At 46.9% G+C, this 1,153,433-nt stretch overlaps 1 protein-coding gene across 6 annotated transcripts; it reads right to left on the reverse strand.

Annotated features, from left to right (window-relative positions):
- Window positions 1-96,296: 96,296 nt before the first annotated feature.
- STAM (signal transducing adaptor molecule) lies at window positions 96,297-972,791 on the reverse strand. 6 transcript variants are annotated; one of them, XM_069648340.1, is made up of 14 exons: window positions 972,481-972,791; window positions 847,007-847,091; window positions 817,604-817,679; window positions 817,421-817,516; window positions 748,070-748,216; window positions 695,622-695,712; window positions 609,218-609,392; window positions 549,179-549,273; window positions 462,727-462,815; window positions 366,785-366,872; window positions 280,029-280,083; window positions 162,754-162,904; window positions 131,326-131,501; window positions 96,297-97,916 (listed from the first exon to the last, which is right to left on the reverse strand). In XM_069648340.1, exons 1-14 carry the CDS (start codon window positions 972,518-972,520, stop codon window positions 97,706-97,708), a joined length of 1,575 nt encoding a protein of 524 aa, XP_069504441.1. In that variant the 5' UTR covers window positions 972,521-972,791; the 3' UTR covers window positions 96,297-97,705. The 6 variants fall into 6 exon arrangements, with proteins under 6 accessions (XP_069504441.1, XP_069504443.1, XP_069504445.1 ...); XM_069648342.1 differs by lacking the exon at window positions 131,326-131,501 and having other exon boundaries at window positions 972,481-972,737; XM_069648343.1 differs by lacking the exon at window positions 817,604-817,679 and having other exon boundaries at window positions 96,505-97,916; window positions 972,481-972,757.
- Window positions 972,792-1,153,433: the final 180,642 nt, after the last annotated feature.

Below are 1,153,433 nucleotides of genomic sequence, written 5' to 3' on the forward strand. Positions count from 1 at the left end.
TACAGCACGGAACAGAGGCCTCAGAAATACGTGGTTGCGTCACTTGACGCCACCAAGGCCTTCGACTCAGTGCGTTGGGAATGGCTATTTGCCACTATGGCTAGAATGGGAATCGGACCCGCCTTCCTGAAATGGACCCAGCTAGTCTACACCAACCCCACCGCTAGGGTGCGCACAAATAGGACCTTCTCAGACAAATGGGCCCTACACAGGGGCACCCGTCAGGGCTGCCCACTCTCCCTGATGCTATACATCATTGCCACCGAACCCATAGCCGCATACCTTAGACAGGAATACGGAGATGGGGGCATCGTAATAGACGGAGTGACCCACCTCATCTCTATGTACGCGGACGACACGCTATTGTACCTACATAACCCCGAACACCTCCTGCCCTACATTCTAGAAACACTGGACGGATTTAGCAGATACACGGGTATCCGAATTAACAAAGACAAGTCCTGCCTCTACCCTCTTTCCGCACTGTATAAAGAAGACCTAAGATCCCTTCCCTCCCTGGATCTAGAATGGCAAGTGACCTCCTTTAGATACCTGGGAATCACTATACACCGAGACCCACACACGGAACATCTACTCAACACGGTGAGAGCTAAAGACACTCTAGAAAAATCTATGGAATTCTGGGGCAAGCTCCCGCTCTCGATGACCGGAAGGGCCGGTCTCCTCAAAATGGTTGCTCTTCCCCGCTTACTATACAACTTTACAAACGTTCCCTACAACATCCCCCCTTCCTTCTTCAGAAACATAAATAAACTATGTAGACGGTTCCTTTGGCAGGGAGGCAGACACAGGGTGGCGCTGGACACACTCCAAAGACCCTACGAGAGGGGAGGAATCAAAGTCCCCAATTTCGAATTGTACTACCTGGCAAGCCAACTAAGGCATGTGATGCGATGGATGGCTGACGAGACCTCCACGGACACTAGGCTCCTCCAACCTGCATTGCCCAATCTCCTCCTGAGGGACCTACAATGGGTCCGGAACAGACTCACACAGCCCTTCCCATACCTAATCAAACTTGGAAGAAAGCTCTGGAACAGAGCGTGCAGAACTGTGGGGTCAGCTGATCCCTTCTCACCACAAATCCCCATCGCAGCAATTATGGCTTACCAGCCATGGGGCTCTCTCGAATCACGCACCCAGTGGGAACCCTACGGAGTGGCCACCTTAGGAGACCTAACACGAGACCAGGAGATCATACCCTTCCCTGACCTTGCTGAGACTACGGATTACCCGCTGGCCAATTTTTGCTCCATAGGGCAGTGACACAAGCCATAATGGTTAGATGGCCAGAGGCTACCACCCCAAAGACGGAAAACGTGGTCATAGAAACACTATTAAACACAGCCGAAGGCGGCCATGAAACCTCGCGATTGTACGAAACCCTGCTCCAGGGCACGACAAACAGCGATCTCAAAAGCAAAGCAAAATGGGAAATCGAACTTGGCCAAGACTTTGCAGAGGTCGAATGGGAGAAAATAACTCACTAACACAAAAATGTTTCTAGGAATGCCCGTTTGCAGCTCATTCAATTATACATCACCAACAGAGCCTACCTAACACCAGAGGCCATATCCAATTTCAATGGAGCTGAGGCCCAGGTATGCCCCAAATGTAAGGAGCCGAGAGCGGGTATGACGCATATGTTCTGGGGCTGCCCGGAGATACGCCACTTCTGGACACAGGTTCAGGAGAGCGTGGTGGACGCAGATATTGAGCTAGAAGTGAACAACCCCGCAGCCTGCATCCTGGGCAGATGCAAACGCAACCACAAAAATAAGCCTCTAAACAAACTCAAAGATCTGATTTACATAACTGCGAAGAGACGCATAGCCATGGGATGGAAGAGCCCAAGGGCCCCGTATGAGGCACTGTAGTGGGGGGACCTGACGAAATGGATAACGGCGGAGACCGGCGCGTGGGAAACGGCAATCCTTGAACAGAGGCTGGACTCCAGTGGAGAACTGCATCGCTGGGTGGCTTTAACAGAGCCACTACTGTATCCTAATAACTCTGACGATACCTCGGACGGTTCGGACTGTCCTAGCCATCAATCCGGCCCATCATAATTGGAAGATAATGTTGACTGTGGTCTTGAGTTGGGGGGGGGATACGTAATTCTTTGATTAACGTCTGATATTACAAGTGATGCATACTTTGTTTGTTAAACTGTTAAAACCAATAAATAAAGTTAAAAAAAAAGTACCTCAGGTATTGTTGTTCAAATGTTCAACACTTTTAAGTATATTGCAATATTGGAAAAGGAAAATAATTTGGATGCCTTTTTTTTTTTTAATAGCCACAGTTACGACAGCAGCCAACAAAATGTCATGGGTATCACTAAGCTAATAGGACGTCGTGTATTTTTAGCAGTTACATCCACGGCTATAAGTATCGCTCTAGCCGCGGTTATAGCGATACCAATTCTTGTGCATTGATCATGATATTTAATTGATTTAACACTACACAATTTTACATGCGTTTCTGAATCTATGCCCTCATGTGTACCTTTGTGTTGTTGGAATTTGTACACCTTGTTAACATGTCTTTTTCAATCTGTAAAAATGTTACAGGTAGCTGTGGCTACCAGCGGTTGTCCACACCCGCAGCTATCAGCGCAAATGTATGTGTACCTGCAGCTATGCGAGGGGCATTGTAACCTGGTTATAGCCACGGTTATGTAATTTGTGTAATTTAAACAAATATATATTTTATTTGTGTTTCTACATGTTCTACAAAGTAGTCTTTAGAAGGATTATTTTTGGGGTTTATTGACTGTTATAAGTTGTTATAGGAGATAGGAGGGTCATAAAAACATGAGAATTAAATTGGGTTTCTTAAAGTGTGTGTTCTCTAATTATGTTTTTTTTTTTACAGATAGGATATTATTGCATGTTCCCTTTTCTATATGTAGTGAATCGTTTTAGAGCTTCTGCACCTTAGAGATTAACTAGACTCCAACCTCTTTATTCCGATTGACTTTACACATATATGCATTTTTTTTTTAGACATAGATCCATAACCCTAGCTACTGTATCGTCCAATGTGAAGCGTGGAATTTGGAGGCACAGGTAAGCGCAGCAACGACTGGGGGTGTGGCCGGGGGTGCATAGCCGCCGATCCAATGGAACTTACCTGCAGCTATTAGGGCCTACTATGCTGAAAATGCACTCTTTGTACCTGAAAGAGGCCTTTTTAAGAGCTATTCCATAAATTTGTATAACACCCAATGTGACACCCCCCCTTTAACAATTTGTAATCGCAGCTATAAAAAAGGTCAATGAACTCTAGCTGTGGTTAGAGTAAAAACATTTTTTGGGGGATTATTTTATTGTATTTGTGCATTTATATGTGATAAGTAGTCCTTCAAAGGACTGTTTTGGGGTACACCGCATTTCCTTCATCAGTTAGGTGTACTCCTTCAGGTCTATAGAAATTGGTACCGTAGAACTGCATGTTGTTTGAAATCCATAATTGGTTGTGGTCTCTCATGAATGCTGAAACTACTAAAAGCCAGTAACCAAAATAGCCAACTGTCTCCGATCAGCCAACAGTTTTCAAAACCAGCCATTTGTGATATGTTTTGGGATGTTTTTTCATTGAATTTGTCGATTTATATGTGCTATGTAGTCCTGGGTACACTGTTTTGCGGTAAACTGAGTGTAGTGTATGAGCACATTTGGAGTACTGCTTTGACGTTATAAAGTAACTTTGCATTACCGTCCATTGGTTAGGTGTCCTCCGTCATGTGTATAGAAATTGGTTATGTAGAACTGTATGCTGTTGTTTGAAAGCCATAATTGGCTGGTAGTCTGTCATGAATACTGGAACTACTCAACATTTCTCTGTGATTTTTAAATTTTACTCCTTTTTGTGGTTTTGATTCTGGAAAGTGTAAAAGGCACCATTTGGTGCAGTTTTGTGCTTTAGATTGTAGAAGTCATTATGTACCATACTTTCATTCTTTGTGTCCACCACATCCTTTACCTGTATTTGAACCTCATCCACACTTCCTAACTTCAATCTTCTGTACCCTAACTATGCATACTTTCTTTATCGTCATTTTTCACTTTAAATAACTCCATGACCAGTCATTTATTGTATTGACACCTTTTAAGTACTATTGTATTACTATTGTCTTATCATTTATATTCCATACTCAGACAAAAGGATGTGATTGGTGTATTGAGAATCGTGCCTAGCAATTGCAATGACTGTGGTGTTTACCCACGGCTATCCATCACCCACCCAGCATGCAGCGTTGCTACTCGCTGGTAAAGGTGGCGCCCTGTGCAGCCACAGAAATATACCAGCAAATGGCATTTCGAGCGTTTGTGGGCTTGTGGTAGCCCTGGCTACGAGAGATGCTGGGCAGGGATAAAAGAAGGATTTCGGTGAGTTTGACTGTTTGTGATTGGTTATTTGTGTAGCTTTCTGTGATAGGTTGTGGTGAAAATTTGACATCCATTTTAGTAGTTTTATTAGTATATAGTCCTCTTTTTGTGGTATTCATTTTTGAAAGTATAAAAGCCACTCTTTTCTGCAATTCTCTCCTTTTGATTCAGGAATTCACAGTGTGCACACGTCAAGAGTGTGACTGATGTGACAATGTGTTAGTAAATATTTATATATTTGAAGGTTTATTTGGAGTATTGTATGTGTTAGCTATATTAACTACTGCTATCAGATGGTGTTCATTATTATTTTTTTCATCTGCTCTGATTCTGTGGCAAGTATTGTACAATTTATTTTGTAACTTTCACTAATATTGACCTACAAAATTAGATTTGTCAATCAATGGCATTTATATGCATGCATTTCGTTTTTGTATTTATGTTACGGAGGCAGAACGTTTCTTCGATTGTATTTGTTGTAATTCTAATGCACTTTCACTATGCAGTACTTTTAGCTAGGTAGTACAATTGATGGATTCGTTAGTACCCGATGGACTTGCACCAGATGATGTACAGTTAACTCCTGTGAAAGGCCAACCCATATTCAAAACATAACAGTGGATGGAGGTGGTTGTGGAGGAGGTATTGCTTTTCTATATTCATTGTCCTAGTGCACTTGTAACAAGTGGTTGATCAGTACTGATGTTCCTAAGCTTTGGGATGGAACATTGTTCACTAAATAGGATTGGGTTTTTTTGGGTCTGGTAGATATCTCGTCTATGGCATCTCGGGTGACCAGATTGGTCATGTGTACTGTGTGACTGTTTTGTTCTCCATGTTTACTTAACCTACCCCATTATCTCTTGTTTTCCATGTTTACCTAACATACCCCATTCACTCTCTTGTAATTCCTTAGCATAATGTCCCTTGTTTGTTGTGACTCAGTTTATATATTTATGTCTATTGATTATAGTAACAGTTTTTATACTTGTATTGTACCCCTATTGTGTTAGTGATGGCAATGTACATTATGTTTGGAGAGAGTCATTTCTCAATGGGCTAGTGTGGCATCTTCTGGTAGAAACCATTTGTGTCATACGCAGCACATTATTCTCATAACTGAAACATTGGGATTTTTTTTAAGTACTAGTGTTTCTTCCTGTCTGATTGTTTTCTATCCCTTGTTCTTCAAGCTTACTTATTCTACCCTATTCTCTCTTGTTCCAATTCAAAACAAAACTTTGGTACACAACATTGGGATGAAGTGGATGAAGCCTTCTGGCAGATGCATTGGTATTAGAACAAGAAGATCCTGGGAAGGCCTCTTGCTCATTCAACTGGTACTGCGAGAGATGGGAGCAGCACAACTGTAGACGCCTCATGGAAAGCCTCCTTTCTGAACCTCTGTAGCATTTAATATGACACTTCAAATGGAGTGCTCAACTGGTTCAGGTGTTTTCAAGACTTTCGCTGTTGGTTGCAGCAACTTTAATGCATGGAGGTCAAATAGGTTAATAACTGCTTACCTGCACATGAGGTGTGGGGGTGTCCCCCGCTCCTCATGTTCATGTAAGTAGGTCAAAGGAGGATTGCAGGGGTGTCCCCTGCATCCTTAACAATGGAGGTCAATTTGGTCAAAAGGTCAAATGTTTTTAGGTCAAATTGCAGAGGGCAATTTGCACAAGGTCAAACGTACCCAAACCTTTTTTAAAGATATACTCAAAGAATATAGAAATGGTATTAGTTATGCAAACTCCTATTATGTAAAAAAATACGTTTTTTCCAGTGAAAATTTCCCCAATAAATACAGGCGCACTATGGGTTTCAGCAATGCAATTTCAGTCCACAATTAATATTTGAAATGTGGGATTGTTGTGCCTACTCTTTTCAGGAGTATTTTTCTGTTTATTCTGGTAAAATAAGGGGATTAACAAACATTGCCACTGAACGAAATGTACATGTATCTGTAGTGGCAGCAATTGCTTTGGTGTTCTAAAATAACTCTTCAGTAACCATGTAGGGTGCGATCTCACACCAAGATGCAGTTATCATATTTCAAACACATTACTTTGCAGTCGTGCAGATTGGGTACAGGTAAGATCGCAAGAGGTTGGGTGGAGGTGGCTCGAACAGAGGAAGCAACAGAAGTGGAAGAGAGTGACGCAGACATGCTTTTCTACAGTAGACACCTGTGCGCAGATTATAGGCTTTGGGTTTGTACATTTTGATGGGAATTAGCCTTCCTATAGGGTTCCTCTATATTGTCATAATGGAACTAGATGACGTGCATAATCACATTAGAGGCTGCTAAAGTTTAAGCTGGTTTATTGGAAGCTTCCATCTGCAATAGTTTACAATAGGAAAAACACTGAACTTTTTTAATGTCCTTCTTACTCCAATGCTACTTGACACAGAAATACTGCCAGCTGTCAGCGAGTGTTCTGGGCACACTGATTCTTCCATGGAGTTACAGTGAATATTTAGGATACCCATGCACATCATACATTTCTTTCATTGCTTTTTCCTCTGTGCTGAGCAGGTTTCCTGTAAAGTTTGAGCAAGTGATTAGCAAATTTCCCAAGAAAGTGACAATGTCCAATGCGACTTAGACATAGCATTGATGTTTATTTTTTTCATATTTTGAAATATGTCAGCAGGATATGTAGTCGAAGATTTTTAAGCTAGTGATTTATATAAAAATCAAACAAAACAGAACAAGTAACAAATGTTTATTTTTCACCAAACGTTTCTTAAAAATGGGACGGACAAAGTGTAAAATAATGTATACGAATGAAATGTATTTTTGGGGGGGTGGGGTAGTCTTCCTTGATGAACGATTTGCCAAATAATTTGTCTTTGGCTGCTGCTGTCTTTGATGTTGCTAGCTCGCTAAGTTTAGGATCAATGTATACTATGATGGTCCTTTTCTTTTCCGTTGTGATTGTACTGTTGGCATTATGCAGTAGGCATATGGCTTTCGAGGCCCCTCTCGTCAGAACCATAGGCTCTATGCTCCCCCTTTTCTCTTTCACTTTATCAGCCAGGTGGAATATGTTGCAATTGGTCCCAACACAGTAATTTATCTTGGCGTGATTTCCAAGATGCATGAAGCCGTTTCTTGATGTGTTTAGTATACTTGTGCATGCAAGTGAGCATTCTTTTGTCTAATTTCAGGTGTTTTAGCAATTCCTTTTGGCAGATGTGGTCTCAGACACTCAGTCAGTAGTTTCTCTGGCTTTTTTGGCCAGGGGTGTTATGAACCTCCTCATCTGATAGGCTGTTATTTTAATTGGTGGCTCCCATTCTTTTGTTTTTTTTAAACTTTATTTTTCATAGGGAGTTACAGTGGAGCAGACACGCATCATAGACATTGCATCGAACATCAAATACAGTTGTGACATATTGTGCATATTTAACAATAAACATAGTGTGTTATGGAGTAATCAGGGGGTGTAGAGTCTTCCTCTGGTAACACGTTACATAGATATAGCCGGAATAGGGACTAAATATCCTTGGGTTGACAAGTCGATGGGACAGTAAGTACAAATTGTTCCTCGTTTTCATTTACCATTGACAGGTCCTTAAGGAAGTCAGCTCGACTTGGTTTCCCCGTGGACTTCCAGCATTTAAAGATACATCATTTTGCAATAACACATGCAATGTTGAACAGCCGCCTAGTGGTCTGCCACCTTACCGATATCCCCAAACAGGTATTTTAGTGGAGATAGTGATGCAGGGGTTGCTGTGATTTCCTCAAGATGTTCCACAGCCTCTCCCCAGAACTCCATAACCAGAGGACATGTCCACTACATGTGGTATGCGTCTTCATTTGGTGTATCACATTTTAGGCATCTACCCGTACAGCTACCCAAGAATTTGGCCAATTTGCCCGGGGTATAGTGAAGTTGATTCAGTATCTTGAATTGAATAAGTCTTAGCCCCGAATTCATGGACACAGTTCTGGCGAGTTGACAGCATCGGAGCCACTGAGTTTCATTTATGTCAATGCCCAAGTCTCATTCCCAAACCTCTTTAATGGTGTTGCATGAGGTGGAGTATGACTGTACCAAGGTGTATATCATCGAGACCTCTTTCCTTTGCCCCCTGGTAGTCTTCATGGCTCTTATGCATTCGTGAGTTGGGGGCTCCAAGGGGAATGATGGCCATTTAGCAGCAAATGCGGCCTTCATTCGGTGGAATTGAAAGCGCTTGAGCTGCCCATCTCCCACCGTCTCAATAAAGTCCCTAAATTCACAGTATGTATCCCCTGGGAACATGTCGCACATTTTGAAGTGTTTGTTCGGGTCCCATGCCTCCTGTAGCGCCCTGTCAAATGTAGGTGCAATATTTGTGAAGTTCCACATGGGAATGTACAGGTCGTATGGGGTCTCGAGACCAATTATCTTGTATATTTTGGACCATGCATGTGCGTTGGTGCTTACCAGATCAAATTCACATGAGTCTTTTTGTTTAGATCCAAAAATAACTGAACATACATCAATGGGTGAAGCAGCATGTTTCTCTAAAGGAATATGCGTGGCTGTATCCTCTGGGTCAAACCAGTGTTTTGTGAATTGCGCCTGAGACGCCAAATAGTACAGTTCGAAGTCGGAAGCAGAGATACTGCCACTCAAGAATGGTTCCACCATTTCGGCACACCCCAGCCTGGTCGTCTTTGCGGCCCACACGAAGGAGGTGGCAAGTGACTGTAGTTTTGCAAAAAAAAGGCTTTCCCAGGCCAGACCGGGATGTTACCAAAATGGTATAGTAATTTGGGGAGCACCACCATCTTAAGGAAGGCCACCCGACCATAGAAGGAAAGGGAAGGTTGGCCCATAGTTGTAATTTAACAGTTAGACTCTGCAGTAGTTCCCCATGGTTTTGCATGTAGAGTGTATGTTTGTCATTGGATACCATTATTCCCAGATAGCAAACATGTGTGGGGGCCCATTTAAACCCGCTTATCCCGGATAGCTCCCCGGTGCTAGATGTCAGTGGGAACAATTCATATGTCGACACATTAATTCTGTACCCGGAGTAGTCAGAAAATGTATGTATGTATGTCCGTCATGATGGGTTATTTTTGCGTGGGTCCCCTCATCCTGAGCCCTCTATGGGAATGGTTCTTACGTACATATTCCGTCATAGGTTCAATGGTGAGTGCAAATAGAATGGGAGAGAAGGGACAACCCTGTCGGGTACCTCTATTTAACGTGAATTTGGATGACAGTGTTGTTTGTAAGGACTGTGGCGATCGTGTTCGTGTACAGTAGGCGATAGCTCTTGACAAAGTATTGGCCCAGCCCAAATCGTTCCAGAACCAGAAATAGATAGGACCAGGAAACTGAGTCGAAAGCCTTCTCAAAGTCTAGTGCTGCGATGACCGCATTCGCTTTCAGGTCGATTTGTGCCATCACACCAAAGAGGCGCCTTAAATTTAAAGCTGTAGATCGAGCGGGGATGAAGCCGGCCTGGTCGGGATGGACCAGGATGGGCATGTACGGTAAGAGCCTATTTGCAAGTACAGGTGCCAATTTGTCACACAATTCTTTATATAGTTTGGCCAGGGGCCCTGCCGGAAGTCAGTGCTTTGATCACACTGATGATTTCCTCAAGTGTGCTGGGTGTATCTAGTATATTGCGCGTGTCTGGTGTAAGGGTTGGGAGATATAAATCATCCAAGTACCTAGTCATCTCTTCCTTGGATTTCCCATCGTGGTCAGCGTATAGGGTTTCATAGAAGTCAGCAAATGTAGCATTGATATCCTGTTCCCTGTTCACTATCGTCCCTTGGGTTGTTTAGCTACTGGAGATGGGGTTGCGGTGGCTCTCATCCTTTAGCATATTAGCCAAAAACTTACCTGCTTTATTGCTTTCCACATACCTGCGGGCTCGGGTTGGGGTGGCCTTATATAGGACTTTCCTGTCTGCAAGTTTGTTGAATTTGTTCATTGTTGTATGTATATCGGAAAGGGTCTCTTTGTTATGTGTGGTGCTATATTCAGCTTCCAGTATGTCTAGTTTTGCTTCAGCTGCGTCTAATTCCCTTCTGCTGTTTAATAGCACGGTGGACTTTGCCAGTATAACACCCCAAACCCACACCTTGAATGCTTCCCATAGAGTGGCGTAGCCGTTCAACGATACCACATTTAACTTAAAAACTCTTCAATTTCAATGTGAAGTGCCTCGCAGACGTGGGGATCTCTGAGCAGTGTAGGGGGCATCCTCCATCGTTTAGCAGGTGGTGTGGTGTCACAGAAAGCAAGGGTGAGTGTTATTGGGGAGTGGTCTGAGAGGGTACGGGGTGAATCTCACAACCGGTCGTTGCATCTGAAAGAGATGAGCCAATAGTCTATGCGTGAGTGTGAGTCGTGTATGGACGAATAGTAAGTAAACTTCCTCTCTTGTAGGTGTAATTCTCGCCATGTATGTATTGTGTTCGTTTGTTGCATTATCTGTTTTAGGACAAGTGCGGTCCTCGTGGGTGCCCAGGGGCCGGCGAAGACCTATCGAAGGACCCATCTAGAATTGCATTAAAGTCTCCTCCCCATATCACCTGCACGTCTCTGGAAGAGCCCAACATTTCTAGTATTTTACAATAGAAATCTGGGTCATCAACATTGGGTCCGTAGGTGTTAACTTTCACCACTTGTCGTCCAACCATTTCTCCCCATACCAGAACGTACCTGCCCTGGGCGTCTATCTTACTTGAAAGGTATCAGAAACCTAGTTTTGGGTGGATGAGAGCGAGTACTCCTCTAGAATGGGCAGAGTACTCTGTGTAGTATCTAAGGGGACCCCAGCGTGGGAGAAAGTTTGTGTTAACGTTATTGAGTGAGTGTGTTTCTTGTATAAGGAGGATCTGGGGACTGTGTCTAGTCACATTGGCTGTGATTTTTGTGGCTTTCACTGGATTGTTGAGTCCCCAGATATTCCAGGAGAGCAGCTTAATCACAAGTTCTTTCTTAGCCTGTGTCATAGCCGTCACTTACCTTGGTTTTATTTCCCATGTATTGATGTGGCTTCGTCTAGTGTGCGGTGTACGCTGCCATAGATCTGCCCATTTTTGAACTTTTAACATTCCTGACAAAGCCTGGCAAAGTGCCCGGTGTAGTCATACTTCGTGCCCCACCTCCACCCGCACCATCAACTCCAACATGATGATGTATCCCGTTACCCATAACTTGTGGAATTCTCCTGAGGGTCGCTTGGTGCGGCTACATGGCTACCATCGACAGAGGCTCGCCATTCCAATTTCAATTACTATTAATCGGAGTCACCCTTTATGATTAAAGACCTCAAACAACACAAAGGATATGAGTTAAAATCACTATCAGTCGGCAGGGTCGAGTCTCTCCTCTCCTGGTCGTGGGCGGATATTTTGATCCATTGCCCTGTCTCTGGGGGGCACAGAGATAGAGGGCTCACTGTATGCCATTGCTTCGGTAGGATTTTCAAAAAAGTGTGCTCTGCCTCCATGTTGGATTTTCATCTTCGCCGGTAAGATGAGGGCATAGGGGATGCAACGTAGCCGGAGTTGTCTCTTGACCGGTTCATAGGACGGCCTCTGTGTTTGAACATTGGCCGAGAAGTCTGGATAAATATGTACCCTGTTTTCCTCGTAGTGTAGGGTGCATTTTTCTATGGATAGTCTCAGAATCGTGTCTCTATCCCTATAGTTGAGGAGATGGGCGATTATCATAGAGGGTGGTGCCCCAGGTCTGGGAGGTGGAGCCAGGGTACGGTGGGCCCTTTCGACAAGGAAGTGCCTCAAGAAAGACTCTGCACTTAAAAAGGTTTTCAGAAGGTTTTCCACGTGTCGCTCCATTTGGCCTTTACAGAAGGACGTTGAGATGCCCACAATCCGGATGTTATTTCTTCTGGATATTGATTTGAGATCCTCACATTTGTTTTGGGTCTTATGTAGTTCACCTTTTATTTGTGCGATGTCTCGGCTGTGCTGAGTTATAGTATCCTTGTTTGTACAGATCCTGTTTTCCGCATCAGTGATACGTCCACTCTAGCTTTCAGGGAGCTAATTGTTGCCACAATGTCATCCAGCTTGACATTTACCGCTAAAAAGTCATTTTGCACAAGTGTCCTTAGACGGTCTTCTCTCGCATCGGCGGGGGACTTGGTCTGGCCGTCCGGCGTCGATAGCGGTGTCATGGCAGATCCATGAGGCTGAGAGCTAGCAAAGGAGTCAATTGGGCCATATTTTTTTGGTTCCTGTACCTTTCTTCTCCTGGCGGCCCATATGGCGCTACTGCCCACGCAGAGTGGACTGTGTTCTCCCACGCCTCGTGCCTTGTTTGGGATAGTTTTGTTTTGGTGATCTGAGAGTTGGCTGGCCGGTTCAGGCCTGGGTGGCCGTAATGTTTTCCTGCCTTACTTGTACTGTCTGTCTCGGAGAGACCAGTTGGTGTTGAATCGGGAGGAGCATCCTGAAGTTATGTGTAATTGGGGCTTCACCACATTGTTTTGTAGGCTCTGTTGTATCATAGACTGCCGTTTGGGCCAAACTTCAGCGTGTTTTCATGTTCAGCGTGTTTTCATGTTCAGTTTGGCTTGCTCTGTGTCTTAAAAGGGCTGCTTCAACACTAGTATCAGTGCATAGGCCTGGGCCCGCCTCGAGCCGACTAATGTGGTTAGTTTCACAGCACGCCCCTTTCTCGTGTGGATGACTGCAGAGAGGAGGCTGCGGTCGTGCACTTGTATGCAAAGAGATCAGATGGCTGTCCGCAATGTTGAAAAAGTGCAGTGTATGTGGAACCAGATGTGCAACAGTGAACATGTTCTAGTCACCCTTTTTTCTGCTCTTAGTGCCCAGTCTGGGGTGTCGCAGTTCCGCCAAGATGAGTGGGGATCTGTTAACTGTGGGTGTACAGAGTTTACATGTGTTCAGCGCCCTTACGCTGTCTTGTAGATCGGGTACAAGGCCAGTTCCGGATATCAGTTGAGGATCCGTCCTGCACAATGTGGGCACTTTGCGCCCTGGATTTGATTAGGTTCCTGTCTAAGGGCGTGGCGTTAATTACAGAGGCCTCAAACTCACTGCAGCACTGCCGGCCAGCCCCACCAATATCTTCACTTGATATTAGTGTATATTCCGTTAGGAAAGTTCTGGCCGCCAGGTCACATCATGGATGGAATGTTTCCTCCCACGTAATCCGGGACCGTGGCAGCGCTCCACTATAGCCGTTCCCCTCTGCCGAACCCGGGGAGGGCGAGAGGGATGCAGTGCGTCTTTCAGTGCATACCTTTGTGTCGCTTGTGGTCCCTGCTTATGTCCCTCCGTTCAGTCGTTGCTTGACAGTCGTCCTCGCTGCGTTATGGATGCTGCAATCGCGGCTGGAGATGAGGACAGGACCTGGGCTGTCAGGGCTCTGAGCATCTCCTCCGCAGGGCCACGTGTTGTATCCAGATGGCTCGTGGCTTAGACTGGCCTGTGGTTGCTCCCAGTGCTCGGTCGGCAGTGCGCTCAGTGGCGCCTCGCGTTCGGACCAGATATTTGAGGTTGGTGGGCATAGATCTCCCTTGTTGTTGTGGCCTTCAAAGTGTAGTGTAGCAAGGCGTTCGTATCTCAGGATCCGGGTGCTCCTCACCCTTTTCAGGCCCTGCGTGAATCTTCCGGCTGCGGTATGGCGTATGTCAATCATGGTTCTGGGCGCCAGATTGCGATAATCGAGTTCTTCCACTGCCTCTGAAAGTGCTCGAGGCTTTGTGCTGCTGTTGAGGTATTTTCCTCCAACTCAGTCCCAGTGCGCTGTAGGCTTTGTGACACCCTGCCGGCAGAGTGTTTTCCCTATCAGTGGCTCCAAAAAGGATTCATTTGTTATAAGGAAGTGAAGGGGATCGGAGCTCTCTGATCAGGTGGCCATCATCGTTGAGCGCAACAGCGCTCCCTTTGACAGCTCCCATTCTGATGACCAGGGATGAATGCGAGTGTTTGGGTCAAAGTCGTCTCCATTCTCCTTGTGATTTTACTCAGTCATTCTTTTCTTGAGAGCTCTTTTGTGTTTATCTTCACTGGAAGATAATTGCTGTGATGCTGGCAATGCATCGGAGGGACAGGGCCGGTACGAATGCAGTGTGGAGTGTTGAATGGCTGTGTATTTGTCCCAATACACATAACTTGTTGCGAGTGCCTGGAGAGAAGTGAAGGGCCTGAATGCACTATGCACCTGATTGGCTGCCTACCTGCATGAATGCCCCTCTGACCGATTGATTGCCTGAGTGTGAACCAGCAGAATGAATGGGAGACCAATTAGTATATCTGGGGTCCTCTCACTGCTAGAATTCGTGTTCAGAAGCTGAAGTCCAAACTACGAAGAGTAACTGGAGTGAAACTGAAGGTTGACCTTGAAGCCCTGCTGGAAGAGAAGAATTGCTGTTGCCCTTCTTCATCACTCTGAGAGCTGCTGTGCCTGCAAGGACTGACCCAGAGAGGACCTGGTAAGACGCCCTCTTCCCGAGCTACGAGGGACCATCGTGCACCAGCTGATCTTTGCCAAAACTCCCTGGTAGACAGACCTACGACAGGCTGCCGACCGGAGACGGGGACTGCCGCGGAATCCCAAAGAGAAGCGCCTGGACTGTTGACCGCCGTCGCCGACTGGAGCCGCCGTGCTCCTGTTTGCCTAAGAACTTCATTTGATCCACAGACGCTCTCGTCTGCATCGCCACCCGCTTTATCCCGCTGGAGAAGGCCCGACCGTTGAAGCGCAGAGGAGCATCCGCCGGTGGGTTTCCCGCCACCTAACGACCAGAGAGACGCAGATGACTCAACACCCTTGCTGGGCCACAGTTCTTCATCACCTCTTTGCGATCCAGAACTATCTTCACCGAGGTGCCCCACACGCCTCTTCCTTGCAGGACGCCAACGCTCTGTCGACGAGCACCACTAGGATCGAAGCGGCCACTTCACCGCCGTAGTTCATCCGGTTCTCTGTCGGATGTTCGACGACCCGTGACTCCTGCCTTAAAGGGAGGGCACTCAAGAAGGGCCGCCGATTTCCCGTCAACGAACGCTACAAATCCAGATACATTGGGGCTGTAGAACTATTGTAGAGGGAAATAAGACTCATAGAACAATATGTGGACTGGGCTTGTGCTATATCTTTATCTTACAGGTTGCCCAGGTGGGAGGATCTCCACACAGAACTGTGTCTAGTGGTACAGGGCCAGTATTCTGCCAATTGTTCAACCATCTTGCTTTCCCTCCCCTCTCTACTGTTGGTTTCCTCTTTATTTGATCTGTGTGACATTTTGACCGTATAGTTGATGCACTTCAATGAGATCTGACAATATTGGTGGTACCACTTTAGAACTGTATATGTTCACCCCTGTTGAATTTCTGAGCACAAAGTGAGTTATTGTGATAGTGTACATAACCTTGAATATTAATTATATAAAGACTGTGTTTTAACCAATACAGTGTGTGGACATTCCTTTGTGGGGGCTTGGGGACTACACTGTACTTAAGAACCAGCCTGCATCACCTCCTGAGAAGCTAGGCCTTGATTGCTCGACCATAGCTACCACATAGAGAATCTTGGCTGGGGTCCTCTGTGCCTTTCCTCTACCATATAGAGAGCAGAAGTACAGACTCCCCCCTCCAGTCTTTACAATCGCGTTTCTGCCTCCTCTTCACTGGACTGCTCCTGCCAGCTGGTTTCCTCGACCAAGCTGAGTGAGGTTATTTTCTGCCATCTGCTTTCGTACAACCTTGACCCCAGTGCTTTTCTCTTGCCACCTTGCTCCTTCTGCAGCATACCCAGAGGTGTGGGGCCATCATGTGCCCTATGGGCTTTCTTTCTTCACACTTTTTCTCTCTTCCAGGCTCGACTGTACTTCTGATCTCGTCCGTGCCTTTGGAGAACTTAAAAAAATTCTACATGAGGGATAGGGGCTGTGAACTGTGTCTCAAAGTAGCATCTAACACTTTGTGTGGTCTGCTCCATAGCGAGCTGCAGCCTTTTTTGGCTTACATATGGTCTTAACTGTTCATGGGAGCTGTGAGCGGTGGTTGTGCAGAATCAACCTCCACCCATTAAAGGTGCTGCCAGCAACAGCCACTGGGCCTCATGATATCTGGGTATTCTAATGGAAACATTTCTAGAGGAGCCTGGTCATGCTCTACTGAGTATACTGTTGATGTTTTCAAAATGCTTTTGGGAAACACGATAAGGCCCTGTATAGTTAATTTGGCAGTTTCCGTCGTAATGGTGGTCAACGGCTGCTTGGGTTTTTCTGTGGACGATTTATGTTTTTGGTCATCGAATAGGTGGCCGTCGACGAGGGATGGGCCGTTGACAAGCAGTCATCGATGCCGTTGTCGCCGAATGTGCTGTTGTCATAGTGGATTTCTATGACGATTTGGTCACCGACAGATGTCTCGTTGACAATTCATGCCCCGAGGAGGATCTGCGGCATTCCGATGACGTATAGTGCTTCTTTTTCATCAAAGACGAAGAGGAGGTCCTCATAGCTGATTTGGAAGTGTTTGTCCGTCAACGGAGCAGATCTCCTGGACAGGTCAGACGTGGGCCTTGTCGACGGGCGTGCACCTTTATCCCTCAGTCTTTCCGATGGAGTCTGTCGACAGGGCCTTGGTTGAGTGCTTAGACCCAGTACGGTACCCCTCACCACTAACTGGTGGTTTAACAGGGAAAGAATTCTTGGCCTTATTGTGAGCCATGGTCTGACCTGTTTTTTTTTTTTTCGCTACCGGATCTTCAAATCTTGATCTCTTTCGTGATGGTGACCTCTTGTCAGAGGGAGTGGTAGCTCTCCCACTCCATGCCGACCCCTCCTCTGATGCCGGGTACGCTCCTTCATTGAGCCAACAGATTAGGCAACTGTTTCTGTCCCTCAGGGTTTTTGTGAGAAACCCTGGCAGATATCACATTCGTCTGCGGAATGGTTGGGCTAGGGACAGTAAAGACATTCCGTATGTCTATCAGCCTCATGCACAATTTTAAGGCTGCATGTGTCACAAGGGCCAAAGAAGGTCTTCTTTGGTCCCAAGGTCACCATGGTTATAAATGGGACTGTGTATACGTAGATGTTGGTGGACCGTGTATGTAGACGTTGGTTGCTCCGGATGGAAGAAGTTGAAGCAATATTAATTTTCTGAATAAGGTTATTTTCTCTCAGGAGAGACAAATGCGAGGAATCCCAACAGCTCGGAAGACGGTTGAAATCTGAGGGGACCCTGCTGGGGCAGAGCTATACACTCAACTTCCTATTGTTGGAAATGAAAAGAACCCATAACAACATCGATGAGACACTCAAGGTGTCAGGTTTTTCACAGGAAAATTACTAAGTAAAGGTAACCGGGAATTCCCAGCCTGGCGACGGGGAATATTCACAGCATGTGAATCCATGAAGGATCCAATCCTGGAAAAATATGGGATACATTACTCACCGTAATCGTATTTGTGATGCTTGTATCTGCTTAGATTCACATTCTGTGCATAGGCCGACATCTAGTGGAAGCTGCGGAGTATTACAGTTGTTTTCGAAACTCGAAAAGGGACGTCAACAGGGCATGCCAGTATTACTATCCCTAGTGTGACGTCCACTGTACCCATGCTCCCTCATGTATCGAGGTCCCTCAGATTTTTATTTTTCTGACATGAGGTAGCATGAGGTGTAGTGCGAGTACAGTTGTATCCAAGCAGATATGTATTAGACAAGCTCATAAGCATCCATGCGCCTTCTCTCCGAGGGGAGGAAGGGTGGGTCGCATGTGAATCTAAGCAGATACAAGCATCAGAAATACGATTACAGTGAGTAATGTATCCCTTCTGAGGCTTGTGGAATCTGCTTAGATCGCATGCTGTGCATAGATTACTGAGCAGTGGAAGGAGGTGGGATGTGAGAAGGTTCATGAGCTAATATATGTCTTAGAACCGCTTGTCCCATTGTGTATCTGTCTTGGAAATATTGTCAATGCAGTAGTGCTGAATGAAAGTATGTATTGAGATCCATGTAGCTGCTATGCAAATACTGTCTAAGGGGACATTTGCAATGAAAGCCAGAGTGGCTCCAGTATCTCTTGTGCAGTAGGCTCTTGGCATAAAAGGCAGTGTCTTATCTGATAGGGAATAGCACAGTTCGATACATCCGACTATTCACCTATAGATGGCATTCTTAGAGATGCGATCACCTTCTCTGCCTAGCGCTATGGAGACAAACAGTTTATCTGTCTTTATTAGTGGTCTGGTCTTGTCTACGTAGTAGAGGACCGCTCTCCTCACATCTAGTGTGTGGAGTTTTACCTCAGCAGAGCTTTTGGGTTCCTGGAAGAAAGCTGGTAGCTCAATAGACTGGTTTACATGAAATTTGGAGATGGATTTAGGTGAGAACCTAGGGTGAGTACGTAAAACCAGTTTGTCCTTAAGTATAGTAAAGAAAGGATCCTGCACTGACAGAGCTTGGATTTCACTGACCCTTCTTATGGAAGTGATGGCTACTAAGAAGGCAGTTTTATAAGTCAGGTGTTTGAGACTAGACTGGGTCCCATGCGCTTAGCGAGTACCACACTAACCCACCACCAGATCCTAACCTGGTGGTGGGTTATATATTGGAGGGTGTAGTCTCTTTACCCCTTCCTTAAATGCTTTGATGACCGGTACCTTCCACCATGAGACCTAATTATGGGAAGTGGTGTAGGCTGGCAAGGCCTCAGGTGGACTTTTAGGGAGTTGAACACTAACCCTGCATCTAGTAAGTGGAGCATATAGGTTATAATGTTAGATGGGGTTGATTTGCTTAGTCTGGCACCAAATTACGAATAATTTCCATTTATCATAGTAACAGTGCCTAGTGTTTGGTTTTCTTGATTCTTTCAAGATATCCATGCATCTCTGTGGTAGATTGAGATGTCCGAACTCTATGACTTCAGGAGCCATGCTGCCAAGTTCGTGGAGTGTGGCTGTGGGTGCACTGTTAGTCCCTCGTGCTGTGTGAGTAAGTTGTACTGGGACGGGAGTTGTATGGGATTGCACATCGCCAGTTTGCGCAGATGTGGATACCAAGGTTGTCTTACCCACATAGGAGCAACTAGGACAAGCGTCATCGGTTCCTTGTGTAACTTGTTCATGAGAGGAGTTGGGGGAAAAGCGTAAGCAAACTTCCCTGACCAGTTCATTCATGTGGCGTTCCCCTTGGAGCCTGGCTGGGGGAACCTGGACGCGAAGTCTGGGCATTGACGATTTTCGCTTGTGGCGAATAAATCTATAGTTGGGAAACCCCATTGAGGGAAAAGGCGTTCTACAACTTCTTCGTGTAGACGCCACTCGTGTTCCTCTGATAAGGGATCACTGCTCAATGAGTCTGCTAGAGCGTTGAGTTCCCCTGGAACATGGTGTGATGAAAGGAACATTTTCCGTCGGACTGCCATTTCCAGATTTTCTGTGTATGTCAGGATAGATTTGGAGAACGTGTACCCCCCCTGTTTGTTGATATAAAACATCGCTGTGGTGCTTTCTGTTAGGATCTGTACCTATAGGTTTGTTAAATGGGGTTTGAATGCCTGAAGGGCTTTCAATACTGCCAGAAGTTCCAGCACATTGATGTGGTTCTGAGCTGCAGTGTGAGACCACAGACCCTGAGCTGTGTGGTGAAGGTAGTGAGCCCCCCACCTTGCCAGTGAGCCATCCGTTGTGACCACTGCTTGTATCTGTGGGTCATAGAATGGTTTCCCTCTCGTCCGGTTTTCTCTCGTCCACCAGCAAAGATTTTGTACAAGTGTTGGCGAAACTACCACTAGATCGTCCCACTGACCGCTTGCCTGAGACCATTGTTTTCGCCAACCACTCCTATATTGGACGCATGCGCGGGCGCGCCTGAGGAACCAGGTATATGCAAGATGCAATCATGGCAATTAAACGCATTGCTTTGCGCACCCTTAAATGGCGGCCAGCCTGATAATGTGGTATTTGCAGTAACAAATTCTTTCCTCTTTCCTCTGAGGGAAAGACCAATCCTTCCTATGCATTTAGGATAGCTCCTAGGAACTGTTTGGAAGTGCTTGGCACTAGGCTTGATTTTTTCTCATTGATTGAGAAGCCCAGTTGAAAGAGGAGGTTGATTGTTTGGATGTTTTGTCTGCAAATCAGAGGTGATTCCCATGTTATGAGCCAGTCGTCCAGGTAAGGGTACACTGGGATTGCTCCCCTGTGCAGGTGCGCTGCCACTACCACCAGTACTTTTGTGAATACCTTTGGATCCAAGGCTATGCCAAAGGGCAGCACCTTGAATTGGTAGTGCTCATTTGCTATCTTGAAACGCAAGAATCTTCTGTCTTGGGGCCCAGAGGAGTGTTTAACAGACTTCTTGGGGCCTTGTGTTTTATCAGACGATGAACGTCGCACTTCGGGTGTGGGAGCCGAGGCTTCAACCGCCTTCGGAAGGAGTTTTTCGTGTGACACCCTTGCCGTCTTTCGACGTCTGAACCCTGTCGTGTGGTGATCTTGAACGAGATTGCCCAGAGGACCAGGACTCGGTGGACCATTCACGGGGTGTCGAACGTTGTCGAGTGTTGGACTCTTCTGTCGAATGGCGACTGGGGCTTATTTGTTTGGTGGTGTGTGCTTTTGTAGCGCTGCCGCCGCTCGGTGTGGTCCTCACAACATGGCCGCCGGCCTGTCCTACGGGGTCGGGGGTCTGCGCTTGAGTAGCCGAAGTTACTCCAATGCCCTCGCATCCGAAAGTACAGCGCCGCTGCCATCACTGAAGGATCCCTCTACTTCCATGACCTTGAGTTGCCTGGCGTAATGGGCCCAGCGTTTTGTGGAACAGTCCTTTAATGTCTTAGGCTTGAAGAGCATGCATGTGGTCTCTCAGGAGACATAAATTGCAAACTAATTGTTTGTCCACCCAGGGGAATTTACGATTACACTTAGGGCAAAATGTAAATGGTGTGTTCTACATAATTATGGGTTATGGAAATGGCAGATGGGCAAACCAAGTATAGGAAGGGGAGAATATGCATTCTAAAATGGCCTCCCCCCTCTCTCCCTACTGTCTGGGCCGTGGCCCAGAGAGGACTGCCAAGGCCGTGCTGTCCTTCGCGATGGTCTCCGACGGGCAATTTTCTTTCCTCACTGGTGTGGTGTTTCAGCAGTCGATGAAAGGATAGTGTTTCAGCAGTAGATGAAAGGATAGAAAGAGAAACACTATCGTAATTGGTCAATGGCTTATACGTGTCCGTCTAGCATGGCGGAAAAAACAATCTGAGGGACCTTGACGTGTGAGAGATCATGGGTACAGTGGACATAACACTAGGGATAGTATTACTGAAATGCCCTGTCAACGTCCCTTTTCAAGTTTCGAAAACTCAACTGTAATAGTCTGCAGCTTCCACTAGATGTCCGCCTATGCACAGCATGTGATCTAAGCAGATTACACAAGCCTCAGAAACATATATATATATATATATATATATATATATATATATATATATATATCATGGCCTGCGGTAGCGGCCATGTGGTTATGGTTAAGTTGGTCATCTCATAGGAAGAGCACTTTTTGGACAGCTTATAACTTCGCTCCCCCAGGACGAATCCTCACCAAATGTTGCAGAAAAACTATATGGCCCACTCTGAAATTGTTTGCAAAGTTTGGTGAGATTTGGTCCGGGGGGGGCAAAGTTATGGGGGGGTCCCAAAAATTATTTTTTTCCCATAGATATAATGGGAAAAAACTTGGCTCACGCCTACCCCTGGAGAAATAATAACTTTTGAGAAAGTGGTCACTAAAACTATAATGGCTGGTTTCAGAAAGGACAACTACTACAAAGACAATCTCAATAAAGAAGAAAGAATAGCCATGAGGAATTTGGAAACCGATAAGTCCATTACAATAAAACCAGCAGATAAGGGAGGAGGGATAGTCGTCTGGGATACCGCTGACTATAACATCGAATGCCTACGCCTCCTTGACGATCGAGCTGCTTATCAACCTCTGGATCATAATCCCACAAAAGATCTTCAGGAAGAAATTGCCAGCCTGACACAGCATGCTCTAATGCAGGGTTGGATATGCGAAGAAGAAAAAAGGTTCTTAAATAAAACAAACCCACGCGTTCCGGCATTTTACATTCTGCCCAAAATGCATAAGAATGTTAAAATAACCCCTGGCAGACCAATAGTGTCTGCCTGTGAATCACTTCTGGAACCACTATCTGTTTACACAGACCATTTTCTAAAACCCTTCGTTCTGAAGATGCCCTCCTATTTAAAGGATACAACGAGCACTATCAACCTGCTAAACGATCTCACATTGAGCACCGACAGTCTACTCGCCACAATGGACGTAGAGGCTTTATACACATCGATCCCCCAACTTGATGGTCTAGAAGCCATACGAGAATGCCTGAACACTAGAAATGATACTGAGTCCGCCCCGACGAATTTCATTTTGGAGTGTGCCAGACTTGCGATGTCGGAGAATTTCTTCCTTTTCCAAAACCAGATCTACAAACAGATTAAGGGTGTCAGTATGGGAGCCACTTTTGCCCCTGACATTGCTAATTTATATATGTCACACTACGAAAGCAAAAATGTATTCTGTGAAGAGAACCCTTTCCTAGGAAACATCTCCTTATGGAAACGATTCATCGATGATATTATCATCATATGGAAAGGGACCCCTCTGGAATTACAGAACTTTCATCTCTGGATAAACTCAAGAAATCCCAACATAAAGTTCACAATACAATGGGATCACCACCAAATCGACTTTTTAGACCTACATATCTACAAAACAGGCGACCGGCTCAAGACAGAACTTTTTCGGAAACCCACTGATCATAACAGTCTTCTCCATTTTCAAAGCTACCATCCTATGGGCTTAAAATATAACCTACCCTACGGGCAGTTTTTAAGAATACGGAGGAACTGCACAGACATGGAAAAATTTCAACTGCATGCAGAGGATTTAGGAAAAAGACTAATCGACAGGGGTTACCCACGAAAGGCCATCCAGTCAGGCCCGAAAAAGAGCCAAAAACACACCAAGAGATATCTGTCTGGAAAATAAACCCAAGATAGAGTTGAACAGGATGGTATGTGTCACAACCTTTGGACCACTAAGTCCATTGATTCAGAAAACCATAAAAAAGAATTGGCATTTGATCAAACATCCGGGGACACTGGACAAGGTCCCATGTTTTGCATTCAAAAAGAACAGAAACTTAAGAGACGCATTGGTTCACACGTTCATAGAACCACCACGAGCAATACAAGCCACATTATGGGATATGCCTCCCTTAGTGGGCCACCACAAGTGTGGCCACTGTGTAGCATGCCCTTTAACTCTACAGAAAAAAACTTTTGAACATCACGGAGTAAAATGGACCATGAATGATTTCACTAACTGCAACACGAAGGGAGTGATCTACGTGATACAATGCCCTTGCAACCTGATATACGTAGGCAAAACCATACGGGCCATCAAGATGCGAATATCGGAACATCGGTCCTGTATCAGGAACAAAGTTGCCGACAAGCCACTAGTAGAACATTTTACCAACAAAAACCACAAAGATACAGATCTACGATGGTTAATTCTACAAAAAGTAACACCTGCAAAGCGGGGGGGGGAGACTTAAATAAAACACTGACGCAATTAGAACAGCGTTGGGTCCACAAACTAAACACTGTGCACGCAGGTTTGAATATTGCGGTAGAATGGAAATCTTTTCTGTAGATCCCAAACATTGGCAGCGTCATCATGTATATGCACCTGTAAAATGCCTATGACCTGCGGTCAAGAAATGTAATATGAAATCTCTACCAAAGGGCTATGAATGAATTAAGATGCCTATCAGTGTCTATCAGCTGTAAAGATTTCCAACAATGTCGAATGGCATAACACTGGATTGACTGGGCCACTCGAACCATGTGTACAAATTGTCCCTTGTCGAACATGTGTACAAATTGTGCTATGTTACTATGTGGATTTGTTTTCCATTACTAAAAGCATGTCAACATCACGTCATGTCACTACCCTGCCAGTCATTTCAAGCACAAGGAGCGCTTTCAGTGTTCTAATTTATTTTAATTTCCCTTTAGTTTCACTAATACGCCCTGTTCTTCAACAAGGCTTCTGAGGTTACCATGGAAACCATTTTTCAAGTTTACACTTCTAAATTACTTTTTTAGACAGGCCACACCATGGCTAAGACTGATAAATGTTTATTTTTTCAATCCGAGCATTAATGGTGGAGTTATTTGTCTTTTTCGGACGCACTCGATCCAACATGGCCGACGTAGATATCATTTTTCAAATTTACATTCTAAATTACGTTTTTAGATTGGCCATACCATGGCCAAGACTGATAATAGTGTATTTTTCCAGTCCGAGCCCTAATGGTTGAGTTATCTGTCATTTTCGGACGCACTCGATCCAAAATGGCCGCCGTATAAATAGAAAAGGCTCCTAGCAACAGCGTTACTAACGCTATGCCGCCAGGCCCCTTTCGAGCCCCGGAGTGAGTCAGCACATCCCTACAGCGCTCTCCACTGGCCCGCTATTTGTGATTCATGCACAAAGGTAAGATCTTTGTAGACACACCACCATTAGGTCAGGCATTTTGTTCCCTGAGTGGAACCCCCACTAATATGCCCCTTATTCATTTATGTGTTCATGTTCCCGCGTGAGGACCGCATATTTAAATCAGAGTCCATCCCACTCCAAGATCCTCACAAGTGAGGTAAGATTGGTTGACCTATAACTCATTTGTTATTTAAGTATCTGTAAGACACCAGATCACTATTGAGTGCCCTTCTTTGCTTTTTAATAGGATTACACTAAGATCCTTCCCACGCCTGGCGTAATACTAGAAATTCGTGCCAGTGGAAATAATTATCCACAGGTAAGCTGTGGCCTCACAGTATTGGATTTATTCCTTTGTTTAAATGATACACGCTCGAACACACTCCCCTGACGAGTTTTTCCCTTTCCCCTGCAGCACCTATTCCACCCTGTGCAGCACTTCGTCCTGATGAAGGCCGTACATATGCTGGGACATAATTGGTCCACCTAAACGGCCGAAACACCTTGGTGTAGACGCACCCCGAACAACAGTGCATTGTCACTGTCCACTACCAATTGTCAATTCACGAACCCCTTTTTTTGTCTGTTGTTGCTTACTTTGTCTAATTGTGTTGTTTTATACTGAAGTATATGAATCACCATAACAAACTATGTATTTTGATTGAGTTTGTATTACTTACACAACTGTTGTGTCAAACTATGTGACCCCATGTGTTTGTAAATATATCCTATAAGCCTGTACGGTTGGTTTCATTAAACCGTGTGATGTTATGTTGTTTGGAGAACTGTTCACTCTATGTTGATTTTTACAACTGCATAGATAAACAAACTATTATTTTCTCACAACAACAAAAAAAGTGAGTTTCTTTCTTTTTCTCCTTTAATGCAGAGGGTAATAAGGGGTGAAACAGTGTGTTTTCATTAGAGCACTCTTCTTTGTACCTATTCAATTGTAATTTTTGTCTTAAAGTAACCGTCCTGGGTAGAATAGGTCCATAACCAGGAGCCCATTTTTTGAATCACGCCTACAGCTCAAACCGCTTTTGTTAATTTGGTGTACCTCCGTCCAGTAGTTGTACAAACGTGAGGCAAAAAAATTAGTGAGATCTATGTCCGCTCCACAGACTCACGTCCCTGTTCGGTCCGCGGCCGCATACTGGCCTCCGATTGGCCAAAAAATGTGCAGACTTTTGCGTGGTCCGCGGACATCGGAACGCGGCCACTGATTGGCTGGTGGGAAAACGTGAAATGCGTCGATTTCCCGAAGCACCCGCCATCTTGGATTCGCAGACTTTTTTGGGGGTCCGCGGACAGCACAGTGAAATCATTTTTTAGAAAGCAGCATTTCACTTGTTAAACTCAACAAACAACCTCAGGGGAGGTAGGGGGGGATGAGGATTGGATTGGATAGGGCCATAAGAAGCCAAAAAACAGGTTGTTTCACCCCCCGAAAGTCAGCGAAAACTCCCGATGTCCTGGGACAGTCCTGTGGTGTTCGCGGACACTTCAGATGTCCTAGGACATCTGTACCTATTTCTGCATTACAGGGTTGGGGAAAAGCAGTTTTTGGATGGCTTATAACTTTTGCGCCATCCAATGAAACTGCATGTAATTTTGCAATTTTATTCTGGAACTAATCCTGAATGGTTTTGAAAGGTTTTGTGGGATTCTGTCAAGTGGGGGCAAAATTAGAGGAGGGTCCCAGAATATTGTAAAGGCATAAACATGTGGTGTCATTTGACGAATCTGCACAACATTTGGCAAAAAGATTTTGGATCTAGATATACATGGTTTTCTAAAGTTTGGTGGGATTTTCTCAAGAGGGGGCGAAATTAGAGGGGGGGTCTTAACATTTTTAGATGGCTTATAACTTTGTTGTTATTTAACGAATGTGGACAAAGGTTTTGAGAAAGATTATAGACCCAACCTTCAATTTTTGTGTAAAGACTGAATGGATTTTGTCAAGTGGGTGCTAAGTTATGACTATTGTATGTACATACATTTTGACACTTTAATAAAAAAAAACATGGGCAGATTTCGAGCATACTCGTGAGAAGCATTGGCAAGGACATTAAAGCAAATGTGCCAGTGTTTTTTTTTTACAAGTGTAATAATGTAGGTACAAAAAATAGTCATATACCTTTGGTGACTGAGGTATAGCCTGTGGCCGTGGGCAGCCAGATAGTCTGGGTCATGGCATAAGGTCATGACGCAGACAATCTGGCTACTGGCCGTGACCGTAAGGGACGAAAAATGGTGTTAAAGTGGCTATGTCTACCTGGGACCGGCTATGTGGTAAAGTAATTCGAAGGTAGGATAGGTTTGAAAGGGAAAAAAAGTGCTTGTGGTAATATGTTCATAGGGTTTTGCAGGCTGCCATGGCATAGGGAAGAGGGGCTGTGTACAGAGCCCTGCCTTCTCGTTCCATGTTGGCTCCAGGACACCGCAGGCATCCCGCTATTGTCATATATCGCCCTTGGAAAGTATGGAGCAGATGGGCGATATGGAAGAAGGACTAGACTCCGAGTAACTGCAAGGTGCGGTCTAGTCTTTCTCTTGTACTGCCTACAAGTACTGGAAAATGGAGAACACCTGTGCGTTGCAACTTTCTTGCTGCCTACGTGAGTACACCTCGCTTGTGCTCTGCCTCCAGTGGTTACTCTGTGTTTCCTCTGCCTTCCTTCCCTGTTAGTCTGCCCATGTGTTTCCGTTACCGCTGTTCGCGGTTTCCTACTCCCGTTTTTTTTCCGCTTTCCTGTCTGTTATCTGCTTCCGCTGCTTTACGCGCTCTGCGCTGCCTTCTAATACTCACACCTGCTTCAGCGTCTTATCTGCCATCGGACGCCTTTTTGCTGGGAACTCTTCGTTGTCCAAGTTCTTTGGAGTACTGTACTGTTTGTGCTGTTCCGCACTGGACCGTAATACCTATTCACAAAGAACACTTACCAGTGCATGCTGGTTATTGAAGTACGGACACACGCCAACAACTTCCTGCCAGCTACAGCTACACAATCTTCCAGGGTTTTTCGGCAAGGCTTTTCCCTGGTTTGGGGTGGGCTCCCCGGAGTTCCCCGCTGCCGGGCTAATTGCTTATAGGCAGGGTGGCCTCCGGGGGAGCTCGCTCCTATTTCGTCAAACAGAAGAATAAGATCGTCAAGACAACGACAAAGACAGCCTGGAGGGAAAAGCCGGAAAGCTCATCAGACGAATCCGTAAAGACCCACACAGAATCATCAGGTGAGGAGTGGGCTAGTGGGAAGGAAAGTGTGAGTGACAAACCTACAGATTCTGAGAGATTGCAACGCCAAGAGAAGATGGCTAGTCTTGAACAGTATCAGGAGATGGTTAACGCCATACAAGCTCTGAGGGCTGAAGTACAAACCCTAAAAACTGATAATGCCGCATTGAGGCAACAGAGAGATGATTACAGAGGAGAACTACCTCCTTTATCCCTACCTTGCGGTAAATATGAGGGAAACCCCAGGAAATTGAAGGAGTTTCTGGATGCCTGCACAATACACTATACTTTTCGGCCCAAGACATACGAGTTGGATCGAACAAAAGTGGGTTTTCTAATTTCGAACTTAGCTGGTAATGCCCTAGCCTGGGCCACCCCACTAGTGACAAACTCAGACCCAGCGTTAAATAACTATGGTGCCTTTGTAACACGTTTCAAAGAAAGATTTGAGAGGCCTGAAGTCTTATTCTCCACCTTTGAAAACCTATTAGACATACGTCAAGGAAACTCAGACATACAGACATATGTTACCTGTTTTCAGAAGGTGGCAAGTGAAGCAGGTTGGCCAGAAACGGCACAGCAGGCAATTTTCCGTCGGGGTCTGCATGAAGACATAAAGGACGAACTGGCCAGAGTAGCCAGACCTGCTTCATTTCAGGAACTCGTGTCATTGGTATTACAGATAGAATTCCGCATGTCGGAAAGGAAAGCTGAGAAGAGGAAGCCCCGGTCTTTAGTACCTTTCACTAGCCTACCCTCAGTACCTGAAAGGGTTCAACACGAAGAACCAATGCAGATAGGAACTGCGAGAGGACCACTTACAGCCAACGAACGGAAGAGACGCAAGGATCTTGGACTTTGCATGTATTGTGGGTCCAACAAACATTTGTTGCTAAATTGCCCAGAAGTCCCTCCCAGAAAGCAGGGAAATGAAAGACCCCAACCTTGAACAGGGATAAGGAAGGGGAGACATCTATGCATCCCTGTGCTAATGCTCAGCCAGCTTTGATCAGCAATAACACACTGATGGTGGTTAAGATTACGTTAGACTGGCACTCTACTAAACCTATTGAATGTTTAGCTATGCTGGACTGTGGAGCTGCTGGTAACTTTGTAGATGATAAGTGGGCTAATGAACACCACCTGCCTCGACGTCCTAAGATCAAACCGATTCCAGTAGAAGGCGTGGATGGCACACCTTTGACTTCCGGACCCATTTGTCAGGAAACACAGGAATTACGGGTCAGAGTGTCAAATCATTCTGAGTACCTATCTTTCGATCTCATTCGAGCGGCTCATTTTCCAGTCATATTAGGCATACCATGGCTCAGAAAACACAACCCGGCAATTGACTGGCAACTTAACACAGTAGAGTTCAGATCCATGTATTGTGCTCAACAGTGTTTGACTAATGAACCCGCTTTGTCCTGTGTGCTTCCAACAATACAAAATACCGTCCTCAGTGTCAATGCAATTCCCATCCAGTACCTGGAATATGAGGACGTGTTCTTAGACACCCAACCGAGGAATCTTCCTCCTCATCGAAAAGAAGACTGCAAGATCGAACTAATTCCGGAGGCTGAAGTACCCTTTGGAAGGATGTTCCCTTTATCTTTACCTGAAAAGGAGGCATTGAGGGAATACCTGTCAATCAACCTACAAAATGGCCTCATACGGTAATCCTCATCGTCAGCAGGGGCATCTCTTTTTTTTTATCTCGAAAAAAGGAACCACAGAACTAAGACCCTGCATAGATTACCGGGGTTTGAACAGTCTGACTATACGAGACAGGTATCCTATGCCCTTAATGAAAGACATTATTGAGGCAGTCCAAGGAGCACATCTCTTTACCAAATTAGATCTTCGAGGAGCTTATCACCTACTTCGTATTCGTGAAGGGGACGAATGGAAGACAGCTTTCAGGACTCCCCTGGGACACTACGAGTACAGGGTTATGCCCTTTGGTTTGGTAAATGCACCGTCCCAGTTTCAACGCTTCATGGACAAGATATTTGCAGACATGTTGTATTCCTCTGTTGTGGTTTATTTGGACGACATTCTCATATTCTCAAACACTCTGACTGAACATCGTCAACACGTCAAAGAAGTTCTCCACAGGTTAAGACACAATAGTCTATTGGCCAAACCTGAAAAATGTGTTTTTGAAGTTACTACAGTACCCTACTTAGGATTCATCCTCTCCGAAGATCGGGTACAGATGGATCCAGCCAAAACTCAAGCTATAACACAGTGGTCCACACCCAATTCAGTTAAGGATATACAAAGGTTTTTGGGACTTGCAAACTTTTATCGCAAGTTTATACCAAACTTTTCAGACATCATCCTTCCTATTACTAATCTCCTTAAAAAGGGAGTCAAGTTTCTCTGGGACCAGAAGACGGATCTGGCATTTCAAAGGCTTAAGGAAGCATTTGTGACAGCACCTATCCTGAGACAACCGGACCAATCCTTACCATTTATTGTGGAGACCGATGCTTCAGGAGGAGCGATTGGAGCTGCTTTGTTACAAAAGAAAGAAGACGGGTTGGAACACCCTATAGCTTATTATTCCAGAACCCTTAGTGTCTGCAGAAGCTGCTGAGACCCCGACAATACACCCAAAATGTGGCACTCTGAGCTGATACTATAAACTGCTCAGTTTACCTCACTTCCAGAGGAAAGGGGGAAGGGACAAATTAACAAACACCAGGCTGGAAGCTAAGACTAGCTGGTTCTTCACCTGTGGTAAAACATAAACATATAATACACCTTGTTATTCATGAGGCACTATACTAACCTTAAGTATCAATATCCTTTACCAAATAAAGTGAAAACCATACCTGGAACTTCTCTACAATATGCCCAGAGAAGTGATAAGCTGACTAGACTTCCTTACTAGTTGACTTGAATCTCAACGATCATTCAGCCTTCTTAGTAGGTCCATGAATGTGAAATTAACTTTGCAGGTAATCTTCTTTAAACTCAAGAAGCTTGAACAAAGTCTTAAGTTCATTGAAAGTAAATGGAAGTTCTAGTGTTTCTGGAAAGTATTTATATTTCTTCTTATAAATTTCTTTTTAGAGTGTTTTTACTTAAATTAACAGTTCTTGAAACTTGCGTCAAAAATCTCACGTAGAAATCTCTTGAATTCGCATAGGGATCCAAACTGAGTGAAGATCGTTGAAGCGCTGTAGATTAAACCACAGAAAAAATCCACACGCGATTAAACGAAAGCACGCACACGCGCTGAAGTTCAACCGCGGGAAAAAATCCACACGCGCTTAGTCCAGGATGCGAACACACGCGCTGACGACAAACCGCGGGTAAAAATCCACACGCGCTTAGTCCAATATGCGAGCACACGCGCTGACGACAAACCGCGGGTAAAAAACACACGCACTAGAGTATCACGCGACACCAAAGAGCTTGCGCTAGATACTCAAGCGAAGTCTCTCACGCGCAGGCTTCTGTTAACGAAAAAACCACGCGCTTGATAGAAAACGTAGCGTAACAAAGCCAAACATGCGACAGCAATAAAGTTCTTAGTAAATATTTTTCATATGAACTTGAAAATCAGATTAAATCTTCTACAATGACATTATAGAAAGAGTCTTGAGTTTTAAAAGGACTTAACTTGTGGAGAGTCTATGAAACCTTTCTTTTTTCTTGGATAACACGAAATCTTCTTACTCCTGTTCAGTGCCAAAATGAATCTCCGCAAGATTCCTGTTTGCTTTTCCAAATAAGCCGCTCGACCGCTTGAAACTTGAAACCCCTGAACAAGTTAAGCAGGAGCAGCTTAATACGCGACCTCTCAGCTGGGCAAAGACGATGAAAGGCAGTTTAGAATGTTCATTGTCTTCCCTATAAACAATCACCAGCCAATCAGAACTTAGACTGAGGACCTCCATCTTGGCTTGGGGCATTCTCCATAGACTGCAATGAATGTTAAGGGCAAAATTGGCTGTTTTAAAATTAAACTCATAATAACTTCCAAAAACCTTTCTATACTAATTTTCCCCAGACCTAATGTCTCAGATTATGTCACTGTATCCTAACAGTACCTGACAGTGCCCCCCTTCTAACGCCCAGTCCCTGGGCCTTTTTTTAATGGAAATTTCTTATGGAATTTTTTAACCAAATGAGGAGCATGTACATCACTTGCTTTCTCCCAAGTGCGTTCTTCAGGACCAAAACCCTCCCAATCAAGGAGATACTGTAGCTTTCCTCTCACTATTCTAGAGTCCAGAATTTTCTTAACTACAAATTCTTCTGAATCATCTTCCTCAAATACAACTGGTGAAGGAGTAGGTGTCAATCTAGTTCCTTTAACCACTGGTTTCAACAAGCTAACATGAAAAGTTGGATGAGTTTTCATATGTCTTGGTAATCTAAGGCGAACAGCCACTGGATTTATCACCCTTTCAACCACAAACGGCCCTACAAAACGAGGGCAAAACTTATTTCTTCCCTTAATTCTCAAAAATTTGGTTGATAACCATACCAAATCTCCCTCCCTATACTGGGGACTAGTCTTTCTTTTAAGGTCCGCAAATCTTTTATATTTCTGTTTACTCTCCACCAACACCCCTTTTGCCTTCTCCAAATTTCTTTTCATGATCTCTAGTCTCTTTTCCACTTCTGGGTTTTCAGCATCATAATCGATCTCTATACTAAGAAAACGAGGATGAAAACCTCGTCCCAAATAAAATGGAGACATTGAGGTGGCATCCTTACTACAGTTGTTATATGCAAATTCTGCCACCCACAACATATCTACCCACTCTTCCCCTGTCTGTAGATAACATCTCAAATATTTCTCCAACTCCTGATTTATCCTTTCCACTTGCCCATTGGTTTCGGGATGGTAACCGGATGATAGGCATACCTCAACTCCCAATCTCTTACAGAAAGCCCTCCAAAATTTAGAAATAAATTGAGACCCTCTGTCTGAGATGACCTGACTGGGAATTCCATGCAGTTTAACTACTTCTTGTAAGAAACTGTGAGCTAAACTATCAGCGGTAACCTCTCCCTTCATTGGAATGAAATGTGCTTCTTTAGTGAGTAAATCCACTACAACCAATACTGATGTACACCCCTTATCTAGTGGTAGATCCGTGATGAAATCTAAAGACACTGAATACCAAGGCCGCGGTGGAACGGGCAACGGTTCCAATAACCCAGAAGGCTTTCCGATGAGGTTCTTAGATCTAGCACAAACTTCACAGGTCTTAACAAAATTAAGAGTATCTTGTCGAATTTTCTCCCACCAAAAATGTCTTCTGACCAACTCAAGTGTTTTTCGATATCCTGGATGTCCTGCCAGAACTGAATCGTGACATTCCTTCAAAATCTTTTCTCTAAGTTCAATAGATGGTAAATAGAGTCTGTCGTCCAGATAAGGTAAACCATCTTTAATCTTGCGAGCTGGATCCAAACGAACCCAATGTTCAAGTTGTCTCTCAGATATGGATTCTCGTACTTGTTTAAAGATTTCGTTTTCTTTCTCAATTCCAGCAAGAACAAAACGTTCTGGAGCGATCAGAGGAAGTGATTCACAACCCGACTTAACTTCACTTTCTGGAAATTTTCGTGACAGAGCATCTGCTTTTTTATTTTGCTTTCCTGGCTTAAAAGTAACTATAAAATCATAATCTGCAAAAAATAAAGACCACCTTAGTTGTCGAGGTGTCAGAGTTCTTGCTGTCTTCAAAAAGAGTAAGTTTCGGTGATCGGTTAACACTGTCACAGTGTGACGTGCTCCTTTTAAAAAATGTCGCCATTCTTCAAATGCTGCTTTGATAGCAAGAAGCTCGCGATCTGAAATGGTATAATTTTCTTCCGCTGGTGAGAACCTCTGAGAAAAGTAGGCCACAGGATGCAATTGTCCAGTAACATTATGCCTCTGCGACAACACTGCTCCCATTGCCACATTGGAAGCATCAGCCTCTACAAAAAATGGCTTGGAAGTATCAGGATGAATTAAGATAGGAGTAGTTATGAATTTCTCCTTCAATACTTTAAAAGCCTCATTAGCCTTAACGTCCCAAACAAAAGGAACTCCTTTCTTCAAAAGTCAAGTAATTGGAGTCACCAAACTGGAGAAGCCTTCAATGAATCTTCGGTAAAAGTTGGCAAATCCCAAAAAACTCTGGATCTCCTTCACCTTCGTTGGAATAGGCCAATCACGAACCTCTTCCACCTTTTTCGGATTCATTTCCAGACCACTAGGAGTGATCACAAAACCTAAAAATTCCACCGAATTCGTATGGAACTGACTCTTCTCCAATTTAGCGTAAAGATTATTCTCTCTCAATTTTCTCAAGACCTGTCGAACGTGAATTTTGTGTTTCTCCAAACTTTGGGAAAAAATCAAAATATCGTCAATATAAACAATAACAAAAATATCAAGAAATTCCCGAAGAACCTCATCGATAAAAAATTGAAAAGCCGCTGGGGCATTGCAAAGACCGAATGGCATCACTTGGTACTCGTACAGGCCAAATCTGGTCTTAAATGCCGTCTTCCACTCATCCCCCTCTTGAACTCGTACCAGATGATAAGCCCCCCTTAAATCCAATTTAGAAAAAATGGTGGCACCTTGAATTTGATTTAACATCTCAGATATGAGAGGGAGCGGATACCTATTTTTTACTGTCATTCTATTTACCGCCCTATAATCTATACAAGTTCTGAGGGAACCGTCAGATTTTGGCACAAAAAACAATGGTGAGGCAGCCGGCGATTGAGAGTGCCGAATAAAACCCTTAGCCAAATTTTCCTTTAAGTATTCTTTCAAATAGTCATTCTCTTTTTCTGTCAGGGCATAAACCCTACTGCTAGGTAAAATAGCTCCAGGCTCCAAATCTATCCTGCAGTCAAACAGTCTATGAGGAGGCAACTCTCCAGCTTCCTTTTCATCAAAAACATCCCAAAAATCTTGATAACAAGTAGGAAGTTCACCCACTACTGCTCCAACATCAAAACCTATTGCCCCTCTTTCTGCAAGTGAAAACGAAACAGAATTCACAAATCTTTCTTCCTCTCCATGACTTTTCCCTAAGAAACAATGTTCCTTACAAAAATTTGATTCTAGGGATACAATTCTTGCACTCCAATCAATTCTAGGATTATGCAGAGTAAGCCAGGGCATACCTAAGATTATTTTCAAGATTGGAGCATCTATTAATTCAAAAGAGATAGTTTCCTTATGACCTCCAGTTAACTCCATCTCAAGTACCTCTGTATTATGAGTGATTGGACCTGAAAAAAGAGATGTACCATCAACTGCCCTTACCTGCTCAACTTCTTTCTTAGCCACTAAAGGAACACCTAAACTCTTTGCCAATCCTCTGTCCATAAAATTTCCTGTAGCCCCTGAATCAATAATAATTGGCCCAGAACCTAAGATTTTCTTTTCAAACATTAAGGATACGTTAACAGTTATATGAGGAACAGCTGTCTGTATCGTGTTAGCAACTTGTTGTACTCTGCCTGAAGAGTTGAAGATCTTCTTGGAGGTAAAAGGACAGTTTTCAAGGAAATGACCACTCCTACCGCAGTATAGGCACAAATTATTCTCCCTTCTTCTTGTCTTCTCTTCCTTTGACAACGGACCTCTCACCCGACTCTGCAGCTCATTTCCCTTTGACTTAACTTCCCTGTTCACCACCTCAACCTTAGATCTCTCTACTCTTCCTGGAAACCTAACTTCCCCCTGAGAACGTCTACGCTCTAAACGTCTTTCGGTTAAACGAAAATCTAACCGAACCACCAAATCAATTAGAGCATCTAAAGTAGTTGGTCGTTCCAAAACACCAGCCAAAGCATCTTTCAATTCATCTTTTAAGCCCCGATAAAATAAGGAAGCCCTCTTCTCCTCTGGCCATCTACTCTCTAAAATTAAAGTTCTAAATTGAGTGATATAAGAAATCAACTCCTTTCCTCCCTGACGCAACTCCAGTAGTTCTCCATCTACCTCTAGAGATACCTGTCTCTTATCAAACATCTTTTTAAAATCGGCCTGGAACAAGGAATAATTATTCAAAGCCAAACTCTTTTGACTCACCAAGAGACTTCCCCACGCAGATGCTTCTCCTGATAAATAAGATAATGTAAATGTGACCTTGGAAGCATCCGTTGAAAATAACTCGGGACGACTTAAGAAATGTAATTCACACTGAGTCTGAAAAATTTGAAACTTTCTCGGATCTCCCAAAAAACGCTCAGGAGCAGCCAAAGGAACAGGCATAACTAAAGTTCCTAAACCACCCACCACTTCCCTTGAAAGTCTAGGTTCTTGTTCTTCCCCTACTCTCACTAGCTCAGGTGGGTTTCCTGCACCTTCCGAAACTTCCTTTTCTTGTATTTGTGTTACCTTTAAATTTAACTCATCTATTCTTTTATTAAGATTTGAGTATTCTCGATGAGCCACCCGTAACTCTTCTCTAATTTCCCTAACCATTTCTCCCAACGCCTCCATGGCTGTCTCGTCGGGGTTCATACAGCTTGGGCAGACTTTTTCTTTTTTATAGGCCTTTCATTCTGTCAGGCTGAGATCCTGGTGTCTGCAGAAGCTGCTGAACCCCCGACAATCCACCCAAAATGTGGCACTCTGAGCTGATACTATAAACTGCTCAGTTTACCTCACTTCCAGGGGAAAGGGGGAAGGGACAAATTAACAAACACCAGGCTGGAAGCTAAGACTAGCTGGTTCTTCACCTGTGGTAAAACATAAACATATAATACACCTTGTTATTCATGAGGCACTATACTAACCTTAAGTATCAATATCCTTTACCAAATAAAGTAAAAAACATACCTGGAACTTCTCTACAATATGCCCAGAGAAGTGATAAGCTGACTAGACTTCCTTACTAGTTGACTTGATCATTCAGCCTTCTTAGTAGGTCCATGAATGCGAAATTAACTTTGCAGGTAATCTTCTTTAAACTCAAGAAGCTTGAACAAAGTCTTAAGTTCATTGAAAGTAAATGGAAGTTCTAGTGTTTCTGGAAAGTATTTATATTTCTTCTTATAAATTTCTTTTTAGAGTGTTTTTACTTAAATTAACAGTTCTTGAAACTTGCGTCAAAAATCTCACGTAGAAATCTCTTGAATTCGCATAGGGATCCAAACTGAGTGAAGATCGTTGAAGCGCTGTAGATTAAACCACAGAAAAAATCCACACGCGATTAAACGAAAGCACGCACACGCGCTGAAGTTCAACCGCGGGAAAAAATCCACACGCGCTTAGTCCAGGATGCGAACACACGCGCTGACGACAAACCGCGGGTAAAAATCCACACGCGCTTAGTCCAAGATGCGAGCACACGTGCTGACGACAAACCGCGGGTAAAAATCCACACGCGCTTAGTCCAATATGCGAGTACACGCGCTGACGACAAACCACGGGTAAAAATCCTCACGCGCTTAGTCCAATATGCGAGTACACGCGCTGACGACAAACCGCGGGTAAAAATCCACACGCGCTTAATCCAATATGCGAGCACACGCGCTGACGACAAACCGCGGGTAAAAATCCACACGCGCTTAGTCCAATATGCGAGCACACGCGCTGACGACAAACCGCGGGTAAAAATCCACACGCGCTTAATCCAATATGCGAGCACACGCGCTGAAGTTCAACCGCGGGTAAAAAACACACGCACTAGAGTATCACGCGACACCAAAGAGCTCACGCTAGATACTCAAGCGAAGTCTCTCACGCGCAGGCTTCTGTTAACGAAAAAACCACGCGCTTGATAGAAAACGTAGCGTAACAAAGCCAAACATGCGACAGCAATAAAGTTCTTAGTAAATATTTTTCATATGAACTTGAAAATCAGATTAAATCTTCTACAATGACATTATAGAAAGAGTCTTGAGTTTTAAAAGGACTTATCTTGTGGAGAGTCTATGAAACCTTTCTTTTTTCTTGGATAACACGAAATCTTCTTACTCCTGTTCAGTGCCAAAATGAATCTCCGCAAGATTCCTGTTTGCTTTTCCAAATAAGCCGCTCGACCGCTTGAAACTTGAAACCCCTGAACAAGTTAAGCAGGAGCAGCTTAATACGCGACCTCTCAGCTGGGCAAAGACGATGAAAGGCAGTTTAGAATGTTCATTGTCTTCCCTATAAACAATCACCAGCCAATCAGAACTTAGACTGAGGACCTCCATCTTGGCTTGGGGCATTCTCCATAGACTGCAATGAATGTTAAGGGCAAAATTGGCTGTTTTAAAATTAAACTCATAATAACTTCCAAAAACCTTTCTATACTAATTTTCCCCAGACCTAATGTCTCAGATTATGTCACTGTATCCTAACAGTACCTGAAATTATTCCAGAACCCTTAGTCTTAGTGAAAGAAATTACTCAGTGCTGGAAAGAGAACTTCTGGCCATCAGACAGGCCTGCGAGGAGTGGAGACACTTATTACAAGGAGCAGTTTGTCCTTTCCAAGTTCGTACAGATCATCAGAATTTAAAGGCGTTACAGAAAATGGAATGCCGAAATTCCAGACATGCCAGATGGGCCTATTTTTTTTCTCAATTTGATTTTGTAATCACCTATTTACCAGGAAAGGATAACTCATTAGCAGATGCCCTTTCCAGCAGTCAAGGGAGTGACTGTGGAGGATATCAAGGTCCAGAAATTCTTCTAGCAGGGAAAAAGTTCATCAATATGGTTAACACGTTCCTTCAACAAAAACAGAAAGCCCAAGAGAATAACAGAAAGATAGACGACTATGGAATGACCCAAAAAGGAAATCTGGCGTTTATGAAAAATGCTTTATTCTTACCCACTCAGGATCTACAAGAACAGGCCATGGCTTGGTGTCACGACATCCCATCAGCAGGACACAAGGGTCAACTTGCCACCATGGAATTGGTGTCTAGACAGTTTTGGTGGCCTACCATGAAAAAAGACATCAAAGAATATGTGGCTACGTGTCCCATATGTGCTCAGAATAAATATGCTTTTTGTAAGCCATTAGGCTTACTTCAACAGGACGTTCTACCAGATGGGCCGTGGCAACACATTTCCACAGACTTTATTGTAGACCTTCCAGTTTCCAATGGACATACGGCCATAATGGTCACTGTGGATTAATTCAGTAAACTAGCGCATTTTTCACCATTGAAAGGTCTACCGACAGCAAGTATCACTGCGGAGGTGTTTCTGAAAGACGTGGTTAGGTTACATGGTCTTCCGCAATCCATAGTCTCGGATAGAGGCTCACAATTCACTTCGAAGTTTTGGACTGCCTTGTGCAAGACCTTGGGTATAAAAAGATCACTGTCATCAGGATTCCACCCTGAGAGCAATGGGCAGACTGAACGTCTTAATGCAACATTGGAACAATACATTAGGTGCTTTTGTAATCAGGAGCAAAATGATTGGTTTCACCTACTTCCTATGGCAGAATTCTCTTATAATAATACAAGACATTCCTCGACAGGCATGAGTCCTTTTTTCTGTACCTACGGTGTTCATCCCAGACACATTCTTCTGTTTGGTCCGGTGTCTACTAACATTCCCTCTGTGGACCATCTTTTGGACACCCTTCAGTCTCTTCACAAAAGAACTAAGTCTAATCTTGAAACCTCCCGTATAGAGAACAAGAAGTGGGCTGATCTTAAGCGAAGACCCAATCCACAATGGGACATTGGTACCAAGGTATGGTTATCTACCAAGTTTTTGCCCAGATGGGTACATCAAGGAAAGTTTTCACCCCGTGTTATCGGACCTTTCAAGATTACTGCCAAGATCAATCCAGTTGCCTTTCGATTGGCTCTTCCTGCAAAACTCCAAAGGATACATCCAGTGTTTCACACCTCTTTACTAAAGGAATATGTGGAAGATCCTCGAAAAAGAAGGAAGAGAGGAACCGGTAACCTACCCATTGAAACATCGAAGGAGTATGAAGTATCCAGATTATTGGATTCAAGATACAAGAAAGGCACCTTACAGTATCTAGTATTATGGAAAGGATACCCAAGATCAGAAAGTTCATGGGAACCGGTCAGTCACATCTCTGCAACCCAACTCATCCGAAGGTTTCATCGACTACACCGGGGTAAACCGGGAGGAGGACCGCTGAGAAGGGGTCATACTGTCATATATCGCCCTTGGAAAGTATGGAGCAGATGGGCGATATGGAAGAAGGACTAGACTCCGAGTAACTGCAAGGTGCGGTCTAGTCTTTCTGTTGTACTGCCTACAAGTACCGGAAAATGGAGAACACCTGTGCGTTGCAACTTTCTTGCTGCCTACGTGAGTACACCTCGCTTGTGCTCAGCCTCCAGTGGTTACTCTGTGTTTCCTGTGCCTTCCTTCCCTGTTAGTCTGCCCGTGTCTTTCCGTTATCGCTGTTCGCGGTTTCCTACTCCCGTTTTTTTTCCGCTTTCCTGTCTGTTATCTGCTTCCGCTGCTTTACGCGCTCTGCGCTGCCTTCTAATACTCACACCTGCTTCAGCGTCTTATCTGCCATCGGACGCCTTTTTGCTGGGAACTCTTCGTTGTCCAAGTTCTTTGGAGTACTGTACTGTTTGTGCTGTTCCGCACTGGACCGTAATACCTATTCACAAAGAACACTTACCAGTGCATGCTGGTTATTGAAGTACGGACACACGCCAACAACTTCCTGCCAGCTAGAGCTACACAATCTTCCAGGGTTTTTCGGCAAGGCTTTTCCCTGGTTTGGGGTGGGCTCCCCGGAGTTCCCCGCTGCCGGGCTAATTGCTTATAGGCAGGGTGGCCTCCGGGGGAGCTTGCTCCTATTTCGTCAAACAGAAGAATAAGATCGTCAAGACAACGACAAAGACAGCCTGGAGGGAAAAGCCGGAAAGCTCATCAGACGAATCCGTAAAGACCCACACAGAATCATCAGGTGAGGAGTGGGCTAGTGGGAAGGAAAGTGTGAGTGACAAACCTACAGATTCTGAGAGCTATAGGAAGAAAAATCTATGTTTTAGCACCCTGGGTTCCCGCTTTGGGAACCAGGGGTGCTAATGACCTTTATACCCTATTTCAGGGGCTGCAATGGACGATAATGGTCCGTAGCCCTCATTATTTATTTATAAATAACGCACCAATCCCCCCAGACATTAGTCTGTGTGGTTACAGTATTTGTTGAGGAAGATGAGGTGGAGCAAGACAGCTTACTACTTGCTGAGAAAGGAACAACCTTTCTGAGAGCATTGCGGTCATTGGATTTGGTGTGGCGGCGCATGGAGGTGGTCCCATAGAAGTACGGTCCAGGTAGTCTGCGACTGAGTGCACTCCGTGCATTTCACTTTGGTAGCTTTAGCCTTTGGTACACTCCAGACAGTAGCAAAGAACTGGCATACCCATGATTCGATCTTGGTGCTAGGAGTAGGCCCTTACTCTACCTCATCTCCTTGGTCCTCTTCATTGTCTTTGAAAGTACTGCACTTTTTTTGTTGTGAAGGTCCTCCAGCTGGTGGTGGTGGTGGCTCTTGGGAAGGAGGGATGGCAATAACTGATGCCATTTTTAAGATAAATAGCAGTTTTGATAAAATTCTTCCAAGTATGTACTGTGTACTAGATTGGTAATGGATAATGAGTATGAACAAGTGTAGGAGGTGTGCAAGGGAAATTTTGAAGTTGAAAGTAGAAAATGCATTTCCGAACTGTCAGCGAAGGATGGATCTTATTGTGAAGTGTGGACAGGTTCTCGGACACATCATGCCGCGCGCATGGTCATGTGGCGCTGTCCTGAAGGTCCGCAATGAAGTCAGATGTTCGTAGACGTCTATGAATGCAAAACTAGTTGAAATAGTTGCAAAAAGTGTATAGAAGTGTTAAAAATGATTCTAGAAGGTGGGAAGAGTTTTAAGGTGACACTTTGTAAATTGGACACAAATATTGTTATATTTGGTAAGTATGATATTAGTAAGTTGTAGGAAAATTGCATACTCTGGTACAAACACATGAAATTCACTGAAAAAACTTTGTTAAAGAGATGTTATGGTTAAATTGCACTAATACAAACCTATGAAATTCAGTAAAAAAAAACATTGTTAAAAGGACGTTATGGTTACAAGTAAAATCGAAAAAACCTTGAAATTCGCCAGTAATGGTAAGCTAAGCCACCACCATGCACTGCTAAGACGAACACCCAGGACATCAAAGATGACATCACAAATATCATTGATGACTTTACTGATGACATCACATGTGCATTTACTTTTCATACAAGGGGTTTGAATGTAATTTTGGCAAAGAAGTATCTGGGATTATCGGGAAATGTGTAATAAACTACATACTTCATTACACAATGTATGGTTGCTTAGCTTACCATAACTGGCAAATTTCAGGGTTTTTTCGATTTTACTTGTAACGATAACGTCCTTTTAACAATGTTTTTTACTGAATTTCATAGGTTTTTATTAGTGCAACTTAACCATAACATCCCCTTAACAAAGCTTTCTTATTGAATTTCATAGGTTTTTATTGGTGCAACTTAACCATGACGTCTCTTTAACAAAGTTTTTTTCATTGAATATATATGATACATTACTCACCGTATTTCTGATGATTGTATCTGCTTAGATTCACATACTATGCATAAGCCGACATACAGTGAAAGCTGCAGAGAATTACAGTTGTTTTTTTCTAAACTCGAAAAAAGTGACGTCGACAGGGTTTGCCACTAATACTATCTCTAGTGTGACGTCCACTGTACCCATGGTCCTTCATACGTTGAAGTACCTCAGTCTGTTTTGTTACTGACATGAGGTTGCATGAAGTGTTGCTTGAGTACAGGTGTATTAAAGCAGATATCTATCAGATAAAGCTCAGATAAAACATCTATGCACCTTCTATTCCAAGGGGAAGAAGGGTGGGTGCATGAGAATCTTAGCAGATACAAGCATCAGTAATACGATTAAGGTGAGCAAGTTATCCCTTCCGAGGCTTGTGGAATCTGCTTAGATCACATGCTATGCATAGATTAGCGAGCAGTGTTAGGAGAAGGTGGTGGGTAGTGAGAAGGTCCAGCGGCAAATAGATGTTTTAGAACCGCTTGTCCGACCTGGGTATCTGCTTTAGAATGTGTGTCAAAGCAGTAGTGCTGAGTGAAAGTGTGTACTGAGCTCCATGTATTTATTTATTTATTTATTTATTTTATTTATTTATTTGTATTGCGCACCTTGCCCGGAGGCTTGCGGGCGCATGTTTAGTAGGCAGTTACAAGTTGCAGAGGAGAAGTTACAGGTTCCAGGAGAAGAGGTTAACAGTTACATAGGTAGTGATACAGTATAACATGAACGGTGAAAATGACAATGATACAGTATAACATAACGGGTGAAAATGACATAGATAATAACAACAAAGTAGCAGTACCCAAGGTTACAGTAGAAGGGTACGCGCTGTGAGCAGTTACAAATTTACAGGATGTCTTGTTCCCGTAACCAAAGTTTAGCTTTGGTTTTGAATACGTGGCAAAGCGGAATGTTCCTTAGTGCATTGGGGAGTGAGTTCCAGAGCTTGGCAGCAAGGACCGGAAAACTTGACCCTCCTGCCGAGCGTAATTTGAAGCTGGGGATGTCCAAAGTGTGCGCCTGGGCAGCTCTCAAGGGTCTGGTGGCTGTGTGATGCGAGAAACGTGATATTAAGTAGGCTGGAGCTGCATTGTTCTGTGCCTTGTGTGTGAGCACAAGTGATTTGAGTGATATGCGGTGCAAGATAGGTGACCACTGGATGTTGCGTCTGATAGTGGCTATATGATTCCGTCTAGGTATGTTGAATGCTGCCCTAATGGCGTTGTTTTGTGTGACCTGTAGTTTGTCCAGATTTCTTTGGCTCGTCCCAAGGTATAGGGCATTGCAATAGTCTATTTTGGATAAGATGAGGGTTCTCGCGAGGGTCAGACAATTGTCTGGAGTCAGGAATGGCCTGCAGGCTGTAATCAATTTGCAGGTGTAGGACGATGCAGAGACAACTGCATTGGTTTGTCGTGTGAGGGACAGGGTAGAATCAAGGTAGATTCCTAGAGTTTTGGTGACATTGGCCACTTTGATGTCAATCCCGTCAATAGTGAAGGAATTGTAGTTGGCGTCAAGTTTCGCGAGTTTAGTTTGGGAGCCCAGGATGATTAACTCTGTTTTTCCGTCGTTAAGGCAGAGCCCATGATTGGCCATCCAGGCCTGGATGACGGAGTAGACCGTATTAAGAGATTATGAATCGGTTACAAAATCACCAGTGATAGGGATGAGTATCTGGGTGTCATCCGCATAATTAGTGTAGGAGACACCCAGATAATCAAGGATATCAAAGAGTGGTTTAGTAAACACATTGTAAAGGGTGGGAGATACACAGGATCCTTGTGGGACTCCACAGGGGACGTGGGAGGGGTCAGCCGCTGCTAGTGGAGAGAAGACCCTCATGGTTCTGTTGGCAAGGAATGAACTGATCCAAGAAGTGGCTGCTTCCGAGAAGTGGGCGGCGATTTTGAGATGATGACAGAGAATTTGGTGGTCAACCAGGTCGAAGGCAGCTGAGAGATCAAGGAGGAGCAGGAGTGCCAATTTGCCCTTGTCTTTCAGGTCCTCGATTTGGGTTTTCAGGTCCAGTAAAGCTGTCTCAGTGCCATGCCTGGGACGGAAACCAGATTGTCTCAGCCCTAGTAGATTGTTGCGTTCGAGATACTCCTGGATTTGGAGATAGGCTGCGCGGTCAAGGATTTTAAGCAGGAAAGGCACAGTGGTGATGGGCCTGTAGTTTGAAGGGTTGCTGGGGTCAAGATTGGCTTTTTTAATTAATGGTATGACCCAGGCATCCTTAAGGTTGTCAGGTACGGTGCTTGAATCAAAGGAGGCATTTATGAAGGAGGTAATAAATGGGGCGAGCTTGGGTGCGGCTTCCTTAATGATGACAGCGGGGCATGCATCACCTTGGCAATTGGAAGGTTTTAGTTTAGATATGATGATTTCTACTTCCTTGATGGAGAGGGGAGAGAAGCTGAATGGTTTGAAGTTGTGATTGAGTGCTTGTATTTTATAATTCAGGGTGGTGCTCGTTGAACTTGAGAGGTAGTTTTTTTTTGCTTTGATTTTAGTTTGGAGAGTGGTGATTTTGTCTAGTAAAGCATTTTGGATGTTTGTACACCAATCAGTGTCAGGGGTACACTTATTGAGAGGAGCGATAGGGGACTCCAGTTCCTTAAGTATCTTAAACAGTTCCTTAGTGTTAGAGCGGGCTTGGGTGATTCTTTTATTATAAGCTTCCTTTTTGGCAGCAAGGATGGCTTCTTTATAGGCCAGGGTGGCTAGCGTAAGATTATTTTTGTTGGCCAGGGAGGGGATACTTTTCCATGAGGCCTCTGCTTTTCTTTTTTCTTTGCGTAGGTCACGTAGTTGCGGAGTGAACCAAGAGTTCAAGTGGGTCCGTGGTTTTTGTTTACGCAGTTTGATAGGGGCGATAGTATTAAGGGCTTTTAGCATAACACGATTATAAGTGTCTACTAATGCTGTGGGGTCAGTGCAGGACTCTGAAGCTGCGTGCAATAATGGGAGGATGAGTGGTAAGAGTTTCTCAACAGTGATGTCTTTTTTTTTTGTAGCTGCTTTGTAAATGGTGTCCAGCAGGACGTTTGCGATAAAGGCCAAAGTTGCTCCTGTACCCCTTGTGGAGTGAGCTCTTGGTGTGAAAGACCGTGTTTTGCTTGTAATGAGTAACAGAGTTGTATGCATCTGTCTATCCATCTGGAGATGGCATTATTGGAAATGTGGTCTCCTTCTTTGCCTGGTGCTACAGAAACAAACAGTTGGTCTGTTTTTCTGAGCAGACTGGTCTTGTTTACACGGTAAAGGACCGCCCTCCTTACATCTGTGTATGGAGTTTCTTCTCAGCTGAGAAGGTTGAGTTTTGAAAGAAGGCCGGTAGCTCACTGGATTGGTTTACATGAAAATTGGAAATAAATTTAGATGAAAACCTAGGATGTGTTCTCAATACCAATTTGTCCTTGTGGATACCAGGGTTGTCTCACCCACATGGGAGCAACTATGATAAGCATCATCTGTTCTCTGTGAATCTTGTTCACCACCTTGTTCATTAGTGGAGTTGAGAGAAAAGCGTACCCAAATTTCCCTGACCAACTCATCCATAGGGCGTTCCCTCTGGAGTCTGGCTGGGGAAACTTGGACGCGAAGTCTGGGCATTGCATGTTTTCTCTTGCAGTGAACAAGTCTAACGTGGGGTAACCCCACTGAGAGAAAATGGTATCTACGATGCTTGTGTTGAGTCGCCACTCGTGACCTTCTGGTAGTGGATCTCTGCTTAGCGAGTCCGCTAGGGGGTTGAGTTCCCCGGGAACATGTTGGCAAGTGAGGAATATCCCCCGTTTGAGTGCCCATTTCCATATTTTCTGTGCTAGCTTGGACAGATTTGGAGAATGTGTGCCCCCCTGCTTGTTGATGTAGAACATTGCAGTGGTGCTGTCTGTGAGGATCTGGACCGACTGATTTATCAGCTGCGCTACGAAGGCCTGGAATGCTTTGAATACTGCTAGAAGTTCCAGCAGGTTGATATGGATCTGTGCTGTGACGTGGGTCTACAGACCATGTGCTATGAGATGAAGGTGATATGCCCCCAACCCGGAGAGTGATGCGTCTGTTGTAACTATCGTTTACTATTGTACTATTCTCCTTTGTCAACCAGCGAAGGGCTTGTACTAGTGTTGGTGAAACAACCACTAAATCGTCCCACTGACCGCCTGCCTGAGACCACTTTTTCACCAACCACTCCTGCATCTGGCGCATGCGCAATCATGCGTGTGGGACCAGGTAAATGCAAGATGCCATCATGCCGAGCAAACGCATAACTTTGCGTACGCTTATCTGGTGACCGGCTTGATACTGAGGTATTTCCAGCAGTATGTTTTGGATTCTTTCCTCTGATGGAAAGACTAGCCCTTCTTCAGTCTTTATGACAGCTCCTAGGAACTGTTTGGTCTGGTTTGGTACAAGGCTTGATTTTTTCTCGTTTATAGAGAAACCCAATTGGAAAAGAAGGTTTATTGATCTTAGTGTATTTTGCTGCAAATTTGGGTTGACTCCCCTGCGATCAGACAGTCGTCCAGGTAGGGGTGTACAGGAATTTCCTACCGGCGCAGGTGTGCTGCCACCATCACCAGTACCTTGGTGAATACCCTTGGAGCAGATGCTATACCGAAGGGTAGCACTTTTAATTTGTAGTGCTGGTTTGCCATCTTGAAACGCAAGAATGTTCTGTGCGCTGAGAATATTGAAATATGAAAATAGGCATTTTACATATCCAAGGTTGCCATGTAGTCCCCCTGCTTTAGCAGTGGAATTACTTCCTGTAGCGTTGTTATGCAGAATTGTTGTGGCTTGACATAGGTGTTTGCAGGGTGCAGATCTAATACTGGGTGCATTGTTCGATCTTTCTTTGGCACAAGGAAGTATGTTGAATAGATACTCTTAATTACCTGGTTCGCCGGGACCATTTTGACGGCAACCTTTAACAGCAGCGCTGCGACCTCTTACAGAAGGATGCACTGCTCCTCCTTTGTGGTGGTTCTTTGACGCAGGGGATGGTTGGAGGGTCGCTGCAGTAACCATGCAATAACGGCCCACAACAGTTGAAAGCACCCACTGGTCCGAGGTGATTCCCTCCCATGCGTGGGTGAAGTGTGTTATACGTGCTTCTACTGGAGTGGCATTAGAGGGGACCTGAAGCGGGTGGTCATTGCTTTGGAGGTGTTGCTCCACTTCTGGAAGCAGAGAATCTCCCCCGGCCACAAGATCTTAGCTGCCCCCTTTGGAAGCCTTGAGAGGTTTGTCCTTGATTGGAACCCCAGGAGGACCCCTGATTTTGGCTGTTTCCGGAAGCCCTCTGCAAATTTTGACCCCCTGAAGTGATGAAAATTGTTTCTGCCTCTTTGGCGTGATGGTTTGTTAGTGAGCTGGCCTAGAGACTGAGGGTATCATACTTTTCCTTAGCATTCTTTAACGCAACCTCAACTGCCTTGCCGAACAGGACATTAGGTTTGATCAGCATATTGAGGAGTGCTGCCCGAGTCTCTAATTTCAAATCTGACTGGCGTAGCCATGCATGCCGCTTTATAAATGTACCTTCTGCGATGATTCTACCAGCATTATCTGGTGCATCCAAGTTATTTTTTAAGATGCAGTTAGAGACCTAGAATCAGAAATACGATTATGTGCTATGCATAGATTAGCAAGCAGTATTAGGAGAAGGTGGTGAGTTTTGAGAAAGAGCAGCGGCAAATAGATGTTTTAGAACCGCTTGTCCGACCTGTGTATCTACTTTGGAATGTGTGTTAATGCAGTAGCGCTGAGTGAAGGTGTGTACTGAGCTCCATGTAGCTGCTTTGCAAATGCTGTCTAAGGGGAGATTTGCGATAAAAGCCAGAGTAGCTCCTGTGCTCCGTGTGGAGTGAGCTCTTGGTGTGAAAGGCAGGGTCTTATTTGATAATGAACAGCATAATTGTATACATCTTACTATCCATCTGGAGATGGCATTCTTGGAAATGCGATCTCCTTCTCTGCCTGTTGCAATGGAGACAAAAAGTTCTAAGCAGTTTGGTCTTGTCTACGTAGTAGAGGACCACTCTCCTCACATCTAGTGTGTGGAGTTTAACCTCAGCTGAGCTAGTTGGCTTCTGAAAGAAAGCCGGAAGCTCAATGGATTGGTTCACGTGGAATTTTGAAATTAATTTAGGAGAAAACCTAGGATGAGTACGTAAAACCAATTTATCTTTATGAATAATAAAGAAAGGGTCCTGCACTGACAATGCTTGCAATTCACTAACACTTCTTATGGAACTAATATCCACTAAGAAGGCAGTCTGGTAAGTCAGGTGTTTAAGACTTGACTGATGCATAGGCTCGAAAGAGGGTCCCAAGAGCTTTGCTAGTACTACCTTGAGATCCCATCCTGCCAGGGTGTTTGAAATTGGAGGGTGGAGTCTCTCAACTCCCTTCATGAATGTCTTAATGACTGGTACCACCACAATACTTTATTCTGAGAGCTGATATAGGCTGATAAAGCTGCCGGGTGGACCTTCATAGAGTTGAATACTAACCCTGAATCTAACAAGTGGAGCATATCATTTAGAATGTGTAAGGGAGTAGATCCTATTGTGCTGTGACATGAGTCCACAGACCATGTGCTGTGTGGTGAAGGTAATGAGCCCCCCACCAGAGAGCGACACGTCTGTTGTCACAATCGCTTGTGCTTCGGGATTGTGGAAGGGTTTTCCCTTTAACAGGTTTTCTCTTGACCACCAGTGTAGGCTTTGTACTAGTGATGGGGAAACGACCACTAGATCGCCCCACTGACCACTTGCCTGAGACCATTGTTTCACCAAACACTCCTGCATTGGTCGCATGCGCCGACGTGCGTGTGGGACTAGGTATATGCACAATGCCATCAAGCCTAGCAAACGCATTGCTTTGCGTACACTTATCTGGAGACCAGCTTGATACTGGGGTATTTGCCAAAGCATGTTCTGGACTCTTTCCATGGATGGAAAGACTAAGCCTGTTCTTGTATCTAATACAGCTACTAGGAAATGTTTTGATGTGTTTGGTACAAGATTCGACTTGTTCTCGTTTATCGAGAAGCCCTATTGGAAGAGAAGATCTATGGGTCTATGTGTGTTTGTTTGCAAAGATGGGGAGTTTCTCCTGTGATCAGCAAGTCGTCCAGGTAGGGGTACACTGGGATTGCTTCAGTGCACCGCCACCACCGCCAGTACCTTGGTGAATACCCTTGGAACTGATGCTATTCCAAAGGGTAGCACTTTGAATTGGTAGTGCTGGTTTGCTTCTTTGAACCGCAAGACTTTTCTGTGCGCTGGGAGCATAGAAATATGAAAATATGCATCTTTCATATCCAATGTTGCCATGTAATCCCCCCATTTTAGCAGGGGAATTACTTCTTGTAGCGTTGTGGCTTTACATAAGTGCTTGCAGGGCCCAAGTATAATAATGGGCGCATGGTTAGATCTTTTTTTGGCACAAGGAAGTATGTTGAATAAATGCCCTGGTTTACCTCGTTGGATGGTACAATCTCGATGGCGTCCTTGTGGAGCAGCGCGTTGACCTCTTCTATCAAGATGAGTTGTTCTTCTCTTGATGTTTTCCTTCGGCGCGGGAAGAGGTTTGATGGTGTTTCTAGGAGCTCTACGCAATAACCTCCCGCTACCATCGATAACACCTACTTGTCCGTGGTTATTTCGTCCCATGCGTGGGTAAAGTTTGAAGTCCGTCCCCCTACTGGGGAGGCATGGGAGGGGACCAGTAGCGGGTTGTCATTGTTTGGGAGGCGTCCCTCCACCTCTGGAAGTGGAGGATCACCCCTGGTCACGGGACCTGTGCTGGCCTCTTGGATAGCCCTGAGACGTTTGACCCTGGTTGTTATCCATATCTGGAGCCAGTTTGGCTGCGAAAGCAGCGAAAATTGTTTCCGCCCCTCTGCCCAGTTTGTTTATTGGTAAATTGGCCAAGGGATTTGAGTGCATCAGTCTCCTCTTTGGCTGACTTCAGAGCATCCTCCACCGCTTTGCCGAACAGTACACTTGGTTCCACCGGCATGTTGAGCAACGTTACCTGGGTCTCCATCTCCAGCTTAAAACCGGACTGGCGAAGCCAAGCATGGCGCTTGAGAATGGTTCCTTCTGCAATTATACATCCGGCATTGTCTGCAGCGTCAAGGTTGTTCTTTAGCAGGCTGCTGGCAATGGCCTTGCCTTCAGCTGCTACAAGAGCAAGTTTAGATCTTAGAGTCACTGGAGCAGAGACAACAAGGGCCGTAATCTCGTTCCATTTATTACAGTCATAGCTCGCCAACAGTGTGGAATTGTTGGCGATCCTAGCTTGGAATGCTGCGGTGGTTGCAATTTTTCTACCCATGGTATATAGCTTCTTTCTCTCCATGTCTGGGGGAGCTTCAGAAGAGGCCAAAGGTGTACCTGCCCTCTTCCGGGTAGTTGTGACAACTAATGAATCTGGTATAAGTTGTCCACTGATATATAAGGGATCAGATGGTGCCGGGCAGAATAGTTTCTCTATCTGTGGATTGACTGCCCTTGTTTGGTTGGGCGTTTCAAGTGAGGGTTGGCTCTTCCTCTGAAATGACTTATGGGTATGAACTGGGTGGCAGCTTTTTTGTCTCCCAGAATATCCTCAACAAAATCCTTGTCCTGCCCACTTTCTTGAGTCTCAATCCCGAAGTGCTCAGCTGCTTTGATTAAGAGGTCATTAAACAAGGGCTGATTATCCACTGGGGAATCAGATAAAGGGGAGTCCTGTGGAACTGGAGAGTCGATAGTATAAACTTCCGACTCATCGTCATTATCCCCATCATCATCCTCATCATCATAGTATTGAATCACCTCCTGATCCCCTTCTGTGTCTGCATGCATATCAGAGTTGAGCAGAAGTGCGAGACCTCTTTGCTGGGGGCTGGGACAAAGCTAAGGGCTGAGGACTGGAAGACCGGGGCCTAGAGCTCGAGGCCTGATCAGTGGGAGGTGTATTTTGTAAACTTTCTAAGGCATGAGGGTTCTCGTCAAAGAAATTAGCAAAGAAAGTCATTCTAGACATCACTCTATGTCCTCTGCTGACCATTTGGCTGAGCTAGGGACGACCCCAGGGTAAGGTACAGCAGGTGTGTGGGGTGTAGGTAGGTCCTTCTTATGTAAGGCCTCACTTAATTGACTCTCCCCCTCCTCTCCTCCTCTTGTGGGACAGTTTGAGTTTCCTTGGAAGGGGTAGACTCTACCCTATGGGACTTGTCTTTCTGGCCCTTGTCCTTATGATTGGGGCTCTTAAGAGGAAAGCCCTTTTGAAATTAGAAGCTTTAATAAGGCTTTCTGGGACATGTTATTTGATCAGGTGTGATAACCCTGAATCTTTAGGCTTCCCTGCAGATTTCGACCAAATGCATCGAGTTTCGGCGCTGGGAAGGACCTCTGCCGCGTCTGGCAACATTCGGTTGAAGAAGTTTTATGGGCGGTGCCTTTTGTTTTATGGGGCCTGTCATGAGGCGACCGAGACTTGGAGTGCCCAGAGGACAGAGAAGGATAAGGTCTACAAACATAGTACCTTTTTAATGTTTAGTTCCTGACCGTCAGTGAAGAAAACCACCTGCCCTACATATGTCAGTGAACAAAAAAAGAGGGAGCCAGACATATGATGGCATCAGCGATGTCATCAGTGACATGTGTGATGTCATGGGTGTTAGTCTTAGCAGTGCACAGTGGTGACACGAGTTTTGGTTGCTTAGCTTACCATAACTGGCACATTTCTGGGGGGTTTCGGTTTTACTTGTAACCATAGCATGGATAGGTTGTTCTTAGTGCAAACTAACATCCCTGTAACAAAAGTTTCTGCACTGAATTGGTTAGGTTGTTCTTAGGGCAACTGATGCATAACGTCCCTTTACCAATGTTTTTTCAGTGAATTTGATAGGTTTTTAGTAGGGCACTGTAACCAGGACGTTCCTTTAGCATAGTTTTTCCAGTAAGGGGGATAGCTTTTTAGTAGCGCAACTTAACCACAACGTCCCTTTAGCAATGTTTTTGTTAGTGAATTTCATAGGTTTTTAGTAGGGCACTGTAACCAGACCGTTGCTTTAGCATAGTGTTTTCTGTGAAGGTGATAGGTTTTTGGTACCGCAACTGAACCATAGCGTCCAGTTAACGTTTTGTCACGATTCCTTGGCTGCCCTCATGACGAACTTGTTGAAAGCCCAAATTCCCTTGTATGTATCCATTTGAGCTACCCCTTCCGTTTCCTTATAGTGTCAGTTTATCTTAGAAATTAAAAGTGTACATGTTGAGTGTGTGAGTGTTTTTTCTTTTTGTGCTAACATTGCATAGTGAGTCTGGGCCGTACATTACTGTCCGAGATGACTGCAGGTAAAGCAATATGGAGGTTTCCTAGGGAGACTGCACCTGGCCGACGTATGTGCAATCACAATGCAGGTATCCGTAGAACTCCAGTACTGGGCGCATCTTCCAATGCACTGTTAATTAGTTGTGGGAGGGCACGTCTGTTGCACAGCTATGCGCATGCGTAGGGCATCCTGTGTGTGCTGGAACACCGCCCCTGTTCCCAGCCCTACGGATTCATACGGTAGGCTACCGCATTTCAAGTAGTCCTGGCGACTACGTGGGTTGCTGTGAAAACCTACCAATTTATGGCTGCAGCACGCCTGGCTGTATGAGGCCTACAGGAAAACAAGGACCAGCAACCTCCAGTGTACGGTGGGCGTGTTAAATGTCGCATTAATTTCATTGATGTGCTGCTTGCCTTTCCATGACCCGTGAAACAGACATACCGTCTCTGCACTGAGCACTGTGACGGAAAGTGTCAAGGATTCGCCTTCGGGTTGTAGAGTTGGAGAAAACATTTAACTTTAGGTGTGGCAGTTTGTAGTGAGTCTGAAAAATGGCAAAACTGGTGCGGCTTGGTCACTCGCATTCTAGTGCATGTAAAGAGAAGTAAGCAAGCAGCAGATTCTTCGGAGAGCAAAGAATATCAGTGGTGGTTAGAAAGGTACTGTAGTCATATGGGTCTCCCTGAATAATTATCTTCCTGCTCCACGTAATGTAGCTACGTTTCTCGTTGTTGTAAGCATCTTGGATTTCAGAATGTATTCATCTCTGTGAATTCTGCTCCTACGGCCAATGGCATACCATGAAGTGTCCGTACTGCATGTGACGAGAACTGAAATCGAAGCACAAGGGACTAGTGGGCAGGGTACTGCCCTTCCAACAATGCAGTAGGGTAGTTTCAAGTACAGCATTCTCAACTTCGGCTGCAGCCAACAACAGGGACACTCTGGTAGGGCAGCAGATCTTTAAAACATCCTTGCAGACCATATGCTGCGCTGCAGACCCTTACCTGGCAAAGGGCATTGTATTGTGCATGCACTGCAACGCGCTACTCTACAGAGGGAAGCTTCTTGGAAGTGCTTGGGAATGGTCAGTTCGGGAGCATGACAATGACTGCTGCCTATTTAAGTAAGGGCCACCCAACATTTCCCTCTCTCTGCACATCCCCTATGTTATCCCTGCAGGTGCTGCCCCTTCCGTACTGGCCCTTGCTTTCCAAAATAAATGGAAATCAACTGGAAAAGGAAAAAGGTAAATAAAGAAAGCTCCTTTCAGAGTTGAACAATGGAACTGCCAGTGAACGGATGCAGGGCGCACCGTATACGCGCCACATAATGTGTGCTAAATAAAGGGAGGCATGGCACTGTGGAGAACACTATAGTGGAATCGGGTAGAAAGGGCTTGCTGTAAAAAGAGGTTTTTTACGTGTTGCAGTATGTTTTGAAGAGTTCAGGTGCGCAACACCTGCTACAAAAATTCTACCTGTACGTCCAAGAAGGGCAGCAAGGCATTTTGGATAGGGCGTGCAGAAATCGTAATGGCAGGAATAGTAAGATGAACGCTATTTGTGTGGGAAACTGTTTGTGTTGTGATATTCCCTCATATTCCCATTTTTGAAGTATGACATTGGCACATGTTGTAAAAAGGCACAAATAGACTTCTTCACAAGGTACCACGCTTTCTCCATTTCCGGACCAAATGAAAAATAATGCAGCCACATCTGTATCTGCGTAACGAGAAAAAATTATGCAGGAGATCGGAAACAGACGCATGACCTGGGCAAGTGCCTCCTTCATTGCAAACGGCACTGAAACGCATGTAACATGTTGTGAAATGTTCGCTCCACAATGAAGAACAATAATGTTGGCATGATTGCGCATCACCAAAGTCTCACAAAGACAAACGAAAATCAGTCACTTCATTGTAGGTACGCTATAGCAGTACAAATCCACATGATAGAATCCTATGAGCAGCCACTGCACAGTGTTTTTCATTCACTTTCAATCAATGTATTCAGAACTCCCCCAAAAACCGTATGCTGCGGCTCGTGAAACACACAGCCATAACGGCACCGTCTGCATTTCTGTCGACAAATACACTGTGTACCACAGTCTGTGTGTACAAACCACACCCAGAAACCTTATTGACCAATCCTGTAGCCTCCACAGGCCCATTTCTATGGCTGCCATCTGCAAAAGGGCCGTATGTGACCCGTGCAACCCTGCAACTATCGCAATGTCCGCGGACATTTCGTGTTGTGCGGGCGGAGGAGTGGGGGGGAATACATTTCAACCAGAGTAGGGAACTTCATTAGTAGTGGTGGCTCTGAAAAGAGCATTTAAATTTTTTTTTATTTTTTAAAAAAAGGTGCTTTCATAGGAACACCTTTGTTTTCCGGTTTTTAGAAGTATTTTTGTGTTTTGTAGTTCTGTTCACATTCTTACAATAGGGTCTCCAGTGCAGCCTGTAGATTGTAAAACAAAATAGCATTGCCACTGGTCGACAAAGAAATGCCATTTGCATTGAAAAGGTGTATATCTCGAGAACCAATGATGTCATTCTCATAAGAGAACATCCCAGCAGCACTCAAGAAGTCACAAATACCTCTGTTGATAAGACCCCTTCCGACCTCTGGCTGGCGACAACAATCATTGGAATAGTTCCATACTATTCCTGGTGGTATACATGAGAAAAGCACCTTGGCAGTGGGGAAAAATGCGCTTCACTGCTTTCATCAACTTCTTCAATTGACGGTACTCATGGGAACAAGCCAGGGAACCCAAATGCAATGCTCCAATGTGCACGACCACACCATGTACAGTAGCGAAAGTGGCCACTCTTCGACATTCTGCAAGCACAACGCCGAAACTGCACACATCGCCACACCACCACAAAGCTTCCACTCCCTCCAAATCGAAATTGCCATAAAAGCCTTTTTCGACGGCATACTGGAACAGATCTTCCACAAACGCATCACTGACTATCAAAACAGTGCGTCTCTCCATCTCTGCCTGCCACCCTCACTACACAGAGTATAGTCCATCACTACCTCATTGGGTACTGTTAAATAGTCACACACATATCCACCAATGGCATACACAACGTTAGCATCTAACACTGTCACTTCTGTACAACACTTCATTTGTACCATTCCACATTAAGCCTCCAAGTGTCGTGTCATTGAAAAGCACGTCCAGTAGAACGTTCAGTAAGAGAATTGTGCATCAACATTCATCCACATAAGCACCCATAACCACAAAGTGAAGGTATGAAAACTTTTTCGCAGTATGTTTACAACTCCGTTATAAGTGTCTGTGCGCACGGTATCTGCCAGTGAGCGTGCATTACGTTCTTAAAAAAGGTTACTGTTTTTTTCTCCCATCCTTAACCGTCAAGTGGCACATCAATTGTATATGCTTGCAACACTTCCATTTACCCATATCACCCATTCAAATATCGAAACAGGAAGCCTCTTTGTTCCTTCCGACAATACTACGAATTTGTTTCCCCACTAACGCATAAATTGTAAAAATATGGCACTAAAACCAGCACTGAATGTATGTTACCAACCTAAAGCAATGTCCGAAAAGCTCACTGTCTCCACAGCTGTGGATCTCTCTAGGCTAGACTATTGCAACAGCCTCATTGTAAATCTGCCTGCTTGCACTCTCTGCAACTCATCCAGAAGAAGACTGCGTGCCTTGTGCTTGGCCTCAAGCCCAGGGATCGTATCTCTCTGGGACTGAAATGTCTGCATTTGCTCCCAGTAGTTGCGAAGAATAAGGTCAACACCCTCTGCATTATGCACAAGGCCTTCTGGGCCCTCAATACCTGCAACTCTCACTTCCTAAATATTGCTGTGCTCGAGCTCTTCCCTCATCCGCCTCCAACTCCCTTGGGGTCACTCCCGTCAGCAAGCAACCAGTTTGTGGTAGATCTCTTTCTTCGGCTGGGGGCTCCCTCTGCAACAGCCTCACTGAAACTTGAGGAGAACCATCGCCAGTTCCGGAAGCACCTCAAAACCTTTCTCATTGCGTCTGCTTTTTCTCCTCCTATACCCTGATGAATTCCTGACTGAAACTGATTCTGCACTGGTTACCTGGCCACCCTCTGATCTCGGGCCCAGGCAACCTCCCCCTGCCAGTCGCACACCTGCACTGCCTCTCTGGAAAACCCCACACTTGGGGACTGTTTTCTGTATCCCTAACAGTTCCACCACCACCTGATGTCTGCACTTAACCTTGCACTTGCCAGCATCGGGCCTTTTTTTAGTTATTGTAATTGTTTCTTCTTCCCATTCTCCTTCCCGTGCACTTGGGCGACCTGAGTGACACCTGGCCTAGTAGGTTTGTTGTCTCTGTCTCCCCTCTGTTCCCCCTCCCTTGCCTCAGCGCGCCTTCTTTTTATTTATTTTTATTTTATTAAAATTGTGTTTGATGCAAGCATCTTTACAATTTGTAAAAAAACACAAATACTTTTATAAATCATTAAAACTTAAGTTGTATAGAAATTATAAAAACGCACAATACAGTTTTTAAGGACAAGAAGGTATAACAGTTCTAAACAAAAATACAATTTGAGAGAACAAGAGTACACATATCCATGTTTCAGATTTCAAATCTCTAATAAAAGAAAAAATATATATAAATATCCATCATTGATAATACAGCAGAGTTGTAAACAAAAATACAATTTGAGAGAATAAGAGTACAAATATCCATGAATCAAATTTCGAATCACAAATATTTTTAAATATCTTTTTAGGTTTATCATTAAAAAATGACAGTGATGCAATATCAAAAGTACCCAAATTCGATATTCAGACACCAAAAGGAATACTTTCTATTATTGGCAAACCTATCATCACATTATACCCCAAATTCATCTAATTTTGTTTGAATGCAGGAAAAGAAGCGTGTTAGCGCTATGAGTAGGGTGTTATCCCCCCCACATACAAAAACACCAGAATAATTCTAGTGAGAATGTTGAATTGATTAGCAAATATTGGCTCAATATTGACAAACGCTGTGCTTCGAAACAATGACAATAGAGTATTAAGTGTTTCAACGTTTCTGTCTGAGTTGGCAAGAGACAAAGCAACATCCTTGATCTGAAAGATTGATTTGACTATCATGCCAATACTTTTTTCATTCCTTGGTGTTAAACAAGTTAAATCTAAATCTCAAACATTTGTCTAGTTCGTTCACATGGGCAGATCTTTAGATAATGCATCCTTGGTGTTTGCTTGTGTCTAAATTTAGCATATTCAGACAGCTGTACATAAAGTGCCAATTGATCACCAGTAGAGACCCAATCAGTTTACAGCAATTTTCTTTGACCTGTTCAGGTCGATAAACCAGATCAAACTCAACCATTCCTAATTCTGTTAATATGTCAAGTATTTGCTTTTTAAATCTAGCCATGGAACTCGGACATTCTTTGTGCATCATTTCTACAAGATCCTCATATAGGGAATTAGTCGGCGGTAGTAGGATTTTACTAAAGTTGTTGAGTCTACACCATTTTAACAGACTAGCTAACGACGATAAACCTAGTTCATGCCTGATACAAGCATTTGCAAGACTTTTGGGTAATGCTAGGACCTGAACCCTATTAAGCTGATTGTCCAAATTTAGTAAACAAATGTCGAGCCCATATAACAAAATTGACTCTACTTTGAGTAAGTAGAAATCAATTAACGGTATTAATGAAAATGTACACAATTTGTTAAGAATGATTCTCTGATCGTAAGAGCTTTGTACTAAGTAATTAATGAATTAGAAGTGGTTAAATTATAACCCAAGTATGTGAGACTTAATTTGGATTGAATTGAATTTCCTCCTAGTAGCCAATTATACTGATGGCCTTTTTTTCCTTTTTTTTTGCTGAAAATATAAGAATGTTAGATTTCTGTGCATTGATAGAGAGATTATGTTGGCTAAGGAATTCAGCAAAGATGTCAATTTTTGTCTGCAGACCGAAAGGCGTTCTGTCAAATAAAATCACGTCATCTGCAAAGGCCATCCAACTTAGACGTAAATAACCCAGTTTAGCAGGAAAAGATTTCTGACCAAGCCATAGATCGTCAACATCTGCCAGATAGAGATTGAATAACACGGATGCCAGGTTGCACCCTTGTTTGACGCCTATTTCCGTGGAGATTTTTTCAGTTAGGGAGCCAGCTTGGTCAATTCTGATTTGGTAATTCGTTTCCTGGTGCAATAAGGCAATAATTGCTATAAGATGAGACAGGATTCGAAATTTAGCCATCTTTGCCCATAAGATGTTTCTGATAACGGTATCAAAAGCTGCAGCTAAATCTAGAAATGCCATATATATGTAGGACCATTGATAGACTGAGTAGAGACTGCCAAGAGATGTGCTAGGATAGTCGCATTTAGTGGAGTGCCTAGCTGTTTCCTGAATCCAGTTTGACAATGTGAGAGAATGTTATGCGTATTAATGTAGGAGTTCAGGTCATGTAGAATGAATGCAGCAAAAACCTTTGCAGCAACATCAATGATCGCAATGGGACGATAATTAGGTGGACGATCCATTTGTCCCTTTTTGTATAGCGGAATGAGTAACGTGAGCCAGGAACTAGGAATAGTCCTGGTTTGAAATACAATATCGAATCGCCTTTTAAGAGCTGGAGCCCAAAAGCGAGGATCGTCCTTTAGAACACATGGAGGGAGCCCATCCGGACCAGGCGCCTTCGAACTTCTATGTCTAGTTAAGGCATCATAAATATTGTTTATTTCCCATAGACATTATGGAAGGATGTCCTTGGAAAAATCTTTAGTGCTAAACTCACGAAATCTTTGCGGACAAGAGTACTTAGGTCTATAATCTTCCACCCAGGTATCACCCGGGATTGAGGATTGAAACTCAATTTGCTGTTTGCCCATTGGATTTCTAATCATCTTCCATATCTGCCTTGTGTTCTTTTTACAAATAAAATTAATAATTCTCTGATTGTCAAATAAGCTTCAAATTATTTTTTTTTATCTTATTTTTGTATGATAGAAGGATAGTTCTTTTTCTTGGAATATATTCAATAGCCCTAAGGTTCAGGTTTGTTAGCTGTCACAATGCATAGTTCTTAGTTTTTGTTTAGTGCATTAATCAGATGATTATATTGATATTGTTTAACAGCTACGTTCTTCTTAGAATTTGTGTCAGCTATGTTGCAAAGATGCTGGCGAATCATGTTTCGATTCCATCTCTCAATTTGTAAGGCAAATTCTTCACCACTGTAATCGATGGAAGGAACCCACAAATTGCGATTTACTAAACTTTAAAGTTTTCTACAGGTGGTAGGATGCCATTGCACCGAAAGTAACGGCCTATCAATTATAGGCAGAGTAAGATTCACATCAACTTTATGAGCATCAAAGCTTATAGCCAGCGAGCATTCCAACAACAGATGATCACTATTCCCTACACTAGCTAGTTTAAGAGGACCTGCCGTCCTACTCCATTAGAAAGAATAATGTAGTCTATATAAGATTTAATCTGGCCTCTCTGCCGGGTGAAAGGATTGACTTGGATGTTAACAATTATCTGAAGGTCCAGATCCTCAAAGAATTGGATCCAAGATAGACCCTTAATCCGCGAGGGAGTTTGTGGAAAACACACTATGCTCCACATGGAGCGACGTGTTGAAGTCGCCTCCAAGAATGATTTCAAGTTTAAGATCAAGTAATAAAGCATTGGTTAAAATTGCATTGAGTTTGAAGATTAGTTTTTTCAATAGGAATCGAGTTTTGATTCCAATAAAGTGAAATAATTAGAAAAAAATTGACGCAGAGTCATAAGTAACGTTAAGTGAATGACTAAGAATTGAGGGGAAGCTGCAAGAACATACGAGGAGCAATCAATGACATTTTCTATCAAAACCGCTAGACCACCATAGGGTCTGCCCACTGGTCCTTTTTCAGCCTTATAAGAAAATGCTGTATACCGATCTGATATTATATCCTTCATGGACATTGTTTCTTGTATCATAATGATGGAAGGCAATTCAAAGGATTTAAGAGAATGGAACCATGTGTGATAGTTTTTAAAACCACAACAATTCCATGAGCTGATGGAAAGACTAGTATTTTACGATGTGTTAAACGACATGTTGGCGTTCGTAATCATTTTTATCAGCGGTTCCAGCCATGCCAACCCTTTTACTATATTGGCAACTGAGCCACGTTGCTCTTTTAGAACAATACTAGCCGCCAGTGTATGGCGATACAGGTTTGTTAGGTGTGCAGGTAAAGGCGCCAACTGCGGCTGATGTTCAATAAAAGCGATAGATTCATCAGTTGTTGTGAACATAAACAATTGGTACCCAAGAGCGAACAAATCGGATTCATGCTCCCAAATAAGCTTTGCAATAATATATGATTGCAATTTGCAAAGCATGCGATTATTCTTTACACAAGGAAGTTTGATCCACTCCACGTCCTCTGGAATCAAACTACGGAGGGCAGGAATACAATGGAACAGTTTCATTAGTGCTGACCTATTAAGACAAGGAGGACCATTATTATTGGTAGTTGCAAACCATCCCATCAACAATTTTATTTCTGAAGGTAAGTGATCAAGCATAGAGATTGAAGAAACAATTTCATTCGGATGTTGGGTACCAATTTGCCCATCAGCAACAATTTTCGACAGTTGGAATAGAGGAAGCAATCACAGCATGGGAGTGTTCATTCTCTTGAGGTGCAGAGATGGTCTCATCACTATCCAAACCACATTCCCCATACTGATCTAAATTAACATTTGCCATATTTAAGGATGCGATTTGAACCTTACCATGCTGAGTAGAAGAATTCTCCTCAATGACAGCTCTATTAGCAGTCGCACTCATAGAAGGAACCAGAGTGGACAGCAAGGTTTTTGTTGTTGTCAGTCAATGGAAAGTAATTGAGCATTTGTGTTTGTGTTGCAGCAGTAATAGCGCTGAAAGTTTGCAAAGGGTCTTTAACTCGGATGCCTGCAGGTTCCGTGACTGTTGGAAGAGTAGCAGACTTTTGTTAAGTGAACCGGATCTGCAATTCTTAGATCAAGATGCAACTTGCTTTCGATATCTAATTGATTCAAATCTATAATTACATCCTCTTCAGGAAGATTAGCAATTTTTTTAATTGTCGAGTTATGCCCTTTGATTTTTTTTTGTTGGTAAATTTTTTGATTTGGACTCGACAGGACATACAGTTTGTGTGTCCATTTTGGCCCGGGCTTGCGCAGACCTTCTCCTTTTGATTGCTCTCAAATATGATTTTTTCACTTTACGTGACATAAATTGAGTGTTTTTTTCGATTCTCATTCTGATTGGCAGAATCATCATTTGATTCAGCAGATTCCATACATTTCAGCTGTTCGGCATCAATGATGTCAATTAAAGGTGAAGGACTATTGGAGGTAATCAAGTTGTCAGCTGAATCTGTGTGGCTATTAGTCGTAATGAAAACAGGGTGGGAAGGATCGTTAGGAACAAGGTTAGCCTGCATGAGAATATTTTCAATCACAAGAATTCTATCATGTTGTAGTTTTGCGACCGACATATAATCAATGGAGGGGTCACTTTCAACTTTAGTCACAGTAGGCATTGGTATATGTTGGAGTTTCTTGTGAGTTAAGATTAATAACTGGAAGAGCCTGAGAGTATAGTTTGCAGAGAGTAGATGAACAAGACTGGTGTATAGAGGTTGTTTGAAAATGTTCCCGTGCTAGCATAAAACCTTCAATTCTACTCAATTTGATAAGAACATCAGAGGTAGAAGCATTCAGTGCAAGAATGGCTGCATGAGTATGTTGAATCTTGTCGCGAAGATTCAATATACGGGTAAGAACAGGAAAATGTTTCAGTTCCAGTTCATTAAGATCAATTAAGGATTCTTCCAAGGGAAAAGATGGAAGGTTAGCATGACTTGGCTGAAAGGACACCGCTGCTGTATGGTGAGCAGAATAAGAGGATAAATCCGCCAAAGAGTGTGATGGTAATGGTTCCAGTAACAAAGCCGCCGCATCACGTGTTGGCGAGCTAGCAGTAATTTGTTCCGGCCTAATTTCATAACATGACTACCTTCCTTTATTGAACTTTGAGCTTGCTAATACTCCTGCGGGTGTTTGGTGAAAGTGCACCTGTTCTCTCACACCTTTTGATTTTGAAACAGAGATCGAGGGACCACTGGACAAGCGTACACGCTTATGCAGCTCCGCCATAACGACGGGAGCCACCAGCGAGGTGTCAAGATTTGTCATAACATATGCATCAGTTGCGATGCCCAGGAAAGAATTGTCCATTATGGGAATATTGTTCACTATGATCACCGGTGGACTGACCAACATTTGCAGCGTAGAACATTTCATGTCGTCATTGGGCAGACCCGGCTTAATACAGAGTATGTCATGAGCCTTATCAGACTCCAAATCGCTATTAATAGCATCAGCAATATTTGCATCGTAATCTATCAGTGGCTTTGCAGTCGCCATTGACAAGTGAAGTGGCGCTGAATCAACCAAGCCTGATCTGTCAGCCATGCTCATTCGAGATTTCTTTGGTGTGGTAGATAGACATTTACCATTTCTCAAAGTGCTTGTCGCCATGATCTGAGAGAAATCCGGGAGAGCATGTATGCAGTTACTATGACAAATTAAATATGCGCAAAAGAGTAACAGAACTCGTAACTTTAGAGCGTGTTAAAAATATTGCGCAAGTCGATGGAGAATATTAACAAAAACAATTAACCATTCCAAAGTATAACATAAACAGGCAATAAACGTACTCTTACCCGCCCACGCGCCCGCGCCGCACACCCGAACAGCCAAACAGCCAGACACTTACGGGGCACTTCCGGGTGCGCGTGAGTGGGGAAGAAATTGGTTGAACCTGCAACCGTGGGTGGAGCCAAGGGAAGCAACTGCAAAAAAAGTAGAAACAAAGAAGGGAATGAGAAATTCAAATGGGAAACAAGAGTCTTATCGGGCAGTGCATGAACACAAGCAGGACACAAGCATCTTCCACATGAAGAACCCTGACTGACAAAAAATTACTTGGGCAATCAGCAGTCCATATGTAACAATGACAATGTTACGGCACCGAACAGCAGAATAAACCTTCTTCTTGCCGACGGCCGCTTTTCAGGTCAGAAATCACGAAGCAGAGAAGCAGAGTGTATCAGCCAGACACTTACGGGGCACTTCCAGGTGCACGCGGTGCACATGAGTGGGGAAGAAATAGGCTGAACCTGCAACCGTGGGTCGAGCCAAGGGAAGCAAGGGTCACTTCAGGCTGCGTGCGCGCGGTGTGCATGAGTGGGGAAGAAATAGGCTGAACCTGCAACCGTGGGTGGAGCCAAGGGAAGCAACTGGTCAGGTCTTGTGGTAATTCACAGGTGACGAAATATCTACATCCCAACAGTAGTTAGTGAAGATAGTGGCGGCCTTCAAAAACTTGTGTATATGCGCAGTATAAATGGCATATCATACAATATCACATCACATCATATGATATTATACACACATTGCATTCATAACAGGATGCCTGCCACTTACCTTGTACACTCCCCCCCAAAAGAAATGAAATGAAATGATAGGTTATTTATAACGCGCTTAATACCCAGAGGTTTCTAAGCGCGGACCCGGGGATCGAACCCATGTTGCTCTGTGTCATCTTCTTTCCAAAGCAAGCACGTTGCCGTTGAGCTATCCTCCCTGCAGCACCCCACTTACTGCAAACTTATGAAAAATTATCGCAGAAAAGCAACACTAAGTGTACGTTAGCAACTTCAAACAAGTACATACAGTACATGCAACAAACAGGATGCCTGCCCCTTAGCACACTTCCACCATAGTCATCTGCATTTCTCTGTACAAAGAGACCTTCTGCCACAGTTTTTCCATACACACCACAACCACAAATCGTATTGAGCAATCCCTTTGCCTCCACAATTCCATTTCCATGGCTACCATCCTGAAAAGGGCTGGATGTGGCACTTTTAATCCTGAAACTACAGCAGAATCCGCCGAGTTATCGTGCTAGGAAGGGGATGTGGGGGAAGAAGTGTGAAACAGGTTATGTGATTGGGTCTTTATTGGTACCTCGGAAAAGTTTTTTTTTACGTGCTTGCAAAGAACCTTTTTTGTTCTTGCTCTTTATCTGAGTTTCTCTTTTGTTTGCCTCCTTACATTGTTACAGGATTGTCTTCAACACTTTTTGCATAGTGTAAAACAAAACAGCATTGCCAATGTTGGTAAAAAAAATGCTAATTGCATGAAACCAGTGCAAATTTTGCTCATTAATGATGTCATAGTTGGTGGAGAACATCCGAGCAGTGGACATAAATTGACACATGCTTCTGTTAATGAAACACCTTTCCGACCTGTGTCTGGGGACAAATTACACTGGCATGGTCCCATGCTCCTCTTGGTGGTATGCATGAGAAAACCACCTTGGTATTGGGAAAAATCTGCATCACTACTTCCATCACCTTCTTTAGGTTACAGAGCAAACGTCCACATGACATGTACACCCAATGTACATCTCCATAATGCAGTACGACAACATCAACAGTGCCGACAAAGGCCACACATTTGCAAAGGTCAACCATACCGCTGAAACTGCCCTCAGACCGTGCCCCAGAAAGCCTCCACTGAAACGCAAAATTAGCAGCCATGCCTCTCTGCGAGGCATACCTGTACAGATCCTGCACAAAGGTATCACCCACTATTATGACTCTGCATCTCTCCATCACTGCCTGCCACCCTCACTGCACAGACTGATGGGGAAAAATAGTACCAGCCCTTCCTGTGAGGCACACCCTCAACACCTGATTGGCTAATTCCCACAGTTCAATTTCCATGCCCACCATGCTTAAAAGGGCAGGATGTGGCACGTGCACTTTCCCAGCTACGGTGAGGGCCGCGCCCCGGTAAAGCACAGACAGTCCTTCTTCCCTTGCCACTCCAGCCATGCATCCAAGGCGCTAGGTCCGCACCGCAGAGAACACACCATAGTACGCCCTATATGTTTAAATGCTCATGTAATGTGCAATGCACTCCCCATCTGCAATTGAGCCTGCCAGCTTTCACCCTAGCCACATATTTGCATGCATGGCTGCATAACGTTGCATTGGGTGTGCTGAACGGTATGTAGGTGCCTGTGTACATGGGCCATATTTTACATGTGTGCTGATGAGCACTTCCTTTCATGCCACAATATCTTAAATCACTTCCTAAAGCAAGGGTCTTATAAGGGCCTAACCATAGCAAACGCAAATGGTCACATATGGCTCCCTATTGTGCAACAGGTGCTATGATCTACATCATATGCTAATCTACGCATAGCAGCTCACCTCTGTAGTTCTACCAAGGCTACAATGTCCTCCACAACCATTGTGCAATAAAAGTCACCAACTTCAAATACATGCAGAGTTACATCTGCATGCCTGCATTGTGTTGTAGTGGCTGTTAAGAAGGGCTAGGCTGTTGGGTGCATGGCCTACGTCCTATGGCCTTTGGCCATTCACCCAACAGTCTTGGCCCTGCCCGCACCCACCACAACATAACACAGCCATGCAGGCGAACATGTAGCCAGGTTCCAGAATTCACAAATGCAACATAGTCACTGGCACTTCTACTCAACCGCCGCCCCATAATACAGCGATGCATGCAAACATGTTCCAGTTACCATAATTCACAAACATACCACACTGGTTGGCACCCCTACGCACTTCCATTCACAAAGCATTCTATTACTGCTAACCAAACAAAATCTTGACAACATTGGTCCTGCTCCCAACACTCTAGTAAGTGCATAGAACCAATACTGCATAGTGCACGACAACACTTACTAATCTGCGCAATGCAGACTACCCAAGCACATATAAGAACCAGTTCAACCGTACCCCCTGTTACATGGACACTAGTCCAACACTGCAGCCAGTGGACAGCACTGCTCACTGCAGCATCCCCACCCATGCAGCGAAAACTGTAAGAAGTAACTGCATACAGGCATTAGTGCAGAGTGCAGTACATCACTTACTAATCTTCTCAATGCAAACTACCCAAGCACATATTGCATCCACTTCAACCGTACCGTCTTCTACACGGACCGTATTCCAACACTGCACCCACTGGACACGCTGCAGCACTGCTCACCGCAGCATCTCCAGCCATGCACGGACAACTGTAAGATGTTCTAACAATCACCACGCCCATGGAACCAACAATGTATGCAATGCAGCCAAACCACATACACAGCAACAATGTCAAACCTTCTTGCAACCAGTGGACATGCTTGTCGGTGCAAGGGCTCCAGCCATGCATCCAACGCAACATTTGAAGGTTCTTAAAAAGGGCAATCTCTAGCAAACGCAAATGGTCACATGTGACTCCCTAATGTGCAGCACATGCAATGACTTACGCCATATGCTAATGTACGCATAGCAGCTCACTTCTGCTGTTCTACCAAGTCTACAATGTCCTCCATAACCATTGTGTAAAAGTCCCACCTTTGAAGACATGCAGAGTTATTGCTGCATTGTGTTGTGTTGGCTGTGGTGAAGACCTAGGCCTAGACTGTTGGGTTGGGTGGATGGCCTTCGAACATGCATCCAACAGTCTAGGCCTTGCCCAGACCCACCAAAACATAAGAGGGCCAAGCAGGCGAACATGTAGCCATGTGCCAGAATTCACAAAGCCAACATAGGGACCCGCACTTCTACCCAACCGCTGCACCATAAAGCAGGGATGCAAGTACATATGTTCCACTTACCATAATGCAAAAACATACCACAGTGGTTGGCACCGCTACCCACTTCCATTCACAAAGCATTGTATTAATGCCAACCAAACACCACATTCTTCACATTTGTGCTGCTCCCAACACTGTAGTACATGCATAGAACCAATACTGCATAGTGCACTACAACACTTACTAATCTGCGCAATGCAGACTACCCAAGCAAATATAAGAACCAGTTTAACCGTACTCTCTTCTATAAGGACACTATTCCAACACTGCACCTAGTGGACACACTGCAGGACTGCTCACTGCAGTATCTCCACCCATACCCCGACAACTGTAGGATGTTCTAACAATCACCACACCCATGCAACCAAGAATGTGTGCAATGCTGCCAAACCACACACATACAACCAGTGCACATACCTTTTCAACCAGTGAATATACTTTCCCGTGCAAGGGCTCCAGCCATGCATCGAAGTGGCTACGGACTTAACACACACAACACACCATAGTAAACGCTATGTTTAAATGTTCAGGTCATGTGCAATGCACTCCCCTTCTGCAATTCAGCCTGCCACCACTCCCCACAGAAAGATTGCCGCTGGAGCTGTCATGCAATAACGAAGGCTGCCTGCAATAACCACACAAAGTTGTTGCCTGTTGAGGTGTGAGAGTGGAGAGAGTGGGGATACGCCGGTCATGGCGAGGGCAGGGCAGGGTGCCCTTTCCCCTCATATGATGCAGACGGCTGCAGCGTGTCTGAACTTGCCTTTGTGTCCCGCGGCCGTGGCGAGACAAGACTCGCTCTTGCCGAGATCGCCGCAGGAGGCGAGGCGGTACTTGCTTTGGCCACGGCCGCGGGGTAGAGCGAGACTCACTCTTGCCACGGCCGCCGCACACGGCCAACAGGGAAATATCTCCCTGCTCGGGCGGAGTCTGGCCACATGCAGGGAGACACGCACTGAAGAGCAGTGCCCCCTGCGTGGCCCGCCAAACACGCGCCAGGAGGAGAACAATAAACCCCTCACCCCTGCACTTACCAGATAGACCCGCGGCCATGGCCTCCATGGCCGTCGCGGCTCCACGTGGATGGTCCAATGGTGGGGGGCGGGGCCAGAGAGACACCGGTTGGAAGTGGGGAGGGGCTGGGCACCAGAGTCAACCCTTTCTTACAAGGAACAGTGATGTGGGGTGACAGGAGGGGCCACAGCACCAAGATGGATACAGGATTAGAGGGAGAGGTTCGGGCCTACTATCCAGTGCAGCTGTAGCGGAAGGGAGGACGGCAAACCCACTTATAGAGGTGGGACCCTCTAATCATCAGCCTATAAGGATGTGGAAGCCAGGGAACACTTATGATTGGTTGGGGCCAGAGCCTATCAAGGGGTATATAAGGAGTAACGAGAATTCACCTTTGTGTGTTATTTTCAGACCCCAGGAGAGGAGAGAGAAGGTGAATGGTGGGCCTATCCGGGCACATGGGAATAGAAGGAGACTACAGAGGGACAAACTAACCCCAAGGCTTTGAGAGTAGTGAAGGAACTACCTCCTTAGACAATTATTGACACCAGGAACAAGGATTCGTTTGAACATTAAAACAAAGTATTGTTTGAAGCATCAATACCGTCTCCTGTCGTGTATCCTGCATGAGGTAACCGCAAATTGGCGTAGTATGAACGGATACCGCTGGCACACCACGGTCTTCTTCTGAAGAGATGTCAGAGAAAGCACTTCTCACTCCCCCATCCTTTCTTCCCACCACCAGATGCTGTAAAGTATGTTTTCCAGGCCCTTTCGCTGCTGCATTGTCCTCAGATACAACATGCCAGCGTTATCGAAAATCTATGACGCACATCACATCACCACACACTGCAGTGCAATCAAATTTTGACCGCCCAGCGAACAGGGAAATGGAATGCCGGAGCAGAGCCAGATATGACTAATTTTACATACAAGAGCCCCAGTCATGCTCACAATGCCTTATAGGCTTGGTACACACACCACAACAATATCCTCCGATACACCATGACAGTGTTTCCCAAAAACTTTGATGCACAGCACGCTTCCCTCCAGCCAACCACCGGCCATGTCCAAAGTTCGCCGACAGCACAGCATACTGCAATCCAATGAGATTTCTATCCGCAGAACGAACAGGGAAATGGGTCCGTGCAGCGGAGCCAGACAACACTAATTTTTTGAGACGTACATTTCAGTCCTTTGCAACAAAAGCACACTTTCTGAACCAAGCCCCCGCTCCTGCCGCAAATTTGGTGCGAATCCGTCCAGCCGTTCAGGATGTAGCCGTGCGCAAAGTTTTCGCCCATTCAATTTTTGCAGAAAAAAAAATGTGCCCCCCCCTATAACTTTCCCCCCCTGCACGAAACCTCACCAAACTTACCGAAAATATTCAAAGCGGGCCATATACTTTTTTGATATACTTTTTTTGCAAAGTTTGGTGAGGATTCCTCCACGAGGAGCAAAGTTATAAGCTGACGAAAAAGTTGTCTTCCTTTGGGTTTAGCAGTTTAACCATAACTACACGCTCGCTACCGCGGCCCGTGTAATATATGACATGCATTACTCACGATAATAGCATTTCTGATGATTGTATCTGCTTAGAGTCACATGCTGTGCATAAGGTCTGACATCCAGTGGTAACGGCAGAGTATTGGATCTTGTCTTTCGAGGATCAAAAGGGGACGTCGGCATAGGCGTGTCTGTAACACTATTCCTAACGTGACATGTAGTGTACCCAAAATCCCTCATGCACCGAGGTCCCTCCGATTGTATTTTTTCTGCAATGAAGGAGCCCAATCACTATCATGAGTGAGCACATAAAGGAGAGAAAGTAGTAAGATGCCTATGTTCCTTCCACCCGAGCAGGGAGGAAGGGTGGGCGCATGTCAATCTAAGCAGATGCAATCATCTGCATGTCTTCTGATGCTTGTTAATCTGCGTAGAATAACATGCTGTGCCTAGACTAGCAAGCAGTACCTGGAGTTGGAGATGGGTTGTGAGAAGGAACAGTAGTACTTAGTACTACTTGTCCCACCTGAGAATCAGACCTAGAATGTGTGTCTAGGCAATAGTGTTATGTAAACGTGTGTACAGAACTCCAGGTTGCCGCTTTGAAAATGGACTCTAGAGGAACATTTGCAATTAATTGTTATGGAAGCCCCAGTCCAGGAGTAGAATGTGCTCTACGCTTGAAGGGCAGTTCTCTCTTAGCAACAGTGTAACAAAGTGTGATGCATTTGACTATCCACCTTGAGATTGCTGACTTGGAGACAGAATCCCCTTCTCTGCCAGCCGCCACTGAAACGAAAAATTGGTTTGTCTTTCTCAGTGGTCTAGTTCTTTCCAGGTAAAACATGACTGCCCTGTGCACATCTAATGTGTGTAGGCTTCTTTTGGCCATGTTAGAGGGGTTCTGGAAGAAAGTGGGCAGTTCCATTGATTGGTTCACGTGGAAATAAATTTAGACGCAAATCGAGGGCGAGTGCGCAGAACCACCTTATCTCTGTGAACAGTAACAAAGGGGTCTAGTACTGAAAGGGCCTGTAGTTCACTAACCCTTCTTATAGAAGTGATGGCCACTAGGAAGGCTGTCTTATAGGTAAGGTCGTTAAGACTTGCCTTGTGCATAGGCTCAAGGGGGGACCCCAAGAGACAAAACCACATTTAAGTCCCATCCGGGATCTGGGTTTGAAATAGGGGAGATGAATCATCTTAACCCCTTCCATGAAAGCCTTGATAACTGGTATTTTCCACCACAACACCTTTTGTTGTGACATAGTGTAGGTTGAGAGAGCAGCCAAGTGCACCTTCAGGTAATTAAAAACCAGGCCTGAATCTAATAAGTGAGTCAGGTACAATACAATGCGAGTAGGAGAGCAGTCATTGAGATTGACGCCCTTGGCATTACACCAGATAACGAGCATTTCCATTTACTGGAATAGCAATATCGGATGTTGGGTTTCCTCGTTCTTCCTGAGTATGTCCATACATCTCTGAGGGGGTTGAAGGCGTACGAACTCTATGACCTCAGGAGCCAGGCCGCTAAGTTCAGAGTTTGCGGGCATGGGTGTAGTGTTTCTCGCCTGTCCCGAGATAACATGTTGTACGGGCAGGGCAGCTTCATAGGAGGGGATAGGGTCATCTCCATCAGATGAGAACCAGGGTTGGTAGGCCCACATGGGGGCCACCAATAATATGGTGACTGGTTCCTGGTGCATCTTGTGCATGATCTTGTTGAGTAAGGGAGTCGGGGGTCGGGGGTCGTAAACAAATCTCCCCGACCATGCTATCCACAGCCTGTTCCCCCTGGAGCGGTTCTGTGGGTACCTGGCGGCGTAATCTTGGCATTGATTGTTCTCCAGAGTTGCGAACAAGTCGATCTCTGGGAAGCCCCATTCTGCAAAAACATTGGAGACAATGTCTTTGTGTAGTCTCCATTCGTACTCTATGGGCAATGGGAAATCTCTGCTGAGCACGTCTGCCAGAAGAATGAGTTCCCCTTGCATGTGTTGGGACAACAGGAACATCCTATGTGTGAGAGCCCATATCCAAATGTTTTGGAATAGCCTTGGAGAGTGTGCCTCCTTGTTTTTTCAAGTAGTACATGGCTGTGGTGCTGTCTGTCAAGATCAGGACGGTCTTCCCCTGTAACTGTGTTTGAAAGGCTTTCAGTGCTTTGAATAACGCTATTAGCTCCAACAGATTTATGTGGTTGGACGCTACTTGTGGGGACCACATGCCATGCGCCATCTGCTGAAACAGGTGAGTCCCCCACCCCGTGAGAGACGCGTCAGTCGTGAGAGTGGCTTCTACTGCGGGGGTGGTGAAGGTCTTCCCTCCAAGAGGTTTTCCCTCAACCACCACTGCAGAGAGAGAATGAGGGCTGTCGAGACAACTACCAGATCTTCCCATTGTCCGCTGGCCTGACACCACTGGCTGTTGAGCCACTCTTGCATGGGACGCAGGCAACGACATGGGTGAGGAACTAAATAAATGCAGGACGCCATCATTCCTAACAGTCGCACGGCTTTGCGTACCATCACCTCCCTACTGGCTATATATTGAGGGTTCTGAAACAGAATGTTTGGAACCCTCTCTTTGGAGGGGAAGAAGAGGCTGTCTTTCATCTGAATTAGAGCCCCTAGAAACTGTTTGACTTGACTGGGGTCTAGGCTGAATTTCTTCTCATTGATGGAGAACCCGAGACTGAATAAGAGGTCTATTGTCTTCTGCGTGTTCAATAGGCATGTTTCGTAGGACTCCCCTGTTATGAACAGTCGTCAGGGTAAGGGTAAGGGTAAACCGGGACGGATAGTTTGTTTCAAGTGTGCTGCAGCTACCTCCAGTACCTTTGTAAACACCCTCGGTGCCGAGGCAATGCCGAAGGGGAGTACTTTGAACTGATAGTGCTTGTCCTCCATCATGAATCTTAGGTATTTTCTGTGCGCTGGCAACATTGAAATATGAAAGTATGCATCTTTCATGTCCAGTGTTGCCCTTTAATCCCCCTGTTTCAACAACGGGATTACTTCCTGTAAAGTGACCATACGAAACTTTTGAGTTTGACAAACTTGTTCGCTGGGCGCAAGTCTAGCACAGGGCGCATGGTGAGATCCTTTTTGGGTACAAGGAAGTACACTGAATAAATACCTTAGTTTAGCTGTAGAATAGGGACGACATCTATGGCGTCCTTTCCTAGAAGGGTCTCCCCCTCTTGCAGCAGGATCCGCAGGTGCTCCGGTGTCAGGCGTCTTGATTTTGGCGGTCTGAATTGGGGTGGTCAGGAAAATTCTATGCAGTACCCATGGGCGACCGTCTTGAGTACCCACTGGTCTGTTATCCTTCCCATGCAGTAAGGAAAGATGTTATACGCCCCCCGACTGGGGTGGCATGGAAGGGGACCTGGATCCGAAGGTCATTTCTGACCAGAGGCCAGGGCGCCTCTGGGGTTGGAACCTCGTCCTCTATCTTTCCTACACTGCTGTCCTCTGGGGGGGATAAGTGATGGAGGTATTAGACCCTTGTCTCGAATTCCAGTCGTTTCCTGCATTATACTGGTCCCGGGGAAAACGAGATTGCCCACGAAAGGACCAGCGGGAGCCACTTCCTCTCTGAGGCGAGGTCTTCTGGGTAATCTGTTGAAGGGACTTGAGTGTTTCATGTTCTTTCTTGGCTGTTTCCAGTGCATCGTCCACTGCCTTGCCAAACAGGTTGGTCTTCTCAACAGGTTTGTTTATCAAGGCTGCTCGGGTCTCCGACTTGAAACCGGAGTTACTCAGCCATACATGTCGCTTGAGCAAGCTACCTTGTGCCAGGGTTCTTCCCGCTATCTCTGCAGCGTCCATAGTGTTCTTGAGCACATTCTGGTTGACTTGCTTGCCTTCCGAAACAATGGCAAGCAACTTGGTCCATGTAGGTTCCGGCCTTCTTGCAGAAGGTTCCACTGGACATCTGCATAGCTGGCCAATAGCGTGGTGTTATTAGCTATTCGTGTGGAAAACGCAGCAGCAGTAGTAACCCTCTTTCCCAGTGCATGTAGTCTCTTGGACTCCTTATCGGGTGGTGCCTCTCCTAGACAGGGGAACACCAGCCCGTTTTCTAGTAGTGGTAACCACTAAAGAATCTGGAGTGGCATGTCCCTTGATGTAGGCAGTGTCGGTCGGAGATGGACGAAACACAACTTTTCCACCCTAGGGTTCACCGCCCTGGTTTGGGCTGGCGTCCACAAGGAAGGTGCCAATCTCCTCCTAATAGAGTTCTAACAGAGATGGCCTGGCTGGCCAGAGGTTTTTCTTTGTATATCCTCCACAAAATCTGAATCTGGTAAAGCTCGAGTGGCCATCTGAAAATGGTCAGCCACCTTTTTCAAGATGATGTTAAACGCCATTTGATCGTCCACTGGGGAGGCTTGGTGGGCTGGAGTGGAGGGGGGGAATCTATGCGCAGGGCATCGGGGTCCTGGGTGGGAGAATGGGACATCCAAGGTTGAGCATCAACCTGACTGCTGTCTTCCCAATTGTCTATAAGATCTGCCTGGTCATCCACATTGTAGTTTTCCAGAAAGGTGGCATCCTCATCCTGATCATATGTGTCCATAACATCATCTTCTGTGAGGACACAGGTATACTCTTCATGTTGATCTTCCAAGGTCCTTTGAAACTTGGATACAAGTATAAAAAGTAAAGTCTTCTTGAGGTCTCTTGGGAGCAAGCTTCTCAGAATAAGAGACATTTTTCTAATCTGTCCAGACATCCCTCAAATTTCTCCCTGGTCCACGAGGATGAACTACAGGGGTGCAGGGGACGAAAGTGTTCATCTTCTTCCCTGCAACGTCGAGATTTGTCCCCTTTATACTTGACAAAGGCACAGGACTCTCAGCGTAGTCCTTGCAGGGTTCGGGGAGCTGTGGCGTTTCTTTTGGTACGTCTCTAGGCCGTTCATTGTGCTTCGCCACCTCCTTTGACCGTTCCTTCAGTCTAACTGCCGAGGTAATCCTTGCGATGCTCTCAACAACGCTCAGGGAATCTTTATTGCCCAGCCGAAGGCCGCGGCTGCGGTGTAGGCTGCCGATCAGAGGATTCCCATCGAAGTTTGTGACGGTTCTGTTGGCGCTTTGGTACGCTTTAACAGTGCCGCCGAAGGAGAAATTTGGGTTGTGCGTTTGGTGTTATGATCGTGTGCGCCCCTGTCGCCGGGTGTTTTCCCCATAGCGTGACTCGCGTCAAGCCTGGTGGGGTCGGGGACGGGCGCTGCGGGCCGAGAGTAGTCCGCCATTAGAATGGCTTCCGACACGGAGGCCTGGTCATCGCTAGTCCCATCACTTTCGGCGGTTGCAGCGGGGGAAGAACATTCGGCCTGCGACATGCCATAGGCCGCCAACGGCTTCAAGCGCCGCTCCTTAAGCGTTTTAGGGCGCTGGAGTCTAAAAGCCGCACAATCGCTTCTTTGTGGTCGAGGGGAAGACAATTGTTGCACCGAGAGTGCTAGTCTTTCCAATGATATTTGACCCTACACGAGGGACAAAATCTAAATGGCGTCTTTCCCATAGCGAAAGACAGGTACAATGATGACAAAACCCAGGGAGCAGAGAGGGTGAAAGAGGAAAGGCATACTTGTAAAGAATATGGCCACCCCAACCCCACTCTCCCTACTGTATAGGCCGCCAGAAGGCACAGCCACATGGACGGCAGCGCCGTTAGGATCAACAGGCATCGAAAGTCTGCAGCAGTCTTCGGAGTTGTTTCACAGGATTCAACTGTCATAGTGACTTAACGGGAATAATGACAAAGTCAATAAATATGACAATAACGCTATCTCTGTGAAAGAGCTCTGCATTAGGGCAACCAGTAATCTGGGCTGAAAAAAACAATCTGAGGGACTTCGGCGCGTGAGGGATTTTGGGTACACTACACGTCATGTTAGGGATAGTGTTACAGACACGCCTATGCCGATGTCCCCTTTTGATCCCGAAAGACAAGATGCAATACTCGTCAGTTACCACTGGATGTCGGACCATCTGCACAGCATGTGATTCTAAGCAGATTAACAAGCATCAGAAATGTGGGATACATTACTCACCGTAATCGTATTTCTGATGCTTGTATCTGCTTAGATTCACAAGCTGTGTATAGGCCGACATCTAGTGGAAGCTGCAGAATATTACAGTTGTTTTCGAAACTCAAAAAGGGACGTCGACAGGGCTTGCCAGTAATACTATCCCTAGTGTGACGTCCACTGCACCCATGATCCCTCACGCGTCAAGGTTCCTCAGATTGTTGTTTTTCTGACATGAGGTAGCATGAGGTGTAATGTGAGTGCAGTTGTATACAAGCGGATAAGTATCAGACAAGCTCATAAGAATCCATGCACCTTCTCTCCGAGGGGAGGAAGGGTGGGCGCATGTGAATCTAAGCAGATACAAGCATCAGCAATACGATTACAGTGAGTAATGTATCCCTTCTGAGGCTTGTGGAATCTGCTGGGATCACATGCTGTGCATAGATCAGCAAGCAGTGTTAGAAGAAGGAGGAGAGATGTGAGAAGGTTCATGAGAGAACAGATGTCTTAGAACTGCTTGTCCCACCTGTGTATGTGTCTTGGAATGAGTGTCAATGCAGTAGTGCTGAGTCAAAGTATGTATTGAGCTCCATGTAGCTGCTTTGCAAATGCTGTCTAGAGGGACATTTGCGATGAAAGCCAGGGTATTCCTGTACCTCTTGTGGAGTGAGCCCTGGGTGTAAAAGGCAGTGTTTTATATTATAGGGAATAGAAAGGTTGTATACATCTGACTATCAACCTAGAGATTGCATTCTTTGAAATGCAATCACCTTCTCTCTGCCTGGTGCTGCGGAGACAAACAGTTGATCTGTCTTTCTAAGTGGTCTGGTCTTGTCTACATAGTAGAGGACCGCTCTTCTCACATCTAGTGTGTGGAGTTTTACCTCAGCTGAGCTGGTGGGTTCCTGGAAGAAAGCTGGTAGCTCAATAGACTGGTTTACATGAAATTTGGAGATGAACTGAGGGGAGAATCTAGTGTGAGTATGTGAAACCAGCTTGTCCTTGTGTACACCAAAGAACGGGTCCTGCACTGACAATGCTTGCATTTCACTAACTCTTCTTATGGAAGTGATAGCCACTTAGAAGGCGGTTTTGTAAGTCAGGTGTTTGAGACTAGACTTATGCATAGGCTCGAAAGGGGGTCCCATGAGCTTAGTGAGTACAACATTGAGATACCATCCTGGCGGCGAGGTTTGAAATTGGAGGGTGGAGTCTCTTTACTCCCTCCATGAATGCCTTGATGACTGGTACCTTCCACCATGAGACCTTATTGGGGGAAGTGGTATATGTTGACAAAGCTGCCAGGTGGACCTTTAAGGAGTTGAATACTAACCCAGCGTCTAACAATTGGAGCATATAAGTAGGAATGTGTGAAGGAGTACATTTTATGGGGTTAATCTGTTTTGTCTGGCACCAAACTACAAATCTCCTCCACTTGACAAAATAACAGTGCCTGGTGTTAGGCTTTCTTGATTCTTTCAAGATATCCATACATCTCTGTGGCAGATTAAGATATCCAAACTCTATAACTTCAGGAGCCATGCTGCCAAGTACATCGATTGAGGGTGCACTGTTAGTCCCCGTGCTGACTGAGCAGATTGTACGGGCACAGGAGTTTAATGGGATCGCACACTGCCAGTTTACGCAGATGTGGATACCAGGCTTGTCTTGTCTTGTCCACATAGGAGCAACTAGGATGAGTGTAATCTGTTCCTATTGGATCTTGTTCACCACTTTCCTCATGAGAGGTGTTGGGGGGGGGGGAAAAGCATAAGCACATTTCCCTGACCAGTTCATCCATAGGGCATTCCCCTTGGAGCCTGGCTGAGGGAATCCGGACGTGAAATCTGGGGATTGCTTGTTATCACTTGTAGCAAACAAGTCTATTGTGGGGAAACCCCATAGAGAGAAGAAGTGTTCTACGACCTCTGCGCGAAGTTGTCACTTGTGTTCTTCTGGTAGGGGATCTCTGCTCAATGAGTTTGCGAGAGAGTCGAGTTCCCCGGGAACGTGCTGTGACGATAGGAATATCTTCTGTCTGAGTGCCCATTTCCAAATTTGCTGTGCAAGTCTGAACAGATTTGGAGAATGTGTGCCCACCTGTTTATGTAAAACATTGCTGTAGTGCTGTCTGTCAGGACTTGCACAGATTGGTTCATTAAGTGGAATTTGAACGCCTGAAGTTCTAGCAGATTGATGTGGTTTTGAGCTGCCACGCGAGACCACATACCCTGAGCTGTGTGGTGAAGGTAGTGTGCCCCCCACCCAGCATGAGAGGCGTCTGTCGTGATAGCTGCCTGTATCTCTGGATCGTTTAAGGACAACTCCTAGGAACTGTTTGGGGACCTGATGCTGCCTGACCCCCTTGGTGCCCCCACCGACCCCAAGACGACACCCAGGCAATCCGGAGGCTTTGCAGGCCCCCAGCCCCCACAGATGCCTGCAGCGTGATCTGCTGCTTGCCAAGGCCTCTCGACACCAGCCCAGCTGATCTCCTTTGTTTGTGCACCCGAGCCGGACTATAAAATGGCTGGCGCGATGCGGCCTGGAAACGAGGCTGTTCCCAGTTGCTGAGCAACCGGGTGCCTCAATAGCCTATCCTGGCCACCGACAGGCGGAAGCCGACCTGCAGAGCAAGGCCGAGGATAAAAGCTTCCTGTTTGCCTGAGCCTTAACCTCACTACAGCAGCAACATTGGAGTGGGCAGGAGCCCTTACTCCCCAGCTGCAGCCACCTGATGCTGCCTGACCCCCTCGGTGCCCCCACGACACCAAGACGACACCCAGGCAATCCGGAGCCTGTGCAGGTCCCCCGGCCCCCACAGATGCCTGCAGCGTGATCGGCTGCTTGCCAAGGCCCCTCGACACAGCCCAGCTGATCTCCTTTGTTTGTGCACCTGAGCCTGACTATAAAATGGCCGGCGCGATGTGGCCTGGAAACGAGGCTGCTCCCAGTTGCTGAGCAATCGGGTGCCTCATTAGCCTATCCTGGCCACCGACAGGCGGAAGCCGACCAAGCGGAGCAAGGCCGAGGATTAAGGCTTCCTGTTTGCCTCTGTTCGCCGATGTGAGTCGGCACAAGTCGCCCCGTCCTCTTATTTAGCGGATCGCTCATCACCCACCACTAACTAAGTACATTGGCCCTTTTGAAGCATGTGCGACTTTGCCCTTACAGTATGCCTGTATTCATTGCTGTCTTGAGCCTATGTGCTCCCTAACCGTCAGACCCGAAAACACTGACTATATTACCTTTTATATTGCGGGCCAACCCATTCTCGGGTGGTAGGTCTATTCTTCATGCATGTAATGTCACCCAGATTCTACCTACATCTTGATACCCAGAAGCAACCTACCCCAGCTTCCAGGTACTGTGTTACTGTATCAAGCGATTTATGCTATGCTAAACTGTAATCACTCACCCTATTGTTGCTCAGTATAGTTTCCAACGAGTGAATTTACACCATGCACTACATGAGCATGCCAAATTGCCTTTGCCTGAATATGAATATTTGATATGTTTGTCTTTATCCTCTATGCCAACTAGCCGACATAGATCATGTAGCTCTCATGCCCTCAAATGGACTGAAAAATCCCATTAGCCTATACTGTGCACGTGATATTGCTCTCCTATTATGTCACCACTTCCTATTATATTGCAGCCACTAGTCATCAATGCTAGAAGTACTGAATCTATTGTTAATTACTCTACTGCATACAACATATGTCTCATTGCTATCTCGCCCTGCAGCCTCTCATGCATTACCGTATTGGTGTTGTTTATACTGCTAACTGCAATTTCGTCCAGTTGCCTCACTACCATTGCCCTATCCCTGCCGCTTGGTGGTTTCCCCAGGGACCTAGCACCCCGTATTACCTTACTATGTTTACTACTGCCTAGGCACCCAGTTGCCATACATGCACTATTGTACTTGTGCAGCTTAATTGCTATTTGTATTATCGCCCAGTTGCCTCTTTGCCATAGCCCTACTCCAGCTGTTTAACTGATCTGGCCCAGAGGCCTAGCTGCCTCACAGATACTGCCTCATTTGTGTTGTTTAATTGTTAGTTGTTTAATTGCATAGATCCTCTACGCGCATCGCTATACTCCTGCTGCTCAAGGGGGAAAGATGTTAATTATAACAATTCTGCTCTGCACAATGGCTGCCACATTGCATGCTGGTACCAGAAGCCAAGTATGCCGCGCCAAGCGTCCGCTAGCACCCATCTTAGATCCCAGCCCACCTGAATGGACAAATACAGACACATACTTTGCCACTCCCCTCCAACTTACACACAATAGTGCCTCAGGGACAACAACCCTTGTCTCTCTACCCTGCACCACTTCTAATAGAAAACTCAGATTCCGTGCCAGGTTAATAAAATTACATGAATCACTGAGAAGATCCCTACCTCCTACCAACCTGAAAACTAATTATCAGCATAATCTGAAACTTAGTCACACCTATTTGTCACCTCTACAATCTATCTCCGATATAAAGATCCACCAAACTAATAATATTAAGTGTAAGCTAACTGCTAACATTACAGCCAAACCTACCCAAGTCAAAGCTGTAATTGAGACCTCTTAAAGGAGCACTTCTCAATGCGAGATCGCTCGCTGCCCATGCCATTGACATTGCTGACCTAATCACAGAAGGTCATCTAGATTTCCTTGCGATCACCGAGACTTGCCTACATAATGCAGCAGGACCATCGCTCATGTTAGCCATCCCAGATGGCTACACAATAGCCAGACAAGACCGAGAGGGTACCCGAGGAGGCGGTATCGCCATTATCTCTAAAATTTGCCTCAGCCTCAGACTAGCCCCCATCCAACTGTCACAATCGTGCAAAATTCTATCCGCTAAATTTCAGATAAATAACTCACAATCACTCACCATTCATCTAATATACAGACCGCCTGGTCCTCTTGGTACCTTTGAGGAGGATCTGCACAACATATTTACAAACAACCTTAAACCATCCTCTCAATTACTCCTTTAAGGGGATTTTAACATAGCCTTTAACGACCTAATGGATAAAAATGCCAAAGATATAGCTAACACAAGCAATGCAACAGGTCTGTGTCAAAAAGTGAATAAACCCACCCACTCAAAGGGGAGAACATTGGATTGGATAGCGGATTATAACTGCACAGTTACCATCTCATTCATCAAGCCCCTATCCTGGACAGACCACTCACTGGTGTCCTTTCACTTATCCACCACCAGACCTACTCCTACGGCCCCTACACTAGCACCACCATGCCTAACCAGAAACTTAAAAAGCATCACAGTAGATAAATTAATCCCTGCGATCCTTCCCACTCTAAATGCATTACCAGAAAATCTTGATCCTAGCACCCTAGTGCATGAATTCAACAATATCATGCTCACTACACTGGATAAAACTGCCCCTCTTAAACTAAGATCTAGCAAACCAAAAGCCCATTTAAAAAAATGGTTTATGCCTCAACTCAGAGATTTACGCCTCTTGAAAAGAAAAAGTGAAACCAACTGGAGACTTTGCCCTACTAATGATAATAAAGACAAATTAACCTTGCTCTCCTCGCATTACGAGAATGAAATCTGTCGGGCAAAACGCAACTCTTATGATGAGCGCATTGCCAAATCCAAATCCAGTATGAAGGAACTCTTCTGCATACTAAAAGAATTAGAGTCACCAATAGCTATACCTGATATCTGCATGAAGGATAAGTCTTGGTGTGAAGACATCCAACATGCACTAGCAAATAAAATTCAGGAAAAAAAAGAAATGCTGAATCTACAGTACTCGCCTAAAAACCCTCTGACCAGTGATCCACCAGCGGCACACAATACAATATTCCACTTCACCAAAATGTCTACCCTGGAAGTAGAAAAAAATCATCCTTTCACTGAAGCCCTCCAATTGCAAAGGTGACATTTGCCCAGCACAATTAATAAAAGAAGCGGCCAGAGAACTATCTCTGTTCATCACCAAATTGATTAATGCCTCCTTTGCTTCAGGTACCATCCCTGCAAACTTATTGCTCCCAATCCTCAAGAAACAGACATTAGATCCTCTCATCCCCACTAACTACCGTCCCATCACCACAGTAACCATTTCTAATTAAAATATTGGACAAAGCGGCCTACAACCAAATTCAAAAACACCTAGAACTGCACAAACTCTTAGGAGACAGACAATCCGGTTTCCGCCCACTACACGGAACGGAAACAGCCTTAATTGATTTACAAGCCCAAATTAACGAGCTGAGAGACAAAGGGAAGACAGTACTTCTGCTCCTACTTGATCGCTGAGCCGCATTCGATCTAGTGGACCATAGGGTCCTTTGTGGACACCTTGACTCTGCCGCTCATTTCTCCTCTGAGGCCATCAGATGGATTGAATCCTTCCTGAGTGAGAGAACCATGAGAGTTCTCTCCATCAGCAGCCGCAGACCCTACTCCCATCCTGTGCGGTGTTCCACAAGGCTCTTGTGTCTCTCCAACGCTATACAACATCTTCACCAAACCCTTGTTTGATGATTTGGACCATCTGGGTATCATCTACACCAACTATGCAGACGATACACAGATCCTCCTCCCGCTTTCTGGGGATCACAGTAAGGACACGGATGATAAGATATACCCTGGTTAACAGGGTATATCTTATCATCCAGGCTTGGATGGCCACTCATGGCCTCTGCTTGAACGATAAGACTGAGTTGATAATCATGGGCACACAAGCAAACATCAAAAAACTAGGCCAGGAATTCTCCTCATTCAACATCGACGGGAGTACCATCAAAGTCTCTAAGGATGTAAAAACCCTTGGCTTCCATCTTGATTCCACACTGTCCTTTGTTAAACAGATAAAATCCCTTGCCTCCACCACGGCCTACACTTGCAAGCTGATAAGAGCTGGCAAGCCATTCCTTTCTAACGACAGCTGCCTGATCCTGGCTAGAGCCTTAATACTCTCTAGAATTGATTACTGTAATGCCCTATATAGTGGTGCTAACGAAACCACCATCCAAAGGCTTCAAAGACTACAAAATAACGCCTTGAGAGCAGCACTTGGCATCAATAAAAGAACTCATATTTACTCCGTCAGACGCCAAAATAAATGGCTATCTACTGGCAATAAAATAAAACTAAAAATGCTATCACTGACCCACAAAGCGTTAAATAACGCTGCCCCTAGCTACCTTACAGATAAACTTCATAGAAGAATCTCTCTCAGAACAACTAGATCCGGCAAATGCAAATTGCCTGGCTATACCCAGATATAGGCTCACCACTATTGGTGGTAACAGCTTCCCAGTGAAGGCTGCTAAACTATGGAACCTACTGCCACAAGACTTGAGAGCTGACCAACCTTACCTACACTTCAAAAAAAATGCCATCAAACATATTATCTTGACTGACCCCTAAGTCTCACACCCTTTAGGATGTTTCCACAGCTGGATCTACCTACTCCTACTCACCCGTTCTTCTCCCCTAATTCTGCGTCACTGCTTTTAAGTTTATGTGTAATCTCGTCTATTATTGAGATGCAGTGCTATACCTAGTGTAACATTTTGCAACTTGTATATTTGTACATTGTATATTGTTGTAACCTCAGAAGCCTTTAAATTGTATATACTGTATATTGTGTAACCATGTAAGCCTTGCATTTTCTTACTGTTGCGCCCTTTTACCTACGGGCCTGGTGCGCATAAAAAGTGAATAAACAAACAAACCAACAATAATGGAATGTCACCAGATTAAATCAAACCATCCCCAGGAACCCTCTTAATATTTCAGATAACCCCATACGTCAGCAACAGGATCCAGTAGAAACGATTTGAAAAAGGTTTCTACTGAATTCAGCTGCTGACAGGTTATTTGGCAATAATGTAACCTATACACATACAAGATGATAGGCAGCCTTTAGTGTGCAACATCACACATTATTGTTGTGCAATATGTAACATTCATGTATTGTTGATAAAACACATGCAGTACACCCATATAGTCATATCCTTAAACACGTTTCTGTCCTACACTTAATATAAATAAGTGCTCTTTCCGGGCTCCTCCAAAATACATTATTAAAGACAAAGTTTTACCTGCATTTACAGGGTTTATTAAAGATAATTATGACAAGAGATAGATACGAGAAGGTTAACCCTCACCATATATCTTCATATGATAAATGCAAAATGCCGAAATCTGTAGATCTGCATTCAAATTCCAATGGCAGACACTGACCATTGCCACAGTACATAGGTAGTCATCCGCAAATTCCATCTTCTCCTCTTCACAACGATGCCGTGACATAGCCAGTCCTTGAGTCACACCTACGCCCCATGGAGGTTGTTCATAGATTTCCATATCCAAACTTTTGCTGTGTGTCAAGTATTTGATTAGAATGCGCAATTTTGGATCCTCTCACGCACAAGTTTGATACTAACATTTTACAGGAGGCACTTTTTTTTGGGAAGGATGGGCGTTAGCACTTTTTGTCAACTTTACACATTACATAAATGATTCACATAGATGCACTTTTCTGTGGCCAATTAACCATTTTGCAGCTTTTTTTTGTAAAATCAAAATTAATGTATGCCTTAATTTGAAGAATTTAAAAAGTGGAAAATAAAAGAGCCAAAACAAAGAGGCGATATTTTATACTTTAACAGGCACAGCTTTTCTTTTTATATAGTTTGAATTGATAACGTCCTATGCTTATTCTGCAATCTAGCGATTGATCCGGAGCATTGAAAGATGTTTATTTCCAGACAGCAGCATTCGTATCACACTGTCCCAGGTACCCACAACGCCCCATAGCCTACACCCATAAATTGTTTGTATGTATTTGTACTAGGATTTACCCACCGCACCAAGTAGTGCTTTTTTATGCTGTGTCCCATACGAGTGAGGCTGGGCGGGTACAAGTGACCTAACGGATACAATGACCAAAAAAACAATTGCTCGGTAACTAACACTCTTCTTCTGGGGGCTGTGAATCTGCCTAGATTACCATGCTCTGCATAGTCATTGTGTCATCAGTGTTGGGTGTGCTTTTGGCATTGCAGAAACAAAATGGCCTACTATTGCTCGACCCACTAGTGAATCCTTTTATTTGACTATACAGTAATGTTTAGCGAACTTGAGCAGCAGTGATATTGAAACTGGTTTACATTGATCTGCGCCCCACCTCCTCCCACAACTAAAAATGTTTCTGCTCCCACATGCTACAAAAGCTTACATTTTCTATTAAAAGCAGTCACTGTAGTCCCTTTTTAAAAAGCCTAATGCCCCTCTGGGAATCCTTTTGGCCCCCTTAGGGTGACCAGACCCACAGTTTGAAGAGCACTTGTGTGGACTGAACTCCACAATGCCGTCTTGTTTATTGTATCTAGGAGAGCATTGGATATGAATGCAAGCGTAGCTGCTCCCTCGTGTTGTGTGCGCCTCAATCGCTTCTGCGCACGAATTTAACACTCCAATATACAGGGAACAAGCCATCTAGCAATGCTGGATTTACTTACAGGACAGCCTTCGTATCCCTGGGTAAAGGACATTAAAAAGTGGCTTGATTTAAGTTGTTTTGGGGGTTCAGCCACATTGAATGTAACTGCTCTACTCACATCCAGTGTATGTAATAACCATAATGACTGAGTGGGGCTTTTGGAAAAAGGCTGGCAATTCAATTGAGGAGTTCACATGAAAATTTGAAATTAATTTTCATAAAAACTTTGGGTGTATCCCAAAGACTACCCTGTCATTATGTATCGACTACAAATGATTAGTCCACAGATGCAGTGTGAATTGTGGATTGCAGAAGCCGGAGGCTAGTCCTTGGAGGCAGCTGGAGTTTGGACAGAGTTTGAGAAAGAGGCAGGAGATCTGGCGGTCAGAGAGGTAGCAGTAGTGGAGAGGCGGTAAGCTAACAGTTAAGAAGGAGGTAACATCAAGGTGAAGAGACAAGGTGGCAAGACTAAAAGTGGAGGAAGTAACATCGCCAGGTAAGGCGGTAGTCTGGAAGGGTTAACATCAAAAGTGGAAGAGGTGGTAGGAACGGCAGAAGGGTAATGTAGTAAGCAGGGGGAAGTGGTAATACCAAGGGTGGAAAACAAATTGGCGACAGGATGTGTAAGTGGGGGAGCAGAGGAGACAATGACAATCCGGCCAAGGTGGATGGTAGTTCCATAGTTAGAAAAGGAAGGGGAAATTAGGAATCTTTGGCGAACGACTAACGGATCAGAAAGAACATTAGAGATTTAAGTTATTCGTTCTTTCTAATGAATTTCAGTACTCATCTTCCTCATCTCAAAAAGACTCCAACAGTACAGAACGTCGAGGGATGGGAGTGAGAAACCATCACCTACACCAAGAAATTCTAGAGCACAGCCCAATTAAAGTGGGTGTCCTAACCTGATAAGGAATTCAGACAAAGCTGTGCAAATGTGTGCAGGGAAGTCTGTGTAACCGCCTGGAAGATGCCCAATACAAGGACACCCATCTGCAAGACAAAGGTCGCCACCAGGCCTTTTGTAGAATGGGCCTTGAGGCCTTCAGGCGCTTCAATCTGGGCTACATCATAACACAGCGAAATGCAGAGGACAATCCATCTAGATAGGGTCTACTTGGTAACAGCCATATCTGCTCGGGCCGCAGAGAAAACAAATATCTGGCCTTCCTTCCTGATGTACCTAGTCTGTGAAATAGCAGCAGAGAGAGCCCTTTTGGGATTCAGACTGTGTAAACTCTCCTCTATCTAATATGGGTGATGCTAGAAGACAGGAGGATGGATCTTCTGAAACAAGTGGAAGCGTGACACAACTTTGGGAAGGGCAGCCTCCCCCAAGGTCACCTTTGCTTGGAGACGGTAAGGAGGTTTAACAAACAGCCTAGAACTCAATCAACCAGCTACTGGAAGATTTGGCAACCTGGAAAGTCATGTTAAAGGTGAGCAACCTTAAATAACATGAATTCAAAGGCTCAAATGGTGCAGTCCTGAGAAAGGTTAACACAAAATGCAAGGGCAATACATAACCATGGTGGAAACTGGCTAGACAGTCTCTGCAAAAACTGCATTACATTGGGAATAGAAAAACCGAGACCTGCTCTGGGGTCCCCTTAAAGAGTGAAAAAGCACCTGCGTACTCTTTCACACTGCTGATAGAGAAGGCCTTGCTGGACCATGAAAGCATAAAGTTAACAACTACAGATGTCAGACAGATAAAAAGAGCCCAGACTGAAACCCTCTGCCACATGCAGGCATAGAATGACTTGCTGGCAGGCCTCCTGGCAGAAAAGAGTAAATTGAGAACACCACCAATAGATCACACTCTTTGTATCACAGTCTTTAAGCAGCCAAACATGAAGGTTGAGGCGGCTGAGGCTTGGATAGAGGACCTAGCTCTCAGATTGGAAGAAGAGATCCACCCTTGCCGGGAGGAGTCATGGAGGAAAGATGGACATGTCCAATAGTTGCAGGAATTACATCCACCAGACCCAGTCCAAGGCAGTAAAGGTCATTGTCGATCTGAGCTATCATAGTCTCATAAGAACCAACAGAATAACAAATTGGCAGAAATGCATAGATAAGTTCAAAGCTCATTCAACAATTATTCTCTAGCTCTCATGCAGAGGAAATTCCCTGGAGAAGAACAGGCTTGCATTCCCTGTTGACACTGGGGCCTAACGTTCTACCTCAGTGGTCACTGAAAAGGTGAAGATCTGGCCCAAAACATCCTGGCAGAGCTACCTTACATTGCAGGAGACTGAAGTCTGCCTACGTTCTTCAATCCTGGAACAATTGACTGCCGACAGATGTTTTTTCTCCGGGGACCCAGAACCATAGTTGTCACTTCCCTGCATAGACAAATTAACAAGGGGGTCCTGGGAGTCCCTCTGCCAGACATTAGTCCTGGTTAAGAGAGACTTACCCAGAGTCTTTAGCCCAGGACCCCACTTGTTAATTTGCATATTTAAGTAACTTTGGGTCTCACCCTAAGTTACTAGGGGAATCCAGACGTGGACCCCTTGCTCACTATTCTTAAGCGAGGCACAGATCCACCCTACTGATGAGGTCCAACCAGACCGAAACACGTGTCTGGGGTTTCTGTTGGTACTCTTGTTCAGAGGAGAATTGCCTAGCGTTTCGGTGCTGGACTGCCCCAGGGCAGGACAAAGACTGATATGTTTGGGATATTTCTTCTCTGTGAAAGATAGTGAGCTAAAGACTCTGGGTAAGTCTCTCGTAACCAGGACTAATGTCTGACAGAGGGACTCCCTGGACCCCCCTTGTTAATTTGCACTTCCCTGCATAGAGCCAGTGATCCTACCCTGCGTCTCCTATTGAGGTAACACACTGTTTTGACATCACAATATGGACACTTACCCAGCACAAAAGAAAATCAATCAGGTCAGCCTGATAGCCTGTGGTCCAGCGGATCGATTTATTCCATCTCCTAGGTGGGCACCACAGTCTGCTCATTGTCATTGTTCTGGCGAGGCCCCAGCCTTTGGAAGATCGGCCTGTGACATCCATCAATTGAGGCAAGAGTGCCAGAAAACTATCCCCTTTGCAAAATGTATTGATGGGCCCACCTCAGGAGGTCCTGCTCTGGTTGAGAGCTGCAAGAGGTCCATGTTACAGTGGAAATGAGCATATTGACAGTGAAGTTGCCACTGAAGCAACCAGTTCTACACGAAGATGCTGGGTGCCATGAGACCCAAACGACATAGAATGGCTGAGGTTGGGAATTGTTTTATGGGGTTGGAAGGCTTGCATTGTCTGCAAGATGTTCGCCAACTGGTCCTTGAGAGGAATGGCTCTGACAGAGCATGCCCTGGACCACCCAAGCGAACTGCAGCCACTGAGAGGATGTGACATGGGACTTAGTGAAGTTTAGGGAGAAGCCCAAGCTGTGCAGGTGGTGGGTGTGGGGTAGGTTGGCCGTCACCAGGTCTGGGCTGCAAGCTTGAATGAGCCCATCATCCAGTTAAGGAAAGACATGAATCCTCTCAATCCTGGGACGTGCAGCCACCACATGGAAAGGCTGTAAGGCTAGACTACAAACTAGTAATCTGTGTTCCCTTTAGCACCCAAGGTACTTCCTTTGTTTCACATTGTTTGCACATTGAATTAAGCGTTGAGGGTCCATAGACACCAGACAGTCCAGCAGCCTGAGGACCCAAGAATCTGTATGGATGCGATTTCTGAAGCGTGAACAAAGCTCTGAAGCTATGAAGTGCTGTAAAAAGGGTTCACACCAAGGACATTACAAGCAGGTTAAAGGGATAGCAGAGGATCTGTGATGGATAGGAGCAGCAGCGGATACGAGGCATCAAAGGGGGAGAAATAGGTCTGAGTGGAGCAATCAGCAATTGGTGAACGCCCAACATCTAGGCCAAGGTAACAATCTTGAATTTCTTCAATGCAAGTCCAACAGCAGCAAGACCCCATCCTCATTATGCACAAAAAAAAAATCAAGTCAGTCCCTATTGTTTCCTCTGCGTGTCAGGCCCCACATCTATGGCTGCATTGCCAGGAGTTGCTGAATCACCTCCCACAGGTGGAAGTCCGAGAGAGTTGAAGGATGAGAAGGAGGATGGTCAGGAGGACATTGAACAAAGGGAGGCAGTACCCCTGAGACATAACCAAACAAGGCTAAAGCTTCTGAAGCAGTGGTGTACCACTACTCCCTAACGAGCAGGAATAACTAGCTATCAAACTGGCACAGTGAGCATATTTCAAATGAAAGGCTTTTACTCTGGGAAGTGGCATCGCAGTCAAATTTTAAACGTGGCCAGTTTGCCAGTGGGTGCTTGTCGCTTACCATTTTGGGCAAATGAGGTATAGATCGGAAAGCAACCTTTTAAGGAGGATGCTGAAAACTATTGGACAAATAACCCAAAGGTTTTGGCCATAGCCTTGAAGGCTTTCAACTTCTCCAGAGACTCGTCAGCCTTAGAGGGCGTTTAGTCATAATGCCTGAGGTGTACCTCTAAGTCTGCAGCCAGGAATGTATGCAGAGAGCACAGTATGTCCAGGCCTGACTGCAGGATTTGCCATCCCCTCACCCCCACCTCCTTACCATCGTCCAAGAGAAGAAAAGAAGCCTCCATCTAGGGCACATGTATATTCTCTGCAGCCTCAGATACATCACAAAGTGGGAGTGTATCTGGTGAGGACACAGATGGCATTCACAGCCCATAAGCCAGGCTGACAATGGTAAAAAGAAAATGTGCAACCCATGGCGTCAAGCTTCCTTAGCCCTCTATCCGACAGGAAGCCAGATGCGTTAGAAGCTGCAGTGGAAGCCTTTACCACCATGCTCTGGAGTGGAATGCATGGACAAAAAACCTAGGTCTGTTAGATCCGTGCTGTGAGAAATTGCCATCTGGCAAGGTAGAAATAGACCTGGCTTTTTTGATTTTTGTTAATAAAATGATGCGTGTAATTCAATCTCGGAGAGGGTGACCTGCTAACCAGATTCCCCTTTTGTAAGCTCCATGCCAACAGCATAGAGACTTGTGCCTTGGTGTCTCAGTCTACTGATCTGCAGCGCCTGGCTCAATAGTCACAAAGAGCAGGCTCAGAGGTCATGGGCACCCTTTTGACAGTTGCTGCGACAGGCAAGTGTGCACCTCTGTTCTAAAACCAAATAGTCATGAGGAAATACTATTCTGGTGGCAATTTAATCTTTAAACATAAAGCCATACTTAGTTTAGGGAATTGCGGAGAGTAATTCGCAAACATCAGAAGCCGCATCCGATAGTATCATACAGACGTCAACACTGAGCCCCTGTCAGCTGTGTAAGGATTGTGTGTATTCTGGTGGGGCAAGAAACTGAATGGCTGGGCCGCGCCTTTGAACCTTTGTGAGGTTGAGTAACACCTATCAACAGGGAGACATCCCATCAGCAGTTGTTGACCTGGGAAAACAACATCAAAGGGCACATCCTACACAAAGGGTCCAGCCTCACACTAAGGTGTTGAAAATCAAAAGGGCCCTTGATGCTATGTGTATGAGAAGGGGGTAGGGTTAGTGTAGACAGAGGGAGCTCAGCAAAGTTGGAGGAGGGTTCCACTATCTTGTTTCTCTCTATACCTCTCTCCTTCCGGTCTCCTCCACTTCCTGCTTTTTACGGCATCCTATCACATTACACCGCGCTTGCGCGTAATGACGTCACAGTGTTTAGACTGTGACGTTGTACGTCTGATAAATACTTGTTATTTATTCTTAGGACCTTCTACTCAATCGAGGTCCTTTACTTCATAGTTACACTATGAAAGCTACATTTGTGCCTATATCAGTCATCTTTTACACGGCATTCTTTTGCGAAATAACACGCATGCACCTAATGAAGTGACACTGACGTGGTACGCGCATGCGCCTAATGATGTCACACATTAACGTGGTACGCTTTGTTACGTGATTACATCACTTTCTGAGTATAAAAGGCAGTCATTTATCACTGCATCATCAACTGGGACGGTGTTCCTGTTGATGGCGCAGCTCTACCATGACTTTACATTCAATAAACCATGGTGATGACTACGGATACCAATTCCTAGAACATCCCCCTTCCAACTTAATCTACTCGTTTAGCATTGACAAAATGCTGCCTTAACAACCAACTGTTGGTAAATTGCCATTTACTTTTTACATTTCACTTTTTTGCTCCAAAAAAACGATTTGGAACCTTAAAAATATATATCATATCTACAATTTCTATGGGATTGACTGCTGCTTTTGTCTAGAAACTACCCACTGAGGGATTTTCTCTCCTTTCTATATGAATCAGATGATAATTTGGAGTCTGAGATTTTTCGTTAGGTAAGCCAATATAGCCCTTAATCTATCTTTGTTGTTTTGCAAATAAACCCCCTTTCTAAACACTTGTTGTCTCTAAACACTAATTTGATTTGAAATTTTATGAGTTTTGAGATATATGGTTAACTCTGGTTCAATTATCTCACAATGAGAATGACCTATGAAATATTAATTTGGTTTGTTGTTGTGACTGAGCAAAATTGTAAAACAGTGTCTTTAGAACATGAACTAATGTATAATTATTACATTTTTTCTAGATGTTTTTGAAATATGTACATTTGCCCCTGAAGAAGTGAATTCTCACGAAACCCGTTGGGCTACAAATAAATCTTCAAAATATGATAAAGAGTGTCTAACATATCAATTCTTTGGATATGCACTGAACTTGATAGATTCATTGGACGTTGCTTTATTGAATGTGATGTTATATATACAAAAAAAAGATTAACATAATACATTGCTTGAAATTATTAGGACTCATTTTTTTAGCCATTTATAATGTGCGGATGACGGGAGCTCCCATACTTGGGAACTTTATTTTGTGTTCCTCCACTTCCTGTAGCACAAAGGACTTGAATTATGATATCAGAAGGCAAAGACAACTTCTCTCAAGGACAGGCACTGAACCCCTTAGAGCAGGCTTACTTTTGTCCAATCAGTTGTGGACGTTTGCCTTTAAAAAAAAGGGTCTCCGACTCCTCCTTTGATTCATCTCTGAACTGCAAGAAGAATTTGTTAGACCCTGCTGGGAGAGTAGTTCTTGCCAAAGTCCTCCAGTTATGAGGTGAAGGCAGGTGATCCAAAGCAGAGGCAAGCTCCGCTCCCCAACAATCCTCGGGGCACAATGGGGGGCGACCAGCCTCTTTGCCAACTACTCTGGTACCCAGAATCTGACTGGAGGTGAAGGAGCACCTGCCTGCATTTGCCAGACTCCTGTATTTTTTTGGGAGAAGAGAACAAGGGCCTATCTTGTCCCCCCTGGATTGGGACTTGCAGCAACGGAAGATGACAAGTAGCTGGTTTCCTGCATTAAGACCAGGTTCAAACGCATTCAAACTAATGAACCTGTGTTGCTGCATTTGGTACTTCTTCAGAATCTTCAGACCACTGTTTCTGAATCCTCATACCAATTTGTCACTGCAATGCACCAGCTGAGCATGTTGTTGCCTCGGCTCGAACCAGAAGCTCACCACTGTGGAAGTATGCAAACTGCAAAGTGCCTCACTTTGACGCCTGCTTCCCCATCTGTATATCAACAATTTGCTGAATCCGAACAAAATTTGCACCAAGATGCCTGAATCACCAAGAACAGCGAGAAGATATTTACTGGTAACTGCATAATGTATATTTGGCCCCTAGAGACTGGCTAGTTCTTCTCTCAATCACTTTTCTCACACAGGGACATTGTGGTTACTGATTGCCTTTCACCTCGGTTTCATTCCCTAGGGTTCTGCATCTTTCTAGATCTTGCATATTTGGTGTTTATTCTACAGGGGTGGGTTTTTGTAGTGTATTCTACTTAGTTATTTTTGCATATGGTGTGTTTAATTAAAGTATAGGTGTGTTTAATTAAAGTATATTGTTTTATAGCATTTGACCTGGTGGACCATTCCATCCTGTCCACCAGGTTAAGAGTAAACGCTTCATTTTCTGAGGCAGCTATCCAATGGATTTCATCTTTCTTGGAAGGGTAGACAGATCAGAGTGGCTAGTTAAGCAGCAGAAGCTGACCCCCATGCTCCTACTGTATGGAGTTCCCCAAGGAGCCTGTGTGTCACCATGTTTTTATAACATCTTTATGATCCTCTTTTTCCATATGCTGGAGGAAGAGGGGATCATATTTGCGAATTACGCAGATGACACACAATGCGCCATACCTATCTCAGGATCATATCAAGAAGATGAAGCCCTTAACAATATATATCGGAAAATTCAGGATTAGATGGTATCCAATGGGCTTGCGCTGAACAGCGCTAAAACAGAGCTCATGCTGGTAGGCTCCCCTGGTAAATGAGAAAAATTGGATGCCAATTTTAAGTGCTTCACAGTGGATAATTGTGTTATCCAGGTTCTACCCAAGGTTAAGACCTTGGGTGTTTATCTGGATAAACACATGAATATGAAGGCCCAAGTGAACAATCTTTTGTTTATCTGGATAAACACATGAATATGAAGGCCCAAGTGAACAATCTTTTTTCATCTTCATCTTATTTTATTAAACTCTTTCGCCACCTTAGACCGTTGATCTCAGAGACAAATGCAGAAACTTTGGCTAGAGCCATTATAGGCTCAAAATTGGATTATGGCTGCAGTCTCCTAGCAGGTATTCCGAAAGCCGAGATTCAACATCTCCAAGTGATCCAGAATGGGGCGGTAAGAGTGGTAAAGAGCCTAGGTAAAAGGGACCATGTCTCTGAGGCCCGTAGGAGCCTTCATTGGCTGCCAATTGCAGCAGAAGTCCCGTTTAGGCTCCTTCTTATTACACACAAATGCATCATGGGCGAAATGCCTTTGTATCTGAAGGAGGTAATCGTCTCAAAAGACAATGTGAGGTCTTTAAGATCTGATCACACGAATATTCTTAGAGTCCCGCGGAGTAACTAACAAAGCAAGAATGGGCTTGTTTCAAGAGCGGCTCCCATTGCTTGGAATGCCTCGTCACCCACCCTTAGAACAACGCCATCAACAGTACGCTTTAAGAAACTGTTGGAGACACTGCTTTTCGCTTAAATATTTTGGGTCCCACTCCTTCCTGCATCTTATTTGTGACTGTTTTTTGTTTTGTCTTATCTGCGAGTCTGCGCCCATCAGCCTACGGGTACCAGGTGCACGTTACAAATGGGTTAACATAACATTATAGAAACTTGATTGCCCATTCCTTTATTTTCAATTGTTTGTGTTGCTACTGTTTCACATTCACACCCCTCTTGAGATTATAGCCTGCCCTCGGCCCACGTTCCCACAAAAGGCGACTTAGCTACATCTCTTTGCTGTGCCTGTTTCACCTTTATGATAGTGATCGCTCTTGCTTCTAGAAGTGTGAGGCAGTAGGTGGTATAACCACTACTCATCCCTGCAGGGCAGAAGTCATTTAGTCACACATTCAATGCTTCTTGGTAAGATCACAGTCTGCAGACTGACCAGTGGCAGGCTTCAGCCATACTACCCCAATAAGGGCGGCATCAGTAGGGCTGAAAGAAAGAGGCATCTCCTTGGAGTGCTTTGTTCTAGGATGTCAATAAGGTAGAACTGGACGACAGGGTACAATGGCGCAAACAAACCAAGAGTCTCTAATCCCTTGGCAATTGTCCTCTTAAAAGGACTCATTGTGCTTCCCATAGACAGAGGATTGGGTAAATCAAGCTCCTGGGGATATCAAACCAACTGGAGTCGGGTAAATTGGAGGCCATCTCAGTCAGATTCTCATCCTAACCATAAGAATCTTGAGAGAAGACATCCCCCTCCTTAGGGTCCTATGATTGTGTCCCACCTGTGTGGAGGAAGGAATTGAGGTGCATGGATTTGCCAGAGCCACAGTACTGCACGTTATGCTACTCATCAAAACAGTAAAGGTAAACTTTTGAGTGATAAGGCATGACCCAATCAGAAAAATGTAAGTAGCTAGTCACAATTCTGAAGCATTGTGCTGAAAAAAATGAACTGGTGTTATGAATTGCTGCTGTCTCCATGCATACTGCCCATGGTCAAGTAGTGGATGCCAGCGGCACAGAGTATGGCCGATAGAGCCACACTGCATATGCTGGTGAATTAAAAGATTTCTTAAGCAAGCTGAAAAAGATCTTGTTAAGATGAGGAACCTGCGGGAGGTAGAAATACATTCTTAAAACAAGTATATACCTATGGTTAATATGGCAGTATATTGGGGAGGGGGGGGCTTTGTAAGCCTAACATCCCAATATAACTCAAGAAAATAGACTACAACATGCTTCAAATGACATGCCTCTTTCTACTGAAAATTAACTTTGCGCAGAGACGGAAAAAAGCTACTGTACTACCTGTAAATTAAGTTTAATATATCTTCAGTTGTACATAATATCATGCAAAACCGAAGAGTATGAAATGTAATTTGTATGCCTGTATTGTTGTGAATCATACATGACTTGTAAACGTGTTCGCCATTAAATAAAATTAAAAAGAAAACTACTATTCTCATAATTTAAAACAATGAAGTGCACACTAGAAATCGACAGTGACAACAAATGGCTTGCTCGGCTTTAACTTTGTCATGCTGCATTTCAACAAACGTTTGCATCGCCTGCCCGCACAAGAAATAACTTAATTCCTAAACAACGCTTGTCTATACAACATGTAGTATATTTAAATATGTACATATGCTGATAATATACAGAACAAATCCAAATAATTAGTGTGTTACATACATTGTACTAAGGTGTACTCTGCCTTAAGTAAAGAAAATGCTACAAAAGCACATACTTGTGTCTCTGGGTGCATTATCCTTTGTTTTATGACCAAGATAACTACAGCAGACTTGCAAAATTTAGTGTTATTGATGATTTCTTTCCAGTTACATTAAAAAGTATTCTCGGCCAAAATACTTGTTCCCTTTCTTTGGTATTTTCACCCCACGTATACACAGTAATCCTAACATGTAGAATACCAGCTGCACAAAGACATGGAAAGGTCCAAGTAGTAAGAATGATGGGTACACAAGGCTCAGTTTTGTGGTCCCATGATATGTTTTTAGGCATTCTGAAAACGCTACAGCAAGACATATGCTTTTTTCTAAATACGCCCAGAGTGCCATTCAATGGCCTCATTTGGACATTTTAACTGTACCGGAGCTAGCAATGCTTTTGCTTAACTGTTACTAACACCAACAGTGATGCACTGATGAGAAGTTCCTAAAATTTGAATTGCATCTTATCTTTGAGACGATTTTGTGCACATTTGTAGATTTTAAAAGAATGACTGTATTATGCAGTTACTATTCCATCAACAAAGAATTTAAAAAAGCATACCAATTCTTTAATAAACTGATATAAATACTATTGGAAGGTAACCACTGAATGATTAAAACAAATGGGAACTAAAAAAGTCAATTTAAAACACTAATTGTCCACATGATGCGACTCATTGGCTACCTAAATGGTAACTAGCATTGCTTTTTCAATGCTAGTCAATTTCACCATCCATATATCGTGTACCAAGTGTAGGCATGTAGGAAAAGAGGAAATCAACATTCTCAGATAATTGCATTAATCTGCAAAGCAATGTATTTGCCGTTTTAGGTGACCGGAAAGTCAGTGCAAAAGGAACACAGACCTGCCATTTTGATCGATGAACGCCAATGTCTGGCTTGATGGCTACCAAGCGAGAGATAACCAAAGATTACATGAGGAAAGACGTGGCATTGGCAGGTGTGAGATCAAAGTCCAAAGTCCTATAATAATGCCTTCTGGGAGTATGCATGTTGCTGGCTGCCCGAAGGCTGTGGCAGGCTTGAAGAGGCTACTGAATAGTTTGGCAACTCCGCCATGTTAGGGATAGCGTTCTGGTATGTATTAATCTCATCAGACGTAACTGGAGGGGGGCTGTAGACTGAAGGCTGGTTGGCATATGTATTTCCAGGCACGGAACTGACCACTGTACCACTGAAATGGAAGGGGGGGGAACAAGAATTAGTATCATCAAACCATATAGATTAATACTGCCTTCTGGCAAACTGGAAGCCTTTTAAAATAAAATTATACATATGCACATTCAAATGTTACCAAAGCAGAGAAGCGAGACCTTAACACAATATGGCTTACTTTATTTTTTTAAAGTTTGATGAGATTTTTATTGAGGTTTACGTTGGAAAGAAAAACAGAATTCAAAATAATAACATCTACTGCGGTGAACTGTAAGGCCTACATACAGGAATAATATAATATGTTAAATTGTAATCAACATATGATGCAACGTAGATGCAAAAGCATATGAATGCAGGGTTACGTATGAACGAACAAGTTACTTTCTTACCTGGTAACGTTCTTTCGATGGGATGGTCCGACGAAGTATTCCATATCTATGACATGTAATCACCACAGCTGTGCTGCTTCGAAAACTTTTTTCGGCGTCTGCGTCGATGTCGAGGACCTCCTCCGACGTCATCCGATGTGATAAGTAGGACGCACGACGCCCGTAGCCTCAGTTGTAGTTTTTTCCCCCAGAACGTGTGACATTAGTCAACTGCCAGTCAGACACAAAGCCTTGCGGAACGTAAGCTGCAATCGCAAAAGAAATTCTGCAGAGGGGAAGGCAGGGAGGGAGCGATATGGAATACGTCGTCGGACCATCCCATCGAAAGAACGTTACCAGGTAAAAAAGTAACTTGTTCTTCGAGGGGATTGGGTCCTCCGACGTATTCCATATCTATGACAGACTCCCAAAGCAAGGAGGAGGGAAAGAATTTAGAATCAAAATTTAGAATTGCCAATCAAATAGCAGAGCAAAGGACCGCCTTGCCAAAGGCCAGATCCTGTCCTCGGATGGAATCGAGGGAATAGTGCCATACAAATGTATGTACTGAAGCCCAGGTGGCTGCATCACAGATGTTGCGAATAGGAACACCCCTCTGCAGGGCAGTAGATGCAGCCATACCCCTAGTAGAATGGGCCCGCAAGCCAGCCGGTGGGTCCTTACCCGCCAAGCGGTAACACTCCGAGATGGCCAAAATAATCCAGCGAGACAAAGTCTGTTTCGTCACAGCCTGCCCCAAATGCTTTCCAGCGTAACCAATAACGAGTTGATCGTCCCCTCTGACCAGGGACATGCGTGAAACATAAAAGTTTAAAGCTCTCCTAGGATCAAGCCTATGGAGCCTCTCCTCTTCCTTACCAGGATGCGGAGGAGGATAGAATGCCGGAAGAACAACCTTCTGGGCCAAATTAAATTCTGTCACTACCTTCGGGAGAAAAGAAGGACGAACTCTAAGGACAACCCTGTCCTTGTGAAATACAGTGAAGGGTGGCTTAACTGAAAGTGCCTTTAACTCACTCATTCTGCGAGCGGAAGTAACCGCAACTAAAACACAGTTTTCAGAGTTAACAGCCTCAATGGGCAAGAATGTAAAGGCTCAAACGGAGCACCCATAAGAAACTTAAGAACAAGGTTTAAATCCCAACCGGGCACCAGGAAAGGTGACGGAGGGAACACATTAGTGAGCCCTTTCAGAAACTGTGAAATTAAAGGGATTTTAAAGTAAGAACACTCTTCAGACGAGCGCTTAAAGATGGACAGCGCCGCCAGGTAACCTTTAATGGTACCCACTTGCAAGCCCCTGTGGGCCAAAGAAAGTAAAAAGGACAGAACCATGGGGATGTCACATGCAAAAGGATCCACATTCTGAACTCTGCATCAGTCGCAGAACATACGCCAACGGCACAGAGACTTTGTTGCTGGCCTTCGGGCCGAAAGCAACACCTCCATCACGTCTTCAGGGAGGTCCCAATCCTTATACCTCAACCTTTCAGAAGCCAAGCGTGAAGGTTGAGGGATCTGACCTCTGGATGGAGAACCTGACCCCCTCCCGTGAGAGCAGATCGTCTCGGTAGGGAAGACGACGTGGAGGGCAGATGGACAAGTCGAGAAGGTCCGGGTACCACGTCCTCCGAGCCCACGCCGGAGGAATGAGGATCATCCGGGAACCGAACTTCCGTAACCTCCGCAGCACTTGCGGGATGACGGGGACTGGAGGAAACGGGTACAGCAGCGGGAAAGACTACTCCACCACGAACGCGTCTCCTAAGGCTCCTTTTGGAGGAAATTCCCGCGAGCAAAACCTTTCGCACTTCTGGTTGACACTGGAGGCGAAGAGATCCACTTGAGGGGTCCCCCAAAGGGCGAAGATCTCCAGGAGAATCTCCTGAGCCAACTCCCACTCGTGAGAGATCATGCTCTGCCTGCTCAGAGCGTTCGCCGTCACGTTTTCGTCTCCGGCCAGATGAACTGCCGAGATCGAAACTTCCTGCTGGATGGCCCAGAACTCGAGCTGCATTGCCTCCCTGCACAGAGGAAGTGACCCTGCCCCCCCCCCTTTTTGTTGAGGGAGTGCATGGCCACTGTGTTGTCCGTCAGGATCAGGACACTCTTTCCTCGCACAGTCGGCAGAAAAGCCTTCAGGGCTAGCCTGACGGCCCTCAGCTCCAACAGATTGATATGGAGGCTGGACTCCGACAGAGACCAACGACCGCTGTCAGCCCGCTGGCATGAGCTCCCCATCCCATGAGGGATGCATCCGTCACGATCGTCACCTCCGGCCAGGAAAGCCAAAATGGAGCCCCCTTCATCAAGTTGCCTTCGACGGCCCACCACAGAAGGTCCCGGGCGACCGAGGGTGGCACCTGAACCGGGTCCGACATCCTGCCGGAGGACTGCGACCATTGCATCTTGAGTGCCCACTGCAAAGATCTCATCCGCAGGTGAGCCTCTGGCACCAGAAGAATGCAGGATGCCATGAGGCCGAGCAACCTCAAGAACTCGAACTCTGGGAGCGTCTGGGCATGCTGAAACTAGTGCACCATCTGCTGAATGTGAAGAGCCCTCACCTGGGGTGGAAAACACTGCCCCAGGGAAGTGTCGAGCACTGCTCCGATGTACTGGAGCCGCTGTGTTGGCGTCAAATGGGACTTCTTTAAATTGAGGGAGAAGCCCAGCCTGTGAAGGGAGTGGCAGGTGACGGACAGATGATCCAGGACCTGCTCGGGAGAGCTCCCCCTGATCAACCAATCGTCCAGGTAGGGGTAGACGTGAATCCCCCCTTGCCTGAGATGCGCTGCCACCACCACCATGAGCTTGGTGAAAACCCTCGGGGCGGAGGTCAATCCGAACGGCAGGACCCGAAACTGAAAGTGCGAGTCGCCAACCGCGAACCTCAGGTACTTCTTGTGCTTGGGATGGATCGGCACATGGAAGTAAGCATCCTTGAGGTCGAGAGACACCAACCAGTCCTGAAGCTGAAGGGCCTGGAGGACTTGAGAGAGAGTAACCATCTTGAACTTGTCCTTCCTTAGGAGTTTGATCAAACCGCGCAAGTCCATGATGGGTCTCAATCCGTCTTTCTTCGAAATCAAAAAATAAGGGGAATACCATCCCTTGTTCCTCTCCGCTACAGGCACCAGTTCTATGGCGCCTTTCTCCAGCAGGGCTTGAATTTCCTGCGCAAGGAGCGGATCCGGACTCTGCAAAGAGAGGTTCCCCGGTGAATTGTCGCGAGGCCTGTGCCGAAAGGGAAGACAGTAGCCGTGGGCTATGATCTCCAGAACCCACACATCTGAAGTAATGGCACGCCACTCTACAAGATGCTGCGCCAGCCTTCCCCCAACCGGCGAACCATGGGGCATGGCCTCATGACTGAATGGTAGCGGCTGCGGCGTTACTTGAGGGCAAAGAGGCAACTGCCCGAGCGGCCTTGGCACCACGGGTACCCTGTCGTCCACCTCTGGTACCCCTGCGTTGGCCTCTGACTGCCAGCTCCTCTCGCTTTACTGAAGGACGAGTAATAGCGAAAGGAACCACCCCTCCATTGCTGGCCCCTAGGACGAAAAGGCAGAGGTTGGCGAACTGCAACGCCCAACGACTTCGCTGCAGCTTTTGAGGTCTGCAACCTCTCAAGGCTCTAGTCAGCCTTGCTGCCAAAAAGGTGCTCACCGTCAAAGGGCATGTTGAGGAGCCGGGACGGCACATCAGGAGCAAACCCCGACTTCCGCAACCACGCAAACCTGCGTATCACGGTGCTCGCCGCCATGGACCTGCTGACGCATTCAGCCAAGTCCAAACCCGACTGAACGGACTCACACATGGCATCCTTACCATCCTGGACCATAGCAAGGAAACCATCCCGTTCGTCCCCTTCGGGAATATGTTCAGCCACTAACGCAACACAGTTCCACAGAGTGTGTGTGAAACGAGACAAGGCACAAATGGAGTTGGCCGCCTGAAGCGCCATACCACCGGAAGAAAACACTTTCTTCGCCCAGCCATCAAAACGTTTGTCGTCCCTATCAGAAGGGATGGTAGGGTACGACGCCTGCTTTGCCAGGGCCGTGGCCGCCTGCACCACCAAACTCTCCGGAGTGGGGTGCCTGGTCAAGTAGCAGGGGTCGCTACTGGCTGGACGGTATTTTCGCGACAAGGACCTGCCCACCGCCGGGAGACTCTCCGGAGCAGTCCAAGCCGCCGCCACCCTTCTCTGTAAAGCCATATGGAACGGCAGTACCGGGTCAGTTGGGGGACCAACATCAAGAATGTCCATGAGATCATCCTGCACAAACTCCCCTGGGGGAGCAGACCATCCCAAGTACTCAGAAACCCTAGCCATAAGGCGCCGGTACGAGGAATCGGCATGAGAGCCAGGCTCAGGCCTACAAAACTCCACCTCCGGAGAGGTGTCCAGTCCACTGGCATCATGCAGTCACTGCCTCAAATCGTCAAACTGACTATGGCCCGATACAATTTCATCTGGAACCCGACTAGGAACCAGGCCATCAGAATCCTCATCCGCCTCTGAAATATATTCCAGGTGGCGAAAAGAAGGCACCCGAGAGTGCTTGCTCTTAACCAGATGCAGCGCCGCCAGCATCGGCGGCATCGACACAGTCCTCGAAGCCGGGGCTCCGAGCGTGTCCTTCGATGACTTCCTCGGAGCCGGAGCCTCGAGAAAGCCTGTCGACGCCCTCGACGCCTCAGACGTCAATGTCTTCTTCGAAGACATCACAGGTGCACACGGTCTCGAACGCGTCGAGGACCAGGACCTGGAACGGGTACGTCGAGAACGAGTTCCCTTGTCCGAACGGCACCTCTCCCGTGACTCGTGCCGACCACTCTTGCGAGCGGTGTCTCTCGACCGACCCCACTCGGGGGCGCGGACAGCTTAGTAACCTGCGACTCAAGAATCGCCAGCATTTTCTTCCCGAAGGAAGCCCATTCCTCCGGCATCGCACGGCTGGTGGGGTAAGCGATGTGCCGGGCAGATTCCTCCGAAGAGGACCTGGAAGACGACCGGTGTCGGCGCTTTCGAGAATGCCTCGAAGAGGCTGAGGAGTGGCGAGACCGACTCCTAGAAGGAGACCCACGAGACTTCCGACGATGACGCGGAGAGTCACCTCTCGAATCATCCGTCGAAAGCCCCGCAGACTTCGACTTCCGGGGCTTGGACCTACCGACAACTTCTTCTTACGTTCACGTAAGGCCTTGGACGTGAGCGACTGGCAGTCGATACAGTCATCCGTGTCGTGGGCCTCCCCGAGGCACCAGAGGCAGGCGTCGTGCAAGTCCGTCACCGACATCTTGGACCCACACTCCCCGCACTTCTTGAAGCCCGGACGCGGGGTCGAAGACGAGGTAGAAGACATCTTCACACAAAACGAACAGGTTCGAAGAACCGAGAAGAACAGAACTCCAAAGAGTCGAGGCGTTAACCGAGATTCACGAAGCAGCACGTTCACGGAAAAAATGGAACTGAGGCTACGGGCGTCGTGCGTCCTACTTATCACATCGGATGATGTCGGACGAGGTCCTCGACGACGGCGGAGAAAAAAGTTTCCGAAGCAGCACAGCTGTGGTGGTTAAATGTCATAGATTTGGAATACGTCGGAGGACCCAATCCCCTCGAAATAGCAATTAAGTAAGCTGATGGAAAAGATAACGTTACTTACTGCATGGGAGCAACAGGGGAAAATGAAAGAAACATACAAAGAGAATCACGATACAAATAGGAGGTGCAGGGGCGTCAGAAGGAGCACAATCACTAACAATCCATAAGCATAAACCAGTTCATAAGCATATGCAAATTTAGAAAGGTGTTAAATAAAGCAGATAACATAATAAAAAATAAAAAATAATACATTCACAAACCATGGGTAGTCATATTATGACAAGATAGAGAATAAAATAAGTCCATTTGACATAGTGTTTGGCAAGCAAATTAGATATTGCCATATTCTGTCAAAGTCTTTTGAACTTAAATGTTGTGCGACCAACCGCCAATTGTAACATTTCAAAGTTGCTTCCAGTTAGCAGTAATCAATTTAATGGCAAGGAAGAGATCTAATAAAATGAACGACAGGATAATTTTGTCCCTCTCTAATGCAACAGAGCCCAATTAAGATATTTGTAAACAATAATGGAAAATTGATTTTGAAGAGGTCTTTCAAATGTTTCCATACGTCTTGCCACAACCCAAAGTATAAGGACAAGCATAAAATATGTGCTTAAAAGAGCCTGGGTTGGTCCTGCATGACCAACAATTCCCATTGACACTGTGGTTAGATTTATATCATTTAAGAGGAGCTCGATGTAAGAAGAAAAAATGGCACAGTGTAATGTTGGCAGATAAGGATGTCATTTTTGTTTTTCACCAAACTAGTGACCAAGTCTGATCAACAAAAACTTCATTACAATCTCATTCCCATTTTGACTGTGAGGCCCATTTCACATTTGGTGATCTAATATGCACCAGTAAGTAAGACATGCATTAATTAGTTTGTTATAAAAAGTGAATCTGGCAAAGAAAAAGAAATGTTTTCTATAACGTCATGAAAGGATTTGATACTTGGTCCATGAAAAATGTGATGTATATATTTAATCCTCGCACATAACGAAATTTGATCTTACCTGCTACTGACGGGATACCAAATAAAATAAAAAAACACACTGCAGCGAAGGGTCACTTGTTGACCTGCCCCCAACCCAATCCTCTAAGTCGGTCCTCCCGTAAAGGGGGGAGACTACAGTAACCGGCACACAGCCCAAAGCCGTATATTGAAGTAAAGTCTGCAAATCCTCGAACGAGGAGCCAAGCACGCCTGATGGCTGACATAATACATGAACCTCTTCCAGTTAAAACCATACTACCTTTCCTCCCTTTACAGGATAGAGAATCAACAGTAAAGGATGCAGCCAGTTGGCGGGGAGACCCGGCAAAAGGCACAGAATGCGAACATCTACATGCAATTCTCAAAGCAAAGAAAATGGATCTTACAAACACATCAGTGGTTATCCCCCATCCACAGACTCCCAATTTATATTTATGACATTTTAGAGCAACAAAAGGGCTCGGACAGGCTACCGAGCATGGCCCAAACATTAGGCTGCAATCCTCTAGAAGAGGCAACAACTCACGAGGCTTATGATCTTAACATGGCTTGCCTGGATGAAATGGGTAATGTTCAAACACACTTGGATAGCATGTCCAACTAAGCTGAAGCTAGAGCCGCCTTATGGACAACGGCCATGGAACATAGGAACCTCGAAATGCTAAATGAACAAATAAAAGGGGACATTGCAGGGAGAGCTACATGGCCAAAGGAACCGAATTTCAAGACCTTGGACTACATCTTTGCATGCCAAGATACTAGAAATCTGATTAGACATCTGGAAGTAAGGAACAAGTTACTTATCTGTAACTATTGTTCTCCAGCATGAGTCTGGAATGGATTCACATGCTCATGAATTCCCAGTCAGGCTGGGAATCCTTGGTAAAGGGGGAAAAAAAAGTTTCACTTTCACTTACAAACTGTCTTTCTCCTATAAAACACTCAATGAGCTTTAGGACATACTGCCCCCAGCCAATCACTGCCGTCTCCCTAGGCCTCTACTCTGGCAGCCATTTTCAGATTTGGTAGCATGTACGGTAGCAGTATGACCAAGAAGAGCCGCAGAGGGGCAGGAGGGAGGGTTTGCATGTGAATTCACTCTAGACCCATGCTGGAGAACAATGGTTACTGGTACGTAACTTGTTCCTTCTCCAGCATGGGGTCTGGCATGGATTCACATGCTCATGAATAAAGAATACATAGCAGTACAATACAACACAATCACGGGAGGTGGCAAGGCTCAACAGGAGCAAATACTCTTACATCCGGAACAGACTCACCTTCAAACAAACAGGTCGCGTAGCACTGCTTGGCCAACCCTGGACTCCTCTCTGGAATCCCTGTCGACGCAGTAGAATCTTGTGAAGGTGTGCGTGGACTTTCACATAGCAGCCCTGCGGATGTCCAGCAGTGCCACACCAGACAGGAACACCGTCGTTGCAGCGATCACTCTGGTGGAATGGGCTCTCGGACGGCCGGGCAGCAGTCGGTTTGCCAACCAGTGACAGTGTGTGATGTACCCGGAGAGCCACCTGGAGTTGGAAGCCTTGGACAAAACTTTCCCATGGTTCAAAGGACCAAAGTTCACAAATAGTTGAGATGTCTTCTGGAAACTGAATTCCAACAGAACCTTTGGCATGAAGGAGGGGTGCGTCTGCAGCACCACCCTTGCGTCAGGAAGTCTGATAAGGCTGTCTGCAGGAGAGGGCCTGGATCTCACCTACCCTCCTGGCAGAGGTGATGGCCAAAAGAAATGCCATATTCCACGAAAGGAACTTGAGGGGGGCCTGATGCATAGGCTCAAAGGGAGCCCCCATGACCCTCGTCAGCACCACGTTGAGTTCCCAGGCCGGGGCACGGGTCTTCACCAGCAGGAACGATCAAAACAGTCCTTTGAGGAACTCCTGGACTAAGCGGTGGCACAATAGAGAAGCCCGTCCTGGAGACCTGGTGTAGTGGGAGATAGCTGCCAGATGCACCATGATAGAGGCGTGCGCCAGTCCCGCCTTAAGAAACTACAGAGCCGAGACCCCTCAGAGGGTTGATCCATGTCCGGCACCACGTTGTGAAACATTCCCTCTTGTGCCCGTTGCACTGAAGAGTTGACAACGCTCTGGCCCTGATAAGGACCTCCCTGCAGTCAGAGGGCAGCTCGTACCCTCCGAACTCTAATGCTGCCAAGCCTTCAGGTTCAGTGATCCTGGCTCATGATGTAGGATTGCGCCTCCTTCTCGGACGGGCAGATCCTCGGCCACCAGCAGCTTGACCGGGGGATGCTGAGAAGATCCAGGTACCAAATCTGCCTCGGTCACGTAGAGGCGGCGAGGATCATCCTGCATTGGCACCATTTGAGTTGATTGATGAGCAGCAGGAGAAGCAACGGGGGAGGAGGGGTTATGGAATGCGTACAGGAACAGGCCTTCCCACGGGAAGGAAAATGTGTCCCCCATGCTCCGCGGCTGGTGGAAGAGGCTGTCCACTTGATCCTGTCAAAGTTCCCACTCGTGGCAAGAACACAGCTGTGGTGTTCTTGACTCCCGACTGGTGAAAAGGAATGAGGAACATCTCTTGGGTGATGGCCCAGTGCCACAAGTACTGCGTCTCTCTGGAGAGCACCAGGGATCTGGTACTCCCTTGTTTCCTAATGAAGAAGATCGTGGTGGTATTGTCCATGAAGACCCTCACCACCTTGCCCTTGAAGGGCAGAAGGAATGACATGAGGGCCCTGAACACTGCCCACAGCTCCAGGACATTGATGTGGAGATCCCTCTCTTCTGGTAGCCACAGGCGTCTGGCGTGGAGACGTCCGGTGTGGGCTCTCCAACCCCCCAGGGAAGCATCCGTGGTGACCGTCTCCTGATATGGGGGCTCTGGAAATCTGTGCTCCCACTGATGTTGGAGCGCACGCCCTACCACCTTATCTCTCGACAGAACGCCTCTTTGAGATCAATCTTGTCTGCAAAGCTTCCGGACACCTGGATCCACTGAGAATCTGGGAATTCCTGAAGGGGTCGCAGCCGCAACCTTCAGAGTCGGATCAGGTAAATGCACGACAACGACATGCCGAGAAGTGACTTGAGGGTCGGCACGACAGTGGTCTTCAGTGCCAACAGCCGTTGCACCTTGCCCAGCATGGCCGCTCTCCTCTCTTCCGAGGGGGCTGCTAGGCAGGAGACCGTGTTGAGCCTGGCCCCCAGGAATAGCACGTTCTGCGATGGTATAAAGCAGCATTTTGGATAGCTGACGGAGAACCCCAGATCCGTCAGCAGACGGAAAGTCCTTCCGTGTGTGTTTGACGGCTACTTCCCTGGACTTGGCGCAGATGAGCCAGTCGAGGTATGGGTACACAGATGGGCCGCCACTGGCACCAGGCATTTCGTGAACACCCTGGGCGCAGACTTCAGTCCGAAGGGAAGGGCCTTTAACTGGTAGTGTCTTCCCTGTACCACGAAGCGCAGGAACTTCTGATGCTTCTCGCGAATGGGTACGTGGATGTATGCTTCCTCCAGATCCAGCGACAAGAAGTCTCCTTCCTCCAGTTGGCCGAGCATGTGCTGCTACGTGACCATCCTGAATTTTGGGACTTGAGGTATTTGTTGAGGCGTCGCAGGTCTAGAATGGGCCTCCAGCCCCCGGTCTTCCTTTTTACCAAGAAGTATCTGGAGTAGACGCCAGAGCCCCGGAGTCGCTTTGGAACCAGCTCCATCGCCCCCTTTTTTAGCATGGCCCGTACTTCCTGCAAGAGTTGAATGATGTGCTGCTCCTGCTGGGCCACAGGTGGTATCCGAGGACACTTCTGCAGGAACGCTAGTGTGTGTCTGTGGGCAAGAGCGTCCAGCACCCATCAGTCGCTGGAGATCTTTTCCCACTCGCTGACGAAGCCCACCAGTGGCCTCCCACCAGGGTGCATGGGTGGGGACACGACATCCTGGCTGGTTCAATCATGCTTCAGGGCCTGCGTGCCATCTTGGGGCGAAGTTGGCCACCTCCACCGAAAGACTTGGAGCGGCCCCTGCTGGCCTCTTGGGTCGTGAACCGGGAGGGTTGATGGTACGAGCAGGACCCTCTGCTGAACCCTTTCGACGATCTGGCTGATTTTCCGCCAGAGGCACGAAAGGATGGACGACGTCTCCGTGTCCTTCATAATGGCCTGCAACCATTCGTCGATGGCTTTCCCAAAGAGTTTGTCCCCGTCTAAGGGCATATCCAGCACCCTCGTCTGGACCTCTTGACGGAAGTTGGTAGCATTCAACCAGCCACGACGACGGAGGCAGACACTGTACCCATCTTCGTAACCCTATGTCCGCGATGTCCAGGGCCACAGTGATGGCATGGTCCGATGCCACCTCACCCTCCTGGAGGATCTCAAGCGCCTCGACCCGATTGTCGTCGGGCAGAAATTCCAGCAGCGGAGCCATCTTATAACACAGCTCCCTGTCGTATCTGGCGAGGATGAAAGTGCATTAGCTGCCTTGACTGTTGTTGCCGCCGAGTAGATCACTGTCCTACCCATGTCGTCCAACTTCTTCCCCTCACTGTCCGGGGGAACGGAGGCTGAAGATGAGCGATTAATTACCTCCATAAAAGACCTAAGAGATCTGATTTCCTGCAAAAGTGTCTCCATTCTAGGGACCAAAGACATATGCAGTGGAGGAGATGGGTCTTTTATGGGTTGGAGAAGGGGGCGCCACCAAAGCATCTTTAGGAGACGTAGCATTGGACCCACCGTGCCCCAAGGCCATAATTAAACAAGCAGGCTTCAGGTTACCACAGAATGTCACAAGAAGGTGATACAGTTTGTTTGTTGTTTGTTTATTAATTTGATAATGCGCAACCAAGCCCTTGGGCAGCTGGGCGCAGCAGTACAAGAATTCTCGAAGCTTAGTTACAGTGCCTATCACAGGCCGGTACATACAAGTCAATACAATAAAACATACAGTATGTAGTACAGTGCAAACAGATGCCAATCGTATAGTTGATTAGATACATGAACAAGGATCAGGCTTAACATTGTCTGTATTTGGGAATATTTGCATCTAAAGGCAACTAAGTCTGGTGTACAAGCTGCAGTAGTGATGTTAAGTGCAATAGGGTAGTGTCAGGAGGGTATGGGGAGGGGGCGGTTATAGGTCATTCGTGTCAAGCCATTTGAGGGCATTACTTCTGAATCTGGCGTAGGGTAGGGGGGCATCTGAGGTCAATTGGGAGTGTGTTCCATGATTGCGCAGCTTTGACTGGGAAGCTGGATCCTCCAGCCGTGGTCAGTTTAAATCTAGGGGTTTTGAGCATTAATGCGTTAGCAGATCTTGTGGGTCTGGTTGTGGATCTCATGTAGATTTCTTCCGATAAGTAGGTAGGTGCTAGGTTGTTTAGGAATTTGGAGGTGGTAGAGATGGTCTTGAGGAGGATTCTATTCTTTATTTTTAGCCAATGGGCCCCTTTCCGGAATTCGGAGATATGCTCTCTATAAGGGATGTTCAACGCTGCTCTTAGGGCGTTGTTTTGCAATCTTTGAAGTTTGTCAGTGACATACTTGGTGGCTCCTAAGTACATGGTGTTGCAATAGTCTAGTCTAGACATCAAGAGCGTTGGCCAGGGTGACACAGCTGGCACTAGAGAGGAATGGTCTGGCAGCAAGCCTAAGGTGACTGCATAACACTGCGTGATCCACCAAGTCAAAGGCTGCTGACAAGTCCAGTAGAAGTAGCAAAGCTGTTTTTCTGCTATGCTTCAGTGCCTCGATTTTTGTCTTAAGGTCTAGCAAGGCTGTTTCGGTGCCATGGAGGGGGCGGAAGCCCGATTGCAGAGAGCCTAGCAGATGGTTGGCTTCCAGGTAGTCTTGGATTTGTAAGTAGGCTACTCTGTCAATAATTTTCAGTAGGAAGGTCACGGTGGTGATGGGTGTATACTTGGTGGGGATGTATGGATCAAGGGTTTGTTTTTTGAGTAAAAGGAGGACCCAAGATTCTTTCAGGTTGGTGGGTACTGTGTTAGATTTAAAGGAGGAGTTTATGAGCTTCGAGATAAAGGGGGCTAAGTCCTGAGCTGCATCCTTTATTATTTGCGCTGGGCAACTGTCGTCCTTACAGTTTGAAGGTTTCAGGGGGAGAATGACCTTTTCAGTATCAATGATTGAAATGGTTTTGAAGCTGAAGGGCAGGGTAGAATTAGGCTCGGAAGGCAGTGAGTGTTTGTTGATTAGAGAGGGGCAGAGAGTCCTTTTTTTGTTATTTTAAGTTGGAGGGTAGAGATTTTATCTGATAGGGTGTTAAAGGGACGTTATAAGGGACAGTAAAGATAAATAGAGCAGAGACTGGGTCCAAAACACCTATAAGGAAGAATGATGTCAAAAAATGATTGAGATTGACCGCTTCCTTGTTGTGACAAAGAACAAAGAATACTTGTCTGCAATTTACAGTTAATGAACGATAAAGCGGGAATGATATCCCTCAGAAAGCAGCAAGGACATAATTATTTGCCTGCTGTAGATATAGATTTGGCCATTAGGTGGCGTTGCGGTCCCAAAAACGAAGGCCTGCCTCAGCAGTGGTATTGTGTCATATGAAATGCACATCTCTCCTCAGGGAAGTCACCAGCTCCTTAGCGTTATTGTTGCAGCGTTATCGTCGCACTCAACCATTACCTTGAAGTTTGAGACCGGGATAAAGAGCTGGAAAACATTTCTGCAACCTGCTATGCCATCGCCGGGAAACGAGAGAAAAAATTATTATGATACGCTGGCATTACGGGTAGGTTATGGAATGTTAAGGGTGGGAGTAGAAAGACTAGTTAGTCTTTTCCCACGACACCAAGCCACGCCCCATAGCTTACTTTTTAATGAGCCATTTCAGCTTGTGGTCAATAGGGTTTTTGTTGACTCATTTCCAAAAATTGATAGTGTAGGGAGTATTTTTCACAAAATGCTTGCAAGGACAACTTTACTTTTCTTCTTTCTCCATCATCTCTCAAAAGCAGTTGCATTTCAGCAATGTAATACAATAACAGGTCATATTCTAATAAAAGTTGCCCAGGTTTGGATATTACTCCAACTTTGTTGGTTAAAGGGATAGAAACTAAATATAGAAATTGAGAAAGCTGTAAGTTTTCAAAGAACCACACCAAATTCTGAATTCAACAAAGTGTCACTTGCCTACTTCTCATAAAAGTGTCTTTACATAATCACATTAGTTTACAATGTTCCCATCTTAACTATTTCTCTGATGCGTATATAAAGGTCTGCAAATTCAAGATCATTCTACTTTTGATCTGATCTGCTATCTACAGTTTGTCCTTGAACAAAATTAGTTACCTGATTAATGTTCTTTCTGGTGATGGGTCAGGACACCCACTGTGTACTGTTACTCCAACATTGCACCTCTCTTTGCATCCAGATCATACCATGGTCCTATTCGTCCAACAGAATTTCCTTCTGCCAACCAGGCATCGCATTGAAACAATTGGCGTTGACAAGGACCCAGGAGGGTTGAAACCCTTTTGACAAAATTGGTGAATTGAATTATTAGCGTTTTGCTACTTATTGGAAATATGACAGTGATGAATGGAACTATTCACACAGCGCAATTGTGAGAAGGGGTTCTCCCCCTTTGTGATGTAACCCAAGCAGTAGTGCTTGACTAAAGTAGGAAGAGGTGCCCATGTAACCTCCTGGCTAATATCCAGCACAGGACACATGTCTGAAGAGCTGATGTGGCCACCATCATTCTCGTGGAGTAAGCACACAGCCCTGCAGAAACGTCTTTGTAGGCTAACTTGTAGCATTCAAAAACGCACAGAATGATCCATCTCAAAATGGTTTGTTTCGTCACTGCCATGCCCAGTCTGGGACCTACATAGGCTCTACTCAAATAAATCCTCTTTTCTTATTACTCTAGAGATGTAAAAACTGAAAGCCCTCTTTGGTTGTCTCAATACAATGTAGCCTCTCCTCCGCCTTGGAGAGATAAGGGGGCGGATAAAAGACAGATATTCTTTTGAGTAAGATGAACATCTGAAACTACCTTCGGTAAGTAGGCAGGGGGAGGAGTCGTATTCTTAAGATAAGGTTCGATGCAGAGAAAGACATGAGGTTTCCCTGAAAGAGCCTATAGAGCGTTTATTCTATGGGCAGAAGTTATCGGCAAGAGCACGTTTTGCTTTTCAGAAATCGTCAGGAACAAGTTGCATTGGTTGGAAGGGTAAAGCCATTAGGTGTGTTGGCACCCAATTCAGATCCTTTGGCAGCAGGATGAACCGTCTGTGGCAGCATGTTCACTATGTCCCAGAGGAACTGCACCACTTTCATTATTTCAATGTGCAACTTGTTATAGCAAGACACAGCAAAAACGGAAGTACCTGAAACTGTAGGGCAAAACATTGTGTCAAGATCTCACTCCCTGCAGGTGCAAAAATATTTCCAACTCCATATGTAGATGGCCTTGGTAGCTGGGAGGTGTGCAGAGAAGAGAACCTACATGACCTCTTAGAGTTCAATCCCTATATCTCAACCTCTCACAAACCAGGCATGGATATCTAGAGTGCAAAGAACCTGCCCCTGACTGAGACAGGAGGTCCACTATCATCGAGAGGCAAAGAGGCGAGACAACATTTTTCCACAAGGTCCACATACCACATCCTTCACACTTTCTGGAGTGACCCGGATCATTCCAGACTGGAACCTCCTTAGCCTTATGAGAACATGAGGGATGACGGGCATCAGTGGGAATGTGTAGAAAAGATAGAATTTTCCATTCCACTAGAAATGCATGCGCCCAGTGCCCCCTATGGGGAAATTCCCTGGAGATGAACTGCCAACACTTCCTGCAGGTACAAGTGGTGAACAGAACTACCCGAAGGGTTCCCCAAAGGTTGAAGATTTCGGCAATAATATCTTGTCACAACGCCCACTCATCGGAGACCGTTCTCAGCCTGCTCCAAGCATCCGTCAACACATTTCCCCTTCCTGGCCAGATGGGTGACAGAAATATCTGGTTCGCAGGCGTGCAAAACCATTGCTGCATTGCTTCCTTGGAAAGGGGCAGAAACCCTACTGCCCCCTCTCTTGTAGAAGTAGTGCCTGGCAACTGTGTTATCAATTAGTATCAGAAAACATTTCCCCCTGATGGAAGGAAGAAAGGCTTTCAGAGCAAGTCTGATCACCTGCAGTTCCAACAGATTGATGTGCAATTTGGATTCTGTCAAGGACCAAGTCAGCCCCAAATCGAGATCTCTCAGGTGAGCGCCCCATCGATGAGGGGATGCATTAATGATCATTGCCTCCTCCTTGCCAAAAAGGCTCCCCTGTCTTCAGATAGTCCATATGGGACAGAGGTCTAAGATTAATTCTAAACCTTCCAGCCATCACCTCTTGTTTTGCACATGGGACCGCCATAACAAGTCCAGTGCCACTCAAGAAGAGACTAGCTCATTTGCTCACATCGTGACCACACAATTAGCAGTATTATTCAGCTCATTTCTATCTACAAAAAAGGTAACACATTCCATGGCCGAATCAACTACCATCTTATTGCAGAAGCCGGGAAAGGACCCCGAGCAAGAAGCCTCATAGAGGCCAATTGCCCTAATGAACACCGACGGGAAAATCTATTCCAAGGTTCTTGCAGCTAGATTAGCTAGGATTTCCCCGAACTAATTCACAAAGATCAAACAGGCTTTATTCCTGGCAGAGGGACTCATGATAATATCAGACGCACACTCAACATAATCGAGTCCGCGAACAGAATGAAAACTCTGCTCCTAGTAATTTCCCTCGACGCACATAAGGCGTTTGATCTAGTGAACTGGGACTTCATTCGGAACACTCATTCCCATATGGGCCTTGGTCACAACTTTATAACCTGGTTAATTGCATGCTACGCACATCCATAAACGCAACTCCGGGTCAATGGGAGGAAATCAACAAGCATCGCTATATCTAAAGGGGTCATGATGGGCGGGACTGAACATAAAGTGGCGCTCTACGCCGATGACGTACTTCTCACCGTTACCGATCCAACCAGCTTGCTGCAACCTCTACTCGAAGAACTAGAAGCATTTGGGGCATGTTCCGGGTTCAGGGTGAACTATGATAAGTCCTCCGTCCTCCCGGTTAACCTCCTAAGGCGCCAGGGAAATACTCTAGGTCTCAACCTGCCAATCCCGTGGGCTCACACCTCGGAGTATCTGCGCGTCCATAGCCCCAAATCCAGCTTGTTAATCTACAAACACAACTTCCCTCAGTTATTTAAAACGCAACGCTCAGACCTGAAACGGTGGGACAAACAGGAGATCTCGTGGCTGGGTCGGGCTGCCGCGGTAAAAATGAACCTGCTCCCCAGAGTGCTATATCACTGCCACGCGCTCCTAACTCATATCCCGGAAGCTGACCTTGTAATGTTGCAGCGCGATATTATGAAATTCATTTGGGGAGGGAAAAGACCCCGCATGGCCAGGAAAATCATGACCCGCAGCCGACAACTTGGAGGTCTGGGGGGTCCCGGACATCGCTAGATATCAGCGCGCAGCTCAACTCGCACACGCCTTCACTTGGACTCGCTCAGGGGATCGCCCAGCCTGGCTGCAACTGGAAGAAGCATGGTGCACGTCCCCCTTATCAGACCTGCCCCACATCCAGTCCCAGAATACTCCGCCCGCAATGTCTCCGCTTCCAGCAACCTGCAATACAGTGGACAATTGGAAAGCTGCAAATAGAAAGTGGGGAATCAAAAGCTTGCTGGGCCCGCTGACCCCAATATGGGGCAATCCGGGCTTCTCCCCCAGCCTTTGCCACCGAATCTTCGTCAAATGGTCAGAGGGCGGCCTCCACAGAATCTCAGACTTTTTAAACGAAGGCCAGCCGCTCTCCTTTGAGGACTGTAAGGCGGAGTTCAACATCACCAAGGAGGAACGATTCCGGTATACTCAGATCCGGCACTGGATCTCGCAACGCTCCGTCAGAGAACGAGGCTCCAGGGACTTGACACCCCTCTAACTATCACTAACGGCATCCCCTCCAAGAGGTAAGATCTCCACCCTCTACAAACTCTTAGAAAAAAACACCCCGAATCGAAGGAAAGGTACATGTTGAACTGGGAGCGCGATTTGGGGCGCCCCCTGGACCCTGAGGCCTGGGACAAAATTTGGTCAAGACTCCACAGGAGCACCCAGTGTGTTACTAATAGGGAAGGAGGATATAAAGTATGCTTTAGGTACTATATTACACCGTCCCAACTGTATAAAGCGGGTGTGAGGCCCCCACCGAACTGCTGGAGGGGGTGTGAGCAAGAGGGGTCGTTTTTCCATCTCCTGTGGGACTGCCCTAAAGCGGCCCACTATTGGAAGGGGGTTCTGATGCATATCTGAGCAATAACAGGCATCAACATCCCGTGGGACCCTGGAAACATTTTACTGGGAGACTCGGGGGAGGGGGACCTGCCGATGTCAGGAAACGCAGCCCGCCTATGCACTCATCTACTATTGGCACCCAAGATCGCCCTCGCCCGTCTTTGGAAGCACCACGAGGGCCCCTCCATCCCACTCTGGTGGGCTAAGTGCTGGGACATTGTTGTTGTGGAAAGAGTCACTGCATCCCGTCTGGGCAACCTCAATCCCTTCCTGAACACCTGCGCCCCAATTATGGACTATGCGAACCGTTACCCTGCCCTCACACTAAAGCTGCCCAGTGTCCGCTGCCTGAACTGAACTTTGCATGGCTATAGCCCGGCCCAACATAGAAACATCCTCCTCCACTATCGCTTCCCTATCAGAATATTGCTATGAATGAGTTGCATACTAAACTTCGCCTTCTAATATCCATTCTTCCACTGTAATGAACTGTGTCATCACAATCTTGTGCTAATTCCGTTGTCTAATGTTTGATTTGTTTCCTTCCCTTTTTTGTTTTGTTACTGTTATTGATCAATATTTGAATAAAATGTATATCTTGAAAAAAAATAAAAAATAAGAGACTCGCAACTGGTCCCTGAGCAACCACTGCTGAGTTCTCATTTAAAGGTGGGCATGAGGCACCAGGACGATGCGGATCAAGCCCAGAAGAGCACCAGAACAACACTATTTACTCAGCATAGTACTTGCAGTTGTCAAAGTATACAGTTACTGAGTCGAGGACCTTCCCTTGCAGCACACACAGCACAAGTTTTCTTTCTCCTATTTAGTAAAAGATGAGTTGTGAAGCTCTACATCTTTTCAGGTTTTATTTAGGTAAGCTGGTTTAGGCAGAATAATTCTTGGTACCCTAGGACGCAACATACTCTGCTGGTTCAAAGCGCCATTTACATGCTATATTTAAATCAACAAGACAAGTTATGGATTCCGTAACTGTCGGCACCACAGATAGCAGCTTAAGAGCTGCACTCCTGTTCCTGCTATTGATATTACATTTCCTAATAATGGCTGAGGATGATTGTTCCACTGAACCTACCCAAGCCTGCTAAGAGGCAGAAAGGAAGGGATGATAGGAGAGATGACAAACTACTTGATCTGCTAACTAAAGTAACAGTGGACACTGCAAACATCAAGGCAAAACTGATAGTGCAGAAGAAAGGTATCTGGATCTCACTACAAATATGGTGGCTGTAGAGGATCAAGGTGAGACAGTTGGAGATCCAAAATGAGAAGTTGTCCCTCAAACTTTCGGAACAGGAAAACTTCTCAAGGAGAAACATAAGGATTGCCGGATTTCCTGAAAATGTGGAGCGAGGCAGCCGTATTACTTTTTTGGAAAAGGCACTAATTTCCATGCGTAATCATTACCACAGGCCAGACACACTCTTTTACTTAAGAATGCAGAAACTTTTTTAACGGATTTGGACATTGAACCAATGGAAGCAATATCTTCAGTTCAAAAAATTGCACAACAAAAAAAAAAGATAAATTACAGACTTCATTTGTTTTGGTAAAAGCTTTTTTTCATATTTAGTAGTGGGTAAGAGTATAATTTATGTGTTTTCTTTTACTTTATTTCCATAGTTTCATGAATCCGTTATTTTAAACGGTTCTGGCATTTTTCGTTTGTATTTGTTATTGTTTGGTGATTCGGATGTTAGAGGAAGGCACCCGCTCTCCTAAAACATAATTCTACGTTTTAAGGTGCTCACGTGTTCAGGCTTACAGAGTATCTAGTCTGAATGAGCGTGAGTGATGGCGGCTTTGCGAACGGGAGATCGCGTTATGAGGAAGCGGGATGGAGATGTGGCTGCACTCTATGGAGACTACAGAGTGCTGGGAGGTGAGACTTTTGTCATTCTGCCGTTGTCCACGGAACGAAGGCCCCCACTGTGCTGCTTTATAGGTTCAGGCTAAGTACCGAAGCAGGAGACACACTGTAATGTGATTAATGTAATTTCCTGAAAACTATCGGGACAAGGAAATGTTAGCAGGCGTTTCGTATCAGCGAGGAACAGCAATGTTATTTATTTATTTGGATTTGTAGAGCGCACTACAGCCTGCTGGCATCAAGGTGCTGTATCAGAGCTTATGAAGGCTTGATTAAGGGTTACAAAAAAGCCGCCCAATGTAAGACTTGTTTACATTTCAGAGTCAATGTTTACATAGTAACACAGAATACATGTCTATACGGTCAAAGAGGTTTGTTTTGATGGCTTTGTGAAAGGCTGAGTGGGATTCAATGAGCCTGATGTGAGGTGGTAGGGAGTTCCAGAGTGTGGGGGCAACCGTGGGGAAGCTGGAGCCGCCAGCCCGGGCTTTGTGTGTTCTGGGAACAGATCAGAGGTTGGAGTAGGGAGATCTGAAAGGTCTGAGGGTTGTGGGTTTGGTGATCCTGCGTGCCAATATATATGATCTGATTTGCACTTCATTCGCCATACTTTTAATGTGACTGACTTGAGAAACGGCTTATTATAAAAGGGTAAAGGATGGGAAAGCAGTCGAGGGCTGAAGGCGAAACAATGCCTGTATGCACGTTGAATAACATCAGACCAACCATGGAAATGAAGGGGAAAGGTTGCTGTCTTAAGATTTCAAGCAAGACCAGCAATTATACATGGTTTTATGCTGCGACTTATTTGTGGTTTATGTTGAGAAATGAATCTTCATTTATCACAACTAGGGGTTACCTCCTAATTGGCTTTGTAGGGTGCACTCTAGGCCCTTGCACTGGGGGAATTCTGTGCATATTGTTCAGATGACCGGTAGTTGGGTGACTGATACACTGTTTAATAGTTTGTGAATGCTGGGAAAGGAGAAATGTATGAAACACATGCATGCACAGGCCGGTGCCTAGCTGTTTGATTATTTTGCATAAAATAATTTTTGGGAGCCTGTTAAACTTCAGATAATGAGCTGAGGTGAGATTAGCTACAAAGAGGTTTTTATCTGTTTGGAAGTTAAGATGAATAGAGCTAGGTTAAATGTTTCATGTAATTTGATGTTATAGGTGTGGCCACCCCATCGTATGGCCCTGGTTTTATCGGATACATTCATAGGAAATGGCATATGTACTGAGGTAGTTATAAATAATAACCTTGGGATCAGAGGTTGGAGGTGCCCAACGAGAATGTATGAGCTTCCTGATGTGGTTGGGCAAACGAGTGGGGTGGGATAAATATATGGAGTTGAGGATCCTGACAATTGGATGTCTACGCTTTGTTGACTATGTGCATGCTTAATCTGCTTAATTATCACTAAAACAGTTGAATAAGCTTTATGGGAAATGTGGTAGAAGTTTGAAGGATATTGTTTTAAAGTGATCAAGAGAATGGTTACTTGAAGAGAAATAATACGCCATTTTAAATACCTCTTCTCTAGAACTACTGTATAGGAATACGTACTATCAAACTGCAATGTGTCATGAAGAGAACAAGAAGGGAAGCATTGGGTAAAGAAAGGTAAAGGAAAGGATTAAGGGGGATAATAACTTACATCTAGGAATGCCAGATGTATTTAGAAATATGTGGGACTCATAGGAATTGATACATAAAAACTGCGATTAGCAGTTATGGCCATCAGTTATGGGTCTTAGTCATCAGGGTTTTATGTATTCACAAAGTGGGTGTTGTACTGGTAGGGAGGCTGTCTTTGAATATAGATGATATGGATTTAAGTAACCCAGAGTTATAATAGGATAGGTAGGGTATGTGTTTTGGGAAGAAGCTTTCTTAGCTATTTTAAACAGATCGCTAGATAGTCTATAGATATATAAGTTTAGTATATAGATATATAAGTTATGTGAGAATTGACGGGTATTCTGAAGCTATACAATGATTGAGGGTTGGATTGAATTAAATGTAAACTATTAAGGGGACAATAATAAGACAAGGATCTCTAGATGTGAAGACTGATGAGAGAGTGGTCGATGAATCGCCCAGAGGGGGGAGTGTAGAGGTGGAGCCAAGTACCCCCATCCAAAGCTCCTCTCAAATGCTGCGTGTATGATGGGAGCCAGAGTGTGAGACACGTGCATTACCAGTGACAATACCTATACCAAAGAGAATCCTGGAAGTAAGATTCCCATTGAGAAAGCCATATATGCATACACACGACAACATGATGGCCATATGAATGAAATCCCGGAAGAAGTCTGAAAACTGAGCAAAAGAGAAGACTGGTGACATCATGAAGAATAAAGCTAACGCACCCAGAAGAGCTGCAGAGACGAGAAAACGTAGACATTCCATAGGTCTAAGGAGGAGGTGTAAAAGATTAGCAACATTTTGGGCTCGAGATGAAGATGCTCAGGCTACAGTATAAGGGATACATTACTCACCGTAATCGTATTTCTGATGCTTGTATCTGCTTAGATCACATGCTGTGCATAGGCCGACATCTAGTGGAAGCTGTGGAGTATTACAGTTTGTTTTTCGAAACTCGAAAATGGGCGTCGACACAGGGCGTGCCAGTAATACTATCCCTAGTGTGACGTCCACTGTACCTATGATCCCTCACGCGTCTAGGACCCTGAGATTGTATTTTTCCTGACATGAAGTAGCATGAGGAGTAGCGTGAGTACAGATGATCCAAGCAGATAGAAGATAGATAAGGTAAGACTACAAGCATCCATGCGCCTTCTCTCAGAGGGGAGGAAGGGTGGGTCGCATGTGAATCTAAGCAGATACAATCTCATCAGAAATACGATTACGGCGAGTAATGTATCCCTTCTGAGGCTTGTGGAATCTGCTTAGATCACATGCTGTGCATAGATTAGCGAGCAGTGTTAGAAGGAGGTGGGATTTGAGAAGGGTCATGAGCAAATAAATGTCTTAGAACCGCTTGTCCCACTTGAGTATCTGTCTTTGAATGGGTGTCAATGCAGTAGTGCTGAGTAAAAGTGTGAATAGAGCTCCAAGTAGCTGCTTTGCAAATGGTGTCAAGGGAAACATTTGCAATGAAAGCCAGAGTGGCCCCAATGCCTCTTGTCGAGTGGGCTCTGGGCGTAAAAGGCAAAGTTTTGTCAGAAAGAGAGTAACAACTGGATACAGTTGACAATCCACTTGGAGATGGCACCCTTAGAGACGCGATCTCCCTCTTTGCCTGTGGCTACAGAGACAAACAGTTGATCTGTTTTCCTAAGCGGTCTGGTCTTGTTTACGTAGTAAAGGACCGCCCTACGCACATCTAGGGTGTGTAGTTTAACCTCAGCCGAGCTTTGTGGGTTTTGGAAGAAAGCCGGAAGATCGATGGACTGGTTTATATGGAATTTAGAAATAAACTTAGGTGAGAACCTAGGGTGTGTCCGTAAAACCAGCTTATCCTTATGTATAGTAAAGAAAGGATCCTGCACTGACAGAGCCTGAATTTCACTGACCCTTCTTATGGATGTAATGGCTACTAAGAAGGCAGTCTTCTAGGTCATGAGACTTGTCTTATGCATGGGCTCGAATGGGGGGGGGGGACACCATGAGTTTAGATAGCACCACGTTCAGGTCCCATCCTGGTGGTGGGTTAGATATAGGGGGATGAAGTCTCTTTACTCCCTCCATGGAGTCTTTAACCACGGGTACCTTCCACCACGACACCTTGCTATGTGAGGTGGTGTACGCTGACAGTGCTGCCAGGTGTACCTTTAGTGAGTTGAAAACCAACCCTGCATCCAGCAGGTGGAGCATGTATGTCACGATTGTGGAAGGAGTGCAATCAACTGGGTTGATTTGTTTATTCTGGCACCAGATAACGAATCTCTTCCATTTGTCAAAGTAGCAATGCCTCGTGTTCGGTTTCCTAGACTCTTTTAGGATATCTATACACCTCTGTGGTAAATTGAGATGTCCAAACTATATGACCTCAGGATCCATGCTGCTAGGTTCATGGAGTTGGGTAGAGGATGCACCTTTTGACCTTGGTGCTGGGACAAAAGATTGTACCAGCCCGGGAGTTTGATGGGATCGCACACCGAGAGTCTGCGTAGGTGTGGAAACCAAGGTTGTCTTGCCCACATGGGAGCAACTAGGACCAGCGTCATCGACTCTGTTCATCTTGTTCACCACCTTCCTGAGGAGTTGGTGGAAAAGCGTACGCAAACATCCCTGACCAGTTCATCCACAGGGCGTTCCCCAGGGAGTCTGGTTGGGGAAACCTGGATGCGAATCCTGGGCACTGTCTGTTTTCGCTTGTGGCGAATAGGTCTATAGTGGGGAAACCCCACTGAGAGAAGAGATCATCTACGATTTCTCTGTGTAGACACCATTCGTGTTCCTCCGGAAGGGGATCTCTGCTCAAAGCATCCGCTAGAGAATTGAGATCCCCTGGAACATGTTGAGATGACAGAAAGATGTTCCGTCTGAGTGACCATATCCAAATTTTCTGGGCAAGTCTCGACAGATTTGGCGAACGAGTCCCTCCTTGCTTGTTCAGGTAGAACATGGCTGTCGTGCTGTCCTTCCGGATCTGCACCGACAGGTTCAGTAGGTGGGGTTTGAACGCTTGAAGTGCTCTGAAAACTGCCAGAAGCTCTAGCAGGTTGATGTGATTCTTGGCCACTGTGTGAGACCAGAGACCCTGAGCTGTGTGGCAGAGATGGTGAGCTCCCCATCCTGTCAGGCATGCATCCGTCGTGACTACCGCCTGTATCTCGGGATCGTAAAAGGGTTTCCCCTTGGATAGATTGTCTCTTGTCCACCAGTGGAGGCTTTGTACAAGTGTTGGCGAAACGACCACTAGATCGTCCCACTGACCACTTGCCTGAGACCACAGTTTCGCCAACCATTCTTGCAGGGGACGCATGCACAGGCGCGCGTGGGGGACCAGGTAAATACATGACGCCATCATGCCCAGCAAACGCATTGCTTTGCGTACTGTTATCTGGCGACCAGCTTGATATTGCGGAATTTGCAGTAGTATATTCCAAATTCTTTCCTCTGAAGGAAAAGCCAACCCCTCTTGAGTATTTAGAACAGCTTGGAGGTGCTGGGCACCAGACTTGATTTTTTTCTCGTTCATGGAGAAGCCCAATTCGAAGAGGAGGTCGATAGTTCTTTGAATGTTTGTCCTGCAAATTACTGGGGTCTCCCCAGTGATGAGCCAGTCGTCCAGATAAGGGTACACTGGGATTGCCTCCCTGCGTAGGTGTGCCGCCGCCAGTACCTTGGTGAATACCCTTGGAGCCGAGGCTATCCCGAAGGGCAGTACCTTGAACTGGTAGTGCTGACTGTCCACCTTGAAGCGCAGATATTTTCTGTGCGCTGGGAACATGGAAATATGAAAATAGGCATCTTTCATATCCAATGTTGCCATGTAATCCCCTTTTTTATGAGGGGAATTACCTCTTGGAGAGTAGTAATGCGAAATTTTTGGGGCTTGACATACTTGTTTGCAGGCCGTAAATCCAATACTGGGCGCATTGTCAAATCTTTTTTTTGGCACAAGGAAGTAAGTTGAATAAATACCCTTGTTTACCTGGTGTCCCGGGACAAGTTCTATCACTTCCTTTGCGAGAAGAATTTCTATCTCTTCGAGTAGGATCTTCTGGTGGTCTAAGGAGTGTATTCTTTGTCGTGGAGGGTGGTTTCGGGGACGCTCTAGGAGTTCTCTGCAGTATCCTGCGGACACTGCGGACAGCACCCATCTGTCTGATGTGATCCCTTCCCAAGCTTGGGTGAAGATGGAAATGCGTCTCCCTACTGGGGAGGCGTGAGAAGGGATCCTGAACGGAGCGTCACTGTTTTGGTGGAGGCGTGCCCCCTCCTTTATTGGGACTGCCTCTACCCCTACCACGACCTCTTTTGTTACCCCTGCCATAACTCTGGGTAGACTGCTGGTTAGTGTTCCATGTAGTACCCTGGCCTTGGGAATAGTTTGAGCCTCTTTGGGAGTTTTGTCCGCGAGGCCGACGAAAATTGACATTCCCTCTCTGGTTGGGGGGTTTGTTGGTTAGTTGCCCTAGGGACTTGAGTGTCTCGTACTCGTCATTGGCATTATTTAGCACGTCCTCGACCGCCTTTCCAAACAATAGCTCCGGCTCCACCGGCTTATCTATCAATGATGCTTGGGTCTCGGCCTTGAAACCAGACTGCCGTAGCCAAGCATGCCTCTTGATGACCGTGCTTTCAGCAATTAATCTGCCGACGTTATCCGCGGCATCAAAGGTTTATTTTAAAATGCAACCTGACACGGCTCTCCCCTCTGCCGAAACTCGTGCCAATTGGCTTTTTAAGGGTTCTGGGGTGGAGTCTATGAGAGCCGCGACTTCTTCCCACTGGTGGCAGTTGTAACTAGCCAGCAGGGTGGTGGAGTTGGCAATCCTTGCCTGGTAGGCGGAAGTGGAGGCTACTTTCCTGCCCAAGCCATAAATCCTCTTGCTCTCCTTGTCGGGGGGAGCTTCGGACGATGACAAGGGTGTTCCCGCCCTCTTACGGGTGTTTGTAACAACCAGGGAGTCCGGTTTGAGATGTCCCCTTATGTACAGTGGGTCAGAATGGGCTGCCCTGAAAAGCTTTTCAATTCTGGGGTTTACTGCCCTAGTGAGATTGGGGTTAACAAGGCAAGGGTCTATCCTCCTTTGTATTGACTTAAGGATAGGGATGGCCTGAGCAACAGGTCTCTTTTCTCCCACCAATTCCTCTGCAAAGTCCCTCTCTTCCTGAGCACCTTGGGTGTCAATTTGGAAGTGCAGTGACGCTCTGGACAGGACCTCATTCAGGAGAGGCTGGTTGTCGACAGGGGAGTCGGTAAACGCGGGCTCTTTCTCTACCGGGGAATCTACCCTGTATGTATCTGGGTCGTCCTCCTCCTCCTCCTCCTCTTGGTCCTCATCATCCCCATAATAGATGTCCCAGTTTGTTCTTCGAACATGCCCACGTCTGGATCCTCACCAAAGGATGGATCTTCCTGATATTGAGAATAGGGCTGTATATAGAAGGGGTCTGAAGACTGAGTTGGTGCTTCAGCCCGGGACTTCTTACTTGGGGGTATTGGATCCTTAGAGCCTGAGGGAGTTGACCCTTCTGGGGTATAAGAGAGAAAGTGTTCCGGGTTTTTGGCGTAGAAATCTGCCAAAGATGACATCCTTGACATTACTCTGTCTATGTCTATGTCATCACTGGACCATTCCCTTGAACTGGGAATAACTCTTTCCTGGAGTGCTTTACCTGTTTTATCCTGACTAGACCTACTGGTTTGAACCGGGGTCTTAGGGACAACAGACTGAGATTTGTCCTGACTAGACCTTCTGGCCTGAACAGGGGCCTTAGGGACAAGAGACTTGTCCATCTGTTTAGGTGGAGAAGAATTTAGTTTAGAGTGGAAGTAGGCTGGGACTGCTTACTTCGTTGTTTTCCCCCCTCCCCGCAGGTGGAAGAGTGTTTCCCCGATTTTAGGGCCCTATCAGAGCTTTTCGGTGCCTGGCGCCGAAATTCGGGGGTAGAGTCCCTGTCTCTAGAGAGTGTAAGGGATTCGGTAGCAGCCTTCACGCTGCCTGCAGACACCGACTCCTTGAGTGCGGCCTGGGGGTAGAGGTCGGCGTCGTCCTCTGATGACCGAACCTCAGTCACTAAGGGGAGCTAGGCACTCTTAGCAACAGTGGAGGGTTGCCTGGTGTCATGCGGCGATCTTGAACACGAACGCCCAGAGGACACTGACTCGGTGGACCGTACTCTTCGTGCCTCTTTCCGAGAACTCGACGTGCGTGCCTTTGTTTGCTGGAAGTAGTGTGGGTAGCGCTCGTGTGGCTGGGGGTCTTCCCCATAGCTGCCCTGCCGGACAACCTTCCGAGGTCGGGGACTTGCGCTTGGCCGTCCGAAAGTACGGCGTCGCTGCCATCGCTGAAGGCACCCTCCTCGGCCATGGCCTCTTGTCGCGTGGCGTGGTGGGCCCAACGCTTTGTCGAACGGTCCTTAAGGGTCTTCGGTTTAAACCGACTGCACACTCTGCAATTCGCCTCGGGGTGGTCCCTCGGCAAGCAGAGGTTACACGTGGCGTGTCTGTCAACCCAAGGATACTTGCGGTTGCACTTGGGGCAAAATTGAAAAGGGGTACCCTCCATACGCACCCTGTGGCAGTGGGCTGGGAGTGTAGGAATATAAGTAATGCACCTATATTAATCATGTGCCACCCCCCACTCTCCCTACTTGCAGGGCCGAGTCCAGAGGACTTCCGAGGCCCGGGCCGAGGCCAGAGGCCTTCCGAGGCCCAAATCCGTTGCTGTAGTCCGTCGGTTGAATTTTCTCCGATCCGGCGTCGAGTGTCGATGTTCGGAGACTCGACGTATAGGTAGAATAAACGGGTAAATATATAACAATATTTGCAAAATCTGACTAAGTCAGGGAACTCTGCTCCGTGCTTCCGACCAGCATGGCGGAAAAAAACAATCTGAGGGTCCTAGACGTGTGAGGGATCATGGGTACAGTGGACGTCACACTAGGGATAGTATTACTGGCACGCCCTGTGTCGACGCCCATTTTCGAGTTTCAAAAAACAAACTGTAATACTCCGCAGCTTCCACTAGATGTCGGCCTATGCACAGCATGTGATCTAAGCAGATTCCACAAGCCTCAGAAATGAAGTTATCAAGTCATTTTATAATTGTACAGAAGCAGTAACGCAAGTAGACAAAGTATTCTTAAAGACTAGCTATTTAGTGAATATATTGTGGCGATGCGCCAACGTATATACATAGGAAATGTAAGGACTATGGATGATTCCACAGCGAACTTTAGCAGAGCTGGATCCCGTCAGCAGAAAGACTTTTTTCAGTGTTGCGCAGTTAGAAATCGGAAAACTTAACCATGGAGGTAAATCAAAGAAAGGCTTGGTTGGATCAACACCAAGAAGTCAAGGCCACTGTGGGCCTTTGTGTGCGTACAAACAATTACAGAATGTGTGAAAAGAACAAACCTTCTGTCTTACGTGAGGGGCGAGAACGTTGAAGATGTCAGAGGTTCATCAAATAATAGCATTTCAAATCCAGTAAGACTCGAAAATATGGTCTACAGTCACGTGGTCAGATAAAAATAGACACTAAGATGAGCTTATCGAAACCAAGAAGACTGTGTATTCTCCAGCACAGAGAACATTTACAAGGCCGGGTTCAAAGTCTTAATTGACTAGTAGACTGCAAGTGTGATGGCTGTCAGGGCTAAATTGGTGGGAAGCTATGCTTATGACCAGCCCACCAGCACCTGTGTGCCAGCCTGCATGCTGCTTGCGTAGGTGGAATATTACAGAGGGGTACAAGTGTGCCAACCATTTATAAAGGGACACATAATAGAGAGCCCTATAGTTTGTATAACCAATGGGACGTTGTGTATTTGATGGCGTTCGTAGAAACCTGTACTAGAGGACGGCTTAGTTGCCCCACCTGATGTTAGAGACCCAATCACCTTTCCTGACCAGTATGGAACATATACCTAAATGTTCCCTGTTAGCCTATCACCATTCCAAGTAAGTTTTTGTAGTTTGCAACGCAGATTGACGTCAATAATGTTTTGAGTACATAACCTGCTTTTTTTCATGTGTTGCATTGAGTGTGAAGATCGACCAAACGAACGCGTTGATGTTCATTGTAACTCCGTTTTAGATCATTGATATTAAAACAGACGCACTTGCCAACTTCCTGAGTCAGTTTTGATTATTGATGTTTGAGTAATATTCGGCATCTCCACCTGTCTCTAAGTATTGCTGCCTCGTCTTAAAGGGCTGAGTCGGACACCCCGGTTCAGTAGGTTTTCCCACTGTTGGTTCCAGTGTGAGGTGCCCAGGAGCTGCAGATGCAAGGGTTCTTCTGGTTGTTTGCAGAAGCATAGTCCAACCATTGAAGAGGAAGAAATGCAGAAGACACTGATGTAGACCTCTTCAGGACACTTCACGAGATGGGGGAGGGTGAGCACCAGCGACAGCCAGCGCACACAGGTGACAGCAGGCATCCTTCAAGTTGCAGTTGAAGAAGACCTTCTACAGGTGGATCCCTTGAAGCTGGGAGGCGACATACACCACAAGCTGGGGACCAATGAGGTTCTGGCGATTATTCTACCAAAGTAGGCCACTGGAGAGCTGGTCAGTCCACCGGGAGGTCCAGGGACACTACGAAGACTCAGGGCAGCTAGAACGTTGTGAATATGTTAAGACTGGTTGGTCCCACCAGTCCAAGGGTTGAAGCACTGCACGGGGCCTTCGCAGATCAGGTAGTCCAGCAGGGCTTCAGCAGGCCAAATGCAGGAAGGGATGCTGTGCTGCTTCAGGAGTAGTCCACAGATCTTCAGTCAGCTGCTCTTCTACACAGGATACTTGGCTCCAACGTTGATCTGAAGAAATGGCTGCAGAAGTCATCATTTTATCTCAAATCCAGCCTGAAGCAAGTACAAGCCCATCAATGGTAAGGCTCTGCACCATTCAAATAGCCAGTAGTTGTATAATCAGGGTCAACTATTGTTTTCACTCATGCCCCACAACTAGACTCACTGGCAACATACATGTAGAGTGGGACCAGACAGTCCCACCCCCTCCAGGGCCAAGGACATACAAAGGCATCAATAGCCCGCAAAAGCAACAGGTGCATGACCTTATATGGGATTTCCTGACCTGAGAAGTCAGGAAGGTGGTCAAACAACAATGTATCCAAAGAACGAGCAAAGATCTTGTGGTGTGGCGGTTTTAGGGCACTAGCCACATTTAATAGCCAGAGGCGCTAAACTTGAACTCACTAGATATAACATACAAATTGTAACAATGTTTGCTACCAACGGCTTGTCTTTAGGCACATATAAAAGTAACCAAACATCCCAAGTGTAACAAACTAGGGTGATATAAAATTATTCGCACTGCACTGTAAGATGCTCTATGCACTGTTCAAAAGTCACCAAAAAGGTAAAACGATAAAAAAAGGAAACAGTTTCCCAGTGCTGATCAGTTTCTCCATAACATGAGCAAAAGACCAAGGGAGTGAAGCAGAAGGATTCGATTCCCAGTAAAAAGTCAGGACAGGTTCAAAAACAAAACGGTTGGGAGGCCATAGAAATATGGAGGGAAAGTTGCTACAAGAGAAATCTATTAGTTATATCACAAGCATCTCACTACATCATGCATCAAAATACATAGAGTGAATCATCCAGTGTGTGATGGCTGAACTGGAATGTTTCACAATTTCTTTTTTTTTTTTTAAAGCTGAGCTGTCAATTCTTACTGCCTTGAAAACGATTTGATCACTGGACCTTCTTGTGGCCATATTTTAGTTGATATGGCACCCATCACAGCTGTTCGTAGCCTAGCCTTAGAGTCACTTGCAGGGCCACTCTACAGCATTATTCCCTTTTCGAGAGCCATGAATAAATCTTGTCTGCTACATGAGGATAGGTGGTAAGATATGCCTACCCTGTCCAGGAGCTCAGCTGAAACTGATACAGTAATCAGCACAGCACCAGAGTCATGCAGCCATACACCTCTCATACCACTGATTACGTTGGAGTCATGCTCGTTTCAAGTCTGTACCACCAAGTCCCACAGTTGTTCAATATCTTGGTCGCCGGAAGACACCATCAGGCAAATCATGGTCTACATTTGCCCCCCAGAAAATAGCTGTAGCCAGGCACTGAAGCACACATCTGCATTCCTCTCGGCCCTCATGAGTGGGGCAGGGGACTATCAGATTTAATATTGAGGAGCTAACAGGGAGGCTGCCAAAAAACAAGCGGGCATTGCTGCGCTATAGGGGAGGCTGAAGGGGTGACGATTTATGAAAGAATTAGCAGTGTAGATTGGGCCTTCGGCAGGTGTGTCATCAGGATGCTGCTTACCTTTCTGCCAGGGCAGGGTATAGAGGAGGGGGAGAAAAATGGAGGGCTACAAGAAACAACCAATAAAAAGGTAACCAGGCACCATGTGTGTTGCAGTGCTGCTTATCCCTTTGGGAGGCTTAATTGAGGGGGGAGGTGACGAAAGGCGGCTTAAAAAAAAAAAAGCAGGGTGACTTTTTCACAGGGTGTGCTGCCATGCACCAGACCTTTTACTGCTGGTTACCTGTGGAGGAGCCAGGGAGGGGGGCGACTGCCCCTGCCTCGTTTCCCCCGGGTGCCCAGTGCACCTCACGCTGCTGCCCTCTTCACCACCCTCCTCCCATTTTACCCCTCCCGTCCCCCAGGACCAAAAGCTGTATCTGCTACTGCTGGTTATATGGCCCTAGAAACCTTCAGTGGTGAAGTTGTGCACCTCTGCAGTGACGGTTAGTAAGAAAGCAAGCACGGTCACTGTGTTTGTCCAGGGACATTAACGCTCGGGCATGCATTTGTATGGGTTGGAGTTAAACACCCTTCATTTTTTTCAGATGGCAGAACATAACAAAAAATTATCAGTAACGTAGCCAATGTATACTGCAAGCGTTGCTAAATGCCATGCCAATAGGATATTCTGTTATTTAAAACTCCCTATTCCCTCTCTCCATTCTGTAGCAATAGTTGTGACACACATGGTGGCGCTGTGAAGTACAATATATACAAAAACCAGTCAGGATTTATCAATGATTTTCCCTGATTCAAGCCAATTTTCCATTATTAATCCATGTTTGAGAATGTATCTTTGACTCCACCTTTACAATTTGACAATTCCTCTGTTTGGTTTATCATTCAATTGATATGTTCCCACAAGGTCACAAAACATCTCTGACTTTCAACATACCTATGCCGTACCATATGAAGTCGTATTGCTGTAGACCAGAATTGACTGAGCCAGCAGATAAATTGCTCAACGGAAACAATAACTGAATGGAGTTAAAACAATTGTCTCTGTCTCCATGTGAAAGCTATAGCTATTGCAGTTTTAGCAGGCATCCCACGGAACGGAAACCCCCCCCACCCCACATACCCCCACCCCACATACCCCCCCCAAACACACACGCCCCCATTGTCTCAGTAACACGAAGGCAAGAGGTCCTGCTCTCATACTATCCTGTCCCCAAAAAGCAGATGCCTAATTGGCTGTGTTTAAACATTAAAAAAAAGAAAAAAAAAACGAAACGAAGAAAAATTAGTACTTATTGTAGGACGTGTGGGCAGGCTGGTTCGGCAGAGATGTGCTGGCCGATGGTTGACCTGCTCCTTGACTAAGAGATGGATGTTGCTCTGGGGGAACAGGGTAGCTTTGGATATGGCTCATCTGTGCATTTCCCGTAACCATGTATGTGCCACTCGAGAGTTGGCCTGGGTAACCCTAATGAAAGATATAGAAACATGTTAAGTTTAAATACAGACCCTCTTTAAACAAAATATTGACAACATTTGATAAAACCTAGATATGTCAAATCTTGTACTCTACACAGCTATGCTCAAAACCACAAGCTGCTCCATTCCTTGTATAACGTGATTGCAGAAGCCCTTTCAAGCAACCTCACATAACTGCAACAATCAGACAACTACATTAATTGGATTTTTTTCTTCAAATTATGGCATCTAGTAAATCCTCAAGGAGTGAAAAAGAGAAATGATATTTAATAAAATCCTCACACGTTTTCTTGTCAGATATACATAACTTTCTTTTGTTTCCCAATAGCTTCAGAAGAAAGGGTTCTGCTTACTTTTGTTTATGCTACATATGATAATCAAACCTCATACCTTATTTGCTTTTCGGTGCGTGGTAACAGAGAAAAGGCCTGTACAGTAATGAAGACATTTAGGATCAAGGCATACAAAAGATTGACAGAAACGTGTGGCATCCTGCCAGTACATGTGGCCATTCAAGGTACAATGGTGTGTAGGGAGGCAGATGAATGCGTCATTCATGACATTGGCCCCTCCCCCACCAACATACCACAGATATGAGAGAAGATATTCACCGAGACAACCATATCAACCACTACTAGGAGATGTGCAAGTAGCGACAAATCTGCTGTCGGAAATGTAACCAAGAGGAGTAAAGAAAGCCATTAATCAAGATATTCAAATATTCACACTGACATATATACATGAAGCAAATAAGCATTTCACTATGAAGTTAGATAAACATTAGGTTAAAGATGGAGTTTAGACTCAAAGCATATATGAGCTTCATACGTTAGAGAAAATATAACAGCAAAAACGTAGGGCAATTAAACGAAATGCAATGAAGACACGCATATGCCTGCTTAAACGTAAAAACACAAAGATTAGGAAGCCATCTTGGATTAGATGACTGACAAGAAGAGAAACCTGAAGCTACAGGAGGGGAGGAGTAAAATAGCTGAAAACACACAGCCGTGCTGAACGAGCAGAAGTCGAGTATCCTCCATTGCAGAGTTCCTGTGAAAATAAGGCAGGATTGAACTGTCTTGGGAAAGGACAAGATAGCCAGATTTGAGAAAACTCCTTCCCAGGACCTTAAGAGGTTTAGAACCCTCAAAAAGACTGATGGTACCGCTTGGGCTACCTGGGTGTGTGAATGTTTGACAAACTTAGATGGTTGGCTTAAGGGTTACAGAGTGAACTCCTTTGAAGGAATGAGAAATCTATTTTTGTTAGAGTCCATTTTTAATGCCTGCTCTCCTGAGCTGAGACAGCACTTGGGTGACTCAAAAGAGATTGATCCCAAGAAGTTAGCAAAGGCTGCCGACTTGTGGGCTACTCACAAATCACAAGGATTCAGGGGCCACTCACAAAGAGGATGAGGGGAAGCAGCACAAGAAAGATGGAAAAGAGAAATCAAATTCCAATCACCGAAAAGAGGGCGACAAACCTAAGAAGGTTAAGCCCCATGGGAAACCAGGTCAGTCTAGTGAAACCTCTGGTGCCAATACAGAGGGAGGACAGCAGACGCTCCATTCCAAAAAACATTTGGTAAATACCATGCTTGTAGGTCAACTGATCATGTGAAGGGGAATCCCAGATGCAAGAGTAAACCTTCAGGGGTCAACACTGCCTCCTTAGCCTTAATCCCAGAGGATGAAGTTCATATGGCTAGTGGTAACTTTCAAGTATTGGATGAAGACGCCATTGGAGTCTCAGCCAGTGTTTCTTTAGTGTCCCTGGGTCTGTGTGAACAGCAGAATGTAGATGTGTATAGCTCTATTCCAGACAACACCAAAGAAAACTACAAGGACAGTGTACTTGTGAATGGACAGGAGACCCCTGCCATTAGAGACACTGGGGCTAGCATTAATGTAGTGGATGAAACCTTTTCAAGCAAGAGGATGTTGCTAAGGCACCCAAGGCTCCCGCTAAACTTGCTGGAGGCCCACTCCAGATGATTTCTAGACTACCAGCTCTCGTCCAGTGCAACAATATGACTGAGGATTCCTGTCAGTGTACAAAGTGAGGTGCCTGGGAGAGTCCTGTTGCGGAATGACTTAAAGACTCTTGGCGTTGTATCATGCACCCCCAGTCTTCCCAGTAAAAACAAGCAGGAGCAGACTAGATTGACCAGAGAGGCAACCTTAGGCGACTCTAAAAAGGAAGTTACAGAGGAACCTATAACTTCCAGTCCACAGGAAGAACACCTTTCTACTTCTAGGACAAAGAAGGGGACAAAGGGGAAAACCAAGGTCTCAGGAAAGAAGAAAGGTGTCACACCTGTTCAAAGGACAAGGACATCCCCGAGAGGACAGTCCAAGGGCATGCCTGTGACCCCCTCCACCAGCTGAGGCCGAGTGTGAGAAACAACCAGAGAATGGTGAACTAGTTACTGGGTGAAACAGAACTTCCCTATGTTGGAGATCTGGATTCTAAAGACCATCCTGAGCTGTAGACTTTGCTTGCAGAAGGTGGACCATCTAGGGCAGACTTCAGCAGAGGTCAAAGAGAGTGTCCTACTCTTTAAGGACTTCACCAGCAGGCAGCGTCCCAGCTAAAAGGGCACGAGCCAGGGAAGCACAGGCTGTACTGGGATGATGGCCTCCTTTACAGTGAGACTATTTAGTCTACCCCAGGGGACTACAGAAGACTAGTGCCCCAGGATGGCGAGCCCCCAGTTTCTACAGTTAACCCATGAGATTCCGTTAGCTGGTCACTTAAGTTTTAAGAAGACAAAGGAAAGTATGTCTCTGTATTTCTACTGGCCCAAGATGGGGTCTGATGAGGATACAGACTGTCACACTTGTCAGACTTCTGGCAAGACTGGAGCCAAGAACGTGTCACCCTTGGTGACCCTCCCAGTGGTGGGAGTTCCTTTTGAGGAGGGTAAGGATTGACATTGTTGGTCCCCTAGACCCTCCCACACCTTCAGGCAACCGATTTATATTGATTGTGGTAGATCATTCTACCAGTTATCCTGAAGAAATACCTATGAGCACTGTTACTGCTCAGGCAGTGGCTAAGGCCCTCCTTGGTATTTCTACCAGGGTAGGGTTTTCTAAGAAGGTTCTCGGACAGGGGGACCTATTTTATGTCCCACTACATGCAAGCCATGTGGAAAAACTGTGGAGTGAACTACACGTTCTCAACAGCCTACCATCTCCAAACCAATGGGTTGGTGGAGAGGTTTAATAGAACTATGAAGAGCCTGATAGGTGTTTTAGAGGAACCCATTAGAAGAAAGTTGGACCTTCTACTGCCATGCCTTCTCTTTGCTTATAGAGAAGTCCCTCGGGAAGGGGTTGGTTTCAGCCCCTTTGAGCTCCTCTATGGTCATCCGGTTAGAGGTCCATTGGCCCTAATCAAGGAAGGGTGTGAGAGTCACTGAGGTCTCCGAAGGAGAATGACACACATGATGACAGAAGCTTCTGATAACTTGAAAGCAGGTCAGGCTCTGGTCAAACATTGGCATGACCAGAAGGCCAACATGGAGTTTACTCCAGACCAGCTATTTCTAGTTCTGGTACCTACAAGGCAGAGGGCTTTACAAGGCAAATGGAATGGACCCTCCAAGGTTGTGGGCAAACTCAAAGAGGTCAATTACTTAGTGGACTTGGGCAATGCCAAGGAGGCCCCTAGGGTCCTTCACACTAACCGCCTAAAGGCATATGAATACAGACCAGAACAGGGAGCTTTGCTCTTAGTGAACCTCTACCTGACCGTCTCAGGGGACAGCCTTTAGATGGAAAAATAGAAGGAGTTAATCTCTCTTCTGATCTGATCAGTTTGCCTCCCTGTTTTCATGTACATCAGGCTTGACCCCTTGGGGCCAGGATGATATACTCACTAGGGACGTCTCACTGTCAAAAGCAGGGACTACATGATGTCAGTCCATGCAAGAACCCACATAAAGGAAGAGGTCAAGAACAAGCTTTATCTCGGGGTAATAGAGTCATCTACAAGTCCATGGGCTAGCCCAGTTGTGCTAGTGCCAAAGGCAGGATCCAAGGAGTTGAGATTCTGTGTGAACTCTAGAGCTCTGAATGCAGTCACCACGACTGATGCCCATCCTTTACCTAGAACAGATGAGCGGGTGGACAAACTTGGTTCAGCAAAGTTCCTCAGTACATTTGACCTAACATCAGGCTATTGGCAAATAGCTCTGACAGACCATGCCGAGGAGAAAACTGCATTTTCCACCCCAGGAGGCCTCTACCAGTTTAAGATTATGCCTTTTGTAAAAGAAAAGGCACCTGCTACATTCCAAAGAATTGTAAATCATGTTCTGAATAGTGATTGGCCGGCTGACTGTCCTTGGAGGACAGCCACCCTGCTGTGTGATTGACAGCTAGTCTGCAAATGAATGGGAGAAATCTGCATAAAAGGTGAGGTCTTTTGCTTGGAAGGCAGAGTCGACCACTGAACGTAGGAATCTGAAGAGCAACGTGGAAGAGATGCCTGCTGCAACTCCTAGACCATTGGTTTAGCCAGTGAAGCCCTGCTGCAGTGCCAAAGCTCTGAATTCGCCTCAACTAGAGAAGCCCTGCAAAGGACGATTTATCCCCTTGTGTTTTACGGGCCAATCGACCCCAAGACAAACTCATCTGGAAATCCTCTCGGCGCAGTCTGTACTTCGATTGCTGCTGCAGTAACCGATTGCCAGGGAGAGGAACACCAAATTCGAGTGTGTCGTCTTTAAGTCGGATCCGAGGTCCAGGAAGATCCTCTGAACTCCCAGGAAGCAGGACTGACAGAGCCTGAGCAACTCAACAGAGTGCTGGACCCCAGATGCGAGAAATGTCCACAAGGTATCTGAGAAACGTGGTGGTTCTATTCGTGAGAAGCAGAAACCGCGAAGTGACGCTGATCTGAGGTTTGCTCATTGCGGCCGCCGACCTTCAAACTGTAGTGCAGGAGTCCCCAGACGTCCTCCCTCTTGTCCCCACGACTGAGGCCCAGGAACAACAGGATCTGCGATACTACAACTGGAACAGAAGCCAGCTGGATCCATATTCTTCAGACCGAAGGTACTGTCTTGTCTTGTAGCATTGCTAGCTCTCAGTTGAGACTTGTCCTGGTTGCTCTTGCAGAGTTGATTACAGCTTTGCCACTAACAAGCCTTCCAGCTTGTGGCCCAACAGTGATTTCATTTTCAACAAACACTTCTTAAACATTGTGCAAGACTTTCTACTTACCTGCAAGAAGTGCTTCAGCTCCCCTAGACTTTGCTCATTTGACATTGGCTGTCCTGACTCCTTGAAAGACTCTCCTAACCTCTGACTTTGTGCTTTAACAATCACTCAACAAAAGTCGCACATTCCATAACTTGTGTAGCTGAGAAAGCGTTAATTTACTTTGCATTGGGGGGGGGGGGTTCAAAAGTACTTACCAGCTGAACAATATTTGTTAACCATTGTTTCATTCCCAAAACCTTTTCCTTTTGACACAAACTCAGTACTGCTCTAAATGTACCAGTGATATATTAATGTCCACAGTGTCCTAGTTATTTAAGTCACTTCAGGGTGTAGGAAGTATCTGAGGGCCATCCCAAATGGGTATCTACACATTTATTGAAACTAATAGTGAGTATTTCTGAAGTATATTGTTTTGTTACCTATATTGCTCCCTTCTAAGGAAGGCTTATTAAACTAACTGTTGAATTAATAAATAATTGTTTAATCAAGAAACCTTGAGTGTAAGTGTTTATTTGAATACTTGTCACTGTGAAACTCTGTTACAAACCTACAGCTCACACTGAGCCCTCTTGAGATAAGCCTGCCTGCTCAGTCACTCTACCAACACGTGTAGTACATGCTTATACCAAAGGTTGGGTTAACTATTCCCAAGAGAACAAGGTTGGTGCAGTCTCCAACAGGGTACTGCATACAACCTTGCCTAACAGTAACTGTAACTCAGATTGAACAGTTACAAAAGTTACTACTTACCTTAGAAATGTTCTCCCAGTCTGAAAAGTATATATAGGATTGTTTTACTTACCTTAGAAGGAACAAGTTACTTACCTGTAACTATTGTTCTCCAGCATGGGACTGGCATGGATTCAGGCAGAAAATCCTTGGTAAAAGAAAAAACTGTTTCACTATCACTTACAAACTGTATTTCTCCTCTAAACCAATCACTGAGCTCTGGGTCATACTGCCTCCAGCCAATGACTGCCCTCTCCCTAAGCCCATCCTCTGGCAGCCATCTTCAGATTTGGTAAGCACGTAAAGTGGCAGTATGACCAAGAAGAGCCACAGGGGACAGTGGGAGGGTTCGCATGTGAATCCATGCCAGACCCAGGCTGGAGAACGATAGTTACAGGTAAGCATGGCATCTGGCATGGATTCATATGCTCATGAATAAAGAATACATAACAGTACAACATTACACAACCACAGGAGGTGGCAAGGCTCAACAGAAGCAATTACTCTTACCTCTGGAACAGGCTCACCTTCAAGCCAACAGGTTGCGTAGCACTGCTTGGATGACCCTGGACTCCTCTCTGGAATCCCTGTCGATGCAGCAGAATCTTGTGAAGGCGTGCGTGGACCTCCACATAGCAGTCCTGCAGGGGCACACCAGACAGGAACGCTGTCGTTGCAGCGGAATGGGCTCTCGGACGGCCGAGCAGCGGTCAGTTTGCCAACCGGAGCCGGAGAGGCACCGCAAAATGGAAGCCTTGGATAAGGCCTTCCCATGGTTCACAGGACCAAAATTCACAAATAATTGAGATGTCTTCCGGAAACTATTCGTGCGTGCCACATAGAACTTCAGAGCAGGAGCCACATCCAGCGAGTGCAAAGTCCTTTCAACCGGCGATGAAGGTTTCAGAAAGAACACAGGCAATACCAAAGGCTCGTTGAGGTGGAATTCCGATGGAACCTTTGTCATGAAGGAGGGGTGCTTCCGCAGCACCACGTCTGTGTCGTGAAGAGACAGATAAGGCTATTTGCGGCATAGGGCCTGAATCTCACCTACCCTCCTGGCAGAGGTGATGGCCACGAGGAAAGCAGTTTTCCATGAGAGGAGCTGGAGAGGGGCCTGATGCATAGGCTCGAAGGGGACCCTCATGAGCCTTGTCAGTACCACATTGAGTTCCCATGTCAGGGCAAGCGCCTTCACCAGCGGGAACGATCAAAACAGTTATTTGAGGAACTCCTTGACGAGACATTGGGACCAAAGAGAAGACTGTCCTGGAGACCTGGTGTAGCGGGAGATAGCCGCCAGATGCAGGGGGCTGACCTTCAGAGGATTGATTTTCGGCATCCGGCACCACACCACGAAACGCTTCCTGGCTGTAGCACTTAAGAGTTTACAACACTCTGGCCCTTGCAAGGAATTCCCTGCATTCTGCCAGCAAATCGTACCCCCCAAACTCTAAGGCTGCAGGAGCCAAGCCCTCAGGTTCAGCGATCCTGGATCATGATGCAGGATTGCGCCTCCTTCTCTGGTGAGCAGATCCGTGACCACTGGCAGCTTGACCGAGGGCGACGTTGACAGGCTGAGAAGATCTGGGTACCAAATCTGCCTGAGCCACGCCGAGGCGACGAGGATCATCTTGATCGGCACCGTTTGAGGCGATTGATACTCGCTGCAGGAGAGGCAAGGGAGGGAACGCATACAGGAACAGGCCTTCCCACAGGAAGGAAACGCATCCCCCATGCTCCTCAGCTCGTGGAACCTGCTGGAGAATGTCTGGCATTTGGAATTCGTCGTCTTCGCAAACAGATCGATCTCGGGTCTGCTCCACTTGAGGAAGAGGTGGTCCACTTGATCCTGGACACAGCTCCCTGCTGAGGTAGTCAGCAATGGTGTTCTTGACTCCCAACAGGTGAAAAGGAATGAGGAACATCTCTTGGGCGATGGCCCAGTGCCACAAGTACTGCGTCTCTCTGGAGAGCACCAGGGATCTGGTACCTCGCCTTGTTTCCTGATGAAGAGGATTGTGGTGTTATTGTCCCTGAAGACCCTCACCACTTTGCCCCTGAGGGACGGAAGGAACAACCCGAGGGCCCAGAACACTGCCTGCAGCTCCAGGACATTCATGTGGAGATCCCTTTCCTCCAGCAGGCACAGGCCTCGAGCATGGAGATGTCTGATGTGGACTCTCCAGCCCTCCGGGGAACTGTCTGTGGTGACCGTTTCTTGGTACGGGGGGCTCTGAAAACATGTAGTCCCGTCGATATTGGAGCTTATTCCACACCACCTTATCGCTCGACGGAATTCCTTGTCGAGGGTAATCATGTTTGCGATGCTTCCAGACACCTAGATCCAGCAAGCGTCCAGGAACTCCTGCAGGGGTCGTGTCCGCAACCTGCAGAGTCGGATCAAGTAGATGCACAACGACACCATGCCAAGCAGCGACTTGAAGGTCCGCACTGTGGCGGTTTTCAGTGCCAACAGCGGTTGCACCTTCCCCAACAGGGCCGCTATCCTCTCCTCAGAGGGAGCAGCCAGGCAGGAGACCATGTTGAGTCTGGCTTCCAGGAGCAGCACGTTCTGCGATGGTATCAAGTAGGACTTTGGATAGTTGACGGAGAACCCCAGATCCGTCAGCAGTCGGACGGTACTCTCCGTGTGTCTGAAAGCTACTTCCCTTGACTTGGACCGGATGAGCCAGTCATCGAGGTACGGGTACATGTGTATCCCCCGTAGATGCAGATGGGCAGCCACTGGTGCCAGGCACTTCATTAATACCCTGGGCGCTGATTTCAGTCCGAAAGGGAGGGCCTTGAATTGGTAGACCCTTCCCTGTACTACGAAGCACAGGAACCTCCAATGGTTCTTGTGAATGGTGACGTGGAAGTATGCGTCCTCTAAATCCAGCAACGTCAAGAAGTCTCCTTCCTCCAGTTGGTAGAGAACGTGACCATCCTGAATTTTTGGGACTTGAGGCATTTGTTGAGATGCCGCAGGTCTAGAATGGGCATCCAGCCCCCGGTCTTCTTCTTTACCAAGAAGTATCTGGAGTAGATTCCGGAGCCCCGGAGTCGCTTTGGAACCAGCTCTATGGCCCGTTTTCTTAACATGGCCCGTACTTCCTACAGGACCTGAGGAATGTGCTGCTCCTGCCAGGCCACCAGCAGTATCCGCGGACACTTCAGCAGGAAATCTAGCGTGTGTCCATGGGCGAGAGCCTCCAACACCCATCGGTCAGTGGAGATCATCTACCACTCTCTGACGAAGCCGCCAGCCGGCCTCCCACCGGGCTGTATGGGTGGGGGCCTGACATCCTGTTCCGGTTCAATCTTGCTTTGGGGCCTGTGTGCCGCCTTGGGAGCGACGTCGGCTACCTCCATCAAAAGCCTTGGAATGGCCTCTGTAGGCCTCCTGGGTCGTGGACCAGGAGGGTTGAAGGTACGAAGAGGACTCTCTGCCGAAACCCTTTGAAAATCTGCCAGACTTTCCATCGGAGGCACGAAAGGACGGGCGGTGTTGATGAGTTCCCAAGGCACGGGCTGTCTCAATTTCAGTCTTAATGGCCTGCAACGATTCGTCGACCACCTTCCCAAAGAGAGAATGTCCCTGTCAAAGGACATGTCCAGTACCCTTGTCTGGAACTCCTGGAGGATGGAAAGTGCCTCGACCCGCTTGTCGTCGTGTAGGAACTCCAGCAGTGGGGCCATTTTATACCACAGCTCACAGTCGTATCTGGCCAGGATTGCAAGGGCGTTGACCACCTTGACTGCCGACGCCGCCGAGTAATTACTTTTTTTCCCATGGCATCTAACTTCTTCCCCTCGCTGTCCGGAGGGTGGGAGGACGAAGGCGAGGGGCTGGACGACTTATTTCTTGTTGCAGCTGGGACCACCGAGGAAGGCTGTGAACGTAGGCACTTGGGTGCAGACTGGCAACCAATATTTTTTCTCCAGCCGATCCCTCTTGGCCGGGATTTTCATCAATGCCAGTGCTTCCTCCCAAATGTCGGCCAGGAGAGGCACCGCCTAGGTGGTCTTCCTCTGGGCCTTGCGTTGTTGATAAAGAAACCTTCCTTCCTGATCTCCTCTGGTATCAATGGGAAGAGTTTGGACGCTCTGGCGACCATGGCATGGAACAACCCCACCTCGTCTGGGGGAGAAGCCCTTGGCTGTGGCGAACCACCCGCCATGGCCATGTTGTCGTCTGTGTCCGCAGTCGCCGTGTCCGTCCCCGTGTCTCTGGGGGTGTGGGGGAGGGCACGTGTGGAGGTGGATGGTGCCGTGTAGGGTGCTGCTTCCCCTTTTTCGCTGTAGGTTGGTCCGGGGTCGGCCATGCTGCCGGCATCTGTTTCTGAATCTGCAACAGCAGGGTATGCAGGGTCGAAAGGATGTTCAGCGATACATCCCTCAGAGGGGTCGGGCAGTAGGCTTACTGGGCCCTGCACCGTTGTCAGCAGCAGGTCCGCCGTCGTCACCTCAGTTGTCCCAATCAGGGTTTTTGCTGTCGTCCCCCATGTGCTCCTAGATCGTGTGTACAGATGCCTGGTCCTCCTCATCCGAGGAAGAAATATCCGTGCCCTGGTGTACGGTCGAGGCCCCATGCACCACCTCTTTTTGGGGTCGGTTAGGGGTTAGGGATGGCATCCTTTTCTCTGGTGTCCTCTCCACTGGCTTGGCCGAGGCCTCCCGCCTTGGCGGTAGGGATGCTTTGGCCCTGCCGGGACTACCTTGACTGGGTCAGCACTCTTCGTCTTCAAGAGGACGGCTGCCACCAACTCCATCGTCGACAACTTCACCTGGGCCTTCTGGGGCAGCTCAGACGCCTTTTCCTGTGCCTTCGTCTTCCTGTGCCTTCGTCTTCCCTGGCTTTTTCCACAGCTTCGTCGGGTTAGCCCGTTTCCTCTTAGGAGAGGAGCTGTAGCGATGGCTGGAGGTGGAAGCAGGTGGTGAGTATGAGCATGCTCTCTTCATCGCAGGAGCTGCTTGCATGCGACCCCAACGGAAACGTACTCGCTGCGCTTGCCATTGTTTTAGGCCCCCACGGATGGAGCGCGCTCATAGGACTTAGAAGCCCGCTCTTTGGACCAGCCGGTCCAGGGTGAGGCATGTCCCTGCTTGCCGAACAGGGATGAGGCCTTGGCGCTGAGCCACGCCGCCAGCCTACTGTGACAAACCTTCAGGGTTCGTTTCGAGAACTTGAGGCAGATTTCACAATCCGCTTCCCTGTGTTCCCGGTGGAAACGGTGGAGGCATTTGTCCTCTGCAAACACATTTGCAGTGCGCAGCTGGAACAGAGCTTGAAACGGGAGCTGCTTCTTCTCTGACATGGTCCAGTGTGCGGACTAGGCCCGATGGCCTTCTGGAATCTTCGATGAAACTTCAACGATTCTTGCCCTTGAGGGGCATTGAAATTCAGAGATAAAATGAATTCCCGCTTGTCGGCCGACGTAGAAAATAAAAATCACATAAAACATAGATCAGCACACAGAGCAAAACACGAGGACTCCCAACACTTGAATGTGAGTTAGGAATCTCAAGATGGCTGCCAGAGGAGGGGCTTAGGGAAAGGGCAGTCACTGGTTGGGGGCAGTATGACCCAGCGCTCAGTGATCAGTTTAGAGGAGAAGGAACAAGTAACTTACCTGTAAATGTTGTTCTCCAGCATGGGTCTGGCATGGATTCACATGCTCATGAATATTCCTTGTCATCAGGCTGGGAATCCTCGGTAAAAGAAAAAAATCAGTTTAATTTCTGAACTGTCTTTCTCCTAACAACCAATTACTGAGTTCTGGGTCATACTACCCCCCCTCCCCCAATGACTTCCCTCTTCCTAAGCCCCTCCTCTGGCAGCCATCTTCAGATTTGGTAGCACGTAAAGTGGAAGTAGGAGCAAGAGAAGAGCCGCATAGGGCTAGGCGTGAGGGTTCGCATGTGAATCCATGCCAGACCCAAGCTGAAGAACAACAGCTACAGGTAAGTAACTTGTTCCTTCTCCAGCATGGGGTCTGGCATGGATTCACATGCTCAAGAATAAAGAATACATAGCAGTACACACATGCACAACCACAGGAGATGAATGCTCAACAGAAGCAGTCTCTTACCTCCTCACCAGGCTCTCCTTCAAGCAAACAGGTTGCGCAGCACTGCTTGGCCGACTCTGGACTCCTCCCTGGAATCCCTGTCGACGCAGTAGAATTTCGTGAAGGTGTGTCGACCTCCACGTAGCTGCCCTGCAGATGTCCAGCAGGGGCACACCATACAGGAACACCGTTGTAGCAGCGATCGCTCTGGTGGAATAGGCTCTCGGATGGCCAGGCAGCGGTCGTTTGGCCAATCGGTGACAGTGATACAGCCGGAGAGCAACCTGGAAATGCAAGCATTGGACAGGGCCTTCCCATGGTTCACAGGACCAAAGTTCACAAAAAGCTGAGAAGTTTTCCCGGAAACTCTTTGTGCGGGCCACGTAAAACTTCAGTGCTCAAGCCACCTCCAGCGAGTGCAAAGTCCTTTCAGCCGGCGACGAAGGCGTCGGAAAAAACACAGGTAACGGCAAGGGTCTGTTGAGGTGGAATTCCGACCAAACCTTGGCCATGAAGGAGGGGGGTGCATCCACTGCACCACCCTCATCTCGTGAAAAGTCAAGTGTTAGGCAAGATTGTATGCAGTAACCTTTGGGTGCACTACAACAACCCTGACCTCCTGGCAATAGGAACCCAACCTTTGGTATAAGTCTGTACTACACAGGTTGGTAGCGTGTTGAGCAGCCAGGCTTCTCTCAAGAGGGGTCAATGTGAGCTGTAGGGGAGTTAGAGATTTACAGTGACAAGTATTCAAATAAACTCTTACACAAAAGGTTTCTTTATTAAACAATTAATTATTAATTTAAGAGTCAGTTTGAGTAAGTCTTCTTCAGAAGGAGGCAATATAATATAAACGCACAAATACACTCCAAAATACACACTCTTAGTTTCACTCAATCAGTAAGTACCCATTTGGGATAGCACACACACTTCCTACACCCTCAGGTGACTTCAATAGCTAGGACACTGGGGACAGTAATATATCACTGTTGCACTTAGGCAAGGCGGGACGTCTGGACTGCAATGGGACAGTCGGCGACAGAAAAGGATCAACTTCTATTCAGTGGCACTTATGGGGTTTCAGCTGCTTGCATCTCAGCAAATAGCACCACCGCAGACTCTTGGCTGTTGAGATGGGCTTTCTTTGCATCTTGGGTCCAGCACTCTGTTGAGGTGGCTCAGGCTCGGTTAGTCCTGCTTCCTGGGAGTCCGGAGGATCTTCCTGGAGCTCTTGGCCAACTTAAAAGCATCGCACACAAACTGGTGTTCCTTTCCTCGGATCTCCGGTTCCAGCAGCAACTACAGTGGAAATACAACCAGCTTCGAGAGGATGTCTAGGTGGCTTACTTTGGAGTTGATTTGTCCCACCAACTCAAGGGAGAAGTCGTCCTCGCAGGGCTTCTCTAGTCGAGGCAAATTCAGAGCTTCAGCATAGCAGCAGGGCTTCACCTGGCAAACCAACGGTCCAGGAGTTGCAGCAGGGGTCTCTTCCAAGTTCTTCTCCAGATTTCTTCATCCAGTGGTCGAATCTGCCATCCAAGCCAAAAAGCCTCGCCTTTTATGCAGGTTTCTCCCATTCATTCCAGCCTAGCTGTCAGTCACCCAGTAGGGAGGCTGTCCTTGCCGGACAGCCAGCCAGCCAATCACCTAGGAGTGCATTCCTGTCTCCTAGGAGAGTAAGCACAGGGAGTTTCGGGCACCTCCCTTGCTTCCTTTCCGCGCCAGACACCCTGGAGCCAGAGGCAGGCTTCACTCGTGAATTCCAAAGACAAAATGAACAAAGGGACCAAACCTGGTTTGGCGCGCAGAGTACATCTCAAGAGGTACCTTTCCACAAAGAAATGGCGAAAAAAGAAGACTGGGGCAATTTTGACGAAAATGGCACCCTTGGGTGCTTTACTGCAGCTGTGAACGCAGCATGCGGTAAAATCACACTGCGGTAGTTAAAGGTACACCACTGCCACCAGCCATTCATCGAGGAAAGGGTAACATAAAATGTTACACGAGAAGCTAGACAAAGGGGATACTAAGTAACCCCTCCACCACCCTATTGTAATATAGTGTGTGCTGGTTCTAGAAAGTTAAAAGTCCAAGAAAAGTCAATTTCTCTTCACCGCTATTGGAAACAGTAGTTTATCCAAGAGAAGGTATTTAAACCTTTGAGAAATCTAAAAGACTTCGCTGTGCCACTGCACTGAAGGTACTGTTTGACACAAATGTAAAGATGATGCCTATGGAGTTTGACTCCAGACTTAGCAAAGAAACACACAGTTCAAATCCAAAGTTGCTGGGGTCTTTAAGGAAGAGCAGAATTATTACATTTCTGAGAATTCTCCCTAACATCAATAAAGCCACTTGCATGACAGGGCCTGGATCTCACCTACTCGTCTTGCAGAGGTGATGGCCACGAGGAAAGCGGGCTTCACCAACAGAAACTTGAGCAGAGCTGATTGAATAGGTTCGAAAGGGGCCCCCCCATGAGCCTATTCAGCACCACATTGAGTTCCACGCCGGGGCCGGGGCCTTCACCGGTAGTCCTTTGATAAACTCCTTAACTAGACGGTGCGACCACAGAGAAGACCGCCCCAGAGCTTTGGTGTAGCCGAAGATAGCCGCCAGATGTACCTTAATGGAGGCATGAGCCAGTCTCGATTTAGCCAATGACAGTAAATACGGAAGTACTTGAAGGGCTGTGACCTGCAGAGGGAAGATCTTACAAAAACAGCCCCAAATTGCAAAGTTCTTCCATTTGTGTGCGTAGTATTTTTAAGTAGATGACGCCCTGGCGAGAAGCTCTTTGCAGTCTGCTGGAAGATCGTAGCCTTCGAACTCTAATGCGGCAGGAGCCAGGCCTTCAGGTTCAGAGACACCGGGTCGTGGTGAAGAATGGTGCCTCCTTCCCTGGCAAGAAGATCTGTGACCACTGGCAATTAGACTGGTGGCGGCATGCGGAGTAGGTCCGGGTACCAGATCTGCCTCGGCCACACTGTTGCGACAAGGATCCTCCTGCACTGGTACCGTCTGAATTGATTGATGACTCCAAGAAGAAATGGCAACGGAGGGAATGCATACAGAAACAGGCCATCCCAAGGGAATGAGAATGCGTCCCCCATGCTCCCCAACTGGGGGAACCTGCTGACGAACCTCCGGCACTTGGTGTTAGTCACCGTCGCAAACAGATCGATCTGGGGATTGCCCCATTTGAGGAAAAGGCAGACCACTTGATTCTGCCGAAGCTCCCACTCGTGGTAAAATCGTAGCTCCCTGCTGAGGGAGTCTGCAACAGTGTTTTTACTCGTGCCAGGTGAAACAGGATGAGCAATATTTCCTGGGCGACAGCCTAGTGCCCCAAGTCCTGCGCCTCTTTGTAGAGCGCTGGGGATCTGGTGCCCCCGTTTCCGGATGTAAAACATTGTGCTGGTGTTGTCCGTGAAGACCCTCACCACTTTGCCCTTGAGGGACGGCAGAAACAACAAGAGGGCCCAAAATAACACCCGTAGTTCCAGGACATTGATGTGTAACGTCTTCTCCTCTGGTAACCACAGACCTCTGGCGTGAAGACGGACGGTGTGGCTCCCCAACCTTCCAGGGAAGTGACCATCTCCTGGTACGAGGGGTCTGGAAATCCTTGAGGTAAATGCATGACAACATCATGCTGAGAAGAGACTCGATAGTCCTCCCTGTGGCGATCTTCAGTGCTAACAGCCGTTGCACCTTGCTCAAGATGGCCGCTATCCTCTCCACCAACGGTGACGCCAAGCATGACACTGTCGAGCCGGGATCCCAGGAACAGAGCGTCCTGCGATGGAGTCAAGCAGGACTTTGCATAATTCACTGAGAACCCCAGATACGTCAGTAGGCGGACGGTCCTCACCGTGTGGTCAACGGCGATGTCTCTTGATCTGGCCCGTATGAGCCAGTCGTCCAAGTAGGGGTAGACGTGGATCCCTTGCAGTCGTAGATGGGCCGCCACCGGAGCCAGGCACTTGGTGAAAACTCTGGGTGCCGACTTCAGTGCGAAGGGAAGGGCCTTGAATTGGTAATGCTTCCCTTGAACGACGAAGCACAGAAACATGCAGTGTCCTTTGTGAATGGGGATGTGGAAGTACGCATCCTCCAGGTCCAACGACTTCCAGTTGTCCGAACACATGTTGAAGAGTGACCATTCTGAAATTCTGGGACTTTATGCATTTGTTCAGTCGTCGTAGGTCGAGGATGGGCCTCCAGCCCCCGGTCTTTTTCGAACGAGGAGGTACCTTGAGTAAATGCCAGACCCCCAGAGCCACTTTGGAACTAGCTCTATCGCCCATTTCCTTAACATGGCCCGCACCTCCAGCAGCAGCTGAGGGACGTGGTTTTCCTGCCGGGCCACCAGTGGTATTCGAGAACACTTTCGTTGGAATTTTAGTGTGTCCCCGTGGGTGAGAGCGTCCAGCACCCAACGGTCAGTGGAGATGGTCTTCCACACGCTGACTAAGTTCGCCAGCCGGAATCCCACCAGGGTGCACAGGTGGGGACCTGACGTTTTGGCCGGTTCAATCCTGTTTGGAGGTCAACAGGCCGCCCTGTGGTCCCCGACGCCTGCCCCCAAAGGCCTTGGAGCAACCCCTGTTGGCTTCCTGGGTCGAGGAGCATGGGGGCTGATTGTAAAAGGTGGAGCCCCCGCTGAAACCCCTCAAAGACCTCTCTCCTGAGGAATGAAAGGACTGCCGTTGTAGAGTGCCTAGGGCACGTGCCATCTCCGTGTCTGCTTTGATGGCCTGGAGTGATTCATCCATAGCTATTCCCAACAGGTTGTCCCTGTCAAAGGGAATGTCCAATACCCTTGTCTGGACCTCCCCTGAGCCAGCCACGACATCGAAGGCAGACGCTGTTACTCATCTGGCGGAACCCCGCGTCCGCAATGTCCATGGTCACCGTGATGGCATGATCCGATGCCACCTCGCCTTCTTGAAGGAGTTCCAAGGCCTCAACCCGCTTGTCATCGGGGAATAAGTCCATGAGCGGAGCTAGCTTAAACCACAGCTCCCGGTCGTATCTGGCTATGATGGCGAGGGCATTGGCAGTCTTGGTCGCAGCAGAGTAGATAACCTTACCCATTCAGTCCAATCTCTTCCCCTCACTGTCCCCTCACTGTCTGGCGGTGCGGGGGGTTGCTGGTGGATGAAACAGAAGCCACGACGATTTCTTCCTGGAGGCCGCTGTGACCACCGTGTCTGTCGACGCTTGAGACCACAGGCACTTGGGTGCAGAGTCCGTACTTTTTCTCCAGTCAGTCTCTTCGCTAGGGCTTTGGAGGGATTCTTCATCAGAGCCAGCCCCTCGTCCCAAACATCGTTCGGTAGAGGGGCTGAGAGAATGGTCTTCCTCTTCGCCTCTCAGCACCGATATAAGAAGCCTTCCTTCATCTTTTCCTCCGGCGTGAGCTGGAAAAGCACTGATGCTCAGGAGATCATTGCGTGGAACGATCCTATCTCGTCCGGAGTGGAGGCTCTGGGCAAAGGCGACGGGAGGTCCCTCATCCCGCCATCCATGCACGTCGCTGTGTCCGATTCCGTCTCTCTTGGGGGGAGAGGGACTGTGGAGAAGGGTGGCATGGAGGCATCAGGTGTCTCCTCCTCTTCTTGGTCGGTGGTTCCCCTGATGTCAACCAGGCGACTGGAACTGGCGCCGTGGGAGGGGCAGATGGCGGGTTTGCCGGTATCCTCCTTTGTAACTCTGACACCAGCGAGTTGAGGGCAAAGATGATAGCGAGTGCAAAATCTCTAGGAGGCCTCTGGGGAGAAGGGCCTGTGCTCCCGTCGTCCTGGGGTCCCTCGTCATCACCTCCATCAACGGTATCCCCGTCACCCTCGTTGTGGGGCGAGTCCCCGGCGCCTCAGTCATCATCGCCTTCTTGGACGGTATGATCTGGTCGTCCTCTTCAGCCGAAGAAAGGTCTGTTCCCTTAAGGCCTTCAATACCCCTGCCCCTCATTTCTTCGGGTCCAGAGGGGTCGTCCGGCATCCTTTTCTCCGGCGTCTTATCAGTAGGCATATTCGAAGCCTCCCTCCTGGGAGGAAGGGTCACCCTTGCCGTTTCCATCGCCGGGGCACCCTGCGGGTCAGCCTCTACGGCCTTTGAAAGCAACGCCAACACCACCTTGAGGGTGGGTGAAGATTTCACATGGTGCACCTGGGCCTTCACAGTGAGGCCGGGACCCTTGTCTTGCTTGGCCTTCTTCAAGGCCGAATCAGAGGTCTTGTCCTGTTTGGCCTTCTCCTTAAGGGCCGGATCGGACCCTTTGTCTCCTTTGGCCTGCTCTACCGCGGGTAGGCTGGACGCCGTACCCTGCTTGGCAATCTCCTGTCTGGTCTTCTCCGGGTTCTCCCGTAGCTTACCCAGGCTATCCAACTTTCTCTTGGATGAGGAACCAGAGCTTTGACTGAAGATTGACATAGAGGGAGATGATGGGCGCGCCCTGACCGTAGCGGGACCTGCAGCAGCGGCCACCCCGACGGAAGCAGACATGTGGTGCTTGGCCTTGTGTTGGGTACCCTTAAAGGACTTAGAAGCCTGCTCAGCTTGTCCGGATCCGGGAGAGGCATGCCCCTGGGTACCACCCGGTGCAGAGGCCTTGGCCTGCAGCCACGCTTTCAACCTTTGATGTCGGTCCCTCAACGTGTGCTTCAAGAAGCCACGGCAAAAAGCACAATCTTCCTCCATTTGCGTCGGGTGCAGGCAATACAGGCACTGGTAATGCTGGTCTTCCATGTATACATTCCACAAACGGAGCACAGCTTGAAGAGGGAAGGGTTGTCGTTCTTTTCGTCCAACATGATCCATGCGGTGTAGGCCTGAAGAATCTTCTGGAAGCTTCAAAGAACACTCGACGAAAACAGCCCTTGAGGGGCGTGAAAAATCAGAAAAACGGGTCCCCGTTAGTCGGAAGGATGATCGATGGAGCACACAGGCTCGATTGACAGAAAAATAGAGTTTAACTCTCAAAAAGCAAAAAACGCAGCAAAAGCTCAAAGAGAAAAGCACGAGGACTCCCAACACTTGAACGTGAGGTAAAAATCTGAAGATGGCAGCCAGAGGAGGGGCTTAGGTAGGGAGCAGTCATTGGCTGTGGGCAGTATGACCCAGAGCTCAGAGATGGGTTGTTAGGAGAAAGACAGTTCAGAAATGAATGGATTCCCAGCCTGACGACGGGGAATATTCATGAGCATGTGAATCCATGCCAGACCCCATGCTGGAGAAGAACAAGTTACTTACCAACTGTAACGTTCTTTCGACTGGATGTTCCTCCAATATTTTCCTCATCTTTGATATATGTTTTGCCAGGTTCACTGCTTTGTAAAAACAATTCTTGGCAGAGGGCACCGTGCACAATGTCATTGCGTCAATGTCCCTCGAGAGCCGCCATAGCGTGTCAACTTCATCAGTAGTATAGCTCGTGCCGCAACCGTTGGCTTCAGTTCTGTTTTTTCATTCCATTATTCGAGGAACTTATCAGCGTACCCCAGACTGCAAGCTCTCCGGAAAACGCAGTGTAATTCACGTAAATTGTACGGAGGGGTATCCTTGGAGGGGTAATGAGGAGTACGTGGGAGGAACATCCAGTCGAAAGAATGTTACAGTTGGTAAGTAACTTGTCCTTCGAATGGATTGTATCCTCCTACGTATTCCTCATCTCCGATTGTCTCGCAAAGCAGTGGCAATATGGAGGAGGGAGAACTATTTAGTCTCATCATAAATGGAATGGATGACTGCCTTGGCAAAAAAGGCCTTCTTGAGATGATGAGGAGTCTAAGCAGTAGTGCTTAACAAAAGTATGCACTGTCGCCCAAGTTGCAGCTGAGCAAATGTCAACTACCGGGACACCCCTCTGAAGAGCCGCAGAAGTTGCCATGCGCCTCGTGGAAAGAACTCTATGCCCTTCAAGTGGGTCTTTCCCAGCAAGTCTAACACTCTCCAATAGCCAGTGTAATCCACTGGGAAATAGTGGTAGTCCTAATTTAGGACCAGTATAAACCACAAAAACATGGTAATTCTGATGAAATTTTGCCATTCTCGCAATGTAAAAACTCAAAGCCCTTTTTGGGTCTAGTCTATGCAACCGCTCTTCCCCTTTGCATAAATGAGGAGGAGGGTAGAACATTGGAAGCGTTATTTTTTGTGATAAATGAAAATCAGAAACTACTTTCGGCAAGAAAGATGGTTTAACTCTCAAGACTACTTTATCTTTATAAAAAGTAGTATAGGGAGGTTTGCATGAAAGAGCCACCAACTCGCTAACCCTGCAGGCAGATGTTAGTGCTACAAGAAGAGCAGTTTTCAGTGTTAATAGCCTCAACATGCAGGAATGTAAAGGCTCGAAGGGTATACATGTTAGAAATTCCAACTCGAAATTTAAATCCCAAGCAGGGACATGCAGATACTGGAGGGTACACATTAGTGAGTCCCATCAGAAATTGGACAATTAACGGTATTTTGAAATAAGAAACCTCTTCAGAGGAGCGCTTAAAGATGGAAAGCGCCACCAGATATCCTTTTATTGTTCCAATCTGGAGCCCCAGATTGTCAGATGCAGCAAAAAAGAAAGCACCATAGGAGTGCTGCATTGAAAAGTGTCCACATCCTTATCCTTGCACCAATTACTGAATTTATTTCAAAGACACCGGTTCAAGCATTTGGTTGCTGGCCTTGGGCCGAAAGCAAAATCTCCATTACGTCCCGAAATGATATCTCAGCCTCTCAGAAACCATGCGTGAAGGCTGAGTGTTTCGACCCCTGGATGGAGACCCCGACCCTCCTCTTGCGCTAGAAGATCCTCTCTTTGTGGAAGACGTATTGGAGGGCAGATGGACATCTCCAGAAGCTCCGGTTATCACATCCTGATGGCCCAATCTGGGCCAATAAGGATCATGGTTTTCCTGAACTTTCTCAACTTCCTGATTACGTGAGGAATCACGGGGACTGGAGAAAACGCGTACAGGAGTACAAATTCCCAGTCCACTAGGAACGCGTCCCATAGAGCACCTCAGAGGAAATTCCCTTGAGCAGTACTGATCGCACTTCTGATTGACCTCGGTGACAAACAGATCCACGTGAGGGGTACCCCAAAGGGTGAAGATCTCTTGAAGGGCTTCCTGAGCTAGTTCCTGCTCATGTGAGACTGTGCTCTGCCGGCTCAGAGCATCTACAGCTGTGTTTTACTCTCCGGCTATGTGAACTGCTGATAGAGAGATCCTTCTTGTATTGCCCAGAACCAGAGCTGCATTGCCTCTCTGTACAGTGGTAGTGACCCTACGCCGCCTCTCTTGTTGCAGTAGTACATGGCCACTGTGTTGTGCATCAGTATCAGGACATTTTACCAGTACAGAGGGCGGAAAGGCCTTCAGCGCTAGTCTGATTGCCCTCAGCTCTAAAAGGTTGATGTGTAGTTTGGACTCCGATGGAGACCAACGACCGCTGATTGTCAGTTTGTTGGTGTGGGCTTCCCCACCCCGTGAGTGAGGCATCCGTCACTACAGTTATCTCCGGCCATGGGTGCCAAAAAGACTGACCTTTGAGAAGGTTGTCCTCGCAAGCCCACCAAATCAGGTCTTGAGCAACTCTGCTCGGAACTTGCAAAAGATCCGACATGTTCCCTGAAAATTGGGACCACTGAGTAATGAGGGCCCATTGAAGGGATCCATTCTCAGCAGATAAATGCAGGGTGCCATGAGGCTGAGCAACCTCAAAAAAAAAAATCGAAGGCCGGAAGACGTTGGGCACTCTGGAATTTTGCTACTATCTGCTGAATGTGTTGAGCTCTCACATTGGGGGGCGAGGCTTAACCCTGAGGAAGTGTCCAAGACCACTCTAATGAACTGGAGTCTTTGGAATGGTATCATATGGGACTTCTTGTAATTGAGGGAGAAGCCCAGCCTGTGTAGGGAGTGGCAGGTGATGCTGAGATGTTCCAGAGCCTGTTCGGGAGAACGTACCCTGAACAGCCAAACTTCCAGGTAAGGGTAGACGTGAATCCCCCCTCTCTTGAGGCTTGCTTCCACTACCGCCATCAGTTTGGTGAAAACTCTCAGGGCGGAGGTCAGCCCGAATGGTGGAAGTCGAAACTGATAATAAGAACCACCAAACGCGAACCTCAGCGCTTTCTGTGCTTTAGATGGATTGGCACATGAAAGTAAGCAACCTGACGGTCCAATGATACCAGCCAATCTTGGAGTTGGAGAGCCTGAAGGATCTCCATTAGGGAGAATTCTCAGCAATGTGCCAATTCCCTCTACCTTAGAGACCCCCAGCAACTTTGCTGGATTTTGAGGACTTGATTTTCTTAACCTGGAGAGAGTGAGACCCTTTTTCCCCCACTCTCTCATGTATTTTAATGTGATTTTTGTACTCTGTTTCTTTTGGTTGTGGAGTTTGGCAAACTCCATAGGCATCATCTTTAACATTGTGGCACACAGTACCTTTAGTACAGTGACACAGGGAAGTCTCTTAGATTTCCCCAAGATTTAAATACCTTCTCAGGGAGCATTGTGCACCTCCCACACTTCCTGCCTACCCCACACACTCTGGAGCCAGAGGCAGTCTTCACCCCTGAAGCCCGCCAAAAGGTGAATGAACAAAGAGACCAAAACTGGTTTGGCGTGCAGAGAAAAACTCTGGAAGGATCTTTCCGCAAAAATGGCGAAAAAAGAAGACGCGGACCTGTTTTAACAAAGGAGGCTTCGGGGCCATCTTGAAAAACCTGGCTGCTGCGATTTAACGTTAGCGGCGCTGCGGACAGTTTGTGGTCGGGAAAAATCATTGTAGTTGTAAAAAAACTGCAACCAGCCATTCTGAGAGAAAAGGGTAACATTTGAATGCTACATGAGTATATAGCCACAGAGGATACTAAGTAACCCCCTCCAGCACTCTATTGTAAGATAGGGTGTGCTGGGTCTCGGAATTTGAAAGCCTAGTAAAGTCAATTTCACTTTACTTACGTTGGGAAACAGTAGTTTATTCCAGCAAAGGTAGTTAAACCTTGGGGAAGTCTGAAAGGCTTCCCTGTGTCACTGCACTGAGGGTGCTGTGTGACACAAATGAAACAGATGATGCCTATAGAGTTAGACTCCATAACCAAAAGGAAACACACACAGAAAACACATTGAATTGAAATGTTCAAAGTCCCAAAGTTTAGCAAAAGAGCTGGAGGGCTCTAAGGTGGGAGGAATTGGCACATTTTTGAGAATTCTCCCTAGCACTGGTGAACCTACGGCACTTGGTGTTCATTGCTGTCACAAACAGATCGATCTGGGGACTGCCCAACCTGAGGAAAAGGTTGTCCACTTGATCCTGCCGAAGCTCCCACTCGTGGCAAGAGCGCAGCTCCCTGCTGAGGGAGTCTGTTTTTGACTCCCGCTAGGAGAAAAGGAATGAGAAACGTCCACTGGGCAATGGCCCAGTGCCACAATTCCTGTTCCTCTGTGGAGAGTGCAAGGGATCTGGTGCCCCCCTGCTTCCGGATGTAAAACATTGTGGTATTGTCCGTGAAGACCCTCACCAATTTGCGTGTGAGGGACGGAAGAAAAGACTTGAGGGCCCATAACACTGCCCATAGTTCCAGGACGTTGATGTGTAGTGTCTTCTCCGGCAGTCTCTGGCGTGGAGACGTCTGGTGTGGGCTCCCCCCAGTCCTCCAGGGAAGCGTCCGTCATGATTGTCTCCTGCTACGGCGGGCTGTGGAAGTCCGTGCCCCCAGCGATGTTGGAGCGTACACCCCACTACCTTATAGCTCGACTGAGTTTCTTGACCAAGCACAATCCTGTCCTTGAAGGTTCCGGACACCCGGATCCAATGGGAGTGCAGGAATTCATGGAGCGGTTGCATCCCCAACCTGCAGAGCCGGACCAGGTAAATACATGACATCATGCCGAGCAGCGACTCACTGTGACGATCTTCAGTGCTAACAGCCATTGCACCTTACCCAAAATGGCTGCAATCCTTTCCTCCGACGGAGCTGCCAGGCAGGATACCGTGTTGAGCCTTGACCCCAGGAACAGGGCGTACTGCGATGGAGTTAAGCAGGTCTTTGCATAGTTCACCGAGAACTCCAGACCCGTCAGCAGCCATGCAGTCCTCTCAGTGGGATCGATGGCAATGTCCTTTGACTTGGCCCAGATGAGCCAGTCGTCGAGGAACGGGTACACATGAATTCTCTGTAGTCGCAGATCGTCCACCACCGGAGCCAGGCACTTCGTAAAGAGACTGGGCGCCGTCTTCAGTTCAAAGGGGAGAGCCTTAAGCTGGTAGTGCTTCCCTTGTACGACAAGGGAGTCACAGGAACTTGCAAAGTTTTTCATCTATGGGGACGTAGAAGTACGTGTCCTCTAGATCCGACAAGGATAGAAAATCTCCCTCCTCCAGTTGGCTGAGCACTTACTGCAACGTGACAATCCTGAATTTCTGGAACTTTATGTACTTGTCGAGTCATCGTAGATCGAGAATGGGCCTCCAGCCTCCGGTCTTCTTTCTTGCTAGAAAGTATCTTTCGTAAACTCCAGAGCCCAGGAGTCGCTTCGGAACCAGCTCCATCGCCTCTTTTCTTAACATGCCCGAACCTCCAGCAGCAGCTGAGCGATGTGTTGTTCCTGGCAGGCCACCAGTGGTATTCGCTGACACTTTCACTAAAACTACAATACTGTGTCCATGGGCGAGAGCGTCCAGCACCCATCGATCGGTGGAGATGTTTTCCCACATGCTGACGAAGTTCGCCAGCCGGCCTCCCACTAGAGTGCAGGGGTGGGGGCCGGTTGAGTGCTGCTTGGAGGCTGGCACGACGCCCTGGGAGCCTTGTCGATGACAGCGGCCACCTCCAAAGGCCTTGGGACGACCCCTGTAAGCTTCCTGGGATTAGAACGGGAGGGTTGGCCGTAAGGAGACGATCCTCTGCCTAAATTTTTCAAAGATATGCCCGACTTCCCTCCTGAGGAACGAAAGGATGGACAGGACTGTTGACGTGGGCCCAGGGCACGGGCCTTCTCCTTGTCGTTCTTGATGGCCTGTAGAGATTCATCGACGGCCTTACCGAAGAGATTGTCTCTGTCGAACGTCATGTCCAGGACTCTGGTCTGAACCTCTTGTCTAAAGTTGGTGGCCTTCAGTCAGCCACGACAACGGAGGAAATCCCCATTTCCTGTCTAGCGGATCCCCAATATACAGGGCCATGGTGATGGTGTGGTCCGACGCCACCTCGCCTTTCTGCAGAATCTCCATCACCTCAACCCGTTTGTTCTCCGAGAGGAAATTCAGAATTGTGGAATTGTACCATAACTCCCGGTCGTACCTGGCCAGGACGATTAAAGCGGTTGCCGCCTTGACCGTTGTCACCGCTGAGTAGATGACCTTTCTATCCAGGGAATTCAACTTCTACCCCTGGCTGTCCGTGGAGCGGAGGCTGAGGACGACTGGTTGGACGACTTCTTCCATTCAGCCGCCTAAACCACAGAGTTCAGCGATGGCTGTGACCGCAGACATTTGGGTGCAGACTCTGGCACCCGGTATTCCTTTTCTAGCCGGTCTCTTCGCCAGGGCTGCAGCAAGGTTCTTGAGCAGCACCACACCCTCAGCCCAGACGTCTTCCAGGAGTGAGACCGACAGAATGGTCTTCCTTTTCGCCTCCCGATGTATGGGTGATCATGGAGTGGAAGGAGCCCACTTCGTTTGGGGGAGAAGTCCTTGGAAGAGGAGAGATGCTGCTGTCGTAGTCTGTGTCTTGTCGCGGTGTCTGCCCCGTATCCCTTCAGGGGGAGGGCAGTGGCGGCTGGAGCGGAGGTGTAGGGTGCCTCCTCCTTTTCTTCGGCGGTGGTGGCCTTGGTGTGAATGGGGTCGCCGCCGGTGGTGGTGGTGTTTTCGGCATCCTCTTCTGAATCTCCGACACCAGTGTGGGGAGGGTCAAGGGACTATCATGAGACAGATCTCTGGGAGGTGCCTGGGGAGTAGGGTCACTGGGCTCTGCGCCTCCTAGCACCTGTCTCGTCCCTGCCAACATCGTCATTGTCGCTGCTACCGCCTCTGGCGGGTACCTCCTCGACGTTCCCATCATTGTCCCAAAAGTCTTCCGGAATGGTGTGGATGGGACCCTCGTCCTCCACATCGCAAGAAGAAATATCCATGCCCTTGAGTACTTCCACCCCACAACCCCCTTTTTTCAGGTCCTGAGGGGTCGGTTTCAGGCTAAGGGTCGGCATCCTCTTCTCCGGAGTCTTTTCCGCAGGTTTGGCCGAAGCCTCCCCCCTGGGAGGAAGAGCCACCCTGGCCTTCGTAGGGGCACCCTGTGCCGGGTCAGCCCCTTTCGCCTTCGATAGGGAGCCCACTACCAACTCGATAGAGGACGATTTAGCCTAGGTCATCTGGGCCTTCACAGGAAGGTCAGGCACCTTGTAGTGCTTGGCCTTCTCTGGTTTCTCCCACAGCTTTCCCGGGGTAGCTGACTTTCCCTTCGACAAAGAACTGGAGCGATGGCTGGAGATTGAGGCCGATGGAGATCATGAATGCGCCCTGGCTGTTGCGGGACCCGCTTGCGCAGTGACCTTGATGGAAGTGGACTGTTAGTGCTTAGCCTGGTCTTGGGCCCCCAAGGAAAAGGACTTAGACGCCCGCTCTGGCTGGCTGGCTCTGGATGAGGCATGCGCTGTTGGACCACACGGGGTAGAGGCCCTGGCTTTGAGACACGCTGCCAGTCTGACGTGTCGATCCTTCATAGTCCGCTTGGTAAAGCCACAACAGATCTTGCAATCTTCCTCCTGGTGCGTCGGGTGAAGACAATAAAGGCACTGGGGAATGCTTATCGTCCATGAAAACATTTGGCAAACCGCAGCAGGTGCAGAGCTTTTAGAGGGAAGACCCTTCCTCCTCTTCCGAGGTGTAGGCCTGATGGATGTCTGGAAACTTCCAAGAAGAACCACTGGACGATTCCGCCTTTGAGGGTCGAAAGATGCAAAAAACGGGTCCCCATTAATCGGATGGAGAAACGATGGAGCACACAGGCTCGATTGAACAAAAATAGGGTTTTATAGCCAAAAAGCATGAAAAAAAATCACAACGCCCTAAGAGCAAAACACAATGACTCCCAGCACTTGAACGTGCGGTAAAAATATGAAGATGGCTGCCAGAGGAGGGGCTTAGGGAGAGGGCAATCATTGGCTGGGTTAGGATGACCCAGAACTCAGTGATTGGTTTCTAGGAGAAAGATAGTTTATAAACTAAACTGAAACTGTACTTTCTTTTACCAAGGATTAACAGCCTGACGACAGGGAATATCAATAAGCATGTGAATCCATGCCAGACCCCATGCTGCAGAATAAGGGAAATTACAAAGGGAAGGATCTCTTCCATCCAAACTGGCAGGGGCTGTCCTATCAAAAAGGTAATCCATAAAAAGAGTAAACAACTAGTGGAGAGGAGAAAAAGATTCCCACTCACTGTGGGATGTTTCAACCCACTAGTCCAGGCCCTGCAACATTACTGTGCATTGCTTGAATCAGGAACATCAGAATGGCCACCGGAAAGCATGCTGCTCACCAAAAATCACCCAAAAGTGCGCAGTAAAAATCTGAAAAATAGGCCACCATCCACTTTTGTCTATCTCAGTGGTAACACAGGAGACCACTGCCAAAACCCATCATTTGGCTGCCCACAGAGCAAGGCTGATTGCAAAAGAAACAGAGCGGTGTGAAAATCAGTTTTTCTTGGTTGTCAAATTTGCAAAAATCATGGCTCACAAACCACACAAAACCTCCTTGTTGGGTGTTAATCATTCTACTTCAAGAATCCACATAAATACAATGTCCACAGAAGTACATTTATCAGAAGAAAATCTACATTGAAGATGCTTGCTTGGAAAATTATGTTGAAAATGGGTGCAATACCGTTACTCACCTCTGTCAGAAGCTGGCGATTTTTAAAACCTGTCATGTGTAAAGTTGTACATTGAACTCAAACTATGCCAAAGAAAGACTTGCTATCAGAAGCCTAAGAGGTGGATACAATTCAAAACTATATTTTAAAAAGGCTTGAATTAAGAAATTGGTTGATGTATTTGTTAAAAATGTAATTTATATTTTAGGGCAAGACAATTTCAGACATTGTGTTTAAAAGTTAAAGTTAGCCACACTGAGCTTCAAAGACATTCCACACCTTCTCCCAAACAAAGGAATCTTCCCCCTGCTCTCTGCTAAGAAACTGGCAGGCTGGTGTGAAAGGAACTGGGAGGGGCACTCTGGCATGTTGCTCTGAGTATAGACAAAGGATTCCCTTGAACTGAATGAAAATGCTAATTCGACTGTGAAGAAGACCTGCGACTCTCTGACTCAGCCGAGCCTTGAAGGCGGGCCAGACTAAAAATGTGGATTTGAAACTAAATTAACTGTATGTTTTGGGAAAAGACTTATAAAATAGTGTGCCAAACTGACAAAAATATGAAATTTAGAGATTATTAAAATGAAAAATGTGCTCACAGTTTAAAACTAATCTGGAATCTGTGCGATGTTCTGAGACTGAACCACAAACATTTTAACATTGTAGCTATCGTGATTATGCTATGAAGATGAACATTTACAGAAGTATGCCCAAATGATATGTGCATGTAGGTGTAAAAAATTGTCCAGATCCGAAAATGTGTAGCCAACCAAAAGCGCGAAAAAATGTCATTTGTGAACCAAAACTCGTAGGAACATGAGACTTTGACAGAAACGTACCTTAGTCAATCTATCACGTAAATATGCATTATGAACAAGTTGTGCATATTGTAAATATGTTTTTATGAAAAATAAGATACTGTACAGACACAAAGGGGAGGTTTTCTCCCTAAGCCCTGACACATCATGACACACTGTTCCTTTCTCAAATCAGGAGAGGGGGAATTCTTTGACCTATCAGATCCTTAGAGGGTTGGGCATAGACAATCAGCCTCCCCACCCACTTTGGAAAATGGATAATTAGGGACTGCTGAGGACAGGCAAAACACACACATTCACTCATCAACTGATCCACTGGCGAAGCACCCTGCAGGAAGATCCAGACTCCAGAACCTAGATCCAGACTCCAGAACCAGACTCCAGAACCCTGAAGCAGAGACCTAACCAAAAAAGCTGAACCCTTTTCAGCAGGCCTTTAAAATCTAGCAACCTGGTATAACCCCTAAACTTCCACGGGGCCTAAACCATTCAACAGCCTGGCTGAGCTGTTTTGCTGCTCTGGCCAAGAACCCTTGCTAGAACCCAATATCCAGATCAGTCCAGCAGAGCTGTAACCCAGAACCCGTCAGATCCAGTCCAAGAGGCCGTGCAGACCAGAGTGCCTTGCTGAGAGCAGAACCCAGCGCCTGAGACCTGTCCGGTGGCGAGCGAATCCCAGCCAAGCCCTTGACCAGATCTTTGACGGGCCCATTCCAAAGCCATAGTAGTGAGTATTTAGTATAGAACTGTCCGTAGTCATCTCTTAGTTTAAAGTAATCCTATTCAATCCATTCAACCTATCCAGAACTGCATTATAGAAACCTGTGTCCATCCTGAATACTTCTCATTATACAGTCTGTGATAATTGTAGCGATAATCATCTGTGCGCTGTTGTTTTTCTGAAGAAAGTCAAGTGTCCTGGCGGATAGAAGTTAGAGCGGAAGGCACCCTGTTCTGGTGGCTGTCCGGTTGGGTATCTTGCACTTTCATAGCCCCTTAGTATAAGTCCATCTTGGTTCCTAATCTGTAAAGCGCATCTTTCATTTTGACTCTTGAGAAAAATCGACCTTCACTAAAACCTCTAACTTTTGAACGGTACGTCCTAGAAACGAAATTTAAATGTAATTTTGAAGCCAACATCCTCAGATTTCAAACAAACAAAAAACATTCCAATTCCATATAGTTCTTCCGTAATCGCGTTTCTCGCATGCAGAAAAGTTGCCGCAAATTTGCATTTGGCTCAATTCCACTCCATATAAAATAGCTATTTCTTGATTTCAACTTTTGAATTTCGTTTGCCATCTGCTAACCATTCTACCATCATTGCTAGTGTTGAGCTGAACCAATCCAAAGCCACTCTCACTAGATCCAAATCCCATTCAGCGAATTAAAATAATTTTTAGCATTTCGCATTCAATTCAAACCCCATTTAAAAGCAATTGACCTGTTTTAAAATCATTACTGTTCTCTCTAAGCTTGCTGGGGGGGAATCGGGATTGAAACTGCAATTGTTGATTGTTATTCCCGATACCTGTGTGCCCTCATTTCATCTCTTCATATTGCATATTGGGGGGAGTGAGTAATAACAGGGGGGGGGAGTGATCACATTGATCACATATCAAGTTTTATTTCTGTGTTGCATTCTTTCCTATAATTGCATTTTCTTGAACCATACAAAGTTATTCTCTGCTACATTATTCTTCCTATTCCTACTCCTAATTGATTAAAGAGGTTAATATTGTAATATTACCCATTGCTGATCATTGCATAAATTTTCATAAGTGTGCTATTCAGATTATATATATATATATATATATATATATATATATATATATATATATGATATATATATTGTTCAATTCTTCAAATAAATCTTTTAACTTTGCAAAACAACCTTCTTCTTGGTTCAGTGAGACCGGGGGGATTCAAAGAGACGGGCGTTATAGAAGGGTACATCATCCAGAATTAAAAGAACTTTTGACATAAAAATATATGAATAAAGGTTTCCATTGGGCATCCCATAATACGCATTGACTTAGTTGGAGTGCTGGATTGAAATCACTTACATCACCTAGGCATAAGGGAAAAATAATCACCAAGTCCAGCAAAAAGTCCTGGGGTTGACACAGGTCAGGAAGATTTATCACTTAAATGAAAATCTTACCTAACAAACTCCCACACTCATAATGTTAAAAGTAAAAGAACGAGTCAAGCAGGCAAGGTATGGTTGTCTAAAAGTAGGACTGGGTAAAGTTGATCGATTCAGAAGCAATAGGGACAGTTGGCACTGCTGCAAAGAAAAGCGTGAATTGGAGGTGATGCTCACTAGCTGCAGGTGAAAAACGACAGGAAAAGTGCCATTTTATTAAGGTAAATCAATGTCAATAAAAATATTAGCAGATCCTCAAGATATCAATCTTTAAGCAATAAAAAAACAAAGGCTAAATTGTTCCACAGACACTGCACTAATCTTCTTTAGCCACTATTAAACATACCTGAGCGGCAACACCAGCTGACTGCATGTAATACTGTTGGTTTGGAACTTTCGAATACATTGAATAGGCTGGGTCTTCATTCATCAGCTTTGTGTACAATGAAAGCGCATCCATCACCTTCACATTTAATTCTGACAGTTCCGAATGTTTCCTGAAACATGATAGTGTTAACAAATGTTATTAGATTAGTCTAAAGAAAAAGGACACTCACCTTGAAGACAAGGTGGAATCATAGATCCATTGTACAATATTAATGTAAGAGACCCCAATCCCCAGGGATTATAATATTCAATCCACTGCTAAAATGCATGCTAAAATACGGCATCATCACTATACTAATGGACTCATTTTATGTTTAAAAAAATTAAGAAGGATAACACACCAACCACATTCAACAGGAACATAATCAAATAGGTTACTGTGTCTAAAGGTACAGTCCACTTTTTGACCACTTTCTAAGTCCTCAAAGTTTTTCATTTATTTCCTGTGATATTTTGGTAATTTTCACCCAGTGGTTTGTGGACCTGCTCTGATGAGGGGTTCGGAGAAGCCAACCTAAACGGTGCAACCAGTTTCATACTACAGTCTTTGACCAAACTCATGATGTGATGTGAAGTACAGTTAACAAGAGTCTTAAGTAGCAAATGTTCAAAAAGGGATGTACCAAAGAACACATGACATCCATCTCAGTAATGCCATCCCATAGAATCCTCATCTTTAATATTCTACTGCTAGCACCGGCAGCCTTGAGAAATGTGCACCCCACCAGGAGGTACAGTGCCACATTGCGTCAACTCCACTCGGCCCAGTTGCGCGTACCATGCTGGATGGGACATTGGGTCCACTTACTCCAGGACCTTAGTTCACACCTTTTTCTCTAGCACTCAATCACTGAGGGACCGCAGAACAAATGAGGAGTACAAGCCAACAGCCAAAAGGGGTAGGAGGTCAATGATGGGAAGAACATCCTCACACGATTCCTCATCTGTGATACAGTCCCATAGCAGTACGGAATTCTGAAGGAGTGAGGAGGAAAGCGAGAAGACACCACCTTACCAAAACTCTGGAGGACGGCTTGAAAATATTAAACGTTGCACCGATAGGGAATCTGAAGGCACGCCCTAAACGCTAACACAAGAAGAAATACGCCAGGCAAAAAGGCCCAAGAATCTCTTGCAAGGATAACTTTTTAATTTTCACGACAATAGGTGCATCATCAAAGAACTCTGCTGCCATGTAACATTCTGATGAAAAAAGGTACAAGCAGACGTTTAAAAGGAGGCACAACGTCACATCAGGGATGCCGTTCCAAATCCGGAGAGGTTTCAGGGCTGGTACGAGGCGGGTCTCGAAAGTGTCGGTCAATTGTGGAGGGACGGTAGGTTCATCACAATCCAGGAGCTGGCAGAGGTACTCGGTATGGGCCTGCTCTCAGTCTTCTCGTACCTACCTGAAGGGAGTGTTGATGAGGGAGGTCTGGACAGGGAAAATCCAGAGGGAACTTGCACCCTTTGACAAGATCCTAGACACTGCAACCAGTTCCCTGGTGGACACGAGAAGGGGACCCGAAGATAGGTTGAGACAGCGGTGGGAGTGGGATCAGGAGATGGACCTTACACCTCCGACATGGCAAAGAAAACGGTGAGCGTCACGATGCAAGCTGCAAAGTAACACGAAGCATGTTCTGAAGTCAGGGTGTGGTTTATATAGCCCAGGCAAAGTAGAGCCAGGCCTGCCACACCCAAAACACTAGACCGCATAGCTTGGTTCTTAGGAACCAAGCTATGTGTATGCCTCCATGTTGGCTGACAATACAATAAAGTAGTTCCCAAGCACATTGTTGTTCATGGAGTATGAGCCTGGCGCCATAGGCGCCGGGACTGGCCCCATGAGGGCTTTTGAAGAGGATGGCAGGCTCTAGAGGCCCGAGTCCTGACTCCACCGGGCCAATGGGTTTGCCAGAGGGGGTTTTGGGCGAGGGTCATGACAGCACTCCCCCATAAGGCCCCTCCCATGGTGTTCCTTCTGTCTGGCCCAAGTTTGGTTGGGAAGTTCCGATGGAATTTCCTGATTAGACGTGGTGCATGGATATTTTCACTGGGCTCCCAGGATCTATCTTGTGATCCAAATCCTTTCCAATCGACAAGATAATATAGCTTGGTCCTAGAGTATTTAGAGTCCAAGATATCTTTGACTTCGAATTCTGGTTCTTCGTCAACAAGTATGGGCTTAGGTGGTGAGCCGTGTGCCGGGTTGCATTGGTTTCAGGAGGGACACATGGAATACCGGGTGGATGTGTAGATTAGGTGGCATATCCAGTTTCACGGCTGCTGGGTTGATAATTGCCTTAACGGTATAGGGTCCCAAGAATCTGGGATGAAAGGTCCGGGTTCCCATGATGGGTATGAATTTAGCGGCTAACCAAGCTTTGTCTCCTACTTGATAATCAGGGGCCTTTTTCCGGTGTTGGTCGGCGAATCTCTTTTTTTTTCTTTGGCATGAATAAGGTGTTCCTTTGCCCTTTTGAAAGCCTGAGTAGTGGTTGTGTGTAGAGTCTTTACCGCTGGCATTTCCAAGCTGGCTGGAAGGTCTAGTTCAGAGGTACGTGATGTGTGCCATGAAGGGTATAGAAGAGTGTTTGTCCCGTGCTTGAATGCAAAGAATTGTTATATGCATATTCAGCTATCCATAGTAGGTCTTTCCAATTACTTTGTTCGTGGTGCAGCATGCACTGTAAATATTGCTTGAGTGTTTGATTGGTTCTCTCGGTTTGGCCGTCCGTTTGGGGATGGTGACTGGTAGATAGCTGAATGTCGATCTGCGCCATTGCACAGCATTTTTTCCAGAAGTTTGAAACAAACTGGCTGCCTCGATCAGAGACCAGAACGGAAGGGAAGCCATGTAGCGTAACCACGCCCTCCAGGAACACACTTGCTAAAGTGGCTGCGTCTGGGAAGCCTTTGAGAGGAATAAAATGGGCCATCTTCGAGAATAAGTCCACAACTACAAGAATGGTGTTGAACCCTTGGCTTGGAGATTGATCAGTGATGAAGTGAAGGGAAACAGTGTGCCATGGAACTGGAGGAATGTCCAATGGTTGTAGGAGACCAGATGGTTTTTGTTTCTGTGATTTATTTTGTGCGCAGACACCGCAGGACTGAATATACTGAAAGATGCCCTTACGCCAGGTAGGCCCCTAAAAGCTCTCTTTCACCTTAGCTAGCGTTTCGGCGATCCCAGGATGCCCTTTGATCAGTGAATCGTGATAGTTTGAAATAATATACTGTTGTAATTCCTTCTTGGGTACATATAGGCGATCCCTAAAAAAGGGTAGGTGGTCCTTGATGGCATATTGTTCTCCTTGAGTTTGCCATGCGAGGTAGGCATCAGGATTCATTGTCCGTTGGATTTCTTTTCGTAGTTCTGCTTGTGTGAAGGCTGTCGTGATACCCAAGCGTTTGTCTTCAGGTATAATAGGTACTGGGTCTGGAGTTGTATATACTATTTCATCTATGCCCTTGCGAGATAAGGCATCCGCCTTTCCGTTTCTGACTCCTGGTCCAAATGTGATTACATAATCATATTCGGTGAAGAAAAGGGCCCAACGCAATTGGTGCGAGGACTGGGCCTTGGCTGTTTTGAGATATTGCAGGTTTCGGTGGTCTGTGATGACTGTACTGGTGTGTCTGGCCCCCAGAAGGTAGTGCCTCCAAGCTTTAAAGGCTGATTTGATAGCCAGGAGTTCCTTGTCTGTGATGGCATAATTAATCTCTGGAGGTGAGAACTTTGTCGACCAGAAGGCCACAGGATGTAGCTGGCCGGTTTCCGGGTCTCTCTGTGAAAGGACAGCCCCCATTGCAAGACTGGACGCATCAGTTTCAACGACATAAGGGAGGTCTGGACGAATATGTCGCAGGATTGGAGCAGAGGTAAACCTTTGTTTCAGTTCCTGAAAGGCTTTTTCTGCTTCTTCGGTCCAAGAGAACTTTTTATTGATTTTTCGTAATAGTACTGTGATTGGGTGCACAACCTGAGAGAAGTCTGATGAACCAGCGGTAGAATTCACAAAGCCCAGCATGCTTTGTACCCCTTTCAGAGACGTCGGTGAAGGCCATTTCAGAATGGCATCTACCTTGTGCACGTCCATGCTGATGCCTCCTGGAGCAAGGATAAAACCAAGAAATTCTACTTCGGTGACGTGAAAAAAGCATTTTTCAAGCTTTGCAAACAAGCAATGTTGAGTGAGGACTGAACAAACGTGCCTGACATGATCTTGTTTTGAGGCGGAGTATACGAAGATGTCGTCTATGTACACTAAGGCGCACACATCAATTAACTCCCTTAAGACGCCATTCATGAAATATTGGAATGCTGCAGGACCGTTGCATAACCCAAAGGGCATGACTTGATATTCAAGCAAGCCTTACTTAGTACGGAAGGCGGTTTTCCATTCATCTCCTTTTCTGACTCAGACCAGGTGGTACAATCCTCGAAGGTCCAATTTGGTATAAATCTGGGCATCTTTAACTCGGTCTAGCATCTCAGGGATAAGTGGCATGGGGTAGCGGTTCTTCACAGTGATCTGGTTCAATGCGTGGTAGTCAATACAGGTTCTCAAGTCTCCTTCCTTTTTCGGTACGAAGATCAAAGGACTGGCTGCGGGGTACTTCGGAGGACAGATACATCCGTTTGCAAGGTACTGGTCTAAATAGGATTTCAAATGAAGGTTTTCAGGTTCTGTGAGAGCGTAGATCCTGCCATAAGGGATTTGTGCACCAGCAACAAGGTCGATATGACAGTCATAGGGCCTCTGCGGCAGCAAAGTATTGGCTTGGTCCTTTCGGAAAACATCCTGGAAATTACGGCGGTATTCACTTGGCAAGGTATTAGTTGCTCCCAGGGTTGATACTGTCGCTCCGGAAATCATGGGGATACAGACGTTGGGTTTCTCCGCTTGGTAATAGCAGGCAGGGGAGCAGTCACCGGGGAAGGTTAATTTTTGTGCCCCCCAGTCTATCAAAGAGTTGTGAGCAACCAACCATAGCATCCCTAGTATTAGCCTGAACTGAGGTGCATTGATGAGATCGAATGAAATGGACTCTCGATGTCCGTCCTGGCACAGCAAGGTTACCCTGGCTGTGCACTGGGTTTCTGGTCCGGAAGCGATTTCTGTCCCATCCATGGTGGTTACCTTGTCCATAGTTGGCTTAGAACACAAAGGAAGCCCCATCTATGCTGCCAGTTCTTGATCAATGTAATTTCCAACTGCTCCGCTATCGATGTATGCTTCAACGGCATGCATTCTTTACGACTGTTGGTGTTTATTAAGATCACTGGTATTGCAAAGTGCGAGGTCAGCAACTCTTTGTTCTCACTCAACTAACTGACCTCTACGTTAGTCGAGCTTGGTAGTTTCCCAATTCCTTAGCTTCATCCTTTTCTGTGGGCCCGACTGTTCTTCTTGGGGGTTTTACTGGACAGTCCTTCAGGAAATGTCCTGGTTTCCCAAAATATAAACAAAGCTGTTGTTGTCTTCTTTTGTCCCGCTCTTGTTTTGTTAATAGAGGCCGTATCCCTCCAATCTGCATGGGTTCTACAGCCTTTTCAGGTACAGGGGTTGTTTTTTCCCTTGGTGGACACGGTCCGAGGGTTCGTCTTAGACCGGTCTGCCATTCGGTCCTGCAACCGGTGGTCTAGCTGCATGACCAGATTTATGAATTCTGCACAGTCTCTGGGTGGATCAACCACCTGGGCTAAGATGTCCTTTAATTTGCCTCGTAAGCCTCGATGGAATGACGTGGTTTTTTTATTTTCTGGCCACCTAGCTTCGGCAACCAGTCTGTTGAAGGTAGCAATGTATGTTAACAAGTCCTGATTCCCCTGTCGGAGGGACAAGAGTTCATTGTCTACTGCTTGTTCCTGGGTATGGCGAGCAAAAAGTGTTTCCATTTCTCTCTGGAACCCCCCAAAGTCATGTAATAGAGGATTGTCATGGGTTACCAACGGCACCGACCAATCTGCTGCACTACCACTCGGGTATAAGACAAAAGCTACCCGAGCTTGGTCGTTTGGAAATGCTCCAAGCCTACAAAGAAAATGAAGGCAGCACTGATTGATGAATGCCGCATACTTCCGTTGGTCGACTGAGAACCTTTCTGGTGGTGCCAGGGTCACTGTTCCAGGTAACGTGATCTGTACCGGAGTGGGTGGTATGGCAGGGTTTTGCATCGTTGGATTGCTTCAAGGTAGAGGCGTCTGTCCTGCCTGTGAATGCAAGTATTACCTGCTAATCTCTTCAGTGCGTTCTTTGGTCACTATTAGGTCTCTCCGGAGGGCATTAGTCTCTTGTCGGGCAGAATGAACTTCAGCACGAAGCTCTCCTAGTAATTGGGCCAATTGGTCCATTTCTGATGTCTCCATGGCACCCAGGTGGATTTGTTATGGTAGGCTTTGTGTTCTGTTACGCTCACCTGGTATCCACAGGGACACCACCCAGCTGGGTTACTCGCTGGTATGCTTCTCAGCTTTGCCCTGATGTGGTCTGCGGGGAAGGTTCTGCCTTGTGGTAGAATTAGGTGTGCTCTCCGTCCTGCCTTTTTTTGCAGGGGCGCGTTGTCTTTCATGGGCGAGTGCAGTCCAGTTACTTCACTGACGCCGGCCCGTTTGATATTGTTCAGGTAGGTCTTATTGCTGTTCCTTAGTTTTGTTGCTATCCTGCATGCCTTTCTTTGTTTAAAATGTCTCTTTTTTCTCCCTTAGGTATTCAGAGCTTCAGCGCGGCGAACTGGCTTGGTTGAGCCCCGCTGGTAAATTAATGGCGCATTAAGAGCACTATGATGCCGTAAGTAAGCACTATGCGCAGCGCTGCGAAGTCTTGCCTTTGCTAACCTGCGTTTTCCTTCCTTGTAGGTCGCAGTGTTCTTCAGCGCAAGTGGAAAGTCCGGAGTGGTGCCAGCCTAGAGGCGACCAGGCAGGTAAGCATTTTGAGCAGTTTGTAATTTGTAAATGTCTCTACAGCTTTCTTTAAAGTTGCCTCCATCTTCCTCTTTCAGGTCGTTCGGTCCGGGAGGCATGCAGATTCGAGGAAGCTGTTCTCAGTAGCTGCAAGTGTTTAAAGATGAAGACTGCAGGTAAGATGCTGCTGCTAATGATGTTCCTTTTGTCTCCTTGCAGGTTCTGCTTCTCCAAGGTTCGAGGGAATAGCTGGACACGGTGAGCGTCACGTTGCAAGCTGCAAATTAACACGAAGCATGTTCTGCAGTCAGGGTGTGGTTTATATAGCCCAGGTAAAGTAGTACCAGGGAAAGTAGTTCCAGGCCTGCCACACCCAAAACACTAGACCGCATAGCTTGATTCTTAGGATCCAAGCTATGTGGATGGCTCCATGTTGGCTGACAATACAATAAAGTAGTTCCCAAGCACATTGTTGTTCATGGTGTATGAGCCTGGCATCATGAGGGCTTTTGAAGAGGATGCCAGGCTCTAGAGGCCCGAGTCCTGACACCACCTGGCCAATGGGTTTGCTAGAGGGGGTTTTGGGGCGAGGGTCGCGACAGCCCCCTCTGCCCTCTAGATCTTGTAATGGGACTTGCCTGACCATAAAGTGCCTAGGTGGGTGGGATGGGTTTGCTTCCTTGCAAATGTTCCCCCCCTTTCGTTACTTCTACACTAATGAACTCCCCCTACCACGCATGCGCTCATTCTCCTTTCTCACTGCTGCCTCATTATGGTAGGGTCAGCTTTTGTGTTATCCAGGCCGTGCACATGGACCGTGAACTTTCCCCTGATCATGCATATTCCTCAGGAGTACATGTCATATAAAAGCTTCTCTCCGTCGCCTGCTAGATCTACCCATACTTCTTCATAATTTTCAGGGTAAGGGGGTGGGACAATGGTGGTGTGATACAAGCAATCCACTCTGTCTCCATAGGGGACGGGGCTCATGTGGGTGATGGCGTGGTCAATTTGTATTTCCCTATCTCTTGTATTGCTAGGTACCTTTGAAACCCCAATTGATACCATCATTGCGCTACTAGTCATTGCTTTGGCCCAAAACCCGAGGCCCATTTGACAGGTGCAAAAGATGATAAAGATGAACACAACACGATGACAGGTACAAGCGTCTTCACAATGGCCCCCAACCAGGATGGGGCCCATTCAAAATGCAACATCAACCCAGTCATTTCCTTGTATTCCTCCTTTCTGTATACAAACTACTAGACCATGTACGGCTGCGATTATGTGAGACGACTCGTTCTCCGCATCTTCAGGAGGTACGAATGTGCAGCAGGAATCCGCAATTTTCCAGCACACACCTCCTTACATCGCCGTCAGCATATCGAGGACATAACGGTTCTGCATAGTCATCAGCCTCCAGGTGCGGAGCTCGACCTTTATGACGTTGAATCCATGCTCTGTGCCATTCGCCAGCTGGACCAACTCCCAGCGTAAAATTTAGAGCCATTTTGCATTGGCTGATGCTTGCATACCGGGTAACAATAGGGAGGCAAAGCAGGTCTCTGCTGAACTGAACAGTTTATATTCTTCTGGGATTTCACTGAGCAATGCGGCTGAGTCTCTGGATAGATAGTTTGATCTCTTCTTCCTGTGCAACTTTTTGTATTGCCCTCTTCCTGGCAGAATGGGAAATTCTAGCGGCAGTAACAAATTCGGTCCTTTGAAAGTGGGAGAAAGGGTTGGGGCTGTGTTGGGTATTGGCCCCCCTTGCAAGTGTTATGTTAAGTTACCAGGTTTTATAAAGCGCTAGTAGGCCTGTAGGCATCTTGGCACTAAGCATCAAGACAGCTATAGAGCACCCCAACTTAGAACAGAAGTGTTTCCAGAGAGCGCCTACATTTCAGATGATTCGGATTGCTTCTCAGGGCAAAAAGGAGAGCATTCCATAGCTTTGCAGCTGCTAGCGAAAAGGCACGTCCTCCCACTCTGGAGAAGCAAACTCTAGGAATTTAGATTAAGCAGGCGCTGAGTGAAGAGCTCGAGTCGGAAGGTATGGGGAAATTGTATCCCATAAATAGTCCGCTTCTTGGCAATCGAATGCCTGATGGACTCGGCAAAGGGCCTTAAATTCTATATGCCTAGCAACCGGAAGGCAATGCAGAGAGCCGAGAACAGGGGTAATGTGGGCGCCGTACGGAATGGTAGTGGCCACCCTGGCAGCCAAATTCTGCAATAGCTGAAGCCAATGGATTAGCCCTACTGGCTGAGCCAAAAACAAAGAATTACAATAACCTATGTGGCTTAATACCACAGAGGCCACTACCAGAAAGGGGGAGCACCTTCTGCAAAAATCTCAAATGGAAATGGCCAGCCCTGTACACTAACCCGACCTGACCGGCCATACAGAGTGTAGACGATGAGGTGACCCCAAGGTTTTTGACCGTCGACACAGGCAGGGGAAAAAACTCAGTGCCATCGGCCAGAAAGAAGGCGACAAGAGAGCACCTCAGTCTTGGCCCCATTCAGCTTTCTGCCCATCCACTTCGCCCAGGCACTGACTCAGGCGCAACAAGACCTCTGCCTGGTTCAGGTCTAATCGAACCAGGATCTGGGTGTCGTCAGCATAAGAGTAGTACCTGAAGCCCATGGAGCAGATGAGGCAGAGAAAGGGCTGGAAATACATATTAAACAGTGAAGGAGACAAGAAGGAGCCCTGAGGAACAGCACAAGATAGTTAACACAGAACAGACATGAAAGAAGACAGAGAAAGCGATTGGCCCCTACCAGTCAAGAAAGAGGAAAACCAGGCCAGGACGGACCCGAAGAGTCTCACCGACACCAGACATGCCAGCAGGATCGTTTGGTTGACAGTGTCAAAGGCCGCTGACAGATCTAACAGTATCAGCGCACCCATGCCACTGTCATCCACCAGTCGAGCCATGTCAATGACTGAAACCAGGGCACACTATCTCGTCCAGAACGAAAACCCGACTGAAAGGGGTCAAAGTACCCAGTGTTTTCCAAGAAAGAGGACAGAAGAAGAGAGACCAAAGATTTCCAAACTTTCATGAACAGAGGCAGAAGACAAATGGGACAGAAGTTAGCAGGAACAGTGGGGTTCAAAGATGGCTTCTTGAGAAGGGGATAACTATCGCCTGTTTTAGCTTCACTGGAGTGGCCCCTGACGGACAGGACAGATTGACTGCCTTTGTGACCCAGATAATTAAGCCAGGAGTAATACTTTTAAACACTGCCAGAGGCAAAGGGCCAGAGGGGGTAGCTGATTCAAGCTGAATTGCTCTCTCAAACTGTTTCTTCTGAGAATACTGGGACCTCGGACCTCTGGTGAGCCATGTCGCTCCCTTCAGTCTCCTGCGGGCTGTCAGACGTCCACAGCAGCCATAGATTGTAGCCTTAATGGCCTAATCTTAGACAGGAAAAATTGAGATAAAGAGTCGCAGAGAGATTGCGAGGGTATCACAGCAGTTGAGAGCTTCTCCATGGATGTGAGGGTCTTCACAATGGAGAACAGCTCCTTAGGTTGCTGTAAAGCATTAGTACCTTTTTTGGTAACGAAGTTCTGCTTAGCAACAAATATAGACTTGTGGTATGCTTTAGCCAAAAGCCTATAAATAGTTCTCTCGGCTGTGCCATAGGAGAACTGCCATTTATGTTCTACCTGTCTAACCTCCAAGTGAGCCTCTCTGAGTCCATCCGTAAACAATGGCTTGCCCGGATGATTCCAAAGCTGAATAGGATTCAGAGGTGCTGTCATGATGCCTGCCCCGGGAAACCAGACCAGGCCCAGCAACCCCGGAAGCAGGCATCATGCCATTTGGAACAAGCCGAAAAACCACAGCTATGGGCTGTTTGGGTGCAGTCCTGGCGCCTATGGCGCCAGGCTCATAAGAATAGAGTCAGTCCTGGCGCCATGGGCGCCAGGCTCATAGTAGAAAACCTACCTGATGCAGACCATGCTGCGAACTTACCTGATGCAGACCATGCTGCAAGAACCCACAAGCCAAATGAGGCTTAGGAGGGACTATTTAACCTAAGGGACTACTTTTTACTCGGGTGGGGCTGTGGAAGAATACTTACCTGGGACTACTTCCAAGGCTATTTAAACCACGCCCGGACAGCAGCACACGCTTCACGTTATTCTGCATCCAGCAGCGTAACGCTCACCGTGCCTGCAGCAGCTTCCAGTCTTCAGCCACGCCCGCCTCGAGTCCAGAGCTCCTGGAAACAAGAAAAAGGAAGGAGGAAAGGTCAGAACAGGAGTTTTACCTTTAATCCTTACCTGAATCCTGATCCATCACGCCACGGAGCTGGAGAAGAAGTCTTTAAAAACGCCTTACTTCGCATCCTGCAGCGCCGCGCTGTACTCACCTGCCTTGCAGCACTTCAGGATTCCATCACGCTCTTCTCCATCTCGCGGCCGCTCTCCGACACCTAAGGAAACAAAAACAGCAAGGTGAGCCAAGGGGATACTCTAAGACTGTACAAGCTACCCCCCCCCCCCCAAGACTTACCTGATTTACCACAGGGGGTACTTACCTCATCTCGGGTCGGCGCAGCCTCCGCTGCATCTCCGCCGTGCCCCGGCCCCTATGGGGAAACAACAGAACAGCAAGGCGCAATAAGGGGAAACTGATTTTTTCCAATAGACTTACCTGGTTTTACCGCTGGAGGCATCAATCCCCAAGACCTCATACCACATCAGCGCCTGAATGGGGGAAAAGCCACATGTTATACATTGACACCATTTTATCGAACTGAGCCGGATAATATAAACCCTTACCTGCATCTTACCGGTTGCCACGTGGAACTCTTCATAAGGGCAATAAAGCAACCTAAAAGGAATTGGACAGAGTGAAGGTCAGACGTGTTTTGAACTCTTACCAACTACAGACTTAAGGCGTCTCGCCGGCATTCTTTGAGTCAATACCGTTCTGGAACTCCCCAACTCCTCCACGCAGGTGAAGAAACTGGTCATCTACGCGCCCCTGCGCTCGAAGCAGGATGGAGAGCTCATCTTTCCAAACCATCAGGTGAGAGCATAGAGTGACCTGTGGGAATAACTACGGGAGAGGGGAAGGTGGGGTTAGCGCTCGAACTCCACAGCTGGTTAATTCCCTTTCTCCATTACAGAAGGATATTCCTACGAGTCAAACAAACAAAGCTGGGTGGGCCAGTCCAGTCCATCATCTCGGCACTACGCGTCTCACTGGTGGAAACAACAGCTGGCCAGTTCAGATCGACACCCCCGTGGGAGCCAGGTGAGCGTAACAGAACGCAAAGCCTACCCACAAATACCCACCTGGGCGTTATGGAGACCTCGGAAACCGATCAGTTGGCCCAATTATTAGGGGAACTGAGGGCCAAAGTGCATTACGCCCGCCAAGAAACCAATGCCCTCAGGAGAGAACTGATTGTATCAAAAGAACAAACAGATGATCTGGCCAGACAACTATTGCGAAGCCAGGCTGGGCAAACACCCCTACCAGGACTCTGGGCTAGTCCAGCTCCTGTACCATCGAGTAACCCGGTGCACATAAACCTACCAGGAACCGTTCCATTGGCTCCGCCCGAACGTTTTACCGGAGACCCTAAAAGGTTCGCCGTATTTATGAATCAATGCCGCTTCCACTTTTTATGCAGACCTGGAGCTTTACCAAATGATCAAGCCAAGGTAGCCTTTGTACTGTCATATCTCAGCGGCAGTGCAGCGGATTGGTCCATTCCACTAGTCAATCAGGATGACCCAATTCTTCGGGATTTCCAGGGTTTTCAAACAAGCATGGAAAGACTATTCGCCCGACACTCCCAGGGACAGGCCCTGGATAACAAACTTTTGTCCTTGCGGCAGGGTAATCAGGATCTTCTATCGTACATTGCAACCTTTAACAGATTAATAGTGGAAACCGGATGGCCTGAATTAAAGCGAATCACATTATTCCATCGAGGGCTTCGGGGAGAACTCAAAGATGTCTTGGCCCAAATCGTGAACCCGCCTCAAGACTGTGCAGAATACATAGACTTAGTGGTCCAGTTAGATCACAGACTTCAAAACAGAAAGGCTGATCGAGCCAAGTTTGAGAATAGGGTGTTGGTCAAAACCCACGTTAGTCCCAAGGGAACAGATGCCTCAGAACCCATGCAAATCGGAGGGGTTAGAGGACCCTTAACTCAGAAAGAAAGAGAAAGAAGACGGCAAATGCAATTGTGTCTATATTGCGGGACTACTGGTCATTTTCTATGGAACTGCCCTGTAAAACCACCCAAGAAGATGGTAGGAGCAGCAGATAAAAACCATTTGGAACCTGACTCGGGAAACGACCACGCGCGACAAGCATAGAGGTCCGCTTGCCGAGCTTGAAGGAGGACACTCAGACCTCGCATTTCATCATACCAATGGTCCTTGTAGATCCAGAGCAGCCATCATGTATGCACGCGGTAAAAGCATATGTTGATAGCGGAGGCATAGGAAACTATGCAGACTATGAATTGGCTTCCAGGATGAATCTACCTCTCACCCGAAAGACCACCTCGATGTCATCACCACAGTAGATGGAAAGGAAATTGCCTCTGGGCCCGTACCGCATTCCACCGCAGAGATGACGTTGCTGGGTCGGGATGGGCACTGAGACGCTATGGTGTTTGATTTAATCAAGGCCCCACAGTTCCAAGTAACACTGGGGATACCTTGGCTGGAAAATCATAATCCCTGTATCGATTGGCGAGAGAAGAGAATAACCTTCCCAGAATGTGCGCACACCTGTTACCCAAAGAAAACACTAAACGCAGTCCTGGCACCAGTAACCCCAGCCACTGTGCAATTACCTGCAGAATACCAATACTTTCAGGACGTCTTCCAAAAAGAACAGGCAAACACCTTACCACCTCACAGATCGCATGATTGTCAAATAGATCTCATACCCGGCGCACAACCCCCTTGCAGCAGGATCTATGCCCTTACAGAGCCTGAAAACCTTCACCTGCGCCATTACTTAAACCAGTACCTTGGGTAATGGCTTCATTCGCCCGTCCAAGTCCGCTGCATCTTCGGCTTTGTTCTTCGTGCCCAAAAAGGAAGGTGACCTCAGAACGTGCATAGACTACCGTGCACTGAACCAGATAACCATTAAGAATCGATACCCATTGCCTTTGATCCCTGAACTACTAGACCAGGTGAAGGACGCTTGCATATACACTAAACTGGACCTTCGGGGGGCATATCATCTGGTACGTGTCAAAGAGGGCGATGAATGGAAAACTGCTTTTCGCACCAAGTACGGGTTATTTGAGTACCAAGTGATGCCTTTCGGACTATGCAATGCACCAGCAGCCTTCCAATTCTTCATGAATGATGTCCTTCGAGAACTTATCGACGTTTGTGTTGTCATTTATATCGATGATATCCTAGTATAGTCCTTATCAGAATCTGATCATGTGAAACACGTCTGAGCAGTCCTAGAGAAGTTACGCCAGCACAAACTATATGCTAAACTGGAAAAGTGCGTCTTTCACGCCACAGAAGTGGAATTCCTTGGGTTTATTCTGACCCCGAGAGGGATCAGGATGGATACGTGTAAGGTGGACGCAATTCTTAAATGGCCTTCGCCAAGTTCAGTCAAAGTAGTACAAAGCATGCTTGGCTTTGCCAATTTCTACCGCAGGTTCATCCCGGACTTGTCACACATTGTACATCCCATTACAGCACTCTTGCGAAAAAATAAACGCTTTGTGTAGACAGAAGAAGCCGAAAACGCCTTCCAAGAATTAAAAGCGAAATTCACATCTGCCCCTGTATTAAGGCACCCGCGTCCTGAGCTCCCATACATAGTGGAAACTGATGCATCCAGTCTAGCCATGGGAGCTGTCCTATCTCAAAAGGACCCCGAAACTAACCAGCTTCACCCAGTGGCGTTTTGGTCTAGAAAGTTTTCAGCTCCCGAATTAAACTATGCCATTACCGACAAGGAGCTGTTAGCCATCAAGTCCGCCTTCAAGGCTTGGCCGCACTATCTACTTGGTGCCAGGCATACCATTACGGTCATCACCGATCACCAAAAACTTGCAATATCTAAAGACAGCCAAGGCCCAATCTTTGCGCCAACTCCGTTGGGCATTGTTCTTCGCCGAGTTTGATTTCGTGATAACCTATCGACCTGGTTGTGACCTGTGGGAAGAACTACGGGAGAGGGGAAGGTGGGGTTAGCGCTCGAACTCCACAGCTGGTTAATTCCCTTTCTCCATTACAGAAGGATATTCCTACGAGTCAAACAAACGAAGCTGGGTGGGCCAGTCCAGTCCATCATCTCGGCACTACGCGTCTCACTGGTGGAAACAACAGCTGGTCAGTTCAGAACGACGCCCCCGTGGGAGCCAGGTGAGCGTAACAGGTGCAGCCAAATCCGCTGATTTCCTCAAGCTGTTCATCAGAGTAGAGCGGTCAGTAGACTGACAACTGTGGCATTCATCCAGCACATTGGCCAGAAGGGCCACTTGGTCCACAGAGCGCCAGTTGCGTTGGAAAATGTATACCAACGGAGCCTTAGGACAAGGGGCTGGAATTTGCAGAGAGAATGGCACTAAAAAGTGTTCAGACCAAACAAGGGGTTCCACCGGAAAAGTGGTAATGTAGGGATCCGAGGAGAATATCAGATGAAGGGTATTTCCTCGGGAATGCGTAGGCTCCATTTTATTTTTTATTTTTTTTGTAACAGATTTTATTGGCATTTAATTACTTACATACAGGAATAAAAGGTTAACAAAACAAAGAAACATGCTAAACGGTGTAACAGTCTTCATGTTGCGCGATAATGTTCTCAGGACTCAATTAGAGCTGGGGATACAGTGGGGCAACAGCTTGGTTATTGGAGGGGACTCGTGCCGGAGCGCTCCCATTCTTTGGGTGGCTCTTGAGTTAAGCTGCGTTAGTTAGGGTGATTTCCTCAGAAGGGCTTGTGATCTGCGGTGAAGTGGATGTCGCTTAGAAGGGCCTTCCAAGAGTCGAGTGTCATTTTTACTGTCTCCACCTGTGTTGACTCCGTCTTGCCAGGCTCTGGTTTCAGCTTCAGTCCATCTTTCAAGTTCCTTGATCCAGCGTTCATACCTCGGGTCCCCTGGTGTTTCCATGCCATGGCTATGGTTCTTTTAGCAAGTATGCATGCAATGTCCAGCAACTTGACCACGTGCTTGTATTTGCTCGCTCTGGGGTGAGTGCCTAGTAAGAATTCTTTTGGGGTCCATTCATAACTGGTTATTCCAGCGACTGTGCAAGTCTTTTATCTTGGACCATAATGTCATCGTCTTGGTGCAAGTCCAGAACATGTGGATCAGGTCTGCTTTGTCGTTTCCACACCATGGACATTTTGGCGATGTCTGATATTGAAACTGGCCACCTTGTGTGGGGTTATGTAAGTCCTATACAGGACATTCAGTTGAATCTGTGTGAATCTGGCGTTTTTCGAGACCTCCTTGGGGTAGAGTAGTACTTTTTCCCATTCCTTATCCGTCAGTGTGGTTTCCAGGTCTGTTTCCCACTTCTCCTTTAGTGTCGAACTTTTAGGGTTGGGCTTGTCCATAAGCCGGCTGTAGAGTCGAGAAACTGGTTTCCAGCCATCTGTGAGGTCGTGCATCTCTTGCAATAGGGGGTCCAGGGTAGGCTCCTCTGGCCAACTGCACCAATTCTTCTTGGCAATTTGTTTGATCCGGTGGTACCACAGGAACTGGCCACATGAGAGCCCCTCGTTATTCTGGAGTGATTCAAACTCCCCGAACACGCCATATTCGAACATGTCACCCCATGTGTAGATTCCAGCGCTTTCCCATCTTCTCGCTGTGATGAGATCCGCCTGGGTTTTGCATGCGTCTGCCAGGAGACGGGTATTAGGGGAGTAGGGGTGTTTCAGTTGCTTGACGAAGCAGGTTCTGGACCATATCTGCCTGCCAAGTTCGTTGATCATGGGAGCATCTCGCGTCCGCTTTAGTGGGTTCCAGAGTGTCTCTTTAGGGAATAACTCGGAAGGCATTTGTCATAGTAGCCCCATTTCAGCGGCCGGATCATCCGAGAGCCACCTTGTCACGTGGCTGAGTTGTGCCGCCAGATAGTACATTTGGAGGTCAGGGAGCTGCATTCCGCCTTCCCTGCATGGTAGCGTCAGAACGGACAAGGACAGTTGTGCCTAGCTGGTCCCCATAGGAAGTCCCTGATTAGTGCTTCCAACTTCTTGAAGAAGGGTGGTCTGATGTAGTGGCAGATGTTTATGAAGCAGTACAAGAATCGAGGGAGAACTATCATCTTGACAATTGCTGCTCTGCCCATCATTGCTAGTGGTAGCTTTGACCAGAAATTCATGGATTTGCAGAGGCCACTTATTACTGCTTCTGTGTTGTTGTGCTCATGTGTGAACATCGGGGTGTGCCTCATGTGAACTCCCAGGTACCGGAACGCGTTGGGTTGCCATTTTATCCCAACATCCGGTAGATCGGTCTCCTTCAAGCCCCTCAGTCTGGCCAGGGGGAATTCACAGGATTTTAGTCTGCTGAATCTAATCCCAGAGTAGTGCGCGTAGTTGTCAAGGACATCCAATGCAACATGTGCGGTAACCTGGGGGTCTTTCATATATAGGAGAACGTCATCTGCATATAGCGATATTACGGAGTGTTCATTGCCTATTTTTATGCCCACATCAAAAAACTATTTCCTGAAGTAAATAGCTATTGGCTCGAGGCCTAAGATGTATAACATAGGCGATAGTGGACACCCTTGCCTGGTGCCCCGCTGTATCTCCCAGGGTTCGGACACCCGTCCACCGGTCTTCACTCTAGCCACAGGAGAGTTATATAGTACCGTGACCCATCTCACAAAGCCTTCGCCAAAGCCAAACTCCCTCAGCACCTCTATGAGCCACTCCCAGAATATGGAATCAAAGGCATTGATAGCATCGAGTGAGAGCACTGCCAGGTCTTCATCTCTCGTGAAGGTCTCGGCCATAATGTGTTGGAGCTTTCTTAAATTGGCTGTGGTGTTGCGTTAGGGACGAAGCCGTTTTGATCCTTGGGAATTAGGGACCCCACCACCCGTGCGAGTCTCCTGGCCAGGATGGTAGTGAGGATCTTACTATCATAGTTCAGCATAGCTAGGGGGCGATAGGAGTCACAGTTATTGTGTGGTTTGTTCGGCTTGAGCATGGGAATTATTATCGTCTCCTTCATGGTGTTGGGTAGGATCCCTTTCTCGTAGGCCTCCTGGTAGACCTCGTGGAGGATAGGGGTGAGAGTGGTTTCGTATGTTTTGTAAAATTCAGGCGGGAGGCCGTCACTTCCAGGAGCCTTGCAGGTGGCTAGTGATAGAATTGCTTCTGTCACATCTTCGGTGGTGATCTCCGCCTCTAATGACTCTCTGTTCGGCAGAGATTTTGGGAGACCCATCTCCTTCAAGGTACACTTGATTTCTTCTATGGATATTTGTTCCTCATGGGAATACAAACTGGAGTAGAACTCGGCAAACGCTGTGTTAATTTCTAGTTGTGTCCTGTGCATTGCCCCATTTTCATCCAAAATCTCTGTTGGGAGGTGTTTGGGGTGTTCACACCTGCACAGCCAAGCCAGGAGTCTGTCTGGCTTATCGGCCTCCTTGTGTGTCCTGGCCGTGAATGTGGCGAAGTAGAATTTGGCTAGCCTGTCCCAGGCTGATTGGCACTTCTCTCGGATTTCTCTCAGCTTCGCCTCTGCTTCCGGTGTGGCGTTGGAGTTGGTTTCTAGGCGTGTTATCTCCTCCTCCCGTTCCTCTAGTTCAGCCTTCAGTTGCCTTTGAATACTGCTGGCTTTTGATATCACTTCACCTCGTGTCACTACTTTCATGGCTTCCCAGAGCGTGCCCCAGCTTGCAACAGAGCCTTTATTGATGTCTATCTATTCCTCTAGTTTTTCGCCAAGGTCCTCTCTGAATTCGGGGTCAGTAAGAGCTATGGAAGGCATTCTCCATGTAGGGATCGGTGGTCTAGGCCCCCTGAGTTTCCATTGCATAATCAGTGGTGAATGGTCAGAAATCGACCTGCCTAGGTATGCCGTAGTTTCAGCCATCATTGGGACTTGTTCTCTGTCTATGAACAAGTAGTCTATCCTCGTGTGGATCTTGTGTGGGGCCGAGTAGTAGGAATAGTTTCTCTCAGTGGGGTGATGCTCCCTCCAGATATCCACTAGATTGAGGTGCACGAGTGTGGTGTTCAGCGCGTGGGTTGCGGCGTTGCTTGGTTGGTGGGGTGGTTCGGACTTATCCATGGAGCCATCTATGACGCAGTTGAAGTTTCCTCCCCAGATAAAGGTTCCTTCTCTGTGGTGCACCATTTTGGTGCACAGTGTTTTGAGGTGTGAGGGTATTCCGTGTTGTGCGAGGTAGGAATTCACTAGACTGCCACTTGTTCGATAGTACCCCACATTATTATGTACCTACCTTCCTTATCAGTCTCAAGGCCCTGTAGTTGAAAGGGCACATTCGTATTCACCCATGTGAACACTCCCCTTGCGTATTTGGAGTAAGGTGCTCCCCTTCCGATTCCACCCCATTTTTCTGTCAGTTTGGACATGGTTTCTTCCGTGAGGTGGGTCTCTTGTAACATCGCAATCAAGACCTTTTTTCTGCGGAGATAGGATTGGATCCGATTTCTTCTTAGGTACGAGCCCATCCCACTCATGTTCCACGTCATTACCTTAAGTTACGACTCCATTGGGTTAGTGCTTTGGGTCCATCTATTCGGCCCTCACCGGGGTCGTGGTGTGGTCTCGGTCACGGGCTGCGGGGTCCTGGAGTTGGCTTCCAGGGTCCTCTCGTTCTCAATTCTTGATTCTGACATTTCCTAAGTCTCGTGAGTGTTAGTGGTTTGAAGACTGTGTAACTAATAAAACACTTAACATAACTAGAACTGGTGCGCCTAGCGACTACATTTTTCATGTGGTGCTCAGACGCTCTTGCGACGTCTGGACCTATCCGGGTATCGGGCACGAGGTGGGTCAGTCAGGCAACTGGCCTGTCCTGGGCTGTTCGTGGGGGTCGAGCCTGGTGCCTGGCGGGAGGCCGAGCGAGGGCCGCTTCTGTGTGGCCAACTGTTGATGGGATTACCTGCTAGGTTTCTGGTTGCCTTATGTCTGCGTTAGCAGCGTAGGTTCGTAAGTGGTTTCGATTCTCACATTCTGATTTAGGGTTCGTCTTAGTCTTCCTTCTGGGGAGCATCTTTACTTTCTGCAAGGTTGTTGTCTTCCAGCCACATGTTGGCGGCTGCTGGGTTCTCCAGGAATATTGCTTGCCCTTTGTAAATGACCTTCAATCTCGATGGGTAGAGTAACATGTATTTCAGATTTAAATGTCTGAGTCTTGCTTTCACTGGCACAAATGAGTTTCTTTCCCTTTGAACTTTCTGGGTGTAATCGGGGTAGATAGTTATTTTGGAGTTGCTGCGTTCTATGGGTCCCTCTTCCCTGGAGTGCCTCAAGATGACTTCTCTGTCTTGGAAGTTGAGTATTTTGGTGATTATGGGGCGAGGGTGTGAGCCGGGTGGGGGCCTCTTCTGGAGGGACCTGTGTGCCCTTTCGACTGCGAATCCTTGCTTTAGCTTACCAGCCCCTATCTCTTGTTGTAACAGGGACTCTATGTAAGCCGTTGGGTTTGGGCCTTCACTCCCCTCTGGTACTCCCAGTATTCTGACGTTGCCCCGTCTAGCACGACCTTCGGCCTCATCGGACCTTGCCTCCAGCGCAGCCACTTTCCTCTCGAGGTCCACAACCTTGGCCTTCAGGGCTGCTGTGTCCTCTGATGTTTCATTTATGGTTGTCTCAGCGGTTGTCACCCTTTCAGTTAGGTTTCGGGCATCCTGGCGCATGAGTTGGATGTCTGATCTGAATTCATCAATCTTGGAGTCCATATGTGCACGCAGCGACGCAATGGCTTCCAGTACCTGGGAATGGTTATCAGTGGGTTCACGCTCTCTTGCCTGTTCAGGTTCCGGGGTGGAAAGGCAGGTTTGCACATGGGTTTTCGCTTTGGTAGAGACATATGTGTCCATGGTGACTGGTTTCCCTTTATTCCTGGCGGCCATGCTGAAGCTTTAATGGTGCGTTGCTCAGCTTACTTTGGGGGCAGGGTGTATAGGTCTCCGGTGAGGATATGGGTGGATTCGGGGTCGAGCGGGTGGGCCCGACCAATATTATAGTGTCCTTTGTTGGGGATGGGGGTAGGGGTAGGGTTGTGGCTCCCAGTGCAAGTGGCACGTTTGAGTGTAAGAGGGCCCTCGCCCTGCACCCTGTTACGCTGTTTGTGGTCCCCGGATTGGTAAGTCTCTGTATTAAGTGGCCAGAGGGGATTGGTGCTGGGTACCCACTGGTCAGTTTCTGGGGGAGCCACTCACTGTGTTGGTGGTCTTTGACACTGCCCCCGAATCTATGGGAGGTGCAACAGCTAATGCGTTGGCCCCGCCATCCTCCTCACCTTTGGTTGCTCGTCTCTCTTCACTGCAGCTGGGTAGTCCGGAGGCAGGGAGGAAAGGTCGGCTCCGTGCTTCCTTTATTGATGTGCGTTTCCTCGTGTCACTCCTCACCCCGGGTTCCTGTGATAACTTCTCCCTTCGGGTGTATCCCGGCAGTGTTGGGACGGGGTCTCGGGTGGATGTTTCCAGCCTCTTCGAGCTGCACCCCCAGCCTGAGTTTGTGCACGGCATCGAGCTCCCCCAGCAGCCCGTAGCTCGGCGAGGTCGCCTCGGGTGGGCAGCACCAGTATTTGGGCGCTCCCGCACGTGAGATCAGGGCCCAGTGTGATTGCGGCTCTCTGCAGTTGCGCCGTACGGCATCGCTTCCCCGGGGAGCCTCGCAGTCACTGGCGGGCCGCCATCTTGGATGCGTGTCAATGCGGGAAGGGGGGGAGGGAATCAGCTCGAGTGCGGTCCCGCCAGTCCTGGAGATCCGATTTTTCGGCGGATCGATCGGATTGTGTTGGGGTCAGCTTCAGCTGCCCTCGTAGATGTTTGATACCGACGAGGGTGTGATTTTAGCTGGCAATAAGGATCTAGAAACGGCGCCTTACCCGGAGCTCGGCAATTCAGCCTCTACTCGCCATGAGCTCCAGGCCACGCCCCCGCGTAGGCTCCATAATGAGTTGACAGTCCCAGGTCCACTAAGGCATAAAAAAAACTGGTCAAGAATGGGAGTATGCGGACAATTAAATTTTTTTTTTTTTTTAAACTTTATTTTATTGGTGCACACAAGCCAATCACATACATTTCACCATACCGGCGTAATTACACGTCAATAATGATACACAATCAGGTATTCTCCAATTCTGATTCTTCCGCTGTAGCCTTGTCCGCAAGGTATTGCTTATACCGGTCCCATATATTTCTGGGTCTGGCTATGGGTAGTACAGAGTCTATATACATTTCTTCAGTGTCATTAGTCCACAACATGTATTTCTCCCAATCTGCCTTAGTTGGGGGGGGGTTACACTTTTCCATTTCAACAATATTGCCCTTTTGGCAATTAGTAAGCTCAAATTTAATAGTTTACGCCACAACGGGTTCATCTTCCCCACCACCCCCAGCAAACATAGCTTTGGTGTCCACTGGACAGGTAGATCCGCCATCTCATCAAGCGCAGCACAGACCTCCCTCCAGTACTCTTTCAATTTTATACATTCCCAAAGCATATGGTAGATATTTGCGCCCTCGGCATGGCATCTCGGGCACAATCCCGAGGTGGAGGGGTAGATTCGCTTAAGGTGTGTAATGCAGCCTATGTATTATTTTATAGTGTATAAGCTTATATCTGGAGTTGCACGAAATACTTTTGGTCAGCATACATATTTGCATCCATTCGTGGTCCTCTATTTGTTGCCCCAAGTCTAGTTCCCAGTTGGTCCTGGACTGGTGGACCCCTTCCGGGCGTGTTTGGGTTATGATTTTATAGAGTGCAGCGGCTGTGACTTTTTGGGTCCCACTCGTGAACATATAGCCCAGCCCCATATTTATTTCTGGTTCTTCCGGGAAGGAGGGGTAAGCCCTTTGCATGGTGTCTTTAATTTGGTGGTACTGCCATTTGTGTCTATTCGTGTTCCCCACTACTTCTTTTAGGTCATCCCATGTGGCAAATCGCCCATCCCGGAACAGTTGGCCGCACTGCGCAATCCCCCTGGAATTCCATTGCATAGCCACCTCCCCGTCGAGAGAGAATGGTGAACGGGGGTCCCCCCATATCGGCATACTCGGATGATACAGCTTGCCCTTGCCAAATATATCCGCTATCTTAGCCCATGCTGTGGTTGTCACCTTCGTGGGGTCTAAGGAATTATGGTGTTTCGGGGCTGGTTCCAGCATCTTATGTAGAGCCAGTATTGATTCTCTAGCTTGTTGGCCATGTGGGGGCGGCCCCCGGTCAATAAAGTTAGCGGCCCAGTATGCAGCATAGTAAGCCTGCGCCGAGAGGTAATATAGCTCCAAGTCCGGAGCCGCCAGCCCCCCCGTTGGTATGTGTTAATTAATGTATTCCAGTTAAGCCTGGGGTGCCCGCCCCAGACGAACAATGTGCAGGCACTCTTTAACTTGGAAAACAGTGTGCGCCCCGGCCAGACCGGGACTGTGTGGAACAGGTAGAAAAGTTTTGGCAGTATGATCATCTTAACAAGGGCTATTCTCCCCATTAGTGATATAGGAAGGGCGCTCCAGCGTTTCATTTTTGCACACAGGGAGTCAGACAATGCATTATAGTTTAGCGCTCGTGTGAGCTGAGCCGTCCTCGCTATGTATGCTCCCAGATAGAGTATATGTGTGGGGCTCCATATGAGGCCGCATAGGTCACTGGGTTTCGTTGTATTTTTCGTGAGTGGGAATACCTCCGATTTACTAGGGTTGAGTCTCAATCCGGAATACCCGCCAAACCTATTCACCTCCGCCAATACCTTGCCCAGCGTGCGGTCCGGGTTCCTAAGATATAGTAAGATATCATCGGCATATAAGGTGATGATCTGTCTCCTGCCTTCCAACCATATTCCGTATGCGCTATAGCGCGCCCTGAGAATGTCAGCCAGCGGTTCTATCACTAGGGCGAACAGTAATGGCGACAGGGGGCAAACCCTGTCGAGTGCCTCCCAACAGTTCCAGGACTTCCGTTAAAGCGCCATTGATTCTGATCCTGGCATAGGGGTGAGCGTATAAGACGTGAATCCACCTCATGATATTGGGGCCAAAGTCATAGTTGCGTATCACCCCAAATAAAAAGGGCCAATAAACCGTATCGAACGCCTTTTGCATATCTAGTGAGACCGCTACTCCTTGGGTCTCTGGGGATATTGTTGCTAGAATCTTGTGCCATCGTCTGATGTTGGTTGCTGTGGATCTGCCCATAATAAACCCTGCCTGATCGTCGTGTACCATGTATGGCATTAACGATGATAATCTGGTTGCCAGCATTTTAGCGTAAATCTTCGCATCAGTGTTTATTAGTGACAACGGCCTGTACGAGCCACATTCCTCAGGTGGTTTCCCCTGCTTAAGCAATAGTGTGGTCACTGCTTCCCTTGTTGTTTCAGGGAGTTCCCCTTTATTCAAGGCCTCCATCCACACAGTGTATAGCCTGGGCACAAGGAGATCGCTGAATTCTTTGTAGAATTCTGCTCCCAAACCGTCTGTGCCTGGGGCTTTCCCGTTGGGCAGCGCTTTTATCGCTTCGGCAATCTCTGCCTCTGTGATCGGGGTCTCGAGGGACTCCTTGGTGGCGTCAGCCAGAAGCGTTGTCGGAATTTGGGATAGGTAGGTGTCTATCTCCTCATCAGTACTGTCACATTGAGGGGAGTAGAGTTTCTTATAGAAGTCATAGAAGTCATAAAATACCTTCTTCACCTTAAGATCGTCAATGGTCACTGTGCCATCCGGCAGATGTACGCACGGTATCGTTGTCATGCCTCTCTCACCCCTTACCATTCTCGCCAGCAGCCTCCCTGGTCTTTCACCCTCCCCATACCTTCGTGCAGCCACTGGTTTGTCGAAATAGCGGATCTCCTGGTCCGCTGCTTCTTTGAATTCATCCAGTCTGGTTTTAATATCAGCGCTTGTTTTTATTTTACTAGCCATTGCATTTCTATAGACGAGATCTTGGAGAGCCAGCGGCTTGAACCTCCATGGTGGTTTACATGCCCTGATTCCGGGAGCCTTTATTGTTAGCTGTATTGGGGAGTGATCTGAGTACGTCCTGGGGTAAATGTGTATCTGTAACCCAACCCAGCAACTCATTGTCAATCAGCCATAAGTCTATTCTTGAGTGCATGTCATGTACTGAGGAGTAGAATGTGTATTCCCTTTTGGACGGATTTAGCCCTCCACGCATCTTTCAGGTTGAGGTCAGACATGTGAAGATGTATTTTCTGTGCCGCCTTGGTGAGTGTCCTAGACCTTGTTGACGTGCGATCTAGGTTTACATCAAGGATGGTGTTGAAATCCCCCCGCAAATTAAATGGGCCGTCGGGTAGTTTGCCAATTTCTCGAATATTCCAGCATAAAATTCTGGGTCATCTATGTTCGGCCCGTACACATTGAGGAGGACCATTTCGCTGTCACTAAGGGTTCCATGTAGTAATATGTATCTGCCTTCAGGGTCTATTTCGGAATGTATACAGTTGAATTGAAGTGATTTATGAATAAGGATCGCCACCCCCCTCGCCCTTCTCGAGTAGGTTGTAAAATATTGATGAGGCCCCCAACTCGGGATTAGATGTCCAGTTAGTTGGGGCCCTAGATGTGTTTCCTGAAGGAAAACCATTTTGGGGCCTAGCCTGTTTATGTATGCTATTATCTTTCTCTTCTTCATGTGTATACCCAAACCGCGTACATTCCAGCTCAATATTTTCAAGCCGTCAGTGTCTGGTCTAGCCATTATCTAACCATTGATTATGACCATTTCTTTGGATGTGTAGCCCAACTGTGTATTCAATAGTTGTAGTGTCGAAGGCTTGTGCGCTTTTCAGTTTAACCTCAACTTTTTCATAACTAGTATCCCAAACCATCTGCCCATTCCCTCCCCCCTCCCTCATAGTTCCCCGAACTTTAACTATGCTTATTGTTCCCACCCTCCCTCCTCCCAACATTTAACGTGCACCTGCTACAGGGGGGGCTGTAGCGACCACCATTGCCCGGACCTCTCATCGTCATTTCCAATATGACTGGTTCTCAGTTGTTACTCTCATACATGTCAGCACATGCGGGTGGAGCTAGCATATGTGATAGTTCAGTTTAGTCTTAATCTTCCCACATGTGGGCCACCCGGTAGGGAGCCTTAGCTGTTTGCAGTCCCTTCTGAATCAGCACCATAGTAGCATTTAGTCTCCCGTATGTTTCATGAGTCTTCCTCGTTTCCAGGCCTCCCGGCAGGGGCAGGGATGTGTGTCTCGACAAAGTTTGCCGCCTCCTCAGGGAACGTAAAGAAGTATGTCTTGTTTTGGTGCTGTATTTTAAGCCTTGCCGGATAGAGCATGGCGTATTTTACTTGTCGTTCGCGTAGTAGCTTCTTTACACCCGTGATCAGTTTCCTTTCCTGCTGTACCGCCATAGTGAAGTCTGGGAAGATGCAGATTATGTTGGCCTCCCATCTTAATTCCTGTTTCTCCCTGGCAGTTCTCAATATCAGATCTCTGTCTCTGTAGTTGAGCAGGCGTGCGACAATAGGCCTGGGATATGCCCCAGGTTTCGGTTTGGGTGCCAGTGATCTGTGTGCCCGCTCCACGATGAACATTGCCGACCAGCCAGGGTCCCCCAGTAGGTTACGGAGGAGGTCTTCCACCGCCTTCTCCATTGACCCCTTTAGAGCCTCCTCTGGAACCCCGATAATGCGGATATTGTTCCGCCGAGACCTGGCCTCCAAATCCTCACACTTAGATTTCACTGTTCCCAGTTCAATCGCCATTGTAGACACCATGGTCTTCAACGCCTCAAGTGCGTCTTCTGCTCCGGAAATTCTTGTCTCCGCCTCTGTAATGCGTGCTGTTGTCTTGTCTAGCTTGGTTTTAATGGATGTAACCTCAGCTGTTATACCATCCAATTTGACATTGAGCGCGGCAAACCCCTGCTGCATAGCTTGGAAGACCGCTTGCGGATCCATCATGGCCGCTTGCGCCGCCGGTTGTTCTCGTGGAGGCCCGTCTTCAGACATCAAGGGTTGTGCTCCTTTATCGAGTGCTTTCGTGAATCTTTCAATGGATCCCTTCCCTTTCTTTTGACCAGGACGATTGGGCATTGTCTGTACGGAGTCTACCCCTCACCCCCCTCCTCACGAGGGTCTGGGGACTGTCCTCAACCCGCTTATGTGTGAAGCTTGTGGTATTTCCTCCAGGCTGATTAATGCTAGCGCCGTGGCCTGAGAGCACGTTCCAGTTCCTGCCACCCCACCTATTAGTTGCTTTGTCCTCCGCTACTGGGCCTATGTGTCCGCTGTGATCGCTGCGACCACGCTAGCCCCCAACAGGGAGCACCCCCATCAGCTCCACAACTCCTCTGGCCCCAAGTTCTTCCGTATCCTCTCAGCGTGTTGGGGTGTGATGTCTGTGATAGTGGTAAGCCATATCGGAGTAGTCGGCCCTTATCCTGCACGTGAGGCTGCTGGCTGTTGCAGTACTCCCCCCACCGCCAGTGACTTCCAGAGCGCCGCAGGCCCGCCGCCCTCAATGACCACCGCCTCCGAGGGCCACTGCCCACCAGCCCCCTCCAAATGCGCCTTCGTGTCTGTGCCCAGTTGTCGAGCGACTACACTCGAGCCAGCCGTGGGATGTCCCTTTGGGGGACGGGGGGGCGTTTCGTCGCCGAGTGTCCACGTTTATTGAAGGGATGTGGTATGGAGGGACGCGCCAAGGCGCCCACATGCGTGGGTGGGAAGGGAGAGCTCCCCGCTGGCCTTCCAAACGGGTTCCTCGGAGTCCCCAGATGCGCGTTAGTGCGGGGAGGCCCAATCCCTCGATGCAGACCTCCCACGCGCCCCGGGAGCAGCAGTCCAGCCTGGCACCCGCACCCTCCTACCTTGCGGGCCGCGGCCCTGTCTTCGATCCTCCGGTTCATCTCGTGCCCAGGCGCCAGGCGGGGGTGGGAGGGGGAAGGCCAGCAGGCGCTCGACGGACTCCGGAGCGCCCGCGTCCCCCACCCGGCCCGCTGTGCCTCCTCCGCGTCCCCGGCAGCCCGCGCTGCCGTCGCCGGGCTCCTCCCCTCTTCCAGCAGCGCTCTGAGCCGTATGATCTTTCTCACGGCGCGGTTCTGTCAATTGAGCGAGTTTCTTCACGGGACTTCGCTTGCAGTTGGATGAGGTGTTGCTTTATAAGTTATTCGCGTTTTTCATGCGAACCAAGTCGAATTATTCATCGTATTGGCTTCCAGGCCTTGGTCGTCACAGGAGCTCACGCGAGTGCGACCATTCCGTTTTGCGCGCAACAGCGCCCCCGCGGACAATTAAATTTAATATTAATGTCACCGAGGATGATCAGTTCAGGATATTTCACCTGGAGGTCTGCTACCAATGCCAGAAAGGAATTCAAGAACCTTGTGTGGGAGCCATGAGGCCTACAAATTAGCAAAAAAATGCACAGTGAAGACCGGGGAAAGAGGAACCCCGATAAACAGGGACTCCATGTCCACATCATGCAGGCAAGCAATTTTAACCCCATTACAAGCGTTTTTTGTAAATAAAAGCAACACCACCACTGGGTTGGGATGCAGCCCTATCAAGGTGGATCATTTCATATAAAAAAGGTAACAGGCGTCCCTCTCTAGAAAGAGCATGGCATGCTAACCTGTTCAGTGGTTTTTTCCCACTTTGAGAGTCCGCAGCCATTGCTTTTAGCTCACTGTACTTTTTACAAAGGTGGCATATCCATTTGCATATCATTCTTTGTCCTGCCCACAAGGGCAGTCCAGCACTGAAATGTCAGCCAAACCTCCTACCAACTGCAACCCCAGACACATGTTTCAGCCTTGTTGGGCCTCATCAGGGAGGTGGAGCTGGGCCTTGCTGAGCACAGTGAGCAATTTTTAAATTGGGTGGAAGAGCTTGTAACAGGACGGGGGCAAAGGTAGGTCCTCCTGACCATGCCTCTGTTGCACACATAAAAATAGGTGAGCGGGCATCAAGTAGATTTGTGTACTAAATCAGCGTGCGCCACCAGAGAGCGCGCGTTAATCATCATTACCTTAACCAGTGCATATACCCCCCCCCCTCGCAGCGCTCTTCACAGATCATGGCTCGATATCCCAGTTGTCAGGGAGACACGTACGCGAGCGAGGGAGCCAGCTCTACGGTCTCCATACGGGAATAACAAACCCTATTACCCTCCTTTTGCTGCCCAGCATGCGCACGGACAAGCCAGACGGGCTGGATTTTAGAGCGACTTCGGCGCACAAGGCCCTCGCCCGCAGCGCTCGACTACTGCATGGGTGGGATTGTTGGTATTTTAAATAGGCACATTTCACACTAGCCAAGCTCCTCCCACTCAGTTCATATGGGACTACCAATAGTGCTGAGTGCAGCATAGTCAACATACAGTAGCCCCTCCATGATGGTGGGAGGTGCAAATACGCTTGTTGGCCACCGACCCAGTGTTAGGGAGAATAAAAATGTGTTAATTCCCTGCACCTTAGAGACCCCCAACAACTTTGCTGGATTTTGAGGACTCGATGTTTTTAACCTGGAGAGAGAGACCTTTTTTCCCCACTCGCTCATGTATTTTAATGTGATTTTTATACACTGTTTCTTTTGGTTGTGGAGTCTAACAAACTCCATAGGCATCATCTTTTACAACTGTATCACAAAGCACCTTCAGTGCAGTGACACAAAGTCTACCAGATTTCCCAAGGTTTTAATACCTTTTCTGGGATCAACTACTGTTTCCCAGAGCAGTAAAGTGAAATTGACTTTACTTGGCATTGTACCTTTCTAGACCCAGCATACACTATCTTCAATATAGTGCGGGAGGGGTTACTTAGTATCAGCTTTGTCTAGCTTCTTAGGTAACATATTTTATGTTACCCTTTCCTCACTGAATGACTGCTGGCAGTGGCTTTCATTATGAACTACCGTGGTTTGCATTAACCGCGACCGTTCGTGGCTCTGGTAAAGCAACCACGGCAGCCATCTTTTTCAAAATGGCACAGAGCCATCTTTGATAAAATGGCTCCCGATCTTTTTTCGACATGTTTTTGTGGAAAGGTCCTTCTAGAGAGTTTCTCTGCGCACCAAACCAGATTTGGTCTCTCTGTTAATTTCGTCTTTGGTGGGGTTTCTGAGAGGCCCCGCCTCTGGCTCCAGAGTGTGTGGGGTAGGCAGGAAGTGAAAGGTGCCCGAAACTCCCTGTGCTTAGTCTCCCAGGAGGCCCAAATGCACTCTGTGGTGATTGGCTGGCTGACTGTCCGGCAAGGACAGCCACCCTGCTGGGTGAGTGACAGCTAGGCTGGAATGAATGGGAGAGAACTGAATAAAAGGCGAGTCTTTTGGCTTGGAAGGCAGAGTCGACCACTGGATGAAGGAACCGAAGAAGAACTTGAAGAGGATGCCTGCTGCAACTCCTGGACCATTGGTTTGCCCGGTGAAGCTCTGCTGCAGTGCCAACTTGCCACGTCCATATCAACATAGGAACCCCTGCAAGGACGACTTCTCCCTTTGAGTTGGTGGGACCAATCAACTCCAAAGTAAGCCACCTGGACATCCATCTCGGAGCTGGTTGATTCTCCTCAGAGTTGCTGCGGGAAACCGAATAGCCAGGGAGAGGAACGCCAGTTTGTGTGCGTTGCTTTTAAGCTGGCCTAAAGCTTTTGGAAGATCCTCCGGACTCCCACGAAGCAGGACTTACCAAGCCTGGGACCCCAGACGCAAGGAACGTCCACCTTGACAGCCAGGAACCGCGCTTGTTGCTATTTGCGGTAGCCGCGAGAAGCTGAAACGTGAAACAGCCACTGACAGTGAAGTTGCCGGTTGGCAGTTTTGACAGTTCCAGTACAGGAGTCCCCCGACGTCCTCCCTCTTGTCCCCACAACTGAGGCCCAGGAACAGTGAGATCTGCAGAGCTGCACAGGAACAGAAGTCATCAGCTGCATCTTTTCTTCTTTACCAAGGTACTGTAAAACAGGCCTAACAGAACTTACCTCTTACTGTGGAAGTGCTTGTAACTTCTGCAACTCGCAAGTCTAATCAGCTTGTGGACCTACATTTGATTTTATCAAAGACTCCTAAGAACTTCTGCAAAAACTTTTCCATTTACTTATCTGAAATGATGCATCCTATACAAAGACTTTTGCTCATTGACTTTGGCTTAGCCTATTGAATTGAATGACTCTTCTATTGCAATCTAAAAGTATTTGCCCTGCTTAAGAATATTGATGATCTCTTGTGTTCTAATTACCTTTGCCTTTTACCAACTATTAAGAGTGTTCTGAATACCAACTGTAAGATATTAATGTCCCCAGCACCCTTGTTATTGACGTCACATGTGGGTGTAGGTTGTGTCTGTGGGCCATCCCAAAAGGGTCTCGTCTGATTTCGAAACTCAGAGTGTGCAGTATTGAAGTGTATTTGTGTGTTACTAGTATATTGCTCCCTTCTAAAGAAGGCTTTGTAACTGACTGATAAATTCATTGTTTATGCAAAAAACCTGGGGTGTAAGAGTTTATTTGAATACCTGTAACTGTGACTCCAATATTGCTCACATATCCCCTCTTGAGATAAGCCTGGCTGCTCAACACGCTACCAAAACTGTGTAATACAAGCTTATACCAAAGGTTGGGTTGCCTATACCTATAGTCATAGTTGTTTGTAGTGTTCCCAGAGGGTACTGCATTCAAACTTTGCCTTACACTGGTGGCAAGCGGTGAGGATATATTGTAGAGTTGTTACATCGAGAGTTTGCTTTACTTTTGTTCAACTAAGAACCTTCACAAGGCTAAGCTCCACTAGAAAAGCAATTGTAACATGCCAGATATGGATAACCTCAGACAGGAAGCCCTGATCATTTTGACAGTAGAGCAACTGAAAGAAATGTGTAAAGTCGGGTCTCTCCCCGTTAAAGGAAACAAAAATGAACTAATTGCAAGATTGTTGAATAATCAAAGTCTGGGTAGTAGGCCTGTCACACCTACTATCCCAGGAAATGTGGAAAATGATGAGGATGATGATGATTCAGAGTCTAACTATAATATTGATGAAGAGTCAGAAGAGTTAGAGGAGTCTCAGGAAGAGAGCCCCTCTTTATCTCAACAGGCCCTTATGCCTCAACCTTTAGCTACAGGGACCCTACCAGGTCCAATACTGAGCCCAGAATGTGTCTCTCTTGAAAAAATGAGACTTGAGTTAGAGTTTAAAAGATTACAAGTCCAAGCTGAAAACAATCAGGATCACAAACTAAGGGAAATGGAATTACAACATTCTCTTGAAATGAGGAAATTGTCTCTTGAAAATGTTTCTATCCCAGAGTCTTCTAGGTCTTCCAGTTCTAAGAGACCTTGCATACCTAAGGAAGCTGTGAGTATGTATGAGGTGAAACTTGATATTTTGGATTGGTTGGGTTCTTTCGAATATAACTATGGGATTCAGGGTTTCACGGGGAATCAGTCGATTCCTTGGCTTTTGTCTAGGCTCCCCCAGGTTGCAACTGATGCTGTAATGGAGGTGGGGGAACTTAAGATTGGAGTATGAATATGTGAAGCTAGCTTTGATAGCTAGATTTGGGAAACTCCTTCCCAGTACTTTAAGAGGTTTAGGACCCTCAAAAAGACTGATGGCACTCCTTGGGCTACCTGGGTTTGTGAATGTTTGAAACACGACGATGGTTGGGTTAAGAGTTAGAGTGAACTCTTTTGAAGGAATGAGAAATCTGTTTTTGTTGGAATCTATTTTTGATGCCTGCTCTCCTGAGCTGAGACTGCACTTGGCTAACTCTAAAGAGATTGATCCCAAGAAGCTAAGAAAAGCTGCTGACTTGTGGGTTGCCAGCAGGGCTACTCAAGGATTCTGGAGCCACTCATTAAAAGGATGAGGGGAAGTAGCACAAGAAATATGACAAAGAATTCTAAAACCTCCATTCCAAAAGAGGGCCACAAACATAAGAAGGGTAAGCCACATGGGAAACCAGATCAATCTAGTGAAACCTATGTTGCCAAACCAGAGGGAGGTCAGCAGAAGCCCGCATTTGTCAAACATTTGGAAAATGTTATATTTGTGGGTCAACTGACCATGCGAAAGGTGTTAGGGAGAATTCTCATAAATGTGCTAATTTCAATTACCTTTTGAGACCCCCAGCCACTTTGCTGGATTTCTAGGACTTTAAATTTTACCTGGAAAGAGTGTGAGCCTTTTTTCCCCACTCATGTATTTTGATGTGCGTTTTACTTTTGTGTTTGTTGGATAAGGAGTTTTAGACAACTCCATAGGCATCATCTTTTTCTTGTGTGTCACACAGCACCCTCAGTGAAGTGGCACAGGGATGTCCCAAGGTTTAAATACCTTCTCTGGGACTGACTACTGTCTCCCTAGTTATTGTAAAGTTAAATTGACTTTGCTAGTCTTTTTAAATTACTAGGCCCAGCACACACTGCCTTACAGCAGAGTGCTGGAGGGAATACCTCGAATGCCTAGAAAACTCATGTAGCCCTCAAAAGCTACCCTTTCCTCTCAGAATGGCTGGTGGCAGTGGTATTACCATGATTTTCCCGACACGACCCGTTTAAACGCTTCGGTAGCTAAAATCCACCAGAGCCATGTTTTTCAAGATGGCGTCTGAGCCCCTTCTGCAAAAACAGGTTCCGATCGACTTCTTTCGACATTTCTTTTTGGAAAGGACCTTCTAGTGTTTGTCTCTGCGTGCCAAACCAGGTTTGGTCCCTTTGTTCGATTGCGTTTGGTGGGCTTCAGTACTGAAGCCCCCCCTCTGCCACCTGAGTGTCTGGGCTGGACAGGATGTGAGGGAGGTGCCCGAAACTCCCTGTGCTTAGTCTCCTAGGAGACCTGAATGCACTCTGGCATGATTGGCTGGCTGACTGTCCGGCAAGGACAGCCACCCTGCTGGGTGAGTGACAACTTGGCTGGAATGAATGGGAGAAAACTGTTAAAAAGCAGGTCTCTGGGACTTGGAAGGCAGAGTCGACCACGAACGAAAGAACCAAAGACGAGCTGAAGGAAGATGAATGCTGCAACTCCTGGACCGTTGGTTTGCCCGGTGTAGCCCTGCTGCAGGTCCAAATAGCCTGAAACAGAGAAGCCCCTTCAAAGCCGACCTCTTCCCTTGAGCTGGTGGGAACAACCAACTCGCAAGCCACCTGTAAACCATCCCCACACTGGTCGAATTTTCTTCAGAGTGCTGTTGAAAACCAGATAGCCAGTGAGAAGGATACCAGTTTGTGGACTTTAAGGCACTCGCACCTTAATCTGATGTTTGCCAAACTTATGGATCCTTCCCCGTGCAGTGCAGGAAACTCCCGACGTCCTCCCTCTTGCCCCCACGACTGAGGCCCAGGAACATTTGCCTCAGCTACAGCATTTCTTCATACAAAAGGTACTGTGCAAACGCGGTTGAGAAATCCTCTCTGCCGCGGTGAAAGTTTGTGAAACTTTCCCAACTTTGGAGTCTTGTTCGCTCCTAATCCGACATATAACTTTTTCGTGCAAACTACTTCTAAGAACATTGGCAAAGACTTAACCGTTTACTATCAGAACTGTGCTATCCTATCCAAGACACTGATCCATTGACTTTGGCCCAGGCCTATTGAATTGAATTGCCTCTTGTAGTGACTGAAACTATTTGCCCTGCCTAAGAAAGTATGTGTTTCATTCTTATAACCTTTGTCTTTCTACCCCTTTTAGTGCCATTTTGCTCCCACTTCAGGGGAGCCTAACTTGTTCAGAAACGTATTGCTTTGGTACTGGAGTGTATTATAGTGTGATATTGAGCTGCTTATTACAAGTGGAATGTTTTCTAAATAAATGTGTAAATAAATTAATATTGTTTTACCAAGAATCCTTGAGTAAGTGTTTGTTTGAGCCACTGTGATTGCAAGTCCTTTGTGTAACACCTTGTATTGCTCACATCCCTCTTGAGATAAGCCTGGCTGCTCAGCCCTGCTACCACAAATCTGTGTAGTACAGACTTATACCAAAGGTAAGATTGTGCTTACACCTGTAGTCTTGTTATGTTATGTTTTGTTTTTATCGCGCCAAAGCCCATAGGCATCCAGGCGCAGAGAGACAGGAGTATGAGGCTCAAGCTACTAAGAATCAGTCATACTGGTTGAAAAGCACCATTTCTAACTGCTTTCTAAATTCAAGACGATTTTCAATTTTCCTTACGAATGGCGGTAGCACGTTTAACTAGGTACTGTTTCAAGAGAAAACTCTCAGCAGATCTCAAATTTCTTTGCGGGTGATATCTACTCACTCGAGCTTTCAAATACATAGGAGCATTACTAAAATTGTGTGTAGTTTCCCAAAGGGTACTGCATGTGATTCTGCCTAACAAAAGGGGATCCCAGATGCAAGGGTAAACCTTCAGGGGTCCACCCTGCCTCCTTAGCCTTCATCCCTGAAGGAGAAGTACATATGGCAAGTGGAAACCTTCAACTATTGGCTGAAGACCCCATTGGAGTCTCTTCAAGTGTTTTAGTGTCCCTGGGTCTGTGCGAACAGCAGAATTTAGATGTGTATAACTCTATATCAGTTAACACAAAAGAATATTACAAGGACAGTGTACTTGTAAATGGTCAGGAGACCCCTGCCATTAGAGACACTGGGGCCAGCATCACAGTGGTGGAATAAGACTTTCGACTTTCAAACCTGCGGATGTTGCTAAGGCACCCAAAGGTTCCGCTAAGCTTGCTGGAGGCTCTATCCTGGTGGTTCCAATACTACCAGCTCTTATCCAGTGCAGCAATATGACTGTAATAATACCGGTCAGTGTACAAAGTGAGGTGCCTGGGAGAGTCCTGTTGGGGAATGACTTACAAACTCTTGGAGTTGTATCAAGCACCCCCAGGCCTCCCAGTAAAATGAAGCAGCAGCAGACAAGGAAGGCCAGAGAGCTCACTTTAAATGACTCAGTGGGTTGTTACAGAAGGACCTATACCTCCCAGTCCACAGGAAGAGCCAACTTCTTTTTCCAAGAAGAAAGAGACAAAGGGGAAACCCAAGGTCTCAGGAAACAAGAAAGATAACACTCCTGTGCATCAAACCAGGACATCCCCGAGAGGACAGTCCCAAGTCACACCTGTGACTACTCCACCAGCTGAGGCCGAGTGTGAGAACCAAAAAGGAGAGGCTGAGTCAGCTGCTGAGGATTCAGAGCTGGAAGAAGACCTTCCCCCTGTTGGAGATCTGGATCCTAAAGACCATCCTGAGCTGCAGCCTTTACTGGCAGAAGGTGCCCCCTGTAGGGCAGACTTGAGCAGAGGTCAAAAAGAGTCTCCCACTCTTGAAGGACTTCGCCAACAGGCAGCTTCCCAGCTGGAAGGGCAAGAGCCAAGGAAGCACAGGTTATACTGGGAGGATGGACTCCTGTACAGTGAACCTACCGAGTCTACCCCAGGAGACTACAGGAGACTTGTAGTGCCCCAGGAGGTGAGACATCAGTTCCTACAGTTAGCCCATGACATTCCTTTAGCTGGTCACTTAAGTTTTAAGAAGACCAAGAAAGGATTTCTCTCTACTTCTACTGGCCTAAATTGGCGTCTGATGTAGATACATTCTGTAGGCGCTGTCACACTTGTCAGACATCTGGCAAGAGGGGAGCCAAGAATGTGGCACCTTTGGTGCCCCTACCCGTGGTGGGAGTCCCTTTTGAGAGGGTAGGAATCGACATTGTTGGTCCCTTAGACCCTCCAAAATCTTCAGGCAACCGATTTATATTGGTTGTGGTAGACCATGCTACCAGGTATCCTGATGCTCTACCTATGAGGACTGTCACAGCTCAAGTCGTGGCTAAGGCCCTACTTGGTATTTTTACCAGAGTAGGTTTTCCTAAGGAGGTTATCTCTGAAAGGGGATCTAATTTTATGTCCCACTACATGCAGGCCATGTGGAAAAATTGTGGAGTGACAACAAGTTCTCAACAGCCTACCATACCCAGACCAATGGGTTGGTAGAGCGGTTCAATAGAACTATGAAGAGCACAATAGGAGATTTAGAAGAACCCCTTAGAAGAAAGTAGGACCTTCTACCGCCATGTCTTCTCTTTGCTTATAGAGAAGTCCTTCAGGAAGGGGTTGGATTCAGTCCCTTTGAGCTTCTCTATGGTCATTAGGTTAGAGGTCCATTGGCCCTAATCAAGGAGGGGTTGGAGAGTGTTCCTGCCCAAAAGCCAGTGAGAGTCACTGACTATGTGTTAGGTCTCCGAAGGAGAATGACACACATGATGACAGAAGCTTCAGAAAACATAAAAGCAGGTCAGGCTCTGGTGAAGCATTGGCATCACCAGAAGGCCAACATGGTTGAGTTTAGTCAAGACCAGCTCGCTCTGGTTATGGTACCTACAAGGCAGATGGCCTTACAGGACGAATGGATTGGAACCTTCAAGGTTGTGGGAAAACCTGGAGAGGTCAATTATTTGGTGGACTTAGGCAATCCTAAGGAGGCCCCCAGGGTCTTTCACATCAACCGACTAAAGCCCCGTGTCTCTAGACCAGAACTGGGAGCTTTGCTTCTAGCCTCTGATCAGGAGGAGAGTGAGCCTCTACCTGACCTCTCGTCCTCTGCACAATATTAATGGCTCAGAGTGAGTCCTAAAGATTTTGAAAAATACTATTTGTTGTATGTGTATTCATAGAGAAACACATTAATTCATAAAGCATCAATTGAACAGTTCATGTACATTTAAGATTCATTTGCCTATCCGTAAAATAAACACAATCGGATTTCTTTGTCAAGATTAGTTTTTTTTAATGGTGGCCCAACGCGTTTCGTGAACAATCACTTCTTCAGGGGCAATAAAGCACAATTTTCAACACTTTATCTAGAAAAAATATTTAAATAAAATACATTAGTACATTAGTAGTGACAATTTACACAGTATCTTGTTACAGAAGAGAACAGGTCATGGCATTTTTCGGTATATCATTATATATCAGGACTTACTCCAACCAAGGAATATAACCTGTACTTTAACAGCCAAGGTCTGACCCATCTTAGTCTCCTATACTTGGATGTTCGAATCAGATAAGAGACGTTCTTGGCCCAATTTATTTTGAACTGAACCCTTTTTGGGTTAGTCCATTTCCCCCCCTTTCTCTCTGTTTAATTAAAACCAACCAAAATGGTCTACTTTCATTGAGGAGATGGAGCTAGTGGTGCTGAATGGAAGTTGTTTTGATAAAAAAAACACTATTTCGACTTGGTCTAATGGATGTCAATCGTCCATGCTTGATTTTATATGTATGAGTGATAAGCTTTTTGACAACACCACCGGTTTTCATATTATGGCAAATGAATTTAGTGATCATTCCCTTGTACAATGTACGGCTGGATGGGGGAATAGGATTGTTGCAGTTGATCAAACTAGAAGGGATTAACATCTCTAACCGTGGTAATAGGATATGTTGGTCAGACACTAATCTTGCTAAAGCAAAAAAAATGGTGCCTTGACATTAATCTTGACCATCTTCTTTATCGCACAGCTGATGACATATGTACATGGTTATCTGAACATCTACTCCATATTATGCCCACTGGTGAAAAGCTTGGTCCTTTTAAAGATAACCCTGACCGAATTAGAGCCTACGATAGGGTAATTAGAGACATGAAAAGGGAGAAGCGTAGAAAGCTCCGTCTGTGTGATATTAGTATCTATGATCCCATACTCACCTGTAATGAGAAGAGAAAGATCAAAAACAAATATCGGAATGAGTTAAGAATATACGTGTCCTCTATGAATAACATTAACTGGCAATATATTGTCCGTCTACTTCTGAATGGAAACACTAGGACCTTTTGGGCTAGTTTCAGATCCCTGGGTAAAAATGGGACTTCTGACCAGGCTATTCCCATTAACAGTTATACATGGGCTAAGTTTCTTTCCAAAAAATTCAAGGGAGATGCAATTACTTTGGCCAAAAGACCCATTGATACTCTTTCTATAGAAAGGGAAGATATCCTTGTGGTAATTAAGGGACTCAAAACATCCAGAGCACCTGGGCCTGACGGCCTCTGTAATATTATTAAGGACAACCCAGAGGTCTGGGCCGATATTTTGGGGATCATTTCTCAGAAAGTTATTGACACTGGTGTTATGCCTATCTCTTGGAAGTTGTCTCATATCATTCCTGTGTCCAAGTCCGGCTCTCGGAGTCCTCCTGAGAATTATAGACTTCTTGCTCTTACCGATGTGTCTAGTAAAATTTTTTGCACGATAGTTCTACGTGAAATAATGAAATGGATTGACAGAGACGGTGTTCTTGATAAGGCCCAAACTGGCTTCAGTAAAGGTTGTTCTACTCGGGACAATATTTTTATAGTTAATACGCTCATTGAACAGGCTAAGGGTAAAAATAGACTACCGCTATACATGCTTTTTGTTGATTTTTCTTCAGCTTTTGATTCTGTTGAGAGGGCAAGACTGTGTTCTAAACTTGAGTTGCTTGGTATGCCATCTCATTTGTTATATGTCTCTAAAATGATATATGATGATAGTAAGGCCAGGATCCGTATTGATAATGAAGGCTCTATGTCTGAACCAGTTGTGATCACAAAAGGGGTCAGACAGGGCTGCACCTTAGCACCCACACTATAATCTATTTAAGGCGGATTTTGGCAGAATATTTAAAGCCAAGATGAATGCCTTCCTCAGAATGGGCTCCTATAAAATTGGCTGGATATGTTATGCTGATGATATTGTCATCTTTGATAACACTTATAGTGGCATTTGCAATAGTGCAAGTGCTGTTTGTGATTATGCTGATGCAAATGGGCTCACTATTAATCTGGGTAAAACACAGTTCATGGCTGTAGGTCGGAATAGCTGCAATAAGCAGATGATTCCCTGCTCTTTGGGTGTGATTAGGAAAGTTAACTCTTACAAATATCTGGGCTATGAGCTCTGTATGGATAGAGGGACTCTTAATAAGCTGGTTCAACAGAATAAAAGAGCCAAAGTTATGGCCACTCTTATTGCTGTTATGTCCTTTTCTAAAAAGACAGCTGGATACAGCTTGCTGGGTATCATCAATATATATAAACAAAAACTTGTGGCTATGTTTTTATATGCATTAGAGACCTCTTTTTCGGACTGGTCAGATTGGGCTAATATCACTAAAGGAATCATATGGCACAGACTACTGGGTCTGAATAACTATACACCTATAAAGACAGTTCGTTTGGAAGTAGGGCTCATTTCTTTGGCCACTCAAATTGAACATAATAGGGCCAAATTGTATATAAAAATTAAATTCGCACGGCCTGGTACTCTTCTCTATATCGTAAAGGAAGGTTTGGAGGAGGGCAAGATGGAGGCTCTTAATAAATTCAAAGGTCTTAATCTGAAAATGTTTGAAAACATTTGTTGGAAACACGGTGAAGGTGCGGTGTTAAAATCCCTAAAAGATGTTATTGAGAAGTGGGATTGGGTATCTAGCCATGAGAAGGTTTCTGCTATGAGATCTCTGCATACCTTCGCACTGATGCCCTTCAGATTCAAAGAACCTCAAAGATACCTCCTCCTCATGCCATCACAGATAAATCGTAGAATCTTCATGGACATTAGACTTAATCGCCTTGATGTCCTGGGGGTTTGTGGATCGTGGAGAGGCCTACCGAAGGATCAAAGGATTTGTAGACTCTGTGCTATAATTGATAGGGTGGAAACTATTAGACATGTACTAACCTGCTGCTATTCGATGAGTTCTATCTATAACAAATATTTTGCCAAATTAGATAGGGAAATTATTGAGAGTGAAAACTTTTGGTTGCGCTATCTTTCTGGCAGGAGTAATTAGCTGATCATTGCCATCACTCAGATATGGAAAGTGGCCAAAGAACGTTTATGTAAATTTGAACATGATGTCAAATTGCTTATGAGCTTAGAGAATGTTGATGGCTAATCTTCTATATTTGTGTTTGCTGTGCAATTTGTCTAAACTTTTTCTATTTTTCCCTATGTATCTAATAGTCAATTTTAAGTGCTGTTAAATTAATATGCTTGTTTTATTTCTTTTATATGTATATTTGTGAAAAGTTCTTTTGAACTGTAACACAAAAAAAAAAAAACATCCAATCTCAAATCTCACTGATTCTGTAGTTTAGGAATCCTGCCATTCAGTCACCAACAACTGGGTTGACCGCAGAGATTTTGAATTGTTATAATGGATATACATCCTCCTACATTTTTTACCTCCATCATTGATGGACATTACTAGTTTTTTGGTAAGTTTTACTCTCAAACTTTGCCCATTATTGGCTGCATTATTCTTAATAAAAGGCCCAATGGCCTCTAGTCTCCTCTAAGTGAGGTTAATACTTTACAGCAAAGGACACACTCGTATTTAAAAACCTTAAACACACATTTCAGAGGTCTTATTTTTGTTTATAACAAAACAATTTTTGTGAAACAATAGGGTATGTCTTGTTGAGATATTAACTATTTTGATAGGTTAAGGAACAAGTTAATGATATACCGAAAAGTGCCATGACCGGTTATCTTTTGGAACAAGATACTGTGCAAAATGTCACTACTAATGTACTAATATATTTTATTTAAATATTTTTTCTAGATAAAGTGTTGAAAATTGTGCTTTGTTGCCCCTGAAGAAGTGATTGTTCACGATACGCGTTGGGCCACCATTAAAATACAACTAAACTTGACAAAGAAATCCGATTGGGTATATTTTTCGGATAGGCAAATGAATCTTAAATGTACATGAACTGTTCAATTGATGCTTTATGAATTAATGTGTTTCTCTATGAATACATATACAACAAATAGTATTTTTCAAAATCTTTAGGACTCACTCTGAGCCATTAATAGTGTGCAGAGGACGGGAGTTCCCACAATTGGGAACTTAATTGTTGTTTGTTATATGTCACAACCAATATGCCAGGGTTGTTTATTATCTCCTCTGCACCTGAAGTCCATTTTTCAGTGCTTCCATTTTTTTTTACAGAAATCTAAAACAAACCACATAGGAGTGCAAAACGATTACCACATTCTCTTGTTCCTCTACCTGACCTGGTCAGGGGGCAACCTTTAGATGGGAAGATAGAAGGAGTTAATCTCTCTTCTGATCTGACACTGGAACAACAGGAGGAGTGTAAAGCTCTGTTAAATCAGTTGACCCCATTGTTCACTCTCACCAGGCTTGACCACTTGAGGCCAGCATGAGATTCTCACTGGTGACTTGTTTACCCTCCTGTTAAAAGCAGAGCTTACAGACTGTCAGACCATGTAAGAACCCACATAAAGGAAGGGGTCAACAAGATGCTGGATCTCGGGGTAATAGAGCCATCTACAAGTCCTCCTTGGCCTAGTCCAGTTGTGCTAGTACCAAAGGCAGGATCCAAATAGTTGAGATTCTGTGTGGACTATAGAGCCATTAATGCAGTCACTGTGACTGATGCCCATCCTTTCCCTAGGACAGATGAGCTGGTGGACAAACTTGGTTCAGCCAAGTACCTCAGTACATTTGACCTAACCTCAATAGCTCTGACAGACCATGCCAAGGAGAAAACTGCATTTTCAACCCCTGGATGCCTCTACCAGTTTAAGGTTATGCCTTTTGGATTGAAGAATGCACCTGCTACATTCCAAAGGATGGTGAATCATGTTCTGAATGGGATGGAGGACTTCTGCATGGTGTTAGGCAAAGTTTGAATGCAGTACCCTCTGGGTACACTACAAACGTCTTTGACTACAGGTATAGGCAAACCAACCTTTGGTATAAGCTTGTACTACACAGTTCTGGTAGCGTGTTGAGCAGCCAGGCTTATCTCAAGAGGGGAAATGTGAGCTGTAGTAGAGTTGCACAAAGATTCACAGTTACAGGTATTCAAATACATGCTTACACTCAAGGTTTCTTGCATAACCATTATTAATTTATCAGTCAGTTATGAAGCCTTCTTTAGAAGGTAGCAATATACTAGTAACACACAAATACACTTCAATACTGAACACATAGTTTCTTAATCAGACAAGACCCTTTTGGGATGGCCCACAGACACAACCTACACCCACAGGTGACTTCAGTAACAAGGATGCTGTGGACATTAATATCTAACTGTTAGCATTCAAAACACTCTTAATATTTGGTAAAAGGCAAATGTTTTTAGAACACAAGAAATTACAAATATTCATAAGCAGGGCAAATACTTTCAGATAGCAATTAGAAGAGTCATTCAATTCAATAGGCTAAGCCAAAGTCAATAGGCAAAAGTCTTTGTATAGGATGCAGCACTTCAGGTAAGTAAATGGAAAAGTCTTTTCACGAGTTCTTAGGAGTCTTTGATGAAAAGAAGAATCAAATGTAGGGCCACAAGCTGATTAGACTTGTGAGTTGTGGAAGTTATAAGCACTTCTACAGTAAGAGGTAAGTTCTCTAAGACTTATTTTACAGTCCCTTTGTAAAGAAGAAAAGATGCAGCCGATGACCTCTGTTCCTGTGCAGATCTCACTGTTCCTGGGCCTCAGTCATGGGGAGAAGAGGGAGGACGTCGGGGGACTCCTGCCCTGCACTGGGACTGTCAAAACAGGCAACTGACAAACTTCACTTTCAGTGACGGTTTTGCGTTTCAGCTCCTTGCGGTACAGCAAATGGCAACAAGCATGGTTGCTGGCTATCAAGGTGGACTTTCCTGGCTTCTGGGGTCCCGCACTCGGCTGTGGGGGTGTCAGGCTTGGTCAGTCCTGCTTCTTGGGAGACCGGAGGATCTTCCAAAAGCTTCAGGCCAGCTTAAAAGTAACACACACAATCTGGCGTTCCTCTCCCAGGGTATTCGGTTTCCTGCAGCAACTCTGAGGAAAATCAATCAGCTCCGAGATGGATGTCCAGGTGGCTTGCTTTGGAGTTGATTGGTGCCACCAACTCACAGGGAGAAGTCGTCCTTGTAGGGGCTTCTCTGTCGATGCGAACTTGACAAGTAGTCACTGCAGCAGGGCTTCACCGGGCAAACCAGCGGTCCAGGAGTTGCAGCAGGCATCTACTTCAAGCTCTTCTTCGGTTCCTTCGTCCAGTGGTCGACTCTGCCTTCCAAGCCAAAAGACTCACCTTTTATTCAGTTCTCTCCCATTCATTCCAGCCTAGCTGTCACTCACCCAGCAGGTTGGCTGCCCTTGCCGGACAGTCAGCCAGCCAGCCAATCACCACAGAGTGCTTTTGGGTCTCCTAGGAGACTAAGCACAGGGAGTTGTTGTTAGGCAAGATATTATGGAGTACCCTGTGGGACTGTGCCAGCCTTGTCCTCTTGGCAATAGTTAACCCAACCTTTGGTATAAGCATGTACTACACAAGTTGGTAGAGTTTCACAATGACAGTTATTCAAATAAACACTTCTACACAAGGTTTCTTGATTAAACAATAAGTAATTCAACAGTCAGTTAAATAAAGCCTTCTTTAGAAGGGAGCAATCATATCTTTAGAAGGGAGCAATCATATAACAAAATATACTTCAATAAATACACACTCTCAGTTTCACTAAATCATTTGGTACCCATGGGGGGGGTGACCCACAGACACTTCCGACAACCTCAGGTGATTTAAATAACTAGGATACTGTGGACACTGATTTATCACTGGCACATTTAGAGCAATACTGAGTGGGAGATCAAAGGAAAGGTTTTAGAGGGAGAAAACAATGGTTAACAAATAATCTTCAGCAGGTAAGCACTTTTAAAACCCTCCAATGCTCAGTAAATTAACCCTTTCCTCAGGGAAAGGCAAAGAACAAAGTCAAAGGTAAGAAGAGTCTTTCAGTGAGCCAGGGCAGTCAATGTTAGTTGAACAAGAGTCTAGGTGAGCTGAAGCACTTCTTGCAGGTAGGTAAAAAGTCGTGCACAATGTTTTAGAAATGTTTGTAGAAAATGAAATCACTGTAGGGCCACAAGCAGGGAGGCATGTGAGAGGCAAAGCTGCAAACAACTCTGCAAGGGCAACCAAGACAAGTCTCAACTGAGAGCTAGCAAGGCTACATGACAAGAGGCAAGTCCTCATAGTTTTACAGTACTTTTGGTTAAAAGAAAAACTGCTTCCAGCTGGCTTCTGTTCTTGTTTAGGTCTGCAGATCCTGTGTTCATGGGCCTCGGTCGTGGGGACAAGACTGGGGACTCCTGCACTACGAATGGAAGGTCGGCGGCAGCAATGGGCAAACCTCAGATCAACAGCACTTTGCGGTTTCAGCTCCTTGCGTCTCTCGCAAACAGCACCATTGCAGTTCTCGGATACCACTATGGACCTTCCTTGCATCTGGGTTCCAGCACTCTGTTGAGGTGGCTCAGGCTTGGTAAGTCCTGCTTCTTGTGAGTCCGGAGGATGTACCTGGAGCTCAGGTCCAACTTAAAAGAGATGCACTCAATCTGGTGTTCCTCTCCCTGGCACTTTGGTTCCTGCAGGAGCTATGGAAGTACAGCCAGCTCCGAGAGGATGTCCAGACGAGGTCACTTTGGGGTTGATCGGTCCCACCAACCCAAGGGGAGAAGACGTCTGTTGCAGGGCTTCTCTAGTCGAGATGAATTCAGAGCTTCAGCAATGCAGCAGGGCTTCACCGGGCAAACCAACGGTCAAGGAGTTGCAGCAAGCATCTCTTCAAAGTTCTTCGTCGGATTCCTTCATCCACTGGCTAACCCTGCCTTGCAAGCAAAAGTCCTTGCCTTTTATACAGGTGTCTCCCATTCATTCACAGCTTAGCTGTCACTCACACAGGACAGCCACCCTGCCAATCACATTTGGGTGCATTCCTATAACCAAGGGGGTTAAGCACTGAGAGTTTCATGCACCTCCCTCACCTCCTGGCCCTGTCAGACATGCTGGAGCCAGAGGCGGGCTTCACCAATCAATCCCACCAAAGACAAAACAAACAAAGACCAAACCTGGTTTGGCGCGCAGAGTAAATCTCAAGAAGGACTTTTGCAACAAGAAATGGTGAAAAAAGAAGACCGGGGGCTCTTTTTGACGAAATGGGCACCCATGGGTGTTTTGCTGCAATTGCAGCACGCAGTCAAAACACAATGGTAGGACAAAGTAAACCACTGCCACCAGCCATTAATTGTAGAAAGGGTAACAAAAATTTTACATGAGAAACTATACAAAAGGGATACTAAGAAATCCCTCCAACAACCTATTGTAAGATCGTGTGTGCTGGGTCTAGAAAGTTACAAAATGTAAGTAAAGTCAATTTTTCACTTCGTTGCTCTTGGAAGCAGTATTTTAACCTTTGGGAAATCTAAGAGACTTCCCTGAAGGTGCTATGTGTCACAATGTAAACATGATGCCTATGGAATTTGTCAGACTCCAAAGTCAGAAGAAACACAGAGTCCAAATCACAGAACAAATACATGAGAGTGGGAAAAAGGCCTCAATCTCGCCAGGTTAGAAATTAAAAGTCCTGAAGTCCAGCAAAAGGAGCTGGGGGTCTCTAAGGTAGAAGGGAATTAGCACATTTCTGAGAATTCTCCCCAACACTTGCTACAAATGTAACCGCGAACAAACACAAAAGTAAAAGTGCACATTGAAGTGTATTATCTAGTAGTCCTAAGTGTTCTACCGTAAACGTTTGAAGTATTTAAAGTGATTCTGGTGCAAATATAATCAATATATATTTTATATAACTCTATGGAACAAGTTACTTACCTGTAACTGTTGTTCTCCAGCATGGGTCTGGGATGGATTCACATGCTCATGAATATTCCCCGTCGTCAGGCTGGGAATCCTCGGCAAAAGAAAAAACGGTTTCAGTTTCTTTTCTAAACTGTCTTTCTCCTATAAACCAATCACTGACCTCTGGGTCATACTGCCCCTAGTCAATGACTGCCCTCTACCTAAGCCCCTCTGGCAGCCATCTTCAGATTTGGTAGCACGTAAAGTGGCAGTAGGACCAAGAGAAAAGCCGCAGAGGGGCAGGTGGGAGGGTTCTCATGTGAATCCATGACAGACCCATGCTGGAGAACAACAGTTACAAGTAAGTAACGTGTTCCTTCTCCAGCATGGGGTCTGGCATGGAGTCAGATGCTCATGAATAAAGAATACACAGCAGTACATAATTACACAACCACTGGAGATGGGAAGTCTCAACAGAAGCAATCTCTTACCTACTCATCAGGCTCACCTTCGAGCGAACAGGTTGTGCAATCCCTGTTGACGCAGTAGAATTTTGTGAAGGTGTGCGTCGACCTCCATGTAGCAGCCCTGCAAATGTCCAGCAGGGACACACCAGACAGGAACGCCGTCATAGCAGCGATCGCTCTGGTAGAATGGGCTCTCGGACGGCCAGGCAGCGGTCGGTTTGCCAACCGGTGACAATGAGTGATACAGCCAGAGAGACACCTGGAAACAGAAGCTTTGGACAGGGCATTCCCATGGTTGACAGGACCAAAGTTCACAAAAAGCTGAGAAGTTTTCAGGAAACTTTTCATGCGGGTCACATAAAACTTCAGCTCTCGGGCCACATCCAGCGAGTGCAAAGTCCTTTCAGCCGGCCACAAATGAGTCGGAAAAAACACAGGTAACACCAAGGGCTAGTTGAGATGAAATTCCGACTGAACCGTGGGCATGAAGGAGGGGTGTGTCCGCAGCACCACCCTCGTCTCGTGGGAAGTCAAGTAAGGCTACTTTCAGGAGAGGGCCTGGATCTCCCCAACTCGTCTTGCAGAGGTGATGGCCACGAGGAAAGCGGTCTTCCACGACAGAAACTTGAGTGGGGCTGAATGCGCAGGTTTGAATTGGGGCCCCATGAGCCTAGTCAGCACCATGTTGAGTTCCCAAGATGCGGCCACAGCCTTCACTGGTGTGAAAGAGCAGAACAGTCCCTTGATGAACTCTTTGACTAGACAGTGAGACCACAGTGAAGACCGTCCCAGAGACCTGGTGTAGCGGGAGATAGCTGCCAGATCTACCTTGATGGAAGCATGCGCCAGCCCCGACTTAGCCAATGACAGTAAATACAGAAGTACTTAAGGGGCCGTGACCCTCGGAGGGTTGATCTTCTGCTACCCGCACCAAGTCGCAAAATGCTTCCGTTTGTGTCCGTAGTATTTCAAATTAGACGACGCCCTGGCCTTGGCGAGTACCGTCATGCAGTTCGCCAGAAAATCGTAACCACCAAACTCATCCGTAATCTGCAGAGCCGAATCAGGTATATGCATGACAACATCATGCCGAGCAGCGACTTGATGGTCCTCAACGTGGCAACCTTCAGTGCAAATAGCTGTTGCACCTTGCCCAAAATGGCCGCTATCCTCTCCTCCAACGGTGACGCCAGTCAGGACACTGTGTCGAGCCTGGATCCCAGGACCAGCGTGGCCTGCGACGGAGTCAAGCAGGACTTTGCATAATTCACAGAGAACCCCAGGTACGTCAACAGTCGGACAGTCTTCGATGTGTGATCGACAGCGATCTCCCTTGATCGGCCTAGAAGAACCAGTCATCCAGTTAAGGATACACATGAATCCCTTGCAGTCGTAGATGGGCCGCCACCAGAGCCAGGCACTTGGTGAAGAATCTGGGCGCTGACTTCAGTCCGAAGGGGAGAGCCTTGAACTGGTAATGCTTCCCTTGAACAATGAAGTGCAGGAACTTGCGATGCCCTTTGTGTATGGGGAGGTGGAAGTACGAGTCCTCTAGAACGAGTCCTCTAGAATCAACGATGTCAGAAAGTCTCCCTCCAGCTAGCCGAGCACGTGTTGCAGCGTGACCATCCTGAACTTCTGGGACTTTATGTACTTGTTGAGTCATTGTAGGTTGAGAATGGGCCCCCAGTCCCTGGTCCCCTTTCTTACCGACAGGATGGTCTTCCTCTTTGCCTCCCGGTGTTGGTACAGGAAGCCCTCCTTTTTCTCTTCCGGGGTGAGCTGGAAAAGCTGACACATGGGCGATCATGGAATGAAAGGATCCCACTACATCCAGTGGAGAAGCTCTCGGCGGCGATGATGCAGGATCTCCCATCCCAGCCTCGTCGTCCGTGTCCGTTGTTGCCGTGTCTGTTCCTGTCTCACTAGGGGGGAGGGCAGCGACAGTTCGAATGGAGGTGTAGGATGCCTCCTACTCTTCTTTGCTGGTGGTTGCCCTGGTGTCAACAGGGTCACCACTGGTGGTACGGTCGGCATCCTCCTCTAAATCTCCGAGACCAGTTTGTGGAGGGTCGAGAGGATCTCCTGCGACAGGTCTCTAGGAGGTACCTGGGGGACAGGGTCGCTGGACCCAGCGCCCATGTCGTCATCCCCGTCGATGGTGTTGACTGTGTCGTCGACTCCGGCAGGCGTCTCCCCGACGTTGTCGTCGCCACCACCCAGGATGGAAAGCATCTCCTCCTTGTCGGACGAAGAAATGGCTGTGCATTGGAATTCTTCTCCGACCCCCCCTCCCTCTTCGGGTCCTGAGGAGTTGATCTCGGGCTAAGGTCCGTCATCCTCTTTTCCAGAGTCCTCTTTGGACGAAGTCTCCCCTCCTGGGAGAAGAGCCACTCTGGACGCCACCGGGGCACCCTGGACTGGGTCAGCCCCTTTTGCCTTCGAAAGTGAGGCCACCACCAACTCGATCAATGAGGACAGTTTGGCCTGATCACCTGCGCTTTCATGGGCAGGTCGGACACCTTATCCTGCTTGGCTTTCTCCTTCACGGGCTTGACGGACACCTTGTCCTGCTTGGCCTTCTCCGGAGTCTCCCGCAGCTTCCCCAGGGTAGCTGACTTTCTCTTGAACGAAGAGCTGGAGCGATGGCTGGAGATCGAGGCAGACAGAGACGACTACCCCGACGGAAGTTGACTTGCGGTGCTTGGCCTTGTTTTGGGCCCCCACGGACGGAGCACCCTCAAAGGACTTAGAAGCCCGCTCAGGTTGGCTGGATCCGGACGGAAGAGATATGCTCCTGTGAATCACCTGGGGTAGAGGCCCTGGTCTTGAGCCACACCGCCAACCGGACGTGTCGATCCTTCATTGTGCGCTTGGTGAAGCCATGGCAGATTTCACAATCTTTTTCTTTATGCGTCGGGTGTAAACAATACAGGCACTGGGAATGCTTGTAATCCAAAAAGACTTCTGCAAACCGCAGATGGTGCACAGCTTGAAGAGGGAAGCTCTGTCCTCCTTCTCCGACATGATCCGGTGCGGTGTAGGCCTGAAGATCTTCTGGAAGCTTCCAAGAAGAACACTCAACGATTTCTGCCCTTGACGGGCAATGGAAGATGCCCAAAAAACGGGTCACCGTTAATGGGAAAAATAAGCAATGGAGCACACGGGCTTGATTGAATCGAAAACAGAGTTTCCCTACCAAAAACGCGAAAAAACACAGAAAGCTCAATTAGCGAAACGTGAGGACTCCCAACACTTGAACGTGCTGTAAAAATCTGAAGATGATTGCCAGAGGAGGGGCTTAGGTAGAGGGCAGTCATTGGCAGGGGGCAGTATGACCCAGAGCTCAGTGATTGGTTTATAGGAGAAAGACAGTTTAGAAACGAAACTGAAACTGTTTTTTCTTTTACCGAGGATGCCCAGCCTGACGATGGGAATATTCATGAGCATGTGAATCCATGCTGTGCCTGTCTAAGATTCAGAGTACTACATCTCACATCTTCCTCTTAAAATGAGCCTAATTGCTCTGCCACACTACCAAGGTCCTGAGCTAGAACACACTGATACTAAGAGTTGGGGGATCTACAAACCACTGAGATACCTTACTAAAGTCTTATTGCTAGTAGGACTTAAGGAAAACTCCCATAACACCCTCGCCAGAGTGCAGGACCAAGAGAGTTAAGAGAATCTGACTGGCAATAATCGTTCTTTATCAGGTACCTGTAAAAGGGCACCAAACCCATAGAGCTGTGAGAAGCTGCAAATAATCCTTTGTTGAAAGCCACCCCCGTTGATGACTGCCACCAGTTTTCCTGCAGTGTCCATTTCTTCAGTCTCCAGACCAAGAACCCAAGTACCGGATCCAATGCTGCTGCACCCTGAAGGCATCCACTCAAAATCTCTTTACTGCTGAGTTACTGCTTTGACATGGGTAATACTTGCATTAATTATGTCAAGCTGAGTGGGTGATTCATGGGGTTTTGAGTTCGCCCAGGCCTAATGCTGGAATGCCTATAGGTAGCCTTCTATGAAGTCCCTGAACACTTAACTTACTTGTTGAAGAAGATATCCTTTTGAACTCTGACTTTCCTGCCACTGAACCCTAGCCTGACCTGCCTGAAGCTGGCTCCTAGACCACTAGGGTGCCTCTTCTGCCTCTGAGAAAACTCATGCAATCTACGAGGGAAGAACATTGATGATACGGCTTCTGCTGGAAATTATAACAAGTGTAAAAATACTTACTTGTGAATGTGTTAGTGTTGTAAGCATGTATCTGCAATAAAAAGTGTCTAAAAGTACATACTTACCTTTAAGTTGCTTGTTGGTCCTTTACAAAGAGCAGTTATTTTACTAGCTTTGAATTGCGTGTCACTTCTAAAAAGTAAAAGAGTTGGTAGTGTTTTATCACTTGTAAAGGGAATGAGTGTAAAAGCCTTCCAATAGGATTTCCCCACCTTGATTAGCTGTGTGCTCTTCTAAATTAGTGTTATTGGCTTTTGCTTTCCTTATCTGCTATAGAGCATTTCTATAACAGTCTCTGAGTTAATACTCTTCTTTGAGTAGCTTGTAATGTTGGGTTTTTTCTATGAACTTGATGGAGTAACCCTTGGACACAGTCGACAGCACCCACTGGCCTGACGTGACCCCCTCCCATGCGTGGGTGAATAGAGAAATACGACCACCTACTGGGGAGACATGGGAGGGAACCTGAATGGGTGTGTCATTGTTTAGGGGCTGCGCAGCCTCTAGTGGTTGCAGCCCTACTCATACTTCTTCCCTTTTTGTAGCCCCTTTGAAAGGTGGATTGATAAAGACATGATTGGGCTTGGGTACATGGGTATCCTTGCCCTTGAAAGGAGTGGCGAGTGTTGAAAACTTCCTGTTGGATTTAGGGCTTATTAGATATCTGCCCACAACTTTTAAGAGCATTGTCTCTCTTACCGAATAAGACATTGGGTTCAATGCGCATATTTAGCAGTGTTGCTTGTGTCTCAGGTTTAAAACCTGACTGGCATAAATAAGAAGAACAAGTTACTTTCTTACCTGGTAACGTTCTTTCGATGGGATGGTCCGACGACGTATTCCATATCTATGACAGGTAATGTCCACAGCTGTGCTGCTTCGGAAAATCTTTGGCGTCTGTGTCCTGCGTCAATGACGTTGATGCGCCGTCCCCGAGGACCTCCTCCGACGGCCGACGTCACCCGATGTGATAAGTAGGACGCACAATGCCCATAGCCTCAGTTATAGTTTTTTTCCCAGAACGTGTGCCACCAGTTTTCTGCCAGTCAGACACACAAGGCCTTGCGGAACGCAAGCTGCAATCGCAAAAGAAATTCCGCAGCGGTGAAGGCAGGGAGGGAGCGATATGGAATACGTTGTCGGACCATCCCATCGAAAGAACGTTACCAGGTAAGAAAGTAACTTGTTCTTCGAGGGGATTGGGTCCTCCGACGTATTTCATATCTATGACAGACTCCCAAAGCAGTACCAAGCAAGGAGGTGGGAAAGAATTTAGAATACAAATTTAGCATGCCCAATCAAATTGCGGAATAGAGAACTGCCTTGCCAAAGGCCAGATCTTGCCCTCTGATGGAATCGAGGGAATAGTGACGTACAAAAGTATGTACTGAAGCCCAGGTGGCTGCATCACAGATGTGACGAATAGGAACTCCCCTCTGCAGAGCAGCTGACGCAGCCACTCCTCTGGTAGAATGGGCCCGCAAGCCAGCCGGAGGGTCCTTACCCGCCAAGCGGTAACACTCGGAGATAGCTAAAATAATCCAACGAGAAAGTCTGTTTCGTCACAGCTTGTCCTAAAAGCTTTCCAGCGTAACCAATGAAAAGTTGATGTCCACTCTGACCCGGGACATGCGCGAAATATAAAAGCTCAACGCTCTCTGAGGATCAAGCCTATGGAGCCTTACCAGGATGTGGAGGAGGATAGAACGCAGAAGAACAACCTTCTGGCTCAAATGAAATTCCGAAACCACCTTCGGAAGAAAAGAAGGACGAACTCTAAGGACAACCCTGAAACAGTAAAGGGTGGCTCAACTGAAAGTGCCTGTAACTCACTCACTCTGCGAGCGGAAGTAACAGCCTCAAAGGGCAAGAATGTAAAGGCTCAAACGGAGCACCCATAAGAAACATAAGAACAAGGTTCAAATCCCAACCTGGCAACAAAAAAGGTGACGGAGGGAACACATTAGTGAGCCCTTTCAAAAACTGCGAAATTAAAGGAATCTTAAAATAGGAACACTCTTCAGACGAGCGCTTAAATATGGACAGCGCCGCCAGATAACCTTTAATGGTCCCCACTTGCAAGCCCCTGTGGGCCAAAGAAAGCAAAAAAGACAAAACCATGGGAATGTCACATTCAAAAGGATCCACATTCTGAACTCTGCACCAGTCGCAGAACTTTCTCCAACGGCAACGGTACAGAGACTTTGTTGCCGGCCGCCTGGCCGAGAGCAACATCTCCATCATGTCTTCAGGTCCCAATCCTTATACCTCAACCTTTCAGAAGCCAAGCGTGAAGATTGAGGGATCTGACCTCTGGATGGAGAACCTGACCCCCCTCCCGTGAGAGCAGATCGTCTCGTTAGGGAAGACGACGTGGAGGGCAGATGGACAAGTCTAGACGGTCCGGGTACCACGTCCTCCGGGCCCACGCCGGAGCAATGAGAATCATCCGGGAATCGAACCTCCGTAACCTCCGCAGCACTTGCGGGATGACAGTGAACTGGAGGAAACGCATACAGCAGTGGGAACGACCACTCCATCACGAACGCGTCTCCTAAGGCTCCTTTTGGAGGAAATTCCCGCGAGCAAAACCTTTCGCACTTCCGGTTGACACTGGAGGCGAAGAGATCCTCTTGAGGGGTCCTCCAAAGGGCGAAGATCTCCAGGAGAATCTCCTGAGCCAGCTCCCACTCGTGAGAGATCGTGCTCTGCCTGCTCAGAGCGTCCACCGTCTCGTTGTCATCTCCAGCCAGATGAACCGCTGAGATCAAAACTTCCTGCTGGATGGCCCAGAACTCAAGCTGCATCGCCTCCCTGCACAGCGGAAGTGACCCTGCCCCCCCTTTTTGTTGAGGTAGTGCATGGCCACCGTGTTGTCCGTTAGAATCAGGACACTCTTTCCGCGCACAGTCGGCAGAAAAGCCTTCAGGGCTAGCCTGACGGCCCTCAGCTCCAACAGATTGATATGGAGTCTGGACTCCGACTGAGACCAACGACCGCTGACTGTCAACTCGTTGGCATGTGCTCCCCATCCCGTGAGGGATGCGTCCGTCACGATCGTCACCTCTGGCCAGGGCAGCCAAAATGGGGCCCCCTTCATCAGATTGCCATCGACGGCCCACCACAGAAGGTCCCGGGCTACCGAGGACGGCACCTGAACAGGGTCCGACAGCCTGCCGGAGGACTGAGACCACTGGAGCTTGAGTGCCCACTGCAAAGATCTCATCCTCAGATGAGCCTCTGGCACCAGAAGAATGCAGGATGCCATGAGGCCGAGCAGTCTCAAGAACTCGGACGCTGGGAGATTCTGGGCAAACTGAAACTTGTGCACCATCTGCTGAATGTGAAGAGCCCTCACCTGAGGAGGAAAACGTTGCCCCAGGGACGTGTCGAGCACTGCTCCGATGTACTGGAGCTGCTGCGTTGGTGTCAAATGGGACTTCTTTAAATTGAGGGAGAAGCCCAGCCTGTGAATGGAGTGGCAGATGACGGACAGATGATCCAGGACTTGCTCGGGAGAGCTCCCCCTGATCAACCAATCGTCCAGGTAGGGGTAGAGGTGGATCCCCCCTTTCCTGAGATGCGCTGCCACCACCACCATGAGCTTGGTGAAAACCCTCGGGGCGGAGGTCAATCCGAAGGGCAGGACCAGAAACTGAAAGTGCGAGTCGCCAACCGCGAACCTCAGCTACTTCTTGTGCTTGGGATGGATCGGCACATGGAAGTAAGCATCCTTGAGGTCGAGAGACACCAACCAGTCCTGAAGTTGAAGGGCCTGGAGGACTTGAGAAAGAGTCACCATCTTGAACTTGTCCTTCCTGAGGAGTTTGTTCAAACCGCGCAAGTCTATGATGGGTCTCAATCCCCCCCAGTCTTTCTTTGAAATCAAAAAATAAGGGGAATACCATCCATTTCTCTGCTACAGGCACCAGTTCTATGGTGCCTTTCTCCAGCAGGGCTTGAATTTCCTGCGGAAGGAGCGGATCCGGACACTTCAAAGAGAGGTTCCCTGGTGGATTGTCGCAAGGCCTCTGCTGAAAAGGAAGACAGTAGCCGTGGGTTATGATCTCCAGAACCCACACATCCGAAGTAATGGCTTGCCACTCTACAAGATGCTGCGCCAGCCTTCCCCCAACCGGCGAACCATGGGACCTGGTCTCATGACTGAGTGGTAGCGGCTGCGGCGTTGCCTGAGGGTAAAGAGGCAACTGCCCGAGCGGCCTTGGCACCTCGAGTACCTTTATTTCCACCTCTGGCACTCTTAGGATGGCCTCTTTGACTGCTAGCTCCCATCGCTTTACTGAAGGACGAGTAATAACGAAAGGAACCTCCCCTCCATTGCTGTCCCCTAGGACGAAAAGGCGGAGGTTGGCGAACTGCAGCGCCCAACGACTTGGCTGCAGCTTTGGAGGTCTGCAACCTCTCAAGGCTCTCGTCAGCCTTGCTGCCAAAAAGATGTTCACCGTCAAAGGGCATGTTGAGGAGCCGGGACTGCACATCAGGAGCGAACCCAGACTACCGCAACCACGCAAACCTGCCCATTATGGTGCTCGCCGCCATGGACCGGCTGACACAATCCGCCAAGTCCAAACCCGACTGAACGGCCTCACACATAGCATCCTTGCCATCCTGAACCATAAGCAAGCAAACCATCCCATTCTTCCCCTCCGGGAATATGTTCAGCCGCTAATGCAACACATTTCCACAGAGTGTGTGTGAAACGAGACAAGGCACATATGGAGTTGGCCGCCTGAAGCGTCAGACCCCCAGAAGAAAACACTTTCTTCGCCCAGCCGTCAAAACGTTCGTCATCCCTATCCGGAGGGATGGTAGGAGACGACGCCTGCCTTGCCGGGGCCGTAGCCGCCTGCACCACCAAACTCTCCGGAGTGGGGTGCCTAGACAAGTAGCAGGGGTCGCTACTGGCTGGACGGTATTTTCGCGACAAAGACTTGCCCACTGCCGGGAGACTCTCCGGAACAGTCCAAGCCGCTGCCACCCTTCTCTGCAGAGCCATATGAAAAGGCAAAACCCGATCAGTGGGGGGACCGAGATCAAGGATGTCTGTGAGATCATCCTGAACGAACTCCCCTGGGAGAGCTGACCAATCCAAGTACTCGGTGACCTGAGGCATAAGGCACCGATATGAAGCATCGGCATGAGTGCCAGGCTCCGGCCTACAAAACTCCACCTCCGGAGAGGTGTCCAGTCCACTGGCATCATGCAGCGACTGCCGCAGATCATCAAACTGGCTATGGCCCGAGAGAAGGTCATCTGGAGCTGTAACCGGAACCAAGCCCCCATCAGAGCCTTCATCACCTGAAATGTACTCCAGGCGGGGAGAGGAAGACCTCTGTGGACCAAAGCAGTGCCTGACCTTAGCCATAGCCTTTCTAGGCGCAAATCCCGTGCCACTGGGCCCCTCCGACACCACCGCCTCTAAAGGCGTTGAGGGCGCCGAACGAGTCGGCGTCGACAGAAAAGGCGGCGGTGTCGAGCGAATCGGCGTCGACGTCAGCTGCAGCGCCGCCGGCGTCGACACAGGCCTCGAAGCCGGAGCTCCGAGCGCGTCTCTCAACGACCTAGACGCCGACGACCCCCTCAGAGGCAGAGCCTCAAGAGAAATCGTCGACTACCTCGGCGCCACAGGCGTCGACGTCTTCTTCGAAGACGGCACAGGATCACACGGTCTCGAGCGCATCGAGGACCGGGACCTGGAACGGGCATGGCGAGAACGGCTACCCTTGTCCAAGCGGGACCTCTCCCGCGAGCCGTGCCAACCACCCGAGCCCGAAGGCTTACGGGCGGTGTCTCTCGACTGGTGCCGACCGACCCCGCGCGGATGGACCGGTGCCCTGTGATTCAACAATCGCTAGCATCTGCTTCCCGAAGGAAGCCGATTCCTCCGGTGTCGCTTGCATGGAGGGATAAGCGACCCGCCGACGGGCGGAGTCCTCGGAAGAGGACGGGGAAGGAGACCTATGTCAGCGCTTCCGGGAATGCCTCGAAGAGGCGGAGGAGTGGCGAGACCGACTCCTGGAAGGAGACCCACTGGACTTCCGACGATGACGCGGAGAGTCACCCCTTGAGTCATCCGTCGAAAGCCCCACAGACCTCAACTTCCGGGGCTTAGACACCCGGCCTACCGACAGCTTCTTCTTGCGTTCCCGCAAGGCCTTTGGCGTGAGGAACTGGGAGTCGACACAGTCGTCCGTATCGTGGGCCTCCCCGAGGCACCAGAGGCAGGCGTCGTGCGAGTCCGTGACTGACATCTTGAACCCACAGTCCCCGCAGTTCTTGAAGCAGGGTTGAAGATGAGAAAGACATCGCCATGAACAGGTCTACACAACAAACCGAACAGGTTCAACGAACCGAGAATTGAAAACAGAAAACTCCAACGAGTCGAGGCGTCCGAGATTCACGAAGCGAACACGTTCGCAGAAAAAACGGAACTGAGGCTATGGGCTTCGTGCGTCCTACTTATCACATCGGGTGACGTCGGCCGTGGTCCTCGAGGACGGCGCATCAACGTCATCGACGCAGGACGCAGACGCAAAAGATTTTCCGAAGCAGCACAGCTGTGGACATTACCGGTCATAGATATGGAATACGTCGGAGGACCCAATCCCTTCGAATGACGTTTTAAAAGAGTACCTTTAGCTATGATACCACCAGCGGTGTCTATTACATCTAAATTATTTGTAATAATGCATTTGGCAACCTGTTTGCCTTCAGAAAACGTTTGGCCAAATTGTCAACATAATACTTCTGGAACAGCATCAAGTTGGTTGTGGACACTGTCCCAAAGTGAACTATTGTAGCTGGCTAATAACGTTGTATTGTTAGCTGTACATACTTGATAGGCTGCTGATGTTGATATGTTTTTTACCTTGAGTATATATATCATGGCAATAGGAACCCAACCTTTGGTATAAGTCTGCACTACACAGGTTGGTAGTATGGCTGAGCAGCCAGGTTTATCTCAAGAGGGGTCAATGTGAGTAGTAGGGTTGTAACACAGAGTTTCACAGTGGCAGTTAATCAAATAAAAACTTACACTCAAGGTTTCTTGATTAAACAATTACTAATGTATATAACAGTCAGTTGTATAAGCCTTCTTCAGAAGGGAGCAAGCTATGTAACAATAATAATACACTTCAAAACACTTAACTTCTCTAAATCAGATGATACCTACTGGGGATGGCACACAGACACTTCCTACCCTCTCAGGTGACTTAAATAGCTAGGACACTCTGGACATTGATTTATCACTGGTACAGTTAGAGCAATACTGAGTTCGGGTGTAAAGGGTTCGATAGGGGAATAAAACAAAGGTGAACAAACCATTAATGAACTGGTAAGTGCTTTTAAAACCCTCCAATGCAAAGTAAATTAACCCTTTCCTGGGGAAAGGCAAAAGCACAAAGTCAGAGGTAGAAGAGTCTCTCAGGGAGGCAGAACAGCCAATGTTAGTTGAGCAAAGTCTAGGGGAGCTGAAGAACTTCTTTGCAGGCAAGTAAAAGTCTTGCACAATATTTTAGAAATGTTTGTAGAAATAAGATTTGCTTGAAGGGCCACAAGCTGGGAGGCTTGTGAGGGTCAAACTATCAGCAACTCTGCAATGGCAACCAAGACAAGTCTCACTTGAGAACAAGTAAGGCTACACAACTAGAGGCAAGTTCTCTTAGACTTTACAGTACCTTTGGCTAGAGGAAATGGTACCAGCTTGCTTCTGTTCCTGTACAGCTCTACAGATCCTTGTGTTCCTGGGCCTCAGTCGTGGGAACAAGAGGGATGACGTCTGGGGACTCCCGCAGTGCTATGGGCAGGTAGGCGGCAGCAATGGTCAAACTTCCATTCAGCAGCACTTTGCGGTTTTAGCTCCTCATGTCTGACAGCAAATAGCAACACTGCGGTTCTCGGGTAGCACTTCTGAGTTTCCTTGCATCTGGGGTCAAGCACTCTGTTGAGGTGGCTCAGGCTTGGTCAGTCCTGCTTCAGGGAAGTCCTGGGGGAGGGAAGGGGTATCTTCCTGGCGCTCCGGTCCGACTTAAAAGCGATCCACTCGGTTTAGTGTTCCTCTCCCTGACGCTTCGGTTCCTCCAGCACCAGCAGAAGTACTGCCAGCTTCGAGAGGATCTTCGATTTGGAGTTGATTGGTCCCACCAATTCAAGGGGAGAAGTTGTCCTTGAAGGGCTTCTCTAGTCAAAACGAATTTGGAGCTTCAGCACAGAAGCAGGGCTTCAACGGGCAAACCAACGGTCCAGGAGTTGCAGCAGGCGTCTCTTTGAAGTTCTTTGGATTCCTTCGTCCAGTGGTCGACTGCCTTCCAAGCCAAAAGCCTTGCCTTTTATGTAGGTTTCTTCCATTCATTCCAGCCTAGCTCTCACTCACACAGCAGGGTGGCTGTCCTTGCGGGACAGCCAGCTAGCCAATCATCTTTGGGTGCATTCCTGTAACCAAGGGGATTAGGCACAGGGAGTTTCGGGCACCTCCCTCACTTCCTGCCCCTGACAGACATAATGGAGCCAGAGGCGGGCTTCACTCATGAATCCTGCCAAAAACAAAACAAACAAAGGGACCAAAGCTGGTTTGGCGCAGAGATTAAATCTCAAGTAAGGACCTTTCCAGCAAGAAATGGCGAAAAAAGAAAACCGGGCCATTTTGACAAAATGGGCACCCATGGGTCCCTTACTGCAGCTGCGAACGCAGCCCGCTGTAAAACACACACAATGGTAGTAAAAATTAAACCACTGCCACCTGACATTAATTGTAGAAAGGGTAACAGAAATGTTACATGAGAAACTAGACAAGGGGGATGCTAGGTAGTCCCTAAAGCACCCTTTGGTAAGATAGTGTGTGCTGGGTCTAGAAAGTAAAAAATGTAACTCAAATCAATTTCACTTCACTGCTCTTGGAAACAATAGTTTCACCAAGAGAAGGTATTTAAACCTTTGGGAAATCTAAGAGACTTCCCTGTGGCACTACACTGAAGGTGCTGTGTGTCACAATGCAAAGATGATGCCTATGGAGTTTGTCAGACTCCAAAGTCAAAAGAAACACAGGGTCCAAATCACAGAAAATACATGAGAGTGGGAAAAGGTCTCAGTCTCTCCAGGTTAGAAATTACAATTCCTTAAGTCCAGCAAAAGAGCTGGGGGTCTCTAAGGTAGAAGGGAATTAGCACATTTCTGAGAATTCTCCCCAACAAACTCTGTACCAGATAACACAAAAAAATAGTATAAAGACAGTGTACTTGTAAATGGTCAGGAGACCCCTGCCATTAGAGACACTGGTGCAAGCATTACAGTGGTTGATGAAAGCTTTTTCAAGCCTGAGGATGTGGCCAAGGCACCCAAAGCTCCCACTAAACTTCCAGGAGGCCCTATCCAAATGGTTCCTGTTCTGCCAGCTCTCACCCAGTGCAATAATATAACTGTTAGAATACCTGTCACTGTACAGAATGAAGTGCCAGAGAGTCATGTTGGGAAATGATTTGAAAACTCTTAGAGTTGTATCTAGTACCCCGAAGCCTCCCAGTAAGAGGAAGCAGTAGCAAACAAGACTGGCAAGAGAGGCAACCCTGAAAGACTCTCAGTGGGAGGTTGAGGAGATTTCCAATACCCCCAGTCCACATGAAGGCCACCCTTCTATTTCCAAACCAAAGAAAGACAAATGGGAAACCCAAGGTCTCAGGGAAGAAGAAAAGTCTTAAACCAAAACCTGTTTATAGGACAAGGACATCCCAGAGAGGACAGTCCCAGTTCACCCCAGTGACCCTTTTCCCAGCTGAGGCTGAGTGGGAAGACCAACGAAACTCAGAAGAGTCAGCTACTGGGGACGAAAACCTTACCTAGATCTGGATCCTAAAGACCATCCTACTAGACAAGTAGCATGTGAAGCGGACATCACCCCCTAGTGGGTTGCTGAGATAGTGGTTTGACGAGAATGTTATTGATCTTGCCGGGGAACAGGGTATCGGTGCAAGAGACCATGCCCAATTGCATTTCCAGAAAGAGAGCCTTTGCTGGGAGGGTGTAACTAAGGACATGCAATAGGGATCTTGAATTGGAATCGGAAGCCTGTCACCAACGACACAGGAACTTGCAAAAATCATGGTGAAAGGGAACTTGGATTAAGTGTCCTACTTGCCCAGGAATGATGGAAAAATTTTCCTTGGAAAGGTGGGCGAAAAACTCACTTTTCTTTTCCGAAATCCTTAGGAATTATAATGAGCGGAGGAAAATGTTGAGGTAGCGCAAGCATAAGGATGGGTTTACACCCCCCAACTTTACTTGGACCAGCAAACATTGTAAGTACGCACCCTGATGTTCCTGAGTATGAGGGACCCGCTCCACAGCTTCTTTGGGTAGCACCACTAGTTGAAGCGCCTGAAGACATGTTGGCTGGCTTGTCTGCAGGGCAAATTGTTGGCAGCCTTAGTTCCAATTGGGAGGTGCAGCCATGGGTTGATATGAAAAAATACCTAGTTGACTGATATTCGCCTCTATTGGATGTCAGAACGAGGATAGGCATCCTCCTGCCATGATGAAAAAAAAGGAGGGTGGCAATGGGCAACAGTGGAGCATGTTGGATTATTCTGTAGGTTGAGAAGAACCACAAAATATGGGAACATCCATAGGACCGAAATCCTGCTTCATACTTATTACTTTAGACGTACAATGCACCCTGTGTGACAGGAAGCGGTATGTTGAGCCGTAGCCCCTGCGGATATCTGAGAAGTGGTACACCCAGGGTGAAAGACACAAAAAGGCTGAGTACCAATGGACCTTGCATAGGCCTACTAGTTGTGAATTTGTCACGGAAAATGCGCTAACAATGATTATTTTTTTTACAGCTGAAGCTGCCGGAAATTAGTATTCCTGTACAAAAGGATTTTGACGGTAAAGCACTTTACAGAAGAAGTCTTTCGTACACAAGGGCCATCACCTCCCTAATTACTAAGAACAGGTATTATTGAGCTTTTGCCTCAAAAATAGGTATTACATGCACTAAGCAGTTCTGGAAGATACCCTTCACAAACAAGGTTGCAATGACAGTGTTCTGTAATAGAACAGACCTGATAAAGGCTTTGGCTTTTGTAGAGGGATGGATATTGACTAAACTGTCGTATGCAAGGCTTCAATCGCAGACTAGGCCTTTCAGGGGAAGCAATCATGTAGAAGCTTGTAGTAAATCAGGCCTTTATTAGAGGAGCCTGTGTTAGAGTAAGCCAGTCATAGATGAAGCGTTATAGTAGGGCCTTTACTGATGAGGCCTATTTGTAGAACGAGATTACTTGTGGACTAGGGACCCTCGTGGACATCGTTAGTCAAGAATTGATGCATTAACACTGTGCAAGACTACACAAGACTTATCTGCTTGGTATTGGGGAACCCACATATTGGTATAGGCCTGTACTACACAACTTGGTAGGGTGACTGTTAGGGAGAATTCTCAGAAATTTGCCAATTCCCTCTACCTTAGAGACCCCCCAGCAATTTTGCTGTATTTTGAGGACTTGATTTTTTTTTACCTGGAGAGAGTGAGACCCTTTTTCCCCACTCTCTCGTGACTTTTAATGTGATTTGATACACCGTTTCTTTTTGGTTGTGAAGTCTGACAAACTCCATAGGCATCATCTTTTACATTATGTCCAACAGCACCTTCAGTGCAGTGACACAGGGAAGTCTTAGATTTCCCACAGGTTTAAATACCTTCTCTGGGATGAACTACTGTTTCCAAGAGCAGTAAAGTGAAATTGACTTGACTTACATTTGTAACTTTCTAGACCCAGCACATACTATCTTACAATAGGGTGCAGAGGGGTTACTTAGTATCCCCTTTGTCTAGCTTCTCATGTAAAATGTTAATATTACAGTTTCCTCACTGAATGGCTGGTGGCAGTGGTTTACTTTTTACTACCATTATGGGATTTTACCGCGGGCGGCGTTCGCAGCCAGGGTAAAGCACCCATGAGTGCCATTTTTGTCAAAATGGCCTGGTCGTCTTTTTTCGCCATTTCTTTGTGGAAAGGTCCTTCTTGAGATTTACTCTGCATGGCAAACCAGGTTTGGCCCCTTTGTTTATTTTGCCTTTGGCGGGATTCACGAGTGAAGCCCGCCTCTGGCTCCAGGGTGTCTGGCGGGGCGAGGAAGCAAGGGAGGTGCCCGAAACTCCCTGTGCTTAGTCTCCTAGGAGACAGGAATTACACTCTTAGGGGATTGGCCGGCTGGCTTTCCGTTAACGACAGCCACCCTTGCTGGTTGACTGACAGCTAGGCTGGAATGAATGGGAGCAAGCTGCATAAAAGGCAAGGCTTTTTGGCTTGGAAGGTAGAGTCGACCACTGGATGAAGGAACTGAAGAAGAACTTTAAGAGGACACCTGCTGCAACTCCTGGACCGTTGGTTTGCCCGGTGAAGCTCTGCTGCTGTGCTGAAACTCCAAATTCGTAACGACAGAGAAGCCCTTGCAAGGACAACTTTTCCCTTTGAGTTGGTGGGACCAATCAACTCCAAAGTAAGCCACCTGGACATCATCTGAAAGCTGATCGAGTATCCAATGCAGTCACTGCTGGAACCGGATAGCCAGGGAGAGGAACACCAGTTTGTGTGCGTTGCTTTTAAGCTGGCCAAGAGCTCCAGGAAGATCCTCCGGACTCCCACGAAGCCGGACTGACCGAGCCTGAGCCCCCTCGTCAGAGTGCAGGACCCCACATGCAAAGAAAGCCCATCTGGAAAGCCAGGAACCACAGTGTTGCTATTTGCGGTAAATGCGAGGAACTTGAGCACTGAATTTTAAGATTGCCAGTTGCGAGCGGTGACTGTCCAATTGAAGTGTAGGAGTCCCCAGAAGTCCACCCTCTTGTCCTCACGACTGAGGCCCAGGAACAGCGAGATCTGCAGAGCTGCACAGGAAGAGAAGTCATCTGCTTCACCTTCTTCAACCTAAAGGTACTGTAAAGTCTAAGAGAACTTACCTCTTGTTGTGTAGCCACTTGTCCTCGTTGGAGACTTGCTTGGTTCCATGTGTAGATTTGCTATCAGCTTCTTTACTACACAAGCCTAATCGGCTTGTGGCCCTACTTTGATCTTCTTCTATTCTACAAAGACTTTTTAAACATTGGAAAACACTCTACTCTCACCTAGATCGTCCCCAGTTACATGTATTTGATGCTGCCACCAGAGCAAAGAAGGCTGAGTATCGGCGTCAAATAAGGGCAGTTAAATGTTTGACCGCGAAGGAAAGAGGGCCTGCGTTGGCCCATATTAAAACAACGTATAAAAAGTGGCTCAGAGCTACTAGAGGATCTAGTATGCAGCAGGATGGCGAAAATATGCTGGCGAAAATACAGTCGAAAAACCTAGCACAAATCTGGCCTTTGTAGAGCAAGTCAACGCATTACTCACAAAACATCATGCAAGCAAATAATGTTACCGAGCAGGTGTGGTGTGCCCATATTTTGGAGTATTATGCAGTCCCTTCCAACTCGATAGCTATTATTTCGCAGGATCTGGGTCCTTTTTTCAAAAGTTTGATCTGGAAGATATCAAATTCTTCATAAATAAGATCAGTAATTCAGGTGCCTGTGGACCTGATGGGTTATCGAATAGGACCTTCAAAAAGCACCCTGAGCTATGGGCCAGGATACTTTTTTAAATATTCAGGTTAATCAATATGAATCAATCCTTGCCTGCCTCCTGGACGCATTCTCTGTTGGTCCCTATATATAAAAAAGGTGACCGTTCGAGCTCGTCTAGTTATAGACCCATTGCGTTGCTTGATGCGCCTGGCAAGATTTTTTACCAGATTGGTTTTGAGAGACTTCAGAGAATGGACATTGAAGAGTGAGCTGCATGACCCCTTTCAAACAGGCTTTGTAGCTGGGTTGGGTACTATCCCAAATCTTATGGCACTGAATATGCTAAAAAATAAATATGCTAAAAAGAACCAAGTGCTGTATGTAGCGTACATAGACTTTCAATCTGCCTTTGATTCGATTCATCGGAACATCTTGTATCAAAAACTAGTACAACACAATTGCCCTCAGTCTTTACTGTCTCCGATTATGCGCTTTCACAATAACACCACAGTACAAGTAAGATTAACCTTGGATGGCAAACTGTCTGACAAATTGAATACATTCCAAGGGGTAAAACAAGGATGTATATTGGCCTCATCTGTCTTTAACTTTTTCTTGTTAGAATTAGGCACGGAGATAAGATCTCTGAAATGTGACACACCAAAATTGGGAACAGAAAAAATCTTGCACTTATTGTATGCAGATGATCTTATTCTCTTATCCCAAACGCCAGCAGGGTTACAGCGGTTGCTTAATAAGCTGAATGACTTTGTGATGAAAAGCAATCTAATCATTAATTTGCCTAAAACACAGATTATGGTTTGTCGTCCACATCCCAAGACTAAAGTCAAAAATTACAAGTGGCAGCTACAAAACAGAAGTCTTTCTAAGGTAGAGCAGTATAGATCATTGGGACTAACTTTTGCAGTCCCAGTGTCAAACAAAATTAATGAACTTGAGAGATATAATAAACTCCAGACGCTAATAGAACAAGCGAAAATGCTAAAAGGGAAATTTGGGAAATTCACTTTAAATCATATAATGACCTTTTACGAACAAAAGATCATTCCTACGATATTGTATGGAACTGAGTGTCTAATTGTGGCAAGTACAAGCTGGCAAAAACGTGAATCCCGGTTTTGGAAAGAGCTACTGATGTTACCAAAATCCGTCCCGCTGCCATTGATTAGGCATGAATTGGGCTTATTATCCCTCGAAGTACAAGTAAAGTGGAAAATGGCTGCCGCACTGAGAAAAACCAGCCTTGAATCTTTTGGGAATCATGGCAAAACATTTGCTTGCTCGTGATCAGGGTTTTACCAAAGAATGGTGTGAATACGTATTGCATGCATTAGCTGATGCATCAATAACATTGGATTTAGTGCTGGAGAAACCTGATCGAGCGAAAGCCAAATTATAGCAATATGATTGGATTGTAAATCGGAATTTGTGTTTTAGATATATTGACTTTAAGTCTAATCCATTTGCACATAAGCAATTTCGAAGTATGGCAGACTATCTCTCCAAATTCCCTAACCCTCAAATGCGTAACCTATATCTAAGGTTCAGGTTGAATCTGTGGCCAACACGTGAAATCCTGGTGAGAAGAAGGATAATTTCCAAAGAGCTGGAATATTGTCGATTCTGCAGTAACAAATTCAGCAAGGAAAATTTAGAACATGTTTTAACTAAGTGCTCTAACCTTAGTAGACACTTCAGTAAAGAATTTTTAAGTTCAAGTAGTAACATGGAAACAGAGGCAGTGTGGCACGTTTTATTTAATAATGGAAAGCTAACAGTTTGTATAGCAATCATTCATTTTTTATTGACTTTTTCCGGATACATTATTTTGATCCCTGATTTTAGAGGGCGATCGCTTTGTGCTGTTGAAATCTTAAATGGTGTTTTCCTCGTATGAATTATGATTTATACTTGTATGAATTATGAATAGTATGAATTATGATTTGCATGATGTCATAAATGTGTGCAGAAATGAAATTATGATGTAAAAATTTGAAAGGATGATTTTATTATCCAATACAAATAAAAAATTAATTTAAAAAAAAGACTCTTACCTGCAAGAAATGCTTCAGTTCACCTTGACTTTTGGTAACTTAACATCGGCTGGCTTGGCTCCCTGAATGACTCTTCTCTCTTCTGCTTATGTTGTTTGCCTTCTTGCCAGGAAAGGGTTAACTGACTTTGCATCGGGGGGTTGTTTAGTAAGTACTTACCTACTTAAGAATAACTGTGTGAATACTTCTTTTATTCTGAACTCTCTTCTCTTTAACGCTACTCCCAAAAATATTCTAAATCCAACAGTGATCTATTAATGCCAACAGCACCCTAGGTATTGAAGTCATCTGAGGGTTTAGGTAGTGCCTGTGTGACATCCCAAATGGGTATTTGCTGATTTAGATAAATAAAAAGTGTGTACCTTTGGAGTGTACTTGTGAGTTGCTTTATATTGCTCATTTCTGAAGAAGGCTTATTCTAACTGACTGCTAAATAAATAATTGTTTAATCAACAAATCTTGTGTGTAAGAGTTTATTTGCATACCTGTCACTGTGAATCTCTGTGTAACTCCCCTACAGCTCACATTGACCCATCTTGAGATAAGCCTGGCTGCTCAACACGCTACCAACCTGTGTAGTACAGACTTATACCAAAGGTTGTTTCCTATTGCCAGGAGGTCAGGGTCGTTGAAGTGCACCCAAAGGGTACGGCATACAATCTTGCCTGACAGTAACTAAGCAGCCAGGCTTATCTCAAGAGGGGGGCATGTAGCTGTAGAGCTGTAGCAATGAAATTCGCAAATACAAGTAACCAAATAACACTTACACTCAAGTTTCAGTTAAAAATAATTATTTATTTAACATCAATTTTTGAATAAGCGTTCTTTAAAAAGGCCAGGATATTTAACAATCAAATATACTTTAGAATACTTTTCCAGAATTAGCACAAGTTTAGTAGATACTCTTTAGAGATGTAAAGTCAATTTCACACTTCCTACACCCGGAGGTGACTTCATTCACAAGGACAGTAATGGCATTTATATATCACTAGTACACTTTGCAGATTCTCAGGTTGCAGAAAGGAAAGGTTGAAGGAAGGAAAGGGGTTAAACAGGTTCTCGGGGCATGCAAGTATCCTTAAATCTTCCAATGAAGACTAGACAAAACCGTTCCCAGCAATAACAGTCTAAAAACAAGTAATCACCTCTGAGGGACAGAAAATATCAAAGTCAATGGACTAGATGAGTCTGCAGGGAGCCAGGACAGCCAAAGTCAATACAGAGCACAGTCTATGGAGCGGAGGCCCTTCATAGTTAATAAAAGTCTTGCACAAAGAGTTTTGTAGAAAATCACTGTAGGGTCACAAGCTGTTACACTTATGGAGAGCAGAGTTGAAATCAACTCTAACAAAAGTAGCTACTGCAAGCCTCAACTGAGAAGAGCAAAGCTAAAGTACCTCAAGTCTAAACAGTACCTCTGGTTTGAAGAAGAGTGGACCAGTTGGCTTCTGTCCTGTTGCAGCGATGCATATCCTGGGTTCCTGAACCTCAGTCTTGGGAACAAGAGGGAGGACGTCTGGAGGACTCCTGCGGTAGCAATTTGGAGGTCGGTGGCAGCTACGGCTCTTTTTGGATCAGCAGCGTTTTTCGCGGTTTCAGCGCACAGTAAAATGGCCCCACCGCGGATCTTGGATACTGGTTGGGCTTACTTCACTCATGGAGTCATTCACTCTGGTGAGGGGACTCGAGCCCTGGTCGTCCTGCTTCTGGAGGGTCCTTAGGAGACTCCTGGAGCTTCTGGCCGGATTGCAGATGTTGCACTCGACTATGAATTTCTCGACCTCTGGCACTCAGTTCCTGCAGTAGCAAAGAAGTACAGCCAGTCGAAGAAGATGGTCAAGTGGAGTTTGTCTCCGGGTTAGTTGGTCCCACTAACCCAAAGGGAAGAAGTCGTCCCTTCCGGAGCTTCTCTTGTCGATCAGAAAAAGGAGTTTCAGCACAGCAGGAGGGCTTCACCGGGCAAATCAAAGGTTTAGGAGGATGCAGCAAGCTTCATCGGGTGTTCTTCCCAGTGGTCGACTCTGCCTCTAGTCCCAAAACCCTTACCTTTTAAGAAGGTTTCTCCCATTCATGCACAGCCTAGTGTGTCACTCAAACAGCAGGGTGGCTGTCCTAGAGACATTCCTAGAGACAAACGACAGGGGAGTTTTGAGAACCTTCCTCACTTCCTGCCCTTCCATTCACACTGGAGGCTGAGGTAGGTTTCAGGATTTAAGCCCGCCAAAGGCAAAACAAACAAAGGGCTCATACCTGGCTTGGCACGCAGAGTAAAACCCAAGAAAGACCTCACAGAGAAAATGGCAAAAAAAGAAGACCGGGCCATTTTGACAAAATGGCCACCCATGGGTGCTATACTGCAGCTGAGGAGTCAGCCTGCAGTAGAAAAGCACAATGGTATAATGTTAGGGAGAATTCTCCAGAATGGCTAATTTCCCTTACCTACTGAGTCCCTCAGCAGCTTTGCTGGATTTCTAGGATTTATTATTTTCACCTGGTAAGAATGTGAGCCTTTTTTTCCCACTCTTGCATGTGTTTTGCTGTGTGTGTAACATTTTTGTGTTCATAGACTGTGGAGCGTCACCTACTCCACAGGCATCTTTTTTTACTCTGTGTTACACAGCACCTTTAGTGCAGTGACACAGGGTTGTCTTTTTTTAGACTTCCCACTTTAAACTCCATATTCTGGGACTGACGGCTGTCTCTCAGAACGTGTAAAGTTGCCATTGACTTTATTAGTCTATTTAAACTCACAGACCCAGTACACCCTATCTTACATAGAGTACTGGAAAGGGTTAATAGTTATCACTTTTGTCTGTCTCTCATGGAACATTGTTTCGTTCCCCTTTCATTAAGATTTGGCTGGTGGCAGTGGTATCTACCATATTTTTCCTACCGCGGTTTATTTAAATAGCCTTGGTACTGTTCAGGGACGTCATTTCACCAAAATGCCAGAGGTAGCGGAAGTAACATCACACAACCCTTGACCCCCCGATGACATCACAGGAAGTGATGTCATTTGACCCCACCCCGAAGTGATATCGCATGAAGAGATGGAACACGATCTTTCACACGTTGACAAAACAGAAAGTGGCATCACATAGCATTGTACACTACGAAAAATATGGTTACGATATCACTATAATGTGATGTACATTTCATACAAGAATGGATCGCCATATGTATCGTTAAGATCAGTGTGTATAGACCCATATTACTAAATTACTGTGAATGCACGCAGACGTCCATGACCAAATGATAATGATGTGTTATTATATAGCACTAACGCTTAAGCGCTCTTTATAGAAAAAAATATACACCCAATATCACCCAAACTGTGTTGTCACACATTTATCGACCTCAGAAGGATGAAAGGCTGAGTTGAGGCACTAAATCAGTGACTCACCCCATGAGGTGTGCCTGAAATAAACGTTTAATGAGTCTAGGAATTATTGCATAGAATTCCAGAAAGGCACATTATTTGGTATTCCTATATAGGGTCAGTGCTGAAAGTGTTAGACTTGTACCACGTTTCTTCTTTTTTTTTTTTTTTAAAGAGGCCTGAACAAGAAGGTCAGCCACTCCAGAAGTAAAGAGCCAAATGGTGCTGGTCACAGCCCAGGAGCTTGCATTAAAAAAAAACAAAAAACGTTTTTTCTACTTTTTATTATTTATTTTTTTTTAGAGGTCACAAGGGAGTCCACAGAGGTCGCAAGGGAGACCTCAGAGGTCGCAGTTGCGACCTCTGGCGACCCCCAAATGACGTCCCTGGTACTGTTTTAGGCTATCTTGGTAGCCTCGAACTTAAACCCGCTGGACCACATTTACTTTAATTTGGTTCTGGCTGGGTTTATTCGCCATTTCTTTTTGTAAAGGTTTTCCTCGTGTTTTACTCTGCGCGCCAAACCAGGTTTGGTTCCTTTGTTCACCGTCCTTTGGCGGGATTCTGCACAGAAGCCCTCGTTAGGCGCCTGAGTGTCTGGGTAAGTAGGATGTGAGGGAGGGGTTTTAGAACCCCTGCCATGGGTTCCCTTGGTAACCCAAGTCACACTCATGTTTGATTGGCTAGGTGACTGTCCTGCCAGGACAGCGACCCTGCTGTGTGATTGACAGCGGGGCTGTGTGAATGGGGGAAAACTGCATAAAAAGCAGGTCTCTGGCACTTGGAAGGCAGAGTCGTCACTGGATCAAGAGAACCGGAGAGAAGCTGAAAGAAGAGGACCACTACTACGACTGAAACTCCCAGTGAAGCCCTGCTGTGGGTTCAAATCTCCAAACTTGAAGACAGAAGATCTGCAAGGAATCTTCTTCCCCTGAGCTGGTGGGACCAACCAGTTCGCCAAACACCAAGCAAGGCCTCCCTTTCCTGTTTGAATTTGCTGTGCACAGCTACAGTGAACCAGAAAGCCAGCAGGCTCGGACCCTGTTTGGGTTTTAAGGAACGCACCTTTTATTTGTCGCTGTGCTCTGCTGCTGGTTTCTTCACTTGGCAGTGCAGGACCCTCCAGTTTTCCCCCTTCGTGTCAGTCCGACAGTCGCTTCAGGGACCGTGAGCCTGCAGGATCTGCCAGGAACATCTTCCTCAGCTACGGCCGCCTCCTTCATTCAAGGTAGTGTTTAAATCCCGTCGTTCGTTCCGTCCGATCGCGGTAAAAGTGTTTGGCATATTTTGCCAATCCGAGGGCTTGTCCTTCTCTACTCTTAAGTAACTTTTCTGCCGACCAACTTCGTTTCGAACTCTTGGCAAAGACTTAACCGCAAACTACCCTGAACTGTGTGATCCTGAGCAAAGACTGTGTCCCATTAACATTGGCCCAGGCCTATTGATTTGAATCCTCATGGTAGAAAGCCTTTTCTAGATTGCCCTGCCTACTTACTTGCTGGTGGTGCTTAATTTTGTATAACCTTGTCTTTTCCTCTCTTTTTAATTGCTGGAGTGCCATTTTGCTCACACTTCTTTTTGAGCTAACTTGTCCAGAATTCATTGGGTGTTGTGTAGTATATTAAGAGTGATTTTTCTGCTGCCTTACTTAGTGAACTGTTTTATAACTGATGTGTAAATAAATGTATATTCTTTTACTCAGAAACCTAGAGTCAGTGTTTGTTTGATCCATAGTAATTGCTGTCCTTTGTGTAACTGTTGATACTGCTCACTTTACTCTTGAGATAAGTCTGGCTGCTCAGCCATCACTACCACTTTACTGTGTAGTACAGGATTGTACAAAAGGTGAATTTGTTCTTGCACTTGTAGTCTTAATTGTATGTGGTGTTCCCAAAGGGTACTGCATATGATTCTGCCTAACATAGGACATTAAACCACTGCCACCAGCCATTGAAAGTAGGGAGGGTAACATTCTTTAGGTAGGTTAGGGGGCTACTAGGTAACCCCCCAGCACTCCACAAACGATGGGGTGTGCTGGACCTACAAAGCAAAAAAGTGAAGTAAAGTCAATTTCACTTTACTATTCTTGGGAACAGTAGTTCACACAAGAAAAGGTATTTAAACCTTGTGAGAAATCCAAAGGATATCTCTTTGACACTGCACTTGGGGTGCTGTGTGTCACAATACAAGTATATGCCTATGGAGTTTGTCAGAATCCATAAAACAGATGAAACACATAATCCAAATTAGGTCAAAATACATGAGTGAGAAAAAGTCTTAAACACAAGACAAACACGGGACGTTGCCAGCCGGTAGCCCTATGCTGCACTCCTTAAAGGACTTAGTCCCAAGGCCTGTTTCCCACCTCATAGGCTCAATCAACCCCCTACAGGAGGTGTTCAGTCTACAGTGGTGGGTTTTGTAAATTTGTTTCAAATTACTTAGTTTGGCATTACTTTATTCATATTCAATTAATAAACAATGTATATGCAGCTCTGCCAGTCTGCTTATCTACAGTCAAGAACCACAAGGCTGCGAGAAGGCAGGTTATATACAGATCAGGTATTTATTTTTATAGTGAAAATACTCAATTTGCACCACACTGTTACCATACAGTGTGGGATACAGATTCAACAGAAATATACATTTGTACAATTCAAAAGGAACAAGTTACTTACCTGTAACTGTTGTTCTCCAGCATGGGTCTGGCATGGATTCATATGCTCATGAATATTCCCTGTCGTCAGGCTGGGAATCCTCGGTAAAGAAAAAACCAGTATCAGTTTCGTTTCTGATCTGTCTTTCGTAGTAGTAACCAATCACTGGTCTCTGCGTCATACTGACCACAGCCAATGACTGCCCTCTACCTAAGCACCGCCTCTGGCAGCCATCTTCAGATTTGGAAGCACGTGAAGTGGCAGTATGACCAAGTGAAGAGCCGCCGAGGGGTAGGCGGGAGGGTTCGCATGTGAATCCATGCCAGACCCATGCTGGAGAACAACAGTTACAGGTAAGTAACTTGTTCCTTCTCCAGCATGGGGTCTGGCATGGATTCACATGCTCATGAATAAAGAATACATAGCAGTACACATATGCACAACCACGGGAGGTGGCAAAGGCTCAACATTAAGCATCACATCAAGCTCAACATTAAGCATCTTACCTCCTCACCAGGCTCACCTCAGGCGAACAGGTTGCGCAGCACTGCTTGGCCGACCCTGGACTCCTCCCTGGAATCCCGATCGACGCAGTAGAATTTCGTGAAGGTGTGCGTCGACCTCCACGTAGCAGCCCTACATATGTCCAGCAGGGGCACACCAGAAAGGAACACCGTGGTAGCTGCGATCGCTCTGGTGGAATGGGCTCTCGGACGGCCAGGCAGCGGTCGGTTTGCCAACCGATGACAGTACATGATACAGCCGGAGAGCCATCTGGAAATGGAAGCCTTCGAGAGAGCCTTCCCCTGATTGACAGGTCCAAAGTTCACAAAGAGTTGTGACGTCTTCCGAAAACACTTTGTGCGGTCCACGTAGAACTTCAGCGCTCTAGCCACATCCAGCGAGTGCAAAGTCCTCTCAGCCGGCGACGAAGGCGACGGGAAGAACACAGGCAACACCAAGGGTTCGTTGAGATGGAAGTCCGACGGTACCTTGGGCATGAAGGAGGGGTGCGTCCTGAGCACTAACCTCGTGTCGTGAAAAGTCAAGTACGGGGCCTTGCAGGAAAGGGCCTGGATCTCTCCCACCCGTCGTGTGGAGGTGATGGCCACAAGAAACGCCGTTTTCCACGACAGAAACTTCAACGGGGCCGAGTGCAGAGGCTCGAACGGAGGTCCCATGAGCTTGGTCAGCACCACGTTGAGCTCCCACGCCGGGGCCAGAGCCTTCACCGGCGGGAACGATCTGAACAGTCCCTTCATGAACTCTTTCACCAGACGATGAGACCACAAGGACGTCCGCCCCGTGGTTCTGGTGTATCGGGAGATCGCAGCAAGATGAATCTTGATGGACGCGTGTGCCAGTCCAGCTTTGGCCAGCGTCAGCAGGTACGGCAGTACCTGGGGAGCCGTAATCCGTAGAGGGTTAATCTTCTGTGCGTGGCACCAGACAGAGAACCTCTTCCATTTGTGTCCGTAGCATTTAAGAGTCGAGGACGCCCTGGCCTTTGCAAGAACCTCACTGCAGTCGGCTGGTATGTCGTATCCTCCAAACTCTAGCGCTGCAGGAGCCAGGCCTGCAAGTTCAGCGATTTCGGGTCGTGGTGGAGGATGGCGCCTCCTTCCCTGGAGTAGATCCGCGTCCACCGGCAGCTTGATTGGCGGGGACGTTGACAAGTCCAGAAGGTCCGGGAACCATATCTGCCTCGGCCACGCAGGTGCGACGAGGATCATCCTGCACCGTGACCTCTTGAGCTGGTTGACGAGCCGGATTAGCAGTGGCAAAGGAGGGAACGCGTAGAGGAACAGGCCCTCCCAGGGGAACGAGAAAGCATCGCCCATGCTCCTCGCCTGGGGAAACCTGCTGGCGAACCTCCGGCACTTGGAGTTCGTCGCCGTCGCGAACAGGTCGATCTGGGGTGTGCCCCACCGTCGGAAGAGGTGATCCACTAGATCCTGCCGCAGTTCCCACTCGTGGCACGAGCGCAGCTCCCTGCTGAGTGAGTCGGCGATGGTGTTTTTTATCCCTGCCAGATGAAACGGCACCAGAAACATCCTTTGGGCGACGGCCCAATGCCACAGGCCCTGCGCCTCCTTGGACAGTGCTGGGGACCTGGTTCCGCCCTGTTTCCTGATGTAAAACATGGTGGTGGTGTTGTCGGTGAAGATCCTCACCACCTTGCCCTTGAGGGACGGAAGGAAGGACCTGAGGGCCCAGAACACTGCACGGAGCTCCAGGACGTTGATATGGAGGGACTTCTCCGTCGGGAGCCAAAGGCCTCTCGCGTGCAGATTTTCGGTGTGCGCTCCCCACCCTTTCAGGGAGGCATCCGTGGTCACTGTCTCCTGGTGGTCTGGGGTCTGGAAGTCCATGCCCGCCGTCAGATGCGCGCGGGTGCCCCATCACCGGACCGCTCGGCGGAAACTCTCGTCGAGTGTGATCCTCTCCTCGAAGCCGCCCGTCGTTTGGATCCAGCGCACGTCCAGGAACTCCTGCAACGGGCGCATCCGGAGCCTGCACGTGGGAATGAGGTAGATGCAAGAAGACATCATTCCGAGGAGGGACTTGATGGACCTCACCTTGGCCGCGTCGGAAGCCAACATCCGCTGTACCTTGCCCAGGATGGACCTGGTCCTTTCCTCCGACTGGGAGGCCAGAAGGGACACTGTGTCGAGCTTCGCTCCCAGAAACAGTGCGTTTTGCGCGTGTACCAGGTGGGACTTGGCGTAGTTCACGGAGAATCCCAGGTCCGTGAGAAGTTGGACGGTCCTTGCCGTGTGCTCCACGGCGAGCTCCCTCGTCTTGGCTCGGATGAGCCAGTCGTCCAGGTAGGGGTAGACGTGGATCCCCTCGCGGCGCAGCTGCGCCGCCACCGGTGCAAGGCACTTGGTGAATACCCTGGGTGCCGACCGTAGTCCGAAGGGGAGGGCTTTGAACTGGTAGTGACGCCCTTGGACCACAAACCTGAGGAATTTTCGGTGCACCTTTAGGATGGGAATATGGAAGTAGGCATCCTCCAAATCCAATGACGACAGGAAGTCTCCTTCCTCCAGCTGACCCAGGACGTGCTGGAGGGTGACCATCCGGAACTTCTGCGCCTTGATGAATTTGTTCAGACGTCGCAGGTCTAGGATGGGGCGCCATCCTCCCCTCTTCTTCACGAGGAAGTATCTCGAGTACACTCCGGAGCCCCGAAGCCTCTTTGGGACGAGTTCGATGGCGCCCTTCCTGAGCATCGCCCTTACCTCCAGGAGAAGCTGAGGGACTTGGAGCTCTTTCCTGGCCACGGGGGGGACGCGCGGGCACCTTCTTTGAAACTCGAGCGCGTGGCCCCGGGCTAAGGCGTCCAGCACCCAACGGTCGGTGGAGATGGACTCCCACACGCTGACGAAGCTCGCCAGCCGGCCTCCCACCGGGGTGCATCAGTGGGGGCCCGACCCCACGGTCGGTTCAATCCTGTTTCGACGAGGCTTTGCCGCCTTGACCTCCTTGGCGACGACGGCGGGGTCTGCTAGCTTGCCTCGTCCTCTGTAGGCCTCCTGAGACGACGAGCGGGCCGCTTGACGGTAGGTGGAGAAACCGCCGCCGGAACCTTTGGAGGCGCCCTTGCCTCCGCTGCTCCGAAAGGGCGTCCGTCGTTGCTGCAGAACCCCAAGGGCCCGGGCCGTCTCAGTGTCCGCTTTAATGGCCTGAAGGGAATCGTCCACTGGTTTCCCAAACAGGTTGTTCCCATCGAACGGCATGTCCAGGACTCTGGTCTGTACGTCTTGACGGAAGTCCGTAGCCTTGAGCCATCCACGCCGCCTAAGGCACACGCCGTTGCCCAACTGGCGAAACCCAGTGTCGGCGATGTCTGTCGCAATAGTGATGGCGTGGTCCGACGCCACCTCACCTTCCTGTAGGATCTCCAGGGCATCCGCCCTCTTGTCGTCCGGTAGGAAGTCCAGCAGGGGAGCCAGTTTGTACCATAGCTCCCTGTCGTAGCGGGCCACGATAGCCAAGGCGTTGGCCGCTTTCATCGTCGTCGCTGCAGACGAGATGACCCTGCGTCCCATAGCATCCAATTTCTTTCCCTCGCCGTCCGGTGGGGAAGTCGATGTGGAGGCCGCACCCCCCCCCCGCTTTCTTCCTGGCCGCCGCAGAGACGACGGAGTCCGGGGTAGGCTGCGCCCAGAGGCACAGGGGGGCCGCGTCCGGGACCCGGTGCTTCTTCTCGTACTGGTCTCTTCTAGCTGGCGTAGTGGAAGGGTTCTTGAGGAGGGCGAGGCCCTCATCCCAAATGTCGTCCAGTAGAGGCACCGCGAGGACCGTCTTCCTCTTGGCCTCGCGCCGTTGATAAAGGAATCCTTCCTTTTTCTTCTCCTCAGGGCAGAGTTGGAAAAGCTCGGATGCCCTGGCGATCATGGAGTGGAACGAACCAATCTCGTCGGGCGGAGAAGCCCTGGTGGGAGGTGACGACGGTAGATCCTCGTCGTATACCTCGTCGTCCGTACCCGTCGCTGCAGTGTCAGTCCCCGTATCATCCCCTCCGGTGGACGGGGAGGAGGGCTGGACGGTGCGCGACGGCTGAAAAGGAGGTGGAGGGTGAATCCTTCTTTTCTTGGGTGGGGGAACGCCAGAAGGTCCCGGTTCAGGATCCCCCGACGGGAGAGTTTCCTCCGTCGGCAACGGTAGTCTCGTCCTTATCTCTGAGCATAAGGACTGTATAGCCAACAAAATGGCCGCCGAGTTGTCTTGCGGCGCTGGCAGAGGGGAATCCGACAGGCGATCAGGGTCCCCGTCGGCACCCTCGGCGATGTCGTCGTCACCTGCGTCGGGATCCATCCCGACGGGCCGGTCTTCTTCCACGCCAAGGCCGTGGCTTAAGACCTCGATCAGCTCTTCCTCCGAGGTTGAAGCTGAATCTACGACGACGCCCTGCCCCCCCCTTTTTCTTCCCCGCCGGGGATTTCACAGGGGTCCTATCGATGGGCACAAAAGAGGACTCCCTCCGAGGTGGCAGGGAGACTATGAGCCCCGAGGTCGCCACCACTGGTGTAGCCTCCACAGGCTGAGCCAGGGCCGCGGCGACAGTATCGATAGAGGGCTTGGCCGGATGGATTAAGGCCTTCACCACCTTAGGTGCGCTCACCGCCTTATCCTTGAGGGGGGGACACTGCCTCGCTCCCCCTCCGATGGGGCCTTCGAGCTCAACCGGGGCCTCTCCAGGAGCTTCGCCGGGTGCTCGCCCTTCCTCTTACCCGACCCAGAGCATTGGCTCGTGGCTGAAGGTGCCGGGGAGGGTGCGCCCTGCCTGGCGCCCGTAGAGCCCGACCGTTCGGCGCTCCCGGTGCCAGCGGACTCGCGGTGCTTGGCCTTGTGTTGGACCCCCGTCGCCGGGGCGTCCTCAAAGGTCTTAGAAGACCGCTCGGATTTCTTCCTCTTCTTCTCGCCTGACGGGCTCTTCCCTTCCAGCCAGTTGGCGAGACGTTGATGGCGGTCCTTCATGGTCCGCTCCAACATATTGCCGCAAAACGCACAGTCCTTCTCCACGTGCGTCTTGTCCTCATGTAAGCAGTAGAGACAAAAGGAGTGTTCGTCCTCCTTAAAGACGTTCTGCAGCTGGCATCCAGGGCAGACCCTGAACAGCTTTCCGCGCGTCGAGCTTCCCTTCTCCTGGGCCATGTCCGGGCCTGAGAAGCTTCTGGAATCCTCCAAAAGCGTAGCTCGACGAAATCTTCACCCTTGAAGGGCGCAGACGAATCCGACACGGGTCCCCGTTGATCGGATGGAGAGTCGGTGGAGCTTGAGGCTCTTTTGACCGAAAAAACAAAGTTTTTGAGAAAAAACGTGAAAAAATAGCACTAACGCTCTAGAGCAATAGCACGAGGATCCCAACACATGAACGTGCGGTAAAAATCCGAAGATGGTTGCCAGAGGCGGTGCTTAGGTAGAGGGCAGTCATTGGCTGTGGTCAGTATGACGCAGAGACCAGTGATTGGTTACTACTACGAAAGACAGATCAGAAACGAAACTGATACTGTTTTTTTCTTTACCGAGGATTCCCAGCCTGACGACGGGGAATATTCATGAGCATGTGAATCCATGCCAGACCCCATGCTGGAGAAACAGTAATACAGTTGAGCCGATAAAGTGCTCAAATAAATCGCAAGGTATACAAAGGCATACATATAATACAACTCCAATGAGAACCTAATGAGGGGATTCATGTGTAACTGAATAACCACATTTGTGTGTTTATACTTCTGGGCAGTATCATTCGTTCTGCTCAGAACATCCTAAAGACACTCCTCTAAGATCAAGTGTGCCAACGCGTTTCAAATTATTCAAAATCCATCTTCAGGGCAGGGCGTGTTTTAGTTTCAAAAAGATTCAACTTGGATTCCTAAAAAGGATGAAGATGCACTAATTATACCTCTAGGGCATCTAGAAGATTTAAGAAGATACTCTCAATCCACTAACCTTGATTTCGGGGCAAGTAGAGAACAATGGCTCCTACCTGTGTGGTCAATACAACATAACACCAATTGTAAGTGTGCAATTCTATAAAAAGGACTTTGGCTAGAGTCTCGTACTTGAGCGATACATGTGCTGTCTGATCTACTCACCCGGTACGAAGACCAATTGCTCTCCCAGGGTAATGTCGTAGTGTCGGGCTGCGACTCCCAATGAAGGCTGCTAAGGGCAAAGGAGAAAAGTAGAGGGTATTCAGGATATGTATAGAGGGTATATACTGTTGCTTCTAGCTAAACACAACTCTTTTGTGTCCGTAGCTAAATTTTTGTATAATTGTAGCCACACAGGATATAATGTAGATTTGGGTAAATGGAGTCGTGTAGGGTAAGTGATCTGCTCCCTGATGGCAAACGTCGTTCGTGGCGTGTACCGTAATGGGGTTTTAGTAATTGCATCTCTGGGCAAGTACTCGTTTGTCATCTAAAGGACAGATACAGTTCTAATTCATCGAGTGGGGGTCAAGGAACCACGGCTCTAAGTATCCCCTAAATGCTCACTCACCTAAACAACCATGTCTGACAGAGATGGAGCAGCTCGTCACCAGGACACGCTGCTCGTCTCTGTCTGGCATAAATGGTTGCCATAGGGGCGGCGCGCAGGCGCGCCCCAACTCCCGTCGCCATCTTTGCGCGGGACATTCCATTCCAAGCGTAAACGCTTGACTGCAATGCATCGGTGTTGGCTTACAAAACACCTCCTTACTATTCATCCCATGGGCTTTGTCCCCATGAATACCGGGGTTCCGTGTGAACCGATTAACTGATCGTGCTGGTAAGCTTCATTGCGTTAGTGTACCTGGTTGCCATGGCTGCGACGCGTGCGCGCGACCCCAGTCCCCTGAGCTGCGCTTCAACGTGTGCTCATCATTATTTTCACTAGGTCTAGTGCAGTATGGCGACGTCCCATGGGGCGCTGCTTCCTCATTCCATAGCCGCCGTCAGTGGCGAGGCAGCTGTATCTATCAGTATCTATAAACGGAATCGTAGCAGAGCCCGAAAGATAGCCTTATATGTTCAGCCATACACGCGAATTATAGCAATCGCAGATGGGCAAGCACTGGTGGAGGTAAAGGAGAATAAGAAGATTGAAGGCAGATATGAAGATTAAAGGCGGAAGGAGGGGCACCAAAGCAGTAAAATTACTGCGTGGTGCCCCTACCTCCCGCGGATGTTAAGGCAGCCATCAAGCGAATGGGGGGGGTCAGTGCTTGGCAATCTGCCAACACCCCCTCTACTTGAGGGTCATAATATTAATGGCATGATGTGCGTACATGATAGTGTTCCTAATTTTATGGGTCTATGCTATAGTCCATTTGGTGTTTGTGGGTTTCACGGAAACTCGTATACAAATCCACCACATTCAACCAGATTCTATCGAACTGCCTGCCCTGTTGATGTTCACATTCTAGTCAGTCTATGGGTTTTGGCGGGTACTTGTATCCGAGCCCTAAAGATTCATTCAGGTACTATTGGTCTCCCGGTGCCCCAACCATTCACAGTCTAGAGGGTTACAGCAGAGCAGAATAGCTAAATCATGTTCAGTGAGGTTCACTTGAGATCATAACATGGTGCATGTTCGACTCGGTTTTACCAGAAACTCTTGTTCAGATAAACAACCTATCACCTCAAATATGCTGTAACAGGTACTCCAAAAAGCATTAAAAACACTAAAAAAAACACTAAACAAATCATTACAAAAAGCACATGAGGTCGAATTTGCAGTTCATGCCTCTTCGGCTAAGACAATCAAGTCGACCCAAACAATCTCCCTCGGCAGCAGTCTCTTGTGGACATCCTCCCCCTCTTGGACCCACCTTTACTTGTTCCAAAATCATGCATTTTAATTGGGCAATAGATTGTCTTGCTTCCAAAAAGTGCATTGATACTGGGGATCCGAGGCTTTTCGTCCGGATGTTGGACTTCTGCTCAGTCCATCGTAATTTCACCTTTCTCATGGTAATCCCTACATAATAGAATCCACAGGGGCATTTGAGAGCATAAACCACATTTATGGAGTCACAAGTACACGAGTGTTTAAGCGTAATGGGCTTGCCTGTATGTGTGAAAGTCTGCTCTAACTAGACTGTTTCTGAGGGCTTGCCATTTCGGTAAGCAAAAATTGGAAGTTGTTGAAAGAGTGGTTGTGTCTGGGGGTCCATTTGCAGCATTGGCCAGTTTCTTTGGATAATGCTCCTGATTTTTTTGCACTGAGCGGAATATGTTGTGACATACACCATAGAGTCATCTTTGTTCCGATTTTCAGATGCAAGTAGGGTATCTCTCGCGATGGTTGCCACCTTCTCCTCAATTTGGGCTATAGTGGTTGGGTTGTAGCCTCTTTCTTTGAACTTGTGGCGTAGGGATGCCGATTGCCTCACATATTCAGTGTCCTCGGAGATGTTCCTCCGATAGCGTAGGAATTGGCTTAATGGGACGCTATCTATCGTCCTACGAGGATGAAAACTTGTTGCCAACAGGAGGCTGTTCCTGTCAGTAGCCTTTGTGAAAATCCTTGTTTCCAAATTGTCCCCTTTGATGTAGACTTCGACATCCAGAAAATGGATCTTTACTTTGCTTGTCTGATTCGTAAACTTGATACTCGGATGCATTTCATTCATCATGGAGAAAAAGTTGTTTAGTTCATCATCCGGACCTGACCAGATGCCAAAAACATCATCTATATATTTTACAAAGATGGTCAAATGATGTAACCACCTCGCAGATGTCAGCACATGTTCTGTTTCTAGATGATACATGTAAGTATTGGCGTACGCTGGGCCATTGCGGCCCCCATACTGGTCCCTGAGACTTGAAGAGAGAATTTGTCTTGGAATCTGAAGAAATTGTTCATAAGAACTAGTTTGAGCAATGTTAACACAAATAACTTGTCGCCCTGGCAGTTGTCACACTTAAATAATAGCCATTCTACATCCTCTATGCCCGCTTCATGTGCGATGTTGGTGTACAGAGAAGTTACATCCATAGTAAATAGAGTGTCCCTTTCTTTAACAAAATCAATCTCCTCTAATTTTGTCAGGAAGTGAGTAGTGTTCTTGATGTAAATCTGGGTTTCCTGTATCAGGGGTTGTAGGATTTTGTCCAGATACTTTGCCAATGGTTCCAAGAAGTTGTCCGTTGCCGCTATGATGGGTCGCCCAGGAGGATCTATTAGTCTATTATGGATCTTTGGGAGGATATATATCACAGGAGTGATCAGGTGTGTCTTCTCCAAGAATCTGCGCGTCTTTTCAGAGATCACCTCTCTTGTTTCCGCCTCATCCAGAACCTTTTATCATGTTCCTTACCTGCTCAGTTGGATTATAGTCAATCTCTTGATAAGTTTCTCGGTCTGCTAGTTGTCGTTCGATTTCCGCAATATATTTGTTCTTGTCCATCAGAACGAGGGCACCCCCCCTTGTCTGCAGGTTTGAAAATGATCTCATTGTTGTCAAGTAGTCTTTGAAGAGTTTGTCGTTCACTCATTGTTAAGTTCCCTCTTCCCTTGGTTCTGAAGGGAATTTTCTTGAACTGATCTAAGACTGTTTTTTCAAAAACTGCTAAGACGCGATTGTTGATAGGGGGTTAAATACGCTCTTAGGTGTCAACTCAAGAAATTCTGAAGGTTCCCTGGAGTGTTCCTCTTTTACAAGGTCATTGAAGAAGACTTTCAATTTCCTCATCAGTTTGAAGAAGTCAATTTTTTCTCTCAGTAAGCTGGTATTATACTGAGGCACAAAGGAAAGGCCCTTATGTAGAACTTGTGATTCCAAACGGGACAGTTTGTATGATGAGATATTGACAACTATGTCTTTTTCCCCGATTTGCTTCTTCCTCTCAGATTTTTAAATTGCCTTGTCCCCTTCTAGTTGGTCTTTTTCTAAAAAAGGCACTGTACCGGGTGTGGTCTGCTCAGCCCTTGCGGTCGAGGGTGTTGGTACCCCAGTATCTGTGGTTGCTTCAAGTTCTGTGCTGAAAGCTTCTGAGGAAGCGGTGTCTGTGTTCAGAGGTCCAGTTCTTGGTGTGCGTTGTTGGAAAGGTCTGGGTGTTCGTTGACCATAATATTCTTGCCAGGTGTATACAATGTCAAGTTTATAATCCTGGGTGTCACATCTGAATTTTCGTACCTTTTTCGTTTCCAGCTCCTGTTTATACTTGACTAATTTCTCATTGGTTTCATCCAAGACTTGTTTCAACTGATCCGCAGTAAAACTCTTGCTCAAGGTTCCTTTAATGGTATCAATTTCTTCGTCAAGGGTTATTAAATTGTGTGAAAGTTCTACGATCGTCAGTAAAATGAGGTCAAGCGAACACTTGTTCAGGATCTGTCGCCATTTTTTCACAAAGTTTGGATTCTCCTTGCACAGGGTCGGCTCTAAATTGACTCTTAATCCTTGCGGAATTCTTTGTGCTTTATAGTAGTGCACTAGTGTCGTTGCATGGAGTTTCAAGTTAATTTCTCTACGTATCTTCCACTCTAGTTGTTTGATTAGTGCTTCCGGTTTGTCTGAGGAGATCAGCTTGTCTCCTGTTGTTTTGAAGAGGCCTAGGATCCTCTTTGCTTCTTCCTCGCTGAAGCCTAAAGATACAGCTCTGTTGTTAGTGGTAGCGTCAATTTTTGCAAAGGACATCATCCGAAAAAGTCGTACTCATTCCAGGGTTAAAATTAAAAAAGTCCTTAAGACCAGCAAAAGAGCTGGGGTCTCTAAGGTTGAAGGGAATTAGCACAGTAATGAGAAGTCTCCCTAACAGACATGACCCCCTCGCAGATGCAGTCCACTATTACAGTAGTATTTTCATTGATTGGCCTATTACAGCTTAGGATCTGATATGGCCCAAGCACCCTCATACACACAGTTCTTAGTTGATGAGCCTGTAGTTGAATAGCACTTTCCGTACCAGAAGTAACCTTGTTGACTTATTTTTTTACTATGCGCAATGGGTGATGAGGCTTTTGAGTAGATAAACTGTCTCATTGATTTGCCTTGTTTCTTGACAAACCTCCCTCATAGACTAAGCGGTCTCATAGATGGCCCTTTACGTGCACAAGCAATTTAGTAGACGAGGCGCATTGGTAGGCCAGGCTCTCTTGCAGCCGAGGCGCACTCGTCGACAGGGTGCACTCATAAACAAGGCACACTTTTAGACACTGTGGTCGTTTAAGAGTCTTCCTCATTTGAGGAGCAATTCTCGCAGACTAGGTTCTACCACTGGCGAGGCTGTCTCGTAGACTAGGCTCTCAGGCTAGTATCATTAAAGTCTTATATGGACAAACCTGTTCTCGCCGTGCCTTGGCGTTGACAAGGCCCTCTTGTAGACAAGCTTGTCATTGACCAGCCTTTTCATGGACAAGGCTCACTCGTAAACTAGCCTGTCGTTGATGAGGCTTTTTGAGGTGAGGCTGTGCAGTAGGCAAGCCTGTCATTGACTAGTATTTCTCGTAGACAAGGCTCTCTCTCATTGATGAGGCCCCTCATAGACTAGGCTCTCTTGTAGACTAGGTGCTCTTGTAGAAATAACTCCTATAAATGAGGCTTGCTCCTAGACTAGGCAGTCGTTAAAAAGTATTTCTCACTGACGAGCATCATGTAGACGAGGCCCTCCCATAGACTAGGTTTTCTCATGGATGAGGCTCTCTCACCGATGAGGTTCCCTCATAGATAAGTGTTAGGTTTATGCTTTGGAGTCAAAACATACAGGTGGAGCCATTCGTGGCTTTCATAAGTCTTTACTGGGTTAAGTCTACAGGTAAGTACATGAGGATAAAAGGGTAAATTACATAGACAGGAAGAGACATCAACAGGCCCCCTCTTCCATTCAGTGCCAAGTCCCAACTGTTTCTCTAGGAACACTCACAGCACAGTAGAACATTCATGCTAGTTCCAGTTCAAACATTCTAGATCAACACTCCAGTTATGACACAAGCACACATACCATGGACAGGGGCAGATCAAAACCTAACACATCTTCCCCCTATATAAGCAGACAACAACAGGATAAAAACACAGGGAAAAGATGCACAATTGCTCCGAACAAAATTTGATAATGACCACAGGGGTCAAATCCTCCTCAATACAACTCTATTAGCCAAGCTACTGCTCAGAGCAAACATTTGCTAACCTCACTATACCTTACTCTAGCTCAAAACAGCTAAGCACCAACCATGGACATTCATCAACTCTGCAGCGGGCCCCACCACAGACGTCTAATAATAGGGAACCAGCCCTCATTCACTGGTCAACCATAACCACCACGTTACATGCAAAACAAACTGATCATCCAACTTCCAACTACAAGATGTGAACAAACACCTTCAAAACCTAGCACACATGCCAGGAGTAAATTTGTTCCACAAACAAATAAAGCTGACGGGACTGTCCCCATCAACAGTTTTCCACATTTTATGGCGACATGACTGACCCTTGTCCAGTGCACACAAACACAACTAACTCCACTCACACCTCCACACAGCCTCGAATTCAGCATTAAATATGGTGAACATTAACACGAACATACACGCCCAGACTAGGACCATAATTTAAACCTGCAGAGAGATACTGTGCATACGTGTGGCAAAAAAAATGATTTGGTAAACATACATTTCATCTGTGTGTACCTGTGGAAGAAAATTTAGTTAAACATACAGGGCATCACATATAACTACAATTGCATTTACTTTACTTTAAGTAATACAGCAGTTGTTCTGCTCAACACCCAACATTTAAACATTGTTATGTGCAACTCAACATTATGCCCAAACAGCTACTAACCAATGACATCTCACATGCACCTCTAATGCACATCCTATGCAAGTCCAAAGGCATAAATTGTACTACTCACGCCAAACAGTGACGTAATGTGCACCTCATGCACTAAACCAAAAGCATCTAAAATGCAAAATGTGTAGCTCCTATGCTAAAACAATGGCATCACCAAAGCAAACTGTGGCACAACTAATGGCGAACAAATGGCACCTCTTATGCAGTAATACACAACTTATGCCAAACCAATAGAATCTAATATGCCAACAATGGCACAACCCATGCCAAGCCAATGGCCTCTACTGTGCCAGACTACTGGCACCTGATGTGCCAAGCCATGTCACACAACTCCCAAACCAGACTCACTCTCTATCATCATCATGCTGACTTCAAATAGTTACATTACTCTGCCCTTCCCATAGCATATCAGTAGACGAATCAGACCTAAAAGTGGAAATAATGCAATATAGAAATAAACGCCTCCCAAATCCAAGCATTAAAGTCCTCAGAGCCCCACTGATTAGTTCCTGGAAAAAAAAATTGCAAAGTTAACACGTGACAATTCAGTCTGGGATGCAATACATCAATTCACCAAAGTTTCCTGAAACAACATCTCTACCAGCAGTAGCAAATGCTCAATCAATTAATGGATTGACCATAAACTTTGTTAGAATCACTGCGACATCCATAAATAACTCCCAATACTCTAGTTCAAAATGCAGTTCCTCCAATTCACCCATAGATTGATCAAAATAGTCGCCATAAAAACAGCAACCCCCGAAAATTACTTTGCAGTACTTGTAATCATAAAATAGTTCTACAGTAGTTCATAGAATACATTTCTTCACGTTAATGTTCGCCGCTTTACTTCCCTGTTCATGTTGTCATCACTGAATTTCCCATTACTCAGCAACGTGTTCTTGTATAAGTTCCAGCACTTACACGAGTAATTGAACTATGTTCTTTTAAAACTAGTCGGCTAACTCCACGAAAGAAAGCGTCCAGCAAAACATCCTGAGCCGCAAGTTGCACGGCTTGGAAACTCCATCAGACAAAGTCCCATCTGAATGCAGTGTATCCATTCATCTTTAATGCAATCCAGTGCACGTCAAACACGCACCAGGGTCCTTTTTTCAAACTCGCGTCCCTTCACTGTGCTGTAATGAAAGCACCAACGTTCACTTCTTCGAAGAACGTAGATGGCAGTGTTCCAATGGAATGGACGATCGCCAACTCCCCCACGGCGTTCCGTGACGTCACCATTATGAAGGCGAGGGCGGCAACGGAAGGAGGGCTCCGCTCCAATCGCCACCCAAAGGCCGCCCGGATGAGCAGGCCCAGCAGGACTTCACAGAACGTCACCGATTGCGCGACTGCCCGGACCGCACACTCCACGGCCCAACATCAAGGCAGCAAGCAAGGAGGAGGTAAGTGCCCTGACATTATAGTCTCGCGCCCAATAAAGACGGCACCAGTAGCGTCGCATTACTAAGCCAGCCGGGCGTTGGAACCGCCGGCAGCCATACATTGTTGGTGGTTGTAGCACCTGCAGGCTCCTCACCAGCCCCTCATTAAGGTCCAGGGGCCATTCTATAAGCCAGCCCATACCCACTATGTAGCTCTCCCACAGGGGACACACTCTTGCCGGGTGGGTGTCCAGGAGGGCTAACACCCCGACCAAAGGGTCCTTTAGAGTTCAGTGCCCCACTAAGGTGCAAGCGCCAGACAGCATTAAATTAATACTTGGCGCAGTCTATTGCCAGCTTTGGCACACGGGGCACGCTCACCTTATGGCCAAGGGACAGCTTCGGGTGGCCGGTGGATGTCTCCTGCTCCTCTGGTGTTCTGCCTCCTTTTTCTTTGCTGCATGTGCCCTCCGTCACCCGGTTCCCTTTCATGAGTGCAGCGTTTCCTCCTTGGACTGCTCTCTTTCTCCAGTGACCGTCCCCAGAGACAAATCCTCGTCGCCAATGTTAAGTTTATGCTTTGGAGTCAAAACATACAGGTGGAGCCGTTCGTGGGTTTCATAAGTCTTTACTGGGTTAAGTCTACAGGTAAGTACATGAGGATAATAAGGTAAAGTACATAGGCAGGAAGAGACATCCACCGGCCCCCTCTTCCATTCAGTGCCAGGTCCCAACTGTTTCTCTAGGAACACTCACAGCACAGTAGAACATTCATGCTAGTTCCAGTTCAAACATTCTAGATCAACACTCCAGTTATGACACAAGCACACATACCATGGACAGGGGCAGATCAAAACCCAACACTGGTAGATAAGCTCTCTCGTAGACGAAGCTCCCACATAAACGCAGCTCTCGTGGATGAGCGGCTCTCATCGAGGACCCTCTCTCAGGCGAGCCCGTCAGTGACAAGGCCCCCTCATAGAGGAGCCGGTCATAGATGAGGCTCTCACATTGACGAGCCTCTCTCATTGACAAGCCTCGGTCATAGGCGAGGCTCCCTAATAGACAAGGCTCTCGTAGATGAGGCCCTCTCGTTGACTAGTCTCCCTCGTTGACAAGCCTGTTGCCAACGAGTCTCATGTACCAGGCTCTCTGTTAGGGAGAATTTTCATTTCCGTGCCAATTCCCTTTAACCGTAGAGACCCAGGGCTTTTTAAATTTTACTCCCGAGTGAGTGGGACCTTTTTCTCACTCACTCATGTGTTTTCAGGATTATTATTTTCTATGTTTCTTACTGTTTTATGGAGTTTGGTAAACTCCATAGGCATCTGCTTTTGCATTGTGACACACAGCACCTTTTGTGCAGTACCACGGAGAAGACCCTCTACATTTTCTTGTGTGAACTACTGTTTCCAAGAATAGTAAGATGACCCTTGTCTTACTTACCTTTACTTTATGGGTCCAGCACACACCGGCCTATGTGGAGTGCTGGGGGAGTGAGGGGGGGGGATTACCTAGCAATTCTTTTAACCCATTCCTCAATTAACATTTTGTTACACTAACTCACTTCAATGACTGGTGGCAGTTGTTTCTTTTTTACTACCTAGGGACATGTATCTGCAGGCTGATACCTCAGCTGCTGTGCTGCACACGCGGTTTTCACATTTGTTAGCTTGTTTCTTCTGGGCTTTTACTCTTTGGTTTGCATCAGGTTTGAGTCCTTTGTGTAGTTTGCCTCTGGGGCTTCAGCCAGTGTGTCTGGAAAGGCAGGACGTGAGGGAGGTTCCTGAAACTTCCCTGTTCTTTGTCTAGTGTGCCTGATTGAAACCAGTTCCTATTGGCCTGTATGATTGACAGCTAGGGCTGTGAATGAATGGGAACTTGCATAAAAAGTGAGGTTTTTGGGATTAAGAGCAGAGTCGACCACTGGAGGACAGAATCTGAAGCAGAGGACGAGAGAAGACGCCAGCAGCACTCTCCTGGATTGCAAAGTGCCAGGTAATGCCCTGCAACTGTGCGGACCACGTTTTCGAATCAACAGGGAAGACCCACAAAGGACGACTTCCTCCAACTAGCCTCGAGACACTATTTTGGCACAACCACCAACTTGCTGCGACTTTCCATGGCTGCAGAGGACCAATACCCGGGGTACCGCAACCACTTGTGAGTGCATTGTCTTCCGAAGTCCAAATCGAGACAGATCTTTGTAGGCATCCAGAGGACCCTACAGAAGCAAGATATTTGCTTCTAACATGCATCACTCAAAAATAAACAGGTTCGCCCTAATCCGAACCATCAGCTCTGGTTTACGCCCGAATTGAGCATTCTCAAGACAGCTAAAAGAAAATTAGAAAGAACATGGCATAAAACCCCTTTAGAGGAAAATAAAGACAACTGGAAAAAATGTGACCTCTTATACAGAGCTAAACTGACTGAAGTAAAAAAAGATTTCTACAACACTCAAATCACTAGCGCCTCTAATTCCACCGGGAAATTGTTCCAAATCCTAAAATCTTTCGAAAAACCACCCACACTCTCCTCTCCCTTCCAACCAACTTTGACCGACTGCGACGCAGTTCAACTTGCCTTCTCGAATAAAATTAAAAAAGCCAGAGATTCCATCATAAGTTGTAATGCATCGATCCCACTACCATCTGTGCAACCTAAGACAACAAACCCGGACTTAAACATTCCTAAATTCAAATTCTCCCCAGTTTCTATTAAAGACATGAATGTCACTCTTTCCGCCATGAATTGCACCACCTGCGCCGAAAACATCGTACCCCCAAAACTGATTTTGGACAACGTTGATATCTTTTCCCCTTTTCTTTGTCGTATGACAAATGCCTCCTTTAGAGATCGGAAAGTACCAACTGGAATTAAAACTGTCACAGTCACCCCCCTAGTTAAGAAACCCGGACTAGATCAACAAGACCCCGCTAATCTTAGACCCATCACCAATTGCAACTTCCTGTTGAAGGTACTCGACAAAGTAGCAACTAAACAACTACAAGAGTATGTAGATCAACACTGCCTGCTACACCCCCAACAATCGGGCTTTAGAAGTGCCCACAGCACAGAGTCAGCTTTGCTGGACTTGCAGACCGAAATGTTGAGCATTTTAGACAGAGGTAAAACAGGGCTGTTAATCCTTTTAGACCTCTCGGCTGCTTTCGATTTGCTAGATCACGGAAAGCTCCGAGAGGCAATAGGCGCAGCTGGAAAATGCTCCCAAGATGCAATAGATTGGGTTTCATCATTTTTGGAAGACAGAAATTCTAAAATCAATTGGGGAGGCCATTCCACCTCTTCCAAACCAGTAGATTGCGGCGTCCCTCAGGGAGCTAGTTTCTCCCCTTTACTCTTCAACTTATAAATCCGCTGCCTCTGTAACATTCTATCATAACTTGGAATCTTTTTCACCAATTTCGCTGATGATACACAGCTCATTCTGGAATTAAGTGGAAATCATTCCATAGACAACGACAAGCTATCGGTCATCTATAACACCATTGAAAACTGGATGTAAACACACTGGATGTGTCTTAATAGTTCCAAAACGGAACTTATGACCTTTGGAAATGCCAAAGCCTTAAACAATCTTGGCCCGGATTACTCCAAATTCACTATAAAAGACTATACCATCAAGGTATCAAGTAAGGTCAAAACCCTAGGTATTTACCTACAATCCTCCCTAGGTGCAGAAGCCCAAACCGCTTATCTTAAGCGAAATTGCCATTACTATCAAAGGCTCCTCTGCCGAATCAGACCATTCCTAAACATCAAGAATAGTACCACGATAGGGAGAGCTACTATTCTGTCTCGCTTGGATCATGGCAATGCATTAATGCTTGGTTCCAGTAACAACTGCCTGAAACAATGCCAGATCATTCAAAATAATGTCGTCAGGTCCATTGTAAATAAATCTAAGCGTGAACACATCACTAAGGACAGAAACGATCTTCATTGGCTGGCAGTGAAGGAATGCATCCTGTTTAAATCACTGACCTTAACCCACCGATGTCTCTACGGCACGGCGCCAGCATATTTAAGAAGAAAATTCAGCTTGTATGAGCCGAGTCGCTGCTTAAGATCCACCAAACAAGGACTAATCAACCCCAGTCTCCCAGGCAAAGCCACCGGCCTTGGTCGAGCATTCACTAACCTGGCGATCTCTCATTGGAATAAACTGCCTTGCAGCCTTAGACTGGAAAGCAATATCCAACTCTTCAGGAAGCAATTGAAGACCTTTCTCTTCAAATAACTAGGCTTCTACTACATCACATTGGGTCGCTACTTTTGCTTCCCCTCTCCTTTCTTTTGTGTTGTCCTGTGAATCTCTGGTCCCGGAGTCTTTTCGTCGCGCCCTGATGCTTGCGAGCTTCGGCGTGTAATAAATAAATAAATAAATAAAATAATTTCCGTCCAGTGTCCACGGCCGAGGGATCAAGGAAATCCTAACCAGAGCTTTTACTTTACTTCAACTTACTTTGTTCGGAATAAATGTATATTATATTTTTTGATACATTACAGCAGTCTATTTTTTACAGACTTAGTGTGCCGGGTAATCAGGGACTTTTTGGGTTGTATGGTCAAGTCAATTAGTATATAGTTCAGTTATATCTCCTGCTGGTGGAGATAGTGTTTTTCATGTTTGGTAGGGGTATTATACACCTATTTATAACACAGGGGATAGACGCAAGCCTTGCGGCACTCCACAATTCAAGGCAACACCTTCTGACATAGCATCCTCATGGAAGACCTTGGCAGTCCAGTCTGACCGAAATGAAAGCACCCAACTGACTGCTTCATTAGAAAAAGAGGCCCTTTCTAACAGTCTATTGGCTAAGATGGAATGATCCACTAAGTCAAACGCTGCTGTAAAACCTAGGAGCATCAACAATGAGGTTTACCTTTATCCATGAATTGTAGGATGTTGGTCTTAGGGACCAGCAGGGTGGATTTAGTGCCAACGTACCCCGAAATTCGGATTGTTTATGCCCTAATATGCTATGTGCAACCAGGAACGCCTGTATCTGCTCATACGCAATTTTTCCAAAACCTTCAGAAGAAAAGGAGAGTTAGTAATCAGTCGATAGTTTCCCGCCATACATGGGTCCAATGAAGGCTTTTTTAGAAGGGCGTGATCCATGCTTGCTTGACATCTATAGGGACAGACATTTCTCTGAATGATGCATTTACAAATGTTGTGATCAGAGTGGCAAGCGGCGGGGCACAGGCTTTGGCTATTTTAGCAGGGCATTTATCGCCTCTGCAGTTGGTAGGTTTAGTCCTAATTAGTATACCCCATACCTCAGCTTCAGTCACCTCTGAGACGGTAAAAGGCTTCGGTGGAACTGGCCGGTACTGGACCTGCACAGTAGCGGGGGAGGAGAATTCCCTTTGGCTAGCCTAGATTCAATGTCCCCCTTGATCATGGATATCTTTTACATGGCCTTTTCAATTTGAGTGCAGCAGTCTGTCTTTCACAACTGTGATGTTTATAGGGCAGGGGTCTTCAACCTCTTAAGATCTTGAAGTTCCTTTGTGTCTGAGGCAGCAGCCCTAATCCTATTCTCATAAGAGCACTTTTTTTGCGGTACAAATAGCCTGCTTGCGCTCCTAAACTTATTTGCTTTGGCAGTGCTTGTTCCCTTACATGTCTAAACGGTTGAACACTTTAATGCTGGGATAATTGACTGCCTGCATCCCTTTGGGAGAATCCAACTGTTCTTATAACCCATCAGTCTGTTCTGATCTAACCCTTCCTTCCTGAGAAACTCAATATTGCATAGGTGATACTATATAAATGTTATACTGACCTCACATTACATCACCTCCAGGTGCTGCAACATATGAATGAATTACTCACCTGCTTTATTGTTCACTTTTTGAATTGAATCCTAACTGAGAATTACTGTTACAGCCAATTACTGATTTGTAAAGAATGCTTTAAATATTTTGTGCATACATACATAATTTATTATAACCAAGTGTGCAAGTGTTGGATACCTGTATTTACTGGTTAAATTGCACAGCTCTACAGCTCACATTACCCTTCTTAAGCTAAGCCTGGCTTCTTAGTCACACTACCAACTTGTGTAGTACTGGCCTATATTAAAAGGTGGGTCTAATACCAAGGAGATAAGCATTGTGTAGTCGCAAACCAGTTGGATCGCACTCATTCTTACCCGAGTATCTCTCATGGACGAGGATCTCTCGTGGACGTGCCTTTCAGGTAGACGAGCCTTTCGCATGGCTAAAGCTCTCTCGGAGACCAAGCTTTTTGTAGACGAAGCCCGGTGGCACCCGAGGCTTCCACTTGACTACGCTTATTGTGAGACAATATGCTACATGTATAGCCATGCCCTACATAATAACTTTGAAATAAAATGAATAGTAAATTAGACAAATTCACTTTAAGCAGGGGTTTCAGATGCATCATGCATATTCAGTGTACAAACCCCTTTACTGTGGTAAAATCTTGAAAACAAAGAGACTAAAGAGCCAGAATGAAAGTTGTGGGCCGAGCAAAGGCAGTAAAGACTTCTCTTTTTGCCTATATTCTACACAGATAGATTTGTTAAAAGACTAACTTGACCAAGTTTGGAAAGGCTCTCTAAGATTTACCACGGTGAGGCGAGAAAGGTATACTTCAATGGACTCTGCCCTAAGGAACAGAGTAAGCATGGGCCCTACCAAGAGTGTAGAAGCTCCCAAACCCCACAATAGTAAAGTACTTATCTTTATCTTTCAGAAGATGTAAAGTTGAAGTTGTATGTTGAAAATGTTCTTGAAGAAAACGTCCAGTGAAGTGAGAGCTTGGGAGAGGACTCCCAGCACTGAACGTGCGGTAAAGCATCTGAAGATGGCCTCCAGGGGTGGAGCTATAGCAGGCACTGCCTATTGGCTGAGGGGTAAATGACCCAAACAACACTAAGAGAACACTAAAGTGACTTTCTTCATTTCAAATGAAACTGCTTTAATGTTACTGAGGATTCCCACTCTGACGATGGGGAATATTCAAACAAGCAGGTGAATCTATGAAAGAGCCAATGCTGGAGAATTATAAAATATCCCAATCCGACTGCCGATTGAAAACCCAGGTATAACACAATCTTCTGAAGGAGTGGAAAGAAAACCCTACAGAGTCTACTGCCACCATTTTGTCTTGTCTGTTACCCGATGACTCTCATAGAAAGGTACCTATCACTCCTGAACTAAGTAATAACCAGAAACAAGACTTCTATGATCTACTGCTCCGATGCACTTAAGGAGGAGCCAGGGGGGGGTGAAAGGATTCTACCATCATATCCGCACCCCTGAGGGCAAAGTGGAAAGCCTAAAACCTTATAGATTACCCAAGGCAAGGAAAGCGATCATCATCCAGGAAGTCAAACAGATGCTTGAAGCTAATATTATTGAACCATCTACTAGTCCATGGTCTTCCCCCATCGTATTAGTAGCCATACCCAATGGAAGCTGAAGATTTTTCGATTGACTTAAGAAAGGTCAATGCAATTTCTGCCTTTGATGTTTACCCAATTCCCTGTATTTATAATCTCATTGATCGGCTTGACAACGCTGTCCATCTTTCTACCATAGACCTTACAAAAGGCTATTGGCAGGTTCCATTACATGGTCCTGATAAAGACAAACGCATGCCTTTGCCACACTCCTAGGCCTGTTCCACTTCAAAGTCCTCCCATTTGGGCTACATGGGGCCCACACAAAATTCCAACGGTTGATGGACAAAATCTTGCAACCATATTCTGATTTCTGTGCATCATACATAGACGACATTGTGTTCCACAGTAAGACCTGGGAGTATCATGTCTATCACCTTTATACAGTCATGAGAGCCTTAAGCAGTAGGGTTAACAGCTAATCTTAAGAAATGCAAAATGGCTCAGTCCACTGTGAAGTACTTTGGTTTCTTTGTGGGGAACGGCTCGGTACAGCCACAATAAGAAAATGTTAAAGCAGTCCTAGACACCCCTACACCTAGAACCCAAAAATATCTTAAGGACCTTCTTAGGACTAATTGGCTATTGCGCTAGGTTTACCCGAATGTTTTTGAGTAAACCCGCTAGACTCACTGACAAACTGATAAATGCTAGGCCCCAGAAGATCAGGTAGAATGAAGAAGATCAGAAGTGTTATACCATTTTGAAAGAGACCCTCTGCCAGAGCCCCATCCAAAAAGGGGCTGATTTTTCTAAGGATTTTATCCTTCAGACAGATAACTCTGTAGCAGCATTGGAAGCTGTCCTTTCCCAAGATCATGATGGCTTAGAACATTCAAAAGCAGGAAACTATTCCCAAGAGAAGAACTATTCTGTTATCTAGCTAGATGCCCTTGCTATTAAATGGGCCATCATCCACTTAAAGTACTATCCGTTGGGGCGGAAGTTTAGACTATTCATCGACCATTCACCACTGGTATGGATTAGCCAAAGGAAGGAATCCACTCCATGAGTTATGCAGTGGTTTCTGGATCTTTAAAACCTATTGTTTCACGCTGGAACACAGGAAGGGTCAAGATCAGGGAAATGTCGACTTCCTGTGTCGAATTCCCTGTGAAACATCGAGATCCAATCCGCATAGGGGAAGGGTATGTGAGGATTCTGAGGGCGTTCTGACTTCGTATACCAATTTATCCTCCTCCCAGGTGGCCAGAGAAAGGCCATCAGTCTTGGATCCCGACCCTGGGGGTGGATATGCGAGGGAGGATCACCTGGGTGGAGGGAAGTGGGGATGCGACACCCTTGGGTGAGGCGCGGTATTCCCCATTTCCAAGGAGTTAAATATTCCCCAGGCCTTTATAGGGTATTATCAATCCCTCCCCTATTATTCCAGACAACACTCTCTCAAAAACACACCAGTCAGGTACTGAGACGAGGAAGACTCAACCAGAGTCATACATTCTCTCTTTATTAATTCAGACATACACAAACACCACTCTGGTACTGGGACAAGGAAGAGCGAGGCAGAGTACCAAGACTGTTATGCTATTAAGGAACATTGCCTGCAACGGGGGCATTGGGGGCAGTATAAATGGCCCACTCAGGTGAGGCTGAGGAGACTGCCTGGAGATCGTCTGAAGATCGCCAGAGAACACTTGCAGGAGAAGCAGAAGGTGGGACCAGGAAGACGCATGCCTGAAGCGCTGAGAAGCTGCAGAGTCGTGGATGGTGGCGGGAGCACTTGAAGTCTCCGGTAGCAGAGCTTGTCTGCATACCTACTGGAGTCCCTCTCTGAATAACCGAGGCAGCGGAGATCCTGAAACTGAGAGACGCCGAGACAGCCACAGAGAGCCTGCCGACACGGAGAGCAGCACCCGGAGACAGCGTACCCGGTGAGTCAAAGGAGCGTGAATGACTCTGGGACGCTGTGGGGGTGAACCGAGTGGTTTGAGCAGGTCAGATTGCTCGCGAGGGACCATTTTAATTCCGGTCCAGTTTGAAATAAGGTCTTTTGATACTACGATGACATGAAAGCTGCAAAATTAAAGGAAAGAGTTTTGTGAATACCGAATTGTGAATAAGAGGAAATTGACTACGCCAAGAAAGGGGCCGGGAAACAGACGTTTTGGCAACTTGTGAAATGCCTGTGAAAAGGGTGCAAATTCCCAGCAGGAATGTAAACTGTGAATTTGATGCTGTTATTGCAATGTGTTTGAATGGAATGAAATTCCAACCTTTTTGTTTCAAATATTGAACCGAAAGAAAGCAAGTATGTTTGAATACCAAGTGGATTGACAGCAGTTTGTGAAATCTTTTGATATTGTGAACTGTGTAAATTGAAGAAAACGAGCATTGGCAAGTGCCACAAGGAAGTGTAGATTGAAAGAGTGAGCACTGACAAAAGCTCTGAGAATATTTGAACATATAACAAGTGAATGGTGGCAAAACAAGTATTGAGAAAGTGCCAAGATGATGAATCCAATATCATTGTGAAGCTAAAAACAGTGTAGTGTAACTGAAGAATAAGCAACTAAGGTGTATCCGTGGCGTGGCCTGTAATGGGTGGACCGTGAGGCCCAACAACTGTACCTAGACTGAGCACACCCATCTAACGGAAGACCCACATAACACAACTATTGATTAACTGAACTTTGTAACAATGGTGAAAGGCTAAAACATTGAGAAACTTGAAAGCTTGGGGAAGGGGAAACCCCCTTTTCCAACCGAGAGCTGGAAGGAGCTCTGAACCCTTATTTGAACCTTTTCAGTTTGATGCAGACATCCCTACACATTGCATACAATTATATGTGAGGAAAGTATAGGTTTTGGACACAGACAGACATTTGCTTTGGACTTCCTGACACAGACTATCCTTAGATTTCTTTAGGTAGGGAAAATACCACCCTAGCATAGGGCAAGTTAGGCCTTTTTCCAACCCTTCTTTTAATTAAATAAGTTTGTAGCCCAGACTTTATTCCATTGTCTGTGTTTTACTTCATGATGCCTTCACAGGGGACAGATTGTGAAACACCTTGAAGTTCAGGGAGAATCCCAAACTGGACAAAGAGCATCACATGTAGTACAGATGTGCCAACAACTGGTCTGGGAAGCGGGCTCAGACAAGTCAGTCATTCAGGCAGGGAAGGCATTCATACCTTCCCTATGAGGGGAATCCCAACCCTGCCAAAAGTATGATAAAGACCCAGGGTGCCGAAGGAAGGTTGAATGGCAGGTCTTTGCATTGTTTGTGGGTAGATCCCACCACAAACCTCAATATGTCCTGTGCTTGAGAGGATCAGCGTTGGCACATGGAATTAGGCATCCTGGAGATCCAGTGACGCTACCCAGTCCTGCAGACCGAGGGCCAAAGGATCAACATTACATAAGTGTATTTGTAGAGGGCATGTTCAGTGGCATCTTGACACTATTCACGGATGACAGATGTGCATTGTTAACCAACATAATGGTACTCACCTTTAAATCCTTGTGTATAGACGCATTATAAATAACCAATAAATAATACAAATGTTATTGACCTCGGAAGGATGAAGGGCTGAGTGGACCTGCCGGGATTCAAACCTGTGACCATGGGGTCAAACACAAGCCCCTGTAGTGCATGTATGAGCCCACTGAGCCACAGACCGGATGAAGGCCAGGGTGACCATACTGAACGTGTCCTTGGGCAGGTACCGGTTGAAGACCCTCAGATCCAGAATCAGATCCAAAGCTTGTTCATCAGCAGGATACAAGTTCTTTGTTACCCATTGCTAAAAGTGGACAAACCTCTTATGAGTTGGTAGGAGTGGTCTCGAGATCATGAAGCAAAACTGAGACAGCAATGCTGTGGCTTGACCTGTATGGCCCAAGCATCAGATGCGGTACGACGCCACTCCTCGCCGAAAAGGGACATTCACTCACCCCCTTGAAAGTGGTGCTTGAAGTCTTCTTCACAGAGGCTTTGTACCTGGGCAGGAGTGCCCTCTCTTGAGATCCCCAGCCAGGAGATAAGGGATCGGCATAGCGGTTGCTTACCTGGCATAGTGGTTGCTTGCCTGCAGGTGCCTGCCCCCTCCACATTCAGTGTTACAGAGCACCCCATAACAATTGTGGAGCTTTTCTCAATCGCAAATGCAGCTGCAGCAAGCACTTGTTTCCATGGCAACTGGCCCTGCATCACAGAATCTAGCAGTCTGCTGTAGTAGGCCAATGGCTTGTGGACCACCGTGATCTTGTGTGTTAATACTGCAGTCATCAATTGGCCCTTTGAATGGGAAAAGAGATAGCATTCCTGCGTGTGGGGTGGCCAGCACTGGGGCAGTGGAGATCATATCTTTTAGAGCGTTAAAGTTGGTGAGCATGCCCTCCGTCCATTACGGTCATTCCTTTGAGCCTCTTTAAGGCCTTGTAACAGGGGCCTGGTGTAGGCTGCATAGTCTAGAATCCATGCTCTACAATAATCACATAACCCTAAACATTCTTGAGAAGGCCATTGATCTTTTCCACAAGCCTGTTGGCCTGGGGTGGTAAATTGTACACATTCGATGTTGGGTGCTCAAAAATGCCACGATTTCTTTAAAAAGCTCATTTAAGAAGTGCGTGCTGTTATCGGACCTCAGACTTTTCAGAAAGACAGTAAGCAGTTCAAGGTAAGCAAAACCTAATATTACACATTTAGAATGGCAGTATGATATTCAAGCTGAGTAAAACCCTATTGGTAATACACTGTTACACTTATTCAGTTTCAGGAACAATAATAATACCAACTCAGTTACTTTCTAGAAGAGTGGTACACAATTTAAAGTTAAGTAAATAGCTTTGTATACTTTTCAGAATGGCAGTAAGCAATTCAAAGGTAGTAAGAACTTGGTAACACTTTGCAACATATTCTATTTCAGAGATAATCAGTTACAGCACTAACACATTAGCAAGTAAGTACTTTGCAAAACTTGTTCTATTTTCTAGTCCTTATACTTAAAAGTCCTTCCCTATTCTAGTGATCTCGGAGGCAGAGAGGGACACTGGTACTGCGGCTGGTTTTGATAGCCTGCGAGTAAAAATCACACAAAAGTCAGTGAAGTATGTCCACTGCCATTAGCCATAATACTAAGCTTGTCACTGTAACAGAAATGTTACAGGAGCAGTGAGAAAGGGGATACCATGTATCTCCCCAGCACTCCTCATAGGATGGGGTGTGCTGGTCTCACAATATAAAATGTAGAGGGGATGAAAATCCCTCACTACCCGTGAGAACATGTGTTTTGCAAGGTAAGTCCAGAGAAAATAAAAAGGGAAGCACAAGGGGCAACCCAGCAGCACTGCACAGAAAGTCCTGTGTGCTGCAATAATACAACGTAGATGCCCAAAAAGTTGTAGGAGAGGATAGATTAAAAAATAAACCATGGCCAGTCAGAAAAATGACACGCATAAAAATAGTAAAAGAAAGGGTGAGTGGGGAAAGAGGTTACCACTCACTCATGAACATAGAAAAAGAATCTAAAAGTCCAGAAAAAAGTGCTGGGGGTCTCGCATGTGATGCCAGTATGGCATATAAATGAAAATCTAACCTAGAACTCACCAATCTCAACAAGACCCTCGACAGTGCTTTGAACCTTGACCCCTGCACGAGGAACATACAATCAGGATCCTTCTAAGGAGTCACTGAATTATCCTGTGGGCTCACTAGATTCATCCAGGGCATCTTCACTGGATCGGTCCTTATTCTGAGGTTTAGCTTTGTACTCCACAGTTCATCTACTTATGGCCGAAGACCTTGTTGTCCTGCAGCTCCTGCTCTCCAACACAAAGAGGGGATACCTTCTTGGAACAGAATCTTTCTCAACACCACAAGTGTCGTCTGCTAACCTCCGATTTGGGATTCTTGGAGGTCTCCTGTCATCATAGGACCTGTGGTGCCTGGGTCATCCAGTTTAAAGGTATCGGGAACTGTCTTCTCAAAGAGCAGAACCCCCCCCCCCACCAAGAGTCAGACCTAAACCCAAAACCGAAAACTAGCACTGCATCGGAGGCCCCTGGACACCTTGCAACTAGATATTTAACTGAAATAATTGGACATATCGAATCTGAGCACCCTAGAGATGGTTTCTCAGTGAATCGGAGTGGGGGTAAACTCCATTCCCTAACGCTCACTTGCCTGGCCGTGATCAGTGCAGGTCTGGCTAAGGATGCCGTTACGTACATTTTTCAAAAATCTAACTGGTGTGGGACTTCATAAGAATTATCTCTTGGTATTAGGGACCCAACTCTTAATATAGGCCTGTACTACACAAGTCGGTAGAGTGGCTGAGCAGCCAGGTTTATCTTAGAGGGGGCACTGTGAGCTGTAGAGCAGTACACTGAAATCAGTAAACAAAAGGATCCAAGTAAACACTTACACACTTAAAGAGTTCTATTAAAATGACATGCATTACTTACCATAATAGCATTTCTGATGATTGATTCACATGATTGGCATATAGTCCGACATCCAGTGGTAACCACAGAGTATTGCATCTTGTCTTTCAGGGACCGAAAGGGGATGTTAGCATAGGCGTGTCTATAACACTATTCCTATCATGACGTGTAGTGTACCCAAAATCTCTCACGTGCCGAGGTCCCTCCGATTGTATTTTTTCTACCATGAGGAAGACCAAGGCTATAGTGAGTGAGTACATAAAGAGAGAAAGTAGTAAGACGTCTATTTTCCTTCCACCCCGAGCGGGGATGTAAGGAGGGCACGTGTGAATCTAAGCAGACACAATCATCAGAAGTGCTATTACGGTAAGTAATGCACGTCTTCTGATGCTTGTTAATCTGCTTAGAATCACATGCTGTGCATAGACTAGCAAGCAGTACCCGGAGTTGGAGGTGGGTTGTGAGAAGGAACAGTAGAGAAAAGATGTCTTAGTACTGCTTGTCCAGCCTGAGAATCAGACCTAGAATGAGTGTCTAGGCAATAGTGTTTTGTAAAGGTGTGTACAGAACTCCAGGTTGCCGCTTTGCAAATGGACTTGAGGGGAACATTTGCAATGAATGATATGGATGCCCCAGTGCCTCAAGTAGAATGTGCACTAGGCTTGAAGGGCAGTTCTCTCTTAGCAAGAGTGTAACGGTGTGATGCATTTGACAATCCACCTTGAGATAGCTGATTTAGAGACAGGATCCCCTTTCTCTACCAGCTGCCACTGAAACGAAAAATTGGTTTGTTTTCCTCAGTTGTTTAGTTCTTTCCAGGTAGAACATGACTGCCCTGCACACATCTAGTGTGTGTAGGCTTCTTTCGGCCATGCTAGTGGGATTCTGGAAAAAGGTAGGTAGTTCAATCGACTGGTTCACATGTAACTTCGACATGAATTTAGGCACAAATCTGAGGTGTGTTCGCAGAACTACTTTTCCTGTGGACTGTAACAAAGGGGTCTAAAACAGAAAGTGCCTGTAGTTCACTAACTCTTCTGATAGAAGTGATAGCCACTAGGAAGGCCGTTTTATAAGTCAGATCTTTTAGACTCGCTTTATGCATAGGCTCAAAGTGAGCTCCCATGAGCCTGGTCAAAACCACATTTAGGTCCCACCCAGGAGCTGGGTGAGAAACGGGAGGATAAATCCTCTTAACCCCTTCCATAAAGGCCTTAATCACTGGTATCTTCCAACACAACACTTTTTGTTGTGATGTGGTGTAGGCTGACAGTGCAGCCAGATGAACCTTTAGGGAATAGAAGACTAACCCAGTGTCCAACAGATGGGTTAGGTACAGCACAATGTGTGTGGGTGAGCAATCGATGGGATTGACGCCCTTGGAATTACACCAGATGACAACATTTTTCCATTTGCTGGCATAGCAATAACGTGTGTTCGGTTTCCTAGCTTCCCTGAGTATGTCCATGCACCTCTGAGGGAGTTGTAGGTGTTGACCTCAGGAGCCAAGCTGCTAAATTCAGAGTTTGTGGGCATGGGTGTAGGGTCTACCCCCCTGTCCTGAGACAACATGTTGTACGGGCAGGTCAGTTTCACCGGTGGGAAGAGGGACATTTCCATCAGGTGAGCGAACCAGGGTTGGCGGGCCCACATGGGGGCCACCAGTAGCATAATAACTGGTTCCTGGTGCATCTTGTGCACTATCTTGTTGAGAAGGGGAGTTGGGGGGGGCGTAGACACATTTCCCTGAACATGTTATCCAGAGACCGTTCCTCTTGGAGCGGTTCTAGGGGAGCCTGGAGGCGTAGTCTTGGCATTGGGCATTCTCCAGAGTTGCGAACAGGTCGATCTCTGGGAAGCCCCATTCTGCAAAGACGTTGGACACAATGTCTTTGTGCAGACACCATTCGTATTCTTCGGGCAGAGGAAAATCTCGGCTGAGCATGTCTGCCAGAAGATTGAGTTCCCCTGGAACATGTTGGGACAACAGAAACATCCTGTGTCTGAGAGCCCATATCAAAATGTTTTGGGACAGCTTGGATAGCCCTGGGAGTGTGTGCCCGCCTTTTTGTTCAGGTAATACATGGCTGTAGTGCTGTCCGTTCGAATTAGCACCGTCTTCCCTTGCAGCTGCATCTGAAAGGCCTTTAGTGCTTTGAACACCGCTAATAGCTCCAGTAAATTTATATGGTTGGATACTACTTGAGGGGACCACACTCCATGTGCTGTCTGCTGAAGCAGGTGAGCCCCACAACCCCGTGAGAGATGCGTCTGTCGCGAGAGTGGCTTCCACTGCAGGGGTGGTGAAGGTTTTCCCCTTCAAGAGTGTTTTCTCTTGACCACCGCTGCAGAGAGAGAACGAGGGCTGGCAAGACAACTACCAGATCTTCCCATTGTCCGCTGGCCCGACACCACTGGCTGTTGAGCCACTCATGGGGAACCAAGTATATGCATGACGCCATCATTCCTAGCAAGCGCATGGCCTTGCGTACCATCACCTCCCGACTGGCTACATATTGAGGAATCTGAAAAAGCATGTTCTGAACCCTCTCGTTGGAGGGGAAGACGAGACAGTCTTCTGTCCGAATTAGAGCTGCCAGAAATTGTTTTGTTTGACTTGGGACTAGACTGAATTTATTTTTCGTTGATTGAGAAACCCAGCCTGAAGAGAAGATCTACTGTTTATTGGGTGTTCGAAAAACATGTGTTGTATGAGTCCCATGTGATGAGCCAGTCGTCGAGGTAAGGGTAAACTGGGACGGATAGTCTGTGCAGGTGTGCGGCCGCCACTGCCAAGACCTTGGTAAACACCCTTGGCACCGAGGCAATGCCGAAGGGGAGTACCTTGAATTGGTAATGCCTGCCCTCTATCATGAACCTTAGATATTTCCTGTGCGCTGGCAACATTGAAATATGAAAGTATGCATCTTTCATGTCCAATGTTGCCATGTAGTCCCCTTGTTTCAGCAGTGGTATCACTTCGTGTAGTGTTACTATGCAAAACCTCTGGAGTTTTATGAACTTATTCGCTGGGCGCAGGTCTAGAACAGGGTGCATGGTGAGGTCCTTTTTGGGTACAAGTGAGTACACTGAATAAATACCCTTGTTTACCTGAAGAATAGGGACGGCTTCTATGTCGTCCTTTCCCAGCAGCGCTTCCACCTCTTGATTCAGGATCTCCAGATGGTCTGGTGAAAGGTGCCGTGAGCGCGGCGGTCTGAATTGTGGAGGTTGGGCGAATTCCACGCAGTACCCGTGGGCGACCGTCTTTACGACCTACTGGTCTGAAGTCATCCCCTCCCATGCCGTGAGGAAAGATGTTAATAGCCCCCCAACCCGGGTGACATGGGAGGGGACCTGGATCTGGTGGTCATTTCTGACCAGAGGCTGTGGCTCCTCTGGGATTGGGGCCTCTACCTCTATTTTTGACGCGTCGCTAACCCCTTAACGGGTAGTATGCGGGGTTACTTGAAGTTTGTCCTGTGTTGAAATTCCCAGCGCCATAGTTGTTTTGACCAGCACGGGACAGCCCTCGAAAGGACCACAGAGAGATATTACCTCTCTGGGGGGGGGGGGTCTTTGTGTTATCTGTTGTAGGGACTTAAGAGTCTCATGCTCTTTCTTGGCTGTTTCCAAGGCCTCATCAACGGCTTTCCCGAAGAGGTTAGCTTCCTCAATAGGCTTATTGATGAGAGAGGCCCGCGTTTTGTGTTTGAACCCTGAGGTTCGCAGACAAGCGTGTCTTTTGAGTAGGGTCCCTTGGTCCAGAGACCTGCCTGCTGTCTCAGCCGTGTCCAGGGTGTTTTTAATCACATTCTGGTTCACTTGTCTTCCCTCGACCACAATAGAGAGAAGCCTGGACTTGACTGGTTCTGGAACCTCTTGGAGGCCTTCTTGGAGTAAGTCCCACTGCGCGTCAGCATAACTTGCCAATAGCGTGGTATTAGCTATCCACGTGGTGTATGCGGCAGCCAAGGTGACTTGTTTGCCTAGAGCATGCAGCCTTTTGGATTCCTTGTCCGGAGGTGCCTCCCCAGTGGCAAGGGGTACCCCTGCCCTCTTTCGGGTGGTAGTCACTACCAAAGAGTCTGGGTGGCATGCCCCCTAATGTATAGAAGGTCGGAAGGAGACGGTCGAAACAATTTTTCCACTCTTGGGTTCACTACTCGAGTCTGAGCTGGTGACACCAAGGAGGGAGCCAACCTTCTCTTAATAGAATTAAGTAGGGGAATAGCTTGGCTAGATGGAGGCTTTTCCTTAAGGATATCTGCTACAAAATCCTGTTCAGGCACAGCCTTGTGAGTAGAGATTTTAAAGTGTTCAGCTGCCTTTTTCAACATAGAGTTGAAGGCCATCTAGTCATCTACAGGCAAGGCCTAGCGAGCCGGGGTGGATGGAGGGGAATCCAGACACAAAACATCAGTGTCGTGATCTTGATGTGGCAGTGTCCATGGGTCCGTACCCTCTTGCTGGGTTTCTTCCCAATTGTCTGTGGCACCCTGCTGTTCCTCATCATAATTCTGTAGAAAAGAAGCTTCTTCCTCTTCATTGTAAATGTCCCTATAGGTGCCCAAGTGGACAATGTCTTCCTGCTGGATGGGGACAGAAGATTGATCTTGAAAATGAAAAGAAGACTGAGGGTTAGGCTCTCCACGAGAACTTTTTGGGGATGATCAGAAAAACTGATAATCCTCTCCAGCCGGTCCATACACCCTTCAAATTTCTCTCTAGTCCATTTAGAGGACCCAGGCAGGCCTACGGTTGGGAAAATGAGTCTTAGGGTGCCGGAAAGAGGCTCCTGACTATCTTCTTAAGTATTGCGAGAATCGGGGTCCCAAACCGCATCCGAAGATTTGTCCGCGGCTTGCCCCATGGTTTTAGGCGGAACCGGGATAAGTCCCACCGCGGCCGTAATCCTCTCGATGTGGTCTTCGATAATCGCTGAATCGGAGAGAGATAATTGCTCCGATGGTCTATTGTTAGGTGTATTACCTTCCGCGGCAATAGAGGGCCTAGCGGTCGGTTTTTCCACTAGTCGTAACTTTCGGGCCTACTGCAGCCTTCGGGACTGTTGCCGTGTCGGATTTCCGCACTTCGACGTGTGAAGTTTTTGGAGTAGCGCCCTTACTTGTTTTTGATTGCCCAGTCGCAAGACGCTGCTGCAGATGCGGGGAAGGCTTTGGATCTGGGTGATCCGAGGCACCCGTAGAAACTTTTTACGGCCCTTTTGACGCTTTCACATTTTTCAATGAGGACGTCGAAACCGTTGTAGGGGTTGTATGCTTAGTGAGATGCGTTTGTACGCCCCTATCGCCGGGTGTTGTCCCTGAAGCGAGACCAGAGTCAGGCCTTAAAGGGTCGGGGACGGGCGTGGCGGACCTAGAAGTGTCCGCTTCAAGGTCTATTACATCCGCAACAAATGTTTGGTCATCTGCGGTGCCCCCGTCACTCTCAGCGGGTGTGGCGGTGGGGGAAGGGGGTTCCACCCACGACATACCATACGCGGCCCACTGTTTCACACGGAGCTCCTTAAGGGTCTTGGGCCGAAGGAGTTTGCAGGCCGCACACCGCTTTTCGCCGTGATCTGAGGGGAGACAGGCGTTGCACGTCCTGTGTTCGTCCTTCCAAAGATATCTGACTCTACACTTAGGACAGAACCTAAAAGGAGTCCTTTCCATAGCCAAAGGGGAAGATGAAAGACGTACCGAAAATATGGCCACCCCGACCCCACTCTCCCTACTGTAAAGGTCGGCCAGAGGGCCCGAACACGTGGAAAGTCCGGCCACCGGATCTTAGGCACTGAAATCCACCGCCGTAGACGAATCCCCTGCAGTCTTCATCGAAAACGTTCTTGTGAACGAAGTGACTTAACGGGGAATAACCAACAAGTCGGTATAAGATAATGGGCCTCATTACGAGTCAGCCGGTCTGGAAAATAACGGTGGCGGTAAACCCGCCGCCACCGTTGTTTACGGGCCGGCTGATCTCGAGTTCTGCAGGCGGGAGTAACGGCACCCGCCTGCAGACGGACGTGGAAACACCGGCACCATTACAGCATGGTGCCAGTGTTTCCACTTCCCCATTCCCATGGAGTCCTATGGGACTCCATGGGAATGGGGACTTGCACAATTCCGCCACCGGAATTCCCGGGTCACCAGGGTCACCAGGGTCGTAATGCCCCGGTAATCCTGGGAATCACAGAGGCGGAATGGTAATACGAGTCTGGCGGTAATCTGCCGGTTTTTCCGGCTCGGTTACCGCCGCACTCGTAATGAGGCCCAATGTCTCTTTCTGTAAGAGCTCCGCTATAGGGCGACCAGTCATCTGGGCGGAAAGAAATAATCTGAGGGACCTCGGTGCGTGAGGGATTTTGGGTACACTACATGTCACGATAGGGATAGTGTTACAGACATGCCTATGTCGACGTCCCCTTTCGGTCCCCGAAAGACAAGATTCAATACTCCGCGGTTATCACTGGATGTCGGACTATATGCACAGCATGTGATTATAAGCAGACTAACAAGCATCAGAAATGTATTTATATATAAACAAGGCAAATCAATCAAACTAAAAAGGCAGCAACTAACAACATTCAGTGGAAGATGGATTTAAAATATAAGAATCAATAATGCAGGTGAGTAATTTTTTTCTATGCTACACAATTTCAGCACACAGTGTGACATCAATAAAGGTTAGTAATAGAACTTCTATTTGCATCACCTTTACACATTGAGTTTGGGAGCGAAAGTTAGATATAACACACGTTAGCAACTGTTACAATAGTTTTTTTCTCCCAGAGGAATGTAGGTAGTCTGTTTCCTAGCAATACAACAGTTTAAAACATACAGAGGAACCAGCACTGCCAAAGCCAATAGGGTTGAGAAGAGGACCCTTTAGGGAACCAGGATTACCAAAGTCAAGTGCATAGTTCTAGTTCTCATGCAGTTCTTCAGAGAAAAAGTTAATCACACAGTCAGTAGTTCTTGAAGAATTCCAGGAGCTGAAGAGGAGCCTACTGATGGTGCACAGGCTGCAAGGCCTGTACAAGTGAGCGGAGGTCAACTCTAGATGGGAGAAAACAGCACGTCCCAAGCCAGGAAGCACAGAAAATGGCACAAGGTAGCTTTAAAGATGAAGATTTTCCTGCTGGATTCCTTCCTGATGCAGTGATGCAGACCCCGATTCCGGCTCCTTGGTCGTGATGACGAAAGCGGGGAACCTTTGGCGGGCTTCTGCGGCAGCACTCTGTAGAAGGACTCGGCAGCAATGGATTACACTCACTTCAGGGTCTCTCTGTGGTTTTGGCGCCTTTTTCTCGGCGCAAAGGAGGAGCTAATATCCCTGGTTGAATTTTCCTCAGTCACCCGGTCCTGAACTCTGGTGAGGGGACTTTTGATGAAAATGTCCTGCTTCTGAAAGACCCCCATGGATGCCTGCAAAGTTTCAGCCAGATTTGTTCTACAGAAGACTATGCACTCTATGATGGTCCAGGTACACCGGGTATTGGGATATTAAAGCCCAGGAAGGTCGCAGCAAGTCGGGGGTTGAGCCAAAACGAAGCAGGTCTCGAGGCTAGTTGATCCCACCAGCCTAAGGGAGGAAGTCCTCCAAGGCAGATCTTCCCCGACAATGTGAAAAAGGGGTCAGCACAGCTGTAGCTTTCGCGGTCCAGGAAGGTGCTGCTGGGGTCTCTGCCCGTCCCCTTTATTTGATGTCTTGTTCCAGTGGTCGACTGTAGTGCCAAAATGCTCGCCTTTTATGCAGGACAGCCAGCTGCCCAGTTAGACCTGGTTTCAGCCAGGCATTCCTACAGACAAAGGACAGTGAAGTTTCAGGTTCCTCCCTCGCTTCCTGCCTTCCCAGACACACTGGAGCCTCGGCAGGCTTCTGGGTTGAAGCCCGCCAAAGGCAAAACACACAAAGGACTCAAGCCTAGTCTAAACGATAAAGTAAAAGCCCAGAAGGAACTGACAAAAGAAAAATGGCGAAAAAAGAAGACCGGGCCATTTTGGAAAACATTATCACTCATGGGTGCTGTATTGCAGCTGAGAAATCAGCCTGCGAGTACCCTGCACATAAGGTAGTTAAAAGTTACCACTGCCACCAGCCATTTAAGTCAGTCAGTGTAACAAAATGTTACATGAGAAGTGGGATAAGGCATTACTTGGTTTCCCTCCGCACTCCACATAGGGTGGTGTGTACTGGACCCAAAAAAGAAAAAGTAAGTAAGATAAAAAGCCATTCTACTATTCTTGTGAACTGTAGTTCTCACAAGAAAAGGTATTTAAACCTTAAGAGAAGTCCAAAGGACTTCCCAATGGCACTGCACAGAGGGTGCTGTGCGTCACTAAGCAAAACGCACATGCCTATGGAGTTCACCAGACTCCATTAAAACCATAGAATCAGACAAATCCAAGCGAGTGAAAATACACGAGTGAGTGGTAAAATCAGGAGTTGAAAAATTCAAAAGTCCAGAGTTCAGCAAAAGAGCTGGGAGTCTCTAAAGTTAAAGAGAATAAGCACAGAGCTGAAAGGTTCTCTCTAACAGATGCCCAAGGATTCCCCTAGAGTGGGGGGTTTGGGAGAGTAACCCTAAACTACTTAACCCCTACAGTGCCAAGGACGAGATATCTCGTCCTTGGAATTGCATGTGCAGTGCCAAGGACGAGATAACTGTCCTTTTTGGCACCTTGTTTTGAGCGATCCCTGCAAAGCAGGGATCGCTCAAAACTGTAATCCAACCGCTGGGCTATGTGAGGGGGAGGTCCCCCTCACTGCCAGGGGGCTGGGTTACCTTCAGTTCCATGTCGGCGTGTGTAAAGAACGTCAGTGTGAAACAAAGTAAAATCACTGCAGCAGCCATTTTCGGCTGCTGCGATGAAGAGAGAAGGTCAGAGCCCTTCTTTCTCCGTGTCGATCTCCGGCTGTATTTAAAGCCGGAGATCGAGGCGGGTATCCTTGGGCAACGATACCCATTGTGTGGCATTGCTGCCCGCGGATTGGGTGCAGGGCGCGCAATCCGTTTGCAGCAATGTCACCGGATCAATAGAGATCCGTTTGTGACGCGGGGGAGAGAGGGGGCTGCTTACTAGGTAAGCGGCCACCTTCCCTCTGTGGCTCCAAAGCATGGGGCCACAGAGCTGGAGACCCCCTGGGGGCAGATGATAACTGCCTTCAGGGGTGAAAACAAAAATGTAAAAAATTCGAGGGAAGGGGGGAGGTGTGAGGGGGTTTGGGGCCCTGGGGCCCATTAGGCCACCAGGGATATAGGAAAAACTGGTGTCCTTGGAAAGGGGAGGTTTCTCCCCTTTCCAAGGACACCACGTATATGATGCATTGCTGGTCACGGATTAGCGCAGAGCTCTCGATCTGTGACCAGCAACCCACTGGACCATAATGGATTCGTTTGTGACGTGGGGGGAGGGGGGCTTCGTCAAGTAAACAGCCCTCTTCCCCCCTGTCCTCCAAAGCATGGGGGGCACATATGTGCCCAACCCTGGGGGAAGATAGCTGATCATCTGCCCCCAGGGAAGGGGATAAAAATAAATAAAACGGGGATGGGGGTGGGGGGCCTGGGATTCTTTTTGCCCCCATGAAATGGTGGTGGCCCTCCCCCTCCCACACCAAGTGGAAAGGGGGGCCACCCCTTGTAGCCCTCCCTGGGTCAGATTTATGCCCCCAGGCAGGAGTACATGAGGTGGCCCCCCCATCCAATTGAGGTGTGGGGGACCACCAGGAATTAGTGTGCAGGCCCCCCAAAGGATGGGGGCTGCAGGTTAGGCCCCCCGTGGGGGCAGATGGCTGATCATCTGCCCCCAGGGAAGGGGGCAAAACAAAAACAAAAAAACAAAGAAATGAAAATAACTAAAGGGAATGTTGGGTGGGATTGGGGGGTCCACGAGGGATATATTGTACAGAATAGGGAGGGTGGCCCTCTCCCCCTGCCCCCAAGGGCAAATGGGGGCACCCCTTGTAGCCCTCCCTGGGGGCAGATATCTGCTCCTAGGAAGGGGCATCTGCTCCCAGGGAGGGATGAATGAGATGCCCCCTGCATTTGGTGTGGGGGGTAGATGGTCACCCCCCATTTCATTAGAAAATGACCTGGCGGGTTAGGGTGCCCCTCAGCCCGCCCTAAAGTGTAGTGTACCTTTTCCATTTTTTTCTTTGTTTAAAAAACTTGCCTTGATACAGAGGGGCACATTGGTGTACCAATCTGGTGCCAGGGTGCCCAAACCTTACTGCCCCACCCACTGGGGGGCCTGTCCCACCATTTTTGGGGGCCCTCTCCCCCCCACCCCAAATGGAGGGGGGTGTACCTCAAGCAGCTGGTTATAGGAGGCCCATGGAGGCCTGCATGAGGTTCCCCCGCCACCCATTTGGGGTGAGGGGGGAGAGGGCCCCCAAAAATGGTGGGACAGGCCCCCCAGTAGGTGGGGCAGTAAGGTTTGGCCAACCCGGGGCCAGATTGGCACATCAATGTGCCTCTCTGCACCAAGTGGAGTTGGGTTACCAAAGGAAATGGTGGAACGCTTTTTAGAGGGGGCTGTGGGGCACCCCAAAGGGTCTGGGAATTTTCTAATGGGATGGGGCGTTGACCCCCCCCCCCAGCCGCAATGGAGATATCTGCTCCTAGGAACGGACGCCTGAGCCCAGGGAGGAGTGCAGGACAGCCCCCCCCTTATTTGCCCCTGGGGAGGGCTACATGAGATAGGCAGCCCCTCCAATTTGGCCATGTGTGGATTCCCACAGGTGGCCTCTTTTGGGAAATGCATGGGGTTCCCCGTTTTCCTTGCTGGCTTCGACACCTGGGGCTTGGGAACATGAACAAAATGGTCAGTAGCGAAAGGCTTGGGGTTACCAGTGGATTACCCTTTTCCTTTTCCTTTTGCGCCCCCCGGTAGGTGCACCCACACATGTGAGATACCGTTTTCATCGGGACACCTGTGGGAACGCGGGACGGTAGGCCATGTGTTGTTGGTGGCGTGTTTCGATGGGTGCGCCGAGTGACATGTGCGGAAAATGCGGTTTTGTTCCCGCATTTCAGACTTTGCGGGGGTGTCTGGGTAATAAAGTCTGGGCCGATTTGCGCAAATCATACCTCTGCGGATTTCCATGGGTGTCCTCTTTTCAGAAATGCATGGGGTTCCCTGTTTTCCTTGGTGGCTTGGACAACTGAGGCCCATATCTGTATGTTGTGCTTGTCTGGAGAAAGTGTCAAATTCAGGTGTCGAAACAGACTTGGGGTTACCTGTGTTTTAGGCTTTCCCCTTGGCGCCCAGGTAGGTTCACCCACACATGTGAGGTACCGTTTTCATGGGGGAACCTGTGGGAACGCAGGAAGGTATAACACTTGTTTTGTTTGTGTGGTTTTCATAACCTTTTGACCGATTTGCTTGTGCCCTTTGTCACACAACCCTTTCATTTCCCAAATGTTACCTACATTTAGTCGCTGCTTTAGGCACCATACACTTTTGTAACCTGCACAAGTCACCTACCCTTGAAAAGGTCTGCCTGTGCTCCTTCAAAAAATGGATGCTTGCCCTTCCTCACCACATTGGGTTTCCCGATTTACACATGGTAAGTGCGTCTGTTCAGACCGTGAGCATAAAACTCCTGTGTACTATGGCTCAGTGTTTGGCTTGTGGTATTACTTGTTTTGTAAAACACTACAAAAAATGGGTGCTTTCCTAACTGCAAGAGTCGGGGGAATGTAGCGGAGCATTGCTTTCTTACAATTCATAGAAGCCATTGCCGTACCAAGCCAACCATGTCCAACACATACCTTTTTTTCGGTCATTTTCCCGCTTTTCCCCCAATCTATGGCATTTTCCCCTACTAGTTGCCTGACCTACGCAAATCACCCCTTCCTAAACTTGGAATTTTGTCTACTTTTCAGAAATATATCCCTTTCTGTCCTCCAATTCGGCTTTCCTACGCTTACCTTCCATTCCGTCCATGCATGTCCAATTTGCAAAAATGGCCAAAATCGCCTACCTCTCACAACAGTTGATAACCACATCAAAATATTTTTTTTCCGTTTCCACTCAACCTGTTCTTGAAAGCCAGGTAATTGGGGAATCCAGCACAGCAAACCACTTGTTCCTAGCTCTTACATGGAAAAAAACACAGGCTTCTTTGTACATCATTTTATTGGCATTTTTTGAAAAAACCCAAAATGTGTCGCCCTTTTTGCTTAGCAAACTAGGATTCCTGGGTGGTGTTACGACCGCCTACATGTGGGAAAAAAAGGAGCCAAATTTGGCCGAGATATCTCATGTAACAAAAAAGTTACAAGCCATTCAATGGCCACATACCGAAATCACCAAAAAAGGCCCTGGCACTGGGGGGAAATACCCAGGGCACTTAAAGGGTTAATGTACTTTTGTTTTCCTCTTCGCTGGAACATTTACCAACCTGTTGGCTTTGCAAATACTTGTTCTTCACTTTAAAAAGACTTCTAGCTTCCTGCAAAAAGTACTTACCAGGGACTTTTGGCAGAGTACTTACATTTCTTTCTACTGTGGTATATCCACTGTACATTGAACACAGTTCAAATAGTTTAGAAATAAAACAATAGACGGCAAGCAGTATAGTATAGGTGTGCTCTAGCAAGATCACTGTTGGGTAAGAATTGATGTAGTAACACTGAGATTACACAACACTTATCTGCTTGGTATTCGGTAACCCACCTTTTGGTATAGGTCTGTACTACACAAGTTGGTAGTGTGACTGAGCAGCCAGGCCTATCGCGAGAGGCATAAATGTGAGCTGTAGGGTTGTAGCAATGAAATTCGCTGCAAGTATCCAAGTAACACACTCAAGGTTTCAGTTATAGATATTTATTTAGCATCAATTTTTAAATAAGCGTTCTTTAAAAAGAGCAAGATATGTAACAATCAAATATACATTAAAAATACTTTTCCAGAATCAGCACAAGTTAGTGGATACTCTTTGGATATGCTTTTTACACACCGCTTACACTCAGAGGGGACTTTATTCACAAGGAGAGTACTTTGCACATTCGGAGGTTTCAGAAAGGAAAGGTTAAAGGAAGGAAAAAGGTTAAACAGGTTGTCAGCATAGGTATGGACAATTAAATCTTCCAATGAGATCTAGACGAGCCTTTCCCAGCAATAACAGTCTAAAACCAGTTACCACTTATGAGTGACAGAAATATCAAAGTCAATGGGCTAGAAGAGGCTGAAGGGAGCCAGGACAGCCAAAGTGAACTTGAACACAGTCTATGGAGCTGAAGCACTTCTTAGATCATAAAAGTCTTGCACAAAGTTAGAGCGTTTTGTAGAAATCACTTGTAGGGTCACAAGCTGTTGAGCATGTGAAAAGCAGAGTTGGGATCAACTCTAAAAGTAAGCCACTGCAAGTCTCAACTTAGAAAAGCACAGCTTAAAAAGACACTGAGTCAAGTCCCCCAAGTCTGAACAGTACCTCTGGTTTGAAGAAAAGTGGTCCAGCTAGATTCTGTCCTGTTGCAGCGTTGCAGAACCTGGGCTCCTGAGCTTCAGACATGAGGACAAGAGGGAGGACGTCTGGAGGGCTCCTGTGGCAGAAATTTGGAGGTCGTCAGCAGCTACAGGATTTTTCCGGATCAGCAGCACTTAGTGGCTTCAGAGCTCGGTACACAGGATCAGCACGGATCTCGGTCAAGCTTCCTTCACTCCTTGGGTCCTGCACTCTGGACAGGGGACTCGAGCTCTGGTCGTCCTGCTTCGGGAGGGTCCTTAGAAGACTCATGGAGCTTCTGGCCGGATTTCAGACGTTGCACTAGAGTACAGATTTCTCGATCCCTGGCACTCTGTTCTTGCAGCAGCGAAGTAGTACAGCCAATTAGGGAAGACGGTCCAGTGGAGTTCGTCTCAGCATTAGTTGGTCCCACTAACCCAAGGGAAGAAGTGGTCCCTTCCTGAGCTTCTCTTGTCGATCAGAAAAAGGAGTTTGAGCACAGCAGCAGGGCTTCACCGGGCAATTCAAAGTTCCAGGAGGATGCAGCAAGCTGCGTTCACGGTTTCTTCGTCGGATGTTTCTCCCAACCCTCCGTTTAGCATCCTTAAACACCCACCCCAAACATCTTGCAAACAAAATTAACCCTTTACCCCACCCAAAAATATATTCGGTGAACATTTTTTCGTTAGAAAATATTCCATGAAAAAATTTTAGGTGAAAACATTTTCGGTGAAAAGACTGGATACCGCTGTACTGCAGCTTAGGATTCAGCCTGCGGTAGAAAAGCACTATGGTAGGAAAATTAAACCACTGCCACCAGCCATTTAAAGTAGTGAGCATAACATACAAAATGTTACACGCGAATGTAGGATAAGGGGCTACTAGGTAACCCCCCAGCACTCCACATAAAATGGTGTGTGCTGCTCCTACAAAGGGAAAATGTGAGTAAAGGTAAGATCACTTTACTTTTCTTGGGAACAGTAGTTCACACAAGAAAAGTTATTTAACCGTGTGAGAAATCCAAAGAATATCTCTTTAACACTGCACTGAGGATGCTGTGTGTCACCATACAACAAGTAGATGCCTATAGAGTTTTCCAGACTCCTTAACACAGAGGAAACATATGATCCAAATCAGGTCAAAACACGAGAGAGTGAGAAAAAAGTCTCGCTCACTCCAGGGTTAAATCAGAGTCCTAAAGCTAAGCAAAAGAGCTGGGGGTCTCTAAGGTTGCAGGGAATTAGCACAGAAATAAGAATTCTTCCTAACAATCACCAACTGTGTAAATATATGTATATGGTTTTGCGTTAGTGAGAATTATTTTCCGGTGCTTTCACATGTCTAGAGTGGGTTGAGGCCTAAACAATAGAGTATTTTTGTACTTCTTTCTTATTTGATTTATTTCAGTGTATGCGTGTCACTGTACCATTAAACCAGCCCCATATCCATCTTGCTTGGGTATGGCTAGACCCAAGTGTCAATAACCCTGTTCACCAACTAAGGTGGTTTCTAAGAACTCGCACACAGGGCTGGTTATGAGAATCCCTCCTAACACTACACAGAGATAGTTTGGTCTATCTTTTGGTTGGGACCTCTCTTACCCATAGGCTAGATGGTTTTAGATCCTTCACCAGAGCGTAGTGGAGAGATTCCCCTAAAACATACCCACAGAGAGCCAGCACAAGAAATGTAGAAAATAACGCATCTGCTTTCTTTAGCCATCTAGGAAGCCAGTCTGATCCACTGAAAACCTTGCAACAGTTTTAAGAGAAACCTGGCATAGCCAAAGCCTGGGATTCGAGACTTTTGCAGAATGACCATTTCGCAGATTTACATTTTTCTGCATTGCTTAACACTTTGCTGCCGCAGCAAGATAGATGTCGAGTGTGTGTTAGGTAGATAGAACAGGGAGTTGAGGGAGTGTGCTGAGGGAGTTTTTCCGCTGCTTTTTGCAACAAATAAAGTGCTAAAAATGACGCACAAAAAACAAATAACGTACAAACCTCAAAGATCCGCCAGATAAGACATGTTACTAAATGAAACAAATACTCTATCTCTATCCTAGATACATAGATTATTCCACCAGGAACAGATACAACTAGAAATGTTCATACCTGTCAATGTCTTCTAACTTCTCATCGATGAGCGGTCCCATGTGATTGCAGGCGGCTGAGTAGGTAGATAAAATAATTGTTTTTAAAAACAGCAATTTAAAAAGGACAAACACCTATGAAAATTAAGTAATGCAAACACTCAGAAACTGAGCACTGTCTGTGCAAATGTCATTCAATATAAGCCTCCCTGCTCTATTAGCATCTTCAACATGTTACCATTAACCATCTGTACTTGTATTTTCTTCTGTATACTAGTATAGAAAGAACAAGTAACCCTTTGTAATCCTTCAGCCTGTCCCCTTAATAAAAGCGCGGTTTTTGTTCAGTGCAATGTGGGATTGCAGTGCTCTGCCAACGTATCTGGGAAGCCCGAGTGTGCATGCAGTCCCACCCAGCATCCAGGCAGCATGACCCTTACAAACTTGCATACCTACCAGTTTACAATCTAGAATTCTAAAAGGTGGTGGGGAGGAATAACTGAAGCACTAGGAATACACAAGTAATGTAGCAACACACACTTCCATCACACACCATTTGCTCACTTTCCATTCCACACACAGGCTTCCCAAGAATGAGCAAAAAAGAATTGGGGGAGGGGTTGGCAATGTACTATTAAGAAGCAACCAAGCACAGCAAACTATTTTCTTGAGCATCACTGAGCAGTCATGCTTTCGAAGATATCCTCTTTTTCTGTTTTTACCTCACTTCGGGAGGCCTCTAGTATTTTTGGTGACTACCATAATGGTTGGATTTAATTTGTGCGAGTTCATTTTTTTGTTTAATCACGTCACTATGTGCCTACCTTGTAGCCTTTCATGCTATTAGGACAGATGTCCCTTTCTTATCCCCCAGTGAATCGCCTCAACCAGACAGCGAATTATGTACAGGGTTGCGTTACTTTTTACATGGTAACTGTGCCACAATTAAGCCATTTATCTTTTTACAGCAGCCTGAATGGAAACTTGATTACTTCAAGCCATGCACAATGAACCAACCATTGGCTTTGTTGGTTGTTTGCAACGTTTTTCAGAACCAACCAGTGAACCTCGAGAGGTATTGCACCAAGTTAGCTAGGTCTTACAGGCAAACTTACAGAGCACGAAAGCTTAGAGTAAGGAGTGCTAGAAACTGGTACAAAGGGTTCCATGTCTTTATTGTATTCCATTTTCCACAGCGCTTTTACAGCATGGGCATTTAGCGCTCTGCTGCTTTCCACAATGTGCCTTTGTTCTTATGGGGCACCTTGCTTGCACCGTTGCTCATTGTCGCACAGTGCCAGAAGTAGGAGACGGGCTCAGGAGGTGGCATTTTAACAATGATCTTTATTTAAAATAAAAGAAACCGCCTATCCTTCTGTAACTCTTACCCTGGCCCTAGCACAACAATAAGAAAATAAACTAAAAAGGGGTATCTAGGAGGATGACTCCCCCCTCCTCCTAGTTTGGGGATTTGCTTCCCACCCGTACATTTCTACTGCGACGATAGACTGGCTTGAAGCAAATGATGTAATTAATTGTGAATTTTCTATAAAAGTATTGTATATATTCTGTCATCTGTCAATAAACAGTTGCTTGCTTGTGCACAGTTCTGTGGACCTATGTCTGCCATGGGTGGGAGGGGTGAGGCCTCTCACTCCCGATTCCACTTCCTTATCACATTGTCCTCTGGCTACCACCCGAGGTCTTATACCTTCCTCTCACCCTTCCGCCCTGGATGCAGTACCCGTACTCCCAGTTACCTCAGGGGACCGCCATGTACGGTCCCTCTCGGTCCCCCTCTCCCCCGCCCTCAGCCCCCCACTGGGCGAAGCACAGGGATCATAGAGGACATCACACTATACTTGCTTAGGTATGAACAGTAAAGAGCAATGTGTAAATTCAGTTCCATGCTAGGAATATGCAGCTCAAACACCTCATTACACTAACCAAACCATATTCTCTCCTCTTTTTCTCTCCCCCATGACCACCTCCGAAAATGCATTTATTTGAACTGTAAACATGGATGATTATACTATAGGATGGCTGTGTTTTTGCAATATGTGTTGAATCACTGTATAAATGACATACTTTATCTGTTATGGAAAATCAGGCCGCCCCCCCTTCTGCTCTTGAATATAAACGTATGATCTTAGTCCACATATGTCACAATTACTCACTTGTCATAAACATCACTATCCTACATGTATGTACAATGACAGCCTTGAAAAGGACTCTAGAGGTTGAAACACGTGTCGGCTGACCCATGAAGACTACATGTCTTCACTACATAAATAAAACCACACTGGGTTTAGAATCAAACTACTGTGTGGATGTCATCTTTTACAATCAAAAAGTGCAAGGTATCCGGGACTGTATCAAATTCAGATATAAGTCATTTAAAACGTGCCTGTCCATGACCATTATACCCCAGAGTGGGAGGGGGATGTGGAGCAGATAAGGGCGTTCCTTAATGGGTTGGAGATACCAACAAAACCCCACCCCCCCCATCCCTGAGGATGCTGCCATATTAGAGTCTCCCACCACGGTGGAGGAGGTTACAGTGAATATAAAGGGAATTAAAAGTGGAAAATACCGCTAGAGGATGGGTAAACTGTTTGATTTTATGACATGCTTTGGTCACTCATGGAACCTACACTGGCAAAGCTTTTTAACAAGGTTCTGCTGGGCAAACCACTTCCCCAGTTGATGCTCCAGCCAGTATTACAGTTCTAAAGGAGGGGAAAGATCCGACAGTATCCCATCATATAGACCCATTTCCTCCTTAATACAAATGTAAAGGTCCTGGCCAAGATCATGGGGAACGGGCTTGATGGATTTCTTCCGTTGCTTATCCACAGGGACCAGGTGAGTTTTATTAGAGGTAGAAAAGGATCAGAGAAGAAGACTCTAAACCTGATCTACTGCACCCAAAAACAAAACAAGGCGGCATATTTGGGCTCTCTTCACGCAATTTAAGAGTTTGATCGGGTGGAATGTGTCTTTATGAGGGTAGTACTAACTAAATTTGGGTTTGGAGAGATCTTTAGGGCGTTGGTGACATCACTATAGAGAGCCTTTGGCCAAGGGGACGGTCAATGGGGTTCTTTCGGAGGGCATCCCGCTATTTCGAGGAACAAGACAGGGTTCTCCTTTGTCCCTTCTCATTTTCGCGTTGGTAATCGAGCCCTTGGGAGAGGCAATTAGGACAAATCCGGGGATACACAGCACGGAATACTAGAGGTTGGAATTTAGAATCTTGTTATTTGCAGATGATATTCTGTGCTAAGTGACGGAATTGAGGGGCTCTCTGAAGAAGCTGATGAAAACGCTGGATGGCTATGGTGTTTTGGTGGGCTTTACAATTAACCACATCAAGTCTATTCTCCAGGTGGGGACACCAGTGATTTCACACCATTCCAGACAGGACTTGTACGGACTGTCCCTGATACAGGAGGCTATAACTTATTTGAGTATAAGGGTGTCGAGGAACTTTAAGGATTTGCACAGGCTTAATTATGACCCCTTATAGGGGAATTCAAGCGAGATCTGCAGAGATCCTCACACTCTCTTGGGAGGGAGGGGAGAATGACAGTGGTTAAAATGACCATACTCCCTCGTCTGTTATTTGTGTTTACGAAGCTCCCAAAACTGTTGCCGGATAGTTTATTTAAGGAGGTCATTTTGGCTTTTGGTAGCAGAATAAAAGGGCTCATATAGCAGGGAGAGTGCTGGTGCTTCCCAAGGGAGAGGGGTGGTTTTGGATTCCCAGATTACTTCTTATAATATTAGGCAGCATAACTTACGGTGATGTTGGAACATGTCACGGGATCTGAGGACCTATTGGACATACATAGAAGATTGCATTACATACTCGAAAAAGGTGAGGGAGTTTCTATGGGCTCCTATAAGATCTGTCCCTCAGTAGATACACTAACACCAAACCCTAGGAATTCTTTGGCTACTGTGGAGAAAAAACATGAGAAACAGAGGTTTATCCAAATTGCCTTCCCCCTTGTGCTCACTGAGGGGGCCTCCATTTTGGTTTCACAGGATAGGGGCCAAGAGGACCCAAAAGTGGTCTAATATAGACCTGAAGAGGGTTGGCCATCTCCTTGTCAGTGAAAATTCTAAGGACTTCCGTGAGGTCCAGAAGATGGGGTAGTAGAATATTCCAATACCTTAGACTTAAAGGTCTGGTTCTGGGCTTAGGGTGGTGGGAAGGGTTGCTCCAAGAGCTCATACCATTCGAGACGTTCCTCGAAACGGTGCAATCGAGGACATGGATTGTTTCTAAGCTATAGAAGGTCCAGGGCTGAACACAATGGAGAGGAGACCGAAATGTAAGACCTACTGGGATTGGGTGTTGGGAGAAGCTGTGTTATTCAAATTCTAACTTGTAATATTCAGCGACTTACTATAATCATGTCAGCAGCCAATTTAGGCAAACTGTAAAGGCTCAAAATAAATCGGAGTACCATGTCAGACCACTCTTCTTTGGCATTGTCAGTGGCTATGGGAAAGTATGCTATTAGAATATACTGAAAGCAGTGATGTGGGGCAACCTTGTTGCGGGAGCCACTGAGCTGAAGCACACTTGTGGAATAGAAGGTTTAACTCATTGACTTGGCACTTATAGAAAATCTACACAAAACAATCACACCAGAGCTACATAATGAGGCTGGTGGGGGTATGGCAATGACTAAATACCCTATCTGTAAATAAAGCATACAAAATTCTATTGAGAACTAAACAAACATGTTATGAGGTGGAAACAAAGCAGGGAGACTGGTGGCCAATAGGTTAATCTAATATCAAATAGGGCGTTCATTCAAACAACGTGTTACAATCAAGGTAAATAAAGCACAGACAAGACACATAAAAGATTGCTTCCAGAAATATAACCAAACTTTATTTTCAAAGAGAGACTAAGATGAAAAAACTCAAGGGTTTATGGACATTAAACAACATTTTGGAGGAGTGCAAGAGGTGGTTAGATGCACCAATTAAAAAAAGATTAAAGATAAGGAAAAGTCTGAGCCCCATCGGATTAACCGCTTTGTTCTATAAATATTTCACCCCAAAATTACGAAAACCCATTGACCGATTCATTTAAAATGTTTTTAGGAAAGGGGGTGATCTGGGCCAGTCCATGTGAGAAGCTTACGTTACAGTGATTCCCCAAAACAAGGCAAGATCCAAACAAATGTTTCTCTTATAGGCCTATATCCCATTTAAAATTAAAAATATACATTTTTTTTTATAAGGCTTCTATTAGCTAGGTTGGAAAACCAGTCAGAGCTGGATATACCCTGATCAATCGGGCTTCATCAAAGGAACTATTACTAGTCACAATGCCAGAAGAATATTAATGCTGGTGGATAAAACTGGTTGGCGGTCTGGTCCATCCCTGTTAGTATCTTCAGATGCTGAAAAAGCATTTAATAGGGTGGAAGGGACTTTTTTTCACAAAAGCTCAGGATAAATTCGGGTTTGGTCCATGTATAACAAATATGGTCATGGTTAATTATAGGAACCCCACTGCAGGAATAGATCAACATGGCTCCCCAACTGACCTCGTTAGGCTCCATAGAGGAGCAAGACAGAGCAGAGTTGTCCACTGTCTCCCATCTGCTGGTTAATGGAACTATTTGCAGAGAGGATTTAAAAAAAAACACAGAAATAACCATAGTAAACACTGGAAAAACAGCACAAAATTAGCCTATTCCGGACAATGTGATTCTCTCTTTGACTGATCCATTTAACACATAGAAAGGACTAATGAAAAAAATGAGAGCATTCAGTAAAGTATCTGAATTTCAAGTTAATATACATAAATCCTGTCCTTGGCCTCAAGCCCTGGGATCGTATCTCTCCAGCTCTGAAATCCCTTCATTGGCTCTCTGTGGTTGCAAGGATTACATTTAAAACCCTTTGCATTGTCCACAAGGCTTTCTGGGGCCCGGGTCCAAATTATCTTCAACTATCCCTCCGTAAATACCTCCCCTCTAGAGCCCTTTGCTCCTCTACCTCCAACTCCCTCAGGGTCAGTCGTTTTTCAAAGAAACGAGCTGGTGGTTGATCTTTGTCTTCTGGGGGGGCCTCCCTCTGGAACTGCCTACCTGCCACCTTGAAACTTGAAGAGAACCATTTACGGTTCCGGAAGCTCCTCAAGACCATCCTCTTCACCTCTGCCTTTGCACCTCTTCTCCCCTGCTGATCTGCTTTCTCTCTCAGCAATGCTGCACCTGGCCACCCTCTGCCCTTTGGGCCCAGGTACCTGCTTACCCTGCCACCCTCCTGCACTGCCCCCTGGCCACCCCTTGCACTGGGGCCTGTATCTGTACCCATACAGGCCCCCCCACTCTTGGTCTGCACTGATCAGATACGCCCTATCTGACTAACCTTGCACTTGGCCCTCACAGGCTGCACTACCACTGTTTTGGATCACCGTATTTATTTATTAACTTATTATTTATCTTGTCCTCTCTTATGCTCTGCACTTTCCAATTTCTCCCCCCTCCCATGCACTTTCCCGCTTTTCCCTTCCTCATGCACCTGCGCGTTCTCAATGTCACTGGGCCTAGTAAGATTGTTGTATTTGTTCTCTCCCCTGTTCCCCTCCCTTTGCCTGGTCGCGCTCTGAAACACCGGTGTATGAGCGCAATATAAATAAAATATCATATCATAATGGGAATTGGGGCAGGTGACCATTACTAAGGAATTGTAGAAAAATTCAGCAAGCAAATTACCCAGAGATATTTAAATCTATTCAAATGCATCTTCACAGGGAAAAGAACCTATATATTTAATGGCTATAGCAGATTATCCATTATAAAGATGAATGTCCTCCCCAGACTAACACCTTACGGCACAGAAGCTGATTAAGGATACGCTAAATGGGGCAGAGGGCGCTGTAGGGAACTGGGTGAAGGGTGAAATAAAACATGTTCTAACAAGCAAGAAGGATTTTGGGTAAGTCAGGAAGGAAATGTTTCACTATCGGAAGTTGAGACACTGGACAATACAACCAGCAAACAAAAAGGGGGTCTCCTGATCCCTGACCAGCTTGGAATTCCGTTTACTGCAGGCTGAAGGGATGAAAGATTTGATTGGAAAGATCTACCGTATACTAACAGAAGCAAGATGTCAAGACATTGTCTTTGTTAAGATGGATTTTAAAAAAATCAATGCTGGGCTATTTGGCGGATCAGAAGGAGGACACAACGCGTTAATGACATTTTTACTGTGAGGTTTATTTAAAGTAAAATAAGGCCCATCTTTCCCTATGTCTATGAGGTGTTCCCTACTTATTTAACTAAGGTGCTCGTCAGTGTAAATATCCAAAACAAGTCTTCTATTCCACTCAATAGACTAAATGCAAATAGTTTTTTGTTATCTTTCCCGTTAAGTTCTGTAGCTTCCTTAAGGGACTGTTAGTTTCCTTTTTCTCCTTCACTCCAATTATCTTAGTTGTGTTCAGGTTTGTTCTCTCTCTATTGTAGGGTTCTGGGTACAGTGTATATTGTTCCCTTCTCAAATACCTTTTTCATGTATGAGATTTATCTTCTTGCTGTCAGAAGATTGTATTACCCACTTATATTCTCTTTTTTACCTTTGGATATGGGTTGTCTTTTTCCTTTTCACAACATGTTCAGTTTCCAACTTTACTTCCCTCACACTGTAATATTTGTGTTTCTTTCTATTTCATTAACACAGTTCTGGTTTCTTACTTCATTTCCAATTCCCTTCACACCAATGATTCGATGAGTTTTGTTTGCTTTACATTAAGTCCCATCTTGTGCTTCCGGTATTCCTGTTCCCTGTATTACAGTCTGTGTTCAAGGGCAACGATGCCAGTACCAAATGGACATCAAATTATCTTTTGTCTGCATAATAGCTCTGCAGCTTACTTTACACATTGTCCTTCTGTGACTCTCTCTAGTCTTCTAAATGTCACTGGTGCTGTGACTCGGATCAGGAGTGATTTCCTCCGGCAGGTGGTGTCAGCAGTGTTGTGTGGGCGGCCTGCTCACCACGACTGCTTCGTGATCATGCCACCACCGAACTCTCTTCTACCGGACTTGGAATTCCTTCACTCTGAGACACCTGTCTTCCATTGTTTCTTGCTCCGTGTCAGAGCTGCTCTGACTTACACGGGCCCCACATTCTACGACAGTCCCGCCTCTCTTCTCTTACGTACAAGAGGCTTCCCCTGGTTCTCTCGGAGCTCGGCTCTCTCACGGCTCTCACCATAGCCGGTGTGGTGGGTCAGAAGGAAAACGTGGAGACAGAGGACATTTCAAAGACGGGTTGTTATGTAGATTTTCCTTCTTGAACAAAATTCTCCCCACTTTGGGAGTCCCGCACCATTTTTATAGTACTATTGGATGTTTGGACCGATTCTCCTGAGTGAGTGGGAACCTTTTTCCATGCTCACTCATTCTTTTACTCTTACATTGGGAACCCTTTTTTATTTCTCGTTTTGATAGTTTTTAATGGAGTTATGCTTTCCTCCATGTTTTCTGGTATCTAAAGTGTATTATTGCACTTTCTGTGCAGTGTTGCTCGGGAGCTCCTTGAGGTTCCCTTTTTATTTTACCTGTGTTGGTGCATGTTACCAGGGCAGGGGGCTCTTTTTGTTCCACCTGTATTTTATTTTGTGAGATCAGCACACCACACCTTAAGTGGAGTGCTGAGGGGAAACATTGTATCCCTTTTATCATTTTTCCCGTAACTTCTAATTACTGATCCAAGTTCATCTGGCAGGCTGGTGGAAGTGTACCTTTTTGCATGACTTTTTTTGGACTGTTGTCGCAGGCTGCCATCACAGCTGCAGTAAGGGCCTTCTTTTACCTGTCTGGGTGGGGTAGGTCTTCATGGGTCTTTTGTCTTTGGCAGGCGTCCATTGGAAAGGCGGCCAAGGCTCTCAGAGTGACTGAAATGACAAGAAGTGGACGAGATGACCGAAACCTCCTAGGCCTACATTGAGCTACATTGGGGTGGACAACCCTTTGTGCTCTATACCAAAGAAGTCTCCTGCTACTTACCAGTAAACTTGGCAAACACTTCATAGACTACCTTGTTTACAGTCTACCTACCTTTTGCTTCCACCACCCTCGGTATCTGGACCTCCATTGCCCCCCTTGACTCTGAAATATTCCTTGAATAGGGTTGGACCTTTGAAGATTAGTTAAGCAGGCCCTAACTAAAGTTATACAAGTTAGTATGAAGTTGTTTCAGAAGTTTCTGCTAATCTGTGTTACTTTTAAAACTGTTCTAAATATATTTTTTTCCTTTGGATATTGCAAATATATTATTTTTTTGGAAACCATTTTTTATTGGTTTTATTATCTGTTTAATGCTACTCTGTGATAGTACTTACGCAGGCAGCCCTTGATCTTAGAATGGCTTTTGACTTGGTAGCCTGTAGCCTTCTATTGATCAAGCTATGCAATTGGGGACTGCCGATAGGGCTGCTAGACTTTTTCATCCATCTGCATTCGGATACTTCCGTGGAGGTTTGACTTAATGTAGACTTCATGTAGATGGAACTATGTTGAGAAAAATAAAATCAAAACTTGTTTGGGTTTAAGACAGGGGTGCATTTTAGCCCCCTGGCTTTCCAATCTTTACGTGGTAGACATAGGCGAGACCCGAGAGAAGGTATCTTTTGTGAGCCGTAAGGTGGGGAAAACATGTATTACATGGCAGCCTATGCTGACAATTTTATTATTTTTGATAGGACTCCTTTAGGTAAGATTTTAATCGTAATGCTCAATTTACCTCACTTGTGAGAACTGCAGAACTTTTTGCTGGACAGGAAGATTATTTTTCCCTATACCATAGTGAGTGGGAACATTTTTCAACACAGATCATTTTACACTTTTTTTTGGGTGTCATTTTTAAGACACTCTCTATAGTGTCCTTTTAATATTATCCTCTGACAACTTTTGGTATATAGCGTTTAATTTTAAAAGAGTTGCACTTTGGGCTCCGCTTTTACTTTCTCTGGCTAACCTTGTGATAACTACAGTTCGCAAGGGTAGAAAGGATATTTCTATCCCTTCTATATTTTGTTAGGTGAAACCAGCACACCCCACATTATGCGGAGTGCTGGGGATACAATGTATTCTCTTTCTCACTAGCACTGTAACAATTCTGTTACAGGGACAAACTTACCTTAAATAGCTTGGCAGTCAAATCTTTTACAAATTAGGTGCACCTTTACAGCAGGCTGTTTCCACAGTGGCGGTAAAGGCACCCCATGGTTGCCCATTTTATCAAAAGGGGGCAGTCTTTTTTTTGCCCTTTTTGCGTTTGTCCCTTCTTGGTCTTTCCCCTGCCCTCCATGGTGGGAAATTCCATTGTGTGATTTTATCAGTGGGAGACCGGAGTCAAGCCCGCCCAGGCTCCAGAGTGCCTGTGAAGGCAGGAAGCGAGGGAAGGGTCCACAACTCTGCAGCACATTGTCTCCCAGCCTGCCTGCAAGAATTCAGTTCAAACTGCGAGGCTGGCTGTCCTGAACGGACTGCCAAGGCACCAAGTTTGAATGTTGCACGTCTGTTTGATTGGCTGGGTTCCTGCATAAAAGTCAGATCCTGGGAGCTGAAAAGGTAGACTCAAGAAGACCTGCATTTTGAGCCAGCACATGTTGTACTGCGACGTTGCAGTGAACAGTCTTCAGAATGCTGAAACTCACAGAAATCTTGTGGGCATCATGGTGCATCTCCAGAGACACAAATTGAGTCTGAAAACTCCCCTCACCAGAGTGCCTGATCTTTGTAACAACGAAATTCAACCGCAATTTTCTGTCTTCTTCTGTGCTCCTTAAAAAGGTGCCAAATCCACAGAACAGCATTCAGCCATTAGGAGAACCTTGCCTAGGGCCTTCCCCGTTATCCTTCCAGTGTGCTGTCTTCTTGATGATGGAATTCATCGACTGGGTTATTGGCTGCAGATCCTGAAGTCCTCCTGCTGCAAAATCTTCTGTGCTGAGGTACTGTGCTGGCTTGGGTATTTACTTACTTGTGATTCCTGTGTAGTTTTGCAGTGTTTTCTGTAATTGGGAGGTCTCTCGTCCAATTAACACAGACACACTGCTGGAATCCTCCTAGAGTGTCTCTGTGAAGCCCCAGGATCCTCAACTAATTCTAAAAGTACTTAGTTGTTCTAACAGACTTCCTTAGAAACTCTGGCTTTTTCTACATCTGAAACTATCCTGACCTCTGTTGGACAATAGACCCTAGTGACCCCCCCTTCTGCCATAGAGAGCACTCATGCTCCAAGAATAAAGAAAAGACTTCTAAGGATTAGGCCTTTTGCCTAGAAAAGAGAATAAATGTTTATAAGTTACTTACTTGCAAAAGAAGTTGGTTAGTAACTAACTCTGAGAGTGAACAGTTACAAATGTTATTATCTACCTTAGAAATATTTTGGGGAGAATTTTAATTGCTGTGCCAATTCCATTTAACCTTGGAGACCCCCAGCTCTTTTGCTGGACTCAGGGCTTTTAAAGTTTTACTCCTGAGTGAGTGGGACCTTTTTCTCACTCACTCATGTGTTTTCCTGACTATGATTTTCTATGTTCCTTACTGTTTTATGGAGTCTGGTAAACTCTATAGGCATCTGTTTTTGCATTGTGATACATGGGACTTCTCTTAATGTTGAGCTACATTTTCTTGGGTGTACTACTGTTCCCAAGAATTGTAAGAAGATCCCCTGTCTTACTTACCTTTACTTTATAGGAGCAGCACACACCACTATGTGGAGTGCTGGGGGGTTACATACTAATTCCTTTAACCTATTCCTCATGTAACATTCTGGTACACTACCTGAATGGATGTGGCAGTGGTTTCTTTTTTACTACCTAGTGAAATGTATCTGCAGGCTGATACCTCAGCTGCTGCAACTAAGGGTGACAATTTTCTCAAAATGGCCTGTCTTCTTTTTTCGCCATTTCTTGTTAGTTTGTTTCTTCTGGGCTTTGACTCTGTTTGCATCACGTTTGAGTCCTTTGTGTAGTTTGCCTTTGGCCGCCCAAGCTCGAGTGTGTGTCTGGAAAGGCAGGAAGTGAGGGAGGATCCCAAAACCTCCCTGTCATTTGTCTCTAGGTGTGCCTGAGTGAAACCAGTTCCAATTGGCCAGCTGGCTGTCCTGCAGGGACAGCCAGCCTGCTGTGTGATTGAAAGCTTAGGGCTGTGAATGAATGGGAACTTGCATAAAAAGCAAGGTTTTTGGGACTAAGAGCAGAGTCGGCCACTTGAGTACAACATTCGGAGTAGAATACAAGAGAAGACGCCAGCAGCACCCTCCTGGACTGCAAAGTGCCCAATGAAGCCCTGCAGCTGTGTTCTCGACAGGGAAGACCCATAAAGGACGACTTCCTCCCTTAGGCTGGTGAGACCTACTAGCCTCGAGGCAAACTATTTTGGTGCAAGCCCCGACTTGCTGCAACATTTCAAGGCTGCAGAAGCCCAATACCCGGGGTAGCTCAACCACTTGTGAGTGTATTGTCTTCCGAAGTCCGAATCGGGCCAGATCATTGTGGGCAACCAGAGGACCGTACAGAAGTAAGATATCCATGTCCAGAGTCCCCTCACCAGAGTCCAGGACTGAGGGATAAAGGAAATCCTAACCAGAGCTTTTCGTACTTCGTTAACACCACAAAGAGCCGATGAATCGACGGAAATCCATTGCTGCCGAGTCCCCCCTCTCTCTTGAGTGTTTACCACGACCAGGAACCAGGAACAAGGGTTTACTACATTGCATTGTGAAGGCAACCAGCTGTAACCACTTCTTAATTTCAAAGGTACTATGGGGCTTGGAGTATGTTATCCTTTTGCCATTTGGGGTGCTTCCCATCATTGGAGTGCAAATTAACCCTACACTAAGTTGACCTTAACTTACCTGCAATGTCCTTACAGCTTGTGCTTTCGTACGGTGAGTCCTTTGGAGTTGCTCTCATTTCGCTTTTACACACTGACTATTTAAGAACATATTTCTAAGAAGAAGAGCATCAGAACTGTGACTTTGCCCATTGACTTTGGTTGTCCTGGCTCCCTAAAGGCCTCCATCTGAACCTATTGGCGTTGGCAGTGCTTGTTCCCTAACAGGTTTTAAATGTTGAACACTTTAATGCTGGGATAATTGACTGCCTGCATCCTTTTGGGAAACTAACAGTTCTTAGAACCATCAGTCTGTTCTGATCTAACCCTAACCTTTCCCTCCTTGAAAACTCAATAGCGCAAAGGTGATGTCAGTTATACTGACCTCAAATGACATCACCTCTGGGTGCGGGAAAATGTGTAGCATATGAATGAATGAATTACTCACCTGCTTTATTGTTCACTTTTGTAATTGAAACTTAACTTGGAATTAATGTTACATCTAATTAGTGCTTTTTAAAGAATGCTTTACATATCTTTGTGTATAAATAAATAATTTATTATATAGCTTTAAATGTGTAAGTGTTTAATTGGATACGTGTATTTACTGATTTCATTGTACAGCTCTACAGCTCACATTACCCCTCTAAGCATAAGCCTGGCTGCTCAGTCACACTACCAACTTTTGTAGTACAGGCCTATATTAAAATGTGGGTTACCTAATACCAAGAGAGAAGTCTTGTGTAGTCCCATACCAACTGGACTGCACAAATTCTTATCTAACAAAATGTTCTGCCATTTTGAAAAGTATATGTAAGGTTATTACTTACCTTAGTAATGTTCTGCCATTCTGAAAAGTATATGTAACATCTTTCTTTCCTTAGAAACTGTTTCACCATTCTAATACAGAGTAGATGTAAGGTTATTCTACTCACCTGTAAATTTGCTGTGCCTCTTTCCCAAAAGTTATGCTGTTGGCTTTACAAACTATTTCTTTCAGAGAATTGGTGTAGGTTTCCCAACTGAGTCTTGCTTCCCCTGACTTGCTGTTAAACTGTCCAGAATAAATCTGCATCAGGTTTCATCTACCTAGAATAACCTTGAGTCATTCATAAAGTGTAACATTGGGTTTTGCTTTCCCTGGTCCGTCTTAGTGAGACACAAAAATTGTCTGAGGTTCATAGATGACTAAGTTGCTTATCACTCCTTTAAAAAGAGCATAGGTTTTACTTACCTTGAGAGAACGGTCATCCCAAAATAAGTTACAAGAGTTATTGCTTAGATTTACTAATCTAGTGGGTTATCACCAAAGCACTTATAGGTTTTTAATGTACCTAGAATAAGTGTTCCACTATTCACAAAAAGTATATTGCCCAGTCGGTTTACCAAGCGATTTCTTGCGGAGCGTCATGGTACAACTGCTAGGGTTAACTACCCTTATATTACTGAAAGTAATCTAAAAAGTAACTATTGGTTTGACTGCCCTATAACTCCTTTTAGGTGTTCCAAATTAGGTTATATGCTTTGGTCTTTGTACCTTCAAGCATAGTGTTTGTGTTTTTCTATAATGTGTTAATATGATCTCTGATTGTGCTTATTTCCCTCCAAGATTTATCTCGGCCTAATTGAAGTGAGATAAACCATTTATTTTTTACAATACATAGTGTCTGTGTTTCTTTGGACTATTTGTATTACAATTTCTTTGTACTGATTCTACAGCCCTCTCATCCTCCTAAAATAAGCTTGTCTGCTTTGTCTACGCTACCTTGAACTCAGGTGGTACAGCCTTATACCAAGAGTGGAGTCTTGTACTGTCTCAGTTGAACAGTTTTACTAAGCCCTTAGTTGGACTTCAGAAAACCGGTCCTAACACTACAGCTGTGGGATTCTGTAGTTGTGGACACATTGAAAATTGGAGATACAGGTTTTCTGGGAAACCATGCTCTAGGGATGGTCACCAAATGATTTTGTGTAAAAGTAACTAGAACCAAACAGTATTATGGAGAATGTTATGCAAGAGGCTCTTGTTTCACTCAAAGTTGAGCAACTAAAAAGACTTATGTAAAAAAAAGAAAAAGGGGCCTCAGCCAAAAAGGTCCCTGAAGAAACGGAATCAGATGATACACATAGCAAACCTGATCTGGAATCCTTTGCATGTGGACAGGTAACGGGAGACGCTTTCTGATCCTGCCCGTGGGTGCGGTATTAGCCGAGAGGACCACATGGGAGAAGAAACAGGTCAGGAGAAATAGGAGACCTCCTTAAGGAATTTCCTCCAAGACCCTAATCTTCTAATAGCCTATTGTAAAATAGAGGTTGTTGCACAGAGTCATTTTAATGTTGTAGACTTCAAGTACCAGAATTCCAAAATTACTGGGGCGAAGAAGAAAGCTGCAGAGGCACAAGGTTGCAAAGTGCAGCTCATTAAGGATGATGACTCACATCGGAGAGTGGCTCAGAGGCATAAAAGCCCCCCTAAGGTGCAGGCCAGGAGAACAAGTTGGAGGAAGGAGAAGCAGCTGAGAAGCAGCTGAGGCGGCAGCAGAAGCTGGAGGGCGGCAGTAGTAGTAGGTGGAAGAGTTTTGAACTTTCCACAAAGCAGCAGAGGAAGAAATCGTGGGATAGCCAGGATACAGGACCACAGCGACAAGAGAAGTTAATGTCGGTCCTGAGAGGGTCACAGGTGCTCCAGATTTCATCTGCAGCAGAAAGCGCACCTTTTTGTAACTTTTCCCATTGTGGAACGTTCGCCGGTGGCAGGCGAGCACCAGATCGCTGGGAGAGCCCTGAGAGCTCTGGAAGCGAAAGACGTGAGCTGCGAGTAGCCGCGCAAGGGAGGTTGCCAGGCTGTGCAAGAGCCACAAAGCAGAGGAGCCTGTGGTACTAACCTTGACTTGTGAATTGGAAATCGCAAAACCAAGCAAAAGACGGACAGTGTTAAGAAGAATTCACATTTCTGTGCCAATTCCCTTCAACCTTAGAGACCCCCAGCACTTTTGGACTTTTTGATGTTAACCCTGTAGCGAGTGGGACCTTTTTCTCACTCTCTCATGTGTATTGACCTGATTTGGATAATTTGTTTCCTTTGTTTTTGGAGTCTGACAAACTCCATAGGCATCATTTTGTGCAGTGTCACAGAGAAATCCTTTTGATTTCTAATAAGGAACAAGTTACTTACCTGTAACTGTTGTTCTCCAGCATGGGTCTGGCATGGATTCACATGCTCATGAATATTCCCCGTCGTCAGGCTGGGAATCCTCGGTAAAGAAAAAAAAACAGTATCAGTTTCGTTTCTGATCTGTCTTTCGTAGTAATAACCAATCACTGGTCTCTGCGTCATACTGACCACAGCCAATGACTGCCCTCTACCTAAGCACCGCCTCTGGCAGCCATCTTCAGATTTGGAAGCACGTGAAGTGGCAGTATGACTAAGTGAAGAGCCGCAGAGGGGTAGGCGGGAGGGTTCGCATGTGAATCCATGCCAGACCCATGCTGGAGAACAACAGTTACAGGTAAGTAACTTGTTCCTTCTCCAGCATGGGGTCTGGCATGGATTCACATGCTCATGAATAAAGAATACATAGCAGTACACACATGCACAACCACGGGAGGTGGCAAAGGCTCAACATTAAGCATCACATCAACTCAACATTAAGCATCTTACCTCCTCACCAGGCTCACCTCAGGCGAACAGGTTGCGCAGCACTGCTTGGCCGACCCTGGACTCCTCCCTGGAATCCCGGTCGACGCAGTAGAATTTCGTGAAGGTGTGCGTCGACCTCCACGTAGCAGCCCTGCATATGTCCAGGAGGGGCACACCAGATAGGAACGCCGTGGTAGCTGCGATCGCTCTGGTGGAATGGGCTCTCGGACGGCCAGGCAGCGGTCGGTTTGCCAACCGGTGACAGTACATGATACAGCCGGAGAGCCATCTGGAGATGGAAGCCTTCGAGAGAGCCTTCCCCTGATTGACAGGTCCAAAGTTCACAAAGAGTTGTGACGTCTTCCGAAAACCTTTCGTGCGGTCCACGTAGAACTTCAGCGCTCTAGCTACATCCAGCGAGTGCAAAGTCCTCTCAGCCGGCGACGAAGGCGACGGGAAGAACACAGGTAACACCAAGGGTTCGTTGAGATGAAAGTCCGACGGTACCTTGGGCATGAAGGAGGGGTGCGTCCTGAGCACTACCCTCGTGTCGTGGAAAGTCAAGTACGGGGCCTTGCAGGAAAGGGCCTGGATCTCTCCCACTCGTCGTGCGGAGGTGATGGCCACGAGAAAAGCTGTTTTCCACGATAGAAACTTCAACGGGGCCGAGTGCAGAGGCTCGAACGGAGGTCCCATGAGTTTGGTCAGCACCACGTTGAGCTCCCACGCCGGGGCCGGAGCCTTCACCGGCGGGAACGATCTGAACAGTCCCTTCATGAACTCTTTCACCAGACGATGAGACCACAAGGACGTCCGGCCCGTGGTTCTGGTGTATCGGGAGATCGCAGCAAGATGAATCTTGATGGACGCGTGTGCCAGACCAGCTTTGGCCAGCGTCAGCAGGTACGGCAGCACTTGGGGAGCCGTAATCCGTAGAGGGTTAATCTTCTGTGCGTGGCACCAGACAGAAAACCTCTTCCATTTGTGTCCGTAGCATTTAAGAGTTGAGGACGCCCTGGCCTTTGCAAGAACCTCTCTGCAATCGGCCGGTATGTCGTATCCTCCAAACTCTAGCGCTGCAGGAGCCAGGCCTGCAAGTTCAGCGACTTCGGGTCGTGGTGGAGGATGGCGCCTCCTTCCCTGGAGAGTAAATCCGCGTCCGCCGGCAGCTTGATTGGCGGGGACGCCGACAAGTCCAGAAGGTCCGGGAACCATATCTGCCTCGGCCACGCAGGTGCGACGAGGATCATCCTGCACCGTGACCTCTTGAGCTGGTTTCGCGAACAGGTCGATCTGGGGTGTGCCCCACCGTCGGAAGAGGCGATCCACCAGATCCTGCCGTAGTTCCCACTCGTGGCACGAGCGCAGCTCCCTGCTGAGTGAGTCGGCGATGGTGTTCTTTATCCCTGCCAGATGAAACGGCACCAGAAGAATCCCTTGGGCGACGGCCCAATGCCACAGGTCCTGCGCCTCCTTGGACAGCGCTGGGGACCTGGTTCCGCCCTGTTTCCTGATGTAAAACATGGTGGTGGTGTTGTCGGTGAAGATCCTCACCACCTTGCCCTTGAGGGACGGAAGGAAGGACCTGAGGGCCCAAAACACTGCACGGAGCTCCAGGACGTTGATATGCAGGGACTTCTCCGTCGGGAGCCAGAGTCCCCTTGCGTGCAGATTTTCGGTGTGCGCTCCCCACCCTTCTAGGGAGGCATCCGTGGTCACAGTCACCTGGTGGGCTGGGGTCTGGAAGTCCATGCCCGCCGTCAGATGCGCGCGGGTGCCCCACCACCGTATCGCTCGTCGGAAACTCTCGTCGAGCTTGATCCTTTCCTCGAAGCTGCCCGTCGTCTGGATCCAGCGCGCATCCAGGAACTCTTGCAACGGGCGCATCCGGAGCCTGCACATGGGAATGAGGTAGATGCAGGAAGACATCATCCCGAGGAGGGACTTGACGGACCTCACCTTGGCCGCGTCGGCCACCAACATCCGTTGCACCTTGCCCAGGATGGTCCTGGTCCTCTCCTCCGACGGGGAGGCCAGAAGGGACACTGTGTCGAGCCTCGCTCCCAGAAACAGTGCGACTTGCGCGGGCACCAGGTGGGATTTGGCGTAGTTCACGGAGAATCCCAGGTCCGTGAGGAGTTGGACGGTCCTTGCCGTGTGGACCACGGCGAGCTCCCTCGTCTTGGCGCGGATGAGCCAGTCGTCCAGGTAGGGGTAGACGTGAATCCCCTCGCGGCGCAGCTGCGCCGCCACCGGTGCGAGGCACTTGGTGAAAACCCTGGGTGCCGACCGCAGTCCGAAGGGAAGGGCTTTGAACTGGTAATGACGCCCTTGGACCACGAATCTGAGGAATTTTCGGTGCCCCTTTAGGATGGGAATGTGGAAGTAGGCATCCTCCAAATCCAACGACGATAGGAAGTCTCCTTCCTCCAGCTGACCCAGGACGTGCTGGAGGGTGACCATCCGGAACTTCTGCGCCTTGATGAACTTGTTCAGGCGTCGCAGGTCCAGGATGGGGCGCCATCCTCCCGTCTTCTTCTTCACGAGGAAGTAACGCGAGTAGACTCCGGAGCCCCGAAGCCTCTTTGGGACGAGTTCGATGGCGCCCTTTCTGAGCATCGCCTTTACCTCCAGGAGAAGTTGAGGGACGTGAAGTTCTTTCCTGGCCACGGGGGGGACGCGCGGGCACCTTCTTTGAAACTCGAGCGCGTGGCCCCGGGCCAGGGCGTCCAGCACCCAACGGTCGGTGGAGATGGACTCCCACACGCTGACGAAGCCCGCCAGCCGGCCTCCCACCGGGGTGCTTCGGTGGGGGCCCGACCCCACGGCCGGTTCAATCCTGCTTGGACGCGGCCTTGCCGCCTTGGCCTCCTTGGCGACGACGGCGGGGTCCGCCAGACTTGCCTCGTCCTCTGTAGGCCTCTTGCGACGACGAGCGGGCCGCTTGACGGTAGGAAGCGAAACCGCCGCCGGAACCTTTGGAGGCGCCCTTGCCTCCGCCGCTCCGAAAGGGCGTCCGCCGTTGCTGCAGTACTCCAAGGGCCCGGGCCGTCTCAGTATCCGCCTTGATGGCCTGAAGGGAATCGTCCACTGTCTTCCCAAACAGGTTGTTCCCGTCGAAGGGCATGTCCAGGACCCTGGTCTGGACGTCCTGCCGAAAGTCCGTAGCCTTGAGCCATCCGCGACGTCGAAGGCAAACGCCGTTGCCCATCTGGCGGAACCCAGTGTCGGCGATGTCCGTCGCCACGGTGATGGCGTGGTCCGAGGCCACCTCACCTTCCTGCAGGATCTCAAGGGCCTCCGCCCTCTTGTCGTCCGGCAGAAAATCCAGCAGGGGAGCTATCTTGTACCAGAGTTCCCTGTCGTAGCGGGCCACGATAGCCAAGGCGTTGGCCGCTTTAATCGTCGTCGCCGCCGACGAGATGACTCTGCGTCCCATGGCATCCAATTTCTTTCCCTCGCCGTCCGGCGGGGAAGTCGACGTGGAGGCCGCACCCCCCCCCGCTTTCTTCCTGGCTGCCGCGGAGACGACGGAGTCCGGGGTAGGCTGCGCCCGGAGGCATAGGGGGGCCGAGTCCGGGACCCGGTACTTTTTCTCGTACCGGTCTCTTTTCGCTGGCGTCGTGAAAGGGTTCTTGAGGAGGGAAAGGCCCTCATCCCAAATGTCGTCCAACAGAGGCACTGCGAGGACCGTCTTCCTCTTGGTCTCGCGCCGTTGGTAAAGGAAGCCTTCCTTTTTCTTCTCCTCAGGGCAGAGTTGGAAAAGCTCGGATGCCCTGGCGATCATTGAGTGGAACGATCCAATCTCGTCGGGCGGAGAAGCCCTGGTGGGAGGCGACGACGGAAAATCCTCGTCGTATGCCTCGTCGTCCGTACCAGTCGCTGCCGTGTCAGTCCCCGTATCATCCCCTCGGGTGGACGGGGAGGAGGGCTGGACGGGGCGCGACGGTTGAAAAGGAGGCGGTGGATGAATCCTTCTTTTCTTGGTAGGGGGAACACCAGAAGGTCCCGGTTCTGGATCCCCCGACGGGAGAGGTTCCTCCGTCGGTAACGGTAGTCTCGTCCTTATCTCGGAGCATAAGGACTGTATAGCCAACAAAATGGCCGCTGAGTTGTCTTGCGGCGCTGGCAGAGGGGAATCCGACGGGCGAGCAGGGGCCCCGTCGGTATCCTCGACGTCGTCACCTGCGTCGGGGCCCATTCCGACGGGCTGGTCTTGTTCCACGCCTAGGCCGTGGCTTAAGACCTCGATCAGTTCCTCTTCTGAGGTTGAGGCCGAATCTACGACGACGCCCTGCCCCCCCTTCTTCCCCACGGAGGGTTTCACGGGGGTCCTATCGATGGGCACGAAAGAAGACTCCCTCCGAGGAGGCAGGGAGATTCTGGGCCCCGAGGCCGCCACCACTGGTGCAGCCTCCACAGGCTGGGCCAGGGCCGCCGCGACCGTTTCGATAGAGGGCTTGGTTGAATGGATCAAGGCCTTCACCACCTTAGGTGCGCTCACCGCCTTATCCTTGAGGGAGGGGGCACTGCCACGCTCCTCCTCTGCCTTAGAGCTCGACCGGGGTCTCTCCAGGAGCTTCGCCGGGTGCTCGGCCTTCCTCTTACCCGACCCAGAGCGTTGGCTCGTGGTTGATGGTGCCGGGGAGGGTGCGCCCTGCCTGGCGCCCGTAGAGCCCGACCGTTCGGCGCTCCCGGTGCCAGCGGACTCGCGGTGCTTGGCCTTATGTTGGGCCCCCGTCGCCGGGGCGCCCTCAAAGGTCTTAGAAGACCGCTCAGATTTCTTCTTCTTCTCGCCAGACGGGCTCTTACCCTCCAGCCAGCTGGCGAGACGTTGATGGCGGTCCTTCATGGTCCGTTCCGACATGTTGCCGCAAAACGCACAGTCCTTCTCCACGTGCGTCTTGTCCCCATGAAGGCAGTAAAGGCAGAAAGAGTGTTCGTCCTCCTTGAAGACGTTCTGCAGCTGGCATCCAGGGCAGGCCCTGAACAGCTTTCCGGGCGTTGCGCTTCCCTTCTCCTGGGCCATCTCCGAGACCGGGCCTGAGAAGCTTCTGGAGTCCTCCGAAGTGTAGCTCGATGAAATCTTCACCCTTGAGGGGCACAGATGAATCCGACACGGGTCCCCGTTGATCGGATGTAGGATCGGTGGAGCTTGAGGCTCTTTTGACCGAAAGAATCGAAGTTTTTGTGAAAAAGCGCGAAAAAATAGCACTAACGCTCGAGAGCAATAGCACGAGGATCCCAACACATGAACGTGCGGTAAAAATCTGAAGATGGCTGCCAGAGGCGGTGCTTAGGTAGAGGGCAGTCATTGGCTGTGGTCAGTATGACGCAGAGACCAGTGATTGGTTATTACTACGAAAGACAGATCAGAAACGAAACTGATACTGTTTTTTTTTCTTTACCGAGGATTCCCAGCCTGACGACGGGGAATATTCATGAGCATGTGAATCCATGCCAGACCCCATGCTGGAGAAGGTTTAACTACCTTTGCTTGTGTGAACTACCGTTCCCAAGAATAGCAAAGTCAAATTGACTTTACTTACCTTTTCTCTTTTGTAGGTCCAGCACACACCATTTTATGAGGAGTGCTAGGGGTGTCTTAGTAGCCCCTTATCCTACCTACTCATGTGACATGTTTTATGTTACCCGCACTACTTTAAATGGCTGGTGGCAGGGGTTCAATTTTCCTACCATTGTGCTTTTCTACCGCAGGCTGAACCCTCAGCTGCAGCACAGCACCCAATTGTGACCATTTTTGCCATTTGCTGTTTGTGAGGTCTTTCCTGGGTTTTACTCTGCGTGCCAAGCCAGTTTTCGGCCCTATGTTAATTTTGCCTTTCGCGGGTTTCATTCCTTAAACCCGCCTCTGGCTCCCATGTGTCTGGAAGGGCAGGAAGTGAGGGAGGTTCCCGAAACTCCCCTGTCCTTTGTCTCTAGGAATGCCTGAATGCAACCAGTGCTGATTGGCTGGCTGTGTGATTGACAGCCTAGGCTGCGCATGAGTGGGAGAAACCTGCTTAAAAGGCAAGGGTTTTGGGACTAGATAGAGGAAGAGCCGACCACTGGGAAGAACACCGGACGAAGAAACTGAACGAAGCTTGCTGCATCCTCCTGGACCTTTGAATTGCCAGGTGAAGCCTTGCTGCTGTGCTGAAACTCTTTTTCTGATCGACAAGAGACACACGGAAGGGCCGACTTCTTTGCTTGGGTTAGTGGGACCAACTAACCCCAAGACGAACTCCACTGGACCATCTTCCCTGACTGGCTGTACTTCTTTGCTGCTGCAGAAACCGAGTGCCAGGGGTCGAGAAATCTGTAGTCGAGTGCCACGCCTACAATCTGGCCTGAAGCTCCAGGAGTCTCTTAAATGACCCTCTAGAAGCAGGACGACCAGAGCTAGAGTCCCTTCACCAGAGTTCAGAACTCAGAGTGAAAGAAGCCCAACTGGTATCCAAGATCTGCAGTGGAGCGGTTTACCGAGCGCTGAAACTGTGAAGTGCTGCTGATCCGAAAAGAGCCTGTAGCTGCAGACAACCTCCAAATTGCTGCTGCAGGAGTCTTCCAGACGTCCTTGTTAAGCAAGATTGTATGTAGTAACCCTGTGGGAGACTACACCAGCCAGTCCTCTTGGCAATCGGGAAACCAACCTTTGGTATAGGGCTGTACTACACAAGTTGGTAGAGTGACTGAGCAGCCAGGCTTATCTCAAGAGGGGTCAATGTGAGCTGTAGAGGTGCAACATAGAGATTCACAGTGACAAGTATTCAAATAAAACGTATATTCAAGGTTTCATATTAAAATAATAGTTCATTAATTTAACAGTCAGTTTTAAAATAAGCCTTCTTTAGAAAGGGCAATATGCAACAATAAAATGCACTTAAAAAATACACTCCTTCAGTTTCAGTAAAGTAAGTAGATACCCTTTTGGGATGTCACACACTTCCTACACCCTGAGGTGACTTCAATTGCTCGGATACTGTGGACATTAATTTATCACTTTATCACTTAATGCAATCCTGAAATGGTGGAAAAAGCCTAAAAGTTAGGGAAGGAAACAGGTTAACAAGTTCTTTGAACAGGTAACTACTTTACAATCCCCCAATGAAGCATAGGTTAACCTTTTCTCAGCTATACCAGTAACTTATGTATGGCTTTTTAAGGAACAGATAAACACAAAGTCAGAGGGGAAGAAGAGTCTGCAGGGAGCCAGGCCAGCCAATGTCAATTGACCAAAGTGTAGGAGAATGGAGGCATTTCTTGAAGATAGCACAAAAGTATTGCACAATGTTATATAACGAGTTTGTAGTAAAAAAAAAAAAAAAATCACTGTTGGGCCACATGCTGGGAGGCTTGTGAAAAGCAAAGATGCAAGCAACTCTGCATATGGCAACAAATGCAAGTCTCCAGTGACAGCAAGCAAGCTACACACAACAAGAGGTAAGTACCTCTAGTTAGACAGTACCGGAATTCTGAAGAAAAGGGTCCCGCTGGCTTCTGTTCCTGTTGTAGTCCTGCAGAGTGTGTTCCTGGACCTCAGTCGTGGGGACAAGAGAGAGGACGTCTGCGGAATCCTGCACTATGGTTTGAAGGTCGGCGGCAGCAATGGGCTTACTCCAGATCAGCAGCACTTTGCAGTTTCAGCTACCGGTCAATAGGACCACTGCGGTTCTTGGATACCTTGTGAGCGCCCGTTGCTTCCGGGGTCCATCACTCTGTTGAGGTGGCGCAGGCATGGGTCGTTCTGCTTCAAGGGAGTCCTCAGGATCTTCCTGGGGCTCGGTTAAAGACAATGCACTCTTTTCCTGGTGTTCCTGTTCCCTGGAACTCGGTTCCAGCCACAGCAAAGAAGTACAGCCAGCAGGAAGAGGGGTTCCAGTCAAGTTCGTCTTGGGGTCAGTTGGTCCCACCAACCCAAGGGAAGAAGTCGCTGTTCCAGGCTTCTCAAGTCGATTCGGAAATTGGAGATCCAGCACTGCAGCAGGACTTCACTGGGCAAACAAACAGTCCAGGAGGGTGCGGCAAGCTTCTTTTCCAGTTTCTTCTTCATATCCTTCGTCCAGTGGTCGACTCTGCCTTCCTTGCAAAAGACCTCACCTTTTTATGCTGGTTTCTCCCATTAATTCGCAGCCTAGCTGTTACTCACGCAACAGGGTGGCTGTCCTCCAAGGATGGCCAGCTGGCCAATCACCTTTGAGTGCTTTCCTGTAACCAACGAGACTAAAACAGGGAGTTTCGGGAACCTCCCTCGCTTCCTGCCTTGCCAGACGCGGTGGAGTGAGAGGCAGGCTTCACCTGGTTTGGCGTGCAGAGTAAAAACTAAGAAGGACCTCACAAGCAAGATATGGCAAAAAAAGACGACCTGGGTCATTTTGACAAAATGGGCACCCATGGGTGCAATACTGCAGCTGAGGATTCAACCTGCGGTAAAAATGCACAATGGTAGGAAAATTAAACCACTTCCACAAGCCATTAATTGTAGTGAGGGTAACATAACATTGTTACATGAGAAGGTAGACAAAAGGGGATACCAAGTTACCCCCCACACTCCAAATAGGATGGTGTGTGCTGGGTTTACAAAGAGAAACAGGTAAGTAAAGTCAATTTTACTTTACTACTTTTGGAAACAGTAGTTTATCCAAGAGAAGGTATTTAAACCTTAAGAGACATCTAAAGGTCTTCTCCGTGACACTGCACGGGGGGGTGCTTGCTGTGTGTCACAATACAAACAGATGATGCATATGGAGTTTGTCAGACTCCAAAACCAAAAGAAAAACAGAGTCCAAATCAGATAAAAGTACTTGAGGGGGTGAGAAAAAGTCTCACTCACTCCAGGGTTAAAATTTAAAAGTCCTAAAGTCCAGCAAAAAAACTGGGGGTCTCCAAGGTAGAAGGGAATTAGCACAGAAATGAGAATTCTTCCTAAAAGTCCTCCCTCTTGTCCCCATGACTGAGGCTCAGGAACACAGGCTCTGCATCGCTGCAACAGGACATAATCCAGCTGGACCACTCTTCTTCAAACCAGAGGTACTGTTCAGACTTGAGGTACCTACCTGTTAAGGATTTCAATCAGGCAATACACCCGGGTCTCAGCCTAGCATGCAATGCACAAATGAAATACTTATTTTATTGTGTCTATAGGTTCAATATTCTGAGTGATATACCACTCATAACATACCCCTTCTCAAAATACCCCCATGGTCACAATGGACCAAGAATAAGGCTGGTTGGTAAAGGTATTATTTATTTATTAAAATTCAAATCAAACACAAGTTTTCATATTTATGAGGCAGCAATCACCAATGTGGTGATAATACAAATCAGAAAGTAGGTAAGGCCGTTGATATCACTTTTAGCAACACAGAATTTAGAACAATGAGAAAAGAACAGTTTTGGCTTGTGTGAAAAAATTGCGTTTAAGTTAAGATTTCCCTCTGCAAAGTTCTTAATTCACAAATGAACAGGTCTACACAGATGTAAGTAAGCAGCAGGCATTGAGGAATAAGGAACGGTGTATAGTGTTTAAATGCAATCTTCCCTCCCCGCACAAGAGAGAAAAACGTTTTTGGAAATTTTACACTTTTAAAATGGCAGTTGAGAATGGCTTAGAAAAGAATGAAAAGTGTGCAAAAATCCTTAAATTGATATATAATCCTGTGGAAGCAACACTGAAAAGGTCCTAACAAACATAAGCTACAAGATGAGCAACAGTACACACTTTAAATCAGAATGGGAGTTTGGAAATACTTTGAATGAGAAAACACGTGTAAAACTTTTGCAAAATTGCGAATTCCCGCCTAAATTTCCCTATGCGATTTTTAAGAAATATGGGTCAAATGCACTGTTTCGGTTGGGATGTAAGTAAGGGTCTTAGGTTTAACTCAGAGTTGAAACTACGTCTCTAGCTATAACATTGAGTAAGTTATGAAAGATTGAATGAGAGGTGTTTTCAGAAAAATAGAACAGAGAAAAGCAGAAAATCGGTTTTAAAATGACAGATTGGTTTTATTTAAACTATATTAATGACTAAGAATAAAGAGAATGCCACCCGTGAATCTCCACAGTTACGCACAGCCGATTGTAACCCTTCGCGTGGCGGATACTCCATTTTTCGTTATGGGAATTACTTTATTTATTCCAAATCACTAATGGCTTATGGTCTAGTTAAACAAATGAGAGAAAATCAGCGCCAACACTAGGGATTACAAACAGGGCTGCAAGAATGGTTCTGACAATATTAGGGGTTCTTAAGTTAAAGATGGGATAGGTTGAGAGATGGGGATAGGACAAGGTGAAACAAGATATGCTATGGTTTACTATGATTCCCATTTATATTTACAGTCCACTTTAAATTAAGATTTTGGACCATCAGGTTCTGGTCATCGCGGATCGGGTCTACAGACAGCAGGGCACTTCTGGCAGGATGGTCAGCTGAGCGGTTCTGGTCAATTGGACTGGCACCTCAGACTGGATTGGATTGGCCCTTCTAGTCACTGGACACTGTAGATCAGCAGGATTGCGAGTTTTAGCAGGCAAGCATGAATGGTAGCAAGCCAGACTGGATCAGAATTATTTCCCTTAAATTTTGCGATGGCTTCAGGATTTTGGGCGTAGCTGAAGAAGAGTTCAGCACTGCTGAGGCCTTGGCTTTTCAAAGAAGGAACAAGTTACTTACCTGTAACTGTTGTTCTCCAGCATGGGTCTGGCATGGATTCACATGCTCATGAATATTCCCTCCCTGTCGTCAGGCTGGGAATCCTCAGTAAAGAAAAAATCAGTATCAGTTTCGTTTCTGATCTGTCTTTCGTAGTAGTAACCAATCACTGATCTCTGCGTCATACAGACCACAGCCAATGACTGCCCTCTACCTAAGCCCCGCCTCTGGCAGCCATCTTCAGATTTGGTAGCACGTGAAGTGGCAGTATGACCAAGTGAAGAGCCGCAGAGGGGTAGGCGGGAGGGTTCGCATGTGAATCCATGCCAGACCCATGCTGGAGAACAACAGGTACAGGTAAGTAACTTGTTCCTTCTCCAGCCTGGGGTCTGGCATGGATTCACATGCTCATGAATAAAGAATACATAGCAGTACACACATGCACAACACGGGAGGTGGCAAAGGCTCAACATTAAGCATTACATCAAACTCAACATTAAGCAATTCTTACCTCCTCACCAGGCTCACCTCAGGCGAACAGATTGCGCAGCACTGCTTGGCCAACCCTGGACTCCTCCCTGGAATCCCGATCGATGCAGTAGAATTTCGTGAAGGTGTGCGTCGACCTCCACGTAGCAGCCCTGCAGATGTCCAGCAAGGGCACACCAGATAGGAACACCGTGGTAGCTGCGATCGTTCTGGTGGAATGGGCTCTCGGACGGCCAGGCAGTGGTCGGTTTGCCATCCGATGACAGTACATGATACAGCCGGAGAGCCATCTGGAAATGGAGGCCTTTGAGAGAGCCTTCCCCTGATTGACAGGTCCAAAGTTCACAAAAAGTTGTGACGTCTTCCGAAAACACTTTGTGCGGTCCACGTAAAACTTCAGCGCTCTAGCCACATCCAGCGAGTGCAAAGTCCTTTCGGCCGGCGACGAAGGTGACGGGAAGAAAACAGGCAACACCAAGGGTTTGTTGAGGTGGAAGTCCGACGGCACCTTGGGCATGAAGGAGGGGTGCGTCCTGAGCACTACCCTCGTGTCGTGAAAAGTCAAGTACGGGGGCTTGCAGGAAAGGGCCTGGATCTCTCCCACCCTTCGTGCGGAAGTGATGGCCACAAGAAACGCTGTTTTCCACGACAAGAACTTCAACGGAGCCGAGTGCAGAGGCTCGAACGGAGATCCCATGAGCTTGGTCAGCACCACGTTGAGTTCCCACGCCGGGGCCGGGGCCGGAGCCTTCACCGGCGGGAACGATCTGAACAGTCCCTTCATGAATTCTTTCACCAGACGATGAGACCACAAAGACGTCCGCCCCGTGGTTCTGGTGTATCGGGAGACCGCAGCAAGATGAATCTTGATGGACGCGTGCGCCAGTCCAGCCTTGGCCAGCGTCAGAAGGTACGGCAGTACCTGGGGAGCCGTAATCCGTAGAGGGTTAATCTTCTGTGCGTGGCACCAGACAGAGAACCTCTTCCATTTGTGTCCATAGCATTTAAGAGTTGAGGACGCCCTAGCCTTTGCAAGAACCTCTCTGCAGTCGGCCGGTATGTCGTATCCTCCAAACTCTAACGCTGCAGGAGCCAGGCCTGCAAGTTCAGCGACTTCGGGTCGTGATGCAGGATGGCGCCTCCTTCCCTGGAGAGAAGATCCACGTCCACTGGCAGCTTGATTGACGGGGACCCTGACAAGTCCAGAAGGTCCGAGAACCATATCTGCCTCGGGCACGCAGGTGCGACGAGGATCATCCTGCACCGTGACCTCTTGAGCTGGTTGATGAGCCGGATCAGCAATGACAATGGAGGGAACGCGTATAGAAACAGGCCCTCCCAGGGGAACGAGAAAGCATTGCCCATGCTCCTCGGCTGGGGAAACCTGCTGGCGAACCTCCGGCACTTGGAGTTTGTCGCCGTCGCGAACAGATCGATCTGCGGTGTGCCCCACTGTCGGAAGAGGCGGTTCACTAGATCCTGTCGTAGTTCCCACTCGTGGCACGAGCGCAGCTCTCTGCTGAGCGAGTCGGCGATGGTGTTTTTTATCCCTGCCAGATGAAACAGCACCAGAAACATCCCTTGGGTGACGGCCCAATGCCACAGATCCTGCGCCTCCTTGGACAGGGCTGGGGACCTGGTTCCGCCCTGCTTCCTGACGTAGAACACGGTGGTGGTGTTGTCGGTGAAGATCCTCACCACCTTGCCCTTGAGGGACGGAAGAAAGGACCCGAGGGCCCAAAACACTGCACGGAGCTCCAGGACGTTGATATGGAGGGACCTCTCCGTCGGAAGCCAAAGGCCTCTCGCGTGCAGATTTTCGGTGTGCGCTCCCCACCCTTCTAGGGAGGTATCCGTGGTCACTGTCTCCTGGTGGCCGGGGGTCTGGAAGTCCATGCCCGCCGTCAGATGAGCGCGGGTGCCCCACCACCGGATCGCTTGTCGGAAACTCTCGTCGAGTGTGATCCTCTCCTCGAAGCTGCCCGTCGTCTGGATCCAGCGCGCGTCCAGGAACTTCTGCAACGGGCGCATCCGGAGCCTGCACAGGCGGATGAGATAAATGCAAGAAGACATCATTCCGAGGAGGGACTTGATGGACCTCACCTTGGCCGCGTCCGCCACCAGCATCCGCTGCACCTTGCCCAAGATGGCCCTCGTCCTTTCCTCCGACGGAGAGGCCAGGAGCGACACTGTGTCGAGCTTCGCTCCCAGAAACAGTGCGTCTTGCGCAGGCACCAGGTACCAGGTGGGACTTGGCGTAGTTTATGGAGAATCCCAGACCCGTGAGTAGTTGGACGGTCCTTGCCGTGTGCTCCACGGCGAGCTCATTCGTCTTTGCTCGGATGAGCCAGTCATCCAGGTAGGGGTAGACGTGGATCCCCTCTCGGCGCAGCTGCGCCTCCACCGGTGCAAGGCACTTGGTGAACACCCTGGGTGCCGACCTCAATCAGAAGGGAAGGGCTCTGAACTGGTAGTGACGCCCTTGGACCACGAACCTGAGAAACTTTCGGTGTCCCTTTAGGATGGGAATATGGAAGTAGGCATCCTCCAAATCCAACGACAGGAAATCGCCCTCCTCCAGTTGACCCAGGACGTGTTGGAGGGTGACCATCCGGAACTTCTGCGCCTTGATGAATTTGTTCAGACGTCGCAGGTCCATGATGGGACGCCATTCTCCCGTCTTCTTCTTCACGAGGAAGTATCTTGAGTAAACTCCGGAGCCCCGAAGCCTCTTTGGGACGAGCTCGATGGCGCTCTTCTTGAGCATCGCCTTTACCTCCAAGAGAAGTTGAGGGACGTGATGTTCTTTCCTGGCCACAGGGGGGACGCGCGGGCACCTCTTTAGAAACTCGAGCGCGTGACCCTGAGCTAGGGCGTCCAGCACCCAACGGTCGGTGGAGATGGACTGCCACACGCTGACTAAGCTCGCCAGCCGGCCTCCCACCGGGGTGCTTCGGTGGGGGCCCGACCCCACGGCCGGTTCAGTCCTGCTTCGACGAGGCTTTGCCGCCTTGTCCTACTTGGCGACGACGGCGGGGTCCGCCTGACTTGCCTCGTCCCCTGTAAGCTTCCTGTGCCGACGAATGGGCCGCTTGATGGTAGGTGGAAAATCCGCCGCTGGAACCTTTGGAGGCACCCTGTTTGCCTCCGCCGCTCCGAAAGGGCGGCCGCCGTTGCTGGAGAACCCCAAGAGCCCGGGCCGTCTCCGTGTCCACCTTGATGGCTTGAAGGGAATCGTCCACGGTTTTCCCAAACAGGTTGTTTCCGTCGAACGGCATGTCCAAGACTCTGGTCTGCACGTCCTGACGGAAGTCAGTAGCCTTGAGCCATCCACGCCGCCTAAGGCACATGCCGTTGCCCAACTGGCGAAATCCAGTGTCAGCAATCTCCGTCGCAATCGTAATGGCATGGTCCGACACCACCTCTCCTTCCTGTAAGATCTCTAGGGCTTCCGCCCTCTTGTCATCTGGTAGGAAGTCCAGCAGGGGGGCCAGTTTGTACCACAACTCCCTTTCGTAGCAGGCTACGATAGCCAAGGCGTTGGCCGCCTTAATCGTCGTCGCTGCCGACGAGATGACTCTGCGTCCCATCGTGTCTAATTTCTTTCCCTCGCCGTCCGGCGGGGAGGTAGACGTAGAGGCTGCGCCCCCCCGCTTTCTTCCTTGCCACCGCGGAAACGACCGAGTCCGGGGTCGGCTGTGCCCGAAGGCACAAGGGGGCCGCGTCCGGGACTCGGTACTTCTTCTCGTACCGATTCCTTCTAGCCGGCGTCGTGGATGGGTTCTTGAGGAGGGCGAGGCCCTCAAACCAAATATCGTCCAGTAGAGGTACAGCGAGGACCGTCTTCCTCTTGGCCTCGCGCCGTTGATAAAGGAAACCTTCCTTCTTCTCTTCCGGGCAGAGCTGGAAAAGCTCAGATGCCCTGGCGATCATGGAGTGAAAAGATCCAATCTCGTCGGGCGGGGAAGCCCGGGTGGGAGGAGACGACGGGAGATCCTCGTCGTAAACCTTGTCGTCTGTGCCTGTCGCGGCCGTGTCAGTCCCCGTATCATCCCCACGTGTCGTGGACGGGGAGGAGGGCTGAACAGGGCGCGATGGCTGAAAAGGAGGTGGAGGATGAATCCTTCTTCTCTTAGGGGGAGGGCTCCCAGTAGGGCATGGCTCCGGGTCCCCCGTCGGGAGCGGTTCCTCCGTTGGTGGTAATGGCAGTCTCGTCCTCATCTCCGAGCATAAGGACTGTATAGCCAGCAAAATGGCCGAGTTGTCTTGCGGCACTGGTTGAGGGGAGTCCGACGGGCAGTCAGGAGCCCCGTCGGCACCTTCGACGTTCTCGTCGTCTCCTACGTCGGGGGGTCCCTCCAGACGGGCTGGTCTTCTTCCACGCCAATGCCGTGGCTTAAGACTTCGATCAGCTCTTCCTCAGAGGTTGAGGCAGAATCCACGACGACCTCCTGCCCCCCCCCTTTTTCTTCTCCGTCGGAGATTTCACGGGGGTCCTGTCGATGGGCATGAAAGACGACTCCCTCCGCGGTGGCAGGGAGACTCTGGGCCCCGAGTTCGCCACCACTGGTGTAGCCTCCACAGGCTGAGCCAGGGCCACCGCGACTGTCTCGATAGAGGCCTTGGCCAGATGGATTAAGGCTTTCACCACCTTAGGTGCACTCATCGCCTTCTCCTTGGGGGGAGGGTCACCGCCTCGCTCCCCCTCCGATGGGGCCTTCGAGCTCGACCGGGGTCTCTCCAGGAGCTTTGCCCGGTGCTCGGCCTTCCTCTTACCCGAGGCAGAGCGTTGGCTCATGGTTGATGGCGCCGGGGAGCATGCGCCCTGCCTGGCGCCCATAGAGCCCGACCGTTCGGCGCTCCTGGTGCCAGCGGACTCGCGGTGCTTGGCCTTCTGTTGGACCCCCGTCGCCGGGGTGCCCTCAAAGGTCTTAGAAGACCGATCGGACTTCTTCTTCTCGCCTGACGGGCTCTTTCCTTCCAGCCAGTTGGCGAGACGTTGATGGCGGTCCTTCATGGTCCGCTCCGACATATTGCCGCAAAACGCACAGTCCTTCTCCACGTGAGTCTTGTCCTCATGTAGGCAGTAAAGACAAAGGGAGTGTTCGTCCTCCTTAAAGACATTCTGAAGCTGGCATCCAGGGCAGACCCTGAACCGCTTTCCGGGCATCGAGCTTCCCTTCTCCTGGGCCATGTCCGAGATGGGCCTGAGAAACTTCTGGAATCCTCCAAAAGCGTGGCTCGACGAAATCTTCACCCTTGAGGGGCGTAGACGAATCCGACACGGGTCCCCGTTGATCGGATGAAGAAACGGTGGAGCTTGAGGCTCTTTGACCGAAAAAGAGACATTTTTTTGAGAAAAAACGTGAAAAATAGCACTAACGCTCGAGAGCAATAGCACGAGGATCCCAACACTTGAACGTGCGGTAAAAATCTGAAGATGGCTGCCAGAGGCAGGGCTTAGGTAGAGGGCAGTCATTGGCTGTGGTCAGTATGACACAGAGATCAGTGATTGGTTACTACTACGAAAGACAGATCAGAAACAAAACTGATACTGATTTTTTCTTTACCGAGGATTCCCAGCCCGACGACGGGGAATATTCATGAGCATGTGAATCAATGCCAGACCCCATGCTGGAGAAGTCTGGAATCAGCTACAAGATGAAGAATTCTGGAACAGGATGAAGAGATCTGGAACAGGGCGTCATGCGGAAATCAGGAAGTAGTCAAAGATCAATGTGTGTCTATGTGTGTTGTGAGGTTCCCTTATTTATCCTGCCAAATGACATCACTAAGTTTATGGTAGGGGCAGACTTACAACTCACACCCACAAGGCTGTGATTGGCCCCAGGCACTTGCTTTTTTTCTGGTTGAAAGACAGAAAGGGCTGTCATATTTTATAATGTGACTTGGGAAACTCCCACAGTTATTAAGACCCAAATGTAACTTTCCCACAGATACTAATTTCTATAATTATGCCCTCTAATAAAACCGGACACATACATTACATATTCTGTGGGTTACATTTACATCCAACTCCCAGGGTTACATTTACATCCAACTCCCACGGTAGTGAGACCTGGCTTGTCTTTCTTGTTGAATTTTGTCAATTTGATCAAAGGTTTGGCCTAACAATTCCTAACTCAGTACATATATGTGCACTCACCCCTAGCACGTGGGTACACAATATTATATTTGCAGCATTAATAGTCTTTGCACAATCAGTGTTTTTGTCTAACTTTTGTTCTTTATGCAGTACAGGGTTCAATCACGTCTTCAAAGAAAGAGCGTAAAATTAGATTTACAACTCCCAACTTTTAGATTTATCCTCCTTCTTGTGGCAAAGTTAAAGGTTTTTAAAGCTGAATTACAAATAGTCATTTAACCACCAAAAGTACTTAGCAGTTTGTTTTACTTTTCTTTCAACTGGCAGCAGCTGTCAAATTCCTTTGATCAGGGTGGGAGTCGTCTTCCTTGAGCATGGATTATCCTGCCCCTCCTGTAGGGATGAGTGTTCAAGCCTGCCATTGTCTTTGGCTGGGGCCCAGAAGAAAGTCTGATGAGTTATTTGTCATGAGTTTGCGAAAACCTCCCAGAAGCAATTAGTCGTTTCCTGCCAGCAGTGAGGCGTCACCCTTTCCCAGGCTGAGGCTGTCACCCACCCACTATTAATTAGTTAATTAACTAAGGACTGGGTTTTAACTTTACGTTACCTACATCTTTCATTAAAACATATAAAATGAACACAGTTTATAAGTGGATTTTGACATTAGCAATCCTTTGACATTTCTGAAAGAATTAGGCCTTTCAACAAAACATGCTTTAAAAACGGGCGATTTTGCACTTCCATTCTGAAAAAGCACATTAAGCTGAGTCCTTTAAAACAGATTTTCCTCTGCAGACACGCATTTTATTCAGCACCAGTTTAAGTGATAGGATTTGTTTGCAGTCTGGGTACATGTATCCAGCCTTTGTTTAAAGTTTATGTCTGCACATATGTTAAATTGTTACTTGTGGCAAAGTTAGCCGTGTTTTTCCCGTGGAAATGAAAACAAATGTTGTTGGGCTGGTTTTTCATGAGATACATTTCTTAGCTGCTGTCAGTCAATGAGACCCAGCTCCTCTGAGCCACACTGGATGATCTGTAACCCTTTTACTCTCAAGGATTCACTGGAAAATAAATGCATCTAGTGCCAAAAACAGCAATTTTGAAGCTTGCAAAGCACACATTTTAAAAGGAATTTTCGGTTTTCAGCACAATTCTGCTGCCTTGCTCCATGTTGAATGTAACTGAACCCACTGGCATGCTCTTGCAGTGAGAATTCTGTTTTCACCCACCCTTGAGTATGTGTGGCAGGGTGTGCAGCTTTTTGTGGTTGTGACCCAACATAGTTTTGCAGCTTTTTTGCGCGCACAGGGGTTAGCGCATCCCTTTTGGCTGTTTCTTTCCCCATTTCTAAAGTGATGCAGTGGGGCACCTTGGAATGAGTAAAATATCCCACATACTTCAGTGTCTTTAGCTTTGCTCTTCTCAGTTGAGACTTGCAGTGGCTACCTTTGTTAGAGTGGATTTCAGCTCTGCTCTCCACAAGTGTAACAGCTTCTGACCCTACAGTGATTTTCTACAAAACTAACTTTGTGCAAGACTGTTATTAACTACGATGTGTCTAAGCTCCATAGACTGTGCTCCAATTGACTTAGGCTGTCCCGGCTCCCTGCAAACTCTTCTAGTCCATTGACTTTGATATTGTATGTCCCTCTGTTAGGGAGAATATTCATTTTAGTGTTTAATTTCTTCCACGTTAGAGACACCCAGCTCTTTTTGCTGAACGTTGTGACTTTGTACTTTTAATCCTATGTGTTTTCTGTGTTTCATTTGGTTTTGGAGTCTGACAAACTCCATAGGCAACTTTTTACATTGCGTCACACAGCACCTTCAGTGCAATGATACAGGGAAGTGTCTCAGATTTCCCCAAGGTTTAAATACCTTTTCTTGAATTAACTACTGTTTCCAAGAACAGTGACGTGAAACTAACTTTACTTACATTGCAACTTTCTAGACCCAGGACACTATCTTACAATAGGGTGCAGGAGGAGTCACTTAGTATCCCCTTTGTCTAGTTTTTCATGTAACATTTTTATGTTAGCTTTTCTACAATTAATGGCTGGTGGCAGTGGTTTACTTTTTCCTACCATTGTGTGTTTCTACCGCGGGCTGCAATTGAAGCTGCAGTAAAGCACCCATGAGTGCCCATTTTGTCAAAATGGCCCTGGACTTCTTTGTTCACCATTTCTTATTGGAAAGGACCTTCTTGAGATTTACTCTGCGTGTCAAACCAGGTTTGGTCCCTTTGTTAATTTTGTCTTTGGCGGGGCCAGCGTGTCTGTCAGGGCAGGAAGTGATGGGGTGCCCGAAACTTCCTGTGCTTAATCCCCTTGGTTACAGGAATACACCCAAAAGGTGACTGCACGGCTGTTTTCCTTTTAGGACAGCCACCCTGCTGTGTGAGTGTGCAAATTAATGGGAGAAACCTGTCTAAAAAGCAAGGCTTTTGGCTTGGAAGGCAGAGTCGACCACTAGATGAAGGAATCTGAAATAGAACTTGGAAGAGATGCTTGCTGCAACTCCTGGACCGGCCCAGTGAAGCCCTGCTGCATTGCTGAAGCTCCGAATTCGCCTCGACAAGCTCTGCAACTGAAGACTTCTCCCCTTGGGTTGGTGTGACCAATCAACCCCAAAGCGAACTCGTCTGGACATCCTCTCAGAGCTGGCTGTACTTCCATTGCTGCTGCAGAACCGATTGCCAGGGATAGGAACACCACATCGAGTGCATCGTGTTTTAAGACGGACCCGAGCTCCAGGAAGATGCTCCGGACTCCCATGATGCAGGACTGGCGAAGCCTGAGCAACCTCAACAGAGTGCTGGACCCTAGATTCGAGGAAAGTCCATAAAGGTATCCGAGACTCGCAGTGGTGCCGTTTGCGAGAGCCACAAGAAGCTGAAACCGTGAAGTGCAGCTGATCTGAAGTTTGCCCATTGCTGCCGCTGACCTTCAATTCCACCCGTGAATCTTGGTTGCTTTTGCAGAGTTGCTTGCAGCTTTGCCCCTCACAGCTTGTGGCCCTTCAGTGATTTCATTTTCTACAAAGATTTCTAAAACATTGTGCAAGACTTTTTACCTACCTCCAAGACCTTTGCTCAATTGACATTGGCTGTCCAGGCTCCCTGAAAGGCACTTCTTACCTCCGACTTTGTGCTTTAACTATCCTTCAACAAAAGTCACACATTAGATAACTTGTGTAGCTGGGAAAGGGTTCATTTACTTTGCATTGGAGGATTCAAAAAGTACTTACGTGCTGAAGAATATTTGTTAACCATTGTTTTATTCCCTCATCTTTTCCATTTGACACTAACCTCAGTATTGCTCTAAATGTGCCAGTGATATATCAATGTCCACAGTGTCCTAGTTATTTAAGTCAACTCAGAGTGTAGGAAGTGTCTGTGTCATCCAAAATGGGTATCTACTGATTTATTGAAACAGAGTGCGTTGTTTTGAAGTATATTATTGTGTTACATATTTTTGCTCCCTTCTAAAGAAGTCTTACTCAACTGACAGTTAAATTAATAAGTAATTGTATAATCAAGAAACCTTGAGAGTACGTGTTTATTCGGATACTTATCACTGTGAATCTCTGTGTAATAACCTTACTGTTATATAGTGCCTGTCTGTTTCTGATCTGGCTCAAGATGTCATGTGGAATGTTGATGGGAGAATGCTCTTGGTGAAGGTTCCATCTAGAGGCAGCTAGTCCCTCCCTGCCTGGGTGATGGGTGCCAGTGTTGGTATGTCCTTATGTCCTATTGTAACTGTATCTTAAGAACTGGTAACAAACCTACTTGAAGTCACCCAATTGAGCCTGGAACCCACTTCATTACATTGGCGACAAGCTGGTCTTGGAGAAAGCGAACCCAAGTAGAAGACAAAGAAGCAAGATTAAATAGTTCAAGAAGCCTGCTGCGGGGGATGCAGGAAAGGACAGGACAAGCAGAAGGACAACACCGCCCCCAATCCAAGTAAGACCCCATCACCCAGGGCGCGAGAGGAGAGGAGGAGAGCCCCTTAGTAGATAGGATCAGCAGCCCACAAATTGATGGGAGTGCTGATCTGGAGATTTAAGGGACAGGAAGGGCCATCAGATGAAAAGAAGTTTGGTAGTGCGAGCTAGGCCGTAAGGTGGGAAGAGTCCCGTGAACAATAGTAAGAGGGCGTAAGACTTATGAAGGCCTAATTTGATGTTGAGGCAAGAAGAGGAAATATGGTGAAGAGGCAGTGTTTCCTGTGTAGTGCCCAGGGTTGAAGTATAAGCAGCCCCAAAAGTATGAGCAGCCCCAGAAGTACGAAGAATGAATGATGAAAGGGACTGTGGCCATAACGTAATGTGGAAAACATTGTTACGGTACAGAGTCGACTGCTGGGCTGGACCGTTGGTCTGCGTAGGAGTTCTCCTGCCTTCTGCTTCATGTTGAGACTAATGATGTTGGTTCGGGAGCAGAGGGAATCGGCGAAGCAATGGAACGCTGTCTCCCTGGATAACAAGTGTAGATGTTAGGGGTATCGCTCTGAAGCAGTGCCGTGAGGATGAGCAGGATGTGTTGCGTTTCGCTCGAAGATAATAAACATTATCCATGGTTCAAAGAAAATGTACCTATGCCTAAGGAGCAGCATTATAAGAAGTGGGCTCTGTCATCGTGAAAGGGGTGTACCGTACACGGAAAAAGGAAGGGGCATCTATGCAGATGAATGCGAGTAGAAAGCCATTGTGCGGTGAGCGGCTTTGCTATGTGGCTGTTTCTGCCATTCATCGCGGAACGTTCAGAGGGAAGACGGAAAGTGCTTTTCACCGGTGGGCGACACAGTGGAAAGATTCTGAAAATGAGAAGCAGTGTATTGGAGTAGCCTTTTTAAAAGCATGTGCCCTGGAAATTAAAGGTTAAGTATTGTGGCGATGTAGCAGTTTTAAATGCTTTGTGCAAACCGGGTGTAACAAGTGCTTGATGTGTCAGAGTGGCAAACGTTTTAGGGTATGATATTACAGTAGAAGTTAACATTAACCATTTTGAGGAATTTTAGGTTAATGGACTATGATGAACAACATAATAATCTGGTGAATGCTTTTATTGCTACAAATGAAGTGCTTGGAATGGTTAGGCAAGGGTATGAATGTAGAGTCTATTGGTGTGAGTGGGCTGAAATAACCTTTTGAGGATTTATAGGTGTTAGGTTGTTAAACAACAACATGGACTTTTAAGCTCACAAATTGGCCATGGACTTTTAGTTGGATGATGCTCAAGCAATAGCTTCAACGGCTAAAAGCCGAAGAAATGTTATGTAAAGCCTATTGAGTTTAAGAAGTGGGCAATGACAAATGTTAGTGAGAAAAGCATGGGAGATGTGTTAAAGTGCCATGCCGTCATGTGTGTTGGGGATCCCATGTGAAGGTCAGGTGTGTGCCACTTAAGGGAATTAGAGGGAAAGGAAGGTTAAAAGTTAATTGTGTGGTGGTATAGGGATGTAGGTCAGTTTATCTTTGATCTGGGCTGGTAGGTGTCTGGAGTGAGAGTCTACAGTTTGTTCATGGCAGGAACAGAAAGAAGGAGATGTGCTTATTGTACGAAAGTCATCCTGATGTGTATAGGGGGAGTTTCGGGTCGTCATAACTGTGGGGAGACTCAAATGGTAGTGGCACGCTAGGCTGGGCTCTCGATCTGTGATGGTTGAAGACGTTCTTTGTAGGCCCATGTCGTTTCTGTATGAATATAAAGGAGGGAGATGTGTTATGATGTGCCTGTCTGTGACGTGCTAGTGTATGTGTGTTCCTGTGCATGTGTGTTCCACTAACGAAGGGAGATGTGTTATATAGTGCCTGTCTGTGTCTGATCTGGCTCGTGATGTCATGTAGATTGTTGATGTGTGAATGGGAGAATGCTCATAGTCCCTCCCTGCCTGGGTGATGGGTGCCGGTGTTGGTATTTCCTTATGCCCTATTGTAACGGTATCTTAAGAACTGGTAATAAAGCTACTTAAAAGTAACCTAATTGAGCCTGGAACCCACTTCATTACACTTACAGCTCACATTGACCCCTCTTGAGATATGCCTGGCTGCTCAGTCACTCTATCAACTTGTGTAGTACATGCTTATACCAGAGGTTGGGTTAACTATTGCCGATAGGACAAGGCTGATGCAGTCTCCCACAGGTACTGCATGCATTCTTGCCTAACACCCTCAGAGGCGATAACTTGTTTTTAGACTGTTATTTCTGAGAAAGGTTTTGTCTAGACTTCAATGGAAGATTTAAGTATACTCACATGCCCTGAGCAACTGTTTAACCTGTTTCCTTCCTTTAACCTTTCCTTTCTGCAACCTCAGAATCTGCAAAGTGTACTAGTGATATATAAATGCCATTACTGTCCTTGTGAATAAAGTCACCTCCGGGTGCAGGAAGTGTGTAAAAAACATTGCCACAGTATCTACTAAGCTTATGCTGATTCTGGAAAAGTATTTTAAAGTATATTTGATTGTTACATATCTTGCCCTTTTTAAAGAACGCTCATTTAAAAATGGATGTTGAATAAATATTTATAACTGAAACATTGAGTATAAGTGTTACTTGGCTACTTGCATTTGCCAATTTCACTGCTACAGCCCTATACCAAAAGGTGGGTTACTGAATACCAAGTAGACAAGTGTTGTGTAGTCTCACACAGTGTTACTACATCAATTCTTGCCTAAAACTGGTGGCAGGCGGTGGGATTGGCGTAGAGTGGTTACATTGACTATTGGCTTTATTTGTGCCAAACTAAACCAGCCATAAGGCTAGGCTCCACCAAAAAGTTCTGCAATTGTAACATGCCAAATATGGATAACTTTAATGAGGCAGCCCTGATTGTCCGAATAGTAGAACAACTGAAAGATGTGTAAAACTAGGGATCTGACTCTTAAAGGAAAAAAATATGAATTGATTACAAGGTTGTTAAATCACCAACATTTGGGTAGTAGGCCTGTAGCCCCTACTCACCGAAGTAATGTGGAAGATAATGATGAGGATGCTAGTTTAGAGTCAAACTCCAATCTGCAAGAGGAACCACAGGTAGAGGAGTCTCAGGAAGAGAGATTCCCCCCCTCTACCACAGAGTGTCTTTCTGCCTCAGTCACGTCCCATTGGGACCCCACAAGGTCAACATTTAAGCCCAGAATATATTTCTCTTGAAAGACTAAGATTAGAGTTGGAGTTCAAGAAACTAAATGTCCAGGCTGAAGACAAACAAAACAGGTGAAACTAAGAGAAAGAGATGCAACATGAAATGGATATGAGAAAGATATCCCTTGATTCTGGTTCCTTTTCAGGGTCTTTTAGGTCTGCTAGTACCAAGAGGCCTCGCCTGCCTAAAGAAGGCGTGAGCATGTATGAACCTAAACTTCATGTGTTGAATTGGCTGGGTACGTTTGAATACACCTATGGTCTTCAAGGAATAAGTGGGAATTATTTAATTCCATGGCTCATGTCTAGGCTCCCCCTGAATGGCGGTGATGGAATTGGGCACCAGTGAGAGAAAGGATTATGAATCAGTAAAACTGGCATTAATAGCCAGATTTTGGAAAACTCCTTCCCAGTACCTTAAGAGGTTTAGGACCCTCATAAAACTAATGGTACCCCTTGGGCTACCTGGGTATGTGAATGTTTGAAGGTTAATGGGTAAAGAGTACACACCTTTGAAGGAATGAGGAATCTTTTTTGCTATCATCTATTTTTTATGCCTGCTCTCCTGAGCCGAGACAGCACTTGGCTGACTCCAAAGAGATTGCTCCCAAAAAGTTAGCACAGGCTGCTGACTTGTGGGTAGCCAATAGGGCCACTCACAAGGACTCTGGGGCAAATCACAAACATAGCAAGGTTAAATTCCATGGGAACCAGAGGGAGGTCAACAGAAACCCCCATTCCAGAGAACATTCGGGAAATGTTTTGTAAGTGGGGTCTGTAGACCATGTTGAAAGGGATCCCAGATGTAAGGGTAAACCTTCAGAGGTCCACGCTGCCTCCTTAGCCTTCGTCCCCGAGGAAGAAACCCAATTGGTAAGTGCATACTCAACTTCTAGCTGAAGACCCCATTGGAGTTCAAACCAGTGGTTCTTTAGTGTCCTTGGGTCTGTGGAAACAACAGAATGTGGAAGTGTATAACTCCATTCCAGATAACACAAAATATTATAAGGACAGTGCTCTTGTAAATGGTCAGGAATCCCTGCCACCAGAGAGACTGGGGCAAGCGTTACTGTGGCAGTTGAATGTTTTTTCAAGCCTGAGGATGTAGCTAAGGCACCCAAAGGTTGCACTAAATTTGCAGCATAACATATACAAATGGTTCCTATTCTGCCAGCTCTCACCCAGTGCAATAATATGACTGTTAGAATTCCTGTAGTGTGCAGGATGAAGTGCCAGAGAGTCATGTTGGGAAATGATTGGAAAACTCTTGGAGTTATATTTAGTACCCCCAGGCCTCCCTGCAAAAAGAAGCATGAGCAAATAAGATGGGCCAGCGAGATAACCTTGAGAGACTCATTTTGAGGTTGAGGAGATTTTCGATACCTCCAGTCCCCAGTTAGCCCTTTCCCCTGCTGAGGCTGAGTGGGAAGACCAACCAAACTCTGTGGAATCAGCTATTGGTGACACAGAACTGGAGACAATACTTCCCTGCATTGGAGATCCGGATCCTAGAGACCATGCTGAGCTGCAGACTTTACCTCTAGGGCACACTTCAGCAGAGGACAAAGTGTCCCTCTCTAGAAGGTCTGCGCCAGCAGACAGCTTCCCAGCTGGAAGGGTAAGAGCCAGAGAAGCATAGGCCTTACTGGGAGGATGGCCCCCTCTACAGTGAACCTACTGAATCTACCCCTGGGGACTACAGACTGGTAGTGCCCCAAGAGGTGAGACAACAGTTCCTACAGTTATCACATGAGATTCCCTTGGCTGGCCACTTGAGTCTCAAGAGGCCCAAAGAGAGGTTATCTCTTTACTACTACGGGCCCAAGATGGGGGCTGATGTAGATAAATTCTGTAGGAGATGCCACACTTGTCAGACTTCTGGCAAGAGTTGGTCCAAGAATGTGGCACCTTTATCGCCTCTCCCTGTAGTGGGAGTCTCTTTTGAGAAGGTGGGGATTTACATAGTTCGTCCCTTAGTCCCTGCAACTTATTCAGGCAACCGATTTATATTGGTTGTGGTAGACCATGCTACCAGGTACACCAAAGCCATACCTATGAGAACTGTTACTGCTCAGGTAGTGGCTAAGGCCCTCCTTGGTATCTTTAACTGGGTAGTTTTTCCTAAGGAAGTCATATCTCTGACAGGGGATATCATTTTATGCCCCACTGTATGCAGACCATGTGGAAGAACTGTGGAGTGACTTACAAGTTCTCAACAGCCTACCATTCCCAAACCAATGGGTTGGTGGAGAGGTTTAACCGTACTATGAAGAGCATGATAGGTTCTTTAAAGGAACCCCTTAGAAGAAAGTAGGACCGTCTAATGCCATGCCTTCTCTTTGCTTATGGAGAACTCCCTCAAGCAGGGGTTGGGTTTAGCCCCTTTGAACTTCTTTATGGTCATCCAGTCAGAGGCCCTTTGGCCCTGATCAAGGAAGGGTTGGAGAGTGTACCTTCCCTACAGCCAGTGAGAGTCACTGACTATGTGCTGTGCCTCAGGAAGAGGATAGCACTTATGAGAGAAGATTCAGAAAACCTGAACGCAGGTCAGGCTCAAACATCGGCATGACCAGAAGGCCAACATGGTGGAGTTTACTCCAGACCAGCATGTCTTGGATATGGTACCTACAAGGCAGCGGGCCTTACAGGACAAATGGATTGGACCCTTCAAGATTGTGGGTAAACCTGGAGAGGTTCATTATTTAGCGGACCCCTAGGGTCTATCACACTAACCGTCAGAAGGCTTATGTTTCCAGACCAGAGCTAGGAGCTTTGCTTGTAGCATCTGATCCAGAGGAGGGGGAAAGTGAGCCTCTCCCTGATCTCCTTAGGGGACAACCCTCAGATTAGACAATTAGTGCAAGGCTCTGTTGAATAGGTTTACCTCCCTGTTTTTACTCTGACACCTTGAGGCCAGCCTGATATTCTCACTGGTGACAGTCTCCTTGTGAAAAGCAGGGGTTACAGAATGTCAGATCATGCAAGAACCAACATAAAGGAAGAGGTCAAGAAGATGCTTGATCTTGGGGTTATTGAGCCATCTACAAGACCATGGGCTAGTCCATTTGTACTAGTACCAAAATCAGGAACCAAAGAGTTGAGATTATGTGTGGACTATAGAGCTCTTAATGCAGTCACCACGACTGATGCCTATCCTACCCAGGACAGATGAGCTGGTGGACAAACCTGGTTCAGACAAGTTCCACAGTACATTTGACCTGACCTCAGGCTATTGGCAAATAGCTCTGACAGACCATGCCAAGGTGAAACCCGAATTATGCACCACGGGAGGCCTCTACCAGTTTAAAGGTATGCCTTTTGGACTCAAAATGCACCTGCTACATTTTAGAGGATGGTGAACCAAGTTGTGAATGAGTTAGAGGTCTTCTGCATGGCATACTTGGATGACAGCGCAGTGTTCAACCCCACTTGGGAACAACATCTTCACCACCTAGGATATGTTGTGCAGGCTCTGGAACCGGCCCATCCGAACATAAAGGCTAGTAAATGTCAAATTGGTCACAGTAAAGTGGTCTACCTTGGACCACTATGAGATAGGAGGAGGTGAAATAAGGCCATTGCCTAGTAAAGTACAAGCTGTACAAGACTGGGCCACCCCTACAACCCAGACCGAAGTGAGAGCCTTCCTAGGTCTCACTGGGTAATGCAGGAACTTCATAGCGAACTATGGGACCATAGCTTCTCCCTTGAATGTGATCACCTCACCCAAATTCCCCAAGAAGGTCAGGTGGAATGAGGAGTGCACAAATGCTTTTTAAGCACTGTTGGGTGTCCTGACCCACGTTTAAGCTATCATGCTACATCATTTGGTGCTGTGGGCTTAGAAAATTCAAGATGGCGGAAAACCCACATGTGCGCCGAAATCCAGGAAAGCTGCGCAGTTTGTGCGCACACCAAAATGGTTGCCTCACTTGCCACCCACCAGTGCGAGAATGAAAGGCCGGGTTGCCATGAGGGAAATGGGTTGCCAAAGGAAAAACAGTAGCGCCGGTTAGCTTCAAAGCGCTTTAAAACCACCATTGGACTACCCGCACAGTAGTCTGAAACCATTGGGAATGGAAATGCTGATTGCCAAATGCAACCTAGAATTGTGGGGAATTCATTCTTAAATCCCAAAAATGGGTGCAGTACCAGTACTCACCACTATCCAAAAGCCGGCATTTTAAAACCACCAGATTTTGTAGAAAACTGAATAAATGAACCCAAAACAGGCCAAAGAAAGACTTACTGAGAGGTGGATCCAATGTAAAGTTATATTCTGAAGTGACTTGAAGGTTTATAACAAGACTGGCTGCGCTGTGGATTTCAGCAGTTTAAGTAAATTTGGACTGAAAGACACTAAAAAAAATCTAAATGTTTAAATTGACTGAGTGACCTACTTTTGAGTGTCACATAGGTTGCAATTGTTTAAAGGTCATAGTTTTGAACTTAGAATCAGCATTCTAGCTGCATATGTAAAAAAATGTCTTGACTTAAACTGGGGAACAAAAAGTGACATTTTATCTGAAACTTGGCTTAAGGAACTGAATTCTGCCTGGCAACTACCCCCATCAGGAGTGAAACTTGAGTCACAGCTGTGTTCCCAGGCCCATCTGCCTTTTTGCTGGCCACACTAAGGATATGCCATCTATCTGATAATTGAATTACCTGTGTTCTGCAAGAAAGTGAACAAAGCCCTGTCCAGGCTATTGGCAGGAGTCGTAAATGGTCGTAAAAAGTGGCTTCCTCCTGAGGAAAGGGGAGGGGCACTGCCTGTGAGAGCAAGCTGGCTTGGCAGAACTGGAAAAACCAGTATTTCTACCTTGTGCTGAGAGGAAACCACACCCCTTTGGAGCCAGAACATAACTCTAAAAAGATGAATAACTCATAGAGCGGACATGTGAAAATTTTATAAATGATACCATAATTCTTGTGATTTTTCTGCCCACAGTTTAAGAGGTTTTTAGAACCGGTGGCGTGTTCAGGGGGGTTTTAGCGGAAAAGTGGATATTACTCTAAATGTATGCATGTTAACAATCTGAAACTTCATCAGTTAATGTCCATACTCCCTGCGCACATGTATGTGAAGTTGGGTCAATGTCAGAAATTGAAAAATCAGTTAAAAAGTCAATTATCTGCCATTTCTGAATGCAAGCTCTTAGAAACAGCAGATTTGGACAGAGACATGGCTAAATTCAGCCACACCATGTATATGTAATTTCAAGCAACTGTGTAACTGTGAAATATGTCTTTTATTATCAAATATAGAATGTGTGCAATCTGACAGAGGAGTGTCCTATCTGCAAGCCATAAAATGACATCCCTCTGACTCACAGTTCATTCCCCAATCAAATGATAAATGGAAGTTTGACCAATTAGAAGCTGAGAGAGAGGTAGGGTCAGTGATGCTAGAACACACCCACATTCTAAACACATAAAAGCAGACAGACAGGACAGATAGGGACTTTCAAATCCATCTGCCGCTGGAAGCTCTGCCGGAAAAATCCATACTTTACCTCCATCAAACCTCCAGAGAGCCAAACTAGAGACTTCAATCTATCAGGAACTAGAGACCCAGACCAGAGAACCAGAGAGAGCTGACCCAGATCACTGTGAAGTGCAGAGACCAGAGGCGAGTCTAAAACCCTGACCAGATCCGTGATGAGGCCCATTTCACTCAAGAATATAGTGTGAGTACCTAGAAAACTGTGCAGAACCAATCTCCTAGTTAAAATAATATAATTCAATCTATTTAATCTAAGTAGAACTGCCTCCTAACTGTCACCTGTCATTTGTAAAGCTGTCACTTGTCATTTCCTAGTTGCAAGCTGCACTTGTCTTTTTGAACTTTAAAATTTCAAATCTGAAAAACGACCTTCACAAAATCGCTCATATCTCCGCAACCGTTTGTGCTAGAGACTTGCAATAACTTTCATCTGAAAGGTTAGAATCGTGGCTTTCCTACGAACCTAGAACCGCATTCCTACCCCTTATAGTTTTACCGCAATCGCGGAACACGCATCCGCGAATTTTACCGCGATTTGCAAATTTCTTCACATGTAAAAACTGCTGCTGCTTGCCTTCCATTTGCCAGAAATTCGTTTAACCTGCTAACTATCCCTGCATCATTGCTAGTGTGAGCCTGGACTAATATTAACTAGATACCACTCACCCTGAACCTCTGAAAGGGAATTAAAAGCATTTCCAGCATATTTCTCATCCATTGCTAGCACATATCAAAGCATTTGCCTGTGTTTTCAAACTTCTGTAGTCTAAGCTTGCTGGGGTGAACTGAATTACAGTTGATCGCATTTCTGAGAACTGTGTGCTTCCTTCCATTTCCTTGCATTGTATCAAGGGGGGGAGGGGATTGCCAGAGAAAAGTGATTACATTGTTTTGTTGAAATCATATTGAGTATTTCTATACTGCATTTCATTCATTCAACCTTGCATTTCCTTGAACCCTGTAAAGCATTCTCTACCGCATTATACTTCTGTACCTATTCACCTGTGTGCTACCTTATCCATTTCATGTCAACTCCTTATTGATTATAGAGAAGCGTGTTAGTGCCAGATTCTCCGTTGTTAATCTTTATCATATCAGATTAAGTGTGATATTCAATTATTAATTTATTATAAAGCGTGATATAATATATATTGTTTAAATTATCAAATAAACCTTTTAATTTGCAAAACAGAACTACTTCTTGGCTCAGTGGGGTCAGGGGGATTCCAAGAGAGGGGTGTTATATAGGGGTAGTCATCCAGAACGCATGAACTGGACATACAGATATATCAATAAGGGTTTTCATTCAGTATTATAGACTAGGCGTTGACTTAGCTGTAGTGTTGAATTGAATCCTCTTACAAATTGGGGGCTCGAGCCGGACGTTTGGGTTAGAATACCACTTGTGCAGCTTAATACAGTGTGCTAACTGACGGGATACACACATCCGGTCGGATCACCACGCTGCATTACGCTGTGAAGCATTCCTCAAAAGGGACACTCCAAGAAAAGTTCTGTTCTGCAAAAATAAAATACTAACTTCTGTAAGTCAGGACAGAGACCAATCTCTAGAATGACGACCTTAGTAGACATGAAAATAGCCAGAGAGCACCTCTTGCATAAGCTATTTGTGAGAGGTGAATGGACCGAACAGGGCCAGGATGCGTGGTTGCAGGCCATCACACAACAGGTCACTGAAACAGGGTCAGACCTATGGAGAGATCAGGGTCCATTACATGTGGCCCTGAGTGAACTATATATGGCTCCTAAAGCCAAAGATGAACACAATAAGATTGCCAGGGTAGCGGCATATTTATATTTACATATGGGAGCCATGCAGGACAAATGTGCTGAAGGCCAAGATCTGGCGAGTAGGCAACTGCTGGCATTACAGAAGGCCCAATCTGAGCTGGACTCTTCTGAGCAGAGGCTGCAGAGGAGCCAGGGGTCAGAAAATGACAGCAGACGGTACATCACTAAAATAAAGGAGGATATGGATATACTGCAACAGGAAAAGGCTGACCAGGATACCAGATTTCTGGCCCTGCAGAAGGAGCACCAAGACAGTTTGGACTCCTTACTGCAGAGCCAGAAAAAGCTGGAGCAACAATTAGACTTTAACAGGGCATGCACGGAGCAGGTAGCCACCCTGCAAAGTCATTTAGATAGAGTGAAGGTAGAGAGCAACAAACTAATTCTGAAAGACCTGGATACCCAGGCAGAGTTTGATCAGGAGCGCCAGAATGCTGGTGCCTTCCAAAGGCAAAGGGACGACCTGGCGGCACAGATGCAGGCTCTTAGTCAGGAAAGGGATACCTTAGGCCAGGAAGTCTGCCATTTAAAAAGAAAAATGGAAGAAAATCACCTGGCCCACCAGGGACTGGGTGACCTCCAAAAAGAACACCAGAACTTGCTAGAGCACACCAGGAGGGTGGAGGATGCTCTAGCAAGAAAGGAGCAGGCCAATAGGGACATAGCTCAGGAGGTAACCCTCCTGCAGCAAAGACTGGCCCAGTTCTCCAGGACCAACCAGGAAGCACAGAGGGAAAATGAGGCCCTCTGTCAACACAATGATAGGCTCCAACAACAGGTAGCGATGCAGGAGAGACTGATAGAGTCGAGTAAGGCCTTAAAAGAGGAACTGAAAGCACAAATGCAGGCTCTTGCATTGCAACAGGGAGCAGGGGCGGATAGAGATGAGGTCCGCTGGGAAAGAGAGACTCCTGACCATAACCGCAGGAGCCCTAACACCAGGGGCCTTCATCTCCCCCAGTCCCTGGACTCTACCACCCCCATGTCCCCTGGCGCACATGAGCACAGGGCCACAGGGATGGCAGATTACTATCCAGCTAAGAGTATGGGGCTCATAGGCCAGTACCACTCAGGAATGGAGGGGTGGGCATCCGGGTATGGGCACCCAAGTACAGTACAGTTCAGTGGGGAACCCCGGGAGAATAGGCCCATTAAGGGCATCCTGAAAACCTCTGCCCAGTTAGGTCAGTGGGGGGGTACCCAGCAAATCCTGGCAGCAAGGAGGAATCTGAAGACTCCTCTGAACTGCGCAGGACACAGGAGACCAGGTCCCCACATTCTGCCAGCCATTCCCAGGCTCGCAGAATCCGGGAAAACCTGGAAGAACAGACGGGAACCTCTGGGAGCAGTGCCTCTGAGTCCGAGGATGAATGGACAAGGGTTACCCGAACCAAAAAGGCCAATAAGGCAAAAAGGGCCTTGCTTAAGGACCCCTTAAAGCAGATTAAGGCGATCAGGAGCGTCATCACGCCTTACCATAAGAACGCTAAGTATTCTGTTTGGGAGCACTTAGAGTTGCTTGAACAAATGATGGAGACTTTCCATTTGAAGGACAGCCAAAGCTGTATTCAATATGTAAAGTGGACCTTCTCCCCGGAATACTCCAGTTTCTTTGCGGGGCTGGAGGACCAAAATCATTTAAGATGGTCCACCTATAAGGCGGCCATCTTGAAACATTTTTCTGTTCACAGAAATCCTCAAGAGGCTCGCAAGGCAGCCTACAATTTGCAATGTGGGGAGGATCAGGCCCCACAAGAATTTGTGCAAGAACTGAAACGTGCTTTTGCGCAAACCACCAGAAGGGTGCGCACAGATAGTAGAGAGTTTATTAATACGTTTTTCCATGCCTTGCCCAAATATATCATGACCCAGCTCGTGAGGGATTTTCACGAGAAAAGATCTTTAGACTGGGTCATTGAACAGGCTACCCGGATCTATGAGGTGCAGAAACCGGTAGATAGCAAAAGTAATGCCCAGAAAAACCCCAAAACCAACAGCACCCCTGCTGCTGCCAAGGTGGCAGAGGTAAAGGTCACCCCTGTTTTGGATTTGGAGATAGGGGGGCCTAAAAACCTACCTGCACCTAATAATGCTAGGCCCAGAAGGTCCTCGGGCCAGTCACAGACAGGGAGCCAGGGAGGCAGCCCCACAAATGGGGTCCCTCGCTCTCCTGATTATGTAAGTCCCCGTTACAAGGGAAACAGACCCATCCTGGGTTATGTGTGGACTCCTCCAGCCCAAGGGGGGGGATCCAGCCAAGCACCTAACCCAGGGAACTTCCCTCCAAACTTCCCACAGGAGGGCAGAAATTTACCAAACCCTGGGCAGAACTTTTTCCCCAGATATCCACCCGACTTCCAACCCGAAAATCATCCATCCTTCTTTCCCCAATTCCCTGAGCCCAGACCACTGAATCCGGGAGAGGGGAGGCCAAGGGTGGAGGGGTACCCAAATCTTCCCAACCCGGGGTATTACCAGAGGAGGGACAGCTACCCTTCCCGGGATCAGCCCAGGGGAGAAAACAGGGCCCCGTATCAGCCTGAGCGGGTTTCCCAGTTAGAGCGCCAGGTTCAAAACATGACGCGGGACCTGGGTCACATACTGAGGGCTCAGCAGAACCCTCAGATGGGCGTGCCGGCGCAGAACGCACCCAACTCTGGACCTGGTGCTCCAGAACAATGACGGGGGCAGCACCCCGATAACTCACCGGTTCCCAGGGAGGAGGCACAAAGGGAAGGGGGGTGTAAAGCCTTGGAGGAAGCTTCCTTCCTCACTTGTAAACAGCCCCTGGAAACCCAGGAACCGGAAACAAAATCTCTTGCCCCTGAAAGTCTGCCTCCTAAGGAGCAGAGGGGGGGTAGGAGAAACAAAAGACCCAAACAGACTCAGTTTGAGGAGGAGGTACAGATCTTCCAATTTGAGGGAGAGGGATCCTCAGAGGATCCTGGGAAAAGGATCTTCTCCTTCAGAGAGGGGGGAACTCCTCCCAAAGAAAAATGGGTCCTTAGGGATGAAAATCCAGACTGGGGAGATGTGGAGACTGAGCTACCGCCGCCCACCATCTCATCCCAGAACCAACAGCAAGAAAATCCCCTGGTTCAAACCCATCCTGGTGACTGCCTCCAAAAAGGGGGGGCGGCCCGGAACCGGAGCCAGGGGAACCCACAATGGCTCTGATCTCCAGTTGCCAACTTTTTCTTTCAGATTCCCAAGGCTCTCCACAGAATTCTGCCCAAATTTCTTCTCTTGCAATGTCTAAAGCCAGAAAGTTAGCCCACCAGTTGTCCAAAAAGGTGCATTATCTGTGCCCCCTTGAGGAGAGGGAGGGAAGATACTATGCCCCGGTACAAGTACAGGGGCAGGGTACAATCTCGGCACTGGTGGACACTGGATCTCAAGCTACCCTTCTGTCCAGAAGGGCCTTTGATGAACTGAATGCAGGAAGGGGAGAGAATTACCAAATTCCTCTCACCTCTCTCCCGGGACAACTACAGAACTTTGACGGGAAGGAAATTCCCGTTGAGGGGACTGCAGACTTGGACATTAAAATTGGGCGACATAAGTTGAAACACCCGGTCATAGTTGTGACCCCGGAGGGCACCCCTTGTTTACGAGGGAATGACCTCCTGAGAAGGTTGTCACCCCTAATAGATTGTGTAAACAAGGTCCTCTGGACCCAGACTAGCCGACCAATAAAATTAAAACAGAGTGTCAACCATGTTAGTTTAAACGGCACATGCCACATGGTTGATCTGACCAAGTAGAATTTCACTTCCAGAATAGCCAAATTCCAGACGTGACAGTAATAGCAGTAGGACAACAGACTGGTGATGGGGGGTCCTCTCTATTTCTAAAAATCAACCTTCCTTCCAGTCTAAAGTGGTACTCCACGCTGGAAGGAAACACTCTGAGATTCTATACTAATCCCCAATCAGAAACTCCCACTCCTATAGTCCAAAAAGATGTGAAATCAGCTCAGAGCCTGGCTGATATTCAGCAAATTGGAGAGCAGTTGTTCATCCCTGTCCAATTAAATGATGGGAAGGACTCTGTTCTCGCTCGAGTGTGTGTGAACAACGGTAAGAGCTTCATCAGCGAAGCCATGTTCCGCCAACTCCCAAAAGATCCAGCCATTCCCACATTCAAACTGATAGACAAATGGGAAATGGACCTGGAAGCACCTAATTCCAAACATCTCCTGCCAAGCAGGTGTATGCTCAAAATCTCCATTGGCAACCAGGGCATAGTCCACAATTGTTGGGTCGTGCGAGACGTCCCTGCCGCCTTTTACTTAGGCAGTGACATTCTCAATCGCTTTGCCATTAGTTTGGACCTAATAAACTTCAAAGCTTGATCCCGATTAGCGGATAATCCCATGGGCTTTGATGATCCAGAAAAAGCATTTAGGTCAGCTCAATTGCTACCTTATGCAGTTGAGATTCAGATCAAAGAGGAAGTCACCATCCCAGAAAGGACCCGACAATTCTCCCTGGAAGTGAAAGTTAAAAGGGGACAAGAGTTGAAAAACCCTGATGCTTACATACATCTAAATGCTTCTCTCCCACAGCAAGGGTTGGGGGTAAACCCAACTCCATTAGTCAACATAGAACATGACACCATTCTAATAGAGGTGGATAACAGCGACTTAAAGAGTATTACTCTAGCCGCAGGCACCATTATTGGAATGGCGGTTGATGACCGACATTTTTCCATCGACTTAGTAAATGAACTGCTAGGACCACTCCCCAAGGACTGCTTTGACAGTGACAGTGATGACAATACAACACCAGACAGGATTTTTACCCGGCATGGGGGGAACTTCCTGGTGTACACTTCCTGCCCCTATGGTAAGGAAGAGGTGACTTGTGAATTCAGGAGGGATGAGGTGATTTTCCAGGTTCATGAAGGCTGCCTTGCCCACCTGAAGCCTCCGGTCCAAATCAGCACTCTGACCAGGGACTTCTCCACCCAGCTGGAGGAGGCCGCGGAGATAGCCAAACCAGAAGTCTTTCCAGGCTTCAGGCAGATGGTGGAAGAGAGAGTCAACCTAGCTGATGCCTGTGTGACTCTGGAACAAAAGCAAAAGTTGAAACAAGTTTTCTTGGATTTCCAAGATCTCTTTGCGGTAGACTCATATGACTGTGGTCGCACTGATATCCACACAACAACAATCCCCACGGACCCTGGCATGACTCCTGTGTTTGTGAAGCAATATCGCTTGCCTCTCGCATCAATGGAGTCCCTTACTGAAATAATTAAGAACCTTGAGTCCAGGGGAATAATCCGTCCCATCCACAGCACCTTCAATAATCCGGTGCTGGGAATATTGAAACCAAACGGCCAGTGGAGACTCTGCGCCGACCTCAGGGAGCTCAACAAACGGGTCCATACTTCCCGATGGCCTCTGCCCTACATTGACCAAGGGCTGGCCCAGATTCAGGGGTCACAGGTATTCACTGCAATAGATCTGACCAATGGATACTGGACCGTGCCCGTCAGTAGGGAGGACCAATACAAGCTGGCTTTTACCTTTGGGGGCCAGCAGTACACATGGACCCGGACTCCCTTCGGATACCTCAACTCCGGCAATGAATTCAACATTTTCCTACATAAGGCCATGCCCGACCTGGGTGCGAGGGGTAACCTGGCTTATGTAGATGATGTCCTCATCAAAAGTTCATCTGTGGAGGAACATATAGCGTAGATCCGTTATGTTCTGACACAGTTGAGGGCCGCCGGAGCAAAACTTTCCTTTCAGAAAGCACAGTGGTGTAGAACCCGTGTTAATTTCTTGGGGCATGAGATTACTCCTCAGGGTCTCTGTCCCCAGGAAAAGAAAGTGGAAGCACTTCAGAAACTGAAAGACCCCACAACTCTGCGGGAACTAAGGAGCCTCCTTGGACTGACTAATTACAGCAGAAAGTTCATTGAGGGCTACGCAGAGATCACCAGACCCCTGATTCATCTCCTGAAGGGGGGGGGTCAAGTGGGAATGGGGTCCAGAACAAGCCGAGGCAGTAAAACAACTCAAAAGAAGCCTCTCACAAGCGCCTTGCCTAGCTTACCCGGTCAGAAACAAGGAGTTCTTCCTGGAGACAGGGTTCTCTAATACGTGCTTGACGGCAGTATTATATCAAAAGCATGACAAGGTCAATAAAGTAATCTCCTATGCGAGCAAAACTTTATCCTCTGTGGAGGAAAAATTCAACGATTGTGAGAAGGCACTCCTGGCAACGGTGTGGGCATTGAAGAATTACCGCCCGTTTATCCAGGGGGAACACATCATAGTGGAGACTCCACACCAGCCTCTTCAATATCTCCAAAGTGACAGAATCCGGGCTGGAAATGTGAGTAATTCCCGAATTACTTCCTGGATTCTGTCAATGCAAGGCTTTCCTGTGGAGGTCAGATATGGCCAAAACAAGAAGAGTCCCCTCGCGCAAGGTCTGGCTGACTTGCATGATTGTGCCAGAGAAAACTGTCTCGAGGACGAAAGTCTAAAAATAAAGGACAACATGGAGGCATACCTTAATTCCCCACACAAAGTCTTTGAAGAAGACAAGTGTGAGGGAATGCCGACTGTCTATGTGGATGGATGCTCTTACCATGTTGACAACGACGGGGAGAAAGAACTGGTGGCCGGCGTAGGGAATGCATGGGTGAATGAGTCCCCAGAACCCTCCGCTGGATACAAAATTGGTCCCCGAAGTAGTCAGGTGGCAGAATTGATGGCTGTGCATCAGGCCATCCTCACTGCTGTCCAGCATCAACTCCACGAACTGGTCATAATCACAGATTCGGATTATGTACGGAACGGGTTCGTGGAGCACCTGGTTAATTGGAAAGCCAGGGGCATGTTATGTGCTAACAACAAACCCTTGAAACATGGGAAGTTGATCCAAAACATTGATGATCTGGTCACCTCGAATGAGATGACCATCTATTGGAAAAAGATCAAGGGTCATTCCAAAGTAGAGGGACCAGACAAAACTGGAAATGACTTAGCTGATCAGCTGGCCAAAACCGGGGCCATCCAAGGGGATCTAATTGAGATTGAGTCCCTATTGGGGGAAATCCAGGTCACTGCTATCACTAGGTCCCAGACAAATGCTCACAACGACCTTTCAATTGCACAATGGAGCAAGGAGACCCCTGATGCTGATTTGATTACCGCTCAGAAGGGGATCCAATAATTGGTAAATTTTACCAGCACCTTGAGGACCCTGAGAACTTTCCCCTGACGGATACCGATTACATTGGGAAAGAGGACCTAAGAGTGTTGATGAAATGTCCAAAAATGTTCCAAATCCAAGACGGTTTGTTGGTAAGGAAATCCAAAGCTGGCCACGATCAGTGGGTGGTTCCTACCTCATTCCGAAGCCTGATGTTAAGTCACGCCCATGATGCGGCCACCGCCGGTCATAGGGGGTTTCACACAACATTGGAAATCTTAAGAGAGGTTGCATACTGGCCACACATGGGGCAGGACCTCGACCAATACTTGAAGGGGTGTCTTGTGTGTGCACAATTTCAGCCATCATCCCTCACGCACCGCGCGCCTCTCCAAAAGAGGGGGATGACACTGCCATGGTCAGATTTACAAATCGACTTTGTAGGCCCTGTGATTCGCTCGGCTAGGGGGAATAAGTACATGTTGACTGTGACATGCTTGTTTACCAAGTGGGTGGAATGTCTCCCAGCCCCAAACTGCAAGGCAGAAACGGCAGCTGCCTTGATGATTAACCACATCTTTTCCCGTTTTGGTCTACCTCAAAGGATTGAGTCAGACAGAGGTAGCCACTTCACCAGTGAAGTAATGACAAAGATGTGGGAGATACTGGGGGTCAAGAGAAAGCTGCATATTGCTTATAGACCAGCTTCTTCTGGGGCAGTAGAGAGATATAACCGGACAATTGTGAGCATATTAAAGAAGTTTGTGGCAGATTCTGGGCCAAGTTGGGATATCCGATTACCTCTGGTCCTAATGGCCATCAGATCTACCCCTTCATCTGCAACCAAAATGTCACCATTTGAGTTGATGACTGGGCGCAAGATGGTGCTTCCGCAGCATTTGCTCTACAGGACCCAAGAGCAGACACTGATAAATGCCTCCACTACTCATGAGTATGTGGAGAATTTAAGGAAACACCTCCAACATGCTTTTGCTTATGCTCAGCGGAATCTAGAAAGATCAGCTGATAGCATGAAGACCCATTATGACCTGAAAACTTCCAGGAAGGAATATCAGGTGGGAGACCGGGTCTATCTATACAACTTCCAAAGGAACCAGGCCACGCAGCGCAAATTTTTGCCTACATGGAAGGGACCCATTGAGATCATCGACAAGATCTCCCCTGTGGCCTACAAAATCCACATCCCCAAAGGTCCTTTGGCAGCGGGGGAAGACAAGTGGGTACACATAAACCAGTTGAAGTGTTGCCATCCCAGGCACGCTCTGCAACAACTGGAGGAATCCTCTGGAATCCTAGCGGGTACTGTCTCAGACTAATTCTGTTCCAACCATAAAACATACCACATCTAGTCTCTAAAATATTGTGATTTGCATGAAACTGTCTCTTAGTTATATTGTTTTTTTTTTTCCAAAATAAAAATGTAATGTTTTGTTATGATGAAATGCATATGCTGCCCCACTATCTCAACAGTGGTGGAAAAAGTCTATGAGTAGGTATTGCCGCTCTTCCTTTGTCGTCCTAGGAGAAAGAAAACCTGAAGACGGGCCAAGGAGGATGATACGGAGACCGGGTACGAAGATCCAATGGGCCCAGTGGACAGCCCAATATTCCCATCAGGACCGGCGAGGAGAACCGATCGATCAGTACCGGATGGAGAAGAAGATGATGAACTGTGCCATCTACAGAGTAGGAAGAAGATTATGCGGACAGACCGGTGCGTGGGTCAAAACCCTTGGGCACGCGACTCCCCATCGACTCAAATTCAAAGTGCAGTCGCGTGGGGGGGCTTGTTGGGTGTCCTGACCCACGTTTAAGCTATCATGCTACAACATTTGGTGCTGTGGGCTTAGAAAATTCAAGATGGCGGAAAACCCACATGTGCGCCGAAATCCAGGAAAGCTGCGCAGTTTGTGCGCACACCAAAATGGTTGCCTCACTTGCCACCCACCAGTGCGAGAATGAAAGGCCGGGTTGCCATGAGGGAAATGGGTTGCCAAAGGAAAAACAGTAGCGCCGGTTAGCTTCAAAGCGCTTTAAAACCACCATTGGACTACCCGCACAGTAGTCTGAAACCATTGGGAATGGAAATGCTGATTACCAAATGCAACCTAGAATTGTGGGGAATTCATTCTTAAATCCCAAAAATGGGTGCAGTACCAGTACTCACCACTATCCAAAAGCCGGCATTTTAAAACCACCAGATTTTGTAGAAAACTGAATAAATGAACCCAAAACAGGCCAAAGAAAGACTTACTGAGAGGTGGATCCAATGTAAAGTTATATTCTGAAGTGACTTGAAGGTTTATAACAAGACTGGCTGCGCTGTGGATTTCAGCAGTTTAAGTAAATTTGGACTGAAAGACACTAAAAAAAATCTAAATGTTTAAATTGACTGAGTGACCTACTTTTGAGTGTCACATAGGTTGCAATTGTTTAAAGGTCATAGTTTTGAACTTAGAATCAGCATTCTAGCTGCATATGTAAAAAAATGTCTTGACTTAAACTGGGGAACAAAAAGTGACATTTTATCTGAAACTTGGCTTAAGGAACTGAATTCTGCCTGGCAACTACCCCCATCAGGAGTGAAACTTGAGTCACAGCTGTGTTCCCAGGCCCATCTGCCTTTTTGCTGGCCACACTAAGGATATGCCATCTATCTGATAATTGAATTACCTGTGCTCTGCAGGAAAGTGAACAAAGCCCTGTCCAGGCTATTGGCAGGAGTCGTAAATGGTCGTAAAAAAGTGGCTTCCTCCTGAGGAAAGGGGAGGGGCACTGCCTGTGAGAGCAAGCTGGCTTGGCAGAACTGGAAAAACCAGTATTTCTACCTTGTGCTGAGAGGAAACCACACCCCTTTGGAGCCAGAACATAACTCTAAAAAGATGAATAACTCATAGAGCGGACATGTGAAAATTTTATAAATGATACCATAATTCTTGTGATTTTTCTGCCCACAGTTTAAGAGGTTTTTAGAACCGGTGGCGTGTTCAGGGGGGTTTTAGCGGAAAAGTGGATATTACTCTAAATGTATGCATGTTAAAAATCTGAAACTTCATCAGTTAATGTCCATACTCCCTGCGCACATGTATGTGAAGTTGGGTCAATGTCAGAAATTGAAAAATCAGTTAAAAAGTCAATTATCTGCCATTTCTGAATGCAAGCTCTTAGAAACAGCAGATTTGGACAGAGACATGGCTAAATTCAGCCACACCATGTATATGTAATTTCAAGCAACTGTGTAACTGTGAAATATGTCTTATTATCAAATATAGAATGTGTGCAATCTGACAGAGGAGTGTCCTATCTGCAAGCCATAAAATGACATCCCTCTGACTCACAGTTCATTCCCCAATCAAATGATAAATGGAAGTTTGACCAATTAGAAGCTGAGAGAGAGGTAGGGTCAGTGATGCTAGAACACACCCACATTCTAAACACATAAAAGCAGACAGACAGGACAGATAGGGACTTTCAAATCCATCTGCCGCTGGAAGCTCTGCCGGAAAAATCCATACTTTACCTCCATCAAACCTCCAGAGAGCCAAACTAGAGACTTCAATCTATCCAGAACTAGAGACCCAGACCAGAGAACCAGAGAGAGCTGACCCAGATCACTGTGAAGTGCAGAGACCAGAGGCGAGTCTAAAACCCTGACCAGATCCGTGATGAGGCCCATTTCACTCAAGAATATAGTGTGAGTACCTAGAAAACTGTGCAGAACCAATCTCCTAGTTAAAATAATATAATTCAATCTATTTAATCTAAGTAGAACTGCCTCCTAACTGTCACCTGTCATTTGTAAAGCTGTCACTTGTCATTTCCTAGTTGCAAGCTGCACTTGTCTTTTTGAACTTTAAAATTTCAAATCTGAAAAACGACCTTCACAAAATCGCTCATATCTCCGCAACCGTTTGTGCTAGAGACTTGCAATAACTTTCATCTGAAAGGTTAGAATCGTGGCTTTCCTACGAACCTAGAACCGCATTCCTACCCCTTATAGTTTTACCGCAATCGCGGAACACGCATCCGCGAATTTTACCGCGATTTGCAAATTTCTTCACATGTAAAAACTGCTGCTGCTTGCCTTCCATTTGCCAGAAATTCGTTTAACCTGCTAACTATCCCTGCATCATTGCTAGTGTGAGCCTGGACTAATATTAACTAGATACCACTCACCCTGAACCTCTGAAAGGGAATTAAAAGCATTTCCAGCATATTTCTCATCCATTGCTAGCACATATCAAAGCATTTGCCTGGGTTTTCAAACTTCTGTAGTCTAAGCTTGCTGGGGTGAACTGAATTACAGTTGATCGCATTTCTGAGAACTGTGTGCTTCCTTCCATTTCCTTGCATTGTATCAAGGGGGGGAGGGGATTGCCAGAGAAAAGTGATTACATTGTTTTGTTGAAATCATATTGAGTATTTCTATACTGCATTTCATTCATTCAACCTTGCATTTCCTTGAACCCTGTAAAGCATTCTCTACCGCATTATACTTCTGTACCTATTCACCTGTGTGCTACCTTATCCATTTCATGTCAACTCCTTATTGATTATAGAGAAGCGTGTTAGTGCCAGATTCTCCGTTGTTAATCTTTATCATATCAGATTAAGTGTGATATTCAATTATTAATTTATTATAAAGCGTGATATAATATATATTGTTTAAATTATCAAATAAACCTTTTAATTTGCAAAATAGAACTACTTCTTGGCTCAGTGGGGTCAGGGGGATTCCAAGAGAGGGGTGTTATATAGGGGTAGTCATCCAGAACGCATGAACTGGACATACAGATATATCAATAAGGGTTTTCATTCAGTATTATAGACTAGGCGTTGACTTAGCTGTAGTGTTGAATTGAATCCTCTTACAGCACTGACGAAAGCCCTTCATCAAGCTCCAGTCTTGCGAGCTCCTAACTAGAACCAATCCTTCATTGTACAAACAGATGCTTCTAACACAGGATAGTGGCAGTTTTGAGCCAACTAGATGGGAAAGGCAGGTAACACCCTATCTTCTTCATCAGTAGGAAACTGAAGGACCGTGAAACAAGGTGAGCAACTATAGAACATGAATGTTTTGCCATTGTGTGGTCTCTGAAGAAGTTTAGGCCATACTTGTATGGTTCTACTTTCATTATTCAGACAGACCACCAACCCTTGAGATGGTTAATGCAGATGAATGGGGAAAATCCAAAATTGTTGAGATGGTCAATCAGCCTACAACAGTTTGACTTTACCATAGAACTAAGGACTGGGTGTAATCACCAAAATGCTGATGGGCTCTCCAGAAAATATGACCGACTGGAATAGGAGATTCATCCAGGAGTGGATTAAATCCTCCTGCCCCTTAGTCTGGGAGCGACAAGTGTTAGGGAGAATTAAACCGTCTGTGCTAATTGCCTTCAACCTTAGAGACCCCCAGTTCTTTTGCTGGACTTTAGGACTTTTTGATTTTAACACTGGAGTGGGAGCCTTTTCTCACTCTCCTATGGGTTTCAACCCGATTTTGATTATATGTGTTTGCTTTGTTTTTGGAGTCTGACAAACTCCATAGGTATATACTTTTTGTATGGTGACGCACAGCTCAGCTTTCTCATAAGGTTTAAATACCCTTTCTTGTGTGAACTACCGTTCCCAAGAATAGTAAAGTGAAACCGACTTTACTTACCTTTTCTCTTTTGTAGGTCCAGCACACACCATCTTATATGAAGTGCTGGGGGTTACTTAGTAGCCTTTTATCCTACCTACTCGTATACACATTTTGTGTTACCCTCACTACTTTAAATGGCTTGTGTCAGTGGTTTAATTTTCCTACCTTTGTGCTTTTCCACCACAGGCTGAACCCTCAGCTGCAGTATAGCACTGATGGGTGACCATTTTGTCAAAATGCACCCAGTTTCTTTTTTCGCCATTTTCGGTCTGAGGTCTTTCTTGGGTTTTACTCTGCGCGCCAAGCCAGGTTTGAGCCCTTTGTTCGGTTTGCCTTTGGCAGGCTTCAGTCCTGAAACCCGCCTCTGGCTCCAGTGTGTCTGGAAAGGCAGGAAGTGAGGGAGGTTCCCGAAACTCCCCTGTCCTTTGTCTCTAGGAATGCCTGAATGCAACCTGTCCTGATTGGCTGGCTGGGGTCCGTTCAGGACAGCCACCCTGCCTTGTGATTGACAGCCGAGGCTGTGCATGAATGGGAATGGGTTTTGGGACTAGAGGCAGAGTCGACCACTGGGAAGAACACCTGACAAAGAAACCGTGAACGAAACTTGTTGCATCTTCCTGGACCTTTGAATTGCCTGGTGAAGCCCTCCTGTTGTGCTGAAACTCCTTTTTCTGATCGACAAGAGAAGCTCCAGAAGAGACGACTTCTTCCCTTGGGTTAGTGGAACCAATTAACCCCAAGACGAACTCCACTGGACCATCTTACCCGACTGGCTGTACTTCTTTGCTGCTGCAGGAACCGAGTGCCAGGGATCGAGAAATCCGTAGTCTAGTGCAACGTCTGCAACCCGGCCTGAAGCTCCAGGAGTCTCCTAAGGGCCCTCCAGAAGCAGGACAACCAGAGCGCGTGTCCCCTCACCAGAGCGCAGGACTCGAGTGAAGGAAGCCCAACCGGTATCCAAGATCCGCGTGGTGCTGTTTACTGGGCCTGGAAACCGCGAAGTGCCGCTGATCCGAAAAGAGCCCGTAGCTGCAGGCGAATATTCCAGACGTCCTACCTCTAGTCCCCACGACTGAGGCTCAGGAACACAGAATCTGCATCGCTGCAACAGGACAGAATCCAGCTGGACCAGTCTTCTTCAAACCAGAGGTACTGTTCAGACTTGGGTTACTTACCTCAGTGTCTTTAGCTTTGCTTCTCTCAGTTGAGACTTGCAGAGGCTACCTTTGTTAGAGTTGATTTCAGCTCTGCACTCCACAAGTGTAACAGCTTGTGACTCTACAGTGATTTTCTACAAAATTCTCTAACTTTGTGCAAGACTTACTAACTACAAAGTGCCTCAGCTTCATAGACTGTGCTCCAAATGACTTTGGCTGTCCTGGGTCCCTGCAGCCTCTTCTAGTCTACTGACTTTGATACGTCCTGTACATCAGAGGTGATAACTTGTTTTTATACTGTTTTTGCAGGGAAAGGTTTTGTCCAGACTTCATTGGAAGATTTAAGTATACTCACATGCCCTGAGAAACTGTTTATCCTGTTTCCTTCCTTTAACCTTTCCTTTCTCAGAATCTGCAAAGTATACCAATGATATATAAATATCATTACTGTCCTTGCGATGAAGCTTGAAGCCATCTCTGGATGTAGGAAGTGTGTAAAAAGTATCTCTAGAGGGTATCTACTAAGCTTATGCTGATTCTGGAAAAGTATATTTGATGGTTACATATCTTGCCCTTTTAAAAGAACGCTTATTTAAAAATTGATGATAAATAACTATTTATAACTGAAACCTTTGAGTATAAGTGTTACTTGGCTACTTGCATTTGAAAATTTCATTGCTACAGCTCACATTGACCCCTCTTGAGATAGTGTGACTGAGCAGCAAGGCCTAACAACTTGTGTAGTACAGCCCTATACCAAAAGGTGGGTTACCGAATACCAAGTAGACAAGTGTTGTGTAGTCTCACACAGTGTTACTACATCAATTTTTGCCTAAGAGCCGGTGAATTGGCAAGCGACCCGAGAGACCAGTGTGTGTTAAAGTTTGAAGTAGCAACATTATATCGCAAGTGAAGGCCGCATGTGTGGGTTGTGAGACGCAAAGAAAGGCAGACCTGTGAATGAACTTTGAAGTGAGGACAGCTGCAAAATCATCGATACTAAGTAATGGAGTGGTCCGGCGAAAGGAAGTAGCCCACACAAATGTCTTCGTGAAAGGTACATTGTTTGAAGAGAATGAAGAGCAAAAGTCAAGTAAAACAAGATTGACTTCAACAAAAGGCAAAAGTGAAAGTTAAACAGTGAACATTGAGTCAAAGTGGTCCTGCGGTGGTCTGTAAACAAAGCCACGCAAATTTGAAAGTCTTCGACGTCCGAAATTGGTCTGAGCACGACAGAGGGAGCCCCGAAGTATAATAAGCTTAGGGACGGGAGCCCCACTTCCCAGTTTTGTTGAACTTTATCGTAAGAGGTCTGAGCTCGACAGAGGGGGACCTTTGTGAGCTTTTTGATGAGACATTATTTTTGAAGTCAGGAAAAGAGACTTTAACGTGGAAGGCCAGGCGGGCCTCGATCCACGTTTTGGAACGGTTTGTTGTGTTGGAAGCCAAGCCAGAGTGCGTCATCTTGCCTACAGGGACTGCCTTACTCTGTGAGGTCTAACTTGGGGAGGAGACCTGGTTCAACCATATTTATTTTGAACACTGATTTTTCCTTTTGCATACATTTCTCCTTTTTTTTCACTTTATGTACAAGAGATAGGGCAGGCATTAGGTTTTGTACGCATAGGTCATTTTGATTTGACAGACTCTGCTAGAACTACGTTATTTATTTTTTGATGGTCGAGACTACTCAGATATTAGTTTTAGGGAAAAGTAGGAGTTTCTCCAGCCCCAACAATTTCAATAAAGGTTTTACAAACTGTACCCATTGCGTCAGTATCATACTTATGTGACACCATGCATCCCCTACACTACTCACACATCTTGGATGTAGTCCCATACTAACCACATACATAAATGTGGAATTCTAAGAGCGCCTAGTGTAGACACTCACACTCAAACATGCTATTACTAGTACACGTTCGGACACTTCTTCACAGTTCAATACATTATGACAATTAACATTTTTGGAAAACAAAAATATGTGCTAAATGTTAAAAGTCCATAACTGGCTGAGCAGCTCTACTCCTGCAAATCCTCAAACAGTTTAACTCTTCAAAAGGACTTGCCCACATTCTCCGGTTTTCAGAACACACAACACTTTAAGCCCTGCATGTTTTAGCTTAAAAGTCCATTATTGCCTTTGCCTTTAAAAGGACTAAGTATTATCAGTGCATAAACGTCCATAGCTGACATTGCAGCCCTGAACTGAAAATCCTTAAAGGTATTGCTAATAACATTGAACCTCCTGCAATGTTATAATAGACCTTATACATACCAGCATTGAACCTCTTGCAATACTATAAATAAAAAGCATGTCACTCTTTACTGCTAATTGCACTAAACCTCCTGCAGTGCAAAGGCAGTCTCCTATAGTAACCCAATCAAGTTACCATAGCTCACATACATACTGTAATATCTCCACAGTAACCTTGCTACAACACATTTTCTGCATGCATCCAATGCAACGAAGACGTGTCCCAGCTGAAACACTAGCACACATCTTCGCGCTTTCTGTGTAGAACCCAATTCTACGCTGCAAAATAGAAACAGAAAACTAAACAAACCACACTTTTAAAGCACATAGGTCATCCTGTATTTTTACAAGCCGACGTACACGCAGTCTCTTGGGGTTCAATAAACATACTGCAAATTACATCAGTGTCAACACTCGCTAGCAATGACACAGTTATTGCCTCTTGCCAGCAGGATACCTCACGGGGCTCTATACAGTGCAACGTTCCACAATAACTAACTCCATTTGTCCCGCATTGCAGTTCAAAATACCTAGAGCATCTCAATTCTTCAACGATGCAGTCCTAGCGCACGACAAACCATTCCGATGTGGAAAGGCGGCGTACCCCGCATAATCCAACTGTGGCAGGTCCACACAACGTTGAAGCAGCCAAGGTACCACAATACTCTGACGTCGGGGTACACTGCAGGCAGATCGCACCCGCAGTACGGGGAATGTCCATCCCTTTCCAAGAAGTGGCACAACACCACTTTCTTCATCCTGGTTCTTGCTTCTCTGCGATGGGCCTTCTTACTCAACTGTGCCCTAGTTCTTTTTCTGGGACATAGCAACCCTTCCTTCACCCTGGGTCTTCTACAGGGGACACAGCACCCCTCTCTTCGCCCTGGATGATGGGACATACTTCTTAGGGGCAATGGTTCCTCTCTTCTTTTCTGCACCCCATGCAGCAGACTTCTTAGCTCATCTTCACCTTTTTGCCACGCAGGTCCATTTCCAGGTCCCTCCAAGAGACCAACTTGTCGCCATTGATGTAAAGTAGGTCTGCCGACACTTCAGGTTAGCTACTAGTAAGTTGCTTTATCCTGTTACATTAAGGTGACTTATAGGAAAACCACTGGCACCCATCACCCAGGCAAGCTCTCTTCAACTGCCCGAGTGTTCAACCTTTATTCTCTCACTCATACCACAACATTGTATCAGCATTCGCTCTTACATCATCAATCTCATGCATCCATCCAAAGCAGTATCCAACATAAATAAACCATTATTTGTACATATATAAGAGTGTTTCTTTGGACCGTATGTATGCTACAAGTTCTTTGTACCTTCCTACAGCCCTCTCTCCCTGATGAGCCTCACTGCTCTAGCATAGCTACCTCTATCTTGAGTGGTACAGGAGTAGGGGATTATTGCCCAAGGAATTGTCTTATATAGTCTTACTGTTAGGACCTTTTTTTCTGGAATCGAACTAAGGGCTTAGTAAACCATTCAACTGTGGCAGTACAAGACTCCACTCTTAGTATAAGGCTGTACCACCCGAGTTCATGGTAGCGTAGACAGAGCAACCAGGATCATCTTAGGAGGGAGAGAGGGCTGCAGACTCAGTACAAATGAAATTTTAACACAAATGGTCCGAAGAAACACTGAAACACTATGTATTGTAAAACTAAAGGATTTATTTAAATACAGGTAGGCCCGGATAAATCTAGGGGTAAATAAATACCATCACACATTATATGTAATCACAATTATAAAAACACAACACTATGCTTGAAGGTTCACAGACCAAGGCATAAACCTTATCTGGAACACTTAACAGCAGTTCTAAGGAAGTCCAAACCTTTTCATACATATTCAGTATAGGTCACACCTATTATTGGGGGGTAAAAACCAATGGTTACTTTCACAAATACATTCAGTAATGCAAGGGCAGTAGACCGTACCAGTTGTAGCATGACGCTCCGTACAAATCACATAATCAGTCAACTGGACAGTACGTTTTGTGAATAGTGGAACACTTATTCCAGGTACAGTAAAAACCTATAACTACTTTTGTGATAACACACAGTTAAACTAGATGAGGAAAACCTAAGGATGTAATATTCAATTACAGGTGCTTTTGAGATCAGTGAAACACAGATTGAGCTAAGCAGTAACTCGTGTAACTTATTTTTGGGATGGCACACAGCTACCTCAAGGTAAGTAAAACCCATATATTTAACCCTCACAATGAAGTCCATGTTAGATCTTTCCCAGCTATACAAGTACCTTATATATGACTTATGAGGGACAGTTGGAACCAAAAACTCTTTTGTGTCTGTCTACAATAGCACAGGGAAAGCAAAAACCCAATGTTACACTTTACTGAATGACTGAAAGTTATTCTAGTTAGGTAAAACCCAAGGCAGACTTATTCTGGACAGGCTAACAGCAAGTTAAGGGAAGCAAGACCCAGTTGGGGGACACTCATACAATTATCTTAACAGGAATAATCTGGTGATACCAACACATTACTTTTGGGAAGAGGCACAACCTAATCACAGGTGAGTAATATACCCTCACACTACTTTCTATTAGAATGGCAGAACAGTTTCTAAGGCAAGAAAGATGTTAAACAAACTTTTGAGAATAATGCATCACGCCTCCAAGTTAAGTACAAACTTCAGACTCTTTCACAAGTAAGTCATGTTTAAACACTTATTTTCGTTTCTAGGCAAAAGGCCCATCCCTTAAAAGTCTTTCCCTTATTCTTGGAGCACAAGTGTTCTCAGTGGCAGAAGGGGGGTCACTAGGATCTAGTGACCAACAGACAGTGTCAGAATAGGTTCTTAAGTAGCAAAAGTCAGAGTTCCTTAGGAAGACTGGGAAAACAGGTCAGTACTTCTAGAGTTAGAGATGGTCCAGGGGCTTCACAGAAGACACCCTAGCAGGATTCTAGTAGTGGGACTGGGTGCACTAGATGAGAGGCCTCCCAATCAGAGAACACACCCCACAGCAACACAGAAATCCTAACAGACTTACGGTAAATACATACCCAAGCCGTGACAGTACCTCAGCATTGAAGCAGATTTTGCTGCAGGACTTCCGGATCTCAAAACCCGGTCAGTGGATTCCTTGTGGTGACTGAAAACAGGAACTTGGAAGGGACTTTGCAGCAGGCATCAATTCAGAAGGCTCTAGGCAAGGTTTCCTCATGGCTGAATGTGGTTCTGTGGATTTGGCGCCTTTTCAAGGAGCACAGAAGACAGAAAATCGTGGTTGAATTCTCGTTGTTACAAAGTTCCAGCACTCTGGTGAGGGGACTTGTCAGACTCGATTCGTGTCTCTGGAGATACACCAGGATGCCCATGAAGTTTCAGGGAGATTCGGAATTCGGAAGACCGTGCATCGCACAGTGGCTCGAGGTCCCAGGGTATTGGGGTATTGCAACCCCGCAAGGTCGCAGCAACATGTGGGATGGATAAAAATGCAGGTCCTCTAAAGTCTAGTGGGTCTCACAAGCCTCTGGGGCAGGGTCGTCATTTTCAGAGTCGCCAGGCCGATTGGAAGGAAGGGCTACAGCAGTCTCCGGTTACACAGCAGGCTCTCTGGTCGCTGGAAATCGTCTCAGCCGCTTTTCCTTCACCATTCTCTTCGGTTTCAGTTCTTGTGGTCGACTTGTCTTCAGCTTCCAGGTTTGCAGTATTGAACAGGAACTACAGCACAACTTCTGCATTCTCTCCCTGCATTTTACAAGGGGGGGTCTGGTTGTCCAATCAGGACAGCCAGCCCCCCACTGGGATTTGTCCCCATTCACGCAAGGAGGAAGACCAAAGGGCTGCAGAGTTCTGGACTCCTCCCTTGCTTCCTGCCTTCAGAGACAGACTGGAGCCTGCCGAAGATAAAAATCACACAAAGGAATTTCCTGCCCCGGTTGTCAGGGAAAGGACAAGAAACACTAAAATGGCGGAAAAAGAAGACAGAGGCCATTTTGGTAAAATGAGCACGCTTGGGTGCCTTTACTGCAGCTTTGAACACAGACCGCGGTAAAGGTGCACTAAATTAATACAAAGTATCACTGCCACTAGCCATTGAAGGTAGGTTTGTCCCTGTAACAGAATTGTTACAGTTTTAGTGTGAAAGGGGATGCCCCAGCACTCTACATAAGGTGAACTGTGCTGGTTTCACCAAACAAAATGTAAAAGGGATCCAAAGATCATTTCTACCCTTGGGAACTGTAGTTCTCTCAAGGTTAGCCAGAGAAAGTTAAAAGGGGAGTGCCTAGGGCAACCCATCAGCAACAGGCACTTATTGCCAAAAGGCTGTTAAAGAGGATAACTTTAAAAAGACACTATGCAGAGTCAAAAAACTGACACCCATAAAAGGAGTAAAAGATTCTGCGAGGGTGGAAAAAAGGTTCTCACTCACAGCGGTATTAAGAAAAAATATCCCACTAGTAAAGCACAAAGTTCTGGGGTTGACACAGGTCAGGATGATTTACCATTTCTATGAAAAAAAGACAGGCAATGCTCTCCTCCTCCTGAACCTTTTTTTTGTCAGAAGGGAAGCCCTCCTGCCACCTCTGTATTATTAACCAAATGCAGATAACTCTTTCTCTTTCACACTTCTCTGGCATTGGCATTGTATGTTTTAACCATCTTAACATCCTACACATGGGCAACATTCTTCACAAAACACTTAAATGCTCAATGATCTTTTGGTTCGGGTAACACTTGCTGGTTATCAATTGCCTCAATTTGAATCTCTGTTCTCTTTGGTAATATTGGTTTCTTTTATCTTTTTGATCTGTTTCCCCTGTGTGTGCTTGACTTCTTACTGTAACCCAGTATATAACACACACAGCCTTCAGTTTGGATGTTTAAGTTCTTATTATACCAACTACTTCAATTTACATCAGCTTGGTGTGCATCACAATTGCTAACTTCTTTTATCTCTGTTCGGTATTCAAAAGGGGGTCTGGACACGGCCAGCGGGCAGGCATGGAACGCTCCAGGGTCACAGTACAACAGTGAACTCACTGGGTCTGGTGTGTGCGTGTCTTGCTGCTTCCAGCTCCTCTGCTTTGTGGCTCCTCTGCTTCGTTGCTCCTGCACGACGCAGCAACCTCCCTTGCACAACTTCCCACAGCTCACGTCTCCTGCTTTCCGAGCTCTCAAGGCTATGCCAGCGATCCGCTGCTCGCTTGCCACTGGCGAATGTTCCACAATGGGAAAAGTTACAGAAGGGTGCGTTTCCGCTGCAGATCAAATCTGGAGCACCTGTGACCCTCTCAAGACCAGCATTAACTTCTGTTGCGGCTGTGGTCCGGCATCCTGGCTCTTCCAGGATTTCTTCTTCTGCTGCTTTGTGGAGAGTTCAAAACTCCTCCACCCACTACTACTGCCGCACTCCTGCTGCTGTTGCTGCCTCGACTGCTACTCCTTCCTCCAACTTGGTCTCCTGGCCTGCACATGATGGGGCCTTTTATGCCTCTCAGCAACCCTCAGATGTGAGTCACCAACCTTAATGAGCTGCACTTTGCAACCTTGTGCCTCTGCAGCTTTCTTCTTCGTCCCAGTACTTTCGGAATTCTGGGACTTGAAGTCCACAACATCAAAATTACTCTGTTCAACAACTTCTATTTTACAATATGCTAGATTAGGGTCTTGGAGGAAATTCCCTAAGGGGGTCTCCCATTTCTCCCGACTTGTTTCCCCTCCAATGAGGTCCTCCCGGCTAATAGCACCCCCAAGATCAGGATCAGAAAGCGTCTTTTCCCTGGCCACATGAGAAGGGTTACAGATCAGGTATTCTCTGTGAATCATCTACGATTCATCACACCAGCCATCTATGTTTTCTCAGGGACCTTTTTGGCTGAGGAATTTTTTTTTTTTTTTTTTTTTTTACAGAAGTCTCTTAAATTGCTCAAGAGTGAAGCAAGAGCCTCTTGCATAACATTCCCCATAATACAGTTTGGTGCTAGTTACTTTTACACAAAACATTTTGGTGACCAGCCCTAGGGGATGGTTTCCCTGAAAACCCAAGTTTCAGTGTCTCCACAACTACAGAATCCCACAGCTGTAGTGCTAGGACAGGTTTTCTGAAGTCCAACTAAGGGCTTAGTAAAACCATGCAACTGAGGCAGTACAAGACTCCACTCTTAGGATAAGGCTGTACCACCCAAGTTCAGGTTAGCATAGACAGAGCAGCCAGGCTTATCTTAGGAGGGGAAGAGGGCTGTAGAATACAAAGAAATTGTAATACAAATGGTCCAAAGAAACACTGAAACACTATGCATTGTAAAAAATAAATGGTTTATTTAAATACAAGTAGGCCCAGATAAATCTTGGTGGAAATAAGTACCATCACATTATATGTAACCACAATTAAAAACACAACACTATGCTTGAAGGTAGACATACCAAAGCATATGACCTTATTTGGAACACCTAACAGGAGTAATAGGGAAGTTAAAACCAATAGTTACTTTTGGATTACTTTCAGTAATAACATGACACTCAGCAAGAAATCATATAGTAATTTCAACTAGACAATATACTTTTCTGATCCAGTGAAACCAAGATTCTAGGTACAGTATAAACCGATATCTATGATTCATAACAGTTATTCTAGGGGAGTTGGACCATGGGGTGTAACATTCAACTACAGTTGCTTTTCAGTTCACAGACTAAGGGAAGCAATAACTAACTTATTTTAGGATAGCAGTTATACTCAAGGTAAGTAAAATGTATACACTTTTTACAGGAGCTATAAGCAACTTAAAGGCAGGTGTAAACCTAATATTCTTTGTGTCCGTCTAAAACAGACCAAGGAAAGCAAAACCCAGTGTTACACTTTATGAATGACTTAAGGTTATTCTAGGTAGGTAAAACCAAAGGCAGACTTATTCTGGACAGGCTAACAGTCAGACCCAGTTGGGGGACACTTTGTTAGGCAAGATTGTATGCAGTAACCCTCAGGGAGACTACACCAGTCTTGTCCTCTTGGTATTAGGTAACCCACCTATTGTTTTTTGTCAAAATCTTTTTTATTGGTATGTCAAAACATTGAATTCATCAATAAAACAAGACAGTAACAATGCTAGTCAGTAAACACAATGCCTCGGTCAGTCGCCCTCTGGCTCCTGTCCCTAAAATCACTTATTGTAACTCGTAGTGTTCATAAAGATCAACCTTTGTCACTGTATCTTACAATCCACTTCATTTATGTCAGTGCATTACATTCCATTTCATCAACTTTATAGTTCCTGTTAACTACTATGTTTCATAGATACCCTTGGGATCTAATTTTGCTTTTTGTGATCTATAGTGTGCTTGTCTAGAGGAAAAGGGGGGAAAAGAAAGGAGGGAGTGGGGAAAGGGAAGAAAGAAAAAAAAGGAATTACCAATTTAAATTGTTTTCTTCACCACAGTCATTGTTAAATGCAATTGGCTACAGTTAAGATTACACTTCTCATCGATTCCATCTTTAGTTCCAAGTTTTATCCCCGGACTCTCTCTGAATCCCCCCCCCTCTTTGCTCTCAGTCCACATATCATCTCCTTATTCTCGAGGAGTTCAGGGTTGAAGAAGGAATTTGGTCAATCTGGGTAGGAAAAACATGTGTTCCCTTTCCTCCACATGCTCTGGAAATGGACCCCAGATGTTCTGTAATTTGTCTGTTCGGTTTTCTAAAGCAGCCGTTAATTTCTCGATTCCCAGAATTTCCCAGACGTTGACCCACCAGTGAGGGATGTGAGGGCCCTCCCGCTCTTTCCAGAAACAAGCACGTGTGAGGCGGGCTGCCATTAATAGATGTGTGATGAGCCGCGCTCTGGGACCAGATTGGGGGTAGGATCCAGCGTCCGGGGTGTCACCCAGCACCATTATGAATGGGTCCAAGGGGAGGAGGGTACCACATATGTCCTTAATTCTAGATCTGATCTCCAACCAAAAGGATTGAATTATCAGACAATACCACCACATGTGCCCCAGATCCCCCTAGCACCGCAGCCATGCCAGCACTCATACGAGTAATCTGTATTCATCGCATGCAACCTCTGTGGTGTCAAGTACCATCTATAACATATTTTAAGTGTGCACTCTCTGATGGTTGTACATCTAGAGGACCTGTGTGCTCTGTCCCAAATTCTCCGCCATGACTCCGGAGCCATCTCCCTCCCCAGTTCTCTCTCCCATGCTAACATGTATGAGTTTTTCCTCCTCCGGGGCGTTTTCTAGCAGGCGGGAGCAGGTTGCTACTTTATGCAGGCCTTGTCCCTCTGCAACTGTTAGTTCTAGGCCCATGGGATGTCTGGTGGCAGCCTTTTTCACCGCCCGGTTAGTGACCCAATGTCTAATTTGAATGTATCTAAATCTCTCCGTTTCTAGGAGGTTGAATTTTTCTTTACACTGAATGGAAGTTAATGGATCATTATCAGTATATATATAGTGCCTGTAATCTTAGGGTCTCTGTGCCTGACCAGTTGCGGTATGCGTTGGGTTGAAGCCCGGGGGTGAATAGTGGGTTCTGTGTAATCGGGGTTAATGGACCCAAATCCGGGGCGTGTCCTCTTAATGTTGTCTGCCTGTCCCAGCATCGAAGTGTAGCGCTCGAAGTTGGGAGAAGGCGCCTCTGGGAATTCCTGACTTCCCGAGGTAGAAAGGGGAGGTGGGAGAGGGGAGCCCCTGTAAACATTTGTTCAATGTCTCTCCATTTCCGGGGATCCTCTTGCGTTGCCCAGCTCAGAATGGGAGCAATTTGCATTGCTCGGTAATATCTCAGAATTGAGGGAAGCCCCAAACCTCCCCGCGGCCTACTTCTAGTGAGAATCTTACACTGCAGTCTGGGTGTTTTACGTTGCCAATAAATCTGCCTATATCTTTCTGCAGATTGTGTAAATCTCGTTCAAGGATGTAGACTGGGAGCGCCAGAAAGGTGTAAAGTAGTTGGGGTAGTAGCGTCATTTTGATGGCTGTTACCTGTCCCAGCCAAGATATCTCCTGGAGGTCCCATTTTAGCATTGAATCCTTCACGTCTTTTATCAGGGAAGGAATATTGGCTCTCGCTAGGCCATCATATGTTGGGGTTAGATGCACCCCAAGGTATGTTATCTTGGTGTTCACCAACTCAAGCGAAAAGGTGTTCGTAAGGCCATTTAGCACTTCTGGTGTTTCACAAAGATTCAGGCCTTTTGACTTGGCCATATTTATTTTGAAGCCTGCTACCTGTTCAAATCTTCCCAGTAATCTCATGAGCGGCGGAACCAAGGTCTGTGCCCCTCTCAGAAAGCAAAGCACATCATCCGAAAAATTAATGCTACTTTATGGCTTTGGTCTCCTACCTCGAACCCTTGAATTTCGTACTGGACGCGGATGTGTTGGGCTGAAGGTTCCATGGCCAAAGCAAATACTAGGGGCGATAACGGACATCCCTGCCTGGTTTCCTTTCCGAGCTGTATCTGTTGCATCCAGTGACCATTTACTCGTATTTGAGTAGAGGGGATTTGAAAATTGGCCAGAATCAACTTGGAGAAATGCGAACTAAAGCCAAAACCCTTCAGGACCCGGCTTAAGTAGTCCGATGACATGCTGTCGAAGGCCCGATGGGCGTCTAACAAGAGCAGAGAATGGGGACCTGCTATTGAGGGAGCTAGAGTTATCAATTCTATTGCCCTCCGAATATTATCATGGGCCGATCGTCCCTGGATAAATCCTGTTTGATCCCTGTCTATTAGAGTGGGTAATGTTTCCCCCAGTCATTGAGCTATGATCTTGCTAAACAATTTGGCGTTGGTGTTAAGGAGAGCTATGGGCCGGTAAGAGGCACAATCTGTCGGATCTTTACCGGGTTTCAGGAGTAGATTTGTGTTTGATTCAGCCATGGATTGGGTGACGGATCCAGTGTCCCATATAATGTTGAACAATTTTGTGAGGTGTGGTGTGAGTTCTTTTGTAAATGTTTTGTAAAATGTGTTGGTGAATCCGTCTGGGCCTGGGGCTTTGCCAATTGAAAGAGTTTTAATGGCGGATTCGACTTCTTCCGCCAATTTGGGGCCTCTAGGACTTCTAATGAGGCTTGTGGCAGTTGTGGGAGATTCGCCTTAGCTATAAATTCTTTAACTGCTCGCGGGTCTCCCGTGTGTGGACTTGTGTCTTCCCTAAAAAACTCCTCTATAATGCGACATTTGTCCTCTTCAGAGTGCGTGTGTTTGCCCAATTTGACCGGGGAATGATCCGCTAATGCTTCAGGTAGTATATCTATTGCCAGGACATCGTGAATCAAGGAATCCGATACAAAAAACATGTCTAATCTTGAAAATCCTCTGTGGACTGCCGAAAAATATGTATAGTCCCTTTCCTCTTGATGACAGTATCTCCATACTTCAATCAGGGAGCGGTCTTTCAATAAGGTGGTGAGGGCCCTAAAATTGTTCCCATCATTTGCTGTAGGCGGCAAGGTTTTGTCCACTAATGGGTTGACCACAGCATTGAAGTCCCCGCCTAAAATCACTTCCCCCTCGCTATGATCAAATATAGCTTTTGATAACTTCAAGAAGAATTGGCTTTGGTTAGTGTTAGGGGCGTAAATGGAGATCAAGGTTACTTTCCGACCCTCTAGTATGACATTAACCAACAAGAATCTCCCTTCTTCATCTCGGACCACTCCCTGGGTCCGAAACTAAGTCCCCTTGCGCACCAGGATGGCAACCCCTCGTTTTTTCACTCCGCTAGAGGCAAAAACTTTGGTGGGATATAGCCTATCGTTGAGGCGAAATTCATCCGACGGTTGCAAGTGGGTCTCTTGAAGGAATAAGACAGATGCGTCTAGGGATTTCAGTCTGAGGAAGAGGGCTTTGCGTTTCAGGGGGGAGTTTAACCCCTGTACATTAAGCGAAATTAATTTGTAGCTAGGGGTTGCCATGATATAGTAGTGCAAGGGTCTGTCTTATATAGCCTCTTTTGGACAACTCTGAAGATGTATTACTTCTAGGGTTGAATCTATTGGTGTAACCTAAATGAGTGTTGTGGTGAAGTGAAGGAAGATGCAGTTCTCTCCCCTTCAAGACAAGGGTACACACAAAAATATTAACTGAAAAATTACAATAAAAACAAATAATAGCCGACAAGCATACTACTTTCCTCAATATTTGCAACCTCCTGGGTCCCAAGGGTGTATTAAACCCGATACAAAACATGTCGGACGCCATCCATATCAGCGCCCAAGTCAACTTATTAACCTGAATCTTCAAGCCCAGACTCCATCTGACTTAATCGTAAATACGTCAAGGGGTACAAAAACACCCACACCCCTCCAAACCTGCAGTTGTTCTGTGTTAGCCTCTTACTGGGCTTCAATTTAATCATCTATCTGGGAGATCAGCAGCTTTCTCCATAATCAAGGGAAGAATTCAGCGCTGTCCAGAGTTCTTCAACTTGCTAATCAGATAATTCTCCCTGAATGTTCACTAATGCCCAACAGGGGCCTAGAACCCGCTTGCTCCTCTTCAGTCGCCCCCCCCATGAGCTGATCAAGTTGCCGCCCAGCTTTCTCCCTCTGATGAAGCTGGGGGAGATGCCTCCTCCGGGGTTGCCGCTGTTTTCCTTGGGTCGCCTTTATGATTTGAGGACGTGGTGTGCTGCTGTAGACGCTGAGACGTTCCCCGCCTGGCTTTTGGTAGAGTACCCGAAGCAGATCCATTCTCTTCCCGGGGTCGCCTGTTTGCAGTCCCCTCTTCAGGCGATGTCTCGCCCATTAAACCTTCCGCTTCTTCCTCTGAGGAAATTATGTGATGTTGGTTATGGAGCTTGAACAGCAGCTTGCATGGAAATCCCCATCGATATCTAATTTTCCGCTCTCTCAACCAAGCTGTAACCTTCTGTAACCGCCGTCTGCGCGCCAGTGTGTGAGGGGCGAGGTCCTGGAATAGCTGAATCTCTGAGCCCTGAAACCGTATTGAGTCTGAGTTCCCGGCTGCTGCCATGATGTCTTCCTTTTGTCGATAGAAGTGCACCCGAGTGAGTACATCTGGTTTTTCTTCATCTGCGCCGTGGAGTATACCCGATGTGTTCTGTCCAGCTTCAGACCCTCGTTTGGTGGCAGTTCTAAGAGGGCTCTGAAAAATGTCTCCACGTATTCAGCTAAGTCCCAATTGGGTATTTTCCTTGGGATCCCCCGTAGTCGCACATTATTTCTCTGTGATCTGTTTTCTAAATCAGCTCGTTTGGCCCAGATCTCTTCAAGGTGTTCCTCAATAACCCGGACTCTTCCCGCTAATGCCTCGGTGTCATGAGATTGTACGCAGGTTACGTTCTCCAGATCGTTGACTCTGGACTCCAGTCCACCGAAGTGAGTTTTGAGCTCTGCCAGGGATTGCACCAAAGAGTCCTTGGAAGTTTTAATCTCTTTTTTTATTTCCTGTGTGATGTCCTGCTTGAAAGACTTGAACATTCCCTCCAAGTCCTCATTGGATATCGCCATGTTGTCAGGCAGTTGCAGGGATAGAGGCGAGTGAATTTCAGCTGAAGCGGGGTATGAGTGGAGTTGGTCTCCCAGTTGTGGTTTTAAGTAAGCCTGAATGCTGCAAGGCTTCTTTTTGGTTATATTCTTGGGCATCCCTCGACAAAAATCGTAATTGTCGCTCTATTGACTCCTCGATATCTCCTGGCGCTGTCAGCAGATATACTCTGGTTTCCAGCTTGTTTTCTTGGACACAAGGCGCTTTGGGGTTTGTGAGATTTGGGGATCCCCCTCTGAGCTCTATGCCGTCCTCCAGTCCCCTGACCCAGCCGGGAGCAGGATCCGCTTCCCCTTGCCTCCGGGTGGTCGTTTTGCTCTGAGTTAGAGGAAGGACCCAGAGTGAGTGTCCAGTTGCTATGGATGTAGTTAACTCGAGCGCCGTGCTCGCGATCAGAAGGCCACCCAAATGAACTGCTCTCCCTCCCCGGGGAAGGGCTCCGAGAGCCTGTGTGCGGAGGAAGGAGGGCTGCCTTAAACTTTATTCTTATGCCATCGACAGATCCCCCAGTACCGCTCACAATGTCTATATCTAGACCCGGAAGGATCAAGGCTTCTCAGCAAGTGCCCCTGGCTCCCTCCGGCACTCACCCGCTAGCCGCTGACTGGGCACCAAGGAATCCATGCCCATGCGTCGGGTCTCCACTCTGGGCCGCGCAGATCTTTAGCCGCAGCCCCGGATAACACTGCTGGGCAGCGGGCGCTCAGACCTCAGCTCCGCACCTCTCCCGCAGCCGCCGGGCGGCGGGAAGCTCCACTCCACTCGAGCCCCGCAGGCCCCCACCTAGCTCCAGCGGGGGGCGCCGAGGTCCTCCCTCCCACGCTGAACAGCGATGGGTCCCGACGACAGCTCACATGGACCTCCAGCGTGAGCGCCGCTCCGGGCGGGTGTCCGGCAGGCAGGGATTGGCAGGGAAGGGACCCCGCACATGCCCCGGTGCTCCAGTGCTCCAGCACCGGCAACAGGGAGGGCCCGCACGCCGTGAGCACAGGCGGAAGGCTCAAACCTCCGCTCTGCTTCTCCCCCGCAGCCGCCAGACGGGGGGACGCTCTTCTCCGGGCGAGTCCCGCATGCCCCACAGAGCCCCAGCGGGGACGACTGGACACACTCTCCCACTCCGCACAGCCAAAGGGCCAAAACGACAAAGTCACGGCGTCAATGCAGTGCGGCCGGTGACATTGAATTCCAACGTTCGCTCCAGTTGGCGCGCGCTGCCATTTTCTCCTCCCTCCTCACCATGCTGCTTTCACGAGATAGTTCCGAATTCGGGGTGTGTTGGCCTCACAAACCTTCGTTCATCGTTGCCATTCCCTCAGTCTTGCCCCGAGGATAAGAATCGGGTGAAAAGTTCTGTTTTGAAGCTTCAAAATCACTGGACTTGGGCACCCTGACACGGAGCTCATGGCAAACACAGCCGCATGGCCTGCTGCCTAGCCACACCAACTCACCTATTGTTATAGGTCTGTACTACACAAGTTGGTAAAGTGACTAAGCAGCCAGACGTATCTCAAGAGTGGTAAATGTGAGCTTTAGAGCTGTAACATCGAAATCCACACATACAAGTATCCAAATAACACACTCATTTATTTATTTAACGGTCAGTTTTAAATAAGCATTGTTTAAAAAAAGGTCAATGTGCAACAATAAAAATACACTTCATAACACATTCTCAGAATCAAAATAAGCAAGTAGATCCACACACTGCCTACACCCTGAGGGGACTTCAATTACTATGACAGTATTGGCATTTATATATCACTTTTGCACTTGGTAAAATTGGGAGGTGGTGGAAAGGAAAGGTTAATGGAAGCAAAAAGGTAAACACGTTGTCAGAGCATGTGAGCACTTTCAAATCTCCCAATGAAGTGTAGATTGAAACTCTTATTACTGGGAATGATTCTAACAGGTTACCACCTATGAGGGACAGTTAGAATCAAAGTCAATAGGTCAGCAGAGTCTGTAGGGAGCCAGGACAGCCAAAGTCAATTTGAACAATGTCTATGGAGCTGAGGAACTTCTTAAATAGCACAAAAGTTTTGCACCAAGTTAGAGGGTTTGTAGGAATCCCTGTAGGGCCACAAGCTGTTTGGCTTGTAAAAGGCAGGGCTGAGATCAACTCTGCAAAAAGCAGCAAATGCAAGTCTCAAGCGTGATAATGCAAGCTACAGACAAAAGGGGTAAGTACCCCTTGGTTAGCACAGTACCTTAGGTTTCAAGAAGAGGATCCAGCTGGCTTCTGGTCTGGTAGCAGGGTTGCAGATCCTGGGTTTCTGGGCCTCAGTCGTGGTGACAAGAGGGAGGGCGTCTGGCGGACTCCTGCACTGCAGTTTGAAGGTCAGCGGCAGCTACAGGCTCTTTTCAGTTCAGCAGCACTTTGTGGTTTCAGCTACTGGCAACTACCACCACTGCAGAGGACACTTGATGGGCTTCCTGCACTCTACTGAGCTTGGATCGTCCTGCTTCGGGATGGTCCTCAGGATGTTTCTGGAGTTTTGGTCTGGCTTAAAGACGATGCACTCGACTATGGATTTCTCGACCCCTGGCACTCGGTTCCAGCAGTAGCAAAGAAGTACAGCCAGTTGGGGAAGGTCTTCCAGCAAAGTTTGTCATGGGGTTAGTTGGTCCGACTAGAAGTCGTCGTCCTCTCCGGAGCTTCTCTAGTTGATTCGGAAAAGCAGTTTCAGCAAAGCAGCAGGGATTCACCGGGCTGTTCAATGGTCCAGGTGGATGCAGCAAGCTTCTCATCAAGATTCCTTCGTCGGATGTTTCGTCCAATAGTCGACTGTCTTCTGTTCAAGAAGCCTCGCCTTATAAGCAGGTTTCTCCCATTCAAGCACCGGTTGGCTGTCACTCACAGAGCTTGGTGTCTCTCCTGCAAAGACAGCCAGCCATCCAATCAGCACTGGGTGTATTCAGGTTACCAAGGAGACCAAGGACAGGGAGTTTCGGGCACCTCCCTCGCTTCCTGCCATGCCAGACACACTGGAGCCAGACAAAAGGGTTAAACCTGATTTAGCACGCAGAATAAAACCCAAGAAAGACTTCACTAACAAGAAATTGCGAAAAAAGAAGACTGGGCCATTTTGACACAATGGTCACCCATGGGCGCTATACTGCAGCTGAGGGTTCAGCCTGCAGTAGAAAAGCCCAATGGTAGGAAAATTAAACCACTGCCAACAGCCATTTAAATTTGTGAAGGCAACAAAGAATGTTACTCATGTAAGTAGAAAAAAGGGGCTACTAATTAACCCCCCAGCACTCCACATAAGATGGTGTATGCTGGATCTACAGAGAAAAAATATAAGTTAAGTCCATTTTACTTTGCTACTCTTGGGAACAGTAACCCAAGAGAAGGTGTTTAAACCTCAAGAGACATCCAAAGGATTTCTCAGTGACACTGCACTGAAGGTGTTGTGTGTCACCATACAAAATGTTTGTCAGACTCCAAAAACAAACAGAATACAGCATCCAAATTAGATCAAAATACACGAGTGAGAAAAAGGTCTCACTCACTCCAGCATAAAAATGAAAAGGACTTAAGTCCAACAAAAGAGCTGGGGGTCTCTAAGGATGAAGGGAATTAGCACAGAAATGAGAATTCTCCCCAACACACTCATACATGTATCCTAAAAGAATAGTGAAGTGAAACAAATAGCATTACTTTTGGCGAAGAGGCACAACCAATTCACAGGTGAGTAAAATAACCCATCTACTTTTCAGAATGGCAGAACATTTCTAAGGTATGTAATTACTTGTGTAACTGTTCACTCTCAGAGTTACAGTTACCAACCAACTGTTTTACAAGTAAGGAACTTTTAAACACGTATTCTCTTTTCTAGGCAAAAAGGCACAATCCTTAGAAGTCTTTCCCTTATTCTTGGCGCATGAGTGTTCTCAGTGGCAGAAGGGGGGTTACTAGTCTAGTGTCCAACAGGCAGTGTCAAGATAGGTTCTGAAGTAGCAAAAGTGAGAGTTCCTAAGGAAGACTGTTCAAACCGATGAGTATTTTACTTTAGAGTTAGTTGAGGGTCCAAGGGCTTCGGAGAAGACACCCTAGGACGATTCCAGCAGGGGCCTGGGTGCACTGGACGGGAGGCCTCCCAATCACAGTAAACACCCGGAAACTACAAAGGAATCACAAGAGACTTTAGGTAAGTAAATACCCAAGCCAGAACAGTACCTCAGCACAGAACAACATTTTGGAGCAGGATGATTTCAGGATCTGCAGCCAAAACCCTGGTTGTTGAATTCCTTCATGAAGACAGGACACTAAAAGGACCTTTGCAGCATGGATCACAGGGAAGGCTCTAAGCAAGGTGTTTCCCGTGGCTGGATGCGGCTCTGTAGATCTTGCGCCTTTTCAGGAGCAGAGAAGAAGCCAGAATATCGCTGGTCGGATTCTCGTCGTTTGCAAGGTCCAGCATTCTGGTGATAGGACTTTCCGGACAGATCCAGCACATGCCAACAAATTTTCAGCAAGATTTGGAATTCAGAAGACCGTGCACGGCACAATGGCTCGAGGAACCAGGGTATTGGGTATTGCAGACTCGTATGGACGTACCACGGCGTTGAAAGGCTCAAAATGCAGGTCTTCTCGAGTCTAGTGGGTTGCAGCAGACTCTAGGTCGGGACTGCCGTTTTGAGTCCCCAGGTTGATTGGGAGGAAGGGCTACAGTGTGGGATATTTTGACCCATTCCAATGTGTCCCACTGCATCACTTTACAAATGGTCAAAGAAACAGCCCAAAATGGATGCGCTGACTCATGTGCACGCCAAAATCTTCAAAACTGCGTTTGGGTCACCACCAGAAAAAGGCTGCACACCCTGCCACACGCGGGGCGGGGGGTGAAAACAGAGTTCTCACTGCAGGAGCATGCCAGTGGGCTGTGCCACATTTAACATGGAGCAAAGCAGCACAAATGTGCTGGTAACCAAAAATGCCTTTTAAAATGTTAGCTTTGCAACCTTAAAAAGTGCTGTTTTTGGCACTAGATCCATTAATTTCCATTGAATAATTGAGATTAAAAGGGTACTGCAATGCCCAGGATCATCCAGTGTGGCTCAGTGGAACCGGGCCTCATTGACTGACCGCTCTATAAAATGTATCTAATGAAAAAGCAACCCAGGAACCTTTGTTTTCATTTTCCACTGGAAAAATGCGGCTAACTTTGCAACAAGTAACAGAATCAGCTATGCAGAGAGAAACTCTGAACAAAGGCATGATACATGTATCCAAACTGCAAACAATCCCAGCACTCAAGGGAAGAACTAATGCTGAATAAAATGTGTAGGTGCTGCATAGGAAATCAGTTTGATGTGCTTTTTATGAATGAAGTGCAAAATCGCCTGTTGTGAAAGCATGTTTTTGTTTAAAGTTTTAATTCTTTAAGAATAACAAAGGATTGCTAATGTAAAAATCCACCTATAAACTGTTTATATGTTTAAAGGAAAGATGTAGGTGAAACTTAAAGTTAAACCCAGTCTTGAGTTAATTAACTATTTTTAAGATAAAATAATTCTGCTCTGACAGTCCTTAGCCTGGTAAAGGTTGACACTTCACTGCTGGCAGGAAAGGCTAATTGTTGTTGGGAGGCCTCGCATACTCATGACAAAGGACCTCATTAGACATTCGTCTGGGCCCCAGGCAAAGACAATAGCAGGCTTGGACACTCATCCTTCCAGGGGAGGGGCAGAATGCTCCACTCTCCAGGAGGAGTCTTCTCATTGAACTTCAAAGGACTTGCCATTTGTTCACACTTGGGAAGGAAGAAAAAAACTGACATGCGATTTTTGGGTTCAAATGCTTTTTGCCACTGAACTTCAAGACATTTAAATTTGCCGCAAGAATAAGTAAACAAGTGAAAAGTACATACATATAAATCTGAACCTATGCTAGCCATTTGAAAACTTGATAGGATTTCTTACTGCGTAAGGAAAAAAGTTATGAAAAAAGACCAATTGCGCAGAAACTATTAATGTTGCAAATCTAATATTGTGTACCCATGTTCTTGGGCTGATTGCACATATATGTACCGAATTAGGAAATGTTAAGCCAAACCTTTATGGTTGAAATTGCCAAAATTCAATAGCAAGACAAAACCAGGTCACACCGACTTGGGAGTTGCATGTAAATGTGGCCCACAAAATATGTAATTTATGTATCCGATTTTCTTAGAGGGCATAAGTACATAAATATGTATTTGTGGGAAAGTTACATTTTGGTCCCAATAACTATGGGAGGTTTCCAGACCCGATCATAAAACATGACAACCCTTTCCGTCATCCAACCAGCAAAGAGAAAGGCGGGAACTGTGCCTTTGACCAATCATAGCCTTGTCGGTGTGGGTTGTAAGTCTGCCCCTACCATAAACTGAGTGATGTCATTTGTCATGATAAATAAGTGAACCTCACAAAACACACACACACGTGTGGCAAAGTTATTGTTTGCAGCCAAACTAGTCCTACGGATGTTTTGGAAACACAGGCGATGCCTCCAGTGAGAATTTGGTTAAGGAAATATGGGTAATTGTTGCAATATGAAAGCTGACAGTGGGCCTAAAAGGGAACACCAAGACTTTTGATGCAATATGGAATGTGTGTAAGAAAGCCGGAATGGACCTCCAAAGAACAAAAACACAATCCATGATATGCCCAAGCCACTGCAATTTCCAAGTTTTGGTAAGTGAGGGATAAAAAATAGCAGCAGTTGCAGGAATGAAGCAGCAAGAGAGCAGGCACCGGACAAATCCTAAGTACTGGGTGGGTTGCGGGCAAATGGTCCGATGACCACTAGAACTGCCACCTAGCCAAAGACACACCCATAGGAAGTGAACGAGATATTCCAAGGACCTATACTGGCCTAAACAAGTTAGGGCCAATATGGAGAATGCCATTATCTGCTCATAAAATATCCCACATGGACAAAACGGTCATTATGTGCCTTGTGCTCATCTCAAACAAAGGAGCACTGAAAAACAAAACAGCTACAAACATGATTTAAAAAAAGCCATTGGTACCCTAATGGCTATCTAAAAGGTACATTGACCTGCCAAAGCAGTAAAAAGTCGTGCATCCTTGCTGAAGCCAAAAGGAAAGTCTAACTGCCACCAATCTACTCCCAAAAAGCCTGGGTAAGGTTATAAGGTCACCCTAGAACAGAAATGGTGAACCTGAGAGGCAACCTTGGGCTGGGCACATTAGGGGCCACCCAATACCATATAGAAGTGCCTCTTACCACCAAAAAGAAATCTGAGATCCAAAAACACACACGAAATATAAAATGCAAAATGTGGAGGGGACCTAAATAAATTATTCCAGAATTCCCACAGATAGATATTGAATTGAGGGAACGATGAAAAATTGAATTTTTCCTAAAACAGGGCCAGCTCAAAGGTTATGAAAAGAATATGGCTGCATAGGACCTGAAGATGAATGCTCAAAAATCACCATAGAACAGTAAGAAACTTTCAAGGTCTCTCCATTGAACTGAAATCTTCATATGTATTTTGCCCAATTGATTCCTTTTCAACAAATGACGCTGTAGTTTGAAGGCACACACAAACAAATCTGATTCAAATTACGGATAATCCCTTATTGAGTGCGCTTTTGGGTTTGGCGCATGGTGCTTCTGAACTTCACATTCACCTAGATTCTGGATTGGATTTGTATCAGATATAACATATTTGAGACTGCTAGTGTTTTGGCATCACTTATCTTATGGAAAACCCACAAACATAATTGAATGCACAATATGGTCTTGGATCTACTTAACTCTGATGTGCTTCATAAAGTAGTTGGCTGAGATTTGTTAAGGTATTTTCTGTAGGATATATGTAGAAAATATTCAGGTCTTAATGTAGCTTTTTCGTTCTCGCTTGTCTCAGGAAATAGCTACGGATTCATTCAAAAGCTCAAGCATCACCTATTGCTCAAAGCGGTTGATGCTCGAATGGGATATCTGACCTAGCTTTGTTAAGCCTCACCACGGCAGGGTTTTTTGTTTAGTTTGAGAATTTATTTAATTGGTTTTTTATAACGCACTTAATACATCAGTTGGGTTTCTAAGCACGGATCCGGGATTCAAACCTCTGTAGCGCTGCATGGTCTTGCTTCCAAGACCAGCATGTTGCCCCTCCGCTATCCTTCGTTCATTGCGAACAAATGTGTTCTGGCATATAGTAGCTGGGGAAATCATAGAGCGTTAAAAGATTGCATGGTCTTGCAAGGGAACTTTTATTATATATTTTTGTTTTGCCCTTCTTATGTTTCCCCAAGAAGGAAGTTTTAAGTTTTGATGCTTGCTGGTATTAAGGAGGCAAGTCAATCCTTATTTTGTTTACTTTCCCTATATAGTAGACATACTGCACATGATTTGTAATGTTATACTGAACACATGTTATCCATAAGGAAAGAATGGAAGGTGCTGCAACAGTCTACTTTTGGACGGTTTTGGTACAGGCTGCTGATCATTTTAATTGTTTGTCAAGCTTGTTCGATAACAGATTAATTGTTAAGTTCTAGTTTTATTTTGAGGTTGCTATTTGGTATCTTTCATGAAGTAGTTTGGTCTTCAAAATAAAGTTCATTTATTTTGACTTTGAAGAGTAGGTTTAGAGTTTGCGTAGCCACCACCTTGGAAACTTTGGTTATTAGAATAGGGCGTCCCTGAAGGGATGCAGACTTAAAAGAACAGGATTTGTGATTTTCTTCAGTTTGTACAAATCCATATTCAGGGATGCATGGAGCCTCCACTTTGTTTTGTTCCATCGTTGACACTGTTCTATAGGTCTACACTTATTTCCAGGTCAATTCCCTACTTCAAATGTGATTTTCCACAGTAAATCCTGAAATACAAACCAATAATAAAGTGCACTTAAATCACAAATGGCCTCAGACTTCGTCTCAATTTACCCTATTGCAAAAACATGCAACTGGTTCCAGTAGTGATCCAAAATACAGATGCATGCCTCTTCATAGCACAAAAGGTGCTCTAGTAAATTACTAAGGATTAGGAATATAATGAGAACAATGCAACAAATCATGATGTGCGGAACACGCATATGTGCAGTTTGCTAAATATATCCAATGGGCAGCGCCTGAAAGTGCATCTGTACTTGAGACACATTCAGAGTAGCAGTGGAGGAGATGGCATTTAAAAAGTTATACCGTTGCCCAGTAGAGCATGCCTAATGGGCAACAATGATGAAGGAACAATGTATTGCCTCCAGGTAGAGTGTCTCCAGAAGCTCTTGCCCCGGTCCATAAACGTCCACAAAGCAAAGTGACTGGAGCAAGCTCATGGCTCTACAAATCACATGACTATTCCCTAACTAATAGTATGGATGCAAACTCCAAGGGATAATCCACCACCCACGGGACTCTAACCTGCACCCAACAGGGCAAAAAAAGGCCAGCAAAGCTAGTGTTGGGGGGTGATTTTTGTTTGACTGTTCTCAAAGTGCATAACTTCTAAAAGGAGCAAGTCGCCTGTGAATGTCAGTCACAAACTCCTACATAGCCTAAAATACGCTTAAAGCTGCAAAGAGCAAGCCGTGTCATACAAGTACAAAACAAGTGCCACACAGTAGCTTTTCTGTTGAGGTAGCCTCAGTGAGGAACAGTTTCATAATTAAGTTATAAAGATCCAAAATAGTACAAACATTCATGGAAAATAATTCATTTAAAAGAATAAGTACAAAAGAATGGCCATAAAAACTTTAGTTCAACATTGGTATTCTGTGTTTATCTATATATTACTGAGTGGTGTTACCTTCAAGATGAAGTAACTCAATGGGATCAGTCTGACCATCAGTTGGGTCTGTGCTTTGGAGCAGATGCAGTAAGTGGTTCATTTTGTCCTGCAAAATTATCATAGAAAATGTTATTAAACCCATGAAAGCACTGTTTTACGCTAATATTTGGATTATCTTGCAGTGTTAATTTAAATTTAAAAAAGAAAAACTCATTTTTAGAACCTGTTTAATTGGCCTGAAAGCTAAGAGGATTTGCCACACTGGAATGATCCTGAGGTACCCGTCACTGTTGATGTCCCTTAAAAGTCCCAAGAGTAGGAAATGTTCAAGCAATGTTTATAGCAACATGTTTAAAATCGTTCCTGCCAAAGTGAGAGGACATGAAGCAAAACACAAGGTGCTGAAAGACTGCACAGAGAACATGGACTACTGACAAGTACAAATAGTCTCAGGATAAATTGACATATACAAAATACAGTGGACAGAGCAGACCTATCTCCAAGCCCATCCTGAATTAACTTCCATTAGGACAACAACTATGACATTGGCATTTAGATTTCAACTTTAAGACTGCTCTGTTGCTATAACTTTGGAAAGAATTACACATCGCAATATCTTGCCACTTCTTTCAAATGTGTCAAAACGCCTTCAAGGTAGTGGAAAAACCACCCACTTCTTGCATGCATGTTTTGTAGGAGATATCCAAACCTTAAGAGCTCTTGTATGTGTTAGGAGAATTTTTCCACAGCCATCCGGTGAGGGATTGTTAGGGATAGTTCTCAGAAATGTGCTAATTCCCCGCTACCTTAGAGACCCCAAGCAACTTTGTGGGATTTTGAGGACTTTCATTTTTTAACCTGGAGAGAGTGAGACCCTTTTGCCCCACTCTCTCATGTATTTTAAATGTCATTTTCTTTGGTTGTGGAGTCTGACAAACTCCATAGGCATCATCATTTACATTGTGTCACACAGCACCCTCAGTGCAGTGACACAGGGAAGCCTTTCAGATTTCCCAAAGGTTTAAATACCTTCTCTTGGATAAACTTCTGTTTCCAAGAGCAGTAAAGTGAAATTGACTTTACTTATATTTGCAACTTTCTAGACTCAGCACACACTATCTTACAAAAGGGTCCTGGAGGAGTTATTAGTATCCCCTTTTGTCTAGCTTCTCATGTGACAATTTTATGTTAACCTTTCCTCGACAAATGGCTGGTGGCAGCGGTTTACTTTTAACTACCGTGGTGTGCTTTTACCGCAGACTGCGTTCACAGCTGCAGTAAAGCACCCAAGGGTGCCATTCTTGTCAAAATGGCCCCGGTCTTCCTTTTTTTGCCATTTCTTTGTGAAAATGTCCTTCCTGCGATTTACAGGAAGCGAGGGAGGTGCCCGAAATGCACTCCTAGGTGATTGGCCGGCTGGCTGTCCAGCAACGACAGCCACCCTGCTGGGTGACTGACAGCTGGGCTGGAATGAATGGGAGAAACCTGCATAAAAGGCGAGGCTTTTTGGATTGGAAGGCAGTCAACCAGTGGACGAAGGAATCTGAAGAAGAACTTGGAAGAGACGCCTGCTGCAATTCCTGGACCGGTGGTTTGCCCGGTGAAGCCCTGCTGCTGTGCTGAAGCTCCGAATTCTCCTTGACAAGAAGCCCTGCAAGGACGACTTCTCCACTTGAGTTGGTGGGACAAATCAACTCGAAAGCCACCTGCACATCCCCTCGAAGCTGGTTGTATTTCCACTGCAGTCTCTGCTGGAACCCATAGAGCCAGGGAGAGGAACACCAGTTCTTATGCGTTGCTTTTAAGTTGGCCAAGAGCTCCAGGAAGATCCTCCGGACTCCCAGGAAGCAGGACTGACCGAGCCTGAGCCACCTCAACAGAGTGCTGGACCCCAGATGCAAGGAAAGCCCATCTCAACAGCCAAGAGTCCGTGGTGGTGCTATTTGTTGACGCGAGGAGCTGAAACCGCGAAGTGCCACTGAATAGAAGTTGGTCCTTTTCTGTCACCGACTGTCCTGTTGCAGTGCAGGAGTCCTCCAGACGTCCTCCCTCTTGTCCCCACGACTGCTGCCCAGGAACACAAGATCTGCAGAGGTGCACAGGAACAGAAGCCAGCCAAAGCTTTTTCTTCTAACCAAAAGGTACTTAAAGTCTAAGAGAACTTACCTCTTGTTGTGTAACCTCACTTGTTCTCAGTGGAGACTTGTCTTTGTTGCTTCTGTAGAGTTGCCAACAGTTTCTTTACCTCACAAGCCTAATCAGCATGTGGCCCTACTTTGATTTCTTCTTTTCTACAAAGACTTCTAAAACATTGTGCAAGACTTTTACCTACCTGCAAGAATGGCTTCAGCTCACCTTGACTTTTGTCCAATTGACTTTGGCCTGGGACCCTGAATAACTCTTCTTCCCTCTGACTCTGTGTTTAGACCTCCTTCCAGGAAGGAGTTAACTTGTTTTGCATTGGGGGTTACCAAAAGTACTTACCTGCTATTAATGTCCACAGTGTCCTAACTATTGAAGTCACCTGAGGCTGTAGGAAGTGTCTGTGTGCAATCCCAAATGGGAGTTTCCTGATTTAGGGAAACTCAGAGTGTGTATTTTGGAGTGTATTTATGTGTTACTATTATATTGCCCCTTCTGAAGAAGGCTTACTCAAACTACCTGATAAATAAATTAATAATTGTTTAATCAAGAAACGTTGTGTGTAAGAGTGTATTTGAATACCTGTCGCTGTGAATCTCTGTGTAACTCCCCTACAGCTCACATTGACCCCTCTTGAGATAAGCCTGGCTGCTCAACAAGCTACCAACCTGTGTAGTACAGACTTATACAAAAGGTTGGGTTCCTATTGCCAGAAGGTCAGGGTTGTTGTAGGGCACCAAAAGGGTACTGCATCCCCTATGTTCCCTTGATTCTTCATACCACATACATGGCACTGTCTGCTATAAAGAGTAGTATGGCATCTTTAAATTTGGCTGAAGGCAATAAAACAGATAAGAAAAAAAAGAGGAGGTCTCTAACGATAGGCATATATTTAACTGGGACTAGACGGAGTAAGGAGAGAGGAAGAGAGTGCTATGCACAGGAGAAGATCCCCCGACATCATCACGCCTTGTGGAGGTGGAGCCGAAGCAGGTCGCGGAATCCGCAACTTTCAATGAGGCGAAGAAGGCCAGTGCGAGACACCGGAGGGGCAGTGTGTACAGGGATGTAAAATCATCTTAGAGAAGGGCAAGATGGAATGTCCAACAAAAAGAAATATCAAATGCACCAAGGCAGAGGAGTCTGGATTAACACAAGGGAGGAGGTAGGCTGGTAGTAAAGTACATTTTTTTTCCTAATAGTTACCCCTAGGGAATACAACACGCCGATATACTGAAAAAATACACCATCATAAAATCACACACAGAATATCTTTAAGGTCCAACATACCGTAGTAGACAGTATATATAAAAACAGTAAGGGACACAGCGACACCCTGCACACTCCTAAGCTAAATGTATGCCCATTACCGGGTGGTAGGAGCAAGGGGCGTGGAGCCCTAGACAACAGAAAAACTAATTTACAACATTCTAATCAGGATCCAAATTGCCACACGCAAATAGTCACAGTAATCCCATCACACCTCTACCACAAAGCAGCATTAATGATACAAATGTACACTTCATATTACACATAGCACATTGAGGGAGGAAAAGGGGTTAACCGGCAATAAGGTCTAGAGGGCCACCAAAAGGGAGGCTACAGTTAGACTCCTAATACCAGATCTAAATGGTCTCAATACACTCCTAAAACGTAAGTGGCACACACAAACCAACAGTTAGATGTTCCCTTTTAAGCAACTTTGCTTCCATTTCCTTGAACCCCCAAATTTTTTATTTTTGTACTCTGTACCGACTTTTTCCAGACTTTTGCTCATTGTTAAGGGGAAACTGATCAGTTTTTCAGACCGTCAGTCTTTTTACACGTTATCTATTCTTTGGGTAACTTTTTATTATTGCACAATGCATTTTACAATGTAGTGCCAATGGGGTTTCTTTTGTATGACCCTAAACTTCACTCAAAGTTATTATTTGGTTACCTTCGATTCGCCTACGGACAAACTGGTGGCAGCAGTTACTTTTGATGATTTTTACTGTACTTTGTGTTGGCCTTACCACATTTGGCTACTAACAGTGGCTAGTGTCTCAACATGGTAGTACCACAAGGTTTTTCGTTTGTTCCTTGACCATCTTGTCTCCAAGTCCTTCTTTCTGTCCGGCCAGGTCAGAACATCCTTTTATGTTATGTTAAACTTTATTTATAGATCGTACGGGCGCCAACAAAGGTATCATGGCGCTACTGGAAGCAACAAGGGGGGAGAATGAACAAGAAAACATACGTTTTCAGTGACTGGTGAAACGTAAGGTGCTCTTCAATAGCTCTAAATGTCTGGGGGATGGAATTCCACTGCTAGGCTGCAGCCACTGAAAAAGATGGGGCGCTAATGCGGGAAGTCCTAAAACGAGGTACAGAAATCAGGCGAGCCTCAGAGCGAAGTGCAGGAGCCGGGACATATGGCCAGAATTTTTCCTTTGGGTATTCTGCTTCGCAACCATAAAAAGCCAAATGGACCAAACAAAGTGATTTAAAATGCACTTGTTTAGCCACAGGGGGCAAGTGAAGATGGCAAAGCACTGAGATGTGGGCACACCTAGGTGCGAGGTGGCAACTCTTGCTGCCGTGATTTGCAGCACTTGTAGGTGCTGCAGAAGGCAGGCCGTGCCAATAGTAAAGCGTTGCTATAGTTCATACTTGATATAATAAATGAGGGTACAACTGGGGCGCAAAATTGAGAGCGGAGGTAAGGGAGGATTTTGCACGAGGTTTTCAACTGAAAGTATCCTTTGACAAATGGCGCTGATCGGAAGGTTGGCTGAAAAAGGAGGCTATTTTTATGCCCAGGTCCTTCACTGATGAAACAGGAGTAGGATAAGGAGCAAGACTAAGGGGCCAGAAAGCTGGCATGCCTTAGGCCGCAGCAGATGGAGGACCCACCCCAACACCTTCGTTTTCTCTCCATCCAGTGTAAGCCATTTGGCTTAAATCCATTCCCCCACGGCTTCTAGGCACCCCTGAAATCTGGTTGCAGTGTCCTGAAGAGTAAGATCTAAGAAAACCAAGATTTGGGTGTCGTCAGCATAAGAATAGCAACTGAAGCCGTGGGAAGAAATAAGCTTAGCCTGCGGTTGGATGTAGGTATTAAACAGAACAGGGGAGAGGACCGAACCTTGGGGGAACACCACATGAAAGGATTGAGTCCTATCAGATAGAAAAGAGGAGAACCAAGAGAACAGTACCTGAAAGGCCCACCATGGCGAGGCGATTGAGAAGAACTGTGTGTTCAATGGTATCGAACGCGCTAGAGAGATCAAGGAGCAACAAGGCTTTGACCCAGCCTTGATCATGCAGAAGTGCACGATCATTGACCACCGAAACCAACATACTTTCTGTGTCCCGACTATGGAGAAAAACAGACAGACATATGAAACAAAAATGATTTTTCAAGAAAAGAGCTGCCAAGGGGACCAACTAGGGTTTCCAGATGTTCCATTTGAAAGGGGAGAAAAGTGATGGGACGATAGTTAGCAGGAACAGCAGAGTCCAGTGTCGATTTTTTTAAGAGGGGCGTTGCCAGGGAGTGCTTAAGAGAAGACGGGATCAGCCCTGAAGAAAAGGAATTTGATGGCAGCAGTAATCAGCTCACACATACGAGGCAGAATGTCTTTCACAAAATCCAGAGGAATGGGGTCCACCGGGGAAGTGGATTTCAACTTGAAAACAGCCGATGAGATTTCGGCAGTGGAGAAAACAGGAAATACAGCCCAACATGAAGTAGGAAGAGGATTGCAAGCTATAGAATCAGGAGCTGAACGGTGAGACCCAGAGGAACCGATCTTGTCACGGATCGTAATGATTTTCTATACAAAGTAGGCATAGAGGGAGGAGCATAAGGACTGAAGTCAGGATGGGTTCATACGGATGAGAAGATTAGGAGCGAACAACCTTAAACAGCTCTTTAGGGGGAGATTAATAGAATTCTCGACCGGATTAGAAAAATAGCAGCATTTAGCAATATATATGGCTTTCTTTTTTGGACTCTGATCATTTTTTTTATGCATTTAAGTTCAGCCTTGTTTGGGATGCCCTGATAGACCCACAGCAGCCACGAACCCCGGATCCGACAGTCTCAGCCTCCCCGTGCTAGAGCTGGGATTACAGGCTTTATTGGAGCTGGATAGAGCAGATCAGGTCGCCTTGTCAGCAAGGTCGCATTTCCTACGCCACATGCGTTCTGCTGGTCTACATTGAAGGCAAAGTGCACAAAGTTGAACTCTATACCAAGGCTGCAAGGTATGCACTTTAGGCTTGACTATGGTGAGTGGAGTGAGGGCATCAGCAACAGAGTCAAATGCCTGGGCAATAGTACCAAGATCGATAGCCAGGCTACCTGAATAAGAAACAACAGTTCGATATTGCCTCCAGGGAGACCGAATGCCAAACAAGTCGAAAGCCTGGCGAAGGTCTGGCTATGGCCAAAGGTGAGGGGAGATTCCAAGAGAAAGGAATTCCGCGATGAAATAGTACAACGTCCTTTCATCGCAGAACGTTTTTTTGCTGGGTTTTTTAGCGTGAATTCTTTTATCGAAAAACACCCATCGAATTTTTGTGGGGGCGGTCAAAAACATTATATATATGGGATGGGGGTTTTTGGTAATAGATATAAACTTAAGTATGGGGGGTTGGCAGGATAGCCGCCCAAAAAAAAAAAAAGAAAACATTTTATGGGTTTTTTTTAAAAGATTTTCGGTAAAAAACCCAGCGAAAAAAACATCCCGCGATGACATGACATGGAACCATAAGAACATGGTCTGACCACACAATAGGGAGGCCAGGAAATCCTGTGGTATCAGCAACAGAAGAAAAAGTGTCAAGTGTGTTGCCTAAGCGATGGGTTGGGCCAGACATGCGCTGTGGAAGAGCAAGTTGGTCCATAGACTGCACAAATCTCTGAATTTTACAGTCTGAGAGATTGTTACATTTTTAAGTAAAATTGCCAGTAATTATGAGGGAAGGATTGCAGAGTTGCAGATCAGCTGCGAGCTCAAAAACTATAGCAAAATTAAGGGTCAAAGCCCAGAGGGCAATATACCACCAGGAAATGTATAAATACAGTGGGGGAGATAGTGAAGCGGGCCAAAAGGGCTTCCCATATGGATACTATGGTCCAAGGGCAATAATGGTACAGGAAAGAGTTGAAAATAGCCACCCGCCCCCTCCAGGGCGAGGGCGACATGATCAAGCTGCAGAATATTGAATGTATTAGGGAGAAGGTGAACTAAGGCAGGAGCCGATGAAGCAATGAACCAAGTTTCCATTACAAACATCAGGTAGATGGTTCATAAGCATGTTGTGGCAGTAAACAGTATGGGCCATAAATGATCAAGCATTAAGGAGGAAACATTTTAACGTCTCTGGGAGAGGGGACGAGCTATCAACACTATTCTACAAGGAAAAACCATTGGGGAATTTTGTAAGAGGGGGCCAAGCTCTAAAATCAGTGAATGCAATAATTGAGGCATAGAGACCTTGAGAGTACTTGTCGAGGAGGTACAGTCCTGCAGGCTTGTCCAGGCACAGACAGGCAGGCGGCCTTGACTTTTGCACGCCGCCCGCGTGCATTAGGAGCATGCAAGGCGTACACCCGCTGAACAGATACGTCTCCCAGCACATACATTTTTGGGATAAGAAGAGGAGTCCTGCAGCCATGCCCCAGAGATGCTGTGAGGAGCCAAGTATCCTGCGCAGCTATCAAGACGTCTGAAGACCCATGGACCCTTTCAAAGAAGGCCTGGCAACCAACTATTGCTGCAGTTCTGGATGAGCCCTGTCTGGCTGGTGACCTTTAGAAGTCCTTAGTTGGAGCTTTGACCCTTGGTGTGGTGGGACCAACCATTCCATATGTCTGCTTGGTGCCTTGCCATCTGGAGTTTTGGGAGGCGTCCCTGGTGTTAGGGAGATTTCAGTTTTGGGCTTAATCCCCTCTCCTAGTGAGACCCCTAGCACTTTTTGCTGGACTTCTAGACCTTTTTCTTTCTCTCCTGAATGAGGGGTCCTTTTTCCCTTCATTCATTCTTGTTTGTTTATTATTTATAATGCGCTCAGGACCCAGAGGTATCAAGGCGCAGCAGTTACAGGATCATGCAAAGCTTAGTTTCAGGGGGTCAGTGGTGAAACATAGATTACATAAGATACATTGCTATTTACAGAAATTACAGGCATTATGTACAATGTTATAGTTCTCCTCTTGGGGTAGCATATATTAAGTCTTGGATGTGAAGGAACAAGTTACTTACCTGTAACTGTTGTTCTCCAGCATGGGTCTGGCATGGATTCACATGCTCATGAATATTCCCCGTCGTCAGGCTGGGAATCCTCGGTAAAGAAAAAAAACAGTATCAGTTTCGTTTCTGATCTGTCTTTCGTAGTAATAACCAATCACTGGTCTCTGCGTCATACTGACCACAGCCAATGACTGCCCTCTACCTAAGCACCGCCTCTGGCAGACATCTTCAGATTTGGAAGCATGTGAAGTGGCAGTATGACCAAGTGAAGAGCCGCAGAGGGGTAGGCGGGAGGGTTCGCATGTGAATCCATGCCAGACCCATGCTGGAGAACAACAGTTACAGGTAAGTAACTTGTTCCTTCTCCAGCATGGGGTCTGGCATGGATTCACATGCTCATGAATAAAGAATACATAGCAGTACACACATGCACAACCACGGGAGGTGGCAAAGGCTCAACATTAAGCATTGCATCAAACTCAACATTAAGCATCTTACCTCCTCACCAGGCTCACCTCAGGCGAACAGCTTGTGCAGCACTGCTTGGCCGACCCTGGACTCCTCCCTGGAATCCTGATCGACGCAGTAGAACTTCGTGAAGGTGTGCGTCGACCTCCACGTAGCAGCCCTGCATATGTCCAGCAGGGGCACACCAGAAAGGAACGCCGTGGTAGCTGCGATCGCTCTGGTGGAATGGGCTCTCGGACGGCCAGGCAGCCGTCGGTTTGCCAACCGATGACAGTACATGATACAGCCGGAGAGCCATCTGGAAATAGAAGCCTTCGAGAGAGCCTTCCCCTGATTGACAGGTCCAAATTTCACAAAGAGTTGTGACGTCTTCCGAAAACACTTCGTGCGGTCCACGTAGAACTTCAGCGCTCTAGCCACATCCAGCGAGTGCAAAGTCCTCTCAGCCGGCGACGAAGGCGACGGGAAGAATACAGGCAACACCAAGGGTTCGTTGAGGTGGAAGTCCGACGGTACCTTGGGCATGAAGGAGCGGTGCGTCCTGAGCACTACCCTCGTGTCGTGAAAAGTCAAGTACGGGGCCCTGCAGGAAAGGGCCTGGATCTCTCCCACCCGTCGTGCAGAGGTGATGGCCACAAGAAACGCTGTTTTCCACGACAGAAACTTCAACGGGGCCGAGTGCAGAGGCTCGAACGGAGGTCCCATGAGCTTGGTCAGCACCACGTTGAGCTCCCACGCCGGGGCCGGAGCCTTCACCGGCGGGAACGATCTGAACAGTCCCTTCATGAACTCTTTCACCAGACGATGAGACCACAAGGACGTCCGCCCCGTGGTTCTGGTGTATCGGGAGATCGCAGCAAGATGAATCTTGATGGACGCGTGTGCCAGTCCAGCTTTGGCCAGCGTCAGAAGGTACGGCAGTATTTGGGGAGCCGTAATCCGTAGAGGGTTAATCTTCTGTGCGTGGCACCAGACAGAGAACCTCTTCCATTTGTGTCCGTAGCATTTAAGAGTCGAGGACGCCCTGGCCTTTGCAAGAACCTCTCTGCAGTCGGCCGGTATGTCGTATCCTCCAAACTCTAGCGCTGCAGGAGCCAGGCCTGCAAGTTCAGCGATTTCGGGTCGTGGTGGAGGATGGCACCTCCTTCCCTGGAGAGCAGATCCGCGTCCACCGGCAGCTTGATTGGCGGGGACGCTGACAAGTCCAGAAGGTCCGGGAACCATATCTGCCTCGGCCACGCAGGTGCGACGAGGATCATCCTGCACCGTGACCTCTTGAGCTGGTTGACGAGCCGGATTAGCAGTGGCAAAGGAGGGAACGCGTAGAGGAACAGGCCCTCCCAGGGGAACGAGAAAGCATCGCCCATGCTCCTCGTCTGGGGAAACCTGCTGGCGAACCTCCGGCACTTGGAGTTCGTCGCCGTCGCGAACAGGTCGATCTGGGGTGTGCCCCACCGTCGGAAGAGGCGATCCACTAGATCCTGCCGTAGTTCCTACTCGTGGCACGAGCGCAGCTCCCTGCTGAGTGAGTCGGCAATGGTATTTTTTATCCCTGCTAGATGAAACGGCACCAGAAACATCCCTTGGGCGACTGCCCAATGCCACAGGTCCTGCGCCTCCTTGGACAGTGCTGGGGACCTGGTTCCGCCCTGTTTCCTGATGTAAAACATGGTGGTGGTGTTGTCGGCGAAGATCCTCACCACCTTGCCCTTGAGGGACGGAAGGAAGGACCTGAGGGCCCAAAACACTGCACGGAGCTCCAGGACGTTGATGTGTAGGGATTTCTCCGTCGGGAGCCAAAGGCCTCTTGCGTGCAGATTTTCGGTGTGCGCTCCCCACCCTTCCAGAGAGGCATCCGTGGTCACTGTCTCCTGGTGGGCTGGGGTCTGGAAGTCCATGCCCGCCGTCAGATGCGCGCGGGTGCCCCACCACCGGATCGCTCGTCGGAAACTCTCATCGAGTATGATCCTTTCCTCGAAGCTGCCCGTCGTTTGGATCCAGCGCGCGTCCAGGAACTCCTGCAACGGGCGCATCCGGAGCCTGCACATGGGAATGAGGTAGATGCAGGAAGACATCATTCCGAGGAGGGACTTGATGGACCTCACCTTGGCCGCGTCGGCCACCAACATCCGCTGCACCTTGCCCAGGATGGTCCTGGTCCTCTCCTCCGACGGGGAGGCCAGAAGGGACACTGTGTTGAGCCTCGCTCCCAGAAACAGAGCGTCTTGCGCGGGCACCAGGTGGGATTTGGCGTAGTTCACGGAGAATCCCAAGTCCGTGAGAAGTTGGACGGTCCTTGCCGTGTGAACCACGGCGAGCTCCCTTGTCTTGGCTCGGATGAGCCAGTCGTCCAGGTAGGGGTAGACGTGGATCCCTTCGCGGCGCAGCTGCGCCGCCACCGGTGCGAGGCACTTGGTGAACACCCTGGGTGCCAACCGTAGTCCGAAGGGGAGGGCTTTGAACTGGTAATGACGCCCTTGGACCACAAACCTGAGGAATTTTCGGTGCCCCTTTAGGATGGGAATATGGAAGTAGGCATCCTCCAAATCCAACGACGACAGGAAGTCTCCTTCCTCCAGCTGACCCAGGACGTGCTGGAGGGTGACCATCCGGAACTTTTGCGCCTTGATGAACTTGTTCAGACGTCGCAGGTCCAGGATGGGGCGCCATCCCCCCGTCGTCTTCTTCACGAGGAAGTATCTCGAGTAAACTCCGGAGCCCCGAAGCCTCTTTGGGACGAGTTCGATGGCGCCCTTCCTGAGCATCGCCTTTACCTCCAGGAGAAGTTGAGGGGCGTGAAGTTCTTTCCTGGCCACGGGGGGGGACGCGCGGACACTTTCTTTGAAACTCGAGCGCGTGGCCCCGGGCCAAGGCGTCCAGCACCCAACGGTCGGTGGAGATGGACTCCCACAAGCTGACGAAGCTCGCCAGCCGGCCTCCCACCGGGGTGCTTCGGTGGGGGCCCGACCCCACGGCCGGTTCAATCCTGCTTCGACGAGGCTTTGCCGCCTTGACCTCCTTGGCGACGACGGCGGGGTCCGCCAGACTTGCCTCGCCCTTGCCTCCGCTGCTCCGAAAGGGCGTCCGTCGTTGTTGCAGAACTCCAAGGGCCCGGGCCGTCTCGGTGTCCGCTTTAATGGCCTGAAGGGAATCGTCCACTGTTTTCCCCAAACAGGTTGTTCCCATCGAAGGGCATGTCCAGGACTCTGGTCTAAACGTCTTGAGTCCGTAGCCTTGAGCCATCCACGCCGCCTAAGGCAAACGCCGTTGCCCAACTGGCGGAACCCAGTGTCGGCGATGTCCGTCGCAACGGTAATGGCGTGGTCCGAAGCCACCACACCTTCCTGCAGGATCTCCAGGGCCTCTGCCCTCTTGTCGTCCGGCAAGAAGTCCAGCAGGGGAGCCAGTTTGTACCAGAGCTCCCTGTCGTATCGGGCCACGATAGCCAAAGCGTTGGCAGCTTTAATCGTCGTCGCTGCAGACGAGATGACTCTGCGTCCCATAGCGTCCAATTTCTTTCCCTCGCCGTCCGGTGGGGAAGTCGATGTTTGTTGAGGCCGCACCCCCCCCCGCTTTTTTCCTGGTCGCCACGGAGACGACGGAGTCCGGGGTAGGCTGCGCCCGGAGGCACAGGGGGGCCGTGTCCGGGACCCGGTACTTTTTCTCGTACCGGTCTCTTCTAGCTGGCGTCGTGGAAGGGTTCTTGAGGAGGGTGAGGCCCTCATCCCAAATGTTGTCCAATAGAGGCACTGCGAGGACCGTCTTCCTCTTGGCCTCGCGCCGCTGATAAAGGAAACCTTCCTTCTTCTCCTCAGGGCAGAGTTGGAAAAGCTCGGATGCCCTGGCGATCATGGAGTGGAACGATCCAAACTCGTTGGGCGGAGAAGCCCTGGTGGGAGGCGACGACGGTACATCCTCGTCGTATACCTCGTCGTCCGTACCCGTCGCTGCCGTGTCAGTCCCCGTATCATCCCCTCGGGTGGACGGGGAGGAGGGCTGGAAGGGGCGCGACGGCTGAAAAGGAGGAGGAGGGTGGAGACTTCTTTTCTTGGTAGGGGGAACCCCAGAAGGTCCCGGTTCTGGGTCCCCCGACGGGAGAGGTTCCGTCGGCAACGTTAGTCTCGTCCTTATCTCTGAGCATAAGGACTGTATAGCCAACAAAATGGCCGCCGAGCTGTCTCGCGGCGCTGGCAGAGGGGAATCCGACGGGCGATCAGGGGCTGGTCTTCTTCCACGCCGAGGCCGTGGCTTAAGACCTCGACCAGCTCCTCCTCCGAGGTTGAGGCCGAATCTACGACGACGCCCTGCCCCCCCTTTTTCTTCCCCACGGGGGATTTCACGGGGGTCCTATCGATGGGCACAAAAGAGGACTCCCTCCGAGGTGGCAGGGAGACTCTGAGCCCCGAGGTCGCCACCACTGGCGTAGCCTCCACAGGCTGGGCCAGGGCCGCCGCGACAGTTTCGATAGAGGGCTTGGCCGGATGGATTAAGGCCTTCACCACCTTAGGTGCGCTCACCGCCTTATCCTTGAGGGGGGGTGACAGTGCCTCGCTCCCCCTCCGCCTTCGAGCTCGACCGGGGCCTCTCCAGGAGCCTCGCCGGGTGCTCGGCCTTCCTCTTACCCGAGCCAGAGCGTTGGCTCGTGGTTGATGGTGCCGGGGAGGGTGCGCCCAGCCTGGCGCCCGTAGAGCCCGACCGTTCGGCGCTCCCGGTGCCAGCGGACTCGCGGTGCTTGGCCTTATGTTGGACCCCTGTCGCCGGGGCGTCCTCAAAGGTCTTAGAAGACCGCTCGGATTTCTTCCTCTTCTTCTCGCCGGACGGGCCCTTCCCTTCCAGCCAGTTGGCGAGACGTTGATGGCGGTCCTTCATGGTCCGCTCCGCTTTCCGGGCGTCGAGCTTCCCTTCTCCTGGGCCATGACCGGGCCTGAGAAACTTCTGGAGTCCTCCAAAAGCGTAGCTCGACGAGATCTTCACCCTTGAGGGGCGCAGACGAATCCGACACGGGTCCCTGTTGATCGGATGGAGAGTCGGTGGAGCTTGAGGCTCTTTTGACCGAAAAAAACGAAGTTTTTGAGAAAAACCGTGAAAAAAATAGCACTAACGCTCGAGAGCAATAGCACGAGGATCCCAACACATGAACGTGCGGTAAAAATCTGAAGATGGCTGCCAGAGGCGGTGCTTAGGTAGAGGGCAGTCATTGGCTGTGGTCAGTATGACGCAGAGACCAGTGATTGGTTATTACTACGAAAGACAGATCAGAAACGAAACGGATACTGGTTTTTTTCTTTACCGAGGATTCCCAGCCTGACGACGGGGAATATTCATGAGCATGTGAATCCATGCCAGACCCCATGCTGGAGAAATACAGTTCTTTCAATAGCAGGATTTACAATATTTACAACTGTTATATGCGAAGGGCAGCAAATAGTGGTAGCAAGATAGGCGTTATTCAATACAGTTCAGTTGACATCAAGTGATTTAATAGCCATTAGCTTTCAGCCACAGGATGGTGTTGGTTCTAAAGTTGAGGTAGGGTTGGTCTATTTTCAGTGGAGAGGGCAGGGAGTTCCATAATTTAGCCGCTTTAATGGGGAAACTATTGCCTCTGATCGTGGTTAGTTTGAATTTGGGGATGGTCAGGCAGTCCCTGTTTACAGATCTGGTGGGTATTATGGATGTCTGTTTATGAAATCTCTCGATAGATAGGTGCAGCGTTATTGAGATATTTGTGAGTGAGTGACAGGGTTTTTAGCAGGCTGTCATTGGTTAGGAGCCAATTATTCTGTCGTCTATCTTCAGAAATGTGGTTTCTTTAGGAGATGCCTAGTGCCGCTCTGAGGGCATTATTTTGAGAGTTTGATTTCTTCTAATGATGGATTTGTTGGAGCCTATGTACAGGGCATTGCAATAATCCAAGCGAGACAGGACGAGTGATCTGGCCAGGATGGTACAACTGTTATTGGAGAGAAATGGCTTACCTGTTCTTATATGTTTGCACGTATAGGCCGTAGAGGACGCTAGCGTGTTGACCTGTTTGGAGAATGAGAGCGTGGAGTCAAGATAAAAACCTTTTACCTCCTGTGTTACCTTAATGCAGTTACCGTCGATTACGAATGAAGAGTAGCCTGGTCCCAGTTTTTTTTTTAGATTGGTATGGTTGCCCAGGATAATGAGTTCTGTTTTATCATCATTCAGGCATAGGCTATGCGTGGCCATCCATACCTGGATGATGATGTACACTCTGTTCACCAAGGCAAATCCTTGTCATAATCCCCTGAAAGTGGGAGGAGGATCCGAGTATCATCTGCATAGATAGTGTAGGTGATACCAGGATGGTCCAGATCGTCGAAAAGGGGCTTGGATGAATATGCAGTACAGTGTCGGTGAGACGCAAGATCCCTGTGGAACACCACAAGTTTTAGGTATGGGGTCTGCAGCTGCAGAGAGTGAGAAGACCTTCATGGTTCTGACACTTAAGAAGGACCTAATCCAAGTTACAGCGTGCTTAGAGAAGTGTGCTGCTGTGTCGAGATGGTAACATAATATTGTATGGTCCACCAGGTCGAACGCAGCTGAGAGGTCCAGGAGGAGGAGCAAGGCTGATTTGCTGTTCTCTCCAAGTTCGTCGACCTGGGTCTTGAGATCAATGAGGGCAGTCTCTGTACCATGTTGTGGGCGGAATCCTGACTGTCTAGCTCCGAGAAGGTGGTTTAATTCCAAATATTTTTGAATGTGTGTATAGGCTACCTTGTCTAATATTTTTAGAAGAAAAGGGACTGTAGTGATTGGCCTTTAGTTGGTAGGTGTTGAGGGATCTAGCGTAGTTTTTCTTTTTTTAAGAGTGCAAGTACCCATGATTGTTTGAGGTTCATGGGTATAGTGCCAGTGGTAAAAGACGCGTTAATGAGCTTGGATATGAAGGGTGATAGTTCTCGAGCCGCATCCTTGATGAGCTGCGCCGGGCAGAGATCAACCTGACAGTTGGATGGTTTGAGGGACAGAATAATTCTTTCTACCTAAAGAATGGAGACTTTAGAGAAGTTGAATCGGGTAGGTTGGGCTTCAGCTGTGATCCTAATAGTTTTGGGAGATGGTGGGTTTGTTAAAGAGTTTTTCTTTTGGGCTATTGTATGTTGTAGAGTAGATATTTTGTTAGCCAGTGCATGTCGGATGTCTGAACACCATTTTTTTGTTGCATGTATCGGGTATAGTGATTGGGTTCTCCAATTCTTTGAGAATTGTAAATAATTATTTCATATTGGAATTAGCTTGGGAGATTCGAGAGTCATAAGAAGCCCGCTTAGCTAGGCAGATTTCTTTTTTGTATAAGGATGAGAGTTTGGTGAGCTTTAATTTGTTAGTTTCCGAAGTTAGTAGTTTCCAGGCAGCCTCGCAATTTCTTTTTTTTTTGTCTTAGGTTTTTTAGGAAGGGTGTAAACCATTTGTTTAGATGGCTTTTAGGTTTGCTTGGTCTGAGTTTAAGGGGGGCGATCTGGTCCAAGGAGGAATCCATAATTTTGTTGAACTCCTCAACCAGGCTCTCTGGGTCGGCACTGTCTGGAAGTGCATTAAGGGTGGGGAGTAAGGCAGGGATAAGCCTATCCGCTGTGATGCTCTTTTTATTTCTAGTAAGTGTGGGAGGAGCAATAGGGGGAGGAGTGGGTGGGAGTCTATTAGTGGAGAGTGTAAATGAGACTAGACAGTGGTCGGTCCAGGCTAGCGGTGAGATAGAGAGGGTGTTGGCGTGGCAGTTGTGGTCTACCACCCAATCTAGTATTCTACCTTTGTTGTGGGTAGGGTTAGTACTTTTTTGGGTGAAGCCTAGTTCTGCTAGTATATTAGTTATATTGCCAGGGCAGGCAAATCTGATGGGTCGTTGAAACCCAGACTGAAGTCTCCTAATAGTAGTGATTGCGTCGAGTTTTTGAGGTTGTTAGCTAGGATCGTGTTAATGTCATCCTCAAATGTTCCGATTGGGCCTGGGGGGTGGTATATCAGGTGTATATTAAGTGTTTGAGAATTGGTCAAAGGTACTTTGACTGACAGTGCTTCACACGATTGGAAATCGTAAGGGGGGGCAAGTCTCATGGCGAGACTACATTTGCAGATAATGGCAATACCTCCTCCTCTAGTTCCTTGTCTGTCTTGTCTCAAAATAGTATAGGAATCTGGGACTGCTAACATGAGCATAGGGCCTGCTGCAGCGTGTAACCATGTCTTGGTGATGGCGAGAAAGTCTAGGTCTGCAATCTCCGTGGCATGTGCTACTAGAGATCTGGATATGGAGATATATATATATATCCTTTGATAAGCGGGCTGGTGGGGGCTGTAGTTGCTTTGTGAGGCTAGTTGTTCTCCGAGATTAGTTGTAATGCTGAACATACTCCCCTTCTATGTTCTCCAGTCCTCAAAACACCCACACCCATCTCACCAACACACCTCGCACGTCTCACAACTTGTATTCCCAAACCTCTCACTCAGTCATACACACTCACGTGCTCTGTCACACTGCCAAGTCACAATAGGCACTCTCCAGTCCCGCCAAATTCCACATCATACTCCCAACTCGCACCTTATACTCCCCCGTTTGTCCCGCAGTCTACAGTCCTTCATTCTTTCGTGCTTCTTCTGCATCTTGCTTCCTTTTCGCCCATTCTAACACTCTTCTCATCCTTTCTCGCAATCTGCAGCTCACTGCCTCTTTCCAGCCAACCCTTCTCTGCTTTTGGCCCACTGCTCCCCCCCGAGCCCATGCTCTCTCTACTTTCTGTACCTCGGCTTCCTCTGAGATTTCTAGTCCACCGACTCACTGCGTCCTCTTTGCTCTCTTGCCCACTACGTCCCCTCTAAACCACGGCTCTCCCTCTGCTTTCTTGCCTACCACGCCACAGCTCACCCGTCACTCCCCCTCTTTCTCCTTTCCCTTTCATATTGTGACCATTTATTTATTTTATAAAACTGTAGATTTTGGCCCAGATCCTCAAAAAGATCCGTTTCTGTGCTAATTACCTTTAACCTTAGAGATGTTTCAGTGGTCGACTCTGCCCAGCCCTTTGCTGTAATCTGGGATCTTTTGGATTTTATTTATATAACAACTTCATTTATTTACGGTTACAGCAGGTTCCTGGCAGTTATGTATAAGCAGACAGTTACATTAAGCAGCTTAAATTAACCACCTTCCCTCCATGTTCCCCCCACCAACCTCCCCCTGTGTTTTCCCATGTTCGCGTGTCCTCCCCCGCTTGCAGATAGGGCGGGGGCCTCTATGATCTTAAAAAGCATTGGGCAAGCTGTGGCTGGAAGGTCAATGCCGGGAACTGGCTATTGTACTCCAGGACCAGGGCCCAACAGTTAGTGAAGCCGTGTAATGTTCCTTCCTTTGCCGCTGTAACTTTTTTCGGCCACCAGGATCTCCCAAACTTTTATCGACCATGGGGGTATGAGCGGGCCCTCCTGTGTTTTCCATTTACGGGCCAAGGTTATTTTGGCCGCCAGAAGCAGCTGCGTGAGCAGTTCGGTGGTGCGACCCGCCTTCGGGTAGCACTCCGGCCTTGACACTCCTAGCAGTATCACCTCTGGGTTCATGGGCAGTTTGCGCTGGGTTATAGCCTCAACGATTTGTACGACCTCCTCCCAGAAGGCCCGCACTTTCAGGCATTCCCACTACATGTTGAAAAAAGTTCCACAGGTGCCACATTGCCTCCAACAGTTCGGGTCTATGGACTTCTGAAAATGGTGTAGGCGCTTCAGAGGGTAATCCCAGCGGTGAAGGAGTTTTAGTGTGCATTCCTCATTGGTTACGCATCTAGAGGCAGAGTTCATCCTAGTCCAAATGTCCACCCATGTTTGGTCATCTATAGGGTGCCCTAGATCTGCTTCCCATCTGACCATGTACGTTGATTTAGTCGTTAGCATGTCATCCTGCAGTAGTTTGTAGAGTTTGGCAATCAGACCCTGGCAAGGGCCCTCCGTTATCGCGTGTTCTAAAGAGTGAAGGTCCCTTGGGACCCCCCGTCGAACCGCTGGTTGCGAAATCCAGTGCCTGATCTGGGCATAGGTGAACCTCTCAGTTTCTGCTAGGTGGAAGCGGGTCTTGCATTCTTCAAAGGAGAGTGGGGCGCCATTTTCAAACAGCTGTGAGAGAGTTTGAATTCCCCCCCAGGCCCATCTGCTAAAGTATGCTGTGTCCATACCCGGGGAGAAGTCTGGCTTCCGGAGGATAAGGGAAAGAGGGCATAGGCCCTTGGGAGCTTCTTCCTACGCAAAGCCCAGGCCCAAGTGTTCAAGGTGGTTCTGGTGGAAAATAGGTGTCAGTCAATGGCTGCGCGCTGTGCCCGATACGTGAAGCAGGGGGCCGGAGGGGCATTTAGCTTGTTGAATTTGTGTCCATTTTGGGAGGTTTGTATGCTCGAACCAGGCAGTGGCGTTTGTTAGTTGAGCCGTTATGTAGTAATTAGAAAGACTGGGTAGACCCATGCCTCCCCATTTGGCCACTCCAGTGATTACTTTCAGTGGGATTCTCGCCCTACCTCCTTTCCAGACGAATTTCAATAGCTGCTTCTGTAGCTGCATCAGGGGTTGTTTTGGGAGTTGGACAGGTAAGGTTGAGCAGAAGATTACAGGAATCTGGGCAGAAGATTCATTTTACATGCTGTGACTCTGCCTAATAAGTAGATTTCCTTTCCCTCCCATCTCTTCAGATCAGCCTCCAGTTCCTTGAACAGGGGGGAAGGTTTGCTGTGCATAGCTGTTACGGGTACGCAACAACGTGTATCCATAGGTAGGAGGAAGATGTGGTGCTCCATTTCAGTGGTGATGTTGTTTGGAGGTTCCTCATGAGATCTTTGCACATGTTCACTCCTAGTGCCTCCGATTTGGTAAAGTTAACTGCAAACCCTGCAAGCTGTGCATAGGCTTCCAGTTCCGCTAGGGTGGCAGGAAGAGAGGTTTGACAGTTGGTGAGGGAGAGCATCACATCGTCTGCGTATAGTGATAACAAATTGTTCCCCTTTTATGTCCATCCCTGTTATATTATCGTTCAAGCAAATTCTCTGTGCGAAGGGTTCCATCACAAGGGCGAAAATCAGTGGGGAGAGCGGGCAACCCTGTCTCGTTCCACACAAGAGTAAGATTGGGGCCGAGAGCTTTTGGTTCACCCTTAGTGATGTCTTTGGGGCTTGGTAGTTGGCCAGTAGCATCTTGCGCAACGTAGGGCCGAACTGGACAGCTTCCAGCATGAGTCGCATGAAGACCCAGTCCACCTTTTCAAAAACGTTTGTGGTGTCCACGGTTAGCACTGCTAGCTCCTGCTGATCTTGAGCGACCACTTCAATGAGATTGAGGTCTCGCGGGATGTCTCCTGTGATTCTTCCTTTGATAAAGCCTATTTGGTCCGGGTCTATAATGGTTGGCAGCACCAATGCCAGCCTGTTGGCCAGCACCTTAGAGAAGACGTTTGCATCCATGTTGAGTAGGGATATGGGCCTTAATGATGTGCACTCTCTTGGGTCTTTTCCAGGTTTCAGGAGCATGATCGTGGTGGACTCTTGCATAGAAGGAGTTATAGCGCCTGTGTCACAGAAAGATATGAAGAGTTCTGTCATCGGGCTCAGAATGAGGTATCGGAAAAGTTTTAAAAAAAATTTCGGTGTGTACAGCCGTCAGGGCCTGGAGCACTCTTCTACAAGACTTTGAGCACTTCCTCGACCTCTTCGGCTGTGATTGGGCTTTCCAAAGAAGATCTGTCTGCCTCTGATATGCATGGAAGTTTGGCTTGTGCTTTGAATTGCTCCTGCTGCGATTGCGACTGGGGGAGGCCGTCAGTGTGCTGGTAAGGTCGGATGCTGCTAGCTGCAGTATGCCTCTTCCCCGGGTAGGGTGGTGCCCTCTGGGTTTCTCAGGACTGTGATGAGGTTTCACTGTTGTGTTTTCGCTAATTTGCTGACCAAGAACTTGTTGGCTTTATTGGTGTTTGTATAATAGCTTTGTTTTGTTCTGATCAGGGTCTGGGCTATGTCTTCCGCGTAGTGTGCCTCCAGTTTAGTGCGGGCAAGTCTCAGGAGCTTGGCCCCTTTAAATGACCATTTCTTCTTGTGGAGTGTCTCAGCTGTTGCAACTTCTCCCTCCAGCTGCTCTCTCCTCTCGCTGCGTCTTTTCCTATATGCTGCTGCTTGGGCAATTAGTTCTCCTCTGATCACCGCTTTCATGGCCACCCAACTTGTCGCTGTGGAGGTGATATCTGGCGGGTTCTCTTGTAAAATCTGATAAAATGAGGAGCCTGGAATTGTTATCATTAGAAGAATCATAAGACCCATTGGAGAGAATCAGTACTTTTTGTTACAGAACCAATACCCATTAGTACCCATTGATAGAGAACCATTAATCATCGTTACCCAGTATTATCCCTTTAAGAATGTATTCATCCTGTTTAGCTATCCATTGTACATTGCAGAAGTAGCATCATTACAGTTATCCATATATTAGACTGCCACTTTGCCATTTGCAATAGAATGACATTTGTACGTATTTAGAGTGCCATGATTGTGCTTTTGAGACATGGTATATTTGCATCATGACATGTAGAGATGATGTTTTGCATATGAATCACAGCGCTTAGGCTGAGAGAGAAAGGTATTGTTTGCAGGAGAGCAGAACGAATGAGGCCTGGAAATGACACACACAGTGCATATTTGAAATGCAATAAAGAGCCATTTAGTATGATGACAGTTTTTGTTATGCTTTGTAGTTACACATTTAGAGATATGTTTGACACGTATGTAGGTATGTTGAGTATGCACTTAGAATAAGTTTGCATGTAGGTAGCGCTTGCATTGCGAGAGAATAGTGTAAACGCTAGGAAGCATTTAGCACAATGCCTATGAGCCATTTCTGATGGAGAGACACAGAAGTTGCCTCTGCCACTGGGCTCAGCGCGAAGATTGTTATGGAACACTGAAAGAAGGAATTTGCAAACATTTGCTTGGCAGACACAGATAACATGAACCCTTTTCTGAGTGGGGAGAGGGAAGGTGACTAATCAGTTTGAGCTGGTGTGCCGCGGAGACAAAGGTGGGAGGGAGAGCGACCTGGGTAGAGAGGAGAGAAGCCTCTTCACACAAGGAGTTGCTTTGAAAATGGGCACTAAGAGAGCATTTTGTGATACCAACAGTGCAGTAAATGGGGAAATAGATGGAATTAGCTGGTGTTTTGCACCGCACTCAGATGGCCATGAAAGAGATATGATATCCAATGTCACTTTGACACAGCACACGTAGTGACCAGAATACGAGACAGAACACATAAACACAGACTGGCAGGCATTTGCTATACGCTGACAGAGACATTCTTAGTAGAGAATGTTTAAAGTAACCATATGGATGAGTACGTCATTTGAAAGAGTATAACCAAGGGGGCTGGAGTTGACTGGAGTTAGTTGCTGAGGTTGTTGGCTGTTGGTTGGAGATGGTGCAAGATGGAGTACGAGATGCAATGAGAGAGAGGTGTCTTGGTGCAGCAAAATCCGTTGGCTTTGATGAGATCGAGAGCTTGGCAGTTACCAGATCTTGAAGCCTGCCACTGACTGACTGATTCCAGAGTCGTGCATAGAGGAGAGACCTGGCAAAAACAGAGCTGGAGACCAAGGGAAGCAAATGGGAAGTATGGGCCATGGCCTAGACTAAACAGAGTGCTTTGTGTTTGATAGAAGGAGAAATCAGACAGGGATTGTTTAGTGAGTGAGTGTGAAGGATTGGTGTGGATTTGATCCTGCATGAAGGTGATGGATGTTGACGCTTGCATTTAGACTGCATTTGCATTACAGGCTTGCATTAGAAACCTGTAAGGCTTATAGTTATTGCATGGTAGATTTGCTTTGCACCAGAAGTATAAAAGGTGCAAATTAGACATAGTATTAGGATTGTCTGCATTAGGATTGGCTGTATTATTATGCTTAGCTGTGTGTGCATAAATAAATGTATTCCATTGTTATAATTGAATTGATTCATGTGTTTTCTTATGTGTGTCTTATGTTATTTGTGTCCACAATAGTAAGATAGGAGTAACACAGTGCACATAGGGCCTGAGATACAAATGCAGCAGTGGGGGTAGGGGGGGGGTATAGTGATCCATAACCCCCTAGGGGATTATCAAAGATTGTCTGAGACCGGAGCATGCTTGCCCGGGGGTGGGGGGGGCAAGACGATGGTTAGGGATTTGTTTTTTTCAGACCGACACTCTTTGAAATACTTGTGAATCGGTTTGGTTATGGCGTCTCAAACTGCCATTTTGTGTAGCATTGGTTCATAGAGAGCCCATCAAGGCATCAAGGTTTCAATGGGGGAGGGGGGTCGGGGTCAAAAACCTGGGCTGTCAACAGTATCGGAATGTGGTCAGAGAGGACCCTTGTACCTATTTCCACCTCATCCGTGAACGAGAGAAGTTGTGGGCTGGCTAGTATCATGTCAATCCACAAAGAGGAGCGGTGGACATGCGAGAAGAATGAGAAGTTCGAGGTCTCCGGGTGGAGGACCCTCCAAGTGTCTACGAACCCCCAGGGACTTGAATAAATGGCAGAGGATGAGTGCGATCCTAAAGTCCTGGGGCGATGGGGGATTAGATTGGTCTTGTAGGGGGTTCGGGACTCCATTGAAGTCACCTCATATGACCACTTGGCCATCGAGGAAAGGGCGAAGCTTTGTTTCCAGCTCTGCATAGAAGGATTCCTGGCCCTCATTCGGGGCGTAGACTGCGATTCACTTGTGTAGCTGGTCATAGAGGTCCCATTTTATTGCAATGAATCTGCCCTCCAAGCTTCGCAAGACCTGTTCCCTAAATGGTGTTCCTTTTTCCTAGAAGAATCGCTGTGCCACCCCTCTTGGTGTCTCAGATGCCAGGTATTATTTTGGAAATGCTGTCTCGCAGTCGTGGGAAGTCCGCGGAGAGCAGGTGCGTCTCTTGGAGGCATACCACTGACCTGCGGAGGTCCTTTAGGTGCCGGAAGGTGGATTTACGCTTCTCTGGGGTATTTAGGCCCCTAACATTCAGCGAGATATCGGGCAGTTTAAAGTGTGGTGGGGGGTATCCTGCAGAACCGCCTCAGTAGTCGGGTGGGGGGGCTGTCTGCAGAGGTTTGCCTTCTGGTGCTCAGCTGCAAATTATTTCCCGCTGCAACCGGGTATTAACTTTATCCAGTCCGGGTCCGAACGTGACCCGAAAACCAAGCGAACCAACAATGAAGTAAATCAAAAACCAAACCAAATTGGCCTCGGCCCGGAGTGTATGTCCATCTATTCGGCTGGGGCATATCGTGGGACGCCCGAGCGCCGAGAATGTGTTCCGGCATGGAGAACAGGTTACTTCTTGCTCCTTCCCCCTCCTTATAGGGGGTGGGGGGAGGAGAGCTTAATCTTGCTTTAAGTGGCGGGTGGCTTTCCCCCCGTTGGAACCTTCATCCAGCGATTTTGCTGCGATTTCGGGGTCGAGCATTGTTTCTTGTCTGGGGACGGATTCATCAAGTCTTTGTCCAGGGTAGCTGGTTCCCTCCCATGATTCCTCCTGCCTCTTCGATCGAGTGGATTATGCGGGTTTGGCCTTCGAAGGAAAATTGGAGTGCTGCCGGGAAGAGCCACAAGTATTTGATTTTTTGGTCCTAGAGGAAGACCGCCAGCAGCCCAAGGGCTCTATGTCGCTGAACTGTAGTGGGTGCCGGGTCCTGAAAGATTTGTAGAGACCCCCTGATACGTTAGTTCCCCTTGGGTGCCACTTGCAGACATGATTTCCTGCTTCATGGAAAAGAAGTGGACCCTAGTGATTACTTCAAGTGTGTCTGTTGTTGGGGAGCCTCTACAACTTCGGAGTCTGTGTGTGTGATCCAGCAGGAGTAATGACTTGTTGCATTCGGGGAGGAAGGTTTGGAAGAGGTCGATAATGTAAGCTGGCAGGGCTTGGTCCGATATCGAGGCAGGGACCCCTCTGATGCAAATGTTATTCCTGTGGGCCCTATATTTGCTATTTTCCCCTAGGGTTTGGAGTTTTCGCTGCAGGTCGAGTTTTAGGACCTGATCCTCCGTTTGGCCGACCCTGTGTTCAACTTCCTCCATTCGATTATCTAGCCCATTCTATTTTAGCCAATACCTCTGTCATGCAGTGTCGAACCTCTAGCTTTATGTCCGCTAAGAGGGCTTGAATATCGTCTTTCGTGGCCCATTGGCCCAGGGATCTTTCGGGCGATGTGGCTTGGGCTCGAGTGGGATTAGCTTTTCTAGATTTCTCCTGTAGGGGCAGCATGTTGGCAATGTCTGCCAATTTCATGTGCTTTTGTTTGGCCATCTTGGTGAGAGAGTGGGAGCAAGACGGAACAGTGGTTTGGGTGGCTTAAAGTCTCCAGTCCGTGCCCCGGTGCGCTGTAGGGCTCTTGGGGTTACCTGGGTTGAGTGGTGGCTTTGTGTGGCTCTTTGTATGCCCCTGGAATGGGGCCGATGTTTTCTTTCCCAGATTCAGGGTGGCTGGATTGTGGGCGAGGGTCTCATGCGGCAGAGCAGTGTGGGGCTCAAGTGTCCTCCAGAGTGGCCATGCTAGAAATGCTGCTGGGGCAACCTTGCGCCATGTGCCTGGGATGGGGGCGGGGATGTGGAGGGTTCTGGCTGTTGTCGCCTCCCAGCTGACTGTATGGTGGAATCTTCTCTGTGTGTGGGGCCTCTGCCGGCCCCTGCTGCCGTGTGGGCCTTTGATGTGCTGCTTGGTGCGATATTAAGCACTGCCCATGCTCTAGCAGGGCCGTGATGTTTAGGAGGGCTCCAGCCAACCAAGTGCTGTTCCCCCAGCCCTCGCTGACTCGTCCTCCCCTCTTCACCCTGGGCCTTGGGTACTACGCGGCGTAGGGCTCTGATGACCCGCAGGGCGGCCGTGCTGGCGCTGCGGGGGCCAGCTTGTCTTGTGCATTGAGGATGAGAGGGGCTCCTTACCGTCCTCAGTCCCCTGCAGCTCCGAAATAACAGGCTGCTTAAGGAAGGGCAGCGCTCTCCCCATCTCAGCCGTGGGCGACTAGGGAAGATCGGGGCCCTGCAATGGTGCAGCGGGATCCTCCTTTCCTGCGGGGCTTCTGCTGGCTTGCTGGCTCCTGGGGCGCTGTGTGATGTTCAGTGCCGCCCGGTCACTCCAACTGGGCCCGCTGCTAGGAGGGGGGTGGGCTCAATCAGCGAAGCCACCTCCGTTCCCGCCCAAGATGCCAGAGCCGGCTCAGGTGGGGGAGGGGGGGGCATCCTCACCTCGAGGTTGAGGGTGTTCACATCAGCCACGGGACCCCAATGTCTGCCTGTTGAGTGGGGCATTCAGGATATTACGCTGCTGCTCCAGGGAGGTCAAGTGTTGCAGGGAGGGAGCCCCAGCGACGGGCAGCCAGCTCCTCCTCCCTCTATCCTAGTGCTCTCAGGGCACCACCGTCTTGGTCCTGAGCGTCTCCCCAGTTCTGTCTTTGCGAGCGAGGTTTTGTAGTTGCCGTGCTCCGATTCAGCCTCAGGTCCTGGCTAGCTGATCCACGGGGGCTCTGCCAGCTGCTGCTTATCGCCACGCCTTTCTCACATTCCTATAGCGGCATATGATGGCAAAGTCTCTTCAACAAGGCAACTGCATTGCTGGCGCCTCAGGCTACGTCCCCGTGACCTTTTTGATTTTAACATCCTGAGGGAGTGGGCCTTTTTGCCACCCACTCTTGCCCATTTCCTATGAATACTCCTACCCTTCCGCACCTCTCTAAAATCTTATCTCTTCCATTCACCTCCCTAACCCTTCCACTCTACTCCCTCCTACCCTCCTTCCAGCATCTCTAATTCTTATCTCCTCCATTCTTCTCCCTTTCACTGCCAGCTTCCTCTTTACTTCTGCTTTTATCACTACTCATTCCTCTTTTCCCTCTCATGCCTTGTTCCTTCTTCTCTCTCACCAATCCTCATCTATAATGTAAATTGTTTCTTGTACTGTTCTCTAGTTTGATTCAATGTGTTATCTAATGCTTGATGTTTCTAATGTTTGTTGTATCTTGCTTGCTCCTCTTGTAAAGCGTTTTGGATTAAAACGCTATATAAATTCAATAAAATACAAATACAAAATAAGATTTTGTGTTCCTTATGTTTTAATGGAGTCTGGTAAACTCCATATGCCTCTGCTTTTTATATAGTGGCACAAAGCACCCTTTGTGCAGTGCCACTGAGGAGTCCCTTGGCATCCTCCAAATATTTAAATGCATGACTTTTGTCTTACTTACCTTTGTTACCTTTGTCCTTTGAGGGTCCAGGACACACCACCTTATGTGGCGTCCTGGGGTATTACATAGTAACTCCTTATTCCACTTCTCTTATAACTTTTTGTTACACTAACTAACTTGAATGGCTGGTGGCAGTGGTTTCTTTTTACTACCTTTTGTAAAATGTATCTGCAGGCTGATTTCACAGCTGCAATACAGCACCCAAGGGTGACCCTTTTACCAAAATGGCCCCAGTCTTCTTTTTTGTTTGTTACTTCCTTCTGGGCTTTTACTCTGTAGTTTAGATTAGGTTTGAGTCCATTGGGTGGTTTGTCTTTGGCGGGCTTCAGTGTGTCTGGGAAGGCAGGAAGTGAGGGAGGAGTCCGCAACATCACTGTCCTTTGTTAGTAGGCATGCCTGACCTAAACCAGTTCCGACTGGGCGGGAGGCAGTCCTAGAGGACTCCCTCCCCCGTGTGATTGACAGCTCAACGCTGTGAATGAATGTGTTTTCCATATAATGGCGAGGGGTTTAGGACCACAGGCAGAGTCGACCACTGGAACATCAAATCCGAAGAAGATTCGGAGAAGGAATGTTTAGAGCTTAGTTAGCTAATCTGCCAAATGGTTCAGAAGATTCACAAAGGTCCAGAGAGAGAGAAATGCAGCAAGAATATGATATGAAAAAGATGTCTCTTGACACTGCTTCCTTTTCAGGGTCTTATAGGTCTGACAGTCCTAAGAGACCTCGCCTACCACAAGAAGCAGTGCATATGTATAATCCTAAACTTGATGTGTTGGATTTGTTGACTACATTTGAATTCACTTATGGTTTGTAAGGTAAAAAAAAAGGAATGCTTTAGTTTCATGGATAATGTCCAGGCACCCTCAGAATGGCTGTGATGGAACTGAATGCTACTGATAGACTGGACTATGAACTAGTCACACAGGCTCTTCTAGAACGGTTTGGGAAGACTCCTTCCCAGTACCTAAAACGATTTAGAGATCACGAGAAAAATGATGGGATTCCTTGGGCTATCTGGGTGTGTGAATAAATGAAAAACTGAGATGGTTGGGTCAAGGGTTACAAAGTGAACTCCGTTGAAGGAATGAGAAATGTATTTTTACTAGATGCTATTTTTGAAGCCTAGTCCCCTGAGTTAAGACAGCACTTGGCTGACTCTAAGGAACCTGATCCTAGCTCAGGCTGCTGACTTATGGGTAGCCAACAGGGCCACTCACAAGAATTCTGGGGCAACTCAGAAAAAGGATGAGGGAAAGTAGCGCAAGGAAGAGGAAAATTATAATCCTCCACCACCAAAGCAGGTCCACAAAAACAATAAGGGTAAATACCAAAGCAAACCATACAGGTCTAGTGAAACCTGTGGGGCCAAACCAGAGGGAGGTTACCACAAAACCTAATCCAGAAAGGCTTTGATAAGTGTGGTTTGTGGGTCTGGTGACCATGTCAAAGGGGATCCCAGATGCCAGGGTAAACCTTCAGAGGTCCAATCTGTCTCCTTAGCCTTCATCCCTGAGGAAGAAGCTCCAATGACAGGTGCTCCCTTTCACTTACTAGCTGAAGAACACATTGGAGATCAAGCTAGTGTTTCTGTAGTATCCTTGGGTCTGTGGGAACAACAGAATATAGATGTGTGTTATACCATACCGGATAACACCAAAGATTATTATAAGGACGGTGTACTTGTAGATGGACAGGAGACTCCTGCAATTAGAGACACTGGGCCAGCATTACAGTGGTTGATGAACGATTTGATTTTTCAAACCTGAGGATGTAGCCAAGTCACCCAAAGGTCCCACTAAACTTGCTGGAAGCCATAGCCAAATGGACCCCATTTTCCCAGCCCTTATTCAGTGCAATAACATGACTGTACAAATTCCTGTTAGTGTTCAATCTCAAGTACCAGGGAGGATCCTGTTGAGTAATGTATTAAAAACACTTGGCGTAGTCTACAGTACCCCCAGGCCTCCCAGTATGAAGAAGCCAGAGCTGAGAAGATTTGCCAGAGAGGCAACCTTGAAAGACTCTCAGTTTGAGATCAAGGAGCAACCCAGTATCTCAAACCCAAAAGCTGGCCAACCTTCTACTTCTAGGAAGAAATAAAAAAGAGACCAAGGAGAAATTCAGAGTCTTTGGGATGAAAAAGGGTTTTCAACCCAAACCTGCACTCAAAAGGAGGACCTCCCCCAGAGGAAAGTTCCAGGTCACCCCAGTGACCCACCTCCAGCTGAAGCTGAGTTGGTAGTTGAACAAACTCTTGAAGAAACAGCTACTGGTGAAACAGAGCTGGAGGAGATCCTACCCTGCTTGGAAGATATGGATCCTAGAGACCATCCTGAGCTGCAGACTTGCTTGCAGAAGGTGGACCCTCTAGGGCATATTTCAGGAGAGGGCAAAGAGTGTCCTTCTCTAGAAGGTCTAAAACACTGCACAGCTTCCCAGCTGGAAGGGCAAGAGCCATGGAACCATAGACTACTGGGAGGATGGCCTTCTCTACAGTGAACCTACAGAGTCCACTCCTGGGGACTTCCGGAGACTGCTAGTACCCCAGGAAACTCGACAAAGGTTCATACAACTAGCACATGGGATATCTCTGGCTGGTCAATTGGGTTCCAAGAAAACCAAAGAGAGGGTTCCTCTGTACTTTTACTGGCCCAAGATGGGTGCAGATGTTGGTAAACATTGTAGGAGCTTTCACACCTGCCAGCCCTCTGGCAAAAGTGGTTCCAAGAATGAGAGGGTGAGGATCGACATTGTTGGTCCCCTAGACCCGCCAAACAGCTCACACAACCAATTTATACTGGTTGTTGTAGACCATGCTACTCGGTACCCTAAGGCAATACCGGTGAGATTTATTACTGCCCAAGCAGTAGCTAAGACCCTCCTTGGTATTTTTATCAGGGTAGGTTTTCCTAAGGGAGACATCTCTGACAGGGGTTCACATTTTATGTCCCGCTACATGCAGGCCATGTGGAAGAACTGAGGAGTTACTTATAGGTTCTCACCATCTTACCACCACGAAACAAATGGGCTGGTATAGAGCAGTAATCGAACAATAAAGAGCATGATGGGTGCCTTAGAAGTGCCACTGAGAAGAAAGTGGGACCTTCTACTGCCATGCGTTCTATTTGCTTATAGAGAGATGCCTCAAGCTGGAGTGTGTTTCAGCCCCTTTGAGCTCCTCTATCGCCATTCTGTCAGAGGGCCCCTGGCCCTGACCAAAGAAGGGTTGGAGAGTGCTCCTTCCCAAAAGCCAGTCTGTGTCACTGACTATGTAGTAGGCCTCAGAAAGAGGATGGTACAGCTCGTGGCTAAAGCTTCAGATAACTGAAGGCTGGTCACACCCTGATCAAGCAATGGCATGATCAGAAAGCTAACATGGTGGAGTTTACTCCAGAGTATCACACAAAAACAGAATAGGCCATCAGTCGCTTCTAGAGCATGCGTTTTCATATAGGTTTACCAATCAACGTGTCCACCATATGCTATCCCTAACCAGAAGCACACCATATCCCTGTGGGGCGTGCTCTCCCTAGACAGGAGGTGGTGCACCACCTATCTAACAAAATAGATGGAGGAGAAACTGTCCATACCACCACAATGGAATTGAGAAAAAAAGCGAAAAGAGGCTGGGGTCTAGTCCCATAACCAGTCGCACACTAGACATTTCACATGTTCATTGTTGGCACATTTGCCAATATTTATTCACCCTTGTTGAAATGTGTACATAGAATGCGGAAAGGAGAAGTTGTCTCTAAACACAGTAAGATTTAGACAATAGTGCATTTGCTATCTTCACAGCTCATAGCTCCGATTTTGTTTTTTTTTCTCGATTTATTTGGTCTATCTCAGAGTAAAAGCTTAAAAAACATTCAACAGATGAAAATTAGCCGATATGTCATACAGACAAGCGTCACTGGTGGTTAATACTTATGCATCGTATCCTTGTTTTTGTGTGATACTCTATTGATTATTTAACAGGAGGGTCTATACCCTACCTAGGTGTAGATGCGCAACACATTTCCCCGTTGTGGCCTGGTGGTTACTCCAGACCAGCTAGTCCTTATGGTTCCTAAAAGGCAGAGGGCCTTACAGGATAAGTGGTTTGGACCGTTCAAAGTTGTAGGCAAACATGGAAGTTAATTATTTAGTGGATTTGGGCAACCCCAAAGAGGCCCCTAGGGTCTTTCACTCTAATCGTTCTCTCTAGACCAGAACCAGGAGCTTTCCATCTAGCCTCTGATCAAGAGGAGAAGAGTAGGCCTCTCCCCACTCTCCTCAGGGGACATCCTTCAAATGCAACAATTGAAGGAATTAAGCTCTCTTCAGATCTGACTCTGCAAAACAGGAGAGCAGCACACCTCTGTTGACTCTGTTTGCCTCCCTGTTTTCTGACACCAGGCTTGACCCCCTTGGGGCCAGCATGCTATTATCACTGGTGACAGTCTCCCTGTCGAAAGCAGGGGCTACAGAATGTTATATCAATTAAGATCTCATATAAAGGAGGAGGAGGAGGAGGTCAACAAGATGCTTGACCTTGGGTTTATTGAGCCATCTACCAGTCCATGGGCTAGTCCAGTTGTACTAGTGGCAAAAGCAGGAACCAAAGAGTTGAGATTCTGTGTGGACTATAGGGTTCTGAATGTAGTCACAGAGACTGATGCCTATCGTTTACCTAGGATGAGCTGGTAGACAACATAGGAGCTGCCAAGTTCCTCTGCAACTTTAATTTGACAGTAGCTCTGACAGACCATGCCAAGGAGAAAACTGCATTTTCCACCCCAGGAGGCTTCTACCAGTTTAGGGTTATGCCTTTTGGAATAAATAATGCACCTGCTACATTCCAAAGGATGGTGAACTATGTTCTAAATGGGGAAGGCCATCTTCATCACCTTGGATATGTATTGCAGGCTCCTGAACATGCCCATCTGACCATAAAGGCAAGTAAATGTCAAAGTGGCCTACCTTGGACATGAGGTAAGAGGAGGTGAGATTAGGCCCTTGCCTAGTAAAGTACAACCTTCACAGGACTGGGCCACCCCCACTACTCAGACCTAAATATGAGCCTTCCTAGGTCTCATTGAGTACTACCAAAATGTTATTGATAACTATGGCACCGTACCTTCTCCCCTGAATGTCATCTCTTCCCCCAAATTTCCTAAGAAGGTCAGATGGAATGAAAAGTGTGCCAAGGTATTTGACGGGCTGAAAAAAGCCCTCTGCAAAGCTCCAGTCTTGAGAGCTCCTGATAGCAACCAAACCTTTATTGTACAGACAGATGCATCAAATACAGGAATTGGGCAGCCTTGAGCCAACTGCATGAGCAAGGCAAGGAACACCCTATTTGCAGTAGAAAACTGAAGGACTGAGAAACAAGGTGGGCAACAATAGAACGTAAATGTTTTGCCATTGTGTGGTCCTTGAAGAAGTTCTGGCCATACTTGTATGGATCTACTTTTATAAGTCGGTTAAAGCAGATGAAGGGGGAGAATCCTAAATTGTTAAGGTGGTCAATCAGCCTCCAAGGGTTTGTTTTCACCATAGAACACAGGTCAGGGTGTAATCACCAAAATGCTTATGTCTGTCCAGAAAGTATGACCGACTGGAATAGGCGATTCATCCAGGAGTGGATTAAATCCTCATGTACCTTAGTCTGGGGAGGACTAGAGTTAAGTAGAATTCTCATGTCTGTGCTAATTCCCTTCTGCCTTAAGACCCCCAGCACTTTTGCTGGACTTTGGGACTTTTTGATTTTCTATCCTGGAATGAGAGAGACCTTTTTCTCACTCTCTCATGTATTTTTCTCTGATTTGGACTCAACAAACTCCATAGACGTTACCTTTTGTATTGTGACACACAGCACCCTCAGTGCAGTGTCACAGAGAAGTCCTTTGGATTTCTCTTAAGGTTTAAATACCTTCTCTTGGATAAACTACTGTTTCCAAGAGTAGTAAAGTGACATTGACTTTACTTACCTTTTTCTCTTTGTAGACCCAGCACACACCATTTTATGTGTAGTGGAGGGGGGGGATGGGGGTGGTTACTTACTATACCTTTTGTCTACATTCTCATGTAACATTTTAACGCTACCCTCACTACAAATAATGGCTGGTGGCAGTGGTTTAATTTTCCTACCATTGTGCGTTTTTACTGCAGGCTGAATTGAACCCATGGGTGCCCATTTTGTCTAAATGGCCCTGGTTGACTTTTTTCGCCATTTCATGCTTGTGAGTTCCTTCTTTGGTTTTACTCGGCGCGCCAAACCAGGTTTGGTCCCTTTGTTCGTTTTGTCTTTGGCAGGATTCACTGGTGAAGCCCGCCTTTGGCTCCAGCGTGTCTGGCAAGCGAGGGAGGTTCCTCGAAACTCCCTGTGCTTAGTCTCCTTGGTTACAGGAATGCACCCACAGGTGAATGGCTGGCTGGCTGTGCCTGGAGGACAACCACCGTGCTGTGTGAGTGACAGCAAGGCTGCAAATGAATGGGAGAAACCTGCATAAAAGGCAAGGTCTTTTGCAAGGAAGGCAGAGTCGACCACTGGACGAAGGAACCGGAGAAGAAACTGGAAGAGAAGCTTGCTGCACCCTTGAATCAACTAGAGAAGCCCGCAACAGACAACTTCTTCCCTTGGGTTGGTGGGACCAACTGACCCCAAGATGAACTTGACTGGAAACCGTCTCCCTGCTGACTGTACTTCTTTGCTGCTGCTGTAACCGAGTGCCAGGGGACAAGAATACCAGGAAAGAGTGGATCGTCTTTAAGCCGGATCCGAACTCCAGCAAGATCCTAAGGACTCCCTTGAAGCAGGACAACCCAAGCGTGAGCCACCTCAACAGAGTACTGGACTCCAGAAGCAAGGAGAGCCCACAAGGTGTCCAAGAACTGCAGTGGTGCTATTGACCGGTAGCTGCAACCATGAAGTGCCGCTGATCTGCAGTAAGCCCATTGCTGAAGCCGACCTTCAAACCGTAGTGCAGGAGTCCCCAGACGTCCTCCCTCTTGTCCACAAGACTGAGGCCCAGGAACACAGGATCTGCAGGACTACAACAGGAACAGAAGCCAGCTGGTCCTTTTTCTTCAGACCTAAGATACTGTCTAACTAGGGGCACTTACCTCTTGTTGTGTGTATCTTGCTTGTTCTCACTGGAGACTTGCAGTAGCTGCCTTTTGCAGAGTTGCTTGCATCTTTGCTTTTCACAAGCCTCCCAGCTTGTGGCCCAACAGTGATTATTTGCTACAAACTCTCTATATACCATTGTGCAAGACCTTTGTGCTGCTATCTTCAAGAAGTGCCTCAGCTCCCCTAGACTTTGTTCAATTGACATTGGCTGTCCTGGCTCCTTGCAGGCTCTTCTACCCTCAGACTTTGTGTTCATCTGTTCCTCCAAAAAGACATACATAATTTACTTGTATAGCTGGGAAAGGGTTAACCAATATTTCATTGGCGGATTGTAAAGTACTTAACTATTCAGAGAACTTGTTAACCTTCGTTTCCTTCCCTAACCTTTTCTCTTTTCAATTAACTCCAGTATTGCATTAAGTGGCAAAGTGATATATCAATACCCACAGTGTCCTAGCTATTGAAGTCACCTCAGGGTGTAGGAAGTGTGCGTGTGACATCCCAAAATGGTATCTACTTAAATGAAACTGAAGGAGTGTATTTTTGAAGTTTATTTTACTGTTGCATATTGCCCTTTCTAAAGAAGGCTTATTTTAAAAATGACAAATTAATAAATAATTATTTTAATAAGAAACCTTGAGTATAAGTGTTATTTGAATATTTGTCACCATGAATCTCTACAGCTCACGTTGGCCCCTCTTGAGATAAGTCTGGCTGCTCAGTCACTCTACCAACGTGTGTAGTACAGACCTATACCAAAGGTTGGGTTCCCTATTGCCAAGAGGACAAGGCTGGTGTAGTCTCCCACAGGGTTACTACATCCAATCTTGCCTAACAGTTAGTGTAACAACATGTTATATGAGAAGTGGGATAAAGGGTTGCTATGTAACCCCTCTCCGCCAGCACTCCACATAGGGTGGTGTGTGCTGGACCCACAAAAGAAAATTCATTTTACTGCTCTTGTACTAACAAATTAAGAGAAGTCCAAATGACCTCAGTGGCATGGCACAAAAGGTGCTGTGTGCCACTATGCAAAAAGCAGATGCCTATGGAGTTTACCAGACTCCATTAAACAGTAAGAATCCCGAAATCCTAGTCAGAAAAACACATGAGGGAGTAGTGGGGAAAGTCCCACTCTATGAGGAGTAATAATTAAAAAGCCCTTAGTCCAGCAAAAGAGCTCGGGGTCCCTAGGGTTAAAGGGAATTGGCACATAAATGAAAATTCTCCCTAAAAGCCAAATATCCTGGGACCTATGGCCAAAGTGTAGTGCATCATCTTGCCATGAACAAACTCTCCCGAATCTTTGGTTGACTCCTTCCGGACCTCCAGAAGCAAGATCCCATTCCTCGAAGTCTCCTCACCAGAGTGCAGGTCCGAGCACGCGAGGTGAATTGTTCGGACTAGAACCATTCTTTATTGGAATCTGTGAAAAGCACCAAAACCACAGATTGACGTTGGAGCATGAAGAATCTTTTGCTGGGAGTTAGTAAAACAGTGATTTTACCTTCCTTTGAACTGTGTTCAATTAACTTAGCAATGAAATCTTCCTGACCTGCGTCAACCCCAGAACTTTTTCGCTTTACTGGTGGATTATTTTTCCTTATACCTCAGTGAATGGGAACCTTTTTTCACACACGCAGAATCTTTTACTCTTTTTCTGGGCGTCATTTTTAAGGCTCTCATAGTGCCTTTTTAATTTTACCCTCTTTGACAACTTTTGGCACAAACTGCCTATTATTGCTGGGTTACCCTTGGGGCTCCCGATTTAACTTTCTCTGGCTAACCTTGTTAGAAATACAGTTCACAAGGGTAAAAAAGATCTTTGGATCCCTTTTACATTTTATTAGGTGAGACCAGCAATGATAAATCTTCCTGACCTCTTTCAATCCTGGAACTCTGCTTTACTGGCGCAATATCAATAAATCAACAAACAAAACTCAGTGAATGGGAACCGTTTTCCACACACAGAGAATCTTACTCTTTTTTTTTTGGGTGTCATCTTTAAGACTCTTATAGTGCCTTTTTAATTTTACCCTCTGACAACTTTTGGCACAAACTGCCTATTATTGCTGGGTTAGCCCTGGGGCTCCCGTTTTAACTTTTTCTGGCTAACCTTGTGTTAGGCAAGATTGTATGCAGTACCCTTTCGGTGCACTACAACAACCCAGACCTCCTGGCAATTGGAACCCAACCTTTGGTATATGTCTGTACTACACAGGTTGGTAGCGTGTTGAGCAGCAAGGTTTATCTCAAGAGGGGTCAATGTGAGCATTTTGGGAGTTGCACAGACATTCACAGTGACAAGTATTCAAATAAACTCTTACACACAGGGATTCTTGATTAAACAATCATTAATTTAACAGTCAGTTTGAGTAAGCCTTCTTCAGAAGGGGCAATATAATATAAACACACAAATACACTCCAAAATAAACACTCTTAGTGTCTCTAAATCAGCAAGCACCCATTTGGGATAGCACAGATACTTCCTACACCCTCAGGTGACTTAAATAGCTAGGACACTGTGGACATTAATATATTACTGTGTTAATTATATCAATACTTAGGAGTATGTCAAAAGAAAAAAGGTTATTAGAACATAAAAAATCTCACAAATACTCTGAAGAAGGTAAGTACTTTTTTTTTAAAGTTCCACAATTTATTTTTTATTGCAACATAGTTTATCTAAACTTTTATTACATTGTACACCCATCACATTAAATCTATTAAACAGAATTGTTCCACCTCATCAGTCTTTGAAAAATGTCAGACTACTTCAAGATCTCTCTTTTTTTGTGCAGCTCTCAAGTCCTTAGCTGTTACATGGCATTTTTAAGATGTTATTAAAATCTTATCCATGTAATCGATTACTGCACAAGTTAAATTAGTGTTATTTCCAGACAACAACGTAAACCACCACTCTTCCATAATTCCTGTTAATGGGGTGAATTTACTTAAAAAAAGAGACCTTGGGACTTTTAGTAACCCCCAATTCAAAGTAAGTTAACCCCTTCCTGGAAGGAAGGCAAAAAACACAGTCAAGAGGGAAGAAGAGGCATTCAGGGAGCCACGCCAGGCCAAAGTCAATTGGCCAAAAGTCTAGGAGAGCTGAAGCAATACTTGGAGGTAGGTAAAACGTCTTGCACAATGTTTTATAAGTCTTTGTAGAAAAGAAGTAATCAAAGTAGGGCCAAGAGCTGATTAGGCCTGTGAGGTAAAGAAGCTGTTAGCAACTCTACAGGAGCAACCAGACAAGTCTCCACTGAGAACAAGTGAGGTTACACAACAAGAGTTAAGTTCTCTTAGACTGTACAGTAGCTTTGGTTAGAAGAAAAACGGTTCCAGCTGGCTTCTGTTCCTGTGCAGCTCTGCAGATCCTGTGTTCCTGGGCCTCAGTCGTGGAGACAAGAGGGAGGACGTCTAGAGGACTCCTGCACTGCAAAGGGACGGTCGGCGACAGAAAAGGACCAACTATTATTCAGTGGCACTTTGCGGTTTCAGCTCCTCGCGTCTCAGCAAATAGCACCACCGTGGACTCTTGGCTGTTGAGATGGGCTTTCCTTGCATCTGGGGTCCAGCACTCTGTTGAGATGGCTCAGGCTTGGTCAGTCCTGCTTCCTGGGAGTCCGGAGGATCTTCCTGGAGCTCTTGGCCAACATAAAAGCAACGCACAGAATCTGGTGTTCCTCTCCCTGGCTCTTCAGTTCCAGCAGCAACTGCAGTGGAAATTCAACCAGCTTCGAGAGGCTGTCCAGGTGGCTTACTTTGGAGTTGTTTGGTCCCACCAACTCAAGGGAAGAAGTCGTCCTTGCAGGGCTTCTCTAGTCAAGACGAATTTGGAGCTTCAGCACAGCAGCAGGGCTTCACCGGGCAAACCAATGGTCCAGGAGTTGCAGCAGGCATCTCTTCCAAGTTCTTCTTCGGATTCCTTAGTCCAGTGGTCGATTCTGCCTTCCAAGCCATAAAACCCTGCCTTTTATGCAGGTTTCTCTCGTTCATTCCAGCCCAGCTGTCAGTCACCCAGCAGGGTGGCTGTCCTTACCGGACAGCCAGCCGGCCAATCACCTAGGAGTGGATTCCTGTCTCCTAGGAGACTACGCACAGGGAGTTTCGGCCAACTCCCTCGCTTCCTGCCCCCACCAGATACCCTGGTTTGGCGCAAAGAGTAAATCTCAAGAAGTAATCTCAGAGTAAATTTCCACATAGAAATGGCAAAAAAAGACGACCAGGGCCATTTTGACAAAAATTGCACCCTTGGGTGCTTTACTGCAGCTGCGAACGCAGCCCGCGGTAAAAGCACACCACGGTAATTAAAAGTACACCACTGCCACCAACTATTCAGCAAGGAAAGGGTAACATAAAAATGTTACATGAGAAGCTAGACAAAAGGGGATCCTAAGCAACCCCTCCAGCACCCTAGTGTAAGATAGTGTGTGCCGAGTCTAGAAAGTTACAAATGTAAGTCAATTTCACTTCACTGCTCTTGGAAACAGTAGTTTATCCAAGAGAAGGTATTTAAACCTTTGGGAACTCTGAAAGACTTCCTTGTGCCACTGCATTGAAGGTGCTGTGCGACAATGTAAAGATGATGCCTCTGGAGTTTGTCAGACTCCATATTTAAAGAAACAGAGTTCAAATCACATTAGAAATACATGAAAAAAGTGGAAAAAAAGTCTCTCACTCTCTCCAGGTTAAAAATGTAAAGTCCTAAAAAGAAGAAAAGTTTCTGGGGTTCTCTGCGGTACAGACGAAGTAGCACATTTCTGAGAATTCTCCTTAACATCTTGTGAGAACTACAGTTCCCAGAGGTAAAAAAGATCTTTGAATCCCTTTTACATTTCATTAGGTGAGACCAGCAACCCCCCACCCCCACACCTTGAGGAGTGCTGGGGAGATACAACATATCCCCTTTAACATTCCAACTAACATTTCTGTTACAGGGACAAGCTTACCTTTAATGGGTGGTGGCAGTGAACCTTTGAACTAATTCGGTGCACCTATACTGTGAGCTGTTTCCACAGCCCCGGTAAAGGCACCCATCGGTTTTTATTTTACCAAACTGGCCCCATCTTCTTTTTTCGCCATTTCAGTGTTGCTTGTCCTTTCTTGTTCCTTCCCCTGACCTCCAGGGAGGGGAAATCCTTTGTGTCAATTTATCTTCGGCGGGAGACCTCAGTCAAGCCTGCCCAGGCTCCAGGGTGTTGATCAAGGCAGGAAGCAAGGGAGGAGTCCAAAACTCTGCAGCCATTTGTCTTTCAGCCTGACTGCAAGAATCAAGTTCAAAATGGGAGGCTGATTGCTCTGCCCGCTCCCCACGTTTGAATGTTGCAAGGCTGTTTGATTGGCTGGGTTACTGCATAAAAGTCTGAACCTGGAAGCTGAAGTGGTAGTCCACCAATAGAACGAAATCCGAAGAGGAAGATGAAGAAAACGTGGTTGAGATGATATCCAGCGACTGGAGAGCCTGCTGTGTAACTGGAGCCTGCCGTTACCCTTCCTTCCAATCGACCTATGGACTCCAAAACAGTGACCATGACCCAGAGCCTGCTGAGATCCACTAGACTGAAGACGACCTGATTTTGAGACACCCCACGTCATTGTGCGGTCTTACGGGGATGCAATACCCCAATAACCTTTGACCTTGAGCCATTGTGAGGTGCACAGTGTTCCGAAACTTGCTGAAACTTTGTGGGCATCCTGCTGGACTTCCAGAGACGTGAATCGAGTCTGAAAAATCCCCTCACCACAGTCTGCTGGACTTTGCAAACAAGAATCCGACCAGCAATATTCAGTTTTCTTCTTACTCCTGAAAAGGCGCCAAATCCACAGAGCCGCTTCCTGCCACAAGGAAACTCTTGCCTGGAGCCTTCTCCAGTGATCCCTGCTGCAAAAGTCCTTCCAAAGTCCTGTCTTCCATCTTCTTGACAAATGAATACATCGACTGGGTTTTTGGCTGCAGATCCTGAAGTCTTCCTGCTGCAACTATTATTTTGTACTGAGGTACTGTGTTGGCTGTGGTATTTACTTACCTTGAGTCTCTTGTGATTCCTGTGTAGTTCTGTAGTGTTTCTTGTGATTGGGAGTCCTCTCGTCCAGTTCACCCAGACCCACTGCTGGAATCCTCGTAGGGTGCCTTCTGTGAAGTCCCTTGACCCTCAACTAACTTTAAAGTGAACTACTTACTTGTTTCAATAGTCTTCCTCAGGAACTCTGACCTTTTACTGCAACTGAGCCCTATCTCACCCTGCCTACAGCTGGCACCTAGACCACTAGGGTCCCTCTTCTGCCTCTGCAAGAACATATGCAATAGAATATGGAAGGGCTGGGTAATTACAGGGGTCTGCCTCGAAATCAACAACAAGTGTTGAAATGTTACTTACTTGAAAATGAGTTGCTTGGTAACTAACTCTGATAGTGCATTAGTACAAAAGTTCTTACTTACCTTGAAAGTGTTCTACCACTTGTAAAAGCAAATGTAGAGTTTTTTTACCTACCTTGGGAATGTTCTGCCATTCTGAAAAGTATATATAACATCTTGCTTTCCTTTAAAAGTGTTTCGCCATTCCAACAGAAAGTAGATGCAAAGTTGATTTAATCACCTGTGAATTGGTTGTGTCTCGTCCCAAAAAGTAATGCTGTTGGCTCCACTTCACAATTTCTTACAGAATATTAGTGTGTACGTTCCCCAACTGGGTTTTGCTTTCCCTGGTCTGTTTTAAACAGATTCTAAGGCAGTCTCAGGTTTATACCTACTTTTAGGTTGCTGATAGCCCATCTAAAAATGTTTTATTTACCTTGTGTTGGCTGTGTGCATCCTAAAACAAGTTTAAGAGTTGTTGCTTATCTCAATCTGTGTTGCACTGATCTAAAAAGCACCTGTAATTGTATATTACTGAATAATAGTTATAGGTTGTTATTGTTCCTTGAATAAGTGTCCCACTATTCAGAAAAGTAAATGTGCAAGTTGGTTTACTATGAGATTTCCTTGCTGAGCGTCACTGCATAACAGACAGGGTCTACTACCCTTGAATTATTGTAAAGTAATCTGAAAGTAACTTATGGTTTTACTCCCCATGAATAGGTGTGGCCTATACTGAATGTGTATGATAAGGTTTGACTTACCTAGAACACTGTTATATGGTCTATGCTTTGGTCTGTGTACTTTTAAGCATAGTGTTGTGTTTTTATAATGTGTTTATATGATCTGTGATGGTACTTATTTCCCCCAAGATTTATTTGGGCCTACTTGTATTTAAATAAAGCACTTACTTTTACAATACATAGTGTGTCAGTGTTTCTTTGGACCATATGTGTATGATAATGTATTTGTACTGATTCTACAGCCCTCTCTCACTCCAAAGATAAGTCTAGCTGCTCTGTCTACGCTACCATCTACTCAGGTGGTACAGCCTTATACTAAGAGTGTAGTCTTGTACTGTCTCCGTTGAATGGTTTTACTAAGACCTTAGTTGGACTTCAGAAAAACTGTCCCAACAACTTTATAAGTCTTACCTTATGATTTACTCACCTGAAGTACTGCTTTGGTTTTATATTGTGTTTATTAGTTTGAAATAGTGCTTCATTAGCTGAAGATTTAGCTTAACCTTGTGTATTTAAAATAAATAGTCATTTTGATATAACCAAGTGTTTCATTGGACCTATGTAAATTCTAAGTTATTTGTACTTACCTACAGCTAACATCACTCTCCTAAAATGAGCCTGGCTGCTCTGCTTATACTACCAATACCGCGAGTGGTACAGGCCTGCACTAGAAGTTGTAGCTCTGTATACAAAGGGATAGTTGTATAAAGTCTTACCACAGGTCAACTTTAGGAAAACTCCCCTAACGTGTTCATCCCTCTTTGACAGCTGTGGTCTTGAACCATCAGCTGGAGCTCTTCAAGGGAGCTGGGAGGGGGAGAATATGGGGGCGGCTGGTCTCCCTCCTTGTAGTTCTCTGGGGTTGATAGTTTTTTGGCTGCATCTGTGGGATAGAACTGGTTCGTCATGAACTATCTCATGACCGTGGCTGGCCTATGGTATTTGTCCCATTGCTTTCAATGGATTCAACTTTTAGCAACCCTTTGAACGCCTACAAACTCACTGAAGACATACTTACCAGGACTTTGGAATTGTTGGCACTTCACCAGTGGGTACCCGGAGTTCTCTGTTAAAAACAGACTTTAGGGTATGTGAAAAACCTAAGGGTCTTCCCCAAACCGCCCCCCCTCCCCCATCTACTGCCCGGGGATCTTCTAGGCAGGAGGCCAGGGGTGGGCCATAGCTTTTGGGTCCAAACCCTGGGGGTGGACAGGCAAGGGAGGATCACCTGGGTAGAAGGGCCTCAGAGATTGGGGAGGGAATACTTGAGGGTGAGACATAGTATCCACCCCTTCTTGATAGGGAACTCTTCAACTCCCCCTCAGTCTTTATAGGGTATGTTCAAGCACAAACTCCTCCTTTCCCTAATCACTATCCAAATACTGTGACGAAGAAGAGGACATCAAGTGGAGTGCAGATTTCCCATGAGAAACACCACTGGTACTGGGACAAGGAAGAAGCAGATCAAGGAACACCAATTTCCCCAATGGACAAGTCCCACTAACGAGGCCAGGCAGGGTCAGGCCATTGACTTCAACTATACCCACTTGCAGCCTGTTAACTATTCAGATGTATATAAAGAACACACATGCTTGGCAAAGAGAGCGAATGAGAGAATGAGTTGGAGAGACCCTGGGATGGAGAGCACGAGAGGCAGCAAGCAGAGCCAGAGCTGGTCAAACCAAGGCCACGGAAAGCAAGACACCGGGATACTGTCAGACTGCCAGGGGTAGCAGGAGAAAGCGCAGTGAGAGGTTGTGTCTCCAGAGAGCCGGAGGAATGGCCAGACGAGAGCCATGGGGCTAATCATTCCCTTACTCTGTGTGGCCAGAGAGGTGCCCGTTCCCCTGGGTAAAGCAGAAGGCCCAGAAGGGTCTGAGGGGCATGTGGAGAGACCCTGACCTCAGACGGAAAAGCCACTGAAGGAAGGAGCGGTGAAGTCCATGACCGGTGAGTTTCACCTGGTACCAGTTAAGAAAAGACTGTATACCCTGTAACCGCGAGTGAAAGAGCACTTGTTCAGAGAAAGCTGTCGGGACACAGTTGAGTGGTGAACAATGAGAATGAGTGCATGAAGGGATATAGGGATATAAAGTACCAGAGTGGTCCTGTATATCAGTATACACATTCGAAAGTCTCTCCCTATGAAGACGCATGGTGACGGCAGAACCGTGTGCGGATGAAGTGTGACGAAATAGAAGAACAAGTTACTTTTCCATGGTAATGTTCTTTCGACTGGATGTTCCTCCCACGTATTCCTGATCTTTGATATTTCCATATCCAGCTTGCTGCTTTGGAATTCTTTTCAGTAAAGGGCGCTGCGCATCGATGACTGTCGAGTCAATGTCCCTCGAAGGCCTCTGTCTCGATGTCATCACTGGTATAAATAGTCGCACGCAGCGTCCGTTGCTCAGTTCCGTTTTGAAGAGTTAGGTATTGTGCAGGATGGAACGGCTACTACGCTTGAGGGAGTGCAGACTGCAATTACAAAGGAAGTTTTACTGCGGGGAAGGATGTGATGGGCGATAAGGAATACGTGGGAGGAACATCCAGTCGAAAGAACATTACCATGGGTAAGTAACTTGTTCTTTGAATGGATTGTGTCCTCCCATGTATTCCTTATCTTTGATAGAATCGCAAAGCAGTAATGTATGTAGGAGGAGGGAGTAAAAATGTATTGTCCAAGTATGCATAGAATGCAATACTGCCTTCTCAAATTTGGTTTCTTGGCTAGTGGAGGGATCCAAGCTATAGAAGCTTGTAAAGGTGTGCGCAGATGACCATGTGGCAGCTGCACAAATATCTTTTACTGGAACTCCCCTTTGGAGAGCCGACAAAGCTGTGGTACCCCTGGTTGAATGAGCCCTCAGATGGTCTGGAGGGTCTCTACCTGACAAACTGCAACATTCTTTAATAGTTAGAATGATCCACCTTGAAATTGTTTGCTTGGTGATGGCTAGGCCTAGCTTGTGACCCACATATCCCACAAATAATTGGTCTGTTTGTCTTAACTTTGCCAGTCTGCTAATATAGAAACTCAAAGCACGCTTTGGATCAAGTCTGTGCAGCCTTTCTTCCTCTTTCCCCGGATGAGGAAGAGGGTAAAATGAAGGCAAGGTTATCTTTTTGAGTAATATGAAACTCCGACACAACCTTGGGGAGGAAATTAGGCTTCACTTGCAGAACAACTTTATCTTTATGAAAGACAGTGGGAGGAGGTTTGCAGGATAAAGCCTGTAACTCGCTCACCTGCTGGGCAGACGTTATTGCCACCAGAAAGACAGTTTTGAAGGTAAGGAATCTCAAGGGGTACGAATGAAGAGGTTCGAAAGGAGTACTCATTAGTAATTTTAAGACTAAATTTAGGTCCCATAGGTGAACTTGAAAAGGAGTTGGGGAGTAAACATTGGTCAACCACTTCAAAAATTGAATAACCAAGGGCATTTTGAAGTACGAGGGTTCTTCAGCAGTGCATTTGAAAATGGACAGCGCTGCTAGATAACCCCAATTGTGCCGATTTGGAGTTCTAAATTAGCTAGGTGTAAAAGGAAAGATAACACTGTTGATGTATTGCATGAAAAAGGGTCAACATTCTTATCTCTACACCAGCTGCAGAACTGGTTCCAACGGCAGCGTTATAGTGATTTGGTCGCTGGCCTTCTGGCCGATAGCAACACCTTCATTACGTCATCCAGGGGGTCCCAATCTTTGTACTTCAGCCTTTCAGAAACCATGCGTGAATCCCGAGAGTCCTGATATCCGGATGGAGAACATGACCCTCCTCTCGCGAGAGAAGATCCTCTCTTTGTGGAAGACGAATTGGAGGACAGATGGACATGTCTAGAAGGTCCAGGTACTACGTTTTCCTGGTCCAATCCGGGGCAATTAGGCTCATGGTTTTCCTGAACCTTCTCAACATCCTTATTACATGAGGAATGACGGGGACTGAAGTAAATGCGCAAAGAAGTGGATATTCCCAGTCCGCAACAAACGCATCCCCTAGAGTTCCTCTCAGGGGAAATTCCCTGGAGCAGTACAGCTCACACTTCCTATTGGCATTTGTTGCAAACAGATCTACGTGAGGGGTTCCCCAAAGGGCAAAGATCTCAAAGGACTTCCTGAGCTATTTCCCATTCGTGGGATACTGCACTCTGCCTGCTCAGAGGGTCCGCCGCCGCGTTCATCTCTCCAGCTAGGTGAACTGCCGACGGAGAGATTCCTTCTTGTATTGCCCTAAACCAGAGCTGCATTGCCTCTCTGCACAGTGGTAGTGATCCTACACCTCCTCTGTTGTTGAGGTAGTACATGGCCACTGTGTTGTCCGTTATTATCCGGACATTCTTTACCCGTACAGAGGGCAGAAAAACCTTCAGCGCTAGTCTGACTGTCCTCAGCTCTAAAAGGTTGATGTGTAGTTCGGACTCCGATGGAGACCAACGAATGCTGATGGTCAAATCATTGGTATGGGCTCCCCACTCCGTAAATGAGGAGTCAGTCACTACCACTATTTCCGGCCATGGTTGCCAAAAAGGTTCTCCCCTCAAGATGTTTTCTCGAACAGACCACCATTGAAGGTACAGAGCAACTCTGTTCAGAGATTTGACATCCTTCCAGAGAACTGTGACCACTGGGTCCTGAGACACCACTGGATAGATTTGATTCTTAGGCGGGCCTGTGGCACCAAAAAGATGCAGGATGCCATCAGGCCTAGCAACCTCAGAAGGTCTAAGGCGGGAAGATATTGGACATTTTAGAACTTCGTCACCATCTGCAGAATGTCTTGAGCCCTCACCTCGGGTGGCAAGGCTTTTCCCAGGGATGCGTCCAGGACTGCTCCAATAAACTGGAGTTTTTGTGATGGTATCATATGGGACTTCTTGAAGTTGAGGGAGAAGCCCAGCCTGTGGCGGGAGTGGCAAAGTCTAGATGATCCTGAGCTTGATCCGGGGAACTCGCTCTGATCAACCAATCATCCAGGTAGGGGTAGACCTGAATTCCCCCCCCTCTCCTGAGACCCGCTGCCACAACCGCCATTAGCTTGGTGAAAAACTCACGGGCAGAGGTTAGCCCAAATGGCAGAACCCGAAACTGATAGTGAAAGCTGCCAATGGTGAACCTCAGGTACCTTCTGTGCTTCAGATGCATTGGCACATGAAAGTAAGCACCCTGAAGGTCCAGAGATACCAACCAATCCTGGAGTTGGAGGGCCTGAAGGATCTGAGAAAGTCTAACCATCTTGAACTTGTCTTTCCTGAGGAACTTGTTGAATTCTCGGGTCTTGTTCCTCTGTCCTTTTTTGGAATTAGAAAATAAGGTGAGTACCAACCCTTGTTCCTCTACGCTACAGGTTCTATAGCCCCTTTCTCTAGCATGTCTAGCATCTCCTGCATAAGGAGCAGGTCTGGAAACATCAAAGGGTTGTTCCCAGGCAGATGACTCTGAGGTGTGCGTAGGAAAGGCAGGCAGTAACTTTGTGCAACTGTTTTCAATGCCCAAGCATCTGAAGTAATAGCCTGCCATTCTTTTAGATGTTGAGTTAACCTGCCTCCTACTGATATCTTGTGATGTAAGCCCTCAGAGAGGTTTTGGGGCAGCTGACGCAGATGCTGAGGGTAAAGCAGCACCTGCAGATGCAGACTTAGTACCTTTACCCCGTCCACCACAGGTGAATCGTCTTGGGCACCTTTGAGCTAGCTGTCCTCTGCCTTTTCCGAATGCGGACCAATAGTGAAAGGAGTTACACCTGTGCACCTGTGGGCCGGTTTGGAGTTTGTATAATCGAAGCTCCAAGGGATTTGGGCACCGCCTTGGTAGTTTGCAACTTCTACAAACTGTCATCAGCTTTTTTACCAAATAGATGAGTGCCATCAAAGGGCATGTTCAGAAGTCTGGATTGTACATCAGGAGCAAATCCAGATTTCTGCAACCACGCAAATCTGTGGATTGTGGTACTAGCCGCCATGGCTCTGTGGATGCTGTCAACAGAGTCAAGACCGATTTGGAGGGATTCACACGTCGCATACTTCCTGTCCTTGATAATATTCAAGAAACTGTCTTGTTCCTCCCCTTGCGAGAGGCGGTCAGCCGCCATTGAAGCACACTCCCAAAGGGTGTGGCTGAATCTTGCCAGCGTGCATGTGGCGTTTGCAGACTTTAGCGCCATGCTGCATGCCAGGAAAACCTTCTTGGCCATGGCGTCAAACTTTATCGTTGCCATCCTGCAGGATTGTGGGATATGCAGATTGTCTTCCTGACGAAGTTGCAGCTTGAACAACCAAGCTTTCCGGGGTTGGGGTTTAGATAAGTATGGAGGGTCTGCAGCTGGAGCTCTATATTTTGCTGACAGTTTCTTACTGACTGCAGGAATCACCTCTGTAGTTTCCTAATTAGTGGAAACATTTTTCTGTAAGGCTCTGTGAAAGGGTACGATAGGATCTTCTTGAGGTCCCCTATCAAGTATATCCATGAGATCATCTTGCTCATATACAGGTATAGGCCTAGACCACCCCATATATTCCATCACCCTGTTCATAAGTGACCTTTAGTTACACTCAGCGTGGTCCTCTGGTTCTGGCTTACTAAAATCCATCTCTGGGGAGGTATCAATTCCGTTTGCTTCCTGCATGGAATCCTGCAGGTCTTTCAATCTGACCTCTTCTGGGATCAGGTCTTCTGGAATGTGAGGTCTAACACATTCTAGACCAAAGGGTCTTTCTGCATCGGAATCCTCTCCCTCATAAATTGAGGATAAAGTTTTGAAATAATCAGAGCGTAGTAGAGGAGTGTAGCTCCTTTCCAATGAAGAGTGGGCAATAGCAGTCACTACAGGTGGAGTTATACTCGTCACTGTCGATGTAGACGTCATTGGCCTCGATGGGCTTGCGATTGGCCTCGAGGTCGTCGATCTAATCAACGTTTTAAACGAAGTCGTCGAGGGAAATGAAGTGACTGACACCGAAGGGGTCGACGTTCGTGGCGTCGAGGACCACTCCTCCAACAGAGGTGTTGATGCAGTTCTCGGCGTCGACATGTGAAACGATGTCTTGTGCGTCAAATAGGCTTTGACTCGACTAGAGGGTTACTCACGCTCTCAAGGAGTATGTCTTGCCGAGGTCGACGACTCACGGCTTTTATGTCTACCAGGTTTTTCTCCTGGGGTATCGCCTCTAGGTGTCTCAGAGGGGGGCAGCGCCGCATTCTCGAACACCATTTTCTTACGAAATTCCTCCCACTCAGCCAGGGAGCTGTTTTTGGCAGGGCAGGTTACTCTCCCCGGTGAGCTGGAGGATGATGTCTAAGGCGACCTATAACACCTTTTTTTCATGTGCCTCGAAGAGGATGAGTGATGCGATCAGCTCCGAGATCTAGAGCTGGAGTGTTTTTTTTTTTTTTTACATCGAGGAGACATCGGTCTCGACTCGTCTGAGGTGAATTTGGTAGAGGTAATGGATGTTTTAGGCCTACCTCTCTCCGGGTTCCCTCTCTGCTCGCTTAAGGCTTTCGCCGTCATCAATAAGCACTCTTCGCACTCCGAACAAGGATGCTCTGCCCCGAGGCACCATAGGCAGACCCTGTGGGGGTCTGTCAAGGATATTTTTTCCCCAAAATCTCGACATTTTTTAAAACCAGACCAGGGCGTAGATGGAGCCAATGAAGTGGCCATCTTGTATTGAGGAATCAAAGGTTTTTCTTAACAAAACTCAAAGACTTTGTTCTCTTCAAAGAACCGAGCGTCACGTTCCCGAAGCTCATGAATCGCGGAAAAAACGGAACTGAGCAACGGACGCTGCAAGCAACTATTTATACCAGTGATGACATCGACATCGAGACAGAGGCCTTCGAGGGACATCGACTCGACAGTCATCGACGCGCAGCAACCTCTACCGAACAAAATCTTCCGAAGCAGCAAGCTGGATATGGAAATATCAAAGATAAGGAATACGTAGGAGGACACAATCCATTCGAAATCCTTTTTTTAATGCTGCACTGCAGTAGGGGAGCGACATAAAAACTAATTAAGAGAAATTGTGAGTGAAGCATTGGGGTGGCCCCTTAGGTAGGAGGCTAATCCAGTAGTGCCGAAGAGACCCCACCCTATAGACCAAATAAGAGACTTAAGTAAAACTAGGAACGTGTTTGCGCAACTTTTAATGGGTGGACCGTGCAGTCTGCAAAACGCGCCACGATCGGGGGGGGGGGCTAAGTGTGTAAAGAAATTGTTTGAGATACTGAAGTTGAAAGTCAGAAGGACTAGGTTTTGCATGGGGAAGGGAGTCCCGCACGCAACAAGTGAAAAGTGATATTTTCTGAAGGAACTATTGTGAACTTTACTTTTGTGTTTGGAAACTGGATAACTTTGAACATTAGTACATTGAGGGTCTAAGCTCAAGGCTAGGGGAGCCCAAGAGAACTTTTCAAGAAGTGACTCCAGATAAGGAAAGGTACTTTGAATTTTGCCAAGTGAATCCTGAGAACTTGTACAATTTTCTTACCCTGAGTGTCTTGAACTTGGGGAAGGGAGCAGTGGAAGAGCTCCATTTTCACACAGACTTTGCTATGAACACTTAAGTTGGTCAACTCCCACACACCCTATTACTTTGTAGAAGTGAGAAGTGAGGGCAAGCATAGGTATTGACACAGACAGTAGTTTACTTTTGACTGACAAACTTAGACTTCCCTCAGTTTTCTTTTTCATTAGGGAACATCAAGGCAACATAGGTATTTTTCCATCCAGACCACCAAAAATAAAGGTTTTCCAAATCTATCTATTTGTCTGTATCATCTCTTGATATCATGCCAGTCTCACAGGTACCCGTAATTTATTAGGGAATTTAATGTAACCATTCACTGCAGTTCAATCAGCAACCTTAGGATAACATTCGACAGTGTCTCTAGTGTTCTACTAAGCCCTAAATAGTCCCAGTACAGTATCAAATCTCTTCCTAAATATCTTCCTTCTCGAGCTCTTCGCTCATCTGCCTCCAACTCCCTCAGAGTCAGTCGCTTCTCCAAGCAACAAGTTGGTGGTAGATCTCTTTCTTCAGCTGGGGCCTCCCTCTGGAACAGCCTCCCTGAATCTTGGAGAACCATCTCTGGTTCCGGAAGCACCTCAAAACCTTCATCTTTGCTTCTGCTTTCTCTCCTCCTCTCCTGAAGTCCTGGCTGAAACTGAAACTGCACTGGTCACATGGCTACCCTGGGATCTCGGCCCAGGTCCCCTCCCCCGCTAGTTGCACAGCCTCCCTGGCATCCCCCGCACTTGGGGACTGTTTTCCGGATCCCTACAGCCCCATACCAGCACTTGACACCTGTTATCTGCACTTAACCTTGCACTTGCCACCAGCTGGCCACACTTTTACTTATTGCTTTTATTTATTCTATTTATTCTTACTGTCAATCCCATGTACTGTACTGCCCCTCCTCCCCTCCCCTGCACTTTTCCCCTTCCCCCTTCCCCTGCACTTGCCCGATCTCAATGTCACCTTGCCTAGTAAGATCATCGTCTCCGTCTTCCCTCTGTTCCCTCTCCCTTGCCTCGTCACGCCTTAAAACACTTACAGGCGCGTTATAAATGCCATATCATATCATAAAGAAAAGGCCTTTCTCTGCAATTGAACTAGTTTTATTGGCTACATTTTCTCGTACACAAGTCATTTTTAATCTATCTGCGATATTCCTGCGTTGTGCATCTCTGTTATAGTTGAGCTAGCTGTGCCTCAAGTGATTTCAGCGCCATTAACCCTTTTTGTCGATTCAAAGCTATCCCAAACCATTGTGACCATTGTGACAACAGCTGGACCCATATTTTTTTTTTTAAACGCTAGAAATGTCTAAATACCTGTCGCTGTATCCTGGTCTTTCAAGATCCCTGCTTTGAGACACCATCTGACAAAGGAAGATCTCTCCCCTACCAAGGTCTAAATGAAAATCCATCAATGCATAGTTTGAAATTTCACGTTCTCGGATATTTACACTCAAAGTCTGATCTACAAGTTTATCTGATAATATGTCATCTATCCTAGAAAAAGAGTCATGCACTGGTGAATCACATGTATACTCTTTCGCAGATGGGTGCACAACCCTCCATATGTCTACCAAGTCAAAATCGTTCAAGAAATTGTGTAAATTCTTTACACATTCCCAAATTTGTGAACCTTCAATGACCAGTACGATCCACTTTATGGTCAATTGCGCAGTTGAAATCACCTCCCAAAATTATTGTTTCCCCGATTCATTCTGTGCAATAGTGGAGTGATTTATTCAAAACACACTTTCCATGGAGAGCAAGGGCCATGAACATAACCCAAAGTAAGCATCCTATCACCATATATTACATTCGCAAAAATCATCCGATATTCACCATCCATTGCTACCCTTTCTATTTTAACATCTATGCCCTTCCTAATTAGAATACTAATCCCTATTAATTTTGATAAGTAACAACTTGACTGTTCACGTGGGTACCTTGAGTTGATCAAATATTGTTTTGCCTCATCAAGTAAGTGCGTTTCCTGTAGAAAAACCAAGTCTGCCTTTGCCCTCCATATCCTTGCCATCACCTTTTGTCTCTTCTGTGGATAATTCAGGCCTTTGACATTTCAAGTCACATCTGATAACACACTCATTCCATGTATAGGCCAAATTCCATTACTTCCAACATGCCAAACCCTTCAACTCTGTCAACAGCAATTGTGTACAGAAAAAACATTTCCATCAGTATAACAAAACAGTAAACCATTGTTGGTGCATGATAATCCTGAAACTTGAGTCATACCTAATCCAATATATTGAGCAGCCCACAAACAAACAACCATACAAGACAAAAAATACATTAAAAAAACAAACAAAAAAGCACAAAAACATGTTAGAAATCCAACTGTTTGGAATAGCCCAAACTAAAAGTGAGTAATCTTATTTTCAATACATATCCTATTCTGAACCATAATCCTCCAGTAGACCGTGTCCATCCTAAGTATTTCCCAAACAAGTAACCCCCCCCCCGCCTGATTCAAAAATGTATCTCATATTACTTTAACCCGTCTCAGGAGGATAGCTTCGGGGCAAACGTGCTCGTCTGGGAAGCAAGACGACACGAGCAACACAGGTTCGATCCCCGGTCCACGCTTAGAAACCTCTGGGTATTAAGCGCGTGATAAATATATCAAATCAAACCCACTCCTGGGTTAATGGCCACTCGTCACCAAGTCATAGCTAGAATGAGTCAATTTTAGTTCATTGACACAACTAATGCATACCTTTAGTCACAGGTGCAATACACTTATTGGTCTATTTGTAGGAAGGGCCCACATATTCGACCCATCCTGACATTATTTACACTAATATGCATTAATCCATTCACTCCTATTAAATGAGAATAGAAAACATACCCCACATACCACTAACATTGTGACACACATTCCAAATAACCCACCCAATCTATTCTGGCTCCTAACTTGAGATCTTTCAATAGCAGCCTCACATAGTGCCTTGTAACTATCTAAATTAACTAGTCTCTTAATAGCATTAAAATTCAATTCCAGAATTGAATCATACACACAGAACGAGCGGACGAAATAACAAAGAATATCACCATTTAGTGCCCTCGCCCAAAGCTGCAATGCCAGTATGGTGCATCAACATTTTGCAACTGTCTGATTATTCAGAATGCGTGTTATTAGCTGGGATGGTGGAAAATGTCTCTTGATGCAGAACTTTTACAAGGTTAGTGACAGGTTTTATATCAAAGACTCGCATGTAGCAGGGATCCTATGTCATTATATGTCTTGAGAGGCTGTCCACATTACCGATTCAGAGTAAACTTCCCAAAAAACAAAGGTTGTTTCTTGCTTATATCCCTTCCCCACATGTGCCATGCCAATATCAGACTTCTCACCACATGAGGAGCACTGATCACAAATGCTATCCTTGCTTGCCTGAAGACACATTACCAATGTTCTCACCACACAGGAGCAGTAATTCCAATTCCTGTCCTAGCATACCGTTGTCCGCGTGCATTATTAAAAAGTTGCGTAATACTCATTGAACTCCAGATACGTTCACATGGTCCCCTTCATCAGCATCAGTCAACATTCTGTAGTCCTTCCTCCATTTTCGGGCGACCATCGGTAAACATGGCGTAGTCCTTCCTCCTTTAGTTTCGGGCAATCTTCCTGTTTACATTTTCGTGACATTCGACGAAACGTTGCAGGGTTCATTGCTCCAATGGCTTCTTCTCCGAGCTTGTGCACCGTATGCATGCGGAAAATGCTATTTCAAACGCCTTTAAGGACTGCAGTAAAATATATGGTAAATAAACCTAACACTTATATCTTATAATAAAAGAAAGAAAAAAACTATTTAAAGACCTCATTATGTAGAGGGATAAATAATCAAGGCAGTAACCATTATGTCCAAAGCAAAGCTTAAACTTGTTTTTTCCCTGCCATCATGTTTCTCTGTATGGTTGTAGATTCCTCCATTAGCTACTGATCCAAGTCAGATAAGAATGCCTCTGCACCACAATGATCCACAAAAGAGTATACCTGGCCACCTAGCAGAACCCTAAAAATTGCAGGGTACACCATGTAGTATTTCAAATGTTTACTTCTCGCTTTCTCCTTGACAACATTGAAAGCTCTTCTTTTCTCTAGGACATCCCCGCTCAGATCCCAAAATATCATTATTCTATGTCCTCCCCAAGCAAGGTCTCCTTATTCACAGGTTATCTTTAAAATCAGTTCCCTCACAAGGAATCTCAAGAACTTCACAATGAAATGTCTTGGCCTCTGTCCAAGGGCTGGTTTTGGTCCAAAGGATCTGTGAGGCTTCTCTATCTCTAAAGGCAATTCATGATCCAAGTCAAGTAGTTTAATTAAAGTTTTCTCCAAATAATCCATCTGGAAATACTGCAATGCAAATATTATTTTCTCCTTGAGAAGTTCTCTTGTTTAGAGAACATGAGAGTTAATTTCTCATTCTGGATTTCTAGCTCTCTTACTTGTTCCGTCAATTTCCTTCTTTCATCGTCCATTTTGCTTAAATGGTTCTCTATTGAGCTAACCTTGGTAAACAGCTCCACATATTCCTCTTCAGAAGCAAACAGATTTGCTTTGATTTCAGCAATATCAGCTGTCATTTTGGTCAATAGTTCCAGTAATTTAACCTCTCGCCTTTCATTCTCTGCAGCATCTTCTCCGCCACCTTTCTGTCTCTTTGTAGACTGAGATGTTTCAGAAATATTAATGTCAGTCATTATAAATGTAATATAACAGGAGATGAATGCAGGACACAGGAGCTCAGCTTTCAAGCTGCCGTCCCTGGAGCTGTTGGTTGTAGAATATAGGGTTGCGTTTTTGACTTTAAAATACTTGCTATGCTGCAAAACTGCCTCTAGAACTCAAAACTCTACTAGGATAACAGTAGCCAATTTTTTTCCTTCACAAAAATCACTAACATGTGTATACAGACTAAATACAATTACTGTATTAGTTTGTGCATGCACATTATTACCGATATACTTTTCAATACAGGAGTTTGACAGTTCTATATGTGTGTGATGGTATTTAACAGGGACTTGTGTAAATATAATATATATTTTAATATACATTTAAGTGTGTTTCTTTGATATATTTTACTACCTGGGTTCAGTGTACTTACCAACTTAAATATGGAGGAAGCCCGGTATACAGTTGACTGACATAAGTTAGCAACGTATACTCTGTCTGTGTCCGGGGGGACAAAGATCTGTAGTTATGGTGAAGACAGAGCTAAAGTGTAGATGCCACACATTTACAGGACTCCCAGAATCGGGAGACCACACAAGGACCAGTCGTTATTAAAAAGAGATAAACATCAAATTTAATAGGTTCAGAGTCTAAAAAGTGATTAAATAATGTGGTCCACAATACATACAATTCATAAACAAAGTAACAGAAAAACAAACAGGCGTTACGTGACAGGCTAAAATTTAGCTGATTTACAATGTATCAAACTGTAGACACATTCACTGTCTGTAGGTACATTTTAACAAATAGTGTACCATACCCTACACTGGTTAGGTTTAGTTAAGACAAACAATTAATAACTCTGGTGAGAAATACAGAGTATTAGCTCGACATGTTTCAGTTCCTACAATTATTATGGAACATTCATCAGGAGGTATATGATTAACCACGTAACCAGGACAACAGTCAGTAGACAACTAATAACATTCGCGGAATTCGTAGCATCTATAAGATAAAAGACAAAACGCAAAACATAAACTTACAATTAGCAATTCATGTTGCAAGTTCAAAATTCATGAACTACGGAATCAAAAAAGAGGGGAATAGATACCTCCATTGATGCCGAGTGGGTGCTCTCTACTCGAGAAGTAGTAGGCGGTATGGGACCGAAAATCGTTCCTACCTAGAGTAAAAATACATACACATGAGCGCTAAAAAGTAGCTCATTAACAAAAGCAGGAAACGTGCTAAAGCTTAGCAGCTAATGACATAAGTGTAAAGTGTGAACCATCTAGAGATGGAAGTATAGACAGAGAGAGTCTAATGTGGTAAAATGAACAAACATGTCCACAGGGTGCCTCCTACGTAGCTCCGAGCTGTAGTGCATTGGGTAGCTCTAATCAAAGAAGATTCATCAAAGCGTGACACGGTGTCTCGTGCTACACCGTTAATAGGCCCTGAAGTAAGGGAATTGGGCGACTAGAGTGGCAGATAATTAGTAAATGCCGCCATTAGAAAGTCATATATCAACGGCGGTCCCCAAACAGGGAATCAGTGTGCATCTAGCCTTACCTACGAAATGTAAATAGCAGTGCCGGGCGAGAACGGATCTGGCAAACGGCTCCAGGAATAGACGCTGCAACCCGCGATAAGTGCTGCAAGGTTCCCCTCTTTTTTGATTCCGTAGTTCATGAATTTTGAACTTGCAACATGAATTGCTAATTGTAAGTTTATGTTTTGCGTTTTGTCTTTTATCTTATAGATGCTACGAATTCCGCGAATGTTATTAGTTGTCTACTGACTGTTGTCCTGGTTACGTGGTTAATCATATACCTCCTGATGAATGTTCCATAATAATTGTAGGAACTGAAACATGTCGAGCTAATACTCTGTATTTCTCACCAGAGTTATTAATTGTTTGTCTTAACTAAACCTAACCAGTGTAGGGTATGGTACACTATTTGTTAAAATGTACCTACAGACAGTGAATGTGTCTACAGTTTGATACATTGTAAATCAGCTAAATTTTAGCCTGTCACGTAACGCCTGTTTGTTTTTCTGTTACTTTGTTTATGAATTGTATGTATTGTGGACCACATTATTTAATCACTTTTTAGACTCTGAACCTATTAAATTTGATGTTTATCTCTTTTTAATAACGACTGGTCCTTGTGTGGTCTCCCGATTCTGGGAGTCCTGTAAATGTGTGGCATCTACACTTTAGCTCTGTCTTCACCATAACTACAGATCTTTGTCCCCCCGGACACAGACAGAGTATACGTTGCTAACTTATGTCAGTCAACTGTATACCGGGCTTCCTCCATATTTAAGTTGTTCACAGTGGCTGATTGGTCACAGGAAACTCCCTCTAAGTGGGGTGGAGAACGTGCCCTTGCTTAGCACCCTTTTGAGTTACCCCCTCTTTTTTTTCCTCATTCTATTTTTTCACTTCTAACAAGTTTTCTAACTCCATACTTCTAGCCACCAACGTTATGGCAGATGACAGGACACTAGCTTACAGCGATGATTATGCTGCAGCCCTTATGAAAGCGATTTCTATCCTGAACCACGAAGATACGGTGGATATGATGAAAGACAAAGATGAATGGAACGAACTCATACAGCTAAGGAAAAGACTCACGAGGACAGAACTTCATGGAGCAATTATGCTTGAATACCTGAAGAATAAAGCACTACCACAAGGACTGACAGTCCAGAACGAACCTAGATTGTTTCTTGATAACGAGAAATTCAGAGTACAATGGAGTTACATAGCTAATCGCTGTGGTCGTGACTGGCTGATTTTGATTATAGATACAGCCAAAGAAACATCTACCAAAATCGAAATTGAACTTCTGAAAATTGAAGACAACATAAAGAAACTACTACCTCTGGACAATTATAAGAAACGCCTTGAAGAAATAGAGAAAGAGATGAAGGAATTTAAAAGCATTAATACCAACGAAAGAATCCAACGTCTGAAAAAAGATTTAGCTCGTTTCTCACATGAGAGGGCTTTTCCATACGTGAAAGAAGACCACATCAACAAATCTTTACAAACCAATGGTCCCACTAGACACAATAGACGAGTCAGATTTCGTAATACCTCATACAGTACCAGTCACGATAGTAGTGATCCTGATGATGCAGGCGAAGGAACGTCCTCTGGAAATAGAACTCCCAACCGAAGAGGAAGAGGTCAACCATCTCGACGACAAAACAACGGAGGAAGAAGAGGTAATCAGGGCCGTTTTTTATACCAGGCCCCAAACAGAAGCAGCTGGGACGACCCAAAACAAACCAGAAGCGGGAATCGCTTTTGATCAATCTGTCTGATTACACCCTTACGAATACTGAACAACAAGTGCTTAACAAAGGTCTGGGCTACGTGATGACTAAAGCACATGACCCCTTTGAATTCCTAATTGATTTCAAAAAATTCATGAGGAAAATTCATCTGAAAGAATTCTTCGCCTCAGACACCGCGAGCACCGCTGAAGGACCTACGAATTGTACGGGACTCCGCAAACCCTCTACCTTCTATCCTCCTTCACAGAATTTCTCGCCTGAATCACTGGTTTTTGAAAAGAGTGATTGCGGAAATAAAAGCCTTGGAAAGTAAACCTTCGAAACTGTTCCATAATCTTTCTAATCTAGAACTCCAAGCACTTGACTCCTTGTCTAAAAATTCTCAAATTGTCATCAAGAAGGCGGATAAAGGTGGAGGCATCGTGGTCCTTAATCGCACTGATTACATCACGGAATGCGAAAGACAACTGAGTGATATTCATTATTATCGTCCCCTTACTATGGACCCAACCCCAGAACTCATAGGACTTGTTTCTGATAAAGTGTCCAAAGCTAAAGACCGAGAATGGATCTCGAAGCAAGAGGCGGATTTCCTCATTAACAAAAAACCAAGCATCCCTACGTTTTACATCTTACCTAAGGTACACAAAACGTTGGTCAATCCTCCAGGACGACCCATTGTGGCAGGGATTAACTCGGTTCTCGAACCCCTTTCCACTTTTGCAGACCACTATCTGAAGGGATTTGTGCAAAAAATGTCATCTTACCTTAAAGACTCTCGAGATGTTATCAACAGTCACGAAAACCTGGCCTTCGACCCCAATACCCAGTTGCTACTCGGCTTTGACATCATATCTCTTTACACCAATATTCCTCAGCAAGCATCTTTAGAGGCGATTGAAGAAATACTTCTGGGCCGTACTGACAAGGATCCGGTTCCCACGTCCTTTATCTTGTGGTGTGTCGAACTGGCGTTGAAACGCAACTATTTTGAGTTCAACGGTAGGATTTTTCAACAAACGGAAGGGACTGCCATGGGTGCTACCATGGCCCCGAGTGTTGCGAACTTATATGTAGAGACTTTTGAGAAAAGTAACATCTATAGTAATCTTAATCCCTACAATAATAACATTGTGAAATGGAGTCGGTACATTGATGATATCCTGGTCATATGGAGAGGCACCTTGACTGAAGCTAACAACTTTTTCAACTGGCTTAATAACCGTAACCCTCACCTCCAGTTTACTATGACGTCTAGCAACGAGCTCACTAACTTTCTGGATTTAACCATTTTTGCTTCGAATGGAGTCCTGAAAATTAAGCCCTATCATAAACCTACCGATAAAAACTCCCTTCTAGAGTACTCCAGTCACCACATTAAACATCTTCGTGACAACCTCCCCTTTGGGCAGTTTCTACGCCTGAAAAGGAATAGCTCTACTAAAGAAACTTATGAGGCGGAGGCCGACACCCTTGCAAAAAAACTGAGACAGAGAGGGTACCCTAAGAAACTGGTGCAAAAAGCAGCCAAAAGGGCTTTCAATAACAATCGAGAGGCATTATTAGAACCTAAACCAGTCAAACCTAAAGATGACCGGATTGTTTGTGTGAGTACCTTTTCTAACCAGAGCTTTGATATTACCAACATCATTAAGAAGAATTGGAAAATCTTTCAATCCTCCTCTCCAACTATGAACATGCCAATTTTTGCTTATAAAAAAAGCACAACGATAGGCAACAGAGTTAGTAAGAGCAAACTTAAATCCATCCCTATCCAGGAACCCAGATTGACCACTCTATGGGGTCTACCTGAACCCACCGGTCATTACCCTTGTGGTTCATGCGGGGTCTGCAAATTGACCTCTGTAACTAAAAATATTGATGTTGGACTCTCAAAGCTCTGGACACAAAAAAATTTAACTAACTAACACAGAATTTGTGGTATATCTGATCACTTGTAAATGCGGACTGCATTATGTGGGGAAAACAACTCGCAAGGCCAAAGTTCGGATCATGGAACACCGGAGCTGTCTTAAAAACAGGACTGAAAATGCCCCAATGGTGAAGCATTTCAATCTTCTGAAACATCACTATGAAGACTTTAAATGGACAATACTGTTATCACTCAAAGGTTCTAATTATGCCACCCGTGAGAAAAAACTGTTTACTATGGAACAAAAGATGATTTATACTTTGCAGAGTGATATCAGGGGTCTCAATGACTCTGTCGAATGGTACAATATCTAATTGCCTGTTTTTTTGACCATTTCTTTGATCTTTTTTTCTGCTATCTCTGTATTGTGTGTACGAGGTACCTCAGAGTTCTCAGGACTAATATTGGTAGCTGTATTATTTGTTACACTGTTTACCATGCACTGTACACCTATAAGGATAATTGTTTACCCTTATCTCTCTACATACTAGCTGTATTTTCCCTAATGAGTATATTTACAGATAATTTATTCTATTATCTCTATACGGTCCTCTTGCTCTTGGAGTAGCTCCTTAAGAACTGTTATAGTTTTGGTACTATCCCCAACAGCTTCCCCGTATGTCTATCTTTTTAGCACTCAGGAGTTCTGTTTTCGCTCTGCGACCGGCTCTTGCCACTCCAAGATGGCGGCCGTTCAGAACTACGTTGGTCTGCTTGCTCTCTTCCTGGCCAGACATAGTTGTAGGACCACTGTGTCTCCATGACTACCGTTCAAGCACCGGTCATCCAGCCTAATGACCCTGTTATCTCCCCAGAACACGGTGCTCGCTGTACTAACCTTGCAGCACTTATCGCTGGTTGCAGCGTCTATTCCTGGAGCCGTTTGCCAGATCCGTTCTCGCCCGGCACTGCTATTTACATTTCGTAGGTAAGGCTAGATGCACACTGATTCCCTGTTTGGGGACCGCCGTTGATATATGACTTTCTAATGGCGGCATTTACTAATTATCTGCCACTCTAGTCGCCCAATTCCCTTACTTCAGGGCCTATTAACGGTGTAGCACGAGACACCGTGTCATGCTTTGATGAATCTTCTTTGATTAGAGCTACCCAATGCACTACAGCTCGGAGCTACGTAGGAGGCACCCTGTGGACATGTTTGTTCATTTTACCACATTAGACTCTCTTTGTCTATACTTCCATCTCTAGATGGTTCACACTTTACACTTATGTCATTAGCTGCTAAGCTTTAGCACGTTTCCTGCTTTTGTTAATGAGCTACTTTTTAGCGCTCATGTGTATGTATTTTTACTCTAGGTAGGAACGATTTTCGGTCCCATACCGCCTACTACTTCTCGAGTAGAGAGCACCCACTCGGCATCAATGGAGGTATCTATTCCCCTCTTTTTTGATTCCGTAGTTCATGAATTTTGAACTTGCAACATGAATTGCTAATTGTAAGTTTATGTTTTGCGTTTTGTCTTTTATCTTATAGATGCTACGAATTCCGCGAATGTTATTAGTTGTCTACTGACTGTTGTCCTGGTTACGTGGTTAATCATATACCTCCTGATGAATGTTCCATAATAATTGTAGGAACTGAAACATGTCGAGCTAATACTCTGTATTTCTCACCAGAGTTATTAATTGTTTGTCTTAACTAAACCTAACCAGTGTAGGGTATGGTACACTATTTGTTAAAATGTACCTACAGACAGTGAATGTGTCTACAGTTTGATACATTGTAAATCAGCTAAATTTTAGCCTGTCACGTAACGCCTGTTTGTTTTTCTGTTACTTTGTTTATGAATTGTATGTATTGTGGACCACATTATTTAATCACTTTTTAGACTCTGAACCTATTAAATTTGATGTTTATCTCTTTTTAATAACGACTGGTCCTTGTGTGGTCTCCCGATTCTGGGAGTCCTGTAAATGTGTGGCATCTACACTTTAGCTCTGTCTTCACCATAACTACAGTTCAGTGTACTTACCTACAGCTCGAATCTTCCTCTTAAGATAAGACTGACTGCTCTGCCACTCTACCAAGGTCCTGAGTTAGTACAGAATACTAAGAGTTGGGGGATCTACAAACCACTGTGATAGCTAACTAAAGTCTTACTATCAAGCAGTACTTTTGGACTACCCTCCTAACAAATTACATAACAAGAACATATATAGACATATACAAACACGAACATTAAATAACACCCTATTACATCATATTAATACCATTCATTAATATCAAACCTGTGTCAAATATAAGCTGCATAAAAGAATTACTACACCAATTCATTCTAATCAATTACCTACTACAGCCAAACAAACAATAGCAGCACAATCTTATCATTCCACTATATTGGATCCTTAATCAATTTTGGAGAACTTCCTTTTTAACTTTACCAAGATTACATTTAGATCCGCTAGCATCTTGCTAAGCTTGAACAAAACGGTTGCATCATTTGACATTGACTTTCTATTCCATAAAAATTAATCATTTGAAATAAAATTCTCAGCGCCTAGCGTAGTAAAATGCTTTTTGAGCAGATATTTCATTCCTTCACAGTACAATATTAAGTGTTTAATTGATTACAACTCTTCGGACTTACAAAATCTACATCATTTTTTGATTTCCACCAATTTAAAAAGCAAACCAATGAGGGTAAGATTAGGCATTAAATTTAGTTAGGAACGTATTAAGCACATCTTAAAATAGGCCGATAGGAATTTGCTCATAAAAACCGGTAAGGAACCTCTAGTTCTGTGAATTAGTGCAAAGTTTCTATACGATAGGTAGGATTTGGTTTCCTCTTTGTTTATGGCCCAGCCTAAAGTAAAGACTTTTTTCTTTGAGAAACAGAGTGGCAAGTAGCTCGCAATTCACATGACCCAATCAATTTAAGATAACCCTTCTTCTACAAAGTGTACCACTTCTGGGACCAGTTTATTTTTTTTAATGTCATATAGGTAAATAAAGAGTTCATTACTGGAACCAACATTGTTCCAAACAGTTGTATTCTTTTCCACCATACGTATACTTTTATGGAGGACAACCCCAATAACTGTCTCACAAGTGAGATCGGGACAGGTGTCTGAACACCAAAAATCAGTTTCCACATTTTTGCCTCAATCTTTTTTAAATACTCAAAAATTGTTCCTGGTGCAAGTTCCAATTTGTAGGATATTGCAGGAACCACCTTCATCTTATAAAAATCAGTAAGTGGAGAATACAGAAATCTACAGTATTTTGTTTTGATTACTTTTATTAAGGCTTCAGGGAATTATCCAACCTTTCACGAATCGGAACAAATTCTGAAATTAAAAAACCCAGATAATGACAGAAACTCACTGTAGAGGTATTCCTCCCAGATGCCACACACAGTTTTTACATTTTCTTTGATTTTTCTATGTCATACTTGTTTTGTTTGAATTTATTTTCAAGTTATTAGTGAAAGCATATTGTTCAAAGGCCACCAATTTCCTTTGTAACCCTATTTGTGTATGATCAAAGCGCATTATATTGTCGGCAAAGGGAATCTAGGACAATCTGGATGTCTCACATTTTATAGTGGATGAATTACAGGCATCCAGTGAATCTCCACAATCTGATAAATATACATTTAAAGGTGTCAGAGCTAGGAAACATCCTTGTCTTAAGCAAATCGTCGTTTCAATCTCCCTCGAAACATAACAACTTGGATAATCTAACCATAACTTTGGCAACTAAATGTAACAATATCAACATTTTCAAAAGACCTGATGAAATAACCCAAGTGTACATCGTATGCGACAGCAATACAAGAGCTGGCTCTGCAAAGTCTTCATGCAAGTCTTTTTGTAATGTGCTGCCTTATGTGAAGAATCCTGCAGATCCCTCATTAGAACCCTTCCTAAAGTCTCTGCCCAGGTGGACAGAGGAGTACAGATGCTTCCTGATCCGAAACCTGGCGGTGGTGTACTGTGGAAGGATGACCTGGCTGGAGACAAGGCCCTGGGTAGTGTGGAGATTCCGTGGGAGGAGATGCAGTATTTTTCCTCTGAAGGGAATATTCTTACTACTATGCCAGAAGAGGTTATGGCTTGACATGTTACTATCTCTTAACCTTCTGTAAACACTACAGTGGTAAACACCAACACCCAACCCTATGGTAACAGAAGGAACCCTTTTGGTCCCTAAAAGCAAATGTCTTCCTCAATATCAAGGGTACACTACAAGGAATAGTTAGATTGTTGCATTCTCTACCGTATCCTCCTCTAGTAGAGTTAAAACGTATAGCCTCTCTGTTAAAAATACTAAGGGAATTAAATCTACCCCTATAAAGTTACAGGAAGTGGAAAAACATAACTGATAAAAAATGAACTACATGTACCAGAATCCCATAGGGACTGAGACAAAGAGGGCTGAAGAGGCATGTAGAAGTGGAGGTCAGCTCTGGTGACTACTCCAACATACTACTCCGACATACTGACAGATACCTTTGGACTTTATCTGCTACAAACTTTTATGCTGCATGAAAAGGAAAGACTTCGAGTACCACAAGGTGAAAGACTACTTCAAAGAAGTATAAAGACTGATATCCATTATATCTAGATACGTATGTCTTTCTTTTCACTTTGTTTAGGCACTGCACCTCACGTCTAGTGGGTGTGCCTATTTAACTGTGCTCGCTCGCGCGCCCGTGGAAGCCCCTGAAAGTCCCGCTTTGCCGCTGTGCAGGATACTTTCTTGAGTAGGCCATTTTCACCCTCTGATTTTTTACTCTTCATGTGATTGTGTGTTTCTTTATTAATCACTATTTTTCTTTATTATTATTTTTTCTTGCTCACTATTAAAACTGAGTAATTGCTTCAATTTGTTGTCATCTCTAACCTACTGCTAAATGGTGTGCGATATCATACCATAACGTCCCTTTTATATCTCACTGGTTACCTTCTGTTTGCTTATTTTTTGTCAAATTATGGCTGACAAAAGAACTAAAGCTTACACCCTGCGCACGGACATGCCTTGTCCTGCACCCCTACGTGCGCTCTGTGACTCTTCAAGTAGATATAGTCCCCTACTAACTCCAAAGTCATCTAGTCTTCTCACCAAAGGCTCTCAAGTAGACAAACGAGCTGGGGGGAAACGCACCCGCTCTAACACCCCGGCTGGTGATATTTGGGTTTGGAACACTGCGCATTAGTCGCCTGATGGCAAAGATGCCGGAACTAACAAATTTAAGTGTTTGGAACGTAGAAGCCCAGCCGCTCTCTGTCAACCAAGAATGCTCTGCTACAAAACTACGTTTAATGAGCTCACCAACAGTATCGGACTTAAATGTCAGCATAAGGTTTGTAAACAACCATGTAACATTTCACTGTGATACCTTGATTTTACAAAATGCTTGCACAGGTAATATTGCGCCTCTACCAAACAAGTCTAAAAGTGTTATTAATGATGGTGATGATGCTGTTATTGATCTACATTCGTCAAACTCTTGCTTCTCGGCCAGGGAAGATGATCATGATCTCTCTAAATCCCCCGTCTTATTCCGGAATGAAAGTACATCTGAATCTGAGACCGCTATATCATTCATTCCGCCTACCCCAAAAAGGCCGGATTGAGAGAACTCTGCCACAACCATTGGGTCGTTTTCAAAGAAATCCCCTATGATAACGCTAGAAGTGATGAACATTGCTATAATTCCTCTTGCCAAATTATTTGAAGTTCTCGATTCTATTGTAAATTGCATTGCTGATAATCTTAGAAACAGTGCCATTTGGCAAAAAACAATTACTGATTCCTTGGCCCAAAGGCAGGCATTTGATGATAGAGTTGCTTTATCGTCATTAAACCAGATACCAGAGATTATTTTCATGCTAAAATTGACAACTAATCATCTTTGTCCTCAATGTGATCGATGCTCAGCTAATAAAGCAACAATGCCTAAAGGCTGCTATTCCCTTTGTTGTGGGTATTATTCGTGAGTCACCCATGGAGACGGCGGTGGTAGCACCCGTGCTGCCTTCGATGTCTACTGATGAATCACCTGCAGCCTCCTCTGCTGAGACACCACCTATAGCAGAAAGTGTACAGCCACACAAAGAGGCGTACACGATTTTTGCTAAAAATTCTAAGCAACAAAAACCTGAACATACTGTGAATTTTAAAAAAAAATCAAAAAATCAAAAGTCTGAAAGAGTGGCATCCACTGGCCAATCGAAACATTTCTTTAAATCACTCTCAAAGCCAGTGAGCTGTTCAATATTGACATCTAATGCTATAACTAAAAAATAGAACTGTCAAAAACGGGGCGGATTACCTGCAGGTATATTTGACTCACTCTCCACTGGATGAGCGGGTCCAGGCCGTGGAGGAACGTGAAGACAGCCCGGGGGGTTTACCTTCTGAGGTCCAGCCTGTAGTTCCATCCAAAGGCACTCCTGAGAATAATCCTGATTACTTTGATCTTTAATATACTCACAAAGAACTTAGGAAAGCAGTGGATGATTACATGCGTCAATTCCATTCAACACCGGCTGTGTCTCATCCGTTAATGATACCTGCCTCCTCTATCTTGAAAACTCCAACGCAAAGTATGCAAACAAGCGACAAATCAGCCACCTTGCCGCCTTTGTGTGAGATGAACGCTTCAGCCACAAACAAATCTGCCTGCAACACCGGTCGCACTGGCATTACACACGAATACGCAGGATAATATTTTATCCTCGATCAAAGACTGTCTAGTGGCTCTAACCTTGGAACAGAAGACGCTTAAGTCTGCTATGAAATCACTTACCTGTGGCTCTAACCATGACCTTTCACCAATCAGATCAGAGGATGAGCTCTAGGAGTGTCTCATCCAAATTACCAGTAGAGTTTGAGAAGTCTAATTCTTTTTTAGAGGTATCTCACAGTAGAAAAGAGGCTCCAATAACACTTGACACTAAGAACAAAAAGCCCCCTCAACCATAATCCATATTTCTTCGTTGCCGAGGTGGCTCTTTTCCAACATATACTATGAACAGAAAGAGTATTATGGAAATATTCTCTGATATTCCAGTGTTGGAAGATCTTGCTTCAGGAGATATTGAGCGGGTAGAGTTTCCTGATGACAAGGACTTAACTGTCTCTTGTCTCTGGATTAGATCTTGTGTCATCCTCAATACCATCTAGTTTGCAAGATCTTCTCTCTTTGACCTTGGGTTTAGATTAATTCCTACCATTAGTGAAAGTCCTCTAACTGAGGGCTTACAACAGCCTGAGATATCTGGGGATGTGGGTCATAACACTGACTCTACCAAGAGAAAATACAGCATCTGTAACAAAATCCAATAAATGCTGCTGCTTTAAGAACACGTAACTAGCACCTGACGAGTCATGTCCTCTGACACACAAAATCGTAATTTTGAGCTGGAATTCCAGAGGATATAAGCACTTACTGAACAACTTAAATTGCTCCTTAACAAACTTTGATTTAGTGCTTCTACAAGAAACATGGCTGGTGGTGCCGCCGTCTTGGGATAATCACCACGTTCATCTGGTCCCTGCGCTGGAAGGTCAAAAAGGCAGACCAATGTCTGACCTATCAACAATTTCTAACATTTCCACCATGACCAATGTAGTTGACTGTCCCTCTCCGAATTCCTTTATGCAAAGCTCTATAATTTTGCTTCAGAATATAAAATCTTTACTGGAATCCTGTGGCTATTTTAACCTCTACCTTCCTTAAGGATCTCAATGCAACTATGGAAAAGATTGCTGTTACCCCCAATATTGCACGTTATTCTCGCTGGAGATTTGAATATTCATCTCTTTGCGCTACCCAAAAAAGGAAATTCGGAACGGGTCACTCAGTGGTCTCATTTTGTGGAAACATGGGATCTGATAATGTTAAATGGTGCATTTAAAAGTGACATTCCACCCTCTCACACTTGGTCAAGTAGATCACAAAAAGCAACCATTGACTATGTGTATGTAGGCAGAATTCTATTTTGCAAAATTTCCAAGTTCATCATTTTGCCGTTTACATCTAGTGATCACCTGATGCTGACGGTTGAAATTATGATTCATGGCCAGGGCAGAGTACAGTTACGACACCAACAGCTGAACAATTTTAATATAAATCCTCAGCAGAATAGATTACACTGGTCCAACCCTGCCTTGGAAGCGTTTGGTATGGATCTAGTGAACGACCATCATCTCCTCTTAGAGAAGGGACATGCTCCACCAGAATACCATGACACAATGCACCTATTTGCATCTCCGAGTATATCTAGCGGCAAAATATCTAACACCACCTGTCCTACTCATATATTTGATCAACCTGTCAGACTTAGGAAGTCCCTATTTCGTAAACAAAAAAGGCAGACTCTGCTCCTTCCGCCAAAATATCGCGACTCAGCTTTAAGCAAGTTAAAGACTGATTATAAAAAATTGGATACGGCCCATAAAGAAGAAATGTATAAAAAGGATGGTGAGCGGTGGCACAGAGCAAAAACACCTCCCAGATCTGGAAGCTAAATAATTCAGGTACAAAATGCTCTCAACTATCATCTCAAATTATTGGTGTATCTGAAAAAGGTTGGGTTGATTACTTTACGAACATGTATGATTTCTCACAAAATAGCTCTGCTCAACTGCCGTTAGGATCGGCTAACTCTCCTTTCTCTCTCAAGTTTGATCGAGATGATGTGTTGTTCTATAAACAGAGCCAGCTCATCTAGAGCTCCTGGCCCGGACGGCCTGTCAAATTACACTTTAAAACAGAATCCAGATTTGTGGGCCAGTATTCTATATACTGTATTCCTTTCCATTCAAACAAAGCAAAGCATTCCTCTATCTTGGTGCCAAACTGTGATAGTCCCTATTTACAAAAAAGGGGATCGCACGATTCCAGCGAGCTATTGCCCGATAGCACTTCTCGATGCACCAGGGAAGATCTTAACCCAAATTATTTTAAGAGATCGGGGCCTCTAGTGAAAACAGACAATATCCCTTTCAAACTGGCTTTGTTGCAGGCCTAGGTACTGCTATTAATATTACTATGCTTAATGCCATTAAAGCAGCCTATACGACAAAACATCAACCTCTCTACTTGGCCTTTGTTGACTTTCGAGTCGCATTCGATTCTGTGGAACGTCAATTACTTCTCAACAAACTGCTGAGCTTTGGCTGCCCACCTTCTCTCAACTCGTTAATAAATTTGCTTCATACCAACACTACACTGCAGGTCAAATTGAACTTGAATGGGTTGTTATCAGAAGTTATTCACACTAAACGTAGCCTTAAACAAGGCTGCATTCTTGTCTCAACCCTATTTAATCTGTTATTTTTTAACCTGGGAGTTGAGTTTTTGAAGGTAATTAACGATGCACCTAAGCTCGGCAAGCAGGCAATCGCATGGCTTTTCTATGCGGATGACCTGGTTCTCATTTCACAAACGCCAAGTGGATTGCAGATGCTGCTCAATCAACTTGAACGTTTTGTTGCCAAAAACAATTTAACACTCAATCTAGGGAAAACTCAAGTTATGGAACTGAGAAAAAGTAACTTGAAACATCGAAAACACTATGAATGGTTTTTACAAAATCAAAAACTAGCTCTAGTTAATGAATATAAATATCTTGGTGTTATGTTCAGCAACTCACCCACAAATAAGCCTCAGCAAAGTAGCATAAATGGGAAACTCTCCACTCTAATTTCGCAGGCCAAGGTACTCCTGGCCAAGTTTGGTAAATTCTCCTGTGCCCATGTTTTAACATTCTACCAACAAAAGGTAATCCCCATCATCACCTATGGAGCTGAAACTTGGTTTCCACAAAAGCAAGGTTATTGGAATAGAATTGAAGCCCAATTCTGGAAAAAAATGCTCAATCGTCCCAATTCAACACCAAATGCTCTCCTGCGATTTGACTTAGGCACCTTATCAATCCAGATGCAAGTACCCTGGAAAAGATGCTGTCTTTTTCGAAAATGTCTCTTGGGTTTGGCTGCTAACAATTTGCTGACAATATTGGCAGACTATTACGCTCTCAACATCCGTTTCCGACAAACTGGAGAACTATTGTTCTCTTCGAACAGACTGAAGCAAACATTTTGTTGGAACTTCTGCTCAACAATCCAAATAGAGCTAAGCTCACATTGTATCAACTTGATTGGCACCTTACCCAACATGAATGTCTAGAATTAAAAGATTTTGACAGAGCATCCTTTGGTCACAAAAAATGTCGGTAGGCAGCTGACTACCTATTGAAATGTCTATCAGCCACATTAAGAAACCAAATTCTAAGATTCCGTATGAATTTATTGCCAACAAATCAAATCTTACTAAGAAGAGGCTTAATGAAAGCCGATGTATCACACTGTCGATTTTGTTAACTTGGTGGAATGGAAGAGACACTAAAAACATACTGATTGTGTGTGTTGATCTGGAGAAGCAAAGGGAAACTATCCTCCATAAGTTAACTCAATCACATTACATAATCCGCTCTGCTGGTAAATTATGGTTTGAACTATTTACCACACCTAAAATCTCGCTAAGAATAGCTACGATGCAATTCTTAAACGCAGTATTGTACACAGTTTGACTTTCTAACTAGTTTTGCATAGTGCTCTTCATCCTTAGTTATTAGATGCTTATATTTGTACAAATTTATTTTTAATTCGTGTGTGGTTTCACGAATGATATGAGTTAGTTAAATATTCTGATGAATGTTATTTTTGATATATTAATTTGATGATGGTTTGCATTTATGTTTCCCTTTCCAAAATTATGTGTTTCTTCAAATGTAAAGTGAATTGTACAATGAAAATGCTGTATCTTATACTTCTTTTTTAACTGTTTTACGTAAAAAAAATCGTTTTGAAAGGTTAATTTAACCAACCAAAATGAAGAAAAAAAAAAGAAAAGAAGGAGGACATGCGATCAGGCCTAACAGCCTTTGCCAGGGTCAGGCAATTATCAGTAATGGTCTGCACCTGAAATCAATTGCCCCAGGTAAGAGGCATAAAAGGCTGCAGCAGGAGAAAGAAGGTAGAAAGAGAAGGGCACGAGGCTGGCAGTTCATGAGGAAGTATGATCACTCAAGGGACGCCGGGACATGGAGAGAACAGTTCTGAGAGGGTCCTGTGATCAAAAACCCTGCCTTGCTGAGAGAGACATGCTGAGAGTGAAGGTCTTCCCAGGTGCGCCTACTGGCTGTAACTGCAGAGCCGTGACCGTGCTGTAGCCCGAGGCCCTCAGCAAGAAGCAAGTCCAGGGACAGAACAGTGCAGGAGACTCCCAGTTGCGTGAGCAGACCCGAGACACACAAGCAGCATAGGGGTGTTAGGACAGTTTTTCTGATGTTCAACTAAGGGCTTAGTAAAACCATTCAAATGAGGCTGTACAAGACTCCACTCTTGGTATAAGGCTGTACCAACCGAGTTCAGGGTAGCGTAGACAGAGCAGCCAGGCTTATCTTAGGAGGGAGAGAGGGCTGTAGAATCAGTACAAAGAAATTGTAATACAAGTCGTCCAAAGAAACACTATGTATTGTAAAAATAAATTATTTAAATACAAGAAGGTCCAGATAAATCACGGGGGAAATAAGGGCCATCACAGATGACAAATTATAGAAAAACAACACTATGCTTGAAGGTACACAGACCAAAGCATATAACCTAATTTGGAACACCCAACAGGAGTTCTAGGGAAGACAAACAATAGTTCCTTTTTAGATTTCATTTAGTTATATAAGGGCAGTAGACCCTAGCAGTTGTACAGTGATGCTCCGCAAGAAATCACATATAAACCAATTGGAACACGTATTCTAGGTACAGTAAAAACCTAGAACTTCTTTTGTTTTTTAATAAGGGCAGTAGCCCCAGGCCCCGCGTGCAGCGTGGCCCAGAAACCCACTTCCTGGTCCCACCTCCCTCCAACCCCGATTGGCTAATCCTCCAGCTACTGCCGGACTACATCTTGGAGCCATCGGCGTGCTCCCACTCTCTCCCCCCGCGACCACAGGTGAACCGCTTGCCCAGCAAGGCCCTCAAGCCCATTTTTGATTAAGGGCAGCAGCCCCAGGCCCCGTGTGCAGCGTGGCCCAGAAACCGACTTCCTGGTCCAACCTCCCTCCAACCCTGATTGGCTAACCCCTGCTCTCTGCCAATTCCACCCGAATTCTGATTGGAGTGCCAAAGGTCATCAGCGACCCTCCCAGGGCAGCCCGTGCAGCCGCTGCGGCTAAGGACTCGAGGCAAAGGGTGGCTCCAACAGAGGCGGCTCCAGTAGTGTCTGCAGGTGTCTGCAGGGGAAGCCAAAAGTCGGCAGACACCAACAAAAACTGAGTGTGGCATGGGTGCGGTGTAGAGCAATTACTCTATTCCAGAAAACCCCTGCCACTCTACCTTGCCTTTCCATAGCATAGACTGCCATAGACTTACATAATGCATACTTAGAAAGACTTGTGACCACTGCAAATGGACTGTAAACGTTGCCCTGCAATAAATACCAACTTACCTACCAATGTCTACTAGTACCACACCTGGAGGGAACTGTGTAGATTAGCCTGCGTTGCATCTAGATGGGATCAAGATTGTTAGCATGCACCACACTTAGAGAATTCTTAACATGTGCCACACTTAATTGGAATCCTCAACCTAGCCTGCGTCCCACCTAGATAGAACTGTGAATGTTAGCATATACCACACTTAGAATTGAGAACACTAGCCTGCGCCGCATCTAGACAGGATTGTGAATATTAGCATGTGCCACACCTGGACGGAATTATGAAAATTGACAAGCACTACACTTAAAAGGAATTGAGAATGTTGGCATGTCCCGCACTTGGATAGAATTATGAACATTGGCCTGTGCGGTATCTGGATGGTATTGTTAGGGTTGGAGAGTGCCACACTCAGACTGAATTGTGTAGGGCAGCAAGTGCCACACTTAGATATAACTGTGAATGCTTGCATGTTAAATGTCACATAACCCACTAACCAATATAAACTAACTCTCAGCATACTTAAAAAAAACTCACAACCATCTGCACGCACTTCACCACACTGCAACCACACATAAGCCGCACCAACAGCACACACGGACCTACACCGATCCAATACTCGCACCAAAGCTCAGCACCCAGTGTCTACCGAGTTGAAGCTGCCAACAGTTCACCACTCCTCCCACTATCCTACGCCCTCTTCACCTTACTAACCCATCCCACCTTCTCGTTTGCAGATCCTCCAGAGTGCCTGGGGACCAATTCCGTTGGTGACGGTGCGCTATATAAGTACCGATAACATAACATAACCCACAGTTCTAGTAAGGGAGTTGGACCTTGGGAAGTAATATTCAGTTACAGTTGCTTTTCAGTTCACAGACTAAGGAAAGCAATAAATAACTTATTTTAGGATAACACAATTATACTCCAGGTAAAAACAGACCAGGGAAAGCAAAACACAGTGTTACACTTTATGAATGATTCAAGGTTATTCTAGGTAGGTAAAACCTAATGCAGACTTATTCTGGGCAGGCTAACAGCAAGACAGGGGAAGAAGGACCCAGTTGGGAAACGTATACACCTATTCTCTGAAAGAAATAGTTAGTGAAGCCAACAGCATTACTTTTGGGAAAGAGAAAGAGGCACCGCCAATTTACAGGTGCGTAAAATAACCTTACATCTACTTTCTATTAGAATGGCAAAACAGTTTCCAAGGAAAGAAAGATGTTACATATACTTTTCAGAATGGTAGAACATTACTAAGTTAAGTCATAACTTTTGTAACCGTTCACTCTGAGTTAAAGTGACAAACTGTTAGGCAAGTTTGTATGTAGTAACCCTGTGAGAGACTACACCAGCCTTGTCCTCTTGGCAATAAGGAACCCACCCTTTGGTGTAGGCCTGTACTACACAAGTTGGTAGAGTGACTGAGCAGCCAGGCTTATCTCAAGGAGGGGTCAATGTGAGCTGTAGAGATGCAACATAGAGATTCACAGTGACACATTTTCAAATAACACTTATACTCAATGTTTCTTTGTTAAAATAATTATTTATTAATTTAACAGTCAGTTTTAAAATAAGCCTTCTTTAGAAAGGGCAATATGCAGCAATAAAATACACAAAACATATACTCCTTCAGTTTCAGTGAAGTAGGTAGATACCCTTTTGGGATGTCACACACGCACTCCCTACACCCTGAGGTGACTTCAATAGTTAGGACACTGTGCACATTGATATATCACTTTAACACTTAATGCAATACTGGAGTTATGGAAAAAGGAAAAGGTTAGGGAAGGAAACCAAGGTTAAGAAGTTCTCTGAACAGGTAAGTACTTTACAATCCCCCAAGGAAGAATAGGTTAACCCTTTTCCAGCTATCCAAGTAACATATGTATGACTGACTTTTGGAGGGACAGATAAACACAAAGTCAAAGTGTCAGAAGAGCCTGCAGGGAGCCAGGACAGCCGATGTCAATGGAGCAAAGTATAGGTGAGCTGAGGCACTTCTGGAACATAGCACAAAAGTCTTGCACAATGTTATATAGAGAGTTTGTAGAAAAGAATCACTGTTGGGTCACAAGCTGGGAGGCTCGTGAAAACCAAAGATGCAAGGAACTCTGCAAAGGGCAGCTACTGCAGGTTCCCAGTGAGAGCAAGCCTAGTTAGACAGTACCTTAGATCTGAAGAAAAGGGTCCAGCTGGCTTCTGTTCCCGTTGTAGTCCTGCAGATCCAGTGTTCCTGGGCCTCAGTCATGGGGACAAGTTGGAGGACGTCTGGGGACTCATGCACTACGGTTTGAAGGTCGGTAGCAGGAATGGGTTTACTCCAGATAAGAAGCACTTTGCGGTTTCAGCTACCGGTCAATAGCACCATTGCGGTACTGGGACACCTTGTGGGCTCCCCTTGCATCTGGGGTCCAGCACTCTGTTGAGGTGGCTCAAGATTGGGTTGTCCTGCTTCGAAGGAGTCCTTAAGGTCTTCCTGGAGCTCGGGTCCTGCTCCTAGTGTTCCTGTCGCCTGGCACTCATTCCTGCAGCATCAAAGAAGTACAGCCAGCAGGGAGAGGGGTTGCAGTCAAGTTAGTCTTGGGGTCAGTTGGTCCCACCAACCCAAGGGAAGAAGTTGTCCGTTGTGGGATTCTCTAGTCGATTCGAAACTTGGAGCTTCAGCACCGTAAGTAGGGCTTCACTGGGCAAACCAACGGTCCAGGAGGGTGCAGCAAGCTTCTCTTCCAGTTTCTTCTGCAGTTCCTTCGTCCAGTGGTCAACTGCCTTCCTTGCAAAAGACCTTGCCTTTTATGGTGGTTTCTCCCATTCATTCGCAGCCTAGTTGTCACTCACAGCAGGGTGGCTGTCCTCCAAGGACAGCCAGTCAGCCAATCACCTTTGGGTGCATTCCTGTAACCAAGGAGAATAAGCACAGGGAGTTGCGGGTACCGCCCTCGCTTCCTGCCAGACACGCTGGAGCCAGAGGCGGGCTTCACCCGTGAATGCCGCCAAAGACAAAATGGACAAAGGGACCAAACCTGGTTTGCCGCGCAGAGTAAAACCCAAGAAGGACCTCACAAGCAAGAAATGGCGAAAAAAGACCGGACCATTTTGACAAAAAGGGCACCCATTTGTGCAATACTGCAGCTGAGGATTCAGCCTGGGGTAAAAACGCACAATGGTAGGAAAATTAAACCACTGCCACCAGCCATTAATTGTAGTGAGGCTAAAATACAATTTTAACATGAGAAAGTAGACAAAAGGGGTTACTAAGTAACCGCCCCCCCCCCCAGCAATCGACATATGATGGTGTGTGGTGGGTCTACAAAGAGAAAAAGGGAAACAGCTTTAGACGTAATAATACCCGCACCTGGCTACGACACAATGACCTCTAGACCTATGATGCCTACCCCTATGCCCTGTCCTCATCTTATCTATTAACTCTTGTTACTGTGTAACTGTCTGCAAAGATCCTATGTACCTGTCTATACCTGCATGTAACTAATGTATAGAATGTTTATACTGTAGATAATGTGCGTAACTAAGCAAACTGTGACTAAGCAGACTGTAACCACGCTTTAAGTATTCTTGATATGCGTGCGCCCAGCTACCTAAGGGTTTCGGGCGCCCTATAAATAATAAACCAAAGAAAAACAAAGTCAATTTCACTTTACTACTCTTGGAAACAGTAGTAAAACCTGAACTTGAAGAGAAATCCAAAGCACTTCTCTGTGACACTGCACTGAGGTTGCTATGTGTCACAATACAAAAGGTGATGCCTATGGAGTCTGTCAGACTCCAAAACCAAAAGAAAAATAAATCAGAGAAAAATACTTGAGTGTGTGAGAAAATGGTCTCACTCCTTCCAGGATAGAAAATCAAAAAGTCCCAAAGTCCAGAAAAAGAGCTGGGGGGGGGGTCTCTAAGGTAGAAGGGAATTCGCACAGAAATGAGAATTCTCCCTAACACCAACCAACTTCTTTTGCTAGTAAGTGACTTTTAAACACTTATTTTCTTTACTAGGCAAAAGGCACAATCCTTAGAAGTCTTTCCCTTATTCTTGGAGCATGAGTGTTCTCAGTGGCAGAAGGGGGGTCACTAGGGTCTAGTGTCCAACAGGCAGGTCAGGATAGGTTCTTAGGTAGCAAAAGTTCCCAGGAAGACTGTTAGAACAAATAAGTACTTTGAGTTAGTTAAAGGTCCAGGGGCTTCAGAGAAGACACCCTAGGAGGATTCTAGCAGGGGCCTGTGAGCACTGAACGAAGGCCTCCCAATCACAGAAAAACACCCCAAAACAACACAGGAATCACAACAGACTTAGGGTAAGTAAATACCCAAGCCAGCACAGAACCTCAGCACCGAAGATGATTTTGCAGCAGGTGGACTTCAGGATCTGTAACCAAAAACCCAGTCATAGAATTCCTTCATCAAAAAGACGGAAGACAAGATACTGGAAGGACTTCTGCAGCAAGTATCACAGGAAAGGCTCTAGGCAAAGTTTTCCTCGCGGCTTGATGTGGCTCTGTGGATTTGGCACCTTTTTCAGGAGCACAGAAGGACAGAATATCGATGATCAGATTCTTGTCGTTTGCAACGTCCAGCACTCTGGTGAGGGGACTTTCCAGACTCTAGTCACATCTCTGGAGGCCCAGGGGGATGCCCACGAAGTTTCAGTGAGATTCGGAAGACCGTGCACCGCACAATGGCTCGAAGTCCCAGGGTACTGGGATATTGCAGCCTTGCAAGGTCGCAGTATGGCGCAGTCTCAGTATGGTGTGGGATGGCTCAAAATGCAGGTCTTCTTGAGTCTAGTGGGTCTCACCATGCTCTGGGCCGGGGGTGTCATTTTCGGAGACCCCAGGTCGATTGGGAGGAAGGGCTACAGCAGAGTCCGGGTACACAGCAGGCATTCTGATAGCTGGAAATCATCTCGATCGCGTTTCCTTCATCATCCTCTTTGGTGTTGGTTCCAGTGGTCGACTACCTCTTTAGCTTTCAGGATCGGAAATGTATGCAGGAACCCAGTCAAACAAACGGCCGTGCAACATTCAAACTTGGGGGGTGGCAGTCCTTTCAGGACAGCAAGCCTTCCAGTTTTAACTGGATTCTCGCAGTCAGGCTGGAAGACAAAGGACTGCAGAGTTTTGGACTCCTCCCTCACTTCCTGCCTTCACAGACACTCTGGAGCCTGTGCAGGGAGTGCACAGGATTCTGGCAAAAGATAAAGTTAACACAAAGGAATTTCCCGCCCTGGATGTCAGGGGATGGAACAAGAAAGGACAAGGAGCACTAAAATGGTGAAAATAGAAGACACGGCCCATTTTGGTAAAATGAACACCCATGGGTGCCTTTACCTGGGCTGTGGAAACAGCCTGCGGTAAAGGCGCACCGAATTAATAAAACGGTTCTCTCCCATGTGTTAGGCAATGTTTGTATGCAGTACCCTCTGGGAACACTACAAACAACTAGGACTACAGGTATAGGCAATCCAACCTTTGATATAAGCTTGTACTACACAGTTATGGTAGCCTGTTGAGCAGCCAGGCTCATCTCAAGAGGGGTAAATGTGAGCTGTAGTGGAGTTACACACATATTCACAGTTACAGGTATTCAAATAAACTCATACTCCAGGTTTCTTGCATAAACAATTATTAATTTATTTATCAGTCAGTTGTAAAGACTTCTTTAGAAGAGAGCAATATAATAGTAACCCACAAATACACTTCAATACTCTAGGTTTCTGAACCAGTTAAGACCCTTTTGGGATGGCCCACAGACATAACCCACAGGTGACTTCAATAACTAGGGTGCTGGGCACATTAATATCTTACTGTTGGCATTCAGAATACTTTTAGAAATTGGTAAAAGGCAAAGGTTATTAGAACAACAAGAGATCACAAATATTCTTAAGCAGGCAAATACTTTTGGATCCCCCCAAGAAGAGTCATGCAATTCAATAGGCTACGCCACAGTCAATGGCCAAAAGTCTTGTGTAGGATGAATCACTTCTGGTAAGTAAATTGAAAAGTTTTTGCACAAGTTCTTAGGAGTCTTTGATGAAAAGAAGAATCAAATGTAGGGCCACAAGCTGATTAGGCTTGTGAGTTGTAGAGGTTTCAATCCAACGCTGGTTCCTGGGCCTCAGTCGTGGGGACAAGAGGGAGAATGTTGGGGGGACTCCTGCAATGCACTGGGATGGTCAAAACTTGCAACCGTCAAACTTCACTTTCAGTGGCTGTTCAGTGTGTCAGCTCCTCGCGTCTACCGCAAAGAGCAACACTGCGGTTCCTGGCAGTTGAGATGGACTTTCCTGGCTTCTGGGATCCCGGGGACACCCATAAAAAGAGTAAACGATTCTGTAAGTGTGGGAAAAGGTTCTAATTTACAGGAGTTGTAAGGAAAAATAATCCACCAGTAAAAGTCAAAGGTTCTGGGGTTAACACAGGTCAGGAGGATTTATCATTACTATTTAAATCGTACCTAAGTGGGGCGGTAGTAGAAGAAGTCGGGACGTTGAAGCAGCCCGCAACCGCAGTGTTCCTGGAGCTGGTGAGTGAAGCTTGGTGTTCAGGTTCACTCTTAAACCCATACAAGTAACAGCTACCAGTTCTAAAGTGGCTAAGAGTAGAAGCGAGTATAAACTGTAGTTGTGAACACTATTCTTTACAATGGAAATGTATCACACGCACTTCTAGTAAAAGATATAGTGCTTGTGTGTTTAGAAAGGCCTGTCATTTCCCACTGTCAAACTTCTAAATGTTACCGAAATGGTTGCGTGTCTCCAATAAAAAGGTGGGATGTTTTCAAAAGTACTCCAAAAATTCGGAAGCTGACTTAATTGTTACAAGATCTTATGGCATCAAAGGAAGATGGTGTGTGACCTATTGCGATTCCCGACCGACCGCAGTAGAAAGTGCCTCTGTGTTAATATGTGGGACTAAAAACCCTTACAGACACTCAAGGTTGAAGATCTATCTTAAAGAGTGGTCTTGTAAGCCTAAATAGTTTTTCCTTTGAAGACTGAACCTTGTAACCTTAAGAACAAATATTTCTTAAACGTAGAAGACTTTGTATTAATATGACCAAGCATTACCCAAGCTAAGAGGTGAACCCTAGTGAAGAAAACCATGTTTAATTCAATCCACCTAACGGGCAAACAAGTGAGACATTGTTATCTGAAGTTGGAAGTGTGGCAATACAGCTTCAAGGTAGATACTGGAACCAAGAAGGTGTGTACAAAGCTGGGGAAGGAAGATGGGTGCTTGTAAGCAGATTGAGCAAATAACCTGTAATGCAGAGACTGTTGAAGTTGGGAGAAAGTCAGTCTGGAAGCAGAGGCAGGTTATTCTTGTGGCAGTAAAGCAGACTGGAGAGACAAAGAGGCTGCCCTCATCTTGGAGCATAAGAAAGAAGAGTGCCTTGCCTACCTGTAGAGGTCGAAGTGTCTTGTCTTTAAAATGCCTAATGATTCCGATACATAAAGTCAAAGCAAAAATCCCAGAACTGTAGCTAATCTATTCTCTGAACTGTGGCAAAGTAATTGTTAGGCAAGAATTGATGTAGTAACACTGTGGGAGACTACATAACCCTGGTCCTCTTGGTATTAGGTAACCCACGTATTGGTATAGGTCTGTACTACACAAGTCGGTAGTGTGACTGAGCAGCCAGACTTATCTCAAGAGTGGCAAATGTGAGCAGTAGAGCTGTAGCAATGCAATCCACAAATACAAGTATCCAAATAACACTTACACTCAAGGTCTCTAGATAAAATAATTATGTATTTAACTGTCATTTTTAAATACGCATTCTTCAAAAAGGGCAATATATGTAGCAATCAAATACACTTTAAAATACTTTCTCAGAATCAACACAAAGCAAGTAGATACTCTTTTGAGATGCTTCATACACACTTCCTACACCCTGAGGTGACTTAACTAACTAGGACAGTAATGACATTTATATATCACTTGTTAAATTTGCAAATTCTGAGGTTGGTAGAAAGGAGAGGTTAAAGGAAAGAAAAAGGTGGAACAGGTTCTCAAAGCATGTGAGCACTTTAAATCGTCCAATGAAGTCTAGCTAAAAACCTTTCCCAGCAAGTATTAGTTTAAAACCAATAAATCATGTGAAGGGTTTTGACCCATGTTGAATTATTAGGCCCGAACAAAACTAAATCAATAGACTGGGTAGATGTGGGGGTGAGCTGTCGCCGCCCATCATTCAATCCCAGAACAAAACTAAATCAATAGACCGGGTAGGGGTGGGGATGAGCTGTCGCCGACCATCATTCTATCCCAGAACAAAACTAAATCAATAAACCGGGGAGGGGTGGGGATGAACTGTCGCCGACCATCATTCTATCCCAGAACAAAACTAAATCAATAGACCGGGTAGGGGTGGGGATGAGCTGTCGCCGACCATCATTCTATCCCAGAACAAAACTAAAATCAATAGACCGGGTAGATGTGGGGATGAGCTGTCGCCGGCCATCATTCTATCCCAGAACAAAACTAAATCAATAGATTGGGTAGATGTGGGGATTGAGTTGTCGCCGCCCATCATTCTATCCCAGAACCAGGAGGAACGCACAGTTTTGCGCACACCAAAATGGTCGCCTAACCTGCCACCCACCAGTGCAAGCGTGATGGACCGGAAGCGCCAGGGGTGAAAGGTGGTGCCAAAGGAAAAATAGCAGTGCCTGTTAGATCAAAAGCGCCTTGAAATCACTGCTGTTTCTCTGAAGTGCAAGCTCAAAATGTCCATTTCAATTTGTTCAAAATCCGTTTTTAAAGTTGCTAAAATCATGGGCACAAGACCACTCTAAAGATTCAACCTCCTTGAGGGGGGTTCCACATCACCACTCTACTGTAAGGGTGCCCATCAAAACAATGGCAGCAAGGATTAGAGCTGTCAAGCAAAATCCTCCTGTCAAATTCAACTCCTAAAAAAATAGCTGCAGTACCAGCTTTGGACACAAGCTGGCACTAGCGGTCTAAACTCTGACAGTAGAACTTTACTTCAGGAGTTGCCAGCCTCCTGAGACAGCTGGAAACTTCAAAGCCTTTTTGGTTAATTAAGAATTTAAACACCTGCTGTCCCCTGAAGACAGGCTGATTCAATTAACATTGCAAGAGGCTGGGAAACCTTCTCACCTCAGCAAGCCAGGAGATCACATGGACGTGCTAACCAAATGCAGAGCGGCCCCCTGGCCTGCTGACCTCAGCCGACACAACAGACTCTTGCAATTGAATGGGGTATGTTAATTCGGGTGTTGACTGTAAACAGAGCTCTGCCTGGAAGAAGAGACATGTGATCCCTGACTCCCAAGTTTCTGGGTGCGGACCCAAACACTGAAGTGAATTGAAGGCAAATATATGTTTTATAAAAACACTGATAACTAATTGTAACCAGATGACAGAAATGTACAACTTTGGGATCTTTAAATTGACACATTCACTCCCAGTTCAAAACTAGGCTGGTCGCTCTGTGATGTTCTGAGCCAAAAACCCGCTAATTATTAATACTACAGACAGTGTTTATGCCAGAGACCCAGTAAATTAATGGAATATGGGTAGAAAGGCGGTGTACATGTGTGCCATTTTTGATAAACGTCCGATATTGGTAAATCAACTAAAAACGAAAATAAGTTGTCATTTTTTAATGCAAGCCCCCAGGAAGATCAGAGTTGGACCAGATTGTACCTTAAGTAATCTGTAATATGTACATGTAATGTCAAACAACTGTGTATCTGGGAAATATGTGTAGTTATGAAAAATGATTTCTAAGGTAAAAGCAAAGGCGGCGTTTCTTCAATAGATCGTAAATGGCTGACATCACTCTGACACACTATCCTTTCTCAAATCAGGGACCAAAGAATCCTTTGGCCTATCAAATCTTGAGAGGGTTGGGCATGCAGAATTAGCCGACCCACCCATTTTCAAAACACATAAAAAGAGCCACTGGAAGCCAGATAGACACTTTCTTTTTCACTTTCTGCAGAGCATTTTGACAGACAACTTCACATCCAGACTTCTGACTTCACATCCAGAGACTCCTGACTCCAGAACAAAACTCCAAGCACTCTAGAACCCAACAGCTGAACTCCTATCAGCAGGCCTTCAAAACCTAGCAACCAAACCAAACTATTCAAACAGCCGGGCTGAGCTGTCGGATTCTGGCTAGTACCCTGTGCCAGTACCCAGAAAGCAGTGCTGAATCCAAAACCACAAACTAGACCAGAAAGCAGAGCTGTACCCAGACCAGTCCGCTGTGAGCAGAACCGGTGCCTGACAGTCCCAGAAGGCAGAATTATCCAGAGAGACCAGAGATCGCTGTGAGCCGAACCAGGCAGAGACCGTCCGTGGCGAGGGAACCGCAGTCCAAACCTGACCAGATCCGTAACAAGGCCCAGTCCTTCCAAAATTAGGAGTGGGTATCCTTAGGACTGTGCATTCATTATACTTTTTCTGTAATCGCGCTCGACGCACTCGGAAAAAGTGCAGCGATTTGGCTCAAATTTCTTCACGTGTCAAAATAGCAGCTCCTTGCTTTCCTTTGCTGAAATTCGTTTGCAACCTGACAATCATTCATAGAGCATTGCTAAAGTGATCCTGAACTAATTTAAAGTAGCTATCACTCACCCTGAACCTCCTATAGGGAATTAAAAGTAATTTCAGTATATTTTTCACTTCATTGCCACCACCTTTAAAAGGATTTTGCCTGTGTTTAAAATCATATCTGTTTTCCTCTAAGCTCGCTGGAGGGGGGGGGGGAGGGAGTGGATCTTTGTATTGCATTTGTGTGTATTCCTGAGAATTGTGTGTGTTACTTCCATCTCCTTACATTGCATAGGGGGGGGGGGGGGGGAGTGAATTGTCGAAGAAAAAGTGATCACATTATCTTTTGCTGAAATCATATCAAGTGTATTTCTGTACTGCCTCTTATTCATCTTTGCATCTCCTTGAAACCATAAAGCATTCTCTGATACCTTATATTCCCCTGTTCCTAGTCATAAGTCACCAGAGCTGTGCTATTGTAGGATTACCTATTGCTGATTACTGCTCATATTCACAAGTGTGATATCAGTTATCAAGTGCGATATATATATATATTGTTTAATTCGCAAATAAACCTTTTAAATTTGCAAAACAAACTTACTTCTTGATCAGTGGGGTCAGGGGGATTCTAAGAGAGGGGTGTTATATAAGGGTTGTCATCCAGAGTACACAAACTGGATATAAAAATATATAAATAAGGGCTTCCCTTGAGCAATCCCAGACAAGGCACTGACTTAGTGGGACTGCTTGATTGGAGTCTTTAACAATCACCTATGAGGGACGGTAAGAATCAAAGTCAAATGGAATAGAAGAGTCTGCAGGGAGCCATGACAGTCAAAGTCAATTGCAGCAAAGTCTATGGAACTGAGGCACTTCTTAGATAGGAAAAGTATTGCACAAAGTTAGAGAGTTCGTTGAAGAAAAATCACTGTAGGGTCACAAGCTGTTAACCTTGTGAAAGTTAGAGCTGAGATCAACTCAAGAAAAAGCAGCTACTGCAAGTCTCAACTGAGAAGAGCAAGCTACACACACTGATGTAAGTACCCTAAGACAGAACAGTAACTTTGGTTAGAAGAAGAGGGCCCAGCTGGCCTCTGTCGGGTTGCAGCGATGCAGATGCCGTGTTCCTGGTACTCAGTCATGGGGACAAGAGGGAGGACGTCTGGGGACTCTTGCAGCAGCAATTCGATGATCGGCGGCAGCTTTGGGCCTTTTTCGGATCAGCAGCACTTTGCGGATTCAGCACTCGTAAACTAGCACCACCGTGGATCTTTGTTAGGGAGAATTCTCATAAATGGCTGATTTCCCTTACATAATGAGTCCCTAAGCAGCTTTGCTGGATTTCTAGGGTTTATTTCTTTCACCTGGTAAGAGTGTGAGCCTTTTTCCCACTCTTAGATGTGTTTTGCTGTGTGTATTTTCACTTTGTGTGATCTTGGGCACTGGAGCCTCACCTACTCCATGAGCACGACTTTTTGTGTGTGTTACACAGCACCTTCAGTGCAGTAACACAGGGTTGTCTGAGACTTCCCACTGACTCCATTTATCTGGGGCTGACTACTGTCCCGCAGAAACAGGTAAAGTTGCCAATAACTTTATATAGTCACTTTAAACCACAGAGCCAGTACACCTCATCTTACATGGAGTATTGGAAAGGGTCAACTCTTACCCCTTTTTGTCTGTGCCTCTTGGAGCCTTGTTTCGCTCCCTTAACATTAAGACTTGGCTGGTGGCAGTGGTAACTACCCTAACTTTTGTACCGCAATTATATTATATAAACATGGTATTGTTTTAGGCTATTATATTAGCCTCGAACATAAACCCGCTTGACCAAATACATTTTATTTTGGTTCCGGCTGTGTTTATTCACCATTTCTTTTTGTTAAAGTCTTTCTCGTGTTTTTCTCTGCGCACCCAACCGGGGATGATTCCTTTGTTCGCTGTATTTTCGCGAGCTTCTGCACAGAAGCCCTCCTTAAGGCGCCCGATAGTCTAGGTAGGCAGGATGTAAGGGAGGGATCCTCGGACCCCTGCCAAGGTAACCCAAGTCGCACTCTTGTCTGATTGGCTAAGGGGACTGGCCTTTACCAGGCCAGCCACCCTGCTGTGTGATTGACAGTCAGGCTGTATGAATGGGGAAAACTGCATAAAAAGAAGGTCTCTGGGACTGGAAAGGCAGAGTCGCCACTGGAACGAAAGAACCAACGAGGAATTGAAAGAAGAGGACCCCTACCACGACTGAACCGCCCGGTGCAGCCCTGCTGCAGGTCTGAATCTCCGAATCCTACGACAGAGAAAATCCTCCAGGAAACTTCTTCCCTTGAGCTGGTGGGACCAACCAGTTCGGCCAAACTACAAGCCAGGATCCCTCCTCTGGTTGAATTTGCTGTACAGAGCTACAGTGGGCCGGATAGACAGGAAGGTCAGACTCTGCTTGGGTTTTAAGGATCGCACCTTTTATTCATCGTTTTGCTCTGCTGCTGGTTTCTTCCCTGGGTGGCGCAGGACCCTCCAGTCTTCCTACTTCGTGACAGTCCGACAGTCGCTTCAGGAACAGTGAGCCTGCAGGAACCACCAAGAACGTCTGCCTCAGCTACAGCTCCCTCTCTGTTTTAAGGTACTGTGCAAATCCGGTTGTCCGTTTTGTTCAGCGCGGTAAAAGTGTTTGAAATCTTTCTCCAATCCGAGGGCTTGTCCTTCTCGTCTCGTTGAACTAACATTTCTACCAACCAACCTCGTCCGGAATCTGTGCCACGAACTGTACCGCAAACTACCCTGAACTGTGTGATCTTGAGCAAAAGACTTTTGACCCGTTGACTTTGGCCCTAAGCCTTTTCTAGCTGATTTCCTCACTGTATTCTCTCTATTGTTCAATTGCCCCGAGTACTTACCTGTTGGTTTTGCCTATTTTCTAATAACTGTGTCTTTCCCTCCTTTTTAAATTGCTGGAGTGCCATTTAGCTCCCACTTCATCTTGTGAGCTTAACTTGTCTGGAATTTAAGGGAAGTGGTGTGGTGTATTTATGATTGTGATTTTTAACTTGTTTAGAATAGTGAAATGTTATACAACTGTTGAGTAAATAAATATATATTCTTTTACTTAGAAACCTTGAGTCAGTGTTTGCCTGAATCATAGTAATTGCTGTCCTTTGTGTAACTATTTGATACTGCTCACTTAATCTTGAGATAAGTCTGGCTGCTCCGCTACTGCTACCACTATAACTGTGTAGTACAGGCTTGAACCAAAGGTGAAATTGTGTGCAGTGTTCCCAAAGAGTACTGCATATAATTCTGCCCAACAATCTTGGACACCGGTTGGGCTTCCTTCACTCCTTGAGTCCAGCATTCTGGTGTGACTCGAGCTCTGGTCGTCCTGCTTCTGGAGGGTCCTGGGGAGACTCCTGGAGCTTTTGGTCAGCTTACAGATGTTACACTCGACTACGTATTTCTCGACCCCTGGCACTTGTTTCCTGCAGCAGCAAAGAAGTACAGCCAATTGGGGAAGATCTTCAAGCCAAGTTCGTTTTGGGGTTAGTTGGTCCCACTAACCCAAGGGAAGAAGCTTCTCCCCTTTCCAACGACACCTTTTTTGTAGCATTGCTGGGTGCGGATCGGGCGCAGAGCGCTTGATCCGCGCCCAGCAATGCCCACTAGACCTGATCCACGCCCAGCAATGCCCACTAGACCACCAGGGAAATGTTTTCAATGGGAGGGGGGTGCTTACAGTAAGCAGCCCTCTCCCTCCGGGGCCCCAAAGCATGGGGTCACATATATGGAAAATCCTGGGGGCAGATGGCTGATCATCTGCCCCCAGGGAAGGGGGCATATTGACATTTTTTTATAAAACAAAGGGAGATTTGGGTGGGGGGGGTCACTAGCCACCAGGGACTTTCTTTACATAAAAGGGGGAGGCCCTCTCCCCCTCACCCAAAGGGTGAGGCAGGAGTACATGAGGTGGGCCAGGAGGGGGGGCAGGAGGGCCACCAGGAAAGCTTGGGCAGCCCCCCAAAGGATGTGTCCATCTGCCCCCATCTGCCACCACAAAACGTCAGACAGGCCCCCCAATGGGTGGGGCGGAAGGTTTTGGGCACCCTGGGGGCAATTGGCACACCAATGTGCCCATCTGCGCCAATGGGAGGTGGGTAAACAAAGAGAAAAATTGAAAATGGTAGACCGCATTTTAGGGGTGCAGGGGGATGTGGGGCACCCTAAAACCACCGGGGAATTTTGTAATGGGTAGGGGTGGTGGCCCTCTGCCCCCCACACAAAATGGAGTGGAGGCCATCTCATGCAGCCCTCCCTGGGGGCAGATATCTGCAGCTACTAAGGGACACCTGACCCCAGAGAGGAGTGCATGACAGCCCAACCCTTATCTGCCCCCATGGAGGGATACATGAGATGCCCCTCCATTTGGGGGAAGGGATGGAGGTGTGCACCCCCACATTACAAAATTCCCCGGCGGTTTAGGGTGTCTCTCAGCCCCCCCTAAAGTACAGCCTACCATTTTCAATTTGTTTCTTTGTTTACCAAACTTCCCTTGGCGCAGATTGCCAATCTGCCCCCAGGGTGCCCAAACCTTAGTGCCCCATCCATTGGGGGGCCGATATGACGTTTTGGGGTGGGCTTCTCCCCCACCCCAAATGGAGTGTGAGGGGGCACCTCGTGCAGCCCTCCCTGAGGGCAGATTTCTGCCCCTAGAAAGGGGCAAATGTGTTTTCACTGCGGGGCAGGGGGGTGAGGTTCAGTAGACCAACAGGGATGGCTTGCAAGGGGGGGGGGGCATGATTGGAAAGTACAAGTGTAGATTTGTTTTTGATGGGGCGTCCGTAGGTAACAAATGTTTTTTGTTTGGTTTACAGCTGCAACGTTATGCGAGTACTGTTTATTATTCTATGGTTAGGGCCCACTGTCAGTGGGGTGGGTGAGACTGGGGCTGGATTGTTGGTGGTGTGGGTGGGAATGGGCAGATATTTTGGTGGGCTGGGACAATTGACCCCCATGCCAGCAGAACATTGGTGTTTCCCTGGGAGCGGATGTCTCCCATGTGGGTTGTGCGTCTGCTAGCCCAGGTTGCACCTCTGGCTGTGCTACGTTACAGATATCCCCACCAGGGAGGAATGGGGATCCTGTCGGGGCTCCCTGGAGCTCCCGCTGTGCTTGGGGTACGGTACACCTAAATGGTAAATGGACGTCCAAGGCCGGGGACATCACCTCCAACCGTCCTGGAGTTCTGGCTGGGCTGCATTACAGCTTTTCCCTTCGGGAATGTATTGGCACACTGCTGGGACTCCCTGGTGGGGATAAGCTGTAATGCAGGCAAGCCAGAGCTCCAGCAAAGTCGGCAGTAATGTCCCTGGCCATGGGCACCCATGTGGGTCTTTGGCAGGGCTTGTGGGTAATACATTCTGGGGAGATTTGCCAAGTAACACATCTTTGGATTCCCACAGGTGTCTTCTTTTCAGAAATGCATGGGGTTCCCGGTTTTCCTTCGTGGCTTCGACATACTAGGCCCAATTCTGTAGGTTGTCTTCCCACACCCGTTGGGTGTTACCTGTGGTTTAGGCTTTTCCCTTTGCGCCCAGGTAGGTGAACCCACACATGTGAGGTATCGTTTTCATCGGGACACCTTTGGGGACGCAGAAAGGTAGGCCATGTGTTGTTGCCGGCATGTTTCGGTGGGTGGCCAGAGCGAAATGTGCGAGAATTGTGTTTATTTCCAGCAAATGTCAGAGACATTTCCCTCTGCCCACCCACCGAAACACGTCACCAACAACAGATGTCATACCATCCCGCGCTCCCACAGGAGTCCCGACAAAAATGGTACCTCACATGTGTGGGTGCATCTACCTGGGCGCCAAGGGAAAAGACTAACCCACTGGTAACTCCAAGCCTTTCGGCACAGCACATTTTGTTCATGTGGGCAACATACAGATTTGGGCCTAGGGTGTCGAAGTCACCAAGAAAAACTGGGAACCCCATGCATTTCCGAAAAGAGGACACCTGTGGGGATCCACAGAGGTCTGACTTGCGCGAAGTGGCCCGGAATTTATTACCCAGAACCCCCGACAAAGTGAAAATTGTGTTTTTTCCCACCAAATATCAAACTTTGTAGGGGATTGTGGGTAATAAAAACTGGGGCAATTCGCAAAAGGCAGACCTCTGCGGATTCCCACAGGTGTCCTCTTTTCGGAAATGCATGGGGTTCCCTGCATTCCTTGGTGGCTTGGACACCCTAGGCCCATATCTGTATAGTGTGCGCTTGAGCAACATTCAAAAAATTCTGCTGTTCGAAAAGACTTGGGGTTAGTCGCGTTTTCGGCTTTCCCCTTGGCGCCCAGGTAGCTGCACCCACACATGAGGTACCATTTTCGTCTGGACACCTGTGGGAATGTTGAAGGTAGGCCATGTGTTGTTGGCAGCATCTTTCGGTGGGTGAGCAGAGCGAAATTTGCGGATATTGTGTATTTTTTGCCACATTTCGGACTTTGCCGGGGTTCTGGGTAAAAAATTCTGGGCCGATTTGCGCAAGTCAGACCGCTGTGGATTCCCACAGATGTTATCTTTTCGATGGAAATGCATGGGGCTCCCCGTTTTCCTTAGTGGCTTGGACACCCTAGGCTCAAATCTGTAGGGTGTGCGCATGAGCAGAATTCGTGAAACTATGGTGTGCCGGACTTGGGGTTAGCAGTCTTTTAGGCTTTCCCCTTTGCACCCCGGTAGGTACACCCACACATGTGAGGTACCGTTTGTCGGGACACCTGTGGGAAGTTACGACCATTTGCTGCTGCCCTTTGTCACACAACCCTTTAATTTCCCAAATGTGCCCTACATTTAGTCGCTGCGTTACGCCCTATACACTTTTGTAACCTGCACAAATCACCTACCCTTCAAAAGGTCTGCCTGTGCTCTTTCAAAAAATGTATGCTTGCCCTTCCTCACCGCATTGGTTTTCCTTATTTACACATGCTAAGTACGTCTGTTGAGGCCGTAAGCATAAAACTCCTGTGTACCATGGCTCTGTTTTTGGCTTGTGGTATTGCTTGTTTTGTGAAACATTACAAAACATGTGTGATTTCCTAACTGCAAGAGTCGGGGGAATGTAGCGGAGCATTGTTTTTCTCAAAATTCATACCAGCCATTGCCATACCAGGCCAACCATGTCCACCACATCTTTTTTTTCGGTCATTTTCTCTTTTTCCCCAAACTATGGATTTTTTCCCTACATAGTTGTTGCCTGACCTGCGCAAATCATCCGTTCCTAAACTTGGAATTTTGTCTACTTTTCAGAAATATATGCCTTTCTGTCCTCCCATTCAGCTTTCCTACCCTTTTCTTCCATTCCGTCCACGCAGGTCCTATTGGAAAAAAAGGCCAAAATCACCTACCGCTCACAAAACGGTTGACAACCATACTTTTTAAAAAAATGTGTTTTCGTTTCCACTCAACCTGTTCTACAAAGCCAGGAAAATTGGGAATTCAGCACTGCAAGCCATTTATTCCTAGCTCTTACAAGGAAAAAAAACACAGGCTTCTTTGTGCATCATTTTATTGGCATTTTTTGGAAAAAAAACACAATTTTCTCCCCTTTTGGTTATTTTTTCTCACCCCCCTACAGCAACCTAGGATTCCTGGGTGGCGTTACGACCGCACACATGTGGGGGAAAAAGGGGCCAAATTTGGCCGAGATTTCTCATGTAACAAAAAAGTTACAAGGCATTGAATGGCAACATACCAAAATCACCAAAAAAGGCCTTGGTACTGGGGGGGTGGGTAAACCCATGGCAGTTAAAGGGTTAAGAAGGTTTCTCCCATGCACAGTCTAGCTGTCACTCACACAGCAGGGTGGCTGTTTTGCAAGGACAGCCAGCCATTCAGGACGGTGCATTCAGGTAACCATGGAGACCAGTGGTCGAAGTGGGGGAAAAATAGTAGTGGAGCTATGGATTTTGTAGAAAAATTGGTGTTGTTTCCAGTGACGGCTGAAATCCCATATCTAAATTTTACACGTAAATTACTTTCGACTACGCACGTCCCCAATAAAGTAACAAGAAGTTTGAGATAAAAGAGGGTGGCCAATAGCTTCCAGTTGGGGGTAGCTCTTAAGTAATGGGCTGCCCTGCAGCAATGGGGATCATGCAGTGTATTCCGCATGCACGTTGATCAGACTCCCATCAGCACATCACGACATGCATCCATTTTCAATTATGTGTTCTTTCATTATTTACACTCCGTTTTGTAAGCTGCTGTCCTTTTAGAACGGGTTGTGTGAGAATGCTATAGGGGTGCACCTAGACTAAAATTTCAGGGTGGGGTGAACTCTTCAAATATTGGAGGAGGCGCTAACTTCAGAGAGGGTGGAGGAGTGGCAAACTTACTTGTGTAGGGGCCTCTAACTTCATGACTCATTGTAATGAGACTATTCTAGTGCAGCTTCAATGTTACAAACAGCTCTCTCCTCTATGTCTGAAAACACCCACTTCTTGCAGATCCTGAAGGTCCTAAAAAGTGTGAGAATGGCAGATGGTGTGCAATGAAAGACTCAATATCATAGCATAGCAGAGTGTGGGGCAGTACTCTGGACGAACCAAGCAACTTCAGTGGCTGGGAGCAACAGGGGAGAAAATGTAATGTTGGTTCAACCACAGTTAGTCCGCTATACTAGAATCTCTGGTGCGCTGATTGGCTGGTGAGACTATGTCTGCCTGTCAAATCAAGTCCTATTCTAAGGGTGTAAATGTAATCACTTATACACACTCACATTTTTGCAGTTGAAGCCAGGGTGAGATTACATTACATGCCCAGGATCACACACTTAAGCTAAACAGTAAACAGGGATTTTAACCCACTGTGCTATTAGGGCACGGCCATCTTCTTCCATGTTTTACTTGGAACAAATATGTAAGTTTTGGGTGTCAATCAAGACCTACAATAATACTGTCCTATAGAGTTTACTTGCAAAATACACAAATTGCACAGTAAAGCATCATGACAACATGTACATTCGTATAGCAGCATGTTGGGCCAAAATAATATCAGTGTACCTTTTATTTTCCACATCCTAAATGGAAAACAATAAGATGCAAAAGGCAAAATATCTATTTACCGTCTTTATTTTCAGCTATTTAAGAAACACTCACAATAAAATAAGTTGTGTCATAAACTCACTTAGGTTTGGAGATTTGTCACAAACCTCCGGCATGACGTGGTGTTATGTATGATTTTAAGAATATTCAACTAAGGATATCAAAGCAAGCTTTAGTTTTTAGCATCAAACTAATAGACATTATGGGTGGCCTGGCTGGCCCCTGACCTCCTGCCCGCACCCTGCCAGGAAGAGGCTGTTCATCCCAGGAGACGGCGTTGGCGCTCTGACTTGGGAGGCCTTGGATTAGTGTCCTCGAGGGAAACACAAGCAAACTATCTCAGCAACCCCCCCCCTAAAAATGATTCTCATTCTACCACCTGTATGGGACCAGATTAAGGTAAGAATCACTTTCCATTTACAGCGTACTTTGAACATGTTTAATAAACATTCACTTAGAGCTGTACTGTATTTCCCATTATATTGTAAAAAAGTGGTGCAGGGGTTGCTTGTGTTACCCAGTGCAATGCAGTTTAATTATTCGCCTGTGTGTTTGTTCTATTTTTGAAGCATTTTTATAATACCAGGTTGCTGGATAGCTTCTAGGCGCCTGGCTATGCTCGCATAGGTAAGAAAAGCAATGGATGCCCTTAGTCTGCGAATGCTCTGGGTTCATGTGGTCTCCAGCTTTACCCATCCGCTCTCAATTGTATTCATTTACCCCCACGGTCGGACTGGGCCATAAAATTGTCTTGGGCACCAATGAAAAAGTGACCCACAGTTGCAAATGGCAATTCATTCTTTTTGTGACACTGTTTACCCAAGGGGGAGGTATTTATTTTAAATGGGACAAAAATTGTGCATTTTAATTAATATTTATTCAGCAACACTGGTCAAAACTACTATCCGCATAGTTAAGTAACTCATAAAACTGGCCCATATTGGGCCACAGTCTCTCACTGCCGCAGACGTGGAAACACGCAGCTTCTGGGTGCTATCCTCTGAACTGAGACTACTGCAGTGCAGTACAATATGTTCGGGTGGGGAGAGAGGGACAGCACTGACCCGTCCTTCTCTCCCGACCCAGCACCTGGCCTGGCCCTGTAACCTCCCGCCCGCACCAAAACGAAATAAAAAATGCTCAGGTCGGGAGAGAGGGAGGGACGGCACTGAACCATCCCTCTCTCCCGGCCCACTAGTCATCTGGCCTGGCTGGCCCCTGCAATCCTGCCCGCACACTGCACTGCAGACATATTGTACTGCACTGCAGACTACTGCAGTGCAGTACAATATGCTTGGGTCGGTAGAGAGGGACAGTACTGAACCATCCTTCTCTCCCGATCCAGCACCTGGCCTGGCCTTGTGACCGCTCTCCCGCACCAAAATGAAATAAAAAATGCTCAGGTCGGGAGAGAGGGACGTCACGGCACTGAACGTTCCTCTCTCCCGACCCACTAGTCATCTGGCCTGGCTGGCCCCTGACCTCCCGCCGCACACTTCACTGCACTACTGCAGTGCAGTACAATATGCTGCTCGGGTCGGGAGAGAGGCACAGCACTGAACCGTCCCTCTCTCCCGACCCACCACTACACTCGCCTCCGTCTGTGTCCCCCCTTTACCTACCTGTCTGACAGCGCAGCCTGCAGGAGGTAAATTCTAGGCCTGGTGCAGTCCAACTCTGACAGAGGCTGCTAGTCACTGGGCCAAGCTTGCGCATAGTGAGGGGCATGTGCAGAAATTAACGGCACTGCACCTCAATGCGCAGGTGTGGGCCAAGGCTCTGCCATCTGACTAATGTCTGCAGCCTGCATCAGACAGTGCAGTGCTGCAACCGTTCCTATACTTTCACTTTAAAAAGGAGCGCTCCGGAGCGGTTTCTTTTTAAAATAAAAGTATAGGAATGGTAATGGAGAAAAAAAAAAAGTACAGGAGCACCGCTCCCATCCGCTCCCCCTCACTTCGATCACTGATGGAGACAAAGGACAGGGGAGTTTTGGGTACCTCCCTCACTTCCTGCCCTTGCAGACACACTGGAGCCAGAAGCGGGGTTCAGTACTGAAGCCTGCCAAAGACTAAACGAACAAAGGGGTCAAACCTAGTTTGGCGCACAGAGTAAAACCCAAGACAGGCATCACAAACAGAAAATGGCGAAAATCGAAGACAGGGCCATTTTGACAAAATGATCACCCATCAGTGCTACACTGCAGCAGATGATTCAGCCTACGGTAGAAAAGCACAATGGTAGGAAAACTAAACCACTGCCACCAGTCATTTAAAGTAGTGAGGGTAAGATAAAAAAAGTTACATGAGTAGGTAAGAAAAGGGGCTACTAAGGGTGTCCCGTCAAATGGTCGAAAACATAGGATCGAATGACCATTTGATCGACAGTCAAATGGTCGGAAAAAAAGGTCGAATTTTTTAAATTTTATTTATATATATTTGTAGTTTGAGTTGGTAAAAAAATGTTTTTAATAAAGAAAACGGTGGGTTGGGGGGAACCCCCCATTAAAAAAATAAAATAAAATAAAAAAAATAAATAAAAATCGACCCTTTTTTCCATCATTTTACTGTCGATCAAAAGACATTCGATCCTTTTGTTTTCGACCATATAACTGGCAACCGGGTCCCACCACCACTCCACATAAAATGGGGTGTGCTGGACCTACAAAGAGAAAAAGGTAAGTAAAGCCAATTTCACTTTACTATTCTTGGGAACTGTAGTTCACCGAAGAAAAGGTATTTAAACCTGAAGAGAAATCTAAAGGATTTCTCTGCGACACTGTACTGAAGGTGCTGTGTGTCACCATACAAAAAGTAGATGCCTATGGAGTTTGTCAGACTCCAAAAAGAAAGGAAATATAAAATCCAAATCAGATCAAAACACATGATTGAGTGAGAAAAAGGGCTCACTCACTCCAGGGTTGAAATAAAAAAAAAGTCAAAGTCCAGCAAAAGAGCTGGCAGTCTCGAAGGTTGAAGGGAATTCGCACAGAAATGAGAATTCTCCCTAACGGTAATCTTGGAAGAAGATATCCAGGATTACCATTGGTGCTATTTCCATGGCTAGAATTGGAAAGGATATTTTTAACTGAAAGCTGAAGAACTGTTATCATTGACATTTTTGTTTGTTCCCATTTTATTTCATTTGGAACTTGCAAGAACTGGTTCAAACATTTGGGAAAATTGACTTTGAACAATCCTGGGGAAGGGATTTACCCAGGACAGATGAAGGTCATCCAAATTACTGGAAGTGTGTTATTCATTCATTTATGTTGATAATTTACTTTACATATTTTGTTGTTTAGTGTGAGAGCCAGTTTGTTTCTGTTGGGAGTTATTCTCTTAGCTTTCAGACTAGGTAGAGAACTCCCTGATATGGTTTAGCGAGGATTTATTTTGCATCTTTTTCTTTCAATAAAATGTGTAATACTGAGAAACATATAAGCATTTGTCCACCTCACATTACTGACCCCCTCACACTTATCAGCCCTATGAAGCAGTTCAATGAACCTGTAAAAAATACAAAAAGGCACTTCAACATATCTGGCAAAGATAGATCTAACTTAAAGCGATTATAGGTAAACATCTCACACACCCAGACTTGCTTTACATAGTTTATACATGCCTGGACTTGCATTATATCTTATTATTATTGGGACGGGAGGATAGCTCTTTGGCAACGCGCAGGTCTTGGAAGCAAGACCACACTGAGAAAACACATGTTCGAATCCCGGACCTGTGGCTTTAAAAAAAAAAATAAAAGGAAATGAGCGCGTTATAAATAACCTGCCTTTCCACAATGAAACTAGCGCCTAGATACCTTCGAGTTATGTGCGCTGCAAATAAATGCTAAAATAAATAGTGTAATTTTGGCATCTAGAAATAGGACTACTCATCTGATTAATCAATTGAGCTATGTATGCTCTGGGAACTAAAAGCTGCGCTGTCATTCGATTCAGCTCGTGAAACAAGCGCTATAAAAATATCTCAAACCAAATCCACTGAAATTGGCAACACAGAGTTGGTGATTTCTGAGTGTAAAATGATTAAATCAGTTTACTATACTTACTTCATCAATAAAAACAGGTTCTGGCTCAGGCTCTATGGTTTCTACTTGTACTTCATCGCTAAATTGTACCGTCTTCTTCTCAGTTTTCACTGTAAAATATATAAAGAACATTCCTTCACAAAACGCTCAGTATTATAATTGAAAAGTTTGAAAATTATATTAAAAAATATAGGGCTTCAACATACATCTCTCGAAAAATAAAGAAAAGGGTTACGTCTTAATCGGAAAGCAATTGATTCTGCATTTTGAGAGCAAGATAAAAATAACACCCAGATCATTTATTATAGGAAATTCAGGATTGCAGCATATGCAAGATCAGATAAAGAAGGGTCAATGTAGTGCCTTGCCTATCAGGTTTCCATGAATATTAACACTAAGTACACTTTTTCAAAACCACTTATTGCAATAGGACATTTTTGATGCAACATCTTTATATTAATAATGTGTTGTCGGCAAAACTGTTTTAAACCCATAGTGCACCAAAACGCTATTCAGTAGCTTCATAACTGCAAGAGGTGAAGAAATGCAGACAGACACTGCAAATGAGAACTCTTCAGGTGAAGCTAGTGACAGGAAATATATTGTCAAAACTGACAATTGAAACAACATTTTAAAACAACATTTTAAAATGTAGCAAGGCCATGACAAAAGGATTTGACTTATGGAAACAAGAAATGCATTGTGCGTACTTGTTGCTATCTCGGTACGTTAGCTCACTTTAAAGAGGCATAACAAAACATGTCAGGCACGTATCATCACAATTTCTGTCACACAACCACTACCCAACCACACCCTGGCTCCCACTGCATGCAAATATTGCCCTCAGTCTATGCTGATGGGCACTGACAAATGTGTAAAGTGAGCAGGTCCCATCAGGACAAAAGGAAAATAGGACCAAACATTCCAGGAAGACGATTTGTTGGATCCAGTTTCCTCTCCGTTAGACCCTCGTGAACGACAATGCATATCCAAGAGTATGGTAGATAGTAGCAGTGGCTGCTACCCTATTACGAGGGTAAAATATTTTCTGCAAGAAGGAAATTCCTCCCCAATTCCAAGTCCAGAATAGCCATGATAATAGGGAGGCGACTGGAAAGTAGAAAAGGTAGCATTGAGGTTTTGACCAACGGCCATATATGAAGTGGTTTATGAACGAGATGGTCATTTAACCAACGAGTCATTGAAGGGGCAGATGTGAACATTTCAACACAGCTTGGTAACAGCCAATGATGCCACCACTTGGTTAAAAAACATAATAAAGAAGTGGATTGCAGAGTTCAGACCAAACAGAAGTATTCTGGTATTGTAAGAGCAATCATCAAAATATCCTGAGGGAATTTTGGTGTGGTAACCAGACAACAATGTGGAAGTACCTCGCTCCCACCGTACTGAAGATTAAAGAGGCGGTACCAACACCTCTAAAGAGTGTCGGAAACGTTTCTCTTTTTGCATCTTTCCCGCATTGATTAATAAGGCCCCCGGCATGGATGTTATTTGATTAGGACTGAAGCAGAGGTTTGCCCCACTCAACTACACCACTCATTTCTTTTGGGTGCCCTCAGCTTTTTTTCAGGCTTCCATTGCAGGGTGAGCTCCTGCCATTTCTCTTTCCCTTAGTTTTATGTTTCAACACTAGCCACCTTAGTTGGAGTGCTGCTTGGAAAGAGGTGTACCATTTCGGCAGGTGCCAGCGAGACTAGTATTGGTGTGATATTAACCCAGGTTGGGAAGGATGGCCAGGACATGGTTATCATGCTCTGCACCAAAAATGCTAAGGGGAGCAGAAAGGAAGGGAATAGTTTACCTGTAACTCCATTTCTCCAGCATTGGTATCTTTCATGGATTCACATGCTTAGAATATTCCCCGTCATCAGGCTGGGAATCCTCGGTAAGTTACATAGACATTTTCCATAGGAAAAATTCCGACACTTGTGTCCTATCTATGTCGTTTTGGGCCGCGCACGCCGGCGCCACTAGGACGTAGGGGTATATATAGCTCCGCCCCCGCGGCTCCCTCAGATTTCAGCCCCCAAAGTAGTATGGGGGGGGGATCTCTGGTTTGCATGCTCAGGGGAGGCCGGCGGGCGCACGTGAATCCATGAAAGCTACCAATGCTGGAGAAATGGAGTTACAGATAAGAAACTATTCCCTTCTCCAGCATTGGATCTTTCATGGATTCACATGCTTAGAATAGATTGTATAGCAGTATCCCCCAACATTGGAGGCATGTATGGAAACCAACATCACAACAAGCACAGTGCCCACTTACTATGGCAACACATTACATTATAGCATGTTAACTGTAAAAGACACGACACTTTAAAGCATAGTTCCCGAAGGCTGCAACCCCACTTGGGGCTTACCTTACTGGAACAGGTGACGTAGTACTGCCCGTCCCATCTGTGTATCTTGAGCATGTTGCTGTGCGAGACAGTAATGTCGGGTAAACGTATGTGGTACCGACCAGGAAGCCGCCTGGCAGATATCCCCCAGCGGAATTCCGGATCACAAAGCCGTCGACGACGATGTAGATCCCTTGGACGCTTTTCTAGCGGCTCTCTGGCCTTGGAATGACAATAAGAAATGGCCGAAGACACCCATCTGGATAGTCCTTGTTTTGAAATCGCTTTACCCCTAGCCGCAGGACCATAAGCTACGAAGAGTTGTCTCTGAAGCTTTGAGTGCGATGGAGATAAAATTTCAAAGCTCTTTTCACGTCCAATGGATGGAGAGTCTTCTCTGCCACTGAAGACGGTGTTGGAAAGAATGTAGGCAACACTATAGCAGCGTGTTTATGGAACATGAAAGGTACTTTAGGTATGAAATGCGGGTTAGTGGCCAGCACGACTATTACTGAAAAACCTCAAATACGGAGGGTCGATCATTAGAGCTTGTATTTCCGACAGGCGTCAAGCAGAAGTAATGGCCACCAGGAAAGCCAATTTCCAAGACAAAAATGTTAATGATGTTAATGATGTCGATGACATTGGTTCAAAAGGGGGTTTCATCAGGGCTGCCAGGACCAGGTTCAGACTCCAGATCGGAGGAAACTTCTTCTTGGGAGGAAAGGTTCGGAACAACCCTTTAAGGAAGTGTTTAACTAGGCGGTCACTGAACAGTGGAGTGGAATGTCTCGTCCGAGTAAATCTCGAGATGGCAGCTAGATGCACCTTTATGGATGAAACAGATAACTCGTTATTTGCCAGGAGCAACAAGTATGGTAGGAGTTGTTCCAGTGTGATCGCCCGCGGGACCAGACCTGGTTGACCTGCGCACCAATTGCAGAACCTTTTCCATTTGTATGTGTATGAAGTGTTCGTGGAAGGTGCCCTTGCGGCTTGCAAAATACGACGGCAATCCGCTGGAATCGCTAACATGCCAAACTCGGCGAAATCAGGAGCCAGGCCGTCAGACTGAGGTTGTCCGGGTCGTGATGCCAAACGGTACCTTTCTCCTGAGACAGAAGGTTGGGGATCTTCTGGAACCTCATTGGTTCTGCCGCTGAGAGGTGAAGTAGATCGGAGAACCACACTTGTCTGGCCCAATACAGGGCCACCAGGATCACCCGACAAGGATGTCTGTGGATCCATTGCAGAGTCCGACGGATGAGAGGGAATGGGGAAAGGCATACAGAAACTTGCCCGTCCACGGAAGGAGAACGCGTCCCCTAGCGAGTCTTGTTGTGGCCACCTGCTTGCGTATTGGGAGCATTTCCTGTTGTCTCTCGTCGCAAAGAGATCGAGGGCCGGATCACCCCATTCCGCGAAGACACGGTGCAGTTGCTGATCGTTCAGTTCCCATTCGTGTAGACAATTCATCTCTCTGCTGAGAGCGTCTGCTTGCACATTTTTTACACCTGGTAAGTGGAACGCTAACAGATGTATGTCGTGTTGTAGGGCCCAATGCCAGATCTCCTGGCCTTCCGTCAACAGGCTCCTGGAGCGAGTTCCTCCCTGCTTCCGTAGATAAAACATTGTTGTCGTGTTGTCCGTCATGATTCTCACCACTGAGCCCTTTATCTGTGGCAGAAAGGATTTTAGGGCCCAACGCACCGCCTTCAACTCTAGCAGGTTGATGTGGAGGGAGGACTCTTCCGATGACCAACAACCCTGAACCTGTAAGGAGTCCAGATGAGCTCCCCACCCAGTTAGAGGAGCATCCATAACCACTGTCTTCTGGAACGCAGGCTCCAGTAAGGGCATTCCCTTAGTTAGGTGTATGGAGATTCTCCACCATTGAAGCGCCTGCACGAGCTGGCCGTTGATGGTCAACTTGTCCGACCAGCATCCTCGACTCTGTGCCCATCGATCTGCCAAGAATTCCTGAAGAGGCCTCATGAACAGGCGACAGTTGTTTATCAAGGGTATGCAGGACGACATGATCCCTAGCAGGGACATGTACCTTCGTACTGACACTCTGGTGTCGACCTCCCATTCCAATGCCTTTTGTTGCAGTCTGTGAATCCTTTCGACGAATGGCTTCACCAGTCCCGACTGTGTGTGGAACTCTGCCCCCAAAAAGACCAAGGTCCTTGAAGGCTTTAACGAGGACTTGTCGAAGTTCACTGTGAAGCCCAAACGTTGCAGGAGGGACAGGGTGGCATCTAGGCTTTCTTGTGCCCTTTCTGGAGACAGTCCCCTCACTAGCCAATCGTCCAAATAAGGGTACACATGGTGACCTTTCTTAACCAGGCTGCTATTGGAGCCAGACATTTGGTGAACCTCCTGGGGGACGATTTTAGGCCGAACGGGAGGACCTTGAACTGATAGTGGGTTCGTCCGACGGAGAACCGCAGAAATCTTTTGTGCCCTCGACGCATCGGGATATGGAAGTATGCGTCCTGAAGGTCTAGCGACGACAAATAATCCCCGGGTTGTATCGATCGGATCACCTCCTGAAGCGTCAGCATTTTGAAGTTTAAATTCTTGAGCAGTTTGTTGAGCGCTCGTAGATCCAGAATGGGACGCCATGTTCCATTTGGTTTCTTGACGACAAAGTACCGGGAGTACACTCCCTGTCCTTTTTCTGCCACCGGGACCAGTTCTATAGCCCCTTTCTGCAGCATAAGCGCCACCTCCTGCAGTAGTATTTGAAGGTGGGGCTGGGCCGAGAACACCGGTGGAATGTGAGGTGGCTTGCCCTTGAACTGTAGAGTGGCCCAGATTAATCGTGTCCAAAACCCATCGGTCAGTTATGCGCTCCCACTCGTCGATGCGACGAGACACTCGACTCCCCAGGACGCCCTGAAGCATGTCAATGTTGGTTCTTCGTTTGTTTATCTTTCGTCGACGAAGAGTAGGCATCCCGCCGTCTGGAGGTTTGGTAATCTCTGCCTCTACGAGAAGATTGGGCCTCACACCTGTAGCCTTGGGACGAGTAGGAGGGTCTGCTGAAACCTCGGTCTCTAGATGACCCAAACCGGGAGTTACCAGAGGCCCCTCTGAAAGGACGAAAGGAACAAAAATTCCTACCACTCTGGAGGGCTCAGCGTGACCGTGCAGTGTCAGTATCCTCTTTCATGCCCTTCAAGGCCTCATCAACTTTTTCACCGAACAGTTGCTCCCCTTCACACGGCATATCCAAGACTTTATATTGCACCTCCGGTCTGAACGTAGTGCACTTGAGCCAGGCTTGTCTACGTAGAACTACGCCATTATTGATTTGCTTAAAACTGGACTCGGCTAGGTCGACAGCAATGTTTATAGCATGGTTGGAGGCCTCCTCTCCTTCCCGCACTAGCAACATTGCAGTCTTTCTATGTTCCTCGGGCAAATGCTCCAAGATAGGAGCCAGTCGGTGCCACATTTCCCTGTCATACCTAGACATAATCGCCAAGGAGTTGGCTGCTTTAACTGTAGTCGCGCCGACGGACAGCACCTTCTTGCCGAAAGCATCCTGTCTCTTGGCCTCGTTGTCTGGAGGGGTCGTGCATTTATGTTGAGACCTGGCCTTTCTCGCCGCCGCCGCCGATACCACCGACTCCGGCGAAGGTTGAGACGTCAGGCACTTGGGAGTCGATTCTGGAGCCTTGAACTTCTTCTCCAAACAACCTTTCCCAGCCGGTTCAGAGAACGGGTGCCGCATGGTCTTCAGGCCCTCTTGCCAGACATGATCCAAAATCGGGATGGCGAATATGGATTTCCTTCTCTTGCCCATATGATCAAAAAGAAAACCATCCTTTTTCTCCACTTCAGGGACTAGGCCAAACTCCGAACACGCCTTCCTCATCATGGTATAGAATGCACCCACGTCATCAGGTGGCGATGGCTGTGCCGGGCTTCTCCGAGCTTCCATCTCAGCTTCAGAGTCCCAAGTTGGGTCCCTTGAGGGGGATAGTGAGATGTCTGAACCTGATCCCTCACGGTCAGAGTCCTGTAGTTCTCCTTCTTGCAGGGTAGGGCAATCTTGCGGCGCGTGGGAAGCGGCCGTAATCCTAGTCGCCGAGCGAGGAGCTGGGCCCGGCTCGTCGACGAATGGCGTAGACTGTATCCGTGTCGGGGCCCCAGGCTGGGGTATTTGTGTGTCCAAACGCTGTAATAGTTTCTGTAGCGTATTTAGCACCTCCAAGGACAGAACCGTCTGGGGGTTCAGTAATGACGAGGTAGTAGGGATGGAACCCACACCCAAGAGCGACATCGGGCTGGTCGGCTGCAGACCCAGATCGGTTGAGCGCGCGACCGTGTCGCGTTCCTCGTCAGCCGACGAGATGGAGAAAGTCGCCTCTGGTTGAAGCAGGGCCTCCAGCGGGACGGGATCGAAAACCTCTGGTTGCCATCCCATCGACGGGACCACCGTCGACGATATGTTTCCTACCACCGCAGTCTGACATGTGGGAGGAGCCGCCGATGACACAGGCGTCGACGAGCGGGTCGTCGGCGAAGCCAGTGGCGCAGGGCCTTGAGGTGTTCCCGCCGCTTTTGGGGCCGACTTGCTGGCCGTGGCCTCTCTACTCAAGGTAGACTTATGACTGTCTCCTGAGGAGGATTTAGATGGTTCTTTAACTCTCCTTTTTAGATGAGGAGGAAGAAGACGGCGCCTTGTGTGAAGAGGAGGCGGCCTTTGAATGTTTCTCCGAATGTTTCTCCGAGGTTCGTTTTTCGGCCGACTACGAGGTTCGTTTTTCGGCAGCACGTGCCTTCTTCGTCGGGGGTTCCGACTTACTTTTTGAGGCCGTGGAGCCCACCTCCGATGCCGGGTACGCACCCGCTCCATCATTGAGCCAATCGACCAGGCGTCTTTTTCGATCTTTGAGGGTTTTCTGGGAGAAACCCTGACAGATTTCACAAGTGTCCGCCGTGTGGTGAGGATGAAGGCAGTAAATGCAGTCCATATGACCATCTCCTTCGTACACCACCTTAAGGTCGCACGTAGTACACGGACCAAACAACGCCTTTCGAGACATTCTCTTGAGAAGAACAAGCAGTCGCAGAAGTAGAAAGAACAACCTAACCAAATAGCAGATGCGCGAGGTAATCCCACCACTTTGGAAGACGGTTGAAATCTGAGGGAGCCGCAGGGGCGGCGCTATATATACCCCTACGTCCTAGTGGCACCGGCATGCGCAGCCCAAAACGACATAGATAGGACACAAAAGTGTCGGAATTTTTCCTATGGAAAATGTCTATATAACTTACCGAGGATTCCCAGCCTGACGACGGGGAATATTCTAAGCATGTGAATCCATGAAAGATCCAATGCTGGAGAATTACTTCGTCTTAGAGAAAGAGTTGTTGGCTTGCATTGGGGTGTCGAGAAATTTTGCAGTTTTGTGTGGGGAATGAATTTCACCATTAGAAGCGATCCTAGACCGCTCAAGACCATCTTTGAGAAGAAGGGGGTGGAGAAAGTATCAAGGAAGGTGGCATGTTGGGTGGCTAGGTTGCAGGGGCACAAATTCGCTGTGGAGGTTATTCCAGGAAAAGAGACTGAGGGCAGACCATGAGTCAAGACTATGAGGATGAGTGGGACATCCAGGACGTGTTGGTGGAGGATAGTATTAATGATATGGTATTTGTATCACATGATGGGGTGATTACACAAGAGGAATGGGTAGGTGTGTGGTGCGCATTGTGGTCTTTGTTCAAGAAGGAAGGAAGTGAGATCTGAGTTCTGTGTGAGAGATGCATTTTGTATTGGTGGGATCGTGTGGTGGTTCCTAGTACTTTAAGGAGGAGATTGGTGGAGGTTGGACATGAAGGACATATGGGTGTGTACAAGACCAAAAGAGTTTTTTGAGAGGGGATTTGATCGTGATGTGGAAAGGATGGTAGGAAAATGTGTTGAATGTGATGTATCTGGTAAGAATGTGTTGGCTAAGCAACAACCTATGGTATATGTTGAGGCACCAAGCAAAGTATGGAGTGAGTTGGCAATGGATATCGTAGAACCAATCGATATGGGGAATGGCCATGGAAGATTTACAATTGTCTGGGTGGATTTATTCTCGAGGTGGACAGAATTTCAGATTGTGCAAGACCTAACTGCACAAAATATGGTTGAGTTTCTACAGTGTATCTTTGAGAGGGAAGGTTTCCCTGTTTCGATAGTGACTGACATTGGGAGACAATTCATGGTGGATATTTCCAAGAATACTTGAGATTGTGTGGTGTGAAACATAACAGAACAGCATTGCATCAACCTCAGACAAATTGTACGGTAAAAAGAGCCAATCGTTGTGTGATGGAAGCGGTACGGATGGTGGGAGCATGTGAAAAAGACAGAAAAATGGCGGTGAGGGATAGGTTGTACGCCTTGCGATTGGCTCCTCCTATGCATAGAGGGGGTGAGCCCACTTGAATTAATGAGGGGAAGGAAGCCCTACACCAGGCTCTCACCACCATATTTGGGCAGAGATCGAGAATCAGATTCCGTGGTGGAAGACGTGAGAGATATGATGGTTAAGAACAAAAATGAGTGGGTGAGAAAGGTGAGAGGTTGGGAAGGAAAAAGCTGGATATTGAAGTGGGAGATTGGATCTGCATCAAAAAGGGGGACATGTTCTACACCGAACCAGGGAAGGTGACGGACGCATGTTTTGAGAGGTGCGGTAGGGGGAGTGGTGAGCAAGTGTGAAATCATCTCTCCAGTGGAGTCATGGGGGAGAGAGCCAAGTCAACTAAGGGCGTGGGGTGTGTGTGTGTCAAGATTGTATATAGTAACCCTGTGGGAGACTACACCAGCCTTGTCCTCTTGGCAATAGGTAACCCAACCTTTGGTATACGTCTATACTACACAAGTTGGTAGAGTGACTGAGCAGCCAGGCTCATCTCAAGCGGGGTCAATGTGAGCTGTAGGGTTGCAATATAGAGTTTCACAGTGACAAGTATCCAAATAACACTTATACTCAAGGTTTCTTGATAAATTATTTATTACTTTAACAGTCAGTTTTAAAATAAGCCTTCTTTAAAAAGGGAGCTATTGGCAACAATAAAACTACACTTCAAAATACAATCCTTCAGTTCAATAAAGTAAGTACATACCCTTTTGGGATGGCACACAGACTTCCTACACCCGAGCAGACTTCAACAGCTAGGACACTGGACATTATATCATCACTTTTCACAATTAATTGACAATACTGAAGTTATGGCAAAAAGGAAAGGGTTAGGGAAGGAAACAATGGTTAACAAGTTTCTCAAACACGTAAGCACTTTTTAACACCCCCAACGCCCCCAATGCAATGCAGATTAACCCTTTCCCAGCTTAGGTATGTATGACTTTTTGGAGGCATAGTTAAAAGACAAAGTCAGAGGTTAGAAGAGCCTGCAGGGAGCCAGGACAGCTAATGGCACATGAGCAAAGTCTAGGGGGGCTGAGGCACTTCTTGAAGGTAAGTAAAACGTCTTGCACAAAGTTACAGAGAGTTTGTTGAAAAAGAAATCACTGTTGGGCCACAAGCTGGGAGGCGTGTGATGGGCAAAGCTGCAAGCAACTATGCAAAGGCAGCAACTGCAGGTCTCAACTGAGAACAGGCAAGCTACACAGACAAGAGGTAAGTAACCCTTAAGTTCACAGTACCTTAGGTCTGAAGAAATTGGTTCCAGCTGGCTTCTGCTCCTGTTGTAGTATGGCAGATCCTGTTGTACCTGGGCATCAGTCGTGGGGAAAAGAGGGACGACGTCTGGGGACTCCTGCACTACAATTCAAAGGTTGGCGGCAGCTATGTGCAAATTCAGATCGGTGGCACTTTGCGGTTTCAGCTTCTCGCAAATAGCATCACTGTGGTTCTTAGACACCTTGTGGACCTTCCTTGCTTCTGGGGTCCAGCACTCTGTTGAGGTGGCTCAGGCTTGGTCAGCCCTGCTTCGAGGGAGTCTGGAGGATTTTACTGGAGCTGGGGACCAGCTTAAAAACAATGCACTTGATTCTGGTGTTCCTGTCCCCTGGCACTCAGTTCCTACAGCAGCAATGGCAGTACAGCCAGCAGAGGGAGGGTTTCCAGTCGAGTTCATCTTGGGGTCGATTGGTCCCACCAACCCAAGGGGAGAAGTCGTCCTTTGCAGGGCTTCTCTAGACGAGGCAAATTCAGAGCTTCGGCACTGCAGCAGGGCTTCACCAGGCAAACCAACGGTCCAGGAGTTGCAGCAAGCTTCTCTTCCAAGTTCTTCTTCGGATTGTTTCGTCCCGTGGTCGACTCTGCCTTCCTTGCAAAAGACCTCGCCTTTTATGCAAGTCTCTCCCATTCATTCACAGCCTAGCTGTCACTCCTACAGCAGGTTGGCTGTCCTGCAAGTACAGCCAGCTGGCAATCACCTTTGGGTGCATTCCTGTAACCGAGGAGACTACGCACAGGGAGTTTCAGGCACCTCCCTCGCTTCCTGCCAGCCAGACACGCTGGAACCAGAGGCGGGCTTCACCAGTGAACCCTGCCAAAGACAAAACAAAGGGACCAAACCTAGTTTGGCGCGCAGAGTACATCTCAAGAAGGACCTTTACAACAAGAAATGACAGAAAAAGAAGACCAGGCCATTTTGACAAAGTGGGCACCCATGGGTGCTATACTGCAGCTGCGAACAGAGCCTGCAGTAAAAACACAATGGTAGGAAAAAGTGAACCACTGCCACCACCCATTAATTGTAGAAAGGGTAACATAAAAATGTTACCTGAGAAAGTAGACAAAGGGGATACTAAGTAACCCCCCCAGCACTCTATGGAAGGCAGTGTGCGCTGGGTCTACAAAAGTTGTAAAAGGTAAGTAAAGTCAATTTCACTTTACTGCTCTTGGAAACAGTAGTTTAACCAAGAGAAGCTATTTAAACCTTTGGGAAATCTAAAGGACTTCCCTGTGCCACTGCACTGAAGGTGCAGTGTGCCACAATGTAAAACGATGATGCCTATGGAGTATGTCAGACTCCAAAACCAAAAGAAACACGGTGTTCAAAGTAAAATACATGATAGAGTGGGAAAAAGGTCTCTCTCTCCAGGATTAAAAATGAAAAGTCCTGGGGGCGTGGCTTGAGGCGCAGACGCCTCAGTGAGAGCTCCATGGGACGCCCGGCTTCCCGCCCATTAAATGCCCATCTTGTAAGCTGATTCCCGGCATGGAGACAGTCTAACGTGCAGCAGAACATCCCGGGAAGCTGCACTCCGACACAGAGCCAGATTCGAGGCAGGGGAAGCCCCCCCGTTTGCCTAGATTGAGGAATCCCAGCCTGGGATCGGAACCCGCTCCCCAAAATGGCGGCTGCGAGGGGATGCAAACCCTGGGGAATGGAGTCAACTGCTGCGGCTCGCTTGGACTCCCGCTAAACCTTCTACCCAGCCTGCCGACGCAGAGCATGGTGACGGGGACCACCTGCAAGCCACGGCAACTTCTGGAGGGCGGCCACCACATCTGAGCCAGCTTATCAGCCTGCAGCGGAGGATGGGGCCGTGCTTGAGCGGGCAGGACGCCGGAGCGCTGCAGCGATCTCCGCCTTCCCCCGGGACCCAGCAACATGGGACACCAGGCTCCACCTCTGGGGCGTGAGTTGCTGCAGTGGGTCCCTGGCCCTCCACCCTCCCCCGCACCCGGGACCGGTCCTCCTCTCGGCCCTCTCCCCACCTCTCTACCAACTACGGGCCCCGCGGCCCCAATGCTTGTCGGAGCCCCCCTCCCCGCTCGGGATAGCGGCTCACCTCCAGGCCGCTCTGCTGCGTTCCTTGCGAACCCAGCAAGATGCCGTGGAGGTCCCCTTCCCCCTCCACTCACCACCAAAGCCTGTGGGGACGTGGCCCAGATTCTTCGTTCCAGCTGGTAAGCTCCAGGAACTTGAAAGGGCCTCAGCCTATCCGCCTAGCTGCCTCAACCTGCCTCAGCCTGGCGGGCAACAGCCTGCCCAACACCACCCGGGCCCAGTCTACCACTGGACCTGCACCCCACTCAGCCGCCTTCAACAGGCCCCAACACCTGCCTGGGGAGGCCCCGAGACAGCCCAGCTTTGAACGCTTCCACCTGCAGTGGCAGCCCCACAGGGCCCCCTTTGCCTTGGTCCCTTGGGAGCCCCTCCCACCCAGCTCATACCACCTGAAACCTGCTGTGGCGTAACACCAGCCCTACCTTCCCCGCTGTGGCCTGGACCAGCTTAGCCCCGAGGACAATCCGGGCCCCGCCTCCCGCATAGCAATCTGGTCGGGGAAGCCTGACAGGGGACTATGCCAGGAGACACTGCACCCTCCACCAGCTGTGATTGGACAGCTCCCATTATCAAGGTGGGGTCATCTGCTAAAGCACTTCACAGAGACTGCGCTTCCAGCAAGGGCATAACGGGACTCCCTCTCGGCACCTGGACTCCACCCTCCTTAGCAGCAGCCCATAGACAACGCTCACTCAAGCAGACGGCCATCCCGACACTGCCATGTCTAAACACAAGGGCCCAAGGTCGGTGGATATAGCTAACCTACTACAGCTGAGGGAGAAATCAAAACAGCTGGATCCCCCCCCAACCCTACCCTCATCGCCCACAAGACCCCAGGGACAATGGGCTACAAAAGAAGATATCCAGACCCTCTTAGCAGACATTAAGGTGGAATTCCGCAACTGTATGACGAAGGTCACGACCAAGATAGAGGGCGTGGATAACCAAGTCGAGGAGGTGGAACACAGGGTCAGTGTAACGCTCACCTGATTCTCGCAGAGGCGCCGGTCTTGACTGGGCGACTACCGTATCTTCAAAGGTGATGTGCAGCACCCGATTGGCTCTTTGGGCTGGACCTCTGTGCCCTGTATGCCTGACGTGCAGAGTAAGATGTCTGCAGATAGAAAATACGGGGTTAATGAACTGGGGTTATTGGGGTGTCCCTATCTCTTTCCTCTTCTCCTCTCCTGTAGACCCCCACAGGTTAACGCTCTCACCTTAGGTAAGTGAATGCCGAGCTCTCCATCTGCCTCGGGGCAGGGTGCTGTAGCCAGGTTCTTCACTGGATAGGTAGCGCAGGCCTCTTGACTTCAGAGGACTGCTGTCCGTCGTTTACTGCACGAACGGTAAGTTTCGAGTAACTCAAATGTCTTTAAAGTCTTTAATAATGATGTCTCTTGTTTTGCAGGGTTCCGGCGATGGCGGATGACGGGCTGAAGTGAGTTGAAGATGGAGCCCGTGTGATGAATAGAAGCGCCTGGAAGCACGTAAGTAAGCGCTTGTTGCCAGCTTCACAAAGCACTCTAACTGTCTTTTTATTTTGCAGGTACAAGTTCGGAGCGGCTGCAGGGTGCCGGGATACCCACTGGGTTAGATGTGGAAAGGAGTAATGGCACGTGAGTATTAAAGTTCCCCAATGTCTTTAAACGCACCTTGCTTTGCCTTTCAGATGCAAGATGCAGCGCCGACGGCCTCCGGAGCGTGCGAAGAGTTGGTAAGCCTTTGCCTTTCAGATGCCGGAATGCTAACCTGTTCTTTCTTGTCTTTATAGGTGTTGCTGAAGACTGGATTCAGGATGGTAAGCCTTTTTCCTTAGGCCCAGGACCGGATGCAGAAGACACGATGAGCGTTCTGCTGCAGAGGGTGCAGAATAACGCAAAGCAAGATTCATCCACCGGGTGTGGTTTAAATAGCCTCCTGTAGTGCTTAGGTGTCTCCTTCCACAGCCACGCCTAAGTAAGAAAAGAGTTCCTGGTAAAAAAAGAGTTCCTGCCTTCCAGAAGAGTTCCAGTGTTCTGAATCTAGGGAGTGGCTCCAGCCCCACCCAACAGGAAAAGTAGTTCCAAACCGAAGAGGATCAGAGGCTCAACTGGCAGGCAAGTAAGCAGCATGGTCTGCTGCAGGTAAGTCCACCCAAGCATTATGAGCCCGGCGCTTCCAGCGCTGGGACTGGGCATATTTATGAGCCTGGTGCCACTGGCGCCAGGACTGGGTCCAAAAGTTCCCAATTGGGACTGGTTGGCACTCGGAACCTGGGTTATGGATCTGCTTCCAAGGGAGTTGGGAAAACCCTGACCTTTTGGAAGCAGAGATCATGACAGTCAGAGACACAGAAGACCAAGTCCTGGAACACTCGGCACAGATTGCAGAGCTACAACGGAAAATCCAGTCTCTGGAAGACAACTCCGAAAATATATACCGCAAGCAGCAAGATTTGGAAAACAGGTCCCGCAGGAACAACATCCGCGTCAGAGAGTTCCCTGCCTCGATTCCAGACCGGGCCCTTGCTGCTTACATCGAGAATCTCTTTCAAACTCTCCTCCCGGACTGTGATAAGTCACTACTCCTGCTGGACCGCACGCATAGACTGCGTGGTTGCAGAAGCACCCCATATCACTAGAGTCAACTTTTTCACCACAAAAAAAGATATTATGATGGCAAGCCACTCACAAGGTGATCTTACAAACCAGGGAGCCACCATACAACTTTTTCAGGACCTGGCCGCCTCCACAGTTCATTGGCGGAGAGCTCTCCGACCACTAACAACTTTCTTACAAGATCAAAAGATCAAATATCGGAGGCTCTATCCAGCATCGCTCCTGTTCACATTTGAGGGTCAGTCAAGGGTGATCCACCCTCTCGAAGAAGCCTGCAGCATCATGGGAGGCAAACCCTCGACCCCTGAGGAGGACACATCCACCTCCCCACCACACAAAGTACATAGCTCGACACCGAAACCTCAGAATAGCCGCTGGATGAAAGTTCCGAAAGGAGGGAATCCCCCCGCCATACATGAATAGTAACCGACATTGACTCTCCATGCCGGACCCTGCACTCTTGGCATCCAGGCTTTCCACGTAATGCCCTAGCAGAGTGGATGGACAATCACTTCGGCCCGAGGCCCTCCTGCCCTCTACTGGTTAATTTTGAGGTTTTTTTTTTCTTCTGTTGGGTCGGGACCTCTCCCTACCCACCTGGTTGTTGGGCCACCCTTTACAGCCTTTTAGGTTCTAAGCCTTGTTTGGCCCTGGTTGGATTAATGTTGAAACCGGATTACAGCGGGCCAGCAGCTACAGCCCTCCTCTGGAGGTCTCCCACCAGTGATGGATCACCAGCCCCCCTCGCTACCCACCTGATCACTGACGGCGATCAACAGTCTCCCCCCCGCCACATACCAAGCGACGCTACATCTCTTTGAATGTTTGTGGAATGAACTCACCCGTAAAGCGCAAGTCCACCCTGCGCCGCATGCAAGACCTCCAAGCTTCGGTAGTGTTCCTTCAGGAAACACACCTCCTCACCGAGGACTTCCCTAGGCTGCGATGCCGGGCATTCCCAACTAACCAAAGGTACTGTACAGTCTGAGAGAACTTACCTCTTGTTGTGTAACCTCAATTGTTCTCGGTTGAGACTTGTCTTGGTTGCTGTTGTAGGGTTAGCATCAGCTTCTTTACCTCACAAGCCTAATTAGCTTGTGGCCATACTTTGATTTCTTCTTTTCTACAAAGACTTCTAAAACATTGTGCAAGACTTTTACCTACCTGCAAGTTTGGCCTAACCTGGCTCCCTGAATGACTCTTCTTCCCTCAGACATTGTGTTTGGTCTTCCTTCCAGGAAGGGGTTAACTAACTTTGCATTGGGGGGTTTCAAAAGTACTTACCTGCTTCCGAATATTTGAGTGATCTCTTGTTTTGTTCAGTAACCTTTTTCTTTGACATACTCTTAAGTCTGGTTCTAAATGTAAAAGGTGGTATATTAATGTCCACAGTGTCCTGGTTACTAAAGTCACCTGAGGCTGTAGGAAGCAGCTGTGTGCCATCCCAAAAGGGTACTTACTGATTCAGAAATATTAAGATAGTGTATTTTGGAGTGTATCTTCTAGAGCGGGGGCCAGGGGTAAGAGCAACCGGCACCTCCATCTCTATCCGTCTCTGTCGTTTGAGGGAGAGCTTACCGTGGCTGCCGCTTGGAATTCGTAAGACCGGCGAGGTGAAATGGAGGTTCGGTTTTCGAGCTCCTGAAGCACGGGCTGTCTCCCGTCTGCTATCCAGGCGGGTTCGCCGGGGTCCCCCGCCATATCCGGATGGCCCTGAAGGATGAGCCAGCAGAGCCCAGGCAGCCCCTATGCGGCAGCAGGAGGATTATTGTGTTTGGCTAGGTGAGTGGGGCCAGCCCAGTGGTCGGCGCAGCAGCCGGAGCAATGGCACACGTGATCCCCAGCAGTGCCGACCGGGTCGCCACAGGGGCATCCAGGCAGATCCCCCCCCCGCCCGCCGCTCCTAGAAGCAAAGGTCTGATCAGCGAGGTCCGAGCCATCCGGAGCACCGCAGAGGAGATCCCGTAGTCTGGACCACAGAGGAGAAGAGGCCCCTCCCCAAACAGGGCCGCAGAAGCAGCCCCTCTCCAGTCGGTGGGAGCTTGTGCCAGGTGGAAGTGCGCCACGGTCCGGGGCACAGTGTGCAGTCGGTGGCCAAATAAAGGCGGATATCTCTGATTCTACTCCAGTGCGAGAGGCGGCAGATTGGCAGCCTAGGCACAACGCTGTCAGACACCAGTTCCGATATGTCACTGGGTTTAACACGGCACCATTCAGGATTTGTCAGCCCTCAGGATATTGCTCAAGTCAGAGCGGGCCGTTTAGGAGGCCATTTCTCGTGTGCGCAACAGCGACCCCCAGTAAGATTATCCTTAATGTAGTTTAAGGTTTATACTGTTCCATGAATTTGTGTTCCGCTAGTCAGGAAAGTATCCTGGTAACAGGGTTGGTTTTTTAAGCGATTTTCCTTAATTGAGTGTCACTGCATGACTGACAGGGTTTACTACCCTTGACTTACTGTAAATTAATCGAAAAAAGTAATTGATGGTTTCACTCCCATGAATAGGTGTGTCCTATACTAAATGTGTTGGATAAGATCTGACCTCCCCAGAAATACTGTTAGTTTTCTGAACACAGTCTATGCTTTGGTCTGTGTATTCTAAAGCATTCTGTTGTGTTTTATAATGTGTTTATGACAAAGTACTTACCACAAGACCTAACTTGGCCTAATTGTATTCATAATAAACCTTTATTTTGTATAATACCTCTGGTTGTAAGTGTTTCTGTTGAGCCATTAGTATACTATAAGTTTGTACTTTCCTAAAGCCCTCTCTCCCGCCCTAGATGAGGCTGACTGCTGACTATGATACCAAATACGCAGGTGGTACAGCCTTATACTAAGAGTGCAGTTTTGTACTGTCTCCATTGTATGGTTTTACTAAGCCCTTAGTTAAGTTAGACTTAAAAAAAACGGTCCTAACACTATCTGATGGAAAGACTTTGTACGAGTCAGATAGTATATGGGGGCACGTACACCGTCCAAGGAATGCAATGACTGTTCGCCATGTGATGCCAGAGTGCCAAAGAACAGGATCACCGGTTCATTAAGGTAGAAGGCACTTTTGGCATGAATGTAGGGTGACTGCGTTGTACAACTTCAGACTTGTGAAATGTCAAATAAGGAGGTTTGAAAGACAACGCTTGGATCTCACCCACTCTACTGGACAAAGGTATGCCCTCTAAAAAGGCAGAGAGATATTTGAGGGACACATTGTGCAGAGGCTGCAAAGGTGGTTTCATCAGCCTGGATAGGACCACGTTCAATTCCCATGTTGGTGCTGGACGTTTGACAGGTGGAAAAGACCTGAACAAACTGCGTAAACATTTTTTTTTACCAGGCGATGAGGCCATAGGGACGGGAAACCATGTGAACAGTTGTATATGGAAATGTACCTTGGTAGAAAAGTGTGCAAGACCTGCCTGTGCGAGCGACAATAAATATGGTAAAATGTCTTGTGTTCGGATGGTGTGGGGCCGCAGATCTTGGCTTTTGCACCACATTTGAAAACACTTCCTATTACTTCTGTAACATGCCAAAGCGGAAGGGGGTCTAACCTGAGCCAAAACCTCCTGGCAGTATTGCAGAAGTGTGTTAGATCCGAACTCTAAGAACACAAGATCCACGTCATCAGGTTGAGTGAGGTCAGGTCTTGATGAAGCCCTGGTGCCTGGATAGCAGAGCTTGGTGTGGTGGCAACATGAGTATAGCTGCTGACGAGAGGGTGAGGATGTCCAAGTAACAAAACTGTCTCGGCCACGCAGGAGCCACGAATATCAATTTGCACCGATATAGTCTGAAAGTGTTGATAATTCGAGCCACTAGAGGGATTGGAGGGTGTTTGGTAAGAATTAGTGCAGTCCAACTGGTGTGGGACTACACAAGACTTATCGCCTTGGTATTAGACCCCATCTTTTAATATAGGCCTGTACTACACAAGCTGGTAGTCTGAGCAGCCAGGCTTATCTTAAGAGGGGTAATGTAAGCAGTAGAGCTGTGCAATGAAACTAGTAAATACAAGTATCCAATTAAACAGTTATACACTTAAAGTTATAATTCATTAATTATTTATACACAAAGCTATTTAAAGCATTCTTTAAAAAGCAATAATTAGCTGTAACATTAATCCAGGGTTGGGAATTCAATTAAAAAAGTGAACAATAAAGCAGGCGAGTAATTTGTTCATATGTTACTCATATTCCAGCAAGTGTAGGTGACATCATTTGAGGTCAATGTAGCATGTATATAGTATCACCTTTGCAATATTGAGTTTTTCTGTAAGGAAAGGTTGAGGGTAGATCAGAACAGACTGATGGGTTATAAGAACAGTTAGATTCTCCCAAAGGGATGCAGGCAGTCAATTATCCCAGCATTAAAGTGTTCAACATTTAAGACCTGTAAGGGAACAAGCACTGCCAAAGCCAATAGGTTCAGAAGGTGGCCTTTAGAGAGTCAGGACATCCAAAGTCAATGGGCAAAGTCAACGTTATGATGCTATTCTTCTTAGAAAAATGTTCTTAAATAGTGTTCAAAAGAGAAATCACAGCAACTCAAGAGGAGTCACGTTTAGAAAGCACAAGCTGTCAGGCCAATGCAGGTAAGTTGAGGTCAACTTAGTGTTGGGTTAAATCGTACTCCCAAAGATACGAAGCACCCCAAATGGCAAAAGGATAAAATCACCCAAGCCCCACAGTACCTTGAAAATGAAAAAAGGGTTGCAGCTGGTTGCCTTCACGATGCAATGCAGTAGAACCTTGTTCCTGGTCCTTGGTCCTGGTGACAAAAGGGAGGAAGTCTGGTGGGATTCTGTGCCAGCACTCGAGAGAGGGTCTCGGCAGCAATGGATTTCCGTCGATTCAGCGGCTCTTTGTGGTTTTGCCACCAATGAAGAATGAAAAGCTTTGGTTAGGATTTCCTTGATCCATCAGTCCTGGACTCTGGTGAGGGGACTCTAGCAAGGATTTCTTGCTTCTGTAGGTTCCTTTGGACACCTACAAAGATCTGGCCAGATTTGGACTTTGGAAGACAATGCACTCACAAGTGGTTGAGGTTCCCCGGGTATTGGGCTTCTGCCGCCTTGGAAAGTAGCAGCAAGTCGGGGGTTGCCCCAAAATAGAGTTTGTTTAGAGGCAATTTGGTCCCGCCAGCCTAAGAGAGGAAGTTGTCCTTTGCAGGTCTTCCCTGTCGATTAAAAAACGGGGTCAGCAAAGCTACAGGGCTTCACCAGGCACTTTGCGGTCAAGGAGGGTGCTGCATCTTCTCTTGTCTTCTACATCGGATTCTGTCTTCCAGTGGTCAACTCTGCTTCTAGTATGCATTCATTCAAAGCCCTAAGCTGTCAATCACAAAGCAGGGTGCCTGTCCTCCAGGACAGCCAGCCGGTCAATGGGAACTGGTTTCACTCAGGCACACCTAGAGACAAAGGACAGGAACGTTTCAGGACTCTCCCTCACTCTCTGCCTTTCCAGACACACTGGAGCCTGGGCGGGCTTCAGGGCGCAATCGCGACAAAGGCAAACTACACAAAGGACTCAAACCTGATGCAAACAACAGAGTAAAACCCTAGAAGAAACTAACAAACAAGAAATGGCGGAAAAAGAAGACAAAGGTCATTTTGGGAAAATGGCCACCCTTGTGCACAGCACTGCAGCTGAGGTATCACACTGCAGATACATGTCACTAAGAAGTAAAAAAAAGAAACCACTGCCACCAGCCATTCAAGAGAGTTAGGATAACTAAATGTTACATGAGGAATGGGTTAAGGGAATCACTAAATAAGCCCCCAACACGCCACATAAGGTGGTGTGTGCTGGACCCATAAAGTAAAGGTAAGTAAAACGGGGGTCATCTTACTATTCTTGGGAACAGTAGTTCACCCAAGAAAATGTATTTAAACATTAGGAGAAGTCAAAAGGACTTCAGTATCACTGCACAAAAGGTGCTTTGTGTCACACTGCAAAAGCAGATGCCTATGGAGTTTACCAGACTCCATAAAACAGCAAGGAACATAGAAAATCATGGCCAGGAAAACACAGGAGGGAGTGAGAAAAAGGCCCCACTCACTCAGGAGTAAAATATAAAAAACCCTGAGTCCAGCAAAAGAGCTGGGGGTCTCTAAGGTTAAAGGGAATTGGCACAGAAATGAAAATTCTCCCCAACACGCGCTCCCTCCCACCCCCAGACTAAGGGACATGAGGATTTAATCCACTCCTGGATGAATCTCTTGTTCCAGTCGTTCATAATTTCTGGAGAGACCATCAGCATTTTGCTGATTGCATCCTGACCTATACTCAATGGTAAAATCAAACCCTTGGAGGCTGATAGACGATCTAAGTAATTTAGGATTTTCCCCCTTCATTTGCATTAACCATCTCCAGAGTTGGTCAGTTTGAATAAGTAAAGTAGAACCATACAAGTATGTCCCAAACTTCTTCAAAGACCACACAATGGCAAAACACTCACGTTCTATGGTTGCCCACCTTGTTTCATAGGCCTTCAGTTTCCTACTGATGAAGCAAATCAGGTGATCTCTGCCTTGATCATCCAGTTGACTTAAGGCTGCACCTATCCCTGTATTAGAAGCATTTGTTTGTACTATAAAGGATTAGTCGTATTGATGAGCTCTTAAAACTGGAGCTTTTTTTTTACATATTTTTTTTTTTGGTTAAAATAAACCTTTACAAAAATAGATAAAAAATCTCCCATGATCATTTTTTACATAGTGTTAAAATTTCAATATGAATTTCCAATCCTGAAATCACAAGCTTGTTACAATTAAAACCATTAAAAAAAACTTTAAAATACACAAAGATCATTTCTCTTCAAGACACAATTTTCACAAAATATTTTTCAACCTAAGCTAAATTTTAATAATTTGTCCTCAATTATTTTCAATAAACGGACTAACGCAAAAATCAAAGGTGTATGCAAACCCACCATCAATCTATTCCATAGAAAATCACTTGCATCAGTAAAATCAATGTTGACAAATTTCATTAGATGAGTTGTTCTAGACACCCTAAAGTGAATACATTTGAGTACAAGATGTTTGAGTGTTTCGTTGGGTTCATCACAGCCTGGGAATCAACATAAACGGTCACATTTACTATCAGGAGTCCGCATCCAATACTTAACCCGTTCCTTTGTGCGATATTGATTTAATCTGAATCGCATGTATTGCGAGCGGGCATGGTTACATGGAAACATAATATATGTACCATACAAATCCCCTTTTTTTGGAAATTATGCATACTCCGCATATGTAGAACAATATTTCACAGATTCGAGAGTATTGCACCAATCAGCCTCAAACATTTTTTTCTTAACCAACACTGGTCTTTGGGATAAGTCCTCAACACTCATTTGCAAGTCTAATAGAACTTTACACATTTTGTTATGGAATTGTGTGATTGAAGCATACCCTTCACCTTTAATTATTTCATTAAAGTCCTGATAGACCGAATTTTTAATTGGAACTAACATTTTCACGTAGTTAAGATTTCTCAATTTTTGCTTCCATGAAAGTGATAACCAACCAAATTTGTGCCGGATTATGCAGTTCGGAATAGAAAGTTATGGTTTTTCCCAGACCACTTACAATAATGAAATCTTTGCAAGTTTTTAAAATATCGGTAGAGTCAATGGGAATAGTAACATGACACTTTTGGGCATATGAACATTAATTATTTATCTCTATGGGTGTAATTATATTGATATTTGTCGATGGAATCGAAACACCCTGTTTTGCACCTTTTGTAAAGTAATCATTAAGCTGAGTTTGTCTTTTCACCGAATCACCAGGGCTATTCTTTTCAATCATTTGAGCAGTTTTTCTATGAGTAATGATTTTGGATGTTACTCTTTTTGGAGAATTAAGCTTTTTTACAGTACAAAGTTTGCTTTGCCACTTTATGTCTCAGTGCATCTTGACTTTCTTTGCTGAGTTGGTTCACATCAATTAAGTCTTCATCAGCTAAGACAGTAGAATCAGTATTTTCTTTACTGCTTAAACATACGTCTTCAGTAATTTAGATTTTTTTAAAAGTCTTTTTTTATAGTTCAATGGCTGCTTTTCGTTTATTTTCAGCACGGTTCTAAAGTTTTTTTGCACGTCTTGACAGAAAAACTGTCTTCTCTGAATGGAGTTTTTCACTCATCTCTTCGACTTCCATTTGTTCCATTACTTTTGTAAGAACTGTTGGGCTATCTGGTATACCATTGGTTTCAGAAGGGTGTGGTATGGTATTGTTCCCAAGGTTCTGTTGAATGTTACTATTAATAATGTGCAACATGTTCTTCATTTCCACAATGTCCTTGGGTCAAGGCAGCTATAGCACTTTCAGATAACCCAGAAGATTGGGTGCCTTTGTCAACAACACTAGACGATTTTAGTTTTAATTTGTCATTAACCGATATAGAAAACTCAGTTTCAGAATTCACAACATATTGGAGTACCTTTGGCAGCCAAAATAGGAATTGGACTGCTTGGTGTTTTAAATAGTTCTTTACAAATAGCTTCACTTGACGCTCTACCCATAACAAACCCCTCAAGCCTGTTTATTTTAGCAAGAATCTCCATCATGGTTGCCTTAACCAACCTGATCTCGTAGTGGGTATAATCATGCCCTTTATCCAATAGGTCCAATATACGCATAATAACGGGAAAAGTACAAGGAAAATCTGAATTTACCGGGGAGGACACCTTTGTATTAATAACAGCATGTTCAAACAAATTACCTCTAAAATTCATAGTGCTTGGAAATGTTATTGGAGGGTTAAGGTTAGTATTCCCCCATCGGGAATCACTCTCATCAGTAAATATTTGCTGTATCCCTTTGATATCAACAGGTGGAACCATGCCTTCCAAATCCAAACCTTCTATGCCTTTAACATTGATAGGCCTGTTATTATCAAGAGAGAGTTTGGATGTTTTAGTACAGTAAGGACGAGGCACTAAAGGAGTTAGAATACCTATAGATAATCTAACACGTTCATTCAATTCGCTCAGCTTTTTCACACCAATCAATGAATGATATTTCAAGGAATCAGTACTACCATTTGAAGAGTTCATTGAGCTGAATGTAACATTGTGAAGGGAGTCGCAACCAAATGCTGCATCAGCCTCCACAGATGCAACTCCAGGCAGTGATTGCAAATTACTTTTAGATTCAAAGCCGGTCAATCGTTCATCATGAATATCAAATACCTTGACTTCAATTCCCTCATGAGCATGTACTTGCACCGTGTGCTGAGCTTTACAACATTGTAATTCGGTTACTGTGCTTGCTTCCTTAGTTACATCGATATTCCGCTCGAAGGTGAAAGGTCATCCTTCATCTTACCATAGTTTAAGGGATTATCAATCTCTTTGGTAATAATCATATTACTCTGATTTATTTCAAGGTAAGTACTTTTCCCAGGACATACTCGAGCATCAATGTTGGTACTTCCAATTAAGTCACCAGGCATCAAAGTCCCAGAACATTTACCACTACGGAGACCTGACACCATTTTACTTTAGTCGCTCGAATATCTGAATGATCTAATACAGCTATATTTAGAAGCAACTATAAATATTTATGAGCATGATTCAAACACAAGAATATGAATAAGTAATACCTCTTGCCACCAGCCTCCAGCCCTCCACTCTAACAGCACAACCGCACACTTGATGGCACTTGCAATGCGCGTGCGGCAATGCGCGTGCGGCAATGCGCGTGCACTGCAAGTTATGTAGGGCACTTCCTGGAGATAGTGGGCGGGAACAGCACGCAGAGCATCTAAAAAACAACAACATAAGACGCACTTAGTCGTCAAGCGGAAATGCGACTCCTGCCGTCGCTGTAATCTCAAATCATACAGCAATCACATGCACGAGCCAACCCACAAGTCCAGCCCACAACCGCAGTGAGCAGCCTACAATACACAAGGAGGAGCCCACAACGCTTAAGCACATCAGTATCACATATTCATAGTAACGTGTAAAGTTGCTTTGGTCTTCGAAGTCCAAAATTAGTCAATGTTTCTCTTTGATGGCAGTAGGCGACCTTCCTCTTATGCATACAGCGTTATCCAGATAAAGCAAAGTGAGAGAGGCAGCAGTAGAAATCCAATGCAAAACAGCGTCTCCACACAACAGCACACTTGATGGCACTTGCAATGCACGCCAAGAGGGCCTGTTTCAGCCCTGCAAATGCCTTGGCACACTCCTCATTCCATCTGACCTTCTTAGGAAATGTCAGAGAGTAGAGGACATTCAGGGGAGAAGCTATGGTCCTATAGTTCTCAATGAAATTTCTGTAGTACCCAGTGAGACCTAGAAAGGCTCTCCCCTGGTTTGAGCAGTGGGGAGTGGGCCAGTCCTGTACAGCTTGTACTTTGCTAGGCAAGGGCCTAATCCCACCTCCTCCTACCTCATGTCCAAGGTAGACCACTTTGCTCTGACCGATTTTACATTACATGGTCAGATGGGCCTGTTCAAGAGCCTGCAATACATATCAAGGTGATGAAGATGGTCTTTCCAAGTGGGCTTGAACACAGCAATGTCCTCTAACCCATTAAAAACCTGGTTCACCATCCATTGGAATGTAGCAGGTGCATTCTTTAGTCCAAAAGGCATAACCTTAAACTGGTATAAGCCTCCTGGGGTGGAAAATGCAGGTTTCTCCTTGGCATGGTCTGTCAGTGCTATTTGCCAATAGCCTGAGCTCAAGTCAAACGTGCTGAGGAACTTGGCAGATCCAGGTTTGTGCACCACCTCATCTGTCCTTGGTAAAGGATGAGCATCAGTCTTTGTGACTGCATTTAGAGCTCTATAGTCCACACTGAATCTCAATTATTTGGTTCCTGCCTTTGGCACAAGCACAACTAGACTAGCCCATGGACTTGTGGATGGCTCAATAACCCCGAGGTCAAGCATCTTGTTAACCTCTTCCTTAATAGGAGTTCTGACATGATCACACAATCTGTAGCCCCTGCTTTTAACAGACAGATTGTCACCGGTGAGAATATCATTCTGGCCCCAAGGGGTCAAGCCTGGGGTTAGTGAGAACAGGGAGGCAATCTGACTCAACAGAGCTTTGCACTCCTCATGTTGCTGCAGAGTCAGATCCATATCCTTGTCCTTTATTGCTTTATCATGTGTGTTCTGTCTTGTTTTCCGCGTAGGAGTTCATGTGGGACGCCAGGCAGTGCAGCTCTCCCTCTTTTTGGTTTGGTGTACAGACCCTTGGGATACCCTTATGGCACCCATGGGTGGGGGTACAACCCTGTACCACTAGTGTATGTTTTCTGGCACCTGTGGGTGTCCCACAGAGCAGGGTATGGGCTGGTGGCAGCTCTATGCTGAATTTGACAGGTGCTCCGAGTATCCTCCCTTTTGGGATACCCAAGCCTTGCCATTGGAATCAGTTGAATCCTGATAGGATACAAGATGGCCCCCGTGACCTCTTGCTTTCTATTGCCCGTTACCTTGTTTTTCCCAAAGTGCTGGGAAGCCCTGACTCTGTCCCTTTCCCCTGACTGGCTGTTGGGTGGAAGTTCCATATATGGTATTGTGGGGTAGTCCAGGCCAGACCAGCCAGAGCCTTCCCAGTGACTGTATGTTGTGGGTACACCCTTGGGGTGGCACCTGGGTGAATGGAGAGTGTGACCAATATGCACTTCTTGTTATGGGTGTCTGGTTTCTAGTATTAACACAATGAGTGTGACAGCCCCGACGGAAACTGGTATGAATGCAGTGTGGAGTGCTGAATGGCTGGGTGCTTGTCCCAATACACATTCCTTGTTGCGAGTGTCTGGAGGGAGGAGAACGACCTGCATGCACTGTGCGCCCGATTGGCTGCCTGCCTGCATGAATGAATGCCCTTCTGAGTGATTGGCTGCCTGAGTGTGACACAGCAAAAAGTGAATGAGAGACCAAACAGTATATCTGGGGACATCTCACTGTTGGAAATTGTTCAGAAGCTGAAGCTGATACTTGATGCTTATCCTTGAAGCCCAGCTGGAAGAAGACTTGCTGCTGCATTTGCTTCGACCCGATCAGAAAACTGTCGAGTTTGTCGAGGACTGATCCGAGAGAGGACCTGGTTAGGACACCTCTCCCCGAGCTACGAGGGAACATCTTGAAGACCACTAACCGTTCGCCAAAGCTCCCTGAAAGCCAGCCTTCGAAAGACTGTCGTGAAGTGAAGCGCCCGGACATTGAAGTTCATCATTGTCGACGACGAACCTAGTCAACCGGAGCCGCAACGTTCCATTGCCTAAAAACATTTGATCCAAGGATTCCCTTGCTCATCATAATCGACCGCATTCGTCCTGCCGCAGAAAGTCAAGGTCGCGGACGACCGAGGAGAATACGCCGGTGGGTCTCCCGCCACTCGAAGACCTCAGACACTGATGAAGCTACTAAAGCCAGACATGGTTACGTCCCGTTTGCCGATGCCAGACGCTGACGACCCAACACATTTGCTGGGCCAAAGTACTTCATCGACTCTTTGCAGCAACAAACACTCGTCGTCGAGGTGCACCGCACACCTCCGCTTGCAGGATGTTTTCAACCGATCATCAAAGAGCACCGCAAGAACCAAAGCTGCTGCCTCAACCAGTGTTCACCCTTTTCTTCACCGAATCTCAACGACCCGTGGCTCCTGCCGTAAAAGGAGTGCATTCAACAAGGGCCTGTCGACGACTCATCTAAAAACGCCACGAAACCAGGGGTCGAAGAGACTATATTCAGTATAATTGGACTGGGCTTGTCAAATACGCTTTATTTACAGGTCCGCACACAGAACTGCGTCTAGTTGGTAGGGATCCAGTATTCTGCCATTAGTTGATTTAACTAGCTTTCTTTCTGCAATCTATTGTTGATTCATCTTTTAATCTGATTTGTATGCCATATGAACTGTTAGCAGTTGATGCATGTCAAAGGGATCGATAGTTAAGAGTGGTACCACATAGATCTGTATATTTGGCATTATAGTATTGCCAGAGTACTAAGTGTTCTATTGTGATTGTGTATATAACGTTGAATCCTATTGATATAAAAACTGTGTTTTCACTAACAGTGTGTGGACATTCCTTTGTGGGTGTTTCGGTACTACACTGTACTTCAGAACCAGCCTGCATCACCTCCCGAGAGCTTAAGCCTCGATTGCTCCTCCAACGTTACCATATAAAGAATCTTGGCTGGGGTGCTCTGTGCCTCTTCTCCACCATATAGGGATCAGGAGTACAGATACCCTCCCCCCCTCCAGTCTTTACAATCAGGGAGATGCTAACTGCCCTCCTACTCTTGATCAGAGGCTAGAAGCAAAGCTGCCAGTTCTGGTCTAGAGACACAGACGGTTAGTGTGAAAGACCCTAGGGGCATCCTTGGGATTGCCCAAGTCCACTAAATAATGTCACCTATCCAAGTTTGCCTACAACCTTGAAGGGTCTGATCCATTTGTCCTATATGGCCCTCTGCCTTGTAGGAAGCATTACAAATATTAATTGCTCTAGAGTAAACTCCACCATGTTGGCCTTCTGGTCGTGCCAATGCTTGATCAGTGCCTGACCAGCTTTCAGGTTTTCTGTTGCTTCTGTCATCAAAAGTAACCTCCTCCTCCTCCTCCTCCTCCTCCTCCTCCTCCTCCGGCCTAGCACAAAGTCAGTGACACAGACTGGCTTCAGAGATGGAGGACTCTCCAAACCCTCTTTGATCAGGGCCAAGGGGCCTCTGACTGTATGACCATAGAGGAGCTCAAAGGGGCTGAAACCCACTACAGCTTGAGGCACCTCTCTGTAAACAAATAGAAGGCATGGCAGTAGAAGGTCCCACTTTCTTCTCCGTGGTTCTTCTAAGGCCCCTATTATGTGTGTTAAACCTCTCTACCAACCAATTTGTTTGGAGTGGTAGGCAGTGGAGAACTTGTAAGCTACTCCACAGTTCTTCCATATGGTCTGCATTTAGTGGGACATACAATTAGATCCCCCGTCAGAGATAACTTCCTTAGGAAACCCAATCTTGGTAAAAGAAAATACCAAGGAGAGCCTTAGACACTGCTTGGGCAGTAACAGTCCTCATATGTATAGCCTCAGGGTACCTGGTCGAAAGGTCTACCACAACCAATATAAATCGATTGCCTCAGGAAGTAGGAGGGTCTAGGGGACCAACAATGTCAATCCCCCACCCTCTCAAAAGGAACTCCTACCAATGGGAGGGGGCACTAAAGGTGGCACATTCTTAGATCCAGGTCTGGCATGTGTGGCAGCTTCTACAACATGCCAACATCTGCACCCATCTTTGGCCAGTAAAAGCACAGAGAAAGCCTCTCTGTGGTCCTCTTGGAGCTCAGGTGACCCGCCAGAGGTATCTCATGCTAGTTGTAGTAGCTTAGACCTCACCTCCTGGGGTAGTACCAGCCGCGTGAATTCCCCTGGGGTAGATTCTGTAGGCAAACTGTAGAGGAGTCCATCCTCCCAGTGGAGTCTATGCTTCCTTGTCTCTTGTCCTTCCAGCTGGGAAGCCATCTATTGTCTCAGACCTTCTAGAGAGGAACACTCTGTCCTCTGCTGATCTGCCCTAGAAGGTTCACCTTCTGCAAGCAAAGTCTGCAGCTCAGGATGGTCTCTAGGATCCAGATCTTCCCAGCAGGGAATGATCTCCAGTTGGTTTCACCAGTAGCTGGGTTTTCAGGAGTTGGTTCTTCCACCCGCTCAGTTTTAACTGAGGATGGGGTTACTGGGGTGACCTGGGACTGTCCTCTCAGTCTTGAGAGCAGGTTTGGGTTTGAGACCCTTTTACTTTCTCCTTGGTCTCTCTTCTTTCTAGAAGTGGAAAATTGGCCTGTCTGCTGTTTTGAGTTACTGGATTCCTCCCTGACCTCAAACAGAGTCTCTTAAGATTGCCTCTCTGGTCAATCTCGTCAGCTCCTGTCTGTTTGCTGAGAGTCCTGGGGGTACTGGAGACTACTCCAAGAGTTGTCAAGTTATTCCCCAACAGAACTTTCCCAGGGTCTTCAGATTGCACACTAACAGGAATTCTTACAGTCATGTTATTGCACTGAATGAGGGCCGGACAAATAGGAACCATTTGTATAGGGCCTCCATCAAGTTAATTCAGACCTTTGGGTACCTTAGCTACATCCTCAGGTTTGAAGAAGCTTTCATCAACCACTGCAATGCTGGCCCGGTGTCTCTAATGGCAGGAGTCTCCTGGCCATTTACAAGTACACTGTCCTTATAATATTCTTTGCTGTTGTCAGGTATTGTGTTATACACAAGTACCCCACAAGTACAGCAAATAGTCAATGTAACCACTGTATACAAATCCTCACTGCGTGTTAGTCAAGATTTTATGCAGTAACCCTGTGGGAGATTACACAAGTCTTGTACTCTTGGTATTCGGTAACCCACCTATTGGTATAGGTCTGTACTACACAAGTTGGTAGAGTGACTGAGCAGCCAGACCTCTCTCAAGAGTGGTAAATGTGAGCTGTACAATCAAAATCCACACATACAAGTATCCAAATAGCACTTGCACTCAGGGTTTTATAGTAAAATAATTATTTATTTAACGGTAAGTTTTAAATAAGCATTCTTTAAAAAGGGCAATGTGCAACAATAATAATACACTTCATAACACATTCTCAGAATCAAGTTAAACTTCAATACACACTTCCTATACCCCGAGTTGACTTCAATTTCTAGGACAGTATCGGAATTTATATATCACTTTTGCACTTGGTAAAATTCTGAGGTTGTGGAAAGGAAAGGTTAAAGCAAGGAAAAAGGTTAACAGGTTCTCAGAGCATGGAAGCACTTTTAAATCGCCCAATGAAGTCTAGAAAATATCTAACCCAGCAATAACAGTTTCAAACAAGTTATCACCTATAAGGGACAGTTGGAATCAAAGTCAATGGGTTAGAAGAGCCTTGCGGAAGCCAGGACAGCCAAATTCAATTTGAACAATGTCTATGGAGCCGAGGCACTTCTTAGATAGCACAAAGGTCTTGCACAAAGTTAGAGAGTTTGTAGAAAATCACTGTTGGGTCACAAGCTGTTAGGCTTGTGAAAGGCAGAGCTGAGATCAACTCTGCAAAAAGCAGCTATTGCAAGTCTCAAGAGAGACGATGCAAGCTACAGACAAAAGAGGTAAGTATATTTTAGTCAGCACAGTACCTTAGGTTTGAAGAAGAGGATCCAGCTGGCTTCTGTTCTGGTTGCATATCTGGGGTTCCTGGGCTTCAGTCGTGGGGACAAACGGGTGGACGTCTGGAGAATTCCTGCACTGCAGTTTGAAGGTCATTGGCAGCTACAGGCTCTTTTCAGTTCAGCGGCACTTTGCGGTTTCAGCTAGTGGTAAATAGCACCACTGCGTATCTGGGACACTTGATGGGCTTCCCGCACGGTCTTCCAGCAAAGATCGTCTTGGGGTTAGTTGGTCCCACTAACCCAAGGGAAGAAGTTATCCACTCCAGAGCTTTTCTAGTCTATTCGGAAAAACAGTTTCAGCACAGCTGCAGGGCTTCACCGGGCAATTCAATGGTCCAGGAGGATGCAGCGAGCTTCTAGTCATGATTCCTTCGTCGGATGTTTCGTCTAGTGGTCGACTCTATTCAAGAAGCCTCACCTTTTATGCAGGTTTCTCCCATTCATGCCCAGCCTAGCTGTCACTCACACAGCAGGGTGGCTGTCCTGAAAGGACAGCCAGCCAATCATGACTGGGTGAATTCAGGTTACCAAGGAGACTAAGGATAGAGAGTTTCGGGCATCTCCCTCGCCTCCTGCCCTAACAGACACACTGGAGCCAGAGGCGGGATTCAGTACTGAAGCCCGCCAAAAGCAAAATGAACGAAAGGGTTAAACCTGGTTTGGCGCAGAGGGTAAAACCCAACAAAGACCTCACAAGCAAGAAATGGCAAAAGACGACGACCAGGGCCATTTTGCCACAATGGCCACACATGGGTGCTATACTGCAGATGAACAAGTTACTTCTTACCTTGTAACGTTCTTTCGACGGGATGTTCCTCCGACGTATTCCTCATCTTAGATATCTCCTTCCAGCTCTGCTGGCCTCGGAACATTTTTTCTCTCTAGAGGGCGCTGCGCGTCGACGTCCTCCGAGTCGATGTCCCTCGACAGCCGCCGTGTCGACGTCATCCTGCCTATAAAGGCCGCGCGCAGCGTCCGTTGCTCAGTTCCGTTTTGTAGCCCACAATAATACTTTCTGGACTAAACTAATCACCCTGAAGGAGCGTAAGCTGCAACAACAAGATAAGTAGAACTGCGGGGATGGATGGGAGGGTCGATGAGGAATACGTCGGAGGAACATCCCGTCGAAAGAACGTTACAAGGTAAGAAGTAACTTGTTCTTCGAAGGGATTGTGTCCTCCGACGTATTATTCATCATCTTAGATAGGCTCCCATAGCAGTATTCTATTATTGGAGGAGGGAGTACTGACTTCACGCCGTCTTCTATTGATGAATAGAATGCAGTACAGCCCTTCCAAACCTAGTCTCTTGACTGGAGGAGGAATCCAAATTGTAAAAACGTGTAAAGGTATGGACAGACGACCAAGTAGCGGCCGCACAGATGTCTTTAACCGGCACGCCTCTTTTGAGGGCCGATGAAGCTGCAATACCTCTAGTCGAATGAGCCCTAAGGTTTTAAGGGGGCTCTTTCCCTGCCAGTTTATAACATTCCAGAATGGCTAGAATGAGCCATCTGTAAATGGTCTGCTTAGTTATTGGTAACCCCAGCTTGTGACTTGCGTAACCTACAAACAGCTGGTCTGCCTGTCTTATCCTGGCTAGTCTACTGATGTAAAAACTTAAAGCCCTCTGTGTAACCTCTCTTCCTCTTTCCCCGGGTGAGGAGGAGGATAGAAAGATGGTAGGGTAATCTTCTGAGTGATATGGAATTCAGAAACCACCTTTGGGAGGAAATTAGGCTTCACTTGCAGGACAACTTTGTCTTTGTGAAATATTGTGTGAGGGGCTTTACAAGAAAGAGCTTGTAATTCGCTCACCCTTCTAGCAGATGTAAGTGCTATTAATAAAACAGTTTTAAGAGTAAGGAATCTTAACAAACAAGTATGGAGCGGTTCGAAAGGTGTGCCCATCAGGAAAGTTAGTACTAAGTTTAAATCCCATAGGGGAACTTGGAATGGTCTTGGGGGATAAACATTGGTTAACCCCTTTAGAAACTGTATAACCAAGGGTAATTTGAAAAAGGATGGTTCTTCCGCAGTGCGCTTAAAGATGGATAGCGCTGCGAGATAGCCCTTAATGGTGCCAACTTGAAGGCCTGAATTTGCCAAATATAGTAGGAAGGACAAAACCATTGGTGTACCACATGAAAAAGGGTCGATATTCTGTTCTCTACACCAGCTGCAAAATCTGTTCCAACGGCAGCGGTATAAAGACTTTGTTGCTGGCCTCCTTGCCGAAAGCAACACCTCCATAACATCATCAGGGAGTTCCCAATCCTTGTACCTCAGCCTTTCAGAAGCAAAGCGTGAAGGTTGAGGGTTTTGATGTCTGGATGGAGAACCTGACCTCCCTTCTGTGAGAGTAGGTTCTCTCTGAGTGGAAGTCGAATTGGAGGGCAGATGGACAAGTCTAGAAGGTCCGGGTACCACGTTCTCCTGGCCCAATCCGGGGCAATTAGGATCATGGTTCTCCGGAATCTTCTCAACCTCCTGATCATTTGAGGAATGACAGGGTCCGGTGGGAACGCGTACAGAAGCGGAAACTCCCAGTCCACTATGAACGCGTCTCCCAGAGCTCCTCTCGGGGGAAATTCCCTTGAGCAGAACAGGTCGCATTTTCTGTTTAGGCTGGTAGCGAACAGATCTACCTGGGGGTTCCCCAAAGGGCGAAGATCTCTTGAAGGACTTCCTGAGCTAGTTCCCACTCGTGGGAGACTGTGCTCTGCCTGCTCAGAGCGTCCGCTGTCAAGTTCTTCTCTCCGGCTAGGTGAACTGCCGATAGAGAGATTCCTTCTTGGATTGCCCAAAACCAGAGCTGCATCGCCTACCCTTTTGTTGAGGTAATGCATGGCCACCGTGTTGTCCGTCATTATCAGGACGTTCTTCCCTTGTACAGCTGGCAGGAACGCCTTCAGCGCAAGTCTGATGGCCCTCAGCTCTAACAGGTTGATATGTAGTCTGGACTCCGATGGAGACCAACGACCGCTGATGGTCAAGTCGTTGGGTGGGCTCCCCACCCCGTGAGTGAGGCATCCGTGACTACTGTTATCTCCGGCCAGGGTTGCCAAAACTGTTCTCCTTTCAGAATGTTCTCCTGACAGGCCCACCACTGAAGGTCTCGAGCCACCCTGCCGGGAACCTGAAGAAGATCTGTCATTCTCCCTGAGAATTGTGACCACTGAGTCCTCAGTGCCCACTGGAGGCATCTCATTCTCAGGCGAGCCTCTGGCACTAGGAAAATGCAGGATGCCATGAGGCCTAGCAACCTCAAAAAGTCGAAGGCTGGGAGACGTTGGGAATGTTGGAACTTGGTAACCATCTGTAGGATATATCGTGAGCCCTCACCTCTGGTGGCGAGGCTTTTCCGAGGGAAGTGTCCAGGATCGCTCCTATGAACTGGAGTCTCTGCGATGGTATCATTTGGGACTTCTTTAAATTGAGGGAGAAGCCCAGTCTGTGAAGGAAGTGGCACACGTGATTTAGCTGGATCTGAGCTTGTTCCGAAGAAACAGCCCTGATCAACCAATCGTCCAGGTAGGGGTAGACGTGAATCCCTTCCCTCCTTAGACTTGCAGCCACTACCGACATTAACTTGGTGAAGACCCTCGAGCGGAGGTCAGCCCAAATGGCAGCACTCGAAATTGATAGTGAGAGTTGCCAATTGCGAACCTCAGGTATTTCCTGTGTTTGAGATGGATAGGCACATGGAAATAAGCGTCCTGAAGGTCCAGAGATACCAACCAGTCCTGGAACTGAAGGGCCTGGAGGATCTGAGAAAGAGTGACCATCTTGAATTTGTCTTTTCTGCGGAATTTGTTCAATTCTCGCAAGTCCAAAATGGGTCTCAGTCCTCCGTCTTTCTTTGGAATGAGAAAGTAAGGGGAGTACCAGCCCTTGTTCCTCTCCGCTACAGGTACCGGTTCTATGGCACCTTTCTCTAGCAGGTCCAAAATTTCCTGCAAGAGGAGCGGATCTGGAGCTTTCTGAGAGCTGATCCCCGGTGGATGACTGAGGTATAGGTAGGAAAGGCAGGCAGTAACCTTGGGCAACTGTTTCCAATGCCCAAGCATCTGACGTGATAGCCTGCCATACCGCCAGATGTTGAGTCAACCTGCCTCCTACAGGTGTCCTGTGAGGGAAGTCCTCAGAGTGGTTTTGGGGCGGCTGATGCAGATGCTGATGGTAAAGAGGCACCTGCTGTTGCTGCGGCTTTTGAATATCTACCCCGTCCACCTCGGGTAGTTCTTCTTTGTCCCCTTTGAGCCGGTCGTCCTCTACCTCTTCCGAATGCGGAGTAGAAGCGAAAGGACTTGCCCCTCGCAGAGGTTCCTGTGGGACAAAAAGGAGTCTGACGGATTGCAGCTCCTAGGGATTTAGCTGCTGCTTTTGAAGTTTGCAGTTTTTCTAAACTGTCATCCGCCTTTTTCCCGAACAAAGAAGAGCCATCGAATGGCATGTTCAAGAGCCTGGCTTGCACATCTGGGGCAAAACCAGACTTTCTCAACCAAGCGAATCTCCTGGTTGTTGTACTTGCCGCCATTGCTCTGCTGATACTGTCAGCCGAATCAATGCCCGTCTGGAGGGATTCGCACATAGCGTCTTTACCGTCCTGTATAATATTCAGGAACGCATCCCTTTCTTCTCCCTCCGGGATGCAGTCAGCCGCTGTAGAAGCACACTCCCAAAGTGTATGGCTGAACCTAGCAATGGTGCAGGTAGCATTAACAGATTTTAACGCCATGCTACATGCTGAAAAGACTTTCTTTGCCATAGCATCATATTTTTTATCGTCCCTGTCCTGTGGCACGGTAGGATAAGCCGTCTTGACATCGGTAGAGGATGCTGCCTGTACCACCAGACTTTCTGGGGATGGGTGTTTAGACAAAAACTCTGGGTCTGTAGAAGATACCCTGTACTTTGTAGACAGTTTTTTATTTACTGCTGGTACGACATCTGGGGTTTCCCAGTTTGTCATGATCTTCCTTTGAAGAGCTTTATGAAAAGGCACCACAGGATCCTTCTGTGGGCCTTTGTCAAGAATATCGGTGAGGTCATCTTGTTGGAAAGATTGTGAAGGTGCAGACCACCCCATGAACTCTGTGATCCTGGCCATTAAAGCTCTATAGGGGGTTTCAGCATGCTCCCCCGGGTCTGGCCTAGCAAACTCCACCTCAGGGGAAGTGTCTAACCCACTTGCCTCATGTAAGGAATCATGAAGATCCTTTAACCTGCGTTCTTCAGAGGAAAATTCCTCTCTAATTGGGGTTACAGGTCCCTGCAACTCAAATGTGTCTTCCTGTTCAGACAATTCTCCCTCTTCCAAAATTGAGGACATAGTTCTCAATTGTTCTGAACGCAAAGGGAGTAAATCCCATTTCCAAGGCAGAGGGTGCCGAACTTGTCATTATCGGCCTCGAAAACGTCGATGTCGTCGACGTCGAAGGCTTCGAGCGTGGCGTCGAAAACAAAGGCGGAGGCCTCGAAGACCTTGACAGAATTGGAATTCTACTCGACAATCTCGAAGCCATCGACGTCGAGGACCTGGGGATAGTCACTGGGTGTGTCATAACCGTGACTTTTCTTGGCGTCGACGCCGGTGTCGAAGCTGGCGTCGAGTCGACAGACCCGTGTGTCGAAGGTCCCTTCGACAACGGCGTCGAAGACACCGACCTCGGCGTCGACGGAACCCTCGAGGAAGGTTTGGAGGTCATAGTCCTACTCGAGGGTTCGAGACGCGCTCGAGAGGTTTCCTTCGCCGGGTACTGCGACTCGCGGCGTTTTTGACCTTTGGGTCTTTCGACCAGAGCATCGCTCTCGGCAGTCTTCGAGGGGGTCAAGGCCGCTTTCTCGAAGACGCTCATCATATTTTTGCAGAATTCCTCCCATTCAGCCCAGGAACTATGTTTCGTGGGGCAAGGGATTCTTTTTGGCGAAACAGAAGAAGAGGAAGACGGAGGAGGGGATCTTCGACGTCTCCTCTTCGAGTGCTTCGATCTCGAGGAGTGATGGGACCCACTCCGAGACCAGGAGCGCGAATGGTGACGAGGAGACTAGTGTCTCGACTTCGTCGACGAAGAAGAAGCTTTAAAAGTCTTACCTTTCTCCAGCTTCCCCCTACGCTCCTTCAGGGCCTTAGCTGTCATGGACATACAGTCCTCGCATTCCGAACAATGGTGTTCAGGCTCCCAAACACCACAGACAAACTCTGTGAGGGTCAGTCAGCGACATCTTTTTCCCACAATCTCGGCATTTTTTGAAGCCGGATCGAGGAGTTGTCGGTTCCGACGAGGAAGCCATCGAGTACGGATCGAATAACTCGAGGTAAATATGGATTAATCTGACAAGAACTGAGCAACGGTATTCCGAGGCACTGAGTAAGCGCGGAAAAACGGAACTGAGCAACGGACGCTGCGCGCGGCCTTTATAGGCAGGATGACGTTGACGCCGATACGGCGGCTGTCGAGGGACATCGACTCGGAGGACGTCGACGCGCAGCGCCCTCTAGAGAGAAAAAAATTTCCGAGGCCAGCAAAGCTGGAATGAGATATCTAAGATGAGGTATACGTCGGAGGACACAATCCCTTCGAAGAGGGTTCAGCCTGCGGTATAAACGCACAATGGTAGGAAAGTTAAACCACTGCCACAAGCCATTTAAAGTCACGGGGTTAACATAAAAAATGTTACCTGAGTAAGTGGGAAAAGGGGCTACTAAGTAACCCTCCCCCCAGCACTCCACATAAGATGGGGTGTGCTGGACCTACATAAGAAAAAGGAAAGTAAAGTTAATTTCACTTTACTAATCTTGGGAACAGTAGTTTATCCAAGAGAAGGTGCTGTGTGTCACCATACAAAACGTAGATGCCAATGGAGTGTGTCAGACTCCAAAAACAAAGAGAACACAGAATCCAAATCAGATCAAAATACATGAGTGAGAAAAAGTCTCACTCATTCCAGGATAAAAATTAAGTCCTAGTCCAGCAAAAGAGCTGGGGGTCTCTAAGGTTGAAGGGAATTAGCACAGAAATGAGAATACTCCCTAACATATGCTTACCTTTTAGGTTGCTGACAGCTCCTTGCAAAAGTATTTAATTTTTTAACTACCATGTGATATCCTAAAATAAGTTACTGTTTCCCTTAGTCTGAAGTGAAAAGCAGCTGTAATTGATTACACCCCAAGGTCCAACTCCCCTATAATAACTGTCTTATCCTGAATCGGAATGATAGGTTTTTACTGTTCCTAGAATAAGTGTTCCACTAGTCAGTAAAGTATATTGTCCAGTTGACTTACTATGTGATTCCTTGCTGAGCGTCACAGTACAACTGTTAGGATCTACTACGCTTGTATTACTGTAAGTAATCCAAAAGTAACTATTGGCTTTGACGTCCCTACAACTACTGCTAGGTGTTCCAAATAAGGTTATATGCTTTGGTCTGTGCACCTTCAAGCATAGTGTTATGTTTTTATAATTGTGGTTATATATAATGTGATAGTACTCATTTCCCCCATGATTTATTTGGGTCTACTTGTATTTAAATAAACAATTTATTTTTTTATTTTTCCAATAGATAGTGTTTCAGTGTTTCTTTGGACCATTTGGATTACAATTTATGTGTACTGATTCTACAGCCCTCTCTCTCTCTAAGATAGGCCTGGCTGCAGTCAAGGAAGTTGGAGTCAACGTGGAGTTTGCAGGAGCAAAACGCCCCTTCTCATTCTTTTGGTGAATTCTGCTGCTGTGGACCGTGTGTGTAACTTTCTGCCGCTGCCCCTTTAAGGACCTGCAGTGCTCCGCTCTGCCTGCTTTGTGATCTTCTTCCTGCTTCAACAACTTTGCAGGAAGCGAAGCAGAGCGAAATTGGAGTCCAGGTGGAGTTTGCAGGAGTTCACGGGAAGAGGGCAGTCGGTGCACGGGAGAAAATGTCAAAGGCATTAAGTCTTCCAGGTACACGGACTCGCATACAGGTAAGGCTGGGAGGTTGTGTGTGCAAAGGAAGTGAGGCTATACTTTTGACAGAGGACATTTTAAATGACATGTCAGGCATAGGGACGGAAGCAAATGATGTGAATGATGCCTATATTGAGGCAGTAAGCATGGAGGAAAAAGGGTTAGAGGTCCCAAATGCCTTTAAAATATGCGATAAGGTTACCCAAATAATGGCAGGAATAGAGTTGGCTAAGGGGCAAACGGACAATATGGGCGGGGGGCTGCAAATGCTGCATGGAGAAAGTACACAGTCTACATTAGATACAGAAACAAGTGAGGGTATGGAAGAGCTGAGGGTTGAAAGTGAGAGATACAGAGAAGGCTGGTGTTTTGAATCGCAGTCGGAGTAGCGCAAGCATGATACATGAGGGAGATATAAACTAGAACTTGAAACTTGGCCCATCCATGGGGAGGTCTCAGGACACATCCCCGCTGGAAGATACTATTGGAAAGTCAGCTGATGAGCGTCGATTATGGGAAATGGGTGCAAAATGCCAATCTGATGGCTGACCTGATAAAGGAGTTGGCTGATATCATGAATTAAAAAAGCACATTATCAAAAATGCTTGCGCCTCAGTTGTGTTACAGAGAGGGTGCGTATTCTGGATGAATCGCTAAAGCAAGCAGACCTGAGAGCGGATCTGGAAGCGGAAGAAACCAGAATCCACATCCTGCGGGAAGAAAAAAAAGAAAGGCAGCAGGGAAGAAAAGGAGGCCCTCCTGCAAGGAGAAAAAAAGAAGGCGTGTAAGGAGTGTATGCCAGGAAATGATCTGCTGCAGACCCCAATAGATGCATCTGAAATCGATCTAGAAGAGGTCTTCTTACAGGAAATGAGACAGATTGGTAGCAAGGTGGGTTCTCATCAGGGGGACTCAGAACTGGAGTGGAATAATATTACATCATCTCAAAGCTCCTCCACGCCATCATCAGGAACATCCCATTAATGCTGTAATTGCACATGGAAAAACTTGAAGGGAAATTCTCCCTTGGGAGCAGAGGAGTGGGCTCAACTGCAACAATTAATGATGGCCTCCATCACAACATATCTCTTGCTATTTACCAAACTATGAGGCTATTGCAACTAACCTCCTGGATCAATCTACTTGATCATGGGACTATCTAATAAAACTGTTGAGTTGGGAGGTGTTGGCAACCAAGATGGAGGCAAGGATGGACAAAGAGGCAGAAACCTCAAACAACTGGCAAAATCGCCTCTGCGATTTAGCACGGACAGAGTCAATGGAAAAGACCACTATGATGGAGGCCTTGCTGTTGGATGGCAAGTTGATGCGGGTTCAGATAAAAACAATGCAGAGACAAAAAATATGACCAATGAATTCCAAACACTTGACCCAGTGTGTCTGGATCCAAAAGTACCAACGAAAGAGGCACTTCAAAATGAAAGCATGCCAATGTTGCCCAAAGATGGAAAGGTTTTCTCTATGTTTAAAGGCCCTAAGGAAATTGAGGACAAAACCAAACAAGACATGGAATTCGTTATAAACAAAAAAAAACAGGCAAAATATAAAGAAAACAAACAATATGCCATCAAATGTAAAGAGGAAATCAAACGGTGCAAGAGCGTTTCTAAGGAAATTGCGCTCTCCACCAGTAAATGACAACCAGCCAGAGACAAAAAGAGCAAGGAAGGAACTGGTAATCTTGGAAGATGGTATAAGCAAAGATGGTATAAGCAAAGATGGGAGATGAATATAAACTGGTAATCTTGGAAGATGGTATAAGCAAAGATGGTATAAGCAAAGATGGGAGATGAAGAGGAGGTGAAGAGGAGGTGGATGAAATTGAAAGGGAAGAAGGTGACGAAAGGTGCAAAGACATTAGTAATTCTGAGTGGGCAAAAATTGAGAGCCAATTGGAAGAAATGATAAAACCACTTCAAAAGAACAAATCAAATACCAGGGAGAATCAGGAAGGGTCGTCACCTGTGAAAGGGGAACCACCCTTCCTTTAGAACAATGGAGGACAAGAGGGAAAAGCCTGGCCACAAATGATCACACAGAATCAAAAGAAGAGTGGGTGAGAAGATTGAGGCCGGGGGACAATGAAACATTTTCTAGGGGAAAGATGAACCAAGGTGACAAAAAGGATTAAAATCAAGTGCCCCCAGAGTGCTACTTTTAAATTGTATGTTGAAAGAATTATGGGAAGTATGGATTCACCAGTCAGTTCTTAACAGAAGCAACTGCTTGTGTTTACTTAATTGTATTATGCCAAGGCATCAGATTACCACAAGCGATATTAATACTGTGGAGTTTGTCTTGGATAAAAGAATGGATTGGGTTATCCTCCATATGGTAGTGCAAGATAAGAGACCTAATTCTATCCCCGAGAGATACATTCCTTCCATTAGGCTACGAAATGAGCGACTTTCAGGAACGGATAAGGGAGAATTGGAGCAAAGTAACAATGCAGAGGGAAGTCAGTCAGAAACCTAAAAGGAAATCCCCCCCCAAAAGATCAAAAGTATTGCTGAATTGATAACTGTTTTGCCCAAGAGGGAAAATTTGAAATCTTTGAAAATTACAATTGATAATCAAAAGAACAAGGGTGAGGCTAAAAGAGTTGCAATAAATGGGCAAAACGGGGTAGAAGACTCATGGTGTTGGGTACCTAGTGCTCTGTGTGTGGTCAGAGAAATTAGAGGGGAGTTATTGAGTATAGCTTCATGGAACACACAGGGATTTTGGAACTTACTTAACTGGCAGCCCATACTCCGGCCTTTTGGTGAAAGTTGATTCTGGTTGGACTGTCACGAATGCTAAATGCCAAAACACTTACGTGCAAATTATGCTGCTAGAACAAAACCAATAGTCTTGGCTTAGCCCAATGATTTTGATTAATGTGTATTGGCAGGTAAAAATGAATAAGGAAATTAAGTTTGTGGAAAGTATTGCAAAGGGAATCGATGAAATGGGGGAGATGGACAAGGTTAAAATTCTCATTTGGGTGACTTAAATATTAAACTATTAAGTAATAGTTAATTAAACTATTAAGTAAAGGAGGATATCCCTTGGGGAAGAATGAATGGAATATAAGGGAAAAGGAATGGATGAATGCAATGAAAGCAAGGAATATGTTTATGCTAAATGGACAAACTATGGGAGACACACCGGGGAGGTGTACTTGGAAACGCAGTAAGCAGAGTTCTTGCATCGACTTTTGTTTTGTCTGCAGAAAGCTTCGAGAGAAAGTGGAGACGTTTAAGATTATGTCCCAGAAATCGATCATGACATATTGGCATCTAAATTAAAAATAATGAGGGGGGGAGGAGGAAAGGATCAAAATGTTAGTGGTGGAATTAGAAAGGGGTGGAAATCGCCTGAAACTTAAACAAGATGTAATGCTTTTAGGTAAGTCGTTACAGAGACACTGCTCTTGCGGATTCCTCGTTGGTGGAATATCAGGGGATTCTCCAATAAGTAGGTGTCCAGAGGCCCGGGAGAGGAGGACTGAAACATTGGTATGAGAAATCGCTGGTGAAGAGGAGGCAATTGTTGAGGGCGTCCATTAAAAGAATAATTAAAGAATGTGATAAGTCACATAGGAATGAGAAAATTAGGTTTGCAAAACAGCAATATAGGAACTAGTGCATTGTGACTAGGAGTATGAGAGCACAAAACGGCGCTGAAAACATGCTAAGTGTGGTTTGTGCAAAGAGTACTAGAAATCTTTGGGACTTAATTAACAACGATTGTGCCCTTAGATAGAGTCTTACTACAGGCATGGTTTCGGAATCGGACTGGATAGCTCATTATACAAACTTATGTGCAGATCCAGGTTGGAGGGAAGAAAATGTGAAAGGGCAGTAAGCTCAAAATTGGAGATTTGCATTTGATGAATGCAGAATTAATGATAAAAAAATCTGAGTTCTTCTAGAGCGGAGGGGCCAGACGGTATATCCAACCAGAAACTTTAAAAAAATCGAGCCCAATGGAGGACATTTTTGCCGGTTCTCTTTGCCCAGATGATGAGAAATAAAAACGTGCCATCATCATGGAGAGAAGCAAATATTGTACCAATCTTCAAAAAAAGGATAGGGCGGTTCCGAAAACCTACCGCCCTATCGTCCTCCTGGACTCTATTGGCAAATTGTTTACAACGGTAATGTTGAGAAACATAAGATAATGGACCGAGAAAAGTGGTATTTTAGATCCGAGACAAACAGGGTTTGTCAAGGGTGTTGGCACTCCTTTAAACCTCTTCATGATTAATATCTTAAAGGAGAAAGCCTTGGAAACCAATACTTTTTCTCTATCTGGCTTTTCTTGATCTCGAACAAGCGTTCGACAGAGTCATAAGGGAGAAGCTTTGGGCTAAATTAAGAGCTTGGAATTGCCCTGAAGACTTAGTAGAGGCAATACAGGCGCTGTATTCAAACACATCAGTACGGATTAGACTTTCGGGGAAAAGACATATGTCTCAAAAAATACTCACTTACAGAGGGCTAAAGCAAGGATGTGCCTTGGCACCTTTCTATTTTGTCTGTACATCGTTGATTAGCTGATGCACAGAGAGGTTATTGCCTTTCCTCCGAAGATAAATGGTACGTTGGTACCCTGAATACTTTTTGCAGACGACTTGAGCTTTTTAGACCTTAGACCCATCGGTTTACAGTGAAAAATCCATGCATTTAACATATACTTAAGGGGAAATGGCATGAAGATGAATGTGATAAAATCAAAAGGTATTGGTAATGAAATCGGCCCATAAGAATAAGGGAGAGAGGAGAAGGAGGTCATGGAAGTGGTGGAAACTGTGACCTACCTGGGAGCAGTGATAAATAAAAGCATCAGGGATCAGGGACACTATATTCAATTGAAATGTAAACTGGCCACTCTAACAAACCAGGGGAGAATCTGCCATAAGAAATTTGGGCGTTTCACGATGATTCTGATCTTGTCCTTTTTCAAACAGAAAATTGCACAAGTTTTAACCTATAGTTCAGAAGCCCCATTGCATCTACCCTGGAAAATATGGGAGATATTAGAGTGTCAGTTTTGGCGCATGTTAGGCAAAGTTTGTATGCAGTAATCTTTGGAACCACTACACACAACTAGGACTACAGGTGTAAGCAAACCAACCTTTGGTATAAGTCTGTACTACACAGTTTTGGTAGCGGAGCTGAGCAGCCTGGCTTATCTCAAGAGGGGAATGTGAGCAGTAATGATGTTACACAGAGGTCTACAATCACAAGTGTTCAAATAAACTCTTACACTCAAGGTTTCCTTGATAAATACGTATTCATTTATCTGTCAGTTATAAAACATTCACAAGAAGGAGGCAATATAATCACACACAAATATACTTCAATACTATTTCAGGATACTTTTCAAGAGGAGTAAAAGGCAAAGATTATTAGAACATGAAAGGTTACAATTATTCTTAGACAGTGCAAATACTTTGAGTTCACCACAAGAGTAAATTCAATTCAATAGACTAGGCCAAAGTCAATGGGCTAAAGTCTTGGATAGGATAAAGCGGTTCTGGTAAGTAAACGGTAAAGTCTCTGCACAAGTTCTTGGAAGTAGTTTATAAAAAGAATCATATGTTGGGTCACCTGCTGATTAGGCTTGCGAGTCGCAAAAGTTTCAAGCACTTTCGTTGCGAGAGGTAAGTACCCTCAGTCTTATTTTACAGTACCTTACAATGAAGAAAAAGATGCAGCTGAAGACTTCTGTTCCTGGCAGTTCCTGCAGATCTCGCTGTTCCTGTGCCTCAGTCGTGGGGACAAGAGGGAGGACGTCGGGGGACTCCTGCACTGCACTGGGACTGGTCCAACAAGCTAGCACTTGGAAAACTTCAATTTCGGTGGTTGTGAGTAAAGCCCACAAACTGGTGTCCCTCTGCCTGGTTCTACGGTTTCCTGCAGCAACTCTGAGGAAATTCAACAAGCTCCGAGATAGGTGTCCAGGTGGCTTACTTGTGTGTTGATTGGTCCCACCAACTCAAAGGAAGAAGTTGTCCTTGCAGGGGCTTCTCTGTCGATGTGAACTTGGGGATTCGGACCTGCAGCAGGGCTTCACCGGGCAATCCAACGGTCCAGGAGTTGCAGCAGCCGTCCTCTTCAAGCTCTTCTTCGGTTCCTTCGTTCCAGTGGTCGTCTCTGCCTTCAAAGCCAAGCGACTCGCCTTTTATTCAGTTCTCTCCCATCCATTCCAGCTTTGATGTCACTCACCCAGCAGGGTGGCTGTCCTTGTCGGACAGTCAGCCAGCCAATCACCACAGAGTGCATTTGGGTGTCCTAGGAGACTAAGCAAAGGGAGTTTCGGGCACTTCCCTCACTTCCTGCACACCCCAGACACTCAGGCGCCAGAGGCGGTCTACACTCCTGAAGACCGCCAAAGGCGATGGAACAAAGGGACCAAACCTGGTTCGGCGTGCAGAGAAAAACTCTAGAATGACCTTGCCACAAAGAAAAGGCAAAAAAGAAGACCGGGGTGTGTTTTAACAAAAGGAGGATCAGACACCATCTTGAAAAACATGGCTCGCGCGATTTAACGTGAGCGGAGCTGCGGATAGTTCGCAGGAAAAATCATGGTCGTTCGTTGCAAAACCACTGCCACCAGCCATTCTGAGAGGAAAGGGTAGCATTTGACTGCTACATGAGTATCTAGACACAGGGGATACTAAGTAACCCCTCCAGCACTATATTGTAAGATAGGGTGTGCAGGGTCTAGGAATTTAAAAGACTAGTAAAGTCAATTTCACTTTACTTACTCTGGGAAACAGTAGTTTATCCCAGAGAAGGTAGTTAAACCTTGGGAAGGCCTGACAGGCTTCCGTGTGTCACTGCACTGAGGGTGCTGTGTGACAATTGCAAAAGATGATGCCTATGGAGTTGGTTAGACTCCATAACCAAAAAGAAACAAACACAGAAAACAATTAGAATTAAAAGTACAAAGTCCCAAAGTTCAGCAAAAGAGCTGGGGGTCTCTAAGGTAGAGAGGAATTGGCACATTTTTGAGAATTCTCCTTAACGGCTCACGATACTGCGACTTCCAATCGCAGTACCAATATGTGTTATCGGACAAGAACTAAAGCTACAATCCCTGGAATCCTTGGTTCTATGGAAATAAGTGGCTTTTTATAGGAAGTGCAGATATATGAAATACATATTAGTCCCTTTGCAATGTTTGATTCAAGAAAAAATAAATCTGATAAATATTTGATTCAGTGGAATGCAAAGATTGAAAGGATTCTGCACTTAAATGATACCAGTCCGGATGCACTAAAGGAAAATCCTATTAAAGTTAAGAAAAAATTGCAAGACAGGTACTGGGTCAATACGTTGGAAATGTGTGATCAAGTGAAACTGAGTTGTCTGAGATCATTAGAAAGGAAGGGCCTAAACTCCCTCCCTAGCTATTTGCAGAAATTTCGGTCACAATACTATTGTGACATGCTACTCAGATGTAGACTTAATTGCCTACCAACCGGGGAAATGTTGTGGGCTCGGAAGATGCCAGGCATTGGATGTATGTAGTTTTTGCAAGGTGAAAGATATGGTAGACACGCTTTGCCATTGGGTGACAGTGTGTGGTTCACTGAAAGAAAAGAGACAATTGTACTTTGCAGAGTATGCTATGGGTGAAATCACGCTGAACCCTAAGGAGTTGTGGGATTGGGCGATTATGGGGGAGAAACCAGGTTTAATAATTGCAGTATTGAAATGTATTGAGATAGTTTTAACGAAGGAAATAAGATGTATGTAATTGTTTTCTACCTTTTTTTTATTGCTATTTAAGATAGGATATTTTTTTTCTTTTCTGGGTTGCTTATTGCTTTTATGCTCTTTTCTTTTTTTCCAAGATAATGTAATAATGTTAAAGGTTTTTGTGAAACCAATAAAACATTTAAATAAAAAGTAAAACAAAGCAGGCCTGGCTGCTCTGTCTATGCTACCCTGAACTCAGTTGGAACTGCCTTACACTAAGAGTGGAGTCTTGTACTGTATAAGTTGAATGGTTTTGATTAAGTCAATCTTAGGGCTTCAGAAAAACTATCCTAAAAAGCGTAAGCAAACTTTCCTGACCAGCTCATCCACAGGGTGTTCCCCCTTGGATTGAGGTTGGGGAAACCTGGATGCAAAGTCTCGGCATTGTGTGTTTAGGTTAGTGGTGAACAAGTCTAAATGAGGATAACCCGATAGGAAGAAGATTTTGTTTAGAATTTCTTTGTTGAGTTGCCGCTTGTGCTCAACGGGTAGAGGGTTTCAGCTCAGAGTGTCTACCAGAGCATCGAGTACTCCTGGAACATGTTGAGAATGTAGGCACATGTTCCGCTTGAGTGCCCACTGTCAATTTTCTGGGATAGTCTGGACAGATTTGGAGAGCGAGTGCCTCCCTGCTTTTTTAAGTAAAGCAAGGCAGTGGTGTTGTCTGTGAGGACTTGTACTGTCTGACCTACTAGATACATTTCAAAAGCTTGTAGGGCCTCGAGAACTGCTAGTAGCTGCAGGTAGTTGATGAGATTGTGGGCTGTGGAGTGAGTCCACTATTCGTGAGCTGTGTGGTGGAGGTAATGCGCTCCCCATCCGGTTTTTCCTTTTAACAAATTGTCCTTGAACCACCTGCAAAGAGCCTGTTCTATGGTTAGTGTTAGGGAGAATTCTCGGAAATGTGCTAATACCCTTCTACCTTAGAGACCCCCAGCTCTTTTTGCTGGACTTTAGGACTTTCCATTTCTATCCTGGAGAGAGACCTTTAAATACCTTCTCTGGGATAAACTACTGTTTCCCAAAGCAGTAAAGTGAAATTAACTTTACTTACATTTGTAACTTTCAAGACCCAGCACACGCTATCTTACAGGAGTGTTGGATGGGTTACTTAGTATCCCCTTTGTCTAGTTTCTCATGTAACATTTTTTATGTTACCCTTTCTACGATTAATGGCTGGTGGCAATGATTTACTTTTTTCTACCATTGTGCGTTTCTACCGCGGGCTGCAATTGCAGCTGCAGTAAAGCACCCATGGGTGCCCATTTTGTCAAAATGGGCACAGTCTTCTTTTTTCGCCATTTCTTGTTGGAAAGGTCCTTCTTGAGATTTACTCTGCACGCCACACCAGATTTGGTCTCTTTGTTCACATTGTCTTTGGTGGGATTCACTGATGAAGCCCGCCTCTGACTTCAGCGTGTCTGGCAGGGCAGGAAGTGAGGGAGGTGCCCGAAACTCCCTGTGCTTAATACCCTTGGTTACAGGAATGCACCCAAAGGTGATTGGCTGGCTGGCTGTCCTTGGAGGACAGCCACCCTGCTGTGCGAGTGACAGCGAGGCTGCGAACGAATGGGAGAAACCGGCATAAAAGACTAGGTCTTTTTTTTGGAAGGCAGAGTCAACCACTGGATGAAGGAATCCGAAGAACAACTTGGAACTCCTGGACCATTGGTTTGCTTGGTGAAGCCCTGCTGCATTGCTGAAGCTCCGAATTCGCCTCGACTAGAGAAGCCCTGCAAAGGACGACTTCTCACCTTGGGTTGGTGAGACCAATGGACCCCAAGACGAACTCATCTGAAAATCCACTCTGAGCTGGCTGTACTTCCATTGCTGCTGCAGGAACCGATTGCCAAGGAGAGGAACACCAGAATCGAATGTGTTCTCTTTAAGTTGGACCCGAGCTACAGGAAGATCCTCTGGACTCCCAGGAAGCAGGACTGACCGAGCTCGAGCCACCTCAACAGAGTGCTGGACCCCAGATGCAAGGAAAGTCCACAAGGTATCCGAGAAGCGCGGTGGTGCCATTTGCGAGAAGCTGAAACCGTGCAGTGCCGCGGAGTTGAAATTTGCCATTGCTGCCACCGACCTTCAAACCGTAGTGCAGGAGTCACCAGACATCCTCCCTCTTGTCCTCACGACTGAGGCCCAGGAACAACAGGATCTGCAATACTAAAACTGGAACAGAAGCCAGCTGGAACTAATTTCTTCAGACCTATGCTACTGTAAACTAAGGGGTACTTACCTCTTGTTGTGTAGCCTTGCTAGCTCTGTCGAGACTTGTCTTGGTTGCTCCTGCAGATTTGCACCACACAAGCCTCCCAGCTTGTGGCCCAACAGTGATTTCATTTTCTACAGACTTCTAAAACATTGTGCAAGACTTTTTTTTACTTACCTTCAAGAAGTTCTTCAGCTTCCCCTAGACTTTGCATAATTGACATTGGCTGCCCTGGCTCCCTGAAAAACTCTTCTAACCTCTGACTTTGTGCTTTAACTATCCCTCAAAAAAAGTCACACATTCCATAACTTGTGTAGCTGGGAAAAAGTTACTTTACTTTGCATTGGGGGGTTCAATAGTACTTACATGCTTAAGAATATTTGTTAACCATTGTTTTATTCCCAAAACCTTTTGACAACAGAATCAGTACTGTTCTAAATGTGCCAGTGATATATTAATGTTCACAGTGTCCTAGTTATTTAAGTCACCTCAGGGTTTAGGAAGTATCTGTGTGCCATCCCAAATGGCTATCTGATTTATTGAAAGTGAGTGTGTATTTATTTTAAGTATATTTTTGTATTACATATATTGCTCCCTTCTAAGGTAGGTTTATTCAACTGACTGTTAAATTGATAAATAATTGTTTAATCAAGAACCTTGAGTGTAAGTGTTTATTTGAATATGTGTCACTGTCAAACTCTGGGTTACAAATCTACAGCTCATATTGTCCGATCTTGGGAAAGGCCTGGCTACTCAGTCACTCTACTAACTTGTGTAGTACATGCTTATACCAAAGGTTGGGTTAACTATTGCCAAGAGGCAAGGCTGGTGCAGTCTCCCACAGGGTACTGCATACAATCTTGCCTAACAGTTAGCAAACAACCACTAGATTGTCCCAGTGACGGCTTGCCTAAAACCATTGTTTCGCTAACCACTCCTGCATTGGGCACATGTGCTGCCGTGCGTGTGGAACTAGATAAATGCATGAAGCCATCCTCCCGAGTGGGCGCATTGCCTTGCGTATGGTTATTTGGCGACCGGTTAGGTAGTGAGTTATTTGCAACGGCATATTTTGAACTCTTTCATTTGAGGGGAAGACTACCCCTTCCCATGTACTTATAATGGCACCCAGAAATTGCTTTGTCTGGCTGGGGATTTTTTTCGTTCAAAGAGAACCCCAGGGATTCCAAAATGGCGGCCGAGCTGAGCAGACGTGCGTGAGCGGAGCTCCGTCTGGCAGCTCGCTGCTGCATCATTAAGCAGGACAAAAAAGCACTGAATTGGCCCCAGGAGAGAGCGGAAGTTGGTGGTCTAAGGCCGGAGCTGAGGAGACGACCAGCAAGCTGCGGCAAGGCACAGAGCAGCCCGCCTTTACAGCATCCGCAGAGTGCTCTCCACAGCGGCCCCCGTGAAGACGGCGAGAGAACAAGAGAAGCCGAGTAGTGCAGCCGGGTCCCGGCCCGGCATGAGCCCACAGAGGTGAGCCGGACCCCTGGACAGGACCGAGGAGACGCCCAGGCGCCGGAGAGGAGGGGGGCGCACAGCAGATCGAGGATCACGCAGTGGCAGAGGGACATGCAAGGCGACCTCGGCGACACCCGGAGCAGGGAGAAGCAGAGGTTCTGAGACTGTCCCCACAGCACCCAGGAAGCATCCAACGAGGAGACGGGGCACAACCGGTGGAAGGAGGCAGAGACCGGCCCCCACGGACATGCACCAGGCGAGGAGCAGGCCCCAGCAGGAAGAAGGAAGCCTGGGAGAGAAAGTTCCGCCGGACGCCAATCAAGCAGCCTCCACACGAAGAACCACACGGAGGCAAGAGAGGTGAGGTGAAAGAACGGGAAGGGCCCGTAAAAAGTGAGCGATAGTCCCTGCCAAGCTCCCCGGGAAAGGCCACGGAGAGCCAGAGGGGGGGTCAAGCCCCCCCACCACTGAGAAAATAAACCAGCGACAAGGCGCCCGCCCGAGGAGAAGGGGCGCGGGGAGGCTCAGGACATATCTACAAGGTGCAACATTCCCCCGGGCACAGAGAGTCACGGAACCGCGCAACAACGTGGAAGAAGGCCGCGGAGGACCCATGGGGAAGACTAGCCCCCCACCCCCCCAATACAGAGCACAAAACCTGTGAACGGCACCCACTAGGATGGGGCGTAGGAAGGCCCAGGCCGTAACAACGAGGCGCAACAAACCCCCGGGCAACGAGAGGCACAGTAACGCGAAGGAGGGTCACCCCTCCAAACTCGGTGAGGAGCACAGGAGGGCAGGCAAAATTAACCCAGAAGCAACCCCTGGCAGGGTACAACGAGTCTCCACCAGACGCACGATCCCCGAGCAAGGTTCAAAGAAAGGTGGGGCAGAGACTACACCCCTTCAACCTCAGAAACAACATATCAGCATAGACCCGATCCACACAGCAAGGCGCAACAAGACCCACTCTCAAGAGGGAACACAGGAGACGGGCAGGAAGCCATCCCCATTACAAACCAGAAAGAGGCCTATTCCTACACCACGAAACCCATCGTACCAAGATCACGCCGTGTAAGCACACATGTCCAAATCCAGGAGCAGACAAGCTCAAGCCACGGCCACCAAACAGAAACAAGACCAGAACGTGGAGCGCCTCTGGGGATCTAACGCAGCGACAAACCAGAAAATATCTACACAAAACGAGAAAGGCGAAAGAAGCTGCGGGGAAGAGGACAACACAGACATGACCACTAAAGAAGATATGAAAGAATGGTTCAAAGAATTCCAAGATCAATTCATGACCTCCATGCACTCCCAACTTGAGACTATGAAAGGAGAAATGAAGCAGGCTGTCCAAGAACTGAAAATAGAATTGGGGAGACTAGAGGAACTAACAGATATCTGGTAAGACTATCCCACGAGTTAGAAGCCCAATGCGAGGATTTAGGAAATCGCTCCCGCAGAGCAAACATTCGAATTAAAAACATGGCAGAGAAGGTCGAGGACAAGGACCTCAAACAAGCAGTGCAACAAGTATTCGGGACATCCTAGAAGAGGAGGATGAAACGGTAATCCAGATCGATAGAATACACAGGGTAGGTCCACGCCACAACGGAGTACCCAGCGCACACCCCACAGACGTCCTGATCGCAATGGCCTCGTATCTGCAAAAAGAGCAGATACTGCGGAAAGCCTGAGCGATGGACAATATCAGGATGAATGGAACAGAAATACAGCTCTACCAAGATTTGGCACAATCAACCCTCCAAAAGCGCAGGGAGATGTCACAAATAAAGGAATTGTCGGCAAAACAAATAAGATATAAATGCACATTCCCATTTGGGCTTTTATTTACATGGGAAGGGAAGGGAAACAACAAAGAATCACCACGGTCGAGGAAGGGCAGCGGATCATGAATCTTCAGGAGAAAGAAGACCCCCAGACCAATGATAGAGAACCTACCCAGGGGAGGAGAGCCCCTAGGGGCTGGTCCACGATAAAGACGAGCGCAAAACGCCCCGCGGAGTCGTCAAAACATAGATAAAGCACACAAGCCTCCATGTGGATAGCGAACGGCGACCACCAGAATTCCTACAGAAAACCAGAAACCAAAATGCCACCACAGGTACACACTCTGCGGTGGCGAGCTGGGACCACACAGGAACTTGAAGAGACTTTTAGTGAGGTTTAGGACTCCTTATGACAGTTACTCCTGAGTGTGAGAGGGCATGGCGCAGAGGGCAACACGCCCAAGCGATCATAGGGCCCAGAGCCCTCCTCAGGACCATTTTAAGGGAAAGGGAAGGGGGGGTTCAGTTGGAGTACTTAATGGGGGGGGGAAGGGAACGGACAAGGGGGAAGGTTTGGGACAAGTTCAGCGAAGGGGAAGGGTACTCACCAGCACTCAGCAAATAATTAACAATACACAAACCGAAAAGGATCCAACAAACACAGAGAATCACGTAACGGGATGGGGCTGAGAATCCAAACACATAATATCAGAGGATTAAACTCCCCAGTCAAAAGGAAAAAAGTAGAACACCAGCTACGCCAGGGGAAGTACGACAATTATGCTACAAGAGACGTATATACAGAAAAGGGACAAAGGGAAAATTCGATTGAAAGGATATAATCGGATTATCCATGCAAACGATGGGGAAAAGAAAACAAAGGGGGTTCTAGTAGCATTCACCGACTCCCTCAACGTTCAAATACGAGACACCCTGGAGGACAAACAAGGGAGATTCTTAGCAGCAAAAATTCAAATTGAGAACCGTCCTTTAACACTCGCCACGGTTTACGCCCCTAACATGGGCCAGGATCAATTCCTGAAAGATGCGCTGAACAAATTAGAACACTTCTCAAAAGAAGAGACGATCCTGGCCGGGGACTTCAAAATGGCCTGGACACCAAGAGAAGACAGATCAAACCCAAACATTTCACACCAAGGCACCCCTGTCCCAATCTCTAAAGGATACCATGCAGAACCTAGCACTAGAAGATGTCTGGCAGAAAATAAGAGGCCCGACACCGGGCTACACATATCACTCCCACGTGCACGGCACAAGCTCCAGAATAGACTATATTAGGGCATCGGTGAGCCTTCTAGGCGAAATACTGGAGGTCGAGACGGGCCATATATCAATCTCAGATCACGCATCCCATATATATGTCGATCCCGGCAATCCGCAAACAATCTGGACTCTGGCGTTGGACAGTCCAGAGAGAAGTCATACAAAGCACAGCGATGCGAGAAACAATCAGAGGCTACATTGAAGAGTACTTCGCCCAGAACAACTCCCCAGAAACAGAGAAGGCCGCAAGATGGGAAGCCTTCAAAGCAGTAATAAGGGGACACCTGATAGCTCTAAAAGCACAGAAGGACAGACAATCTTGTAGATGGGAAGAAGAACTGGAATTAAACCTTGCAAAGATGCGGGAGGAAATGACAAACAAGCAAACCCAGAAACTAAAAAGAGCCTACAGACATACAGGGCCAACTGGAGGCAATCCGAACCAAAAGGGCGGAAAACTACTTACTACACCTGAAACATTGGTATGGCATGAAAGCCAACAAAGCAGACAAACTACTGGCGAGACAACTGAAAGGCAGACAAAGACAAACGGTGAAGGCACTGAAGGATAACAATGACCAAGTGAGTACACAAAGACCATAAAAGAAATATTCAGAGCCTACTACCAAAAACTATACGCGTAAGATAAACCAACAGTGACGGATCAGATAAACTACTTAAAGGACACAAAACTCCCGACTATTACATCAGAAAAGCAGGAAACTCTCAACGCACAAATAACGATAGAGGAAGTCACAAAGGCGATAAGAGACTTACCCAAAAATAAGGCCCCGGGACCGGATGGCTTCACAGCAACATTCTATAAAACCTACGCGGACTCCATTAGTCCGGTGCTCACAGAGCTCTTCAACACTTTTAAAGACACAACCAACATCACGAACACAATGAACAAGGCGAAAATTCTGGTGTTCTATAAGAAAGAGAAAAATCCGGAAGATGCAGCCTCTTACCACCCCATTGCCTTAATTAACCTGGATGCCAAACTATATACAAAAATTCTAGCCAACAGACTCACGCCCCTGCTCCCCAAGCTGATTCACCAGGACCAGTCGGGATTTATCCCAAACAGAACAACGCATGACAACATCAGAAGAATCGCCCACCTGATAGAGAAAGTGGGTATCACCGACACCCCAGCTGCCCTTCTGGCAACGGACGCGGAAAAAGCGTTTGACCGTGTAGAGTGGTCCATGCTCTTCCGAACACTGGAAAAATGTGGTCTTGGCGAAACCTACATCAATATGATACGAGCTAACTACAATTCACCTGCAGCTTGAATCGCAGTGAACGGGGAACTTTCAGACACAATAAGAATTGAAAGAGGCACAAAGCAGGGTTGTCCTTTTTCCCCAATTCTGTATGCAATGTTTCGGGAGCCGCTTTTGACGACAATAAGGAACTTGCCCGAAATCAAAGGTGTCACGATGGGAGGAATGGCCCACAAAATAGCAGCATATGCGGACGACATGCTGATCGCGCTTGCAGAACCGGAAAAGACTCTACCCCCTATCATACAAATGATAGAAAACTTTGGCCTTGTCTCGGGCCTAAAGATAAATAGACAAAAATCAGAGCTAATAATTTCTGGCAGGCGACAAACAGGAAATACAGAAGCGAGCAGGGGAACTACAACTCCGAATGGCGGAAGGAGGGATCAGTTACCTGGGGGTCACGCTCACCAACACAATACAAGGTCTATATGCAGGAAACTTCCCGAAACTGTTAGCGCAGGTGAGGAAAGAACTGGACAACTGGAATCCATTGTCAATCTCTTGGTGGGGCAGAATAACAGTAATAAAAATGACAATACTGCCCAGATTGTTAAACTACTTTCAGGCACTCCCCATAAAAATCCCACCCACGTTCTTCAAATCACTAGTCAAAATGGTAAACAAATACATTTGGCAGAACAAAACCCCAAGAATCTCCAACATAGTACTAACAGCCCCAAAGCTCACGGGAGGAATGGCTCTCCCACATTTTTCGAAAATATTATGAGGCAGCACAACTGTGGGTCTTGAAGGGATGGATTCCCAATAACTCAGAAGATATGGGCAGCTCAAGATAGGGCAGTGGCTAGGAAAAGCCTACAACAACTTTTGTGGACCAGCCCTGAACACAGATACCAAAATTTCAGAATTAGCAAAATTATGGGAGCAGCGCTGCAAATATGGAACATGGCGACAAAAAAAGAATCTCTAACAATAAAACCAGCACCCTTCATGCCATTATTTGAGAATCCGGAATTCAAGCCGGGCACAGAGAAAGAAAAATTCAGAAAATGGATAGAAGCGGAATGCATTAAGTTGGGAGACATGTTTGAAGACAACCAGATCAGAACATTCGTGGAATGCAGCACTCTCCTTGGCCTAATGGAAAAAGACAGATATAAATTCGAACAACTTCATCATTGGCTCTCCACGGCAAGAATAACACACGCGGCAACGAGAGATCTAACCCCTTTCGAGACAAATATGTCACATCCAGGAGACAGAAAATTCATGTCCACACTATACAAATTCATAAATGCCCAGGCGGAAGACACTAAATGGCAATATATGAAGAGATGGGGGACAACGCTGGGGAGAGAAATCACGAAATTCCAACGGGAATATCTCTGGCAAATAATCCCAAAATGGACACGGGCGATTCAACAGAGAGAAGCTTGGACGAATATAATGGTCCAATGACATTATACGCCAGAAAGACTGCATAGAATGTTCACTACGAAACAAAACAAACGCTGGCGGGACTGTGAGTTGGAGGGCACATGGAGACATATTTGGCGGGACTGCCCGAAACTGCAAGACTTCTGGAAAGAGGTAAAATCCCAAATGCAGGAGATGTTTAAGGGGGCAGACCTCTTGAAAGAAGAGGTGTGGATGTGTGGAATGTGGACCCCCGTGACAGGACGTTGATGAACTCAGAAGAGGAACGTTATGGGGCTCCTCATAGCCGCATGGGTAACAACAGCCCACAGATGGAAACAGAAATCACCGCCAGTCACACTAGAATGGCTACAGAGGGTCTGGCAATTTATAGCAATGGAGCGGATAACATAACATCCAAGGGGACCGTCAAAACTTCCAAACAGACTGGGGGCCGGTGCTAGAACACCTACAAAGTGACTATATGCTACAATGGTGTCCATACAAAATCAGAATATTAGACATGTTCACATGAGAGACAATTCTAAGGACATACCAATTTGGTAAAAAACATTAAGTTGCCGGTGAGGGGAGGGGGAGGATGAGAGGGGGGGGGGGAGGGAGGGGAAAGGGACACGGTTCAAGTTCCACTGTTGTTATGGTTACTTAATTTCATAAAATGCAATAAAAATATCTTGAAAAAAAAGAAAGAGAACCCCAATTGGAACAGAAGGTTGATAGTTCTTTGGGTGTTGTGCTTGCAATTTTGAGGGTATTCCCCTGTTATTAGCCAGTCCTCCAAATAAGGGCACACTGGGATTTATTCTCTGCGTAAAGTGCGCTGCCACTATGGCCAGCACTTTGGTGAATACTCTTGGAGCCGAGGCTATACCGAAGGGGAGCACCTTGAACTGTTAGTGTTTGGTATCTTGAAACGCAGGTATTTTCTGGGCGCTGTAAACATTGAAATATCAAAGTATGCATCTTTCATAGCAAATGTTCCAATGTCGTCCCCTTATTTTAGTAGGGGGGATGACTTCCTGCAGGGTTGTCTTGCAGAACTTTTGTGGCTTGACATATATGTTCGCTGGTCGCAGGTCTAGGACAGGGCGCATTGTTAGATCTTTTTTGGGTACAAGGAAGTAGGTTGAAAAGATACCCTTGTTTACCTGGTTTGCTAGGACGATTTCTATTGCATCCTTCTCCAGCAGAGGCTTTATCTCCTCTAGCAATATGCGCTTTTCTTCTTACATAGTTTTCTTTGGCCTTGGCGAGTGGTTGGATGGCCTTTGTATAAGCTCTATACCCAGGGTCTCCAACCAGTAGATTGCGAGCTACTGGTAGCTCGCCTGAGATTTCCCAGTAGCTCCTGGCATAAGACACCAAAATGAGGTCATTTTGATGTCTGAAGTACTGAGCCTCTTCGCCTGCCTCCTCCCTCTCCTCTTCCTGCAAAGCAAACAATCAAATGCTGTGTGCATGGTGAGAGGAGGGGCTGCATCTTGGCTTGAAGGGCTTGGGGCAGTGTCCCAACCAGTGGTTAAATATCAATAACAAAAGTGAGTGATGAGTTTTGTGGCCATTGTCAGCAAGATGTGCAAATGGTTGTATACTAATTGACCTTTTCACAATTGACCACGGGAGAATTTACCTAATTTAGAAGGTCAATTAGGACATATGTGCGGCGGGGAAACCCCCCGCAACTCCTCACCCAATCCAAAACCCCATGCAACTCCCCCGCCCAATCCCCTAATATTATTTATTATCCAAAACCAACCCAATACATATATAAAATAACTAAAATAATATAAAGGTCAATTGTGCAGAAGGTCAATTAGGACCACTATAATTAGGTCAATTGTCCCCTCCCTGGCCAACAAAATAATCTTACGCTAGCCACCCTGGCCTATAAAGAAGCCATCCTTGCTGCCAAAAAGGAAGCTTATAATAAAAGAATCACCCAAGCCCGCTCTAACACTAAGGAACTGTTTAAGATACTTAAGGAACTGGAGTCCCCTATCGCTCCTCTCAATAAGTGTACCCCTGACACTGATTGGTGTACAAACATCCAAAATGCTTTACTAGACAAAATCACCACTCTCCAAACTAAAATCAAAGCAAAAAAAAACTACCTCTCAAGTTCAACGAGCACCACCCTGAATTATAAAATACAAGCACTCAATCACAACTTCAAACCATTCAGCTTCTCTCCCCTCTCCATCAAGGAAGTAGAAATCATTATATCTAAACTAAAACCTTCCAATTGCCAAGGTGATGCATGCCCCGCTGTCATCATTAAGGAAGCCGCACCCAAGCTCGCCCCATTTATTACCTCCTTCATAAATGCCTCCTTTGAATCAAGCACCGTACCTGACAACCTTAAGGATGCCTGGGTCATACCATTAATTAAAAAAGCCAATCTTGACCCCAGCAACCCTTCAAACTACAGGCCCATCACCACTGTGCCTTTCCTGCTTAAAATCCTTGACCGCGCAGCCTATCTCCAAATCCAGGAGTATCTCGAACGCAACAATCTACTAGGGCTGAGACAATCTGGTTTCCGTCCCAGGCATGGCACTGAGACAGCTTTACTGGACCTGAAAACCCAAATCGAGGACCTGAAAGACAAGGGCAAATTGGCACTCCTGCTCCTCCTTGATCTCTCAGCTGCCTTCGACCTGGTTGACCACCAAATTCTCTGTCATCATCTCAAAATCGCCGCCCACTTCTCGGAAGCAGCCACTTCTTGGATCAGTTCATTCCTTGCCAACAGAACCATGAGGGTCTTCTCTCCACTAGCAGCGGCTGACCCCTCCCACGTCCCCTGTGGAGTCCCACAAGGATCCTGTGTATCTCCCACCCTTTACAATGTGTTTACTAAACCACTCTTTGATATCCTTGATTATCTGGGTGTCTCCTACACTTATTATGCGGATGACACCCAGATACTCATCCCTATCACTGGTGATTTTGTAACCGATTCAAAATCTCTTAATACGGTCTACTCCGTCATCCAGGCCTGGATGGCCAATCATGGGCTCTGCCTTAACGACGAAAAAACAGAGTTAATCATCCTGGGCTCCCAAACTAAACTCGCGAAACTTGACGCCAACTACAATTCCTTCACTATTGACGGGATTGACATCAAAGTGGCCAATGTCACCAAAACTCTAGGAATCTACCTTGATTCTACCCTGTCCCTCACACGACAAACCAATGCAGTTGTCTCTGCATCGTCCTACACCTGCAAATTGATTACAGCCTGCAGGCCATTCCTGACTCCAGACAATTGTCTGACCCTCGCGAGAACCCTCATCTTATCCAAAATAGACTATTGCAATGCCCTATACCTTGGGACGAGCCAAAGAAATCTGGACAAACTACAGGTCACACAAAACAACGCCATTAGGGCAGCATTCAACATACCTAGACGGAATCATATAGCCACTATCAGACGCAACATCCAGTGGTCACCTATCTTGCACCGTATATCACTCAAATCACTTGTGCTCACACACAAGGCACAGAACAATGCAGCTCCAGCCTACTTAATATCACGTTTCTCGCATCACACAGCCACCAGACCCTTGAGAGCTGCCCAGGCGCACACTTTGGACATCCCCAGCTTCAAATAACGCTCGGCAGGAGGGTCAAGTTTTCCGGTCCTTGCTGCCAAGCTCTGGAACTCACTCCCCAATGCACTAAGGAACATTCCGCTTTGCCACGTATTCAAAACCAAAGCTAAACTTTGGTTACGGGAACAAGACATCCTGTAAATTTGTAACTGCTCACAGCGCGTACCCTTCTACTGTAACCTTGGGTACTGCTACTTTGTTGTTATTATCTATGTCATTTTCACCCGTTATGTTATACTGTATCATTGTCATTTTCACCGTTCATGTTATACTGTATCACTACCTATGTAACTGTTAACCTCTTCTCCTGGAACCTGTAACTTCTCCTCTGCAACTTGTAACTGCCTACTAAACATGCGCCCGCAAGCCTCCGGGCAAGGTGCGCAATACAAATAAATAAATACAAATACAAATACAAAAGGTCAATTGTAAAAGGTCCATTTGGGTAATACCGTGCAAATGATAGCTGATTAGAAAGGGAAGGGGTGCATAAATCTGCATGCCTTGTAAAACAAAGCTGGGGCTATTATTGCTTCATTCTCACTGTGTATCTTTAGATTTATTTTGGTTAGCATTACTTTGCATGATGGTAATTGTAGGCTTTCAGTCAGAATGTGGAAAATACAGCTACAATCGCGCACGTGTTTGTGTGCGTGTAAAACAGACAATCCGTGTCAGAAAAAAGATGCATCCAGCTATACATGTTGCTGTTTATAGTAAACTGTGAATTATTTTTTTTGTAGTTGAAGATTCTGTTTTCTTTGTTTTAAAGGCATAAGTACCCCAATCGTATTGAAGGTTAAGATGGAATTTGTTGTATTATGTAGGCGCCTACCTCAGTGTGTCCCCCAAAACAGGAATTCAAGCGCTAACTGCAATTTTACATTTAAGTTAAGGTGGAAAAATACTAGCTGCACTGCATTCTGGTGCTTGTCCACTTACATTTATAAAACTAAACAGGAATGGAAAATGACATGTGCTGAGAGTTCTGTTTCAGCCTATGTTTTATTAAACAAGAGTATGAATTAACTAACTGGACGAGAAAAGTGAGCAACGTTTTTTATGTATACATTTTGATTTGTATAGGATTAATATAGCTTAAACCTAGTTACTAAGTAACAGAGCACTGTACAAGCAGGGTGGTGAATACAGGTGGAGAACACTGAAGAGAGCCATTGGATGGGCGAGCAATTAATAGGATTGATGCCCTTTGGCTATGTACACAAAACAGGAGATCTACAAAGATCTGTAGGGAACCTGTATTCATATGATCAAATTCAGACAGAGGATTTTCAGACTTAATACTGGGTTGAAATGATGCAATTTATGAGCACTCTCTTTGCTAAAATGTGGGCAAAACACCATATAATTTACAAGTAATTCTCTAACACATGGAACATCGCAATAGATGCCTTGTCACCAACAGTACGCTGAATATGCCAGCACTGTGCTGTCACTGCTGTTGTAAAACACATGTTGATGCCATTTCAAACAATATGTCATAATTGTCATTTTAAATCATGATTGTGATGCTTGAGCCCTTAATATGTTTCGGAGGGCTGTATGTGCAAACCAACCATGGCCCATTGTCATGCACCAGCATGACCTGCATGATTCCTGCAAGGAGAGTTGGCAATCCTTTGAGCACTTTCCTCGGCTGAATTCTGTGACATGACATTTCAGCAATTTGCATGAATTGCGGATATGCTAAACTGATAAATTATAACGTGGTATACACTGAATTTTTTAAAAAGTGTAAAACACATTGATTGAAATACTCCTCAGATTGTTATTACTCACTCAGCCCCAAAAGAAACAAATAAACTCCCCCTGTTGAAATCCTAGATGCAGATGAGAGGCACCATCCAACAAAATGGACCATTTCCATCCAAAGTAGGAAACTGATTTTTTTTTACTGTCACCATAAATAAAATGTGCATCTTTAATCTACAATGCCCAGGTTACATTGCAAAAAGAGTAACGTTGAGAAGCATTTTGCAATAATACACACAAATTATAAAAATAATGCTGACAAAAATCCTAAAAAGTGGGTAAACTAAATGCTACAATGCAAATGCTGTTACAGAGGCATCCTTAAAAGTTGCTCATTTGATGAAATGCATATGTTGTCCTTTTTTTATATTAAGTTAAAATAAACCGGCCAAAAAGATCTTGGTACTAACTCTCATACTCAAGGACATCACTGCCCCAGTAGCTCCTGCTTACTGGCCATTAACTACAATTAGCTCTTGCTAATGTAAAGGTTGGAGACTCCTGCTCTATACAGTACCTACCTGCTACAGTAGTACCCACTTGTCTGAGCTGAACCCCTTCCAGGCGTGGATAAATTGTGAAATGCAACCTCTTACTGGAGTGGCATGGGATGGGACCTGGAGCGGGCCGTCATTGTTTTTGTGGGGTGGAGCCTCTGGCTGAGGAAGCCCTACCTCTGCTTCTAGACCTTTTGTAGCCCCTTTGAAAGTTCTGAAAGGAGGATTGTCCCGAAGAGGAACCCCAAGATGACGATTGGCCACTGATTATAGTTGGAGGAGCTTTGTGAGTTTTGACCACAAAACCGCCTTGTTTTAAAAGGCTTGTTTGATAGTTGGCCATGGGATTTTAGGATATGATACTCCTCCTTTGCACTTTTAAGGGCGTCCTCGACCGCTTTACCAAACAGGGCATAAGGCTCAATAGGCATGTTTAGCAAGATGGCTTGTGTTTCGAGCTTGAAGCCCGATTGTCTTAACCAGACGTGGTGTTTAATTAAAGTGCCTTTTGCCATTCTCCAAACTGCATTATCAGCGGCATCCAGATTGTTCTTTAGGGTGCAGTGTGCCACTTGCTTGCCCTCAGATACCATGTTTAGGAGCTATGATTTAAATAGAAACACCTCTGGGACTTTTTCAATTTGCTGTAGCTCGCCAAAAGGGTGGTATTATTGGCAATTCTTGCCTGGTAGGCAGCCGAGGAAGCCACTTTCCTGCCCAGAGTGTACATTTCTTTGCTCTCCTTATCAGGAGGGGCCTCCGCAGAGGCTAGTGGTGTGCCTGCCCTTTTCCTTGTGGTGGTAACAAGGGAGTCGGGTTTTAACTGACCCCTGATGCATAGGGGGTCTGAAGGGGCCTGTCTGTACATCTTTTCAATGCAGTGGTTAACTGCCCTCGTAAGGTTAGGAGTGAGTAAGGAAAGCTGAATACATCTCTGAATGGATAGCAGGAGGGGGATGTTAGGTAAGATTTTGTGAAGTCCAACTGGTGTGGGACTTTACAAGATTTATCTGCCTGGAATTAGTGCCCCAACCCTTAACAAAGGTCTGTACTACAAAGGTTGGTAGAGTGGCTGAGCAGCCGGGCCTAACTTACAAGGGGTACTGTGAGCTGTAGAGCCAAACCCTACCGCCAGGTTACATAATCCTCCACCAAGATAGAACCTCCGGTAAGGGAGGAGGCGTTGTCCTAATCCTCAAGGAAACCATCAACGCCAGGTAAATAAAAACTGCAAAGTCAGACAACTTCAACACTTGATCAGTAAAAATATCCCTCTCACCCAATGACACTATAACTCTACACACTATCTACTGCCCTCCAGGCCCCGCTCTCGATTTCCAATCACACACATCCTAGGCGACAACCTCAAAACTAACAAGAGCCATTCTCCTAGGAGACCTAAATCTTGGCTTCAAAGACCCCAAATACAAGAAAGGTAAAGCTCTCGCCAAAGCCCTCCTAGATCTAGGCTTTACCCAACTAGTCAACAGTCCGACCCACACCAAATGTTGCATACTAGACTGCATAACGAATCACAACTGTGCTGCTGACATCAGCTCCAACACTCATCGCCCTTGGACCGACCACAACTTACTGCAGGTCCTCCTACCCTCTAAAATAAGAAGTAATCCTAGCCTACCTGTGCCAGCTACCATGGCAAGGTAAAAAAAAAAATACTCTGCATGGACAGAATTCTCCCTCTCCTTGAAACCTCAGCTATAGCACATCCTACATCAAACAACCCTACAGAACTAGTAAAGCTCTACAATGCTACACTTAAAGAGATAGATGTGGTAGCCCCATCGGAAAAGAAACTAGCCAAGCAAACACTTCATGCTAACTCATGGTTCACTCAAGATCTTCTAGACATACGTACCACCAAACAGGCAGCATTGACCGCATGGCAAACAAGCCTCTCCATGTCTACACAAGATACTTACCTGGCAGTCGCGAAACAATACAAAAGGAACGAGTTACTTACCGGTAACTGTTGTTCTCCAGCATGGGTCTGGCATGGATTCACATGCTCATGAATATTCCCCGTCGTCAGGCTGGGAATCCTCGGTAAAGAAAAAATCAGTATCAGTTTCATTTCTGATCTGTCTTTCTTAGTAGTAACCAATCACTGATCTCTGGGTCATACTGCCCCCAGCCAATGACTGTCCTCTCCCTAAGACCCGCCTCTGGCAGCCATCCTCAGATTTGGTAGCACGCCAAGTGGCAGTATGACCAAGTGAAGAGCCGCAGAGGGGTAGGTGTGAGGGTTCGCATGTGAATCCATGCCAGACCCCTGCTGGAGAACAACAGTTACAGGTAAGTAACTTGTTCCTTCTCCAGCATGGGGTCTGGCATGGATTCACATGCTCATGAATAAAAGAATACATAGCAGTATACACATGCACAACCACGGGAGGTGGCAACAGGCTCAACATTAAGCATCTCTTACCGCCTCACCAGGCTCACCTTAAGCAAACAGGTTGCGCAGCACTGCTTGGCCGACCCTGGACTGCTCCCTGGAGTCCCGGTCGACGCAGTAGAATCTTGTGAAGGTGTGCGTCGACCTCCACATAGCAGCCCTGCAGATGTCCAGCAGGGGCACACCAGACAGGAACGCCGTGGTAGCAGCGATCGCTCTGGTTGAATGGGCTCTCGGACGGCCGGGCAGCGGTCGGTTTGCCAAACTGTGACAATGCATGATGCAGCCGGAGAGCCATCTGGAAATGGAAGTCTTCGAGAGAGCCTTCCCTTGATTCACAGACCCAAAGTTCACAAACAGTTGTGACGTCTTCCGAAAACTCTTTGTGCGGTCCACGTAGAACTTCAGCGCTCTAGCTACATCTAGCAAGTGCAAAGTCCTCTCGTCCGGTGTCGAAGGCGATAGGAAGAAAACTGGTAACACCAAGGGCTCGTTGAGGTGGAAGTCCGACGGCACCTTGGGCATGAAGGAGGGGTGCGTCTTCAGCACCACCCTCATGTCATGAAAAGTCAAGTATGGAGACTTGCAAGATAGGGCCTGAATCTCTCCCACTCGTCGTGCAGAGGTGATTGCCACGAGGAACGCTGTCTTCCATGATAGGAACTTCAAATGCGCCCAATGCATAGGCTCGAATGGGGCTCCCTTGAGCCTGGTCAGCACCACATTAAGCTCCCACGCCGGGGCAGGAGCCTTCACCGGCGGGAATGATCGGAATAGTCCCTTCATAAATTCCTTCACCAGCCGATGAGACCACAAGGACGCCCGTCCCGTAGTCCCGGTGTATCGGGAGATGGCAGCCAGATGCATTTTTATGGAGCCGTCAGAGGAACAGAGATTAACCTGTTTTGACGAGGCTTTCATAGATCGGACTTGTCTAGCAACCTCATCGGGGGAGAAAAGAGGAATGGATGAGAAGGAGGGTGGGGGGTGGTTAAATGGGGGTCAGCAAGCACAGATTGAGAGGGAATAGGAGGGGCAGGGGAGGAGAGGGTGGACAGGATGTCCTGGGTTTTCGAGATAACATGAGAGGCAAGGGCATTGTAGAGAGCCTGGGAGGCAACAGGAGGGGTAGAGACTGCAGCAGGGTTGGCAAGCTCCTTGCATATTTTAAAGAGTTTGGCTGAGTTGTTAGATGCTGCTGAGACATGGGCTTGAATGTGGACTCTCTTCTTGGTGCGGACAGAGTCCGTATTGCCTTTGGAGCAGGCGGCAGGCCAGTTTATCAGACGATGAGCAAGAAGCCCTCCATTTCCTCTCAGCCGCCCTACACTTACGTTTAAGTGTAGCTCGGTCGGAGTCATACCAGGAATTGCACTTGGCTTTGGACTTCAAGCACATCCTCATGACAGAGGCAAGGGCATCAAGAGTATCAGAAATAGAAGAGTAGAGAAGGTACAGGGCTTTTTCCGGGTGTGAGTCAGCCAGAGGAGTGCGGGGGGCGGGGGGGAGTTGGGGGAGAGAAGGTGCCAGCGAAAGCCTCCACTGACACATGCTTCATAGGTCAGATGTCCAAGAAGGGAGGTGGCAGTGTTGGGGTGGGCTTGGCTTGGGGGGAAGAGAGTGAGAGATGAGAGTAGAGAAGGCAGTGGTCACTCCATGAGAGAGGAGTGATCAGAGGGATAGAGAGGGGAAGGCCAGAGGAGATCAAGAACTCAAGTGTGTGTCCTGCAGAGTGCGTCAGGCCAGAGGGGAGGATGGAGAGGGAGAGGGAATTGCACAGGTCACAAAATAGCAGATATGAGGCACAAGAAGAATCTAGGTGGATGTTGAGATCACCAAGGAGGAGTTGTTGAGTGGTTCAGGCCAGGAGGGAGGAGAAGTAGTCAGCCCACTCAGAGAGAAAAAGAGGTGATTTGACCAGGGGGGGCAGTAGAGAACAGCAACAGTACGAGAGTGGCTAAGAGATTGCGAGCCTGCAGACAAGGCATTCAAAAGAGGAGTAAATCTGAGTGAGAATGAAAGTGGCATGAATCCACTCATGAAAGATCAGGGCTACGCCCCTTCCAGGCCGTTTGGATCTGGGTGCTGAGAGGATCTTGTAGCCATCAGGGAGGAGAGTATCAAAGCTCATGACATAGCTGGCCGTGAACCATGTCTCCGTAAGACCGAGGACCTCAAGGTGCAGTTCTTCGAGGAGGTGGCAGATGGCAGAGTGACAGCAGAGCGAGAGTTGAGAGTGTCAAGATGAAGAAGGTTGCCGGCCTTAAATACCTTCCGGGGAGGGGTACAAATCAGAGGTATGCCCTGCAGAGTTGTGGAGGTAGCCTGAAGAGGGGCAGAGGAGGGAACAATGGGCAAGGTAGCCAAGGAATGAGAGTAGGGGATAGCCGGAGATGAAAGGAAGTTGATGAGGTGAGGAAACTGCCTATCGAAGAGGAGGAGATTGGCCTGAGGACCTTGGACCATGACAGTGCCATTTAGGTAGACATTAAGGATGACTCTGGAGGAGTCAAAAGAAGCCATGAGGACTTCCCAGCGAGTGCCACCATTAATGGGAGAGGAGGAGACAGAGCACAGAGATCATATGGGGGGGTCCATAGATCCGGCAAAGGAACAAAGAGGATGTCGGTGAGGGTCTGTCTGGAAGAGGCACGGTATAGGTATCAGCGATAGGGAGACCAGGGTTGGAGGCCAAGATATCCTATTTAAACTTCTTTCCAGACTTAGTGAGAAGGGAAGGATAGTTGATAAGAGAAGCAGTTGGAATAAATGGGAGAAACAGAAAACGCCATGCGTGTGAAGAGAAGAGGCAGAGGGAGGAGTAAGCAGGTACAGCGGTATAGAACAGTCACTGGGCTAGCGCGTTAGAATCAATGGACAAAGTTAAATGTAAAATACACCCAAGTTTGAACGAAGCAGGTCTCGAGGCTAGTTGGTCCCAACAGCCTATGCGAGGAAGTCGTCCTTGGCGGACGTTTCCCGACTATGGGAAAATAGGGTCAGCACAGCTGCAAAGCTTCGCCGGTACTTTTGCGGTCCTGGAAGCTGCTGCTGGTGTATCTCTGTGTCTTAGGATTTGATGTTCCAGTGGTCGACTACCTGCAGTCCCAAAACCCTTGCCTTAAATGCAAAATCCCATTCATTCACAGCATTAAGGTGTCAACCACACAGGGGGGATCGTCATCTGGGACGGTCACTCACCCAGTTGAAACTTGTTTTGGCCAGGCATTCCTACAAACAAAGGCCAGTCAAGTTTCGGGCTGCTCCCTCAATCCCTGCCTTCCCAGACACACTGGAGTCTGAGCGGGATTCAGGGCTGAAGCCTGCCAAAGGCAAAACGCAAAATAGACTCAAACCTGATCTAAACGACAGAGTAAAAGTCCTGAAGGAACTAACAAATGAGAAATGGCAAATTACCCAATGACCAGAATACGCTTTGAGGTATTCTCAATCACTAGCCTCAATAGAGCGCTGGAAGCAGCTTGACCTCCTACATAAGGTCATAAAGGAAGATCCTGTCCCAGCGATGCAAATCTTGAAAATAACGCCACAAGCAATGCATAATACCATCTTGAAAGCATGGAAGACCGAACTGTTCAACCAAATGGCAAAGGAAGATATTACGGAGAAAATGCTGATAAACCGCCCACAACGGGCAAAGATCAAGTTGCAGCGGAATGATTGGTCCAAAACAATGGGAGAGAAGGCATGTTATTCAATGAATTTACAATGCCCGATTGACATACGAGCATTGAATGAACTTCCACATTACTTGGAACTTTTTCCGGACCCAACTATACGAACAATTTTCATGAAAATGCGATTAAATATCCTACCTACCAGACAAAGACTGTCTCAAATTCGATACTTACCAAAAGAGGAACATTTCTGTCGCTTCTGAAAGAATAAAGAGACACCAGTGTCTCTTAATCATCTAATCATGATATGCCCTGCACTAGTCGACAAGAGAAACCTCTTTGGAGACCCATTTAAGATTTCTCAACAAGAACAAGCCGACTCCAGATGGCTAAAACTCCTTCAAGGACAAAATAATAGTTGATATACACAGTTGCACAATTTCTTGATAATATTTTGGAGCTTACCCAAGTTAGTGACTTTTTTTGTTTCTTTTTTCTCTCTCTCTTTTTTTTCCTTTTGTGAAATGTCTTATGTAACCCAAATGTGAAATGTCTTATGCAATCTAAATGAAAAGTTTATGTATAAACTATCATTTTAAATAAAAAAAAAATAACAAAAATAAAGAAATGGCAAAGAAGACAAGGGCCATTTTGGTAAAATGAGAAATCAGCCTGCAGATACATTGCACAAAAGGTAGTAAAGAAACTACTGCCACCAGCCATTCATGTTAGTGTAACTAAAAGTTAAATGAGAAGTGGGATATGGAGTTACTATGTAACCCCCCCACAGCACTCCACAAAAGGTGGTGTGTGCTGGACCCACAAAGGAAAAAAGGTAAGACAAATGTTGTCCTACTATTCTTGGGAACTGATTTCACACAAGAAAATGTATTTAAACATTTAGAGAACTCCTCAGCGGCACTGCACAAAGGGTGCTGTGTGTCACTATATAAAAACAGATGCCTATGGAGTTTACCAGACGCCATTAAAATACAAGAAACATAATCTTTGTTTGAGGGAAAAGGGGAGTGGCAAAAAGGCCCACTAACTCAGGAAGTTAAAATCAAAATGGTCCCAGATTCCAGCAAAGGGTGGTGGGATTTCTAAGGTTAAAGTGAATTAGCACAGACACTGTAAATTCTCCCTAAAAGGCAGAGTTCTGTGCCCCAAGAATTTCTACCACAAATTCCTTATCCACATGGGACTCCTGTGTATCAATCTTAAAATGTTCAGCAGCCTGGAGAATGAGCTCATTGTGCTGTAGCTGGTTATCTAACGGGGAGTCAGCTACTGGCTGTTCCTGATGGCCCTTTGATTGGATGACAGACGCCATCGTAATATTGGCCAGCATCGTATTGGTCCACTTGATCCCCTTGGGACCCTGGAATCTTGAGAACCTGAGGTGTCTATAAAATATAGATCCTGAGAGGTGTTGTGTGAGGTGCTGAGCTCTAAAAGTGGTCTTTTGGCAGATGGTTGATCCTTAGCTGCTTCCCCTTAAAAGGGCCCTTTAAGGCTAGCAAGTGTCTCAGGGTGGTGGTGGTGGTGGTCAAAGAAGTCCACAAAGCAGGACATTCTCTGCATTACCCTGTCAAAACTCTCTGGAGTCCATCGTGTGGAACTAGGAAACACTGGGGGAACAGGGGTGTCCTGTAGATGAGCAGTAGGGGTACCCGCTACTGGTGCAGGCTGTTTGTGTTGCATGGCCCCTGACAAATAATGGAAAAATTACTATGGGAATTAGAGGCTAGTGCAGTAGGGGCGTCGAAGATTTAGAAGATATAGATGGTTTGGACTGTAGGAGTTTGTCTGGAACTTATTTTTTGATAAGTTCTCTCATCTTGGAGGTAATGGAAGGGGCAGTCGAAGTGCCTTTGGACGTTCGTCCTTCGGCGCCCGAAAGGTGGCTCGTTTTAGACGCAGAGTCAGAAACGGACTCTGACGTGTGTTTCAGTGGCCTGTCATAAAGCGAGTGCGATGGCCTAGAGGACAGGGATGATTTGGAGGACCTTCCCTTTAACACTGCGTGGGCTTCACCGGTAGCTGCCGATGTCAACTGTCAGCCGTGGGATGCATGTTTGCTGTGGAGTGGAGTGTCAGTACCTGAGCCGCCGGGTGTAGTCTCTGTAACAGGACCGGCGGCCTGCTTAATGGAGTCGAGGGCTCGCATGCAGCAGTCTCGCGTCCCGATCGCCCTCCACCTCACTTAGGACACCAACGCTGCCATCGCTGGAATCTCCCTCCAATCAATGGCGGCTTCGGCCTGCATGGCGTGGTGGGCCCAGCATTTTGTTTTATGGTCCTTTAAGGTTTTAGGCCAAAACAAGTTTCAGGATTTGCAGTGTTTTTCGGGGTGGTCCGTAGGAAGACAGATATTACACACCTTGTGTCTGTCTTCCAGGGTTGCAGGAAGGACAACATTTATAAAGGTATATTTTCCATGATAGACAGTAATAGCAGCACAGCGATGGAAAGGAAAGAAGGGAAAAGATTAGGTATTCTCCAAAAGAGAAGAAAGTTATGACCTCACCCCACTCTCCCTACTGTGAAGGGCCGAGGCCCAGAGAGGCCTGTGTAGGCCGCAGTCAAAGTCAGCCGAGATGATAATGTAGTCATCATCGACTAGGTTTCTGTCTTCGAAAGCCGTTGAAGATCTTGCGGTAGCGACCGCGATCAAAAAGGAAAGAGAAAGTCGATAATTAAACTTAGATAATAAAAGGCATTAGCCAGAAGGAACTCCGCAACTTGCGCCAGACTATGATGGCAGAAAAAAACAATCTGAGGAACCTCGACGTGTGAAGGATCATTGGTAAAGTAGACGTCACACTAGGGATAGTTTGTTTATTCATTTGTAGGGCGCACCGGACCCTTGGGTAACTGGGCACAACAGAATATAAGGATACTTACAGCTTAGTTACATGGTAATGAAGGCAGGTGGAGTAAATGCTTACATACATTGTATGGGCAGGTGGTTATGAGGTCAATACATACATAATACAATAAAACATACATAACACAATGCATACATAGTTACATAGGTTAGGGTAAGGTACAATCGAAGGTCTGGTACGGGGTGCCAATGAGTGCAGGCAGAGGTTCAGAGGCTAGTGTCAGTGGGTTAGTCATAGTGGTCGTTAGATCTTAGCCAGTTAAGGGTTTTACGTCTGAAACTATAGTAGGATTGGTCTGTTTTGAGCTCAAATGGGAGTGCATTCCAGTGCAGGGCAGCTTTTACCGGAAAGCTGTTTCCACCTGTTTTTTTTTTTAACCTAAATCTAGGTATTTGTAAGCACTAGGAGTTAACAATTCTAGAAGGCCGAGTTGAGGTTTTTCTGGTTATTCTTTCCTTAAGGTAAGGTGGTGCTGTATTGTTAAGGCACTTGAAAGTTAGCAAAACAGTTTTGAGAAGTATCCCATCACTGATTTTGAGCCAGTGGTGGTCTCTTCTTGTATTAGATGTATGTTCTCTAGGGGGTAAGTTGAGGGCCGTTCTAAGGGAGTTATTCTGTAGTGTTTGGATTTTATTAATGATGTATTTATTGGCTCCTAGATATAAGGCATTACAATAAAGTTTGGATAGTATAAGTGTGTTCGCTAAGATAGTGCAGCTAGCTTGAGTTAGGAATAGCCTGCAAGATCTAATAAGTTTACAGGTATAGGCTGTGGATGAAGCCAGAGAATTTGATGTTTTTTCAGGGTTAAGGTAGAGTCCAGGTAAAAACCTAGTGTCTTAACTTCTTTAGCAACTGGGATTATTTTGCCATCAATGTTGAAGGCAGAGTAATTGGTGTCAAGTTTTTTTAGATTGGTAGCAGAGCCAAGGATCAGGATCTCTGTTTTATCGTCATTCAGACAGAGGCCATAGGTTGCCATCCATGCCTGAATGAGGAGGTATATTTCATTTACCAAGGCCGTATCAGAGACAGAATTGCCTGAAAGGAGAATGAGGATCTGGGTGTCATCTGCATAGTTGGTGTAGGTGACACCCAGTCTGTCCAATTTGTCAAATAGGGGCTTGGTAAATATATTATACATGGTAGGCGAGACACAAGAGCCTTGCGGGAACGCCACATGTGGTCTGGATTGGGTCTGCCGATGCCGAGATAGAGAAAACCCTCATTGTTCTGTTCTCTAAGAAAGATTGGTCCCACGCTATGGCTTCGCTTGAAAAGTGGGCAGCCAGTGCTAGGTGTTTGCATAAAACTGCAGGGTCCACCAAGTCAAAGGCCGCCGACAGGTCAAGGAGGAGCAGCATGGCCGTGTTACCTTTGTCATTAAGCTTGTCAATTTGTGCCTCGAGTATTACTGATACGCCCAGTCGACGTCCCTTTTCGAGTTTCAAAAACAAATATTCTAATACTCTGCGACTAACACTAGATGTCAGCCTATGCAAAGCATGTGATCTAAACAGATCCACAAGCCTCATATACATTTTTTTCAATGAAAAAACTTTGTTAAATGGACGTTATGGTTAAGTTGCACTAATAAAAACCTATGAAATTCAGTAAAAAAAAATATTGTTAAAAGGACGCTATGGTTACAAGTAAAATCGAAAAAACCCTGAAATTCGCCAGTTATGGTAAGCTAAGCAACCATAACTCGCGCCACCACCGTGCACTGCTTAGACTAACACCCAGGACATCAAAGATGACATCACAAATATCATTGATGACATCACTGATGACATCACATGTCTAGCCCCTTCGTTTTTGTTCACTGCCATATCTAGGCCAGGTGGTTTTATTTACTGACAGTCAGAAACTTAACTTTCAAAAGGTATTACATTTATAGATATTGCTATTCTAACGTGTGTGTATTATTAGAAATATGTAGTAACTGATGCATTATTAGCTACTTAGTACATGTTTCACAGTAAGGAAAAGTCTGATACAGAACATTCAAAGTTTTATTATATAACTTTGGAAAATTACAAATATAGCACCTCTGTGGTGTATGCTGAAGCCAATACCTACATTTCTGTATGAGTAGGTTCCTGTACTAGAAAGAACACTGCAATGGAATGTTCTTTAGAACACTACATTGCGTAATGAATTATGTAGTTTATTACACATTTCCAGATAATCCCTGATACTTTTTTGCCAACATTACATTCACAACCCCTTGTATGAAAAGTAAATGCACATGTGATGTCATCAGTGTGTTACGCTCACCTGGTATCCACGGGGACGCCACCCAGCCCTGGTTGGATGATTTGCACTCTCGAAACCTCTCCCGCTGTCATGATCTCTGCTTCCAAAAGATCAGGACTTGCCCGACTCCCTTGGAAGCAGACCCATAACCCCGGTTCCGAGTGCCAGCCAGTCCCAATTGGGACCTTTTGGACCCTTGTCCTGGCGCCAGTGCCACCAGGCTCATAAAGATGCCCAGTCCCAGCGCTGGAAGCGCCGGGCTCATAATGCTTGGGTGGACTTACCTGCAGCAGACCATGCTGCTTACTTACCTGCCAGTTGAACCCCTGATCCTCTTCTGTTTGGGACTACTTTTCCTGTTGGGTGGGGCAGGAGCCACTCCCTAGGTTCAGAACACAGGAACTCTTCTGGAAAGCAGGAACTCTTTTCTTACCTAGGCGTGGCTGTGGAAGGAGACACCTAAGCACTACAGGAGGCTATTTAAACCACACCCGATGGATGAATGTTGCTTTGTGTTATTCTGCATTCTCTGCAGCAGAACGCTCATCGTGTCTTCTGCTTCTGATCCTGGGCCTAAGGGAACAAAGGCTTACCATCCTGGAATCCAGTCTTCAGCAGCACCTGTAAAGACAAAGAAAGAACAGGTTAGCACTACGGTCTTCAGTGGCAGCGCATCTCTTACCTGGTCCATCGGCTGTCACCAACGCCTCGCGCTGCATTCCGGCATCTGAAAGACAAAAGCTTACCAGCTCTTCGCACGCTCCAGAGGCCTTGGGCGCTGCATCCCGCATCTGAAAGACAAAAGAAGGTGCGTTTAAAGACATTGGGCAACTTTATTACTCACGTGCCATTACTCCTTCCCATGCCGAATCCAGTGGGTATTCCAGCACCCTTCAGCTTCTCTAAAGCTCCGAACTTGTACCTGCAAGATAAAAGGGACAGTTAGTGCGCATCGTGAAGCAGGCTCCAAGCGCTTACTTACGTGCTTCCAGGCGCTTCTATTCCTCACGCGGGTTCGATCCTCAACTCTCATCAGCCCGCCATCCTCCATCGCCGGAACCCTGCAAAACAAGAGATATTACAAAAGACTTTTAAGACATTTGAAGTGCCCAGAACTTACCGTTCGTGCAGTTAACGACGGGCAGCAGTCCTCTGAGGTCAAGAGGCCTGCACCCTTATCCAGTGAAGAAACTGATTACGGCACCCTGCCCCGAGGCAGATGGAGAGCTCGGCGTTCACTTACCTAAGGTGAGGGCGTTAACCTTTTTTGGGTTCTACAGGAGAAGAGAAAGGGAAGAGGAGAGAGGCACCCAATAACCCCAGTTCATTAATCCCATATTTTCTATCTGCAGACATCTTACTCTTCGAGTCAGACATACAGTGCACAGAGGTCCAGCCCAAAGAGCCAACCGTGTGTTACACATCACCTTTGAAGATACGGCATTCACCCAGTCAAGACCGGCGCCTCTGCGGGAATCGGGTGAGCGTTACACCCGGTCTCTTGGTAAGGCCTCTGGTTAAAAATGGGCCTTCATTTTGTAAAAGGTGGATTCTCCGTCCTGCTCCTCGTGGCAGGGGCACACAGATGTGGGGGGGCGAGCAGCGACCAAGTTACTTCAATGGGGTGCAAGCCCCCCTGTGGGAATCCAGGCCTGCTGCGACTCCATAGGTTAGCTGCTTTACAGTCTTTATATGCAGTTCTTAAGTTCCTCTTAGTTCGAATAATAATGTCTTGCTTCTTTCCTTTTAGGTATGGAAAGGTATTTTGGTGTTGCCATGCAGTTTGAAGATGAGCATGGCCCGGTAGGCGAAAGCGCGGTGTGCGCAATGCTGTCCGGTGAATAATGCGCGGTGCTGTTTCGCCTTTTATATTGCTAACCTGTGTCTTTTCTCTCCTTGCAGGTTGCGATGTTTCCTCGCCGAGCGCCGTAATGTTCCAGCAATGATACTGACCAGGAGATGACTACCCAGGTAAGAATTGTGTGGCTTTCTTCATTCGGGAAGCAACGTGAGTAAACGCTTAATAATGCTATCTTTCTTTCTCCTCTTTCCAGGTTATGGTATTCCAGGATGCATGCGGTGCCGGATGATGGAGTTCGTACCTTCAGGTGAGTGGAACTGAAGTCAGCGCAGGATTGAAGACAGGATATTGTTCCAGGTGAGTTTCGTAGTGTTCTTTCTCTCTCTGCAGGTCCTTGGTTTCAGGTAAGCTGGCATCAAAGAACTGGACACGGTGAGCGTTACGCTGCCCACACCAGAATAACGCAAAGCATGTTCTGCTGTTTGGGTGTGGTTTAAATAGTCTCAGGTAAACTAGTCCAGGTGAAATAGTCCCAGGCCTGCCACACCCAAAAGACTAGACTGCATAGCTCAGTTCCTTGTAACTGAGCTATGTGTGTGCCTCCATGTTGGCTGAAACCCCCCCCACCCCTCCAAGTTAAATAGTCCCAAGTAAATAGTCCCATTCTAATGTTGGTCTAAATGACGGTTATGAGCCTGGCGCCAAAGGAGTCAGGACTGACTCCAGAGAGTCTTGAATGAGGTTTTAAGGCCTTTGACCTGGCCCTAACTGGAAGGCTGACTTACCAGTGAGGGCCAGGGGCAAGGGTCATGACGCAGTGATGTCATCAATGATATTTGTGATGTCATCTTTGATGTCCCGGGTGTTAGTCTTAGCAGTGCACGGTGGTGGCGTGAGTTATGGTTGCTTATCTTACCATAACTGCCGAATTTCAGGGGGTTTTCGATTTTACTTGTAACCATAACACCCTTTTTAACAAAGTTTTTTTATTGAATTTCATAGGTTTTTATTAGTATAACTTAACCAGAATGTCCCTTTAACAACGTTTTTCAGTGAATTTCATGTGTTTTTACCAGAGTATGCAATTTTCCTACAACTTACTAATATCATACTTACCAAATATAACAATATTTGTGTCCAATTTACAAAGTTTCACCTTAAAACTCTGCCATTTTCCACCTTCCAGAATCATTTTTAACACTTCTATACACTTTTTGCAACTAGTTTTGCATCCGTTGACGAACATCTGACTTCATTGTGGAACTTCCGGACAGCGCCACATGTCCATGTGCTGGCACACTGCATGATGACGTGTCCGAGAACCCGTCCGCACTTCACGATAAGCTCCGTCCTTTGCGGACAGTTCGGAACTGCATTTTCTACTGATCTAGGAACTTTTAACTTCAAAATTTCCCTTGCACACCTCCTACACCTGTTCATACTCATTATCCATGACCAATCTAGTACACAGTACATACTTGGAAGAATTTGATCAAAACTGCTATTTATCTTAAAAATGGCATCCCTCCTCCCCAAGAGCTACCACCAGCTGGAGGATCTGCACAACAAAAAAAAGCACAGTACTTTGAAAGACAATGAAGAGGACCAAGAAGATGAGGTAGAGGAAGTGCCTACTTCTAGCACCAAGATCGAATCATGGGTGTGCCAGTTCTTTTCTACTGTTGGGAGTGTACCAAAGGCAAAAGCTTCCCGAAGTGAAATGCACTGAATGCACTCAGTCGCAGACTACCTGGACAGTACTCCTACGGGACCACCTCCATGCGCCGACACACCAAATCCAATGACAGCAATGCTCTCAGAAAGGTTGTTCCTTTCTCAGCAAGTAGTAAGCTGTCTTCCTTCACCTCATCCTCCTCAACAAATACTGTACCCACACAACCTGATGTCTGTGGGCATTGGTGCGTTATAAATAACTAAATAAATAAATAGGGGGGGGGGGCTACGGACCATTTTCGTCCATTGCAGTCCCTGAAATGGGGGATAAAGGCCATTAGCACCCCTGGTCCCCAAATCGGGAACCCAGGGTGCAAAAGAAAAAGTTACTTAACTAACGTTCTTTCAACTGGATGTTCCTCCCACGTATTCCTCATCTTGTGATAATTCGTTATCTCCAGCTTCGCTGCTTCGGAAAATAAAAATTCTCGGCAGAGGGCGCTGTGCTCGAGGTCGTGGCGTCGATTGTCCCTCGACGGACTACGTACTCTGTCGACGTCACCGGTGGTATAAATAGCTTGAGCCGCGCCCGTTGCTTCAGTTCTGTTTTTTCGATGAAACATATAGGAGGAACACCCAGGCGTGCTACATGACCGATACATTCTTCGCGAGAGGAAAGTGTAAGAAAACAAACTGAACTGTGGAGTAGGATGGGAGGGTCGATGAGGAATACATGGGAGGAACATCTAGTTGAAAGAACGTTACAGTTGGTAACTTGTTCTTCGAATGGATTGTGTCCTCCCACGTATTCTTCATCTTGTGATAGGCTCCCATAGCAGTAGCAATTTTGGAGGGGGGGGGGGGGGGGAGTACTAATTTCAGTTTTCGTGGACAGAATGCAGAACTGCCTTGCCAAATAAACCCTCATTAGAGGAGGCAGTATCCAAACAATAATGTTTAACAAAAGTATGCATTGTTTTCCAGGTTGCAGCTGCACAAAGATCTGCTGCCGGGACTCCCCTCTTTAGAGCCGCAGAAGTAGCCATTCCCCTTGTAGAATGGGCATGAAGCCCATCTGGTGGTTCTTTTCCCGCTAATCTGTAGCATTCAACTATGGCTAATATGCTCCAGCAGGAAATGGTCTGTTTTGTTACAGATAAGCCTAATTTATGACCAGTATAACCCACGAATTGTTGGTCATCTTGTCTCAATTTAGCCATCCTTGAGATGTAAAAACTAAGAGCCCTTGTAGGATCTAGTCTGTGTAATCTCTCCTCTTCCATGCCCATATGATGAGGATAAAAAGTTGGTAGTACTATTTTTTGTGACAAATGGAAGTCTGAGACTAATTTTGGTAAGAACGAAGGTTTAACTTTAATGACTACCTTATCCTTATAAAAAATAGTATATGGTAGTTTGCATGAGAGAGCCTGAAGTTCGCTAACCCTGCGGGCTGATGATAGGGCCACAAGAAGGACAGTTTTTAGAGTTAAAAGCCTCAATGGACATGAATGCAGAGGCTCAAAAGGTATGCAAGTCAAGAATTTTAGTACTAAATTTAAATCCCAAGTTGGTACATGAAAAGGTACTGGAGGGTATACATTAGTAAGCCCCTTTAAGAATTGAATGATTAACGGTATTTTGAAATATGAAACCTCTTCCGAGGAGCGCTTGAAAATGGACAGCGCAGCAAGGTATCCTTTGATTGTTCCTATCTGGAGCCCCAGATTAGCTCGATGTAGCAGAAAAGAAAGCACCATTGGGGTGCCACACTGAAAAGGGCCCACATCCTTGTCTTTGCACCAGTTACTAAACCGGTTCCAGCGACATCGGTACAAAGATTTTGTTGCTTGTCTTCTGGCCGAAAGCAAGATTTCCATTACGTCATCCGGAATATCCCAATCCTTGTATCTCAACCTCTCAGAAACCATGCGTGAAGGTTGAGTGTCTTGACCTCTGGATGTAGAACCCGACCTTCCTCTTGCGAGAGAAGATCCTCTCTTTGCGGAAGACGTATTGGAGGGCAGATGGACATGTCCAGAAGGTCCGGGTACCACGTCCTCCTGGCCCTATCCCGGGCAATTAGGATCATGGTTTTCCTGAACTTTCTCAACCTCCTGATTACTTGAGGAATCACGGGGACTGGGGGAAACGCGTACAGCAGTGGAAATTTCCACTCCACTACGAATGCGTCTCCCAGAGCTCCTCTTTGAGGAAATTCCCTTGAGCAGTACTGATCGCACTTCCGGTTGATCGCGGTGGCGAACAGATCCACTTGAGGGGTTCCCCAAAGGGCGAAGATCTCCAGAAGGACTTCCTGAGCTATCTCCCACTCGTGAGGGACCGTGCTCTGTCTGCTCAGAGCGTCTGCCGCTGTGTTCTTCTTTCCGGCTAGGTGAATTGCTGATAGAGAGATTCCTTCTTGTATTGCCCAGAACCATAGCTGCATTGCCTCTCTGCACAGTGGTAGTGACCCTACTCCTCCTCTTTTGTTGAGGTAGTACATGGCCACCGTGTTGTCCGTCATTATCAGGACATTCTTTCCCTGTACCGAGGGCAGAAAGGCCTTCAGAGCTAGTCTGATTGCCCTCAGCTCCAAAAGGTTGATGTGTAGTTTGGACTCCGATGGAGACCAATGACCGCTGATTGTCAGATCGTTGGTGTGTGTGCCTCCCACCCCGTGAGTGAGGCGTCAGTCACTACCGTTGTCTCCGGCCATGGTTGCCAAAAAGACTCTCCCTTGAGCATGTTGTCGTTGTAAGCCCACCATAGAAGATCCTGAGCAACTGCGCTCGGGACTTGCAGAAGATCTGACATATTCCCTGAGAACTGGGACCACGGAGTTCTGAGTGCCCATTGAAGGGATCTCATTCTCAACCTGGCCTCTGGTACTAGGAAAATGCAGGTTGCCATGAGGCCGAGCAACCTGAGAAAATCGAAGGCCGGTAGACGTTGGGCATTCTGGAACTCCGATACCATCTGCTGGATGTGGAAAGCTCTCACTTTGGGAGGCGAAGCTTTTCCCGAGGAAGTGTCCAAGACTGCTCCGATAAACTGGAGCTTCTGGGATGGTATCATGTGGGACTTCTTGAAATTGAGGGAGAAGCCCAATTTGTGGAGGAAGTGGCAGTGGAAGTGATCGAAAGATGTTCCTGAGCTTGTACTGGAGAACTTGCTCTGATCAACCAGTCGTCCAGGTAGGGATATATGTGAATAACTCCTCTCCTGAGACTTGCTGCCACAACCGCCAACAGTTTGGTGAAAACCCTCGGGCGGAGATCAACCCGAATGGCAGAACTCGAAACTGATAATGAAAATTGCCAATCGCGAACCTCAGGTACTTTCTGTGCTTTGGATGGATTGGCACATGAAAGTAAGCATCCTGAAGGTCCAATGATACCAACTAATCTTGGAGTTGGAGAGCCTGAAGGATCTGAGAAAGAGTCACCATCTTGAACTTGTCCTTCCTGAGGAACTTGTTCAAGTTTCTCAAGTCCAAGATGGGTCTCAGTCCTCCGTCCTTTTTTGGGATGAGAAAATATGGGGAGTACCAACCCCTGTTCCTCTCCGCTACAGGTACCAGTTCTATGGCACCTTTCTCTAGCAGGGTTAAAATTTCCTGCAACAGGAGCGGATCCGGAATTTTGCCGGAGTTGGCTCCCAGTGGATGATTCTGAGGCCTTTTTAGAAAGGGGAGACGGTAACCTTGGGCTACTGTTTCCAGTGCCCAAGCATCTGAGGTAATGCCCTGCCATTCCTTCAGATGTTGAGAGATCCTGCCTCCCATTGGTGTTTTGTGTAACAAGGTCTCAGAGGGATTTGGAGGCGGCTGCAGGAGTGGCTGAGGGTACATATGCCACTCCTGAGGCTGATTTTGCACCTCTTCCTCGTGCTCCACGAGGGAAGTTTATTTTGCCCCTTTGAGAAGCCTGTCCTCTTCTTCTACCAAAAGAGGAGTAGTATCGAAAAGAACGACCCCTCCAGGAAGATGAGCTGGAATAGGGTTTGAGGCTGGCGCAAAGAGGCGCCAAGTGATTTAGCTGCCGCTTTCTAGGTCTGAAGTTTTTCTAGGCTTTCATCAGCCTTTCTGCCAAAGAGCCTCGAGCCATCAAAGGGCATGTTGAGGAGTCTAGCTTGCACGTCTGGTGCAAACCCCGACTTCCTCAACCACGCAAATCTGCATAGCACAACGCTTGCAGCCATGATCTGCTGATACTATCAGCAGTATCCAGTCCAGACTGGAGACATTCCCCCATTGCCTCCTTCCCGTCTTTGACTATATTCAGGAAGCCTTCCCTTTCCTCGCCTTCCGGAATATGATCAGCTGCCGAAATACAGTCCCACAGGGTATGGGTAAACCTGGTTGGGGTACAGGTGACATTTGCAGACTTAATTGCCAAACTTCCTGACGTGAAAACTTTACGTGCCCAGGCATCAACTTTTTTATCCTCTCTATCTGGAGGGATAGTTGGATAAGCCATTTGTTTTGAAGTAGATGCTGCCTGAAGACTAAACTCTCTGGAGTCAGATGTTTATTCAAATATTCAGGATCCGTTCCAGCTGGTCTATATTTTTTTGGAAAAGTACTATTTGCAGCAGCAATAGTCTCTGGTTTCTCCTAGTTTCTCTCCACAGTCCTTTGAAGGGCCCTGTGGAAAGGGAGAGCAGGATCTTTCTGAGATCCCTTGACGATTATATCCGTCATGTCATCTTGTTAAAAAATGGGTGACGTATTACCCCAGCCCATATATTCAACTACCCTGGTCATAAGACCCCTGTACCCAGCATCTGCATGCTCTGCAGGATCAGGTTTGGCGAACTCTATTTCTGGGGATGTGTCAATTCCACTGGCAGAATGTAGAGTATCACTCAGGTCGCTCTTTCTAGATTCCTGGTCAATAAGTTCCTCAGGAACTTGTCTTGTACCATAAGTAACTCCCAAAGGAGTAACCTCGTCTTCTTCTGAAGCAGACGCTTCATAAATTGCTGACATAGGTTTGAAAAAGTCTGACCTGGGCGAAGGAGTGAATCTCCTTTCTTCCCCTTCCATCTGCTTCGAAGGAATTGGCAAATTTTTCGATGTTGTCGAAGGGGTCTTCGATGATGACTTCGATACTGGCGTCGAGGATGATTTTGGCTTTGTAGTCGAAATTATCGACGCCGAGGGCGTCAACGAAGTCGTCCAAGTCTGACGACTTGTGTTTCTTGCATGGCACTGGAGAAGTGCTCGACTCTCGAGTCTTCGACGGTTTTACGTCGACTCAAGTTTTTTTGGATTCTTCGAGGCAACCGGTCTTTGCCATGGTAGTCTTGGACTTCCCTTTGTTGTCCAATGGAGCGACTTTAGGGGTATGGCTTTTTCGAGGGTCTTTCAAGGGGGTCGGGTTTTCTCGAAAACCTCCATCTTTTTGCAGAATTCTTCCCATTTACTGGGAGAATCCGATTTAGTCGGACAACGAATTTCTTCGGTCGACTCTAAAGAAGAAGATGATGATGAGGGAGATCTATGTCTCCTCTTCATTTTTTTTTCGATGATGACGAAGAGTGTCTCGATCTACTCCCAGATCGAGATCTCTTTGAGTGCCTATGGCGATCCGATTCCTTAGAATCGGTCGCTTGTGTCTTTTTGATGTAACCTTTTTTGAGGCCTCCCTCCCCACCGACTGTTTACCTCTCCTCTCACGAACAGCTTTCTCGGTCATTGATTGGCAGGACCCGCAGTCGCCGGTTCGGTGACTGGAACCGAGACACCAGAGACAAATCCGGTGGGTATCGGTGATCGACATTTTAGACCCACAATCTGCACACTTCTTGAACCCAGTCCTGGGTGTCGCAGGCATTGAAGATGACATTTTCTTCACAGAAAATAGAAGCGCACCGTTCTCGATAGCGAAGCGATAAGAAAAACGGAACTCAAGCAACGGGCGCGGCTCGAGCTATTTATACCATCGGTGACGTCGAAAGAGTACGGAGTCAGTGGAGGGACAATCGACGCCACGACCTCGAGCACAGCGCCCTCTGCCGAGAAACTTTTTTTCCGACGCAGCGAAGCTGGAGATAACGAATTAGCACTAGATGAGGAATACGTGGGAGGACACAATCCATTCGAAACATAGATTTGTCTTCCTATAGCGGGATGCCTGCGGCGTCCCGCTGTAGGAAGGAAAATCCATTTCCAAGACAGCCAACATGGAAAGAGAAGGCGGGGCTCCGTACACAGCCCCTCTTCCCTTGCCATGGCAGCTTGCAAAACCCTATGAACATATTACCACAGGCACTTTTTTCCGTTTCAAACCTATCCAACCTCGAATAACTTTACCACATAGCCGGTCCCAGGTAGACATAGCTACTTTAACATCATTTTTCGTGCCTAGCGGTCATGGCCAGTAGCCAGATTGTCCGCGTCATGACCTTATGCCATGACCCAGACAATCTGGCTACTGCCCACGACCACAGGCTATACCTCAGTCACCAAAGGTATATGACTATTTTTTGTACCTACATTATTACACTTGTAAAAAATAAAACATGGGCACATTTGCAAAATCATGCTTTAATGTCTTTGCCAATGCTCCTCACGAGTTTGCTCGAAATCCACCCATTTTATTTTTTTAAAAGTGTCAAAATGGATGTACATACAATAGTCATATAACTTAGCCCCCGCTTGACAAAATCCATTCAGTTTTTAAACAAACATTGAAGGTTGGGTCTATAATCTTTCTCAAAACTTTTATCCACATTCGTCAAATAGCAACAAAGTAATAAGTCATCTAAAAATGTTAAGACCCCCCCACTAATTTCACCCCCTCTTGAGAAGATCCCACGCAACTTTGCAAAACTATTCAGGATTAGTTCTAGAATAAAATTGCAAAATTACATGCAGTTTCGTTGGATGGCGCAAAAGTTATAAGCCATCCAAAAACTGCTTTCCCCCAACCCTGTAATGCAGAAATAGGTACAGACGTCCTAGGACATCTGAAGTGTCCGCGAACACCACAGCACCGCCCCAGGACATCTGGAGTGTTCGCAGACTTTTGGGGGGTTAAATAACCTGTTTTTTGGCTTCTTATGGCCATATCCCCAGAGATGGTTTGTTGAGTTTGACAAGTGAAATGCTGCTTTTTAAAAAATGTTTTCACTGCGCTGTCCGCGGACCCCAAAAAAGTCTGCGAATCCAGGATGGCGGGCGCTTCAGGAAAACCAACGCATTTCACGTTTTCTCACCAGCCAATCGGCGGCCGCATCCGGATGTCCGCGGACCATGCAAAAGTCTGCACATTTTCTGCCCAATCAGCGGCCAGTTTGCGGACAGTACAGCCAATCAGAGGCCAGTCCGTGGACCGAAAACGGAAGTGAGTCCGCGGAGCAGACATAGATATCACTCATTTGTTTGCCTCACGTTTTGGTCATTTAAAGAAAAACTACTGGACGCGTTTACACCAAATTAACAAAAGCACACCTTCGGGACCAAGCCGCTGCCCCTGCCGCAAATTTGGTGAAAATCCTTCAAGTGCTTTGGGCGGTATGCATGAGCAAAGTTTTTTTCCATAATGGGAAAAAAAGAAATTTTGTGACCCCCCTTATAACTTTGCCCCCCCCTGGACCAAGTGCTCTTCCTATGAGATGAGCAATTTAACCGTAACTACATATAAAAATAATATATATACTAAATATATAAATATATATATAAATATAACATAATGACTGCAGCAGGCCATCCATACGGTAGTCTACATTTAACTTTTTCATTTTTAAATACTGCAATGGCACTATGCACTTTATCTAGCGCTTTTAAATCAAGTGTAGAATCTATCTAAACAACTAAGACATAAATGTAACATTGAGATAAGTCGGCACTGTAAAAATATAGGGGCATGTCTAACGTGAGAACTGTCACGTGTAAATGCCCAATTATGTTGAAGAACGTTGGTGTTAGATATTACATAATACCTGCAGATGTAATGCACCAAGACATCTACACGGCAGGCTACCCTTAACTTAAATAATGTTAAATGCCATTCTTCGCTATATAAATAATTCCTACATGAAGGAGTACTTTGAAATACCTTTAAAGATATTGTTGGAATAAGGAATGTCGGGCACGAATCAAATTAGAGTAAACGTTGCAGAACGGTTTCAGTATTGGGAACATCGAGTCACAAATAGAATTAGATACATACAATTTAAATTTAACTGTCAAGCATTCTACATTATATACCAGAGAGCTCGGGACTTTGTAACGTGTTAATTCGACAGCCCAATGAGAAATGGCTGAAATAACTCAGAAGGGTAATAGTTATCTCTTTGCTTACTACTTATTCTGTACTCACTCAGTGTTTTAAAGGTTGAACAGTGTAAGGCAGAGTTACGGTGAACAAGTCACATGACAGTGGCGAAACGGATCAGTTGCTTTCACTCCGCTGGCTTTTATAAAACTTTGGGCAAGATCAAAGATTTATTGAAAACAATTTTTTCGAATAAAGCTTCAAACATTTTAATGAACTTTTTGGACTCTTGGATTTTGAATTGAAGGGAATCCTCACGGGAGTGCTGCACACCACGATGGTGTTTCCTCGCTGCCAAGTCTGAGATATATCAAATTCTCACCTCTATAACAAACCTTTTCTTAATTATCTTCTCTTTTAGTGAACGGAGTATAGCACAGGGGCAACACGCTGGTCTTGGAAGCAAGACCACGCAGAGCAACAGAGGGTTTAATCCCAGATCCGCGCTTAGAAACCGTACTCAGGTATGGTATTGGGCGTGTTTAAAAAGAAAACAATTAAATAAATAAAAAACACATGGAATAATGTCAGAGTGAGATTTTTGCGATCATGATAAACAACTTTTGTCTTTGCATCCTTCAGCATCTTCAGATCAGAATCTAACCTCTTCCAAACTTCACCTGCAGACCATGAGATAGTCTTCGATCCACTCTAGGATCACTAAGAACAGATACCTCTCAACTCTCCAATGTAGGAAAAGGGAGTTGGGAAGAAGTCCACTCTTCCATAATTACATGACTCAAGTGGAGTCCCCGTCCCACAAATCTTGTACCAGAGGGTAGATGCCTTTATCTATATTCTGTTCCAAACTGGTTGCTTACCCTGTATGCCCTGTAATTCACTTTGGACCATTTATGAGGGGCAAATGGGTCAGCCCCATTCATCCATTAGCTCCTGTGCAAACCCATGCAAGTCCACTGCTTGAAACCAGTGATCTAACACTGAGCTACACCTCAAAGCCGGCACTGGCAGAGGTTTTAAGGGAGTAAAAACACAGAAACCACAAGCCATACAAAAATGCCCAGCTACAAGAATGAGAAGAAAATCACACAGGTTTAGCAAACAGACAGATTTGAAGGAGAGAAGATGACGGGGCATGCACAACAAGCTTGACTTGGAAAATCCAGTTTGCTGTCTGGTTTTCAGGACATGCCATGAGCCTGAAGGGAATGGGGAGTGGGCATACTAGTAGAAAATATTCAACTGGGCAATGGATGGCAAAATGTAAAAGATATTATTATAAAACAACCAACTACTCAATTAGCTTACTGGTTCACTGTTAGAGGTATTTGGATTGGATACAATGACTTTGATACCCATTTCCTCAACTGTGGAACAGTAATTCTCAAAAAGGAAAAACAAAATTAGTCTGAATTGTTCCGTTTGAAGCAAAAGTTAAATGTAAGAAAGAAAATATTTTTCTATTGTGAGCTAGACAATTCAATCTACATTTTCTACATAGTAGAAACAGCATCGCAGGGCAGATACGAAAAGATCAACAAAGAATTAGAACATTTTTTAAGGAATACTCACTCATTTCTGGTTCTGCAGTGAGGTCTGCTGTTACAAAATTAGAGGGAAATAATCCGATCCCCAAAGGGGTTTCACCTTTCCACCAGTTTGAATCACTAAACATTTTTTTTTAAAAAACAGAAAGCATATAAAATATTTAATTTCAAAATACACACAAATCAGGTTTATTTGAATGCTGATGACAAGCAAGCAACACAAGCTCATACCTTTAAATGTTAAAAAAGAATATTTTATACAAGCATTGAACATTTATGCTTGTCAGATACATTTTGTTGACTTTTTAGATGTCTCGCGTTAGAAGCAACTGCCTCTCCTTACGCCGTATCAAAACTTTTAGAGGAAGCAAGTAATGGATGTGCAGCACTTTTGTGATATGGTCATATTTTCTGGAAACAGATATGAACTTGCCTGTGGCATGAAGGACAGTGTGGTAGAGTCCCTATAATATCCAGGGATACAAGTACTTTGAAATGGCATGTAGCAGATACCTGGGATATGTCCTGACCTTGGAGAGGGCAAAGACATGCCCATAGGAGCGCAATTTGATATGCTCAAGGAAAGAAAGCATTTGGCTGTGTGGTGTAAAAAACCCAAGGGTATTCTCCCTCATATTCCCCATGAATCCTCTGCCAGGTGACCAGGGAAAGGCCATCGCTCTTGGATCCCGACCATTGGGGTAGACAAGCGAGGGAGGATCACCTGGGTGGAGGGTCTGTGGGGACTAGGATGCCGTTGGGAGAGACATTTCTATCCCCCTATTTCTACTGATGACCAACCCTTTGCCCGTCTTCATGTGGTATTATAAATCAACTCCCTAGCTTCCTCATAAAATTACTACAAAAAGTACAGAGACGAGGAAGAGGCAACCAGGAGTAATGATGACTAGTTGCTATCACAACTCTAGTACTGGGATGAGGAAGAAGCCTGCTGAGAGCAGCAGAGCTTAGGCATGTCCCCTTAATGATGGTCAGGCAAGGCTAATTGTAAACTCGCACCTGGAGCCTGATAAGGGGCATGTGTATAAAAAGCCCTACCAAATCATAGTTGTTAGGCAAGATTGTATGCAGTACCCTTTGAGTGCATTACAATAACCTTGGCCTCCTGGCAATAGGAATCCAAACTTTGGTTTAAATCTGAACTACACAGGTTGGTAGTGTGTCTGAGAAGCCAGGCTTATCTCAAGAGGGATCAGTGTGAGCAGTAATGTTGTGACACAGAGTTTCACAGTAGCAGTTATTCAAATAAACACACTCAAGTTTCTTGATTAAACAACTATTAATTTATTTCACAGTCAGTTGTATAAGCCTTCATCAGAAGGGAGCAATTTATGGATAACACTATTATATACACTTCAAAACACACTCTGGTTCTCTAAATCAGATGATACCCCATTGGGGATGGCACACAGACACTTCATGCACCCTCAGGTAAATAGCTAGGACACTGGAGATTGATTTATCACTGGTACATTTAGAGCAATACTGAGTTAAGTGTAAAAGATAGAATCGAGGAATATAACAAAGGTTAACAAATAATTCATAAACAGTAAAGTACTTTTAAGAACCTTCCAAAGCAGAGTAAATGAACCCTTTCCTGGGGGAAAAGCCAAAGCACAAAGTCGTAGGTAAAGAGGAGTCTCTCAGGGAGCTAGGACAGCCAATGTTAATTGCACAATGTCAAGGGGAGCTAAAGATCTTCTTTGCAAGTAAGTAAGAAGTCTTGTAATGTTGTTAGAAATGTTTGTAGAAAGGTAGATCACTTGAGGGCCAACGCTTTAGCAACTCTGCAAGGTAGCCAAGACTGGTCGCAACTGAGAGCAAGGAAGGCTACACAACAAGATGTAAGTTCTTAGACTTTACAGTACCTCTGGTTAGAAGAAATGGTTCCAGCTGGCTTCGGTTCCTGTGCAGCTCTGCAGATCCTGTTCCTGAGCCTCAGTCGTGGGGACGAGAGGGAGGACGTCTGGGTACTCCTGCTCTGCAATGGGAAGGTCAACGGCAGCAATGGGCAAACTTCAATTCAGCGGTTCTTCTGTGTTTCAGCTCCTCGCGTCTGACAGCAAATAGCAACACAGCGGTTTTCAGACACCACTTCAGACTTTCCTCGCATCTGGGGTCGAGCACTCTGTTGAGGTGGCTCAGGCTTGGTCAGTCCTGCATCAGGGAAGTCCAAAGGATCTTCCTAGCGCCCAGGTCCTACTTAAAACCAATGCACACAATCTGGTGTTCCTCTCCCTGGCACTTTGGTTCCAGCAGCAGAAGTACAGCCAGCTCCGAGAGGATGTCCAGACGGGCTTACTTTGGAGTTGATTGGACCCATCAACTCAAAGGGAGAAGCCCTTGCAGGGCTTCTCTAGTTGTGGCGAATTCAGAGCTTCAGCACAGCAGCAAGGTTTCATCGGACAAACCAAAGGTCCAGGAGTTGCAGCAGGCGTCTCTTCCAAGTTATTCTTCTGATTCCTTCATCCAGTGGTCGACTCTGCCTTCCAAGCCAAAAAGCCTTGCCTTTTATGCAGGTTTATCGCATTCATTCCAGCCTAGCTGTCAATCGCACAGCAGGGTGGCTGTCCTTCCCGGACAGCCAGCCGGCCAATCACCTGTGTGCATTCCTGTAACCAAGAGGATTAAGTACAGGGAGTTTCGAGCACCTCCCTCACTTTCTGCCCCTGCCAGACATACTGGAGCCAGAGACGGGCTTCACTTGTGAATCCCGCCAAAAACAAAACAAAGGGACCAAAGCTGGTTTGGCGCGCAGAGCAAGTATCAAGTAGGACCTTTCCGACAAGAAATGGTGAAAAAAGACGACTGGGGCCAAAATGGGCACCCATGGGTGCCTTAACATGGCTGTGAACGCAGCCCGCAGTAAAAACGCACAATGCTAGTAAAAAGTAAACCACTGCCAACAGCCATTAATTGTAGAAAGGGTAACATAAAAAGGTTACATGAGAAAATAGACAAAGGGGATACTAAGTAACCCCTCCAGCACCCTATGGTAAGATAGTGTGTGCTGGGTCTAGAAAGTTACAAAATGTAAGTAAAGTCAATTTCACTTCACTGCTCTTGGAAACAGTAGTTTCACCAAGAGAAGGTAGTTAAACCTTTGGGAAATCTAAGAGACTTCTCTGTGGCACTGCACTGAAGGTGCTGTTTGACACAATGTAAAGATGATGCCTATGGGGTTTGTCAGACTCCAAAGTCAAAAGAAACAGAGAATAAATGACATTAAAATTACATGAGAGATAAAAAGTCATAAAGTCCAGCAAAAAGAGCTGGGGGTCTCTAAGGAAGAAGGGAATTAACACATTTCTGAGAATTCGCCCCAACAATAGTGAAAGGGGATGCAGTGACAGGAGCAGTGGCAGTGAAATAGCAACAGCAGCAGAGGGGCCAAGAGAAACAGCAGGGAGCTGTCTGTGTGGAGCATGCAAATGGTTTATCCGTATCAGAAGGCTGCTCCTTTTCCTATTGCTCGAAGTACTCGTTATCCTAGGACCCAAAGCGACCCAGGAGCGCCTGAGGGGCAGGAGGTGGAGCCCTTAGGCAACAACCAGAATGCTGGGAGATCTGCACTGCAGGAACTCGCAATAAAGCAACCAGTGAGTTTCTAAGCGAACAGAAACCCGGTATGCAAGTATTTGATCTTAGCGGCAAGGTTATTTTGTATCAGAGTGGGCCCGTGAATGGTGAGACACATTGTCAAAGGTCTCCGATCAGAATCCTTGCAAACCAACAAACAATGGGACTTTTTGTTACAGAGTGGTCGCATGCAGATGAAACCACTTTTTCAAAAGTGTCCGAACGCTTGCCATATTTAAAGGCAAATTACAAAGGCATATTACTACGAAGTGTATTGAAAACACCAACAGAGAGTTATATGAAAACCTTTAAACATTATTGAATGCCAAACCGAAACCAAAGCTCAACAAATATATATTCACGTTCTGAAAACCGCACTTAGAGAAGATTGTTACTTACCTACATACTAAAGAAATGAAGCTTTACCATTTAAATAATTACATCGTATATCAAGTCCAAGAGTGGATGAAACTTACATTGCAAGCAACATTCATATACATTGAATCTACAAATCAATTAAGTGTTAAATCAAAGAAACCAATGCATATTGAACTAAGGTGAAAAGAACTAGAACAAAGTCAGGGCACCCAATGTGTATTGTAATCCAAAGCGAATGGACCTTTGGAGGTAAAACTTAAAAAGTGGACTAAAACGAACTGCCTTTTTCAACCAAGACATTTTGTTATGCAGAGACTAGACATATGCAGAGAGTGCAAGTATGGCGCAGAACATTAAGAAAATTAGGAAACACCCTCATATCACTACATCATTGAAAGTATTCCTTGGGGAAGGGAACCCAGAGATCTGAACTACTTATTGACTGAGGACGGAGCCTCAGGATATTTCTTTTATTTATTTTTTTGACTGTTTTGGAACTTGGGGAAGGGAACACTGAGTCCTGGTTTATCTTGTATTACTTTGAAATTTACGGCAATCCTGAAACTTGTTTTATAACTGCTTTATACTTGGGGAAGGGAGCTGAAAGAGGGCTGCGAGCTGGACAAAGATGCCTTCACAGAGGTTGTTGCACATGGGGTGGGCCCATGGACCCCAAAAGGTGCTCCAACAGTAACACTAAACCATAAAAAGGCAATTTTGGCAAAGTTGAACAGAAACATATATAAAGCTTACTGTAAACATGTGTGAGATGTTTCATAAGCCTTGTGTATGAGGATAAGGGAGTTGGGAAGTAGCCCGGTCATGAGAGATGTTTTGTGAGGTTCCATGAAAGGGAGAGGGGTGCGCAAATTATAGGGAAGGCCTAAAAACAAGTTGCCCTTTTAACGTTGCCCCCCCTTTATTGACAGAAGTGCATGAAATCTCCACAGAAACAGCTGAAGGCAACCCGCAGGCACATAAGAGTCTGCCATGCCCATTTGATACTGGTCAAAATTGATCAGCGACTTGGGGCATGGCAAGCATAGCATCCCTATAAACAGTCACTGTAGGACATGCCCAGGCACTGTTGGTATGTTTACTGTGCCAGAGGCCAAGGTGCAAAGTTACCATCACCAGTCAATGAGAACCCTTGCCTCGGAGTAAATGCAAATTATTTTTTCCTATTTACTTTGACACTGATATCCCTAAAGCAAAAGTAACCGCACCTCGTCACAGTATAGTGCTAAAGGGAAAAACATGCTGACTATGTACAGGGGTTTGCAGCAACTAAGTGCGAACAAACACCAGCTAAATTATAGTGGGTTTAAAAAGGTTTAGAAGTTTTTTTTTTTTTCAAGCCTTTTTAAACCCACCATAATTTAGCTGGTTTTCATTAAACATGCCCCACGCTCCAACCACAAGACTGTCAGACTATAATACACCGATGATCCCCAATAAGGGTGAAACTAGGTATGTAGTGGTCTGCAGTCTTGAGAAATCTCTGTCTTGGGTTGATTAAGCTATGCATAAATATAGCACTGCCCTGTAAAACAAAGGCAATTGTCTGGAACAAAAACCTTGCATTTGAGCTAATTTGCATATCCAGAATGGGCTCTGAACTGGAGGTGTACTTCCAGCGATGGTTACCAGGTGGCTTTGTGGCATGCATGGCTCAAATTGAATATTGCACTTTCACATTTCAAGTGGGGGAGTGACATTACTCACTGTATCGTATTTCTGACACTTTTATCTGCTTCTATTCACAAGCTTTGCAAATATAATATATGATACATTACTCACCGTAATCGTATTTCTGATGCTTGTATCTGCTTGGATTCACATGCTGTGCATAGGCTGACATCTAGTGGAAGCTGCAGAGTATTACAGTTGTTGTTTTCGAAACTCGAAAAGGGACGCTGAATAGGGCGTGCCAGTAATACTATCCCTAGTGTGACGTCCCTTGTACCCATGATCGATCTCGCATGTAGGTCCCTCAGATTGTATTTTTCTGACATGAGGTATCATGAAGAGCAGCGCGAGTACAGAAGTATCCAAGCAGATACGATAGACAAGCTCACAAGTTTATGCGCCTTCTCTCAGAGGGGAGGAAGTGTGGGTGCATGTGAATCTAAGCAGATACAAGCATCAGAAGAACAAGTTACTTTCTTACCTGGTAACGTTCTTTCGATGGGATGGTCCCACAACGTATTCCACATCTGACAGGTAATGTCCACAGCTGTGCTGCTTTGGAAAATCTTTGGCGTCTGTGTCCTGCGTCGATGACGTTGATGCGCCGTCCCCGAGGACCTCCGACGGCCGACGTCACCCGATGTGATAAGTAGGAGGCACGACGCCCGTAGCCTCAGTTGTAGTTTTTTCCCCCAGAACGTGTGACACCAGTTTTCTGCCAGTCAGACACACAAGGCCTTGCAGAACGCAAGCTGCAATCGCCAAAGAAATTCTGCGGCGGGGAAGGTAGGGAGGGAGCGATATGGAATACGTCGGAGGACCCAATCCCCTCGAAGAACAAGTTACTTTCTTACCTGGTAACATTCTTTCGATGGGATGGTCCGACGACGTATTCCATATCTATGACAGACTCCCAAAGCAGTACCAAGCAAGGAGGTGGGAAAAGAATTTAGAACACAAATTTAAGCATGCCCAATCAAATTGCGGAATAAAGGACTGCCTTGCCAAAGGCCAGATCCTGCCCTCGGATGGAATCGAGGGAGTAGTGACGTAAAAAAGTATGTACTGAAGCCCAGGTGGCTGCATCACAGATGTGACGAATAGGAACACCCCTCTGCAGGGCAGTAGACGCAGCCACTCCCCTGGTAGAATGGGCCCGCAAGCCAGCCAGAGGGTCCTTACCCGCCAAGCGGTAACACTCGGAGATAGCTAAAATACTCCAACGAGACAAAGTCTGTTTCGTCACAGCTTGTCCCAAACGCTTTCCAGCGTAACCAATGAAAAGTTGATCGTCCAATCTGACCGAGGACATGCGCAAAATATAAAAGCTCAACGCTCTGCTAGGATCAAGCATATGGAGCCTCTCCTCTTCCTTACCAGGATGTGGAGGAGGATAGAACGCCGGAAGAACAACCTTCTGGCTCAAATGAAATTCCCAAACCACCTTTGGAAGAAAGGCAGGACGAACTCTAAGACAACCCTGTCCTTATGAAACACAGAGAAGGGTGGTTTAACTGAAAGTGCCTGTAACTCACTCACTCTGTGAGCAGAAGTAACCGCAATCATAAACACAGTTTTCAGAGTTAACAGTCTCAAAGGGCAAGAATGCCCTTTGAGACTAAGAAATGTAAGAATGTAAGAAACTTAAGAACAAGGTTCAAATCCCAACCAGGCACCAGAAAAGGTGACGGAGGGAACACATTAGTGAGCCCTTTCAAAAACTGAGAAATTAAAGGAATCTTAAAATAGGAACATTCTTCAGACGAGCACTTAAATACAGACAGCGCCGCCAGGTAACCTTTAATGGTCCCCAGTGCAAGCCCCGGTGGGCCAAGGAAAGCAAAAAAGAAAGAACCATGGGAATCTCACACTCAAAAGGATCCACATTCTTAACTCTGCACCAGTCGCAGAACTTTCTCCAACGGCAACGGTACAGAGACTTTGTTGCTGGCCGAGAGCAACACCTCCATCACGTCTTCAGGGAGGTCCCAATCCTTATACCTCAACCTTTCAGAAGCCAAGCGTGAAGGATGAGGGATCTGACCTCTGGATGGAGAACCTGACCCCCTCCCGTGAGAGCAGATCGTCTCGGTAGGGAAGACGACGTGGAGGGCAGATGGACAAGTCGAGAAGGTCCGGGTACCACGTCCTCCGGGCCCACGCCGGAGCAATGAGGATCATCCGGGAAACGAACCTCCGTAACCTCCGCAGTACTTGCGGGATGACAGGGACTGGAGGAAACGAGTACAGCAGTGGGAATGACCACTCCACCACAAACGCGTCTCCTAAGGCTCCTTTTGGAGGAAATTCCCGCGAGCAGAACCTTTCGCACTTCCGGTTGACACTGGAGGCGAAGAGATCCACTTGAGGGGTACCCCAAAGGGCGAATATCTCCAGGAGAATCTCCTGAGCCAGCTCCCACTCGTAAGAGATCGCGCTCTGCCTGCTCAGAGCGTCCGCCTTCTCGTTGTCTCTGGCCAGATGAACAGCCAAGATCGAAACTTCCTGCTGTATGGCCCAGAACTCAAGCTGCATCACCTCCCTGTCCAGAGGAAGTGACCCTGCCCCCCCCCTTTTTGTTGAGGTAGTGCATGGCCACCGTGTTGTCCGTTAGAATCAGGACACTCTTTCCTCGCACAGTCGGCAGAAAAGCCTTCAGGGCTAGCCTGACGGCCCTCAGCTCCAACAGATTGATATGGAGTCTGGACTCCGACGGAGACCAACGACCGCTGACTGTCAACTCGTTGGCATGAGCTCCCCATCCCGTGAGGGATGCGTCCGTCACGATCGTCACCTCCGGCCAGGGCAGCCAAAATGGGCCCCCTTCATCAGATTGCCTTCGACGGCCCACCACAGAAGGTCCTAGCCAACCGAGGGCGGCACCTGAACAGGGTCCGACAACCTGCCAGAGGACTGAGACCACTAGAGCTAGAGTGCCCATTGCAAAGATCTCATCCGCAACCTGACCTCTGGCACCAGAAGAATGCAGGTTGCCATGAGGCCGAGCAGTCTCAAGAACTCGGACGCTGGGAGAGTCTGGGCAAGCTGAAACTTGTGCACCATCTGCTGAATGTGAAGAGCCCTCACCTGGGAAGGAAAACACAGCCCCAGGAATGTGTCGAGCAGTGCTCCGATGTACTGGAGCCGCTGTGTTGGCGTCAAATGGGACTTCTTTAAATTGAGGGAGAAGCCCAGCTTGTGAAGGGAGTGGCAGGTGACAGATGATCTAGGACTTGCTCGGGAGAGCTCCCCCTGATCAACCAATCGTCCAGGTAGGGCTAGACGTGAATCCCCCCCTTTCCTGAGATGCGCTGCTACCACTACCATGAGCTTGGTGAAAACACTCGGGCGGAGGTCAATCCGAATGGCAGGACCCGAAACTGAAAGTGCGATTCGCCAACCGCGAACCTCAGTTACACCAACCAATCCTGAAGTTGAAGGGCCTGGAGGACTTGAGAGAGAGTAACCATCTTGAACTTGTCCTTCCTGAGGAGTTTGTTCAAACCGCACAAGTCCATGATGGGTCTCAATCCCCCGTCTTTCTTCGAAATCAAAAAAAAAGAAGGGGAATACCATCCCTTGTTCCTCTCCGCTACAGGCACCAGTTCTATGGCGCCTTTCTCCAGCAGGGCTTGAATTTCCTGCGCAAGGAGCGGATCCGGACTCTTCAAAGAGAGGTTTCCCAGGTGGATTGTCGTGAGGCCTCTGCCGAAAAGGAAGACAGTAGCCGTGGGTTATGATCTCCAGAACCCACACATCTGAAGTAATGGCACGCCACTCTACAAGATGCTGCGCCAACCTTCCCCCAACTGGCGAACCATGTGACCTGGACTCATGATTGAGTGGTAGCGGCTGCAGCGTTGCCTGAGGGAAAAGAGGCAACTGCCCGAGCGGCCTTGGCACCTCGAGTAGGAACAAGTTACTTACCTGTAACTGTTGTTCTCCAGCATGGGTCTGGCATGGATTCACATGCTCATGAATATTCCCCGTCGTCAGGCTGGGAATCCTCGGTAAAGAAAAAACCAGTATCAGTTTCGTTTCTGATCTGTCTTTCGTAGTAATAACCAATCACTGGTCTCTGCGTCATACTGACCACAGCCAATGACTGCCCTCTACCTAAGCACCGCCTCTGGCAGCCATCTTCAGATTTGGAAGCACGTGAAGTGGCAGTATGACCAAGTGAAGAGCCGCAGAGGGGTAGGCGGGAGGGTTCGCATGTGAATCCATGCCAGACCCATGCTGGAGAACAACAGTTACAGGTAAGTAACTTGTTCCTTCTCCAGCATGGGGTCTGGCATGGATTCACATGCTCATGAATAAAGAATACATAGCAGTACACACATGCACAACCACGGGAGGTGGCAAAGGCTCAACATTAAGCATTGCATCAAACTCAACATTAAGCATCTTACCTCCTCACCAGGCTCACCTCAGGCGAACAGGTTGCGCAGCACTGCTTGGCCGACCCTGGACTCCTCCCTGGAATCCCGATCGACGCAGTAGAACTTCGTGAAGGTGTGCGTCGACCTCCACGTAGCAGCCCTGCATATGTCCAGCAGGGGCACACCAGAAAGGAACGCCGTGGTAGCTGCGATCGCTCTGGTGGAATGGGCTCTCGGACGGCCAGGCAGCGGTCGGTTTGCCAACCGATGACAGTACATGATACAGCCGGAGAGCCATCTGGAAATGGAAGGCTTCGAGAGAGCCTTCCCCTGATTGACAGGTCCAAAGTTCACAAAGAGTTGTGACGTCTTCCGAAAACACTTTGTGCGGTCCACGTAGAACTTCAGCGCTCTAGCCACATCCAGCGAGTGCAAAGTCCTCTCAGCCGGCGACGAAGGCGACGGGAAGAATACAGGCAACACCAAGGGTTCGTTGAGGTGGAAGTCCGACGGTACCTTGGGCATGAAGGAGGGGTGCGTCCTGAGCACTACGCTCGTGTCGTGAAAAGTCAAGTACGGGGCCTTGCAGGAAAGGGCCTGGATCTCTCCCACCCGTCGTGCGGAGGTGATGGCCACAAGAAACGCTGTTTTCCACGACAGAAACTTCAACGGGGTCGAGTGCAGAGGCTCGAACGGAGGTCCCATGAGCTTGGTCAGCACCACGTTGAGCTCCCACGCCGGGGCCGGAGCCTTCACCGGCGGGAACGATCTGAACAGTCCCTTCATGAACTCTTTCACCAGACGATGAGACCACAAGGACGTCCGCCCCGTGGTTCTGGTGTATCGGGAGATCGCAGCAAGATGAATCTTGATGGACGCGTGTGCCAGTCCAGCTTTGGCCAGCGTCAGCAGGTACGGCAGTACCTGGGGAGCCGTAATCCGAAGAGGGTTAATCTTCTGTGCGTGGCACCAGACAGAGAACCTCTTCCCATTTGTGTCCGTAGCATTTAAGAGTCGAGGACGCCCTGGCCTTTGCAAGAACCTCTCTGCAGTCGGCCGGTATGTCGTATCCTCCAAACTCTAGCGCTGCAGGAGCCAGGCCTGCAAGTTCAGCGATTTCGGGTCGTGGTGGAGGATGGCGCCTCCTTCCCTGGAGAGCAGATCCGCGTCCACCGGCAGCTTGATTGGCGGGGACGCTGACAAGTCCAGCAGGTCCGGGAACCATATCTGCCTCGGCCACGCAGGTGCGACGAGGATCATCCTGCACCGTGACCTCTTGAGCTGGTTGACGAGCCGGATCAGCAGTGGCAAAGGAGGGAACGCGTAGAGGAACAGGCCCTCCCAGGGGAACGAGAAAGCATCGCCCATGCTCCTCGCCTGGGGAAACCTGCTGGCAAACCTCCGGCACTTGGAGTTCGTCGCCGTCGCGAACAGGTCGATCTGGGGTGTGCCCCACCGTCGGAAGAGGCGATCCACTAGATCCTGCCGTAGTTCCCACTCGTGGCACGAGCGCAGCTCCCTGCTGAGTGAGTCGGCGATGGTGTTTTTTTATCCCTGCCAGATGAAACGGCACCAGAAACATCCCTTGGGCGACTGCCCAATGCCACAGGTCCTGCGCCTCCTTGGACAGTGCTGGGGACCTGGTTCCACCCCGTTTCCTGATGTAAAACATGGTGGTGGTGTTGTCGGTGAAGATCCTCACCACCTTGCCCTTGAGGGACGGAAGGAAGGACCTGAGGGCCCAAAACACTGCACGGAGCTCCAGGATGTTGATATGTAGGGATTTCTCCGTCGGGAGCCAAAGGCCTCTTGCGTGCAGATTTTCGGTGTGCGCTCCCCACCCTTCCAGGGAGGCATCCGTGGTCACTGTCTCCTGGTGGGCTGGGGTCTGGAAGTCCATGCCCGCCGTCAGATGCGCGCGGGTGCCCCACCACCGGATCGCTCGTCGGAAACTCTCGTAGAGTGTGATCCTTTCCTCGAAGTTGCCCGTCGTTTGGATCCAGCGCGCGTCCAGGAACTCCTGCAACGGGCGCATCCGGAGCCTGCACATGGGAATGAGGTAGATGCAGGAAGACATCATTCCGAGGAGGGACTTGATGGACCTCATCTTGGCCGCGTTGGCCACCAACATCCGCTGCACCTTGCCCAGGATGGTCCTGGTCCTCTCCTCCGACGGGGAGGCCAGAAGGGACACTGTGTTGAGCCTCGCTCCCAGAAACAGAGCGTCTTGCGCGGGCACCAGGTGGGATTTGGCGTAGTTCACGGAGAATCCCAGGTCCGTGAGAAGTTGGACGGTCCTTGCCGTGTGAACCACGGCGAGCTCCTTTGTCTTGGCTCGGATGAGCCAGTCGTCCAGGTAGGGGTAGACGTGGATCCCTTCGCGGCGCAGCTGAGCCGCCACCGGCGCGAGGAACTTGGTGAACACCCTGGGTGCCGACCGTAGACCGAAGGGGAGGGCTTTGAACTGGTAAAGACGCCCTTGGACCACAAACCTGAGGAATTTTCGGTGCCCCTTCAAGATGGGAATATGGAAGTAGGCATCCTCCAAATCCAACGACGACAGGAAGTCTCCTTCCTCCAGCTGACCCAGGACGTGCTGGAGGGTGACCATCCGGAACTTTTGCGCCTTGATGAACTTGTTCAGACGTCGCAGGTCCAGGATGGGGCGCCATCCCCCCGTCTTCTTCTTCACGAGGAAGTATCTCGAGTAGACTCCGGAGCCCCGAAGCCTCTTTGGGACGAGTTCGATGGCGCCCTTCTTGAGCATCGCCTTCACCTCCAGGAGAAGTTGAGGGACATGAAGTTCTTTCCTGGCCACGGGGGGGACGCGCGGACACTTTCTTTGAAACTCGAGCGCGTGGCCCCGGGCCAAGGCGTCCAGCACCCAACGGTCGGTGGAGATGGACTCCCACACGCTGACGAAGCTCGCCAGCCGGCCTCCCACCGGGGTGCTTCGGTGGGGGCCCGACCCCCCGGCCGGTTCAATCCTGCTTCGACGAGGCTTTAGCGCCTTGTCCTTGGCGACGACGGCGGGGTCCGCCAGACTTGCCTCGTCCTCTGTAGGCCTCCTGAGACGACGAGCGGGCTGCTTGACGGTAGGAGGAGAAACCGCCGCCGGAACCTTTGGAGGCGCCCTTGCCTCCGCTGCTCCGAAAGGGCGTCCGTCGTTGTTGCAGAACTCCAAGGGCCCGGGCCGTCTCGGTGTCCGCTTTAATGGCCTGAAGGGAATCGTCCACTGTCTTCCCAAACAGGTTGTTCCCATCGAAGGGCATGTCTTGACGGAAGTCCGTAGCCTTGAGCCATCCACGCCGCCTAAGGCAAACGCCGTTGCCCAACTGGCGGAACCCAGTGTCGGCGATGTCCGTCGCAACGGTAATGGCGTGGTCCGAAGCCACCTCACCCTCCTGCTGGATCTCCAGGGCCTCTGCCCTCTTGTCGTCCGGCAAGAAGTCCAGCAGGGGAGCCAGTTTGTACCAGAGCTCCCTGTCGTATCGGGCCACGATAGCCAAGGCGTTGGCAGCTTTAATCGTCGTTGCTGCAGACGAGATGACTCTGCGTCCCATAGCGTCCAATTTCTTTCCCTCGCCGTCCGGTGGGGAAGTCGATGTGGAGGCCGCACCCCCCCCCGCTTTTTTCCTGGCCGCCGCGGAGACGGCGGAGTCCGGGGTAGGCTGCGCCCGGAGGCACAGGGGGGCCGTGTCCGGGACCCGGTACTTTTTCTCGTACCGGTCTCTTCTAGCTGGCATCGTGGAAGGGTTCTTGAGGAGGGTGAGGCCCTCATCCCAAATGTCGTCCAATAGAGGCACCGCGAGGACCGTCTTCCTCTTGGCCTCGCGCCGCTGATAAAGGAAACCTTCCTTCTTCTTCTCCTCAGGGCAGAGTTGGAAAAGCTCGGATGCCCTGGCGATCATAGAGTGGAACGATCCAATCTCGTCGGGCGGAGAAGCCCTGGTGGGAGGCGACGACGGTACATCCTCGTCGTAAACCTCGTCGTCCGTACCCGTCGCTGCCGTGTCAGTCCCTGTATCATCCCCTCGGGTGGACGGGGAGGAGGGCTGGAAGGGGCGCAACGGCTGAAAAGGAGGTGGAGGGTGGATCCTTCTTCTCTTGGTAGGGGGAACACCAGAAGGTCCCGGTTCTAGGTCCCCCGACGGGAGAGGTTCCGTCGGCAATGGTAGTCTCGTCCTTATCTCTGAGCATAAGGACTGTATAGCCAACAAAATGGCCGCCGAGTTGTCTCGCGGCGCTGGCAGAGGGGAATCCGACGGGCGATCAGGGGCCCCGTCGGTATCCTCGACGATGTCGTCGTCCCCTGCGTCGGGATCCATCCCGACGGGCCGGTCTTCTTCCACGCCGAGGCCGTGGCTTAAGACCTCGACCAGCTCCTCCTCCGAGGTTGAGGCCGAATCTACGACGATGCCCTGCCCCCCTCCTTTTTCTTCCCCACGGGGGATTTCACGGGGGTCCTATCGATGGGCACAAAAGAGGACTCCCTCCGAGGTGGCAGGGAGACTCTGAGCCCCGAGGTCGCCACCACTGGTGTAGCCTCCACAGGCTGAGCCAGGGCCGCCGCGACAGTTTCGATAGAGGGCTTGGCCGGATGGATTAAGGCCTTCACCACCTTAGGTGCGCTCACCGCCTTATCCTTGAGGGGGGGGACACTGCCTCGCTCCCCCTCCGCCTTCGAGCTCGACCGGGGCCTCTCCAGGAGCTTCGCCGGGTGCTCGGCCTTCCTCTTACCCGACCCAGAGCGTTGGCTCGTGGTTGATGGTGCCGGGGAGGGTGCGCCCTGCCTGGCGCCCGTAGAGCCCCACCGTTCGGCGCTCCCGGTGCCAGCGGACTCGCGGTGCTTGGCCTTATGTTGGACCCCCGTCGCCGGGGCGTCCTCAAAGGTCTTAGAAGACCGCTCGGATTTCTTCCTCTTCTTCTCGCCGGACGGGCTCTTCCCTTCTAGCCAGTTGGCGAGACGTTGATGGCGGTCCTTCATGGTCCGCTCCGACATGTTGCCGCAAAACGCACAGTTCTTCTCCACGTGCGTCTTGTCCTCATGTAGGCAGTAAAGACAAAAAGAGTGTTCGTCCTCCTTGAAGACGTTCTGCAGCTGGCATCCAGGGCAGACCCTGAACAGCTTTCCGGGCGTCGAGCTTCCCTTCTCCTGGGCCATGACCGGGCCTGAGAAACTTCTGGAGTCCTCCAAAAGCGTAGCTCGACGAAATCTTCACCCTTGAGGGGCGCAGACGAATCTGACACGGGTCCCCGTTGATCGGATGGAGAGTCGGTGGAGCTTGAGGCTCTTTTGACCGAAAAAACGAAGTTTTTGAGAAAAAACGTGAAAAAATATCACTAACGCTCGAGAGCAATAGCACGAGGATCCCAACACATGAACGTGCGGTAAAAATCTGAAGATGGCTGCCAGAGGCGGTGCTTAGGTAGAGGGCAGTCATTGGCTGTGGTCAGTATGACGCAGAGACCAGTGATTGGTTATTACTACGAAAGACAGATCAGAAACGAAACTGATACTGGTTTTTTCTTTACCGAGGATTCCCAGCCTGACGACGGGGAATATTCATGAGCATGTGAATCCATGCCAGACCCCATGCTGGAGAACCTTGTTTTCCACCTCTGGCACTCTTAAGGTGGCCTCTTTGACTGCTAACTCCCCTCGCTTTACTGAAGGACTAGTGATAGCGAAAGGAACCTCCCCTCCATTGTTGTCCCCTAGGACGAAAAGGCAGAGGTTGTCGAACTGCAGCGCCCAACGACTTCGCTGCAGCTTTGGAGGTCTGCAACCTCTCAAGGCTCTCGTCAGCCTTGCTGCCAAAAAGATGTTCACCGTCAAAGGGCATGTTGAGGAGCCGGGACTGCACATCAGGAGCGAACACAGACTTCCGCAACCAAGCAAACCTGCGTATTACGGTGCTCGCCGCCACGGACTGGCTGACACAATCTGCCATGTCCAAACCAGACTGAATGGCCTCACACATGGCATCCTTGCCATCCTGAACCATAGCAAGGAAACCATCCCGTTCGTCCCCTTCGGGAATATGTTCAGCCGCTAATGCAACACAGTTCCACAGAGTGTGTGTGTGTGTGAAACGAGACAAGGCATATATGGAGTTGGCCGCCTGAAGCGCCATACCCCCTGAAGAAAACACTTTCTTCGCCCAGCCGTCAAAATGTTTGTCGTCCCTATCCGGAGGGATGGTAGGATACGACGCCTGCTTTGCCGGGGCCGTAGCCGCCTGCATCACCAAATTCTCTGGAGTGGGGTGCCTGGACAAGTAGCAGGGGTCGCTCCTGGCTGGACGGTATTTTTGTGACAAAGACTTGCCCACTGCCGGGAGACTCTCCGGAGCAGTCCAAGCTGCCGCCACCCTTCTCTGCAGAGCCATATGAAACTGCAGTACCGGGTCAGTGGGGGGACCAAGCTCAAGGATGTCTGAGATCATACTGAACGAACTCCCCTGGGGGAGCCGACCATCCCAAGTACTCGGTGACCCGAGACATAAGGCACCAGTATGAAGAATCGGCATGAGTGCCAAGCTCCGGCCTGCAAAACTCCACCTCTGGAGAGGTGTCCAGTCCACTGGCATCATGCAGTGACTGCCTCAGGTCATCAAACTGGCTATGGCCCGAGAGAAGCTCATCTGGTACCGTAACCGGAACCAAGCCTTCATCATAGCCTTCATCACCCTCTGAAATGTATTCCAGGCGGTGAGAGGAAGACACCTGGGGACCAAAGCAATGCCTGACCTTAGCCAGAGCCTTTCTAGGGGCTAACCCCGTGCCATGGGGCCCCTCCGACACCACCGCCTCGAAAGGCGCGAAAAGATTTGGCGCTGGCACCTAGAGAATCGGTGTCTATCGAATCGGCGTCAACGTCAGCTGCAGCGCTGCCAGCATCAACGGCGTCGACACAGGCCTCGAAGCCGGAGCTCCGAGCATGTCTCTCGACGACCTTGGCGCCGACAGTGTCGACGACCACCTCGGAGGCGGAGCCTCGAGAGAAATCGTCGACGACCTCGGCGCCACAGGCGTCGACGTCTTCCTCGAAGACGGCACAGGATCACGCGGTCTCGAGCACGTCGAGGAACGGGACCTGGAACGGGCATGGCGAGAATGGCTACCCTTGTCCGAGCGGGACCTATCCCGCGAGCCGTGCCGACCAACCGAGCCCAAAGGCGTACGAGCGGTGTCTCTCGACCGGTGCCGACCGACCTCACTCGGAGGCGCGGACGGACCGGTGTCCTGCGATTCAAGAATCGCTAACCTCTACTTCCCAAAGGAAGCCCATTCCTCCGGTGTCGCTTGCATGGTGAGATAAGCGACTCGCCGACGGGCAGAGTCCTCGGAAGAGGACGGGGAAGGCGGCCGATGCCGGCGCTTCCGGGAATGCCTCGAAGAGGCGGAGGAGTGGCGAGACAGACTCCTGGAAGGAGACCTACTGGACTTCCGACGATGACGCGGAGAGTCGCCTCTCGAGTCATCCGTCAAAAGCCTCGTAGACCTCGACTTCCGGGGCTTAGACACCCGACCAACTGACAGCTTCTTCTTGCGCTCCCGCAAGGCCTTGGCCATGAGCGACTGGCAGTCGACGCAGTCGTCCATATCGTGGGCCACCCCGAGGCACCAGAGGCAGGCGTCGTGCGAGTCCGTGACTGACATCTTGGACCCACAGTCGCCGCATTTCTTGAAGCCCGGACACAGGGTTGAAGGCGAAGTAGACATCGTCACGAACAGGTTTTCACAAAAACTGAACAGGTTCAACGAACCGAGAAGAATACAGCAAACTCCAAAGAGTCGAGGCGTACCGAAATTCACGAAGCGAACACGTTCGCGGAAAAAACGTAACTGAGGCTACGGGCGTCGTGCGTCCTACTTATCACATCGAGTGACGTCGGCCGTCGGAGGAGGTCATCGGGGACGGCACATCAATGTCATCGCCGCAGGACGCAGATGCTGAAGATTTTCCGAAGCAGCACAGCTGTGGACATTACCTGTCATAGATATGGAATACGTCGGAGGACCCAATCCCCTCGAAATATGATTACGGTGAGTAATGTATCCCTTCTGAGGCTTGTGGAATCTGCTTAAATCACATGCTGTGCATAGATTAGCGAGCAGTGGAAGGAGGGGGAGGAGGTGGAATGTGAGAAGGTTCATGAGCGAATAAATGTCTTAGAACCACTTGTACCACTTGTGTATCTGTCTTGGAATGAGTGTCAATGCAGTAGTGCTGAGTGAAGGTATGTACAGAGCTCCATATAGCTGCTTAGCAAATACTGTCTAAGGAGACATTTGCAATGAAGGCCACGGTGGTGTGAAAGGTTGCCCAGAGCAATTGCCAGTGGTTTAGATTCATTCGAAACCTTCCACCCATCACTTTTGTGGTCAGTTTGTTTCTCCTTGTGAGAGAGGGTAAGCCCAGACGTGGGTCCCTTGCTCGCTGCGCCACAGGGAACCAGGCTGCACCTCACTGAGGAGGTCCAACAAGGCCAAACATGTCTGGGGTTGCTTGGTTTTCTGTGCAGAGGGGACCTGGCCTAGCAGTTTGGGCTGGGCTGGGCTGCTACCTTCAGTGGCGGCAGCTGCTGACTGATTTGCACATGGCTGGTCCCCTTTTGCAGTGGCGCAGACGGGCTAAAAAACAGTGGTGTGGAAGGTTGCCCAGAGCAATTGCCAGTGGTTTAGATTCATTCGAAACCTTCCACCCATCACTTTTGTGGTCAGAGTGGCTCCTGTACCTCTTGTGTAGTGAGCCCTGGGCGTAAAAAGGCAGTGTTTTATCTGATAGGGAATAGCACAGTTGGATAGATCTGACTATCCACCTAGAGATGGCATTCTTAGAAATGCGGTCATCTTCTCTGCCTGGCACTATGGAGACAAACAATTGATCCGTTTTCCTTAGCGGTCTGGTCTTGTCTATGTAGTCGAGGACCGCTCTCCACACATCTAGTGTGTGGAGTTTTACCTCAGCTGAGCTTTTGTGTTCTTGGAAGAAAGTCAGTAGCTAAATTGACTGGTTTACATGAAATTTGGAGATGAATGTAGGTGAGAACCTAGGGCGAGTACGTAAAACCAGCTTGTCTTTGTGTACAACAAAAAGGATCCTGCACGGACAAAGCTTGAATTTCACGGACCCTTCTTATGGAAGTGATAGCCAATAAGGCGGCAGTTTTATAAATCAGGTGTTGAGATTAGACTTGTACATAGGCTCGAAAGGGGGTTCCATGAGCTTAGCGAGTAGCACATTGAGGTCCCACCGTGGCGGCGGGTTAGAAATTGGAGGGTGGAGTCTCTTTACCCCTTCCATAAATGCTTTGATGACTGGTAATTTCCACCATGAGACCTTATTGTGAGAGGTTGTGTAGGCTGACAAAGCCGCAAGATGGATCTTTAGGGAGTTGAATACTAATCCTGCATCTAGCAAATGGACCATATAAGTTACAATGTGTGATGGAGTACATTCTATAGGGTTGATTTGTTTAGTCTGGCACCAAATTACAAATCTTCTCCATTTGTCAAAGTAACAGTGCCTAGTGTTTGGTTTTCTTGATTCTTTCAAGATATCCATGCATCTCTGTGGCAGGTTGAGGTGTCCGAACTCTATGACCTCAGGAGCCATGCTGCCAAGTTCATTGAGTGCGGCTGCGGGTGCACTGTTAGTCCTTCATGCTGGGTGAGTAGGTTGTACTAGTACAAGAGTTTGATGGGATCGCCGATCGCCAGTTTGCGCAGATGTGGATACCATGGTTGTCTTGCCCACATAGGAGCAACTAGGATAAGTGTCAACGGTTCCTTTTGTATCTTGTTCACCACCTTCCTCATTAGAGGGGTTGGTGGAAAAGCATAGGCAAATATCCCAGACCAGTTCATCCATAGGGCGTTCCCGTTGGAGCATGGCTGGGGGAACCTGGACGTGGAGTCTAGGCACTGACTATTTTCGTTTGTGGTGAATAGGTCTATTGTGGGGAAACCCCACTGAAAGAAGGTGTTCTACGATGTCTTTGTGTAGTCGCCATTCATGTTCCTCTGGACGGGGATCTCTGCTCAGAGTCCGCTAGCGAGTTGAGTTCCCCTGGAACATGTTGGGCTGACAGGTAAATCTTCTGTTTGAGTGCCCATTTCCAAATTTCTTGGGCAAGCCTGGACAGATTTTGAGAACGAGTGCCCCCCTTGCTTGTTTATGTAAAAGATTGCAGTTGTGCTGTAACGACTTGCACTGACTGGTTCGATAAGAGGGGTTTGAATGCCCAAATCGCTCTGAATACTGCTAGAAGTTCCGACAGATTGATGTGGTTCTGAGCAACCTTGCGAGACCAGAGACCCTGAGCTGTGTGGTGAAGGTAGTGACCTCCCCACCCTGTTAAGGAGGCGTCGGTTGCGACAACGGCCTGAACCTCTGGGTCGTAGAAGGGTTTTCCTTTCGTTAGATTCTCTCTCCACTAGCGCGGATTCTGTACTATTGTTGGCGTAACGACCACTAGATCGTCCCACTGACCACTTGCCTAAGACCACTGTTTCGCAAACTACTCCTGCATGGGTCGCAGGCGCGCGTGGGGATCCAGGTAAATGCAAGACGCCATCATGCCTAGCAAACACATTGCTTTGCGCACCCTTATTTGGCGTCCAGCTTGATATTGAGAAATTTGCAGCAACACATTTCAAATTCTTTCCTCTGACGGAAAGGCCAACCCCTCTTGAGTATTTAGAACAGCTCCTAGGAACTGTTTGGATGTGCTTGGTACGAGGCTTGACTTTTTCTCGTTGATGGAGAAGCCCAATTGAAAGAGGAGGTTGATGGTTCTTTGGATGTTTTGTCTGCAAATTAGGGGCACTCCCCTGTAATGAGCCATTCGTCCAGGTAAGGGTACACTGGGATTGCCTCCCTGCGCAGGAGCACTACCACCACCGCCAGTACCTTGGTGAATACCCTTGGAGCTGAGGCTATTCTGAAGGGCAGCACCTTGAATTGGTAGTGCTGGCTCGCTATCTTGAAACGCAACAATCTTCTGTGCGCTGGGAACATTGAAATATGAAAATAGGTATCTTTCATATCCAGTGTTGCCATGTAATCCCCCTTTTTTAGTAGGGGGATTACCTCTTGTAGCGTAGTCATGCAGAACTTTTGTGGCTTGACATATTTGTTTGCAGGGCGCAAATCTAATACTGGGCGCATTATGAGATCTTTCTTTGGTGCAAGGAAGTAGGTTGAATAAATACCCCTGTTTACCTGATTTGCCAGGACGACCTTTATGGCGTCCTTTGATAGAGTTGCAATCTCCTCAAGGAGTATTTTCTGATGTTCCTGCGAGTGTACTTTCTGTCGTTGAGGATGGTTGTGGGGGCAGTATAGTAACTCGATGCAGTAGCCTCCGGACACTGTGACCAGCACGCATCTGTCTGAGGTGAACCCCTCTCATAGGTAGGTGAAGTTGGTAATGTGCCACCCTACTGGAGATGCATGGGAGGGGACCTTAAACAGAGCGTCACCGTTTGGCAGGTGGTGTACCACCTCTAGTGGGGCTGCCTCTTCCATGCCCACGACCTCTTCGCTGCCCTCTTGGGTAGCCCTGGGAAGATTGTGACTGGTAATTCCCCCACGATGAGCCATGGTTTTGGCTAGAGTTTGACCCTCTCTGGGAATTTTGGCCTCGAAAGCGGCGACAATTACTGTTTCGCCTCTGTCCAGAGGGTTTGTTGGCGAGTTGACCAAGGGATTTTACGGTTTCGTACTCATCTTTTGCCGTTTTTAGTGCATCTTCGACTGCTTTGCCGAATAATACGTTAGGCTCGACCGGCATGTCTATCAGTGTCGCCTGAGTTTCCGGTTTGAATCCGGATTGTATTAATCATACATGCCTCTTAATGATCGTAGCTTCAGTGATTATTCTACCGGTATTATCAGCCGCGTCAAAGTTAGTTTTCAGGAGGCAGGCCGAATGCCCTCCCCTCAGCTGCCACTTGGGCTAACTGGGTCTTTAAAGGTCCAGGTGCGGAGGAAAGCAAAGCAGATACTTAATCCCACTTATGTTAATTATAACTTGCCAAGAGGGTGGTACTGTTGGCTATCCTAGCCTGATTAGCCTCGGATGAAGCGACTTTTCTCCCTAGACCATAGATTCTTTTGCTTTCCTTATCCAGAGGAGCCTCCGATGAAGCAAGTGAGGTTCCCGCTCTCTTTCTAGTGGTGGTAACGACCAGGGAATCTGGTTTTAGTTGTCCCCTGATATATAAAGGGTCAGAGGGAGCAGCGCAAAACAACTTCTCAACACATGGATTTACTGCACGTGTGAGGTTAAGGTGTCTGCAAAGAAGGCAGAATTCTTTGCTGAACTGATTTTAGTAACGGGATGGACCGAGTTACCGTCCTTTTGTCTCCCAGGATTTGCTCTGTGAAATCCCTGTCCTCTTGAACTTCCTGTGTATCTATCTGGAAGTGTTCAGCAGCCTTAGCCAACACCTCATTAAGGAAAGGCTGGTTATCGACTGGAGAATCATTAACAGGAGTGTCCTTAGGAATTGGGGAGTCTAAGGTGTAAGTTTCAGCCTCATCTTCAGCCTCCTGATCCTCATCATCCCTGTCGTAGTAAGGGTCTGCAGCCTGTTCCTCCTTGAATTGAGGATCAGGTTCTTCATGGTAAGAATTTGGGTCATAAGGCTCCACTGCAAAGGGGTCTATGACTTAGTCCTGAAAGGAAGTATCAGAGCGAGCCCTCTTAGGAGTGGGTTGAGGAGACACAGGAGTGGCCCTGGAACCAGAAGGAGCTGAGGTGGGAGGGGTGTTCCGATAACTCTGAAAATAGTTTGGCTCTTTTTCATAAAACTCTGCCATAAAGGTCATCCTTTTCATTACTCCGTCTATATCCTGAGAGCTACATTCTTTGGAGCTTGGTATAATAACAGAATGAGGGGTAAGGGCCATGTCTTGGGGGCTGACTGAGGTTCTTTTGATTTTTTAGCAGCCTTGTCCTCCCTATGCTTCTCTTTAGTAATGTGGGTATCTTTAGATGACTTTTTGAGGTGTTTAACCCCCTCCCCCATGGCCAGAAGTGGTCTTAGTAGACCTTTTGGGGCTTTCCGCTTGGTCTGACGCATTAACTCTCGGAGGCGTGATCCGACGAGGAGCGTTGAATGTTCAGGTGTAGGGTCAGAGGTGGAGCGTCCAGTTTCGGTAGTGGGTCGAGACACAGCGTCGTCGTCTGATGACCGGGTCTCGGGGGAGGTTTGATGGACGACACCTTTTCCGTCCGAGGACGGGTGGGCCTTGCGAGGCGACCGTGATCAGGAACACCCAGAGGACAAGGATTCAGTGGACCGCTCTCTAGGTGTCAACCGTTGACGATCACTCGACACGCGTGTCGACTCTCGGCTGGGGCTAATTTGCTTGGTGGTGGATGTACGTGTTGCGCTTTTGCCGCCGGGTGTGGTCCCCACAACATGGCCGCCGGCCAGTCCTACGTGGTAGGGGGTCTGCGCCTGGGTAGCTGAAGCCGCCCTCCGATTTGGCGGCGTTGCTGCCATCGCTGAATGCTCCCCCTACGTCCATGGCTTCGAACTGCCTGGCCCATCGCTTAGTGGAGCGGTCCTTTAGGGTTTTAGGCTTAGTCGGCAGGCCCGACAAGATGCCTCAAAGCGGTCCCAAGGGAGACACAAATTGCAAACAGTACGTTTATCCACCCAGGGGAGCTTTTTGTTACATTTGGGGCAGAATGTAAGCGGAGTACTCTCCATAAGGTCAAGGTATGGCAGCAGGGCGAATATATGTATGTAAAGGGGAATTATAGCATTTCGGTGCTGGACTTCCCCTGGGCAGGACAAAGACTGATATGATTGGGATATTTCTCCTCTGTGAAAGATAGTGAGCTAAAGAATCTGGGTAAGGCTCTCGTACCCAGGACTAATGTCTGCAGAGAGACTCCCAGGAACCCCCTTGTTTTTTGCAGTTTTTTCATGACATGGGTAGTTGGAGCAGACATTTCTTTTCTATCACTGTGATAAAAAAAAACACGTTAGTGTAAGTAGTTTATAATTAGTATTGCATTGCATAGCATAGCAGACATTTCTGTATTTTGTAAAGTGCTAACCTCATAGTTAGCACTTTAGAAGTACTATAGTTCAAACCAGTGTACTGTCCAATTTGCTCAGTTCCTGTGTTTGTTGATTAAATCATTGGGTGTGTGGGAAAAAAATCCATGCTGGATTAAAAAAGACCTTTCAACCTTTCCACATTGTGGTACATAATACATTTCTGTCATTGAGTTCAGTAGGAGGAATTGAATATGTGTGATTTGGAAGTGGTGGTAGTATTGTTGCAAGTGGATAGCAGTTGGTCTATTTTATTTGTTTATTTCTTTTACCATTTTAGTGGTATTCATCTATCTGTTGGCTTGTTGCAGATTTTTGGGGCAGTTAGATAACTGTTAGCATATTGTAACTTAATGTCTTGTTTCATTTTAAATGTATTCATTTATTTGTTTGCATGTTGCAGAATCTTGGGGCAGTTAGGTACCTATTGGAGTTTCCTAACTGGTCATAGTTTTGAAGTTCAAGTTTGTTTAAGTTCATACACAGATTAGTTAGTACATTTTGGTTTTAAGAATATTAATATAAATATTACGAATTTACTATGTCTGTATTTGTAAGGTGGCAAGACCCCCACACCGTCCACCTCGCTCATGCCCCTAAGTGGGATAGTGCAAACACACGTGTGCAAATTATAGGCCTCTAAAATAGAACTGCGGTCAGGGGACCGCAGTCTGGCCGGAGGATGTTGCAGCAGGACTCAGGCAAACATTTTCGTATGTGCACATTTTGTCAGGGCTCGAGAATTGCTCCTTGTGAAGAATGTTTACATGATTTGCCGTGTGAAGAGGAGATGGGCTGAGCTGACAGGTTGTGTGGCCTGGCTATGGGAGTCGCTGGGAGAGTGCAAAGTTCTCCATAGGAGCAAAGTAAATGCGTAGAAATGGCGCCCTCATTGGTGAATGATAGCAAAGAAATCATATCAAAATATTTCTAATGCCACTCTGGTCTTAAGGGCTATTGGCTCCCATTTTGAGTGAAGGTCAGCGCCGTTAAATTTTCGCTTCCGAGCTGAGCAAACCCTTGAATCGTACACAGTATAAGGTTCAATTGTTTTTTTTACCTTGAAACAAAGGGAGGATTGCAAAATGAATGCAACAAGAAAAGGAAGTAACACTGTCAAATATGATCAGGTTCACCATTCCAAAACTGGACATAGGAACATGTAATTTCATTTTATGAAAATTCGTTGCCCTGGCCGGAGTTTCTGCGTTACGCCGAGAGAATGGATTATGATGCAAGTTTTACTTTCGCCGGATTTATAGACCAACGAGTCAACTTATCATTCGCCGACCGTTATTGCTGGCTTATATTGTACTCGGTTGTTGTTTGTGTCATATTGCAACGACACGCAAATACAACGTGTGTGTGTACTTGCCTTTGTCTCTGGCACATGGGCAGTGCAGGATCGAAATGCGTGTACTCCACTAGTGGGTTCCCCCAGGTTCCACAAACACGTAATTCAAAGCTAATAATTAAAATTCCGTCAATGTTTTCTTCTTGCTTTTAGCTTGCTCCCTGATTGTAGTGTCAGCGTCCGCATCCCATTTCAAGCTGAACATACTGCATAGCACTAACCTTTGATGTAAATTCAAGACTACTTTCCACGTTGTTTTCTCTGTGTTCCCATTGTTTCACGTCCGTGTTCATCATTCGTTTTAACACAGGGCCGAATTAATGGGTAAATTGATAAACTGTACTAAAGATCGGCTACTGAGACACATTTCTGTTATCGTTTTGAAACAGCTACATCCTCCCTTTCTGCGATTGTCGTCGATTCCAGATACCAACTGACAGGTTTTTCAACCGGCAGCTGCAGATACACGTGAATTGCTGGATAACAATGACTCTTTTTTGGGACGATTGCAACGGGTTGATATGCCCTTACGCGGTACCAGTGATAAGGAGCAACCTGACATCGTTTACGGTGGCCTAGCGCCAAGCTGATGCCAAAGCCTTGCAGTGCTTCCAATGCACTTTTTATACCCAAAAGGAACACTGCGTGACTCGTGATAAACATTTGTGGATCGAGAACGAAGAAAAAAATTACCCATTTGCTTGAATATGGCAATCGCCGGATGTTCTCAGAGCGTTTATTGTGAAATAAAAGTACTTAATAAATTGTACAGTTTTGTTAGTTCCTTTAAAAGTATGGGTTTATATTCAAAATGGGGACGCGCGGTGTTGTGAGATGATGTGTGCTGATATTCCGGATTCTGCGTCAACTAACGTTATCACGTAGGTGATGACTGGGTGCATTTGGCTACGCTGTCTAGCAACGTTCTGGAGATAGGCAGAGAATAGCACTAGGTTTGGTAATGTCAGCCTCAGGGGCGGGGCTTATGAATTAGTGCCATCAGGGCAGTCCACCTTGGCCGATGCAGCAACGGATAAGATTATCACAAGATGGCCGCGCCCTGCTGCCTGATTTCGCATGTGTAAAAAAGAGGAAAAGTACGGTAAGGTCAATTTTTTGCTCCATTCGCTGCAGATGATTTTGTAAGGTCTCTGCTTCTGTATTATATATATAAATATTCAGTTAAAAAAACTTTGTTAAAGGGACGTTATGGTTCCAAGTAAAACTGAAAAACCCCTGAAATTCGCCAGTTATGGTAAGCTAAGCAACCATAACTCGCGCCACCACTGTGCACTGCTAAGACTAACAGCCAGGACAAAGATGACATCACTTATGATATCACATGTGCATTTACTTTTCGTGACAAGTCTGTACAAGGGATTCTTATTGTAATGTTAATTAAAAAAGTGGCAAGGTTCAATGGAATAAATGAGGTACGTAGTGCATTAAGCAATGCATTAATCCAAATAGCATTCGATTATGACGTTTTTTCCAGAATACTAAGAAACATATGTAGAAACATAGGCATAGTGTGCAGCAGACATGATGGAGGTGCAATATTAATAATTTTGCCATGTTAAATACTAAAATTATAAATATTTTCTTATTAGAGTTTTGCATACTGTAAACATATAATAAGTACCTTATAAAAATCCACTTACTACATAATTGCATTATTGCAAACAAAACACACATACAAATATGAGCAAATACAGGGAAAATGAAGTAAACAAATAAACAGCAGTATTACTTCATAACCTAACTGATTATCTTCATGCACCGAAATGATTGCTCTGCTTCAAAGCTACTACTTCCCTATGTATAAGTATCACATAATGTGACTGGACCCTAAGGAAAGTTGGGTGAGTACAATGTATACAAATATGAGCATATCCAGGGAAAGTACAGCAATAAAAAAACAGAAATATAAGAAAGTGTTGATGACCTTACTGATCATCTTCATACATAGAAAGCATTGCTGTCTTCCAAGTCTGTGTTTTCCCCTATGTATATGTTTCATATGCTGTGAGTGAACCCCAAGTGAATTACTGTAAGAAGATATTTGAAGTATAAGTCTACAAATATAGCACTTTTTGAAATTTTTGTTCCTGACCGTTACTGGCCTACGTATGTCAGTAAAGGAAAAAAGAGGGAGCTTCTCCAGAAGTTTACCCGGGTGCTCCGATTTCCTTTTCTTTGCCGAGCCAGACCGTTGGCTCGTGGTCGAAGGTGCCGGAGATGCTGCGCCCGTCCTACCCAACGAGGAGCCCGCACCAACAGTGCTCCCGGTGACCGCAGACTCGCAGTGCTTTGCCTTCTGTTGGGCCCCGTCGGGGGGGGGCGCCCTCAAAGGTCTTATAAGGCCGCTCAGATTTCTTCTTGCGGCTGGGTGACTGCGGCTCACCCGACTGGAGCCACTTGCTAAGCCGATCGCGATGGTCCTTCATGGTGCAGGGCACCATATCCTTGCAGAACCCACAGGCCTCCTCCATGTGCATATGGTCAGTATGCAGGCAATAGAGGCACAGGGCCGAAAAGTGTTCTGTAGTCCACATCCCGGGCAAATCCTGAACAGAGGTGTCGAGTCTCCTCTCTCTTCAGCCATGTCCACGCAGCGTAGGCCTTCAAGAATCTTCTGGAATCCTCCAAGAAGTGAACTTGATGAAAAATCGCCCTTGAGGGGCGTAGAAAGTTCTGAAAAATGGGTCCCCGTTAGTCGGATGATAGAGCTTGAGGCTCGATTGACCAAAAAAATAAAAGCAAACGTAGTAAAAGCTCGAGAGCTATAGCACGAGGACTCCCAACACTTGAACGTGCGGTAGAAATCTGAAGGTGGCTGCCAGGTAGAGGGGCTTAGGTAGAGGGCAGTCATTGGCTGGTGGCAGTATGACCCAGAGACCAGTCATTGGTTGTTAGGAGAAAGACAGTTCAGAAACGAAACAAACTGATTTTTTTCTTTACCGAGGATTCCCAGCCCGACGGCGGGGAATATTCATGTACATGTGAATCCATGCCAAACCCCATGCTGGAGAAGTGAAGATTACATTGAAACCAGGAGCAATTTTACCTCGAGCAAGGCAGTATCCTATGTCTCGAGAGGCAGACAAGGGCATTTTTAATACTATATCAGCCATGATGGAACAAGGCATCTTGGTGACATCAGAGTCACCATGTAATAGCGCAGTGTCAAACGGTGGGTTGAGTCATTTAATTCAGGACATGAGACTGATTAACCAGATTGTAGAGGCAGAGTTTCCACTGGTTCTGAATCATGTGACAATTTTATGCCAGAAGCATGATATTTGATGGTGTTTGACTTGAAAAACATGTTTTTCTCAATCCCGTTGCATAAAGATTCCCAGGATCTTACGTGATTTACGTTCCGTCAGACTAAGCTGAAAAGCACACGTTTGCTGCAGGGGTACTGTGAGTCTCCATCAATCTTTAATAGGGTCCTGCAGATTGACTTAAGCAATATTGATGTGCCAAGCATTGTGCTGCAGTACGCAGGTGATATTTTAGTTTGTAGCACCACAGAAGAAGAGTGCAGACGGGATTCAATTCAGCAAATGATTATTCTAGCAGAGAAAGGATATAAAGTGGATAAGGAGAAATTGCAATGACGTCAGGAAGAGGTGTTATACATAGGTCAGTTAATTTCACATGAAGGAAAGAAAGTTACACCTGAAAGAGCTGAGGCAATCCTGAAAACATCAAAACCGCACACGATAAAACAAATGCAGCAATCTTTGGGACTGTAATTATGTCAGAGCATGGGTATTCGATTAAAGTTCATACACAAGACCCCTTTTGCAGGCTCTGAAGACAGCACAGGTGAATAAGGGAAAATTTGAATGGACTGAGGAGATGGAGGAAGGGTTTGATGAATTGAAAAAAAGCTATTTGCACAGCTCCAGTTTTAGGAATTCCCAATTATTCTGAGAAGTTCTTTTTGTTTTTGCACACAAATGGAACAGTTATGACAGCAGTACTCACACAGAGAACCACAATGGGGTACAAATCTTTGGCATATTATAGCGGGATTCTAGACCCAGTTATGAGGGGTCACTTCCGTTGCGAACAGTCGCTGGCAGCAGCCGCGTTTGCCATCGAGAAATCTGCAAGCATAGTAATGGGGTGTTCTACGACTTATTTTTCGAGCATGCTTTGTCGTTTTGGAGAAACCGAAGGGTACACTGACGTTCAGAGAGCTTCTGCTTAAGAGGTGGTTATATCAAATCCAGCGATCAAAATAGTAAGGTGTAGAATAGTGAACCCTGCCACGTTTTTTTTAGCCGAACCATTGGCAGTGGATGAACAAGTGAATGATTGTTCTAACTATGAGGAGTTCTATGACAAAATCCCAAAGGTAAAGGAGAATGCTCTAGCTGGAGTGAGGTTCTCTTTATTGATAGGTCTTCGAAGATCGATTAAACTGATAGAGAAAGTGTAATGAAGTGAAGGATTTGACCATTGGGAACTCTGGAGTGGCCCGGCATCACAGCAAGTAGAGGACAATAGGGTGATGTCACCAGGGAGGGAGTGAGTTGATTGACGGTGATTCGGAGCCAATCGGTGGAGGGGAAAGAAGTAAGGGGCTTTTCTCTAATTCTGGCGTTGTGTGGTTTGTTTTTGAACAGGGACCGAATGGAGAGGAAGAGGAACCGTCTTATGAATGGGCGTACTAAGAGCCCTAAGTAATCCTGTTAAAAAGAGTTGATCCGGCACCTGTTGTGCCCATTTCGATGAGGAGGAGGCCCGTTAGGCGAAATCCACAAGTTGAGAAGACACGGGTCGTGTCCTGTTGTAAGGAGAGGGAGCGAGAGGGCAGCTCGCCGCGGCCCCCTCTGTTGTGTGGGAGGAGTTCGGGGAAGAAATCCCGGTGACGAGCGGCTGGCCGGGGAGTCCCCGAGAAGATGCAACGTTACGCGTAAGCAAACAGCTGATGCGCGGCTGATCCAGAGAGTGCCAGACCGAGGAGTCGGAGAGGCAGCCCACGGCGTTGCAGCAGCTGATCGAGGGGAGAAGTGTAATCCGGAAGAGAGTTACCCGAGTGGCCGAGGAACTAGTACGAACGAAAGTGCAGCGGAATGACGGTGAGCCGTTCAGCGTATGGGGAGAGACCCTATTAGGAATTGCTGAGGCTATCGGGGTACGAACACAGTGACCCAACGTATAAACTGGGGAACAACTGGGGAATTGGGCATTCCCTGAAATCCTGTAAGAAAAAAAACCCTCACAGAAAAAAAATACTGGGGAACGAACAAAGAACCCATATGAGGGCCGAGACTGTGGGGATCGTAGAGATAAGTAGAGCTAAGAAAACCCTTTACTAGGAAAACTCGCCACCGACCACGAAATTCTACGCAGAGTCATTACTCTGAAGAGACTTCTTTTTTCCCCCTTTCTTTATTGCCCTTCATGTTGAAAGTTGACTGAATAAAAGAAATCTGTTGAATTAACCAAACGGCCTCAAGAGTGTTTATCCCGCCCACTAAGTTGTGACAGAAAGGTATTCAGGTTCAGCTGTGGTAAGGCACAGAGCTAACAGGGAATCTGAAGTGATAGCAAGTGCGAGACTACCCTTTCCTTCTTCAGCACAGGCTTTATTGTCACACTCGAGAATCATGCAGGGCAGGAAGTGACGGTGTACAGTGACTCTGCCCATGTGACGTCAACCGTACACGCAGGGCTAGCACGTTGGAAAAGCCGGCTACCTCCAAGCGGACGGCACTCCAGTGCAACACGTAGCATTATTTGTCAGGCTTATTAAAGCACTACAACCCCAATAGCCATTGCAATAGTTAAGTACGCAGCACATACTAAGAGAACTGACTATTTTTCGCAGAAACCAAGCCTCAGACGAAGATGCCAAAAGGGTTGCATATTGATCTGATATTTCTGCTACTGATGTGAAAGAAAAAATGGTTATAATCATGGTTGTGAATGAAGGGTTTAATCACTTGTCAAGAACACAGTTGATGGAAATTAAAGGTGGAGCTCCACAGGAAGAAAAATAACTGGGCACGGAGGGGGTGTTCTTTATCCCCTTCCGAAGCACTTTGGCGACAAGACAGCACTGGTAAACCGGTAATGCCTGTAGCCTTATTAAGGGTGGCATTAGAACAGGTACACTACCCTGCGCATGTCACTAGCAGCAACCATTGCGGAAGGACTGGTTTGTACCGAACCTGTTAGAACACGTCGCTTTTTATGTAGTAAATTGCATCGTATGTCAAATGTTTACTGCTGGGCACACACTGCGCACAGTCAGAGGAGTAATTCCTTGACGAAATGGTCCTTTTCAGCATATACATATTGATTATGTTGACATGTTGCAAGTATGTAATGGATACAGGTATAGGATAGTGGTAGTGTTCCCCTTCTCGAGATGGATTGAAGCTGGTCCATGTACACATTCTGAAGCCACTTGTACTGCAACGTTTTTAGTATGAGAAGTATTTTATAGATGGGGAATATGTAAGGTGCAGAGATCTGACAATTGACCTCATTTTGCGAACAAGTTATTTGAGCAGCTTAGCTTATTGCTTAGTAGTAAACACAAGTTTTCTTCTGCTTATCACCCGCAAGCGAACAGTATATGTGAGAGACTCAAATGTCTTCTTGAGGAAAGGATATCAAGTGAAATTGACACTGAAGGGATGGCTGCATTGCCTGCCCCTTGCATTATATGCATTGAGAAATCAGCCCGGTTCAGACCATCACTTCACACCCCATGAGCTAGTTACAGGGAGGCGGATGAGAACACGTCTGACTCCTGACTAGGAGTGATGCCCAGACAACTGCAGTACTGTTAGGAAATGAGCTACATGAGTACCTAACATGTATGACCGCTAGTATCTCTGTCATTTCAGATCAAGTCAAGCGGAAGGGGTGTCGGTCTCAGGACACAGATGAAGACAAAACAACAACCAGACTTGAAAAGTTACGTGTTCCTAAACTCTTTGCCAGAGACACTGTTCTAAAAAGGAACTTCACTAGAAAGTGGCACGAGCCCAGATTTAGTGGCCGATATGTAGTGGAAGACATTACTCCTTCAGCAGTTAAAGTTCAAGGGAGGCGAGCTTGGATTCACTTGGGAGATGTGAAAGTCTACGCTGGAGAGGCCAGACATACCCCTAACCCATTCAGAAGCAAGTCAGGAAGAAGAAGTTCAGCATGTGCAGACTTGATCGATGATGAGGAAGGAGGACACAAATACTATCCAGTAGATAGACAAAAGTGCACATTTGGAATGTGGCTCCCCTGAAAACACTCCTTATAGATATTATAGCAGGAAGTGAGAAAGTTGCTGTTCTTGAGCCACAGGAGTATGTTGACATTGGACCATAAAAGGGCTGAAGCAAATGAAAAATGACTGATCTAGACTCTTTTTGACGACTGGAAAAGGGAGCAGTTCCCTGGCTCTTTTTTCACAGAGTTTCTCTTTGGAGGAACACATGGTCCTGTCTAATGACGATGCCCACAGACTACTTTTCATGATCTTTTCTATATTTCAAGTTCATCCTTACCTTGTTTGGCGCAACACCAACAATGATGTGTTTCTACGAGATCCTATAAATCGTCCTGCAATCAGTTGGTTACTTGTTGAAATTGTAGAACAAATGAGACAGCTACCTGAGCATTTAACAAGATTGCCTGATTAAAGAGAATTTTTCCTTCCTTAAAAGTAATTACAGGCAAAATGTGCTCAATTGAACAGATTGCAGTTCCAGAAAGTGAGCAGCGTCAATGACGTGCGGAGAGGCACTGATGGTGAGACCGGATGTATTGGTCTATAATTTATGCCTGTTCAGCGTCTTATCGTTTTTCTGTTTCTATTGATCCACACTGTTTACTTTGTTGGCCCCAAAAGGGAAGGAGTTCCATTTATCCTTCCCACTCCAGTCACCTTTGCAGAACTAGACACTGTAAGAAGGCCAAGGCCGTATGTGATTGTTTTTTCACCGGTGACACATGTGAAGGCACAGATTTCCTGTGACACATGGTCCTAGGCTTCCCTTTGGAGGGTGGTCTGCTTTTGATTTACTCCATGATCATTATGTGCAGAATCATTTGGTAAAAAAGAGACCAAAGAGAAGTCTGAGGGAGGATGATTATGAATAAAATGACTATTTAGACAGTACAGCACATTTGGGGAGTAACATGTCATCAGCACATGAAAGAAGTGGGGAAAAGACCTTCTAAGGAGGATTGCTATGTATGTGCTCTCCTGCCTTATGCTATGAGAAAGTCTAAGATATTCATAGCTATCAAGATAGATGTCCAAACAGCTCTGACTAACCTTGCACTCTGTCATACAAAAGGTCAATTCCAGGGTCGAACGACATCGTTGGTATTGGTGACAGAATGGTCAGCTCCAAAAGAAGATGACTATGTTCAACATTTGAATACAAGAAAAAGAGTACACACCAGAAATCATGTGATAAGATATGAATAGCTTGGCATGAAGGGAGCTGGAATTAGATTGGAGATAAACATTAAACTTAACTGTCAATGAAAAACTGATGAAGTTCAAAGCTGCAAGGAATCTGAGCAGATGCAAATCTGGGGAACAGTACTTTCTCCAGATGGCTGGGAAGAAGGCATAGTCGTATGCAGAGCTGTGGCAGTAACTGGTCATCACAAGCCAGTTATCGAATGACTGGAAAAAGGATGCAAACCTCTGTGGCCAAGACTTGCAAAGCTTCTGACGTGGGCTTGTTGCAGATAATGCCTTTGGCTAGTGCCGAGCTATGTTTCAGAAACAATGGCACATGGAAAGTTGCCGAGAATCAGCAGTGCGGTCGAATTTTTGATGGACCAGGAATGAAAGATGGGACAGTGGTGATAATGGATCACTACTGGGCCTGTGGATCCAGAGCTTACATGAAGCTGCCCAGAGATTGGGGAGAACTATGTTCTATAATGATTGTTCATGTTCCAACATCGGTGATTCCGTAGAGTGACCTGAACATTGGTAAGTTTTTAAAAGCAGACGCTCACATGAGGAAGAAGAGATCTGCTGAAATCCTTAATCAAATGAAGAGAGAAAACTATTTCTCAGCCAAATCAATGGAGGCCTTTGATGCTATTCCGGAGTGAACGGTAAGGAGTGGAGGGAGGGGGGCCCAGCGCAAGAGTTGAGATCATAACTGCATGGGAACAGAGCACCCCCCACCCTTAAGACATTAAAAGGACCCAACGCCCGAATTGGTGCCATTAGTCGAATAACGCCGCAAGAAGGGCAGTGGGGATCCCCCCCTTGGACAACAGCAGAGCAGGGAAACAAGTTAGTAGGCTCCGGGTACGGAGCGAAAAGCACCCCGGCATCCGCTCCAGAAGGGTCAACACCCTTCGGGGCAGGGGACGCCTCACCAGTTAATGGGCGACACAAACTAAGAAGGGTGAAATTGGGCCTGAGCCGCCGTGAGGACAGCGAAGAAGCAAGACAAACAAAAAGTGCACAACACAGACCCCCCGCATGAATATGAAGGCGCAGTGCAGGACCACACTCAGACTCACAGACCTCGAGTAGAGGACAGCAACCACCCTGATTCCACGGAGGTGGAGGAACACTAGAAGCCAGTGTGCAGCCTGTGTAGAGGAGCAGATCAAAGGCGGCAAAAAGACCAAACTACCACACCAGGAAGGCCCCATGCTTGAATATTGGCGAGCAATTTCAAGGAAAGAGTGGCGAGATGAAAGAGAACGCCTTCACAGGACAGGGAGGCAACCAGGCTAAAATAGCCATACGTTCAGATAACTTACTACAAAAGGAGTCGCAAAACAGGAAGGGAGACCACATACAGGGTCCGCCTCAGTACGCAAGGTACTCTAAATATATGCAGGAGACACTTCAAGACAGGCCAAATACAATGGCGGCCAAGACCAATAAGTCAAAGAAGAAGCAATACACATTAGAAACCTTTGCTAAATGCCCATCCAGTCGCCCGGAGGGAGACAGCAGAGTCAAAGAGAAGGAGCACATAACACCCCCCAGTGGACGTAGGAGAGCTGGGCAATCAGCAACTCCTGGAGGCCATTGTGGTGCTACAAACCACACTAGAAAGCAAGATAGATGCAGTGATCATCGATGTGGGACTACTGCGGCAAGATGTATGTGCCATAGCAGAGCGCACAGGGAAGCTGGAGGAGCAGGTCAAGGAAAATACGGCAGTAAGGGCAAGATGTAGACATCTCGCCCAAGGATGTACACATCCTGCTGCAGGTGGTGAAGTTACTTGAAGACAGAGCAGAGGAGGCAGAAGGCAGGGCGCGCAGGAATAACATTCGAATCGTGGTACTGCCTGAAGGGTCGGATCCCACCACATACATTGAAGAGAAGAAATAGGGGCAGGTGAACTTTAGCAAGGGTTTACAATTGAAAGAGCACATTGTGCCCTTGTCAGACGGCCACTGCCAGGTGCTCCACCAAGACCCGTAATAGCTAAGGTACTAAACTACAGTGACCAAGAGAAGACCCTGGCCTTCTCCAGGGTGGGTGGAACGAGACAAAGGGCATCAGCAAATATTTCGATATACCCTGATTACACTAAGTTCAGAAGGGGAGAGCCCAATACATTGCGACAAAAGCCAGGCTCAAGAAGGCAAGCATAAGATATATGCTACTGTATCTGGCAAAACTAAATGTGATACACAAAGGCAAGACCTCTTCTTCGAGACCCCAGCAGAAGCACAGTAGCGGATGGACTTGGTTCAGATACCAGAGGCTGCAGACCAGAGCCAACATGACTAGGCGAAGAGGGAAACTCCAGAAGTGGTCTACTTGAGGAATACAGACTATGAACAAATGCATGTAACAGAGTGATGTGGGGATCAGGATATAAAATACTATGAGCAGAGAGTAAATAGGAAGCTACAAGATATGTTAATAAGTTGCAAGAGTGAAACAGAGAGCAGCGGAAAACCAGTAGAGAGAACGCCGAAGCAGACCCAATACCCCCGAGTAGTAGTCTTTGGGCTACTTTTAGTGTCAGCCCATAGGGCACCAGGAGACTAGTCTGCTGACCAGGCCGAATGTAGCAGAAACGGGAAAGTCCTAGCATGCTTAGTAAAGCTGGACGAGTTTTGCTTGTGTGGAGTGGGGTTGGGTGCAGGGTAGAGGATTAGCAAAGAAGAGCATGGCATGTATGTTCACACTTTGCATCAAACTCTTATTGAGGCTGGCAACGGGATGGAGGCCTCATTGATACCCCAGAAATAGCATGATTATGGCCGGTACGGTTAGAGTCATGACATGGAATGTCAGAGGGCTTAATGCTTATGTGAAACGAAGAAGGGTGTACACATATATCAAGAGGAATAAGGTAGGGATACCACTATCACAGGAAACACAGAAGAGCAAAAACAGAAGAACCTGGCAGGTGCGTGGGGAGGAGTATTGGCAGGTTCCACGTAGTCTACATATGCAAGAGGGGGTCCTCATTTGGGTAGATCTCACTGTACCATTCAAAGTATTGACAACAAGGTCAGACAATGAGGGTAGGATGATAATGCTACATGGGGTAATAGAAAACCGGGGGGGGTTGTATTGTGAATACTTTTGCTCAAACCATGATGCAATAGCGTTTTTTAGATCACTGTACGCGAGGTTGGGACCCTACATGGATGGCACATTGATCTGGGGCAGAGATTTTAATTGTACACTAGACCCAACCTTAGACAGATCAGATGCAAAACACAAGCGGGCGTCTCCAAGGTATTAAACTCACTATTGAAGCATTTCCGACTTATAGATCTATGAAGAATAAAAAACAGAGAAGAAAGGAAATACTCCCACTGTTTGGCCCTGCATAAAGTATGCACTAGAATAGATTAAGTGTACACAGGAGAGGAACATGAAATGGACTTTACGGAACTGGAGTATCTAGCCAGGCTCCTGTCAGATCACGGCCCACTTGTGGTGGGTAGCAGCTCCAAGACCACCCATTCCCACATGGAGGCTGAGGAGCGAATCACTGTTAGATAAAGCTTTCGCTGAGCATAGTTGGTAGAGCACAATTGAATATATAGCAGTGAATGAAGGGAGTGTGCACAAGGTGTGCACAGTCTGGGAGGCATATAAAGTGTTCATTCGGCGGAGAATGATCGCGGAATCAGGAGGTGTACAAAAGGTCATAGTCAGAGACCTTGAGAAAACAGAAGAGAAGCTGAGGGTGTTGGAAGTGAAAGCGAAAGTAATCAAAGAACACTGATGAAGTAATTGAACTGAAACAAGCATGTCTGACACAGTGCACAGTGGCCTCCCTAGAAGCGACAAAGGCATTTGATTAGGTACGCTGGGATTGGTTATACGCCACAATGACAAAGATGGTGATCGGACCACAATACATGAAATGGGTTTGACTGATATACACCGAGCTAATGGCCAGAGTCCGAACGGGGAACACATACTCAGAGGCATGGCAACTGTACAGGGGCACAAGACAGGGACGCCCACTGTCCCCAATGCTATATATTATAGCGGCCAAGCCCATTGCAGCGTATTTGCGGCAGGAGTATGGTGATGAGGGTATAAACATAGGCGGGGTGAGGCATGTGGTGTCCATGTATGCTGATGACGTGCTGTTACATCTGAATGACCCAGCGACGAATCTGACGTACATACTGGAGGTACTACATAACTCTAGTAGACTGACCGGAATCAAAATAAACAAGAGAGTCATGCTTGTTCGCACTCGCTGCGCTGGCTAAGGAGGCGGAGGAGGACTTGCCAGTCCTACCATTACCTTGGAGCAAACACTCCTTTAGATATCTTGGAGTCCGCATTTATTATGACCCTAAAATGGAATATGAATGTAACAGACGTGCCAGACAGGGGTTGGTGAAGTCCATGGAATTTAGGAGCAAACTGCCCCAGTCAGTGATGGGTAGAGCAGCGCTACTAAAAATGGTATTGCTGTCGATACTTATGCATTGCTTCGGGAACGTCCCGTATAATATACAAGGGAAGTTCTCCTAGGAATTAGAAGGTATGTGTAGGGCGTTCCGATGGCAGGTGGGGAGGAACAGGGTGGCGCTGGGCACGCTGCAAAGACCTTACGAACTAGGAGGTCTAAAAAGGTACCAAATTTCGAGTTGCATTTCCTAGCGTGCCAGCTTCAGTATGTAGTACAATGAATGGCAGACGATCCCACGGCAGAAATAGTACTGCTGAGTCCGGTTATTAAGAGTAGATACCCGAGAGACCTCCTTTGGATCCCCACCAAGACACAAACAAGGCATCCATATTTGGTGGAATTGTGCATATAAATATGGAGGAGGGCCTGCAGAGTAATTGGACAGGGGGACCCGTTTTCACCATAAATCCTGATAGCGGCAATAACAGATGGGACACTAGACAGCGGGGCAGCACTGAAAGCAATATGGGAAGAGTGTGGGGTAGCCAAAGTGGGAGATCTGCGGAACGAACGGTGGCCGATGTCGTTTGCTGAATTTCAAGAAGCCACAGGCATGCACACGGTGCAGTTCTGTTGTATAACACAGTGATTAAAGTGTTGCGGGACAGATGGCTGAACAGTGGGGAGGAGAATATAGGCAGCAATGAAATGGAAACACTGATTAACGTAGCGGAAGGAGGGCATGCAATTTCTAGGATTTACGAAATATTGATAGGTCAAACCTCACGAACAGAACTGAAATGTAGCGAGAAGTGGGAGGAGGAATTTGGAAAAACATTTGAGGATGGAGAGTGGGGGAAAGTAGCGAGGTACCAAGAAGGTTTCCAGGAATGCTAGACTACAGCTCATACAATTGTACATTACGCAAAGAGCATACCTTACACCTGCTGCCATTGCAACGTTTAAGGGTGCACACAGACAAGAATGTCACAAATGCAGGTAGGTGGAGGCTGGCCTGATGTTTTGGGGATGCCCGAAGGTGCAGAAGTTTTGGAGTAAGTGGCACACAAAGCGGCCCAGGGTGGGGTAGAACTAGATAGCTAGACACCGGAGGCTTGCATGCTAGGCCGATACAAGAAAAATGTCAAAGAAAAAAACGTTGATTAAAATCAAGGATTTGATGTACATGCTGGCTAAAGATAGCATAGCCATGAGATGGAAAGACACGAAGTGCCGTGCATAGCCAGATGGTGGAGGGAGTTGGAAAAATGGGTTATGGCAGAGACAGGGGCATGGGGCATGGGAGAGGGCACTAAGGGAACAAAAGGCTGAGGTGGGAATAGACATTCAAGGTTGGATAGCACTCACTGTGACATTGTTTATTCTCAGGCACAGGGAGCTTCTGCAAGGTCAGGTTCAAAGCCTAATTGAATGGAAGACTGCAGGAGTGATGATAGATGGTGGGCTAAGTAGGTGGGGAGGCATGACCAGACCGACCCTCCCAGCACCTGGGGTAACCGGCTTGCGTGCTGCTAGCAAGTGGAATATTCCAGAAGGGTACAAGCATGCCAAACAACTATAGAGAGCCACGTATCAAAGAGCCCTATAGCTTGTGTAACCAATAAAGTGTTGAGTATTCCCTGCCATTATCAGAGGTCTTTGAAGAAAGAAGAATCAAATGCGCCACACGCTGTTAGACTTGTGAAAGGTAAAAGAGGCAAGCAGCTCTACAACAAGAGGTAAGTTCTCTCAGACTTAACAGTAGCTTTGTATTGAAGAAAAAGTGGAGCAGATGACTTCTGTTCCTGTGCAGCTCTGCAGATCTCTCTGTTCCCGTGCCTCAGTCGTGGGGACAAGAGGGAGGACTTCTGGGGACTCCTGTACTGTAACGGGACAGTCACTGCTAACAACCGGCAATCTTTCCAACTGGTTTTATTGTATTTCAAAGAATCCATCATCAAGGCTTCTATACTATAAAGTAATAAATCATGTCCACTATAGAAAACTATAAGGCAGAAGCTCTTATATCTTTTACTGTTGAAAAACAAAAAAATGTGTAAGGATAAATGTCTTAGCATGAAAGGAAAATAATGATGGTTAAAGTTGAACTCTTAGGCCTCAACTTCCAGATAATGAGGCAGATGACATGAAAGAAAATGTGATTGTTAATCCACCTCCCAATCCTCTGATCTCGCCCCTGTTTATATCTAACATGTCAGCTGAACTTGAACTGGCTCTAGAGATAGAAACAATGAAAATGGAGCTTGAATTTGGAGATTTTATCTGAAATGAGAGACAAAGAAATGAGGAAGGAACTGTAACGCAGGGAAAAAGATGCAGAATGAGCTAGACATGAAAAAGTTGTCCCTTGATTCCACTTCTCTTTCAGAGTCCTCTTTACCAGAACACTCCAGGAGCAGGAAGCCTCGTCCCCCCAAAGATTTGGTGAGTTTGTATGATGCAAAAACTGATATTCTTGATTGGCTGAGTACATTTGAATGTATATGTAAGGTACAAGGCATTTGTGAAAGTGAGTTTGTTCCAGGTGTAATCTTGAGGCTCCCCCAGAATGGCTGTGATGGAGTTGAATGATGCTGATAGAAAAGATTACCAGTTGGTAAAAACTGTTCTTATAGCCAGGTTTGGGAAGACTCCTTCCCAATACCTAAAAAGGTTTAGGGACCACAAGAAGAGAGATGGTAACTTGTGAGCCACCTGTGTGTGTGAAAGCCAGAAAAACCTAGATGGGTGGATTATGGGCTACAAGGTGAGCTCTTATGAGGTGTCTCTTTATGTTGGAAAGTATTTTTGATGCCTCTTCCCCATTGCCGAGACAGCACCCTGTTCAACAGGACCCCAAGAAGCTAGCAGTGGCTTCCGACTTGTGGGTGTCCAACTCAGAAGGATTCTGGGGCTCCTCACAAGAAAGAGGGTGGGAAGAAGCATAAGAAGGATGAGAAGAACCATTCCAAAAATTCACCACCAAAAGAGGGCCACAAGCACAACACGTGTAATTATCCCCCTAAACGACCTTATAGGGCAAGTGAAAACTCTGGACCCAAACCAGAGGGAGGTTATCAGAAACCCCCATTCCAAAAGACATTTGGGAAATGTGTGTATTGTGGGTCTGGTGACCATGCGAAAGGAAATCTCGGATGTAAGAGAAAACCTTCAGGCGTCCCCTCTGTCAGCTTAGCATTCACACATGATGTAGATATACCAATGACTGGGGCTAGCTTTCACCCTCAAGGTGAAGAACCCGTTGGTTTTCAATCTAGAGTTTCTTTAGTATTTCTAGGACTGTGGGAACAACAGAACATTGAGGTCTATAATTCCATTATTGAAAATACAAAAGCGTATTGTAAAGAGAGTGTACTTGTAAATGGTCAGGATATGCCTGCCATTAGAGACACTGGCACCAGTATAACTGTGGAAGATGAACGTTTCTTTCAACCTGAGGAAGTTGCTAAGGCTCCTAAAAGGCCTACCAAGTTAGCAGGTGGCCCAGTCCAAATGTGCCCAGTACGGCCAGCTATCATTAAATGTAATGAGATGACTGCTAAGATACCTGTAAGTGTTCAGTCATAAGTACCAGGAAGGGTACTGTTGGGCAATAATTTGAAGGCCTTAGGTGTAGTCTCTAGCACACCCAAACCCCCCTCTAAGAAGAGAAGGAGTTGACCAGGAAAGCCAGAGAGGCAACCTTGAAGGGATCTTCAAACTGAGACCAAGGGGAAACCTAGAGTTGCCAAAGGAAAGAAGGGCCCCAAGCCCAAACCTTTGACCAGGAAAAAGGTTTGTTTAGAAAACCGAGAGCTCAAATCTGTGAACCCACCACCAGCTGAGGCTGAGTTGGTGCCAGAGGAATCGCCTGAGCAACCCTCTTTTGATCAGTCAGAAGAGGATGAGATTAAACCCGGTCTGGAAGATCTGAATCCAAGAGATCATCCTGAGCTGCAGACTACTTTCAGAAGGTGGACCCTCTAGATCAGACTTCAGTAGGGGACAGATAGAGGATAGGTCTGCGTCAGCAGCCAGCTTCCCAAAGTTAAGGGTAAGACCCTGGGAAGCATAGACTACACTGGGAGACTGGACTCCTCTACAGTGAGCCTATGGAGTCTATTCCAGGGGACCTTAGGAGACTGGTGGTACCTCAGGAGTTGAAGTCCAAATTCCTACATTTGGCACAAAGTCCCCCTGACTGGTCACTTACGTTTTAAGAGGACCAAGGAGAGGAGATCATTGTACTTTTACTGGCCCAAGATGGGTGCATAGAAACACTGTACAAGTTGCCACACATGCTAGTTGTCTGGTAAAGTGGAGGCAAGAATGTGGCACCTTTAGTGCCTCTCCCTGTTGTGGGAGTTCCTTTTAGGAGGGTGGGGATTGACATTGTTGGTCCCCTAGACCCTCTGACATCTTTAGGCAACCAATTTATATTGATTGTGGTGGACCATTCCACCAGGTACCCTGAAGCTATTCCAATGAGAACTGTTACTGCACATTGGTCCACTTCCCCAGTCCACTGGTTCAATCTCGGGAGCTCCGCAGAGCCACAGGATGCTGCAATCATTCTCTTGGCGAGCCTCATTGTTACCGCCAGAAACAACTGCTTTCGGGAACCCAGTTTCTTCCCATATCCCCAGCAGAGCTAATTTCGGTTCCAGAGGCACCTGAGCCCCCACCACTGTGGAAAGCCTGCACACACACATTTCCCCCAGCAAACATGGACTTTTGTGCATTCCCACAGTATATGATCAAAAAGGTGCCCCCTAGACCCACAAGCTACGGATCTTCTTTGATTCAGCAGCGCTTTGCGGTTTCAGCACTGATGCAGAACGAATATCCCCCGGTTGGACTTTCCTTGCTCATTCGGTCCTGGACGGCAAATGCAAAATGCACAAAGGGCTCAAACCTGTCTCAACACACAGAGTAAAAGCCAAGAAAGACCTCACAAACAGAAAATGGCGAAAAAAGAAGACGGGGGCAAATGACAAAATAGTCACCCCTGGATGCTGTACTGTAGCGGGGTGGTTCGACCAGCGGTAAAAAAGCACACTGGTAGTAAAAAGTAAACCACTGCCACCAGACATTTAAATTAGTGAGAGCAACAGAAAAACATCACATGAGAAAGTAGGATATGGGGCTACCAGGTAACCCTCCAGTATTCCACATAACACACTATGTGCTGGACCTACAAAGTAAAAGGTAAGTAAGATCAATTTCTTTTTTTTGGTGTTTTTATTGAACATTTTCAGTTTTTTTAACCACAGAGAAGTCCCGCACAGTATACCTCAATCTTGGTCGGGGTAGGGGCTTGTTTCCACTTCTGGGCCAAGGCTATAATTACGGCCCTTAGCATGGCCTCAACCACCTCTGGGAAGTTGCTTGATTCAGGGTTGGGAGAGGGGACACCAAGGAGAAGTTCCATGGGGTGCAACTCTGGGGATATACCCACCATTTCTTTCATCCAGCTCAAGAGTTCGGCCCAATAGGTTTGGATGGACGGACATTCCCAACACATATGGTACCACGTTCCCTGCTGACCACACCCCCTAGGGCAGAGAGGGGAAGACACCCACAAACATTTTAGATAATCTAACGGGGGAGGTGCAAAGTGTGGAGGATTTTAAAATTGTGCTCCATAGCCGCTGTGTAAAAGGAGCCCAACAGCAACACCCTGTAGATTGTGCCCCAGGTTTCTTCCTCAATTATCATCCCCAGTTTGTCCTCCCAAAAGCACCTCAAGTGTCTCCCTTCTAGCTCCGCCGTAATCAACACTGTGTAGATTGACAGCTACCCATTCCTCGTAGTTGACTCTGCGATTATTTTCTCAAAGGGTGTGAAGGGGAGGGTGTGGTCACTACACCATTTGGGATTGGTCAGGAGCCCTTTAACACGAAGATATTCAAAGATCGAGAGAGGTCTCGTGCCCATGGCATCAGCTAATGTTTCATACTCAATGAAGGTGTTTTGCCTAAACAATTGGGCAGCCCGCTGAAGGCCCATATCAGACCACTGCTGTGTGTTACATAGTCCCTTGTTGCCTAAGCCACAAAGACGTCAGGGGGGAGGCCCAGGAGGATAGGGACGCGTTAGCTTTATTGCGTTTCCATGATGCCCAGAGGCCTGACAGAGTAGGATGAGATCTGATATGATGGAGGGAGTTCCTTGATCAGTGACCAGAAGAGGTCCCGCACTTTCCTAGGGCAAGTGTGGGTATCCTCCATGTATGTCCAGTAGGTGCCCATCTCGTCCCTCAGGTGTTCCATCATTACCTGGAGCTGGGCTGCTTTGTGATATTCCCTAAAGTCTGGCAGGCCGAAACCCCCAAAGGATCTCGGAAGGGTCAAGGTTGCATGTTTAACCCTCAGCCTCTTCCCGCTCCAAATGAAGCGTTGGATGAGGCTGTGCAAGGTCAAGAAGAACAAGTTATTTACTCTATCTGGTAACATTCTTTCGATGGGATGTTCCTTTGACGTATTCCACATCTATGACAGTAATGACCACAGCTGTGCTGCTTCGGAACATTCTTCGGCGTAGGCGTCCTGCGTCGATGACGTCGATACGTTGCCCATCGAGGGTCGACGTCACCGGATGTTATATATAGGACATATGGCGCCCGTATCCACCGTTGTAGTTTTTTCCTCATAACGTGTGGCACCAATCTTCTGCCAGTATGACTGCAGAAAGCCTTAAAGAAACGTAAGCTGCAATCGCATGAGAAATTCTGTAGAGGGGCAGGCTGGGAGGGTTCGATGTGGAATACGTCGGAGGAACATCCCATCGAAAAAACGTTACCAGATAGGGTAAGTAACTTGTTCGTCGAGGGGATTGTATCCTCAACGTATTCCACATCTATGACAGACTCCCAAAGCAGTACCAACTTATGGAGGTGGGAAAAGAATTTACAGTTTCATAGTGCCCAATCAAATTGCTGAATAGAGGACTGCCTTACCAAAGGCCAAATCCTGCCAATGGATAGAGTCCAAGGAATAATGTCTCACAAAAGTATGGCCAGAGGCCCATGTGGCTGCTTCGCAAATATTGCGAATCGGAACACCCCTATGTAGGGCAGTGGAGGCAGCCATAACCCTAGTAGAGTGAGCCTGTAAGCCTACTAGAGGGTCCTTTCCCGCCAAATGGTAACACTCATAGATCGTCAAAATGATCCATCCGGTCAAGATCTGCTTAGAAACAGCCTGACCTAAACATCTTCCAGCATAACCCACAAAGAGCTGATCGTCCACTCTGACCCGGGACATCCGTGAGATAGAAACTCAAAGCTCCCTTAGGATCCAACGTATGGAGCCTCTCCTCTTCCTTACCCGGATGTGGAGGAGGATAAAACGCCGGAAGAATTACCTTCTGGCTCAAATGGAATTCGGACACAACCTTCGGAAGAAAAGAAGACTGCCCCTAAGGACAACCCTGTCCTTATGGAACACAGTGAAGGGTGGTTTGGCGGAAAGGGCCTGCAACTCACTCACTGACTCTGCATGCGGAAGTAACCGCAACTAAAAACACAGTTTTAAAGGACAACAGTCGCAACGGACAAGAATGTAAGGGCTCAAACGGAGCTCCCATTAGGAACTTTAAAACCAAATTCAAATCCCATCCAGGCACCTGGAAAGGCGACGGTGGAAACATTAGTTAGCCCTTTTAGAAACTGAGAAATCAAAGGGATCTTAAAATAAGAACATTCCTCAGCTGAGTGCTTTAATATGGACAGCGCCGCCAGGTAACCCTTAATGGTACCTACTTGCAGGCCCTTATGGGCTAAAGAAAGCAAAAAAGACAAGACCAAAAGGAATGGATCCACATTCTGTATCCTGCACCAGTCGCAGAACTTTCTCCAACGACACAGGGATTTCGTTGCGGGCCTTCTGGCCAAAAGCAACACCTCCATCACGTCTTCGGGGAGGTCCCAATCCTTATACCTCAAACTTTCAGATAACAAGCATGAAGGTTGAGAGACTTGACTTCTGGATGGAGAACCCAACCCCCCCCTCCCGTTAGAGCAGATCGTCTCGGTAGGGAAGACGGCGCGGAGGGCAGATGGACATGTCTAGAAGGTCCGGGTACCACGCTCTTCTGGCCCATGCCGCAGCAATGAGGATCATCCGGGAACCGAACCTCTGTAACCTCCGCAACACCTGCGGAATGACGGGGACTGGAGGAAACTCGTAGAGCAGTGGGAAGGACCACTCCACTACGGGCGCGTCCCCAAAGGCTCCTCTTGGAGGAAATTCCCGCGAGCCGAATCTTTCGCACTTACTGTTGGCACTGGCGGCGAAGAGATCCACTTGTGGGGTTCCCAAAAGGGTGAAGATCTCCAAAAGAACTTCCTGAACCAGCTCCCACTCGTGAGAGACTCTGCTCTGCCTGCTCAGAGCGTCCGCCGCTGCGTTTTCGTCTGCAGCCAGATGAACTGATGAGATCGAAATTTCCTGCTGAATTGCCCAGAACCAGAGCTGCATCACCTCCCTGCACAACGGGAGTCACCCTGCCCCCCCTTTTTTGTTGAGGTAGTGCATGGCCACTGTATTGTCCGTCATAATCAGGACATTCTTCCCCTGCACAGACGGCAGAAAAGCCTTCAGGGCTGGCCTGACGGCCCTCAGCTCTAACAGATTGATGTGGAGTCTGGACTCTGACAGAGACCAATGGCCACTGGCTGTCAACTCGTTGGCATGAGCTCCCAAACCCGTGAGGCATGCGTCCGTCACAATCGTCACCTCCGGCCATGGTTGCCAAAATGGAGCTCCCTTCATCAAATTGCATTCGACAGCCCACCACAGAAGATCCTGGGCGACCGAGGGAGGAATCTGAACGGGATCCGACATCCTGCCAGATAACTGCGACCACTGCATCTTGAGGGCCCACTGCAGAGATCTCATCCGCAGCCTGGCCTCTGGCAACAGAAGAATGCAGGATGCCATGAGGCCGAGCATCCTCAAGAACTCGAACGCCGGGAGACTCTGGGCACGTTGAAATCGGTCCACCATCTGCAGAATGTGATGAGCCCTCACCTGGGGAGGCCAACACAACCCCAGGGAAGTGTTGAGCAATGCTCCGATGTATTGGAGCCGCTGGGTCGGTGTCAAATGGGACTTTTTTTTAAATTGAGGGAGAAGCCCAGCTTGTGAAGGGAGTGGCAGGTGACGGACAGATGATCCAGGGCTTGCTCGGGAGAACGTGCCCTGATCAACCAATCGTCCAGGTAGGGATAGAAGTGATTTCCCCCCTTTCCTGAGATACACTGCCACCACCATCAGCTTGGTGAAGACCCTCGGGTGGAGGTCAATCCAAACGGCAGGACCCGAAACTGAAAATGCGAGTTGCCAACCGCGAACCTCAGGTACTTCCTGTGCTTTGGATGAATCGGCACATGAAAGTAAGCATCCTTGAGGCCGAGAGACACCAACCAATCCTGAAGTTGAAGGCCCTGGAGGACTTCAGAGTTACCATGTTGAACTTGTCCTTCCTGAGGAGCTTGTTCAGCCCACGCAAGTCCATGATGGGTCTCAATCCCCCGTCTTTTTTTCGGGATCAAAAAATAAGGGGAATACCAACCCTTGTTCCTCTCCGCTACAGGCACAAGTTCTATGGCGCCTTTCCCCAGGAGGGATAGGATTTCCTGCGCAAGTAGCGGATCCGGACGCTTCAAAGAGAGCTTCCCCGGTGGATTGTCATGAGGCCTCTGCCGAAATGGGAGACAGTAGCCATGGGTTATGATCTCCAGAACCCACACATCTGAAGTAATGGCACGCCATTCTCCAAGATGCTGCGCAAGTCTGCTCCCAACCGGCGAACCATGGGACATGGCCTCAAGTCTGAACAGACTTCACTGCGGCAGTGCCTGAGGGCAAAGAGGCAACTGCCCGAGCGGCTTTGGCACCTCGAGTACCTTGCTTTCCACCTCTGGTACTCCTACGGTGGCCCCTTTGACGGGCAGCTCCTCGCGATCTACAAAAGGAAGAGTAGTACCGAAAGGAACCTCCCCTCCATTGCTATCACCTAGGACTAAAAGGCAGAGGTTGATGTACTGCAGCGTTTTTCCCCAAAGTCTTTGTTGCAGCTTTGGAGGTCTGCAACCTCTCAAGGCTCTCGTCAGCCTTGCTGCCAAACCGATGGACACCACCAAAGGGCACGTTGAGAAGCCGGGATTGCACATCAGGAGCAAAGCCCGACTTCCGCAACCACGCAAATCTGCGTATCACGGTGCTCGCAGCCATGGACCGACTGACACAGTCTGCCGTGTCCAAACCCGACTGAACGGCTTCACACATGGCATCCTTGCCGTCCTGCACGAGGGCTAGAAAACCATCCCGTTCCTCCCCTTCGGGAATATGCTCAGCCGCCAAAGATGCACAATTCCACCGAGTGCGAGTAAATCTTGCCAAGACACAAACTGAGTTGGCTGCCTTCAAAGCCATACCCCCAGACGAAAATACCTTCGTCCCCCAACCATCAAAGAGCTTATTGTCCCCATCAGGAGGGATGGTAGGGTACGCAGCCTGCTTTGCGGGGGCCGTAGCTGCCTGCACCACCAAACTCTCCGGAGTAGGGTGTGTCGACAAGTAGCAGGGGTCACCACTGGCTGGACGGTATTTTTTCAGAAGCGACTTATTCACTGCCGGTAGACTCTCGGAGCAGTCCAAGCCGCCGCCACCCTTCTTTTCAAAGCCATATAAAATGGCAACACTGGGTCAGTGGGTGGACCTTGGTCCAGGATATCTGTCAGATCATTCTGAAGAAAATCACTACCCCAGGTATTCGGTCACCCTCGACATGAGAAGTCTATATGAGAAATTGGCATGCGTACCAGGCTCAGGCCTGCCAAACTCCACCTCCGGAGAGGTGTCAAGCCCACTGGCGTCAAGCAAGGACTGACGGAGTTCTTCCATCTGACTGTGACCAGACAACAGGTCATCAGGGACATCAGGAGGCACAACCATCTCCTCATCAGACCCTTCTTCCAACTCCGAAATATAATCCAAAGGTTGGAATAAATCCAATCTGGGTGGAGGAACAGAGAAGGGCTCAAAAACAGGCCTCACAGACTTACTGAGAGCCTTCCTCAGAGTTTCCACAGCCCTCCGGGGCAGCTCTGGCAAATCCTCCATAAACTGCGTCGAGGGCGCTGATGTAATCGGCGTTGACTTCGACCGAGGCGCCGATGAATTCGACAACTGCTTCGAGGCCGGAGCCCCGAGAGTGTCCGACTGCCTCGGCGCTGATGGCGTCGACGACTTCTTTGAAACCGTAGCCTCGATAGAGTCCCTCGATGGACACAGCGTCAATGGCGTTGACGCCTTCTTGGAAGGCTTCACAGGTTCCGACAGTCTCGATGGCGTCGAGGTCCGGGACCTGGATCTGGCACGGCTATGGCGATGGCGATCAACCTTGTCCGATCAGAGCCCCGACGGCTCCCGATGATCGCGCCGCCCACCCGAGCCCGAAGGCATGCAAGTGGTGGCCCTAGCCCGTTCCTTGCCGGCTTCTCTCGAAAGGCGCGGACAGAACAGTGCCTTGCGATTCGGAAATCGCCATCTGCTGGTGGAATGCCTCCCATTCGGCCGGCGACGAAGACTTGGTGGGATGAGTCAACCGCCTTCTGGCGGAGTCCTCCGACGAGGACGGGGAAGGTGACCGGTGACGGCGCTTCCGAGAATGCCTAGAAGAGGCAGAGGAATGGCGGGAACCACTCCGAGACCCCCCTGGAATTTCGCTGACGCGGAGAGTCACCCCTCGAGTCGTCGGTCGAAAGCCCTGCGGACTTCAACTTATGGGGCTTAAGGCACCCTACCTACCGTTAATTTCTTCTTCTGTTCGCGCAAGGCCTGACAGTCGTCGTCGGTGGCGTGGCTTTTGCAGACGTCGTGCGGGTCCGTGATGGACATTTTCGACCCGCAGTCCCGACATTTTTGAAAGCCCGACTTCGGGGTAGAAGAAGACGAAGACATCAGATTCGAAGTAGAAGAATCGAGCGTGCCGAGATTCCGAGCAAACACGTTTGCGGAAAAAACAGAATTGAGGCTACGGGCGCTGTGCGTCCTATATATAACATCCGGTGATGTCGACCCTCAATGGAGGCCCTCGAGGGACAACATATCGATGTCATTGACACAGGACGCCTACGCCGAAGAATTTTTCGAAGCAGCACAGCTGTGGTCATTACTGTCAGATGTGGAATACGTCGGAAGACACAATCCCCTCGAAGAAAGTGTCCGGTAAGGAGATAGGAAGGGTTGAGAAGAGATACAAGAGGCGGGGAAGGATGTTCATTTTGACTGAGACCATGCGGCCGAACCACGAGAGGGTCAGCGGGGCCCAGTGTAGAAGACCTGCTTTTATTTTGTCGAGGATCAGGGTGAAGTTTAAATCAAACAAGGTTCCCAGATCCCCAGGGAGGTGAATTCCAAGATATGGGAGGCTTTTCGCTCGATTCTCATTCCCCCCTATTGTTTTCCTCCCCAAGATTCCCCGGTCTTCTTCCTCCATGGGCATCACACGTGATTTGAAGAGGTTTATCTTGAGTCCAGAGAATATGCCAAACATTTGAATCTGGTCAAGGAGGCATGGGAGTGAGTCATGTAGCAGAGAATGTTGTTGGCAAATAGAAGGAGTTTGAAATCTTGGTCCCCACAGTGGATTCCTGTGATCCCCCTGGTCCAGCCTGATGCCAATGGCTAAGGGCTCCATCGCAAGGGCATACAGAAGGGGGGATATGGGGCAGCCCTGTCAAGTCCCTCTTGAAAGGTTGAGGGAGGATTAAATGGAGCCATGCACTGCTACTGTCGCAGGAGGGCCGTTATAAAGTGTTGCAATCCACCCTCAAAAAGTATCGCCCAGGCCCATCCTCTGCAGGACCTTGCCCATATAAGGCCACTCAACACGGTCAAAAGCCTTTTCTGTGTCCCAAGGATACAAGATAGGCCTCCAGTCCCCCTCTTAAGGATTCATGCATGAAGTCTAGAGTCTTTCTAATATTGTCAGCACCCTGTCTGCCTGGGATGAACCCTACCTGGTCCAGTAAGCTCAATTTCACCTTACTATTCTTGGGAACAGTAGTTCACCGAAGAAAAGGCATTTAAACCTTAAGAGAAATCCAAGGAACATATTGACAATGCACTGAGGGTGCTGTGTGCCACTATACAAAAAGCAGATGCCTACGGAGTTTGTCAAGACTCCAAAAACTGTGAAAACATAAAATCCTAGTCAGTGAAAAACACAAGTAGCAGTGAGAAAAAGGTCCCACTCACTCTGGAGTTAAAATTAAAAAGTTTTAAGTCCAGCAAAAGAGCTGGGAGTCTCTGGTTAGAGGAAATTAGCACAGAAATGAAAATTCGCCATAACACTCGTCAGGCCCAGACTAAGGGGCAGGAGTACTTAATCCACTCCTGGATGAACCTCTTATTCCAGTCGGTCATACTTTCTGGAGAGACCATAAGCATTTTGGTTATTGCACCCTGACCTATGTTCTATAGTGAAATCAAACCTTTGGAGGCTGATTAACCATCTCAACAATTTAGGATAACCCCCCCCCTTCATTTCTCTTAAGGGTTGGTGGTCAGTCTGAATAATGAAAGTAGAACCATATAAGTAATGACTAAACTTCTTCAGTGACCACACAATGGCAAAACACTTGCATTCTATGGTTGCCCACCTTGTCTCTCTGTCCTTCACTTTCTGCTGATGAAGCAAATAGGGTGTTCCCTGCTTTTGTCATCCAGTTGACTCAAGACTGCACCTATCCTTGTATTGGAAGCATGTGTCTGTAAACTGCTATAATGCTATAATCAGGAGCTCTCAAAACTCCAGCTTTGCAAAGGGCTTCTTTCAGCCCTTGAAAGGTCTTGTTGCACTCCTCATTCAACAGGACATTCTTGGGGAATTTGGGTGAGGAGAAAACAATTAAGGGAGAAGCTATGGTCCCATATTTCTCTATACAATTCCAGTAGGGCCCAGTGAGACATAGGAAGGCACTCACTTGGGTTTGAGTAGTAGGGGTTGCCCAGTCTTGTACAGCTTGCACCTTGCTAGGCAATGGCCTAATTTCACCTCCTCCTACCTCATGCCCAAGGTAGACTACTTTACTCTGACCAATTTGACATTCGCCTTTATGGTCAGATGGGCCTGTTCCAGAGCATGCAAAACATAGCTTAGGTGGTGAAGATGTTCTTCCCAAGTGGGGCTGAACACTGCAATGTCATCAAAGTATGCCATGCAGAGGTCCTCTATCCCATTCAGAACTTGATTCACCATCCTTTGGAATGTAGCAGGTGCATTCTTGAGTCCAACAGGCATAACCCTAAACTGGTATAAGCCTCCTGGGGTGGAGAAAGCAGATTTCTCCTTGGCATCGTCTGTCAGTGCGATTTGCCAATAGCCTAATGTCGAGAAAATTTGCTGAGGAACTTGGCTGAACCAAGTTTGTCAACCAGATCATCTGTCCTTGGTAAATGGGTGGCCATGAGTTGTGGTGACTATATCAAGACCCCTACAGTCCACGCATAATCTCAACTCTTTGGTTCCTGCCTTTGGCACTAGTACTACTGGACTATCCCAGGGACTGGTAGATGGCTCAATAACCGTGAGGTCAAGCATTTTCTTGACCTCCTCCTTTATATGAGATTTGACATGATCGGACATCCTGTAGCCCCTGCTTTTAACAGGGAGACTGTCACCAGTGAGACTATCATGCTGGCCCCAAGGTGTGAAGCCTGGTTTCAGAGAAAACAGGGAGGCAAACTTATTTAACAGAGCTTTGTACTTCTCATGTTGCTGCAGAGTCAAATCTGAAGAGAGTTTCAATCCTTCAATTGTCTCATCTGAAGGTTGTCCCTTGGGGATATCAGACAGACTCTCTGCTCCTCCTCTAGATCAGAGGCTAAAAGCAAAGCTCCTAGTTCAGGTCTGGAAACATAAGCCTTCAGATGGTTACTGTGATAGAACCTAGGGGCCTCAATAATTGACCTCTCCAAGCTTGCCTACAACCTTGCAGGGTCCAATCCATTTGTACTTTAAGGCCCTCTGCCTTGTAGGAACCTTAACCAATACTAACTGTTCTGGAGTAAACTCCACCATGTTGGCCTTCTGGTCGTGCCAATTCTTGACTAGAGCCCGACCAGCTTTCAGGTTTTCTGATGCTTCTGCCATCATCAGTGCCATTCTCCTTCTGAGGCCTAGCACATAGTCAGTGACTCTCAGTAGCTGTAGGGAAGGAAAACACTCCAACCCTTCTTTGATCAGGGCCAAAGGACCTCTGACTGGATGACCATAGAGAAGCTCAAAGGGGCCAAAACCCACCCCAACTTGAGAGACTTCTCTATAAGCAAGGAGAAGGCCTGCCAGTAGAAGGTCCCACTTTCTTCTAATGGGCTCCTCTAAAGCACCCATCATGCTCTTCATTGTCCGGATAAGCCTCTCCACCAACCCATTGGTTTGGGGATGGTAGGCCGGTGAGAACGTGTAAGTCACTCCACAGTTCTTCCACATGGTCTGCATGTAGTGGGTCATAATGTTTGATCCCCTGTCAGAGATGACATCCTTAGGAAACCCCACCCTGGTAATAATACCAAGGAGAGCCTTAACCACTGCCTGAGCAGTAAGAGTTCTCATAGGTATTGCCTCGGGATATCTGGTAGCATGGTCTACCACAACCAATATAAAACTGTTGTCTGAGGAAGTTGGAGGGTCTAGGGGACCAACAATGTCAACCCCCACCCTCTCAAAAGGGACTCCCAACACAGGGAAGGGCACTAAAGATGCCACATGCTTGGACCCACTCTTGCCAGAAGTTTGGCAAGTGAGGTAGCTCCTAAAGAACTACATCTGCACCCATCTTGGGCCAGTAGAAGTACAGAGATAGCAAAGAGAGGCTCCTCCTGAAACTCAAGTGAACAGCCAGAGAGATCTCAAGTGCCAACTGTAGGAACTTTGGTCTCACGTCCTGAGGTACCACCAGTCTCCTGTAGTTCCCTGGGGTAGTCTCAGTAGGTTCACTGCAGAGGAGGCCATCCCCCTAGTAAAGCCTATGCTTCCCTGGCTCTTGTCCTTCCAGCTGTGAAGCCGTCTGCTTTCGCAGACCTTCGAGAGGGACATTCTCTTTGGCCTCTGCTGAAGTCTGCCCTCAAGGGTCCACCTTCTGCAAGCAAAGTCTACAGTTCAGGGTGGTCTCTAGGATCCAGGTCTCCAAAGCAGAGCAGGTTTACTTCCAGCTCTGTGTCACCAGTAGCTGTTTCTTCTGAAGTTTGTTGGTCCTCCCACTAGGCATCCGCTGGGACAGGGTCACTGGTGTGAACTGGGTCTGTCCTCTCGTGGAGGTCCTTGTTTTATGAACCGATTTTGGTTTAAGACCTTTCTTCTTACCAGGGACCCAGGATTTCTCCTTAGTTTCTCTTCTTAGAAGTTGAAGGGTGGCCTTCCTGTTGATTGGAGGTATTGGATGTCTCCTTAACCTCCAACTGAGAGTCTCTTAAGGTTGCCTCTCTGGCCAATCTTGTTTGCTCCTGTTCTTTTGCTGGGAGGCCTGGGGGTACTAGACACTAAGAGCCTTCAAGGCATTCCCCCAACAGGACTCTCCCAGGCACTTCATTCTGTACACTAACAGGGATCCTAACAGTCATGTTATTGCACTGGCAGAATAGGAACCATTTGGATAGGGCCTCCAAGAAGTTTAGGGGGACCTTTGGTTGCCTTAGCTACATCCTCTGGTTTGAACAAACTTTCATCATCCTCTGTTATGCTTGCCCCAGTGTCTCTTATGGCAGGAGTCTCCTGACCATCTACAAGAACACTGTCCTTACAATACTCTTTGGTGTTATCTGGAATGGGGTTATAAACACCCACATTCTGTTGTACCCAGAGACACTAAAGATACACTGGCTTGAACTCCAATGGTTTCTTCAGCCAGTAGGTGAAAGTGCGCAATAGCCATTTGTGCTTCTTCCTCAGGGATGAAGGTTAAGGAGGCAGTGTGGACCCCTGAAGGTTTGCCCTTACATCTGGGATTCCCTTTCACATGATCTACAGAACCACATACATAGGATCTACCCTTATTTTGTTTGTGGCCCTATATTGGATTGTTGGAATTAGAATTTTCTTTACCCTCTTTCTTGTGCTGTTTTCCCTCCTCATTCTTGTGACTAGCCCCAGAATCCTTAGCAGTGGCCCTGTTGGCTATCCATAAGTCAGCGAGTGCTAGTTTCTTAGGATCAATTTCCTTGGAGACAGCCAAGTGCTGTCTCAGCTCAGGAGAGCAGGTATCAAAAATAGACTCAAGTAAAAAAAGGTTTCTCATTCCTTCAAAGGAGTTCACCCCTGTAACCCTTAACCCAACCATCTAGGTCACATAACCAGGTAGGTCAAGGGGTCCCATCAGTCTTTATGAAGGTCCTAAACCTCTTAAGGTACTGGGAAGGAGGCTTCCCAAATCTGGCTATTAATGCCATCTTAACTAACTCCTAGTAGTTTTTGTCACTGGAATTCAACTCCGTAACAGCATCTCAACCATTCGGGGGAGCCTAGGCATGAGCCATGAAATCAAATCATTCTCCCTTGTAAACTCTTGGTATATTTAAAAGTACTCAACCAAGCCTACACATAAAGTTTAGGATCATACATACTTACCGCTCCATTAGGAAAACACGGCCTCTTGGGACTAGTAGACCTAAAATACCCTGAAAGGGAAGCAGAATCAAGGAACATCTTTTTCATTTCCATTTCATGCAGCATTTCGCTTTCTCCGAGTTTCACCTACTGATGTTTGCATTCAGAATGTACTTCAAGTTTTTTTAATTCAAGCTCTAATATTAGTCTTTCAAGTGATATGTATTCTGGGATTTGTACCTTGTGGGGTCAGGATAGGAAGTGGTTGAGGCATAAAGGGAGATTGTGGAAGAGGGTTGCTCACTTCTGGAGATTACTCTCCCTCTTCTGACTCTTCCTACAGATTGGAGTTCAACTCTAAACTGGCATCCTCCTCATTCTCTTGCATATCATTTTGGTTAGTAGGTGTTACAGGCCTACTTCCCATACTTTGGTGATTTAACAACCTTGAAATAAGTTCACTTTTTCTTCATTTCAGAGGCAGACCCCTGGCTTTACATAAATCCTTCACTTGATCTACAGTCAGGTTAGTAAGGGCTGACTCAAAGTTATCCACACTGGGCATTGTTACAAGTTGCTCATCTTTTAGGTGGAGCTTGGCCTTCTGGCTGGTTTAATTGGGCACAAGTACAACCAATAGTCACTGTAACCACTCTACACAAATTCCTCTGCCTGCCACAGTGTTAGGTAAGAATTGGTGCAGTCACACTGTGTGAGACTACATAAGACTTATCTGCTTGGTATTAGGTAACCCACCTTTTGGTATAGGTCTGTACAACACAAGTTGTTAGTGTGACTAAGCAGCCATGCCTACCTCAAGAGGGGTCAATGTGAGCAGTAGAGCTGTACAGATGAAATCAGTCATTACAAGTAACCACGTAACACTTACACTCTCATGGTTTCAGTTAAAAAAAAATGCATTTATTTACACATGTTTTAGTTAAGCATTCTTTAAAAAGGCAAATATTTCTAACAGTCAAGCAAACTTTGGACTCACTTTACAAAGTCAAGAACGTTGGTGAATACTCTTTGGACATGCTAATATGCATCTCCTACACCCTGAAGCGACTCCAATAACAAGGATAGTATTGCATTTATCTTAAACACTAATATACTTTTCCAGACTCTGGGTATCAAGAAGGAAGGGTTAGGAAAATAAAAAGGTTAGAGCACACTTTCTTATAACGTGAAGACAGTCTGAAGCCCCTAATGAAATATAGGTAAACCTTTCCCAGCAGTAAAGGTAGTCAACTAATTACAACTTATGAAGGGACAAGTAATGCCACAGACAAAGATAAGAAGGGTGCCTTTAGGGAGCCAGGACAGGCAAAGTGAACTGGACAAAGTCTACAGTTCTGATGCACTTCTTGGATAAAGTCTGTTAAGTCTGTGCAAGGGGAGTTGAAATCAACTCAGAAAAAGGTAAGCCAGTTCACTTCTCAAGTGAGAAAACACAATTTACGGCAATAAGGTAAGTACTCCAAGCTCCCAAAGGACCTCTGGTTTAAAGAAGGTGGTCCAGCTGGATTCCATCTTGCTACAGCCAAGCAGACCCTTGTTCCTGAGCCTCAAGTCATGGGGACAAGAGGGAGGACATCTGGCGGGCTCCTGCGGCAGTACTCAGTAAAGGACTTCGGCAGCTACAGATCTTCGATTCAGTGGCTCTTCACGGTTTCAGCACCTCGCAAACAGCACCTTGCTCCCTCGTTCCTGGACTCTGAATCAGGATTTCCTGCTTCTGGAGGGCCCTTAGGAGGCTCCTGGAACTTTTTGCCAGATTGGTGCCGCGGAACACATTGCACTCGGTTATGGACACTCGACCCAGGCATTGGGCTTCTGCAGTACTGGAGAGGCACAGCAAGTCAGGGATTGCACCAAAGTGGAGTTCGACACAGGCTAGTTGGTCCTACAAGCCCAAGGGGAGAAGTCGATCCATCCGCAGCTTCTCTGTCGATGTGAAAAAGGAGGTCAGCACGGCAGCAGGGCTTCACCGAGCACTTTGAGGTCCAGGGGTGCATGAGTGGGGGCCCAACGTCCTGGCTGGTTCAATCATGGTTAGGTACCCGCGTGTCGCCATGGGAGAGACATCTGCCACCTCCACCCAAAGCATTGGAACGTCCTCTGTAGGCCTCCTGGGATGTGGATCGGGAGAGTTGACGGTATGAAGAGGATCCTATGCAGAAGCCTTTCGACGATCTACCAGTTTTTGCCCCAGAGGCACGAAAGGACGGGCGATGTTGCTGAAGAGTGCCCAGGGCACGGGCACGGGCCGTCTGTGTCCTTCTTAATGGACTGCAACAACTCGTTGACAGCCTTCCCAAAGAGGTTGTCCCTGTCGAATGGCATGTCCAGCACCCTTGTCTGGACCTCCTGACACTGGACAGCTGGACATCCAGGACACACACACCACTGGACCACCGCTCTTGCGACTATCTCGGAGCACTCCCAGGATGCGATGCAGGTGGTGAAAGGCAGTGGCCACTTAAAGAAAATGGCATTCGGCAACTCTTGCATCGTAAACAAAGAAACTGGTCCTGCAAGGCCCCTCTTCATAGCCGAGGGTCGTAACTTCAGGGATAGGCTTCTTGTTCTATAGGTTGAGGATCCGAAGAGTCCAAGGTTTAACTCGGAAAAGCGACTGGTGCAGCAAAGTAGCTCAGGACGACATCAGGCTGCCCACAGCAAGATTTATTGACTCTTCCAAGCACTTAGAGTGGCTGGATCTTCGAGCTGAGCTCAGGACTGGTTGTTCCCAGCAGTCCAGAGGTTGAAGCACTGATTAAGATCTTCATGAGATCTGCAGAAGGACTGGCTTTGCCGGGAAAGTGACTAAAGTGCGGCTAGCAAGCTTTCAACAACGAGGTCTTGTTCTTCAACAGGCTGTCCTCCTTCGCTGGGGTTTTTGCTCCAACGATGATATAAAGAATAGCTGCAGGAGTCCATCTTTTATCCAGGATCCTGGCTAGAGTGGTCCTCTACCTTCCAATGGTTAGGATATGCACCATTCAAACTTGGCAGGGGCTTCCCCAATCATAGACAGCTTCTGGCCACTGCATCTGCCCAGGAACAGACACACTATGGCTCACAATATGGACTGGGTCCTGACAGATTTGCGGTCACATCCGGCTACACACACAGACCGTCACTTTGTCTGCAGATGCTGAAGCTTTTGCAGGGAAAGAGCTTACCATTTATGGACAATCCAGCCACCCCAGGGCAGGAAGAAGGTCAAACTACAAGATTACCAAAGGACAAGCAAAATTCTTGTGACATAGCCAAGTCCAGCGTATATGGTACTTCTAAATGGCATCATGAGAAAAAATGCAAGTGTGCATGAGCCTAGAAAAGAGAAAACTGTACAAAAATGTATCCGCTGCCACCTACCCATCCTGGATGCATCATGCACGTAACAACGTTTCTAAAAACAAAAGGTACAGAGAAACAAAGTGTCTATCTACACAATACTTCAGATGATATATGCAGTGCTGGGATAAACAAACAGATAATTTTACTGTGGAAAACCGAGTTCTCCAACACTAATAAACATAGGGACAGATCAGCGCACACACAAAAAAAAGAGCTTAGCAAGGTAAGTGAAGCAGAAAGTATTTACTTACCATTAAAAGTAGGAAAAGGTGCAACACAATGTCTATGGAAGGAAAGCAGCAAAAAAATCATTCCCAACAGTCCAACACTGGGAGAGTCAGCATAAGTAGAGAAACCCTGCAACCAAGGTGTGGACTGGCCATCCTGAACCCACAGAGTATACCAATATCCTAATAGTGCAGCTCAGGAAGATAACTCTTGATACTGCTTATTATGGTATAATCAGTTACTGTGTGGGGATTGCTTAGTACAGTTAAAACCGGCTTGATGTTGCTCAGCAAAATCAGAGAAAGTTCATACCTTTATTGCCATCTCTCCATGCTGAAAACAGAAAACTATGTAGTGTTTTCAGTGTGCCAACTTCAATATATACTTACGGTTTTATAAAAAGACTTCTCCAAGTTGCAACCATTCTAGCAAACCTCTTCAGGCCCAAATCTAATCAAATTATAATGTAATTACCTACTAATCTAATCCACTTATCTTACCTGTCATCAAGTACAGTTATTATTTCCCCAGCTTTAAATGTTAATTCGTTATCTTCTGCAGCTTCAAAGTCATAGATGGCTTGAACTTTTCGGCCCTCTGGCTTGTAATTCCCAAAGAGAGTGGAAGTACTTGGATACAGTTGCTGCCTTTGTTCTTTTAATGATAATTCAATAGCTGAAAAATATGAAAACCCACTTGGGTATGAACCACCTGTGCACAAATGAACATTTCATACATTATGTAGTGGAAGAAAGTAAATATACCAAAAACCATAAATCAAAACAAAAGCTGTAACATTTGGCCACATCATGCCATAGCCAGACTGGCACAATACATTTCAGACTTTGTCAGGCAGAAGAAAAACCAGAAATTTGAATTCTACAGTCAGTAGGGCGTATGGGGGTGCTGGTCATATCGATCTAAGAAAAGCAGGTCGAATTTGAAGACCTACCACAGTTGGCAATAAAATAATTCTAGGACAAGACTGGAGTCAAACTATATTCTTCTCTTTCTTTTATTCTCGTTACAGAAAGAAGCTCGAGCAGTACAAAAGAATATTCAATAAAAAAAATCTAAAAGAACTGCCATGTTGTAACGCACCAAGGCTAAACAAGTCCTACAACTCCCACATCAACCATAGATGAGCAACAGAAAACATGACATCCCTTTAAGATCACGTGCCTCTTTGCAACAAAAACCAAGGCTCTCCCCCTATAACTTAAGTCTGCAGCCAGAACCTCTTACTCTATCTTTGCTGCTCGAGCAGCATTAGATAAGTGTCACTTTCTAAACATCAGTGCGAGCCAGCAAAGCCACTGTGACGCAATTATGGGCACATATGCACCTCGAGCAGGCTCGACCACAGCTCTACTCATCGATTAGAAATGCTCGCTGCACAACCATACTGCCCAACCATACTGCCCAACCATACTGCCCACTATCCCCCCAACGTGGCCGGAGCACAACCACTTCTTGCATTACTCCTGGTGCATGGGGAGTCAAAGATACTCGCACAGTGTCTCCTGAGCATCAGAATGATGCAGAAGAACCCGCGAGAGAACATCCCTTCACAGACTACAATCTAATGCGCAAGACTCGGAAATGTAAGTCAGCTTTAAGCGGGTCCTAAATTCTTCTGTCCATAGGACTGGGAAGGTGGTAGTCTCAGAAGTCCTTGAGCCGATGCAATTGAGGAAGGTCGAACGATGTGGGAGAGGAGTATCCGGGCCCATAAGCAGTGCGGTTTTCTTAACTGTTCCGCCCCACCCCCCTTCCCTGGGCATGCACACGAATGCTTCGGTACATCAGGAGCAGGGATTGCCTTCTCTAGGCTCAAAGAAGCTTTCCTTAAAGGGAAGACAGGAAATGAGACCCTCACGACACATTCCCAGAAGATGATCCAGAGGACGGTGACATTAAAAGACGCGGGGACTATGTGAGGGGAGTACATAGATCCACCGAACCTAGGGACCGATTAGCCACAAGAGTGGGCGTAACCAGAGAAACCAATGCCAACAACAGGAGCTGAAAGGGGAGAGCAGGAGATCTTTGACCTAGTAGTTGATAAACCCCAAATCCTCATACTGGTATCCGTCCCCGCAATCGTCAGAGTATTTAAAAGCATGCCTGCGTAAGCCACTTGACAAAAAAGTGAGACCCAAACTGAGCACAGAATGACTGCAACCCAATGGATGTGAAGATGGTGATACCACCGGAAATCTACCCAAAAGGTGCCGACATTTGTGAGCAGGTCCCTGTTAGGGAGTTTGACTAAAGTCCACCTGTGGTAGGATTGCAGAAAACTCACTCTTATGTGCACATGGCTCCAACTCATAGGTTTGGCCTGAACTACCCAAAAGGTTTGGTAGCTTTGGTCGAACAGCCAGGCTTAGTCTAGGAACGAGTGTTAGGCAAAGTTTGTATGCAGTACCTTGGGTGCACTACACACAACTCTGACTACAGGTATAGGAAACCCAACCTTTGGTATAAGCTTGTACTACACAGTTCTGGTAGCGTGTTGAGCAGCCAGGCTTATCTCAAGAGCAGTCAATGTGAGCTGTAGGGGAGTTACACAGAGATTCACAGAGACAAGTATTCAAATAAACTCTTACACCGAAGGTTTCTTCAATAAACAATTATTAATTTATCAGTCAGTTAGAATAAGCCTTCTTCAGAAGGGAGCAATATAAAAAGTAACACACAAATACACTTCAATATTGTACACTCTTAGATTCTAAATCAATAAAGACCCTTTTGGGATGGCCCACAGACACAACCTACACCCACAGGTGACTTCAATAGCTAGGGTGCTGGGGACATTAATATCTTAATGTTGGCATTTAGAATACTGTTGCATTTGGTAAAAGGAAAAGCTTATTTAGAACATACAAGAGACCACAAACATTCTCAAGCAGGCAAATACTTTCAGGTCCTCCAAGAAGAGTCATTCAGTGAAAAAGGCTAAGCCAAAGTCTATAGGCAAAAGTTTATCTGAGCTGAAGTCCTTATTTGCAGGTAAGTAGACAAAGTTTTTGCACAATATTTTTTAGAAGTCTTTGAAGAAAGAAGAATCAAATGGGCCACAGGCTGTTAGACTTGCGAAAGGTAGAAGATTCAAGCAACTCTACAACAAGAGGTAAGTTCTCTCAGACTTTACAGTACCTTTGTAATGAAGAAAAAGTGCAGAAGATGACTTCTGTTCCTGTGCAGCTCTGCAGATCTCTGTTACTTGGCCTCAGTAGTGGGGACAAAAGGGAGGACTTCTGGCGACTCCAGCACTGCAATGGGACAGTCACCGCTCGCAACTAGCAATCTTTCCAACAAGTGGCACTTCTGTGTTTCAGCTCGTCGGGACAAAAGCAAACAGCAACACTGCGGTTCCTGGCTGTTGAGATGGACTTTCCTTGCTTCTGGGGTCACGCACTCTGTTGAGGGGGCTCTGGCCCGGTCAATCCTGCTTCCTCGGAGTCCGGAGGATCTTCCTGGAGCTCTTGGATAGCTTAAATCAACGCACACAATCTGGTATTCCTCTCCCTGGCTATACGGTTTCCTGCAGCAGCTCTGTGGAAATTCAACCAGCTCCGAGAAGGATGTCCAGGTGGCTTACTTTGGAGTATATTGGTCGCACCAACTCAAGGGGAGAAGTAGTCCTTTCAGAGGCTTCTCGGTCGATACGAATTTGGAGTTTCAGCACAGTAGCAGGGCTTCACCGGGCAAACCAACGGTCCAGGAGTTGCAGCAGGCGTCCTCTTCTTCAGTTCCTTCGTCCAGTGGTCAACTCTGCCTTGTATGCCAAAAGCCTTAACTGTTATTCAATTCTCTCCCATTCATTCCAGCCTAGCTGTCAGTCACCCAGCACGGTGGCTGTCCTTGTCGGACAGTCAGCCGGCCAATCACCACAGAGTGCATTTGGGTCTCCTAGGAGACTAAGCACAGGGAATTATGGGCACCTTCCCCACTTCCTGCCTACCTCAGACACCCTGGAGCCAGAGGTGGGCTTCACTTGTGAATCCCGCCAAAGGCAAAGCAGACAATGTGACCAAACCTGGTTTGGCGCGCAGAGTAAATCTCGAGAAGGACTTTTCCACAAAGAAATGGCAAAAAAGAAAACTGGGCCCATTTTGACAAAAATGGCACCCTTGAGTGCTTTACTGCAGCTACGAATGCAGCATGCGGTAAATGCACACCATGGTAGTTAAAACGAAACCACTGCCACCAGCCATTCAGTGAGAAAAGGGTAACATAAAAAATGTTACTTGAGAAGCTAGACAAAGGGGATACTGGAAAACCCCTCCAGCACCCTATTTTAAAATAGTGTGTGCTAGGTCTAGAAAGTTACAAATGTAAGTAAAGTCAATTTGACTTTATTGCTCTGGGAAACAGTAGTTTATCCCAGAGAAGGTATTTAAACATTTGGGAAATCTGAAAGACTTCACTGTGCCACTGCACTGAAGGTGCTCTGTGACACAATGTAAAAGATGATGCCTATGGAGTTTGTCAGACTCCACAACCAAAGGAAACAGAGTTCAAAATCACATTAACATACATGAGAGAGTGGGAAAAAGTCTCACTCTCTCCAGGATAAAAAATGTAATGCCTCAAAATCCAGCAAAGTTGCTGGGGGACTCTAAGGTGGAGGGTATTAGCACATTTCTGCGAATTCTCCGTAACAGCGAGGAGGGCTGTAGATGAGTACAAAGACCGTTGAGTACACTTATAGCCAAAGAGACACACTGTAGTTGTATAAAAATATGATTATATATACTAGGGCAATGTTAAACGCAAAATGCAATTCAGGTAAGGAAGGTTTCACACATATATACAGTAGGACATTTTCTGTAGCAATACTCAATTCAATAGTAGACCCTTGGATGAGAAACAGACTAGTATCAAAAGTAGCTTTAGGTTATCAAATCCTAAACTTTAGAAGTCCAACCCTGCTTGGGGAATGAGAGTCTCAAAAGTCAGATCAGGGCACTGGAGGACCAGTGGCCTGAGGGCAGCAGAACAGAGGAAGGCAGACACTATCAAAGTTGTCAAATTCACAGATGATGCTTTTCATAGCAAGTAAATGAGATCCAAAGGGCTAGGTAGGCCACCTGTAGGATTTCAGCCTCTAGGATGGATGTCCTTAGGCACAGGAAAACACGGTTGGGTTGTCGATCTTCGCAGTACTTGATTGTGGAGGCTCAACACAGGCTTTGTAGCAGTGACGGTTGTCACCTGGCAGTCTTTCTTCCTTCTCTAGGTCCACGACTCAGCAAGGGGACTTCTACAATCAATATGGACACTCTATAGGCTAAAACAGTACCCACAAGTTTGCAGCCAGAACCGCTCTTGACGAGACGATGCACCGTAGCAGTGCCAGAGGTCCCAGGGTATTCGGATATTGCAGGCCTTGAAGGTAGCAGCTCCTCGTGGAATGGCTTAAACTGTAGCTGGTCTCGAGACTAGCTAGGCCCATCAGTCCAAGGGAGGAAGTCGTCCGGTTTGGATCTTCCCTGTCGCACAGAAGAAAGGGATGGAGCTGCAGTGGTCAGTCGGCTTGGTGGCCGCTGGAGGTAGTTATAGACGTTCTTTCTTCTTCTAAATGGATCTTCCAGTGGTCCATTGGCTTCAGCATCAAGACCCTCACCTTTTACACAGGCAGGCTACATTCAAACTTTGGACACACTAGAGGACAAAGACCTAAGGAGTTTCGGTAACCTTCCAGCTTCCTGTCCTACCAGACACACTGGCACCTTCGGACAGGCTTCCCCAATGGGAGCCAGGCGAAGAAAAAGGAATGAGCGGGACCACCATCCCTCATTCCCTCCCAAGGTCGCAGAAGAAGGCTCAAGAAGAACACGTTACTTTCTTACCTTGTAACGTTCTTTCGATGGGATGTTCCTTCGACGTATTCCTTATCTTTGATGTTATCCATTCCAGCTTGCTGGCCTCAGAACGGTGTCCCTCGACAGCCTCCATATCGGCACCGACGTCATTGTGCGTATAAACAGACTTGCGCAGCGTCCATTGCTCAGTTCCGTTTTTAAGCTTAAAAATTACTTTGCATGAATTGGTTATTAACCTTGAAGGAGCGTAAGCTGCAACTACAAGGAAAGTTTTACTGCGGGGATGGATGGGAGGGGTGAAGAGGAATACGTTGGAGGAACATCCCATCGAAAGAACATTACAAGGTAAGAAAGTAACTTGTTCTTCGAAGGGATTGTGTCCTCCGACGTATTCCTTATCTTTGATAGACTCCCATAGCAGTAGTGTAAAAAGGAGGTGGGAGTAAAAAATGAAATATTTCCCTTTAAGAATGCACAGAATGCAACACAGCTATCCCAAATCTGGTTTCCTGACTAGAGGAGGAATCCAGGCTGTAAAATATAGTAAAGGTATGTGCGGACAACCATATGGCAGCCGCACATATGTCTCTAATTGGAACCCCTCTTTGGGGAGCCGAAGAGGCTGCGATACCCCTGGTTGAATGAGCCCTAAGATGTTGAGGGGGCTCTTTTCCTGCTAATTTGTAGCATTCTAGAATGGTTAAAATTATCCACCTTGAAATGGTCTGTTTCTTGATTGGCAATCCTAATTTCTTCCCTGTGTATCCTACAAACAATTGGTCTGCTTGCCTTATACTAGCAAGTCTGCTAATATAAAAACTCAAGGCACGCCTTGGATCCAGCCTGTGTAACCTTTCTTCCTCTTTCCTTGGTTGGGGAGGAGGATAGAACGAAGGTTAAGTTATTTTCTGAGTAATGTGGAATTCAGAGACCACCTTTGGGAGAAAATTAGGCTTCACTTGTAAAACAACCTGGTCTTTATGAAAGATTGTATGAGGAGGTTTGCAAGATAGAGCTTGTAATTCGCTCACTCTTCTGGCAGATGTTGTAGCCACAAGAAAGACTGCTTTAAGGGTGAGAAATCTTAATGAACAAGAATGAAGTAGTTCAAAATGAGTACCCATCCGACATTTTAAGACTAGATTTAGGTCCCACAATGGAACTTGAAAAGGTTTTTGGGAATAAACATTAGTTAACCCCTTCAGAAATTGGATTACCAAGGGTAATTTGAAATATGAAGGCTCCTCAGCAGTACGCTTAAAGATAGACAGCGCTGCGAGATAGCCCTTGATTGTACCAATTTGAAGACCTGAATTTGCTAAGTAAAGCAAGAACGATAACACCATTGGGGTGTATTGCATGAAAAGGGTTCAATATTCTTTTCTCTACACCAGCTGCAAAATTTGTTCCAACGGCAGAGGTATAAAGTTTTTGTTGCTGGCCTTCTCGCCAAAAGCAACACCTCCATGACGTCATCCGGGAGATCCCAATCCTTGTATCTCAACCTTTCAGAAACAAAGCGTGAAGGTTGAGGGTTCTGATGTCTGGATGGAGAACCTGAACTCCCTTCTACGAGAGAAGGTCCTCTCTTTGTGGAAGACGAATTTGAGGACAGATGGACATGTCCAGAAGGTCCAGGTACCACGTTCTCCTGGCCCAATCCGGGGCAATTAGGACCATGGCTTTCCGGAATCTTCTCAACCTCCTGATCATTTGAGGAATGACAGGGACTGGAGGAAACGCCTACAGGAGTGGGAACTCCCAGTCCACTACGAATGCGTCCCCTAGAGCTCCTCGCGGGGGAAATTCCCTTGAACAAAACTGATCGATCGCACTTCCTGTTGATGCTGGTGGAGAACAGATCCACCTGAGGGGTTCACCACAGGGTGAAGATCTCTTGAAGGACTTCCTGAGCTGGCTCCCACTCATGGGAAACTGTGCTCTGCCTGCTCAGAGCGTCCGCTGTCAAGTTCTTCTCTACGGCTAGATGAACAGCCGATATAGAGATTCCCTCTTGAATTGCCCAAAACCAGAGCTGCATTGCCTCTCTGCACAGTGGCAGTCACCCTACACCGCCTCTTTTGTTGAGGTAGTGCATGGCCACTGTGTTGTCCGTCATTATCAGGTCATTCTTTCCCTGTACTGATGGCAAAAAAGCCTTCAGCGCTAGTCTGATTGCTCTCAGCTCTAACAGGTTGATGTGTAGTCTGGACTCCGATGGAGACCAACGACCGCTGATGGTCAAGTCGTTGGCATGGGCTCCCCACCCGTGAGTGAGGCATCCGTGACTACTGTTATCTCCGCCCATGGTTGCCAAAAATGTTCTCCTTTCAAGATGTTCTCCCATTGAAGGTCTCGAGCTACTCTGTCCGGGACTTGAAGGAGATCTGACATTCTTCCTGAGAATTGCGACCATTGGGTTCTTAGTGCCCACTGGAGGGATCTCATTCTCAGGCGAGCCTCTAGCACTAGGAAGATGCAGGATGCCATGAGGCCTAGCAACCTCAAAAAGTTGAAGGCTGGTAGACGTTGGGCATTTTGAAACTTGGTGACCATCTGTAAAATATCTTGAGCCCTCACCGCTGGTGGCGAGGCTTTTCCCAGGGAAGTGTCCAGGACTGCTCCAATGAACTGGAGTCTCTGTGATGGTATCATCTGTGACTTCTTTAAATTGAGGGAGAAGCCTGGCTTGTGAAGGAAGTGGCAGACATAATCTAGCTGGATCTGAGATTGTTCCGAAGATACTGCTCTGATCAACCAGTCGTCCAGTTAGGGGTAGATGTGAATCCCTTCCCTCCTTAGACTTGCAGCCACAACCACCATTAGCTTGGTAAAGACCCTCGGGCGGAGGTCAGCCCAAATGGCAGAACTCGAAATTGATAGTGAGAGTTGCCAATTGCGAACCTCAGGTATTTCCCTGTTTTTGAGATGGACTGGCACATGGAAATAAGCATCCTGAAGGTCTAGAGATACCAACCAGTCCTGAAGCGGGAGGGCCTGAAGAATCTGAGAAAGAGTTACCATCTTGAACTTGTCTTTCCTGAGGAATTTGTTCAATTCTCGCAAGTCCAAGATGGGTCTCAGTCCTCCGTCCTTCTTTGGTAGTAGGAAGTAGGGGAAATACCAACCCTTGTTCCGCTCCGCTACGGGTACCGGTTCTATGGCACCCTTCTCTAGCAGGTCTACAATCTCCTGCATAAGGAACGGGTCTGGAAACTTCAAAATGTTGTTCCCTGGTGGATGACTGAGGAATGTGTAGGAATGGCAGGCAGTAACCTTGGGCAACTGTCTCCAATGCCCAAGTATCTGACGTAATAGCCTGCCATTTTGCCAGATGTTGAGTTAACCTGCCCCCTACCGGTGTCTTGTGAGGAGAGACCTCAGAGGGGTTTAGAAGCGGCTGACGCAGATACCGAAGGTAAAGTGGCGCCTGCTGCTGCTGCGGTTTTTGTACCTTTTCCCCATCCACCAAGGGTTAATCGTCTCTGGCCCCTTTGAGCTGGCTGTCCTCTGCCTTTTCCGAACGAGGAGTAAAAGCGAAAAGACCTACCCCTCCAGGAAGCTCCTGATGGACGATTTGGAGTCTGCCGGATTGCATCCTCAATGGATTTGGCTGCTGCCTTGGATGCCTGTAATTTCTATAGGCTGTCATCAGTCTTCTTCCCAAAAAAAGAAGTGCCGTCAAAGGGCATGTTCAGAAGTCTGGCCTGTACGTCTGGAGCAAAACCAGACTTCCGCAACCACGCAAATCTACGGATTGTGGTACTTGCCGCCATGGCCCTGCTGATGCTGTCAGCAGAATCAATGCCTGTTTGGAGGGACTCGCATATTGCATCCTTTCCATCCCTGATGATGTTTAAGAATGCATCCATTTCTTCTCCTTCTGGAATACAGTCAGCCACAGATGAAGCACACTCCCAAAGTGTGTGACTGAATTTTGCTAGCGTGCAAGTGGTGTTAATTGACTTAAGCACCATGCTAAATGCCAAAAATACTTTTTTGACATGGCATCAATTCTTTTATCATCCCTATCCTGTGGAATAGTAGAGTATGGGGCCCTACTGTTTGATGAAGTTGCTGCCTGTACAACTAAACTCTCTGGAGTTGCATGCTTGCTCACATACTCAGGATCTGAAGCTGATACCCTGTATTTAGCAGAATGTTTTTTATTTACTGCAGGGATAACTTCAGGAGTTTCCCAATTTGCAGACATTTTTCTTTGTAGAGCAGTATGAAAAGGAACTTTTATCTAAAATATCAGTAAGGTCATCCTGCTGAAAAGAAGGTGTAGGTGTAGACCAACCCATTAATTCAATTATTCTGGCCATCAGAATCCTATAAGGGGTCTCAGCATGCTCACCAGGGTCTGGTTTAGCAAACTCTACTTCTGGAGAAGTATCTAAACCACTTGCCTCATGCAGAGAATCCTGAAGGTCTTTTAACCAGGTTCTCTTCAGAGATTAATTCCTCTGGCATGGGTATCGTAGTTCTTTGTAAACCAAAAGGTCTCTCATGGTCGGAATCTTCCCCTTCCTCATATATAGAGGACAAGGCTCTAAAGTAGTCAGATCTAGGATATAGTTTAAAACCCATTTCTAGAGCAGAGGGAGCAAAATTGGTTGTCACAGGTTGAGAACACATCGATGTTGTCGACGTGGAAGTAATTGACTTAGACAATCCTGAAAAAAGCGTCGATAAAGTTTGAAGGGACCTCGATGCACTCGAGAGGATCGGGATCCTACTCGCCGTCATCGAGATTGTCGATGGCATCCTCGACGCCATGGTCGAAGCTCTCGACACCTCCACTGTGAGTCGTAGTGACAGTTGTAGGTTTGTCTTTTATCGGCGTCGAAGACGGCATCGATGCAGCAGATTTTTGCGTCAAAGATGCAGATTTATGAGTCGCAGAAACCTTAGATGACAGCGTCGATGACGCGCTCTTACTTTTTACTCGAGGGTTGATGACGCTCTCGAGTACTTTATTTCGCTGAGTTCAACGACTCGCCGCATTTTTATCTTTAGGGTCTTTCACCCAGGGTATCACCTTTAGACGTCTCCGAGGGGGTCGAGGCCGCTTTCTCGAAGAGGCGAAGCATTTTTTTTACAGAATTCCTCCCACTTAGCTGGAGAGCTGTGTTTTGTGGGGCAGGTGACCCTTTCTGGGGAGGTAGAGGAAGAAGAAGAGGGAGATCTACGACGCCTCTTCTTGGAGTGTTTTGATTTCGAAGATTGGTGAGAACCGCTTCGAGATCTTGAACGGGAATGTTTCTTTTGTCAACGAGGAGACCAATGTCTCAACTCGGCTGAAGAAACTTTCGAGGGAGTAGAAGTTTTAAAGCTCTTACCTCTATCTAAATTCCCCTTACTCTCCTTGAAGGCTTTCGCCGTCATGGAAATACAGTCCTCGCATTCCGAACAGTGTTGCTCCGACCCCAGGAACCACAAACAGATCCTATGAGAATCCGTTAACGACATTTTCTTCCCACAGTCACGACATTTTTTTAAACCGGACCATGGAGTTGATGGTTCGGATGAAGAAGCCATCGTATTAAGATAATAATCTTTGAAGAATAAAAAGATTTTTCCTGAAGAAAGGAACTGAGCGTCACGTTTGAGGCCCACGAAGCGCGGAAAAACGGAACCGAGCAACGGACGCTGCGCAAGTCTATATGCACGATGACGTCGGCGCCGATACGGAGACTGTAGAGGGACACTGACTCGATGGACGTCGACGCGCAGCGCCCTCTACTCACATTTTTTTCCGAGGCCAGCAAGTTGGAATGGATAACATCAAAGATAAGGAATACGTCGGAGGACACAATCCCTTCGAAAGGCCAAGTCGTGAGTTGGTGAATAAAGAAGACGGGTACCATTTTGGAACAAGGGTGCCCCATGTGTCCCTTACCGAAGCTGAAATCTAAGTTACACAAACTCATTAGAAAATCATCACACAGAGTAGTCACTGTAACTAGAAAGTTACAGGAGAAATGAAAAATGGGATATAATGTGTCCCCTCGGCACACAAGGTGGTGTGTAATGATCTCACAAAAGAAAAGCATAGGTAGGATAACATATCCCTCATCCTGGTAACATTAAGATAGCACAGGAAAATAAAGGAAAACCAAAGAGGGCAGCTAAAGGAGCTTAGAGCAACACTGCACAGATGGTGCTGTGTGCTGCATTAGGAAATTACAGATGTCATAAAAAGATGGAGGAAAGCAGACTCCATCAACAGAAACCAAAAAAGGTTCTCAGAGCCACAGAAAAGAATGATTAAGTGCGGGAAAGGGGTTCCCACTCAGGAGAGTCAGAGAAAAATCAAATACCCAGCCAAATGTGCTGGGGGCCTCGCTAAGTGGGGAGAATTGCACACAAGATGACAATTCTACCAAACAGTCCCTGGAAGGCCACAAGAAAGGGATAGATTAAGCATGGCACTCCTTCCAAGATAAGCTCTTAGACAACACTGGACCCCTTTCAAAGATCCTAGATCTTGCTCAGCGAGCAGTCCGATTCCTAGGCAACTTGAATAGCACCTTATCGACTGAGCAAAGGGATCCTGATGAAAATCGACAGCCGTCTCTGAAAAGGCCCAGTCATCAGTTAAGCGAGTTTTCGTTTCAAAGGTTTTGTCAAGGGCGGTCAGAGGCGCTCAGCTGACCACCTGGACTGAATGCTCCAAAGAGTGTCTGCATAGAACCAATGGGCAATGGGCTTCCCACTCCCATTTCTTTTTCCCGGGAAGACTGCTTATTTTTGGTGTGCACATTTGCGCTTACTGCATGGGGCTACTAAACATGGCTAGTGTCCTACAATGGCTGGCCATATTGGAGTTTGGCCTTCTTAGGTCAGGAAAATCTATATAAGGTCATGCACTTGCCCGGGAAAGCTACTGCTTTTGAAGGCTAGTGAGCCTTTATGTGTGCAGCCCAGGAAGGGGGCTGGGCTGTCTAGTCCCAGTCCACATCTTTGGTGCCAGACAGTCTGCTACTGGGTCAGATGTGAAAGCAGTAATTGCCCCTAATTGGACAACTACTGGCTGTTTGGATGGTGCCGATCCTTACCCTTGCTGGGCTTGGACTTGCTCTCAGAGCTCCCTGTTCACCATAACTTGGGGTCCTCCAAAATTCTGTCCACCAGGCCAGATTCTAGAAATCCATCTCAACAATATGCATCCAACTAGATCCTTCAGCTGGAGCCCAGACCCCGGCGCAGAAGCATTCTTGCAACCCTCTGAAACCGGGTCCCCAACGCGTTTCCATGTTTGGCTTTCATTGCTAGGACGCTAGCGAAGGTACGGCAGAAGAATGAGGAGCTGGACCAGATCACTCCGCTTTGGAAATCCAGTAGCTCTGGAACTTTCTTCAGCTTTTTCCCATCCAACTTCCCCTGAGCCACCATCTCCTAAAATACCCTGGATGAAAGGGAATCCTCACCCGGAAGTAGAGTCAGGGTCCCTAATCCTAGCAGCATGGAGAATTTCAGGGCTCACTGTTTGCGCTCAAACCTTGCTGGAAAGGCTGAAGAGCACATCAAAGAGTCCTCGGTTCCATTCACCATGTAATGCTACAGGGCCGCCTCCGCCTAGTCAGTCTGGCATAGCTGATGCATGGAGAGTGATTTTGATCCTTTAGAGTGTCCTGAATTGTCTGGCAGCGAGCGGAAAGGACTACCATGCAGTCAATACTTGCAGATCTGCTATTTCGGCAGGACATGACCTGGTGGCGGGAGCCCCTGTGGGCAGGCATATGCTTGTCTGCCAACTCCTCAAATGTTCGAGGCCATCAACCCTACCGACCATGCGGTACTCAATGTTATGGGACGTTAATTTAGTCCTGAACTCAGGCTTGGGGACTGTAAAGATGGATTGCTAGAATATGGCCTGTTTCAGCACTGCCTTCAATGTATAATACATAGGAATGTATAGAACCTGGATATTCCACAGTGCACTTTTAGCAAGGCTGAAACCCCGTGACTGGAAAGAGTTTTCAGAGTGGCGCAGTTGGATAATAACTAAAGGCGATGGAGAAATACAAGAAAGGCTTGGCTGGCCCAGCATCAAGAAGACAAGGACACTGTGAGCCTGGGTGTCCATCCAGTAGTTCCATAAACAGATGGACAGATTTTAGGAGTCCATTCTAGTTATAGTGAACAGGGTAACTCTGAGAAGTTAGCCAAAACCCAATCAAGGTAGCAACGTAGAACAGTCAACGCTACTCTCAGGAGAGAGAGTGGGGACAGAGGTCCACAATGAGTCCACAAAGTTAAGCACACAATAATTCAATTTAGACAGGCAAGTACAAAATTCTATATTTATTCTAAGCCCAAAACACACAGTAGAAAAGGAAATAAGCAGATGATAATAGGCGCACACGTGAAGTACACGAAGTACGGCTGGGAGTTCTGCTCGAACGCTCGCATTGAATTGGAAGTCTGTGAACCCTGAGAGGACGTACTTCAAGACAACATGGAAGTTGCCTGCCCTTCACAAGATACAAAAAACATTTGATTGGTTTCCCGCTCTCCAAACCCTCCCCTGACCCTGCCCACCGTGCTCGTGATAAACGTGTGTAGCGCACCCACGCACGCTCACATGAAGTACACGAAGTACGGCTGTTTGCTGTGTTGCTGCGTTGTACAGTGTGCAGACTAACATCTATGGAATGAGTACGACCTATGAACTCTACTTTGAATGAGGCAATAAGGCTTGGTCAGGGCACCGCTTATCCGCTTTCCCGCGTCTACGGTGGAGGCGTTTCATTGTTATTTCTTCATTCATAAGTAAGCGCCTAATCAGGCTCCTGTTTAAGTATCTTGTAATAACTGTTTAGAGTTTACTGTTGCACCATTTAGTGACATTTCTTTATTTGAAATGCATAAACGTGGTCGGCTTTACTCATTGAAAACCGACATGCCTCCAACGCTAAATGGTTGCAATAGCTTCGATGGTAACCAACATAATTTGCAAAAAAAATGTTTTCTCATAAGTCTATTGTGCTGACACCATGCCCTAGTAAACCAAGGGGTCCCAGTACAACAGTATTTAACCCTATGTGCTTGACAACCCCTAAACAAGGTGCCCAGCTGAAAGTACAAGCTCTCCAGTTATCCAAGTCAAATAACAACCTTGGTCTACCAACACAATGCCCGCTTATTAGAACTGTGGCGGGTTCAACAGCACCACGCGAGCTCTCTGATAACACAATGCTAAACTTGCCCTGTCACATCCTTCCTGTAATGGTTGACCGCACTATTCAATCTACCATGTCTGATTATACTACGGAACCCCCTGACAATCAAGGGGTCTCTCTTTATGCGAGTCAGTGTGAGTCCCCAATATAGATTTGCAATTCCCAAAACTCTCTTCAAAATTCGGAGTCTTCATTATCAGTTCACTCTGTGTCCGAAATTTCATATGTGCATCCTACACCGCGTCACCCCATTGCGCGACCACAAGACGAATTTGTTGAAACTCAGTCGCTGTTGTTACAAACTACATTGGCAGCAATTAATACTACTTTATTATCCCTGTTCAAACTTTTTGAAGCATGGGATACAAAAATAACAAAACAGGAATGTAAGTTGGATGACTTATTGTTATGGACACAGAAAGTGAAACTGGCTCCTCAAGGCGCTTGCCACCTAGAATTTGGCAAGCTATGTAGCGATCCAGCTAGCAATCGGATGGCACTGGATTCAACTCTTTCGACTCTTATCCCTCATCCCGTGGTGCCCATTATCCCCCATGTAATTACATTAAGCCCTACGAAATTGCCTCTTGCACAACCAACTACAATAAATAATTTGTGGTTGAGTGTGCAGGATTCAATTGTACCGGGTCCTATGCTGGATAATGTACTACCCACCCTGAATGTTATTGTTCCGACATCTGGTAATATTACTGCAGTCCCTCCGAAACTCAAAGATTGCAAGAGCATCCACTCAAAAAAAAAACTAAGAACATGCCTGCTCCACGAGTGACAAAAGCGTCCTTAAATGCTTTCTTTAAAAAACTTACTACGACCTGTTCTGTGACATCAGCTCCCCTAAAGATTCCTTCAATTACTGCAGTTAATGTGTTAACGAATCCTGTTGAACAGGTCCCTCTTGCCTTGGTTGAGGTGCTTGAAACTGGCTACATTGATAAAAATCATGATCCGAATCCAATTAAGGCTCTGGTCACACCTTCAGACAAACTGTTACCAGCACCTAATAAAAATGAAATTGAATCGCAAAGATCGATTATTCTGAGGGAAATGCGTAAGGCATTGGACTCTTATATGGATGATCGTGGTCTGAACCAGAATGACCAATTAAAGAAATCAACCTCTGACATTCAACCGAAATCAGTATCCTGGACCTCTCTGGTGGTCCAACAAGCAATCCTGTTGAATCCACCAAATAATGGAGGTTCGTATGTATCTAAACGAGCACCCTGTCCAATGCTAGTAAATTCAAAATACAATTTGGAAAGAAACAACATCTCTTCCAGTAATCATAGGCTGAAAAATCTTAACATTAAGCAGTCCCGTCCTTCCATTCCTTCTGCCTCAGCCTGTCACACGCTAATCCTAAAATGCCGTGAGGGTCCTTATCCCAAATTCAACTTAAATTGACAAAGTGTATTGAATATTTTTAGAGATTTTTGACTTAGAGGATTTAACATCACATGACATCGCTCAAGTTGAATACCTCACTGATGCCTCCACAGCTATTGTGAGATTATCGATTCCCTCGGGCATAGTCTTAAACACAATATGGCTGGCCAAAATGACCCTATTTGATATGGGATTTTTATTGGCCCAAGACCCAGATCGTATAGTAAAACGTGAGGATGCCCCCTCTGATCAAAAATCCCAAATTTAATTTAGCATTCGTGATGACATACAGGCTCACAGGAACTAACCATTAACTACCTTACAGCCCCATGTTATTAAGATAGCCTCTTGGAATACCCGTGGCCATACCCATTTGCACACATCCCTAACATCTTTAACTGAATATGCCATAATCGCTCTCCAAGAGACTTGGTATTTGGGACCTCCCACCTGGGACAATTTTGATGTTATACTATTACCTGCAAGGATGGGATCTCGTGGTCGGCCTTCGTCAGGATTAATGGTGGCTGCTAACAAGAAATTTGGATTTAAAATTGAAGCATGGATGCATGTTAACATCTTCATGCAACTAGTGAAAATTACTTGCAACAACTTCATAATAGCTCTTATTAATATCTACCGTAACCCGGTAGGGCTATCTGACGTGGCCTTTTTTGAGGGGATAACGAGACTCCTAGACCTCATATCAGTCACAACTGGTATCACTGAAACCATCATAGTGGGTGACTTAAACATGGATTGTTTATCCTCTCTTAAAAAAAATAAGACGAAGGCCTCTTCCACCTGGTCCTATCTTATGACTGATCGTAATATGCGAGTGGTAAATGGCTCAGTGGAAAGTGACATACCACCGAACCCCACATGGCAGCGTGACATTAGTGAAAGTATCATCGACTATATGTATGTCGAACAATCTATGTTTAATAGAGTTGTCTTGTTCGAGATAATCCCGCAGACATTAAGTGATCACCACCTTCTCTCACTACAGCTTACCTGGCCATCTGCTCTTCCTACCACACAATGGTTTACTCAACATCTAATGGTTAATAATACCAAAAACCCTCTAAAATGGTCACATGGAAATCGAATGAAGTTCTCAGATGCAATGCATAAGTCAGATAACTTGTATAAATTGATCGAGTATACTGACTTTTTAGAACCATTTCGGAATACCATTGTGTTAAATTCAAATGTAAAAATTCATAAGCATTCGTTTGATCTTGAAATTAAAATACGCAAGGCTGAATATCGTAAGGAACAGAGACAAATCCTTGTGACAAATAATGCTAATATGAAGAGCGCATTGTAAACACCAAAATGCAAATATTTGAACCTGATTCGTGGGCGGCGAGCGTGGATTTTTCAAAAAGATGGTGAAGCTATGCTTTCTTCGATTTGGTCCAAAAATTCGGCAGAAATATGGCGTCTTCTTAATTATAATTCAAATTTGTCTCAAGCCCATGTACAAACTGGAGCTGTAACAGAGGACGCCTGGATATCAAACTTCTCCGATTTATATAGAGACCCAACCTTTGAGCCTAATGCCTATAAGCTTCAATCTTCCACCTCTTGGAACATCCATTGCTCACCCTCCTTACTTGAGAGTTGATCCTAAAGCTAAGCGCATCACGAGCTGCTGGCCCTGATGGTCTCCATAATGCAATTTTGAAAGAAAATCCAAGGGTTTGGGCAAAAAATCTTAATGCAATTTTCTTACAAGTGGTGCTCCATCGCAAATTTCCAGCTTCATGGTTATGCTCTGTAATAGTTCCAATTTATAAGAAGAGTGACAGCTCGAACCCTCGAAATTATCGTCCGATTGCTTTACTGGACGCACCAGGAAAATGTTTTGCAAAATTAGTATTGGCAGAATTTAATCAATGGACAGAATCTAGTGGTAAGCAAGATCGGCATCAAACAGGTTTTGATGCGGGTCTGGGCACCTGTGTCAATTTATTAACTCTTAATGCAATAAAAGCCCTTAGTCAATCCCATAAACAGTCAGTTTACTTTGCATTTATTGACTTACATGCCGCATTTGACTCTGTATCCCGCCCCTTACTAATGGCAAAATTAACAAGAGACAGCTGCCCTACTGATCTCCTTGATATTATTCATGCGTTTCATGCTGCAACATCGATTCGTGTCAAACCTACTTTGGAGGGTTTGCTGTCTGTTCCAATCAAGACAGCACAAGGTCTAAAGCAAGGCTGTTTATTAGCTGCAGCAATTTTTAATTATTTCATACACGATCTAAGCACAGCCTTTCTGCAGACTCTTTCTGATGCCCCAGTTCTAAAAGGACAAAAGTTACTAATCTGAATTATGCGGACGACATAGTCCTTATTTTAAAAACACTGAAGGGCCTACAGAACCTCATTGATGCATTCAACTTTATTTACTGTATTTATCTGAGAATCAACTAGTAGTTAACACCAAAAACAGATCATAGACTACCACGCAAATCGTCTCCATAAGTACAAGCTTAAGTGGTCAATAAATAATATACCATTAGTTATCTGGGCATTGATTTTGATGGTTCTATTAAACCATGTAGTCAGGTTGAGCGCATGGAGGCAAAGCTAACCACGGCCATTTCACAAACTAAAATAATATTACACAAATTTGGGAAATTTACCATAAAACCAGCTATAATTTTTTGGACCATGAAAGTAATACCCTCAATTTTATATGGGGCGGAAACACTTTTGAATTGTACAAATTAAAATTTTGATAGCTCTGAAGCAAAATATTGGCAGGCGGTGCTCAATTTGCCTCAATGTGTCCCCGGCCCCTGGCTCCGGTATGAATTAGGTCTTGTTTCCATGCATGCAGTTTATACTTGGCGTTGTTGTATGCTCTTCCGTAAATGCCTTATGGCAAATCAAAAAGCAAACATACTTTCGATAATCGCTGATTATAAGTTAACATCTGACAAGACTTTTGTAAAACTATGGATTGATTTTTGTTTGGAATCTCTAGCAATCGCAAACATATCAATCTTTATGTGAATAACTAATGCAGAGAAGTCAAAAAAAACTTATACCAATTAGATTGGATTACTACCCTAGAAAAATGTCAAAAGTATCAACAACCATGTAAGTTTCAGTCCTGGCCTAAAGCAGTAAAAAGCCCAGAGGCTTATCTTTTAAAAATTCCATCCGTAAAATTAAGAGCAGGTCTTTTGAGGGTACGATTTGATTTATGGCCTACCTATCAAGTGCAAGCAAGACGCAACTTGAGACCTCAAGAATTTGTGTCTTGTAGATTCTGTAAGGATCCTAGTACGATTGAATCCCTTGAACATCTAGTTTGCTATTGCGCACAATTAACTGTCCAAAGATCAATGCATTTTTCAAAAGTGATTTTAGAAACTGTTGATCAATATATGCGTTGCTCTTTTTTACTATGTTCTAATAATTATTTTGTTCAGTTAGCATTAATTAATGTCTTATTGTCCTTGAATTGGGATAATGCTACATGAGAAGTTAATGTCTCAAGCAGCGTTAAAGCAATGAGAATTGATTGTTTAGCTATTTACTAAAAAAACAAATTTTAAAACAAATTTGAGTTTTATGAATTAATTGAATGGAACAATGTTTATTGGTTGATATCTGTTTATTTTGACAATCTGTATTAGATACACACCATACCATGTATATACATGATTTTATTGTTAAAATTGGATAATAATTGGCTGCTTGAGTCTGTACATTGCTAAATGAACTGTTTATTTTTTTGTTTTAAAATCTAAAAATGTATGATCTTGTATATTGAAAAGTTGTTTTTAACAGCTTAATCAATAAATAAATAGTGTACAACCCTCAATAATAAACATATATACAGTCACCATAGGTTCTTATAAATGCAATCAATGACTTAATCCACAAAAGAAGGTCAGCAAGTGAAGCAGTAAGAAATATGCCCTTGCTTCAGACGTCCAATCAATATGGGCCTTGTGCCCAAAAATTACAATGCTTCTCCCCAGAAAGTGTCTGATGTAGGTACATTTCTTGTGTTGGTGAAATGTTCCAGAGAAGATCTGCAATTATTGGCAGGTAAAAATGTGTTTGTCTTTCAGGTACAACTGCTTTAGACTATCAAAATGCAGTGGAATGTAATAATAGCTCTGGTTTATTCAAATGTTTATTCTAAACAGAACATGGGGGGAGGGGGGAACAAATGCTTTGGGAAAATCCGAGTCAGGGGGGTAAGTAAACACAGAGGACTGTGGGGCGGGTGTCGAGTGGGGGTCACTGCAGCTGGTTCTGGTGAGAGGTGTCCAGGAGCTGCGGGTGCAAGGATTCTTCTTGTAGGGTCCAGGAGCGGAGTGCAACCCTTCATGTTGGAGGAATACAGAAACAGAAAGTACTGATGCAGTCCTCTTCAGGAAACTTTCCAGAAAATGAGTTCGGGGGGTGGTGGGGAAGAGTTCCAGTGACGGCCACTGCGCACAGGCGACGGCAGGTGTCCTTCCATTCACGGTTGATTAAGACCTTCCAGAGCAGGATCCCTTGAAGCTGGGAGGCTGTAATTTAGCAGGAACTCCACTTACACCACAAGCTAATTACTAATGTAGTTCCAACTGCAGACGTGGAAAAGCGATTCTTCTAGCGAGGTAGCCAACCGAAGAGTTGGTCAGTGCACCGGGTGGTCCAGGGACAATTCCAAAGGCTCAACAGGGCTGGATTCTCGATAACACGATGAGACTGGTTTGTCCTACCATTCCAGGGGCTTAAACACCGCACAGGGCCTTGGCAGATCAGGTAGTCCCAACAGGGCTTCCTTGGACCAGATGTAGATGGGGATGCTGGGCCTCTTCAGGTGTCTACTTCGGAACTTCAGTCAGCTGTTCTTCTACAAAGGATACTTGGCTCCAATACTGATCGGAAGAAACGGTTGCAGAATGTCTCTTCTTGTCCAGAATACTGGCTAGAAGCAAGGACCGCTGTGTGTTTCACTCATGTCCCACGGATGTGGAATGGGAACGAACACACACACACACACACACACACACACACACACACACACACACGAACACACACACACACACACACACACACACACACACACACACACACACACACCTATGGGATTTCCTGACCAGGCAAGGCAGGAAGAAGGCCAAACAACAAAATGGCTAAAGAACAAGCACATCTCTCAGGGTGTGGACCTTTTAGGGTACTAGCCACGTTTAGTAGCAATAAGCAGTAAATGTGAACTTGCACACTAGAAATAACAAACATTGTAAAAATATCATTGCTGCTACTAGGTTGTCTTTAAGCACATATAAAAGTAACTAAGAATCCCAAGTTTAAAAGACTAGGGTGATGCAAAGGTATCCCCATTGCACTGTATTGTAAGATGTTATGTGCAATATTCAAAAGTTACCAAGTGTAAAAAGACAAAAGGGAAACAGTTTCACAGTACTGATAGTCTGGAGGACTGATCAGTTTCCCCGATAACAAAATGAGCAAAAAGGTCAGGAGACTGAAACTGAGGGCTTCGTGTCCCTGTAAAAAGTCAGGACATGTTAAACAAATGCAAAAATATTGGGGGGATGAGGGGGGACCATAAAAACTATTCAGGGAACGTTGCCAAAAGAGATCTATCCCAACAGGAAGAAAACGAAACCCTGTCTAGGATGGCCCCATCTTAAAAGCGGACCACCTTACTGTGTCTGGTGTCTTGTAGACAGGTAGACGTGCAGGCTCTGGACCGGTCAGGCAGATGGAGTGGTTTTCCACATATCGCGATGGACAAAATGCGACTCTAGGGCGATTTCCTATCCAGCTTTGCCGATGCACCCAAAACTGTGCGCCGTTAGTTGTCTTCAAGTGTACGGCAGAGTTACGGCACCTTGACGGGCAAAACTACAGGGGTAATTGCTCACCGCAGTCCGGAAACTGCATCTTCCGGTTTCCTCGCCTACTCTAATGCGGTGGGTGAGCTGGACTCTGAAGGCAGCCGGAGGGGATACGGGCATGTTTGGTGCCCATTCGGCCAGGGGCGGTACTGGCTTCTGAAACCTTTCATATAGGAGTCTGTCTGGGGACATTACAAAGACGCCAACTGGTTGGGCAAATCAGTGTTCAGGGATTTGTATTTGAAGTCGATAGCATCTTGGGTAGTAAATAAGCTTTGAACAAGCATAATGCTCGCCTGCGGTCTCGATATAGAATGGATTCCAAAACCCTTTCTGTAGGAAAGATTCAAGACGGAAAAGAAAATATCCCTCCATGGAGCGTACAGAGTCGGATCGCAGCTCATACAGAAGTGCTTGTGTATTAAGGACAGACTTGCGCTAGCGGAAGAGCATTAGTTGCTAGCTCACTGGGAGATATGGACTGTTTTAAGGCATTGCTAGCAACTCAACCCGGGGGGGAGTGCATGCTTTTGTTCCGAATTGCATGTACTATTTGTTGGATGCCTAACTTGTCTGCCACATTTTGGATTATTGATATTGATATTTTATTTCTATTGCGCTGGTACACAAGTGTTTCAGAGCGTGAAAAGGCAAGGGAGGGGAAGGGAACAGGATAGAACAAAACAGCGATCTTACAAGGCCCAGTGACATTGAGAACGCGCTAGTGCATGGGAGAGGGGAGGGGAAAAGTGCATGAAGGGGGGGGGAGAAGTGGAAAGTGCGAAGCAGAGGAGAAACAGATAAATAACAATAAATAAATAATAAAGGCAACAAACAGTGGTAGTGCAGCCAGCAATTTGCAGGTGCTAGGTTTAAGGCAGCAGACAGGGTAGGTCTGATAAGTTCAGGAAGAAAAAGGGGGGGCTGCATGGATACAGATACAGACCCCAGTGCAAGGGGTGGCCCGGAGGCAGTGCGGGAGGGTGGCAGGGTAAGCAGGGACCTGGGCCCAGAGGACAGAGGCTGGCCAGGTGCACGGTGCCAAGAGAGAACAGATCAGCAAGGGGGAGGGGGAGCGAAGGCAGAAGAAAAGAGGAAGATCTTGAGGTGCTCCCAGAACTGGAGATGGTTCTCCTCAAGTGTTACAGTGGCAAGGAGGCTGTTCCAGAGGGAGGCCCCAGCCGAAGACAGATCTACCCCCAGCTCGTTTCTTTGAAAAACACCTGACCCTGAGGGAGTTGGAGGTAGAGGAGCGAAGAGCTTGAGAGGGGAGGTATTTGCGGAGGGATAGCTGAAGGTATTTTGGACACAGGCCCCAGAAAGCCTTGTGGACAATGCAGAGAGTTTTGAATGTAATCCTTGCATCCACTGGGAGCCAATGGAGAGATTACAGAGCTGGAGAGATATGATTCCAGGGCTTGAGGCCAAGGACAAGTCATGCAGTCCTGTTCTGGATTAGTTGCAGAGGGCGGAGAGTAGAGGCAGGTAGATTTACAAAGAGGCTGTTACAATAGTCCAAGCTAGAGAGAACCAGAGCTTGGGATACCATGAGCTTCTGGGGGAAGGAGAGGAAAGGCAGAGTACCTCTGAGGAGGTGCGGTAGGAAATGTGACATTTTACAGACCTCAGAGATGTACGCGGAGAAGGAAAAGGTGGAGTCAAAGATGACCCAGAGGTTCTTAGCCTCGCAGGTGGGAAAAGGAGGAGGGCCAAGGTAGGCCGGCCAGGGAGTGAGGGGAAAGGATGGTGAAGGTGTGCCGATGAGTAGGATCTCCGTCTTGCTGGCATTCAGACAAGGATCATTGGCAGCACACCAATCTTGAATGGCAGTTAGGCAATCAGAAATGAGAGAGGGAGAGGAGGTAGCAGAAGGCAGCCTGAAAATGAGTTGAGTGTCGTCAGCGTAGCACTGGAAATTTGAGCAGAAAGTGGCAATGCAGTGGGCGAGAGTTACCAGGTATTGGTTGAAAAGCCAGGGTGAGAGTTTAGACCCCTGGGGAACACCACAGGTAGCGAGGAAGATAGATGAAAGGAAGGACCCAAGTTGGACCTGGGAGGGTCGATCTGAGAGGAAAGAGGTCAGCCAGGCCAGAGCCTGATCAGTGATACCCAGGTTTTCACAGAGACGGTTGAGCAGGATGGTATGGTTGACCGTGTCAAAGGCAGAAGAGAGATCGAGGAGGATGAGGACAGAGGGAATGTTAGAGTCAAGGTTGGAGAGCAGATCGTCACGGATCTTCAGGAGAGCAGTTTCGGTGCTTCTGGCAGCTCTGAAGTCTGACTGATGGCCAGGGAGACAAACCAAATTGGAATGAAGGTTAAGCTGAGAGTTGGCCAACTTTTCCAGGAGTTTGCCCAGAAAGGGAGTAGTGGAAATTAGGCGATAGTTAGCTGGACAAGAAGGATCGTCTGTGGGTTTCTTGAGAAGAGGGTGCACAAAGGAGTGCTTCAGAGGGGAGGGGAAGGATCCCGAGGCAAAGGAGTGGTTGCAAAAATCAGCAAGGGCCGGAGCGAGGGTATGTGGTCCTTGATGGTTTTAGAGGAACAGGGTTGTTTTGACAAGGCTTTCACAGATCAGACTTGTCTAGCGACCTTGTCAGGGGAAAAAAGAGGAAAGGACGAGAAGGATGGTGGCGGGGTGGCTAAAGGAGGGTCAGCAAGCACAGATGGAGAGGGGAGAGGAGGGGTGTGGGTGGAGAGGATGGACAGAATGTCCTGTTTTTTTTTTTTAATGAAGTGAGAGGCAAGGGCATTGCTAAGAGCCTGGGAGGCAACAGGAGGGGTAGAGACTGCAGCATGGTTGGCCAGCTTCTTGCAGATTTTAAAGAGTTCAGCCAAGTTGTTAGATGCCGCAGAGACACGAGCTTGAATGTGGATGCGCTGCTTGGTGAGGACAGAGTCGGTATTGCCTTTGTAGCAGACGACAGGCCAGTTTGTCAGAGGATGAACATGAAGTCCTCCATTTCCTCTCAGCCACCCTACACTTACATTTAAGTGTAGCTAGGTCAGAGTCATACCAGGAATTGCACTTGGCTTTGGACTTCAAACGGATCCTCATGACAGGGGCAAGAGCATCAAGCGTATCAGAAATTGAAGAGTAGAGCAGAGACAGGGCTGTGTCAGGATGCGAGACAGCCAAAGGCGGAGTTGAGCGGGGATGGGGGGGGAGTGGCGGCAAAAGCCTCAACTGACATATGCTTTATGGGCCGGATGTCTGAGAAGGTAGGTGGCAGTGTTGGGGTAGGCTTGGCTGGGGAAGGGTTGTATACGAATTGTTCATATTACAACTGTTCAAATGACAATTGACCTTTTGACAATTGACCGAATTGTGGAGGTCAATTTTAACATATATGCGGGGGGAAACCCCCTGCAACCCTCCCACCCAACCCAAACCCGCCCAAAACCCCTTTTTTATATGGGATACATTACTCACCGTAATCGTATTTCTGATGCTTGTATCTGCTTAGATTCACATGCTGTGCATAGGCCGACATCTAGTGGAAGCTGCGGAGTATTACAGTTTGTTTTTTGAAACTCGAAAATGGGCGTTGACACAGGGCGTGCCAGTAATACTATCCCTAGTGTGACGTCCACTGTACCCAAGATCCCTCACGCGTCTAGGATCCTCAGATTGTATTTTTTCTGACATGAGGTAGCATGAAGAGTAGCGCGAGTACAGATAATCCAAGCAGATAGATAGAAAGGTAAGACTACAAGCAACCATGCGCCTTCTCTCAGAGGGGAGGAAGGGTGGGTCGCATGTGAATCTAAGCAGATACAAGCATCAGAAATACGATTACGGTGAGTAATGTATCGCTTCTGAGGCTTGTGGAATCTGCTTAGATCACATGCTGTGCATAAAATAGCGAGCAGTACCTGAAGGAGGTGGGATGTGAGAAGGGTCATGAGCAAATAAGTGCATTATAACCGCTTGTCCCACTTGTGGATCTGCCTTGGAATGGGTGTCAATGCAGTAATGCTGAGTAAAAGTGTGAATAGAGCTCCAAGTAGCTGCTTTGCAAATGGTGTCAAGGGGTACATTTGCAATGAAAGCCAGAGTGGCCCAATGCCTCTAGTAGAGTGGGCTCTTGGCGTGAAAGGCAGAGTTCTTTCAGAAAGTGAGTAACACAGCTGGATACAGTTAATAATCCACTTCGAGGTGACACCTTTAGAGACGCGATTCCCCCCTCTCTGCCTGTAGCTACGGAGACAAATAGTTGATCTGTTTTCCTTAGCGGTCTGGTTTTATTTACATAGTAGAGCCGAGCTTTGAGGGTCCTGGAAGAAAGCCGGAAGCTCGATGGACTGGTTTACGTGGAATTTAGATATAAACTTAGGTGAGAACCTAGGGTGTGTGCGTAAAACCAGTTTGTCTTTATGGACAGTAAAGAAGGGATCCTGCACTGACAGAGCCTGAATTTCACTGACCCTTCTTATAGAAGTAATAGCTACTAAGAAGGCCGTTTTATAAGTCAGGTGTTTGAGACTGCTTTTATGCATGGGCTCGAAAGGAGGCCCCATGAGCTTAGATAGCACCACATTAAGGTCCCACCCTGGTGGTGGGTTTGAAATAGGAGGGTGAAGTCTCTTTACTCCTTCCATGAAGGCTTTAACTACTGGTACTTTCCACCACGAGACCTTGTTATGGGAAGTGGTGTATGCAGACAGGGCTGCCATGTGTACTTTCAGTGAGTTAAAAACCAATCCTGCATCTAGCAGGTGGAGCATGTATGTAACAATAGTGGAAGGAGTGCAATCAACTGGGTTGATTTGTCTACTCTGGCACAAGATAACGAATCTCTTCCACTTGTCAAAGTAGCAGTGCCTTGTGTTTGGTTTCCTAGATTCCTTTAGGATGTCCATACACCTTTGTGGTAAATTGAGATGTCCAAACTCTATGACCTCAGGAGCCATGGTGCCAGGTTCGAGTTGGGGTTCTGATGCACTGTTTGACCTTGGTGCTGGGACAGTAGGTTGGACCAGGCCAGAAGTTTGATGGGCTTGCACACCGCCATCCTGCGTAGGTGTGGGAACCACAGTTGTCTTGCCCACATGGGAGCAACTAGGACGAGCGTCATCGACTCTCGTCATCTTGTTGACCACCTTCCTGATGAGGAGTTGGTGGAAAAACGTACGCAAACATCCCTGACCAGTTCATCCACAGGGCGTTCCCCTGGGAGTCTGGTTGGGGGAACCTGGATGCAAATCCTGGGCATTGTCTGTTTTCGCTTGTGGCGAATAGGTCTATAGTGGGGAAACCCCACTGAGAGAAGATATCTTCTTCGACCTCTCTGTGTAGAACCCATTCGTGTTCCTCTGGGAGGGAGTCTCTGCTCAGAGCATCCGCTAGGGAATTGAGCTCCCCTGGAACATGTTGTGATGACAGGAAGATGTTCCGTCTGAGTGCCCATATCCAGATTTTCTGGGCAAGCTTGGACAGATTTAGCGAACGAGTCCCTCCTTGCTTGTTCAGGTAGAACATGGCTGTCGTGCTGTCCGTCCGGATTTGCACTGACAGGTTTAGTAGGTAGGGGTCGAACGCTTGAAGCGCTCTGAATACTGCCAGAAGCTCTAGCAGGTTGATGTGGTTCTTGGCCACTGAGGGAGACCAGAGACCCTTAGCTGTGTGGTGGAGATGGAGAGCTCCCCACCCCGTCAGACATGCATCGGTAGTGACTACTGCCTGTACTTCGGGATTGTAAAAGGGTTTCCCCTGTGCAAGATTCTCTCTTGTCCACCAGTGAAGGCTTTGTACTAGTGTTTTGGCGAAACGACCACTAGATCGTCCCACTGACCACTTGCCTGAGACCACTGTTTCGCCAACCATTCCAGCATGGGACGCATGCGCAGGCGCGCGTGGGGGGCCAGGTAAATACATGACGCCATCATGCCCAGCAAACGCATTGCTTTGCGTACCGTTATTTGGTGACCGGACGGATATTGCGGAATTTGCAGTAGTATATTCCGAATTCTTTCCTCTGAAGGAAAAGTCAACCCCTCTTGAGTATCTAGGATTGCTCCTAGGAACTGTTTGGAGGTGCTTGGCACCAGGCTGGACTTTTTCTCGTTGATTGAGAAGCCTAATTCGTGGAGGAGGTCGATAGTCCTTTGAATGTTTGTTCTGCAAATTACTGGGGTTTCCCCCGTTATGAGCCAGTCGTCCAGATAAGGGTACACCGGGATTGCCTCCCTGCGTAGGTGTGCAGCCGCCACCGCCAGTACCTTGGTGAATACCCTTGGTGCCGAAGGGCAGTACCTTGAACTGGTAGTGCCGACTGTCCACCTTGAAGTGCAAGTACCTTCTGTGCACTGGAAACATGGAAATATGAAAATAGGCATCTTTCATATCCAAGGTTGCCATGTAATCCCCCTTTTTAGGAGGGGGATTTTGACATACTTGTTGGCAGGCCGTAAGTCCAATACTGGGCGCATTGTCAAATCTTTTTTTGGCACAAGGAAGTAAGTTGAATAAATACCCTTGTTTACCTGGTGTCCCGGGACGAGTTCTATCGCATCCTTTGCTAGCAGATTGGCGATCTCCTCGAGGAGAATCTTCTGATGTTCTAAAGAGTGTACTCTTAGTCGTGGAGGATGGTTCCGGGGGCGCTGCAGTAGTTCTATACAGTACCCTGCGGATACTGTTGACAGCACCCATCTGTCTGATGTGATCCCTTCCCAAGCCTGGGTGAAGTTGGAAATGCGTCCCCCTACTGGGTTTGCGTGAGAAGGGACCCTGAACTGAGCGTCACTGCTTTGGTGGAGGCGTGCCGCCTCCTTTACTGGGGCTGCCTCTGCATTTACCACGTCCTCTCCTATTACCCCTGCCGTAACCCTGGGTAGACTGTTGGCTGTTGTTCCACTGTGTACCCTGCCCCTGGGAATAGTTTGATCCTCTGTGGGAATTTTGGCCGCGTAGGCAACGAAAATTACCATTCTCTCTCTGGTTAGGAGGTTTATTGGTTAACTGGCCAAGGGACTTGAGTGTCTCGTATTCGTCCTTGGTATTTTCAGCGCGTCATCTACCGCCTTACCAAACAACAGATCGGCTTCCACCGGTTTGTCCAACAATGATGCCTGGGTTTCTGCCTTAAAACCAGACTGCCGTAACCACGCATGTCTCTTGATAACAGTACCTTCTGCTATCAATCTGTCTGCGTTGTCCGCGGCGTCAAAAGTTGCTTTTAAAATGCAACCAGACACGGCTCTACCCTCTGCGGAAATTCGTGCTAACTGGCCCTTTAAGGGTTCTGGTGCAGAGGTTATGAGTGCCGCGACTTCTTCCCACTGATGGCAGTTGTAGCTGGCCAACAGGGTGGTGGAGTTTGCAATCCTTGCCTGATAGGCGGACGTTGAGGCTACTTTCCTGCCAAAACCATATAGTTTTTTGCTCTTGTTGTCTGGAGGAGCTTTGGACGATGACAAGGGTGTTCCAGCCCTCTTACGAGTGTTAGTGACAACCAGGGAGTTTGGCTTCAGATGTCCTCTTATATAGAGAGGGTCAGACTGGGCTGCCCTGAAAAGTTTTTCAACTCTGGGATTGACTGCTCTGGTGAGGTTCGGGTTCACCAGGGACGGGTCTATTCTTCGCTGAATAGACTTAAGGATAGGGAGGGTCTGGGCACCAGGCCTCCTTTCTCCCACTAAGTCCTCGGCGAAGTCCCTCTCTTCCTGGACACCGTGGGTGTCAATATGGAAATGTTCTGCTGCTCGTGCGAGAACCTCGTTCAGGAGGGGTTGGTTATCGACAGGGGAGTCGGTAACCGGGGCTTCCTTCTCTACCTGGGAATCTACTCTGTAGGTTTCAGGGTCTTCCTCTTCTTGGTCCTCATCATCCCCATAGTAGCCCGTCCCGGTTTGCTCTTCTACCATGCCAAATTCATGGTCCTCACCAAAGGAAGTCTCTCCTTGATATAGTGAGTATGGCCGTGAATATGGTTGTACATCGAAGGGGTCTGCAGACCTCATAGGTGTCTCCAACTGGGGCTTCTTACTCGGGGGGGGGGGATAGGATCATTAGAGCCTGAGGGTGTAGCCCCTTGTGGATTATATGAAAGGAAATGGTCTGGATTTTTATCATGAAAGTCTGCCAAAGAAGACATCCTTGACATGACCCTATCTATGTCATCACTCGACCATTCTTTGGAACTGGGAATGACTCTCTCAGAAAGTCTAGGAGACTTATCCTGAGTAGATTTGCTGGTTTTCGAAAATATCAGCAGACCTGGTCTTGTCGGTCTGTTTAGGAGGAGTGGAGTGTTTCACAGGTGTGGAAGAGTGCAGTGGCTGCTTCTTCTGCTGTTTTCCCCCCTCCCCGTGAGTGGAAAAGTGTTTTCCCTGCCCCTTTGTGGTTCCGGAGGTTTTCGACGCCTGCTGTCGTGGATCAGGGTAGAGTCCCTGTCCTTCGAACGTGGGGCCGCGCTGATCTGGTCTGCGGGCTCTGACTCCTGGAGAGCGGCCTGTGGGTGGAAATCGTCTTCGTCCTCCGACGATCGAACTTCTGTTAGCTTAGGGAGCGAGGCACTCTTGGCAAGAGTGGATGATTGCCTGGAGTCATGCGGCGATCTCGATTGAGAACGCCCAGAGGACACCGATTCGGACCATTCTGTATGTGCCTCTTTCCGAGAACTCGTCGTCGTCGAGTCTCGGTTGGACTTTGTGTGTTTTGTGTGAGTGGTGTGTGAAGCGCTTGTGTCGCCGGGGTTCTTCCCCATAGCCGCCCTGTCGGACGACCTTCCGAGGTTCGGGGACCTGCGCTCGGCTGTCTTTATACGCCGTAATGCCCTTGCCGTCCGAAAGCACGGCGTCGCTGCCATCGCTGAAGGCGCCCTCCGCTGCCATGGCCGCCTGCCTGGCGTGGTGGGCCCAACGCTTCGTCGAACGGTCCTTAAGTGTCTTAGGTTTAAACCTACTACACGCTCTGCAGTTTGCTTCGGGGTGGTCCCTCTGCAAGCAGAGATTGCACATGGCGTGCCTGTCGACCCAAGGGTATTTGCGATTGCACTTGGGGCAGAAGTGAAAAGGGGTACCCTCCATACGCACCTTGAGGCAGCGGGCTGGTAAGTGTAGGAAATGTATAAGGTGTACCTATATACCAAGAGTGTAGAGTATGTCCAACCCCCCACTCTCCCTACTTGCAGGGCCGAGGCCAGAGGCCTTCCAAGGCACGGGCCGAGGCCAGAGGCCTTACGAAGCCCAAATCCGTCGTGCAGCAGCCGACGGTCGATTTCTCTCCAAGCCGGCGTCGAGTGTCGAAGTTCGACGTTGGGATGGGGAAAGGATGTAAATTAATCAATATTTTAGCAAAAGTATGGCTAAGGCCACGGGACTCCGCAAAATGCTTCTGACCAGTATGGCGTAAAAAAACAATCTGAGGATCCTAGACGCGTGAGGGATCTTGGGTACAGTGGACGTCACACTAGGGATAGTATTACTGGCACGCCCTGTGTCGACGCCCATTTTCGAGTTTCGAAAAACAAACTAATACTCTGCAGCTTCCACTAGATGTCGGCCTATGCACAGCATGTGATCTAAGCAGATTCCACAAGCCTCAGAGATAGATATATATATTCAATTGTGAAAAGGTCAATTGTGACCCTTTAAATTCGGTCAATTCAATTGTAAACGAACAATTTGGGCAATATCGGGGGTAAGAGAGGGAGAGATGAGAGGAGAAGAGGGAGTGATCGCTCCAGGAGAGTGGTCAAAGGGATGGAGAGGGGGATTATAGAGTTAGGTAAGAATTAGTGCAATCCAACTGGTGTGGGAGTACACAAGACTCATCTCCTCAATATTAGGTAACCCACCTTTTAATAAAGGCCTGTACTACACAAGCTGGTAGTGTGACTGAGCAGCCAGGCTTATTTTACGAGGGGTAATGTGAGCTGTAGAGCTGTGCAATGAAACTAGTAAATACAAGTATCCAATTAAACAATGAGTTATAATAAATTAATTATGTATACATAGACATTTAAAGCACTCTTAAAAAGCAGTAATTAGCTGTAACATTAATCCCAAGTTAGGATTCAATTAAAAAAGTGAACAATAAAGCAGGTGAGTAAGTCATTCATATGATTCACATGATACACATGTTCCAGCGCCCAGGGGCAATGGTATTTGAGGCCAGTATAGCATTTATATAATATCACCTTTGCAATATTGAGTTTTTCAGGAAAGAAAGGCTAGCGTTCGATTAGAACAGGCTGATAGGTTATAAGAAAAGTAGAGATGCAGGCAATCAATTATCCCAGCATTAAAGTGTTCAGCATTTAAGACCTGTAAGGGAACACGCACTGCCAAAGCCAAAAGGTTCAGAAGGAGGCTTTTAGGGATCCAGGACAGCCAAAGTCAATCGACAAAGTCAAAGTTCTGACGCTCTTCTTAGAAAAATGTTCAATAGCCAGTGTTCAAAAGAGAAATCACAGCAACTCAAGAGGAATCACCTTTTGAAAAGCATAAACTTTAAGGCCAATGGAGGCAAGTTGAGGTCAACTTGGTGTTGGGTTAAATCACACTGCCAAACAAAGGAAGCACCCCCAAATGGCAAAAGGATAACATTTGACAAGCCCCATAGTACCTTCAAAATGAACGTGTTCCTGCTGGTTGCCTTCACGATGCAATGCAGTAGACACTTGCTCCTGGTACTTGGTCGTGGTGACGAAAGGGAGGACGTCTGGCACGCTGCTGCGGCAGCACTCGAGAGAGGGACTCGGCAGCAATGGATTTCAGTCGATTCAGCAGTTTTTTTGGTAGTTTTGGCGCCTTTTTGTCAGTGCCAATGAAAAACGGAAAGCTCTGGGTAGGATTTCCTTGATCTCCCTCAGTCCTGAACTCTGGTTAGGGGAATCTGGAAGCAGATTTCTTGCTTCTGTGGGGTCCTCTGGATGCCCACAAAGATCTGGCCGGATTCAGACTTCGGAAGACAATGCACTTACAAGTGGTCGAGTTACAGGGCCGCACAGCTGCAGGGCTTCACTGGGCCCTTCGCGGTCCAGGATGGTGCTGCTGGCGTCTTCTCTCGTCTTCTGCTTCGGATTCAGTCTTCCAGTGGTCGACTCTGCTTCTAGTCCCAAAAATCTTGCTTTTTAGGCAAGTTCCCATTCATTCACAGCCCTAGGCTGTCAATCACACAGCAGGGTGGTGGTCCTCCAGGACAGCCAGCCGGCCAACTGGAATTGGTTTCACTCAGGCACACCTAGAGACAAAGGACAGGGACGTTTCGGGACACTCCCTCACTTCCTGCCTTTCCAGACACAATGGAGCCTGGGTGGGCTTCAGGGCTGAACTCTGCCAAAGGCAAACTACACGTAGGACTCAAAGCTGATGCAAACAGAGTAAAAGCCAGGAAGAAACTAACAAGAAAGGACGAAAAAGAAGACAGCGGCCATTTTGGGAAAATGGTCACACTTGTGTGCAGTACTGCATCTGAGTTATCAGCCTGTTGATATATGATATATAGGTAGCAAAAAAGAAACCACTGCCTCCAGCCATTCAAGTGAGGTAGTGTAACACAATGTTACATGAGGAATGGGTTAACCTCTTAAATGCCAAGGACAAGCTATCTCGTCCTTGACATTACATTTGTAGTGCCAAGGACGAAATAGCTTGTCCTTTTTGGCATTTCATTTTGTGCGATCCCTACAAAGCGAAGATCACACAAAACTTAAATCCAACCACAGGCTATGTGAGGGGGAGGTTCCTCCTCACGGCCCGGGGGTTGGATTTCTTTCACACCGACATAAAACTGAAAGCAATTTTACCGCGGCAGACATTTTCGGCTGCCGCGGTGAATCGAGAAGGTGAGTGCCCTTCTCCCTCTCCCTCTATCTCTGGCATTATTGAGCCGTTGAGATCGAGGGAGGTGTTGTTAAAAAGGGCAGACTCTCTCCTTTCCAACGACAACTTTTTTGAAGCAAGGCCAGCAATGCCTCTGGACATGTATGTATGTGTGTGTAATGTGGGGGGGCTGCTTACTATGTAAGAGGCCCTCTCTCCCCAGCCCACAGTGCATGGGGCTGCAGGTTTGGGCCCCCGTGGGGCAGATTGGTGCCCATCTGACCCCAGGGAGGGCTGCATGAGATGCCCCCCCCTCCATTTTGGGTGGTGGGGAGAGGGACACCCCCCTTTCCATTACAAAACTCACTGGTGGTTTAGGGTGCCCCTCAGCCCCCCTTAAAATAAATCCTATTTTCTTTTTTGTTTTGCCAACTTCTCTTGGGGCAGATGGGCACATTAGTGTGCCAATCTGCCCCCAGGGTGCCCTAAACCAACTGCCCCATCCATTGGGGCGCCTGTCCCACGTTTTCTGGTGGCCCTCTCCCCCCACCCCGAATGGATGGGGGGCACCTCGTGTAGCCTTCCCTGGGGGAAGATTTGTGCCCTAGGAAGGGGCATCTGCCCCGAGGGAGGATTACATGAGATACCCCCCATCCATTTGGGGTGGGGGGAAAGAGGGCCACTAGAAAAGTGTGGACAGGCCCCCCAAAGGATGGGGTCACATGTTTGGGCTCCCCTGGGGCAGATGGGTGCCAATCTGTCCCTAGGGAAGGGTTAAATAAAATGTACATGGGTGGTTTTTGGGGGTGGGAGGGCACTAGACCACCAGGATAATTTTCTATGAAAGGGGTGGCCCTCTCCCCCCAACCCCAAGTGGATGGGAGGCACCTCAGGTAGCCCTCCCAGGGGGCAGATTTCTGCTCCTAGGAAGGGGCATCTGCCCCCAGGGAGGGCTACATTAGATGCCTTTCCCCTATCCATCTGGGTGTGGGGGAGAGGGCCACCAGAACACGTGGGACAGGCCACCCAATGGATGGGCCAGTAGGTTTAGGGCACCCGGGGGGCAGATTGGCACACTAATGTGGCAAACAAAGAAAATAGTAGGATTTATTTTAGGGGGGCTGAGGGGCACCCTAAACCACCAGTGAATTTTGTAATGGAAAGGGGGGTGGCCCTCTCCCCCCCTACCCAAAATGGAGGGGGGCATCTCATGCAGCCCTCCTTGGGGGCAGATTTCTGCTCCTAGGAAGGGGCATCTGCCCCCAGGGAGGGCTACATGAGATGCACCTCCCCCATCCATTTGGGGTGTGGGGGAGAGGGCCACCAGAACACGTGGGACAGGCCCCCAATAGATGGGGCAGTAGGTTTAATGGCACTCTGGGGGCACTGCCCCATGGCAAAGAGGCAAACAAAAAGAAGAAAACTTGTTATTTTTCTGTTGGTGTTTTGGGGGATCTCGGGGATTGGGGGACATTACCAGGGATTATGATGAATGGAAGGGGGCTGGCTGCTTTGAAAGGAAAGCAAGTGCAGTGCTGAGTGTGGATCGATGGATCTGCGCCTTGCAATGGCACAGCACATTGGTGTGGTGCTTACTTCCCGTGCACAGTATTCGGACAGGGGAAGTGAGCACCATAGTAAGTGGGCATTGGGCGTTTTGAAAGTGTTAATGTTGTGAGTACCCCCCGGTGCTCAGTAGCGGAAGTTGGTGATGGGAGCATGGCAGTGTGGGTTGGTTTTTGGCTGGGCTGACATGTGTTTTTTTTTCCCTTTACAGGTCTTGTACAGTTCAAGCTTCTCCTTTGTTATGTAAGTATGGAATTTATGTTTTTTCAACATTGTATATTAGGCAGGGGGTGGATTGTTAGTGGGGTGGGTGGGAACTGGGGCTGGAGTAGGGGTGGTGTGAGCGGGGAGAGGGTGCTTGGGGAAGGTATTGTGGTGGCCGGGGACACACTTGCAGGGGCAGGCCACGAATTCCCCCCCCTCCCCAGGCCAGCTGAACAGTGCTGTTCCCCTGGAAGGGCAGTTTGCCAATATGCCATCTGCACAATGTTCATGTAGTGGCGGGGGTTTCCATACGCCCATTGGTCTTATTCCTATTTCCCATCAGTGTGTAGTTCACCCTTCAGTGGTGGTAGATGACTGGGTTGTGCCATGTATCTGGTTGAAGGAATCAAAAAGTTTGCAGATAGCCAGAAGGTTTGCATGTATTAGTGGAGGGCTGAGTACAGATTGCAATTCTTTTTTGTTTCCTTTGCAGTTGTGGCTAATCGAAAGGTTTCTCTGACTTATGCAAGTAGTACAACATTTCCTTTTGTTAGTATGAATTCTAATGTGGGGGAGGATGGTTACTGTGGTGGGTGGGACTGTGGCTGTAGTGTCAGTGGTATGGGTGGAAACGGGTAGTTAGGTGGTCTTGTGGGCAATGATGGGTGTGGACTGAATAGAGGATGTTGGCTGCTTTGTAGGAAAAATAATTTAGTAAACATAATGCAGATGGTCATTTCTTCTGACCATGCAATGCACACTTGGTATGGAGCTCTTTCCTTTTATTGGAACGGTCACCATTTGTGTCGTCCAAGTCCAGCAGTGGTCCCAGTGAGCCCTGCCAGGGTCCCCATCCTTTTGCAGGGGGCAAAGCTGCAACGCTGGCCAGTTAGAGGTCTAGGATTGTCAGGGTTGATGTGTGTGACCTTGGGCACCTTTCTGCCTTGTAGGTCGTCTGCCCACATGTTCACCAGTGGTCCTGGAGCTTTGGCCGAAGCTCTCACAATGAAACTGTCCAAAATTGTATCCATTTGTGATGATTGGCGCACATTCTGCCAGGGAGTCTATATTCAGAGAGCGTACAATGCACACTTGCTGTGGAGTTAATTTCCTCTGTCAGAATAGTCAGCCTGCCAAAGTATCATGGTGCAGTACGTGCAAGTCACCTTACCACCGTGCAGTACAATCGGTGTGCCACAGGAACAGAAACCTTCACTGATTACAATTGTGCCAGCACAACTGTGCCACTGGCACAAGGTGACAGTGTGTCCTTCAACTTTTTCCCTACTATTCTACTATTCTTCCCTACTATTCTCACAGGTGAAGTGCATGTGAGATTGGGGGGGAGAGGGGGGGGGGAGTGTGTGTCGGGGATTGTTTCAAGCAATAGTTGTGCTAATTGATAAACTGTATGTCTGGTCATATTCATGGGAGATTTTCATATTTCCATTTCCTAGTGAGGATGAGGGCTGTGTGGATTATCAACCACACTTTCATCCAAAGGGCTGCAGGACATTTTAGGGGGCCAACCACATCTGGGTCTCGGATGGATGCTCTCTCGGTCCACTGGTTTGGGTATCTGGTCTTTCCATCAAATGAGAGTTTCCAACGAAACCCTTTCCATCGAAAGTTTTGCAACTAATATTTTTTCATTGAATGTATGTGTGTGTGGGATAAAGAGTTAATTTTATTTGGGGTGGTTTTTTAAAAGTAAACAGGGGTATGAGGGGGTGACCCCCCAAAAACAGAAACTAAAAATGCATTTATCCCACACACACAAATTCAATGGATAAAAAATGAGTTGCAAATATTTTGATGGAAAGGGTTTCGTTGGAAACTCTTTCAATGGAAATACCATTACCCACTGGTTTGGTGTCAGGGGAATGCGCCGTGAGCAGCTCAGAGGAGCGATCTGCGATGCCCAGGCAAAAGGAAATGTTCTTCCCCCCTGACCTTCGAGTGGTGCACCTGGGAGGAAATGATTTGGCGCCTATGGGACGGAAAGGGGTACGGGAGCTATTGATGGTGGAACTGGAATGGATATCACAGAGGTTTCCAAACACTGTGGTGGCCTGGTCACAGATGATTCCCAAGAGGGATTGGAGAACTCCAGGGAAGGAAAGGACCATCAACGCCTAGGTGAGGAAACTGAATGGCGAGCTGGCAAGACTGACAAAGGGCAATGATAGAATTTAGACAATTCACCAAGGCTTCATCAAAGGTGAACTGATGTTTCACTGAAACGGGGTGCACCTTTCAAAAAGAGGCATGAACATTTAATTGCAGACATTTTGACCTTTGCCCACACGATATGTTGCAGGGGGGAGCCCAGTAACTGATGGACTTACTGGATTGTGTGGCCTGGTAATAAAATTGTGAGTAGACATGTTGAAAGTGAGACTCCGACTTCCTAGCAATTGATTAATACGTTGTGTTCATGGCATGTCAATGTATTCAACATGTCTGTGCTGCTTATTTCTGTGCAAACCAACACCACTTTCAGCAGCCTAATTCCAGTTTCCGGCCCTTGCAGTAGTTCCGTCCTTGTGACCGCCCCGCTTCCAACACATAACCCTATGTAAATGAGCAGGTAGTTTTGTCGACCGTGTGCCAATAATTGTCTGGAAGGGCCTGCCATGTACTTTCCTTATCTTCACTGTCTGGTCTTGATCGCCTCTGGCTTTTCAACTCACTCAATCACTAATACATTATGTGGTTGCTTCTCACCTCCATTTCCCATCCACCTGCACCCCATGGAGGAGGGGAGGGTGCACGTTTGCTGTCTCTGAATTGATACTGTGGGTTATATCCTCGTCCCCACACTTGTATTTATGTAATGTATAGCTGAAGATGACACCTTACTTAGATTTTTTTGTAGTCTTTGTTGTAGGTGCAGGGGTGTTGTAGCTTTTTACCCACTTGTAAGAAAGCAGTGAGCTGGTCCTTAGCATTTCACGTGTTTGCAAAATAGTACTCTGTTTTTTGTAGCGTGCTGAAAGTACATCATACTGCAGAGGGCTGCTACAGTTTGTGAGCAGTCTCTGGACATTTTGGCGTACTTGTGTGGTCTAGGCCTGTTGCATGGAATACCACTTACTCTACTAGGTTCCATACTTTGAGAAGCACATATACTTATTGTTTCAGACTTTAACTGTTCTTTGGGCAGTGAAGGGCTCCATAGGGACCGCAGTCATGGCTTCTCGTCGAACAATGTCTGGTGCAGAGGCTTTCACTGCAATGATGGAGTCCGGCTCAGAGCAAGGCACAGAGCAGGATGTGCAATCTGAAACAGATAGTGCTTCTGAGGGTGAGCAGGAAGATTGGGAAATGAAAGAGTACATGCATTTTTTCCGACACTTCCCACACGCAGGGGACCTGCAAGGGTGAGGGGACATGCAGGACATTGCGAGGGAGACTTCTCACAATGTGCTAATTCCTCTCCACCTTAGAGACCCCCAGCTCTTTTGCTGACCTTTGGGACTTTGTACTTTTTAATTCTGTTTGTGTTCTGTGTTTATTTACTTTGGTTATGGAGTTTTAAGGTAACTCCATAGGCATCTTTTCATGAATGTTACACCGCACCCTCTGTGCAGTGACACAGGGATGTCATTTAGACTTCCCAAATGTTTTAATACCTTCTCTTGGATAAACTACGGTTTCCCAGAGAATGTAAAGTGAAATTGACTTTACTAGTCTTTCCAAATTCCTAGACCCAATACACACCATCTTACAATGGAGTGCTGATGGGGTTACAAAGTATCCCCTGTGTTTAAATACTCATGTAGCAGTCAAATGCTACCCTTTCCTATTGAAAAAGCTGGTGGCAGTGGTTTTACAACGAACTACCATGATTTCTCCCGACCGCTAACACTGGTAGCTAAAAATCACGGGAGCCATGTTTTTCAAGATGGCGCCTTAAGCCCCTTTTTTTAAACAGGTCCCGGTCGTCTTTTTATGCCATTTATTTTTGGAAAGGTCCTTCTAGTGTTTGTCTCTGCGCGCCAAACCAGGTTTGGTCCCTTTGTTTGTATGCCTTTGGCTGGCTTCAGGACTGAAGACCGCCTCTGGCGTCTGAGTGTCTGGGGTGGGCAGGAAGTGCGGAAGGTGCCCGAAACTCCCTGTGCTTAGTCTCCTAGGAGACCCAAATGCAATCTGGCGTGATTGGCTGGCTGACTGTCCGGCAAGGACAGACACCCTGCTGGGCGAGTGACAGCTAGGCTGGAATGAAAGGGAGAAAACTGTTTAAAAGGCAAGTCTCTTGGACTGGAAAGCAGAGTCGACCACTGGAACGAAAGAACCGAAGAAGAGCTGGAAGAGGACGGCTGCTGCAACTCCTGGACCGTTGGTTTCACCAGTGAAGCCCTGCTACAGGTCCGAATTGCCAAGTTCATCTCGACAGAGAAGCCCCTTCAAGGACGACGACTTTCTTTGAGTTGGTGGGACCAATCAACTCGTAAGCCACCTGGATACCATTCTCGAAGCTGGTTAGGATTAACCAGGGGGGTGGAGGACACCAGCTTGTATGCTTGAAGAACAGCTACTCGAACTGAAGTGACTCCATTTTGTTTGCGTTTTCCGACGGTTCCGTGCAGTGCAGGAGTCCCCCCGACGTCCTCCCTCTTGTCCCCACTACTGAGGCTCAGGAACAGTGAGATCTGCAGAACTGCCAGGAACCAACGACTTCAGCTGCATTTGTTTCTTCATACTAAGGTACTGCGCCAACCCGATTGAGAGAATGCCACTCTTGCGGTGAAAGTTTGTGAAACTTTCCCAACTTTCAGGCCTAATCAGCTTGTGACCCTACAAATGATTCCTTTTCGCCTAAACTACTTCTGAGAACTTTTGCAAAGACTTTTCTGTTTGATACCAGAACTGCTCTTTCTTATCCAGAACACTAGCCCAGTGACTTTGGCCTAGGCCTATTGACTTGAATTGAACTCTTCCAGTGAACTGAAACTATCTGCACTGTCTAACAAGTATATGTGATCTATTCTACTTACCTTATGCCTTTTTGCTCACTTCAAAGTAACTGAACTGCCATTTGGCTTCCATTTCAGGGGAGCTCAAACTGTCCCAAAATCTTAGAGTTTTGTATTGATATATGATATGGCATTTGCAACGCACCTATATACACACAAGTGTTTTGGGATGTATTGGGATATAATATTAAGTTGCCTCCTTCTAGTGAAATGTTTTCTAAATGATTGTATAATAAATTAATAAAGGTTTTTTGCCAAGAAACCTTGAGTATAAGTGTCTACTTGAACCACTGGGATCGAAAGTCCTCTGTGTAATGATTTGTACTGCTCACATTCACTCTTGAAATAAACCTGGCTGCTCATCTCGCTACCAAAAACTGTGTGGTACAGACTTATACCAAAGGTTGGTTTGGCTAACACCTGTAGTCCTAATTGTGTGTGGTGGTCCCAGAGGGTACTGCATGCAATTCTGCCTAACAGACGTGCAAGGAATGTGCCAGATTCCGACATGGCTGATGAGTCGCAGTGGGTGCCTCCAGCAATGGCTCAGCCTGTTATACCAGTGAAAGGGGGCACATCTGGGTGCACAGTGAATACAGATGGTTTCAGCCTACTGACTTTTTGAACCTTTTTGTTGATGACGGGTTCATTGCAGATGGGGTTCAGCAAACCAATTTGTACGCTGCACAGTTCTTGAGGTCACCAGGTCCCATTCTCAAATCCCATTCCAGAGCACAATCATGGGTTCCAACTACCAATGTTGAGATGAGAAAATGTTGGGATCTCATTCTGCTCATGGGAATATCGCCAAAGCAGTCATCTCAGTGTACTGGTCTACTGAAGCGGTATTTTCAACCCCTTCTTTTCCAGCAACAATGAGTAGAAATCGCATTCAAGCACTGCAACGTATGTTGCATTTCAATTACAACGCGGCAGCATTACCCAGAACTGACCCAAATTGTGATAGGCTATTCAAACCCCAGCCATTTCTGAAGCACTTTACTCAGAAATATGCATAGGTGTATGTTCCTAGCCAGAACATATCCATTGATGATGTTTAAAGGTCGGTTAGTGTTCAAGCAGTTCCTTCCGAGCAAGAGAGCACGATATGGGATCAAGGTGTACATGTTGTGTGAAAGTACCACTGGGTATGCCTACAGCATGAGAGTCCACACTGGAAAAGACTCCACCCTAAACCCTCTGGGCTGCTGAGCCCATTTAGGGGTAGGTGAGCAGATTGTTTGGGATCTTCTCACAACTTTGCTCCACAAGGGTCACTATTTGTATGTGGACAATTTCTAAACCGGAATTCCACTCTTCAAGGAATTGTACAATGTGGGCACACTGGCATGTGGTACAATCTGCAGTAACCACAAAGGTTACCCCAGACAACTTATGTGGAAGAAGCTGGACAAGTAAGCATGTATGGCATTGCGGCGGGGTGAACTATTGGCAGTAAAACTCGTAAGAGGAGAGTACTTCACTAGTCACTGTGCGCGGGCAGGCTCGGCAAGTGCGGAAGCCCAACTGCATTTTGGACTACAAGTACATGGGTGGAGTAGATAAAGCAGACTAATTGTTGCCGCCATAACATGCTGAACGCAAGTCGCGCAAGTGGTACAAAAAGTTGGCCATACACATTATGCATGTAGCTATGCACAATGCTTATGTTGTGTACCTTGCAGCTCCTCCACAAAACAACTCCTTGTTTCTGAACTTTGAAAAGGAAGTTGTACAATCTCTGACTATTGTCCATGTACAAACTCCCTCCTTTCCAGAAGTAGAAGATGTGGCCAGATTGAAAGATCAACACTTTGCTGATTATGTTCCTGCCATGAAGACACAGCATTGCAGAAAATGTAAGGTATGTACAAAACAAGGAATGAGGAGGGATACTCTGGTGTACTATCCCCAATGCCATTGCAAGCCAGCCCTCTGCCTACAGCCTTGTTTCCTTTTGTATAAAACAAAGGCGATCGACTGATTTCCGGGAATGCCCATCATTCCTTGAAAGGGACCCATAGGCTCTGAATTTGTGCATGCCTTACAAAGGAACAGCACTCCTGCTCCCTGCACTGGAGGTGTACCTTCAATAAAAATGCAACAGCATTTCAACTCGCTTCACTTTTAGCGTGCCTTCAGAAGCATTGCTAGTCCTGCTCCCTCCAGTTTAGGCCTGCCTTGGAAAAGCACACCACAACGGTACCTTTCACTTGTGGCCTGCGTTACAAGGAAAGGTCAAGCACGCTTCCTCTGCGCGAGGTGTGACTTGCAAAGGAACGCAATTCAGGCTCCTTTTTACTTGAGGCGTATCTTGGAAAGGAATGCCACTCCAGCTCCCTCCACTTGAGGCGTGCCTTGGAAAAAAAAGGAACACCACTCTGGTTAACTCCCCTTTGGGGTGTCTTGGCAAGGTGTTAGGGAGAATTCTCAGAAATGTGCCAATTCCGCTCTACCTTAGAGACCCCCAGCAACTTTGCTGGATTTCGAGGACTTTAATTTTTAAACTGGAGCGAGTGAGACCCTTTTTCCCCACTCTCTCATCTATTTTAATGTGCTTTTGAACTCTGTTTCTTTTGGTTGTGGAGTCTGACAAACTCCATAGGCATCATCTTTTACATTTTGTTACACAGCACCTTCAGTGCAGTGGCACAGGGATGTCTTTCAGATTTCCTCCAGGTTTAGATACCTTCTCTTGGCTAAACTACTGTTTCCAAGAGCAGTAAAGTGAAATTGACTTTACTTACTTTTGTAACTTTCTAGACTCAGCACACACAATCTTACAATAGGGTGCTGGAGGGGTTACTTAGTATCCCCTTTGTCTAGCTTCTCATGGTGGCAGTGGTTTACTTTTAACTACCGTGGTGGGCATTTACTGCAGGCTGCGTTCGCAGCTGCAGTAAAGCATCAAAGGGCGCAATTTTTGTCAAAATGGCCCCAGTCTTTTTTTCGCCATTTCTTTGTGGAAAGGTCCTTCTTGAGATTTACTCTGTGCGCCAAACTGGGTTTGGTCCCTTTGTTAGTTTTGCCTTTGGCAGGATTCACAAGTGAAGCCCGCCTCTGGCTCCAGGGTGTCTGGCGGGGGCAGGAAGTGAGGGAGGTGCCCGAAACTCTCTGTGCTTAATCTCCTAGGATACAGGAATACACTCTTCGGTGATTGGCTGGCTGCCCGGCAAGGTCAGCCACCCTGCTGTGTGACTGACAGATAGGCTGGAATGAATGGGAGAAACCTGAGTAAAAGGCAAGGCTTTTTGGCTTGGCAGGCTGAGTCGACCACTGGACGAAGGAATCCGAACTTGAAGAGGACGCCTACTGCAACTCCTGGACCGTTGGTTTGCCCGGTGGAGCCCTGCTGCTGTGCTGAAACTCCAAATTTGTATTGACAGAGAAGCCCCTGCAAGGTCAATTTCTCCCTTTGAGTTGATGGGACCAATCAACTCCAAAATAAACCACCTGGCCATCCTCTCGGAGCTGGTTGAATTTCCACTTCAGTCGCTGCTGGAACCGAATAGCCAGGGAGAGGAACACCAGACCGTGTGCGTTGCTTTTAAGCTGACCAAGAGCTCCAGGAAGATCTTCCGGACTCCCAGGAGCCCCTCAACAGAGTGCAGGATCGCAGATGCAAAGAAAGCCCATCTCGACAGCCAGGAACCGTGGTGTTGCTATTTGCGGCAGACGCAAGGAGCCGAAACACCGAAATACCACTTGTTTGAATATTGCCGGTTGTGGTCGGTGACCGTCCCATTGCAGTGCAGGAGTCCCCAGAAGTCCTCCCTCTTGTACCCACGACTGAGGCCCAGGAACACCAGGATCTGCAGAGCTGCACAGGAACAGGAGCCATCTGTTGCATGTTCTTCAACCTAAAGGTACTGTAAAGTCTCTTGTTGTGCCACATTGCTTGTCCTTGTTGGAGACTTGTCTCAGTTGCATCTGTAGAGTTGCTAACAGCTTCTTTACCTCACAAGCCTAATCAGCTTGTGGTCCTACTTCGATTTCTTCTATTCTACAAAGACTTTTTAAACATTGTGAAAGACTTTCTATTCACCTGCAAGAAGTGCTTCAGCTCACCTTCACTTTTGCTAACTTAACATTGGCTGGCCTGGCTCCCTGAATGACTCTTCTCTCTTCTGTTTATGTGTTTTGCCTTCCTTCCAGCAAAGGGTTAACTGACTTTGCATTGGGGGGTTATTTCTAAAGTACCTACCTGCTTAAGAATAACTTGTTTTATTCTGACCTCTCTTCTCTTTAACACCCCTCTTAAGACTATTCTAAATGCAACAGTGATACATTAATGTCAACAGCAGCCTAACTATTGAAGTCACCTGAGGGTGTAGGAAGTGTCTGTATGCCATCCCAAATGGGAATTTGCTGATTTAGAACCCAAGAGTGTGTATTTTGAAGTATTTTTGTGTGTTGTTCCACATTGCTCCCTTCTGAAGAAGGCTTATTCTGACTGATGAATAAATTAATAAATTTTTAATCAACAAGCCTTGTTTGTAAGAGTTTATTTGAATACTTGTCACTGTTAATCTCTGTGTAACTCCCCTACAGCTCACATTGACCCCTCTTGGGACAAGCCGGGCTACTACACCACACTACCAACCTGTGTAGTACAGACTTATACCAAAGGTTGGGTTCCTATTGCCAGGAGGTCAGGGTTGTTGTAGTGCACCCAAAGGGTACTGCATACAATCTTGCCTAATACAAGGCATGCCAGTGCAGCTCATTCCACTTCAGGCCTGCCTTAGAAAATAACGTCAGTGACGCTCCCTCCGCTTCAAGCGTACATTGTAAAGGAACGCGATTCCAGCTCCTTCCACCTGAGGCTTGCCATGCAAAGAAACGCCAGTCACGCTCCCTCTACTCGAGAGGTGCGTTGGAAAAGACGGGAACACTATTCCGGTTCCCTCCACTCAAGGGGTGTCTTTCAAAAATAGTACAGGCCACTTTGGCTCCCTTAAGATCTAAGTGTCATGAAAGTGGTACTTGGACACCATCTATATGGCAGCGGTGTCTTGCATACCTCTTACCACCATGCCTTTATTGTTTTATCTGTATGTGTGGTGTGACTGAAATGTCTTCTGTAGGAATTACTTGGATCCGATTGGTATGTGAGTGAGGTAAAGCTACGTAGTACATGCAGATGTCATTTCTGTGAATGCGCTTTACCAGCACCGCAGAAATTATTTGCATTTTAGAGGGTGTGTGTTTAGTGTGGGTAAGGTTGCACATATGAATGCTTCAACATGAACGGTAAATGCAGGCATACTTGCTATGGGCGTGCTCGAAGGTGGTGTGGAAGACAGAACCTGTAGGCCAGGTAGCCAAGTGAGCCAATGTCCACCTGCAATCAGTGTGCAGATACGGTTGAAGCCACATGACATTTGAATGCAGACACAGTTGATACGCAAGTGCTGGAAAATGATGTGAAAGATATCGCTAGAGACACGGTTGCATTGCGCGCAGATGTCCACTTGCTGCGAGTGTGCATATACAGTTGGTGCCACATGACATTTGAATACAGACACAGTTGATACGCAAGTACTGGGAAATTGTGTGAAAGTTATTGCTAGAGACACTATTGCATTGTGAGCAGATATCCACATGACATGTGCAGATACGGTTGCTGTGGTGCAAGTGATTTGGTAGAGTTGCAACTGCTGAAATGGATGCCTACTAACTGCAGACATGAGAGGTGTATGAAAGGCAAGTGAAACGGTGGGTTCCTTGACGTGGCTTCACTGCTCACAGGGGCTTTCCTCCTTGTGCTAAACCCCACCCTGCCTGTCCGACTGTATTGTGAACTGTATGTATGAGAAGTGTGAGCAAAGGTGCATGTGTATGGGCTTCAAGAGGAGAAACAGTGTGGCAGTGGGTGCTACACAGTGATTCTTGTATTCCCAGATCACTTACTGTACGAATGATTTACCCATTCTCACCCAGGTGACGACACCCACGCATCTGAGGTCTGCTTCTCATTGTGACACCTGTGGGAACGCGGGAAGGTAGCCCATGTGTTGTTGGTGGCGTGTTTCTGTCAGTTGGCGGTGGGAAATTTCAGAAAATAGTTTTTACCCCCAAATATCTGAACTTGCCAGGGCTTGTGGGTAATACATTCTGGGGTGATTCTCGCAAGGCAGACCCCTGTGGATTCCCACAGGTGTCCTCTTTTTGGAAATGCATGGGGTTCCCCTTTTTCCTTGGTGGCTACGACACCATAGGCCCAAATGTGTAGGTTGTCGACAAGAGCAACATTTCTCAAAATCTGCTCTGCCGAAAGACTTGGGATTACTAGTGGTTTAGCCTTTTCCCTTTGCGCCCAGGTAGGTGCACCCACACCTGTGAGGTACCGTTTTCGTCGGACCACCTGTGGGAACGCGGGAAGGTAGGACATGTGGTGTTGGTGGCGTGTTTTCAGTGGGTGGGCAGAGTGAAATGTTCAAAAATTGTGATTTTTTTCTGCCAAATTTTGGACTTTGCTGAGGGTTTTGGGTAATACATTCTGGGGTGATTCACGCAAGTCACATTTCTGTGGATTCCCACGGCTGACCTTTTGGAAATGCATGGGGTTCCCCGCTTTCCTTGGTGGCTACGACACTGTAGGCCCAAATGTGTAGGTTGTCGACAAGAGCAACATTTCTCAAAATCTGCTCTGCTGAAAGACTTCGGGTTACTAGTGGTTTAGCCTTTTCCCTTTGCGCCCAGGTAGGTCCACCCACACCTGTGAGGTACTGTTTTTGTCGGGACACCTGTGGGAACGCGGGAAGGCACGACAATTGTTGTGTTTGCATGGTTTTCATAACGTTTCGACACATTTGCTGCTGCTCTGTCACACAACCCTTTCATTTCCCAAATGTGACCTACATTTAGTCGCTGCTTTGGGCACTATACACTTTTGTAACCTGCACAAGTCACCTACCCTTCAAAAGGTCTGCCTGTGCTCTTTTATAAAATGTATGCTTGCCCTTCCTCACCACATTTGTTTTCCTCATTTACACATGCTAAGTACATCTGTTTAGGCCGTAAGCATAAAAATCCTGTGTACCATGGCTCAGTTTTTGGCTTGTGGTATTGCTTGTGTTGTGAAACATTACAAAAAATGTGTGATTTCCTAACAGGAAAAGTCGGGGGAATGTAGCAGAGAATCGTTTTTTTCAAAATTCACAGAAGTCATTGCCAACCATGTCCACCACAGACCTTTTTTTCTGTTATTTTCCCGATTTTTGCACACACTATGGAATTATTCCCTACATAGTTGTTGCCTGACCTGCACAAATCACCCCTTCCTAAACTTGGAATGTTGTCCACTTTTCAGAAATGTATGCCTTTCTGTCTTCCCCTTCAGCTTTCCTACCCTAATCTTCCATTCCGTCCACGTATGTCCTAATGGAAAAAAAGGCCTCTTACAAAACGGCTGGTAACCATATAAAAATGTTTCTTTGGTTTCCACTCAACCTGTTCTTGAAAGCCTGGAAAATGGGAAATACAGCACAGCAAACAATTTGTTCCTTGCACTTACAAGTTACAAACCACAGGCTTCTTTGTACATCATTTTATTGGCATTTTCTGAAAAAACACAAAATGTTCTCCCTTTTTGGTTATTTTCTCTCACCCCCCTACCGAAAACTAGGTTTCCTTGGTGACGCTACGACCGCCTACAGGTGGGGGGAAAAAAGGGGCCAAATTTGGCCCAGATATCTCATGTAACAAAAATGTTACAAAGTGATTGAATGGCGACATACTGAAATCACTAAGAAAAGTCCTTGGAACTGGGGGGATGGGGGCAGCGAGCCATGACAGTTAAGGGGTTAAAGGAATACTAGGTAATCACCCCAGCACTCCACATAGGGTGTTTGCTTGACCCATAAAGTAAAAGTAAGTAAGACGGGGGTTAACTTACTATTCTTGGGAACAGTAGTTCACCCAAGAAAATGTAGTTAAACATTAAGAGTTGTCCCAGGGACTTCACAGTGGCACTGCACAAAAGGTGCTGTGTGTCACAATGCAAAAGCAGATGCCTATGGAGTTTACTAGACTCCATAAAACATTCGGCAAGTAGCTTGTGAAGTAGCGCTGTTTGCTGGAACGTCCCTATCATACTGGATCATTGAATAAGAAGATAACGGTGCAATCGTTAAACGAGCAAAAGGAGTGTCCTCTTTTTTAGGGGCTTGTTGGGAGAGGATTTAACAACATGTCAGAACAGCCAGGGTCCACAACAAACTACCTGCTCATGTCGCATAAGGCCGGGAGATTCACATGGCACCTCAGGTAAGCAGGGCTAAATATCGTCTTGAGACAATTATACAGACGATAGAGTCGGAATTAACAAAAGTATAAATGCAATTTTATTATTTCGCACATAGTAAAAGAATGGACAGAAAGGATGAAGCCCATTCAAGTAAAAACTTGACAATGAATCACATAAAAAACACAACAGAAAGAAACGTACAAGCTGGTGTTTTTTGCCATTCAAAAAGATGTTTGTCCTAAACCCTCAAATTGGTGTTAGTAATTGGTAGGTGACTTAGTAAACAATTTTGTTATACAAAACGAAACAAAAGTCCCCACTGGGGGTGTGTCGACAGTAACAGGATCTGTTTCCAGCCCCAAAGGGGTTGCTACCAATAACCAGAGTTAATAGCATATGTATATTATTCCCATTGAGGCTTTCATCAGAACACTTGCAATCCAATTTAGAAGGCTTTTTTGGATGTCGTATTGATGGTCTTTTTTACACTTTACACCAGTATTTCTATAGAAAACCATAAAAAAACATTAAAAAAAACATTTTTAACGACCAATCTTACTTCTCCATACCACCCCTGAGGTGACAATTGATATTCTAGACAGCCTACACATCTAGTCTCTATACGCATCAGCATGCTTGTATATATATATATATATGCAAGCTCAAGAAAAAAGGGCATAATTTAAGCCCATGTAACATCAGTTTTACATCATATTATTTTGTTTCACTAATGAACAAGACGTCATGTTTGGGAAAATACCTGTGCATTGGAGAGGAAAGGTAAAGGAAAGGGGAAGGGGGCGGAAGGGAAGGGGAGGAGACGAGGGTTTAGGGACTTAAAATCTCTCAACACATCTATTCAGTGAAAAAAGATCACTCAAGCGGAGTCAATTTGTACCTCTAGGAACTTTCCCAGGTCATCAAATCCGATTGTTCGATTTCAAAAACCCTGTTTAATGCCCCAGATAAAATGTGTCTTCTGTGCATTTAGCTGGGAAAAGAAACAGGGATATACCACTTTTTAGTTTTTTTTCCTCCGATGTGATTTACTAACGTGGCCATATTTGTTTAATGATTGGCAAGTGCCTACCTTAACTTCAGTAAGGAAGGCGTGGGCTGCATTCCATTTGTACAGATGCAGCGTTATCAGGCTCAAATCCCAAATGATTAAGTGCGGGGCTACAGTGTATCGGAAGGAGCAATATTTAGTAACCACATTCCTTTCAGGATATCTTACGGTCTCGTAGATGACCTGAGAGAAAGCAAAGCGTGGAAGTATGAGTCAGAACCACGTGAACAAGAACAGGATTCCTAAATTTCACACAGCGAGATACGTGCGGAATACAACTTACTTCAAGTATTGAGAGGGGCGGACCCAGCAGTTCGCTGACTGTTCTCGACGTCCTCGTAAAGAGAGTGAGCGTTCGGGAGCCAGAATTACGTGATCAGGTTATAAACCATCAGTGCACATCTCACCTGCGAACCGTACAAAGCTGCCATGGCCCATTGCTACTTTGTGCATACTCGACCAGATGACACTGAAGACAACGAAGATGCAATGCAATTGTTTGCAGACCCTTTGACAAAATCTACACCCTCTAAAAATGTTCCAACAAACATTCACGGTGTAATTCATAGAATTCAGCGCACAAGTGGCGCACGCGGCTGGCGCACATTGTGCACGTGCGACTTTCTGCGTCAGCCGCGTGCGCTAAAATCCATTTCCGCGCACAGCGTATTCATGGATTTTAACATCCAAAACCAGCCGTGGTGCAGAAACCCTGCAGCAGCGCCAGTTATGCCCCCACCCCCTCCCCATGCACCATGTACAGTGCACAAATCCCGTACATGGCGCACAGGCTCACAACCACGAAAACGCCTGTAAAACTTCCCTCGCGGGTAGTGTCACACGCGATTGGCCTGTGCGAGCGGGGTACGTGGATTACTGGGGTGCGCGGGAAGTTTCACACGCCATTGGCCCTGTGCGTGCGGTGTATGTGGATTTGGGGGGTGCGCGGGAAGTTCCACATGCGATTGGCCCTGTGCGTGCGGACTACGTACATTACTGGGGTGCGCGGGAAGTTTTACACACGATTGGGCCTGCGCATGCGGGCTATGTGGATTACTGGAGTGCGCAGGAAGTTCCAAACGCGATTGTCCCTGTGCGTGCGGGGTACGTGGATTTGGGTGGTGCGCGGGAAGTTTCACACGCCATTGGTCCTGTGCGTGCGGTGTACGTGGATTTGGGGAGTGCGCGGGAAGTTCCACACGCGATTGGCCCTGTGCGTGCGGGCTACGTGCATTACTGGGGTGCGCGGGAAGTTTCACACGCGATTGGGCCTGTGCGTGCAGGCTACGTGGATTACTGGAGTGCGCGGGAAGTTTCAAACGCGATTGGCCCTGTGCGTGCGGGGTACGTGGATTTGGGTGGTGCGCAGGAAGGTTCACACGCGATTGGGCTTGTGCGAGCGGGGTACGTGGATTATTGGGGTGTGCAGGAAGTTCCACACGCGATTGGGCCTGTGCGAGCGGGGTACGTGGATTACTGGGGTGCGCGTGACGTTTCACACGCGATTGGCCCTGTGTGTGCGGGATACGTGAATTACTGGGATGCGCGGGAAGTTTCACACGTGATTGGCCCTGTGCGTGCGGGGTACGTGGATTACTGAGGTGCACGGGAAGTTTCACATGCGATTGGGCCCTATGCGAGTGGGGTACGTGTATAACGTGGTACGGGGAAAGTTACACACGTGCTCTCGCTGTCAGAGCGGGGTACGTGTATCCAGGGGGGTGCGCAGGGAGTCCCACACGTCAATTGGCAGTGTGGGTTCTCACAGGTGTCCCCTCTACCCCCCTCCACAGACCCTGCAGGCAAACCACACCACAGGGGACTACCCAGCACCCCTGGTCATGTCTCGCAGGCAGTCCATCCACCATGGGCATGCCCCCAGCCAGGCCACCTTGCACTAGTAATCACCAACTCATGTCCCCCCAGCACCCCCACCACCCCCAGCAGTGATGGTCACCTGCCAGCAGGCCCCCACACATGTCCCCCTGCACCCCTAGCCCCCAGCAGTGATATGCCCATCTCATGATACAAACCAAAAGTCAACTATGTACATCAACACATGTCCGACACACACACACACACAGGTTGCCATTGAGTAAACCCCCATGTCAACATGCATGAACTCAATGAGTGAATCCCACACATTGAAGTAAAAGATCAAAATGTATTAACATGAAAACCAATTGAAAGCACTTAAAGCATAAAATAATGGCAAACATGAAATGAAATGCATGTCCAAATAAAAAAAAAAAATCCTCAGAAAAAACCCAAGTAATCCAAAAGAAAAATGGCCAAAACTCTGTCCACCAAACCAAATCCAAATGAAACGCAAAAAGGTAAATCCATTGATCCATGGTGAAATTAAATCAAAATGTCCAAATAAATCCAACGTCCAACTATGTACAATCCAATTTTCAAGGGTCCATGAGCCCAACGAAACAAATGAAATGTTAATAATATAATAATAATAATAACCTACCTAACAAAAAAACTATGTACAAAAGTGTGGGGCATAGTCCAAAAGCCCCAAAATAAAAAAAAGGAAACCTAACACTATAAACTATTTACAATGGCGACGGGTAAGTCCTGCGCCTCACTCAGTGATGTTTTCAGCCAGGACATCATCGACCTCCATGTCTATTTGCTGGAGGCGGGCCTCTGTCCTGGCCCTGAGGTCTCACAGGGAGGCACTCATGGCCTGTTCCAACTCCCCGCGAATCGCCTCGAGGCACTCTGCCCGACTCAACGCCCGACGCATGGAGAACTCTGCCCTGACCATGGTGAGCCGCGCCTCTTCCGCCTGCTGCCGCTCCTCACCTATACGCTGGACCAACCGCAGCCACACGGAAGACACACCCATTCCAGGGTCCTCCTGCCCTCTGGCCGATGCCTGCCCCCCTGATGTCGATGGCCCAGAGCCAACCATTGCTCCCACCTAGAGCCTGCTCCTGCTGCTGCTGCCCATGTGCCCGGTCCGATGATGCCTGCACATCCTCCATCAGCTGGTCTCCAGCTGTGGTGTCCACCCCTGTTGGACCGCCGACTCAAGGCTGTGGCAGGGATCTCCACCAAGCTGGCTGTGTTGGTCAGGCCAGGTCCACAGGGGGCCCTGGTGGAATCTGGCCCGGAAGACGGCAGGGAGAACGACTGGCAAATAAGTCTCCACAGAGGAGGAGAGGTCCGCCAGAGTGCGCGTCACATGTAAGAACCCACCGACCAGGGCCCCTCCCAACAGTGCCACGTCGCAACGCTGCTGTTCGTGATGGCGTGCGTTCTCCTCCCAGGAAGAACGCACGTCATCACAAATGTCACGCGTGCGCAACGCGACACCAATCAGGACGGAGCCCATACGTTCATGGGACCGCTCGTCCGCAGGTAGTAGCACTCTCCCCTACCTGCGGACGGGCCTGGGACGGGGCATCCCTGCTGGTGCATGGTGCTGCAGTCTCAGGGTCAAGGACAGCGACATGCACAGGCCCCTCTGCGGTGACCTGTGCTGCCACCTGACCCTGGCCCTGGACTGCACCACTTGCACCAGTGGTACTACCCCCACCAGGCCCCATGTGCGGCTCAGTAGCGGGCTCCACCTCCTCTGTGGAGACCACCAACCTGGATGTCTCCACATCGTCTTCCGCCATTGCAAGCCCCTGTGGAGGCTCACCCGGCCCTTCCGAAACAGCGGTAGTGGCAGACACGGCACCAGCCCCCTCGCTCCCGGATGATGGCAAGTCCTGGGAGGGTAGCTGGGCCTTGAGTCGCCGCCCGGTGGAGGCATCCCTACAGCGCCCTCTTCTTCACTTGACACTGCGTAGAGGGAGACATAGAACACAAGCCTCAGGGTACAGTACAATATTCCCCTAGACAGGAAGCAATAACCCATGAGTGGCAGTGTCAAACGTCACTTCCATCCTGTCCCTCCACGACACATGGGTGAATGCATGCAGAAACAGGCACGGCGCCTGCAATCAACATCAGCATCCATGTACAAGGGCCTCTATTAACCAAAATGTTGCCTTTAAACTCACATGCATCATGGCTCACACAGATCCCATGCACACACATCACCGGAGGGTCATGCATCATGGCTTGTACACCACAGACACAGTGGATAGACACAGTGCATACAACGGCGACCGCACTGCATGAGTGAATGTACACATCACGGACATGTGTCATGCATCCATGGCTTTTCAAAGTCTCACACACACATCTCAGACACACACACATGTGCACCTTACATGTACATGACAGCAGCACCCATCCCTCACACCCCCTCCATGTCCAAGAACAGACACTGGCATGCTTTCATGTGTGCATTTGGCATACAGCTCCCCATGTTGCACTGTAACACATGCACCAACCATGTGGTTCACACATTATTGGTCTCACATGCATGACCATGATGTCACTGCACACACATCCATATATGGCCTATGTCACACATACATGCAAGTATCAGACCACCAGTACACTGCAACATGCCCTGTCTCACATAAAAATGCTTGGCCACTTACCGCTCAACTCCAGACGGGTCTGCCTCCGAAGGATCGGAGCATGGAGCGCTGGACATACGCGTTCCAGGACCCTCATCTGGATGTCACTCATGCTGACCCAGCCCCCCTCCGCGAGGCGCCGGGCCTTGTAGAGGGTCCTGGACCTGAAATCCTCCCATCGCTTCTTGACGTGCTTCATGTCGCGGGTTGCCACCCCCTCCGCGTTGATGGCAACCACTACGTCGTCCCAGATCCTCTCCCGGCCTTCCTTGTTGGCGTGTGATGTTCCGAAGAGGGCATCAAAATGCCCCAGGACATGCTCCACCAGGACACCAACTTCCTTCACACTCAAGCTGGTGGCCCTCTGCCTCTCTGGCTGGGGGTCGCCAGTGGTCTCAGATTGTGTTTGCCCCGACATGGCGGCCCCTGAGGCAGGCGTGGGTGGGCAACTGGGTCCTGGGCTGTGGAGCGATGGTATCCCAGTCGGGAGTCTTCTGTTCCAGCAGGGGTGGACACAGCAACTGGAACCCTGGCTGACGTGCAGGCACCAAAAAGCAGGGCACATGGGCAGGAGGCAGGCAGCAACAGATGGCAGGTGGGACAGTGCTCTGGGCTCTGGGGGGTAGTAATTCGGCCTTCTGGGCAGGAATGCGTGTAATCCGAGGAAAGGGCCTACGCATCTGTGGCGTGACGCGCACGGGCGTTTCCCTCAACACGGGTGCATGTTCATCGTACACGTCCAAAAACTGCAAGTCCGAGTGTCAGCTCGTGTAATTGGAGGAAATGGCCTTAGTGCGTACACGCGTAAGTGACTTTGTACGTGTGGGCCGGTTTAAAAAGGTACGTGTAGGACCCCATTTCCTAGTACGTGCTTTCCATGGAGAGCGAGTGGGTGAATTCTGTACTTCTTGTCGGTTCACACGAGATTACTTCACAGCGTTTCAAGTTCGTACTCCCTGTTACCTCTGACAGCGTTCATTTTTTTTGTTGGGCCCGTTTCCTGAAACAGCGGTCACTTCTTCTTTTGTCCTGTCTCCTCAGACAGCGTACAATTCTTCTTTTGGCGGGGGTGTTGCCAACGCGCACACGCGTGTCTTTTTCACGTTCTTTTTCCAGGCAGACGGTGAGTCGCGCATGTATTTACCAACTGTGCTTGCCCCGTGTGTCGCATACCCCTTCAGAGGTCATTGTAGGCTGCGTGTAACATGGGTACGCTTATTTTTGTGTTCCTGGGTGCCACAGCATAGTGCAGGTTCATTTTTCCACGCACGTGGTCTACGAGGGGTTGCATGCACATTATTTTTTGTTTTCGGAGTGCTTGTGCGTCGCGTGACCCGTCATCTTCCCCCAGGGGTCACAGACAGCCTCTAGAGCACTAGGGTACGAATTCCATCTAGTACCCTACCTCTTTCACCCCCAATTGCCCGTTTACTGCTACTCCCATACGCACAACATCATCAGTGCCATGGTTGGGAGGCGACCAAGCGGTAAGGGAGGCAAAGGTGGCTGACCTCGAAAAGATGGGCGTGGTGGGCGCGGTAGGGGACGTGGCCATGATTTGCAGGGTGCCCCTAGACCCCTACACCCCCATGTGTGGAGGAGCAATCAGGGACGCCCATGCTCCCCCCCTCCCCCCATGGTTGTGGGAATCGTAGCTGACACCATCCCAGCTCAGCCCTTGTTGGACCAGCCCATTGTGGCACCTGAACCAGTACAGGATGACTCCCAGGCCGACTTCCAGGTCAGCAAGTCTACGCCGCGTGTGGCGGTGCAAGTTGGTGTCACCAGGCCACGTGGATCTGGGGCAGCTATGTCATCTGCTGCCCCAAGTAGGCAGGGTGGGGAGGCTGCAGGGGCAGCTGCAGCTCAATCCACCCCAGCTCTGAGTCTCCCAGCCGGGACAGTGTCGGTCCCGGTCCATCAAACCGACATTGCCCCTGCCAACATCCCCCTGCAGCCAATGCCTGCACCAAGACCTATGGTCATTGTGCATTCACACGCTCCTAGTACCCAGTCCACCGGCGCTTCTGCCCCTACTGACCAAAGCGGCGCAAGCCACTCGGGATCCGCACCACCTTTGAAAAAGAGGAAGAAGGGTGCTCTGGCACTACAGGCTGAGACCCCAGACATGGCTACACGCTCCGGCACGTCAAGGAAGCCTAGCTTTAATGACGCCGAACTTGATGCACTAGTGGCCTATGTGTCAGCACATAGCCGCAAAATGGTGGTGACTGCAGGGTGCAAGACCACACCTGGTCAACGTAAGGCACACTGGCAGACCATCGCGGACATCATTAGTGCCCTTGGATTTGTGAGGCGCTCAGCTGATGATTGCTACAAGCGCTGGAATGACCTGAAACGCAGAGCAAAGAACAAGCTGGCCTCAAATCATGCTTCTACTCTGGTGACTGGCGGTGGGCCTCCACAAGAGGACAACCAACTCACTGAACATGAGTCTGTTGCTGGAACCTTCGTCACAGAGGAACAGATCCAAGGCGTGGGAGACCTACCAGATTACAACGCAATGTCCGGTGAGTGCCCATGCATGTGTGTGTAATCCATGTGTATGTTGTGTGGGTGACGGGTTCTGATTGAGTGCCAGGTGAGGGTGTGTGCACCTGAGTGATATGGGCTTCCTCCAAAACATTCACTGGCCTTGGATTTGGGTACGACAGTATCCCTTCTGCCCACAGTAGCCTTTTAGCGCCACGTTACTGCAGTTGCCCTTGAACTGTCATCTTGCAACAACATTGTTCAGATTTTTTCAGTGTTCATTCAGGCTGATCGTTTCAATTCTCCCACTTTTGCGAAGCATTTTCAGCCCTATTGTCACATATGTGACATGCTTCTGTCATTGATTACACCCCTCATTGGCCCACATTTGTTACCGGGTTATGTGAATGATTAGACCATTCAGGCTGATTGAGTATTGGCCTGCTCACATTGATTTTTGGTGCCCGTTTTAATGTGGTACTTGATAGTTGTTTCCTGTGATGATTAAGTGACCAACCATTGATGTGTACATCTGCCTGCAATCACTGTATTCGTGTACACCGGATGTGTTGCAGTGAGTGGCACACGCGTATTTTGTCACACTATGTAGCATTGTTCATCTCATCATGCCCATCTCACATGGATGGCTGACAGTACTCATTCACTGACATATGGCTGTACTTGTCAAATGTACCATGGCTATGCTACATGCCATCTGTGTGCTGGCATGTATCATGTATGTGTATTAGACATGTCACTCATGGGCTAATGTGTGATGCCAGTGCTACCCAGCATGCAGCAAATGTGTTGCTTTTCTATCTTGGTCATCAGTGTCTGCTTTTTTCCTCCCCTTCCAACTCAGTGACAGTGCAGGCATGCCAGGGTTATAGTCATGTGGGACATGTGTAAATCTGGATCTCTGGCTTGTCAGGCCTATGTGTGTGCTATGGTGCTAATGCCTGTTTCCATTTTTTGTGTTTCATGTTTTTGCAGGTGATGACGCACTTGATGCTGTTGAGGTTGAGGAGATGGTGCAGACCCAGGAGGAATCTCAGGCACTACCGGGCACCAGTGGGGGACGTGGTGTGGTGGTGGTTGAAAACCCTTTCGTAATGCAGACCATACTGTCCAGGGGTGTCTCTGGGTGCACCTCCCCAGACCTCTATTCAGGTGCTGAATCGGATGATGAGACTTATGTGCCGTCGCAGGTGAGTGTTTCTGGCGGGGATTCTGTTCTGTCCAACCCACCTGCACCAGGGGTAACCCCTCTATGGGGATGTCAGTGTTGGTAAGTCCGCCTTTGGCGGTTACGGATGCAGGGTCACACTCCACAACATCTGATCCTGTTCCTGGGCCAGCAGATCAGAGGGGGAATACAGTCCTGCAGCCTCAGGCAGTGCCAGCACAGCAAGGTGCAGATCGCCTTACCCCGAACAGGTGTGGTGCCCGCAGACGCGGTGGCCGCACGCCACCAGGCAATATCGTATGGGAAAACTCCATGTACGGTATGGCAACCCAATAGGCAGCATCAGTTGAAATGATGGCTCAGGCAATAGAGTGGGTGGCCACTTCCATTATCCCCCCTGAAAGGCAGATGGAGCAACAACAGCAGGCAACAGACTCCATTTGCCGATCACACAGGGAAGACATGTTGGCATCCAACAGGGACGGACGGGCGGCACTGGAGACTCTGCGGGAAGCCATTTCTATAGAGTCACAGGTCCACAGGGAAGCCCGGAGGGTAGAACTCCATAACCTCAGGGAGACTCTTGTTGAACTTGAGGCTTCCACACATTTGAGGCCAGAACAGCAGCTGGAGCGGCTCACACGTTCACTCTCAGCTGAGCTGCAGGCAACTCGGGAGGAGATCCGGGCATCACGGGAGGCCATGCGTGCAGAAATGCAGGCAACCTGTCAGGTCCTGCATGGGGGATCTCTGTACTATCATCCTCCAGAACGTGACCTTCCACACCCGCATGCTTGCTGCCAAAGAGGACCACACCAGGGCTTTGCGTGGGCTGCCTCCCATAGCACCACCACCTCCTGATGTAGCAGCAGAGGGTGATGATAGCGACAGCAGCACTTCTCCCACAGTAGCGTAGCCGTGCAGGCCATGAGCCCATGGAGGTGTTATTTTTTCGCAACATCCACAGAGGTGGGTGTTGGCGGGCAACCTGTCCTCGTACCTCCTGGGTGCCCCATCCCCTGGCCCCCACATGGCAATTTTTGATTTTTTTGGGGGGGATTTTCTTTTTACAGTGTGTTGCCTTGTGTGGCTCCCGTGGGCATCCACTGTGTATTCCGGCTGGGCACATGCAGGCTTGTCCTGTGTTTCGGTTAGATGCTTGGGTTCCTGACACACACACACCCCCCTCCTGCTTCCCGTTTCCATGGGCTTGCAAAGGGTGTGACCAAGTGACAGTGACTTACACAGTGACATTGGGCTCCCATGAGCTGTGTGGGCAGTCTGTAGTCATAACTGTGTGGACATCCCTAGTGGGGTTTGTTTTTGTATTGAACACTTCATGGTGTATTGATATGTGCTTGTGCATCCATGTCTTCCTCCTTATCCGCAGGTACCTTCTTCATGTCTTCACAAGGCCGTCTCCTTTAAAGATGCAGTTCATGTTGTATGCAGTACACTGACACATTTGCCTGACAGCAACACTCTGGAGTTGGAAGGGGTCGATGTGTTGGCTTATTGAGGTTGCATGACTTACATTACTTTGAGTTTGTACTGTCATATTTTGGCGATGTTTCATGCTGTGTGGCTGTATTGTGTTGCTGGTAAGTATTTGGTCATGTGTGCTGTTTGTTATTGATTACTGGGAGCATATTGACTGTGGCCTGTTTCCATTTGGGACAGTGCACTTTGTGACACTTGTGTCATGTGTTGTGCATTCCTTTGTTTGCTTTCACATTGCAGGACATGCCATGGTGTGTTGGGTGGCAGAGATAGGGAGGGGTTGGGTGACATGGCGCAATTTTCATGTTGTATTTTGCAAGGGGGTAGTCATTCATGTAGCATAAATGTGTGTCTTTTTGTGACACAGCATTGGTTGTCATTCGATAGGTAGGAATGCACACAATGTAACACTTCCAGGCGACCAATCTCAGGCTGGTAGGGTTGTGACAGTTGACTGTCCCTTATGTCATCATCATTGATTGTCAGCTGGTATGTGCCAGGGCTGTGTGCACTCCAAAGGGGTGTGATTTTAGGTGAAGTAATTAGCCACTTGCTGCGTACGGGCTGCCTTACCACGTGCCCTTTCCCCTCCCATGCGCAGCGGCCGTGCTTGTGGTTGGGGATGTGGGGGAACCACCATGTCCACCGGCAGGCCCCAGCGTGTTGCAACGTTGGGCAGGACACATGCTGCCACTATGATCCTGCACACTACTGGGGGCGCGTATAGCAGCTGCCCACCAGAGCGGTCAAGGGAGCGAAAGCGTGACTTGAGCACTCAGAATGTGCGCTCCACTATGCCCCGGGTTGCAATATGGGCTGTGTTGTATCTTACCTCGGGTGGTGGGGATCCGAATTGGCGTCATCATGTGGGTGCTCAGAGGGTAGGCATTGTCCCCTGGGGAGGTGATGATGGGTATGATTAGTGGGGTTGTGACATTACTCAGTATCTGACATGCATGCATGTGCAGGGGCATTTATACTCACCAAGCAGCCATGTATCGCCATGCCGCCCAGCTTCTAGGTCCCGGTTTAGGGTTGACATTCTGTAAATGAAACTGCCATGGGTGGACGCTGGATAGTTGGCATATACTGAGGTGATGATTCCCTTGGCATCACATACTACCTGCACGTTGATGGAATGCCAGTGCTTGCGGTTTCTGTAGATGTGCTCAGTTGCCCTGGGAGGACCTAGAGCCACATGGGTGCAGTCAATGGCACCTAGCACTTTGGGGAAGTGTGCCACCCCGTAAAACTCCTGGACGACAGCCTGCCTTTCTGTAGGTGTTCTGGGCAGGTATATGTGCCTGCGGACTGATGGGCGTGCAGTCATTATGGCCAACACCTGGTGCAGGCAGCGTGACTGCGTGGCCTGTGACACCCCCCTCCCCCACTATAGCACTTGTCCGCTGAAATGAACCAGTGGCCAAGAAGTGCAGTACATTGAGCACCTTTTCCAAGGGGCTCAGTGCTTGGGAGCACAGGGTGGGTGATGTGAGTTCATCCTCCCACTCACTCACCAGGTTGAGTATTATGTGAGGTGGAAACCTGTACCTCCCATACACCTGGTCTTAGGCATCCCAAAAAGGCTACTTCTGGGTGTAAAAATTCTGGCCCTGACTATCATCATCCTCCTCCTTCGGTATCCCACGACCACTGCTGCGAGGAACGGTATATTCATCTTAGCGTCTGAGCTCGTTTGTTGTTTGCGCGTACTTTTATGCTGCGCGGGTCCACGTACGCCTGCTTCCTGCAGGCGTACGTGTTTCCGAATTAGCGCGTCTTTTTTGTCGTACGCGTTAGCCCCGTTCGATTCCATGAATACGTGTTGTAGGCACGCGTGTGGGCGTTCCGCGCATTTGCCTCCTGTACTTCCCCCCGTGGCACCCACATTCACACGTTGATCCCCATTCCGCGTGTTACGCCTACTTTTGTTGTGTACGCTGCGCTATGTGCACGTTCGTTGTGCGCATAGCGCACACTGTTTGAAGACGTGTGCGCCAGCGTGCGCCATGCAGGATTTTAGCGCACATCCATGGATTTACATGCACACGGACTTCCATGAATCGCTGTGCACGGGTTTCGCTGCGATTTTCGCACTTGCGCTGCGATTCGCACGCTTTCGCGGAAATTTTCAGCACACATTAATTCCATGAATCGGCCTGTCAATGTTACCTGTTTCTCCAATACATTGGGCCTCATTACAAGTTTGGAGGTAGCCAATGCCGTTAATTACTGTAAAGTATAGAGAGCGGGGTGCTGCGGGGACACCCCTGCAGCCCCTGTTTTTTTTTTTCTTTTTTTGCGGGTGCGTTGCGGGAATGTCCCCCGCAACACCATGCTCACTACACCACACTGTATAGTGAGCGGGGTGTTGCGGGGGACAACCCAGCAGTTTTTATTTTATATATATATATATATATATATATACTTACCTAAAATGCTACCACCAAAGGTTCGAACTTTTGGTGTTCGAACCTTTGATGGTAACATTTTTAGGACGTTTTGACCATGCAAAAACTTTTGCATGCGGTCACAACGTCCTAAATCTTAACCAACCCTTTGTAGCTGTGTTTTCCTTATTTGTCGCATTATGAAACGTATTGTAAACATGCTGTAGAGTAGTGTCTGTGGTAACTGTTTTCGCATAACTGAAAGTTTACTTGTATCTATCTATTGGTCCTGTCGACAATCAATGTATAGATATCAATCATATACACTTGTCTAAGAGTAAATTGTGGTGGAATGCTGTGTGCGCTCATTTTGGCCTTCCGATCACTATCACCCTTCCTGAGACTTAGTCTTGACCGCATACCAAGCCACCTAGATTGGTCTGGCTTGTCCAGAAAGTTCTTGCAATCAGGGTAAAGGTTTAAAGACCTCAAGGAACATGTTTTTCTTCCCTTACCGTTATCTCAACACTACAAAACGGTTCATGAAAGAAGTGATTAGCATTGACAATCTTGTCACATTGGTCAGTATACAACACTGGTAATAAAACATACTAGCTGACCCTAATTGAAGAACACCCTGACCCTGTCAGGAGTGCCTTTCCCTGGGTGGGCAGTGGTCCACCGCCTGTCTAGTAGGGATAGCGGAAAGAAATACTGTCCCTCTTCGCTGTTATTCTTGTTCATTGTATTCAACAATAAAAAAGAAAGAATATAATAAAAATCCAAAGGGAACTCATCAATCAATGTAAGGACAAGACTGTATATTAGATCCTGTACACTTTACACATTTTACCAAGCATGCTTCCCAGGCATGTTTTCTCTGTGTTTTAATCACCCTCTGGGCCAGAGGCTCCAGACAATAGGATGGGATCTTTGGATTGGTTGAAAAAACAAGTCCTGCTCTCTCAGGACACCATAAAACTGTGCTCACAGTAAGTGAATCTAGCTGTTCATATATAGTATCCTGTCTCTTATTCATGAGAACTCATGGCCAAAATCGGTCGATCGGTTTAATGGCAATCATGGGTTGTGCCATCTTCTTCAGGACCGATTGATTTTCGAAATTGGCTTTACTCCGGCATTTATCTGTATTGGCAGATAAGGCGAACACCTCCGTCCCCTGTAGGGAGACAAAACATGTAAACAAGCTTGGGATAAGTGCCTCCAATGCTTAAGTCTGTCGGCATGGGCCATTATGTACAGAAATGCAGCCCATTGTAGAGCATGCAAAAGACTGTTTTGTGTCTTACACAAAACACATTTGACTCCCTCATTCGTTTTGAGGCACATGCTCTGGGTGAGAAGCAGGGGCTTTGGAGGGTAGTGATGTTGGACAGGAAACCAGGTTCCTACTCCTTAGTCCAGTGTCTGGGGATCATTCATTAGCTGTTTTAATGCATTTCAGATTGTACAGTGCTTTGAATAATGCAGGAGACACCTACCTGGTGCCAACTGCTGTTTTTTAATTAGAAGGCTGTGGGGAAAGCTGGTGAGCATATACTGCACGTTCAAAAATCTGTGATCTATAAAAGTATATACCAGAGCCTTGTGTCACATGTATGCAGGTTCTTACACAGCTTTAACTTCTGGCTCATCACAGGTCTGATGTAAATGACCCTTTTCTATTTGTTTAAAATGTCCATATGCAGAGATGCCTAGCCCTTACCTCCAGTTAACTCTGCTCGTTATAGTCAAAGAAGGCGGTTGTTCATTGTGTTAGAACACAGTGTATCCACTTCGGCGCGGCGCTGCAGCCGTTCAGTGTATTTCACGCAGGCATTCAAAGTTTGCGTATTTTATCCGGGGTTCCATGTAGGGTGCATTCCTGTAATCAAAGGGATTAAGCACAGGGAGTTTCGGGCACCTCCCTCACTTCCCGCCCCTGCCAGACATACTGGAGCCAGAGGCAGGCTTCACTTGTGAATCCCGCCAAAGACAAAACAAACCAAGGGACCAAACCTGGTTTGGCGCACCAAGTAAATCTCAAAATGGACCTTTCCAACAAGAAATGGCAAAAAAACAAGACCGGGCCAATTTGACAAAATGGGCACCCATGGGTGCTTGACTGCAGGTGCAATTGCAGCCCGCAGTAAAAACACACAATGGTAGTAAAATGTAAACCACTGCCACCAGCCATTAATTGTAGAAAGGGTAACATAAAAATGTTACATGAGGAACTAGACAAAGGGGATACTAAGTAACCCCTCCAGCACTCTATGGTAAAATAGTGTGTGATAGGTCTAGAAAGTTACAAATTGTAAGTAAAGTCAATTTCTCTTGCGGAGTGGCGAAGAGTGGCAGTCTTGCAGCTTACCTCGTTGACTCCAGTTTCCTGCGTTCCTGCGTTCACGCCTGGAGGCGTGTCCCTACAGCTTCCAACCCCTCTACAAAACGCCATTTCCTCCGCGGAGTTGACGCGGAGTGGCGAAGAGTGGCAGTCTTGCCTGTCATGACTGCCAAGACTGACGACTCCAATAAGCCCCTGGAACAAGAGGTTCAAGCTCAGGACTTGGAAGAAGGGCGTCTACTACGTAGTGCCTGTGTTCGTACTACAACAAACATTCACTTACTGGGAATGCGCCCTTCTGAGAAAGAGCGTTTTCCCCAGCTTCCCAAAAAACAAAAAGACACTTGCAGCTCGAAAGTGGAAGGAAAAACGAATGTACCGCCCTCACCTTCGTTTGAAGCTGGTGTCCTGGGGGAGCAGCTAGCCTGGGACCGCAGAGCTTTGGAAGAGGCCTCGCAGACTCCCGGGCGGTCGCTGCAGCCCGCAGGAATACCATCGAGCAGTTCGCCGGCTCCCGCTGCCTCCTCCTCCCCGCTCCAGCTCCCTTGTCCCTCCGGAGTGAAGGGCGGGTGCAGTGAGCTAGAGGAGAGGGGCGCGGGCACACCGATGACGGGAAGAAACTGCCGGCCCAACATCGGAGCTTCAGCGAGCGACGAACCTCGATGCGGGGAGGGTGGCGTTGAGGACCGATCGATTTTGATCCTGTCGACTCCTCAAGACCCCATGGGAGTGCCACCCACACGAAAACCCCCCTTAGACTCGGCAACCACAGAAAGGTTGCCACCTACCCCAACGTCAAAAAAAGTGCTTCAAACAACAACGGAAGAAGGAAATAAAGTTCAAATTACTGCCATAGTTCACAAATATTCAGAGAAACAAATGTGTGAAAAGATGCCAGTTAAGTCTGAAGCGCCAAAAAACCTATTGCAGCTTCATGAGGCTGACCCCTTTTTTTCACACCAGGAAAAGGTCCAGGAAAAAGACATTCCACATATTTCAGTGCTGGAAACCACGAGCAATAAAACTACGTCGGAGCCAGACGGCATCACCAAAGAAGGGGAAAATAAATAGAGCCACAAGTACAACACTCAGAAAAAGAAAACGTCGATCCAACAGTCCCGGAACAGTGTAAATTCACGGGCAAGAACAATAAAGAAATTATGGGCGCTGGAACCAGGTAAAACTCCAGTAGTTAACCTGGTAACGGACTTCTTTAACGCCTTTGCCCCGCAAGTTAGGAGTGCCCAAGACGATCTCACAGATGCTGAAATATTAGAAGCAATTAACTCTTGCCAACCACCTCAGAAAACCAGGAAAATTGACTTTCCCACTAGCACCCTCCTGAAACCTTCGACCCCCGACGAGCCACAAGCCTTACCAACATCTGAGCACTTGCCACCAGCGTTGGGTGCTCCAACGCTGGACGTATCCTCCCTGCCACAAAATCATGCTCTGGATGGGTACGTGGTCAATCAACAAACTCCCCCGAAAATCCCAGCGAACCAACATGAAAAGAGCGCAGGCGTGACACCCAGGGCCCCCACCTCGACCGTGGGAAATTTTCCACTGACTGGGGAAAACCTTCTGGCCCGGGAAAAGAACCTGCCCGTTTACCCAGAAATATTCTCAGAGGATCTACTGAAACCGACCCTTCAAAGTCCCCTACCCCCTTCTGAAAAGGCCAATGAAGACATAACCCCAGTGGCCTTTCCACCACCAAACAGTCCCGAGCCAAACCAAAATCATGGCAACAGAAAGCAGATGGGAGGCTAATCCCAAGGAGGGGACCCGAGAGAAATACAAAGACAAATCAAGTCGGGACCGGCAGGATTCTACAGACTATTTCAATAACTCCTCAGCAAGAAAGTCGACAGCAAACGAGCAAAATCCAAACTAAAATATATCAAGCGCTCCAAACGACTCTCCGGCAAAAAAGAAACTGGACTTCATATCAATCATGTCTGCAGTGTCGATAGCTTTGGCGCCTTTCACAAAGTTATATGAATCTATCAGCGAAAATCTGAAAGATCATACGCTCATGCAGGCAATTATGTACACAAAATTGATCTTTCTGGAAGGATACATTACTGGCCTAGACGAGCGCCTAAAAACAAACACCTTATCTTCAAAAGAAAAAATGAAAGGTGGAAATTCCGTACGACCAAGAGAGGACCTCTACTTCAACACAAACACAAAGTTTACCAATCCCATCATCGACAGCCATTCCAGTGGCCAGTGAGCCCCCGACTTCAACTAAAAATGGCACTGTGATCTACCATCAAAGTGAAGTCATACACATCAGTGAAGAAACACCACCAAGACCGATTGGAAACCAAACCCAATCTAATGAAAAAGAATCATCACTGAGATCGTATGGAAACCAAACCGAACTCATCAAAAAAGACCAGGCTTATCCGATATTTTGTGCTCAAAATGGAACATCGACAGAAAAAAAAAATGGACAAGTCAGATTCAGGACCCATACAGCAGAAGCAAAAAAAGAACCAAATCAAAAAGGGCCGTCCCTCTACACTCCAGGGTTCTACCCTTGTCTTCCAGATTCCAAACGACACAGGAACTAAACAATCCCCAAAAATAGTAGAAGACTTCCTGGCCGATGATCAGCTAATGAATATTAGTGAACATCTAGAGAAGGATCTAACAAGCAGCATGCTCCCCAGAAAAGAACAAGACGAAGAAAAGGTGCCGCTTAGCCCCCCTTCTCGCCAACTAAAAAGCCCACCTTTTCGTACCATGGATGAAAGAAGAACCATTCTTCACCAGCTGCCAAAAACCAATCAAACCAATGCTGGACACAGGAAAGTCATTTTCCTCAAGGACAGAGTCGCCTTCGCCAAAGCGAGGCACCCCAAAATCGGAGCCCCGGCACAAACCCGGAAAACGGGGCAGACTTTGAAGCAGGGAGGACTTGCGGCGAGCCTTAAGCAAAGAGCTCAAAAGAACACCTAATTCGGGCAAAGGAGCCCCTATGGAGGGTCCACTATGAATCAAAAACTGAATCTTACCACGACCGAGGCAACACCACCAAAAAGACTGTCTGGTCTTTAAAAATAGAACAACGGTCAGAAAATCGTGACGAAGTAATTCTTAACAGAAGAGGAGTTCTAACCCTCTTTGGCTTTATCCCAGCACTTCGACAGATCAAATCCGAGGACCTGAAATTAGTGGATCGCTACCATTCAAATCGTAGGAGCAAAAACGAACCTGTACATTGCCTCGAAGAAAATACAGTGCCGAATAATCGAAGAAGCAGAGGAATTATCTAAATTCGGCTACAGGGTGATTGGAAACTCAACGTCAACCGGGGAGCGCAGAGAAATACAGGTCAACACCGCAGCGAAGATTGCAAGTACAGGCTCAACAAGAAACAAGAGTGAGGACTACTTTCACACAAAGAAATCATTCGAGGAGGCGGCCAATTCTCAAAGAAGTGAGGTGAACTCAACAAGTGGAAAAAACAGGGATACAAGCTCAAACAAAAACCCACAGAAATCAGTGAATAAAGAACCTCCAAAAAAACGAACGTCTAAGGAGCCGCAAACATACAATCAAGACCTAATGAAAGCGATGGAAACTTCACAATCAAAAGGAAATTTACAGGGAATTTGATCTTGGCTCCCAAAAGCCCTCAAAAAACTTGAATAAATAGCAATGTGAAGGTCGGCAGAGCCACGACAACGACATCCTGCCAGCCGACCCGCCTCGTACTGACCTAAAACTTTGTTCTTGGAATACTCGTGGATATACACATTTGACGACCCAGAATGATGCCGATTTAGCTTGATGTGATCTGATTTACAAGAAACATGGCTCATAGATAAACCCATCTTGGATGGCTATGACCTATTCCTGGCTCCTGCAAAAAAAGGCCTATTAGGCAATCCATCATCTAGACTATTTGTGGCTTGCAGAAATGGTGCAGGAATGAAAATGAAAGAAACTCTGCTCACAAACCTATCTATACTGGCAGTCCTCATTGAAGTCAAAGATCCTGAAAAGACACAAAGCACAGAAATAGCAATCTTAAATACCTACTGGAACCCAGTGACCACAGATCCAAAGCACTTCACCCATATGATGGAAGAAATATAGATGAAATCCAGTCAACACGTCAGGTTTCATATCTTATAATCTGTGGAGACCTCAACATAACATCCTAAAAATCCGGTGCGACAGAGGGGAAAAACACAGCAGCAGTTCAGAGAGGAAATCTTTGGCGCAAGTTGATGTCCTCGCGACATATGCTAAACCTCGACACAGACTTTAAAGAGAAAGACCGTTTGCCAACATGGGAACAGGGAACGTCGAGAGCTACAATGGACTACATCTATGCCTCCCGCCCCTTTCTAGAAATTGTAACAACCTTCAAGGTCCGCAAAACAACAGCCAGTGACCATAACCAGTTAATAACAACCTGGTTGATGAAATTCCAGAGAGCAAACGACGAGCCTTATAGCATCTAAGTAAACAACCAGGGAAACCGCCTAAAACTTTCAACTTCGGCAGTAAGGATGCTCACACAGAGATACTCTGAAGAGGGTCTGTCAGAAGAAAACCCCGAACCAGACTATGTGCCTCTACTCGTGGCTTTTTCTAAAAAAAAAGAAGACAGCTCAAACCCCCAGCACCATGCATAAACACAGCAATGATGCCCAGTTGGCCTCTAAAAGACGGGAATTCCAAAGAATTAAGAGACAACTGAAGCAAACATCGCCCAGCCAACAGGAAAAAAAACTGTCAGAAGCATCCAGAAACTACAGAAACTGGGTAAAAAACCATCTCTCTCTCCTATATCAGCAAGATTCGGAAAAAGTCCTGGAAGCGAGTTGTGGCAACAAAGCCAGGGAATTCTGGTCCCTCATAAAATCCACAACCCCATCAAAGAAAAATTCCATCATTAACTCAATGGGTGAGCAAAAATGGAACGACCACTTTACAACTCTTTTTGAATCCCCAACAAAGGAGGACGACGGCTGCACAGAAAATGACCCCTCAAGTTGGTTACACCTTGATGGTCAAGAAGAAATCCTTTAGACTTTAAAAAACCAAAAAACTCTCGAGCGGTCGGTCCAGACAAGATCTCCAACATGGACCTAAAAAAAAAAAAACCCCAGAGAGGGGTCAAACCTCCTAAAAAAGATCTTTGCTAGATGTGCAAAATCGAAATCGATTCCACCTTCGTGGACTAAAGCGACCATCGTCCCAATCTACAAAAAGGGGGACGTGTGCGATCTTTCAAACTTCCGTCCAATCGCACTTTTAGATTGTATCGGAAAGGTTTTCGGGGCCTTACCGTTGAGGACTACAAACTTGGGCTAAGCTAGCCCCATGCCACGACAGATTCCAAACGGGCTTAAAAAAAAAACATCGGCACATCGGCAAACATCTTAGTCCTCTTTAACATCTTTCGCGCCTTGAAACACTTGTGTATAGGCGCGTTACAAATGCCATATCATATCATATCAGTATTTTAAAGAGCAAGCTTCTGGAAGGAAAACCAATATGTTTTATGGCTTTCGTTGACCTTTCCCAGGCCTCAAACCTGGTAGACAGGTCCCGACTTTGGTCAAAACTTGAAGGATGGAAATGTCCTAAGGAGATCTTCCTGCCGCTAAAAGTCCTGCATACAAACACCTCTCTCAGAGTGCAACTGACCCCGCAAGGACAAGTCTCTGCAGAAATTCCCACGGGCAGGGGGGTTAAACAGGGGTGCCCTCTTGCCCCCCCCCCCCCCCCGAGTTATTTCTAGCGTACATGGGCAACTTTGGCGAAACAGAAGACCTTACAAAAACCTTTCCACCAAAACTGGCCAAGGTACAAATCAGCCGACTCATGTACGCCGACAATCTCGTCCTGTTCGACCAGACCCAAATAGGACTGCAGAGACAGTTAACAAACCTTCTACGTTACACGATGGAAAACAATCTACAAATCAATAAAGACAAAACAAAAATTCTAATCCTGGAATCAGCACCTAAAAGATCAGACAAATACAAGTGGTACCTGGAAAGTATAGAGATTGAAAGAACAAAAAAATTCAAATACCTGGGTGCGACCTTAGACAGTTCTCATCACGAAAGTGCAATGCAAGAAAGTCTGAAATCATGAAATCAAAAACCAAAAAGTTAGCAGCCCAAGGCAAAGCCATCGACCTAAAATTCGCAAAAATTCTCAACAATCCCGGTAATTGAATTCTACAAGAAAAAAGTAGTGCCTTCTATTACATACAGAGCAGAAGCAATGCCACAAATCCCCAAAAAACTCTGGACAAAGCTAGAAGGCATCTTCTGGAAAAAGGTCTTGTGCTTACCTAATTCAACTTCAATGCCGGCCATCCGACGTGAACTCAGTCTTCTTTCCCTAGCAGGCACGGTAAACATCAACTCTGTCCTGCTCTATCAAATGTGCATCTGTCAAGTCGACCAGAACATCTACACAATGATAGGCGAAGAAATGAAAACGGATTCAGTGAAAATGTTGACTAACTGGAAAGAGGACAATTTATCCTTATCCACATGCTCAGAAGATGACCTGACCTCGAATCCGGTCAAAGTGTGCGAAAAACTTAAAAATCTCAACTGGTCATACACCCAAGCGGAAGTAACAGCAAATAAACTTCTAGCTCATCTTCCACATACACTGGTGCAAAGTAAATGAACTTCAGAGATACATTAAAAAATTTCCAAATAGATCATCCAGGAATTACTTGCTCAGACTAAGACTAAATCTAATTGAAACAAACGAGATTCACCACATCCGAGGTATTTCAGCCACTAGTGAGTGCCGTCTTTGTGGCGCAGAAAAGGAAACCATGCGCCACTTACTAATGGCCTGCCCAAGGAACCAAGCGATAAAATCAGCATACCTCGACTTCTCCTGGGCAAACGGTCACTTCGACACAGACCAATGGTGGCTCAGACTGATTGGAGGTGATAGAACAACGTGGCAGATTGCCTTGGTGAAGATCATCCAAGAAACATGGAAAATGCTTGGCTGAGGCATCCTAGGACTTGAAGAATACAGGAACAAGAATTTTGTAAAAGTTCCATTCTGGAACATGCACAAATAAAAAAAATAAAAAAACATTTCTCTTCACTGCTCTTGGAAACAGTTTTACCAAGAGAAGGTATTTAAATCTTTGGGAAATCTTAGAGACTTCCCTGGGCCACTGCACTGAAGGTGCTGTGTGTCACAATGCAAAGAGGATGCCTGTGGAGTTAGTCAGACACCAAAGTCAAAAGAAACAGTCAAATCACAGAAAAATACACGAGAGAGTGGGAACAGGGAGAGTGGGAACAGGGTCTCACTCTCTTCAGGTTAGAGATTAAAAGTCCTAAGGTCCAGCAAAAGAGCTGGGGGTCTCTAAGGTAGAATGGAATGTTCCTACTTTGCTGTCGCGAAACATATTTTACATAGCTGTTTGTAACTGTCCTTGGTTTTCTGAACCTCTTGCACGCAGCTTCGTCTTGTAGGCTTTTTTTTGTGGCATTCTTTCACAAAATCGAAACCTACCCGTCTCTGTCTTCAATCACTGAAAACAGGCAGCTATTGTTATTTGGTCTTGAGTGAAAGACAACAACTATTTGAAGGACACAAGGTGTCGAATACCCACAAAAAATGATAACATTTACTATATTGAAAGTGGACATACAAAAAGTTACTTTCCATTTCTGCAATCTGTTTTTCGGAGCAGTCACTCAACGCAACAATGGAATATCCCGAAATTATGTAAGTTCAACTTTACATAATATTTTTATGATTTAAAAGGGCATGTGTGCTGTATGCATAATAACTAATTCAGCGACGTGCGAATGTGCGATTTGACCAAAATAATAGACACAGTACGATATGTTATGTTGATTTATATTTATACCGTGCACTATAAAGAAACAAGTGTGTAACTCGCTGTTTGTCTGTCTAGTATTGATTGTTATTTGTGTATAGTTTAAAGAGGAGTGAATAGAAGTTTGATTATTTGGGCAGTATTGCTTACTGGCCTTGTTATGGGTTGTTAGCTGGAGCATATTGTGATGATTCTTCATCAACGACCCGCAACCACAACCTGTATGCAGGCTAGTGACATCTAAACCGCTTTGTCCCGTGGAATATCCTGGTGTGCTGTCACTGTTACATCCTTAAGCTCCATAAAGCGGGTGTAAGGGTGGGGGTGAACATTTTCCGTGGTCACTCGGTTCGCTTTTCGATCACTAATCCTACCAGTTCCATTATAATGGCATCTGTCTGTGGTTCAAAATAAACCATTACCATCTTTGTCCTTATTTTCTGCATCTGGTTCTCCATACAAGTGGGAGCTATACCTACTTCACAGCGCTAACATTTCATGCACATAGTGGTCTCAAATACTCCCCCATGTTGTCATGTGCGAGTTCAATAAGTGTGGTTTGCGTTTATGGTTAGGCTTCATCTGGTTCTGAATTAGAAGGTCACTTGTTATATTTGATTACAAAACAGCTACGGAAATATATTATTTTATTCTGTTATCTACACAGATATATTGTACCGTTCTGCGTATGCCATAATTTCCAGCTACCATCGGATGGATTCTTCAATTAACATTGGCGGATAACCATAAACGGTGCTTATTGTATAACCATTATGTGGGACGGCCGACGGGGACCAATCTGCCCTTTGGCGGTACCAGCAATAAGGAGCAACCCGTCAGCCTTCATGATATAACAACGTGCTGAAGCAAAAGCGTAGCGCTTGAAAGTGCAAAGAATCAATATCTTTGCCCGAAAGGAGCACCATGTGCGTCATTAGAATGTTTTTTGGGATAACATAAGGACACACAAGAATTGGAGTACTGGGATTAATCGATAGTTGATCGCAATCAGCATATCATGAGGAAGTAATAAAACAACATTCGAAGCATGCGATGTTCGCTAGCTATAACTTGTATGGCAAAAAAACACTGCTTATTTCGTGGACTTCATATTCTCTTGCGAGCGTCTTTGATGAATAAAAGCTCTTGTTAAATTGCAGACTATTGATGTTTCTTAAAAAGTTATGTTTTCCTATCCTATTTGGGACAAGAAAGAAAAGTTATGCACTGTAAGAGGATGTGTGCGTTTATCTTCCTGCGTTAAGTAACGTTATGGCGTGGGTGATGACTGGACACGTTTGGCTATACTGGCCACAAACGTCATGAAAATAGGTGGAGCATATCGTTTGGACTAGTGATGCCAGTTACAGAGGTGGGCGATCTGTTCTCTTGGCGCGAGCGCACTCAAACTTAAGGCAATGCATCAACGGATAAGAATACCACACAATGGCAACGCCCAACCTGTTGTTTTCACATGTGTAAAGGTGAGGAAAACTAAGGTAAGAGCCATAGGAAAAGATTTTAAGATAGATTACAGTATGCTTAAAAATACATGCCTGAATGATCGGGACAATAACATTTTTGAGCGAACTTCCCCTTTAAGTACTGTACTTACTTGTTACATGAAATATCCTCTGGAATTCTGAATTCCCCACAGTTGTGCCTGATCCTCTTCTGCCTACTGCTGGCCACTGTATCACCAGTGTCCCTTTCTGCCTCTGAGGACTCTCATGCCCTAGATCAGGGAAGCACTGCTAAAGCATAAGGCCTCTGTGAAGGAACTCTTACAAGTGTTATTGCTATTGTTGGCGTTTTAACTGCATCATTCCTAAAAGTTACAGGAGTGTAATGCACTTACTTGCAATGTTGGTAGTATAACAGAATTATTCCAGAAAAAGAATAAGCAACATAGTTTACTACAAAGTGGGTTTTACTTACCTTAAGAATAGCAGTATGCAATTTAAAGTCTTTTATTCTGTGGTTTGGTTTTTATACTGTGTTATTGCTCATGATAGTACTTACCTTCCAACAGAATTCTCTTCGCCAGTGTGTGTATATAAAATAACCCGTTATTTTTACACATATATATGGGATACATTACTCACCGTAATCGTATTTCTGATGCTTGTATCTGCTTAGATTCACATGCTGTGCATAGGCCGACATCTAGTGGAAGCTGCGGAGTATTACAGTTTGTTTTTCGAAAATCGAAAAAGGGCGTCGACACAGGGCGTGCCAGTAATACTATCCCTAGTGTGACGTCCACTGTACCCATGATCCCTCACGCGTCTAGGATCCCCAGATTGTGTTTTTCCTGACATGAGGTAGCATGAGGAGTAGCGTGAGTACAGATAGTCCAAGCAGATAGACAGAAAGGTAAGACTACAAGCAACCATGCGCCTTCTCTCGGAGGGGAGGAAGGGTGGGTCGCATGTGAATCTAAGCAGATACAAGCATCAGAAATACGATTACGGTGAGTAATGTATCCCTTCTGAGGCTTGTGGAATCTGCTTAGATCACATGCTGTGCATAGATTAGCGAGCAGTACCAGAAGAAGGAGGTGGGATGTGAGAAGGGTCATGAGCAAACAGGTGTCTTAGAACCGCTTGTCCCACTTGTGTATCTGTCTTGGAATGAGTGTCAATGCAGTAATGCTGAGTAAAAGTGTGAATAGAGCTCCAAGTAGCTGCTTTGCAAATGGTGTCGAGGGGAACATTTGCAATGAAAGCCAGAGTGGCCCCAATGCCTCTAGTAGAGTGGGCCCTTGGTGTAAACGGCAGAGTCTTTTTAGAAAGAGAGTAACACAGCTGTATACAGTTGATAATCCACTTAGAGATAGCGCCCTTAGCGACGCGATCCCCCTCTCTGCCTGTAGCTACGGAGACAAACAGTTGATCTGTTTTCCTTAGCGGTCTGGTTTTATTTACATAGTATAAGACCGCCCTACGCACATCTAGGGTGTGTAGTTTCACCTCAGCCGAGCTTTGTGGGTTTTGGAAGAAAGCCGGAAGCTCGATGGACTGGTTTACATGGAACTTGGATATGAATTTTGGTGAGAACCTAGGGTGTGTGCGTAAAACCAGTTTGTCCTTGTGGATAGTAAAGAAAGGATCTTGCACTGACAGAGCCTGAATTTCACTGACCCTTCTTATGGAGGTAATGGCTACTAAGAAGGCCGTTTTATAAGTCAGGTGTTTGAGACTACTTTTATGCATGGGTTCGAAGGGGGGCCCCATGAGCTTAGCTAGCACCACGTTGAGGTCCCATCCTGGCGGTGGGTTCGAAATAGGAGGGTGAAGTCTCTTTACTCCTTCCATGAAGGCTTTAACCACTGGTACTTTCCACCACGAGACCCTGTTATGGGATGTGGTGTAAGCCGAGAGGGCTGCCAGGTGTACTTTCAGAGAGTTAAAAACCAACCCTGCATCCAGCAGGTGGAGCATGTATGTTACAACGTTGGAAGGAGTGCAATCAACCGGGTTGATTTGTTTATTCTGGCACCAGATAACGAATCTTTTCCACTTGTCAAAGTAACAGTGTCTTGTATTTGGTTTCCTGGACTCTTTTAGAATGTCCATACACCTCTGTGGTAATTTGAGATGTCCAAACTCTATGACTTCAGGAGCCATGCTGCTAGGTTCATAGAGTTGGGTTCCTGATGCAGTGTTTGACCTTGTTGCTGGGACAGAAGGTTGTACCAGGCTGGGAGTCTGATGGGCTCGCACACCGCCATCCTGCGTAGGTGTGGAAACCATGGTTGTCTCGCCCACATGGGAGCAACTAGGATGAGCGTCATTGATTCCTTGTTCATCTTGTACACCACCTTCCTGATGAGAGGAGTTGGTGGAAAAGCGTACGCAAACATCCCTGACCAGTTCATCCACAGGGCATTCCCCTGGGAGTCCGTTTGGGGGAACCTGGATGCAAATCCTGGGCATTGTTTGTTTTCGCTTGTGGCGAATAGGTCTATAGTGGGGAAACCCCACTGAGAGAAGAGATCTTCTACTACGTCTCTGTGAAGGACCCATTCGTGTTCTTCTGGGAGGGGGTCTCTGCTTAGAGCATCCGCTAGGGAATTGAGCTCCCCTGGAACATGTTGCGATGACAGGAAGATGTTCCGTCTGAGTGCCCATATCCATATTTTCTGGGCAAGCTTGGACAGATTTGGCGAACGAGTCCCTCCTTGCTTGTTCAGAAAGAACATGGCTGTCGTGCTGTCCGTCCTGATCTGCACCGACAAGTTTAGTAGATGGGGCTCGAACGCCTGCAGCGCTCGGAATACTGCCAGAAGCTCTAGCAGATTTATGTGGTTCTTGGCTACTGAGTGAGACCAGAGACCCTGAGCTGTGTGGTGGAGATGGTGAGGCTCCCCCCCCAGTCAGGCATGCATCTGTAGTAACCACTGCCTGTACTTCGGGATCGTAAAAGGGTTTCCCCTTTGCGATATTCTCTCTTGTCCACCAGTGTAGGCTCTGTACGAGTGTTGGCGAAACGACCACTAGATCGTCCCACTGACCACTTGCCTGAGACCACTGTTTCGCCAACCATTCCTGCATGGGACGCATGCGCAGACGCGCGTGGGGGACCAGGTAAATGCATGACGCCATTATGCCCAGTAACCGCAAAGCTTTGCGTACTGTTATCTGTTGACCTGACTGATAATGCGGAATTTGCAGAAGTATATTCCGAATTCTTTCTTCCGAAGGGAAGGTCAATTCTCTCTGAGTATCTAGGATAGCTCCTAGAAACTGTTTTGAGGTGCTTGGCACCAGACTTGACTTCTTCTCGTTGATAGAGAAGCCTAATTCGTGGAGGAGGTCGATAGTCCTCTGAATGTTTGATCTGCAGATTCCTGGGGTTTCCCCCGTTATGAGCCAGTCGTCTAGATAAGGGTACACTGGGATTGCCTCCCTGCGTAGGTGTGCAGCTGCCACCGCCAGTACCTTGGTGAATACCCTTGGTGCTGAAGCTATCCCGAAGGGCAGTACCTTGAATTGGTAGTGGCGACTGTCCACCTTGAAGCGCAAGTATTTTCTGTGCGCCGGGAGCATGGAAATATGAAAATAGGCATCTTTCATATCCAAGGTTGCCATGTAATCCCCCTTTTTTAGGAGTGGGATTACCTCTTGTAGCGTGGTCATACGGAATTTTTGGGGCTTGACATACTTGTTGGCAGGCCGTAAGTCCAATACTGGGCGCATAGTTAAATCTTTCTTTGGCACAAGGAAGTAAGTTGAATAGATACCCTTGTTTACCTGGTGTCCTGGGACGAGTTCTATCGCGTCCTTTAGGAGCAGATTGTAGATTTCCTCGAGGAGGATCTTTTGATGTTCTAAAGAGTGGACTTTTTGTCTTGGAGGGTGGTTTCGGGGACGTTGCAGTAGTTCTATACAGTACCCCTTGGATACCGTCGACAGCACCCATCTGTCGGATGTTATCCCTTCCCATGCCTGGGTGAAGCTGGATATTCGTCCCCCTACTGGGGTTGCATGGGAAGGGACCCTGAAATGAGCGTCACTGCTTTGGTGGAGGCGTGCCGCCTCCTTTACTGGGGCTGCCTCTGCCTCTACCACGTCCTCTTCTACTAGCCCTACCATACCCCTGGGTAGACTGTTGTGAGTTGGTGTTCCACTGTGTACCCTGGGTGTGGGAATAGCTATTTCCTCTATTGGAATTTTGGCCGCGGGGGCGACGAAAATTGCCGTTCCGTCTTTGGTTAGGTGGTTTTGTAGTTAACTGGCCAAGGGATTTGAGGGTGTCGAATTCCTCCTTAGCGTTTTTTAGTGCGTCCTCGACTGCCTTTCCAAACAGGAGATCACTTTCCACTGGTTTGTCTAAGAGTGCAGCTTGTGTTTCTGCTCTGAATCCCGACTGCCTCAACCAAGCATGTCTTTTGATGACAGTCCCCTCTGCTATAATTCTACCCGCATTGTCTGCGGCGTCTAAAGTTGCTTTTAAAATGCAGCCTGAGACGTTTCTTCCCTCTGCACAAATGCGAGATAGCTGGCTCTTAAGGGGTTCGGGAGCGGAATCTATTAGTGCTGCCACTTCTTCCCACTGATGGCAGTTGTAGCTGGCCAACAGTGTGGTGGAATTCGCGATTCTGGTTTGGTAGGCTGCCGTGGAAGCTACTTTTCTACCAAAACCATAGAGTTTCTTACTTTCCTTGTCGGGGGGAGCCTCCGAGGAAGATAATGGGGTTCCAGCTCTCTTGCGGGTGTTAGTTACGACTAGAGAGTCTGGCTTAAGTTGGCCTCTAATATATAGAGGGTCCGACTGGGCTGCTTTAAACAGCTTCTCTACTCTCGGGTTTACAGGTCTTGTCAGGTTTGGGTTGACAAGGGATGGTGCTATTCTGCGTTGAATAGATTTCAGGATGGGAATGGTCTGGGCTACTGTCTTCCTTTCCCCTATTAGTTCCTCCGCGAAGTCCCTCTCTTCTTGGACACCTTGTGTGTCTATGTGGAAGTGGTTAGCTGCCCGAGAGAGCAGTTCATTCAGGAGGGGCTGATTATCTATTGGGGAATCAGACACTGGGGCTTCCCTTTCGACTGGTGAGTCCATTCTGAAAATATCTGGGCTATTTTCTGGCTCATCCTCGTCTTCGTCCTCCCCGTAATAATCTGACACTGCGAGATCTTCTGGTGTCTCAAAATCCTGGCCCTCTATAAGGGAAGAGTCTCCTTGGCCTGTAGGGAAAAGGCAAGAATAGGGTTGGACCTCGAAGGGGTCTGAAGCCTTTACTGGTGTCTCGACCCGGGGCCTTTTATTTGAAGGGATAGGGTCCCTTGAACCTGAGGGAGAAGATTCCTGAGGGTTTAAAGCTAGTAGTTGGTCAGGGTGTCTTTCGAAGAAATTTGCTAAGGAGGACATCCTTGACATTACTCTGTCAATGTCCTCGCATGACCAGAGTTTTGAGCTTGGGGTGACCTTGCTGGAACTCTCTATGGACTGTCCCTGAGAAGACTTGGACGGGGAAGTCAGTTCTATTGTTGTGGGGGATTGCAAGGGTTGTTTCCTTTGTTGCTTACCCCCTTCCCCGTGGGTGGAAGTGTGTTTACCCTTTCCCTTATCTTTCGACGCCTGGCGTCGAGGATCGGAGGTGGAATCCCTGTGTTTCGAACTAGGCTTCGAAACTGGGCCCTCCTCACTCCCAAGTGATGTACCCTTTCCCTGGGGTGCAGGCTGGGGATGGAAGCCGTGTTCGTCTCCGGACGAGTGATCTTCCGTGATGTTAATGGGCGAGGCACTATGTGCAAGTGTGGAGGCTTGCCTGACGTCGTGCGGCGACCTCGACCGGGACCGCCCAGAGGACGTCCTTTCGGACCGCTCCTTCTGTGCCTCTTTCCGAGGTTTCGACGACGTCGAATCTCGGGTGGGTTTTTTGTGTTTAGCGTGTGTATGTGTAACGCTCTTGTCGCCGGGGGACTTCCCCATAGTCGCCGGGACGGACGACCTTCCGAGGCCGGGGACGTGCGTTAGGCTGTCTTTCGACGCCTTGGTGCCCTCGCCGTCCGAAAGTCCGGCGTCGCTGCCGTCGCTGAAGGTACCCTCCGCCTCCATAGCTGCTAGCTTGGCGTGGTGGGCCCAACGCTTGGTGGAGCGGTCCTTAAGAGTTTTGGTCTTAAACCTGCTACAGGCCCTGCAACCCGCCTCGGGGTGGTCTCTGGGCAGGCAAAGGTTGCACGTAGCGTGCTTATCTACCCAAGGGTATTTCTTATTACACTTGGGGCAAAACTGAAAGGGCGTACCCTCCATACGCGCCTGTGGGCAGCGGGCAAGTGTGTGTAGGTAAGAAGGTGTCTATAACCGAGTGTGGAAGTGTACCACCCCCCACTCTCCCTACTTGTAGGGCCGAGGCCAGCGGCCCAGGCCCGAGCCGAGGCGGAAGCCTCAAGGCCCAATCCGTCGGGTTTCGACGTTGATCTCCTCCCCGGTTCGGCGTCGAGATGCTGGTCGACGTAAGGGTGACAAAATGGGGCAAATTAGAATTAGTTTTAAGTGTAAATATGGCAAAGCCAGGGAACTCCGATGAAGTGCTTCCGACCAGAATGGCGGAAAAAAACAATCTGGGGATCCTAGACGCGTGAGGGATCATGGGTACAGTGGACGTCACACTAGGGATAGTATTACTGGCACGCCCTGTGTCGACGCCCTTTTTCGATTTTCGAAAAACAAACTGTAATACTCCGCAGCTTCCACATCTTTTGGTATAGGCCTGTACTACACAAGTTGGTAGTGTGACTGGTCAGCCAGGCTTATCTCAAGAGGGGTAAATGTGAGCTGTAGAAACGAAATCCACCAATACAAGTAGCCAAGTAACACTTACACTCAAGGTTTTTGTTATAAATAATGATGTATTTATTGAATAGTAAATAATAATTCTTTAAAAAGGGCAATACATTTAACAATCAAATACACTTTAAAATACTTTTCCAGAATCAACACAATGCTAGTAGATACTCTTCAGAGATGCTTCTTACACACTTCCTACTTCACTAACTAGGACAGTAATGCATTTGTATATCACTAGTAAACTTTGTAGATTCTGAGGTTTTGCAAAAAGGAAAGGTTACGGGAAGGAAAAAGATTAACAGGTTCTCAGAGCATGTGAGCACTTAAATCTTCCAATGAAGTTTAGATAAATACCTTTCCCAGCAATATTAGTTAAGAACCAAGTTATCACCTATGAGGGACAGTAAATATCCAAGTCAGATGGACTAGAAGAGTCTGCAGAGAGCCAGGACAGCCAAAGTCAATTGGAGCACAGTCTATGGAGCTGAGGCACTTCTTAGATAACAAAGTCTTGCACAAAGTTAGAGAGTTTCTTGAAGAAAAATCACTGTATACATCGCTGTTACACTTGTGGAGGGTAGAGCTAAAATCAACTCTAGCAAAGTAGCTACTGCAGGTCTCAACTGAGAAGAGCAAAGCTAAAGACACTGAGGTAAGTACCCCAAGTCAGAACAGTACGTTTGGTTAGAAGAAGAGTGGTCCAGCTAGCTTACGTCTGGTTGCAGGGATGCAGATCCTGGGTTCCTGGGCCTCAGTCGTGGTGACAAGAGGGAGGACGTCCGAAGGACTCCTGCGGCAGCAATTAGCAGGTCGGCTGCAGATCCGGGCTCTCTTCAGATCAGCGGCACTTTGCTGTTTCAGGTAAACAGCACCACCGCAGATCTTGGATACCGGTTGGGCTTCCTTCACTCGCTGAGTCCTGCACTCTGGTGAGGGGACTCAAGCTCGGGTCGTCCTGCTTCTGAAGGGTCCTGGGGAGACTCATGGAGCTTCTGGCAGGATCACAGACGTTGCACTAGACTACGGATTTCTCGACCCCTGGCATTCGATTCCTGCAGCAGCAAAAAAGTACAGCCAGTCGGGGAAGATGGTCCAGTGGAGTTCGTCTCAGGGTTAGTTGGTCCCACTAACCCAAGGGAAGAAGTCATCCCTTCCGGAGCTTCTCTTGTCAATCAGAAAAAGGAGTTTCAGCACAGCATCCGGGCTTCAACGGGCAATTCAAAGGTTCAGGAGGATGCAGCAAGCTTCCTTCACGGTTTCGTCGGATTGTTCTTCCCAGTGGTTGACGGTCTTCCAAAAAGGACAGCCAGTCAGCCAGCCTATCAGGACGGGGTGCATTCAGGCATTCCAAAGTACAAAGGACAGGGGAGTTTTGGGAACCTCCTTCACATCCTCCCTTTCCAGACACACTAGAGCCAGAGGCAGATTTCAGTACTGAAGCCTGCCAAAGGCAAAACGAACAAAGGGCGCAAACCTGGCTTGGCGTGCATAGTAAAACCCAAGAAAGACCTCCCAAACAGAAAATGGCGAAAAAAGACGACCAGGGCCATTTTGACAAAATGGTCACCCAGGGCACTACACTGCAGTTTAGGAGTCAGCCTGCGGTAGAAAAGCACAATGGTAGGAAAATGAAATCAAGTAGTGAGGGTAACATAAAAAATGTTACACAAGTAGGTAGGATAAGGGGCTACTAAGTAACCCCCCAGCACTCCACATAAGATGGTGTGTGCTGGACCCACAAAGGGGAACTGATCACAAAAAAGAAATTAAAATAAAACGGGAAAACCAGAAAGAGAAAGCAAACATTTTATGGGAAACAAGGCCGATCAAGAGAACACCCAATATGAAATTCTGCAATAACCGGACTACAAACCCTGGTATAGCCAAAATTAAATCGCAGCTGCTGCCAGCCTATTTCACAAGAGCAAAAAGGATAGCATTTAGCATAGGAACGCCTAAAAGTTCTAAAATAAGGACTTGTGCGTCAGCCGTAGCCATGACACTACCTTTCCAAAAAGTATTCCATTTGTTTATACCTTTTCAATATTGCATTTATAGTTTTGGTACTCTTTCTGAATCCATAATTTCGAAAAACAATGATCGTTCTGGTCGAACAGACATGCAAAGAAATGCTTGTACTTTACCAGTAAAAGACTACAGCCCTTCTGTGAAGTGCAGTTACAGTACCAATTAAAGCAGAGCAGGCATGCAGGGATATTGCATTATCCAATCAGAAGTAGAGCAGTCTTGCTGCAAACATTCCAAGTGAAAATATAGTTTTGGAAAAAACAAAATAAAAAAGGATCCGTTTAGAAAGACTGCTCGGAGACCGACCAAGTTGTCTTTCTAAATCGAAGTGTAATTCCCCTGTTTACACACAAGTGCATACAGGGGCCGACAGGCGCGGCCGGGCTGGAAGTGGGAAGTCGTGGTAGGCCTCTCAGGTATGTGTGTGTATATTTGTCAGTGGGGGAGGTAGCAAAATGTTTGCGACGGGGAAGGGAGGAGGCGGGGAGTCGCTGAAAAATCGAGTATTGGCGTGTTTGTGTGTCTGAATCAGTGTGTCTGTGCTGGGGGTTGAGGGTGAATACTTTGGATGGGCAAGGGAGGCAGCGGGGAGCAAAGGGAGAGGTGAAACTTCCTAATTTCTACACAATCCCACCAGCGGAGGGGGATCACGTTCCTGGGGTGTTGAGAGACACATGAAACCCCTCTAAGAAGTGTGATACTTCTGCTTTTGAAGGCTGCCCAAAATCAGCGGAAATAAATCAGTTTTTGTGCGCAGCTTTCAAAATGCGAAGCATCACACAGAACACAATGGCAGCTGAAGCAGACAGCGACACGTCTAGAGGAGTTGAGAAGCATGTCGGTTTTTTTGTTGTTTTGTCATTTTGGGCATTTCGACACTTCTTCCTTCGCCGGCTACTTTTGGTTCCCCCCCCCCCCATGGGCCGCCATTCTTTTATTTGCCAAACACCCCCCACCCTCTTGCCCCCTACCTGTGCCCTGTTTTTTCCCCCAGTCATTCCACATTTTAATTGACATTCAGGTGCCCACCCACCCCGGAACATCAACCCCCCCCGCCCACCCACACACTCACCTACACCGATCCCCACCAACTCAGTGGCTGATCAGGATCACAAACTTTTGCTCTAGTTGTTGGTTTTGAAGGTCTACAGTAATAATGTCTTATAGGGTTTACTTACAAAAACACTAATTACATTATAAAGCCACATGACAACGTGGCTTAACATGTTTTACATCCTGAATGGTAAACTACTAATCCCAGAATGCAAGATAATGGCAACCTAAAAAAAATCAAGTTAACCCCACTGAACTTTTAGTGATTTAAGAGATGTAATAAAAGTTGTGTAATTAGCAAAGACAGGTTACGCAGATTATGCGTCACAAACTTCCAGCTCATTGTTATGATGTGTTGTTGCTCACTTTATTTATCACAGATTTGTAAAGTGGTGCTTTGCAAGCTCAGAGTTGGAAATGTCCATCATGCATATGAAAGTTTCTGCCACTGATAATAGAAATGTGTTTGAAACCTGCACTCCTTAACGATCTCCAGATCCACAGACGCTGTGGCACTGCTTGAATGTCTGGTCTGAGCTGATTTTATCAAAATCAAGGTTTCTTTCCCCATTCATTCTGGAATGGTCATGTTACCTGCATATTTTCAAAGTGCTAAAACCACCCCTCTGAGATCAGAGAGTGCCCCCCCCCTGTATTTCCTGGACCCCCCCCACTCACCCACACCGTTCGCCCAGTCCCCACCAACCCCAAAACCCTAATGGTGGCAAAGTCTGAGTCTCAGGCTGCTCTGCTGTCTGTTATACATCCTCCTCCCTGAAAACAAGTGAAAGGTGTTGTTCTTCTATAACCAAAGTGAAGAAAGTCTTGCTGAAGTCATATCATGGCTCCACAAGCCACTCAATGGTCATGCACCAGGCCTGGGCGGGGTCTGGCACATGTCTTAATGGAGAATGCTAATGTCCCTCTTCTCTGTGAAGTGCCAGCTCACTGGGGTGGGGCCATTGGCATTCCAAAGCCCCCCGACTACCCCCACTACATGCGAGTGTCCAATTTGTTGATATGTAAACTGTGCTAATGCATTGCGTGCTTCATATTTTCTCTAGATGCTTGTGTGAAACAGTTGCGTCTGTGTTGTGAATACAATAAGGCAGTATAAAGAGGTGCATACTTGTCTCTTGGAAGTTAAGACGTTATTAAGCATAAGTGGGGTGTAATTATTTTACTGATTCCTTCATTTCGGGAATAAGGATTTTTAAAATGAATGTTGAAAACAAGGAAATTGGGTGTTTATTTTAAAAATGGAGACGAACATGGTTACAACTTTACACGCGAGTGATTCCATCAGTCCCAAACATACCCTTGGTGCACATTGTACACTACCTTACCAGAATTTCTGGTGAACTACAATGTTAAAAGCAATTAACGCTCTCCCCCAGGTCTGAAACCACACATAATTGCTTTATACTTATCCGGAACATCTGATGTGTCCAAGGAGAGGTTAAGAGAAAGTTACATCCCTAACTATTTGCGTATCTGGTGACCCAGGGGTAACATCGTAGCGAATGTCACTTGCGCAAGGCATCTTTACAGTAGGTTAATACAAGAGGGCCAGCCATATTGGCCATTAATCAAAAGCACCACCATTGCTTTTGGGAGGGCAAGAGTGATCAGCCCAATCATTGGATCTGGTGGAGCTCTTACAGTCAGGCTAACTAAAGGCTGTCAAGGTGACATTTGCCCCAGGGTTCACTGATCTTTCTGAACTCCATTTCCCATTTACAGGCACAATAATAAACACACCATTACTTACACAGGTTTGCAGGAAAACCGACACCTATGTACATTCTAACTCTTTGCGCTTGGGACAAACTATGAACAAACCTTAGGGCGCATCTATATGACATTTAAAGTATATGGGGTCATAAGTAATGGGCAAACAGATATGTTAGCATCCTGCAAATATAATTTCCACTTAAAATGCAATGTACTAGCTATTTGTACCCAAGTAGCAGCTCTGGATCCCTTATCTAATCTTCATGTTGCACCCTGTGGAGTAACTGTTGACTTGCAGCTGAGATGTTTAACGCTCAGTGTAGCTTTTTGGCCTTTTTCCCTCAATTCCTTTTTAAAAACGTGTTCCAGAATGCACCGTTTTGATCTAGGTAGTTCTTGTTTATTATTCAGGGTGGTTCTCCCATCCTAGTCATGTTGCTATGCCCTTTGAGTGCTGCTAAAGCATGGATTATAGAGGGGTGGAGTAAGGGCAGTGATGGCTTCCCGGAAGGCTTGTACCTCCTTCTTACTTGACTTTAGTATGTGCAGTACATGCTAGCCATAGTTTCCACTATTCTGCGCCCCTTGCACCAAGTTGGTAACTACGTGCAAATGCAGTCATAACTGGCGGTGATGTCACTTCCCTATATTCGGGCTTCCCCTGGGAAATTCAGAAGTAGGATCCCCCTGCGTTATACCGGGTTAAGGGGGGTAAACTGAGCTTCAGATAGCATGCCCAGTACATTCTTGCCATTTCTGCTGAGTCTACCACCAAATGGCAGAATTCTCTTCATAGAATGACAACATCTTTGTTGCATCACAAGGTTGGATTTTCAGGTCGAGTAGGACTGAATAATCAGGGACCATATGTTAAAGATTAGCAAAGAAAGTCGCAGGAGAAGTGAACCTCTTTTCTGTTACAGCACTCAACGAGTAACCCGAAGCAGGTTCAGGTTCGGTATTGTGCTACGTCTATGAAATCTATTCAGCTCGGGGTGGGGAGAACATTGTCCGAGAGCAGTAAGGATCGCACGTCACTTGAAATAAGTGTGCAAGATACCATATGACTCCACTGTTGTCGAATGTGTAGGATATAGAAATCAAAACTTACAAGTACCGCAGTATTCAGTCTACAACTCCAAACCCAATCTTCATATTCTCAAACATGAAGTAGCATGTTTGTAAGTGCTTGTGCAAATATTCAGCAAGCAACACATGTACCCTTTGGCTTTTAATATATATACTGGAACAAGTAAATATAACTATCACTTTGTAATAGGATTAGATAAGAGTAGGATTTCATCAAGTATTGCACCAAAAACAATTAACAACCAGCTCTTATGTTAACAAGCAATACTTGCCTTTTGCTAGATCTTCCTCCTCCTTTTTGGTTGCTACTGTGCCAAGGTCCTTGGTCACGAGCGCCGGACTTGCTTTTGCTTGGTCCGCAGCCTAGGTATGACAAGAATATAGGTAACCTGGTCTAGAAAATCGAGACAGCTTGTAAAATGTTGACATTTACAACTGTAGCATGGAAAAGGTTACAGTAGTTCTGGAACATGGTATTTTTTAATAGACAGGTTATTATAGGATCAGTACAGCCTTCCCCATCTAGTGGTATCGTTTGGGAAATGGCATCTTGTTTTTGTTAGTTTGGCCTACACTCAGTGGCGCCTGCGCCACCCTATAAGTCTAAACTATAACAATATTGTACAGATGGGGAGAAATGGCATATGAGGAGAAACAGAAAGCTTGTAGGTGTATGGTTATTTGCCCACCCATCGACCCCCCCCCCCCATGGCCATGCTAATCCCTATGCCCATTCACACCTCCTCAACCAAAACACCTCCTCTTGCGAACTCTTAGAACTTGTTTTAATCAAGCCTGGTGTTATATAAATGTCTTAACCAGTCTGCCTTCAGCCACTCTATTAATAAGCACTACCTATGTCCTTCACTGAAGTCCTGATTAAGACAGGAATTGGAAAAGCCAACAGTTTTGGCATGCTTGTGAACAAGCATTAGGCATTTGCCAGGCACTGCTATTAGATGCCCAGGCATTCACAGCGTTTTCCACCTGCTACCGTCAATGTCCAGTTAATACCACTACGACAGTGCCTGGCAAGTGCCACTTCCATGTCTAAACAAAAGCCCAAACTGTTGTTTAAAATTAGCTTGTGCACTATCGGGGAATCTATGTGATCACTGTGCATCCCATAATGTCGAATCCAAAAATGTTCAATTAATAAATTGAGCTGTGCAGTGATCACTCTTTCCTGCATCACCTGTATATGGGTACCCGCTACCCGTTTACCCATACACACTTGTCGGCGGCACATTTACCTTCTTTCCTTTGCCACAGACTCCGCCCTCTCGCTGCAACGTCATTTCTCCTTCACTAACTTTGGTTAGTAATTTATTGTCCCCCGCTGTTACGGAGAATTCTCAGAAATGTGTTAATTCTCTTCTACCTTAGAGACCCCCAGCACTTTTTGCTGGACCTTAGGACTTTTAATTTCAAACCTGGAGAGAGTGAGCCCTTTTTCCCCCACTCTCTCTCATGTATTTTTCTGTGATTTGGACACTGTTTCTTTTGACTTTGGAGTCTGAAACTCCATAGGCATCATATTTACACTGCGACACAGGGAAGTCTCTTAGATTTCCCAAAGGTTTAAATACCTTCTCTTGGTGAAACTACTGTTGCCAAGAGCAGTGAAGTGAAATTGACTTTACTTAACTTTTATAACTTTCGAGATCCAGCACACACTATCTTACAATAGGGTGCTCGAGGGATTACTTAGTATCCCCTTTGCCTAGTTCCTCATGTAAAATTTGTATGTTACCCTTTCTACAATTAATGGCTGGTGGCAGTGGTTTACTTTATCCTACCATTGTGTTTTCATTACCCTGGGCTGCAATTGCAGCTACAGTAAGACACCAATGGGTGCACATTTTGTCAAAATGGCCCGGTCTTCTTTTTTCGCCATTTCTTGTTGGAAAGGTCCTTCTTGAGATTTACTCTGCGCGCCAAACCAGGTTTGGTCCCTTTGTTCATTTTGTCTTTGGCAAGATTCACTGGCGAAGCCCGCCTCTGGCTCCAGTGTGTCTGGCAGGGGCAGAAAGTGGGGGAGGTGCCCGAAACTCCCTGTGCTTAAACCCTTGGTTACAGGAATGCACCCAAAAGGTGATTTGCTGGCTGGCTGTCCTTTGAGGACAGCCATCCTGCTGTGTGATTGACAGCTAGGCTGAAATGAATGGGAGAAACCTGCATAAAATGTGGGGCTTTTGGCTTGGAAGACAGAGTCGACCACGGACGAAGGATCCGAAGAAGAACTTGAGAGACGCCTGCTGCAACTCCTGGACCGTTGGTTTGCCTGGCGAAGCCCTGCTGCTGTGCCGACGCTCCGAATTCGCCTAGACTAGAGAAGCCCTGCAAGGATGACTTCTCCCCTTGGATTGGTGGCAAGAACAGATTGCCAGGGTGAGAAACACCAGATAGAGTGCATCATTTTTAAGTCGGACCCGAGCTCCAGGAAGATCCTCCAAATTCACATGAAGCAGGACTGACCAAGCCTGAGCCTTCTCAACAGAGTGCTGCACCCCAGATGAGAGGAAAGTCCATTAAGGTATCTGAGAAACGCTGTGGTGCTATTTGCGAGAGACGCAAGGAGCTGAGTCTGCGAAGTGCTGCTAATCTGAAGTTTCCGATTGCTGCCACTGGCTTTCCATTCATAGTGCAGGAGTCCCCAGACGTCTTCCTTCTTGTCTCCATGACTGAGGCACAGGAATACAGGATCTGCAGACCTACACAGGAACAGAAGCCAGCTGGATCCAGTTTTCTTCAAACCAAAAGGTACTATAAAACTAAGGGGACTTACCTCTTGTTGTGTAGCCTTGCTAGCTCTCAGTTGGGTCTTGTCTTGGTTACCCTTGCAGAGTTGCTAGCAGCTTTGCCCCCACACAAGCGTCCCAGCTTGTTGCCCTTCAGTGATTTCCTTTCTACAAACATTTCTAAAACATTGTGCAAGACTTTTACTTACCTGCAAGAAGATCTTTAGCTCCCCTAGACTTTGTTCCACTAATATTGGCTGCCCTGAGAAACTCTTCTTACCTCTGACTTTGTGCTTTTGCCTTTCCCCTAGGAAAGGGTTAATTTACGTCACATTGGAGGGTTCCAAAAGTACTTACCTGCTTAAGAATATTTGTTAACCATTGTCTTATTCCCTCACCTTTTCCTTTGTGACACTAATCTCAGTATTGCTCTAAATGGGCCAGTGATAAATCAATGTCCACAGTGTCCTAGATATTTAAGTCACCTGAGGGTGTAAGAAGCGTCTGTGTGCCATCCCCAATGGGTATCAACTGATTTATGGAACAGAGTGTGTATTTATTGAAGTATATTTTCTGTTATAGGATTGCTCCCTTCTAAAGAAGGCTTATTTAACTAACTTAAATGAATAATTATTTAATCAAGAAACCTTATGTGTAAGTGGTTATTTGAATAACTGTTTACAACCTTACAGCTCACATTGACCCCTCTTGAGATGAGCCTGGCTGCTCAGTCACTCTACCAACTTGTGTAGTACATGCTTATACCAAAGGTTGGGTTAACTATTGCCAAGAGGACAAGACTGGTGCAGTCTCCCACAGGGTACAATTTGTATTTATTTTTGTTTATATAGCGCTTTATGCCAAAGCGCTTTACATTATAACAATAATACATAGAATATAATGAAAAATGAATTGAAGCAAATTACAAACATGAAACAAGCTAATAAAACAGTATTTAGGGCAATTTACCTGGTCTATAATCGAGGAAGGAAGGAGGAGTAAAGGGGAGAGATGAGGGAGGCAGAACAGGGAGATAAAAATGAGGAGCGGGAGGGAAAAAGGTAAGCAATGAAAAGATTAGGGAGGAGAGAGAGAAGTAAGGGAGGTAAGGAGGACTGTCAGGGTGGGGGATAGAGAAGAAGAGATTTCAAGGAGGCACAGAAGGAGGAGTAGGTGGGAATGGACCGAATAGAGAGAGGTAGAGAGTTCCAATGTAGGGGGGCAAGAAGTTGAAAGGAACGGAATCGAGAAGAGGCAATTGGAGACGGGGGTACTGTAAGTAGGAAGAGATCAGCAGATACAATCTTGCCTAACACCCGCTATCCATATAATGGAAGCAGGGGACACCCCCGCAACCCCTGAACCCATTCTATTGTTGAATGGGAGCAGGGGACAACCCTGCTTCCCTTCTTCGGTATAATGGGATCCAGTATTTTGGTCAACGCATTCAGCATTTTCTTCCATTATTTTCACATAAAACGCTATCGGCAAACCTGAAACTATCGTACCCCACCATAAAGCCAACAACGACCCACATGTGCACCATTGTCATATTGCGGTTTTGTCACTTTGTAACATTGGCAAGAAACTATGTGCGATAACTTAATGTGTGCAACCATCCACCTAACATGATTGTATGTTAGGTCACATGTGAAGGAACACGTAACTCTTGTTCTCCAGCATGGTTCTTGCATGGATTCACAAGATCATGAATATTCCACGTCATCAGGCTGGGAATCCTCAGTAAAAAGAAAGCAGTTTAGCTTTACACTTAAAACTGCTTGTCTCCTCTATAGCCTATCAGTATCTTTTGGGTCATATTGGCCCCAGCCAATGACACTGAACTTCATAAGTTCCAGCCCTGGTGGCCATCTTCAGAGTTCGTAGCGCACGTGAAGTACCAGTATGAACCAAGAAGCACCCGAGAGGGGAAGGAGGGAGGATTTGCATGTGAATCCATGCAAGACCCAAGCTGGAGAATGTTAGGGAGAATTCTCAAAAATGTGCCAATTCCCTCCACCCTAGAGACTCCCAGCAACTTTTCTGGATTTTGAGGACTTTTTTTTTCCCTGGAGAGTGTGTGACCCTTTTTTCCCCACTCTCATGTATTTTAATGTGATTTTATACACAGTTTCTTTTTGGTTATGGAGTCTAACCAACTCCATAGGCATCATTGTTTACAATTGTCTCATAAAGCACCTTCAGTGCAGTGCCACAGGGAAGTCTTCCAAATTTCCCAAGGTTTAAATACCTTCTCTGCAATCAACTACTGTTTCCCATGGCAGTAAAGTGAAATTGGCTTTACTTTGCATTGTCTTGCTGGACCCAGCACACCCTATCTTACAATAGAGTGCTGGAGGGGTTACTTAGTATCCCGTGTCTAAATGTTCATGTAACATTTTTTGTACCCTTTCCTCAATAGACTTGCTGGTGGCAGTGGTTTCCACCTACCTAGGTTTACATTTACCGCAACCGTTTGTTAACCGTGGGAGCCATCTTTTTCAAAATCGCGTCCAGCCATCTTTAGTAAAATGATGCCCGGTCATTTTTTGCAAGGTCTTTGTGGAAAGGTCTTTCTAGAGAGTTTCTCTGCGCTCCACACCAGGTTTGGTCTCTTTGTTAATTTCACCTCCCTGTGCTTAGTCTCCTAGGAGACCCAAATGCACTCTGTGGTAATTGGCTGGCTGACTGTCCGGCAAGGACAGCCACCCTGCTGGGTGAGTGACAGCTAGGCTGGAATGAATGGGAGAGAACTGAATAAAAGGCGAGTCTTTTGGCTTGGAAGGCAGAGTCGACCACTGGACGAAGGAACCGAAGAAGAGCCTGAAGAGGACGCCTGCTGCAACTCCTGGACGGTTGGTTTGCCCGGTGAAGCCCTACTGCAGTGACTACTTGCCAAGTTCGCACCGACAGAGAAGCCCTGCGTGGACGACTTCTCCCTTTGAGTTGGTGGGACCAATCAACTCCCAAGTAAACCACCTGGACACCCATCTCGGAGCTGGTTGAATTTCCTCAGATTTGTTGCAGGAAACCGTAGAGCCAGGGAAGAGGGACACCAGATTGTGTGCGTTGCTTGTAAGCTGGCCTAAAGCTTTTGGAAGATCCTCCGGATTCCCACAAAGCAGGAATGACCAAGCCTGACCCCCCTCAGTCGAGTGCTGGACCTCAGATGTGAGGAAAGTCCACCTTGACAGCCAGGTACTGCGCTTATTGCTATTTGCTATACCGTAAGGTGCTGAAACGCGAAAAAGCCACTGAAAGTAAAGTTTGCCGGTTGCCAGTTTTGACAGTACTAGTGCAGTGCAGGAGTCCGACATCCTCCCTCTTGTCTCCACGACTGAGGCCCAGGAACAGTGAGATATGCAGAGCTGCACAGGAACAGAAGTCTTCAGCTGCATCTTGTTTGCTTTACCAAGGTACTGTGCTTGTGACTTCTACAACTCACAAGTCTAATCAGCTTGTGGCCCTACATTTGATTCTTCTTTTTATCAAAGACTCCTAAGAACTTGTGCAAAGACTTTTCCATTTGCTTACCTGAAGTGCTGCATCCGATACAAAGACTTTTGTCCATTGAATTTGGCTTAGCCTATTTTGAATTGAATGGCTCTTCTATGTGCCCTCCTTATGAATATTTGTAATTTCTTGTGTTTTAATAACCTTTGCCCTTTACCAACTTTTTAAGAGTGTTCTGAATTCCAACAGTAAGATATTAATGTCCCTAGCAACCTTGTTACTGAAGTCATCTGTGGGTGTAGATTGTGTCTGTGGGCCATCCCAAAAGGGTCTTGTTGGATTCAGAAACTCTGAGTGTACAGTATTGAAGTATATTTGTGTGTTACTATTCTATTGCTCCCTTCTGGTGAAGGCTTTATAACTGACTGATAAATACATTATTGTTTATGCAAGAAACCTTGGGTGTAAGTTTATTTGAATCTTTGTGCAACTCAACTACTGCTCACATTTCCCCTCTTGAGATAAGCCTGGCTGCTCAACACGCTACCAAAACTGTGTAGTACAAGCTTATACCAAAGGTTGGGTTGCCTATAGCCATCGTCCTACTTGCTTGTAGTGTTCCCAGAGGGTACTGCATTCAAACTTTGCCTAACATAGAACAAGAGTTACATGTAAGTGACTTGCTTTTTCTCCGGCATGATGTCTTGCATGGATTCACATGCACATAAATACAATTATACAGCAGTACACATACACAACCACAGGAGGTGGCAAGGCTCACAAAAGCAATACGCTTACACCTGGAAAAGACTCAACTCAAACAAACAGGTTGCTTAGCACATCGCTTGGCTAACCCGGGACTCCTCCCTGGAGTTCTTGTCGACACAGTAGAATTTCATTAAGGTGTAGGTAGACCTCCATGTAGCAGCCCCACAGGAGTCGAGCATGGGAACACCAGAGAGAAATGCTGTCATCGTTACGATGGCTCTGATTGAGTGGGCTCTCGGAAGGCCTGGAAGCAGTCTGTTGGCCGGACAACGCATGATACAGCCAGAGAGCCACCTGTATATGGAAGCCGTAGACAGGGTCTTCCTGTGTCGCATAGGTCCAAAATTGACAAAAATAGGAGACGTTTTCCGAAAGTCTGTAGTGCATGCCACACAGAACTTGAGGGCATGCGCAACGCCAAGTGAATACAGCGCCCTTTCAGCAGCGTAGAAGGGTATGCGAAGAACACCAGCAGAACCAAATGCTAGTTGAGGTGCAAGGCTAATGGAACATTTGGCATGGAGGTGGGATGACTCACATTAGTAGCATGAAAGAACAAATACAGCTGCTTGTAGGAGAGGGCTGGAATCTCGCTGACCAACCTGGCAGAGGTGATTGCCACTAGGAAAGTGGTCTTCCACAATAGAAACTTTATAGGGGCACAATGCATTGGTTCAAATGGTGGCCCATATGCTTAGAAAGGAGCATGTTCAGCTCCCAAGCCGGGGCACGAGCCTTCACCATCAGAAAAGTCCTGTAGAGACCCTTGAGGAAGTCCTTGACAAGCCTGTGCGACCACAGGGAGAGCTTGTCCGACGCCCGTTTGTACCGGGACATGGCAGCCAGATGAACCCTGATGGAGGCGTGAGCAAGACCAGCCTTAGCCAGCGAGAGCAGATACAGGGAAGAACTGCAGAGCTGTTATCCACAAGGGCCATGATCTTCCATGCCCGGCACCACACCGTGAAGTGCTTCCACTTATGCCTGTAGCAAGACAATGTACAGGGAGCTCTGGCCTTGGCCAGGATCTTCTTGCACTCCAGGAACAGAGAATAGTGCCCAAATTCTAGAGCTGCTGGAGCCAGGTCGTGCGGCTCTGTGACACTGGGTTATGGTGCAGGATTGCTTCGTTTTCCCTGGAGAGGAGGTCGGGAAGTGGAGGCAGCTGGATGGCCGGAACCACTGACAGATGGAGAAGGTCTAAGTACCAGATCTGCCTCGTGTCACACGTAACAGTAGCGGAATCGGAGGGAAGGGATTCCTAGTCATTTCATCGAAACGGTAGCATCGAAATGCCACAGCATCGAAACCAAAGCATCATTTGCCAATGCATCAACAGGCTATCTATTACATGTAAAATTGCTTTTCCATCTAAACCAGTCCATTGAAAATATAAATGGACTGGTTTCAATGGAAATGCACTTTTACATGTAAAAGATACCATTTCAATGCATTTTTGTGAAAAGTTAAATCACATGGAGCTGTCCAGGCCTGAAATGTCGGCACTGGCTAGCTCCTTTTAACGTTTTTGGATATTGAGGGTGGGTTATCCCCTACAAGCCCCCCTAAACTTCCACGCCCACCCCCCCCACCCTAACCCTAATGTAACCCTTAATCGAACACTAGCCCCCAACCCTAAGCCTAGCCCTATCCCCAAACTCAACCCCAATGTAATCCTTAATCTATCCCTAGCCCCAACCCCAACCCCAGCCCCAGCCCTAATGTACCTCTACTGCAAAAAAACAAATATTATTTATTTCGATACTACTACCATCGAATTATAGTCAGCGAAAGGGTACTTCGATGGTAAGGCTTTTCCTTGCATATAATTTGATGGTATGGTGGTAGATGAAATTACATTTGATGGAATGACTAGATACCGAGGGAAAGTATACATGAGTCCATCCAGGGGGAAGAGAAGGCATCCCCTAGACTCCTCGGCTGAGGATATCTGCTGGCAAACTTCTGGCACTTGAAGTTGGCAGCTGTCACAAAGATTGATCTGGGGAAGCTCCCTGATCAGCGAGACCGCAATGGTATTTTTGACACCTGCCAGGTGAAAGGGAATGAGGAACATGTCTTGAAGAATGGCCCAGCGTCACAGTGACTGGGCTTCCAGGGAGAGAGCAGGGGCGCACGTCCCACCCTATTTCCTGATGTAACACATGGTGGTGGTGTTGTCCGCGAAGACACGCACCACCTTCCCCTGTAGCTTAGGCTGGAACGACTTGAGGGCCCAGAAGGCCGCCCGTAGTGCCAGGACGTTTATGTGCAAATCCTTCTCCTTCGGGTGTCAGAGGCCTCTGCGTGAAATTGTCCTGTGTGAGCCCTGCAACCCTCCAGAGAAGCATCAGTAGTGAAGAGACTGGCTAAATTCCTCATTGAGGCCGATTTGACCTGTCCATGTGCCTGTGACCTGCTGCCATCTGACGTCTAGGAATTCCTGGAAGGGCCGCATTTGGATCCTGCAAAAGGGAACCAGATGGATGCAGGAGGACATCATGCCCAACAGGGTTTAATGGACTGGTCTGTTGCGCTGTAGGCTGTGAACAGCCACTGAACCTTCCCTAGGATGGCTTTCACCATCTCCTTTGAGGGAGTCGCCAGATACGTGATTGTGTTGAGCCAGGGGCCCAGAAAGAGTGCGTTTAGAGATGGCACCATGCAGGACTCTGGATAATTGATGGATAATCCGAGCAAAGTCAGAAGGTGTATCGTCTCTGCTGCGTGCTGGGTTGTCGGTGCGTGGGAGTGGGACCGGATGAGCCAATCGTCCAGTTAAAGGTACCCTCGAAGATGATTTCAAGCCCAAGGGAAGGGCCTTGAATTGGTAATGCCACACCTGGAAGGCAAAACACAGGAACTTTCAGCGTTTCAGATGAATGGGGATGTAGAAGTATGTGTCCTCCAGGTCGAGAGTTGCCAGAAAATACCCTTCCTCCAGCTGATCAAGCACGTGCTGCAACATGACCATCCTACATTTTGAGGACTTTAGGTACTTGTTTAGGCGTCTGAAGTCTAGGATCGGTCGCCACCTCTTGACTTCCTTAACGAAAACACTCCGGAGCCCCGGAGGGACCAGTTCTATTGCCCCTTTTCCTAACATGGCCTGAACCTCCTGTAGCAGTTGGACCATGTGAAGCTCTTGATGAGCGACTGTAGAAATGCGTGGGCACCCGTCTTCAAATTGTAAAGCGTGCCCCTGCTGAAGCACCCATTTGGCCATGGTGATTTCGCTCTCTACTTACTGACAAAGTTCGATAGTCGGCCTCCCACTGGGGTGCTAAAGTGGGGTCCACAGCCGGTCCAGGCCTGCCTGGGTATGTGTCCTGGATGGTAGACGACAACCACGTTGGCCTCCACTACCGTAAGCCTGGATGCAGCCCCTTTAGGGTTCCTGGGTGGAGGAGCGGCGAGGGCCAACAATAGGGGGGGTAGTGTACCCTTTGGAGGACCTGGAGAGACTCCCTCTGGGGGAATGAAAGTATGACCTTCTCAGTTGCAGGGTCCCCGAGTCTGCTATGTGGAGCGTGACTGTAATGGTGTGGTCTGAAGCCACCTCTCCTTCCTAGAATAAGGCCAAGGCCACGGCCTTCTTGTCATCAGGGAGGAAGTCCAGGATGGGCCTGAGCTTGTACCACGGCTCCCTGTAGTATCGAGATAGGATGGTGAGGGCGCTGGCAGCCTTGATGGTGGAGGCAGCTGATTTAATGATGCACTTGCCAGCCGCATCAAGCTTCCTGGTCAGGTATGCACCATGGATGACGAGGGGTTCGATAATAGGTTTTTGGCAGCGGCCGACACCACCGAGTCTGGAGAAGGCCGAGACCCCTGGAGGCCAAATCCGGGACCACGGTACTACTTCTCTAGCCTGTCACACTTTGCTGCCGTGGTATTTGGTGCCTTCATGACTGCCAATCCATCTTCCCAAATGTCAGCCAACAACGGGCCGACAAAATGGTCTTCCTTGAGGATTCTGTTGAAAAAGTAAGCATTCCTTCTTCTCTTCCGGCACCAGATTGAAGAGCATGGTTGCTTTTGAGATGGAAGGAACCAATTTCGTCTGGAGGTGAAGCCCTGGCGGGCTCGTCAACATATGGCAGTTCCACATCAGCAGGAACATAGTCGTCATGCTCATCCGTTTGCGTTGCAGTCATGTAGGTGTCTGTGCCAGTGTCTGTGCGAATGGGCTCCTCTTCCAACATGGGGCAAGACCCAAAACACAGGTCCAGGGGCGACCGGTGCCCTACGGGGAGGGGTTGGCTGACACATAAGTGGCCTGGGAGTACTTCTGGTTGGCGCAGGTACAGGAGCAGCAGGCAGCCGCTGTTGAATCTCTGCCACTAGAGTATACAGGGTGGTCAGGATGTCCAGTGACATATCTCTGGGTGCAGGAGAGGATGCAAATGGTGTAGCCGGAGCAGGAGCTGGCCTCAAACCCCTTGGAGGGTACAGCGGCTGGTGGGGCTCATGGGACAGCGATCCCTCTTGGAGCATGGGTCCATGGCCTTGTTAGGGAGAATTTTCATTTTTCTGCTAATTTCCACCCACCTTAGAGACCCCCAGCTCTTTTGCTGGATTTAGGACTTTTTAATTTTAACTCCAGAGTAAGTGGGACCTTTTTCTCACTCCCTCCTGTGTTTTTCCCCAACTAGGATTTTATGTTTTCACTGTTTTTGTAGTCTGACAAACTCCATAGGCATCTGCCTTTTGTATAGTGACACAAAGCACCCTCAGTGCAGTGTCACAGATAAATTCCTTGGATTTCTCTTAAGGTTTAAATACCTTTTCTTGGGTAAACTACTGTTCCCAAGAATAGTAAGGTGAAATTGATCTTACTTACCTTTTTACTTTGTAAGTACAGCACACACCATCTTATGTGGAGTGCTGGGGGGTTACCTGGTAGCCCTTTTCCTACATTCTCATGTAAATAATTGTGTTACTCTTACTACTTTAAATGGCTGGTGGTAGTGGTTTACTTTTTACTACCAGTGTGCATTTTTTATATTTTATTTGTTTATTTATGAATCAGCGCACAGGAGAACATATACAGTAACAATGCTTATAACATCACAGAGCGTATAATACAATATGTCCCGTCCCCCCACCCCTGTGTTCCCCAGTGGGCATTGCTTCCGGGCCGCATTCGGCCTGAGCAGGCGGCGAGCTATCGCCCATAGAGTGGAGGACTCTTGCGATCAGGCGTGGCTTGTAGGTCAGGGCCGGGTAGTTCTGGTCACAGTCTAGGACTGGTGCCCAAAAATCGGTGGAGCAGTCCCGTTTTGGCTGCCGTGTCCTTTTCAGCTATCAGGATGTCCCAAAGTTTAACCCACCAGAGGGTCATCAGGGGTCCTTCCGCGGACTTCCAAGTGCGGGCCACGTGATTTTGGCTGCCAACAAGAATTGGGATTTCAGGGTTGCCCTCCTCCCTGATCTCAGGCAAGAGTCCGGGAGTGGTATCCCCAGGAGGACTTGCTTGGGTGTTAGCGAATTTCCACTTGGGTGATGTCCTTTATGGTGGCAAGGCACTGGGTCCAGAACTCCCTTATCTTGGGGCAGGTCCACCACATGTGGAAGTAGGAACCTGGGTGGTTGTAGAGACGCCAGCAGTGGGGGTTCAGGACCTGCTGAAAGTGATGGAGGCGCAGGGGGGCGGAGGGGTAGTACTAGCGCAAAAGCAGTTTGTGTGCGCATTCCTGGTTAGTGATGCAACTAGATGCTGTGCGCGTTCTCGTCCAGATGTCCACCCATGTTTGATCCTCAATAGCATGACCCAAGTCCGCTTCCCATTGGGACATATAGGAGGGCCTAGTATGGAGGGGGTCTTCCTGCAATAGAGGGCCGAGATCTTTCCCCGGGCTGGCAGGTCATTCACTGTGAGCTTTAGCGGGGCAAAGGGTCGTGTTGCAGCCGCCCGGGTCTGGGGGTGGGAGCACCAGTTCCTCAGTTGGGCATAAGTGAATCTGTCTCCGCTAACTGGAAAATCGTTTTACAGTGTTTGAAGGTGAGGGGGGCATCCCCTTCGAAGAGCTTCCCCAATGTTTCAAGGCCTCCTGCCACCCAGTTCCTAAAGTACTTTGGGTGAGCTCCCGGGGAGAAGGCTGGGTTGAGGAAGTTTGGGGAGAATGCGCTCAAGCCTCCTGGGATACCTCCATGTCTGCGGGCCCACTCCCATGCCTTTATCGACTGCTTTGTGGCTGTCAACACTCCTGGCCAACTCCGGCGTAGTGTGGTAGGAATAAACGGGAGAAAGCGAAGGGGAGGCAGGATTGTTCGATCTCTACCCACTTCGGGTGCCCAGTGGCGAGTCCCCATGCTTGAAAATGGGCCAGTTGTGCTGCAATTTGGTATTTCCGGAGGTCCGGCAGCCCCAGTCCTCCCAGCCTTGTGCTGGCCATCCTCGTTCTCCGAGGGATCCGCGGTTTCTTGCCCTTCCGAATAAAGTCGATGATTTTCCTTTGGAGTCGCTGTAAAGAGGGAAGAGGAATTGAGGTTGGAAGGGAAGCGCAGGCGTAAAGGAGGCGGGGGAGGAGGTTCATTTTGCATGTCATTATGCGACCCAACAACGAGATCTCCTGCGTCTGCCAACGGGCAAGGACCTTTTCCAATTCCTCAAAGAGTGGGGGGAAGTTGGTCTGGTAAACTTTTGCTGGGTGAGCGGGGATCTGAACCCCCAAGTATGGGATTGCTTGGGTGCTCCATTGAAACGAGCTGTGCTTCTCTAGGGCCTCCCTCTCACTGGGGCGCAGGCCCACTCCGAGAGCTGTTGATTTTTGGAAATTGATGGCGAATCCCGATACCCTCCCGAAGTCCTGGATTTCAGTCAGGGCTGCCCTCATGGAAGCTTTGATGTTTGTGATTGTTAGCAACACATAGTCCGCGTAGAGGGCAATTTTGTGTTGGGCTGAGCTGAGCTGTTCCTCGGGCCACTATCAGGGGGTTCTGGTGAACTCGCTGGGCTAACGGTTCCATGGCCAAGGCGAAGAGCAGGGGGGATAGTGGACATCCCTGTCGCGTTCCGCATGTGAGAGGAATTGGGTCCGACAAGCGGCCATTAACTCTCAGCTGGGTTTTAGGGGCTTGATAGTTCACTAGGATCATCCTCCTGAAGGTCGAGCCAAAGCCGAAGGCCTCAAGGGTGAGGCACAGATAGGGCCAGTCCACCTTGTCGAAGGCTTTGGTTGCGTCCCACGCCAGCAGAGCCAGTTGTTGGGAGTCCTGACTGGTGACCTCTATCAGATCCAGTGCCCAGCGAATGTTGTCTTTTGTCGATCTGTGGTATATAAACCCTGTCTGATCCGGGTCTATAATGCTCGGAAGAATGGGTGCGAGGCGATTGGCCAAGATCTTGGAGCATATATTGCCGTCCAAGTTCAGCAGGGAGATGGGTCTATACAAACTATTCTCTTTGGGGGTCCTTTCCAGGCTTGAGAATGAGGACAGTGATGGACTCCTGCATCGTTGGGGTAACCGTTCCAGTGGCTGCGAATGAGTTGAAGAGGCGGGTCAGGGGGGCCAATTGGGGGCGGAAAATTTTATAGAAGCGTGTGGAGAACCCGTCTGGGCCTGGGGCCCTGGGCTTTAAGCTTGTAATGGCTTCCTCCACTTACTCATTTGTAATAGGCGTTCCAAGTTCTTCTCTCGCCTCCGAGTTCAGGAGCGGAAGCGCCGCCTCTTGGATATAGGAGCGCTGCTCATGTAGGTCCCGCGGGTCTGCCATCATTATTTCCGACTGGTGGGCGACTGCCAGTCGCAGTTTCTCATGATCCGCGTGGTGGATCGTCCCCTGTGCGTCGCGGAGACCCAGGATGGTATTTCTGCTCTTTTCCTTAGCCAGCTTACTGACCAGCAGTTTGTAAGCCTTGTTGTTATGGACGTATTACTATCGTTTGGTTCTGGTTAGCAGGTTTGCTGTGGGGTCGGCGTAGTGCGCCTCAAGCCTCTTCCTCGCCATTTTTAGGACCCTGTAAACCAGTGTGCATTTTTACCACATAGCTGAACCCTCAGCTGCAGTACAGCACCCATGGGTGACCAATTTGTCAAAATGGCCCTGGTCGTCTTTTTTTGCCATTTTCTGTTTGTAAGGTCTTTCTTGGCCTATACTCTGTAGGTTAAGACAGGTTTAAGCCCTTTGTGTGTTTTGCCTTTGGCGGGCTTCAGCCCTGCAGCCCGCCCCTGGCTCCAGTGTGTCTGGAAGAACAGGAAGTGAGGGAGGGTCCTGCAACTCCCCTGTCCTTTGTCTTTAGGTGTGTCTGAACTTAACCAGTCCCGATTGGCCAGCTGGCTGTCCGGGAAGCACAGCCACCCTACTGGGTGATTGACAGCCTAGGGCTGTAAATGAATGAGAACAAGCTTAAAAGGCAAGGTTCTTGGGACTACAGGCAGAGTCGACCACTGGAAGAAACATCTGAAGATGAAATCATGAAGAGAAGCCTGCTGCAACCTCCTGGACCTCAAAGTGCCCAGTGAAGCCCTGCTGCTGTGCTACCCTCCTGTTTCAAATCGACAGAGAAGCTACAGACGGACCGACATCTCCCCTTGGGCTTGTGGGAACAACCAGCTCAGAAACGAACTCCACTTTGGCAAAACCCCCGACTTGCTGTGCCTCTCAAGTGTTGCAGGAGGCCAAGGTCAAGTGTCCATTACCGAGTGCAACGTCTTCTGCGGAACGGATCCAGTAAAAAGCTCCAGGAGCCTCCTAAGGAACCTCCAGAAGCATGAAATCCTGATCCAGAGCCCCCTCACCCGAGTCCAGGACTGAGGGAGCAAGAAAGTCCAACCAGGGATATTCGTTCTCCATCAGTGCTGTTTGCGAGGCGCTGAAACCATGAAGAGCCGCTGAATCTAAGAAAATCCGTAGTTGACTATGTCCCCCCAACCCCCTACTACTGCCGCAGGAGCCCGCCGGACATCCTCCCTCTTGTCCCCACAACTGAGGCCCAGGAACAAGGGTCTGCTTGGCTATAGCAAGACGGAATCCAGCTCGAACACTTGCTTCAAACCAGAGGTACTGTGGGGGCTTGGGGTACTTCCTTATTGTCAAGTCGTGCTTTGTCACTTGAGAAGTGCACTGGCTTACCTTTTTGGAGTGGAGCTCCTCTCACCTAGCACAGGCTTAACAGCTTGTGTTTCTTCAGTGATTTCCTTGAACTATCTGACTTTGTGAAAGACTTTATCCAAGAAGAAGTGCATCAGAACTTCTGACTGTGTCCAATTGACTTTGGATGCCCTGGCTCCTGCATGGCACCCTTCCTAAACTATTAACTTTGGCATTGCTTGTCACCTCATAAGTTGTAATTTGTTGAACACTTTTACTGCTTTGAAAGGCTTACCTAGATTTCATTAGGAGGATTCAAACTGTCTTCACATTCGAAGAAAGTATGTTCTAACCTTTTCTTTTCCCTAACCCTTCCTTCCTGAAACCAAGAGTCCAAAAAGTATATTGGTGTTTAAGATAAATGTAATACTATCCTTGTTATTGAAGTAACTTCACAGCGTAGGAGAAATATATTAGCATGACCAAAAGGTATTCACCAACTTTATTGACGTAAAGTGATTCCAAAGTTTGACTGTTACAAACAATTGCCTTGTTTTAAAGAAAGCTTAACTAAAACAGATGTGTAAATAAATATTTATAATGGTAACCTTGAGAGTGTAAGGGCTACTTGGTTGCTTGTATTGACTGATTTCATCTGTAAAGCTCTACAGCTCACATTTACCCCACCTGAGATGAGCCTGGCTGCTCAGTCACACTACCAACTTGTGTAGTACAGAGCTATACCAAAAGGTGGGTTACCTAATACCAAGCAGATAAGTCGTGTGTGTGGTCTCACCCAGTGTGACTGCACCAATTCTTACCTAACAGGCCTCCCTCTACATCTGGAAGATACTGGTGTGTATATGCAGAGATTTCCTAGGAGATCCCAAGTCAGCCAGAGGAGCTACCTTGGCGGGGTTATAGGTTAAAGTTTCGACCCAAAAGGGTCGAATGACAAAAGGGTCGAGTCAATTTGACCGAAAAAAAGGATTGCATTTTTTTATTTTTTTTTTGGTGCGGCAACACCTTTTTTTAACCTATGCTAGATCCCAAAAAAAAATATACATTTAAAAAAATGTGATCCTTTTGTTTTCGGTCGAATGCACTCTCACCTTTGGCATTCAATCCTTTTGATTTTGTTACTTTAACTGGACACCCCCCTTGGCGGGCATGGGCAGGAAATCTGTAGGTGGAAGCAAGTCTATCACTCTACCCTAATCTGTCGGGAATGCGGCTGTAATGGGAATCTGCAGAATAGGAACAAGTGCCACCAATGAAGGGGTCGTGGTCAGGACCGTTGACTGAGGCAAAGAGACCCTCAGAGTAGTGGTTGTCATGTAGGTTGAGACGACGAAGGAAGAGCTGGATTTCCTGACTTCGTCGACAGGGACTTTGGCAAGGTTGCCGGAGAGGAGCTCGTTGGCGAAGCGATTGTCAACTGGGCAGTGGTCTTGGTCGTTGAAGGTCATCAACGGTGTGGTGGTCCTGGTGCACGTGGCCCGCGTTGCTGACTGCAATGAAGACTGCAGAGCCGCTGATGGACCTCCAGAAGGTCTGCTCTTCGATGGCTTTTGCTTGGACTGGGTCTGTGACTTCCTCGCAGACTGAGGCAACCCACCTCCTAACTGTCAACCGAGATGGCGACTGAGACCGACCCCTTCCAGAACTTGGACCAACAGCTGCAGCGACCATTGAAAATGCAAATGGAGCAGGATACTTCGCCTTTTTTGGATCGCCCCCAGAAGGAGCATCCTCAAAGGACCTCGACCTCTTCTTACCAAAGGGAGTACGCTCAGAGGAGCTGCCGGCCATGGATGGGGCATGACTGCACCTGGAGGCCACGTCAGAGGCACTCCCCGGCTTGATCCAAGCCACCAACCTCCAGTGGCAGTGATCCTTATGGGTCTTTGACGAGAACGAACGGCAGACGCATCTGTCTGTGTTGTGATCCGGGTGAAGACACCTTCTTTATCACATCAGACATGGTCGAGGAGAAGATGTAGGAGTCACGGAGTGAAGATCCGACGATGTAAAAAGGATATTTGCCAACAACAGGTCCCCCACTGTCGGTAATCACCGCGTGACGGTAGATGAAGAAGAGATGAATGCAATCTTGGAAAAGTAAAAAAACAGCAACTATTTTTTTCGAGGAGCGAAGCACAAGGATTCCCAACACTAGAAACATGTGGTAAAATCTGAAGATAGCCATCAGGATGGAGCTTAGGACGAGTGTCATTGGCTGGGGGATGTATGACCCAAAGGACACTGGGCCTCATTACGACCATGCCAGTCCGGAAAGAATGGTGCCAGTGCGGACCGGATGATTAAGAGTCCTGCAGGCGGGAGGCGTCAATCTCGCCAGGTCGGACCAGGCGGGTTTAACACCACACACCTGCAGGCAGACATGGAAACACAGGCTCTGTCATGGACGCAACCAGTGTTTCCATTTTCCCCATCGAGTCCTATGGGACTCCATGGGAATGGGGACTTACACAATTCCGCCTCCGGAATTCCCGGGTCACCGGGGTCGTAATGCCCCGGTGATTCTGGGAATCACGGAGGCGGAATGGTAATACGGGTCCGGCGGTAGGGTTACCACCAGACTCGTAATGAGGCCCACTGATAGCACACAGAGGAGACAAGAGCTAAACTGCTTTCTTTTTATGAAGGATTCCCAGCCTGACAATGGGGAATATTCATGAGCAATTGAATCTCTGCAAGAGCCCATGCTGGAGAATTTCTAGGTTTTATAGGGCTGTCACTGATAAGGAACATTTACTTATTTAATCATACATATATTTATTGGAGATTTATAGTCTATTGGTTAGGAAGCTGTATTGCACCTCCTGTGGATGGAGGTGATAGTTTGCAGCACGTCCTTGGTGCACACGCATATGGGATCGCTCGTCCAAGGCAGTTTGTCATTCACTTTATTTTTATTATATTTATTAAAGCTTGTATAAAGGTTATACACAGCATGGGAACATTCATCGACAGTAATCCAGGTCACTCATTTGCTACCTCACTTTCCGTCTCTTTGAACATACTAACCTGACACACATGGGGTGGAAGAGAAAAAGGTATCAGAAGGAAAGGAGGAGCGTACTCTTTGTAATCAATGTACAGTTAGGAAAGATGCCGCACATAAACTGTATATATAGGTTCAAACATTGAGCACAATAATAGCAATAATATTAAAAGCCCCCGCTGGGCTCTGGTAGGAGGATGAACTCAACAAAACTGCAGCAAAGCTTCACTCTTCAAAGAAGTGAAGACTGGTGTAAAGAACATTAAGAATATTCAAGATCAAAGCAATTTGCATTTACGTGTGCCACAATTCTATTGCTAATGACCTTTGACACAATGGACAGAGAAGGCTGACATTTGCCAAAATAAAATGACTGGCACAGACCCCTCCAAACCGGAACACATGTAGACAATGTGTTGACTGGTTCAGATGTTATTGAGCAAAGAAAAGAACAAGTTACTTCTTACCTTGTAACGTTCTTTCGATGGGATGTTCCTCCGACGTATTCCTTATCTTAGATAGATATCTCTTTCCAGCTTTGCTGGCCTCGGAAATTTTTTCTCTAGAGGGCGCTGCGCGTCAACGTCCGCCGAGTCGATGTCCCTCGACAGCCACCGTATCGACGTCATCCTGCCTATAAAGGCCGCGCGCAGCGTCCGTTGCTCAGTTCCGTTTTGTAGCCCACAATAATTGTTTCTGGACTAGACTATTCACCCTGAAGGAGCGTAAGCTGCAACAACAAGGGAAGTAGTACTGCAGGGATGGATGGGAGGGTCGATAAGGAATACGTCGGAGGAACATCCCATCGAAAGAACGTTACAAGGTAAGAAGTAACTTGTTCTTCGAAGGGATTGTGTCCTCCGACGTATTCCTCATCTTAGATAGGCTCCCATAGCAGTATTCTGTTATTGGAGGTGGGAGTACTGACTTCATGCTTCCTCTTATTGATGAATAGAGTGCAATACTGCCCTTCCAAACCTAGTTTCCTGACTGGAGGAGGAATCCAAGTTGTAAAACCGTGTAAAGGTATGGACGGATGACCATGTGGCAGCCACACATATGTCTCTAACCGGCACTCCTCTTTTGAGGGCCGATGAAGCTGCGATACCTCTGGTCGAATGAGCCCTAAGATTTTGAGGGGGCTCTTTTCCTGCCAGTTTATAACATTCCAAAATGGCTAAAATGATCCATCTGGAAATGGTCTGCTTAGTTATCGGTAGCCCCAGCTTGTGACCTGCGTAGCCTACAAACAGCTGGTCTGCTTGTCTTATCCTAGCCAGTCTACTAATGTAAAAACTTAAAGCCCTTCTTGGGTCCAGCCTGTGTAACCTCTCTTCCTCTTTCCCCGGATGGGGAGGAGGATAGAAAGATGGAAGGGTAATCTTCTGTGTGATATGAAATTCAGAAACCACCTTTGGGAGGAAATTAGGCTTCACTTGCAGAACAACTTTGTCTTTGTGAAAGATTGTATGAGGGGGTTTACAAGAAAGAGATTGTAACTCGCTCACCCTTCTAGCAGATGTTACTGCTACTAATAAAACAGTCTTAAGGGTAAGAAATCTTAACGAACAAGAGTGCAGTGGTTCGAAAGGTGTGCCCATCAGGAAAGTTAGGACTAAATTTAAATTCCATAGGGGAACCTGGAATGGTCTTGGGGGATAAACGTTAGTTAACCCCTTTAGAAACTGTATTACCAAGGGTAACTTGAAATAGGATGGTTCTTCCGCAGTGCGCTTAAAGATGGAAAGCGCTACGAGATAGCCCTTGAAGGCCTGAATTAGCTAAATAAAGTAGGAAGGACAAAACCATTGGTGTACCACATGAAAAGGGATCGATATTCTTTTCCCTACACCAGCTGCAAAATCTGTTCCAACGGCAGCGGTATAAAGATTTTGTTGCTGGCCTTGTTGCCGAAAGCAACACCTCCATAACGTCATCAGGGAGGTCCCAATCCTTGTACCTCAGCCTTTCGGAAGCCAAGCGTGAAGGTTGAGGGTTTTGATGTCTGGATGGAGAACCCGACCTCCCTTCTGTGAGAGCAGATTCTCTCTGAGTGGAAGTCGAATTGGAGGGCAGATGGACAAGTCTAGAAGGTCCGGGTACCACGTTCTCCTGGCCCAATCCGGGGCAATTAGGATCATGGTTTTCCGGAATCTTCTCAACCTCCTGATCATTTGAGGAATGACAGGGACCGGTGGAAACGCGTACAGGAGTGGAAACTCCCAGTCCACTATGAACGTGTTTCCCAGAGCTCGTTTCGGGGGAAATTCCCTTGAACAGAACAGATCGCACTTCCTGTTGACGCTGGTGGCGAACAGATCCACCTGAGGGGTTCCCCAAAGGGCGAAGATCTCTTGAAGGACTTCCTGAGCTAGCTCCCACTCGTGGGAGACTGTGCTCTGCCTGCTCAGAGCGTCCGCTGTCAAGTTCTTCTCTCCGGCTAGGTGAACTGCCGATGGAGAGATTCCTTCTTGGATTGCCCAAAACCAGAGCTGCATCGCCTCTCTGCACAGAGGTAGTGATCCTACGCCTCCTCTTTTGTTGAGGTAATGCATGGCCACTGTGTTGTCCGTCATTATCAGGACATTCTTTCCTTGTACAGATGGCAGAAAAGCCTTCAGCGCAAGTCCGATGGCCCTCAGCTCTAACAGGTTGATATGTAGTCTGGACTCCGATGGAGACCAACGACCGCTGATGGTCAAGTCGTTGACGTGGGCTCCCCACCCCGTGAGTGAGGCATCCGTGACTACTGTTATCTCCGGCCAGGGTTGCCAAAACTGCTCTCCTTTCAGAATGTTCTCCTGACAGGCCCACCACTGAAGGTCTCGAGCCACCCTGTCGGGAACCTGAAGAAGATCTGTCATTCTCCCTGAGAATTGTGACCACTGAGTTCTCAGTGCCCACTGGAGAGATCTCATTCTCAGGCGAGCCTCTGGGACTAGGAAAATGCAGGATGCCATGAGGCCTAGCAACCTCAAAAAAATCGAAGGCTGGGGGACGTTGGGCATTTTGAAACTTGGTGACCATCTGTAGAATATCTTGAGCCCTCACCTCTGGTGGCGAGGCTTTTCCCAGGGAAGTGTCCAGGATCGCTCCGATGAACTGGAGTCTCTGCGATGGTATCATTTGTGACTTCTTTAAATTGAGGGAGAAGCCCAGTCTGTGAAGAGCGTGGCAAACATGATGTAGCTGGATCTGAGCTTGTTCCGAAGATACAGCTCTGATCAACCAATCGTCCAGGTAGGGGTAGACGTGAATCCCTTCCCTCCTTAGACTTGCAGCCACTACCGACATTAACTTGGTGAAGACCCTCGGGGCGGAGGTCAGCCCAAATGGCAGCACTCGAAATTGATAATGAGAGTTGCCAATTGCGAACCTCAGGTATTTCCTGTGTTTGAGATGGATTGGCACATGGAAATAAGCGTCCTGAAGGTCCAGAGATACCAACCAGTCCTGGAACTGAAGGGCCTGAAGGATCTGAGAAAGAGTTACCATCTTGAATTTGTCTTTTCTGAGGAACTTGTTCAATTCTCGCAAGTCCAAGATGGGTCTCAGTCCTCCGTCTTTCTTTGGTATGAGAAAGTAAGGGGAGTACCAGCCCTTGTTCCTCTCCGCTACAGGTACTGGTTCTTTGGCACCTTTCTCTAGCAGGTCTAAAGTTTCCTGCAAGAGGAGCGGATCTGGAGCTTTCTGAGAGCTGATCCCCGGTGGATGACTGAGGTATAGGTAGGAAAGGCAGGCAGTAACCTTGGGCAACTGTTTCCAATGCCCAAGCATCTGACGTGATAGCCTGCCATTCCGCCAGATGTTGAGTTAACCTGCCTCCTACAGGTGTCTTGTGAGGGAAGTCCTCAGAGTGGTTTTGGGGCGGCTGATGCAGATGCCGATGGTAAAGAGGCACCTGCTGTTGCTGCAGCTTTTGAATATCTACCCCGTCCACCTCGGGTAGTTCTTCTTTGTCCCCTTTGAGCCGGACGTCCTCTACCTCTTCCAAATGCGGAGTAGAAGCGAAAGGACTTGCCTCTCGCAGAGGTTCCTGTGGGACGAAAAGGTGTCTGACGGATTGCAGCGCCTAGGGATTTTGCTGCCGCCTTTGATGTTTGCAGTTTTTCTAAACTGTCATCCGCCTTTTTCCCAAACAAAGAAGAGCCATCAAATGGCATGTTCAAGAGCCTGGCTTGCACGTCTGGGGCAAAAACCGACTTTCTCAACCAAGCAAATCTCCTGGTTGTTGTACTTGCCGCCATTGCTCTGCTGATACTGTCAGCCGAATCAATGCCCGTCTGGAGGGATTCGCACATAGCGTCTTTAGCGTCCTTTATGATATTTAGGAACGCCTCCCTTTCTTCTCCCTCCGGGATGCAGTCAGCCGCTGTAGAAGCACACTCCCAAAGTGTATGGTTAATCGAACAAGGGTGCAAGTAGCATTAATAGATTTTAACGCCATGCTACATGCCATAAAGACTTTCTTAGCCATAGCATCGTATTTTTTATCGTCCCTGTCCTGTGGGACGGTAGGGTAAGCAGTCTTGATGTCAGTAGAAGATGCTGCCTGTATCACCAGACTTTCTGGGGATGGGTGTTTGGACAAAAACTCTGGGTCTGCAGAAGATACCCTGTATTTAGTAGACAGTTTTTTATTTACTGCCGGGACAACATCTGGGGTTTCCCAGTTCGTCATGTTTTTCTTTGAAGAGCTTTATGAAAAGGTCCTGTGGACCTTTATCAAGAATAGCCGTGAGGTCATCCTGTTGGAAAGCCTGTGAAGGTGTTGACCACCCCATAAATTCTGTGATCCTGGCCATTAAGGCTCTATAAGGGGTTTCAGCATGCTCCCCCGGGTCTGGCCTAGCGAACTCCACCTCTGGGGAAGTGTCTAAACCACTTGCCTCATGTAAGGAATCATGGAGTTCCTTTAATCTGCGTTCCTCTGAGGATAACTCCTCTTGAACTGGGGTTGCAGATCCCTGCAAGTCAAATGTCTCTTCTTGGTCAGACAGTTCTCCCTCTTCCATAATTGAGGACATTGTTCTCAATTGGTCTGAACTCACAAAGGGAGTGAAACCCATCTCCAAGGCAGAGGGTGCCAAACTTGTTGGAATGGGCCTCGAAAACGTCGATGTCGTCGACGTCGAAGGCTTCGAACGTGGCGTCGAAAACAAAGGTGGAGGCCTCGAGGTCCTCGATAGAATCGGAATTCTGCTTGAGGATGTCGACAATCTCGACATCGTCATCGAAGACCTGGGAATAGCCACTGGGTGCGCCGCAACCGTGACTTTCCTTGGCATCGACGCCAGTGTTGAGGATGGCGTCGAGTCGACAGACCCGTGTGTCGAAGGGACCTTCGACAACGGCATCGAAGACACCGACCTCGGCGTCGACGGAACCTTCGAAGAAGGATTCGAGGTCTTTGCTTTACTCGAGGGTTTGTGACGCGCCTAAGAGGCTTCCTTCGCCGGGTGCTGCGACTCGCGGCGTTTTGGACCTTCGGGTCTTTCGACCAGAGCATCGGTCTCGGCAGTCTTCGAGGGGGTCGAGGCCGCTTTCTCGAAGACGCTCATCATATTTTTTCGGAATTCCTCCCATTCAGCCCGGGAACTATGTTTCGTGGGGCAAGGGATTCTCTTAGGTGAAACAGAGGAAGAGGAGGACGAAGAAGGGGATCTTCGGCGTCTCCTTTTCGAGTGCTTCGATCTCGAGGAGTGATGGGACTCGCTTAGAGACCTGGAGCGCGAATGGTGACGAGGAGACGAATGTCTCGACTTCGTCGAGGAAGAAGAAGCTTTAGAAGTCTTACCTTTTTCCAGCTTCCCCCTACGCTCCTTCAGGGCCTTAGCTGTCATGGGCATACAGTCCTTGTACTCCGAACAATGGTGTTCAGCCCCCAAACACCACAGACAGACCCTGTGAGGGTCCGTCAGCGACATCTTTTTTCCACAGTCTCTGCATTTTTTAAAGCCGGACCGAGGGGTTGTCGGTTCAGATGAGGAAGCCATCGAGTATGGATCGAATATCTCGAGGAAAATGGAATAATTCTCTACGAAACTGAGCAACAATATTCCGAGGCACTGAGTAAGCGCGGAAAAACGGAACTGAGCAACGGACGCTGCGCCCGGCCTTTATAGGCAGGATGACGTCAACGTCGATACGGCGGCTGTCGAGGGACATCGACTCGGCGGACGTCGACGCGCAGCGCCCTCTAGAGAAAAAATTTCCGAAGCCAGCAAAGCTGGAAAGAACTATCTATCTAAGATAAGGAATATGTCAGAGGACACAATCCCTTCGAATAAAGTGGTTTTAAGCCTACTCCCATAGAGCAAAAAGGTGCTTCTATTTAACACATGCAGTACAAAACCTACTGCATGGATTTGCCGCAAATAAGAAACCATTTGGACACAAGCATTGCAGATCTAGCTTTTTTGGTTTGGTGTAAATACGTCCAGTAGTTTTTGAAAAAAAATGTTGCCGAAGAGAGTGACCCCCCCCGTATCAAAAAACGTTATATAGCCCCATGTTGCCGAGCAGCACTCTGGCTTCTCAGAAATGAAATCTGCCATTTGTTTTGTTTGATGTTAGCGATTCCCACAGTAATTCTGCAGGCAGCTTAAAAAGAAAAAAGGTATCAAAATGACATTGGAGGAGGGAATTGGGTGGTTTCACACCAGTGTGGTGTCAGGAGGGGCAAAGAGGACCAAATGGTTAGGTGGAAAGTTTGAGGAGGACTGAGCAGTCCAGATAATTTTCGTCTTTCCAATGGAAAGACCAAAAGATGCGGTTGGGGAAAAAAAAATATTTTTTATTGGAATATTAGTTTTAATACAAAAAGAAAAACTTTAAGTTACAGTAGATCCAACCATAAAATATAAAACAATATCTTCCGATTAATTCTTTCAAGACTTTACACCTATTATGATTGTCCTTTTACTTCCCTAAAATTGAGACTTTACTGCTCATTATTTAGCATCAGGGCATCCAGAAAGTTAATTGTGGCGCATATTAACTGAGTATTACCTCCTCCAATCAAATAGCTCCACCATGCATCCATATTACTAGATAGAGGTGCAAATTGAGCTAAATGCAAGGAGTGCTGACTTGTAATCGTCACGCATTCGGTGATTAAATGTCTCACAGATTCTACTATATTCTACTTCCTGTTTGCAAAACCTGCACCACGAGTCATGTACACTCGGGTCTCGTTTCAACATTTGGATATCTTTGGTGTAATAGAGGTTAAGACGTAACGGAAGGAACATATCTCGATGATACCTAGATGGAAATTGCTTCAAATAATTCGGGAGCACATCAAGTTGGTTCAAGACACTACCCAAATCGAGCGATGTTGCGAGCTTCATCCGCTTTTCTTCGTTTGCTATCCAGTTTCACAACCGCAATTTCCTTTTTGCTTCTTGCGGTCTTAACAACACTGATTCTATGGTGACATCCACTTTATCCAAAGCATACACAACTGGATTCAACCGCATTTTTCTTAGGGTGGAAAAGATTTCCACTGAACAACCCCATAAAGTGATTCAATACATAACTCATACCGTATTGCAGAAATGTACACGTTTTTTGGTAATCTTAAAACCTTGCGCCAGAATTTGCCTTCTAACCTATCCCACAATTCATGGGAGATGTTCCAACCTGATTCACTACCGAATGTTTTTGCTGGCACCACTTTTTGAAGGTAAAATGATAACACTGGCCCAAGGGTAAATTTTCCAAACTCTACGTGCAATTTTACTCCCTGCAACGCAAACATCTGCATACGGGCCAACAGATCTTGGGTCCAATCCCATTCCCGTATTCAAGTATTGAACAGTACCCCTAGATACCGAATGTTATTTGACACCTCAAGAAGTTCATCTGCTATTCTCCAAGAGAAATTAGATTTCTTTGAGCTGCAATTACCCATCACAATGATCTTTGACTTTTTTGTGTTGATCCGTAAATCATTATGTATACAATATTCTTGAAATGCATTAAGCAAACGCTGGAGTCCAATTGGGGTAGAGTCTATTAGCACAATGTCATCTGCGTAAATGGCCCAACTTAATTGATGCCCATTTACTAACGGTGGAAACACCCTTTGACCATTTAAGGACAACGACAGGTCTGAGATAAATAACTTGAATAGTTGTGCCGCCAGAGGACAACCTTGTTTCACTCCTCTTTTAGTAAAGATTTCATCAGATAAGTCACCTTGCTCATTTAGCCGTACTCTAATTGAAGTCTTTGGGTGAAGCGCAATCAGTGGAGACGACAACTCGCTAGGGCATTTCCAGTCGTATAATTTCCTCCATAGTAGATTACGGTTTATGCTGTCAAATGCCTGACTTAGATCTATGAAGGCGAAGAACAAGCTTCTTTTTCGCATCAAGGAGTCAAGCTTCAGACTGTTCAAGAGGACCAAATTGAGCTCTACACCCACTCCTCTCGTGAATCCTGTTTGACGTACGTCAACCGCACCCACATCATTGGCCCATGTCGCAAGCCGTTTCTGAAGGAAAGATGAAAATACTTTGCCGATTGTATCCAAAAGGGCAATCGGGCGATAGTTGTTAGGATCGTCCCGATTGCCCTTTTTAAAAATGGGCACCACAACCGCTTTTAGCCAAGACTCAGGTAGCACTTTCTCGCCGGCAATTTGTTCAAAGAGGATGGCCATGAAATTTGCCCACAAGGCACTGTGGGTTTTTAATGTCACATTAGAGACGCCATCAGGACCAACTGCTCGTGATGACTTTAATCTTTGGATTGCCCACTCAATATCCTCTTCAGAGTCGCCCACGTTCCACCTCGATGTATTCAAGATCAAATTTGGAACATCAATGCAATTGTGGTCGTCAAATACCCTAGAGAAGTGTTCCACCCATGTAACTCCGTTCACACCATTTGACATTGCGTAAGAATGTTTTACGCCACCTGTATTGATAATCTCCCAGATGTGTCTACTATCTTTTTGTAAGATTAGCTTTAACATTTGTTCGGCCTGGTCTTGAATTCTGATCGTTTTGAAGGATTTTATCCAATTACGGTATTGCTGTCGCCGAGATTTAATTAAGTCCAGGATGTTACTGGGGCGGGTTTGCTTCAGGTCACGTAGATCCTCTCGTAGGTCTTTCTTTGCTCTCCCTATTGCCGCACTATAAGGGTGGTTCAATTCTGTCACATTACCATTGTGGATTTTAGTAATCACCATATATATATTGATGCAGCAAAATGGGATAGTTTATCCTTGAGAGGGACGAATTTGACTGTAGAAAAGTCGATGCCATCTGGGCCAACTGAGGAGCATTCATTCGTAATCGATTAGTTTGATTATTAACTGTGATGTTGGCACTATACTTAATATTTTGTTTTTTTGGTTCCTTTAACCAAGACAACACCAGCGCACCATGATCACTATTGTCAGTTTCTAGTATTTTTAGACTTATGATCAGATCTAGAAAGTTTCTAGACGCCCAGATATAATCAAGTGTCTTCTTACTCATTCCCCGTTTCCAGGTAAACCCTGGGGGTATGTCTCCTCGTGTACATGCATTCAACATTGAGCAACCTCTCCGGGAAATTTCGTTTATCCATCAGGTACCTCAGTCTATTGATATAGTTCCCGATTTCCAATCAGATGTTTTACTCTATCAATTGGCTGTTAAGCCAAGCATATTGAAGTCTCCGCATATCAAAATTGTCGGGTCACTAAAAGACAATAGACACTCGTCAACTGCGGTCATAACCGTCGCAATGAAAGCAATTTGTGGAATCATTGCCGGGTTCCAATCCAAGTTAATTATCAATAGCACTTGATCATGTTTGCTTATGGACTAACTCTTTTGGATTGTTGTGACTTGCAAACATATTCGTGTTTTTGGAGGAAAGAATCTTCCATTCCAGACTGTTTTTAACCAGTGTTATAAGACCTGAAAAAGGGCGTCCAAACAAGTTCTTGCCTGCAGGATTCAGCAAAACAGTATAGCCATCGCATGCTGGACATTCACGTGGCCAAGTCTCCTGCATGCACAATATGGAAACGTGGTCCGGGAAATGCCATTGGTCTTGAAAAAGATGCACAAATCCGCGAGTGCTCCACGACAGTAGCTGATGAAAGGCGTCAGTCTTATTTTCCTTTTGCTAGTTGCTGTTATGGAATGGGGCCTTCCTGCTCGGTGTACGCTTAAAGCTCATCTGGGCCCATAACTCATTCATTCGCAGTTAGTTCCACTGGAGAACAGTGCTCCCTTTCATCATCTTGTTCGTCCTCACAGTGAACTTCAAAGCCAAAGAACAGAAGATCCTCGGCGGCTTCCTTTATAGCCAACAGTAAGGACCGTGATTTGAGGTGAAGCCTCACCCAGTCCAGATGATCCTCGGACATGTATTCAACCACTACAATATCCTCCGATTTTGTCGCACGCAGAGTTGGAATACAATAAAGCAGATTTAAAATATTCCGCCGATTCAAATTCACTTCTTTTTGTTCCGGCAAGATGTTTTTAAATTGGACTCGCCACAACCCATGATTTAATGATGAGTGATGTTTTATGATCTTATCACTGGAGCTCCGTTCAAGTTTTTCAACCTGAGCTCTCGTCTGTTTCGGATTAAGTATTTCACACAGAACATTAGCACGTGAGGACGAGATTCTCACCTCTCCACTCTGTATCTTTGCATCCTTGACAACCAATGACGAGGAGAGCGGCATCATTTTCTGCTTTTTTACCAGACCGCCCCCTTGAGGAATGGCAACCTGCACATCTGCAGCCACGGGCATGATAGTCTTAGCTTTATCTAATACAATAGATAAGCCTTCCGCCACAGTGACTGCAGCAACCTCGACATCGTCATCAATTGAGTACGTGGAGTACTCGCATGGCTCTAGCGAGTCTTCAGAGATTGCCTCATCTTCAAAGGTTTCTCCATTTCTTTTGGCACAGATCTGTGGAGAGATTAGTGTTTCAGGAATATTAATAGAACTTCGTGGTGCCTCATTTAATTTCTCGGCTTGAGAAACTAACTTTGGGTGAGGAGTAGTAGTGAGATTACTTCAAAAATGTTTACCACTTGTCCGTGCTCCTTTTGCCACCTGTTTCAGTATTGAACGTCGTTGGTGGACGTTTGGACGGCCATTCTTGTGATGTAGTTGATGAGCATTCGCCTGCACCGGTGTGGTTAACTTATTAAAAATGCCAAACGATAGTTTCTTTGTTAAGGAATCTGGCTCCACAACAACCACCCTCGGCTCAGGCAGCTTATTGCTGCTTTCAATGCTCTGCGCGGATGAGGCAAGTAATGTTCCATCTGTTCTTATTATGTCACTGTCAGGCTGCGTTGGCATATCATGAGTGGTGCCAGGAAGCTTATGCTTGGGTTCATTTTTATTTCTCATTGAGCTGCTGCCATTTTGCAGGCTAGAAGTTGCCTTTAAGGGAGCTGTTGATTTGCTCTTCGAGCTCACTGGACACACTCCACCAATTGGTACACCATCCATCTGACGATCCATGTTAGTTGCCTTATTCTGCTCGATCTCTCCTCTGCCTTTGACACTGTCAACCATGCCATCCTGCTCAACCGTCTCCGTGAAAACCTGGGTATCACTGGTCAGGCTCTGGCGTGGCTGACCTCTTTCCTTTCAAATCGACCCTCCCAGGTCCAACTGGGGCCCTTCCTCTCCGACATCTTTTTCTCCACCTGTGGTGTCCCCCAGGGATCTAATCTCTCTCCCTGGCTGTTCAACCAGTATCTGGCACTCCTTGCCCACCGCATCGCCGCTCTCTGCCCTAATTTCCAGTGCTATGCGGACGATACCCAGCTCATTTTCAGGCTACCATCAGCCTCCCCCTCTCCGTCCCTCATCCCTGACTGTTTGCTATCCAGGAATGGTGTGCCGCCAATGACCTCTGCCTTAATGCCAGTAAGACTGAGATTCTACTCATCGGTACACCCACTCCCTCCTTCCCTGCAGCTCTCTGGCCTGCCTCCCTTGGCCCCCTCCCTGCTCCTACCTGCAATGCAAAAAACCTTGGGGTCATCTTCGATTCCACACTCTTCTTCTCTCCTCATATTTCTGACGTCGCTAAGAAGTCACACTACCAGCTGCACCTCCTCAGAGGTATTCTTCCCTTCCTCTCCTTCCCCCAGAAGCTCAGTCTCCCGAGCCCTGGTTCTCTCGAAGCTGGATTACTGTATCAGCCTCTATCTTAATCTGCCTGCCTCCACTCTCCGCCCTCTGCAACTCATCCAGAACAGAACTGCGAGACTTGTCCTTGGCCTCAAGCCCAGGGACCGTATCTCTCCAGGACTGAAATCTCTACACTGGCTCCCAGTGGCTGCGAGGATAAAGTTCAAAACCCTCTGCATTGTCCACAAGGCCTTCTGGGGCCTTGGTCCTAAATACCTTCAACTCTCTCTTCCCAAATATCTTCCTTCCCGAGCCCTTCGCTCATCCGCCTCCAACTCCCTCAGGGTCAGCAGCTTCTCGAAGCAACGAGCTGGGGGTAGATCTCTCTCCACGGCAGGGGCCTCCCTCTGGAACAGCCTTCCTGCCTCCCTGAAACTTGAGGAGAACCATCTCCGGTTCCGGAAGCACCTCAAAACCTTCCTCTTTGCTTCTGCTTTCTCTCTCCCTCTCCCCTGCTGAACAGCTAATATTCTTCACTGAAACTGCACTGATTCTGCAACTGGACCACTCTTAACGGCCTTGGTCCTGGGCCCAGCCACTCTCCACTTGCACTGATGCCCTGGAATCCCCTCTGCACTGCGGGACTGTCTCTGTATCCCTACAGCCCCCCCCTTTCCCAGCACTTGTTCTGCATTTACCTTGCACTTGCCACCAGCTGGCCCTATTTATTTATTACTTTACGCCACTTACCTTGTACTGCACTTCCCCCCCCCGCCCCTTCCCCTTGCACTTTTCCCCCTCCCCCACCCCTGCACTTGCGCGATCTGAATGACACCTGGCCTAGTAGGATCGTTGTCTGTCTCCCCTTGTTCCTCCCCTCCCTGCCTCGTCGCGCCTTGAAACACCTGTGTATAGGCGCGTTACAAATGCCATATCATATCATGAGCCACTGCAGAAATCCCATTTGGAGCATCTGTGGGTCTTACAAGAGCTTCATGAGTGTCATGTTCAACTCGCTTTTTTGTAGTTGAAGCGCATCCATTTAGCACATTCGATGACCGCTTCCATTAGGGCTGCTTGATCTCCATGCGACTGCCGAGCAAGATCACACAATCTATTTTGCCATTTTAGGAAAGTTTCAGCTTCGTAATCCAGTCTTTGCGTATTTTTTTCCGAAAAGGCTTCTAGGCTTGAGATCTTGTTATTGATGGAAACTAGCATAGCCGTTTGATCGCGAACAGCATCATGTAGGGATTCATAAAGCTTCATGAAGGGCAATAAAGCAATTGAAGTTGCAGCAAGCACATTATTATGTATTTGAATACCAGCAGCCGTAGATACAGAGCTTTTGGAAAGTATGTCAGTTTTTGCCTCCTCTGAGGCCACTTTATCCTGTGTGCTGCTAGTAGAGAGCTTAGGCGTTAAGCCTGCCACATTGGGGTCTTTCGCCGCGGCTCGCTTCTCAACTTCCATGACGATTTTGGCCTCCCTGTCTCCACATAGTCTGGAGCACGATGTCGTTTTTGATGCATTCTGAGACAAAGGCACGAATGCCTTGTCACCTGGGGTCGCTGGAGAGCTACTCCTTCTGTGCGCCGTTATTTTTGCTGGTGTCTGATAATTCTGCAAGAAGCTGTCGTTTAGACGTTCATACATAGCCAAAAAATCAGCTTTTAATCTGGCTGTTAGCTGTACTTCACGTGCTGACATTTCAGTAATAACGTCATCTGGGAGGGTCATTCCAGAGGACATGTCCATGGAGGTAGTCTTTAAACTATGAGGCAGCATCTGATTCAAGTCGGTCTCTGGCACCACAATGACATTAGCCTTATTGGGCATTACCTTGTCATGCGCTGTACTTTTAACCAGTCCAGCGTTTTGGGGAAAACTGTCTCCCCTCCCCATGTCTCTTTTCGGGTGATGGGACTATATTATCTGCCATACTCGTCACATACAGCAATGGCAAACCCACCGCTGTCAACTTTCTTGGGGTGAAGGAAGAACATAATACATGAGGCTCATGCAGCACCTCCAAGCTATGTGAGTTACTCGACTTCGCAGGTAATGGCGACTGTACAAATACTTCCACCTGGCCCAAGACATTCGGGAGATTAATAGCAAGCAGATCAGAGTCCGTTAGCTCAAAAGGAGAAACCTGTGCCACATCACTAGCATCAACATACACAGATGGAGACGGCAGAACGGCCAACTCCTCCTCACTCCCAGCGCTTCTGCCGCCATGGTGGGTCTTTGAGTCAAATGACGTCAAGAGTATGTGGCCGATGGCACCCAATGATGTTAAAGACAGTGAGGCTAAGGAAGGAACAACTCCCCCCCCCACCGTCTCTGCGCCATCCTCAAGGTCAATCAAATCAGCTTGTCTTACCTCCTCTCTAAGGATTTTGGCGGCTGTTTCCGACGGGAAAGGAGGGATTTGAACCGTGTCTGAGGACCGGATTTTGAGCTGTCAGGCATCATGCCGCCAAGTGCCAATCACTGTGAGCAGACTTTTTCCTCACACCCCAAAAAAATTAAAACAAAAATATATAAAAAGAAAAGAGTCCGTTGCTGCAGCTCCTCTCTTAAAGTGCACAACTAAAGTTCCTCGGTAAGATGAACTCGTCACCGAGCTTTTCCTTTACTCAATGCTGGGATCAAAGAGGGGATACCTCCGCAGTCTCCCGTTCACTGGTCACGCCGTCAGCGCCAAACAGCCACACAACAGCCGGTGGGCTTGGCTCCGACGGGCTTAACGCTGCAAGGGTGGTAGCCTCTGTGTTATGAAGGCCCCTCGAAATCACGTGATCAGGACACGTGACAGGTAAGGCCCCGCCTCCTCCAGGAAGCGCAGCGGAACGATGATGCCGGCAGGACTCCAATGGATGCTCGCAATGCCGGGTAAGCAGTCACAGCTTTCACTTCAATAGGGGAACTCTTTCCAGCACAGTGCCAACAATTTTTGATACAGGGGACAATGAATGCTAAGAGGGCCGGGAAGAATATGGACAATGGGTCGCAGGTGGGGAGGAGGTTGTTTAAAAAAGAGGGGTGCACATGGAGAGACACAGTGGGGATGGGGAAGACTATTTTTAAGTATTTGCGCACTACAGCAGTGATAAGTCAGAATTCCCAGTTAGGGGATTGATCCATTGACTTCTTTTTGGTGGCAAGAGGGACTTGAATCCCGGTGCCATTGCATGCCTTTATACCTTAGTATATTGTATTGCGCTGCCCATAAGGTACCCAGTACAAGTGTGTCCTCTCGGGCCCCCCATTGGGTGATTTTACCCTTCAGTTTTAGGGAGTAGGTTGGTTGTATCTATGCTTTAGTTTTGACTTCACAAAGGGGTGCCAACTATTTTACCAAATTGGTAGCCCATTGTACCATTTTGGCAGCCAGTGGAGGACCAATGTTTTTTGTATTCTTATTCTCAGCCATTTTGTGTCATGGCTTTCCTCTTTCAAAGTCGAGGTATGCTTAAAAACAGCCCTTCTGCTGTTTGTGAGCCCACAATGGTAGCCTCCATAATGTCCTAAGTGATTTAAGGCAGTATATGCCCCTGGTCTATCCTACTTCCTGTGGGGGTGGATAAGGCCAAGTGACATTTTGCCCTAGCCCTTTTTGCACAGGTATTTAGGCTTTATCCTACACCAGCTGCTCTCTTGATTCTTGTTCCTCTAACTTGAGTGGTAGCAGGTCTGCCAACCTCCTGAAGGGCCTTTCCCATTGGTTCCAGCCTTTTTTGCTGTTTCCAAAGCCCTAACTTGCAAATACTTGCGAAGTGCAGTGGCCTGTGCATATCCCGGTATGGATTTTTTTTGCCACTATCCGGTCCACCCCAGGCTTATTGAAGATTCCAAGTGATTTTGCACAACTGCTGGGTAGAGTCCTCCACTCGAAAATAGTTTTCTGGGCTGATGAACGCTGAATCCTGTCGTTAATCCACTTGGCTCTGGGCGACTGCTGGTGTCCAGAGGAGTATTAAAACTTCACTCTGCCAGATCGTCAGCTTGGGACGACCAAGGCTGCCTCCCAGCCGTTGTCCTTGTCCTGAGACCACTTTCAATGTGCTGCATTCTTTTGTCCATCGAGCTGCTGTAAGCAGTTTTCATGGGTTCCTACGCCTTCCTTGGGTCCTCCCTGCTGAAAATCCTGATGCATGCTTGCACAGAGCCTTTGTTCCTTTTCAATTACAAAGAACCTGTAGCATATACATGGTCCAAAGAAACACTGATACATGTAAAAATATTGGGTTAATTTTATGTATACATAGGCTAAAGAATTCTTTAGAAAAGGTAAGTACTATTATCATTCATAAACAAAAGGATACAAACCAACACAATACTTACGGTATGCAAACCGAAGTATAAACTTTTTTAGAATAACAGTATGCAGTTCAAGAGGAGTAAAATCTAATGATACACATTCAGAATGGCAGTATGCTATTCATGGGGAGTAAAACCACATTAGTAGACGTTTAGAAAGACAGTATGTAATTCAAAATAAGCAGACCCTATTGGTAATGAGCTATGTTAGTTATTCAGTTTCAGGAATACTATAGTTATACCAATACTGTTGCAAGTAAGTACATGGCCACTTGTATAAGTTATTCTGTTTCAGGAATAATACAATTACACTACCAACCCAACAGGTAAGCACTTTGCAACATATGTAAGTGGATCTTCTTTCAGGAATGATACAGTTACACCAACATTACTTTTCAGAATAAGGCAAGCAAGAACGTATACATCACTTTTCATAGGGCCAGTACTCCTTTATTGTTTATTTGCACAGCGCTTATACACAGGTGAAGTGCTTCAAAGCGGTTCAAGGCGGGAAGGGAGCAAGGGGATAAAGCAGTTATTCTTAGGCCTTGATGTTTCCGAATGATCTAACAAAAAATAATAACTAGCATAATAGGCCCATCAGCATTTCTACTAGTGCAAGTGTAAGACAAGAAGGAAGGAGAGAGGGGTCAGGGGGGGACATACAATCATACAAGCGTGCCGACGAAAGTGTGAGGTAAGGAGAGGAGGGAAGGAGCAAGTGCGTCCAGTCTGGCAGGGCCCAGGGTTAAGTGCAGGGAGGTTACCCCTCTCACCAACCGATAGAGCAGAAGTGCTTAGCATAGCGCAGCGGCCGTAGGCAAGTGCTAAGACTGGTGGGAGAGCCTGGGACCTGTTTGGCTCTGGAGGTGCATCAGGCGACCAGTTAGCAAACTGAGCAGAGTTAGGAAAGGGAAGCAGGAGAGAAAGAAGGAGGTTAGCAGGGGAGAGAGGAAGAGTGAGGGAGAGAGAAAGAGGAAGAGTGAGAGTGAGACAGGGAGACTGTTCAAGAGGGAGGCACATGCAGAGGATAGAGATCTACACCTAAATCTGTTCGGGGAAACGGCTTACCCGCAGAGTTGGAAGAGGCTGAGCGGAGGACTCTGGAAAGAGTATTTAGGAAGGTAACGTAGATGGTGCAGGACCCGGCCCCAGAAAGCCTTGTGAACTATGCAGAGATTCTTGAATTTGATCCTTGCAGCCACAGGGAGCCAGCGGAGGGATTTCAGTGCCGGAGAGATGCAGTCGCTTGGCTTGAGGCCACGGATACGCCTCACGGTTCTATTCTGGATAAGCTGTAGAGGACGGAGGGTGGAAGTAGGAAGATCGAGAAAGGGGCTGTTACAGTAGTCCAGGCTAGAGAGAACCAGGGCTGTGGAGACGGTGAACCTAGGGGGACAAATGAGAAAGGTAGACTACCTCTGAGGAGGTGCAGCTGGTAGTGGGGCTTTTTTGGAGATGTCCGTGATGTGAGAAGAGAAGGAAAGAGTGGAGTCGAAGATGACCCCCAGGTTTTTTGCCTCATAAGTAGGTGGGGGTGCAGGGCTAAGGTAGGCCGGCCAGAGTGAGTGGAAAAGCAGGAGCAGGGGACCCAATGAGGACGATCTCGGTCTTACTGGCATTGAGGCAGAGATCATTTGCAGCACACCAAGACTGAATGAGCATGGAGGAGGAAGAGGCTGAGGGTAGCCTGAACAAGAGCTGCGGGTCATTCGCATAACACAAAGTTAGAGGCGAAGGTAGGGATCCTGTGGGCCAGAGGGGCCATGTAGACATTGAAGAACCAAGGGGATAGGTTAGATCCCTGGGGGACGCCACAAGTAGAGAGAGTAATAGAGGAGAGAAAGGACCCAAGTTCCACCTTGGAAGGATGGTATGGATAAGTACCCACCTCCAAGGACTGGAACTCCTGTCTGGGCCCCATCTCCCCACGGCAGTGCAGGCTCATATCATCTACTATGATCGCACTGGCAGCCCTGCCTGCATCCACTACACTGGAGCCACTATGGCCACTGTGGTGTCCGGCAATTCCAGTCGATTTACCATCCCTGCAGGCTGTGACGACCTACACACAATCAGATAGGTTGCTGATGGAGTCGAGGGGGGGAATGCCTCCTCATCCAGATGGTGAAGACGGCCATCCTCAAACGCCCACCTCCAAGGCCTGGCACCCCTGTCTGGGCCTGTCCGGGCATGAACGTTGCTGCCGACGGTCCCAGCCTACTAACCTATTTTCTCCAATACGCTTGCTGATCGATCCGCGACCCTCAGATTAGCCAGCACTCCCAGTCTGAACAAGCTGCCTGACCTGGACAACTCATCTCACGGGAAGGAGAGCTCTGCCTCCAGCTATGTGACCATCTACCCCCACCCTGGTCCTTGTGATAGTGTTACCCATATGCTGCCCCATGCTCCCTTCCTGCCTCCACTCTATCACTGTTTCCCCCCCAGTGAGCCTCCCACAGCCTCCCAATGCGCCCCTGTATGCTGGCCAGCCACGGCTAGTGAAACTGGAAGACCCCCCAACACTCATACACACCCCCACCCAGCCCCCCACTCTTTTCTTGCCACCTCTACACTTCAATTCCACCCATTCATCACCCCTTCACTTATATGGATACCCTATCCAGCCATCCCTCCTAGACCGCATGCAATGACTATCGCCTCCAGACCATACACTCAGCCACCTGCCTACTGTAGGCCACTGGACCACCAGTGTCCTTCTTCTGCCTCTGAGATCACTCATGCCTTAGAATAGGGAAGCACTGTTAAGGTACAAGGCCTCTGACCAGAAAATAGAACAAGTGTTGCAAAGTACTTACTTGCTAAGGTGTTAGTGCTGTAACTGATTATCTCTAAAATATAATAAATTACAAAGTGTTACCAAGTTCTTACTTACCACTGTCCTTGTCACACTCTGCGTCAGCGGGTGAGGAATCAGCTCTAGACATAGTGTAGGCTGCCCACCTCTTGACCCTTTGGTCCTTTAAAGTTTTTGGGCAATAAGTTTACAGGCCGCACAGCCGTCCTCGTTGTGGTCGAGGGGTAAGCAACGGTTACACCGCTTGTGCTGATCTTTCCATGTGAATTTGCCCTTACAGCGTTGGCAAAATCTAAAAGGAGTCCTCTCCATAGCTGAGGATACAATTAAAAGTGATAATGACCCCGAAGGAAAGGGGGGTGAAAGAGACCGGCATTCTTAGAAGAGAAAGAAATGTCCCACGACCCCCATTCTCCCTACTATTTTAGGCCGGCGAGGCTGGGCCACGTGTTCGGCAGTGCCGAAGGATCACCTCTGTCTAAGTCACCGCCGTCGAACTTCTTACTCGGCGGTGAAAAAGCTTCGCCATCGAAGGAGGGATCTGATGTAATGTATAATAAATAAAAACCAAGGGTCGAATAAATGTTTTGCAATTTCTCTCGAACGAGCTCCGCGTTAAGGCGACCAATATCTGGGTGGAAAAAAACAATCTAAGGGACCTCGACGCGTGAGGGATTGTGGGTACACTGCACGTCACTATATGGATAGTGTTAGACACGCCTTGTCGACGTCCCCTTTTCGACTACGAAAAACAAAAATGCAATACTTCGCAGTGACCACTGAATGTTGGACTATGCACAGCATGTGATTCTAAGCAGATTAACAAACATCAGAACTACATATTCCTGGAACAGATGAGTAAGTTTATTCCCAATATGGTTTTAGTCACCTTGGATAGCATACTGCCATTCTAAATGTGTATCCAGAGTTCTTACTTTATTTTTAATTTATGACATTTATTTAACACCCAGGCCCAGGGTATTGCAGCGTTTGTTCAAGATTACAGATACGTGCAGTAAGTCCAGAGGAACAAACAGCCATATCATGCAGACAACTTGTCATTTGTTGAACAACCCCATTTTCACTAGTTTCCTGAAAGATAGGTAGGAGCGTTTGTTCCTGATGTTGGGAGCAAGCGAATTCCAGAGGGAAGGCGCTGTGACAAAGAAGCTCACACCTACTGCTCTTTTACTGTTGAATCTAGGGGTGGAGAGGGTGATGGTGGTAGAGGATTGTAGCATGTGCGGGAGGAGATTTTGTGTGATTCTGTTGTTCAGTTAGAGGGGGGCTTCTTTGTATATACATCTGTGTGCAATGGTAAGAGTCTTGAATTCAATGCAGGCTTTGCTGCCAGTGAACGCCACGTATGGTATCTGAGATGTGATTAGAGCGATGCAATCCCAAGGTTTTTCTTTGATGTGCCCATGAGGAGAACGTTGCAGTAGTCAAGTTTACTGTTTATAATGGCTCGTGTCAAAGTGATGCAGTTCTCTGGAGGGAGGAATTGTCTGCTTAGTGAGATAAGCTTGGCAGTGTAGGCCATTGAGGAGGCTGAGGCGTTGATGTGGGTGATCATGGATTCCTAAGGTTGTGACATGTTTTGAAACATGTATAGTGGTTCCACTGATGAGGACGGAAAAGAAGGCAGGATCTAGACATTTGAGGTGGAGTGGAGATCCGACAATTAGCAGCTATGTCTTGTCATTTAGGCAAAGGTTATGGGTGCCATCCAGTATTGGATGATGCCATAAACCTTATTTCTAACACTAACAGTAGTATCGTCCCTGTAGTTACCAGAGATGGGGATGAGGATTTGGGTATCATCAAGTTGGTGTAGCTAATGCTAAGAGAATCAAGCAGGTCGAATAGTGGCTTGGTATAGGTGTTACAAAGTTTTGGAGGGTGGGGGAGACAAGCTTTGGGTTACTCCAAGGTGATCATCAATGGGATCAGTCGCAGAGTCACCAAGGAATACCCTAGAGCAGCAATCACTGAGGAAAGATTTGACCCAGTCAGAAGCTTCTGGGGAGAATTGAAAGTTAGATTGGAGGTGTCAGTTTAGTAGGTCGTGGTCTAGAAGAAGGAAGATGGCTAGATTACCTGAGTCACATATAGTGTATAGTTGAATTTTGCGGTCTACTAGGTCTGTTTGTGTTATGTTTGGGGCAGAAGCCCTATTTCCTAGCACCTAGAAAGTTGTGATGCTCAAAGTAAAGCTGTACTTGGTAACAGGGCATGCAATCCAGGATTTCAAGGAGAAAGGGTGCCATAGTAATGGGGCAGTAGTTGGTGTGGAGGGTGGGTTCCAGCGAAGGTTATATAAGGATTTATGGTTATTGAGGAATAGAATAGGCATGGTGCGTTGTGACGAGCAGATCATTGGATGAGGCAGGGGGATGGTGAACTCAATCATGGAGTAATCCGACCAGGGAACTGGGTCAATGGTAAGTATGTCGATGGGCGCATTAGTGGAGAGTATCCAGTCAAGAGCACACCCTTTGTTATGGGGGAGGGAGGAATCGTGCTGCAAGACATTAATTTCGACCAGGGCATTGGCGATGGCAGTAGCTTTGGTGTTGGATGAGTCACTGAAGCCCAGTTTAATGTCTCCTAGGATTATGAATTCAGTGGTTGGCTTGATAAGTGGAGTTAGAAGCACTGGTAGGTCGAGCTCAGGGTGGCTTTGGGCGTTGGGTTGCCGGTAAAGCAGTAGTAAGTTGTATGTGGTTTTGGGGTTGATGGAGCATTTAGTGAGGAGAAATCTGTAACCGGGTAAGATAGGGGTGGTGATCTGTCTGATGTTGAGGGATATTTTGCAATAAGGGCAACGCCGCTTCCTAGGGCATTTGGTCGTTCGACTCGAAGGATGGAGTAACAGGGGAATCGAAGGGGGCGGGGGGTGGTAAGAGTGAGGGACCAGAAGCATTGTGGTGACAAGATTCTGTGGCTGCGAAGATATCAAAGTGATGGTCCAGAATGAGGTCATGGATGTCTGTGGCGTGGGCTCTGAGGGAGCAGATGTTCAGCAGCAAACAATTGAGCGAGGTGTCCTGGTGGGGAAAGGGGATCGATAGGGCCTCAATAATGGGTTTGGTGGAGACGGGGTGGGGGATAGATGGTGGTTTCCTGGGAGTTGGGGGGCAGTAAGTGGAGGTAGTGCGTGAAGAGAGTCTTGAGCATCTGGTTATGCCAGTGAATGGCAAAGTGAGGTCAGCAGGAGGTGCTTTTAGGTGTTGAGTTCTAGCACAAAGTTTCAGGAGTCGTACCCTAGGGCAGTGCTTGGTAGGTGCCTCGCACTTGGATAGGCTAGAGGCCAACTCACATGAGAGTACTCTAGGTAGAGTGGTTGCTGGAATCGGGTGGGTGAGGTGGGGTGGGTGGGGCACAGATGCAGGATGTCAGAGTTAGAGGATTTCTCGCCCAACAAGTAAGTACAGACTTTAGAGATAGTAGAACGTGTTCAGGGACTTTGTAGAAGGCTCTGTAGTTGTGTTCCGTGTTAGGCCTTGTTGAACAGTATGGGCAAACTCCCAAACACAAATCACCACCCTGGCCACACCGGAGCAACACACAACTTAAGATAAGTTTTACCCTCAGCCACACAGTACCTCAGCAGTGAAGAGTTTCAGGTGGACGCCTTCACGATGCAGCAGCACAGGACACGGTCTCTGGATTCTTGGTCGTGGTGACAAAAGAAAGGACACTGAATGGAAACTTGCAGCAGCAGTCAACAGAAAAGGCTCCCAACAAAGGATTCTTCAGTGCATCTCGCGGCTTTGGGGATTTGGCGCCCTTATCAAGGTGCCAGATGAACGGTCGTCGCAGAACAGATTTGCCTTGCCATCTCGGTCCAAGGACTTCAAAGAGTGAAATATTGCAGGTCCAGCAGGAGCCACCAAAGTTTCAGCGGGATTTGTTCTTCGGAAGACTTTGCACAGCACTCTGGCTCGAGGTCCCAGGGTATTGGCAGTTTGCAGCCCAGGAAGGTCAAAGCTCATCGAGGGATGGCTCAAAATGCAGGTCTTCTTAAAACTGATTAGTGCCACTTGTCTATGGGGTGGGGTCGTCTTCTTCGGGAGTCCTCCGTCGCTTCAAAGAAGGGGTTGGCACAGGCAGCGGTTACACAGCAAACCTCTCTGGTCACTGGAAGTAGCTACAGCAGTCGTGTCCTCTTCTTCTTCATCAGATCTTCTGTTCAAGTGGTCGACTTGTCTTCTGCTCCAAGATTCAGGCCGTATACACAGGAACTCGCAATCTATGGAAAACGCTCCCTGCAGTTTACAGAATAGGATGAGTGGCTGTCCAATCAGGACAGCCAACCCATCCAGTGGTGTCTCGATTCTCTCAGGCACACTAGAAGACAAAGGAGAGCAGAGTATCGGGCTCCTCCCTCACTTCCTACCTTCAGACACTCAGGAGCCTCAGCGGGCCACACAAAGGGTTCCCAACAAAGACAAAGTACAACCAGGACCTCTCCACCCAGGATGGCAGAAGGAGGACCATGAAAGGACAAGCACACTACTAAAAATTGCGAAAAAAGAAAGAAGCCACCATTCTAGCAGAATGGTGACCTTTTTGTGCATTACTGCAGCTGGTTTGACAGCCTGCGAGTAAAAAAGAAAATCACACAAACGTCAGTAAAGTATGTCCACTGCCACCAGCCGGAATAATAAGCTTGCCACTGTAACAGAAATGTTACAGGAGCCTCGAGAAATGGGAATCCATGTATCTCCCCAGCACACCACATCAGGTGGGGTGTGCTGGTCTCACAATATAAAATGTAGAAGAGGGTATAAAAATCCCTCTCTACCCCTGAGAACATGTTTTCTGCAAGTTAAGTCAAAAGAAAATAAAAAAAGGGAAGCCCAAGGGGCAAGCCAGCAGCACTGCACAAAAAGTGGTGTGTGCTGCAATAATAAAATGTAGACGCCCAAAAGGTTATTGGAAAGGATTAAAAAATTAAGTATGGAGAGTCAGAAAAATGGCACCCATAAAAAGAGTAAAAGAAAGGGCGAGTGGGGAAAAAGGTTCCCTCTCACGCAGGAACATAGAAAAAGAATCCACAAATCCAGCAACAAGTGCTGGAGGGGTCTCGCATGTGAAGGTGATTTGGCATAAACATCAAACTCTAACCTAACCACTTCCAAAGGCTAATTTCTGTGACATTGGGCAGAAGGCCCCATTCTTCTTAGGGATTGGACGGAAGTTAGGAAATTCACTTGTGACTTGGTTCCATCTTTAATGCATTACTTTATAAATAGAAGTCATGTGCGGATGTAAGTCGTTGAACGCATTATAAGAACATATGGTAAATGAATATATGTTTAGTATTGAGTAGTGTGCGATGTGTGCTTGTGCGTGCGTGCGCGTGTAAGGCCTAGAATAAATATTTCCATTTGTATACATTTCCGTCTACTGTGTTCATTGTTCAGTGCTCACTCATTGTTACCACCTACCCCCACCCACACTGCTGAGAATAGCCTGGACTGCTCTCCACATTTATCTTGATCTTTGATTGGGTTTTGGCTATCCTGTCAGAGTTCCCTGTATATTATAACTAGGGTGGCCCCTCTTAAAATCGGTCCATCAGACCAGATTCTAGAAATGCATCTTAAAATGGCTGCTCCTCGCTTTATAAGACCAGTCCTTTGGCATCTTGCTTTTTTGCAGTGTCAGGCTGGAAACCTCCAGATAAGGGTGTACACTTTTATAGGGACCTGCTCAGGACTCCTGCTCAATGCTGTGGGTGACTGGAACTGGTTTAAACTGGGATTGGGACTACCTGGTCTAATCTACATTTCTTCCAGTGGATGCATATTGCTGGGCAGATGTGGGTTAGCTGGGTGTCCATAGCTGGAAAGCCAATGTCAGTTTGAATGGTGCTAATCCTTCCGACTGAAGGCCTGGTCAAACGCTCAACCTGGACCTTGAATAATAGGAAGGGTCTGCAGTCATTCTGGAAGTCACCCACGAAAGCCAAGAACCAAAAGAGAATACAGTGCCAAGAAGACACTGAGGACTGCAACAGGTGCATCCAGCATTGCCAAAGCCAATCACTGGGGATCATCTACTTTCTCTCAGGCAAATATGTTACTCATTGCCTTCTTCCCCTAGGCTGGTGGGCCTAACCAGTCTTGTGCCCTACAAGTCTGTGCTGTCCTCAGTGGACTTTGGAAGTGCTCCTAGATCCTCATCATGGCTGATCATTTAATGAAGAGGCACCCCTGCTGCCACAGCCGCTGTCCAGATGTAAAGTTTGGAGCTCAGATCTTGAGCGGGTGGCCCAGGAATCTCGTCACATGCAGCAGCTACCGTCTCCATTGAAGAGGGGACTGTGGATCAAGATTTCTACTGTGGCCAAGTCATAAAACTTGTTTGAGGGATTGGTATTGACACCATTAGGGTGTTCTGTATTTACAAACAAAAGTAAAATGAACACTGCCTCGACCAGTCCCAACTATAGACTCTAGACCGTATCAGTCGCTGATTACTTTTAAAATGGCTCCTGTGGCTAATAATGACGACATGCCTCCTTCCTACACTATTAACCATAGTCCACATTCTGTCTGCGTAAAAAAGGTTCTCATCCAATGGGTACATTTACCAGATGTATGAATACTGCTGTGCTTGAACATGAAGAAAAGCCACTATATATAGAAGGTCCTGTTTATTTTGATTGTGGGGATCAAGCCTATCCATGGCTACCTAGAGACTGGGAAGGTACCTGTTATTTAGGGATACTTTTACTGGTGTATTTCTCGCTACAACCTCAGAAATAGCTAAAATATCCAGATCTCGACCTCGACAAAATGATGCTACTTTGCAAGTTTTTGGCGACATAGCCAAGCCTTTAATACCTTACTGGGGATAGGCCATTCATGGAATATTAGAAGATTGTCCAGAGTACTAGAGAAAACAATTAATGAAACCACTGGCATATTATACAACATGACACTAGAACAAAAAGCAATTAGATTAGTTGCACTTCAGAATAGAATGGTTCTTGATATTATTTTGGCTGACCGTGGAGGCGTATGCAAATTAGTGGGATCAGCGTGCAGTGTTTTTGTAAGCGACTCCTCCCCTACGATATTTGAAGCAATCAAAAAGTTACATGTTCCTAGTTCTGAAATTCATGTTCCCACAGGTGGATGGAATCTAAATTTGAGTGCATGGTTCTGGGAACTGTTACGATCATGGGGATGGAACTGTATGTCCATTTGAATAATGATTCTCAGTATCCTCATACTTTGCTGTTGTTGCATACAATGTCTGCCAGCCATTTGCTCCATAATCACGAATGAATGTATACGGATAATTAGTAACAAAATGCAAATATCCAAACAGACTATGATAAATAATGGTCTCAAACAGGAAAATGAAATAATAAAAGAGTTTATGGCAATCAATATTTCTGATAATTATGATAGTGACTTAGGTAGTTCGGAAAGAGACACTTGGTCCGATGAGGATGCCATGTACGGATGATGCTATTGGCTTAAGGCCAAAAGGAGGGTTTGTGAAACTGTAATGCAATCGCACTGCCCAACTGGTATGTTCTGTATGTTGGCCATAAGCAAATCGCATCATGCGACAAACATTGCAAACCATGATAACCTGAATGTGACCATTGGGAGTCCACTTTGTAATTTCCCGTCATTTTCTTTTCTGAACGCTTTTGCAAATATATTCTGTGCTTCAGGTCTACACACAGTGTAGAGGCCACGGCTTGAACTTTCAATGCCAACGTAGGCAGGAATGTGAAACCCTGCAGAAATACATTGTTTTTCTTAGTCTGCGAAACCTTGAAGCTGTACATACGCAGCGACTAATCATCAACCCAGGTGCCAGCCTTTCTTGCAAACGCTATTTTAGAGAGCAATTAAATTAGAATTATATGCGACTAACGATGCTCCTTCATGAAAGATGGTATTTTCTCTGCTTCAGAACTGTCTGACCCTTAGCCCATGAGCGCAGCAAATAGATAACATTGCTGGAATGTCTCCCTGCTAGAACATGATATCCTTCCCCATACCAGTGCCCCGCGTTCCCCAAAACAGTAAGCTGTCTCTGCAACCCCAGCTAAAAATATCAAATGTTTAGACTGAATGAAGTTACGTGCCTGTCAATTACTGAACCCTAGCTTGTATATCATGTATATGGGCGGACCGAATAATGCTGTACAATGATGATGCGTTATGTATATATATTGCTGCTTTATCGACGGCTCTCTCTCTCTCTCCTCTCACCGTGTTTGTGAGCACACGTGGTGAGATGTTGAGACCCGGTCAGCCGACTGAAATACTCTGAAAATAAAGCAGACTTGTTTGGGAAACGAACCTCACGACTGGCGTGTCATTAGTACATGGTGATTGTGCCTTTATTCCATAGATGGTCTTACAACATCCTGGCCAGGGTTTCTTCGTCACCTCGCCTATCCTGCCATGCTCCGTTTTTATTTTCTCTTTGTTTTGGGGGAAGCAGTGCTCATCAGCCAAGTGCAGTCATCATTTCTTGCTGGGAGTCGCCTGGAGCCACATCAGTTTCAGAGATGGGAACTGTCGACTAGCCGGACCCAAACCAGGAAACTGGTTTGGGTCTGTGACCTGGTTTGGGTCTGCCTGTGACCACTGGACCACCAGTGTTCGACCAATGGCATGGTTGAGGGCCACCAGAGAATCTAGGTCAAGGGCCCACATGTGCATAAAAACGTTGCACCTCTTGTCCCATAAGTATTGGATGGGCATAAAATCCACTCTAACCACTACCCTACATAGCCGAGGGCGGTGGAGTTCTGGCCTAGAGTCTCTCCCAAGTAGTGTTCAAACGTTTATTTACTTAGTGTTAGGGGGTTTTGCCAAAGTCCTGTGTGGGCGAACAGGGTTACCCCCCCTTAGGTTTAGCCTGAACTATCCAAAGGTTTGGAAGCAATGGCTCAGCAGCCAGGCTTAGTCTGGGAGGGAGGAGGACTGTAGCGAAGCACACAGAACTCGGGGCATACACTTAGTTCATGAAAAGTCTTATAACACTAGGAGGTATATAAAAAGGTATTTATTTATATACACCAAGGCTTGTAGCATTCAGATGAGTTAAGTACTATCACACAATAACATAATAGGAGAATAGTTGAAATATTCACGATTAGATACGTCAAAATAGCAATAATGGTAACAAATTAGTCAAACCTCCTGAAACATATAGGCAAACTTATAGTAACTTTGATAACTTTTTATAACTTTAGTTTAGCCTATTTTAGAAAGTCCAACCCTTGCTTAGTTGAGTCTCACAAATTCAGAGGGGACAGTGGGGCACCAGTGACAAAGGGCAGAGGAGGACAAGGCAAGAAAGCAGAGTTCAGGGATCAAAGGAGCAGAGTCCAGCAGAAACTCCAATTTTGAAGGTTGGTAACCGTCAGGTTTACTTTGGCAAGAAAGTTTACAGTTTCTCTGGCCAGACTGGCCCAAGGACAAGTGTCCCAAGGCAAGGTAGAGCACAATGGGTTGTCCACCCCAATATAGCTCAAGGTAGGCCCTGCAGGGGAGAAAGGATTAATTGAATGCAGACCCCAGGAGCAAAAGAACAATGCAGCAAGCCGCAGATAAGTACCTAGTATCATTTCAATGAAGAACACAATGCACAAGGTGATTCAACAGCAGAACACGGTACAGGTTTCTTGGTCTTGGCGTCTGAAGAATGAACTTTGGAGGGATCAGACGGTTGCACTCTTGCAGTGGGACGCCAAGCAGAGGTTGTTCACGGCACTGGCATGTTGGAGCCCTTCACAGGCTTTGAAACAGCAATGGTTTTTGTCCAGCAGACTCCTTGCTGGTTCTCGTCCCTCAGACGTCTAGGAGTGGTAAAGAGTCAATGTAGGCCCAGAAGGATGACCACAAGGTTTCAGCCGAAACCACGCTTCACAAGATGGTGCACTGCAAAATGGCATAGGTCCCAAGATATTGGGAGCTAGCAGGCCCAGGGAGGTTGCAGCTCTTCGAGGGATGGTGCAAAATGGCGGTGGTTTTGCGATTTGTCAGGCCCAGGAAATCTCCCCTGTCGCTCGGAATTTGAGGGTCGGAAGCGGTCAATCAATGGCTCTGGAAGTTGCTGGGGACGCCCTACGAATTCCTCATCGGATATTCATTCCAGTGGCTGAATGAGTTTCTGCTCAAGGACGTTCGCCTTTTATGCAGGAAAACCAGCTGAGCCCACAAATCCCCAGACGCGCATCCATTCAAACTGTGGCTGTCCAATGGGGACAACCAGACTCCCAGCACAAACTAGTTCCAAGCCGACATGCTGCAGGACAAAGACCAGGGACGGTTTTGTCAACTCCCCCACTTCCTGTGCCTTCAGGCACTCAAGAGTCTTGGCAGGTTTTCCAAGAGAAGCCTGCCAGATACAAAAGACCCATCAATACCTCCCCCACCCAGGCAGGTAGAAGAAGACTCAAAGAACAGGTCATCAAGAACAGGGCTTAAAAAAAATACAGCCACCATTTTAGGCAAATGGTGACCCCTGTGTCCCTTATGGCAGCTGCAATGACAGCCGGCGACAAAAGTCCACAAAATGTCATGCATAAAGGTACACTGCCACCAGCCTGTCAGATGATCTTGGAACAGTAACTAAAAGTTACTGGAAAAGTGAGAAAAGGGAGACATTGTTTCCCCTCAGCACTTCACTTAAAAAGTGGGGTGTGCTGATCTCGCAAAATAATTTACAGGTGGGACAAAAGGGTGTCCCTCTGCCCTGGTAACATGTGTTAACACTGGTTAAAAAAATGGAAAGCACAAGGCGCTCCAAGCAACACTGCAAAGAAAGTGCTGTGTGACGGAGGAAACCATAACTCCATTAAAAAGTAATCGAAAGAGGTTAAAAAAGGTTCCCATGGTTAGAGTAAAAGGTTGTGTGTTGAAAAAGGTTACTATTCAATCAAGAGAATCAGTTCAAAAATCCAAAGTCCAGCAAAAATGCTTGAGAACTCACAAAGTGGTGAGAATTTCACTCAAGAAGAAAAATATACCTAACACTTGGCCCTAACTCTTCAGTAAAAAGATTGTTTACGGCACAGCCCTAGTAGCAAGAATGCATATATTTTCTATTAAGTGGTCATCATAATCCCTTTTTAAAAAAGCCTGTAGAACCCTCCACACAACCCTGGGTGACGGTGTAAGGGTGGCCAGTCCAACAGTTTGAAGACCACTGAATGGGCCGGTGAGGGGACTTCAAGGAGTGGAATCTTGCTTCTGTATGTCAGCAGGAGTCCAAAGTATTAGCGAGATTCAGTCTTTGGAAGACCATGCACAGCACTCAGGCTCGTAGTCGCAGATTATTGGCGGTTTGCAGCCCAATTGTCACGGCTACTCATGGGATGGCTCAAAATGCGGGTCTTAAGACTGACTGGTCCCACCAGTCCAAGGGTCAGAGTGTTCGTCTTTGGGATTCCTCCATCGCATTGAAGAAAGGACCATCACAGGCAGCTGTTACTCAGCAGGCATCTCCGTTCGCTGGAAATAACTACAGGCGTCTTCTCTTCTTCCTCATCGGATTGAGCTCCAGTGGTCCATTTATCTTCAGCTTCTAGATCCAGGCCATTTATCCAGGAACTAAGCCACCAAGCCATTTATCGAGGAACTAAGCCAATCAGCAGTCATGCTGCATTCAAACTTTGGGGGGTGGCTGTCCTTTTAGGACAGCAGGCCTCCCAGTTCGAACTGGTTCCAAGCAGGCAACTCCTTCCTCGTTTCCTGTCTTCACAGACCCTCTGTAGCCTCAGTGGGATTCGTAAAGAATTCCCCCCCAAAGACAAAAGTCAAACCAGGGCCTCCCCCATCCAGCATGCAGTCTGTACCACACAGATTCACTTGGTAGCTGTGGCTGAGCAGTCAGACTTCCCTGAAGAAGAGTTAGGCAGTATAAAGAGTATTCACAATAGGTCAAGAGCACACAATAGAACAAGTAAACACTGACCAGGGCCTGGAGTAAAAGAGATATAATTATTTATTTTAAACCACATCTAGAAAACCACACAGGCACTAATAATAAGCAATTCAAAAACACGGTCACTAAAAGATATACACTCCCTTAAAAGAATATTAGACAAGTCTTAAGTAAAGCCCCACTTATTTTCAGACAGCGGTGAGTGCTTAACGTAGATGCACTCTAATAGTTCGTTTTAAAAAGGGAGAGAAAAGCAGAGAACAAATTGAAACAGATCCCAACACTTTTTCAAGAACACAACAAGGGAGGAAGGCAAAGTAAAACCGTGAAGTTAGAGTTCAAGAGGCCGGATCCACCTTCAGAGGATCCAAACGAAATGTGTCCAAGGTCACACGGTTGCAGTGCACAAAGGTCTTGTAAAGGTTCAAAAAGGAGTTGGACCACAGAAAGGGACCAGTTAGAGGGTCAAGGCGGCCAGCCCAGTCCAGAAGGTTAAGGAGTTATTACCTTGTAGCAATCTTTAGAAAGGGAGGCCTGGCGGACACGGTACCAAAAAGTGGTGAGAACACTCCAGCGGGGGCAGTTGTTCCTGGCAGCGGGTGCAAGTCGGTGCTTCGTCTGGGGGAAGAGAGGATTTAGTCGTGGAGGAAGACAGGAGTCCGTTGCACTGCCAGGGAAGAAACCAGCCGCTGAGTTTCTCAGGTACAAGGAGCGGTCCGGTGATTCGCGGTTCAGTGGTGAGTGGCTATCCGGCTGCCGGGGTGCTTGGCACGGGCAGTTCGACCACAAAACGGGCTGGGGTGCAAAGAAAGAAAGAAAAACTGGTTGTGCCCACCAGTCAGGGGAAGAAGCCTCTCCAGCCGGGAGATCTTCTCTGTCGTCGGGAAGTGGTGAGTCGGTTCTGCAGGACTCCACCGGTGGGGTCGTCGTGGTAGGTCGGCTCAGCTTCTCCCTCGTCGGATTCTCAGGTCCTGTGGCGACTTCTGAAGTTCCAGTCCCCAAAGCCCTGCTTTTATGCAGAAAACCCCCATTCACTCAGCCTAGCTGTCACTCAAACATGCTAAGTGGTGGGCCGGCCGGCTCACCACTTGGGCCAATCACACAAGAGTGCGACCTGAGTTACACCAAGGTAATTCGGTCCAGTGTGCCTAAACCCCCTCCGACGCCCCCTGTGGTACCCAGACAGAGTGGCACCACTTTTGGAGGCTTCTGTGGAGAAGGCCGCCAAAAAGTGGAACAAAGGGCTCGACTTGGGTTGGAGTCACAGAAGAGAACACAAACGCCATTTTAGAATCGAGTCTTGGCAAAAAATACCAACCGGAGAATTAATATTAATTAAATAAACCGGCGGTATGTTCGAGGCTATGAGAATTAAATAATTAAAGTTGGTAGCCTCGAACAATGGGAAAATCCCATAGGAAAATATTTGAGGTCGAATATAAAAAGTAGTTTCCACTGCCACCAGCCAAAACTCGATCAGGGGGGACGGAGACGTGCCCCCTCGACTAACAGACCCCAGGGCAATCGAATTGCCCCGACCAGTACGTCCACAATATGATGGTTTGTACTGGTTTCTGTTAATAATTTGGGACTAGTAAAGCCAATGGTGACTTTACATGCCCTGGGAGATAGTAGTCAGTCCCAGGGTATGGAGTCTAGGTGAGGTGTCACTATGACACCCCTGTGTAACACACACAGGAAAAACACATGAGACCCTATTGAGTAAAGGACCCCATAGCCCATAAAACACATTACCAATCAAAGGAATACCATGAATCATGTCCAAGAGTGGGAGAAAAAGAGTCTCACTCTTGGCAGGAGGAAAAAACAAACTCCAGAAATCCAGCAAAGCTGCTGGGGGACTCACTAGGTTAGGAAATTCAGCCTAAAGAGAGAATTCTCCCCAACACCCCTCACCCTCAGCACTCCACATACGGTGGGGTGTGCTGATCTCACAATAGGAACTGTAGAAAGGATCAAAAGTATCCTTTTACCCTTTGGAACAGTAGTTCACACAAGGAAAACAAGAGAAAATAAAAAGGGACGCCCAAGGGGCTCTTCAGCAACACTGCACAAAAAGGGCTGCGTGCTGCAATGATAAAATGTAGATGGCCAACAAGTTATAGGAAAGTATGATTCCAAAAATAGTATGGAGAGACATAAAAAGGACTCCCATAGAGATAGTAAAAGAAAGTTTGAGTGGAGAAAAAGGTTCACACTGAGTCAGGAACATAGAAAAATAATCCACAAGTCCAGCAAAAAGTGCTGGGGTCTCGCATGTGAAGGTGATTTGGCATAAATATGAAAATCTAACCTAACATTTACAAGGAAGACCGAGTGATTAGCAAACCACTAACAGAACGAGAAGAAATCAAGAACTGGCAATAAATCAAAAAGCAAAAAATTACCTAGTTAGATACTGGTCATACATTTAATGAACTCAGACTTGTATTGCGTACTAGGTTTCATCCATTCATATACCTTCACATACCTGTGAACCAATGGCTGGGAACGAAACTCCTTGCTCCTTCAGATTTTTTATCATGGCAGATATAAGACTAAGTTGGGGATCACTTTTGAACTCGTCTGCCCATTCTACCATAAGTGCTTTAAGCTTTTCACACACTTTAGGGTGACCCTGTGAGGAGGAACATATCAATTGTTAATTTAGGAAAAAGAATGCATTGACAAACGTAGCACAAAGGGGTACCTTATCATTCAATGTTACATTTTGACAGGTGGTCCTACCCCCACTTCCGCTCTTGGGCCCACCCCTTTTCCTTAGTACCACCCCTTTGATATACATGTAATACAGATTGTATATACATTTGATAAGAACCCCAATATTTTTATATAATTTGATTGACCCCTGATAATTTTGATATCATTTTATATACATGTTGTACACATTATACATTTTAATATAATTTCGATATACATTAATTTTATATAAATTTGATATACATTTTATATATAGAATAAATAGATGCTGTGAGGACCGTCCAGACGTTTGATTACGCCCAGAAATAGCTCTATATATTTGAGCTCGCGTTATACGCCAAGTGTGCTTCCCACGCCTATACAAAAACACAAACTGTTGGCTTTGGCAATGCTTGTCCTCGAAGTGAACGCCCGGTCACTTCAACACCGACTATGCATTTGAATTAGCTTGAAGCAGCCCGCGCTATGTAGCTTTGCCTTCACCAGACCTACAGAAAAGCCCAAACTGTTGACTTTGACGACACTTGTTCTTGAAGGAACGCATTGTCATTTTAGCACTTAATTAAAACAACCCTGACCACCAAACTGTATACGCAAAGTTAGCAAAGCTGTGCTCTCGAAAGGTTCTGGTGATATTTAAGTAAATATGTCATGTAACTTCCGCATGAAGCGGTGCTAATGGTGTATGAACAGTGAAGCTTTTTGGAATCCTCGCTCTTTCTTTTCCTCGCTTTTGTGTCCCAGATGAATTAAATTGTAGTTTATGCAAGCGTGCTTAAATTATACTGTTCTCATGATTAATAGGGTGCGTGTGCAGGATTGTGAAACATTGATGTTAAATGCTAACCACAACTTCAAAAAGGAGAAGTAATTCACCGAAATGTGCATTAATGCTGCCCAAACTGTCTTTATTGTGGATGGTTTACAAAGAAACCTTTACAACTTGATAAGAAAAAAAAAATAATGACAAGATATACAAAACAGTCACGAGTACAAGCGATTAAACGATTAGCACACACAATATACATAAAAGGAAGCCATAAAAAGGATCACATACCATTTCATTGAACATATCTTAAAAACAGAATAGCACTTCTAAAAACTATATTACGTATACATTTCTCACAAGAGAGAAATTTCAAAAAGACCTTCAAAAGGTTTACATATTCCCAAAAAGAAACACATGTAAGACCTATACAACTAGTGCCTCGTAATGTCCCATCAAAGATAGAAATTCTGTGTTTTCACAAATGCAGCAACTGCTAATCCGCCAGAGGTTGCGGATATCTGTGTGTAGCCTGCATTTCACAGGCAACTGTAAGGAACTCATGGTAACAACAGTAAAGACAGGCAAGTGATCACAGTTCAAGGGTGTTTATTTAAGCGATAAGCCCCGAGCTGCGGGGGCATTACGGAGTCAGGTAATGCCCGGGGCCCATAGTTACAGGCCCGAGCAAAGCGAGACCAGGGTACTACTAGCATTCTTTTTCTGTTCCGAAACGCTGCTCCGTTTCAGAACTGCGGACAGAAGTGTTACCAGCGTGTTCGCTCCTGAAAAAAGGCAAAAAAAGAAGGTAAGTGCGGATGGGAGGGTGGGGCAGGGAATGTTTGCAGGGGGGGGGGAGAAAGAAAACAGTTACCTGAATCCCCGGTGGGGGAGATGGCAGCCTCCAGCCATGTGGAGGATCAGAGCGGGGATTGCCCCATTTTGATCCTCCTCATTGGCTGAGGGGCTGCCACACAACCACGTGCCGGGGATGAAGATTTGAGGGATTCTGCGTGGGGTATGGGCTGGGCAAGAGCCAATCAGATTGCGTCTAACAATCGGATTGTCTCGCGTCGGGTACTAATAAACTGCATAAATGGATGAGAAAAACACCTAATCTAAATCTAAGATGGGAGCAAGCTATGAGCATAAAATAATAATAAGGCAGTCCTAGTGGCGTCTTGTCAAATAAAAAGGGGCTCTACTAAAAAAAAAAAAAATATATATAAAAATTAAAAAAAACAAGGATTGACAATCCTTACCCTTAAGTTACAAAATAGTTGGGATAATGTTCACCAAAAAAGAAAGAAGTGTTCATCAAATAATAAGTCAGGATGGCATGGCTTTCCCACATTTTTAGCACGGGACAAGGTGGTACTCTAGAGCACAGCACACTCCTGGGCCTCGCCAGCATGAGATTATAGTTCCTTGCAATGATACCAGGATATTCTGGGGCCAAGTCTCTTTTCTACAAAGTCTCTTGCCTTAGAAGACCTGATGGACCATAAAAAACAAACAAAAAGCATCTTCAACAAATCTTCACGTTGGGAGATTTCCCTTCACCCTTGGATCCCCCCCGAACCGGCCTCCGATCCTCCTTGCAACGTGGGCCTACCTCAATCGGGTTCACTATGGCCAGCCACTCACTGTGGACATACATCCCTCGGTCGGGTTCATATTTGTTCCCACAATGTTCACAGGTGTGTTACTGTTCACCCTAATTCGCAGGCATCCCTCAGTAGGGTTCACATTTGCCAAACGATACAGTTCACCTGGGTTTTATCACAAGATGGTGTTCACTTCCCTTAGCCTTCATCAATGTACGGGATTCACCTCCCTTAGCTTTCCTCTTGGCGCCTCTCAGTCGGGTTTCGATCCTTTTACTTCACGGTTAGCCTCTCTCAGTAGGGTCCACTACAGCCTCTTACTAAGAATATTCCACTTGTTGTATTCATGAGTCTCAATGTCTTTTTAAACAATCTTTCACTGTGGACATCCCTCAGCCGAGTTCACTCTTGTCTACACAAAGTTGACAGGGTTATCGTACTTCACCCCGTTTTGCAGGCATCCCTCAACCAGGTTTACATTTGCCTCATTCCCCTTGGCTATGGGTCAAAGGCTTTCGATTGTACAATGGGTTTTACTCAACCCGTGTATGATCACTCTGACCTCTTGCATCGTTTCGCCTAGAGCTTCCTGGGATCTGTAGTTTTTAACAAACAGGGACCGGCCAAAGTCTTTCAAATGAGCGCCCACGTTGCGCCGGACCAATCTGCAGCTGGTCTCTCCCTGGGTTGTTTCAACAGTTCTGTCTTTGCTCTTTGATTCACATTATGCAGCCATTTGCAAGCTTCGCTCAACACAGGTCTGTTTATTATTGGTTCTCCCTCCGACTATGGTGAACTGCTTGGTATTTCTTGTCTCTGGAGTCAAGGGCGGCAACACAGTAGCAAGCGTCTCTCCCTGACTTGGTTATCAGTGTAGGAGGGTTCCATGCACTGTTGACATCTTGTACACCACACGCTAGCTGTTCACGGCCTTACGTTCCTTTCACAGAGGCTTCATGGGTCTGGATCGAAAAAGGCAAGGGCATTTCCCTCCTTGTCGTCCTTTCGCTTATCGCCGCCTTTCTCCTCCTCTTGAACGGCCGCCCTGGAATAGCTGCCTCGTCGTGCTCTCTGCCTTGCTCAAAGTGTGCTCTCGTGCTCCACCGTCTATCCCTGTGGGGAAGGGAAAGGACTGTCAGGTGTGTGTGGTTATTGTCAATTGCCTGACTCCGCTTGACCCTTGTTTCGGGACATATCAGGTAAATGGCTCTGGTGTTAGTCTGTCGTTTTTCACGGTGTGAGAAAGTGTGTGTCGGAATAAGTGGTGGGAGTAAAGTTTCTAAGTATCCTACTGGGTAGGATGGGGAAAAGGTGTCATGAGGAATTATATTCTTCGTCCTAGGTGGGTAGGTGAATCGGAAAAAGGTGAGATTTGTAAGGTTTGTGAAATGAATAGGGTGGATGGTGTTTGGTTAAAGCTGACTGGGAATTCGGGAGATAATCAGAGGGATGGGAGGAGAATGACAGAGTATTCAGGTAGGACACAGGAAAACAGGGAATCTGGGAAATTAGTTTGAGTGCAACAAGGTTTAGATTCCTAGGGAATTTAAGAAATACGGAGGGGTCGTTGGATTTAAGCCAGGGAGATTCATTTGGTGGCACTGAGGTATATGTGGTACAGCCTGCAAAAGCCTCAGGACTTCTTCTCCGGTATAATACTGTGTCTCACCTGGGGAATTCTTCGAGCACAACCCCGGGCTACGCTACCCTGGTGATCCTCCCTCGCTCATCCAACCCCAGGGTTGGGATCTGAGAGCACTAGCCCTTTCCTGGCCATCTGAATAAGAAATTCTCTGGGATTACTTGGCAGAATACCCTCAGGTTTCTCACACAGCCCTGTTAGACATTTATCCTACGATGTGGAAAAAAAGGACAATTGAGGAGCTCAGAAGTGCGTCTTGCCAGATTTCACAGAGACCCTCTCGGATCCATCCAGCACGGTGGAATCCAGGCACCCAGAGAGAATTCTCATCTGTTGCCACCGCGCAAGAAGTGTTTTTCTTTTGTTGCAAACATGTCAGAAGCCTGGTGTTGGGTGCAGCTGTGATGTGGGGGATTTTTGGTCTGCCATGCTCACTGAGTAAACAAAACAAAGGCTTACCCCAGGGGTCCCTACTATCTGCAGCCTTTGATGGAATACGATGACTAGCGGTATTTGGAAGGCCAGGAAGCTGATGCTCCATAATGTGTGCTTGCATCTATGCATTCTGCGTGGGGAAGCAGAAAACACACATGGGTGCTGAGTCTCAGCTGTGGATGACAGGACAGCTGTTTTACAATCACCCGGGACATCTGTGTAAACACTGGCGCAAGCAAATAGGCATGGGCTCCAATTATCTATAGTCAGCCAGGGTGCGCTGCTATTTTTAGCGTTTCATAGAATGACTCAGGAAACGGCAGTTTCATAATCTGTTCTGATATATAGTAGGCATTCTACAGCAGCAGCAGCCACACAAGGTTGCTGATAAAATTGCACAAAGCACTTTAAAAAATAAAAAAAGCAGTCATGGTGTGGCTTGTAAATGTGCAGGCATAGTGTTTCCTGGCAGCCCACCTGCAAACCAAGACATCTGGACCACTAGATAATATCTGTGGGGGGTGCCTGTCTGTATCCCTTAAAAGGGGTGGTTCTGTCTGGGATGTTAGATCACTGGACCCATGTGGATTTTGTACCTGGGGCAGGGAGCTGCATTTCGAGCAACTACAACTGTGGATGACTTTAGCATTTGGAATCTCCAGCCGGGTGACTGAAGTTGTTTGCAGGACTGCGACAAAGCCCTCAGAGTTAATTGGACACTTGTTGGTGCTCCAGGTAATCGGGCAGAAGGGATGCACCCAGCAAGGGAGCCCTAATTGCAGTCAGGCGCAGGGATCTCTAACAGCATGATCAGCTGACTTCAAACCTTGATGGCGAAGATTAAAAAAGGTGAGCTGGTTTTTATGTTCATACTAAACATGTATATGATATGGGGGTATTTTAAGCCTGTGTTTCACTGTTTTTTAATGTACAGTTTCTGGGGTGAGGGGGATTGTGGTGGTGGGATGTCTTTGGGTTGCAACTTTTGAAGCGCCATGGGGATGTTGGTCTTTAACTATAAAATCTGGGGTTTGAATTAAATGTGGGGCTTTTGTTTAAAATGCTAATGTGATCCTGCAATAAATAGGTATATCAAGAGATGGTTGGTAGATTAAAAACCCAGCTTCACACTTGAACACTATACACATCACAGATATTACACAAACACACAAACTATTAAAACTATGGTTGATGTTACTTACCTGTAACTACTGGTCGACTCTGGGCTCCTCCCTGGAATCCCTGTCGACGCAGTAGAACTTCGTGAAGGTGTACGTGGACCTCCACGTAGCAGCCCTGCAGATGGCCAGCACAAGCACACCAAAACGGAACGCCATTGTCGCAGCGATCGCTCTGGTGGAGTGGGCTCTCGGACGGCTGGGTATGATGCAGCCGGAGAGCCACCTTCAAATGGAAGCCTTGGACAACGCCTTCCCATGGTTCATAGGATCAAAGTTCACGAACAGTTGTGTAGTCTTCCAAAAGCTCTTTGTGCGTGTCACGTAGAACTTCAGGGCACAATCAATGTCCAGCGAGTGCACGGCCCTCCCAGCCAGAGACAAAGGTTTCAGGAAGAAAACAGGTAACACCAAAGGCTCTTGGAGGTGGAATTCTGACAGTACCATCGGCATGAAAGAGGGGTGCGTACGCAGCACTACCCTCGATTTGTGGAAAGTCAGGTACGGTTGCTTGCAGGATAGGGCCTGGATCTCACCTACACACCTGATAGAGGGGATGGCTACAAGGAAAGTCGTCTTCCATGAGAGAAACTTGAGTGGGGCCTGATGCAAGCAGCAGATAGCCGCCAGATGCACCTTGATGGATGAGTGTGCCAGTCCAGCCTTTGCCAAGGATAGCAAGTATGGAATGATCTGTGGGGTCATGACCCTCAAATGGGTAATCATCTTCGACTGGCACCACGTAGCAAAACGCTTCCACTTATGGCCGTAGCACTTCAAGGTCGATGCCGCCCTGGCAAGGACATCCCTGCAGTCCGGTGGCAACTCATGACCTCCCCAACGCCAAAAGGCAGCAGGAGCAAAGCCCTCCGGTTCAGCGATCCGGGGTCGTGATGAAGGATTGTGCCTACCTCTGGTGAGAAAATCCAGAACCACTGGCAACTTGACTAGAGGCGACGCTGTCAGGCTGAGAAGGTACAGGTACCAAATATGCATCGGCCATGCTGGGGCGAGGAGTATCATCTTGCTTTGACACTGTCCGAGCGTGTTGATTATTTGCAGCAGGAGAGGAAACGTGTACAGAAACAGCCCTTCCCACGTTAAGGAGAACGCGTGCCTCAGGCTCCTCGGCTGGTGGAATCTGCTGGCAAACTTCTGACATTTGATGTTTGCCGCCATCGCAAACAGATCTATTTAGGGTCTGCCGCATTCGATGAACAGGCGGTCCACCCGATCCTGACAAAGCTCCCACTCGTGACAGGGGCGCAGTTCACTGCTGAGGGAGTCTGCAATGGTGTTCTTGGTGGAGCGTGGAGCGGGACGAGTAACATACCCTGTCTGACGGCCCAGTTCCACAAGTCCTGCGCTTCCTTGGAGAGCGCCAGGGATCGAGTGCCCCCTGCTTCCTGATGTAGACATGGTGGTGGTGTTGTCCGTGAAGATCCTCACCACCTTGCCTTTCAAGAGACGGTAGGAACGACTTGAGGGCCCAGAACACTGCCCGTAGCTCCAGGATGTTGATATGAAGATAGTTTTCCTCTGGCAGCCACAGGCCTCTGGTGTACAAACAGCTGGTGTGAGCTCCCAAGTTGCGACCCAAGAACGACAGGGCCTGGCAGTCTTGACCCTGGATGACACCAAAGCCTTCGATAGGGTGGACTTGAACTTCATGCGCCTCACATTGGAGGCATTCCGGTTTGGCCCTACATTCCAAAAAATGGTACTAGCTAACTACAAAGCTCCAAAAAGATCACTCCGACTGAACCAAAAGACCTCAACCCCGATCTTGTGCGGGACGAGGCAAGGATGCCCGCTCACCCTGCTGGTTTTTACCCTGGTCATGGAACCATTTTGCCCAAAGGACGCGATCCAACGATAATATCGCTGGGCTGGACATAAACGGTCAGCGGTTCAAGATCTCCTTGTACACCGGTGATTGATGATCTCCATCACCAACTGCCAAACCTCTTTGCCCGCCGTTCTGACTGAGCTGGAGGCGTTCAAACGAGTGGCAGGATTCCAGGTGAACTATTCCAAATCGGAGGCGCTGGGCGTCAACTTAGGGGCTCCCCTCATAGCCTCCCTCCAAACACTGTGCCCACTAACATGGAGCAACGCTTCATCGGCCTACCTAGGGATACGCCTCACAGCGGACCCAAAACAGCTGTACACAGCTAACTTACCCCGCCTATTCAAGTAATTGGAGAATGACCTCCAACGCTGGGGTAGCCAAGAAATCTCCCTACTGGGACAGGCCACAGCATGCAAAATGGATCCTGCCTAGACTGCTATACCTGTGCTCCGCTCTCCTGGTCCCCACCCCCGAAAAAGGCCTTGGAGCAGTTAGAGGAAGCTCGCAAAATTTGTCTGGAAGCGGCGCAGGGCCAGAATACCTATGAAAGTCATGACAGGAGCGAAATGGGGAGGCTTTGGTCTGCCCAACCTCATGAAATATTTCTTGGCGGCCCAATTGGCTAGTGCAGCCGCCTGGGCTGGCCTGGAAGCCCCCCACCCCTCCCCCCCAAGTGGACTCGTATCGAGCAAACTTCCTACTACATATATCAGGGGCCCTCCGGAGCCACAGACCAGAGATGCTTTCAACTACCAAAGCAACTCTAGACGCGGAGGCAAAAGTTGCCCAAAGGCTTGAGCCCGCTCTCTCCAGTCATCTGGAATCCGGACTTCTCACCAGGAATGGAGACAGCACGCTTCAGTCGATGGACTGCAGGGGGCCTCCGATCCCCATCCCAACTCTATGAGGGCAACACCTCGCTTAGCTTTGAGGTATGTAAGGGTTGCTTCAAGCTGACAGAAAGGGAGAGGTTTACATATGCCCAACTGCGCCACTGGATCTCGCAACCGGCGGTCCACCTAGGGGCTACACGGGACCTCCACCCCCTTGAACATGCGCTGGGGGATGACACAGTCCAGGGACAGATCGCCAAGCTGTACCGCCTCCTCCAGGAGGATATGTTAAAAGTCAGACCCACATATATGTCCGGATAGGAAGCGGACCGGAGACACCCCATCGAGGACCAGACATGGGTGGAGATATGGACTAGGATCAACTAGGCCTCCAGATGTGTCACGAACAAGTAGTGCGCCCTAAAGCTCCTCCACCGCTGGTACTACTCCCCAGATCACCTGCACCATTGCAACACATCTATAGACCTGAGCTGCTGGAGGCGCTGCCGCGAGAGGGGATCTTTTTCCATATGTGGTGGGGATGCCCGACAGTGCAATCCTTCTGGAGGGAGATCATACAAATCATTGAGGACATTACCCAGCGCAAGCTGCCAATGGACCCAGAGGTGATTCTCCTGGGGGTGGCAAGCCCAGAGTGCTATCCTAAAACAGGACGCTCTGCTAAACTGCTTACACATCTTCTGCTAGCAGCCAAGATCACAGTGGCAAGTAAGTGGAAATCGCAGGAGGGCCCCTCTACTGACCCTCTGGTGGTTAAAAGTTTGGGAAATTCTGGTGGCGGAGAAAGTCACAGCAGCAAGGGAGGGGGCTCTCCACTGCTTCACCGACTGCTGGGCCCCAGTGCTTGACTACCATAGCAGATTCCCAGCATTAACTTTCCAACCCCGCTTGGTGTCGAGCTTTCTAGGGCCGCGAAGCACCGACGGGTCCCCAGTCCGCAAGAGCACCACTGACTTGGGGGTGGACATGAGGGGAGCCACTGAAAGGGGGGACTGACCAGGCTTCACATGTATCGATTGTATTGGGAGTCATCCCAATGGGACTAATTTACGTTTGATGCTGTAACTGAAATAAATAAAGTAGTTAAAAAAATATGTTTACTCCAAAATACAGTGTTTCATATTATGTCTGGGGGAGATATTTGCATGCAAGAGAAATATACATTATTTTCAAAAAAGATCTGTCAAAGTTACCCTTTCCACTGCGCTATAAGACCCACAGAACTTGCCTTTTGGTTAACTTTTCAAAAAACCTGTAAGTGGAAGAATTCAGTGGGATTTGCACAGCAGTCAAGTTTCCCATTAACGAGCATGGATGCCTTTTTACTTGTACTTCCATGTTAGATTGGTGGAACCAAACTGTACGGTCAGTTAGACCAGAACTTAAAGGGATCTCAGAAAACCTGGCAGGGTGCGCTTGAAGTGCAGGACAAAATGCGTAGCTGTGCTTACAATAGTTTATGGAATGTTACAAAAATATACTGGCACCATGGCTGCACGCCAAACCGATGAAGGAATGTAGGTTTGTATTTTATGTCGCTCAGAAACCGTGATTAAATAAATACAACTTTCAAAGAAAAATCAATATAGAACAAGAGAACACATACACGAAAACATGGCACTAACTCAAAGTTGAATTAAACTCATGCTTCGCAGTACTCAACCAAAAACGCACCGTGACAGAAAGAAACTGTTACTGAACTGGCTTTTGAAGTGCCCAAAGCACATTTTGTAAAAAGTATTACACACAGGAATGTACGCAAATATTAAGTGCTAGGCATATTCATTAATATAGAATTCCTCAAAGCAGCACAGTTAAATATTTGAAAATAAAGCTCTGACCCGAGAACCTGGGTATAAATGTCAAGTTTGTAGACAAGCAAAGTCTAGAAGTTGGAAAGCTGTAGTGCTGCATACTAAGAGAGCTGGAAAACGCTGCAGGGGCCATGTGAAGTGCACTCTGTCTCGGTGATCAATGGGTAGGGGGTGGGGGATATGAGAGCCAGATCGTGATACTGCTGCTTACTTTGTAATATGATATGCATTGGTGCTGATGGAAAATTGCATTTGAATATTTCAAAGAAGTGTTTGGCGCTGTGTACACAATGTCCAAATCTGATTCTATAGTCTGGTCCATTTTCTTTTTTTAGAGACACCATGTATTCTAACAGTGGGATTGTGCAACGGCAGACACTTTGGATGTGGAATGTAGTACCCGGCAATCGTCAGACCCTGGATTTATGGAGCTTTGTCCTTCTGGATCAACAAGCCAGAGTGGATTGGGGTGGCCAACAAGACCCAGCTGGGTGGGCCCGAGGAGGGGGCTGAATGTTTCTTGTGATTCAGCAAGGGGCACTGATGGATTGGGGGCCCCAGCAAGGGTGAACGGCTGGGACACCCTGATAATTTAGAGTGGCATTTCTGGTTCCTCAATGGGCTTCTGCAACTGCTACTGTGGCGATGTCTTGTCAAGCAGGCAGGACTTTTGGATGCCGCAGCTAACCGCAAGCCCAAGGACCTTTCGACTGGTCCCATTGTTTTGTCATCGCAAGGGGTCATTCATCTGGGACACCACCCCATCAAGGCGCCAATCTTGGAACCCGATAAGGGTGTTTAGCATCACCCCCCTCATCTTCACACCCCAGCCGACTCTACAGGATGTGATGGTGGACACTACAGTTATTAATTGTGGAACATTGTTTTACGAGGTCCAGGGATGGGGCAGCCATATGCCGGATGATTCATTACAGCATTTAAAAGTATATTGTATGTGATATACAATGGATGGGGGGTTTTTACCAACCGTTTAAAGGCATATTGTTGAAGCAAATATACAAAATTGTAACATGTTTTTATTCACTTGTTTCTAGGTAAGACAGAAAAGGCCATGCATTTTAATTGTAGGTGCGTATCGCTTAAACACGGAATGAAAAAAAAATAGGCACAGCAGTGTTTGCTTTATTAGCCCCAGAAGGCTGAAAAGCTGAGTTTGCGGTGAGTTAAACCCGGCATGAAATTTGCCCGTAGTTATCTGTAGATGGTGCGTTAACCAATACGTATTTAGCGTTATGGACACCAGGCTATAACATCTGTTCACGTGTGTGCTGGCAGGGCCTTCCAGCTGCGGCAAGAGATACTTTGTCAGAAACATTCTAGATAACGCCCACACCTCGATGAGCCACGTCCCCAATAATATTGTTTAGTTGTATAGCTGCTGGCAACCTCTTGATACAACCTTGCAACAACCGTTTATGCAACTTCATTTTGTTGAAGGTATGCCTGACCATCTCAACGACGATGGTTACTGCCACCAAGCATGGTGAATATGATCATTGTGAACAAGTTGATGACGGAGGGGGGCCGAACTAGAAAAAGCCTTTACTCAATATTCCCATCACCGCAAACCCTACAGATATCGGTTGGTGGATTTAAAAACAACCGCTCTAGAGGTTTATGGATTGTGCACCAACATATTGCAGCCAGGTCTACCAGATGTGTACACTACTAAAAAAACTTCTAAAAAAAAACCCTTAACTGCAATAAGCATCAATAGCTATCGGCACACATACGAAGGAACATCACACTGCTCAAAATGCTTGCATATGCCACCCCGCAACAACGTTAGGCCATTCTAGCCACTGGTTCCGACAATCTGGTGGAAGCTATTTCGTAGATTGCCCAGAATACTTTAAAGGGACACGTCCGCCTAACACACTGTCAAGTAAGTGTGTTGAAAAAGAGCATCAAGAAACTGATCAATAAGCGTATATTGCTGCAGGCTAAAAGAAAAGTGGTCTCAGAGCAGTGGATTCATAGGATCACTCATAAGCAAAGCCCTACTACTAATGACCAGATTGCTCAGGGGTCAGCGATGGAGCACGCTAAAAAAATTATTTGATAGACAAGCACCAGTTACAAAGTCTGGCAGCGCCCACATCCTGGAGGACTGGGATAAACAGAAGGCTGCCACCACATATCTTGTGTAAAACCTAAGGGGTTTCCCTTTCCACTCCCGGGGAATATTCCAAACAGGTAGCCTGGGGAGGGCCATCGCTTTTGGATCCTGACCCTGAGAGCAGACTAGCAAGGAAGGCTCACCTGGTGGAGGGTCCCTTGGGATTGGGGAAGGATTACTTGAGGGTGAGACAAGGTACCCCCCCTTTCATATAACCCCATACCCAACATCTCCTCAGCCTGTCAGCCATATCCCTGGTTTACCCAGAACCCTCATTGCTTGTCCCGTCTTAATAACATTACGACGGAACACCTACACTCAAAAATACTTTTTTCTTTCTATGAATGTCCCTCTAATCAGGACAGGCGAAGTCAGGCACTTAGCTACGATCATAAACACCTGAATCCAATTGAGAACCAAACTAGGTATAAAAAGGTGGAGTCCACATTCAAAAAGGGAGAACTGAAAACCAGGAGGCAAAAGCGAGTTCGAGAAGGAGAGTAGGCGGGAGGGCGAGCAGCTGAACAGAGGATGTTGAGAACCAGGCTTGAGGGAACGGGATGCAGAGACGCTACATGGCTGCAGGCTGAAGCAGGAGAAAGCGTGGCGAGGGAGCTGGGTTTCTAAGAAGCCGAAAGGGGCTTGTCAAAGGAAGCAGAGAAGCTGGTCAATATATCTGAACGTTGTGCCAAGAGATTGCTCGTTTCACTGGGACAGCAAGGACGCCCAGGAAGGTCTGAGGGGCAGGAGGGAGAGACACATAAAAGAAAACGTGAAGGACACGGTGTTAAAGTACAGCAGGTGAGTTCAAAGTGATGAGAGCCCAGTTTTGTAACAACGCAAATGATTATCAAGGTCCAAGCAAGGTTATGAGTACGAATCAAGATGCATTGTATGAAAGCTTCTATTGTTATGAACTGTGATTAAATAAAGTAACAAAGTGGTCCTGTGGAATACTGCATTGTCGAAAGTCTCTGTGAAATGTGAAAGTTAAACAAAGTATCGCTGGGGTGAAAAGCGAGTTGAATAAAGTTAATGAAAGTGAAAGCCAATGGGAAAGGCTACGGAAGAGGAGAGTGAAACAAGATCCTGATGGGGTATCAGATTAAACAAAACTGAGTGATTAAATGAATTGATAAGAAAGTGGAACTTATCACGGTGCTAAGGAGCACGTTTGAGACAGACAAGGAAGTAGAAGTTGTCATGGTGCTAGAAGGCACCTTTGAGGAAAGACTAAGAGTATAAGGAATACGATAGCCAGAATGCAACAGTGTTGGAGTGGTCGGGCATGGGAACAAGTAAAGCTGTGCCGTTTCGAAAGTCTTCGACATAAAGCCTATGAGGAAAGCAGGAGAATTGGAGAAGGGAAACCTGTGTATCAAGATAATGAAATATTGAAATGTAAAATACCAAAGAGTTGAAAGTAACGGGTAAAGAAGGTCTAAGCTCCGGTGAGGAAAGCCGGAACAACCCACCCAGGAGCATTGTTAAAGTTTAACTGTGTTTTGCTAGAGAGCATTGAATCAGGTGAGGGAAACCTGAGAGTGTGCTGAATAAGAAAACTATTAATGTGGTGAATACACTTAGCCAATGCAATAACCCTAATGCAGAACTATTGCTACATAAATGGGACTTGAAAAGGATGTGGCCGTGTGGAACGACAGGGGAGTTCATCTACATAGGTAGGGTTTTAAGGCACTCAAGCCTGCACAACCTTGTGCAGGGTATTAACGGTCAACAGCCCACTTAAAAAATAAATAACCTCAGCGGCTGGAACGAGTTTGGGCAGCCAGTCGCGGATTTAAATATCCCGACAACCGCTGTGGGTAACGTCGCCCACCCCGCCTTCTGGAGCGACTAAAAACTGGTGCCCCAGCTAACCCGCAACATAGCCCTCTACATACACCCGTAAACAACTCCCATTCGCCCAGCCCCATTGCAGGGTGGAAGACCCAGTAGTTTAGGGAATATTTACCCATACCGTCAGCTCCACAATGCCCCCATCACCTATACCTCCGAACCATCTGGGCCGCACCAGAGCTGCGTCCTGCCTAATTGGTTGTCTGTGAGGTGGGTGTCTGATTAGTCTGAGTTATCCACTGTCAGTGTATCAGTTTTCTTTCTGCATTGAACGGCTTGTACACGTATAACCTTTCTCCTTTCTGTATTGGATATTATTTTTAATTTTTATAAATACATTTTGTTTTCAATTCATAAAAACGGACTGGTTCTTCATTAAGTTATCCTGTTTGATATGTATAATAAAGCACAACTTTTGATTTTATTGATAAATGTACCACTAGACTATACACATTTATTTTTGACACACCGTAAACATTTTGCGAGGACTATACACCTTAGGTAAAGTCTGGTCACCACCATTTGATCGTTCTGCTTGCGATTGTTCGAATATATTTTCAAACAGCTGACAGATCTCCATTCCGACATTTGAATGATAAAGAATATACAGTGGCGGCAGCAGTTAATGGATTTAGAGTCTTGGACCAGCACGGTCATATAACCTAAATCCTTTTCAAGGTTTTTCACAAAATCCGTTAAAACTCCAGTGTATATGGGGTGTTGCAGAAGTGTGCCAAGCTGTCAAACACCGCTAGCATGTTACCCTTCAACCACAAAGCAATCCAGTGTGTTCCACCACGGGCCTCCTGATCAGTGTTTACAACCAGGCTAACAAGGCGATTCCTGGGTAGGCACTTGGGGCATGCATCGCTGAAATGTTTTTTGAGAGTATCTATGCTTACGCAGAAATTCTTTTATCATTAAAGTATCCATTAAATAGTAAGGAGTATGTTTCTCTGCGTGTTGATCTTGAGAACGCCATCTAAAATGCTCCACACCAGTAGAGAGTGAGAAGCAGTTCGTTTTCTTTCAAACTATCTTGGCGCAAAGGTTCCCACTCCTCAAGAGGTTGAAATGAACCGCTGATACGTTGCCGGGTCATAGATCAAAGGATAGTAGGGTACAGTTGAGGGGATACTCATTGCGTGTGCTGGAAACCGGCGCATCACACATGTGCTTCCCCGTGATAGCCACCAGGCTCATGTATTCCCTGAATACGTTCAGAACTCCAAAGTTAGGCACGTATGCTTTGGCGGGGATCAGGACACCGTTCTTATGCAGCACTGCATTCATGTGACAGTGTTTGAAGTCAAAGCGATTTCGATCATATGTGCCGGTGATCGATAATGTTTCAATAATTCGAATGATGATGATGATGATTTTTGGGAGCTATCCCAGGAACAGGTTGTCAAAGTCCATTGGCCCTCCAAATTTATGGTTTTTGCCAGCTTCACTGAGAAGGTGGATATTTTGTTCACTGGGAATATCTCAGCTGAAGCGTTGTTGGGGAGCATAATGTAAAAGGGTTTGGACTCCATGCTGCTCACCTGCTTTACACCCATGGCCTCTAAAGATATGGTGCCCACCCAACTGTTGAATTTGTCAGGCCACCCCAAGCATTTGACTAGATATTGATTCCTGGCTGCATGACCTTTACTCTCTAGGACTTTTTCTATTTGATAAACTCGTTGTTGATCTTTACTGACTTTCTGAATCTCCACCCTGTAAAAAACATCTTGAACAGCCTCCCCCGAGCAATCAATTAGTCTGTATATACAAAGACCCTCCCACAGAGTCACTCCATCTATGATAACGATCTTGTCGCTGTAGTTCTGCTCATACCCCTTTTTAATGATGGCCTTGTGTTTGAGATCCGCACACACCACCCCCCCCCCTTTTTAAGGGGCATTTGCGTCTCCTTTTTCTTTTGCCAGACAGTTGTTTTGCTCCAAGGAATTCTGGGGTGTTACAGCAGCAGGGGTGGTTTTAATAGACCTATGATGCGTGTTGTTCTACACATTTATAATTGCAACTAATGACCCAACATATCTTTTTTTGTTTGTCTGAAATATCTTTATTAGTTTTTAAACATGTAACAGTTACTATACATTAGCATATATAATTGCATTATTTCCAAACTATATGAAACTGTGCCAACCCCCCCGAACTCCCACCCCTCAAACAACTGCCTTAGTATGAACTTGCCACATACAATTCTCATCTTGGGACACACTCCTCTCGGTCCCGTCTTGTACTGTCAAGATCGCACCTACACCCTTGCCCTATTTGAACAATGTTACCGTAAGGTCGATCCACTGTAGTATGTCTGCTCAGAGTTCTTGTTTTTGCTCTCCTAATGCCTTCTCCCACCCTCTGTATCTGCTGTCGACCATTTTCTCAGGTCTTCCCACCATCTGTTGATGCTAGGGCCCTTTATGCCTTTCCACTGCATGGATATGCTGCGTCTGGCCAACACATATATTCGGTCTTTAATCTTCACCATGGCTTTTTGTTTGGTGCCTCTCTTGAATAACCCCAATATGTTTACCTCCGGAGACTAAATTTCAAGGTTGATGCCTCCCGGGACCACTTTATCTGCTACTTGCCTCCAAAATTCCTGTACACCATGACATTCCCAAAACACATGCATCATCTCTGCGTTTACTTTCTTGAATTTTGGCAGACCTGATCACCCGCTCCAGGGTTAGATAGGCTCTCTGTCTAATATATAGTTGGAGCAGCTGTAGCCTAGCATTCCTAGAAACTTTCTTATGATACAGGAATATGTTTTGCCAATCTGTCTTCTAACGATTTACCCAATTCCTTCTCCCATCCTCCCCTGCACTTCAATTCAACCCTCGAGTTGCGCTCTATCAACACCTCATATATTCTGGATTTGGAGTGTCCCCGCTCAGAGACCTAAATATTTTTTAAACTATTTTTTATTAGTCTTTACAATAAACAAACAACATTCAACAAATCCAGCATTTTTCGTCCCGCTCAGAGATATTTATGATGGTTTCTATGTCTTCACACTCTACTGTGTCCTCTGTAACAGTTCGCCAACTATCCTTCATTGTGCTCAGTATGGTCCTATGAAGAAGGAATTGACCCTTGTGTATACACGTAGAATCCTGCAATTCCTTCAATTCCAGCACCTATTTTCGTTCCTCGGGTCTCCCATCGTAGCAATACCACAAGACCCCCATTGTGCCCTCACCCCTGCCCTAAATCCCTGTTTATCTGACATTACTGCTGCCAAAAGGAGTCTGGTGATATTGGGCATCTAATTGCCATGCTTCTGCAGGTCCTCTGCAATATCTGTATACCTAACTTTAGTAAACGTGGATGAGCGTGCAACTCCCGTGGGGCAACCCATATCGGGCCTCTCAGGTGTAGTCTTTTGATTGCTGGCTGCAAGAGTCGTCTCCACCGTGAAATCATCGGCCAAAATTGTGGATCTTCCTCCCTCCTAGTGCATAGGGCCTTTGCAATATGCTGAGTGCGACCCTGTGCCTCCCACCCTGCCATAAGAAGCGCCTGCATTCTCTGTCCAGGTCTAGGAACTAGGACGAATTTCTTGGGAATATTGTATCGGATATTCCTAAAGCAATGCAGAAGCCTCAGAAGTGCAACAATTTTTAGTAGAGCCGCTCTTCCCACTACCGACAACGGCAACTTAACCCAGAATTTCAGTGATTTGATCAAGCCCTCTCTAGCCTGTATTGTGTTGAATTTTTGTTCTAGCTTGGGGTCGTGATACATGTTCAGCCATAGGTATCTAAAGGAGTTCTTCCTCCATGGCAGGGGGAGAGCCGGCAGCTCTGTGTCCCCACGTACAGCCAACATACTAGCAGGAAAAGGCAGGATTCACTTTTGTTCATTCCTATTCCGGTCAATATGCCAAAATTGTCCAGCACCTCCAATATATATGGTAGATTCTCTTCAGGGTTTCTCGGGTGTAATAGCATGTCGTCTGCATACATGGGCACTATATGCTTGAACCCATTGATGTCTATTGCGGCATCGTCATATTCCTGCCGTAAAAATGCTGCAATGAGCTCCACCGCAATTATGTACATCATTGGGACAGAGGGCAACCCGGTCTAGTACCTTTATGCAACAGCCACCTATCTGAAAAATGTAAACCCGTCTTGACCCCGACTGTAGGTTGGGTGTATATTAGCTTCACCCACTTCATGTAGTGCGGTCCTATTCCTATCCCGATCATGGTCACGTACAGCCAGTCCCAGTGGACGGAGTCGAACGCCTTGGTCACATCTAATGAGGCTTCGGTGCAGTGCTCCGTCCTGTCTCTTGTGGTGCTTATGACAGATGTAGCCTTTGTAGGTTCCCCGAGATATTCCTACCCAGAACATATCCTGTTTGATATTCCTACCCAGAACATATCCTGTTTGATCCGGGTGTACAATCTTTGTTATTAATTTCCTATGTCTATCTGCCAGAATTACTGTGAGGATTATACTATCTTGGTTCAGTAAAGACAGTGGTCTGTAGGAACCGCAGTCTGTTGGGATTTTATTTGGTTTTAGGAGCGGAAATAATCAAGGACTCCCTCATACTACCAGGGAGGATCCCTGATTTGTATACTTCGTTGAATACTCTGGCTACGAGTGGCGCTAACATGCCGTCATATGCCTTATAAAACTCACCTGGCAACCCGTCCGTGCTTGGAGTCTTACCCGATTGCAATGCTCTTATTGTGGCTAGGACTTCCGCTGTGGTTATAGGCTCTTCAGGCTAATCATCTAGGTGTGGCAGGGCAACAAGATCTAGCACCTCTTGTAGCTCCTCATTGCGGTCTACCTGGGGATCTGTATATAAACTCCTGTAATATTTGAAAACACTTTTTCATGCCTGCCTGCATGTTTTCCTCTTTGTCTACTGCGGATTGGATGGAGTATATTTGATTTCTTGTTCCTGCTTCTATACAGCCAAGCAAGCATTCTCCCTGGTTTATCCCCTTGGGCATGGCTTCTCTCTAGGTATTTCACGTAATTGAACTTGCCCATCCTATACCATTGTACCAGACATACCTGCCTCAATCTAATTTCCTTCTCCAATTGGTCCTCCCCGCACCAACCTTCCTTTCTATTTCAGCAACTTTTAGTTCCGTTTTCATTAGGTCGTTGGTAATGGTTTTCTGAACTCCCCCTGCCGTGGCAATAATCTCACCTCTAATCACCACCATTTATGTTTCTGAAATCGTGCCCACCCGTTTGCAATGACCTTCATTCACATCGAAAAAAATCTACTGTGCTTTTCCTGATGTGTTCATTAAATGCTGTGTTCAATAATGCTTCACTCCGGAGTCTCCAGGTAGGTATAGGCGGTCTCAGGGCAGTAACCATCCATTTAATTAGCAGTAGGGCGGGGTCCGACAGGACCCTAGCCAGGCATTCCATCCCTATAAATTCTGTCACATGTTCCTCCACTGTAAACAGATAATCTAGTCTTGTGTGTACTTTATGTGGGGCTAAGTAGTGAGAGCATTCTCTGTCATCCATATGAAGTGACCTCCGAATATCCGTTAACTGAAAATGACACAGAAGGGTACCTAAGACTTTAACTGTTGGGGCCGGTCTTCTGTACCCCATGTCAGATCTATCCAAGGTGGGGTTTAGGGTGGAATTGAAATCTCTGCCCCATATCATGACTACGTTCCTATAGGATTGGAGTCTCGCGTATAATGACTTAAAAAATATTGTGGCATCATGATTGGGTGCGTAGGTATTCACTATGCATACCTCCCGGTTCTCTAACATACCGTGTATTATAGCCATCCTCCCTTCTTCATTGTTCTTTGTATTCAGAACTTTGAGGGGGATTGATGGGGCTATCTAAATGAGGAACCCCCTAACGTATGATGAATATGTGGAACCTAGCACTACCCCGCCCCATGGTCCAGCCAGCTTCTCTTGTTTAAGTTTTTTCAGATGCATCTCTTGTAATAACGCAATCCCCCACCTTGTGTCTTCTCAGGTACGTGATCACCCTCTGTCTTTTGACAGAATTGTTTAGGCCCCTGATGTTCCTGGTCATAATTTTGATGTCACCAGCCATCACACAGTAATTCCTTTGGGCGCTGGCGGTCCGCCGCCCCACATTAGACATTAGCCGGGATTGTGTTTGTGCTAAATGTACTCATAATAGGCTTCCCTACCTTCCCCTTTTTTAACACCCCCAACATCAAAACGGTACAACGTCCTTTCATCGTGGCACATTTTTCCGCAGGTTTTTTTACTGCACATTTTTTATCAAAAAAAACAATCGAATTTTTTTTGGGGGGATAAAAAAATATATGGGATGTGTGTTTTTGTTAATGGATAAAAACTGGAAGCGAATGAGGGTTGGGGGGGGCCCAAAAATAAATTTAAAAAAATTCGATGGGTTTTTTCGATAAAAAATACGCGGTAAAAAACCCAGCGAAAAAACAACCCGCAATGAAATGCCATGGAACCCAGCAAAACACCTGCAAGCTGAAACTGTCCAGCCATGCTGCGTACGCTAAGACTTTTCTGCTTCCGCTCCACTAAACCCTGTCAGAGGACTTGGATCCTGATGCCCAACAGGCGGACACCATTCAGTACCCTTAAAAAGAAACAAGTGTGGGGTAGCAGAAGGGCCTACAGGTTGCAGTCCCTCTAGTAGGCTTCTGTGTCTGTACTGCAGTGCTCCTGCATCATGTTACAGCTTAACATAGCAGCATCAATGCGCCCTCAAAACAAACCACAATCCAATGTTTGCGATTGCCTTGCGATACATTCCTTCTTAATCTTCTCTTCAGATGCCGGGATCTGCACGCTATCCATCCAATCTTGTGCCTCAGACAGTGTTTCGAAGAAGAGGGCCTTACGTTGTGCAAGATCTTCAATCTAGCCGGGTTTATCAGCATACATTTTAGCGCTTTTTTAAGTCAGACTTTTGCTGAGATAAATTGGGCTCGCCTCTTTTGTACCTGAAAAGTATAGTCTGGGAATATTGCTAGCTTTGCAGAGGCTCTTTGTATGTTCCCCCCAGTTTTACAAAAAGCATTCCCTGTGCTTGTAATTAAGGACCTTGGCGATGATAGGCCTGGGTGGAGCGCCAGGTGATGGTTTCCTGATCAGGGAGCGGTGCGTGTGCTCAATAGTGAACCCCTGTGTTAGGTTCCCGGGGCCTATTTCCTGCAGTAGCAAATGTTCGATGTAATTGGTTGGGTCAGACCCCTCCATTCCCTCCGGCAGGCCCACGATTCCAATCTTGTTCCGACGTGCCTGTCCTTCGGCGTCCTCCGCTCCGTCCTCCAGCAATTTCACTATCTGCAACAGGATATCCACATCTTTAGACGTTTGCACTCTTGCAGTAGTCTTCACCTGCACCTATTCTTCTAGTTTGCCCGTGCGCTCCGCTACGGCACTTGCATCTTGCTGCAAGAGGCCTACATCGATTCTCACTTCGTCGATCTTAGATTCCAGGGTAGCCTGCAGTGCCACGATTGCCTTAAATATTTGCTGATTCCTTAAGTCCGTAGCTTCCTTGCGGCACATAGTAGGGCCCGCCTCACTGGTGTCCCCTCTGGTCTCAGCAGGGTTTCTGTGTCCTTTTGCAAAGGATTCCATCATTGTCTACTTGCTTTTGGCTTTATTGCCCTTTGTCGCCATCTTCCCGCTATTCTGCCGCCTCTGGAACTTTGAGATCTCTCGTACCCACCAGCCCCACCCTGCCGGCTTCCTGCTTCTTACCAGCAATATTGTGCCTGGCTGGATCAGGATAGCCTATAGAGTCAGCCTCAACCCGGGTCAGTCAATGCAGTTAATTTGCCACTAACAGGGCTGTTGATGGGCCATCAGGTCCTGTTGCAAGGTGCTATCTGCCTTTTCGCAAATCCTAAAGGGTCCGCTCCATCCCCAGAGTCAGTAGGATATTGTGTCCAGTAGGGATGTAACGGTATACCGTTAAAGATACCGTGAACCACTTAATTGAACAATAATAACCGTCACATTGTTTATACCATTATACCGTTCATACCGTAAAGTGTGCTTTTCAATCTGATTTGGAAAGGCTGCAATAAGCAAGTGCTGCGCAGTCTTGGTCTTGCACTGTTGGATGTGCCGTCTGCCAAGTAGTTTCAGTTGGAGCAGTTTTTAATGCCATTCCATAAACCACACGTGCCTGACACAAAATCAATATGTTAGCAATAGGAGGAATAGATACAGTGCCAAGAAGGAAAAGGGTTTACTTTGGGTTGGCGGCTTTGGGGTTTATATATTTATAATGGATAATGTTCTCTAAACATATGGCAATGGCGGATTTCCCTGGTTCTATCATTGAATTTACATATAATAAGTCACACTGCGAAATTCACTCATCTCTATGGGTATTCCCTGCTGCCATACCAAAGGGTAACATGTCCGTGAGTACTGAACACCTTTTGGCCCGCAAGTAAACTAAAGGCTGTAACGTAAAGAGAGTGCGTCTGTGTGTGTATATGCGCACAAGCGTATACTACCATCAGCCTCCATTAATCGGTGGCATGCAGGTTATCAAGATGGCAACATGTTCATCTTCACCAGTAGCCAGTGGGGGAGCATAAAGCCTAAATGACCACTTAAGAGAAGCTATTCAGTTTGCTTTGCCAGTTGCAGCAGCCCCCCCCCCTCCTCTCCACACATGTGTTGGGTGGAAGCAAGGCATTTCAGTGGAAAGTATGTTGAAAAGCCCAATTCTGGCCCTGGGTGCCTGGTTTTGTTTGTGATGATAAATCTGTCAATTTATGACTTTTTAGAAAATATTTGTTAAGATTAGTTAACTCCACCTGCTATACCGCGATAACCATGAAATACCGTCATTTGGCAAGAAGGTTATCGTACCGTCATAAAACTAATACCGTGACACCCCTAGTGTCCAGGCCCTGTGGTCTCGGATCTCACCCTCCTTCCCCAAGGCTATTAATGCTTTATTCGTTGCTCGCCCTCTACAGCCGTACATGGTATGTATTCCAGTTTTTGAGAGCGCCTATTTGTTTGCCGGGTGGGCCTCAATAGCGCATGCTTGCAGTGTGTAAAGATACAGCAAAGTATTGGCCATAGAGAGCCCAATGGGGCTTTTGGCAGTGTGCTGGAGTCCTGCCTGCCTTATTCTACCTTTCTTCTCCCAGCTTAAAAAGGTTGCTGGCAGGGAGCTGCCGTTCTGAGCTTTCATTGGGCCGAAGTATTGTGCTCATAGGCCAGCAAACCTGATCAGTAGTCTTCGACACACCCCCGCGAGGCACAATGTGGGAGTGAGAGGCGTAATCAATGAAGCCAACTACCGGGCTATACTTTCATTAGTTCAACTGCAGCACAACCTTTCGTCCCTTATATTGTGGGGGCCTGGGGAGCTGCGTAAGGCGGGCACACTTTTCCCTGTGTGGAGTGAGCAGGGATTCCCTCCTCCTCCCCCGCTCCTTACCGCACTGGCCACGATGCTGCCCCCAGCCTCCAGCTCAGATCCAAGAGCCAGCTGTCACAGCCCCGGATTTGTTCACAGCTGCCAGTAGCCTTCGGTATCCGTCTCTGTGAGCACCCCCGCCAGCTCTGCTTACTTCAGCATGCGGTGCGACTGCCAGCTGCAACAGTTTGCCGGTCTGGCCGAGCTGGTGTAAATAACAAGACTAATGTCCCCGTCGACTCCCTCATACGAAGGTGAGTGCTGCAGTCTCGACACCTGCAGATCTCTATTCCGTTTCGCCCCTCCTAGTCCTATGATATGATATATGGCATTTATAACGCGCCTATACACAAGTATTTCAAGGCGCAACGAGGCAAGGGAGGGGAACAAAGGGAGGACGGACAACGATCCTACTAGGCCAGGTGACATTCAGATCACGCAACTGCATGGGAAGTGGGCAGGGACAGTGCAGTACATGGGAAAAGAGATTACAATAAATAAGTAAACGACCAGCATGTGGCAAGTGCATGGGTAAGTGCGGGCATCAGGTGTCAAGGGCTGGTAGGGGGACTGTAGGGATACAGAAACAGTCCCCAAGTGCTGGGGTTGCCAGGTGAGCAGTGCAGGTGTGTGACGCTGGCGGGGGAAGAACCTGGGCCCGAGATCAGAGGGTGTCCAGGTGGCCAGTGCAGTTCCAGAGATGCTTCCGGAACTGGAGATGGTTCTCCTCAAGTTTAAGAGAGGCAGGGAGGCTGTTCCAGAGGGAGGAGCTAGCCAAAGAAAGATCTACCACCAACTTGTTGCTTGGAGAAGCGACTGACCGTAAGGGAGTTGGAGGCGGATGAGTGAAGAGCTCTAGAAGGAAGATATTTAGGAAGAGAAAGTTGAAGGTATTGGGGCCCCAGGCCCCAGAAGGCCTTGTGAACGATGCAGAGGGTTTTGAACTTAATCCTCGTAGCCAGTGCAGAGATTTCAGTCCTGGAGAGATACGATCCATGGGCTTGAGGCCAAGGACAAGTCTCGCAGTCCTGTTCTGGATAAGTTGAAATGGCGGAGAGTAGAAGCAGGCAGATTTAGAAGAACAAGTTACTTCTTACCTTGTAACGTTCTTTCGATAGGATGTTCCTCCAACGTATTCCTTATCTTTGATAGATCATCTCCCAGCTTGCTAGCCTCGGAATTCTTTTTTCAGTAGAGGGCGCTGTGCGTCGACGTCGGTCGAGCCGATGTCCCTCGATGGCCTCGTATTGGCGCCGACGTCACCACGCGTATAAATAGACTCGCGCAGCGTCCGTTGCTCAGTTCCGTTTTGACGTTAACAGTTGTTTTACATGAATTGGTTATTGACCTTTAAGGAGCGTAAGCTGCAACCACAAGGGAAGTATTACTGCGGGGATGGATGGGAGGGGCGATAAGGAATACGTCGGAGGAACATCCCATCGAAAGAACATTACAAGGTAAGAAGTAACTTGTTCTTTGAAGGGATTGTGTCCTCTGACGTATTCCTCATCTTTGATAGACTCCCATAGCAGTGGTGTGCAATTGGAGGTGGGAGTAAAACACCATGTTTCCTTTTAGGAATGAATCGAATGTAATACGGCTTTGCCAAACCTAGTCTCTTGACTGGAGGAGGAATCCAGGTTGTAAAATCTTGTGAAGGTATGTGCGGACGACCATGTGGCAGCCGCACTTATGTCTCGAACCGGAACCCCTCTTTGGAAGGTCGAGGAGGCTGCGATACCCCTGGTTGAATGAGCCCTACGATTTTGAGGAGGCTCTTTCCCTGCCAGTTTGTAACATTCCAGGATGGCCAAAATAATCCATCTGGAAATGGTTTGTTTTGTTATCGGTAGTCCCAACTTATGCCCTGAGTAACCCACGAACAGTCGGTCTGCTTGCCCAATCCTAGCAAGTCTGCTGATGTAAAAGCTTAAAGCCTGCCTTGGGTCCATCCTATATAGCCTTTCTTCCTCTTTCCCCGGATGGGGAGGCGGATAGAATGAAGGTAAAGTAATTTTCTGAGTGATGTGGAATTCAGAAACCACCTTTGGGAGGAAATTAGGCTTCACCTTTAGGACAACCCTGTCTTTATGAAAAATTGTATGAGGGGGTTTACAAGATAGAGCTTGTAATTCGCTCACCCTTCTAGCAGATGTTAAAGCCACTAATAAGACAGTTTTAAGGGTGAGAAATCTTAGCGAACAAGAGTGAAGTGGTTCGAAAGGAGTACCCATCAGGAAATTTAAGACTAAATTTAAGTCTCATAAAGGAACCTGGAAAGGTTTGAGGGTAGACATTAGTTAATCCCTTTAGAAATTGTATTACTTAGGGTAATTTGAAATACGAAGGTTCCTCCGCAGTGTGCTTGAAGATCGATAGCGCTGCGAGATAGCCCTTGATAGTGCCAACTTGAAGGCCTGAATTTGCCAAGTAGAGTAGAAAGGATAACACCGTTGGTGTACCACATGAAAAGGGGTTGATATTCTCTTCGCTACACCAGCTGCAAAGCTTGTTGCAACGGCAGCGGTATAAAGACTTTCTGGCTGGCCTTCTGGCCGAAAGCAACACTTCCATGACGTCATCAGGGAGGTCCCAATCCTTGTATCTGAACCTTTCAGAAGCCATGCGTGAAGGTTCTGATGTCTGAATAGAGAACCTGACCTCCCTTCTGTGAGAGAAGATTCTCCTTGAGTGGAAGATGAATTGGAGGGCAGATGAACATGTCCAGACGGTCCGGGCACCACGTTCTCCTGGCCCAGTCTGGGCAATTAGGATCATGGTTCTCCAGAATCTTCTCAACCTCCTGATCATTTGAGGAATGACAGGGACTGGTGGAAACGCGTACAGGAGTGGAAACTCCCAGTCCACTACGAACGCGTCCCCTAGAGCTCCTCTCGGGGGAAATTCCCTTGAACAAAACAGATCGCACTTTCTGTTGGTACTGGTGGCAAACAGATCCACTTGAGGGGTTCCCCAAAGGGCACAGATCTCCTGAAGGACTTCCTGGGCTAGCTCCCACTCGTGGGAGACTGTGCCTTGCCTGCTCAGAGCGTCGGCCGTCAAGTTCTTATCTCCGGCTAGGTGGACTGCCGATAGAGAGATTCCTTCCTGGATTGCCCAAAACCAGAGCTGCATTGCCTCTCTGCACAGTAGTAGTGATCAGCCAATCGTCCAGGTAGGGGTAGACGTGGATCCCTTCCCTCCTTAGACTTGCCGCCACTACCGACATTAGCTTGGTGAAGACCCTCGGGGCGGAGGTCAGCCCAAATGGCAGAACTCGAAATTGATAATGAGAGCCGCCAATTGCGAACCTCAGGTATTTCCTGTGTTTGAGATGGATTGGCACATGGAAATAAGCATCATGGAGGTCCAGAGATACCAGCCAGTCCTGGAGCTGGAGGGCCTGAAGGATCTGAGAGAGTGTTACCATCTTGAACTTGTCCTTCCTGAGGAACTTGTTCAATTCTCGTAAATCCAAGATAGGTCTCAGTCCTCCGTCTTTCTTCGGTATGAGAAAGTAGGGGGAGTACCAGCCCTTGTTCCTCTCCGCTACAGGTACCGGTTCTATGGCACCTTTCTCTAGCAGGTCTACAATTTCCTGCAAGAGGAGCGGATCTGGAACACTCAGAGGGATGTGTAGAAAAGGCAGGCAGTAACCTTGGGCAACTGTCTCCAATGCCCAAGCATCTGACGTAATAGCCCGCCATTCCGTCAGATGTTGAGTTAACCTGCCCCCTACTGGTGTTTTGTGAAGAGAGTCCTCAGAGCGGTTTGGAGGCGGCTGATGCAGATGCCGAGTGTAAAGAGGCACCTGCTGCTGCTTTTGTGTTTTTACCCCGTCCACCTCGGGTGAATTTCTTCTGACTCCTTTGAACTGGTTGTCCTCTGCCCTTTCCGAATGCGAAATAGAAGCGAAAAGACTTACCTCTCCAAGAGGTTCCTGAGGGGCGATATGGTGTCTGACGGATTGCAGCTCCTAAGGATTTTGCTGCTGCCTTTGATGTTTGTAGTTTTTCTAAACTGTCGTCCGCCTTCTTACCAAACTAAGAAGAGCCGTCAAAGGGCATATTCAAGAGTCTGCTTTGCACATCTGGAGCAAAACCAGACTTTCGCAACCAAGCAAATCTCCTGGTGGTTGTACTTGCTGCCATGGCCCTGCAGATACTGTCAGCACAATCGATGACAGTCTGAAGGGATTCGCACATTGCGTCCTTACCATCCTTAATGATGTTGGAAAACACTTCCCTTTCTTCTCCCTCCGGGAGGCAGTCAGCTGCTGATTAAGAACACTCCCAAAAGTGTGTGGCTGAACCTTGCGAGCGTACAAGTAGCATTGATGGATTTCAACGCCATGCTACATGCGGAAAATACTTTTTTTGGCCATAGAGTCATATCTCTTATCATCCCTGTCCTGTGGAACAGTAGGGTAAGACTATTTACTACCTGCTGAAGTAGCTGCCTGAACAACCAGACTCTCCGGAGTTGGGTGTTTGGATAAATATTCAGGGTCAGCAGAAGACACCCGATATTTAGCTGATAGTTTCTTGTTAACTGGTGGGATAACCTCAGGTGTTTCCCAGTTTGCCAATATTCTCCTTTGTAATGCCGCATGAATTGGCACTACAGGATCCTCCTGTGGACCTTTGACCAAGATGTCTGTGAGGTCGTCTTGCTGAAAAGCAGGTGAGGGTGTGGACCATCCCATAAACTCTATTATCCTTGCCATCAAGGTTCTATAAGGGGTTTCAGCATGTTCCCCTGGGTCTGGTGTGGCACATTCCACTTCTGGGGAAGTGTCCAACCCACTTGCTTCCTGTAGGGTTTCATGGAGGTCTTTCAACCTACCTTCCTCAGAGGTAAATTCCTCTAGTGCAGGAGTTGCAGATCCCTGCAACTCAAAAGGCCTTTCCTGATCTGAATCCTCCCCTTCTTCATAAATAGAAGATAAGACCCTGGAGTGGTCAGGTCTTGAAAATGGTATAAATCCCATTTCCAGAGCAGAAGGAGCCAGATTTGTCATGATTGGCTGAGAAAACGTCAACGTCGTCGACGCAGACGTTAAAGGCATCGAAGCCATCGAAAAAGGTGTTGAGAAAGGTGGTAGAGGCCTCGATGAATGCGAGAGTATCAGGATTCTACTCGAGGTTGTCGATGACATTCTCATGCTCGAGGCTCTGGGTATGGCCACTGGCTGTGAGGTGGCCATGGGTTTGTCCTTTCTCGGCATCGACGTCGAAGACGGCGTCGACTCGACTGACCGGTGCGTTGAAGAACCCTTCGATAAAGGCGTTGAGGACGCCGATCTATGTGTCGAAGGGATCCTCGACGACAGCGTCGAAGACGCAACTTTGCCTTTACTCGAAGGTTCGTGGCGCTCTCGAGTGGCTTCTTTTGTCGGGTACTGCGATTGGCGGCTTTTTGAGTTTTCAGGTCTTTCTGCCAGGGTATCACCCTCAGCAGTTTTCGAGGGGGTTGAGGCTGCTTTCTCGAAGACGCTTAGCATCTTTTTCCTGAATTCCTCCCACTCAGCCTGAGAGCTATGTTTTGTGGGACAGGAGATCATTTTTGGGGAAACGGAAGACGAAGACGAGGAAGGGGATCTTCGACGTCTCTTTTTTGAATGCTTAGATCTCGAAGAGTGTTGGGAACTGCTTCAAGATCTAGAACGAGAATGTCTTTATGATGGCGAGGAGACGAATGTCGCGACTCCGCCGAAGAAACTTTTGAAGAAGTTTTAACTGCCTTACCTCACTCGAGCTTCCCCTTACGCTCCTTCAAGGCTTTCGCCGTCATGAACATGCAGTCCTCGCACTCCGAACAATGGTACTCAATTCCCAGGCACCACAAACAGATCCTGTGAGGATCCGTCAACGACATTTTCTTTCCACAGTCTCAACATTTTTTGAAGCCGGACCTTGGAATTGTCGGTTCGGGTGAGGAAGCCATGGAGTACGAGTCGGTATTCACGAGGAATACATCGATATATTTGACTGAAGAACTGAGCAACGATATTCTGAGACCCCACGAAGTGCGGAAAAACGGAACTGAGCAACGGACGCTGCGCGAGTCTATTTATACGCGTGGTGACGTCGGCGCCGATACGGAGGCCATTGAGGGACATTGGCTCGAGGGACGTCGACGCACAGCGCCCTCTACTGAAAAAAGATTTCCGAGGCCAGCAAGCAGGGAGATGATCTATCAAAGATAAGGAATACGTCCGAGGACACAATCCCTTCGAAAGAGGCTGTTACAATAGTCCAGCCTAGAGAGAACCAAAGCTCTAGAGATAGTGAGCTTCTGGGGGAAGGAGAGGAAAGGAAGAATACCTCTGAGGAGGTGCAGCTGGTAGTGTGACTTCTTAGAAACGTCAGAGATGTGAGGAGAGAAGGAGTGTGGAGACGAAGATGACCCCGATGTTTTTAGCCTTGCAGGTGGGAGTAGCAAGAGGGCCAAGAGAGGCTGGCCAGAGAGCTACAGGGAAGGAGGGAGTGGGTGTGCCGATGAGGAGAATCTCAGTCTTACTGGCATTAAGGCAGAGGTCATTGGTGGCACACCACTCCTGGATAACAGACAGACAGTCAGAGATGAGGGAGAGGAGGCGGCCAAGGGTAGCCTGAAAATAAGCTGGGTGTCATCCGCATAGCACTGAAAGTCGGGGCAGGGAGCGGCAATGCGGTGGGCAAGGAGTGCCAGGTATTGGTTGAACAGCCAGGGAGAGAGGTTAGACCCCTGAGGGACACCACAGATAGAGAAAAAGAGAGAGAGGAAGGACCCAAGTTGGACCTGGGAGGGTCGGTCGGAGAGGAAGGAAGTCATCCACACCAGAGCCTGACCAGTGATACCCAGGTTGAGCAGGATGGCATGGTTGACAGTGTCAAAGGCAGAAGAGAGATCAAGCAAGATGAGGATGCAAGGGGTGTTAAGAGTCAAGGTTGGAGAGCAGGTCTTCACAAATGTTCAGGAGAGCAGTTTCCGTGCTTCTGGCAGCTCCAAAGCCAGACTGAAGCCAGTCTTATGGTCATGAAGACAACCAACAGATTCAGTGTGGAGATTAAGCTGGGAGATTGCCAGTTTCTCCAGGAGCTTGCCCAGGAAGGGAGTGATGGAGATTGGGCGATAGTTAGCCGGGCAGGAGGGATCAGCAGAGGGTTTCTTAAGAAGAGGGTGCACAAGGAACAAGTTACTTACCTGTAACTGTTGTTCTCCAGCATGGGTCTGGCATGGACTCACATGCTCATGAATATTCCCAGTCATCAGGCTGGGAATCCTCGGTAAAGAAAAAATCAGTCTCAGTTTAGTTTCTGAACTGTCTTTCTAGTAATAACCAATCACTGGTCTCTGGGTCATACTGCCCCCAGCCAATAACTGCCCTCTACCTAAGCCCCTCCTCTGGCAGCCATCTTCAGATTTGGTAGCAAGTAAAGTGGCAATGGGACCAAGAGAAGATCCGCAAAGGGGTAGGAGGGAGGGTTCACATGTGAATCCATGCCAGACCCATGCTGGAGAACAACAGTTACAGGTAAGTAACTTGTTCCTTCTCCAGCATGGCGTCTGGCATGGTTTTACATGCTCATGAATACAATAAAACATAGCAGTACACACATGCACAACCACGGGAGGTGGCAAGGCACAACATTAAGCATTACATTAACAACATTAAGTTGCTCTTACCTCCTCACCAGGCCCACCTTCAGGCGAACAGGCTGCGCAGCACTGCAGACTCCTCCATGGAATCCCGGTCAACGCAGTAGAATCTCATGAAGGTGTGCACCGACCTCCACGTAGCAGCCCTGCAGATATCCAGCAGGGGTACACCAGACAAGAATGCAGTGGTAGCAGCGATTGCTCTGGTGGAATGGGCTCTCAGACGGCCAGGCAATGGTCGGTTTGCCAACCGGTGACAGTGCATGATGCAGCCAGAGAGCCATCTGGAAATGGAAGCCTTCGAGAGGGCCTTCCCTTGGTTCACAGGTCCAAAGTTCACAAACAGTTGTGACATCTTCCGAACTTCAGCGCACTAGCTACATCCAGCGAGTGCAAAGTCCTCTCAGCCGGCGACGGGAAGAAAACAGGTAACACCAAAGACTCGTTGAGATGGAAGTCCAACATCACCTTGGGCATGAAGGAAGGGTGCGTCCTCAGCACCACCTTCGTTTCGTGGAAAATCAGGTATGGAGGTTTACAGGAAAGGGCCTGGATCTCTCCCACTCGTCCTGCGAAGGTAATGGCCACAAGAAACGCTGTCTTGCACGACAAGAACTTCAACGGCGCCGAATGCAGAGGCTCGAATGACGGTCCCATGAGCCTGCTCAGCACCGCGTTGAGTTCCCACGCCGGGGCTGGAGCCTTCACCGACGGGAATGATCACAACAGTCCTTTCATAAATTTCTTCACCAGGCGATGGGACCACAGGCCCCGCCTTGGCCAGCAACAGTAGGTACGGCAGCATCTGGGGGGGCCGTAATCCGCATAGGCTTAATCTTCTGTGCTCGGCACCAGACAGAGAACCTCTTCCACTTATGTCCATAGCACTTGAGAGTAGAGGACGCCTTGGCCTTAGCAAGCACCTCCTTGCAGTCCGCCAGGATATCGTACTCTCCAAACTCTAGCGCTGCAGGAGCCAGGCCTGCAAGTTCAGCGACCCCGGGTCGTGGTAGAGGATGGCACCTCTTTCGCTGGCAAGGAGATCCGCGTCTGTCGACAGTTTGACTGGGTGGGAACGCTGACATGTCCAGAAGGTCCGGGAACCAGATCTGTCTTGGCCACGTTGGTGCGACGAGGATCATCCTGCACCGGGACCTCTTGAGTTGGTTGATGAGTCGCAGCAGCAACAGCAATGGTGGGAACGCATACAGGAATAGGCAGTCGCAGGGGAATGAGAAGGCATCACCCATGCTCCCCGGCTGGGGAAACCTGCTGGCGAACCTCCGACACTTGGTGTTCGTCGCCGTCGCGAATAGGTCGATCTGGGGATTGCCCCATCGTTGGAATAGCAGATCCACTTGATCTTGACGCAGTTCCCACTCGTGGCATGAGGGCAGCTCCCTGCTGAGTGAGTCGGCGATGGTGTTCTTTATTCCTGCCAGGTGGAAGGGCACCAGAAATATCCCCTGGGCGACGGCCCAGTGCCACAGATCATGCGCTTCCTTGGATAGGACTTGGGATCTGGTACCTCCTTGCTTCCAGATGTATAACATTGTGGTGGTGGTGGTGTCGGTGAAGATCCTCACCACCTTGCCCTTGAGGGCTAGCAGGAACGACCCGAGGGCCCAGAACACTGCCCAGTGAGCTCTCCTCCGGGAGCCAAAGGCCTCTTGCGTGGAGCTCTCCGGTGTGCGCTCCCCATCCCTCCAGGGAGGCGTCCGTCGTCACCGCCTCCTGATGTGCCGGGGTCTGGAAGTCCGTACCCGCTGCCAGATGCGCGCGGGTGCCCCACCACCGGATCGCTCGGCGGAAGGTCTCGAAGTCGCCCGCCGCTTGCATCCAACAGGCGTCTAGGAACTCTTGCAGTGGCCGCATCCGCAGTCTGCACAGGCGCACTAGGTAGATGCATGTGGACATCATGCCGAGAAGGGACTTGATGGACCTCACTCTGGCCACGTACATGGCCAGTATCTGCTGCACCTTGCCAAGGATGGCCTTCGTTCTTTCCTCCGACGGAGAGGCCAATCGCGCTACTGTGTCGAGCTTGCCTCCCAGAAACAGCGTGACCTGCGACGGAACCAGATGTGATTTTGTGACGTTGATGGAGAATCCCAGATCCGTGAGCAGTTGGACGGTCTTCGCCGTGTGTCCGACGGCGAGTTCTCTTGTCTTTGCTCGGATGAGCCAATCGTCCAGGCAGGGGTAGACGTGGATCCCCTGCAGGCGCAGCCACTGGTGCTATGCACTTGGTGAATACCCTGGGCGCCGACTTCAATCCGAACGGGAGGGCCTTGAACTGGTAGTGACACCCTTGGACTACGAATCTGAGAAACTTTCGATGTCCTTTTAGAATGGGGATGTGAAAGTAGGCATCCTCCAAGTCCAGCGACGATAGGAAGTCACCTTCCTCCAGCTGCCCCAGCACGTGCTGGAGGGTGACCATCTGGAACTTCACGGCCTTGATGTACTTGTTTAAACGACAAAGGCCCAGAATGGGTCGCCAACCGCCGGTCTTCTTTCTTACGAGGAAGTATCACGAGTACACTCCGGAGCCCCAGAGCCTCTTTGGGACGAGTTTGATGGCTCCTTTCTTCAGCATCACCCTTACTTCCAGCAGCAGTTGAGGGACGTGGTTTTCCTTCTTGGCCACGGGTGGAATGCGGGGGCACTTCTTAGCACCCATCAGTCGGTGAAGATGGACCGGGGTGCTCAGGTGGGGGCTCGACACTACGGCCGGTTCAGTCTTGCTTGGCAGCAGCCTTGCCGCCTTGGCGACGACGAGATCCTCCTGACTTGCCGCGTCCTCTGTAGGCCTCCTGACGGGACGTGGAGGAGCCGCCACCGAATCCTTTGGAGGCACCCTGCTTGCCTCCAGAGTTCCGAAAGGGCGGCCGTCGTTGCTGCAAAACTCCCAAGGCTCGGGCTGTCTCCGTGTCGGCCTTGATGGCCTGTAGTGACTCATCCACTGTCTTGCCAAACAGGTTGTTCCTGTCGAAAGGCATGTCCAAAACTCTGGTTTGCACATCCTGGCGGAAATCGGTCGCCTTGAGCCAACCGCGCCTTTGAAGGCAAACACTGTTGACCAGCTGGCGGAAACCTGCGTCAGCAATGTCCGTGGCCACCGTTATGGCGTGGTCCGACGCCACCTCTCCTTCCTGCAGGATCTCCAGGGCCTCAGCCCTCTTGTCGTCCGGGAGGAAGTCCAGCAGGGGAGCGATCTTAAACCAAAGCTCCCTGTCGTAGCGGGCCACAATCGCTAGGGTGTTGGGCGCTTTAATCGCTGTCGACGAGATGACCCGTCGCCCCATGGCGTCCAGTTTCTTCCCCTCGCCGTTCGGGGGGGGTGGGGAGGAGGTTGAAGCCGTAGCCCCTGCCGCCTTCTTCTTGGCCGCCGCCGAGACGACCGAATCCGGGGTCGGCTGCACCCTAAGGCACAGAGGGGCGGAATCCGGGACCTGGTACTACTTCTCGTACCGGTCTCCATTGGCAGGAGTCGCGGACGGGTTCTTCAGGAGCGACAGCCCCTCGTCCCAGATGTCGTCAAGTAACGGGACAGACAGTACCGTCTTCCTTTTGGCCTCACGCCGTTGATAGAGGAAGCCTTCCTTCTTCTGTTCTTCGGGACAGAGCTCGAAGAGCTTGGATGCCCTGGCAATCATGGCGTGGAAGAAGCCAATTTCGTTGGGTGAGGAAGCCCGAGGAGGTGGTGATGGAAGGCCCATCCCGTCATCACCACCGTCGTCATCCGTCCCCGTCGTGGCCGTCTCTGTTCCTGTGTCATCCCTAGGATCAGGGGAAGGAGATGAAGGCTGTGAGGGCTGCGAAGGGGGTAAGGTCAACCTCGTCCTTATCTCTGTACATAACGCCTGGATCGCCATCAAGATGGCTCCCGAGTTGTCCTGTGGCTCGGGTACCGGCTGCGATGGACGCGATGGTTGGGGAGTGGAATCCTCCGCCTCCACAGGAACCTCGTCAGCACCGCCGTCGCTCTTCGTCTGCCTCATCGGGATCCCTCCCGTGGGACCGGACCTCCTCAAACTTCTTGTTGAGGATCTTCGCGACTCCAGCCAGTTCTTCTTCAGAAGCTGTATCCGCGTCTGTGATGGCCACATGCCTCCCCCCCTTTTTCCACCGGGGTTTTATCGATGGGCTGAAAAGAGGATTCCCTCCGCAGTGGCAGGGAAACTCTGGGCCCCGAGGTCGCCTCCACAGGCTTCGTCAGGGCCACCACGACTCCCTTGATAGAGGCCTTAGCCGGGTGAATCAAGGCCTTCACGACTTTGGATGTGCTCGAGGCCTTCACCTTGGGGGGGGGAGGGTCACCGCCTCGCTCCCCCTCGGCTGTTTCCGTCGGGATCGACCGGGGCCTCTCCAGAAGGTTACCAGGGATCCCCGATTTCCTCTTCCCCGAGCCAGAGCGTTGGCTCGTGGTTGATGGCGTTGGTGAAAGCGCGCCCTGCCTGGCAGCCGTTCGGCGCTCCCGGTACGTACGGACTCGCAGTGCTTTGCCTTTTGTTAGGCCCCGTCGCCGGAGCGCCCTCAAAAGGTCTTAGAAGACCGCTCGGACCTCTTCTTCCTCTCACCTGCAACTGGGCTCTTCCCTTCCAGCCAGTTGGTGAGGCAGATACTCCTATCCCTTATGGTCCGCTCTGGCATGTTCTTGCAAAACGCACAGTCCTCCTCCACGTGGGTTTTGTCTTCATGCAGGCAGTAGAGGCATCTAGAATGCTCGTCCTCCTTGAAGACATTCTGCAATCCGCATCCAGGGCAGTTCCTAAACAGCTCGGATCCGGGCGTCGAGCTTCCTTTGTCCTGGGCCATGTCCACGGGGTAGGCCTCAAGGTCTTCTTGAATCCTCCAAGACGTGTAACTCTGCGAAAACTTCGCCCTTGAGGGGCGTAGAAAATTCTGAAATGGGACCCCATTGATCGGAAGTAGAAACGGTGGAGCTCGAGGCTCAATTGACTGAAAAAATGAGATTAAACTCTTTTAAAAATCGCCAAACGCAGTAAAAACGAGAGCTATAGCACGAGGACTCCCAACACTTGAACATGCGGTAAAAATCTGAAGATGGCTGCCAGAGGAGGGGCTTAGGTAGAGGGCAGTCATTGGCTGGCGGCAGTATGACCCAGAGACCAGTGATTGGTTACTACTAGAAAGACAGTTCAGAAACGAAACTGAAACTGATTTTTTCTTTACCGATGATTCCCAGCCTGACGACAGGGAATATTCATGAGCATGTGAATCCACCGTGCTGGAGAAGGGAGTGCTTCAGGGGGGATGGGAAGACTCCAGTGGTGAAAGAGTGATTGCAGAAATCAGCCAGGGCAGGGGCCAGGGAGTCGATGTGGTCCTTCATAGTTTTAGAGGAACAGGGGTGAACCTGTTTCGACAAGACTTTCATACCTCCTAGTCAGCGGAGAACAGGGGAAAGGCAGAGAAGGGGGAGGATGTCACGCTCACCTGATTCCCACGGAGGCGCAGGTCTGGCTTCGAGTGCTGATGCTTCTTCAATGGTGAAGCGCAGGACTCTGATGATGGACAGGAAGGGCCCCTCTACTCTGGCTTTTCTGGCTCGCAGGAATATTCCCCTGTGCGTGAAAAGGGAGTATTACCTACTGACGGAATAATGCTCAAGCCTCCCACTCCCTTCCAACCCTCCTCGATACCCTTCCACGATTCCCCGTGAAGTCTCACCTGAGGGTTTGGAAGGATGAGTTCTCCATCCTGCTTCTGATGCAGGGGCGCGTTGAAACCCAGTTACTTCACTGGATTGAGGTTTGATGGGAGTTCAAAATAAGCTTGACTATTCAGGTGAGGCGCTGTAAGAGTTCTGTTGCAAGTTCAAAAGTTCAAGCTTAATAATAATGTTCATTGTCTTATTGCTGCAAGCGCTAATGCTTATGTCTTTTTCCCCATAGGGGCCGGGGTTCGGAATGCCGGAGATATGGCGCCGACCCGAAGTGTAAGTTCTGGATGAGCGTTCAGGTAATGTCTTTGCATACGCTCATTCAATGTCTTTGTCTTTTTTCCCCATTGGGGCCGGGGTCCGGAATGCCAGGAAGCGGCAGGACCCGAAATGAAATGGGAATGACCCAACAGGTAAGTCTTAGAAGGAAACTGAGCTTTTCCTATTTTCCTATTTCCCTTCCTTCTCTCACCTTGTTTTCTTGTCTTTTCTCTCTAGTCTCTGGGAAGTGGGTGCGGATCCGGATGATCGCTGCTGAAGATGGAGGCGCCCAGGAAAGGTGGGTGAAATGCAGCGCTGCAGCGATCGAAGCGAAATGCATTTAAAATGACGTCTTCCCTTTCAGGATCGTCGGTGAAATGTCCCCGTGATGCAGCTTTAGCAGGTAAGGTCTTCTTTCTCTCCAATTCTCTCTTATCTCCCTTTGCAGGCGACCCAGGATGCTGACAGGCGTGGCTGAAGTCCAGATGCAGGAGCTGACACGGTGAGCGTCCAGCTGCGAGGAGCAGAACAACGCGAAGCGTGAGTTGCTGATCGGGCGTGGTTTAAATAGCTTTGGAATAAGTTCCAGGCATGTATCCTTCCACTGATCAGGTATATATCCTTCCCCGGCCACACCCAGGTGGAAAGTAGTCCCACAGGTAAAGTAGTTCCACTTAGGCCTCAAGAGGGCCTGGATGTAGCTGCATGGTCTGCATCAGGTAAGTGCACATTAAAACACTTGAACACATGTCTAGCTTTATGAGCCTGGCGCCTAAGGCGCCAGGACAGAGGTCCAACATGAGCCTGGCGCCTAAGGCGCCAGGACTGTGTCCAAAGGGCCCCAGCTTGGGCCCGCTGGCACTTCCCTGGGGGGGAATGATGCCTGCCTCTGGGGTTGCTAGGTCGGACCTGGCTCCTTGGAGGTAGGCATCATGACAGAGGAAGGATGGCTGCAGAAGGGCCAGAGGAAGAGCAGGAAGTAGGGGGAGGTAGGGGATAGGAGGAGAGTGAGGACAGGATGTCCTGAGTTTTATAGATGAAGTGAGAAGCCAGTGCTGTGCAGAGGGCTTGGGAAGTGACAGGAGAGGCAGAGACTGCGGCAGGATTGGCCAGTTCCTTGCAGATTTTAAAGAGTTCAGCCGAGTTGTTCGATGCCGCAGAGACGCAGGCTTGGATATGAGCTCTCTTCCTGGTTAGGACAGAGAGCCATATTGCCTTTGGAGCAGGCGACAGGCCAGTTTGTCAGAGGATGTACATAAAGCACGCCATTTCCTCTCGGCCACCCTGCACTTGCGTTTTAGGGTGACAAGGTCTGAGTTGTACCAGGAGTTGCACTTGGCTTTGGGCTTCAGGCAGATTCTCATGACGGGGGCAAGGATAGAGTATCAGATATAGCAGAGTGGAGCATGGAGAGGGCTGTATCAGGGTGAGTGTCAGCCAAAGGGGGGAGAGGGGGCGTGAAGGTGGCGGCAAAATCCTCAGCTGGCACGCGCTTCATGGGTCAGATGACCGAGAAGGTGGGTGGCAGTGATGGAAGTGGCTTGGCCTGAGGAGTAGGCAGGGTGAGGTGGGAAGAGAGGAGAAAGTGATCACTCCAGGGGAGGGGAGTGGAGAGTGGAGCAGGGAGAGGAAGGTCTGAGGAGATCAGAACATCCAGAGTGTGCCCTGCAGAGCGAGTTGGGCCAGAGGGGAGAATAGTGAGAGAGATTTGCAGAGGTCACGAAAGAGTACAGAGGAAGGAGGAGATCTGACCAGGTGGCCGATAGATGGTAGCCATATAAAGGGAATGGCTAGGGGAGAGAGAGAGCCTGCAGACGAGGCATTCAAAAGAGGAGTCGGCCTGCGTAGGAGTGACAGATGCAGGAATCCACTCGGGGAAGATCAGGGCTACACCCCCTCCGGAGCGGTTGGACCTGGGTGCGGGGAAAATCTTGTAGCCGTCAAGTAGGAGCTTGTCAAAGCAAGTGATAGAGCTGGCCGTGAACCATGTCTCAGTGAGACAGAGGACATCAAGGTCAAGTTCTTCAAGAAGGCGGAGATATCACAGGAGTGTTTGACAGCATGATTGCAGATGCATGTATCGTTGGTTCCGGCTGAGAGCACGGAACTCCCGTTCTTTATCTGTCCTACGCCGCCGTGTGTTTGTGGCTTTTTCGGGATATCCTGGATACACTTTTATTTCCAGCTGTCCTCCGATCATTCTTGGGTCTGATTCACGGCTACGCAGCACTAGGTAGGCTATCCTTTACATGCTGCCATTACTGCTGGGCCAGGTCTGTGAATCGAAGACTCGCTGTATCTCGCCCTCTGTTCTCACCCAGGCTCGCAAAACCACACACTAGCGTTGCAGACGGTCCAGTTGTTTGCAAACGTATATTCTGGATGAAAATGATGCCTTTTAGGACATATCAATTCACGGATCCGTAGGCACTCCAGGCAAACAGGTCCGCTTCACATGGTGGTTAGCCACGCCCCCAACATCTCCACATATCTATGGGCGTTTTTAACCGTGAACAAATGCCAGAGCCCAGTTTTCAAGGTGCATATAAAACGTTCTACAATAGAGGCTTTAACTTCGGAGTGGGTTACAAGGTGATTTACCCAGTGTTTGATAAGACTCTCTAGCAATTTATTTAAAAAAAACGAATTACCTGCATCAGTCTGTAGGTTAATGGGTACCCCCCGGCAACATAATCGATTTGACAGCTTTATGCCCGACATGTTTGCCCCATAAGTGCTGAAAATAAAGACGGAGCTAGGTTTTATCAGCAGATTTGTATTCAAATTTAAAACAGCAATTTTGATTCACATTACAAGTTGGGTTGTCATATGCTGTACGCCGATTTGTCGGACTACTGATTCTGTAGTACGCACAATTACTTCACAGACACTTCATTTCACTGTGTCGATAAGAAAACATATCAACATCCCTGTAGGCATTCATTTTTTCTTTCCTGCAAATATGTATAAATACATATGAAAGCACCTACATTTGCAATCTTCCTCTATACTGAACTAGATATACTTTATCCTTTCCTACTTCCGAATTTCTTTTTGCAACGTTCCTTCTAGCACACAGCAGCCACCACTAACAAAACTGCTTCTTTTTCAAAAAGGGGGTTAGTTGCCGATTCTATAGCCCAGCAACTTTTTCTTTCTTTTAAACATGCATTGCTCAGTCCCTTTCCCAACCATTAGCTGTCTTAGTGGCTGTATCAACCACAAAATTGCGTAAGATATTTGCAAACCTTTGTGAGCATCCTGGTGGGAAACATAAAATGTATGCCCATAGCACCATCTGTAAAAGTGGTGTTTTAAACACGCTCTCGCCACTATATGATATGATATTTTATTTATATCACGCTCGTACACAAGTGGCTGTAAAACCCTGTATAGCGATGCTATCAGCACCGGGGAGAGCTGCAGTGTGCATATCATCTTTAATGAAAACCATAAATTCATAGTCATTGTCTTTAGAGTTCACATCGGCCACGGATGGTCACCCAGGAACCATGACCAGCGGCTGCTCCAAAACCGCGTTGTCGCCCCAGAATTCCCCGGCTTCGCAGTCAGCCATCAAATCCTGAGCATCATACACCCCGTAAGACAATTAGGTGCATAAATATCGTCGGGACTTCCAGGGGTTTTCCCCTAGTCTCAACTATAGCAGTTCATAATCATAGTTTCCTGGATACCACTCAGGACAGCACCTGGGAATAGCTACATCGTCGAGTAATAATCCCCTACCCCCCACAACTGCATCATAGCGTTCGAACCGCCCAGACCTTTTTATAGCTTACCCAGGTTATATAAAATGTATATCAAAAGTTATATAAAAAATTTACATAAAGTTGTATTAAATTCATATCACAATTAGCGCGGGTCAATCAAATTGATATAGAAAATATTGGAGTTATCAAATTTGTATAAAATGTAGATCAAATTTAGAATGTATATCAAAGGGGTGGGGCTAAGGAAAAGAGGTGGGGCTAAGAATGGAAATGGCGGCAGCTACTTGTCAAAAAGTAACATTGAATGAAAAGGTATCCTTCTGCACTACTGACAAAAACCCAAACCAGATTCAATTGCCATTTTAACTTGCTTGTCCCGGAACTTGAAGAGGACGCCTGCTGCAACTCCTGGAACGTTGGTTTGCCCGGTGAAGCCCTGCTGCAGTTCCAAAGCGCCAAGTTCACATCGACAGAAAAGCCCCTGTAAGGACGACTTCTCCCCTTGAGTTGGTAGGACCAATCAACTCCAAAGTAAGCCACATGGATATCAATCTCGGAGCTGGTTGAATTTCCACAGAGTTGCTGCTGGAAACCGTAGAGCCAGGGAGAGGAACACCAGTTGGTGTGTGTTGCTTTGAAGTTGGCCAAGGGCTCCAAGAAGACCCTGCAGACTCCCAGGAAGCAGGAGTGACCGATCCTGAGCCCCCCTCAACACAGTGTGGGACCCCAGAAGCAAGGAAAGTCATCTCGACAGCCAGGAACCACGGTGTTGCTATTTGTGGTAGACGCGAGGAGCTGAAACACTGAACAGCCACTGAAAGTGATGTTTGCCGGTTGCGAGTTTTCACCGTCCCAGTGCAGTGCAGGAGTCCCCCGACGTCCTCCCTCTTGTCCCCCCGACGTCCTCCCTCTTGTCCCCACGAACAGTGAGATCTGCAGAGCTGCACAGGAACAGGAGTCATCTGATGCATCTTTTCTTCATTTTAAAGGTACTGTACGGAGTCTAAGAGAACTTACCTCTTGCTGTAGAGTTGCTTGCATCTTCTACCCTCACAAGTCTAATCAGCTTGTGGCCCTACATTGATTGCCTGCTTAAGAAATATTTATGGTGTCTTGTTTGCTCTAATAATCCTTTCCATTTTCTTACTTGCTCTTAACCAATTCTGAATGCCAACAGTAATACATTAATACATTAATATCAATAGCACCCTAGCAATTGAGGTCACCTGTGGTTGTAGGTCTCTGCTGTATGCCATCCCAAATGGGTATTTACGGATTTTGAGAGATTGTGTAATTCTGAAGTATACTTGTGTGGTGTTTTACAGTGCTCCCTTCTAAAGAAGGCTTAAATTAACTGACTGGTAAATAAATTAACATGTGTTTATCAGGAAAACCCTGTCCTGTGTGTAAGTGTTTGCTTGGATACTTGTCACTGCGAACCCCTGTGTAACTCCCCTACAGCTCACATTGACCCCTCTTGAGATAAGCCTATTAGACGTGGACGAATAAGCTATTCGTCCACTCAACCAACCTGTGTAGTACTGACTTATACCAAAGGTTGGGTTACTACTGCAAGGAGGTGGGGGTTGTTGTAGTGCACCCTATGGGTACTGCATACAATCTTGCCTAACAATAGCCCTTCTCATATAAACTGGAAAATGCAGTACATCGAGTTAATAAATGTCTCTGGGTTTCAACGCTAATATACAAATGCTACATAAGTGCTCATCTCTCGAGACCAATTCATGCCCCCGTATTTTCATAGACCAGTAACATTTCCAAACGCAAGCATAGAATAAAACGTTAGGAGGGGGGGTATATAATTTAATTGCATAGCCACGTAGGTTGTTTAAATTCATTCCTTGGGAAGAGTAGAGGGCATATTTGCGAGTTTTGGACAGATAGTCGATAAACTGAACTCAGTCGTAGTCCATAGACTTCCTCAAAGAAACAAAGTGATCCAGTGGCGGACACAGGCCTGCAGCTCTGTACCGAAGTTCGGTGTGCGGCAAGATGGTGGCCGCCACAGAGAGAGCGGCTTAGGTCTTGGCCCAGCCACTGCCAACTGAAGAGAGAGCAGCCACGACAGGGGGACCCGTGCCTTCATGGGCCAAACGGGAACAGCACCGGTGATCAGGTCTCCCGAGATGGAGAGCAAAGACTCCCCTCGAACCAGCCAAGTGCTGAGCCATGCAGGTTTGGCCGAACCGCCGAACGGCTGGGGTCTAAGGTGCGGCACGTTACTTCTTGCCTCCCAGGGGAGAGAGGAGAGATGAGCGTCCCCCACACCCACCAGTAGCAGAGGCCTGATGAGTCAATGACGGGAGCTGCAGGGCGGGTGACTGAGATGGTGTCCTCGGTCCGAGAGGCTGTAAAAGTGGAAGCTGGGAGGTAGGTCTCCCTCCTCGGCAGGACTTGGGCCCTTGTGTTTTTGCAGTCCCAGGCCCCATGTGAGTGTATGGAAGGGAGATGGAAGACTCAAAGCTGGCAGGGGGAGCTTCATTGCTTTAGTCCTACTGTAGCAGTGACTCACCACTATGAGCGACCCTTTGTTGAAGGCCACCCTATGAGCATAGTACCCCATACAGTACCGACCCTGTGTCCATCGATCTAGAGTCTACTTCATTCTGCAAATAGGAGGGACGGCAGGGGCCCAACCAGGCAGGAGTTCAGTGTAGGGCGCAGTGAAAGAAACTAGCAGGAGCTGTATTATCCTGCCACTGTTCTATGCTCACATATTTCCACATATTACGCAGTTTCAAAAGGGAGAACCTGTGGTGGCTGGGGATTTTAATGTGGTTTTGGAAGGGATTGTTGATAGGACAGGCCCACTGGCTCCCGCTGAGGCATCCAAGGCGGTCTCTCTTAAGAATGCTATGGGGCACATGCACCTGATCGATATATGGAGACATCTACACCCCCAACAGCAAGACTACACACATTTTTCATGCGTTCATCTGAGTTACCACGGAACAGATTTTTTCCTGGTATCTAGACCCCTCTTCTCGGGTATATCTTCAGCCACCATAGAAGTAGCACTGGTGTCTGACCACTCTCCCCTTCCGTTAATCTACAACTGGTGGAAGTTGAATGACTCTGTTGGCGGACCAGGCAATATGCACCACCATCACAGAGAGAATCACCCAATACTTCCAAGAGAACCTTACAGGAGAGGCCTCATTGACGGGGGTATGGGAGGCTTTGAAGCCAATGCTGAGGGGGGAGCTGATCAGTTTAGCGTCAGCTCTGAAAGCAATCCTTGCAGCCCAGCGTGTTTGGTCTGAGGGGACAGTCCAGGAGTAGGAAGCTCAATATAAGGTAGACTGAGCTAGAGTTGCAGGTGGCAAGGACGGAATTAAAAGCGTTGTGGGTGGATGACCTCTCCCATAAGCTGTTCAGGACTAAACATTTTTACTACAGCACCTCAAATAAGGCATCCTGTATTCTGGCTTATAAACTTCAATCCCAGAGAAACAGCACTATGTATGGTCCTGTTTTATAAAAAGTTCTCTGAAGTCCTCTCTCCCCACATAGCAGAAGTGTTTAATTCCTTCATGGAGACCGGGTCTATCGGGTCTATTACACCATCAATGGGGGAATCGACACTAAATCTGCTCAATAAACCTGGGAAGGACCCTACACCATGTTCCTCTTTCCAACCAATACCAGTCTTAAGTTGTGATGGCTGTATATTCTCAAAAGCGCTAACTACACGCTTAGCTGTGGTACTCCCTGGTGTAGTAGCGGCAGACCAAACAGGCTTTGTTCCTGGGTGCCAAGCGTTCGATAATATTCGTCAGACGGTGTCATTTCGGCCTGGGTGTGGCAGCATAAACGGTCGCTAGCTTTACTTTCAATCAACGCTGAGAAAGAGTTTGATTGCGTAGATTGGGGGTATTTATCTATCTAAGGTACTCATAGGGTTTTGGTTTGGCCCGCGCTTTACTAAATTAGTGCTGGCTTATTTTGTCCTCCCTTCGACCCGGATCAAAGACAATGGGGTCCTCTCAAACTCTGAACTTGCAGAGGTGGACCCGGCAAGGGGGTCAGTTGTGCCCCCACCTCGTCACCTTCACAATGGAACCCCTGGCCTGCATGGTGCGTTCTTCTAAGGATATTCTCAGGGTAGAAGTGGCGGGCTACCAACCAACATAAGCTGACCTCCATTTCTACATGCAGGACTCCTTGAACCCTTTGCCTCACATAATTTCACTGCTAGACCGATTCCGCGAGGTCTCAGGCTTCAAGATTAGTTATTCGAAATCAATGATCCCCAATATAAGAGAATCACGAGAGCCGGTTGAGAGTATGAAATCCAACTTCCCATTCTATGAAATATTTGGGTTTTCACCTCAACGCGAAGTACACCGATCTATTTTTAAAAAAAATATTTTTAGAAATACTTTTGTATTAGTTTTATACAACATACCAAACAAAAACCTACTAGTGCAATACTACACACATCAGTGGGAGCGTCATACAGCTTATGATTTGGCGTACTTCTGGTCCTGCCACATTAAATGTTCATTGTCTCTTGTCTATACAGGTCTGTTTATCCCTACAGACTCTTCTCCAGACTGTCCGCTTTTGGCGAGCGCCCCTTCCAGTTGGCAGTGTCCTCCGTGTACTAGTCAAGTGTAAAACTGATTCCCCTATTCCTCTGAGGTCGCTGTGTAGTACCAGCATTGGGTATGAATAGCTCCTGCACCAACATGTTCCATTTTGTTATTGTCACACTACTTTCACACGTTCCCCTCTGTAGGGCCGTGGTCCATGCCGTCGTCTCTGCCAGGGACCATCTTTTCAAGTCTGCCCACCATGCCTCCACTGCCGGGCCTGTGTTGTTCTTCCAGGCTATCGCTATTCAGCGTTTCGCTAGGATGGTGATTAAGTCTTTCATTTTTGCCAGGTGCATTCTCTGCCTGCCTCGCCTCGCAAAAAGCTCCAGTTAATAGGATTCTGGTGTCCACACTTGCATTTGTATGCCTCCACCCTCAACTCTTGACCTTATTTGTTCCCAGAATTTTTCTATCACTGGACAGGACCAGAACATGTGCAGCATATCTGCATTCTCCTTTGTGCATCTTGGACGAGTTTGTCTTGTGCTGCCTCCAATTTTAGATATTCTGCGCGTGGCAAGGTACGCCCTGTGCATCACGTATAATTGTGTTTGTTGAAACCTCATGTTTCTGGAGACCTTCTTTATATATTTTAGGGCCCTTGTCCATTGTTCATCCGTGAGGGTTTTTTGGAGTTCCATTGTTTTCATGCTGGGAGCTCAGGGTCGTTTTGGGTGCTCAGGAGCAATCTGTATAGTCTGGACACAGTATGCCCTCCTTCTGCTATGTCATACCATGTATCTAGTGCCTCGTCCATGCCTTCCCTTGTGCTTAGGCCTGGCCACCTCTTGTTCATTGTGGTTACCATGCTTTTGTATAGTAAGAATTGGCCTTTGTGTAGGTTTTCTGCCGTTAAGGTCTGGAATTCCACCACTGTCTCCTATCTGGGCTATCCCTTTAGCTTCCCAATTCGGCTGCATGTTTTCAGCGCATCTGGTTGAGCATTCACCAGTCCTGCTAGAGGGACATGTACTGAGCAGGGGTCTGGGATGTTCAAAGTTTTCCATGCTCTCCTCTACAGGGTGAAGCCCAGTGTGATGAGCAGGGGGAGCTTTTGTTGTCTACGTTGTTTCATCCATATAATCTTTTTCAGGTAGCAGTGTCGCAAGGCAGGCTGCAAGAGAAGTGTGTCTATGGTGGTCTCATCCCCCAGTCACTGCGCCAAAAACTGCAGCTGTCCTGCCAAGTAGTACAATTCGTAGTTCGGGAGTTTAAACCCACCCAAGTCGTAGTCTCTCTGTAATGTTCCCAATGCTAATCTGTTCCTAGCGCCACTGCACAGGAATTCCCTCATCAGTGTGTTTAGTTGCTTAAAGAATTTCTTCGGTATATTGCAGGGCACATTAGTAAAGCAGTACAGGAGGCGGGGGATTACCAACATCTTCAGCAGGGCCCCTCTGCCCGACATCCTCAGGGGGAGCGTCCTCCAGAATGCCATGGACTTGGTGAACTTTTGTAGAGCTGTTAGCGCGTTAGGCTGGTGTGATGCCGCCCGGTCATGGTGTATCTCTGTACCCAAGTATCGAAAGGAGACCAGACCCATTTAAGTCCCAGGCTAGGCAAGTGGTCTGTGTGTTCCCGCCTAAGTGCCGCCAAGGGGTATAAGGAGGATTTGTCTTTGTTAATACAGGTTATAGGTGAAAGGATCGAATGAAAAGTATTTAATGACAAAAGGTTCGAGTCAAAAGGACTGAAAAAGGGTCTATTTTTTTATTTTATTTTTCCTATACGGAAGCCAAAAAAAATATATACATTTTAAAAAAGGCATTCAACGTTTTTGTCGGTCCTTTTGACTCAAACCTTTTGTCATTCAATCCTTTTCATTCGATCCGTTGACTGGACCCGATTAATACATATGCCCGAAAGCCTACCGAATGCTGTTTTTACCTCTAGTAAGTGGGGCAGGTTCTCTTCCGGGTTGTTGACGTATAAGAGCATGTCGTCAGCGTATAGCCAGACTAGGGGGTAGTGTCATCAATGCTTATTCCCATGTCGCTGTACTCTGTCCATAAGAAAACTGCCAGTGGTTTCAGGGCCAGTATTTAGAGCATTGGTGACAATGGGCAGCCCCGTTTTGTGCCACGGTATATCCTCCATGCTGCCGAGACATGCTTGCCTGTTTTAACCCTAGCTCTGGGTTCTGTATATAGCAACCTAATCCATCGCAGGAAGCTTACACCCACCTAAAGTGTTCGAGCACCTGCAGAATCCCCTCCCAGTTTACTGAGTCAAAGGCTTTGACCGCCTCTAAGGAGGCTACCGCACTCTCTTCTTGTCTATCATTGGTCTTGTCTATGACATGGTGGAGTCTTCTCAGATTCCACGTGGTGTTGCGTCCCAGGATGTATCCCATCTGGTCTGTGGGTACTAGTGTGTGCATGACCGGTTTTAACCTTTGTGCTAGGATTGCAGTGAGGATCTTACTGTCCTGCTTAATCATGGAAAGTGGTCTGTATAATCCGCAGTATAGGGGTGATTTTCCAGGCTTCATGATGGGTATTATTAGCAACTCTAGCATGCTGTCTGCCTCTAAGAGTTTGGGTGCTAGTATTCCTTTGTACGTCTTACAAAACTCCCCCGGTATCCCATCTGGCCCGGGGTCTTTGCTGTCGGAAGGCCTACAATTACTGACTATTTCTTCAAACGTTATCGGAGCATCTAGGACCTCGCCCGTTCCTCTGTGTTTGGGAATTCTATTTGGGTCAGGGCCTCTTGTGTTTCCCACGCCTCTGCGCCCAGTTTTGGAGCGTACAATTTCTCATAGAACCGCAAAAACACCCGGTTGATGTCTTCTTGTGTTCTAACAATTTCCCGTCTGGTTTTTAACTGCATTAATCTGTTCCCTCCGCACTTCCTGCCTGGTCAGCCATGCAAGAAGTCTGCCCGGTTCGTCTCCCTCGGCATGTAGCTTTTGGGTGCATTTCCCATAGTCTAGTTTCCCAAGCCTTTCCCAGATGGCGACGCACTGCTGTCTCAAGAAAAGCAATTAAACACACCGATCTATATGCGGCCAATATACTGCTGCTATTTGCTGGGGCCAGGCAAGATTTAATGAGATGGGGTGCCTCCAAAATCTCCTGGTTGGGCAGAATAGCGGCAACTAAGATGACTTGGCAAGACTATTGTATACATTTGAAGCGTTACTGATCTGGATCCCCAGGGCAGCATTGAAAGAATTGCAGACACTTATTTTTGGATTCAAATGGTCAAGAAAGTACCCCAGGGTTGCTAGACATACGCTCATGACAGCGCGGGGCGGAGGGGTTAGCAGTACCCGATATTGAAAGCTATCTCTTTGCTGCTCAAATCGGAACAACCCAAAGCACTGGGTCGCCATAGAGCAGGATGCCCTGGGGTCCCCCTTGCATCATTGGTGTTGGATCTCCCAGATGCTAAAAAGATTGGGAGCGCGGAGGCTCTCAACAACTAGTACCACGTAGGAGTACTGGGACAGGGCTCTGCAGCGATATGATACGACTACCTTCGCCTCTCCTGTGATAGGGATATGGGGAAATGGTTAGTTTCCCCTGGTATTAAGCAAGGGGCGAATACTTCGGTGGTTGGAGGGTGGGTTGAAAAGACTGGGGCAGTTGTTTCACGATAACCTCCCTCTAAAGTTTGACCAATGCAACAGGCCATTCTGGTCAACTACGTGGATAGATACAGATATATACAACTGCGACATTGGGTATCCCAATCACACGTAACAATCCAGGGGAAGCGGGATACAACCCTCTTTGAGGATCTATTCGCAGGCGATCCCCCAGCAGCAAGACTCACATCCCTATATAAGGTGTTTAACTCCAGTAGATTCAAAGCCCCACACGGGAAGGCCCACAGATGAGCTAACATAGTACCACATTTGAACAAGGGTGGGTAAGGCATCCCAGCCCAAAGAGAACTGTTTTAAGCTATTGTGTCGTTGGTACTTGACCCCAGAACGGTTGCACAAGATGAACCCAGAACTTTCTCCCCTTTCCACCCAAATTAAAGAGATCTGTGGGTTTGTGCTTGAACAGGACCCCTTGGTATTGCTATTGGGCAACGAAGATTACCAGGGCATTAAGCAAAATACTGGAAGGGCCAGGAAGAACCAAATAATAAGGAATGGTGGGCACGAGGCTGGTACGTAGCCGCCATGAGCAAAAACGATGGGTCAATGCAGGAGCAGATGCCGCAATTCCTATCTGACTGTGCCCCACTAATTACATCCGTGAGTGAAAACGATAACCCCAATATCCATGATAGGCCTCACGAGTTGGCATCATTTTCACTGATATAAGTTACGAAATGCAACCTAAACCGCAAGTTGACACTGTAATGACTGGAGGGGGGTATCTGGAGGAGTCGAGGCACAGAGCATCCCAGCAAAGATTCTCTATTGTTGGTAGCAGTGGACGAGCAATCAAGGCTTAGCTCTCAGGAGGTGTTGCGGGCTGGTTCTTAAGTACAGTGCAGTCCACAAGCACCCACAAAGGAACATCCACACACTATGTTAATGAAAACACAATATTTATATAAATATGGTTCAAGGTTAGGTACACAATCACAATAACACACTTTGTACTCTGGCAATACTATAATGGCAAATATATACAGGTCTACGTGGTACCACTCTTAATTATCGATTCCTTTGAAATGTGTCCATGGCTAACAGCCCCACGATAGCATACGAATCAGATGGTAAGTTGAATCAACGATAGACACAGAAAGAAAGCAAGTTAGATCAAGCAATGGCGGAACAGTCCCCCGTCTACCTAGAGAAAGTTCTGTGCGAGGATCCCCCCCCACCTGGGCAACCTGTAAATAAAGTGTATTTGATAAGCCTAGTCCAATTATGCTCAATATAGTCTTGATTCCTTCTAAAGATTCTGTGACCGCAAAGTACCTGGTTTCGTAGAGTTCTTCAGTGAGTCGTTGACGGGCCCTTCTTGAGTGCACTCCCTTTAAAGCAGGAGCCACGGGTTATCGAGAGTCGGTGAAGAAAAAGGGTGAACACTGTCATTGCGGCAGCAGCTTCGGTTCTTGCGATGACGATCGGTCAAAAACATCCTGCAAGCTAAGGCGTGCGGTACACCTCGATGACGAGTGTTTGTTTCTGCAAAGAGTTGATGAAGAACTTTGGCCCAGCAAAGGCATCGGGTCATCAGCGTCTCTGTGCTCTTTGGGTGGCGGGAAACCCACTGGCGGATTCTCCTCAGTCGCCAGAGGCCTCGCGTTTCTCCAGCAGGACGAAAGCGGTCGACGGTGATGAGCAAGGGAGTCCTTGGATCAAATGTCTTAGGCAAGGGAGCACTGCGGCTCTGGTCGGCGACGGCAGTCGGCGACAGTGATGGACATCAATGTCCAGGCAGCCTTTCGAGGGTCTGACGTCCAGGGTGCTTTGGCAAAGACCAGCTGGTGCACTATGGTCCCTCATAGCTCAGGAAGAGGTCTCCTAGCCAGGTACTCTCTTGGATCAGTTCCTTGAAGTCACAGCAGCTTTCAGATTAGCGAAGGACAGCAGCAGCAATTCTTCCAGTGGGCTTCAAGGTTAAGCATCAAGTATCAACTTCAGCTTCTGAACCGTTTCAATCAGTGAGAGGCCCCCAGATATACTGTTGATCTCCCATTCATTCTGGTGAGTCACACTCGGGCAACCAATCATTCAAAAGGGCATTCAGGCAGTCAGGCAGCCAATCAGGCTCACAGTGCATTCAGGCCATTCTTCTCCATCCAGACACTCACAACACAGAATGTGGATTCGGACAAGCACCCAGCCATTCAGCACTTCACACTGCATTCATACCAGTTTCGGGAAGGGCCGTCTCAGTCATGGTGTCAAACACCAGATACTAGACACCCATAACATGAAATGCGCATTCGTTACAAACTCCATTCTCCCAAGTCCCACCCCACGGGCGTACCCACAACATACAGTCATTGGTAAGGCTCCAGCCAGTCTGGCCTGGACTTCCCCCACACTACCATATATGGAACTTCCATCCAACAGCCAGTCAAGGGGAAGGGACAGAGTCAGGGCTTCCCGGGACTTCGGGAAAATAAGGTAACAGGCGATAGAAAGCAAGAGGCCACAGGGGCCATCTCGTTTCCTATCAGGAATCAACTGATTCCAATGGCAGGGCCTGGGCATCCCAAAATGGAGGATACTCAGATCACCTGTCAAATTCAGCAGGGAGCTGCCACCAGCCCATACCCCACTCTGTGGTCCACACACACACACACACACACACACACACAAGTGCCCAAAAACATACACCAGGAGTACAGGGTCAAACTCCCACCCATGGTTCTGTACACCAAACCAAAAAGAAGAAGAGCTGCACTGCCAGGAGTCCCACATGGGCTCCTGGGCAGAAAATAACAGAACATACACGAAAAAGGACTACAGAACAAGGACAGGGAGGCCCTGTCCATCCAATGCATTTCCAGCATCACAGTCACCACCAGAAGTCACTAAGATTTGCATTTGACTATGTTCTTTGCATGTTTCATAATATTTTTTGCACCACGTTTTTGCTTTTATTGTTATTTGCATCTTTTCATTACAATGCACTGTTCTCATGTTTAGTACCTGCTACATTCCACCGTGAGCACTACAGGAACAGAGTATATGGAAATGAGGTGTAGCCGTGTCATTCACACACTTGTCTTCTTTTCTGTATACGTCCATTTATGATGTGCTTGTTTTTGGTGCAAAGAGAAAAGTGTATAATAAAGTTTAAATGATTTAAAAAAAAAAACATTTATGTTGTAGGTAGACCACCGTAATCTATTACCCTGCAAATTTACTACCGGGTTTTCCCCCTGGTTGAGCACAATGCTACGTTTTGGTGAGATGACATTTTATACGGCGAGCAGCATGGTCACTTATACTAATAGGGCTAACATGTAGTTCAGCAAAATGCTTTAGGATAACAGAATTGACAAAAATAAAATCAATGCAGCTATTATCTTCCATTGGACCAGGTCGATATTGATTCCATGTTACTCGTGGTGACCATCTGTAGGTCATATTCAAGCAAAGTATCACACCACGCCTGCCCCCTCAACGCAGCAGCCACACTAATTCCTCCCTTGGAAACTAATGAGAAGGAGCAAGTACAGTCAACATTGAAGTAACCAGAAAGTATGAGACCACCGCAAGGGTGGAGTCTACACCAGGACCGCAGGGTCTCAGTGACTGCAGACCTAAGACTCTTGGTAAGGTCATCACCCAGATGATCATATATTGTTATCAACAACAGATGTTCAAGACCAATGGGAAATGTATGCATGGTGGCACATAGCAGGTTAGTATGCGTGGGTGTATCGCCCAGTTCAACTGGGTCATATGTCGACTTCGCTCCGATGCAGAGTCTGTCTTTGGGGCGGTCCTTCAGTACAGGGGCTGATAGTTTGAAGACCAGACTGTAACCATCTAGATCGAATGGAGAGGTAAGCTAGGTTTCCTGAAACAAACACCTGAGCATTAATTAATCGAGATGGGCCACTCTGATTACTAAGAAATGAGTTAAAACCATCAAGGAGGCACTGTCTTGATATGAAGAAGTTCAACAGGGCCCATGCACTATAGTCTCGGGACGATAGCTCAGGGGCAACGGGCTCGCCTTGGAAGCTAGATGACACAGAGCACCACAGGTTCAATCCCCGGGTTCCGCTTGGAAACCTCTGTGTATTAAGCGCGTTATAAATAACATATATCACTTGTAGCCAACTGCAGGTGATCTTCTGAGCGTCTACCCTGTAAACATCACTGACGCTTTCTGCGCACTGTCTAGACTTTGTGCTGGGGGCCATTTGCCCCGAAGGTGATAATTCTGCACAAAAGGATGGAAAACAGTGAGCTCAAACCCCAAGGCCTTCGGAGCTTGCACGTTTACAGATTGCATCCTTCATCTCACATATTGTAGAGCCAATCAACCAATTTGTGATGCTGGTCAATCATGGCAATTCTAGGGACATAATATCTGTGGTAGTGATGGTACAAAGATCAGGAATGGTATGAAGTAAAAATTGGCTCCTAACTGTGGGAGAAAATTCAAACAGTTTGCTGTGTTTAATATCAGCAGATCATGGAATATCGAGGAAAAGTGATCCGTTGTAACTCAAACGTTTTTTTAAGAGATTCAACTATATTGTACCAGGCTACAGATAAATGACCAGGTTCTCCAGACATTTGTGCTGTGCCAGTATCAACAATGAATGGGCAACTGGAAGGATTTATAACTGTATCTCGCAGATTGTTAAGAAACTACATACTGTAGGATGCACAAGAAGGCCGTCCCTCGAGGCAACCTATTTATCCAGACTGCCCTGCAATAAAACTTGTTTCACCATTGCCCATTTTGTTTGGAACCTTACGAGAACTAGCCATGGTAGGAAACAAGGTGGTAGTAGGAGGTTTAGTCAATCTAGGCGGTAAGCCTCCTGTAGGGCACGACATCCGTTTCGTGGTTGGAAGTCTGGTTTAACAGATCTTTTTCCTGTTTTGAGTTTCTTCTAATGAACTCCGGTGATGGAGCGGGGGTGTTCATCATGGACTTGTCAGTAAGCAGGACCTCCAATACCTGCTCTTCTGACTCTGCCGCCACTCCGACACGTGCCAGTCCGTGCGTCATCTGGCTCAACTGGAGTTTGATGGTTAGAGTTTACGGTCACGGATTGTAAGGAAGATGGATGCAAGCAATTTCTGGCCGCAAACGGCAGCAGAAGTGTGCAGGTCTGGTTTTAGATCGGCTTATCTGAGGTCTTGTCGCTGGTCACCCCACAAACCCTTTGCTCCTCAGCTTTGTTTGAGCATAGTAGAAACAAGGTGTTGGGTTTAGCTTCCAAACTGATGAATTTATCCGATGTGTAGACCTTGACAGGAGTGGATCTTCCCTGATGGGCAGAGACATGATGTGAAATATCATCTGTCGCTTCAGGAGAACTCTGAGGCGGAAATCAAATTCGCTAAGTCAGGAGCAGCAGAGTGATTAGGGCCAATTATATTGTTATAATTTCCTTTAGCAAGGCCCAGTGAATTTCGTCTTAAATTTAGGCAATGATTCAAAAGCAAACCATTACTGTTGACAGTAAAAGAGTTGTGAAACGTTTATCACCGTTTTCTGCAGCTCACTGCTGCTAACAGTTTGTTTAGGAGTGCATCGATCAGGTGAAGAGAGCCCCCTCTAATCCCTGAAGCCTTGGACTCCAGGAAAGTTATTATCTTAGGTTGTTTGTGATCATCAGATCCCAGTTGATCCCTTTTATCCTTTTTCGGATGGGGGGCCACAGAATATGGCTGCCCAAGTAGTTGAGTACGAAGGCGTTTACCTTTACATTGCATTAGGCTGCGTAGTCCCTAGGTGTGCTGCTTCGAGATGGGCATGGTGTTATGCGTAACAAGAGGTGCGCCAGTAAGGACTGGTGATAAATTACAGAGCAGTCTCATGCTGGGACGTCGGCATACGACAGGCTAGTCAGTATAGGCATGCAGTTTTTGCTCTCATCTTTAAGAGACACATCAATTATCCCTATAACAGGAAAGGGAGGCACTGGAGTGCCCCCACACTACCTATGTAGATATTGTTGTAACAGAGTGCTCAAGGAGGACGCTATCCACCCTGGTGCAGTCATCACCAGTCCCATTTCTATCTCCATTGATGGTGGAACACAGCCCTTGATATTATACACAGACAAAAGCATTCGTCTCACCGCACGGGAGCGGGACGACACACTAGAAGTCGGCAGCAATCACAAGTAGGTGCATATCTGAAGGTTCCTTCGGCCAAGATGCGAAGGAAAGGAACTATTTGTGGTGTAAGACACACTAGCGGAGCGCGATCCCTTCAGCATGGAAAATTAGTAGTTTCACAAGTAGGATTGCGTAATTGAACTCCTTCAGGTTGCATAGTGTTTATGTCCATGCACATGGATAGAGCTTTGCCCTATATGCACAGGAGGTGCCCTAATATGTGTAGAGAGTAGATGTGGGCACCATACTATAGCAGCCCAATAAGAATGACGAAATAGAGGCAATGACTCTGGTTCCCTTTTTTCCCCACAGAAGGACTATGCGGAGAGAGCATAATTTTCTCCATCAAACGATTGCTTTGAAACAAACCCGAAACAATGAGTGAGCATTATTTAAACAGCACACTCAAAGGCTTTCTGCATCTCCCAATAGCACGGATTCTAACCATAAGAACCCTCTCTTGCAGGTACGTGGGGCTTTAAGAGCCCTGCCCATATTTTGAAACCGGCAGTGGTCAGAAGGGAGCTGAAGAACCCTTGTCCGGCACACCAAGTACGTTTATTTTCTTATTAAACAACAGCGCAAACAAGTGTAAAGTGACCCAGAGGGGATAGAATAGTAATTGTTGCTTTTTCTTCACCCGGTCAGTAATAGATGGCCTAAATTACACCAATAGAGTTCTCAAAAAGTGAAATAAGAACCCGGCCAATATCAAAAGCTGCCACCAGAATCACTGAACATAGGCCAGGGTCTTTTACAATAGATTTTTACATAGAAATAATATGAGCAGACTCATCCTATATAAGAATTGACAAGTGGGGACATTTCATATACTTTCTGGTAATGGACGGTTTTAATTGTAGATAAGTAAATCAACACATCAAGGCGTAGCAAATGGGGCACATTGAAGCAACTATTTTAGTCCTGAAGAAGGCTGGAGCTACCTGAGAGCCAGATTGAATTGGTGTGCACAGTCCGGCCGAAAGGCATGTAGACCACTGTATTGTTGTTGTACTAGAGCCAAACCAATAGACTAACAGGGTGCACAAGAAGTAATACAAGTATTTTACCATATGAAGCCTGCAGCTCCATAAAAAGGCTAATTTGGAATAGGCACATGTGTGAGATCGAGTCAATAGAGATACACCTGAACAAATAGGTTTAATGTGGTTTGGAACAACCAATATACAGACGTGGTTAGGAAATTAAATGTTTTGATGAACAGTGTGATATTACCAGTTTTTAATTGAATGTGAAGAACAATACATTTCAATTTTTGTACGATATATGGGTACAATTGTTCATGATTCATTGATGTCCACCACTTTTGGTCTTGATCAATTATTTTGGTGTATACTATAGCATAATATCCATAAACCGAGGGCTAAGGATTTCACCGGGGCAGTAGTTAACAGACCGTCTCTCACACAAAAGGAGAGCAGTTCGGGACCATTGTGAGATATTATGCAGAGTTTAAAATAACAATCGGAGCAAAGAACTGTAACGCAGTCTGTTCACAAGTACAGCCCTCCCCTCAACAGATTATAATAGCTGGGTGTAAGAGCTGTGGGTAAGAGTGCAAAGTGAGGTATGCACCTACCCCCACCACTAACAGGTAACGTTTGTAGCACTACGCTTTTTACTCAAGCTGCACTGATTGCAGCTTGAGTAAAACTACTGGCCATGAGAATCTCTCCCCCAACTCCTCTCGAAGACGGCGAGCAGCGGCTGCAGAACTCGACCACTCAGTGGAGCCACTCTGGTGAGCCTCAGGTGGTCCTCACAGGGGTCCACACCATTGCTTAATTTGTAAAAAAATAAGTGCCAGTTGCCAAAGAATCTTGGCCCCATAATGCCGGCCCCGAAGCCAGGCAACGCCCGCAACGCAGGCAGCCCGGGACAGTTCAGGGGGATAGACATTTGCCAGGTACTGCCATAATGGTGGTACCTGGCCATAAGATAGCAATAGCTGGGTAATGGTGCGAGTACCTGTGTTGGTACTCATTTATCGACCTCAAAAGGATGAAAGGCTGAGATGGCCTTGCTGGGGATTCGAAGCTGCAACCTGCAGATCACACACACATTGCAGCAGCGAACGCTCAACCGACTGAGCTATCATATCGGCTATAGTAAAAAGAGTAATTATTCTGTAGTGGATACCATTAAACTACTAACTGAGATTTAACAGCAGACCAGTTGCATTCATCTGCAGGTCTGGTGCAAAGTTGGCGCATGCCAAGCCTGCATGCATCTACTTTCAGGCTTCAGAGGTTGGCAAAATAGGGAAAGCAGCGCACTCACAGGACATCCCATACCGAGCACTACCTCATACATGCAAACAAACATCCTGCTCCAATCCACTAACCGTGCCCACCGCAGCATGTCTGTGTACTTGGTCTTCTTGATGTGATCCTGAAGGGGCCCCTAGGGGACCCTCGCATATGGCAACAAGGCACAATCACCACACACAAACTGATACGCCAGACACGAGGTTGTATTCCCAAAAGCTAGGGTTTATTGCAAAGCAAATAATCTCAGTTGGCGAATTCCGTCTCACGCCCCGCGACGTGTGTCTCCAGAACCCGAGGGACGTGAGAGAGTGAATCATTCTACAACAGTTACATATATATAAAATGAGCATCTTGCAATCAGCGGTGACACATTCAATACCGCCCATAATACATCTCCTTTGAACTGGGTTCGATGATTGACAATTGTGACGAGTATGACACCTTCAGACATTCATTTTAGCAACAGTTTGCAATTTTGTGAGCCTGCAGACAAAGTTCTTTGTTTTAAAGAACACATTGTTTCTGTTTTTGCAAGCAAGCTGCGTGCAGGGGAGAGACATTCCAGGCCTTGCTCTCTCCTAGTTTCTATTTGTGTGCTAGGGGTCAACTCGCTCTACAGGGCTCAGAAAGGGGGGGGTTGCAAAGAATAGCATAATTCAAGCCATTAATTGTTCGTTTCTACCGTTCCTACCGCATGAGCGAGACTGGCTGGCACGTGTGTAATGATTAAATGCGCTGCTGCTTACTTCCAAGGACTTGTAAGGGAGGAGACCGGGCATTTCTGTCTGGTTCGCTGCATTATGTTTCAACAAGTATCTTGCGGCCTTGCTCTAGGCATGAACAATAATGTACTAGTGGAGCAGAATACGTTTTCAGCAAAGCAGTTTTAACAGAAGGCAAGAGGCAAAGGTTGGAAAACAAAATGGCGTTTTCAATCACATTAAGATGGCCGCACTTTAGTCAAGCTTATGGCTATGTATTTCTAATACTAAACACATGAGGCGGTTGGTCTTCGGCCAACAGAATACATTGCCACCATCATTGAGGGATGTCTACTTTTTCTGGACTGACAATACGGGATGAGCAGGCGCTGCAGGTCCCTCTTCTGGATCCTGGGCACCTCAGGCAGACCCAGCTTCTGCAGCAGGGCATCCCTGACCTCCTCTGGGATGAAGGCACTGGCCAAGCAGAGGGCGCAGAGCAGGACCAGCGTGCACGCCGCGGCTGCCATGGTGCTGCTGTCAGGCATGGGGTGTGCGTGGTGCGGCGTCCTAATGTACTACTGTTCAGATAATGGTGGGTCACTCCTGAAGTGTGCAAAGATTATAATGCAGCGGATCGTCTTTCTACCGCTGGGCCTTGGAGGATCACATCATCGCAAACACTGCTGGGGAGACTGTTCAAATGGGGATCGTGCAGAGTTCAGTTTATTAATTTGTGCAGTCACATTCACTTGCAGTTTATTGTGGCTACGGAGGCCTGAAGAAGTTCGGATTTTGTGTTGGCAGTCCAAGGAATTCACTCACGCTATGCCGATAGAAACTGACCTACAGTATTCACAGGGCCGACCAGATCTTTGATGCTAATGGAAATCTGGTTCCACCCGTGTGCAGCGGCTTGTGAGCACAAGGGCCGGAGCAGCTCTGCCTTCTCCGTCACCGGGGTCACTGGGCAGTTTTCTGTGTCTGCAGTACCATGCCATGTGCTGCCGTTCCTCCATCCCGAGTCATTCCGGAATTTTTTTTATGGAGGGAGCGGAGTGGGACTGCTTCCCTTACACACCTAAGCAGTCTGCCCCCGCCCCATCCCCCCTGTACGAAGTCACGGGTGTCTGCCCTTTCTGGCAGCCCCATCGGAGCTCATGCAGCTTCTGCTGTGAGACAGTCAGTCTGTAATACAAATCACTGGGAAGGAGCAGGCCGGGCTGAGGCAGCCCTGCCCAGCCCTGCCGCTTCCTCCCAGTGTTTTGTAACACTGACTGCTGGCGCCATGGTGTCGCGGCCTGCCGCATTCATCAAAGGAAGTTAACACTTAAGTGTTACCTTTTTTTGATGAATGCAGCGGGCAGGGGCCAGCGGGGCAGCAAAGGATCTGTAAGTTACAGATTCTTTGCAACTTAGGTGTTTGGCAAGGCACTTAGGTGGGCCCAGTTCCTGTGGCCCACGGTGGGCCACAGGAACTGGGCCCCAGGGCCTATTCATGATTTCAGGCCGGTCCACTAGTGTTCCGGTGCCCAAAAGAAGAGTGCTGTGTTGCCCACCGGCAAACACCGGCACGAATTAAGCACTGGACTCCTCACACGGGTCTCGATTATTGCACCGGTACAACAATGCAGATCCGTAGAAAGTGTAGACCATTCACACAACAATGCTCTGTTACTCCACTGAGCTTCCTTGTTTTCCGGATAAGAGAAAGGCACCCGAGGCGAACCCAGCATCAAGCCGCACTGCGTGTGTATGGTTACTGCTCACATCCCACAGCAATTCAGGTAAAAACAAAAACCCCACAAAAAATACTAAAACAAAATCAACTGATGCGAGGAATGCAGGGGGCAGGCCTTGCACATTCTTAAAAATCTCACTAGATCTGCAGGTCGAGTTAATTAGTTTACATACTCTACCTAGCAGTTGCCCCATGGCGACAGGAGCCCAAAACATACCATTTTACAGGAAGCTCTGGCAAAACTTATGTCACCATAAGTGAACTTCATATCTCGCAAAATGCTGCCACCCAGAGGCCAGCCACTCACTGCAAATGTGTCAAATAACACCTGCAAGGCATACAAATGTTTTGAAATGCAGCTAATCCAGCTGGCCTTAGAAACCACAAAGCACTATGTGCCAACAATACGGGAAGGGTACTGGGGTTGTATGGGGCAGGAAACCACCATAGCGGCAAGTTTAAATCACTCTTGAAGATGCAGGACTGGACTCGGTTTTGGCCCATGTTGGAACAACGGCTGTTTTAGGCCCGTATCATGGTCCCCACAGTCAAAGAAATCGCAGAAAGCAAAATGGCTAAGAGTAGGGCCTAAAAGAAATGCACGAGTACCCCACTCGTTACGATCCTGGTACACTGGGCTAAAAATGCAGTAACATCGACTGCACCTCCAGTAAAGGCATAAAGGCAAAATTAAATTACTGCTGCCACCACGACAATCCGCAACACAAGCGTAGTGTGATATAATCCCCCCCAAAGCCAAAGTTTGATACTTCGAAATCACCACTGTGCAAGTGGCCACATGGGGTACCATTGAAAGTGCAAGAGAAACGCTTGCAGTGACAGAGGGAAGTCAGTTGAAGTCCCTCAGGCCACGAAAATATCGTCAGAAACAGGAAAAAGCAAAAACGTTTAGGGGCCCTAAAAATTGAATTCTGCCTTAAAACCTACATAATGCCAAAAGGCACAAAAACTGAATTACACACAAGGCTCATCAAGTGTATCAAGAAGACTAGCAGCAAATCCAGAGTCGGCTCCACCCATGGGGACGCCAGGGAACACATTTGAACAGAATGATAAAACAAGACAACCAAAGCATGCATCTCCAGCATCTGTCCATAACCCCATACCACCACCCTACTTTACCTCCTCTGACGGCCCAGATGCCATGAAATATGATCACCAAAGCAGACACCACAATGGACATTTCTCCTCTCAACCAATGAACATTTCTTGGTCAGTACCAACCGATCAAAAAAAATAAATAATAAAACACAAACTTGCCCCTTGATGAGGCTAGGATGAATACCTTTCTAAGAACCCAACTTAAATGAAATTTTAGGATATTAAGGTTGGCATGTAGATTGAAGTTTAAAGAAACCAAAGGTTGCACATACAGGGCCAATAATGTAGATCTGTTGCAGGTTAGTTTCTATAGAAACAAAAGTATGTTTTCATTGGTTGGAAGTTTTGTGGTGTGCAAAGAACATAAGCTCTGGTATTAAGCTTGAAACCTGCAGGCAAGCACCAATAAGAACCTGCTTCAGTTGTCCGGGAGGCAAATGATAAAGCATGAATTCTGCTTAAATACTTCTCAATCAGAAATGGGCATATAGCCTTCATGCTATCAGAGCTTTCTTACATCAATTATAACTGGCAGGTTTACACCAATTTTGACGCCCTTCTTGCATGGGTATGGCTGGTAAACTAGTGTTGAGTCTTGGAACACCACATGTACTCATCTTCCTGCAAATAATTGTAAGTAAGTGGTATATGTCTTTCTAAGCAGTCTCCGCTCAGAAAGTTTCTTTTTGCAACTTTTCGCTGTTGATTTCAATGGAGAGCGCCAGAATATTTGCTTTTTGTCTGGACCCTACAAGATTTGTGGGGTGATGGAAAACATTTTGCTCACTTGCCAACTTCACTCATTTCATTTTGAGTTCATTGTTAGTTCCTATGACTAGCAGAGCAGGGATTGTGCGTTTATTTGTATAGTGTCACCCAAGCCACCTTCAGTGGAGTACTTTGTGTACCTTTACCTTTTCTTTAAGTAACACCCCAGTTACTTGTGTGATGTGTATTGAACAGGCTGGCGGCAGAGAACAGTTTTTTACATTACATTATTCCCATTACACAGCGGTACGCCTTTATTCTCCATCATGATAATGCCTTTTTGAGTGCAATACACTTAAAATGGCTACTCCTTGTGGTACATGTTGTGTCATTTGTACCATTGTCTTTGTTGGCCACCTTCCTTCCATTTCAACTTGGAAATTGCAATATAAGCAAATGCATGCCCTTTAATGGTAGTCCAGCTCTGGACTCCCGGGCAGGTCTTTATGCGCAAGAACTGACAAACTGGATTTTTGTACTTTGTAGTCCCCAATCCACACGTTGGCCAGGGTTTCTGTGCTGGAACAAAGTTGCAGGATGTCCCTTATTAGACAGCCTCCACCTGTTTGAATGTTGCAGTTCCCTTTCATAGGTGGGCCGCGGCAGCCAGATTTCTGGGTACAAAGAGAGGACCTGGAGCCACTCAAGATCGTTGAGCACAAGATCCAAGCACCTGATGCCAAAGAAGCTCCAGAGACCTTCTGGAAGACTGTTGCAGCAACCAGAGTATCACAAGCCAGCCAGCACGCTTCAGACCTCCTTTGAAAGACTGAGAAGACGACTTGCACTTGCTACCTTCCTTTTCTGGATTGGTCAGACTAACCAGTTTTAAGCTCTGGTCTGCATCCATCGCTGTTCCCAACTCCAAGTTGTCACCATGTCCACATTTTCCCTGCACCTGCCTGTAACTTGACTGCAGCCTTGCATGGACCCATTCTTGCCTCATCACTGGAAAAGTTGCTGGCATCGTCAAAGCTTTGCTCGGAATTCGCCAAACCTGCTACTGCTGTCTCATGAGAAAGGGCCTGCTGGACCTCAAGAAGGACTACAATGCTCCTCAGGGCCCGTCGATCATATTGTGGTTCACATCAATGTCAACTCCAGTCTGCTGTCATTGATGGGTTATCTGTGCACCTAAGACCGAATTTGAGAAGTCTTCACACTGTCCTGGGAGTCTTTGTCCATGCCTGACTGAACAGTCTCAGGAAGACCCGAGCCCACAGCCTGCAAGTCCTCAAATGTCATCTGTGGGGAACCCCACTGTCCTAAATGATTCCCTGTCCTGGGATGTCAATGGATTTGCAAGTAAGAATCTGCCTTTATACACTCCTATAAACATGCAAAGACTTTTTTTTAAAAGGTAGATACCTTACTCTGCCATAAGGGGTGGCGCCCAAGACAAAAGTCCTCTTCGGTCACCTAGGGTCTGGTGATTGGTAATCAACCCCTCCATAGCTAAATGACTTACTGACTTATTTTGAACATTTTATAGTGGCTTCCCAATAGCCTGCTTAATAAGATCAGACGCCTCTAACAGCTTGACCGTTGAAAAGGAGTGGTCTTCTAAAGCACTGTACTTGTGTGTTAAGGGGTACTAACCAATCTAAGGCTTTTGGAACTACTCAACCCACCCCTGGTTTATTTACAGTGTATATGACTATGACTAACGTATAAGTGGTGTAACCAAGCTGTGGATAAACTCACATTCAATAGTGATTTCACTTAAGTGTGTTGGAACTGATGCATTCTTGTGTTTAATGAATATTAACAACCCAGAGGGGGCATCATGGTGCCTCCCAGCTAATCAGGGAGCTTGGAATGTATGCTTTACCTCATGATATTGTCCATGTTCTGAGCCCTCTGAGCAGAGGGAGGCCGCTATCTTACAACCGAGGCACAGCTCTTCCCAACCATGACAAACTATGCCCCGAAGCCCCCCAACTCATCCCCTTACCGCCCCCTAACCCACAACCCAAAGCCTGCATCACCCCCTCACTTACTTGTGGCCAGCAACATCATCTCACCTACTGCCTTGCCCTTCTCTGCGTCAATGGCCATCATGAAAAGGGAGAAGAGACTGTGTAGTTCCCTCCTCCCTTGTGAATGACAGCCATCTGGTTGTGTAGATTTTTAAAGTTGAGAAACTGCAAGCACACCACTTCTCACCTTAAAAAACAAACTATTAGCACCCTACAAAGCATGCTGGTATGCTAATGGCAATAAACCACTTGATGGGGGAGCATTACTGGTTTTGGTAATGCCCTGCAGCTCACATTAAGGGCCTTGCTTTGCTCTGGCCAGTAACTAAAGCATTAAAGCACCAGATGGGGGCAGAGGGGCTACTGGGTCAGGCAATACCCCCGGGCCCAAGTATATATATTTAACTTACCCCAGGGGACCGCTTTTCCTGAACCAATTTCACTCGTTAACTGTACTTCACACCAAGCCTGCGTCCTAATGAGTCTAAGCATAACTGCTCAACCACTCTCCATTCAGAGTGTGGTCAAAGACCTTAGTGTAAACAGGTTGCATCTTTAAATTGATTTCTCTGAGCTCGTCACCAGAGCAGGTTCTGAAGAATCCTCTGAACAGGCTTACATCATGTATGTTTATTCTATTTTAAAGTGGTACAGTCGTACTTTGTTGGTTCTGTGGTAAGCAGAAGGGAAAAAGATCAAAATGTTTTACGGCCCTCCATAGCAGACTGTCTCAGCCTATCTATCGCCATCCCCCTCACGTTTGGCAAAGGGGCGGCGTAGCTGTAAATTGCCATGGCGCTTGGCATGACCAGGGGCACATTTGGCACTACAAATACCAGTGTCCCTCGATGCAACTGCATTGGGTCCAGGGAGGCACAACCAAACCAGGAGGAGAGCACACAGAAGGAACGCCAACGCGGAAAGAAAACTTTCGCATCTCTGCACTCCTTGACCTGCCAATTCGTTTTTCATTTTTCCTGGTTATGATGTATCTGTTACTTCATCTTGACCCACCACTTGAATGGCCCTTGATTTGCTTTGGACGCGTTGCTGATCGAACTACTTGGATTTGACTGGATTATTCTGTTGGATGTCCCTGCCGCACTACGAATTGGCGCACTGCTTATTGGAACTGATCAGGTGTTTTTCCATTGGAATCTGAATGGATTGGTTGTTTGGGGTTTTCCTTTTACATGGATAGTTGTCTCTTTGCTTCCTCTCTCTTAGTTACTGTCCTTGTCTCTGCAGACTTGTGTTATTTTTCTTTTCGGACCGGCTGGTCCACTTGCCACACCTTGTGAACAGGCTTGCCACAGGTGGTCACCTGATCTATGACTCAGACACTTCTGGTGCATCATGTGGTGCATGTAGGCTCTCCATCCGTACAAAGTTTTTCAAAGTGGGAGGGGGAAAAGCAGAAGAAGGGGGTGGGGTGACCTCTCGTACATATCTCTGTCCGTTTCCTTTTTGGCATGAGAGAGCCGTGTTCTCACATCTCTGCCTATTCAACTGACCCCTCCCTACAGCAGTGGGATGGTATCTGCAAAAGCGGGTGAGGTTGGAAGAAAGTATACAATCCTTTTCAAACCGGCTCTGACTTTTTAAAAGGGAGATAAAGACTTCAGCTCATTTGTTAAGGAGAAAATGATCAGCCCTTCAGACTATCAGTACTGGGAAACTAGGTTTCCCTTTTTGTAACTTTTTAACATTTCACACAGCATCTTGCAATGGGGATACTTTTGGATCGCTCTAGTCTACAAAGGGCCTGTGGACTTGTGGGACCAACAAGTCTCTACTTGTTCAAGGATCAGCCGCCCTGAGCCTTCAAAGTGTTCCTGGTGGACTGTCCAGCTCTCCAATGGGCTACATCGCTAGAATTGTTGCCGTTCCGCACTTGCAGCCGGGACTATGGTGGTTGCCAGCTTGTGGTTTAAGCTGCCTTCCTGACGAATTTCAGCCTCCCAGCTCTAAGTGATCTTTCAATGGAAGGACTTCTGCAGCTGCAACTAGAAGGACGTCTGATGTCGTCTGTGTGCCGTGGCCATTGCTGGAACTCACCTTTCCCCATCCTGTGAATTTTCCTGAAGAGGGCTCAATTGGTGCATTCTGCATTTATCCATCGCCAAGGGTTGCACCCTGCTCCTGGATCCGACCTGGAAGAATCATTGCACCCGCAGTTCCTGGCACCTCTCACCAACGGGACATCCAACCCCCAGCGACCCAAAATTGGAGCAGGGAGGGTAAGCAAACCATGCATTTGCCCCCTTCCCCCTCCATAGGATAACTTTGAGAACAAGTTTCTTTGTATCCTTCCATTCTGCTGCTTTTTGGTTGTCGCACCAGAGCAGTAAAACCTGAAAGACCAGAACACATTTTACCTACCCACATTTTACTAACCCAGTAAATTTGTTGCATCTCTTCTCTTGAGCAATCACTAACGCAAGTAACTTGCCTCCATCAGACACATTCTGGGGAGAAGCATTCTTAGGGATTGGACTGCTGAAGTAAGGGAGTATCACTTGTGACTTGGTTCCATCTTACTGCAACATTTTATCTACCTCTTATTGGATTCAAGTGAATGAATTTTTAAAAACCTATGAAGACAGCATATAGGTTTGTTTTGAGTGTGATGCGATATCACTTGCTCGTTTCCTTTTTTATTTTGTGTTTAAGACCTACAATAAATAATTAATTTTAAACATTACTGTCTAAATTGCTGCCTTGATTGGGTTTTGGCTAACCTCTCAGAGTTCCCCTGTTCACTATAACTACGGTGGCCTCCTAAAATCTGTCCAAAAGGTCAGATTCTAGAAATCCATCTTAACAACTCAGAGGCACAGCTCCACCTCACTGATGAGGCCCAACAAGGCTGAAACACGTGTATGGGGTTGCTGTTGGCACTCTTGTACAGAAGGGAATTGCCATAGCATTTCGGTGCTGACTGCCCATGTGGGAGGGACAAAGACTGATATGCAAATGGATATTTCTCCATCTGTAAAAGGTACACTGAGCAAAAAGTGATGGCTGCAAACTCTCAAAGTGGGAAAAAAACACAGAACAGGTCATCGTGCCATGTTTTGTGCAGAGGGGCCGCCTGCTACCTTTTTTGAAACATTAACAGCTACAGATGTAAAATGCTAGAAATATTTTATCAGAAAGCATAGGTTAACAGCTCACATAATATTAGTCACCTAAGGACTTGTCTTTCACTTTGCATGTGCTTTGCAATAAAATCAGGGCTGTCTCCACCAGCTCGGCTGCACTGGTGAAATGTTGCGACTTCCCCATAACACAGAGAGGTTATAGGAGATGAACTTCCAGTGATCGCAAGGGTGAGGTGATGAACCTCCAGGTCCCCAAGAGGCGAGTGTAAATCATAGATTGAGCACTCTCAGGGAGCGGATTATGGGGGAATTCAAGATGGCAACCTTTATTGCCCTGTAGCAGAAACCAGACCCAAATGTAAAGTCCTGATGAGCCAGACACGGAACAGATGTGCAGACGAGGTGGGGGGCGGGTCAGTGGAGAGGGGAGAGTACTTCTTGCCCTTGTGGTTTGCGGTTCCCTGTGGATGATGGCATCCTATTGGGCATGGGGTGACTTTGGATGCGGCCTCAGAGTGAAGGTGTTTTTTCCGGATGTAGGATTATATAGTGCAAACCCAGCCAGGAAGCAATGGAGTTCTGTACAAATAATTTCGGGTTAACAGGGTGATGTGGAAGGAGAGATTTCATGTTAGTGTAGCTTGGGTATCCCCTACTACAAGGATCTAGCTTTCCAGTACTGGCAGCGACACATTGGAATGCCCTCACTCCCCAAGCCAGAAAGGTTGAATCTCACCTTGCTTTTAGGAAAGTAATCAAAATCCTGCTGTTCACCTAAGCTCCTCACCTTATGAATGTGGCTGTTTCTCATATTAGCCTACTGCTGTACACTAGAATTATATCACACTCACTGTAACCAAGAGCTAAATCATGTTCCTGTATTAAGAACTCCCTACGCAACCAATGCAATTTTCTTTTCATGCTCACTGTAACCATGATCAAAGTATACCTATGTAACTAAAACAACTATGTGCAAACAAGACAATTTCTGCAACAGCGCTTCGATGCCTGTGGGCTGTTGTGCGCTTTACAAATACAAATAAATAAAATCTGTGGTATATACCTACGAGTAGCAAGTCCCAATTGACACCCATTTATTTATTTTTAAATTTATTTTATTGTTTAAAGCATGGACATAGCTCGAGAGCACCGGAGCGCTGTACTGACTGTGGGTAGCCAGCATATTGCCTGGCATCTCTTAACAGTATCACAGTACTTATGTTTCATGTAGCGCCTAGGAATTCCCGGATAGCGAATTACTGTCAATCCCAATACAAAACGTGCAGTTTTAACGCAGAAACGCTGAATGCTGCAGAGTTCCCTAAACAAAGGGGATGCTATTAACATGGCCGAAGCGCAATAGGTTAATTTGCCATTCAAATGGTTCCTCAAGCCAACTAGTTATACACAGAAAATTGAGGAACTTTCTGAACAGGGTTTGTTTATTGGAGTTTAATCCCAGCCTACAGCACAGACCGTCCACTGGAAACAAAAATTGTTTTCAAAGCTATTTCGAAAGCCTGGGGAGAAAGAAGAGATCGGGGTGGGGTGACAGGTAAATACTCACAAGTGATCCTCAAATGTGGACTGGAGTTCCTAAGGAGGTACTGGATCCCCAGCGGAACAAGTGATCACTGTGGTTGGAATCCTTTAAAAGCATATTGCTCACATGTTGGTCTGGGAGAGACAGCAGGGTAAAAGGTTGGGGTTCTAGAGGAAGAGGTCTCCAGCAGAGTGGTGTGAACTCTTAACAATTAAAATGCCCAGGATCTTTATTACAGCGTGTCAGGATCTTTCTTTTTCAGATTGTGTCGTAATAGGGGTTTAAGCAGCCAGTTTAGAAATAAAACTGAAAGAATAGGGTTAGTCTTTGAGATGTAAAAATATTAAGTTATTCTCTTCCTCCCCACCCACCGACCAGGTTGGGTGAACGAAAAGGAGAGGTCTTAGCTGGAAATTTGATGTAGTAAAAAAATATGCTGAATTGTTTTAGGGAGGAGGGGTTATGGAGGTGGTATTGGTAAACTGCGTCTATGTGTTTCCATTATGTGCCACTTTTACGACAAATCTGTTTGACATGAAAGTATAATCAAAATTGACAAAAGTTCAAGCGAAATTACAATATAGCATTCCTTCTACCAAAGCAACATACCTTATTCAAAACGTTGCTTACTTCACTTGCAAAATCTCGTGAACACACTTCTAAATGAAAGATTTTACCGCAGTTTGACACACATGCTCCTAGAAGCTGCAATAAACAAGGAGACCCAGTTACACAAGGTGAAAACCTATCAAACCGCTCAAGAAAACCTGCAGATGTGTACAAAAGACTTACTGTAAGCGCCTGCATTGCAACATGAGGATCTTTGTGGTTCACCCTCTTCATAATAGCACGTAGACTGTCCTTAGGTCTGGCATTCAACACAAAACAAGAAAGAAAAGTCAGATCTCAGATATCCAACGTAATGTTTTCCCCAATGCGGGAGGCGGCTGTTTAGGGAGAAACAAGTGAGGTGGGAGAAAGCAGTTATTGCAGACATTTTACAGTGGTAAGTGTTGAAGGTCAGAGGTAATGATCAGCAACGTTGCTTTCCTTTTAACTGAACATCATTCCTAAACAATGAGAACGGCCCCAGCTATGCCGCTTGACTCAGTCTTGTGGCAGCATCTTTTCATCTGTCAGAAAGTGCAATATTGGGCGTCTGCAGACGGGGTACAGGCATAATTGGCTCATATAAAATGGCATTTATCACAAGAATCTATCACCCAAATCCCAGACTGTGTATTTGAACCGGCTTATAAAATGTTACACTTGTTATCGAAACCGGAAAATGTATAAATGTCTGCAGAGCAGCCACGTTGCCTCCATATTTCTGTTTGTTTGGAAAGTCTTTCCTTTTTTCGGATTCACAGCCACATCCTTTGAGGATCCAAAGCATATTTACTGACCAACTTGGCTTCCCTGGCCTTTAGATATTTTTCCTTGCACGTGAAGTGATTTTTGCACTCCACTCGCGGCTGCAACACTTCTTGGACAAGCACTGGTGACTCCCCAAGGCTACCACCAGAGGGGTCACTCTCCCCAATGTACCTTGTGTCGCAGTACTAGAGTCGTTATGGCACGCAGTGCAGTTGAACCTCCCCATATATTTTCTCAGATGTCTCCTACTTGTACAGTCTCTCCCTGACACACTGGCAGCAGTGTTCAGTGTTTCCATATATTTTACTGGTGCGCTACTGTGCACCTTTATTTTTACAGAGATGATGCTTTTTGGCCACTACATTGACTTGTCAACACACTACCTTTGTTTGGCCATTTCCCTCCAGTTCAGAAGTGGGAATTGCCACACAGGATTGTGCGTCATCGCAGGCATTATTCAGAACCATGGAAGGGCACCTGTGTCTTTGGGAACTGTTTGGACTGGGGAGAGGTCCAAGACACAATCAGGGCACAAAATGTGAACTCGCCAGTAGCTATTGGCTAGTGATATTGGACTCTTGGCGAGTAAGAAATGGTTTGCGGTGTGCATGTATGGAATTGATGTGGCCAGTGGCTTTTTATGGCTGGGCAGTAGCTTGAAACTTGAATTTTTGCATCTTGCAATAATACACATCTAGAACCTTTGTGATTCGTGGTTCCATGTGTTTATAATGAATTAATACATAAACACTTTTTCAGTGAAGGATAAATAACAAAAACATTTAGAATTTTGTTCTCTTATTTTGGGGCGTCCCCCCCAAGCCGCTCGTTTCCCTAGCTTTATTACCGCCCCCACTCTTTTTCATCCCTTACCCCACCTCCCATATAAACTTTCAACCAAAAATGCAACATTTATTTCGTCATTTACTTTTTGTGATAATTACTGTATATATCGCCTCATCGGTGGGTTGGGGTAGTCCTCACACAGTTTAGAAATATCAGGGAAGGTTTTGGAGTGTGACGATTCACCAGGTCTGGTCACTTCTTCCCACGGGGAGGCCTTTCTTGTGAGTCTAAGGCGGTGAGGCCACTACCCAATAGTACCCCCCTAGGGGTGGTAATATGCGGGAGGACCTCATAGGGAGGTACTCCCCTCCTGGGGATAAGGACGACCACCTGTGAAAAAGCTTCCATACCACCACCATAGAACATAAACCCCTTCTCTCATTGCCACACTTTTCATCCGCTATGGATAGTGAGACCAAGCGCTATTCTGGGACACTGACTTTTCCAAATGTGACGTATACTGGGAAGAGGAAGAACACGAGAAGCACCTTGAATGGATATGTGGTAAAGTAACCAGCTACTGTGACAAGGTGGCCCTCAGGAGGTATAAGGACTGAAGAAGGAACTTTTAGAGATGGTGTTGACGTTATGCGAGGTCAGAGTCAACAAAATAAAATAAGCAAGAAAGAACTCGGGGAGATCCATTGCAGAAGACAAGTCTGAAAGTGCAGCCAAGAAAGTTCAAACTGGACATTTTGGAGCAGAAGCTGAGAAAGTCCTCGAGAGGGTAGAGGCGAGACCAGGGATGCAAGTAACGCGCCCCACTGGTCGGAAAGGAGCTGTCACACTGAGGACAGAGAAAGTCTGTTGTGTTGGCATGACCTGTAGCGAGTGGACTGGATGGTCCTGGAACAACACTGACCGCCAGCAGTAACCAGTCGCGAACCTATTTAAGAAAGAAGGGAACAGCGAGAAGCAAGACCCAGAGTCAAGTGAAGAACCGGTGAAGTAGTCACGCAACACAGCCAACGGTAAAGACAGAAAGTCTTGGTGGGGAAATTTAAATCAAAAGTGCATCTTGAGTCATCTCCCTTGGCACATCAGTTAATCTCAGACCACTGCTGAAGCAGAGATTAAGGAAGAGTCCATCGGGAGCCATCTCCCTCATCGCATTGGCCAAGCCAATAACACTGCTCCAGCAGAGAGCATCAGGAGTCATCTCCCTTGTTGCAGTGGCTCAAACACTACCACTGCTAAAGTAGACGTTCGAAAGGTATACAAAGATACAGAGGAACCCGTAAAAGATATTTATTATCCAGACGTTAAAGGGAAGCAAATAAGGCAGTGAGCTTTTCTACTTCCTGGAATGAGTTGAAGGGAATGATACAAGCTTTCTGTAAAAGTGCTAAAGGATCACAGTGGAGAACTTGAGACAAGAACCAGGGGAAGCTAATCATTCCCCTGGCCCTGCTTTGAAGGGACACCAAGAATTATTATCACCATAAAACTGAAGCAAGACACCAGGAAAAGGGAGTCATTCTCCTGGTGAAGGAACTTAACTTTTTTTATGGACTTTTGGTTTAAAGTATTAGGGTTAAATTGCTAGGTTTCTGACAAAGGGGAGAGAACATTTTTTGGAAGTTCATTCTGACAGATGCCTAAAGTATTCCTAGTTTGAGGCAGTGCAAGCTCTTCGAAGTAGGGGGAGTGAGATTTTTCTTTCATAAATAAAAGTCTGTAGCCCCAAAGATGGCCCCTCGTTGTCAGTCTCCTCCTCCTACACCCTCATTCAGTAGTCACAACTGAAACTCTTACAAGAAGCACCGAGAAGACCTTGCTGGTCGCTGGGACACAGCTGAAAATGCTATTGTCAAATCCAACTCCTGTAAGGTAAAACTCTGTCTCTCTCAACCAAGGAACCTTGTGTAATTTTCATCCCTTGATCCAGTGGGAACAACTGGTTCACCATCCAACATCTTCCTCAGCACACTCCTGAAGCATGTGGTAGTCGCAGAATTATTTGTTCTAATATGCACGGGAAAGGGCTCATGCAAGAGGACCCACCTTGCTGCTAATAGAACATTCTAAACTGACTGAGGGGGAAGATTTTCTCGGAAGGAAGAACGAGTTGACAGTTGGTGGCTGAGACATAGCTGACTGACATGGAAAGTCTGGTCTTGGGAATCGCCATCAGGCTACATTTATTTCCTTGACAACCAAACTGAGGTCCCAGTAATCCACCAGATAGATCCCCCCTCGAGGTGGTCCCTCTGTGCGTGCCACCCTGTTCCCATTATTGGGATTTCTGAGCTCTCACTTGTGGTGAAAGAAAACACCAATCGACGGGACGTCTTTTGAGAAGACATCAGAGTGGGAGGCTTGAGCTGCCATGTAGTACGTAGCAGTGATAATTCCATAAACACCTACCTGAAGGGAAGGAAGTGTAGTCACTTCTGGGCACGGAGAGATGGAGATCAACGGGCTGGAGAGCCTGGTTAAACCAGCGATCACCACAAATTCACTAAGGTGAACTTGTGGTGATCAACCCGGAATTAATCAGAAGTGTGCACTACCATTTTTATCCCAACTCTGTCCTGTCAAGCTGCAGCTGCGGATCAGTTCTATTTTGAGGCACAGAACTCAGTTGGTCATTCCCTACTTACTTCAATAGTGTTTTCCTGACATCAGTAAGAGCAAGGCCTTTTTCCCCCTTGGCCAGAGTGTACCATCTTTCAGTCCCCCTTATGGAATTTAAGACTCTGAAAAGAATACATGGACAGCAATGAGGAATGGGTGTGATGAATCCAACAGAGTCATCACAGATCCCTCTGCGGTAACCTCCTACCATGTGGCCAGGGAACAGCAGCCGCTACCTGACCCTGAGGGCGGCTATATGCGGGAGGATCACATGGGAGGAGACAGCCTCAGGGAGGATGTCATGGCTTCATTGGATAAGACATGGTATCACCCATTTGCCCATGAAGAAAACCCCTTGATATCCAATACCCTAATGGCCTATTGTCATGCATCTATACCCCCCCTCTAGGGAAAATAGAAGAACCTTTTCCCAAAACCATTTAGGCCAAACTTCCTTCCCTGGTCTAAAAGGTAAAAGCTTCAATACCACCATTTTCAGTTCCAATTATCCTCCATATAGAACTGGCTGATCATTTGGAACCATTGAAAGTGATTTCCCAAATAAAATGCATCAGTTAACATCAATGGACTACATCTCCCACAATTATCCAAATACTGGGACGAGGAGGAAGAAGGGAACAATGCAGAGCAGAAGGAGCCTCAAGCTCAACGAGCACACTAGTTGTTCTCAGAATGCACCTGCGCAAGGGACATTTAAAGACTGAAAACCAGCACCAAGAGACTGCTGCTGTATGGGAGAAGTCGCTGCACCCCTCTGTGAGGCTTGTGGAACTGGGAAGCACGAACCAGTGTGGCAGAGCCAAGGGGCTCACCAACAAGGAGGAAAAGGAACGCTGCGTGATCAGGAGGTGCCGCAGACACGCCAGGAGCCAAGGGAAGATTTCTGGGCAGTTGGCAACCGGAGAAAGCAGTTTTTCACCTACCGGGACATGAAGCAAAACCGGCATGCTGAAGCGAAGCTGCAAGAGAAACCGGAACAACGTGAAAGTAGCCCAGAGTAGAAAGCAGGCTGCAAAGCTTGGCCGCCTAAGCGGGAACGGGACTGAAGACGCCACACAGAGCCGGTGAGTCAACCCAAACAAAGTGGGGACCCCGATGCATTTCAGCAACTGCACCAAATACAAACTGCAAACAGTAAAGCAGTAGAAACAGACATTAAGAGACTGACTGCAGAGCAAGAAGGCGTATTGCAGATATGGACCCCAACCATTATAAGTGTAAGGAATGTAAATATGGGGGGAAACCAGAGCTAATGTTGAATCAACCACATGTACAATACCAAATGAGATCCATGCAATCGTGGAAGTGTGGAAGTAAAAGAGGAACTGGCCTGTGCACGAGAAGTCCTAGCAGGCGATTAAACCGCGCAATCACAAGTACATAAGAAGTCCTGGCAGGGGAATATACCAGGCAGTTGCAAACCTACAGGAATTCCCAAGAAAGGATATAAAACTGTTTTCTGAACAAGAATGAACTTTTGAAAGTAGGAACTACAAGGCTAAGTAGATTTGCAACTAACAGGATTGTTGTGGGCCAAGAAAGAGACAAAGAACTGTTGGAGCAAGAATCGTTGGTGCTAAGGAAGACTCCAGGGGGAAGGGAAACACCATCTGGAACCAAGGGCTATTTTACCGTGGAGAATATTTATGTTGGAGCTGTTCTATTTTCCTTTATGAACTATTTTTTCTATCATCAGGTTAAAGACATTTACCTTTTCACCTTATAGTTTGGTTTTTAGTGTGAGGGTCAGACTAGAACTTTTGGACACAAGGACAGTTTTGATTTTGACATCCTTACAGAAATAGAGCCTTAGTCTTTGGCTTTAAAGGTAGGGATATTCCTCTTTGAGCAGTGTCAAAGAGGCCTTGTCCCAATCTTCTGCGTGTTAGTAAAGTGATTAACCAAAAACATGGCAACCCTCTGTCCGACTCGTTTCTGAGTCCTCACCAGGGGGGATGTACATTATAAAATGGGGAGAAATTTGAGTCACCCTTATCGACCGACATCGACTTCTGGTTTGTGGCTTCACTTAATATCTGCAACATCACTTCCTACGACCATCTTGGTTCAGGGACATTTTATCTTTTATCCAAATCATGAACGAGAAGCAAAGTGAAGCAAACCATGAACAACTATATACAAGTTCCCCTTAGGATGTGTGGCATGTTGATGGACGCTCTCTTCTGTGACGGACACCTGTGACCTTTGCCCTGGCAGGTGACTCTGGATAACCCCAACTTCGATCGCTGATGGCACCTGTACGCAATCCACATACACCACAGAAGGTGGCCTACAATGAGGCACACGTGAGGACTAGACTGTGCATCGGGCAGATCTTTAGCCTATTGAAGGGGAATTTCCATGTCTACACCAGACCGTAGGGTCCCTGATAGAAAGGCCAGAGAAGTTTGGGCAAATCTTTGTCATCTGTGCCATGATGCACAACATGGGCCTTAGGTGACATGTCCCCCTTCCTTTGATGACATTCCCCCTCTCAAAGGGCAACACACTTTCTGCAGCTGTGCTGCCACACTGAGCGTGAGGAAGGCAGAGATTGGTATTGCAAGAACTATTTTTTCCAGACACATTTCTTTGTACCTGCTGCATACTTTTGTTCATCTTTAATAGTTCAATATTCAATAGTTCACTTTTACAAAAAGCATTGTCCCTGCATGTGTACATGTTTTGTATTGCAAAACATGTACACATGTACAAAATACCCATTTCCACCCACTTTCCTCAATCCCAAACACCCATTCCCACCCACCTCTTTCAATCCCAAAAACCTATTCTCACCCACCTCCCTCAATCCCCAACACCAATTCCCACCCACCTCCCTCAATCCCCAACACCAATTCCCACCCACTTCCTTCAATCCCCAACACCAATTCCTACCCACATCCTTTGTGTCCGGTGAAACACTTTCAACAAAAACAATAGAATTTCTGTGGCTTCTTGCCCTTGGTAGATTTTTCCAGCAATAAAGGGGCAACATTTCGCCAGAGAGGCTACATCGGCTCCCAGACAATGACCCCTCCATGCGGGTGACTGAGGTGGATGGGTCAGACGTCTAGCCCTGGATCTGCTGCCGGGGCAGGTCAGTAGCATGCTGTTGTGCATTGATTCAGCAAATGCAGAAATGCCCTTGGTGAGCTCCCTCACACTGTGGCCCACAACAGTAATGGCAGCAGTTGCCATGGACAATTGCCGGCACTGCCAGTCCAAGGAATCCTGCGTGATAAGCCCTGTATGGAGTCAGAGATGGGCTGCAGATGCTGCACCTGCATTTCTGCAATGTTCTAAATGCATACTTGACGCTGTTCTATTGTGTCCAGTCTCCTCCAATCACATCAAGGGAATGCTGAGGCACACTCCAACGGCTATGAGCAGGTCTAGGGCTGAAGCAGGGGGACCTGGACCCCTTGTCCCCTGCGTCAAGTAGTCCAACGGCATCATCGTCGCTCCTTGTGTCTGCGTCAGGCTGCTGATGGCATCGGATGGATGCCTAAGGTGATGAGGCAGAGTCAAGGGGCAAATGGGTGGGTGCGGGTGTTGAGGCATGGGTGGCAGTGACTGCATGTAGCTTATCACAAATCTACACAGGGGCCGGCTATAGAGTGGTGGTTTGCAGCTGCCAGGGTGCTGCATTTGCAGCTGTTCTGTTATATTCAATGTGTATAGCACCTACTGCCATTGGGATTGCCTCAAAGCGCCGTGGAGATGAAAGCCCTTCGGAGGCCCATAGTCCAAGATGCAAGTTGTGAAGGGAGGATTCTAAAATACATGTGTGCATTTTTAGCCAAACTGTAGGTAAGGAGTGGCTAGGTCCCTAATAGCAGCCCATAGATATCCGATGAGGATAGTGCCGTGATAGACTGACGGGGCAGGGGAGTCAAGGAGACTTATTATGTGAACAGCTTTGACCGAATGTCATCATGGGACTCAGCTGGATTCTATTGGAAGTGGTGATGTGGGTTTATGGTGGTGGTGATCTGTATTCTATTGGAGCTGTGTGTGCTGTGCTGCCATCAGGTAGTGTGGCAGCAGTGGCATATGCACTGCTGGTGGAGGGCCGCTTGCCACACTTGTCGCAACAGTTGCAGTGTGTCTACATGGCATGGCTGCAATTTCTCTGCTGTGACCTAGACGAGGTGTGTCGCTCCTGCTCATCCTTCTGCTCTTGAGATGGCTGAACACTACAGGGGTGGAGGTTAAGGTCCTTTCTGCACCGGATGTGCCCTGCGATGTTGATGACCTGCATCTTCTCCCAGAGTCGATTGTGAACCTGTTGGGTGGACAATGACATGCCGTCAGTCCTCATGTTATGTTATGTTAGGTTACTTGCCATTTATATAGCACTCTATAAATCATTGGAATGACCTCAAAGCGCCAGTAGGTTGAACACCCTCGGGAACCGTAGTTCTGGTCGGTAGAGAGAGATAGTGTCGTAAGGGTGCACCAGATATGTGTGCAGCTGATGTAATTGACGAAAGGTAGATGCTGTTAGGTGTGTTATATTTAGGGTAGGCCATCTCTATCATGTGCTATTTATACGTGGGCCCTTTGGGCTGTTAAAATATGCAAGACATCCCCACTCCTGTAATTCCACACTTGGTCTCTTCCCCAAGTTATGACTGTGTTTTGGTTATCCTGTATATTCCCCCCACCCCTTTAGGCTGCCCCATCTTCCCGTGCTCACTCCCACAAGTTGTAGGTCCGACCCCCTACATGGCGCTGGTTCAGCACCTTCAATACAGTTGCATGGGGTCAAATGCACATTTCCCCTACAGTGCATGTATATTTGCGTAGTCTCACACCTTTCCTTACACAAGCATGTAGTAGCAGTGATGTTGCACACATTGCCATTTGGTTGTCCAGTCCCTTGTCCATTGGGACCACCTATACTGGGAGACACATGTATGGTGTGGATTTAACCAGTGCACTCTCATGAGAGAATCAACATTACTCACCAGCATCGCCTTGGCTGCTGGATCCAATTCCAGTACTTGCAAAACCCAAAATCCCTTCCATGAGGACGACGCTACTGGTTTTCTCCTCCCATGGTGTCAGGGCTAGGGGCTCCATTGTGCTGCTTCCGGTGGCATATGTCTCCCACCAGGAGTCTGCAGACTTTTGAACTTCAGGTCGTTCCAGTGTTTGTGGCAGTCATCACCATCACGTGGGATGTGCCCACTGCCACTATCTTGTCCCTTATCAAGGCCCAGATGGCAGCATTCCTCTGGGCAGATGTCATTCTTTTCCTTCCCCCACATTATAATCAAAGACCTGCAGCTCTGCCTCTGTACATTTCTACTTCTGCGGCATCATATGTGATATTTTTGCAATGGCTCGGTCCTGAGACACTTTTACAGCAACTCGGGTATTTGGATGGCAATAGGAAATGGGAAATTAAGGGCGGATTGGATTTTTAAAGATGACTGCAGATGAGGACCGCTGGCGGAAATAGTGCCGATTGGCCCAGCGGCAACGGTAATTCCGCTAATGCATAGCTCAATTAACATCCGAAGTTGCTTTCCTACTTTAATTCTGCCAGACGGAATTACCATTACCGCCAATGCTCTGGGCGCGCTCCCTTCACTTTGTAATGCAGCCGTAATTAGGCCGGACTCTACTGCAGTAACGGTAATTCCATGCAGCAGTATTAACGCCTTACCCACAGCCCAACTCGTAATGAGGCCCATTATATTTCATTTTGTTGTAGCTGTGCATTTAAAACAAAAATGGTAAGTTAACAGTAACAATGCAAATTTTAAAATACAAAAATAAAAAACTCATCAGGAATCTAAAACAAATTGCAAGCCTAGACAATCTAGCAATAGCTAATTCGGACAGTGTTCAAAACAGGTCATTTTGTTGGGGTGAACCTCTATCCGCAGGTTGGAACACCAACATACTTGCAGGCCACCATAAATGTCATCCTGGCTTCAAGTGGGAACAAGTAAATAAAGACAGGGCTGATATGATAAGATTGCACGCTCATGGTGTCAGTCTGAGCACAACATTAGGCTCAGCTTTAGGTGGAGCCAGGTGCAGTGCTGCATTCAGGTTATTCACGATTTCTAGCTGTCTGTAAAATATTGCCCTAAAAAAATAAAAAATTAAAATAAAAAAAATCTATGGCTGATTATTGTGCCACTGCTCTCAAATGCACACAGAAACTAATGAACATTCTCTCTGTGAATACCAACTGTTAAGATAGATTTCCAAAATCAACCCTGGGGGGAGGATTTTGGCAGGTCACCATATTATGGTGAATAGAGAGATACAGAAGGGGTAATTCAGAGAATTTCACGCACAAGTGGTGCATGCGGATGGCGCACAGTGTGCGCATGCGAATGTCTGCGCCAGCCGCGTGCGCTAAAATCGATTTCCACGCACAGCGTATTCATGGATTTTAGCCTCCAAAAACAGCCGTGGCGCAGAGTGGCGCAGAAACCCTGCAGCAGCGCCAGTTACGCCCCCAAGAACGCCCTTGCGCAAGGAAAAGCTATCAAAATCCCCAATCCAGCGCAAAGGGCTGCGCTAACCCTGGACCAGTTTACAGGGCTGCCAAACAGCAAACGGTAAGCGGGGAACGTGTATTACTGGGCTTCGCGTGAAGTTTCACACGCGAAAGGGCCTGTGCCAGTGGCGTACATGTATAACTGAGGTTCGCGGGAAGTTTCAGACGCGATTGGAGCAGGGTACGTGTATTTCGGGGGTGCGTGGGAAGTTTCACACGCGATAGGCCCTGTGCGAGCGGGGTACGTGTAATACTGGGGTTCGTGGGACGTTTCACACGCGATTTCAGCGGGGTACGTGTATTTCGGGGGTGCGCGGGGAGTCCTACACGTGAATTGGCAGTGTGGGTCCTCCCAGGTGTTCCCTCTACACCCTCCATGGCCCTTGCAGGCTGCCCACACCACAGGGGACTACCCTGCACCCCTGGTCATGTCCTGCAGGCAGCCCATCCACCATGGGCATGCCCCCCAGCCAAGCCACATGTCAGCTTGCACTACTGATCACCAACGCATGTCCCCCTGCACCCCCACCCCCCAGCAGTGCAGGGCACCTGCCAGCAGGCCCCCACTCATGTCCCCCTGCCCCCAGGTCATGACGATCCTCAATCATGGCCCTTATGGCCAGCCTCCCCAGCCCAAAGACCCAACCACGTATTGCATCCGACCACATAGAAAAGGCAATTACATGATACAACCCCAATGGCAAGTATGTAAATGAACACATGTCCGAGACACACACACACACACACACACACACACACACACACACACACCATCATGACATGCATGAAACCAATGAGATGATACCACACATAGAAGTATGAAGAAATAAATGTATTAAACACATGAATGTAATCAAAATCCAACACACAACAATGTGAAAAATAAAAGAAAAGCTACATGTCCGTAAAAGAATAAAAAACAAGAAATCATAATCCAAAGAAATCCAAAAGAAATGGTGTCAAGGTCACAGTCCAACAAAGCAAATCCAAGGGAAAAAAGAAAGTGAAAACCATTGCTCCATGGTGAAAATAAAAAAAAGAATAATCAAATGGTGAACTATGTACAGATGAACAATACAGGGTCCATGAGCCCAACTGATGAAATTAAACCTATCAAAAATACTAACTAATAAAAAACTATATACAAAAACGTGGTGCATTGTCCAAGCGCAACCAAAATAAAGAAAAAACGAAAGGAAACCCAACACTATCTAACTATATACAACGGCGGCGGGCAAGTCTAGCGGCTCACTCTGTGGTGTCCCGGGCCAGGGCATCATCGAACTCCATGTCTATTTGCCAGAGGCGGACCTCTGTCCTGGCCCCGAGGTCTCGCAGGGAGGCACTCATGGCCTGTTCCAACTCCCTGCGAGTTGCCTCGAGGCACTCTGCCCGCCTCAAAGCCCGACGCATGGAAAACTCCGCCCTGACCATCGTGAGCCGCGCCTCTTCCGCCCGCCGCCGCTCGGCACCTAGCTGCTGGCCCAACCGGTGCCACACGGAAGACACTCCCATTCCTGAGTTCTCCTGCCCTCTGGCCGATGCCTGCCCCTCCGATGTTGATGGCCCCGAGCCATCATTGCTCCCACCTAGAGCCTGCTGCTGTCCATGTGCCGTGTCTGATGGTGCCTGCACATCCTCCATCAGCTGGTCTCCAGTTGTGGTGTCCACCACTGCTGGGCCGCTGACTCCCGACTGTGGCAGGGATGCGAGCTCCACCAAGCTGGCTGTGTTGGTTGGGCCAGGTCCACAGGGGGCCCTGGTGGAATCTGGGCCAGAAGACGGTGTGGAAAACGTCTGGCGCATAGTCTCCACAGAGGAGGAGAGGTCCGCCAGAGTGCGCGACACGTAGGAAACCACCAACCAGGGCCCCTTCCTGTCATGATGCCCGCTCCCGGGGAGCCGGTTCAAGCCCCGCGTCCCCGAAAGTGGACATCCAGTCCCCAAGGAAGGACCCAGCAACCCCATATAGGGGCCCTTTGGACAGTGTCCTGGCGCCTATGGCGCCAGGCTCATTATGGCAGTGCTTGGGTGCACTTATCTGATGCAGACCATGCTGCAGGATCCCGGCCTCCTTGAGGCCTGAAAGGAACTACTTTACCTGTGGGACTAATTTACCATCCGGGCGTGGTCGGGGAAGGATACATACCCGATTGGACGAAGGATACATACCTGGAACTTCTTCCAAGGCTATTTAAACCCCACCCGAACAGCCACACGTGCTTCGCGTTGTTCTGCATCTAGCAGCTGGACGCTCACCGTGTCTGCTCCTGCATCCTGATTTCTGCCACGCCTGCCAGCATCCTGGATCACCTGCAAAGGAAGAGAAGAAGAGGACAGAAGAAGGAAAAGTCCTTACCTGCTAAATCCGCATCCCGGAGACATCTCGCCGACAATCCTGAAAAGGAAGACTTATTTAAAAGCTCATCGCGTCGATCGCTGCAGCGCCGCATTCCACTCACCTTTACAGGGCACCTCCATGTTCAGCAGCGATCATCCGGATTCGCAGTCATGCCCCAGAGCCTAGGGAGAAAAAGACCAGAACAAAAGGTGAGAGAGAGGAGGGAATAAGGAAAGCTAAATCTCCATGTTAAGACTTACCTGTTAATTCATTCCCTCTTCATTTCGGGTCCGCGCCGCATCCTGCCATTTCCGGACCCCGGCCACTAAGGGGAAAAAAAAAAGACATCAGCGTTAATGAGCGAATGAAAAGACATTACCAAAAAAACGCTCATTAAAGACTTACCTGATTTCTACAAGGATTTCACCTCTCATCTCGGGTCGATGCCTGTTCCCCGGCATTCCGTATCCCGGCCCCTTTGGGGAAAAAGACACTAGCATTAGTACATTAATGCATGGACACAAGGGGAACCTCTTCTCAAAAAAACTTACTTGGAAGCCAAGCAAGTTTGGTTCTCACCAACCCGAAAATCCAGTGAAGTAACTGGATACCAACGCGCCCCTGCATCAGAAGCAGGATGGAGAGCTTGTTCTTCCAGACCCTAAGAAGGATACTTCTGCGAGCCAGACAAGCCAGATTTGGGGGCCCGGTCCAGTACGTCTTCCGAACCCTGCACATCACCTTAGAAGAGGTCACAGCAGCGTGAACCAGACCAGCGCCTCCGTGGGAGTCAGGTGAGCGTTACACTTCCCAGCAGTGCCACGTCACGACGCTGCTCTCCGTGATGTCGTGCGTTCTCCGCCCAGGAAGAACGCACGTCATTACGAATGACACGGGTGCGCAACACGACACCAACCAGGACGGAGCCCATACGTTCGTGGGACCCCTCGTCCGCAGGTAGTGGAGAGGCAGATGACATGGCACTCTCCCCTACCTGCGGACGGGCCTGGGACGGGGCCTCCCTGCTGGTGCAGTCACAGGGTCAGGGACAGCAACATGCACAGGCCCCTCCACGGTGGCCTGTGCTGCCTCCTGGCCTGCACCACTTGCACCAGTGGTACTACCCCCACCAGGCCCCATGTGCGGCTCAGTAGCGGGCTCCTCCTCCTCTGTGGAGACCACCAACCTGGAATTCTCCACACCATCTTCCGCCATTGGAAGCCCCTGTGGGGGTTCACCCGGTCCTTCCGCCACAGACAGTGTGGCAGATGCAGCAGCAGCCCCCTCGCTCCCGGATGATGGTAATTCCTGGGAGGGTGGCTGGGCCTTGCATCGCCGCCCAGTGGAGGCATCCCCGCCGCTTGGCTCCACAGCGCTGTCTCCGCCCTCTTCTTCACTTGACGCTGCGTAGAGGGAGACATAGAATACAATCATCAGGGTACAGTACAAAATACCCTAGACAAGAAGCAATAACACATGAGTGGCACTGTCAAATGTCACTTCCATCCTGTCATTCCACAACACATGGGTGAATGCACACAACACACATGCAGAAACAGTCCCGGCGCCTGCAATCAACATCAACATCCATGTCGAAGTGCCCCTGTAAACCAAGATGTTGCCTTCAAAGTCACATGCATCCATGGCGTTTCAAAGTCACACACACACACACACTTCTCAGGCACACAAACACACATGTGCACCATACATGTACATGACATCAGCACCCATTCCTCACCCCCCCCCCCTTCATGTCCAGGAACAGAGACAGCCATGCTTTCATGTGTGCATTCCGCATAGAGCTCCCCATGTTGCATTAAAACACATGCACCAACCATGTGGTTCACACATCTGGTCTCACATGCATGACCATGATGTCCCTGCACACACACATCCATACATGGCCTATGTCACACATACAGGCAAGCATCAGACTACCAGCACACTGCAACATGCCCTGTCTCACACAGCAATGCTTGGCCACTTACCGCTCAACTCCAGACGGGTCTGCCTCCGAAGAATCTGGGCATGGAGCGCTGGGCCTACGCTTTCCAGGACCCTCATCTGGATGTTACTCATGCGTGCCCGGCCCCCCTCCGCGAGGCGCCGGCCTTGTGGAGGGTCCTCCCAGCGCTTCTTGACATGATATAAGTCACGGACTGCCACCCCCTCTCCGTTGATGGCAGTCACGATGTCCATCCAGATCCTGGTCCGTCCTTCATTGTCGGCGCACGAACTTCCAAAGAGGGCATCATACTGCCCCAGGACTTGCTCCACCAGGACACAAACTTCGGTGGCAGTGAAGCTGGTGGCCCTCTGCCTCTCTGGCTGGGGGTTGTCAGTGCTGCCAGATGGTGTTGTGCCGGACATGGCAACCCCAGAGGCAGGAGTGGCTGGGCAACTGGGTCCTGGGTCTGGGCTGTGGAGCGATGGAATCCCAGTCGGGAGTCTTCGGTTCCAGCAGGGGTGGTCACAGCAACTACACCCCTGGCTGACGTACAGGCAGAAAATGGCAGGGCACGTGGGCAGCAGGCAGTCAGGCAGCAGCAGGTGGCAGGTGGGAGCGTGCTCGGGGCTCTGGGGGGCAGTAATTCGGCCTTCTGGGCAGGAGCGTGGTCTTCCATGTGTTTTCGCGTGGCCAGCTTGATACGGAGTGATTTGTCACGTGAAAAGATTGCACGTCAGCGTGTAATTCGAGGAAAGGGCCTTAGCACGTCAACACATGCACGCGATTTCATTGGACCAAAGGCCCTTAGCGCGTAAGTTACAAGCACGTGATGACAGAGCACACGTGGAAAAACTACACGTCCGAGTGTCATCGCGTGTAATTGGAGGAAAGGGCCCGCGTACACGCGTATCTGACGTGTACGTGTGGGCCGGTTTAAAAGCTACGTGTAGGACGCCATTTCCTTGTACATGCTTTTCGTGGAGAGCGAGTGGGTGAAATCTGTACTTCTTGTCGGTTCACACGCGATTACTTCACAGCGTTTCTAGTTCGTACTCCGTTACCTCCGACAGCTCTTTTCTGATTTTTTGTTGGGCCCGTTTCCTCAAACAGAGTTCATTTCTCCTTTTGTCCTGTCTCCTCAGACAGTGTACAATTCTTTTGGCGGGGTGTTGCCAACGTGCACACGCGTGTATTTTTCGCATTCTTTTTCCAGGCAGACGGTGAGTTCTGCACGTACTTAGCAACTGTGCTTGCCCCGTGTGTCGCGTTCCCCTTCAGAGGTCATTGTAGGCTACGTGTATTACGCGTACGCTTATTTTTGCGTTTCTGGGTGCCACAGCGTAGTGCGGGTTAATTTATTCACGCACGTGCTCTACAAGGGATTGCGTGCACGTTTATTTTTGATTTTGGGCTGCCTGTGCGTTGCGTGACCCGTCATCTTCCCCCCCCAGGGATCAGAGCGAGCCTTGTTAGAGCACTAGGGTACGAACTCCATCTAGTATCCTACCCCTTTGACCCCCAATTGCCCAGGACAATAGTTTACTACAACTCACATACGCACAACATCAGTGCTATGGTTGGGAGGCGACCAAGCGGTAAGGGAGGCAAAGGTGGGTGGACCTTCAAAAAGGTGGGCGTGGTGGGCACGGTAGGGGATGTGGCTGGGATTTGCAGGGTGCCCCTATACCCCCATGTGTGGAGGAACAATCAGGGACATCCATGCCCCCCCCCATGGTTGAGGGAAACGTGGCTGACACCATTACAGCTTAGCCCCTGTTGGACCAGCCCATTGTGGCACCTGACCTGGCACAAGATGACTCCCAGGCTGACTTCCAGGTCAGCAAGTCTAGGCCACGTGTGGCGGTGCAAGTTGTTGTCACCAAGCCACGTGGATCTGGGGCAGCTACGTCATCTGCTGCCCCAGGTATGCAGGGTGGGGAGGCTGCAGGGGCAGCTGCAGCTCCATCCGCCCCAGCTCCGACTCTCCCAGCCAGGACAGTGTCAGTCCAGGTCCATCAAACTGACGTTCCCCCTGCCAACATTACCCTGCAACCAATGCCTGCATCAAGACCTATGGTCATAGTGCATTCCCACACTCCTACTACCCAGTCCACCGGTGATTCTGCCCCTACTGGCCAGAGCGGCGTAAGCCACTCTGGCTCCGCTCCACCTTTAAAGAAGAGGAAGAAGGGTGCCCTGGCACGATAGGCTGAGATCCCCAGACACGGCTACACACTCCGGCACGTCAAGGAAGCCTTGCTTTAATGATGCGGAACTTGATGCACTTGTGTCCTATGTGTCGGCACATAGCCGTGAAATATTGGTGACTGCAGGGTGCAAGACCACACCTGGTCAACATAGGGCACACTGGCAGACCATCGCGGACCGCATAAGTGCCCTTGGATTTGTGAGGCGCACAGCTGATTGCTACAAGCAGTGGAATGACCTGAAACGCAGAGCAAAGAACAAGCTGGCCTCAAATCATGCCGCTACTCTGGTGACTGGCGGTGGGTCTCCACAAAAGGACAACGAACTCACTGAACAGGAGTCTGTTGCTGGGGCCTTCGTCACAGAGGAACAGATCCAATGTGTGGGAGAACTACCCGATTATGATGCATTGTCCGGTGAGTGCCCATGCATGTGTGTGTAATGCAGGTGTATTTTGTTTGGGTGACGGGTTCTGATCGAGTGCCAGGTGAGGGTGTGTCTGCCTGGGTGGTATGGGTCACCCATGTGCTTCATCCAAAACATTCAGCGGCCTTGGATTTGGGTGTGACAGTATCCCTTCTGCCCACAGTAGTAATTTAGCACAACATTACGTCAGTTGCCCTTGAAGTGGCATCTTGCAACAACATTGTTTGTATTTTTCAGTGTCCGTTCAGGCTGATTGTTTCAATTCTCCCACTTTTGCTACGCATTCCTCAGCCCTATTGTCACATTTGTGACATGCTTCTGTCATTGATGAACCCCACATTGGCCCACATGTGTTACCTTGTTAGGTGAATGATTTGACCATTCAGGCTGATTGAGTATTGGCCTGATCACATACATTTTTGGGGCCTGTTTGAATGTGGAACAGGACAGTTGTTTCCTGTCATGTTGAAGTACACAACCAATGGTTGTGTACATCGGCCTGCAATCACTGTATTTTTGTACAATGAATGTGTTTCAGTGTGTGGCACATGCGTATTTTGTCACACTATGTAGCATTTTTCATCTCATCATGTCCATCTCACATGGATGGCTGACAGTACTCATTCACTGACATATGGATGTACTTGTGGAATGTAACATGGCTATATTGTATAGGGTGGGAGATACGCGGGATCCTTGGGGTACTTCACTTCACAGGTGTTGGGAATGGTTCTAGACACATTCCAGCTGAACACCCAAACGAATAAAAGACAACGACTTCTGTGATGCAGGCAACTTCAGGGCGCCTTTAGGAGGCAAAGAAGATTGATTGCAACAGGAGTCACGCTGGTCAGTGTTAGGGGTCAGAAATGTGAGGTGGTAAGGAATCCATTTTATAAAATAATGAGGGTTTGATAAACACCTCCCTATACCTAACCTAACGAGCATTTTCCTGCCTATGAAATAAACTAAAGGAAAGTCTAATAAATGGAATCTGTCCCTCTCCCTTATACATGCAAACTCATTAAGGTAATTAATGGCAATTCAAATATAACAGAATAACCAGGTCACTCACCGTAGTGACCACCTTACTCCAATTCCATAGGCCCCTTTCCTCCATAGTTATGGACATCTTTGTCCTGTGGGACGGGACCGGGGCACTTTGTAAAAAGCATCCAAAAATGTTGCAAACATTTGTCCTTCCTCTCTTACTTGCGCGGGGGCAACCACGCCCACCTTGGCTTCGCCCCACGCATCGCCCATCAGTCCTTTTCTATCGCCAGGTCTAAGACCTATTAGCAATAACAGAGAAACCTTATTAGAGGGGACGGCGGGCGTATGGAGGAAAGGGGACTATGGACGAGGAGTAAGGTGGTCACTACGCTTAGTAACCTGGTTATACTCCTATGTCCCGTCCCCTTTCCTCCATACTTATGGGAGATTCCCACGCACTCCTTACAGGAACTATGGGTGGATGGAAACACCCCTTACTGAAAAAGGTTCTTCAGCACAGCCTGACCAAACTGAGCATCAGCTCTTGAGTTAATGTCTAGACAATAATGCTTACAAAAAGCAGATGGGGAGGCCCAAGTAGCTGCCCTAGCGATGGTCTCCCAGGGGACATATTTCTGAAAGGCAACCGCGGCTGCCTTACTCCGCACCAGGTGTGCATGAATTCCTTTAGGGGGCTTCAGCCCTTGGACGGTGAAAGACTCCGTAATGCAGGCGGCGATCCACCGAGAAATAGTCGCCTTAGATGCCTGCTTAACCTTTTGGGTTACCAAAGGTCACAAACAGTTGAGAAGAATTCCTAAGCTCGGATGTTCTGTCCAGATAGAAGTTAAGAGCCCTTCTGACATCGAGACAATGCAGAACCCTTTCTGCCTCTGAGAAAGGATTCGGAAAAAAGACCAGCAAGAAGATCGACTGATTCAGATGGAACTCAGCTACCACCTTCGGCAGGAAAGCAGGATTTGTCTGTAGGACCACCTTATCCTTGTGAAAGACCAAGCAGGGATGCTCTACCGACAAGGCCTGGCGCTCACTCACCCGCCTTGCTGACGTAACGGCGACCAAAAACGACACTTTCCAGGATAGGTACTTGAGGTCCACCGTGGCCATTGGTTCGAAAGGTTTATGGCACAACGCCGTCAGGACCACATTTAGATCCCACGTCGGGTGTGGACTAAGAATTTCGTGTCAAGCCTGCAAAATGCCTCTTAACCACTGGGTTACACAGAGAGTAAGAGCATTGGTCCGTAGAAAGGTAAGCAGAAACCGCTGAAAGGTAAGTTCTGCATGACAGAACGTGGACACCCGACTCCGCTAAGAAGGATACAAATGACAGTACCGTGTCAATTGTAGCCCCCTTCGGGTCCAACTGCTTGCTTAAACACAAATGACAGAACCTGAGCCATTTGCTTCTGTACTGGGACCTAGTCGGGGGTTTCCTGGCTGCCTGGATAATACGCATGTTATCCGCAGACAAGTTAAGATGTTCTAAAGACTTGAACTCAGGCACCATGCCGCCAAGCTGAGCAATTGTGGGCAGGGGTGCCACAGCTGCTGTTCCCCCTGGTGAAGAAGATCGGGGGTCACCGGAAGCCTGATCGGTGGATACACCGACAGGTGTTGAAGTTCTGAGAACCAAAACCTGGCCGGCCACCACGGGGCTATGAGTAGGAGAGAACAGTTCACCGAGTTCAATTTGCAAACTGCTCGGTGAACTAGAGGCAGAGGCGGGAAAGCGTAAGCTCTCATGTTGTGCCATGAAATCTCGAGAGCATCCCCCAGAGAGGAGGCCCCCAGCCCCCCTCTGGAGGCATACTGAGGAAGCTTCTTGTTTACCGCCGTAGCGAAGAGGTCCACCTCCGGTGTGCCCCAACACATGAAAATCCATGAGAGAACCTCTGCCTTCAATTCCCACTAGTAGCTGACCATTGAAAGCCGGCTGATGGCATCCGCTGTGACATTCAGCTTGCCCGGGATTTGCACTGCAAGCAGCCAAACACCATGAAGATCAGCCCATTCCCGGATCTGGATGGACAGGTCCACTAGAGGGGGAGACTTGGTTCCCCCTTGTTTGTTGATGTAATACATCGACACCACATTGTCCGTGCGTATACGGACTACCTTGTTGGTAATGATCGGTCTGAGCGCTAGGAAGATCACCAAAAATTGAAGGTTTTAAAACTTTTATCTCTTGTGTCAGTGTCATACTTGTGATACCATGCATCCCTTACATAGCATAGTGAATAAGAGTCAGATGTCCGATGCCAGTTCCTCCAAAGATATTTAATTTTTCTTCTTAAAATGTGTGGGTCTGGAGTGAACCACTCTTTACTTTTTCTCAGTTTTTCTTTTTTTCTGGCAAGAGTCATGGGAGCTAGTTTGTCCAGCACTTTAACAGTATGCAGCTCCAGATTGAGCAATAATTCATTAGGGTAATTTGGGGAGGGCTGTATCTAAAACTGCTGGTTAGAGGTAAACTCCTAGCAATGGCGCTGTGACAGCTTTGCAATCTCTAGTTGGCAGTGTGTTGTCCCGTCGAGTTGTGCACTTGTCCATACCACCAATTGGGATTAAAAAGAGAATTCCTTTGTGGTCCAATCAGGAAAAGGCAATAGATTGTTCAATCCTAATTTCCTTGGGTCATGTGAAAATGTGATTCGAAGTGTGAGTGGGGTAATTCATTAGGGCAGATAGACCAAAGTCCTGGAGAGATATATTGAGCTGGTCTACTGTCTGGTTCTGATTATCTTCTGTCCAAAGTCACCCATAATCATTAACTTATAGTTTTTTATAAATCAGTCTGGGATCATTTCAGCTTGTTCTTCCACAAAATTAGATTTTTACCCTGAGGCCTGTAAATTAGCAGGGTTGTTATATGTTCTGTTGGTGACAGATGCAGTTGTATGGCAAGTGATCCCATAGAGACTGTGCTTGGTAAAGTTATCAGAGATGTTTTAGTGTGCGACTATAGTGAATCCCAAGGCATCCTCCAACTGTGTTCAGTCGTGGTTTTGAGAGCCATTTATGTGTGTGGGGGGGGGGGGTCATGTCGGCCAGGAAAATTATATTCTCTTCTTGGAGGCAAGATTCCGTTATCAGGAAATCTAGTTTGTAATTGATTATTGCATAATGAATAAGCAGTCTGTTTTTCACCACAGATCTTGTATTAAGCAATATACCCTTCAAATAGGGGCTTTTGCCGCAGGGAGTTGCCCAACACTTTTCAGCTAAGAATGGCATTTTCCTCACAAAAATATGTATTCAGAGGTAGTGTGTGGTATAGATGATTTACTTACAAATGTTCAATCACCTTATCATCCGTTGGTTGCAACTATTCCCATTTTGAATGCTGTGTCCCCCTGCTGTGACATTCTGGCAGAGAATGATGGAATGCATAATCAACTGCCATGATATTATAGGAAGGTGATATGCTATTTTCTCTCTGGCAGTTATTTTTACTTTCAACTATGGGGTACTGTGGGATGAGGTTCAAGGAAACATTTAATTTTTTTTTTTACCATTCCCTCATGCCTCCACTCTCCAACCCTTGCAATGTAGGCAAAGGGGTGGAAAGGGATACACAGGTGACACGCACAACATAAGATGATAGATGGGTAGGCTTCAGCTACTGTGTGTATTCCACCTCCGAGGTGTCACACCCACCTTCGATAGAAGAGGTTCCCATAGATGACAGATACCCATCTAGTTATTTGTGATATATTTGGAGGGCCCTTGCGCATGGGAAAGCACAACTAACTATGAAGCAGCTGCTTGTTTTTCAGAAGTCAACATCTGACAGATTTACTTGAAATGAAGAAAAGAAAAGAACTACATTTGTGAAGATTGTGTATACTGGGAGTCTTTTGTGTGAAGAAACTAACCTGTCAAGATCACCCTTTTTCTCCACCGATTCTTCAGGTAGCAATACTTCACCCTCTTCTGGGATTGGTCTCAACCCATGAGGTCTGGCTGGCCTTAGTACTGCATCTCAGATTTGGGAGCATAGGAAAGATGTCCCCCTTTTTTCTGCTTTTTTTCACGCTTATCTCTGCAACTCATTTTTTATGTACTGCCCTGGTAGACCGCAAAGGTTACCAGGATTGGGGTACCTATTTTACCCCTTTTCTTGTCCACAGCAAGACACCTCAAAGCTGCAGTGTTCAGTGCAGTATGGTGACAGTGTTCTACTTATTATATGGTGGCACTTTCGTTATGCCATTTTCTACCACAGAGTATCCTTTTGTTCATTTTCTACCACAGGGTATCCTTTTGTCTTTTTACAGTAACAAAAATGCCTACCTGGCTGTTGTAAGCCCTGCACTACAAACCACTAGCTTTGGTAGTAGTCTTCCTAAACTTTGTAAGCGAAAATGACCATACATGGTCATTCACCTTGGAGAGCTCTGCACTGGGCCCACAAAGATTCCTCTGAATGAATGCAATCCAGTTTGGGCTGGTTAATGATCTCCCAGACACTTTAATCCACATTCCTTTGTGTGTGGGACAGAGTGAACAGAGGGTGGCTGGACATACCCGATTGAATCGTTGCCAAACCTTTGAATGGTGCATTGCAGGTGATTGAAGAGCTGCGGTAAGCCTCAGCCCTGTGGATGTGTATATCTGTGGTGACCCTGAGCCATTCTTTAGTCAGCCAGTAGATTTCATCTTGAGGAAGCGAGATAACAAAGGGATGCAGAGGACTCTGCTGGAAGCTGTGCAGAAGGTACCTTCCTGGAGGACTTTAGAAAAATTGCTTAACAATGGGGCTTAGAGAATATGTGCAATAAAACAGTGTGTTGGCATAATGTGTGAAGGTTCAGGTCATGGAGCAAGCGGTTTAGAAAATTGCCTCACACTTGAGCCGGTACATGTGACCATAAGGGGGCAATATGCTGTCAACTAGTGTGACTAGTGTTTGCAGGGATTGGAGCATTTGATGAGGCCACAATTGTGCCTGAGGTGGAGAGTCAGTGCGAGGTTGAGGCTTGGGCTTGGACTCAAAATGGCAGTTCTTGATTTGGTTAAATTTTCTTCATACTGGAGGCCCCTTGACAGAGCAGTCCGATTCAGAGAACTCTTGTAGGACTTTGAACTCATTTCCAATATGATGTTGAGTTGGCTCAGGGGACTTCCAGATTTTACAGAGGAGACACTGCCAACACAGACAGCAGCTCAGAGACACATGCATTGAAGGGTCACTTCCTCTGACCTGTACTTAGGCATGCTCTCAAAGGCAGGTACTATGGTCAACCATGGTGCTGCAGTCTACGCTGCTGATGTCAAACAAGTAGTTGTCAAAGGAGCTGTTTGAGTCTAAAGAAAGTACTATGCTAACCACCCACAATTGGTCTGTTTTTGCCCATCTGTACCATCTGATGATGGAAGCAATGGATGTACATAAAGCTAATCTCGATGGTAGAAACAGGCGTCCCCATTTTTAGATATTCACCAAAATGGAAATTCAAATCCTGTGTGACATCACCCCCTTCCCAGTTCTTCCTGTTTGCATGGATAGTATAGTTGATGTATGCACTGCAGGCAATGAGAAGCTAGTGGATAAGGCCTTCTGACAAGGGTCTAAACGCCATGTGCCAGGCCTTGCTGCCACATGTCAATGGTGGCTTTGTGGCTCGAACATCATGCGTGGACCACCCCCCACACAATATAGGTCCCATTTTATGGGTCAGAGTTGGTATTAAGGAACTGCATGGAGATGGGTCAGGGGTACACTTCCTCTTGGGCACTTCAACTGCTTCACTCACAGGTGTCTAAGCAACTCTTCCATTTCCGATCCACGAAAATGTTGCAGCCATGAAGTGCAAACCTAGTCCCTTGGTTTGGACGTGTCAGGGGCGTGACCTGCAGAAGGTGGTGGTTGCATTGTTCTCGAGATGGTGTCGCCTGACAGACTTCACCTGGAAAATGAGGTTGACCTCATGCAGGGGTAAAGAGTGCATGTTGCAAGCTCCTAGCCAAGCTACCAGCCAGGCATAGAAAGCCATTCACACAATTCTCCACATACACAAATCACACCATTTCTTACTGAGAGTCAATCATAACTACCCAATATCTAGTGGCAAGTGCTCATTTTGGGGCCTGATCTCAGTGTAATCACACCAGTACAGAAAGACATTCGTTGTTAATGGTACAGTAGTGACCAGACATTTGTAACTACTGCTAATTTATGGGCTGCAGCTCCCACATTTTCAGAGCATTGTCAAATAAACCCTTGGCCAAAGTGTCCATAAATCACAGTAGAATTTTTAATGCCTGTAAAGAGATTTCACATGCCAACCAATATGAGCTATGAAAAAAGGAATATAAGTTGAGGGAACAAAACAATAGATATTTTAGAATTGATACTATTTTTTTTTTTTTTTTTTTTTGTATTTAATCAACAGATTTTTACAAAAATGATTTTTTTGTCGTAAAATTCGCATAAAGCTGGTGCTGTCGCTAAAAGTGTTGCTTTAAAATGTTGCTTAAAATGTGCCGTCCTCGCGGACTATGCCCGTGGCAGATTTAGTGATTCTAGTATTTTGTACGTAGCTATCTGCCATTTTGTCTTGTCTCCTCCCATTAAGCGAGCCCAACAAGTGTCTTCGTCAGCTATAGTAAAGTCCGAAAAAATATGTCTCAGGTAACGGCTTCTTACTTGTTGGTTTGCAGCACATTTTAGCAATAAATGACGTATTGACTCTATTTCTTGTATATTGCAAAAACGACAGAAATTGGATTCAGTTTTGCCTCTTATTGCCAAGATCTCGCTTGTTGGCAAGAGATTGAGGCGAGCACGTAGTAACATGTCTCTCCCCTTCCTACAAGGGAATTTTTTGATGAATTCTTGTAGTTCGTTTAGTCTTTTTACGTTTGGAGGCAGATGTGCGGTTAACTTGTTTTTTTCTGCAATTTCCAGAGTTCGTATCCAATCGTATTCTCTTAGTTTTTTAAGGACTAATTTCGGGTTGGTGGTTAGTGTTTCTTCGTTCTCCTGAATTTGTTCCAACACCTGGATGTTGTCGTTTTTCCATTTCATTAGGCTTCCAGTATTGGTTCGTTCGAGTTCCTGATTTATCAAATTGTAAATTGATGGAGGCTCCGCCATCCGGCATTTCCTATAAAGCATCAATTTTGCCTGTTCAACAGAGCTTTTAAGGGACGGCAAGCTGAGCTCTTTACGAATCGAGGCACCTGATGTTGAGTTAGGCAGCATGAGGACTTTTCTCCAAAACTTTGACTCCATTTTTGTCCAGATATCTAAAGGCAGGTTTATCATGGCATCGCCTCCATATGATAGAGTTGGCATAACTTTTTTCTTGTAAAATTCTCGCACTGGTATCAGCGAGTATCTGCCAAACTTTCTATCTATTGCCCTGGCTTGGGCTGCCATTAGGTTTACTTTCGTTGTTAGTGCTATTTGCATGGCTTTGTCTTGTTTTGTACTGTCTAATGTGACTCCTAGGTATTTAAAGACCAAGACTGTATCAATTGGTTCGCCCTCCAGATTTAAGCTCGGTCCTTTGCTTTTTCTAGTCGCCTTCCCGAATCTCAGCAATTTGGTTTTTTTGATGTTGATTTCTAGCCGGTTTTCTTGCATATACTTCTGCAGACTTGCCATTTGTCGCTGTAGTCCCACGGGAGTGTGGTCCAAAAGTACTAGGTCGTCCGCATATAAGAGCCTCGTTATTGGTGTTTTACAAATTTTCGGTGGAAAAGATCGTATAGTTGTGTCTGAGCCATTTATATCACCAATAAATGCTAAGAATAAGGCCGGGGCCAGTGGGCACCCCTGTTTCACACCTCTAGCTGTTGGTATCTGGTTTGATAATAAGCCATTTTGGTCCAAACGGATCCGCATGCTGGTGTCTGTGTATAGTGCCTTAATTGGGTTCAGCAAGGTTGCAGGACAGTCCCATTCCTCCAGTTTAGACCAGAGCCTTGCCCTGTCTATACGATCAAAGGCCTGGGTCAGGTCGATGAAAGCCACAAAGATGCTAGGGCCCCCTTCCAGGACTTTATTTTTCAGGACAGAAAGGAGTAGAATATTGGCCGTCGTGCCCATGTTTTTCTTAAATCCCGTTTGAAATGGGTCTTCACAAGGAGCTTTTGCTGCCCATCGCTTAAAGTGGTCTAGTAACATTGCTCCAAACACTTTCCCTATGACATCGAGGAGCGCAATTGGTCTATAGTTCATTGGATTCTTTTTGTCACCTTTTTTGAAAATGGGTACCACTGTTGCTGATTTCCAGGACGACGGTATAGTTCTCAAATCCGCACATTTTCTGAAGATTTTACTCAGAAGACTTGCCCACTCTTCGGGATTTGTTTTTAAGTCCACATTTGTGACCCCGTCGGGCCCCGGGGCTCTTGAGTTCTTTAGACTTGATATCTTTAGTCGGATCTCCTCGGAGTCGTCTACTTTTAGCCATGGGCCTTGCTCGTGTCCAACGGGTTCGCTAGAGGGTTTCGTTGGAGCCAAGTACATTGTTTCAAAGTGTTTTACCCATGTTGTTTCTCCCACCTCATTTATTAATGATTTTTCTTGAACGTCCGTCGTGGCTCTCAAGGTGCTCCAAAATTCTCTTGTGTTTCTCCCACTAATCATTTTCAAGATGTTTTCCGAGTCTTGTTGGTAGAGTTTTAACCTGTGTTCTCTAACCCAGGCTTTGTAGTGCTTTGCTGCCGCCGCTGCTTCTTCGTATGCTGCCGGTGTATCATTAATTTTTGCTCTTCGTTGGATTTTGCGAAGGATGCGGCGTTTCTCCACCAAAGGTTTATCGAACACATGTTTTGGTGGGTTTTGTATTGACTGCTAAAGTTTTCTGAGCCTTGAAATTAAACAGCAAGGCTTTTCAGGCAGAGGCTCAATAATGCAAATTCAGAGTATTGAAGCAAGAGTAAGACATAGTTAGAAATAAAGATCATGTCGCTATTATATCGCCAGGTTCCTTTACACCTGGATGTTTAGAAACCTGGATACACTTTGAAGGAACCCAAAATACGATGGTGCTAAAATGAAAAGTAGTAAATGGAGCTAATATGAATTTTAAAATATTTCTGCACCCTCCTTTATGTAGGACATTCTATCCCACTGTGAAATACACTCTACAAACCCTCCTGCACACTGTGTGCACCCCGCCCTGTTCCGCCTCCCCCGACCCCCATCAAGCTCACCCATGCATCTTTCTTTCTATTTTGCCCAGGTTTATCTTTCCTGCCTTTACTTGATGAATCCCAGTCTTACGTTGTTGTAAATATAGCCCAGAAACGATTCACTCTTGATAATGGCCTCACTTAGTTTCAGAAATGCTCAAGCCCACCCAGACCTCGATAATGGCCAGTTTTGTTTTTAAACGTTCACACTCGGCTCTTGTTTTTTCCACACCGCTTGTCAATGATGCTCAAACTCTCAACCATTGCTAATGCCGAGACAAACTGCTTTTGTTAATGCTCATACTCGCAATGCCGAGACTCCAGCGTAGACAGAACTGCACGGAAATGTTCAGAATTTGCTGTGGAGTACTGTATAATCTGAACAAAACACATTAATCGGCAGCTATGCATCAGTCATAAAAACAGAACAGTCACCCAATTGTACATTCAGAAAAAAACATTAGTAAAAGGGGAATACAGGAAACACCACTGAAAGGAAATTTCATAAACGTGCAGCAGAACATGAAAACATTGTCAACAATTTAGTTGTAAAAAGCTATAAGATCCCTTTGTACATTTGACCGCTTTGTAAATTGCTCAATTTATTTTAAACTTAGCTTCATAATTAATTTGTAAAGATAAAATGAAACGCTTACTAAATACAGTAAAGCAACCCGTATTACTACTGAACCACTTATCTGTTCCTCTGCATGCAAACAGTGATTGGCGTCAGTTGTAATTAGTGTAAAGGATTCTCAGACTGTGTGTGCTAGGGGTGCAACTTCTACAAAATGGTCTCTTTTATAGATTTAAATGCTTTGACTAATCCTTGTATTCAGGCTGGGAATCTTTCGAAAATGGATATAATGCAAACGTTAAAAGCAAGCGGAAACAGCAAATACACCTAATTTTGAGTGGCTTGCCTTGCAACAAATGAGGTGCATAGGTGAACTTCTCTGTTCATTGAGGTTATTTTTAGATTATTTACTGCACGTTTTGAAGAGAATACTCTGCACACTGTCCTATGGCATTTCAATTAGTTGAATCTCTCGTACAGCTACAGAAGCTTTTGTACTAGTTTCTGAAAGACTGTAGATTAGTTTTATATTTTGAGGGTGTTTGCTACCAGGGATGGCCTCCTTTTGAGGGTGAGATAGCCCAGCCAGGCTCCTGGCAGGGTTCCTTGGACGCATATGGGGGTTTTGTGGGTTGCGAGTAAAAGAAGAAAACTGCCTTGGCCGTCCCCATTTCTGAAGCCCCAGACCCAAGAAAACTCAAATTAAAGTAAATCCTTCTCAAATCCTGTTAGACATGTGGACTTAAGAACATTTACATGGAGGGCAAGAATGTTCTACACCTGCTGTCACACCACACAGTGAAGGTATGAAGAATGAGAAAATGTGGCACCTTCAATGCCAAGACTCGGAGAGAAGCATAGGCACCACATTTGGCTGGCTTTTTGAGAGAGTATATCCAGACAGAAGCAAAATCTACAACAGATCTGAAGATTGGTGGCCATCTTAAACCGGAATATCACCACTGGGTGCTATTGGTGCTAAGGAACATTTTGCATAACTCAAGATAAGGCTTTACTGTGCGCCCATACGTCATCACAGGGTACACATACATTAAACAGACCCATTTTGGGAGGTTAACGTTACAGGACTGTACAAAGGTTACACAATGACATTTAATTTTCTAAAACTGGACATGCCTTGCTTTCATGCATCAAGAGATTAGATTGTCTACATTTTGAAAACTTACCCTGTGCGAGATTGTCCAACTTTATCACAAAGATCCAAAATGAGGCCCCAATCCTCTGCGGTATTCATCTCACTGGTGGCTTTCTCTGTGATGTATACAAAGAAAGTTAAAACAATATTAAAAAGAAAATACCAAGTATAAACAAAACAAATCTACGATTAACAAGATCTTTTATGCTTACAGTTGCACCGTTACAAATTGTCAAAACAGTGGAAAAATTACTGTATTCATGTTTCATTTGCTCCATGCACTGTGCGGCCTCTTTCACTTAAACACAGTCTATTCTGCACAAGCATGCAAAAATGACAATACATGTCAGGCCTCAAAATGTGTTGCACTTGCCCCTAGCAAATGGCAATTGATTATTGGCGAGTATAGCATTCTGTGTGCATGTGGAAAACTGAGGGGGGAGGGGGGCGGGGGGGAGTTACTTTTAGGCCTCACTAGTAGCTTGTAAATTAAAAATTTCACACCAGAGTCATTTCATTGCACTTTCAAAATGTTTAATGAAAAAGTGTTTCAGGCTCCTATAGTACATATTACAAAAAAATAATTACCGAGTGAAGTTGTACTTACTTGTGGTTGACCCGTAAAATCATCTATAAGTAATAATGGTTCAATTGAAAACAATGACAACAGCTAAACGTTGGGGGTGCGGGGTCTCGCAAAGCAGTTCACTCAAATAATAGCATGCATTGTCAAGCCAAACTAAACTGTGCGGCATGCCAGTGAATATCGATCCCTAATAAGTATTGAGGCTGCACGGAGCGCCGACTCCAATGCGTTCATGAAATCTCTATCCAATACTGCAGAGCGGCTCGAAGAAAGTGATTAGATCCAAATGTAAAGGGGGTACCTATATTTGCAATGTATAAATGTGGCAGAGTACTAAAGTATCTAAGGTGTAACCCTCCCTATGTCTATTGCAGAGAGGTAGTCTTTATATTCATATTACCAGCTGATGTACAGTGTAGTGTGACGTGGTCTGGGTCATGACTCTGTCTCCTGAGTGCAGGAGAGCCCTCTTGAACCTGGGGCAGGATGCTCACTAGGAAAAAAGCCAGCGCTAACCATTTCCCAGGTGCGGGATGTGGGCCGATGGATCCCCAGTCCCTGAAAGAAAAAGGAAGAAGGAAAAAAGAAGAAAAAAAAATGCCACAAATGTCACCACTGGTACTGTTATGTCCCAAAGCCTCCCAGTCAATTATCTGCCCCTTGGTCCCTCTTTTCTGTTGCAGTAGTCCAGCTACCATGGTACATCAGGGAGCAAAACATACAAACCCCATCCTGAGGCTAGGATAACGAAATAGAGAACAGCCAAGAGATGGACAATTTCTCCACCAACTAGAAATGAAACACCCAACATAAACCTGCCAACGCCAGATGAACCCCAGGCAAATGGGTATCACTACATGTTATCCCCACCAAAAATATTGCCGTATATATGGTCGTCTAGAACGGCCATAGGCGATATTTTTGGTGTGCGGGGGGGTAATTTTTTGAATTTTATTTTGAGAGAGGGGATTGAGGGGGTGTCCCCTGCTCCTTTAAAAATAATGCAGGGTTTGCGGGTGTCCTCCGCAGGTTCCATGCCTTAATATCGCCGCAAAAATATGGCAATATGTTAGTATGCCGATATTTTTGCGGGGATATTTACATATAGAACCGGAAAATGGGGGTTTAGCAGGAAAAGAACTGGAACTGACGAGTGCAAGGGGACAGGAGAGACACAGAAACCCTTCTCAAACCGAATTGGTGCCAAATCACCATTTCCTTCTCACTTCCATTTCTAAGGCAGCCGGGAGCGGGAGGAGTGTCAGGACCGGAGCATAAAACTCTGGACCAGTAGTTAAGTGGGGAGGAAGAGGGCGTTAAGGGGTGGGGTTGGTTATGGGGATTGGGAGGCAACAGAGAGAGGCTTCCCGTTGCCTCCCCACATTCAGAAAATAATAAAATATATATGGCGCCACACGGAGAAGTGCATAGAGTGGCTGGAACAGCGGACAGACAATGTACATTCTCGCCTGTTGTTCCAGCCACCTGGTTGGCTAATGGCAATTCCCCGGCTGTGAACATGTTCATAGTTGGTTCTGGGGCATTTTTCACATATGAACTTCAAAAATAAAATAAAAAAGAACTTAATTCCATTTTTCTGGAGCAGTCATCATTCAGATTGTCCCTTTGGAAAACAGCCTCCCAATTTATGACAACAAAACCAGTTTGTTGCTAAGAGGACTTTCGGAGAATGAGGGTAAATAGTGGAGTGGTTGCAGAAGGATGTACTGATAGATCAGAATGTCATCTACATATAAGTGGAAGATATGGGTGACTATAGGAGCAAGCAACAGAGGCCACGTATTCTATCAATGTGTGGATCAGAAGGTAATGAAGGCAGGAGATGTAAAGGAAGATCAGGGAAGGTGTGTGTGTGTGTGTGTGAGAATGTGCTAGAACTTCTGACCATATTGGACTGTCTGGACACAAATACGGATTGACGTCCAGGAAAAAGCAATTCCACCTATGAAACCCATGGTCACTACAAAAACGTACACCTGTAACATAATGCAGGTACTGTTCGTGGTACTGTTTTTGCCTCATACAAAGCAATGTCAGCTTCAGGGGGGACCTGGGTCCAGACATGTTAAGATTAAAAAACATAAAACCACTTGCATTTAAATATTGTCTTACCCACACAAAAACAGCATCAGTCACTAGACATGCTATAGCAACTGATTACATAGCAGAAGGAACTTTGTTTGCATTGGAATTTTAAATCAATGCATGATTTTAAGCGTATTCACAGATATGTCTGTCAATCAGTATCTCATATCATTGTATGTCTCAATTACCAATAATTTTCTTTTTTACCAACAATTCTCTTTGTATTCAAGAGCAAGTCATTTAATTAGTAAGAAGTGAAAAACAGAAACTGACAGACAAGCATGAATGCTTGAGCACCATACATATATACATATATAAAAGGTTGCAAAATATAAAACGTAATAACAGGATGTAAACAGTAAAACACAATGTCACAGTGTATTACCAATGTGAAGCAAGAGAATTCACACTCGGGGGTCGATATGAAGATTAGATAAGCAGGAGTTACCATGGCAGGAAAAGGAGCTAACACATAGCTGCAAATTTAATTTCCACATAATATGGAAATCTATAATTGTGTCCATTGTTTATGACCCCTTATGCTTTAATTGACATATAGGAGGTATTCATGTTCGTTTTGTCCCAAACGCAGATTTCCATTCACATAAATGTGTTTGTTCGGCATTGGTTGGGCTGGGGACACAAAAGTAGATCCTGGGGTCCATTTCAATCAAACTAACCAAGCTCATAAAGGCTATAGGCAGGGGCTAGATGCCTCCCAGCGCCCTCCCCCCCTCAATTTCTAACCCTGCACACTTCACAATCAAAAGGGCAAATAAATCAGCCCAATAAAAGCTTTTCCCTAGTTGGGAACACACAGAATGTGAAATACAATGTTATTAGCTTATTCTCAAGAGGGTGCATTGGGCTTATTCTCAAGAGGGTCAACATAGAAAAACAAAATTATATTAATATAAATATACCCATAAAGGCTTTTACAACCATTTTGGTTTAAAATTTCAGATTAGTCTGAATCAGACTTTGGATTCTATTAAAATAACGCTCAAGACATCACTCAATATTAATCCTTGCATAACTTGAAGTGAGTGGTGAGCTCCAAGATTGCAATATACTGAAAAGGAAACAATCAAATATTTGTTGTAATAATACAGGCCTATTGGTACAGCTATATTTTTTTTAAATATATACAGGATCTAACAAATGTGTGGTCCTGAGGCAGTCGGTTAATTAATTCCACACCAAACATTTATTTTTACAATCAACCCTCTTGAGAATAAGTGAATAGACTAGCCCCTCTTGAGATTACGCCAATACAACTACCTGACTGTGTGTTTCCATGTAGGGAAAAGTTGGATTGGGCTGAATTATTTGCCCTTTTGACTGGAAATATTGATTCATATGCTTTACTACACTATGTGACAGTGTGCTGTACTGTTTACATCATGTTATTACGTTTATGATCTGTTTTCCAACCTTTAAAAAGAAACTTATCTGGTCAAAAAGAAAATTATTGGTAATGGAGATGTACCAGGTTATGTGATATTGATTGCCTTGATTGACACATTTGTGGATGTGAATAAGCTTTAAATCATTTATTGAACTGCAATTCCGGCGGGAACAAATCTTCTGCGATGCATTTAATTCCCCAGTTCCCTCTTGACTAGGGGGATTTCCGTTCCGTGGGTGTGTAATATGTACACCATTGGTGTTTTGATTCTCTGTATGAAAACAAGCAGCGATCACGCTGCGAAACGTGTCGTACGAGCGTTCGCCTTTTTTGTAATATTTTTTAATGGTTTAATAATTAAATAAAATTGGATATTGTGAGGTACTGACCGAGCCAGGCTGGTTTTTGGGTTTTGGCGTAGCACAAAGGACTGTGCAGATCGATTGGAGTGCGAACCCTCCAGGGGTGCTGGAAGCCCGTTTTTCCCCCTTTTTCAACCGTTGTTAAAGGGACATTATGGCTACAGGTTAACTGATGTTAATTCAAGCTTCAGAAACCTGGAGGCAGCAGCTTCCCACACCCTATCAGTCTCCTTAAGGTCAGAAACCTCCTTCTGGACTTTCAGTAAACACCTGAAAACGTGTCTCTTATCACAAGAACTACTAAAATAACCTTCTTTCAGAAACCTACTCTTTCATAACAACTACATGTATACTGAAACGTATGTTTAGCGAGGGATACGTTTTTCCGCTGTACACGCGCAACCTATAATACATGAACAGTATTATCAAGAACTGCTGAGTATCATTGTAACCTCTATTCTGCACTTGCATAACCTGTTAAACTTCTATGCAACCTTGTAACCTTTATCCTCCTTATGCTATTACGCAACCCTGGAACTTGGATGCTTCGATTTGTCAAGAACAGCGCCTAGATGCCTATGGGTTAAGTGCGCTATACAAATGTCAAAATAAAGTAAAACCGAAAAAAACAGAAATTAGCCAGTTATGGTAAGCTAAGCAACAAGGGACAAGAGTTGACAAGTGCCTGACATCTAGACAGAATATCGAAGATCATCAAGCGCCACACTCCGATGGAGTAATGAATGTTAGCAGGCATCACACCTAGACATAATTGCAAGGACAGCAATGCCAAATAACCAATCCACTAACAATTTCATTCCTCTGCATACACCTCTCAAACTCTAACCAAACACAACCACAAGCCTAAAACGCAACAATCCGCACAAACTTCACTACACTGCAACAACAAAACAAACCCCACATAGACTTGCACCACAGCACACGACGACTACCGACCGTAAAACACCCCAAACCCAGCCAACGGACCCACTGGGCTGAGGCTGCCAACAGCACATCACTGCTCTCTTGCACTTTTCCAGCTTTTTCCCCACTAACTCAGCACCCACCCCCCCTCCCTCCCTCTTTCAGAGCCGCCAGAGCGCCAGGGGACCACTCTGGTGGTGATAGTGCACAGTACAAATATCGTTTAACATTAACATAACCTGCGTCACCACCGTGCACTGCTAAGACTAACACCCATGACATGAAAGATGACAGCACAAACGTCATTGATGACATCACTGATGACATTAAATATCTGGGCCACTTGTTTTTGTTTAATGACATGATTAGGCAAGTTTTTTGTTTTTACTGACAATGAGAATTTCCCAAATTTTAACAGTGCTATACATCTACGCATTAACCTTTTTATATGTTCCTAAAGTACTTTCCTTAGAGTTTAATTTGAGCTCATAGTGCACATACATGGGGAAATAAGCACGCCTCAAACACACTATTTGTGTACATGATGATTAACTCTGTTATTTTTTGGTGCTGATCTTTCTTTCTTCCTTACATTAGTTCCCCTGTATGTGGCTCTAATTTCTGTGCATTTTTATATGTATTTATTCTACTAACAAAAGTGTGTGATATGTTTTCAATTGTTTACCTATTTATTCCATATTTAACATTACTCAAAACTCTCATAAGGTAGCATTGATTATTTTACTATTGGAAATTACCAGATAAAAAATATTGTACTTCGATGGTGCATGCTGCAACCATTGCCTATATGAATGTATGATTAGGTTCCTCTATTAACAACAGTAGAATGTAATGATTTGTTTACATGAGTACATTCTTCAATACATCAAGTAGTTCATGATAGTTCTCCCAATAACCCACAACATCTTGTTTCAAACATTATAACATGATATATGGCATTTATAACGTGCCTATACACAAGTGTTTCAAGGCGCATGAGGCAAGGGAGGGGAACAGAGGGAAAACAGTGACAATGATCATACTAGGCCAGGTGACTGAGATTGCGCAAATGCAGAGGAGGTGGGAAAGGGAAAAAGTGCAAGGGGGAAGCGAGAGGGAAAGTGCAATACATAGGATAAACAGTACATAAATAAAATAAATAAAAACAATAAATAGGAGGTGTGGCCAGCTGGTGGCAGATGCAAGGGTAATTTGCAGACATCAGGTGTCAAGTGCTGGTAGGAGGCTGTAGGGATACAGAAACAGCCCCAGAGTGCAAGGGTTGCTATGGGGGCAGTGCAGGTGTGCAACTGTCAGGGAGGGGACCGCGGCCCGAGAACAGAGAGTAGCCAGGTGACCAGTGCGGTTTCAATTTCAGTCAGGAGTGCAGCAGGGGAGAGGAGGAGAGAAAGCAGAAGCAAAGAGGAAGATATTGAGGTGCTTCCGGAACCAAAGATGGTTCTCCTCAAGTTTCAGAGAGGCTGTTCCAGAGGGAGGCGCTAGCCGAAGAAAGCGATCTACCACCAACTCGTTGCTTGGAGAAGCGACTGACCCTGAGGGAGTTTGAGGCGGATGAGCGAAGAGCTTGAGAAGGAAGATATTTAGGAAGGGAGAGTTGAAGGTATTGAGGCCCCAGAAGGTCTTGTGAACAATGCAGAGGGTTTTGAACTTAATCCTCGCAGCCACTGGGAGCCAGTGCAGAGATTTCAGTCCTGGAGAGATACAATCCCTGGGCTTGAGGCAGAGGACAAGTCTTGCAGTCCTGTAATGGATGAGTTGCAGAGGGCAGAGAGTAGAGGCATGCAGATTTAGAAAGCGGCTGTTGCAGTATAAACTCAACCCCTTGTAGGGACGGTTTATTAAAATTAGTTTAATATGTGATGTCATCAATGACATTTGTGATGTCATCTTTCATGTCCTAGGTATTAGTCTTAGTGCACGGTGGTGGTGGCACGAGTTATGGTTTCTTAGTTTACCATAACTAGTGCAAAGCAGGGATCGCTCAAAACTGTAATCCAACCCCCTTCACTGCCCGGGGGTTGGATTACCTTCAGTTTCACGTTGGCGTGCGCAAGCCGGTGATCGAGGCAGGAGTCGTTGGGAAGGGGAGATTCTCCCCTTTCCAACGACACCTTGTGTGACAGCATTGCTGGCCTCAGATCGAGCGCAGAGCACTCGATCCGTGGCTAGCAATGCCACTAGACCACCAGGGATCCCTTTTAGAAGTGGGGGGAGGGGTAAGCTGCCCTCTCCCCCCCCCAAGGCACCAAAGCATGGGGCCACATGTATGGAGACCCCTGGGGGCAGATGGGTGATCATCTACCCTCAGGGGTGGGGGCATATGAAAAGAAATAAAAATAATTGAACTCAATGGGAAGGGGGTGGGGGGTTGGGGACCACTAGACACCACAGATGCTTTGTAGGACATTAAACGGTGGTGGCCCTCTCTCTCCCACCCCAAGTGGAAAGGGGGGGCTTGTCACCCTCCCTGGGGGGCAGATTTCTCACCCCAGGGAGGAGTGCATGAGGTTGTCCCCCATCCAATGAGGGGAAAGGAGAGGGCCACCAGGAAAGTGTGGTCAGTCCCCTAAATCGATGGGGCCTGCAGGGTAGGGCGCCCCCCCTGGGGAAGATGGGAGCCCATCTGCCCCTAGGGAATGGGGCAAAAAAAAAAAAAAAATGTCATGGCTGCTGTTGGGTGGGATATGGGGGGGAATTTTCCAGCGGTTTAGGGTGCCCCTCAGCACCCCCTAAAGGGCAGCCTGCCATTTTCAATTTGTTTCTTTGTTTACCAAACTTCCCATGGTGCAGATGGGCACATTGGTGTGCCAATCTGCCCCCAAGGTGCCCAAACCCTACTGCCCCATCCATTGAGGGTCTGTCTGATGTTTTGGAGTGGGCTTCTCCCCCACCCCAAATGGAGTGTGGGGGGGCACCTCATGCAGCCCTCCCTGGGGGCAGATATCTCCCGTAGGAAGGGGCAAAAGTGTTTCCACTGGGGGGGAGGGGGAGGGTGAGGTTCAGTAGACCACCAGGGATGGCTTGCAAGGGGGGGCATGCTTGGAAAGTATGAGTGTAGATTTGTTTTTGCTGGGGTGACCATAGGTAACATGTTTGTTTTGTTTACAGCTTTTACTACGCGAGCAGCTTATGCGAGTACAGCTTTTTCTACGCGAGCAGCTTATGCGAGTACTGTTTCTTATTATTCTGTGGTTAGGTCCCACTGTCAGTGGGGTGGGTGAGACTAGGGCTGGATTGTTGGTGGTGTGGGTGGGAATGGGCCATCTGAACAGATATTTTGGTGGGCTAGGACACAATGGCAGGGGCAGGCCACAAATTGCACCCCATGCCAGCAGAATATTGGCGTTTCCCTGGAAGTGGATGCCTCCCCATGTGGGTTGTTCGTCTGCAAGCCCAGGCTGCAGCTTTGGCTGTGCTATGTTACAGGTTTCACCTCCAGGGAGGAATGGGGATTCTGCCGGGGATCCCTGGAGCTGCCGCTGTGCTTAGGGAACGGTACACACACATGGTACATGGATGCCCAAGGCCGGGGACATCACCTCCAACCGTCTTGAAGTTGCGGCTGGGCTGCATTACAGCTTTTCCCTTTGGGGAGGTATTGGCACACTGCCGCGACTCCCTGGTGGGATGAAGCTGTAACGCAGGCCAGCCAGAGATCCAGCAAAGTCGGCAGCAATATCCCTGGTCTTGGGCACCCTTCTCCCATGTGGGTCTTTGGCGGGGCTTGTGGTTAATACATGCTGGGGAGATTTGCTCAAGTCAGATATTTATGGATCGCCACACGGTGTCTTTTCAGAAATGCATGGGATTCCCGGTTTTCCTTGGTGGCTTGGACACCCGAGGCCCAGATCTGTATGGTGTGCGCTTCTGAAAAAATCCTGAAATTCAGCTGTTGGAAAAGACTTGGGGTTAGCCGTGTTTTAGGCTTTCCCCTTTGTGCCCAAGTAGGTGCATCCACACATGTGAGGTACCGTTTTGCGGGAAGGTATGCCATGTGTTGTTGGCGACGTGTTTCGGTGGGTGGCCAGAGCAAAATTTCTGAGAATTGTGTTTATTTCCAGCCAATTTCAGAGATATTTCCCTCTGTCCACTCACCGAAACACATCACCAACAACTGATGTCATTCCTTCCCGCGTTCCCACAGGTGTCCTGACGAAAACGGTACCTCACGTGTGGGTGCACCTACCTGGGCGCAAAAGGAAAAGGCTAACCCACTGGTAACCCCAAGCCTTTCGGCAGAGCACATTTTGTTCATGTGGGCAACCTACAGATTTGGGCCTAGGATGTCGAAGCCAGCAAGGAAAACAGGGAACTCCATGCATTTCCCAAAAGAGGACACCCGTGGGAATCCACAGAGGTCCGACTTGCGCAAAGCGGCCCAGAACGTATTACCCAGAACCCCCATCATAGTCCAAATTTAGGGGTAAAAAACAAAATTTCCGCACATTTCCCTCTGCTCACCCACCGAAATACGCCCCCAACAACACATGGCCTACTGTCCCGTGTTCCCACAGGTGTCCCGATGAAAACGGTACCTCACATGTGTGGGTGCACCTACCTGGGCGCAAAGGGGAAAGCCTACAACACGGCTAACCCCAAGTCTCTCGGCACAGCATAATTTCAGGAATTCGCCATGTGCGCACACCCTACAGATTAGGGCCTAGGGTGTCAAAGCCACCAAGGAAAACAGGGAACCCCATGCATTTCCGAAAAAAGGACACCCGTTAGAATCCGCAGAGGTCTGCCTTGCGCAAATTGCCCCAGTTTTTATTAGGCACAATCACTGACAAAGAGCGATATTTGGTGGGGAAAAAAAACAGTGTTCACTTTGTCGGGGGTTCTGGGTAATAAATTCTGGCCCGCTTCGCGCAAGTCAGACCTCTGTGTGTTCCCACAGGTGTCCGCTTTTCAGAAATGCATGGGGTTCTCAGTTATCCTTGATGGCTTGGACACCCTAAGCCCAAATCTGCATGGTGTGCACACGAGTCAAAATCCTGCAATCCTGCTGTGCGAAAAGAGTTGGGGTTACCCGTGTTTTCGGCTCTGTCCCTTTGCACCCGGTAGGTGCACCCACACATGTGAGGTACCATTTTCGTTGGGACACCTGTGGTAGGCCATGTGTTGTTGGCGGCGTGTTTCGGCGGGTGAGCGGAGTGAAATGTGCGGAGATTGGGGGTTTTTCGCCACATTTCAGACTTTGCCAGGGTTTCCGGGTAATACATTCTGGGCTGATTTGCGCAAGTCAGACCTCCGCGGATTCCCACGGGTGTCCTCTTTTCGAAAATGCATGGGGTTCCCCGTTTTCCTTGTTGGCTTGGACACCCTAGGCCCATATCTGTATGGTGTGCCCTTCTGAAGAAATCGTGAAATGCAGTTGTCGGAAAAGACTTGGGGTTAGCCGTGCTTTCGGCTTTCCCCTTGGCGCCCAGGCAGGTGCACCCACACGTGAGGTACTGTTTTTATCGGGACACGTTTGGGACCGCAGGAATGTATGACATTTGTTGTGTTTGTGTGGTTTTCATAACGTTTTGACCCATTTGCTGGTGCCCTTTGTCACACAACCCTTTAATTTTCCAAATGTGCCCTACATTTAGTCGCTGCTTTAGGCACCATACACTTTTGTAACCTGCACAAGTCACCTACCCTTGAAAGGTTCTGCCTGTGCTCTTTCATAAAGTGTATGCTTGCTGTTCCTCACCACATTGGTTTTCCTGATTTACACATGCTAAGTACGTCTGTTCAGGCCGAAAGCATAAAACTCCTGTATTCCATGGCTCAGTGTTTGGCTTGTGGTATTGCTTGTTTTGTGAAACACTACAACAATGTGTGATTTCCTAACTGCAAGAGTCCGGAGAAAAAAAGGCAGAGCATTGTTTTTCTCAAAATTCATAGAAGCCATTGCTGTACCAAGCCAACCATGTCCACCACATACTTTTTTTTGGTAATTTAGCCGCTTTTTCCGCAAACTACGGAATTTTCCCTTACCTAGTTGTAGCCTGACCTGCGCAAATCACCCCTTCCTAAACTTGGAATTGTCTACTTTTCAGAAATGTATGCCTTTCTGTCCTCCAATTCGGCTTTCCTACTCTTTTCTTCGATTCCGTCCATGCATGTCCAATTGGCAAAAAGTGCCAAAATCACCTACCTCTCACAAAACGGTTTATAACCACATCAAAAAAAAAAATTCGTTTCTACTCAAGCCAGGAAATTGGGGAATTCAGCACAGCAAACCATTTGTTCCTAGCTCTTACAAGGAAAAAACCACAGGCTTCTTTATACATCATTTTATTGGCATTTTATGAAAGAAAAAAATAGAAGAAAAAAAAAGTTCGCCATTTTTGGTTATTTTCTCTCACCCCCCTACAGCAACCTACGATTACAAGGCATTGAATGGCGGCATTTCGAAATTACCAAAAAAGGCGTTGGCACTGGGGGGAAAATCCATGGCACTTAAAGGGTTAAAACTCCCCACTTTCTAGCATCATTTTTATACACTTCTATAATCTTTTGCAACTTTTTCCACTGCTTTTGTGTTCGTCGACATCCGCGAACTTCTGAGGTCATTGCAGACTTTCCGGACAATGTCACGTGACATGGTGCACGGCATGACGACACAAGTGCGTCCACACTTCGCAATCAGGTCTGTGCTTTGTGAACAGTTTGGGACTGCATTTTCTGCTGATCTAGCAACTTTCAAGCTTAAAATGTTCCCTTGCACAACTCCTACACCTATTCTTACTCATTATCCATTAACAATCTAGCACAGAGCACATACTTCGAAGAATATTAGCAAAACTGCTATTGATCTTAAAAATTGCATCAGCTATTACCATCCCTCCTAATCAGGAGCTACGACATCAACCTGCAGGATGACCTACACAACAAAAGAAGCGCAGTAATTCAAAAGACAATGAAGAAGACGAAGGAGAGGAGGTAGAGGAAGTGTCTATCTGTAGCACCCAGAGAGAATCATGGGTGTGGCAGTTTGTTACCACTGTTAGGAATGTAACAGACTAAAGCTACCAAAGTGAAAGGCATTGTACTCAGTCGCGGACTACCTGGACAGTACTCCTATGTGACCACCTCCATGCGCCACCACACCAAATCCAACCACTGCAATGCTCTCAGAAAGGCTGTTCCTTTCTTAGCAAGTACTAGGCTGTCTTCCTCCACCTCATCTTTCTCAACCAATACTGTAACCGCACAATCTACTTCTGTGGGACCCAAAATCCCACCAGCTACATTGCAAGCGATAAAAGAAGCTATTGATCCATATCTTTCGAAGACAAGAGTACTCTGTATACAATGCAACACACCACTCTTCAGGGGGGAACAATTTCAAAGTGCTTTTGATGCTGTAATCAAGGAGCATGAGAAACACTGCCCCTACCTAATATGTAACACACATGCAACATCTTCCCCTGTCCACCAGCCCCTCATTACTGCTTGGTGCCTCTTCCCTCATTTCCCTTCACACCTTACTTTCTGACCTCTCCTGCAAAAGAAAGAAAGGAAAAAAAAGGTTCCTTTAGTAACCACCTTTCAGAGCTGTAAAATAGATGGAGTCTATAAGATTGGTTTTTAGTTCTATTTTGTATTTCTCAGTAAAATAGATAGACTCAATAAGATTTTCCAACATTTCCATTAGCATTTTGTGTTAGCGGCTGGAATAGGGGATAGCGGCCCAGCAGCCCAAATTATTGGACCATGCAAAGCGAGGGCTCCGCACCTTTATCCCACGCTTCAGCCTGGGCAACGTGGGATGAAGGCCATAAGGCTTGGGCTGCCAAAGCGGTTAATAAAAAGGACTACCTTCCTATCGCGGGATGCGCGCAGCGTCCCGCTGTAGGAAGGAACATCCTTTTCCAACAAGGCCAGCATGGACAGGGAAGAGGGGATGCGTATGGAGCCCCTCTTCCCTTTCCATGGCAGCCTGCGGGAGGCAAAGAGAAGGAATGAATGCAGCGGCGGCACCTGCCACCGGCCGAAATAAAGTAAGTAGGGGGGGGGGGAGAAATAGGGACGGAGGGTGGGGAGGAAATTGGCGGCAGGGACAGCTGCCCGTCAGGCGGCTTGGAACGCAGGCTTGTACCAGCGGTTCAAGCCTGTGTTCCTACCCACCTGATTAGCACTCTGGGCAGGGGAGTCAGCCAATTTACAATTGTATATTACAGAAAAATATACAACGACGGAAACAACTTTCTATCCCTAATACTTTTCGCTAGCTTACAATAAGGACCATAATCGATAGACCTTTATTAATATCCACAGTCGCTTTCCATGCCATGGATCATTAAATGACCCGGAGGGCACGTGCACAGGGCAGCCCCTCTACCCTTTTTAATGTTTTATTTGGAACACTCCCTCAATGTCTCCTTTCAAACAATCACACATCCATCTACCAATCACTTCCAAAAACTGTACATATAACCCCATGACCATATTAAGCTTCCACACTGCCACTTAATCTTTTACAAATCTTTTGCATCTACATTTCCCTTACTTATACAAAAAAATGTACACAATGCTCCTATAAATGCACATATGCATTGTGCAGTGAGAGAAGTGCATAAATATAAACGGGCAAGTGCTCATAAGAACCCAGCAGGGAGATGCCAAGGTGGGACGCCGCTGGATAACTACTGGAGCAGAGTAGTCCCATAAAATCCCTTTAACAAAGTTTTTTTTTTGTCAATTTAATAGGTTTTTATGAGTGAAAATGTTTCATGGTGTTACAGCACTACATGTAAGTTGTTAATAATGCCTATTTTCATATATATGAAAGAACTATAAAACCTCCTTTAAGAAACATAAATTTTGCAGGGTATCCGGTCATTGCATAGACAACCAAAGCATCGACAGCCATACCATCTAAAAAAAAAGCATCTAATGCATTTTTGTTAGATGGTAAAGAGTTTAGTTTAATACAAATGGGTTTTAAAGGTTAAAAAGGGTGCTTGGGGGGACCCCCCCCATTAAAAAAAAAAAAGGGAAAAGAAAATGCATTAGATGCTTTTTTTTTTAGATGGTATGGCATTAGATGCTTTGGCTGTCGATGGAATGACTATAAACTGTTTTGCAGCATATAATGTCTGTCGTTATCAGCAGCGCAGGCTGGGAATGGAAATCATTCAATTGCTTACGGCATAATGCTCCACCATGACTCCAGCCGAAACAAACCACCCCTATTATTCACTGCACCTACCCTGCTTCCTAGCTCAGTATCCACTATACCATAATAATGTAACCAATGCCCAGTGCTCATGTCTTGCAACCATGCCCAATGTCCAAATCCATGGGGCATAGGCTTTGGCCATGCCGCATTCCCCAATGAACAAATCAGAGTACACATTTGGGTTTGCCGAGGACCAGGCCCACAACCCAGGCACCAAATGTATATCACTACTTTTTCTACTTACACCCGAAAAATAAAAACAGAAATGTTTCTAAAAACATGCTTTCAGGTCCTTGCTAATGCTCATCACGCAAGTTAGTCCACACATTCAGGCTGTAACCGCAAGCAGAATATTATTTCCCATTCTAACCTACCGCTTCAGCCATGCTGCATGCCCCAATAAGCAAATTACAGTACACGTTTCTCCTTGCTGACGGTCAGGACCATTGCCCAGACACGAAGGTTATATTGCTGTGTTGTGTACTTACATTTTACACTTTAAATTAACAACAAAAAAACATTTGCAAAACCATGGTTTCCAGTTCTTGCTGACCCTACGTGTGCATATTTGCTGCAATCCCATCCAGCCATCCTGTCCCCACAAGCACATTTTCTTTCCCTTTCAATCATATCCCAAATTTTTAAAACACTTTACCACATAGCCGGTCCCTGGTGGCCATGCCCACTTTAACCCCATTGCTGGTCCCTCAGTCATGGCCAGTAGCCAGATTGTCCAGGTCATGGCCTTAGGCAATCTGGCCACTGCCCATGGCCACACACTATACCTCAGTCACCAAAAGTATATCACTATTTTTTGTACCTACATTATGACACTCAAAAAATAAAACACTGACATTTGCAAAACCATGCTTTCAGGTCTTTGACAATGCTCCTTACACAGGTTTGCTGCAAATCCGCCCATGTTTTATTTTGTCAAAAGTGTCAAAATGTACATACATACAATAGTCATAACTTAGCCCCCACTTGGCAAAATCCATTCAGACTTTGCACAAACATTCAAGGTTGGATCTATAAGTTTTCTGAAAACCTTTGTCCACATTCGTCAAACGGCAACAAAGTTATAAGCCATTTAAAAATGTTGAGACTCCCCCCTCTAATTTTGACCCCTCTTGACAAAATCCCATGAAACTTCGAAAAAACATTCATATCCAGATCTAAAATCTTTTTGCAAACTTGTGTGCAGATTCGTCAAATGGGACCACATTTATAAGCCGTTACAATATTTTGGGATGCCCCCTCTAATTGTGTTCCCTCTTGACAAAACTGCACCACACTTTGCCATTCGGATTCAGGTCTAGAATTAAATTCCAAATTTTCATGCAATTTCATAGAGAGGTGCTAAAGTTATAAGCCATCCAAAAACTGCTATTCACTAACCCTGTAATGCAAAAATAAGCATAGATGCCCTCGAACATCCCCGCTGACACCACAGCATTGCCCGGACTGTGCGCGGACATCAGAGAAGAAAAAACACGTTTTTTTGGCATTTTATGGCCACATCGCATCCCAATCACCCCTCACCTCCCCAGATATTGTTTCATTAGTTTGACAAGTGCAATGTTGCGTTTTTTTAATATGTTTCCACAACAATGTCCGCGGACACCGGCGGCAAATCCAACATGGCGGCGTTTCACAGAAATATTACACACCTCACGCTTTTCACCATCCAATCAGCCGGCGCGTCCAATGTTCGTGGACCTCACGACACCCTCTGGACCAATCGAAGGAGCATCCGCAGAGCGAACAGGGAAGTGAGCCTGCAGACTGAACCCAGATTTCACTCATTTTGTTTTACCTAATTTTTGGTGTTTTAAAAAAAAAAAAACAAAAGACGGATTTACACCAAATTTACAAGAGCAAGCTTTTGGACCCAAGCAACAGCTCCTGCTGCAAATTTGTTGAAAATCCGTCCCGCTGTTTGGGCAGAAGGCGGGAGCACATTTTTATCTTTCCATTGCATCTATGGGAAAAACCCTGCTTCCCATCTGCAAAGCAAAGGAGGCTGGAGGGCTCCTTAAGTAGGGAAAAAGAGCAGCAACCAGGAAGGCGCCAGGTAACCTAGATCCACTTGCACCTGCTCACCATCCCCATGTATATACATATACACACATACACACTATAGTTAAGGTGAGCATCGAGATACATAGGCAACATGAAAAATGTATTGCTAATAACTTGACTCACATGACTGATTTCGCTAATGTTTTGCAAACAAAAGTTTGTCATGGTAGCCGCCCTCCCCAGAAACGTTGGGGAAGATCTGTTAAAACAAATAAAGTCATTAAGAAAGTCAAAAAACGCTGTTTCGGCCTAGTCCCCATTCATTTTCCCTATAGAGAAAATGTCAAATTTTGCTCCAGCGCACAGCCAAAAACTGCTGTAGGGAACTCGACCAGATACAAAACAACTTGGGCATGAAACATTGGCTTGATTTCCGGGAGAGGTCTGGAGTTATTGCATCCAGTAGTTATTAAAATATTTGACAGAGAAGGGTTGCCCCTTCTCCCATTGCAGCAGAGGCGCTGAAAGGCTTTTCAGAAACAAAATTGGGGCAATTTTTTCACAAAATTCTTTCGCTAATAGCTTTTGACTTGCTGGACGGATTTGGATAAATATAAACCTCCCACTCCCTAACTGCACATTTTGGGAACAATACGTTATAAAAACAAAGTTATTAAGAAATAATCGAAACACCAGTTTCCTGGTTTTTAGCCCATTCATTTTCTCATAGAGGAAAACATGCAGTTTTTTTAACAGTCTTGGCGTGAAAACCGCTAGGCAGATTTGGACCAGGTGAGAAACAATTTGGGCACAAAGCATTGATTTAATTTCTACGACTGGCTTGGGGTAAATCCATCCAGTCCTTTTTTTAAACATTTGACAGAGAATGGGGGTCCCACTGCGCCTTAAAACCTTTATATTGGTCTTGGTGCTATGCAGCAGAGAGGCTGAGAGATGCAAACTTGACTTGCTGGATGGATTTGGGTGAAATCTCTAAAGCAAATGTTTAAAGCCCCCCACCAAACTGGGAATTTGGGGAATAATTCGTCAAAAAATGAAAAAGCTACTAAGAAAAACATAAAAAACAGTTTTCAGCCTACTCCCATTAGTTTTTCCATAGAGAAAAAGTGCAGTATTTCAACAGCCCTAGCGCGAAAACCGCTTGGCAGATTTAAACTTTGGAGTCAACACCCCCACGACCTTACAGAGTCTAATAATGTTCTAGACATCAGAAAGAGATTCAAAGCTCTTCTATTTATGTAGTCACTCCTAGGGGAGCACCGATTATTTTAAACGACAGAGCTTAGAGGGCCTGGCTGTAGGCACTATATGAATACCAATAGCAATCACATCAGGCTAGAGGTTAGGATTGCGAAAGAAGACACCATGTGAAGTTGAGGAGCCACTTACTGGTAGAACATTTTCAGTTTATCAGGTGAAGACCATGTGAATCTCACGAGATTACAGTGGCAACGCCACAAAGGTGCGCTCAGGAAACAGAATGTGCACCACACAAAGCCATATAGTGATGGGGAGTTAATGGGAGAGAGTTAGGGAGTGAAAAAGCAACACAGTGTAGGGGACCTGGAAAAAAGAAGGGGGAGGCATGTTGAGTGCCTGTGAGGTCCTGGAAGACTAATTCTGAGTAATTTTTCCCGGGATTCGTGGGATTTGACAAACCGTCACTTTACCGCAGGAATTTCTGTTACTGGAAATGGTTACTGTGAAATTATCACAGGAATAAGGAGTTTAAAGAAAAACAAAAGGTTTAACATCTACAGTGCCTACATTTACTGGAGAGGGGGCAGAGGGCAATGGGTGTTTGGTAACAAATTAATTGTGCGACATGGCCTGTAGGTCTGAAAGAAAGAAGGCAGTGCTCACTGGCAAGGGCCCAAACACATGTATAGTGGATCCAAAAGAAACATACTGGGGGAACATGTACAGTGGACACGGCCAAACGCTGTGGCCACTAGCCATGGCTCCAGTTCTAGGATTCTCTCAAGATGAGCAGTCGCCGCTTTGAGCGTTTATAGTACCATGTGTGCCGCAGGCTGTGGTTCAAGCGAGCAAGCCCAATCCATGACTGCCTCACATCCAGTCCAGCTTCATTTTTAAACCTGGAAACAATTGATCTATTCTCTCTACAGCAAGGTAGAGCACCAGCCCAGGTTGTTTGTTTGGCTGCAGAACGCTCACTGAGACCATCCCTAGCTAGTGCAAGAATCCTAATGAACCGGGAAGACAGCACCATGGATTCCCCCTGTCCTCAATGTGCAAACAGGGGTGAAAATATCCTACCACATCATTCCTGCCCTGAGGAAGGCTCCAACTACTGATGACCATTTGGCACGCCAAAACGGGTTATCCATGTGTTTTGTTCCAATTTGTCTTGGAATAATTTTGGGAACAAATTTATGATCTTTCCTACACGTTGGCAGTTGATTGACTAACATCTCTCTCTAACCTACCAGGGTAATTTTTTATACACCCTGGTATTATCTATTCTGTAGGAACAATTTGCTTCCTACCGGGATTTTTTCTCAATTAAGTTGTTGAAAATTATCCAAATTGTTTTTTTATGAATATACCTTTCTTTGTGGATTTATGTAGATATGATGAATGCTTTGTTCTATGTCTTTTCTTCTTTTTCAACATTTGTATTTAACTTTTGTAAAAAGTGATTTGAATACCAAGTGTGTTTTGCATATTAAATTTATTTTTGTACTCTAAAGACTTCTCTTTGGTTCCTTTTATGTGACTTTTTTTGAAAGCACATTCCTTTTGCATTATTTTGGAGATATAACTAAAATAACTGACAGAAATTAGGACGGTCTATAGCGTGGGTACCTCTTGCCCCCTCTCACGCTTGCACAAAGGGGCACACCTATTGTTCGTATAAATATACTGGGGCCAAAAGACATGTATAGTGGCCACACTGCCGTGGCCACCTAGTGGGTCCAAAAGAAACATACTGGGGGAATATATACACTGTGCAGTAGATACTGGCCATGGCCATAGACCATGGTTAGTTGCCTGTAAAAAAAAAAAAACCCCAAAAAAAACCAAACACAAAAAAACCTTGAAATGCACTGAAAAAAACTTCAGTTAAGGTGCACTTAAGCTGAGCAGATTTAATGCAACAAAACCCTTGAAATTCAGCGGATGTGAGAAGTTATGACCAGCTCAACTCAGAGTGTTCCCATTGCAAAGCCCATGACCACATACTTATTATAAGTGAAGAGATTCAAAATGATATACAAAATGGCATTATGGGGGACACCAACGGGGGACTGCTGAGTTAAGCTGGTCATAACTTCACACATCTGTTGAATTTCAAGGGTTTTGTTGCATTAAATCTGCACCTCAACTAATTTGCACCGTAACTAAAGGTTTTTCAGTTAATTATTTCACTGAATAAAAATGTAAAAGTGACGCAAGGAGTTCCGTTTAGAGTGTTGCTAGCAACACATGAAGGGTGATTAATACGTCTCTCGTGAACTACTCCATGTACCACAAAATTTACTTATTGAAACAAAAACATTGTACTTTGTTGTAAATACAGGAATCTCATAATGCATAAACAGACAAGGGCTGAAGCATGACCCTAGAAGTGGAGGATTCTTGATCTGGTATGTTTAGATAGAAGAATCATAAGTTCAAGCCTTTCTGAGTCTGGACTAATGTTAAACTTGGAATCAAACGCTAACAATAGAAGATTTACTACAAATGCGTTAGTATACAGAATATATATGTATGGAACATCAATGCATACAAATCTGAGGCACATACATGGAAACTCTAGTAAGGAGGAAAGAAATACTATGACCAGAACAAGTCTATAGTAATGGTTGTCAACAATCTGAATAGGGGCTGACCAAAGCCCAGCGACAATGGGCAATCAATAGACGTGGTGGATAGTTTTGCGTATTTGGGGATTATTTACCCCAAATCTCTCCTGGAATGCCCAAATAGAGAGTCAGTCTTAAGAAAAACATCTCTAGCAGGTAGTACCATCACAAACCTTGTGTGCAAAAACAGCAATAGAAAAAGAGATGGTCTATTGTGGAAAGTTCTGGAGGCACTGTTGCTTACGGGGTAGAGCTTTGGAGTCTTGAGAAGTTTGTCAGTCAAGTAGGTATCTGAACAGCTTTTTTGGAAGAATCTCTTGCATGCATCTACCCAAAAGCTTTCCATCGGCTGTTCTGTATGCAGACGTTGAGTTTAAGAACCAAGAGAGAAGGGTAATGGACAGTTTGGTCAGATATGATGTTAAGAGGGCAGTCTCTCATACAAGGGAGCTGGTAGATTTGGCGTGGCACAAACAAACACTTTTGTCAATCCTCCATTAACCTGTACAGGAAGAAAATTGTTGAAGGACCTTACTGGAGTTTCCGCAAGATCTTGAATACATTCATCTACTCATTCAAGGGGTACATAAAGTAAAGTACAGCATAATTGAGTCTAAAGTACATTGGAATATATGACAAGATTATCATCCAACAGAATGCCATAGACCCCTATTGCAAAAACTCAAAGCTGAAGGGGCAAGACCAAGGAGGATGATTGAGGAGGAGTTAGCAGGCCTGGCACACAAACTGGGCTGACATATCTGTGGCAGGGGGAGGCCATCAACCTTATCTGTCAAAGCTTTCCAAACTGCAGATAAGATGCCTCTTCACTCTATCCGACATCCTACCTCTAGTTTCTATCACTAATAAATGGAAGGATCAGTCAAAGCCATACTGCCATATGTGTACAGCAGATAGGGAAGAAGTGCCTTATTGTATTGTTGTATGGCCCGCCTAGGTTTCCTTACAGGCTTAACGCATCCTCCTCACCTTCCTAGGAAGTGAAAGACTCCTGGATAAGCACAATATCACCCTGTAATTTCTCTTGGGTGACCTTGATACCAACATTAGCAAAGCAACCGCAGGTTTTATTTATGGAGCTTGGAGTCACATGGCAGAGAAGCATAGTAACTCCTGTGTTTAAAGCCTTTGAGATATAGGGATTCCAGTGCTGTGAGTGAGGATGTTAGAATTGCATTTGATGTTGGTCATTCCTTGCTCTCCCCATTGGGGCGAGGTGTATCCTGCAGGTATCTAGCTTTAAAAGCATTCAACTTATTTTGATGCAATTTATTTTCCTGAAGATTTTTAAAAGGATAGATACTAACACACCCTCATTTAATCATTAAGATTTTATTGGTGTTATGCAACTATCTTAGAACTGTTGTGTGCCTTTATTGTAATGTTTCACTGTATTGTGTTTTTCCCATGTGTTTTTATCGCTTGTGTTTTGCTATGCTGTCACGAAAGGCTCAAAGAGAGTCAAAAGTGTATATAAAATCTAAATCTGACCAGAAAATGAAACTAAGATTAGAATCCATCAGCATGTACACAAAAAGTAGTACCTGTCTGGGACATGATTATTATTCCATGTATGTGCTGTATGTGCTCAGGCTAAACCCAAAAGGAAAATAACTTAAGAACATAGCACAAGGTTATTCATACAGCACCTTTAGAATATGCATATCAAGTTTTTTTCTTTTTTTGCACGTTTCTTTATTGGCATTTACATGCAGCATCAAAGACTTCCAAACTATCCCCCCTGCCAAATCCCCCCCAGTACAGGTCGAGTCAGTACAGGCCATGCAGCGTTTCCTACTCATTCAAGGGGTACATAAAGTAATGTACAGCATAATTGAGTCTAAAGTACATTGGAATATATGACAAGGCACTGCCAGCCCCCGTTTTAGGACCTCCCCCCTTTCACTGTACACCGCAGCCTGAGGCCGTATCTCAGTTTGTGTCACTCCGGGAGCGGAGTGGGGAGACTATTTCCACATCCAAATTCCCGGGGGTGACCAACCCAGCCATATAAGTTCTAAAGGTTTGCCAATAGTTTACTGGTTTACTATGTTGAGGTAGAGTCATTGCATATTGGGTTTCTCTCTTTTCACACATGTTCATACAGTTTATCCACTCCTGGAAACTCGCAGCTGTATTTGACCCCCATGTTTTTGCTATCATGGATCTAGAAACCACCAATGCCATGCCGATCAACTTTTTCTCCATCCTAGAGCCCTCCTCCACCAATGCCAGTAGCCAATCATATGGGTTACTGCAGTTTCAATCCTCTCCCAGAAAGGACGCATTTATGGGCAACTCCATGCAACAAGAAAGAAATCAGCCAGGTTGCCACACCTGAGACAATGTGGGGACCTGTCCGCGGTAGAACTTGTGCACACGGGTCGGGAATAGTATATCTGGTGCAGGAATTTAAAGTGTATTAGTCAAAAGCAAATGTTTAGGGAGAGCCTATGTGTTTGCATGCAGATCATTTTCCATTGCTCGTCAGACAATACCCTGCCCAGTGCCACGTCCCATTTGACCCTGTTGCTTTGCACCCCAGACACCTTCTGTCCCCTGAAGAGTTTGTATATTGATGAGACCAGTTTAGTGATGATCACAGTGGCAATAATATGTTGCAGTACCGAGAAGGGAGGAGGGGCGAATGGGAAAGCTGACCACCTGCCTTTAAGGACCTTGCGCAAACCGAAGTATAACAATTGAGTGACAGCTATCCATTCCCTTGTTTCCCTCAAAGCCTGCCATGAGATGAACCTCCCCTCCTGCACAAGGTCGCCCATGTCTGGATCCCGAGCCTTTCGAAAGTGTTGTCTGAAGATTTTCTCGTGAGTAAGTGGTATTCCATGGATCCGATACCGGGGGGGGGGCATCAGCGAATCCAATTACCTTTGCCCTAACAAGCAGCATAGTTAGTACCAGGATCTACAGGTGATAGTTATTGGTTGTATTTCTGATCATGCCCCTCTCTCCAAAGGGCCCCAGAGGAGGCCTTGAACGTCAACCGGGTACGAGGTAACCCTTTCAAGTAGTAGGTTGGGGAGGGGGGTCAGGGGTGAGGTACAGCCATGGAGGACCACGACCAAACCGAATATTGTAGTTGTGCTGTCAGCTAGTATGAATAGAGATCCGGATATTCCAGGCCTCCTTGGTCATATGGATGGACTAGGGGCGCGTAAGACATCCTGGCCTGGCATCCCGCACAGACTAATCGGATCATTAAGCTCCTGAGACGGGACCAGAAACTCAGTGGCGGCCAGATTGGACATTATTGAAAATATTTAACTGTTTTGGGAGGATCACCATCTTGGCCAACAACATTTGGGGCACCTGGGATATAGGGAGGAGGATCCACGTGTCTACCTTTGTTTTAGTTTGTCAAGGATCTCAACAGAATTTACTCTATGCAGTTCAGTCGGAGAAAGGTACACCAGAACGCCTAGATAACGGATACCCTTGGGACACCATCTGATGCCTCCCCATTGTCTGTTTGGAGAACACCCCGTGTTAGCGGGAGTACTTCCGACTTAGTCCAATTAATCTTTAAACCCCGAGAGGTCTCCCAACTGGGCGATCTCCTCCACCAGGGGCTGCAGATAATGTTTAGGGTGTTTCACATATAACATGTCATCCACATAGAGGTATTCATTTATCCATTAGGGAGTATGGATAAATGGGAATACATACTGACCCCCTGGCTCCCTATGTGCATGATATTCTCACAGGGCACAGGCCTGGGGTTCAACCACTACAGCGAAAAGGATGGGAGAGAAAATGCATCCCTGATGGGTTCCCCGAGCAGGGTGGATACAGTCAGATAGCATTTGGTTAGTATATGCCCTTACCCTGGGTGCTGTGTACAGCAGCTGTACCCACTGGAGAAAGGATACGCCAATACCCAACTGCCAGAGGACTGCAAACAGGAATGGCCACTCAACTGAGTCAAAAGCCTTCTCAGCATCCAAGGCGGTCACAGCGATCGGGATTTCCGGGTCTACGTTATGCTGAGTGGAAACAGCCTTCATAGGTTGATCTGGGTGGAGCGCCCAGGGATAAAAGCCCCCTGGTCGGGAAGGACCAGTGCAGGCATCTGGGGAAGAAGCCCGTCGGCAAGTATTTTTGCCAGAATTTTACTATCCATATTGACCAGGGACAAGGGTCTATATGAGGCACATTTGCAAGAGGTCTTTGCTGAGCTTTAACAGTACTGTTACAAGGGCAGTCCTGGTGGATTCGGGGAGTACCCCGCAGGTTCTGGGCCCTTTGTACATGTTCCGTAAATGGGGAATAAGGAGATCTGCATATTCTTTGTAAAGCTCTGCAGTAATGCCACCCAAACCCGGGCCTTCCCAATCGGGAGCGAAAGGATCACCGTACGGATTTCTTCAGAGGGGGGTACATTCAAGGCCGACCCGAGGGCCCGGTCCAGCCAGCCTAGTGCTATTGTCTGCTTTGCTTGATTCTTCTACTCTGCTCCTCCTCCCCCCCCATCAAGCCTACTTCTCCGGAGTCTGTCCTGATACATTATGGTTTCACCATCACCGTCTTGTGACCAATGCTGGATTTGACTTTAATTGACTTCATTGATTCACGGTGCGTCCCCCTTTCTCAACTCTCATGCTGAACTTCCTTTGCATCTTGTACTCATGGTGGCCCTGAATCATGCTGTTCCCATCTTCATCTTGTATCCTGGCTTGCAACAGTATGTGTTACTACTGACTTCTGCAATTGTATTCACTCTCCTCTCTTGCTTCTCCACTCTTTTTGACTGCTTACTCTCTGTTCTCTCCTCCTCTCCCTCTCTCCCTTTTCCTATCTCCTCCACTTACTTTCTTCTATGCATTTACTCTATCAGAATTGTCCCTGGACCTAGTATGATCACAACCTCGTCTGTCTCCTTCCCCCTCCCCTTACTTGTTAATTTCTCTCCCCCCTGGCCCCTCCCCTCCAGCACTATCAGAAATGTCGTCAGGCCTAGTACGATAGTCGCCTGTCTGTTTTCATTTCCTTCTCACTCTCCTCCTTACTTCCTTCCTTATCTATGTCTTGGCTCTTGCACTATCTGAAATGTCGTCAGGCCGAGTATGATGGTTAATTTCACATGCTTACTGTTTGTGGCCTGTAAGAATGCCATAGTATTTTCCCTTGTTCCCTCCCTTGCCTTGATGCGCTTTGAAACACATTGTGTATAGGTGCTATGTAACTATATATAAATAAACTATCATTTATTATATCAAGGTATTTTTGTATCACGTTGTTCCCCGCTACCGACTGGGAGGTGTGCAACCTCTCGTAGTATTCGTGGAACACAGAGTTAATTCTGTGACAGTCCCTTGTAGAGACCCCCCCCTCTGCATCTTCAATTTCCAATATGGGATCTAGTTGCCGTTCTTGTTTAATCACCCAAGCCAATGTTCTGCTAGGTCGATCTCCCTCCGCGTAGGTCGTGGCCCTATGGGATCACCCAGGTAACGGTCTTCCCTGGTTATCAAAAGAGCAATCTCTTCTCTGCTCACCCGTAATTGGGACCGCACTTCCGGGAGTCCGTGAGGCCATGTTGTGACTCCAGTGCTTTAATTTTGTGCTCAAGTGTGGATATGGATCGGCATATGGGCTTCAAGAACCCAGCCTCCTTTGCTATAGAACCACCCCTGATGTACACCTTAAAGGTTTCCCTGACGACCCTAAAATCGGATACTAAGCCTACGTGCTCTTGAAAAAAGGTTCAGATGTCCTGCCCCATTTCCTCACGGAAAACTGCATCCTCTAGCAAGCGCGCACGTAGGTGCCAGCGCAGGAGTCTGGAGGGTGGGGGGTGGTGGGTCGGACCCTGAAACCTCAACAGGAGCGGTGAATGATCAGATAGGGTTCGGGGGAGTCGCAGGGCCTCCTGAATCTCGCGCACCATCTTGGATGACACCATGATTTATCAATTCTGGATGAGCTGCCGTGCACCCCAGAGTAAGTGTATTCCTTGGATGTGGGGTGTAATAAGCGCCAGGAATCGTGCAAGTCATGGCATTCAGCTATCGCCAACCATTTCTGGGCTTCCCTCGGGAGAGAAAGCCAACAGGTCCCAGCGCCAAAATCCTGCAGGAGCAGACGACAGCCTACCAGATCCTCCAAAGTGGTTCAGCCAACAGTTAATTGAACAACTGCTCAGTTGACCAGATCGGGGAGAAAGGGGAAATGGAGAAAATAATAAACGGTCAGGATTCCTCCGGTCACCTTCAATTCTTGGAACACAGGGAAACCTGAAAATAACACATTTCAGATTAACATCCAATAATTACTCCTGCACTTAAATTATTTATTTTCTCTCTTTAAACCCACAAATTACCTGACTGTCTCTGCCTTTTGCTTAAAGACGTAATTGGTAACTTGAGAGTTCTTGTCTTGCTGCCACTAAGCGATCTGTCCTACAATGCTGTGTTCACTGTGGCTTCATCTTATTCTCTTGAAGATTGCTCTCTCTCCTCTCTAAATCGAGTCATAAATGCAGTCTCTAGTTACTTTTTTCAAACATTTCTAAATCTGTTTTTTTGTAAAACCACACAAGTCATGTTGCTCTGTATTCTGTGCTCTTTTACTACATCAGTCTGATAATTACTATTAAGTTCCAAACTGAATTCTGTTCACACGTAGCTTGCCACGCTTCCTCCTGCTGCCTTGAAAGGTTTTTGATACGTTGCTTACCTACGTTATTTGTTGTGCTTATAACCCAGTCTGCATGCTCACCAAACACTTTCACTTTCTTTATCATTAAATGAGTTAAAAGGTACGTGCGTGCAAGTTAACTGTCACGCCGCTTGGAAAATGCTTCTTGGAAAGCTTTTCCCTTTCCTGCGCACTCTCTCCCGAACGCGGCCGCCACCTCAGCCGATTCCTTGCTTCCTCGACCCGTAATAACTACGGCACACAGCTGATTGAAATTCTCCCGACGCAGCTCCCTCTGCTTCCACCGTCATGTAAGGCAAGCTGCTGGATCCTTTCCACGAAAGCGAGGGGGCTCACGACGTGCAGTGAAACGCAACGCCAAGCTCTCCATACAATCTCTCACGCGCAACTTACAGCTCATTCAAACGTTCGCTTTAGATGCCGGTGCAGGCCACCACTGACTTTCTGTAGATGGTTAACTTATTTACAATTAAAAGAAACAAAACTAACAATTCATCCTTTACAGAATGAGGACAATGTCTCCAAACTTCTTTTTAGTTGAAAAGTTGACAACACTGTACATTCAGCTTGCAATCTGTTTCGTTTGAGTTTAAAACATTTTCATTTAACAAACTCCGATTTCTCTTATGTCACTTATCTAAGTTTTGTCTCTGGCTCTTTCAGATGAATGTCTTCTAGGAGATGTGCTTTCTTTCCTCTGGAGCTCTTGAGCACTGTGACCACTCCTAAGCAGATCTTGATGAAAAGCAGTTTAGAACCTCTCCTGAAATTTCAAACTGCATCACAGTAGTCATAGGGCAATCACTGCTGAATAGCAACTCTCGCTTGTGGTTCACCCCTCCCCCTTCAGTGGCACCATAGCTATAGCCAAAGGTGGTGGCAAAAAACAAAGCTACATAAACATGTTTGCCAAATCCAACCCGAAGGATGCTGCTGGAATGTCTGACACTGTGGCTTGCCCCTCCCCCCCTGTCAACGAAGAACCCACGGAATTGCAAAAAATGATGGACTTCATGCGAGATGGGTTTACAACTTTAAATACTAAACTGGACAACATGAGCGGCACGAAAGTCCTGCATGGAAAAGACTGATGCACGGGTCATTGAGGTCGAGAACAGGGTCGGAGTGGCTGAGGATGATCTTAGTGCTCTGAGAACCAGCCTGAGCGCACTCACTAATTAAGCTCAAATCGTTAGCCAGAAGAATGACCGATTGAGGCGCAACGACATCCGCATAATCGGCGTTCCGGAGGATAACATTTCAGGCCCCATGGAAGATTTTGTTGAGCGCACTCTCCTCACACTACTTGACAGCCCCAAGCTGTCACCTCATTTTTCCATACAGCGCGCTCACAGATCTCCAAACGTGAAACCAGACCTGCTGTCCCCCCTAGCCCAATCATCCCAGGGTCTTAAACTACCACGACAGAGACTCTGTCCTGCGAGCGGCGAGGGCCAAGGGTGAACTGACGCTGTGCTCTCGCAAGATCGATCTTTATCCTGATTTCCCGATGTCAGTGCAGCAGGAGCGCAAATCCTTTCTTGCTGTGAAGAGGCGGCTCCGCGATCTCCCGATCAGCTACGCCATGCTGTTCCCCGCCAAGCTTCACGTTGAGCTCTCCGAGAGGACATACTTCATCACGATTCCGGAGGAAACCATGAAGTTCTTAGATCATCACTTCCCGGGCTGATCCTATTCGTTTTGTAGCCATGTTCTTGTTCAAATATACCACGGCCTTAACACTGATACTATTGAAACCTGATCACTCCATTCCTGTTATGGGCCTAGACATACCATTACTTTCTGTTCCCTCCCCTGTTTATTCCTTAGCCGATATGGCACCTATGACACTAGTTACACAGTCTTGCCGTGTCTAGAAGCGGGCTGCTCGTGGCAAGCAACCCTCCCACCCCCCATGCAAAGTTGCAATAGTTCGGTATCTCTTTGATCAGGGGTTTCAATCCCCCTAATTGGGAGGGGGTGCGGGTGGTGGGATGGGTTGGATGTTATGTAAAATGCTTGACTGTTGTGACGAGGCCGTTGTATGGTAAATTTCTATTCCTGAACGCTTCATGGGGTACCAACTAGACTGCTCTCCTCACAAAGATGCTGGCTACACACTGTTGCTAGATGGAGTCTAACATGTTAAAATGCATAAACTGGAATGTTAGGGGCCTGGGTTACTACACTAAAATGCGTAAACTTCAACTATATGTGGAAAAACATAAAGCCCATATCCTCTTCCTACAAGAAACATAGTCCCTAGCAGTGGGCTGTGAGAGATTTGCCAAAAACTGGGGTCTGCAGCAATACTATCCCCAATATTCATCCCAAAATAGAGGTGTCCTGACCTTGATTCATAAATCAGTACAATTTGTGCCGAGGATCAGCCGGCTTGACCCTTTGGGTCGGTATGTGCTCTTGTACGATGTTCTTTCAGGGATAGAGATTGTACTGCTCAATATATATGGGCCCAACATTGATCCAGATTTTTACACACCGGTCTCCGACAGGCTTGCACTTTACCCTCTCATCCCCATTCTCTGGGGCAGGGACTTTAACACTATCTCTGATCTCGCGATAGATAGATCCGGTAGTAGTGCCCGCCAACTATCCAGGGCTGCATTGGTAATAAAACAGGCGGGATTGGGATTGACTGACGCATGGAGACTGCTGCACCCGCAAACCTGCGACTTCACATTTTATTCAAACGTACACGACTCACACTCTAGAACTGACCGTTGGCTTGTCTCCGACATATTGATAAAGCATACAGAGGAAGCCGACATATTCCCACTGACATATTCGGACCACTCTCCAATCACACTGTCCCTGACCTGGAACGACAAGCAGTCCCCAAGGCGTACATGGAGGCTCAAGCCACAGTCTCTCCGACCCTGTTTATTGGACTGAATTGGGTGAATGCATTACAAATTACTTTGACATTAACAAGGGCACAGTCGACTCCCTCGCCACACTCTGGGATGTCTTCAAAGCTTACATTAGGGGAATGGCCTTATACAAGGAAGCCGGCATCCTCAAGGCTATACGCAGGAACATTCAAAATTGCAAGGCTTCTCTTAAGCACCTTGAAACCACATATGCCACTACTCCATCCCCCGCAACCCTGGGAGCAATAAAAGATGCGCTGGATGCATTTAAAGATGCAGCTGAAAGGGAACTGCTGGATAATCCGGCAATGGCGCGCCAGTACGCAGAGGGTGATAGAGCCTAACGGCCTCCTGGCCAGGCTGGTCTGACGGGAGGGGGGCGTGCAACAGATTACAGTGGTCAACAACTCTGATGGGCTCCCTCTGCACACAGACACTGGTGTGAATGAGGTGTTCCGCTCCATCTATTCAGCGCTATATACTAATAATGACGTTGTATCTGCCCCTGTTATAGAGGCATTCTTAGAGGAGCTGCCCTTATCGGTCCTGTCACCTGAAACTTAAGAAATCTTGGACCTTCCACTTGATGTCAGGGAAATACCTCCCCCCTGGTAAACCGCTGGCCCTGACGGGTTAACCATGGATTTTTATAAGTGCTACAAGTCCACTCTGGCACCCCGCTTGGCGGACCTGTGGGAGGAGTCCTGGGGGCATGGGAGGCAGTGATAACGGGTCCGTCTTAAGCCTGGCAAGCCGTCCACGCAGTGTGGATCCTCTCGGCCTCTCTCCTTAATCAACAGCAACGTCAAGATTTTCACTATGTCCATTGCGCTTCGCCTTGCCCCATACATGCCCTATTCGATACATTCCGATCAGTCCAGATGTGTGCCCGGCCACACTACTGCTCTTAACTTGCAGAGATTGTTTAATATCCTCTCCTAGATCGACCCCGGGGTCAATGCAGTGGCCGACCTGCTGGACATACAAAAAGTCTTTGATTCCGTTTCTTAGAAATTCCTCTGGGCTGTACGCGAAAAGTGCAATTCCGACCCCGGTTTCATCTCATGGACGCAATTACTCTATACCCAACCTGTAGCTGTTTGTACTAATGGTAGACTATCGGGACCATTTCACATATGTAGGGGCACTCGACAGGGCCGAGCGCTCTCCCCGCTAATATTTGCGATTGCCATGGAGCCCGTGGCGTAACTGCTCCGTCAAACACTCCCAAAAAGGTAAACGTATAGCGGGCCCCCCGAATCGTCTCATTATACACCGATGATGCGCTCCTATACATCAGGGACCCGGAGCTTAACCTCGAACCAATCATGTGCGATATTAACTACTTCCCCCAGATATCAGGCCTACGGACGCCACAACCCCCCCCTGCCGACCTAATGGGATTTTCCTGGGCTCCAACAGAAATAAAGTATCTTGGGGTCATAGTTACCAGGCACCATGACTCTTTACTTGAGCAGAACTACGGCTCCTACTTACGACAACCAACCTAAACCTAAACTTTGCACATGGGCTAAACTACCTATCTCACTCGCTGGTAAGGTATCCGTACTTAAGATAGTTATACTACCGCAGCTGCTATACCGCTTTCTCAATATCCCGCTCTGGCCTGGCTCAACACTGTTCTAAAAACTGTGCACAGCGGTGAGCGACTTCCTATGGCACCCCGGCGCTGTTAGACTCAAATGGCCCACACTGGCCAGACCATGTGATCGGGAGGGGGGCTTGCATCCCAGACTTTGAGAAATACTGGCTCGCAGCCCAGGCGCAGTAGGGTTTATACTGGTTTGCGGATGACCCTCCATTGCCACAACTAAGAATTGAGCACCACTCAGCTAGAGCCAGGGTCCTCCGCTCGCTGGTTATGCCCCCACTCTGGAGTGATCCAGGTCTCTCCAACCCTGCTGCAGTCCCTGCCCTGGCCTGGGACAGGATAAGGAAACAGACTGGCAATACCCGCCCCTTCCATGGTAGTCTCTCACTTTGGAATACTATTCTGTGTTTCCGTGAGGTGGGAAAGAGCGCAGCCGCCCATTGGGCCTCTAACAGCTACTCTACGTGGGCTGAAATATGCGGTGGCATGGGTGGGCTCTCCTCTCAATGGATACAATATGCGGGACTACGCCGAGCAGTCAGGCTGGAGTGGCCTGGGTTTTCCTCTTGACCCCCTGATGACCCAATCCTAGCATTTGTGATGACTGATACATTACCCCCAAGGCGGTATCACGCCTGTATCGGCTACTACAGGAACACACGACTAGACCACTTACCAAGCACCGTGGGGCAGATACCTCACTGTAGACATGACCGATAAGAGATGGGACGCCATGTGTATGCAGACCCGACGGGTCTCCCTAAATGCCAGATTCAGCTTAATCCAATTTAAGGTACTTCACAGGTTCCTCTATACTCCGGATAGACTGAAGATTAGGTCCCGCGAGTACTCCCCGCAATGCCCAAGATGCCACACTGACAATGCAGACTATATCCACATGACCTGGACCGGTCCCCGAATCACTGGGCTCTGGAACAATGTTTGTACTGCTTTATCCACTATGTTAGACTGTACGGTTGACCCTACCCACATGAACTGTTTATTCCACGAGCTACCCTCACTCTTGGGCAATGCTCGTAAACTTTCTAGTTTCTCTGCTCCTTGCTATGCGCTGCATACTGATACTTTAGCTCAGGCCCACCTGCCCCCCATAAAACAGTGGCTTAAAGATGTTACTTGGGCATCAGACATGGAGGAACGCTGGATTAACCTGCATCCAGTGGTCTGCCGGCCTCCACGCATATGGCCCCCCCTTCCATACATACTTTTACACACTGCAAGATGTGACCGATGAAGGCACAAGTACAAGTTTAAATCCAAAGTAAACTTACTGCTTTGGCCATGCCCCAAACAATCTGGCTATAGCCACAGTCACACTCACTAGTCCCATTACATAAGTAATAAACCCAAATAAATGATTGTTGCAACATATTACATAACACCACCATTCTCAATGGATATCCATGGACCTGTACTGTTGGCCGTACTGTGCACAGACAGTAAAAATGACCCCGAACCCACAAGAACCCTGCAACCACTTTTACACCCAATTACACACACGTTGTTCCCTTTCATTTCTCCCCCACCCTCCTCAAGCACTCTCATCCTCAACATAACAAAAATTTATTTGTTGAAGCTTTTTAAATCTGCGGTGTCCGCAAAAGGACATTGTTTGTGGATCCAACATGGCAACAGTTTCAAAACGTTAACGCACCTCACGTTTCTCACTTGACCAATCAGCAGCCACGTACGATGTCCATGAACGTTACGAGGCTCCCAGATTAGCTCAGAGGCATTCGTGGATATTGAACCGGCAAAAGTGGGTCAGCGGGCAGAACGGAGATCACACTAATGTTTTTTAACTACATTTTGGCCATTCAAAATAAATAAAATAAAAAGAAATAGATTATACTGGACTGATTTACAGCAAATTCGGAAAAGCACACTTTTGGGACCAGACCACCACTCCTCAAACAGGTGGCAGTTTGCAGGCTGTAGCCAAAAGCAAAACAAATTCCATTCAGGTTTGTCTGGATTTTAAATGTGTTGGAACCTCTTAACGTTTTTGGGAGACTAACAAAGTGCTGTAGCACAACTGAATGATTACTGCTCAATCATCAGTTTCCAGCTGAAATTTAAGTTATGGCTAATATGGATAAATCAGGGAGCTTTTCGTTCTAATGCCTGCCAGTTTAAACAAAGGACCTTAAGGTTTAACAATTTGTTTAAAGTGGTATCATGCATCATTTTCCTTTTTGAAACATTTCAGTAATCAACAGAGGCACCTTGAAGAGTTGCAGTCTAATAAATATGCAAATTACTACAAAATGAGGGGTCAAATTCACTCTTGCGTGGAGCTGTGGACAGCCATTTCAGAATTAATCTTTGATAATCTCTGGCAATTTGACAAAGCAGCATGAATGGACTTATAACTGGAAGTCTGTGTGTCATTGTTCAGCTGAGGTTACTTCCTTTCTGAAGCACAGGGCCACATTACATCACTATACTACACAGTAGTATCTCAAAATGACATGCACTACTCACCGTAATAACATTTCTGATGATTGTATCTGCTTAGATTCACATGCTGTGCATATGGTCCGACATCCAGTGGTAACCGCGAATCCGAGTGATTTGCCCGCTGCTGAAATTACAGCGGGCAAATCGTTCGCATGAGAAAGGTGCGAACTACCAACAGTTTGCACCTTTCTCATGCGAACACACATACAAACGCACACCCACACACAACACAACCCCACCCACACCCCTAACATAAACAAACCACACTTACATTGTCTTCACGCTGGTTCCCTGCAGCGCCAGTTCCCTTTCACTTCCGTGATCGGGAACTGGCGCTGCAGGGTCCTTTTCTTCTCTTTTTTTTTTTTTTTTTTAAAAACGGAAGGCTGCGGGGGTGTCTTTTAAACAAAGGCTCATGACTGTCTTTGCGAGCATCGTGATGCTGTGGCGCATCTTTAGACGTGTCCGCGGCACGCTCCTTGCGTTTTGTCGACTCTTTAGGCATCAGCCCCACTGCCAAAGTAATCCTTGCGATGCTTTCGGCGATGTCCGGCGAATCGGGGCATACCGTATGGCTAGGAGGCCTAGCAGTAGATTTTTCCACTATAGTGGTGTTAGGGGGCGTCGGTGTCAACTGAGCGTGCTTCACTGGCCGAATGTGTTTTTGAGGTAGCGCCCTTATTTTTTGCAGGCCCAGTTGCAAAATGCTGCTGCGGGGAAGGCTGTGGATCTTGAAGATCAGAGGATTCAGTCAAAATTTTCGGCGATCCTGTTGACGCTTTCGCCCATTTCGGCTGAACCGTCGAAGCTGGCCTAGGGGTTGTGTTTAGTGTGGCTTTTTTGTACGCCCCTGTTGCCGGGTGTTGTCCCCATAGCGAGACTTGTGTCAGGCCTAGCGGGGTCGGGGACAGGCGTGGCAGACCTAGAAGTGTCCGTCTTAAGGTCGATGGCATCCGGTATGGATGCTTGGTCATTACTAGTGCCCCCCATCACCTTCGGCGGGTGCGGCAGTGGGGGGGGGGGGCTGAAGAAGATCCAGCCCTCGGCATGCCATAGGCGGCCCACCGCGTAACGCAGCGCTCCTTAAGAGTTTTAAGTGAAAGGAGTCTACAGGCCGTGCACCACGCTACGTCGTGGTCAAGGGGTAGACAATTATTGCACTTATCGTGCTCGTCCTTCCACAGGTATCTGACCCTGCAAGAGGGGCAAAACCTAAATGGTGTCCTTTCCATAGCGAAAGGTAATGAAAATGATGACCAGACATAGAGGGTAAAGAGGGGGAAAAAGAGGAGAGACATAGCAAAATATAGGACCAACCCAACCCCACTCTCCCTACTGTGTAGGCCGCCCAGAGGGCCCAGCCACGTGGATGGCTCTGCCGCCGGCTCTTAGGCGTCGAGGTCCACCGCTGTCGAAAGTTCCCACAGTCTTCGTCGTAGTATTTGAAGCACTGTCAAAGTGACTTTAGGGGAATAACCGACAAAGTCGGTAAACAAGGACAAACATGTCTCTTATGAAGAGCTCTACAATGGGGCAACCAGTTATCTGGGCGGAAAAAAACAATCCGAGGGACCTCGGCGCATGAGGGATTTTGGGTACACTACACGTCACGATAGGGATAGGGTTACAGACGCGCCTATGCCGACGTCCCGTTGCGGTTCCCGAAAGACGAGATGCAATACTCTGCGGTTACCACTGGATGTTGGGCCATATGCACAGCATGTGATTCTAAGCAGATTAACAAGCACCAGAAGTATTATACATAGGAAAAATGTCAGGTTTCAAGCTACTCTCTAGACAAACAGTTACTCCAGTGGTCGAAATTAGGATTTCATGAGGAGCTAAATCTAGTTCCTAGCTATTGGGCATTGCCTAGTTTGTAGTAGCAACCCCTAGAGAACCCGTAGTTAGTACATAGCGTGCCACACAGCTAATGTTTATGTGAGATACAAACAAACCTTTTTGTCCATTATATACAATGAGTGATGCTTTAAAAATATCCTCTAGATATCCTCTAATGCTTCTTCATAGACATTCCCAAATACAGAAAGTTATTGTCACATAGGCATGTTTGTATGGCACCAGATGGCCTCAGGAGCCAATCGTAGCTCCTGGTAGCTGTTGGTGTCAAGCTAACCAGACTCTCCCGGGCTAGAAGCAGGAGCTAAATAGCTACCAGCAATTTCCTGTAAACCCTGTACCCTCAATTATCCACATGAACACAACACATTTCTTACTTGCCAAGTGTCAATTATCACTCGCCAAAGACTAGGTGGGAATGCACATTTTTAAGCATATAATATTTGTCATTATCTACTATGTAGGGCTGTGATATACGTGGCCCTGTGCTTACTTTCAGACAGGAAGTAGTCTCAGCTGAACATGGTCAGACTTTCAGACAACAATTTATTCACATTACCTTGTAATAATCACCAAAGCCCAAGAGCTCATTTTGCAGATGAATTTGCCCATTTACTTAGTCAACTGTAATTCACCAGGTTCCCACTGCGCAATCCACTGAGGGTCAGTGAAGTACAGACTGTGTAATCTGCAAACAGAAGTAACAGAATTCTCTCCTCCCCCAGTTTGGGGGCACCTGTTTGCAAGCTCATGAGAGTGGAGATGATCTTATTAAAAAAACACAAAAGAAAGTGGGTGCGACGACACATCCTGGTCCCACCCGACGTTTATGCTCATCAAGGCCATTACATCTCCAGCTGCGTTCCACCAGAACTCTCACTGTATTATGATTGTACAGGCTCAAGATCCCTTGAAGCAATTGGGGTGGGATATCCAAGTCACTAAGTGCTTTCCATAACTTTGCCCTGGGCACCCCGTCGAATGTACATATCAAGTCAATGAAGGCCGTGTAAAGTTCCATCTTTCTTAGAGTAACATTTTTTGTAATAGAACATAACATCTGAAAGATTGGTCCTCTGTACTTAGGTCGGGCTGGAAGCCGGCCTGGAGGCAACTGATTATGTTATTTTCTCGCACCCATCTTTCTAGGTGCATTAACAGTACCCTTGCATACACTTTCACAAAAGCGTCGAGGTAGGAGTGTGGCGTGTAATTCGCTAGGTCTTCCCACCCTCCTTTCTTGTACAATGGTATGATGGTAGCTCTTGTCCAGGAATCAGGAGCAATGCTCGATTCCAATATGGAGTTGAAACAATCAGTGAAATACCAGCACCCAAATATTATGGGCTTTCTTAAAGAGGTCAACTGGTATGAAGTCAGGCCAGGGGCTACAGCCAGTTTCTGTTGCTTCAGCGAGTCATTGATTTCCTTCATTGTGAACTTTAGCACAGGTAAATCGATAGGGAACGTTGGCCAATATTCATCACTACTTGCCTCTCTAGGTCCTTCTGGTTCAGAGTACAGCTTGGTGAAGTGGATCACGAATCCTTGAGAATACTCCCTTCTATCCAGTTTTTGTCATCAGTCTTTGCGAGAGACAACCTTCTCCTGAATTCTGGGCTGTCTTTGTTTGCTCCTGCTTCCAGAAGCCCCTGCCACAGGTGTTCTACATAATCTCCTTTTTGTTCTTGGTAAAAATCCTTGTAATGGACCCTTGCTATTTGGAGGCCATGTTTCATCGAGGGCATCACCCTCTTTGACTACCGCTATAATTGTTTGTTTAGCCATGCAAGTCTATCATACCATGCATGTCGACAGGTCGAAGATGGCGAGTCTTGTTTTCTCGGTTTCGTGACCAAGGAGCCCATCTTCATTACCATAGTTTCAAATGTGGATATGACTGGGGCATTCGGGTGACAACTGGAAAGGAGTATTTCTAATTTGGTCAGGATAATATAATCGATATATGTTTCAAGGTTTTTATCTACAAAGTCTTGCCATTTGTCTTGCACTGCCCGAGACTAGTATGGCAGAGTGAGGGCAAGTGGTAGGCAAAAAGCCTACTAGCTTATCCTTCAAGTTTAAGTCTAAGCAGAGGGTCCTATGGTCACTGTCCAAACTATCGTCGACTACCTTTTCTTTTAGCATCGACCAGTCCCCGATACGTATTAGCGCAAAAATCAATGTACAATGTTTTATTTCCAGTCACAAAAGTACATTTGGCAGGTTAGTCACTTTTGGTTCTGCCTTTGCAGGGCCCGAGCTCAAGGTTGACTAGCACATGGATGGTGAAGGGCCAATTTGTGCGTTAATCAAGGGTAGTCGGCTAACAGCGTGGGAATATCCAAGGTGGCATCTTCCTCCTCCAGCAGGTTATACAATGGTCTTAAGATCTCTAGTTGCATATTAAAATCATCTGCAAGGATAATGCAAGGCTCTCTCCGATCGGACACTCTAGCAAGCCTAACTCTGGACTTTAAAAGGTTGATTGTATTCTTGTCCTCTATGGTGGTTGGACAGTTGTATAGGTTAAATAAAATAACCTGTTGTAGGGCATATTTAAAGAAGTTAAAATACATTTCTTGTAGGTAGTCAGAGTCAGTCCCTATGGTTGAAGTGTCTCAGTTGAATTTAGAATCAACACATACAGTGAGGCCTCCCCATGGCTTGCCTCTGGGACTCTTCCTGTTCAGAACGTGAAAGGATTTACATCCCTGGAGGTGGTAGTCTGTTAACGTCAAGGTTTCCTGCAGGCAGATTATGTCGAACTGCCTTATGTAGTCGCACCATTCATCATTCGGTAGGTTTTTGTCCAATCCGGCAATATTCCAAAATACTTATCTACTGCGGACTTAAGTCCAAACCTTGCTCGCTAGCCTCTACTATGGAAGAAGTAGGTGGCAAATTATTGTTGCCCAGTCAGTCTATTGTGTCGAGACTGTTGCACCAGTCCCCATCAGTAAGAGTCTGTTGGGCTGGTCGAACCTCTCTCTGTGGGGGATGGAGCAAATGTCCCCTGGGAGTGGGATGTGGTGTATCAGGTCTAGGTAGGCTACCCTGTGGTTGCTGCGTGCTTCTAGGAGTATATGCTCCAATTTCAACATTGCAGTTGTGCGGTGGTTGATCTATATTCCACTCCCAGTAAGCCCTGGGCCACTAGTGCTTCCCCTTAGTTCAATGCCAACATAATCCAAGGAGCCTGGGTTTTGAACAGAGCCTTGTGCAGCTCATTAGGTCGTCGCTGATCACTCATGTGCATCCACAGACATGGTGCATCCAGTGGATGCACTTGTTGGTTAGAATGAAGTTGTTTCTATCTCACTCAGTCGAGGTTTTGGGACATTGTGCATAGAAATTAGGTTATTGGGTGATTTGTGTGTCTGTGCCCTTCCAGGATAATGAGCTGGTGAAGTTGTCAGATGTAAATCATTGGTAAGTGGGCCTTGAGTACTATGTGGGTTCCTAAAATGAAACTTGTCTGACATGATGTTACGCCAGAGGGTTCCTGGGTGAGGTGATCTCACGTACCCAGAGAGATCCACAGTTGAGAAATGCCTCGAGATGGGTCTCCGGTGCTGGTGGGCATTACTCTTTGGGCTGACTCTGTAAAACAATATGCTCATGAGAGGTTTGATGCTTTGTTGGTGGACTGTTCCGTCTGCACTGTGTATTGCCTCGCGGCTGGTGTGGCACATACTGGTAGTGGGTCTAAAGTGGAGATAATCACTGCGCATGTGGAGAGGGGACAAACCCATTTCATTACAGCTGGCCTTATGTTTTAACTAAAACGGTGGCTTCGGCAACAGTGCGGGCATGCTGTGGCTAATGCAATGCTTGGAGTTATTCATCTCTTTAATTTCAGCTATTACGGTCGTAAATCATTTATTTAGGGGCCCCATTTTATCTAGTACAGTATGGCACATACAGTCACTTGTTACTGCATGTGACGAGTTTAGGTTTATTGTCTATAAACTATCATCATTGTAATCCATCTTCAGGGTAACTTGCCCTTTGGTCTGTAAACCTTGTGAATCGTGAACTGCAATGAAATCTGCACCTGGAAAGGTACGCAAACTGGGCAATGGTAGGCCACCAAAGGACTACTCTCCACTGCTGCAGACAGTGGAGTGAATTGAGTAGAGGTCGGTATTGCATAAACCATTTGGCCGGCCGCAACAGTTGACATGAGTAGACTTGGTATGGAGATTGATGATCCACCAGCCAGACCCTCAGCAGGTGGATTTTAGGGTACCTCCCCCTGTTATCGATGTGATGTGTTCTATACAACTAACAGCATTACAAGAGGAGCTGTCAACTGGGTGGGTGAAACTGGAAGCATGACCGGTCAGACTTTTGGATGTGGGGACCATTGCAGGTATTTTTTGCCACCTTCTTGTTCTTTGTGCCTCGAAGTTTCAAACTTAGCAAGTGGATTCACTTTTTTTTGGTTGTCTTAGGCACCGACTCAACAGAGCCTGCATTTCCTCTATGAAAGCAAGAGGTTTTGGAGCTGGGTCACTTTGCCATTGGCCTCCCCTTGTCAATGGCTGGGAGTCATTTGCTATGAATTGGTCATCATTGAAAATACAATTGTTATTGGGCTGGCAGGCATTCTTTAATGCAGCAATGTGGTGGGTGGTGACAAGTAAACCGTGTTCACCGATTATGTGCAGGAATTGCTTTCTCATCTATCAGCATGTTAGCCTCCCTTACTGGTTTGAGGGTGCTGTACGACGACTTATTGGCCTCGATTAGAGGTGAGAGGCTGGTAGTCGCCTTACTTTTGGCAATCTTGCGGCAAGGATTGATTAAGTACGATAATACAAGAGGGTCAGTGGGTTGGGAACACCAACAGCTTAGGGAGCAGTCAGAGTTAGTCTCTGCCCCCCCCCCCCAAACCAGCCTCTTTACACTAGTGCTGTTGGGTACAAACCAACAGCTAGAGCATTCACTGATAGAATTATTGTGTAGCAGGGTAGCAGAGGTGTTAAAAATCGATGAAGCAAGAGGCATAAGTTAGGCTCGGGTGGGGAACGCTTGAGGAGCTGCCAAAGCCCGACTCTCTACCTCCTCACCTACTCCAATGGCACCTCTGCCTTGCAATCAGACAGAATAATCCAGGATCTGATAGGGGACTCAAAGCTGGCTGATTAGATGGGCAGGATCCCAATGATTCCAACAGCAAGAGTATGGGATATATTTTACTTACATGCTTGGCAATGTCAACTGGCAATATCATCTGGGGTTGTAGCAGTTGGAGGTGCCGCCAATGTGCGCCTGCCTGGGGAATGATCAATGGTAGGCAATACTGTAGAAGTAGATTGAGGTATTAGAGGTTGCAGTGCCACTGGAACATTGGCAGGAAGCCTTGATTTCCTGGCGTGAGATAGCCATTGCAGCTCGACTTAAGCTAGTCCAACGGAAAATTCTTCACTGGGTATACTATGCATGTGATTTTCTTTTTAATTGCGGTAGGGGCGTGACGCCAGACTGTTTACGCTGTCGAACCTCCAAAGGCACTTTTTACCATATACTTTGGCAGTGCCTGTTAATCCAAAACTTCTGGAAGGCTGTTCTTAATCACTTGTCAATGGTATTCGGGCAGGAACTGGCCCTTGATCTGAAAAGGTCTTTGTTGGGTATTTGGGGGGGATTCTGATCACTCTTGTTACGACAAAGTAGTCCCATCTACTGCACCCATCTACTGCACTAGCCTTGGCAAAGCGCAATATCGTAATTTTATGGAAGCACGTACAACCCCACACTGTCCAAATGGGAAAGAGATATGGATCACTGCATGCTAATGGAGGAGCCGGTATATAGATCCTGGGGTAGTCTCCAGAAATTTGGAAACGTATGGGACAAGCGGTTGCTAACGGTTGAATCGTGGGAGCTTCTAGATTGGGTCGTGTGCCACTGTTTATTATTTAGGAATTGGATGCAATTTTATTTAGGATGTAGGTTACTAATGGCTATTCTGGCTACTTTGTCTTACCTATGTTTTTATTGTTACTTTGTTTTGCATCAAAATTCAATGAAAAGAAATATTAAAAAGTGCCAAAGCCATAACAAAAGTTTCAGTACCACAGATGCGGCTCAGAGTACGAATGGTGATAAATATCACTTTCATGGGTTTACAGGGCTGGATTGATGCACTTCGGCCTAACTGGCCTGAAAGTGTTATTTAATGCTATATTGAAAATCATATCAATGGCAGGCAAGGGCCATCTTGTCCACCTGAAGTTGACAAATGCCCCGCCTGCCACAACACCATACTTCGTGCCAGGCTAGGGCTTTCCTTTCACATTGTGACCTTTTTGATTCATGAAACATCTGAACTTCTCATTGCAGAGCAAATGATGGGTCAATCATGTGGATCATACAATATATACGGGACGCTGCTGCACAGAGCCTTGCACTGAAAACCGGGTTTCAGACCCTTTTTGTCATATTCATTTATTTGTGTCCATTCATGCAGCCAACCTTTACATTTTACAGACACTGTATTCTTGCTCATTTTATGTCACAGGTACAAATAACTTCCGGTGACATGAAAAATATTAGTTCAAAATTGCTAATCAAATATGTTTAGTTGCTAATCAAGAAATGTTTAATTAGCAAACTCTGCTAATCAGTTCTGGAAATTAATGTATGCCTTGAACAGTCGTGGAAAGTGCTGGCATGAAAGGGGTAAACTATGACTGCCCAAGAATATACAGGCATTTCAGCATTTTCCCCTCTATTCATGGATCTCTTTTTTCCCCCTGCGAGTCTCCATTTAGACCCTCCCTGCCAATGTAACTCGGTGCATGCGTCCATTGAAGTCCTTAAGGCTCAGGATAGAGACCATTAAAAAGGTGCCATGAAGTCTTTTTGTACAACAAAGGTCACTCTGCACGGCTCCTTGGGTACCTCACTGGCTGGCGACAGCGGTTTATAATACGTTAGAAGGCTACATGCAATGGCAGACATTTTTTATTTAATCAAGCAGCAAGTGCATGTTCCTTGTGACTCCATACTAAAACGGTGTCCTTGGTTTAGAAATCTAGTAAGATTAATATTTTATTGATTTGATTTTTTTTTTGCGCTGGCCCTACCCAGAGAGCCATAGAGTCCCTTACATGGTTCAAAATACAAGGCTTTGTTTACCTGGCAAGAATGGAAATGGGTGGAGCCCGATAGAAGCTCGGGACAGCCATAACCAGATCAGCTGGATGTATGTACCCAACCTGAGCGATCGTTATAAGAACGTGGTATCTGCACCATACCGGCGTGCTACTTTTGAACAAGTCCCACTGTTTACCTAAGGAAGACAGAGTCAGCTCCTGACATCCACAATCCAAAAGCAAAGTACTGCTGGCCCTGGCATGCTCCCATCCTCCCCTACAGGCCTATAGAGAAAACGCTGTCGGTCCCCTTGGCTCAGTGTGCACAGTAAAGTCACTAATCCTCATACAACTCCTTGGAATGACGCTTGTGAGCCATCTAAACAGATTAGCTTGTGTCTGGGACCCAGACCACTGCTACAGAGTAGATAGAGCCTGTAGAAGTCCAAGTCCATCACCATGACAACCATTAAGCAACCTTTGGAAGCAAAGAGAGTAGGTTTATTTCCATACACACGTGCAGAAATCGATGGGAAAGTGGCATATTATCCTATCCCAATGTTGTGGCATATGTGTTGAACTACCATCTGGCAATATGTGTAGAAGCCCTGGCTTTTTTCATTTTTATTAACTGACTCAATCTCAGAAAGTGTGGCCTGCCAACTAGGCTCCCCTTTAATAAACTCCATGCCAAATGTATATTTTACACCTTGACCTTGCTGCATCAGTCTCCTGATCTGTAGCTCCTACTCTCCATTGGCACAGAGCAGATTTAGAGGTCACAGGTGCCCTATATCACAGCTGTTTTAACAGCCACGCAACTGCAGTGCAGAGGATAAAGTGTACACCTTTGTTTTAAATTCCTTACGATTATGATAAAACCCTTACTTGATGGCAGGGTAATCTGAAAATATAAGCCGTACCCAGTGTGTATGGTAGTGAAGAGTTTACATAATAATTAAGAGCCACATCAGAATTATATCATACCTGCGTCAACACTGAGCCCAGCTCACCTGTGGAAGTGTTATATTTATTCTAGTCACACAGCCTGTCTCTGCCAGCAGGACAAGAGGCTGAATGGCTATGCCTCTACTTTGATCCATTGGGAGGTAGAGTAACACCTCTATCCATCCCAGGAAGCCCTCAGCAGGGGATGACTTGGGAAACCAGAATGAAAGAGTGCACCCCAAAACAAAGGAAACAGCTTCATGCCAGGGTGTTGCATAACAAAAGGACCTTTGATTCTATGGGTCTGAGAAAGGGCATATTTAGAGTAGACTGGGGAGCTCAGCATATTTGGAGGGTTAAACCATCTTGTTTTCTTCTCTGCCTCTCTCTCTCTCCCTCCTTCCCTCCCTCCTGTCCCCTCTACTTCCACCCAAAGCACTTCGGGTGTGATGACAGAAGGCAAAGACCACTTGTCTCAAGAACAAAGATTGGCCCCTTAAAGCAGGCATGCTTTTGTCCAATCAAATGTGGACATTTGCCTATAGAAGAGGGGACCTCCCACTCCTCCGTTGATTCCTCAGTGGGCTTCAAGGATTCAAGATTAATTTGTTGGACCCTGCTGGGAGAGCAGGGATAGCAATCCTTTCCAAAGTAATCCAGTTGTGAGGTGAAGGCAGGTGATCCAAGGCAGAGGCAAGCTCTGTTCCCCAACCAGCCCCTTGGCACATTGGGGGTGACCTGCTGCTGGGGCAAGACCTGCTCATCGGCCAGCTACATTGGTACCCAGGACCTCATTGGAGATGAAGGACCCCTACAGGTTTTTACCAGCCCCCCCCCACTTTGTGAGATCAAGGACCTATCTTGTCGCCAAGCTCCTAGATTGGGGCTCACAGCAAGTGAAGAAGCAAAGCAGCTGGTTTCCAGTATTTTGACTGTGTTTAAATGTATTCAAACCAACATAGCCTGCTGTGCTGCCTTTGGCACATCTTCAAACTATTCGGGGCATTGCTGCTGCATCCTCAAACTAGTTTGCTGCTGCTCCACCCCAGCTGAGCGAGTCATTGCCTCTGCTCGAACCAGAAGCTTGCCACTGTGGAAGCATTTGAATGCTGCATGCCTCACTTTGAGCCAGACTCGATGCCTAGTCCCCTTCTGGATCATCACGACTCATTGCACCCAAACTAGATTTTAACCACTTGCACAGGACGAAGAAGCCTGGCTCGATGCTGTTGAACCATAAAGAACACAGAGAAGGTATTATTAAACGCTAGCTCCTCCCGACCCCACCCCCAGTCCCTCTTTGGGCCGTAGAGACTGGTTAGGCCACCCTCAATCCCTTTTCTCACACATGAACATATGCTTTTAGAAACATTGGGGTTGACGGCTTTTCACATCATTTTCATTACCCAGAATGTATCCCTGCACTCCTGCGGGACCAAGGTCATTTTGTCTTACCATGAGCACAGAAATGTATGTGATGCTGGAAATGCATTGGAGGGACAGGGCCTCTCTGTCCTTGTCCTGTAGTCCTTTTATCATGTGTGTTCTGTGTTATTTTCTGCACAATAGTCCATGTGGGACTCCTGCCGCTGCAGCTCTTCCTCTCTTTAATTTGGTGAACAGACCCTTGGGATACGCTTATGCTGCTGCTTTCCTTCGACACAATCCGAAAGCTGTTGTGTCTCCAAGAACTGATCCAAGAGAGGGCCTGGCTAGGAGACCTCTTTCCGAGCTATGAGAGAAAATTGTGCACCAGCTAACCTTCACCAAGGCTACCTAGAAGTCAGTCATCGAAAGGCTGCCGACCGGAGACGGGGACCGCCAAGGAATCTGAAGCGAAGCACCTGAACATTGAAGTCCATTGCCATCGGCGAACATCATTGTCGACCGGAGCTGCAATGCTCCATTGCCGAACAACACTTTGAATCAAGGACTCCCTTTCTCATCACCGTCAACCGTTTTGTCCCGCCTGAGAAAGTCAAGGTTGCCGATAAACCGAGGAGAATCCGCAAGTGGGTTTCCTGCCACCCGAAGTCCTCCGACGCCGGCGAAGATCCAAAAGCCAGCCGTGTTCGAGTCCCGATCGCCAACGCCAACCGCTGAAGACCCGACGCACTTGCTGGGCCTACGTTCTTCATTGACTCTTTGCGTCAACAAACTATCATCGTCGCGGTGCACAGCACGGCTAATCTTCGCAGTACGCCCCCGACCGATCATCGACGAGCACCACAAGGACGGAAGCAGCTGCCTCAACATCGCTCACCCTTTCTTTCGAGGGATCTCGACAATCCATGGCTCCTGCCTAAAGGGGTTCCATGTAATAATGTCGCCACAAAAATCTCGCCATGCAAAAATCTTGCCGAAAAATGGCCGTTTTTTGTGGCGACATTTTTCTTTTCAAAACATTTTTTTTTTGTTTGACTCTGTCCCCATATATATATATATATATATATATATATATATGGTCACCCAAATAATATTGCTACAACATTTTCCCAACGATATTATTTACGGCGACCATATATATGGGGATATTATTACATGATACCCCTAAAGGGAGTTCACTGAAGAAGGATCCGTCGACAAACTCTGCTAAACCAGGTACATTGGGGTAGTAGAACCTTTTTAGAAGGAACCAAGACTATATCAAACAATATATGGACTGGGCTTGTCAATATACTTTATTTACAGGTTGTCCAGATGTGGGGATCCTAACACAGAACTGTGTCTTGGGTAGGGACAAGTATTCTGCCAATTGTTTAACCAACTTGTTTTCCTCCCATGTCTGGTGTTGATACCTTTTGCTATAGATTTGTATGCCATATTAAACTGTCAACAGTTGGTGCATTTTATTGGAGTCAGAGTAATTGTGGTACCACATAGAAATTGTACATTTATCATTATGGTATTGCCTGAGCACAAAGTGTGTTATTGTATCTGTATGTAACTTGAACCCTATTTATATAAACAACTGTGCTATCACTAACAGTGTGTGGACATTCCATTGTGGGGGCCTGGGGACTACAATGTACTTAAGAACCAGCATGCATCACCTCCTGAGAGTTTAAGCCTGGATTGCTCGTCTATTGCTACCGAATAGAGAATCTTGGCTGGGGTGCTCTGTGCTTCTACACTGCCATATAGAGTACAGAAAACCCCCTCCAGTCCTTTACAATATGTTTTTTAAAAGGTTTTACACAATGGGCCTTATACATTAGAGCCCATATGATGCATTTAGTTGGCTACATTAACAAAGAACTACCTGACAGAGCATCCTCTGACATCGGAGGGTGTGTTTTTACAGCACCATTCAAGACCTGCACAATTCCACTCGGCCTACATGTATAGCAGGGACCACCACCACTAGTGGGTCTTTCCGTTTCATATAAGACGTGAATCGACACGTAGGGCCCACGTGATCCATGGTGCGCTTGTCAAATAGCTAAACATGCTTTGAAGAGGTGGTGGGGCATGTCGCTGAGCATACCCGTTTCTCAGACAGAGGCTAGCGTCATGCTGGCACAGACATATGGGTCTTCATGGGCATGCCAAACAACCGGCTATCTTTCTGCGCCACTTCACCAAACATGGTTGCAGTCATTGCATCATTGACCAGTTATTGCGTGTAGTTTTGCGGTCTGTGGCTCATACAAAATAAAATATTGACTTCAACAAGACCCAAGATCTGAGACTTCCTAAGAATCATCTTCTCTGCTTCTGAACCTCTAGGCCTACACACTGCTTTGTCAGCCGTGGCTGCAATCTCGACTACAGGAGTAGGTGAACTAATTTTCATTTCAGTCACTCATGGAAGGTCTTTCTACAGTCCTCTTTGACTGGGGCCGACATCACCAAACCCTGCATGTGCACAGCTTGACGGTGACTTTATGGACTCCTTTCCGCCTCCAGTCTGAGGCTTGCCGCTGGCTGGGCTTTATCGCACTTAACACTGCAGTGATAGTATGAAAGTCTACAGGGAAGCACAACCGCGAGTTGTGCTTACTTCGTATAGGCGGACAGCTAATTTTCAAAAACATAAACTTACTTTTGAACTTATCCCGTTGCCTAAAATTGGTTTAGCTTAGGTCTAAAAAAAACACCCCATAAAAAAATACAAATAAAGCTTGGATAATGCCTGGCACAAGAGCGCAGGCACTTAAAGTTGCATCAGATTCTCCCCATTCTTCACAGGGGTGAGTTGGTGCCCCCTTGTCTCCAGGTGATCGTCGTCTCTTGGATGATTTGGCCAGAAGTACTCCGCACAGACAGCGTCTGAAAAAAGAGAAATGTGAATGGAGGAATCATGAAGTTTGTCATTTTTTGACTCCTCTGCCATTAATTAGGAGGTCAAGTAATATCATAGATGCATTGCAAACTAAGAATACCATAAACCTTATTCCGGACAGATGCATTGCAAGGTAATAATATCCTAGACTTGACTCCTGACTATCCTCCTTTACAAGTCTATCAGGATGCACAGGAGGAAGTCACCTGTGTATCGCAAAAAAGTTAAAACAGATAGTCTAAATCTAGTAGTGAGCAAAGCCATGGAATGCTATTCAATTTTATGGATACCGTCATCTCCGAAGCCCTTGCCAATATGGATCAGTATAAGAAGAGTGGTACCGTCTGTTAAAGAGAGGATTATCCGTGACCTTGATAAGTGCAAGACGGTTATCGACTTACAAGACTGGATTGACTTTTGATAACTCCTCAGTTATGTAGAATGGACAAAGAATGCTAAACAGATGATTTGACTGTCCCAATAACGATCAACAAGACAGAAGTAATCTGACAAACTGAGTGGGATTCATCCAATAACTCAGTATCTGTGATTGTTGAATCAGCCGCAAGTCATGTCATATCTCACATGGCCTTGATGGCAGTGTAATCACCTCATGTGGTCTCACTCCCTTGGTTTGCAAAGTGAAGACAAATTGCTCACAGCCCTCGGTACCCGGTTGTACTGTGATCAATCCTATTCATTTCTCACTGAGTAAAGACATTTGTTTGAGAAAGGTGGTTATGCCAGAGATTGTAAACCCATATCTAAAAGCGTTGGTGGACGCTAAAAGAAAAATGTTAATTATGAATCTAAACAATGGGTACCAAACCGCGAGAGGCCCTTTGGAATAAAATGTTGGCGTGTTTGCAGTGTAAAACAGGTGGCAGCTATATTAGAGCCAAAGATCTGCGATTTATGCGGAAGGTTCAAATTAAGGAATGGACTTCAAAATACAGCCCCGATTGTATGGTCATAGGATGTGGCCATAGCAATTTCCCAGTTATTCCTAATTGTAGTAATTCATTAGCAAAGTTGGCTGATACCAGGAGTCTTCGAATTGTAATTGATTCCTGCTTTAAAATTTTAGTTTTCTCTGTTCAGAATTTCTAATTTTTATGATTTATGTTAGTTTGTGAAGTCACTTGTTTTTATACGCACCCATAAACCTCCAGGTGTAACGCTCACCTGGTATCCACGGGGACGTCACTCAGCCTGTTCTGACCTCTTACGACCTCAAACCCTTCCCTGAAGGCTATTCGACTGGAGACTGGGCCTGAAACACAGGATTGGTAGAGTTTAACTCCCTATTGTCTCTGTGTGCTTGAACCTCTTCTTCCCCGGGATCCAACCCTTCCTTTTGATTCACAGCTCACCTTGTTTTCCTAGATAGTGTGCTCTCCGTCCTGCTTTCAGCGCCGGGGCGCGTTGATTGATGCAGGCTTGTTGCTGCCTAGTTACTTCACTGGCACGAGTCCGACAGGTAAGTATAATGAATCTTTTGAACAGTTCTCTAACTTCATTTCTTTCCTTCCTTAGATGATGGCCGGCGTCTGGGGATGGCGGCGTGCTGCTGAGATGAGTAGCGCAGAAGGCGAGTGAGAGCGCGATGCGCCATGCACCCCTTTCGTATTTGCATTGAACTGAGTTCTTTTTCTGTGTCTTTTAGGTGCCGCAACGTTTTCAGCGTGGATGCCGGTTATGAAGATCAATGCGGTGGGTAAGCGCAGTATGCGGCGCCACTAGATGTTTCTACGCTAACCTGGAGTGTCTTTTCACTCTTGCAGATGGATGAGAAGTTCCGGAGACAGAGTTCCCCCAGAGCGGCTGTAATTCAGGTAAGCGTTTGAAGCTCGTACAGTATTTAAAAATAAGCGAAGATTTGCAGAATGCTTACTAATGCCTTTTTTCTGTTCTTTTCCCTTTTCCTTAGGAAGCGGCGTGCCGGGATGGGAATGACACCGCCGAAGATGCCCACAGAACAGAAGGAGCGATGAATGATGGGCAGAAGCGCCGCAAGGTGAGGCTGTTCCTAACAGTGTTCTTGCAGGAGCTGAGCGCAGAAGAAAGATGCAGGCCTACTGGGGACCAATCCGAACACGGCGAGTGTCACGTTGCAGGTGCAGAAAACGCAAAGTATGTTTCTCAGCCTGGGTGTGGCTTAAACAGTCTCTGGATATCCCAGGTGTCTCTGGGCTGAACCACACCCAAAAGACTAGACCGCACATGCAGTTCTGCGAACCGAAATATGTGGGGGCATCCATCTTGTCCCCATCAATGCACTACAAGTCCAATCCCCAATGTTATCCTATGGGAGTGAGGGAGTCTGGTGCCACAAGCGCCAAGTCTGACTCCAAGTGGGTCTTTGGAGGGATGGAGAGGCCCTTGAGGGCCATGTAGGTGATCGTGGCCTGGCTCCAGCCTGACATCTTGGAGGGCTGGGGACATGAGGGGCAGGAATCATAACACGAGGTCATTGGTTGCACATTATAAATAAAGTAAATTGTATCCCTGAAACATGTGCACATGCCATGACCTTCTCATCTTCTGTGTATGAACACCCATCTATTATTAGGGGTTACAACGCCTGAGATCGATACCACTTCATAGCTAGTTCGTACCGGTTAACTCATAGGCACAAGAACATAACTACTTGTTAAACGGTATGACAAAAGTAACACATTATACAGTGCACAAAAGCAATGAGATGTGCCTCAAATATAAAATGGAATGATTCAAAAGCACCCGTATAGCAGTGAACAATAATTACTTTCAGTCAGATGAATCGAGACGAACGCAGAGAGGAGGGTCCCTTGAAGAGACGTTAATTGTGGATTTCTTATATTGTTACTGCCGCTGAAAGGCCGCCCAATATGGGGCTGACGCATTGACATACCAGATAAGTGGCATGCCAGTGCTCCTGGCCCAGGCCTTACAAGCATTTGCAAAGCACTCAGAAATAACACCGAGAGGATAGTTCACTGGAAAACACAGGGCTACACCGTCTTGAATCCTGCTCCCGCACTTACACATTAATTATTTAACATTAACCAAGGTTTTTCGGAGTCTCCTGAGGAAGAAAAAAAAACAATCCTTGGCCACTTTTTCAGGATGTTTTCGTAATTTACCAAAAGCCGGAAACCCTACATATTTTTTTTTTAAAACAATTTTTATTATTTTAGAACACACCAAACATTACATAACTTGGGACATCCACTTACAGTTCAACATCGTAATGTTACAAGCTGCATTGTTAAGTCCCGCTACCCCCCAACTTGAGCCAATTTGTCCCTGTCGTCAGCCTGTGATCCTTCAGTTGGGTTTGCCGTCTCGTTATCCGTCTCAACATCACTTTGATCGGACTGAGGCGGGCCCTTCATGGTGGCCACTAGCTGTCTCCATTCAATTAGGGGTCCTAGCTCCTCCTCCCCTCCCCTACATACCATGTCAAACCAGACAGTCGTTTCTGCCTCTGCCCATTTCAGGAGGTCAGCCCACCACAGCTCTATCCCTGGTCTCTGGGCCGCTTTCCAGCCCATTGCTATCCTTCAATTGGCCAGGATATATGCTAGGTCTTTCATTTTGCTTATGTGCCTTAATTTGCGTGGCCTAGGGAACCCCCCCAACATGCATGCCCAGGCCAACTCCATCTCCATAGCAATGCCGTATCCTGCTAAGCGTGTCTTTAATTCTGATTCTGACCAAAACCTTCTCACCTCCGGGCAGGCCCAGAACATATGTAGCAGCCCGGCCTCCACCTCCCCGCACCTAGGGCATTTCCAAGCCACCTGACCACCAAACCTAGCGATCTTACTGGGGGTGAGGTATGCTCTATGCGTGACATACAATTGAATTTGTTGGAGCCTTGCGTTCCGAGACACTTTTTTGTGATATCTCTGGGCCCTTTTCCAGAGCCCATCCAACATGGGCTCCCCCCATCTCTTCTTCCCATAGTTGTCTCAGTTTAGTCAATTCCTTCCCCACCTTGGTCCCCAGCAGCTCATATATACGAGAAATCTCATGCCCACCCTCCGAGACATCGTATATCATCTCCATAGTGGCATCCGGTTGTGCTGTGAGCACTGCCGGTGGCCACCTTGCTTGCGCCCTTTTCAACATTCTGATGCAAGTTATGTACTGCCCCTCATGCAACCCGATATCCTCTATCAGTTTCGAGAACTCCAATGCCTCACTCTCTTGCCATATGTCTCACAGGGTGGCCAGGCCTCCTGGTTCCCAGTACCTGCGGTCCCCCTGTATCAGCTGGGGGCCCTCTCCGCATAGTGCCCCCCAGCGGCACCTGCATGGAGAATGGAACAGTGTGTCCCGATATCTGCCACAGCTCCCAGCCCAGTACTAGAAGCCCCGCTATCTCCCAGACACTCGGTTTGGACAGCCACACCACTTCTCTGAGGAAGAAGGGGGCCGGTTCCCCGCACAGCAGTCTAGATTCTGCCGTCTCATTGTGAGACAGCCACCTCGCTACATACTGCAGCTGCCGAGCCAGATAATACAGTTCAAAGTTCAGCAAGTTTATCAATTTCCAGAGGGCCACCCTGTTCCTGGAGTTGTTCCAAATGAAGCCCCGGCACAAGCCATGGAGACTAGCGAAAAAGCGCCTCGGGATTACGTGCGGGATGTTAGCAAAAAAATGCAGCAGTCTGGGCAAGACTACCATTTTGAGCAGAGCGGCTCTCCCCACCATAGCCAGGGGCAGCCTGGACCAAAATCCCATGCTATTTTTATTTCCTGCCACTGCCTTTACTGTGTTATGTGCATGTTCGTCGTCTGCTGTGTGATATATGTCTATTCCGAGGTATCAGAACAACTTAATGCACCAGGGCATTGGCAAGCTGTCGGGCCAGACCTGCCTGTACCTCCCCAGGGGGAACACACTGGACTTTTTGGGGTTCACCGCTATGCCGGAGAGGGCAAATTGCTCCATCACATCTATACTGCATGTTCTCCTCCGGGTAGTGCAGATACAACAATATATCGTCAGCATATAAGGAAACAAGATGCATGCCCCCTGCAGTGCGGATGCCTATCTCCTCGTATTGTTGTCTCAGGCAGATGGACAGTGGCTCCAACGCCAGTATGTAGAACATGGGTGACCACGGGCAGCCCTGTCTGGTCCCCCTGCTTAGCTGCCATTTATCCGAAATGATGGCACCCGTTTTAACTCTAGCAATCGGGGAGCTGTATAACATTTTCACCCACCTGGAGGTACCCCCGTCCTATTCCATATCCCTCTAAGGTCACGGTCAGCCAGGGCCATCTATCTGAATCAAAAGCCTTAACCGAGTCTAATGAGCCTGCCCGGCTTATCTCCTCCCGCATGCTGTCTTTCCACATATTTCCTATAGCTTGTATTACATAACCTGTCCCAGCATTCCCCGCTAGCTTGTTGTAGCTGCCTTATCTTATCTCTGGCGTCATTTGAGGTGCCCCCTCTGCATGTCATCTCCTCCAGCTCTTCAATTCCCCTCAACTCCTGCTCTAAGCCCCCCTGGAGTCCAATATGGCGACCCCCCGCATAGCCACCTTAAACGCCTCCCACATGGTTCCCATGGAGCCACCGCTGCCAGTATTGATCTCAAAGTATTCAGTGATCGCCTCTCTTAAGTCCTCCCAGAATCCTGGGTCCTGCAGGTCCTCGGCCCCGAGTCTCCAGGTGGGAATCCGCGCCCCTTGGGGGCTGGTGTTACCACTCCAGGACCTGGGGGGAGTGGTCTGAGAGCACCCTGGCTTTATATTCCGCGCCTTCAATCTCTTCTGCCAGCCCCGTGGAGGTGAACACGTAGTCCAACCTCGCGTGAAGGTCGTGCGGTGCCGTATAGTGCGAATATTGCCCATCTGCGGGATGCAGCAGCCTCCAGACGTCGGCTAGGTCAAAGTCCCTCAGAAGGGTCTGTAGCACCCTTGCTGCTGGGGTGGGTTTGTCTATTTTGCCATCCGATCTGTCCACCTTAGGGTTAAGCACACAGTTGAAGTCTCCGCCCCATAGGATCCCGCCACCCAGCAGGGGGCTAATTTTGCTGTATAGCGTCCTATAGTAGGCTGCTGTGTCCTGGTTAGGGGCGTACAAGTTCACAATACACACTTCCCGGTTTTCTAACATCCCTTTAATAACAAGCAGTCTGCCGTCTGGGTCCGCCGTGACCTGGAGCAGCTGAAATGGTACATGCGGTGCCACCCAAGTAATAACCCCTCTAGCATAGGCCGAATACGTGCCTCCCCCATAAACCCCCCCCCCCCATTTCTTCTTGACCACCTCTAGTTTCTCCCTAGTGAGGTGGGTCTCCTGTAACAGGCTATATCAATCCTCATTCTTTTCAGATACATCATCACCTTTTTTCGTTTCAGATGGCTGTTTAGGCCCCTGACGTTCCAGGTGACCACTCTAAGGCACCCTGGCACCATAACAACAGTGTCCCACCCTCCTCCTCCCTCCTATTATCCCGCCTGTTAAGATTTGCGGTTTGGCTCATTACCCTTTCCCTCCAATCCAATGCCCCCCCACCAACATCCCAACTCCCGTTTCCCCAACTTCAAACCACTGCACACCCCCGCCGACCCCCCTGGCCCCCCCAACCTCGGTCCCAATCCCAACAAGTGCCCAGCTCCATCCCTAGATCTCAGCCCCCTTCCCCCCCCACCCCCCGAGTTTGGCTCTGCCCTAGAAACCCAGGCCCAGGGTTATGAGGTCGGCTCCGTGTAGCTCCCCTGTTGATATCAAAAGTTTCCGGTGCCCCCGGATCATATTTATAACTGTGGCTCCAGGCATGTTCCCCCGCCAGTTATATGCAATGCTATATTCAAGTCCCATTGTCACTCGCTACAGCACCCAGGAAGCTCCAAGCACATTTTACTTATCTTTGCCTTCGTTATCCTGGATATCCAATTCCTGGGGGCAGCTCTGCATGTCCAGCCATTCCATGGCGCCCTCAGGAGTGTGGAAAAACAAGGTTCTACTCTTGTGGAATACTTTCAGTTTAGCTGGATAAAGCAGCATGTACTTGTGGCCGGCTTCCCGCAATCTCCTTTTCACCGACCCAAAGTTCATACGGCTATGCTGTACCTGCAAGGTGTAGTCCGGGTATGCCATTATATGCGCGGCCCCCCTCTGTATCATGCCTCCCTTCCGAAAATGCTCGAGGATTTTTTTCTCGGTCTCAGTAATTTAGGATCTTAGCGATCACCAGCCTAGGGGGATTCCCCAGCGGCGACTTCCTCATCAGGGCCCTATGCGCCCTCTCAACGGCGAACCCCTAAGATAGGGCTCCCCCGGGTATCTCCTGCAGTAGCATGGACTCGAATTCAGTGGGGTCAGTACCTTCAGCACCTTCCGGCAATCCGACAATGTGAATGTTGTTTCTTAGGGCGCGTCCCTCCACATCCTCCGCCCTGTTCTCCAGATTGCCCACTCGTTGCACTAGGGCGTGAAGTTCTGATTGATGAGCCGCGCAGGCCGACGTATTCGGTGCCACCTCTGTTTCTATGGCCCCCCGTGCGCTCAGCTAGTGACCTTACATCTTGCCGGAGAAGGTTCACGTCCTCCTGCACTGCTCCTACCTTGAGCTCAAGTGCGGCTTTCAGTTCGTCTATTGCTAGGCCCAGTTTGGTCTCCAAGGCCACCTTCAGGTCTGATCGACTCTAGTACCTCCTGGTTGCCCATAGGGCCAGGGCCCTTGTTGGGGGTCTTTTCTTTCTTCCTGGCACCTTCAGTGCCTGGTGGCATTCTGGCAAAATCGTCCAGTGTGGGCTGCTTGCCTTTTCGTCTGAGGGGTTTGTTGGACATCTTGGTGTGTCGGGCGCAAGTGGGCTGAACCCACAGTGTATGATCCTCGTGAGTCTTTCAGGTGCCCCAAAGTCCTCCTCACTGGGACTGTCGTGGTGGCCCGTGGATCTGTTACATTTGCATAATTGCTTATGTGGGGGCACTGGCCCCAGGTGGCCATGTCCGGCAAATCTGGCCAGGCTGAACGCTTCGATGCTGCCCGTTAATTTGCTTGCGGCTCCGCCAGCCCTGTGGCGCTCTCCGTCCGTCACCGGGTCTGGGCACTCAGGCTGCCTCTCCTCTGCCTGTGTCCACTCTGGCTGCAGCCCGGTCACTGCAGGAGTTGTGTCCCGCTGGGGATTTATGCCCCCACCAATGTCCGGGTCTGGGTGCGTGCCCCGCTCGAGCCAGGCGCAGCCCAGGGGGCCAGCCAGGCGCCGCCCGCAGGGCACCCCCGCCTTCCACAAGATCTCGTGGGGATCCCCTCTGCAGGTCCTCTGACACCAGCACTGACCCGTTTCCTGGAGTGTCGGGTCCGGGCAAGGCCAATCCTAGCCCCTGTGCGCTCTGTTCACTGCGGGGCCCGCCGCAGCCGCACAAGGGGTGCTTCGGTGTCTCCCACTAGTCGCTGGATCTCAGTGCGGGCTGGTGTCCTTTCCTCCTTCCAGCGCCTTCGGGCCCGGACCCCACGGGGTAGCCACTCTTGTGGATCCCGATCTAGCTGCATGGCCCTGGCGCACGACGCCAGCCCGCCCGCACACCGCGCCCTCACCCAGAGGGCCCGCACTAGCCCAGTGCAGCAGCCGAGCACAACGGGGACCCTTGTCCCACCCGCATCCGCTGTGGACAGCGATGTCTGCTTCTCGGTCTTGTCGGCCTGCTCACCGGCCGGGGTCCGCCAGTTAGCCTCCAGGCTGGGTATCACTAGTCACTTACGGCAGCGACGGGCTTAACCACGCCGCTCCAGCCAGTGCTCCCGGTATGGCGCTGTGGTCAGTTTATGACCCTTTGTCCCAATCAGCCATCTTGCCAGTGTCCGAGCCGAGGGCACCCCGCTTCTCCTTTCTGGCCAAACTTCCTGCACCAGCATCAAATCAGGCCTCTCTGGCGTTCATACACACATGGCTATGTTGCCGGCGTGTGTTGTCCACTGGAAACTACAATTTCTTCAGAGGATCAATGTCGGATCTTGGGAGCTCCTCACGGACGCGCCCTCCTATGTGGCCATTTAGCCACGCCCCGGAAACACTAAATATATTGCATACTGGCTACAAGAACATGTTTTATAGAGCATCACTGGTCAAAGGGAATATATATAGATGTATGTTTTTTTCAGCACACTGAGCATGAAATGTGCATTTACATTGCTCTGCCTAGAGCAGGCAGAGATGTGAAAATGTTTTGCTAGGACAAACCTCCAGTTCCCCCGGATGTTGATAAAGGTTGGTTTATTTAGTATAGCCTACCTTTGTTTGAAAGCAAAAGGTGGCATAGCTGTTTTTTAGAATAGTGCATTTCAAAGGCTTATGAGTATGTGGCGTGTCGCCCCAAATTTCTTGCTATTCAGTATTACAAGTTTTTCCCAAACCTGTCACAGTGTTTAATATGACATAACTCTCAGAGAAATGCTTAGCCTACAGTGAGGCTTATGTTCAGAAACTCCTCAATTGCATGCCCATTTTAGGGTCAGAAGGGAGTATAGGTGAAAGTGGAAATAAAGATCACCATGACCAGTTGACACAATTATAGAAACGAAGAGAACGTACTGAATTACACGCAGTCACCATGTTGGAATGTATTTCTTTTTTCATATATATAAATCAGGCACTACCAAAGGGGCTTATTGTGCAGAATGAGTCAGACTCTTTCTAGAGAACAATGGCTAAGTTAAAATGGGGCATACACCCCAATAAGCGTGGCCGAGATTGGCTCATTTTAATTATAGAAGCTGTGCAGGAGACATCTAAGAAAATAGAAATTGACCTCAATGTCTACAAGAAGAAATTAAAAAGAATCTAGACTTGGAATCATTCAAGTCCAAATGGGAGGCCCACTTAAGAAATGCAGGATTTCAAACTAGAGACCACAAACGAAAGGATTCACAAAATTTCAACCGTGAGAAAGACTTCCCATATATTAAAAAAATAAAAAATGCGGCAGTGCCTGGAAAGGGCAGAAGGGATACGTACTACAGCTCAAGTGATGATGGAGGGGTTGTAGAGAATGAAGATCTTAACAGCCCAGGCCCTAGTGGTACCACAAATGGATCTGATGGTCGTATCAAAAGAGGTAGAGAAGGCCATGGGAGTTATCAAACACTGCAAAGTTGACAACAGGCAGGAATGGGAAACAAAGAATGCAAACCTGCAGCTACAAACAATTGTAGTAAATCTGTCCAGTTACTGTCCAGTTACTCTTTATCTGATATGGTGGAACATACACTTAATAAGGGGTTGAACTTTGTTATCTCTAAACATCACAACCCCTTTGAATTTAGAGTGGAATTTCAGAAATTCATTTGTACGGTACATCTTAAAGAATTCTTCAAAAATCAGATCACTGGTGAATCCAATAGTGCTACTGGATTGAGGAACCCTTTGGTGTTTTGTCCTCCGATACACACTCATTCCATTGAATCGATTATGTATGAAAAGAACGTCCTAGAGTACATTCAGAATTCGGAGGCGAAAGGCATTCCCAGTCATACAAACTTGAGCAAAAACAAAAGCAAGAGATATTAAGCAATTCGGGGTCCAATAAAGACCTTATTATCCACCATGCTGATAGAGGTGTGGCAATAGTAATTATGAATAAAATTGACTGTATTAACAAATCTCTAAGATTGTTGTCAGATGAAGAGAAATATCCAAAAGAGGACCATGACCCTAGTGAAAAACTACTGGGTATCATGAAGGCAAATATGTGTAGAGCAATAGAGATGCATCTAATCAGTAAACAGGACACAGAATACTTGGCGAGTGAGAATGGGAGGGCACCAGTTTTCTGCATCCTACCAAAAATTCATAAGTACTTAGACAAACCCCCGGGCAGGCCTATTGTATCAAGGTTCAATTCAATTTTAGAACCCTTGTCCAAATATGTGGATTTTTACCTCAGACCCTTCAATCAAGAGATGAAGAGCTACGTTTGAGACACCAAAGATGCTATCAACAAGATAGAAGTACAGATGTTTAACCCAGTGGAAAAACTGCTTATATGTCTAGACATTCAATCCCTGTATACAAGGATTCCCCAAAGGGCTACCCTGGAAGTGGTTGAAGAAATGTTATTACAAAGGAGTGATGATCATCCGGTAAGCAACTCTTTCATATGGTGTACAGGGCTAGCGTTAACTAACAACTTTTTTCAATTTAATAGCAACTTCTACATACAAAACAGTTGGTGTTGTCCAATTGTTAAAATAGTAAAAACAGATATTTAAAATTCCCCATCACCATGAGTTGTGGTGAAATTACCCATCTAGACGTCTCTATATCACTACCAGGGTACCTTATTGGTGAAACCCTTCACAAAAAGGAACCAATAAGAATGCATTGCTGCACTACAAGAGCCATCATGCCCAACTTGTCGGGGACAAGCTCCCATTTGGGCAATTATTACGCTTGAAACATAATAGCATCACAAGGGAACCTTATGAAACAGAGGCTAACAAACGTATCAATAAGTTGACTGACCGGGAGTACCCCGATAAAGAGCGTACCACAATCCGAAAGAGGCTTTACTATAACAATCCAGGGGGGGCGGGGGGGAAAAAAAAAGAAAGGATATGCTGGTCTTTGGGAGTACAGTCAGTAACCTTTCTTATGAAATGGAGGGTGTCAAACAACAATTGGAAAAACATATTCAAACATCTATCCACCCCCATGATTGCATTCAAAATGAGTACCAACATCAGGCATACCATAATGAAAAATGATATGGTTTCAAAAAGGTGAAAGTTGGACAGTGTCAGGATTGTCAGATGGAGCGAGGACTCTGGATCCCTCGGAAATCTGGATGCTGTGCTACCCCCACCCGAGCAAATGTGCCTCACCGATTTGTATAAACAACCTGTGTGATATATCACCTAAGGCAGGAGTGCTACGCGACATCCCCCTCAGGAAACAATAATTGATGGAATCGGGAGCTACAGGGGAGACAGGATACATACGTTGAAAGGCATATAGAGAGTAAAGCACACGAGTAACACTAAGGTTAAACAGCAAGGTAGTAATGTCCTTACCTATGGGTGAGTGGCTCCTAACCAGGAACACCAAGAATAATCCAAGCGCTAACCTGATTACCCAAATATAAAAATACCTGAAATCTAGAATCACTGGATGCATGGGCTCAGACCCATAAGATATGCGACCGTGGCGAGAACAACGCTTCTGTGTTCATCCTTGGTTTAAATAGTAATCTGTGTTTGAAATGAAACATTAGAGGAAAGGACCCTTTCATTTTCATAGGTCACCTACATCATCACCGGCTATGCGGAAACATAGAAATGCTTTTCAGCGTCTCACAGCCACCAAGGTAGGCGGTATCGGCCTACGAAGGCACCTGGAGCCTCACCGCAGCAATGGCAACCCATTGCAGGAGCAGGTGAGAAAGGGACCGGGGATAGCATGCCCCCCGCCTAAACCCGTTTCCCAGCAGCCTGACAGGAAGAGGAAACCGGGCCAGGTTTGAGGAAATAAGCTACAAAATCTTCCGAGATGGGGAGCCATGACATGACGGGGACCCAGAAACATTCCTCCACCCCATAGCCTTTCCAGTGTATGAAGTGAATGTCCGAGGCGAGAATCCACAATTATTAGTATTAGACCTCGTATTTATCCTGAGGTCCTACAGCAGGAAGAGCCGATGTTAATAGACGGGGGTATCTTTAGGATACATGAACAGGCTTGAGAAGGGAAACATGAAATACGGGGTGGGTCTTGTAATGTGGGGCAATGTTAATTCTAGAACAACAGGATTGATAGCACGTGAAACAGAAAAGAGTCCAATATATTGTGGTTTAAACGTTTTAGCACAAGCAGGGATTTTGATGTGTTCTATGGACAGCCATACTAAATCATGAAGTTTGTACAACGGTGCCGGGTTACATTTTATCAGCATGATGACAGGCATTTTCTTGGGCAGCCACTCAATGTTTTTTGCAGGTTTGTAATTCCATCATGATCAAACGAAAATGTTTTTTACTGAAGGGACCCTGTGGTCAAAAGGAAGACAGCATACGAAAAGACATAGGATGGTAACCATAAAATGCATGAAAAGGAGCATCACCCAGAGGAGCGTAGTAGGCATGAAAAGGAGTATCACCCAGAGAAGCGTAGTAGGAGTCGCTGTAGGAATACTCAGTTAAGGGTAGTAGATTTGTCAATTTCTCCTTCGTTTTCTGTAACATTACAATGGAGGTACTGGCCCAATGTTTGATTGGGTCGTTCACTATGTTCATCGGTTTGAGGATGGTAAGGCGAAGAACACCTGTGCTGATACCCAGGCAGTTACAGGTCTCTTTACAAAATGAAGAAACAAACTGTGTTCCCATGTCTAATCAAAACTCGAAGGAGTCCATGAAAACAAAAAATATGATGAATGAAGTAGCAAGAGAAGACCGGAGCGAATGGTACTTTCTACATGGCAATGAAATGAGCCATCTTGGTAAAGGAATCTACGATGGTTAAAATTGTGGTATGACTGTTGTCAGGAGGAAGACCCATAATGAAGTCGAGAGAACAGGTTTGCCAAGCACAAATAGGTATGGGAAGGGGTATTAATAAACCCAAGGGTGTTGTCAAGAGAGTTTTGCTTGAGCACAAACTCCACATCCTTGGATATAGTCGTCATAACCTCTCATTTTATTCCACTACACAAAACAGGATAGTTTTTCTGGGGTTTTCTTTACCCCGAAATGACCAGCTCTGGTAGGTCATGACAACCAGGATAATAAGGTCGTCTGACGGGGCGTGGCCAGCACGCATGGAGTGAGGTCGCCCTTCTTGCGAGCTCCTGCGCGTGATCCTTTACATTTGATATTGCGGCATTGAAACTACAAGAACAGCCTTGGGGAAAAGATTAATCGTGGGTGAACTCTTCTTACACCCTCGACCGAAGCGACGGGGAAAACCGGAGGCGGCAACCCTTGAAACGAAGGGTTTTAACGGACCCCCATACGGCTTCCAAAATGGCGGCCGCCATAAGCCGTCTAGGCTGGAGAGACACCTGAATAACTGCAGGCCCAGTAGCGGAGACTGAGCCCTGCTTTGGACCGCAGCGGCGACTCAAACACAGCCGCGAAGGAATCAGTTCCACCGAGCCAGCTCTGCCCGAACACCAGCCGGGAGCGAGTTCTCCACAGGAGCCTTGGCATACTGGTGCCCCGAGGCAGACCGGATCACATCATCGACCACGAACCCGCGGCTCTGCCTAGCCTGAGCGCCTCCCACAGCAGTGAGATGGGACACGTGAGTTGGAGACCCCCGAAGAGCTTGAATAGCTTTGGGGAGAAGATTAGTCGTGGGTGAACTCTTTTTACACCCTCGACCGAAGCGACGGAGAGAATCGGAGGCAGCAATCTTAAATACGAAGTTTTAACGGACCCCCATGCGGCTCCCAAAATGGCGGCTGCCATAAGCCGACTATGCCGGTGAGACGCCAGAGTAACTGCAGGGCCAGTAACGGAGACTGAGCCCTACTTTGGACCGCAGCGGCGACACAAACAGCCGCGAAGAAATTAGTCCCACCGAGCCAGCTCCGCCCCGAACACCAGCCTGGAGCGAGTGCTCCATAGGATCCTTGGCACACTGGAGCCCCGAGGCAGACCGGGCCATATCATCGACCACGAACCAGCGGCTTCGCCTAACCTGAGTGCCGGAGCGCCGGAGCGCCAAAATGATCCCCCTTGAGGCCTCACGCAGCGGCTGGTTGGAGACCCCGAGGTGGCAATTTGTTCCCGCAGCACCCTAGAAACAAGTGGGCGGCCCGGGGGGCATGACGACGAACCCAGCCGCCGGAACCGAGCCAGACGACCTACAAACCACGAGTTGATCGTGGAAACAGCCCGACTGCAGGACCAGGCACGCGACCTGAGCGGCAACTGCGGACTCACTCGAAATCCCTAAGAAATGAGAGATTACCCCGGAGCCGATGCTTAATACTCCATTTCGAGGTCCCGGCTAGCTGCAGAGACCCCCCTTCTGGGCCGCAGTGCGCATCCTGATGCGCAATACCGACATCCTTTCGTGAAGGAATGTCGCCCCCAAAGAACAGATCCAGTGAGTTTGAATCAACTGCTGGGGGCAATTTATCGTCGTCGTTGTTGTTCCCAGTTGAATCACTATATGTGATGGAAGTTCGAATTGTCGGTAAGTCTCCAAGGGATATAATGCATTGGACGGGCGGATGGGCCCCTAGGGTGGACTCAACGGGTTGGAGGCCACGGCGGGCTGTGGACTTTGGGGTTCCCAGTGCACCCGGACTAACCCATCAGCGGAGAGGAAGCTTCCTGAACCACCATCGTCACCCAGATGGCCACGCACATTAGGATACTAACCTGGAATGTAAGGGGCCTGGGCACTTATCTCCGTAGGAATAGGATTAAATCCTACCTACACAGGAAAAAGGTGGACATAGCCCTGTTGCAGGAAACTCACTGCAGCACAGAAATAGATGCAAAGCTCAGGGAACACTGGGGGGGGGCAGGGCTATGGTGCTCCCTATTCTAGATATGCCAGAAGGGTGTTTACTTGGTTTAGTCCCCAGACTCCGTTCCAACTCAACAAAAAGGAAATATACCCGGAAGGTAGATACCCGATTGTGTGGGGAACCTTCGAGCAGAGAGAAATTTGCATAGTGAACTCATACTTCCCTAATACTGGTATCCCAGCCCACATAAGACTGCTATGCACTAAGATGTCGCAATACCGAGATGGCCTCTTTTTATGGGGAGGCGACTTCAACTGTGTGCACGATTCGGACCTTGACAGGTCCTGGCATCCTGCGAGCGGCCCGTCCGCTGCCACTTTGTCTCTGAAGGCCATGGTCAGGGAGCAAGACCTAACAGACGCATGGCGGGAACTGCACCCAGATGAGAAGGCCTCTTCATACTACTCTTCCCCACATAAACTCCACACAAGACTTGATTACTTCTTCATAAGCAAGGAGCATATACCTCAAATTGGGGACGCACAATACCTGGGGAGGACGGCCTCTGACCACTCCCCACTCCTGCTGGGCTGGAACCACAGTAGCCCCAGACCACCTATCCCCATGTGGAGGATGTCAGCCGAGGCCCTAAAAGACCCGACCTTCAGGGAGGAGCTCCAGGAATCCATAGAGAATTACATAGAGGACAACTCAGGTAGTGTCGAACATGCCAGTACATTATGGGACGCCCTAAAGGTAGTGACAAGAGGGATGGCCATTGCGAAAGCGGGGGGCATTAGAAGAACACTACGGGGTGAGCTAGACCAGAAAGAGCAAGAGATTCTGTTACTAGAAGCCGCCTCGGTGGATACCCCCAACAGGGAAGTAGAACTCAGAGCTCTCAGGGAGGAGTGCTCTGGGGCTTGGAATAGACTGGCCAGGTTTGATTTTAGTGTCAGAACAAACAGAACACACGCAGAGGCCGACAGGCCTGGCCGACTGCTAGCTTGGCTCTGTAGAAGGGAGCATCCCAGGCATATAACCACCACACTACGAGATGAACAGGGCACGGAATATAGGACCCAACAGGGCATTAATGACACCTTTAAGTGTTTTTACGCACAGCTATACTCCCACGCAGACCGAGTCCCACAAGACCAAATATTAGACACCCTGGAAGAAATAGGCCTACCCAAATTATCACTCGCACAGTCTGAATCCTTAGACTCTGATATCACACCAGAAGACATTACGGAGGCTATCAGATCCCTGTCCACTTGCAAGACCCCAGGAAGCGACGGGCTCCCCCCTGAATTTTACAAAACATTCGAACCCTCCCTGACACCCATACTACATCAAGTCTTTACGGAGTCTTATGAAAGCGGCATTCTACCGGATAGCATGAGGGAAACAGTAATGGTACCGATGCTCAAACCCAATAAACCTCCCGACAAGTGCGATTCCTACCGCCCACTTGCCATTCTTAATTACGATGTTAAAATATTAACCACAATCTTGGCAAAACGAATGGCCAGAGTGATAGGGGATATAGTGCACGAAGACCAAAATGGCTTTATACCTGGTCGCAATACGTCCCTAAACTTACGCAGACTTCAACATATAATAGCCCAGACTAACACAAGTAGCGAACAACTAGCACTTCTGTCCTTAGATGCTATTAAAGCATTTGACTCCATATATTGGGAATGGCTGGTGGCGGTACTAGAGGGATTTGGCGTTGGCCAGGGATTCATTAGGTGGATCAGGATCATCTACAACAAACCAAGGGCAAGGCTGAAATCTGGGAAATACATATCTGACACATGGGACATCTGTAGAGGCACCAGGCAAGGCTGCCCGCTATCCCCCATGCTATGTGTGTTAGGACTAGAACCCATCGCAATTTTTCTTAGGAAACAGTTCTTCTATGCGGGGATCAGATTGGGGGGGATTGACCACATTAGCTCACTTTATGCAGACGATGTGCTGTTGTATATCAATAATCCCCAGCTTAACGTACCAACAATACTAGAAGTCCTCGACAACTACGCCAAAGTTTCCGGTATTAGGTTTGGCAAAACTAAATCCTGCCTGTTCCCCCTAGCAGGCCTGAAAAACAAGAGTGCCGAGGAGCTCCCCTCGGTAGGCATAGCTTGGCAGACGACTTCCTTCTGCTACCTCAGGATCCAGATACTACACACCCCTGAGCTGATGCATGAGTTCAACACGAAGGCAGTACTACCCACGCTGCGCCAATCCATACAGTTTTGGGCAAAGCTACCGTTATCCATGCTTGGTAGGGCCTCTATAGTTAAGATGATTATTCTTCCCAGATTTTTGTATGGGTTCCAAAACGTGCATAAAGAAGCCCTTTTTTCGACTTCTAGACACATTAATTGGTGAATTCCTATGGGGGAAAGGAGGCACCGGGTGGCTGTATCTCTACTGGTCTTGCCACACAGTCAAGGTGGGATCCAACTACCAAACCTCGAAAAGTATTACCTTGTGGCCCAGTTGAGCTATGTCTCTAAATGGATGGCAGACGAGTCCACCTCGGAGACCCCTCTATTGCAGGCCATGATCCCCCAGTCCGACTAAAGGAGCTGATCTGGGCCCCCCAAACCTTACTACAAAGCCCACCATTCCTGGCTGTACTGGGTAGGAAGATATGGCATAGAACCAAAACGATCCTGCAACAGAAGCAACCATACTTCCAGGACACGCCTTTAATCTCTGGGTTGGATAGGTCGGACACTAACTTACACAGCATCAGGCTTTGGGAGAATAAGGGAGTGTACACTTGGGGTGACCTTTACACTGAAGGAGTATTTAAGGAATTCACTGAGTTAAGAGAGTTGGATGACATTCATGCCGGCCAATTCTTATGGTACTTAAAGATCTGCAAAACGGCCCGCGTGAAATGGAACACATGGCCGGAAGAACCAGAGGCAGACCCCTTCTTGACACTGCTATATAATCTGAGTGACGGAGGGAGGGCAGTCTCCCAGATTTACAACTTCCTTAGTGATTCCCCTAACCACCGTAGCGCCACACTGAAGACCCGCTGGGAGGCGGACATGGGTCTAGAGCTGACGGAAAAAGAATGGGGCAGAGTATTGGCTTTTCCGAAAGAAGTCTCTAGAAATCAGAGGTTTCGGTTAATTCAGATAAACTTACTATACCGCACTTATCTGACCCCGACCAGGGTAGCTAGGTTTAACAAAACTACCCATACACACTGCCCCTGGTGTAGGAGAGATGGGGCGGACTTGTTTCATATGTTGTGGAACTGCATTAGGGCCCAAGATCTCTGGTCCAAAGTGAAGCAAACCTGTGAGGAAGCGGAAGTAACCAGGTACAAGTGGACCCCAGCGGAATGCCTCCTGGGCAGCTACCCCCGATTGGCCAAAATTAAGTACGCTGTATAACTGATGGACCTGCTTTGCATAACGGCCAAGAGAACACTGGCTATGGCCTGGAAACGGCCCGCAGGGCCGACTTATAAAGTATGGTGCAGTGAATTTGAAAGGTGGGCGGGGGATGAAACACGTGCCTGGGAAGATAGCGTGGCCAGGTCCACCGAAGACTCGAGCACAGCCTTGGCTGCCTGGAAAGACACTATGTCAAGATTACTTCGCTCCTCCGACGATAGGCCCCCCTGATTGGTCCACCTAGCCGACTACTTGTCCAAGACGCTCAGCTGATGCATTCGGAACTAAACCCCGTGGCCCCGGTTGTGTATGGAATGCTCCCGCCCACCCCTTCCTCGAGGACTAGTTGCCCCACATGCTCGAACACTTTAAATTTCACTCATTCCCGAATCGGAGACAAGTTAAGTTCAAGTTACTGTTATGTCGTTATGTATAACAATTGTTTTATTCTTAAAAGGCATTATTCTAATGTAAATGTCGATACTACCAATTTGCATAAGATTGTAATTATAAATGCCAATAAACATATTTCAAAATAAAAATAAGGTTGTCTGACTTTGTGTGGGCAACCAGATCTTGTTATCGTGCAACATTAAAGACACGTTTTAGTGACACTAAAAGTTAAACAGCAAGGTAGAGTAATGTCCTTACCTATGGGCGATTGGCTCCTAACCAGGAACAGCAAGACTAATACAGGTCTTAACCAGAGTATCTAAATATAAAAACACCCGAAATCTAAAATCACTGGAGGCATGGGTTCAGGTCCATAAGAAGTTAAACCGTTGCAAGAACTGCGCTGCTGTGTTCTTCCTTTTTTTTTGTGATCCGCTTTTGAAATGTGACCATAGAGGAAAGTGTTCATCATCACCGCCTATGTGGAATCGTAGAATCTTCAGGGACACCGTCCGGTGTTTCGCAGCTGCCAAGCTAAGCGGTATCTGCCTAGGAAGGCACCCGGAGACGGACTGCGGTGACGGGAACCCGTCACAGGAGCAGGTAAGAAAGGGACCAGGAAACAGCACTGCAAGCGTCTGTCCCCGGTCCTAACAGACAGAAACGAGGCGCACTGTGGGGTCTTCCCCCGGTGGGAGGCCATTATCCCTGTGGTAAATGCATTATGGGCCCCTTCACTAAAAAAAAACCAAAAAAAAAAAAAAAACAGGATATCGGGTTATCACGTGATCGGGAGATCAAGGAACATACAAACTGCAATTTAGAAAATGTGGTATCCCTTATTACTTGGCCATGCAATCGCAAGTATATTGGAAAGACCAACAAAAAATGTACAATGAGACTGATAAGAGCATAGAAGCTGCATTAAAAACAAAATGGAACAGGCCCTTCACTTACCAATTTACAATGGGTGGTCCTCAAGACGGTAAAAGGTAAATCACAAGAGGACATTCACAAAATATTGCTTTGCCTGGAACAAAAATTGATTTTTCTGACTAAAAGTGAAATCTCGGGAGTCAACGAAAACGTGGAATGGCACAATGTTTAATAATCAAGGGGCCGCCCGCAAGTCTATATGCTCTACGAGTCTCATTGTGGACACATTTCTGTAAACATGACAATGGAATGGGGTAAGAAGCGTTTACTATGGTGCATTGGTGATCAGCTTTATCCAGGGTATCATGTATCATTCTGAAGGTTTATTGTATAATCTGTGCATATCACATATGCTCAACTGTGTAAATCAAGTGTGGATTCTTTTTCCTGCACATCCTTCTAGGGATGGGCAAGCCTAGGGACTTGTGAGACTTTTTTCATTGTAATCAAGTGTCCGCCGCATAAGTTTGCAAGCTCCAGGAGTATCTCTCTGGACATTTTTCTGTAAACATGGCAATGGAATTACTATGGTGCAATTGTTATCTCTGTCCAGGGTATCACGCCTCATCTTTGAGGATTTATTGTATAATCTGTATATATCATCAGGTATGCTCAATCATTTTGAAGTGTGGTTCCATTATTTTTCACATCTCCCTGAACTTTGAGACTAATGTTCCTTTTACCAAGCCAATTTACACATGAGGAGAGAGTACATGTAATGCATTTGGGCACAAGGAATGGATAGTGGCCCATCCTTGTTTTCCACCCATTGATAGTCGCATTATGACTATTGGCAAAAGTTATTGCCCTTCATTTAGACACTTCTACTTTTAACTACACCTTAACCTCCATTCATATGTGGCCCTCATTATTGTCTGGCGATTATGCACGTGACATCACCACACTGGGTGCATAATGACATCACTGTCACAGACAGACGCCATTTATAGCGGCAGCCATTTTGAATGCACTCTAGGCTCCAGAATCGTCAGAGGAGCAGCTAGCTCCTTCCTGAAGTAAGTTTTCCAGAGGGGTGTTCAGACATTTGTTTTGCCATAAAGCCAAGAATATATAAGTCTTAAATCTCTCGGGGGACTTGTTTGTCCGTTTCAGATCTGCATCCCTTGAGAGACAAAGAATGATCCAAAGGGTTTTGAAAGCATGCCATTGATAATCAATAGATAATGGTGGCCATTTAAAGACGGGGGGCAAAGTCATAGAGGCTGCTGCTGTTTGGAAGACGACTTCTCAGCCATCCGCAAGGCTTGTGAAGCTTGGAAGCACGAACCGGTGTGGCAAAGCCAAGCAGCTCACCAGCAAGAGAGAAGAGAAACGCTGTGAGGACCGATCAGGTTGCAGACAGACCAGGAACCAGTGGAAGACTCCTGGGCTGGCAGCAACTGCAGAAAGCAGCATTTTACCTATCGGAACCTAGATCAAGACAGGTGTGCTGAGGCAAGGCTGCGGCAGACACCAAAGCGGAGAAAGGAGCATCCAGAGAGAAAAGCAGGCGATACACATTTGCTGCTTGAGCGCAAATTGGGCCAAGAACGCCAACAAGAGTCGGTGAGTCAACCAGAGCACAGTGATATGAGTCATTTATAAAGCGCCCGTTTCTAGGCAGTGGGTGCCCCGGGGCATTTCTGCAACCGTGCCAGGAGAGAAAGTAAAGAGACTGAATGAGAACCAAGAAAGTATATTGCAAATAAGACCCCTAACAAGATAGAATTGTATGGAATACAAATATGTGGGGAATCCAAACCGAAGTGATGTATCAAGGCGACCTACAATACCAGAAAGGGCATGCACAACTGTGGAAGTAAAAAGGGAACAACGTGTGAATACAAGTCCTGGCAGGAGAGTAAACCAGGCAGTGAAAAATACATAGGTTCAAGTATTTCTGACAGGAGAGCATATCAGAACATTTGAAGTGTGTAACTATAGGTCCTGGCTGGACAGTATACCAATCAATTAGAAGTGTGAATACAAGCAGTCCTGGCAGGGGAGTATACCAGGCAGTTGCAAGTCTACAGGAAATCAGGAGAGGAAATATAGAGCTGTCATTACCAGACCAAAAGGAACTTTTTGAAAGAAGTGGAACTACCAGGCTAAGCAGCTTTTTAAATAACAGTACTGTTGTGGGACAAGAACGACACAAAGAACTGTTAGACAAAAAATCATTTGTATTGAGGAGAATTCCAGGAGAAAGGAGCCACCCCCGGGTGCCAAATCTCTTCGCCCTCAGAGAACTTTTGCATTGGAGCTATTTAGTCTTCTTTTTCTAACTCTTTTGCAATCACTGAAGTTTAAAGACATTTCCTTTTTCACATTGTGCGAGGATCAGAATCGAACCTTTGGGCACAAGGACGGTTTTGATTTTGACATCCTGACACAGACGGATCCTTAGGTTTTGGTTTTAGGTAGGTAAATTTCTCTTAGAGCAGGGTCAGAGAGGCCTGTTCCAAACCCTTTTGTTTTCAATAAAGGTCTTTAACCAAAAACATGGCTAACTTGTGTCCGAGTTTCATTCCAGACTCTTCACAATGTCCAACATGCTGGTTTCTCCCTGAACCAGACTCGAGGTAAAAAGAGAGTACTGTCAGATTATTTACTTCTTGCAGGCAGTGTATGCTTTCACAAGGTCTCTGCCCCTTTTAGCCTCTGGCACCCAAGTGGCAGCTTTTCAGTGCATTTCTCCATTAACAACTTGTGTGTTCCTCCTTACCAGTATTCTAAAAAAAAAATAACTATCTTTAACTATGATGCAGGAGTCTATGTAAGATATCCAGAGAGATTCAGTATTAAGCTTTATGCTTTCTCTGAGTTTTAGGATTTTTTGCAGCTTTCACAACCCTTATTTTATGAGACTCCTAACATATTCGCTGACCGATTTGTGTTTTTATAACTATCTTTTCTGGCAAGTGAATTACTTCACTCTGCTGATGCAACTCCTTTGGCAACCACTGGCTAGTCATTACTAATGTCAGTGCAGGTGAATCCTGATCTTCATTTCTTTTTCTCCATAGGAGATTCTTCGACCAGGCATGGTGATCCCGACAGCCGGGTGGCAGTGTTAACCTTATTTGTATATATACTGTAGGTCCACTGTCAATCTTTGTGTTTTTACTGCAAGGTTGACTTTTTTCCACTATACTGGCCAAAATGGCTACCTCTTAGATTAAGCCCCATCTTGTGAACAACTGGCGTATTTGGACGTTATATCTGGTTCAGCGATAACATTAGCTATATACGGTCGTGCCTCTTCATGGAAAATGAAAGGTAACCGTGTGCTCGGAGCTTGTTTGAACTGGGTACGTAATGATGTTGTGGATGCCTCCGAGCTGGTTACCCAGGAATGGGTAAACTCTGAAGAGTGAATGCTGCATGTTTCCTGATAAATGGGCTGAGGAGTATACCAGCCCAGCATTGTGTGTGTTTGGGGAGTTTTCTGAGCCATTCACTAGTAGAGTACTAGAACCTGAATACAAAGCACCAAAGGGACCAAGAAGGAAGCCGGAACGCCGCCTCAACAGCCATTGCCAAAGACAACTCCAGTGAGGCTAAGCTCTGCCTCTCCGATTCAGTGGAAGCCTGGCCAAGTGGCTCCCTCCCTCAAAGCAGTGGGCACAACTGGTTCACCATCCGGCATCTCCTTTGGCAGCCTCCTGAAGACAGTGGTACCTGTGCTACAGCCCAGATAGTTGGCACATCCCGAGTGTGGGGTTCCTCCTTTATCTGGGCACAGAGTATGCCTTCAGTACTGGTGCTGCTCCCTTGCTAGCTGCACAGTCATGCGACACCTGGACGCATTGACCTGCTTTAGCTGGTCGCCACCAAGCTAAGTTAGTTTGTTGGTACTAGGGCCCTTTTTCCTTCAGTGTGGACTGAAGGCTCTTGCTGGGTTATCTGGACTGCTCACTGACATTTGCATCTCCTGGCCTTCTTCAGCATTGTAGAACTCCAAGCGGAAGTTATCCTTTTGTTGGGCTCCAGAAGCCCAGCTATGCACACTGTCAAAGAGGGTCCTCCAACAGAGACTGAAACTGATGCCAGCCAACTGACCCAATAAGGACAGTTGAACTCACATGTGCACCTGTGACCCCTGAGCCTTCTTCAATGCAACCACCAGCAGGAGTAATCTTCGCAAAGACTACCAACTTCCTTTCAGTCATTGGTCCTCCTCTTGGGAGCACCAGACGTTTGCGTGCATACCCTTTTTACTCCCACTTCAAACATCTCCATAGGACAAAGTTTGTACCTGCAGTCACTCTGTGCCTCGTCTTTGATGATAATACCTGGACATAGGAATATTGTGTTGGATCGATTCACCATCTTAAAAGCAACATCTTAAAAGCACGGTGCAAGTACCAACATTTTTTTTTCTTTTTTTACAAATGTGTCTATGTGATTTCACTGAATCCACTTCACCTAAAGGTGAAATCTTCAACATACAAACTTGCAATTTTTTTAATTTTTATTATTTGAGTTGTGAGATCCCGCCCCCCCAACCATTCCCCACTTCCCCCTACCCTTACCCGCCCCCATCTAGGTTTAAAAATTTAACAATTTACCCAAACAAATTCGAAGAAAAACAAATTTCAAAGATTTCTCATTCGGTGAATGAAGGTATACGTTTTTTTACCACCCCACACCCAAGACTCTTTGCTTTGTCCAATATGAATCCTATGGGAGGATGTTTGATTACTCTTAATGTCTGTTAGGTAACACTGACCATTTAACCATTTCTGATCATTAGTCCAGGGGAAAAGGCACGACTTCTAAGACTTGTAAGTGTTTGTTATATAGGTTTAAAGCTTACAGCGATTACCTTTCTTTCTTCGCTTTAAATTGCAACAGTATCTGAGTATTGGAAAGAAGAACATTTTGCTTGGTTTGAAGTGGTTATTTTTTCCAATACTTACCTTGCATTTGCTCTGGATTTAATGCGTATTCTTCTTCTTAAAAAAGAACACTGTTTGCCATAAGATGGGTCAGTGGGTTGAGCACTTGGTGCCGCCATCTGATCTGCAGGTCACAGGTTTGAATCCCGGCAAGGCCAACTCAGTCCTTCATCCTTCGGTGGTCGATAAACAAGTACCAACTTTGCTTGGGTGATATTGTATGTAAATATATTCCACGTAAAAGTGCATAGGCGTAAGTGCTATATAAATACAGGGACCGAAATTGAGCTGGGATAAGCAGGAGCTAAAAGCAGCTCATGGATATCTAGCATTAACCAGTGACCAAGAGCTAGCACTAGGAAATAAGGAGCTAGTACAAAGCATTGTGCAAATTTAACTCCCACATAAGATGTAAACTATCATTTTGTCCAATATTTATGACCCCTTCTGCTTTAAATGCTGTATATATGTGACCCAATGCTTATTTATAGATTGCTTCAAACTCGAAGCATTAAATTCATATAGGTGCTTTTGTTCTGCCTCCGTTGGTTTGGGAATCCAAAAGGAGCTCCTGGTGGCAGTTGTTGTCAAGCTAACCAGACTCTACTAGGCTGCAAGCAGGAGCTAAATAGCTCCCAGCTTCTATCAATTTGGAACCCTAAAATAACACACCATTATCAAATACTATATATTTATTTGTAATCCTTGGAATAATCCTGTGGCTCTCTCATTGGACGATCTTAGCTTCTTTACCACCGAGAGTGCATTGACTTAACAGTTGAGGGTTTTGTTAATGTATGTGTAATGTGAATTTTTTTCTGCCATTATCAGTAACAGTGTTTACGTTAAGCAACAATTTACAAAGCTACATGAGGAGCGCATATCGGCTTGCTTCATTAGATGATGCATCTCCAAGACGGTTCATAGTGATAATTTCGACTACAAAAATGTCGAAAGTCAAAATTTCGAAAAAAAAAGTCGACTTTTTTTCAATGCATTTTTTTTTCGAAATGGGGGGGTTCCCCCCAACCCCCCTTTTTTTAATTTTTCCCTTTTTTTTTAACTCCCGAACCCCTAAAATAAATATATAATTAAAAAAAACGAAAGTCGACATTGTCTGTCGACATTTTTTTTTCGAAATTATGACTGCCCACCGCACTGCCCACCCTCCAAGACATCTAGACACAAAATTCCACCCGACAGATCAATACTCCAAGGTCTAATATGATTTAAACAGGGCTGATCTCATTTTACTACAACTCCATTTTATTTTCATTGCAAAATATTAAAAACAAAAACAAATGTTGACATGACATTCACAAAGCATATTCAAAAAGAAATTAAAAAAAAATATATCACCAAATCAACTTTCTTCAGCCATACATGGATAAATTGCAGCAACAGAAATAATATGTTGCTCATCACCTCCTCTACATGTTTCGGTTCATAAATGTTATTACTGAACCTTTCCCAGGAGATACAACTTCAAAAAACATTTTTTGTTGAAAAAGTTGGTTCTCCTGAGGAAGGTTCAGTAAATGGATATCGTACATGTGTCCGTCCTGTGGGCTCAGTTCTGCTGTGGAAGGATTAGGTGTATTCCTCCCAGACAAGGTATGTCCATACCCACCGACAGGACTGTGGCCTTGGGGAGGGGGGGGTTGCTCTTTGTAAGGTCAGGCGACACCCTTTCCCCAGCGACAGCCACGCCACAAGAAGTTTGCCTGGGAACAGAAACCAAGGGGCACACCAAATCAGAGATCCAGGCCTCACACTAGAGTTCTGCATTTCTAAAGGCATTTGTTCTTAGAGCGAAGGGAAGGGACATATCTACAGTAATCAGGGGAAACTCGGTTGGCTCTGCCTCTCTTTCCTGTTCCCTGTACTTCCTCTGGAGCAAAGCACTTGAGTGCGACATCAGAAGGGCAAAGTGCGCTCATTTCAATGGCAGGGATTGGACCCCTAAAGAAGGCTGGCTTTAGTTCAATCATCTGGAGACTTTTGCCTATAAAAGAAGGGATCTCCCACCACTTCTTTTAATCATCTTGAAGTATCTTTGGATCATGACTTGAGAAGATTTGCTGGGCCATGCTGAGAAAGCAGTCCTTTCTAAAGTCCTCCAGTTGTGAGGTGAAGGCAGGTGTTCCAAGGCAGAGGCAAGCTCTGTCCCCAACCATCCTGCGGCACCATTGGAGGTGAACTCTGCTGCTGGACCATAAGCCTGCCTCTCTGCCAGCCACCCTGTTGCGTAGGACCTAATCGTGTTGGAAGGTTTCCTGAAGGTGTGCGCCAGCCTAACTGTGTTTGGGAGCCTGAGAAAAGGACTGGCATTGGGGCTGGAGACCCTGGCATGGGGCTCACAGCACCTGAAAGCCAGACCGGCCCAGGCCCCTGGTGCCAGCAACGACCCGCCCCGAGCCATGATTCAAACGCGCCAGATGCCAAGTAATCTAGCAGGACCCTTCGACGATGCCCTTTGATGTCAATTGTTCTCTGAACTGCCATCTGCTGTTCGTCTCTGTTCGGCACTGAACCAGCAAAAGCATGCTTTTGCCTCAGTTCAAACCACAAAGTACTGCTGATTTTCCTTGCTCAAGTCACCATCCCAAACACCAATTTCTTCAACGCCGCTCCTGTAAATCGGTCGACTCGACCCTGGTGTTCCCCAAACAGCGACCTCCAAGCATCCACATAGAATCCACTCACCTGTGCATCCTGTATCGCACAAACTGTGACCGGCCTATCCGGAACCATGTATCTGATTCAAGCCCACAGCTACCTTCTGTTCGACCCCTACTCGATGCCAGCTTGCTGCGAGGCCATCGCAACTGCTGCAAACTCGATCCAAGCAGACGCTGACACTGTTGAACCACCAAGACATTCGCAAAGGTACTCTTGACCAAGATCTTCCTCCCGGTCCATCGTTCGATAAGTAATTTTAATACCATTTTGCAATTCGAAGAAATATCCTTTTGAACATTGTGGTATTTTGATTGCCCTTCTTCCCTTGTCGCATTACCCAGAGAGCTGCATCTATTCTATCTGTGCATATTCTGCATTTCCTCTACAGGGAGAGTGTTAGAGAGAATTCTCAGAAATGTGCTAATTACCTTCTACATTAGAGACCCCGAGCTCTTTTGCTGGCCTTTAAGACTTTTACATTTTATCCTGGAGAGAGTGAGGCCTTTTTCCCCCCCCCACTCATTAATGTTTTTTTTCTTTAATGTAAACACTGTTTCTTTTGGTTTTGGCAAACTCCATAGGCATAAGCTTTTTACATTGTGACACCCAGCACCTTCAGTGCAGTGGCACAGGGAAGTCTTTCAGATTTCCCAAAGGTTTAATTACCTTCTCTTGGTTAAACTACTGTTTCCAAGAGCAGTGAAGTGAAATTGACGACTTTACTTACATTTGTAACTTTCTAGACCCAGCACACACTATCTTACAATAGGGTACTGCAGGGGTTAGTTAGTATCCCCTTTGTCTAGTTTCTCATGTAACATGTTCATGTTACCCTTTTTACAGTTAATGGCTGGTGGTAGTGGTTTACTTTTTCCTCCCATTGTGTGTTTCTACCGTAGACTGGAATTGCAGCTGCAGTACAGCACCCATGGGTGGCCATGTTGTCAAAATGGCCCTGGGCTTCTTTTTTTGCCAGTTCTTGTTGGAAAGGTCCTTCTTGAAATTTACTCTGCACGCCAAAAAAGGTTTGGTCCCTTTGTTCATTTTGACCCGCTCGAGCCAGAGGCGGGTTCACTGCTGAAGCCCGCCTCTGGCTCGAGCGGGTCTGGCAGGGAAGGAAGCGAGGGAGGTGCCCGAAACTCCCTGTGTTTAGTCTCCTTGGTTATAGGAATGCACCCAAAAGGTGATTGGCCGATTGGCTGTCCTTGGTAGGACAGCCACCCTGCTGTGCGAGTGACAGCTAGGCTGCGAATGAATGGGTGAAACCTGCATAAAAGGCAAGGTGTTTTAGACAGAAGGCAGAGCCGACCACTGGACGAAGGGATCCAAAGAAGAACTTGGAAGAGACGCTTGCTGCAACTCCTGGACCGCTGGTTTGCCCGGTGAAGCCCTGCTGAAGTGCTGAAGCTCTGAATTCGCCTTGACTAGAGAAGCCCTGCCAAGTACGACGTCTTCCCTTGGGTTGGTGGGACCAATCGACCCCAAGACGAACTCCTCTGGAAATTCTCAGGGAGCTGGCTTTACTTCCATTGCTGCTGCAGGAACTGATTGCCTGGGAGAGGAACACCAGAATCGAGTCTATCAAGATCCTCCGGACTCCCTCGAAGAAGGGAGGAAAGCCTGTGCTATTCTTGAGAAGCTGAAACCGCGAAGTGCTGCTGATCTGAATTTGCCCAATTTTTACTTACCTTCAAGAAGAACTGCAGCTCCCCTAGACTTTGCTCAAGTGACATTGGCTGCCCTGACTCCCTGAAGACACTTCGAACTTAGTGTTTTGATCCGTCCCTCCAAAACGTCACACATTCTATAACCTGTGTGGCTGGGAAAGGGATAATCTAGATTGCACGGGGGGGGGGGGGGGGGGGTCACCTCATGGTGTAGGAAGTGTCTGTCATCCCTAATGGGTATCTACTGATTTATTGAAACTGAGTGTGTATTTATTGAAGTATATTTGTGTTACATATTTTCTCCCTTCTAAAGAAGGCTTATTCAAACTGACTGTTCCATTAATAAATAATTGTTTAATCAAGAAACCTTGAGTGTGTTTATTTGGATACTTGTCACTGTGAAACTCTATGTTACAACCCTACAGCTCACATTGACCCCTCTTGAGAGAAGCCTGGCTGCTCAGTCACTCTACCAACTTGTGTAGTACATGCTTATACCAAAGGTTGGGTGAACTATTTTTTTATTTGTCATAAAACATAACAATTACACTAATGCAACATTACACATTTCTCTTTGCACCATTACGCATTTCATGAGAATACTTTGTTAAAAATGTTTGACTCACAGTTATTTTGCACCTGAATCATTAGTTTTGTTAATAACAATCAGTTTGGCATTTTGTTATAGCTCGTTAAATTCCCTAAGCTTTTCATAAAGGATAGTGCACCTATTCTTAATGCAGTCAGACATCCACACAATCATCAACCACAATGTGTTTGGTGCAATTTCTCTGTAGTCTATGATCGCTGGTCTGAAGTAACGAGTGCGTGCGTCACAAAGCTTTGCATTCAACTAGCCAGTGACGCAAGGTCTCCATTTGCGTTTCACTTTTACAATACCGACAGTCTCGTTCATGTGATGCAATGATTTTACGTCTGGCCAGTACTTCACCAGTAGGCCACAGATTCAGCCTCAACATCAAAAAGTCTGATTCAGAAAGTAGGGTTCAGGGACACTACTTTTTTGTGCAAAAAAGACTTCCCCATCAAAATCACGATACAAAAGACAAGTAGTTCTGTTTCGAGCCCAATCCCATTTGAAAAGTTTGGTCTTAACATGAACGGGATTCTGAACAAGGGTCTCAATAGAAACATCGGCATTAACTTGACCATTTAAAACCTCTTGCCGCCACTTTCGTGCAAATTCATCATTAGATGTCAGAATGTAACAGGAAAGAGCATTCATAAGCATATTCGATGGACCAGCTAATAGACATTTCCTACGCAGTGCTAAAAATTGCCATAGGTTTGGGAAGTATTAACTCACTTAGGCTCTGCCCTGCGACATCACTGTGTGCTGATGGTGTCAGAATGATCAAAATGGCCGCAAAAGCCCTATGTGCGCCATTTCCTTTTACATATGTAGACAAAGCATGTAGAAGATTTTGAAGCCCCACCGGTGTTTTTGATATTAACACCAGGTCATCGGCGTATAATAATGCTTCCAGGTTATCAACTAAAAAGATTCCAGCATCAGATACTATGTGGCCAAATCTTCTGCAAATGTCTGCTATGAAAAAGCTAAACAATGGCGATGCCAGAATACACCCTTGACGTAATCGTCTATAGGTCTTAATCGAGGACGACAGTAACCCCTCTAAGATCAATCTGATTTGAATACTGGTGTCAGTGTGAAGTGCTTTAATGAGAGCAATAATATGAGATGGACATTTATCAAGTATTAGTTTTTCCCACAGTAGGTTTCGTGACACAGTCAAACGCAGCGCGTAAATCGACAAACACCAAAAACAAGGATGATATTCTGATGGTGTTTTATCAGAGATGTTATAGCTAAGAGGTTTATTGAGGTACCTAGACCTGCATCAAAGCCCGTTTGACATGGGTCGCGTTTGGAGTGTTCAGTAGCCCATTTGCTGAAATCTCTTAGAATAAATCTAGCAAAGATCTTCCCAGGAGCATCCAAAAGGGCAATCTGCCTATAATTAGATGCACCTGCCCTTCTTGAATATTGGAACACAATAACAGATTTTAGCCATGAGTCGGGAATTATATTAGACTTGAGTGTGAAGGACCGGAGGGGGTGTCTGTACTCCTGCTCTCTATGGTAGAGGAGAGGCACAGAGGACCCCTGCCAAGATTCTCTATTATTGGTGCGTGGTCAAGCAATCAAGGACTAGCTTCTCAGGAGGTGATGCGGGCTGGTTCTTAAGTACAGTGTAGTCCCCAAGCACAAAGGAATGTCCGCACACTGTATTAGTTAAAACACAGTCTTTATATAATTAATATTCAAGGTTATGTACAATATCACGATAACTCACTTTGTACTCGGTTATCTATAATGGCAAATATACAGTTCTATGTGGTACCACAATTACTATTAGATTTCTTTAAAGTGCATCAACTGTACGGTTAAATGTTACAAATCAGTTCGTAAAGGAAACCAATAATAGATATAAGAGGAAAGCAGTTGGTTAGAACAATTGGCAGAATACTGGCCCCGATACCTAAACACAGTTCTGTGTGGAGATCCCCCCCACCTGGGCAACCTGTAGAATAAAGATATATCACAAGCCCAGTCCATATATTGTTAACAAGAGACTTTCCAATAGTTATGCAACCCCAAAGTACCTGGCGTTGTAGCGTTCCTCGTCGGGGAATCGACGGCCCTTCTCGAGTGCCCCTCCTTTACGGCAGGAGGTGCTCGTCGACGGGGAAGCGTAAACTTCCTGCAAGGAAGAGGCGTGCGGGGCACCTCGTGTCGATAGATCTGGACCGCAAAGCGTTTGAAGAACTGTGGCCCAGCAAGGGGGTCGAGTCATCTGCATCTATGCGCTCTTGGGAAACCCACCGGTGGATGCTCCTCGGCGCGTCAACGGCCTGGCCTTCTCCAGCGGGATCAGACGGGCGATGATGCAGATGAGAACGTCCTTGGATCAAGAATTCTTAGGCCACGGGAGCACAGCGGCTCCGGTCAGAGACGGCAGTCGTCAACAGTGGCGGACAACAGTCCAGGCGCTTCTCTTTTGGATTGTGTGGCAGTCCCTGTCTCTGGTCGGCAGTCTACCTGGGAGCTTTGGCAAAGGTCAGCTGGTGCACGATGGTCCCTCATAGCTCGGGAAGAGTGCGCCTTACCAGGTCCTCTCAGGGTCAGACAAAGCAGCTTTCAGATTGATGAGGGAGAGCAACAGCAATTCTTCTCTTCCAGCAGGGCTTCAAGGTCAAGCGTCAGTTTCACTCCAGTTACTCTTCGTAGTTTGGACTTCAGCTTCGAACACTTCTGAACACGATTCCTAGCAGTGAGAGGTCCCCAGATATACTGTTGATCTCCCATTCATTCCGCTGGGTCACACTTAAGCATCCAATCACTACGAAGGGCATTCATGCAGGCAGGCAGCCAATCAGGTACATAGTGCATTCAGGCCATTCACTTCTCCCCAGACACTCACAACAAGTTATGTGTATTGGGACAAGTACCCAGCCATTCAACACTCCACACTGCATTCATACCAGTTTCGGGCAGGGCTGTCTCAGTCAGTGTGTCAACCACCAGATACTAGACATCTGCAACACAGAATGCATATTTGTCACACTCCATTCACCCATGTCCCACCCACAGGCGTACCTACAACATACGGTCGTTGGGAAGGCTCCAGCCAGTCTGGTCGGCACTTCCCCACACTACCATATATGGAACTTCCACCCAACAGCCAGTCAGGGGGAAAGGACAGAGTAAGGGCTTCCCGGGACTTCGGGAAGATCAAGGTAACAGGCGATGGAGGGCAAAAGGCTACAGGGCCATCTTGTCTCCATCAGGAATCTACCGATTCCAATGACAGGGCCTGGGCATCCCAAAATGGAGGACGTTCAGGGCACCAGTCAATTCAGCACAGAGGTGCCAGCAGCCCGTACCCTGATCTGTGGGCCACACACAGGTGCCCAAAAACATACACTAGGGATACAGGGTTGTACCCCCACCAATGGGTGCCATAAGGGTATCCCATGGGTCTGTTCACCAAAACCAAAAGAGAGCTGCACCACCAGGAGTCCCACATGAACTCCTGAGCGGAAAACACAACAGAACACACGATAAAAGGCAGTAAAGGACAAGGATATGGAGGCCCTGTCCCTCCGATGCATTTCCAGCATCACAGTCGCCCCCCCCCCAGACTGAGGTTAGGGTGCCTAATCTCCCACGAGATAGACACCCTCATCCAGGCGGTGAACATACCTTCTGGAAAGGCCATCTGCATTATTATCGTGACTCTTCCCTGGTCTATGCTCTATGGTGAAGTCTAACCCTTGCAGGCTAATACACCACCTGAGCAGTTTCGGGTTTTCACCCTTCATCTGCATAAGCCACTTCAGGGGCGTATGATCTGTTTGGACCTTGAAGGTACACCCTGTAAGGTAGGGCATAGAACGCCTAAGGGTCCAAACTATGCTAAAACATTTCTTTTCAACAGTAGCCCACCTAGGTTCTCTAGCCTTGAGTTGTCTACTGATGAATATGATAGGATGTTCCCTCCCTTTGTCATCTAACTGGGACAAGACAGCTCCGATTCCGGTGTTACAGGCATCCGTCTGGACGATAAGGGGTTGGCTGTAGTCAGGTGCACACAACACAGGTGTCCTACAAAGACTTTCTTTCAAGCCATCAAAGGCCCTCTGACAGTCTTCAATCCAATTAACCTTCCTAGGCTATTTGGGTGAAGTCAGAGCTGTCAAGGGTGCAGCTATGGTTCCATAGTCTGCCATGAAATTGCGATAATACCCAGTGAGGCCCAAAAAGGCTCTCCCCTGGGTTTGAGTAGTGGGAGTCTGCCATAAGGGTATCCCATGGGCCTGTTCACCAAAACCAAAAGAGAGCTGCACCACCAGGGGTCCCACATGAACTTCTGCGCGGAAAACACGACAGAACACACAATAAAAGGCAGTAAAGGACAACAATACGGATACGGAGGCCCTGCCCCTCCGATGCATTTCCAGCATCACATTGAGAACCTGAGAGAAGACATTGTACAGAATTTTTGACCAGAGCTCTGGGTATTGTTTAAACATGTGGTTATTTAACCCGTCAGGCCCAGGAGCTCTTGATTTCATTATAAATTACAGGACGTCCTCTTCTTGTATTTGCAAGCAATTGGCATTGTGTAAATCGAGATGGATTTCTCACAAGTCGGTCTGGCATACAATACTGTATAATATGAAACGCAATCAGCTTCTAGGACTATTTATTTGCACTGGCAACTGGTTTGCATGATTCGCTGTGTTTAGTAACGTCTAAATTTCAGCGGTGTTCTTGGAACTAATCGCAGTCAGCATGGCCTCTCCATCACTTTGATGAAGCCATGCTTTATGCGCCTTGATCCAATTTCTGTATTTATTTTACCAAGGACTTAATGGCTTGGATTCTTATGTGAACTGGTAACAACAAAGCCAATTTCTTTTGCTTCGAAAGCAAGCTTTCCGTTCTTGCACTTTGTCGAAGACATGCCTGGGAACAAACCAGCTTTTCGAATTGGTACTTAGGGACAGCTTGTATATCTGTAGGGGGGGGGTGAGAAATAGGCTTCACCAGACCACCCCACCTCACCACTGACACACAAAATGTCACTATTAGGTTCATGCAAAAGTGAAGTGTTCCATCGAAAATGCGTTCTAGAATTGTTAATTATCAACTTGGAGGTATAACCACAAGTACTCGCGTTTCGACCCACTTCATTAACACTCCAATGGGCAAAGAGCAAGTTGTGATCACTCTTGGTTTGTTGTACAATTTCAAATTTAGTTGTCGAGTTGAAGGTGTTAGTATCAACATACAACACACCTTGTGCCTGGACTGATCATCACCTCATCACTTTAACCATCAACAAAGACAAACAAACACCTGCGACCCTTCCCAACGCTCCACCCACACTCACAAGAAACAGCAAAAATATCACAGTCGAGAAACTCATCCCTCTACTCCAACCCATCATCGACTTCACACCCACCATTACCAACCCCACTGAACTAGTAGACCTCTACAACACTACCATTCTCAAGGCCATAAACACAGTAGCACCACTCAAACTACGGAAAGCCAAACCACGCGCACATCACAACTCATGGTTCACTCCTGAACTAAAAACTCTCAGCAGAAATAAGAGACAAGCTGAATCAGCTTGGAAGCAGTCCCCTTCCGCCAACAATAAAACAGCCAATTCACTAGCCTTCAATACCTACAAGTCAGCAATCATCCACACCAAAATAAACATGTACAACGAGAGAATCTGCAATGCCAAATCTAACACCAAAGAGCTCTTTAACATCCTGAGAGACCTAGAGTCTCCATCCCCCATCCCAGACACATGCACCAAAGACATCTCTTGGTGTACCAACATACAAGAAGCACTCGTTGGCAAAATTGCTATGTTACAAGCCAAAATGGAGTCAAAGAAAGTCTTACTTTCGCAGACAAACCCATCTTTCCCACCCACACCTCACGATTGGACAACAACAACCTATTCGAATTTTCCACCATCACCACCAAAGAGGTTGAAGACAATCAACTCTCTAAAACCATCAAAATGCCAAGGTGACATTTGCCCTGCTCCAGTTATCAAAGACGCGGACAAACATCTTGCCCCCCTTCATCACATCTCTAATAAATTCATCCTTCGCATCCAGTATAGTACCTAACAACCTAAAGGACTCCGGGTTTTACCACTACTCAAGAAACTCACTCAGACCCCAGAGTCCCCACGAACTACAGACCTATTACCACTGTGCCCTTCCTCCTAATAATCCTCGACAGAGCTGCCTACCTGCAAATCCAGAACCACCTAGAGAAAAATAACTTGTTAGGGCTAAGACAATCGGGCTTCTGCCCCAAACACGGCACAGAGACAGCCTTGATCGACCTCAAGACACAAATGGACAACCTCAAAGACAACGGCAAACTAGCCCTTCTTCTCCTCCTTGACTTGTCGGCCGCCTTTGACTTGGTAAATCATGACATTCTCTGCAAACACCTAACCTCAGCAGCCAAATTCTCGGACAAGGCCAATGCCTGGATTCAGTCCTTCCTGAATAACAGATCTATGAGGGTCTTTGCTCCCACAGCCTCTGCCGAACCAGCCCCCGTTACTTGCGGCGTCCTGCAGGGTTCCTGTGTTTCCCCCCACACTATACAATGTGTTTACGAAACCCCTCTTCAACATACTAGACCACGTGGGTGTCATCTACACGAATTACGCCGATGACGCTCAAAATACTCATCCCACTAACAGGCGACTACTCCACCGACAACACAGTACTCAACATGGATGGCCAAACACGGACTCTGCCTCAACGACAAGACTGAGCTTCTCCTAGGTTCCCAATCCAGACATAATAAACTGGACAAACTTTATCAGACATTCACCATTGACGGTAATAACATTTCTGTCTCCAACAGCATCAAAACTCTTGGTATTTGCCTTGACTCCTCCCTCACACTGACAAGACAAATCAACGCTATCTCATCCGCCACCGCTTACACTTGCAAGCTCATCCATGCCAGTAGACCCTACCTCTCGACCTCCAACTGCACCACCCTAGACAGAGCACTAGTACTTTCCAAAGTCGACTATTGTAACGCTCTCTACCTGGTAACCAGCCAAAAGAACACCAACAACCTTCAAGTTATCCAAAATAACGCACTAAGGGCAGCCATGAACATCCCCAAGCACGAGCACATCTCTGTCACCAGACGCGACTGTCATTGGCTATCAATACCTCAGAGAATCGAATATAAAACAGTCTCTCTCACACACAAATGCCTATTCAACCAAGCACCTAGATACCTCTCGGACAACTTCACGCACCATACACCATCCCGCACAACCAGATCAGCCCAAACTCACTGTTTAAATATCCCCAGATTTAAGCCCCAAAAAGCAGGCGGCACAAGCTTCCCAGTGCTTGCCGCTAAACTTTGGAACTCACTACCAACCGACTTGAGAGTCAAACCATCCTTCCACCGCTTCAGACACAGCGCCAAAACTTGGCTACTGGCCAAAGAAGTTTAAATCGCCGACTTTTTACAACACAATTGTATATACTGTATACTCTGCACATTCTCAAACCTTGTAAATACGTCATAATCTGTATATCATCCGTAACTGTGTTACAATGTGTATATTATCAGCAACTGCATCACAATGTCTTCACCTCATGTAATGTTTACCTACTCCTAACATGCCTGTAACACTTCTCTGTAACACTTTCACTACTGTGTAACCATTTCAAGTGCCTGGATGCCCCAGGGCCAAGCGGCGCGCTATATAAATAAACTAAACTATAGATGTAGTCAATTATTGACTTACTAGAGCCCCTCTGCCAGGTGTGTTTAGAAGGCACATCACTTTCAAAAGAACCATTCAAAATAAATACATTTCGATCCAACGTGGGGTGGGGTTCATCCATTTGATGCAAGCTGCATTATTCTTGGTACTCACTTGAGAAAAACAATGCAAGTTTAAATCACCCATGATCAAAATATTTGTCATCAGTTAATACGGCAAGATTCAACAATTCTTCCATATCACTAAAGAATTTTGAATCAGCCAACCCCACTGCGTTACGAAAAACATTGATCAAGGCAATAGTAACAAAAGCATACGTAATTTTAACCATTTGGATCACTGTGCCCTCGATCACCCACCCCAACACAAACACAGTTACCTTTAGGGCGGCACACTTCTGCGTGTTCCCCCCGCACTCTGCGATCCTTGCAGTGTCAGCTCCTCCCACTAATGTGGGTTGGAGCCGACGCCGCAGGGTGCTTTGCTTTTTTTTTTAATTGTTTAATTATTTATTTTTTTTAACGTGTCCCCCACTTTCCGAAATGGTAAGCGGGGGCCACCGTTGTATGTGGTATCACAGGTTTGATCGTACTCAGAGTCTGCGGTTCGATCACATTAGTCATAATTGGATTCAGAGCAGGCAACTGGTGGGTGCTGGCTGTAGGGCTCGAGGTATTTGCTGGGGCCTCAATCATGGCTATAAGATCATTGAGAGGAGGATAGTCAGCTTGTAAGTTCTTTTTTTTTGGCTGGCCCTTTTGTTTGCGTGTTGCTGAATGTTTGTATTTGGTCAAGGCAAGATTACCAACACCAAACCCAGGAGTCTTAAGAGATTTCAGCCGGTTTATAAATTGTTTCACATTAGCTCCATTGTTCGGGACCACATTTTTTGAGCTTTTCGATTTAAGACTGCTAATTGCTGAATTCTTGGAAATGCTGTAAGTTTCACTTCTTCCTTTCCCAAATAAGGTGTACACTGGTTTTGGGTTGATAGTTATATTACTTTTGAGAAACACAGAATTCAACTTTGAATTAGAGGACAAGTCTTCTTTGGGCTGATCGGGGCAAATAATGTGGTCAATGAATGGTAGAGCCATTGTGTAATTGATCGATTATGAGAAATGGACATGTAGGGAGGTGATAGTGAAGTACGGACATGTAGGGAGGTGATAGTGAAGTATATATGTTTTTATCAGGGCTCTGAACGTCTATATTTAAAATCACCATTTGTGCCATTTTTGAAATTCCAACTTTTCATCCACACAGTAATGGCGTCAATCTTCTTAGACTGCTCAGTTAATTTTGACTCTAGTGTCTCAAACAATTTTACTAAGGACATTATGTTTGTATTCATGGCACTCAAGGTAATTTCCAGCAAGGGATTACATTTTGGTGAAGGATTATTCACCATTGACAAAACAGAAGACATTCGAGGGCCTGGAATCTTTCGGGGAGTCGGTTGTGCATAAGATCTTGAGCACACTATAGAAATATCATCCGAATGGTCAGACTCACACTGTGATTGATAGAAGCTTATTTCAACATCCGATAAGCCTGTTGCCTTTGTGGAGGTGGGGTCTATCAGATGATTTGCCTTGATTTACAGACAAGTACACTCTGAAGGGATTTGAATACATGCAGGAATACACACAGAATCTGGAGGACTATCACATATGCTCAGATGGTTATCAGACATCTGGGCAGATATGGACGCATGCAGTTTAGTAGCTGGAGAATTTTGTGATACCAAATTCACTACTGGATTAACATTAAGCTCATGATCTGGAACAGACATGATTTGGGTGCCAGAGATGGTAACATTAACAGGGGATACATTAGTATGTTGTCCACAAACATTGCCATCTGTTTCATTATTTTGAATTGAGTCCAAAGTAAAGTCTGTTGGTACAAGTAATGGACAGAACTCATGTATATCTCCAGTTGTTTTCTTTTCCGACAACAAAAACGGAAGTTCACTTATCTTCTTTTTAAAGCTGAGAGAAGCAGGTTGCAAAGTTACTGACGCACGTGTTATCACACGTGGCGGCATGCCAGTTTTTAGAGATAGTAAGTAATTCCTTTCCTCGACATTTAAAAAATGTTTGCCTCGCCCAACTGAGCATAAGGCCAAAAGTGCTCAACAGAAAGGGAGGAAAAATAAAATTAAAAAGGGAAGGCGTTGCGCTGTAAACTGCTCAGCTGAACAGCAACTTCCCAGCGACTTCGAGGAGGCGCGCAGCCGCCCTTTCAGTAGGCGGTACAGCCAAGAGGGCGTGGTCAATCAAGTGATAAGGTGCAGTTCACAATCCAATGGCACGCGCTGCTCCAAAGTGATATGCTGTGCAGCAGGGGTCCAGCAGACTACCAGCAACTTCCCAGCGACTCAGTTGGGTGAACTATTGCCAAAAGGACAAGGCTTGGGCAGTCTCCCACAGGGTACTGCACACAATCTTGCCTAACAGAGGGTGGCTTACAATATTTTGTGGTTACTTAGTATTGTACATGCTGTGTTTCATCAAAGTATATATTTTTATAGAACCTTGATTGGACATTCCTTTATTTTAAGCTGTTATACTTCGTTGTTTGAGTTGCTAGTGAACCACATTCACACCCCTCTTATGAGTATAGCCTTGCATCTGCCCATGTTACCACAAAAGACGAAAGAGGTAGATCTCTTGACTGTGCCCGTTTTTCCTTAACGTTTGCGTTGCCTCTTGATTTGTAGCAGTGAGCAGGCTGCAGGGCAGAAGCCAATTCATCACATGTTCTTGCCCAATATTGGCCGGTCCAGTCAGGGTTAGTAGTTGTATCTTTATAATGTACAGCTGGTGTACTCCATCTCTTATAAATTATTAGTTATAATTGAATACACCTAAGGTAAACATGAGCTTAATAAATATTGCCAAATTCTGAAGATACTTTAATAGGTACCTAATCCTAGACTAGCTACACTTCAGGCTAGGGAAAAATGATAATGCAACTATCCTTACTACTAGTAATAAATAAGTGAAACTGTTTACCATAAGCGTTAATATTTGGCTACTTCATGGAATCAAGTTTGCTAAATAAGGAGCCGTTTCATTTTATGACATTTGTATACACGTAACATTGCATATTTTTTAAATTATCACAAAACCAAAACTGCATCACTGTACACGTTTCATGAACACAAAATTCCTCAAGCCTTCAAAAGACAATGAGAATCAGAAATCACTTTCCCCTTCCATAATGAGTAGGGTGACCAGACATGCCGGTTTTCCCAGGACAGTCCGGGGGAAATCACCCTCTGTCCCGGGAGTTTTTTCATTTTAGGAACCCTGTCCGGGGTTTGCATGGCTACAGTAATTAAAATTGTAATTATTTTTCCCAACACTTTCACAATTTGAAGTTGGAGGATTGGCTCGAACGCCCAACCTTTCAGGTACAACACTTCCGGACTGTGCCACAGAGACTGGCCTGGAAATGGTTAAGCCATGTAATAGCAATGAGAGCAAACGCTTGTTTTGAATTAACATGCGAAGATTCACAGACAAAACTGCACAAATGAGATCATATACACTTTATAGAAAGGATAAGTGCTGGAAATATGATTAGGTGGTGGTTGTGGGGGCGTGTTGGTGGATGGGCGGTAATTGGTGGGCTGCGATGGGGTAGTCCCTCTCTTATTATTGTTCATCGTCCCGGTTTTTCGTTTTGGAAATCTGGTCACCCTAATAATGAGTTAAGTGTCAAGTCTCGAGAAAAATAAGGAGTCTCAGATACTTGTATTTCCATATCTGTGTCCAAAAAGGTAACATGTAACACAAATCCAACATGGACACACCAAGGGATTTCTAGTCCTGCCTAGATTTTTTAACTTTGATCCCATGCGCACAAGGAATAAACATGCTACCCGCAAAAATTATCACTACTGGCGTTCCACCTCATTGCAGATGAAAAAGCCATGTTAAGTTTTCTTTCTAAAAATGCGCAATGCTTCGTTCAACGAGTCTTATTTTGCTTCGGACATTTTAAATGTGTGCTACAAACCGAAAATGTACAATTTCATAAATGGCAACTGATTTATTTAAATTTCAATTATACCATGCTGGCAAATTAACGAAGTTAAAAAAGTACATGGTTGTCTTTTATGGTCAGTTCTTACTCTTAAACAAAACTTTCTGGTGAAGATTAGGTCTGAAATATATATTAAAAAAAATAAAAAGAATAATCCCGGAAGGCAAAGCATTGTGATCAGAATGTTTTTACCTACGATTCTGAGTGCATAGCCTTCTCTTTCTATGTGAAATCAGATTAGCACAGAGATAGATCCCCATGTGAAGAAAAAAAAAATTCAAACTGTTATTGAAACTGGCTTCTTTCAAGTTCTTTATCGAAGGGAAGGGCGATTTCTGTTTTTCACCATGTCTTTTGCAGCCTTAAGAAAGCTTTCTTAGCGAACGCTTATGTAGTTTGGTTTTGTAATATTTTTTTCTAAGTGAAATGCATGGCTCCTTATGCAGCAAACACGATTGCGTAAAATAGGCAAATATCAATACGGTGTAACTGATAGGGTAATTAATTCCCACGTTTTCATATCTAGTAGCAAGGAACGTTACATTATCAATTCTGAAAAGACAGATTGGCCTAGCCTGAAAGATACGTAGAACTATTAAAATCTTTGCATAATATGAAGGGTGCAGGTAGTCTCCAACGTCTTCTCTTCATGGCAAGGTTGGGTGACAAGGCCAATACCGTAGCCCCTAGCCTTGTCAATAGGGTAGGGAATGCTACTCGGCCAGGGGGTGGGAGGCACAGGGAGCATCCCAGAGCCAGCACCAACCCTGAGGGAAAGATCTATTGGGAGGGCCTCAATTCTTGCCTGACGCCTTAGTTCCAGTATGTTTCTATCCACTCTTGCCAGACCTCGAGTTGGAGACACTCGTCAGTGTGTCGGTTTCTTTTAGAGACCCTTCATCCAATCCCATGCCAAAAAGAAACATCAGAGCTTGAATCGAAATCCAATGTCGTGCAATTTTGGGGGGGAACAAATCGAACTCACTGTCCAACCACAGCAGTGAGGGCTGAAGAAAACACACAGAATAAAAAAGGGAATCCGCAAAATCCATGCAGACGTGTACAACAGTGTTTCTGGGATCTGCAATGAAAGGAGAGCCACAGGGAGAACCCGCATCCATGTGTGGCAGACCGGAATATCTTGCAGGGCTGCTGAGAGATACCGCAAGCCTGAGGAACAACCCATAAGATCCCTAGACCATCAGGGACCAAGAAGGGAGACCCACAAAACCTCCCCTCGTCAGACTTATCGTGGGACACCTGAACCTGTCCCCACAAACAAGAACAACTATCTTTCTGGGCTGTCAGTGCCGTACTATGGCAGACCCATGTTGGGTGGGTGGAGGGGGGGGGCAGGGCAGGTCCGGGCTTAGCCCACTACTTTTAACTTCACACACATGCCTTGGCTGGGGAAGACAGGGCCAGGTTGACCAAGGAAAGAGGACCAATTCCAGGAGGGAGGAGGGAATATAAAACTAAGAATAGGAAGCAGCAAGTGTTGGTTATCCGGGTGAGGTCAGAGGTGGAGAACGACCAAGAGAACAGCAGGAAAGAAGAAGGCGCAGCAGACTGTGTAACAGGCGTGGTGTTGGCTACTGAGTGAAAGTGATACCGCTGTGTTCATGTTTGTGAGGCAAGTGTGGTTAGAAGGATTAGTGTAATGAGTGACTGAAGTGTAGGTTACTAAATGAAGGGAGGGTGTTAGAGTGATATGGAGGCATGAGGGAGTAGCAGTGTGGGTGGAGGCGAGGGAGTGAAAAACATAAGAGGGATAGGAGGCCAAGGGAGTAAGGAGATAGTAAGAAAGGGAGAGTTGAGAGTCAGCGTGACAGAGGAAGGACTGAATCCAGCAGGGTATTTGCAAGACATCATCCCCTTATCCCAGTAGAACACTAAAAAAAGGATAGAGTTTGTAAAAGTTAGGAAGTCCCTGGAGATGTTTAGAGAGATAAGGTGTTCTGCCTTTAGGTCCTCCCTACTTGACGAAGACCGTAGGGATCAACCTTCTGTATATAATAACCTGGGGGTTTAGGGGCACCTAGGTCATGGAGGTTTTTCACAAGAAGAGAAACAGAGGGACGTAAAAAAAAAATAAATAAAAGAGTTCAATAAAAATGCTTGAACCGCCTCTGAGATTTGGAGTGAGTGAGTCTTACATGCCTCAAGTTAAAGTTACTATGCTTACGTTCATTAAACTGCACCAACTTTTCTAACTTGCCAAGGAAACTTGGGGTTCTGATAAAGACATAATACATATTCTGAAGAGGCCCTCTTCATTCTTGTCTTTCATAAGGCAGATGAATTTAGGTTCTTTAATCCTGCCATTTCCGACGCCTATTCAATCATATTGTCTATAACGGGCCTCCAGTTTTTATGCTTACAACAGTAAAATAAAACAGACGGGTATTTCAACCTTACTTTATAGATGTGACAGCAAATTATGCAATTATGTGTTTCCAAGTGAGCATGACCACACCACTTATTATATAGCAATTTGTCATTCATAGTGGTGTGTGGCAATTGTGGCATGTTGCCAGCATTCCCACAAAGTCCAGGATGCAAGATTATGCTAGCCGCTAAAGATGGAAAAGAAATGTAATGTGTCATATTCAGGAACTATGGTTACCATGATTACAGCCTGGCATTTCACAGAAACGGCCACAAGCGCCCTTAACTCGCTACTGTTTTCTGTATTAAAGTAAACAGCTTTTCAAAAGCATGGTTATGTATGTAGAAGATTACACAACATGTGCTGTAAACCAGAGAGCAAAAATTCAAGTTGCTGTTAGGAGGAATTCTCTGTTTAGGCTGAATTGCCTAACCTAGCGAGTCCCCCAGCAGCAGCAGCTTTGCTGGATTTTTGGGGTTTATTTTTTTCTCCTGCCAAGAGCGAGACTCTTTTACCCTCACTCTTGAGCATGATTTGAGATGTGTTTAATGGCCTAGGGGGTCTTTTACTCCATAGGGTTTCATGTGTTTTTGTGATGTGTGTTACACAGCACCCTCAGTGCAGTAACACAGGGGTGTCATAGTGACCCCCCAATATAGACTCCATACCCTGGGACTGACTACTGTCTCCCAGGGCATGTAAAGTCACCATTGACTTTACTAGTCTCAGATTCTGAACAGAACCAGTACACACCATCATATTGTGGACGTACTGGCCGGGGCAATTCGATTGCCCCGGGGTCTGTTAGTCAGGGGGCACGTCTCCGTCCCCCCTGATCGAGTTTTGGCTGGTGGCAGTGGATACTACTTTTTTATTCGACCGCGAATATATCTCTATGGGATTTCCCATTGTTCGAGGCTACCAACTTTAATTATTTAATTCTTATAGCCTCGAACATACCGCCGGTTTATTTATTTAATATTAATTCTCCGGTTGGTATTTTTTGCCAGAACTCGGTTCTAAAATGGCGTTTGTGTTTGCTTCTGTGACTCCCAACCCAAGTTGAGCCCTTTGTTTCACTTTTTGGCGGGCTTCTCCACAGAAGCCCTCCAAAGTGGTGCCACTCTGTCTGGGGTACTTAGGAGGCGTGGAGGGGGATTTAGGCACCCTGGACTGAGTTGCCTAGGCAACTCAAGTCGCAATCCGTCCCGATTGAACCAAGTGGTGAGCCGGCCGGCTCACCTCTTAGCATGTTTGAGTGACAGCTAGGCTGAGTGAATGGGGGTTTTCTGCATAAAAGCAGGGCTTTGTGGACTGGAACTTTAGAAGTCGCCACAGGACCTATGAATCCGACGAGGGAGAAGCTGAGCCGACCTGCTACGACACCACCGGTGGAGCCCTGCTGAACCGTCTCACCACTTTTCCCAACGACAGAGGAGATCTCCAGCCCGGAGAGTCTTCATCCTTCGACTGGTGGGGATAACCAGTCTGCTTCCTTTTTCGCTTCCTGGAGCATCTCGTGGCCGCCTTGCCTGTGCCAAGCACCCCGGCAACCGGGATACCACGTTTTACCACTACCGCGAATCAAAGGGTAGTACCTTTAACCGGAAAACATCATGGCTGGTTTCTTCCCTGGCAGTGCAACGACCTTCATCTTTCCTCCATGTCGAGATCTTCTCTTCCTCTGGACGACGCCGCGACTTGCACCCGCTGCCAGGAACAACTGCCCCCGCTGGAGGATCCTTTCCACTTAAGGTACCGTCTCCATGTCGAGATCTTCTCTTCCTCTGGAAGACGCCGCGACTTGCACCCGCTGCCAGGAACAACTGCCCCCGCTGGAGGATCCGTTCCACTTAAGGTACCGTGTTCCGCCTGGCTTCCCTTGCACCCCACTGTACGGGGTAGTTTTAGCCCCCGGCTTTTCGAACCTGGGTTAGCCTGGAACACCCTGGCTAAACTTTTCTGAGCCTAACTAAAACCTTTCTGGACTCCCTGCAAGACTTTTTAAGCCTGTTGTCATTGTGTGATCTTGGGTGCATTTGTGCCCTGCTCTCTCCAAGAGTGGGCCCGGCCTATGGACTTTGGCTCACAAGTAACTTGTGACTTTCCTGCCTTGCTTAAGAGTTCCTAAGTATTAGTGTGGTGTATTTTCCTACATTCTGCCTTTTCCCTCCCTTTTTCGTTAACTTATTGGAGTGCCATCTATAGTTAAGCGCTCACCTCTGTCTGGAAATAAGTGGTGTTAACTAAGACTTGTCTGATAAGGAATACGGGATGTATATATAATAATAGTAACTGTGTTTAGAGTGATGTACAGTAACAGTACTGGAGTGTTTCAATAAGTGTGTTTTTAAATAAATAATTATATACCTTGATACCAAAGCTCTGGTCAGTGTTTGCTTGTGCTATTGTGTCAGAGTGCCTATTGTGTATACTTTACATACTGCCTAACTCTTCTTGAGGGAAGTTTGACTGCTCAGCCACAGCTTTGTTCTTCAACAAACGGTTCAAAATCACAGCTAGGGATAAACAGATTTCTTACTCTGTGAGAGCATCTATTCTATATACAAAAATAAACCTTGTAGCTTATTCAGGTCTCGCCCTTCACTCTGCCCACATCAAGTGGAAATTTCCAAAAGATTATCACAAATTTTATTAATCATCAGTTATCATATTTTCTTAAAACCACAATCATAAAAATGATCATAATACATCACACACATACAAAGTACTAAAACAACACAAGTAGAAACACCATAAGTGAATCGTAGTACAATACTTCTTCAAAGGATCAAACATGTGTAACCAACTGACACTTTGATTCCATTGCCTTCCTACTTTCAGCTTCTTCCCTATAAATATATCAAAACCCAACTTGTACAAGTTTGTCCTTTTTAAACACCAATGTAGGACATTCCTCAGGGGAATGTGTCTTGTGTCGAACTTTTAAAATCTTCTTTAGTTGGGGAGAGTACCCTGCACTTCCTTATACTGACTCTTGGACCTTTACTGGTTCTTACTGCGGATTCCCAAATCTCTATTGGAACACAGGAGCTGCGTGCCCCTTCTCTATACTCCACGCCCACTCGACTCCTGTCACCGTTGAGACACCTGCCCCTTTCCACAGCTACTAGGTAAATCTGGGTGGTACAGACTGCTACCAAGTGGGTTTACTGCCAATACCTGTAGTCCTAAATCTTTTGCAGTGGTCCCCAAGGGAACTGCACAGGTTTCTGCCTAACACTGGTGTACAGCGGTGAGATTTGTATTGAGTATACATTTTAGAGTACTTTAAGAGACCTTAGTGCAACTAACCACAAAGCTTAGCACTGAAAAAGTAATCTTTCTAACATGTCAGCTATGGAAAATTATAGTCAAGAGTCCCTGGCTACAAAAACTGCTGATTGTTGAAGAGTTCTCTGTAAGCATAAGAATCTCCTGACTAAAGGTAAGAAAATGGAATTGATAGAAAGGTTGTTAGCTAACCAAAGTCTGGATGATGGTTCAGAGGAACCTATCATGCCACAAACTGTAGATAACAGTATAGAGATTGATGTTGATCAAAATGTTGATAATCTTGAGGAAGAGTCAGAAGAGGAGGGTTAGGCTGCTGTGACTGTCCCCCCTAGGCCTCTGTCTGCTCTGCCAGCTGTATCTACTGGACCTTTGCCAGGTCCCACACTTAGTCCTCAATATCTTGAGCTAGAGAAAATGAAACTTGAATTACAATTCAAGAAACTGAATACTCAGGCTGAACAAAGACACCAGGAACTGAATCAAGAACTCAGGCTAAGGGAAATGGAGCTCAAGCATGAGCTAGAAATGAAGAAATTATCTGTAGACAATGCTTCTCTCTCTGACTCCTCTAGAAGTTCCAGTCCTAAAAGACCCTGGATGCCTAAGGAATTAATTGGTATGTATGAGCCTAAGTTGGGTGTGTTGGATTGGTTGTCTCTGTTTCAATATAATCATGGGCTCCAGAACATCACAGGAAATGACTTACTCACCTGGTTGTTCTCTAGGCTTCCCCCTGTTGCAACTGATGTGGTAATGGAAATGGGGGAGGAGGATAAGAAGGATTATGAATGTGTGAAACTAGCTTTGAAAGCTAGATTTGAGAAGACCCCTTCCCAGTATCTTAAGAGGTTTAGGAGCCTCAAAAAGCATGATGGTACCCCTTGGGCTACCTGGGTGTTACGCTCACCTGACTCCCATGGAGGCGCTGGCCTGGTTCGCGCTGCTGTGACCTCTTCTAAGGTGATGCGCAGGGTTCGGAAGACGGACTGGACCGGGCCCCCAAATCTGGCTTGTCTGGCTCGCAGAAGTATCCTTTTTAGGGTCTGGAAGGACGAGCTATCCATCCTGTTTCTGATGCAGGGGCGCGTTGGTATCCAGTTACTTCACTGGATTTTCAGATTGGTGAGAACCAAACTTGCTTGGCTTCCAGGTAAGTTTTTTGATAAGAGGTTCCCCTTGTGTCCATGCATTAATGTACTAATGCTAGTGTCTTTTTCCCCATAGGGGCCGGGGTACGGAATGCCGGGGAACAGGCCCCGACCCGAGATGAGAGGTGAATTCCTTGTAGAAATCAGGTAAGTCTTTAATGAGCGTTTTTTGGTAATGTCTTTTCATTCGCTTATTAACGTTGATGTCTCTTTTTCCCTTTAGGGGCCGGGGTCCGGAAATGCCAGGATGCGGCGCGGACCCGAAATGAAGAGGGAATGAATCAACGGGTAAGTCTTAACATGGAGATTTAGCTTTCCTTATTCCCTTCTCCCTCTCACCTTTTGTTCTGGTGTTTTTCTCCCTAGGCGCTGGGGCGTGACTGCGAATCCGGATGATCGCTGCTGAACATGGAGGCGCCCTGTAAAGGTGAGTGGAATGCGGCGCTGCAGCGATCGACGCAATGAGCTTTTAAATTAAAGTCTTCCTTTTCAGGATTGTCGGCGAGATGTCTCCGGGATGCGGATTTAGCAGGTAAGGACTTTTCCTTCTTCGGTTCTCTTCTTCTCTTCCTTTGCAGGTGATCCAGGATGCTGGCAGGCGTGGCAGAAGTCAGGATGCAGGAGCAGACACGGTGAGCGTCCAGCTGCTAGATACAGAACAACGCGAAGCACGTGTGGCTGTTCGGGTGGATTTTAAATAGCCTTGGAAGAAGTTCCAGATATGTATCCTTCCCCGACCACGCCCGGATGGTAAATTAGTCCCACAGGTAAAGTAGTTCCTTTCAGGCCTCAAGGAGGCCAGGATCCTGCAGCATGGTCTACATCAGGTAAGTGCACCCAAGCATTCCCATAATGAGCCTGGCGCCTATGGCGCCAGGACTGATGTCTTTTATGAGCCTGGCGCCATAGGCGCCAGGACACTGTCCAAAGGGCCCCTATATGGGGTTGCTGGGTCCTTCCTTGGGGACTGGATGTCCGCTTTCAGGGACGCCGGGCTTGAACCGGCTCCCCGGGAGCGGGCATCATGACACTGGGCGAGTGAAGGGTTTAAAACCTTAGAGGGATGGATTAAGGGTTACAAGGTGAACACTTATGAAGGTATGAGAAATGCGTTTATGTTGGAGTCAATTTATGATGCCTGCTCTCCTGAGCTCAGACAGCACTTGGCTGATTCAAAGGAATTAGATTCCAGAAATCTAGCTAAGGCTGCTGACTTGTGGGTTGCCAACAGGGCCACTCACAAGGATTCTGGGGTAACTCAGAAAAAGGATGAGGGGGGACAGCCTAAAAAGGACTCCAAAGAGAATTCTAACACTGCAAATTCCAAAGAGGGCCCCAAACAAAACCATAAGGGTAAGCCACAAGGGAAACCGAATCATGCTAGTGTACCTTCTGGTCCCAGACAAGAAGGAGGTCAGAACAAGCCTCCATTCCAGAGAGCCTTTGGCTCTTGTTATGTTTGTAAGGCCACTGACCATGTGAAAGGAGATCCCAGATGTAAGGGTAAACCCTCCAGGGATCCAGCTTGCCTCCTTAGCCTTCGCTCAAGAAGAGGAAGTCCCAATGGCAAGTAGAAACTTTCTACTGCTGGCTGAAGAACCCATGGGAGTCTCAGCCAGTGTTTTAGTTTCTCTGGGGTTGTGGGAACAACAGAATTTAGATGTATATAATTCTATCCCAGATAATACTAAAGAGTATTATAAGGACAGTGTCCAGGTGAATGGTCAGGAGACTCCTGCCATTAGGGACACTGGGGCTAGCATAACTGTGGTGGATGAATCATTTTTCAAGGCAGAGGATGTTGCTAAGGCACCCAAATGCCTCACCAAGTTAGCTGGAGGGCCTGTGCGGATGTGTCCCCAGTTACCAGTTCTCATCCAGTGCAATGATATGACTGTAAAGATACCTGTCAGTGTACAATGCGAGGTGCCAAGAAGGGTTCTGTTGGGTAATGACATGAAAGCTCTTGGAGTTGTGACACATACCCCCAGACCTCCTAGTAAAAGGTTACAGGAGCTCACTAAACCTGCAAGAGAAAAAACCTTGAGAGGTTCTTCTCAGGAGATGAAGAAAGATATCACTCCTCCTCCACTGGAGCAAACTACTGCAGTCTCAACCAGATCAGGAGCCAAGGGGCAACCCAAAGCGCCAAGGAAAAAGCCAGCAGCAAGCACTCCAGTGCTTCCAACAAGGACTTCCCCTAGGTTGTCCCAAGTTACACCAGTAACTCCCCCTCCAGCTGAGGCTGAGAGGGTGGTTGAACCCTGTGTGGTTGAACTAGACTCTCAAGAAGAGCTAGTAGGAGGCCAAGACCTTACTGGAGATTTAGATCCAGCTGACCATCCTGAGCTGCAGTCTTTACTGGCAGAAGGTGGACCCAGCCGATCAGCTTTCCACAAGGGTCAAAGAGAATGTCCAGCTCAGGAAGGTCTCCGCCACCAGGCAACTTCTCAGGCTGATGGGCAAGAGCCCAGAGTCTGAACCTGGAAACTACAAGCGCCTTGTAGTACCTCAAGAAAACAGACAACAGTTCTTACAACTAGCCCATGAGATACCTTTGGCTGGTCACTTGAGTTTCAAGAAGACCAAGGAAAGGCTCTCTCTCTACTTTTATTGGCCAAAGATGGGGGCTGACGTAGATAAGTATTGTAAGAGCTGCCTTACCTGCCAAACTTCTGGTAAGTTTGGTTCCAAGAATGTGGCACCTTTATTTTATTTATTTTTTACATTTGTAGAGCGCACTGCAGCCCATAGACATCGAGGCGCTATTACATGAAGGCGTAAGCAGCAAGATTATGTAAACATAGGAAGCATAAGGTACTTAGTTACAGAGAGAGGAGCGGAGCATAGTTACAAATGACGTTTGTATGCCTGTAGATATAAAGGCAGGTAGGTTTAGACAAACAGCCTAGTTTTTAAGGCTTTGCGGAAGGCTAGGTGAGAGTCAATCCCCCTGAGGAGCGAAGGTAGGGCGTTCCAATGTGAAGCTGCTAGGGCTGAGAAGCTCGAACCGCCCGCACGTACTCTACAAGTCTTGGGGGTAGAAATCAGGTTGGTGTAGGCAGATCTGGTGGGCCTGGCCGAGGTGGGTCGTGAAATTCTCTGGGCAAGGTAGGGGGGGGGAGCAAGGTCATGGAGGCATTTATGGGTGAGGGAGAGGATTTTAAAGATGATCCTCTGCCTAATGGGCAGCCAGTGGACCTGCCTCCTAAGGTCAGAAATGTGGTCTTTCCTGGAAAAACCTGTAGCGGCCCTGAGGGCGTTGTTCTGGGCAAGCTGGAGTTTAGCGATGTTTTTTCCGGAGGTCCCACCAAGGAGTGCGTTGCAGTAGTCCAACCTTGATCCTATGATGGCCCTAGCAATAGGGAGGCCATTTTGTGAGGATAGGAAGGGTCTTGCTGCATAGATGAGTTTGGAGTAGTATGCTGATGAGGAGGCTATGGCATTAACATGCTCGTCCATGGTGAGATTAGAGTCGAGGTAGACTCCTAGAGTCTTGACTGATTGGGATACCGCAATCGGTATGTTGTCGATGGTAAAAGAGGTGTATTGTTCGTCAAGGTTGCCTAGAATGGTTGGTGACCCAATAAGTAAAAGCTCGGTCTTCTCGCTATTGAGACAAAGCCAATTGTCAGCCATCCAGGCTTGGATGGTGGCGTAGATGGAGTTGAGGGTGTTCTTGTCCAGCTCATAGTCACCTGTAAGCGGGATGAGTACTTGGGTGTCATCCGCATAATTCGTGTATGAGATGCCCATAGAATCGAGGAGATTGAAGAGAGGACGTGTGAACAGGTTGTAGAGGGTGGGTGCTATGCAGGAACCCTGGGGCACCCACATTTGATGTGACTAGGAGATGCGCATGCTGAGTCCGAGAAGACTTTCATGGCCCTTTCCTGTAGGAATGAGGTGATCCATGCGCATGCTTTTGGGGAGAAGTTGGCTGCTATAGAGAGATGGTGGCAGAGTGTGTTGTGATCAACGAGGTCGAATGCTGCTGATAGATCGAGGAGGAGCAGGAGCGCTGGTTTGCCTGCGTCACGAATGTCATCCATTTGATTTTTCAGGTCAAGTAGGGCTGTTTCCGTCCCATGACGAGGTCTGAAACCAGACTGCCGAAGGCCGAGAAGGCGGTGCTCTTCGAGGAATTTTTGGACTTGATGGTAGGCTGCTTTGTCCAAAATTTTCAATAGAAAGGGGACAGTAGTGATGGGTCTGTAGTTCCCTGGTACTGATGGGTCAAGTGAGGGCTTTTTGAGGAGCGGACGGACCCAGGCTTCCTTAAGGTCAGTTGGAACATGGCCAGACTGAAAGGATGCATTTATGAAAGCTGTGAGGAAGGGGGCCAGGGTAGGACCGCAGTCTTTGACTAGCTGTGCAGGGCATACGTCGCCTTTACAGTTAGATGGTTTGTTGGTTTTTAAGAGCGTGATGACCTCAGATTCAGTGATGTCTTTGAAGTCGAAAGGCGGACAGCCTCTCCCAGTTGTGGGAGTCCCATTTGAGAGGGTAGGGATTGACATTGTTGGTCCCCTTGATCCCCCAACCTCCTCAGGCAACAGGGTTATCCTTGTTGTAGTAGACCATGCTACTAAGTACCCTGAGGCAATTCCTATGAGGGCTGTTACAGCTCCGGCTGTGGCTAAGGCCCTCCTTGGTATTTTTACCAGAGTTGGGTTTCCTAAGGAAATAATCTCTGACAGGGGGTCAAATTTTATGTCCCACTACATGAAAGCCACGTGGAAACCCGCAGAGTTAAGTTCTCAACAGCATACCACCCTCAGACAAATGGGTTGGTAGAAAGGTTTAACAGAACCATGAAGAGCATGATAGGTGCTTTAGAGGAACCCCTTAAACGAAAGTGGAACCTTCTACTGCCATGCCTTCTCTTTGCTTATAGAGAAGTCCCTCAGGAGGGAGTAGGTTATTCTCCCTTTGAGCTTCTTTTTGGCCATCCGGTCAGGGGTCCATTGGCCCTGATCAAGGAGGGGTTGGAGAGTGCTCCTTCCCCCAAGCCAGTCAGAGTGACTGACTATGTGATAGGTCTCCGACGGAGAATGTCACACATGATGGCAGAAGCAAGTGACAACTTGAACGCTGGACAAGCTCTGGTCAAGCATTGGCATGATCAGAAGGCTAACATGGTTGAGTTCACTCAAGACCAGCTAGTTCTCGTTATGCTCCCAACAAGGCAGAGGGCCTTGCAAGACAAATGGATGGGACCCGTCAAGGTTGTGGGAAAACTTGGAGGTCAACTATCTGATGGATCTGTGCAAACCCAGGGAAGCTCCTAGAGTCTTCCACACCAACCGCCTCAAAGCCTATGTCTCTAGACCTGAAGTAGGAGCCTTGCTTCTAGCTTCATCGGAAGAGGAGGAGGCGAGTGAAGCTCTACCTGACCTCCTTAGAGGCTTACCTTTGGACGAAAAGGTTGAAGGATTTCATCTCTCTTCATATCTGACACCTGAGCAACAAGAGGAGTGCAAATCTATGTTAAATCAGTTTGCCTCCCTGTTCTCACTTTCACCAGGCTTGACCCCTTGGGGCCAGCATGATATTCTCATTGGTGACTGTCTGCCAGTCAAAAGCAGAGGGTACAGAATGTCAGAACATGTCAGAACCCACATCAAAGGTGAGGTCAAGAAGACGCTTAATCTTGGGGTAATAGAGCCCTCTACTAGTCCATGGTCTAGCCCAGTTGTGTTAGTACCAAAGGCAGGATCCAAAGAGTTGAGATTCTGTGTGGACTATAGAGCTCTTAATGCAGTCACTAAGACTGATGCCCACCCTTTGCCAAGGACAGATGAGTTGGTGGATAGGCTTGGCGCAGCCAAGTACCTCAGCACATTTGACCTTACGTCAGGCTATTGGCAAATAGCCCTGACAGAACATGCCAAGGAGAAAACTGCATTTTCTACCCCAGTTGGCTTATACCAATTCACGGTTATGCCTCTTGGACTGGAAAATGCACCTGCTACATTTCAAAGGATGGTAAACCAAGTTCTAGCTGGGATGGGGGACTTCTGCATGGCATACTTGGATGACATTGCAGTCTTCAGCCACTCCTGGGAGGAACATGTATACCACCTGGGACATGTTATGCAGGCTGTTGAACAGGCCCATCTGACCATCAAGGCAAGTAAATGCCAGATAGGACAGAGCAAAGTGGTCTACCTTGGGCATGAGGTAGGAGGTGGAGAAATAAGGCCTCTGCTCAGCAAGATTGAAGCTGTGCAGAATTGGACAACACCTACTACTCAAACCCAGGTGAGAGCCTTCCTAGGCCTCACTGGGTATTACAGGAATTTCATAGAGAACTATGGGACCATAACTTCTCCCCTGAATGTAATCTCCTCTCCAAAATTCCCTAAGAAGGTCAAATGGAATGAGGAGTGCAATCAGGCCTTTGAAAGCCTGAAGAAGGCTCTTTGCCAAGCTCCATACTGAGAGCTCCCGACTACCTACAAACCTTCATTGTACAAACTGATGCTTCCAATGTAGGAATAGGTGCAGTCCTTAGCCAACTGGATGGGAAAGGTAGGGAGCACCCCATTTGCTTCAGCAGCCGTAAGCTGAAGGATCCTGAGACAAGGCGGGCAACAATCGAAAGAGAATGCTTTGCTATTGTGTGGGCACTGAAGAAGTTTAGGCCATACTTGTATGGTTCTACTTTTGTCATTCAGACTGACCACCAACCCTTGAGATGGTTAATCCAAATGAAGGGAGAAAATCCAAAACTATTGAGATGATCAATCTGCCTGCAAGGGTTTGATTTCACCATTGAGCACAGGTCAGGGTGTAACCACCAAAATGCTGATGGTCTCTCTAGGATGTATGTCATCGCTTAGAGGTATGAGATTCATCCTAGAGTGGATTAAATCCTCCTGTCCCTTAGTCTGGGGGGTGGGGGGAGTGTTAGGGAGAATTCTCTGTTTAGGCTGAATTTCCTAACCTAGCGAGTCCCCCAGCAGCTTTGCTGGATTTTTGGGGTTTATTTTTTTCTCCTGCCAAGAGCGAGACTCTTTTACCCTCACTCTTGAGCATGATTTGAGATGTGTTTAATGGGCTATGGGGTCTTTTACTCCATAGGGCTCCATGTGTTTTTGTGATGTGTGTTACACAGCACCCTCAGTGCCGTAACACAGGGGTGTCATAGTGACCCCCCAATATAGACTCCATACCCTGGAACTGACTACTGTCTCCCAGGGCATGTAAAGTCACCATTGACTTTACTAGCCTCAAATTCTGAACAGAACCAGTACAAACCATCATATTGTGGACGTACTGGCCAGGGCAATTCGATTGCCCCGCGGTCTGTTAGTCGAGGGGGCACGTCTCCGTCCCCCCTGATCGAGTTTTGGCTGGTGGCAGTGGATACTACTTTTTATATTTGACAGCAAATATATCTCTATGGGATTTCCCATTGTTAGAGGCTACCAACTTTAATTATTTAATTCCTATAGCCTCGAACATACCGCCGGTTTATTTATTTAATATTAATTCTCCGGTTGGTATTTTTTGCCAGAACTCGGTTCTAAAATGGGGTTTGTGTTCGCTTCTATGACTCCAACCCAAGTTGAGCCCTTTGTTGCACTTTTTGGCGGGCTTCTCCACAAAAGCCCTCCAAAGTGGTGCCACTCTGTCTGGGGTACTTAGGAGGCATGGAGGGGGGATTTAGGCACCCTGGACTGAGTTGCCTAGGCAACTCAAATCGCACTCCGCCCTGATTGGCCCAAGTGCGGCTCACCACTTAGCATGTTTGAGTGACAGCTAGGCTGAGTGAATGGGTTTTTTTTTTTAATAAAAGCAGGGCTTTGGGGACTGAACTTTAGAAGTCACCACAGGACCCAAGAATCCGACGAGGGAGAAGCTGAGCCGACCTGCTATGACGACACCACCGGTGGAGCCCTGCTGAACCGCCTCACCACTTTTCCCAACGACAGAGGAGATCTTCAGCCCGGAGAGTCTTCTTCCTTCGACTGGTGGGGATAACCAGTCTGCTTCCTTTTTCGCTTCCTGGAGCATCTCGTGGCCGCCTTGCCTGTGCCAAGCACCCTGGCAACCGGGATACCACGTTTTACCACTACCGCGAATCAAAGGTTAGTACCTTTAACCGGAAAACTCCACGGCTGGTTTCTTCCCTGGCAGTGCAACGACCTTCATCTTTCCTCCACGTCGAGATCTTCTCTTCCTCTGGACGACGCCGCGACTTGCACCCGCTGCCAGGAACAACTGCCCCCGCTGAAGGATCCTTTCCACTTAAGGTACCGTGTTCCGCCTGGCTTCCCTTACAACCGACTGTACGGGGTAGATTTAGCCCCCGGCTTTCGAACCTGGGTTAGCCTGGGACACCCTGGCTAAACTTTTCTGACCCTAACTAAAACCTTTCTGAACTCCCTGCAAGACTTTTTAAGCCTGTTGTCATTGTGTGATCTTGGGTGCATTTGTGCCCTGCCCTCTCCAAGTGTGGGCCCGGCCTATGGACTTTGGCTCACAAGTAACTTGTGACTTTCCTGCCTTGCTTAAGAGTTCCTAAGTATTAGTGTGGTGTATTTTCCTACATTCTGCCTTTTTCCCTCCCTTTTTCATTAACTTATTGGAGTGCCATCTATAGTTAAGCGCTCACCTCTGTCTGGAAATAAGTGGTGTTAATTAAGACTGGTCTGATAAGGAATAAGGGATGTATATATAATAATAGTAACTGCGTTTAGAGTGATTTACGATAATAGTGCTGGAGTGTTTCAATAAGTGTGTTTTTAAATAAATAATTATATACCTTGATACCAAAGCTCTGGTCAGCGTTTGCTTGTGCTATTGTGTCTGAGTGCCTATTGTGTATACTTTACATACTGCCTAACTCTTCTTGAGGGAAGTCTGACTGCTCAGCCACAGCTACCAGGTAAATCTGGATGGTACAGACTGCTACCAAGTGGGTTTACTGCCAACACCTGTAGTCCTAAATCTTTTGCAGTGGTCCCCAAGGGAACTGCAAAGGTTTCATCCTAACAGTTGCAAGCTACTAGCCACCAATAAAAAAGTCACTCACCACCTCAATGCTAAATACACACACACACAGCACACCATTTCTTACTTGCCAAAAGTCTAATATCACTAGCCAAGGTTTAGCGGCAACAAGGCAACCATGGTAGTGCTGAGGTGGGAAAACCATCCACAAGCCTTTCAAGGCAGATAAATGATAGGGTGCATGCATTCACTTCAACAATAAAGATTCAATATTTTCTACTGCAACTTGGGTCCATTTCCAGGGCTCAAATTGGCTGGGTATTATTTCGCTCCAGTATGCAATTACAAAGGCAGTGTTAGCGTGAAACAAACTGCAATCAGGAGCCAGTATGCAATTACAAAGGCAGTGTTAGCGTGAAACAAACTGCAATCAGGAGCTACTTCTGACTCCCTTTTGCCTGCTGGTGCCATACGATCACGTAAGGGAAGTGTCCAACTAGAAAGGGTTTATCCTGATGCCGATAGTACGCTTAAAGCATGTTGGGAACTGTGAAGAGTCGTTGAACTTTGCAGGATCTCTGCTGCTGGATTCCTTAGTAGCTACACTGTTTGATCTTCGCCAATCCACTCAAAATCATTTTCACAAAGGTGTTTTTGTTGTTTCATTCTATTAAATGTGGAACGTCCCGCCAAACTCACAACCTACCACTATAGAAACTGCGCTTAACCCTTGTTCCTTCCCGCTTCGGTAATTTTCATTTTTTGTTTAAAAAAATGCATTCCTTAACATGCTACAAAAATGAGACTCAGCATAGTATTGGTATAAAAGTAGCAGCCCACTCCTTTTCAAGTCGTTTAAGCATAGCAAGTTCAAAGACAGTGTTGAACTTTGTACTTTACACATCTATAAATGTTAGTGATGCCCTCCACTTTCCTCGGCATACAGTATTAAAGAGAAGTCGCAGAAGGATATCAAGGTACTCAATGTGAAAACGCAGGCATTAAAATCCAGCAGACAAAACCTTGGTGTAAGGTCCAAGTCACACGTAGAAAAGGTAAACACATTAAAACATAATACATGCGTTTGTGTAAAAATTGCCTACTGAAAGGCAGATCAAAGTTTTGTAATAGCTAACTAACAAATCCAAAACGGAGTTACCCGCTTTCCAACTCAAAACTTCCCACCCAAGGTCCCTTCTCATTTCTACCTAACCTAACCAATACACAAAGCTCCCACACTAGGGACTGCCCTCTTTGACAGCTACCTCAAACTCCAGAATTGTATCAGCGCCACAGCTACACTAGCCAGGCTTCACCTAACATATGCAAAATCTACCCCACCTCACACTTCACTCTGAAGGAACCCTTAGCTCCACAAAAGCATTCAGTGGCAAACCAGGCTACTTGAAAGGTTACCCGTGTGTGCTTTTGTTTAAACCCCCCTCAACATCGCAGTCTCTGTTCTTGGCATTAGCCAAGCTAGCTAGATCACAAAGCAGCACCAGTAATCTTCAAGTTCCACCTTCTGGTTTCCAAATCTATCCCAGGATGCCCGCTCTACCACTTCTACCTCTCACTAAACCCTTACTGGGAACCTTGATCAAAAGCCATCCTCATCCTCGGTGCCCCATCCTGAGGTGCCTCCTGCTTCCACACTTTCTCCCCCTAAGCTCCCGATCACTCCAATTCTCATTCCCCTGAACAAATATACAGAGCTTTTGCATCATCTAAAAATGTCTATTTCCAGAAGTAGGTACAGTGCCCCTACAGCAGCATGATCACCCCAATCATGATCACTCTGCCTGTCCCCAACTGTATACAATTATAAACGAAAGTATATATCCCAATTGCTCAGGCGCTCTTGCACATGCATACAGCTGTACTGTTAATGTCTCATCACCTTTCTAATGTTGGTGCTTTCTCCTCCCCAACAGGTAGATGTTTTATTCTAATTCTATTACTCTGCTATTGCGAGGCATCTGGAATTACGTGAATCACTTACAGTTGTCTTTGTACAGTGTTTCAATTCAAAGCAATATTTTCCGTAAGAAAAAATAATTTAAAAAAAGGATTGTCGCCCGTCAACCTTAATGATTAAAATGTAGTCATGTTGATCATTTACATCCCACACAGCACAAACTAAACAGTCTATACTTCACGTGATTGAAGAATAGTGACAACTAGACACAGATTTCTACTGGGGGCACAGTACTCAATGATCAATTTTGCGTTGTGGGGAAAAGGGGCAATATCACCCTGTAAAAACACAAACACCCCCCTTTCATGTAATACAATAATACAGTGTTAGGACAGAATTTTAATATACAGGGCCCTTTTTTTTCTTTTTTTTCAAACTTCTTTTTATTGGTTTTGCACATACAAGCTTCCAAGCTTCCGGTATAGCGTTAGACATCAAATGCGCTGCTCAAAGCTTAGTGAAAACAATAACAGAAGAAATTAAATAACAGAAACAAATAGCAATAATAGTCCTCGGGAAGGTGGACGGGAGGGGACATGGGGAAAATGGGAAACAGCATGTTTCACTTTACACATGGGTTGGGGAGATGATTCACATCAGCGTGCTTGGTCGCATTGTCCTAATGTTATCAGTTTGCGAGAGAGCTTGGGGCAGGGGTAGTCTCGAATGTCCTTCGTGTTCAGCTCACCTACAGCACAAGCGATTCCGGATATGCTTTGAGCCCTCCAGACAGATCTTTAGTCTCGTTTCTCCATCCACCGAAGGTTAGGGGGTTTTCTTGCCAACCCTAGGACCTGCTGCGTATAGTTATATCTTGTCCCGTCACCAAAACGGAAGGTCATTTTGTTTCCTGCCGCTATTAAGGGATACCTAAACTATACTTTTCCATGCTGGTTTTCCTGGAACTTTGACTTTATTTTTGTGAACAGAGTGACTTCTACTGAAGTCCACCGGTCATTGAAATGTGAGGTCTTGTGGTAACTCATATGGCTCCTATGACAAGGGTGCTTGTTAAGCACACCGTTTTGGTCTTAGGATGGAGTCAGTGATACTACAATTTTGTGGGAGAGTAGACTTGTGGCAGCTGTAATTTAGTTTTGCTTCACCAGGGGTACTGACATTTTTACTACATTAGTGGCCCAATAGGCCATTACGATAGCCATTGTTAATAATGGGGCAATATGCCCCAAGGCTGCGGGCCGCCCATGTCGGTAACGGCCCACTGCCCAAGTTCAAGGCCCAAGCTAATCCACCCCATTAGCACCCATGTATCGAACTACACGGGTGCTAATGGTGGGTCTTTTTTATTAAAGAAACTTACCTTTGTGTGCACCCCGGCGCCGCGCCATGCTTCCCAAGTATGTTTTCAATGGATGATGACCGTGATGTCATAAACATTGAAAACGGACTCGGGGAAATCTGGGCCGGACAGCAAAGTTAAGTTTCTTGAAAAAAACTAAAAACACACTCTTAACACTAATGTGGGAAACTGGGCGGGGTGGGGGGTAAGGGACGCTGGCTAGCAGCACCCAAGCTGCTCGGAACAAGGATTTGTACCGTGCAATACAGCCCATGTTCCAAGCATCCCGATTGACCAGTTCCCCCTTCCAGGGTACCAATACATGTTTATGCCCTACTCCCAGCAGATGAGCCCAATAAACCTCCTGTGTGGGTGAACCGGAGTGTCTAGTGGTTTTTAGGAACAGGCTGATCTTCCTGTATGAGATTGGTGGGCTGGCTTAAGTCAGACCTTGAGCGCATGGGTTTACTTAGCGCATACCCCCTGCATTTCATATATCAGAATGCTACCTAAATTGCAACAGGTTTGACAGGAAGACTGGCTGCTGCTTCTGAGGACCACGTTTGGCCATGTTGAGTGGTTCCTGGCTCCTCTGTCCTTGCTTCTGGTTTCTTCTTTCGGCTGTTCGAATCAACTGCTAGAGACTTTTCCTAGCCGTCCTCCTTGCCAGCTCAACTGGCTGTCCTGCGCTGCGACTGCTTCAGGTTCACCTACCTGCGAAATGTTCTGGGCCAAGCCTTCACCACCTAGCAGAGTGGTGGACTGCCACTACTCTGCCTCAGCTCCTTCTTGGGCCATCCTGTTTCACCCCCATTCGTTGCTCCCATCATGGGACCATTCTTTGTTGTTTGGCTGCCTCGCCCCTTGAGCTGCCTGTATCCTCTCAGTCTGGTTCTTCACTCTTCCTGGTGCCTTCGTAGCTGCTGCTTTTGCTTCTAGCTGTGGGTTTTGCATTTCTGGAGACACAGATTATCATTCCTTTTGTCTGTCTGGGTAGTCGCTGGTCTGGGTTCATGTCCCTGTGTAGCGAGCAGATCCTTGTCCCAGGCCTGTAAAAGAAGCCATGTACTTAGCAAGTTTGTCCACCATCTCCGAACTGAATTTTCAGCATTTTCAGTCCTTTTTATACCATGCTTTTGACACATACTAGATCAGTTCCCCTGAACGTAGGAACGGATTACCATGCACCCTGCCAGATGTCCAACGCCACTTGGACGGCACGACCCAGACGCGGATCTAAACTAGCACCCCTCAATGTACTTATAGTACATTGATCACAGACATGTTTTACCTCCATTTAGACTAACGCCATGGTTACCATGGCAACAGTTCACAACATTTAAATATTATCGGACCAAAATTTCGGGGCCCTCCAACCTTTGAATGTAAATTATTTGGATAGTGTTTCTTTACATCGTAGGAGTCGTTTGCACACCCAGCACAACGGGTCCTATCCGCATATGCCATGTTGGCAATCCAATATGGCCACCGCCATAAAAGACTGCCGTTAATATGGCAATTAAACGCTTTGTTTGCAACGGACGATGAGAGGCTGTCCCGCGCTGTGCAGATACCCAGACTCGCTGCTTTTCGAGCCGTTTATGGCAAGAATCCCTGCCTGTCACTGCGGCCTCATGCAGCATGCATCCATAATCATCTGACGAGGTGCGCTCACCCTGGGCCATGCCATTCTGTGTCCCCTTCCAATTCCCACGCCATAACAGCCATTGATCAATCCGCTCACCTGTTCAATCTTGATTAAGGGCTGGGTTTCGGCACAGTACCCTTGCCGTACTTACAACTGAATATCATTTTGCATGATCCCCCCCCCCCCATTTACTTTGTTTTACCTAGCGCCTCGAAAGACTTGTGTATAGGCGCATATAAATGCCATATCATATCATACAGCAACGATCTCCATGCGACGTTGCCCCGTTTTACTGTGGATTTTGTCCCTGTGCTGTCGTCATAACCACCTAACCGATCCAGTTTCCTGTCAGTAAGAGCTTTTATTTGTAAACAGCATTACCAGATCCTAGCTCACTCTAGCCAGTTTCTCATGCTAGCCTCTGGTCATTATCTACAGATCTGACCCCCGATGGAGTATTGAATCCCCCGTCTGACCACTTGGACATCTAGACCATTGCACCCGTGCAACCCATTAGGGTAAGACCCGGTTTGGGTTCAGTCTCTTTCGGGAGACCTCCCCCTACACACTCCTTACTCGCCTCTCTGTCTATTTGTTTGCAGAGTCCACAGGACACTCCCTATGCAAAGTTACTCCCTCCTGATGAAGGCCGACCGAACAGCAGCTATACCAGTTGAGCTCTATTAGGCGGAAACACAGTTGTGTTGACGATAGGACCTTTGTCTCAGCGTTTCACTAACGCACTGTCCATTTTAGTGCCAATTGCACTTTACATCACGAATGCACATTTGGATTTCATGTTAACCCTGATAGGAACGTAGAGAATGTATTTGTTGTGAATCATTATCCTAATAACAGTTTTTGGATAAACATCATTTGTACCATGTTTTAGATGTTGTATGTAATTTGTTGATTGTCCAGCGAGTATCGACTAATTGAAGATACATGCTTTTTATGTATTAAAATTGCAAAACAGCAGTCATTGTCACCATTTGGTAATTGACAGTAGGAGTAAGTGTTAACGGGGTTCCATAAACTTGCTCATTTTGTATCATGAAGGAACAGTATGTACTTGTCCATGGTTCAGAATATATTCTTTACAATCATCTTTGGGGGTCCTTTCGGTACAGAAGTAGTGGGGTTTTGCAAGCCCCTCACTACCTTGAATCGCCACAGACTTCTATTAGCCCAAATCATGCTTTGCTTTCATGCTTCTCTGGCCGTCTGGGTCTTAAACCTGGAGCCCTTCGGGGCGCGGGGGGAAGAGAAGGAGGTTTCTCCGGTATTCCCTGTTGTTGGTTGCTTCTGTAGCTGCACCTGTGGGGTAGAAAGGCTGAACCTGTGGGGTAGAAGTAGGATCTACTAAGTTTTAACAAACAACCTCCGTTGGCCTATGTGAAGTAGCCCCTTTTCTATGGAGAAAACTTTTAAACTCATACAAACTACTGGAAACGGGTACTTACCTAAGCTTTGGTAATTTCCTTGCTTCCAGCTTGGGTCCCTGAGGTTTTCTGTCTTAAACTGTGCCCTTAGGAAGTACCAGTATCTTGTTAGGGAATTTAATGACTAAAGCACTCAGCTATGTACTCTTTGCCCATGGGATAACATTTGGCACGTTGCTACAACGTTTGTTACTGTGTTTCTAAGCAAATCTAAAAGTTGAACTGGGACCTAGATGAGCCCAGCACATATCTCGTTTCACTGTAGTTGTGGATGCTTGCACCCACTCAGAGGCCCTTTTTTGTAACTATTTAGGGAAGTTACAAAATATTGGCGAGTACTCTACGCGAGTATTAAATGATGTTCTTTCTGCAAGCGGACATTGCAGGGAGCAAGTGACTTTATATGCCTTGCTAGTAGTTTGCAACCTAAGAGTTTTACCCCTGGATTAACAAGTTTACTCCCAACTATGTAAAGCAGCATATAGGTTTAAAACACATTTTCCTATTAAGTGTTCTATAATGCAATTGGGGCTGTGGCCCAACTGTTGTTCATCCTATGTACTGGGGATTTTAGGATATATGTATCCCTTCATATATATATCTACTTAGGAATCCTGTTTCTCCCCACACCTTTGTATTTATACAGGGATTGAAATTAAAATTGGATAAGCGGGAGCTAAAAGCAGCTCCTGGGTATAAGGCATTAGCCAGAGGGCAGGAGCTACCTTTGTGGAACAGGGAGCAAATCCACCTTCCACATTAAGATGCAAACTAGCATTTTCTCCATACTTTATGACCACAAATGCTTTAAACGTCGTACAGATGTGTCCTTATGCTTATTTAGAGATTACCCAACTACACACAGTTAATGCTATATAATCATGTGTTGATCGCCATCAGTTGGCTTAGAGAGTCAAAGTAGCTCCAGGAAGCTGGTGGTGTCAAGCTAAGCAGTCTCTTCTAGGCTACAAGCAAGAGCTAAATTGCTCCTAGGCTTAGGCCTTATATTATTTATACGTGTGGAGAGGAACTGTCCCAAGGCCCTTTTACAATGTTTCTACATACACTGTGTTTTGTGCTTGACCCAATGTACTTATTTTAACTGATAGTTGCTTTATGTTTAATTCCATAATAAAGACTGTATATTTTTCAGTACATCTGGGTTGTGTATTCCCTTGGTTTATCTATTGGGAATAACTTACATGCGCACCAACTTCTCCCCTTCCTTGAGCAAAGGTCGAATGATTTGCCATGGCTCCCCGTAAAGAGGGAGTTTTGGTCTATAATTTGGTTGCAACCCTGTCTTTCCATCAAGGTTAATGGCTACACACCCCTCTGCGAAAGACTGTTGAAAAATACCCTTAAAGAGAAAACACGCTTGGGGTCTTTGCTTTCAGCACCTAAAGAAAAACATCACAGGCTTAGTAGTCAGAAAAAAAAAATGAAAAAGGTTAAACCCTGACAATCTCTGCAGGAATTGGCTTGCACTACAGACTCTTCAGTGGCACACAGTAGGCTATTCTGATGTTCCTAATGATATGGGCTTGCGCTCTAGATTACAACCAATGGCTACCGGACAGCAGCCTTGAAGTCCTGCCTCACAGTAGATACCTGCAATCCTCCAGGAATTCCAGAGGACCCACAAGCCTGCTATCCACGAGTAGCCCTAAAGGGTTTTAATGACAATAAAAGCGACCAATACAGATAGACTAAACCTGTGAGATCTGTGCGACCCAGGGGAGCCAGTAGATGTGTAATGTGAGGGTAACCCTGCTTTGAGATGTAAGGTTGTAAGATATATGTGTATCCTGTAGCTAGCTCTCATATCTGACACCTAGACATTTAAGATCTGCAAAATCTGAAAAGGAGCTATGTTGTTGAATGCCTAAAATAGGTATCTGCGTTGACCACAAACTCCATGGTTTAGACTATTCAATGTGATCCTGAAATGTAGTCGGCCTAAAATGTTATTGAAAAAGCAAAATATTCTCCAAACTGTTTGTGTGATTTGTGTAGCACAATTCTGCCATTTACACAATCTTGTGGCAATGACCTCCTTGTGTCAAAGCTGAATTCTTATGCTGACCAATTATGCTCGTCAGAGGGTAGGTGGGAGTTGGTCCTGGATGTGGTTTGGAAACCCAACAGCCCTCTCGATTACTTTTAACTCTGGCTTTTTGACTGGATGATCCTAGCAGGAGACCAGAAACCGAACTGCCTGCCCAATTACCTTCCAGTCCGTTTAAGGTAATGCTTGTGCAGCTGCGCGATTCTTGTCTGGTCGTTTAAGTTAAGGATACTCATCACACGGGCTGCAAGCCACTAGCATATCTTTAGACCATTTGCTTTGCTCTCCCCCAACCCCAAACCAGGCACAGCAATTGTGGAGCTAATAAGGAGACTGCCTACAAAGTTTAGCATTTGCTGAATCTTTGAAGTGTATTTATTTTACCATCAACTTTGGACTGAAGGTGCAGGCAGAAGGCCATAAATGACCCGTTATGCCAAAGACAGGGGGTGACAAGTGGAAGCAGCTAATAACAAACATTTAAAAAGGGGGGGGCCACCAGGGGGCAATGAGATGTTCTGAAGTGTCTCAGCTGGTCTCCTCCCAGGGGCGCTTAATTGTGGGAATTGAGCCCTCCCCCAGCCCTGCAGGAGTTGAACCCTGACCCCCCTGAGGCAATCTGAAGCATTGGAGAGGTGGCAGAGAGCAATTCCGGAGCCCGAGGGTGTCGGGAAACTTGAGAACGTCCGCACCCCAGCTGGAAGCGGGAGCAGAGAGACAGCCTTCCCCGCCGAGGAAACCGCACAGAGGTTTGCTGGCTGGCGGTGGGGGAGGGGCAGTGGCCTGCTCCACGGGCTTACTACCCGAAGAGTGCTGCGAGTGGGGAACTCGTGGTCCAGACTGCGGGACTAGGGGGCCGGCATTGGGCAACGGACTCTGCCCCACAGGCGACCCAGTGCGATGAGCCAATGTGTCTGGTGACTGTCGAGCGAGAGAGCCCCGGCGCGGTCGGCGACCCCAGGCAGGCTAATTGGCGGTGGAACGGGACCCGTGGGAGGTCCTCGCCATCCCGCTGTCCCTGAGGTGAGCGGGGCGAAAAAGGCACGGGTGTGCAGCAGAGGACCGCTTGATCTTGTCCCGGACAGCAGCATACCTGCAGTGTGCAGAGGGGAAGGAGCGCAGGCGACGGTACTTCGGTCTCCTTGGTTGGTACACAAGTCGCTGGGTGACAACCTGGGAACCCTCTAAACATTTCCGAGTCCAGCTCACCCCTCTGACAGTGTTCCAGCTTGCTATCTCGGAGGAGGGGTGGCCTGTTGGTTGGTCGCCCTCCACCTCAGAAAGTGCTACAGTGGGAGAAGCCTTTTTCACCAGCGTACTACGAGTTTAGCAGTTGACTGGATGCTTACTACTGTTCCCCTGGTGGGGGTGGTCTACTCTCTACAACCCCCCGTTCCAGGGTCAGAAGGAGGGGGTATCCCTGGCATTGGATCATTGAAGGGCCGGCCCGAGGTGTGGGTCCTAGTCTTCAAGCTACAGGGGAGAATGGGGAGGCGCGAGCGGCGTGGAGTGGTCTGTCCGGCTGGCCCGAGGCCCCGGGTCCAGCTGTCCTCTCAGGTCCCCTGATCTTGCGTTTCGCAGGATCATTAACCCCTTTGTGGATGGACTGGGCGCAGGCCCTATAGAAGGTTTGGCGCACCCCCCGAACAGTCAGGCGGGGGGGGGGGGAGGAGCATCATGCAGGCCGCGAGCCAACCATAGGCGATGGCAGCCCTGTTGGAGGAGATCCAAGGCTTCAGGGTGGATATTAGCAGAAGGCTGGACTCCCTCGACAAGAAGGTGGATGCAGTGGAGGACTGAGTCCAAGCCCTAGAGGCCAATCAAACCTCGGCTGACCTCCTTGAAACACAGTTTGACATGAGGCTGGCTGAGCTGGAGAGGCGGGAGGAGAAGGTCAACCTTAAATTGGATGACCTTGAAAACAGGGAGCGGCGCTCCAACCTGAGGTTTCTTGGCATCCCAGAGCAGGAAGGGGAGACGCAGACGGACATTGCGAGAGGGGTCAAGGCAATAATAATTAAACTGTTTGATGGAGAAAACACCAGCGGACCTACTATTGATAGAGCCCATAGAGCGGGAGGGCGCGCAGGTGGGCCTAGATCTGTCCTTGTGAAATTCCATTATTATGCGGAGAAAACCAAGATTCTGGAGTTGGCGCGTAGGAAGGGCCCAGTTGACTGGGAGGGCGCTAAAATAACGATTTACCAGGACCTCTCAGCGCTCACTTTTTCGCGCCAGAGACTTTGCAGGCCCTTGACGAGGAGGCTGCAGTCCAAGGGAGTGCGATACAGGTGGGGTCATCCGTTTTAGCTCTCTTTTGAGGTTGATGGTTAGAAGTACTCCCTTGCTGCTGAGTCTGATATTCAGAGAGTGACTAGTGAACTATTGGGGGACTCCTCCTCGAAGCATGTTAAAGATGGAGGGAGTGGAGAAGAAGGAGGCCATTGTGAATCCTCAGAGTTCGTAGGCCGGTGTCGCATCCGAGGGCACAGAAAGTACAGAAAGGTGGCACCGCCATCACCGGGGCAGCCTGCGACTTAACTTGGATGAAGGGGTTTTTGTTCCAATTGTGTGCTTGGGTGTTGAGGGGCTAAGTGTTTGGCCTCGTAAAGTTTGTCCCTGCCTCCAATGTCTAAGCCTACAAGGTTGCTTATTGTGTCGGAGAGGGGGGAGTTTGGGCTTGTTTTCAAAGTGGGGGGGCTCAAAATGCTATGATCTCTTTTGGTGAGAATCGCCCTGAGGGAGGCGATCCTTGGTGGCCTGGTGGTGCAGCGGTTTGGATGTCGCAGTCTTTCCAGGCGCTCAGGGACAGGGAGGGTGGGGCGGGAGGGGGTTGAGGAGGTTTGTACTGTTGGCGAAGGGCGAAGAGGATGCTCCTCACAGGTGTTGGGGTGGGCTGTTTAAGGCAACTGGGGCTTCCGGGGTATTGGGGTTCCACAGGGTTTTACCTGGTTTACTCATGTGCACAGAGGCCGGGGGTTGGGACAACCACAACAGACTCCCTAGTGGAGTCGGGAGGAATTTTTTGGCTTTTTCAATGGGTGACTCTCCCCAGTTTTTGTGGGTGGGGTCCCTGAATGTGCGGGGATTAAATTCTCCTACTAAGAGATCGTTGGTGACTAGGGAATTTTCTAGGCTTAAACTTCACTTACTTTTTGCACAGGAATCCCATTGGGTCAAGGGGAAGGAACCAACTCTCAGATCCAAGGCTATCCAGCATGTGCTTCTGTCCTCCTATTCTGCGAAAAAACGAGGGATTGCTCTTCTGTTTCCCCTAATGCTCACTTCTCCCCCAAGGTTCACAGATACGACCCAGAAGGGTGTTATATTATGATCAAGGGAGCGGCGAGAGGCAGGTTGTTTACGTTGGTGTCATAATTCCTGCCCATCATGTCCCCAGCCCTCCAAGATGTCAGGCTGGAGCCAGGCCACGATCACCTACATGGCTCTCAAGGGCCTCTCCATCCCTCCAAAGACCCACTTGGAGTTAGACTTGGCGCTTGTGGCACCAGACTCACTCACTCCCATAGGATAACATTGGGGATTGGACTTGTAGTGCATTGATTGATTGGTTTATTTATAGAGCGCCTTACACCAAAGCACTGATGGGGACAAGATGGATGCCCCCACATATTTCAGTTCCCAAAACTGCATGTGCAGTCTAGTCTTTTGGGTGTGATTCAGCCCAGAGACACCTGGGATACCCAGAGACTATTTAAGCCACGCCCAGGCTGAGAAACATGCTTTGTGTTTTCTGCACCTGCAGCGTGACACTCACCGTGTTCGGATCAGTCTCCAGTAGGCCTGCATCTTTCTTCTGCGCTCAGCTCCTGCAAGAACAAGAACACTGTTCGGAACAGCCTTAACTTGCGGCGCTTCTGCCCATCAATCATCGCTTTTTCTGTTCTGCGGGCATCTTCGGCGGAGTCATTCCCATCCCAGCACGCCGTTTCCGAAGCAAAAGGGAAAAGAACAGAAAAAAGGCATTAGTAAGCATTCCGCAAATCTTCACTTATTTTTAAAGACTGTACGAACTTCAAACGCTTACCTGAATCCCAGCCGCTCTGGGGGAACTCTGTCTCCGGAACTTCTCATCCATCTGCAAGAGGGAAAAGACACTCCAGGTTAGCGTGGAAACATCTAGAGGCGCCGCATACCGTGCTTACTCACCGCATTTCTTCTTCATAACCGGCATCCATGCTGAAAACGTCGCGGCACCTAAAAGACACAGAAAAAGAACTCAGTTCAATACAAATACAGTAGGGTCGCATTGCGCTCTCACTCACCTTCAGCGCTACTCATCTCAGCAGCACGTCGCCATCCCCGGACACCGGCCATCATCTAAGGAAGGAAAGGAACGAAGTTAGAGAACTGTTCAAAAGATTCATTATACTTACCTGTCGGACTCTTGTCAGTGAAGTAACTAGGCAGCAATGAGCCTGCATCAATCAACGCGCCCCTGCGCTGAAAGCAGGACGGAGAGCACACTTTCCAAGAAAACAAGGTGAGCTGTGGATCAAAGGGAAGGGTTGCACCCCAGGGAATAAGGGGGTTCAAGCACACAGAGACAATAGGGAGTAAAATTCTACCAATCCTGTGTTTCAGGCCCAGTCTCCAGTCGAGTAGACTCCAGGGAAGGGTTTGAAGTCGTAAGAGGTCAGAACAGGCTGAGTGACGTCCCCGTGGATACCAGGTCAGCGTTACAGTTGGTGGCCGTGTATGCCCCGAATGAGGCGCAAGATGTTGGGAAGGGATGGGGGAGAAAATCAGAGGATTTGCGGAGGGCGCACTAATAGTAGGGGGGACTTTAATATGGTTCTCTGTCCAGATAAAGACAGGAAATCTCCCAACCCCTGCCCCGATCTACGGGCCCAAAAGAAGTTGGCGGACTCATTCCGTCGGATTAATGGGGAATTGGACTTGGTGGATGCTCACCCCGCCAAGTGCAATCATGAATCACTCTTCACTTTTTACTCCAAGGTGCATCTAGCATTCTCAAGGATTGATTATTTTCTGGTAGACTCCTTGATCCGGGACTGCATCTCGGATTTTGGGGTAGAAACTATTCGGTGGTCTGACCACGATTTGGTCAGTCAATTTGGGGGTCCCTCCTCCTGCCCCGCTCAGATCTCGGTGGATTTGCAACGAATCCTTGCTGCAAGATAGGGAGTTGAGACAGTCCCTTCTAGTCACTATTAAGGAATACTTTCTTCTCAACGACACTGGGGAAATGGAAGTTAGGGGGTGTCTAGGACGCATTTAAGGCCACGATCAGAGGCTCTCTGATGGAAATGGGTTCGAGGAAAAAGAGGGAGAGGGATTGGGAAGAGTTAAAGCTGAGAGAGCAAATTGCCGGCATTCGGCCGGGGGGGGGGGCAGGGAGGGGGGAAGAGCTGAAATCGCAGATGGGCACGGCAAAAGTGGAAGGAGCTTCAGAATCTCAGGGCGAAACTATCCGGCCTGCTCATGGGTCAGACGGAGAGAAAGCTAGCCTTTTTTAAAACAGTAGTACATGGAGAAGGGGGAAAAGGCAGACAGGATTCTAGCTTGGAGGCTGAGAGAGCTTTGAAATAGTAGAAGGGTGAACTTTATCTCTGGCCGGGCGGGGGAAAAATATTCTACAGGATGGCCAGATAGCTGAGCAGTTTAGGCAATATTACGAAGGTCATTATGCTTCGGAGTATTCAGGAGATGGGGTAGATGTGGACCGGTTCTTAGAATCTCTCCCCATCCCTCGTCTCACCCGGGAGAACTCAGACTCTTTAGAGCTCCCAATTTCGCCCCAGGAAATAATAGACACCATCTCTTCTTTGAGGAGCTGCACAGCGCCAGGGGACGACGGTTTCTCTGTCCGCTTCTACAAGACTTTCCGATCCACGCTCGCTCCTTTCCTAGCTAAGGTGTACAACTCTGCCCTAGACATAGGCTTCCTTTCTTGTACCAGGATGTCGGCACTTATTGTGGTTCTTCCGAAAGAAGGGAAAAATCCCTCACTTTGTCAGTCCTACAGGCCCATTTCCCTTCTCAATATTGATGTCAAAATATTAGCTGAACTCCTGGTGAATGAGTTGTCGAAACTTCTTCCTTCCAGGGTTCACGGAGACCAAGTCGATTTTATTCCTGGTCGCCAAGGGTCTGACAATGTGAGGAAAACTCTGGGCCTCATGCATGAGGTGTCTAAGTGGGATTCGGAGGCCAACCTCCTCTCCTTAGATTCTGAAAAGGCCTTTGACCGTATCGAATGGCCTTATATGGGGAAGGTGCTCCAAAGGATGGGCCTGGGGGACAGATTCTGTGGGTGGGCCTTGGCCCTATATAATGGTCCCTCAGCAAGGGTACTGGTTAACAGCTGTACTTTGGTGGGTTTTACGCTTTCTAGGAGGTACCCATCAGGGGTGTCCCTTTCCCCCCCCCCCTTTTGTATGCTTTGGCGATGGAGCCCTTTGCCATTGCGGTCAGGGCTGACAGCGGAGTTTCTGGGGTACAGTGTGGGGACTGCAAATTCAAACTATCCTTGTTCGCGGATGATATTTTGGCGTACCTGACCAAATCTCCATGAATCCCTCCCGCATTTGTTAATTCGTCGCTTTGGTTCTTTTTCTGGGCTAAATGTCAACGTATCCAAATTGTGCAGAATGCCGATTGGGTAGGTTGGACCACAAAATCAGGGGTAGAACAAATGTGTTGGGTATGAGAGTTGAGCGGGAATCTTCCAGGTATCTAGGCACCAATATTCCCAGAGACTTAGGTAAAGTGTTTGAGTTAAACTTTCTCCCTCTTCAGGGAAAGATCCAAAGCGATCTGATAAAATGGGCTCCGCTTACTCTCTCATGGTTTGGGCGAATGACCACGGTTAAGATGAACATACTCCCCCGGCTTCTTTATCTTTTTTCGTACCTTCCCTGCATAGTTCCGGATTCCTTTTTCGAATTATTACAATCTTGTCTTCTTCGCTTCATCAGTCTTATGGGGGCCGGCTTTGGCCTCCCTGATTTTAAACTGTATTATAAGGCAGCCCAGCTGCGTGTGCTGTTAGAACATCTGAGAGACTATCTTAGGACGTACTGGACTTACGTGGAAGATGTTCAGGTTCACCCGAAAAAGGTCAGGGACTTACTGTGGGCTCTCCCAAGATCCCGTCCATTGTCGGTTAGATCGCACCCAATCCTGGCTGTCTTGTGGGCGTCCTAGAAGCCTAATAAAGATAATAAACTCCTATCTTCCTGGCCTTCTCCCTCCCTGCTCCCCCATCTTCTTTTTGGGCCCCCCCATTCAATCTAGGTTCTAGAGGGTTCTGAGAGACGCAATCGTGGTCTGATCAAGGGGTGGAAAGGGCTGCCCAACTCTTTCGCCAGGGTGTCTTTGTTGAATATGGCCAATTGTCGGAGGTGCTGAGGGATAAGCCGCTCTCCATTTTTTTAATACCAGCGGCTTAAGGGAATCCTCACTCATGCCGGTTGGCTGGCTGACCTGTCTCGACCCTTTGAAAGAATTTTTGTGAAAGCCAAGTTCAGGAAGGGCTCCCTTTCCAAGATTTACAACGTGCTGGTCACAGCTAATTTAGAAGGCAGACGATTGTTCAAGCGCACCTGGGAGGACAGGCTAGGCCTTACCCTTGATGACCATACATGGAAGTCAGTCTTCAAGTCAATTTTTTCAGGGGGTTTGTATACAGCAGCCATGGAGCATAACTTTAAGATTCTTCCCTCCTGGCATCGTCCCCCCGTCACCTTATCCAGAATGATTGCTAAGGTGTCTCTGATGTGCCCTAGGATGTGTACTCACCATGGTACCTGGTTCCACATGTGGTGGGAGTGTCCGGTCATCCAGGTCGGAATTGCTCAGTTGGATCAAGGACATACTGGGAATGAGCCCCTCCCTTCACCCCTTGGAAGTCCTCTTGGGCATGGCCCCGTCTGATAATGAGTAGTTTTCTTTTTCAAAGGTGACGAGGGCTATGTTGAGAGCGGGGAGACTGGCCATGGCCCAAAAATGGAAGGGTTCCTCAGCCTCCACCAAGGCGGAGTGGCTGAAAAGAAGTTATCAGCTATTTTCACTTATGAGAAATTGTTGGCCATCGCCAATGATACTATGTCTGCTTTCCTGCAGGAACGGACTGTGGTTCTGTTAAGTGTGGACTGTGAAGCCTTGAAGCTGTGAACGGCCTGGGTGTATAATGATGTTCGAAGTCTGGGGAGGGTTGCCGGTAGCCTGGCCTGTTGCCACGTCTCGTAATGCCACCCGGGACCTCACTGCTATTGATGCCAAACTGAAAAGTCTTAATGCGTGTCTAGTCCTAACTTTAAGCCTCTTGTACTTATTGTTCTTGGAAGCCTCGTTTGCCTGTGCTTGGGGCGGGGGGGTGAAAAAAGGGTATGCTTTGCTTCTGATGTGTGTAATTGTTGGTTAACGCCAGATGTTGACTGGCAGAATTGTTGTTTGTTGAAAAGCTTAATAAAAACAAAGTGGAAAAGAAAAAAAAAAAAAAAAAAGAAAAAAGGGGGGGCATGAAAGAGGAAGATAAATATTGAAAAATAAGCATCGATAAAGCCATACAATTTGGCTTTTGAATTTAATCATTTGTGTGTGTTGACACCACTGTTTTTGCTTTAGAGATGAGATGAAGTCTTACATTTGCAGGTGCTACAATTATATGCAAGCACAAGCTCCCAATACCCGATTAACTCTTTCTGATGCCTGATAATGTCTCCTAGCCAGAGGGTATAGTGACCAAATGAAATGTACAGCCCTTGTGTCCAGTTGCTGCCATATTTCAAGTGCAATCTTAAACATCAAGTGCTGAGTTTTGTAAACGTGCTCTGTCGCACACAGGTGGCCTCTTGAGGTCCGTCCACCAATATCTATATTCCTATCTTACTAACTGTCCCATTTCTGTTTCTTACGCGAGCAAACAATTCTCTATATTCACTCTATTACATAGGGTCCCTCAGGTTACGCACTGAGCACTCTCCTTTTAACTCTTGCCCCTTTCGTCTGTTGTCTCTTCTTTTGTTCTATTATCGCACTTCTGTGCCGACAAATCCCAAATCTATGTCTCCTTTTCCTCACTCTCGGATCATCTTCATAACACATCACACCTTGTCTCATAGCCAAACAATCTTGGTTGCATGCCGGCTATCTCCATCTTAATGCCTCAAAATGAAGATTATCTACCTCTACTATTCCCCTTCCTCTCGCTCCCCCGTTCACCTCTGGTACCTCTTCTAATCTAGCACTTGGCCGATTCTGATGTTGGCGCAGTGAGCGTGCTAAAGAGCACGAATCACTGCGCCAAATCTGGACGCCCAGGCTCCACCACTATTCCAAGTGGTCCTGGCGGTCCTTGTAGTGCACTACAGTACACTGCCTTCATTGCGCCTGTTTCTAGCAACAACGGGCGCAATGGAAATTCTCGGCAGCACTTTCCTTAAATAACGACATAATCGCTATTTTACTAAAGTGCTGCGGAGAGAACACCTTAAATAACATATTTGTTGTTCACATGCTTTAAAACAATGTGCCAGCTGTATGCCAATATTTACAATTACATTACAAATTACGCACCCACCCATCCTAGCCCCCAAACATTAATCTTTGCCCACCCACCTGCATTGCGACCGGCTTCCTGTGGCACCCCTCCAAAATACTGGCACCAAAATGGTACTGTATATGTGCACCACTTTAACGCACAATAAAAAGTAGAGTGCCACGAGAATACCCGTTTTAAATGGCAGGTAATGAATGTGGCGGTTGCTAGGTTGGTTTCCAAACCATCCGAGCAACCGCCACATAGAATGCACCACTTTCAGAATAGGTCTTAAGTACCAACCTTTTCGGTACTTCACCCACATGAGAATGGGGCCTGTACCTCAGCTCACAACCTTTGCGTCAATTTGGATTCTTCTCTCTCATTTCCTACTCATATCTCTGATATTGCTCGTTCCTGTCATTTTCAACATCCACAAAGCACACCCTTTTCTCTCTTTGCATGCTACTACGGTGCTTATATCTGCTCTGGTTCTCTCATGTCTAGACTACTGTTCTGCACTTCTTATCGGACTGCCTGCCTTTTGATCTTGCCCCATTCTGCTCTGTTTTCAACTCTTCCATTAGTACTCGGCGAGGTCTTGTTCCTCATTCGCCAAGCTCCTTTACCGTTTCAGTCACTATCACAGCTTTCCTGTGAATCTCGCCTTTATTTTCCATTTTCTTTGTATTGTTTTCAAGTGTATTTCATGGACTCCTCCCTTTCCCAATCTATCCTCACTGATTTTAATCTATGTTCCCCATCATTCCCTTCACCCATCAAGATCAGTTCCTACTCACAGTTCCCAAACCACCCTTCTGCACATCTTCTTTCCGCTGCTTAGCTCTCTTAGCGCCCAAATATTGGGATTCTCTATAACATCTTCTCCCACTATTTCACAATTTCATTCCAACCTAAAAAAATATATATATTCCATCATCTGTCCGCCAACCTTGTAATCATTTGAATAGTTGTACTGATTATGCCGTTTGTGTAGTGCTTTGGCAAAAGCGCTATATAAATTAATAGCGTACAATGCATGGGCCCAACAAAAGAAGACCCCTTCCACGTGGCACAGGAACGTCAAAGAAACAAACTTAGAAACCAATAAAATTACTGACAAGGGGTATTTTATTTCTTTTTAAGAGGGGATTACAAATCTACGGATTGGTTTTACACATGTTGAAAATTCCAGTAGTTAATTTGCATATGCTTTCGACTGTATTCAGCTACAGCATATGGGTTTGAGGTATTGGGTTAAGTTAAATGCAAAAATACAGGGAAAATTCTACCTGTCAAATAAAAATACCAATTGAAAACAGAAGACAACAATAAACAATTCCAAGATGCAACTACAAGGAACTGGAATGTCATACATAAACCATTTGCCAGCGACTGGATTTGACAGAAAGCATTTGTAACAGGTGAACTGGAATGTCCACCTGGGAACTAATAGTCGACCTAATTGACAGGTTCTCACAGAAAGGGGAGATACTAGCCTGCAGTAGGCGACACTGTTCTAACTCTTGAAATGACATGACGACCCTCAGCCGGTTGAGGCCGCACTTACCCACATCTTGGTCGTAGGGGTTCGTGTTGAAGAGAGGCATGTCTATGCAAGGGGGCTACTGTGTGGTGCCAGACACACTCAGATGTCTGCCCTCAACACTCCAGGGATACTTCTAGTAGGTGTCGCCTCTCCCTGCAGGCTCACTAGCTATGCCAGGCTTCTCCTATTAGAGCCAGCTCCCCCAGCCCCTTCGGCACCTCAGCCCCGTGCCTTTCTCCTGTCCCGGCATCAGATCACAAGCAGGAGGTCCATGGACTGGCACCGTACTGCAAAGCATGCCGGGAAACCCAGGGCTGTTTCTAGCACTGCCTGAACAAAAGGAATATTCACAAAACAATGCTGACTAAAATTGTAGATACAGAAGAAAGACTCGCGGGCTCAATTTATCAAAAGACACATTGAATCCGAAACTGAAGGGGCTCGGTATACATACTGCTTGTAAATTATTTTAGTAGCATCGGCAATAAAACATGAAACATTCCTACTCTAAGTACAAAGTGCATAGTATGTGTTATAGTTGTAATATTTTACCAAATAGCGATGTATGTGGTGCACATTTTAAAAACCGGCAGTTCGCATATTTCGCTATCTTCCTTGTCGCTAAGAAGAATATTCTATTTTATTCTAGGTGTTCCCCGGATATTTATTTGTTTTGCTTACAAAACACCTTCCCAAGATGGCCGACCGACTTGTGATCTCCAGAGACCCGCAACGCAATGTTTTCCTCTTTCTAACGTTTTCTTAGGAACACTGCTGACAGACCCGTTGTAAAAACGCCGTTCCAAACGGCGCTCATAGTGGAAAAGAAGCAAGTCCCCTCTGGTGGTATCATAAATAATAGTATCATTTTGAATTTATGACATAGCACAAATGTTTCTTCTTTGAGAAAATCAATTAGGGAGTGTGTTTATTTGATTTTATGAACACAAAACCGCAACTCATATGTTAAAGCTGACCGAACTGCAAGTCTAACATGGCTGCCGGGTGGTGAAGGGCATGGGGTGGTGTCGGCAGTCTAGACGCACATGGAAAAGGAAAAGCGAGGACAGTTTTGTTACCCCCAACGTCCCTCTTACTCGTCCCAGTACCAGCCACCAGGAGAGGCATAGCTGCAGAGTGGCTCGATGTCGTGCGTAACACATACATGCCAACATGGTCCATTCCAGTCAGATTATGCAAGTACAGTCCTAATCTTAATTTTGCATATTGGGTTCAGGCATGGGTTTATAATTTGTAAATCCAGCACTACAAATCCTAGATTGCAAAATTCAAATTAAAACTGGACTAGCATCTCCGAATGTATAACAGTTGGCATTATGATAACACCTTGAGCTAATCCTGTTTATTCCCATTGTATGTTGGCCCTTGTAGTTCTGTTTGTTCCATTATAAGTATGGACCTAAAAATCCAAGCACAGAAAGGGAAAATCCAGGGCTGGCTGAAGGCATCAGACATTGCATTGGGCCAAGTATGGTATTTTAACGTGTGCAGCACAAATAACAAAACTACATGACTGTGATGATTACAAGTCTCTGGCCTGTTACATTTCCCTCCATGTCCAGTTCTGGGATTTCCAAAACCGTATGCAGCAAAAGACATTCAAACGGCCTAAATTGACACACTGACGTCACAAAAAGGGGATTGCAAGGAGAATCATCAGTCTTTGATACTCAAAGCATAAAAGGAAGTGACATTGCAAGAAGTTTCCTTGAGTTAGCCAACAAAGCAATAACTTTGTGGCCTGCGATTTATGGTTGGTCCATTTATATGGTGCTGTTGTGCAGTATAGTAAACCATGAGTGAGGCATTTTTTAATCATATAAACTGCAAACTGAATCACTTCCTTAGACTGCAAATTTTGACAAATAGGACACATTGGGCCTCATTACAAGTATGGTGCTAAGGGGTAAAATAGGCAATAAATCCGTTACTGCCAACTTTACCACTACGCCCAATTATGAGGTTGGTCCTGGAGTGCAGGATTTATCTCCAGAAAAATGCTGGAGGTAAATTCGCCCACTCACCGCCGAAAAATCTGCAGAAATCGGCAGAATTACTGCGACGGAAATTCAGATTTTCAACACATTCGTTACTGAAAGTCATAATTCTATCAAAGACACGTAGCCGAAGAATTATGCTTTCTCTACAACTTTACTGTTCAGCAGCAAAGAAAAGACAAAAATTAATAACAGTACAAAACTAATAAAAAACTACAATAACCATGAAGTTTTTGAGTTTTGTAGTCCATCTCCATTGGTCTTCCAACTGACCATGTAATTCAAGAAACCAATCAACAAACAAGTCCTCAAAGAAGACCTCTAGTCCTCTTTCTATTTCCCCTCTTTCTTTGATCCTGTGAGGTTGTGTTCAGGCACATCATCCTATTGGATGGGGAAGCGCCTGCGTGGGCCCGCCCACGCATTCAGTAATTAAGAAGAAGAAGTACTTCTTTTAATATTTTCTCTTCATCCTAACTCAGATCCTGGATTGCTTGTTGTCCGTCGCCAATCCTATAAAAAATATAAATTTAGAAAGGTGACTATAGACCGAAGAAAACGGGTGGGACAATCGTATACATAAGTACAATAACTATATCTTCAATAAAAAACCATCACAAATATTTTCTCATAAGCAGTAAATATAACACATAAAACATGATACAATATCAATTTCTACATTCATACGATTGATAGGGTGGGATAATCCTTCGCCTCCGTGTCTTTAATAGAATTATGACTTTCAGTAATAAATGTGTTGAAAATCTGAATTCTATGTCAAGAACGGAGGCTCAGATTATGCTTGTTCAAAGCTTACCACTACCGATGTTGCACTTTCCATGGGTTTAAAATAGAAGGTTTTAAAAGTCGATTAATTCGACCAATCTGCAGCTCTCATAATATCCTCTACTCTGGCTCCTATATTATACGCTTTAGTAGCCATCGCTCCTCTAGAGGAGTGGGTGCCATATCTCTCAACATCTATGCCCGCTTGTACCATCACCCATCTAAGCCATCTAGCTATAGTGGCTGGTGTAACTGCTTTATAAGGCCTACAAATCGCTATCAACAATTGACTCTCCCGGGGGCCTAACCTCCCTCGTCATCTCCTCATATGCCGCTATGCATCTGACTGGACACAATTTTGGTTGAGTTGGGAAAGACTCATAGGAAATAGATCTCAAACCTGTTTTGGTCCTCTTTGTTATAAGGAAAGTCACTCCGTTCGGACCTCTACTCTTCCTGTCAACTTCCAGAGCCCTAACATCAGAGGATCTCTTGAATGCTAAAAAACATAAGAGCATGGATAATTTGCCTGAAATCGCTTTCCGTGACAACTCTTGATTATCCGGCCAAGATAAAAATAGTTTCAAGACTTTATCTACATCCCACAACTGATTATACTTAACACCAGGGGGTCTTAACATCCTTACTCCCCTTAACAATCCACAGATCACAGGATGTTAACCAATCGCTAAGCCCTCTACTCTAGGGAGCCCCGCAGATATCGCAGATCTAGCTGTGTTGATAGTCCTGTAAGCCTTCCCCTGCGCTGCCATCTGAGCAAACAAATTGGCCACATGAACTACATCCGCTCTATCAGGATGAATATTCCTTTGCAAACACCAGCTATTCCATCTATCCCATGCTGATCTATAAGCCTTGTGAGTCCCTGGGGCCCAGTGTAAGAGGATTCAATTCAACACTACAGCTAAGTCAATGCCTAGTCTGGGATACTGAATGGAAACCCTTATTGCTATATATGTATGTCCAGTTCATGAATTCTGGATGACTACCCCTATATAATACCCCTCTCTTGGAACCCCCCTGACCCCACTGAGCCAAGAAGTAGTTCTGTTTTGCAAGTTTACACGGTTTATTTGAGAATGTAAACAATATATATATATATCACACTTTATAATAAATTAATAATTAATATCACACTTCAGAACATGAGCAGTTAACAACAATGGGTAATGTTCTACTAATAAACGGATTTGATTACCCAGGAGTAGTATAAAGGATGAGGTAGCACGCTTGGGAATAGGAACAGAAGAATAAGGTGGTAGAGAATGCTTTATCTAGTTTCAGATGGATGCAATGTTGAATGAAAATGCAATACAGAAAATACTCAATATGATTTCAACAAAACAATGTCATCACTTTTCTCTGGCAATCCACTCCCCCCCTTTATGCAATGCAAGGAAATGGAAGGAATGCACACAGTTCTCAGAAATGCAATCAAATGTAATTCAGTTCACCCCAGCAAGCTTAGACTACAGAAGTTTGAAACACAGGCCCAAAATGCTTTTATATGTGCTGGCAATGAAGTGAGGAATATGCTGAAAATGGTTTTAATTCCCTTTAGGAGGTTCAGGGTGAGTGAAATATACTTGGGATGAGTTCAGGCTCACTTTAGCAAGGATCTAGGAGTAACTAGCAGGTTAAACGAATTTTTGGCAAAGGAAAGCAAGGAAGCTGCTGTTTTCACACGTGGCTGGATTTTTAACCAAATCGCGAATTGCGGCAAAATTCGCGAATGCGTGAATCACGATTACGGCAAAAGTATAAGGAGTAGCAAGTCGGTTCTAAGCTTGTTGAAATGCTGAGATTCTAAGCTTTCAGAGGAAAGTTAAACCAAGTTCCTAGCCAAACGGTTCCAGAGATACAGACGATTAAATAAAGGTAGTTTTTCAGATTTTAAATTTTAAAAGTTCAAAGCGACAGGTTACAGCTTGCAGCTAGAAAATGACAGGTGACAGTTAGGAGCCAGTTCTGGTTAGATTAAAATAGATTGAATTATATTATTTTAACTAAGAGATTGGTTCTGCACAGTTCTGCTAGGTACTCACAATATATTTTGAAATAGGCCTCCCCACGGATCCGGTCAGGTTTTGGACTGGACTCCGGTTCTGGTCTCAGCACTTAACAGTGATCTGGGTCAGCTCTCTGGTTCTGCCAACAGCGGTCTGGGTCACTCTGGATCTCTGGCCTCTGGTTCTGGATACTGCTCTGCTTTCTCTGGGTACAGCACTGCTTCTGGATCTTTCTGGCACAGGGTTTCAGGCCAGAATCAACACCTGGGTCCGGCTGTGAATAGTCTGCAAATGATTTTTGGGCCTGCTGACAAATACTTTTGCTTGCAGTGGGCCTTCTTGGTTCAAAGTTCTGTAGTCTCTGTTTAGCTTGGAAGTCTAAGTGTAGGATCTCTGGATGTGAAGTCGTCGGTCAGCATGCTCCGCAGCAAATGGAATTGAATGTCCCTACCTGTCCCAGCAGTCTCTTTTTATGTGTTTTGAAAGTGGGTGGAGAGGCTAGCTTTCTAGGCCCAACCCCTTCAGAGTTCTGATAGGTTGGAGAATTCTTTGCGTTCTCACTGGAGAGCAGGATTGTGTGTCAGAATGATGTCATTTAATGGCTTGCAGAAAGGACATTCCCCTGTCAAATTGCACACAAATCTATATTTGATCAAAATACACATTTCTCAAATACCTAGTGGTTTGTTATTGCATGTACATATTACCTATCACATGAGGTATACTCTGTTCAAACTCTGCTCTTCCTGAGGGCTTGCATTCAAAAATGGCAACTTATTTTCGATTTTAGTGGGTTATGCAACCTTGGTTCTTCATTAAAAATTATACACATATACACGGCCTGTCCTTACATACTCCAGTAAATTCCCATGTCTCTAGCTTAAACACAGAGTCTGTAGTATCCATAAATAGCAGGGTTTTGCCCCAGAACATCACACAAATTCCCAACGCGTCTTAAAACGTGGACTGAAAAATCACAAGAATTATGGTATCATTTAAATAATTTTGACAAGTCCACACCATGAGTTATACATCTTTCTTAAAATCATATTCTGGCCAACAGGGGTGTGTCTTCCCAGGTCACATGGTGGAGAAACCAGTTTATCCAGTTTCTGCCAAGCTCAGAGACCCTGCCCCTACCAGCTTCTGCCAAGAGGAAGCTGTTTTACGATTCCCCCAATAAACCATCTGCCTGGGCCCTGGAAGGCCCATTTTTCAAGAGGAAGCCATTTATGGCCTCCCCCCAATAAACCCTCTGCCTGGGTCCTTTGTTTTGTCTCTAGCAGACCCTTGGTAATTCAATCAGAGAGGGGTAACCTTCCCTCAAAGTACAGCCAGGCCTGAGAACTGCTGTGGATCCAGTTTCACTCCAATTGGGGGAAATGTTTCAGGCAGAATCCAGTTCCTTAAGCCAGGCCCCAGCTAATGTCACTTTTAGTTACCCAGTTTTCTGCATTCAAATAAAACTAACAATTTTTACATATGCAGCTAGAATGCTGATTCTAAGTTCAAAACTATGACATTTTAACAGTGACAAACTATGTGGCAGTCACAAGTCTGTCCCTCAGTTTATTTACACATTTCGATTTTTGGTAATTTTAAATCCAGTTTCAGTTTAAGCCGCTGCAGACCTGAAGAGCTCAGCCAGTCTTGTTATAAACCTTCAAGTCACTTCAGAATATAACTTTACATTGTATCCACCTCTCAGTAAGTCTTTCTTTGGCCTGCTTTGGGTTCATTTATTCAGTTTTACACAAATGTCTGGTGTTGTTTTAAAACGCCGGCTTTCTGATAGTGGTGAGTACTGGTAATGCAACCATTTTTGGGATTTAAGAAAATGAATTCCCCACAGTTCTAGGTTGCTTTTGGCAATCAGCATTGCCATTCCCAATGGTTTCAGGCTACTGTGTGGGTAGTCCAATGGTGGTTTTAGGCAGTGCCCTTCTGTGCCCATAACATCGGCAAAAATGGGTGGCAGCCTATTCTTCATGCATTTCCCTGGGCATTTTCTGGGAAGCTCTGGCCATCATGATGTTTTCAATGCCAGTAATGCACAAGTTTTTTTTTTTTGGTAGGGCTCGGATGCATGGGTAAAAACATCCCACAAGCCCCCCTCTTGCGATGGCCATTCTGTTTCACTGATGGAACTCGCAAGATCTGGGATGTTCTCCTCATCTTCTTCCAATAGATGGCACAGTTCAGCATCTTTTTCTCCATCCGGTCGGATCGATCGGTTCTCCTCGCCGGTCCTGATGGGAGGGTTGGGCGGTACCCCGGGCCCCTTGCGTCTCTGCTCCCGGTCTCCGGATCGTCCTCCCTGGCCAGTCTCAAGGTTTTCTTTCTCCTAGGACGACAAAGGAAAAGCGGCAATACCTATTCATAGACATTTTTCCCCCACCATTGATATAGTGGGGTGGCATATAAATGTATAGTCAAAACATATGAACATGCACATTTCTTTTTGCATTCAAAAACCAAAACACCCACATTGAGAAACTCAGAATTTGATAGGCGATATGTAGGATATTTTAAGTTAGAACTGAATTAATCTGAGACAGTACCCTCTAGGATTCCAGAGGATTCCTCCAGTTGTTGCAGAGTGTGCCTGGGATGGCAACACTTTAGCTGATTTATATGTACCCACTTGTCTTCCCCCTCTGCCAAACCGCCTTTGGGGATGCGGATCTTGTAGGCCACAGGGGAGATCTTGTCTATAATCTCAAAGGGTCCCTTCCATGTAGGCAAACATTTTCGCTGTTTGGCCTGGTTCCTTTGGAAATTGTATAGATAGACCCGGTCCCCCACCTGATATTCCTTCCTGGAAGTTTTCAGGTCATAGTGGGTCTTCATACTCTCAGCTGATCTTTCTAGATTCCGCTGAGCATAGGCAAAAGCATGTTGAAGGTGTTTCCTTAAATTCTCCACATACTCATGAGTTGTGGAGGCATTTATTAGTGTCTGCTCTTGGGTTCTGTACAGCAAATGCTGGGGAAGCACCATCTTGCGTCCAGTCATCAACTCAAATGGTGACATTTTGGTTGCAGATGAAGGGGTAGATCTGATGGCCATTAGGACCAGAGGTAATCGGATATCCCAACTTGGCCCAGAATCTGCCACAAACCTCTTTAATATGCTCACAATGGTTCGGTTATATCTCTCTACTTCCCCAGAAGAAGCTGGCCGGTAAGCAATATGTAACTTTCTCATGACCCCCAGTATCTCCCACATCTTTGTCATCACTTCACTGGTGAAGTGGCTACCTCTGTCTGACTCAATCCTTTGAGGTAGACCAAAAGGGGAAAAGATGTGGTTAATCATCAGGGCAGCTGCTGTTTCTGCCTTGCAATTTGGAGCTGGGAGACATTCCACCCACTTGGTAAACAAGCATGTAACGGTCAACATGTACTTGTTTCCTCTAGACGAGCGAATCACAGGGCCGACAAAGTCGATTTGCAAATCTGACCATGGCAGTGTCATCCCCCTCTTTTGGAGAGGCGCACGGTGTGTGAGGGATGATGGCTGAAATTGTGCACACACAAGACACCCCTTCAAGTATTGGTCGAGGTCCTGCCCCATGTGTGGCCAGTATGCAACCTCTCTTAAGATTTCCAGTGTTGTGTGAAACCCCCTATGACCGGCGGTGGCCGCATCATGGGCGTGACTTAACATCAGGCTTCGGAATGAGGTAGGAACCACCCACTGATCGTGGCCAGCTTTGGATTTCCTTACCAACAAACCGTCTTGGATCCGGAACATTTTTGGACATTTCATCAACGCTCTTAGGTCCTCTTTCCCAATGTAATCAGTATCCGTCAGGGGAAAGTTCTCAGGGTCCTCAAGGTGTTGGTAAAACTTACCAATAATTGGATCCCCCTTCTGAGCTGTAATCAAATCAGCATCAGGGGTCTCCTTGATCCATTGGGCAGTTGAAAGATCATTGTGAGAATTTGTCTGGGACCTAGTGATAGCAGTGACCTGGATTTCCCCCAACAGGGACTCAATCTCAATTAGATCCCCTTGGATGGCCCCGGTTTTGGCCAGCTGATCAGCTAAGTCATTTCCAGTTTTGTCTGGTCCCTCTACTTTGGAATGACCCTTGATCTTTTTCCAGTAGATGGTCATCCCATTCGATGTGACCAGATCATCAATGTTTTGGATCAACTTCCCATGTTTCAAGGGTTTGTTGTTAGCACATAACATGCCTCTGGTTTTCCAATTAACCAGGTGCTCCACGAACCCGTTCCGTACATAATCAGAATCTGTTATTATGACCAGTTCGTGGAGTTGATTCTGGACAGCAGTGAGGATGGCCTGATGCACAGCCATCAATTCTGCCACCTGACTACTTCGGGGACCAATTTTGTATCCAGCGGAGGGTTCTGGGAACTCCTTCACCCATGCATTCCCTACGCCAGCCACCAGTTCTTTCTCCCCGTTGTTGTCAACATGGTAAGAGCATCCATCCACATAGACAGTGGGCATTCCCTCACACTTGTCCTCTTCAAAGACTTTGTGTGGGGAATTAAGGTATGCCTCCGTGTTGTCCTTGATTTTTAGACTTTCGTCCTCGAGACAGTTTTCTCTGGCACAATAATGCAAGTCAGCCAGACCTTACGCTAGGCGACTCTTCTTGTTTTTGCCATATCTGAACTCCACAGGAAAGCCTTGCATTGACAGAATCCAGGAAGCAATTTGGGAATTACTCACATTTCCGGCCCGGATTCTATCACTTTGGAGATATTGCAGAGGCTGGTGTGGAGTCTCCACTATGATGTGTTCCCCCTGGATAAACGGGCGGTAATTCTTCAATGCCCACACCGTTGCCAGGAGTGTCTTCTCACAATCGTTGAATTTTTCCTCCACAGAGGATAAAGTTTTGCTCGCATAGGAGATTACTTTATTGACCTTGTCATGCTTTTGGTATAATACTGCCGTCAAGCACATATTAGAGAACCCTGTCTCCAGGAAGAACTCCTTGTTTCTGACAGGGTAAGCTAGGCAAGGCGCTTGTGAGAGGCTTCTTTTGAGTTGTTTTACCGCCTCGGCTTGTTCTGGACCCCATTCCCACTTGACCCCCCCCCCATTCAGGAGATGAATCAGGGATCTGGTGATCTCTGCGTAGCCCTCAATGAACTTTCTGCTGTAATTAGTCAGTCCAAGGAGGCTCCTTAGTTCCCGCAGAGTTGTGGGGTCTTTCAGTTTCTGAAGTGCTTCCACTTTCTTTTCCTGGGGACAGAGACCCTGAGGAGTAATCTCATGCCTCAAGAAATTAACACGGGTTCTACACCACTGTGCTTTCTGAAAGGAAAGTTTTGCTCCGGCGGCCCTCAACTGGGTCAGAACATAACAGATCTCTGCTATGTGTTCCTCCACAGATGAACTTTTGATGAGGACATCATCTACATAAGCCAGGTTACCCCTTGCACCCAGGTCGGGCATGGCCTTGTGTAGGAAAATGTTGAATTAATTGCCAGAGTTGAGGTATCCGAAGGGAGTCCGGGTCCATGTGTACTGCTGGCCCCCAAAGGTAAAAGCCAGCTTGTATTGGTCCTCCCTACTGACAGGCACAGTCCAGTATCCATTGGTCAGGTTTATTGCAGTGAATACCTGTGACCCCTGGATCTGGGCCAGCCCTTGGTCAATGTAGGGCAGAGGCCATCGGGAAGTATGGACCCGTTTGTTGAGCTCCCTAAGGTCGGCGCAGAGTCTCCACTGGCCGTTTGGCTTCAATATTCCCAGCACCGGATTATTGAAGGTGCTGTGAACTGGACGTATTATTCCCCGGGACTCAAGGTTCTTAATTATTTCAGTAAGGGACTCCATGGATGCGAGAGGCAAACGATATTGCTTCACAAACACTGGAGTCATTCCAGGGTCCGTGGGGATTGTTGTTGTGTGGATGTCGGTGCGGCCACAGTCATATGAGTCTACCACAAAGAGATCTTGGAAATCCAAGAAAACCTGTTTCAACTTTTGCTTCTGTTCCAGAGTCACACAGGCATCAGCTAGGTTGACTCTCTCTTCCACCATCTGCCTGAAGCTTGGAAAGACTTCTGGTTTGGCTATTTCAGCGGCCTCCTCCAGCTGGGTGGAGAAGTCCCTGGTCAGAGTGCTGATTTGGATTGGAGGCGTCAGGTGGGAAAGGCAGCCCTCATGAACCTGGAAAATCACCTCATCCCTTCTGAAGTCACAAGTCACATCCTCCTTACCATAAGGGCAGGAAGTGTACACCAGGAAGTTCCCCCCATGCCGGGTAAACATCCTGTCTGGTGTTGTATTGTCCTCACTGTCACTGTCAAAACAGTCCTTGGGGATTGGTCATAACAGTTCATTTCCTAGATCAATGGAAAAATGTCGGTCATCAACCGCCATTCCAATAATGGTGCCTGCGGCAAGTGTAATACTCTTTAAGTCGCTGTTATCCACCTCTATTGGAATGGTGTTATGTTCTATGTTGACTAATGGAGTTGGGTTTACCCCCAACCCTTGCTGTTGGAGAGAAGCGTTTAGATATATGTAAGCATCAGGGTTTTGCAATTTTTGTCCTCTTTTAACTTTCACTTCCAGGGAGAATTGTCGGGTCCTTTCTGGGATGGTGACTTCCTCTTTGATCTGAATTTCAACTGCATAAGGTAGCAATTGAGCTGACCTAAATGCTTTTTCTGGATCATCAAAGCCCATGGGATTATCCGCTAATCGGGACCAAGCTTTGAAGTTTATTAGGTCCAAACTAATGGCAAAGAGATTGAGAATGTCACTGCCTAAGTAAAAGGCGGCAGTGACGTCTCGCACGACCCAACAATTATGGACTATGCTCTTGTTGCCAATGGAGATTTTGAGCATACACCTGCTTGGCAGGAGATGTTTGGAATTAGGTGCTTCCAGGTCCATTTCCCATTTGTCTATCAGTTTGAATGTGGGAATGGCTGGATCTTTTGGGAGTTGGCGGAACATGGCTTCGCTGATGAAGCTCTTACCGTTGTTCACACACACTCAAGCGAGAACAGAGTCCTTCCCATCATTTAACTGAACAGGGATGAACAACTGCTCTCCAATTTGCTGAATATCAGCTAGGCTCTGAGCTGATTTCACATCTTTCTGGACTATAGGAGTGGGAGTTTCTGATTGTGGATTAGTAAAGAATTTCAGGGTGTTTCCTTCCAGTGTGCAATACCACCTTAAACTGGAAGGAAGGTTGATTTTCAGAAATAGATAGGACCCCCCATCACCAGTCTGTTGTCCTACTGCTATTACTGTCATGTCTGGAATTTGGTTGTTCTGGAAGTGAAATTCTACTTGGTCAGATTTTTGTTCAACCATGTGGCAGGTGCCGTTTAAACGAACATGGTTGACACTCTGTTTTAATTTTATTGGTCGGCTAGTCTGGGTCCAGAGGACCTTGTTTACACAATCTATTAGGGGTGACAACCTTCTCAGGAGGTCATTCCCTAGTAAACAAGGGGTGCCCTCTGGAGTCACTACTATGACCGGGTGTTTCACCTTGTGTCGCCCAATTTTAATGTCCAAGTCTGCAGTCCCCTCAACGGGAATTTCCTTCCCGTCAAAGTTCTGCAGTTGTCCAGGAAGAGAGGTGAGAGGAATACGGTAATTCTCCCCCCTTCCTGCATTTAGTTCCTCAAAGGCCTTTTGGACAGAAGGGTAGCTTGGGATCCAGTGTCCACCAGTGCCAAAATTGTACCCTGCCCCTGTACCTGTACCTGGGCATAGTATCTTCCCTCCTTCTCCTCAAGGGGGCACAGATAATGCACATTTATGGACAACTGGTGGGCTAACTTTCTGGTTTTGGACATTGCTAGCGAAGAGATTTGGGCAGAATTCTGTGCAGAGCCTTGGGAATCTGAAAGAAAAAGTTGGCAACTGGAGATCAGAGCCATTGTGGGTTCCCCTGGTTCCAGTTCTGGGCTGCCCCTCCCTTCTTGGAGGCAGTCACCAGGATGGGTTTGAACCAGGGGATTTCGGTATTGTGGGTTCTGGGATGAGATGATGGGCGGCGGTAGCTCAGTCTCCATATCTCCCCAGTCTGGATTGGAATCCCTTGGGACCCATTTTTCCTTGGGAGGAGTTCCCCCATCTCTGAAGGAGAAGGTCCTTTCCCCAGGATCCTCTGAGGATACCTCTCCCTCAAATTGGAAGAACTGTACCTCCTCCACAAAGTGGGTCTGTTTGGGTCCTTTGTTTCTCCTACCCCCCCTCTGCTCCTTGGGAGGCAGGCTTTCAGGGGTAGGAGATTTTGTTTCCGGTTCCTGGGTTTCCAGGGGCTGTTTACAAGTTGGGAAGGAAGCTTCCTCCAAGGCTTTACACCCACCTTCCCCTTGTGCCTCCTCCCTGGGAACCGGTGGGTTATCGGGTGCTGCCCCCGTCATTGTTCTGGAGCACCAGGTCCCGAGTTTGGGGCATTCTGTGGTGGCATGCTCATCTGAGGGTTCTGTTGAGCCCTCAGTATGTGACCCAGATCTCGTGCCATATTTTGGACCTGGCGGTCAAGTTCTGAAACCCGCTCAGGCTGATACGGGGCTCTATTTTCACCCCTGGGCTGATCCCGGGAAGGGTAGCTATCCCTTCTCTGGTAGTACCCCTGGTTGGGAAGATTTTGGTACCCCTCCACCCTTGGCCTCCCCTCTCCCGGATTAGGTTGTCTGGGCTCAGGGAATTGGGGAAAGAAGGATGGATGATTTTGGGGCTGGAAATTGGGCGGATACCTGGGGAAAAAGTTCTGCCCAGGATTTGGAGAATTTCTGCCTTCCTTGGGGAAGTTAGGAAGGAAGTTCCCCGGGTCAGGTGCTTGGCTGGATCCCCCCCTGGGCTGGAGGAGTCCACACATAACCCAGGATTGGTTGGTTTCCCTTATAGCGGGGACTTACATAGTCAGGGGAGCGGGGGACCCCATTTGTGGGACTACCTCCTCGACTCCCTGTCTGTGACTGGCCCGAGGGCCTTCTGGGCTGTGAATTATTAGGTGCAGGTAGGTTTTTAGGCCCCCCCATCTCCAAATCCAAAACGGGGGTGACCTTTACCTCTGCCACCTTGGCAGCAGCAGGGGTGCTATTGGTTTTGGGATTTTTCTGGGTATTGCTTTTATTTTCTATAGGCTTCTGCACCTCATAGATCCGGGTAGCCTGTTCAATGACCCAGTCTAAAGATCTTTTCTCATGAAAATCTCTCACGAGCTGGGTCATTATATATTTGGGCAAGGCATGGAAAAATGTATTGACAAATTCTCTGCTGTCTGTGCGCACCCTTCTGGTGGTCTGCGCAAAGGCACGTTTCAGTTCTTGCACGAATTCTTGTGGGGCCTGATCCTCCCCCTATTGCAAATTGTAGGCTGCCTTGCGAGCCTCTTGAGGATTTCTGTGAACAGAAAAATGTTTCAAGATGGCCGCCTTATAGGTGGACCATCTTAAATGATTTTGGTCCTCCAGCCCCGCAAAGAAACTGGAGTATTCTGGTGAGAAGGTCCACTTTACATATTGAATACAGCTTTGGCTGCCCTTCAAATGGAAAGTCTCCATCATTTGCTCATAGAGCTCCAAGTGTTCCCAAACAGAGTACTTGGCGTTCTTATGATAAGGCGTGATGACACTCCTGATTGCCTTAATCTGTTTCAATGGGTCCTTAAGCAAGGCCCTTTTTGCCTTATTGGCCTTTTTGGTTCGGGTAACCCTGGTCCATTCATCCTCTGACTCAGAGGCACTGCTCCCAGAAGTTCCTGTCTGATCTTCCAGGTTTTCCCGGATTCTGCAAGCCTGGGATTGGCTGGCAGAATGTGGGGACCTGGTCTCCTGTGTCCTGCGCCGTTCAGAGGAGTCTTCAGATTCCTCCTTGCTGCCAGGATTTGATGGGTACCCCCCCACTGACCTAACTGGGCAGAAGTTCCCCACTAAATTGCATTGTGCTTAGGTGCCCATACCCGGATGCCCGCCCATCTATTCCTGGGAGGTACTGGCCTATGAGCCCCATGCTTTTGGCTGGATAGTAATCTGCCATCCCTGTGGCCTGGTGCTCATGTGCACCAGGGGACACGGGGGTGGCAGAGTCCAGGGACTGAGAGAGATAAAGGCCTCTGGTACTAGGGCTCCTGAGGTTATGCTCAGGAGTTTCCCTTTCCCAGCGAACCTGGTCTCTATCCGCCCCTGCTCCCTGTTGCAATGCAAGAGCCTGTGCTTTCAGCTCCTCAGTTAAGGCCTTACTCGACTCTATCAGTCTCTCCTGCATCGCTACCTGTTGCTGGAGCCTATCATTGTGCTGACAGAGAGCCTCATTTTCTCTCTGTGCCTCCTGATTGGTCCTGGAGTACTGGGCCAGTCTTTGCTGCAGGAGGGTTACCTCCTGAGTCCCTTCCCTACTGGCCTGCTCCTTTCTTTCCTGAGCCTCCTCCACCCTCCTGGTGTGCTCTAGCAAGTCCTGGTGTTCTTTTTGGAGGTCACCCAGTCCCTGGTGGGCCAGGTGATTTTCTTCCATTTTTCTTTTTAAGTGGCAGACTTCGTGGCCTAAGGTGTCCCTTTCCTGACTAAGAGTCTGCATCTGTGCCGTCAGGTCGTCCCTTTGCCTTTGGAAGGCACCAGCTTTCTGGCGCTCCTGATCAAACTCTGCCTGGGTATCCAGGTCTTTCAGGATCAGTTTATTGCTCTCCTCTTTCTCTCTGTCTAGTTGGATTTGCAGGGTGGCTACCTGCTCTGTGCATGCCCTGTTGAAATTGATCTGTTGCTCCAGCTTTTTCTGGCTCTGCAGTAGGGAGTCCAAACTGTCTTGGCGTTCCTTCTGCAAGGCTAGAATTCTGGTATCCTGGTCTGTCTTTTCCTGTTGCAGTATATCCATGTCCTCTTTTATTTTAATAATATACTGCCTACTATCATTTCCTGACTCCTGGCTCCTCTGCAGCTTCTGATCAGAAGAGTCCAGATCAGATTGGGCCTTCTGTAATGCCAGCAGTTGCCTACTCGCCAGATCTTGGCCTTCAGCACATTTGTCCTGCATGGCTCCCATATGTAAATATAAATATGCCGCTACCCTGGCAATCTTGTTGTGCTCATCCTTGGCCTTAGGGGACATATATAGTTCACTCAGGGCCACATGTAAGGGACCCTGGTCTCTCCATATATCTGACCCTGTTTCAGTGATCTGGGGTGCGATTGCCTGCAACCAGACCGTCTGGTCCCGATGAGTCCACTCACCTCTCACAAATAGCTTATGTAAGAAGTGCTCTCTGGCTATTTTCATATCTACCAAGGTCGTCATTCTGGAATTTGAGTTCCTTCCTGACTTACAGAAGTTTGTATTTTATTTTTGCAAAACAGACCTTTTCCTTAGAGCGTTCCTTTGAGGAGTGCTTTACAGCGTAACACAGCGTGGTGATCCGACCGGATATGTGTATCTGGTCAGCTGGCACACTGTATTAATCTGCACAAGTGATAGATCTAACCCAAACGTCCGGCTCGAGCCCCCAATTTGTAAGAGGATTCAATTCAACTCTACAGCTAAGTCAATGCCTAGTCTGGGATACTGAATGGAAACCCTTATTGATATATCTTTATGTCCAGTTCATGAGTTCTGGATGACTACCCCTGTATAACACCCCTCTCTTGGAACCCCCCTGTCCCCACTGAGCCAAGAAGTAGTTCTGTTTTGCAAGTTTAAACGGTTTATTTGAGAATGTAAACAATATATATATATCACACTTTATAATAAATTAATAATTAATATCACACTTCAGAACATGAGCAGTTAACAACAATGGGTAATGTTTTACTAATAAACGGATTTGATTACCCAGGAGTAGTATAAAGGATGAGGTAGCACGCTTGGGAATAGGAACAGAAGAATAAGGTGGTAGAGAATGCTTTATCTAGTTTCAGATGGATGCAATGTTGAATGAAAATGCAATACAGAAAATACTCAATATGATTTAAACAAAACAATGTCATCACTTTTCTCTGGCAATCCACTCCCCCCCCTTTATGCAATGCAAGGAAATGGAAGGAATGCACACAGTTCTCAGAAATGTAATCAAATGTAATTCAGTTCACCCCAGCAAGCTTAGACTACAGAAGTTTGAAACACAGGCCCAAAATGCTTTTATATGTGCTGGCAATGAAGTGAGGAATATGCTGAAAATGGTTTTAATTCCCTTTAGGAGGTTCAGGGTGAGTGAAATATACTTGGGATGAGTTCAGGCTCACTTTAGCAAGGATCTAGGAGTAACTAGCAGGTTAAACGAATTTTTGGCAAAGGAAAGCAAGGAAGCTGCTGTTTTCACACGTGGCTGGATTTTTAACCAAATCGCGAATCGCGGAAAAATTCGCGAATGCATGAATCACGATTACGGCAAGAGTATAACGAGTAAGCTTGTTGAACAGCTGAGACTCTAAGCTTCCAGAGGAAAGTTAAACCAAGTTCCTAGCCCAAACGGTTCCAGAGATACGGACGATTAAATAAAGGTAGTTTTTCGGATTTGAAATTTTAAAAGTTCAAAGCGACAGGTTACAGCTTGCAGCTAGCAAATGACAGGTGACAGTTAGGAGGCAGTTCTGGTTAGATTAAAATAGATTGAATTATATTATTTTAACTAAGAGATTGGTTCTGCACAGTTCTGCTAGGTACTCACAATATATTTTGAAATAGGCCTCCCCACGGATCTGGTCAGGTTTTGGACTGGACTCCGGTTCTGGTCTCGGCACTTCACAGTGATCTGGGTCAGCTCTCTGGTTCTGCCAACAGCGGTCTGGGTCACTCTGGATCTCTGGCCTCTGGTTCTGGATACTGCTCTGCTTTCTCTGGGTACAGCACTGCTTCTGGATCTTTCTGGCACAGGGTTTCAGGCCAGAATCAACACCTGGGTCCGGCTGTGAATAGTCTGCAAATGATTTTTGGGCCTGCTGACAAATACTTTTGCTTGCAGTGGGCCTTCTTGGTTCAAAGTTCTGTAGTCTCTGTTTAGCTTGGAAGTCTAAGTGTAGGATCTCTGGATGTGAAGTCGTCGGTCAGCATGCTCCGCAGCAAATGGAATTGAATGTCCCTACCTGTCCCAGCAGTCTCTTTGTATGTGTTTTGAAAGTGGGTGGAGAGGCTAGCTTTCTAGGCCCAACCCCTTCAGAGTTCTGATAGGTTGGAGAATTCTTTGCGTTCTCACTGGAGAGCAGGATTGTGTGTCAGAATGATGTCATTTAATGGCTTGCAGAAAGGACACTCCCCTGTCAAATTGCACACAAATCTATATTTGATCAAAATACACATTTCTCAAATACCTAGTGGTTTGTCATTGCATGTACATATTACCTGTACTATCACATGAGGTATACTCTGTTCAAACTCTGCTCTTCCTGAGGGCTTGCATTCAAAAATGGCAACTTATTTTCGATTTTAGTGGGTTATGCAACCTTGGTTCTTCATTAAAAATTATACACATATACATGGCCTTTCCTTACATACTCCAGTAAATTCCCATGGCTCTAGCTTAAACACAGAGTCCGTAGTATCCATAAATAGTGGGGTTTTTCCCCAGAACATCACACAAATTCCCAACGCGTCTTAAAACGTGCACCGAAAAATCACAAGAATTATGGTATCATTTAAATAATTTTGACAAGTCCGCACCATGAGTTATACATCTTTCTTAAAATCATATTCTGGCCAACAGGGGTGTGTCTTCTCAGGTCACATGGTGGAGAAACCAGTTTATCCAGTTTCTGCCAAGTTCAGAGACCCTGCCCCTCCCAGCTTCTGCCAAGAGGAATCTGTTTTACGATTCCCCCAATAAACCATCTGCCTGGGCCCTGGAAGGCCCATTGTTCAAGAGGAAGCCATTTATGGCCTCCCCCCAATAAACCCTCTGCCTGGGTCCTTTGTTTAGTCTCTAGCAGTCCCTTGGTAATTCAATCAGAGAGGGGTAACCTCCCCTCAGAATGCAGCCAGGCCTGAGAACTGCTGTGGATCCAGTTTCACTCCAATTGGGGGGAAGGTTTCAGGCAGAATCCAGTTCCTTAAGCCAGGCCCCAGCTAATGTCACTTTTAGTTACCCAGTTTTCTGCATTCAAATAAAACTAACAATTTTTACATATGCAGCTAGAATGCTGATTCTAAGTTCAAAACTATGACATTTTAACAGTGACAAACTATGTGGCAGTCACAAGTCTGTCTCTCAGTTTATTTACACATTTCGATTTTTGGTAATTTTAAATCCAGTTTCAGTTTAAGCCGCTGCAGACCTGAAGAGCTCAGCCAGTCTTGTTATAAACCTTCAAGTCACTTCAGAATATAACTTTACATTGTATCCACCTCTCAGTAAGTCTTTCTTTGGCCTGCTTTGGGTTCATTTATTCAGTTTTACACAAATGTCTGGTGTTGTTTTAAAACGCCGGCTTTCTGATAGTGGTGAGTACTGGTAATGCAACCATTTTTGGGATTTAAGAAAATGAATTCCCCACAGTTCTAGCAGTTCTAGGTTGCTTTTGGCAATCAGCATTGCCATTCCCAATGGTTTCAGGCTACTGTGTGGGTAGTCCAATGGTGGTTTTAGGCAGTGCCCTTCTGTGCCCATAACATCGGCAAAAATGGGCGGCAGCCTATTCTTCATGCATTTCCCTGGGCATTTTCTGGGAAGCTCTGGCCATCATGATGTTTTCAATGCCAGTAATGCACAAGTTTTATTTTTTTGGTAGGGCTCGGATGCATGGGTAAAAACATCCCACACCAGGATTCGTTATTGAGGTTCTCAGCCTCATTCGATAGTCCTAGCCTAGCCCAAGACCTCCTGAAATCGCCCACGCTATTAGTCTGAGTCCTCCTGACCTCACTAGCGGATGACTGCGATCTCTGGGATCTCGAATGATAAATTCTGTGTTGGGTAGAACTACTGGGTTGTGATATGTCAGTTCCAGTAGACTGGGAAACCACGCCTGCCCCTTCCAGTCCGGCGTAATCAAAATTAAGGCTGCTTTTTGACGCCTCACCTGCGCTAGCGTCCTCGCTATCATGGAGAAAGGAGGAAATGCGTAATTCGTGTAGTGTTCCCAAGATTGTAGGAAGGCATCTGTCGCCTCTGCTTCCGGATCCGGTCTCCAGCTGAAGAACCGAGGAAGCTGTCTGTTTAGCCTCGATGCGAATAGATCGATCTGGCAAGGACCCTATCGTGTCATAATTTCCCGGAACACCACCTCGTCCAGCTTCCAATCGCTGGCGTCTCTGAGGTATCTCGAGATCCAATCGGCCACTTCGTTCATCTGACCCGGCAGATATTCCTCCGTCACTGAGACTCTTCTCTCCAGACAGAGTTCCCAGAAATCTTTTGCTAGTTCTGCCAATAGCCTGGATCTCGTCCCCCCCAGTCTGCTAATGTATCTGACTGCGGAGACATTGTCCATCTTTAACAGAACGCAACATTGTGCTTTCTCCAGGGTCCAGCATCTCACTGCAAAGGACTCCGCTAACAACTCCAGGCAGTTGATGTGGAGTCTTGTCTCCTGGTCCGACCACCTGCCCCCTGTCGACAGGTTCCCGCATCGGGCTCCCCAGCCCCATCTGCTGGTGTTGGATTTGATAATAAGGTACGGGGATGAACCAAATATGGCTCTCTCGTTCCAGGCAACCATATGAATGAGCCACCATTCTAATTCCTCTCTCACTTCGTGAGAAATAATCACTTTTGATTCGTATGAAACACCCCTCCTGAGGTGAGAGATCCTCAGCCTCTGGAGTGCTCTGTAATGCAGGGGGCCTGGAAATATCACTTGAATTGATGCCGCTAGGTGGCCCACCAATCTCGCGATGTCCCTCAACAACAGTTCTCCCTTCGCTAGAGTGTGTCTCAGCCGCTTCTTGATATCGTTCACCTTGTGAATGGGTAAACTGAGAGTTCCCTATATCGAATCCACTATGAAACCCAGAAACTCTATTGACTAAACAGGTACTAAACTGGACTTCTCCCAATTTATCAGGAACCCCAGACTCTCTAACACCTCTAATGTTATTTGAATCTGCTCTGTCAACATCTCCTTCTCTTGACACATTAGACATATGTCGTCTAGATAAATTATCAGTCTTATCCCCCTGAGCTCTGAGATGAGATACCACGGGTTTCATCATTTTGGTGAAACACCAATGTGCCGATGCCAGGCCAAAAGGCAGACATCGAAACTCCCAAATTGTTCTCTCCCATATGAACCTCAGAAATCTGCAGTATTCCTCTGCTATGGGAATAGTCAGGTATGCATCTTTCAAATCTATTCTGGCTAACCAATCTCCTTGAATGAGGGTATCTCTTAACAGATGTATCCCTTCCATCTTGAAATGTCTGTACACTACGTAGCTGTTTAGACCTCTCAGATTTATGATTGGTCTCGTCTTGCGTCTTCCTTTTACTATGAACATATTGATTATGTAACCTCCTACCCGACCTGTAGCGGGTCGTATAACTCTTTTGTTTTCCAAACCCCGTAATTCTCTTTCCAGTAAGGCCTTGTCTTCCCTGTTCATCTCTAAACATTTTGGCGGTTCTCTCTGATATGGAGTTTCTATAAAATCTATATAAAAACCTTGAGCAGTCTGAAGTACCCAGGGATCCCCTGAAATGTTCAACCAATTTTCCAAAAATTGAGCAGTTCTCCCCCCTACCTCTGGGGTCATAGAATGTGAGTATGATAATCTCACCTGGGTTATTGTGTTGACGCTCCCCTCGCCAGATTCTGCCTCTTCCCCTACTCCTCGATGGGAAGAAAGGCGTTTGTCTGCGCTCTTCTTGTTTGCGCCAATTTGCTCTGTCTTGAAAGGATCGGTTGAATTGGAACCGACCAGCCGAGCGAGCCCTGCCTCTGCTGGCCCGTCCAAAAATCTGCCTCCTGAAAACTCTCTTCAGAGAGGCTTGCACCTTATCCAAGGCTGCGTAAGAATTTACAAATTTGGTGAGCACCTTCATAAAGGAGTCCCCAAACAACTTTCCCTTTGCCGACGAGGCTGATTCTGAGGAGGCTAATTCACTTAATTTTGGGTCGAACTTTACTAACAAAGATCTCCTCCTTTCGGTGGTTATAGCATGATTAGCAATACCCAACATGCATATTGCCCTTTGGGCCCATCCTATAAGAATTGCCGGGTCTATCGGCTCCCCTTTAACTTTTGCTTCTTCTCCCATCTGGAGAATCTTTGTGAGGGGTCCGGTCATATCAAGTATCTTATCCTGGCATGATCGCCAGGATCTGTCCAGGCCTTTCCTCACATCTTTTGTAAACATACTCATAAAAGTTAGCATTTTTTCATCTATGACAGGTGTATCGGCCGCACCTTCAGGGAGGAGTGGTCTGGGGCATTCCGCCCTCATCTTGCTTCTAGCCTCTTTGGCTAGCTGTGCCCTCAGGCATTTTTTAAAATATGCTGCAATTCTTTTGGGTGGTTCCCATTCTGATGATCTGGGATGGATCAGTGCTTCCGGATCGAAATCCTCATCATCCGCACCGTCCTCTTCCGCCTCCTCCTTCTTCCTTTTCTTTAACGCCTCGTGGCTTTCTTCCCCTGAAGATGATATCGATAGGACTTCCTCCTCTTCAGGATAGTCCTCCTCCCACTCATTCCCACCCTCATCTGAGGTATTAGATGATTCTCGTCCCCTGCTAGGCACCGCTTTACCTTTTCTCCTCCTTTTTCCACCTTTCTTTCCTGGTGGAGTGCCCGGGGGGGGTGTGGGCTTCCTCCGCCCTACGGGCTGATTTACTGCCCCCTTTGGATTTCATCCGAGCCTTAATGCCCTTGACCTCCTCCAGGCCCTGAGAGAATCGGAGCCAATCCTCCATCAGCACTCTTTGCTGAGGATCATGTCCCAGTGAAGCCCCCAGGGCTTTGTGGAAGACATCAGCCATGGCTGTGTGGCTCCTCTTTTGGCTAAAAATAGCCTTCCCCTCATCACTGGAGGAACTCATGATTCTCAGGTCCTGGGGAATGTTAGAATCTTAATGGTATGTAAAAATAAATATATATGTATATATACCAGGGATTAGTCAACTCTCTCAGTACAGAGAGCCAAAATCTGTCAAGAATGTAATATCTTCCCTGGTTCTGGATATATAATAAAGATATAATAATATCAAATGACAGGTTTTACCTGGGACTGTGCCCGTATAAACTGCGGTATCTCAGGTAGCCTGCAGGGGCGCTGTGTGACTCTTGAAACAGGACGCTACGTTTGTTCGAACGATGCGTGTTGTTTTGGAATCGAAAACAGGAAAAAAGGATTCCTGTTTAATAACACCGTCAACTCGCGTAACACTCTTGATCTTTCAAAACTCGGAACGGAAAAATAGAGTGCCGGAACTACGCGGTCCCGTCGCGCTCCTTCTTCCGTGCCGCAGTGCCCTCTTCGATGGGTCCGTGAAGCTGCGGCCGCCGGTGCACCAGCCCCGTCGCGACCGTAACTTCGAGAGCCGTCCGTGTTGTAGCAGATGTGCTCCGCCTGAAAAGGCACGCGCGCGTGTATACCAAATATCAAAATTATATCGTCAATACACTCACACAATGCATTCACACCATAATAAAGAGAAAGTACTTAACTCACTGCCGAGCAGCAAAGAAAGAGGGGGACTAGAAAGAGGACTAGAGGTTTTATTTGAGGACTTGTTTGTTGATTGGTTTCTTGATTCACATGGTCAGTTGGAAGACCAATGGAGATGGACTACAAAACTCAAAAACTTCATGGTTATTGTAGTTTTTTATTAGTTTTGTACTGTTATTCATTTTTGTCTTTTCTTTGCTGCTGTACATTAAAGTTGTAGAGAAAGCATAATCCGAGCCTCCGGTCTTGACATAGAATTCTGCTGCAGCAATTCCGCCAAAAAAGCCCCATTGTTTTTTACAGCCGGGATACCGCCCAACTTGTAATGTGGCCCAAGAGTTTAAATCATATGTCATGATCACACACTTTGATTAAGCGATGAAAATGGATTTAAGGCACTGTCTGTAGTTTAAGCACTTGATCACATATCTTACCAACGTTAGTTCTTGCAACTAGTTATTAAGGTTTGCGTTTTAGGAGATTAAGTACTTTGTTTTATAGAGCAGCATTGATACATTTACAAGTTACATAAATAACATATATATATATAAATATATAAATGATCAAATCAAACATATATATACACACATATATATATATATTCAGTAAAAAAAACTTTGTTAAAGGGACGTTATGGTTAAGTTGTGCTATTAAAAACCTATGAAATTCACTAAAATAACTTTGTTAACGGGACGTTATGGTTCCAAGTAAAACCAAAAAAACCCTGAAATTTGCCAGTTATGGTAAGCTAAGCAACCATAACTCACACCACTACTGTGCACAGCTAAGACTAACACCAAGGACATCAAAGATGACTTAACCATAACTACACAGCCACTACTATATATATATATATATATATATATATATATATATATATATATTACACGGCTCACAGTAGCGGGCGTGTAGTTATGGTTAAGTTGCTAAACTCATAGGAATAGCACTTTTTCGGCGGCTTATAACTTCGCTCCCCCTGGAGAAATCCTCACCAAAATTTGCAAAAAAAAGTATAGGGCCGGCTCTGAATTTTTCGACAAGTTGGGCAAGGTATCGTGCAGGGGGGCAAAGTTATAGGGGGGTCCCACATTTTTTGTTTGTTTTCCATAGACATAGACTGAATGGGGGAAAGCCATATGGCTGGACAGATTTTCACCAAATGTGTGGCAGGAGCGGGGGCTTGGGTCAGAAAGCGTGATTTTGTGTGTTTGGTGGAAATCTGACCAGTGCTTTTGTTGCAAAGAACTGAAATGCACATCCCAAACAATTTGTGATATCTGGTTCCGCTCCATGGACCCATTTCCCTGTTTGCTCCGTGGACAGAAGTATCATTGGCTTGCGGTACGGCGTGCTGTCGGAGAACTTTGGACGCGGCAGGTGGTTGGCTGGAGGGAAGCGTGCTGTGCATCAACATTGTTTGGGAAATGCTGCCATGGTGTATCGGAGGACAGTGCGGCGGAAAGGTCCGGAAAATGTACCGTACGCCATGTGTTGGCGGCAAGAAGGAGGGAACTGGTGGGGGAGTGAGATGTGGTGCATGTGACATATGTACATAGGTGGAAGAAGACGGAGTGCCTGCAGTGTTTGTGCGCATTGCGCCAATTCGCTGGTAACTAGACAGGCGAGTACTTTGTGTGGTGAATGGAGGCAGCTCTCGTAACGCCCGATAGCTTTTGTCGCAACCTTTTTGCTGCAACCTTTTTTCGTGGTGAGTGGTGGCAGGTGAATTTCAGAAGGGGAGTGAATTGCACATGACATAGGTTGGATGGGAGCGCGGGTGGCTGTGATCTGCCGATGGAATGCGATAATTGGGCACATGGTGTCATGCATGGGTGAATGAAGTTGCGGTGGGTCTGTGGAAGGATTAAGCTATTGGGTGCATGGCCGAAGGCTGTAGGGCATGCACTCAAGAGTGTAGGGCTTCAGCATACCCACCGCAGCAACGCATGTCTGACTCTGCTGCCAGTAGAGGGTGGTGCTTGCATAGTGTGGTGTGTGCAGATTGGTTGGAGTAGGGCCAGTGTTGTGAACAGAATGTGGGTAGGTTGTCAGGGAGACAATACTTTGTGAATGGAAGTGGGTAGGCCCATAGTATGTGCATGAAAGTGCACAGGGGTGCAGGAGAGAGTGTTTTCTTTCTACATTATGGTAAATGTTGCAATTTGTTGCTGTATAGCTCCATGGCAGTGCATAGGTTGGGTAGGAGTGCTGCTGGCAGTGGAGTGTATGTGAATTGTCCTAGATGGTGACATGGTGACATGCATGGTGCCATTACGTTGCAGTGGGTGTGTTCAAGGCCTAGAATATTGGGTGCATGGCCGAAGGCTGTAGGTCGTATGCCATGCACTCAAGAGCCTAGGACTTGAGGACACCCACAGCAGTAATGCATTTTTGCCTCTTCATCAGTTAGAGGGTGATGACCTGTAAGGAATGGTTGTGGAGCACATTTCAGACGCCATGGAGCAGCAGAAGTGAGCTGCCATACATGTGTGTTTGGTTTCGCAGGTGAGGTCACTGTTACAACATGGTCAAGTTTTTGATGTGTGGTTGCAGATGGTGCAGTGAAAAGTCATGCAGTGTAGGCACTGGGTGCAGTGTTTGCATACTGTCAGTATGGAAGAGGGTATGGTTGAAGTGCAGCTTTTTTGTGCTTTGTTACTATGCTGTGTGCAGATTTGTTGAAGTAGGCCCAATGTTGTGACCATTTTGTGGTTGGGTTGGCAGTGACACAATACTTTGTGAATGGCTGTGGGTGGGGGTAGGGGTGGTGGAGTAGTGGTATGTTTGTGGATTCTGCTAATTGCAACCTGTTTTCGTGATTGGGTGTTTTATGATGTGGGGGAGTTGGGGTGAAGTGCTGCTACCTACGTATGCTACGTTTATGCATTATGTTAGCTGCCCACATGGGCACATGCATAGATCCATAGTGGTGTGCTGGGTGTGGGCAAGGGTGGACTGTTGTGTGCATGGTCAAAAGTGTGTTGGGTGCACCTCAGGATCGTTGTGGATGCTGAAATAGTGCATCCTTTAGCATACGTTTCTGGTGGAGGGGCTTTGCAAGCAAAGGGACCGTGCACTGAGAGTGTTTAATGGTAAATATGGAGTGGTGTACAGAAATGATAGTGTGCAATGCAGACGTTCAGTATGTGATTGGTGCATGTGTGTTTGAAAATTTCACAGCAGCCAATGAGGGAGTGTTGGAAAAATGCCAGTGCAAAGGGAAGAAGAGGGTATTGTTGAAGTGCAGCGTATATGTGCTTGGTTACTATGCTGTGTGCAGATTTGTTGAAGTAGGCCCAATGTTATGAAAATGTTGTGGTTAAGTTAGTAGTAACACAATACTTTGTGAATGGCTGTGGGTAGAGGTGGTGGAGGCTGTGGTATGTTTGTCGATTCTGCTAACTGCGACCTGTTTTCGTGAATGGGTGTATTATGATATGGGGGAGTTGGGTTGAAGTGCCGCTAACTATGTATGTTATGTTTGTGCATAATGTTAGCTTCCCACATGGTCGCATGCATGGATCCATAGTGTTGTGCTGGGTGTGGACAAGGGTAGACTGTTGTGTGCATTGCCAAAGGTGTGCTGGGTGCGCCTCAGGATCTTTGTTGAGGCTGAAATAGTGCATCCTTTAGCAGAAGTTTCTGGTGGAGGGGCTTTGGAAGCAAAGGGACCGTGCACTGAGAGTGTTTAACAGTACATATGGAGTGGTGTACAGAAATGATAGTGTGCAATGCAGACGTTCAGTATGTGATTGGTGCATGTGTGTTTGAAAATTTCACAGCAACCAATGAGGAAGTGTTGGAAAAATGCCAGTGCAAAGGGAAGAAGAGGAAATGGTTGAAGTGCAGCATATATGTGCTTGGTTACTATGCTGCGTGCAGATTTGTTGAAGTAGGCCCAATGTTGTGAAAATGTTGTGGTGAAGTTAGCAGTGACACAATACTTTGTGAATGGCTGTAGGTAGAGGTGGTGGAGGCCATGGTATGTTTGTCGATTCTGCTAATTGCGACCTGTTTTCGTGAATGCGTGTTTTATGGTGTGGGGGAATTGGGGTGAAGTGCTGCTACCTATGTATGTTACGTTTGTGCATAATGTTAGCTGACCACATGGTCGCATGCATGGATCCATAGTGTTATACTGGGTGTGGGCAAGGGTGGACTGTTGTGTGCATGGCCAAAGGTGTGCTGGGTGCGCCTCAGGATCTTTGTGGATGCTGGAATAGTGCATCCTCTAGCAGAAGTTTCTGGTGGAGGGGCTTTGGAAGCAAAGGGACCGTGCACTGAGAGTGTTTAACAGTAATATGGAATGGTGTACAGAAATGATAGTGTGCAATGCAGACATTCAGTATGTGATTTGTACTAGTGTGTTTGAAAATTTCACAGCGGCCAATGAGGGAGTGTTGGAAAAATGCCAGTGCAAAGGGAAGAAGTATTATGTCTGCTTTACTGGGGCGTGGCCCTCCCTGTAGCTGGGAAAGCGCAATTGCCACATCCTGCCCCTCTGAACATTTGTAGTACATGCATTACAGTGGAAAGACCATTTTGTGAAGTCTACAAGGTACATGGCAGGCATCATGTTGTTATGAATGCAGTGTGTGTATCATATGGTTTGATGTGATATGGTATTCTGTGGCATTTGTACGGCGTCTACAAACAAGTGTGTGAAGGCGCGACGAGGAAAGGGAGGCGGAACAGAGGGCACACAGAGACATTGATGCCACTAGGCCAGGTGACAGTGAGAGAGTGCAAGTGAATGGGAATGGGGAGGGCAAAGTGGAGTACATGGGAACAACAAAAATGACCAATACGTGCAACTACGGCCGGTGCTGGCAAGTGGAAGGATAAGTGTCGACATGAAGTGGTGGCTGGACTGTTACGGTTGCAGAAAACAGTCCCCAAGTGCGGGGGCTGGCAGAAAGCCAGTGCAGGGGCGGAACTGTCATGAGGGAGGTGGGCTGGGGCACAGATTTCAGGGTGGTTAGGAAACCAGTGCACAATCATTTTTAGGCAGGAAGTGAGCAGTGGAGAGGAGGGGAAAACGAAGAAGCACATGGAAAGGTTTTGAGTTGCTTCCAGACCCTAAAATGGTTGTCCTCAAGTTCCAGGGAGGCAGAGAGCCTGTTCCAGAGGGAGGCCCCAGCAGAAGAAGGACATCTACCACCAACTTTGTGCGTGCTGAAGCAACTGACCCTGACGGAGTAGGAGGTGGATGAGGGAAGAGCTGTAGCAAGCAGATATTTAGGACGTGAGAGTGCAAGGTATTGAGGTCCCAGGGACCAGAAGGCCTTCTGCATAATGCACAGGGCTTTCATTTTATTCTTCGCAGCCACTGGGAGCAATTGTAGACATTTTAGTCCAGCAGAGATACGATCCCTGGCGTTCAGGCCAAGGACATGTTGCACAGTTCTCTTATGGATGAATTGCTGAGGGCGCAGAGTGGAAGCTGGCAGCTTTAAAAAAGAGGCCGTGGCAATAGTGCAGCATACAAAGAACCACAGACGTGCACACACTGACCTTTGGAAACAGACTTTAGGTTGGTAAGGTAGATTCAGTGGTGGCTTTGGTGCCAGCTTTTTACGATTTATGTAGGAGGTGGGTTAGTGGGGAACACATTTCGTAGCATTGTCAGAAGGAAAGAAGAGAGTTCCTGTTTCACTAATACATGTATGATATGGGTAACTGAAAACATTGCAAGCAAACACCATTAAATTGCCACTTCATGGTAGGATATGGGAGGAAAACCAGTATGCTTTTCAAACATGTAATGGACGCTTAGAGGCAGATATTGTGCACAGAGCACTTATAACAGAGTTGTAAACATACTGCCAAAAACATTTTCATAACTTTCTTTTGTGGTGATGGGTGCTCATTTGGATGAATGTGCATGCACAAATCCTGCACTGTTTCACTGAACGTTCCACTGGACGTGCTTTCGAATAACAGCACACTTGCAGGCTGAATTTGTAACGGTACATATGACGTCTTGTGGAGAACTGACAGTGTTAGATGCAGACGTCTTGGATGGCATTGGTGGATGCGTGTGTGACTACTTAACAACACCCAATAAGGGCATGGTGGGAAGAGCATAGTGGAAAGGGAAGAATGATTGTTCGTGCTTTACTGAGGCACGGCCCTCACAATACTTTTGGAAGGGCACACACCACATTCTGTGCTTCTCACCATGCTGGCCAATGGAAATGGCACTGTGGGGATTATTATGTTTATGTTTATGTTTATTGAGTTTATATAGCGCTTTAAGCCAAAGCGCTTTACAGTATAACAATAGGTTCAGTAATGAGAGAAGCATATTTACAAATATGAAACAAATCAGTGAAACAATATGTAGAACAATTTACTTAAATGAGGGGAAGGGTGGGAGGAGGGGAGGGGAGAGGAGGTAGGTGATGGGGGTTACAATGTCAGTTTTGAGGTCAGGGGAGTGGGAGGAAGGCTGAAGGGTGAAGGGGGGGGGGTGGGGAGAGAGGGAGTCCTCTGGTGACCTCCTACGCCCCTGAGTGGTTTCAGTATCCAATTTAAGGTCATGGGGGGAGGGGGAGGTAGGGAGGGGAAAAGGGGGTTGGAGGTTAGAGGGGGAGAGAGGTAGGGAAGGAGAGTCAGGGAGGAGTGAAGAAGAAGGGCTTTCAGAGAGGAGCGGAAGGATGAGTAGGTAGGGGTGGAGCGAATAGAGAGAGTTAGGGAGTTCCAGTGGAGGGGGGCCAAGAGTTGGAAGGAGCGGAAGCGTGAGGAGGCACATGGAGAAACACATTGTGTTGACTTTGTGTGATGCCTTTGTGATAGATATGCACAAGTATGCCCAGGAAAGACACTTTCATGGCAGTTTCAATTTGGAAGCAGTGGACGTATTGTTGTGCGCTGTCGATGACCTCAGTTTAGCCAATATGCAGGCATTTTGCAGAGAACTGGCCAGTTCTGCCACTGTGCATTTTGTCGTTGTGCACTGTGGCGGGTTGCATTTGGGTTACGTATCTTGTTTACGTTTGCTCCGTTGACTGAAGAGGCTGATGAATGCAGTGAAGAGGCTTCTTCCCACTGCCCAGGTGGTTTTGTCTGCCATACCACCAACAACAGTATGGACCACTCATATTGGATGTTGTACCCAGCCAGAGGCTGGAAGGTGTCTGATGAACAGAAGCATGTCTGATTTTATGTCCGCGCGTGGTATGTTTTTCTGTAACAATGACATCATTAGTTCTACAAATGCAGAGTTCTTCCAATCAAATGGCATTTCATTGTCGTCCATTGGTAATGCTGTTTTGTTTGCTCATCTCCAAAATGCACTCAAAAGTTTCCTGTCAGATTCTGAGGATGAAAAGAAAACACACAACTGTATGAAACCGAAAACAAGCTCTTTGTGTGGAAGCAGATAATAACAACAAAACAAAAAAAAAGATCTTTTCAGAGCCATCCCTACAAACGAAAGCCCTTACCCTGGTTGACATTTCTTCCCCCATGCACGCATGCACGCAGCACGAAAGCCTCATCGGGGATTTTCAGGCCGGTGGCCATGGAAATGGGACTGTGGAGGCTGAGGGATTGTGCAACAACGTTTCTGGGTGTGGTGTGTACACGGGGGACTGTTGTACAGAACTGTTAGTTTTACATGGAGAGCACACGTTCCACAATCTGCGTTTCTCACCATGCTGGCCAATGGAAATGCGACTGTGGAAATTGTCCAATCAGGTGGTCAGAGTGTGTGTCAAAAGAAAGGGCGGCCATATTTTGTTTCATTACTCTGTGTAGTGAGGCTGGCAGAGATGGCGAGACGCACATTTTCTTAGTGGGTGATCCCTTTGTGCTAGATCTGCTCCAGTATGCCGTGGAAAGAGGCTTTAATGGCAATTTGAATTTGGAGGAAGTGGAGGCTTTGTGGTGCGGTGTCGCTGTCCGTACTTTTGACCATTTGCTTGCAGAATGTTGAAGAGTGGCCACTTTTGCTACTGTACACATTGTGGTCGTGCACTATGGAGAAATGCTTTTGGGTTCCATAGCTTGTTCAAGTGTGTACCGTCAACTGAAAAAGATGATGAAAGCAGTGAAGCACATTTTTCCCACTGCGAAGGTGCTTTTCTTATGTATACCACCAAGTCCAGTATATAACTATTCCAATGAATGTTGCTGACAGCCAGAGGTCGGAAGGCGTCTTATCAACAGAAGCATGTGTAACTTCCTGCGTGCTGCTAGGATGTACTCATGTGAGAATGACAACATTGGTTATTGATATGTGCACCTTCTTAATGGAAATGGCATTGCATTGTTGCCCAGTGGCAATGACATTTTGCTTTCCAATCTACAGGCTGCACTGAAGATGCTATTGTAAGAATATGAGGCGAAGTAAAACAAACAAAAACACTTATAAAAACCTGAAAAAAATGAGTTACTATGGAAGCACCTTTAAAAAAAATACAAAACGGCTCCTTTGAGAGCCACCACTACAAATGACATCCCCTACCCTGGTTGACATTTATTCTCCCACTCCTGCATGCGCGCACCTGGAAAAGTCTGCGGACATCGCGACAGTTGCAGGGTTTCATGTGTGACATATGCCACTTTTGCACATGGCCGCCATACATTTGGGACACAGGATTTGTCAATAAGGTTTCGGGGTGTGGAGTGCATGCACAGACTGTGCTACATGGTATATTTGTTGAGCAAAATGCAAGGGTGCGCTTATGGCTGTGTGTTGCACGAGCCACAGGGTATGCTTTGTGGGGGAGTTCTATATACATTACTTCACAGTGAATGGAAAACAGAGTCCAGTGGGAGCTCATTGCGCATTGTATCATGTGGATTTGTACGCCTATGGAGTACCTACAATGAAGTAATTGATTTTCGTTTGTCTGTGTGAGACTTTGGTGATGTGCGATCACAACAATATTATTGTTGTTCATTGTAGAGGGAAAATTGCACGACATGTAACACGATTTGCCGTGCCGTTTGTGGTGAAGGAGGCACTTGGCCAGGTCATGCGTTTGTTTCTGATCTCCTGCATAATTCTTTATCCCATTACGCTGACACCCATGTCGGAGCGTTTTTCTTTCATTTGCTCCGGAAATTGAAAAAGCGCAGTACATTGTAAAGCAGTGTATTTGTGCCTTTTTACGACTTGTGCCAATGTCGTACTTTACAAATGAGAATCTGACTTTTCACAGCACAAAGAGTTTTCCCCACAAATAGCGTTCCTCTTAATATTACTGCATTTCCGTTTTCTGCACGAGGTACAGAAATTGCCTTGCTGCCCTTTTTAGAAGTATAGGAAAAATATTTGTGCTAGGTGTTGCGCACTTGCGCTTTTGAAAACGCACTGCAACACGTAAAACCATCTCTTTCAACTATCACCCATTTCTACCCATTTTTTACAGATTCACTACAAAATGTCACACCTGCAGTTAAATTTTATCTCCAACTCTACGACCCGCAGGGGAACACTTGACTCTTTCCGGCACAGTGCTCAGTGCAGAGACGGTGTGTCTTTTTTACGGTTGATGGAAATGCAAGCAGCACATTAATCAAACTATTGTGAAATTTAGCACGCCCACTGTACGCTCCAAGTTGCTGTTCCTTGTTTTCCAGTGGGCCTCATACAGGCAGGTGTGATGCAGCGTCAAATTGGTAGGTTTGCAGAGCAACCCACCTAGTCGTAACCAGTAGTTGAAATTCGGTAGCCTACCATATCAATCCGTAGTGCTGCCGACAGAGGAGCTCTTACCAGCACTCAGAAGATGCCCTAAGCATGGACATAGTTCTAAAACTGAAAGCTGTGCACTCTCACAAGTAATTAAAAGAGCTTTACAACATGCGCCCATGTGGCTAGTACTGCAGTCCTACGGACACCTGCATTGTGATTGCACATACGCCGGCCACGTGCAGTGTGCATAGAAAATCTCCACATTACTTACCTGCAGCTATCTCGGCTATTAATGTGCGGCACATATTCACCATGCTATGTTAACACAAAAAGAAACACTTAACATGCACACATTTCATTTGTAAGATACACTGACACTATTAGGCAAGGGAAGGGGTAGCACAAATGGATAGATACACAGGGCAATTACCTTTCCAAAGGTTTGTGAGGAGGGCAGCCAAGCCATCAGTGACAAAACGTTTTAACGGGACGTTATGGTTCAATTGCGGTACCAAATATATATTACATTACAGAAAACAGTATGCTAACAAAAAACATTGTTAAAGGGACGTTATCATTAAGTTGCGCTACTAAAAACATATCCCCTTTACGGAAACTATGCTACAGGAAGGTTCTGCCCACAGTGCCCTACTAAACACCTATCAATATCACTGGAAAAACTTTGTTATGTTAAAGGGACGTTATGGTTAAGTTGCGCTACTAAAACCATTTCCCCTTTTGGGAACAACTAGCCTAAAACAACGTTACGGTTAAAGTGCCCTACTAAAAACCTATGAAATTAACTACCAAAAAACGTTGTTAAAGGGACGTTATGGTTAAGTTGCACTACTAAAAATCCTATGAAATTCATTGGAAAAACATTCCTACAGGGACGTTTTGATTACAGGTAAAACCCAAAATTCGCCAGTTATGGTAAGGTACTCAACCATAACTCGCGCTGCCTCTGTGCACTGCAAGGACTAACACCCATGGCCTCAAGGATGATATCAAAAATGTCATTGATGATGGCGTCGTGGCTGCCGGACCGAAGGATGTGTGTATTATTTGGGCGCACGCATGGGCTTTACACGACTTCGCTAAGTACTAAATTGGAATATGCACCGCTTGTATAAGTGTCCCTACAGACTATTTTGGTCATCGTGCGCTGCATATTGAGGTAAAAAAGAAAAAAACGGATTGTGGCACAACTAAGTGGAAAGTTTCAATGACTTTTCTTCCCTGTGAGATCCGTGTGCCACTCTTGTAGACACTCCATTGCAGGCACACTGCCCTGTGTCCTTGACACTTGTGGCAAAAAGTTGGTACACCATGTAGGATTCCCTGATGAAGACGTGGATTAAATAATTCCATCACGTCGAAACCGGTCGGAAACTGAAGATTGCTGGAGATGAGATTTTATGAATTACAACATTTATTACTCTGATCCATTCCAATGTTTGATAACATGTGCCTACATTTCTGAAATATTGTGATATTCTCTTTAAATTCTTTTCATATCATCATTTGAAAGTTTTTGTTATATTTAAAACATATTTCTGTGGATGCATTTTTTGTATGTATGAGTGTGTATGTTGACGAATGACTGAACTGTCCATTGCAGCTATGTGTTTGGCTATCTGCAATGTTTTTAAATTTTGTTCTGCCTGCAACTTTAATGTGATTTAGAGTGTTGATTAATACATGATTGATTTATTTTTGTAAATTTTGTATCAAGTTTAATAAATAATACTTTTATACGCAATATCTGAATAGAGTCCTCTGGACAATTTTTCAGTTTATACTGCTATATATATAACTACTGACTATCTGTAACGCTCCCCTGACTCCCACGGAGGCGCTGGCCTGGTTTGGATTGCTGTGGCCTGTTCTAGGGTGATGTGCAGGACTCGAGAAGATGGAATGGACCGGGGCCCCAAATCTGGCTTGTCTGGCTAGTAGAAATATCCTTCTGTGTGTGAAAAGGGAGTATTAGCAATCTGCGGGATAATGCGTAGGCCTCCCACTTCCCTTCTCACCCTCCACGAAACCCTTCTGCGATTCCACGTGAAGTCTCACCTTAGGGTCTGAAAGGATGAGCTCTCCATCCTGCTTCTGATGCAGGGGCGCGTTGTTATCCAGTTACTTCACTGGATCTCGGATTGGTGAGAGTTCAAGTTCGCTTGACTTTTCCGGTAAGGTACCGTAAGAATTCTGTTGCAAGTGCAAGCTTTAAATAACCATTGTCGGTTTTCTCTATTTCAGGTGCTTAATGAAGATTCCGAGTTAGGAAATGGAACCGTCGAAGGAAACTCTGGTGAGTTTTTGATGAGTGGTTCCTCTAGTGTTCTTGCATTAATGCACTAATGCTTGTGTCTTTTTCCCCTTAGGGGCCGGGGTTCGGAAATGCCGAAGATTCGGCGCCGACCCGAAGTGAGAAGTGATGTCCCAATAAAGATCAGGTAAGTCTTTGATGAGCGTTCTGCTAATGTCCTTGCATTCGCTCACTAATTCTAATGTCTTTTTCCCCTTAGGGGCTGGGGTGCGGAAATGCCGAAGAAACGGCGCCGACCCGAAGTGAAGAGGGATTGACCCAACAGGTAAGTCTTATGGTGGAAATTAAGCCTTTCTTATTCTCTTCCCTCGCTCACCTTTGTTCTTGTCTTTTTCTCCTTTAGGCGCTGAAATGCGTCGGATGATCCAGATGGTCGCTGATGGGCAAGAAGGCGAGTGGAATGCGGCGCTGCAGCAAGCAATGTGATGTGCTTTTAAAAATGAATGTCTTCCCTTTAGGATCGTCGGCGAGATGACTCCGGAATGCAGATTAAGCAGGTAATGTCTCTTCTTTCTCCTGTTCTCTTCTCTTCTCCCTTTACAGGTGTTCCAGGATGCTGTTGCGCGTGGCTGGAGTCCGGATGCAGGAGCAGACACGGTGAGCGTCCAGCTTCTAGGTGCAGAACAACGCGAAGCGTGAGTTGCTGCCTGGGCGTGGCTTAAATAGCCTTCAAAGTAGTTCCAGGTATGTATTCTTCCCCTGAGGTACGTATTCTTCCTCCGGCCACACCCGTGTGGTAAAGTAGTCCCATAGGTAAAATAGTCCCATTCAGGCCTCTAGGTGGCCTGGATGTTGCAGCAGGGTCTGCATCAGGTAAGTTCACATAAAGCACTCTTTACACAAGGTCATCATTTATGAGCCTGGCGCCTATGGCGCCAGGACTGTTGTCCAATATGAGCCTGGCGCCAAAGGTGCCAGGACTGAGTCCAAAGGGCCCCTACCTGGGGCCGCTGGAACTTCCCTCGGGAACATGATGTCTGCCTCTGGGGGTGCTGGGCCCGGACTGGCTCCTTGGAGGTAGGCATCATGACACTATCTGCTTCCTGAGTCTACCACAATGCCTGGCTGCCTCCTGTGCCATCTCCCTCTGAGTGCAGCTATCACAAAACGCATGAATGTAATCCAGAACAATGGGCTCGCTTTAAGAATAAAACCTCCAATCCAGACACTCACCTCTCCTATCACTATGCTCACTCTGTACACCAACACACAATAGAGCGTAGCTACACCCCTCGATCAATTTTACCTAGCTGCTCACATACGAACAATAATCCATGAACACCTCAACATTCTGCTAGAACGCAGCTATACCCACGAAATAAACGGCCTAGCTGCACACATAAGAGTCCTACACAGGCCTAATGCCGCCAGAATGCAATCTTGGCGACCACCATCAGACTGCACACATTCAACTGATCTCTCAATACCTCCACACCTAAGGTTAGGATGCAGCTACCATCATGAAATCAGGCGACACGATCTTCGTCTGGGTGGGCAGGAGCCCAGCCCCCTACCAGCTGCAGCAACTCGACCGCCTGCGACGGCATACAAAATCCCTTCATCCAAAGCACAAGGGTAAGCAGACGACTGCTGCATCAGACAACGAAGCAGAAAGGAATCTGCCACAGAATTCGCTACCTGAGCACTAACGCACCCCATCTGGTGCCTCCGAGGCCAGCCCCCCCCAGGAGGAGCAGCCTAAAATGGCTGCCATGCTATTTTGTTTACTGGTTGCCTAGCAACCTGCACGAACGCACATCCCGTTCCATTGGCTGAGAATCCGACTCCTCCGCACATCGAGCCGGAAGGCGTGAGTCGGCACACAATCCAAGGAACATATATAAGAAGCACCTACCTGCCCCCTCACTACTTCGGAAGACACGATCGTCATCTGGGTGGGCAGGAGCCCGGCCCCCTTTGAGCTGCAGCAACCTGACCGCCTGCGACGGCACACAAAATCCCTTCATCCAAAGCACAAGGGTAAGCAGACGACTGCTGCATCAGACAACGAAGCAGAAAGGAATCCGCCATAGAATTCACTACCTGAGCACTAACGCACCCCATCTGGTGCCTCCGAGGCCAGCCCCTCCATGAGGAGCAGCCTAAAATGGCCACCGTGCTATTTTGTTTACTGGTTGCCTAGCAACCTGCACGAATGCACATCGCGTTCCATTGGCTGAGAATCCGACTTCCTCCCCACATCGAGCCAGAAGGCGTGAGCCGGCACACAATCGAAGGCATGCATTAAAAGGCACCTACCTGTCTGTGCTTGTCTGTGTCGGGCCGGAGAGGGTCGCTTCGCATTTGGTCATCTGCGACCACGTAAGTACCAATCTGCTGCTCTATCCCATGCAACAATATCCAACTATAAGTCGACGACACCAGCCCATCTGCTAAACTCCCCCCTAACCCCACTCGCATCACCCGATGGTCATCAACCACTGTACTCCATGCATGATGACCCGTTTGCAACACTTATTAATGTTACCATGATGCCTGTTCTACCCCACGCTGAGCTGCAAGTGTGCATCGCAGTGCACGAATAACTAACTTTGCTTGACAACGCTCCCTGGCATTGCTTCCATGCTGCTCCGCACGCACGCTAAGACCCCCTCAACGAGTATTTGCTTAGCCTCTTCTCAAAGGCTATTCACACTGCTCCTAGACTCTCGGTTCTCCTCCGGCGCATGGCTCGGTCACTCGCTCACTTTACCGATGCCTGATGCCTGAACTTTCATTCATGCCTGAGCTCATCTCAGTATCGAGCTTGTTGTTGCGCCTAATAACTTTATTGTAGCACCAAACCCACTGCTGTGCCCTGCATATTGCTGTTCCTTATACCTGTTATTCACTACAGGCTTATTTGTCTCATGTAAACAGCCTATTAGCATGCCCTGCCACCTGCATCCAGTATCAAGCTTATCTAAGGGCCTCTTCCCTTCTTACCTAATGCCCATCGCTGAGTGCTCATTTTTACCTCTACTTAAGCATGTATGATCAGTCTCTCTAACACACGCTATACTATTTTGCAATACTATTTTGCAATACTATTTTTAATCCATGTGCTGCCCCACTGTATTTTCGCCATTTTGTACTATTTCGATTTTAGGTGCATTTTTGCCATTTTGTACTATTTTGAATTTAGGTGCTTTTTAGCCATTTTGTACTATTTTGATTTCAGTTGCATTTTTGCCATTTTGTACTATTTTGATTTTAGGTGGTTTTAGCCATTTTGTACTATTTTGATTTTAGGTGCTTTTTAGCCATTTTGTAATATTCTGAATTTAGGTGCTTTTAGCCATTTTGTACTATATTGTACTGCTCTATAGACCTACCCCTACCCAGATCTAACTAACTAACTCAGCATCCTAGACTGCTCTCCAAACTATCTCCACAACTCTAGCCTCCAGTACCACGCACCCTCGTAGCCATACTATGTTCACCTGGTTTACACTTATCATGTTCCCTTTCTGCGTCACGCTGGACAATGTACCCTGTAGCGGTAACAACTACATAGCCTACATGAACGGCCTAGCTAAACTCAACTGTCCTAGACACCACCCCATACCGTGCCCCACACCCTTCCTACCACCACTGCCCCCCTTCCCACCCACTCACAACCTGCCCTCTACATCAGCCACTAACATAGGCTCCCCTGCTATCACTAACACAACCCTTAGCCACCTCAGACCTAGCGCCGAGCCTAACCACACCAAGCCTCATGCCAGCCACAAGCCTCCGGGACCTACCCCCTCTTTCTCTCCCAATCTTACAGCCCGCAGCAATAGACTAGGCACTAGACTCCCCAACACAACTAGCAAGCCCACTGCCAAACTCAATTCCAAAACCTACAAGGAACACAAGGCGCCTAACAAACCCACGCTACCCCCACTAAAAGGAGCATTACTCAATGTCAGATCCCTCGCTGCCCACCCCACAAAAATAGCCAACATCATTCTCACCAATGACCTAGATTTCATAGCCTTAACAGAAACTTGGCTTCATGAAGCATCCGGACCATACTTATCTCTAGTCATCCCGGACAATTATGGCATCCTCAGAGCCGATAGCCCCAACGCTAGGGGAGGAGGCGTAGCGATCATCTACAAATCCCCCTTAGACTTCAGATCAGCCTCCTCAGTGTCACTTACATCCTGCGAGCTACTCACAGTCAAGTTGCAAACCTCTTCCACAACCACAATCACCTTCCACCTCATATACAGACCCCCATGCCCCCCTGGGGTCTTTGAAGAAGACATCACATCCCTCATTGCTGAAAACTACAAGCCATCAGCACAAATCATTATCCTTGTGGACCTTAACCTTGGTTACCGCGACCCCAACGATGCACCTGCCGCATCCTTAGCTAACGCCCTAACAGATCACGGCTTTGCACAACTCACTGTCCACCTCACCCACCAGAAGGGCAGAATCATCGACTGGGTGGAGACCTATAACTGCAACACGCTCTGCAAGGACCCCCAACCTCGACATGGACTGATCATCACCTCATTCTCCTTGAGGTCAACACCAACCAACCATTACCCAAAAAAAGCCCCTTAGCACCAGGCTGCCCCACCAGGAACATACGCAATATTACTGCTGAAGCCCTAATACCCTTGGTCCTACCTATCCTTAATGCACTCCCACCCAATGCTGAACTAAACCTACTGATCGACACCTTTAATGACTCCATGGCCAAGGCGATGGATACCATTGCCCCTCTGAAACTGCGCAAAGTCAAACCAAGAGCTCATCTGAACTCTTGGTACACCCCCGAACTCAAGCTACTCAGAAAAAAGAAAGCTAAGGAAAACTAACCCTACCACGGAAAACAAATCAAATCTCACGACCATATCTTCCCTATACAAAAGGGAGATAATTTGCACCAAAAAAGAGGCATACAACATCAGGATTGATCAGGCTGGATCCTCCACTAAAGAATTATTTAAAATCCTGAAAGATTGGAAAATCCCAATCCACCTACCGACACCTGCTTAAAAGACAAACCTTGGTGCAACTCCAAACTAAAATTGAGGACGAACGCCAACAACTCTCTAACAACAAGCTCACCAACCCTGGCTCACCTACGCCCATCAATACCAAATCAGGCTTCACATTCAAGAAAGTAACTACGGTAGAAGTTCAAAAAATCATCACCTCACTAAAACCCTTGAACTGCAAAGGGGACAGCTGTCCCGCCCAGATCACAAAGGACGCGGCCAGAGATCTATCCCCCTTCATCACGAAACTCACCAACCTATCATTCCTCAATAGCTAAGTCCCCAGTAATCTAAAACAATCATGGGTTCTCCCACTCCTGAAAAAACAATCTCTAGACCCAGCCATACCCACTAACTACAGACCCATCACCACAGTCCCCTTCCTATTAAAAATATTGGACAGAGTCACCTACCTCCAAATTCCATCACCACAGTCCCCTTCCTATTAAAAATATTGGACAGAGTCACCTACCTCCAAATTCTGGAATATTTAGAATCCAACCGTTAGGAATACGCCAATCTGGCTTCAGACCTCAACACGGAACAGAAACGGCCCTTGTTGATCTCAAAAGTCAAATTGATGAAATTAAAGACAAAGGCAATGCCGCAATCCTACACCTCTTAGACCTCTCAGCGGCCTTCGACCTGGTCGACCATAAAACCCTCTGCAGCCACCTAGCCAGCGCAGCTCACTTCTCTTCCGCTGCAGTCACATGGATACAATCCTTTCTGTCGCCAAAAGCGTAAAAACGCTTGGCTTTTACCTTGATGCCAACTGCAACCTCTCCAAACAAAATAACATGATTGCCTACACCGGCAAACTTATCAGGGCCAGCAGACCCTTCCTATCACCCAACAGTTGCCTCACTCTTGCGAGAGCCCTCATACAATCCAAACTGGACTACTGCAATAGCCTGTACCTAGGTGCCAACCAATCAATAATTAACAAACTACAAGTACTTCAAAATAACGCATTACGCGCAGCACTCAACATCCCCAGATGTGAGCACATCTCCACTGCCAGGAAATCCTGCAGATGGCTCTCCATCCGACAAAAAATCGACCTGAAAACTATCTGCCTCACATACAAGGCTTTTAACCACCTAGTCCCACCATATCTCACTAACAAATTCACCTTGAAACTCGCCACCAGAACCACTAGATCCTCCAACACCTTATGCTTGTCAGTTCCCAGATTCCTCTTAAAAAGAGCTGGAGGAGCTAGCTTCACAGTATTTTCCTCCCAACTCTGGGACACCCTACCACTCAACATTAAAACCATCGAGTCCTTCCAGATCTTCAGGAAACATGTTATCGGTTGGCTCCTGAACAATGGGTAGCTCCACCATATGCTTAAATATATGTGAACTCTGCAAATTGTTGTACTGGTAACTGTAGTACCTCCTATATGGGCATACCCCTTCCATTGCTCAAACATGTCTTTATACTCTGTAAACTGCTGTATTTTGAAATTGTATACATCACAATTATGTAACCGTCTTCTTATGCGCCCTTCTACCTCCGGGTTTGGAGCGCTATACAAATAAATAAAACAAACAAACAAACAAACATTTTGAGTGCACCCAAGAACCTATGATACCCTACTCTCTCGACTGACCTGGACTAAGGTCCCCGAGGGCGTTCAACTCACAAGCACTTTGAGGTCATACCAATGATATATAGAGCGCCATAAAAATGGCAAATAACATAAAGAAAGTGATTCTAGGTTTATATCTCCCACCCTGAATGGTAGGTTACTCTAGCAGCATCTAAAGTGTTGGCTAGGTATTTATTTATTTATTTATTTATTTGTATTTGTTAAGCGCCCAGGAACAGCCCTGAGGCATCGTGGCGCTGGTTACAGAGATAGCGCTGGTTACAGGAATAGCGCGACTTAGTTACAACATAGGAAAAAAATAGCACAACATACAGTGTTATACAAAAGCATTTGCAGTACGTATTAGTTGGCTGTCGGTAGAGAAGGTTTAGTTAAAGAGAGAGGTTTTGAATTTTTTTCTGAATGCCAACAGGGAGTATTCTGCTCTTAGAGCATGGGGGAGATTGTTCCAGAGTCTGGGAGCTATGTAGGGGAAACCCCACCCACCTGCTGTGGTCTTGATGCAGGGTACAGTGAGTTGGTTGGTGTTTTCGCACAGTCTGGTCGGTCTGGATGAAGTCGGTATGCGGATAGTGTCTGAGAGGTATGATGGTGCAGTGAGATGGATACATTTGTGGGTGGTAGACAAAACCTTGAAGGTGATGCATTCTTTGACAGGGAGCCAGTTAGCCGAGTGTCTTGCAAGTGAAATGTGTTCCCTTTTGGAGATGCTTAAGGCTGCTCTTAGGGCGTTATTTTGGGTGACCTGTAGTTTGTTTAGGTTTTCCTCCGAGGTGCCGGCTAGGAGTGCATTACAATAATCAAGTTTGGCGCCTATGGTGGCTCTTGCTATTGAGAGGCAGTTTTCTTTGGTGAGGAATGGTATGATGAGTTTGGTGCTTAGAGCAGATGCGGAGACAATGGCACTAACTTGTTTGTCCATAGACAAAGTTGCATCAATGTAGACCCCTAGCGTTTTCACCGAGGATATGACTAGAATAATGCAGTTGTCAATGTTGAAGTTGGCATAGAGACTATCTAGTTTAGCCAGTGTATTGTTTTGGCCGGGTATCAGGATGGCCATCCAAGCTTGAATGGTGGCGTAAATGTGTTTTAGGGCTAAGGCGTCTGCGTGGTATTAGCCGGTTAGAGGGAGGAGCACTTGGGTGTCGTGTGCGTAGTTGGTGTATGCAATCCCAAGTGCATCCAGCATATCGAACAGGGGTTTGGTGAAAATGTTGTACAGTGTAGGGGCTGTAGAAGAGCCTTGTGGGACACCGCAGTGTATTGTGGAAGGTGTGGCGTTAGAGGTGTTAGAAAAGACTTTCATGGCCCTCCCTTCTAGGAATGATGTTATCCATGAGGTGGCTTGGTCAGAGAAATGTGCGTGGTGGGAAAGGTGTGACGTGAGGGTCTGTAATGGCTTGGCAGGCAAAGAACGATGGTCTGGAGGGTTGCCCCGAGCAATGCCATCCAGCTATCACCTCTTTGTTTTTGCTTTGTCACTCCGAGTGGGACGGGTATGCCCAGACGTGGGTCCCATGCCTGCTGGGCCTAGAGACCCAAGCTACTCCTCACTGATGACGCCCAACAAGGCTGAAACATGTCTGGGGATGCTTGTGGTCTCGTGCAGAAGGGATGTGACCTAGTAGTTCGGGCTGGAGTACCCCTTTGGGGGTGGGACCAAGCCTGATTTGCATATGTTCTTTCCCCTTTTGTAATGGCTTGGCAGGCGAAGAACGATGGTCTGGAGGGTTGCCCAGAGCGATTGGGCAATAATTGGGTTTGGCTGTGTGCCACTTTATCTAGAATCTTGAGGAGGAAAGGGACTGTCGTTATGGGTCTGTAGTTGTTGGGCATCGGTCGGTCAAGAGTGTTTTTTTTAGAAGTGGGCGCACCCATGCTTCTTTGAGATTGTCTGGGACGGAGCAGGTCATGAAGGAGGAATTAATGAATGCGTTAATGAGTGGGGCAAGTTGTTCAGCGCAGTCCTTGATTAATTTGGGGGGGCATATATCGCCTTCGCAGTTCGATGGTTTCAGGTGTTTCAGAATGTCCAGGACTTCTTGTTCCGAAACTTTGTTGAAGGCAAATTTAGGGATGTTAATGGTTTTGCTAGAGGAGTGAGGTTGTGAGTGCTGACTCTGTTTCGGCAGGGTATTGTAGTGGTTCAGGATTTTGTTTTGTAAGAGGTCTATTTTATTAAGCATGGCGGCTTGGATACTGTTGCACCAGGCTTCGTCCTTAATGATCTCGTCATTGGAGGTGGGAGGCACTGTAAACTCTTTGAAAATAGAGAAGAGTTCCCTCGAGTGGGACTTGGATTCTGCTATTCGGCGGTTGTATTACTCGGATTTGGTATTGAAGATGGCAGTTTTGTATTTTTTCCCGATGTCTTTGAATAGGTCTTTGGTAGTGTTGCATGGGTTGGTCTGCCAGTTTTTGAGCGCTTGGCGCTTGTTGTTACGCAGAGCTAGGAGGTTCTCAGTGAACCATGCGTTGGAATGGAAGGACTTTTTTTCTTTCTTTTCCACAAGGGGAGCAATGGAGTTTATAGCATTAGTGAGCGTTTCCTTGACAATGTCTGCTAGAATGTTAGGATCTTGTGAGACAGGTGGGCGAGGCATGGGGTGTTGAGAAGGGCACGTAAGTTGTCTGCAGTTAGTTTTGTTGAGCTTCTGGCCATGGTGGCAGGTTTATGTACTAGTGTTTTTTTGGTTATAATCGTAGGGATAGAGAATTGTATGCATCTATGGTCTGTCCAGGGGAGGAAAGTATTGGATGTGAAAGAGGAGTTGCAGTTGTGATCGGCAATCCAATCTATAGTTCTGCCTTTGGTGTGGGTGGGCGTCACACTTTTTGGTGTGAAGTCTAGGTTAGAGAGATCTTTAAGGAAGGAGGCTGCAGTTTTGTCCTTGGGATCGTTAAAGCCTAGATTGAGATCACCTAGGAGTAATGCTTTGGTGGATTTTTTAAAATTTTCGCTGAGAATGTGGGTGATTTGCCCTTGAAAGTCAGCTGGGAGTCCTGGGGGCCTGTAGATGACATGGATGTTGATGGTGTTGTTGTGCGAGAGAGGTAGTTTGGCAGAATGTATGTCAGCGTTCCCTTCCCATGTGTGGGGAATGGGTCTGATGTGGTGGACGTCTTTATAGATTAAGGCGATCCCCCCACCTACTTTAGTTGGCCTGTCTTGCCTAAGAATGGAATAGCCTTCTGGAATGGCTAGAGTAATGGTGGGGCCTGAGGCTTCATGCAGCCAGGTCTCAGTGATGGCTAGCAGGTTTAAGTCGAGGCTGGAGATAAGTTAATTGATGTTTAAGGCATGGACAGCGAGCGAGTGTTAAGTAGTGCGCATGTGAGTATAGGCGCTGGCTGACTTGTGTTTGGATGCTGTTGTTTAGTTAGTTTTCTCTGCTTAGGTCTGGAGGGGAAGGATAATATAGGGTTAGGTGTGAGGTTAGGGCTTGGTGTGAAACTGGGCGAAAGCTGCTGGGAGAAGGATGTACGGGAACCTAATCTGTGGTTTCTGTGTCAAGTAGGAATGTGGAGAGAGAAGAAGGACCTGGGTAGGGTACACGTCCTCAGTCTGCAGTCTGGTGCAACTATTGGGTGTAGATGTGTGAGGCTGCGTGATGTTGTGCGTGGAGTGAGGGGGTGAGGAGTTTGCGAGGGACGGTGCCATGATGCTGTAGCTGGCTAGGCGGAAGTGCGGGTACCTTAGTGCATAGAGTGCAGTAGCGAGTAGCCTGCCGAGTAGTAGCGCGATAAACAGGTGGTGCAGGCCTGGTAACATGCTGGAGTACTTGTTGTGCATGTGCCAGGAGGCGGGATGGAGCAGAGGTAGCTCAAGTGGTGCGTGGTGACTATATGGCCAGCAAGTATCGGGTGTCAGAACTGTGTATCGAGCAGTCACAGAGTACAAGTGTGCGAATAAGGCTTTCAGTCATGAACATGCGAATTAGAACATGTACATACAACAATAAGGTACAGATGCAAAGGACTTGTTTATGCGATAGAGTCAAAATAGAGTTAAACGCCAATCAAAGTCTAGGGGACTTAGCAGTGGTGATGCGTGCCAGTCTTGGCGAAGGGTGTTTTACTCACGTATCCTGAGAGTTCCACCTGGATCACAGTGAGAAAGTGGAAGTCCTCTGGCTCTAGAGGCGAACAGGGGCAAACAGGAAGGGCCTTTCTCTCTGGACCTTCCTCGAGATGGGCCGGCTTCTGCCTGCCGGCGGGATGGCTCACAGAAGAGCGAGACGCGTTGCTAGGCAACCCAATAAATAAAAATTGCGGTGGCCATTTTAGAAGGCTATCCTGTAGTTCCATATTGTTAGGTATGCCAGAGAGGACAGGGGTCACACTACGCAGTCACCGTTCAGAGCACCCAGGGCCCAACAAACCCTCCCCTGCCATACAAACGGTGGACTCAGCCAAGGGAAAATTTCAACTGTCCTTTATTTTCCATAACAGACAGGGATCATACAGGAAATAATTCTCCAGCAATCACAGCTCCTGAGCCTGTGTCGGGGGCTTTTGTTACATTCTGATATCACAAATCAGGGCTCTACCCCAAAATCCTAAGAGCCCGCCTGATTGGGTGATTGGGGTGGTATCGCATATAGCTGCCACATATAGAGGTTTTTCTACTGGCCCTCGCATGTCAGGTGGCTCTATATTACATTGTTGCAGGGTCGCAGGATTACCATTGGCCCTTGCCCTCTGCCATCCACCCCTGGATTTGTGTTCCCTAATTAGCTGGAGCTGATCTCCCCAGGCCTGGGACCCAGCTTGGTTCTCAGGGCTCAATGCACCTTCCCAAGGTGATGAGAAAGACTATGTGTCCCCATTGTTGCCATCAGTATTACCACTTTGCCTTACAGAGTGCCTACAGGGTTGCAATGTTGTAAAACAATATATGTATCACTTTGTGTCTTTTTCGCTGGGAACTGCTCATCTTCTCACCACAAGTATATGGCCATTGTTCAGCTTGGCTGCACCATGTGGGTGAAGACCGCAAAATTGAGCTTTCTGGTTTGCAATTAGTGATGATTTATTCTGTTATTTGCAGGTGGCTCCTGTCTCTGACCTTTGCTGCGAACCCTCACTTGGTGCTTCATGCAGCCCAATTCTACTTTGCTTTGTCTCTTGTTCTGCAACCTGAGGCTTAATTTTACTATAGTTGTGCTATACTTTCTATATGTCCATATTGTACTATTCCTCTTATAGGTTAGTAGTATTTTGGTCCTTCCAGGTCTCTTATACTATCCTGTAGTTCCATATTGTTAGTTGCAATAAGCTTCCACAAGCTTGCTCTGCATCTCTTGTTGCCTTGTGTTTCTGTGTTTCTGCATTTGGCTAATGAGAGAAAATAATAAAGGCGTTCACCAGTATGTATATGTATCATGTATATGTATCTGTCATCTATCTACAGAACTGTGTAAGCATGTTCTTCATGTATGCATGTGTGTGTCCATGTAACTTCATGCATGAATGCTAGTGTTTTTCATGGCTAACGTTACTATGTCGTGGTGTCTCTAATGACATCAGCAACGCAGGATATTTGTCATTAGTTGATAATGTCCATTGAGGCGTCTGGATCCATAATGAGTGTTGGGGCACCTGTATCCATGATGACATTAGCTGGATAAGGTTTGAATAGTTGTCTGAGAGACTATGTGTTTGCATGTGTAGTTGTCACTGGCCCTCCTGGGGGCTGTCCAAACAGTGACTGGAATCTTGCATCTCTGACTTTTCGGGCTGTCATGTTTATAGGAGTCAAGAGGGGCATTCCAGGGACCCTCTCTTCACTCCCACCTCTGGTCGACTTGTCGACCAAACCGCCAAACCTAGTCACTGTTGCCTTTGGTAGCCATATCTTTGTTATTCCTCCAAGATGTCCATAGTAATTTGCATGGGCATCGAAACTCCATGTCATGTAACTGGAATCTCCTTCTGGGTTACACCATACCCATCTCGACCAGTACCTCTTCTTGTCCACGGGATCATTGAATGTTATCATCTTGGTCAGGAACCATGGGCACTCCTTTATCTGTGTCCTTATCTTCTTTCTTTCCTCTACAATCTTATCTTCTTCACCGTTTGTATTTATTTCTACAATCACTTTCATCCCTATTGTTTTCTCTGTCGTCATTGGGCATTGTGTTATGAAGATCTTTATCACAAATAAGGCCTCATTTCGAGTCTGGCGGTAAACCTTCCGGTGATACCCGCGGCTTGCCGCCAGACTCTTAAAAAATGACTGGCACTTGACTACTCTGTAACACTGGGGTATTACAACCCTGATAGCTGGGAAGTCAGGCGCTGGTTATTTTGTAAGTCCCCATTCCCATGGAGTCCAATATGACTCCATGGGAATGGGGACCACAGAAGAACAGGCACCATGTACAACGGTGCTAGTGGTTCTGTGAAAGTGTGCGGGCGGGTGCCATTCCGGCCACAAGGTCTGACCCTGGCGGGCGGGACAGTACCCGTCGCAGACTCATAGTGTGCCGGTCCGGTAACAACGGTGCTGGTAGGCTTACCAGCACCATTGTTACCGGACCAGCACATTTGTAATGAGGCTCGTAGTCCTACTAGTACCAATATTAGTGCTCCTAGTAACACCTTTAGTCTGTCTGACATAAATGTTGGCATCCAAGAGAATATATACGACAGCTAGCTTTGATCTTTTCCTGTTCCTTTGGCTTCCTCCTCCACCTCCATCTTGGCATGCATTTTTGAGAATCTTGTCACTGCTTCTGTCAGTGTGCCATTTGTTTCATCGTTTGCGGGCATAAATGGAACTCTTGATGTTGGCGCAAACTCCTCCTTCCATTGCTGTGAGAGGTCTAGAACATATCTGTTCTGGAGTGCCATCAACTGTTCTGCTCGGAGCTCTCCTTTTATTGCGTTGAAGCCATTTACATTTGAGTTTATTGTCTGCATCAGCTCCCATCTCATAATCTGGAGCCATTTTGCGTTTGTGTATGTCTGTACAGCTAGAACTACTGACGCAAAGAACATCTCTGTCCCACTGAACAATTGACGTTCAGGTGGCACCTCGTCCAGTGATGCTTCTGATGCTGATGAGAAGTAGTTCTCTTGTTTCACTCTAATCACTTCTACTGACCTCTTCCTTCTCTTTGTATTTTCCATGTTAGGAAAGTCTTAAGTTTTGATGTCCTTTTGTGGTACTTCTCATACACCTTGGATCTGCATGCCCAATTGTGATCCATTAATACTGCCATCCTTACCTTCATTGCTGGATGCTTTTCTGTGTACTAGCACTCTTTGTTTTCTGCAAACTTTACCGCACCATCACTCTGGAAACGCTATGCTGATTTCTTCAGTGGTATTATGAGCATTGGTCCAGCTTTGTTATACACCCAGGTCAATAGGTTTGTGCTTGCATCCCATTCTTCCAGGCATTTATCATTTTCTCCTGGCACTGTTTACTGGAGCTTGTAAGAGCGTGTATGCTTTGCTACCTACTACTCTCTCATTCCATCCTTCAGCTGTATACACTTGTCCATGCACAAACATATGTGCTCATTCCCAACATCCTGGTTATCCCCTATTTCCTTGGGTCCCTTCTTAGGACATGGTCACTCTTTCAGTGTTATTGTTTTCATCTCTTCTTTCTGTGGGCCGTCAGTTATGTATTGTATTGACTGGTCTGGTTGCCAATAATTGTTCATCATGTCAAGTGTCTTTATATAACTATCGCCAGAGGGAAATGTGTCCTTGGACATCCTTCTCAATGTTGATGTTCTCCCTTGGAATCTTCCTCGGGTTGTAACTATGGACAGCTACATAAGACATTGTGCTCTTGCTGCTGGTGTTTCAGTTGCTCCAAACGTTCTGGAGGGACTCATGGCATAGGGGATTAGTGAGAAGACATAGCAGCTCTCCCCAGTGGTTTGTTTACCTAATTTAGACATGTGCTTGTACCACATGTTATTGGATACTCGCGCAGTATCAGTGAGATAGAGTTCCACCCCCTATGTCTGCATCTGTACTGCGTCTATCTCTCTTTATTATACTTACAGTGCTTACCTGTCCATCTGACATGGTTGTTCCACTTGCTGGAGTAGGGTTTGTGTTAGTAGAGGTTAAAGCACTATTGCTAGCCACAAATGATGCTCGCCAAAAGATGAGGGTGAAGATACTACATGAGAATAAGACACACAGCACAGTAATCCTTGTTTTAATAATGCCCACCATCACTTACACCTTTTGCATCCTTATGTAGTTTGAAGATATCAGCTGCCCAGCTGAAATGCGCAAAAACCAGCGTTACTGTGTTAGTATTTTATTAATTCAAACTCTGTGAACCAAATGATCTGCCATAGCAAGAAGGAATAGCTGTTCCCATACAGCTTTTATTCTGCGGTCCTTGAGTTTTGAGAGTACTGATGGATTTCCTCTATACAGATGCAGATATACTTGAGACAAATAAGCTATGAAGACACGAATATATACATTTGGATGGTGTCTCCTTGTGCTATACAACCTTCTGACAAATTGGACAAATTGACCCTGGAAAGTTTCAGGATGAGAATCAAGGGGAATCATGAAACAATGCAATACTAACAATGCAATAATAGCAGTCACACTTTCACGATGAATGCTATCAGTGTGCAAAAAGAAAAATTACAAACAGACCGTGTTCCCTCACCCTGGATGTGTAGGAAGTCCTTTCCCTATCTCTCCTGTTCTGGACCGAGTAATCATAGGGTGTCCTCTGCTGGGTTGTGATTGTTCAAGGCAATTGTTTTCTTCTTCTGCTTGTGAATCATTGGCCCTTTCGTTGATGGTGCTATGAGAGGACACTGCTTTGTAGGGCTTGATGTCCCCTAGGTGATTCCAAGTATGTTTCCCTTCAAGTTTCACAGCTCGCTCTGTGACCAGTTCGATAGTGTGCAGTCCAGTAAAACGTGGCTTGTCCTACTTTCTGCTAAAGTTCCTGAGCAGGATGGTGTCCCCCGGATACAACAGTGGCTGCTTTAAGCGATCTTCTGTGTTGTTGTTCTCCTTTTCTCCTTCAAACCTCTCCCGATGTCGCTGCAGTTGATGAGAAATATAAAAGGTACTAGCCATCAAGGAAGCGGTTTACTCATACATTTCCTGACCCAATACAACTGACATTCTTTCAGCGTCTTTGAGTGCCCTAGTAGGAGGAGCTACGAGAAGTTGCATGCGCCGCCCTGTCACCACCTCATGTGGGGTTAAATGGTGGTCAGACCCTGGTTTATTGCACAACGCGAATAATGGCAATGGAAGACAGTGAAGCCAACTCTTGTTGAGGTTCTTTTTAATTTTGGCTATGCCTTCTTTGAGCAGACCGTTGAGGAGCTCACACCCGCATTTGCTTGTGGGTAATAGGCCCAAGAGAATTTGTGTTGTATTCCTAACAAGGTTGTTACGTGTTGGAACATCTCATTGGTGAAGTGAGGGCCATTGTCACACCGCAGGACCTCACACACGTCCCATCGTAGGAATATCTCCTTAACCAGGAATTTCACTGCTCTTAGAGCATCAGGATGGCAACAAGGACCAGCTTTGACCCATCGGGAAAATGGGCATACAACCACTATCATGAAGCGGTACCCTTGGCATACTTGGATCATGTCGACATAGTAAACATGCAGGTGCTGGAATAGACCCATTGGGCGAGGTAGGGCTCCTCTCACTACCTGGAAACACAAAAAGTGGACCTTGGCAAAATGAGATCAGAACATATATTACAAATGGCAATACCCACTCTTGTCAAAAAATATGTAACCTACAAAACTTCTCGTTGTTCTCAACATCCACATTTATAAACCACCATTCATTCCATCATTCATTCACACGCTCACTGTATACATAAATTCTCCACACCTAGGGTGTTCTATCCACCTAGAAACATATATATTTACATAAATCACAACACTTCTTTCTAGTTTCAGTAAGTGTTAATACACAAAATCAAATAGCATCCTGCTTGTTTGATATAACTCGACATATGTTTAGGCCATCAAGGAATGGGCTCCTAGTTTGGCCCAGTCGATATAGGCGACCTTCTTCAGGAGATGGATGGTTCAATTGCAACCACTCCGAAATGTCAATAAGGTGGGGGATATCATCAAACATCAATCTACAAATAAACCATATACAATGTGTCAAAATTCTGATCTCTCATTTATAAAAGCACAGGTACAACTTGTGTGTATATATCCATTAATGTATATACAGATTGACACTCACCTCCACACAAAATAATGGATTTGCGTGTCAACGGTGGAGTTTATCCTGCAGTGGTGATAGATTACTCTGCACCTGGACTGCAACGGAAAGAGAGGGACAAGGCATTTCAATCAGCCTCCCTCATGGACATAGTCAAGGTATGTCAACATTAACGTACTTAATGTGCACTCAAAAGGCACACTTTCTGACCTAATAAACTTTTTGTGTTTCCACTATATTTAGCCTTAAGGACCTGTGGTAAGTTAAGGCACCCCTTATTTTGAAACAATCCTCTCACTACCTGTAATGTATGACCTGAAGTAAATTGTTTACACACTAGACATTTAGTCATGAATTCAGCCACGTTTTCAGCCAAGTTGGGACAGAACCAGTCCTCTCCAATATGAGCAGCAAACACCTCCTTCCCTATATGGGCAGGATGATGTAGTTGTGTCAGTGCAGTGTGCATTAATGAAAATGGCATTACCACTTTTCCTGTGTTGTTTTGTCGCCATAAGGCATCTGTTGGAGACACTCTACATCCCCTCTTAATCCATAGCTCTTTTTCTTGCCTGGGTGCAGCTCCCTGAAATTTCAAAATTTGTCCCACTGGTAATGTGTTATATCCTTCCTTTAGTATCATTGTTTGTGCATAATTGTGCCCCGGGGACTAAAGTATCCATTTTTAAAATGTCCCCAAAATAGGTGGTGCGTTTTGCTTCTACATCTGCTAGCTCGTTACCCCTAGAGATGGGGACCTCCCCGCTGGTGTGTGCTTGGCACTTTGCCACTGCTATGCGCTGTGGGTAGTGGAGCGCCTCTATCAGTCTGCCCACTAGGAGTAGGTGCTGCACCAGTGACCCATCAGCATGTCTGAAGCCCCTCCTCAGCCAATGTGACATCCCAGGATGTACTGTGGATGTCACGTAGGCTGAATCCAAATACACTATCGCTTCCTTTCCTTTGTTGTTCTCCCATGCCAATATTAAAGCTACTAATTCTGCTCCTTGTGATTATAAATGTGACAGTAGATGTACTCTTGTCACCACCTCTCTCGTCCTCCCTCAATCTCACTACTGCTGTCCCAGTATGTCTATCCCCAGCCGTTTGGTCAATAGTTGATGACCCGCATGTCTCCCCCTCAAGTGCGTTCTCCTGTACTTTTCTACTGTCCGTGAATTCTTTTATATTGGCCTTGCAGTTGTGTAAATAACATATTCACCCTCCTTTATGGGGTCGGCGATGAAAGTCGCCGGGTTGATGAGTCTGCATCTCACTATCTTGAGAGCTGAGTGTAAAGACTGGAGGGGGGTATTTGTACTCCTCCTCCCTATATGGCAGAGTAGAGGCACAGAGCACCCCAGCCAAGATTCTCTATTTTGAATACGTGGACAAGCTATCAAGGCTTAAGCTCTCAGGAGGTGATGCAAGCTGGTTCTTAAGTACAGTGTAGTCCCGAAGCACCCACAAAGGAATGTCCACACACTATGTTAGTGATAACACAGTTCTTTATATAAATAAGGTTATGTACACAATCACAATAATATACTTTGTGCTCAGGTAATCTAAAATGATAAATATATACAGTCTCAATGTGGTACCACAATTACTTCTTAGATTCCTTTAAAATGCATCAACTGTAGACAGTTCAAATTGCATACAAATCAATTAATAAATGGTATCAACAATAGGCATGAGGAGGAAAACAAGTTAGTTAAACAATTGGCAGAATACTGGGCCCCTACCGCTAGGCAGAGTTCTGTGTGAGGATGGATCCCCCCACCTGAGCAACCTGTAAATAATGCAATTTAACAAGCGCAGTCCATATATCGTTCAATATAGTCTTGGTTCCCTCTAAAAAGGGTCTACTGCCCCAATGTACCTGGTTTAGCAGAATTCGACGTCGGGTTGTTGACGGATCCTTCTGTACTCCCTTTAAGGCAGGAGCCACGGATCCCTCGAGGAAAAGGTGTACAAAGGCGTTGAGGCAGCAGCTTCGTTCCTGGTGGTGCTCGACGACGATTAGTCGTGGTCGTCCTACAAAGATGAGGCGTGCGGTGCTCCTTGACAGCAATAGTTTGTTGCCGCAAAGAGTCAATTAAGAACTTTGGCCCAGCAAGGGCGTCGGGTCATCGGCGTCTGGCGTCGGCGAGCGGGACTTGACCATACTGGCTGATCTTCGTTGGCGTTTTTTAGGTCTTCGGGTGGCGGGAAACCCACTGGCGTATTCTCCTCTGTCGTCGACTACCTTGACTTTCTCCGGCAGGACGAAAACGGTGGATGGTGATGAGCAAGGGGGTCCTTGATTCAAAGTGTCTTAGGCAATGGAGCATTGCAGATCCAGTCCACGAGGTTACCTCCTCGTCTCGGTCGACGGTAATGGACTTCAGTGTCCGGGCGCTTCCCTTCATTATTCTGCGGCGGTCCCCGTCTCTGGTCGGCAGCCTTTCGAGGACTGGCTTCCAGGGCGCTTCGGCAAAGGTTAGCTGGTGCACGATGGTCCCTCGTAGCTTGGGAAGCGGTATCCTAGCCAGGTCCTCTATTGGATCCATTTTTTGAAGGCACAGCAGCTTTCAGATTGCATTGAAGGGAACAGCGGTTCACCTTCGTCTTCCTGCTCGGCTTCGAGAGTGAGCATCAAGTTTCGACTTCAACTTCGGAATGATTTCCATCAGTGAGAGCTCCCCAGATATACTGTTTGGTCTCTCATTCACTCTGCTGGGGCACACTCAGGCAACCAATCATCAAGATGGGCATTCGTTCAGGCAGGCAGCCAACCAGGCTCACAGTACATTCCAGCCATTCTCCTCCCTCCAGACACTTACAACAAGGAATGTGTATTGGGACAAGCCTCCAGCCATTCAGCACTCCACACTGCATTCATACCAGTTTCGGCCAGGGCTGTCTCAGTCTTTGTGTCACATACCAGAAACCAGCCACCCATAACATGAAGTGCATATTGGTCACACAATCCATTCCCCCAGGTCCCACCCCAAGGGTGTACCGACAACATTCAGTCACTAGGAAGGCTCCTGCCAGTCTGGCCTGGACTTCCCCACAATACCATATATGGAACTTCCACCCAACAGCCAGTCAGGCGAAGGGACAGAGTCAGGACTTTGGGAAAACAAGGTAACAGGCAATAGAAAGCAACAGACCACAGGGTCATCTTGTCTCCTATAAGGAATCAACTGATTCCAATGGCAGGGCCTGGGTATCCCAAAATGGAGGATACTCAGAGCACCTGTCAAATTCAGCATGGAGCTGCCACCAGCCATACCCTGCTCTGTGCGCCACACACAGGTGCCCAAAAACATACACTAGGGGTACAGGGCTGTTCCCCCACCCAAGGGTGCCATATGGGTATCCCAAGGGTCTGTTCACAAAAACCGAAAAGAGGAAGAGCTGCACTGCCAGGAGTCCCACATGGACTTCTGTGTAGAAAATAACACAGAAAACACATGATAAAAGGACTACAGGACAAGGATAGGGAGGCTCTGTCCCTCCAATGTATGTCTAGCATCACACTGGGTTTGACAGTAACACCTCGTACCCTGAAGCTCTCTGTGTTGACAATGTACTTTTTGCTCTTTCCAGTATTGCGATGAGCGCATGCTCTACATAAAAAGTGGTGCTGGATCCCATGGTAATACCCACTGATTTGTCTATTGCGAATGTGGCGGCAGTCAATGCCTGTTTGCATGCATAGTGTCAGGGCACAGGGCGTGGTAGTGTGTGTGCAGGGTATAGAGTTGGGGTTGCAGGCTTATCGAGAAGGATCCAAGCTAAAAACAGTAAAAAAAACAAAACAGAACAAAAGGAAAAGGTTCCAGCCTTATAGAAGGTTCTTCTGCCCTCTTTGCAGGAGAAAAGACCTGCAAACTACATCTCCCAGTAACCTCTGGGCCAGAAAGTACATGAAGACACCCACGCTGGGTGTGGCACATGCACGCGCATGCGCACGAACTGAAGCACAGGGCTTGTGCTCGAGGATTCATCCTGAGCAGATGCATCGCCCGGAGCTGCAGCCAAGGGGAGTAGCGCGAGGGGCCTCGCCCCAAGGAAACTTCATTCTGGTCCCTCGCTGGCACTAGATAAGTACACTTAAAGCTAAGGGGAACAAGCAAAGCCTAGAAAGCCATGCGCAGCATCAGGGAAGCGCCTCATTGAGGAGCACACGCAGGGGGCACCAGCCCAGACCAGCCAAGTCCCCTGCCCCAGAGAAAAACGAAGTGCACTGTGCATGGTGAGGTTGCTGTGACTCCGCAGCGACAGTAGTTTTGTCCCGTGAACACGCCTTGCATGCAAGGACACAGCCACGTGCGGCTATTATTAAAGCTGCATACTAGTAGCCACATGCGGCACACTTTAGTTGCACGTTTTGACTTCCTACTTAATGCCAGATGCTGCGAATTGTGATTGCACATTCTAATTTACTGTTAGCCACATGCGGCGAGCCTTAGATGCACCAGCAGACATAATACGTTCAGCCACGTGGGACACACTACGGCGGCTGCATGTTTAGAGCCACTTGTGGCAGGAGCAGCCATGCATGAGAATAGGCTTGTGTAACCATTAACATTTCGGGGCACCAAGACGTTTTTGCTCTGGTTTAGGTCGCATAAACCTGTAGTAGCCTGCCTTTGGGGTGACATCAGTCATAGCTGCATGCGCACCAGTATGCCTTGTGAACCACGGGTAATCAACGCGCAGATCATTAATACCCGCTCTCTTTGCAGCATTTGAACTGCTCCTGACACCGCACCTGAGAGTGCACAGACAGGAGGCCAGCACTCGCAACCAGAGCTAAGTGCCTTTCTGGTTACTGTATATGTGTGAATACTGTGGGGAATGTCTGCACTTGTGTGTGTTTGTGTGTGTTTACAATGTACAATTGTCAAGTTTACCCTGTGACTCCTTACCCATCCACTTCCCCTTTCCTAACCCTCATTTCGGTTACCCTCTGCACCTGTACCTAGGCAACCATTGAGTCCCTAACCATCTTTCCCTGCTGGGGTCTCGGAGACTTGTGTAAGCTTAGTCTTGAAGGCGCCCAAACCACAGTGGGGGTGGTTGGTTCATGCCACTCCTGCACCTGGAAGCTGAAGCTGTGACACATAGTATCCTCTCATTACTGGGTATCATTTTCCACTGTAATATGCTAGGGGGTTGTGCCCCATGCTTGTTTTTTGTGTCAGTACTGCAGTCATAACCACTCCATTTGAGTATGAAAATAAGAAGAATTCACATTGATAGTCTGGGATCCCTAACAGTGGAGCTGTGCATATTGCTTCTTTCAGCTCGTTAAATGCCTCAGTCATCTCTGTTGTCCACTGTAATGCACCCTTACCTCATTGTGTTTCCTTCAGTGTACTCAATAAGGTCCTAGTGTACATGCTGTAGTCGTATACCCATGCCCTGCAGTAGTTACATAGTGCTAAAAACGGCTGCATCTGTTTTATGGTTGTGGGTTTGGCTGTCCTGCCTATTGCTTCTGCTCTTTCTGGTGTCACTTTTTGCCTGTCTTGGGATATAATTTGTCCCATGTACAACACTTCTTTCTGGCAATATTGTAACTTAGCCTTGTCTACCATGTACCCTTTTCTGTTTGCTAGTACTGTCAACATGTGCACAGAGTCATCTCTACACTGTGTCTCTGTCTTGCTGCAAATCAATATGTCGTCTACGTACTGTATAACCATGCTCTTTAATTTTACATTTCTAAGTCCATTTGAAGTACTCTGTTGAATATAGAAGGTGATTTGCAGTACCCTTGAGGAAGTCTTGTATGTTACCACTTCTTATTTCTACATAGACATGAACTTAAGTCTTGTGAGTCTGGGTGTGATGGTCTAGAGGAGAATGCATTCTTCAAATCTATGACCGTGAAGTAAGTAGCTCCTGTTGGAATGCTACACAAAATTGTCACTGGATTAGGAACTATAGGAAACTCTGCTTCTGCAATGTGGTTTAGCAGGCGCAAGTCCTGTATACAATACCACAACCCCCCTGTTGCTTTTTTGACAGGGTACACCACAGTATTGGACAGTGATTCTGATGGTACTAAGATGCCCTGCTTCACTAGTGCTGCAATGGTCTCACAGATACCCTCATCTGCCTCCCTTGACAGGGGATATTGCCTAGCTCTTGGTAAAATGGATCCTGGCTTCAGCTTTATTTCTACTGCTCCTATCCCTTTCAGAAGCCCCACATCATTGGAACTTGTGGTCCATAAAATGCTGGGACCCTTGCCAAATCTTCCTCGAGAAATATCGGCGATGCTTGTAGCATCATCGCTATTCTCGCTAAATAATACAGGGTGTGTAGCTGTACAGCGAAGAAGACATGTTCAAATGTTCAAGTCTTTGAAAATAGTATGGATCCCAAATTCATTCAAAAAGCAAAATACAGCCATCCAATTGTGTGAATGGTGATTTATTCTTGTTACAACAGACAAGTGTTTCAACCATTTGGTCATCCTCAAGGCTGTGATAATTATTTGTGATAACAACATTGGCCTTATATAACAATCGTGACAAATTGTACACCACAACTGTTCACGCGCAGACGACTCATGCATCTGCAATACAGTGTTTGTTATTGTTGACGTCATGACCCCTAACACGCATGCGCGTGACGTCTTACCCTCGTGCCCTAGCATGATTTTGCTAGACGGAATATTAACAATTTACCAATTTTTTCTTACTGTCTTTTCTTAAGGATACAAGATCGTCTCTAAACATGTGCTACCAATCACTCACATCGGCTGCTTGCCCTTATTACTCAGTCGCGACCATTTGTTGCACCATACTTGTTTATGCACTAAGGGCTCATTGAATCCAGGAACACAGCATTTGTTATTGTTGACACCATGACCCCTAAATAGCAATGCTCGCTCTTCTACTGGCCCTCCAAGATGGCACGTCACTTTCTGACTGATCCATACGCGGGATCCATCCCCATTATCCAGTTACAGGTAATTTCAACATGAGGGCGAGATTTCTACGCTTTTTTAGAATATTATCTTCACAACAGTTGTGACCTTGCATCCTTTTACTCCATAGGTATAAGGACCTAGTATTTTGAACGCCTGCATTGATGCAGATAGACTCACAACTACATACTACTGCTTTTTGACCACATTTAAGGTGAGCTATAAGAACGATCCAAATGCTATTGTAATGTATCACATATTTGATTCATTTACTCTTATTAACACCTACCTTAGGGACGCCTCATACCTACAAGTTTCATCTACTTCTTAGGTCCATCTTTTGGCTGGTGCTGTACTTTACCAATTTTGGATTGGAACGTTGCATTAAGAATAATATACGCAGTAATTTCCCTACAAGGAGAATGTCATATACATCTTTCCAGGGTAAAATCCCTCTGTAGAGCTCATCTGTCACTCATCTTTTTAATTGTACATGCTTATCTACATTTATCTCTGCCTGTGAACCCTTACAGTATCCATTTGTATCCAACCCTTCTAGGAAATACTAAAAGATTTATTTGGTGAGTCCTTTTATACACTAACTCTTCATGGTTTAAGCAGGTCCAGCATGTTATCCACTCGCTGGGAGTGACGCACGATTCTCTTACCATGCATTCTTAGTTATTTTAGCCAATTCCTAAAGATCCCCCATATGGACCGTTCTCTGGATTTCCGGCGGTTCCCAAGTTGGTATAGCTGGCACCTTTGGTATGGGTCTCACTAATGTACATCTCATTCAACAATTCGCAACTCGCACTAACCCTAGTTTGGATAACCACCAATCCCAACAAGTGTGATATGAGCACTAAGGATGACTATTAATAAGAGATATTGCAAATTTCAATGTTCTGATTCTAAAAATACCTCTTCTCCCCTCATAACCGCTCCCGCCTTTCCCGACTGTCTCTGATATGATTTTGGGTATGTATACCCCTTTTGATGTTATTTGAAATTCCGGTTCTTGATTTGACATCTTGTACATATGGGCTTTATGCGATTGTATTTTGTGGTTTTCCTTTGTGCAATATTTATGATTTACACATGTATATATGACTGTTAATTTTCACAATGTTGGTATCACAAATAATTATCACAGCCTTCAGGACGACCGAATGGTCGAAACACGTGTCGGTTGTAACAAGAATAAATCACCATTCACACAATTGGATGGCTGTATATTGCTTTTGGAATGCATTTGGGATCCGTACTATTTTCAAAGAATTGAACATTTGAACATAGAGTCTTCTGCGCTGTACAGCAACACAACCTGTATTATTTTGCCAGTAATTGATTGAGGGGCCTAGGGTAACCTCATGTGTTGTTTCTGCTGCGGTTGACTACCATTGACTAGAGGAAGAGGAGCGCACCGCAATCTGTTACTCCCCAATCGTTATGTCTTTTCATCGTCATTCTCTGTGGTATCTCTCTGTAATGTACTTTCACCCAGTATGTTTTGTGAATTTCAAACACTTTCTCGTGATCTGATCAGTTGTCTTTGAACAATTCTTCGTCTGTGACTGTAGTCAATCTGTACCCTTCTGCCACAGCGATCACTGATCACCATGGTCGTCCTGTGTCATCTGTCCCATGTACTGCTATCCAGTCGTCCCCCACTATTACTGCCTCTAATTCTAGTGGCACTATCGTCCCTTCCTTCTCATCTAATGGTATTTCTGGTCTGAACAAGTACTCATTTGGAATACGCCATATTTTCCCCTGAATCCCTGGGAGCCATGCTATTATTATTTCAGTCCCATATCGAAATAGCTCCCCATCTGCTGGCACCCCCCCCTCTGTACCTTGCGTCCCCAGTATGCTTGAATAATTTTGCTCACATTAAGAAGGTGTATCCGAGGTATGGAACATACTATCCACTTGTCAGTGAATGAGATGGTCATGTTAAGTTTGCTCATAATATCCCTCCTCATTATGTTTACAGGTGTTTGTCTGGAATACAGTAAGGGTAGAGCTAGGTCGTGTTCTCCTATAGAAAGTAAAATATCGTCTGTAAATTCCGTCACCCCAGAGAATCCTTGAGCATTCATGGCATCGCTTGACATTCTATATGTTCCTTCCTGTATGCAGGATCTAGTCGCCCCTGTATCTAGAAGAGAGCGAAACGTTTTGTCACCCCAATTGCGTGGTTCCTTCGCTGGGATGGGTGCATTCGATAGGATGGAACACATCAAGGCCTATCTGTGGTCTTCCCTTTTGTGGGTATAATGACATTCCATTTCCAAAGACTGGGTTGCTCCCCGCTACAGTGACCCCCCATAGTTTCCTAATGGGAGTCATTGTCATGGAGTCCATGCTTGCCCTTGTCCCGTCGTGTGACTGTGCCATGTAGATTGCAGCATGTTATTCTGCATCGGAGAGATCTGTGGTGTCTGTGAATACTGTTGCACTGGCGCCTGCATTTGTGGTGTCTGTGTTATGGGCTGTTGTGTCTGTGGGTATGCGTTTGGTATCTATCCTTGCTGTTGTGTCTAGTCTGGGGCATAGTACTCATTATGTTCCCGTGAGTATGCAGAGATATGTCCTATCTCTCCACACACCCAGCACTGGGGTGGTTCTCTTATTTGCCTATGATACCCTCCAGAGAACCCTTCTGGGCCCTGCGGCATTGGATGCCCATATCCTCGATACCCTCCTGAGTATCCCCCTTGGTTTTGTTGCATCTGATGCCCATACCCGCATCCCCTTGGTGGCCCCCCTCTTCCTCGAAACCCATGCTGCGCGTCCCCCGCCACATGAACAATCCTCCTGCCGGGAGCTGCGCCTATTCTGTCTGTGGTGCATTCTTAACTCCCACGCTTGTTAACACCGTTCCTTCCATGGCGTATTTAGACAATTTCTTCTGCACTAACTTTGCCTCCTCCTGCTTTATATCCTCATGCTTTTTCCTCATAATTTCTTGAATTAGCCTGCAATAATGTACTATTGAAAGTTCTATTTCTGACCATGGTTTTGTTTCCATTCCCACCAACTTCTTTAGTTGCCTTTTTACCTGTTCCGGTTACTCATGGCATAGTATATGATAGAATAATGCCACTGTTTTATTGCACTGTTGTTGCATTTCAAGGTGGCATAACTCTTAAATAGCCTGAATATATTGTAAGGGGTCTTCATCTACCCCCCTACATGTACCCCCCCCCCTTGATTGCACTAATATCTGACTGTGTATTGAGTCCGTAGAGCTTGCCATACGGCCGCTCAGCAGTTAGCAAACGGTGAACCATTGTGTGCCGTGTTCTGTGTTGTTACTCCTGGGTAACCCGCCCTTTTCCATACGTCATCAGCAGCCTCTCCAAGGACCGCCAGTAGTAAACCTATTACGTCGCTATAAGGAAGGCATGGTATTAACAGTAAGACAGACACAAATGACCACAGTTCAAGGGTGTTTATTGAACTTCAAAAAGGGTTTGAAAAACGCCTATCTAATCCTAAATATACAGATGGAAGCAAGCTACGACCATCAAATAATAATAACACAGTCCTAGTGGTGTCTTGTCAAAATAAAAGGGCCTATACTAATAAGCCTATTGCCAATCCTTACCTCTAAATACAAATAGTGTGGGAAACAATGTTACGTTTAAGAAAGAAGTATTCATGAAATGATATGTCAGGATGTTCAGGCTGTTGGCCTCCCTTGCCCACGTTTTCAGCAGGCGACAAGGCGGTACACTCAAGCTTAGTACAGTTTTTAGCTTCTCTTAGCACAACGGTGCAGATTAAACTATAGCATCAGGGCCTTTTGTGCCCAAGTCTCTTTGCCTTCCAAAGGCTCTTCTTGCAGAGGGGCTAATGCGACGAACAAACAATAATTTCTTTTCTTCTTGGAATTTGACACATACTAAATTTGTCAGGTGATTCACTATTCACCTCGGATTCCCCTCAGCTGGGCTCAGATTCCCCTTTCATACAAACTCTGTAGGATTGTCATGGGTCCAATTTCTCGGTTGATTCACTATTCACCCCGGATCCCCCTCAGCCGGGCTCAGATCCGTTTTAACGCAATATTTAATCAGACTCCCTCTGCCGGGCTTGGACCAATTTAATTCACTTTAACACAAACTTGCTTTATCCCAAAAGCTTTCAATTGATCTCCCTCGTTCGGGCTCAGACCAACTTAATTCACATGATCTCCCTTGTTTGGGCTCGGACCAACTTTCTCTATTTCGTCATCAACTTGCTTGGCAGTATCAACATCGAAGACTTTCGACTGTGCACAGGATTTTGCTTGACCCGTTGCTGGCCCACTTTGATGTACTGTTCTTTGCCACTCTTTCACCTTTCTCAACTCTCGGTTGGATACCTTACAGAGACTTTCGAATGAGCATGCACGCGGTGCCGGACCACTCTGTCAAGGGTATTGTATCTTGTTTTCAGAGTTCAATCACTCATCTGTTGTTCAATTTTTACTTGCGTTGGTTATCATATGTGTTTCATACACTGTTCGCTTCAGCGCACACCATACAATGTTCCTGCTTGCAAACATGGCTACAACACAGACCGGTCTGGTATCAGTCTCCCCATCTCACTGGCAGTGTTGATTTCACTGGTGCTGCTTTTTTGTAGGAGCCAGGGACAGTACCACAGCAACAAGCAATTCTCCCAGCCTTGATTATCGACGTGGGAGGGCCCCGGGTGCCTCCAACACACAATGCAGGATTCTTCAGCCTGGTTTCCTGGTCTTACACTTTCTATTCCTGAGGGTTCATGAAAGTAATGGTTCCTCATCGAAAAGGTCATGGGCACTTCCCTCCTTGCGATCCCCTTCTGTTTTGCCGTCTTTCTCCTCGTGTTAAACTGCCATCTTGGAACTGCTTCTTCCTCGTGTGCTTTGTCTTGCTCAGAGTGTGCTCTTGTGCTCCGCCTTTTATCCGTGTGGGGAAGTGTAATGGAAGTCAGGTGTGTGTGATGGTCAGTAATTGCCTGACCCTGTCTGACCATTGTATTGGTAGATGTCAGGTATATGGCTCGGGTGTTAGTCCGGTTTCTCTCATAGCGAGCTGTCAGTGAGAAAGTGTTCATGCTGTGAAGGGCGAGTTGAGTTCCTAAATATCCTACCTGGTAGGATGGGTTAAAGGTTTTACAAGAAAGAGGACATCACATCTCGCCATGTGGTGTCCCACTCCCACTCCCTGAAGACCCCTCGCCCAGGTGATCCTGCCGCACTGGTCTACCCCCAGGAACTGGATTCAAAAGCAATGGCCATGTCCTGGCCACCTGGATGACAGATCCCCGGGGACTAGCGGGAGAGACACCATTAGGGGTATCAGGTAATATTATCCCCACCAATAATATCGCCATATATATGGTCGTCGGGAATAGCCATAGGCGATATTATTAGTGGGGATAAATTTGGCAGCAAGTCATCATCTGACTCAGTGTCTCTCAAGTCACTGCCCAAATTGTCATGGAAGCTCAGTCTCCTCAGTACCTTTGCTCCCTGTGGTTCCCCTTCTAGGTCAATCAAGTTCTCGCAGTCCCCATCATGGAGGGCCCTGTGTTGGTATTGTCCGGCAGCATAGCTGCCCTGTCACATTTCTTGCTGCGTTCTTGCTAAGCTTCCCTATCCCTTCCTACGTTGTCATTAAAAGTGGTTGATCCCAACCTTAGTCTTATGTCTCTCACTGCACGCTCCTCCTCCTCCTTGCGTTAGCGCTCTCTTGCAGCCGCTCTATTTGCCACTTCCTCTGTTGCCTCTTTACTAAAACATGCCTTTCCTTCTCATCTTCCTCCCTTCTCCTCTCTATGTCTTCGACAAGCTCTCTCCTTCTCCTCATCTCTTGCTGCCCCTGCTCTTTCTCTTCTACATTTAGCTTCTCCCTTTGCACTTTCTTGCGTTCTTCTTGTTCCTCTTTTTCCTTCCTCTCCACCTCTTCCATTATCTCTACCCACTCTCTCTCTTCCCTGCTCTCTTTCCACCCTGCTACTTCCTTACTCACCCCTCCTGGTTCTCCCGCTGTCTTTCCATCTAATATGAGGAAAATCTGACTTTCCACCCATTTGTTCGATGATATGTTCACCAGCACTCCCCATGTGCTTGTCTGGGTCTCGCTGTACACCCCTTTTCCATCTCCTGATTGTCCGGTCCCTTTCTGACCCTTCTCCTTGGTATATGGTGGAGGTATTGAATGTTGGTTTTGAGTATCCCTCTGCTGCTTTAAACTCCTGTATAGGGTATAATCCCTCTGTTCCTGCTGCAACCCCTTCACTCTCATGGTCAGAAGGAGGCGGGGGAGAAGAGGCCAAGGCCATTTCGCCCGGGGTCTACTGTTGGCTCAGCATCCATTGATGCCTCGCCACCCCCCTCAAATATTGCCACGCGATTGCTCAGTTTTTTCCCCCCTTCTAAACCTCTTGCAAATGTGTGTGCAGTGGTTGCTGCACATACTTGGAGAAGCTCCCGCCCTTTGACAATGGCTTAGTCAATTTACCTTCTGTGCTTTTTTGTCCATTCCGTGCTATATTTACAAATCTTGTTCTTATATCATGGAAGGGCCTTACATACGGGCTGGAGGGGCGTGCCCTCCGCACCTTTACCACAATACAGTGGCCCTCATTACGACCCTGGCGGAGGTCCATGGTGCAATTTGCACCATGGACCATGGCGCAGAGCTGCCAACTCCGCCATGGGGGTTGGCGGACTTACCGCCCCATTCCGACCTTGGCGGGGCGGTAAGTCCCCAATCCCCATTTACCCTTCCCCATTCCCATTTTTGCCCCATAGGGTATTATGGGAGTGGGGAAGGCGTTAATTACACCACCGTAGAATACGGTGGCGTAATTAACGAGGGGACCTGTAGCGCCATGGATTTTTCCGCCCGGAAAATCCGGGCGTAAAAATCACCATGGCGCTACGGAAAGTCCTAATCTGGCGGAGAGGTACGCCATGCATTACGCTGGCGTAAACCCCTCTCCGCCAGGGTCGTAATGAGGGCCAGTGCATTTTAAAAACCTACTTGACCTTGAGTCGAGGTTTTGGATAACTCTGCAGTTATTTTACAAAATAGGCCATGTCATGCACAATGTCAAATTTTGAAATAACAATTGTTTTTGTACTGTCACAAGCCTCTCTGGCTCTCAACCAACTTTCCAGAGTTGCTGCACGCACCGCCCTTCTGTAACTTTCTGCTTCCTCAGGCACACCCAGATATCTCGCGCATGCGCCCTCCACGCACCGCCACAGAACAGCTCACTCAGTCAATCAATTATTTTTTGACCAAAACCAAATTCGGCACCTCCTCGTGCTCTCCTAGTCCTATGCACAGACCTCCCTGGTGACGTCAACTCTGTACTGAGTAAGGGAATGGTAGAAATCACTAACAGTACTCAAAACAATATTTTCTCGATAAACAGATATTTTCAAAACCTCCAGATATACCCACGGCCCTCATCCTGACTCCTAACAGGGATTGCCAATATTCCACGTGCTCAATCTGTACCTACAGCGTCACCTTGTAGATAAAATGCCTCCGCAAGACTTAACCAGAAGAACACCTTCCACAATTTAAGCTAGCTCCATTTGCTAAACCCTATATATGGTGATACCATCATCCATGGCTCGAGCTAAAATGCCCCCTTTGCATCCTGATTGGCTGGACTGTTGTTTTTTACCCAATCAGGGGTTATCGGCAGGCTTCAGCCGGCCCCTACCAAAGGCCCACATCTAGGGCCCCTGTCTGCTCCCTGTCGGTTATCTGGCTGGGTCTGAACTCTCCTGCACCCCTTACTGTTGCAATGGTTCTGATACCAACGTGACTCCTCACATCTCCATGGGTTATTTCTCTCTATCTACAACTGCCTCCTACCCCTCTGACTGTCCCACCCTCAATCCATCTCACCTGGACTCCCTCTCTCACTACCTACAGCAGTGCCTGTGGCTGCAACTGTGTTCACCTATTTTGCTTAGTTTGCCCTGTGGCCAGATAAGTTTTTAAGGGAGGGCAAAAGGAGCACTTGCCCAGGGCCCTCATCTTGGAGGGGGGCCCCACATGGCTGCCTGATCTGAAGAAGTAAGATTCCATTGTTCGCCAGATTTAAATAGCACATGTCAGTATATTTTATGGCATGCTGCTGAGGCTCTAAACCCATTGCCTTTCTGTTTTGACAAGTGAATTCTGCCTTTATCAATTCATCATGTATTGCTTTCTGTGTTCACTGTGGTATACATAGTTTGTGTGTTTCTTACGGCACACCTCTGTAGCATTCTTTCATTCCTGTCGGAATTATATTCATCATGTGCAATAGGCAAGGGTGAAATGTATATTGATAAATTGAGTGCCAAAATAATTCAGAAGTTAGCTCAGTACATGAAATTGGTTTGTTCAGATGGGGTGTAAAACCTAGGCAATCGCCTCCAACGATGGCATAAACTGTTAGTCCAAGAGGTGCATAAGTATCCAAATTCAAGACTATGGAACAAAAGCATTCGTGCTTGTATCCTGGATTTGCCAGCAGACGATACAGTGATCCTGGTCAAATCATCCAATATCTCTTACATTACTGTGCTGTCTTCTGTGAGGTTTGCCTTCTTGCATGCTGCTTGTATCGATTAGCACATTACTTGATCTTTCTTCTTATGTAAGCTATTTGGATGAAAGTGTTGATCTACAGAAGAGAGCCGACCAGATGTTGTAGGCCTCAGACAAGCACATTTTAAGGTCTGCTTGTTTGACAGAAAAAACGGTTTGCTTTTTGGTAAAAGTTAAAGGTTTTTATGCACGTTTATAAATGAAAATGTCACAAACCATTGTTTTAGAAGTATTTAAAGCTTTAAAATACAAAAGACAAACCCAGATTAAATGTATTAAATCACATCGATTGGTATGCTGGTACTTATATACTTCCCTTGAGGATGGAGAGAATGAAGCTAGAATCATTCCTATTTTGCATAACACCCTTCTATAATATTTTGTTTAAAAATGGTCATGTTTGGTAATGTGATTTGTGTACTTTCCAAGTCCATTTTTATAAAATTAGATTGTTTTAGTCCATGGTAAGAACTAGAAAAGAAAGTGTTGAAATGCAGAATTTGCAGAGTTGGCACACATCCCAGCTTCACCCCTTAACCAATGTGTGATCCTGGGCATCGCATTTAATCTTGTATTGCCTAACCTCTCAGTATTGCCAGTCCCTAAACCATTCAAAATTGTCAGCCCTTCAGAGTGATTTCCTTCTCATGGTATTATCTTCATAAAAGCCTTATTCATGGTTTCACTGTGTTAATAGTGAGCATATTTATATCGCACACCACAGGCATTTGTTCCTTTGAAATCTAATGGCAACACTATTTGAAAACCATATCCCACTTCTAATCTCAGTCTGTCAGGAAAAAGACACATTCCTGGTAGCTTCTAATCTGCCTCCACTATCCATGCTACGATATTTGTAGCATTCTCCTTCCTTCCAATTGGTGGTCTCTATCCATGCATGTACACTTTTTCATTCTGTGAGTCAGCTGACGTGAGGTCTCTGTCTATTATGGGTTACATGTACCTTTTACATTAATACTACAGGCTGCATACCTTCCTGGATGTTATTGACAAAATTATCCTGCATGTACTTAGAGCAAGAATGAAGAGGGTAAGGGGACTTAAAGGGAGTAAACATGCTTATAATGCTGCGAAACAGCATATCAACCTATACGTTGTGAGCGCGACGGGTGAGGGTAGGGACACGACCAGTATTTTGGTTCCTTTGATTTGGTGGAGGGGTGCCCCAAAGATGTCCGTGCCCAGGGCCCCAAAAGTGCTTAAGATGGCTTAAGATGGCCCTGCCTGTGGCTGTAACTTTCTTCACCTAGTTTGCTTAATTTTAAATCTAGCGTTGCCCTGTGGCTGTAACTGTGTTCACCTAGTTTTACTTAATTTTACATCTAGAGTTTCCCTGTGGCTGTAACTGTATTCACCTAGTTTGCTTAATTGTACATCTAGCGTTGCCCTGTGGCTGCAACTGTGTTCACCAAGTTTCCTTAATTTTACATCTAGCGTTGCCCTGTGGCTGTAACTGTGTTAACCTATTTTGCTTAATTTTACATCTAGCGTTGCCCTGTGGCTGCAACTGTGTTCCCCAAGTTTGCTTAATTTTACATCTAGCGTTGCCCGGTGGCTGTAACTGTGTTCATCTAGTTTGCTTAATTTAACATCTACCGTTGCCCTGTGGCTGTAAATGTGTTCACCTAGTTTGCTTTATTTTACATCTAGCGTTGCCCTGTGGCTGTAACTGTGTTCACCCAGTTGTACATTTTTGTATATTCTCTGGCCCAGTGACTGCATTGTGCTACCTTGTCCTGCTGTTCTGTCCCGTTCCACCTCTTCTGCTTGCACCACCCCTGTGCGGTCACCCTTTGTGTTCCCAACGCCCACTGCCTGTTTTCCACCCCCTCACTCTCTACCCAACCCCCTTCTCTCCCCTCTTCTTTCTCCTCCTCATCACCCATGGCACTCTCTGTTTGACCTATCTTCTCCAACTGTTTCTCTATTGACTGTCCTACCCTTCTCACTAAGTCTGGCAGGAAATTGTACATCTACCGTTGCCCTGTGGCTGTAAATGTGTTCACCTAGTTTGCTTAATTTTACATCTAGCGTTGCCCTGTGGCTGTAACTGTGTTCACCTAGTTTGCTTAATTTTACATCTAGTGTTTCCCAGTGGCTTTAACTGTGTTCACCCAGTTGTACATTTTTGTATTTTCTCTGGCCCAGTGACTGCATTGTGCTACCTTGTCCTGCTGTTCTGTCCCGTTCCACCTCTTCTGCTTGCACCACCCTTGTGCGGTCACCCTTTGTGCTCCCAACGCCCACTGCCTGTTTTCCACACCCTCACTCTCTACCCAACCCCCTTCCCTCCCCTCTTCTTCCTCCTCCTCATCACCCATGGCACTCTCTGTTTCACCTATCTTCTCCAACTGTTTCTCTATTGACTGTCCTACCCTTCTCACTAAGTCTGGCAGGAAGAAGTTCAAAAAAGATATCTTGGTCTCTAGCCCTGCTCTCCCTATCGCTGACACCTACACCAGCGCTTCCTCCGGACAGACCCTCACCAACATCTCCTTTGTCATTCCTTTGCCAGACCTATGGACTCTTCATATGGTCTCTGTGCTTTCTCCTTTCTCTTCCTTTCCCATTAATGTTGACACCCGATGGGAGGCCCTCCTGGCCTCCTTCCACTCTTCTAAGGTCATCATTAATGTTTACCTGAACAGCACCGTCTTGGTCCAAGTCCCCAGGGCCAACCTCTGCCTCTTTGATAGACGCTTCCTGCGCCTCTACTTCCCCTGCTGTGCCTTCACTTCCTTCTCCGAATTCCTTGCCTCCCACCTCTGCCTCTTCCCTGGCTACCTTGCCCTCTCTTCCCTCCTTTTCTGCCCCCCATCGAGCACTTTCTACACCTCTGCAGGGTGTACCTCTGATTTGTATCCCTCACCGAAGGTCTTTGAAAGATGGCAACCTTCTCCATCTTGCCACTCTAAGCTCTCGCTCTGCTATCAAACATTCCTTTGACATCTGCCGCCTCCTTGAAGAACTCGACTTCGATGTCCTCGGTCTCACTGAGATATGGTTCACGGCCAGCTGTGTCAAGAGCTTTGACACTCTCCTCCCTGATGGCTACAAGATTCTCTCCACACCCAGATCCAACTGTCCCGGTGGGGGTGTAGCCTTGATCTTCCCAGAGTGGATTCCTGTCTCTGTGATGCCTACGCAGTCCTACTCCTCCCGAATGCCTTGTCTGCAGGCTTTCTTTCTCCCCTGGTCACTCGCTCACCATTGCTACTATCTATCAGTCACCTGGTCAGACTACCTCTTTCCTCTCTGAGTGGGCCAACCTCTCCTCCTCCCTTCTTGCCTCAACCACTGAAGTCCTCCTCCTTGAAGACCTCAACAGCCACCTTGATACTTCCTGTCCCTCCTCTGGACTCTTTCGTGACCTCTGCAAAACTCTCACTCTCCATTCTTCCCTCTGGCCTGACTCACTCTGCAGGGCACACTCTGGATGTTCTCATGCCTCAGACCCCCCCCCCTCTTTAACCCTCTCACCACTCATTTCTCCTGGAGCGATCATTTTCTCCTCTCCTCCCATCTCTCCAGCTCCAGCACTGCCACCTACCTTCTTGGTCATCCGGCCCATGAAGCGTGTGTCAGTTGAGGCCTTCGCTACCTCTTTCTCCCCCCCCCTCCTCCTATTCTGGCTGACTCACATCCTGACACAGCCCTTACCAATCTCTAGTCTACTACCTCAATGCTCTTGCCCTGTCATGACGATTTACCTGAAAACCAAAGCCAAGTGCAACTCTTGGTACGACTTTGACCTCCTCACCCTTAAACTTAAGTGTAGGGTGGCTGAGAGGAAATGGCGGGCTTCTTCTGCACCCTCTGACAAACTAGCCTGGCACCTGCTTCAAGGGCAATACCGGCTCTCTGTCTGCACAAAGAGGAGAGCCCATATCAAAGCCCGCCTCTCTGCAGCATCTAACAACTTGGCCGAACTCTTTAAAATCAGCAAGGAGCTGGCCAATCCTGCTGCAGTCTCTACCTCTCCTGTCCCCTCCCAGGCCCACTGCACGGCCCTGGCTTATCATTTTATCTCTAAAACCCAGGACATCCTGTCCACGCTTTCGTCCTCCACTCCTCTTCCAGCTTCTCTCTCTGCTAACTCTGGCCCACCTGCAGCTGTCTCTCCTCCCTCTTTCTATTTTTTTCCTCTGTTCTCCCCTGACGAGATTTCTAGACAAGTCCTATCTATGAAAGTCTCGTCAAAACAGGCTCTTCCATGTTTGCCCAAAACCATCAAGGACCATATTGACACCCTAGCTCCTGCCCTGGCTGACTTCTGTAACCACTCCTTTGCCACTGGAGCCTTCCCCTCCCTTCTGAAGCATTCTCTTGTGCACCCTCTTCTCAAGAAACCCACAGCCGACCATTCCTGCCCGGCTAACTATCTCCCAATCTATATTACTCTTTTCCTGGGCAAACTCTTGGAAAAGCTGGCCATCTCCCAGCTTAATCTTCACTCTGATTGTGTTGGGTGTCTCCATGACCATCAGTCTGGCTTCAGAGCTGCCAGAAGCACGGAAACAGCTCTCCTGAATATCCATGAAGACTTGCTCTCCAACCTTGATTCTAATCTCCCCTCTGTCCTCATCCTACTCAATCTCTCTTCTGCCTCAGTCAAACATGCCATCCTGCTCAACCGCCTTCGTGATAACTTGGCTATCACTGAACAGGCCCTGGCCTGGCTGATCTCCTTCCTCTCCAACCGACCCTCCCAGGTCCAACTTGAGTCCTTCCTTTCCTCTATCTCACTCTCCACTTGTGGCGTTCCCCAGGGGTCTAACCTTTCTCCCTGGCTTTTCAACCAATATCTGGCACCCCTCGCCCACCGCATTGCTACCCTCGGCTCCAACTTTCAGTGGTATGCGGATGGCAATCAGCTCGTTTTCAGACTCCCCTATGCCTCCTCCTCTCCCTCTCTCATCTCTGGCTGTCTGTCTGCAATTCAGGAGTGGTGTGCCACCAACGACCTCTACCTTAAGGCCATTAAGACAGAGATCCTCCTCATCGGCACTCCTGCACCTTCCGTTCCTGTAACTCTCTGACTGGCTTCCCTTGGCCCTCTCCATGCTCCCACCTGTGAGGCTAAGAACCTCAGGGTCATCTTCAACACCACACTTTCCTTTTCTCCACACATCTCTTTTGTCTCTAAGAAGTCTAACTACCAACTGCACCTCCACAGATGTATTGTTCCTTTCTTCTCCTTCCCCGAGAAGCTTGCCGTCTCTAGAGCTCTGGTTCTCTCTAGGTTGGACCACTGCAACAGCCTCTTTCTAAATCTGCCTGCTACTACCCTCCGCAGTCTGCAACTCATCCAGAACAGGACTGTGAGACTTGTCCTTGGCCTCAAGCCCCGGGACCGTATCTCTCCAGCTCTGAAATCTCTTCATTGGCTGCCAGTGGCTGCAAGGATCAAGTTCAAGACCCTTTTCATTGCCTGCAAGGCCTTCTGGGGCCTGGGTCTGCAATACCTTCAACTCTCCCTTTGGAAATACCTTACCACTCAAGCTCTTCGATCCTCCACCCCCAATTCACTCAGTGTCAGTCGCTTCTCCAAGTAACAAGTTGGTGGTAGATGTCTCTCTTTGGCTGGAACAGCCTCCCTGCCTCTCTGAAACTTGAGGAGCACCATCTCTGGTTTCAGAAGCACCTCAAGACCTTCCTCTTTGCCTCTGCCTTCTCGCTTCCTCTCCCCTGCTGATCTCTGTCTGTTTCTGCACTGGGCATCTGGCTACCCTCTGATTCGGGCCCAGATCCCTGCCCACCCAGCTGCACACCCTCACTGCCTCCTGGCATCCCTGCACTTAATTCAGGCAGACCTGCTTAGAGAAAAGAAATCAGTAAATTATGTAAACAAGTTAGAAACTCACTTTAACAAGTTTTGAACACTTTCTGTGTGTTTTTTTACTGTAATTTGTTCTTCTCCCTACTTTTGTTTATGTGAATCTGACAAGAACTCTGTTCTTGTTTTTTATCCAGTATACACTGTTATGTTTTTGCAATTTAACCCTTAACAAATCAAAATTCTTCTGTTATGATAAAGTCGATGTTTACATTTGGATCTTTAATGGGAAAACTTAGAAGTGGTATCTGCTTTTTTGATACACGCATGAGAAAAAAAGAGGATTAGATCCTAAAATAATATTATAGCAGCTTTGGAACTATTCATATTTCACGTTCATGACCTCCATCAAAGCTGGACCACATCGGGCCCCTATTATTTCCTGCACTTAATTCATGCACTTGCCACCTGCTGGCCGCACTACCTGTTTGTTGTTTTTGACCATGTGCTCAGCACTTTCCACTCCTCCCCTGCCCGTTACACTTTCCCCCTTCTCTCTCCGCTGCACTTGCATGTTCTCATTGTCACTGTGCCTAGTAAGATCGTTGTTTCTGTCCTCCCTTGTACCCCTCCCTTGCCTCATCGTGCCCTGAAACACTTGTGTATGGGCTCAATATAAATAAAATATCATATCATATAAATCAACAGGGAATCCAATGTTTACATAACTTCTGTCATCCATACCCTTAAATTAATAGTCTAGGCTATTCGCCCAAACCTTTCTGAACAATACTCATCACCATCCCACACCCAACATTTCTTTGCCACCCCCCTCAATTGCTGTGTGGCTGAGTCAATGCGTACACTCCGTGATCCTCTGATGATGCTTGGCCATTGGCTCTCCACAAGGCTGTCACACCACTGGTCTGTTGAGCTGTTCACGGAGCACAGGTAGGATATTTCCAAGATGGCTCCTGACGGCCTCTGCACAGGGTGCACGTCCTGTGTGCACTTGCGTTCTGCGAGGTGCCTCACAGTCCTCCAGGCACTGCGACGGAAGAGGCGGCTCTATGCCAAACAGGCGTAGTGACCCATGCCTCTGCTACCACTTGTGGGCTAGGTATGCCTGAGTGGACCAGGGTTCACACAACACAGTCACCGTTCGGAGCACCAAGGGCCCAACAAACCCTCCCCTGGCATACAAACGGTGGATTCAGCCAAGGGCAAATTTGAACTGTCCTTTATTTTCCATAACAGACAGGGATTATACAGGAAATAATTATCCAGCAATCACAGCTCCTGAGTGATTGGGTTGGTATCACCTATAGCTGGCACATATAGCGGTTATTCTACTGGCCCTCGCATGTCATGTGGCTTGCCTGAACCTTCCCCAGAAACTATCTATTACATTGTTGCAGGGTTGCAGGATTCCCATTGGCCCTTGCCCTTTAAAATCCACACCTGGATTTGTGTTCCCTGATTGCCTGGAGCTGATCTCCACAGGCCTGGTACCCAGCTCGGTTCACAGCGCTCCATGCACCTTCTCAAGGTGATGAGAAAGACTATGGGCCTCATTAGGAGTGTGCCGGTCGCGGTAACAAGGGTGCCGATAAGCTACCGGCACCATTGTTACTGGACCGGCATACTCTGAGTTCTGCGAGTGGGTGCCTTTCCGCCCGCCAGGTCTCACCTGGCGGGCGGAATGGCACCTGCTCGCAGACTTTGACGGATGCACCGGCACTGTTGCACACAGTGCCGTTGCATCCGCCCTTCCCATTCCCATTGAGTCCAATGGGACTCGAATGGGGAGTTTCCTTTTCCGGCACCTGGCCGTAGGGACCGCCGGGGCTGTAATGCCCCAGTGATTCCCCATTGCCAGGCGCCAGAAAAAAACATGACTCCGGAGGCAGCCTGCCGTTTTTACTGGCACGGCTACCGCCGGAGTCATAATGAGGCCCTATCTGTCCCCCTTGTTGCCATCAGTATTACCACTGTGCCTTACAGAGTGCTGCAGGGTTGCAATGTTGTAAAACAATATATGTATCACTTTGTGTCTGTTTCGCAGGGAACTGCTCCTCTTCTCACCATGAGTAAATGGCAATTGTTCGGCTCGGCTGTACCACGTGGGGTAAGACTGCAACATTGAGATTTCTGGTCTGCAATTAGTGAGGATGTATTCTGTTATTTGCAGGTGGCTCCTTGTCTCTGAGGCTTAGGAATGTGCTGCTCGTCTCTGACCTTGGCTGTGAGCCCTGGCTTGGTGCTTCGTGCAGACTAATTCTACTTTGCTTCGTCTCTTGTTCTGCGGCCTGTGGCATCATGTCATTTTACTGTAGTTGTGATATATTGTACTATTCTCCTTATCGGTTAGTAGTATTTTGGTCCTTCCAGGTCTCTTATACCATCCTGTAGTTCCATAGGGTTGGTTGCAAAAAGCTACTGCAAGCTTGCTTTGCATCTCTTGTTGCCTTGCATTTCTGTATTTCTGCGTTTGGCTAATGAGAGAAAATAATAAAGGCTTTCAACAGTATGTATATGTCTCTGTTCTCTATCTACAGAACTGTCTAAGCATGTTATTTGTGTATGCACTTGTGTGTCCATGTAACTTTGTGCATGGATGCGAGTGTGCTTCATGGCTAATGTTGCTATGTCGTGGTGTCTCTAATGACATCAGCACTGCAGGATATTTGTCATTAGTCGATCATGTCCATTGAGGCGTCTGGATCCATAATCAGTGTTGGGACACCTGTATCCATGATGGTGTTAGCTGGATAAGGTGTGAATGGTTGTCTGAGAGAATATCTGTTTGCATATGAAGTTGTCACTGGCCCTCCAGGGGGATGTCCAAACAGTGACTGGCATCTTGCATCTCTGACTCTTCGGGCTGAAATGTTTATAGCAGTCAAGAGGGGCATTCCAGGGACCCTCTCTTCAAAAGATATGAGAGCCTAAACAAATCTCTTTTGGGGTTTAAAAGTGGTCTCATTATTTCCCACAGTATGCAGTGTTACTAGGTCACCCCTGCAATTTCCTGTCAGCTACCATTCACATATCTTAAGGGACAACAGTGCCTCCAAATGGCCCACTCGGTCTGCTGTTTCTGGGCCATCACCCTCTTTTTTTCTCCCTTAATAATTAAGGGGATGTGATACGGAGCTACTTCTCAGACCTTGGTGGCGCTGCTGTGCAGAAGCATCAAACGAAAAGTGTGTGCTCCAAGTGCTGGTAAGGGTTTGATCCTGTGGAAGAGAAGCAAAGTCAGGACATTTACCTATCCTGGACAGGTAGCTTGTGGGACGCAGACCATAAAATCATGTTAGTGCCTTAAAATAAGGGATGTCTGGCCACCCTATTTCTTCTCAATAACAGGTTTACACCTCTCACTTATGGAACTACATATCTGCCAACAGGCCCCATGACATGTTATGCTATTAGTCTTTTATGATGTGCACATCACCGTAGTGGTCTTAAAGTGTTAAAATGACAAGTCTTGTCCATGTAAGGCAAATTGTGACCTCCCCCCCCCCCAGGTTCAAAGCCAGACCCTGGTCTGTGGGGTGAATACAGACCTGCCCACATTTGAAAATCAAAAACCCTGAGATTTCAGTTGCTTGCGTGTGAGCAATAGGATATATACATATGTATAAAGCCACTTCTGTTAAATGAGCATTACATTTCTATAACGGTGGAATCTGAAAAAATACAATTCTTGCAACTTAGTATCACACGTTTTAAGCTATTTTGATCTGGGTAAATACAAACATTCCTGTTTTGTTACTGATTTAAAATAACTACATGCATTTGCTCTGTTTAATTATTAGATCATCATGTACTCTGTGTGAAAACAGGAATTATGTTGTTCCCTCTCAGATACAGAGGAATATCTAGATCTTCACTGAGAGGAGAGGGCATCAGCAGAATGAGTATTTCAGGAGTGAACATGAAAGGAAAGGAGATAACTGTTAAGCAGTGGACGAGTGAAGAAATGTGCCAAAAGGAGTTAACAGAACAAGAATTGCATTGTATGATCCAGCAGAGAGACCAGTTAGCCCATCTGACTGATTGTCATGATGCCCGCTCCCGGGGAGCCGGTTCAAGCCCTGCGTCCCCGAAAGCGGACATCCAGTCCCCAAGGAAAGACCCAGCAACCCCATGTAGGGGCCCTTTGGACAGTATCCTGGCGCCTATGGCGCCAGGCTCATAAAAGACATCAGTCCTGGCGCCATAGGCGCCAGGCTCATTATGGAAGTGCTTGGGTGCACTTACCTGATGCAGACCATGCTGCAGGATCCCGGCCTCCTTGAGGCCTGAAGGGAACTACTTTACCTGTGGGACTAATTTACCATCCGGGCGTGGTCGGGGAAGGATACATACCTGATTGGAGGAAGGATACATACCTGGAACTTCTTCTAAGGCTATTTAAACCCCACCCGAACAGCCACACGTGCTTCGCGTTGTTCTGCATCTAGCAGCTGGACGCTCACCGTGTCTGCTCCTGCATCCTGACTTCTTCCATGCCTGCCAGCATCCTGGATCACCTGCAAACGAAGAGAAGAAGAGAACAGAAGAAGGAAAAGTCCTTACCTGCTAAAACCGCATCCCGGAGACATCTCGCCGACAATCCTGAAAAGGAAGACTTTTATTTAAAAGCTCATCGCGACGATCGCTGCAGCGCCGCTTTCCACTCACCTTTACAGGGCGCCTCCATGTTCAGCAGCGACCATCCGGATTCGAAGTCACGCCCCAGCACCTAGGGAGAAAAAGGCAGGAACAAAAGGTGAGAGGGAGAAGGGAATAAGGAAAGCTAAATCTCCATGTTAAGACTTAACTGTTGATTCATTCCCTCTTCATTTCGGGTCTGCGCCGCATCCTGGCATTTCCGGACCCCGGCCCCTAAGGGGAAAAAGGAAATCAGCGTTAATGAACGAATAAAAAGACATTACCAAAAAACGCTCATTAAAGACTTACCTGATTTCTACAAGGATTTCACCTCTCATCTCGGGTCGGTGCCTGTTCCCCGGCATTCCATAAGCCGGCCCCTATGGGGAAAAAGACACTAGCATTAGTACATTAATGCATGGACACAAGGGGAACCTCTTATCAAAAAACTTACCTGGAAGCCAAGCAAGTTTGGTTCTCATCAATCCGAACATCCAGTGAAGTAACTGGATACCAACGCGCCCCTGCATCGGTAGCAGGATGGAGAGCTCGTCCTTCCAGACCCTAAAGTGAGACGCTACGGGGAATCACAGAAGGGTTTCAAGGAGGGAGAGAGGGGAAAGTGGGAGGCCGATTGCATTACCCCGCAGACAGTTAATCCCCTATTTTCGCCTACAGAAGGATACTTCTGCGAGCCAGACAAGCCAGATTTGGGGGCCCGGTCCAGACCGTCTTCCGAACCCTGCGCATCACCTTAGAAGAGGTCACAGCAACCCAGACTAGACCAGCGCCTCGGTGGGAGCCAGGTGAGCGTTACAGAACGCGAAGCCTTCCTACAAATTCCCACCCAGGCGCTATGGAAACTTCTGAGACTGATCAGTTGGCCCAATTACTGGGGGAATTACGGGCCGAAGTACATGCCGCTCGTCAAGAGACTAATGCCCTCAGGAGGGAATTAATAATATCAAAGGAAAGAACTGATGACCTGGCCAGACAGCTTCTGCAAGGTCAAGCTGGGCAAACTCCTCTACCCGGTTCCGGAGGGAACCCCGCTCCTGTGGTTTCCAGTAACCCTGTGCAGATTAATCTACCCGGAAACATGCCGCTGGCTCCACCCGAACGCTTTGCTGGGGACCCCAAACGATTCGCCGTATTCATGAATCAGTGTCGTTTGCATTTCCTATGCAGACCTGGGGCCTTCCCTAATGATCAGACCAAGGTAGCCTTTGTATTGTCATATCTCAGCGGCTGCGCTGCCGATTGGTCAGTTCCACTGGTTACTCAAGATGACCCGATTCTCCGTGATTTTCAAGGGTTTCAAGCAAGCATGGAAAGGTTATTTGCTCGACACTCTCAGGGGCAGACTCTGGATGACGAACTTCTATCCCTGCGACAGGGCAATCAGGACCTCCTATCCTATATTGCAACTTTTAATAGACTAATTGTGGAAACGGGATGGCCAGAGGATAAAAGAGTCACGTTGTTTTATCGAGGCCTACGCGGAGAACTTAAAGATGTCTTGGCCCAAGTTGTAAATCTGCCCCAAGAATGCACAGAGTATATAGACTTAGTGGTCCAATTGGATCACAGACTTCAAAACAGAAAAGCAGATCGGTCCAGGTTTGAGACCCGGGTGTTGGTCAAGACCCATGCTAATCCCAAGGGAGTTGATGTCTCTGAGCCTATGCAAATTGGAGGGGTTAAAGGACCCTTAACTCAAAAGGAACATGAAAGGAGGCGGCAGTTAAAATTATGTCTTTATTGTGGGAATTTTGGACACTTTCTACGAGATTGCCCGGCAAAACCGCCCCGAAAGGCGGTAGGAGCCGCTGATAAAAACCATGAAGACTCTGTTTCGGGAAACGACTCTGCCCGACAAGCGTAGGGGTCTGCTTGCCGAGCTTGAAAACTAACTCTCAGACCTCGCATTTCATTGTGCCAATGGTTCTCGTAGATCCAGAACAGCCTAAGCGGTTGCATGCAATAAAGGCATACATCGATAGTGGGGCTATTGGAAACTATGTGGATGATGAATTGGTCTCTAGGATTAACCTCCCTCTCCGTCCTAAAACCAGCAAAGATGTCATCACCACAGTCGATGGAACTGAAAGTGCCTCTGGACCGGTAACACATTCCACTACTGAGGTGACTCTTATTGGTCCCGACGGCCATCGGGAGGGTGTTGTGTTTGATGTAATCAAGGCTCCACAGTTTCAGGTTATTCTTGGAATCCCTTGGTTAGAGACACATAATCCTCAAATTGATTGGCGAGCTAAGAGAATAACCTTCCCGGATTGTACACAAACCTGCTACCCAAAAAACCTGAAGATTAATCTAGCATCTGTAACCTCTGCCTCCATGCAACTACCTCCGGAATACCAAGACTTTCAGGACGTCTTCCAAAAGGAACAGGCCAACACGTTACCTCCTCACAGATCGTACGATTGCCAAATCGATCTGGTCCCCGGTGCACAACCCCCTTGTAGCAGGATTTATGCCCTTACCGAACCTGAGAACCAGCATTTGAGACAATATTTGGATCAATACCTAGCTAATGGTTTTATTCGCCCGTCAAAGTCCCCGGCATCCTCGGCTTTGTTCTTCGTGCCCAAAAAAGAAGGCGACCTTAGAACTTGTATCGATTACCGCGCATTGAATCAGATAACGGTTAAAAAACGTTATCCTGTGCCTCTGATCCCTGAACTCCTTGACCAGGTAAAGGACGCTTGCATATACACCAAGTTAGATCTCTGGGGGGCTTATCATCTGGTACGAGTTAAAGAAGGCGACGAATGGAAAACTGCCTTCCGTACTAAATACGGATTATTCGAGTACCAGGTGATGCCTTTCGGATTGTGTAACGCGCTGGCTGCCTTCCAATACTTCATGAATGATGTCCTTCGGGAACTCATCGATGTTTGTGTTGTCGTATATATCGATGACATTCTGGTGTACTCCTCTTCGGAATCTGATCACAGAAAACACGTCAGAGCAGTACTTGAAAAACTACGCCAACACAAACTATTTGCTAAATTGGAGAAATGTGTTTTCCATACCACAGAAGTCGAGTTTCTAGGTTTCATCCTGACACCCAAAGAAGTCCGAATGGACTCAAGAAAAGTGGATGCCATCCTCAAATGGCCATCACCTAGCTCTGTAAAAGGGGTTCAAAGTATGCTCGGCTTTGCCAATTTCTATCGCAGGTTTATCTCAGAATTTTCACGCGTGGTACAACCCATTACTGCACTCTTGAGGAAAAATAAATGTTTTGAATGGTCTGAAGAAGCAGAGCAGGCCTTTCAGGATTTAAAAGATAAGTTTACCTCTGCACCTATATTGAAACACCCGCGTCAAGATCTCCCTTATGTCGTCGAGACTGACACATCCAGCCTAGCCATGGGAGCTGTCCTGTCCCAAAGAGATCATGAAACCAACCAACCGCATCCCGTAGCATTTTGGTCCAGAAAATTTTCGGCAGCCGAGGTTAATTATGCAATCACTGACAAAGAACTGTTAGCCATTAAGTCCGCTTTTAAAGCCTGGCGGCATTATCTGCTTGGCGCTCGACATACCATTACGGTGATCACTGATCACCGGAATTTACAATATTTGAAAACCGCCAAGGCTTAGTCATCACGGCAGCTCCGATGGGCTTTGTTTTTCGCTGAATTTGATTTCGTGATTACCTATCGACCTGGCTGCAAGAATGGCAAAGCAGACGCTTTATCCCGAATTGGAATGGGAGAATCTGATACAAACCCAGAACCAGTACCAATAATTCCCGAACAGAGGAGTCTAGGCATGACTTCGTTACAGACGCTAGAAGACATTCAAGCCAGAGTGAAACAACTCCTGGACTCTACAACCTTACAGGATTGGATACAAAAGGGATCAGACTTTACCATAGATAATGGTTTACCTTATTTCCGAGGACGCTTATTCTGGCCACATAAGGAATTACACGAACAAGTTATTTCCCGTTATCATGATACATTAATACATAATTAATAGGACACCCCGGTATTGCCAAGACAGAGAAAAAGGTGAAACGACAATTTTGGTGGCCTTCTTGGCGAAAAGATGTTAAATCTTTTGTGATGTCCTGTGGTGTTTGCGCCCAAAATAAAAGTCAAAAGAAAAGACCAGCCGGTCTCCTTCAACCTCTAGACATACCGCCAGCACCCTGGCACACCCTATCAATGGATTTTATTACGGACCTGCCTCCTTGTTCGGGGTACAATACTATTCTGGTAATTGTGGATTTGTTTTCCAAAATGGCCCACTTTATTCCTTTGAAAGGTTTACCTTCAGCTTCGGTCCTAGCCAAAGAATTCCTCGAAAATATTGTTCGGCTACATGGATTCCCATCTGTACTAATCTCTGACCGGGGAAGCCAATTCATTTCCCACTTCTGGCGCAAATGTTGTCAAATGGCGCAGATCGATGTAAGATTATCGACCAGTCACCACCCTCAGACCGATGGTCAGACCAAGAGGACAAATCAGACCCTTGAGCAGTACTTACGGTGTATGTTACAGCAATCTGAAAGCAACTGGAAAGACATTCTTTGCATAGCCGAATACGCATATAATAATTCGGTACACTCTGGAACTGGCCACAGTCCTTTTTATACTTTGTTTGGGCATCACCCTCAAACCTCAAACCTTGACTCACCTCAGAACCTCGGAATGCCTGCAGTAGAACATCTACATTTTACAATTACCCAAGCCTTCAAAGAGGCAACTACGCATTTACAACAAGCCAAGAGAAAATACAAGGAGAATGCTGATCTACATCGGAGTGAAGCACCTCAGTATCAGATTGGGGATCAAGTGTGGTAATCTACCAGACATTTACCACTCAAAGGGCCTCAAACTTTTAACCCGAAATATCTGGGACCTTATTCTATTACGGCAATAATTAACCCAGTGGCTGTTAAACTTGATTTACCAGCTAGTCTGCGAATTCACCCTGTTTTTCATGTGTCACTTCTGAAACCAGTGGTACCCGGAATCCGACTACTCAAACGTCCAGAACCTATTCTAATAGATGGGGAGCCCGAATTCGAAGTGAAGAACATTTTAGACTCAAAAATGTTTAGGTCAAAACTGTTCTACCTAATTGATTGGAAGGGTTGCAGACAAACCAAAACCCCTGGAGGGAACAACCTTGGGAGGGGTCTTGGGGGGGGGAGTGCTGTCATGATGCCCGCTCCCAGGGAGCCGGTTCAAGCCCTGCGTCCCCGAAAGCGGACATCCAGTCCCCAAGGAAAGACCCAGCAACCCCATGTAGGGGCCCTTTGGACAGTATCCAGGCGCCTATGGCGCCAGGCTCATAAAAGACATCAGTCCTGGCGCCATAGGCGCCAGGCTCATTATGGGAGTGCTTGGGTGCACTTACCTGATGCAGACCATGCTGCAAGATCCCGGCCTCCTTGAGGCCTGAAGGGAACTACTTTACCTGTGGGACTAATTTACCATCCGGGCGTGGTCGGGGAAGGATACATACCTGATTGGAGGAAGGATACATACCTGGAACTTCTTCCAAGGCTATTTAAACCCCACCCGAACAGCCACACGTGCTTCGCGTTGTTCTGCATCTAGCAGCTGGACGCTCACCGTGTCTGCTCCTGCATCCTGACTTCTGCCACACCTGCCAGCATCCTGGATCACCTGCAAAGGAAGAGAAGAAGAGAACAGAAGAAGGAAAAGTCCTTACCTGCTAAATCCGCATCCCGGAGACATCATCTCGCCAACAATCCTGAAAAGGAAGACTTTTATTTAAAAGCTCATCGCGACGATCGCTGCAGCGCCGCTTTCTACTCACCTTTACAGGGCGCCTCCATGTTCAGCAGCGACCATCCGTATTCGCAGTCACGCCCCAGCACCTAGGGAGAAAAAGGCAGGAACAAAAGGTGAGAGGGAGAAGGGAATAAGGAAAGCTAAATCTCCATGTTAAGACTTACCTGTTGATTCATTCCCTCTTCATTTCGGGTCCGCGCCGCATCCTGGCATTTCCGGACCCCGGCCCCTAAGGGGAAAAAGGAAATCAGCGTTAATGAACGAATAAAAAGACATTACCAAAAAACGCTCATTAAAGACTTACCTGATTTCTACAAGGATTTCACCTCTCATCTCGGGTCGGTGCCTGTTCCCCAGCATTCCGTACCCCGGCCCCTATGGGGAAAAAAGACACTAGCATTAGTACATTAATGCATGGACACAAGGGGAACCTCTTATCAAAAAACTTACCTGGAAGCCAAGCAAGTTTGGTTCTCATCAATCCGAAAATCCAGTGAAGTAACTGGATACCAACGCGCCCCTGCATCGGAAGCAGGATGGAGAGCTCGTCCTTCCAGACCCTAGGGTGAGACGCTACGGGGAATCACAGAAGGGTTTCGAGGAGGGAGAGAGGGGAAAGTGGAAGGCCGATTGCATTACCCCGCAGACAGTTAATCCCCTATTTTCGCCTACAGAAGGATACTTCTGCGAGCCAGACAAGCCAGATTTGGGGGCCCGGTCCAGACCATCTTCCGAACCCTGCGCATAACCTTAGAAGAGGTCACAGCAACCCAGACTAGACCAGCGCCTCCGTGGGAGCCAGGTGAGCGTTACACTGATCTTGAGAAACAAGGAATGTAACCCGGAAATGGCCTTTTGAAAAACCCCTTTCTACACAAGGAACTGTAATGAAAACCCAGACCTGAAAGGGGGAAAACGGATTTTGAACAGCACAAGCAACAGACACCAAATTCTTCAAGATTTGGGGCCAATAAGCCTGTACAGCAATGGCGAAAAGAGAGAAACCCTTGTAACCTACACATAAAAAAACTTCCCAAAGTCATTATGGAAAGAAGAGGAGATGTAAAAAGGGAGGGGATTCAAATAATGTATCTGACTCTGATGAAGGAAATTTGACTCAAGTGAGAAGACATTGAAAAAGAAAAGCACAATCACATTTTGGAATTGAACCAAACAAACAGATCATGGCCATAAAAAGCTGTATCCCTTATCATATAAATGCTAAATATTCTGTTTGGGAACATTTGGAATTGTACAAACAAATGATGGCGTCATTAAGATTTAAAAATGACCTATACAGGGGGCGTGGCTTAGAGCACCGATGCCGCGGCTGCTCCTCTAAAAGCCTCTGTGCCGGCCTGCCGATAATGCAAGATAACTGGAGCTTTGCAGCAAATCTCAGCCCCCCTCTTCACTCCACATGAGGGGAACACCCGGAGACCATGGGGGCCAAAGCTGAGGCCGTGGAACCCCTAATTTCATCCGGCGATCTCACGCACCGGGAACCAAGCAGGACCAAGATGGCGGCCGGGGACTCGCACTGACGCAATCCCCGGACATAGAGAGGACCAAGGCCCTGCTGGAGGATCTCTTTGTGGCGGAACGGGGGAGGAGCCCTCCGCCTGCATTGCGGCCTGTGGCGCCCTGGCGCTGTCCACCCCGAGGCCCCCCCACTGCCTCCAGCCCGATCCCGTGGCTCCTTCCTACAGCTGACGCCAGACCCGCCTAACGAGCGCTGGCGAAGGCGGTACGTCAGCAGCTCTTTGGAGCCTGGAAGGGAAGGCGCTGCGCAATATTCATAAGCGTAGCCGCAAATGATGTCATTGCCGCAGGTGGCGCAGCTCCTGGACGCCCATTACATTTAGCGTGCCACTCTCCTTGCCCCCTCCCGTGGCGTTGCTGCGGCTGTGGCGCCGGGGACCCAGGAGGGCTCACACTGTGGCGAGCAAGCTCCAGGCTCCCCGTTCCCCCCCTCATGTTCCCCCCCTGCCTGCTACCTCTCCGGGCCTCGGCCCAAACCTACAGGGGCGGTCCTACAGGGGCGGACCAGTCACCCCCCCTCCTCAGAGGCACTGAGACGGGGGTCCGCCTTGGAGTGGGGCCAGCTGGCAGGCCCCACTCCCTTCCACTGGGGGACCAAGCCAATCTGGCACAACCTCAAGTCATCTCCGGGGCCCAGAGGCCCTCCTTACACTCTCCTGGGGCGCCCCCGCCCACCCAGCTGCCCTGAAGGGGCGCACCACCGGCAGAAGGAGCTTGGGCTGTGACCTTCCCACCTCCTCCCCCTGGAATCCAACTGACCTTCATCTTTTGCTGCGTTCTACAAGCGGCATATCTTCACTCTATTCCTGGGGCACTCCTGCCCACTCAGCAGAGCTTGTAATCCAGACCCTCACCCTGGAAAGGACACGCAGAGATCCATAACAGAGCCTATGAGAGCTGCAGGGGGGACTTCCCGCTAAAAGGTAAGCCGGCTCCACCTGACCACCAGTGGCCCCCTTACAGGGCTTGCCCGGACACCCAACCAGCAACATAGCCCTAAATAGGGACCCCCCCCTTCCTCTTCCTTCCTCTGGCGCCCCGGCCCACTCAACGCCCAGTGGAGATCGGCTGCCCGTTGCGGGAACGGAAACCTCCCACACCAACTCTTTAGCCAATAAGAACACCGAACGGAGGCACTGAACGCCCACAACCCTATAGAGCTACTACGGGCTGCCCCGATGACCTTCACCTGGCTGCCCCAGCTAGTCAATTAACGAACACCTCAACACCTGCCCCCTTCTCCACAACAGGAACCCACCATGGCTAAGCAATCTAAGGCCAATAAAAACGCAGACATCTCCACAATGTTACTGGCAACCGACAAAGCCCAGAAAACTGATACCCCCCTCAAAATAGCCCCACAAAAGACTGCGGACGATAAAGAATCCCTAGCAACCAAGGAAGACATCCAGGCCTTTATGGCAGACATTAAAACCGAGTTCAGATCATGTATGACTGAACTCACCACAAAACTTGAACATACTAACCAAAGGGTTACAGAAATGGAACAGCGCATAGGGGAAATTGAAGATCGCTCTCAGGACCAATCAACATCAATGGAGCAGATTCAACGTTCGATCCAGTCCCTGCAAAATAGGTGTGAGACTCTTGAGTTTAAACAGGAGGACCTAGAAAACAGGGATCGTCGCAATAACCTCTGAATCCGGGGTGTCCTAGCATCGATCCCCGACAAAGACCTCCCCGAATATGTGGGGAACTTTTTCCAAGCCCTCCTCCCCCACCTAGACAAACTGATGCTTCTACTGGACCATACCCACAGGCTTCGCCCTCGACGGGGGGCGACAACAGACTCCCCTCCTGATGTGATAACCAGGGTGCACTTCTTTACAACCAAGGAAGCCATCTCGGAGATAAGCCGCACACGAGACAAACTATCGTTCCAGGGATCCCCTCTTGAGATTTACCAGGACCTCTCCCTACTCACCCTACAGAAGAGAAAAGCCCTCCGCCCTCTCTGCCTTTTCCTCCAAAACCACCAGATCCGATAGAGATGGCTCTTCCCTACAGCCCTTCAGTTCAACTACAACAGATCCCTCCGAAAAATATCCCATCTGGAGGACTCTGAGAAAATCCTACACTCAGGCTCCCCGGAGGGCGCCCCAACACACACAGAATACGACAATGGTGAACCCCCAGGCCACCAACAACGGCCAAAGGGACTTCCGGTCCCGAGTACCGAGATACGGGAAAAGGAAATGACTACCTGCATGCCCCCCACAGACCAACAACAAACCTTCGCCCTCCCCAAATCCTCCGGAACCCCTGGATTGCCCTCCTGAAAGCGCCAACTCCCCAGCCTCTAGACATATGCCTATCGACGGGCCTCCCACAGCCCATGCCCATTTCCAAGGCACAGACCATCAATGAGTCCTTGGAATTACTTTTTCATCCAGTTGCCAGTCTCCACCACGTTGGCGGTGAGCATGGCCTTGCCATATTGGCCGAGGGGGGGTCTGTTTCTGAAACCCCAGGCCCCCCCATGTTGTACAAGTTGGGGTCCTCCCGTTGGAGGCTCCGTTTAAAAATTCAGAGACAGAGTGACCAGCAGATGCTACTCCCCTATAATGGCGGCTAGTGCTCCTCCCTCCGCCGCAATGGACCTCCCGGGCTCTCTGACTCTTCAATTTGTCTCCCTTAACGTCAAGGGCCTGAACTCCCCGGCTAAACGCAAGTCGATCATGCAGCGACTCCTAGATGAAGACACGGCGTAGCCTTGCTGCAGGAGACCCATTTGCTCCCGGGGGACTTCAGCCGCCTTAGATCCAAAGAGTTCCCACTGCCGTTCCTGGCCTCGGACGGTACCAAAAAAGGAGGGATGGCGATCCTTTTCAGAAGGGGCCTGGATCTGCAGATCCTAGACTCCAAAGTAGACCCAGAGGACCGCTACGTGACAATCAAGTGCCTCCTACTGGGCCAACTCTACACGCTGGTCTCCACCTACGCTCCTAATGTGGGCCAGACAGCCTTCTACGACTCGCTGCGCACGACCCTCTCAGCCTTCTCAGAAGAGTTGAAGGTGATTGGAGGCGACTTCAACGGAGTCCTGGACCCCATGAAAGATAAGTCGCACCCTCCCTCCTCGAAAGATCTTAACACGGCCCTGGAAAATTCTGCACCTCTTCTGGACCCTGGAGGTGGTGGACGCCTGGAGGGTGCTCCATCCTACAGAAAGGGACTTTTCATTTTACTCATACGTCCACAGAACCTTCTCCAGAATTGACCTTCTCATAACCTCCCCGCAAACCTTGGCTTACACCAATGAAATATCAATTGGAACACAGATGCTATCAGTTCACGCACCAGTAACCCTGGAACCCCGAGCCCACCAGGCTAGAGCCCCGCCGCCTCGCCGCTGGGCCCTATTTGACCCAATCCTGAACCACATGACCCTGAGAGATGCAATTGCCTCCACGATCCGTAATTTCTTGAAGGAAAACCGCAATGAAGACACCTCTCCGGCGAACACATGGGATGCCATGAAAGCGGTAATCCGGGGGGAACTCATCGCCCAAGGAGCTGCATATCACAAAGCTAGACGCCAAACCCGCCTCTCCCTGGAAAAGGAGCTCCAAGAAGCGGAAAAAACACACGAGCTGAAGGGATGGTCCCCGAAGACACAACGGGCAATCCGCACCGCCCGAAACAAAATCAAGGCGCACTACGCCGAACACACAGCTCATCTCCTGGGTAAAGCGAAGCAATTTTACTATGCCAAAAATAACAAAGCAAACAAACTGTTGGTGAACAAACTAGCCAAAGCGAGACGGACCAATACCATCACTGGGCTACGGGACCCCCAGAGTAGGGTCCACTATGCGGAGCGAGAGAAACAACAGTTGGCAGCGGACCACCTGGCCCAGGTACATTTCCCCACACCCAGAGATCGTAGCAAACAGAGGGAATACCTGCAAAAGGCGACGCTACCTCACTTGGAGGAGACAGCCCAAATGAACCTCGACACACCTATCACAAACGAGGAAGTTGAGGAAGTTATTAAAACCTTCAGAACACGGGCCCCAGGGCCCGACGGGTTCTCTGACAAATTCTACAAAATCTTCCGACCGCAACTGGTGACCCCTCTGGTCACCCTCTTTAATTCCTTCCGGGTCTCAGGCACGGTCACTCCCTCGATGGCAGAATCTATCACAATCTTGGTGCCTAAACCGGGAAAAGACACGAAAGACCCCGCCTCATACAGACCCATCACCTTGATGAACATTGACACTAACATCTATTCGAAAGTCCTGGCCAACCGCCTTTCTGCCATCCTACCTGAGGTAATCCACCCAGACCAAGCGGGTGTTACGCTCACCTGGTATCCACAGGGACGCCACCCAGCCGGATTACTCGCTGGTATGCTTCTCAGCTTTGCCCAGATGTGGTCTGCGGGGAAGATTCTGCCTGAAAATACAGGAGGACTGTGTTCAAGGCTGACCGACCGGGGTAAGTACCCTCCCTCCACCCCCGTATGATTTCAGGCCCTCTGGGCCCCCTCCTCACCTTATGGTAGAGTTAGGCGTGCTCTCCGTCCTGCCTTCTTTGCAGGGGCGCGTTGTCTTTCATGGGCGTGTGCAGTCCAGTTACTTCACTGACGCCGGCCCGTTTGATATTGTTCAGTTAGGTCTTATTGCTGTTCTTTAGTTTTGTTGCTATCCTGCATGCCTTTATTTGTTTAAAATGTCTCTTTTTTCTCCCTTAGGTATGCGGGGCTTCAACGCGGCGAACTGGCTTGGGTGAGCCCCGCTGGTGAATGATGGTGTATTAAGAGCGCTATGATGCGGTAAGTAAGCGCTATGCGCAGCGCTGCAAAGTCTTGACTTTGCTAACCTGTGTTTTCCTTCCTTGTGGTTCGCGGTGTTCTTCAGCACGAGTGGAATGTCCGGAGTGCTGCCAGCCGAGAGGCAACCAGCCAGGTAAGCCTTTTGAGCAGCTCATAACTTGCAAATGTCTCTACTGCTTTCTTTAATGTTGCTTCTATCTTCCTCTTTCAGGTTGTTCTGTCCGGGAGGCGTGCAGATTCGAGGAAGCTGTTCTCAGTAGCTGCGAGTGGCTAAAGATGAAGACTGCAGGTAAGATGCTGCTGCTAATGATGTTCCTTTTGTCTCCCTGCAGGTTTTGCTTCTTCGAGGTTTGAGGGAATAGCTGGACACGGTGAGCATCATGTTGCAAGCTGCAAAGTAACGCGAAGCGTGTTGTCTTGCTCGGGTGTGGTTTAAATAGCCCCAACAAAATAGTCCAGGTAAAGTAGTCCCTAGGCTACCACACCCAAAATACTAGACCGCATAGCTTGGTTCCTTAGAACCAAGCTATGTGGATGCCTCCATGTTGGCTGACAACACAAAAAGTAGTTCCCAAGCACATGTTTCTCATGGTAAATGAGCCTGGCACCATAGTTGCCAGGAGTGGCCCCAAGAGGGTTTTGGAAAAGGATGCCAGGCTCTAGAGGCCCGAGTCCTGACTCCACCTGGCCAATGGGTTTGCCAGAGGGGGGTTTGGGCGAGGGTCGTGACAGCACTCCCCCTACGGCCCCTTCCATAGTTTTCCTTCTGTCTGGCCCAGGTTTGGTTGGGAAGTTCCGATGGAATTTCCTGATTAGACGTGGTGCGTGGATATTCTCACTGGGCTCCCAGGATCTATCTTGTGGTCCAAATCCTTTCCAATCGACGAGATAATATTGCTTGATCCTAGAGTATTTAGAGTCCAAGATATCTTTGACTTCGAATTCTGGTTCTCCGTCAACAAGTATGGGCTTAGGTGGTGTCCCAATCCGTGTACCGGATTGCATTGGTTTCATGAGGGACACATGAAATACCGGGTGAATTTATAGATTAGGTGGTAAATCCAGTTTCACGGCTACTGGGTTGATAATTGCCTTAATGGTATAGCGTCCTAAGAATCTGAGATGAAAGGTCCGGGTTCCCTTGATGGGTATGAATTTAGCGGCTAACCAAACTTTGTCTCCTAGTTGATAATCAGGGGCCTTTTTTCAGTGTTGGTCGGCGAATCTCTTTAGTTTTTCTTTGGCATGAATAAGGTGTTCCTTTGCCCTTTTGAAAGCCTGAGTAATGGTTGCGTGTAGAGTCTTTACCGCTGGCATTTCCAAGCTGGCTGGAAGGTCTCGTTCAGAGGTACGCGGATGACTGCTATAAAGGGTATAGAAGGGTGTTTGTCCTGTGCTTGAATGCAAAGAATTGTTATATGCATATTCGGCTATCCATAGTAGGGCTTTCCAATTCCTTTGTTCGTGGTGCAGCATGCACCGTAAATATTGCTGGAGTGTCTGATTGGTTCTTTCGGTTTTGCTGTACGTTTGGGGATGGTGACTGGTAGATAACCGAACGTCAATCTGCGCCATTGCACAACATTTTTTCCAGAAGTTTGAAACAAACTGGCTGCCTCGATCAGAGACCAGAACCGAAGGGAAGCCATTTAGCTTAACCACGCCCTCCAGGAACACTTTTGCTAAAGTGGCTGCGTCTCGGAGGCCTTTGAGAGGAATAAAATGGGCCATCTTCGAAAATAAGTCCACAAGTACAAGGATGGTGTTGAACCCTTGGCTTGGAGGTAGATCAGTGATGAAGTCAAGGGAAAGAGTGTGCCCTGGAACTGGAGGAATGTCCAATGGTTGTAGGAGACCAGATAGTTTTTGTTTCTGAGATTTATTTTGTGCACAGACACTGCAGGACTGAATATACTGAATGATGTCCTTACGCCAGGTAGGCCACCAAAAGTTCTCTTTCACCTTAGCTAGGGTTTTGGTGATCCCAGGATGCCCTTTGATCAGTGAATCGTGATAGTTTGAAATGATATGCTGTTGTAATTCCTTCTTGGGTACATATAGGCGATCCCTAAAAAAGGGTAGATGGTCCTTGATGGTATATTGTTCTCCTTGACTTTGCCATGCGAGGAAGGCATCAGGACTCATTGTCCGTTGGATTTCTTTCCGTAGTTCTGCTTGTGTTAAGGCTGTGGTGATACCCAATAGTTTGTCTTCAGGTATTGTTACGCTCACCTGGTATCCACAGGGACGCCACCCAGCCGGGTTACTCGCTGGTATGCTTCTCAGCTTTGCCCAGATGTGGTCTGCGGGGAAGGTTCTGCCTGGAAATACAGGAGAACTGTGTTCAAAGACTGACCTACTGTTATGCTTGAGCTAAAACATGGCGCTGGTGCGCAGTGTATTCTGGCAGCACTGAGAGCCATAATGGATATTTACTTCATTCCGCAGTGAAAAGCTGTACTCATTTTGCTGAGAGCTGGATTTACTATACTGAAGAAAACATGCTTTCCAAACCTGGTATGCAGTCAAGGACATTCTGCTGGCAAAGCTGGCTTTGTTATGTCTTGTTATGAGTTATGGGACTGTTTTCCGTTGCGCTTGTTTTTAGAGGAGGGATGCACTTTGCTCCTTGAGGTCACTGTCGGTTGACCCAGCTGGCAACCAACGGCGGCCCATCAATGCACAAGTGCGTTGCCAGAAGGTCCGAGAAATTACCACCCCTTTTTGAGGAGCGCATATATGCGGAACCCCTTAACGGTCAGACGGGACCTCAGTCGGAGGGGGGACGCTTCTGTCTGGCATACCTGTGGGCTGTTGTGCTCTTGGCTTGGCTGTTAACGGGGTCTTCCAGCCACTTCTGGTGAGATGAGGGATTCATTTACGCCCAAGGTGATGTATTTTCTTTTGAATTCTCTGTTTTTTCTGTGATTTATTTCTGTGTTATCACTTGTTGCTTCCAAGCTTTGAATAAATAGCCGTATAAGTGCTCATTATTTTCTAAGAGTGTGTGTGGTTGCAAGTCATTGCGTCTACCTGCGTTTAAAGTATTGGCTCTGTAATTGCACTGGTGATTAATGACTGTCCGTGCACTCTGGGCGAGCAATACATTTTGGCATCACGAACAGGATATTTGTGATAAATTGTTCCAAATATTAAAGAATCTGTTTGAACGCAGATAGGTTTTGTTTACATTGCAAGCAAAAGTAATTTGGCAGTGAGTGCTGAACTGTGTTAAGCTGTTTTTTTTCTTTCTTTGTTGGTGTGTGCGTGCCTGCGCGAGTGACTGCAGTGTGGAAAGAAAAAATAAATATAGATATAAAGAGGTTTTGTACAGTTTTGCAATGACGAATAGTTTGTTCAGGAAAAAGAGCGTTCCCGCTGGCGATGAATGTTCTGATGGTATCATTCCAGGCTGGACCAAGAGCCCATATGATAAATTGGCCCAGGTGTGGGCATGCGGTGCGGGGCTAAGTGAAACATGGGATCAGGGATTGGGAGATGCTGATCCGTCTGATGTAATGTTGTGCTTACAACAAGTTTCAGTGGAACGGGGCAGGGAATGCGCTGCGTTGGGTAGGCGGGGTTGGGTCCTCCTGCATGCCTATAGGAAAAAACATCAAAGGAATTTGGAAATGAAAAATTAGATCTTGCAATTGGAAAGAGAGCTGGCTGCAGAAAGGCAGACTGCGTTAATGCAGCAGATTCAAATGAAACTTTATAAAGATGAGGCTGACACATATCAGGGTGTGGCCGAGAGGGCAGCAGTCAGAGTAGCCCGGTATAAGTATAGGAAAAGACGGGGAGGAGTCAACCAAAGAAAGGTGGCAGCTGTAATTGCTATCGCCGGTGTGGACTGGGATCCGGATAATTGGGATGGTGACATTTTTGACTCAACCAGTCCAGAGAGTAGTTCAGCACATGAGTCAGACCCCAAAATGGAAACTAAGCAGAAAACAGTGATTGCTAAGCTAGTTAGAAGACGGTGAGCTGGGCCCCACCCACAGAATCCTGCAGGCGGGGTTGTGGATTTAACCACGCTGCAGGATTACACCCAGCAGGAGGTTGGGGAAATTATTACCCGTTTGAGGCAAAAATCAGGGGAACATTTATTGACATGGATGGTCAGGTTGCTAGATGGGGACGCTGCAGGGTTGTTGGTAGATTCCACGGACTCACCGCGTTTTCTACCCTTGTCAACTGACACCAATGTACAGGAGGTCCCAAGGGCAGGGCCGCCCTCTGATGAGAATGGTCACGATTCACAGGTGTCTTTGTTGCACCTAGCAGCCCAAGCATGTAACCGTAAATACCCCATTACCACAGATTGGCCTAGCGAGGAAACAAAGTGGTATACTTTGAAAGAGGCAATTCAAAAGGTCAGAGAGCATGCTATGAAAGAGGCAATTCACGTAGATGCTCCAGGACACATGGGGGCCGTGCCGTTCTTAGTTTCAACTAGAAACATGGTGATCGGAACTGCACCACCCGCATACAAAAGTGTCATCATGACTTTGCTCGTAGGTATGACGGGCAAACCCACTGATGAGGTAGTGGATGCCATTCGGCAACTGGCAGATTTAGGGGAGTGGGACAAGAGTGATGACAAGCCACGGGAGAGAGAGGGGTGTAGTGAGAGAACAACTGAAGGCAGGAGGCAAGATAGTAGAGACTCCTGAGTGTCCAGAAAGGATATGTTTTTGGCTTTGTTAAAAGATGGTGTGCCACGAGAAGAAATTGATGGCATTGAAACTAGGGTAATGTATGAATTATAAAAAAAGAGAGGGCTTGCAGCCAAAGAGCACTATAAACAGGTTAAGAAACAGGTAGTAACCAAGCCACAGGGAGACACCTCACCATCCGCTTCTCCTGAGGAAGAACACGAAGAAGGGTCTATGGGGACACCTTCCCCGTACCAGCCAACATACGCTGATTTGAGGAAGGTGATGAGTGCAATGCTAGAGGCAGAGTAAAGTCACACTCATTTGAAATTTGACTAGGGCTACGGCCAAGCACCGCCAGTGTCTGCTCGCATAAAAGTTGATAGGCGGCCCCATGTTAATGTTAAGATTTTTTGGGGGCCAGGAAATACGCAAGGGGTGCGAGCATTGATAGACACCGGGGCGGAGGCCTCTCTGATTCATGGCAATCCAGCACAATTCAAAGGCAGACAATTTACTATTACAGGTCTCAGGGGAAAGGAGACCCCCGCAGTACAAACGGAAGAGGAGATGAAAATAGGCAATTTGAATAGGCAGAAATACCAAGTGTTGATTGTCCCGATACCTGAGTACATAATTGGCTTTGACATTCTGGAAGGGTTGACTTTGGGACTTGGAGGTAAAACGTACCAGTTTGGGGTGAGTGCATTGATCTGCACACCCATTACCATAGGCAAATTGAAGATGCCCCCAGTGCAAGTGCCTGTGGCAACCAAGCGGGTAGCAATGAAGCAATACCACATTCCTGGAGGGCACAAGGACATTTCAGACACCATCAAAGGGTATGTGGAGGCGGGTGTGTTATGCCCTATCACCACCGCATGGAACAATCCTGTCTGGCCTATTAAAAAGGGGGATGGGTCTTGGAGGATGACGGTGGATTACCGTGAGTTGAATAAACACACTCCTCCCTTAGTGCCCGCGGTCCCAGATGCCATTACCTTGATTGAGAATGTCCAAAAGTTTGAGGGGACTTGGTATGCAGTGGTAGATTTAGCCAATGCATTTTTCTCTCTGCCAATTGCTGAAGAGTGCCAAGAGCAGTTTGCATTTTCTTAGAGCGGGCGTCAGTACACCTTTACAAGGTTACCTATGAGGTACCTACATAGCCCGACTATCTGTCACCGGCAGGTGGCAGAGCACTTAGACAAGAAACCGTGTAAACCTGACATACAAATCTCTCACTACATTGATGATATTTTGATTCAGGGCAAGGATGAGCACAGTGTGCAAAACCAGTTAGAAGTCATTATGCAAGGATTGAAGAAGGAAGGGTGGGAGATTAACCCGAATAAAATTCAAGGCCCAGCTGAAACAGTGATATTCCTAGGGATTCAATGGCATAATGGGCATCGAGAAATGGTGCCAAAAGCCTGACAGAAAATACTTGAGTTCACCACTCCAATGAACAAAAAGCAAGCTCAGCAGTTTATAGGGCTGTTTGGGTTGTGGAGACAGCACATTCCCCATTTAGGGCAGATACTGGCCCCCCTCTACAAAGTCACACGAAAGAAATATGAGTTTCAGTGGGGGGGAAGAGCAGCAGAAAGCATTTCATTTGGTTGAAAGACACCGTGCAGCAGGTGCTTGATTTATGGCTATTGAAGGAAGGCAAAGTGGAATTGAATGTGTCTGTACAAGACAATATGCTAACTGGAGTGTGTGGCAGAAACAGGACAGGAAACGTGTGCCATTGGGGTTCTGGAGTCGTAAGTTACCCGATGCTGGTAACTCATACACCCCGTTTGAGAAGCAGTTGCTAGCATGTTATTGGGCCCTTGTTGATACCGAGCAAATGACGATGGGCCATGATGTATTGATGAGGCCAGAAATACCGATCATGCAATGGGTACTGAGCTCTCCTAAAACACATAGAATAGGACATGCTAAAGAAGCCAGCATAATTAAATGGAAATGGTACATTCAAGACAGAGCCAAATCAGGGAAGGGTGGAGTTGTGAAATTACATGAGCAAGTAGCCAACATACCGCCCTCAGATTACATACCACCGGAAGGGCCTGAAAAATGTGAGTCTGCCATGAACTGGGGAGTACCTTATGGCGATTTGACCGTGGAGCAGACAGAGCATGCCTGGTTCACAGATGGCTCAGCCCGATATGTGGGAACTGAGCGATACTGGAAAGCAGTGTCGTACAATCCCAAGACAAAAAAGATTTTGACAACGTCAGGGAAAGGGAAGAGCAGTCAGTTTGCAGAGCTTTACGCAGTTTACCAGGCATTGAAACAAGAGAGCCCTGGTCGATGTCATGTGTACACGGATTCATGGTCAGTGGCGAATGGGTTGGCGGTGTGGTTGCCAACCTGGCAAAAGAATGGGTGGAAGATTCATTCAAAAGAGTTGTGGGGAAAAGAACTGGGGCAAGATATTGCAGAAATGTTATCACAAAGTGAAGTCACTGTGTATCATGTGGACGCGCATTGTGCTACAGACTCAGAACGTTGGTTTAATTCTGTTGCAGATGAACACACCAAGATTTCATCTGTGGATGCGGAGGCTCAGGAAGACGATTTGGAGGGTTTGGCCAAGTGGTCTCACCAGAAATGTGGGCACCTTGGAGAAAAGGTTACTATCAGGTGGGCACAAGCTTGAGGAATCAGTATTCCTTTAGAGGTAGTGAAAACGATCATTTTGCAATGTCCAGTAAGCCAACACCAACAGCATAGGCCTTTCCCTCAGATTGTTCGGGGTAGATTGCGAAGAGGAAAACTACCAGGTCAAATTTGGCAGATTGATTATATTGGTCCCCTGCCAATCAGTAAAGGTTGTCAGTATGCATGCACTATTGTGGATACATACTCAGGATACATGATGGTTTTGCCGTGCAAGTGTGCCACACAACTGATCACCATTAGGTTGTTAGATCAGATCATATTACATTACGGAGTGCCTTTGCAGATTCAAAGTGACAATGTGTCACACTTCAAAGGCAAATTGATACAGGAATTTTGTCAGGAAAAGAGCATTGAGTGGCTCTACCATGTGCCTTATTACCCTGCCGCTTCAGGGCTAATTGAACGAATCAATGGGTTGTTGAAAGAACAGCTGCGCAAATCTGGAGATGGCAATTTGGCAGGCTGGCGTGATCGTGTGTTTGATGCGGTGCAAGTGCTAAACAATAGGCCTGTGAATGAGCATGAAACTCCTTTGATGCGGCTAATGACTCCTGTTTTACAGATTCAACCCAATTCAGTCAGAGAAACCCTATTGTACTGCAAAATTACCCCCGGTTCTTTAGCTCCCTATCGGGCGACTCCAGAGTCAGCAGGGGTAGACTTGCATTCCCATGAGGAAATCAGATTAGACCCAAGAGGGATTGTTGTAATTGAAACAGGGATTGGAGTACAAATTCCCCCAGAGCATATGGGATGGATTGCCCCTAGATCTGGCCTAGCATTGAAGGCAGTTCAAGTGCTGGGTGGGGTAACTGATGCCTATTACCAAGGCGAGATCAAAGTCATCCTGATGAATAGTGGGGACCAATTGTTACCGGTCCACAAGGGCGATCGGGTGGCCCAACTGATTATTATCCCTGTTAAGTTGTCCATGATTAAGAAGGGGGAGCCTCCTACAGTGTTAACTACCTGTGGGGATCATGGTTTTGGCTCTTCAGACAGTATGGTAGCGGGTGCGAAGGTGTGGGTAGAAAGGCCAAGTGGCCCACCAGAGCCTGCAGATGTCATTGCATCAGACAAAGACCAAGTAGTTTTAGTAATGGAGCCCAGTAGAAAGAAATGGCAATATGTGCCCGCAGACAAATGTTACCTGAGAGAGTGATGTACAACACTGACATCTCTTTTCTGGGTTTGCCTTGTAGATCCTGTGTCTGGCTGGTGTAATTGTGGGACTAAATGGACCCTGTTCGGGAGAGTTAAACGGCATGCTGCTACCAATGAAAAATGTCACATCTGTACCAGCGATCAAGGAGAAGCTGATAATGATGAGTAATGATGTCCAAAAGCAGCCCTATGCCGATGCCGAAAAGCCAGCCAGACTGAAGACATGGATTTGTGAAATGCGGCAAACACGTCAGGCGCAAGTGAAAACAACATTGATGCCAGTTATGCGAGAGGCATCTTCAGGACGGCGAAAACATTCTCCCATAATCACCCAAAACAGGTGCTCAACATTACAAATTTTTGCCTTACTGACGTGCCCAATGCTGAAGCCTTACTGACTACGTGCTTAGTAGCAGTGCTGACGCCAGTTCTGGTTCTAAATCATATTTTCGGCATCACGCACAATGATTCTTTGGTTCAAGATTCGGATATCAGGCAATCCTTTTCCGTCTATGAGTACTGCAGGTTTTGCCAGGAAACAGATAGCAAATGGAGAAATTTGACACGTATTATAACCTATAATATAACTCAAGGTGATGTGTGTTACCTTATGACATGTAATGCAAAAGAAATTGGAAAATGCCAACAGCTCAATTTAACCAAACAGCAAAATCAAACTGTGTTCGAGAAACAATTGTGTTTGCGAGTTCCACACACATGTACCAGTGTGAATAACACTATGGGCCTCATTACACGTTGTGCGGTAAAAACCTCAAAATACCGGCATGGCGCTATCAACGTGTCCGCCCTCGCAAGAGGGCGCTAATAGCGTACCATTACGAGTATGCGGACACGAGTAAACCCCCTACAGCCATGGCGGTAAAGACCCAAAAAAGTCACTTACCGCCCTCGACGAAAGTGCAGATTGCACCTCTGCCCTCCTGCTGCATGCAAATAGCGGTCACCGCAATTAGCGGTCACCGTTAAATTGCGGAACCGGAAATAGCGTCATCGCACAGGAACGGGAAAGAGCACGGCGGCCATCTTCAAAAACACAATCCATTGCCATCCTCTGCCCCCTGGACCTGTTTGGAGTCGTTAGCAGTTGAAAATCATCCGGGACACCTTGAACATGCCCAATGCATTCAAAAAAAGCACTGACAGGCAGCGCAAAGAAAAATTTACAGCAGAGGAGTTGAACATGCTGACCCAGACCCTGGCTGACAATGCTGAGGTTGTTTTTGCCAATGACATGCGGTGGCCGACACTACTTAAAAAAAAAGCCATCTGGGAAGAAGTTGCGGTGAAAGTCAGTGCAGTGGGAACCAGCACCTGCACTGTGCGTGAGTGCAGGAAAAGGTGGGATGACCTCAAACTGCGGGTGAGGGGCATCCTTGCCGAAAACCACTGAATAGCCAGTGCAGGTGGAGTTGGTTCAACCATCAGACTAAAATAATGGGAGGAGACCTGTGGAAACCTAATCGCTGTGGAATCCATTGAGGGAGTAGGCACCATGGAGCTAGGCGTGGGTACCACTTCGGATGGAGGCAAGTGTACACATGACAGGATGCTATGTGAATGTACTGTTCCCCCCATATGTGAGCACAGAATCCTCTCATGCATGGACACACATCCACACATGCATCCATCCCTCACCATGTCAGTGTCAGACCCAAACACAAACACATGCACACATCACCAAAGACAAGTTCCAAACGCAACCATGCATGGATGAGGCACTGAACTGGCACATCACCTGCATCCACAACTACTAAGTCCCAATGGCCACAACTGCATCATTGATGTATTCTTCATTAAGTATATTGAAACGCAACCAATGCCACCCCCTTCCTGTCCCTGACAGGCTCACATACAGATGGTGAGGATGCCGCAAATGCATCCCAGGCACCAGCTACGAGTAAGAGGCCAAGGGCACAGGACTCAGAGGACTCCCCCACAACATCAAGGGGCAAGGGGGGAAGGTCACACCTGATGAGTGTGAAACATCGTAGGAGTGCCACTGCCAGGGCAGAAGTAGCTGCACCACAAACTGCAGCCCCACTACCGGAGGTGAACCCACAGCCACTAATACCAGCCACCGAGGGCCCACCATCAGCTACGGCAAGCTCCGCTGGAGAGGCAGCCGCCACTGCCCCCCTATCTGAGCCCGAGGACACTATAGTTGGCCCAATGGAGATGCACACCCCAAGCACCCCTAGAATCCCAGAGCCAGCACCATTCCAGGCACCTGGGTCTGATGTTACTGTTGAGGACAACATTCCAGCCATAATGTCCCCCATGGTGGCTTCACCTGCTGCAATGGATGCATCTGAGGGCACAGCATGCAGTACACCATCACCCAGCACTGCCCTCCATCTGCCCACCATCCTGCAGCGTCAACAGGAACTGACTGTGCTGGTTGGCCAGCATGTTGAGGAGGCTGCCCATCTCAGGGAGGATATTGTGGAGACGGCAAGGCACTCCACTGAGAGGATGGACGCCTGTACTGACAGGCTGTGTGACGAGATATCCAGGCTCAGGGAGGTCCTTACTCGCATAGCCGACACAATGGACCGCCACTTCTCACAACCAGGACAGTCTGCCCCATCGTCATCTGCCGGCTCAACACAGACAAGCCCCCTCCGCTGCTCAACACGCACCACCAGGCGCACGTCTGGCCATCCTCCAAATGCTACTACAGACAATGGCCAATAGGGGGTTAATGGCGATTCCTCTGCGTGCATGGGCCAACGCAAACATAGCAGACACATGAGGAACTGTTGTGGGGGTTGGGGGGAAGGGTGTTATGGGTCTGTTGTGGGGGTGGAGGGAAGGGTGTTGTGGGTCTGTTGTGGGGGGTGGGGGGAAGGGTGGTGGGATGTTTGGGGACATGCACTTTTTTATCTTTCCGTTACTTCATACACTGGCCTCTAATCAAACCACAGGCTTGGACATCTTCATTGTGTTTGTGTACTTTATTGGAGACAGTGTTCATTGCGTACTTGTAAACATACACCAGTGCATCACTACCTATGTCCATGTGACAGTACCAAAACATGTCCCTCAGAATATTTGGTTGATCAGATGCTGTCTCACAGCACGTCCCTCCTGGCCATCCCCTCTTGCAAGTCCTGCATCCCCTTCGCCTTCGTCCTCATCAGCTTCATCATCCTCATCAGGTGCTTCTATTTCAATGTCAGGGGGCAGTGGCACATTCCGTCTGATACACATATTGTGCAGCATGACACATGCCATGGTGATCTTGGCAACTTTCTCATGGCCATACAGGAGAGCGCCACCAGACCTGCTAATGCACCTAAACCGTGATTTCAAAAGGCCAAAAGTCTGTTCGATCATGATGCGGGTACGGGTATGTGCACGATTGTATTCCTCTTCGTGCCTGTTTTGTGGGTTCCGTACAGGTGTGAGGAGCCAGCTCTTCAGGGGATAGCCCGCATCACCTGTATGGGGGAACGAATGGGGTCCTGTTACTGTTCACCTGCAGAGCAGCCTGTTCATATCACACAAATTGACATTGCATAGTGATTCCAGTATACAGTCAATGGCATACATGCAGATGGTCCGTGTGACAGCAATGTGCAAGGGTGAGCTCGACCCTGCAAGTAGACATGCCCCATTACTGTCTACAACAGTAATTGACATGTCCTGGGTGAGGCGAGGTCTTAGGTGTCCCTGGGCCCAGGCAGATTTTGTTCGTCACTGTTGTTGTACTGCCATTCCAACATAGATGTTGCCATGCAGTGAGGCATCACTTCAGTGGTGGTAAAGGTGCGTGGTGAAATGCAATGTGTATGGCTAGGGCTGATCCTTTTGCATGCATCATACGGCACATTGCATTATTGATGTTGTGCTGGACTGATTCCGGATGACTATCTTCATGGCACGTATGGAATCTGGCCATTTTGTGGCGTACAATGTTGTGCAATGTGTATGTGAATGGATGTTTGATGCTACTAGACCTGGAATTTCTGGTGTGTAGTGTAGCTCATACTTGCATATCAGTTAATCTCTAGTACGTTGAGGCCTTCCCAGATGGACATTGGCGTACATCTTTATGTGCATTTCCCAGACAGATGACAAGCTACACCGTATGTATCTCTCCCCCCACCAATCACACCCAGTTGGAGTATGTATCTCCCCCCCCCAATCACACCCAGTTGGAGTATGTATCTCCCCCCCAATCACACCCAGTTGGAGTATGTATCTCTCCCCCCCAATCACACCCAGTTGGAGTATGTTTCTCCCCCTCCCCCCAATCACACTGCCATGTGCTTACCCTGCTACTCACCAAGTAGCCATGAACGTTGTGCGGTTTGTCGCTCCATGTTGCGTGGGATAGTTGAGTTCCGCAGGACCATGGAGTCATGGGTTGATCCGGGAAATCGGGCACAGCAATGTGTGATTATCTTGGAGGCATCACATACCATTTGGACATTGATGGCGTGGAATTGCTTCCTGTTTCGGTAGACCACTTCATTGCGATGTGGGACCACCAATTCCACATGTGTACATTCGATGACCCCGATGCAACTTGGGATGCCTGCCAGTGAATAGAATCCAACTTTGGTGTTTGCAATCTCCTGGGCAGTCCGTGGCATGGATATGTGTTCAGGTGCATGCTTCAGGAGGGCATCAAGTACCAGATTCAGCGTGTGTCAGAATACTGGTTGGGAGATGCCATGCATCTGGGCCACTGTATGCTGGTAGGTGCCTGTGGCCAGGAAGTGGAGCACAGTCACCACCTTGAGTAGAGGGGGGATGGCAGTTCTGATGTCTATGAGGCTCACAATGTCGTTGTGTATCATGTCCACGATGCTGGTGATGGTATCCCGGTCCAGACGGTACAGGGTGTGTATCTGCTCAGGGGTTGGGTTAAATGGACTGGCTCTGATCCTGGGGATTGGTGGGTGCCTCTGTGGTATGATTAGGTGCCATGGTGGTGCTTGCTGGGCCTGTCTTGCCCTCCTCCTCCTCCCCCTGCGTCTTCTTTGTGCTGCCTGTTGTTGTTGCAGCTGAGCTGCAATCATGTCCTCCAGCCCATGTAATGCTGCTAGTATTGGAACCATCTTGGTGTTGGAAGGGGTGTGGGAACGGGTGTGGTGTGCTCCTTTTGAGCTGCCACAGTCTCCATTGCCTCCACCTGTGCTGATTGTGTCCACCTGTGGCAGGTGGGAACACTGCTCAGTTTCTTAACGTGTGGTTCGCGATGCCGGTATTTGCGCCATGGCGGTAAGGGGTTTGGGGGGCTTTACCATGCCACTATTGGCATGTCTGCTCAACTTGTGATGCTGTGCTAATAGCGGCATGGCATAATTTACGGGATGGTGGGTCGCGCGCACGCGGACTCCCCGCTATTAGTGGCACCGTACTTAGCGGTGCCGCTAATAGCGGTGCGTCGGGTCGTGATTCGCATGGGGATTTAACGTTACCGGTATTTCATTACCGGTAACGTTAAATCCCTACCGCCTACCGTGTAATGAGGCCCATCTTGTAATCATACAGTGATAGCTGCCAGTCATTTGAATCATGTGACACTTCCAACAGGATGGCTCTTTTCATGTGGCAACATCACATACATTTATATTCCAGCTAACATTTCCGGAGCTCCATGTGCCTTAACTCTATTAGGACTAATGATGTTCCCTTTACACCCAGCGATATCTCGAGGCAAAAGGTCAACTTTTGAGTCTGTGGGTCTATCCCCCGATTGTGATTCACATGTGCATTTGCTATCAGAAGCTGAGGTTCTAGCATTAACCCTTTCATTAGTGGGAGTTTGGGGTTTAGCTGCTGGGGGTTACAAATCTTTGATCAAATTAGCATGTTTAGTAGTCAAAGTACTCAATCATACTTCTCAGGCATTAGAAGAGTTACTCCTTGACAGCAAAGTTATTAGAAAAGCAATTTTGCAAAACAGGGCTGCTGTTGATTATTGCTAAAGCATAATATAGGTTGTAACGCAGTTGAAGGTATGTGTTGTTTCAATCTAAGGGACCATTCACTATCCATTGAAAGTCATATTCGAGGTTTGAGGGATCTCATTTCTAAAGTGTCCCAAGATCATGCTGGGAATTGGTGGAATTGGTTATTTTCATGGATTCCTGATATTGGGGGTACACTGCGTTACGCTTTTGCTTGTATTAGCATTATATTAGCTATCATAATAGCTTGTTGTTGTTGTATTCAATGCATTCCCAACTTAGTTTTAATATTTCGTCGGTTTCAGAGACTGGCTCCTCTGCCACTGGGCTATGGAAGATAAATATCCAAGGGTGGAATTGTTATGCTTGAGCTAAAACATGGCACTGGTGCGCAGTGTATTCTGGGAGCACCCAGAGCCATAATGGATATCTACTTCATGCCACAGTGAAAAGCTGTACTCATTTTGCTGAGAGTTGGATTTACTATGCTGAAGAAAACATGCTTTCCAAACCTGGTATGCAGACAAGGACATTCTGCTGGGAAAGCTGGCTTTGTTATGTCTTGTTATGAGTTATGGGACTGTTTTCCGTGGCGCTTGTTTTTAGAGGAGGGAAGCACTTTGCTCCTTGAGGTTACTGTCGGTTGACCCAGCTGGCAACTCAGTGGTCGAAGTGAGCGGGAGCGGTCGGGAGCGGTGCTCCTCTACTTTTTTAAATTACGTTTTACAGCTCCTATACTTTTATTTTAAAAAGAAACCGTTCCGGAATGGTTTCGTTTTAAAATAAAAGTGTAGGAAGACGTTGCAGCTTGCACTTTCAGTGCACTGCACTGAACGTTCCCTTAAACAGCAGGTGCAAGTGTTTAGGGGTTTGTATTGTGTGTCGGAGGGGGCGTGGTGATGGGGTTTGTGGGGAGTGGGTACAGGCCTGCAGGGAAGATAGTTCCACTACTTCTTTTTGTACACTTCGACCACTGTGGCAACTAACAGCTACCCATCAATGCGCAAGTGCATTGCCAGAAGGTTCAAGAAATTACCACCCCTTTTTGAGGAGTGCATATATGCGGAACCCCTTAATGGTCAGATGGGAACTCAGTCGGAGGGGGGACGCTTCCGTCCGGCATACCTGTGGGCTGTTGTGGTCTCGGCCTGGCTGTTAACGCGGTCTTCCAGCCGCTTCTGGCGAGATGAAGGATTCAGTTACACCCACTGTGATTTATTTTCTTTTGAATTCTCTGTTTCTTCTGTGATTTATTTCTGTGTTATCACTTGTTACTTCCAAGCTTTGAATAAATAGCTGTATAACTGCTCATTATTTTCTAAGAGTGTCTGTGGTTGCAAGTCATTGCGTCTACCTGCGTTTAAAGTATTGGCTCCATAATTGCACTGGTGATTAATGACTGTCCGTGCACTCTGGGCGAGCAATACACCTACCGGGGTAAGTAGCTGATCTCCACCCCCGTATGATTTCAGGCCCTGTGGGGCCCTCTCCTTAGCTTGTTGTAGAGATAGGCGTGCTCTCCGTCCTGCCTGCTTTGCAGGAGCGCGTTGTCTTTCATGGGCGTGTGCGGTCCAGTTACTTCACTGACGCCGGCCCGTTTGATATTGTTCAGGTAGGTCTTATTGCTGTTCTTCAGTTTTGTTGCTATCCTGCATGCCTTTCTTTGTTTAAAATGTCTCTTTTTTCTCCCTTAGGTATGCAGAGCTTCAGCGCGGCGAACTGGCTTGGTTGAGCCCCGCTGGTAAATGATGGCGCATTAAGATCACTATGATGCGTTAAGTAAGCGCTATTCGCAGCGCTGCAAAGTCTTGCCTTTGCTAACCTGTGTTTTCCTTCCTTGTAGGTCGCGGTGTTCTTCAGCGCGAGTGGAATGTCCGGAGTGGTGCCAGCCGTGAGGCAACCAGTCAGGTAAGCCTTTTGAGCAGTTCGCAATTTACAAATGTCTCTACTGCTTTCTTTAATGTTGGCTCTATCTTCCTCTTTCAGGTCGTTCTGTCCGGGAGGCGTGCAGATTCGAGAAAGCTGTTCTCAGTAGCTGCGAATGGTTAAAGATGAAGACTGCAGGTAAGATGCTGCTGCTAATGATGTTCCTTTTGTCTCCTTGCAAGTTCTGCTTCTCCGAGGTACGAGGGAATAGCTGCACATGATGAGCGTCACGCTGCAAAGTAACGCGAAGCGTGTTGACTTGCTTGGGTGTGGTTTAAATAGCCCCAACAAAATAGTCCAGGTAAAGTAGTCCCTAGGCTGCCACACCCAAAACACTAGATGACATAGCTTGGTTCCTGGGAACCAAGCTATGTGGAAGCCTTCATGTTGGCTGATAACACGCTAAGTAGTTCCCAAGCACATGTTTTTTCATGGTGTATGAACCTGGCGCCATAGGCCCCAGGAGGGTTTTGGAAAAGGATGCCAGGTTCTGGAGGCCCGAGTCCTGACTCCACCTAGCCAATGGGTTTGCAAGAGGGGGTTTTGGGCGAGGGTTTCACGGCTACTGGGTTGATAATTGCCTTAATGGTATAGGGACCTAAGAATCTGTGATGAACGGTCCGGGTTCCCTTGATGGGTACGAATTTAGCGGCTAACCATACTTTGTCTCCTACTTGATAATCAGGGGCTTTTTTTCGGTGTCGGTCGGCGAATCTCTTTTGTTTTTCTTTGGCATGAATAAGGTGTTCCTTTGCCCTTTTGAAAGCCTGGGTAATGGTTGTGTGTAGTGTCTTTACCGCTGGCATTTCCAAGCTGGCTGGAAGGTCTAGTTCAGAGGTACGTGGATGTCTGCCATAAAGGGTATAGAAGGGTGTTTGTCCCGTGCTTGAATGCCAAGAATTGTTATTTGCATATTCGGCTATCCATAGTAGGTCTTTCCAATTCCTTTGTTCGTGGTGCAGCATGCACCGTAAATATTGCTCGAGTGTCTGATTGGTTCTCTCGGTTTGGCCTTCCGTTTGGGGATGGTGACTGGTAGATAGCTGAATGTCGATCTGCGCCATTGCTCAACATTTTTTCCAGAAGTTTGAAACAAACTGGCTGCCTCGATCAGAGACCAGAACCGAAGGGAAGCCATGTAGCTGTTACGCTCACCTGACTCCCACGGAGACGCTGGCCTGGTTCGCGCTGCTGTGACCTCTTCTAAGGTGATGTGCAGGGTTCGGAAGACGGACTGGACCGGGCCCCCAAATCTGGCTTGTCTGGCTTGCAGAAGTATCCTTCTGTAGGCGAAAATAGGGAATTAACGGTCTGCGGGGTAATGCAATCGGCCTCCCACTTTCCCCTCTCACCCTCCTTGAAACCCTTCTGTGATTTCTCGTAGCGTCTCACCTTAGGGTCTGGAAGGACGAGCTCTCCATCCTGCTTCTGATGCAGGGGCGCGTTGGTATCCAGTTACTTCACTGGATTTTCGGATTGGTGAGAACCAAACTTGCTTGGCTTCCAGGTAAGTTTTTTGATAAGAGGTTCCCCTTGTATCCATGCATTAATGTACTAATGCTAGTGTCTTTTTCCCCATAGGGGCCGGGGTAAGGAATGCCGGGGAACAGGCACCGACCCGAGATGAGAGGTGAAATCCTTGTAGAATAATGAGCGTTTTTTGGTAATGTCTTTTCATTCGCTCATTAACGCTGATGTCTCTTTTTCCCCTTAGGGGCCGGGGTCCGGAAATGCCAGGATGCGGCGCGGACCCGAAATGAAGAGGGAATGAATCACCAGGTAAGTCTTAACATGGAGATTTAGCTTTACTTATTACCTTCTCTCTCTCACCTTTTGTTCTGGTGTTTTTCTCCCTAGGCGCTGGGGCGTGACTGCGAATCCGGATGATTTCTGCTGAACATGGAGGCGCCCTGTAAAGGAGAGTGGAATGCGGCGCTGCAACAATCGACGCGATGAGCTTTTAAATTAAAGTCTTCCTTTTCAGGATTTTCCGCGAGATGACTCCAGGATGCGGCTTTAGCAGGTAAGGACTTTTCCTTCTTCTGTTCTCTTCTTCTCTTCCTTTGCAGGTGATCCAGGATGCTGGCAGGTGTGGCAGATGTCAGGATGCAGGAGCAGACACGGTGAGCATCCAGCTGCTAGATGCAGAACAACGCGAAGCACATGTGGCTGTTTGGGTGGGGTTTAAATAGCCTTGGAAGAAGTTCCAGGTATGTATCCTTCCTCCAATCAGGTATGTATCCTTCCCCGACCACGCCCGGATGGTAAATTAGTCCCACAGGTAAAGTAGTTCCTTTCAGGCCTCAAGGAGGCCGGGATCCTGCAGCATGGTCTGCATCAGGTAAGTGCACCCAAGCATTCCCATAATGAGCCTGGCGCCTATGGCGCCAGGACTGATGTCTTTTATGAGCCTGGCACCATAGGCGCCAGGACAATGTCCAAAGGGCCCCTATATGGGGTTCCTGGGTCCTTCCTTGGGGACTGGATGTCCGCTTTCGGGGATGCCGGGCCTGAACCGGCTCCCCGGGAGCGGGCATCATGGCAGCACTCCCCCCCAAGGCCCCTCCTAAGGTTGTTCCCTCCGGGGGTTTGGTTTGTCTGGGAAGATTCGGTGGAATTTCCTGACTAATCGAGGTGCATGCACATGGTCGCTGGGTTCCCACGACCTCTCCTGAGGTCCGTACCCCTTCCAATGAATTAGGTAGAACAGTTTTGACCTAAACATTTTTGAGTCTAAAATGTTCTTCACTTCGAATTCGGGCTCACCATCTATTAGAATAGGTTCTGGAGGTTTGAGTAGTCGGGTTCTGGGTACCACTGGTTTCAGAAGTGACACATGAAAAACAGGGTGAATTTGCATACTAGCTGGTAAATCAAGTTTAACAGCCACTGGGTTAATTATTGCCGTAATAGAATAAGGTCCCAGATATTTTGGGTTAAAAGTTCGAAGCCCTTTGAGTGGTAAATGTCTGGTAGCTAACCACACTTGATCCCCAATCTGATACGGAGGTGCTTCACTCCGATGTAGATCAGCATTCTCCTTGTATTTTCTCTTGGCTTGTTGTAAATGCGTAGTTGCCTCTTTGAAGGCTTGGGTAATTGTAGAATGCAGATGTTCTACTGCAGGCATTCCGAGGTTCTGAGGTGAGTCAAGGTTTGAGGTTCAAGGGTGATGCCCAAACAAAGTATAAAAAGGACTGTGGCCAGTTCCAGAGTGTACCGAATTATTATATGCGTATTCGGCTATCCAAAGAATGTCTTTCCAGTTGCTTTCAGATTGCTGTAACATACACCTTAAGTACTGTTCAAGGGTCTGATTTGTCCTCTCGGTCTGACCATCGGTCTGAGGGTGGTGACTGGTCGATAATCTTACGTCGATCTGCGCCATTTGACAACTTTTGCGCCAGAAGTGGGAAATGAATTGGCTTCCCCGGTCAGAGATTAGTATAGATGGGAATCCATGTAGCCGAACAATATTTTCGAGGAATTCTTTGGCTAGGACAGAAGCTGAAGGTAAACCTTTCAAAGGAATAAAGTGGGCCAATTTGGAAAACAAATCCACAATTACCAGAATAGTATTGTACCCCGAACAAGGAGGCAGGTCCGTAATAAAATCCATTGATAGGGTGTGCCAGGGTGCTGGTGGTATGTCTAGAGGTTGAAGGAGACCGGCTGATCTTTTCTTTTGACTTTTATTTTGGGCGCAAACACCACAGGACATCACAAATGATTTAACATCTTTTCGCCAAGAGGGCCACCAAAATTGTCGTTTCACCTTTTCCTGTCTTGGCAATACCGGGGTGTCCCTCTATTAATGTATCATGATAACCGGAAATAACTAGTTTGTGTAATTCCTTATGTGGCAGGAATAAGCGTCCTTGGAAATAAGGTAAACCATTATCTATGGTAAAGTCTGATCCCTTTTGTATCCATTCCTGTAAGGTTGTAGGGTCCAGGAGTTGTTTCACTCTGGCTTGAATGTCTTCAAGCGTCTGTAACGAAGTCATGCCTAGAATCCTCTGTTTGGGAATTATTGGTACTGGTTCTGAGTTTGTATCAGATTCTCCCATTCCAATTCGGGATAAGGCGTCTGCTTTGCCATTCTTGCAGCCAGGTCGATAGGTAGTCACGAAATCAAATTCAGCGAAAAACAAAGCCCATCGGAGCTGCCGTGATGACTGAGCCTTGGCGGTTTTCAAATACTGTAAATTCGGTGATCAGTGATCACTGTGATGGTATGTCGAGCGCCAAGCAGATAATGCCACCAGGCTTTAAAAGCGGACTTAATGGCTAACAGTTCTTCGTCCGTGATTGCATAATTAACCTCGGGTGCCGAGAATTTTCTGGACCAAAATGCTACGGGATGCAGTTGGTTGGTTTCGGGATCTCTTTGGGACACGACAGCTCCCATAGCTAGGCTGGATGCGTCAGTCTCGACGACATAAGGGAGATCTGGACGCGGGTGTTTCAATATAGGTGCAGAGGTAAACTTAGCTTTTAAATCCTGAAAGGCCTGCTCGGCTTCTTCAGACCATTCAAAACGTTTATTTTTCCTCAAGAGTGCAGTAATGGGTTGTACCACGCATTAAAAGTCCGGGATAAACCTGCGATAGAAATTGGCAAAGCCGAGCATGCTTTGAACCCCTTTTACAGAGCTAGGTGATGGCCATTTGAGGATGGCTTCCACTTTTCTTGAGTCCATTCGGACTCCTTTGGGTGTCAGGATGAAACCTAGAAACTCGACTTCTGTGGTATGGAAAACACATTTCTCCAATTTAGCAAATAGTTTGTGTTGGCGCAGTTTTTCAAGTACTGCCCTGACGTGTTTTCTGTGATCAGATTCCGAAGAGGAGTACACCAGAATGTCATCGATATATACGACAACACAAACATCGATGAGTTCCCGAAGGACATCATTCATGAAGTATTGGAAGGCAGCCAGCGCGTTACACAATCCGAAAGGCATCACCTGGTACTCGAATAATTCGTATTTAGTACGGAAGGCAGTTTTCCATTCATCACCTTCTTTAACTCGTACCAGATGATAAGCCCCCCGGAGATCAGATGATAACCCCCCCGGAGATCTAACTTGGTGTATATGCAAGCGTCCTTCACCTGGTCAAGGAGTTCAGGGATCAGAGGCAGAGGATAACGGTTTTTAACCGTTATCTGGTTCAATGCGCGGTAATCGATACAAGTTCTAAGGTCGCCTTCTTTTTTGGGCACGAAGAACAAAGCCGAGGATGCCGGGGACTTTGACGGGCGAATAAAACCATTAGCTAGGTATTGATCCAAATATTGTCTCAAATGCAGATTCTCAGGTTCGGTAAGGGCATAAATCCTGCTACAAGGGGGTTGTGCACCGGGCACCAGATCGATTTGGCAATCGTACGATCTGTGAGGAGGTAACGTGTTGGCCTGTTCCTTTTGGAAGACGTCCTGAAAGTCTTGGTATTCCGGAGGTAGTTGCATGGAGGCAGAGGTTACAGATGCTAGATTAATCTTCAGGTTTTCTGGGTAGCAGGTTTGTGTACAATCCGGGAAGGTTATTCTCTTAGCTCGCCAATCAATTCGAGGATTATGTGTCTCTAACCAAGGGATTCCAAGAATAACCTGAAACTGTGGAGCCTTGATTACATCAAACACAACACCCTCCCGATGGCCGTCGGGACCAATAAGAGTCACCTCAGTAGTGGAATGTGTTACCGGTCCAGAGGCAATTTCAGTTCCATCGACTGTGGTGATGACATCTTTGCTGGTTTTAGGACGGAGAGGGAGGTTAATCCTAGAGACCAATTCACGATCCACATAGTTTCCAATAGCCCCACTATCGATGTATGCCTTTATTGCATGCAACCGCTTAGGCTGTTCTGGATCTACGAGAACCATTGGCACAATGAAATGCGAGGTCTGAGAGTTAGTTTTCAAGCTCGGCAAGCAGACCCCTACACTTGTCGGGCGGAGTCGTTTCCCGAAACAGAGTCTTCATGGTTTTTATCAGCGGCTCCTACCGCCTTTTGGGGCGGTTTTGCCGGGCAATCTCGTAGAAAGTGTCCAGAATTCCCACAATAAAGACATAATTTTAACTGCCGCCTCCTTTCACGTTCCTTTTGAGTTAAGGGTCCTTTAACCCCTCCAATTTGCATAGGCTCAGAGACATCAACTCCCTTGGGATTAGCATGGGTCTTGACCAACACCCGGGTCTCAAACCTAGATCGATCTGCTTTTCTGTTTTGAAGTCTGTGATCCAATTGGACCACTAAGTCTATATACTCTGTGCATTCTTGGGGCGGATTTACAACTTGGGCCAAGACATCTTTAAGTTCTCTGCGAAGGTCTCGATAAAACAACGTGACTCTTTTATCCTCTGGCAATCCCGTTTCCACAATTAGTCTATTAAAGGTTGCAATATAGGATAGGAGGTCCTGATTGCCCTGTTGCAGGGATAGAAGTTCGTCATCCAGAGCCTGCCCCTGAGAGTGTTGAGCAAATAACCTTTCCATGCTTGCTTGAAACCTTTGAAAATCACGGAGAATTGGGTCATCTTGAGTAACCAGTGGAACTGACAAATCGGCAGCGCAGCCGCTGACATATGACAATACAAAGGCTACCTTGGTCTGATCATTAGGGAAGGCCCGAGGTCTGCATAGGAAGTGCAAACGACACTGACTCATGAATATGGCGAATCGTTTGGGGTCCCCAGCAAAGCGTTCGGGTGGGGCCAGCGGCATGTTTCCAGGTAGATTAATCTGCACAGGGTTACTGGAAACCACAGGAGCGGGGTTCCCTCCGGAACCGGGTAGAGGAGTTTGCCCAGCTTGACCTTGCAAAAGCTGTCTGGCCAGGTCATCAGTTCTTTCCTTTGATATTATTAATTCCCTCCTGAGGGCATTAGTCTCTTGACGAGCGGCATGTACTTCGGCCCGTAATTCCCTCAGTAATTGGGCCAACTGATCAGTCTCAGAACTTTCCATAGCGCCTGGGTGGGAATTTGTAGGAAGGCTTCACGTTCTGTTACGCTCACCTGACTCCCACGGAGGCGCTGGCCAGGTTCGCGCTGCTGTGACCTCTTCTAAGGTGATGCGCAGGGTGCGGAAGACGGACTGGACCAGGCCCCCAAATCTGGCTTGTCTGGCTCGCAGAAGTATCCTTCTATAGGGAAAATAGGGGATTAACTGTCTGCGGGGTAATGCAATCGGCCTCCCACTTTCCCCTCTCACCCTCCTTGAAACCCTTCTGTGATTTCTCGTAGCGTCTCACCTTAGGGTCTGGAAGGACGAGCTCTCCATCCTGCTTCTGATGCAGGGGCGCGTTGGTATCCAGTTACTTCACTGGATTTTCGGATTTGTGAGAACCAAACTTGCTTGGCTTCCAGGTCCGTTTTTTGATAAGAGGTTCCCCTTGTGTCCATGCATGAATGTACTAATGCTAGTGTCTTTTTCCCCATAGGGGCTGGGGTACGGAATGCCGGGGAACAAGCACCGACCCGAGATGAGAGGTGAAATCCTTGTAGAAATCAGGTAAGTCTTTAATGAGCGTTTTTTGGTAATGTCTTTTCATTCGCTCATTAACGCTGATGTCTCTTTTTCCCCTTAGGGGCTGGGGTCCGGAAATGCTAGGATGCGGCGCGGACCCGAAATGAAGAGGGAATGAATCAACAAGTAAGTCTTAACATGGAGATTTAGCTTTACTTATTCCCTTCTCTCTCTCACCTTTTGTTCTGGTGTTTTTCTCCCTAGGCGCTGGGGCGTGACTGCGAATCCGGATGATCGCTGCTGAACATGGAGGCGCCCTGTAAAGGTGAGTGGAATGCGGCGCTGCAACGATCGACGCAATGAGCTTTTAAATTAAAGTCTTCCTTTTCAGGATTGCCCGCGAGATGTCTCCAGGATGCGGATTTAGCAGGTAAGGACTTTTCCTTCTTCTGTTCTCTTCTTCTCTTCCTTTGCAGGTGATCCAGGATGCTGGCAGGCGTGGCAGAAGTCAGGATGCAGGAGCAGACACGGTGAGCGTCCAGCTGCTAGATAAACGCGAAGCACGTGTGGCTGTTTGGGTGGGGTTTAAATAGCCTTGGAAGAAGTTCCAGGTATGTATCCTTCCTCCAATCAGGTATGTATCCTTCCCGACCACGCCCGGATGGTAAATTAGTCCCACAGGTAAAGTAGTTCCTTTCAGGCCTCAAGGAGGCCGGGATCCTGCAGCATGGTCTGCATCAGGTAAGTGCACCCAAGCATTCCCATAATGAGCCTGGCGCCTATGGCGCCAGGACTGATGTATTTTATGAGCCTGGCGCCATAGGCGCCACGACACTGTCCCTATATGGGGTTGCTGGGTCCTTCCTTGGGGACTGGATGTCTGCTTTCGGGGCCGCCGGGCTTGAACCGGCTCCCCGGGAGCGGGCATCATGACAGTAGCTTAACCACGCGCTCCAGGAACACTTTGCTAAAGTGGCTGCGTCTGGGAGGCCTTTGAGAGGAATAAAATGGGCCATCTTCGAGAATAAGTCCACAACTACAAGGATGGTGTTGAACCCTTGACTTGGAGGTAGATCAGTGATGAAGTCAAGGGAAAGAGTGTGCCATGGAACTGGAGGAATGTCCAATGGTTGTAGGAGACCAGATGGTTTTTGTTTCTATGATTTATTTTGTGCACAGACACCGCAGGTCTGAATATACTGAATGATGTCCTTACGCCAGGTAGGCCACCAAAAGTTCTCTTTCACCTTAGCTAGGGTTTTGGCGATCCCAGGATGCCCTTCGATCAGTGAATCTAGTTTGAAATAATATGCTGTTGTAATTCCTTCTTGGGTACATATAGGCGATCCCTAAAAAAGGGTACATGGTCCTTGATGGTATATTGTTCTCCTTGAGTTTGCCATGCGAGGAAGGCACCAGGATTCATTGTCTGTTGGATTTCTTTTCGTAGTTCTGCTTGTGTTAAAGCTGTCGTGATACCCAAGAGCTTGTCTTCAGGTATAATAGGTACTGGGTCTGGAGTTGTATATACCATTTCATCTATGCCCATGCGAGATAAGGCATCCGCCTTTCAGTTCCTGACTCCTGGTCGAAATGTGATTGCATAATCATATTCAGCGAAGAAAAGGGCCCACCGTAATTGGCGCGACGACTGGGCCTTGGCTGTTTTGAGATATTGCAGGTTTTGGTGGTCTGTGATGACTGTAATGGTGTGTCTAGCCCCCAGAAGGTAGTGCATCCAGGCTTTAAAGGCAGATTTGATAGCCAGGAGTTGCTTGTCCGTGATGGCATAATTAATCCCTGGAGGTGAGAACGTTTTCGACCAGAGGGCCACAAGATGTAGCTGGCCGGATTCCGGGTCTCTCTGTGAAAGGACAGCCCCCATTGAGAGACTTGATGCATCAGTTTCAACGACATAAGGGAGGTCTGGACGAGGATGTCGCAGGATTGGAGTGGAGGTAAATCTTTGTTTAAGTTCCTGAAGGGCTTCTTCTGCTTTTTCGGTCAAAGTAAACTTTTTTCATAATAGTACTGTGATTGGGTGCCCAACCTGAGAGAAGTCTGGGATGAACCGGCGGTAGAAGTTCGCAAAGCCCAGCAAGGCTGCCGGTCCATCGGTGCCTTGAGTGAGTGAATTGATGATTTGTTTCTTTTTGTATTGCGCTCCGTGCGCGTGGTGTGTTTTCTCCCTCCCTCCTCCCCTTGCAGCCTCTTCCTGGTGCCCTCCTCCAGCCCGCCTCCCTGCCCGCCCACCTCCCCCCCTTTATACCGACCTTCCTGGGCAGCCCCTGCCCGGCAGCCCCCACGGCTAAGGGCCCCTTAGGCAAAGGGCGGCTCCTACGGCTGCGGCTCCCACTGTGTCTGCAGGTGTCCGCAGGGGACGCTAGGCACCGGTCCACCTTGTTAGCTCCACCTGCTCCCCCGGCCCGCCCCACCTACACCTGTTCCCTTCATTTGAATGGTGCCTTCACTTCACTGTGTTCTGAAATTTGCGGTAAAGTAGAGCTTTCTCCCCTCGCAGGATTCTCAATCTTAGGTGGCCTCTCCTCTGGGTACCTATTACGCACTTACTGTGTTTATTGTGCTCTGCAATTTGTGGTTAAGTAGGGCTTTTTCTCCCCTCGCAGGATTCTCAATCTTAGGTGGCCTCTCCACTGGGTACCTATTACTCATCTACTGTGTTCTGTGTGCTCTGCAATTTGTGGTAAAGTAGGGCTTTTCTCCCCTCGCAGGATTCTCAAACTTAGGTGGCCTCTCCACTGGGTACCTAATACGCATTTACTGTGTTCACTGTTGTCTGAATGCGGTAACTAGCGCTTGCCGCTCACTCCCTGTCCGCTTGCTCTCATCTGTCTCCCCCCTCCCTCCTATTCCATGGTACTCTCTATCTCGCCTATCTTCTCTAACTGCTTTTCCATTGACTATCCTGCTCTCCTCACTAAAACTGGTAGGAAAAAGTTTAAAAAGGACATCCTAGTCTCCAACCCAGGCCTCCCTATCGCTGACACCTACACCAGTGCCTCCTCCAAGGAAACTCTCACTGACATCCTCTTTTTCATGCCTTCTCCTGACCTATGGACCCTTCATATGGTCTCTGTGCTCTCTCCTTTCTCCTCTTCTCCCATTAATGGTGGCACCTGTTGGGATGTCCTCTTGGCCTCCTTCCACTCTTCTAAGGCCATCATTAATGTCTACTAATGGGACCGTCTTGGTCCAAGGCCCTCAGGCCAACCTTCAGCTCTTTGATAGACGCTTCCGGTGCCTCATCAACTTCCTTTCCTCTCCTGCTGTCCCCCCTTCTCTGTCCTCGGCTACCTTGCCTCCACCCTCCCTCCCTGCGCCATCTTGTGCTCCTTCTTCACCTACGCAGGGCGCACCTCTGATCTGTACCCCTCCTCGGAAGTCCTTCAAGGATGGCAACCTTCTCCACATTGCCACTCTAAACTCTCGCTCTGCCGTCAAACATTCCTCTGACATCTGCCGCCTTCTTGAGGAACTGGACCTTGACGTCCTTGGTCTCACTGAGACATGGTTCACGGCCAGCTCTGTCACCAGCTTTGCCACACTCCTACCTGACGGTTACAAGATCCTCTCCGTGCCCAGGCCCAACCGTGCTGGGGGGGGTGTGGCCCTTATCTTCCCTCATTGGATCCCTGCCACTGTCACTCCTACGCAGACTTACTCCTCTTTTGAATGCCTTGTCTGCCGACTCTCTCTGTCCTAGCCATTCCCTTACTGTGGCTACTATCTATCGGCTACCTGGCCAAATTTCCTCCTTCCTCTCCGAGTGGGTGGACCTCTCCTCCTCACTACTGTCCTCAACCACTCTACTCCTCTTTCTTGGAGACTTCAACATCTACCTGGATGCCTCCTGTCCCCCCTCTGGACTCTTTCGCGACCTCTGCGACTCTCTCTCTCTCTCTATTCTCCCATCTGGGCTGACCCATTCTGCAAGGCACACTCTCTATGCCCTGATCTCCTCTCACCTTCCCCTCTCTGTCCCTCTCTCCACTCCTCTCTCCTGGAGTGATCACTTTCTCCTATCCACCCACCTCACCTTCCCTACCCCACAGGCAAAGCCACCCTCATTACTGCCACCCTCCTTCTCGGTCATCTGACCCATGAAGCACGTGTAAGTTGAGGCTTTCGCTGCCACTTTCTCGCCCTCCCACCCCCTTCGGCTGACTCCCACCTTGACACAGCCCTCTCCACGCTCCACTCTGCTATATCTGATACTCTTGATATCCTTGCCCCTGACATGAGAATCCGCCTGAAGCCCAAATCCAAATGTAACTCCTGGTATGACTCAGATCTCGTCACCCTTAAACGCAAGTGCAGGGTGGCAGAGAGGAAATGGCGTGCTTCATGTTCATCCTCTGACAAACTGGCCCGCCGCTTGCTCCAAAGGCAATACCGGCTCTCCGTTCTCACCAAGAAGAGAGCCCTTATCCAAGCCTGCATCTCTGCAGCATCTAACAATTCGGCCAAACTCTTTAAAATCTGCAAGGAGCTGGCTAACCCTGTTGCAGTCTCTACCCCTCCTGTCCCCTCCCAGGCCCTCTGCACGGCACTGGCCTCTCACTTCATTTCAAAAACTCAGGACATCCTGTCCTCACTCTCCTCCTACCACCTCCTCCCTCTATTCCCTGCTCTTCCTCTGGCCCTTCTGCAGCCCCCTCTCCTCCCTCATTCTCTGCCTTTCCCCTTTTTACTGCTGATGAGGTTTCGAGACAAGTCCGATCTATGAAAGTCTCATCTAAACAGGTCTACCCATGTTCCTCCAAACTATCAAGGACCACATCGACTCCTTGGCTCCTGCCCTGGCTGACTTCTACAATCACTCTTTCGCCTCTGGAGTCTTCCCATCCCCCCTCAAGCACTCCCTTGTGCACACCCTTCTTAAGAAACTCACTTCCGACCCCTTCTGCCCGGCTAACTTTCACCCAATCTCTATCACTCCCTTCCTGGGCAAGCTCCTGGAGAAACTGGCCATCTCCCAGCTCAATCTCCATACCGAATCTGTTGGTAGTCTTCATGACCATCAGTCGGGCTTCAGAGCTGCCAGAAGCACGAAAACTGCTCTCCTGAACATCCGTGAGGACCTGCTCTCAAATCTTGACTCTAACACTCCATGTGTTCTCATTTTGCTTGATCTCTCTTCTGCCTTTGATACTGTCAACCATACCATCCTGCTCAACCGTCTCCGTGATAACCTGGGTATCACTGGTCAGGCTCTGGCGTGGCTGACCTCTTTCCTCTCTGATCGACCCTCCCAGGTCTAACTGGGGTCCTTCCTCTCCGACATCTTTTTCTCTACCTGTGGTGTCCCCAGGGATCTAACCTCTCGCCCTGGCTGTTCAAACAGTATCTGGCACTTCTTGCCCATCGCATCGCCGCTCTCTGCCCCAACTTTCAGTGCTATGCGGATGATACCCAGCTCATTTTCAGGCTACCCTCGGCCCCCTCTTCTCCATCCCTCATCTCTGACTGTCTTTCTGCTATCCAGGAATGGTGTGCCGCAAATGACCTCTGCCTTAATGCCAGTAAGACTGAGATTCTACTCATCGGCACACCCACTCCCTCCTTCCCTGCAGCTCTCTGGCTGGCTTCTCTTGGCCCTCTTCCTGCTCCTACCTGCAAAGCAAAAAACCTCAGGGTCATCTTCAACTCCACACTCTCTTTCTCTCCTCACATTTCTGACGTCTCTAAGAAGTCACACTACCAGCTACACCTCCTCAGAGGTATCCTTCCGTTCCTCTCCTTCCCCCAGAAGCTCACTGTCTCTAGAGCCCTGGTTCTCTCGAAGCTGCACTACTGTAACAGCCTCTATCTAAATCTGCCTGCCTCTACTCTCCGCCCATTGCAACTGATCCAGAACAGGACTGCGAGACTTGTCCTTGGCCTCAAGCCCAGGGATCGTATCTCTCCAGGACTGTAATCGCTACACTGGCTCCCAGTGGCTGCGAGGATTAAGTTCAAAACCCTCTGCATTGTCCACAATGCCTTCTGGGGCCTTGGGCCAAAATACCTTCAACTCTCTCTTCCTAAATATCTTCCTTCTGGAGCTCTTCGCTCATCCGCCTCCAACTCCCTCAGGGTCAGCTGCTTCTCCAAGCAATGAGTTGGGGGTAGATCTCTCTCCGCAGCAGGGGCCGCCCTCTGGAACAGCCTTCCTGCATCCCTGAAACTTGAGGAGAACCATCTCCGGTTCCGGAAGCACCTCAAAACCTTCCTCTTTGCCTCCGCTTTCTCTCCCCCATTCCCCTGCTAAAATTACTGAAACTGCACTGAATCTGCAACTGGGCCACTCACCGATCTCGGTCCTTGGCCCAGCCACTCTCCCCTGCACTGCCTCCCTGGCAACCCCTGCACTTCGGGACTGTCTCTGTATCCCTACAGCCCCCGCACTTGTCTGCACTTACCTTGTACGTGCCACCAGCTGACCCTTAGTATTCATCTTGTTATTCTACTAACCCTGTACTGCACTTTCCCCTCTCCCTTCCCCCTTGCACTTTTCCCTTCCCCTTACCCTTTCACTTGCGCGATCTGAATGACACCTGGCCTAGTAGGATCGTTGTCTTGTCTCCCCTTTGTTCCCCCCGCCTCGTCGCGCCTTGAAACACTTGTGTATAGGCGCGTTACAAATGCCATATCATATCATATCATGCTTTGTACCACTTTCAGAGACGTCAGTGAAGGCCATTTCAGAATGGCATGTACCTTGTGCACGTCCATTCTGATGCCTCCTGGAGTAAGGATAAAACCAAGAAATTCTACTTCGGTGACGTGAAAAAAGCATTTTTCAAGCTTTGCAAACAAGCGATGTTGACAGAGCTTGGTGAGGACTGAACGAACGTGCCTGACGTGATCTTGTTTCGAGGCTGAGTATACTAAGATGTCGTCTATGTACACTAAGGTGCACACATCAATTAAGGTGCACACATCAATTAACTCCCTTAAGACATCATTCATGAAATATTGTAATGCCGCAGGAGCGTTGCATAACCCGGACCAGGTGGTACGCTCCTCGAAAGGTCCAATTTGGTATAAATCTGGGCATCTTTAACTTGGTCTAGCATCTCAGGGATAAGTGGCAAGGGGTAACGGTTCTTCATGGTGATCTGGTTCAATGCGCAGTAGTCAATACAGATTCTCAAGTCTCCTTCCTTTTTCGGTACGAAGAACAAAGGACTGGCTGCGGGGGACTTCGAAGGATGGGTAAATCTGTTTGCAAGGTACTGGTCCAAATAGGATTTCAAATGAAGGTTTTCTGGTTCTGTGAGAGTGTAGATCCGACCGCAAGGGATTTGTGCACCAGGAACAAGGTCGATCTGACAATCATAGGGCCTGTGCGGCAGCAATGTATTGGCTTGGTCCTTTCGGAAAACATGCTGGAAATCATGGTATTCACTGGGCAAGGTATTAGTTGCTCCCAGGGTTCATACTGTCGCTCCGGGAGTCATGGGGATACAGACGTCGGGTTTCTCCTCTTGGTAATAGCAGGCAGGGAAGCAGTCACCGGGGAAGGTTAATTTTCGTGCCCGCCAGTCTATCAAAGGGTTGTGAGCAACCAACCATGGCATCCCAAGTATTAGCCTGAACTGAGGTGCCTTGATGAGATCAAATGAAATAGACTCCCGATGTCCGTCCTGGCACAGCAAGGTTACCCTGGCTGTGCACTGGGTTACTGGTCCGGAAGCGATTTCTGTCCCATCCACGGTGGTTACCCTGTCCATATTTGGCTTAGAACACAAAGGAAGCCCATCTCTGCTGCCAGTTCTTGGTCAATATAATTTCCAACTGCTCCGCTATCGATGTATGCTTCAACGGCATGCATTCTTGACGACTGTTGGTGGTTAATTAAGATCACTGGTATTGCAAAGTGCGAGGTCAGCAACTCTTTCTTCTCACTCGACAAACTGACCTCCGATTGTCGAGCCTGGTAGTTTTCGATTCCTTAGCTTCATCCTTCTCTGTGGCCCCGACTGTTCTTCTTGGGGGTTTTACTTGACAGTCCCGCTCTTATTTTGTTAATAGAGGCTGTATCCCTCCAATCTACATGGGTTCTACAGCATTTTCAGGTACACGGGGTGTGTTTTCCCTTGCTCGAACATACAGGGTCCGAGGGTCCGTCTTAGACCGGTCTGCCTTTCGGTCCTGCAACCGGTGGTCTAGCTGCCTGACCAGATTTATGAATTCGGCACAGTCTCTGGGTGGATCAACCACCTGGGCTAAGACGTCCTTTAATTCGCCTCGTAAGCCTCGATGGAATAACGTGGTTCTTTTGTTTTCTGGCCACCTAGCTTCGGCAACCAGTCTGTTGAAGGTAGCAATGTACGTTAACAAGTCCTGATTCCCCTGTCGGAGGGACAAGAGTTCATTGTCTACTGCTTGTTCCTGGGTATGGCAAGCAAAAAGTTTTTCCATTTCTCTCTGGAACCCCCCAAAGTCATGTAATAGGGGATCGTCATGGTTTACCAAGGGCACCGACCAATCTGCTGCACTACCACTCAGGTATGATAAGACAAAAGCTACCCGAGCTTGGTCGTTTGGAAATGCTCCAGGCTTACAAAGAAAATTAAGGCGACACTGATTGATGAATGCCGCATACTTCCGTGGGTCGCCTGAGAACCGTTCTGGTGGTGCCAGGGGAACTGTTCCAGGTAACGTGATCTGTACTGGAGTGGGTGGTATGGCGGGGTTTTGCGTCGTTGGATTGCTTCCAGGTAGAGGCATCTGCCCTGCCTGTGATTGCAAGTATTGCCTGCTACTCTCTTCAGTGCGTTCTTTGGTCACTATTAGGTCTCTCTGGAGGGCATTAGTCTCTTGTCGGGCAGAATGAACCTCAGCACAAAGTTCTCCAAGTAATTGGGCCAATTGGTCCATTTCTGATGTCTCCATGGCGCCCAGGTGGATGTGTTATGGTAGGCTTCCCGTTCTGTTACGCTCACCTGGTATCCATAGGGACGCCACCCAGCCGGGTTACTCACTGGTATGCTTCTCAGCTTTGCCCAGATGTGGTCTACGGGGAAGGTTCTGCCTGAAAATACAGGAGGACTGTATTCAAGGCTGACCGACTGGGGTCAGTATCCTCCCTCCACCCCCGTATGATTTCAGCCCCTCTGGGCCCTCTCTTCACCTTGTGGTAGAGTTAGGCGTGCTCTCCATCCTGCCTTCTTTGCAGGGGCGCGTTGTCTTTCATGGGCGTGTGCGGTCCAGTTACTTCACTGACGCCGGCCCGTTTGATATTGTTCAGGTAGGTCTTATCGCTGTTCTTTAGTTTTGTTGCTATCCTGCATGCCTTTCTTAGTTTAAAATGTCTCTTTTTTCTCCCTTAGGTATGCAGGGCTTCAGCGCGGCGAACTGGCTTGGTTGAGCCCCGCTGGTGAATGATGGTGTATTAAGAGCGCTATGATGCGGTAAGTAAGCGCTATGCGCAGCGCTGCAAAGTCTTGCCTTTGCCAACCTGTGTTTTCCTTCCTTGTAGGTTGCGGTGTTCTTCAGCGCGAGTGGAATGTCTGGAGTGGTGCCAGCTGAGCCTTTTGAGCAGTTCGTAACTTGCACATTTCTCTACTGCTTTTTTTAATGTTGCCTATATCTTCTTCTTTCAGGTCGTTCGGTCCGGGAGGCGTGCAGGTTCGAGGAAGCTGTTCTCAGTAGCGGTGAGTGGCTAAAGATGAAGACTGCAGGTAAGATGCTGCTGCTAATGATGTTCCTTTTGTCTCCTTGCAGGCTCTGCTTCTACGAGGTTCGAGGGAATAGCTGGACACGGTGCGCGTCACGTTGCAAGCTGCAAAGTAACGCAAAGCATGTTGTCTTGCTCGGTGTGGTTTAAATAGCCCCAACAAAATAGTCCAGTTAAAGTAGTCCCTAGGCTACGACACCCAAAACACTAGACTGCATAGCTTGGTTCCTTGGAACCAAGCTATGTGGAAGCCTCCATGTTGGCTGATAACACATTAAGTAGTTCCCAAGCACATGTTTTTTCATGGTGTATGGGCCTGGCGCCATAAGCGCCAGGAGTGGCCCCAAGAGGGTTTTGGAAAAGGATGCCAGGTTCTAGAGGCCCGAGTCCTGACTCCACCTGGCCAATGGGTTTGCCAGAGAGAGTTTTGGGCGAGGGTCGTGACAGCGGGCTTCATCGTCAATAGATCAAAGGGAGATAACGTCCGCAGAGCCCTGAACTTAATTGATCTCACAACCCGGAAACCACAGAAATTAGTTTTGGTGGCTCTAGACGCCGTCAAAGCATTCAACAGGGTGGACTGGACCTTTATGAGCCAAACCATGGAAGCCTTCCACATGGCGCCCATGTTCCAGAGGATGGTTTTAGAGAATTATCAAGCTCCGAAAACCCTCCTTCGAATCAATGGAGCCCTTTCTACCCCAATACCGCTTGGCTGCGGGACCAGGCAGGGATGCCCACTCTCCCCCTTACTCTTCGCCATGGTGATGGAACCATTTGCCCAGAGGATCAGAGCCAACCCAACATCAAACATCAAAGGCTCGCAAATCGGACCCACCCAACATAAAATAGCCCTCTGTGTGGACGACGTCCTGCTTACTCTCACGGAACCTGCTCGCTCTCTGCGCCACGCCATGACAGAAATTATAGACAGTTATGGAAAAGTCACAGGCTTCTCGATTAACTACCACAAGTCAGTAGCCTTGGGGTCTGGTCTATCATCGAGCGTCCGGGAGGCCCTCTCCTCACTATGCCCTGTCCAATGGAGCAAAGACGCAATTCCCTACCTGGGAGTTCAGATCCCAGCGGACCCTAAAGCGGTTTACCAGGCAAACTTTCCCCCACTCTTCCGTGAACTAGAAAAAGACCTGAAGAGGTGGGAAACGCAGGAAATCTCCCTGATGGGACGCATCACAGCGAGCAAGATGAATCTCGTGCCTAGTACCAAACATGGGACTGGGCGCGGCAATGACTAAAGATCCCGAAAGGCCTAAGCCCTTTCTCCCCGGTCTTTATGGACCCCTCCTTTACACCCGGAACCAACCCCCACAACTTTAAGAACTGGATAAGTGGAGGCTTGGAGTCACTGGGCCAACTGTTCGCGGAAGGCCACTCGCAAACATCTGAACAATGTAAAGAGTCCTTTCGGCTGAAAGAAACAGACAGGTTCACCTATATGCAACTTTGCCACTGGTGCTCTCACCTACAAAACCGGCAAGCGGCAACGCGCACGCCAACTCCTCTTGAACTAACACTGCAAGACCTCCCTACCCGGGGAAGAATCTCGGCTCTGTATAAACGCTTCACAGGAGATTTTCTCAGCTCCAGAACCCGAGCAATGGCCCAGTAGCAGGCGGATCTGGGGCACCCGCTAACTGATTAGAGCTGGGTGGATATTTGGACACAAACACACTTAGCGTCCTCCTGCATCACAAACCGAGAATGTACATACAAACTCCTACTGCGGTGGTACGACCCCCCCTTAAGGTTTCACCACATAAATCAGGCCTTAAGCCCCGCCAGCTGGAGACAATGTGGACAGCCAGGTACCTTTTACTGTATTTGGTGGTAGTGCCCGAAGGTGCAACTGTTCTGGTCCCAATGCCTGATCACAATCGCAGACATCACCCGGAAGTCAATCCCACTTGAACCCAAAACCATCCTTTTGGAGGCCCCAGTCCAGGGAAGCTACCCAAGATCTGGAAGAAAGGCCGCTCTCTTGACGCAATGTCTCCTGGCTGCACGGATTGTGGTGGCCCGCACTTGGAAGACTGCTGACGGTCCCCTGATGACGCTGTGGTGGGGAAAAATGTGGGACATTCTGATTGCAGAAAAGATAACAGCGGCCAGATCCGGAACTCTCCACCCCTTTCAGGACACTTGGGCCCCATTCCTAAACTATAACCGGCGGTTCCCAGCCATAACCTACCTGCCACAAGAATTCTGGAAGGAACAGCGACGGGTCGAGGGGATGGAGAAGCATAAGGGGGAGAGGAGGGGGGTGGCGGGAAAAGTTGGGGTCTGACTGGCATGTGCTGATTGTATTTGTAATGTTTTCACTCTGCTCTGTTGCAAAAATAAACACAGTTTAAAAAAAAATGACCTAAACAATATTGACTACATAAAAATGACTTTTCCACTCAGAAATTTCCAGTTTCTTTGCCAGAGTGAAAGACCAAAATTACTATGAATGGTACTTTTGCAAGTCAGTCATTTTTTAAATATTTTTCAGCACATTGTAACCCCAAAGCAGCCTGCAAGGCAGCCTAAAACCAGATGTGCACTGAGGATTAAGCCCCTAAACTGTTCCTCAAGAGCCCAAGCATGTGTTTGTCAAAACGTCTCGACATGTCCCGACCGAAAGTCCGGATTTTCAAACTACTTTCTTCGACTCCCTTTCAAAATATGTTTTCACTCAGTTAATCCATTCCAATAGACTAAAATAATACAAATCCTGGACTATCACCCAAGACACCAAAATTTTGGAGGCGCAACCTCATAAAGAAAGAAAATAACTCCAAACAGACGCCTGCCACAGACACCATTTAGAGGGATTTAGGGGTAGGGGGACTAAGACTTAGTCCACAGCTATTAAAGATAGTAACATGCAAAGAAGACCCTCTGTTCAAAGCCAGCACATAATCCTGCATCTGGAATGCAATGAAACAGGAGACTTACATTAGTCCTTGGTACAGGACGTCATTTGGGGGTCGTGACCCCTGTGGTCTCCCTTGCTACCCATGCAGTCTTCCTTGTTACCCCTGTATTAAAAAAAAAAAAAGTAATTTGCTTTTTAAATGGAACCCATCAGGGTGAAGGCTGGGACGGGACTTGCAGCGCGAGAAGGAAGAGCTCAGTAGGGTGTTCTGACCATGTGGCAGGTGTCACATGCCACGTTCAGCTCCAACCCCTTCTCCTCGCTTCCTCGTGGCTCATATACAGGAACCATGAAGCTCTCCCAGCTTCCTGGTTCCTGTCTGTGAGCAGCACAGAGGAGCTGAGGGTGGCCTGGAGTGACAGAGCGATGCTGGAAAAACAGGTAAGAATACTTTAAAAATAAATAAATGTGATGTGTATTTTGCATGTGTGAAGTGCGTGTCAGATGTATGTATGTGCTATGGATCAGTGAGTGGTGGGTGAATGAGAAGAAATGTCTGTTGAATGTTCTGGGTGCATGTGTGCCTTTTTGGAGAGTGGATGTACGAGAAGGTGTATGAGTGAGTGACTAGTGGGTGAATGAGTAGGAATGTGATAATGTGTGTTTGAATGTTCTGGGTGGAAAACACTGGTGTTAGACACATCTGAAGGTCGTGTGCCATCACTTCCCATGATGTTACTTGGGGTTGGGCCAAATTACTTTCTGTGATGTCATCAGAGGTCAAGGGTCATGTGATGTCACTTCTGCTACCCGAGGCATTTTGGTGAAATGTCGTCCATACCTTGATATTAAAATTCTAGGTCTCTCCTGTGCTGCTTATATACTCCCCCACCAGAAAGAGATATTCAGAACCCAGGGTTTCATTGGGAATCAAATCAGAATTTCTCCAGGTAAATAAACCAATCCCATCCTCCTGCAACCAATTACCAAGACAGCGCTCTCCCCCTTCCCCCCTCCCTCCTCCTAGATAAACAATGCCACTACCAAGGTGTGCAGATGCCACTGGGTGCACATTTTCTTTCCTGTAGACAAAATCAAATGAAAACAAGAAAATTGAATTTAGTGAAGAGCATAATGTGCAAATCACAATTGAGAGAGAACAGAACTCAGTGGAAAGAAAGCCAAGATTTTTCTCTTTCAAAGATGGATTGCCATCTCCAAAAGAACAACTCAAAGTTAAAAGAAGGGTAACAAATAATGTAAAAGAGAAGAATGAGATTAACCAAGTAACCCCTAGACATGAGACTGAAAAAAAAACATTTGACTGTGAAACCAAAAAAAGATGGTCTTCACTAATTTTCAAATTTCTATAGAGAATGCTCTTGAAGCAGAGACAGTGGCCTGGAACACGAGGGGAGGGTGATGTCCCTGTTCCATTTTTAATTTCAAAATGTATTGTTTCCTATACAATCCTTGACCAACCCACTTGAACTGGAGATTGGTGATGCCTATATTGTGGCACCCCAACTTCAAGTTCATGAAGTCCCAAAAGCAGCATAGATACATTTGGTACTGTCCACTAATTCATATCTGTAAGTTAGAATTGAAAGATGAGAGATTTTGTGCACTTATCCAAGTTCCGAGACAGTGTGGGTCTCTCAGATGAAGGGTCTTAGGTGACCTTGATCTCTCGAAAAAAATGTGATACTTTAAACAAAGGAAGGGGTAAAAATCATTGTATACTCTCAAACCTCTCTTTGGGGAACTACACAAAGTTAATGGAAAGAGGTTTCCAGTAGATGTAGTTACCAAAGTAGGAATCAACACAGACTCACCCATCTGATGATAGTCCTGGCTTTTCAGGTCACACATTTCCTTCTGGGGTACAATTTACTTTGAAAGCTTTCAGCTTTGATAGATTGTGTGAACCAGGTCCTCTGGACCCAAACTCATTGCTTGATAAAGTTAAAAAGAAGTACCAATTATGCCAGTTTGAATGGGAGTTGTCATCTAATTTAAGAGCATCCAGGCTGGGGTGGGCGCTGTTGTGCAGACAACATGATTGCTGCGTTCTAGCTGAGCTCGCCATCAGAAATCCTCTGTTTCTGTGCCTGCTGTGAGAAACCAGAAGGTATCTCACCTGCTAGTCCACGGGGACTAGCCATCCAGGTGGCCAGGGCACGGCCATCGCCTTTGGATCCAGACCCTGAGGGTGGACCAGTGCAGGAGGATCACATGGGTGAGGGGCTCTCGGGGAGCTGGAAGTCGGACACCGGATGGTGAGATGCAGTATCACTCTCTTCCCTGTAACACGTTTATCCCATCCTACCCGATGGAATATTTAGAAACACGACCCTCCCCCCCTTTTCCTGCATGAACACTTTCTCATGGACAGTCCGCTCTCGGAGAAAACAGACTCACACCCGAGTTGTGTACATGACATGTCCCAATACTATGGTCAGGCGAGGTCAGGTAATTATCGACAATCACCTGACTTCAATTACACTTCCCCACATGGATAAATGCGGAGCATGAGAGCGCGCTCTGAGTGAGACAAAACACACAAAGGTACAGCAATTTCGAGTTGGAAGTTTAACAAGGGGAGAAAGACGGGCAGGTACGAGAGGTTTGTGAGTGCGGCAACACCCTTGACCTCGTTGACAGGAAGCCACTACTTTCAAGAAACTTTCAAGGCAGTAAACTAGGCTAAAGAATCCTGTATTGTGTGTCAGAGATATCAAGGGTCCTCCTGCGTAACTGACCAAGGCAGGGAGGAGCTGTAGATGCCGTGGTATCGTCCTTGGCTACAAGAACAAAGAAGCATCAGAGAACAACACAGCCATTGAGTTGGGGAGGACGGTCTGTGTTGAAGTCAAGGTTGCAAGTGGCAACATTGTACAGTGAGTGCTGGAAGGAACATTGTTAAATGTGTGTGATGAAAGACGTGATTGGAGCTAAATTGCTGGTGAATATTTGAACATTAGAAGAAAAGATACAATACTGTTGACAGAGTGGTCCGGCACTGTGAATGTGCTCAATCGAAGGCCCCTGTAAATTATTTTGATGAAAGAAAACAAAAGTTGAAGATCAATCTGAAGTAAAAATTGTGTGAAGTAAATCAAAGTGGTCCTGTGACGGTTTAAGCAAAACCCATTACACATTCGAAAGTCTTCGATTCTGGTATCAAAAGGGGATCTGAGCCCGGATGAGGGGGATCCACGGTCCAAGCCCAAAGGAGGGAGACCAAGTTGTGAATCTTGTGGACAAAGGGATCTAAGCCCTGACGAGGAAGATCCATGGTCTGAGCCCGAACGAGGGAGATCAAATTGTGACAAAGGGAAAAGGGTTTGAGCCCGGACGAGGGGAACCCGTTGTCCGAGCCCGAAGGAGGGAGACCAGTCTTGAACTTGTGAAAGTGAAACCTTGACAAAGGAAAGGAACTTTTGTGTTTTGTTTGCTGCATCAGGCCCTCTGCATCAAGAGACTGTTATTGAGAGAGAGACTTTGGCGGAAGGCCCTGATGCCTATGGGCCAAATTCACAGAGAGTTTTCCAATGGAGTTTTCTTGTTATAAAAATCTTCTGTGAATTAGGCCCTATGGGTTGAACTGTTACCCCATGGCCAAGAAGCTAGAGTGGGTGCAAATCCTGCACGTGCCGCCTTGCCCTATGCTGAAGTTCAATAAACACCCTTGAACTGTGATCACTTGTGTCTGTCTTCACTGTTCGATACCATGCTTTCCTTACACTGCACTGCTACTTTTTCCCCCAGACACTGTGTCGGGGGATGTGAAGGAGGCGAGCGTGTACTCGGAGTGCCCATAGGAGCGAGCCTGCTGGAAATGCTGACTGCCTCTGCCCGCCTCTCTAGTGGCGTGCCAAACCTGGGCCTATGGCATAAATCTCTGCTCCTCTTGGAGCAGCGGCCTCCTGCCGGTGTTGTACGGTTGTGCCCGGGTACTGCTGCCGAATGGAGCCTGGGGCCCGCCCGTTGACTTGTGCAGGGCTGCCTGCCTTGTTGCCCAGGGGTGTCATGACCGCAGCCTCCAAGGAGTCAGGTTTAGCCCAACTGCCTCGGAAGCTGGGTCACAACTTTATTTTCAGGCACCCATCGGCTCCCATAGGGGCCTTATGGACCTTGTCCTGGCGCGAGTGGCGCCAGGCTCATAAGGGGACCCAGTCCCGGCACAGGACATGCCGGGCTCATGATGTAAGGAATGGTGCTTGGGTGGACCTACCGGCTGCAGACCATGCTGCTCACTCCCCTGCAGGATGAAATCCTCATCCATCCATGGCTGGAACTACTTTACCTTCTGGGTGTGGCCAGCACCACTCCCTGGGACTGGATACTGGAACTATTCTGGAAGCTGGGACTTCTTACTTGGGCGAGGCTGCTGTGGAAGGAGACACCTAAGCACTCCAGTAGGACTATTTAAACCACGCCCGATCAGAGCAACGTGCTTCGCGTTATTCTGCAATAGCAGCAAGACGCTCACCGTGTCAGCTCCAGAGAATCTTCAACTTCTGCATCTTGGGAAGAGAAATCCGTAATCTTACCTTCTGAAATACCATCTTCATCTTCTGCAGCATCTGAGAAGGGAAAAGAGCACCAGGTTTGCACGAGAGAACAACCAGCACAGCACTTACCCAATCCATCGGTGCATCTCAAGCCACGGGCTGCAGCTCTCCATTTTTCGGCACCCTGTGGAAGCAAGGACATTGGTTAGTAACCATCGTGAAACTTTTCCTACCTGCGCTGCATTCTTCTCGCCTCCGCCGACGCTGCTACTCGCATCTGCAAAACAAAAGGACATCATTAAGAAATACAAAACTCCATCCATACGCACGTGTTTTGGGCAGCTCTCATCTTTCTCACTCCTCGGCGCATTCCTCGACATCTATTTTTCTACCCAGCTGCTTCTGCAACCTGAAAAAGGAAAAGAGACATTAAGAAGTGCTTTAAACTTCGAATTGACATTTTTTACTTACTTGCCTGCAATACCTTCGCCTTTCCATCGCTCTCCATTCAAGCAACCGCCGTTCGTGCTGCTAACGACGGCCTAGCTCCGAATCTTCATCCTCTGCAACCAAGAGGCTGGACAATTAACCAGTGAAGTAACTGGCTTCGGCGCCCCTGCACAGACGCAGGATGGAGAGCTCCACTTTCACCTATATAAGGTGAGCACATTTAGCCTACGAACTACGTGGGGAGTACCAGGAAGGGGAGTCAGCTTGCCCAGTCAGGCTTATATATCCTATTAACCCCTTGCTCTCACAATTGCAGACACCTCACCCTTCAGATCAAGATCTCAGTGAGGAGAGGGCCTTTCCAGGGTGGCATTCGAGGCCTGCGCGTGACCCTAGAAGACTCCGAGAACCCCCAGCCCAGACCTGCGCCTCCGAGGGATTCAGGTGAGCGTTACAAGGGCCACTGCTTAGGTTGGCCGCTGCTTCCTCAACCTGCAGCTCACCTCACTCCTAAGCCTGTCAGCCTGGACTGCCCGACACCTGGCCGTATGCGGTGCCTGCAGCTCTGCCGTCTGACCTGATTGCCCGGAATCCATTAGAGGATCCAAACTGTGAGTTCCCTAGTCTAGGCTGCCACAGTGTGACACACAGGCTGAAAAGGATACTGTGTACACTTCCTGGCCCAACCCGGGACACCCACAACTGCATCTACTTCTCCTTAGTGTGGCCGGCTGGACTTGGCAACGCCATGCTGTTTTGATGGGCGCAATTGTTGAGACCTGCCTACACTTTCACCTCTGTATTCGCAGTAAACACTACTGGGGGGACTATTAAGGTGGCCGAATACGCTGTGTGATGGTGTTGCTCATAACTATTCACCAACCACTGCATGACATTCTGGTTAATTTAATCGTACACAATAATTAGTCTTCTTGACCTTGTGGACAGCGCCACTGGGTATCATGACCAAGGGTTGCAGTGGTGGCAAGAAGCAGAGCAAAATGGATGCGTTCACAAGGCTGCTGCCCAGATCTGCATCATGGGGGGAGCCGCGCATGAGTGCAGAGGCAACCTCTTTGGAATCAGAGCCCTCCATGGCGCAGCTCTTACTTAAGAGCATGAGAAAGGGCTTTGATGCAGTCAACACTAAGCTTGATAACATCACAGCCAGCCACTGGTATAATGGGGGTCCCAGCAACTCCTGCGGTTTGGGGGGCCCTGCCACCACATGTCCTGGGAGGGGACCCCACTTGGCGTAAAATAAATGCCCCCGCAGAAAAATTTAATATAAAAAATAAGTTTTTGTTTTCTTTTTTCATTCACTCTGCATTCATAAATACATTATTTCTATAACAGACATAATTTCTTTCTGAAGGAAGGGTGACTACAACAATAAACTTTCTTTTTGAAGCCTGTGGGATCCCCGTACCCTATGACATGGAAGAACCTCGCTGGAGGCCTCCATGTCATGTGGTCTGGGGAGTCATATGACTGAAAAAAGAAATCGTTTATTTTTGAAGTCACTTTGCCTTCATAAAGAAATTATTTCTGTTATGGTTCAGTCCTTCACGGAAATAATTTCTTTATGAAGTCAGAGGGACTTCAAAAAGAAACAATTTGTTTTTGAAGTGATAGGGCTCCCCTCAACCTCATGACATGTGCGTGTGTGAGTGTATGGTGAGACGGTGCACACTTAAATGTATAGGTGGCTGCCTGTGTGAGTGTATGGTTAAAGGGTGCACACAAATGTATGGGTGGCTGGGTGTGTGTGTACAGTGACAGGCTGCACACATAAAAATGTATAGGTGGCTTTCTGGGTGTGCCTGTAGGGTGAAAGGGTACACACTTAAATGTATAGGTGACTGCCTGTGTGAGCCTGTATGCTGAAAGGGTGCCCACTTAAATGTACGGGTGGTTGCCTGGGTGTGCCTGTATGGTGAAAGAGTGCATACTTAAATGTATGCATGGCTGGGTGTGTGTGCGTGTATATGGTGAATGGGGGCTCAGGGGTGAGCCTTCAAATGTTGTGAGAGGCGATAACTTCACGGGCGGAGGGCCAAACCTATTTGTGTGGGGGCATCTATCTTCTTTACGCATTTCTAATGAGACTATTCTAGTGCAGCTTTAAAGTTACAAGCAGTTAACTCTAACCTTTAAGTCTGAAAGCACCCAATTATTGGCTGCTGTGAGAATGAGCAGTCTCCTGTTCCCTTTCTACCCTTCCAATCACTCGCCTGACATGCAAGTACTAAGCCCACATCACGATTTTGATTGCCTACAAAATATGGCATTTGAATTTAGGTACTAACAGTGAAATGCTTTACGTTAGTAATTGCTGGGCCCTTGTTAACAGCGAAACCCAGGTGCCATTTAACATCTGTGTCCTGTTCTGTATGGCAACTGCTCTGTAGGTCAGTCAGGTCGAGTCAACATAGCCCAAAATGTCTGAGAGGAGGGAGGGAATGCTGATGCCGAGTCAGCTCAATGGTGTTGCACCACTACTTGTGTTTAATACCTTCATTACTTATTGGTCATCTTCATTACTCCTAGCCCTATTCATCCTCGTCCCCGTACTTGTGTATGAGGCACTCTGCTTCATATACAAGTACTGGGATGAGGTAGAGGTACATGGAGGTAATGCCTGACTTAGCTACCTGTAATCTTCATTACTCCTAGTTATTACTCCTAGTCCCACTCTTCCTCATCCCAGTACTTACCTATGTGGCAAGGAGCCTCACATGTAAACACTCGAACAAGGAAGAGGGACATGGAGGTAATTCTGGACCACAGAGCTGATTTTGGAGGGGAGAGGGGATGTGTGGGAGGGGGGCAGGATTGTGCGATAAACCATAATGGTCCTCCATGTCCTGGCTAAGCAGGAATTATATGTGGTATTAGTGGCTAGAGAGGCATTTGGGTACTGCCAGTCTAGCGGTTTCTTACTGCGGCATTGTATATTTTTCTGGGCATCTATGATCAAATAATATGATATTATATGATAAGTCTTTTATAACGTGGCTGTACACAAGTGTTTCGAGGTGCAACAAGACAAGGGAGGGAAGACAGAAGGAGAACAAGACAAACGAGAACGAGAACTGCATGGAGAAAGGGAGGGGGGAAGTGCACGGGAGAAGGGAGGGGAAAACAGGGCAGCAATGCTCTAAGTAAGTGCAGCAAGGCAGCGCAGCTTTGGGTAGTGCAAGGAGAACAAGGGGCTGTAGGGTTCCAGTTCAGCCCCTAAGTGCATGGTAGGCCCGTAGGCAGTGCAAGGGTGACTGATCAAGAAAGAGCCTGTACTATGTGAGACTCTGAGGGTAGCCAAGCAACCAGTCAGTACAGCAGACGGGTAGGTCGGGTAGGTCAGCAAGGGAGGGAGAGAGAGAAAGCAGAGGAGAAGAGGAAAGTTTTGAGCTATTTCCAGAACTTCAGGTGGTCCGGCTCGAGTTTGAGAATGGCAGAGAGGTCATTCCAGAGGAAGGCACCTGCAGAGGAGAGAGATCAACCCCCCACTCTCTGCCTGGAGAAGCGTCTAACCCTTAGAGAGCTGGAGGTAGCTAAGAGAAGGGCTCGAGAAGGAAGGTATTTTGAAAGAGAGCATTGGATGTAGTGCGGGACCCGGCATCAGAAAGCCTTATGGACAATGTAAAGGTCTTGGACTTGATCCTTGCAGCCAACGGGAGCCCGTGGAGAGATTTCTGGGCTGGAGAGATATGGTCCTGGGGCTTGAGGCCAAGAATAAGTCTTATAGTCCGGTTCTGAATTAGTTGCAGAGGGCAGAGAGTAGAGGAAGGCAGATTAACAAAGAGACTGTTGCAGTAGTCCAGCCTAGAGAGAACCAGGGCTCCGGAGACAGTGAGCTTCTGGGGGAAAGTGAGACAGGGAAGAGTCCCTTTGAGGAGGGGCAGTTGGTAATGGGATTTATTGGCAACATCCGAAATGTGAGGAGAGAAAGAGAGAGAGTGGAGTGGAAGATGACACCAAGGTTTTCTGCCTCGCAGGAAGGTATAAGAAGAGGGCCCAAGGCGGGAGGCCAGAGTGAGAGAGGGAAAGCAGGGGCAGGGGTCCCAATGAAAATGATCTCCATCTTACTGGCATTAAGGCAGAGATCATTGGAGGCGCACCAATGCTTAATCACGGATAGACAGTCAGGAATGAGCAAAAGAGCAGAAGAGGCTGAGGGGAGTCTTAAGTAGTGTCATCCGCATAACACAAGTTAGAGGAGAAGGTAGAGATCAGGTGGGCCAAAGCAGCCAAGTAGAGGTTGAAAAACCAGGGTGAGAGGATAGAACCCTTGGGAATGGCACAGCTAGAGGGATAGGTGGTGGAGAGAAAGGGACCAAGTAGGACTTGGAGGGGTGCTCCAAGAGGAAGGAGGTCAGTCACTCCAGGGCCTGATCCGTGATGCCCAGGTTCTCACAGACTCGATTGATCAGGATGGCGTGGTTGACCGTGTCGAAAGCAGAGGAAAGATGAAGGAGGATGAGGACAGAAGGAATGCTGGAATCAAGGCTAGAGAGCAGATCTTCATGGGTGTTCAGGAGAGCAGTGTCCCTGCCTCTGCCAGCTCTGAAGCCAGACGGATGGTCATGAAGACAACCAACAGATTCAGTGTGGAGAGTAAACTGGGAGATGGCCAGCTTTTCCAAGAGTTTGCCCAGGAAAGGGGTGATGGATATTGGGTGATAGTTTGCCAGGCGGGTAGGATTGGCAGACAGCTTCTTGAGGAGTGGGTGCACAAGGGAGTTCTTAAGGGGAGAGTGGAAAGTTCCAGTGGCGAAAGAGTGATTACAGGAATCAGTGAATTCTGGAGCGAGGGTGTCAATATGGTCCTTGAGGTTCTGGGGGAGCAGGGGAGCACCTGTTTGGATGACACTTTCATAGATCGGACTTGTCTAGACACCTTGTCAGGTGTTAGAGAGAAAGAGGAGAAACGAGGGGGAGAGGGAGACATGGCTATGGGGAGGGAGGGAGGGAGGCTGAGAGAAGAAGAGAGAGAGGAAGAGGAGATAGATGACAGGATATCCTGAGTTGTAGCAGAGAAGTGAGAGGCCATAGCCGTACAGAGGGCATCGAAGGGAACAGGAGAGGTAGCGACCACAACAGGATTGGCCAGTTCCTTGCAGATTTTAAAGAGTTTGCCCGTGTTGTTAGAGGCCGCAGAGACGCAGACTGCAATGTGTGCTCTCTTCATGATGAGTGTTATTGCTTCGACTGGCATTTTGGTGCAACCGGTCTAGGTATGTCTAAATTTGGCCTGGCATTTACTGTAATGTTATTACGTGTCTACACTGGTCTACATTGTGCAGCGAGTTGGACATTGTGGCATGGCATTTTTAATAGCAAAGCATTAATGTTCTTGTGCACTGTTGGTGACTTGCATGTATTGGATTGGTGTTACCCTTCAAAACAATTACAAACACTCAGGCTTTTTAGTGAATTTTTCTCAGAAAGTGTGCTGTACATTGCATTAAACCACATATGCATATCTTTCTCCTAGTGCAGTATTCGGCATACTCCTTCAGCAGCACGTTCATGCGTATTGCACAAGCGTGGTAATCTAGGTCAGCCCAGAGTGTGGCGCGACCCGTGATTTGTTTCCGAGTTGGGGAGGGTCCTCAGCATGGCTCGCAGGGAGGCACCCAAATGTTGTGTTATACCACTGCAGCCAGCATTAGCACTTTGCGTACCAAGCTAGACAAAAAGGAGGCCAGGATCACGGAAGCGGAAGATAGGATTGGCATGGCCGAGAATGATCTGGCAGCGGTGAAGACCGGTCTTGCCCAACTGTCTCAAGACATGAAGCCAGTCACAGCAAAACTGGACGAATTAGAATCTCAATCCCGGGGCAATAATATCTGCATTGTCAGTATCCCTGAGCAGGCTACGAGCAGCCAGATGGAAGACCTTGTGGAATAACTTCTATTGCCCACGCTGGGGGCCGCATCCTTCTCTCCACACTTCACAGTTGAGAGGGTGCATCGAGCCACTGCCCCCCAAGCAGAAAAGCTGGTACTCCACCTAGGCCAATAGTGGCTTGCATCTTTAATGACAGGGACTACGATAAGAGCCTGATCTCGGCCTGTGAGAAGGGAGAGCTTCATCTACGCGGACATCTTGGCTGCTGTGCAAGCAGAGAGAAAGAAATTCACTGATGTCAAGAAACTCCTTTGTGGCCAATTTATACCCTATGCTATGCTTTTCTCAGCAAAGTGTTGCGGTTTCAACACAAGGGCAGAGCATACTTCTTCACGCTGCTGGTCGAAACTGCTAGCTTTATAGAAACCAATATACCATTCCCTGCACCCACGAGTAAAGACTTTGCAAACAAGACTGATTAGCAATACTGTATAGCTACCCTGGGGGCCTTCATTTTCTTCAATAATTGTCATATGACTATGCCACCCTCCATATACTGATTAGTACAGCCCATGCTGGGCACCATTCTGGATCTTAGCTCATATATTCCTCCATATGCATCTGTCGTGATGTTTAAGCTGGAACAGCACAAGCTCCCCCATACATAACTGCTGGTTCTCTTGTTGCCTTGGGGTTTTGATTGGGAAATGTTGGGGTTGGCGGTGAGGGTTAGGTGGAAGGTGGGTGGATGCAGTTGTGGGGTTTATAAGATGTTTAAAGTTCACATCAGCGCCATGGCCTTGTCCACTGAGATGGGCTTGCTGAAAACAATTCGGAAAGATATTGCGGCTGCGGAACTCCGTAGGCTAGAGACACTTCATGCAACTTCCCCCCTGACAGTACATTAGCTGATATTAAATGGTCATTAGATCACTTCTGTGAGCATTCTGACAGAGAGCAGAAGTACTTCGCGAGGACAGTAGCAGCTCGCCATTACAGCGAGAGTGACCACCGAGGTAAATACTTAACCGTGATTCTGAAGAGCGAGCGAGGTGGCACATCCATACCATTTATACATACCGCAGATGGAGTGCATCAACGAGATGTTTTGTCACTTTTATTCTCAATTATACCACTCCCACGATTGCAAACATTGCCTGAAATTGAGGTATTGCTCGAAAGCTTGTTGGCCACAACTGTATCCGCTGCCACAAGGGAACTCCTGGATTGCCCTGTTGGGGCTGAGGATATTAAGATGGCCATCAGCGATCTGCCCTCTGGTAACTCCCCTGAGCTTGACGGCCTTGGCGCCGAATTCTATAAGGCCTACCAAGACTTATAGATAGCACACTTGCAGGTAGTGTGGGAGGAGGCCATACACACTTCAGTACTTCCCCCGACAGTTTGGATTGCTGCCATAATACTATTGCTTAAACCGGACAAGGGCCCTATGGAGTGTGGCTCATATCGGCCCATCTCCCTTATCAACATAGATATTAGAATCTATGGGAAGGTACTCCCCAGTCGTCTCCTACCACACATGAAATGCATGGTCCACCACGATCAGGCAGGCTTCATCCCAGGTTGCTTCACGTCCCTTAACTCTGCCATCTATTCAACATAATGATGTGGATCAACCCGTCCACCCAAACTGTATTGGTGTCTCTAGACGCTCAAAAAGCTTTTGACATGGTAACTTGGCACTTCCTCTTTACAGTACTGAGCAACTATGGCTTTGGCCCTACCATAATTTGCGGTATCCAACTACTACACACCTCACCTGTCGCCAGGGTGAGCACCAATGCCCAACTATCCCATTCCATACAGCTTACTAAGGGTACAAGACAAGGCTGCCCCCTGTCCCTATTTGCGCTGGTCATGGAACAGTTAGCAGACATTCACAGGACCAAGCACTCACACGGGGGGGGGTGCGGATAGCGGGTACCCCAAAGTCATTTCTCTTTATGCCAATGACATGCTACTATACATCAGCAATCCACATATCATCGTGGTCCCGATATTAGATGATATCGTTAACTATGGCTCTTACTCGGGACTAAAAATCAATCAAACTATATCTGAAGTGTTCCCGCTCACAGATGTAACTGCTCCTCCTCCTCCTCTGGCATAATGAGATGGTCACAAATGGCATTAAATACTTGGATGTCTGGGTAAGTAGAATTTATCGCTCCCTACTCATCGGAAATCATGAGGTGTACGCTGAACAACTGTCCGATAAACTAAATAGGACGATTGGCCATTTTAAAAATGTTGATCCTTCCCAAGCTGCTTTTTTTATCTGTACTGTAATATCCCGCTGTGGCTGGGCAGTAAATACTTTCATACACTACATAACAATCTCTCTCAATTTCTCTGGGAAGCGGGTGCTGTGCTAAGGCAAGATGGCCCGGTGTTCCTGCTGGTTTCGGCTGAGGACGCTATATGATATGGCATTTATCACACACCTATACACGAGTGTTTCAAGGCACGACGAGGCAAGGGAGGGGGAACAGAAGGAAGATAGAGACAACATTCTTACTAGGGCAGGTGACATTGAGATCGTGCAAGTGCAGGGGAAGTGGAAGGGGAAAAGTGCAGGGGGGACGGGGAAAGGGGCAGTGCAGTACATGGGATCAACAGTAAAATAAAAACAATAAATAAGCAATAGGTAAAAAGTGCGGCCAGCTGGTGGCAAGTGCAAGGGTAAGTGCAGACATCAGGTGTCAAGTGCTGGTAGGGGACTGTAGGGATACAGAAAACAGTCTCCAAATCCAGGGGTTGCCAGGGAGGCAGTGCAGGAGTGCAACCTGCGGGGGAAGGGACCTGGGCCCGAGATCAGAGGGTAGCCAGGTGACCAGTGCAGAATCAGTTTCAGCCAGAAGTTCAGCAGGGGAGAGGAGGAGGTGAAAGCAGAAGCAAAGAGGAAGGTTTTGAGGTGCTTCCGGAACCGGAGATGGTTCTCCTAAAGTTTCAGGTAGGCAGGGAGGCTGTTCCAGAGGGAGGCCCCAGCCGAAGAAAGAGATCTACCACCAACTCTTTGCTTGGAGAAGCGACTGACCCTGAGGGAGTTGGAGGCGGATGAGCAAAGAGCTCGAGAAGGAAGATATTTAGGAAGAGAGAGTTGAAGATATTGAGGCACCAGGCCCCAGAAGGCCTTGTGGACAAAGCACAGGGTTTTGAACTTAATCCTCGCAGCCACTGGGAGCCAGTGCAGAGATTTCAGTCCTGGAGAGATACGCTCCCTGGGCTTGAGACCAAGGACAAGTCTTGCAGTCCTGTTCTGGATGAGTTGCAGCGGGTGGAGAGTAGAAGCTGGCAGGTTTAGAAAGAGGCTGTTGCAGTAGTCCAGCCTAGAGAGAACCAGAGCTCTGGAGACAGTGAGCTTCTGGGGGAAGGAGAGGAAAGGAAGAATACCTCTGAGGAGGGGCAGCTGTTAGTGTGACTTCTTAGAGACGTCAGAGATGTGAGGAGAGAAGGAGAGTGTGGAGTCGAAGATGACCTCAAGGTTTTTAGCCTCACAGGTGGGAGCAGGAAGAGGGCCAAGAGAAGCCATCCAGAGAGTGACAGGAAAGGAGGGAGGAGAATCTCAGTCTTACTGGCATTAAGGCAGAGATCATTGGCGGCACACCACTCTTGTATAGCAGACAGACAGCAAGAGATGAGAGGAGGAAAAGAAGTGTCGTAAGGGAGCCTGAAAATGAGTTGAGTGTTGTCCGCATAGCACTGAAAGTTGGGGCAGAGAGCGGCAATGCTGTGGGCAAGAAGTGCCAGGTATTGGCTGTACAGCCAAGGAGCGAGGTTAGACCCCTGGGGAACACCGCAGGTAGAGATAGAGATAGAGGAGAGGAAGGACCCAAGTAGGACCTGGGAGGGTCGATCGGAGAGGAAAGAGGTCAGCCAATCAAGGTTAGAGGGCAGGTCTTCACGGATGTTCAGGAGAACAGTTTCTGTGCTTCTGGCAGCTCTGAAGCCAGACTGATGATCATGGAGACAACCAACAGATTCAGTGTGAAGATTAAGCTGAGAGATGGCCAGCATTTCCAGGAGTTTGCCCAGGAAAAGAGTGATGGAGATTGGGTGATAGTTAGCCGGGCAGGACGGGTCTGCAGAGGGTTTCTTAAGAAGAGGGTGCACAAGGGATTGCTTCAGGGGGGAAGAGAAAACTCCAGAGGTGAAGGAGTGGTTGCAGAGGTCAGCCAGAGCAGGGGCCAAGGTGTCAATGTGGTCCTTGATGGTTTTGGAGGAACAGTGGAGAACCTGTTTTGATGAGACTTTCATAGATCATCTAGAAACGTCGCCTGGAGAGAACAGGGGAAACGCAGAGAAGGAGGGAGGAGAGGTGGCTGTAGAAGGGCCAGAGGAAGAGCAGGGAGTAGAGGGGGTAGGGGAGAGGAAGAGATAGAGGACAGAATGTCCTGAGTTTTAGATATGAAATGAGAAGCCATGGTCGTCCAGAGGGCCTGGGAGGGGACAGGAGAGTTAGAGACTGCAGCAGGATTGGCCAGCTCCTTGCAGATTTTAAAGAGTTCAGCCGAGTTGTTAGATGCCGCAGAGACACAGACTTGGATTTGGGCTCTCTTCTTGGTGCAGACAGAGAGCCGGTATTGCCTTTGGAGCAGGCGGTAGACCAGTTTGTCAGAGGATGTACCTGGAGCACGCCATTTCCTCTCACCCACCCTGCACTTGCGTATGAGGGTGGCGAGGTCTGAGTCGTACAAGGAGTTGCACTTGGCTTTGGGCTTCAAGTGGATCCTCATGACAGGGGCAAGAACATCGAGAATATCATATATAGCAGAGTGGAGAATAGAAAGGGCTGTGTCAGGGTGTGAGTCAGCCAAAGGGGGTGGAGGGATGAGAGAGTGGCAGCGAAAGCCTCAACTGACACCCGCTTCATAGGTCGGATAACCCAGAAGGTAGGTGGCAGTGCTACTCTTCCCGAGGGGGGCAGAAGAGGAAGGAGGAGAGGGCCAGGTATCCAAGGAGTAGACAGCAAGGGGAGGCAAGGAAGCCATGGAGGGAAGAAAGGGGACAGCAGGAAAAGAAAGGAAATTGATGAGGCACGGGAAGCGTTTATCAAAGAGGAGAAGATTGGCCTCAGGGCCTTGGACCAAGACGGTGGCATTCAAGTAAGCATTAATGATGACCTTAAAGGAGTCGAAGGAGGCCAGGAGGGCCTCGCACCGGGTGCCACCATTAATGGAAGAAGAAGAGAAAGGAGAAAGCACAGAGACCATATGAAGAGTCCATAGGTCTGGCGAGGGAACGACAAAGAGGATGTCGGTGAGGGTTTGCCTAGAGGAAGCACTGGTATAGGTGTCAGCGATAGGGAGGCCTGGGTTGGAGACCAGGACGTCCTTTTTTAACCTCCTCTTACCAGATTTAGTGAGGAGAGCAGGATAGTCGATAGAGAAGCAGTTAGAAAAGATAGGAGAGACAGAGAGCACCATACAGTAGGTAGGGAGAGGAGAAAAGAGGAATAGGGTAGGGCAGGGGAGAACACTAGGGAAGGACACAGGGAGGGGTGCAGGCAGACGAGACAAGGAGAGACGAGACAATAGAAGACAATTGAACAAAACGACAAGGGCTCAAACACGAGTAGAACAATTTGCTAGGTAAGAAGACAAAACCAGAGACAGCACTAATTTCACAATGTAGTTTAACAATGGAGACAGCACACCTAGGTCCAAGAGTCCTGTATAGTGGGAGAAAGGCCTGGGTTTCACAATGCAATTTAATATTTTCACAGTGCAATTAAATAAAAACACACTTTGGTCTAAGAGTCCTTTGGAGTGGGAGAAAGGGCCTAGGTTTCACAATAAATTTAAAATACTGCAGACAGCACAAATTATTCTAGTGTAGGTAAGGTTGCTATGTGGCAGGGTTTCAGGGTATCTTACTCCTACCTTACTAGTCGCTGATGGTTGACAGCTGGCCACTGGCTTCCCCTGCTGACACCTACAGACACCTGCAGACACAATATGGATACCTACCTACATTATCCACTCAAGTGGCTGTAACCACATACAGGGACATCATGAGTTTGGCGGTAACCCTTAAATGCGGTGGTAACGCTATTACGTCCGCATTTAAGGGTCCGCCAAATCACGGGTTTGGCAGCATTTACCCCCAGCTGGGGGTAAAACCGCAACTGATTTGCTGATTTTCAGCGCTATTACCGTGTGGTAGCACCGCCGATGGTAATCCCACCAAAAAATCCCCCATTGGCCCCAATGGGGAATGGGGAATTCCCGTTCTGCCAAACCCATGATTCGGCGCTAATAGCGCCGGGGGGTTTGGCGATAACGCTATTATCCCCGGCGGTATCCTGGCGGTAATACCATTGTGATACCACCCAACTTGTGATGAGGCCTATAATGTCCACACTATACACCTTAGTGCAAACTGCACTGCCGACACCCCAACAAGTGCTTGGGAGAGGTGGAGCCCAGACTTAGGCATCGGCATTACAGATCGTGCCTGGCACGCCATGTGCAAGCTAACTGTCTCCTTTAACTCCCGTTTTTCCGCACAATACAGTTTACATTTCTGCATAATCTGCTTTACACACTCGCAAGAATGAGACGCATGGTTGTAAATATTAGACGCCAGTGCCCCAGGTGTAGCTCAGAAATGGCTGATTATATACACATGCTTTGGTCATGCCCGACACTAGGCCACTTCTGGAGAGAGGTTTTCACTACTCTGATAATGGGAAATTATTTACAATTATCGCCCCAACTTAGCCCCTGATTCATGGAATTATTTGTGCGTAAAACGCAGATTTGCGCGCCATTCTGCCCGAAACTCCCCATACCTCAAACAGGGATTTTCGGACAGAATGGCACCCAAATCTGCGTTTTATGCGCAGATAATTCCATGAATCAGGATTTTAGTCTATTTGGCCTGGGTCCTGAGCTCCCCATCCTCCAGCGCAGATTTGTTAACCTAAGTTGCCTACTGGCTAAATTGTATACTCAACAGCTGGATGCAGAGACAACCCTCAATGGTTGATCGTTGACTCTCTGATATTACCGGGACGAATGACATCGAAGAGTTGTCCATATCTACACTGCGGGCAACATCTAAACCAAAAGACATATGGGTCTACTTCAGAAATTATTTGTTAAAAAGCGCTCTTGCAGAGTCACGTACTTGAGCCCCCAGGAAAGTTGCACATGCAGTACACTGGACCGTCCTGCATTTGCAGCAAACTCAGGAAGCTGTGATGAATCCTGCAGAGTCTTCACAAAGAACCTACCTAAAGTCTCCTCCGAGGTGGCATTGGGAAGGCAGCCACTAACTGATCCTAACCCTGGGGTTGGTATTACCCGGGAGGCTCACCTGGGAGGAGAAGGGCCCCAAGGGTATAGGAGGACTCTGTCTTCCTTATAGAGAGATAATTCCATAAAACCAGAATATGTACAGAAACATGCATTGAGTCCTTATACCACTCCTTTGGAAGATATAACTCAAAATAAAAAAGAAGTAGATACATTTGGAAGCAATGGTCAGAATAACATAGATTGTTTGTACATTGGCACTTCATGTCCCACAACGCCCAAAGTACTGGCACGTGGAAGAGGAAGTGGGAGGTAGAGGTCATAGACTCCAAGGTGCTGGCTAATGGTGTTAAGGACCCACATCTGAGTAGGCCTGGGAAGTATAAAGGGTTCGCTCAGGTGCAGGCCACTAGGAGTAGTAGGGGGTGGAGTATTTGCCTTAACTCCATGTTGCAGTGGCAACAGAATTAGTAGAAAAGCAGAGACGCCAGGGCCCCCGCTGTTTGCACAGCATATGCCGGCACTGAGAGGGTTTCTACCTTTGAAAACGATGCATGCAGAGGTTATTTGGCGGGAAGCAGTATTTTGGAAGTACTTCCCACTGAGGACTGTGAATGCAGGTGTTGTGCAGTGGGACGTGTCATTTTGAAAAGCTTTCCCAAAGGTAAATTGGGCTCTGGTGGCTGGCGAGCGCCGGAGTGTCCCATGAGCGAGGAACACTCCTTTCCCCACCAGCATGGGCCGCAGGAACAGAAACAAAGCAGTTTGTTGTGTAGAACGAAGCAGATGAAGCAGAGGGCACAGTGGCAGAGGGGTAAGCGGATGCATATGCAGCAACCAGTGAGTTCACAACTATTGTGTAACCCCAGAACGCACCTTAATCACCTGCTGGCCATTTATGTTAACTTTGATTACAGAGTTAATACAAAGAAGCTCAAGTGGCAGAATAATAGTAATTTTGAATACCAAATGAATACCAAGGTGTTTCTCCAACCCTTTTAAATTAATAAAATGGCATCTTGTTAAAAACCTTTACCAAGTTCTACGTTTCACATTTCTGTCCCCTCACAAAGCACACATCACAAAGTACTCCTCACAAAGTACTGTCAATATAGAACTGGAGAAAAACAAGAATTCCAGCATGTATTGTAAATATCATTGCATCTCATGTTTATTATATGTCAACTCTGTGCTGTTTGATTGTATGTTTGTACACTGTTAAAGAAAATAAAAGCATCCAGGCCTATGGAAATTCACTTCAATATATTGAAGTCCCCGATATCAATACCCATATCTGTGGTTGTAAAGGATGATAGAGAAAAGACTTCTACTGAATCTTTCAAAATAAATATTCCACCAACCATTTTATTAATGGATGGAAAAAGATTGAAGTTCTATCCACGGCGGTCCTCCATTGAGGTTGTAGGTCAACTGGTGGATAGGTTGTACACAAAGGAAAGGAGAGATCATATTATTCCCCATAGCATTCAATTTAATTGAGATAAGGAGCTGGTTCTCTTAAAAGTCTGTTTAAGTCCAGAAAGACACTTTATTAGTGAACAACTGTTTAGACAATTACGACAAGATGAGAAGATTCCCCCGTTTAATTTATTCTTGAAATGTTAAACTAGTCTTGATACTATGGATTCTAAACAACGGATTTATGGCAGATGTATGTTGAAGATCACCATTTGAACCATATCAATAAATAAGAATTGCTAGGTCATAAAAGATGTTCATTCTCATTTATACACCAGTAATGATATACTACATTGATTAGCAACTAATATTGATTTTTATTAACAATAAAGTTTGGTTCAGAATTGGGGCAAACCCAATGGATTTCAATGAGCTGAGAAAGCATTTCAGTCTGCTCAATTGCTATCTTATGCAGTTGAAGTTCTACTTAAAGAAGAAGTCACTACTGGAAATACCATACAATGGGGGTCATTATGAGTTTGACAGTAACACAATTACTGTTGCTTTTACCACTCCACCAAATTAAGGTTCACCATAAATGGGTGCAAATTCTTCCAGCGGAACTAGAGTGACGGAATTAGACTCGTGGAATTACCAATGAAAAATTTGCTCTAATTGCGCCAGCTCTAATTCCTCAGGAGGAATGAATGCTGGAAAGAAAAAATGATAATTCCATCAAATTACAAATTGAAATACCACTGAAATGCCTCCAAAAATGATCAGTAATTCCACTAAAAACTCAGTGCAGTGTGGTTGGTATAAAGAAGGACAGAGACAAGTGCCATTTCAATGTTTTGTTTATTTAGAAAATAAAATAAGTAAACTCCTCGATATCTCTAAACTATGGGTTTTCCCTGCCTAACGCAAACTAACTAGGGTGCTTGTCAGTCATTGTTGAGTCCAAACGGAAGAATTGTTCTCTGTCCAAATCTAATCTACGCTGTTTGAACCACTATTAAAAAAATAATCAAGTCCAGGGATGTCATTTTGGGATCACTAAGGGTTGCAACTGCGACCCCTAGTAACTCCCATGCGACCCCTGGCATTTTATTTTTGAAGTTAGAGTGACTTAAAAAAGAAATGATTTCTTTTTGAAATGCAAGCCACCCTGCCTGCCCATGGCAGGGAGCATCTGACTCATCTGCTCTACGCATGCATGGGTGGAACATGGGAGTCAGAAGCCAGTCTGCTGAGGAGTTCCTCTGAGGAAAAGGTAAGGGTGTATTTTTTTAAGTGTTTGTTTGGGGGTCTGGGAGTGTGGGTGGGAGAGTGTGTGTGTATATATATTTATATATATGTGTAATGTGTGTGAATGATTGGGTGCTTGTGTTCAATGTCTGGATTACTTACCGGTAATCTTCATTACTTCTAGTCCTACTCTTCCTCGTCCCTGTACTTGCCTATAAAGCCCCTTGCCTCATACGTAAGGACTGGGATGAGGAATGGGACGTGAAGGGAATGTTGGGTTGAGGAGGGTTGAAGGAGGCAAGTGGGAGGGAGATGAAACGTGTGGGAAGGGTGGCGCAGGAGGGGGTGCGCCAGTGCTTTAAGTGGGTCTCAGAATCGAGGGGGTTCTCTAGTTAGGAGGCATGGCCTAGATTGGGGTGGCGGGATCCCACTCACCCATACTTAGGCCACACACCCTAACTAGAGCCCCCCTCACCTATGGGTATGGGGGCCTGGCAAATGCTTGGCTCCTCATTGGAGCCAAGCAGGAGCACTGGTATTGCACCTTTAGTGTGCCCAGCCCCTACTTTTTGTTCCAAATCTGGGGCGCTGAGCACCGCTCACAGCCTGCTTATGTGGGATTGGAGCCAGCGATTAAGAAACAAAAGGAAGGGCTGGGAGCACCAAAGGTAAAATAGTTCACTTGAGCTCTCCTTTAGTTTCTTAAAGAGAGTAACTAACACTCAGCAGGCAGCTCTATCATTCAAGGAGCCACATGGTTAAAGGGCTGCCTGAGGGGTTACTAACCCCCCCCCCGCAGGCAGCCCTTTAACTATGCAGTTCTTTGAGTGAAAGGACTGCCTGCATGGGGTTAGCTCCTCACACTAGGAAATAGAAGGAGAGCTGGGGCACCCAGCCTCTCCTTTTGTTCCTAAAGGAGAGGAGCCGACCCCCCCACAAGCCGCCCATTTAGCCAAAGAGCTCTGCATGTAGGTGTCCACACTTTTAATTAGGAAAAAGGAGCGGCATCTCTCCTTTTTCCTAATCAGAGTGCAACACATGTGGGCAGCCCTTTAGCCATGCAAAGCTCTCTGGCTAAATGGGCTCCCTGCTGGGGGTTGGCGTATCTGCGGGTAGTCAGGGGGGAGCCCCATCTAGCCCCGGCCAACACAAAGACCTGGCATACGCTAAAACGTAATGGGTATTAATGATAAAGCAGGCATGATGTATTTTATTAGTGGCTAGACTGGCATTTTGGTACAGCCAGGCTAGTCATTTCTTACTGTGGCATGACATTGTTACTGGGCTCCAATAATAAATTAAGCTGATAAGCGTTATTAACTGTCTAGACTGGTATTTGCGTGCAGCCAATCTAGCCTTTGGGAGTGGTGGGAGTGCACATTGACTGTTGCTCTGCCACAGTGACTTGTTGTGTGTGTGTTGGGACTATGCTTCTTGTCCTGTACTGCCTTGGCGCATATAGACGATCCTCATGTAACCATGTGTGGATCAGTGCCTTTTTGTCTACAGTGCGTGCGTTGCTTGCTCTGCCCATGATGCATAGCATGTGTGTGTGTGTGAGATTGGCCCAATTGCTGTGGCTGACATGTGTCGGACCCGTTCCTTTGGCCATGTATTTTTTTCTCTACCTGGGGATTAATTTATTTAGCCACATGGTTGGCAATTACATGGGGTTTGTTGTACTTATTACCATCGCCTTGTGTCTTCGCTCCAGCCTCTGCTGGCCTACTCCCTCAATGCCATCCATTTGCAGTATGAAGCTGCACGTCTCCTCCCACGGTATCAGGGCCGGGGGTGCCACCTTCCCTCCTCATGTGGTTTGGGATTCCCTGTGATGGGTGACCAGGATGTTCCTCACCCACAGCCACTGGTCATCCCACCACTTGTGGCAGCCACTGCAGTGACATTCTCCTCCACCTCCTGCCATATGGCCATCTTTCTCCTTTGGCTGGTGCGACAGTTACCACCCACAGCCACAGGTCATCCCACCACTTGTGGCGGTCACGGGGCATGCGTGGGACAAGCCCCACTGTAGTGAACTTCTCTGCCAGCTCCTGCCATATGGCCATCTTTCTCCTTTGGCTCGTGCAACGTTTACCAGCCCCAAATAGTGCATCAGCATGTTGCACTACAATGTCAGTCAGGCCAGTAAGTTCTGGCTCCATGAAGCAGAGCTTGCAGAGTCGGACCTCGGGGAACCTAGATGTCCCACTCCCTGGCATGTCTGAGGTGTTGTATGGGGTGGGTGGCAGCAGGAAGTGGCTGATTTTAAATGGATTGTGTTTTTAAAAATGGCCAGCAGCGAGCTTCCCGTTCCGGCGATGATGCTATTTCTGGTGCCGGTAATTCCGGCATCAGTGATTCCGGCCTCAGAATTACCAGTGCCCATGATTTCCGGCAGTATGGGTGCCGCTGTCAGTGTTTCTGTCATATTTTACGTTTTTGCCGGTAATTTCACCATGATGGTAGTATCATTTCCGTGCCTGCGAACCTGGAACGTTCAGCATTTTACCGGCTGCCTCGTAGTGAGGGCCATTAACTTTATTGAAGAAGAATATACTGCTGCAATCCCCTCCATAACAGAGAACCCCTAAATGGCCACTATAGAAAATTTGTTAACTGCCCGCCAGATCCAAGCCGGGCTGGATCAAATTGTTGCCTCCCAGCAGAGACCTATACTACCCCATGGAGTATTACACCCGTACAAAGAAGGGGAAGATCTGGGAATTTTTTTTCTCAATTTTGAAAGGTTGGCACAGCCATTCCACCGTGGAGATGACTTAGAAACGTATTATCTGAGGTAGTCTATTGTAAGGAGAACCACAACACATGTACCAACTTTTGAATCCTTTGGGAACAGCCACATTTAATGAAATAAAACAAGGATTATTACAAAGGGGTTGCCAAACAGATATAAACAGAAACTGAGGGAAATCAAATTACACCCCATGGAAACACCTATAGAATTGGGGGCCCGAGTACAAAATACCATCTCATTGTGGCTCGGCAAGAAAACCTTACCTGAGGTAATAGAAGCTCTTACCACTGAGCAATATATAAACTCCTTGCACCCTTACTTCCAAAGGACAGTCCTTCAGTTAAACAAACCTAGTTTAGCAATGGCTATAGAAACATCCTAAAATTACACCAAAGCCAACAGACACTTAAAAACACCCACCAGGGTAATGAGACTAAGAAGGATCAAATGAGGTTTCCCTATTCCCGATCTCCTCAGGAGTTACAAGACCCAGAAGCGATAAGAGCCAAGACAGTTTCTATAAACCAGCTGTACAGATCTTTGAAGGGGAGAACGAAAACCCATAGTAGGCAAAGAAAGAGGGGAATAAAATCAGAAGAAGGACAAGCCCTTAAACCAACCTTAATCATGTGTTCCTCCTGTGGCATGGACAGTCAGCACATCCAGCCAAGCAATGTCCATTAAGTAAAAAGGAGAAACCCATGGAAGTTGTATTACAATGTTCCCTTTAATTATTTTTCTGTATGTGTGGAACTGGTTGGCTGTCGTGCGCACATTATTTTTCATGGGCGCAACTGACTAATAAGGTTAGCCACTTTATGAGCATGCGTAGTTAGCGAGCTACTGCTCCTGAATAGAGTTTGAAAAAGGAATTGCTGCTTTCCATACACTGAAATTTTGTAAAAATCTGTGTAAAAGTTGCATCTTCCAACACTTTCCAAACACAAAAAAAATATTTTACATGTTATTATAAAGACAACTAGTCCAACAGTACCCAGCAAAGGTACTTCTGTGCAGAGAAAAATGTGTGTGTTTATGCTACTCGAAAAACAGTCATGTGTAGTACAAAAAACAAATATCACTTTTCGTAAGTGATGTGACTGTCAAAAAACTAAGACAGAATACAATATTTACAGATGGAATAATGGCAACTAAAAGCAATGGGACATAACACATGCCAATAGGAGTTTGTGTACCACTTTAATGAAGTAATTCAAGGACCAGGAGAGTAGTCATAGTTTGTGTAAGGATATGTAATGTGTAATAATTATAATTGCATCAGAATAACTGCACCTCAGTATTTTATGGTTAAAATACCTGGGCCCCTGCTTACAATCCATGTTACTGACACCACTTACTCAAAAATATCCTTATAGTTAAGAGGCATATACACCACCCATGTTTACTCCATAAAAACAGGCAAATGTGCTCAAAACAAATGGGAAGCAATAAACACATGGGAGCCTACCTCCTGCTTCTACCCACAAAGCTGCACTGATATTTATTCAAGTTAGTTGCCAGAATAGTTGTAGCATAGGAAAGAACTCTAATAAGAATGTTGCTCGATCTCAAGAGGCATATTTAGAGGAAAGAATATATTTTAATATGCATAAAATATCCTTGTTACTTTTTTACTCCCTGAACAATCATTTAAATCCAAGTAGGGAGCAAGATCAGAGCTCTTCTTGCAACCCTGACATAAGAAGTTAAATGACAGGGCTCATAATACAGCCTATAGTTTTGCCCTCCCTTCCTCACCACAGCCTACACAAAATTGAAAAAGAGCCTTACTGAGGTTTCGTATGGAGCCCCGTTGAAGTAAATCACATATGTATGCCGTTTAAGTTAATGGCTGCAATGCACAGCGGTACAACAGATTGAGTGCCTTTTCTGTAAGATCCGTTTTGCAAGGGAACCGGGAAAAAGGAACTCAATGTTCCCCTGGCCTTTACCCTTTTGATGTTCCACCGCAAAACAGTATGGTTTCAAGTCCAGGAACCAATGTATGATTCAACAGTTGGATTCTTTCCTCTGACATATCCAAACTAAGGGTGAATGATCAGTAATAAGGGTAAATTTCCTTCCCAACATTTCCTTCCCAATAGGTAGTACCTGAGATGGAGAATCTCTATCAGGCAGCTGTCAAATACAATGTATTTTTGCTCTTTAATAGCCTATCGTCCTGCAGTACTGTGTTTTGCGACTCGACGGTGGTGGACAATTCCCCCAAACTAGGCAAACTAAAGTCGAGATCTTAAGCAAATTCCTCAGTCAATTGCGTTGAAGCTTCAGCCTCTGTTAGTTCAGGCTGTGATGTTTCCGCATGAATTGGAGAAATAGGTAACATTTAATGTTTGTTGGGTGGAACATTTTTAGAGGGTGTAGATTGTATCAAAGGGTCTGCGAGCAATTGCAATGCATCTTCATTGTCTTCAGTTTCATTTGGTTGAGTTTTCACAAAGTAGCAATGGTTCATGGTAACTTTGTACGGTTCACAGGTGAGATTCCATTCATTTTCCGGCCAATGGACATATGCATCGCAAGTCTGAATATTGACTGGACCACACTGTGCCTCAAATAGTAGTTGCTCCATTATGAAATCTGTTTGGCAAGCAACATCTTTGGTTTCAGTTATTGTCTGGGTCTTTATACTTATTTTCCTTCTGGGCCTCTAACAGATTTATAGAAAAACATGCTCAATGCATAGCAAACATACAGAAGATAGGATTTCCCAACTAAAAACATAATATGAATAAAACATACGCTTAAAAACTTCTCCAAAACAAACTGGTTTGTTCTGTACCCTTGTTTTCTTAATTCGCTTAGAAACCGTGGGCTGAAAAAGGGCATTTTAATATGGTTTAAATCAAGCAAATTTCTTTTTGAGTCAAACAAACATATGTACATATCTACAAACAGAACCAACTTGACAGACTTCAAAACATTACATTATAAAAATGTAATTCCAGTCCAATGTGATGTTCAATTGTATTTCATATTAGGTTATGTATACCTCTGGTCCATGTGCCTCTTCAAATTCAACATCTACAGTACATTTATTGGTGAGAAGAATCATAAAACCAAGTTAAATGTCAATCAAAATTTAATTTAAAATGTTTCATCGTGCATAGCACTTCCTTACAAAGTAGTTTAAAATGATTGTGAAACTTTTACTATAAGGTTTGTTATTGCAAAACAAACAGAACATTCGTATGAACATAACCTCGAAAACAGCGTATGTGATTTGGTCATAATATACATTTCACCTGATAACCTTCCGAGATGATACATGGACTTGATATGAGATCACCCTGCAAAACAGTGATTATAATGTCACTTTGAAACATAGTTTGCTTTCTAATGTTTCCTTTGTGATCGAATCTGCATTAGGGAGGAAGTGTAACATTAGAAGCAAAATCAGAAAAGTTTGAAACAGTGCACGATCAGTTACATGCATTTCAGTCTCAAAGTATATCCTTTGTAGGATTTAGTTTCATTTAGACAGGAAACTGTAAGTACGCATACCTCATACTATAGACCAGTTGCAAAGGAGGAAGTGATTGTAGTCGAAGTTCCAGCATCCCCTTATAACATAGTACTTGTTTTAATATAGACGAAAAAGCAAAATGAAACTGAAAAAATGAGATACAGATGATGGTACCTACAGAGTGACACCCATACATGCCACTTTGTGTAAATAACCAATACTATACATAATCACTTTTAATATGTTGAAATTCTGAGCATAACACATGCATGTATTGTTCGTTCGCTTATAAAGGACTAGTGCAATATAATTACTTGATAGGCAAATGAGGTTGATGTTGACTCCGGAAAAGTAATTGATACAGAATCTTGTTCCTTCCTTTTCAATACATTGTCAGAAAAGAGTACAATGGAAAAGGTAAATTAGTATAAGAAATGTGGCTGCATCCAATGCTCTGAACTATCACTTGGTGCAAGTCGGTAGGGCTCACCATTGGCATACTAGATGTTTTAGTGGTTTCGTCACTGATGAGGGTCTGTGCTTCCATCAGTGTGCTCTACATAAAGGACATGTCCACCAACACATTTCGAAGAACATTATGTGACTTATAAAGGGCAAAATTGACGTTTTTACTGAGGGTCACATTTCACTATTTTATTAGACGATCCCTAAATTAGGGATAGATAAGGTATCATTAAGTGAAACATTTTTAAATTCTGGTGATTCTGGTAACTATGGAAACTTGAGTAATACAACTTTGATGGAAATAACTACCAAAAACTCTAAAACGTTCTTGAAGTTACCTTTTCAATACACTATTTTAAAAAAATCGAGAGATCATAGAGCATACATATTTATACAGACCACTGTCCTACATGCCAGCCAACAAACATAACAAATTTATCGTCCACTACTCACCTGATCCAGCATGTGCCGAAATTGAGTTAGAATTGTATTTGGAAGCAATTTATGCAGAATTCTGGGTCGACGCTTTTTGGTGTATTTTGATTGTTCGTATATATTGTCGGTAAAGTGCAGGCTGCAGACGCAGAATCGATTGGCCCGCACATCTCCCAAGACACCCTGGGCTCTACTTTCAATCTTGTCCACTGGAAAACTGTAATTTGTAATCCATCTTCTTATTAAATCAGTATCCTTTGGGAATATATGCAGCACTGTGCCCCGAGTTTTGGCATGGCGCACAGTTGGGCAACCTATAATGATACATGAAGGCATTCTTGAAAAGTCTGTAAGATCTGTATAAAAAATATAATTAATTATTACAAATAATACTGTATGAATGTGAATAAAGCAACTATTACACAGCTTTGTCTGTAAAGTTTGTTTTCAAGAAAGAAAGAAAACCTGTGTGACCTAGTCGAATTAACACAGAGATAACTTCTTACAGAATTGATTGTTATACTTCAAATCGTAACATATTACTTGTCCATTGAATGAACTTTCAAGCATCAAAATGAAACATGCTTAAAAACATGGACCAGAAAACATTCCATTCTATTACAATGCACAGTGATGCAATGTGCTATTTACCGAGTTCAAAATACATCAAACATTCGATAATGGTGACGTCTTTGAGATAAATGAACATTAGAATACTGGGTACATTAGGTGGAAATCGATAGAAACTTTCAGAGCAGTGATCGATGAACATAGAGAAGCAAATATGTGACCTTCCCTTACTTGGACAAGCAAATTAGCCGATTCAGCAAGCATGTGAACAAGTAGCTGTGGAACAGGTATCCGGTGAACAGTTTGTTGGATGATGATATACCTTGTAGATCTCAGAGATGTTCTCCTAGTTAATGTCAAGGTGTTTATAAAGACTTAGAAAAGTGGGTGTGTATGTGTGGCGTGTTCGTTGGCACCCAGTGAGCCTCGATGCCAATGTTTCACCTCTGCCATAACCACCCACCCAGCCCCCTTGCGAGCGCACAGGCATAGGCCTGCTCGTACTGCCTATAGGGCAATAGGGCCAGGGTCGAACCATAAACACAAAATGCTTGTGTGGGTCATTTTTGTTTAGGAAAGTGGCCAACTTGTTTGGGCCATGTGGGGCGTTTGATAAGTTACTTCTATATGCGGCTAGTAGTAGTGAAGACTGTTGCTCAATATATTTCTTTTTAAATGCACAATTTGCATCACCTTTTCATCAAAAAAACTCACCTTTGGGTAATAGTCATATGGTGTACGAAAAGGAATAAATAGCGACTTCGAACTGTGTGCCACGTTTTCTTTGGTGTCTGAGGCAAAATTATGGCTCATTTTGACCCTGTTCATAGGCGCCAGCTGCCATTGATACTAGGCAGGAAGATGGATGGGGACGAGGTGAGCGCAAAAGTCCCATAACACTGCTCAAAGGACAGCAACAAATGTTAATTGCAGGGACGGGGTCTTGAAGAGGGGAGTCAGGAGACACTTGGTCTGACCTGGCCATGAGGACAATGGATATCACAGAATATGTGACGCATTATTTGAGGGTAGTCACAGCCATATCAGCATGGCGTGAAGGCATGTGGACACAAGTAGTCAACAAGAAAGGATGTTGAAAATCACATTGTTTCAACAGATGTGTAAAACCAGAGTTAACATAAGCAATATATATTTTTTTAAACTTGTTTATTTTTGGTCAGCACAAAGGAAAACTTTACATTACAGGTAGATTGGCACAAATTACATTTTATCCCCTTTATCTGTTTCCTTGAAGTTCCCCCTCCCGCCCTCTAGTTCTGGGGGTCTTCCGGACCTCGCTCCTCTGCTAATTGGGTCTGGATTCTGTCCTCGGCCCCCAGGGCGTTTATCACCAAGCGTTGCTTGTATGTTAAGGCTGGGAAGCGTTGGTCGTAGTCTATCATGGGTGACCAGATGTTTGTAAAGCGGTGAAGGTGACCCCTGTTTGCCGCCATGACCCTTTCCGAAATGAAGATGTCCCAGAGTTTCAACCACCACAAAACCATTCGGGGGCCCTCCGGGGATTTCCAGGTTCAGGCTATCGTGATTTTAGCGGCTAGGAGCAGATGTGTTATAAGAGCCGCCTGCTTACCAGATGTCAGGTATATGCCCGGAATTGGGGCCCCCAATAGAATTGGTCCTGGCTCCAATGGTAGCGTGGTCTGGGTAATGTCTGCAATGGTGGCTATACATTGGGACCAGAAGTTCGCCACCATCGGGCATGTCCACCACATATGTAGGTATGAGCCCGTCATGCCGCAGCGGCGCCAGCATTGCGGGTCCAGGGACTGATTGAAGTGATGTAGCTGGAGCAGCGGGTAATACCATCTTAACAATAATTTATGTGCACCTTCTCGGTTCGTCATGCAGAAGGAGGACGAGTGGGTTCGTGCTCAGATATCTGTCCAAGACTGGTCTTCTATCGGGTGACCTAGCTCCAATTCCCACTGTGACATATATATACGTTGCTCTAGCTTCAAGCAGATTTGGCTGCAATAATTTATATAGCGCCGAGATTCGTCCTCGGCTCGGAGAATCTGCGGCTGTTAATTCAAGAGCATCCAGTTCCCTCGTGGGCACCATGCGAGTCTGGGGATGCGTGCACCAGTGTCGGATTTGGAAATAAGAGAACCTGTCGGTCTCCGAAAGGCCAAAGGCGTTTTTACATTGAGAGAACGTCAGCGGCTGGGTCCCAACGAATAGCTGACTTAGGGAGTTGAGCCCCCCGGCTATCCAGTTCTTAAAGTTCCGGGGAGAGGTCCCAGGTGAGAAGGCCGGATTGTGGAACACTGGGGCAGATGGTCTCAGGTCTCTCGGGATGCCTCTGAATTTGCGCGCCCAGTCCCATGCTTTTAAAGTCTGCTTGGTCGATGAGAGGATGGTTGGCCAGGTCCGCCGTAGGGAGGCCGGTAGATGTAACAGAAAGCGGAGTGGGAGGGGTAGTTGGGACTGTTCTATGTCCGTCCACTTAGTGCGCCCTGATGTGATAGTCCAGGCTCGAGTTTGCGCTATCTGCGCCGCCATCTGGTATTTTTGGAGGTCAGGGACCCCGAGGCGGGAGAGAGGGCACCCCTGCCTAGTGCCACAGGATAGGGGGATTGAGCTAGACAGTAGGCCGTTCATCCGGAGGAGGGTGTTCGGGGCCTGATAATTCGCTAAGATCAGCTTCAAGAAGGAGGGTCCAGAATGGAAGGATTCCAGGGTGAGTCGTAGGAATGACCAGTCTACTTTGTCAAAGGCCTTGGCTGCATCCAAGGCAACAGGGCTAACTTCCGTGAGTCTCGTTTGGCTATCTCGATCAGATTAAGGACCCTGCGTGTATTGTCCGTAGTAGCCCTATTCAATATGAAGCCCGCCTGGTCTGGATCTATAACATCTGGGAGAATTCTCGCAAGTCGATTTGCTAAGACCTTCGAATAGATGTTTGCATCTAGGTTTAGTAAGGAGATAGGTCTGTATGCCGCGATGTCCTTGGGATCTTTTCCTGGTTTGAGAGCTAAAATCGTAAAGGAGTTCAGGAGCATCGTCATGGGGGCCAGCGGCTCGGGTTGGAAGAGTTTGTAAAATCGAGTCGAGAACCCATCCGGTCCAGGGGCTTTTGGCTTCATGCTTTTAATGGCCGCTTCGACTTCTTCATGGGTGATCGGGGCCTCCAGCTCTTCTCTGCATGCGGATGTGATGTGGGGGTAGGGCTGCATCCTGCAAGTAGGTTTGCTGTTCTTCACTTGATCTCGAGGTAGCCGACATTGTTTCAGCCAAGTGGGCCTCTGCAATCTTCAATTTATTGTGATCCACAAATTGCTTCGCACCCCAGGAGTCATGGATGCCTATAATTGTGTTCCTTTTCTTAGCTCTCGCTAATTTTTCAACTAGGAATTTGTTTGCTTTATTACCTCTGGCGTAGTACCTTTGTTTCGTCTTGGCTAGGAGCTGCGCTGTATCCTCAGCATAGTGGGCCTCCAGCTTCTTCCGGGCTACTTGTAATGCTCTGTAAGTTCTCGGGGTCCAATTCCTGGCCTTACACACTGTCCCGGCCTCCTGCACCTTGTCCTCTAGGTTTTGGCGTGTCTGTTGTTTTCGTTTGTGGAAGGCCGCTCCTTGAGCGATTAACACCCCTCTCACCACCGCCTTCATAGCATCCCACGTATTTGCCGGGGAGGTGTCCTCATTTCTATTTACTTCAAAATATTCCTTTATAGCTTTAGCCACCACGTCTCTCACTGACATATCTCCCAAGATCGGGTCATACAGGGTACATCTGCGTCGTGGGGTCGGGTCAGGGTCGTGGGCTCTGAGGGTTAGGATTATTGGAGCATGGTCCGAGAGGATTCTGGGACCAATGAGAACTTCATCTGTAAATGCTAGGACTTGCGGGGAAGCCAGGAGGAGGTCGATGCGTGAGTATGTTCTATGTACATATGAATAAAAAGAGTAGTTGCGGATCTCACGATTGAGGTGTCTACTACCTCCATGGTTCTCAATAGTTTGAGTAATGCTGTCGCCAGGCAGAAGTCTCTCCGAGCCGGAGGGTGAGATTTGTCTGTCAATGGATCCGGTACCCCGTTGAAATCTCCCCCAATGATCGTTTGGCCCTCAGCAAATGGTGGGAGGGCGCTTTCCAAGACAGAATAGAACTCCTCTTGTTCTTCATTAGGAACGTAAACCGAGATTAGTGTGTAGAGGTGGCCGAATATTCAGCATTTTATAGCTACGAAGGGGCATCGGGGCAGAGCAAGGAGTCTATGATCTGCGGTCTCAGGCCCCTGGCAAATAGGATTGCCGTGCCCCCCATCTTTGTGCCATTCGATGCCAGGAATTGTAGCGGGAATTGCCGGTCACGAAGCCGGGAGAAATCAGCCGGAACTAGATGTGTCTCCTGGAGAAAGGCTGTGGAGGCCTTGTCATTCTGCAAACGTCAGAGTATCGCCTTTCTCTTCTGCGGGGCATTGAGACCTCTGACGTTCATCGTTAAGAATTTCTGGGGGGGGGGGCGGAGATTCTCAGCCATCATCTAGGGGTTTAGATTCAGTGTCGTCTTCCTGTGGCTGGGTTTTAACTTTCCTCCAATGGGAGGGTGAACTTCTATCGGGGGGGGGGGGCAGACTTTTCGGTGCAACCCTTCCCACGACCAACTGGGCCATAACTGTCCTCCCAGCCAACAGGGCTAGGATCAAACCACTTGGTTGGGTTCGTCTCCAAGGGTGGGTTGGCGATATACTCCTTGGAGTGAGGTATGGGCCGCTCGGGACCCTCAGCATCATTGCTTTCTACTTTTAGTTACTGGATCGGTCATTTCACGGTCCTCAATCGTAGCAAGATTATTTCATCTTCCGGTGTCTCTGTGCTTTGGACCAAGACTGCTGTTGCCGACTCTGGGGCAGCTGTTCTGTGTCTTCCGTCTGACAGAGTGGGCTCTGAGCGGGCGAGGGCTCCGGAGAATTCGGGTGTAAGATGGACCCTGCGTCTTCTAGATGGCTAATTTTGCGCTAGGTTCCCTGGAATGTGAATTGGAGCGTGGAGGGGAAGAGCCATCGGTATCGTATCTGATGGGTCTGTAGGAATAGGGTTAAGGGTTTGAGGGCTCTTCTTTTCTGCAGGGTCATCAAGGAAAGGTCCTGGAATATCTGGAGCTGGGTGCCCATGAACGAGAGCTCATCCTTGGAGCGGCTTATTGCTGTGATCGCCTCTTCAGTGGCATAGAAGTGGACCCTGGTAATTACATCTGGAAGAGGGTCAGAATCTACACCTCGTCTTGGGTGAAGTCTATGGGTACGGTCCAGGATGAGTTGGGCTTTGTCCATGTCGGGCAGGAGCGCTTGGAAGAAGTTGCCTATGTATTCTGGGAGATCTTTATCTTGAATCGCTGTCGGGACCCCTCGAATGCGCAAGTTGTTTCGTCGCGCCCTATTTTCTTGATCCTCCTGCTTGTATTCCAGCATCTCACTCCTATTCTGGAGCGCCAGAATCTCTAGTCTCAAGTCTAATATAGTGGCGTTGTGGCTCTGGGTTAGGTCGTCCACCTCACCCACCCTTTGTTCCGCTTCAGCTAGCCGTTGATCTGTCTGATCCATCCGAGTGGTGAGCGCCGTCATGCAGGAGCGGAACTCCGTTTTAATATCTCGCATGAAGGCTTGGCTATCTTCCTTAGTAGCTAGTTTTCCCTGCTCCTCGGGGGCCTTCTGCGGGGTCAGCTTGGAGGGGGGGTCCGGTTTCCTTGTCTTGTCCGCTGCTAGCAGCATGGTGGAGATGTCCGCAGATTTGGCTGCTTTCGATTGCTTCGACATCCTGCGGAGATTATGACTCCTGGCTTCCTGCGACTGGTAGAGCTTAAGAGAACGGCCGCCAGACTCCAGGGATCCCTCCATATGGAAGAGTGAGAAAGGACGGGGGAACCCGTCTGCGCGAGGGGAGAGTCAAAGCTCAACTCCGAGACTCCCAGGATGTTAGGTGAGAGGGGACCACGGGCCCCACGGAAGGTCCGGAGCGTTGTTCCCTGGGTTTCAAGTGCAGTGGGGAGATGGGCACCCTTGATAGTAGCAGAGTGAGTCTGATGGTGGCGGGGACCTCCTCCGCCCCAAGGATGGGGTCCGGGACCCCAGAGAGATAGTGATGTGCAGTGGGCAGGGGCACCCCAGGAAATGGCCAAGTCGCAGAGGGCAATGGGGACCTCAACTCTGTGCTCCTGCGGCGTTTGAGATGTGACAGAGTAGGAGTGAGGCCCACGAGGTACGTCAATGGGGGGCGGCCAGATAGTGATGGCCGGGGTAGGCTTCTAGTAGGACTTCAGCAGGTGGCCCAGGAGCAGCCAGGCGTCGGGGTGCAGTGGGGGCCCCAGACCCCGTCCCCCTCGGCGTTGTGTTGGGGTGATGCCCGGTGGGACCTCGGGGGAGGGCGGATGGGTGATGGCAGCCAGAGGGCCCTCGCCAGATCCAGGGGAAGGCTCCAGAGGGTGCCGCCACCAGAGGGCAACTCCCGTTGTAATTTCAGTGGGGAGGGTGGGCCGGGACACCCCAGGATGTTGGGGGGGCCAGAGAGGGGCCCACAGGGAGCACCGCCCATATGGTGGTTGGGTTGTGGGATCTTCCGGGCAGGCCTCGCGCTCTCACCTTTATGGTGTCTGGAGTATCCTGAATGCGAGCATCGGAAGGAGGGGCCCGGGGGAGCCGGGTTGATGCTGCTCGTCGCTGGTCTCCGTTTGCTCCCTCGTCAATCCTAACGCAGTGCTTAAGGAGCACCCGGGTCATACTGCTTCCTCCGTGAGACCGTCACCGCACCGGAACGGGCTCTCTCCCTCCCTGATTTCGTCGTACGAGGCCGGACTCCGCACTTCAGGTAAGCAGACCAGGGAGGAGGCGGAGGCAGGGGGGGTTGCTCACCGATCCCTTCCAGTACCCCGATGCCCCCGCACCACTCAGCCACGAAGCAGGGAGCTTCCCGCTCGTCACGCCGCAGGGATGTCAGCTCACTTCGGGGTCAATCTCCGCGTCTCAGCTCGGGCGGGGACGTGCATCACTGCGCACCTCGCCCAGGAGTCCCCTCCACCATCTTGGTAGCGCCGGGTGGCGCTTGGGCTCATCTGAGCTTTGAGGTGATTTTCTCAGCCAAATACGGGATCAGCTGAGCCCCATTGGGCAACATCTCGTGCCTAGGAGTTTCCGATTTTCAGGGATCGGACAGTTGCTGCAATCCGATCGGCGATAGTTTAGCTTATTGCCAAATGCTGCGGGTCTCGGACGGAGGCCATCTGGGAAGCCGCCACATCGTTGGCGGTCCTGGCCATGCCCCCAACATAAGCAATATTTTTGTAACCGATAAGAGAAACCGTACAAATCAGCATGTATCGTGGGACATTCCTTTGTGGGTAGGACAGGAAAGTGGACCGAAAAGTCAAGAAGCAGCCTGCCATTAACAAGATCACATCCTGCGGGAGCAGTCTATTCTGACACAGGGCGTTTTCCACAAAAATGGTGCAGACCTGTCATTAAATTGGATGGAATTATTCATACAGGGAGTTTAAACATACTAGCAACAAGGGGGTGCGAATAAAGTTTTAGGAGAGCAAAGGTCTTTTGGGTGAACCCGAGTGGCCCTGGACCTACCAAGGGGTGGCGGCGTGGGCCTGGAAGGAGGCTGCCAGCAAGCGCAAGAGTGCTCCCCAGACAAGATGCAGGCAGGGGTGGACTGGGAACCAAAAGAGGCCCTGGAAATAATTTTCAAAGTGGCCCCATTTTACAAATTTTCACCAAGCCCAAACCGTTCTCCTATGACAAAATTAGGTTACCACACAAAAGAGGCCTAGTGGGAGGCCATTCCACCCCTGCAACTGCTAACCATATAACTAAATGAAAATGACAACACTGTAATGAGTACATTTTGGTCTGTGGCTTAAAATCCCTTTTAGTTATGAATAAATAACCAAAGCAGGGTAACAAAATACAAAACGTGTCCAGTAACGTAAATTGTTAAAGAGCTCCAATTGTGTGCCAAGTGTGAGAGGTCGGCACAAAAAAACGTGCAAGGAAAGTCGCAGAAACCACCCAGGAAGACAGCGAGGTTAAAAAAACTAGGTACCCCGGAATGGCAAAAGTCTTTGGGTAAAAGTCTTTAGGCAGATGTCAAAAGAGGGCCGATGTGTGTTGGGGACTGGCTTCTCTTACCAGACATCTGGCCCGCAATAAGCATTTTAGGAGCCCTAGCCCAGCACACGCATCCATCAGCAGAGGCAGGAGGCAGCAGACAGCCCCACGCCCCCCTGCCCAGCGGAACACAAACTCTGAGTCTGACTGACGGGGCGAGCGAGAGTATCTATTACAATGCAATTCAAAATAATAGTCCATTGGAGGCACAACTGAAAATACAAGTATTGCCAAATCTGGGTTATTCATAGATATTATACATAGTTCTCATCATATTCACTGGAAGACAAACCGAGCAGGTGGGGTTGGAGTGCTGTGATGGGAGAGAGTGTGGCAGAAACAGCATGTACCCACTGAGTGAAGGCGGTTAGGGGGCAAGGAGAGGAAGACATGCACCCACATGGAAGGTGGGGGTGGTGGTGAGACACCCAGAGGGTAAAACATTTTCTCACGGGGTGACAGGCTGAGGAAGTGACATGTACCCCCAGGGTGATGTAGCCACAGAGGACACCTTGGAGACAAAAAGGGTGCACACAGGGTTACAGGACCGAGAAGATGAAGGGACATGTAAGCAAAGCGATTGCTCCTGACAGCAGGTCAGTTCTGAGGCTGACTGAGCCAGGAACACTGCATACGCAGGAAGACAGTGTGACTGGGGGCATAATAATTGATGTGAGCTCATAGAGGAGGCAGAAGGGGCAGTGAAAGGAATGGGCATGCATCGAGAAGTGAATGTGTAGGGAGAGACGTGCACACATCAGCATTGGGACTGCTAGGACTACTCTCAAGGGAAGTACCCACAGGGAGACATTGAGAAAAAGGGCATATGCCCTTTAGTCATGCGTCCACATTAAGGCACGGTGTGCACACTGCCGTTTTGAAAGTGTGACATAGTGAAAGCAATGCATAGGCGACCTGCACACAAACAACCCACAGTCCCAAATCCACTTATTTACAGCGTGCAACTAAATTGGGGAGCGCGACATAGCGAATCCGAGTTTTAGAGTGACTGAAAAAGCAGACTGTCAAAACAAAGACCAAAAAGCCCTCTCCTTCTTTGCACCACACACATACACCCTGCTACCACTTTGTAAAGCAAAATGCATCAAAGCATGGCCCTGTTCAACTCAAATCACATGTCTATGCAAAATCAGAGACATTTGAAAAGTAAACCCCGGATGCAAGCTACTTCAATAAGCCACACCAGTGAAAATAGACAAAAAGGGAATATTTTGACAACACAGTGACACAAACTTTAACATTTAAAAACAAAAAAACACATTTGGGATTGACAGTTAAGGGGCGAAAGAAAGACGGAAAGAAAAGTAACAAAGAAAAAGAAAGAAGAAAGAGGAATTCATGAGGGCACGTTCCCACAATCTCTCTGCTAGCTCAAAAATGCGTCTTTATATTTGAGGGCATATTTCTATTGAATAATGAGGAAGGCGCTTACTTTTGGCCACCAGGCTGAGAACAGTGTTGGCTGCCTGCAGTCCAGGATGCCTGTGGCAGGGCAGGCAGGGGTTGCTTCCCTTGCTGATGGTCTGGTAGAGCTGCATCATACACGGGGGTACAGGGGGGCATGAGGGGTGCCTTGTGTCCGAATCAAACGCCCGCCGACATCAGCAGTGGAACGTGGCCGACGAGGCCTGTCTTCCCTTCCGAACACAAGAGCAGGCGGGGCTTTGCTTGACATCACTGCACGGCCAGAAGTGCAAGAGAAGGCATCTCTAGGTTCCTAGTGCTCGTAGTAGCTCTGGTAGTGGTTGGGAGGTCCACGTTTTGACAGAACTCTTCTGCTGCATCCTTCACCTACAGTAAAAGGGCAGTGGGGAAGGTGGCTAAATGTTCCAATGCATTTCTCTTACAGGTCACAAAAACCTCCCCCATAGCTACTTAAAACCCAAGGGAAATATTGCACAGTTGGCCTTTATATCAGCGCATAATTCCCACCCTCCTCCCAGAATGCTAGGCAGCAGCCACTCTGAGAAGTCAACATTTCCCATCTGTAAAAGTGCAGTCCAAAAAAGGTGGCAGACTACAAGCCTGGCTGTGGCTGACGTGTAATACCATGCCATTTTATAAAACATTCTGCTCGGAAACAACTCAGTTCAGATGTCCACAAGCTTCAGTAGTCAAACACAGTAACCCCTTGATCTTCTGCAGCAGGTACATTTTGTGTGTGCTTTTCCTTATACTACTCTAGCACAGCGAGTAGAGCGCTCACTTTGACATCTGTGCAAAGCCTGCTGACGCAGGTTCGAATCTTGGCAGGACCAAACTCAGCCTTTCATCCTTCCGAGGTTGATAAATGAGCACCACACACAGTAGGTAATAATAAACAGTGCTCAGATAAATGCTAAGTCATTATTATTATTACTCTCATGTTCCCTTGTGATCTCCACGGGAAGTTGAGCTTAACGCAATGCTTTTCAAGGCATTCATGAGCACTTCAAACATGATGGTGGGGTCATAGAATTATTGAACCAGCATTGGTGGTAACAGATAGAAAAAGCATTATGAAACCGGAATTAAAGCATGAACGAAATCGGTCAGAAGACTTTCTACCCCAAATTAATTTTGAGAAGCTGGGTTCAGATGTTAGGATACCCATCAGACTGCCGTGAAATAACTTTCAAAAGAACTTGCTAGCTTCGGGAAGAGGCGCTCCTTAAGGTGACACTCTAACATAGCATGGCACCAAGTTCAGCGTTAGGTTTAATATTAGGGAGCCGTCCCGGACTGGCACCAAAGGCTGGGCAGAGCCAGAGAGATCGATGGATGCCCGTGGGCTTGCAGTGCACGTTTTGTCTAACATATATTTAATGATTAATCCTCTGCACAAAACATTACATGGTGCAAGGCAGGCTGGCAGCAGTCCACAGCCAGCCAACACACCATTTTGTGGAACTGGAACAGATGCAGGCGGCAGCTCTCACCTCGTCATTGCTGAAGCACTGGCAGGTTGCTATGGGCGGCGCATGCATGCATGGTAGGGCACGTGCAGTGATGCCCTGGCGGTGTCCCCGACTATGCGCAGGCACGAGCTACAGGCTGAACGGCCAGAATCATGCAGGCCACCCAAGCTTGCATCATTATGTTACCCAGGGACGTAATTTCACCAAAATGCCAGGGGTAGCGGAAGTGACATCACATGACCCCCCCAGTGACATCACAGGAAGTGATGTTGTTTGAACCCGCCCCGAGTGACGGAAGTGATGCCATTTCACCCCGCCCTCAAGTGACATCACAGGAAGTGGCATGAAGCATTACAGTGCACTAAGAAAAATGTGGTTACGATATCACTGTAATGTGACATACATTTCATTCAAGAATGGATCATCATATTTAGCAGTGTGTAAAGGCCCATGTTACCACAGGAATTTAGAGATTCACATATACAATCCTTTTATCACAGACGTGTTTATCAAATATAGAGATCTCTGATCACCTCCTGAAATGCTCTGTGATTTAATGCAAAGCATACAGGAGCCCCCATTCGTGCTATTTGTCCTCTTTCCTACTCTCACAGAGGTATTTTGAAAGAGTGCAATAAGAGTGTACCAGACTGTCCATCTTGGAATGATAACCTATCAGAAAATAATTCATATGGTTAGTCTAGTATTGCCCCTTGAGAAATACAAGTAGGATGGTACGAACAGAACACCTGCAACACAGCGCCAGTGGGCCCTTAGACCCCGGTAGGCTGGTCACACAGCAGTGTGCCAGTACGAACAGTTTGAAACTGAATTCAGGCAAGGCCTTCCCCAAGTGCAGGTGACAGAAAAACCATTTACTTGGGCAGCAACATCTGTGTTTTCACATTAGATTTCTTCTGTAAAGTACTTGAATTACAGTGTAATAAAACCAGCTTTATTTATATAGCAATTATTTATTGATGTTGAGGGGTTTTGTCGCATGACAAAGATGTAGTTTGAGAGTGATGTGTGCCAGTCGGGGGGACTAGGGGGTGCATTCTAGTGTTTCGCCCCAGGCACCAAGTTTGCTAGAAACTGCCCTGTCTCCATGCCTCGAGGCCCCTGTTGAAAGGATCTTAGCTCCCCGGAAAAAGCTGGCACGTCCCTGCTCCGAGTCCCTCCTCCCATGTCCTCACCTTAACTGTCATCATACACTGGTTTATCATTATTCTACTGCAATCAAGTGACACAAGACAGGTGCAGAGCATCCATTCTAAACTTTTGAAGGACATTATTGAAAGAATTTGGCAAACTATAAGTTAGTGGGTACAAAGGCCATAAAACTTTTTAAAAAGTTAACGGTTAACGTTGAAAAAATCTGTAATACCTCCTGACGCTACTGGCGAGTGTGTATTTGGGGCGCAGTGGGGGTGCCTAACTCTGCTCCTTAACGCAAGCGCTCACAAAATCATTTGGTTGGCCATGTGAGGTTGTAATCGTAAAGAAATGCGCGTGTGCGCCGGTGGATTGTGGCTGCAATGTTTTCTGTTTGGAAGTAGTTTGCAGAGCATCTGATGTTTATAATCATGCACTTCTCAGTTCAAACCCACATGGCATGGCAGACGGGACATGCAGGTCCCCAACACACAGACCTGAGAGCCCACAATGGGGGCAGTCGGTGAGCTATGATAACGCTACACACCTGTTGATTTGTGACATAAATACAGTAATCATGTTTAGGTTATTATTGTTATGTTTAAAGCCACAGACTTTTATTGCCAACACAAAAACAAATAGTCTGCAAAATTGTGTATGATGCTTAATGTATATTTTCAATGCTACCCTAGCTAATCAACGGCTTGTGGCACCTTGAGCGTCCACACTCACCCAGCTGTCTTGTGAGTGCATGGTCTTAGGTGCGAACTGCCATCGAAACTGGGAGGAAGGGAGGGGGATGGATGGACTTGAAGAGGGGAGTCTGGAGACACTGGGTCTGGGGAGGCCATGTGAACGATGGTCAGCGTGCGGAAGATCTCTTTGAAGTGTACATGGTGTTTGGCAACTTGAGTACTTCAAACCACCCAGCCTCCTTGGGAGCGCATGGACATAGGTGTGAACTGCCATTGATACTGGAGGGGAGATGGATGGGCATGAGGCGAGCGCAAAAGGCCCCGAACACTGCTGACGGGACACACACTTATGTTGATTGCAGGGGCGGGGACTTGAAGAGGGGATTCTGGAGACACTGGGTCTGGAGAGGCCATGTGAACAGTGGTCACTGTGCGGAAGATCCCGTTGATGTGTACGTGGTGTTTGGCAACTTGAGTGCTCCCACCCACTCAGCCTCCTTGGAGCGCACGGTCATAGGTGTGAACTGCTATTGATACTGGAGGGGGGATGGATGGATGGGCATGAGGCGAGCGCAAAAGGCCCTGAACACGGTTGACGGTACACAAACATATGTTGTTTGCAGGGGCGTGATCTTGAATGGAGGAGTCTGGAGGATCCCTTTGAGTTTTACATTGTGTTTGGCACTTTGACCGTTCCCACCCACCACTGCAGGGGGGACGAATGGGGATGAGGCGAGCGCAACAGGCACCAGCCATTCTTTCATGACCCTCATAGAAGATCGAGCGTATTCTTGACTCACTGAAAAATTCAAACAACTATTCATATAAGCTCATTTGTATTTTATTTAGTTTGGTGATGTAGATGGATGGCACAAACAAACTACAAATTGTATACTTGTGGTTGCAGCACAGTGTGTGTAAATCCCTGTGTGTAAATCCCCTGTACTGTATGCTGTCACTGGGAAATTTGGCGCTAATGGCTCGAACGACACAGGCGAGTATTACATGTCGAATGCAGAATCCAAGCCTCCCATAAAGTCACCATGTAAACAAACGGTAGGCCACCAGCCTGTTGTTAGGCAAAGTTTGTATGCAGTACCCTCTGGGAACACTACAAACAACTCTGACTACAGGTATAGGAAACCCAACCTTCGGTATATGTTTCTACTACACAGGTTTGGTAGCGTGTTGAGCAGCCAGGCTTATCTCAAGAGGGGCCAATGTGAGCTGTAGTGGAGTTACACAGAGATTTACAGTTACAGGTTTCCAAATAAACTCTTACACTCAAGGTTTCTTGCATAAACAATTATTAATGTATTCATCAGTCAGTTAGAATAAGCCTTCTTCATAAGGGAGCAATATAATAGTAACACACAAATACACTTCAATACTGTACAGTCTTAGTTTCTAAATCAGTATAGACCCTTTTGGGATGGCCCACAGACACAACCTACACCCACAGGTGACTTCAATAAGTAGGTTGCTGGGGACATTAATATCTTACATTTGGCATTTAGAATACTTTTAGAAGTTGGTAAAAGGCAAAGATTATTAGAACAACAAGAGACCACAAATATTCTTAAGCAGGCAAATACTTTTGGATCCTCCACGAAGAGTCATGCAATTCAATAGGCTAAGCCAAAGTCAATTGGCAAAAGTCGTGTATAGGATGAAGCACTTCTGGTAAGTAAATGGAAAAGTCTTTGCACAAGTTCTTAGGAGTTTTTGATGAAAAGAATAATGAAATGTAGGGCCACAAGCCGATTAGGTTTGTGAGTTGTATAAATTGCAAGCAATCTACAGTAAGAGGTAAGTTCTCTCACACTTTTTACAGTACCTTACAAATGAAGAAAAAGATGCAGCTGATGACCTCTGTTCCTGTGCAGCTCTGCAGATCTCGTTGTTCCTGGCCTCAGTCATGGGTACAAGAGGGAGGACATCGGGGGACTCCTGCAATGGACTGGGATGGTCAAAACTCGCAACTGGCAAACTTCACTTTCAGTGGCTGTTCAGTGTTTCAGCTCCTCGCGTCTACAGCAAATAGCAACACCACGGTTCCTGGCAGTCGACATGGACTTTCCTTGCTTCTGGGGTCCCACACTCTGTTGAGGGGGCTCAGGCTCAGTCAGTCCTACTTCTTGGGAGTCCGGGGGATCTTCCAAAAGCTCTAGGCCAGCTTAAAAGCAACGCACACAATCTGGTGTTCCTCGCTCTGGCTATACGGTTTCCAGCAGTAACTCTGTGGAAGTTCAACCAGCTCCGAAAGGGATGTACAGGTGGCTTACTTTGGAGTTGATTGGTCCCACCAACTCAAGGGGAGAAGTCGTTCTTGCAGGGACTTCTCTGTCGATGCAAACTTGGTGTTTCGGCACTGCAGCAGAGCTTCGCCGGGCAATCCAATGGTCCAGGAGTTGCAGCAGTCGTCCTCTTCAAGTTCTTCTTCGGTTCCTTCGTCCAGTGGTCGACTCTGCCTTCCAAGCCAAAAGACTCTACTTTTATTCAGTTCTCTCCCATTCATTCCAGCCTAGCTGTCGGTCACCCAGCAGGGTCGCTGTCCTTGCCGGACAGTAAGCCGGCCTATCATCACAGAGTGCATTTGGGTCTCCTAGGAGACTAAGCACAGGGAATTTTGGGTGCCTCCCTCACTTCCTGCCTATCCCAGACACTCTGGAGCCAGAGGCGGGCTTCACTCTTGAATCCCGCCAAAGGCGTAATGAACAAAGAGACCAAACCTGGTTTGGCGCACAGAGCAAATCTCTTGAAGGACCTTTCCACAAAGAAATGGCAAAAAAAGAAGACTGGGGGACATTTTAACAAAGATGGCTCCCGTGGGTGCTTTACTGTAGCTGCCAACGCAGACTACGGTAAAGGCACACCCTGGTAGTTCAAACTAAACCACTGCCACCAGTCATTCATCCTGGCTGAAAAGGGTAACATACAAAATGTTACATGAGAAACTAGACAAAGGGGATACTAGGTAACCCCTCCTGCATTCTAATGTAAGATAGAGTGTGCTGGGTCTAGAAAGTTACAATGGTAAGTAAAGTCAATTTCACTTTACTGCTCTTGAAACAGTAGTTCATCCAAGAGAAGGTATTAAACCTTTGGGAAATCTGAAAGACTTCCCTGTGCCACTGCACTGAAGGTGCTGTGTGACACAATGTAAAAGATGATGCCTATGGAGTTTGTCAGACTCCACAACCAAAAGAAAAACAGTGTTTAAAATCACATTAAAATACATGAGAGAGTGTGAAAAAGGGTCACAATCTCTCTAGGTTAAAAAAAATCAAGTCCTCAAAATCCAGCAAAGTTGCTTCGGGTCTCTAAGGTGGAGGGAATTGGCATATTTCTGAAGGCTGATTGACCATCTTAACAATTTAGGATTCTCCCGCTTTGTCTGCATTAACCATCTCAAGGGTTGGTGGTCTGTTTGAATCACAAAAGTAGATCCATACAAGTATGGTCTAAACTTCTTCAAAGACCACACAATGGCAAAACACTCACGTTCTATGGTTGTCCACCTTGTCTCAGGTTCCTTCAGTTTCATACTGATGAAGCAGATTGGGTGTTCCCTGACTTTCTCATCCAGCTGACTCAGAACTGCACCTATACCTGTATTGGAAGCATCTGTCTGTACAATAAAGGGTTGGTTGAGGTCGGGAGCCTGACAAAGGGCTTGTTTAAGTCCTTCAAAAGCCTTAGTGCACTCCTCATCCCACCTGATCTTCTTGGGGAATTTGGGTGAAGAGATCACATTCAAGGGAGAAGCTATGAACCCATAATTCTCAATGAAGTTCATATAGTAACCTATGAGACCTAAGAAGGCTCTCACTTGGGTTTGAGTAGTAGGGGTGGCCCAGTCTTGTACAGCCTGTACTTTGCTAGGCAATGGCCTTATTGCACCTCCTCCTACCTCATGTCAAAGGTAGACCACTTTACTCTGACCAATTTGACATTTACTTGTCTTTATGGTCAGATTGGCCTGGTCAAGAGCCTGCAATACATATCATAGGTGGTCAATATGCTCTTTCCAAGTATGCCTGAAAACTGCAATGTCATCCAAGTATGCCATGCAGAGGTCATCCATCCCATTCAGAACATGATTCACCATCCTTTGGAATGTAGCAGGTGCATTCTCTAGTCCAAATGGCATAACCTTAAACTGGTAAAGGCCTCTTGGGGTTGAAAATGCTGTTTTCTCCTTGGCATGGTTTGTCAGAGCTATTTGCCAATAGCCTGAAGTTAGGTCAAATGTACTAAGGTACTTGGCTGAACCAAGTTTGGCCACCAGCTCATCTGTCCTAGGTAAAGGATGGGCATCAGTCGTGATGCCTGCATTAAGGGCTATATAGTCCACACAGAACCTCAACTCCTTGGAACCTGCCTTTATGTGGGTTCTTACATGATCTGACATTCTGTATCCTCTGCTTTTAACAGGTAAACAGTCACCAGTGAGAATCTCATGCTGGCCCCAAGGGTTCAAGCCTGGTGAGAGTGAAAACAGAGGGGCAAACTGATTTAACAGAGCTTTGCACTCCTCCTGGTGTTCCAGTGTCAGATCAGAAGAGAGATTAACTCCTTCTATTATTCTATCTAAAGGTTGTCCCCTGAGGAGGTCAGGTAGAGGCTCACTCTCCTCCTCCTCCTGATCAGAAGCTATAAGCAAAGCTCCCAGTTCTGATCTAGAGACATATGCCTTTAGGCGGGTGGCGTGAAAGACCCTGGGGGCCTCCTTAGGATTGCCTAAGTCTACCAAGTAATTGACCTCTCCAAGTTTTCCCACAACCTTGAAGGGTCCAATCCATTTGTTCTGTAAGACCCTCTCCCTTGTAGCGACCATAACTAGAACTAGTTGGTCTTGAGTAAACTCAACTATGTTGGCCTTCTGGTCATACCAATGTTTCACCAGAGTCTGACCTGCTTTCAAGTTATCTGAAGCTTCTGTCATCATGTGTGTCATTCTCCTTCGGAGATCTAACACGTAGTCAGTGACTCTCACTGGCTTGGGGGAAGGAGCACTCTCCAATCCCTCCTTGATTAGGGCCAATGGACCTCTAACCAGATGACCATAGAGAATCTCAAAGGGACTGGATCCAACCCCTTCCTGAGGGACTTCTCCATAAGCAAAGAGAAGGCATGGCAGTAGAATGTGCCGCTTTCTTCTAAGGGTTTCTTCTAAAGCACCTATCATGCTCTTCATAGTTCTATTAAAGCTCTCTACCAATCCATTGGTTTGTGGATGGTAGGCTGTTGAGAACTTGTAGGTCACTCGACAGTTCTTCCACATGGCCTGCATGTAGTGGGACATAAGGTTTGATCCCCTGTCAGAGATAACCTCCTTAGGAAAACCTACTCTGGTAAAAATATTAAGTAGGGCCTTAGCCACGGCCTGAGCAGTGACAGTCCTCATAGGTAGTGCTTCAGGATACCTGGTAGCATGGTCTACCACAACCAATATAAATCGGTTGCCTGAAGATGTTGGAGGGCCTAAGAGACCAACAATGTCGATTCCTACCCTCTCAAAAGGAACTCCCACCACCGGGAGAGGCACAAAAGGTGCCACATTCTTGGCTCCACTCTTACCAGATGTCTGACAAGTGTGGCAGCTTCTACAGAATGTATCTACATCAGACCCCATTCTCGGACAGTAGAAATAAAGAGAAAAACTTTCTTTGGTCTTCTTAAAACTTAAGTGACCAGCCAAAGGAATCTCATGGGCTTAATGTAGAAACTGAGGTCTCGCCTCCTGGGCCACTACAAGTCTTCTGTAGTCTCCTGGGGTAGACTCAATAGGCTCACTGTAAAAGAGGCCATCCTCCCAGTATAACCTGTGCTTCCCTGGCTCTTGCGTTTCCAGCTCGGAAGCTGCCTGTTGGCGAAGTCCTTTAAAAGTAGGGCACTCTCTTTGACCGCTGCTGAAGTCTGCCCTACAGGGGCCACCTTCTGCCAGTAAAGACTGCAGCTCGGGGCGGTCTTTAGAATCCAGATCCCCAACAGGGGGAAGGTCTTCTTCCAGCTCTGTGTCATCTGTAGCTGACTCAACCTCTTCTGGTTGAATCTCACACTCAGCCTCAGCTGGTGGAGTAGTCACAGGTGTGACTTTGGACTGTCCTCTCAGGGATTTCTTGGTTTGATGCACAGGAGTGCTATCTTTCTTGTTCCCTGAGACCTTGGGTTTCCCCCTTGTCTCTTTCTTCCTGGAAATAGAATTTGCTTTTCCTGTGGACTGGGTGTTATAGGTCCTTCTGTAACAACCCACTGAGAGTCATTTAAGGTGAGCTCTCTTGCCTTCCTAGTCTGCTCCTGCTTCCTTTTACTGGGAGGCCTGGGGGTGCTTGATACAACTCCGAGAGTTTTTAAGTAATTCCCCAAAGGACTCTCCCAGGCACCTCACTTTGTACACTGGCAGGTATTCTTACAGTCATATTGTTGTACTGGATGAGAGCTGGTAGTATTGGAACCATCTGAAGAGGGTCTCCAACAAGCTTAGTGGGTCCTTTGGGTTCCTCAGCAACATCCTCAGGTTTCAAAAAGGTTTCACCCACCACTGTGATGCTGTCCCTAGTGTCTCTAATGGCAGGGGTCTCCTGACCATTTACAAGTACACTGTCCTTGTAGTATTCTTTTGTGTTATCTGGTATAGAGTTATACACATATACATTCTGCTGTTCCCACAGACCCATGGACACTAAAGAAACACTAGCAGAGACTCCAATGGGGTCTTCAGATAATAGTTGAAAGTTTCCACTTGCCATATGTACTTCTCCCTCAGGGATGAAGGCTAAGGAGGCAGTGTGGATCCATGAAGGTTTACCCTTACATCTGGGATCCCCTTTCACATGGTCTGTTGACCCACAAGCATAACATTTTCCAAATGTTTTGACAAATGGGGGCTTCTGCTGATCTCCCTCTGGTTTGGCACCAGAGGTTTCACTAGACTGACCTGGTTTCCCATGTGGCTTTCCATTCTTATGTTTGTGGCCCTCTTTTGGATGGGAGGTTTTAGAATTCTCTTAGTCATACTTCTTGTGCTGTTTCCCCTCATCCTTTTGATGAGTGGTCCCAGAATCCTTGTTAGTAGCCCTGTTGGCAACCCACAAGTCAGCAGCTTTTCCTTGCTTGTTGGGATGAATCTCTTTAGAGTCAGTCAAGTGCTGTCTCAGCTCAGGAGAGCAGGCATCAACAATAGATTCCAACAAAAACAGATTTCTAATTACTTCAAACGAGTTCACTCTGTAACCCTTACCCCAACCATCTAAGTTTTTCAAACATTCACACACCCAGGTAGCCCAAGGGGTACCATCAGTCTTTTTGAGGGTCCTAAACCTCTTAAGGTACTGGGAAGGAGTTTTCCCAAATCTAGCTATCAAAGCTAGCTTCACATTTTCATCATCCAATCTTTCAAGTTCCCCCACCTCCATTACAGCATCAGTTGCAACCTGGGGGAGCCTAGACAAAAGCCAAGGAATCAACTGATTCCCTCTGAAACCCGGAATCCCACAGTTATATTCAAAAGCACTCAACCAATCCAAAATATTAAGTTTCACATCATACATAATCACTGCTTCTTTAGGCATGTGAGGTCTCTTTGGACTGGAAAACCTAGAAGACTCTGGGATAGAAACATTTTCAAGAGACAATTTTTACTGTTTTAATGTTTACTGTTTTGCTTCTACTGTTCAATGTTTTATGTGTTACTTGTTAACTGTAAAGCGCCTTGGATTAAAGCGCTATATAAAACAATAACAATACAAATACAAATACAATTTCTTCATTTCAAGAGCATGTTGCATTTCTATTTCCCTTCGTTTGATGTCTTGATGTTTGTTTTCAGCTTGGAGTTGTAATCTTTTGAACTCTAACTCAAGTCTCATTTTTTCAAGAGAGACACATTCTGGACTCAGTACTGGACCTGATAGGGTCCCTGTGGCTAAGAGTGGAGGCATAAGGGCCTGTTGAGGTAAAGAGGGGCTCTCTTCCTGAGACTTCTCTGACTCTTCAACAATATTATAGTTAGACTCTGAATTATCATTCTCATCATCCACATTACATGGGATAGTAGGTGTTACAGGCCTACTACCTAGAATTTGATTATTCAACAATCTTGCAATTAGTTCATTTTTCTTTCCTTTAAAGGGGAGATTCCTGACTTTACACATTTCTTCCATTTGCTCTACTGTTAAATTGATCAGGGCTTCCTGCCTGAAGTTATCCATATCTGGCATGTTACAATTGCTTTTCTAATGGAGCTTAACCATGTGAAGGTTTTTAGTTGAACAAAAGTAAAGCAAACTCTCAATGTGACAACTCTACAATATATCCTCACAGCCTGCCACCAGTGTTAGGCAAAGTTTGCATGCAGTACCCTCTGGGAACACGACAAACAGCTCTGACTATAGGTATAGGAAACCCAACCTTTGGTATAAGCTTGTAGTACACAGTTTTGATAGCATGTTGAGCAACCAGGCTTATCTCAAGAGAGGTCAATGTGAGCTGTATTGGAGATACACAGAGATTTACAGTTACAAGTATTCAAATAAACTCTTGCACTCAAGGTTTCCTACATAAACAATTATTAATTTATTTATCATTCAGTTAGAATCGGCCTTCTTCAGAAGGGAGCAACAAAATAGTAACACACAAATATACTTCAATACTGTACAGTCTTAGTTTCTAAATCAGTATAGACCCTTTTGGGATGGCCACAGACACAACCTACACCCACAGGTGACTTCAATAACTAGGGTGCTGTGGACATTAATATCTTACTGTTGGCATTTAGAATACTTTTAGAAGTTGGTAAAAGGCAAAGATTATTAGAACAACAAGAGACCACAAATATTCTGGAGCAGGCAAATACGTTTGGATCCTCCACGAAGAGTCATACAGTTCAATTGGCTAAGCCAAAGTCAATGGGCAAAAGTCTTGTATAGGATGAAGCACTTCTGGTAAGTAAATGGAAAAGTCTTTGCACAAGTTCTTAGGAGTGTTTGATGAAAAGAAAAATCAAATTTAAGGCCACAAGCTGATTAGGCTTGTGAGTTGTAGAAGTTGCAAGCCCTCTATACAGTAAGAGTTAAGTTCTCTCAGACTTTTTACAGTACCTTAGAAATTAAGAAAAATGTGCAGCTCATGACCTCTGTTCCTGTGCAGCTATGCAGATCTCGCTGTTCCTGGGCCTCAGTCATGGGGCCAAGAGGGAGGACGTTGGCAGACTCCTGCAATGCACTGGGACGGTCAAAATTCGCAACTGGCAAACTTCACTTTCAGTGGCTGTTCAGTGTTTCAGCTCCTCATGTCTACCGCAAATAGCAACACCGTGGTTCCTGGCAGTCAAAATTTACTTTCCTTGCTTCTGGGTTCCCACACTCTCTTGAGAGGGCTCAGGCCTGGTCAGTTCTACTTCTTGGTAGCTCGGGGTATCTTCCAAAAGCTCTAGGCCAGCTTAAAAGTAACACACACAATCTGGTGTTCCTCTCTGTGGCTATACGGTTTCCAGCAGCAACTCTGTGGAAGTTCAACCAGCTCCGAGATGGATGTCCAGGTGGCTTACTTTGGAGTTGATTGGTCCCACCAACTCAAGGGGAGAAGTCATCCTTGCAGGGGCTTCTTTGTCTTTATAGACGTGGAGCCTTTATAGACGTGGAGCAAGCTTTCGATTCAATCAGTATGGAAAGGTTGTGGGAAAAACTCACGAGTTGCAGCTGCCTGCTGGATCTTCTGGAGGCAATAAAAGACCTCTATTCCTCGACCTCTATTCAAATCAGGATGTCGAGTGCAGGGATACTAACAGAGTCAATACAGACTGCAAGAGGATGTAAACAAGGCTCTTAAATGTATAATCACTCAATCTCATGGGTCGTCTACGCTGATAATCTAGTGTTGATTGACTATACACCGATAGGCTTACAAAGGCGCTTAAAGCAACTGGAGATCTAATGTCTGAAAACAGCTTGAGGGTGAAGACTAAAAAAACTAACATCATGATTCTACCCAAAATAGGAACTATGAAACAGTTACAATTCAGCTGAGTAATAAACTCTGAGAAAATAGGCAGAGTTGATGTTGTGACCTATCGGGGGGTCTTGTTTAATGGTAGTTTAATTGAACAGCTTTGGGTGGACGCCCTGAGATTAAAATGTTTGAGACTGGGTGCAAAGACAATGAAGATCGATGGTAAATTTGGTAAATTCTTGATTGAACCCTTGATTGCTTCCATAAACTGAAGGTGGCACCATTACTGATATATGGTGCAGAATGTGCTCCCCTACTTCAAGAGGCAATTTAAGATCAATTGGAGGGTCTTTTTTGGAGGAAGGTGTTGGTGCTTGCACAATCTCTACCAATTTCCTTGGTCCGATTTCAATTGGGTTTGCAATCACTGATATCTTGGCGTTCATTGAGCTTATACTCTAAGTGTGTGACTGAGGAAAAGGTCCCCCCGTTCGAAATTTTAAACAAAGGAGTGTTTATGGGCTCGGATTATATAGTGGACGGGTGGAAAGCCGGCTGTAGAGATCTGTTGGGTGAACTAGACTTAAAAGAGAAGTTCTTATTATACAATCTGGACAAAGTGAAGCTTACGCTTAAGCGGCTGAATTGGATTAACACACTCCATAAGAGAAGTTCATACAAATTGGCCCTACATTTGGAACACAAAGGTAGACCTCTTAATAGCCTCCCTAAACAGCTCTCGAAATTTCCTAGAAAACACTATAGGAGACTCTTTATGAGATTAAGAATTAATATTATCCCTACCAGGGAGGTGCTGAGATAGGCGACAGATTCCCCTAACTGAATCATCATGTAGATATTGCAATGATCATATGGTAATAGAGTCATCCAGGCACCTACTGACAGAATGTCAAATATTGAAGGATGAAAGAAGGCTTTATATGAGCAGGTCAACTGAAGGCTGTAAATCTCTAACATCTCAAGAGTGGTGGGATATGTTTATTTTGGGGGGAAATACTTCTATGATGCTAGCTACTATGAAGTTTCTAGAACGAGTGCTAGAACCTTCAAGGAGGCCTAGAGGGGCCATGGATCAGGAAAAATCCAATGAATGGGTTGCATGCAGACATGGGGCTATGAATATTTTTGATTTAACTTGGTTGTACTGTATGCTCAATTCCAAAACTGGATGTCTTGTTTTTCAGTTTGGGGTGGCCTCTACGTATGATCTATGTATTTGATTTGTTTATTCTCTTTTTTGGTATATGCTTATTTTAAAGGAGGTAAGGGAATTGGTAATGGATTTGATGAAGAATTTTAAGGTGTTTTCTCTTTTTGTAAGCTTTGAAATAAACCAATCAAAATTAATAAAAACGTTTTTTTTAAAAAAAAAACAGTTAAAACAAATAATTCCTTTCAGAATCACACTGTAATTTTGGTACACTAAGTCTATAAATAGTGTTTCTAACGCTTAACTCTAAGTTAAAAATAGACAACACTGAACCGGTGCACCAGAAGCGGAGTATGGAATGCGCATGGGTGTGAAGTATGCAACGCTATTTATTGATATGGCCTGAATACACTTATTCAAAGCACTGCAATTTACATAACACACGTTTTGCAGGAGCATCGACTCAAGAAGGTTAATACTGTAACTGTAAACATGCACTCTTGTTTTTGGCTGGCAGCACAGCGCTCTGTTCGGCTTTTTGAAACCCAAACCCGGAGTGTCCTTGATGCATGCGCACACCGATACCAAAGTTTTCACCAAATCCAATTTCACCTACTCAGAAATCTTCGAATTACTTTTTCTTCGAATCGGTTATGTAATTAGGTATATTTTAAAACATAGATGGGGTGGGGTAAGGGGATAGGATAATGTACGGGGAAGTGCGGATGGGGTGTCACACTGCATAATTTTAAAAAATTAGGACGAACAAATAATTTGAAGATTTCGCCTTTAGGTGAAGTGGATTTGGTGAAATCACTGACATTCAGCGCACACAATGGCAGAGTCAACATCCTGGACTCCAGGAGAGGTGAGCACACAGCCCAACGAAATCTTTCAGCAATTGATAAATACATTGCTATCTGCTTCAGTGCTTTCTTAGCCCCTTAGTTGTACCATACTTTTCTCCAAGCATTTCAATAGAGCTTTGCTACCCATTTCTCTGGGCAGACATTAACCCGCAAGTTTCCCGTTTTGGCACTAGAGCTGCCTGCTACATTAGTCTTGTTATAAGACATATAAACTCAGTTAAAATGGGGGCAAATATGCTTCACATTTTATGTTCTGCTTGTGCGGTAGTAGTAGAGCAAACAGGTTTTGATGGAGTTTCCTGAATCATAGATTTGCTATGAGGGCAAAAACGAAACAAAACGTGTTTTCACTTGTCTCTGCATTCATAGGAAGGGGGAAACAACTGGCTTCAAAGAAAGTTGTGATTTGCATATGTGGAAAGTGGAATACAATGTGCATGCGCCATTCATTTATCATGCAATCAGCACAAATAGTGCAAAATAATCTTGCTCCTTTGGGCTGCCACGTTGGAAAAACGAATGGTTTCCCTCTTATGCCAACAGTCAAATTACAATTTATACCGCAGATGTAATGCTTTACAAAATATGGACGTTGGACGTTGCCTGACATGGCTAAAAATACTGTTCCTTCAAAGCTCACTGAGAGAAACAGGTCTGAAACTATCATATTACCTGACGAAAGTGAAATTATTATATAGTTGTATTGTGTTTGCAGAGGAATGCCCTCACAGTTCCTCCCCTGCACCTAAAAATATTTTTTTACGGCACAGTTAGTGTGTGTTTTTTAATCCATGAACTCATTTAAAGGTTTGGATCGATACTACTTGGCTCTTAAAAT

Source organism: Ambystoma mexicanum, chromosome 2q (assembly GCF_040938575.1).
Source record: "Ambystoma mexicanum isolate Mex_15411 chromosome 2q, UKY_AmexF1_1, whole genome shotgun sequence".
Classification (NCBI taxonomy): domain Eukaryota; kingdom Metazoa; phylum Chordata; class Amphibia; order Caudata; family Ambystomatidae; genus Ambystoma; species Ambystoma mexicanum.

Coding starts and splice junctions, on each gene's coding strand:
- STAM (XM_069648338.1), bottom strand. CDS start 972,520: ATGCCTCTCTTCAACACGAACCCCTACGACCAAGATGTGG. Junction 817,680..847,006: donor GTTGGACAATCTCGCACAGG/GTAAGTTTTCAA, acceptor GTTGAATGCCAG/ACCTAAGGACAGTCTACGTG. Junction 366,873..462,726: donor AACCTGTTTTTATTGATGAA/GTAAGTATAGTA, acceptor ATAATTTTGCAG/GACAAAATGAACCACTTACT.